The 1069250-nt window shown below is 46.6% G+C and overlaps 7 protein-coding genes, 3 long non-coding RNA genes and 3 other non-coding genes across 32 annotated transcripts; 9 read left to right on the top strand and 4 right to left on the bottom strand.

Moving 5' to 3' along the window:
- The first annotated feature begins 84367 nt into the window (after positions 1-84367).
- On the top strand, positions 84368-86199 carry LOC142566672 (uncharacterized). Its single transcript, XM_075677507.1, has 2 exons — positions 84368-85289; positions 85389-86199. The coding sequence occupies exons 1-2, from the start codon at positions 84507-84509 to the stop codon at positions 86025-86027; spliced, it is 1422 nt and encodes a 473-aa protein (XP_075533622.1). The 5' UTR covers positions 84368-84506; the 3' UTR covers positions 86028-86199.
- A 14243-nt stretch (positions 86200-100442) lies between these two features.
- On the top strand, positions 100443-102184 carry LOC142566663 (uncharacterized). Its single transcript, XM_075677497.1, has 2 exons — positions 100443-101372; positions 101472-102184. The coding sequence occupies exons 1-2, from the start codon at positions 100590-100592 to the stop codon at positions 102108-102110; spliced, it is 1422 nt and encodes a 473-aa protein (XP_075533612.1). The 5' UTR covers positions 100443-100589; the 3' UTR covers positions 102111-102184.
- A 23498-nt stretch (positions 102185-125682) lies between these two features.
- Positions 125683-127836, top strand: LOC142566653 (uncharacterized). Its single transcript, XM_075677488.1, has 2 exons — positions 125683-126612; positions 126712-127836. Exons 1-2 carry the CDS (start codon positions 125830-125832, stop codon positions 127348-127350), a joined length of 1422 nt encoding a protein of 473 aa, XP_075533603.1. The 5' UTR covers positions 125683-125829; the 3' UTR covers positions 127351-127836.
- Positions 127837-298226: 170390 nt separating this feature from the next.
- On the top strand, positions 298227-956893 carry Pde1c (Phosphodiesterase 1c). Of its 6 annotated transcripts, XM_075677460.1 has the most exons (19): positions 655448-655687; positions 754442-754690; positions 844242-844322; positions 888754-888979; positions 891600-891713; positions 892272-892481; positions 901284-901319; positions 906808-906990; positions 908503-908569; positions 909848-909964; positions 913300-913440; positions 921317-921417; positions 929735-929860; positions 939393-939497; positions 940887-941007; positions 943174-943255; positions 944511-944642; positions 946539-946910; positions 949080-956893. In XM_075677460.1, the coding sequence occupies exons 2-19, from the start codon at positions 754519-754521 to the stop codon at positions 949295-949297; spliced, it is 2604 nt and encodes an 867-aa protein (XP_075533575.1). In that variant the 5' UTR covers positions 655448-655687; positions 754442-754518; the 3' UTR covers positions 949298-956893. The 6 variants fall into 6 exon arrangements, with proteins under 6 accessions (XP_075533577.1, XP_075533575.1, XP_075533586.1 ...); XM_075677462.1 differs by lacking the exons at positions 655448-655687; positions 754442-754690 and adding an exon at positions 298227-299067; XM_075677471.1 differs by lacking the exon at positions 892272-892481.
- Positions 361178-386955, bottom strand: LOC142573859 (uncharacterized). Its single transcript, XR_012826360.1, has 3 exons — positions 386833-386955; positions 372305-372411; positions 361178-361302 (listed from the first exon to the last, which is right to left on the bottom strand). It is a non-coding gene; the product is annotated as an uncharacterized LOC142573859 (long non-coding RNA).
- Positions 412032-412104, bottom strand: TRNAS-UGA (transfer RNA serine (anticodon UGA)). The gene has a single exon. It is a non-coding gene; the product is annotated as a tRNA-Ser (tRNA).
- TRNAS-UGA (transfer RNA serine (anticodon UGA)) lies at positions 412266-412338 on the top strand. The gene has a single exon. It is a non-coding gene; the product is annotated as a tRNA-Ser (tRNA).
- LOC142567610 (U2 spliceosomal RNA) lies at positions 485563-485746 on the top strand. The gene has a single exon (XR_012825194.1). It is a non-coding gene; the product is annotated as a U2 spliceosomal RNA (small nuclear RNA).
- On the bottom strand, positions 527167-537133 carry LOC142566617 (uncharacterized). Its single transcript, XR_012825087.1, has 4 exons — positions 536964-537133; positions 535211-535246; positions 532364-532568; positions 527167-529680 (listed from the first exon to the last, which is right to left on the bottom strand). It is a non-coding gene; the product is annotated as an uncharacterized LOC142566617 (long non-coding RNA).
- An 18181-nt stretch (positions 956894-975074) lies between the features above and the next one.
- LOC142566610 (uncharacterized) lies at positions 975075-977830 on the bottom strand. The gene is made up of 3 exons (XR_012825085.1): positions 977542-977830; positions 976874-976991; positions 975075-976758 (listed from the first exon to the last, which is right to left on the bottom strand). It is a non-coding gene; the product is annotated as an uncharacterized LOC142566610 (long non-coding RNA).
- Positions 977831-979651: 1821 nt separating this feature from the next.
- On the top strand, positions 979652-982366 carry LOC142566600 (uncharacterized). The gene has a single exon (XM_075677449.1). It carries the CDS (start codon positions 979810-979812, stop codon positions 981250-981252), a length of 1443 nt encoding a protein of 480 aa, XP_075533564.1. The 5' UTR covers positions 979652-979809; the 3' UTR covers positions 981253-982366.
- An 11381-nt stretch (positions 982367-993747) lies between these two features.
- On the top strand, positions 993748-1068852 carry LOC142566473 (uncharacterized). Of its 15 annotated transcripts, none has more exons than XM_075677408.1 (8): positions 993752-993801; positions 997611-997664; positions 1000401-1000453; positions 1005763-1005836; positions 1028223-1028328; positions 1050750-1050805; positions 1059871-1059907; positions 1062664-1068852. In XM_075677408.1, the coding sequence occupies exon 8, from the start codon at positions 1062793-1062795 to the stop codon at positions 1066162-1066164; it is 3372 nt and encodes a 1123-aa protein (XP_075533523.1). In that variant the 5' UTR covers positions 993752-993801; positions 997611-997664; positions 1000401-1000453; positions 1005763-1005836; positions 1028223-1028328; positions 1050750-1050805; positions 1059871-1059907; positions 1062664-1062792; the 3' UTR covers positions 1066165-1068852. The 15 variants fall into 15 exon arrangements, 12 of the variants coding, with proteins under 12 accessions (XP_075533523.1, XP_075533520.1, XP_075533522.1 ...); XM_075677405.1 differs by having other exon boundaries at positions 1050734-1050805; XR_012825074.1 differs by lacking the exons at positions 1059871-1059907; positions 1062664-1068852 and adding an exon at positions 1056208-1058334 and having other exon boundaries at positions 993748-993801; positions 1050734-1050805.
- Positions 994014-997012, top strand: Elp4 (Elongator complex protein 4). The gene has a single exon (XM_075677438.1). It carries the CDS (start codon positions 994014-994016, stop codon positions 995097-995099), a length of 1086 nt encoding a protein of 361 aa, XP_075533553.1. The 3' UTR covers positions 995100-997012.
- Positions 1068853-1069250: the final 398 nt, after the last annotated feature.

Genomic DNA, 1069250 nt, shown 5'->3' with positions numbered 1-1069250 from the left:
CAGGTCTACGCCCCTACATTCAGTCATAATGACCAGGAAGTCGAAAGCTTCTATGAAGACGTGGAATCGGCGATGGGTAAAGTCAAAACAAAATACACTATACTGATGGGCGACTTCAATGCCAACGTAGGCAAGAAGCAGGCTGAAGACAAGGCAGTGCGGGAATATGGCATAGGCACTAGGAATAGCAGGGGAGAGTTATTAGTAGAGTTTGCGGAACAGAATAATATGCGGATAATGAATACCTTCTTCCGCAAGCGGGATAGCCGAAAGTGGACGTGGAGGAGCCCGAACGGCGAGACTAGAAATGAAATAGACCTCATACTCTGCGCTAACCCTGGCATCCTACAAGATGTGGACGTGCTCAGCAAGGTACGCTGCAATGACCACAGGATGGTAAGAACTCGAATTAGCCTAGACCTGAGGAGGGAACGGAAGAAACTGGTACATAAGAAGCCGATAAATGAGTAAGCGGTAAGAGGGAAAATAGAGGAATTTCAGATCAAGCTACAGAACAGGTATTCGGCTTTAACTCAGGAAGAGGACCTTAGTGTTGAAGCAATGAATGGCAATCTTGTGGGCATCATTAAGGAGTGTGCAATAGAAGTCGGTGGTAACTCCGTTAGACAGGATACCAGTAAGCTATCGCAGGAGACGAAAGATCTGATCAAGAAACGCCAACGTATGAAAGCCTCTAACCCTACAGCTAGAATAGAACTGGCAGAACTTTCGAAGTTAATCAACAAGCGCAAGACAGCTGACATAAGGAAGTATAATATGGATAGAATTGAACATGCTCTCAGGAACGGAGGAAGCCTAAAAGCAGTGAAGAAGAAACTAGGAATTGGCAAGAATAAGATGTATGCGTTAAGAGACAAAGCCGGCAATATCATTACTAATATGGATGAGATAGTTCAAGTGGCTGAGGAGTTCTATAGAGATTTATACAGTACCAGTGGCACCCACGACGATAATGGAAGAGAGAATAGTCTGGAGGAATTCGAAATCCCACGGGTAACGCCGGAAGAAGTAAAGAAAGCCTTGGGAGCTATGCAAAGGGGGAAGGCAGCTGGGGAAGATCAGGTAACAGCAGATTTGTTGAAGGATGGTGGGCAGATTGTTCTAGAGAAACTGGCAACCCTGTATACGCAATGCCTCATGACTTCGAGCGTACCGGAATCTTGGAAAAACGCTAACATAATCCTAATCCATAAGAAAGGGGACGCCAAAGACTTGAAAAATTATAGACCGATCAGCTTACTGTCCGTTGCCAACAAAGTATCTACTAAGGTGATTGCAAATAGAAGCAGGAACACCTTAGACTTCCGTTAACCAAAGGACCAGGCAGGATTCCGTAAAAACTACTCAACAATAGACCATATTCACACTATCAATCAGGTGATAGAAAAATGTGCGGACTATAACCAACCTTTATATATAGCTTTCATTGATTACGAGAAAGCGTTTGATTCAGTCGAAACCTCAGCAGTCATGGAGGCATTGCGGAATCAGGGTGTAGACGAGCCGTATGTAAAAATACTGAACGATATCTATAGCGGCTCCACAGCCACCGTAGTCCTCCAGAAAGAAAGCAACAAAATCCCAATAAATAAAGGCGTCAGACAGGGAGATACGATCTCTCCAATGCTATTCACAGCGTGTTTACAGGAGGTATTCACAGACCTGGATTGGAAAGAATTGGGGATAAGAGTTAATGAAGAATACCTTAGTAACTTGCGATCCGCTGATGATATTGCCTTGCTTAGTAACTCAGGGGACCGACTGCAATGCATGCTCACTGACCTGGAGAGGCAAAGCCGAAGAGTGGGTCTAAAAATTAATCTGCAGAAAACTGAAGTAATGTTTAACAGTCTCAGAAGAGAACAGCAGTTTACGATAGGTAGTGAGGCACTGGAAGTGGTAAGGGAATACATCTACTTAGGACAGATAGTGACTGCGGATCCGGATCATGAGACTGAAATAATCAGAAGAATAAGAATGGGCTGGGGTGCGTTTGGCAGGCATTCTCGGATCATGAACAGCAGGTTGCCATTATCCCTCAAGAGAAAAGTTTATAACAGCTGTGTCTTACCAGTACTCACGTACGGGGCAGAAAACTGGAGGCTTACGAAAACGGTTCTACCTAAATTGAGGACGACGCAACGAGCTATGGAAAGAAGAATGATAGGTGTCACGTTAAGGGATAAGAAAAGAGCAGACTGGGTGAGGGAACAAACGCGAGGTAATGATATCTTAGTTGAAATCAAGAAAAAGAAATGGGGGCATGGGCAGGACACGTAATGAGGAGGGAAGATAACCGATGGTCATTAAGAGTTACGGAATGGATTCCAAGGGAAGGGAAGCGTAGCAGAGGGCGGCAGAAAGTTAGGTCGGCGGATGAGATTAAGAAGTTTGCAGGGACAACATGGCCACAATTAGTACATGACCGGGGTAGTTGGCGAAGTATGGGAGTGGCCTTTGCCCTGCAGTGGGCGTAACCAGGATGATGATGATGATGATGACGACACCCGTCTTGCCTCTTGGACCCACATTACCTGGAACAGTGCCAGGCTCTCGCTTCACTTTCGGGAAGAGTCAAGCAGTGAATAGCTCCAGATGCGGCGTACGAGGTGGGGGCCGCCAACTTGCTTGCACGTGCCGCGCCTAGGGACTGCGGTATACGTGCTTCTGCGCTCCTCAATTAGCTGTGGCGCGATTCGATGTGGTCTGGTGAACTTGAAGGAGGCTCAGGAAAAGGTCCCGTATCTAACAACATATACAAGTGTAATCTAGGTAGATAGAACATACTATATTTAAAGTACACCTTTACCAGCGTCTATGTTTTGTAACGAATGGCCATTTCTATGAAACAAAACGACCCTATATAATATAGAGCGATATCGCGGTGTGTTTTCAACATTATAATAATAATTTATAAAAAAGACACGAGAGCAAGCAACCACATATAAAGGATGAACAGCCTATTTGTGCTACAGTTACGAATGCATGGTGTATCTCACACATACACCGGGGACTATGTTCACAAAGCCGTCCATGCGCGAGAAGCATTTGTTAGAACAACGACAGTTCTTAAGCGAAATAATTTGGTTATTCAGTCCAAGAGCATAACTTGAAAGTTTTTTTTTTCGCTTTTAAGAACTAGATTCTACGTGTTTAGCATTCTTTTTATATTTATTTTATTTCGGACACATTAAAAGAGATGTGGCAGATTGCGCTGTTTCGTCTTTCCTGGCGAATTTCTGGAAGCTGATGAGGTTATCTCAACTAGTAATCGCAATTTTCAGGTAGCTAATTATAAAGATTGACTGTATAATTTTCTATTTCTTCCCTTTAAGGTTCATGTTGCAATTGCTAAATTGAAGCCAAACAGTAGTGAAGTCATGTCTACTTCGCATAAATCTCAGCACCACTTTCGAGATATCCGTTTTAAAGATGTGCTATAAAATGCATACGTTCCGACTTGTTGTGCCAGTAATGTCCGCCTCTACAAGTAATCCAACTGAACAAGCTGAATTGCGCTGTTCCCTCCATGCAAGCTTTAAAAACAATCTTTATGAATTAATATACAGAAACCATGCGGTCTTACCCGACGCAATATCAAGGAGTACTGATACGATACTGAAATGAAAGCTCGAAAACCTTGAAAGAAAAGCCCGCAAGTCTCAGGGCAGCCTACATAGTTAACTACATTGGCTTTTCTACGAACTAGCTTCAGTTTAGTTTCCCTGGAGATCTATTATCATGACCTGATGACGGAGAAGGGGGCCACCCTTACAAAAATGACTTTAGACTGTCTATAGAAAGTCTATAGACTTTTCATAGACGACCTTTCCTTTCTATAGATTTGGACTTTTGTTGATATAAAGTCTATAGACTGTCTATAGACGAAAGTCGATAAAGTTTCTATTTCTTTTTGTCTATTCGCAGTCTATAGACGGTCTATAGAAAAAAGTCGATAAGGTGTTTGTTTCCTTTTTGTCTGCTTCCCCTCTATAGAATGCCTACAGACGAAAGTCGACACAGTCTCTATCTATTTTTGTCCATACTTTGTCTTTAGACTTTCTATAGACGAAAGTCGATAGGGTTTCTATTTCTTTTTGTCTATTCGCAGTCTATAGACGGTCTATAGAAAAAAGTCGGTAAGGTGTTTGTTTCCTTTTTGTCTGCTTCCCCTCTATAGAATGCCTACAGACGAAAGTCGACACAGTCTCTATCTATTTTTGTCCATACTTTGTCTTTAGACTTTCTATAGACGAAAGTCGATAGGGTTTCTATTTCTTTTTGTCTATTCGCAGTCTATAGACGGTCTATAGAAAAAAGTCGATAAGGTGTTTGTTTCCTTTTTATCTGCTTCCCCTCTATAGAATACCTACACACGAAAGTGGATACAGTCTCTATCTATGTTTGTCCATACTTTGTCTATAGACTTCCTATAGACGAAAGCCGATAGGGTTTCTATTTCTTTTTGTCTACTCGCAGTCTATAGACGGTCTATAGAAAAAAGTCGATAAGGTGTTTGTTTCTTTTTTGTCTGCTTCCCCTCTATAGAATACCTACAGACGAAAGTAGACACAGTCTCTGTCTATCTTTGTCCATACTTTGTCTATAGACTTTCTATAGACGAAAGTCGATAGGGTTTCTATTTATTTTTGTCTATTCGCAGTCTATAGACGGTCTATAGAAAAAAGTCGATAAGGTGTTTGTTTCCTTTTTATCTGCTTCCCCTCTATAGAATAGCTACAGACGAAAGTGGATACAGTCTCTATCTATTTTTGTCCATACTTTGTCTATAGACTTTCTATAGACGAAAGTCGATAGGGTTTCTATTTCTTTTTGTCTACTCTCAGTCTATAGACGGTCTATAGAAAAAAGTCGGTAAGGTGTTTGTGTCTTTTTTGCCTACTTCCCCTTTATGGACTACCTATAGACGAAAGTGGATACAGTCTCTATCTATTTTTGTCCATACTTTGTCTATAGACTTTCTATAGACGAAAGTCGATAAGGTTTCTATTTCTTTTTGTCTACTCGCTGTCTATAGACGGTCTATAGAAAAAGTCGATAAGGTGTTTGTTTCTTTTTGTCTATTTCCCCTCTATGGACTACCTTTAGACGAACGTCGATACAGTGTCTATTTATTTTTGTCCATATACTTTGTATATAGACTTTCTGTAGACGAAAGTCGATAAGATTTCTATTTCTTTTTGTCTACTCGCAGTCTATAGACGGTCTATAGAAAAAATTCGATAGGGAGTTTGTTTCTTCTTTGTCTACTTCCCCTCTATATGGGCTACCTGTAGACGAAAGCCGATACAGTTTCTATTTATTTTTGTCCATACTTTGTCTGTTGACTCTCTATATTATGGACAATAGTCGACAAGGTTTCTATTTTTTTCTCTACTCCTGGTGTATTGAATGTCTATAGAAGAAAGTCGATAATATGTAATTCCGAGTTCCCATACCCCCCGCCCTCTGCGAACGCGATGATATGGCACTGGTTCATGCACGACGGCACCGCAACCCCGGCGCGGCGGGCAAACCGTGCAGACTGCTAGTGTGCGTTCGGTGCAGCTGCACCGAACGAGGATCGCGGCGGAGCAGGCACCGTCCGAGTCACCAAGGTCTTCCAGGCACCCGAAGGCCCTAAACCTGGCTGCTTCCCGGACGTACACTTCGCGAAGACCAGATGGTGAAGGTCAGATGGTGAAGATGTGGCAAAGGGGGTGCACCGAACGAGGATCGCGGCGGAGCAGGCACCGTCCGAGTCACCAAGGTCTTCCAGGCACCCGAAGGCCCTAAACCTGGCTGCTTCCCGGACGTACACTTCGCGAAGACCAGATGGTGAAGGTCAGATGGTGAAGATGTGGCAAAGGGGGTGAATAAGTGGCGAAAGCCCGCAGACCAGGTGGTGAATTCACCACCTCTGAGTTGTCGTGGTCTTGCATGTCTATAGATTAACAATAGACAAACATCGTTAATCTGGGCCCAACCCGTGTACGCTGTAACCAAGCGCAGGTACCGGTGGATAATACATAGCTGCATTTGATATAAGCCACTAAAGTTGTATACTGCTGAGATTGCTATAGAGCCTATTTGTAGACTTTAGTATACACATAGTGTATACCTCCGCATTTGTTGACCACATATGATCTACGTAGTCACTCTCGGCAATCCCAAGACAGTCTTCACAGTTGTCGCATCACTGTTGCGGCAGTAGAATAACGGAAGCAAAACGCCGATCCAATTGTTAAAATATATGTTATGAACGCCAGCTTCAGATACAAGTGGATTCGAAACAGGCATCAAGCTAACAGCAAAGACACTCGTAATGTTTGTAGCTGACAACGCGGACTTTGTGAATGTGCCATGAACCGATGTCGCGCATGTGGTGTTCGCGTTGTGTGTCGTCCGATTCTCGGATACTTTTCACATTGTCTTCATATCTCGGCTGCGTCACTAACATCGGGCGACTTTTGTTGCCTAATATCCTGCACTATAAACTCATCAACGTTTCTCATTCACTTAAAATAGGTGCCAAATTCTCTGAGCCCACGCAGTATTTCGCCGGCGGTATGCCTGCGCAGCCACGCATATGAGTACCTCAATGCTGTACTGATTGCTTTGACCTGTCATCGGAACAGAAAATTAGCACTAACATACGTGCGGGCATCACATTTGGCGGTACGCTGGAAGATATGCTACAAATACGCTGTATTACTCATCGACGCTGACAATAATGCGTCTAAAACGTCTGAAGGGCACCGTAACGGCTTTTACAAACAGCGCATTCATGTTAGCGTTCCAGTCTGATGCGATAGCCCACAGCGTTTGTCTTACAACCTGCCAGCGCATATCCTTCGTCCACGAAAAAAATGCATAACGGAAAAGAAAAGCCACCCGTTCCGGCGCGCATGGCGCATCAGAGAGAGAGAAAGAGACAAAGAAAAAAATGAAGGAGGAAAAGGCGCTCACACTCCTCCGAGCGCGCACGCCCTCCGCGCGGAGCTCCTGCGCATGCTCGGAGTTCTTGCGCATGCGCGGCGGTGCGCCGTCTCAACGAGCGCGCCAGGCACGTAAACGGTTGTGCCGATGTGCGGTGTCTCCCTGAACGTTGGTGTCTTTGTATGCGTGTTCTTTGTGGCATCACAAGTCAACTACATTGAATGGTAAGCTTTATCAAAGACGTTTTGCGTCAATACCTCATGATTATGTGAGCGCATTTCGTAGCGCGAACCGGCTGCACGTAGCGCAGGCGACTCGGGTATAGTGTCGGTTTGTCGTTGACATGGTTTGATAACGCGCTCCTGTTCTCGCTTCTACTATACGGAATGTTTTACGGCGAGCGATCGCTCGTGCTTGTTGATTTTATCATTATAGCTTAGGTGCGTAAAAAAGGAAGTACACCATGTTTTAACTTGATACTGAGCTACCACTAAGCGGATTGTGTGTGTTGGGCAGCCAGTGTGGTAGATCTCATTTAGTGGCGCTTGATCCGGCCGCGATGAATGCTGCACCGTATGTGTAGCGAAATTCTCGTGACATGCTTTGCGCATATATCTCGAAATTGTGTTAGCATCAAGAATTTTCAAACAGACAGGCATAGTTGAATAACTGCTAGCGTACTAGGATGAAAGGCCGTGTTTGCGGGGCATGCATCAGCAGTGTGTGCGCTGCCGTTTTCGCATAGTTTAAAAGTAGCAGTATTTTTAAGGTTCCTGGCAACCAATCTAAATAATTTTGGGAAGTTACAGCAAGCAAAACACGAGACTTGAAGAAATATCTAGTAGAAATCTCTAGATTCACCCAATCTATTTATATGCAACCACAAACGCTTTTGGAGCATGAAACCTGCGATAAGCTTAGTCACTTGCAGCTCCGCAACTTAGCCGAAAAAATTAGAGAACAATAAATTAGTCGCTCCGGGAACACCTTTACACGTTTCACACTGAAGGCATTGCGTTTGACGGTAGTTGGAAGATTTGTTTTTTGTCTCTTTTTTTAAACAATTTAGCAGCAGAAGTTATCTTTCGAGCTATATGAAAAGCGTTAAGCGGCTTCCGATGCTTCGGCGTTCTGTAGTTTACGTGCTCTTAATCACAAGGCAGCTGCTGGCGCAGATTCGCATTGTGCTAATCGTGCATGGTATGAAGCCATTGTCGTGCGTAATAAGTGTTCCGGTTTTCATTACTGTTGCATGTAGCGCCGTCGTCTTGGACAGACTGCATACAATATGCGCTGTACAAAAGAAAAAAAGAGCCAGATTATCAATTTGGTGGTCTTTTCTAAGTAGATAACGCACAGATTATTCAAATAATTCAGTGGGCATTGCATTTGTTCTACCCTTATCAACACACCTAAGAGATCGTAACATGTTTTAGTTGATAAGTAACCTGATCAGTACGCCCCCATTCATGTGCATTCTACTGAAAGTGTGGCAAATGTATTCATCTTGAAGTATGAAAAAAGAGACATTGCATAGTGTTCTAAGCGGAAATAAATTGCAAATCTTAACGTGATTGTTCAAAACTGCAGTCAGTATGCTGAGCATGTTCGTTCGGCACGCGCATATTGCATTATCACCTGAAAAATGTGCACAGTCCAGCCGGGTATCTTTGTTTCAACAAGTATTATTATAGGAATCGTTTGGGATTCTCGCATTTCTTTTATTTTTATAAGTACACTGTGTGTCACATGAACCTGTCCTAAAACGAAACGTACCGTTGCTGGCACCGGCGACCATTACGGTTGTCTAACTGCTTATCATACTGTAGTATAACGAAACATCATAATGGTACTGATTAATATTCCCATGTAGTCTTTAGTCAGAGGTAAACAAAGTTAACTAGAGACATAAGTGATGAGAGCAAATTATATTGAAAACTACTACTGAAGCGTAAAAATAACTAATTGTATAACTCATTGTATAGTTTTTCCTCACATTGTTGCATTTGCTTTACGTGTGTCTCTGTGTCTTCCGTGCTGTACTCGTGTGGCCATCAATTACGAACTTGCCGAAGCCCTTGTCAGCGTTATTAATCAAGGGATTCAAGTCAGTTGAATCTAACACTGCATGTCAAGTGACTGACGTGTTATTCGTTTTATCTAAATATTGTGGACTGGCAGTACTTGGCAAGCATTAAACCACAATATTTTTTTATTGCACTTAAGCTGCAGGCGTCATAGATTGCCAGAAAATTTTCATGAGAACAGCCAGGGAAGGCTTGGAAAAAGATCGGGAAATTTTAAAATGGCCACATAGGTATGCTGTCTTGTTATATGTCATACAAAGTTTCCAGAGAATCTCTGAGTTAAATATATTTTTAAAACGTTTCACCTGATAAAAATTGAAGGAAATTGGTTCCATTTATTGAAAAATAAAAGAAAGTCAAGCTTACTGACAAGGCATTTCTTACTCAATATGTGTTTTTTTTGCGTTAACTAAACGTCCTGAACCTCGATAGCCTAGAAAAAATTTTAATCTTTCAAAGCACCTTAAATAATTTACTGTAATAGAATTCATTCGAACTATACTATCAGTTCTGTTTCCTAGGAGGTGCATATCTGTCGTGCCATGACACAAAGTGCTCGTGTGGTATTTCGGGTGCCCATGTGGTATACCTAACTTGGAAACCTGTTAGCACGCCCAAGAGGCCTCATTACCTGTAACAAATTAAGTGACCATATCGATACAATCAGCCCACCTGCCTTCCGTTGAAGTTATGGCCAATCACCCATTCATTTAAAAGTATGAGAAAGACATTTAAATGTGTATTAAGCAAAATAAATTACAATCTTAGGCATCATACTGTGAATATTCCAGTCACGTCTTCTGAAAATATCCCTCTGCACGGGCATACTTAACTACCAGCCAAAAAAATGTACAGACAGCCCAACTGGGTAACGTTTCAGCAATAAATATAGAGACCATTTGGGATAAGTACAATAATGCATCATATATGAACGTGTCATAAAAGGGAACATACTGTTGCTGGCACGAGCAGCAGTTGTGACTGTTTAATTGTTCACCATACCATGCAATAAAACATTCTATAAAGGTGCTGATTTGTATTGACAAGCAGCCATTAGTCATAGTTAAACCGCATTAAGTATTGACTTCGATGGTTTGAACAAATATATTAAGCTGCTTAATGAACACACAAAGAATATACACTTGTTATTTTTGCCTCATATTGCTGCATCTACTTATTTGCAGCATACACCTGCAGCACCTTTGGGACTAATGACACAAAGGTCAAGGCCAGCCTGGCGACCATGCTTGCCAAGGAGTAGTGTAAATATTTAATCTGTTTCCATAATAGCATACGACATGAATTTAAATAATTCATCTATTATATCGAGCAATAAAAATGGTGAATGCATTGCTGGCGCATTTGTTTTATTTTTCGCACTGCATGATTCAGCACTATATAAATTCTTTCTGTTTGTGCAACATATATGAAAGTACAGCTGGTTCAGAAGCATTATTAATCTACTAACGGTAATGCATAAGTGCAGATGAAAAGGAACAGGTGCACATGCATAAATACATTCAAAACTTTTTGCTACCGCATGTAAACAAAAATGTAAACTAACTTGTAGATAGCCGCTATGGAGTTATGGCCTTATACACTCTTTGTAGACTTGTCTATAAGATGTCGGTGTATATAGAGTGCCTATAGATTAAAAAAAAATTCATATTTGTTAACAAATGTATGCAGAATGTCATAGAAAAAAAGTGTATCGGACTATAAAGTTCTGTTTTTGTAGACTAAAGTCTATAGAATGTCTATAGACTATCTATATACATTTGTATATAGACATTCCATAGACTTCAGTCTACAAAAGTAGAACTGTATATATATAGTTCTACTTTTGTAGACTGAAGTGTATAAAATGTCTACGGACAAATCTCATCTGTAGACATTCTATAGACTTCAGTCTACAAAAGTAGAACTGTAAGCCTATACACTTGTCCATAGACAGTCTATAGACAGTCTATAGACAGTCTATAGACTCAGACTTCTTATAGACTAGTCTATAAAAAGTGTATGGCCATAAGTCTCTAGAATGTCTATAGGCAGTGTATAGACAGTCTATAGACTCAGACTTTTTATAGACTAGTCTATAAAAAGTGTATGGCCATAAGTCTATAGACCGTCTATAGACAGTCTATAGACTCAGACTTCTTATAGACTAGTCTATAAAAAGTGTATGGCCATAAGTCTATAGACAGTCTATAGACAATCGATAGACTCAGACTTTTTATAGACTAGTCTATAAAAAGTATGGCCATAAGTCTATAGACTGTCTATAGACTGTGTATAGACAGTCTATAGACTCAGACTTTTTATAGACTAGTCTATAAAAAGTGTATGGCCATAAGTCTATAGACTGTCTATAGACTAGTCTAAAGAAATGTCTATAGACAGTCTATAGACTCAGACTTTTTATAGACTAGTCTATAAAAAGTGTATGGCCATAAATCTATAGACTGTCTATGGACTAGTCTAAAGAAATGTCTATAGACAGTCTATAGACTTCATAGACAAATGTCTATAGACTGTCTATGGACTTTCTATAAAAATTTTTGTAAGGGCACGTGGGAACAGATGTTGCTATTCGTTGCGTAGCCCGACGTAGCAGCATAAGGCGGTCCGTAAGAAGCGGCACCCAGTCAATCGCACGACTATAATATTAGCGAAAGCCGCTGGCTAATCACAAATACCTTTTACGAACGCAAAACTTTTTGACTTCGACATCGGAGCCGGCAGACAAGTTAAGAAAGCTTTCCGGTAGTAAGGGTCGTTTGTTTTTGCCCAGCCGCATTGGTGATAAGGGTTTTACCTATCATGATTAGCCGGCGTCAATTTTTGCGAGCTACTGTATCTTACACACGGCTTTATTAAGAGATGGTTTAAGAATAGCGTTTGCAACCAAATGTAAGTGCAGCATCTACGTAAAGAAACAGCGTCGTCATCACCGCGCATGCTCCGTAAGTATTTGGGTTTCTGCGGTGCACGTACGCTGTGTTAACGTACGTTAGGTTAGGTTAGGTTAGGTCGAATTAGGTTAGGTTACTCGAAGAGTTCAACGTACGTAATGTTTACGCTCGCTAAGAAATAGCGTTGTGGAACGGTAGCAGACGGCTCCCTGTTTTCTAAAGTTTTCGTTACGTTCGCATTCGAGTACACTAAACTAATTGCTTTGAAGCGACGCCCACCGGAATTTCCCGCAGAAGTGCTTGCACTTAACGTGCGCAAAGCAAGAAGCGCTATTCTAAAGCTGTCTAATATGAGGGGCCATAATAGTACAACAAACGCCAGTAACGCAATGTACCGTTCTGTGCCAACTATCCTTGAGGTCAACGCATCACTCATTAGAATACGTGATCGCTGATATGATTGCGCACATGACTATGGTATGGCCTATTCCATTGTTCCTTCTGCGGTCGCACTGTGGACCTTGCGGTAGAAACGACAACTTGAGTTTAATCTTCTTTAACAGGTCTAGTTAAGCCATGTCACCATGCATCTACATACCACGGTATCGCGCTATAACTTCATTGTCCCTGATAATTGCAGAACGGAACCGTGAAAAAGTACAACAAGCACGTTTTCTCTTGTTATCTGACCTTTTTTTTTATATTATACATGTTCACACAATACAAACGTTCACACAATATAAATTTTCACATAACATAAATGTTCAAAAAAGATAAATACCTTGTGCAGATGCAAATAAGGTCTATTTTGAAGGCCACATTCCAAGCACAAAGGTCACGTACCCGCACACATGAACAAGAGAGTTACGAAAACACAAACAAACACGTAAACAATAATGTCTGTTATTTCAAAACAACAAAGAACAACACGGGCAGGAAGAACAGGAGTAAGATTACGAATAAAGAGATGAAAAATCCATAATGTAATTTAGTAACCTTCTTGATATTGCTTATTCCTCCAAGATCATTGAGCGCCTTTATCGAGGCGTGTGATCGCGCCATGCTGGATCGATTACTTCATTGTGCTACTATAGTACCATATCTAAAATGTAATCCCCTCCAACTACCCCCCCCCCCCCCGTCTTACCCCACTAAAGAGGTGAACATACTAAATGATGCGCAAGAACTACAGAAAAAAAAGATCGGGTAGGTTGTATCAACGACGAAGCGGCACTGAGATACGCGAAACGTCTTGTGGATTCTGCAGAGGGTGTATGGGCACTATAGGTAGAGAAACGGGGGACGCAATTAAATGCACAAGTTACCTTTATTGAAGCATTAGAAAGCTTACATGCCAAACTTTTGTTACAGATATAGCGGGCGTCCTACGGTGTAATTTTGCAACCATGCTCGCTCCCTATTAGTAGCGGGCCAACTTGTTTTGCAGAGGGTTTTTGGGCACTAGGGTAAAGAAATGACCCCCCCCCCCCCACTGCACCCCTGCTGGTCGTGCCGGAGATTGTCTTGCGCCGCTGGAACCCGCCGCACTCGTAGATGGTTGAGGCCCCTGCGCTCGCGCTCCTTATGAAAACAGACACGTTCCGCCATATACGAAGGAGCTGGAGATCTCTTCGTCTTGCTGCCCGGGTCCCTGGACCCTACTTGTCGAACGCAGGGGGGCCGTAGCCGAGATAGTGTTAAACTTCCGCAACAAATTGCATACTTGTTCGCCCTATAATTCTTGATAAGCACCAGTATTAGTTTCATCAAACATACCCTCTATGACGTAGTTAACTCTTTCAAACGTGACATCTGTGACTATTAATGCCACTTCTTTAAGACCACGCGCGTCAGCGAACTCACCGCAATTTCCTTCTTTCCTTCCCTTCTCTCTCTCTCCCTGTGATCTTTGTTTTCCCCAACCGGACGTTATCCTGGTTAACCTCCCTGCCTTCTGCTTTTCTCTTTCCTCCTCCTCAAACGCGACAATTCCTGCTCGGATAGACTGCTGAGCTTCGCCTCTCTGAACGCCGCGTGCGAGGTTAAATTTAGCTCCGATTGCGTCATGCGTCGTGCGACAACGGCGCCATCTGTGCACGCGACAGAAGCGCGATCGAGTAATGGCTTCCTTCCGCTACACAACGATACCAAAATAAGGTGCGTGAGCAGTACGGTTGCAAAGATATGAGGCCATAATGCTGTAACATGTTTTTCGTTGCATACGGGTTTAGCGAGAAACCCTCTTTGACCGATATTAAAGGGGTTTCACGTCAATAAAAAGAGAAATGCGTCGAGGAAGCGGTTATATGTGTTGTAGTTTCCATCGTGGTACTACTCTTGAAAATTACAACAGTGGTTGTTTTGCCCCCTGAAATAGTTCATAAAACCCCTTGCAGGCCACTTTCTTTTGTATCGTTCCTTCATATATGGCTTCAATACGGCAGTAAACATCCTCTTCCGCCTTATTGGCGTTGAATGAATTGGTCGACAGTTTTCTTTTTCACTCAATGTATTGAAGTTTTCTTGTTATTTATGCAACCTTCAGTCATGTCGAAATGATGGGAAAAGAAAAAGAAGGAAAGAACGAGTGCTCCTTGGCAGCGTTTTCAAATGAAATTTAGCGATCGCTTGCTACATTGTTATGAACTTCATGCTCACAAAACCGGGAGTTCCGTCTGCTGCACTTTGCCAGAATCACACCTAATCACACTCATCATACGCATGTCCAATGTACTTTTACACAAACAGCTGTTTTGGCAATCGCCGCAGTGTCTGCACATACCGCAGCAGACCAGTCAGGGCGCCGCACTTAACACTTTAGCTCCAATGCCCTCGCTTCAGCCTATTGCGCTATGTGCGCTGTCGATGGTTCATCGCTGCGCTTAGCTGCGCCACCTTCCTCACCTTTACTGCCCTTGCTGCGCGCAGTAACTCAGCTGCAGCGGTTCGACCTGCTGTCGGGCTCGCTCTCGCCAGGTACGCTGAACTTCAGTGCAAAACTGATTGCCAGCCACTACTTGAAGTGTTCACCATCTCTTCGGTAGTGCTCCCGAAAATCACAACAGGGCTTCATAATGAGAACGTAATTTTTCATCAAAGCGCACGCCTCACCCACGCACTTCCTATGGGATGACTGTAACCCTAGAACGCAGACCCGAACATGGGTCGTGCAAATGAATTATTCTTCTCTGTACTGTACGCTGGTATACTGTACGCTGGCCAGCGATACCGGTATACCGGTCACGATACCGGTATCGTGATCATCATCATGAACTGCGGCGCGTGCTACGCATTAATCATTATATCAGGTCATCTGGTGCCCTCAGTTCAAGAGAAACTCCTACACATTGTGTCTTAAGACCTGTGTGTGTCAGTGAAACTGCACTCATTATGGAGAAGCCGCACGATCGACAGAGACATCAGCCACCTCGGTCGATGAAGCCACTCTTCGAAGAAGAGGTTGCTCGATAGCGCAACGTAATTGCCACCTTTGTAGCCATACCGCATGTATTTCGCCGCTATTGACATGGCGTTCGTTTGCCTGAGGTGATTTGTCGCTTTGGGTATTTTTACGTGCTTTTGCATTCAACGCTTATGTTAACGTTTGTCGCCACACATTTGTAACTGTATGTCATGCGATAAGGAAACAAGCTATGTACATCTGGAGGGCATTCCGTGGAGTCCCGTGCGAGCTCACAAACAGACGGATTTTGGTGCGGTGGATGACCGGTCAAATCAGGTTTCTGATTTATTTTGGTTTACTTGGTTTACTTGTTTTAATGGCAAACCATCCGCTGGGGTCCAACGTTTCAGCACTCAAAAGCAATCCGCTGAGAAACTTCCCTGCTAAAAACAATGCGAACGTCATGCCTGCCACCTAAGAGGTCTCAAATCTAGCGGTGGCGGCGTAAACAATCTTTAGCGAGGACAGCTGCAGCAATGTTTCACATTTGGGGCGCTATATTTTGTTCGGCAGTTTTAAAGCGAAGCTTTCTTTGCCTACCCTCCCGGGTGTTGCGTGGTATATATATATATATATATATATATATATATATATATATATATATATATATATATATATATATATATATATATATATATATATATATATGCGATACGAGTGAACGAGCTTATATATAACCCTTGTATGCTTACCGAAAGAGTAGTGGAAGTAAGCGCACGTCTGTTCTGCGTACCAAAAAAAAAATAATTGCCACATAAAATCTCAACAGACAGTATAACGTCAGCTCAAAGGTATTTGTAAAGCCCACAGATTTGCTGACAGAAGGAATAGCGCATTATATTTACCGCATTCCTTAATTTACTTGATTTTCTTCGGTTTAGCCATTCAGTATGCGCCACCGGGTTTGTGCCCCTTTTTGGTCAAGAGTAGGACTGCACCACTGTGACCCCAAGAGGTACGGAATCCTTAAATGTAGCTACATATGTGTGTCGTACTTCTTTGTGCATGTGCCTGCTGTCTCCACTCTTCCCTCGACAAGCATTATACACGGCCTTCTTCCTCGTGACATGGCTGCGTAGACATTTCACATTTTGCATTCGCCTGATTTAATGGTTGCATTTCGGCATAGTTTATGAGCGGTGTAGTGCATAAACATCAAAGTCGCGTGACAATAAACTTGGGAAGTTTGTGGTGTGGATAAATATAAACGTTGTTTGAGATTACACGACTACGGAGCATTTAGAAAATCTCTTCGCATAGATTCCAAAATGTGCATCGGATCCATACATTCTTCAAATACAAACATCTCGTGTGCCGCGAGAACAGCAACATAAGCTCAACCAGTACAACCTCGTTCCCATCTTGCTTCCCTCTTCGTCGTGAACAAGGCCCTCGTGTCGGGGGTCGAAACGTCCGTTTCTTTAAAAGAATTTTCTTCACCTTGATCAGCGCCTGTTTCCTTTTTCGCTTCAACTAGCATAGAAGTGTGTACACGCAAAAGCAAGAGCATCACACCGTGCATTCCTTCGTATGGTATTTTTCGAGGGAATGATTGGCTTCACACAAAGCGGTGAAGAGCGTCTGAAATAATTTTTAACGCGAATGAACATAATCACACCCAGCCAACATAACTTTTAATAAAGATGCATACACGGATCCTAATGTCATATCTAACGCTTTCAGCTCTCATTTCAGCGCCCCAGTAGATACAGATAAAAACATTCAATCAGAACTCACACTGTGCAGTCTTCCGCAGTTCCCGTTCCTTCTTTCTCTACCCTACAGTACCAGAGGAAGTTAACAAAATGATCTCATCACTAAAGACCACTGGCTCATGCCTTATCAAATTTCCGCTTCTAGAAGTAAACTTGTATCGAAACAACTCTCGCCAATGCTGGCCGATTTAATGAACAAACTTTTTTCAGCTGATGTGTTTCCTCAAAGCCAGAAGGTAGGAAAAATAATTCTAATCTTTACGAAAGGTGACCGCAAATGCATTAACTATCGCCCAATTTGCATTTTACCATTCTTTAGTAAAATAACTGAAAAGCTTATCTACAAGCGTTTAACGAAGTACTTATGTAAATTTAACTTATCATCTGGTGATCAGTTTCGTTTCCGGCACGGCCTCTCTGCTCAAGTCATATTAATCACTTTCACTACAGAGTTAAACTAGCAATAGATCAGGGTCTACTCTTTGAAGCTGTGTTTATTGATCTCAATAAGGCATTTGGTACATTTAATCACCACTTCCTCTTTTATAAGCTTGATTGTTTCGGCATATCTGGACCATCTTTACAACTGATTCAAAGCTATATTATTTATCAGACGTATGTTGCGCAGGCAAATTATTGTCTCTCAACGCCAACAACCACTAAAATAGGCGTTGCCCAGGGATCAATCTTGGAGCCCCTTTTGTTCTCGCTATTCATTAACGATTTACCGTTTAGATTGAAACACACTAACTCTCTCCTCTACGCTGAAGATACCACAATTCTTATCATACATAAGAATGCACTTACGTTCTAACATCTACGAAATATATATTTGAACATTCACACACGGTGCGTAACGAACACATTACGCATCAATCCATCGAAGACGAATTTCATGGCGTTTCTTTCCTGTTGGTTATAGCCAAACATTTCTTCCTTAGCGGTGACACTTCATAGACACCTCCTTCATACATCTATGTCTACAGCTTTAAGACTCATCGCTTTCAAGCCATATTGATCTCTATCTGCCCCCATTTCTCGTTAGCTGAATATTTTACCTCTACGCAAACTTGTTAGTCATAAATTACTGATCATCGTGTCTCGTCTTATAAATCTTAAGTTATGTATTTTCAGTTTTACTGATCTTAGTCTTATGAATACCAACAACACTAGGTTTTCCACATACCATAATCTGTTTTTACTTAAAGTGCGAGCTATTTGCGGCCATATCACAGCAAGATTTTCATGTGTATCACTTTGGAACATGTCACCTTCTGGTTTAAAATCATGTACAATGGACTCATTTTGTCTGTCTTCACATTCATTTATTAGATCATCTATCGGTTTCATATCTTTCTTTGCCTTCTTTTGATTTCTTTGTTTTAAAAACCTGTAATTATTCTTATTGGTTGCCGCAGTTTTCATGTAAATCTTTGATAATGTATATTTATCCCGCTAATTCGCCACTGTATGTGGACTAATGTAATCATCTTTTGTCTACTTTTTGTTAGGAGCTTTCCCTGACAGTTTTCACTTTGGGACCTCCGATTGCACACTCATCCTGTACAAACGTGTTGTAAAATTACGAAATATCAATAAACTTCAAGTTCAATTTCAAGTGGTACTGAACTTACGCCGGTCGTGAACTAATAAAGATCGCATGATACGACTCGTATAGTGCTCGCTAGAGCCATCATCAGAAAAAAACAAAGTATCTCCGTCTCGTCAGGGGCATCGATTTCCTTTTTCAATTCATATTCATACAGTCATTAATTCCTTCTACTCCAAGGATACAAAGCGCTCTTTATGGGACTTTTGCACCACAGCACCCCAGAATTGTAAATCACCTGGAAGTTAAATCTCCGAGCCCTTGAAAGCATGGAAGGAAGGCGAAATAAGCGGTTACAAGCAGTGCTGGTGTTCCGCGATGTGCCTCTACAATTGTCACTGCGATCAAGGGACTATCCTAACAGTACACGCATATTGTGAGTGATATGCTTAGAACGCACCTTCGGCACTCTCCCGGCTACAGTCTTAACGCATTGTTTCTCCTCCGGAGAGCAGACCAGAGCCGGCGTTCATTGATTGATCCGTATATTGTGGATTGGAGGTGTTGGCAACAAGTACGATATGTCGCCGGCTTCTCCACAACATTTAATTGCTTAAAGAACGAAGGAAGTGGATAGTATGGGGAAGTGGACCGATTTCGCTATTTAGCCGTTCGCTACCAAACGTTGGGCAGTCACTTGCAATTAGGAAGCACACACATGCGCAATAATATATATCAGACTCTCTAAATCTGACATAAATATATAGAATGCAGGAAGCCGTTCTCTAGCATTCATAGGCATTTCATAACGACTTCATAGACGGTAACTTTAACAAGTAAAAAAAAAGAAAGAAATAGGTTTCGTACAGTTTTGCTATACCACACGAGAAACATGAGACATTATCAAAGCCAAATACCCATGCAAACACAAAATCTCGCTTCAAGAACCTAGAATAGGAAGGCAACTAGAACACAAGAAAATAAACAAGTATTGTATAAAGAAGGCTAAAGCTCGCTCCATATTCACAATTCGATACTATGTTACTATCCCTTAGGAATGCTGCTAAAGCCTTCAGAGGAGTTCGTTGCGCTGAAGCGTTACCTCAGGCCGGCCATCAAGCGGTTGAGTGCAGTTCTCAAAACACATCTAATGTGGTTCCTATCGAGGGCAACCCATTAAGAGGTGTTATACGTTTTCCGAATAGTGTGCACATTAGCAACCAGAGAAAGGTGCACGATTATTGTAGCTTCCTTTCATTTCTGGGATCTGTATGCTTTCACGCCTGAAGCGAGAACACCGCCTGTTTTGTTGTGTCTGGCGACCACAAAAGCGCCTCACCATTCCAGGAGTTGGAAAGAATTCCAGCAAGTCCACGTTTGCTCAGAAGCAAGCCGTTCTGCTTCTTTTGCATGGTGCGTATTCCGATTGAATGCACACGGCACACGCTTCTTCCATCATCACCAGCTCCCAGGGCCGGATTAAGAAAAATGGGGGCCCTGGGCTAATGCGCATGCAGGCCCCCTTTCCCTATACTGACACCCCCCCCCCATGTCGCCTGCTACGCTACTGGAAATATGCCATCTTTCATTTTAATTCCACCAAATTAAAAAGAACCAAGTGCGATCAACGGGATTATTATTATTGTTATTATTATAAGAAAAACAACAAAGCTTGCTTGAAACGCGTGCTGTTGTAAACACCAACACATATGTTCACTTTGCGATTAATCTGCATTCTGTTTTCAGCAAAAGCTAGGCTTTGAGAAAAGGTTTAGTGCACTCAAGACGAACAAGAACGTAGAAAAGACAACACAGCTCAGATGTCGATCTTTCTTAAGCTAGGCTTTGTTTGCATCACTAAGTTTAATCCCCTGAGGAGACGCATGGTTGTATCCAAAACATTCTTTATTAAAATTCAAGCATCAGACTGCAGTAATCGTTATACACGTTACTTTATAAATATGCAATAAATATATACAATACTTAAGGCAATAGAAACACCATAAAAATGCACTAGAATACAGATGAAAATTACCAACTGTAATTACAAAACATTATTTGAAAATATTTTCGTTAAGGGTAAGACAAGCAAGGACGACCCCAAATAAACGTGGCACTATCAAAAACAACAAAAATACAGTTCTTTATAAGCACGCTAAATATCACAAGAAGAACAAACAAGAGACGAACAACGAAGATTTGCATATCTTGAATTACACTGCTCAGCGCTTCATTGGCAACGTGGAGGCTGAGAGGCGACACAACGAACTTAATGGAACTATTCATGTATAGCGCAAACAGTCCTCTTTTAAAATGGCATCTTTCGCGCCTTCGCTTTGGCGAAATCAGATATAGTCTGTTCGAAGGATAGATCGCGGAGGAGGTCACTTTCAATGGACATGATAGCAAGCGAGTTCACGTTGTCGTCAAGGAGGCTCGAACGAAGGCGATTTTTTATCAGCGACAACTTGGAAAACGATCGTTCGGTCTTACAGTTTGCCACGGGTATGCTTAAGTACATTCTCAAAGCAATAGAAAGGTTCGGAAACACATCAATAAGCTTTCTTTCGTGCAGCAACTTCATTATTCTCAGGGGACTCATGTCCTGGCACACAGAGTTGTGCAGAAAGTTCGCAAACTGAACGATTTCAGCGGAAAATGCTGGCATTTTTGTAGGTTTTCACCAACTTCTCAGCCTGCTGTGCCAGAGAGGCCTCGCTCCCAACTTCTGTCAGCAATTTTAAAAATCCGAACCTTTCGCAGAGTTCAGTGTAGGCAGCCTTTCGCACTCGCAAAGCAGAGCCTAGACTGTCAAGTACAACATTGTAGGTTTCTACGGTAAACTGTTTTCTACCTTGTAGCGCACTATCGCTTTTTCCGTCCGGGTGCTTACTCAAAACAATGCGTTTGCCCTCATCCTGATAACATTGATTGTTACTTAGCGTGCTTGCTCTCTCTTCGAAGGTATCAAAGAGAGGTCGCAAAGAATTAACAAAACCTTCTAGATAGCTCAGCAAGTCTGCAGCAGTTGAAATGTCTAGGCCTAGTTTCTGAAGTGCTACGCATGTTTTGTCAAAGCGCTCCAAGATTCCACTCCAGAAAATCGCCACGAATGCAGTCTCTACTTTTGTCATTTTCTTGAAGTGAGAGTGCGCTTTGTTCCTAGTGTCACCGTTTTCTTCTTCGTTATTTGATATAGCTTCAAGGCAACACAAGACTGCATTGAAATTTTTCAGAATGGCCTTACATGATTCAGCGTGTCTCGACCACCTGGTCTCAGAGAGACTTTTCAAAACAAGCTGCTGGCCAGTTCCGCCCATGCTGTCCGAAAGATGCCTCCATCGCTTAGGCGAGGCAGCAAAGAACACATACAGTCTCTGAATTAGTGAAAAATATGACTGCCTCAAGGCAACTGTCAACGCTACATGCGCCAACTAAGTTCAGTGAATGACCAGCACACGGGACGTAGTCTGCCAATTCTTTCAGGTGTTTGATTTGAGCTTGCAGTCCTTTGTATTTTTCTGACATATTACTCGCATTATCATAAGCTTGACCCCTACAATCATCAATTCAGATGCCATTGGCCGTCAAGAAGGACATCACGGTACCAAAAAAATACAAGCCGGTATGCGATCCGATTGGAACAAATCCAAGAAAGCGTTCGTACACTTTCCCATTTATATAGTATCGTAAAACAACTGACAGCTGATCAACGTGAGTAAGGTCTACAGTCGAATCAACAATAAAAGAGAAGTATTTTGCGCGTTTCCCTTCGTCAACGAGACGTTCCTTGACAGCCTTTGCCATATGCTCGATAAATTCATCACAAATGGTTTTTGACAGATACGATGGGTGACCTTTTACTTTGTTCCCGTAGCGTTTGATTTGCTCCTCTAGAAAGGGTCAAACTTGGCAATGGCCTCAAGCACTCCCATATAATTGACATTTCTCCGTGAATCAAAAATCTCCTCACTGCCCATAAACGCTAGGTTGCGCTCAGCTGGAAGCTTAACTACAACGACTACGCGCTTCAACACCTCTGTCCAGTAAGCGTTCTCAGTGACAAGGTGCTTAACCAGCTTCTTGTCAATTGTGCTGCTCGAGTTGGAGCGGGCGAGCCATGCTGCCATGTAGTTGCGGCGCTATTTTCATAACTGAGGTTTTTTTTAGCTCACGAAAAGGGATGAAAGTCAGTGGCAAGACGCGGACACAACGCTATCTTGCCACTGTCTTTCGTCCCTTTTCGTGCGCTAAAAAAGACCTCAGTTATGGAATACCAACACGCCCTAACCTATGCTACTTTCATGCGTGCAGACCTTTTCTTCTGCTCTTTTCCAATCAGAAAAACCCTGCGTGGTGAAAGCACTGGGCTTGCTTGAAATCGCAAATAGTTTGCACATGAAACAGTAAACGGAACCTTTGGACTCCGAGTACATTAACCAGTGTCGCTCGTACGCCTCCCCATTTACAGCCTTTCGCCCAAAAAGATGAGGTGACATATAGCGTTTCTGAGTTTTGCGTTGCCTTTCTGAAGACGGAAAGTTTTCTGCCCAATTCTGAAAATACAATGACCCTTTCTCAAGGCATACACTCCGAACGCTGTCAGTAAAAACGTCCGACCACTTAGCAGGGTCACTTCGGAGAATCTCGCAATGTACCTCTTGCTGCGGGGGTGTCTGTACTTCTCTGTTGCCGCAGCGAGAAGCCGTCTCATGCGTCCTCTCGAGGCACACTTTGTGGGCGGGAATACTATTATTTGAAGCCAAACTAACAGGAAACAAGGGAGTCGGTTCTTGGAGTGTTGTTTCCTGGCGCTCGTCAGTAGAAGGAGGCTCATCGGGGAGGTTTGGCACCTGCTGATCAGCAGTAGTAGAAATCGGGCGTGGTGGACCGGGCACCTGGAGCTCTGTGGCAGGGGCCCGCCGAGTAGCATAGACGTTGCTGACTCAGAAACAGGACAGGGCTCGGTTAGCGTCGGCTGCTCAAAAATATGGACGACCGAGGTTGGCACCGTTTTCACAGGATCCAGACAACCAAGATGAATCAAACCTTAATTGCTTCTTGCCAGGAAACCATGGTGATGGAGTTGGCAAGTCCTCCACAGAAGCACAGTCGGTACTATTTTGAGTTTGACACGGACTCTGGGTAGAGCGATCATACTGCTCCACGGAAGCTGCATTCAGTAGGTACTTTGTCATCTTTGGTAGCTTCTTTTCACGCTCTTCTCTGTCTAACTTCGCCTTTCGTTTAGGCGCACCACTTTGATACTTCCGACCGAGCATTTTCGCATGAATGGATGGTAATTGTTCACCGGGCACTTTGTCAGTCCGGCGCGACCGCAGGTGTCCAACAGTGGCCATCCGATGACTGGCGCACGCTGCCTGGATGGACCGTGACTGGCCGAGAGTGGTGCGTCCTCCGGGAGCTCCTCAGCGGACAAGCTTATGCAAGCTTAACCGGCGGCTCGGGGCTGAGCGCAGAACGCGATCAACTTCCTTTTATAGACGCGCGCCGCGTCTGTCGGTTACTAGCGCCAAAGCAGGCGTTCACATACGCATATAGTTCCTTGTACAAATTCCCTCCTTCTCCGTACAAACTCACTCCTTCTCCAGTTCTGGTCTCGTCTTCCTATTGGCTAGGAGCAATCGTCTGTTCTGAGAGGTTCTCGATTTTTCTTTCGCCCCGTCGACGCCGAGCGCGAGAACCAAGGGGGGAGAGCGACTCCTAGCGCGGGCGAAGTTACGCGCGCTCCGTCGCCTCTGAGTTATCTTTTTCTACTTCTTTCTGGAAAGTTCGGCGGCCAGTCTGACCTACTTTTTCCGTCGAGCGAGCGCGAGGGTGCGCAGCCACTAGGCAGGAATGGGCCCTGGAGACAGACCTTTGTGTCGAGCTCTCCAACTTCCCCCTTCACTCTTCCACAACCCTAGCCCGAACAGTGAACATTCCATGCCCCACGGCACGCGGACAAAAGCACGTGTGACGTCTTCTTTCCTTTCCTGCCTAGACTCTGCCATCACACTCATCATCATCTGCTATCGGAGTCATCCTCCCCCGCCCAAATTACCATCACGGTAAAGAAAAGTCGAATGGGAGGCACTGTTGGGTACTGCAGCACATCCTTTCTATGAGAAGGACAGCGGCGGAACTATTTGAGAAGTGGAGGGCGGCGTGGTGGTGACGAGGGGCAAGGGAGATTTAGGTCCTCATCCCACATTACATGTTTTAGGTGTTTCCCCCTTGCCCCTCCTCTCCAGACAGCAGTGGACAGACGGACTGACAGGAAACCACGAAAACACTTCCATGCAAACGCACCTCGCTTCGTAAGAAAGAGGGCCCCACCGTTGTGGCGGGGGATTCCTGTTTTTGCAGCTCGACAAGTTCTCCCCAAATGATTAGGCTAAACGCATGCTGTTACATTAGGCGGGGGGCCCCGTCTGCTCGTTCTGGTTTCCTCGCTTCATACATGTCGCTCGAAGTTCCGTTTCCCATGGTTCCATATACTAAGCAGCTTAGAATAAATGGTCCTCCTTCTCCTACTGTCCGAGGTGAGGCCCTGGGCTGCAGCCCCCTTAGCCCCCCCCCCCTTAATCCAGCGCTGCCAGCTCGACTGGTGCGGTGGTTATTTCGTAGACATCGGCATGCAAAATGCCTTCGATGTACATACGAGACATAGAGGTCGTGTAAATCTTTTATGACGACAAGAAGTAGGCTGAACCTGCAACTACCATAAAAATATAAAAGCGGGAAGAAGAAAACACATAAGTGGGCCTGCAGGAAAGGCTCAACTGCAGCGAGCTTGCATATACATAATGATGGCTGCAGGTAGATGTGTAGGCCGATAGTACGTTCCACCAGAGTACAACTACATGTTACGTCATGACGCCGATAGGGTCCAAAGTTGTCGCCCTCCTTAGCGCAGTCTATTATGTCAATCAAAAGTTGTCCATTCACTGGTCTATATTCTGCGATTAAAAGTCTCTACAAGCTCTCCTCAAAGCCCATGCGTAGCGGCCCCCATCAGCAAATCTTATCGGCGGTCAGAGTACATTACCATCAAGTGGTTGAGACAGGCAATAAACAAAGGCCGACGAAGTTGCCCACGCGGAGAAGCCGAGTGCGCAATTCGATTCCGTAGTCGAGAATGGACGCAGCGGGCCACCTATAGCATTCTTTCCCGCGTACATTACAGTGACACATCGGATTTCACTAACCTGTGCCTTGCACACAATGAACTCGCAGGATAAACTACCGGTCTTATTTGGTGTTACTCGAGGAGAAGAAGAATAAGAAGCAGACTGTATCGATTGCGAGTATGTATTGCTTTTACGAACTCTAATTCGTTCCTAATTGTAATGGCGGACAGTGCCAATAGTAACACACACGTGGCGCAGAAAAGAACTTCAAGCACATATATATACCGTGTGACTGCTCTTCATACGATGATTACAGGCTTGCCTTCGCGCCGCTTTGAGGCAAATATATTACATGTTTTTCAGAGGGGCAGAACTTTTGTGACCGTGGTCTCGCGCATTCACATCCGCCGCGGTGGCTTAGCGGCTATGGTGTTGCGCTCAAAGCATGAGGTCTTCAAGCACGAGGTCGCGGGATCAAATCCCGGCCGCGGCGGCCGCATTTCCATGGGGGCGAAAGGCGAAAAAAATCCAGTGTTCCGTGCATTGGGGGCACGTTAAAGATCCTGCTGGTGGTCAAAGATGGTGGTCAAAGAGAAAAGTGTACAATAGCTGTGTCTTACCAGTACTCACCTACGGGGCAGACACCTGGAGGCTTACGAAAAGGGTTCTACTGAAATTGAGGACGACGCAACGAGCTATGGAAAGAAGAATGATGGGTGTAACTTTAAGGGATAAGAAAAGAGCAGATTGGGTGAGGGAACAAACGCGAGTTAATGTCATCTTAGTTGAAATAAAGAAAAATAAATGGGCTTGGGCAGGACATGTAATGAGAAGGGAAGATAACCGATGGTCATTAAGGGTTACGGACTGGATTCCAAGGGAAGGGAAGCGTAGCAGGGGGCGGCAGAAAGTTAGGTGGGCGGATGAGATTAAGAAATTTGCAGGGACGACATGGCCACAATTAGTACATGACCGGGGTTGTTGGAGAAGTATGTGAGTGGCCTTTGCCCTGCAGTGGGCGTAACCCGGCTGCTGCTGCTGCTGCTGCTGATGATGATGATGATGGTGGTGGTGGTGGTGGTGGTGGTTGTGGTGGTGGTGGTCAAAATTAATCCCGAGCCCCCCACTACGGCGTACCTCATAACCAACTCGTGGTTTTGGCGCGTAAAACGCCAGAGTTCAATTCTCGCGCGTTTGTGATGCGCAAAGCCACAAGTGCGTCGCCAATGTGACCGCTTACAGCTGACTGTATGTTCGTGCATGTGTACGCAGTGAACCTTTTTGTCCACTTCCCCAGTTCAGGGTTGCCAACCGGGCTCAGCCTGTATTTTCTTCTATGGCTGCCTCTCCCTTATCATTTCTCGTGTTTCCGTTCGATTTTAAGGTCGCAAAGTATTTGAGTATATTAAACGCTATCTTCTTTTTTTTTTGCTACGTAAAAATGACGACGTATTTTTACTTCACGAGAAGAAAACAATGCTAGCAGCAGCTATTGTTTGACATCAATGCAGCCCGAATTTCAAGATGCCGCGTGTGCTTGCATACCGGCGCATGCCAGCACACGCGGCATGTGCTGCAGGCTGTGCAACAGCCACATTTGGGAGAGCTTTGCCCCGTCAGGTATAGCGCAGCGGTGCAACCGACCACGATTGACGTCAGGCGGAGCACGCGCCGTTCCGTGAGGCAGCCTAATTCGGGTCTACATATAGCTGCTTTGTCCCACACTTGTGTGAGCTCTCGTGACGAACGGCCATGAACACGCAGGGCGGCTCTCCGTCTCTCTCCCTCCCCCCCCCCCCCCCCTCCTGCTTCTAAATGGGACAGTTCGGCGCCGTGCGGTGTCCGGAAGCGTCGAGTCAAGGGAGACTGCGGCGTGCTGTCGGAATTGCATGTGGCTTGAAGGAAACTTTCAAGGTGTGTAGGCACACATACACATACACACACATGAAAAAAAAAACGAAAAGAGCGCCGTATCCGGAACGTCGTACTTCATATTTCGCGCCGGCGACATCGGCTGTACTTCACGGCGAGATGGGGCTTGGGCTGTACACACGCACGACAAATCTTTCTTTCGCCCCGTTAACGATTGCCCTATACGGGGGGCGGCACAGGCCCAATTTAGCAGGGGTATTTATGGGACACAGTAGCGATTGGACAGAAAAGCGGCCACATTGCTGGCCAGCTATGAGGGGGGCGTGGCGTCTGCGATCCTTTTCTCGGCGCTTTAGAGAGCTTGATCTGTAATTGTCATTGCTGAAGGCATTAAAACAAACACGTAATTAAGGACCACCGGCTAATGCAACAATAGACGGCAGCCGCCCGGAGAATTTGCTACTGTAAAGTCCTCGCGATAGTCTCCGAATATTTCTTTGACTTTTCCGGTATCCAGTCTGACATCATTCCAATAAACCTTCATTCCTTTCCCTCTCTCACTTTTCTTGTGTGTTCCTGGCTCTCAACACTGTTTTACAACCTGGCTTACTTTTTAAAATCTCTTCTAGGCCCAGATTTTGTTACTCCTCCATGTTTTCATACCAAACAGCGAAAGGTGAATTTGGTTCCCGAGTGTGCATGTTAAGTCACACGCCCGTAAAACGACGATATCTTGCGCGCCTACATGTGTCTTGGGTTTAGGTGCGAGGTTGTTGTAGCTTGAGAAATCTGTGATGTAAGCGAACAACCTTCAGGACGCAAGTCGAGTCTGGCAGTTAACGGTGGTTTTGTTCGTAACTCTTTGTTCGCTATGGTCCTCGGAAGGCTGTGGAGAAGATTCTTCGTAATGTATTTTCGTATTACTTATTTTTTGTGCAGCCACAGAAGTAATAAAACACCACAAATTCACATTCGTGATGTTTCTTTCTTCGATATATCCAGACTGAGTTTTAAGGAGTATTGCTAGTAGTTTCATGTTTGTTTATTGCTCAAGGTTGTACAAGGCCTACGCGGTTACAACACGCGCGCCGCAAATGCGGACGTGTTACCGCTAGTTTAACCGTTGTGGTAAATTTTCATTTTCTCTTTTCAACATCAAAAGTAAGGAGGTTACGGGAACTTAACCATATATACTTAATTATTCCGGCAGCTAATCGAAGGAAGAATCGAAAAGAGTGCATTTCCATTGTGCTTTTTTCGGCGTAATTGTCTTGTACATCGTTGTCATTTGGGGAAGTAATCTTAGCGCAAAGAAAGCAGACACACATAACAAAATACAGCAAGTGTGCGTCTTCTGTTCGTTATTGTCTTCGTGTTATTTGCGTTACGATGACATCCTCCAAGTACAGACCAGCTTGACCAACGTGTTCAGTTATAAGACGCCGTTGGTTGCTTTACGATACGCACCCAAGGAACATTTAAGCGCACCCCACTTCTTTTGTTGAATTGAATTGTGGGGTTTTACGTGCCAAAACCACTTTCTGATTATGAGGCACGCCGCAGTGGAGGACTCCGGAAATTTCGAGCACCTGGGATTCTTTATCGTGCACCCAAATCTAAGTACACGGGTGTTTTCGCATTTCGCCCCCATCGAGATGCGGCCGCCGTGGCCGGGATTCGATTCCGCGACCTCGTGCTCAGCAGCCCAACACCATAGCCACTGAGCAACCATGGCGGGTGTTCTTTTGTTCGACGGTGTCCTTTCTGTGCCGAGTAGACTCCGTTTAAGGCAATAGTTCTCAAACGTATAGCCATTCCGCCCGCACGTCTGTGATGGACCCCATTCAGTACGTTTGTCCTCTAAAAAATTCGAGTAGAGAAAGGCCTTAAATTTCGGTACAGCCATAAAGAGATATCGCATTTCACACTGTCAGAATTGCTGTGAAATGTTTAGCGTATTTGACACTCGAAGTCTAAAATCAATATAACGAAGGTGGCGTTGCACGCACGAAACCAGGGCGCTGAAATCGAGCGTCACTAAACACGTTTGACATTTCCAATTGACGTCGCCACGGACCCTCTCTAAAATCCATGGACCGTAGTTTGAAGTTTTGACGTTCGAAGTCTATTTCCCTCTTGTTCACAAAAAGAAAGAGGACACCGAAGCAAAAGACTGTCGCCTGACGAGGCCTCGGCGTGAACTGCACACAGGGTGATCATTTTCAAGTTGTATGGAATTTTTTTTTTAATCGCCTCTTGCAGATACCATAATTCTAGTCCTTGAGCTTCATTGTGCATAGAGGCGGACATTACTTGATCGACAAATCGAAACACTTGTTCAAATAAATAACAGAAATTCACTAATTAAGTTCCTAATTAATTAATCTACGGCACATATTTCAATTTACGAATTGTAGCCTGTGAGATTGCCAGGCGTATTCATTTAGAACGAATTTCCACGATGACGCCATTTTGGAGCTATGAGCCATCAAATTCGCCGTAGGAACGCACTGTTGCTCCATTTTAGTAGCTGGAACGCTTATGTATTTCGTCTGATACTTTGGTAAATAATATATCAAAACTGGTATAATCCTGAAAATTCACTTCAAGTGGATGCGTCTTACAAACTCCCAGGCTACGATTCGTAAATTGCAATATGTGCCGTAAAATAATTAAGAATTTAATTAGTCAATTTTTGCGAATTAGTTTAATATGTATTTCAATTTCTCGTGCTAGTAATGACCGCCTCTTCGAGTCATCCAGCTCAATGACAAGAAATGTGCTATCTGGCACAGGCGATTTTTCAAAATTCCTTAAAACTTCAAAAAGAATCCCCCTGTCTATAGTTGGCGTTGTAACAGCAGCAGGCAATTCAATGAACAAAAAGAAGGATAACATAGTGATCCCACAATCATGCGCGAAGTCACCACGTACGTGCCTCAAATGAATTAAAAATTGAGCAACAAGACATGTAAGATTTGATAGTTTATGCGCACGTTAAACCGTAAAAAAAATATTGAACCTATACTGACAATTTCACCATTAACGCAAGTACATGTTGCGTGAAGAGCAAAATAAAAAAGTTTGAGAAACGCTTTTTATTTAAACTCCATGACACAGCAGTAAGTAAGGTCCATGACACTACGTCTTTCCTTTATTTTTGTTGTTACTATTATGATTTATAGTAAAACACAAAAATGGTGCCGTATAGTAACACTTTTATGCATTTTACTGCAGATCTCCCTCTCTCTCCCGCTTTTCCTCTTTCTATTCACCTTTTCCCTTACCCCCCGTGTAGGCTAGCAAACTGGGCGCTCGTCTGGTTGACCTCCCTGCTTTCCTCTTCTTGCTCTCTCTCTCTTACTGCAGATCATAGTAAGAACCTATCGCTTGGAAGGCGAGACGTCAACCTCACTACTCCACAGTAGGAAACCCAAAGCTGACGCATGGATAACAGATAAAATAAGTTTAATTGTATACTTCAACCCAAGACGGCAACGTTGACTTAGGATTATTGTTGCCTACTGAGTATCGCCAAGCACGTTACGTAAGGGCATAGCAAGAGCCTTGGGAGCTCGCTTGAGACATTGTGGCCTAGGGCGCTCCTATCTTTTCGCAGTTGATGTCTTTTATAGCCCGTGCGTAGGCGCTTCTTCAAATGGATAACTATTTCCCAAGAGGAGGACACAGGCTCACTTCGAGTATAGGACGCATACGCAAATGAAAAACCTACACAAGAGTGGTGGCATGAATACATTCTAATGCTATTTTCGCCACCTCTGGAGTTTAGCGCTTTTCTAGCTCGGCTATTTCAGGGGACTACACTGGGAAGTTCTAACTGGAAGTGACCATCAACTGCTTGCGACATTGACTTTACTCGATTGTGGCATGCACGCTTAGGCTTGAAAAACCAGTCTGCCAAGGGAGAGGTTTAAAAATAAAGGAAAAGAAACGCTAGCGGATAAAGGAAAAAAGAAAAATATACCAGCTATTACAGCGAAGCGCAGATATTCGCGCCAAGTCGCGATCGTAGTGCGGCCGAGCGCGCCACCTGTTGCAGGATATTGGGACTCAACGTCTCGGTTTCGATCGCCACTGGCAACGCAGTGGCGGCCCCGCGTGGCATCTGCGTGAACTGGCGAGCGAAAAGATTCAAGCAGTCGGACAGCGGGCGCTGCGCATCCACACGCGAGAAGGGACAGGTAAATTCTGCGCTGACCGCAGAAGCAAATACTTTACCGAATAATGTTGCACAAGCGAACGAAGTACTGCATACCTACCGGTTTCTTACTTCTCCATTGGACATGTAAAACGCAGAAATTGCCTCACTGAGGTAACCCCTGGCCCCATTTTTAATCAGATTTGTGGCATTTGAGAGAAAAGGTTGGATTCTATTGTCGGATACAACTCAAGTCTGCAGTGAAGCCCCGCCCATGCCCTCATAACCACCAGCCACTGTTCCTCAGCGAGGCTGCAAATAGTTCGGACTTCAAACTTTCCGTGGTACCTAAATAAGGCGGTAACCACAAAAATAAAATTATGAGCGCGTAATTCTACGCTTCTCCACTCGTCTATTATAGTGGAACGTTGAAAGCCTAATTGTTTACTGAACTGAAATGAAACGCATGCATCGCTGCAACTATTTATTCTCAAGATTCACCTCAGTTGGCAGTGAAGTTTCATGAGTGAAACGGGGTCAGCACTGAAACGAACTGTGCCGCCGACTTTTCAAGAGTAAAAAGCTCAGACTTCATACACTTTGTCCGTGTCTCTTGCACACCTCATCGCTTTCGCCGAAGAAAAGACTGTTCAAGAACTGCAGATGCTCCGGAGGAATCAAGTACGACGCCATTTTGAATTGGTCGCATGACGGCGTTTTTGTTTGCTTCTGTGATTGGCTGGCGGAGTAACAATCCCGCGCGATCCGTGTGCCTTGGTTGCCAACTGCAGTTTCTTTTTTTTTAAGTTTTGTCCTACTATAGGACTATTGGAAGCAGAATTTCGATTTACGTTCTGAATTCTTTTACGATAATTGCCGAAAGTTGTAGGTTTGGAAAAATAGAAGCACTGAGTTTAAACCCGCAACTCTGCACCACGAACAGATATCGCAGTTCTGTAAATTACAACCATCAGAACGGCCAAAACGGACAAATTTAATTTAATTTAATTATTTATATCTTCGTGACTTTGTTACAGTGTTTACAGACGTTATGCAAAAGTGCTACTCACGTATTAGTGGTGTGATTGAGAGCTATGCATAACACATCAAATTAGTCCGCTTTAGATGTACTATTGATGCAATTTACAGAATTGCGATATCATTTTTCATTGCTGACTTACCAAGTTCTAAATTTACTGTATCATCTCGTGAAAGTTTGCGATTTTCAACAATTTCTAAAATATAAGTGGCGGCCTAAATCAAACATTCGCTACCAGCAGTCACTAGATTTTCTTTTTCGTTTAAATGCAGCAAACGACCCCATCAAATTTGATGCACTGGTTGGCCCGAGTGAAAGAATTTCTCCTTTCCTATTTATACTGAGGAGCCCCAAGCTAAAGCTTTCCCTAAATAAGGCCTTTTACTCAGCACCACACACCCCGTTAAGCACGAGCTAGGATAACTTTTCATTATACCTTCACAAAGACTGTGCTACATGTATTATGTAGCACATGAAGGTCAGCTTTATTTGTATATACATGAAAACTTTCAAACGTACAAGCCTTTCTATCTATCTATCTATCTATCTATCTATCTATCTATCTATCTATCTATCTATCTATCTATATATCTATCTATCTATCTATCTATCTATCTATCTATCTATCTATCTATCTATCTATCTATCTATCTATCTATCTATCTATCTATCTATCTGTGTGTGTGTGTGTGTGTGTGTGTGTGTGTGTGTGTGTGTGTGTGTGTGTGTGTGTGTGTGTGTGTGTGTGTGTGTGTGTGTGTGTGTGTGTGTGTGTGTGTGTGTTTACAAACGTGCCAATTATTCATCCAAAAAGTCCTCGAAAAAAAAAAGAAAGTAAATATAACGGATATGGCTAGAACCTTTCTGTTTATGTAATAATAGGACGTCCTTACGTGTAAGGGCTGCAGCGCTCCAAGCGGATTTAGTCTTTCATACAGCAGTACTTTGTCCAGCTTGTGGGCATTTTCTGAGAATGGATTTGTCTTGTCATATTACCGTGAGTGAGCCGGATGAGTCTACCCAAAGGAGACGGCAAAGCAGAGGTAGCCTGGAGCATTCGGGATACAAAAGCGTTAATGCATCACGCGTTGAGCTGTCCCGTCTGCGCATGGTGCCGATCATATATGCTGCCCTGTCTATGATGTTGTGTGGCACGTCGCCCTTGTTGAAGCACGGCGTATCGTATCCAGCAGTGATATGATGTAAAACCCGAATGTATAGCAAGTTTGGCGAGTCGATACAGCTGCAGATTTAACTACAAGGACATCTATTTATTGTCGGTAATGGAGCGACCCCTAGAGACGGGTACGATCTGTGCTGGCTACGCATGTTTGTCAGGAAGAGGAACGCTACGATGTGATGTGGTTCAAGAACGCTGCTTTACATATCGTCGGACGTCTGGGTGAACAAAGCGCTACGACCATGTCGCCTATATATACTGAGCAATAAACAGCTACCCTTCGCGGAATGCACGCCTGTTGCGGAATCCGCTGCAGCGTTTGCTTATAGTGCTTTAAAGGCGGAAACTTATCGCAGACAAAGAAGGACACGCAATCGCTGTAGAATCCGCTACTGCAGGGGTCTCCAAACTACGGCGCGCAAAGGCCATTCGACTCAATATTTTGCACTGCCAGTTCTGTGAATTTCTGAAGGATACGGAATCTAAGTTCGTAGATCGGACGTATCACACGGCAGCTCGGTGGCTGAGCTGCAGAAAAGTTTTGACTCGTTTCCTTGACATGGGGAAGAAATAAAGACGTACCTTGACAGATGGATCACCCAGAGCCACAACTGTCCAGCTTCGAGTGGCTCTAGAAATTGGCCTTTCGCGTCGACTTAGCGGAACACGTCAATAAACTCAACGTGAACTTGCAAGGAGAGGCACATTCATTACCTTTACATGTACATAAAGTGTTCAGGGCAAAACTGCAGTTCTTTGAGAAGCAGGCGTAAAATCGAAACTAAGAGCATTTGCGCTGCTGTTCGTGGTTTAGTGCGGAGCCTACTACGACATTTTCTTCCCTATTTGCGACAAAAACCCTCGGGCATCTGTACGCACAAATTTGCGGGCGCTTCTCTGACCTTCATGCGAGCAAGTAGGATCCGACTACAAATTTTCCGAAGTCTGTTTAGCCGAGATGTGAACAAACTGCCATTATCCTAGACCTTGAAGGAGAAATACAAAGAAAATTTAATCAGATTATGTAAATTACGAGGCTTAAAACATTTCCCAATATTAATGTAATTTACCCACTGGTACATATCAATTTGTGGCTCTACCTACATTTATGAGCAAGCTTTCCCTAAAATGAAATATGTCAAGTCGATATACAGGATTAGTTTATCTGATGAACACGTGAGTACATTGCTGACTTGTGACTAAATCAGGCTCGCAGCCACAATTCACGGAAATAATAAAGCCAAAGCATCACGTATTTATTTATTTATTTATTCATTTATTTACTTATTTAATACGTTCTGCAGAGTAATTGTGGTCCAAGCAGGAGAGGGAGTTCGAAACATTCAAGGCAAGCATGAATATTTTCATAATTTTCAAATGAAGAATTAAACAAAATCCAAAATAATACAAAAGTGGTGCACAATCTCAGTACAATACGACCCGCCGTGGCTGCTCAGTGCATGGATATATGGTGTTGGGCTGCTGAGCACGAGGTAGCGGGATCGAATTCCGGTCACGGCGGCAGCATTTCGATGGGGGCGAAATGCGAAAACACCCGTGTACTAAATTTAGGTGCACGTTAAAGAACCCCAGGTGGTCGAAATTTCCGGAGTCCTCCACTACGGTGTGCCTCATAATCAGAAAGTGGTTTTGGCACGTAAAACCCAATAATTTTTTTTCGGTACAATACAATTCACTAAGGAGGCATAAGAAAATTAGGATTTTTTGGCAGTGCATTCCACTCGGAAATCATCTTTGGAAAAAGGAAAAAGGACTGAGCTAGTCTAACTTTTTCAGTTTGTGTTTTAAGAAACCTAACTTCATTCGTGCCATACAACATATATGATCAATGTACTTCATCCATTTGAAACGTCAGTTAAGTTAAAGTTACACTTAACTACTTGAATTGTTCTGCCTAACGAATTGTTATCCAATGTTGTATGTGAAAGCTAGCCTGTTAATCTTTTTAGCGACGCTTAGATGGACAGTTTTATCAATGTTCATAGGCAGTTCCCAATTTTCGCACCATAATGTCAATAATTTCAAATTGTCATTAAGCATGATTTAATCGGAGAAACAAATAATAGGTTTATAAATCACGCAGTCGTCTGCGAACAGTCTTATTGCACTGGTTTCCACTTCTTGTACAAGGTTGTTAATACATATATTAAATAACACTGGTCCTAATACCGAATCTCGTGAAACCGGAAACACATCAAGAGGAGTGGGCTAAGAACCATCGATATCGTCATGCCGCTTCGCTAAGTAAGAATTAACCCAATTAATTATATATGAAGGATTGCCAATTAATTTCATTTTCATAGCTAATCATGTGGTGCCCTGTCTAAACCTGTGGAGTAATACAAAAAGATCAGGTCAACCTGACCACTGCTATCAAGTGTTCTCGCAAGTTCGTCAACTGTAACGAATAAACAAAAACTTCATAGTCATACCCATTATCAAGCAAGATAAATACCTCTGTATATTGACACGTGTACTTATGTTTATCGGGCGACCAGGTTTCGCCGCCTAACAAATCTTATCGCACAGCGCGGGACGCGCCTGCTTGCATCCGAATTTTCTGGAAAGTTATCGATGCTTCTATCCGCTGTCTGTTGTCGCCGAACCTTGTGTTATCTGATTTCATCGCGTGACGCGAAAGGTTTAGAACTTTGTGGAGGGCACGCGGGTCCCAACGATTAGTCTGGAAGATTCTATGACTACTGTATAAAAGCCCACGCGCTGGACCCACTGATCAGATTTTCGACGGTCGCCGACCGTGTTCGCCGCTATCGTTGTGCTATAAGTGTAGCCTGTCTTGTGGGCACAGGTTCGCCCAATAAAAGTTAGTTTTGTCGTTCACAGTATTGCTACTGTGTTCTTCAACGTCCTCACCGCGTGACAGTATACATGAATGAAGGAGATACTTACTCAAGCACCCACTAAGATAACCTGAAAATGAAGGGGAAGCGGAATGCAGCAACAATTAAACATATAGTACTTTGGGTCTACAATAAATATGAGGTGGCGCGAGAAATTTGCATATGAGTAACGGTGCTAGTAGTAACGCTCGCAAATGCCGTTCTGTGCTTAACATCACAGATCATGTCGGGGTTGGAAGTTTGTCGGAGGTCGGTCCGATTGGCAATGGGGGGGGGGGGGGGGGCACGGTATGAACCACAAATGAGGCAGTGCAGCGTGACGTGGGTTGGGTCTCTCTTGAAGTGAGAAAAGCGCCGAGCAAAATCAGTTTTGAAAAGCCGCTCAAGAATATGGATGAAAATAAATGGGCGGCTAAAGCACAAATATATGTACCTCAAAAGCGTGGACACAGAATGGAGGAAGAGGTCAAGAAAGTTGGCAACCAAGTACAGGATATACTTGAAAAGTGAGAACCCGCAGTCATGAAAAAGAAAGTACGAGAAACGGAGAGGGTAGATTGGATGCATAGGATATAAACCAAAAATACCATATAGAGGTTTCCAAATATGATGAGACAGAAATCAGGATGGAAAATTCGTACGGTAACACAAAGGACAATCCCTTGCTATTTTAGGCCCAAGGTGGCTGCCCGAGGACAAAAATATACCGGAGAAAATATTCCCTGCAGGGTGGGGCGCCTCACCTTGCACGCATGCACGTGCCTCCAGCAACAAAAGTCCGGAGACGACTCCGCAAATCGTACTGGAATGCCAAGTTCGTTACCCAGCAGGAACCGCGGGGAACGTCCACCTCCCGGAAGCGCTGGGACTCGAAGAGAATGGAAACATTAACCGTGGTCAGCAGATGAGATGAGCAAGCGACGTTTAGAGTATTGGTTACAAAAAAAAAGAAGGGATGAGATGATAGAACCGGGGACGTAAACACGGTTAACGCTACAACGTAGAAGAGAGAAGAAATTAAGGACAGATTGACAAAATGCTAGACTGCAATATATGTAGTAAAATCTGATTAGCTCAAGCAGACTCAGTGACTATTTCTCTCCGATCCGTTTTGAAGGGGATGCCTATAGAAATCGTCATCACTATCATTATCAAACTCGCACTGCGTGAAACATTGTTGGAGTTGAAGTTATAATCAAGAGACACCGCTGACACAAAATGGTAATAGTAATAATAATAATTATTATTGTTATTATTATTACTAAGGACACCATGTTCATGTGAAAGTTGTTAAGTTCTTCCTGTCTTTCCACGTGACACCCAACAATGTCTCACGCAGATAATTTTTCTTACTTCGAGAACTTTTTATTCAAATTTCACTAATGCGAAAAGAAAAGTAAATATCCATATGATTCCAGCGAGCCTTAAATCTTCTGAAACTGTCGAGGCTCTGATAGCTCCTCAGCTACAGGTACGGTTCATCCTCAAATGCACTCTATGGCAGAAGTTTTAAAAAAATCAGTAGTTCTTCCTTACTTATTGTGGCTCCTATTCAATCGAACAAGAGACCCAAGAGTCTGTTGCTTTGGAGGGATATTGTTAAGGTAACGGGTGCTTACATACACACCGTTTGCGGAACATATGCACGGTTGTCGACTATTTGCGGAAACACATTAATAGCATTCAAGCGCTAATGGAAGCATCAGATCACTGTTTCATATTTGCGTTAGGCGAGTTATTAGGCGTTAACCACTTGGGGAAGGAGCCCTCGACACACAAGTTCCCCTCTTTTCTTTATGGGCGCAAACAGAAAAATAATTACACACGCGCTCGGCCAATCCCGGATGTTCCTGCACGCCTATATGTATACGCTTGCCATATGCTATCGTCGTGCGCGTCCAGTGTGCGTGCTTTTGAAGACAAGCTCATCTTTGCTGACGTCACACAGGTTTGACGTGTCTAGGATCTGGTTATCTTGTAATCACTTCGAGAAAAAAAAAAAAGGTCAGCCAAGTGACGACGCCAAAAAATACAAGGTCGACGTAATTGCGCCTGAAATACGAAAGGAGTAACATACGAAATGAGTGAATAACAACATGAAATAGAGATAAAAATGGGCAGCATAGAGAGATATAGGACGCTATAACGTAAAGCTCTTCCAAACTTTTCTATTCCAATTCAGCAATGAGCCCTGCGTGAATGGTCAAAACCTTTTTTTGTGCCACCCCCACTTCGCCTGTCAGTCACGCGATGTCACTTAAACCGTGATAGCTCCCCATCGGATATCACGTGTATACTCTGATTATGCATGATTGGACTGAACAAAATAAAAATTGTTATTTCTGACTCGACGCCTTTTAGCCAGTAGCCCTCGGCTATTGGTCAAAAGTTTTTGGGCTGCATCCACTTCACCTGCCTGTCACGCGATGTCACAAAACCGCGAAAACTCATGGCGTCAAAGTGACGTGCGCGCGTTAAAGATGCATTAATATGCCGAACAAAACCAATTTTTCTCTGAAAAGCCCCGTTCCGAAATGAATAAAAGATGGCTGCCGCCGATCGCTCAGGCACTGGCTATTTGCACCTGACAGAGAGCATGTGTTTATTTGCGTACAATAAAACTTTCTGCGAGGCTGTGTAATGTTTTCGAGCACTTTCGGCACGTTTACGACCTCGCTCACCCAACTTTTCTTTGCTAAGGACACTTCTTAGTGGCATTCTTAACCTTCCGTTGCATGCTGCCGCGATTTTCGACCAGCCACCGCAAGATAAGTAGGGGAAAACGGACGAATCACAGACGCCAGCAAAACCATCCGGTTATCGATATTCAGTGAACTGGCCCGGCCCCATCGAATCCCTCTCCCCTTGAGCGTGCTCCTCGCCTCTTATCAGCCAATTAGATAAGACAAGCCGCTCAGTGTAGGCAATGTTATTCGTTTTTAAAGTAAACAAAAGTGACCTCCTATAAACGAGGAGAGCGTTTGATTGGTCTTTTTAGACAACCCTGCGGGTCACCGCTCGATGCATACGTCGACGGTTACGCAAATTTGACGTCAAGAGATTTGAATAAAAGCCTAATGGAGAAGTTTTACGTTATAGGGCCCATAGTCAACATTTGGTCATCGAATCATTTTAACCACCATATACGACGACCTTGTCTTCTTCAGCATCGACACTTTGTTGATGATTTCTTTTTTGTTTCTTCGCTTCTTTCCCTATGGTTGATTTCGCTCCATTATTCAGCATATACCTTCCCCAGAGTGTAAGAACCATTTGTATGAAATATTTACCATTGGGCCATGCACACTTCTCTCTATACTTGGCGATCATTCCACGGAATTGTCTTGCCTGCCATTGCGCGGGTTGTTTGCGCACAGAAGGGAGCTCGTCGTTTGAAGCATTAATTAGGGCGCACTAATATTGCGCCTGCACGGTATATATCAGAGCAAGCGGATGCATATCACCTGCTCTTCAGACTCATATTGTCTTCTCGCTGCCTGTGCACGCGTACATGCTCATTACGCAGGCTAGCAACTCGCACGATCTATAGCTGACTGCGCGTGCGCCGGGAGCAACTTGTCCAGGCCGCCTGGAAAAGTGAAGTAACTTGTGCGCCCGTCACGAAGAGACGTGAAAGAAGAGCTCTCAGCGAAGCCAGCTCCAGACTCTGCTTGAACAAAAAAAAAAAAAAAAAACGCTTGCTATAACTGCGCGCGCGAACCGGCGGCGAAAATTAGTGAAGGCCATTTCACTTGCCTTCCTGCAAATTCTCCATCAACCTTTCTTGCGAAATCGCTCGTTCACCGCTCTCCGTTTCTTTTGGGGACGCACTAAATCGCCTTATGGATACCCCCTTGCATTTCGTCCTCAAAAAAAAGCAAACCACACGCATATGGAGCAGTCTATATATACTTTGCAGCGCTGTTTCGCAACTATATGCGGAATAACGGCTATAGTTGTGTCTCTCTTTCATAGATAGACATCTTTGTACGCATGCAAGTGCATGTGCATTATGTGGAAATGGGGACAGCGCAATGCGAATGGAAAGCATTAACCGATTGTCATGTGTTATATGTATACGCTTCTTTCACGTTTCTTTCTTTTGTGGTATATTTGCCCCTTAATATATGAAAACAAAATCTTGTAGATCCCTAGGTTCGTCGAAAAAAATATTTGAAGAACAGAATGCTATCAAAAGTTAAGTTACATGGGTATAGGAAACACCGGAGATTTCGTTACCACGGCTAGATATGACAAAAATGGGTCCCTTTTCACGAAAAAGTTCTTAAGCTAGCATTGTTCGTAAGAGGAGGTGCCAAGTAATCCCGATATTGAACATGTTATTAGAGAAGGCGGTTGGCCAATCGCATACCGCTCTGGCGGGCCAAAAGCCTTGTGAATTTGTCCCCTGAGCAATATGCAATATGTACGATCGCTTTCGGGATCCAGCCACTAGACAGCTGTCCATTTTACTGATGATTTAATTTTGCATATAACAGGAAGAACAAATGAGTTAGTATAGCATAAGCACTGGGGAATTTATTTCATCAACACTAGCGTACAATGCTTGGTTACTGAATAAACTTCTTCGCGTCGTTGCTTACACAGAACGCCGCCCACCAGGGAAGCAGAACTCGAAGCACTTCTCGGGGCCACTTTTTGGTGCTACTCATTCTTTCCGTTGATTCGCGAAGAGTACTTCAAAATCGTGTACTTCGTTTCAGCGACGGTCATTGCTTGCTCTTTTCGGCAGGTAGCTTTTCTAACTGCCATCGCAGATTCTCAGTATATTTTTGGAACACCTTCACTGTTTCAGCGCTCATTGTCGCGCGTACGACACTTACGCTCGGCTGTCCGTTGAATGGTGAGGGGAGGAAACGGAGTGTGCAAGTTTTCTGCATTTCATTGTTTTGCTTATCACCAAAGACTCGCAGCGTTTGGAAACGCGCGCATGCGGTGCCCGAGCCACATTGTTTTCGATTTTTCGTTTTCGTTCCTGGAGCGGAGCATATGCTGCGTTAAAAGAGTTTTTGCAACGGCGAATTCAAGCGGCTTGCGCACGCTAAGAGGAGCTTAGCGTGTGCGCGGAAAGGTAATAATTCAATACATAAACAAAACTGGAACTTCAGTGGCGTACGCAAGACCCCCCAACTCTTTTGTGCGCTGGGCAGATATCGTCCTCGAAATTCGCGCTCGCCCTTTCGAACGCTTCGCATACTGTTTAGTTTAGCGAGAGTACATAGCGATGGCGGGGAAGGCAAAGGTGGCCGGGGTGAATGGTGCGCGGCTAAATATAAACACGCGCCTTTACGTAGTGTTTGAATCGCACCGCTGGTACGAGTTGTTGTGGTCGTACCTGCTGGTACGATTTGTTGGGAACTCGGCGCTGACGCCCGTGGTTGCACCTGGGTCGCAAGCCCCAAGGGTAGCGTTGGCCTGGCGGCCTGGGGTACAACTGGAAGCATCCGAAGGTCCCGGCAAAGCATGAGTCGACTGGTAACAACAAAACAACTTGTTTATTTTAACATCGCAAAGAGTTGGCGGTCAGGTTGACCGAAGTAGAGAGACGGGAGAGCACTTTACTCAACAGAAGAAATCGGAGCCCTCCTCTTTTGGCGTCCGGGGGCAGTTGTTTTTATACTCTCGCAGTTGAGGGCAAGAAGGAACCCCTCAATAGACGAGCACGTGATTGTACAATGGGCTAAGGTGACGCACACTGTCGTAACGCCGCCGGTCGGGCACAAAGACTGGGAGGAGAAGGTAACTTCGGCTCTCGTAGCGCCTCTGGTCGGGCACAATGACTGGAAGGAGAAGGTAACCTCGGCTCTCGTAGCGCCTCTGGTCGGGCACAATGACTGGGAGGAGAAGGTGACCCCCTGCTGTCGCATCGCCGCCGGTCGGGCACAATGGCACATACACTCACACACGCACATGAAGACACGTGGCATCGGAACATGCCTGGAAACGCCTGGAAACGCCTGGAAACGCCTGGCGGGGAGCGTAGCGGCGACGCCGAACGGGCCAAAATGTCTGCCGCTTTGTTGCAATCGCGCCGGCTAAACCGCGCGTCGTAGGCGAAACGTAACAGACCGCCCCGCCGGGGGAAGGAGATCCCGATGGACAGGGGACTGCATCCGCTGTCCGGAGGGATGTCGCTCGATGATGCTCATAACAGAAGTCGGGCGTCCCTCGACGTTTCTTGAGCGCAGCGCACAGAGAAGGCCTCGTTCTCTCGTTCAGGTTCGCACAGGACACCGCAAAGTGACTTCGGGAGAGTTCACATTCTTGTTCTCGTTCCCGGCAAGCGTTAGAACTACGCTGAAACTCAACCGCTCAGTCAGCAAGCACGGCACAACCCTCACTAAGCCCTGCCAGGCTCTTTCCCCTTTTTATACCACTGCCTAGTTCCTTACAGTAGTCTAGCATCACTCAGAACGCGTCCACAAATTGGAAAATTGCACTAGAAAGCATATCATCACTTTGAAACACTAAACAAAAGCAATATGTTAAACAATCCTGCCTCAGGAAGAAAACATCAGTAACAAACAATTTTGAGGCTGATTCCTACGTTAGGGGCTTCGACTTAAGCCATCGGCGTTACCGTTGAGACTCCCCTTTTTATAACGCACCTCAAAGGAATATTGTTGCAAAGCGAGGCTCCAGCGCAGGAGGCGGCCATTTTTGGGAGAGATGGTCTGCAGCCATTGGAGAGGGCAGTGATCCGTCTCAATGATAAACCTCGAGCCGGCTAGATAGCATGACAATTTCTGAACGGCCCACACGAGACATGCACACTCTTTCTCGGTGGCGCTATACGCCTGCTCACGACTGGTCAGCTTACGACTAGCATACAGGACGGGGTGTTCTACTTCTCCCTTTTCCCGTTGGCACAGTACAACGCCCATGCCTCGCTCACTAGCATCGCACTGAACAACGAACCCTTTTGTATAGTATGGCGATCGTAGCACAGGCTGGCTTGTTAGGGCACTCTTTAGGGCGCTAAAAGCTATTTCCTTTGTCTCGTCCCAGACGACTGTTTGAGGCTCTGACTTTCTTAGAGCATCCGTCAGGGGAGCCGCGATATCAGAGTACCTAGGGATGTACCTCTGATAGTAGCCGGCGACACCTAAGAACGACCGAATATCGGTCTTCGTGCGCGGTTGCGGAAAGTCTCGCACAGCGGCCACTTTTATTTCAGAGGGGCGGCGACGACCCTGACCAATCACGTGACCGAGGAAGACAACCTCGGCCTGTGCTAACTGGCACTTAGGAGCCTTTACTGTCAAGCCCGCTTCGCGCAGGCGGGTTAGCACTGCCCGCAAGTGTGCCATATGCTCAGACCAGGATGCGGAGAATATCGCTACGACGTCTAGATACGGTAAAGCGAATTCTTGCTGTCCCCGCAACACTTTATCCATGAGGCTTGAAAAACAGTATGGCGCGTTCTTCAAACCAAAACTCAATACTTTAGGACGGAATGTTCCCATTGGTGAAATGAACGCCGCATACCTACTAGCCTCTTCTGTAAGTGGAACCTGCCAATAACCCCTGACAAGATCTAGGGTGGAAATAAACTGAGCGCTACTAACTTTCTCAAGGCGCTCCTCGATGTTAGGGATCGGATAAATTTGATCCTTAGTGATGGAATTAAGCCTGCGGTAGTCGACGCAAGGACGAGGTTCCTTGCCCGGTACCTCAACTAAAATCAAAGGGGAGGTATAATCACTCTCACCTGCCTCAATAACACCGAGCTGTAGCATTTTCTTTACCTCAGCCTCCATAATATCGCTCTGGCGGGGTGACACCCGATACGCCTTGGATCGTACTGGCTCTGGGGAGGTAAGTTCTATATCATGAGTAAGTACAGAAGTCCTACCAGGCCTCTCAGAGAACAGACCTTGAAACTCTTGTAAGAGCTGGTGTAGTTCGGTTTTCTGCTCAGGCGACAGCGGTGCTTTACTGATAAGGTCACTAATGACTTGACCGGTGTCTTCCCTGTTCGTCACTGAGCCTAGTCCCGGAAGCTCGACCGGAAGCTCTTCAGGAACGTTTACCATCATGCACACCACTGCTTCCCTTTGTCTATAAAATTTGAGCAGATTACAGTGGTAAACTTGCTGTGCTTTCCGCTTTCCTGGCAGACTTACCACGTAGTTAACGTCCGACAGTTTCTGAACAATTCGTGCTGGGCCCTCCCACTGCACGTCTAGTTTGTTGTTTAGCGATGTGCGCAATATCATGACCTCATCGCCCACCTCAAAACGACGGGCCCTGGCGGTCCGATCATAATAAACCTTGGCCCTCTGCTGGGCCTTTGTCATTGCTTCACCTGACAACTCCTGTGCCCTTCTTAAGCGTTCGAGGAGCTTAAGCACGTACTCCACCACGACTGGGTCGTCGCCCCTGCCTTCCCATGATTCTCGAAGCATGCGAAGCGGAGACCGAAGCGAGCGACCGTACACCAGTTCAGCTGGCGAAAACCCCGTAGCTGCATGCGGCGCGGTTCTTAATGCAAACATCACCCCAGGCAGACACAGCTCCCAGTCAGTTTGATGTTCAAAACACAAGGCTCTCAACACGCGCTTCATGACGGAGTGGAGCTTCTCAACGGAATTCGACTGTGGGTGGTACACTGAGCTGTGTAGCAGCTTTACCCCACACCTTTCGAGAAAAGTTGTCGTCAAAGCGCTAGTAAACACTGTGCCCTGATCTGATTGGATTTCTGCAGGAAAACCAACTCGCGCAAATATGGACAGTAGTGCATTGACTATCTCAACTGAGCTGAGTTCTTTAAGCGGCACTGCTTCAGGGAACTTTGTCGCTGGGCAGATCACAGTCAAAATGTGTCTGTACCCCGTGGCTGTTACCGGCAGAGGTCCCACTGTATCAATAACGAGCCGTCTAAAAGGCTCCGTAATGATAGGTACCAATTTCAACGGCGCCCTCGATTTGTCCCCTGGTTTGCCCACCCGCTGACAGGTGTCACATGACCTCACGAAGTGGTCTGCGTCCCGAAAACACCCTGGCCAATAGTACTCTTGCAAGAGACGGTCCTTAGTTTTCTTAACTCCTAGGTGTCCGGACCACGAACCCCCATGCGTCAAGCGCAACAGATCCTGACGATAGCATTGAGGCACGATCAGCTGATCGAACTCCACTCCTCTGCGGTCTAGATACTTCCGGTACAGGACTCCACCTCTTTCCACAAAACGCGCATTTTTCCTGGCGATACCTTCCTTGACATTGCAGCGTATGTTTTCTAGGCTACCATCCTTCTTTTGCTCGGCTATCAAAGCCGACCGGCTGACTTTTAGCAACCTATCAAGTCCGTCTGACGTAGGCGCGATGAGCAAATCAGTAGATAGCTCTTCTAACTTTCCCGTGTCGGGCGTTTCCTCTCCAGTATCTGGCGCCTTCAACGCTACAGGCTCAATTTTATTCAGTTCGGGCGTGCTCTGAATATCGGCTTGCTGCGCCTCTGACCCTTTTTCGTTGTTTGATAACATCGGCCCCGCAACTACCGCCTTTGCAGCGAGCTCCCGAACCTTCGATCTGGTTAAGGCCTGAACGCTAGCCTCACCAAACAAAGGCCCCTTCTCGCGCAGGAGGTGATCGGACCTGTTTGAAAATAGGTACGGGTACTGGGGGGGCAGCATAGATGACACTGCCGCCTCCGTCTCAAGCGCTCCGAAAGGTCCTTCAATAAGCACTTTTGCTACTGGCAGACACACGCTATGAGCTTCCACGGCTTGCTTGATCCATGCGCACTCGCCCGTGAACATATGGGGTTCTACGTAAGAGGGGTGAACTACATCCATCGTAGCTGCGGAATCGCGAAGCACTCGGCACTCTTTCCCGTTCACGAGGAGGTCTCGCATGTAAGGCTCGAGAAGCTTCATGTTCTCGTCAGTGCTGCCTATTGAAAAAAACACAACTTTTGGTGTTGTTTCCGGACACTGCGCCGAAAAGTGACCCGGCTTCTGGCACGTATAACAAACGCGCGCTTGCCTCATCTCGAACCGCTTTCTGCGTTCGGCTTCGGCTGCCGCCGTCTCCTTAGGTTCGGTCGCACTGCTTCCACTCGCATCCGCACTACGCGTGTTCCCCTTTGCTCTCATGGGTGTGAACTTCGGCCTCTCAAACTTCGAGCCAAATTCACCCTTTTGACCGTCCTTAGCTCCGCGAGCCCGACGCGTCACAAACTCCTCGGCTAGCTCAGCGGCTTTAGCCACCGTACAAACGTCTGGCCTATCCAAGACCCAGTATCGCACGTTCTCCGGTAACCGACTATAAAACTGTTCTAGCCCGAAGCACTGCAGAACTTTATCGTGGTCACCAAACGCTTTCTCTTCTTTGAGCCACTCCTGCATGTTTGACATAAGCCTATACGCAAACTCTGTATATGACTCACTTTTGCCTTTCTCATTTTCCCGAAACTTCCGACGGAACGCCTCCGCAGACAGCCGGTACTTTTTTAGAAGACTCGATTTCACTGTGTCGAAATCCTCTGCCTCCTCTCTATCCAAGCGAGCGACTACGTCGGCCGCCTCGCCGGGTAACAAAGTGAGCAAGCGCTGTGGCCACGTTTCCCGAGAGAACCCCTGCTTCTCGCACGTTCGCTCAAAGTTAACCAGGAACAAACCAATGTCCTCTCCAAGCTTAAACGGCCGCATCAGGTCAGTCATTTTGAACAATACGCGTTCTCCTGCACCGTGTGCCTGACTTCCATTACGAGCGCGTTCCATCTCTAACTCGAGACGCTTCATTTCCAAAGCGTGTTGACGGTCACGCTCTTCTTTTTCTTTCTCTTTTTGTTCTTTAAGTTCGCGCTCCTGTCTTTTTGCAGTCTCCCTCTCCTCAATGGTCTCAAGGCATTCCGACAGCTCGTCATCCTCAGCTTCTAACTCAAGAATAGCCCTTAGCAGTTCTGGTTTTCTGAGTTTGTCCGAGACATCCAGACCCAACTCTCTTGCAAGCTCCAACAATTTCGGTTTGCGCAACGACTTCAAATCCATGGCTGCTCTGAATGCTGCTTTCTCTACTGCTTACTATTGTCTTGCCGCAAACTAACCCGGCAGCAACGACAACCACAATTACCAGCTCTGTTTCTGACACTAACAAAAGCCTGGCAAAGCTCAGAAGAAGAAAGTCCCGCACTCACCAAACCTCGCAGCCAAGAGTCCAGCGCAGTCGTTCCGCTGCAGGCAACCAGTCATCACACAGGGCTCGTTGCACTGCTCCCGGATCGTCGTTGAGCTGCTCAGCATACAGTCAACTGCATATCTTCGCTGCTGGCCTCCGTTGTCGCGATCTCACCGCTGGCAGACAGTTGTTTGAATCGCACCGCTGGTACGAGTTGTTGTGGTCGTACCTGCTGGTACGATTTGTTGGGAACTCGGCGCTGACGCCCGTGGTTGCACCTGGGTCGCAAGCCCCAAGGGTAGCGTTGGCCTGGCGGCCTGGGGTACAACTGGAAGCATCCGAAGGTCCCGGCAAAGCATGAGTCGACTGGTAACAACAAAACAACTTGTTTATTTTAACATCGCAAAGAGTTGGCGGTCAGGTTGACCGAAGTAGAGAGACGGGAGAGCACTTTACTCAACAGAAGAAATCGGAGCCCTCCTCTTTTGGCGTCCGGGGGCAGCTGTTTTTATACTCTCGCAGTTGAGGGCAAGAAGGAACCCTTCAATAGACGAGCACGTGATTGTACAATTGGCTAAGGTGACGCACACTGTCGTAACGCCGCCGGTCGGGCACAAAGACTGGGAGGAGAAGGTAACTTCGGCTCTCGTAGCGCCTCTGGTCGGGCACAATGACTGGAAGGAGAAGGTAACCTCGACTCTCGTAGCGCCTCTGGTCGGGCACAATGACTGGGAGCAGAAGGTGACCCCCTGCTGTCGCATCGCCGCCGGTCGGGCACAATGGCACATACACTCACACACGCACATGAAGACACGTGGCATCGGAACATGCCTGGAAACGCCTGGAAACGCCTGGCGGGGAGCGTAGCGGCGACGCCGAACGGGCCAAAATGTCTGCCGCTTTGTTGCAATCGCGCCGGCTAAACCGCGCGTCGTAGGCGAAACGTAACAGTAGAAATGTTGTCTACTTAATAGAAGCTCAATTCCTGTCGACCGCCGGAAATATATTTATGACCGAGCCCCGGGCTTTAAGTCTGAAAGTGTAAAGCAATTTCACCCCCGTCCCCTCCTTGCAGTTTCAAACAAAGCAAAGAAAAATACACGAGTTTCGCATGGCGTTGACCTCCGCGTTCATTTATGTGTTGGACGCATATTCCCCGGGAGAAGTTGGCGAAAAAAAAAAAATCGGGGGATAAGTGTGAGCCCGAGAGCTTGGCGCAACTCGCCCAAAGTCTCAACTTCATTTCGCGACTCGAGCATGATGAAGAGCCAGGGAGAGGGCGGCGGAGGCTTCTTCCCTCGCTGATCGTCCGGCGGAGCGGCGGTCGAGGGACCGCGACGAGGGCTTTTCCACGGAGGGGCCGACGTCCTCCCAACTTCGCCGAACCAACCCGAGGAGGCGAGGAGAGAGGGAGGGCTTCCTCGGCTCACGCCGGCGTGAAATTGCTAATTTACGCGCGTCCGCCGTCGTCGCGCCCGACGCACCGCCCTCCGGTGCTTGTCGTCGGCTTCCCCGCCCTACACGGTATTGCGCATATAACCAAAAGTAATAATACTAATAACAATTCAAAAAATGAGAGAGCGGATGGTCCTCCCCCTCGTTCGCAGTAGTACCGCCGGACCGGGGCATCGACGACGCTCTGCGCGTGGCGCGCGTTGGCCGCGATGATTTACGCGGAGCGCATAATTGCAGGTAGTCCGTGTAGCACCTCTCGCGCAAGTGCAGCGAACTCGTGCGCGTTCAGAAACGCAGAAATGGCGCGTGCCGGGCTTCGAATGCGGCGTTTCGCGCGCATGCGCGCGCTCGCGCGCGCTAGAACACCGTCGTCTGCAACGCGCGTGCGTGCCGCGCGCTGCCCGTCTATTTACGCAGCCAAGTGAGCCCACGTCTCGGACGCGAGCCCACTCGGCCGAATCGCGTCGTGCCGCGGGCGTCATTCACCCATGAGTGGTCGCCGTTCGTCCGGTGGACGACGCGCCGTCCGAAGCCGACCGTTTCGCGCGTGGTTATACCCGCTCGGCGCACTCACGCATTTACCAGCCTTGATCAGGCAAAGCAAAACAAAACAAAGAAAGAAGGAAGAAAGAAAAGAAGGAAGAAAGAAAAGAAGGAAATAAAGAAAGCAATACTCGCAGCCGCGGGGTGGTATACTACGTATGGCGATCGACCGCGGTCACTAAAATTTGCTTCCAAATAGGCGCACATTTCTGGTTCCGTTAACTTTGGCTGGCGCCCGAAGCGCGCGAGGTGTCGCAAGCCGGCCACCGCAGCCGCCAGCCAACTGAACGTTTCGCGGAAAAATGAAATAAGGACCGCAGGAAAACAGCGGCCCAATGCGGTGCTGCCTGCGCGCAAATCTCCCGCTCCTTAGGCTTCCCTCCGAGACAGGCCATTAAATTCGCGTTGCAACACGAGACGCGCGCGCGCGGTAGCTCACGGATTGCCGTGCCACGCGCAGGGCGTCGTGTTTACGCCGCGCAGTTTTCTCCGGCCGGCCAGGGGGCACGCTGAATTACGCTCCGCGTAATCGGAGACCCTCCTTTCGGGCCGCTCTCTCTGTGCCCCCCCCACCCCTCCCCGCGCCCCCAACGACCTGTCTCCCGTGTTCTCTCCATGTCATTTTTATCACTGCTTTTTTCTTTTCCTTCTGTGCACTCGAATGCCGCCTTCGTTCTTGTGCGCCTTTCCTAGTCGATTTTTATTTAATTATTTATTTCATGCTGTCCCCATATGTAGTATATTCGTCTGTCGATATATATTAGAGCACGTGAAAAGCTTCCGTACAATGGTGTCTTTACATTACGTCAAGCCGCCTACAGTGATAGTGGTTTGAGGGCGATTAGAAATATAGGTAAAGAAAAAGAAAACCGAGAGCGAAAAAAAGAAATCACTGCTGTAAAAATTTCAGTCCAAAAGTGTTGCAAGATGAAGTAAGTTTTTATACTCTTGCGTTCGAGGCTATATAATTTTTTCCCGTAGAAATGCATACCACTCATCATCCACAGTTGCGATACGCACCTATGTTTTATTTCTTCATCTTCTTGAGCCGTTTAGCAATTTAAAGCTACTTTCTTTCATGTTTCGCATCCCATATTTATTTCTGGATGCTTTGCGAGCTCTGAGCCCTGTTCCTGTATACGCTCCCCATTTCGGCAGTGCATCAGAAGAAGAAAAAAAAAAAAAGAACCCTAGCCTCGCTAATTCTCTAAGCATGCGCTATCATATATAGATTGTGACATGCTCCACCTTGCACGCTTTAATTAATCAATGTGACGTTTCTATATACAGCTCGTGTCTCTTACAAACTCGCGATTTAGTGCGCACTGTGACGGGCGCTTGCGTACGCTCAACACACGTTGTTGTTTTCTGTTGGATACTTCAAAAGGGGGTGAAGTCCGCCGCCTACAATGCTATAAAGAAATGCGTGACGGATGATGGTATCGATCGAACCTCCGTTTCCCAGCACAGCACGCCTGTTGCTCTAACCATTACGCCTCGATCGAAACGTCTGGTGCGTGTGTTGCAAATCAGTTTCTCGCATTCTTTCCTCGTGACAGCTATGGCGCTTTGCAACGCTGTGCCAGACTGCACTGCATTCGGGAATCGGTCCATAATTTCTGTTAGATACATTTAACGTATGTGAAGTCAGCCTGTATTGCCATCTCATTAAAAACTTTCCGTATGCACATCGATTCTCCGGCATACGAGCACCCTTAATGGGCATATATGACGCAGACGTCGTATACAGTGGAAGGTTTTGAACTTATTTTTGTCCCTCTCTGGAGATTATTTAACATGCACCTTAACCTTGTTGGCATAAATGTTCCTGCATTTCGCTCACATAGAAGAGCGGCCCCTGTAACTCTGAACCGAACTCGCGACCTTGTGCTCAGAAGCAACACGTTATAGCCCCTGTGTTACTATGGCGAGTAGCACTATACATCAAAGAAGAATAAATCGTCAAAAAAAAAAAAAAAGGCGACACGAAGCATCGAAGTAGCTGTGTACAACTTTTTACAATGCGTTTTTTTTTTTCCAGACATCTCACAGTCTTAATTCGAGCGACTGTGCTAACATGCAGGTAACGAAGTGGGCGCGCGATTAGGCACGATAATTTAGCTACCCCGCTTATTGTACCTTGCGAAATCCCTTCAAAAGCTACCCACCAACCACATCAGTTAAAGCTTAGGATAAATAACCAGATCTAACATTATTGCACTGCAAAAATGCTAACAGTACTTCTCCAAAGTGTTGCAGTTGTGGGATTTAAATAGTTATTTCTTCTTTCTTAAATTCGATGAGTGTTGCCTTAAAGACACAGTAGGAAAAAAAAATGACATAAATGGGGACAACCATGCATCATACGAGAAGCTCAGATTTGAGAATTAACGAGTGATTTGTTCCGAAACCACTCTTCATTGGCGGCATAGCAAGTTGAAAGGTGTTTTCAAAAGGTTTCAGTTATACTTTGCACGACTCGCATAGCTTTCGTTTCCCGTCGATCCGCGTCGGTACTCGTAATGGGCTTGCCTTGGCTGGATGGCGTAAGTGCAGCCGTTTGATGTTACGAACCTCATCGGAATAAGCTGCAGAAGCACGCTTGCCGAACGTCATTACCTTTCTTTCTTTATTTCTTTCTTTTTTAACTTATGCGTGAGTTACGTGCCAACCACAGATAGCAAGAAGAGAGACAGTAAGACAAGGGGAGGAAGATAGAAGCGAGTGGAGACTGCGAGATGCGATGGTACCGCAAATTCGCTGCGTGTTTCTATCTTTCGTTCATTCTTTTCTTCTTCCATGCAACGTCGCCCGTTCTGCCGCGCCAAAAGTACACGCGCCCGCTGTTTCTGAGCTCGTGAACAAAGGCTCCACTCTGTTCGACGAGACCACCCGTTTCGCTGCCGTCTTCGCATCCGCATCCTTGATGATTTCGATTTCTTTATTTCTCTTCTTCCCTCCAACTCCCCCGGTCTGTTCGGGCCTCATTTTTACGGCCAATAAAAGTTATACCGCGCGCCGCTGTTTATAGGAGCGTGTCACGGAACGGGCAACTTTTTCTCGCTCCTCGGGGGAGCCTTCAATTACGGCGGTTTCCGGGCGCACCTCTCGCCGCCACCCAGGAGTAAAACGGGCGGCCCCGAATAACGCGCGCGGTGCTGTTGCGGGAGGCGGGAAAGGGCGCGCACACGTCCTCCAAGAGTTGCGGCATGAACGCTGCGGCGGCACCGCTGGCGCAGACTCGTTTCGGCGCGGGCACGCGGCGTGCGTTTCGTAATTCTTGACTGGATTAAGTTTAGGAACCGTATAGAAACTCTCCGTGACACCCTCGCGCGGGCCGGCGAGCTCGTCGCCGCGGCGGCCGCCCATATCCCGGCGAGCACGCGCGACTTATTCTTCGACTTGTCTCTCTGCGGCGCGCCAACTCTTCACTGGGAGAGGCGGCAGCTTTGCATGCTTATATACCGTTACTATAGCCTGGCCCGGCGTTCGTAATAGGGTCTCCCAGTGCCCGTATGTGTGCGTGTTTTACTGATGAGTACGTATTTTCCGAGAACAACAGTAATGGCATTCGCTGCTGTTTTATGTCTTTTATTTCGCTGTCCGGAAATTGGGAATGCCGAAGCGAAACTCTCGCCATTACGCCGTTAAGGGGATAAAAAGAAGAATGCTCATGTGGTTATGTGCAAGATGTGCCGTGCGTTCGGCTGAGATGCAACGTGGTAAATGATCGGTCTTTAGATGGGGTTTCACGTCACGAAGCAGCAAGGGAGGCGAAAGACGCCGTATATAGCTTTGTGGTTATTAATTTCACCACCTGGGGTTCTGTGCCGTCGATTCAATTATCGGTAGACGACTATTTTTGCATTCCGCCGCAAGTGAGATCAGGCCGCCGCGATTGGCAATCCAACTCACGACCTCGTACTCAGAATGCCGTTATTCACTGAGCCAGCCACAGGCGCGCCGACTGCGGGGCGGGGGGGGGGGGGAGGCTCCGGTTCCCGAGCCCCCTCCGCAATTCTGCAATACTCCCCCCCCCCCCCCCCCACAACCACCACGAACACACCTAAAGTGTCATTACCAGAGCTTTGTCGCTCACATCATTTGAGGTTTCTTTTGACGTTCCTCGACCTTTTCACTTGAAATTTTATTGGGGCTAATCGCTTGTTGCATCGTCGTTGGCGCGGACGTGCACAGTTTCTAATTAATACTTTCGCTTTATTTCTGCAAATCCCGACAAGAGGAGGACAAGCGCATTAGTAGCACTAGCGGCGGCTGCCTCGTCCGTATTTTCTCACGTCAACATTATATTAAATTTCCGCTGTAAACACCATGCAAATACACAATACATATAAATATACACACAGGACAAAGTTTCTTATATTTTTGGAAGAGAAGGAGGTAGCCAATTAAAAATTATTTATAAAGGTATGAATAGCCTATGCCTAGAGAATGAATATGTTGCTGTATGTTTACCTCGCTTGAAATTGCTTCGCGTGCTATTTTGACCATGAAAAAGCTTATAGACTTCAGAGACTCCTTCGGGATAGTCTTTTATCAACGGTGTGCGAAACCTGCTGTTGGTGCTCCTTCCGTACCATTATCAAGCTGATGCGCTATCTCTTCAGGTTTACGACAGGCGATGCAGTTGCTTTCAATCAACTTCTTTGAGGACGACGCTTTATAATGAGGGCGGGAGCGCACTCACGTGGTATGTTTCATATTTCGTGAGGTTTCTGTGCCAGTCGGAATAAATTGTACGCAATTAGTACGTCCCTGAAAACACCGCAGTTAGATGTCATTTGCGGATGCTTACAAATGCCTCATTGACACTTTGAAAATTAGAACAGTACTTCTCGAGTTAGACAATTAATTGCAATTACCGAATTAAATCTCAGTAACGAAAGAATTACTGGCGGCTACTTCACTGTACTGGAAACAATATGCACTAAATTTTCTTCGAGTAATGCAACTGCTCTTTTTCTTAAAGTCTCGGTTGGGGAACACTGCATAATTCACTCAGTAACCGAAGTGAGGCCAAGCCGGGTTCACTCGAAATCAGGATCAAGAGCAGTCACGCGCAGCAGCGCTTATACTCGGACTCACAAGAGAGAGAGAGAGAGAGAGAGAGAGAGAGAGAGAGAGAGAGAGAGAGAGAGAGAGAGGGCTGCAGTTTCGCCGGAAAGGCGAAACAGTACGTATTAGTAGCCAAGTATACGACAATTACATGAAGGAAGATTACACCACCGACACGACTCAGGCTATGAAATTGAACTGTCTGGTCTTGTATATACTCATATAAAGCCGTCATTTCAGCGATCAATTCTTCGAGGTCACACGAAGTTTCTTCAAGTGCAAATATATATATATATATATAAAGATTGTATTCTGATTATTCTTACGCCGACCTCCTCCCTCCCAAGAGAGGGATTCTCTGCTCTAAATGAACAAATGTGGCATAGCGAGATAGCATGAAAACGCTGTTTCCGTTACGGGCTCCCGTTTCATTCAACACGAATCAGTGCGCTACGTGTGTTAGACACATCACGTGGCATGCAGCTTCGCTTCATTTCCTGATGAGCCACCGACTCGGAGTGAAAAACTCTGCGAGTGGCAATGTGACACGCGACACCGGAGGAAGTCTCAGTTTGCTGCACCACGATGCGCGCCGCTAGCGCTCTGTTTCTTCTCACGTTTAACGTGTCTACTTCAACATGGCTTCGACGAGGAAGTGTTCTCAACGCCAAATATTACTCTGATTTCTCGGCATACGGGTGGAGTCAGATATCGCTCTGTATTTCGCCCCCCCCCCCCCCCGGGAAAATGAACTCTCCGCCTATGGAGCCGTAATATGGCGAAAGGACGTGTTCGCCTCAGCCTATAAAAGGTGGATGCAGTTCGCGCGAAGAACCACGAGAGTTCAGCGTCGCATTTTGTGCTAAAACGTGTTGCGGCGTATGGTCGCGTTGTTCTTCCGAATCTTGGCGATTAATGGTCCTAAGACTATAGCTGTATCACGTTCCTCGGTGTCGTTGATACGACAATCGGGCGAATTCTCTGTCGCTGGCATGTTATACTCGTGGAATGCTTCCCTCGTGAAAAAGATGCCTTTGAGCGCGCCAGCATATTTCTGGAGGCTCCGCTCCTAACGGTGCCACGAAGTGAGCTAGCCCCTCCTTAGGAGCGAGTCTCTTCGATGCAAGTGAAAGTCGCGAGGATTTTCCCAGTTATCTAAAGTCGATTCACGAGGTTACGCGTCGTGCTTATGCTGCGCCCTAATTTGAGCCGTTGGCGTAAGGTTATGAATATATGGTTAAAGAAACCTCGAACGTCCCTCACTGCCTCGCGTTGGCTTCACTGCTAAATTAAGTGAAACTAAGTGAAATAGTCAATTAAACAATATCTCTGTGTTGAACTTCTAAACAGAGAGAAGGAAAGATAGCGAGTCTTGGTCATGCCCATGGTTGCCCTCCCTACAGGTGGGAAAGAAGGAAAGAGTGTGGGCGCAGCTGCAGATGAATGTTCACTGACCTGGTCACTCACAAGCGCTCGTATAGCCCATTTGTCTTCAGGAATTAAGGTCATTTAACGTTTGGTGGCCCTGTGCGTACTAGAGTTCTTCGGCCAAGGTCCCAGTGCCTTCGCTTCCGAGGACGGTCCGTCGACTACGCGGCTGAGACTATAACACGCAGAGCACCGTCGACAGTAAAATCACGGACAGTGATGCAGAGTGTGCTCCGTAATTTCGTCAAATTTAACTCGTGAAGCGGGGCATGCGACGCTGTTAGTCGCTCTGATGAGAATTAAATAATTGAGGAATCACTGAACTCTTGGAACACTCACACTTAGGCGGTTCTTACGTAGCAACAGCGGTCGCTCGGAAAATTAAGTGAAATCGACAGTGGTACGGCAGTCATTGAAATTCTGGCCCGAGCTCCTTGTGTCAGAATAAAGTGTGGAAAGGACCGACCCAAGCTGTTAGAACTTAATATAAAAAAAAAGGATTGGATTACCGTCCTAATAAAAGATAACGCCACGTGACGACTTCTGTAGTCTTCATAAAAAAAGAAAAGTTCAAGTGCGCGAAAATGTGGCCAGAATTTTGTCGTCACTCCGGCGAAATCGGCACCGTGACATGGCATGAAATTGAATAAGCCAAGTAAGGACTTCGCTTCCTCTATTATTATTTTTTTCGCTGGACAAGTGCGTAGACTAATACGAAAGAAACGGGTCAGTCGGCTGACAATGGTTGGATGCTTCCTTTCCAAGTGTAAATTTAGTTACAGTCTATATTCCGCGCTTAGCAGATAATTCTTACAAAATAAACGATAGAACAAGCAAAGAAACAGTTTGTGGCGCCCAAAATCAAACATCTGGGTTTACTATAGGCTTCGCTATTGATTAATCCAGTTTCATTGCGTCATAAACACAGCGGTAATTATACGTACGCATTTATTCTACGCGCGTAAAAAAAGAGAGACAGAAAAAGAGCTACCTTTGCATAACCGACAAGAAGTGTCCGATAAGAGAACTTAAATATTAGACAAACAGGGCAGCTTCATAGAAGGATCTGATATCGCACCAGGAGGCGCGTGGCATCGGGAAGCTAACGGCGGGAAGAGAAAAAGACACATCGAGAAATACAAACATACAATGCATAGCTATATGCATGATTTACTTACCTTGTCTATATGTCTGTCTGAGCGTATGAAAATGGAATGAATTTCAATGAGCGTAAATTTGTTCGTTTGCATTTGCTCAATTATGGCTCTTTACCGACGCTCTATCTTCTTCGAATGCCAACTACGGTTGTTTTAGATACCTCCGGGAAAGAGAGCTGCAAAAAACAAGCAAACAAGCAAAAAACTCTAGCAAACGCCACACTACTGCATAATCAGCAGCATATTCGCCGCAGTATTTATAGAGACTTAATAACCCGAAAGTTTGTCCTCTCACGTTGAATTAATCGCGTTCATTTCATCTTTAGATGCCGGGGCATCTTGGTCACTGAAAGGCGTCAGAGTCACACAAATGGTTTCGGAAAGCCGCAGGCAAAGTTTGTATAATCAGAATGCCGCACGACAAGCAAGCGCTATGCGCTGAGAGCGTATCTTCTCGGTTTACGTGTTCTGCATTCGCAGATGCGACGAGCTTGACGTTCCCTCAATACAGCATTTGCGTCTAAGTGTTCATCAATAGGATTTATGCACACGATCCGTTAATTATTGTACATCTAAAATGATATCTGACGTGGCTCTCTCTCGCTCATTCCACTGTTTCCTTTACTGTGTTCACGCTACTTCCGTCGAAAATACCGCTATATTTGTCGCGCTGTTTTTGCAGCGAGCGGGCGCCTTACGGCTTCTGTGCCAATACAGTTAAATTTATGCAGCCAGGTATGCTAACGTTGGTTCGCCCCGCTGTACTTGCCACAAGAACGCCAAATCTGTTCGACCCATCTAACATTGCCCTTGCAGAACCGCTAGGGTACCTTCTGCTGTTGCTGTTGTTGTCAATGTTATTATTATTATTATTATTATTATTATTATTATTATTATTATTATTATTATTATTATTATTATTATTATTATTATTATTCCTTTTTCTAGTGACTGCGTATAGCAGTCTGCCACACCACCGCTAGTCAAGGTGACGTTCACTTTCCTCCAGTTCCCCTCGCAGAACAAGGGGGACGCTTGGCTCGCATGCCACAGTATTTCACAATGAATGCACGAAGGAGACGAAGCCAATAAGAAAATGGCAGTTGAAGAGAAACAATAAAGAAGTATGTGAAGGGGGGGGGGGGCACAAACAAGGTCCGCGAAACTGAAGGGCGAGTATATTGCTTCCACCACAATCAAACGAATGCGACGAAATGATAGAGCGAATAAGGGCCGGGGTTACCCGCAGTCGCGGCTTCCACGGCCGTTATCCGCCGAGCTCCCGGTGGCGCTGTAACGTTGTTAGCCCGCAGAGCGGCAGGCGGGGACGCGTGTCATTTGGCCCATGTCGCAGACGCGTCCTTTTCTTGCCTCCGGGATTTTCTGTCCCGTGAGTTTCTTGCAGCCATGCGTATTTGCGCTTGCGCACAGACCACGAACTGATTGGTTGCCGCGTGACCTTCCACCCCCTCCTTCTCTCAAACGGTGCACGCTGTTTCGAAACGCCATATGGGACCCGCGCCATCGGCCAGAGCGCCGGTTCTTTTTCAGAGAGTGCTCGGAGGCCAACCTGTGCCCTCGGCCTTCCTAGTTGAATGCACAACTGCTGAACTGAACGCCTTGTCACGAAAGATTCCCCCTTCTCTTACTAGCAATCCATTCGAGTAGGTCGCCTGACACTGAATCCACAGCGCGCTTTGCTGGAGCACTGCTTCCTTTCGTGCCTCTTCGAGGTAGGGCAGCCGCCGCCGACTCGAATTAATGGCAGGAGGGTGATGCAGTGACAGAAGGCTCGAACGCTATCGCCTTCCTAATTGGATCGGCCACAGCCGCAGTGTTGGTTGCGTTGCACACAATGCTGTGCGAGGGAGAGCGCAGGCCAGTGCAGCCACTGCCTGTCTTATAGCTTCCTTCTGCGGGGGAAGGGGAGGAGGGTCAAGGGGGGTTATTGCGTTTCCCTGGCTGCAGCGGCGCTCTTTGTTCTCCACTGCGCGCTGTCGGACCGCCACTCCGCGACCGCTTCCTCGCAGAAGAACCGATTGTCGTCCTCTGGCCCCGAGTGTGTCCAAGATAGAATCCATATCAAATATTAACCGCTGGCACCGTCCGTTGCTCCTATTTGTTCCTTTTGGGTTCATTTCGTTTCCTCGACATTTCACGGCTGAACAGTAAATGTAGAAAGAAATGGAAATAAAGATGGACGTTACGTTGCTGCGAGCGCATTATGGCCGAATCGTTCAGCCGCACCAAGTGCGCCAGCATCGTGGCGAACTACACACATCACGGTATACCTACTCCTGCTCTCAGTGTTTTCGTATTACTATCGACGAAAATATAACAGGAACACAAAAAGGCGACGCATGCGGAATGAAGCCCATCTAGTTTCTACAGCGCGTGTGTGCCTACAGTGAAAAGGTATCGCCGTTTGGGCACCTAATCAATGTCGACGTGCATTTGCTAATGCCCCGTATTGTACGCTATGGTATGTGAGTGATTGAACGCCAATACGATGGCGCTGTGTGTGCGTGCGTGCGTGTGTGTGTGTGTGTGTGTGTGTGTGTGTGTGTGTGTGCGCGCGTGTGTGCGCGTGTGTGTGCGTGTGTGCGTGTGTGCGCATGTGTGCGCGTGTGTGCGCGTGTGTGCGCGTGTGTGCGTGTGTGTGTGTGCGTGTGTGTGTGTGTGTCTGTGTGTGTGTTCCAGCCGTGGTTGCTCAATGGCTATGGTGTTAGGCTGCTGAGCACGAGGTCGCGGGATCGAATCCCGGCCACGGCGGCCGCATTTCGATGGGGGCGAAATGCGAAAACACCCGTGTGCTTAGATTTAGGTGCACATTAAGAACCCAGGTGGTCGAAATTTTCGGAGTCCCCCATTACGGCGTGCCTCGTAATCAGAAAGTGGTTTTGGCACGTAAACCCCATAATTTACTTTTGTGTGTGTGTGTGTGTGTGTGTGTGTGTGTGTGTGTGTGTGAGAGAGAGAGAGAGAGAGAGAGAGAGAGAGAGAGAGAGAGGCAGGGAGGGAGGGGGGGGGAGGGTAAATCATGCTTTTTTTAGAACTGATGCGCTTGCCAACCGCGAGACTGATTGCACTGCTGAAGTGGTACAGTATAGCGTACATGGTCTGAAGTGTTCACAGTTCGTGTGTTCAAGTACTCTAAAGCGCACACTCTAAGTAAGTGTTTGTCCCAGACGCATGAGGGGCGAAAAGTCGACTTGCCTGCTGAAGAACAAAGGATATTCGCTCACGTTCCGCTTGTATAGTGGGCTCGTTAGCAGAAATAGTATAGCGCAGGGTGGGACACCGACGCAGGAAAGACACACAAAAACACGAGGCGCTTTGTGCCTCGTGTAGTCATATGTCGTTGTGTCGGTGTTTGCCCTGCGCCACTCAATACGAAGGTGTGTACCAACAAGCCAAAATGTGTACCATGGCAGAGACAGGTTTACGTTGCGCTTGTCGCTGCCTTCATGAGCATGACGCGCACGCGTGGTGGCGTTCCCCCTCGGCGGCAGTTTCCATCCGGTGAGAATAACCACGTCTCGCACGCATTGAAAGCTTGAAGTTTCATACTGGCAAAGCATCGGTTATGAGCTCGTAGTTTCTACGCGTTCTGCAGCTGGCATCAGTCGCAGTGTTGCTTGGCGACCACTTTCGTTTATAACGGCCTGTACCATTCGTATGGCTTTCTAAGCAGAGTGCGGCGCTGTCGGGCTCCATGCTGCTACCGGCGAGTTCCGGGGCCTCGTGGACCTTCCTCGGTCCCAGTGTGAATGTCGACGAGGCGAGAGCATCCGAGTCAGACACGAGTATATACCTCGCGGTGCTTTATACGCTCTGACCCTGCCGGCGCCCGGGTGCCGCAAGCGAGCGTGTAATCCAATCTGCGAGAAACAACGCCACTGCCATGTCCCGCCGGGCTAAGGACGCTCGGCCAATTCGTTGCCGTTCGAGAATTGAGTGGCCTTACAGTTGCTTATTCCGAGCTCGCGTCTGTTGCTTCTGTTTATAGCACCCTGCGCGACTGCTTCCATGCAATCCTTCTCACCAAATCCGTGCAGTGTTGCCAAAACCGACGCGAACGTCGGGCTCGTGTTTACCAAGTTGTCATTGGGCGGCGTTTGTGCGCTGGCTACTTGCGGCAGCCACTGAGCGAGAGTGCCGTGTGTCCCTGAAACGTCTTATGTGACAGAACCGTCTGTTTGTTTGTGCCTGCGGCCTTCCGCAAGCCTTCGTCGCATGCAACCGCGCTCAGCCTGTAGGGCAAATGGGTGGGCTGCGACGACACATGCGAGGTGCCTGCCACACCGGGCCAATCTTGAAAAACCAAGTCCCCCCCTCCCATTTTGAGCCTCTTTCTTTCTTTCTTTCTTCCTTTCTTTCTTTCTTTCTTTCTTTCTTTCTTTCTTTCTTTCTTTCTTTCTTTAATCTTGTTTGCACACACGTGCCTGCGAACGAGTTATATTTTCCAGCCAAGGAAACCTTCCGATCAGTCGGACATTCGGTGGGGTTTTCAATCGGTTGGTCATTCACCCTCCCACTAACTCGATTAATTATTAATTAATAAGCCTATTCTATTTTGTGACCATCCCTCTAATTTCCAATTTTGCTTCTCATCCATTGGGCAGAGTGCCATGATCCCTGCTATCGCGGCAGTGTCGGCGTGCCAGTCAATGACGAGAAGTAAAAAGAGACTGGAAAATGGAATGGAAGCGCCATTACAAATTATATGGACCCTCGCCATGCAATTTTCACCGTGCTGCGCACTTGATGTATTTTAGCTTCGTTCATTTGTTCTGTGTTATTTTCTTCTCGCCCTTCAATTATATTTTTTTCTTGTTTGTACCTTCCTTTCTCTTTTTCTTTCGAAATGTTCACACAGCAATCAGCGTGCTTCGATGTCAGGTGAAAGGGACAATATTCTCAAAAACGCTCTCGCCCCAGCATTGCTCGTAAGAACCAATTTCATCGAATCATTATGCGCGAAATATAATCAGTGAAGGCGGCACGCCAACGGCAAAACACCCTTACGATCGAAAAGCTTTCTGAACATATACGGCTACAGGCCTGAGGCTGAATTCGCGAAGGCTTTCGGTCGTGAGGTCTGGTTGCCAATGGCCGGCCTCCTTCTCTAATAATATGTATGTAGTATGTCGACAGCACGACATACTAGCATCTGCTCTTACGAACGCAAGAACCTTTTTTGTGAATACGAGCCCAGGGGTGGCGCACATAAAGCTTTTCGTTTGTAAATGATGCTTGTGATTGGCCGGTAACCTTCGCTAATAATGTGTTCACCGTCAGGATTGGCTGTCATTTGCTCTTACGAATGCTTTTAGTGCGATAACTTTTTTTTGTGTGAATACGAACGCAGGTGAGCTCATGCGAGAGCGGAAGCTGACAAATGGCGCGCTTCACCACTAGAAATTTTTGTGGCTGCTCCATATCGATAGTGACTATCTTCTTTCACACCGTTGGGTGCCTGCCATACTTTTTTGTATTCCAACCAACCAGCCGTGATAGCGAAGCCAACTTTGACAACAGTTTGCCCCGTGCCTACAAACCTACAAACACTGATAGTTTTTCTTGTTTTTGGAGTGTGCTGTTCAGTGTGTTCAATGGTGGCAGTGTTAATTAAGAACTGTTTATAGCGAAACATTGGGTTAATTCTTGCCAGTAGTGCATGCAACACAGGGGGCTACTTTCTCGTTTGTTATGTATATATATATATATATATATATATATATATATATATATATATATATATATATATATATATATATATATATATATATATATATATATATGTATATATATGTATATATGTATTTTTTTTTTCATTCAGAAAGTTGCTTCGCGACACAAAATGGATGAGGCATCTTATGAGTACGCTGGTGTAGCGCACATATTGCCCTTTAATCGGCAGGTACTTACATGAATATTGAAATACAGGTCCCGTATCCCCCAACCCCCCAGAAAAAAAAAAAAAAAGCTTCATACGTTAGAATTGTCCGTAAGACAAGGTGTCACGGTCGATCGTATACGTGCTGGTCATATCATTGACGAAGGCGCGCGGCCAATAGCAAATCTCACTTACGAACAAAACGCTTTGTGAATTCGGCCCCAGAGATATGCAGACGCATTCAGAAAACAATAATATACATAGGAATTGTTTTGCGTACTAGTTTCCTGGCCGAGAGGCGAATTAAAGAAAAAGAGCAAGAAAACCAAAGAATAAAACTAAATCAAGCCACTTCTTTCTCCCATTCTTCCTGGCATGAGAATGTCGCCTGAACGCGTTCCCACCAAATAAAGCAGTTAATCATATACGGTAACTCCACTACACCATGCATGCTGCTGTTGACAGAGGCTTGCAGGAAGGGTGTTTGGCTTAGACCTCCCTCGGTTTCAAGATTTGAGCAACCATGAGAACATGACAATGCGAGTAGCAGAAACTTTGCGCATTCTTCCTATACACTTCACTGATACGATATCACCGTAAATGTACTGCTTCATAAATATTTCCGTTAAGTACTTCGAATGATTACCGCGAAACTTGATAAGGAATTTTAGATGTTGCGTTATCTACAGCGGTTAGACACAACTATCGCTTTTATATTGATACGTGAGTAGTGAATATGAACGAAGAATGCAGCCATTTTTCTGAGATAATGCTGAAAGCTATTACCATGACATTACTTTACGGTTCGTGCAAAGCACCTATGTTTGGCCGCCAATCTATTTTAACTACCATTGTACCGAGACGATACGGCATGGGCAGCGGGAAATGCTTAGGAGTGATATAGGCGAGGAGATGTGGCCGACTTTTTAAGACTCAATGGGCACGTTTCAGAAATAGTTTAAAACAAAATAGTAGTGTAAAGTTAAACAGTGCGAGATTACCGCATCAATAAGGCATTTACAAAAGAATTCATTCATCCTGTATATCACAGGCGGTTTATTTTATTTATTTTACATTCCTCATCCCCTTTGGTGTTATTTCCATGAGAGGGAAAAAAGCATTACACATCAGTTGCAGACGAGAAATAACAATGGCGTATTGCAGGCAGAGACCCCACACACAAACATACGCGCACACGCAGACACGGACGCACGCAGACGCTTACGCACACTCACGCATTCCAATAGAGAGAGAGAGGCGTATGCACGTAAATGTTGGTACGTAAATATAACATTTACGTTCATAGCTAAGAAACCGAGCCCGAAATGAAAACGAGCAGAAAAGGAGAGGACTGGACAAGAGCATTTGTCGAGTACTTTCTTTTGTTCGCGTTTACATTTCGTGCTTGAACAAGTACCAACTCTCACAGGAGTCTATTGTTCAAAAAGATACTGTATATACGTGCACGTGTGTTGTTACAGTTTGTCGCCTGCGTAAGGGAGAGGGACTTACGGTAGACGGTTTCTCCCCATAAATGTTCCCATTGTGAAAAAGGTAGCTTCGACGAATGGTTTTCAGGGGGATTCAGATGCGTGGACAGCTTCCGAGCCATTTTACAAGCGTCTAGTACAGACTATATGCCTACGCTATGCGCTTGGTGGAATCTGCTGAACACTGCATCTTAGGTGTAAGCCACCTAATGGACGTAAATAAGTTGGTCGTGGTAGCGGAAGACCAGGTGTTAAGGTCGGAGTAAAGTGGCGTCAGCCATATCGGTGTTACAATACTTGTGCGAACTAATGAAATCGCAAACTTCTCTTAGAGTGACAGAATTTGGAAACCTGTCCTTTAAATGTGAAAAAAAAAGAACAATCTTATAGAGTTAAATAAACGGGAGGGAGTCGGGGTGTTATAGTATGTGCTCAAAGCACAGCGGCACAGTAGGCGTGTTACTGCTTCGGAAGTGAGACGCGCGGCGGAGCGACTGTGTGAAACGGCTGTGCCGGGAGAAACGACTGTTCCCCAAAAGAGCCCATTTCCGGGCAAACATGACATGTGTACGGACGGAAACACGTCTAGATGTCTGTGTTTGGAGAGGACACTTACGTAGAGTGGAAGACTCGGTTAATTACGCGCTGTATAACGCTGTAAGTTTATGCCCTGAGTCGTCATAACGCTGGGAGGTAATTATAATGAAAAGAAATGGCAGAGTGATGAAAATGGAAGCATTACCCTACATGGCGATGTTCTTGAGCCAAGTAGTGAACCCCTTGTGATGCTGTTGTTATGGCAGCATACCGGAAATACGGAAAAAGAGTGTTTGACACTTTGTAGTGTGAACTGACGAAGCTTTTTTCGCCAAGCGGGTCCCTTAGCCCTAATATCTTGTTAAACAACGTGCTTGATATAGTGCATCATGAAGTTATGTAGCGAAAGTTTATCTGTAAAGCATTGTCTCTGGTTTTCAATTCTTCCACAGGAGCCATTCCGCGCTTTAAAAGAAAGGGAGAAAAAAGTGGGAACAAGTCGGAAATTTAGAGTCATTTGGTACCATTGAGTTCGACATTTCATATTTAGCTAACACAAACTCGAAGTAACGTCACCAGGATTGTGTGAGCCGAAGTATGGCAAATGTGTTGATGCATGCGCACAGGAAACGGCATTAAAGAAAAGAAAATAATGCCCTTCCAGAATAATGCTAATTGAGCGTAAACAGCAGATTGCTCGATGGAGTAATTAAACTTGCAACAAAAGTGTCACACACTGTGTGAACAATCGGAAAACAGGTTTTCCCCTGCCTGTCTTGCTTAGAATTCTAACGTGCCTTTAAAGGAGCGAAGCACCATCAACTGCATGGTCGTTGTATTTGCAGCACCTTTCATTTTTCTTCAAAGTCACGCACTGGGATTAAAAGCCTGTAAAAGACCATTACAGAGCATATCTGGTCAGCCACAATGTTCCTTCGTCGTTCCGACGAAGGGCCTCTCTAGAAAGCCGCGTGCTGCCGCGATGCTTTATCGGGTTTTCTATGAAGACCATAAACACGCGGTATGTTGTGTAGTGCCCCAGTTTGTTTGGGAAAGAAGGAAGCTGTTGGAAGTACGCACGCCGTTCTTCCTCTCCTTCTCGCCCCGTTAAGCTTGCGCTCAGAATCGCGCGGAATTGAAGCTGGCAGGCAGCAGTAGCGCACGCGCGCGTACGCAAACGAAACGGCTCGCCTCGCTCCCCGCTATACCGCGAGGCGGCACTTTCACGTCTTTGTCCCGAATGGAAATTTTAAGTGCGCGTTCTGAAAAGCCACGCAGGAGGACTGCTTTCGGCCCTGCTAGACCCGCTTTATTTCTCTCCTGATTGAGTCAGACTTTCCGGAGCCGCGGACTCGAAATATAGAGTTAGAGATTTTGAGGAAATGGCTCTCGAGAAGAATTCCCACTTTCACACGAGGTAAGACTCGAACTACGCTTTTTTTTTTTTCGTTTATCTGAGCGTCCTGCTGCTGGGAGCACCGAGGAGGAGGGGGAGGGGGAAGGGGGCTCGCACAGGAATCGGCGCGCGCTGACCGGGATCGTTAATTTTGTTTCAGTATGGAACAGCTCGCTAATTAAGTTCGGCACCAGTGGCGCGTGAAAGGTACTTGCTCGCGTCTTGGTGCTGTCACCTTCTTCAGGACCTGCTCCGTATTGAAAATTTGATTTCCTTTTCTCTCCCGCTGCCAGTTTTCTTTCTTTTTTTTTCCCCCTCGGTACTGCGCCGCCAGCTCTCTTGCAGGCGGCTAGCTCTGGCGCGCGATACGCCGTCCCCTCGCAGCCGATTCGCACACCGGCGCCAGCGCGAGGACCCGGTGGGAGCTCGCCGCTCAGCGGGCCGCGAGCCGCGCGGCACATATTCGGGGTCCGCAGGTGCTCCGGTGGCGGGCGAGTGGGCGGGCTGTTGAAATTCGCGCCACATAGGCGCGTGCCACCGCTGCCAGCGGGACACAAGAGAGAAAATCCGTCGCTGCCAATAACGTACAGCCTGGAAAAGAGCCGCGTTCCGCGCTTGCTATGCCGACTGACCCAATTTGCCCCGAAGCAGCGCGCGTGGTCCCGGCCTCACGGGGGGGGGGGGGGGGGGGGGGAGGGCTTTGTTTTTGAAGGCGCCGCATACGCCACGAACTCGTTGAGGTGGATATTTAAAGGACCCGCCCTTCCCGTCTATTCCAGCTTTTCTTGAACACTCCGTTCTAGGCGCGAAATGCGCGCGGCGCGTTTATTTTTCATTATATTTATTTACTTTTCCCTAGATGAAACAAGGCGGAGGGCAGTAGGAAAGCGAGCACGTGGGGAAGCCCTTAATTGAGGCGGGCAGGTACATGAGTGCCTACCATTGGCTGTTATTGCGAGTGCCGTGTGCAGTGAAAAAGTCCGGGACCGGCCGTGGCAGAAAACGATATAGAACGGGAAGGTCGAGAGTGGTCGGTCTGCATTAACTGTACGTGGGCCCCGTTGCATGTATTTACGCCGTAGTTCACTTCGTTCCAGTAAAAGCGCTCGTGCTTGCTTACATTCGAGATTGCGCAGCAGCAATCGCGATGCGCACTTTGACTACACGAGAATCTTTCACTGATGAATCTGCGGCAACATTCAAGAAATAAATTTGCGGATATGGCATGGGCGCGACGTGCACCTATCGACAAATCGATAACTGGTGAAAATACGGCGAAAAACGGTCATCGTCGAAATGCAAAACAACGCGCGATAATGTCCTTGTATCAAATAATGTAAATGCACCATTTCTTCCTAAACGGACTCACGCCAATTGTAAAAAGTGAATTGAATTGAACTTATATTTGCAACAATGTTGCGGCGCACGAGGCAAAAAGCTGGAAATTAAAGAATATTTTGCATTCGATTCTACATCCGGAGGCCGTTTTTCTGAATATTCGTATTCGATTAACAATTTAAGCAGACTCAAGTCGACGTGATGCGAACTATTCACAGTTTGTTAGAAAATCGTTCTGATGAATCATATGAAGTCTGGTGTTTTACGTGCCAAAACCACGATTTGATTATGAGGCACGCAGTAGTGGCGAACTCCGCATTAATTTCGAACACCAGGGGATCTTTCACGTGACCCCAATGCACGGGACACGGGCATTTTTGCATTTCGCCCCCATCGAAATGCGGTCGCCGCGGCCGGAATCTGATCCCGCGACCTTGTGTTTAGCACCGAATTGTATAACTATTTTGCAGCGAATGGGTAGTGCTTTTGCTACGTATCGCGAACTGATGAGGAGCGCAGCGCATGCTGTTGTTTGTAATACCGAATGACCCGAACTGCCGTCAAAGAGGTTCATCGAACAGCGGCACACACCCTGTGGCAAAAACCTATAGTATAGCCCATACCCATGAGAACGGTACACATTTTATATTGCACTATACATTCGGGGTCGGCCAACAGCGTTAGACTGCGCTGTCTACTGGATCGACCGACGAAAACGTCGAGACAGCCGTCACCGAAAACAGGGTTGAACTCACCAAGATTGCTCCGCATTAGAAATTTCCTTATTCGAACATTTCGGCGGGCCGAATTGCGTAAGTCTGTATCGGTGGAGGTGGTGGTGGTAACAGCTTTACTGAAAATCCGGCAAATTCGTGGCCTGGGCCTACAACGCCCCCACAAGAGGTCCGGAGATCCTGTCTCCTCGCCGCTTCACAGCCTTGCTGGATGACCCATAGTTGATCTTGGAGGTTTGAGCTGCCTAGCGCGGCCGTTCACCACGCCGCAGCTTCATCTTGGGAGACTGCATTTTCTCTGCCTATAACCTCACATTCCGAGAGAATGTGTTTAAGAGATGCGTGAGCCCTGCCGCATAGTTTGCAGTTATCGTCTGAATAGATGTCTGGATATATCCTCCTGAGTTGAACGGGGTTGGGGAGGGTCTTGGTTTGTAACTGCCTACGGTCGACCGCTTGGGCCCTGTCGAGTTTGGGGTTAGATGTGTTCCTTTTTTTTCTTTTTTGTCAACGCCAACCCGCAGCGTTTGCATGAACATGCTGCTGAACTTAGGTCTGTTCGAACGACGTGTACATCTGTGGTGAGGACAGGCGCGTCTTTTAGAGATTTAGATTATGTAAAAATGGCTGGTGCCTAGAGCTTTGAAACGAAGCTCATTTTAGTGTACAGGCTTCGTTATTACGGCGGCCCATTTCGGATGCCCGAAACAGGGGCCCTTTGCAACTCTGTTTATTTATTATTATTTTATTTCAAATACTGTTGGCCGTCATGGCCGTAACAGGGTGGGTACAGCAGGTTTGCACATAGCATAAAAAATGTAAACACTTTACGAACGTAAATAGGACATGAAGCAATGAATGTTGGAAATACAATGAAAAACAAATAACGAAATACAAATACAATAGTTTGGCTAAGAAATAAATGTTTCTAACATTGTGACAGTGATATTGGAAGCAGCATAAAAGAAAGACTATTGTATGTATTTCTAGAATAGTGTGACAATGTTTGCACGGCACCACTAAGATTCAATTTCATAAAAGGTTTTTAACGCGTTCCTCAAAGATTTTAATGCTAGTCGACTGCAAAACAGACGCCGGCAAAATGTTCCATTCCTTAATCGTTCGCGGAAAAAATGAATAAGCGTACATGTCCAGATATGCTTTTGGAATTGAGAACATGCAATGATTGCTTGATCTGACGTTTCTAGCCCGCCAGGGAGCAAGATAGGGTGTGGATTCAATATTGAAGTGGCCTTTTGATAACAAAAAAAAAAGAAATTTAAGTCTAGCTTACTTCTGCCGTTGAGCCAGTGGAGGCAAATCAAGCAACCGAAGCATTTGGGAAACAGAATCAGTACGATAATACCGTGAAAGAATGAACCTTGCAGATTTTCTCTGTATTTTCTCAATGCGGTTTATTAATCCTATTGAAACGGATCCCAAATGACACTGGCATACTCTAACGTTGGTCTAATGTAAGTTAAATATGCAAGTAGTTTGACGGGTGTCGTTGCTAGCTTTAATTTTCGGCGAAGGAACCATGACTTTTTTTCTGCAGCTCCACAAATTGTCTATGTGTGATTTCCAACTTACGTCTTTCGAAATTGTTAAACCTAGGTATTTTATCATTTCAGCTTCGGTTAGAATTGTTGAGTTCATCTCATAATTACACTCAATAACATGCTTTGTTTTGTTTGTAACTCTGAGCATGACTGATTTAGATTCGTTAATTTTCATTTTACACTTTACTGTTTAGCGGTTTGAACATAGTCGCACGAACTGTGACCTCCATAGGTCCCAGGTACCCCCCTGACACACACGCACAAACACACGCACGTACACGCACACGCACAAGGACAGAGAGTCAAGATCAAACGCTTGCTCGGCATCGCAATGTTTTGACCCATTGTGGAAGCAAAAACTTCCGCATGAGCATACTTGCGTCGATCGTGATACTAAAATAAATATTGTTTGCGTGCGAAACAAATGTGATGAAAATAAGCGGCGTACACACCGGTTTGGCCACTGCAAACGATGGGCATGATGTGCTGTAAGCAATGTAAACTCAAGCAAATGTGTTATTAACGTTGAAGTTCCCCTGCTTTCACAAGACTCCCGATCTACTATGTGCCTAACAACAAGTACAATCAACTGTTCGCCTCTCCCAGAGAGAAATAATTTATTTGAAGGAAGCTCAGAGAAGTCGACCTGAGCTAGCGTGCTCTAGCCTGCTACTCTGCACAGGAGAAAGGAGGAATTCGGGTACGTAAAGGGTGTATGATGGGTTACGATATGACGTAGCAAAAGGATGCACAACGATGAAGGGAAGTTCAGCATTCTCATGGTTATCAACAAAGTTCAAAAAAGTCATTCATGAGTGTCATCCGCCTTCCAGGTCATGGCTGGAGTCACAAATCCAATCAAAACTTCACAAAAACGCGCAACGAAGAAGCTCGTGTGTGGGCTTCCCTTGTGTGAGCATCACAGGTGCCAAGAAGCGTGTTTACAGTGTGTGAAGAGCACCGACAAGCGGCTCCAGTACGGCGAGGCCATCCACGGCACTTTTATCGGCAGGAATATGGAGACAATAGAGAATCACGCGCGTCGATTATAGCAGGTGCTTGCGAATTTTTTCGACGCTTTCCTTGTTATTTTTTTTTCGGCTCCTTGCTCGCCTATAGGGTTCTCGGCTTCACTAGCCCTAGCATTCACTCGACGTAGAGGAACACTACGGCATGGTGTCGGGCCCATGGGTCTACAGGGCAGCAAATGCCACTCCGTGTCTGTGCCACCCAGGGGCGACGATTATTCACTCTGTGCTCTCAGAGACCCTGAACTTGAAGTGGTTACCGTCCTCGACGCCGCGGCACAGGCAGAGGTTGTCGTGGCTTCTGCGCTTCACATTGCAGTTCTTCCGAAGTCACTTGGTGGTGCTTCTTACACGAGCGTTGTCTGTCTCGGCGAACATATTGAGCAGCCTCTCTATGGGAACATTCGTCTCTTGCCATTTTTGTGAGAACACGAACTTCCCGTTGCATGAACTTCCGGGCGATCCTTCGACGTTCCTTTGTGAGGGCCAGGACAGTTGTGACATCTTAATGAAGGTGCATCACAGTCGGCGGTGTTATGCTTAACTTCAGGCAAAGCGCAACATAGCACGTAGGACAACAGAAGGGAACGAAGACACGAAGTTGTCCTACGTGCTATTTTGCGCTTTGCCTGAAGTTATGTAGTACCAACTAGCCCACCAGTCTGGTCTGTTGTATTATGCTGCCCACCGCAACGCCGGCGGGTCACTTGATTTCTGCACACAGCGCTTACGTGGCCTGTCTTGAGACACTTCCGACACTGCAGAGGCCTCAGGACGAATGCTCGGACGCGGTGTATCACGTACACCACTTTGACAGACGTTGGCGAAGTCGAAGAAGCACATACCATTTTGTGAACCTGGAGTCCCCCAAGTGGTGAATCTCAAGAATGCGCACCGATCATCTCAGCAGATTCCTGAGGCTCACATACTTGAATTAAAGGTCAACATCAGAAATTACACCAGTTGTTGACTCCTTCTCGTAATTAATAAAGGGAAGGACGGGAATAGCGCTTAATGTCGGAAGTGTTCAACTTCTCCATTATAGTTTTTTTTTCATCTACCGTCATGATGTTTTTTCCGACAGTTGATCCGGATTTCGTTGATTTGCCCAGGGGCCACACTTTTAAAATATTCTGTTAAAAACTGCCTACTTAGGGAGTTCATGGTGAGTGACGCCGTAAGCGGCACGTAAGAGACCACAAAAGATTGCTGCTCACTCTGGTTAGGTGAAGTCTGCTCACTCGACATCTGACGCATCTTCTTCTTCATACGACGGTCCATGGCTACGGTGTATTCGTTGTCAGAATCCATGGCTTCGGGCGTTGAGCTCTCTCATGGTATGGAGCTGGTCAGAGCTGCCAAAGGCCTGTCGTCTAAACATGAGCGATGAAATAGCGACGGCTGTCCTTCTTCAGGTGGCCGTGCGAGAGACTAAACTGGCCAAACCATAAAAAGCTGCATAACAGCGACATTACCAGAGCACCGCTAAGCCCTGGGCACTCCTTTCTCTTCCCTTTCACCTCTCCGAGGCTTACCGATGTGCGCTACGCAGGGATGCACCTCCTTTAGGCATTTGAGTTGCAGTCATTGGTTCCTGAGTTGCAACTTTGGTTCCTAAAGCCAAACGAACTCAAATTTTGTCGAGCAACGACAGCGTGGGGGAATCGCATTTTCTTAAAGAATAGTAAAACGCTCCCGGATAATATGAATGTGATTGCTACAATATAAGGTCACAATTACCGCTCAAGTGCGCAAGTCAGAGCAGTGACACAGCACAAAACCTTTCAGGGCGTGTCCATGACGTGTTTGCTTTCTTTTTTTTTTCTTGTCTTCTTGCTTTATCATTTCTTTTTTGTGGAAAGAGGTATACGGGTGAACAGAACTGCAAATCTCTCATCTAGGTGCGTGACTTGCCCAGCTTATACGAAAGTTCAGCCAAGACTCCCTGTATATCTGTATGTGTTACGTTCACTCGCAAAAGCAGAATAACATGCGGGAAAAAAATGAAAGCAAGAGAGAAGGCCGAAGTAGAGAAAGGGATCCAGTATGTCTCCAGAAACCATGGGCTTCTACGTGCACAGAGATAGGCACCTCGAGGCGACTGCGGACGCAGAAATGAAACAAGCGAACGCCGATATAGCAATCTGAGCACGTTCGTTCTCGCGCAGGCACGGTGCCGGGCGCGCCTCGACATCTCGTTAGGGAACCATCTATGGATCTCCAGAACGCCCAAAATTCTTTTCTTAAACTTCCCCACTGACGACAGTGCAGCCTTTGAGGAGAAGCGAAGTTGCGAAGTGAAGGCAGAGTATAGGAAGCACGACCAAAAAGCGTCGTCGATTTCCTCGCCTTATATATAAAGCGGGAAATGTACCCGGCCCATGGCGCGGCATAACGCGCTGCAATTTGCCGCGCCACGTACAAGGAAGCGTGCACGCGGAGAGCAGTATGCTTCCAGCCGCTCCTTTTATGCGCTGTTAATCACTCCTTCCTTACACACTCTCCAAAGAAAGCGCTTCTTTCTTGTTTTCGTCTCCTGTTTGTCATGGGCCTTCCGCCCTCTCTTTAACGTCCCGATTCGGAGCGCGCTTTGGGAATTAAGCCGCACGCTCCGCGGCAGAATACTCATTCACTCCCGCCGCCAACGCGCCTGGCGTGCTGGTGGAATGCCGAGGTGTCCTCTTCGTTCTCCGAGCCCGTGATCGCGCATGCTGCAATAAAGGATCAGAGAGAGAGAGAGGGGTAGAGGGAGGGAAGGAGAGAGAGTAATGGATTTCGGCGCATGACCAGAGCCGGGTGCGGACAAATTTTCATTTGCTGCCAGGTTTGCCTTGGCGCCCATCTTTCTGCGGGCCCAAGGCTCGAGAGGCGTATGTATGAACGTGCCGGTGAGCGCTAAAGAGAAAGCGAGGCTGGGGAGTCATGAGAAACAGCAACGAGTTGAGGAAGGGTTGGAGGCTATAATATGGCGTGCACTTACACGCGCCCGCCTGCTTCCGCACTCGTCACGGAACACGACGTGATGTTGCCGGCCGCATATGCCCTGTGTGCACGGGAACGTAAGTAGTACACGCGTGTAAACCAGCGCCGTCACACCGCGCTGCGCCATAAATTCTGGCGCAAACGTTGCTCGCGCACGTTCGCCACAGCCCGCAGACCCGCATTAGGCGAAAAAAGAAAGAAAGCACGCCGCTACGTGCGAGAAACGAAGTTCGAATTTAGGATGACTTTCACGTAATTTTTTTTTTCAAAAACAAGACTAGTATTTTGTTTCCCCTTTTTGCTGCTTTCTTCAGTTTCATGAAACTTGCACAGAACAGAACGCGTATTTTGAGGCGAACGCGTGGCGAAAAAGCTGAAGGATGCGTTGTTGTGCGCAGCCTAGATCTAGAACACCTAAGCGGGACTCTGTACGTCGTTTTCTGTTGGGTAGTCGAGCATTCGGCGCTCAGGGTTTCTCGGTTTTCCAACATTTGTCTTCGGAAACGGACTTCCTTACTTGACTCATTTCGCGAGTGGAAGAAAGATTGCACCCAGAAGCACTTCTCACTGAAAAAGATTTCCCTTTCTTTTTTTCTTTTTTGGTTCCCATAAGGGCTACAACGTTCATTGCCACTTGCTACAAAGTGCTTCCCCTCTTCTTTCATATTTTCCCCCCTTTATACGATTTAAAGTCTTATCATGAAAAATAGTAAAGTTTCTTCTCAACGACATGATTTTTCGCCGTCAGCGGTAGTTGATTGTTGTTATTGTTGGCTACTGCCGAAGAAAGTATAAACGATTAAAACAGGCTCACTCCTCTTACCATCGCCATCGCAAATACTCATAAGATAGGACGCTCTACTAATTCACCAAGCACGGACACACTGCCGAACGATGCTATCCAACACCACATCGAGAATAGACCTGGCAAGCGACTGCATCACTTATGTGGCAAATACCCACACGCACTGGGAATGCCCCAGATCACGCTCTTCACACTTTCTAACTCGCTCAAACACCCCACCCTCTCTTACTGGAAGGGCTGGGCCGCTTCAGCACAAGTGCGCCCTACACTGTGGCCACTGCTGGTGGCCCACATAAAACATTTCAGTGGGTGTGGACTCGAACAAACGGACTGGACAAATGGACTCGGCATCGAGACCGGAGACCGAGCTGGACAGCGACGATGAGAGTCGTTAAGAAATAGTTTATCTCTCTCGCTGTGTACCATATCATGAGCTAACGATAGCTAGGCGCTTAAACGCGGCCTGTCTTGCCGCACATTAAACTGCCACGCCACAAAATACGTTCTTCGGGAAGCTTGAGCATCGCTAAAGAGATTAACCGACATTTTGTGACATCAGGGGAGTTTGATTTCCCTGGTAGTAAAAAAGAGAAAAAAAAAATTCCAACCAGTATATGGAATTCAATATGCGCAGTGCTTCCTTTCTTCATCCGACTTCCTCAGAAATCCTCAGCATCATACGTGAGCCGAAGAATAGCTGCTCGGCCGGCTTCGATAGTATCAAGGCTCTACCAATTAAAGAAGTCTCCGATTTGATAAAGGAGGTATTTTGTGACATAACTAATTCTATACTGTCTGCGTGAGTATTTTTGAGAACACGAAAACTGGAACAATTAATTACTGTCTTGCATAAGGGTGGTTCCATTAATAACATTAACAATTGTCGATCCATATCTATACGTCCGTGGTTTTCAAAAAATCGTAGAAAAAGTGATCAGCTACAGGCCAGTAAATTACCTGTATAAGCATAACTTGTTATCAGAGCACCAAAATGGGTTCCAAAAGGCAAGTCAGCAGAAAGTGCACTGCTTAATAATGGGGAAAGTTATTATCTACTACACAAAACCAATTATACACTGCCGGCATTTTCTTAGACTTCAAGAAATCATTCGACTCATAAACATGAAATTCTTTTTGTTAAGTTACCGGAGTATGGAATAAGAGGTACGACATGCAACTTGATATAGAGCCATGTATCTAACCCAAGTCAGTCCGTTCTGATTAATAATGTGAAGTCCGACCTGCATTCCATTAAACGTGGCGTTCCATAAGGATCAACTTTAGGGCCTATTCTGTTTCTTATTTGTATTAATGATACTGTTTTTATTCCTCAGATGCCTAGAAATAGTCCTCTATGTAGATGGTACGAGTGTTTTCTTCTCCTAGTTTACCTCGCCTCATAGATCCTGCAAACACGTGGCTGCACTACTTAAGAGGAAGCTTTAGCTCGGGTGCTCCTATCTAAATACATGTAAAAGGAGAATTCCTTTTTTTGGCAACTACTGCACCAAATTTGACGAAGTTTGATTCATTTAAAAGGAAAACTTAAAACCTAGTGACTGTTGGTTTCGAATGTTTAAGTAATGTCGTCAATTTTTTATTAAAAATTGGCAAAAATCTAAAATTCTCAAAAAATGAAACTATCGACTTTACAACTCTGTAACTCAACAACGAAGAATGATAATACAATTCTGTCAATTGCATCTAATAGTACATCTAAAGCGTACAAAATTGATATGTTACATATGAATATAGAAAAAAAATTGTAATATGAAATACAGCTTTTGTAGAACCCTTGTAACCAGCGTAACTAATTCACGTAAGATGTAAAATGACATATCGAATTTGTGCGCTTTGAATGATCTCAAGTATACCATTTACAGAACCGCGATATCTATTCTTGATGCAGAGCTATGAATTTGTAAACTTCGTGCTTTTATTTTTTTCAAGCGGTTGAATGTTTGAATATTGTTTTAACAAAATTCAAGCCCTAAATCTAAATTCCGCTCCGAACAGTCGCTAGAATTTACTTTTCTCTCTCAAATGCAACAAATTTCATTAAAATTGGTCCAGGGGTTATCTCAGGAAAACGATTTTGCGTTTTACATGTACTTGAATAGGCCGCGTCGGAGTTGGGCTCGAGGTAAAGCTTCCTCTTAGCAGAATAGTTAAATACTAATCAGCTAAATCTAAATGTTACCACAACGAAGTTAATAATATTCCATGCTATTAAAAAGAGTTGTTTCATTCTGTTCAATTTCATTGAAGTCTCAAGTTTTAGAAGACGTATCGCAATATACATAAGTTCGGATGAGTACAATTCCATGAACACCTACGATGGACACCGCATATAGAATGTGTTGTACGAAATATAGCCAAATCAATATGCATGCTTAATAGATTTCGGACCTTGTTACCCGAAGGCTTGAAACGACAACTCCACTTTTCTCTAATTCACTCCCCTGCACTACTGCGTTCTTGTTTGCGGAGGTACATCTACGACCAATCTGAACAACCTTCACCTTATGCAGAAAAGCTCTTCGTTTTATTCATAACTTATGTTACCATGAACACGTTTCTTATTAATTTTCATCAGAACATAATCATAGCATTCCTGAAGTGTATAGCCACTGTCTTTCCGAACTTACAGAATAGTCCATTGAATGCGAACAATTTCTTGGTACCTATACTAACAGCATTCGGAATTATGACTTTGAACATTCAATTTTTACTAAACCAAAAACTAAGACTAACTATGGACAGCAGATGTTAAAATGGCAAATTCCTCATCTGCTAAATACTCATCTGCATGTATAACATTGATACGCAATGTTCCTCAATTTCATCTGTCAGAAAGCAATCGAAGACATTTTCTTGATTGTGCATAGTTTGTATATATATATATATATATATATATATATATATATATATATATATATATATATATATATATATATATATATGTTTGTGTGTGTGTGTGTTTGTGTGTATGTGTTGTGTTGTGTTGTGTTGTGTTTACAGTAACAGTGTCTTGATTTCTTTTTCTGTTACTCAATTTCCTCTGTTCCATGGGTATATACCATGTACCTGTTTTCAAGTAGTACCTACTTATTGTTATCCATTTTTTTGATCTCCTGTTACCTTGCTACTAGCGTTACTAGTTGCTCTTGTTTGTGGTAGTTTCTTGATCTAGCAACATATATTGTGGTGCTCGAGGCCTAGTCAGGTGACCGTATAGGCGTCGCTTTTCGTCTGCTCCATGACGAAAATCGTGCATTTTCAACCAAATAAATAAATAAATAAATAAATAAATAAATAAATAAATAAATAAAAAACCCGCCGATAAGGCATATCATAGGTTTCGCTTATATGCTTTTTAGTACAGTACGTGCTCTCCTGTCATAAATAATTGTTATTTTATTTTATTGTACCCTCAAGACCGAAGTATTACAGAGGGGACTGGGTAAAAAAAACATACAGAAGTAAATAACAAAGCCGCAAGAAATGGTTAGTTATTACAGCAAAATTGATTAGTCAATTGTATCCGGGAGTGATGATGTCTGATAAGGCCGAACGAAACTTTGAGTTGTCCTTGATTGCGACAACTGTGCCGGGAAGGTGATTCCATTCCTGAGAGGTCCTATGAATAAATGATTCGTTATAGGTTCTGGTGCGGCATTGAATGATTCCAACCTTATGGCTATGATCAGTGCGAGAGGAAATGTAAAAAAAATTAAATTATGGGGATTTCCGTCCCAAAACCACTTTCTGATTATGAGGTACGCCGTAGTGGGGGACTCCGGCAATTTCGACCACCTGGGGTTCTTTAACGTGCACCTAAATCTAAGTACACGGGTGTTTCTCGCATTTCGCCCCCATCGAAATGCGGCCGCTGTGGCCGGGATTCGATCCCGCGACCTCGTGCTTAGCAGCCCAACACCATAGCCACTAAGCAACCACGGCGGGTGTGGAAATGTAGGTAGGATATGAGATTATCGCGCAGGTAGAAATTGTGGAAATATAGTTTATGCAATGAAGCAAGGCGAAAGCACTTACGCCGGGCTGAGAGAGGAGCAAGCCGCAAAGAGTTTTTCATGGCAGTTACGCTTGACGTGCGGCTGTAAATTGCTATGAATGAAACGTGCGTCATTCTTTCGGATTAGTTCAAGTGATTGAATAAGGGTTTCGAGGTGCGGGTCCCAGATGGATGAGGCGTACTCCATTTTACTCCTAATAAGCATTTTGTATAGGATTAATTTTAATGATGTAGGAGCAGAAGAAAAGCTTCGGCGAAGATAACCTAGCATGCGATTGGTATTGTTAATTTCGTTGTCGATGTGCAACGACCAGGAAAGTGACGAGGTTATGTGGACGCCTAGGTATTTATAGGAGGTTACGACCTCTAGGGGAGTATCATTAAGGTTATAGTTCGTCGGAGGAATATTGCTGCGAGTTACACACATACATTTGCATTTAGTCGCGGTGTTCATGTGGTGTTCTGAGGCTTGTCAACGCACTGAGCCCGTTAGCACGAATTAATCCACGCGGAGGACCATTCCAAAGAACGAACGGCGACTCTTAGGTAGTAGTCCACCAGCACCAGACGAAAAAAGAAACAGAAGAAAGAGAGGCCCTACTAAGTTTAGAAGAAGAAGAAGAAGAAGAAGAAGAAGAAGAAGAAGAAGAAGAAGAAGAAGAAGGAGGAGAAGAAGAAGAAGAAGGAGGAGAAGAAGAAGAAGAAGGAGAAGAAGGAATAGGAGCTGAGCGAATAAGGCACCCGTATCCCATGGACTTGCCTAAGCGATATTTTGCATAATATTAATGGATACTTCTCCCTGTCCTAACAGGTAGGGAAAGACGCACGTGGAAAAACGAGTGAAAGCTGATTAATGTTCTTCAAAGCAGCGGTGGCTATTGCAACCTGAGCTAATTTAAAGTGCGCTTAACTGAGCAGCCCGCACGCGCCAAAGCACTTGAAAGGTTGCAACTATTTATGTTATCTCAGCAACGACAGTAGAGAAATAAAGAAAATCTGCACGAGTAGATGAAATTTTCGCGAGTTCGCAAAAACAAAAAAAACAAAAAACACTTTCACGCAGAGTAGTTGTTGCAGGAACAGTTAAACTTTCCTAGCTGATTTGGCTCAAAGCAAACAGACAATAAAGCCAGGGAAGGCACTAGGGAAGTAATTTAATTGAAATGTAAAAATAATAAGTGAAAGCGGGAAATGAAAAACGAACGGAAAGACAACTTTCCACAGGCGGGAGCCGAGCGCACAATTTCACATTAAGCGCGCGATGTTTTATGCCATCAGGCAACCACTGCGGCCGTCCTCGCGTCAACTTTTTTTTTTGGTTTGTGTAGGTGTACAAGATTAACCCTGGTAGTGTTGTCCAGCGTGGATGTGAAACATTCTTTGAACCGTTGGCGTCACGTAGTACGTGCACTTACAGGAGCAGGCAACCGGCCAGTAAAGCCTCGTATGATACCTGATGGCATCAATACTGCCAAAGTCATGTGACCTATGCAAAGCTATGTGATCAGCGAGAACACAATCAAGGCCGTGAGGGACACTGGCTGCCGGTCACAGGCGTAAATTCACATACGTGAATATCCAAGAGAGCTTACAGGATGAGGACAGCCGCTGTGGTAGCTCAACGGTATAAAGCACTGCGTGTATAGTGCCAGAGACATGGGTTCGGTTCTCACCTGCGACCAAGTTGCCATTTCGTCCACTTTCAGTTTTCCCTTTCCTAATTATTTCTACATTTCAATTAAAGATAACTGGTAATTTCCCCTATATGCTTTCCCCACCTTTATTGTCTCTTTGCTTTGTAGGACTGTAAAGGGAAAAAAAAAACAAGTAAGCCCCTCAGTTTCTCTTCTCGTTGTCACTCGTTTATTTAGAGTGTATAAACTTCATGAAATCAAGCCAGCCCATAACCATAGCATCCATCCGTCACAAAGGCTTGACCTGCTGCATGCGAGCGTAAGCGTAGTCGGAAACACTCAATACAAAATTTGCGGATAAAGTAAGGATAGAATAACGCCAAACTGTTGATTCGTATTCAAAACCTCGAGTATTCATGCACCTCTAATTTTAAAGGTTGCCTCATCGGTATGCACCTCTGTTCCTGCCATATGTTCTCAGGCGAACGATATTTCGGGTCGCATGCTACCAAGAGGCTGCGTAGACTTGCCTATCAAGTATTTTTTACGGTCAACGCGCACTTCTCAGAGACAACCTCAATTTGTTTCCTTACGCCTGCTCACCTGCGCGTGGTAGGAGGCGTCGCTGTGAAAACACTAAGGTTGCGGAACCCTGATTCGGGTCAGGGCGTCCATTATGCATATCCGCCGAGAACGCGCCTGTACGCGCTATGTATACGTCCTTGGTGAAGGCAGTCACTGGGATGTAGAAAAAAAGGACTAAAAAGAAAGAAAGAGAAAAAGACTAGCAGCATCTCCTTGGGAACATACGCATGCTACAAAGCGATCCTTCTATGTAGTGCGCTGAGTGCCATGAAAGTTGGTTGACCCGCCAGCATCCCGCGAACATAATATGCGACTTACGTGCAGTGTATAGACTATTTTATGGAAGTGTTTTCATAGGCAGAAGCGGTGAGGTGTGCAACAGACATGGACAAAGTGTGCGAACTCTGAGCATTTCACTCTTCAAAAGTCCACGTGTACGGTACAGTTCAATTCACTGCTGAGCCCGTTTTACTCATGAAACTTCAATGCCAGCTGAAGTGAAACTTGACAGTAAATAGTTGCAGCGAAGCAAGCGTTTGATTTCAATTCAATGAAGAATTAGGCTTCCAGTGTTCTGCTATAATAGACGAGTGAAAACGTACAAAATTACACGCTTATAATTTTATTTTTGTGGTTATCGCCTTATTTAGGTAACAGGGAAAGTTTGAAGTACGAACTGTTTGCAGCCTCGTGGACGAACAGTGGCTGGCAGTTATGAGGGTGTGGGTGGGGCTTCACAGCAGACTTGAGTTGTATCCGACTATAAATAAATTAACAAGCATGGTTTTACAAGCAAACATGAACACATCTCACTCGATGACCGCGAAAACTCGTCAAGACGCTGCAGTGACGAAACGCGGCAGCGGCAGCGAGCGAATTGACCTTCGTGCTGCTGCTCGCATCAACACGAACTACGCCGTAAAGACAGCGCAACGCGGATATGTACCCGTCACAAATGGCTTTCAACATATAGCATCCCAGCCGGGCGCGCGCAGCAGCCCGGGCCGCCGGTAGCAGAACGCGCCTCACTCCCTTCCCTCCCCCGAAGTCTTGCGCGCGACGGAAGGCGGCGCGCTTCCGCCTTGCTTTCCTCCGTTGGGTGAGCGACGCCGACGGTAGAAATGCACCTGGAGTGTCCATATAACTTAAAGAAAGCTCACGTGACATCACCGCCAAGCGCCACGAATCGCAACGGTCTCATACGCAAAGCTCGTCACATACGGTACTAGTTTATCGCACTGGTAATGAGCGACCGCGCTCTTTCCTCCAGCGCGTCATGCATCTCGGTGCATGACGGTGCATCTCGATATGCGTCTTCGGTCCTTATGAAACGCCCATCTAGCTCTGGCTTCGAACGAGCGTAAGATGCGCAACGCACTAGATGACAACGTTTGTATGCATGTTTGAAGGCGCTCCACTCGCGTCTGAGCGTTGTAACAACAGTTAAAATACTAGTTTAGCAACAATAGTGTCTTGTAAGCTCTCGGTGCTTCAGTAAAGCAAAGCAAACGTCACCCCTCTAGTCCATGTCGAAGTGCTTAGGTTTTCACAAACACCTCTTGCATATATATAGGCTTTCTGATCGGCTTGAAAACTTTTGTTTTCTTGATTCCAGTCTGCTTTTATTTGTTCATTTCTTATTTCCTTATTTCGTTTGGTGATCACTGTGGGTTATTGAAGCACGTTGTGGAGAAGCGTGCGAATTGTATCATCTAGCCTTGTGCGCTAAAGTAATGGAACTCCCCGGCTTGATTCACTTTATGACTGCAATTTTTCACCAGCAGCAAAGATGTCGCAAAGTGATCGAGTTGGGGGAGGCGCTACTATTTTTGCACACGCCTGCTAATTATTTCCGCTAGCGTTGCATCTTATTAGTATATTCTAGGGTGGCGTTTCTAAAGAACCTCAGTTTAGTCGTTATGGCATCGTTCACAGCTCCAGTGCAACCCACCCGTTGACTAAATAGAAAGGCTTAGCATAAGGAAGGATTTGAACATTTCTTCTCTTTCACTCACGAGGTATGTCATTTCCCTCATCGTCCTTTTGCCACTTGGCACTGAGCCGTGCTCCCTCAAGAGCTGCAGAAGGCAGTGCTAACTTCTTCATAAAGAACCACTTCTCTCTCACTCTCTTCGCAACATGACGAAAATAGACCGATTTTTTCTTCAAACAGACATATTTGCTGCCTGTTCCAAATCGATCGGCAAAAGGCGTCTGTGACAATGTAGGAACTGCAACACATATCGGAGTGGTGATGTTCACTTTGCTTGGCTGAACAAGAACCAGACAGTTTTGTTCCCTGTGGGGTGCTTCCATGTAGTTAAATTTACCGCGAATGTTGATATCAATGGCGATGACGATGATCCAAGTAGGGAAGGACGCACAAAGCATGAACGTTTATAATTGTAGCCACTGTACCACTTCGGTTGTTTCTATTATGAAATAGATGCGCATTATTGACTACATATTTTCATTTATTTCACGTTTAAGTCCTTCTTTAAGTTTGTCGATTGCCCATTTTTTTCATAAGTTGATGATGATAAATACATATTATCATCATCAACTTATCAAGAATGGGTAATTGGCAACGACGTGCGTGCGAGAGCTCCACGTGAGCACGTGCGGTGGGGAGTAGAAAACGACGAAGTTTATTCGAACGCCGACGCTGGACTTCCAAAGACGAATAGGAAAGCGACGACCAAGCTGTGCCGTGACAGCAAGCCCGATAATGAAACGACTCGCCGACAAAGTTCCGGTCCGTCGCGTGGCTCCAGGCAAGAACGCCTACCCATTGGGAGCCATGGAAACGGTTGTGAACTTTCCGTCGTCTATCAAGGCACAGACTCAATTGAATAAGTGGATGCTACAGGCTCAGAAACAGCGGCCAGAGACAGGCAAGAGGGGCCGGAGGTTAACGAAGCAGCTATTCAGCGTCACTGAAGCGCAGCCGCCTGCTCAACGCGGCAGACTTTCGGATGCGAGCACAAGCTTCACGGTTGGCACTGTCGGATCCCCACCGGCTCCGCCGTCAGTACCGTCATCGTTGACGTGTGTCGAGTCAGAACAACTAGACAAGGAGCCGCAACCACAAGTAAGCATGACTTCGGTCTCTGTACTACCGCCTACACCGATGCAGCCACCGCTACCCCCGAATCGAACCGTGTCGCATTCCAAGGCATCAGAGGGCAAAAAACGTAAGCCGAAACTGGAAGTGGGCAGCGCGGCGCCTGCTGTGCGAGAGCCGCCAGCGCAGCCACCTTCTGTGCAGCTCTTCGAAACTCCAGGAGTGAGAAGTAAGACTTCCGCGACTACTTCTGCATTTACTGGGATATCGCAGTTTTCTGCAATGGCCTACAGCGATGGATCGTCCCTTACTTCCGAGACGACACCAGTTCCTCTAACAAGCATCATGAATCATGACATAGGGAACGTTTTGGGGCATCCAACACCAAAAGCACAAGCCGAGACGTCAGCAGTCATCTCTAAGCCTACTTTTCTGCTTGAAATGCCGGTACAAAGCACAGTAACTTCCATGTCTACTAAAGCATTTATGAATGATGCGACATCGTCTCGTGCTGTCTCAAACAATGGATCATCGCTTCCTTTACAGAATGATCCGGTTCATCTAACCAGTATGATGGATCCTAGCATGGAGAACATGGTGGGACTTCCGACACCAAACGCGCAAGCCCCGACGTCAGCGGTAATTTCCAGCTCTGAACCGCCCGTGATGATGACGCAAGCCCCTACGTCAGCCTTCATCTCTAATCCTCATCCATCCTCAACGCCGTCAACCAACACCACACTTGTGACCAGTCCACTTCAAAACCTAGTGAACAATCTAACGCTCCAGTACCAGCAAGAGGACGCTATTCGGTCACGGATATCGGAACTAGACGAGAGCATCGCTTCGACACTTGCTACTTTGCATGGATTGAAGAGAGAGCGGGAAGAACTACAAGCGAAAGAGACATATACGAGGAAAAGAAGGCTAGAAGTACTGCAGTGCCTTCAAGGGATAACGTTCGGAGTGCAGGAAAGCCGTCCGGAGCTGATGCTGCCAGGACAAAAGGCCGACGCTGGCGTCTTCGCGCCGAATGCCACTGGCAACGCAAATCCAGTCGTTATGGTCCCACAAGGTCCACAAGGCGCCCCCCCATTCGCTTTCGATCAGGTGACCATAGTGCAACCCCAAGGCTCAGAATACTCCGCCAGTCTTGCTGCCGGAGCTCCAGCCTCTCGGATGTAGTGTTACATTCGAAATATCCTACAGCAGCAGTGGTGAGGCCAGTGGTGTAGGTGGGAGTAGTGTCGTTAAAAGAGGAGTGGAAGACTGTCGAAATGTAAGGTCAGAAGAAAGAAGAAAAGCACAAAGGGCAGAAACCTAACCTCATGAAAAAGAACTCGGTGGCAACTATAGGTTAGGTACGGTTGGTGACGGCGACCGCGTCAAGGCTGAATGAAATGCTGTCTTTTCAAAAAACTTCCGTCCATGACTCAACTACATCTGCCCTGAAATTCAGTTTGAACCTAATCTATGGACGATTGGGCATCGGGTTTCCAGTGTGGGATGAACAAGGGACTCAAAGTTTAATCGCTCAAAGTTTAAAGCTAGAAAAACCATTCTCCGGTGCTCTGCACCACATCTCCGGACGCATTCCTGAGTTTAATGCTATACTTTTCACCCTACTGTCCTTCATGATGTTTTTGCTGCAATAAAAGTGAAGTAGACAAGATTTACGAGGAAAGGCCTTCATTCACTTACAACAGACGCACCTATCGTCTGCTGCGCGCTTTTCTCGTTTTCCTTTCCACTCTCATATTTTAATGCTATTAGCATCATTTGGTTACTTCAGTCGTATTGAATCTATCTATCTATCTATCTATCTATCTATCTATCTATCTATCTATCTATCTATCTATCTATCTATCTATCTATCTATCTATCTATCTATCTATCTATCTATCTATCTATCTATCTATCTATCTATCTATCAAATGACAAGCATGACAGTATCTTTGACAGTATCTTGACTTTGACAGTATCTATCTATCCAGTGGCCTACGTCATGGTGCTCTCATGGTCGTTTCGTTAATGGGGCCCTGAACCACTTCTTATCGAAGTGGAGAAAGACATTTGAAGTGAAGATAGGCTATTTCAGAACCACTTTGCCGCAAAAAGTACTTCAATGCGTTCAGCATAAGCGGAGTTATCTGCAACCAAACACGGCTTCAGCTGTGCTCCCCTTCCTCCTCTAATGCCTTGCACTGCGAAGGTTACGGTGGTGACGTCACCGTGGCAATTTCCGATTTGGTGCCTACGCCGCTCTAAACGTAAGCCAAACGCGGCTGTCCTCAGAGAGCCGCAGTGCGCTTAGCCACTGGACTCGTGGCGGCACCTCGCGGCGGCCGCGGTGTTGCCGAGCGCAGCGACCAATAGCAGCCGCGTATTGGAGTGTGCTTTATGACGAAATATAGCACACAGAAAAGAGCGAGGATCATGAGGTTCTTAAAAAGAGAGCGTTTGAGAGAAAGGTGACTTCGCGCTCCGCTTGCGAGCTCCACGGATCGCGTACGACAGCAGAACTTGGTTGAGATGTTTACAACAGCGTATGCTACCCGCGGACTATGTTACTTCACCCAGCCCGAGGGGTGGTTCAGGGCCCCTTTAATAGGTATGTACCAAAATTGGCATAGTAAGACAAGAGTGCGTGACGAACATAAATTATAGGTGATGACATTAATATGACAGGCGTGTCATGTAGGTCATGAAACAGCCGCCTACGTCTGCCTTCGTATGTCCCATAATTGGCATAGTATGACGAGTGCATGACGAACATAAATGATAGGTCATGACATTCATCATTTGACCTCATGAATGTCATGACATGCGTGTCATGTAGGTCATGAAAGAGCCGCCTACGCCTTGGTGCTCTCGTGGTCGTTTCGTTATTTTGGTAGGTTCCCTGCACACTGCTTCGCGCAACATCTATTCTCACAGGGCGTGGGATCTGCCAGCTTTTCTTTTTTCGCGCGCTCCTTGTGTGCGCGAAGAAAAACTGCAGTTCATAATCTGAAGGACCGCTCAGCGGCGTTCAATTGGACATAATTGCTTTTTATTTTATGCACTCATGACGTGAAGCCACCTCCTCCCCTTCGCTAGATTTAGTTTAAGTAGCTAACCATTAATTAACTTACTTAAACGGCGTCCATGCAACAGTTTCGTACACGCTGCAACTGTTGCTTTAGCTTGGTGGCTTTACAGCCCATTCGCATTGCGCTGCTGAGCGCAAGGTTCGCAGGATCGACCCGGCCGCGGATGCCGTATTCCGATTCGATGGGGCCGAGGCACTGCACTGAAAATCGATAACCGGATGAAGAGGGTGGTGCCGACGTCTGCGATTGGTCCGCTTTTCCTTACTTAGCTTGCGGTGACTTGTCTAAAATCGCGGCGGTGTGCAACGGAAGCTTAAGAATGACGCTAAAACGGATCCTCAGCAAAGAAGAGTTGGCAGAACGAGGTCGCAAACGTGCGGAAAGTGCTGGAAAACGTTACACGGCCACGCAGAAAGTTTTATTATACGCAAATAAACCCATGCTCTCCGGCAGGTGCGAGCAGCCAGAGTCTGAGTGATCGGCGGCAGCCATCTTTTATTCCTTTCGGAACGGGGCAGCCTGCGGCTATTCAGAAGAAAATTCAGTTTTGTTCGGCATATTAATGCATCTTGAACGCGTACACGTCACTTTGACGCGTTGAGCTTTCGCGGTTTTGTGACGCCGCGTGACAGGCAGGTGAAGTGGGCGCAGCCCGAAAACTTTTGACCAATAGCAGAGGGCTAACGGCAAAAAGGCATCGAATTAGAAATAACTGTTTTTCTCTTGTTCGGTCAAATCATGCATAATCAGTGTGTACACGTCATATCAGATGGGGAGCTATCGCGGTTTTCGTGACGTCGAGTGACAGAGAGGCGAAGTGGGGGTGGTTCAAAAAATTTTTGACCAATCGCGGAGGGCTGATTTCAGAATTGGAATAGAAAAGTTTGGAATAGCTTTACGTTATAGCGCCCCATTTTTCCTTTTCAGAACTGGTGCACCATCCTTTTTCAAAAGCGGCTGCGCGCAGCCTTCCTGAATAGATGAACATAAATCCCCCGGCAACGCACGGCATGCGTTCATCGGCCGCATTTTTAATGAAACATTTCGTTTTTCTTTCTTTTCACATTTCGTCATTGTTTCGAACGTGTCTCGCAGCTCGGACAAGGTAAGTGTCACGGAAGTTGCCGCGTCGCTGTTATCTAGTGTCACCACTCATTGCTGAACTTGATAAAAAAACTCATATTCGTTACGTTTCAAGCAGTAACTTAGCGCAACAATCATGTTAATGAGGAAATACAACTTTATCGTTTGCGATATTGTACTTCTAATAATTCACCCGAAAGTGAGTATAGTAATGAATGATATTAGCGTGTTCCTCCAATAACATACAGCTTTCTGGACAGCAAAGAACACGGAAATAGCAGAGAAGAATTCTTGGTAGAAAAATCGTAAGAAAAGTGGCAGACCCCTGAAAACGGGAAAATGCAATTAAGAGAGAATACTCGGAAAATAATGGCGTGGTAGCAACAAACATTTACATAAGCATAATAAACACACACGAATATCGAGATAATTCAATAAACTACACAAACAAGCCAGCAATTAATTTACTCAGGATGGGGTTTTTTTTTATGAGGAATAAATATGACGCTGTTTCTTTTATTACTTCTACGAAGGAGTGTGAATTAAGGTAACAAAATTATGTGAGTACTTGCGTGCCAAAACAAAGTGGCAAGTGTACAACCAGCTCTGAAGCCTGCCCTGGTCGAGCTGCATAAACAGTTGAGCACGCGCCAACATTATCGTCTCTATGTGCAATCCAGTGAGTCCTTTATTAAACAGCTGCAAGATATTTACATCACAGCCTGTTAAGGCCTTCGACTGTGCTGGGGGTCTTCACCTGCTGTTTTCGAAGCCTTGCAATCGTCTCCTGATACCTGGAAATTTGCCCTTGAATACACTTGATGTCCCTTGGCTGTGGAGAGTATTTTGAGGAAAAAGTGGAGATTCTTGAAATATGCATATGAAGAGTGACAAAGGCAGAAGGCAAGAAATAGTGGAGCCTTCAAAGCTTTTGCTCCTTCGCGCAGTGCATATTTTTATTATCTAACACAGCGACTGTCTCTGGATATTAAAGTATGTCATCAAAAAGAATGGCAGTCAAGAAAGCACTGTTATAAAAAAGAAGAAACTTTCTGCGGTAAGGACTCCATACAAAATTAAAGCATGAAAACACGCATCTTCAGCCCAATGCAAAACAGCTAACAACGCTTGAGCGCACATAGCATGGTACAGGGGTTGAGAGAGCGCGCATTATTTCCATACTGCAAATATTGCACGTGCGTGGCTTTAGAAATAGTCATGGGCCCTATAACATAAAGCTAGTCCAATATGTTCTTATTCCAATCTCCTGACGTCAAATTTGCGTAACCGCCGACGCAAGCATCGGGCGGTGATCCGCAGGGTTGTCTCAACAGACCTATCAAAGGCTGTCCTCGTCCATAAGCGGGCACTTTTGTTTGCTTGAAAAACGAATAACATTGCCTACACTGAGCGGCTTGTCTTATCTAATTGGCTGACAAGAGGCGAGCAGCACGCTCAAGTGGAGAGGGATTCGATGGGGCCGAGGCACTGCACTGAAAATCGATAACCGGATGAAGAGGGTGGTGCCGACGTCTGCGATTGGTCCGCTTTTCCTTACTTAGCTTGCGGTGACTTGTCTAAAATCGCGGCGGTGTGCAACGGAAGCTTAAGAATGACGCTAAAACGGATCCTCAGCAAAGAAGAGTTGGCAGAACGAGGTCGCAAACGTGCGGAAAGTGCTGGAAAACGTTACACGGCCACGCAGAAAGTTTTATTATACGCAAATAAACCCATGCTCTCCGGCAGGTGCGAGCAGCCAGAGTCTGAGTGATCGGCGGCAGCCATCTTTTATTCCTTTCGGAACGGGGCAGCCTGCGGCTATTCAGAAGAAAATTCAGTTTTGTTCGGCATATTAATGCATCTTGAACGCGTACACGTCACTTTGACGCGTTGAGCTTTCGCGGTTTTGTGACGCCGCGTGACAGGCAGGTGAAGTGGGCGCAGCCCGAAAACTTTTGACCAATAGCAGAGGGCTAACGGCAAAAAGGCATCGAATTAGAAATAACTGTTTTTCTCTTGTTCGGTCAAATCATGCATAATCAGTGTGTACACGTCATATCAGATGGGGAGCTATCGCGGTTTTCGTGACGTCGAGTGACAGAGAGGCGAAGTGGGGGTGGTTCAAAAAATTTTTGACCAATCGCGGAGGGCTGATTGCAGAATTGGAATAGAAAAGTTTGGAATAGCTTTACGTTATAGCGCCCCATTTTTCCTTTTCAGAACTGGTGCACCATCCTTTTTCAAAAGCGGCTGCGCGCAGCCTTCCTGAATAGATGAACATAAATCCCCCGGCAACGCACGGCATGCGTTCATCGGCCGCATTTTTAATGAAACATTTCGTTTTTCTTTCTTTTCACATTTCGTCATTGTTTCGAACGTGTCTCGCAGCTCGGACAAGGTAAGTGTCACGGAAGTTGCCGCGTCGCTGTTATCTAGTGTCACCACTCATTGCTGAACTTGATAAAAAAAAAACAGTTTGACGATTATTCCCTGATGCGAAATTTGAGCGCAGCTGTATACGTGTTTTCGTTTCGCGATATATCGAGGGAATGAACTAGACTGAAATCACCGCACCGTCTGGCAGTGGGCCAGTGCTGTCGGCGCCTTCGCAGAGGGAGGGGCTCTAAGGGAACGCTTAGCGGCGACGAAGGCGCGAGCAGTGGCAAGAGCGCGAGGGGCAGTGTGGGAATGCTGGCATGCAGGATGAGCGGCACCGGAGCCAGCTGTGGAAGACGACGAACGCATGAGCAGCGACACGAGTATGTTCGCGCAGTTACGCCGAGGGACGACGACGAGCCAGCTGTGCAAGACGATGCGCAGATGGTGCAGGACAGATCGTACGCGTCGAATCGCGGCTCGAGCACACATATCTCATGTTTACGCACGCGAAGAAATAGCGTTGTCCAATATGGCAGCACCCATGGCTCCCGATTCTGTGTGAATTCTCCTGATGGCTACCTTCTTACGTTGATTGCCAGTAACTATTGAAATGAGCTTTCGCTTTCTTTCAACTCACCTCAAACGTTAATTATGAGCGCATAGCACGTCCGATTTCTGGAATCGTTTTGCTGTTCCCGCGCTCGCAGGCCTGACGAGACGCATTCGCATAGCAACAACAGGATTTATGGTAGCTAGAGCAGTAAGTGCGCCAACCATGGAGGAAGGAAAGGTAATGCCGACCCACCCATCTGGAGCGCAGTCCGCCACTTCTCCGCATCATGACCCAAAGATGGCTCTGCGTTCAGTACAATGGTTCTCAGCGGCGCATATCGTCTGGTACTTGCGGCAGAGAGCGCGCAACAAATAAAGCATGCAGAATGAAAAACAGTCATCTGTAGCCGTCAGCTTGTGCAATGAGGAGATACAGGTCTCTGTTATTGCGTGTTTGCAAGTTGCTAGAATATACTGAAGCTTCTACGACGAAAAGGTGAGCGGCATGGTTAGCGGAAGCTCATTCCGAAGGCGAATAAGCGGAGTCCCCATCAAATAGTGGTGGTATTTCTGCTTCAGAGAAGATCAACAAGCGCACTTATTTTTTCGCTCTGAATTATTATTATCATCATCATCATCATCATCATCATCAGCCTGGCTACGCCGACCACAGGGCAAAGGCCTCTCCCATACTTCTCCAACTACCCCGGTCATGTGCTAATTGTGCCCATGTTGTCCCTGCAAACTTCTTAATCGCATCCGCCCACCTAACTTTCTGCCGCCCCCTGCTACGGTTGCCTCCTCTTGGAATCCAGTCCGTAACCCTTAATGACCATCGGTTATTCTCCCTCCTCATTGCATGTCCTGCCCATGCCCCCCCCCCCCCTCCCGTATCTTTTTCTTGATTTCAACCAAGATGTCATTAACTCGCGTTTGTTCCCTGACCCAATCTCCCCCTTTTCTTATCCCATAACGTTACACCCATCATTCTTCTTTCCATAGCTCGTTGCGTCGTCCTCAATTTAAGTAGAACCCTTTTCGTAAGCCTCCAGGTTTCTGCCCCGTAGGTGAGTACTGGTAGGACACAGCTGCTATACACTTTTCTTTGGAGGGATAATGGCAACCTGCTGTTCATGATCTGAGAATGCCTGCCAAACGCACCCCAACCCATTCTTATTCTTCTGATTATTTCAGTCTCATGATCCGGATCCGCGGTCACTACCTGCCCTAAGTAGATGTATTCCCTTACCACTTCCAGTGCCTCGCTACTTATCGTAAACTGCTGTTCTCTTCCGAGACTGCTAAACATTACTTTAGTTTTCTGCAGGTTAATTTTTAGACCCACCCTTCTGCTTTGCCTTTCCAGGTCAGTGAGCATGCATTACATTTGGTCCCCTGAGTTACTAAGCAAGGCAATGTCATCAGCGAATCGCAAGTTACTAAGGTATTCTGCATTAACACTTATCCCCAATTCTTCCCAATGCGGGTCTCTGAATGCCTCCTCTAAAAACACGCTGTGAATAAGATTGGAGAGAACGTATCTTCCTGCTTGACGCCTTTCTTTATTGGGATTTTGTTGCTTTCTGTATGGAGGACTACGGTGGCTGTGGAGCCGCTATACATATCTCTCAGTATTATTACATACGGCTCGATTGTCTACACCCTGATTCCGTAATGCCTCCACTACTGCTGAAGTTTCGACAATCAAACGCTTTCTCGTAATCAATGAAAGCTATATATAAGGGTCGGTTACATTCCGCACATTTCTATATCACCTCATTGATAGTGTGAATATGGTCTATTGTTGAGTAGCCTTTACGAAATCCTGCCTGGTCTTTTGGTTGACGGAAGTCTAAGGTGTTCCTGATTCTATTTGCAATTACCTTAGTAGATACTTTGTAGGCAACGGACAGTAAGCTGATCGGTCTATAATTTTTCAAGTCTTTGGCGTCCCCTTTCTTATGGATTAGGATTATGTTAGCGTTTTTCCAAGATTCCGGTACACTCGAAGTCATGAGGCATTGCGTATACAGGGTGGCCAGTTTCTCTAGAACAATCTGCCCACCATCCTTCAACAAATCTGCTGTTACCTGATCTTCCCCAGCTGCCTTCCCCCTTTGCAGAGCTCCCAAGGCTTTCTTTACTTCTTCCGGCGTTACCTGTGGGATTTCGAATTCCTCCAGACTATTCTCTCTTCCGTTAGGGTCCTGGGTGCCACTGGTACTGTATAAATCTCTACAGAACTCCTCAGCCACTTGAACTATCTCATCCATATTAGTAATGATATTGCCGGCTTTGTCTCTTAACGCATACATCTTATTCTTGCCAATTCCTAGTTTCGTCTTCACTGCTTTTAGGCTTCCTCCGTTCCTGAGAGCATGTTCAATTCTATCCATATTATACTTCCTTATGTCAGCTGTCTTGCGCTTGTTGATTAACTTCGAAAGTTCTGCCAGTTCTATTCTAGCTGTAGGATTAGAGGCTTTGATACATTGGCGTTTCTTAATCAGATCTTTCGTCTCTTGCGATAGCTTACTGGTATCTTGCCTAACGAAGTTACCACCGACTTCTATTGCACATTCCTTCATGATGCCCATAAGATTGTCGTTCATTGCTTCAACACTAAGATTTTCTTCCTGAGTTAAAGCCGAATACCTGTTCTGTATCTTGATCCGCAATTCCTCTATTTTCTCTCTTACCGCTAACTCATTGATCGGCTTCTTATGTACCAGTTTCTTCCGTTCCTTCCTTAGGTCTAGGTTGGGTGGCCAATCCTACTCCTGTGAGGGAGTGCGTTACCGGTTCTGGTCACCGGGATCAGGCCGCACTCCAGGCCTGCTTATGTAATTTTATCAACACGTGGATTTTTGTTTAATCCGGTGGGAAATTGCGCGGCACCGGGATTCGAACCACGGTCCTCTTGCACGCTAGGCGGATGCTCTACCGGAAAAAATTTATCTTCCCTAGTCTCAGTATTGAGTTCGAAGTGTCTGGCAAAATGTCTTCGGCAAACACTGAATGACAGGCAGCAAGCGTCATTTGTTGGTTTGAAGCAGAAACATGGGATGAAGTTTGGCATGCAACTCGCTTTCTTTTCAAAGCAAGCTCAGGGGAGACATGTCCGGGAGCAGTGGTGTCACACACCTGATGTAAAGCAAACTGCATGCACACCCGTAGTTCACATATGACGAGGGCTGCCCGTACAAATACTAAATGAAACCTGAGTTCGTTTGGGGTGAAGCCCACGTCCAGTTTCCTGCCTGGGGCTTCTCTCTGTAGCTGAAAAAAAAAATCCAACACATGTATTTTTTAGTTTTGTTGATTATGCTTATTCTTGATGTGTTTTGCACATTTAGATAAAAAATAAAGTTTTCTGTATATTTATTTGTCTCGTCCTTAAAGGGTGAAGGCCAAATGCATAATACCTGTGCTATATCTTCTCTTCAATGGTGCCAGCCGTGAGCAGGCGGTAGATGGTGACATCCTGGCGCTGGCCAATGCACCACGCACGCTCTCGGGCCTGTGTGTCTGTGCTCGGGTTCCAGTCTGGGTCATAGATGACCACCCGGTCAGCACCCGTCAGGTTCCCACCTAGGCCACCCACCCGCGTTGTCAGCAGGAACACAAACACTGACGGGTCTGCATTGAAATGGCCAAATTCAATTATAATCGCGGGGGCTTAAAGCAGCCTTGTTCTAAACAACGACAACAGCAGCAGCAAATACCGCCTGTGGACGAAGTACGCTTTTTGGAACAGTTCAGGCGCAATTTCCCCCATGTTGTGGACTAAGAAATGTTTACCAAAGATGCAGTAATATGCTGCTTCCGCTCATGTCTGTAATATGATGCCCGAGAAAATAAGAGAGAACACAATTTGTGACTGTGATCACACAACGTGATTATGACCGCAAACCCTCGTAGAGACCAGAGCAACAAGCTGCGAATGCACTTCCCCTGCGCAAATTACGAGGTCAAAATTTTTGTGCCGGCGCTGGTGGAGTTTGTTCATCGTGTGCGTGTTCCATCATGCTCTGCCACTAGATCAGGAAGGTAGGTTCTACGGCTGCTGCATGTTCTCTCTGAGCGAAATTAGATTTTAACATCACGCTCAATAAAGCTTCCTGGCGTTTGCGTTCCCGCACGTTAAAGTCTTCAAGGGACGCACACCAAAACGTCTCGCAAAGGTACTAGCGTTTAGTGCACGTAAGGCGACAGACGCTATTCTAAAACCGTATCTTCTGCATACAAGTATCAGTGCTCTGGCTGCCTCACAAAAATACGAAACTACGCGTATGTCTACCAAGGCGAAAATGCGAGCCAAGTGGACGTGCGCTGGCGCGCGTCTTGAAGTTTCCAACCGCCACTGTTCGCGAGGCGCGACAAACGCAAGGCGCGCGGGCACGATCTTTCACGCGCCGGCAATGTGTAGTTAGGCCTTAAGAGCTGCACTCTAATACTATGGCGCCATCTCGTTGTCTTATGCAGCACTTTGCTTTCCTCCTCACACTTTCGCCATACTCTTCTCCTCCGCTCTCCGCCTCCTTTCACTGTATAGCCTCCTCCTCCACTTTCCTCCTCGCGCTCGCTTCATTATCGTCGCATTTCATGCCCCGCTGCACTCCACGTTCACTCTTTTCATCTTTCGATGTGTTCGTTCGCTAGGTTACGAGGTACGCCGGAGCACGCCCACGTTCAACGCAGGAACGGTCGCCTAAGAGCTTCACTCTTCAAAAGAATGCAATATGAAATGCAACGTTGCGCACGGGCAGCAGCTGTTCATGACTTCAAGGCCACCGTGCCACGCCCAACCACCCCCCACACCTCCGTCACTTGTTGGCGCGGCTAACAGTGACACAACGAAATACAAAGAAAATAACTCTTTAGCAGCACGCAAAAGAACTGCCTGCGGCCTTACCATGAAAGGGCCACGAAGCAGTATAGTATCAGACGCTGGCACAAGAACCCCACAACGATCCTCGGGGCGAATTTAACACAGTAACGACGCAGCGAGCCCGGCGACGGGAAACGGATCGAGTCTCTATAGAATGAAGAACCAGCTGGTCTTCGCGCGTGTTGGGTCATGCCACCTGTCAAGCTGCTAGCTATAGCCGCAGCCGTAGTCATGGCCCCCGCCACCTCATCGGAAAACAAACAGGGCCACCTACCGGAATCGAGTAAACTCGAGCTCGGCCGCTAAACGGCTCGAGTGGCCACTCTTATGTTGGTCAAGTGGCCACTGTATGCTGTAGAGTCGTTGCGTCTATGCCGCTGTGCCTCTGCTTCTGCGGCTCGAACCAATAAGTCATCTCGCTTCTGTCGCCATGCTGCTGGCTCCGCGGCACGCAAAGCAGGATTGTTCTGGCGGGCTGGGCATTTCCGCTCTTCATGTCGAGCTCGCTTCATCGCTTGGCGATCTGAGAGTCCTGCCTTCTCAATGGCATTGCTGTTGTTGTCTTAAAACGTTCCACGACACTGTGGCCGCAATGGCTTGGCTTATTCGTGGGTTTACCTTTGTGAATGGGTCATGCCCATTCTGGGTAACTGGTTTCCTTCACTCGTGATGCCCTGACGGCAAGCACGTCTAGTGGTGTTTAAGGGAACCGCGCCTTGCACCACCGTGACCGAAGTGTCCTCTCTCATTGGTGGTAGCGGACGCTTCAACCAATGGAAGCACCTTTTGGCGTGCTGTCAAGATGTGCGCCTGCGACCAACGTCACGAAACTGGGCAATGCTATGGTCCCTAGAATAGCAACGTGGTATCGCGTGCTCTCTCTCGCTCCTCTCTCTCGCTACGGACGGCGCCAACGGCACGAAACTAAGAAACGAGCTGAGAAAGCTAACGCTTCAGAAAAAGCCACACAAAAAATCGTCGCAGTTTTGCCCGAAAAGTGAAGCATCGATTGCGATAGCAAATTAGTGGACAGCTATAAGAAGTAAGGATGGCAGTTTTATTGGCCGCATAAACTTGTAAACATAGGCATACTATAGTAGGATAAAACTGAAGTTGGCAACCAAGGCACACGGACCGCGCGAGGTTGTTACTCCGTCAGCCAATCACAGAAGGAAAAGAAGTCGTCGTCATGCGACGTTTTCAAAATGGCGTCATACTTGATTCCTCTGGAGCGCCTGCTGTTCTTGAAGAGCCTTTTCATAGGCAGAAGCGGTGACGTGTGCAACAGACATGGACAAAGTGTACGAACTCTGAGCATTTCACTCTTCAAAAGTCCACGTGTATGGTACAGTTCAATTCACTGCTGAGCCCGTTTTACTCATGAAACTTCAATGCCAACTGAAGTGAAACTTGACAGTAAATAGTTGCAGCGAAGCAAGCGTTTGATTTCAATTCAATGAAGAATTAGGCTTCCAGTGTTCTGCTATAATAGACGAGTGAAAACGTACAAAATTACACGCTTATAATTTTATTTTTGTGGTTATCGCCTTATTTAGGTAACAGGGAAAGTTTAAAGTACGAACTATTTGCAGCCTCGTGGACGAACAGTGGCTGGCAGTTATATGGGCGTGGGCGGGGCTTCACTGCAGACTTGAGTTGTATCCGACTATAAATAAATTAACAAGCATGGTTTTACAAGCAAACATGAACACATCTCACTCGATGACCGCGAAAACTCGTCAAGACGCTGCAGTGACGAAACGCGGCAGCGGCAGCGAGCGAATTGACCTTCGTGCTGCTGCTCGCATCAACACGAACTACGCCGTAAAGACAGCGCAACGCGAATATGTACCCGTCACAAATGGCTTTCAACATATAGCAGCCCAGCCGGGCGCGCGCAGCAGCCCGGGCCGCCGGTAGCAGAACGCGCCTCACTCCCTCCCCTCCCCCGAAGTCTTGCGCGCGACGGAAGGCGGCGCGCTTCCGCCTTGCTTTCCTCCGTTGGGTGAGCGAGGTTGAGTCGCGATCGCCGGCTTGCCCTCGCACGATTTCACACGCACATACTGCATACGGCGCGCGGCGACGATTTTATCGCCCCTGGACTTTATACGGAGCCTCACGGCGACGCCGACGGTAGAAATGCAGCTGGAGTGTCCATATAACTGAAAGAAAGCTCACGTGACATCACCGCTTAGCGCCACGAATCGCAACGGTCTCATACGCAAAGCTCGTCACATACTGTACTAGTTTATCGCACTGGTAATGAGCGACCGCGCTCTTTCCTCCAGCGCGTCATGCATCTCGGTGCATGACGGTGCATCTCGATATGCGTCTTCGGTCCTTATGAAACGCCCATCTAGCTCTGGCTTCGAACGAGCGTAAGATGCGCAACGCACTAGATGACAACGTTTGTATGCATGTTTGAAGGCGCTCCACTCGCGTCAGAGCGTTGTAAGAACAGCTAAAATACTAGTTTAGCAACAATATATAGTGTCTTGTAAGCTCTCCGTGCTTCAGTAAAGCAAAGCAAACGTCACCCCTCTAGTCCATGTCGAAGTGCTTAGGTTTTCACAAACGCCTCTTGCATATATATAGGTTTTCTGATCGGCTTGGAAACTTTTGTTTTCTTGATACCAGTCTGGTTTTATTTGTTCATTTCTTATTTCCTTATTTCGTTTGGTCATCACTGTGGGTTATTGAAGCACGTTGTGGAGAAGCGCGCGAATTGTATCGTCTAGCCTTGTGCGCTAAAGTAATGGAACTCCCCCGCTTCATTCACTTTATGACTGCAATTTTTCACCAGCAGCAAAGATGTCACAAAGTGATCGAGTTGAGGGAGGCGCTACTATTTTTGCACACGCCTGCAAATTATTTCCGCTAGCGTTGCATCTTATTAGCATATTCTAGGGTGGCGTTTCTAAAGAAACTCAGTTTAGTCGTTATGGCATTGTTCACAGCTCCAGTGCAACCCACCCGTTGACTAAGTAGAAAGGCTTAGCATAAGGAAGGGTTTGAACATTTCTTCTCTTTCACTCACGAGGTATGTCATTTCCCTCATCGTCCTTTTCCCACTTGGCACTGAGCCGTGCTCCCTCAAGAGCTGCAGAAGGCAGTGCTAACTTCTTCATAAAGAACCACTTCTCTCTCACTCTCTTCGCAACATGACGAAAATAGACCGATTTTTTCTTCAAACAGACATATTTGCTGCCTGTTCCAAATCGATCGACAAAAGGCGTCTGTGACAATGTAGGCACTGCAACACAGATCGGAGTGGTGATGTTCACTCTGCTTGGCTGAACAAGAACCAGACAGTTTTGTTCCCTGTGGGGTGCTTCCATGTAGTTAAATTTACCGCGAATGTTGATATCAATGGCGATGACGATGATCCAAGTAGGGAAGGACGCACAAAGCATGAACGTTTATAATTGTAGCCACTGTACCCCTTCGGTTGTTTCTATTATGAAATAGATGCGCATTATTGACTACATATTTTCATTTATTTCACGTTTAAGTCCTTCTTTAAGTTTGTCGATTGCCCATGTTTTTCATAAGTTGATGATGATAAATACATATTATCATCATCAACTTATCAAGAATGGGTAATTGGCAACGACGTGCGTGCGACAGCTCCACGTGAGCACGTGCGGTGGGGAGTAGAAGACGACGAAGTTTATTCGAACGCCGACGCTGGACTTCCAAAGACGAATAGGAAAGCGACGACCAAGCTGTGCCGTGACAGCAAGCCCGATAATGAAACGACTCGCCGACAAAGTTCCGGTCCGTCGCGTGGCTCCAGGCAAGAACGCCTACCCATTGGGAGCCATGGAAACGGTTGTGAACTTTCCGTCTTCTATCAAGGCACAGACTCAATTGAATAAGTGGATGCTACAGGCTCAGAAACAGCGGCCAGAGACAGGCAAGAGGGGCCGGAGGTTAACGAAGCAGCCATTCAGCGTCACTGAAGCGCAGCCGCCTGCTCAACGCGGCAGACTTTCGGATGCGAGCACAAGCTTGACGGTTGACACTGTCGGATCCCCACCGGCTGCGCCGTCAGTACCGTCATCGTTGACGTGTGTCGAGTCAGAACAACTAGACAAGGAGCCGCAACCACAAGTAAGCATGACTTCGGTCTCTGTACTACCGCCTACACCGATGCAGCCACCGCTACCCCCGAATCGAACCGTGTCGCATTCCAAGGCATCAGAGGGCAAAAAACGTAAGCCGAAACTGGAAGTGGGCAGCGCGGCGCCTGCTGTGCGAGAGCCGCCAGCGCAGCCACCTTCTGTGCAGCTCTTCGAAACTCCAGGAGTGAGAAGTAAGACTTCCGCGACTACTTCTGCATTTACTGGGGTATCGCAGTTTTCTGCAATGGCCTACAGCGATGGATCGTCCCTTACTTCCGAGACGACACCAGTTCCTCTAACAAGCATCATGAATCATGGCATAGGGAACGTTGTGGGGCATCCAACACCAAAAGCACAAGCCCAGACGTCAGCAGTCATCTCTAAGCCTACTTTTCTGCTTGAAATGCCGGTACAAAGCACAGTAACTTCCATGTCTACTAAAGCATTTATGAATGACGCGACATCGTCTCGTGCTGTCTCAAACAATGGATCATCGCTTCCTTTACAGAATGATCCGGTTCATCTAACCAGTATGATGGATCCTAGCATGGAGAACATGGTGGGACTTCCGACACCAAACGCGCAAGCCCCGACGTCAGCGGGAATTTCCAGCTCTGAACCGCCCGTGATGATGTCGCAAGCCCCTACGTCAGCCTTCATCTCTAATCCTCATCCATCCTCAACGCCGTCAACAAACACCACACTTGTGACCAGTCCACTTCAAAACCTAGTGAACAATCTAACGCTCCAGTACCAGCAAGAGGACGCTATTCGGTCACGGATATCGGAACTAGACGAGAGCATCGCTTCGACACTTGCTACTTTGCATGGATTGAAGAGAGAGCGGGAAGAACTACAAGCGAAAGAGACATATACGAGGAAAAGAAGGCTAGAAGTACTGCAGTGCCTTCAAGGGATTACGTTCGGAGTGCAGGAAAGCCGTCCGGAGCTGATGCAGCCAGGACAAAAGGCCGACGCTGGCGTCTTCGCGCCGAATGCCACTGGCAACGCAAATCCAGTCGTTATGGTCCCACAAGGTCCACAAGGCGCCCCCCCATTCGCTTTCGATCAGGTGACCATAGTGCAACCCCAAGGCTCAGAATACTCCGCCAGTCTTGCTGCCGGAGCTCCAGCCTCTCGGATGTAGTGTTACATTCGAAATATCCTACAGCAGCAGTGGTGAGGCCAGTGGTGTAGGTGGGATTAGTGTCGTTAAAAGAGGAGTGGAAGACTGTCGAAATGTAAGGTCAGAAGAAAGAAGAAAAACACAAAGGGCAGAAACCTAACCTCATGAAAAAGAACCCGGTGGCAACTTTAGGTTACGTACGGTTGGTGACGGCGACCGCGTCAAGGCTGAATGAAATGCTGTCTTTTCAAAAAACTTCCGTCCATGACTCAACTACATCTGCCCTGAAATTCAGTTTGAACCTAATCTATGGACGATTGGGCGTCGGGTTTCCAGTGTGGGATGAACAAGGGACTCAAAGTTTAATCGCTCAAAGTTTAAAGCTAGAAAAACCATTCTCCGGTGCTCTGCACCACATCTCCGGACGCATTCCTGAGTTTAATGCTATACTTTTCACCCTACTGTCCTTCATGATGTTTTTGCTGCAATAAAAGTGAAGTAGACAAGATTTACGAGGAAAGGCCTTCATTCACTTACAACAGACGCACCTATCGTCTGCTGCGCGCTTTTCTCGTTTTCCTTTCCACTCTCATATTTTAATGCTATTAACATCATTTGGTTACTTCAGTCGTATTGAATCTATCTATCTATCTATCTATCTATCTATCTATCTATCTATCTATCTATCTATCTATCTATCTATCTATCTATCTATCTATCTATCTATCTATCTATCTATCTATCTATCTATCTATCTATCTATCTATCTATCTATCTATCTATCTATCTATCTATCTATCTATTGTTTGAATCGCACCGCTGGTACGAGTTGTTGTGGTCGTACCCGCTGGTACGATTTGTTGGGAACTCGGCGCTGACGCCCGTGGTTGCACCTGGGTCGCAAGCCCCAAGGGTAGCGTTGGCCTGGCGGCCTGGGTTACAACTGGAAGCATCCGAAGGTCCCGGCAAAGCATGAGTCGACTGGTAACAACAAAACAACTTGTTTATTTTAACATCGCAAAGAGTTGGCGGTCAGGTTGACCGAAGTAGAGAGACGGGAGAGCACTTTACTCAACAGAAGAAATCGGAGCCCTCCTTTTGGCGTCCGGGGGCAGCTGTTTTTATACTCTCGCAGTTGAGGGCAAGAAGGAACCCCTCAATAGACGAGCACGTGATTGTACAATGGGCTAAGGTGACGCACACTGTCGTAGCGCCGCCGGTCGGGCACAAAGACTGGGAGGAGAAGGTAACTTCGGCTCTCGTAGCGCCTCTGGTCGGGCACAATGACTGGAAGGAGAAGGTAACCTCGGCTCTCGTAGCGCCTCTGGTCGGGCACAATGACTGGGAGGAGAAGGTGACCCCCTGCTGTCGCATCGCCGCCGGTCGGGCACAATGGCACATACACTCACACACGCACATGAAGACACGTGGCATCGGAACATGCCTGGAAACGCCTGGAAACGCCTGGAAACGCCTGGAAACGCCTGGCGGGGAGCGTAGCGGCGACGCCGAACGGGCCAAAATGTCTGCCGCTTTGTTGCAATCGCGCCGGCTAAACCGCGCGTCGTAGGCGAAACGTAACACTATCTATCAAATGACAAGCATGACAATATCTTTGACAGTATCTTGACTTTGACAGTATCTATCTATCCAGTGGCCTACGTCATGGTGCTCTCATGGTCGTTTCGTTAATGGGGCCCTGAACCACTTCTTATCGAAGTGGAGAAAGACATTTGAAGTGAAGATAGGCTATTTCAGAACCACTTTGCCGCAAAAAGTACTTCAATGCGTTCAGCATAAGCGGAGTTATCTGCAACCAAACACGGCTTCAGCTGTGCTCCCCTTCCTCCTCTAATGCCTTGCACTGCGAAGGTTACGGTGGTGACGTCACCGTGGCACGCAGTTCAAATTTCCGATTTGGTGCCTACGCCGCTCTAAACGTAAGCCAAACGCGGCTGTCCTCAGAGAGCCGCAGTGCGCTGTTGCGTTTCGCCTGCGACACGCGGTTTTGCCGGCGCGACTGCGGCGGGGCGGCAGACATTTTGGGCCATTCGGCGTCGCCGCAACGCTCCCCGCCAGGTGTTTCCAGGCGTTTCCAGGCATGTTCCGATGCCACGTGTCTTCATGTGCGTGTGTGAGTGTATGTGCCATTGTGCCCAAACCAGGCGATGCGACAGCAGGGGTCACCCTCTCCTTCCAGTCATTGTGCCCGAACCAGGCGATGCGAAAGCAGGGGGTCACCCTCTCCTTCCAGTCTTTGTGCCCGACCGGCGGCAGTGTGCGTCCCCTTAGCCCATTGTACAATCACGTGCTCGTCTATTGAGGGGTTCCTTATTGCCCTCAACTGCGAGAGTATAAAAACAGCTGCCCCCGGACGCCAAAAGGAGGGCTCCGATTTCTTCTGTTGAGTAAAGTGCTCTCCCGTCTCTCTACTTCGGTCAACCTGACCGCCAACTCTTTGCAATGTTAAAATAAACAAGTTGTTTTGTTGTTACCAGTCGACTCATGCTTTGCCGGGACCTTCGGATGCTTCCAGTTGTACCCCAGGCCGCCAGGCCAACGCTACCCTTGGGGCTTGCGACCCAGGTACAACCACGGGCGTCAGCGCCGAGTTCCCAACCGATCGCACCAGCGGTGCGACCACAACAACTCGCGCCATCGGTGCGATCCAAACATCTGGTTGGCAGCGGTGAGATCGCCTCCGACTTCAAACAACTGTCTGACAGCGGTGAGATCGCGACAACGGACGCCAGCAGCGAAGATATGCAGTTGACGGTATGCTGAGCAGCTCAACGACGATCCGGGAGCAGTGCAACGAGCCCTGTGTGATGACTGGTTGCCTGCAGCGGAACGACTGCGCTGGACTCTTGGCTGCGAGGTTTGGTGAGTGCGGGACTTTCTTCTTCTGAGCTTTGCCAGGCTTTTGTTAGTGTCAGAAACAGAGCTGGTAATTGTGGTTGTCGTTGCTACCGGGTTAGATTGCGGCAAGACAATATTAGGCAGTAGAGAAAGCAGCATTCAGAGCAGCCATGGATTTGAAGTCGTTGCGCAAACCGAAATTGCTGGAGCTTGCAAGAGAGTTGGGTCTGGATGTCTCAGACAAACTAAGAAAACCTGAACTGCTAAGGGCTATTCTTGAGTTAGAAGCTGAGGATGACGAGCTGTCGGAATGCCTTGAGACTATTGAGGAGAGGTCAAAAAGACAGGAGCGCGAACTTAAAGAGCAAAAAGAGAAACAGGAGCGCGAACTTAAAGAGCAGAAAGAAAAAGAAGAGCGCGAACACGCTTTGGAAATGAAGCGTCTCGAGGTAGAGATGGAACGCGCTCGTAATGGAAGTCAGGCACACGGTGCAGGAGAACGCGTATTGTTCAAAATGACTGACCTGATGCGGCCGTTTAAGCTTGGAGAGGACATTGGTTTGTTCCTGGTTAACTTTGAGCGAACGTGCGAGAAGCAGGGGTTCTGTCGGGAAACGTGGCCACAGCGCTTGCTCACTTTGTTACCCGGCGAGGCGGCCGACGTAGTCGCTCGCTTGGATAGAGAGGAGGCAGAGGATTTCGACACAGTGAAATCGAGTCTTCTAAAAAAGTACCGGCTGTCTGCGGAGGCGTTCCGTCGGAAGTTTCGGGAAAATGAGAAAGGCAAAAGTGAGTCATATACAGAGTTTGCGTATAGGCTTATGTCGAACATGCAGGAGTGGCTCAAAGAAGAGAAAGCGTTTGGTGACCACGATAAAGTTCTGCAGTGCTTCGGGCTAGAACAGTTTTATAGTCGGTTACCGGAGAACGTGCGATACTGGGTCTTGGATAGGCCAGACGTTTGTACGGTGGCTAAAGCCGCTGAGCTAGCCGAGGAGTTTGTGACGCGTCGGGCTCGCGGAGCTAAGGACGGTCAAAAGGGTGAATTTGGCTTGAAGTTTGAGAGGCCGAAGTTCACACCCATGAGAGCAAAGGGGAACACGCGTAGTGCGGATGCGAGTGGAAGCAGTGCGACCGAACCTAAGGAGACGGCGGCAGCCGAAGCCGAACGCAGAAAGCGGTTCGAGATGAGGCAAGCGCGCGTTTGTTATACGTGCCAGAAGCCGGGTCACTTTTCGGCGCAGTGTCCGGAAACAACACCAAAAGTTGTGTTTTTTTCAACAGGCAGCACTGACGAGAACATGAAGCTTCTCGAGCCTTACATGCGAGACCTCCTCGTGAACGGGAAAGAGTGCCGGGTGCTTCGCGATTCCGCAGCTACGATGGATGTAGTTCACCCCTCTTACGTAGAACCCCATATGTTCACGGGCGAGTGCGCATGGATCAAGCAAGCCGTGGAAGCTCATAGCGTGTGTCTGCCAGTAGCAAAGGTGCTTATTGAAGGACCTTTCGGAGCGCTTGAGACGGAGGCGGCAGTGTCATCTATGCTGCCACCCCAGTACCCGTACCTATTTTCAAACAGGTCCGATCACCTCCTGCGCGAGAAGGGGCTTTTGTTTGGTGAAGCTAGTGTTCAGGCCTTAACCAGATCGAAGGTTCGGGAGCTCGCTGCAAAGGCGGTAGTTGCGGGGCCGACGTTATCAAACAACGAAAAAGGGTCAGAGGCGCAGCAAGCTGATATTCAGAGCACGCCCGAACTGAATAAACTTGAGTCTGTAACGTTAAAGGCGCCAGATACTGGAGAGGAAACGCCCGACACGGGAAAGTTAGAAGAGCTATCTACTGATTTGCTCATCGCGCCTACGTCAGACGGACTTAATAGGTTGCTAAAAGTCAGCCGGTCGGCTTTGATAGCCGAGCAAAAGAAGGATGGCAGCCTAGAAAACATTCGCTGCAATGTCAAGGAAGGTATCGCCAGGAAAAATGCGCGTTTTGTGGAAAGAGGTGGAGTCCTGTACCGGAAGTATCTAGACCGCAGAGGAGTGGAGTTCGATCAGCTGATCGTGCCTCAATGCTATCGTCAGGATCTGTTGCGCTTGACGCATGGGGTTTCGTGGTCCGGACACCTTGGAGTTAAGAAAACTAAGGACCGTCTCTTGCAAGAGTACTATTGGCCAGGGTGTTTTCGGGACGCAGACCACTTCGTGAGGTCATGTGACACCTGTCAGCGGGTGGGCAAACCAGGGGACAAATCGAGGGCGCCGTTGAAATTGGTACCTATCATTACGGAGCCTTTTAGACGGCTCGTTATTGATACAGTGGGACCTCTGCCGGTAACAGCCACGGGGTACAGACACATTTTGACTGTGATCTGCCCAGCGACAAAGTTCCCTGAAGCAGTGCCGCTTAAAGAACTCAGCTCAGTTGAGATAGTCAATGCACTACTGTCCATATTTGCGCGAGTTGGTTTCCCTGCGGAAATCCAATCAGATCAGGGCACAGTGTTTACTAGCGCTTTGACGACAACTTTTCTCGAAAGGTGTGGGGTAAAGCTGCTACACAGCTCAGTGTACCACCCACAGTCGAATTCCGTTGAGAAGCTCCACTCCGTCATGAAGCGCGTGTTGAGAGCGTTGTGTTTTGAACATCGAACTGACTGGGAGCTGTGTCTGCCTGGGGTGATGTTTGCATTAAGGACCGCGCCGCATGCGGCTACGGGGTTTTCGCCAGCTGAACTGGTGTACGGTCGCTCGCTTCGGTCTCCGCTTCGCATGCTTCGAGAATCGTGGGAAGGCAGGGGCGACGACCCAGTCGTGGTGGAGTACGTACTTAAGCTCCTCGAACGCTTAAGAAGGGCACAGGAGTTGTCAGGTGAAGCAATGGCAAAGGCCCAGCAGAGGGCCAAGGTTTATTATGATCGGACAGCCAGGGCCCGTCGTTTTGAGGTGGGCGATGAGGTCATGATATTGCGCACATCGCTAAACAACAAACTAGACGTGCAGTGGGAGGGCCCAGCACGAATTGTTCAGAAACTGTCGGACGTTAACTACGTGGTAAGTCTGCCAGGAAAGCGGAAAGCACAGCAAGTTTACCACTGTAATCTGCTCAAACCTTATAGACAAAGGGAAGCAGTGGTGTGCATGATGGTAAATGTTCCTGAAGAGCTTCCGGTCGAGCTTCCGGGACTAGGCTCAGTGACGAACAGGGAAGACACCGGTCAAGTCATTAGTGACCTTATCAGTAAAGCACCGCTGTCGCCCGAGCAGAAAACCGAACTACACCAGCTATTACAAGAGTTTCAAGGTCTGTTCTCTGAGAGGCCTGGTAGGACTTCTGTACTTACTCATGATATAGAACTTACCTCCCCAGAGCCAGTACGATCCAAGGCGTATCGGGTGTCACCCCGCCAGAGCGATATTATGGAGGCTGAGGTAAAGAAAATGCTACAGCTCGGTGTTATTGAGGCCGGTGAGAGTGATTATACCTCCCCTTTGATTTTAGTTGAGGTACCGGGCAAGGAACCTCGTCCTTGCGTCGACTACCGCAGGCTTAATTCCATCACTAAGGATCAAATTTATCCGATCCCTAACATCGAGGAGCGCCTTGAGAAAGTTAGTAGCGCTCAGTTTATTTCCACCCTAGATCTTGTCAGGGGTTATTGGCAGGTTCCACTCACAGAAGAGGCTAGTAGGTATGCGGCGTTCATTTCACCAATGGGAACATTCCGTCCTAAAGTGTTGAGTTTTGGTTTGAAGAACGCGCCATACTGTTTTTCAAGCCTCATGGATAAAGTGTTGCGGGGACAGCAAGAATTCGCTTTACCGTATCTAGACGACGTAGCGATATTCTCCGCATCCTGGTCTGAGCATATGGCACACTTGCGGGCAGTGCTAACCCGCCTGCGCGAAGCGGGCTTGACAGTAAAGGCTCCTAAGTGCCAGTTAGCACAGGCCGAGGTTGTCTACCTCGGTCACGTGATTGGTCAGGGTCGTCGCCGCCCCTCTGAAATAAAAGTGGCCGCTGTGCGAGACTTTCCGCAACCGCGCACAAAGACCGATATTCGGTCGTTCTTAGGTGTCGCCGGCTACTATCAGAGGTACATCCCCAGGTACTCTGATATCGCGGCTCCCCTGACGGATGCTCTAAGAAAGTCAGAGCCTCAAACAGTCGTCTGGGACGAGACAAAGGAAAGAGCTTTTAGCGCCCTAAAGAGTGCCCTAACAAACCAGCCTGTGCTACGATCGCCAGACTATACAAAAGGGTTCATTGTTCAGTGCGATGCTAGTGAGCGAGGCATGGGCGTTGTACTGTGCCAACGGGAAAAGGGAGAAGTAGAACACCCCGTCCTGTATGCTAGTCGTAAGCTGACCAGTCGTGAGCAGGCGTATAGCGCCACCGAGAAAGAGTGTGCATGTCTCGTGTGGGCCGTTCAGAAATTGTCATGCTATCTAGCCGGCTCGAGGTTTATCATTGAGACGGATCACTGCCCTCTCCAATGGCTGCAGACCATCTCTCCCAAAAATGGCCGCCTCCTGCGCTGGAGCCTCGCTTTACAACAATATTCCTTTGAGGTGCGTTACAAAAAGGGGAGTCTCAACGGTAACGCCGATGGCTTAAGTCGAAGCCCCTAACGTAGGAATCAGCCTCAAAATTGTTGGTTACTGATGTTTTTCTTCCTGAGGCAGGATTTTTTTTTAACATATTGCTTTTGTTTAGTGTTTCAAAGTGATGATATGCTTTCTAGTGCAATTTTCCAATTTGTGGACGCGTTCTGAGTGATGCTAGACTACTGTAAGGAACTAGGCAGTGGTATAAAAAGGGGAAAGAGCCTGGCAGGGCTTAGTGAGGGTTGTGCCGTGCTTGCTGACTGAGCGGTTGAGTTTCAGCGTAGTTCTAACGCTTGCCGGGAACGAGAACAAAAATGTGAACTCTCCCGAAGTCACTTTGCACTGTCCCGTGCGAACCTGAACGAGAGAACAAGGCCTTCTCTGTGCGCTGCGCTCAAGAAACGTCGAGGGACGCCCGACTTCGGTTATGAGCATCATCGAGCGACATCCCTCCGGACAGCGGATGCAGTCCCCTGTCCATCGGGATCTCCTTCCCCCGGCGGGGCGGTCTGTTGCGTTTCGCCTGCGACACGCGGTTTTGCCGGCGCGACTGCGGCGGGGCGGCAGACATTTTGGCCCGTTCGGCGTCGCCGCAACGCTCCCCGCCAGGTGTCTCCAGGCGTTTCCAGGCATGTTCCGATGCCACGTGTCTTCATGTGCGTGTGTGAGTGTATGTGCCATTGTGCCCAAACCAGGCGATGCGACAGCAGGGGTCACCCTCTCCTTCCAGTCATTGTGCCCGAAGCAGGCGATGCGAAAGCAGGGGGTCACCCTCTCCTTCCAGTCTTTGTGCCCGACCGGCGGCAGTGTGCGTCACCTTAGCCCATTGTACAATCACGTGCTCGTCTATTGAGGGGTTCCTTCTTGCCCTCAACTGCGAGAGTATAAAAACAGCTGCCCCCGGACGCCAAAAGGAGGGCTCCGATTTCTTCTGTTGATAAAGTGCTCTCCCGTCTCTCTACTTCGGTCAACCTGACCGCCAACTCTTTGCAATGTTAAAATAAACAAGTTGTTTTGTTGTTACCAGTCGACTCATGCTTTGCCGGGACCTTCGGATGCTTCCAGTTGTACCCCAGGCCGCCAGGCCAACGCTACCCTTGGGGCTTGCGACCCAGGTACAACCACGGGCGTCAGCGCCGAGTTCCCAACCGATCGCACCAGCGGTGCGACCACAACAACTCGCGCCATCGGTGCGAACCAAACAGCGCTTAGCCACTGGACTCGTGGCGGCACCTCGCGGCGGCCGCGGTGTAGCCGAGCGCAGCGACCAATAGCAGCCGCGTATTGGAGTGTGCTTTATGACGAAATATAGCACACAGAAAAGAGCGAGGATCATGAGGTTTTTAAAAAGAGAGCGTTTGAGAGAAAGGTTACTTCGCGCTCCGCTTGCGAGCTCCACGGATCGCGTACGACAGCAGAACTTGGTTGAGATGTTTACAACAGCGTATGCTACCCGCGGACTATGTTACTTCACCCAGCCCGAGGGGTGGTTCAGGGCCCCTTTAACTAGGTATGTACCAAAATTGGCATAGTAAGACAAGAGTGCGTGACGAACATAAATTATAGGTGATGACATTAATATGACAGGCGTGTCATGTAGGTCATGAAACAGCCGCCTACGTCTGCCTTCGTATGTCCCATAATTGGCATAGTATGACGAGTGCATGACGAACATAAATGATAGGTCATGACATTCATCATTTGACCTCATGAATGTCATGACATGCGTGTCATGTAGGTCATGAAAGAGCCGCCTACGCCTTGGTGCTCTCGTGGTCGTTTCGTTATTTTGGTAGGTTCCCTGCACACTGCTTCGCGTAACATCTATTCTCACAGGTCGTGGGATCTGCCAGCTTTTCTTTTTTCGCGCGCTCCTTGTGTGCGCGAAGAAAAACTGCAGTTCATAATCTGAAGGACCGCTCAGCGGCGTTCAATTGGACATAATTGCTTTTTATTTTATGCACTCATGACGTGAAGCCACCTCCTCCCCTTCGCTAAATTTAGTTTAAGTAGCTAACCATTAATTAACTTACTTATACGGCGTCCATGCAACAGTTTCGTACACGCTGCAACTGTTGCTGTAGCTCGGTGGCTTTACAGCCCATTCGCATTGCGCTGCTGAGCGCAAGGTTCGCAGGATCGACCCGGCCGCGGATGCCGTATTCCGATGGGGGCGTAACGCAAAAAAAAAAAAAAGAAAACGCGTTTGTCGCGCAATAGTGAAAGTAAATAAAATTCCGGAATCTCCTTTAACAGCGTGCCTCATAATCGGATCGTGGTATTGGGACGTAAAACCTTAGGATTTAATCTTAATTTAATGCAAAATTTACCCACGATGTTCAGAAATGTCCGATTTCAATGTTAACAATGTTTAAATGCAACCTTTGTCTTGTGCTGTTTTTTTATGACAAAAAAATGAAAAATCACGGGACGGGGTTACCAGTGGGTAATGCGAATGCGCAAGCGATAGCTTCAATGTGAGATGAAAGAATACTTTATAGACATGTTCAGTTTTGTCGCCTTTATTTATTGTTTTGCAGCGATGACGGCCTGTCATAGGTCATTTGATACTGTATTGGACTCCGCCATTCATTAGTCGTCTAAATTGCATGAAGGGAATCCTCTGGGAAATCTGTCTCGCATCTATGTTGCTGAGCGGATGGAGATGAGGAGGCTTGAAAATGGAGGAGGGGGGGGTGCACTTGTAGCCATTGCTTGTGGGCAGATGCGGCAGTTGGTGTTTAGAAATCGACTGCGGACACGAGGAGCACAACCGAAAACATCGAAACGTCGGCGTCGGGAAAGACGAACTAGACTATCGTCTGGTGAGGCCGAGGCACGACACAGAAATCGCTCATGAACCACAACCGATCGCACGCCGAGGTGTTGTAGCGGAAGGAATTGCCCAGAAGCTGTCTGTTGAATGCCTTGGTTGCAGACTGTGTGTTCACTGGTGCATTTGCTTGCCTACTACAGCAACTCTCTTCTGCCTCGGTGGCTCCAATTGCCGGCCTAAAGTAATACAGTAAACGATAAGAGAGATCACTCTGGTAGTCCCCTGCAGCTGACTTTAACGATTAAAGTTACTGTATATGGCTCCCTGAGGGAGCCATATACAGTAATTTTAGCTGACTTTAGCTCTCAGCGTACCAACCGGACCCGGTGAAACACACTCGCCTCCGAGATGGCTGCTACGCGCCCCCAAGTCTCGGAGGCCAGGACTTCGTTTTCGGCTGTGTTTTTGTTACCAGCAACGATGCATGCATGGAGTGATTTAATGCAGGCGCTTGCGCCGCTATTTATATATTGCGACGACCAGCGCACGAAGCTGTTGTTTCAGTTTGTTAGTTGTATTCAAATTCATATTCGTTACGTTTCAAGCAGTAACTTAGCGCAACAATCATGTTAATGAGGAAATACAACTTTATCGTTTGCGATATTGTACTTCTAATAATTCACCCGAAAGTGAGTATAGTAATGAATGATATTAGCGTGTTCCTCCAATAACATACAGCTTTCTGGACAGCAAAGAACACGGAAATAGCAGAGAAGAATTCTTGGTAGAAAAATCGTAAGAAAAGTGGCAGACCCCTGAAAACGGGCAAATGCAATTAAGAGAGAATACTCGGAAAATAATGGCGTGGTAGCAACAAACATTTACATAAGCATAAGAAGCACACACGAATATCGAGATAATTCAATAAACTACACAAACAAGCCAGCAATTAATTTACTTAGGATGGGGTTTTTTTTTTATGAGGAATAAATATGACGCTGTTTCTTTTATTACTTCTCCGAAGGAGTGTGAATTAAGGTAACAAAATTATGTGATTACTTGCGTGCCAAAACAAAGTGGCAAGTGTACAACCAGCTCTGAAGCCTGCCCTGGTCGAGCTGCATAAACAGTTGAGCACGCACCAACATTATCGTCTCTATGTGCAATCCAGTGAGTCCTTTATTAAACAGCTGCAAGATATTTACATCACAGCCTGTTAAGGCCTTCGACTGTGCTGGGGGTCTTCACCTGCTGTTTTCGAAGCCTTGCAATCGTCTCCTGATACCTGGAAATTTGCCCTTGAATACGAATGATGTCCCTTGGCTGTGGAGAGTATTTCGAGGAAAAAGTGGAGATTCTTGAAATATGCATATGAAGAGTGACAAAGGCAGAAGGCAAGAAATAGTGGAGCCTTCAAAGCTTTTGCTCCTTCGCGCAGTGCATATTTTTATTATCTAACACAGCGACTGTCTCTAGATATTAAAGTATGTCATCAAAAAGAATGGCAGTCAAGAAAGCACTGTTATAAAAAAGAAGAAACTTTCTGCGGTAAGGACTCCATACAAAATTAAAGCATGAAAACACGCATCTTCAGCCCAATGCAAAACAGCTAACAACGCTTGAGCGCACATAGCATGGTACAGGGGTTGAGAGAGCGCGCATTATTTCCATACTGGAAATATTGCACGTGCGTGGCTTTAGAAATAGTCATGGGCCCTATAACATAAAGCTAGTCCAATATGTTCTTATTCCAATCTCCTGGCGTCAAATTTGCGTAACCGCCGACGCAAGCATCGGGCGGTGATCCGCAGGGTTGTCTCAACAGACCTATCAAAGGCTGTCCTCGTCCATAAGCGGGCACTTTTGTTTGCTTGAAAAACGAATAACATTGCCTACACTGAGCGGCTTGTCTTGTCTAATTGGCTCACAAGAGGCGAGCAGCACGCTCAAGTGGAGAGGGATTCGATGGGGCCAAGGCACTGCACTGAAAATCGATAACCGGATGAAGAGGGTGGTGCCGACGTCTGCGATTGGTCCGCTTTTCCTTACTTAGCTTGCGCTGACTTGTCTAAAATCGCGGCGGTGTGCAACGGAAGCTTAAGAATGACGCTAAAACGGATCCTCAACAAAGAAGAGTTGGCAGAACGAGGTCGCAAACGTGCGGAAAGTGCTGGAAAACGTTACACGGCCACGCAGAAAGTCTTATTATACGCAAATAAACCCATGCTCTCCGGCAGGTGCGAGCAGCCAGAGTCTGAGTGATCGGCGGCAGCCATCTTTTATTCCTTTCGGAACGGGGCAGCCTGCGGCTATTCAGAAGAAAATTCAGTTTTGTTCGGCATATTATTGCATCTTGAACGCGTATACGTCACTTTGACGCGTTGAGCTTTCGCGGTTTTGTGACGCCGCGTGACAGGCAGGTGAAGTGGGCGCAGCCCGAAAACTTTTGACCAATAGCAGAGGGCTATCGGCAAAAAGGCATCGAATTAGAAATAACTGTTTTTCTCTTGTTCGGTCAAATCATGCATAATCAGTGTGTACACGTCATATCAGATGGGGAGCTATCGCGGTTTTCGTGACGTCGAGTGACAGAGAGGCGAAGTGGGGGTGGTTCAAAAAATTTTTGACCAATCGCGGAGGGCTGATTTCAGAATTGGAATAGAAAAGTTTGGAATAGCTTTACGTTATAGCGCCCCATTTTTCCTTTTCAGAACTGGTGCACCATCCTTTTTCAAAAGCGGCTGCGCGCAGCCTTCCTGAATAGATGAACATAAATCCCCCGGCAACGCACGGCATGCGTTCATCGGCCGCATTTTTAATGAAACATTTCGTTTTTCTTTCTTTTCACATTTCGTCATTGTTTCGAACGTGTCTCCCAGCTCGGACAAGGTAAGTGTCACGGAAGTTGCCGCGTCGCTGTTATCTAATGTCACCACTCATTGCTGAACTTGATAAAAAAAATAGTTTGACGATTATTCCCTGATGCGAAATTTGAGCGCAGCTGTATACGTGTTTTCGTTTCGCGATATATCGAGGCAATGAACTAGACTGAAATCACCGCACCGACTGGCAGTGGGCCAGTTCTGTCGGCGCCTTCGCAGAGGGAGGGGCTCTAAGGGAACGCTTAGCGGCGACGAAGGCGCGAGCGGTGGCACGAGCGCGAGGGGCAGTGTGGGAATGCTGGCATGCAGGATGAGCGGCACCGGAGCCAGCTGTGGAAGACGACGAACGCATGAGCAGCGACACGAGTATGTTCGCGCAGTTACGCCGAGGGACGACGACGAGCCAGCTGTGCAAGACGATGCGCAGATGGTGCAGGACAGATCGTACGCGTCGAATCGCGGCTCGAGCACACATATCTCATGTTTACGCACGCGAAGAAATAGCGTTGTCCAATATGGCAGCACCCATGGCTCCCGATTCGGTGTGAATTCTCCTGATGGCTACGTTCGTACTCGCGTTGATCGCCAGTAACTATTGAAATGAGCTTTCGCTTTCTTTAAACTCACCTCAAACGTTTATTATGAGCGCATAGCACGTCCGATTTCTGGAATCGTTTTGCTATTCCCGCGCTCGCAGGCGTAACGAGACGCATCCGCATAGCAACAACAGGATTATGGTAGCTAGAGCAGTAAGTGCGCCAACCATGGAGGAAGGAAAGGTAATGCCGACCCACCCATCTGGAGCGCAGTCCGCCACTTCTCCGCATCATGACCCAAAGATGGCGCTGCGTTCAGTACAATGGTTCTCAGCGGCGCATATCGTCTGGTACTTGCGGCAGAGAGCGCGCAACAAATAAAGCATGCAGAATGAAAAACAGTCGTCTGTAGCCGTCAGCTTGTGCAATGAGGAGATACAGGTCTCTGTTATTGCGTGTTTGCAAGTTACTAGAATATACTGAAGCTTCTACGACGAAAAAGTGAGCGGCATGGTTAGCGGAAGCTCATTCCGAAGGCGCATAAGCGGAGTCCGCATCAAATAGTGGTGGTATTTCTGCTTCAGAGAAGATCAACAAGCGCACTTATTTTTTCGCTCTGAATTATTATTATCATCATCATCATCATCATCATCATCATCATCATCATCATCATCAGCCTGGCTACGCCGACTGCAGGGCAAAGGCCTCTCCCATACTTCTCCAACTACCCCGGTCATGTGCTAATTGTGCCCATGCTGTCCCTGCAAACTTCTTAATCGCATCCGCCCACCTAACTTTCTGCCGCCCCCTGCTACGCTTCCCTCCTCTTGGAATCCAGTCCGTAACCCTTAATGACCATCGGTTATCCTCCCTCCTCATTGCATGTCCTGCCCATGCCCCCCCCCCCCCGTTTCTTTTTCTTGATTGCAACTAAGATGTCATTAACTCGCGTTTGTTCCCTCACCCAATCTCCGCTTTTCTTATCCCATAACGTTACACCCATCATTCTTCTTTCCATAGCTCGTTGCGTCGTCCTCAATTTAGGTAGAACCGTTTTCGTAAGCCTCCAGTTTTCTGCCCCGTACGTGAGTACTGGTAAGACACAGCTATTATACACTTTTCTCTTGAGGGATAATGGCAACCTGCTGTTCATGATCTGAGAATGCCTGCCAAACGTACCCCAACCCATTCTTATTCTTCTGATTATTTCAGTCTCATGATCCGGATCCATGGTCACTACCTGCCCTAAGTCGATGTATTCCCTTACCACTTCCAGTGCCTCGCTACTTATCGTAAACTGCTGTTCTCTTCCGAGACTGCTAAACATTACTTTAGTTTTCTTTAGGTTAATTTTTAGACCCACCCTTCTGCTTTGCCTTTCGAGGTCAGTGAGCATGCATTACAATTGGTCCCCTGAGTAACTAAGCAAGGCAATGTCATCAGCGAATCGCAAGTTACTAAGGTATTCTCCATTAACTCTTATCCCCAATTCTTCCCAATGCGGGTCCCTGAATGCCTTCTCTAAACAGGCTGTGAATAGGATTGGAGAGATCGTATCTCCCTGCCTGACGCCTTTCTTTATTGGGATTTTGTTGCTTTCTGTATGGAGGACTACGGTGGCTGTGTAGTCGCTATAGATATCTTTCAGTATTTTTACATACGGCTCGATTGTCTACACCCTGATTCCGTAATGCCTCCACGACTGCTGAAGTTTCGACTATCAAACGCTTTCTCGTAATCAATGAAAGCTATATATAAGGGTCGGTTATATTCCGCACATTTCTCTATCACCTGATTGATAGTGTGAATATGGTATATTGTTGAGTAGCCTTTACGAAATCCTGCCTGGTCTTTTGGTTGACAGAAGTCTAAGGTGTTCCTGATTGGTATTTGCGAATACCTTAGTAAATACTTTGTAGGCAACGTACAGTAAGCTGATCGGTCTATAATGTTTCAAGTCTTTGGCGTCCCCTTTCTTATGGATTAGGATTATGTAAGCGTTCTTCCAAGATTCCGGTACGCTCGAGGTCATGAGGCATTGCGTATACAGGGTGGCCAGTTTCTCTAGAAATATTTGCCCACCATCCTTCAATAAATCTGCTGTTACCTGATCCTCCGCAGCTGCCTTAGCCCTTTGCATAGCTCCCAAGGCTTTCTTTACTTCTTCCGGCGTTACCTGTGGGATATCGAATTCCTCTAGACTATTATCTCTTCCATTAGGGTCGTGGGTGCCACTGGTACTGTATAAATCTCTTTAGAGCTCCTCAGCCACTTGAACTATCTCATCCATATTAGTAAAGATATTGCCGGCTTTGTGTCTTAACGCATACATCTGATTCTTGCCTATTCCTATTTTCTTCTGGATTCCTTTTAGGCTTCCTCCGTTCCTGAGAGCATGTTCAATTCTATCCATATTACACTTCCTTATGACAGCTGTCTTGCGCTTGTTGATTAACTTGGAAAGTTCTGCCAGTTCTATTCTAGCTGTACGGTTAGAGGCTTTCATACATTGGCGTTTCTTAATCAGATCTTTCGTCTCCTGCGATAGCTTACTGGTATCCTGCCTAACGAAGTTACCACCGACTTCTATTGCACATTCCTTCATGATGCCCATAAGATTGTCGTTCATTCCTTCAACGCTAAGGATTTCTTCCTGAGTTAAAGCCGAATACCTGTTCTGTATCGTGATCTGGAATTCCTCTATTTTCTCTCTTACCGCTAACTCATTGATCGGCTTCTTATGTACCAGTTTCTTCCGTTCCTACCTTAGGTCTAGGCTGGGTGGCCAATCCTGCTCCTGTGAGGGAGTGCGTTACCCGTTCTGGTCACAGGGATCAGGCCGCATTCCAGGCCTGTTTATGCAATTTTATCAACACGTGGATTTTTATTTAATCCGGTGGGAAATTGCGCGGCACCGGGATTCGAACCACGGTCCTCTTGCACGCGAGGCGGATGCTCTACCTCGTCACCACCGCTGCACCGGAAAATTTTTTTATATCTTCCCTAGTCTCAGTATTGAGTACGAAGTTGTAAAATGTCTTCGGCAAACACTGAATGACAGGCAGCAAGCGTCATTTGTTGGTTTGAAGCAGAAACATGGGATGAAGTTTGGCATGCAACTCGCTTTCTTTTCAAAGCAAGCTCAGGGGAGACATGTCCGGGAGCAGTGGTGTCGCACACCTGATGTAAAGCAAACTACATGCACACCTGTAGTTCACAAATGACGAGGGCTTCCCGTACAAATACTAAATGAAACCTGAGTTCGTTTGGGGTGAAGCCCACGTCCAGTTTCCTGCCTGGGGCTTCTTTCTATAGCTGAAAAAAAAATCCACAACATGTATTTTTTAGTTTTGTTGATTATGCTTATTCTTGATGTGTTTTGCACATTTAGATAAAAAATAAAGTTTTTCTGTATATTTATTTGTCTCGTCCTTAAAGGGTGAAGGCCAAATGCATAATACCTGTGCTATATCTTCTCTTCAATGGTGCCAGTCGTGAGCAGGCGGTAGATGGTGACATCCTGGCGCTGGCCAATGCACCACGCAGGCTCTCGGGCCTGTGTGTCTGTGCTCGGGTTCCAGTCTGGGTCATAGATGACCACCCGGTCAGCACCCGTCAGGTTCCCACCTAGGCCACCCACCCGCGTTGTCAGCAGGAACACAAACACTGACGGGTCTGCATTGAAATTGCCAAATTCAATTATAAACGCGGGGGCTTAAAGTAGACTTGTTCTAAACGCCGACAACAGCAGCAGTAAATACCGCCTGTCGACGAAGTACGCTTCTTGGAACAGTTCAGGCGCAATTTCCTCCATGTTGTGGACTAAGAAATGTTTACCAAAGATGCAGTAATGTGCTGCTTCCGCTCATGTCTGTAATATGATGCCCGAGAAAATAAGAGAGAACACTATTTGTGACTGTGATCACACAACGTGTTTATGACCGCAAACCCTCGTAGAGACCAGAGCAACAAGCTGCGAATGCACTTCCCCTGCGCAAATTACAACGTCAAAATTTCCGTGCCGGCGCTGGTGGAGTTTGTTCATCGTGTGCGTGTTCCATCATGCTGTGCCACTGGATCAGGAAGTGGTAGGTTCCACGGCTGCTGCATGTTCTCTTTGAGCGAAATTAGATTTTAACGTCACGCTCAATAAAGCTTCCTGGCGTTTGCGTTCCCGTACGTTCAACTAAAGTCTTGAAGGGACGCACACCAAAACGTCTCGCAAAGGTGCTAGCGTTTAGTGCACGTAAGGCGACAAACGCTATTCTAAAACCGTATCTTCTGCATACAAGTATCAGTGCTCTGGCTGCCTCACAAAAATACGAAACTACGCGTATGTCTACCAAGGCGAAAATGTCAGCCAAGTGGACGTGCGCTGGCGCGCGTCTTGAAGTTTCCAACCGCCACTGTTCGCGAGGCGCGACAAACGCAAGGCGCGCGGGCACGATCTTTCACGCGCCGGCAATGTGCAGTTAGGCCTTAAGAGCTGCACTCTAATACTATGGCGCCATCTCGTTGTCTTATGCAGCACTTTGCTTTCCTCCTCACACTTTCGCCATACTGTCCTCCTCCGCTCTCCGCCTCCTTTCACTGTATAGCCTCCTCCTCCGCTTTCCTCCTCGCGCTCGCTTCATTATCGTCGCATTTCATGCCCCGCTGCACTCCACGTTCACTCTTTCATCTTTCGATGTGTTCGTTCGCTAGGTTACGAGGTACGCCGGAGCACGCCCAGGTTCAACGCTGGAACGGTCGCCTAAGAGCTTCACTCTTCAAAAGAATGCAATATGAAATGCAACGTTGCGCACGGGCAGCAGCTGTTCATGACTTCAAGGCCACCGTGCCACGCCCAACCACCCCCCCCCCACCTCCGTCACTTGTTGGCGCGGCTAACAGTGACACAACGAAATACAAAGAAAATAACTCTCTAGCAGCACGCAAAAGAACTGCCTGCGGCCTTACCATGAAAGGGCCACGAAGCAGTATAGTATCAGACGCTGGCACAAGAACCCCACAACGATCCTCGGGGCGAATTTAACACAGTAACGACGCAGCGAGCCCGGCGACGGGAAACGGATCGAGTCTCTATAGAATGAAGAACCAGCTGGTCTTCGCGCGTGTTGGGTCATGCCACCTGTCAAGCTGCTAGCTATAGCCGCAGCCGTAGTCATGGCCCCCGCCACCTCATCGGAAAACAAATAGGGCCACCTACCGGAATCGAGTGAACTCGAGCTCGGCCGCTAAACGGCTCGAGTGGCCACTCTTATGTTGGTCGAGTGGCCACTGTATGCTGTAGAGTCGTTGCGTCTATGCCGCTGTGCTTCTGCTTCTGCGGCTCGAACCAATAAGTCATCTCGCTTCTGTCGCCATGCTGCTGGCTCCGCGGCACGCAAAGCAGGATTGTTCTGGCGGGCTGGGCATTTCCGCTCTTCATGTCGAGCTCGCTTCATCGCTTGGCGATCTGAGAGTACTGCCTTCTCAATGGCATTGCTGTTGTTGTCTTAAAACGTTCCACGACACTGTGGCCGCAATGGCTTGGCTTATTCGTGGGTTTACCTTTGTGAATGGGTCATGCCCATTCTGGGTAACTGGTTTCCGTCACTCGTGATGCGCTGACGGCAAGCACGTCTAGTGGTGTTTAAGGGAACCGCGCCTTGCACCACCGTGACCGAAGTGTCCTCTCTCATTGGTGGTAGCGGACGCTTCAACCAATGGAAGCACCTTTTGGCGTGCTGTCAAGATGTGCGCCTGCGACCAACGTCGCGAAATTGGGCAATGCTATGGTCCCTAGAATAGCAACGTGGTATCACGTGCTCTCTCTCGCTCCCCTCTCTCGCTACGGACGGCGCCAACGGCACGAAACTAAGAAACGAGTTGAGAAAGCTAACGCTTCAGAAAAAGCCACACAAAAAATCGTCGCAGTTTTGCCCGAAAAGTGAAGCATCGATTGCGATAGCAAATTAGTGGACAGCTATAAGAAGTAAGGATGGCAGTTTTATTGGCCGCATAAACTTGTAAACATAGGCATACTATAGTAGGATAAAACAGAAGTTGGCAACCAAGGCACACGGACCGCGCGAGGTTGTTACTCCGTCAGCCAATCACAGAAGGAAAAGAAGTCGTCGTCATGCGACGTTTTGAAAATGGCGTCATACATGATTCCTCTGGAGCGCCTGCTGTTCTTGAAGAGCCTTTTCATAGGCAGAAGCGGTGAGGTGTGCAACAGACATGGACAAAGTGTACGAACTCTGAGGATTTCACTCTTCAAAAGTCCACGTGTACGGTACAGTTCAATTCACTGCTGAGCCCGTTTTACTCATGAAACTTCAATGCGAACTGAAGTGAAACTTGACAGTAAATAGTTGCAGCGAAGCAAGCGTTTGATTTCACGTCAATGAAGAATTAGGCTTCCAGTGTTCCGCTATAATAGACGAGTGAAAACGTACAAAATTACAGGCTTATAATTTTATTTTTGTGGTTATCGCCTTATTTAGGTAACAGGGAAAGTTTAATGTACGAACTATTTGCAGCCTCGCGGACGAACAGTGGCTGGCAGTTATGAGGGTGTGGGTGGGGCTTGACTGCAGACTTGAGTTGTATCCGACTATAAATAAATTGACAAGCATGGTTTTACAAGCAAACATGAACACATCTCACTCGATGACCGCGAAAACTCGTCAAGACGCTGCAGTGACGAAACGCGGCAGCGGCAGCGAGCGAATTGACCTTCGTGCTGCTGCTCGCATCAACACGAACTACGCCGTAAAGACAGCGCAACGCGGATATGTACCCGTCGCAAATGGCTTTCAGCATATTGGCCTCGAGCTCCACCACTGTAAAAGCTGGCGCCACCGTCGGCGTGACGTGCTAGGAGGGATCACGTGGACACAGCGGCCGCGTCGGCTGCTTCGGGAGCGCCGAAGCAAGCTGAAAACGAGTTTGAATTCCCTCGTACGCTGCGGTCCTCATTTAGTGGCGAAATTTTCCCGCTTCGAGTGTCTCCTTTACAACGCTTGAAAGCACTACAATAGGGAGTGGGTGCCTTTGAAGGCACGCAACATGGTAGGCTACTGCTCGGTGCCGCAGGGCCGGACGCACGTAACGGAGGCCGGTGTCAGCCTTATTCACACGTAGCCGTAGGACAAGAAGCTGCGTGAAGCTTGGCTCGCGAAACATAAAACCGGCAAACAGTCATCGGCTACAACTCGGTTATGCAGCAAGCACAGACGCGAGGAATATTTCTGCTACGGCGCCCAGTCTGCGATGTTCTGAAAACGCGCAATGAGACGCTCGCCCGAGTCTGCTGCACGACTAATGTTATGTCGGTTTGGTCTATCAACTTGTCGATGCTATAGATACTGGCAAGTTCAGTGGAGTGGAAAGGCAGCGGTAAGAAGCACATTTAAAAAAAGCATGGCATATGGTCATGTTTGCGTTATGAATTAATGCACTGGATTACAAAAAAGGTTCAACGGAAAATTGCACGCTGAGAACACCGATAAACATACAGTGCGACGCAACTCGAAAAATAATATTGAAAAGTCAAAGAATTTAGAAGAAAAAAAAAGATTGTATCGTCGCGACGGCACAGCATAGTCCCTCTAGGCGTGGAAGTCTCTACAACGAAGTTATTTTTGAACAGCTCTGATAGCTCCCACGCAACAGTGGTTGCTTGTATACTGTCAAATGCTCATATTCTGCGGCCTAAAGCTCATGGTACGGTGCGAGAACGCGCGCGCGAAGAAAGCGAAACAGTGCGCGGACAAGCATGCAGGCGCGCAGTCGGTCGCTGCGAATCTGCGCGATCACTCCATTGAGGCTTCTTTCTATTACGCTCCATTTAGTTATACAAACACTATAAGAACATATTTCACATAGTTTGCTCTCAGCGTTTACCTACCTTTCACGCAAGAAGCCGGTTCGGGAGACTCCATCGCGGCGACCGCGCGCAGTGGCGTTCGCTGTGCGTATTCGGTAAAGAGATAGAGTCTGTAAACGATTGTGTGCTTTCAGTTTGCCGATGATTATTATTTAGACACTAAACAACTTCTCTCGTTTCGAAAGTACTTCCAGAAATGTCCGGGAGAGCTCGCGCGTGGTGTTTTGAGTGAGCGCTGACAGCAAAACCTATGAGGAGCGCGCCGCGTGATCCCTCATACTACGCCAGCGAGGCACTTCCGATAGATGGCGACTCCGTAACTCCTCGCCGCCAATAGCAGCCCAGCCGGGCGCGCGCGGCAGCCCGGGCCGCCGGTAGCAGAACGCGCCTCACTCCCTCCCCTCCCCCGAAGTCTTGCGCGCGACGGAAGGCGGCGCGCTTCCGCCTTGCTTTCCTCCGTTGGGTGAGCGAGGTTGAGTCGCGATCGCCGGCTTGCCCTCGCACGATTTCACACGCACATACTGCATACGGCGCGCGGCGACGATTTTATCGCCCCTGGACTTTATACGGAGCCTCACGGCGACGCCGGCGGTAGAAATGCACCTGGAGTGTCCATATAACTGAAAGAAAGCTCACGTGACATCACCGCCAAGCGCCACGGATCGCAACGGTCTCATACGCCAAGCTCGTCACATACGGCACTAGTTTATGGCACTGGTAATGAGCGACCGCGCTCTTTCCTCCAGCACGTCATGCATCTCGGTGCATGACGGTGCATCTCGATATGCGTCTTCGGTCCTTATGAAACGCCCATCTAGCTCTGGCTTCGAACGAGCGTAAGATGCGCAACGCACTAGATGACAACGTTTGTATGCATGTTTGAAGGCGCTCCACTCGCGTCTGAGCGTTGTAACAACAGTTAAAATACTAGTTTAGCAACAATAGTGTCTTGTAAGCTCTCCGTGCTTCAGTAAAGCAAAGCAAACGTCACCCCTCTAGTCCATGTCGAAGTGCTTAGGTTTTCACAAACGCCTCTTGCATATATATAGGTTTTCTGATCGGCTTGAAAACTTTGTTTTCTTGATTCCAGTCTGCTTTTATTTGTTCATTTCTTATTTCCTTATTTCGTTTGGTCATCACTGTGGGTTATTGAAGCACGTTGTGGAGAAGCGTGCGAATTGTATCATCTAGCCTTGTGCGCTAAAGTAATGGAACTCCCCCGCTTCATTCACTTTATGACTGCAATTTTTCACCAGCAGCAAAGATGTCGCAAAGTGATCGAGTTGGGGGAGGCGCTACTATTCTTGCACACGCCTGCAAATTATTTCCGCTAGCGTTGCATCTTATTAGTATATTCTAGGGTGGCGTTTCTAAAGAAACTCAGTTTAGTCGTTATGGCATCGTTCACAGCTCCAGTGCAACCCACCCGTTGACTAAATAGAAAGGCTTAGCATAAGGAAGAATTTGAACATTTCTTCTCTTTCACTCACGAGGTATGTCATTTCCCTCATCGTCCTTTCGGCACTTGGCACTGAGCCGTGCTCCCTCAAGAGCTGCAGAAGGCAGTGCTAACTTCTTCATAAAGAACCACTTCTCTCTCACTCTCTTCGCAACATGACGAAAATAGACCGATTTTTTTCTTCAAACAGACATATTTGCTGCCTGTTCCAAATCGATCGGCAAAAGGCGTCTGTGACAATGTAGGAACTGCAACACAGATCGGAGTGGTGATGTTCACTTTGCTTGGCTGAACAAGAACCAGACAGTTTTGTTCCCTGTGGGGTGCTTCCATGTAGTTAAATTTACCGCGAATGTTGATATCAATGGCGATGACGATGATCCAAGTAGGGAAGGACGCACAAAGCATGAACGTTTATAATTGTAGCCACTGTACCACTTCGGTTGTTTCTATAATGAAATAGATGCACATTATTGATTACATATTTTCATTTATTTCACGTTTACGTCCTTCTTTAAGTTTGTCAATTGCCCATTTTTTTCATAAGTTGATGATGATAAATACTTATTATCATCATCAACTTATCAAGAATGGGTAATTGGCAACGACGTGCGTGCGAGAGCTCCACGTGAGCACGTGCGGTGGGGAGTAGAAGACGACGAAGTTTATTCGAACGCCGACGCTGGACATCCAAAGACGAATAGGAAAGCGACGACCAAGCTGTGCCGTGACAGCAAGCCCGATAATGAAACGACTCGCCGACAAAGTTCCGGTCCGGCGCGTGGCTCCAGGCAAGAACGCCTACCCATTGGGAGCCATGGAAACGGTTGTGAACTTTCCGTCTTCTATCAAGGCACAGACTCAATTGAATAAGTGGATGCTACAGGCTCAGAAACAGCGGCCAGAGACAGGCAAGAGGGGCCGGAGGTTAACGAAGCAGCCATTCAGCGTCACTGAAGCGCAGCCGCCGGCTCAACGCGGCAGACTTTCGGATGCGAGCACAAGCTTCACGGTTGACACTGTTGGAACCGCACCGGCTCCGCCGTCAGTACCGTCATCGTTGACGTGTGTCGAGTCAGAACAACTAGACAAGGAGCCGCAACCACAAGTAAGCATGACTTCGGTCTCTGTACTACCGCCTACACCGATGCAGCCACCGCTACCCCCGAATCGAACCGTGTCGCATTCCAAGGCATCAGAGGGCAAAAAACGTAAGCCGAAACTGGAAGTGGGCAGGGCGGCGCCTGCTGTGCGAGAGCCGCCAGCGCAGCCACCTTCTGTGCAGCTCTTCGAAACTCCAGGAGTGAGAAGTAAGACTTCCGCGACTACTTCTGCATTTACTGGGATATCGCAGTTTTCTGCAATGGCCTACAGCGATGGATCGTCCCTTACTTCCGAGACGACACCAGTTCCTCTAACAAGCATCATGAATCATGGCATAGGGAACGTTGTGGGGCATCCAACACCAAAAGCACAAGCCCAGACGTCAGCAGTCATCTCTAAGCCTACTTTTCTGCTTGAAATGCCGGTACAAAGCACAGTAACTTCCATGTCTACTAAAGCATTTATGAATGATGCGACATCGTCTCGTGCTGTCTCAAACAATGGATCATCGCTTCCTTTACAGAATGATCCGGTTCAACTAACCAGTATGATGGATCCTAGCATGGAGAACATGGTGGGACTTCCGACACCAAACGCGCAAGCCCCGACGTCAGCGGTAATTTCCAGCTCTGAACCGCCCGTGATGATGTCGCAAGCCCCTACGTCAGCCTTCATCTCTAATCCTCATCCATCCTCAACGCCGTCAACAAACACCACACTTGTGACCAGTCCACTTCAAAACCTAGTGAACAATCTAACGCTCCAGTACCAGCAAGAGGACGCTATTCGGTCACGGATATCGGAACTAGACGAGAGCATCGCTTCCACACTTGCTACTTTGCATGGATTGAAGAGAGAGCGGCAAGAACTACAAGCGAAAGAGACATATACGAGGAAAAGAAGGCTAGAAGTACTGCAGTGCCTTCAAGGGATTACGTTCGGAGTGCAGGAAAGCCGGCCGGAGCTGATGCTGCCAGGACAAAAGGCCGACGCTGGCGTCTTCGCGCCGAATGCCACTGGCAACGCAAATCCAGTCGTTATGGTCCCACAAGGTCCACAAGGCGCCCCCCCATTCGCTTTCGATCAGGTGACCATAGTGCAACCCCAAGGCTCAGAATACTCCGCCAGTCTTGCTGCCGGAGCTCCAGCCTCTCGGATGTAGTGTTACATTCGAAATATCCTACAGCAGCAGTGGTGAGGCCAGTGGTGTAGGTGGGAGTAGTGTCGTTAAAAGAGGAGTGGAAGACTGTCGAAATGTAAGGTCAGAAGAAAGAAGAAAAGCACAAAGGGCAGAAACCTAACCTCATGAAAAAGAACCCGGTGGCAACTATAGGTTACGTACGGTTGGTGACGGCGACCGCGTCAAGGCTGAATGAAATGCTGTCTTTTCAAAAAACTTCCGTCGATGACTCAACTACATCTGCCCTGAAATTCAGTTTGAACCTAATCTATGGACGATTGGGCGTCGGGTTTCCAGTGTGGGATGAACAAGGGACTCAAAGTTTAATCGCTCAAAGTTTAAAGCTAGAAAAACCATTCTCCGGTGCTCTGCACCACATCTCCGGACGCATTCCTGAGTTTAATGCTATACTTTTCACCCTACTGTCCTTCATGATGTTCTTGCTGCAATAAAAGTGAAGTAGACAAGATTTACGAGGAAAGGCCTTCATTCACTTACAACAGACGCACCTATCGTCTGCTGCGCGCTTTTCTCGTTTTCCTTTCCACTCTCATATTTTAATGCTATTAGCATCATTTGGTTACTTCAGTCGTATTGAATCTATCTATCTATCTATCTATCTATCTATCTATCTATCTATCTATCTATCTATCTATCTATCTATCTATCTATCTATCTATCTATCTATCTATCTATCTATCTATCTATCTATCTATCTATCTATCTATCTATCTATCTATCAAATGACAAGCATGACAATATCTTTGACAGTATCTTGACTTTGACAGTATCTATCTATCCAGTGGCCTACGTCATGGTGCTCTCATGGTCGTTTCGTTAATGGGGCCCTGAACCACTTCTTATCGAAGTGGAGAAAGACATTTGAAGTGAAGATAGGCTATTTCAGAACCACTTTGCCGCAAAAAGTACTTCAATGCGTTCAGCATAAGCGGAGTTATCTGCAACCTAACACGGCTTCAGCTGTGCTCCCCTTCCTCCTCTAATGCCTTGCACTGCGAAGGTTACGGTGGTGACGTCACCGTGGCACGCAGTTCAAATTTCCGATTTGGTGCCTACGCCGCTCTAAACGTAAGCCAAACGCGGCTGTCCTCAGAGAGCCGCAGTGCGCTTAGCCACTGGACTCGTGGCGGCACCTCGCGGCGGCCGCGGTGTAGCCGAGCGCAGCGACCAATAGCAGCCGCGTATTGGAGTGTGCTTTATGACGAAATATAGCACACAGAAAAGAGCGAGGATCATGAGGTTTTTAAAGGGACACTAAAGGTTACCAGAAAGTCAAGTTAAAGTGGTAGAGCAATGTTTTAGAACGTCTAAGGTGTCAATATAATCGCGAACAGAGCTTTAGTAACCAAGAAATTGAGGTAAATGCATGACACGATTTGAGACCCCCCAGTGACATTCCGGTACTAGTCCGATGACGAAAGCACTCCTCATAATTTGTGTTACTAATACTCAACTACTCGTATTGAAAATATCATTTCATTCGATTATAAGACGGAAGGAAATGCTATTTGTCTACGTCTATTCGATTCTACGAAAAAATAACATTTTGACGTTACCCTTCTGTAGTATGGGTGGTCGAAAGGTTTCGTTTTCGCTCGACTCTGCGCCGCGCACACTTTGGAGTTTCAGTAGTTTCGTTATCGCGTCGTGCTGCGCGGGTTCTGCTGGCTCGCGAAACTTTCATTTCGAACAAGCAGTGAGAATGCCACCTCCTTGTGATGTCGTGGGAAGCCCTCGTTGCTTTCCCGCTCCGGAGAGCCGGTGTCGAGGCCGCCGTCGTAGTACGCAACGACGCCGGCAGCGCGAGCCCTCAGCAGCAGGTCGCGCTCGTCAGTGCTCAAATCGCTGAAGTTGAGCCCAGCATCGCGAGCCAATCTGTCGTTGTCAGGGTTAATTGCGACGAGCGTCGAAGTTTGCGTCATAGAATAAAGTACCGGCTTATGGTCGCGCGTTTCTCCTTCCGCTAGCCACCATACTCCCACTTTCGCTCTGCTGTCGACTCTGTCTTGGCTCTGTTCTTGGCCGCGCGTTTGCGTTTTGCGCGGAAAAGCCGTAGCGCCGTTAGGGTGGCTAGCGCCGTCTGCGGACGCCGTGCTACTCACCGATGGCGCAACGTCACTATGAGACCATGATGTCACTACTCCTCGATCGGAGGGCGGGCGATTTGAACTGCGCTAGAGGTACGCGGACGCTTCAGAACACATTTTCTCTTAAAATAAGTCTCTCCTTGGCACGAAACAAGCGTTTCGAGGTTTCTGGGATGGTATTTCAACAGTCCACGTTCACTTAATAGTAACCTTTAGTGTCCCTTTAAAAAGAGAGCGTTTGAGAGAAAGGTGACTTCGCGCTCCGCTTGCGAGCTCCACGGATCGCGTACGACAGCAGAACTTGGTTGAGATGTTTACAACAGCGTATGCTACCCGCGGAATATGTTACTTCACCCAGCCCGAGGGGTGGTTCAGGGCCCCTTTAACTAGGTATGTACCAAAATTGGCATAGTAAGACAAGAGTGCGTGACGTACATAAATTATAGGTGATGACATTAATATGACAGGCGTGTCATGTAGGTCATGAAACAGCCGCCTACGTCTGCCTTCGTATGTCCCATAATTGGCATAGTATGACGAGTGCATGACGAACATAAATGATAGGTCATGACATTCATCATTTGACCTCATGAATGTCATGACATGCGTGTCATGTAGGTCATGAAAGAGCCGCCTACGCCTTGGTGCTCTCGTGGTCGTTTCGTTATTTTGGTAGGTTCCCTGCACACTGCTTCGCGTAACATCTATTCTCACAGGGCGTAGGATCTGCCAGCTTTTCTTTTTTCGCGCGCTCCTTGTGTGCGCGAAGAAAAACTGCAGTTCATAATCTGCAGGACCGCTCAGCGGCGTTCAATTGGACATAATTGCTTTTCATTTGATGCACTCATGACGTGATGCCACCTCCTCCCCTTCGCTAAATTTAGTTTAAGTAGCTAACCATTAATTAACTTACTTATACGGCGTCCATGCAACAGTTTCGTACACGCTGCAACTGTTGCTTTAGCTCGGTGGCTTTACAGCCCATTCGCATTGCGGTGCTGAGCGCAAGGTTCGCAGGATCGACCCGGCCGCGGATACGGTATTCCGATGGGGGCGTAACGCAAAAAAAAAAAAAAGAAAACGCGTTTGTCGCGCAATAGTGAAAGTAAATAAAATTCCGGAATCTCCTTTAACAGCGTGCCTCATAATCGGATCGTGGTATTGGGACGTAAAACCTTAGGATTTAATCTTAATTTAATGCAAAAGTTACCCACGATGTTCAGAAATGTCCGATTTCAATGTTAACAATGTTTAAATGCAACCTTTGTCTTGTGCTGTTTTTTTTATGACAAAAATAATGAAAAATCACGGGACGGGGTTACCAGAGGGTAATGCGAATGCGCAAGCGATAGCTTCAATGTGAGATGAAAGAATACTTTATAGACATGTTCAGTTTTGTCGCCTTTATTTATTGTTTTGCAGCGATGACGGCCTGTCATAGGTCATTTGATACTGTATTGGACTCCGCCATTCATTAGTCGTCTAAATTGCATGAAGGGAATCCTCTGGGAAATCTGTCTCGCATCTATGTTGCTGAGCGGATAGAGATGAGGAGGCTTGAAAATGGAGGAGGGGGGGGGGGTGTACTTGTAGCCATTGCTTGTGGGCAGATGCGGCAGTTGGTGTTTAGAAATCGACTGCGGACACGAGGAGCACAGCCGAAAACATCGAAAGGTCGGCGTCGGGAAAGACGAACTAGACTATCGTCTGGTGAGGCAGAGGCACGACACAGAAATCGCTCATGAACCACAACCGATCGCACGCCGAGGTGTTGTAGCGGAAGGAATTGTCCAGAAGCTGTTTGTTGAATGCCTTGGTTGCAGACTGTGTGTTCACTGGTGCATTTGCTTGCCTACTACAGCAACTCGCTTCTGCCTCGGTGGCTCCAATTGCCGGCCTAAAGTAATACAGTAAACGATAAGAGAGATCACTCTGGTAGTCCCCTGCAGCTGACTTTAACGATTAAAGTTACTGTATATGGCTCCCTGAGGGAGCCATATACAGTAATTTTAGCTGACTTTAGCTCTCAGCGTACCAACCGGACCCGGTGAAACACACTCGCCTCCGAGATGGCTGCTACGCGCCCCCAAGTCTCGGAGGCCAGGACTTCGTTTTCGGTTGTGTTTTTGTTACCAGCAACGATGCATCCATGGAGTGATTTAATGCAGGCGCTTGCGCCGCTATTTATATATTGCGACGACCAGCGCACGAAGCTGTTGTTTCAGTTTGTTAGTTGTATTTAAATTCATATTCGTTACGTTTCAAGCAGTAACTTAGCGCAACAATCATGTTAATGAGGAAATACAACTTTATCGTTTGCGATATTGTACTTCTAATAATTCACCCGAAAGTGAGTATAGTAATGAATGATATTAGCGTGTTCCTCCAATAGCATACAGCTTTCTGGACAGCAAAGAACACGGAAATAGCAGAGAAGAATTCTTGGTAGAAAAATCGTAAGAAAAGTGGCAGACCCCTGAAAACGGGAAAATGCAATTAAGAGAGAATACTCGGAAAATAATGGCGTGGTAGCAACAAACATTTACATAAGCATAAGAAACACACACGAATATCGAGATAATTAAATAAACTACACAAACAAGCCAGCAATTAATTTACTCAGGATGGGGTTTTTTTTTAATGAGGAATAAATATGACGCTGTTTCTTTTATTACTTCTACGAAGGAGTGTGAATTAAGGTAACAAAATTATGTGATTACTTGCGTGCCAAAACAAAGTGGCAAGTGTACAACCAGCTCTGAAGCCTGCCCTGGTCGAGCTGCATAAACAGTTGAGCACGCACCAACATTATCGTCTCTATGTGCAATCCAGTGAGTCCTTTATTAAACAGCTGCAAGATATTTACATCACAGCCTGCTAAGGCCTTCGACTGTGCTGGGGGTCTTCACCTGCTGTTTTCGAAGCCTTGCAATCGTCTCCTGATACCTGGAAATTTGCCCTTGAATACACTTGATGTCCCTTGGCTGTGGAGAGTATTTTGAGGAAAAAGTGGAGATTCTTGAAATATGCATATGAAGAGTGACAGAGGCAGAAGGCAAGAAATAGTGGAGCCTTCAAAGCTTTTGCTCCTTCGCGCAGTGCATATTTTTATGATCTAACACAGCGACTGTCTCTGGATATTAAAGTATGTCATCAAAAAGAATGGCAGTCAAGAAAGCACTGTTATAAAAAAGAAGAAACTTTCTGCGGTAAAGACTCCATACAAAATTAAAGCATGAAAACACGCATCTTCAGCCCAATGCAAAACAGCTAACAACGCTTGAGCGCACATAGCATGGTACAGGGGTTGAGAGAGCGCGCATTATTTCCATACTGCAAATATTGCACGTGCGTGGCTTTAGAAATAGTCATGGGCCCTATAACATAAAGCTAGTCCAATATGTTCTTATTCCAATCTCCTGGCGTCAAATTTGCGTAACCGCCGACGCAAGCATCGGGCGGTGATCCGCAGGGTTGTCTCAACAGACCTATCAAAGGCTGTCCTCGTCCATAAGCGGGCACTTTTGTTTGCTTGAAAAACGAATAACATTGCCTACACTGAGCGGCTTGTCTTATCTAACTGGCTGACAAGAGGCGAGCAGCACGCTCAAGTGGAGAGGGATTCGATGGGGCCGAGGCAATGCACTGAAAATCGATAACCGGATGAAGAGGGTGGTGCCGACGTCTGCGATTGGTCCGCTTTTCCTTACTTAGCTTGCGCTGACTTGTCTAAAATCGCGGCGGTGTGCAACTGAAGCTTAAGAATGACGCTAAAACGGATCCTCAGCAAAGAAGAGTTGGCAGAACGAGGTCGCAAACGTGCGGAAAGTGCTGGAAAACGTTACACGGCCACGCAGAAAGTTTTATTATACGCAAATAAACCCATGCTCTCCGGCAGGTGCGAGCAGCCAGAGTCTGAGTGATCGGCGGCAGCCATCTTTTATTCCTTTCGGAACGGGGCAGCCTGCGGCTATTCAGAAGAAAATTCAGTTTCGTTCGGCATATTAATGCATCTTGAACGCGTACACGTCACTTTGACGCGTTGAGCTTTCGCGGTTTTGTGACGCCGCGTGACAGGCAGGTGAAGTGGGCGCAGCCCGAAAACTTTTGACCAATAGCAGAGGGCTAACGGCAAAAAGGCATCGAATTAGAAATAACTGTTTTTCTCTTGTTCGGTCAAATCATGCATAATCAGTGTGTACACGTCATATCAGATGGGGAGCTTTCGCGGTTTTCGTGACGTCGAGTGACAAAGAGGCGAAGTGGGGGTGGTTAAAAAATTTTTGACCAATCGCGGAGGGCTGATTGCAGAATTAGAATAGAAAAGTTTGGAATAGCTTTACGTTATAGCGCCCCATTTTTCCTTTTCAGAACTGGTGCACCATCCTTTTTCAAAAGCGGCTGCGCGCAGCCTTCCTGAATAGATGAACATAAATCCCCCGGCAACGCACGGCATGCGTTCATCGGCCGCATTTTTAATGAAACATTTCGTTTTTCTTTCTTTTCACATTTCGTCATTGTTTCGAACGTGTCTCGCAGCTCGGACAAGGTAAGTGTCACGGAAGTTGCCGCGTCGCTGTTATCTAGTGTCACCACTCATTGCTGAACTTGATAAAAAAAAACAGTTTGACGATTATTCCCTGATGCGAAATTTGAGCGCAGCAGTATACGTGTTATCGTTTCGCGATATATCGAGGCAATGAACTAGACTGAAATCACCGCACCGACTGGCAGTGGGCCAGTTCTGTCGGCGCCTTCGCAGAGGGAGGGGCTCTAAGGGAACGCTTAGCGGCGACGAAGGCGCGAGCGGTGGCACGAGCGCGAGGGGCAGTGTGGGAATGCTGGCATGCAGGATGAGCGGCACCGGAGCCAGCTGTGGAAGACGACGAACACATGAGCAGCGACACGAGTATGTTCGCGCAGTTACGCCGAGGGACGACGACGAGCCAGCTGTGCGAGACGATGCGCAGATGGTGCAGGACAGATCGTACGCGTCGAATCGCGGCTCGAGCACACATATCTCATGTTTACGCACGCGAAGAAATAGCGTTGTCCAATATGGCAGCACCCATGGCTCCCGATTCGGTGTGAATTCTCCTGATGGCTACGTTCTTACTCGCGTTGATCGCCAGTAACTATTGAAATGAGCTTTCGCTTTCTTTAAACTCACCTCAAACGTTAATTATGAGCGCATAGCACGTCCGATTTCTGGAATCGTTTTGCTATTCCCGCGCTCGCAGGCCTAACGAAACGCATTCGCATAGCAACAACAGGATTTATGGTAGCTAGAGCAGTAAGTGCGCCAACCATGGAGGAAGGAAAGGTAATGCCGACCCACCCATCTGGAGCGCAGTCCGCCACTTCTCCGCATCATGACCCAAAGATGGCGCTGCGTTCAGTACAATGGTTCTCAGCGGCGCATATCGTCTGGTACTTGCGGCAGAGAGCGCGCAACAAATAAAGCATGCAGAATGAAAAACAGTCGTCTGTAGCCGTCAGCTTGTGCAATGAGGAGATACAGGTCTCTGTTATTGCGTGTTTGCAAGTTGCTAGAATATACTGAAGCTTCTACGACGAAAAAGTGAGCGGCATGGTTAGCGGAAGCTCATTCCGAAGGCGCATAAGCGGAGTCCGCATCAAATAGTGGTGGTATTTCTGCTTCAGAGAAGATCAACAAGCGAACTTATTTTTTCGCTCTGAATTATCATCATCATCATCATCATCATCATCATCATCATCATCAGCCTGGCTACGCCGACTGCAGGGCAAAGGCCTCTCCCATACTTCTCCAACTACCCCGGTCATGTGCTAATTGTGCCCATGGTGTCCCTGCAAACTTCTTAATCGCATCCGCCCACCTAACTTTCTGCCGCCCCCTGCTACGCTTCCCTCCTCTTGGAATCCAGTCCGTAACCCTTAATGACCATCGGTTATCCTCCCTCCTCATTGCATGTCCTGCCCATGCCCCCCCCCCCCCCCGTTTCTTTTTCTTGATTGCAACTAAGATGTCATTAACTCGCGTTTGTTCCCTCACCCAATCTCCGCTTTTCTTATCCCATAACGTTACACCCATCATTCTTCTTTCCATAGCTCGTTGCGTCGTCCTCAATTTAGGTAGAACCGTTTTCGTAAGCCTCCAGTTTTCTGCCTCGTACGTGAGTACTGGTAAGACACAGCTATTATACACTTTTCTCTTGAGGGATAATGGCAACCTGCTGTTCATGATCTGAGAATGCCTGCCAAACGTACCCCAACCCATTCTTATTCTTCTGATTATTTCAGTCTCATGATCCGGATCCATGGTCACTACCTGCCCTAAGTCGATGTATTCCCTTACCACTTCCAGTGCCTCGCTACTTATCGTAAACTGCTGTTCTCTTCCGAGACTGCTAAACATTACTTTAGTTTTCTTTAGGTTAATTTTTAGACCCACCCTTCTGCTTTGCCTTTCGAGGTCAGTGAGCATGCATTACAATTGGTCCCCTGAGTAACTAAGCAAGGCAATGTCATCAGCGAATCGCAAGTTACTAAGGTATTCTCCATTAGCTCTTATCCCCAATTCTTCCCAATGCGGGTCCCTGAATGCCTTCTCTAAACAGGCTGTGAATAGGATTGGAGAGATCGTATCTCCCTGCCTGACGCCTTTCTTTATTGGGATTTTGTTGCTTTCTGTATGGAGGACTACGGTGGCTGTGGAGTCGCTATAGATATCTTTCAGTATTTTTACATACGGCTCGATTGTCTACACCCTGATTCCGTAATGCCTCCACGACTGCTGAAGTTTCGACTATCAAACGCTTTCTCGTAATCAATGAAAGCTATATATAAGGGTCGGTTATATTCCGCACATTTCTCTATCACCTGATTGATAGTGTGAATATGGTATATTGTTGAGTAGCCTTTACGAAATCCTGCCTGGTCTTTTGGTTGACAGAAGTCTAAGGTGTTCCTGATTGGTATTTGCGAATACCTTAGTAAATACTTTGTAGGCAACGTACAGTAAGCTGATCGGTCTATAATGTTTCAAGTCTTTGGCGTCCCCTTTCTTATGGATTAGGATAATGTTAGCGTTCTTCCAAGATTCCGGTACGCTCGAGGTCATGAGGCATTGCGTATACAGGGTGGCCAGTTTCTCTAGAAATATTTGCCCACCATCCTTCAATAAATCTGCTGTTACCTGATCCTCCGCAGCTGCCTTAGCCCTTTGCATAGCTCCCAAGGCTTTCTTTACTTCTTCCGGCGTTACCTGTGGGATATCGAATTCCTCTAGACTATTATCTCTTCCATTAGGGTCGTGGGTGCCACTGGTACTGTATAAATCTCTTTAGAGCTCCTCAGCCACTTGAACTATCTCATCCATATTAGTAAAGATATTGCCGGCTTTGTGTCTTAACGCATACATCTGATTCTTGCCTATTCCTATTTTCTTCTGGATTCCTTTTAGGCTTCCTCCGTTCCTGAGAGCATGTTCAATTCTATCCATATTACACTTCCTTATGACAGCTGTCTTGCGCTTGTTGATTAACTTGGAAAGTTCTCCCAGTTCTATTCTAGCTGTACGGTTAGAGGCTTTCATACATTGGCGTTTCTTAATCAGATCTTTCGTCTCCTGCGATAGCTTACTGGTATCCTGCCTAACGAAGTTACCACCGACTTCTATTGCACATTCCTTCATGATGCCCATAAGATTGTCGTTCATTCCTTCAACGCTAACGATTTCTTCCTGAGTTAAAGCCGAATACCTGTTCTGTATCGTGATCTGGAATTCCTCTATTTTCTCTCTTACCGCTAACTCATTGATCGGCTTCTTATGTACCAGTTTCTTCCGTTCCTTCCTTAGGTCTAGGCTGGGTGGCCAATCCTGCTCCTGTGAGGGAGTGCGTTACCCGTTCTGGTCACAGGGATCAGGCCGCATTCCAGGCCTGTTTATGCAATTTTATCAACACGTGGATTTTTATTTAATCCGGTGGGAAATTGCGCGGCACCGGGATTCGAACCACGGTCCTCTTGCACGCGAGGCGGATGCTCTACCTCGTCACCACCGCTGCACCGGAAAATTTTTTTATATCTTCCCTAGTCTCAGTATTGAGTACGAAGTTGTAAAATGTCTTCGGCAAACACTGAATGACAGGCAGCAAGCGTCATTTGTTGGTTTGAAGCAGAAACATGGGATGAAGTTTGGCATGCAACTCGCTTTCTTTTCAAAGCAAGCTCAGGGGAGACATGTCCGGGAGCAGTGGTGTCGCACACCTGATGTAAAGCAAACTACATGCACACCTGTAGTTCACATATGACGAGGGCTGCCCGTACAAATACTAAATGAAACCTGAGTTCGTTTGGGGTGAAGCCCACGTCCAGTTTCCTGCCTGGGGCTTCTTTCTATAGCTGAAAAAAAAATCCACAACATGTATTTTTTAGTTTTGTTGATTATGCTTATTCTTGATGTGTTTTGCACATTTAGATAAAAAATAAAGTTTTTCTGTATATTTATTTGTCTCGTCCTTAAAGGGTGAAGGCCAAATGCATAATACCTGTGCTATATCTTCTCTTCAATGGTGCCAGTCGTGAGCAGGCGGTAGATGGTGACATCCTGGCGCTGGCCAATGCACCACGCAGGCTCTCGGGCCTGTGTGTCTGTGCTCGGGTTCCAGTCTGGGTCATAGATGACCACCCGGTCAGCACCCGTCAGGTTCCCACCTAGGCCACCCACCCGCGTTGTCAGCAGGAACACAAACACTGACGGGTCTGCATTGAAATTGCCAAATTCAATTATAAACGCGGGGGCTTAAAGTAGACTTGTTCTAAACGCCGACAACAGCAGCAGTAAATACCGCCTGTCGACGAAGTACGCTTCTTGGAACAGTTCAGGCGCAATATCCTCCATGTTGTGGACTAAGAAATGTTTACCAAAGATGCAGTAATGTGCTGCTTCCGCTCATGTCTGTAATATGATGCCCGAGAAAATAAGAGAGAACACTATTTGTGACTGTGATCACACAACGTGTTTATGACCGCAAACCCTCGTAGAGACCAGAGCAACAAGCTGCGAATGCACTTCCCCTGCGCAAATTACAACGTCAAAATTTCTGTGCCGGCGCTGGTGGAGTTTGTTCATCGTGTGCGTGTTCCATCATGCTGTGCCACTGGATCAGGAAGTGGTAGGTTCCACGGCTGCTGCATGTTCTCTTTGAGCGAAATTAGATTTTAACGTCACGCTCAATAAAGCTTCCTGGCGTTTGCGTTCCCGTACGTTCAACTAAAGTCTTGAAGGGACGCACACCAAAACGTCTCGCAAAGGTGCTAGCGTTTAGTGCACGTAAGGCGACAAACGCTATTCTAAAACCGTATCTTCTGCATACAAGTATCAGTGCTCTGGCTGCCTCACAAAAATACGAAACTACGCGTATGTCTACCAAGGCGAAAATGTCAGCCAAGTGGACGTGCGCTGGCGCGCGTCTTGAAGTTTCCAACCGCCACTGTTCGCGAGGCGCGACAAACGCAAGGCGCGCGGGCACGATCTTTCACGCGCCGGCAATGTGCAGTTAGGCCTTAAGAGCTGCACTCTAATACTATGGCGCCATCTCGTTGTCTTATGCAGCACTTTGCTTTCCTCCTCACACTTTCGCCATACTGTCCTCCTCCGCTCTCCGCCTCCTTTCACTGTATAGCCTCCTCCTCCGCTTTCCTCCTCGCGCTCGCTTCCTTATCGTCGCATTTCATGCCCCGCTGCACTCCACGTTCACTCTTTCATCTTTCGATGTGTTCGTTCGCTAGGTTACGAGGTACGCCGGAGCACGCCCAGGTTCAACGCAGGAACGGTCGCCTAAGAGCTTCACTCTTCAAAAGAATGCAATATGAAATGCAACGTTGCGCACGGGCAGCAGCTTGTCATGACTTCAAGGCCACCGTGCCACGCCCAACCACCCCCCACACCTCCGTCACTTGTTGGCGCGGCTAACAGTGACACAACGAAATACAAAGAAGATAACTCTTTAGCAGCACGCAAAAGAACTGCCTGCGGCCTTACCATGAAAGGGCCACGAAGCAGTATAGTATCAGACGCTGGCACAAGAACCCCACAACGAGCCTCGGGGCGAATTTAACACAGTAACGACGCAGCGAGCCCGGCGACGGGAAACGGATCGAGTCTCTATAGAATGAAGAACCAGCTTGTCTTCGCGCGTGTTGGGTCATGCCACCTGTCAAGCTGCTAGCTACAGCCGCAGCCGTAGTCATGGCCCCCACCACCTCATCGGAAAACAAATAGGGCCACCTACCGGAATCGAGTAAACTCGAGCTCGGCCGCGAAACGGCTCGAGTGGCCACTGTATGCTGTAGAGTCGTTGCGTCTATGCCGCTGTGCTTCTGCTTCTGCGGCTCGAACCAATAAGTCATCTCGCTTCTGTCGCCATGCTGCTGGATCCGCGGCACGCAAAGCAGGATTGTTCTGGCGGGCTGGGCATTTCCGCTCTTCATGTCGAGCTCGCTTCATCGCTTGGCGATCTGAGAGTCCTGCCTTCTCAATGGCATTGCTGTTGTTGTCTTAAAGCGTTCCACGACACTGTGGCCGCAATGGCTTGGGTTATTCATGGGTTTACCTTTGTGAATGGGTCATGCCCATTCTGGGTAACTGGTTTCCGTCACTCGTGATGCGCTGACGGCAAGCACGTCTAGTGGTGTTTAAGGGAACCGCGCCTTGCACCACCGTGACCGAAGTGTCCTCTCTCATTGGTGGTAGCGGACGCTTCAACCAATGGAAGCACCTTTTGGCGTGCTGTCAAGATGTGCGCCTGCGACCAACGTCGCGAAACTGGGCAATGCTATGGTCCCTAGAATAGCAACGTGGTATCGCATGCTCTCTCTCGCTCCCCTCTCTCGCTACGGACGGCGCCAACGGCACGAAACTAAGAAACGAGTTGAGAAAGCTAACGCTTCAGGAAAAGCCACACAAAAAATCGTCGCAGTTTTGCCCGAAAAGTGAAGCATCGATTGCGATAGCAAATTAGTGGACAGCTATAAGAAGTAAGGATGGCAGTTTTATTGGCCGCATAAACTTGTAAACATAGGCATAGTATAGTAGGATAAAACAGAAGTTGGCAACCAAGGCACACGGACCGCGCGAGGTTGTTACTCCGTCAGCCAATCACAGAAGGAAAAGAAGTCGTCGTCATGCGACGTTTTCAAAATGGCGTCATACATGATTCCTCTGGAGCGCCTGCTGTTCTTGAAGAGCCTTTTCATAGGCAGAAGCGGTGAGGTGTGCAACAGACATGGACAAAGTGTGCGAACTCTGAGCATTTCACTCTTCAAAAGTCCACATGTACGATACAGTTCAATTCACTGCTGAGCCCGTTTTACTCATGAAACTTCAATGCCAACTGAAGTGAAACTTGTCAGTAAATAGTTGCAGCGAAGCAAGCGTTTGATTTCAATTCAATGAAGAGTTAGGCTTCCAGTGTTCCGCTATAATAGACGAGTGAAAACGTACAAAATTACACGCTTATAATTTTATTTTTGTGGTTATCGCCTTATTTAGGTAACAGGGAAAGTTTAAAGTACGAACTATTTGCAGCCTCGTGGACGAACAGTGGCTGGCAGTTATGAGGTTGTGGGTGGGGCTTCACTGCAGACTTGAGTTGTATCCGACTATATATAAATTAACAAGCATGGTTTTACAAGCGAACATGAACACATCTCACTCGATGACCGCGAAAACTCGTCAAGACGCTGCAGTGACGAAACGCGGCAGCGGCAGCGAGCGAATTGACCTTCGTGCTGCTGCTCGCATCAACACGAACTACGCCGTAAAAACAGCGCAACGCGGACATGTACCCGTCGCAAATGGCTTTCAACACATAGCAGCCCAGCCGGGCGCGCGCGGCCGCCCGGGCCGCCGGTATCAGAACGCGCCTCACTCCCTCCCCTCCCCCGAAGTCTCCCCCGAAGTCCTCCCCTCCCCCGAAAGCGACGGAAGGCGGCGCGCTTCCGCCTTGCTTTCCTCCGTTGGGTGAGCGAGGTTGAGTCGCGATCGCCGGCTTGCCCTCGCACGATTTCACACGCACATACAGCATACGGCGCGCGGCGACGATTTTATCGCCCCTGGACTTTATACGGAGCCTCACGGCGACCCCGACGGTAGAAATGCACCTGGAGTGTCCATATAACTGAAAGAAAGCTCACGTGACATCACCGCCAAGCGCCACGGATCGCAACGGTCTCATACGCAAAGCTCGTCACATACGGTACTAGTTTATCGCACTGGTAATGAGCGACCGCGCTCTTTCCTCCAGCGCGTCATGCATCTCGGTGCATGACGGTGCATCTCGACATGCGTCTTCGGTCCTTATGAAACGCCCATCTAGCTCTGGCTTCGAACGAGCGTAAGATGCGCAACGCACTAGATGACAACGTTTGTATGCATGTTTGAAGGCGCTCCACTCGCGTCTGAGCGTTGTAAGAACAGCTAAAATACTAGTTTAGCAACAATATATAGTGTCTTGTAAGCTCTCCGTGCTTCAGTAAAGCAAAGCAAACGTCACCCCTCTAGTCCATGTCGAAGTGCTTAGGTTTTCACAAACGCCTCTTGCATATATATAGGTTTTCTGATCGGCTTGGAAACTTTTGGTTTCTTGATTCCAGTCTGCTTTTATTTGTTCATTTCTTATTTCCTTATTTCGTTTGGTCATCACTGTGGGTTATTGAAGCACGTTGTGGAGAAGCGCGCGAATTGTATCATCTAGCCTTGTGCGCTAAAGTAATGGAACTCCCCCGCTTCATTCACTTTATGACTGCAATTTTTCACCAGCAGCAAAGATGTCACAAAGTGATCGAGTTGGGGGAGGCGCTACTATTTTTGCACACGCCTGCAAATTATTTCCGCTAGCGTTGCATCTTATTAGTATATTCTAGGGTGGCGTTTCTAAAGAAACTCAGTTTAGTCGTAATGGCATTGTTCACAGCTCCAGTGCAACCCACCCGTTGACTAAGTAGAAAGGCTTAGCATAAGGAAGGGTTTGAACATTTCTTCTCTTTCACTCACGAGGTATGTCATTTCCCTCATCGTCCTTTTCCAACTTGGCACTGAGCCGTGCTCCCTCAAGAGCTGCAGAAGGCAGTGCTAACTTCTTCATAAAGAACCACTTCTCTCTCACTCTCTTCGCAACATGACGAAAATAGACCGACTTTTTCTTCAAACAGACATATTTGCTGCCTGTTCCAAATCGATCGACAAAAGGCGTCTGTGACAATGTAGGCACTGCAACACAGATCGGAGTGGTGATGTTCACTTTGCTTGGCTGAACAAGAACCAGACAGTTTTGTTCCCTGTGGGGTGCTTCCATGTAGTTAAATTTACCGCGAATGTTGATATCAATGGCGATGACGATGATCCAAGTAGGGAAGGACGCAGAAAGCATGAACGTTTATAATTGTAGCCACTGTACCCCTTCGGTTGTTTCTATTATGAAATAGATGCGCATTATTGACTACATATTTTCATTTATTTCACGTTTACGTCCTTCTTTAAGTTTGACGATTGCCCATTTTTTTCATAAGTTGATGATGATAAATACATATTATCATCATCAACTTATCAAGAATGGGTAATTGGCAACGACGTGCGTGCGAGAGCTCCACGTGAGCACGTGCGGTGGGGAGTCGAAGACGACGAAGTTTATTCGAACGCCGACGCTGGACTTCCAAAGACGAATAGGAAAGCGACGACCAAGCTGTGGCGTGACAGCAAGCCCGATAATGAAACGACTCGCCGACAAAGTTCCGGTCCGTCGCGTGGCTCCAGGCAAGAACTCCTATTCATTGGGAGCCATGGAAACGGTTGTGAACTTTCCGTCTTCTATCAAGGCACAGACTCAATTGAATAAGTGGATGCTACAGGTTCAGAAACAGCGGACAGAGACAGGCAAGAGGGGCCGGAGGTTAACGAAGCAGCCATTCAGCGTCACTGAAGCGCAGCCGCCTGCTCAACGCGGCAGACTTTCGGATGCGAGCCCAAGCTTCACGGTTGGCACTGTCGGATCTCCACCAGCTCCGCCGTCAGTACCGTCATCGTTGACGTGTGTCGAGTCAGAACAACTAGACAAGGAGCCGCAACCACAAGTAAGCATGACTTCAGTCTCTGTACTACCGCCTACACCGATGCAGCCACCGCTACCCCCGAATCGAACCGTGTCGCATTCCAAGGCATCAGAGGGCAAAAAAAGTAAGCCGAAACTGGAAGTGGGCAGCCCGGCGCCTGCTGTGCGAGAGCCGCCAGCGCAGCCACCTTCTGTGCAGCTCTTCGAAACTCCAGGAGTGAGAAGTAAGACTTCCGCGACTACTTCTGCATTTACTGGGATATCGCAGTTTTCTGCAATGGCCTACAGCGATGGATCGTCCCTTACTTCCGAGGCGACACCAGTTCCTCTAACAAGCATCATGAATCATGGCATAGGGAACGTTGTGGGGCATCCAACACCAAAAGCACAAGCCCCGACGTCAGCAGTCATCTCTAAGCCTACTTTTCTGCTTGAAATGCCTATACAAAGCACAGTAACTTCCATGTCTACTAAAGCATTTATGACTGATACGACATCGTCTCGTGCTGTCTCAAACAATGGATCATCGCTTCCTTTACAGAATGATCCAGTTCATCTAACCAGTATGATGGATCCTAGCATGGAGAACATGGTGGTACTTCCGACACCAAACGCGCAAGCCCCGACGTCAGCGGAAATTTCCAGCTCTGAACCGCCCGTGATGATTTCGCAAGCCCCTACGTCAGCCTTCATCTCTAATCCTCATCCATCCTCAACGCCGTCAACAAACACCACACTTGTGACCAGTCCACTTCAAAACCTAGTGAACAATCTAACGCTCCAGTACCAGCAAGAGGACGCTATTCGGTCACGGATATCGGAACTAGACGAGAGCATCGCTTCGACACTTGCTACTTTGCATGGATTGAAGAGAGAGCGGGAAGAACTACAAGCCAAAGAGACATATACGAGGAAAAGAAGGCTAGAAGTACTGCAGTGCCTTCAAGGGATTACGTTCGGAGTGCAGGAAAGCCGTCCGGAGCTGATGCTGCCAGGACAAAAGGCCGACGCTGGCGTCTTCGCGCCGAATGCCACTGGCAACGCAAATCCAGTCGTTATGGTCCCACAAGGTCCACAAGGCGCCCCCCCATTCGCTTTCGATCAAGTGACCATAGTGCAACCCCAAGGCTCAGAATACTCCGCCAGTCTTGCTGCCGGAGCTCCAGCCTCTCGGATGTAGTGTTACATTCGAAATATCCTACAGCAGCAGTGGTGAGGCCAGTGGTGTAGGTGGGAGTAGTGTCGTTATAAGAGGAGTGGAAGACTGTCGAAATGTAAGGTCAGAAGAAAGAAGAAAAGCACACAGCGCAGAAACCTAACCTCATGAAAAAGAACCCGGTGGCAACTATAGGTTACGTACGGTTGGTGACGGCAACCGCGTCAAGGCTAATGAAATGCTGTCTTTTCAAAAAACTTCCGTCCATGACTCAACTACATCTGCCCTGAAATTCAGTTTGAACCTAATCTATGGACGATTGGGAGTCGTGTTTCCAGTGTGGGATGAACAAGGGACTCAAAGTTTAATCGCTCAAAGTTTAAAGCTAGAAAAACCCTTCTCCGGTGCTCTGCACCACATCTCCGGACGCATTCCTGAGTTTAATGCTATACTTTTCACCCTACTGTCCTTCATGATGTTTTTGCTGCAATAAAAGTGAAGTAGACAAAATTTACGTGAAAAGGCCTTCATTCACTTACAACAGACGCACCTATTGTCTGCTGCGCGCTTTTCTCGTTTTCCTTTCCACTCTCATATTTTAATGCTATTAGCATCATTTGGTTACTTCAGTCGTATTGAATCTATCTTTCGATGGGGGCGAAATGCGAAAACACCCGTGTGCTTAAATTTAGGTGCACGTTAAAGAACCCCAGGTGGTCAAAATTTCCGGAGTCCTCCACTACGGCGTGCCTCATAATCAGAAAGTGGTTTTGGCTCGTAAAACCCCAAATATTATTATTATTATTGAATCTATCTATCTATCTATCTATCTATCTATCTATCTATCTATCTATCTATCTATCTATCTATCTATCTATCTATCTATCTATCTATCTATCTATCTATCTATATCTATCTATCTATCTATCTATCTATCTATCTATCTATCTATCTATCTATCTATCTATCTATCTATCTATCTATCACATGACAAGCATGACAGTATCTTCGACAGTATCTTGACTTTGACAGTATCTATCTATCCAGTGGCCTACGTCATGGTGCTCTCATGGTCGTTTCGTTAAAGGGGCCCTGAACCACTTCTTATCGAAGGGGAGAAAGACATTTGAAGTGAAGATAGGCTATTTCAGAACCACTTTGCCGCAAAAAGTACTTCAATGCGTTCAGCATAAGCGGAGTTATCTGCAACCAAACACGGCTTCAGCTGTGCTCCCCTTCCTTCTCTAATGCCTTGCACTGCGAAGGTTACGGTGGTGACGTCACCGTGGCACGCAGTTCAAATTTCCGATTTGGTACCTATGCCGCTCTAAACGTAAGCCAAACGCGGCTGTTCTCAGAGAGCCGCAGTGCGCTTAGCCACTGGACTCGTGGCGGCACCTCGTGGCGGCCGCGGTGTAGCCGAGCGCAGCGACCAATAGCAGCCGCATTTTGGAGTGTGCTTTATGACGAAATAAAGCACACAGAAAAAAGCGAGGATCATGAGGTTTTTAAAAAGAGAGCGTTTGAGAGAAAGGTGACTTCGCGCTCCGCTTGCGAGCTCCACGGATCGCTTACGACAGCAGAACTTGGTTGAGATGTTCGCAACAGCGTATGCTACCCGCGGACTATGTTACTTCACCCAGCCCGAGGGGTGGTTCAGGGCCCCTTTAACTAGGTATGTACCAAAATTGGCATAGTAAGACAAGAGTGCGTGACGAACATAAATTATAGGTGATGACATTAATATGACAGGCGTGAAATGTAGGTCATGAAACAGCCGCCTACGTCTGCCTTCGTATGTCCCATAATTGGCATAGTATGACGAGTGCATGACGAACATAAATGATAGGTCATGACATTCATCATTTGACCTCATGAATGTCATGACATGCGTGTCATGTAGGTCATGAAAGAGCCGCCTACGCCTTGGTGCTCTCGTGGTCGTTTCGTTATTTTGGTAGGTTCCCTGCACACTGCTTCGCGTAACATCTATTCTCACAGGGCGTGGGATCTGCCAGCTTTTCTTTTTTCGCGCGCTCCTTGTGTGCGCGAAGAAAAACTGCAGTTCATAATCTGAAGGACCGCTCAGCGGCGTTCAATTGGACATAATTGCTTTTTATTTTATGCACTCATGACGTGAAGCCACCTCCTCCCCTTCGCTAAATTTAGTTTAAGTAGCTAACCATTAATTAACTTACTTATACGGCGTCCATGCAACAGTTTCGTACACGCTGCAACTGTTTCTTTAGCTCGGTGGCTTTACAGCCCATTCGCATTCCGCTGCTGAGCGCAAGGTTCGCAGGATCGACCCGGCCGCGGATGCCGTATTCCGATGGGGGCGTAACGCAAAAAAAAAAAGAAAACGCGTTTGTCGCGCAATAGTGAAAGTAAATAAAATTCCGGAATCTCCTTTAACAGCGTGCCTCATAATCGGATCGTGGTATTGGGACGTAAAACCTTAGGATTTAATCTTAATTTAATGCAAAAGTTATCCACGATGTTCAGAAATGTCCGATTTCAATGTTAACAATGTTTAAATGCAACCTTTGTCTTGTGCTGTTTTAGAGCGCAGCTCTTTGGCGTCCGTTCCTGGGTTTCGCGTCGGCGTCGTCGTCGGCCTCGTAACCAGATCCGCCCCCCTTTCATCCCCCCAGCGCTAGCAGCGACCGACTGATACCGCTGGATGCCGCTGACGCCGCTAGAGAGTCAAGATAACGTGACTGCATAGAACACCGTCGCCGCCATGCAGAAAGAGGAGGAAAGGGTCCCCCCCCTGTTCTTGTGTGGCGGATAGGGTGCTCTTCAGTTGCCGACGCGCCGGTTATTCGTTGTCCCTGAAACCAACTCCGCAGCTGGGGTTGACTCACTATCGGCGTCAGCGGCATCAGTCAGTCGCTGCTATCTCTTCCCTCCTCCCTTTATCGTGTTGTCCGCTTGCTGCGCACGCTTCTGCCCCCATCGTTTGCCGCTGGGTGTACACGCCGCCCCCCTCCCCCCTCTTCCTGCGAGTCTCCGGTTGTCAAAGCGCCGGCTCGAACTTAATTCCTTTCTTCGCTCCTCCTCCAATGCAACCCCTGTGCGGTGGCAATCAGAGAGCCAGATCGGTGGCGGCGGATCTGTATATGTGCACCGTCCGAGCCGAAATTGCCGCTGCCGTTCGCCCTGTGCGGTGGCAATCAGAGAGCCAGATCGGTGGCGGCTTGACATAAAGACAAACAGCAATTTCCTAACACTTATGCGGGAGAACATCCCGTTCCTCTCGCTCGTAACGCGTCCCACGGCTGTGACAACCTCGCGAGGCACTTGTATAGATCTCGTCTTTGAGAATCAAGCATTGGTGTACCAAGTCGAACATATATCAGTCTATTTCTCCGACCACAAAGCTTCCTTCATGACTGTCAAGAACTGTTAGTGGAGTCTTTGTTAAAGGAATACGTGTGAAATATAAAAAAAAAATTATGTGATAGCGCATACATGTGTTGCTCGATTTCTTTGCCTCAATCTATCGAAAAGGTGAAACAGCTTATTTGCTGCGCTCAAATTTCGCATTAGGAAGTCACGTAATCGTCGGCAATTTTTTTTTATGACAAAAAAAATGAAAAATCACGGGACGGGGTTACCAGTGGGTAATGCGAATGCGCAAGCGATAGCTTCAATGTGAGATGAAAGAATACTTTATAGACATGTTCAGTTTTGTCGCCTTTATTTATTGTTTTGCAGCGATGACGGCCTGTCATAGGTCATTTGATACTGTATTGGACTCCGCCATTCATTAGTCGTCTAAATTGCATGAAGGGAATCCTCTGGGAAATCTGTCTCGCATCTATGTGGCTGAGCGGATGGAGATGAGGAGGCTTGAAAATGGAGGAGGGGGGGGGTGTACTTGTAGCCATTGCTTGTGGGCAGATGCGGCAGTTGGTGTTTACAAATCGACTGCGGACACGAGGAGCACAACCGAAAACATCGAAACGTCGGCGTCGGGAAAGACGAACTAGACTATCGTCTGGTGAGGCAGAGGCACGACACAGAAATCGCTCATGAACCACAACCGATCGCACGCCGAGGTGTTGTAGCGGAAGGAATTGTCCAGAAGCTGTCTGTTGAATGCCTTGGTTGCAGACTGTGTGTTCACTGGTGCATTTGCTTGCCTACTACAGCAACTCGCTTCTGCCTCGGTGGCTCCAATTGCCGGCCTAAAGTAATACAGTAAACGATAAGAGAGATCACTCTGGTAGTCCCCTGCAGCTGACTTTAACGATTAAAGTTACTGTATATGGCTCCCGCAGGGAGCCATATACAGTAATTGTAGCTGACTTTAGCTCTCAGCGTACCAACCGGACCCGGTGAAACACACTCGCCTCCGAGATGGCTGCTACGCGCCCCCGAGTCTCGGAGGCCAGGACTTCGTTTTCGGTTGTGTTTTTGTTACCAGCAACGATGCATGCATGGAGTGATTTAATGCAGGCGCTTGCACCGCTATTTATATATTGCGACGACCAGCGCACGAAGCTGTTGTTTCAGTTTGTTAGTTGTATTTAAATTCATATTCGTTACGTTTCAAGCAGTAACTTAGCGCAACAATGATGTTAATGAGGAAGTACAACTTTATCGTTTGCGATATTGTACTTCTAATAATTCACCCGAAAGTGAGTATTGTAATGAATGATATAGGCGTGTTCCTCCAATAACATACAGCTCTCTGGACAGCAAAGAACATGAAAATAGCAGAGAAGAATTCTTGGTAGAAAAATCCTAAGAGAAGTGGCAGACCCCTGAAAACGGGAAAATGCAATTCAGAGAGAATACTCGGAAAATAATGGCGTGGTAGCAACAAATATTTACATAAGCATAAGAAACACACACGAATATCGAGATAATTAAATAACCTACACAAACAAGCCAGCAATTAATTTACTCAGGATAGGGTTTTTTTTATGAGGAATAAATATGACGCTGTTTCTTTTATTACTTCTACGAAGGAGTGTGAAATAAAGTAACAAAATTATGTGATTACTTGCGTGCCAAAACAAAGTGGCAAGTGTACAACCAGCTCTGAAGCTTGCCCTGGTCGAGCTGCATAAACAGTTGAGCACGCACCAACATTATCGTCTCTATGTGCAATCCAGTGAGTCCTTTATTAAACAGCTGCAAGATATTTACATCACAGCCTGTTAAGGCCTTCGACTGTGCTGGGGGTCTTCACCTGCTGTTTTCGAAGCCTTGCAATCGTCTCCTGATACCTGGAAATTTGCCCTTGAATACGCATGATGTCCCTTGGCTGTGGAGAGTATTTCGAGGAAAAAGTGGAGATTCTTGAAATATGCATATGAAGAGTGACAAAGGCAGAAGGCAAGAAATAGTGGAGCCTTCAAAGCTTTTGCTCCTTCGCGCAGTGCATATTTTTATTATCTAACACAGCGACTGTCTCTAGATATTAAAGTATGTCATCAAAAAGAATGGCAGTCAAGAAAGCACTGTTATAAAAAAGAAGAAACTTTCTGCGGTAAGGACTCCATACAAAATTAAAGCATGAAAACACGCATCTTCAGCCCAATGCAAAACAGCTAACAACGCTTGAGCGCACATAGCATGGTACAGGGGTTGAGAGAGCGCGCATTATTTCCATACTGCAAATATTGCACGTGCGTGGCTTTAGAAATAGTCATGGGCCCTATAACATAAAGCTAGTCCAATATGTTCTTATTCCAATCTCCTGGCGTCAAATTTGCGTAACCGCCGGCGCAAGCATCGGGCGGTGATCCGCAGGGTTGTCTCAACAGACCTATCAAAGGCTGTCCTCGTCCATAAGCGGGCACTTTTGTTTGCTTGAAAAACGAATAACATTGCCTACACTGAGCGGCTTGTCTTACCTAATTGGCTGACAAGAGGCGAGCAGCACGCTCAAGTGGAGAGGGATTCGATGGGGCCGAGGCACTGCACTGAAAATCGATAACCGGATGAAGAGGGTGGTGCCGACGTCTGCGATTGGTCCGCTTTTCCTTACTTAGCTTGCGCTGACTTGTCTAAAATCGCGGCGATGTGCAACGGAAGCTTAAGAATGACGCTAAAACGGATCCTCAGCAAAGAAGAGTTGGCAGAACGAGGTCGCAAACGTGCGGAAAATGCTGGAAAACGTTACACGGCCACGCAGAAAGTTTTATTATACGCAAATAAACCCATGCTCTCCGGCAGGTGCGAGCAGCCAGAGTCTGAGTGATCGGCGGCAGCCATCTTTTATTCCTTTCGGAACGGGGCAGCCTGCGGCTATTCAGAAGAAAATTCAGTTTTGTTCGGCATATTAATGCATCTTGAACGCGTACACGTCACTTTGACGCGTTGAGCTTTCGCGGTTTTGTGACGCCGCGTGACAGGCAGGTGAAGTGGGCGCAGCCCGAAAACTTTTGACCAATAGCAGAGGGGGTAACGGCAAAAAGGCATCGAATTAGAAATAACTGTTTTTCTCTTGTTCGGTCAAATCATGCATAATCAGTGTGTACACGTCATATCAGATGGGGAGCTATCGCGGTTTTCGTGACGTCGAGTGACAGAGAGGCGAAGTGGGGGTGGTTCAAAAAATTTTTGACCAATCGCGGAGGGCTGATTGCAGAATTGGAATAGAAAAGTTTGGAATAGCTTTACGTTATAGCGCCCCATTTTTCCTTTTCAGAACTGGTGCACCATCCTTTTTCAAAAGCGGCTGCGCGCAGCCTTCCTGAATAGATGAACATAAATCCCCCGGCAACGCACGGCATGCGTTCATCGGCCGCATTTTTAATGAAACATTTCGTTTTTCTTTCTTTTCACATTTCGTCATTGTTTCGAACGTGTCTCGCAGCTCGGACAAGGTAAGTGTCACGGAAGTTGCCGCGTCGCTGTTATCTAGTGTCACCACTCATTGCTGAACTTGATAAAAAAAAACAGTTTGACGATTATTCCCTGATGCGAAATTTGAGCACAGCAGTATACGTGTTTTCGTTTCGCGATATATCGAGGGAATGAACTAGACTAAGATCACCGCACCGACTGGCAGTGGGCCAGTTCTGTCGGCGCCTTCGCAGAGGGAGGGGCTCTAAGGAAACGCTTAGCGGCGACGAAGGCGCGAGCAGTGGCAAGAGCGCGAGGGGCAGTGTGGGAATGCTGGCATGCAGGATGAGCGGCACCGGAGCCAGCTGTGGAAGACGACGAACGCATGAGCAGCGACACGAGTATGTTCGCGCAGTTACGCCGAGGGACGACGACGAGCCAGCTGTGCAAGACGATGCGCAGATGGTGCAGGACAGATCGTACGCGTCGAATCGCGGCTCGAGCACACATATCTCATGTTTACGCACGCGAAGAAATAGCGTTGTCCAATATGGCAGCACCCATGGCTCCCGATTCGGTGTGAATTCTCCTGATGGCTACGTTCTCACTCGCGTTGATCGCCAGTAACTATTGAAATGAGCTTTCGCTTTCTTTAAACTCACCTCAAACGTTAATTATGAGCGCATAGCACGTCCGATTTCTGGAATCGTTTTGCTATTCCCGCGCTCGCAGGCCTAACGAGACGCATCCGCATAGCAACAACAGGATTATGGTAGCTAGAGCAGTAAGTGCGCCAACCATGGAGGAAGGAAAGGTAATGCCGACCCACCCATCTGGAGCGCAGTCCGCCACTTCTCCGCATCATGACCCAAAGATGGCGCTGCGTTCAGTACAATGGTTCTCAGCGGCGCATATCGTCTGGTACTTGCGGCAGAGAGCGCGCAACAAATAAAGCATGCAGAATGAAAAACAGCCATCTGTAGCCGTCAGCTTGTGCAATGAGGAGATACAGGTCTCTGTTATTGCGTGTTTGCAAGTTGCTAGAATATACTGAAGCTTCTGCGACGAAGAGGTGAGCGGCATGGTTAGCGGAAGCTCATTCCGAAGGCGAATAAGCGGAGTCCGCATCAAATAGTGGTGGTATTTCTGCTTCAGAGAAGATCAACAAGCGCACTTATTTTTTCGCTCTGAATTATTATCATCATCATCATCATCATCATCATCATCATCATCATCATCATCATCATCATCATCAGCCTGGCTACGCCGACCACAGGGCAAAGGCCTCTCCCATACTTCTCCAACTACCCCGGTCATGTGCTAATTGTGCCCATGCTGTCCCTGCAAACTTCTTAATCGCATCCGCCCACCTAACTTTCTGCCGCCCCCTGCTACGGTTCCCTCCTCTTGGAATCCAGTCCGTAACCCTTAATGACCATCGGTTATTCTCCCTCCTCATTGCATGTCCTGCCCATGCCCCCCTCCCCCTCCCGTATCTTTTTCTTGATTTCAACCAAGATGTCATTAACTCGCGTTTGTTCCCTCACCCAATCTCCCCCTTTTCTTATCCCATAACGTTACACCCATCATTCTTCTTTTCATAGCTCGTTGCGTCGTCCTCAATTTAAGTAGAACCGTTTTCGTAAGCCTCCAGGTTTCTGCCCCGTAGGTGAGTACTGGTAGGACACAGCTCCTATACGCTTTTCTTTGGAGGGATAATGGCAACCTGCTGTTCATGATCTGAGAATGCCTGCCAAACGCACCCCAACCCATTCTTATTCTTCTGATTATTTCAGTCTCATGATCCGGATCCGCGGTCACTACCTGCCCTAAGTAGATGTATTCCCTTACCACTTCCAGTGCCTCGCTACTTATCGTAAACTGCTGTTCTCTTCCGAGACTGCTAAACATTACTTTAGTTTTCTGCAGGTTAATTTTTAGACCCACCCTTCTGCTTTGCCTTTCCAGGTCAGTGAGCATGCATTACAATTGGTCCCCTGAGTTACTAAGCAAGGCAATGTCATCAGCGAATCGCAAGTTACTAAGGTATTCTGCATTAACTCTTATCCCCAATTCTTCCCAATGCGGGTCTCTGAATGCCTCCTCTAAAAACACGCTGTGAATAAGATTGGAGAGAACGTATCTTCCTGCCTGACGCCTTTCTTTATTGGGATTTTGTTGCTTTCTGTATGGAGGACTACGGTGGCTGTGGAGCCGCTATAGATATCTCTCAGTATTATTACATACGGCTCGATTGTCTACACCCTGATTCCGTAATGCCTCCACGACTGCTGAAGTTTCGACAATCAAACGCTTTCTCGTAATCAATGAAAGCTACATATAAGGGTCGGTTATATTCTGCACATTTCTCTATCACCTCATTGATAGTGTGAATATGGTCTATTGTTGAGTAGCCTTTACGAAATCCTGCCTGGTCTTTTGGTTGACAGAAGTCTAAGGTGTTCCTGAATGGTATTTGCGAATACTTTAGTAAATACTTTGTAGGCAACGTACTGTAAGCTGATCGGTCTATAATTTTTCAAGTCTTTGGCGTCCCCTTTCTTATGGATTACGGTTATGTTGGCGTTCTTCCAAGATTCCGGTACGCTCGAGGTCTTTAGGCATTGCGTATACAGCGTGGCTAGTTTTTCTAGAACAATCTGCCCACCATCCTACAACAAATCTGCTGTTACCTGATCCTCCCCAGTTGCCTTCCCTGTTTGCATAGCTCCCAAGGCTTTCTTTACTTCTTCGGGCGCTACTTTTGGGATGTCAAATTCCTCGAGACTATTCTCTCTTCCATTAGGGTCGTGGGTGCCACTGGTACTGTATAAATCTCTGTAGAGCTCCTCAGCCACTTGAACTATCTCATCCATATTAGTAATGATATTGCCGGCTTTGTCTCTTAAAGCATACATCTGATTCTTGCCTATTCCTATTTTCTTCTTGATTCCTTTTAGGCTTCCTCCGTTCCTGAGAGCATGTTCAATTCTATCCATATTATACTTCCTGATGTCAGCTGTCTTGCGCTTGTTCATTAACTTGGAAAGTTCTGCCAGTTCTATTCTAGCTGTAGGGTTAGAGGCTTTCATACATTGGCGTTTCTTAATCAGATCTTTCGTCTCTTGCGATAGCTTACTGGTATCTTGCCTAACGAAGTTACCACCGACTTCTATTGCACATTCCTTCATGATGCCCATAAGATTGTCGTTCATTGCTTCAACACTAAGATTTTCTTCCTGAGTTAAAGCCGGTTACCTGTTCTGTATCTTGAGGAATTCCTCTATTTTCTCTCTTACCGCTAACTCATTGATCGGCTTCTTATGTACCAGTTTCTTCCGTTCCTTCCTTAGGTCTAGGCTGGGTGGCCAATCCTACTCCTGTGAGGGAGTGCGTTACCGGTTCTGGTCACCGGGATCAGGCCGCACTCCAGGCCTGTTTACGTAATTTTATCAACACGTGGATTTTTGTTTAATCCGGTGGGAAATTGCGCGGCACTGGGATTCGAACCACGGTCCTCTTGCACGCTAGGCGGATGCTCTACCTCGTCACCACCGCTGCACCGGAAAAAATTTATCTTCCCTAGTCTCAGTATTGAGTTCGAAGTTTCTGGCAAAATGTCTTCGGCAAACACTGAATGACAGGCAGCAAGCGTCATTTGTTGGTTTGAAGCAGAAACATGGGATGAAGTTTGGCATGCAACTCGCTTTCTTTTCAAAGCAAGCTCAGGGGAGACATGTCCGGGAGCAGTGGTGTCACACACCTGATGTAAAGCAAACTACATGCACACCCGTAGTTCACATATGACGAGGGCTGCCCGTACAAATACTAAATGAAACCTGAGTTCGTTTGGGGTGAAGCCCACGTCCAGTTTCCTGCCTGGGGCTTCTCTCTGTAGCTGAAAAAAAAAATCCACAACATGTATTTCTTAGTTTTGTTGATTATGCTTATTCTTGATGTGTTTTGCACATTTAGATAAAAAATAAAGTTTTTCTGTATATTTATTTGTCTCGTCCTTAAAGGGTGAAGGCCAAATGCATAATACCTGTGCTATATCTTCTCTTCAATGGTGCCAGCTGTGAGCAGGCGGTAGATGGTGACATCCTGGCGCTGGCCAATGCACCACGCGCGCTCTCGGGCCTGTGTGTCTGCGCTCGGGTTCCAGTCTGGGTCATAGATGACCACCCGGTCAGCACCCGTCAGGTTCCCACCTAAGCCACCCACCCGCGTTGTCAGCAGGAACACAAACACTGACGGGTCTGCATTGAAATGGCCAAATTCAATTATAATCGCGGGGGCTTAAAGCAGCCTTGTTCTAAACGCCGACAACACCAGCAGCAAATACCGCCTGTGGACAAAGTACGCTTTGTTGTGGACTTTGTTGTAGACCATGTTGTGGACTAAGAAATGTTTACCAAAGATGCAGTAATATGCTGCTTCCGCTCATGTCTGTAATATGATGCCCGAGAAAATAAGAGAGAACCCGCCGTGGTTGCTCAGTGGCTATGGTGTTGGGCTGCTGAGCACGAGGTCGCGGGATCGAATCCCGGCCACGGCGGCCGCATTTCGATGGGGGCGAAATGCGAAAACACCCGTGTGCTTAGATTTAGGTGCACGTTAAAGAACCCCAGGTGGTCAAAATTTCCGGAGTCCTCCACTGCGGCGTGCCTCATAATCAGAAAGTGGTTTTGGCACGTAAAACCCCAAATATTAAATTAAATTAAAATAAGAGAGAACACTATTTGTGACTGTGATCACACAACGTGATTATGTCCGCAAACCCTCGTAGACACCAGAGCAACAAGCTGCGAATGCACTTCCCCTGCGCAAATTACGACGTCAAAATTTTTGTGCCGGCGCTGGTGGAGTTTGTTCATCGTGTGCGTGTTCCATCATGCTCTGCCACTAGATCAGGAAGGTAGGTTCTACGGCTGCTGCATGTTCTCTTTGAGCGAAATTAGATTTTAACATCACGCTCAATAAAGCTTCCTGGCTTTTGCGTTCCCGCACGCTAAACTAAAGTCTTCAAGGGACGCACACCAAAACGTCTCGCAAAGGTACTAGCGTTTAGTGCACGTAAGGCGACAGACGCTATTCTAAAACCGTATCTTCTGCATACAAGTATCAGTGCTCTGGCTGCCTCACAAAAATACGAAACTACGCGTATGTCTACCAAGGTGAAAATGCGAGCCAAGTGGACGTGCGCTGGCGCGCGTCTTGAAGTTTCCAACCGCCACTGTTCGCGAGGCGCGACAAACGCAAGGCGCGCGGGCACGATCTTTCACGCGCCGGCAATGTGTAGTTAGGCCTTAAGAGCTGCACTCTAATACTATGGCGCCATCTCGTTGTCTTATGCAGCACTTTGCTTTCCTCCTCACACTTTCGCCATACTGTCCTCCTCCGCTCTCCTCCTCCTTTCACTGTATAGCCTCCTCCTCCACTTTCCTCCTCGCGCTCGCTTCATTATCGTCGCATTTCATGCCCCGCTGCACTCCACGTTCACTCTTTCATCTTTCGATGTGTTCGTTCGCTAGGTTACGAGGTACGCCGGAGCACGCCCACGTTCAACGCAGGAACGGTCGCCTAAGAGCTTCACTCTTCAAAAGAATGCAATATGAAATGCAACGTTGCGCACGGGCAGCAGCTGTTCATGACTTCAAGGCCACCGTGCCACGCCCAACCACCCCCCACGCCTGCGTCACTTGTTCGCGCGGCTAACAGTGACACAACGAAATACAAAGAAAATAACTCTTTAGCAACACGCAAAAGAACTGCCTGCGGCCTTACCATGAAAAGGCCACGAAGCAGTATAGTATCAGACGCTGGCACAAGAACCCCACAACGATCCTCGGGGCGCATTTAACAGAGTAACTACGCAGCGAGCCCGGCGACGGGGAACGGATCGAGTCTCTATAGAATGAAGAACCAGCTGGTCTTCGCGCGTGTTGGGTCATGCCACCTGTCAAGCTGCTAGCTATAGCCGCAGCCGTAGTCATGGCCCCCGCCACCTCATCGGAAAGCAAATAGGGCCACCTACCGGAATCGAGTAAACTCGAGCTCGGCCGCGAAACGGCTCGAGTGGCCACTCTTATGTTGGTCGAGTGGCCACTGTATGCTGTAGAGTCGTTGCGTCTATGCCGCTGTGCTTCTGCTTCTGCGGCTCGAACCAATAAGTCATCTCGCTTCTGTCGCCATGCTGCTGGCTCCGCGGCACGCAAAGCAGGATGTTCTGGCGGGCTGGGCATTTCCGCTCTTCAGCTTCATCGCTTGGCGATCTGAGTGTCCTGCCTTCTCAATGGCATTGCTGTTGTTGTCTTAAAACGTTCCACGACACTGTGGCCGCAATGGCTTGGCTTATTCGTGGGTTTACCTTTGTGAATGGGTCATGCCCATTCTGGGTAACTGGTTTCCGTCACTCGTGATGCGCTGACGGCAAGCACGTCTAGTGGTGTTTAAGGGAACCGCGCCTTGCACCACCGTGACCGAAGTGTCCTCTCTCATTGGTGGTAGCGGACGCTTCAACCAATGGAAGCACCTTTTGGCGTGCTGTCAAGATGTGCGCCTGCGACCAACGTCGCGAAATTGGGCAATGCTATGGTCCCTAGAATAGCAACGTGGTATCACGTGCTCTCTCTCGCTCCCCTCTCTCGCTACGGACGGCGCCAACGGCACGAAACTAAGAAACGAGTTGAGAAAGCTAACGCTTCAGAAAAAGCCACACAAAAAATCGTCGCAGTTTTGCCCGAAAAGTGAAGCATCGATTGCGATAGCAAATTAGTGGACAGCTATAAGAAGTAAGGATGGCAGTTTTATTGGCCGCATAAACTTGTAAACATAGGCATACTATAGTAGGATAAAACAGAAGTTGGCAACCAAGGCACACGGACCGCGCGAGGTTGTTACTCCGTCAGCCAATCACAGAAGGAAAAGAAGTCGTCGTCATGCGACGTTTTCAAAATGGCGTCATACATGATTCCTCTGGAGCGCCTGCTGTTCTTGAAGAGCCTTTTCATAGGCAGAAGCGGTGAGGTGTGCAACAGACATGGACAAAGTGTACGAACTCTGAGGATTTCACTCTTCAAAAGTCCACGTGTACGGTACAGTTCAATTCACTGCTGAGCCCGTTTTACTCATGAAACTTCAATGCGAACTGAAGTGAAACTTGACAGTAAATAGTTGCAGCGAAGCAAGCGTTTGATTTCACGTCAATGAAGAATTAGGCTTCCAGTGTTCCGCTATAATAGACGAGTGAAAACGTACAAAATTACACGCTTATAATTTTATTTTTGTGGTTATCGCCTTATTTAGGTAACAGGGAAAGTTTAATGTACGAACTATTTGCAGCCTCGCGGACGAACAGTGGCTGGCAGTTATGAGGGTGTGGGTGGGGCTTGACTGCAGACTTGAGTTGTATCCGACTATAAATAAATTGACAAGCATGGTTTTACAAGCAAACATGAACACATCTCACTCGATGACCGCGAAAACTCGTCAAGACGCTGCAGTGACGAAACGCGGCAGCGGCAGCGAGCGAATTGACCTTCGTGCTGCTGCTCGCATCAACACGAACTACGCCGTAAAGACAGCGCAACGCGGATATGTACCCGTCGCAAATGGCTTTCAACATATAGCAGCCCAGCCGGGCGCGCGCGGCAGCCCGGGCCGCCGGTAGTAGAACGCGCCTCACTCCCTCCCCTCCCCCGAAGTCTTGCGCGCGACGGAAGGCGGCGCGCTTCCGCCTTGCTTTCCTCCGTTGGGTGAGCGAGGTTGAGTCGCGATCGCCGGCTTGCCCTCGCACGATTTCACACGCACATACTGCATACGGCGCGCGTCGACGATTTTATCGCCCCTGGACTTTATACGGAGCCTCACGGCGACGCCGGCGGTAGAAATGCACCTGGAGTGTCCATATAACTGAAAGAAAGCTCACGTGACATCACCGCCAAGCGCCACGAATCGTAGCGGTCTCATACGCAAAGCTCGTCACATACGGTACTAGTTTATCGCACTGGTAATGAGCGACCGCGCTCTTTCCTCCAGCGCGTCATGCATCTCGGTGCATGACGGTGCATCTCGATATGCGTCTTCGGTCCTTATGAAACGCCCATCTAGCTCTGGCTTCGAACGAGCGTAAGATGCGCAACGCACTAGATGACAACGTTTGTATGCATGTTTGAAGGCGCTCCACTCGCGTCTGAGCGTTGTAACAACAGTTAAAATACTAATTTAGCAACAATAGTGTCTTGTAAGCTCTCCGTGCTTCAGTAAAGCAAAGCAAACGTCACCCCTCTAGACCATGTCGAAGTGCTTAGGTTTTCACAAACGCCTCTTCCATATATATAGGTTTTCTGATCGGCTTGAAAACTTTGTTTTCTTGATTCCAGTCTGCTTTTATTTGTTCATTTCTTATTTCCTTATTTCGTTTGGTCATCACTGTGGGTTATTGAAGCACGTTGTGGAGAAGCGTGCGAATTGTATCATCTAGCCTTGTGCGCTAAAGTAATGGAACTCCCCCGCTTCATTCACTTTATGACTGCAATTTTTCACCAGCAGCAAAGATGTCACAAAGTGATCGAGTTGGGGGAGGCGCTACTATTTTTGCACACGCCTGCAAATTATTTCCGCTAGCGTTGCATCTTATTAGTATATTCTAGGGTGGCGTTTCTAAAGAAACTCAGTTTAGTCGTTATGGCATCGTTCACAGCTCCAGTGCAACCCACCCGTTGACTAAATAGAAAGGCTTAGCATAAGGAAGAATTTGAACATTTCTTCTCTTTCACTCACGAGGTATGTCATTTCCCTCATCGTCCTTTCGGCACTTGGCACTGAGCCGTGCTCCCTCAAGAGCTGCAGAAGGCAGTGCTAACTTCTTCATAAAGAACCACTTCTCTCTCACTCTCTTCGCAACATGACGAAAATAGACCGATTTTTTTCTTCAAACAGACATATTTGCTGCCTGTTCCAAATCGATCGGCAAAAGGCGTCTGTGACAATGTAGGAACTGCAACACAGATCGGAGTGGTGATGTTCACTTTGCTTGGCTGAACAAGAACCAGACAGTTTTGTTCCCTGTGGGGTGCTTCCATGTAGTTAAATTTACCGCGAATGTTGATATCAATGGCGATGACGATGATCCAAGTAGGGAAGGACGCACAAAGCATGAACGTTTATAATTGTAGCCACTGTACCACTTCGGTTGTTTCTATTATGAAATAGATGCACATTATTGATTACATATTTTCATTTATTTCACGTTTACGTCCTTCTTTAAGTTTGTCAATTGCCCATTTTTTCATAAGTTGATGATGATAAATACTTATTATCATCATCAACTTATCAAGAATGGGTAATTGGCAACGACGTGCGTGCGAGAGCTCCACGTGAGCACGTGCGGTGGGGAGTCGAAGACGACGAAGTTTATTCGAACGCCGACGCTGGACTTCCAAAGACGAATAGGAAAGCGACGACCAAGCTGTGCCGTGACAGCAAGCCCGATAATGAAACGACTCGCCGACAAAGTTCCGGTCCGTCGCGTGGCTCCAGGCAAGAACGCCTACCCATTGGGAGCCATGGAAACGGTTGTGAACTTTCCGTCTTCTATCAAGGCACAGACTCAATTGAATAAGTGGATGCTACAGGCTCAGAAACAGCGGCCAGAGACAGGCAAGAGGGGCCGGAGGTTAACGAAGCAGCCATTCAGCGTCACTGAAGCGCAGCCGCCTGCTCAACGCGGCAGACTTTCGGATGCGAGCACAAGCTTCACGGTTGACACTGTCGGAACCGCACCGGCTCCGCCGTCAGTACCGTCCTCGTTGACGTGTGTCGAGTCAGAACAACTAGACAAGGAGCCGCAACCACAAGTAAGCATGACTTCGGTCTCTGCACTACCGCCTACACCGATGCAGCCACCGCTACCCCCGAATCGAACCGTGTCGCATTCCAAGCCATCAGAGGGCAAAAAACGTAAGCCGAAACTGGAAGTGGGCAGCGCGGCGCCTTCTGTGCGAGAGCCGCCAGCGCAGCCACCTTCTGTGCAGCTCTTCCAAACTCCAGGAGTGAGAAGTAAGACTTCCGCGACTACTTCTGCATTTACTGGGATATCGCAGTTTTCTGCAATGGCCTACAGCGATGGATCGTCCCTTACTTCCGAGACGACACCAGTTCCTCTAACAAGCATCATGAATCATGGCATAGGGAACGTTGTGGGGCATCCAACACCAAAAGCACAAGCCCAGACGTCAGCAGTCATCTCTAAGCCTACTTTTCTGCTTGAAATGCCGGTACAAAGCACAGTAACTTCCATGTCTACTAAAGCATTTATGAATGATGCGACATCGTCTCGTGCTGTCTCAAACAATGGATCATCGCTTCCTTTACAGAATGATCCGGTTCAACTAACCAGTATGATGGATCCTAGCATGGAGAACATGGTGGGACTTCCGACACCAAACGCGCAAGCCCCGACGTCAGCGGTAATTTCCAGCTCTGAACCGCCCGTGATGATGTCGCAAGCCCCTACGTCAGGCTTCATCTCTAATCCTCATCCATCCTCAACGCCGTCAACAAACACCACACTTGTGACCAGTCCACTTCAAAACCTAGTGAACAATCTAAAGCTCCAGTACCAGCAAGAGGACGCTATTCGGTCACGGATATCGGAACTAGACGAGAGCATCGCTTCGACACTTGCTACTTTGCATGGATTGAAGAGAGAGCGGGAAGAACTACAAGCGAAAGAGACATATACGAGGAAAAGAAGGCTAGAAGTACTGCAGTGCCTTCAAGGGATTACGTTCGGAGTGCAGGAAAGTCGGCCGGAGCTGATGCTGCCAGGACAAAAGGCCGACGCTGGCGTCTTCGCGCCGAATGCCACTGGCAACGCAAATCCAGTCGTTATGGTCCCACAAGGTCCACAAGGCGCCCCCCCATTCGCTTTCGATCAGGTGACCATAGTGCAACCCCAAGGCTCAGAATACTCCGCCAGTCTTGCTGCCGGAGCTCCAGCCTCTCGGATGTAGTGTTACATTCGAAATATCCTACAGCAGCAGTGGTGAGGCCAGTGGTGTAGGTGGGAGTAGTGTCGTTAAAAGAGGAGTGGAAGACTGTCGAAATGTAAGGTCAGAAGAAAGAAGAAAAGCACAAAGGGCAGAAACCTAACCTCATGAAAAAGAACCCGGTGGCAACTATAGGTTACGTACGGTTGGTGACGGCGACCGCGTCAAGGCTGAATGAAATGCTGTCTTTTCAAAAAACTTCCGTCCATGACTCAACTACATCTGCCCTGAAATTCAGTTTGAACCTAATCTATGGACGATTGGGCGTCGGGTTTCCAGTGTGGGATGAACAAGGGACTCAAAGTTTAATCGCTCAAAGTTTAAAGCTAGAAAAACCATTCTCCGGTGCTCTGCACCACATCTCCGGACGCATTCCTGAGTTTAATGCTATACTTTTCACCCTACTGTCCTTCATGATGTTCTTGCTGCAATAAAAGTGAAGTAGACAAGATTTACGAGGAAAGGCCTTCATTCACTTACAACAGACGCACCTATCGTCTGCTGCGCGCTTTTCTCGTTTTCCTTTCCACTCTCATATTTTAATGCTATTAGCAACATTTGGTTACTTCAGTCGTGTTGAATCTATCTATCTATCTATCTATCTATCTATCTATCTATCTATCTATCTATCTATCTATCTATCTATCTATCTATCTATCTATCTATCTATCTATCTATCTATCTATCTATCAAATGACAAGCATGACAATATCTTTGACAGTATCTTGACTTTGACAGTATCTATCTATCCAGTGGCCTACGTCATGGTGCTCTCATGGTCGTTTCGTTAATGGGGCCCTGAACCACTTCTTATCGAAGTGGAGAAAGACATTTGAAGTGAAGATAGGCTATTTCAGAACCACTTTGCCGCAAAAAGTACTTCAATGCGTTCAGCATAAGCGGAGTTATCTGCAACCAAACACGGCTTCAGCTGTGCTCCCCTTCCTCCTCTAATGCCTTGCACTGCGAAGGTTACGGTGGTGACGTCACCGTAGCACGCAGTTCAAATTTCCGATTTGGTGCCTACGCCGCTCTAAACGTAAGCCAAACGCGGCTGTCCTCAGAGAGCCGCAGTGCGCTTAGCCACTGGACTCGTGGCGGCACCTCGCGGCGGCCGCGGTGTAGCCGAGCGCAGCGACCAATAGCAGCCGCGTATTGGAGTGTGCTTTATGACGAAATATAGCACACAGAAAAGAGCGAGGATCATGAGGTTTTTAAAGGGACACTAAAGGTTACCAGAAAGTCAAGTTAAAGTGGTAGAGCAATGTTTTAGAACGTCTAAGGTGTCAATATAATCGCGAACAGAGCTTTAGTAACCAAGAAATTGAGGTAAATGCATGACACGATTTGAGACCCCCAGTGACATTCCGGTACTAGTCCGATGACGAAAGCACTCCTCATAATTTGTGTTACTAATACTCAACTACTCGTATTGAAAATATCATTTCATTCGATTATAAGACGGAAGGAAATGCTATTTGTCTACGTCTATTCGATTCTACGAAAAAATAACATTTTGACGTTACCCTTCTGTAGTATGGGTGGTCGAAAGGTTTCGTTTTCGCTCGACTCTGCGCCGCGCACACTTTGCAGTTTCAGTAGTTTCGTTATCGCGTCGTGCTGCGCGGGTTCTGCTGGCTCGCGAAACTTTCATTTCGAACAAGCAGTGAGAATGCCACCTCCTTGTGATGTCGTGGGAAGCCCTCGTTGCTTTCCCGCTCCGGAGAGCCGGTGTCGAGGCCGCCGTCGTAGTATGCAACGACGCCGGCAGCGCGAGCCCTCAGCAGCAGGTCGCGCTCGTCAGTGCTCAAATCACTGAAGTTGAGCCCAGCATCGCGAGCCAATCTGTCGTTGTCAAGGTTAATTGCGACGAGCGTCGAAGTTTGCGTCATAGAATAAAGTACCGGCTTATGGTCGCGCGTTTCTCCTTCCGCTAGCCACCATACTCCCACTTTCGCTCTGCTGTCGACTCTGTCTTGGCTCTGTTCTTGGCCGCGCGTTTGCGTTTTGCGCGGAAAAGCCGTAGCGCCGTTAGGGTGGCTAGCGCCGTCTGCGGACGCCGTTCTACTCACCGATGGCGCAACGTCACTATGAGACCATGATGTCACTACTCCTCGATCGGAGGGCGGGCGATTTGAACTGCGCTAGAGGTACGCGGACGCTTCAGAACACATTTTCTCTTAAAATAAGTCTCTCCTTGGCACGAAACAAGCGTCTCGAGGTTTCTGGGATGGTATTTCAACAGTCCACGTTCACTTAATAGTAACCTTTAGTGTCCCTTTAAAAAGAGAGCGTTTGAGAGAAAGGTGACTTCGCGCTCCGCTTGCGAGCTCCACGGATCGCGTACGACAGCAGAACTTGGTTGAGATGTTTACAACAGCGTATGCTACCCGCGGACTATGTTACTTCACCCAGCCCGAGTGGTGGTTCAGGGCCCCTTTAACTAGGTATGTACCAAAATTGGCATAGTAAGACAAGAGTGCGTGACGAACATAAATTATAGGTGATGACATTAATATGACAGGCGTGTCATGTAGGTCATGAAACAGCCGCCTACGTCTGCCTTCGTATGTCCCATAATTGGCATAGTATGACGAGTGCATGACGAACATAAATGATAGGTCATGACATTCATCATTTGACCTCATGAATGTCATGACATGCGTGTCATGTAGGTCATGAAAGAGCCGCCTACGCCTTGGTGCTCTCGTGGTCGTTTCGTTATTTTGATAGGTTCCCTGCACACTGCTTCGCGTAACATCTATTCTCACAGGGCGTGGGATCTGCCAGCTTTTCTTTTTTCGCGCGCTCCTTGTGTGCGCGAAGAAAAACTGCAGTTCATAATCTGAAGGACCGCTCAGCGGCGTTCAATTGGACATAATTGCTTTTTATTTGATGCACTCATGACGTGAAGCCACCTCCTCCCCTTCGCTAAATTTAGTTTAAGTAGCTAACCATTAATTAACTTACTTATACGGCGTCCATGCAACAGTTTCGTACACGCTGCAACTGTTGCTTTAGCTCGGTGGCTTTACAGCCCATTCGCATTCCGCTGCTGAGCGCAAGGTTCGTAGGATCGACCCGGCCGCGGATGCCGTATTCCGATGGGGGCGTAACGCAAAAAAAAAAAAAAGAAAACGCGTTTGTCGCGCAATAGTGAAAGTAAATAAAATTCCGCAATCTCCTTTAACAGCGTGCCTCATAATCGGATCGTGGTATTGGGACGTAAAACCTTAGGATTTAATCTTAATTTAATGCAAAAGTTACCCACGATGTTCAGAAATGTCCGATTTCAATGTTAACAATGTTTAAATGCAACCTTTGTCTTGTGCTGTTTTTTTATGACAAAAAAAAAATGAAAAATCACGGGACGGGGTTACCAGTGGGTAATGCGAATGCGCAAGCGATAGCTTCAATGTGAGATGAAAGAATACTTTATAGACATGTTCAGTTTTGTCGCCTTTATTTATTGTTTTGCAGCGATGACAGCCTGTCATAGGTCATTTGATACTGTATTGGACTCCGCCATTCATTAGTCGTCTAAATTGCATGAAGGGAATCCTCTGGGAAATCTGTCTCGCATCTATGTTGCTGAGCGGATGGAGATGAGGAGGCTTGAAAATGGAGGAGGGGGGGGGGGTGTACTTGTAGCCATTGCTTGTGGGCAGATGCGGCAGTTCGTGTTTAGAAATCGACTGCGGACACGAGGAGCACAACCGAAAACATCGAAACGTCGGCGTCGGGAAAGACGAACTAGACTATCGTCTGGTGAGGCAGAGGCACGACACAGAAATCGCTCATGAACCACAACCGATCGCACGCCGAGGTGTTGTAGCGGAAGGAATTGTCCAGAAGCTGTCTGTTGAATGCCTTGGTTGCAGACTGTGTGTTCACTGGTGCATTTGCTTGCCTACTACAGCAACTCGCTTCTGCCTCGGTGGCTCCAATTGCCGGCCTAAAGTAATACAGTAAACGATAAGAGAGATCACTCTGGTAGTCCCCTGCAGCTGACTTTAACGATTAAAGTTACTGTATATGGCTCCCTGCGGGAGCCATATACAGTAATTTTAGCTGACTTTAGCTCTCAGCGTACCAACCGGACCCGGTGAAACACACTCGCCTCCGAGATGGCTGCTACGCGCCCCCAAGTCTCGGAGGCCAGGACTTCGTTTTCGGTTGTGTTTTTGTTACCAGCAACGATGCATGCATGGAGTGATTTAATGCAGGCGCTTGCGCCGCTATTTATATATTGCGACGACCAGCGCACGAAGCTGTTGTTTCAGTTTGTTAGTTGTATTTAAATTCATATTCGTTACGTTTCAAGCAGTAACTTAGCGCAACAATCATGTTAATGAGGAAATACAACTTTATCGTTTGCGATATTGTACTTCTAATAATTCACCCGAAAGTGAGTATAGTAATGAATGATATTAGCGTGTTCCTCCAATAACATACAGCTTTCTGGACAGCAAAGAACACGGAAATAGCAGAGAAGAATTCTTGGTAGAAAAATCGTAAGAAAAGTGGCAGACCCCTGAAAACGGGAAAATGCAATTAAGAGAGAATACTCGGAAAATAATGGCGTGGTAGCAAGAAACATTTACATAAGCATAAGAAACACACACGAATATCGAGATAATTCAATAAACTACACAAACAAGCCAGCAATTAATTTACTCAGGATGGGTTTTTTTTATGAGGAATAAATATGACGCTGTTTCTTTTATTACTTCTACGAAGGAGTGTGAATTAAGGTAACAAAATTATGTGAAAACTTGCGTGCCAAAACAAAGTGGCAAGTGTACAACCAGCTCTGAAGCCGGCCCTGGTCGAGCTGCATAAACAGTTGAGCACGCACCAACATTATCGTCTCTATGTGCAATCCAGTGAGTCCTTTATTAAACAGCTGCAAGATATTTACATCACAGCCTGTTAAGGCCTTCGACTGTGCTGGGGGTCTTCACCTGCTGTTTTCGAAGCCTTGCAATCGTCTCCTGATACCTGGAAATTTGCCCTTGAATACGCATGATGTCCCTTGGCTGTGGAGAGTATTTCGAGGAAAAAGTGGAGATTCTTGAAATATGCATATGAAGAGTGACAAAGGCAGAAGGCAAGAAATAGTGGAGCCTTCAAAGCTTTTGCTCCTTCGCGCAGTGCATATTTTTATTATCTAACACAGCGACTGTCTCTGGATATTAAAGTATGTCATCAAAAAGAATGGCAGTCAAGAAAGCACTGTTATAAAAAAGAAGAAACTTTCTGCGGTAAGGACTCCATACAAAATTAAAGCATGAAAACACGCATCTTCAGCCCAATGCAAAACAGCTAACAACGCTTGAGCGCACATAGCATGGTACAGGGGTTGAGAGAGCGCGCATTATTTCGATACTGCAAATATTGCACGTGCGTGGCTTTAGAAATAGTCATGGGCCCTATAACATAAAGCTAGTCCAATGTGTTCTTATTCCAATCTCCTGACGTCAAATTTGCGTAACCGCCGACGCAAGCATCGGGCGGTGATCCGCAGGGTTGTCTCAACAGACCTATCAAAGGCTGTCCTCGTCCATAAGCGGGCACTTTTGTTTGCTTGAAAAACGAATAACATTGCCTACACTGAGCGGCTTGTCTTATCTAATTGGCTGACAAGAGGCGAGCAGCACGCTCAAGTGGAGAGGGATTCGATGGGGCCGAGGCACTGCACTGAAAATCGATAACCGGATGAAGAGGGTGGTGCCGACGTCTGCGATTGGTCCGCTTTTCCTTACTTAGCTTGCGGTGACTTGTCTAAAATCGCGGCGGTGTGCAACGGAAGCTTAAGAATGACGCTAAAACGGATCCTCAGCAAAGAAGAGTTGGCAGAACGAGGTCGCAAACGTGCGGAAAATGCTGGAAAACGTTACATGGCCACGCAGAAAGTTTTATTATACGCAAATAAACCCATGCTCTCCGGCAGGTGCGAGCAGCCAGAGTCTGAGTGATCGGCGGCAGCCATCTTTTATTCCTTTCGGAACGGGGCAGCCTGCGGCTATTCAGAAGAAAATTCAGTTTTGTTCGGCATATTAATGCATCTTGAACGCGTACACGTCACTTTGACGCGTTGAGCTTTCGCGGTTTTGTGACGCCGCGTGACAGGCAGGTGAAGTGGGCGCAGCCCGAAAACTTTTGACCAATAGCAGAGGGCTAACGGCAAAAAGGCATCGAATTAGAAATAACTGTTTTTCTCTTGTTCGGTCAAATCATGCATAATCAGTGTGTACACGTCATATCAGATGGGGAGCTTTCGCGGTTTTCGTGACGTCGAGTGACAAAGAGGCGAAGTGGGGGTGGTTAAAAAATTTTTGACCAATCGCGGAGGGCTGATTGCAGAATTGGAATAGAAAAGTTTGGAATAGGTTTACGTTATAGCGCCCCATTTTTCCTTTTCAGAACTGGTGCACCATCCTTTTTCAAAAGCGGCTGCGCGCAGCCTTCCTGAATAGATGAACATAAATCCCCCGGCAACGCACGGCATGCGTTCATCGGCCGCATTTTTAATGAAACATTTCGTTTTTCTTTCTTTTCACATTTCGTCATTGTTTCGAACGTGTCTCGCAGCTCGGACAAGGTAAGTGTCACGGAAGTTGCCGCGTCGCTGTTATCTAGTGTCACCACTCATTGCTGAACTTGATAAAAAAAAACTGTTTGACGATTATTCCCTGATGCGAAATTTGAGCGCAGCTGTATACGTGTTTTCGTTTCGCAATATATCGAGGCAATGAACTAGACTGAAATCACCGCACCGACTGGCAGTGGGCCAGTTCTCTCGGCGCCTTCGCAGAGGGAGGGGCTCTAAGGGAACGCTTAGCGGCGACGAAGGCGCGAGCGGTGGCACGAGCGCGAGGGGCAGTGTGGGAATGCTGGCATGCAGGATGAGCGGCACCGGAGCCAGCTGTGCAAGACGATGCGCAGATGGTGCAGGACAGATCGTACGCGTCGAATCGCGGCTCGAGCACACATATCTCATGTTTACGCACGCGAAGAAATAGCGTTGTCCAATATGGCAGCACCCATGGCTCCCGATTCCGTGTGAATTCTCCTGATGGCTACCTTCTTACTCGCGTTGATTGCCAGTAACTATTGAAATGAGCTTTCGCTTTCTTTAAACTCACCTCAAACGTTAATTATGAGCGCATAGCACGTCCGATTTCTGGAATCATTTTGCTATTCCCGCGCTCGCAGGCCTAACGAGACGCATCCGCATAGCAACAACAGGATTATGGTAGCTAGAGCAGTAAGTGCGCCAACCATGGAGGAAGGAAAGGTAATGCCGACCCACCCATCTGGAGCGCAGTCCGCCACTTCTCCGCATCATGACCCAAAGATGGCGCTGCGTTCAGTACAATGGTTCTCAGCGGCGCATATCGTCTGGTACTTGCGGCAGAGAGCGCGCAACAAATAAAGCATGCAGAATGAAAAACAGTCATCTGTAGCCGTCAGCTTGTGCAATGAGGAGATACAGGTCTCTGTTATTGCGTGTTTGCAAGTTGCTAGAATATACTGAAGCTTCTACGACGAAAAGGTGTGCGGCATGGTTAGCGGAAGCTCATTCCGAAGGCGAATAAGCGGAGTCCGCATAAAATAGTGGTGGTATTTCTGCTTCAGAGAAGATCAACAAGCGCACTTATTTTTTCGCTCTGAATTATCATCATCATCATCATCATCATCATCATCAGCCTGGCTACGCCGACCACAGGGCAAAGGCCTCTCCCATACTTCTCCAACTACCCCGGTCATGTGCTAATTGTGCCCATGCTGTCCCTGCAAACTTCTTAATCGCATCCGCCCACCTAACTTTCTGCCGCCCCCTGCTACGGCTGCCTCCTCTTGGAATCCAGTCCGTAACCCTTAATGACCATCGGTTATTCTCCCTCCTCATTGCATGTCCTGCCCATGCCCCCCCCCTCCCGTATCTTTTTCTTGATTTCAACCAAGATGTCATTAACTCGCGTTTGTTCCCTCACCCAATCTCCCCCTTTTCTTATCCCATAACGTTACACCCATCATTCTTCTTTCCATAGCTCGTTGCGTCGTCCTCAATTTAAGTAGAACCCTTTTCGTAAGCCTCCAGGTTTCTGCCCCGTAGGTGAGTACTGGAAGGACACAGCTGCTATACACTTTTCTTTGGAGGGATAATGGCAACCTGCTGTTCATGATCTGAGAATGCCTGCCAAACGCACCCCAACCCATTCTTATTCTTCTGATTATTTCAGTCTCATGATCCGGATCCGCGGTCACTACCTGCCCTAAGTAGATGTATTCCCTTACCACTTCCAGTGCCTCGCTACTTATCGTAAACTGCTGTTCTCTTCCGAGACTGCTAAACATTACTTTAGTTTTCTGCAGGTTAATTTTTAGACCCACCCTTCTGCTGTGCCTTTCCAGGTCAGTGAGCATGCATTACAATTGGTCCCATGAGTTACTAAGCAAGGCAATGTCATCAGCGAATCGCAAGTTACTAAGGTATTCTGCATTAACTCTTATCCCCAATTCTTCCCAATGCGGGTCTCTGAATGCCTCCTCTAAAAACACGCTGTGAATAAGATTGGAGAGAACGTATCTTCCTGCCTGACGCCTTTCTTTATTGGGATTTTGTTGCTTTCTGTATGGAGGACTACGGTGGCTGTGGAGCCGCTATAGATATCTCTCAGTATTATTACATACGGCTCGATTGTCTACACCCTGATTCCGTAATGCCTCCACGACTGCTGAAGTTTCGACAATCAAACGCTTTCTCGTAATCAATGAAGCTATATATAAGGGTCGGTTATATTCCGCACATTTCTCTATCACCTCATTGATAGTGCGAATATAGTCTATTGTTGAGTAGCCTTTACGAAATCCTGCCTGGTCTTTTGGTTGACAGAAGTCTAAGGTGTTCCTGAATGGTATTTGCGAATACCTTAGTAAATACTTTGTAGGCAACGTACAGTAAGCTGATCGGTCTATAATTTTTCAAGTCTTTGGCGTCCCCTTTCTTATGGATTAAGGTTATGTTGGCGTCCTTCCAAGATTCCGGTACGCTCGAGGTCTTTAGGCATTGCGTATACAGGGTGGCTAGTTTTTCTAGAACAATCTGCCCACCATCCTACAACAAATCTGCTGTTACCTGATCCTCCCCAGCTGCCTTCCCTCTTTGCATAGCTCCCAAGGCTTTCTTTACTTCTTCGGGCGCTACTTTTGGGATGTCAAATTCCTCTAGACTATTCTCTCTTCTATTAGGGTCGTGGGTGCCACTGGTACTGTATAAATCTCTGTAGAGCTCCTCAGCCACTTGAACTATCTCATCCATATTAGTAATGATATTGCCGGCTTTGTCTCTTAAAGCATACATCTGATTCTTGCCTATTCCTATTTTCTTCTTGATTCCTTTTAGGCTTCCTCCGTTCCTGAGAGCATGTTCAATTCTATCCATATTATACTTCCTTATGTCAGCTGTCTTGCGCTTGTTGATTAACTTGGAAAGTTCTGCCAGTTCTATTCTAGCTGTAGGGTTAGAGGCTTTCATACATTGGCGTTTCTTAATCAGATCTTTCGTCTCTTGCGATAGCTTACTGGTATCTTGCCTAACGAAGTTACCACCGACTTCTATTGCACATTCCTTCATGATGCCCGTAAGATTGTCGTTCATTGCTTCAACACTAAGATTTTCTTCCTGAGTCAAAGCCGAATACCTGTTCTGTATCTTGATCCGGAATTCCTCTATTTTCTCTCTTACCGCTAACTCATTGATCGGCTTCTTATGTACCAGTTTCTTCCGTTCCTTCCTTAGGTCTAGGCTGGGTGGCCAATCCTACTCCTGTGAGGGAGTGCGTTACCGGTTCTGGTCACCGGGATCAGGCCGCACTCCAGGCCTGTTTATGTAATTTTATCAACACGTGGATTTTTGTTTAATCCGGTGGGAAATTGCGCGGCACCGGGATTCGAACCACGGTCCTCTTGCACGCTAGGCGGATGCTCTACCTCGTCACCACCGCTGCACCGGAAAAAATTTATCTTCCCTAGTCTCAGTATTGAGTTCGAAGTTTCTGGCAAAATGTCTTCGGCAAACACTGAATGACAGGCAGCAAGCGTCATTTGGTGGTTTGAAGCAGAAACATGGGATGAAGTTTGGCATGCAACTCGCTTTCTTTTCAAAGCAAGCTCAGGGGAGACATGTCCGGGAGCAGTGGTGTCACACACCTGATGTAAAGCAAACTACATGCACACCCGTAGTTCACATATGACGAGGGCTGCCCGTACAAATACTAAATGAAACCTGAGTTCGTTTGGGGTGAAGCCCACGTCCAGTTTCCTGCCTGGGGCTTCTCTCTGTAGCTGAAAAAAAAGATCCACAACATGTATTTTTTAGTTTTGTTGATTATGCTTATTCTTGATGTGTTTTGCACATTTAGATAAAAAATAAAGTTTTTCTGTATATTTATTTGTCTCGTCCTTAAAGGGTGAAGGCAAAATGCATAATACCTGTGCTATATCTTCTCTTCAATGGTGCCAGCCGTGAGCAGGCGGTAGATGGTGACATCCTGGCGCTGGCCAATGCACCACGCACGCTCTCGGGCCTGTGTGTCTGTGCTCGGGTTCCAGTCTGGGTCATAGATGACCACCCGGTCAGCACCCGTCAGGTTCCCACCTAAGCCACCCACCCGCGTTGTCAGCAGGAACACAAACACTGACGGGTCTGCATTGAAATGGCCAAATTCAATTATAATCGCAGGGGCTTAAAGCAGCCTTGTTCTAAACACGGACAACAGCAGCAGCAAATACCGCCTGTGGACGAAGTACGCTTTTTGGAACAGTTCAGGCGCAATTTCCCCCATGTTGTGGACTAAGAAATGTTTACCAAAGATGCAGTAATATGCTGCTTCCGCTCATGTCTGTAATATGATGCCCGAGAAAATAAGAGAGAACACTATTTGTGACTGTGATCACACAACGTGATTATGACCGCAAACCCTCGTAGAGACCAGAGCAACAAGCTGCGAATGCACTTCCCCTGCGCAAATTACGACGTCAAAATTTTTGTGCCGGCGCTGGTGGAGTTTGTTCATCGTGTGCGTGTTCCATCATGCTCTGCCACTAGATCAGGAAGGTAGGTTCTACGGCTGCTGCATGTTCTCTTTGAGCGAAATTAGATTTTAACATCACGCTCAATAAAGCTTCCTGGCGTTTGCGTTCCCGCACGTTAAAGTCTTCAAGGGACGCACACCAAAACGTCTCGCAAAGGTACTAGCGTTTAGTGCACGTAAGGCGACAGACGCTATTCTAAAACCGTATCTTCTGCATACAAGTATCAGTGCTCTGGCTGCCTCACAAAAATACGAAACTACGCGTATGTCTACCAAGGCGAAAATGTGAGCCAAGTGGACGTGCGCTGGCGCGCGTCTTGAAGTTTCCAACCGCCACTGTTCGCGAGGCGCGACAAACGCAAGGCGCGCGGGCACGATCTTTCACGCGCCGGCAATGTGTAGTTAGGCCTTAAGAGCTGCACTCTAATACTATGGCGCCATCTCGTTGTCTTATGCAGCACTTTGCTTTCCTCCTCACACTTTCGCCATACTCTCCTCCTCCGCTCTCCGCCTCCTTTCACTGTATAGCCTCCTCCTCCACTTTCCTCCTCGCGCTCGCTTCATTATCGTCGCATTTCATGCCCCGCTGCACTCCACGTTCACTCTTTCATCTTTCGATGTGTTCGTTCGCTAGGTTACGAGGTACGCCGGAGCACGCCCACGTTCAACGCAGGAACGGTCGCCTAAGAGCTTCACTCTTCAAAAGAATGCAATATGAAATGCAACGTTGCGCACGGGCAGCAGCTGCTCATGACTTCAAGGCCACCGTGCCACGCCCAACCACCCCCCACACCTCCGTCACTTGTTGGCGCGGCTAACAGTGACACAACGAAATACAAAGAAAATAACTCTTTAGCAGCACGCAAAAGAACTGCCTGCGGTCTTACCATGAAAGGGCCACGAAGCAGTATAGTATCAGACGCTGGCACAAGAACCCCACAACGATCCTCGGGGCGAATTTAACACAGTAACGACGCAGCGAGCCCGGCGACGGGAAACGGATCGAGTCTCTATAGAATGAAGAACCAGCTGGTCTTCGCGCGTGTTGGGTCATGCCACCTGTCAAGCTGCTAGCTATAGCCGCAGCCGCAGTCATGGCCCCCGCCACCTCATCGGAAAACAAATAGGGCCACCTACCGGAATCGAGTAAACTCGAGCTCGGCCGCTAAACGGCTCGAGTGGCCACTCTTATGTTGGTCGAGTGGCCACTGTATGCTGTAGAGTCGTTGCGTCTATGCCGCTGTGCTTCTGCTTCTGCGGCTCGAACCAATAAGTCATCTCGCTTCTGTCGCCATGCTGCTGGCTCCGCGGCACGCAAAGCAGGATTGTTCTGGCGGGCTGGGCATTTCCGCTCTTCATGTCGAGCTCGCTTCATCGCTTGGCGATCTGAGAGTCCTGCCTTCTCAATGGCATTGCTGTTGTTGTCTTAAAACGTTCCACGACACTGTGGCCGCAATGGCTTGGCTTATTCGTGGGTTTACCTTTGTGAATGGGTCATGCCCATTCTGGGTAACTGGTTTCCGTCACTCGTGATGCGCTGACGGCAAGCACGTCTAGTGGTGTTTAAGGGAACCGCGCCTTGCACCACCGTGACCGAAGTGTCCTCTCTCATTGGTGGTACACTCTAAGAATTATTCCGGGGAAAACGGGAGTAACTGGGCAGTTAGTCCTAAAAAGGGCGCTTTCGTCCCTCAAGGGAGTAACTGCATGGATGTGCGTGCCGTGTGCAAATTTTGGAGAGTAAGTGTTTAGTCCCTGGTCGGAAAGAGAGCAACGGGAGGACGAACGGCAACAGTTACTCCCCATGTGCTCCGCTGTTTCCGTCCGCGTCGTGGAGTGATGCGGCAAAAACTGTATTGTCTATAAATCGTGAATAGTTCGAAGTTCGTGCACTGTTTATTGAATGACATACAAAGCAGCACTTTGCCTCTTCGTGAGAAAATTGCGTGAAATTTAAAGTTGGAATGTGAAGAGCCATGCCCTTAATGCGCGCACCATGAGTGAGCGATACACATTAAACGCGCAAGTCATTGATAGACTGCTAGATTTTGCTGGTCAATAGTACCTAAGTTCATTCCGTTCCAAAAAGATTACGAACTCAACTGAAGCGATGTGTAGCTCAAACGGGACACACTAAGCGACAAAGCAATTGCCCGTCTCTGTCGTCTTATGTGCCCCTTTTGAGCTCGCTACACGTTTACATCGCGTAGTGCCTCAGTTTTAGGCCCCCTAAGAATACTCGGGTAGATTTCTTTTCGCACTCGCTTATGGTTGCAAGTACACTCAACGTTACACTCTCCCCGCACAGGATACACACAAAATGCCGAATCGCTTGTACATTGCCGCACCTGCGTGCCGATGCTTAACGTGTCTCAATTTCCTACCCCGGTCAACCAATCTGCCGTGGTGCAGTGGTTAGAGTAGCTGACTTGTGAGCCCGAGGACGTGAGTTCGAATCCTACTTTCGGGCACGTTTTTTTTTTGCTTTTTTTTTCAGCTCAGTGATCTTTTTTATTAGCGTATAAATGCCTAATTTCATTGATTCCACCTTTGCGGAGCATCGGAAATAATGGCCGTTACTCCCTTGAGGAGCATCGGAAAAGAGCAACTGTTAGTCCTCAGAGGAGTAACGGCATGGGGAGTAACAGTTCATCCCCTCGCACTTACCCCCTAAAGGGAGGAATGGTTGTGGCAGATCAGTTGCTCCCCAAAAGGAGTAACCTCAATACCCCATTTCCTCCTTTCCTTCTTAGAGTGTAGCGGACGCTTCAACCAATGGAAGCACCTTTTGGCGCGCTGTCAAGATGTGCGCCTGCGACCAACGTCACGAAACTGGGCAATGCTATGGTTCCTAGAATAGCAACGTGGTATCGCGTGCTCTCTCTCGCTCCTCTCTCTCGCTACGGACGGCGCCAACGGCACGAAACTAAGAAACGAGCTGAGAAAGCTAACGCTTCAGAAAAAGCCACACAAAAAATCGTCGCAGTTTTGCCCGAAAAGTGAAGCATCGATTGCGATAGCAAATTAGTGGACAGCTATAAGAAGTAAGGATGGCAGTTTTATTGGCCGCATAAACTTGTAAACATAGGCATACTATAGTAGGATAAAACAGAAGTTGGCAACCAAGGCACACGGACCGCGCGAGGTTGTTACTCCGTCAGCCAATCACAGAAGGAAAAGAAGTCGTCGTCATGCGACGTTTTCAAAAAGCGTCATACTTGATTCCTCTGGAGCGCCTGCTGTTCTTGAAGAGCCTTTTCATAGGCAGAAGCGGTGAGGTGTGCAACAGACATGGACAAAGTGTACGAACTCTGAGCATTTCACTCTTCAAAAGTCCACGTGTATGGTACAGTTCAATTCACTGCTGAGCCCGTTTTACTCATGAAACTTCAATGCCAACTGAAGTGAAACTTGACAGTAAATAGTTGCAGCGAAGCAAGCGTTTGATTTCAATTCTATGAAGAATTAGGCTTCCAGTGTTCTGTTATAATAGACGAGTGAAAACGTACAAAATTACACGCTTATAATTTTATTTTTGTGGTTATCGCCTTATTTAGGTAACAGGGAAAGTTTAAAGTACGAACTATTTGCAGCCTCGTGGACGAACAGTGGCTGGCAGTTATGAGGGTGGGGGTGGGGCTTCACTGCAGACTTGAGTTGTATCCGACTATAAATAAATTAACAAGCATGGTTTTACAAGCAAACATGAACACATCTCACTCGATGACCGCGAAAACTCGTCAAGACGCTGCAGTGACGAAACGCGGCAGCGGCAGCGAGCGAATTGACCTTCGTGCTGCTGCTCGCATCAACACGAACTACGCCGTAAAGACAGCGCAACGCGGATATGTACCCGTCACAAATGGCTTTCAACATATAGCAGCCCAGCCGGGCGCGCGCAGCAGCCCGGGCCGCCGGTAGCAGAACGCGCCTCACTCCCTCCCCTCCCCCGAAGTCTTGCGCGCGACGAAAGGCGGTGCGCTTCCGCCTTGCTTTCCTCCGTTGGGTGAGCAAAGTTGAGTCGTGATCGCCGGCTTGCCCTCGCACGATTTCACACGTACATACTGCATACGGCGCGCGGCGACGATTTTATCGCCCCTGGACTTTATACGGAGCCTCACGGCGACGCTGACGGTAGAAATGCACCTGGAGTGTCCATATAACTGAAAGAAAGCTCACGTGACATCACCGCCAAGCGCCACGAATCGTAGCGGTCTCATACGCAAAGCTCGTCACATACGGTACTAGTTTATCGCACTGGTAATGAGCGACCGCGCTCTTTCCTCCAGCGCGTCATGCATCTCGGTGCATGACGGTGCATCTCGATATGCGTCTTCGGTCCTTATGAAACGCCCATCTAGCTCTGGCTTCGAACGAGCGTAAGATGCGCAACGCACTAGATGACAACGTTTGTATGCATGTTTGAAGGCGCTCCACTCGCGTCTGAGCGTTGTAACAATAGTTAAAATACTAGTTTAGCAACAATAGTGTCTTGTAAGCTCTCCGTGCTTCAGTAAAGAAAAGCAAACGTCACCCCTCTAGTCCATGTCGAAGTGCTTAGGTTTTCACAAACGCCTCTTGCATATATATAGGTTTTCTGATCGGCTTGAAAACTTTTGTTTTCTTGATTCCAGTCTGCTTTTATTTGTTCATTTCTTATTTCCTTATTTCGTTTGGTCATCACTGTGGGTTATTGAAGCACGTTGTGGAGAAGCGCGCGAATTGTATCATCTAGCCTTGTGCGCTAAAGTAATGGAACTCCCCCGCTTCATTCACTTTATGACTGCAATTTTTCACCAGCAGCAAAGATGTCACAAAGTGATCGAGTTGGGGGAGGCGCTACTATTTTTGCACACGCCTGCAAATTATTTCCGCTAGCGTTGCATCTTATTAGTATATTCTAGGGTGGCGTTTCTAAAGAAACTCAGTTTAGTCGTTATGGCATTGTTCACAGCTCCAGTGCAACCCACCCGTTGACTAAGTAGAAAGGCTTAGCATAAGGAAGGGTTTGAACATTTCTTCTCTTTCACTCACGAGGTATGTCATTTCCCTCATCGTCCTTTTCCAACTTGGCACTGAGCCGTGCTCCCTCAAGAGCTGCAGAAGGCAGTGCTAACTTCTTCATAAGGAACCACTTCTCTCTCACTCTCTTCGCAACATGACGAAAATAGACCGATTTTTTCTTCAAACAGACATATTTGCTGTCTGTTCCAAATCGATCGACAAAAGGCGTCTGTGACAATGTAGGCACTGCAACACAGATCGGAGTGGTGATGTTCACTTTGCTTGGCTGAACAAGAACCAGACAGTTTTGTTCCCTGTGGGGTGCTTCCATGTAGTTAAATTTACCGCGAATGTTGATATCAATGGCGATGACGATGATCCAAGTAGGGAAGGACGCACAAAGCATGAACGTTTATAATTGTAGCCACTGTACCCCTTCGGTTGTTTCTATTATGAAATAGATGCGCATTATTGACTACATATTTTCATTTATTTCACGTTTACGTCCTTCTTTAAGTTTGTCGATTGCCCATTTTTTTCATAAGTTGATGATGATAAATACATATTATCATCATCAACTTATCAAGATTGGGTAATTGGCAACGACGTGCGTGCGAGAGCTCCACGTGAGCACGTGCGGTGGGGAGTCGAAGACGACGAAGTTTATTCGAACGCCGACGCTGGACATCCAAAGACGAATAGGAAAGCGACGACCAAGCTGTGCCGTGACAGCAAGCCCGATAATGAAACGACTCGCCGACAAAGTTCCGGTCCGTCGCGTGGCTCCAGGCAAGAACTCCTATTCATTGGGAGCCATGGAAACGGTTGTGAACTTTCCGTCTTCTATCAAGGCACAGACTCAATTGAATAAGTGGATGCTACAGGTTCAGAAACAGCGGACAGAGACAGGCAAGAGGGGCCGGAGGTTAACGAAGCAGCCATTCAGCGTCACTGAAGCGCAGCCGCCTGCTCAACGCGAAAGACTTTCGGATGCGAGCACAAGCTTCACGGTTGACACTGTCGGATCTCCACCGGCTCCGCCGTCAGTACCGTCATCGTTGACGTGTGTCGAGTCAGAACAACTAGACAAGGAGCCGCAACCACAAGTAAGCATGACTTCAGTCTCTGTACTACCGCCTACACCGATGCAGCCACCGCTACCCCCGAATCGAACCGTGTCGCATTCCAAGGCATCAGAGGGCAAAAAACGTAAGCCGAAACTGGAAGTGGGCAGCCCGGCGCCTGCTGTGCGAGAGCCGCCAGCGCAGCCACCTTCTGTGCAGCTCTTCGAAACTCCAGGAGTGAGAAGTAAGACTTCCGCGACTACTTCTGCATTTACTGGGATATCGCAGTTTTCTGCAATGGCCTACAGCGATGGATCGTCCCTTACTTCCGAGGCGACACCAGTTCCTCTAACAAGCATCATGAATCATGGCATAGGGAACGTTGTGGGGCATCCAACACCAAAAGCACAAGCCCCGAAGTCAGCAGTCATCTCTAAGCCTACTTTTCTGCTTGAAATGCCTATACAAAGCACAGTAACTTCCATGTCTACTAAAGCATTTATGACTGATGCGACATCGTCTCGTGCTGTCTCAAACAATGGATCATCGCTTCCTTTACAGAATGATCCAGTTCATCTAACCCGTATGATGGATCCTAGAATGGAGAACATGGTGGTACTTCCGACACCAAACGCGCAAGCCCCGACGTCAGCGGTAATTTCCAGCTCTGAACCGCCCGTGATGATGTCGCAAGCCCCTACGTCAGCCTTCATCTCTAATCCTCATCCATCCTCAACGCCGTCAACAAACACCACACTTGTGACCAGTCCACTTCAAAACCTAGTGAACAATCTAACGCTCCAGTACCAGCAAGAGGACGCTATTCGGTCACGGATATCGGAACTAGACGAGAGCATAGCTTCGACACTTGCTACTTTGCATGGACTGAAGAGAGAGCGGGAAGAACTACAAGCCAAAGAGACATATACGAGGAAAAGAAGGCTAGAAGTACTGCAGTGCCTTCAAGGGATTACGTTCGGAGTGCAGGAAAGCCGGCCGGAGCTGATGCTGCCAGGACAAAAGGCCGACGCTGGCGTCTTCGCGCCGAATGCCACTGGCAACGCAAATCCAGTCGTTGTGGTCCCACAAGGTCCACAAGGCGCCCCCCCATTCGCTTTCGATCAAGTGACCATAGTGCAACCCCAAGGCTCAGAATATTCCGCCAGTCTTGCTGCCGGAGCTCCAGCTTCTCGGATGTAGTGTTACATTCGAAATATCCTACAGCAGCAGTGGTGAGGCCAGTGGTGTAGGTGGGAGTAGTGTCGTTATAAGAGGAGTGGAAGACTGTCGAAATGTAAGGTCAGAAGAAAGAAGAAAAGCACACAGCGCAGAAACCTAACCTCATGAAAAAGAACCCGGTGTCAACTATAGGTTACGTACGGTTGGTGACGGCGACCGCGTCAAGGCTGAATGAAATGCTGTCTTTTCAAAAAACTTCCGTCCATGACTCAACTACATCTGCCCTGAAATTCAGTTTGAACCTAATCTATGGACGATTGGGAGTCGTGTTTCCAGTGTGGGATGAACAAGGGACTCAAAGTTTAATCGCTCAAAGTTTAAAGCTAGAAAAACCCTTCTCCGGTGCTCTGCACCACATCTCCGGACGCATTCCTGAGTTTAATGCTATACTTTTCACCCTACTGTCCTTCATGATGTTTTTGCTGCAATAAAAGTGAAGTAGACAAAATTTACGAGAAAAGGCCTTCATTCACTTACAACAGACGCACCTATCGTCTGCTGCGCGCTTTTCTCGTTTTCCTTTCCACTCTCATATTTTAATGCTATTAGCATCATTTGGTTACTTCAGTCGTATTGAATCTATCTATCTATCTATCTATCTATCTATCTATCTATCTATCTATCTATCTATCTATCTATCTATCTATCTATCTATCTATCTATCTATCTATCTATCTATCTATCTATCTATCACATGACAAGCATGACAGTATCTTTGACAGTATCTTGACTTTGACAGTATCTATCTATCCAGTGGCCTACGTCATGGTGCTCTCATGGTCGTTTCGTTAAAGGGGCCCTGAACTACTTCTTATCGAAGTGGAGAAAGACATTTGAAGTGAAGATAGGCTATTTCAGAACCACTTTGCCGCAAAAAGTACTTCAATGCGTTCAGCATAAGCGGAGTTATCTGCAACCAAACACGGCTTCAGCTGTGCTCCCCTTCCTCCTCTAATGCCTTGCACTGCGAAGGTTACGGTGGTGATGTCACCGTGGCACGCAGTTCAAATTTCCGATTTGGTGCCTATGCCGCTCTAAACGTAAGTCAAACGCGGCTGTTCTCAGAGAGCCGCAGTGCGCTTAGCCACTGGACTCGTGGCGGCACCTCGCGGCGACCGCGGTGTAGCCGAGCGCAGCGACCAATAGCAGCCGCGTATTGGAGTGTGCTTTATGACGAAATAAAGCACACAGAAAAGAGCGAGGATCATGAGGTTTTTAAAAAGAGAGCGTTTGAGAGAAAGGTGACTTCGCGCTGCGCTTGCGAGCTCCACGGATCGCGTACGACAGCAGAACTTGGTTGAGATGTTCACAACAGCGTATGCTACCCGCGGACTATGTTACTTCACCCAGCCCGAGGCGTGGTTCAGGGCCCCTTTAACTAGGTATGTACCAAAATTGGCATAGTAAGACAAGAGTGCGTGACGAACATAAATTATAGGTGATGACATTAATATGACAGGCGTGACATGTAGGTCATGAAACAGCCGCCTACGTCTGCCTTCGTATGTCCCATAATTGGCATAGTATGACGAGTGCATGACGAACATAAATGATAGGTCATGACATTCATCATTTGACCTCATGAATGTCATGACATGCGTGTCATGTAGGTCATGAAAGAGCCGCCTACGCCTTGGTGCTCTCGTGGTCCTTTCGTTATTTTGGTAGGCTCCCTGCACACTGCTTCACGAAACATCTATTCTCACAGGGCGTGGGATCTGCCAGCTTTTCTTTCTTCGCGCACTTTTCTTTCTTCGGCGTTCAATTGGACATAATTGCTTTTCATTTTATGCACTCATGACGTGATGCCACCTCCTCCCCTTGGCTGCGCCATCACCTGCACAAGGCCGCACGCACTAGGCCACACCTTTCAATGTGATACGTGCAATGACGCGCGTAGTAGGAACACCTTCAGTCAACCAGAACCGTGGAGCCGCCGTGGCATCGGGGAAGCGTGCTCGTCTCACTTTCTTATCTTTTTTCAAAGCCACTGATTTACTTTGTTTACAGGAACCTATCTGACAAATTTGATGTCAATCCGAGCATTTTTAACGTACCCCAACTTTGCGCCGGCGGCCACTTTTGGTACTATCGCTCGATGGCGACGCCGACGACACCGAATTTTCCCGTAATGGGGCATTTAATGCTTTCGCATTAAAAAAAGGAATCGTTTCAACAATGACAAAGAGAGTGGTTTGGCGCATCTCACTTAAAGGCCTTGGGATGAGAAATATCGAACGTAATAATAGAAACTAGGCCTCTCCGATATGTACATAACCACTGCTTTCTATGTATCGTGCGTCTAACAACAAATATATGCTACCACTTTTTTTCTTCTCCTTTTTCCTTTTCCGGAACTCATAAGGCCACACGGCATCATATTCCGATATAGAATCGCGGAAAAACAACGAATGCGGCCATGGCGATAAAACACCATAATCCCCTGTAGCTACCGTCTGCGCTGTGCACGACGATACCGCCATTTTGCTTGTAGAGGGCGCAAGAAGTCGAGAAGTCTTTGAAGCCGCTCCCGACCACTTTCCCCCATGTTGGAAAAAAAAAACGCGAGAGACATGTTTGAAAGGACCGCTCTGGCCGGATGTGCCATTCATTAGGAACAGAAAAAGTTCACCGACGCTTACGATAATACCTAATGCGAAATTTGAGCGCAACTCCCTCTCTGTGCGTGTTTTCATTTCGCGATATATTGTCTGGCACGGACAATCTGCCTCTTGCAGCACGTTGCAGATGAAGCGAAATGTGACGCGACTGCCTCGCTAATCGGGAGATCGCGAGAGGCAGCGCACTACTCAGGCGCCATCTCGTAGACGTCGTCGCCGCAAGGCCCGCCTTGCGTGGCACTACGTTTTTCTTCTCACGCTTTCGCCATTCCCTCCCCCTTCGCTTCCCGCCTCATGGTTCCGCTGCACCCTCTTCCTCCGCTTTCCTCCTCGCGCTCTTTTCGCTATCGCGTTTCTCATCTCCCGCTGCGCTCCGCGTTCGCTTTCACACTTCGCTGTGCTCGTTCTATCGGTTACGAGGGGCAACGCCGACGCTCGCTGCAGAAACGGGCGCCTAGAGCTGCGCTCTAAAAGCACGTGGTAGGTCCCCCTCCGCCCAAGGCGAGAAGACGCTGTTGGCTAGAAGAGCGACGGACAGAAAGAAAGAAAGGAAAAAGAAAGTGAAAGAAGGAAAAAGAAAACACCAAAATGGAAGGTTCGAACGTGCCGCATGCCGGCCGGGCGAAAGGGCCCGCGACACGGAGTCGCGTCGCTTCGCACTTTCGCTTTTTCGTGCATATTTATTTACACCATGTGGCTGTCTACATGTAAACACAAAGAAGCGCGAATGCTTATGGCGCGAAGACGTTTCCCTGAAACGTTTTAATATTTCACGGAAATCATGTCGATGTTCATTGCAAACAAGAGATAGTTATATGCTACAATTTTCCTGGAAGCACCAAGGACACGTTGCGAAGCGATGCAAGAAAAAGAGAACACAAGCACTGGCATAGCGAAATTTTCGAATTTGCATTACTGATGACACGGGCCTGCTTTGTCACATCTGGTATCTTAAGACGATGGAGAACCGAATGGCTGAATTTCTGAACGGCTACGATAAGTGAAGGTCGCATGTCTTTAAGCGGTTAGAGAATGTGATCAGTTTAGCGAATGCTCTAAATATTTTACATGTGAAACGATGAGCATTGCGAGAGTAAGAAGTACTTCCCAATAACGTTTAAACCTTATACCTTGTACAAAGCATAACTCAATTAGTATTACATGCACAGTTTTGCATCGTAAAAGCAACATAAACACGTGGAGAGTTTAAAAAAAAATCCGGACACCTAAGCATTTCTTCTGAGTTGTGAATGCGAAAGCATTACTGTGCAATTGAACGCCGCTGAGCGATCCTTCCAGTTACGAACTCCTCGAGGGCAAGCGAGCGTGGTGAGACGCTTGGCCAACGCCTCTGGTATATCACAAGGCCGCTGTACTTTTATGCGTGGTGTCATGCTACCTTGCCCGACTGCCATAGATTCTAATGGGGACGCTACCGAGTAAGCCACGGTGATCTTGACATCACCGCTTTCGTCACGTAGGGCTTGGCAATGGAAATTTCAGTCCAAGTAGCATGACTGCATAAAGCAGAGTGGACAGGCGTGCTACCTATGACACCCTGGTTTAGCCAAGTGGGTGAGACACTCGGCTTCTGAGCGTGTGGTCGTATAGTTTGAAACTCGCTAGCACCAACGTTATTCTTTTCGAATTTGGGTTCATACAATAATTTCTTTATAGCAATTACCGGGTGAAGCTAGAACACAGACTAGAGCTTGCGCAGACAAGGAACGCGTGGATAACGCAGGCTTCCGAGAGCGAGTTCGACGTGGCGTCGCGGCGATATCCTCTTTCCTCACGCAACACCTGGCGCGCGAGCGCGGTATGACAAGGCACGGCTTCCCTATCTCCGCTCTGGCGAGGCGCGCACGTGACGTTGCGTCGCAGCCAATGGGAATTTAGGTGCCGTTTCGCTGCTACAGACGCCGGCTTTTTCGCTTAATGGGACACATGATGCTTTCGCATCAAAATTAAGGCTATTTCATTACTAAACCAAACTAGGGAACCGCAGAAACTAAGGCCGCTATACTTGCAAATACGTTTGCAGCTACTACACGGCATTAAAGTGGGTGTTAGTCATGGAAACCGATTAGATTTCGAGAGCATGAACAAGAAGGCAATGAAATATTTAGCGGCGGAGAAACACGAAACAGGGCTACCGCGTACTAGAGCATCTAAAGCTTCAAACGCCTCAAAGTTCTCGCACAAGAGTACGTGCGTCTCAGAAGGCTAGTCGGCTTTCGACGACGAAAACACCCGTTCAAATATGAAAAAGGACTAACGAACCAGATAAAGCTATTCGCTTTAAAACAGTACAAAGAGCAAGAGCAAATATAAAAAATTTGGCTTATGAAAGGAATTGCGTCGAAAAGTTTACAATCATTGCGTTCTGCCGGTGCTAACATATGTGGCACAAACTTGGAGATTAACAAAACTCGAGAACAAGCTAACCGCGCAAATAGCGATAGAACGAAAAAGAAGTCGCAGTTTCGCCCGAAAGGCGAAATAATAGCAAATTAGTGGACAGCTATACGAAGTAAGGATAGTGGTTTTACCGGCTGCATGAACTCATAAATATAGGCATACTAATTAAGTTAACAAGCATGGTGTCAGGCGCGCACAAGCAAACATGAACACATCTCACTCGATGACCGCGGAAACGCTGGAATGAGGAAGCGCGGCAGCAGGAGCGAGCGGGTCGACCTTCGTGCTGGAACTAAGCCGCGAAAATTAAGCGCATGGCGGACTCTGTCCCCGTCCTAGATGGCTTTCAAGATACAGCGGCCCGGGCGGGCGCGTGGTCGCCAGGATTTTCAGGGACCTTACGACCGTAGTAGAACGCGCGCCCCCTACCTACCCTTCCCCCGGTAGTAGTAGTAGAAAACATTTATTCACAAAAGCGGAAATAAACACGGATAAAAAAATGTACAGTGAGTGGAGTCTTCATTTCAAAACTCCAGTGCCCTTGGCTGCTGCTTTCGCCTGGATTACCAGTCCGCGCTGGGTCTCTAGGTCTGGGCTGGACAGGGTGGCCTCCCACTGCTCCTCCTGCTGTTCAGTTTGTATGTCTGGCGGTCTGGGGCCCGTACACACCCACGTGACGTGGTAGGCAGTGGGCTGTTCGTTACACCAGGGGCATGCGTCTTTGTAGTGTTCTGAGAAGATGCTGTATTTGTGTAAGTTGGGGAAAGTCTTGGTCTGGAGCTGTCTCCAGTCACGCGCTTGCTGTGCGTTTAGCCCCTTGTGTGGTGGGGGGTAAAGCTGTCGCTGTTTGCGCAGGTATTAAAGTCTCGAGCCGTAAGCCGCGGGGGCGGGGAGGGTGGTTGAGGAATCGAGGATTGTGGCCGCTCGGTTTGTGTGACCTCGAGCTAGCCTATCCGCGACCTCGTTACCCTCCAGCCACGAGTGCCCCGGGGCCCACGTAATCTGGTGTTTGAGTGATGAATTTGTAGCCAATGGATTAGTCGTGAATCTAGCAAATTTTTGAGGTATTATGCCTGCTAGAAGGAGCCGACATGCCGCTTGGGAGTCGGTTACCACTTGTAGTTCTCGGTTTGTCGCGTCCCCATATTGAACAGCCAGCACGATCGCCGCCGCTTCCGCTTCCGTGACAGTACAATGCGGAATGGAGATGCTGGAGACTTCTGTGTAAGACGAGTCCACCTCCACGACTGCTGCTGCGTTCGATGTACCCTGATATAGGGAAGCGTCAACGTAGACCGACTTCGGGCTCCGTCCCACTGTGCGTTTAAGGTAGTCTACTCGGGCGTTTCTTCTTCCTTCATTGTGAGTTTGAGACATGTTTTTTGGGAGCGGGGCCACGTGTACTCTGGCCCGGTACGGTGTAAGAATGTTCGTAGTCGACTGGATGGTGTCAATGTCCGCCGTGTAGCCGATTCGCTTGAGGATGTGTCAGCCTGTCGCTGTGGAAAGGAGGCGTTCTCTCTGGGACAGGAGGACCGCCTCTTGAATTTCCTCGAACGTGTTGTGTAGTCCCAAAGCTTCCAAGCTCACATTGGATGTATACGGTGGGAGACCAAGGGCATTCTTGTAGGCTACGCGTATCATCGCATTGACCTCGTTTAGGTCTGCTCGGAGCAGGGTGAGGTAGGGGAGCCCGTAGGAGAGGCGGCTGATGACCAGCGCCTGCACCAGACGGATCGTGCCCCAGAGCCTTGCGCGCGACGGAGGGCGGCGCGCTACCTCTTCGCTTTCCTGCCTTGCGTGCTCGAGAGTAGGCCGCGCTCGTCGGCTCAGCCTCGCACACTTTCACTCGCACATACAGCATACGGCGCGCGGCGATTTTGCTACCCTTGTACTTTGTACGGAACCTCACGGCGACGGCAGAAACACGTCTGGAGTGTTCAAATAATTGCTGTCGCAATAAAATGTTCGAAGTAACGTTTAGAGAGAGGAAGACATCGACGGGGGATTAGAGAGCAAACGGGGATAGCCGATGTTCTAGTTGACATTAAGATAAAGAAATGGAGCTGGCCAGGCCATGTAAGGCATAGGGCAGATAACCGGCGGACCATTAGGAATACAAAATAGGTGCTAAGGGAAGCGTAGTCGAGTATGGCAGCAAACTGAAGGGGTGATGAAATGAGGGAATTTGCGGGCGCAAGTTGGAATCAGCTTGTGCAACAGGTGTAATTGGAGATCGCTAGGAGAGGCCTTTGTCCTGCAGTCGACACAAAAATAGGCTGATGATGATGTTGATTAAAGGAATGATGCGCTTAAAGATATATACTTGTTCAAGTGAGGACATCTATGTAGTGTTTGTCATTTGGTTGCGTAATACCGTAGACAACAGAACCGTGCACCGACTGGTGCAGAGGATATATATGTGTCCAACAAATCTGCAGAGGATATATATGTGTCTATTGGTATATGCCGACTCAATATGTGCGTGTTAGCATGTGTTCCACTGTGTGAGGTGACAATGTAGCTTCCGTGAAACGAATGTCTGCGGGAGAGCGCAGACATTCCGCTTCTGCAGTAAATAAATAAATATATATTATAGCACGCAAATTCGGATATGACATGCCAACAATCAATATATTTACAATAATGAATGCTAAAATTATAGAGTAAGCCAGGAAGAAGCTGTACTTAAGAACAACAAACCAATATCAACTAGCAGGAATAGAGTTCACTAACGCACATTAAGCTTTCACATGACAGGACGGACCGCTTGTTCAGTCCAGGAACGAGCGTGATATAGCTGAGCTGCAACGAACCTCACCACTACTATAGCTGGTCTGCAGCGTCCTGATGAGCAGAGTCATAGATCTGCACTGAGTAGCCACGTCTTGCTGACCTGTGGACTCAATCAGCTATCTGTTCCGTCATGCGACTCTAACCTAAGAACAGGAAACAGATGCTAATCTAGAAAATTCTCTTTTAGGTGCTGACGGAACATTTGTTGGATTAAGCTTCAATTACATTGGGAAAAAGTCGCCCCACGAGAGGATGACAAATGAAGGGCTGATAAATAAGTAGTGTCCTTTTTTGCCGTTGATGCGTGTGAACAAAATACTGTGTAGGCTTCGCCATTTCAATTGTGGGGGGGGGGGGGGGGAGGGCTGGGAGTGATGGCCTAGTTCCCTGAATGCACTTGTTAAATAATGGTAAGTGTGCCGTATAACGAGCGCCTAAGGGACTAACGAAGAGAATTTTTAATTCTCGTTATGTGTCTGAGTCAGTTTTAATTTGCAAATTGAGAATACAATTTTGAATTGATTCGGACGTATTTGTTAAATCGATGCCCCCCGTTGAGTGGACCATATAGACCACTCGACTTCAAGTTGAGGGCGAACTTAAATTGCTGATACAGCCAGCTTGCAATTTGTATCATCTCGCATCTTAAGACGACGGTGGACCGAGTGGCTGAATATGTTAGGAGCTGCGATAATTCATTGTTACGCGTCTTTAAAAGTGATAAGCTAAAATGAAGACCTTATAATCTGTGTCTTACCTAGGTTCTGGCATAACCTAAGCATCAGGCAGAGTTGCTGCAGATGTTGGCGACATGGGAGGTCCAAGATACTTTGTAGATATGGGCTTGTTGGTTATTCATGACTATACGGTACCAAGCAGACAAGACGGACATGAGTAGACATACGCAGCGCCAACTCAACAAAATTTATTCGAAAAACAGAACACATCAAGCACTAAGAAAAACTGCACCCATAAGCGTGATTTTCATGTCTATAACTCGCCCCTTACACAATTAGAGAACAGTGTTTTACAGAACTAACACAAAGATATGAAAGGTTTAGTTGTAATTACAGCTTTTTCACTCAATGGGGTGTTTTGAGAGAATTGCTCTCCACGTTTATCAAGTTTATTTTTACAGACAACACCCTTTTTAATTAGGGGTGCATTATGCAGCATTCCATCCTTAGCTATAGGATGTGTATGCATGCATCAGGCACAAATTATCCATGCATTTATATGCAGCTGACATGAGTGGTGCAGATATCACATGACAGATGTCTGATTCATCGCTGACAATCCTCAGATAGCTTGTGACTGCAACGCTATCCACTATTCATACGCGGAATATACAAACAAAAGTGCTCCTTCGAAAGCATGTATAGACATACAAAGATCAAGTAGAGAACAGAGAACCCTCAAGCAGGAGGAAGTTATTTATTTCTCTCTGTTATAAAAATTACAAATAAAGAAACAGCAATGTTAATACAGGCAATGGGCCTTCAGAGCGGGCACTCAGTCACAAGGGCTGAACTTGTAAACCACAAAAGCGCCTTCGTAGAAATACTTCGAAATACTTTCTCCGAAATGCAACAAAGGCCATGTTTCTTTAGCACAGATCTCAAACATCTTATATCAACAAAGCCTTATGCACGCGCTAAAATGGCCTTTGTGGAGAGCAATAAAACAATGCGCAGCGCACTTTGGTTTGGACACATTGACATCAAGAAAAAGCTTCTCAAAGGTACAACACAGGCTGTGTGCTGCCTTGTCATAACTTATGTCAAACTGCCAATATCCACCCGTGACGGCCATCAATACTTCTTCTGTGTCAATGACGCAAAGCAATCGGTGCTTGTAGATTTTGCTTCTTCGATGCTCTCTTCCACAAAGGTCAGGCATGGTGTACAGGGCGCCTCGAACCCTGAGTAAATGGAAATGACAACATTTTTCCATCACACAAAATTTCAGCAGGAAAATCCAGTATGCTTCACCTATGCCTATCCCTATGCCTACATGTACAAAATCGCTGCATAAATGGCCACAGTAGAAACACAACATATTTTGAGAAAACCAAGCACAAATGAAATTCACCATTTGCAAAAAAGATAAAAATTGACATGACTGAATTACTACCCGTTAGAATGCGTTATGGATTTGCAGAGTGTGCTAAACACTAGACAGTTTTAGTATAGCGTACGCTATTCCATTGCGTACGCTAAAAAATAGCGGGTCGTCACTGCGCATGCGCTGAACGCTAAACGAAATAGCGGGTATAGCGGGCGTACGCAACGCAAACGAGTTAGCGTTAGCGTTTTTGCGGGGTTTGTGGAGCTTGCGGGAAACATGGCGGCGGTCCCGGCTGCCCACTTCGAATTGAATTTGGCGTTGCTTTTGTAAAATGCACTTCGTTCGTAGCAAATGACTGTGTAAACGGCTTTCGCTTAGTCTCAGGCCACTTCGACGACAGAGTATTATGGATAACCTCGTGGTGTTTTCGAGATCGCTTCTCGTTTCGAACGAGTCGAAGCCTAACGAAAGAAACGTTCGAGATGTCAGCGCCACCTGTCGCTAAAGGCGCGAAATAGCCGCAACGACGGCATATGGCCTCTGAGATCTGAAGATATCGCCGGCCAACTAAAATTGTAGAAAACGTGTGCTGCTTAGCGTACGCTATATTATAGCGTATAGCATACGCTATAGCTGCGGACGCTAAACTAAAACTGTCTACTGTTATTACCAGATGGATTATTTTTATTTGTTTAATTTTGTGTTTGTTGCCCTTGTTCAAGTGCTTGCATGACCTTAAAGATCATGTACTTATTATTACAGCAATGCAAAAAAAGGGCAACAGAACATAACACAAGATAATCACTCAACTACTGACAGTTTATGGCAATCTGAAAAGAACGAATACAAAAAATTACAGGGTCTCTTAAGATCTCTTTTAGGTGAACAGCGAAAGCCTACTCTTCCTCCTCTTATCATTCGCCTCTTTCTCTTTGCCTCTTCTCTTTCTCTTCTTTCTTTAAGTCATTACTGCTCACTACTAAGCATTTTTAGTCATTTATAATCAATTGTGGTCATTACAAGCCGTCGTTAGACATGTTGGTCATATCATAGTCAGTAGTAGTCATTACAAGTCATTTCAGTCATTATTAGTTATTACTGATCATTACTAAGCATTTTTCGTCATTACAAGTTTTCGTTAAACATATTGGTCATTTCGTAGTCAGTACATGTCATTTCAGTCATTATTAGTCATTACTGCTCACTAATAAGCATTTTAGTCATTTGTAATCAATTGTGATCATTACAAGCCATCGTTAGACATGTTGGTCATTTCATAGTCATTACTAGTCATTACAAGTCATTTAAGTCATTATTAGTCATTACTGTTACCTAGTAAGCATTTTTAGTCATTTGTAATCAATTGTGGTCATTACAAGCCGTCGTTAGACATATTGGTCATTTCGTAGTCATCAGTAGTCATTTTAGTCATTACTACTCATTACTAGACATGTCTAGTCATTTCTAATCAATTGTGGTCATTACAAGCCGTCGTTAGACATATTAGTCATTTCGTAGTCATTAGTGGTCATTACAAGTCATTAGTAGTCATTACTAGTCATTATTAACCTCTACCAATCTCTATTATAACGTTATCATTCCCTAACTGTCACTATCAATCATTTTCATTCTTTAATCTGTCTTCATATGGCACGATCATGCTTCGGCGGACACTCCGGCAGTGAGGTCTGCTGACAAACTTCACCATGAGCCTAAAAGACTTTCGCCTTAAAAGCCCATCTGCGTGTGGAGCCTCGTACTACCGACTTAAGCCAAATCTTCAAGACAGATTTTGTGGTCCACTAGGTTGATAGTAGAAATAGAAATGCAAAATTAACGGTTTTTCACTAAGTGGAGGGTCTTGATATTTCACATACATTTTAACCTTCGTTCCGGATTATGACATGTATTTGGCTTACAACCACATGCGACAATGCACTTATGGATGTGATGAAGGTGTTCAGTTTAAATTGTTGTGTTGGCACAACCTCACTAAGGCAGGCACCTGTCTGACAATTGACAAATGTATATTTTTCCACAGTATAGTGAAATGTTGTACAGCATGCATCATCCACCAGTAAAAAAAATGACTGCCATGGTTTCCAGAGCATAAGTTTTTAACTGACTGACCTACCCTCCCATTTTTTTCGCCATTCATTCATTCATTCATTCATTCATTCATTCATTCATTCACAAAACTTTATTAGTGTCCTGAAGCCCGGTTTTTTCAGACCGAGGCGGGCCTCGGTCCACGTCGGCACCGCATGGCACAGGTGATTTTAAACTTTGCCCCGAGCTGAAAAAGCAACAAACACAACATGCGCATGTGTCTTTTCTGCACGGACCAAGTTAGAGTTTTGTGTTTCTGTGGAAAAAAAAGAGGGCAGGTAACTCGGGGAAAACCCTGTGCTTTGCAAACCATTACAATTATTTTTTCTCTTCTGACTATTGCATGGTGCACAACTTGCCACTATCCTGTGGCAAAATATACAGTGGTCAGACTGGCCCCTGCCTTAATGAGAAGTTACGCCAAACAACCTCTACAGAGCATGCTTTTGTCACATTTGTTAGTGCATTGTCAGTTATGTGGCTGTAAGCTATTTATGAAAGAACACGTAGTAAACAGGATAATAGTTCAAAGCATGTGAAATCATCGTCCCCGACGGAAAAGATGAATTTTGGATTTGTGACTCCCATCAACTTGCTTGAAGGCAAAATTGGTTTTATTAAGAAATTCGGCTAAATGAGGTTGCACACACAGGCGACGGGCTTTTTCCACTTATTTCCTGCAGATTGCAATAAACTCTCGGCTGTTCGTTCAGCGCTTGTCGTGTGTGCTCCTTTTCTGTCGGTCATCCCTTTTGTGCCGCCATCATAATGAACTTGAACAAACTCACACAATTTTACACCCTATAGTTTATATTCGTGTCGTACGTCTCATTACTCAAATTTTGGGTTAGTGCATGACTAATTCACTAAGGGCTCTTGAAGAGCCAATAAATCCTCTTACAATTTCAATGTAGTCAAGGTTTAACTATAAGATGTCTCGTGTCATAATGCCAATGGCATTGAAGATATTGTCGAATTTTATTATGTTATACTATATAGAAAGGGACAAAATAATTCAGCAGTTTATACATTTATACACCGGATATGCACTTTTGCAAAATATACCCATGCTTTTATAAACTCACCAGTGGAGCAAGAATTTCATCACATGCCTTGAGTTCACGTAGAAGCTTTGCAATAAGCATAACAATGCACACTGTTCTCATATCTGAAATACAAATGAAAACATTTCCTTGTTTCCTTGAATTTGAGATGTATAGATCTATTCCAGCACAAAAATAATGGCCTCACAAGATATGTATATAGGAGCAAATCAATGCTGCATAGTCACTTTCAACGAGAGGGTGTTCTTGCAAGTCAGGTTGCACGTGTGCCTTTGATGTTTCTATGAGCTACATGCGGTATATGACTTAGTATTATTGCAAATGCATGAAGTGATAATGTCTACAAAAATAAAGACTGACTGTGAATATCAAATTGAATACTTAGCATATTTTCATTTAAAGGCAAGAAAGCAATTAAATGACCAAAACTGTGAGGTTGATAAGTGGCGTTCCAATGCACTTATATCAATTACTGCATCTGGCAAAGAACACAGGACAAGGACGTAGTGAAAACTGATGAAGACAAGCGCTAACTTTCAACATATTTATTTTCAGACGTGTCACGTCCATATATATGAACTTTTAGTAGCAGCCTACACAACCGCATTTGTCAAGTTTGGCCTCACAATGATCATGAGTGCAAAAAAACAGTAGTACAGAGTTAATACAGAGTCATTAATACAGTAATACAAAGTCAGTGATCTATTAAGATGTATTTCAGCATGCGTTGATGCGGTATCGCGAGTTAAGCTTCCCAAGTCGAAAATCCTACTAATGTGTGTGTGCAGTTTTTTTCAGGATAATAGCCCAGCAGACATTCCTGCAGACAAAGAAGGCGGGTTTGTGGTCCTTCCACATGAGCTTTTAAATGCAAAGGCCAATGCAGCTGTCAGATGTGCATTTATGCGTAAAAATGTTTCACTGAAGAAATTCAAGATCAAAGGAAAAAGAATTTGTCAAAAGTTAAACCTCAGCAAACTCCCCCGTGATATTGGCAGTTCTTCTTAGTAAAAACCCATAAGCCAAAATGGCCTTTGCACATTATTGTGTCAGAATTGGGCACTTGACAAAAGTCTGTTGGCCTTTACATTCAAGAGAACTTGAAATGACTGCACAGTGATGATCCGTTTTTGACAAAGAATTCAGAGCAAGTGATCAGTTATCTCCAAACTGAATCTCACAATACATTACAGGCTTTCTGAGTAGACGTCAAAGACCTGTATTATTCCTTACCACATAATGAGCTGCTCTTACACGTTCAAGAAAATATTTAGGCTTATGATGAATTGAAATCTATGAATACTGTTTGTGTACCTTTGAATGGCTTTCTTGAGTTGCTGTCTTTCTATTTGCAAGCCACATTTTCGGATTGGGATGGTAGCTTTTTTCTTCAAAAACAAGAAATTTGTATTGCTTCATGTATAGCGCCTATTCTAAGTAAGTTGTATCTTGCCCGCGTAAACAAAAAATTGGAAAGCCAACTGTGTCAGTTCAAATGTCAAGAAAAGTGCACCGGTATGTTGATGATTACCTTGTTTTCTTAGATACAATCAATTTGATTATGATGTCTGCAGTGGTGGCGTAGAGGTAGAACACCCGCCTCGCGTGCAAGAAGTCCGTGGTTCGAATCCCGGTGCCGGCAATTTTCCACCGGATTAAAAAAAAATCCGTGTGTTGATAATATTGCACAAACAGGCCTTGAGTGTGGCCTGATCCCGGTTTCCAGAACCGGTAACGCACTCCCTCACCAGAGCAGGATTGGCCACCCTGGTGCAGTGCTTGGCCACAACCTCCTATATGAACACAACAATCAAAACCCGGCCCTCAGTCCCCAGCAGCTGCGAAGCAACTGACCACGGCGGCGGTCAGACCTGCGACGCAGCAGAGGGTGCTAAGAATCACTGGCTCCGGACAGGCCGCCATTGGAATATGAACCTGGCAACGTTTAACGCTAGAACGTTATCTAGTGAGGCGAGTCTAGCAGTGCTATTGGAGGAATTAGAGGCCAGTAAATGGGATATAATAGGGCTCAGTGAAGTTACGAGGCCGAAAGAAGCCTATACAGTGCTAAAAAGCGGGCACGCCCTGTGCTACCGGGGCTTAGCGGAGAGAAGAGAACTAGGAGTCGGATTCCTGATTAATAAGAATATAGCTGGTAACATACAGGAACTCTATAGCATTAACGAGAGGGTGGCAGGTCTTGTTGTGAAACTTAATAAGAGGTACAAAATGAAGATTGTACAGATCTACGCCCCTACATCCAGTCATGATGACCAGGAAGTCGAAAGCTTCTATGAAGACGTGGAATCGGCGATGGGTAGAGTGAAAACTAAATACACTATACTAACGGACGACTTTAATGCCAAGGTAGGCAAGAAGCAGGCTGGAGACAAGACAGTGGGGGAATATGGCATAGGCACTAGGAATAGCAGGGGAGAGTTATTAGTAGAGTTTGCGGAACAGAATAATATGAGGATAATGAATACCTTCTTCCGCAAGCGGGATAGCCGAAAGTGGACCTGGAGGAGCCCGAACGGCGAGACTAGAAATGAAATAGACTTCATACTCTGCGCTAACCCTGGCATCATACAAGATGTGGACGTGCTCGGCAAGGTGCGCTGCAGTGACCACAGGATGGTAAGAACTCGAATTAGCCTAGACCTGAGGAGGGAACGGAAGAAACTGGTACATAAGAAGCCTATTAATGAGTTAGCGGTGAGAGGGAAAATAGAGGAATTCCAGATCAAGCTACAGAACAGGTATTCGGCTTTAACTCGGGAAGAGGACCTTAGTGTTGAAGCAATGAACGACAATCTTGTGGGCATCATTAAGGAGTGTGCAATGGAAGTCGGTGGTAACTCCGTTAGGCAGGATACCAGCAAACTATCGCAGGAGACGAAAGATCTGATCAAGAAACGCCAATGTATGAAAGCATCTAACCCTACAGCTAGAATAGAACTGGTAGAACTTTCGAAGTTCATCAACAAGCGTAAGACAGCTGACATAAGGAAGTATAATATGGATAGAATTGAGCATGCTCTCAGGAAGCCTAAAAACAGTGAAGAAGAAACTAGGAATTGGCAAGAATCAGATGTATGCGTCAAGAGACAAAGCCGGCAATATCATTACTAATATGGATGAGATAGTTCAAGTGGCTGAGGATTTCTATAGAGATTTATACAGTACCAGTGGCACCTTCGATGATAATGGAAGAGAAATTAGCCCAGAGGAATTCGAAATCCCAAAGGTAACGCCGGAAGAAGTAAAGAAAGCCTTGGGAGATATGCAAAGGGGGAAGGCAGCTGGGGAGGATCAGGTAACAACAGATATGTTGAAGGATGGTGGACAGATTGTTCTAGAGAAACTGGCCACCCTGTATACGCAATGCCTCATGACCTCGAGCGTACCGGAATCTTGGAAGAACGCTAACATAATCCTGATCCATAAGAAAGGGGACGCCAAAGACTTGAAAAATTATAGACCGATCAGCTTACTGTCCGTTGCCTACAAAGTATTTACTAAGGTAATTGCAAATAGAATCAGGAACACCTTAGACTTCTGTCAACCAAAGGACCAGGCAGGATTCCGTAAAGGCTACTCAACAATAGACCATATTCACACTATCGATCAAGTGATAGAGAAATGTGCAGAATATAACCAACCCTTATATATAGCTTTCATTGATTACGAGAAAGCGTTTGATTCAGTCGAAACGTCAGCAATCAGGGAGGCAGTGCGGAATCAGGGTGTAGACGGGCCATGTGTAAAAATACTGAACGATATCTATAGCGGCTCCACAGCCACCGTAGTCCTCCATAAAGCAAGCAACAAAATCCCAATAAAGAAAGGCGTCAGACAGGGAGATCCGATCTCTCCAATGCTATTCACAGCGTGCTTACAGGAGGTATTCACAGACCTGGATTGGAAAGAATTGGGGATAAGAGTTAATGGAGAATACCTTAGTAACTTGCGGTTCGCTGGTGATATTGCCTTGCTTAGTAACTCAGGGGACCAATTGCAATGCATGCTCACTGACCTGGAGAGGCAAAGCAGAAGAGTGGGTCTAAAAATTAATCTGCAGAAAACTGAAGTAATGCTTAACAGTCTCGGAAGAGAACAGCAAATTACAATAGGCAGCGAGGCACTGGAAGTCGTAAGGGAATACATCTACTTAGGGCAGGTAGTGACGGCGGATCCGGATCATGAGACGGAAATAATCAGATGAATAAGAATGGGCTGGGGTGCGTTTGGCAGGCATTCTCAGATCATGAACAGCAGGTTGCCATTATCCCTCAAGAGAAAAGTATATAATCATCATCATCATCATCAGCCTGGTTACGCCCACTGCAGGGCAAAGGCCTCTCCCATACTTCTCCAACAACCCCGGTCATGTACTAATTGTGGCCATGCCGTCCCTGCAAACTTCTTAATCTCATCCGCCCACCTGACTTTCTGCCGCCCCCTGCTACGCTTCCCTTCCCTTGGGATCCAGTCCGTAACCCTTAATGACCATCGGTTATCTTCCCTCCTCATTACATGTCCTGCCCATGCCCATTTCTTTTTCTTGATTTCAACTAAGATGTCATTAACTCGCGTTTGTTCCCTCACCCAATCTGCTCTTTTCTTATCCCTTAACGTTACACCTATCATTCTTCTTTCCATAGCTCGTTGTGTCGTCCTCAATTTGAGTAGAACCCTTTTCGTAAGCCTCCAGGTTTCTGCCCCGTAGGTGAGTACTGGTAAGACACAGCTATTATATACTTTTCTCTTGAGGGATAACGGCAACCTGCTGTTCATGATTTGGGAATGCCTGCCAAACGCACTCCAGCCCATTCTTATTCTTATAAGTATATAATAGCTGTGTCTTACCAGTACTCACCTACGGGGCAGAAACCTGGAGGCTTACGAAAAGGGTTCTACTCAAATTGAGGACGACGCAACGAGCTATGGAAAGAAGAATGATAGGTGTAACGTTAAGGGATAAGAAAAGAGCAGATTGGGTGAGGGAACAAACGCGAGTTAATGACATCTTAGTTGAAATCAAGAAAAAAATGGGCATTGGCAGGACATGTAATGAGGGAAGATAACCGATGGTCATTAAGGGTTACGGACTGGATCCCAAGGGAAGGGAAGCGTAGCAGAGGGCGGCAGAAAGTTAGGTGGGCGGATGAGATTAAGAAGTTTGCAGGCATGGCATGGCCACAATTAGTACATGACCAGGGTTGTTGGAGAAGTATGGGAGAGGCCTTTGCCCTGCAGTGGGCGTAACCAGGCTGATGATGATGATGATGATGATGATGATGATGATGATGATGATGATGATGATGATGATGATGATGATGATGTGCAGCTACTTAACGTTATTAAAAGTGCCTTCATCTGCTTCTAATCCCCCATGAAATGCTGGAAAATGATCATCTCAGATTCCTTGGTATACGAATTTGTCAGGCAAGTGACCATGTATGTTGATCATATCAGCCTATGGCCAATAAGCAGTTCTGGCCATTTTCCTCTGGTCATTCTTAGCTCGTAAAGAGGGGTATTGTGAAGCTAACTCTAATGAGCGCTCTTTGCCGCTCCTGTATTCATATGTGTCAAAGCAGTTTTCTGGCCCAAGCTGAGCGCCTAAAAAATGCTGGGTACCCACAGTCGGTGATCACTTCAGTAGCCAAAGGTTTACTTAAAACTTTTAAACCTGGCCACGTGAATCTTCCGGCTTCTGCACCACGAAAGGAGTGGAAAATAAAAACAAAAAGTGCAGTGGTGCCATACAAACATGATGTATCGCACAGGCTTAAGAAGATTGGGAACACCTTTAACATTAAGGTGGTGGTATATTTATTTATTTCACAATACCTCAGGTATGTATGTTCGAAGTAGGAGTGGAGTTACAATACAATGAGAAATGAGAACAGCAAAGAAATACTTTGCAACAAGACTCTTAGGACAAATATTACAATTTTTGCTAGCACAATATTTAAGAAGACATACAGATCAGGGGTTTCATCAAAGTTAACAGATTAGATATGAGGGCACAGATATATTGATAAGCTTTCCAGACAAAATATTTAGCAAGAATTTTAGTTGGCTTAGTTTTCTGCGTATAGCTAATGCAGGGATGTTATGGGCACTCATGAGTTCTGTTAGAGAATCTAGCCTTTTATATCAATCTAACTGCTTTCCTTTGCAGCCGTTCTAAGCGCTGCATATCCTTATACAGTTTTCAGCACCAAACAGGCTTTTTAGTCTGTGCAAAGGCAGCTACCTAAAAGCTAAGAAAACTGGTTGGCAGATAGAGCACAGACGGGGCTTTGCAAAAACAATGTTGTGTATGCGTTGCCTTTGTACTACAGAAAACAGACAGAACGATGCGATGTGTGAATGACAGGTTGCGGGAGCATGCCAACAACGTGTTAAATGGTGATATCTTAGCCTCCACAACAGAAATTGTGGGTACAAGCCCCAGTACTCGAAGTGCTACACAGTAGCAAGGAGTGCCACAAAATTGACACGCGAGATAACAGAAGCATCGAATATCGCTAAATTGGGTGACACGGGAGCGCACCATCGGTTGATCTAACAAAAAAATAAATTCTCTTCGCCTCAAGCCATGAACAACTCAGCGAAAAGGGCAACCTAACCATTTTATAATCTTGTAGGTATTACCCAGGTAGCACAAAAGAGATACGTAACGTTTTCGTAGCGTTTATCCAAGACGATAAAAACGGGTTAAAGAAGACACGAATGAGAGAACTTCGGCGGGAAAACGTCGGATATCTCTGCTAATGTCCGGCTTAATTACTTTCTTGAGACGATCTAGAACAGGTCTGCAAGACGCATTCGAAAAGCTGGTCTAGAAATAGGATTGGGAAAGACACAAGTAATCCTTTTGCCAAAACTATTCGTAACCAATTTCTAAACGTTTTCAGGACGTTATCAAAAAGCTGGTCTAGAAGCGGTCTTGAAAGGTTTACGATCATCTGAAGCTAATTTTCGCGGGTGACGGGCGCGATCAGACATCGTTGTTCAAAACACGCGTTTAGTTTCGCCTCACGCGACTGGCCTATGCCGCGCAGACGTCGTCAGCCGCACCCGTTGGCACGGCCTAGGCCAATCGCGTGAGGTGAAACTGATCGGGCGTTTCGAACAACGATCTCCAATCGCGCCCCAGATGAGTAGAAGCGTCGGTGTTGACTGTAAGAACCATGGCGCAGTGCCAAGCACTGTTCCCCGCGTGGCCGGCGCATCGTCTACCAAGTCGCACGAAAATGAGCCTGTTAGGAATAATAAATCCTTAATACCGCCTTTAGTAAGCTACGATGCTTACAACCACAATGGGAACGACCTCCTGCAAAGAACAAATGGCCACGTCTTGGCAGGTGGCCAGACCAAGCCCTTCATGCCAAGAGTGCACGAAATGAGAACATTGTGACAAAGCAAGAACACTTTATTAAAATGTAATGCTTATGCAAGGTTCGAACAAACTGTGTGAGAAATGCAAATAGAAATAAAAGTACATCAACAATGACAAAAGTCACAGAAAGGATTCGTAATGAACTCGAAAGTGAACATTCACTAGCACATAAACAAAATTCCAAGTACACATACAAAAATGAACAGAAAAACCTGGAGTGTACTAAAGTGTCTAATTTATCATAGTAAAGTGCGCGTGCTATTAGATGGACTAGAGTTACGCAGAAGTGACATCGGAGCGAATGGAAGAAGTAGACTGAAAAATGCAAGAGTATGAATTGGATGGTAACTGCCTCCAAGCAATGTTACCAGTCATCTAGAAGCTTGAAAAGAGCACAAAAAGAAATACCACCGCATACCATCATAAAACAATCCTGTGACAGAAATAAAAAAAAAGGGAACAATGCAAAATTGGAAATATTGCCTTTAGGATATATCAAAGAAGGTAATGGCGAGAAAAATAACCATACAACAAAAAAGCAATAAAGTGAAATTAGTACAGAATACTTAAACGGGGGATTCAGTGTAACAAGTGAACACTACTGTAGTACAGCGAACGATGAGACAGTAATGCTGCATCTTGCCACTCCAGAACGTGAGAAATGAATATGCAAGCCTCATATTAAAAACTTACATAAACATGGAAATAAAATGGAATGCACTGGAAGCTGCATTTGTGTAACAAAGGAAGCAATGGTCATAATAAATAGTAAGTGTTTTATCTAAAAAGCCCTTTACAAGAGGCAAAGTTGTACCTCTCTGGCAAAAATAAAGTTGCAACGAATAATTTGCAAACCAGCAAATACATTAATTAGCACACTGACATGTCACACTTTGCGCACATCTCCAGTCTCATAAAGTAAAAAAAAGCACTCTGAATGAGAAAAACGTTTAACACATGTAGCCCAGAGCAAATTCTTTGCCAGTTCACTCACACTTTCACATCCAAAAACATTTGCACAAAGTCCAGGCACAGTTCCACTGATGTTTACCAATTCACCCCCACTTTCACGTCCAAAAATATTTGGCACACAGTCCAGGCAGAGTTTCATAGATAAACAGCTTGAGAGCACCCTACTGATTATTGTGCAGTCCCGCTGCTGGAAATAGAACTGCCGCACATGCTGGTAGTGGTTTCAATCTAGACACAATTGCTGCCCTGGACAGGTATGTTCAGATATCTGCACTGGTGCTCCATTTTGTCGAAGTAGACACATTGATGCACTACGCTGGTAATTGAAATGTTTTGAATGCACAAGTATTGGCTTCACCAGAGAGACTTGCCCACATACCACCACTGGCATATATATGCACTTGCTCTTCACTCAGTAGCATTGAACTTAAAGTGTTCCCTATGTGGGAGCCATGTGTAAAACCGGTATCACACGACCACTCTCGATCGCGATCAAGCCCGATCCGGATCGAAATTATCGATGCGACTGGCTCACTCTCGTAGCTTGCGCAGAGGAGCCATCACGACCGAGAAATTCGATTTGTAACGGACTGGATAGCGGCTAAAAGAGCCCCGTGTGAAACCGGTATCAAATAATGCAAAGACGTACGCTAGGAAAATATGTTGCACAAGGACAAAGAACTGCGACATGCCCTGTTGTGCGAAGCGCGCGAACAGAACACACACACACACACACATATATATATATATATATATATATATATCAAACTGCGAGAGCGCTTCGCGAACTCCATGCGCACACATGGCACCCGCACGAACTCGGCAGGCCGCCGTAAAGCGCGAAGGGCGCACAGCGTACATTCCGACACATGTCCCAAACTGCAAACAATCGTACTACCTAAAGCATACAAGTTATTTTATACCAAGGGCATACTCGACTCACGTATGCAGTATGCACAAGCGAGTTATGCAGCGTACATGCAGTATCCATTCGCCAAATAGTAAAATTGATAACAAGCACAAAGCTACAAGGGACTCAATACATTACTACCATTTGAGGCGTCAAATAAAATCGAATTTGGCCGTTTCATATATTGGACAGAATATATGGACACATGTGGTACCCGGTAATACCATGAAATACCCATCACGTGGGTAAAGGGGGCGAAAACACAATCGAGAACCTGAAGCGCAAACGATAAAAGCACGGTATGGTGCACGCAAAATTCTGTCAGTGCGCTGTAGCGCGAGGGAAGAAAATAGGGCGAGCACTTGACCTCACCTTTTGGGATACCGCACTAGTAGTGAATCATTAAAGAAAAGCCTGTTTGAACCAGTTCCCTTGTCTGCAACACTCTTGCTAAACGGGAGACTAAAATACCACGATGATGGCTCTATTGCGGAGATCGGCAAGGTGCGCACAGACAGAAATTTTGCCGCCTTTCTTCGCATTCTGCAGAATGCTTTCTTGTTAGGATCACGCATAGCGGCCGACCCCGACGCTAGGGACACACAGGCTCGATTTCGTCCCTCTAACTTTCGTCCTTATACTGCCCTTAACGCCTTAATTACAGCGTCAGTGAAAAGGCGCCTCACATAACATGACAATGAACTTGAAGAGCTGATTAGTGCCCTCCACTCCGCGCCCTCCAATTGAAAACACTACTGATTTCCAAATTAAACTACACAAACAGATCGCACAACCCAAACTAATCACAGAACGTCGTTTTCTTGACGGCAAAACCCTGCAACACTTACATGACAAAGGGCAGCGGCAGCACATTCAGAACAGCCGCTATCATACCACAGCGCAATGCAAGTGAGATAACGTTATTATGCCCGGCTCAAACAGATCGCACAACCCAAACTAATCAAAGAATGTCGTTTTCTTGACAGCAAAGCACTGCAACACTTACATGACAAAGGGCAGCGGCAGCACATTCAGAACAGTCGCAAACAGACCATAGTGCCATGCGAGTGCGATAACGTAACTATGCCCGGCTTCACGAATAACGTGGCCGCCTTGATCACATAGCAATTGAAAACACTACTGATTTCCAAATTGAAACCACACAAACATATCGCACAACCCAAACTGATCACAGAATATCGTTTTCTTGACAGCAAAACACTGCAACACTTACATAGCAAAGGGCAGCGGCAGCACGTTCAGAACAGCCGCAAACACACCACAGCGCAATGCGAGTGCGGTGACGCGACGACGCCATGACGACGCGACTATGCCCCGGCTCGCCCGGCTGCCCGGCATCACGAATCACGTGGCCACCTTGGTCACATGATTTGACGACGGTATCGCCACCTTGCGCAAGGTTGGATCGCGTTGATGGGTTGTTGAATATTGCAGAAGCCGCTAAAGAGGCTGACGCGCCGTGGCGGGGCGGTGGCGTTTTGAGTCGTTTGCAAAACGTATTCACCCCTCGTTTTTAAGCTGTCTGGCTTCCAACGTTATCAAAACATATTCACCCCTCGTTTTTAAGCTATCTTGTTTGGAACGTCTTTGATTCGTCGATTTTGGTCAAAAATCCGTTTCAGACGTTGAATCCCTTAATACGACGTTTTCAAGACTTTGTGTGCTACCTGGGTACTGTTTTTTCCCTGATTATTGTTTTGACGTCAAAATGTTACAAACGCAGTTGTGCAGGCTGTTAATAAAACCCCATATATATGAGTGTGAGGCACCTGAAAATAAATCTGTTGGAAGTTAGCGACTGTCTTGGTCAGTTTTCACTCTGTACTTGTCTTGTGTTGTGCGCTAGCAAACAGATAATCAAATAAATAAGCAAACAGATAATAAAGGACAGCACCGGGAAAATTATTTGTAGTTTTTTTATTGAGGGGGGGGGTAGAAATGATAAGCTAGTAAGAAAGTGGACGAGAAAACAATTTCAGCCGTTGTGAACTGAACCCCCAACCTTCGCATTATACGTGCATTGCACGACCAATTGTACTGAGATGGCAGTTGTTCCCATGTCCAAGAATATGGACATGGAAACACTACTGGAAAAGAGGTCTTTTTGTATTTTAGCACCATTTCTGCAATTTTCTGAAGTAATCATTAAGGCAAGTGGACAACTTTTACCAAGACAGTAGTTTTGACATACTTCCTTAACTACAGAGGTAGTCATAGACCAAATCCTTAATTCCAGTGTTGGAAGCCTATGCAAACCTGAGCAAGACATTTACCCCAAGATTGCCAAGATGTTCTTGGACACAGTATGAAATAAGAGCATGGCCTCAGTAAGATGCAAAATTTTCAAAAGGGCTTTCTTGAAGTGCTACAGGAATGAGGGTAAATTTTACAGTGTCCTTTTCATGTAATACTAGATTGAACATCCAACATTTTGCTCAGTTTGACTGGCATAATTCGCAATTCCCACACCAAGACCCACTTACAATTGAATGCAGTCGATTGAACAGCCATCCATAACGTACATTTCTTACACCTTGCCCCACAGGTTTTGCTGTCCACATCCAGTACAGGCATCAGGCCCTTTTTCTTGTCACCCAAGGTATCACTTAGGGCAAGGCTGATCATCTCATGTTGGAATCCCTGCTCCACTGCTTCCATTTCATCTTTCTTAATTAGGAAATTAAAATCCTGAAGGAACTCTAAGAATGAAGAAGCACCATATATACAAATGTTCTACCTGTTAGTGTTTATACAGTAAAACAATTTAAAAAATTAAATTATGGGGTTTTACGTGCCAAAATCATGAGCGGATTATGAAGCATGCCGTAGTAAGGGACTCCAGAATAATTTGGACTACCTGGGGTTTTTTAACGTGCACCTAAATCTAACTAATGGGTGTTTTCGCATTTCGCCCCTTCAAAATGCAGCCGTCGTGGCCGGGAACAGTAAAACAATCACCAATAGAGATTTCACAGAATTAAGAAATGCAGCTATATTGAATACACATAAAAAGAAAATATCTAACATATAGCTGTTCCAAACTGGAGATGCACTTCTCACAACCATGCACACTCGAGAATATTTCAGTATCCATTTCAGCAACACTATTATCCATCAGAATTAGGCTAGTCAGCCAGACCTGTGTCAGCAATGGAAGTCAAAACTGAAATGTTGCTCTTTCCATTATAGTTGCCTTCGTAATTGCCTGCAACAACAGTGAGCGAAAACGAGAGAAATGCTGGTTGCTCTTGTTGCAAGCCATTCGCAGAATGCGCAACAGGGAACGCAAGAGCAATAAAAAAATGCAAAGTAGTCTTAATGTTCCTTTTTGAGGGATGACTGTAGTAACATGTATTGCGCCGTTTCTTTTCACGTGGATGCAAACATTGCCTTTGTAGTGCAGATTTGCAGTCTTCTATTTTCGACATCCTGCCGTGCTTTTCCAATTACCTGATGTGGGTGGGGCCAATAACTCTGATGTGAAGATACCACTAAATAACGGAGACAGATATACATGCGATTCAGTGCCGATTCAGTTAAATTGGCAACATGACAAAAAGGAGAAACTACAAATTAGGTGTAATTTAACCACTTCAAATTAATGTTGATAAGCAAGGTAGGAAAGAAGCAAAAGCACCAGCGACAAATACGAGAAACCAACAGAGAGGGAGATGGAGTAGATGACAAATAGTTCCAGCGTAGGTGGTAGCGTATCAAGCACAATGCACAAAAGAACTATCCTATGCAAGTTTTCTACCGAGTGTTTCTGCAAAGACTGGCAAAAAGTTCTAAATATATAACGCTCAAGATAAAAATTCAGCTTTGTACAAACCAGATTATTGGGAATGGTGCACATCTGGAAACAGGTTAAGTGTTTTAATTTTCTTGCTAATTAGTTATACACAATTAAATATTTAATGCACTTATGTAGCTATTGACAATGCAAAGTTAATAGTTAGTTACAAGGAAATGTCGTGTTGGTTTTCAAATCCCACAAAAAGTAATTCTCCTTGACCTGGCACCACAAAAAAATTTTACACTTTCTTGCTGGGAAACAAACTGAGTACTTGAGAACAGGAAACCACGTCTACAAGTAACGTTAGCTGTTGACGTCCAGTCTGCACCATGCAAGACAAACCATCTTTCTTATTTTGATGGGCTGATTGCAATTTGTGGCATACCCATGGCCATCACAAATAAGTCACAAGCTAGATGTTAACGTGAACGGTCACAAATAGTGTGATTATCACTTTATTAAAAGTGGCACAGACACTCGAAAACAAACGATAAGGAAAAATAAAACAATGGAGTTCAGACTTAATTTAGCAGAAAATAAAACATATAATACCATGCATGCCACAAAGCAAAGCTCTGGGCAAGCGTGTCCAAGCAGTTAGTGTGCTAGTGTGTGTGTCAATGTGCATTAGTGACGTAGTAAAGGAAGTGCCCACCTCAAGCCATAATCACTGTATTGAAATAAAGTAGGTTCATCTCGTGTGGCATAGACTAGGAGATGTCAACGGCTGACGTTTCTTGTATACGCGGTTTCCTTTTCTTCTCAAGTGCTCCTTCAGTTTCCCAGTGAAAAATGAAACTTTTTTGTGGTGGAGGACCTACTAAGAGAACTTTTCACATGATTTGAAAACTGATATAGCATTGCCTTGCCAGTAGCTACAAAGGCTACTTTGTTAGTAACCATGTAACCGTGCTAATTAGATTATTTATTGTATTTAACTAATTAGCAAGAAAAGTATAACACAAGCTGTTTCCTGATGTCCACAATTTCCAATAAACTTGCTTGTAAAAATCACAGACACCCAGTATATACTTAGTTTTAAGAACCGTAGAAGCTTGACTAACACATGTACATAGCAATCTGCTGGTAGAAATGGATAAATTTTCATTATTTTCATTGTGTGGCGCGACAGAACAGCTGGCATTCAGTAGTTTGCTAAACCCACATTATGATATAAGACATAAGAGTGTATAGGAACTGAAGTGAGGCTTATAGCTAAATGGTTTCATAGTCTTGCAGATGTATAGGTGATCGATCAGGCTGGTGACCAAAACACACTGCTTTATCATGAGAGAGCGCGACTTGAACAACCTAAATATGGCACAGAAGGGTGTCAAAATGAAGCTGAAAGTTGAGGAAGACAAGGGCACAACTAGAGGGTTCTCCCATTTTTCTTAGATATTACGGAATAAAAATAATAATGTAGCTCTACTACTAAGGTCCCAGAGGGTTGTCCAGGTAGCACATTTTCTGTAAGAATGTCCAGTGCCTCGGTTTAGTAGAAGCAGAAGTGTGAGTTGGCTTTGATGAGACCCTAGTGTTCGACCTAAGCGATGGCTCTATGCGGTCAAGTGCGTAGAGGTTATCATGTCCGTGTCACTATGCTAGAGGGACGAAAGTGAGTGTGCCTATGGCTCACGACTGCGTCATAAGTTCGGCCAATGCATAGGCAACCGACCTGACCAGCAATTATTTGTGAATGCACAGCTCGAAAAGCTTGAAAATTGCTCATAAGTGCAGAAAATGGTGCAGGAAGACGAAGATGACAGCGCCACAAAAGGAGCATTCAGCAGAGGATGAAGTCGTCTTATTGTTCATTGAAGATGTTGCTTTCATGCGGCATAACCTTGTGTAGGTCTAAGTGGTCAGTACATCCTCACAGAGTGCCAGTGTTTCCTTTCATGCGCTGCTCAATGCTAAATCTTGCTTTCTTATTCTTTCAAGTGTAGCCCATAGTGAGTGATAAGCTATATTGCAGTACCACTATCCTGTACTAACGAGAAAATGAAAACACTCAACAGATGACTGCAAGACAGATGCACTCGTCAGGCTTTGGTAGCTCTTACAGCCAAACACATATTTACGAATCTATTATAAGCTGATGTACTTGATGATCTCTCTTACTCTAATATGCTACGCTTCCTCTGCAGTTCATAGCATATTAAACTTTGTTTGCTGTTTTGTTTTGCAATAGACATTCAGTTCTGAATAAACAAATATCAATCACGACTACAGTTCACTCTTGTCAAACGGACAAGCTTTTACATTGCTGCATTCATATATAAAGTAACAAACCAATATAGTGAGTTGAAATCTCATCACACCACCCAAAACAACTCACCTAAACAATGTATTGAATGTACAGATATTTCTTTAGTAGCTGTATCAACAGGAATCTGGCACAGCTCTTTCATCCTTGCAGCACCTGTCAGCTGCAGCCTGCACTGCATTTGCTCAACATTAGGATTCTCCTTAAGTTACACCTCAATAAGCCATGTTTCATGTGCCAGGCTACACTTGTCCTCTCTGTTAGGTCCCAGCATTTTTCCTTGCGTTGCGATTTAAAGTGCATTGGTCATGGGAACATGAAAAAAAAAATCATGCAGGTCAAATGCATAGGATGGATTTTAACTGTAGTGCATCCTTAGAGAAGGGGCTAAATAAATGCCACACTAAGATACGTTTAAACACTTTGACATGTATCATGCGCTCGAACAATATAACCTGCCTTGCTTGCATTTACCCTCTTGAAAACCGTGCGCTTGCTATTTCCCTGTCAAGAATGCTGTCACACTGATAACACATGTGCTGTTCGTGACCTGGACTTACTGGGTGCGCATCGTTGAATAAAGGAAATACACACTAGATTATGATTATTGTTTGAGGAAAAAAGATAAGCCCCAGAAGGTGCAAATATTTCGAAGAGTGTTATACAACCAACAGCGATGCTTCAAATTGTTATTCCATCCTAATTAATAAGTAATCGAATCCTCGTCAATCTGCACAAATGGGTCATAGGCGATAAGCCAGTACCTTCATCCAGCGCGCACTATGCATACGCTCGAGTAAGGGCCACACTTATGCTAGTGCCGTACCCAAAAGTTGGAACCCAATATTAGAGAAAAAAAGCGAAAAGCAAAGCAATTGAAAACAGTGTCGTTGCAGCTTGCATGCTCTAGCATTCTGAGCATGTGGCGTGCAGTGTCTTCGGACATTGTTGTGAAAACCCTAAAAGCAACAGGCATATCCAACCCCCATGGATGACGCAGACGGCTGCATTCTAGTGTGCCACCAAAGCGGGCCTGGCAGCAGCCACAGCTACATTGGTAAGGGACATAGCCATCAGGCATATGACGGGTGTATGAACAAATGCATGATTACAATAGTCTTCACTCTATTGGTACATAAGAATCGGAGAGATTAGCACATTCAGGAAAATTCTATTGAATAGCACACCTCAATGTAAGGGTCGCACCTGGTCAAGAGCAAAAAAAAAAGAAATGCCGGCCTTACACAAGTGTAACATGCACAAATATATCCATAGAGATATTGACGAACCAAACAGTTTGAAAAAAAATTTAGGGACTGCACAGCAAGCAATGTAAGAAAATGTTAAGCATAACATGAAGAGACAGGAAGGCAGCATTGTTGATTAAAGAGTAAACGAATGTAGCTGATATTCCAGTTAACAATAAAAGTTAGAAATGCAGCTGGGGGGAGGCCACGTAATATACAAAGCAGAGAATGAGTGGTCTATTACAAGTTACAGAAAGAGTGCCATGCAGATGGAAGTGCAGCAGAAAATAGTACAGCATAAAATTATGTGGTGTAATGAAATATGAAAATTTCCAGGCATAAAATAGGGTCAGAACGTGCAAGACATGGGTAATTGGAGATCACTGGGAGAAGCATTCGTCCTGCTGTAGAAATAAGGAGGCTATGAATGATTGTTAATTATTCATACCTTGTAGCAATTGTGATGAGCAGCTGAACGTAGCTGTCTGCAGCATCTGCTGTGCTACCCAGCAATACAAAATGCGGCATTTATAGTGCTGGTATCACTCTTGCGCCATGTGCCAGAGACATGTATGTGTCAGAAATAATCACATAAAATGAAAGTAAAAGGGGATAATACAATGAATAGTTTTGAAAGAAGGTTCTCAAGATCGTGTTGCACAGAGCTAAATTATTACTTTGAGTCATAGCCTTTAGAGCCAAGCCCGGGCACCTACAGCTCTCATTAAGATATTATGAGCACCTGCAGGAACAGATAACTAATATCTTTAAAGCATGATTACACAAACAATAATGACAGCTAAAATCAAGAAATAAAATTTTAGGAATACAGGAAGTAGGGATGTTTAGTGCCCCTCCAGGCTGTATATATTGTTGCGTACTGCAGGGTAGCGTATCGTACTGCTGCCGAGTAGTAGCGGCGCCTGCCTATCGAAGCTCGACCGACATCACTTATTGGGTAGCGTGGCGTTGTCGGAGGTCCACAGGCATCCGGTAGACCATGGCGACCAAGCAAGGGCGAGACGATTTTCTAGTGCGAAACTTGCACGGTTTATTCAAAGGTAGATGAAAGAAAATGAGAAGAGCATGAAGTGTGTAAAAGTACATTTCGGAGCCCCTTAAATAGGCTCTCTACAATCGTGGGCGGGGTCTTGCTTCCGACTACGTCACGTGACCGGCACAGAAAGAGGGCCCCTCCTCCTTTGGTTATACCGAGCCTGCTGAAAGGAAGAAGTCGTCCCGCCTCCTGGAATTGTAGACGCCTGTCCGCCTACTCTGCGCGTTGCGGGTTCTTGGAAGTTCTCCTCTAGGTCCAATTCGAGAAAAGGGTCTCTCTAAACTCGCATGCCCACACACACATACAGACACAAAAGAGGCCTGTACACCGCGGGGCTTCCGGCAGACACTCGAAACGGTCATGGCGAATTAGAAAGTCACGCTTCATTTCGACGAGGCCTGGTGGAAGAAGGTCGGGTGAGAGAAAGTTCTCTCTGCACGTGGAGCGGGACGCCAACAATAGCAGGCGAAGTCACGCCTCATTTCGACGAGGCAGGGTGAGATGGTCGGTTGAAATTCCTTTCAACACGTGTTTCCAGACGCCAACCCTAACCATATGCCACTGACTGCTTCATCCCAGCTGTCATGTGTCTTCAAAACGCCAACATAATGCACGTAACTGTGCCTAATGTGAGGCTATTACTTCATTTTTAACCACTCCTGCCCTCGCTGCCACAAGGCAGCTGGCAGTATTGTACAAACAAAATAAATAAATAAGATAAACATAGGCCTTATCTGGTATTGCATCATCTTCGAGGATATCAATTAATATATTTGTTGAATTCCTTAATTGTCCAGCATCTGCGATAATAAGTACCTGAAGAAGAGGAAAATAATATATGAGCCATGAACCAATCAGTTGAAGCATATAGCACTTTGATATTCACTATACAAAACAAAGATAAAAGATTTCTGGTAGTATACTATGCAATGGTTCTTCTGGGATTGTTCACATCTTATGAGGACACCTTGTTTGTGGTGACCCCAAAGCAACTGGACAATATAACTAACGATTTAATCGATAATAAGATGATAAAAAACACAAACTGCTGAATAGAAACAGTAACAATAGGTGGAAGTCAAATTAATTACTCTTTCCTTCGTAAAGGTAAGTTCATGCATGGTACCATCAAATGTACACGTATTTCGAAGCAATGCCCCAAACATGTAAAAATGACAGGGAAAGGTCCAAGTGTAGCAAGTAAAACGGACGAACTTTTCGGTAATAAATCTTGCCTTGCGTTTTACACACCCGCACCGTTTCGCGCATGCGCTTGGTTTTCCCCGCTTCCCGTGCATGGTGCTGCGCGGAGCGTGAACCATGCGCTCGTGTGTGCCTTCTCACAGTCGACCGACCTGTACCTGCCAACACAGTATTGCCAATCAACGGTGGGACTCATAAAGGGCCCCTCAACAGGCCCCTTAGCAAATTTTGTTTATACGCTGGAAGTTGTTACGTGTCCTCTAGGGAGCGGTGTGCCGCAAAAATTTTTCAATTTGGCTCATTAATAGCAGATAGAAATACTTCAGTGCCGCGAACCCATGGTTTCAGGAGGCGAGCTCGACTGCCAAGCGAGACACTCTCTCCCCTCGCCCAGTCTAGCCTCTGCATGCGAAATTCCTTCCCTGCGTTCTCCCATACCGAACCGCGTATTTACAATTGCTAGTAGGTACAGCGGGCCATGGCACTTGCGCAGACGTGGACATTTGCGCACATCCACGAGTAAGAGCGGGTGCGAGAGAGAAAATGTGGGGACTTTTGTCCTTGAATATACGACTCTGTCTAGACACTACGGAGGAGTTTCTTAGAACGTGTTGTATGCGTTTGTCCCCAGGCGTGTCGGCAGAAGTCGCGGGGCACGGTAGTGCCGAACTTAGCGTCACAAGTTGGCGGATGGACGTAATTATATTTATTAAATCGTCTTTTGTACTAATTGAAACAACGTGTCATTATTTTGCATTACTGGCGGCGCCTCCAGGACATCAAAGCTGCAACGGGGACATCAAAGCTGGAACCCGGACTGGTCCGTGGGTTGGGGCTCGCCGAGGCCTTTGCGTGACAAGGGTGTATAAGATTGGCTGTCCGCGATAGCAGACAGCCAATTTTTTAAGCGAACACCCCCTGGTACGCTTCGACCTCCGCGCCCTGCTTCCAGCCTTGATCCCCCCGTTACCCCTTGGGTGCCCTGGAGACCTGCGCCGCCTGCTTTATTATAACCACAGGTGCTCTCCTGAGGCCTCCGTTTGCCGGTTACATGTGCCCTACTGGAGCAGTGCTTGTAAAAAATGCAATCTGTCGTCGCAATGAAAAAAGCGACCCGTGACTTATACAACACCAGTCAGAACCTTGCCCCTTCAGACGCAGCAATCACCTGCCTCACCGTGCTGGCAGCCAGCGGCGGAGCGTAAACAAACTTGACCGCACTCCGTAATGCTGGCATGCCTGGGGGGCAAACGCATACAACACACGCTAAGAAACCTCATCCGCAGTGTCTAGGCAGATTCAGATATTGAAGGAGCAAAAGCAACACCCTCTAGGCAAAGACACCCAGATTTTCTCTCTCGCACCCGCTCCTACTCGCGCCTGCGCAAAGACGTCGATCGCCGTGAGAAACACCACGCCCCGCTGTACCTACTAGCAATTGTAAAAAAGCTACCGGACCTTGAGGATCGCGTGACGCATCCGTCACGGGCCCCGCCTTCATTGTTTTCTCCCCTCGCTCTTTTGCGGCGCGGCGCACTTCCGCTGACGGCGTCGCGCGCGAGCTGTGAACGGACTTATACGTTAGGGGACGCAAGCGGTTTCCGTACGCAATAACTAGGGGCGACGGTAGACAGCTTTAGTTTAGCGTACGCAACTTTAGCATAGACTATACGCTATAGTATAACGTACGCTAAGCCGCGCACATTTGTTACAGTTTCAGTCGACCTCCGAGAAGTTCGGATCTCAGAGGCCATATGCCGTCGTTGCGGCTGTCTCCCGACTGGAGCGATAGGTGGAGCTAACATCTCTAACGTTTCTTTAGTTAGGATTAGACTCGTTCGAAACGAGAAGCGATCTTGAAAACTATGTAAGGTTATCCACAGTACTCTGTCGTCGAAGTGGCCTGAGACTAAGCGAAAGTTGTTTACACAATCATTTGCTACGAACGAAGTGAATTTTTGCAAAAGCAACGCCAAATTGAATTCGAAGTGGGCAGCCGGGTCCGCCGCCATGTTTCACGCAAACCACGCAAACACGCTAACGCTAAATCTGAGAAATAGCGTGTGTACGCTATACGCTACGGGTCGTTTAGCGTTTTGCGCACGCGCAGTAACGACCCGCTATATTATAGCGTACGCAATGGTATAGCGTACGCTAAACTGAAGCTGTCTGGTACTGAGCATGCGCAGATCCAGACGTAGGGGTCTACGCATGCGCAGTACCGTGGCCCCTAGTTCTTGCGTACGCAAGCCGCTGACGTCCCCTAATCTAGTTTAGTTTCGCACAGCGCACGATTTTGGGCGCTGTACACGAGGACACCTGATTAGCGATATAAATCTGTGCTACACGAATACTGAGGCAGACACAATCGGATCCCAGAGCATGATTCGACGCTGGAACACAGTAGAAAATGACATAGTTTCTGGAACAAGCAGACAAAACGGAAGTACATCTCCCTTGCTGCGGTGCGAAGTAAAAGAAAAACATGCAGACATTTGGTTTGTGTGTTTTATTATTTCTCTAAGCTTTAATTCTTCTATTCAAGCTACATATTACACAAATAACAGATGTTGCCTTGAATAATTCTCGAAGTCACGTGTCACCGCGACCGACGTCACAGTGCAAACACATGTACGTAGGCGTAGGAGCGCTAGCACGTGTACGTCATCCTACGGTTTGGAGCGAGGTGGCCGAGAGGAGAAGGGAAAATGGCGTTCAATTTGAAATTTGAGATTTTTCCGCGGCGCGTAGTGATGTAATACTTTGCAGACACGATCGTTATCGCGAAATGTATGCTCGGCGCTTGTCAGCTCAAAATGGCCAGACTCGGTGAGGGGCCCTTTAACACCACACGTAGGCTCTAAACACCGAAGTCACCTCCCCTAATAATATTGCTGCGCTCTAATCGGGCTGGAAATCGAGGTGAAGTGTAGCTCTGGCAATCTAAATCACAGCGCAGTAGGTGTAATCGATGGCCACGCGTGCCTCAGCGCGTCCTAATTAGTCCCTGAAATTTTCACGTCAATCGTTCCCCATGGCGGTGATGGAACGAATGCGCCTCGTACAGGAAAGTGAACTCGGAGACGGAACAGCGCAAAAACACAGGTCACAGTAAGCTAACGCAAACGGAGCGCTAAATTAAAAACCGTATAAAGTAATGCAGGGTGCATTAATGCAGTAATGCAGTAATGTGGGTGACCGCTTAGGTCTCATATTGGTGCGCTGATATATAGTTTTGTTTCCGTAAATGCAGCAGCGACCAGCCCAAATCACTACTATACTGTGCTTAAAGATTTTGCAAACGGATTCTTATAACGCATTTTACGCTAACTCACAATCCTCAACCAACGAAGCAAGTCTTACCTGAAATCTATGCTTGCCAAGGCCTTTTTCCGCTGCAAGCAGGCTGTACTTCTTCGGGCAAATTTGGCTCGCGGTCACCTGCCGTGCCTCATGATCATATCGTGGTCTTGGCACGTAAAACCCCATCATTTAATTTAATTTATTTTGGCTCGCTGGGCGACAACTTCCTTCTAGGCCCATTATTGCTCACTGTCAATATCCATGCCTCGTAGACGCCCGCACCGAGGTATCCGCTTGAAGATCGCATGTTGGTGACATCAGAGTTGGCGTGAATCGCAGTAGGAAAACCAAGCGCAGACAAAGAAAGACGCGCACCGTAAAAGCCGCGAAGATGTCCCGTAGGCACGCTACTAGATCCCGTAACTATACTCCGTTGCATAGATAGCAAAGAGTTCGGTCAAGGAAAGTTATCACTCCGCGCCTTCCGTCCAGGCTTGGCTGCGCGCCAATAGCATTGGCTCTCGCGAGCATGCACGTGAGGCTCCTCGCGACGGGTTGCAAATAAAAAACCCGAAAAGAACAACAAAAATGAAAATGTTCTAAAACAACCCTGTGTGCTTGTTTCTAAGGGTTGAAACTTGTTGCATTCAATACTGAGCCTATGTTAAAAAGCAGTTGCGCACAATTTCAGTAAAAAAACGTCGAACTATATCGAAGTGCGAACGAAGCCAACGCAAGAAATCCCTCTAGCCTCCACAGCGTTGACTACTATGTATGGAACGGAGTGTAGAGTGCACTACACGCATGGAGGAAGGAAACTGAGGAGAGGCCCTACCCCCTCCGCGCGCTAGGAGAAAAGTGTGGAGGAAATTACGTAGTAGGCTCTCCTTTTTCTTGCTCTTCTTTTATTTCTTTGCTGTATACTATAGCGGCCTCGCCTTTCGGGCCACAATGGCGGCTTTGTTATTGTTCTGTGCGCTCACACGTGTTGCTCCGTAGGTTTCGTACCCTGGCAAAGGCGCCGTGCGGGCAGGTTTGCGTTGGTCTCCGTGTTTTGTTCGCTGTGTTATCTGGACCGTGCTCTACCGGATGTTTCTGGGGCCAGGTGGGACAGGAGGAACTAAAGTTCTTGAAATGAACGCGCATGCAACGCTGTACAAAATGTACCGCGCCACGGCAATAGCAACGGACGAAGGAATATCCGCGGGAAATTTTGCCCTCTTTGGCGGAATCATGCTAACGTGCTAACGATTGTTTAGTATTGCTGCGGAGCGCACGCGTCCGGGCAGCCCGCACTGTAAAATAATTTACAGCCTTAAAAGTGAAAAAGGGTGTAAATGTGTCTATAACGCACACCTTTAGGGTGTTATCTATATAATGGACACCCGAAGGGTGTGAGTTATAGACACATTTACACCATTTCTCACTTTTTAGGGTGTAAATTATTTTACAGTGCGGTTGTTCGAAGCGCGGCGTTGTCTCGCGAGAAATGTAAACAAGAGAGGAGAGCTGGCCCGATAGGCGGAGCAACGCCATGAGCAACGCCAACTTCCGGCTTCACTTTAGCTTCACAAAGAGTGACGTCAGGGCCTCTCCTGAGTTTCCTTCCTCCATGACTACACGCCATGGAGGAAGGAAAATGTTAGGAGAGAGCATCACGAGAAGCGATTGAAGCCAAACCTGGTGGCTCAACACGTGGCAGCCCGTCAAAGTGCACGGTTGGTTTTAGTCGTAGAGGAAGGAAGACTAAGGAGGGGCCCTGACGTCACTCTTTATGAAGCTAAGTGAAGCCGGAAGTTGACGTTGCTCCGCCATGATATCGGGCCAGTTCTCCTCTCTTGTTTACATTTCTCGCGAAACCACGCCGCGCTGCGCGCAACCGGGCTGCTCGGACGTACTTACAGAGTCTCCATCTGTCGGAAGCGCTCCCTTGCGTACATGGAGGAAGGAAACTCTGCTTGGGTGGCTTGGGTAGTATAACGGATCACGCGGCGCGCTCCTCATAGGGTGTGGCTGTCGGCACTCAGTAAAAACACCACGCGGGAGGCCTCCTGGACGTTTCTGTAAGTACTCTTGAGACGACGGAAATTTTATACCGTCAATAATCTTCGGCAAACAGAAAGCACAGAATATTTTGCAGACGCTACCTTTTTACCGAATGCGAACAGTGAACGCCACTGCGCGCGGTCGCCGCGATGGAGCCTCCCGAACCGGCTTCTTGCGTGAAAGGTAGGCAAACGCTGAGAGCAAATTATGTGAAATATGTTCCTCTAGCGGGCTGTCTGCATAACCAAATGGAGCATAACAGAATGAAGCCTCAATGCAGCGATCGCACGGGTTCGCAGTGACCGACTGCGCGTCTGCATGCATGTACGCGCACAATATTTCACTTTCGCTGCGAGCGCGTTTTCGCACCATGCCGTGAGCTTTATTGAGGCCGCAGAATATAAGTATTTGACAGTACACAAGCAACCATTGTTACGTGGACGCTATCAGAGCTGTTCAAAAATAAAGGCTTCGACGCCTACGGCGACTGTGATGTGCCGTCGCGACGATTCAATCTTTGTTTTTTCTTCGAAATTGTTGGACGTTTCAATATTATTTCTCAAGTTGCGTCGCACTGTATGTTTATTGGTCTTCTCAGCGTGCGATTTCCCGCTGCTTCTTTTTCGTAATCCAGTGCATTAATTCATAACACAAACATGACCATATGCCATGCCTTTTTTTTCATGTGCTTCTTACCGCTCCCTTTCCCTTCCAGTGAACTTGCCAGTATCTAGCATCAACAAGTTCATAGACCAAACCGTCATGACATTAGCAGGGATATTAACATAGCACTTCCGACGCGGTAACAGAAATCTTCCTCGCGTCTGCACTTGCTGCATACCTGAGCTACAGCCGATGGCTGTTTGCCAGTTCTAAGTTTCGCGAGCCAAGCTTCACGCAGTTTCTTGTCCTGCGGCTACGTGTGAATAAGCGTGACACCGGGTTCCATTGCGTACGTCGGCACTGCGGCATTGCGCAGCAGCCTACAATGCTGCACGCCTTCAAAGGCCGCCACTACCTAGTATAGTGCTTTCAAATGTTGTCAAGCACACGCCCGAGGCGGGAATGCCTCATCACTTGGTCAGAACCGCAGCGAAAGTGGGACTTTAAACTTTCGTTTTCCGCTCGCTTCGGCGCTTACGAAGCAGCCGACGGGACCGCTGTGTCCACGTGATCCCTCATTCCGCATCACGCCGACAGTGGCGCCAGCTTTTCCAGTGGTGGAGCTCGCCCCCAATACTGAACAAAAGGATATAATCGCGATGCCTAATGGCATTACCGTTGCCTAAGTCATGTTGAAAGAAGTTCATAATGAACTTCGCAAATTGGGCCGCGAGGTCGAATCGGCTGCTTGTACCGGCTTTCTTGAATATAAACATGCTTTATAAGGCCAGCCAACTGAACTGTTCTCATCAACCGTAGGTACCCACCGCTGCCCAGTTCTTGCGTGTTTTTTTTTAAAAAAAGGTCGCCTTTATCGCTGTCTTTTACTTGCTTTTTTCTGCTTGGGCTTCCTGGGGCTCTCAGGCGGACTTGCGAGCTAGACGTCTGCCCATACGAAAAAATGTACGCATTCTCACTGCAAAAATGCTCTGGATACACGTACGACACACCGACCCCATTCCGATCCATTTGGAGTTCCTGAGCACAAGCACATATTCTCGCTCTGGCTTGAGGAATCGTCGTGCTTTATTCAACAAATATCGGGTGGCCGCGCATTACTACAACAGCGCGCCGGCGAGGATGCAGAATGTCATTTCTGACTCCGCGTTTAGATTCATTGACTGCGGCCTGAGGTGCCTTATTCCCACGGGAAGTGAGGCTTCGCGGAACCATAGTTTTGCGATAGCCGGCGCACGGTGCAGAACAGTAAGTCCGTCGAACCGGCCTACGTGCGACCATGGAACAGCCGTTTGGTGTGTTCACAGGCGTGCGTTCTGTGGAGCCTTGCGCACTCTTGCAGTGCATCCGCTAACCTTCACTTCCCTGCGCTTCTCGCGCGCACAGATAAGATACGCCTGCGGCAGCAGTCACTTCTTTCCCATCTTTCCGTGTGAAGCGTCGACTGGGTGGCGTAACGCTCTATCAGCACGTATATTGTGGTAAACAAAAGCTAGCTGTTACTGAACACGAATGTTCTAAAACCAGGACTATGCATTCTTGCTTAACGTACGTTATACGTGCCGCAAATGCACCAAGCGCTGTCAAAAGCAGGAATCATTGACCTGCAAGGCGTTCATTGTACAGATTCTGAAACGCCTCGGTTTCGACCTGCGATGGCACGTTAGCATGATTCCGCCGAAGAGGGCAAAATTTTCCGCGGATATTCCTTCGTCCGTTTCCATCGCCGTAGCGCGGTACATTGCGTACAGCGTTGCATGCGCGTTCATTTCACGAGCTTTAGTTCCTCTTGTCCCACCTGGCCACAGCAACGTCCGGGTGAGCACGGTCCAGATAACACAGCGCACCAAAACACGGAGTCTAAACCTACGGAGCAACACGTGCGAGCGCACTGAACCATAACAAAGCCGCCATTGTGGCCCGAAAGCATGACCACAGAACACCTATGCACTACGACTTTTGCGTAGCGGTGTGCGCCGAGACGTCGGTGCGCAGCCGCCGACTTTCTCGCTGCGCCGCCGCCGCCGATGTTTCTTGTCGGCGAGATGGGCGTGCCCACTTAAATAGGAATAAAGATTTCCAGCCTCGTCTGAGATTTTATGTTGTCTTGCTTAAGTATTTTGCCTGTCACAAGCATAAAATTATGTCAAGCAGGGGGGCAATGAAGCAACACAATACAAATAAAGGTAACGCTGCTCTGCACACGCCTGCGCATGCGTGTCGTCACAAGCCAGCGGAACGTGGGATTTCGAAACTTCTCCTTCAAAAGCGCAATATGGAACAACGAGAATAAACAGCGGCCTCGGCACGTCGGAATCACGGCTTGAAGGTCGTGGGCACTGCAGTTGCGGCTAGGATCGGCGATATGTTGGAAAGCGGCATCAACGCGAAAGATGCAACTTGTAGCAAGATTAAGCATCGCACTCGTAATGCGAAGACGTGGGATTGTTCGCCACCTGCGGCAAGTTGTTTCTTCATCCACTTTCATTGCGATTAATTTATCGTTTCTTTAATTCAATTTGTAAGTACAAGTAATTTCCCCTATGTTGTCCTTGGTGTCTTTGTTTGTTGACTTCTCATGATATGCTCAATAAAAATCGGGCCCCTCGGTTAACCCTCTTTCTTCTCGTTGTAGCAAGATAGAAATTTCTGGCCCCGATGTGTTTAAGATTGCGGTTGGAAGTTTTCGCATTATTCCGGCCGTTGCACTCGAAGGAGTTTTTCTACATTTCTACATGTAAAAAAGATCTTTACATGTTTCTTGCACGGTGCTTGTTCTTTGAAGCATTCATACAAAAAATGAACGCGCAACTGACACCGACACCTGCACTGAAGTATAAAACAGTGTCGAGGTGTATAGGTTAAACAAGAACTTTTTTTTGGGGGGGGGGGGGGGGAGGGAAATAACTGTGCATCGGAGCAGGGCCTGCATTTCTACTAATCCTCACTTCGTTCATTCAAGCTGGTGACGACAAGTTAATAAATTGAGCAAATTTGTTTTCTACCGCATCATATCATATCTCAGCTGAAGAAAGAAAATGCCCACCTGCTGCAGAAAAAATAAGTATTCTGATTTTTTTTTCTTCAGGCAAAAAGGACGTTATAAGAAAAGTTGCATAAGCAAAGGGTGATTAATATTCAGAACAAGCGATTTCACTTATTGTCCAGTCGCGAATGTGCGTTATAACATCTGCTGATTGGTTGACAGCTTATGGACTGAATCCAGAAAAAGTTTAACATATTTAGAGCGTGTCACTTGCGTCGGTGCTGGCTTAGCAGTTCTAGACAAATTCATTTTGCTCAATGGAAAAATCTCATATAAACAGCAAAAAAGAAAAAAAGAAAACAATTGCGACTACGACGCAGAAAACAGCAACGCTCTGCACATTCGTGGAGGAAGGAGAGAGGGAGAGAGAGATAGTAAAGAGAGAAAAGGCAGGGAGGTCAACAACACGAGCGTACTGTTTGCTACCCTACACTAGGGGAAGGGAAAGGGGTACAGAAAGAGGAAAGCTGGATAGAAGGAATATACACACTCATCATAGACGCTTTTAGATGTGTGCCTTTTTTTAATATATGTCGGCTGAAAAGCTAGACTTACATACCGTTTTGTATTTCTCTCACTTTCATCACCTCCGTATTCGGTCCTGTCAGCCCTTAGTACGAAGAGGCCAGAATTTCAACCAGTTTAGCGGAGAAGGATGCGGCGAAACAGCTTTTTGAACTTGGGGTTTCGGTTTCCACGCCGCGGGCGCCACCGCCGCCGCCAGCAGAAAATGGCCGTGCGTCGGCGCTCATGAATACCCGGCGCCACGCCGACGCCGCCACCGGTCGAAACCAACATGGCACACCCCTCTACTTTTGCTACGGCTGTAACCTAGTCTAGTAGCGTTGGCTATGGCGGCGTCAAAGACGATCAGATAGAGCAACGGAGCCTAGCCGGCCTGATGTGACTGTAGATGTGACCGAAGGAAGACTCTTTAATATAAAGCATTGTAATTGTAATCTAAACAAAATGAAACATTGCAATATGAACAGAGCCATTAACGTTTTTTTTTCTGAGGACAGGCTTAAAGAAAGTTGATTCGTAACTGTGGTTGCGCTAATATAACTTCACACAGCGTGCATCGCTTTGTAGAACCACTGCTTAATTCTAGTTCACTGTACCACTGCCTAAGGCATAGCTTAGTGACATCCAAGATCTGACAGCGCGCTGCTCAATTTCGGAAGACTGCAGGTCGTTTTTCACATAGAGTTTCATAAAATTAAAGCCCCTTAAACTTTGTAAAATAGCGCCACGCTTTGAAGACTGCCGCCTCCTCCTCGTGCGCTCTCGCCGAGGCGGACGCCGCGTCGCTATTGGTCTAATGGCATCACGTGGGCCCTCGCGCCGGCCTCGTTTGTTTAGAGCACGGAGGAAGAAAACTAAGGAGAGGCCGTGACGTCACTCTTTGTGAAGCTAAAGTGAAGCCGGAAGTTGGCGTTGCTCATGGCGTTGCTCCGCCTATCGGGCCAGCTCTAATCTCTTGCTTACATTTCTCGCGAAACCGCGCCGCGCGGCGCGCAACCGTGCTGCTCGGACCCGCGCGCTCCGCAGCAATACTAAGCAATCGTTAGCACGTTAACATGATTCCGCGAAAGAGAGCAACACTTCCCGCGGATATTCCTTCGTCCGTAGCCATTGCCGTGGCGTGGTACATTGCGTACGCGTTGCATGCGCGTTCATTTCACGAACTTTAGTTCCTCCTGTCCCACCTGGCCACAGCAACATCCGGTAGAGCATGGTCCAGATAACGCAGCGCAACAAAACATGGAGACCAACGCAAACCTGCCCGCACGGCGCCTTTGCCACGGTACGAAACCTACGGAGCAACACGTGTGAGCGCACAGAACCATAACAAAGCCGCCATTGTGGCCCGAAAGGTGTGGCCGCTACAGCAATGAAATAAAAAAAACAGCAAGAAAGAGGAGAACCTACTACGTCATTTCCTCCACACTTCTCTCCTAGCGCGCGGAGGGGGTAGGGCCTCTCCTCAGTTTCCTTCCACCATGGTTTAGAGTCTCGCTTCAGCGCCATTTTCGCTTGAGAAGCGTCTGCGGAGTGGCGTCCTAGGAGCGCATGATGGCGCCGTTGCTGTTCCATGTTGTTTTGGTTTGCGAACGCCTTGAACTAAGTTTTGTGGCAAGTGCTGCGTCGCTTCACGGCATATTCTATCACTATAACCTGCTGCACCTTCGTATGCCAAAATAGTTTCAGCAAAAACAAGAAGCTGTTCTCGATACCGTCCGGTAAGCGCTACGGGTTAAGAGTAAAGACGGCGTGGCGGTACTTCCCGAGAACAGAAACTCCCCTTCCACATACAATGAAATCACGAAGTATTACCTGCTTAATCGCATGGTTTACGGTTTGCCGCATCCTAAACAAAACAGGGCTCAGGCACTTACATTACGCTTACTACAGACTGGTACTTATCCTTGCCCACGGAGGCTGAACATGTTTTATCCGGAGACGTATACAGAGCCTTATTGCCAAGATTGTGGTGCTTTAGCCACGCTCGAACACATGCTCTGGTATTGCGATAGAATTGAAGACTCGGCGATCAAGGACGCGTCCATGTGGGAGGCCGCACTTCACAGCCTCCCACCTGGGCTTGGCCTTCCCACCGTAAGGCTTGGCCTTCCGGTCCCGACAGGGAAGCGGCCCGCTTAGTGGTTGATTATCACTACTTGCTGGACCAAAGAAAATTTTACATCCATCCATCGAATTGGGAGGAAGAACTTCACACCAACATTCTCCACACGACTATAGAGGTAGTTGCGAGTCTCTCATAGTCCAGCTGTGTCATTGTCATAGTCAGTATGTGTCAGGCTTGCGTAATTTGTTGAGGGCCATAACGTAGTAGATATTGCACAGTTCATTGAGGAGGTTGCCATTTGTCCTGCACACTCTAACGCGATTCGTACACTATGTGTACTTTGTTTTTTTAAGCAGTACGTGGTTGCATTTGGTGCGCTTAATCGTATTGCACGCCAGGAGGCTTGAATCCGCGGGCACGCGAGGCTACGTGCGGAAACGTGATTACGAAACCTTTAGGATTCAGCGCATTCCTTTTGCTAAAATGTGAGGCTCGAGCGCGAAAACTGATCTGATGAAAGCAACTCTCTGCATTTTGTGGTTACTTACTAGCCTTCTTTAGAGCGAATAGCTTTATTCGCCTCTTTTGTTTGTGTTCGTCATTGGCGGCCGACCGGTGGATTCGCGATATAAAGGAAAAGTCTGCGTGCTTTCCCGAAATGCGTGCATCGCCGAACGACAGCATCATAAGTCTTTGAGACGCACGTGTTAATTCTTGTCAGCTTTAAAGTTTGTGTAGGTTAAGATTCGGCGGTGGAGCGCTCGCCAAGAAAACGTGCGGTCGCTCGCTCGTCCACTGTCTGGTTTAGTCGTCGTTTGCTTACTCGTTAGTTCAACTATTAGCTCGTTCGACAACTATGTCTCTTACACACACGTAATGAGACACCAAATGGTGCCTCACTATCAACGACTGCATCATTTAACTTACCGCAATTTCGGCCGCGTCATAGCGCGGCAATTCTTTGCGCCGTCGTCACTTCGCTAAAGTCATATCTCGCAAATGTTATTTTGGAGTGAGTGCAACCGTCCTCAATGCATGCACCTTAGTTCAACTCGGTTCGCGACAAATACGTCACTTAGTGAACGGACGAGCTAACGCACGATGAACTGTTATTCATGAGGAGTCACTAACCTGAAAAAACAATGCAGTTGTTTGAGCCTGCATGAATGCCTGTTCCCGCATCCCCGCTTCGCGAAAGAATACTAAAAAAAAACTGATTTCCTTTTTTATATACGTAGAATCCCGACTCGGTGATCGGCCGCGCGTATTTCTGTCGACTTTGAGGCACGAGAAAAATAATAACACAAGCGCCCACCTCTGAGCCTTTGCGTGTGCTTAGGAGATTGGCAAGCACGCATGTTGGTGGCACTGTAGCTTGTAATACTCTTTCGAACAGAGCAGCGTACGCTCGTGCCCTCTGTCGTCCTTTGTACGTCATAGCTGATACGCGCCGCGAATTCACATGGTACTGCGCGGAATATTTAGGCTACCGAGGGCTTGCTGGAGGTCAGTATGTTGGCATTCGATCGTACATGTGCTATTTACAACCATTCGCAACAAGATCTTGCGACACGCATTTGACAAATGTTGCGTACCTAATTGTAGCGCACGCTATACATTCGGAATCGTCATGGCAGAGCGTTAGCGCTCGTTGAGATACTTCTTTAAACAATAGCTATCGAAACAGAAAAAAGCTGCCGTCACTGAATTTGCATAACCGTCCGTTTAAAAATTCTATGCTGTACACGGAGTTACTCGGAACTAGAAAGCGAATGCGAATGCTTAAAGCGCACCGCCTTGCCATGCGTGCATTCAATCTGCAAAAGGTCGCCTGCTGCGCTCTAGCGGGGTTTATTTTTTAAACACATCGCAATGGTCGTTGTAGAGAGAGATAGCAAAGAGAAGAAAGGCAGGGAGGTCAACCAGACGAGCGTCCGGTTTGCTACCCTACACTGGGGGACAGGGCAAAGGGGGAACAGAAAGAGGAAAGCGGGATAGAGGGAAGACTGTCTGTGCACGCAGCAAAGTGCTTGGAAATCAGTCAAGTCAAAGCAAGTGCTCCGTCGATACGTTAGGCTGCCGTCAATCCTGGTGCTTCATAGCTGGTGATGCAGGTTGAAGTTACCAGTGAAAACCAAGGATCTGGTGGGCGTCAGCATTACGTTGCAGTGCATGGCAGTATCTTTTTAAGAGGAAGCTTTAGCTCGAGTGCTCCTATCTAAATACATGTAAAAGGAGAATTCGTTTTTCTCGGCAACCACTGCACCAAATTTGACGAGGTTTGTTGCATATTAAAGACAAACTTAAAATCTAGTGACTGTTGGTTCCGAACTTTTGAGTTAGATCGTCAATTTTTTATTAAAAATTGACAAAAATCGAAAATTTTCAAAAAACGAAACTATCAAGTTTACAACTCTGTAACTTAACCGCTAAAATGATAATACAATTCTGTGAATTGCATCTACTAGTACATCTAAAGCGGACAAGATTGCTATGTTACACATGAACATAAAAAAATTTAATCATGGGGAAATACAACTTTTGCAAAACCGTTGTAACCAACATAACAAATTCACGTAAGATGTAAAATGACATATTGAATTTGTCTGCTTTGAATGATCTAATGGATGCCGTTGACAGAACCGCGATATCAGTTCTTGATGCAGAGCTATGAATTTGTAAACTTCGTGCTTCTATTTTTTTTCAAACGGTCAAATATTTGAAAATCGTTTTAAGAAAATTCAAGCGCTAAATTGAAATTCCGCTTTCAACAGTCACTAGAATTTAACTTTCTCTTTCAAATGCAACAAATTTCATCAAAATCGGTCCAGGGGTTATCTCATAAAAACGTTTTTGCGTTTTACATGTATTTGAATAGGCCGCGTCGGAGTTGGGCCCGAGCTAAAGCTTCCTCTTAAGCTAAATTCCAGCCGTTCTGACTTCAGTGCGAATATAATGATGCGGGTGAGCCATGATGCTTACTCAAGAGTTGCAAGTACTGAATTGAGAGCATCCCCCCCCCCCCCCCCCAGCACTTGCATTGCACTTCGCGCTGAAGGAGTGTGCAGGTTATTTAAGAGCATTCGAAGGGTATTCATCAGAGACCGGAGCATCATAACGACTTGCCGGTCTTCTTCGGGCAATTTGTCAGGAACGCACGCTGTTCGCTCTATAGCCATGCGCAGTTGTATCACTTGACGTGGCTCCGGCTTCGGCTGTGGCATCAGCTGCGGCATTGCCTCCGGTTGTGGCATCGGCTGCGGTATCGCCTCCGGCTGTGGCGTCTCCACCGGCTGTGGCATCGGCTGTACCACCGACTGTGGCATCGGCTGCGGCATCAGCTGTGGCCTCGGTTGTGACTTCCGCTGTTGTTCTGGCTTTGACTGTTGCTTTAGTAGTGAGGACCAAGTTATATTGTTCTCTGCCATGGCCTTGTCAGATTTAGATTGAATTGACCGAGGCCTATATAGGGGGCAGAGGAAGAGGTGTTGTCGGATGGGGCGTACTCTTCATAGAGGTATCAGCGTTCTTTGAAGTCCGGCGGCGTCGGGAGCGTCGCTTTCTAACGGCCGCAACAGCTTCCCGACGAGACGAACGGTCTCTCGCCATCTGCTTCAAGATCGCCTTTTCCTTCTTCATTTTGGGGCAGTCCTTCGAGGAAGCATCATGGGACCCAAGGCAATTGGTGCATTTGAGAACTGTGGCTGCACAAGAGTCCGCAGCGTGGGACTCGCCGCAGCGTGAGCAAACTCTTGTGTTCTCGCACACGGCACTCACGTGTCCGAGCCTCATACAAATGCGGCTTTGCAGTGGCCTTGGCCTTGGGATGAATGGTCGCACAGGGTGTCTAAAGTGGCCCACCTTGACGTGCGAAGGGAGAGTCTCGCCTTTGAATATAATTTTCACACAGCGGGATGTGCCGAGGCGATACACATGTGTTATGGCGACGCCATCAACGGCAGGCTTCACTAGAATCGGCAAGTCGGCGCTGGAGATGGAGACGTCCACGTCGTAGATGACACGCCAGTAGTTGAACCACTGTTCTGGGGGATATACGAGAGGAGCTTAACGACACCTAGTTCTGTAACTTTAGTTAAATTTCTGAGCGCAGTCTTATGTGTGACGCCGATAGCCAACACATTTTTTAATGTGTTGACTCTAACGTCTGCTTTCTGATTTGGCGCCACCGCTTCAAGTTGCACCGATACGGACTGTTTGTTGAGTCGCCTCAGATTGTCGGTAGCGAGTTCTGGTACAAATAGAATCGTACTGACTGCGGTATTCTGAGTTGGTCCTACCGTTGGCGTGCTCGAAGACATGGATGCCCTGGTCGTGTGTCTTCGTTTCGCCTTGCGGCTCCGCACAAGCTCGAAGGCGTCATCGGAGAAGTCCTCACTGCTGAGCGAGTAGACGCTGGTGTCATCGCCGTCGGTGTCGCTCTGGAGGCCGGCCCGCTTCCTAGACGCAGCCGCCGCTGAAGTCGCCATTCCCGGCAGAGGCACGGGGACGTCAACTTGCATCCGCACCACGAACCATGCCGGCTCTCCAAAGATGTACGCAGAAATAAGGGAAGAAACAGCTGAGCTAGAGAAATAGTGTTATGCTGACTACTGTTGGGAATGACCGGCCGAGGTGGCAACGTGCCAGCTATTTCAGCCCGCTGCACGGGCTTCGACCGACCCGCGGTGGCGGTGCCCTTCAGAGAACGAGCGAGGACGACAACGCTAACCTACCATGCGCCGCGTTTGGAGGATCGATGACGACAGCAGGGTTGGTCCCGTTTGGCGCCCCGTGCATTGTTGTTTAATTTGCCGCGTCGTCATGGTCTCTCTGCGGCAGGGGGAGCCTCCCTGGCAAAAGGGTACTTTGCGGTACGGGGGCCCCAGGATTCGTCACAGTCTGCTGACATACGTGGCGACTACAGGAAAAAGGCAGCTCTGGAATTTAGCGGCACCGGCTGGGGTCGGGTGTGACCATTGTTTGGATCTGACTGCTGGTACGATCTGTTGGGAACTCGGCGCTGACGCCCGTGGTTGTACCTGGGTCGCAAGCCCCAAGGGTAGCGTTGGCCTGGCGGCCTGGGGTACAACTCGAAGCATCCGAAGGTCCCGGCAAAGCATGAGTCGACTGGTAACAACGAAACAACTTGTTTATTTTAACATCGCAAAGAGTTGGCGGTCAGGTTGACCGAAGTAGAGAGACGGGAGAGCACTTCACTCAACAGAAGAAATCGGAGCCCTCCCTTTGGCGTCCGGGGGCAGCTGTTTTTATACTCTCGCAGTTGAGGGCAAGAAGGAACCCCTCAAAAGACGAGCACGTGAATGTACAATGGGCTAATGGTGACGCACACTGTCGTAGCGATGCCGTAGCACCATGTCGAGCACGATCTCGTAGCACCCTGTCGTGGCGCTGCGCACGATCTCGTAGTACCCTGTCGTGGCGCTGCGCACGATCTCGTAGCACCCTGTCGTGGCGCTGCCGGTCGGACACAATGACTGTAATAAGAGGATGGTCCCTGCTTTGGCATCGCCTGTTTCGGGCACAATGACTGGAACGAGATCCCTGCTTTGGCATCGCCTGTTTCGGGCCCAATAACTGGAATGAGATCCCTGCTTTGGCATCGCCTGTTTCGGGCACAATGACTGGAACGAGATCCCTGCTTTGGCATCGCCTGTTTCGGGCCCAATAACTGGAATGAGATCCCTGCTTTGGCATCGCCTGTTTCGGGCACAATGACTGGAATGCGAGGAGGATCCCTAGGCGGTCGCATCGCCGCAGACGCGCCTGGAAACACCTGGCGATGAGTGTTGCGGCGACGACGATCGGGCCAAAATGTCTGCCGCCCCGCCGCAGTCGCGCCGGCAAAACCACGTGTCGCAGGCGAAACGCAACAGACCGCCCCGCCGGGGGAAGGAGATCCCGATGGACAGGGGACTGCATCCGCTGTCCGGAGGGATGTCGCTCGATGATGCTCATAACCGAAGTCGGGCGTCCCTTGACGTTTCTTGAGCGCAGCGCACAGAGAAGGCCTCGTTCTCTCGTTCAGGTTCGCACGGGACACTGCAAAGTGACTTCGGGAGAGTTCACATTTTTGTTCTCGTTCCCGGCAAGCGTTAGAACTACGCTGAAAACTCAACCGCTCAGTCAGCAAGCACGGCACAACCCTCACTAAGCCCTGCCAGGCTCTTTCCCCTTTTTATACCACTGCCTAGTTCCTTACAGTAGTCTAGCATCACTCAGAACGCGTCCACAAATTGAAAAATTGCACTAGAAAGCATATCATCACTTTGAAACACTAAACAAAAGCAATATGTTAAAAAAAATCCTGCCTCAGGAAGAAAAACATCAGTAACAAACAATTTTGAGGCTGATTCCTACGTTAGGGGCTTCGACTTAAGCCATCGGCGTTACCGTTGAGACTCCCCTTTTTGTAACGCACCTCAAAGGAATATTGTTGTAAAGCGAGGCTCCAGCGCAGGAGGCGGCCATTTTTGGGAGAGATGGTCTGCAGCCATTGGAGAGGGCAGTGATCCGTCTCAATGATAAACCTCGAGCCGGCTAGATAGCATGACAATTTCTGAACGGCCCACACGAGACACGCACACTCTTTCTCGGTGGCGCTATACGCCTGCTCACGACTGGTCAGCTTACGACTAGCATACAGGACGGGGTGTTCTACTTCTCCATTTTCCCGTTGGCACAGTACAACGCCCATGCCTCGCTCACTAGCATCGCACTGAACAATGAACCCTTTTGTATAGTCTGGCGATCGTAGCACAGGCTGGCTTGTTAGGGCACTCTTTAGGGCGCTAAAAGCTCTTTCCTTTGTCTCGTCCCAGACGACTGTTTGAGGCTCTGTTTTTCTTAGAGCATCCGTCAGGGGAGCCGCGATATCAGAGTACCTAGGGATGTACCTCTGATAGTAGCCGGCGACACCTAAGAACGACCGAATATCGGTCTTTGTGCGCGGTTGCGGAAAGTCTCGCACAGCGGCCACTTTTATTTCAGAGGGGCGGCGACGACCCTGACCAATCACGTGACCGAGGTAGACAACCTCGGCCTGTGCTAACTGGCACTTAGGAGCCTTTACTGTCAAGCCTGCTTCGCGCAGGCGGGTTAGCACTGCCCGCAAGGGTGTCATATGCTCAGACCAGGATGCGGAGAATATCGCTACGTCGTCTAGATACGGTAAAGCGAATTCTTGCTGTCCCCGCAACACTTTATCCATGAGACTTGAAAAACAGTATGGCGCGTTCTTCAAACCAAAACTCAACACTTTAGGACGGAATGTTCCCATTGGTGAAATGAACGCCGCATACCTACTAGCCTCTTCTGTAAGTGGAACCTGCCAGTAACCCCTGACAAGATCTAGGGTGGAAATAAACTGAGCGCTACTAACTTTCTCAAGGCGCTCCTCGATGTTAGGGATCGGATAGATTTGATCCCTAGTGATGGAATTAAGCCTGCGGTAGTCGACGCAAGGACGAGGTTCCTTGCCCGGTACCTCAACTAAAATCAAAGGGGAGGTATAGTCACTCTCACCTGCCTCAATAACACCGAGCTGTAGCATTTTCTTTACCTCAGCCTCCATAATATCGCTCTGGCGGGGTGACACCCGATACGCCTTGGATCGTACTGGCTCTGTGGAGGTAAGTTCTATATCATGAGTAAGTACAGAAGTCCTACCAGGCCTCTCAGAGAACAGACCTTGAAACTCTTGTAATAGCTGGTGTAGTTCGGTTTTCTGCTCGGGCGACAGCGGTGCTTTACTGATAAGGTCACTAATGACTTGACCGGTGTCTTCCCTGTTCGTCACTGAGCCTAGTCCCGGAAGCTCGACCGGAAGCTCTTCAGGAACGTTTACCATCAGGCACACCACTGCTTCCCTTTGTCTATAAGGTTTGAGCAGATTACAGTGGTAAACTTGCTGTGCTTTCCGCTTTCCTGGCAGACTTACCACGTAGTTAACGTCCGACAGTTTCTGAACAATTCGTGCTGGGCCCTCCCACTGCACGTCTAGTTTGTTGTTTAGCGATGTGCGCAATATCATGACCTCATCGCCAACCTCAAAACGACGGGCCCTGGCTGTCCGATCATAATAAACCTTGGCCCTCTGCTGGGCCTTTGTCATTGCTTCACCTGACAACTCCTGTGCCCTTCTTAAGCGTTCGAGGAGCTTAAGCACGTACTCCACCACGACTGGGTCGTCGCCCCTACCTTCCCACGATTCTCGAAGCATGCGAAGCGGAGATCGAAGCGAGCGACCGTACACCAGTTCAGCTGGCGAAAACCCCGTAGCCGCATGCGGCGCGGTCCTTAAAGCAAACATCACCCCAGGCAGACACAGCTCCCAGTCAGTTTGATGTTCAAAACACAAGGCTCTCAACACGCGCTTCATGACGGAGTGGAGCTTCTCAACGGAATTCGACTGTGGGTGGTACACTGAGCTGTGTAACAGCTTTACCCCACACCTTTCGAGAAAAGTTGTCGTCAAAGCGCTAGTAAACACTGTGCCCTGATCTGATTGGATTTCCGCAGGAAAACCAACTCGCGCAAATATGGACAGTAGTGCATTGACTATCTCAACTGAGCTGAGTTCTTTAAGCGGCACTGCTTCAGGGAACTTTGTCGCTGGGCAGATCACAGTCAAAATGTGTCTGTACCCCGTGGCTGTTACCGGCAGAGGTCCCACAGTATCAATAACGAGCCGTCTAAAAGGCTCCGTAATGATAGGTACCAATTTCAACGGCGCCCTCGATTTGTCCCCTGGTTTGCCCACCCGCTGACAAGTGTCACATGTCCTCACGAAATGGTCTGCGTCCCGAAAACACCCTGGCCAATAGTACTCTTGCAAGAGACGGTCCTTAGTTTTCTTAACTCCTAGGTGTCCGGACCACGAACCCCCGTGTGACAAGCGCAACAGATCCTGACGATAGCATTGAGGCACGACCAGCTGATCGAACTCCACTCCTCTGCGGTCTAGATACTTCCGGTACAGGACTCCCCCTCTTTCCACAAAACGCGCAGTTTTCCTGGCGATACCTTCTTTGACATTGCAGCGCACGTTTTCCAGGCTGCCATCCTTTTTTTGCTCGGCTATCAAAGCCGACCGGCTGACTTTTAGCAACCTATCAAGTCCGTCTGACGTAGGCGCGATGAGCAAATCAGTAGATAGCTCTTCTAACTTTCCCGCGTCGGGCGTTTCCTCTCCAGTATCTGGCGCCTTTAACGTTACAGACTCAAGTCTATTCAGTTCGGGCGTGCTCTGAATATCAGCTTGCTGCGCCTCTGACCCTTTTTCGTTGTTTGATAACGTCGGCCCCGCAACTACCGCCTTTGCAGCGAGCTCCCGAACCTTCGATCTGGTTAAGGCCTGAACACTAGCTTCACCAAACAAAAGCCCCTTCTCGCGCAGGAGGTGATCGGACCTGTTTGAAAATAGGTACGGGTACTGGGGTGGCAGCATAGATGACACTGCCGCCTCTGTCTCAAGCGCTCCGAAAGGTCCTTCAATAAGCACCTTTGCTACTGGCAGACACACGCTATGAGCTTCCACGGCTTGCTTGATCCACGCGCACTCGCCCGTGAACATATGGGGTTCTACGTAAGATGGGTGAACTACATCCATCGTAGCTGCGGAATCGCGAAGCACTCGGCACTCTTTCCCGTTCACGAGGAGGTCTCGCATGTAAGGCTCGAGAAGCTTCATGTTCTCGTCAGTGCTGCCTATTGAAAAAAACACAACTTTTGGTGTTGTTTCCGGACACTGCGCCGAAAAGTGACCCGGCTTCTGGCACGTATAACACAAGCGCGCTCGCCTCATCTCGAACCGCTTTCTGCGTTTGGCTGCCGCCGTCTCTTTACGTTTGGTCGGACTGCTTTCGCTCGCATCCGCACTACGCGTGTCCCCTTTTAATCTCATGGACGTGAACTTCGGCCTCTCAAACTTCGAGCCAAATTCACCCTTTTGACCGTCCTTAGCTCCGCGAGCCCGACGCGTCACAAACTCCTCGGCTAGCTCAGCGGCTTTAGCCACCGTACAAACGTCTGGCCTATCCAAGACCCAGTATCGCACGTTCTCCGGTAACCGACTATAAAACTGTTCTAGCCCGAAACACTGCAGAACTTTATCGTGGTCACCAAACGCTTTCTCTTCTTTGAGCCACTCCTGCATGTTCGACATAAGCCTATACGCAAACTCTGTATATGACTCACTTCTGCCTTTCTCATTTTCCCGAAACTTCCGACGGAACGCCTCCGCAGACAGCCGGTACTTTTTTAGCAGACTCGATTTTACTTTGTCGAAATCCTCTGCCTCCTCTCTATCCAAGCGAGCGACTACGTCGGCCGCCTCGCCGGGTAACAAAGTGAGCAAGCGCTGTGGCCACGTTTCCCGAGAGAACCCCTGCTTCTCGCACGTTCGCTCAAAGTTAACCAGGAACAAACCAATGTCCTCTCCAAGCTTAAACGGCCGCATCAGGTCAGTCATTTTGAACAATACGCGTTCTCCTGCACCGTGTGCCTGACTTCCATTACGAGCGCGTTCCATTTCTACCTCAAGACGCTTCATTTCCAAAGCGTGTTGACGGTCACGCTCTTGTTGCTCTCGCTCTTTCTGTTCTTTACGTTCACGCTCTTCTTTTTCTTTTGCAGTCTCCCTCTCTTCAATAGTCTCAAGGCATTCCGACAGCTCGTCATCCTCAGCCTCTAACTCAAGAATAGCCTTTATCAGTTCCGGTTTTCTTAGTTTGTCTGAGACATCCAGACCCAACTCTCTTGCAAGCTCCAACAATTTCGGTTTGCGCAACGACTTCAAATCCATGGCTGCTCTGAATGCTGCTTTCTCTACTGCTTACTATTGTCTTGCCGCAAACTAACCCGGCAGCAACGACAACCACAATTACCAGCTCTGTTTCTAACACTAACAAAAGCCTGGCAAAGCTCAGAAGAAGAAAGTCCCGCACTCACCAAACCTCGCAGGCAGGAATTCCGCGCAGTCGTTCCGCTGCAGGCAACCAGTCGTCACACAGGGCTCGTTGCACTGCTCCCGGATCGTCGTTGAGCTGCTCAGCATACTGTCAACTGCATCTCTTTGCTGCTGGCCTCCGTTGTCGCGATCTCGCCGCTGGCAGACCGTTGTTTGAAGTCGTAGGCGATCCCACCGCTGCCACCAGATGTTTGGATCTGACTGCTGGTACGATCTGTTGGGAACTCGGCGCTGACGCCCGTGGTTGTACCTGGGTCGCAAGCCCCAAGGGTAGCGTTGGCCTGGCGGCCTGGGGTACAACTCGAAGCATCCGAAGGTCCCGGCAAAGCATGAGTCGACTGGTAACAACGAAACAACTTGTTTATTTTAACATCGCAAAGAGTTGGCGGTCAGGTTGACCGAAGTAGAGAGACGGGAGAGCACTTCACTCAACAGAAGAAATCGGAGCCCTCCCTTTGGCGTCCGGGGGCAGCTGTTTTTATACTCTCGCAGTTGAGGGCAAGAAGGAACCCCTCAAAAGACGAGCACGTGAATGTACAATGGGCTAATGGTGACGCACACTGTCGTAGCGATGCCGTAGCACCATGTCGAGCACGATCTCGTAGCACCCTGTCGTGGCGCTGCGCACGATCTCGTAGTACCCTGTCGTGGCGCTGCGCACGATCTCGTAGCACCCTGTCGTGGCGCTGCCGGTCGGACACAATGACTGTAATAAGAGGATGGTCCCTGCTTTGGCATCGCCTGTTTCGGGCACAATGACTGGAACGAGATCCCTGCTTTGGCATCGCCTGTTTCGGGCCCAATAACTGGAATGAGATCCCTGCTTTGGCATCGCCTGTTTCGGGCACAATGACTGGAACGAGATCCCTGCTTTGGCATCGCCTGTTTCGGGCCCAATAACTGGAATGAGATCCCTGCTTTGGCATCGCCTGTTTCGGGCACAATGACTGGAATGCGAGGAGGATCCCTAGGCGGTCGCATCGCCGCAGACGCGCCTGGAAACACCTGGCGATGAGTGTTGCGGCGACGACGATCGGGCCAAAATGTCTGCCGCCCCGCCGCAGTCGCGCCGGCAAAACCACGTGTCGCAGGCGAAACGCAACAGACCGGCGAAACGCAACACCATCTGACTACGGGGACGCAAGACAATGGATACCACTACGACTGCGCTGCAAAGGTCGTCTGCCCTCGAGAGAGCACTGAAACCTGTGCGGCACGTGTGTGTGAGCCCTCCTCCTCCAAAAAGGCGTGTAGTCTGCGATGACGTCGAACGATGACGTCGAACGGAGTGCTTATAAGCAGCGATTTTCGGCTGCTAGAGTGTGCTCGTCGTCGTGCTCTGTGCTCGTCAATGTACTCGTTAGCTGTGTGCTCGTTTGCTGTATGCTTCGTCTTGCAGGCTCCATTTGGGAGCCATGCTAGACTGTGTAAATGTATCCCATGTTCAAATGTAAATAATGTAAATAAATCCTGCTCGCCTAGTCCTGTCGCCCCAAGTTCCTCCGATCGTCCTACAAGCCCGACTCCAAATCTTACACTGCGTATTCTGATGTATAGGGCTTGGACTTGTTACACAAAAGGGTTTACTTTGTACTTAATTTCATGATTACGTTTCTTACCTTTCTTACGATTACGTTTCTTTAATTACGTTTCTTTATTTTTTTTCACATCCTACTGAATGTAAGGTAAACAGCCCCCCCTGGCAAATATGGCAACACACTCATTCGTGCCTGCCTTCCCAGAAACTTAGGTACACGTTTTCATATTGCACGGATCTTGACAGCGAATCCCTGTATAAAATTGCGCAGTTCAAACTCTTTTGGATACTAATGCCACCTGGATTCTTGCAAGCACCGTAATTCAGGTGGCAATTAAAACTATAAACTTTAATTCACCTCTTCTGTTATAAGCTAGCAGGTCGTTCTGTTTGTTCGCACTTAAACGCGAATTGCAGTCACAACCGCCACTTTTTCGGAAGAGGAAAATGCGAGAAGGTTTAAATTTTCTCCACAGTCCAGTGCGCGTCCAAGCGGCAGCATTTGCTAACTCAGCGTCGAGCTGCTTTTGAGTCAATTGAAAGAGAAAGAAAGAGGGTGGCAGATAAATATTATGAATCAAGCTTAGAAAGGGCATCCCTATTTTAATGCTTTGAGCTCGGGCCACCACTTGAGCACTCGATCGTGACCAGCCGAAGGTGATCATCGAAGTTGGAGCTGGCAATATTTTACCCGACTCTCCTAGCCTCGGGTGAAGCGAGGCTAGGAGAGTTAGCTCAGAACGTGGCTCAGTAAATACAAATAACATCATGAGTAAATCGGAAAAGAAATCCTGCCCCCCCCATGTTCATTGTAACAATAAATAGTGTCGAAATCTGCGTCTGAGTGGCAGCTCTCACTAGAATTCTTTACGCTGATCTCGAGGCCAGCGTTGTGCTGGTCGCATGCGGTGGAAGTAACTTTGGAGCCAGAAATACGCGGTGACATCATCTACACCATTTATAAGACACCTGCAGGACATCATCAAACGTATTGACTATGTTTTTGGCTACCTTTCGCTCAGGAAAAATTTGGGTCTGGCTGCTTTTCGGCTACATTTTGAGATCATTTAGCAATTTTTTATGGGGCCATCTGTTTGTTGCCGCTCAGTAGTGGAACGCATGGAGGAACGTGCTTAGAGTATTCTAGTACACTGTAAACGTGCTGAGCGATAGTTGTCACCCTAACCGCGCCTTATGAAGATTCAAAATGTTGCAGGTTACAGCAGTCTGCCTGCTCCCGCAGTACTTCGTGCCGGTGAGCGCGTTTTCATGGGGACAGGAACTGAAGATAGCTTTAGTTGACCAAGGCAGTAAAAAGAAAGCGCCACGGCGCTGGTGGTGGGCAAAAAGACTCATTCTTGTTTTACAAAAGGAACTGCCAATTTCGCATCGACGTCCTGATCGAGAGGACTAAAATGGTTCTGAATTTCTCATTTCAACTTCTACCTAAACTAAATTTTCAAGAAAAGGTAGACGCAATGCTTTTCTCTGCAATATGAGAGCGATGGAAGATTTATGTTTAGTTTCAGAGATGATTCAATAGAAATGCTACGATAATTGGGTCAAATAGGGAGAGCGTTATGGATCTCAACCAATTTTAAGATACTCTTAAGATAATGTGCAACCCATGCTAAGCTTTGCTGCGATGCCGGTTACTTGAACCTCTACTGACGTTACTTCTGGGCAGCCTGGCTTTGTTGGGAGGCTGCAGGCGTCCGGGAGGCCATCGTGACCAGGCAGGAGGGGTGAGACTATTTCTAGTGCGAAACTTGCACGGTTTATTCTATGGTAACCAAGTAGGAAAGAAAAGAAGAGAAAACAGAAAGATGCATCGCGGGGCCGCTTAAAAAGGCCCGCTAAAATCGTAGACGGGCGTTTGCTCACGCCAACGTCACATGGTATGCATCGAGTCCAGTCGGTGATTGGCGGCTGCTCTCTATCTCTTATGCGACGTTGCTCGGCTGGCGGTAACCGGTGGGTCCAGTTCTCTCTGTGGGACGTTGAGCTCTCCGGGAGGCACGTTGAGTTACGACAGTTGGTGGAAGGAGGGCATCCCCTTGTCCCGCACAGTTCGCTGAAGGCGGGCTCGTAATCAATGCGGAGCGCCAGCCAAACCGGGAACCACGTGAGACCCCCATATTATTTGGGAGCTACCCTGCGCTTTCTGATTCGACACGACAGGGTTTTTCGATAATCCTATGTGCACTAGGTGCTAAACTCCAATCCTAACACCTTGCACACGTTAATTTTGAATGACGAAATGTTTTATAAATAATTTTAACATGATAGACTCCGTAGGCAAGTTTAACATGAATTTGTTACATTATGGAGAATTAGGATACACCAAAAATTAAATGGTTTCGTGAAAACTGCATGCACATAAGAACCATTCAGGTAAGAACTGCAATGTGGCGGGTAGAAAGTAGTGAGCGAACGTGGAAATAGTTGCGATGCATTAGTACTTGCAGAGGGACTGTTTTCAATGCCTAATCTCTCGTTTTTTTCCGGCGAATTTATCATATAACGATTAGCGACTGTAATTCTGTTCAAAAATTTCGACAACAAGAGAAAATTGACAGATTTGCCCACGATGTACTACATAAATGAGTTTGCAAGAACTTATTACCCATTTTTTCCAGTAAACCTACGTGAGGAGTTGGGGGTTACTGCGTTATAAACAAACGGAGAACACAAGTAGAAATGGACAGGACGCGCGCAGTCCAAGATGAACTTCCACCAACTAGCCCAACTTGCCGCTCTACGTGAGGAGCTCTATAGTTACCAGGTTATAATAACAGATATATGTGCAATGATTTTAATAAAATAGGGAAATATCTTGTGAACCGTGCACACGAAACAGCAGGATGACATCGATAGCCTATAGTGTGACTACCTGACACGCTCAGTCAACGAGCTGGCACGAACCCCTCAAAAGTGGAGAGGAGGGTGCAGCGGAATCGCGAAGCGGAAAGCGGAAGAGGGTAGGGCGAAAGCGTAAGAAAAGCGTAGTGCGGCGACGATTCCTATGAGATGGCGCCAGGGTAGCGCGCGTCGTCTGGGAGGTCTGTCTGCGGCGGTTGCTGCTGTGAATCGCGCCCACGCGTCACCCACGCGCTGCCTCTCGCGATCTCCAGATTGGCGAGGCAGTCGCGCCAAACTTCGCTCCGTTTGCAACGTGCCGCACGAAACATTGCCTGCACGAGCCAATATATTGCCAAATGGAAGCACGTATAGAGCTGCGCTCAAATTTCGCATTAGGGAGTATCGTAATGGTCGGTTAACATTTTTTTTTTTACTTTAGCGGACAATAGCCTTTTTGCACCCAGAAAACAATAAATGGGCGCGCTAAGGTTGTTCCATTCATGAGCGCAACTATTTTCAAAATTTTCGAGAAAATTAAGGGTGCGAAAAGGGTGATTTGATAACATATCCACCGGCGAGCGTGTAATTTTGCCTGGAGTGCATGTACACACGCTCACACCAGATTACCACAACAGTGGCGTTGCATCGCGCACAAATACATCAGAGAGGAAGTGTCACTCTTTTGTCAATAAGGGGGGGTGCTTACACAGGTATCGCCCAACTGCGCAATCTTCTTCACTTCGATGATTTCATGTGTTAGGCAATCTCTGTGCTTGGCCACAACAGTGCACTTGTTAAACTAGGGGGACAATTTGCGCTCTCTGCAAAGAACAGATAACCATCCTTCAAGCGCACGTTTGACATTACAATCATGCTCTTTGAATCTATTGTTAGCGCAGCGGCCCATCTACGCAACAGAAAACTTTCCACATGTGAGGGGAATCTTATGCACCACATTTCCAATTCACTCAATGTATTTCGTTTCATGTTTCTTATGGCATTATCTTTCTGGAATTATTGCATGGCCTAGTCAAACAACAAATATTACTGAATATTGTAGGTGCCGAAAACACTACTCTGACATCTGACCGTTGCGCGACTTTCTTCAAGTTATGGGACCCTTTATGCATATATGGAATGACAGCCACTTTTCCTTGTAGTTCTGCAGCTTCTTGGTTTTTCGCTGATATGCTCGAAAGTTCTTTTGCAAGCTTTCGGCTACGGATACCACTATGTACACTGGGTAGCCAGCGGCAGCCACGCGTTCTACCTGTTGTCCTAGCATTTCTGACATATTGTGCGGACAGAACTTTCAACAGCGTTAACTATACACAGTGCACCTGTCAGTGTCTTTTATTCCCTTGTCCGTGTCTTATTTTTTATGCCTAAACCATTTCTAATAGCCATGTACCAACTAGCCCTACAGCAGGCGTTACTAAACTATACACAGGTTTACTACACCGCGTTTCACCAGTTTATAATGAGCTGAGTTAAATGTAAGGAGGGGTTTATTGCTTCGCGGACCTAAATATATTTAAAATATGTGACTTCAGGCAAAGGTACGTTATTTATACAGTACGGAACGTCTAAGTCGGAATTTTTCCGGGTGAAAAACATTACTTTTTGTTGATGTGACGTAATCCAATAGGTCATGCACAAATTATTCATAAGGTCAAGGTCGCCTTGAATTATCAAGTGTTCGTGAGTGCTAGCAATTCTCCGGTAAATTATGGAGTCTTCAGCGAAAATCCGCATTAAGGATGATATGTTCTTAGGTAGGTCATATATACACAGAAAAAAGAGAAAAGATGCAGACCGGACTCATATGTCGTGATTTACGTGGAGCGAAGCTTTAGTGAAGTGATAATTTAAATGCTTTACAACTAACAGTGATGCGTACAATTTTGGTTACTTTCATCCTATGCAGCGTGTTATCTTACGCAGTGGTTATGCTTATCCACAACAAAGGTCACAACGTGATCCTCATGCAACGTTTATGTCTATGCACTACACCACACGAAGCACAAAGTAGGACCCAGCAGTAGGTAGCACGAAGGCGATCTATTCTGCTTTTCGAGGGAGGAATGGAAATCACAGGTGTATGCACAAACAAAATCAGTGTATTAGGAATTATGTAACTCTTGTGTGACAGTGGCACATACTAATTGTGGAGGATTGGCCAAGAATGGCACACACCCAGTAGCGTGTACCAAATGGCTAAAATATATATATATATATATATATATATATATATATATATATATATATATATATATATATATATATAGATAGATAGATAGATAGATAGATAGATAGATAGATAGATAGATAGATAGATAGATAGATAGACCCTCGTTCATTACATAACGAGGGTCTCGAATCTGGCAACATTGATGCCTTCAGGTAGCATGTGTGGGTTTATTGACCAGTTGTCTTCGCCCAAAAAGATCGCGTACTCGTGACGCCTGCGGCAGAAAGAATGTTTCACGTCCGCCGCCAAGGTTTGTGAGTAGTGGCGCTGGCTAACACCCCCAGGGTTAGTTCCAGCAGTAAAACATCAATACCCATGAAAGTGGATGGGAAAAGGGCGCCGCGGTATTTCAACTGGTAGAGCATCGCACGCGTAATGCGAAGACGTGGGATCGTTCCCCATCTGCGGCAAGTTGTCTTTTAATCCACTTTCGTTTCCATTAATTTATCATTTCATTAATTCAGTTAGTAAGTACAAGTGATCTTCCCTATGTTGTCCTTGGTGTCATTGTTTGTTGGCTTCTTAGTAGATATGTATGCAGCGCACAGGTGCGCTTGTTTTCACTACTTTGTCAACAAACCCATGCGAACCCACTCGTTGGTTTTGTCATTCGGCGTACATATAACTTTCGTATTTATTCCCGCAAATATATCCGGCGAGATGCTGACGGACTTGGCAACCACGAGAGTATAGACAAAGAAAGTGTCGTTTTAAAGGTAACGGGCCAAGGAGAATGCCTTGCAGCACAGTTGAGCAACCGTAAAAGAGAGGGGAAGAAATATTATCAACAATAAACTTCCGATGATTTCTAAAGAAAATTCAGTATCACTGCTAACGTTAATGAATGTGCGCCTATGGAGGATTGGGAATGCACACAGCCGGAAATGTGATTAGCATTTTTGCCCAAGGGTAGTGGTTACCCCGTTATATATATTTTATATAGTGCTGCTTGCAACTTGAAATACTTGTCCGTGTCTAAAAACATTATCGCGCACCACTATTAAGCGCCCCGCTATGGGTACACGGGCTTTGATTGCAGCGGGTCATAGAAACTAAAATTTAAAAAAAATATATTTCAGGCCTCCTCCACCAATGCGCAGAGGCAAATCAGCGACGTCGAATTACAACATGGTGGCTCTGTTTTCGCCCAAGAGCCCGTGTTCAATATGGGCTTAAACTTATCGGCCTTGGCTGTATAACTCCCCTTTCGATACCCATTAGATCCTGTCTTGAGGTCGGCCAGCCCCTTTGGTTCTCAAGATCGACGACTGGCGGTCTACGAGAGTGCACCACAATTAAACTTTCGATACTCGTGCACTTCGGAAGCTTTCACGGCGAAGCGTAATCGAACACTCCGGGGAGTCACCCTGCATTTTCAGCCGCCGCAAGGAATGGAGCCCAGATCGATTTGATGGAACACCCGATTTCCTCTCGCTTGTTGCTTCCTCTTCCTAGATTCTTCAGGGCGCTCCCTAAAACCTAACGGCCATGCGCGCGTCTGTAGAGCGCAGAGCTGCAATCTGCGTAATCAGATACATTGCCATGTGGTGGGAGTGTTTCACATTCACGAAAGCATCTTATTTTTTTTTTCATTTTGCGCAATTGCTCCATAAGTTTGTATCTCTTCTTATCTATATCTTGCTCGTCGGTTGGCCGAGTTCGTGCAGCGACCGTTCGAAGGCCGCGATAAATGCGCCCCACTATCCAGTGAAATATATATAACGCGTTTCTTTTTTTCAAATGCGCCAAATTTAAAAAAAAAATTTACTTCTGGTATAGTCGGATACAACTTAAGTCTGCAGTGAAGCCCCACCCACGCCCTCATAACCACCAGCCACTGTTCCTCCGCAAGGTTGTAAATAGTTCGCACTTCAAACTTCTCCTGTTACCTAAATTAGGCGGTGACCACAAAATAAAATTATACGTTCGTAATTTTATACGTTTTCAATCGTCTATTATAGTGGAACGGTGAAAGCCTAATTCTTTATTGAACTGAAATAACATGCTCGCTTCGCTGCAACTATTTACTGTCAAGTTTCACTTCAGTTGGCAGTGAAGTTTCATGAGTAAAACGGGGTCAGCAGTGAAACAAACTGTACCGTGGACTTTTGAAGAGTGATACGCTCAGACTCCGCACACTTTGTCCATGTCTGTTGCACACCTACCTCATCGCTTCTGCCTATGAAGAGGCTCTTCAAGAAAAGCAGACGCTCCGGAGGAATCAAGTATGACGCCATTTTGAAAACGTCGCAAGACGACGACTTCGTTTGCTTCTGTGATTGGCTGGCGGAGTAACAACCTCGCGCGGTCCGTGTGCCTTGGTTGCCAACTGCTGTTTTCTTTAAGTTGTATCCTACTATATATATAGCACAATGCCAACCCTTGAGCTAAAGTGCTCGATGAGGCGGCCATAACTTCTACGAGAAATCAACATGATTAATTGAATAATTAATAACATTTCACTGATTAAGTTTTTTTCTCATTACTTTATGGTACATATAGCAATTTAGGGATTGTAGCTAGGGAGTTTGTGAAGCATATCGACTTGGAAGGGATTGTCGGGATGGTAACGATTTCTAAAATTACGCCATTAAAAGATTAAAGATTCACTGTTGTTACACGTACTTTTTTAAAGAAAACATTGTTTATGGATTGAAACAAAAGAAGTAACCGGAACGCCATGGCATTTCATAGGACTGGCTGGCTCATCGAGTAATTTAGCTCTAGGGTTAGAAATGTGTTCATGTGTCAACGGCAATTTTTAAAAATTTGGTCCAATAAAAAAACAAGACGTCATTCAAGACGCCGATATATATATATATATATATTGTTAGGGTGCATTTACACTGGACTGTGCGCGCAAGAGGAAGACGAGGAGGAAGTGGTAGGCCGTCTCCTGGAGCTATGACCTTTGTACCAGCCTGCGCGCTCACCACTAACTTTTCCCCGTATGAATAGCTGTAAATACATTTGTGCATCAGGCTTCCTCTTCGTAACAGTATATTGCCACTGCATATAGGACACAAGTTCACTTTTCTATGGCATTTATTTTTCATGCCACCTTCAAAGACAGAACGTGGGAGAATAATCCAGATTTAAACCGGAACTCGTGTCTTCTAAGCCGGTTTTCCAGAGTCCCCGTTCATTCGCGCCTTTCAAGAGCTCAAAACTCTGCCTGTTAATTATACCATGTGTTCTTTTCAGGGATGACTGCTCTCTAATTATTAAAAAAAAATAGTTGATTGTAAAGACAATAATACTTCTTGCGGAACAAGGTTTGCGACAAGGGCGGAGTCAAAATAAATTTTTCTGTTGGATCGTTTAGCACTTTAATTAAGTACGATTTGTTATCTTTTAAAATATCAACGTTACGCCACCCGTGCCAATGGGACATTTCGATCTAATGGCGAGCTCCTAACAAGTTGGCTTTGAAAACGGATGCAAAGTCCTTATTTAAGACCATGCTGCCACAAAGAGTTCCGACTTATTTTCAACACGAGAACCGAAACCTATAGCGCGTCATGAGCGCGCGTGATTTCGCCTTAGCGTACGTCACCTGGTAACGCGATAATAAAGCCCATCGGTGGCACGGCCGAGTGCTACATGTCAGGACACAGGTGCACGCAGACGCTGTCATGTGCTTATGGGTTAATGTAAAGCGTAAGCATATATACTGCAGTACTATTGGCGCCCCCTTTGTTGATTTCTTTACTGCATCCGTATAGTACAAGTCCTGCCTTTGAGCTCCATAACAATGGATTTCAGTTGGTAATGTTGTCGTCGCCCTCAATGTTTTCCCTTAAGAAAGTTGCCCAAAATAAGTACGCGGGTTTATGGGCACACTTATGAGGGTACTAACAGTTAAGTTTGTGTAATTTGACGCGTTGTTAAGTGTATCGGACAAGCGCTGTCCGTTCGATGCATACGCGTGGCACGTTCCCACCCTCGAAAATGAAGCATATCACTCTAGGAAGCGTGGTGTGCTTCTGAGACGCACAAGAAACTGCATGTTAACAATATGTCATGACGCATTCACTAGTGTATAGTATAACAGGGGTCGGCCAATCGTCACGATCAACAGATAAGACAAGGGGACCGGTCCCTGATTCACCCGTTATCTTGTTGACCATATAGTGGGCCCACTGCGGCTCCTGTCCGGGCAACCGAAGCAGTTGTGTTTAACATTTAAAGTTACGGTCAACCGTTTTATCTGCTTTCTTTTGTCCCTGCACATTAAGGCGTCGAAGAAAAGGTACATAAAAAAAAAGAAAAGAAAGGACTATCGCTGCAACGCAGAATTTTACCACTCCACTATCGGTGCGCTGATATGCTTTAGACTGCCAAGGTGAAAAGCAGCGCAACTCGACTTTGGAAAATCGAGTTGTTTCGCAACAGCCCATTTTATCACTCCCGCATTGTGCTTACAGATGACAAAACACCAATTGATTGGCAATTCGCGCAGTTCCCTTTTTCCAAATAGTACAGTAATAAAAACAACAAAAAGGCAATCCAAACTCGGCACTGATAGAAAATTGGGCGATTGCCAAATGCGATTCCCCGCTTATATATATATATATATATATATATATATATATATATATATATATATATATATATATATATATATATATATATAGTGCAGCCCGGTTGACGATGCCCATACAAGGGTAGTAATATCCGCAGGGCTTTTTAATGTGGCCTCAGCTACTTTTCGCGCGTCCCTATTTTTCCTGCATACTTAAACACATGTGGCATTCACGCTGTCATAGCTTTTACTGTACAGCACTACGGTAAAAACAAACGCTCGCCTCAATAATACGAAATGTCGATGTTCATATATTGTGCGTTTATAGTTGAAAATAATCAAGCGCTCTATTTGTCTTTTCTTGGTGAATACTGGGTGAGCGCAATACCTTAACTCGGCGTATACGACCAATTCGACAGAAGAAAAACTTAACTAGCGCGTTGAAGCCCGTTAACCTTGGCGGTGACTGATGACTAAAGCACACCGGCACGTCCTCGAATTGGTTAACTTACTTCATTATTCTAAGGCGCGGTATTAAAAAGCCGCGGTTAGAACTCAATTACAGTTGCCGTTCCAGCTAATATAACAGGTGAAATAGCATAGAAGAGGCACACGCAAACACACGCATGCACACGCAATCATGCGTGCACAAAAGCACTCACGCAAGCACGTATAAGAACCGATTTTACCAAGGGATGTTCAGATTGCAGAAATGTCTGAGATGCGGAATTCGGAATAATAACTTTTGTTTAATAACTCATTTAATAACAACTCTTTTTTTTCCTTCGCAGAGAAGATAAAGATGTACTGTGTTGCCAACTTGCCATAGGAGATAATGCGCTCGTACTACGGCCATTTCAAAGTAATTTTGTCTGGATATTTCGTCTTCGCCTTCTCCGTACATGTCGGAACGACAAAAAGGCTGGATACTGGGCTCCAGGGACGTCGACCATGGTTGTAGTTCGAGAAGCTTTGCACAACGAGTTCTCCAACCCCTTCTCCCTTCCTCTATCTTTTTTTTATTCCTTTACTCGTCGATACAACGGTGCGTGCAATATAAGTACCATACGCTTCAGCCCTGCTTGCACGGACTCTCCCGTCCTTCCTAAATTGGGAAACTTCAGACGGTGCAGCCATGGTGATGTCTCAGCGGTTTGTAGACAGTTTTTTCCGCACTGCGTGTGTGCAATTTGCGAATGCAAATCACGTTTTCTTGCGCACGGTGACCGTGAAACCGGACTGCGAAGCCAATGATGTTTCTCCATCCCCGGATATTCTCCCCTCGGTGTCTTCTCGTTTCGTTTTCATGCATATAGGCTACGTATTGGCTGCACCAGAGCACGGGTCCGCACATGTTCTTTCTGCGTTATTTTTTTTTCTATTTTCTTTGTACCCTTTATGTCATGTTAGTGTAATCGCGACAACGCCCAGGCATGCTGCGCCAAGGATTTTTACTCAACAAGGACTTCGACCCCTCCCAAGTCTTGTTTTGTACCGTGTGGCTTGCTGTTTTTTAATCGCTTTTCTCAGTGTTTGACAGCCTAATTGAAAATACTCTGCTATCGCTTGTTCCTTTTGGTTCTTTGTTGCTTTATCTTCTCTTATTTTTTTTATTTTCAAGGGCTGAGGCAGAGGTTTCTCTCTCTTCTTATTGAAACCTGAGCCGCCAGCACCAGGGCGGCTTTCTTTGTTTTCAGCCTTTTTTCTTTTCGCTCAACGCTCAAGATTATCCAAAATATCGATCGAACATGTCATTAGATTCTGGTAACTGTAATTTCCATGCACACGCAAGGAATATTACGAGAAAAAAATGCACAAACCTCTTACAAAATCACTCACTCACTTGTTTCTTAATCAGATGCTACGTGAGGAAAGGCAAGGCTTACGCTGAAAAGGTCTTGTTTTGCACCAGTATAATTTAGCAACGTAAAGTGCGATTAACTTTTCGTAGAAAAAACTACTCTTACGCCTATTTTCGGTGAGCTATAAAACGTTTTCTTTTTATATATGAGTTAAGCGTTTTATATTCACAATAAGTTCATATCTGTTGAGTAATTTCTAGCGCATACAGAAATGACCCCGCTTCTCAGTACGTATGTGGCTACATCTAAGTGGAATGTCTCATTCATTTGGTGATATTGAAAATGAAGGCAACTTTCGGCGCCGGCTTTTCTAGCGACACGAATTAGCACAATTAAGTTCAGTTTGGAGGACAGACTCTCGGGCCATAAATGCTGCAGCCATTCCCGTGAATGTATTGCAAATTGAAAAATCTGGCTGAGATTTCCTTCTTTTGCCAGAATACGACTTCCACTTTCCGACTCGTCTAAGATGCATTGTTGCTTCACCTCTTAAGTCTTAAATATGGTTTCTCGCAAACACTTAAAAATAAAAGGAACGCTAGCGAAAACCTATGTGAAGCCTGTGGTTCGACCGAAATTTCTAAGAACATTTTTCTCTCTCCGTCTTACGTTTATCTATTGCCGCACTGCGCAGGAGTCGCGCGATGGTGAAATGAGCTCAGTTTTGACTGAATATCTTACTTCACTAAAGGCATCTTACTGGGCCTTGAAAGGAACAAGGATTCCAACAAGGACAAGACAATGGTTCTGTAAGTACCTTGGCGGGACTTCCATCAACGAAGAGAACTATCCATGCGGTCCTTGAATTTTATTTGTTTATTTAACTACACAGACTTGTATTGGCGACTGCGAAGAGAAACGAATTGGTACATAGCCTGCTTATGATGTATGTAAATGGTGCCCATCTTTATCGTCATTCCCCATGCCCTTCATTTTCTCATGTTCCCTTTCCCTCTGAAGGCTTACTTCAGGCCGCCTTCCTTGGATTTCTGCCTTTCCTGAAATATATCTCTCTCGTTCGCTCTGTTTTGCGACTCGTTCGATGCCAAGCGACGAGGTTGCTTTTAGGGAAGTGTTGTCTTTCGTGCGGAAGGCAGAATTATCCTCACAGTTTCTGACGGCGTAGCTTGACTCATTTCATTTCTTTGCCGTAATATTTTACAACATTGCACTATTTTTTCGTCATTTCCATTCCTGACCACTGTTTGTAGCTAGGAGCATGACTTGCCTTTTATTTATCTACGAGGCTTGCTTTCCTTTACATCATCACTTTCATAATCATTAGGAATGCACGACTAATGACTCCAAGGTTTGTGTGAATATGAACCTATACCTACCATGTGGGATGTTGTGCAACACGCTGCGTTGGTTTGTTTATGTTGCTTGATTCGTATGTTGTATTACTTTAACTATATTTACGTCACTGGAGTGTTGCGATTTTGCCTTGCTATTTTTTTGTCTGCGTCGTCTTTGCATATGCAGTATAAGTAAATAAATAAAACTTATTTTTATCTTTCGGCCTTTATCAAGAGTGTTCTGCGCGTGACAGCTCTTTTATGCTTTTCGCGCCGAGCATTGCTGCAACATTGCGCAGCTAGTTGCAAAGAGAATTAACAAAGAGATACGTGAATGCAACTTAAGAATATAATCTTACCCCTTCGGAGAACAGCTTAAATATGTACATCCCAAGAAATTTCACCACTGAAAGGACACAATTTTATATATATACTGAGGCGCATGATTTTAGGCGCTTCTACCAAGGAAGTGGGATGACACACACTACAGTAAAAAGCTGCAGGCCTGCGCGGCACACGCATCGCATTCACAGCGTAAGCTGGAGGACTGGCTCCGTAGAGCTCCATTTTCGGCACCACACACTACAGGGTCTTCGCGGCGAAGTCTGTTCGCGTCGTCTTCACGAGAACGATCTGTACCATCAGCCCGGCGTCGACGCGGCGAGCTGCGGCTTGTGCTGCGGCACGTCCTGCTCTCTGCACAGCGGTCTGCTGAGCCCGATGTTGTCTGGTTGCCGCCGTGCGCGTAGCTCTATGATTCGCTTCTTGAGCAGCGGTTCGTATACCTTGCGAGGAGGCGCCATAGCGTGTACCGAAGCGTAAACACAGGTATCCAGTCTACGTGGCACACATGTCACATCCCTTGAACCGTGGCACGATGCGATAGTGTTGATGATGATGACGGTGGTGGTGGCTTATTGACATCCCCTTCGAAACAGGGTGCTGACAAATAGTCGCCCAGCCTGCTTCAGTTAACCAGGTCCAACTGCATGCAGCATGCAGCTGCTATGTGCAACTGCGATATGCAACTGCTGCATGGCGTGCCACGTGCTGCCATATTATGCAACTGGAATGCAAAGGGAGCGCGTAATACACCCCACGCGGGCGCGCATCTCACATCGCAAGAGAGGTGGCACGATATGACGCTAACGATGATGATGATCAGGAGGAGGATAAGGCGGATAAACGTATACACTACCATATACCAATGTGACCTGCTCCACAAGCCTTTACGCGTCTCGCATAGCTTGCATTATACACTGCATGGGTTTTCGAACTCCTAAATTTATTGACTTTGGTTTGGATTAGCCTTCAAAAATTACTATTTATTTGTTGATTGTTATAACTGGCTGCACCACCTGCAACCACTGCGGATATCGGAAAACCATAGAGCACCTCTTCCACGGTCCCGACCACGACACTGAACCCTATACTTTCTGAAATGTGATAATGTGACTGAATACCAGACGTGTGCGGGAGAAAGGACCCTAAAAGAATGGCCCTATCATTCATTGTGGCTGAAATTTCCGAGACCATTTTTCAGATAAGTCGCCAATCAGCATACTGTGCCTCGTAGACTGTGCATGAGGAGTGTCTATATTTGCCTCTGTCCTCTGTACTTTGCGCCCTTCTCACCTGCGTAGGGTAGTAGCACCGAGACAACCCTGGTCAACTTCCCAAACATCCCTTTCACTTCCCCTCTCTCCACCTTTAACTTACATTTGATTTTGTACGTTTGGACACAGGTGACGGGTCTGCTTGGCTCAAGGCTACGAAATCTGCGCTGAAAGACTGGGCTTGGCATCGAAGTCTCGCGAAGGGTGAGAGTACAGAAGAAAAAAACGTTACTTTTTGGAGGCCCCAAGGAAGCGGCCCAACTTATCAACGCACAGTAGTTAGCCTCAAGCACTGAAATCGCTTGCGTTATGTGCACAACGTAGCCGCATTGCCTGTTGCACGATCATCATAGAGTGGGACATTCAAGAAAAAGAAGACTGTAACATCTTACATGTTCTTCGACCTTTAATTACACATAGAAATGCGCACAAATATCAGTCGTCAAACTCGCTCATTTATTTCTGTATTTTTACTAAACAATAAATTATGAAAGATGTAATGTTAGAGACTGGCCGGCAGCATGTTATACAACAGTGTTGCCCTGCTATTTGCGGTATGTAATCGGACGCCTTGGAATATGCAGCGCCGTTCGCTACATGTAGCACTGAAACTTGTCTATGTTTTAGAAGAAAAATTTAAGCAATGTGGAGCCACACTATATGCGCAAAAAAAAAGGGAAAAGAAATAGGCATCTATAAGAAAGAACACATCCTTTAGCGAATGGCACTTACTATAGGCCTCGTGCACCGCCTATAGAGGCGCCACTGATAGCCACCTAGCGGGCGATTCCAACAGTACGCTCGGGAGCAGTAGCAGACGACAACCCTGTGATTTCTCCTTTGTTCTGGTGCCAGATTGCTTCTTCTGCGGTGACAGCTGTAGGGAAGACGCTGGCCTCTGTGGGAGCGGATATGAACACGATGTCACCGGTGTTTGGGACAACATGGTCCACATACGTGCCAGGTGTGTCCCGCAGACAAACGCCATGAACCCCATTTACATGAAGGGGAGCTCATGTTAACTAGCCGATAAATTTTGTTTAGCAATGCGATGGTCTCCATCGTTTATCTTTAAATTCTACCCTTGCCGTAATGCTGCTTCTGTACCTCAATAATAAGCACCCGTAGCTAGTGCAGACCTACATCTACGTACAAGCTACGTACAAACGCACAAAACTAAAGTCTGACTAACTTTTCAGTACTTTTCTTTAAGGTTACTAGAGAGAGGTGCCACATGATATATTTAAAGGCAGAGCAGCGCCAGTCAAAGTAGATGAGTGCTGGCGGCAAAGCCGGGTTTAGTCCTCCGCGGCGTAAGCATAATAAGAAAGAATTTAGTTGAGTACAAAATTCACATGCATGAAGGGACTACGTTGTGAAACACACAAATCACTCGGCATGTTAACTCTGCTCAGACAGCATCGAGGTGTATTGACTTCCCAAACGTGACGCGAACTTTTCAGCAAAAAATCGAACAAAAATACCATATGCAGCAACTATTAGAAGTTATCTCCTTTAACTACCTATTAACGCAACAGCGTTAAGGAGCTCGTGTCGCAGAAAATCGGGTGTCGTCGGCGTCGGCGGCTTTGATTGTGAGCGAAAAATCCCGGAAGGCAATTCATAAATAAAAACAACTTGCAAGATGGGCTGGGTGGGAATCGAATGAGGGTCTCCGGAGTGTGACACGGAGGCGCTACCACTCAGCCATTAGTTGGATTGTTCAAAGCGCGACAAAAGCGCCTCTAGTGAATGCGGTGTTGCCTTAGAAACGTTCCGTAGAAAGTTATACTACGGTGTATATCGGTAATTATGAGCATGTAAATTACAGAAATCGCAGTTAAACGAGTAGCGAAGTAGGTTTCCGCTACATTTCTTCTGCGCTTGGCGCACACACAGAGCCATCTTGCGGCAAACATAGAAGACTCCCTCCTCGCAATATACGGCGCTGCCCCGACAGCAGGCGCGCCACTCGCCCGCTTCTCCCGTTCGTCTCGTCAAGAGCATGCCGAGCGAATGAGTGGGCGGTGCGAAAGGTGTGCGATAACGCTATCGCGTTCCACTCTTGAAGGCGAAGCTTAAGCATCCTTCAATTTTTTTCTAAACACATTTCCCAAAAAACCACAATATCTAAGATACCCTCGGGCGAAAAGAATAAAGCTATTAAAGAAGCACTTGCTTGGTATCATTCCGATAAGACACAGCGTAATTTATAACCTTTACAAACGAGGCAGGGTTAAAACCTCGCAGCTAAAAAGAATCAACAAGAGTTACGCATGAAACAACTAGCAACACTTAAACATGTGCGAAGCCACGCATAAAATAGATGTAAAAAACATGAAGTGCGCGACAGCTGGTGTGAGGGTTTACCGGGCCACATAAAACCAACAATTTCAGTTCTTGCAAACTTCAATAGCTTTAACATACAACACAATCCGCTCGTGCAGTCGTGCTGCCTAGCTAGCGCAACGCGGTAAAGAAGCGGAAAACGATGTAAGCGGCAAACGGCATTCCGAACTTTAGCGAAATGCCTTTAAACCGCATGCTGCACTGCAGACGAACTTCGTCGCTTACGCTTCTAACTATGATCGAGTGGAAAAATACACCGATGCGATAAAGGATGAGAGCAAGAAATTTCCCGCCTAAGCGACTATCCATTGCTGCCGTTGCTCCCGCTGATGAGGCTTTGCGGGTAATGATTAGAACCGTAGCGCCGGCATGTTTTCGCCGGTATTTAAGCCCCCCACCCTGCAAGCATTCTTCTTCGACATTCATTGAAGCTTTGGCCACCCCACACATGCGAAGGGTGTTGCCTATTTTGCTCTGAAAACGTGAACAGGACAGAGAAGCACTATCAACGACACAACAAACTACGGCGCGCGGCTGGCTCCTCTCCCGTGTGTGGTGCGCAAGGTCGCCACCAGTGGAGCGTCCATCGGCGCGCACTACGCGTACATACACAAAGCTAGCCTCTTTCTTTCAAAAGCGAAGGTTTTCATTGCGAACCTGTCTGGGTTTTCGTGACCGTGGGTGCTGCGTGGCTGTTCCCTTGCCGAATAGGCCAACCAGTCACAGCGGAAGACGCGGGTGACGTCACCGCTGCTGGGTTCCTTGCAAGATTCCTTGTACTACCACCAGACAGCGATCGCCTACGCGGCAGCGACGGCGGCGGCCATGCGAGGAAAAGAAAAATATATGATATGTATGATATGATATCTATAATTTAATGAAACAAATGAAATCGGTGTTACCACAAGTGAAGTACGTGGTGGGAAACATAAATAACGACTGGTTGCAACGAACGTTATATACTGTCGATTTCCGATATGGAAACGGGAACATGCCTGCATAATGAACAAACTGCAGGAGAGCTTCGAAACTCGGCCGATGTTGGCTAATTGAAACAAACGATGTCCCGCACTCGATAAAATACTTGGCAACGTTCTGTTCTCCGGTCAATGAGCTCAGAAAGCTTGCGTAACCACGGCTAATAAAAGTGCCATGCGCCTTCGTTCTGAAGCCATAAATCAATCAGTACAGGCGATTCGTCGGTTCTTTAATTCACGGCAAGCGTGTAGTGCGCTTTCCCACTGCGATGCAACCCCTTGTTATGCCATGAACCTCTCGCATTAGGAGCGAGCTTTAGAAAAAAAGAAAAAGAGAGAGAGAAAAAAAAAGTTGGCTCATTGCTCATTCGAATGGACAGACGCGCATGCGCAGCGTGTGAAGCCGTGAGGGGACAATCAATTGCCTCTTTGTCTTTTTCCCCTTTGTTACGACGCCGAGCCCGACATTCTTCGGACAGCGTTAAATTAGCTACCAGTTTCAGAAATATTCAAAGGCCATGACCTTGGGCGTCGCAGGCTGTGAGAACAACATTGCCGCAATGCTTGCAATCGACTGGCCTCATTCACCGTATGGCGCCACCGCGTGTGCTCACAGCTAGTCCTTCTCTCTCTCTCTCTCTCTTATCCCCTTTTTCCCTGTGTAGGGGAGCAAACCAGAAACGCGTCTGGTTGACTCCCCCTATGCTTATTTCATTCCCTCTGTTCTCCCGGCACCGCCTTTAGGCAAAAAATGAAATGAAATTCCGACGTTTTACGTGCCAAAAACCACCCTCTGATTATGAGGTACGACGTAGTGGTGGACTCCAGATTAATTTCGACCACCGGGTGTTATTTAAGCCCCGGTGGTCGAAACCCCAGTGTACGGCACACAAGCGCTTCTGCATAGCGCCCTCATCTAAATGCGGCCACCGCGGGGCCTGTTTTTTGAGCCCGGGACCTCATGTTCAGGAGCGTAACGCCATAGCCATTAAGCCACCACTGCGACTAAGGTTAAAATCTTTTACGCTGAACTGCGTTTAGTTTGCATAAGGACGCTCAATACGAGCCTCGTGTGCACAAATTCGAGTTTAGCATGCAGAAAAGGAACACGTTTGGCGGAAGTCGTATTTGCTCTCACACGAAGCGCCTCGTGTTCCCTTAGCTGAAACGCAGGTATTTAAAGAAAAGTGCAATAAAAGGAAAGACATTAACTCGGTTTGGATCCAGCCGGCTACACCGTGGGTAAGAGGAAGGAGTCTCTATGGCTTTGTGAGTGTTACGACGCTTGTGATGCCAAAACGAAAAGTGCAATTCGTTACAAATACCCACTTTCGTGAAGTTCTCTGCGAAACAATGCGTAAAAAATAACACCAAACTACGGGAACTAGGAAACATAGTACGCTTTCTCGCTTCTCAAATGCATTCGTAATAACAAGACCGATCCGCACATATATCGTTACTTTTTAAGGGTAAACAATCTTTCTATCTTCTTTTCTGTTCTCTCTCTTCTTTTTTTTCTTTTTTGGTATGCGTGCGTCTGATTTGCAACATGACGGGCTTTGCTTGCGCAAAACAATATTATTCTTTATTCTCCGGCGATGCCTAAAGCATCGAGAGGCTTAGCTGTCACGAAGTGGCGACGTTCACTTCTAACTTATTTATACGACATAAGCATGCTTTCTGGCTTATGCTGAGTCTCTGTATTAGAAGAATAAGCTCCTTCATGACGTTCTTTAGATAACCTTCTGCCTTTCTTCCGTTCTCTTTCTTTCTTTATGTATGTGTTTTTCTTCTTTATTTCTTTTTTTTCCATGCATGCGGTGGAAGGAGCCGGCACTCAGTGTGAAGGGAAGGAGCGCAGCCAGCTCACGGCCAGAAAAAAACATCATCTGGGGAGCAAACATTTTTCTCCGGCGGAAAAACTCCTCCATTCTTTACGTCCAAACGCCTCTCAGCAAAGGCAAACGATTCCCGTTACACTAAATAAACCTGAAGGCACCAGTTGGTTATTATTTATGGCTCCAGAAGCGGCCGCCTATACCTAGCTCAAGGAAAAAAAAAAAGATCACCGTCATTGAAGGGAGTGCATGTTCCGGCTATCTTCTTTCTCATTACTTCTATGCGTCCGCCTTCAACACAACAGGTGTTAGATTCGCGGGGCGTGCGCGTTCAGCGTATGACCAAAGTATCCACGCGAATAAAAAACGGCCTATACCTAATATTTAGCTGTTGATACCGTTTGCTTCACCATTCTGATTCTCTATAGCCGGGTCTTCACCGCTAAAGAAAGTGCTCGGAACCTGGATATTGCTTCATATGGGCGGCCCGTCGTCTCCGGGTGAAATTCGATTTCCGCCAACTATTGGCACTTTGGGATGTTCCTACAACGATTAGTCCAACCCCTGTTTGCTCCAATATGAAGCCGCCTTCCAGGACGTGAAGCGTCGTCTATAGCAACACAGCTATTCAACAAAAGCGCTTGAACGTTTCTATAGCACCCTTGGGCCGCGGTATGTGTGCTTCAGCCGTACTCAGAAGTGAGTTTAACAATTAGTAATGGTATGCTACTGCTGCTTCTATGTATTTCATCGCTTTGACACTGATTAGATGCTGAAAGTTATCGACAAGTTCTCCACGATAAGGAAATGAAAGTGATCAGGCCAGTCCTTATCCTGTCAATCATATCAAGTGGCGCCGTTGACATTAGCAAAGGCCTTCTTGCCTTCTCTCTTACTTTCTTTTTTTTTTTAGCTTTCCCAATGTATGCTCGAAGTGGGGGGGGGGGGGGGGGGAGGCAGTGCCATGGCATGGGATAACATTGTTCTCTTATGCCGATGGGAGAAAACTTCATCTCTCTTAGACGTCTATTAACCCTTTTCCGAACGATCACAAAATGCCTTTGAATAAACAGTAGTAAAAAATAAGCACGTTAAGTAATAACGAACAAAAAAAAATTATAGGGTTTACCGCCTTAGAGCAACAGTCCTTATTTGCTATAAGAAGCGCCGTAGTGTGAGCTTTAAAAAAATGAAATTCTGGGATTATACGTGCCATAACCGCGATTTCATTATGATGCACGCCGTAGTGGGGGACTCGGGATTACTTCTGACCACCTGGGGTTCTTTCGCGTGCACCCAGTGCACGGGCATCTTTGCATTTCGCCCTCCTCGACATGCGGCCGCCGCGGCCGGGATTTGATCCCGCGACCTTGCGCTGAGCAGCGCCACGCCAAAGCCACTAAGCAAGCACAGTGGGTAGTGTGAGGATTTGGGTTAATTTGGCTATCTAGGGTTAAACTTGCACCAAGAGCATGCTGTAGGTGAACGTTTTTGTATTCGTCCCCCATCGGAAAGCCGCGCTACCGCGACCTGGAATTTATCCGCGACCGCATGTCCACCAGCCAGTGAGCTATCGCGGCGTACATGTATGGCTTGTAAGTACAACAAAGTATAAAGTGAGTTAGTCTGGGAGCGAGATACTGGGTGGATAAGTAAACAAATATTTATTAGATAAATATTTAAATATAAGAAATAAATCCCTATTATACCTTTGTTCGTGAGATTGCACAATGTTATGTCTCAAAGAACAGAAGGGTTCGTTATCTTTCGTTACTTTCTCTATATTGAAAATGCACGGCCGATAGCAATTTCGAATTGGGGAATATAGACTTGCAAAAAAAAAAAAAAAGAGAAAAAGAGAGATTTCATCCCGATGGTCAAGCTGAAAAATATATATTGCCCTCCCCCCGAGTTCTGAAAAATGTAAAATTCACCAGAAAACACAAAAAAAGTCAAGGTTAATGTATAGAACCTTGACCGAGCATTCGAGCGGGGATCAGCTCAGCGTGTTAGAAACGGGCGCTGCCGGCGTAAACACGTAGACTGACGCCCATGCAGTGCGCGCGCAATACCGTGGCCCGCCGCCACTCAGTTCGGAGTGCCTCACGCAGGAGGCCAGCCGCTGCTAACTTGCAAGGTCGTGGCATCTGTTGGTGTCACATCGCCCAGCACGACTCCGCGCCGATCCGCCTCCGACACGTGAGGCACCTTGCAAGGGAGCCACCGCGGCGCGCGTCGAAAAGCTCGGCGCGCGCACGCGGGCTGCATTTTCGGCTGCTTTGCGAGCTGCGCGCGGCGAGTGTACGCGACAGGCCGCACTGAAACATGGGCGACATTCGAACGCTCCTACACGTGTTGGCGCCGGAAGGAGCAGAGCCCTGCCTCCGGCATTCAGCGAATTCCGCCCTGCGCCCGTTCGCAAAGCCGGTTCTTGCGCCGTTCAAAGCCAGGTGCGTCGCACATCGAATGCTTCCGAGTCTTTTGTTCACCGGGCTGCGCTGTTCCCGACGACGCGGCGAAAGGGGTCGAACGCCGTTCCAGCAGCGCGGACAGGAAGAAAGGGATGCATACGAAGGCGTGCGTGGCGCCGATGAGATGTTGTTGGCTGCGCGCGCAGCGCTATAACGCACGCGTATACGCTCGGCTCACAAATTGCCTCGAGTTTCGGTGTCGCAAGGCGCTGCTCCGCTGACGAAGTTTTTCGCGAAAGGGAGCGGCGCGGTCAACAAAACGCTCGGATTGTTGCGTTACTTGTGATTTGAAGTTTCGTGGAGCCGCTCGCCTGGAGAAACTATGTTCTACAATGTGAAGTGCCTTTATTTTCATGAACTCATTCGAGCTCATTAGCTTCCCGAAAGAGAGTAGACTGGAGCTGGCGACGTGGATGAAGTCAGAGCGTCGCAGTCCTTTAGTTTTCACGATCCGGGGTTTGGTTTGGTATTTTTCGGAGTGGCTCGCGACGGCGTCACTGAAGAGGGCTCCGTAAGCATTGTTTGCATACGGGTATAGCTACATGAAGGGCACTCTGCGGCCCATTTACGGACCCGAGATACTATACGATTCACCCTTAATTGCGCAGCTTATTGCTGTCGCATGCTTCGAACCGTATAACGACTTTCGCTTCATTTTTTCCCCTAATCGCCATTCTTGCGCGTTTCAACCAGAAAAGGCATATTTATACCGTAAGTGTCAGAATAATCCGGTCATATAGCTCATCACCCGGATCACCTGATCGAGTAATAATCATCAGTGTCGCATGCTTACGTCATCTAAAAGAACTTGCGACATGTGGTCCCGAGTTGGCTGTTAGCGCGAACTATGTAGTGCTTGAGCAATTTTTTTTTTTTTTTTCTGGCAACCATTAGTCGCCACAGCTACGAAGTCATGTATTGCCTAATTTGCCTACATTGCTCAACTTCAGCGAGCGCAGGTCTCTAAATTCCAGTTGACCTTAAAGGATATATTTGGCGCCTCTTATTTATTACGCTCGGCGATGCTGCATTCGAATCAACACGCATCGAGCGTCCGCTGCGAAGAAGAGCCCGAAGCGATCGGCGGGGGGGCTTGGCGCTGTATGCATGAGCGGGCTCGATTGCACGAAGATCATGGCACAGCCACCAAAACGAGCAACGCGTAGACTCCTTTCATAGCGCAAGCACGTCGGCCAGATAGGACGGCTCTGCTCCACAAATGGGCGCTCTTCTATTCTGAGCGGATTTCGCGCCGGAGAGCCCCTCTCGCCGTCACCCTTATAAGCCGAGCGCTGCTGCAGGAGTCGTTCGCTGATGCCATGGTCTGGCCGTGTTGACTTTTAAGAACCTGGAGGGCTTTCAGCGCGCCTCTATGCATGTCTGGTATTGCCGATAGCCGAACGTCGCATTGGGTCATCTTACATATAAGCACCCAGAATCTAGCTGTTTGTTTTTATCCTCCCCTCCACCCCTTGTTCTTTCTTTCCTTTCCGTAAGCCGTACTTTCTGTAGCACTTTCTGTTTACCGCCTAATACCGACCGTGGTGAAGGAAGACGAAGCGAGAGCTTTCCTGAACAGGTGCGCCGCCATGTGGATACGCGGTTTCCCTGTTAGCGGAAATGAGACGGCTTTTTTGCAAGATTATCACTGCTTGTCTGTTTTCTTTTTTCTTGCCGTGGCTGTCCTATTTTTCGTTTTTTCTTTTCTGTTAGAGACAACAAAGGTTCGTAAAAGAAAACCTTGTTTGTTCGAAATGCGCGGTTCGGTCTTGGCGCTTTCGCCTCAGCCGTCGGTAAACGAGCGCTATAGGAGCAGTCGCGTTCGTTACTCGAGGACATGTACAAGGAAATACGCAGAGAAAAAACAGGACAAAATGAAGAGAGGTAAGGGAAAGAGCAGAGACGGAAACGGGAAGAAGTTGCCGACGCGAAACTTTGTTACCTCCATCTTATTCCTCTTTCTTCTTCTAAGTTTTCTTCTCGCGGCGCGACTTTGTGTTTTCTGCTCCGTCTTTTGCTACCGCAGCGCGACAAAAGATGTCAAGTAAAGACTTTGTAGCTGGAGAAAGTGGCTCAGGTAAATGGGGCTGCGCGGCAGCCGGAGACATAACACCATGACGTGGGCTGTAATACCGAGCCGTACGGCGGCAGCTTTCTTCGACAGTTTCGCGCTGATTTCACTCAGAGGAGTGGTGAAGGCGGCGGTGCTTGCAGTGTGTTCCTGGCTGCAGGACTCTAGGGGTGGGAGGTGGTGGGACGGATGTTTAAGCAGGTTCGGAGGACGTCACAGAAAGGCGAACCGAAAAGGGCGAACAGAGGTGCAACCTGCTTTACGGGCTTTGTGACCCGCGGCTCCTCCGTGGTGGTGCTACATCGGTGCCACAAATTATTGTTGTGCGACACAAAACCGCTGCGAACAATGAGCAAAGTTTGGTGCGGCTGTGCTAGAGAAAAAAAAAGGAGTTGGAGGAGGAGGGGTGGAGAAGGGAGAACTATCAGAATCAGAAGGCAGGATGACTTATGATTAGGCACTCGGTTGTTCATTGTATACTGGCAACGTGAAGAGGCAGATAAACTGAAAGGTCATGAAGACGTCGCAGAGGAGCTTAAACATTAAAGGCGCTATACAAGAATTACGCAAAAATTGCGCATTTTGTTATACCAGCTGTGGGCGAGTTGTTTACGCGCATGTACTGCATGTGGAATTGTGCAATTATCAGCTTTCGTGCGGGGCGACACCGCTTAATGCTCTTCGCGCTGAGCACTTTGCCGTACGAACTGGAATACCGCCCAACAGGCAAGGAATATACCGGGTGTCCCAGTTAACTTGGACCAAGATTGAAAAAACAAAACAAAAACCAAGAGCTCTAGAGAAATCTCGTACCGACTGCATAGTAGCGGCAGTCGTGGGTTCCTACAGCCAGTATTTTTTTCATCACAGTGTGAACTAATTAATTGCTTTTAATTAGTGAACTTTTTATTATTGCTTGAATCACAAACATGTCAATTACAAAGTTGTTGGGCGCCCTAAAAAAACCTCTGAATCAAGCATTTATTTCATGATGAAGTGTGCGTGGTTCTTTTTTCCCAAGAAAAAACAAAAGCACGCGATATATGAAATAGATGCGCGCTCGCGTGCCGCTATATACTCAATTAATTAATTTAATTATGGGGTTTTACGTGCCAAAATCACTTTCTGATTATGAGGCACGCCGTAGTGGAGGACTCCGGAAATTTCGACCACCTGGGGTTCTTTAACGTGCACCTAAATCTAAGTACACGGGTGTTTTCGCATTTCACCCCCATCGAAATGCGGCCGTCATGGCCGGAATTCGATCCCGCGACCTCGTGCTCAGCAAGCAACCTTTGAAAGATATATGGCTGCATTCGTTTATCGCCGCATCGTACAAGGCTTCGCCATCTAGGATGGCTCGAGAGGTTTCGCGATCTAACTAGCGTGGTGCGATAAGCGTCAGCACCTGCGGACCCAAGGATGTTGCGCTCGATCACGAGGCACTCGGGATAGCTTTAACCTTCGCACATCATGTAACAAAGCCACAAAAGAAATTCAAACATAGTTAAAAAAAAGAGTGCGCAAAAGAGCGCGAAAAGAAACAAAAAGGGCAGCTCTCCGAAGAACACAAAAAAGTGACTCAGGAGTTAATTTAAATAAAAAATATACCAAGAGCACGTAAGGCGTCTCAGCCGCCCACAGAGAATCATCCAAAGGTGCAACTGGTTTAATCATTTACCCTTTCTGTCTCTTGAACTCATTAAAGGAGGCAAAACAAAGCTGTGTTTTACCTATTTCTAACTTTGTCGCAAGCTTTCTTTATGTAAGGACAGGGTGACATCATGAAGGTGCTTTAAACAGTCACGTTTTATACCAGTTTTGAGCGGTTATTTTCCACTGCCACTTATAGCATGTGCTCAAGCAGGTCACCGTCTGATGCAATACAGTACTTGTTTCTTTACATCACTTACGCTGTTGCGGCTTTGACCAACGACGTTGGAATCTCCCGGCAGACTCTGCTTATTTTTGCCTTTAGGGCGTCCGGTGTGGTAGTTTCGCTGCTATACACGCGATCCCTGACGTAGTCCCACAACAAGAAGTCCAGCGGTGTCATGTCCGGGGACCTTGCAGGCCAGGGTACAGGTCCGTGCCGGCCAATCCACTGTGCAGGAAAAAGCTTGTCGAACAACGATCGAGACTGACTGACTACTACTATACGCAGGAGCACCATCGTGTTGAAACCAGCTGTTCCGAAGGTGTGTAAGTGGAACGTTGCCACAGACGTCGTTCACGGGACCCTCGAGGATGTCGGTGACGTAGCGTTGCGTCGTTAGTGTGTTGTAAAAAAAGATGGGTCCGATGACATTGCCATCAAAAATACCGCACCACACGTTAAACGACCACTGGTATTGGTGTCGTGTTTGTGCCAGCCAGTGGGGATTCCTATCACTCCAGTAGTGGGTGTTGTGAAGAATAACTTGTACGTTTCTCGAGAAATTAGCCTCATCCGTCCAAAGCACACGCGTGAGAAAGTCCGGTTCTTCTTCACATTTCGTTAAAATCTAATTGGCAAAGTCAAGCCTGTTTTCAAAATCACGGGCTTCAAGTTTTCGATGAAGGTGTGCATGATACGGGTGCATATGTCCTTCCTTTAAAATCCTCCTCACTGATGACCATGAGGTTGCGGCCTCCACACTGGCGTCGCGCACACTACCGTAATGCCCCAACCACTGGCACACGTCCGAAAGCTTCGGCACGCGCCGAAACCTCAAAAGCGTCAAAGGCGTCGGTCGGGAACACGGCGAAGCGAGACGACGCGCAGCGATTACGTCTACTGCCGATGCTTCTTGAACTACCATCGCAGTCCTGTGTCCCTTTCTTGTGAAGCTATCCGTCTCGCAAAGGACTTCGTGCGTTCTAAGCATTGTTGACGGACTAGGGCTTCCTCAACAATGCCACATCCGGAATAACTTGGCTGCCTTCCTCTTGCCGCTGTGCACCGCCCCCAGAGCCAGGTTTGTTCTGTGCGCATCGCGGAGGCACGGCCATACTTTTATTTCAAGAGGGAAGCGAGCCTTCCTTTCTTTTATTGCTTTCTATTTCACTGATTCCTCGCGGACTCCGAGCAGTGCGCGAGAGAAAGGACCCGATCCCTACGCTCTATTCCTGGAAGTGACCCAGTGGCGGCGCTTCGAGGGGTCGGGTGATGCTACCGGGGCCTGGGGGACGACAACGGGGATGGCAACCGCGGTTCGACAAACGCGGGGCAGCCAGACACGCCCCACCGGCCCTAGAGACAGGACCACTATTTTACGGGCTGAAAAACTGAACGTTTCGTCTGTTTTTAACTTGCTTTTTTGGCCTTCTTAGTGTATTCAAAGTTCGTTTTAAATGTTCAACTGCGTTCGACCCGTTACCTAGCTGGACAGCGGACGCTTTGATCCCGTCAAGTGCGATCCGCGAGGCCAGTATAAGGATCATTTTAGCCTTCTGCCCATTTGTGAAAGGCACGGCTGTCTTCTTGAAGAGCGGGTCACTGGCGTGGTACCGTTGAGATCTCCCTTTATTATCTACGCACTGACACGTCAAGCAGAAATGATTTACGTAATCGACAACAGCATATGCTGGCCGTACAGATCCGCCAAAACGCATTAGATGGACATAGCCTGCGCAAGGTTTGTTTCTATTCCTAAAGGGAACAAAAGGAGCGTACGTTAGAGGCGCGCCCATCAACGAACAAGATGAGTGCGCAAAATTAGTCCCAAGTGCGCCGTCACGGTTTCCTGGCTTCGAAATCACCCCCCCCCCCCCCTCCTCCCGCTGCTCCGCTATGCTTATCAATGCGTGAGCGACGTGTTCTCATGACGCCGCGACCACTACATAGCGTGAAGCCCTGTATCGAGCTGCCGTCGCTAGTAAAGCCGTGTATCCGTGGCTATTCGCTTGGGAGCGCTTGAGTAGCGGCGCGAGAGCGCGTATCTATTTCGTATTTGGGATGTTTCTCGCGCTTTTGTTTTTTTTTGTCGGAAAACCAACGAAGCAAAGCTGAGCACGAAACAAATGCTTGATTCGGAGGTTATTTGAGGTGCCCTACAACTTTGTAATTGATATGCTTGCGATACATGCAATAATAAAAGATTTCACTAATTAAAATCAATAACTTAATACTTCGTGATTAAGAAATACTGGCTGCAAGTACACACAACTATGGCTACTATGCAGTCGGTACGATTTCTCTAGGGCTCTTGTGTGTTTTTTTTTTTTAAGTCTTGGTCCAAGTTAACTGGCACACCCGGTATACTTGCAGGTGCGAAGAGGACGAACCTGCTGTAAGACTTTTACGGTCCGAGATTTTTGTTACCCGAGACTTGAAATTGACTCAAAATGCCAACTTATTATGTGCTAGGTTACTTTGAAAACAACAAGCACCTTGCGTGCTCTAACCTGCCCATTTCGACAACAAGCTGAATCTATATATGCGCACGAAACTTTTAGAGACCCGATGCGTCCGCCGTGCGCGCCGCCGCATGGCATCTTCGGCTGGTCATTTCGGAGCGCTCTGGAGCGCTCTCGCGAGCAGCGTTATCTCTGACTGGTGGAAAGAGAGCGCGCGCCTTGCATTCGGTTGGTTCTTTTCGATCGCTATCCTTCCGCGTCGTGCGCTCTCAGGCGCTCCGCGCCCTGTCGTTAGAGCAGTCGTCGAGATTGAGAGCGTTTCCCGGCACGTCATCGCAACACAGCGTCGCCTATAGGCCACTAAATAGACAGTTTTAGTTACACGTAAGTAGAGGCTTCACGTACGCAAACGTGACAAGCCTACGTACCTTACGTGCACGCTATCTGAAACGCTTTTAGCTACACGTACGCGACGCACGCCAAGAGGGACCCCATAGCTCCATCTATCGGGACATGTGAACACGGCGGAAGCCAATTCAATCCTGTCGCCGTGTTTCGATGCGAGCCGTCTGCGCGCGCGCGGCCCGCTATCGCTTGTTCGTGATCTTGTGGAACTCTCGCGCGAAGCTGTCTACGTGCGCAAGAAACGCACGCAAAGAATTGAATCTCACGTACGTCCGTGTGACGCGCGCGTGCCCGCTACGTTCTACGCATGCGCACTGCTCACACGTAGAAGCTCTACGTACGCAGAGCCTCTACGTACGTGTAACTAAAACTGTCTAATGTTGCCGTCTCAATGAGCGCTCGTCCCACCGGCGCTTTCGCCAATCTTTTTTTTTTTTTTTCTGGCAGCGCTGGGAGCATATGTTTAGGCGAAATCGGACGTTTGCTGTATGGTAACATATCTATAGTCTCGCCTCTACCATTTCCTCTTTCGAGAGCGAGTCGCACGTTCGGCTTGCGTGTTCGGCGAACCTTCGAAGATACCATTAATGAGACTCTCCACTTGAGGTTGCAAGCCAGGCCTGTGGCGCCTCCTTGCTGCAGCTTCGATGTGTCCATTGGTGCCGAGCCTAGCTATGAGGTTCATAGCACAGGACACTACGACGTCAGACCGTGAAGAAGAGAATCTTTCACTCGAATTTACTGAGACGAATTGCGACTTCACAATGAGCTCCACGCCATCGGCGCGAGTAAAACGTGAAGCAAGTAATACGGAAAATAATTAAGTGTTTGTCACGCAGTTACGTTGAGCCCTTTCTAGGGCGCACGCGCAAACGCGCTGCTACGCGCATAACAATGGTTCGTGTATGAACTCGCTCGCAGTGCGCCTTCTGGCGCTCCGCGTCGGTGAATCACCGCGGAGAGAAAGCCCGCCACAACAGCCGGCGTTTCGCTTCCCTATATAGCGCCACGCGTGCGTCAAATTCAATGGCACCGGTTGTCGCGGCGGCTTTATGCCGTCGCGCGCGGGGACACGGCTTCCGACACGAGTTTCAAAGTCGCGTGCATGCGCGCGGCGAACGCACACGCACGCACAGACGGCGCTCCGACACGTCCGCTCCGCGCAGGCACCAGTGCGGCCTTTTGTTCCCGCGCTGCGCGCGCCGTCACCAGCGCAAGACAAATGGCAGCGGGCCGATGTTCCTGCCCTCGCCCTCTGCTGCGCCTAGTTTCGACCGCTATCTGTGCTGGGCGGCGCAGTGTGTCGCCGTTGCGACCTGGTGCCAAGACCGGTATGGCATCCGGGGTGGGAGGGGGGAGGGGGTCGGTATTGACGTTAAGGGTCAGCGCCGCTGGCGCGGTTCTTTCCCTGTGCCTGTTTTGTGAGTGATTTACGAGGTCAGCCTCTCTGTCGTCAAAATCATGAAGCACGAGTTCACTGTACGATACACATCAATCGCTGACGAGACGATCTTTGCAACAGAGAGGATCGTTGTCTACGTGAATCGCATAGTTGCCGATTTGATTCCCTCTTTCAGTCAGGGAGAACCATCTCCGAAGCCTTGAAGGGGTGAAGCCGCCGAGTGAACATCCCATTATCTTTGAGTCTTATTTATAAGCACTATAGGTCTTTAGTATTGTCTTAGTTCTGAACTCGCAAGTAGCTTGGATCAATACGTGCTGCTAAACCGCTGGTTATTGTGAGTCCCGCATAACGCAGCACTTCATTAACATGTTATGGATGGATGGATGGATGGATGGATGGATGGATGGATGGATGGATGGATGGATGGATGGATGGATGGATGGATGGATTAACTTTGTTGTGGTCCCTTAGGACGCCCGTTAGCACGCACCGGGCCGCTCCCACGTCAGGACAGAGAGGCCGAGCTTCTTCACCGCGTCGTGGGCCCGTTGGACAGCCCATAACTGTTCTTCGAGGTTGGGACTGCATAGAACTGCATTCCAGCGTGAAGAAGTGTTGCTTTTATTGCCGCGTAACGCGGCACACCGCCAGAGCATGTGATCTAACTTCGCAAAAGTCATTGCATGGTGCATATGCATTTGTTGTCTGAATTTCGAGGTAAATCCTGCGAAGTAGGGGGTTTGATATGCCCCGGTCTGTAGAAGCCTTATAGTGTTAGAGCCTGAGGCCTATTGAGTTTAGAATGTGGGAGGGGGTAGACCCTCCGAGCCAAGTGAAAGTGCTTACTAATTTCATTGCACGAGGAAGGAGAGTCCCGATTGTCTTTACCCCCAACATCACGCTGCCTGGTAGCTACGCGGTGGATGATCCCTCGCGCAGCATTGTGTGGCGACTCATTGAGGTTGGGCAGGGCACCCTCAATCTGTCCCATGTGGACTGGAAAACAGATGACTGTGTGTGGCTTGATCTCCTTGCTTCCAAGTATCCCTAAGGGCAGCTCGGATATGGTTCGTTTGGCAAATGTCCAAACGGCTGATCTTGAGTTACTGTATATCGTAATTGTCCTCTTGTCGTCCAATAAGGCCATCGCTATTGCAGCCTGCTCTGCGATTTCAGAGGACGTCGACCGAATCGAGATTGAGTTTGTCACTTGACTTTCATGGTCGACGCTACCCGCAGCGCAGGCCCGTCCGTCAGCGCTGCGTCTACGAAACTGTTATCCGAAGCCCGTTAGCGAGCCTTTTTCAGGAGGGTCTTCGCGCACGCCCGACGTCTTCTTACGTTGTGTTCCGGATGGACGTTTCGTGGGATCGAGGTGACAGTGACACAGACCCTCTGCTCTCGAAGGATGCTGCAAAACTTTGTCTTGACTATTGTGGGAGGAACACCCAGCTCCTGTAGGATGTGTCTTCGAGCTTGTGCGGTAGATAGCCTGGCGAACTGGGCCCTCTCCTGCGCTTCCGCGATTTCCTCTAGCGTGTTATGCATGCCGAGTTGAAGTAAGCGTTCCGTGTGCGTGTATATGGGGAGGCCGAGAGCTCTCTTGATTACCTTCCTGATTAATGTGTTGAGCTTATCCCGCTCCGATCTTTGCCAGTTGTGCATGCCCGCGACGTAAGTGAAATGGCACAATACGAACGCATGTACCCATCTCACGAGGTTATCTTCTCCGAGGCCCTGCTGCCGGTTGGCCATTCTTATTAGTTCGACGGCATTGTCTGTCTTAGTGAGTCGCAGCTCTGTCTGATTATTAGAGCCACTCGACTCGATCATCATGCGAAGAATCCGGATGGCATCCACCCTCGGTATATAGCCTCCATCGTTTGTGCGCAGTTTGATGTCGCATTCGGCGAGTGGCTTCCATCCCTTTGGTTTGGGGCCTCTGCGCTTGGGACGATATAGTAGCAGTTCCGTCTCCTGTGGTGAGCAGCGAAGGCCCGTGGGCTCGAGGTACCTCTCGGTAGCATCAATCACCTCTTGCAGGGCCAGCTCTACCAGTCCGTAGCTATACCTCCCGTACGCCAGATGGTGACGTCGTCTGCGTATATGGTGTCAGCAATACCGTCGACACCGCCTCCTGGATGGACCAATCATGGCGAGGTTAAAAAGGGTCGGGGATATGACTGCCGCTTGTGGCGTCCCCATAGACCCCAGCTTGACCATGTCTGAAGTCAGGTCCCCGACCTCAAGGATGGCTTTTCTGTCTGACAGGAACGATCATGTGTAAGAATGAAAGTGCTTCCCCAGGTCAAGATTCGATATCATGTCTAAAACGAACGAGTGAAGAATGTTGTCAAATGCCTTTTTCAGGTCTACAGGTCTAGACCTAGTATGACTCGCGTGTCCCGCGTATAACAGTCAATAATGTGATGCTTGATGAGCTCCGTCGCGTCCTGCGTCGAGAGTCCGGCCCTGAAGCCGATCATGTCGTGTGGGTAAACGTCGTGGCACTCCAAGCAGCGAGAAATTCTGTTTAGGATTGCGGGCTCAGCAACCTTCCCCACGCACCAAGTGGGCGAAATTAGGCGGAAGTTGTCGAGGCTGGGCGGCTTACCCGGCTTGGGGATTAGGATTATGTTGGCCGATTTCCACATTTCTGGTACTTCACCACTACTCCATGCTTGGTTAATGATGTCCATCAGGTTCTCTAGGGCCTTGTTTGTGATCTTGTCCGGACCAGGAGTCGATCTTCCATTGAGGTCGTAAAGCGCCTGCCTGATCTCCTCAATCCCGAATTCTGCGTCGAGCTGAGGGTTCTCGGAGCCTTCGTAGTCAGGTGAAGGTGTTGTAGGTCCCGATGCGACCGTTAGATACTTCTTCACGAGTCTGGATAAAATTCACGCCTGGCTGCGTGTAGGGTGCGCGCCAGTGTGTTGCGTTGGTTGCATGGATTTAGTGTTCGTCTAGTCGACATGTTTTAGAAGATTCCAGGTTCCCCCGTTGCGCATCTGCCCGTCAATTGAGTTTCACACCTCATCCCATTGCTGTTTAGAGAGGGCTCTGCAGTGTTCCTTTATGGTTATGTTGATTTCCGAGATATTTTTTTCTGATCCTGTGGTTGAGGCGTTGTCTCTTCCACCTGGCGAGGAGGGGCTGCTTAGCCTCCAACAGTTGAGCCAGACGACTGTCCATCTTTTCCACCGGCAGGTCGGTGCAAATCTCTTTGGGGGTAGCTTTGATGTAGTATCCAACCTGTGCCACCCATTGTTCGAGGCTGGGCTTGTTCACACACTCCGTTCGCTCTTCCCTAATCTTGCGGAACTTGTCCTATTCTGTGTACTGGAACATGCGCCTGTCTCTTCTGCGCGCCCTGGATTAAGATGTTACGCATTGACGGAAATGTGTCTTAATTCTTTAAAGTGCGGCTTTCTCTCGCTCATTCCTAAAGTATCAAGAATGTTTGATTACAATTCTTACCATTCTTTCCCTTTTCAAGGGGGAAAAATGAAAGAGAGCAAGTTAAATGCAACTTCGTATACGATGATCGCTTCAAATTATGAACTACCCAAGATTCTCGGAACCCCCAGAACAATATCGTGCGTACGCAGAAGAAACATTAATCGGTTTTTTCCTTCCCGTGTCCCCCTCGAAAAAAAATTGAAGGCTTATCATCTAACTCCAGAACGTTAGCTTAACGTAAAAGCAGTAAGCTCTTTAAAATAGAAGAAAGAAAGTGTTCTTTCTCGTACTTATGATGAAATATTCGCTTTAATGACGTTGTCTTGCCATGGTATCGGGGTTCTCTGAGCGACTCAGAAAAGCCTCCTTTTATAGCATCTTCGTCGAAGGTATTATAAATTCTCCGACCCGCCCGCACTATTACTGCTGCTGCCACGGCTTTTGTTCCGTAATGGACGCTCATTATCGCACGCTCTCCAGTGCGCCGGATCATGTAAAGCTCACCGTCACTTTTGCTCGGCGGGCGCGGTTCATTAGGCCAGTTTTTCGTAACCCAGGACGTGTTCTTCTGGAAGCTGTTTTCATGTCTTGAAGTCGCTGTGCTGCATACCGAGAAGAACGTGATCCTTTCTCGAGCCGTATGTGCGCCTAAGAATCAGCTTCTTTTGCCCCACCCTAATATTTTAAGGAGCTGCAACTCTGCCCAACTTTTCTATTATACTTTTCAATCCGAGAAATTCTTCAACCTGTTAAGTTTGTGTGTTTTTAATTAAATAGACGTGTAGAAGATTTTGGTATCATCGGCCGTGCCAGCTGGTTTGAAAAATAACCTAATAATGCTGGGGATCTTTTATTTCTTCAATTTGGGGGATTTGCCTCAACGCATACGTTGTAAAAGAAGAACTTTTTAATAAGAATGGCACCAAATAAACGCACGCAGTTCTGTGATTGATGCAGGTACTGCGACATTCACATTGCGAATTTGTTGTCTTTTAACCAGCAGGTATAGTAGCCCGAAATGTTAACCAGGTGGTTCGTGTCCGCAGGTGGTTCGTGTCCGCCGTACACGCAGGGGCCCCGAGCACTTAGAACAGGCTCTAAGTTTTCGGTTGTCGATCCCCAGCCCCAGGTGACCGCAGGGGTCAGGACAACCTCGGTTCAAATCCTCTGAAGAGAAACTTCTCCGTCTGAGAAAGATTGTGGCAAAGGGAGCAGACGCATGCGGATGCGTCCTGCCAGAGTAGAATGAGCTTCCAGGCTTGGAGGAGAGCTGGGGGTTCAGAAAGGAGCGATGCTGGTGGGGCCTTGGACAAAAAATGGCGAATAGACCACTTGGTCGACCAGGTTCCTGAGTGAACTCCGATCGTGTCCCCGGATCCCAGGAACTGTAACGTTAAGACACGGTGACATGTGCACGCTATGTGTTTCTTAGCAGACTTGTAGTGGGGGGGGGGGGGGCTTTCGTGACTTTCTTCAGTTACTTCAGTGCGCCAAGTGAGTCAGTGCAGTCTTTAACTGCCATAACGTTTTGTAATGCGCTGACAGGCTCGATGGCGTCATGTCGGGCTTGTAGTTCGAGTAACAAAGAATCTGGCACTACGGTATAGTATAAGTGCGTGTGAGCTTAATTCCGTGATGACTTGGGCCTTACAAGGGATACCCGAACTAATAACCGCTACATCCATATAATGTGTTATCTATTAATCAAATCAAATTTATTTCATCATAAATATAAGATGTGTCTGCTGAGGGCACAGACAAAAAAAATAGTGAAGGCTTGACAGATTATGTTCACTCAATTTTGCTGCCTTTCTGTGAGATGAACCACTTTAAACTTAAGTGTTCATTCGCGTCTGCAGGGCAGCAACGGAAAATCAGCTACATAACCTCTAGTAAAGCACTACAATCAAGCATGCTACACCTTGGAGCTAGGGGCAGTGTATGCAGAGAACAAATAATCACGCCCACTGAATTCAGTGCAAGCTTCACAATTTGCTCGTTACCTAATCGTTGTCTGTACTACGATCCGATTCCTTACACACAGTATTGTAAGATTGACGAACCTGTTCATTTCTTCCTCATATGGAGCGCCGCTATGTGACGGCGACATGACCAAGTCTTTGGATGAAACCGACGGTCCTTTCATTTCCGAAGCAGAGAGCTATATTGAAAGACCACCTTGCCATCTCGAATAACGTGCGGCATCTATCAAAGGAGCCGCACTCTTAGCAAAAGAAGACGTGCTCTTGTAGAGAAGGCCGTGATGTAACAGTATGGATGAGATGGCTTGAAGTTGGACACGTGCTTGTGCTATATTGACAACATTGTAGTTTTTGCTCCTGACTTCACCACGCACCTTCAATGGCTCCGGTGTGTTTTGACGTGTTTAACAAACACTGGCCTACAACTAAACCTAAAGAAACGCCAATTCACAGCTCGGCAGCTGACAATTCTAGGTTACGTCGTTTCCAAGGATGGAATACTCCCCGATTCAGCTACACTTCGGGCCGTCGCCGAATTCCCTAAGCCAACGTCCGTCAAAGAACTGCGCAGTTTCGTAGGCCTCTGTTCTTGCTTCAGACGCTTCATCTGCAATTTCGCCGCCATCATATCGCCCCTGATAAATCTACTTAGCAGCAACGGACCCCTCACTTCGTGGTCGTCGGAGTGCGACGAGGCCTTCACAAAGCTCTGTCGTTTGCTAACGTCTCCGCCAATTTCGCGCCATTATGACCCGACAGCCTCTACCGAGGTGCACACAGATGCCAGTGGTGTTGGCCTCTACGCTGTGTTTGCCCAGCGCAAACAAGGGTTTCCTGTGTATGTCGTGGCTTATGCAAGTAGTACGCTTACGAAATCTGAGACCAATTACACTGTGATGGGAAAAAAATGCCTGGTCATCATCTGGGCTCTTACCAAGTTCCTACATTATTTGTATGGCCGTCCATTTGATGTAGTCATGGACCACGATGCACTATGTTGGCTGCCGTCCTTGAAGGATCCCTCATACCGTCTGGCCCGATGGGCACTTCGCCTGCAGGACTACGATATCCGTGTACTGTACCGCTGTGCACGCCAGCATTCTGACGCCGACGCCCTCTCACGCTCTTCCTTACCTGACGACAATGCCTGCTGCTCACTATCCCAGTTTAGCCTTTCTTCGCTCGACCTTACCCCCATCGCTTCTGAGCAGCGCGAGGATTATTGGATTGCCTCCCTTATAGACTTGCTTTCTAGTTCATCAGCACAACCAACCCCACGCACGTTGCGTCGTCAAGCTCACCATTTCGCCATTCACGACAACTTGCTCCATCGACACAATTACAACCCCGACGGGCGCCAGTGGTTGTGAGTAGTATACCTCGCAGTCTTCGTTCCGAGATATGCGCAGCTTTCCACGCCGATCCACAGTGGTGTGCACATTCGGGAATTTTCAAAACGTACCAGCGCCTTCTGCAGCGGTACATTTCCAATGACTAAGAGCGCCGGAAGAGCACTGGCGGTGACACCACTTCTACGCCCACCTTCCTTCCTAGAGCGCTTGTGTGGCTCACGGTTCCCCCCGCTGCACCTGGTCTCTCTTCACAACTACTACCCAAGTATGAGGGGCCCTAGTGTGTTGTCGAACGCTCATGCTCCGTCAACTACGAGGTCGAACCCGTTGAACCGTCTCCGGACATGCGCCGTCGTGGACGAGACATTGTCAACGTCGACCGCCTCAAGGCCTACTATGACCCACTCATAGCGACAAGCTGTTAGGCCGCCGAGTGGCTCCCTTTTTGTTCCCGGGGGTAACTGTAGCGGAGAATTGGAACGGTATAGTGGGTTGTCCTCTCCAGCGCTTTCTACAGTGGATCGTTCTCTTCAGCGAGGCTGCGGATCGGCAACTTTGTCTCCGACGAGGTGCTCCTGGGCGCACGGGGCACGCCGCAAGGCTCGGTCATTTCGCCTGCTCTCTTCAACATCTGCATGATCGGCCTCTCGAGGAATCTGGCCCAAGTTGAAGGAATCAAACACACCATCTACGCAGACGACATCACCATCTGGTGCACCGGCGGTAGCGAAGGGCAAGTGGAAAGCGCCATGCAAGAGGCGGTAGACGTCACGGAGCAGTACCTGCTACCCACCGGACTCAGATGTTCCCCGACCAAATCTGAGCTTCTCCTTTATAGAAAAGAAAAAGGCCGCAGACCCAAGGGCTGGAAACCGGTCTCGGAAAGTGACATTCACCTGTTCACTCGGAGCGGTGACCCGATACCCAGGGTCGACACCATCAGAGTCCTGGGTATGTTCATAGAATCACGCGGCGGCAACGGCACTGCGCTACGCAAGATAATTGCGAAAACCGACAATGCTTTTCGCCTCGTCCGAAGGGTCACGAACAGACATCGTGGCCTCAAGGAGGACAACCTGCTTCGGCTCATCAACGCCTTTGTGCTGTGTCACTTCACCTACACGGTGGCCATGCACAACTGGCTCAGAGCCGAGCGGGAAAAGCTTAATGCCCTCATTAGAAAATTCTTCAAGAGAGCCCTCGGGCTGCCCGTCAGAACGCATACAGAGGACCTCCTTCGGCTCGGCATACACAACACCATGGAGGAGATGGCCGAGGCTCAGGAACGGGCCCAGCTAACTCGGCTGTCCACCACGCCAGCCGGCAGGCGTATCCTCGAGGAGATCGGGCTCGCACCAACCAAGAACTTGGCTGAAGACACCCAAATCCCCAGAGAAATAGGGGAGAAGATCGTGGTCGCCCCTTTGCCCCGCAACGTTCATCCCGTTCACAACGCAGGTCGTCGCAAGGCAAGAGCATTTAATATACTAAAGCAAATACACAAAGACAATATCGCAGCAAGCTTCGTGGACGCAGCTGCATACCGAGACGGCAAGGCTTTTGCGGTTTCCGTCATTGACACGCTGGGCAAAGTCATCAACTGTGCTTCCGTCCGGACGACGAACCCAGAGGTGGCCGAGCAAGTGGCCATTGCACTCGCCATGCAAGACGGTCGGAGAGACAGGGTGTATAGCGATTCGAAAGCCGCCGTCAGGGCATTCCAGAAAGGCCGGGTAGCCCGGCAGGTGGTTCAAATTCTGAAAGGCGCCAAACAGGGCAACACCTCCATGCACTCAATCCTTTGGTTCCCTGCACACGTCGGGGCGATTGAGGGGGTTCCTCTGAACCTCAACGAGTCTGCCCACGAGGCTGCGCGTGGCTTTACCGACCGCGCTGCCCTCGGATCGGGCGACTCTCTCCCCGGACACAGAGACGCTCCTCTCACACACAACGAAATCACGAAATTCTTTTACTTAGAGAGAAGGGTTTTCCCCCCGCCTCACTCCAAGCTAAGCAGGCCGCAGGCGGTCACACTAAGACTTCTGCAAACGAACTCGTACCCAAATCCGGCGTCCCTTAATAGCATATATCCAGAGATTTATCCAAATTGTTCTTGCGTGGCCTGTGGTGAGGTAGCTACGTTGCCTCATATGCTCTGGGAGTGCGGGTCGCTGGGCCCGAAGTTCACCAAGGAAGAGTGGGACGCGCTCCTGCGAAGTCCTGTCTTTGAGGATCAAATCCTGGCCGTCCAGCGCGCCCGCGATCGGGCCGGCAGACTAGATCTGTCAGTCCCGTCGTGGGATTAGCCGGGTGCGCGTTTTATCGCGCTTTGCTGGACCGAATAAAAGTTTATTCACTCACTCACTCTTGCTCGGGAAACGCTGCTCGTGCTGGGAGTCCGTGCCCTGCTCTCACGGTCGATCTTTACAATATATATATATATATATATATATATATATATATATATATATATATATATATATAGAGAGAGAGAGAGAGAGAGAGAGAGAGAGAGAGAGAGAGATAGAGGGAGGGTAGCTGGCAAAGGCAGACACCTATTTGGCTACCCTGCACTGGGGGTGCGCGAAGACGAAACAGAAATAACAAAATAGCACAGGAAAAAGACACGAACAAAAAAAAATGGCGCCTGTGTCAGACTTGTTTCAAATAGGTCTCTTGAGAGTCGCAAGCTCAATATCGACGCGATCGGCTATTGTTTGTGGAAATGGGAAAGCAAAATGCGAACACAGAGCAAGAAAATGTGACGCTTTCTTTTATATTGCAAGCAGTCCAGCGTCGTCTTCTCGATGCAAAACGAGTTGCCGCATTTGTCAAAATTTCGCTGAGCACGCAATCAGACCTGTGCCGTCGGTCCGCGTGCGCTCTAAACACAACAATAGCGATATAACGAAAACAGGAAGGTTAACCAGTTTGCACCTGGTTTGCTTCTCTACCCTGGTCATGGTACCTTTGGTACCACTAAAAGGGGTCACGTACTGGAAAAGTTTGAAAAACACTTGTGTAGATAGATCATTACTTGTGTCGCAAACCGTTCACATTTTGCATCAGACAATGCTCCCGATTACCGCGCGTAAGCAGGACGGGACGCAAAAAACCGCGCGTCCTCTCTGAAAACTCCTTCGTGTCGAGAACGAGACATCATTTTGTCTATTTCTCGTTTTCTTTCTGCGCCATCTATTGCCTATTTTCTGCAGCAAAAGAGCGTCTCCTAACATCTTGGCACCACTAAAGCATACCCTTCTCTTACCACTTCTTTCCTTCACTTCAAAAATAATAACAATAATAAATAAATAAAGCACGGAACAGCGCGGGGCTTCCGCGTGTGTGTACCCAGTTTTAAGAACGGCCATTGTTTGCAAAGGTGAAAGCGTCCGCCTGCCGGTGACAACTTCGGCTCCCGGGAGCGCTGTGGCCCACATCTTCCTGCGCACACGGCGTGCTCCACGCGTGCCGTTTATTTGTCCCGGGGACGCGCTCGTTTTCGGGGTTCGACTCTTTTTTTTTTTTTTTCCGAGCGCAAGCACCGACTTCTTTCACCCTTGAAGCGCAGGATGTTGCTTGTGCCACACGGACGAAACAAACAGAGATAAACCGTTGGAGCGCAAGTTTCATCGTTCCGTCGATTCGTTATTGTGTGGCTTTCTCACTCCTTTGCTGCCGGTCTCCTCCTCACTCAAGGTTAGTGGGGCAGGTGCTTTCCCAGCAAATTGGTTTCGCCCGCGGATTGCCTCACCGCACGTCTCTCTTTTTCCTCGCTTCCACCGCTCTTGGCGAGGCGACGCGAGAGCCAGCGGACCTGCACACGCCGGCGACAAACAGAAAAGACCCGTACGCAGCATTTGCCAAGGGAAACGCAGGAGGATTCTGGTCGAATCTGGGCTGCCCGAAAGAGATCGCTCGATTCCCCCAGACGTCGCCGAAGACGTCAAAGAGGGAAAGGGGGCCCACGTCGGCTCGCAGCGAACCGCCATTGTGACGAACAGCGCGCAGGCGGGTGTGGAGGCTGAAGATTCGGCCACTCATGCATTTTTGATGACCGGACAAGGGGGAACTTTGGAGCGGGTCGCGATGTGCTTCGGATATTCGAAGGTTGCGTGCCTGCCACCCACCGCGCTCGGATGTGGGCGCCCCCTGGGACGGAAGGCGACGACGCGGCAGTCAGGCGGGGTGACGCGGACCTGAAGGGCCGGCAGGATCCTCCGCCGGACGCAGCGCCCGCTCCGTCGCACCGAGGCCGGATACCTATTTTTGATAGCGGGAATAATAACCGGGGCAGCCGCTGACGGTGCAGCGCTACTACTTGCCGCATTACGAAACTTTGCCTCGGTACACGTGTTGACTGAGCGATGTCGGCTTCCTGTCATTGCTAACCGGAAGTATTACGTTATACCTATATGCGTTCTCGTCTAAACTATTCAGATAACCATAAATCCCCCCTATGTCACCCGCCCTGCCCCCCTCGAGCTCGCTTCTCACCAGACAGTAGCGTATAAACGCAGACGCTTGCTAGCATGGAAGAAAATAGGACACTGTTCGGGACGAGAGTGGCGAGTCGAACAGCGTGCAACGGTGATTTGTTATGCACAGGCAATTATTCTGAAAGGAATTAATAAAGAATTGTGGTCCTTATTAGCACGCATTTTAGCATTTTTGGAATTTGCACTGTTGCGGCAACAACAGTAAGTGGCACGTTTGAACACCATTACATCCATACATTCGAGCGTCTGAATGAAATAGGATACGTAAGAGGTACCACATGGTGCCCTTATGCCCCCTAGTCCGAACACCCACTCCAATTCTCAACGAAAGTGTTTTGAGAGAAGCGTTGCAGCAATGACATCGCAATCTAGATTGAAGGGATTGTTGGACATGCTACACGCGGTACATGGGCAAAGTTACGGACCTTTTGCATAATAACGACAGCCCTGTGCACACACACAGGGGCACCCGCCACCATCGTGAAGGATGCGGGCGAGCGCAGGAAAGTTTGTAGGCTGCGCCTCTGCAACTGTTTTCATTGAGTATGCTGCGGGTTTGCTGTGATTCTATCTCTTTTCACCTTTCCTTTACATACACATCGCGCATATTCGCCTCATACGTATACATATTCGCCTCATAACATGGCCCTACGAACGCAAGCCCCACAACGAAATAGGTGGGATACCCTGGCATGCTCCCACGCATGCACGACGAAGGTGTAGTACAAAGCGAAAGCTTCGACAGAAAGAGGTCTTGGCTGGAGGAGCTACAATTTTGTTTTTGTTTTTTATCACCCCCGTCAATTTTACTCCCGTCGAAATGCGGCCTTCGCGGCCGGGAGTTGATCCTGCGCGCTCGGGCTTAGCAACGCAACACCAGCAACCACTACGCCACCACAACGTGTGTCTATTCTTCCGATTTGATTCCCATTTACAGAGAACTTTGACGCTTATAGTAAATTCGTTCCTTATTCTTGAGCCAAGCAGCGCTAAAAATAGACCTAATACGAAGAAAAGCAAGAAACACACAGCGCTGAAGATCTTAATTTTTCCATGCAGCTTATTTCAAGAATGGGATACTAACTCGTTTAGTAAACTACCCTTCTGCAGTATTTCTTTTAAAATCTTTAGTTAATTACACCATTCAGTAAAAAAATATGTTAATTTCCCCTATGCTATCCTTGGATTCATCGTTTGTTGGCTTCATATGGTTGGTCGTTAGAAGCAGTACGTATGTACGAAAAGAAGGACAGCTTCATCCAACAAGGGACATTTGCCAGCTTCGCGCATTCAACGTCACAGTCTTGTAGATGCGAGGTAATATGATTATGGGAATGTCGTGCAGTGCGTGTAAACGGACGTTTAGAGGCTGCTTCACTCACGCAGCGGTCAGTGTATTAGTAAGCCTGAATCCACTGTCAGACGCAGCAGACTAATGCGAGCCATACATTTCCTGCTGTTTATAAAAGAAAAAGTGACCCCGTTCTTTAACAAAGCGCACGTATCACCCCGTTTACACAGTGAGACACTTCGGCTTAATTAGGCTATCTATACGTACTCTTAACGCTGGTCGGGAACCTGCGCGTTGCTGCTTGGTGTGGATAAATCCCAGGTCTCGCGGTTTGTGCTCCCGGTCCTTATAGTCTGGCAAAGCGTTTCTCCCACAGGCAGGGTGTTACAATATAGCACAGTTTTGTAGCCACGCGAACCCCGTTATCGCATTGTAAATGCGCTTCCGCTCTACGGAAGTGAGCTAATGGACCGGCCGCTCTCGAGCACAAAAGACATTAATTGAAATCCTCTCTCGATGCAGCTCGCGATAAGGCCAGCGGCACTTATTCGTTGATTTAGTAATGTTGAGCGCAAATACATTGTCACTTCGCAAATCTAGAAAGTGAGCTTTTTTTCGTGGGATATATATATATATATATACCGGGTGTTTCTTTCTAGCTGCACCAAATATTTAAAAATTGCATGTGGCAGAAAGCACAATTCTAACCCTTCAGCTAAGTTGCACGATGAGGCGGCCATTACGTCTACGAGAAATTAAAATGTATTATTGAATATGTGAGATATTTACACTAATTTACTTTTTCATAAATTAAGTTATGGCCCATATTTCAATTTACGAACTGTAGCCGATGAGTTCAAAATGGCGTGTCCACTTAGAACGGATTCTCTGGGCTGTACCAATCTCGATATAATAATTTTAAAAGTATGCAACGAAACGCATTTGCGTTCCAGTTACTTTCGCACTTCAATGCGTAGAATAGTGTTTTCTTAGAAAAGTAAGTGGAACAACAATGCACTTTTACCGCAAATTTGACTCCGCATATTTCGAACCCGGTGTCATCCTCAGAATTTTTTCCAAGCGGATATGTCTCGCGAACTCACTAGCTACAATTGCTAAATGGACATATGTGCCGTAAAGTAAATAATTTTTAAAAGGTAATTAGTGTAATTGTGTTAATTATTCAGTTAGATATTTTGATTTCTCGTAAGTAATGGCCGCATCATAGGGTAATTTACCTCAAGGATTGGAATTATGCTATCTGCCACAGGCATTTTATAAACATTCGGTGCAGCTAGAAAAGAAACAACAACCCCCTGTACGAATATCCAGCGCTTCACTATTTATGGCTGCCTCCTTCGCAATATTACCCTGCAGTTCCACCTGCTGCGAATGGGTGATCGGCCTCCGACCTGATGTTTAGCATAGGAGCTGTGTTGGAAAGCAGTCCTCGTGCCATAGAAGAAGAAGAAAAAAAAACGAAAAACGTTCATGTTTATGGATTTTTTCTGCTTTTAGAATTCTTCTGCCAGACCTGGTAATCGGACCCTCGTGCTAAACACCATAAACTATACCCGCTCATTCACCACGTTGAGTCGAGAGAGCGGATCACCTGGCGTGTGTGATCTCGTTGTGTGAAATGAACTGCACTGAAAAAAAAAAATAAAAGAGGGAAAGACAAAGAAACTAACATGTCGTTTTCCATTTTCTACGGAACCTTCCGCTCTGGACGTTGCGACATATTTGAGGACGGGGACAACGCACGCGCCAAACAAACGCCGCCGCCTTAACGGTCCGCGGGCCATCCGTATGGCCAGGAGGCGCCTGTTATCAACTTCGCAATCGAACATGCATCTAACAGCCGATAGAGTGTATAGGGTAATGGAACGATAGAAGCGCTGGTTAGAAGCGTGAAAAAAAACAAGCTCGACTGTTTGAGGCCACGAAAGCGCGCTGCTATTAACTCGGGTGCAGTAAATAACAGCCCTGGAATCATCTATCCGCACCGCGGTTGTGCGACCACCTCCGGCGGACGGTGCGACGTGTGCTTAAAAAACGACAACACACAAACACTCACAGAAAGAAGGAATACTTAAGGGCGGCAAGTCACTTTTAATCGATAAATCGATGCGCCAATTGCTTCGTCGATTTGAGCTTGCCGCAAGATTGATCGCCCGCGCGCTTGCTTGCGCCTTTGTCGACGCATCCGCGCGACATCGCTCGTCTCTGGCGGTGGCGGCGCGGGCTGCTTACGACAGCGCCTTCCGTCTCCCCGGGTGCGCGTATATAAGTCGCGGACACCGGCGACGCATAGTCAAACCGTGACGTGTGAGTGTGTAGTCTCGCCGCCTCACGGCACGAAGGCGATCACTGGCGGCGGCAGCTGCTGCTCCCGCTGCATTTGTCTACAAACGGCACCAGCTGGCGTCAGGACCTCGTGCCGACCCGAGCGCCTGGTGCGTGCACGGACACGTGTCACCGAATGCCGTTCGGAAAGAAAGTGTTTCTGGGCGCGCGTCGTCCCCTCGCTTCGCGAGTTCAGCCGACTTTGGAGAGAGGCACGTCGTAGAGTCTTGGCTGAGTGACGTGCCTGTCGCATCTGCAGGACGAGTCGCATATATCTCGCGGTCCCCGCCGACTTTTCTTTTTTTTTTTTTTTTTTTGCATCCGAACGGCTACATGGCGTTGCGTGACGATATTGGCCTTATAGCCGCATCGTAGAATTCGCTGTGGAATCACCTCAAGCAGTTTTGCTTGGAAATCTCAGCCTATAGACTGACGCTTTTTCCTTCTTTTGTCGTTTCTAATCGAACTCGCACTATGGCTACGGTAGCTTTTGCTGACATTCTTTACACTGCAATGCTACTTAAACGAGAAATAAATAAATATATAAACAAACGTTGGACACAATTCTAAAAGCGCACTTCAATATCTTCAAGATCACAGTGCTAACTTCAAGTTAGCACTGTGATCTCGTCTGTATATCCGTTCTCTAATATTTCATGATGACGACCCAGGCGCGGTACAGCCATGTTACTGCCTTCATATTAAGCAAGGATCAACTATGAGATGCTGGCCCTAGGCACGCAGTCATGGGCCACCTCCAGCAGGCGAACTTATATATAGATACGCGCGTGGGAAGCGAGTGCGAAGTCCTTTTATTTCTTTTTTGTTCCCATATCAAGTGCGGTGCGGCGCTCTTTTCTAATGTAAATCAAGGGACCACGCCGGGTTTCGGCTCTGGAAGTACACAAGTTTGCTGGCTGAGTATTCGGTTCGCGTGCCTCTTGGTACTCTCTCTAATCAAACAAAATAAGGCTTCTACACCGTAGCCGCACAAGCTTATTTCTAAGGTTCTTCCTGAGCACATGCCGAATGGTAGCACTGTTTAGTCTCTTTTGTCATACTTTTCGGTGCTGAAAGCCGGCCTTAAAAGAAAAAAAAAAGAAAAAGGAAAGGAGGACAAGAGGGGCCCTCTGGACGCGATATTATCGAATCGGCAAACATAACCCAGCCAGAATGACTGAAACAAATTAAACACGAGAGCCTCCCATGTTCGATGAGATTCAACGCTCGATTTCAAGTTGAACGACAATGAAACTGAAAATATAATTTTAAAATCATGCGGAGCGTGAACAACCTTAAATATATGGTACATAAACTGTACTAATGTCGATGAATGAGGGAAGCTTTTCAAATGAAGTCATGATACTGACCGCGCAACCAAACTCCAACCCTTTTTCTATAGTATATATGCTTTCTTGCCCCTGCCTGTGTTTCTATTTTGCTTTCAAGAGAGATGACAATATAAACAAAGGGGCCGTGCTGATCATTAAAGAAACACCCTCTCTTTAACCTCTGGCCCGTGTTATTCATACACAGCTTAGAAACCCACGTCTAGCCTTCTAGTTGTATTAAGAATATCTAAATAGAAATAAATTTAATTCTCTGGTTTACGTGCAAAACCACGATCTCATTATGAGGCACGCGGTATAGTGGAGGACCCCTGGCTAATTTTGACTACCCGGGGTTTTTTAACGCGCACTTAAATCTGAGCACACGACTGTTTCTACTTTTCGCGGCCGGGATCAAACCCACGACGTCAGAAGCGGAACGCCATAGCCACTAAGCTGGTACGACGGGAAATGTTTAAGTGCTATTAATTTAGCATGAAAATGAGAGTCGAGCTCAAAGGCAGTAACGCTGATGGTATACTCATGGAATAACGTAAAAATCGCTTAGGGAAACGCTTATAATAGCCGGATTGTATATCTTAAATTGCACGCGGTGGAGGCGCCGTCTGCTGTCCGTCAGTTTAAGCTAGCGGCAGGCGGCGGAAGCAACATGATTCAGGTTTGCGTAACCACGTGAACTGTCTCGCGGACCTCGCGTAATCGGACACACGTCAATGGTTCCAGCATGGCGCTGTGTGTTTCGGAGACCCGCGATTTCATTGCGCTGGTAGCGACAAGGTCCGCAAGTGTAGAGGTAACGGGCCCGTACGTTGTTTAGGAAGCACCGAGGATTGAAATAAATAAGGAGCTGGCGAGAGAAAAAGAGAAACGAATGCACAAAACGATGTCCAGCAGTAACGGCGTACGCGAGTCTCCAGTGTGATTCCCCGCGCCACTGGCATGCCGTGAGGGGAAGCGAGCCAGGGCGGCAGGTCCTGGCGCATTGCGTCGCGCTCAGTGTGCCCGAGGGGCATTGGTTCCTTTTCAGCTGCGTTCGTGCGTTTGTTGGCCAACCGTCCCCGTGATAACGGGGAGGTCGCATCAGCCGGCCCAGCAGGCCTAGTGCAGGCAGAGGCCCGCTCGAGACTCGGCGAAAAGAAAAGGGGTTAGAACTAATGAAGACGTGCGCGGGGATGGGGAGGGGGGGGGGGAGGCACAGAGGGAGAGAGCGAGAGCGCGCGCCTTGCGTAAGAGGGCGACCCGAGCAGATTTGTGCCAGACAAAAAAAGCAAGATGTGGAAGGAACGGCGCGGGCTGAATGTGGCGGTGAGGAGCGGGAGACATGTGATGGCGCGTGAGTCACCCGTGGGCGATATTTAATGGCACCTGGGGTCTCCGAGAGGTGTGCCCGACAAATAAAACAAACAGGAATGTGTCCAACGCACAGGCTTCGTGTGGGTATGGAAGGAACGGCAGGAAAGACAGTGTGCGAGAACGGTTCAACGTTGTATCGAACGGAGAGAGCGGGGAACGCGCGTTGATGGAGCGGAAGACTACTCCTGCCGTACGCAGCACACCCACTGGAGAGACCTAAAACGCCATTAGCGAGAGAGTTCAATGAATCGGTTAGTGTCCTGTACTTTTTCCCATGAAAAAGAAAGACAAGGAAAGGTGTTCAAGCACACGAGCCTTTATAGCGCTCTCTCGCCTTTTTTTTTTTTTTTTGTATGCGCAACGCAGTAATGTCAAAGCGAACATAGTTTGAGCGTGAGGCTGTTGTGTAACGCTGTATATATATAAGGACAGGAATAATGGCAAAGGCCGGGAGCTTTACTAGGCAGGAATATCTGGTTTGCTATCCTTCCATGCGGGAGTGGAAAATGGGGAGAATAAAATTATCCGGACCCCACGCAATGTGGGAATCGATGGTGTGCGAATGAGTTTGCAGATAAGCTGGCTTTCCAGCATCGTTTGGGGTTCTTCAAGGAGTTACCACATGGACCAACGTGTTTCTGTAAAGCAAGGAAATGTGTGTATGTGACGCGAGCCTGCGTGTGACAACATAAGAAAGACGACGACGACGGCGATAGTATATTTGCGACAGATTTGCTACAATTTCAGCGAGGAAACGGAGGTTACAACCTCTTACGTTACGACCTGGGTCGATCCGGAAGGCTGTACAACATCGCACGGCGTCTTCGTATAGCGTTACCTACTACCAGAAAAGCACTCGGGAATCTGGGCCGTTCCCGAAGGCAGCTGCAGTCTGACAAAGCGTCTCAAAGCTCGCGCTCGTAACGTGCGGCAAAGACGGTGGTAACTCTGCGACCGAGTGGAAACTGGCGCCCGCGCATGCGCCCTCGCTTTGGGCCACGTGACGTGACGCAGGCGCCAGTCGTCACAAAGAGCTAGTTGGCGTTGGCACGATAGATGCATGCGTGCAGTCGTGGCGTAAAGGTTACAACATCGGGCTCCTGCATTGCCTGCAGTCAGAGGTTAGACCCACAATCAGACACTTGCATTTTATTCTTATTGGAGACACCCGAAACGAGGCAAGACAGGAACCTACCGACTTACTGCAAAGTGCCTGGGATGAGTCAAATAATGCCTTGCACATTAAAAGGCTTGAGAGAGAGAGAGAGACAGAGAGAGATTACAACTTCATCAAGGTGAGCACTACACAGGCGCACAATCGAGAAAAGGCGATCAAGGTTTGTGGTCATTCGCACATGTCAGCTGTTCGAAGGACCTAGGCGCGCCATCTGGCCGGGAAATCGTTGAAGCCGCTTTTGTTATCCATTTTCTACGCACGAAATCATGGTCGCGCAACGCTGTAGTGTAAAGCTAAAAGCGCATGCTTTAAATCGTTCTCATGGTAGGACAATAACACCCAGGCAGATTGGATTTGGCATGACGAGAGATGGAGACAAAGAACTGGAAGCGGTGTTTTCTGAATTCCCCTCTGTCGAAACATAAATTGGCGTAGCCATAATAAATTGCTCACAGTGACACACATTCGGACACTTGTAACCAAGTGAAGCACGGCCGTTGACGACGCTGATTTCGGCGCAGCGCTCATTCTCACTGTTCTTTTCACAAAGAGAGTTCTTCGTCCACCCGTGTCTCATTCATTTGCGAAACGTCGTCATCATGCCGGCGTTGTCGTTTATGGCATCGTGTCGTCGTCACGTTGCCGTCGTCACGGTCGTGCCGCCGCGGTTCGTCATGCCGCCATCGTCATCATCGTTGTAGTTGTCGTATATTGTGCATTGCCAGACGTGCAATGTGGATGTCTTACGGTTCGGTTGGCGTTTAACTGAATCGAGCGAAAACAATTATGCCTATTAAGCTGCGTTGCGCAGTAGTGAGGAGGAAGGAAGGAAAGGTATAGGGAAGTCCGCCAGATGCGCGCCCAGTTTGCTACACCATAAGAAAGGAGGAGGGAGTTAAGGGATTAAAGAGAAATGAAAGGGTGATAAGCATTAGCAGTGCGAACAAGTGCCCATCACGCCTGCAATCTGTCTCTCACGCCGGTCGATTTCATAAACTAAGGAAACACTTGCGTTGCTTTGCAAGTCTGCGACGCATGGGGCCACAGTTCTAGAATCTTTCTCACGGAAAATGATCTACGATGTATTGCCCGTTTAACACAGTCCGAAGAGTGCCATGTTCGACGTTGAACGCAGTAACTACGTTATATAAAGCCGTTAAAAACTTAAAGAGGCTAAGGATGTTTATGTATGCCTCTTTTTCTTTGTCTCTTCATTGGATGTTCCGAATTTGCAGCAGTTTTGCAAGGAGAAAGAGAGAGGCTCGTTCAGCTAAAATTCAAATCGCTTTTGTGCATTGCTGACGACTTCTTCAAAAAAGGGTCTGAACATCTTCTGCTATTGTGGCGTCGCGATTCGTTTATTATTGCAGCAAACGGAAGCGGTAACTGGATTATGTTCCTTATTGAAATGATACTAATTGAACTTTAACAAGCGAGCGGCGCCGCCTATATCTTTTTCCACCGTAAGGTAAACGTAATATGAAATCATAAAGTACTTAGATATTGTCATCCTGTTTTGCCTATATTATCCTTGCAGAACGCTGCGCAGGCTTGCTTGTTCTCTGAAAATAATATATAATAAAAAGAAGAAAAAATCTGGCGCAACGCATCTCACGGTGACTGTCGACGGTTACCGTTGGATTGCGATTATCAATCAAGCAATGTAGCGACACACGGTATTGCGAAAAACAGCCTTATTTGCAACATGCAGTCGGGGAGTAGGCTAATAATGTTAATCGCTTCAACACACCCATGCGTCACACCGCCACCAAAGACCACGGCGTCCAGACGTTAATTCGGACGCCAGAAAGGAGGAGGAAAGAGAAAAGTAGAAGGCAGGGAGGTTAGCCAGAATAACGTCCGGTTGGCTACCCTACACCGGGGGAATGGGAAAAGGGAAAACAAAGATCACAGGGCAAGAGAGGAGGGAGGGAAAGAAGGAAATTGCGGTCAGTTAGCTGACGCGTGTGGTCTTACAGAAATTGCATTAATAGTCACAGATGGTCGCACGCCACAAAGAAAGCTTCATTAGACGTGCAATGCCAAGATATACGACCGTCTGCCAATTTGTGCTTCTTATTTTGACGCACAGCACAGAACTCTTATGCTAACATTCTAAATAGCGGCTGTGTTTATTTATTTATTTAATTATCGTGATTTAGGCAAAAGAAATACATTAATTTCGGGTCTAATTCACGAAGCGTTTGCTCGTATACACGCTGTCGCTCATCAACTGGCCGCTTCTGCTAATAGTATGCTCCTTTTATGACTAGCCGGCTCCTTCCCTTGAGACATGCTGAATAATATTAACTGTTTCAGGAATATAGGCCCCGTATGTTGAACTGTTTTGTAAAGCGGCAAACTGGCGACACAAATGCCGCGATTTGGAGTGGCATTTTGCCTGCTATACAGCGTGAGTCCTTAAAATTCATAATCACCCGAGCATTACTATAAGTCACGTAACCTCTACGAACGCGAACCGTACGGCGACGCTGTTCGGCATGGTCTTGGGTGCATTTAGGAGCGCAATAAAATGCACGGTATTTGCCAGAAGGACAGGTTTTGCCACATTTACTCTCCCGCGAATTCATATCAGTGTGACCTAAAGCTGCCTGCAGATTTGCACTAGCGACTGCGTCGTAACAGCACTTGCCCGCGCGTCGACCTCTGTCGACCCTCCGTTTCCTGTTTCGCTGCCGTTAAACCAGATCAGGGCGTATCAGGTAACAAGGAACGTAGCAGATCAGGCAACACACACACACACACACACACACAGAGAGAGAGAGAGAGAGAGAGAGAGAGAGAGAGAGAGAGAGGGGGGGGGGCTGTGCGCGTGCGCACTGTTCCAACATTCCCGATTATATAGCTTGAAGCAAGTGTGAGTTCAACGGCAAGCATTAAACGGGCGGGGCTCATTGCAGTTGGGAAAACCGTTGGAGCAACTTGCTCCAGAGTGTTTGCAGTTGCCGTGCGAATTAAGTAGCATAGCTCGCTTTGGTAATGGCGGATATGAGGGCAGCGACATCCGCCTCTTGGATAAGCGCAGATTCCTGTACTCATTTTTTTTTTCTTCATTCTTGTGCGGCCACCTCGTACCCCAGCTAGCGCCATACCTCCAAACACAACACATAACAAAGGCACCTTGGCCCGTATCCGGCCACTGGCTTCGCGTCCTAGACCTGTGTATGGTGACAGACCGGAAGCAGCCGACGCGAATCGCGGACACTCGTTGTGTAACGACCGCTCTGCCGCGTCGTCGCGCATAGCATACGCCAGGTTTATCGCAACGAACACCGAAGTGAGCGCGCTCATGACGCTCGTGTAACGCGGAAAGGAGAGGGTCACATGTAAACGCGCGGCGCGAGAGGCGACGTGCGTTTCGTTATCTGTGCGAGATTCCGGGAAGGCCAAAGCTTGCGCACAGAGCCCAGCGAGTTCTGCACCTGGCCGGTCCCGACTGCGAGTGGACTCTTCCACCGGGAGTGCAGTAAAGTATATCAGCGGGGCGCATCTTTAGGGCGACGGCGGCGGCTTCGTTGGGGCCTCGGCCTTTTATGGGGTCAGCGCCGCGCGCGTGCGCTCGCGAGCTCGCAGCGCGCAAGTCTCGCTCTCTTTTTTTTTTCTTTTTTTCTATTCTATACGTCAAGTGCGTGGAAATTGTTGGGGTCGCGACCGTGTGCTCCAGCCTGAGCTTCAGCCTGAGCTTCAGCCGGCGCGCTTGGGCGCGGCCGTTCGCAATTTACGATGTCATCTGGGAAGCATAAATTGGCCATCTCTGTTTGTCCCGCCTCATTAGACGACCGGTGGCGCCCTGCAACGGGCGCGCACCATCGACTTGAAGGCACCGCGCTCGACATTAACGAGCCAGGGCCCTCCACGGTCGTCTTTGGCCGAGCTGTTCCTCTCGCCCGTGTAATTACTCTCGGCGCTGCGTTCAAACAACCCTTCGGACGCCCCTAAACGCAAGCATATACTTTCGGGGCCCTTCGAGCACGGGTCCCGCACCGGGCATCTGTCTCGCCGCTCTTAAAATCGTTTAATCAGAGTGCATGCGGCGCTCGTCTGTCGGCCCCGTAGCGCGGTGTGCGGCGCCTGCTTTGATTGGACCACGCGAACGCTCGATTTTCGCGCAATTAGAGGAATTTCGTGCACTGCCTTCGGACAGCGACTCGCGCAGATGGCTGCGAGAAGCCAGATCTAAATGTGGCGCCAGAAGATCGCGGCTCCCTCCAATGTCCTCGCGTTGCCCCGCGGTCGCGAGAGCTGGCGCATGCCAGGCAACTGTATTGGATTTGTTTTAGGCATTTAAATATAACGGCCTCCCCCAATCCCCAAATGTACTGAGCAAGGACGCCATTAAATGCTGAGACCTCTCGACATACATCTGCCAGGCATCTTCCTGTTATGGCGTGGAGGTTGCCAAATGTAACTGCGTGATCGTTTTGCGCAAATGCCTGCGTTGCGTTAATAAGTAATCACGGGGCATGCTGTAGTAAATTTGTTATATGTAAAGCATCTGGCATTCAACAGGAGCAGACACTCACATTGTTAAATGTCACTGCCAGGCATGTATCGTACAAAGAAATTATTCAGAAAAAATGCAGGGTCATTATCCGCTTAGTTGCCAAAGGCACTTTATAGAGGATCGAATGTTCGAATGTTCTACACCGGCACACTACCTGATGAATTTCATGGAAGCACCGCGTTATCTGCAACATTATTTCGTGTTTCCAGATTCTGTTGCCGAACTCGACACAGGTGACCGAAAATCCCTCCACGTAATTCCAGGTAACCCACGCTACCGTTGCGTAATGGGCAGACATTATGTGGAAACTGTGCTCAGAGCTCCTCGGATTACGCAGGAAATTTAGCAGACGTAGTTGATTATAATTATAGGAGGTCTACGCGCAACCGAGTCATTGTCATGACGAAAATCTGATGCCCGCATCCATGTGCGCGCTTTAGCTGTTTCCCTACCACAGGAAATGAGCACGCCCAGTTGTACTGCATTTTATGTTATCTCTTCATCTCGTAAAATATTAGTCCCGCATTTCGAACCATGCATGCCCAACCACGCAGCCCCTCCATGTAGAGCAAGGAAGTTAACTGAATTTCTCAAGGTGTTAGAAAAATTGTAAAGTACGGCTTACACACGACCTACAGCCATGATTGCATCGGATTGTAATTTGAATTTACGAGAAAACATAATTCTGTTACGCGGAAACTCAAAACACAAACCCCATTTTCCAGCGTTTCTACCATTCATACAGCGGCCATGGCCTCCGAGATTTGCGGGCGCTTGCTCGCGCAAATCTCGAAGGCAATGAAGCGACCCGCCCGGTTCCTTGGAACACCTTCGGATGGCGCTCGCTTCCGCTCCATGGCGGCCCACGCAAGATGCCACGTTTCTACCAGAAAGCTCGCCTTCGTGCATAGCGTTCGTTTCCAGCGTTTCCCGGTAAAGATTACAGTTACATAAGCTACAGTTACCGGGAAGCGTGAGAAGCAGTCAGGGATCGTTGAATGCTACCGCGTTCCACTCTTAAAGTCGAAGCTTAAGCGTCCTCCAAATTTTTGGCTTGCGCTGACAGTCTGTCTCGTACGGCACGTTGCAAACGTAGTGAAGTGTGGCGCGACTGCCTCTCTAATCTGGAGACCACGAGAGACAGCGCGTGGGTGACGCGTGGGCGCGATTCACAGCAGCCGCCGCAGACAGACCTCCTAGACGACGCGCAGTACTCTGGCGCCGTCTCCTAGCCACCGTCGCCGCACTACGCTTTTCTTCTCACGCTTTCGCCAGACCCTCCTCCTCCGCTCTCCGCCTCGCGTCTTTCATCCACCGCAGCGCTCCGCGTTAGCTCTTTCAATATTCGCTGTGCTCGATTGCGCGGTTACGCCGACGCCGACGTTTGCCGCAGGAACGGGCGCCTAAGAGCTGCGCTCTAAAATTATGGAGCGTTCGGTGTCGAAACTACGTTCGCCGTAGTGGACTTGGGATTAATTTATGTATATCGATGGCAGTGAAATGCAAGAAGGCCCGTGTACTTACGTTCAGCGCACGTTAAATTACTTCTCGTGTATATATATATATATATATATATGAGATCCGAATGGCAGGGAAATTAATAGGGATACCAACATCTAGTTTGCGACCCTGCAGACAGAAAGATGAAAAAGAAAAGCACACCCCACAGGGGGCAGCCACGGCCTGGATCGGATCCGCGACCTCGGAATCAGCAGCACAGCGCTATGTACTAGCTCCCTGAGCTGGTTCCCTCACAGACAGGTAGGGCTAGGAAAAATGTGCTTCATCAACGTGCGCAAGTTCCCAGTGTAAGCTTGTGGAACGTCGCGGTAGATCAACGCTGAACAAAAACAAAAGTACGCACACAATAAACTCAACAACTACTTCCCGCCTTATTTAAGAGCACATTCACAGAAACCATCTTTTTCTGACGGAAGATTGAGTGGTAATGAGACCGCGAGAAAAGAACGTATTTGTGAGAGTGAACAGCTGCTTTTGTTTCAACCTCACACTAAGTAATATGAAACGAATATTTGCGACTCGTGCACCTATATGCTGTAGTGACCTCGCCAGCTAATTATGCGGCTTTTCCATTTCGTGATTAACACAGTTTTTCGTCCGAACTCTATAAGGGACCACTGCGCAATACGGCGCCATTGAGTGTTTCACGGGTAAACTTCGGGAGTGTAGATAAGGGCCGGTGCCGGTGTAATCCGATGTTCAGCGCGAAGAGTTTTCATACGTTAAATGGTGTACTACACGCTATCCCAGCATTCCTTTCAAGAAGTTCGAAATATGCGGGACTTTCATGCGCTCAACCCTGGTGCAAGCGGCCGACAGTAGGATGTGCGAGGCACAGCAATCACTGCCTGTGTTTGTCATCGATGCACTAGTTTGCTGCAAGGAGTAAACTTTTCGGGCCGGAGGAGAACCTGTTCGCCACTTCCGCAACAGAAAGCCCTCATATACTAAGGGACCTCCATGCTGAATGTGCAGAGCTGAGGGCTCACTCGAGTAAGTTCACGCTTACATCGAAATGATGGTCGAGGTTTTTGAAGAGGGATCGTCAATTCGCCGCCGGCGAATACGCGCAGCTACACTGCATCTATATGATTACCTCCAGGGAAACTCCGACTGTTTACGATTGCCTCGGGAAACACGACCTTCTACAGATTGATGTAACCGGTTCAGTTCGCACCTTCGAAGATTATTACGTTAGTTATGGCGCTTCCTTTTTTGTGTCGCACATTCGCTATAACACTTTTCGGTTAACATTTCAGCCAATTTCTTGTTGAATATGAAAGAAAATTATGCGTGTTTAACGCAAACTTAAGGAGAATTAGGAAGAATGGCGTTAACCAAGGTGTGACGGCAGTGTGCGTATAATGTGGCCACGTTTAACAAGTATTGGGAATCTTGTAATACACCAGCGGCTACGACTGCGACTGGCACAAGTATACCAAACTGTACTCGATCCGTAAGGGGGTCGACGGTATACTGCGGGAATGGAGTTGGAAGTCAAACGCTGGCTGAATAAGTGCCCTGGTGACAGCCAGGATAACCTGTGTTAACTTCCTGTTAGGTGTTTGCGCAATAACCTTTTGTGACAAGATTAATTTTTGTGTGGACAAGATTACTCTTGCGTGTATTGCGTCTCACCCGCCACCTACCTTTCCCTGTATTTCCCACTTCCCCTTTCCCCAGTGAGGAGTAGCAGGCTAGAGACACGCTCTCCAGGACGACCTCTCCTCCTTTCTCTTCATTAAAATCTGCTCCTCCTCCTCCTCCTGTTCGGTAAACAAGAACTATACATTACTGTGTGTAGAATATGTAGCATTAAGCAGCCGCATGTTTTCTTAAGATTGATTTGCATGTATTTATTGCCTTGCATAAATGTGTGTGTCTCTGGATAAGCCTATTCAACTCGAGCAAAGATACCGGCTGGAAGCATCTGCGTGTCTATCACAATTGCAGGTAGTCTGGAGCGGTTTGATATCGCTTTAAGTTTCACTTTCGATGGATGGATGTTATGGGCGTCCCCTTTGGAACGGGGCAGTGGGTTGCGCCACAAAGCTCTTACTATTATACTGCCTAATGTCCTACCTAGGTTTAAAAAAAAAAGACACGATGAACTCCCACAACCAAAATTCCTGACTCACTATTTTGAACTTTGCTTTTGTACGGCTCCGTTTTTGGTCATTTCCCTAGTTTTCCTCCACCAATCTTCCTATCGCCTCTTACTAATCTCTATTGCGGACATGTTTACTTTTCCCCTGCTCTTGCTGAACCCAAGGGCTTCAAGGAGGCTAGTGGTGCCTAAATCGACCGCTGGCCAGATGTCTTCACATTCTAATAAAACATGCTCCATCGTTTCCTAGCTTTACCGCAGCAATCACATGCTGCTTCTTCATTCTTAAATCTCGCTTTATAGGTGCGTGTTCTGAGGCATCCTGATCTCGCTTCGAAAAGTTTCGAGCTCCCCTTTGAGTTATCATAAATTTTTTTCTTTTCTGATTTCGTTTTTTCCTCTTAAATAGTTACTCATGGCAGGTTTCTTTTCCATTGCCGCCACCCATGAGGTTATTTCAGCCTCTCTGACTTTCCGCTTGACGTTCTTTGTTGCTGTGTTGCCCACCCTACAGGCCACATGCTTGCTGGTAAGCTTCCTAGTTCTTTTCCTCCACTGTGAATCAATGTTTTTCCTGTACAGATACCTCAACACTCTCCCAGCCCATTTACTTTCTTTCATATTCCCTCAGTCGTTCTTCATAACCAATTTTACTGTGAGCTTCCCTCACTTCAAATCTAGTCCAGCCCATATCACCCTGCACAGCTTCATTTGTAGTCTTCCCGTGAGCGCCCAGTGCGAGGCGACCCACTGACCTTTGGTTCCCGTCGAGTCCTGATTGTACCCCTGATTTAAAGCAAACAACCGCATTTTCAAAATTAAGTCCTGGAACCATTACACCTTTCTACATACCTCGGAGGACCTCGTACCTATTGTATCCCCATAGCGCTCTGTGCTTCATTATGGCGGCATTTCTCTTCCCCTTCACTGTTATTCTTCTTTCTTGTGTTTCCACATATCTATAGCCTTCGTTTATCCATATACCGATATATTTATATTCTGCTACTCGAGGTATTTCATGGCACTGTATCTCCACTGTCTGTTCACTGTTTTCAGTGAATACCATAACACCTGATTTTCTAACACTAAATTTAAAACCTAAATTCTCGCCTTCCTGTCCACAGATATTAGCGAGACGTTGCAAATCACTTTGCTTGTTAGCTAGCAACATAATGTCGTCCGCATAAAATAAATCTGAAAGCTGCTGCTCCACTACTGTAGCCGCCTGTTTGTGTGAGAGATTAAACCCGATATTACTTCCTTCCAGCGCCCTCTCCGTCCTCACCATGTACATGACAAACAGCAGTCGGGATAAAGGGCACCCTTCCCTCAGTCCCTTGTTGATATCAACTTTATCCTCGCTCCTCATCCCTTCCCATTCAACGGAAACGGTATTTTCTAGCTAAATGTCTCTCAAAAGCTATAGGCAATTGTCACCTAAGCCTACCCCTTTCAGAAAATCCCACAAAATGTTGCGGTCTACGTTGTCATACGCTCCTGTTATGTCTAAAAAGGCCACTTTCCCTGCATGCCTAGAGCGCCGTACGGCGGCCGAAAAGCAAAGCTTTCGCAGCGGCCAGTTTCGCCTGTGTCGAATAGTAATAAGCAAAAGAAAACAAGAGCAATGAAGGCACAATATACTACATAAAGTTCTTTTGACATCGCTTTTTTTAGAGAAAGAAAAGTTACACAGTTAACAGCCCGAGAGCGGCAGTGAATTTGTGGCAAGGCGGGAGGGATGGCTACTTCTATGCTCACTGAGAATCTCGTTTTTGAGCGCGTACGTTCTTTCAGCATCTTTGGGCTTCGAACGTATACAAACGCGAACATTGGCGTATAATTTTTCCACAAATAGTAAACGCAAGCATTGAGTGCACATTTCGTAGTTATCTAAGAGTGGCAGTCCAACTAGGCCCTGTATTCATCAGATGTGTCAGCGCTTCGCTTCTGTCGCTTTGTCCACAATGTCGCAAAAAGAAGTTTTCCAGGAGTGTAGCATTCCTTAAGGGGCCACTTCCGCAGGGATTTGAGTGAGACATATCCCGAAGGCTGTGAGGTCTGTTATTTTTTTAAATTTATTTACTGTTAAGATTCTTTTGTTACAGACATTGGCGCCATAAATGAGGGCAAGTAATAACACAACTGTTTAACGCCAGAGTGAAAGAAAAAAAGAAATAAAAAGCAAGAAACAGCCACTGTTTCTCTTTTATCGGTTATCACTCTCCCTCGTTCATGCTGGGCATACCGCAAGAAAGTGAATGTTTAGTTCAAAATGGTTCCTTGATATTTACAACAGGCATAAATATTTACACAATCTTTTTCTTTCAAAATACAAGTCAGTAGCGACGGGTAAACGTATCTTGACCGAGGCACCGCGCAACACTACGCGCTATGCATGGCCATCCACTGACCCTGCACTTATTCCCGGGAAGTCGAAGCCTTGCAAAACGAGCAGTTGCCCTTGCTCGATTTAGCATGTTTCTACGATGCTCAAAATATTGTAAAGGTTCGATTATACTTGTGCGAATAAAGTTCTTTTTTATGTCGCTGTGGAAAAGCATATACTATAATTCGTCAAACATTTTGCAGCGTTCTAAATAATGACCAAAAGGAATCGTGCCTCTTTTATGCGCAATGTACGAGCGAAATGGACTTCGCCCCATGTTGCTTCAGATCTTAATGTTATCTTGAAGAAACAGCAAGCAAACCCATAACAGTCGCATAGAGCCACCACCTTTCACACGATTGGAGCTTGTTATTCCCAAGTCAGCGTGGCTGCGAACTGCGGTTTATGCAGTTCGTAAAAAGGAACGCCAATGGCGAGCTGCAACGCACATTTGGTTTGAAATCCGACGCACAGTTTTTTCCCGAGCCTACAAATGTTTCAGTGGTTGTTGACATCCGACTACCGCCATCGCGTCGAGGCAAGCGCAATTCCCGTGCCAGGCTCCGCACAGGGTGCTCTCGCAAGAGGCACGGCCGGTAGGGCATGCGCATATGTGATCTCTGTTTTGCATTTCGAGCGCATAGCATTGGAGGGGAGGGGGGACTTCGCACTTTTGACGCAGCAGAAGTCGTGGAAAGGGTAACAGCAAAGCGCAGTTTCCGCAAAAATTTCTCGTCGGTGAAGCCGAGAGAGAGAGAGAAAAGAAAAAAGAGTAGTGCACCGAATGGGCATAAGCACCTGGAATGCCAGGCAGCCTGAGCGAAGTCCACGAAGCCAGCTCAGCATCCCAAATCAGGGCGATGCTGAAATAAGACTTTTGGAACCGACAAGACTCGGCAACGTTGTGAGCGCGTGGGTAAAAAAAAACTGAATGAATAAATAAATAAAATAAATAACAAGGTAAGAAAGAAGGCGGAGTTACAGGTCGGCGAAACGAACGCGCGTGCGTGCTCGTTACCGAGCGCGAGGCTTCTTTTCAGACAAGAATTCACAGAAATGAGCGGAATTCGAGAACGCAATTGGAGAAATTCGAGAATGCCGCCTGGGCGACCTTGACAGGAACGGTGTGCGAGCGTCTGGTTAGGGAATTTCGGCAGCGAGAGAGAGTGCGTGCGTGCGTCCGGGGGGGGGGGGGGGTGGGGGGAGGTGCCCGGGCGCTTAGTGAATATCGAGGGGCGGCGCGCAGTTTCCGCATTTACTTCTCACCGGATTTTTTGCGTTTCCACCCCGAGGTGGAACGGCAGGCGGCGGCTTGTAACTTTTTGGTGATCGCGCGCCTGAAAAGAAGCGCTGACGTCACGGCGGCGGCCCGCGTGCAGGGGGCGCCGGAAGGGTGGACTGCTCCGATCGATGGCACCTGTCCCCCCCGGGCCAGCAACAGTTGGTCGGGCCGGCCGTGGTGTGGCGCCCCGAGTCCTGGCCGCGCGCCTCCCGCTGCGCCGTCTTCGGCCGAGCCCGCCTCCGGGAACGACGCGCGCGCGAGCTTCGAGTCTCTCGTTCGTCGGCCGGCACGTGAAGCACGCCGGCGCTGTTATCGCGAGGAGCCGCCGCGCGTGCCGGCGTCGCCGCTCGGGACACCGCGTCTTCTCACTTAACACACTGGAGCTTGGCAAGCCGCGCGAGCCGTGATTATTGCCCAAGTGCGACAAATTTTGCGCACTCGTTTTTGTTTTGCGAGCGGCGGGGCAAGTTTATTTCCAGTCTTCTGGCGGGAAACAAAAAAGAGCGCCGTCGCTGGTGCACACGTGCACACCTTGGAATCCTTCCAGAAGCGCGCGGACGAGCTGCAAGTCACTTCCCCAGTCGCGAGCGCGCGAGAGGTGACGCCTCCTCCTTCGCGTACAGAGCGCATCTGTGAATGACTCCCGCGCTCACGTGACTGCGCTCCGAAGGCGGCGAGAGCGCGCGGCAGCCCTCGCTGCGCGCGTTTTAGAGACCTCGCAAAGCGTCCGGAACAGCTCCGGCCGCCGCGGCGTTTTGGTGGAACGGCTGGCGTGTCCGCAGCAGCTGGCGTGGAACACGACTCTCGGGCTCTCCCCCAGGTCGGCAAACGCACACACACACAAACACACACACCTCGGCGGCAGTGAGCGCAACCTGTTGGTGTCGGTCACGCGGTGGGACCCCTGTGGGACTGTGGCTCGCGGGCGCTGCGGCATGCGACAAGCGATTCGCCCATCCGAGCGCCCATCGTGCTGAAAAGCGAGGCTTCTGACTTCTGGCTATGTCGCTCAACAAGGATCCGCGTCATTTCAAGAAGTGTAAGAGCGCCACTTTTCGAGTCGACGGGCTGTCCTACACCATAGGTGAGCGCATACCTCTTCCCGCGGTGCATGCCTTGGCGCGCGTTGGCGGCGCTAGCTGGCTGATGGATTGCACTCTGCGCCCTCGAGGCAGTCGCCTCCTCGGCGCAACCAAACTTCCCTCGTGCTTCAAAGTGGCTCAAAGGCAGAACACGCAGAACGCTGTGCACTCCAACTTCTCCAACTTCTGTGGGTTCAGAACGAATTATATTTGAAACACGTTTCTTTCGCGTCCGACCCACTCGCAGACTGTTGAAAGTGCAGATGCTAAGTTGCCGATGTGTAAATTTTGTTTTCTGTGCTGCGAAGTCTGTGTTATTGGAAGAGTTCACAACTGTTATATGTGTCAGATAGATGGCTGCAGCGTGTTTACACTGGATGACTTTTAATTCTGCCTAGTACGGACTTCAGGTGCGCACAGCGCAGGTACTTAACAGCCAGGAAACCGCATGAAGACGGGGACGAAGAACCTTCTCACCACGATAGTAACCGCGAATTTCCTTGAATGCGTTGCCTTACAGAAGGTGCGTTTGCGCTGCTTTGCAGAAGATGCGAACATTGGTCAAAGTGAAACTTTCCGCATCTAATCAGCCTTGTTTTTTTCCCCCTTCCTTCGAGTATGTTGCTGCGCGATCTATAGCAGAATTCTGTTTCTGACAGAGCGAGAATGAACGTTCTTGACGTACGATGACCGGAACGCCAAAAATGTTCAAGATGGCTCCATAGAATGCAATGTGCCAAATGCAAAATCCGACACTGTTAATTTTGGCAGCATGTGAAAATTGCTCCAGCAACGTCAGAGAACTAATTTATTATGAGCAGGCTTTCTTATGACTTGTAAGCTGGACTGCTTTAGTCGTTGTCTCATGTGTGTTCAGGTTTTAGCTAGAGACGTTAAGCAGTGGCAGTTTCAGTGAGCTGACTGGACGCAGAAATGCGTACCATCTCAGACGGCGGTGCACCCAATTTAAATCGCCAGGAATGCTTTAGAGAGACCCCCTCTCATGTACAGGTATTCTTTGAAAAAGCATGTGCCTTATAGGTTTCAAAAGTCGATTTTTTATTTGGAATGTGCGTGAAAATGTAGGTTGTTATTTTTGAGCAACGGTACCAGCGAGAGCTTGTCTGTATGTTATAAGCACAACTAGCGCTAAGGAGATTACATATGCGGTGCGCAGAAAGGTGGAATTCCACACAGGTGAAGCTTGGTGCTGAATTTTAGGCACACGGTCCTCAATAGCCTGTTCGCTGCATCAGGAAAGACAAGCACCTGGCCGCAATCCTCGCAGAGTTTTCGAGAAGCAGAAGCGGGGTCAATGCGCCGACGTAACACGGCACAAGGTGCATACGTCAGTGTAAAACATTAGCGCGTGTTAGCGTTCGCACGAAGCGGAAAGGACGCAGCTATAGTGCACACGCTGAAGGCTAAGTGCGTAAGAGCCAGATTAGTGCGCTTTTACGCACGAATGTGTGTTTGAAATATTTAGAAAGCGAGTTCAGACTTGACGTCATTGCGAATGATGCGACTAAAAGTAAGTCTTGATAGTTTTGCCGCTTCCACCAAGCCATGCAGATGTGTTCCTTTTCTCAATTTTTTTTTAACGTTGCCAATATTTTTTTTTTTTAAATTGACTGTATCAGGTAGCACAATTCTACGCTTCGAGCAGGATTACTCTATGAGGCGGACTTCATTTGCACGAGAAATCAACACTAATAATCGAATCTGTTTTGCTAATTAACTGTTAAACTAATTGCCTTACGGCGCATGTGGCAATTTGGTAATTGTAGCCGGTGAGTTCTTCGTATGAACTGTCCTCTTGTAACGAATTCCAAGGATGACACCAGTTTTGAAATGTGCGCTCCCAAAATGTGCAACAAAATACGTTGATGTTTCAGTTAAATTTGCGCGTTCAGTACAGAAAATGGCATTTTGTTAAAAAAAAAAGTAAGTGGAACAACAGTGCGTTTTTTGGCTGAAGTTTTCAATGCATTTCAATCCAATTTTATTTCCTTGGTAGGAGGAGACAAGAAAAAAAGCTCTGAACACAGCTTGACGGAGGTCCTACCCCCTATGGCCATTATGGCAATACAGCAGGAGTGATTGTATACGATACAGTGATTCTATACACTACACAAAGACACAATAGAAATGGTCATAACAATGAATACGTAAATATCAAAAAGATGCGCATTTATGTTGTTCCTTTTAAAAACATTTTTCGTTACACATCTAGCCGTTCATTTTCACAATATATTAAGGCATAAACGTTTTTGGAAAGAAGTAGGAAAATAACAGCAAACGTATGTTAAACGTATATTCCTATATACAAGAAAACTTCTATTGGCAGTACATTTTAATGAAGCTCCTGGCATGACAAGTAATATCAACTTATATTCATTTAAAATATTCTGCAAGGATGGCAAGGTGTAGCGTATAGATTGCTTATCGTAATTCGTTCGCGGTATTGGAAAAATAAATTTTTTTTGTGCCTTGTTGGTTCGCGCGTGCATTTTCCTGTAATCCAGACTGAAATAGTTCCATTGTAGTTATTCTTTAGAAAGTCTTTGTAACTTAAAATCAATAGCTGTACGTATAATAAAAACATGGGCAAAATATCGCACTTTATAAAAAGGCTGGCCCTGTGGGAGAAATCTGACACGTTCACGATGCAATGAACAGACTTTCTTTGGGATAAATGGACTTTCAACAGATTCGTGAAGCCAGTCGTACATTAGATGGAGAATTTAGAATTTTACAATACTGTAAAATTGAGAGCACCAGCGATGTATTTTAACTTTAACCGCAAGGCATATGTCTCGTACGCTTTTGACGGCGCTTATTGCAAAAACTGGTTCAAGTTTCAAAATTAGTTCTAAGTGGATGCGCCATGAGAATTCGCTGGCTTCTATACGTAAATTGCAATATGTGCCCTAAAATGACTAGATAAACATGTTGATCAGTGAAATTTCTTGAGTAAATAATGGCCGCCTCTTTGAGCAATCCAGCTCAATTAGATTTTGGCTGTATACCACCGGTGATCTGAAAATAATTTTGTCAGCTCTAAAAGAGAAAGCATAAAGGGCAGATATTACGGCGACCATGTAACAGCGATTTTCAACGGGTTCCTCTCTCTTCGTAGTTGAGCAGTCTTGCGAAGTAGTTCGCTGTGTATGTTTCGGCACAGCGGGCATTCATTGAACATATAAGTGTTTTCGAAACAAAATTAACAATGCTTTCGCTGCTAGGAGACTTTACCGTGATGTTGTGGTGCAGTTTGAGATGGCCTCCTTTGCATGGTAGGCATGCAGCTTTTGACATTATATGTGGATCGTTCGGTGTCCTGTCCTCCGCGGGCGTATGGGTATCCCCTCACCGTTGCGGTTGTCTTGAGAAACGGCCTCGGCACCTATTGTTGTTTGATTGAGTTAAATTGACATGCTATGCAGCACATGATAGAAATGAACATCCGGGATATGAAATGTCGTTTAATAACGCAACACGACGAGGAAAAAGAAAAGCTGCGTGTAAACGACAGGGAAGTTCTGCGAAAGAGAGCTACTTTGCTGCAAATAGAAATTAAAATCAATAACGTTTTTCTTTTATTTTGTAGCGTCCCTCTCAAGCCCGCGGGGAAACAAACAGCTAAACTAGATTTTGCAGCACTGCCATAAGCTGATGTAACAAGTTATCTAAATTCAGCAATGATGATTTCCTCATTTTCTGGAGAAACATTCAAAAATCTAGGAAGTAAAAAAGTAATTTATTTCTCTCTTGATATTATTGTTTTAAGTGTGAGAGCCTTACAGGTACAAATCTGTTTATCCTTAAATCTGCTGATGCAAGCGCGTGTGTGCCTGTGAGAAACCAGTTTAGACTTGCCTAACCCACCTTAAAAACACTGTGCTTGGGGATGATAAGCACAGTTTTCCTTTTTTTCATAAAGCCAACGATGCCTAGATATTACCAAACAAGAAGACCATGCATCGTTGATTTGCGTCGCTAATAATTGCTTCTGTCCTGCCTGAATATAAATGCGTGTCAAATATGATCATGCGACATGCAAGCGCAGCCGACTGATTAGTTCATGCTCATCGTGGGGTTTGGTGACTCGTATACTTCTGCATTTTTCGCTTACGAACATGCGAAAATCGCTCTTCGGAGCTAAAGGGGGCTTGATGAACACCACTACTTTCTCTGTATTTACATGTAGTAGCCTACCTATCAAGCAATTTTTTTTTTCCGAACACAGTGCCACCTAGGCAGTAAACATTCATCTTCGCGCAGATGAACGCAGTAAGTGTTCATCTTCGCTCAGTGTAAGATGAACGCAGCGGCGTCGGGTGACGCTACGCCGAAAATACGTCGGATACTTGTTCCATGTGGCTTCAGTCGTCAGTGACCTCTTTAAGTGCATCTACGCAGAAGCGCTTTAGCGGTCGGCAGATGCCTCGCGTTATTTTCCCACAGGTCAAGTTTCCGATTCGGCCGATAAAAAAAAAACGACGCTGTTCTTGTTGTGAATCCCCTAAACTGGCTCTGTTAAATCTATGCCACCATCGCGTCCACAAGCACCCCAGCTTCTTGAACGGCGTCAGGGGACTTCACTGCTGAGGGCGATAAACAATTGCCCGCGGAATTTTTTTTCTCCTATTGTTGAAAAAAAAAACGAAAGCATTCGGGTTTTTATTAACAGTGCGCTTTCTTTTCTCTGCGCGATGGCATGCGGGTCTCTACTGAAGATACGTTGTCATCTTGCTGGGAAGTGAAAAGAAAAACGAGATGACTGCAGAGCTTCCATGCGGAGCTGGTCAGGTGTGGGCAACTGTGTGCGGCAGCATTTATCGCGTCACAGAAACGGCCATGGAGGAGCCGCGTGCGCTTTCTCCGGCGAGGGCATGCCTAGGTGAGGTAGTTGCGTAAGTTCTTCTTCCTCTATATATGACCGTCGAGTGTGGACAGCCAGCCGCAGGCAGGGCGGCAGCAGCGAAGCGTATACATACATACATGCGCGGTCACGGAAGAAGAGCGGTGCGACCGTCTGCAGGAGAAGAAAAAAAAACAAAAACAAATCCGCACCGCACATCCGCGCCGCGCATATGTAGGAGGTACGAAATGGCACGCTTAAGGACTTAGCGCAACGACACGATGCTCTCAAAGACAGAGTAAATGTTTTTTGTTGTTGTTGTTGTTTATTTTGAGCAGAACCATAAAAAGAATGAGAACGGCTGTTTCATTCACTAGGAATTTTAATAGCTGATAATCATGTACCGACAAATGCGCAACATACCGTTCTCAATAGCGGCGGAGCTTTATAGTTTACGTGAAGGCAGTAGATGTATAAAAATGATCCTAAAATTGGGGGAAATGTTCATTTCAGTGCTGGCGGTGTTGCTATATACGCGGTGTTAGCCTGGCAGTCAATGCCAGCGGTCTCTCCGCATGAGCGCTGCTGTCCAGAATACAAAGTGAGCTATCGCTCGCCCAATCATTCAAAGTGTCGTAAGGAAGTTGTGACACCTTTCCAACTATTCACTGCGCTTCTGGGAACATTCGGTGTTGCACATATGCACGAGGATATACACACCCTTCTAATTCGTGAAATATTTTTTTCCTCTCTACACGGAAGCATCGGCAGTACCAAATTTATTTCTCCGTGTCGGCCATCCCATTGCGTACTTTGCATAGCAGAGAGCGGGCGCACCCAATATCGAATGCAAATGCATCACGCGCTTCAAACGCATGCTGGGCGTGCGCTGGGGCGGCAACTCAAAGTGCATGCTTGCGACCATCGGATTCTTGGGGCGAAGCTGTGGAGTCGTCTGTATACCTTTCCCGGTTTTCGGGAGTGCGCCGCTTTTCGTTCGTCACTGACAAAAAAAGTCACTTCCTCTTTTGTATAATATAAAGTTCTAGGTTCTATTTTTACTCCATTCTTCCAGAATATGTAAAAACTAGCTGCGTCCAAATAAGGACATCTCTATGCAACGCTTTAATACAAAGTCAACGAAATTAGATGACGCTGTTCCTTATAAGCGGGCAATATGGCGGACAATGGTAGGACGCGATACGGATCCCGTTGCGCCGCTAAGCCTCACATTAGATTGTCAAGGCATTGCACTTGCGTCGTCAGTCAGGGTTTGACCGACAGAGAGAGAGACTGGCTGTGATGTCAAGCTGTAGAGTGTCTGGCTGACGGTTTGGCATGCGCTATACTCCAGATTAGAAATTCTGCCCTTAGTTATTTTATTCTAGATAGAAATCAAGAACCGCGCAACGAGCGATGGAACGATAAATGTTAGGTGTAACGGTAAGAGAAAGGAAGACAGCGGTGTGGATTAGAGAGCTAACGGGTGTAGCCAATATTCTACTTGACATTATAGGAGGGAAAAAATGGAGGTGCAGCAGGCCATGTAATGTGTAGGACAGATAACCAGGGGTCTGAGTTACAGAATGAGGGGAAGCGCAGTCGAGGACGGCTGAGCATTAGGTGGTGTGGTGAAATGGAGAAAATTTGCAGGCAACACTTATAGGCTATAGCGCAAGCCAGATGTAATAGGAGATCTCTGGGAGAGGCCTTCGTCCTGCAGTGGCCATAAAAAAGATAGGATAATGATGATGATGGTGATGGTGATGATACTAGAGATACTGAGTGAAATATGGGATGACACACAGCCATTACAAATAAGCTCATAGAGGCGCTTAAAGTTACTTACCGAAGGCTCGCTAAGACTCGTCGTATCTACGAAGACATCAGCCGCCTTCGTTGCTTGCAATGTGCCGGCGGTGCTTCTCCACAGGTCGAGAGAGACCAGCGGCTCAGGGCACCAGTCGCAATGCCGATGTAGAAGCCGTACGTCTATGCGCAAGTTAAGGCGGCAGACACACGCAGCATGCTGCACGCGCTGGTGAACGAGGTGAAGGCTGCCGCAAAACGAGACATGCGCACATTTCCCCGGAAACCATGTGCGGTTTATTTCAGCAGATTATTTGCTGTTTGTCAAGCTCACTTCATACCAACGTCCTTGCACAAGGTATCATGAACGAAAAATGGGAAGGGAAAGGTAAGAAAAAGTTAACTTGAAGTATTTGATGGCTGTTGCTCAGTGTAATGCGGCTCTAAGAAAACTCGGAATCTTGTACAGCACTCTTCATCTATTAGTGCTAGTGCAATAAAGAAAGATTCAAAGGATAAGAACTATAGCGTAAGAAAGAGAAATCACGTGCCGACGAAACATAGAGGGTTAACTTTTAAAAGCGTACATACATTTCTTTTTTTCGCGATCAGGGCTAACATCGGCTAGAGACTTCATTTTGAGGGTGATAAAGGGTTTCACCTCTTTACTCAGAATGAGGTCTCTAATTGGTGCTATGATTTAATTAATCATTTGCTTGTTGATTGATTTCGAGAACAAGTAAACAAACATTCCTCAGCTTTTTGCATGCATGAGACACTTTCTCTTTAGTACATTGAAGTGAAATCAATGTGAATTATTATTTTTTTATCTCTAGACTTGAAAAACAGCTCTAGACAGGTCTGCTGCAGATTCTGGCGTTCCTTCCGAGCCAGCAGTTTCTGCTGCTATTCTTCTCTCCTGCTTTTGACGTTTAATACTCATGTTTTCTCTTTCTTTTTTTCATAATTAATGATGCGTTGCGCTGGTTACATATTGTGCCATTAGATGTGCCTGTTGTTGCGCAAGCGTTCTTTGCTTTGATAGGTGTGAGTAGCGAATCAGTCAAGCGGGAAATTCATCTTTTTTGACTCAAGAAAAATTGGCTGCAGAAAGAACCAGCTTGACTCCGAGACGGGCTTATGGCCAGGTGCGAACTGTCAGAATATACTGTCCAGCTGCCCTGCGGCTCGGCATTTTGATTTCTTGAAAGTCCGAAGGGCGTTTTCTGTCCTTCTGCGTTCCTTTGAGCACAATGTCAAGCTCACACAGCTGCAGAGGCCGCACGTACTCACGCTATACGCGTTGGCATTTAACATAGTTCGGAGGATAAATAAATCTGGGAACGTAAATATCGCATTTCTTTCGTAGTTTTGACGCTTCTTTGTTAATTCTAATCGCTAAGTGTTTCTCAACTTTACATAACAACGCAACCCATTCATTCATTTATTATTTTTTTGCCAGTATTACAGGAGCAAGTATGGCTGAATCTCGCACTTTTTAAATGTTTTTCAACCGCTAACGGCTTGATGGGAGAAGCAGCTGTCTTGACGCTAACTTTTAACACACAATACTAGGGTTCCCGGCCAGTGCTTGAGCGGTCAGCGGGATACCCGCAAAAAGGTTGCAAGCTGTGCTTCCTCTTTAGCGCCGCACGTGAACAACAGACGCGAGGTCGAATTCGCGCGGCTGCGCAGTCTGTGCGAGGGATTTCAGTCGGAAGTTTTCTCCCAGGAGTTCCTGGCCAGCGCGCCTGCGTAGTAAGTACGTGACTTCCGTGTCAATACGAACCAGAAACTTTGAGGGGATTGTAAGCGCACAGTTCCAACAACGTTGCTAAGCATTGCCCGCTGAGCTTGTGAAGTGCTAAAAGCATTCCAAGGAGTTATATCGCATGGAAAATGGCACGGTGCCAACACACCGCATGACGCGACCGTGTGGTTACACACATCGTGCGTTTTGCTGTTGCTTGTGCGGGAACTGCAGCTTTTATGTGAGCGAACTTGCCAACAGCGCACCTTTATAGTCATGCTTCTCTGTCCCGTTACGGGTTGCGTGCTTCCCGGAAAAAGATTGCCGCGTTATATCTGAGCGAAGCGTCGTCCAAGGTCTGTATTCAAACGGGCGTTTCTCGCAACGCGCCGGGCCGTCGCGGTCCACGCGTTCTGTCCACACGGTGGAGGGCTACTATGCGCATACGCGCGCGGCCGCGTACACAGCGCTAATCGTCCTGAACGGGCCACACACTTTCGCGTGTGTATAGAGCGCAGACTTGCCGCGCGCGCCGAGTACATGCGCGTGCACGTATACACAGCCTGGCCGCGATTACCAAGAATACTGCGTTTCTCGGCGTCGGAAACTCGTTATTCCTTCCGAGGAAAACAAAACAAAACAAAACAAAAAACGTGTAGCGCACGCTGCATAAGCTATAGCGTGCCAGCGGCCGTCAGCTTTCCCCGTCTCGTCACTTGCCATATGCGTAGACGACGTTCGAGACGTCCCCCTGCACGTTTGCTCTGCGTATGTGCGCCGTATGCGTCGTCCCTACCCCCCCCCCCCCCTCCCGGAAGAAGAGCGCTTGCGCGAGCGGCACGCGCAGCACTCGACGAACGGCGCGGAATTGTGCTTTTTGCGCCCCCCCCCCCCTTCTCTTCTGTCGCCTCTCTCCTGGCGGTGTCGGGTGCCGCGCGGAGGACGTTTTCATTGCAAACACATGCCGTCGCGCATCACCTTTGTTTGTGCTGGGCTCGCAGGGAGCTCTGCTTTCGCAAACGCAACCGTTGCAGGAGCAGTTCATGGGTCCTTGCTCGCCCTTCGGATAACGTTGCTTCGCTGAGTCGTGTGCGCGTGCGCGGAAGTGCTAGGCACTTAGGAGCTCCGCGGTTCTTTGCTCGCGATGCCGCTGATCACGTGACATTCCTATGACGTGAACGTTGGGGACATGGCTCGTTTTTGCTGCACTGAGCAGCCCCGTGATTCAATTAGAGATCAGGGTATGCGTTCACAAAAAAAATTCTTACACAAGAACTGTTCTTAGGACCAGATGTCAGCCCATTCCGATTTTGGACGCATCATTTGCGAAAGCAGCGGCTGACCATTGACGAATAAAAATTAAATTAAATTATGGGATTTTACGTGCCAAAACCATTTTATGATTATGAGGCACGCTGTAGTGGAGGGCTCCGGAAATTTCGACCACCTGGGGTTCTTTAACGTGCACCTAAATCTAAGTACACGGGTGTTTTCGTGTTTCGCCCCCATCGAAATGCGGCCGCCTTGGCCGGGATTCGATCCCGCGACTTCGTGCTCAGCAGCCCAACACCATAGCCACTGAGCAACCACGGCGGGTCATTGACGAATAGCACTCGCGAGCGAAAAGCCCTGTGAATTTGGCTACAGTTCAATTCTCGGGTGCTTTATGAGTGACTTTCTGCTGTGAACACGCTTGCAGAGTAACAAACACCATGAGTGAAGGAATGTTAATCGAGGGACCCGATATTTATTAATCATAGCATACGAAGCCAACAAACAAAGACACCAAGGACAAGACAGGGGAAATTACTTGTCCTTACTGTTGAACTAGAGAAATTATAGAAATGCTCTGTGGCGCTGGTGGCACTGGCTAACACTCCCGCGTTGGTTCCAATATCAGCACATAAATACCCCAGAAAGTAGATGGGGGACGGGGCCGCGGTAGCTCAATCGTTAGAGCACTGCACGCGTAATGCGAAGACGTGGTAACGTTCTCCACTTGCGGCAAGTTGTTCTTTTGGTCCACTTTCACTTCGATTAATTTATCATTCTTAAATTCAATTGTAAGTGCAAGTAATTTCTCTTGTGTTGTCCTTGGTGTCTTTGCTTGTTGGCTTCTTATGCTATGAACAACATGAGTGAAGCATTCATGGTGCAACAAACGTGAACTGTGCGCGAAAAAGAAATAAGTATAATGAGCGAGGCAGAACGTATCTATGGTATAACGCTTTGAAGGCGACGTAGAGGAAAATACGTATCACATATTGTTATGTTTTTATCCACATTTTACGTAACTTCGCGAAGCCACAAAAATAGGATCTTAGGGAGATATATGTATACGACTTACCAAAAATTAGCGGTCGCCATCCGTCCTGACGAAATAACCCAAGCAGAGATTTTAATGTTCGCTATTAAATTAGGTTCGACGGACATTCTACAATTCTGGAATAGCATCCACGGGACCTTTACCGAGAACTGTCAGAAAAAATGCAGTGCAGAAGGGAAATACAATGGCGACGCGATGTCCAAATATTACCGCTCCAGTGAAGATACGGAAGTGATATAATGGCCGTAACATCTGTACAATTTTGCTTTTGAGTGATTATAATAAAGAAACAAGATAAATATTGCATTGAAATCGAAAACGAATGAAAGCCTAAAGTTTTTTTTGCAGTTTTGCTAACTTATTCTGCACCATAAATAACCGACATACGCGAAGATACCATAATAATGCCATGACGTTACCTAGTTACCTTATTGGCGCTCTGCTTTAAGTGCCTTTGGATATAGTTCGGCCTTCAGATTCCCTGCTAATAAGCAATCTTTTACTGCCCGGGAAATGCAGATAGAGTTGAGAGATAATATTGTGCCAGTAGAGCGCGATGGTTTGGAGAGGACGGAGTCGTTGTACCGCGACGACCGGCTCGCGGTCTCGGTGCCTAATTTTGTCTCCTTACAGAGCGATTCGAAGTTCGGCGGGGTGAAGTTAGCTGCGCGGAGAACGTAATTACGCACCGGGGTCCGTACGCTCGCGGACAAGTGCCAGATTTATTTCCGCTGCGCAGCGGGCGGTAATGTATTCCAGCACAGTACGCTGATCGCATGACCGCCGACCGTCTGGCGACAGGGTGGTAATCCCCTTCTTTAGCTGCTGACAGACTGGCGCTCACGTTTTCTCGATGCGACCGTCGGTATTGTCTCCTGCCGCCTTCTTCTGGCGATTTATCAGAATTGCGCAGCTTTTTTCTTTGGTGTATTTGTTTATAGCGCCCACGTTACACACAGCGCCGGCCGGCTGCAGGCCCCCTCATGCGCAAAGGGCCGGCATTCGAGCTGGGCGTAGGCTTAGGATGCGGAAGCGAAACCGTACCGGTAGAGCTCAGCGGCTATAATGTTTTGCTGCTATAGAGCAGGGAATGCCCATAGCAAGAACAAACTAAGGTTGTCACCGTAGAGTGATTATAACTATAGTTATCATTCTATGGCTTCACTTTAACACCTAGTAAGCTGCTCAAGTGCTCTACATTCTCTGAGCTTAATGAGTTTGCGTAGCTTACTAGGTGTTCTTTGTGCCTAATTCTCTACAAGTAGAGAGTAGCCAATCGTGCCCGTCCTTGGTTAACCTCCCTATCTTTCCCTCTTCGTCTCTCTCTCTCTCTCTCTCTCTGAGCTTTATGTTGCGATATAGACAAGTCTCCCAGCCACAAGACGCCAGCGCACATGGCAAAACTGGCTCCTTAATTAGCAGACAACAATAAAATAACAATAATAAATACTTCATTATCAAAAACAGTAACAGATACAACAAACAGGCCTGTCAAAGCCACAGAGAGCATGAAGGACAGCGCTTGGCAAGCAGCAAGCAGATCACGAATTATCCAAACGTTTCACGATAACACGGAAAGTGCATACACATAATGAAGCAAGCATCTCATCACCATCGTTTGCAGGCAGTGTTATAGATAATAGAGATAATTAGAGCACACGTGGACAACACAATCTTCTTATTTGAATAACAGAATATATACAAGATGTTCTTCTTTTTTTCAGACCATGAATATACTTTATTTATTTAGTTTAATTATTTTATTTATTTGGACATACTGCAATAGCCCTATTGAGCTAATGCAGGAGTGTGTATGAAAAGCAGAACAATGACAAATAACAAAGGCAATAAGAACAATACAGACTCAATGAAAATAACTACCTATTCAATGGTCGCTAAATATAAGTTTAAAGGCAGAGAACGAGTATTACCAGGCAAAGAATTCCAATATTCAATAACACGGGGAAAGAAACTGTATTTAAATGTTTTCGTACGGGCAAAATAAGGCGCGATGTTTAGATGATAGTAATGTCTTGTATTGGATGGTTTAGCAGGAGTTAGCTAGTTATCTCATGGAATCCGGCAAGAGGAGTTAATAATGAAATGCAGAAACTTGAGCGATTCCATTCTTCGGCGATCTGAGAGTGGTTGCACGCCTAGGGATGAAAGCGCTGCGGAAGGGGAAATATCTCTGTCGAACCTGCGGCATATGAAGCGAAACGCTTTCTTTTGGATGGCCTCGATTTGATTAATGTCGCATCGCTTGTGCGGATTCCAGACAGGAGAAGCATATTCTAGTGAAAAGGTCCGACTAGAGACTTATACATCAGTAGTTTAGTATCCCTTGGGCCGTAATCAATGTGCGGTGCAGAAACCTTAACTTTTTCAGTCTCATTGAGGTTATTAAATCTATGTGTTTGGACAAAGACATACTTGGTGTGAAAACAAGACCAAGGTATTTATAATCACTAACGCTCTGAATTGGGCTATTACCAATTTTGTCAGAAAGAACGGAAGGCGTGGTTTTATTAGTGAAAGTCATAGCAACAATTTTGCGGATGTTAATTGTCATTTGCGAATAATAATAATAATAATAATAATAATAATAATAATAATAATAATAATAATAATAATAATAATAATAATAATAATAATAATAATAATAATAATAATAATAATATTTATTGCCACTTTGTAGAGGATACAGAAAGGTTCTAAATAATAATAATAATAATAATAATAATAATAATAATAATAATAATAATAATAATAATAATAATAATTGAGCTACCGCGGCGCCGTTTACCCATCCAGTTTCTGGGGTACTTATGTCGGTCCATTAGAACCAACCTTGGGAGTGTAAGAGTGTGTCCCGGTAAGAGCATCGCACGCGTAATGCGAAGAACTGAGTTCGTATCCTACCTGCGGCTAGTTAATTTTGCAGCCAGCTTCATTTACACTTATTTATCATTTATTTTAATTCACTAAAGAACTCCAAATGATTGTCGCTGTGATGTCCTTCATGTCACTGTTTGTTGGCTTCTTATCATTTGACTACACGTATCACCTTTGAAAGCGATGGCATTCGGCCAGTGCGTTGCCTATCCAGACAAATTCCAAATGCCCTGCCGCAAATACTCGCGAAAAAAAAAACAGAAATATATATATATATATATATATATATATATATATATATATATAATGCGAAATGCCCACGTTCAGCGGAAACGAATGTGCCAACGCACTCGCGCCAAATACGCAAACATAGCACTTCGCTCATACATATTTGCGGCGCTACGCGGAAGCCAGGCTGTATACAGAAAACGATCACGAGCGAATTATTCACGGCAGCCGGGCGAATAAAAATAATTTATATAGATAAAGAATCAAGGCTGCACCTTCCCTTGCGTAAACTGCAGAGCTGTTGCGCCAACAGTCGCATATCGTTGTGTCACCATCTTCGCCTCTGTCGTTCCCTTACGCTCGGGACACTTCAGGAAACAACACTTGCAAGTGAAGGCCTGCACGAGCCATGTGGACCGCCTGACGCATTTTTTTTTCACATTCAATCTGAGGGCTCCATAACAAAACTTAGTACCTTCAGTGCGGAAGGAATGCCACGTGGTGCTTTATATTACGTTTTCTTTTTTTCTTTGTCTTTTTTTTTTCGGGCTGCGGTACACGCTGGCAGCCCGAGATCGTACAAGCCAGGCCTTCCTGCCAGATAGGTTCCGAAATTCGACGAGGTTTGAGGATGTTCCCCAAAAAATATTCGCATATCCTGCAGCATTACAAATTTGAAAGAAAGGTGTACCCCTTACCGCACTCCAGTTTCACCAGAGAAGAGACAGTTGCTCTGCGGCGTCTCCAAACAAACTCCTATGTAATAATAATAATATTTCGGGTTTTACGTGCCAAAACCACTTTCTGATTATGAGGCACGCCGTAGTGGAGGACTCCGGAAATTTTGACCACCTGGGGTTCTTTAACGTGCACCTAAATCTAAGCACACGGGTGTTTTCGCATTTCGCCCCCATCGATATGCGGCCACCGTGGCCGGGATTCGATCCTGCGACCTCGTGCTCAGCAGCCCAACACCATAGCCACTGAGCAACCACGGCGGGTGAAAAAACTCCTATGTAGTGAACGGCATTATAATGCACAGAATGCACCCAACCCAATTCTCATACATTTGCCTGTCCTGCGGGGCGCCGGACAGCCTTTGTCACATGGTGATGCGGTGTCCTAATCTTGCTAAACCCAACAATCAAGAAGCTCAATGAAGGACCCAAAAGAAAAGCACAGAAGACCACCAAGAATTGTGGGAGGCCATGCTCACGGCCCCGGAATTGGAGGACCAGCGAAAGCTGGTGAGCCAGGTCACGGAAGCAGCAAGGGGCAATGGCTACCTGGACTGAGGAGGCCACCCGCCTTGGGTGAAGAAAGAGCTCTTTCTCACCGATTCACATTATTAAATGTTTGCTCTCTCTCTCTCTCTCTCGGCCTTCACGCTCTCCAATTTGCTTTTAGATCACTGCCGAATTTCATATGTGACGTAGTGTGCTATTCGCGCTTGTAAATTTCCATTTCTTCGCCGCTCTCTATTGTCATGTGACTTCTTGCTATTTCATCATTATTTTATTAATTCATCGTTAGTTGTTTAAAATCCGTCTAGCGAGAGTAGTTGTCCCTGTACAGGAGGCTCACTTTCGCCCTTGTACTCATTAAGTCTTACAATTATTCTCGTAATCACCAGCAATGCATCAGTGTCACCTCTACCATGGCTAAATAGTACCATTCAGTTAAATAATCTAGGAATAATAACTTTTGCGCAAGCAATGTCGTCCGAGTGAATCAACTGAGCTCACGACGCCTCATTCGTAAAATTGCCATTAGTAAATTCCTGTATAACTCCGTCCAAAAAAAACACTATACATGCCTGGTCACGAATTTGATTAACTAGCTAACCTGATAAAATGTTTGGCCGTTAGTAACAAATGTAGGCAAAAGAGAACTTAGGCTACAGGGCTATAAACACATAATTTCCCCTCTGCTCGATTAACGTACCTAATGGGCCTATTAATAGAGAAGGATGGTTGCATAGACGCTTGCGCAATATTTAAACATATCGTTCTAACTTAGTGGCATGCTCGTTGCGACCACCAACACAATCAATATCCGGGCTCCCGAATCCTGTGAAAAGCACGTCGAAGTGCCGCAATCTGCACAGAGGGCACCGAAATCACGTTTTTTTGTAAGTACAAGATTGTTTACTTATACCTATAGATCGTATCCAACGAGTGTGCATGTTGCAGCTTGCATCTGCAATTATTCACTGAGGATTGCCGGCACACGCTGTCAGGTAAACCCAGCCTGTATAGTAAACTGCTAACCTAACCAGGCAAACAAGCAACCAAATTCATAAGAAAAGAAATACCTTGCACCTGACTGCGTATACGCTGCACAGCAATGATTATGACGCACAGGTGTGTAAGTTTCTGCATGCTACGGCAGATAGTAGCCGGCCCTGTTATACATCACTCGCCGTATTGATTCATATCAGTGGCATGTTCCAGACCGCCTCGCATACCATCTGTCCTTTATTATAGACGAGAATGCTCGCCTTGCAGTAATGGCACATCGTGTAACCTCACGAACGAGCCGGCTGCAAGAACGGCGCGCACCATGTTTCTCTCGAGAGAATAAACTTTATCTCGAAAAGTATTTTTTTTCTCCCGTGGACCGTTTTGCAGCGACTACATTGCACGCGGTGTACCTGCAGAGCACGAAACGGCGCCCTCCAAACTCTTCAACGGTTTGCCATAGTTTGGCATTCCCCGGAGGAGTTCTCGCGCACAAACAGTAACGTATTGCACTGCTCCCTCTCCCCCGGAATCCTGGGACGGTTTTTAGTTCAAGCTTCGTTCTCGCACGGTACTTTAGTTCGCCTCCGTGACGCCGTTGTGCTCCCGCTCTCACACCTCCAGCGCCAAAGCTGGGTCAGAGAGGCCGCTCCGGTACAACTGTCTCGGCTGTGTTTGCCTGCTGAAGCAAAGGTCCGCGCATGCAAGAGACGAGACCGCCTGTTCACTGTGTAGACTCCCTGGAACGGCTTCGTGCTGACCGCTTTGTGCCGGCGACAGCAGAGGCGCCATTCCATCGAAAAAGCGCCAGCCTCATTGGCGCCGAGAGGAAAAAAAATACAAAAGAAGAAAAAACGAATGACGTCTATTTTGCAAAGCTTTCGTCGTTTAGCGATGTTGCCACAATTTCACTATTTCTTTTTTATGTTTTTTTTTAATTCTGCTAGACCAGTGACCAAACACGCGCGTAAATATTCAGCAAGAAAGGAAGGATAATGTCATATGATTTGCGAAGCTGCTTCAGATGAGGCTCGCTGCCCTTCGAAATTGGTGCCACGCATAAGTATTCTCTTACACCGCGTCACATTTGCATGATCAAAGAGATAAATGAGTCGAGACGAAGGGGCCGCGCACAGGGTGAAGCTATGTGGGCTCCTTGACGAAATTTAGGCACGCGGCTACTCAGCAGTATAGCTGCAGGCGGTTTTGGCTAACGTTGCTAGAAGACCAGGCCATAAACGTTGGTTTTAGCTGTTCCATCTGCTTGGCGCACTTTTTCGAGAGACCAAGTGATTGTAGTGACGGTAAGGCCTATGCTAATGCAATGGGCCTCTACTTACAAATGAAGCCAGTCGCACCGAAATTGGTGAGTCGCGGAACGGATGCGCATGGAAAGGTGATCACAAAGAATAAGAACAGGGCTAACATATTGTTGTTTGACAGAGTCGACTGGATGGAACCCTCAGGTATATGCAAATTTTTCATTACCTTCTTACAACGAATGCATTAATGGATGGTAAGGAAATTTACCTGACTATAGCGAAATGATGGAAGCGATGGTACAAAGAATGCGGCAAATGAATACTCGATAGACCAACGTGCGACTTTTATGAATTGGTCCCCGATAAGACGACCAGTGACTCTATCCGTAGAACGCGTTAAGACGGATGGATTGGATAGCACTACCAACGGCAAAAATTCTGGGAACATGGTCATATCTGTCGCCGGCGCAAAAAACTATTCGTGCTATATTGTAGTTTGTGAAGTGTGTTAAATTTGCCTGAAAGACTTCCTTTAGTTTTCGCCGTCTTCTGTGCGTGCAGTCTACACTCTCTACCTCCCCCCCCCCCCCCCCGTTTCTTCTGCAGGGTTGCAAACCGGACTTTCGTCTGGCTGACCTCCTTACCTTTCCTCTTCTAGGTTTCCTCTCTCTCTCTCTCTCTCTCTCTCTGTAAATTTTAGCAATGGACTGGAAAGAATTTTTTCTTATTGACGAAATTTGATTTTCGACGGCACAAATTATTTCATTGTTGCGGCAGTCTTTTGTTCCATTTTGCTGTACACAGATGGATGGCAATATTTCTTAGGTGAAACTTCTTGCACATTGCAGATTTTCGCCGTCCTTTCCTTTTTTTTCTTTTTTCTAACTGTACGATTGTATGCCCGTCTTGTAGAGTGTGGTGTAGCCACAAAAATGAATGACGGTTCGCACGCAATTCTCGAGATTCTCGGCGCCATCATTTCAGCAGCTCCGGCGACGAGAGCAATGCAACGATCGCACGAGGACAGAATACCTCGTCTCATTGTCCTCTGCACACATGGCACGCTACTGTATATTTATGTTGTTGGCGGAACACTAACGCCAAGAATGACAATAATAAAATTCGTCTGTCGCGGCAGTGCCCACGGGCTTCACATTCTGATCTCAAGCGTGAAATGATCTCGACGATCCGTCTTCTTTGTGGTGGACATTTCCGAGGGCGCTTTTGAAACTTGAAGAAGATTCGCTTGCTAACATGGGCGCACGCAAAAGAAATGGTTTCTGAGAAGAATATGGAGAGGCGGAGTTCACAAGTAAAACAGGAGAGACGTGGTACGATGCGCTGTCTCATGTGAATTGTGAAGGGTCTGAAAGGTAGTTTTTCTGGTCGGTGGTACCTGTCGGAACCTAGCTGATGAATACTTGTGCAATACCTGTTGGATACGGCTGTGTAATGCCGTTGTTGGCACACTCCGTACGTCGGGCCGCGCTATGAATCTTACTTGCATTTTTCTTAAGGAGCTGGAGTGGAAGAGATTAAGGAAAACACGGCTAGCAGAGACTACAAAATTGTCGAATGATAGCTTGATAACGAAATGATAAATGTACAGGTGGTATAGTGAATGTGAAGCAAAAATAGAAGCGCATTACACATAGAAAAGCAGCAAATGTGGCTCTACTGCAAGCTTATTTTATGAAGGAAGCTAAGTCGTTACTATACATTAGACTTAGATTACAGCATACTCTGTACTTGCTGCTAATAATATTGTAACACGAACCTTTTTAAATCATTTCTTAATTTAAACATTTCGTGCTACTCGTGTTTTACACCTTTCTCTATTAAACAAATTTATTATGCGGTTTTCTAGAAGTAAATGAGAAAGACGCCTAAATTAATGACGTTAAAGATGCAGAGAACGTTTAGGAGTTCAGTCGTTGGAATGACGTCTATTATTTTATTTAACACATTCCAGTGTTTTACTTGTCAAAACGGCGATATGATTATGGCGCACGCCTTAGTGGAGGACTCCGGATTAATTTTGACCATCTGTATTTTTTTTAACATGCACCTATATCTAACAATAGAAGCATTATTGCATTTTGCCCCCATCGAAATGCGGCCGCCGTGGCCAGCTATGGATCGAACCCGCTACCTCGTGAACAACGTTCAATTGGATTGAATAATGTAAGGCTTACAAGTGGAAATGCCGAGAGAGTGTTGTTCTCAAGGAGCAGCAACGACGCAACGCGAAAGCGGTATGTTAAAATGAAAAATCAAGAAATAAGGAATTGCGCTGAAATTAACGAAGTTTAAGAGCAGAGGGAAATAATAAGCAAAGCTGAGTTATAGAAGTGCAAGTCGGAATAACTAGATGTTTCAGCGTATCCACAAATATACATAGAAAATGACGTAGGCTGAATGTTAAATAATACAGCAAGCAAGAAAGGAAATTAATATCCTTGCCGCTGTTTCTGCTGAGCTAAATTGCAGAGTTTTTTTCCACCGCAAGGACGCAAAGCAGAGCCCACAAATATTGCTTTAAGACAACAATCGTGATTTTCGCATGCTAATGATATAGGAAAAGTTATATTTCTGTGTGGAACAAAGCTCTTTCTTTTCTCGGCCAAGTAGACTACCAAGGAGCGCAGTTGCCGCCAGGACGATGAAAGGGTGATATATAATTTATGTAGATCTGAGATTGTATACCTAACACGTAACAACCCTGCTCTCATTTGCGCACATCTTTGTGCGAGACGTCCAGTTCCCATTTGAATAAATCTATACAGCCAAGTGTTTAACAGCTGTCGCCCCCCCCCCCCCTCAGAAAAAGAAGAAAAAAATCTGGCTTAGTCGAAACATTTGCTCTAAATAACTACGATAAAAATCAAGATAGAGTAACCTGCGGCAGATATTCCTTACTACATTTGCAAATAAACGAAAGCAACACTAGACTCGCTGAACTGTCCAAGCAGAAATTAACTCTTGTTCAGAATATGTTCATTGCTTTCGAGCAGCATACATATAGCAAAACGCAAACAAAAAAAGCGCATAATTGAGCAGGCTACTCTGCCTGCACTGACGCAGTCAGATATGCCGTGCGAGTCGTGTAAAACGGGAAAGGGCGGGCTGCAGCGCTCCCTGTGAATATAAACGCCACTGACGCAGCTCGGCTGCCCTTTACCTGTGACAGCGCAGGAGAGACTTGAGCCTGCAGACTCGCCGGCGCCAGACTCAGCTTATGCTCAAACAGTAGACGGACGATGAACATTTGATGTCCGCGCGAAGAGCTGGTATTTTGAAGGGCAACAAAGCTCTCTCACTTGAACTATTTTCAGTAACAACTGTGCGGGGTCGAACGGCCCGATATATCATGCTCTATGTGAAGCAGTGTTTAGCTATTAGATATCTACTAGCACTATTCATTCAAGGATATTACTAGTTATTGGAGGATGCTTCTTAGTTCAATGAAAAAACGGAAACACCATGGGATCTGACGTCTGCCTGGCGCGATGCTCTAAAAAGGAAGCGGGGAAGCTGAGCACATCAGCTTCTACATCTCTGTTGATTGCCTTCTTATGTATTCAAAACAAATTAATACAACATTTTTAATGGCATACAAAAATAGGAAAACATGATTACGAGACATATTTTTGGAGAAATTATATTGTAATCGAAAGTAACTGCTTTTATTTTAATTTCCAGGTTGTCAATTTTTTAATGTTTCGTGACTTCTCAAATTTTGCCTCCAAAAATCAGTACGAAAGTATATGATAAAAACTCAACATATCTTGCTGCACATTCAGAAAGTATCAAAGTATACAGATAAAGGAATTTTTATCTAGAATATTTGCTCTAGATAAGACGTAAAGAGTAGAATAGCAGAGAAATTTATTTACGTTTGTGACTGTTTTCAAAAATGGGAACGTTTTATATATATATATATATATATATATATATATATATATATATATATATATATATAGGCGTCCACTGGGAAAATACGCTTGTTTTAGATGTATGGGATGATTTTGCGATGTTATGTTAAAATACTGCTGAAAAAAAAAAGTGGACGCCGCCCCCCCCCCCCCCGCCCCTGTGACTGCCCCTACATAAACAGACACTCTTTCAGTTTTCAGTTTCAGGAAGTCTTCAATGATTGTTCATGATATCCGTTGCAATTAGAACGCCTCAAGATGCTTACGCCACAAGTAGGTTCTTCATGGTTACAGTGTTAGATACGGGACCGTTTCCTGAGCCCACATCGAATCGCGCCACAGCTAATTAAGGAGCGCAGAAGCGCGTATACCACATTCCCGAGGCCGGCACGTGCAAACGAGTTGGCATCCCCCACCTCGTACGCCGCATCTGGATCATTCCTTGATTCATCTCTTTCGAGCTTCTTGCCACGGGCCGCAGCGTCAGACTTGCTGCCGGCCCGTAATGACTTTATGACTGTTAATTTCTTTGTACTCCTACTGTATATAATGTAAATAAACCTCGAAGTTTTTCATCCCGACGTCCTCCTCAACTCTTACAACTGGTTGCCAGCGGTGGGATCGCCTCCAAATGCAACAACTGGTGGCAGCGCTACGTATCAACCTTCGTCGAGAGAAATCCTGAGGAACCCGGAACAGCGAAAAAGAGCCTTCGTCAAAAGGAGTCCCGAGGAACTTGGAACAGCGAAGAAGAGCGAGCCTTCGACCCAGGGAGTCCTGAGGAACCGGGAACAGCGGACCAATGAACCAGATGGCAGGGTGCTGCAACCGTAAGTGAGCGCGTGGCGTTTTTCCTTTTGATTCGCCAGACTTCAAATGTTGAGTGTTTATTTTGATAGTGCTAGGAATCGGGAATATGTTGCATTGTGTGTTTGCAGAAATTAATTAAGGAAAACAGTTCTAGCCACCAGTCGGGGCAGCTGCCATGGATCTTAGAAGGTTGACGAGGTTAGACTTGTTGTTGGTGTGCGACGATTTGGGAGTTGAGGCGGACGAACAGATGAAAACGCCAGCTATCATAAAGACGATTCAAGATAGTGGCAATGATGATGAAAGCATTAAGATTGCTTGGGGGGTGATACAAGAACCACGGGAGCGTGAGCGTCGCGAACGTAAGCGTGAAAGTCACGAACGTAAGCAAAAGCACGAGAAAGAGATAGCAGCATTGGTAAAACAGATACAATATTGTGACCAGTTAAAGGCACAGAGACAACGGCTGTCTGAGAATTCTGTAGGCAGCACAGAGCAAAACAATGAGGAAGTATCTAGCGGATTTTCGCCAAAAGCCGACGAGAAGAATAGTGCCTGTGACATTGGCTGCACACTCATAGGTGAAGGGAAAAGGCTAGCTGTTAACGATGCCTTAGTGGCAACAGAGGCCGTTAAAGGCCGTAGTGAAAGCGACGAGGTGCTGTGCCAACAGAGCACTGCAGAGACAGCTAGGCCAGCTGTGAATGAATTGGCACAGTCACCGCGCGTGTGCGTCGCAGGTAATGTTAACGAGTTAGTTAACGAAGTACAGAGTACCGCTGACCCGACAGACGCGAGCACCCATGTCGAGATAACTGTCGAGTCAGGTCTCCGTGCCGAAGTGCAGTGCGAGCTGGACGATGCAGTTGAGGGCAGCTCTCAAGATTGCGAGCTGCATAGCTCTAGAGAGGACAACTGCATTGTTCAGGAATCGGTGCAGCTCTCCGCCAGTCTAGGTAGCCAAGAGAAGGATGATTTAGTTAAGGATCATTCAGACTGTGCGGGTAAGAGACCGATCCGGGCCGACGAGATGTGTAACGGCCAGCACGAGGCGCGAGAGAGCGATATGAAAGAGAATTCACAGAGAAAGCGCCGTAAAAAGAAGCGCGATAAAGACCGAAAGACGGTGACTAATGTAGCGCCGCCAAAGACGGCGAGAGATCCAAAAGGGCAGGGCGCGAGAAAAAGAAAAGTGCGCTCGTCATTGACGACGTGGGCACATCAAAAACGTTCGGGCCACCGGTCAAAAAGTGACCGAGAAGCAAGTTCTGCACGGACGCGGTCACAGGGCACTGGGCAGCTACGTTCCTTGTCGGTCCGTCGGTCTTTTAGAAGTTCAGCGTGTAGTACAAAGAAGCGCAAGGTGGCAGGACGAGACGAAGTGATAGGGAGTAGCGACGCGGTCAATCGAGTTCGTGATGAAAGGCGAGCGCCAGGACGCAAATTGGCATTAGACTGTAACGTCTTGGGGGAGCTGATAGTGAGTCAGCCCTTTTGTTGTTCCTCGGTAGCCAGAGTAGCTTTCAAACCGCGACCACCTCGGGTACGGCTCAAGAGCATCAGTCAGTTGTAAACGTTTGAAACAGGAGGCCAAGAGAGCTTCCGTAGAAGGAACACGTGTTCTTTTTTTTATTTTTGGACAATTGAAAGTTTTCGCGGTTTGAGATTGAGTTTCTTTCAAAATGTAAGGTATGAGCTTTGTTTATGTTTTTGTTTGAGCAGCTCGAGATTTGAAAGACGCGTTTTTTTTTTGTAAACATGTAGTATCGCGAGATGTTCATTAATGAGTAGATAGGCTTTCTTTTTGTGTGTGTGAGTAACCTGAGTGTCAAGGTTATCGGTGAGAGGCCTGTCGTAACGCATGTGTGTATTAGTTAACCTTCTTTCTTTTATAAGCGTTTTTTTATTTTCTAAGGTTAACCGCGTAGGTTTTCAGTGAGTGCATGATTTGCACTGGGAAGCGTTCTTAGGTACATTAACGCGTGTCCTGTGTGGACGGAAGGAAGCAGACTTATGACTGGGTTGCTCGTGTGTGTTGAGGACAGCCGTATTTTGACTTCTCTAATAAGCATGCGTGGAACGAGTTATTAGGAGACGCTTTTTTTTAAAAGGGTTCTGGGGAGTCCGTAGGTTACGCAAATTAAGTTCTTGTTTAGGTTACGTGTCCTGTAAGGTCTAAAGAAAGAAACGTGAGTAAGCGTAATGAAAGGCTAGCGCGCTTGTGATTACGTACTTGTGAAGATGGCGAGACTGTTCAGTGGCAACAGTACGTGAGATAAGTACGTCACTGCGCTAGGGTGAGAACAGGCTGTTCGTGTAGTTGGGCCACTTAAGTTATCTTCGGCTGTTTTCATTTTTTGTTTGCAACGACAATGGCCCTTTGTTTTGCAACAACAATGTCACTCTGGCCTTGTCGGCATTCGGGGAGAAATGGATAGCGGTTTGGAAAGGTGGCTGGAACTGCTTTCTCAAAACTGGGGAAATAAAAGATCAGGCTTAATTTTGACTCAGTAATAGCCTGGCGAGTCAGGGGTGAAGAGCCTGCGCTTACACGTGGTGCAGCGCTGTGTTGTTTTGTTTGTTTGACGTACGTTCTCCAGGGCCCAGGATCCCGAAGTTCGTCAAACGAGGCTCGACGCCAGTACCCTGCAGGTTCTTTCAGCGTTCTTCATGGCCAGCGAATTGATTTCACCGGCCATTCCGAACTTCCGGGGCGAGGACGAGCTGTTAGATACGGGACCGTTTCCTGAGCCTACTTCGAGTTCACCAGACCACATCGAATCACGCCACAGCTAATTAAGGAGCGCAGAAGCGCGTACACCACATTCCCGAGGCGCGGCACGTGCAAACGAGTTGGCATCCCCCACCTCGTACGCCGCATCTGGAGCATTCCTTGATTAATCTCTTTCGAGCTTCTTGCCACGGGCCGCAGCGTCCGAGTTGCTGCCGGCCCGTAATGACTTTATGACTGTTAATTTCTTTGTACTCCCACTGTACATAATGTAAATAAACCTCCAAGTTTTTTTATCCCGACGTCCTCCTCAACTCTTACAACAGCCACAGCGAGCCCATGCTGTCTTGTTTGTACAAAGAGTACTCACATGTGATATAGCTTTTGAAACCTGTGTCATACATCCTACTGTCACATGCATGCGTAATTTGTGTCCTACGAAAACTAGCTTTCTGTATTTCGACCATTTCGACTGACCAAGCTGATGAAAGTCCATAATGCTCACGTAGAGTTGATGAGAATAGGTTCGATAGGTCATTGTCATTTATATCCGTGTGCACATCCGAGATCAAATCAGGGGTTATATTGTTCGCATGTGCAACAAACGATCATCACAGTGGTTACTACATGTTTGAGAGTGTCTAGACTGGTTCGTGTTGACTCATAAACAGTTAATATATTCCTTCTGAGATTTATCCTAACCTCTTTTACTTTCCCCGGCGCTATGCGTTAGGGTAGGGCGGTTGAAGTTTGTCTTTTGAGAACATTGAGAACAGGTACATACTCAGGAAGTGCCCCCGGGCCCTCCCCAAAATTAAGCGGACTACCGCCCCCCCCCCCTCGCCCCGCCCACGCCACCACTCCTCACACATATTCCTAAATCGCCGTCAAATCAATGTTGAGACTTGACAGCTATTCGGCGATCATTTTGCTGCTTTTTTACTCCTTTTCAATGGCGGTAGTTATTGGCATGTCTTGGAGTGTGAAGGCCAGTTTTCTCATCGATTCGATGCCCGCGCGATTAACTCGAGATGCGTTCAGTTGTCACCACCTATTCAACGGTCACGCGCATCGCTGTTGCTTGATTAGTTCATCCTTCTTTTTTTCGATTCATCCACGGAACATGAAAAAGATTCGGTTCGTAGTCATCCGGTCTGTATGCTCGAGGAACGAGTTGCGGCTGGAGAAAATGTCAATTCCGTTTAACTTTTCCTTTTGCTTCATTATTTCCTCGAGTGAAGGCTCGCCGCGACGCTGGCAGATCCTCGGAACCATATACCAGCGATATGGGTTAGATAAGGTGGAAAATAATATAATGCGAAACAGCGTCCATCATCAAACCCTGCAATAACACTTAAACACCTAAGCAATGTGACTGTCACCCGTTACCTCGTCTGGTTTTTCCCTAATTTTACAGCACTTTTCGTGCAAAATTGGCAATAGGAAACAAGAGTCGCAAGCAGCTTAGAAATTAGGCGGTATACTAAGGGAGAGAGCCAAGACAACAGCCAAACAGGAAGGAAAAGCGAAAATTAACAAATTACACCATTGTTTATGAAAATATTTACGGATTAACGTCTTTTTATTTAAGAAGGAAGTAGAGAAAACGCCACTGGAAGTGGAGAGGGATTTTGTGTGTTTTGAATGACACTTGTGCACTTATCAGTCGAGCCGCCTGATGTAGCCACTTCTCCTGTGTGCTTATGCAGGTGTTTTTCTAACCTTCCGCGGTGGGCGCAGTGCGTCTAGAACCGCAGCGTCCTGTGCTCTACGTGGCTGTACGGGACTGGCGGCCTCGCATCGTTACGCAACTTCCCAAATAACAATACGAGTCGGTTTCGGCGCTTGGTAGGGCAGTAAACGAGGGATACATAGGAACGGTGATTGTTCCGCAAATAGACATTTCTGTATAATTCTTCCATGGGTAATTCAAGAAACGCTACTATAGTCGAGTACAACTTTAGTCTGCAGTGAAGCCCCGCCCACGTCCTCATAACTGCCAGCCACTGTTCCTCCGCGAGGCTGCAAATAATTCGTACTCCAAATTTTCCTGTTAGCCAAATGAGGCGGTAACCACAAAAATAATATTGTTAGCGCGTTATTGTATACGTTTTCTCTCGCCTGTTATAGTGGAATGGCAAAAGCCTAATTCTTTATTGAATAGAAATAAAATGCCTGCATAGCTGCAACTCTTTATTGGCAAGTTTCACTTCAGTTGGCAGTGAAATTTCTGGGTAAAATAGGCTCAGCAGTGAAAAGAACTGCGGTGCAGACTTTTGAAGATTTAATTAATTAATTATGTAGTTTTACACGCCAAAACCATGATCGTATTATGAGGTACGTTGTGGTGGAGGACTCCGGAAATTTGGACCTACTGGGGTTCTTTAACGTTCACCTAAACCTAAGTACACGGGTGTTTTCGCATTTTGCCCCCATCGAAAATGCGGCTGCCGTGGCCGGGATTCGATCCTGCTATATATCGTGCTTAGCAGCCCAACACTATAGACACTAAATAACCACGCTAGATAGACTTTCGAAGAGTGTAATGCTCAGACTCCATACACTTTGTATATGTCTGTTGCACACTTCATTGCTTCCGTCGATAAAAAGACTCTTCAAGAACAGGAGACGCTCCGGAGGTATCAAGTACGACGCCATTTCGAAAAGGCCACAAGACGGCGATTTTGTTTGCTTCTGTGATTGGCTGGAGGAGTAACACAGCCCCGCGCGGTCCGTGTGCCTTGGTTGCGAACTGCTGTTTTTTGTACGTTGTATGCTACTTTAAAAGCTTTCTTTTACACTTTCGCTTGTTTACTTGTCCTTTGCAGTGTTCTTCCTGCGCTTCTTTCCTGCGCGAGTCCATTTGATGTGGCTCCTTGTTTGCCAAGTAAAGGAGAGGTGTATCTCACAGTCGCACCTGTGAGATACACCCCATTTCATTTCTCTTTTGCGGGTTTACGCGTCTCTATGGCGAATGGCGGGCGTTATTCACATTTTTACTAGTAAAGGTACCCCCCCCCCCAACCCTCATTTGCATTGAAATGTTGCCTTGGGTTGGTCCCCCCCCTTCCCCGCGAAAACAAAATCCTGAGTACGTGCCTGATTGAGAATGTCCTTTACAGCCACAATCGAGAAGTAGGTCATGGTGTATGTTTCTTGAGCCAGTTGCGTATTCAAACCAGATGAACCAGTAGACGAAGTGCTGCGAAACTTTCTCCTCAACCACCAATTAGTCGCCGGTGTATATTCATCGTCAAACCCAATGTCGTCAACTTCAAGAACGTGTGACACCGGTGCCTCCATGTCCAGATGGTCAGATTAGGACCACCATCCGTGACAGCACAGATGAAAGTTTTTGAGAGATTGTTCTAACGGCATGTTGTGCGTCACAAGAGTGACTGAGCGTGAAAGCTTCGATTAACGGAAGCTTATGTTGGTGTTGTTGTGGACTCGACACATGACTTATGTCCAAGAGGGGCATTCAACACACAGAAGGAAATAACTACGCACGACAGGGAGTAATGATAACAGGAATTCTGATTCGGCATAGTTCACAGACAAAAAATGAAAGAAATTGCATGCGCCAAATCACTATAGGCTTAATATCGATGAAGGTACACTTAGGTTACTACTCGCAAATACGAAGAACATCCTGCGGAGAGACAAGAAACCGCGGCAGCAAGAAAAAAAAACGATCAATTGTTTGAAAGAACATAGTTTAGTGACCTCATCGTAAAGGTAACAATTTAGACGCGGAAGTGAACAGCGGAAGCTCAGTAAGGTCACCTCGCATTGCCATGAAAAGCATGTGCTTGATTTCCACGATAACTGTAGACGTCAAAAATTATTGGAGGAAAGCAGAGATGACAGTTCAGTGAGGTTTGAACACAGCGTTGTTTGAACAGGCAAATGGAACGCCCTCCTCGTTTATAGGAGCTCACTTTTGTTTGCTTTCAAAGGGAACAGCATTGCCTACCTCGACAGGTTGATCTTAATTCTTTTTAATCTTTTCTAATTGACTGACCAGACGCGAGGATCGCGCAGAAGTGAAGAGAGTTTTGGTGGGGCCGGGCTAGCGCAGTGAAAGCAGATAAATGGCTGAGCAGGGCAGCGTCGGCGTCGGCGACTGGCCCACTTCTCCTTGCTTAGCCGTCGACGTCTGGTAGAAAATAGCGGCCGCGTGCCGCGGTAGGGCAGAAATGGCGCTAAAACGGAAGCTGAATTGAGAAAAGTTGGCACATCGATGTAGTATACGTTCCTAAAGGCCTCGACGACGTTATACTTCCAGGCAAAACTCATTATTATAAAAAATAAAACAACTATCTCTAGCAGCTCCGAGTAGCCAGTGCTAGAGCAAACGGCGGGTAGCCATCTTCTATTCATTTCGGAATGGGGCAGTCTCCGGCTATTCCGAAAAAAAAAGTCTTTTTCGACATATTAATACATCTTGAATGAGTACGCGTCACTTCGACGGTGAGTTTTGGCGGTTTTGTGACGTCGCTTTACAGAAATGGGAAGTGGGTGCAGCCCCGAAAGCTTTTGACCAATAGCGGAGGACTGATGGTGAAGGTGTAGTACCGGAAATAATTGTTTTTCTTTTGTTCGTTGTAATCACGTATATAATCAGTGTGCACGCGTCACTTTAGATTAGGAGTATTCGCGGTTTTCCTGACGGCGGGTGACAGACGCGCGAAATGGGGCTGGCCCGGTAAAACCTGATCAATCGTGGAGGGCTGATTGCAGAAATAGAATAGGAACGTTTGGAATAGCTTTACGGTATAGCGCCCCTACCTTCTCTAACCTTTGACCTTCTACTGATTGAATTCCTTCACAAACCACAGGAATCCGCTCAGATAAGAAATTACAGCCCTGTACTAAGATTCGGCGTCGGTGCGAAACGAAGGTGGAGCGAGTATTGGCCGCGTGCCTTGATCGTCGTCTGACCGTCACTGTTCAGAACCAAGGCTGGCGGGCGATATCGCGTCTCTCCTTCGCTTTGGGATAACTTTGCTGTTTTATAGCACTCCTTCCTCGCGAAATGCACCGTGCTTGCACTGCAGTACATGGCAGAGCTACACGTGGTGTGCTCATACAAAGCAAGTCCTCCCGCTTGAATATATTGAAATTTCGCGGCATCTTTGCCCATACCCCGCCGGGAATTTGCCCCTAGAGTGCGGAGACGTTTTCTTAAGTTATATGGGCCTTCGGTAGTGTCCTTTGTTTTAACTGCGTAAGAATTTCTATGCCTACCCAACGAGGAAACACGTCCGTCCGTCCGTCAACTAAGACGATCGCTCTGAAGATAGCGCTCGCAGCAGCGAGCGAATTCACATTCCTGCTGCCTCTCGCTTTAGCGGCGAGAACACAGCCCTCACTAATCTATCAACACTTGCAGCACTCTGCCCACATCGCAGATCACTTTCAATACAGGGGTCTCTCTTCAACGCGAACTAAGCGGTGAGAACACAGCGCGCGAAGCTATCAACAGTCGGTGCTCACTGTCCCCATCGCAGATCGCGTTGAAGGTATAGAGCCCGCGTGGCCGTATCGCGGCCGTAATAAGCAGCTGCCGCCGGAGTATGGTTGATCACGGTTCATGATCGCTCGACGCGGATGGATAAGACGATAAAGAGCGATAACAGCTTATCAGGATAGGAACGACATCAGCGCACCTGGTGCCGCCAACTGCAGAACTTTGCTTGTGTCATCAATTCACCTTGCACCGCCGTCCGCCGCAGTTCGTGTTGCCGCAGCGTTGTCATTTGTACTGGCCGTCTTGTTTCATAGCTTTGATAATGACACCTGGCTGCACGGAGACGAGCAAGTGGCACAATGCTTTCGCGTACTTAGGCAACTTTCGGTAGAGTGTCTGCTTGAACATTTTACAGCGGAGCTCTTATACGCTAGGTTCTGGCAGTTCGTTGCGTACGTAGAACGATCGCGTAGATCGAACGCGTAGAAGAGAAACTTCTGCAGCGTCTATATAACTGCGGCTTACCCTCTCCACTGACAACCTGCGCGTCGCCGGCGTTCGCGTTAGAGCCGCGCCGCACCACCTCCGCTCGCTATTTGTGTATTGTCGGTAGATGGCGCGGTCATGTAGCCTACGCAGAAGGAAAACGTCAGCGAGCAAATAGCAACATGTAGGGCTTGCCCCGAGCGAGTAGAATCGCGCGAGTTGAATTGCCCGTTTCCGTATGTGTCAAACTGGCAACTTTCGCCTGCGCGCCCAGGCACTCGTCGTTATTTTTTGTAACCGAGGTGTACGTCGACTGGCGCGGCCTCGTGCATATCGCACACGCCCTGTATGGCAACGTCCGTGTTAAACACATCGGCTTCTTTGTTTCCGTAGAAAATGCGAATAGCCCTGGGCGCAAACCGACCACAAAGTCATGCTCACCTTGCTGACAAAATAAACGGGGTTGGAAAAAATAATCAATTCACTGTGGCATGTGTCTTTACCAAAACGAATATAGTTTATCAACATACAGGGTGTTTAAGCGAACACTTTCAGAAATCTTTAAAAGTTGCCTGTGGCAGATATCACAATTCTAGTTCATGAGCTGGTCTACTCGAAGCGGCGGAAAATACTTGCACAAAAAATTGAGATGCCGAACCGTATAATTAAAAAAAGGTCACTAATTAAGTTTTTAACGAATTACACTGCGGCGCATATTGCAATTTACAAATTATAGCCGTGGAGTTCGCAAGGCGGATCCACTTGAAACGAATTTTCAAGATGACACCAGTTTCGAGATATATATTCCCAAACTTTGCGGAGAAATGCACTGGCGTTCCAGTTAATTTGTTAACAAAACGTCGTTTCGTACACTGAAGCACACAAGTAACTGGAGCGCCAATGCATTTCTCCGCAAAGTTTGGGAATTTATATCTTGAAACTGGCGTCGTCCTGAGAATTCGTTCCAAGTGGATCCGCTTTGCGACGTCCACTGCTAGAATTTGTAAATTGCAATATGGGCATAAGATAATTAGCTAGAAGGTAATTAGTGATTTTTTGTTAATTGATCAATCTTTCATTGTAATTTTTGTTTTTGCAAGTAGTGTCCGCTGCTTCGAGTAGACAGGCTCATAAACTAGAATTGAGCTATCTGCCACAGGTAACCTTTAAACAATTTTGAAAGAGTTCACTGAAGCACCCTGTATATACAGCTCTGCTGGTCATCCTCCTTAACGGAGTGGAATGGCTCTGAATTTTTTATGAACCTTTTTACTGACCTTTTCATGTGTGCTCTCTCTAATTAAGGAGTTTAATAACTTTCATAATCACCACACAGGTTACGAAAACGCTGAAAACAATCTTACTCAGAGAAGACAGCTTGTAAATATATTCCAGTTCAGCCATAAATATCTCACTTACAGCGAAGCTTCGGTAAATACGGACGAAAATAACGCGACAATTATAATTTGAACGCGGAAATTTCCGCCGTCTCAGATATACCGATCATTTCAAACACCGGTCTCTGAAAGTGCTAACGCACCAGTCTTACTCATTGGTCCGTTACAGCAGCACTGACATCCGCGGGCTGGCTTTCCTTCAAACACGCGATTCCTTGGATTTCACTCAAGCACCCAGTTAGCACGCTGCGGATTGCGTATGTCGGGGCAAGCTGTACCCAAGCAACATCTGTGCACAAACAACAGAGAACTGAATAGCACGTGATTAGCAGAGCCATCACAGAGCGCGAATTTTATTTTTCTGCCTCCCTCTCCGTCCTTCCCGAGGATGTTTTCTTCTGGTTAAGCGTCCCGCTATTTCTCCTTTCTTTTGACTAAGTGGACATCGAAGTGAAAAAAAAAGAACAAATGAATAAACGGCATTGATTGAGGTTACTGCGCCGCGCATTATGAATTGTTTTCCCAGGGCGGGATTTGTGGACGGCATGCAGGAACATAATCCTGCAACCGCCAAACAACCGAGGAGTGTCGTCTCGAAAGCCATTCGTTGTATCTCAGTGTCAATATGCCGTTCGGCTGCTGAATTGTTCGGTTGCGCGAACAATTCCCGGACGCGGCGCCCCTATTTCGATGGGGGCCAAGTGCAAAAGAAGCGCGTGTACTTAGATCTAGGTGCACATTAAAGAGGTCGTCAAAAATTAATCCGTACTCCTCCACTACGGCGTACGTTCCTCCTAATGAGATGGTGGTTCTGGCACCTCAAACCTCCGTATTCTGTTTCTTTAGCCCAAAATTTATTATTTTGTTGTTGTTGTTGTCTCAACGACGCTCGTTGCGTCGATGCACAGCTGCACACAAAGACACGTCGCTTAGGACGGGTTTCCTGCCGTGGAAAGCGGCGCCCCGTTCGGGAATTCACGTGCGACGGAGAATCCGATAAACGGGGAAAAAAAAAAGTAAAGAAAATGGACAAATGTGGGAGCCGGCCGTTACGGACTGTTTTCTGCACTACGAAATCAAGTGAGCGCGGAAAGTGCGGCCGTGTCGAACACTCAAGATATTGCGCTACGCAATTTAGTTTTTCATGCTAGATCTACGTCGCCGTTCGTCTCCATCTGTGCGAGCAAGTCCACTTACAGAGAACCCTCCGGAGTAACGAACGAATTCCATGTGACATTTAAGTGGGATCGAGTGTAGTGTATAGATTGTAGATCGAGTGCAAACCCACGAAAACTTTGCATCTACTGGGCAACCTTAGTCGGCGATTGCTTTCTCTGAACATTACGGGTCTGGATGACTACGCTATGCTCCGCAATTCGCTAATACATTTCCAGAGAACCTCGGAGGTGACGTCCAATACTTTCTTTTTTTTTTAAACAAGTAGCCGACTTTGTTTGAAATCTAACTCCTGCAATCAAACGCGCGAGCCGATGAGACAAATTGCAGAAAGCTTTCGGAGTAAACGCATCTCTAGTGGCGCGCAAACATTTAAGCGCGCCAGCAAATCCAAAACATGAGCAAATGAGTTTTTTTCCGATTCTCACCCAGTTAATCCTGACACAGAAATGTTCACAATGAACACGAGGCGTCTGTACACGCCTCATTTACGAGCACAAAGAAAGACACGCCAAGCAGCGTGAAAAGCGTATACTTCCATAACGACTGCGACTGTTGCCGCTTTCGCGAATCACGTGGGCTCGCTGTTTGGGAGAAAGGAACAACATTTGCGTTCCATACTTTCCGCAACCTATATACTGGTGCTCCAGCTATCTCGTTTTGTTTCCCTCTGCCATAAACGTTTTTTTCTCTTTTTTTTTTTGTTTTCCTGCCAACGCCGGTCCTTCATCGCTCGCAAAAATGAAAAAAAAAGAAATAAGAATAGAAAAAGCGAGTACACAGGCATGCACAGAGACGTCCGTCGAGCAGATATGGTCGTGACCACTAACACTCGCCGCCTTCATGCGCACGTAATACAAAATCAATAGGCACTTTTTTTCTTCTTCGTCTTCTTGTTCTTGCGAAGACGGCGTGCGTGTCGGAGATACATCTCCTTCAGACGTCTTCTTTACTCAGGCTGCCATTAACTCTCTCACTGTCCCGCGTGGTTGGCCGCGAATCGATCCCGACGCCATAGGACGTCGCGCGGATCTCCAAGGTATATATATATATATATATATATGTACGGGGCACTCTTCCTTATCGTGGGACGTGTACATCGATCATTTCGCGCGATTGTGTAAGAGAGAAAAGGCTGTTTGCACAAGGTGCGCTGATCGTTGCTTTGCGCCGCGAATTCCGATTGCTCACGTATATGACCAGCGAAGCGAGCGAGTGAGAGTGTGGCGTACCAAACGCAGCGATGTTGCCCCCGTGTTACAAGGTCGACTTTCTGCTCACGTGGTTTCGTTCCAATGCAAATTTTCTTATTATTTCCTCTTACGCCAGTTGCTTAGTCAGCGCTTCGAACATCACCAGTTCATGTCGCACCGATTACTATGTATAGTACCGGCAATATCGAGCCCGTATGCTGTGATACCCAGGCAGGGACATTGGAATGAGTGCTGAACATTGTGAAGAGCCTGAGATGCTTGCGTGCGCTTTTTTTTTGTCTGCCTCGCATGCGCGTGAGAACGGTAGGAGCTCACGCCTGCAATTGCCCGCGTCTATAGCCGACCAGTAACGGAAGACTTCGTTTTGGACTCTTAGCAGCACGCAAGATTCGTGTAGCAGACAAAGTTCGAAGTGGCCGTCACTGCAAGTAGTCATGCAGACAGCTCTGAGGATGACCACGTGACCACTGCCCCGCTCCTTCACCAAATGGGTTTAAGAGAAAATGACGCCGTCTGATATATTCCGCAATGAAAAAGAAAACGATTACGAAGCGTAGTAGATGAATAGAGCAGTGGTATAATTATAAAGATTAAAAGTCGGAGAACACATCACAAATCAGTGGCAGCAAGCATCACTGTAGCAGCTTACATCGCCGGCCCACAGAGCCCAGTAAACGAAGTAACAATGCCTTTAATGGACACGTATACCTTGTGATTACTATGCTAAGGTCTCTTTCTTCCGATGTTAGACAATTGTGAATCGCGCAAAACGCAGTGCACAGCACTTGCCTCTCCGCATTGTAACATATAGGTAGATACAAAGGAGCTGCGTGAATGCGTCATGACAACAGCGCATGTCGCAGGTAGTGCTGTCAGCCACTCCAATAAAGGACGAAGAATACCTAGAGTAAACGTGACACAGAGCTGCAGGCTGTACAAGAGTTTATTCACAGCGTACAATAGTCCAGGAGGAAGGCGGAGAGAAAAATGAGACGGAAAAGGCAGAGAGGTTAACCGGAAGAGAAGCCTCTGGTTTCCTACCGGGGAAAGAACAAGAGAGAAAGAAAGATATAGATGCAAGTCAGGGTCAGTGTATGGAGATGAGCGTATATGTTAGGGTATGATGTATGTATGAAGGTTTCTGTATGATCATGTGTCATCGATAGATGTCTACCCGCTGTATACATTTGCGAGAACGAAATCGAAAGGCCTGGGCCGCTGTCGTGGGCAGGCAGAGGACTTCGTTGGCACAGTTGTTTCAACTGACTCCACATGCAGTGACCGCGACAGTCATCAATAAAGCATATAATGCCCCTGATCTACTGCTGCACGATAATAAAAGAGGAATGCTTTCAGTCAAGTTGGGCACTAACACCATCCGATGCGGGGAGAAATCCTGCAAAAGAAAAGAAGTGCTGGGTTAATGCGAAACTTGCCGCAAGGAAACTTTATTGCCGCATGCGCAACATCTCTGAAATTTAAACCGACAATTCTCAATGCGCAGGACGTATATGATGTTCTAATATAACTCATAAAAAAAAAGAAACGGTGCTGAAGCAGCAGTTGGGTTGACAAGGACAGCGCAGCTACTTTTACAGAACATATTTGCCTTTTGTAGACCTGCAGAGCTGTCGAAATGATGGTGCCCACAAAAACCTTAATAATGGACGTCCAGAACTGGAACTGCGAGAAGGATATATTTTAGCATATATCTTCAAAGAAGAGAAGAAAACAACGTGAAGCATCTACAAAGTGAAACGATCGGGCTGCTTGATGCACTGATTATTGTTTCGGGCTTTACTACGACACTCACACAGGCCGTCGGTTCACAAGTGATTGGTTGCACCAACCTTTCTTTCTAGTCTGGTTTTTACTTTCCCCGCGTGCGTGCATGCGGGCGTGCGGGGGTGTGTGTACATGTGTGCGTTTGTATGTATGTATGTATGTATGTATGTATGTATGTATGTATGTATGTATGTATGTATGTATGTATGTATGTATGTATGTATGTATGTATGTATGTATGTATGTATGTATGTATGTATGTATGTATGTGTTGGGGTGTGTGTATGAGAGAGAGAGAAAGAGAGAGAGAGCCTTAACATGAGTGCACGTTAATCTACACATGTTAATGTCTTATAGAGGTGGTTACTGTAACGTTGGTAATTTGGGGGATAACCGTGTAAGCACATAACGCTATACCCACTATCGAGCCGCATACACAAGTGCCAATATTCCATCTAGCGACAAAAAATGTTGCGCGAAGTAAGCGCGGCGAAATTAAACAAATCAAAATGAAACTGAAGAAGAAAAGTCAAATGCCGAGGAATCGATAGAACCAATATTCCATGCAGCGAAGAAAAAAAAATGTTGCACGAAGTAAGTTCAACTAAATTAAACAAAGTCAAAATGAAACTGAAGAAGAAAAGTCAAATGCCGAGGAATCGATAGAACGATACCAAATCAACTTGGTTGAATCAAAGATGATGAGAGAGAGAGAGAAAGAGAGATGTCATAAGGGAAAGGCAGGGAGGTTAACCAGGCTGAGGCCGGCAGGCTACCCTGCGCTGGGGAAGCGGGAAAGGGAACTGAAAGAGGAGAAGAAGGAAAGGTCACAGGCTCCACTGTTACGCCCGCAAGCCTGCACCACTGAGTCAGTCACAGGCGGTCATACAGGCTGGTGCATTTCGAGAAACGCACCTGCGCCTTTGTGGCCTTGCACATAGCAGATGAACGAGGCCACGGGCCCAAGATCTCCTCTGTGCAGTACCTGTCGTATAAGTGCCCCAAAACTGTCCGAAGGGCACTCCTCTCAACTTCGTATGATTGCTCGTTTTCTCGACACCACATCTGCTTCAATTGGGACTGTCAGCGATTCCAATTAGGAATGAGTAGGCGTTTGTGAAATAAACACCTACTCGCAAACGGCACAGTAGCGTTTCTTCCCGTCTGTTACAACCAGGTAAAAGTTGCAATATCATGTGCGGGTCGATGGCATATAGGCACCGGTCGGTGAAACTCCTGTGTGTTCCATTTTCTTACAGCAATAATATGGGCAAGACGCTGAGGTGTCGTGCTGTATCTGTTCTCGACAATGGTATCGAGGTGCTTTCACATGCATCATGTGCCGCACAAGCAGCTTTGTCGGCACTTTCATTGCCAGCAATGTTACAGTGCCCCGGTAGCCACTGAAAGACAATGTCGTGGCCTCCGTGCACCGCTTGGTGGTAGCGTAGTCGTATCTTTGCTGCCAATTATTCATGTGGGCTGTAGCGCAGAGATGATAAGAGTAATTGCAGGGGCTGCCTTTGAATCACAGAAAATACCCCAGTGATTTGGTGGTTGTTGCTGCACATATAGCACTGCGCTACGGAAGGCGAGCAGTTCGGATCCTCTCGATGTTGTGACGTGGCTGATCTTGAACTTCTTGCAGATTGATATCGACGGAAAGACTACCGCACAAGTAGAGCTGGTTAGAGTCGAAGAGCCATCTGTATAAACGTGAAATTGATTCACGTATGAATCATGCAGTAGATGTAGAGTGGCTTGATTCGGGGCACAAGTTGGCAATTCGGACTTCTTTCCAACTCCTGGAATGGAAAGCAGCACTTGTGGCTGCCGGAGACGCCATAAAGGACAAGGTGATCTTGCTGCAGGCGTGAAATCAGATGACAGAGAGCATCGGTAGGAGGCTACAATGCCCGAAAAAATTGCATCTGGTCTACTTTCTGAGAGATAAGCAAGGTGCTCAGACTGGAGTCAGGAAAGGTGACGAAGATGATTTCTAAGGGTGTCTATGGTGATATATGTACTTATGGGATCTTCCTTGGCGATGGCAATTGTTGCGGCTGTTGAAGCGCATCGCGGTAGACCCAGACATGTTCTAAGCGCTTGAACTTGCATGCTCTCAAGCACTGTGAGATTTGTCCTCCGGGTGCTTGACAGCACCGGAGTTCTGTAATCCAGGAAACCCATGAAGAGCGCTTTGTACTGTTGAAGCATAAAACGCACCGACGGTCTCCATGCTTTTCCAGAAATGGCTTTGAACAGGTGACTGATTGAGAGGAGTCTCTTCCTGATGTAGGATAGATGGGGGCTCTAGGAGAGGTCGCGGTCGACAATCACCCTTAAAATCGATGGTTTCTCTTGTAGAAGATAGGCTGGCCATTAATAGACACCGGGTATCCAGTCATCGATTCTCGCGTGAAGGCGACTAATGCGCACTTGTCTGTTGAAATTCTAATGCCTTATCTCTGAAGATAAGCACACGTCATCGTTGCAGCCTTTTGTAACCTCGCGCGAACCTGGCACCGAATTACTCCTGACGCCCAGATGCAGATGTTGTCTTCGTAAATTGATAGACTGACCGGCTGTGATAGGAATTCCGCCAGTCCAATCAAAGCGAGGTTGAACAAAAACGGGCCCAAAACGCCACCTTGTAGAACTCCACGGCTGGTGAAGTGGTCGGTAGTTTGACCACCCTAGATATCTACAAAGAAGCTCCTTTCAGTCAGGTGGCTACGAATCTATCGAAAAGTGCAGCCTCCGATTGCAGCAGCCACGCGCGCTTCAAGACTGGCTTCGTGAGAAACATCATAAGCGCCCCTCATATCTAAAAATAGCGCTACAGAGAGGCGTTTGGATGATTTATGTTGTTGAATCGAAGACACAAGATAAATGACGTTGTCGACCGATGAACGGTAACGTCGAAAACCTGTCATCGCGTTTGGATAAACATTGTAATGTTCAAGAAACCATTCGAGGCACGTGAGGATCATTCTTTCCATCAACTTGCCAACACAGCTGGCGAGAGCAATAGGTTCATATGATGTCAATTCAAGTGGAGTCTTTCCATGCTTTAAGATTGGGACAAGGCGGCTAGGGTTCCACTCAGAAGGAACAACTCCGTCACTCCATGAGACGTTGAGATGGCGCAGCAGTATCTCTCGTGCTTCATCGTCATGGTGGGGGATAGCAGCGTACGTGAAGTCGGGTCCGGGTGAAGAGGAACGCCTGCAAGTGGCTAGAGCAGCCTCCAGTTCTTCCACGGAGAAAGGTTCGTCCATTGCCGGAACTTGCATGAAGGGGACTTCGTACAATTTAATATACTTTCGTAGTTCTCTGTCACCTGAAATTGCCTCACAAAACTCTTCCCCAACATTCACTTCTCGACAGCCTTGGTGGTGAGCCAGTGCCTTAAAGGGGTGGCGTTGCTGAGGAGAAGAGAGAAGGCCTTGGAAAGTTCGCCATACGCGAGAGAGATTTGCATGAGTCCAACGAGTTACAAAATGATTGCCATCGTCCGTTTTCTAATTTGCTCATGCGACGACGTATTTTCTTCTGCGTGCGCTTGGCCTCCCTAAGGTCTAGAATCGACTTTGTGCGTCTATATCTCCTCTCAGCACGCCGACGTACTACTCGAAGCCTTTCTAATTCAATGTCAAAGTCCGTGCGAGTAGCTGACCACGAGAAGCAGCGAGTTGTAGCATGCATCGCGTCCGCAATCACAAGCGCTGTGCTACGTTCCAGGCCGCCCTTGGATTCAGCGTTCACAAAGGCTTCAAATGCAGGCCAACCAATCGCTCGAGAGACCATAGGGGAAGGCATACTGCTTAGACCTTTGATGGCAGCGTAAGTAGGAATATGGTCACTTCCAAGTGATTCCAAGTCAGTAAACCAGTAGACGCTCGAAGTAATGCATCGTGACACCAAAGTAAAATCTAGGCAGCTGCTGTACGACGACCCTTTCAAGTATGTTGGGCTGCCGTCGTTCAAAAGGCAGAGGTCGTGGTCCAAGCAAAATATACAAGAGTCCTGCCTCTTAAATTGGTTCTTGTACTACTCCAAATTGGGTGGTGAGCACTAAAATCTCCTGTGATTATCCAAGGACTGGAGGTCGTCATCAAAACATTTTCAAGCCTTTTGCAGTCTTAACAACTTGATGGGAAAATGCTGCTTGCGATGAGGGTTAAGGAGAGCCTCTTCTTTATTCTAAGGCTCACATACTGGTTGTCGTCATGAGGAGGCACGGCCTGGGCGACGTCGGTGAGCTCCTTGCAAACATAAATGAAGACCTTGCTGCTTTCGTCACACGTGGCGGAAACAAAAGATTCATGCCCTGATAGTCTGAGGATGTTTGTCACGTTCGGTTCAGAGATAACTAGCACCGGAAAACGATTTACATCTACAAATTGACGAAAATCGGAAGTACATGATTTCAGGCCTATCGCATTTCATTGAAGAACTCAGGCATTCTTGACTTCTTCTTGAAAGGGTCGCTTCTGCAGAAGTGGGCAAGCCATGTTTCTAATGTAAGCTTTCAAGTATAGCAGCGAGATCATCCAGAACTTGTAAAGCGCATCGATCAGTCGAAGTTTGTGTATTTCCGAAAAGTGTGCGAATCGCAGCCATTAGTGACTTCAGCAGTATAACCACCTGCACGTCCTGTTCAGGCAACTTGTCGGAAGCAGGAGGTACGTTCGATGAAGGCGACGTAGGCCGCTCAAGCTCAGCAGGTAGGCGTGCATTTGGCAGTGCAGGCGAGGAAACGTCATGGGCACTTTTCTGGGCTTCTTTGTCATTCTCCAAAAAGCAATGACCTTAACATCATCGTACCTACATGCGCAAGGCCTCAGCATTTCGACCGAGAAGTCCGCCTTAGTCGCTTTTACCCACAAGCCCATGACCTGGTACCCCATTTCTATTGACCACCAACCAATTTCCTACGCAAAAACTCACCAATTCCTAGGCATTATTATAGACAGAGACCTTTCATGAAGCCCCCACATCTCATACTTGAAGAAGAGGCTTACTTCTATCTCCCATATACGAAGGTTTCTTGCCGGTAAAACGTGGGGCACATCCGTGGCATCTATGCTTCAACTAAACAGGACGCTCTTCCTAGGATACTTGCGATACAGCACACCAGTGCTGTCCAATGCTAGCAAAACTAACATCCATGTCCTACAGAGCATTCAACGCCAAGCCGTTCGAACATGTCTGGGGCTACCTCGAAATGCTTCAACCGTGGCAACAATTGCCACCGCGAGAGACCACCCAATAAGGACCTATATAGATATCGACGCACTCCGGGCGCATGTTCGCCATATATCCAGAGTCCCTGACCACCATCTCGCTCGCTTGCCTGAGAAAAGACCCAAGGCAGCGTTCTCCAGATCAATTGCGGCTAACCGGCACTCTTTGTCTTTGAGGCACTCACCCGCAACAAGAACGCCATCCCCTATGTGGTGCTTGAAGAAGCCTCCTGTGTACCTTGCTGTTCCAGGAATAGTGAAGAAAGCTAGCCAAACCACCGCGGTTCTCAAGCAGATCACATTGAAACTTCTGCATTGTTCATACGCTAACCGAATTCATGTTTACACGGATGGTTCTGTCTCGGAAAATTCTACGGGCGCCGTTGTTCTACCATTTCAATCGGTCGTCATCAAGTTTAAGACTTCACACGTAACGACATCTGCAGGTTCCGAACTGGCCGCTCTTCGCGCTGCTGTTGAATACATTGAAAAAGAACCGCCCAACAAATGGGCAATATTTTGTGACCCGAAAGCAGCCCTCCAGAGCTTGCGAAGTTTACGACGTGGCAATTATGAACAGCTGGTGTCACAAATCAACGAAACCTGTCATTGCGCTTCTCAACGAGGACATGATATCATATTTCAGTGGCTGCCGGGACATTGTGGCATCGTTGGTAATCACCTCGCCAATGACGCTGCCCGACGTGCCCAGGCTGGCTCACCGACACTCCTTATACCTTTATCCAGAGTCGACGCTGCAAGAGAGCTTCGCAGTCTCGCTCCTACCATCACTTTAGGTTGCTGGCATACACCACAGAACTCTAAGTGTCGTTTATACAGCCTCGACCCATCACTGAAACTTAAATTACCAGCGAACCTTCCACGACGTGACGCAACACTTCTGTGTCGGCTGTGGGTAGGAGTAGCATTCACCAACTCCTACAGCTATCGTATTGGAATGGCGGATTCACCCACGTACGCTAAGTGCAAGTGTGAAGAGACCATCAGTCACCTTCTGTACCACTGTTCTCGCTTCGATAATCAACGTGAGACTCTCCAGTGTGCCTTGAATAGACTGGATGACAGGCCATTTACGGAAGCGAAGATCTTGGGAGCCTGGCCTCACATTTCATTAGCGCAGAAAGCAGTTCGGGCGCTTTTTTGCTACCTGAGGGCAACAGACTTGAGTGCCCGACTATAGATATCCTACATCTAAGTTCTCTCTCTCTTTCTCTCTTTCACTCCCCATTCCCCTCCCCACGTGTAGGCTAGCAAACTGGACTCAGTCTGGTTAACCTCCTTGCCTTTCCGTCATCCCTTCTCTCTCTCTCTCTCTCTCTCTCTCTCTCTTTGTCATTCATAACGTTGCGTCTGGTCTCGTGCAATGACTGCTGTTCCACAATTCGAGGTGATGATGCTGCTGGACTAGGGTGACGTAGTGGGGGGCCTTTCGCGTTCTTTGGCGAACGTCGGCGGTGGCGGCGGGAGTGTCGTTATTTCACTGAAACGGCTGCTTCCCGGTGCGTAGAGCCTTCCCTTACCATCTCCTTAAGTATACTCCACTCCTTCTTGATTCGGGGGCAATTTCTCGACATGCAGAATCGAATCGAATATCGAATAGCTTTCGAATAATGAACAGCCGTTGTCACAGTTATTATAAAACGATGGTCACATCCTGGTATTCTTAAAGTTAGCAAGTTTTTATCTTTACATTGTAATTTCTGCAGCGTTGTTTATTAAAAGTAGAAATGGAGCATTAGAAACTAGCAAGTAGTTTCTTTGCATGCACAGAACTCTTCAGAAAGTGGGAATGTTCACCGTATGGTCTGCAAAGCATGGCTACCTAAACAACGTAGGCTGCTCTAACAACCAAGTACTCATGCTTTATGTTTGTACTATGCCCGCGGGGGTGAAAATGTACGTTACTTTTGCCCTTGTTTTATGTTTCTTTGGGTGCAGTTCACGTTTTGAAATATTCGAACAGTGTTCGAAAAATATTCGCATTTACGAATGAGTGACTATTCGATTCGAAGACTGAATCGAAGACTACCACTATTCGATTCGTTATTCGAAAGTTTCGAATATTCGCAAACCCCTAACGAGGAGATATTATTTGGTGGGTCGGTAATATAGGTAAGAGCAAGTAAGTGCCTGAATACCGACCGTTGCAGCACACCAGATGTTACTAGGCTCGAAGGTGATTTGTTGTTACCAGGTTAGAAGTTATTGGGTAACGTAAAATGGCAGTGATTCCAGGTTAGTGAAACCTCTTCGATATGAAGAAAGAACTGTAGATAAGTCAGAAAAAAAATACAGACAAACCTCACATCCGTCAGGAGAACAGCGAATGAATTAATACTATATATGCAGCGGTCCCGTAAAGAAATAGGCTTTAGCAGGGTATCATAAGGTAATAAGCGATACATTAAGAAAAATAAGTTGAGAGGCCCCAAGTTAGGTTGGCGGTAAAGCACCAAGAAAGTAAACAGGCAAGCTCTCCCAAGCAATAGAGGGCAAGGAAAAAAAAAGACCCCAGAGCATAAATGATAAATCCCAAAGATTATGTCGAATTGGTTAAACTGTCAAAGCTGATGAACAAACTTAAGGTAAGGAATATTCGAAGTGATTACGTTGGAGATATTGATGAAGCATTGGACACACAGAAGGCCGTCTTGGGTCAGCTCTGACTCTTTCCATTCGCGTAGAGCTCACGTAAACAAGCATCATGCAGTGAGGCTGTCTCATCACGACTCTAGACTCGCTAAGCCCGACCGGGTGTTGTGTGTAAACGCTATAGAGAAATCTCAGTTCGACAAGCGAACTCGACCCACTTGTTTAAGGCTCATGTAAACACCTTGATTGTTACGTGTTCTCAGCATGCTTCTAGCGAACTATGAAAACCGCATTGCGAACCCTGTTGTAACAGAGGGCCAGTTAATTGAACGGCGAAGCTATCGTCACAATTTAGAGGGAGTTCGCGTTCCGTGGCGCTCTCGTGATTTGCAAACGGTTAATCGGCTAAACGCGGTTGATCAAAATTACAGCATTAATCCGAAATTGCGTGATTAATTGGAACCTTAACCAACTAATCCTGACGACTTATTCGCAATTATAAAAGTGTACTACGGAAGTATGTGTGATAAATAATATGGCGATACTCCCACTCCACGCGATATTCCGCCAAAACGGCACTAAAGAGTTATCTTATATATATATAGGATACTAAAGATATCAGATACTTATATAAGATATAAGATATAAGATACTTATACTAAAGAGTTATATGTCTGGTGATCATGCCGTGTTCCGGCGCGACATGATATGGGCATGAGACAATAAACACGCTATAACCACGTAGCGCAACCTGATCGCGCGCTTCTCAGCCCGCGGATTGGCTTCGATGTTAGCGCTAATGGAAGGAACAGACTCGTTTAGCAGCGCCTGCACTCACGCAAGTGCGCTGCTTACGCCGCGCGTCCCTTTGTGCTGTCAGTTCAGCCGTCGTTTGAAGCCTTCCACGGAAGACTGAGGCCGTCAGGCGTGCTCCCTTTCGTCCTTGGTTGTTGGCCCGCGGTGGGGCTGCACTGCGTTTGCTTTCATCGCCCCAGCTGCAAGCCTCTGCCTTTCTGCTGTGTCTTATGTAAGCAGCGCTTTCTGAGCCAGCTGCCGCAACTAGTGTGTTTAAGCGAGTTGCGCCTGCTGCGCTGTTAATTCTGCGACAACCGCAGTTGAGCTTAGCCATGCGGCCCGAAATGACAAAAAAAAAAAGAAAGTAAAACTAAGCTGTGTAACTCCATGTGACAATATTCATATATGCGTTTGTAATTTTTTCTAAAATCTTTGCAGTACTTTCCAGCTTACGACTACCGCAAAGGTATAGCTTCCTTGACAGTTGTCACAAACGATTGATTATCCCCTCCCCCCTTATTTAAGTCGGAAAGATCCTACACAATCTTCATTGTGAATGAAGTATTCAAAATACTATGCTCTGTGGGCGATATAAGACAGCGCACTTGCCGAAACGGAAAGGGGGCCAGCGAAATTTATAGCGAGGAAGCGTGTGAGCACTAGTCTGGTAAAAAAAAAAGGAATTGATTGACCGGTGCAATTGGTATAGCACATCCATCCGAGTCACTTCTCACTTCTTTCGAATCATGTGCACCTCTGAACTTGATGAAACCTAGGACTGCTGTTGTTATTTTCAGTGAAACTTTGTAAATTTTGCATTGCGAAAGTTTGTCTAGAGATGTAAATGTAATGACAGCTTGTATAAAGATTGTTCCCTCTCTACCAAACGCTGTTTTTAAGGGCACGCGGGAACACCGTCAAGCTTTCAAACGACAAGCTTTTCGTCCTGCTTGCTTCATTTCTGTTTAATGCAATGCAATAAAAAACGAAAACTATCAAAATTAGCCGAGCTGACTTATGTGCAATCGGATTGGACATATGTATATAAGCTAAAGCTGGGTTTATCATACCGAAGGCTTTAAAGGTTAGTCAAAGCAAAACTTGTCCCGTATCGGCAGATGCTCGAACAATTGTGGTTTCCTGCATGTCATGCAGAGCGAGAAAGTAACCACGAAGAAATCGCTCGCGGTACACGAAAAGCCACAACGAAAGCTCGGGAGTTCTTTCGGCAACGCGGGTGCGAGCCACCTGTCTGGGACCCGTTGTGTTCTACGCACGCAAGGGCCACGTGCGTCACCTCGCCGAGCGCGCGCGGCACAGCGAAGCCATGAGAAGGCTCGCATCTGCGAAGAGACGCTAGAGAAGACCGATGGCTTTTCATCGACGTGGAAAGGCGCAAAAAAGCGCAAGTTGCGTTGTTTGTGCCGGTCCGCAGCGCTCGAGTCTGACCCGCCGGCTGGCAGGCTGCAACACAGCGTGGCCGTCGCGCAACCGAACGGCAACTCCCATCGCTGTGGCGCAGCCAGCCGTACGGTGGGGCACCGACTTCCGCATGCGCAGGCCCAGGCGTCGTCTGCCATCGATCTCCGGTGCCAGAGAGCTGCCCTGGCTTTTGCACTTCCGTTGAATTATACTCTTCTTTTTTTTTTTCTAATGCCGCCTCATGGCGATATGTACGGGGCAGAGACGTGCCAAAGTTCCCTTTCTCTGTGAGTGCGTTTCCATTTGTCAGAACTCACGTAGAGATAAGGAGAGAGAGAAAAATAATGAAGCGATGCGGTTCTCAAGCGTGTTACCGTTCTATAAGCCTCGAAATAAGACAGACATCGAAAATAATTTTTACTTAAGTCTGTCGTATTTATGAAAAAAAGAAAAAGAAAAATGAGGTTAGTTTACACGAGAAACTTCAAACTGCGGAAAAATAACAGGCTTCATAGTTTCTGAATTGGCTGCTTTACGTGTCTTACACACAACCCCTGCGGCCATCTGTCGAACCGCACCACACTGTAGCAGCGTAACTCAGTGGGCAGCGTTCTTAAAGATGACAGTTTAAAACTCCACCCAAATTTCAACAATTCTAAGATAACGACGTCGAGAGGGTGCGCCATATTCTAATAACACGGGTATTTACGGCACTTCTTCGCAACTTTCTTGCTGCACTGTAGCAGTGTTTTAATCCTGACTGAAACACTGCTCTAACGAGGCAAAAACATTACGACTAAGTGCCATAAATACGCATGTTATTGTAAAAGGAGAACTCACAATAAGGTTTTTCCATCCATCCATCCATCCATCCATTATAAGAGGCCGCACCCTCTCTATGTTGGTAACTGAAAGTTGTTGAAATGCCTGCGGCCTTTTGGGAAATATTATTTGAAGTGAAGTGTGCAGTGGCGTAATCGTATTGCTGTCGAAAATTTACACCCGCAGCGAAGTATAATAGACTTGGTTACTGAAATATTAGTTGTGTTTGTCTGGTTAAAGCAATCTAAAACTCAACAAATTAGAACAAGCTAAAACTCTCCAATAGCTCGGTGGAGTGACAATCATGCTAGGCGACCACCTATAATTGGGAAATCGTTACACTTGTATGAGCAGGCTTGTTTGTCCATATTTCTACCTTTTTAAAATTGGCTTTAAGTCGTACCGTCCGCAATAAATGTTGGTGTGCACCGCTGTGCACGATCGCTACACTGTTGCTGAACTGCGCAGCCGATATATTGCAACCCAATAACCACCCGCTACAGAAAAACATGCAACCGCTTACAATTATAATTACTTTATTCAAAAATATAATTGATTACTGCGACTAATTTAATTCTGCCCCACGAAAGTTAGTCGGCAATTACTAAACTGTAATTGATTACTTTTATGTTACTTTCCTGCCAACTTTTAGGAACATTGCACAAATGGCCTGGCTGTTTCAATGCATCCTGTGTAGCTCTTCACGCGTTGTTTATTTTACTAACAATCGCTTTTAAAAAATTTTCGTCGGTCGGCTTGCTGCGATTTCTTGTGAAGACATCAGCACTGAGACTGAAAGGGAGTTCGAGGAAAGGGTGGTGTTCTAACGTACGAACGCCTTGCGCACAAGATTGTGGTTGCTCATTGCCTCAGTGCAAGGCGTTCCTGGTAGGGCTAACGAAAAATACAAAAAAGAAAAGTCGGGGCAGAATTAATCTACAATGACTATCCAAATAAGCTACTAGCCGAAAAGTGTCATGTAACAGGCACAAACGAGAAGAAAGGGGGTTAACCGAGGGGCCCGATTTTTATTAGTCATATCATAAGAAGCCAACAAACACTGACACCAAGGACAACATAGGGGAAATTACTTGGGCTTAATAAAATGGAATAACGAAACGATAAATTAATGGGAATTAAAGTGGATAAAAAACAACTTGCCGCAGGTGGGAACCGAACCCCCAACCTTCGCATTTCGCGAAGATTGAAGGTTGTACAGCGCCGCGGTAGCTCAATTGGTAGAGCATCGCACGCGAAATGCGAAGGTTGTGGGTTCGGTTCCCACCTGCGGCAAGTTGTTTTTTCATCCACTTTAATTTCCATTAATTTATCGTTTCATTATTCCTTTTATTAAGCACAAGTAATTTCCCCTATGTTGTCCTTGGTGTCAGTGTTTGTTGGCTTCTTATGATATGTAACAGGCATGTACTGCCAGCCGGACTCCTCTGTCGCGCTTCTCTCTTGACACGCTACGCCATCTAGCGGCGCGCACACGAAATCCGGGCGTGGCGCCTTCAAGGTTCGTGGCGCGCCGGTGCGGGCGAACACTGAGAAATAATCTCTCACTCGGCGCGGGAATTCGTGGAGCAGTGCGCTAAAGCGTCGAGCTAGCTGATGTGCTTGAGAAGCCAGTGCGACGCGGGCTCGATTCCGCCCAGCATCGGATAATTTCCGCCCAGCAATGAAAACTGTTAGATGGGCTTGGTAGACGGTAGCTGGTTTCACAATGCCGAGAATGCTGTTCGCAATACAAATCGCCCGTAGATGACTTCTTGGCATGAACGTCTGAAACGGCCATCGCTCTCGAGTCGTAGAAGTGCCGGTTCAATTCGTCGGCCAACATCTGGCTGAGCGTTAAGATAAGGAAACAAATACTGAGCACCCGGGATGCCATTCTGAACTTGCGCATCCGCGAGACTGCCGCGTGGCACGACTTGCGGGTGTTCTATTGCAAGTGCCGTTAAATTTGAGTACTCAAAGCTGTGTCGTCTGTTACAGCTTCTCTCGTCAATAAAGTAACTGGTTACGTGTAATTCGTCACTCAGAAATGTAAATAAATTACAGTGTGTGCTACCGATTAAAAAAAGTAATTCGACTAATTACAAAACTACGGAAATACAATTGATTGCAAGTAAATAATTGCATGTAATTCACTACGTACAAGTATGGTTACAACACGTTCAACGCTTAAAAAGAAAAGAAGAAATTAGGATTCGGAAGCTCTTCAACCACCTCAAGAGCTGCGAAGCACCATGAGTGGAGCGGGCCTCAATGGTAAAGATAGCGTCACATACGGCATGGTCTGTGAACTTTTAACAAGGAGGGTATATCTCTCACACCGAATGTAACAGGAGCATAACATGCCTATCGCTATGCCCACTTGCCCCTACAAATGAGGGTCCATGTGCACTGCGCATGCCGAAATGTTACAACTTTTCGCCTGTGCTATGCATATATAACCCTTTTTAACGAAAAAGTGTGCGACAAAGACGTAGACGAGAAAGAGAGAAACGACAAACACGGGCGCTACTCGCAACTAAAGTTTATTTCCAAAGAAACAGAATAAGTAGAAAACTACGCTGAAAGCAAAAAACCACCCTCTCAAGCGTGCGCGAGAAAACGAAAATAACATACATGTGGCAACAGCAAAGCTGGCTGATCAAGAACTGAAAGCATATTTAGCGCCAGCAAACAAGGACGGAAGATAGACGACAACACAATGCGTCCTTGTTTGCTGGCGCTAAATATGCTTTCAATTTACCAACACGCCCAACAAATGGCAATAATCAAGAACTGATTTGCAAAAACTCCCGAAGGAAGACATTTCTGCCTGTGACAAAGCTATCGAGGGTTGTCTTACCTTCGGGAGTTTCCGATTGCAAGTTGCCCGTAATTTCATGGCATATAAAAGTGCAACGAGCGAGGAAGGAAAGCCATGCACATGGAAGCCGCTGCTGAGACTCATTGGCGTTGCGCCACTGACCACGAGGTCGCTGGTTCTATTCCCGACGACGTCGGTGGCAGCCGCGCATTCGGACGGGGGTGGAATGCAACACCATGCACTCGTGTGTGGAGCCTTTAGTGCGCTTTAAAGAACCCCAGGGGGTCAAAATAATTCGGGGCCCTCCAGTACGGCGTCCATCGGATCGTCTGTGTTGCTTTCTGACGTTCAATTCCATTGATCGACAGTCAACTAGCCCAATGGAGTGCACAAAGGATCACAGAAGACCAGGCATCCGAGGCACGGACGTGCCAGTGTCCGGCCGCTGTCGCTAATATTACGTCCAGCATCGTAATTGGCTGGAATTTGCCCTTACGAACAAAGCGTAAGAGCTCTTTTCTGAACAGGAACCCAGACTATGCTATGTGGAGACTGAATTCTTTGGTTTGCTGCATCAATTCCTGCCCCATCGTAGTGTCAATGTACGTGGTTGCGGGGCTGCTGCATACGGTGCACGTGTCTTCAAGGCATCTTCTGCGCTCTCGCGCTTTGCACCACGTAACCACTCGGGCTCCAAGTGTATATCCCACAACTCTTTGCTGACGACAGAATGGATTACGAGACTTAGTCGATCTACCAATGGCGTATAGCCTCACCGCAGCCCCTGCCTCCGCGCTCAAGTGGAAATCGACCCGCAGCACGCGCCCAATCGACCGCAGCAGCTGCGCGCCGTCACTAGTTAAAATGGCCGAATGCGCGCTAACGAGGGCGCACGCACGTGGCATCCCGCGAGCCCAAGTCTCCGCGGGGCCACCCGAGTCGGCTCCCGGCGAAAGCCGCGGCTCAATCTGCGCGCGTAACGAAGTTTCCGAGCCGGCATTCCCGGGCGGGCCCGTTTATTTTCGCAAGTCGCGGCGGTCGCCCGCTTCGCTGCGCTCTGCTGCAGCTCATGCACGAAGCGGCACTCTAGAGCGGCCCAAACAGCTCGGCCTAGGGGAGGTTTGTTTTGTTTCGCGAAACCAGGAGGGCGCCGTGCACAGCATCCAGCCTGTGAGCCTCGCACGGCGCAGCTAAACGCCGCATAGAAACAGGACAAAGCTTTTAGACGGTGTCAACGACGATAAGGCTATTTTCCCCTGCGTGGCTTCGAAAACCTTGGGGCAAAGCTCGCGCTTTTCGCGCGACTCACTCGACCACGCTCTTTTTTTTTTTTTTCGTTTTCTCTTAAACAGCGCGCGCGACCATTTTGTTGCTTTCGCGGCTATCTCCTTGACGAGTGTTTTTGGTTTCAAACCGCATTTTATTCGCGTTTTCGCGAAGTTGTTATCCATTCCTTTCGTCTCGCTTCCGAACGAGCGGCCACCTATAGCATAGCGCATACCCGACAAATGGATTTTCAGGGCATGCGAGCTTCCTCGGCGAGATCGCACGGTTGGGGATCTGCGGTGAAATAAAAAAAAAAGTTTTTTTTTATTTCTCCTTTTCTTTTTCTAGTTCTCCTTCTCCATTTAGTCGTGCTCGAGTCGGCTGTCACAAGTGTCTCGTTGTTTTGCCTTCGCCGGGGTTAGCTCCGGTGGGTGCGGACATGCGAGTCCGCTTGGCGCCCTCTCTTCTCTCGAGCTTCTCTTTTTTCACTTCGTTTTCCAGTGTTTGCGCCCGACACCGTGCTCGCGGCTCGTACTTCTCAGGTCGATGTCGAGCTGCAAAGAGGGATTTCCACTTCGCGCTTCAAAGGAGTTTTCGTGTATACGTAAAACGAAACTTAGCCCGGCCGACTGCACGGGCCGTATAAAAGGCGAAAGTAAAAGGAGCCACGTATATAGCGGCACGACCGCTTGAGCCTAGCCAAGCGGAGGCACTGGTTTTTGTCTCTGTGCGCGCGCCATGAAAGCGGCAGCTTCCCTTTCGCTCCGGCTGCTGCAGCGCCGAGCACCGACTTGCCGGCAGCGGGCGTATCCGGCCGCGAGCGAGGTAGCTGTCCACTGCGCGCGTCAAACGTGTTTACGCTCTTCGGCAGGCTGCGATGCACGCCGATGAAGGCTGTCGGGAATTCGCGCTCACTGCTCTCAAAGTATTTTTTTTCTTTCTGAGCGACGCTGAAGCGCTTATTTTTAAGCATGCCGCAGATTTCGAAAGGAATTAATTACAAGCGCGATAAACCTCCGATAAAGGCCGATCCACACGACGGACCAAATTGCTCTTTTGGACCGCGGTCCGCGCATCACGTTATAGGACGTCACCAGTTCGTGCGTACCGCCGTTGGCCCGCGCAAGACCGCGGCCCTCGCGGTCCAACAAATTGCCGAGGCTTTTCCCGCTTCCGTTTTGGCGGCGGACCGCATGCAAACCGCAGCGATTTTGGCTTAGCCAACGAATGTTGTCCGGCAACAGAGTGTCTTCAGCCAAATCCAATCTAGTTTTCGGCTCAGCAAAAGCCAGTCGTTTCATGTTCGCAGTTCCGCCTACACGTTCGTGCAGCAGATATATTTTTTGAACACTGTGTCCTCTTGGAGTGACGAGGAGGTTTTTTCATTTTGTATACCTCGTTGAGCAGTTCCCGGCTTTGTGGGACTCGAGCCGGTATGATAACAATGATAACACTCTGGCCGAGAGTGTAGCTGGTTGGTCTGCTCTGCCGTCTGCTATGGCGGTCCGCCGTGTGGATGTGCTCTGCGCCGGACCGGACCGCGGCGGGCCGTGACGTCGCATCACGTGACCGAGCGGCCCGCGGACTTGGTCCGTCGTGTGGATCGGCCTTAACCTGGTCCCACGTGAAGGGCAAGAATAGCTGGTGACCTAGTTTGTCGAGCAAGATACTTGCAGTACTGAACGGCTTTTGCCTTCGAGTATTGCGAGTCATTTGGTTGCGGCTGATCCATCGGACAATGCCACAAAGAAGACGCTGGCGGGGTGCGCGATTCGGAACCAGGCCCTGTTAGGGAGCAGGGCCTGGCCGGTCGTGCATCCACCAAGCTAACCCTGACCTGAACCCAAGTCCACGGAACAATTATTACTGCTTTTCACTGCTTTAGATTTCACAGACGTCGCGAACGGTGTCGCTTACTGCATTTTCCGCATGCAAATCGCCGGTTGCGCCGGCTCTCTTTCGGACCATTTGGTGGGCTCCGACTTTCCACCTGAAACCACGCTTCCCGCTCCCCTCGGAAAGATCCCGCGCTGTCTTTTTAACGGAGGCTTGTATTGATAGCAATAAAAGTAACAGGTTTGAAGGCTCAAAAAGAGACAAACTAATCTGACGCGATTATTATTAGAAAACAGAGCCAAAGCACCCGCAGAGATATGCAAAATAATCACCTGTCATATCAACACCCATGCACGCGAAGCTCCATGTGTAAATACATGCATGTCCGTTTCTTGGTTCATTAATTTAATACTATAAGGTTCTTTTTGTTTGGTTGTGTGTGTTAGTTTTGTTCTCGCTAATGAATTGCACTTCCTGCTTCTCCTCCCGTGGGAATATTCAGGATTGCTTGCTTGCACTACTGGCGACATTTCCGCACCGCCAGCGCGCTCTCTCAGAGGTCCGAGGAGCTAAGGCGGCAAAAGTGGACCACCGCCCCCAACGCCATTGATAGGTGCAAAGAACCGCTCCCTCGCGCCAGTTAAACACATATTAAATATACTATAATATATGCTTCTCGGAGGTCTTTCCAGGTGAACGACAAGCACAGGCTTCGTGCGGGCATAGCTGCCATTGTGGTATATATGCAGCAGAACCGGCCCTCCATTCGTCTGTGGGCACACGCAATCATAACGCCGTTGTTGCCACTGTGCTTGCTCGGCGTATCATCATTTCTTTATCGCGTATGAAGCCGGCGGGACACGTGCGTAGGATGAAGCGCGGTATTCTTAGCTTATCTTGCTCCTGTTTCTTCAGCTGGCTGATTATTTCATGCCTTCCTCGCCTTTTGATCCTCGAAGGCACAATGAACAGCCGGAGGAGCTTTATACGCGACGCCCAACCATATCATCTTCGGGACTTCGACGTTGGCAGAATGGAATCCGGTGTCCTTTGCGCGTACCACGCGTTCTCTGGCGGTTTTATTATCTCGCCAGCAAGCATTATCATATATTTTCTGGGTGGGAAGGTCTCGTGAAAGCTGCAAGCGCGTACACCCTCTATGCGTACAGAACATAAAAAAGAAGAAATGAGAAAAGGAAGAACGAAAAAAGAAAGAAAAAGAAGCAGCAAGACAGAAATTAGTGATCCCGGACATACTACACACACAAAAAAAATTTGAAAGCACTCCTCTTTTTTTTTTTTTTTCCGCAAGCGTGTTATCCACTTTCATTTCTTCATTCTCCGAGAGCCATCAGTAAGGATCGAGGGAAGAGGCGTTGTCAGAGACCACACGCTGTCTTCTTCATTTCCAACGCTCGTTCCTCTGCAGAGGTAATTTTTTTTTCTCGCTCCTTGCTCGGTGCTCCTGTGCCAAGCGTTTTCATTAGGAAGCCTTACACAAAAGCAGTCGACATCTAGGCGCTCTCGCGAACCACTTCATTTGCACGTGAAAATTCCCGACTGACAAGTCCTCCTGTGGTGTTCTCGAAGGGGTCGCTTGTTTGCGATTTTACCAGGGTCTATGCGGCACAGTCAAATGCGTGCGTGGGAGAAGCGGCTCGTCTGGATGTTGCCTCCATCAATTTTTCTATTTTTTTCTACGTCTGTGCTGCTGGTCAGTAAAGCGAAGCTAACGAGAAAGAGAGACGAAACAGCGTGAATCTTGGAGGCACTAAATTTCGAAGACGCAAACAGGTGAGCTTGCAATTTGCAGACTGGACAGGTTTCTCACTAATGAGGTAACTTGTGAGCCCCGTACTTCTATTGTCATCTCTGTGGCAGCGAGCTGCGCCTCTTGTGTCATGTTAGAGCATCTCCGGGACGGGTCCCGGGATATAACACGACGCGAAGGGCCAAGAAAATGAGGTAAAAGGAAAATTTGACTTGTGTTATAATGACAGCCTCAAGCTGGCAGCGACTTCATCGCAACACTGAAAGAAAGTGCTAAGCAGTTTATGACCATGCGCCATACGAACCTAACCATGTTCAGGTACCCGAGGTTTATACTAAAAGCAACAGAAAGTCTGTATAATGCAATTTCACGGAGCCTGTCGGCCAGATGGTGACATTACAGGCAGAACAAACACTAAAAATTAGCGCGTAAGTTAGCCGAAGAAACCGAGCATCGACCGCATTTCATTGCGTTGCATTACGGTTGCACTTGAACGCGGCGAGTGAGCATGAAAGCTTGATATCAGAGTTAAACGCTTTCGCTCGTGTGCGTTGCATCACAATGTAATTTACATTCACGAGATATAAATGCTAGAATATCCGTCTACAGCAAGAATAGGCCTAAAACGTGTCACCGCCCTGATTCCCCTGAGACCGCAGTAGAAAGACCGAGAAATGAATTGCGTCACACTGAACTGGACTAAAATTACCGCGCTCTCACCAAGAAGCGGAAAGGGGGGGGGGGTGGAGGGCGAGTACAATAACGGCCGTCGCCGACTGAATTCAAGTTGCGCGCCGCATTCCTTCTGCTTGCGCGTTCGTCCTTGAAGGAAGTATCGTCGTCGTCTCGGGGAAGGGAGGTCCTCGTGGGGAACGCGTGCGGGCCGCTCGGGAAGTGGGGAACGAGGAAGCGCGAGGAGCCTTCCGCGCGTATCGGCTCGAATTCGTGTCACGCTGCTCGCCGGGTCGCAGCGAGGAGCACTCTGGAACGCGGGTCACGACTCCCTTTTCATCGGCGCCGCGCTATGCCGCTCTGCTTTCCCCGCCTTCCTCGGAGGGCCGCCGCTCCGGCAAAGGTTTTGTAATTGGGCGTCGGCGAGCAGCGACCCCTCTACGTCCCGACACGTACTCTCTCGGTGACGCTTCTGAAGCTAACGCGTTTTCAATTCCCTGTATTATTTCACCCTTTGTTCGTGCCCTTGTTTTTCGCCCTGCCCGTCGCGTATTCTAAGCGTTTTTTTTTTCTTCCTTGGTTGAATGCGCACATGCTCCCAACGCAAGCGTTCATGCGTGCACTTGTCTCTTTAAACAGGAGTTTCGTCAGTGCTGCCTTTCTTTATAAAAAGTTAAAAAAAAATAAATTATGGGATTTTACGTGCCAAAACCACTTTCTGATTATAAGGCACGCCATAGTGGAGGACTCCGGAAATTTCGACCATCTGGGGTTCTTTAGCGTGCACCTAAATCTAAGTACACGGGTGTTTTCGCATTCCGCCCCCATCGAAATGCGGCCGCCATGGCCGGGATTCGATCCCGCGACCTCGTGCTCAGTAGCCCAACACCACCTTATAAAAAGTGCCTGATACATGTTTTCTGCTTTGACCTTACGACGAATTATTTTCCTCTGGGGACTGAATGACGCCTACATCTCACTCTGCTTACGCTCACGCATAAGAGGTAAGGACGCCTAAAAAACGTGCACAATCTACGGGTACGCTAGGACCTAGTTGGTCGCAATATTTGACAAACTGACAAAAAAAAAAGAAAAACAAAGGAACACGCACATTCTCGCCGTAAACGTGAAGAGTTCTGCACTCGCCTGATTTCCGTCGTGCTTTGTGGTGAAAGTTTGCAGGGTGCCTTTTTTCCCCCTTGACAAGCAATGGTTTACTAAACAAAGCCATGCTTTCAGACCCGTATTCTGAAAAAGCTGAAATTCAATTCTGGATTTTTACGTGCCAAAACTACTGTATGATTAGATTAAGAGGAGCGCCGTATTAGAGGATTCCGGAATATTTATAATCTTCTCGTTCATCTGTACTCTGGATGAACTAGGAGCTTTCTGAATTCGTATAGGTGTGCTACACTATTAAATACGAACAACATTTATGACTGCAGTCGTGATTACCTGTCCACTAAATTACATATTGTTGAAGTGAATATTTTACCTTCGATAAAGATGATACTGACCCATTTGCTGGAGTTTGCATTTCGTGATAGCGCTATAAATGAGTAGGCGCTTGTTAGGCCGACCTCGACAGCATGATTTTTCGGAAGAAAATCACATCGTGCGTTACTTTTCTGCCTTAAAGATTAACCATGCAACTTGACAACTATCATATCATCGCAGATAAGGCTTTTCGCCGACGATTGCATTTTATACCGTACAATAAAAAAATCTGATGACCATTTAGTATTGCAGAACGACCTTAACCTTGTCAGTTTCTGGTGCAGTACGTGGCAGATGACCCTGAACTCAGACAAATGTAAAGTTATGTCCTTCTCGCGTAAACATTCAAACTCTCACTTTTCCTACGTCCTAAATAACACCGCCGTACCTCCGACATTGTCCTACAAGTACCTTGGCATTGAACTCACAACTCATCTTTCCTGGAGTACACATATAACGGCTATCTGCACAAAAGCTTCGAAAACTCTGGGTTATCTTCGACGGAACTTGCGTAAATCCCCTGCTACAGTTCGTAAATTAGCATATCAAACTTTTGTTCGCCCACAGTTAGAATTTGCGTCATCAGTATGGTCCCCACATCAAAATTATTTAGTTGATATGCTAGAAAAAATTCAGAACAGGGCATCGCGCTTCATCACAAGTAACTACGACAGAACTTGCAGCGTGACCAAGATCAAAGCAGATATTTCGCTCCAGCCACTTGAAACTCGTCGCACGATAAGTCTTCTTTGCCTTTTCCATAGACACGTCCATGGTAATCGAGCTCATGTGTTGCCGCTTGAAGTACCAGCGCGCACGTCACGTCGCCTTAACAATAGCCATAGTTTCATGCGCATATTCGGTAATACACTGTCATTTAACGCATCAGCACTGCCACGTGTCATTACCGTATGGAACAGCCTTCCTGATAACATTGCGAGCATAACAGATCGTGACGCTTTTCGCGAAGAATTGCTGAATTTCCTGTAGAAACTGTATAAGGATGTTATTGACCTGCTTTCCTTCACTGTTTTTCACACTTGTATTTTTATATTTTTGTGAGCATGAGTATATTACTGTGTTTACGCTCGCTAAAGCTTAGCCTAGACAAACATTTATTGAACTTCGCTTTACTTATCTTGTGAATGCATGTATAGATATTTATATTCTCTACTCCTGTACTGCTTTACTTATCTTGTGAAAGCCTGTATTGATGTTCATATTATTTACTCCTGTTGAAACACTTACTTTGTGTCCCCCCTTACCCAATGCCCTTAAATGGGCCTGTAAGGTATTTTAAATAAATAAATAAATAAATAGGCGGTTCTAAGGTTAAGCATAACAGTTTAACCAATTTTTTAATTGCAGACATTTTACTTCGCTTTTGCACCACAAAGCGGTTCATCGTAAGTGGGTCTGTATACGTATATATACAAAGCTGAACATGTATAGGGCGTAATTTGGCGCTTTGTCGGTGCTAAATAAAGTCTGCAAACCGTCCCAGAGCCTCAAACACATTTTGTCGAAACAATAGTTTGCCTGTGAGCAGAGGGAAGGATAGAAGAAAAAAAAAAAATGAGGAGGCACTGATGCTAACCAGAAAAGCTTCTGCTTTGCTGCCCTACACGAGGGGGAGTGGGGAGGGAAGCGTGGAATAAAAAAGACGCGAAGGAGAGGAAGCCTGTGAATGTGTACACGTGCGCTGAAAGTGTACGCAGAGAAAGGCGTTCCCATACACCCGTCATCCTCAAGAAATATAGAACAGCCTTCATTGCCTTGTGGGCCGACTCACGTTGATGGCGGCGCTCAAGTCGTCCGCGCGGTCAGTGGACAATTAAGCAGTCGTCCCAATGCATTGGAGAGTGATTTTCTTCGTGAGGCAAATCGAGGACAGTGGCGCAACAAGTGGTCGATGTTCTCTTCGCGGCCGAAAACATCGCGTGCTGCACTGTCAGCCATTCTAATCAGTATTGAGTAAGCTTTCGTGAAGGCACCTCCTAACCATGGCCTACACAGAAACGTTGCCTCACATTCGATGCAGTCCGGGTAGAGGTCTAAGTTGGAGCGAAGGTCACAGCATGCGCAATAGCACGCCCCGTGTTCGTGGCATTTCACTCAGCTAACAAAAGTGTGTGTGCCTGAAGGGGAAGCTTTCGAAATTTGGAATCAATAGTGGAATCGGAAGGCAGTGGTCTTCTTTGTGTGCTTCTCAGGCAGCCTTGTCTGTGTAATCATTGCCAGTGGTCCCACAATGCCCTGGTAACTAATGCCCCCAAAAAAAGGAAGAAGAAGAAAACCGTGTCCCTTTTTTTCTTTCACGCGATGGTGAAGTTCTCTTGGCCGCCACTCAGCTTCCTGCTTGAGTATTCGCAGCAGTAGTCTACTGTCATCTCTGTTTGTTCCGGCCGTTGCGCAGAGAAAGAGCTAAACGCTCTTAGTTGTGATGTTTGATGTGGGATGATATAAACCCGAGGATCACGAAGCTACCGGCGACGAGGTGTGTGGTGCAGCCCCTTGAATATAGAATAATATTGTGTTTGGGAGGAGCGGCGTTTAACGGGTACCGTCGTCCACTCTTTTCGCGTGCATCGGAGTTGTGCACTACAGATTTAAGAAATGTTTCTGGAATGACCACGCATGTCGCGATTGGCGGTCGGTGCGACGCGGTCTCAGCTGCTGTGCGCTATACGAATACGAGTTGTTGCTGTTTGTGGTGATGCGGTTGGCGAGTTCAGCCGAAATTGTCACTTGGAGGCCGTAGAATGCGCGTGAACTAAGGTTGCTTATTGTCTTTCTCCCTTACACCGTCTAGCTGTCTATCATTAGATGAGTAATAGTCTACCTGCTACACTTGCGGAGCTGCCGCCGAACTTCACGGGGGTTTCATTTTATCCTACACCGACTGCACGTTGCAAATACAGCTGAGGTTCTAAAAAATTCAAATATTTTTGATATGACGAAGTACAAGCCAAAAAGGCGAGACGTTAATGAATTTTCTCGCGAGCTGCCGCCAATATTCTGTGCTCAGTATATTTTGGCAACAGGGGCCCGGGCCTGTCGTAATATCCCTAAGCTTCTTCAGAAAAAAGAAAGCAAAGAAACACACAATTTTATTTGCACTGCAAAATCTCAAATGGAAACTAGGAGTGTTTTTGCATTTGAGGACTATATATTCGTGCACCCCACAATCTGTTGCTTTAGTAGGCTTTGAGTTATTCCTCTGGTTGTGTGTGTGTGTGTGTGTGTGTGTGTGTGTGTGTGTGTGTGTGTGTGTGTGTGTGTGTGTGTGTGTGTGTGTGTGTGTGTGTGTGTGTGTGTGTGTGTGTGTGTGTGTGTGTGTGTGTGTGTGTGTGTGTGTGTGTGTGTGTGTGTGTGTGTGTGTGTGTGTGTGTGTGTGTGTATGTGTGTGTGTGTTGTTTTTGACGCACAACACGCCGCACAGAATGTGTTAAGTCGCGCATAAGTGCTTTCTCAACGTGGATGTCCGCTATTGAAAGCTGCTATTAACTAATGAAACCTTCTTGAAAGTCTATCAATGCATATCGAACTGTCCTTGCTCTGAGTATGTTGAAATCGGTCTGTTTTGCTATCCGTTTATCTTATGTGACAGTAAAAGCAGTCAAATTCACCTACAGCAGCTTTTATTGTAAGTAGAGTTGTATACTGTATATTTCTAGCACATTTGTAAAATCGCTCGTGCACATTGCGAACTTCCGCTTCCACAGTTTGGTAACTTGAACAAGTCAGAACGTAGAATCGGATAATAAAAGCATTCATAGGGTGTGCCAACGGAAGGATATCTGTACCCGTACTTGCAGCCTAAGCACAATGCCGCTCCCTGTGTTCCTAAGAGACGTTGCTCACGCCGTTGCAGGACAGAATTACACGTAACGCTAGTGTATCTCAGCTTGCTTTCTTTGTCTGGGCACTTAATGTCCACACAGTACTTGTCGCATTCACTTCACTGCTCATCCGTTCAAAAGTGCTGGCGCTAAATGCTCGTCATTGTGTGTATGCGTGTGCGCGCGTTATTTGTTCATTTCGTCGCGTGATCTACTTATGTATTCAGTAGACAATCAAACGTCGTGTGAAGGCCGTGATGAAAGTTTCTAACATTTCAAATAAATAAATAAATAAATAAATAAATAAATAAATAAATAAATAAATAAATAAATAATGTATTTCTTAAAAGAACAGACAGTCGGGCTAGATGGTTTTGATTAATCTTAAAACCGCTTTTTCAGCATCTAGCAGGTGAACAGAAAGACGCTCAACTTAGCCCGCAGCAATGCCAAATGTTCCCCAGCTTGGGCACAAATTGAAGAATGTCACGTCCCACTAGGGTGAACATTGTTTTCGCAGCCCCTAATAAGGTATATAGAAAGCACTTACACACGTGGGAAACATAAGATTGGAGGTGACTCTAAATAGAAAACAAAGTGCGCTCTCGAATACAGAAGCCCGTTCATTCTCTGCGCCACAAATGTAATCTATCAGGTACCTCTGTCCTGCGGCAGAATGCCTGTATCGAGCAAACTGGAAGATGCGCGAACGTCAGATTGCGTGAAAGCCTGAGCACAACAAAAAATAAGGAACGATTCTCAAACCTTGTGTATAGCGCACTGCACGAAGCATCAATGCGGGTGAATGTTTAGTAACACAGCAAGGTTAGACAGGCACAGCGACATGAACAAAAGAGTAACATTATAGAAGCATACCACATTGGCCGAAACAGTGCGCATTGTATCAGTCAGCCTTCTATGTTATTAAGCGACAAGGAGGTCGCATTCTTCAGAAGAACGCATAAGCGTTAAACAGATTGTTTTGCATATCGTGTTTTTTTTTTCGGTCTCTTTCTTGATGCAAATGCGCATTTTCTTAGGGTTCGCGTCTTGTGCAGTAAACATTTAGTTGAGAGTCAGCGTTGCCCATATGTGCTTCTGTGACGTCCGTGTCGCTTGTTGGGCTGAAAAAGCTGTTTGCAGATGAAATTTATTTCATGGCACATATTTGGGACGGATCTCTCGAAATTGGTGCTTACTTCAGTATGCTTACTGAAGAGGCAATTCTTGAACTCGTCCGAGCGCCGATACTGCAATAGCAAGGTTTCATAAATTTAGCATTGAAAACGGTAAATTCCCTACGGTCTAGTTAGTGAAATGTACATGGTGCTTTGGTTTGCAAGTAATGTCCGTTTCTTCAAGTAATGCATGCTCAAGAGGCGAAACGAAGCTACCATGCCACGTGCAAAAAAGAAAAAAAAAAGAAAAAAAAGAGCAGTGCTCTTAATACAGAATAAGATAAGCCTGCGATATCTTTTCAGTGCAGTGAACACCACTGAATTGCTGACCATTTCTATACACTGCAGCAGATGCCACAGCCAGTTCGAGAACTCTCGACCAAGTTAGTGTACTTGGCACATTATCAGCCACGCGGAGAGCCTGAGCTCATCGCGGCTTTCCATCCACTCCCCTCCCTCTCTCTATCTTATCTTTATATTCCCTCTTTCTCCTCCCCTAGAGGAGGGTAGCCAACCAGACGCTAACCAGCCGTTACCATCCCTGCCTTCACTCTTTATTTCCTCCTCCTCCACCTCCTTATCAGTCGTTCCATGCTGCATGCGCCTGTTCTGGTGAGTAGGAGGAAATAGAGAAATCAGGAAAACCAGGGAGGTTAACCAGACGCACGTTCTGTTTGCTACCATGCACTAGGGAAGAACGGATAATGGGGTGAAAAGAGAAAAAGAAGAGAAGAGAGAGAGAGCGATATACTCGCAACCGCACTTGAAGGTGCGCACCAAGTCTATAAGGTAGGTGGTCGCACAGACCTGTCTATTTGAAGTACTGCAGCAACGCCTTCATTGCTTGCTATACCCTATACCGCAGAAAGATAAGGGGAGAAAAAAAAGAGGAAGAAAGAAGGGTCAGCGAGGGAAGCACGCATTGGCGAATACGTGGTCGCTGAAGCTAAGGAGCACGCTGATCAGTTCGTGTTGTGTAGAGAGACCCCCCATGGACACCAAGCGCTAATTGCTCCTCGCCTGCTACTGAATGCTGGTGGTGTCTGTCTTGAGCGAAGACAATTCGGATGACCGCGGCAAGATTAGTTGGAATCTGTTGACTGATGTTGGCGGATATATGCACCCACTGACAGTTCGCGCGTATACAAGAATGTTTTTGTGAATATGAGCCCTATTTTTATTTTTCTGTTATCTGAGGCAACGCAAGTTATAAGCAGCGGGGCTTCTGTGGAACTGTCGACACTAATCTCGCACTGTGAACCACCGTTCAGGAAGTCAGTATTGTATACAAAGTGAAATTCATAGCAGCAACGTTGACACGTCAGCTTGCAGCGAATACATCTGTGTAACCAATGTGTTAACGTTCTGAGCACAGATTACACAGTGGTTCCTGAGAAGAAAAAAATCTGCATCACTGATGCTGAGATGCGGCTTTCGCTTGAATATTAAGTCAGTAGCCTGAATATTCATTAGCAAAGAGACTGAAAAGTGAGATGGTAGCAAACTGGAGTTCATATTAGCGTCATTTTACCTCTGCTCCTAAGCTGCTCTCGATAGGTTCAGTTTGAATCGAACGTCTCTGCGATAGCCGCAAAACCCAATTATTTGTCTCCGTCGCTTCGACTATAGCGGACGCTATCGCTCCCTCTCTAGCGACCAGATCGGAGCAAAGGACGCCACGAGAAATCCGCTGCTCGAAGGCTAAAAAAAGAAAAAAGAAGAGAAAGAACGCTGGCACGAGCAGCGCGAGCATGCAAGCGTAAGAGCGTAAGAGCGTCTATCGACTTGATACCCACCGACGGTTGTGTGCGCTGTGTAGCGCAAGCGTCTAACGCAATTTTGCCTGCGGCCCGTTATTAGGAGACACTGCGCGGCTGTAGCTGGTGGCCTGAGCGGGCGCTATAGCAGTATACGCGGAAGCAGGCGCGTCCGCTCGAAAGTGTTCCGGAGGAGATTAAATTTAATGAGGCGCCTGATCGAAGAGCATGATGGGTTCGCGAAGGGACGTCGCGATTTACGCGTGCAGTAGTACACGCAATGCTGTGCAAGGGTTAATTTCACAAGATCTCGATAAATATTAAACCGGTACCTACGACCGTTCAGCTCAGTGAACGCGCATCCCGTGTAACGGCGCCCAGTCGCGCTTCTCCGTATGTGACCTTGGTTTGCTGCCGGGATAGCGGGAAGCTGCGTCGTGCGGAAAATTATGCGGGGCAACGTTTTGGCCGTTCCTCTCGCTGGAACATTTTCAGGGGACCTGCCATGACCCGCATTTGGTAGCGTCTCTGCTGCGCCCGCTTGCTTGCCGCTTGCTAGTGCTGCAACTTCATCCGTACACAAACTCGCATAAGGCAACATACAGTGCGCGCCACTCCATCTGTTCAAGGGCCGGCGACAAGCGTACGTGCTTTGGCAAGTTATGCCCACGTTAGTCGAGGCGGCGCTGCGTATTGCTTCGGCAAGAAATTTCCTGGCTCGAACTATGGCACACTCTTACTGGACTTTGCTTTAACCTCTCTAACTCTCACCGGTATATACTGAAATATCCTTTAAAGCTGTAGCGGATATAAAGCATTTGCTGCGTTGATGCGACATTGCTGGGCCACCTCTGGTCCGAGGTGGTATACAGTGGAGCGCCTCTACAACGAACGCCTCCACAACGAAAGGACCTGTATAGCGAAGAAATAATTCTGTTCCGGTTCTATTGTATACTGTGCGATGCGCGACCTTTACAAAGAAGTGACCTGCATAACAAACGATTTCAGAATCCGAAGCACTTCGTTACAAATGTCGGCGAGTGTATATTCATGAGCTTACCCGTTCCTCATAAGAATTGGTGGCACGGGTATGTGCGACTCTGGCGGAAGCGAAGAGACTATTGAGCACCTTTTGGTGCGCCTTTGCGCCCGATACGATATCCAGCGTGGACGCAAACCTTCTGGACTCAATGTCGTTTTCGAAACCGAAGATCCTTGCACCATGGTCGTGCGGGTTGCTGGTGCAGAAAGCAATTAGGGCATTTCTGCAGTACGTGTTTCAACAGAGATCGCGCAACTAGTGCTCTCTTATTTTTCCTCTCTCGTTTCGTCCCTATATTCCCCTCTCTACCTGTGCAGCGTAGTCAACCGGACGCGCGTGTAGTTAACCGCCCTGCCTTTCCTTTCTTCTAGCTGTGTCTCTTTCCCCATCTTCCTCTTAAGAACAAACGAGGTGAAGTGGCAGCCACGGTTGGGGGTAAGGGAAAGGGTGTGCAATGATTTTTAGTGGGATGCCGAAATGCCAGCAATGCTGGTTCCACTAGTCGCTTTCTAAGCGACAGTATTCAACAGAGTGCACTTTTCGTATACGTTGTGTCGGGTTCTCTCAATAACGTCACATTTGCCAATGCTGTCTCGATCATGGCGCCATGGCGGATCTCATCGTCGGGGCCGAGAGCTTGCTAAGGAAGTAGTTTCAGGTCCACCCCTTCATTTCATCACTGGCATTTAGTTATCGATAAGGATATCGTTACGATGCATTTTCACAGGACCATGCACCCAAGAGGGACATGAAGAGGAAGTGGTAGAATGTCTACTGGAGCTGTGACCTTTGTGGCAGCCTGTGCGTTTACCACTAACTTTTTCCTATGTAAATAGTTATACATACGTTTGTGCGTCAGGCTTCCTGTGTAGGAAACTGTACTTGTAACGTTTAGGTACACGAGTAAACTTGCTCATCGTAAACAACGTCAATAACTTACCTCGACTGGCCAGCTTGTAGTATTTGCTATTGTAGTATTTTCCTTTGCTATTGCGAAGGAAAAGCGTTTGCTCAGAATTGATTAGATATAAAGCATGAAATGCTCATGAGCCATGTTAACCACGCTTCCTCATGCTCTGGCAGTCTGTAACCGATCCCTTATACGTAAATTGTCGTTGACTCTCGCCAGTACCACTGATCTGGGGCAGTTTCGTCAAACATCGCTCGTTGCCGCTCTTCAGACAACAAATGAAAACAAAGGAAAGAAAAGGAAAGCAAATCATACTCACCAACTTCCGACCCAAAGAAAGGCGCGGTATACCCACTATTTAAGCTACGAGCTCATCATTGCGTGTACTCGTACGAGTCACTGCTGCTTACGAGGTGAGCAGGACGTTTCTGTCACGAAAGGTGTCCCGCTGATGACGATACAGTGGTGACGATAAAGCGTTCATAGTGGCCACAGGAGAGAGTACAATATATAATAAGAAAAGCTGGCTATCGTGGTGGTAAAAGGAACTCTAAGGAGTAACACGAAATCTCATTAGACTGGTCGACTATTCTTCTAGACTATACTTCCATTCATTTGGCAGAGGAACGTTGATAACTAACAGAGAGAACTCAGGCCAAAGTTTCCCTTTTCTTAAATTTCGCGTCCCGGACCGCGGTGCTGGTACGCTAGTGCGACGGCAAAGCATTTCATGGTAGACTTTCTCGTGTCAGGGTGTTTATTATTTTTTTTCTACAGAAAAAAAAGTCAACAAGATTTGCTAGGCTCGCAATAAACAATAGACCAATTCCGAACAGATGCTTTCATAATTTATGGCGGCACGTGGAGGTAGTGCGGGAATGTCGTATGGTGGCGTCGTCACCCGTTTTTCTTTTAACGCGAAAGCGTTAAGGGCCCGTGTCGCAGAAAATCCGGCGTAGGTTTCAGTGCCGGTGGAGTCGTCCTTGAACGAAAACTGCCGTGTATATTTAGGTATATCTATATGTCCGGTCTTGCTATATGACATGTGGCATATGCGGGTTATATGGCCACACCATTCTGCCACTAAGCTTGCTCATACCTTGTTCTACATTCTTGACAAAGTTATTCCTCGGGAATTTGAGAACGACGGGCCACAAACAAATATAATGAAGCATGTGGGGATGCGCGACTCTGACATGTTGTTTTTCCCGCATACCTCGTGTCTCCTGTAATCTGGCTTTTCCGCGTGGCTTAGTGCTGGCTTCTGCGAGACCGTCTCGCGAGGCCTACACCGGAATGGACGAACACGGTTACGTGAGCTACAGTTGCCTGGAAGCGTGAGAAGCGGTCAGGCATCTCTGAATGCTATCGCGTTCCACTTATAAAGGTGAGCTTAAGCGTCCTCCAAATTTTAATCACTCTTTTCTGACATACCAAACGTTCGCTAAAGCACTGTCATCGTTGTTATTGCAGAAACGCAGTGTAAAATCAAATGAGTGTGACTCCTCTATCACTGGCGTGACGGAAGCGTGCCCGTCTCCTACACACCCTTTTCTTGCCCCTTGATGAGTACTTGTAACTCCCCGGACGTCACGTCCTCGACGAAGAACACCACGGGTACAGCACTCGTCTGCCGGTAACCTTGCGCACGGAAGGTGTTGCAAAAGGTGGGCGCGATTAGACAGTCTTAGAATAGCGTTTGTCGCCTTACGTACATTAAGCGTAATCACCTTTGCGGGGCGTTACGGTGCGCGTCCTTTCAAGACTTTTAGTTTACCGTACGGAAATGCAAACCTAAGGAAGACGTTATAAAACAGGGCGCCGTCTGGTGCCTCGTGCCAAACGTGTCCAAGCCAAGACAATCCATTAGCAGCCATCCTGTTGTTACTATGCTGACGCATCTCGTTAGGCGTACGGACGCCGGAATCGCCGTTGAACGGCGCTATGCGCTGATAACTAGCATTTCAGGTGAGTTCAGAGAAAGCGAAAACCCATTTCAATAGTTATTGGCGATCAACGTGACTCAGAGCGCAGCCATCACGAGAATTCACGCTGAAGCGGTAGCCATAGGTGCCGCCATGTTCGACAACGCTATTTCTTAGCGCACGTAAACATTCGAGCGCTAAACTAGCCAAATAACGTACGTTAGCATAGCGCACGTAAACCGCAGAAACCCAATAACGTCCCGACCATGCGCATTGAGGACGACGCTATTTCTTTACGTACGTAATGCGTTTACCTTCGGTTGCAAACGCTATTATAAAACGCTCTAATAACGGTCAGAGCATGCGCAGTGATGACAACGCTATTTCTTTACGTACGTAATGCGTTTACGTTTGGTTACAAACGCTAAACTAAAACTGTCTATTGTTCCGACGGCGGCGCATCGTCCGCACTGAGCCGTACAGCTAATTTAGCTTGGCTACGGTAGTTGGCTGCGGGCCTTGCGGTATTCGGCGCCTCACCCGGGGCCTCCCGATGAAGACGGACCAAACCAGATGGACCAATCGGTCACAGCCGTCGTATGGCGCAAGAAAGGGTGCATGGGCTGAGCCGCACAGTTCTGAGCAAATTTCTCCCGAGACCCCAATATGCGTGGAGAGTTACCACTCGCACGACAAGGAACGCACATGTTGGGCCATTGCCCGTATTCAAGCTGCGCGCCAAGGGCCTCCCGAGGACGTGCTTTTCCCCTTCGACGTGAGCAGTGGAAAGGCTGAGGCGGCCGTCTTGCGACACGAGAAGAATGCCACGAGAGGACCATGTCGAAGCGGAGAGAAATGAAATAAGGCCGGCGATGAAAAGGTGTCTGCCGGGCCGGCCGTCGAGTCCTTCTGGCATCACGTGCAATGCCTCCCTCTCTGCCCTCCGGGTGCCTTCATTCGAGAGTGGGGACACGTCTTTATATGGCAAAGCCGTCCGAGACTGCCTCTCTGTCGCGCCTGGAATCTGCAAAGGCCAGCTGCTTACGCGCGGCTTTCGGCCTCTCGTCCGGCCACCCTGTTCTTTTCTTTTTTCTTTCTTTCTTTCTGCGCTGGCCCCTGCTGGACGACTTCCCGTTGCCCGGGCGCCTTGTTACCGCTCAGGGCGGAAATGCCACCGCATCCGGCCGTGGCGCCTTTGGGTCGTTGCGGTGCTTCCATTTATCTGCTTGTCTTTGCTGTTTCCTTCTCGCTTACTCCCCCACCGCCACCACTTGGATTCCGCGATCGACTGCAAGAATGCGCAGACCCTGGGATGCGGGAACAAAACAACACATCCCACCCCAATTTCGCGCTGTAAATATTATTGAGAGGCTCCCTGACAACGCTTGTTCTTCTCTACTTCTGTTTCAGGCAATGGTGCTCCTGTGCCGATGGCTCCTGTCACTCATCTTGTTGCGAACAGGAAGCAATTCCTTTCATCATCATTGCGGCAATAATATTGGCGGCAAGTCAATTTATAGGCAGCTGGCATTCGTCGACGACACTTCGGACAGTTGGATAGTCGTCAAGATTGTTGCGGTGGAGGAGGCTGACAACGAGGCATATTATATTAGTTTGTTTATTTAGCTTGGAGTATTGTCCTTGAAGAGGTCACCGGTAATATTTGAGGGGGGAGGGGTGGTGGAACGGAAATTGGTCGCGGAGTTACGCCCAGGGCGATTTTCTTTCCGTGCGCACTTCCTCGTCTCAAACAGAAACGGTGCCGGAAAGGTGCGCCACTCTTGTCGAGCCTCCCGAAGAACATTATTCAAAATAGAAGTGAGGCGTGCAGACAGGACACAAGAGTAGAGAAGTGGACAACACGAACGCCACTTCTCTACTCTTGTGTCCTGTCTGCACGCCTCACTTCTATTTTGCATAATGAATCCTTACCAACTAGCTCAGCTTTCTGTCGTTCCCGAAGAACGCCTCTAAATTAGCGTCTCGAACAACCTTGCCCCACATCCGTTTTCTTTTCCACGCTTTGAACTCCCACAACCCTGTGTGGACTCGATTCAATTTCTAGAAATATTAGGCATACCTGCTACTCACGGCGCGAAAGAACAGAACGAGAAATAGAAATCTTGCGTTTTCGTCATTGTATTCCGACAAACACACGACTACACCAATTACATGCGGTCGGGAGGGTTGTGTTATTTCACACCTACGCTTCTCGCATGCACGGCTCGCGCTTTCAAGAGAGCTCCGTTGTCGATCGAGATAACTCTAAATTTCTGTCAGAAGTGAAGCCTGCGCACAGAGTATACAGACAAAACAAGGTGCATCGTCACATTTAAAACAATCTTCGCGGTTTCAGATAAGAAGAATTATTTTATGTTAAATGGAACTGAGAATTTTTTTTCTTACTCTTCAGTGCAAGTCGTCGGAAAAAATAAAATGTATGGGAGAAAAGTTTAAAGAGACTGAATTGTTCCGGACCGGTGACGGATACTCGCATATTCTAGTAGTTCGCAAGAGTCACTAAAAAAAATCACTAGAAAGAAATTTAAGTAATCGCCACAGTCGAGAAATCAGATGGCAGATAGGTAAAATAACCAGATATCGCTTATCTTATACATAAAAAAATTAAATTATGGGGTTTAACGTGCCAAAACCACTTTCCGATTATGAGGCACGCCGTAGTGGGGGACTCCGGAAATTTCGACCACCTGGGGGCTCTTTAACGTGCACCTAAATCTAACTACACAAGTGTTTTCGCCCCCATCGAAATGCGGCCGCCGTGGCCGGGATTCGATCCCGCGACCTCGTGATCAGCAGCCGAACACCATAGCCACTGAGCAACCACGGCGGGTTTATCTTATACATGTCATCCTAGTAGCCTTATGCGTAATTTAGCACTTCCATGCTAGTGCATGATACCTGGTCGAGCGTGGAGTCTACCTTACCATGCAAGAGTCCAGGCGGAATCAAGCCTGACATTCCCTGTTTTGTTTGTTCCTTTTGTATGTCAGGTGCAATAACCATGTGCATTATTTAAATAATGACCCGATCACCCCTAGAAGCTCGGCAGAAGCCACGGCTTTCCAGTTCAACATAAGCCGCCGGACAAAACATGCGGCTGAGTACTAGTACAACTCTTTGTAGCGACCTTCGTGCCATTAGACAAGCGCCACCACAAGATAACTCGTTCGAGTCTTTTTATTTTTTTTTTCTTCGTCTTCAAGAGTCAAGCATAGTTCTGCAATATTTACAGTCAGTCCTGCTGCGCGGACCCCACGCTTATCTGCTATTTAAAATGAGAAAACTTGTGCCAATGCAAACGAAGTCGACCGAATAGTCCCCTTCATCTGCCTTGACAGCCTATAGCGGGTGTCCCAGCCAACTTTAGCCAGAGCTTAAAAATATGCAAATGCAACGTAGCTGGACAGAACAAAGGTGATGTTGTTTGCCGTCGTTTGTAGATACTCAATTATTTTTCCTCATTCCACCTAATTATATAATTAGTCCAAATTAATTAATCAACTTCTCAAATATTAGAATTAGATGAAAAGTGTCAATGAGAAAATTGTAGAGCGCCATGAAAAACTCCCGATACAGCTTTCTGTTGTTCAATACGTGCTACATAAAGACTGGCCGTTCGAGGCACTTTGCGGGCATTCGCGGGTGCCTTTCACGCTCGGAAAAACACTTATATATAGCACATATTGGGCAACAGAAAGCTGTATCGGGAGTTTTTCATGTCATCAGTGTATAGTTACAAGTTGAGTTACTGAAGTGTCTGAAATAATTAGAATTAATCAGAAATCACTGATTACCGCACACCAAAGCACAGAACGTAGACTTTAGAGACCCGCCACGTGAGCACGACTATAACGAAATTCCTGAAAACCAGGACGTAGAAAGCGGAAGTAATGACGTCATTAGTGTTGTCACGCACAAGAAGGTGGCACTATATTCAACCGGCTAACTGATGAAAAACTGTTGCCTCCGAGTTGGGTTCGTGCGTTGCGTTCACCTAAAGTTAACCTAAAGAACACCAACGCCGACGTGCGAGTGCCACCAAGAGACACCTAAGTGAAAGATTAGGGTCGCCTACCATTGTTTTCTTCTGTTAGTGTGACTGGGTCAGCAACGTATCCAGGAATGTTTTTCGGAGGAGACCCAACCCCTTCACTGTCCCGAACAAACTCTTTTCCCGGATATATCTATGTATATTATTTATTTATTTATTTATTTATTATGAAAACGTTTTAAATTTAGGCAGTATGTTAGACTCCTGTAACAAGTGAAGGCGAAAGCCTGTTGCACGCGTTGTAATGCATTAAGTTATACAGTCGGAGAGGTGAGACTTCTTGCAATACATAACGAGCCGTAGTGTGAAGTAAACGTATGGCGCTGTAGGTAGACCTCAACGACACATGCGAGCACCTAATGCTCTATCTAAAGGTTCTTTCACTCTTTCTTTCGTTCTTTCTTTCTTTTGTTTCGTCATTCATATTCAGCCATTCCATTTTTGCTTACTTACGTGGGTATGATCCATTCCTGATGATGATATTTTTTGTCTCACTGAACTAGACGTCGCCTTCTTTGGGAATGACCATTGTAACCAGGCACTTAAGGCTTTCGCCTCAAGGTTTTCCTCACACGGCGATTTTGACACGCCTAGGCTTCTCCATAAACACGGAGATAACTTCGTCGACGGTGGCTTGCATCCGGTGAATGGACATGGGATCCAGCCGATTAAGCTGTCCTTCAGCCCGCAAATATGTCTTCACTCTCTTCAGTGTCGACCGTTATAAATAATTTGACGAGTGTGCTAACTTTCAGGAGCAGGTCTCTGAGAAATTAAACTAGAGCGCCCGTCACGTAGTGTGGGAACTCCTCTCCTTGCATGCCCTGCCATTTTGCCTTCCAGATCTTTCGCTCCGCTTTTTGCGACGACTGGACGATCGGCCGTTGTCTGTACCGGCGCTACTTGAAGACCGTCCCCATCGCTCGCCGGCCCAAAATGCTATAAAGGCTCTTTTGCATTTATTGAGGGTGATTGGCCTATGTGAACGTCTTTGACTCACTCAGGCACACCGCGTGCGCGATCTCAGCCGCGGCTTTCCTCCCCTCCCCCTCCCTCTCCCTGTCTTATCTTTCTATTCTTTCCCGTCCCCCAGAGTAGGGTAGCCAACCACACGCATTTCTGGTTATAACATCCCTGCCTTCTCTCTTTATTTCCTCCTCCTTTTTGCATACAGGCCTGCACGCATTGTTCTCATATCTTCGGCATAAAATTCAAAGGCGGTCTGCGCAGACTTAAGCTTAGCATTGGCGACGTGCCTTGGTATAGGACAAATTGCAAGTTCTGTATAGCGTTGTTGTCCGGTGCTTTGCAAAGCGGCGCCCGAGAGAGATTCACAGATCGTAAATATAAGAAGTGTACGAGGCTCACCTGTAGTGCTCCTCTACATAACCAGAAGAATAATTGGCCCGATAGTATTTTTTGGGTCGACCGCGCACCCACGTGGTACTTCGCAGCGCACTCCAAGCTCGGTCGCCCTGCGTGGATCGAAAACGAAATTCCCTCGCTTGTATTGAGGAAGAAAAGAAACCTCGAGACTGACACTGGGCTCTCTTGCCCGACTCTGAGCGTCAACATTAGCGGTTATTTTTGCGCATGCTTATGACAATATGTTCTGGAAATTAGTTTCCTTCTTGCACGGTGGGGAGCAGGTGCGTATCTGTTGCGGGAGATAAATGGGTGCATCATTGATTGTACTTGCACTCCTCTTTCGCCTGCGAAAATGGGCGCATAGTTGCATTTGGGGGGTGAAGAGAGGGGATCGCACTCCCCCTCCCCCCTTGAATACGTGCCTGACGCATGCAGGGTTTTACATGATCTCACCACTCTAATATTGCACTAAGCGCTAATGACATGCAGAGTATAAAACCAGAATCTCTCCCGGTTAACCTCCCTCCCTTTCCCACCCAGTTTATCTCTCTCTCTATCGCTAATCATCTTAAGTATTCGCCGTAAACATAGCCTCCAATTATCGTCAGTCAACAGAAACAGCACAGAAAGCTTCGCTAGCAGCGATTCCCACAGTGCTTGAGAATCCGCATATTTTTTTCTTTTCTTTTTTTTCTTGCGTCTGTGTTTGTTATGAACAGTCGCGAGATTCTGTCTCTCTTCAGGCCTTCCACTTGTGCCCAACGTGTTCCTTTTTCTATTCTTATTTCTCATTGGCTTCCACTGTTCACTCGCCGGTTTTAGTAAGCTACACGAACATCTGTGGTTATCGAGTGATCTGCAACGTTAACCGCCAGCGGTGGATAGTCATCCTATATAACCCGATTGATGGAGGGAACTCCGCGTTTTCAGGAGTGCCTGGATTGGGTGCCAGAAATAAAGAAGAAAAAAAAAAGTTCTCTTAAAGTACGATAGCCGTATTTCAGCCCAGGGACACTTGGCGTGTGTCCCTGAACCACGGGCTCGTAATTATCGCACCGTGTTTGTTCAGGAAGTTCGTGTTTGCGTATAGTTTCTGCGCCGCGCGAGGATCAGTGGTCTCTTGCATCGTTCGCTTTCTTTTTTGTCTTCCTTCGCTCCCCGATGTTTTACCGAGCACGTGCGCCGGCGACGGCGCAAGGGACGCCGAGAGGGCCGCTTGCTTGCTCTTTCAATTTGCGTAGCAGCTGTCCACACCCCGTCGCCGTCAGTTCGTCGCCACGGGCGTGACGCCGGCCGAGATGGCATCTGGGTCTAGGTTAACTCGCACGGTCGTGGCTGCCGACAAGCTGCCGACAAGTTCGCGAAAGATTACGCGTTCACGCGAGCCCACTTTGCGAGAACTATGTCCAGAGGCTCGGGAACCGCGGTGATGGTTCGCGTCCGTCTCGGTAATGGCGATGGCGTCGCTCCACAAAGACCTCGAAACATTGCGGAGAAATGCATTGGCGTTCCGTTTCCTTTCACAACAAAGCGTCGTTAAGCGAAAAAGTAACTGGAACGCCAGTGCATTTGTCCGCAAAGTTCAGGCATTTTTTTGTATCTCGAAACCGGTGTCATCCCGAGAATTCGTTCCAAGTGGATCGGCCTTGCGAAGTCCACGGCTAGAATTTGTACATTGCAAGATGGGCCATAAGGTCATTAGCTAAAAACTGAATGAGTGATTTTTTTGTTAATTAGTCGATTACATATTTCAATTTTTTGTGCATGTCTGCCTCTTCGAGCAGGCCAGCTCATGACCGAGAATTGTGCTATTGGGCTATCGGCCACAGGAAACCTTTAACGAAATTGTTAAAGTGCTCGCTGAAACACCCGGTTTAGTATAAACGAGACAAGAAGGTAGGATAAAAACTTTCTCCAGGGGGGTTCGTCCTCGGGCCCTTGCTTTTACTGCTTTTTATAAATGACATTGTTAAACACATTTCTGTGAACATTAAACTGTATGTTGATGATTATGTGCTTTATATATGAATTGGCTAACTTGGTGCAGAAACAAATCAGGGTAAATATTGATATCGGAAAAATTATTTCTTGGTGTGAGCAGTAGCGAATGCCTATCAATTTCGAAAAATAAACTGCCTTTATGAGACTTTCCTTAAGAAAAAAAACCATGTTGTTTATTTATTATTCTACCAAGCAACTTCTTTCTGAAGTGGAGCGGTGCACATATTTAGGATTGCGGATTACTAACAAAATCTCTTGGTATAGACATGTACACAATGTTGAAGGTAATGCCTTACACAAGTTATTATTTTTAAGGCGATCTGAAGCTCCGCCTTCCATATAGTATACCAAAACTAGAGGTATGTAGAGCACATGAGAGAGATAGAGAGAGAGAGAGAGAGAGAGAGAGAGAGAGAGAGAGAGAGAGAGAGAGAGAGAGAGACGTTGTTCCAGCACCGGAGCTCAAACTCACCTGATCTTTTGTTTATTCGGTTCCCAGCCAACTAAGCTCCCGCGCCGCTCTTGGCATCGCCTGACCTCGTCTGCTTCCATAGGGCAAACGCGTCGATGTCGCTGGCGCTACATAGCCCCCCTCTAGAGAGCAGCATGATCAGCGAACGATATGAGCACGCCCATGAAACTCGGCGGACTGAAGGGGCGAGAGCACCGACCGGAATGGAGACCTCCGGGGCTGAATTGAGGGATGCGACTGCGGGAATCGCCTCGCAGTAGGCTAGCTTCAGCCGGTCAAGTGCGATGGTGTCAGGTTTGCCATGAATGTCCGCGATGTCCGAGGTAGTGTGGATGGAGAGCAGGCCGAACAGGTCCATAGCACACCAAGACGTGGGTTGTGTTTGCAAGGTCAGTTGAAATGTAAGGTGTGCGTGCTGGAACTGGATGCGGCGGACAGGGTTTTAGATGCCGGAAAAGATCTTGAAGAAGGCTCACATATTCGTGAGTAGACAGAGCAGCCGAAGGTGGTTGCGGTGAAAATAAGTCGTTGGACAGACGGAGCGTAGTACCGCAGACGAGCTCCCTGCTTGAGCACCATATGTCCAACTTCAAGGCGCACTGGATACCTAAAAGAACCAGTGGCAGACGTTGAACTCATTGCGATGGCGTGCCATGAGCAATCAGCGCTGAAACCACAGCGGTTGAAGCGGGCTCGGCGGATTCCGGGTTGGTCGAGTCTTGCTGGCATTCGTTGTCGGTGTTCGACATTGCTCTACTACCTTTTTGCCCCAACTGTAGAGCACATGAGATATATATATATATATATATATATATATATATATATATATATATATATATAGAGAGAGAGAGAGAGAGAGAGACGTTATTGCCTTGTCCTCTGCCAAGCACTGGCGCATACCCAGTATGGGGGATCAATTGGCCAAGAAGCAGGCGATTTGAATTACATTTAGAACTAAAACAATATGAATACGAATACTAGAGCATGGGAGTGATATGATCTAGAAGTTTGAAAATATATTGTTAAACATTTTGAGATAAAATAATTTAAAAGACAGGAATGAAATAATAGAGATAATTGATAATTTGATACACAGCCTATATCGTGTGTGTGTGTTTGTGTGTGTGTGTGTGTGTGTGTGTGTGTGTGTGTGTGTGTGTGTGTGTGTGTGTGTGTGTGTGTGTGTGTGTGTGTGTGTGTTGTGTGTGTGTGTGTGTGTGTGTGTGTGTGTGTGTGTGTGTGTGTGTGTGTGTGTGTGTGTTTCTCAAGGACACAAGGACACCGCAACTCTATAGGGGCTTCGCACAGTGAGCTCTTAGCACGCCATTCTAGTACTGCACCACTACTCTTCATTTTTCACCACTGCCTTCTGTCTATGCCACTACACTTTACCCCAGTGTGGAGCAGCAGGGCAGGGAGACGCTCTTCCAGCCAACTTTTCCAGCTTTCGTCTCACTGAGCTTTCCATTACTCGTTTTGTAATGCAGTGGCAAAAGCAGTTAATGGAAGTCACAAATATAATTTTAATGAGTACAGAGATTGTAGGTAAAGCGGAGGTTAAGCCGACAGCCTAGAACACCTACATGACTTGAATGACTGAGATCAGTAAGCCTCTCCACGGCAACTGGGATCCTTTCATATATATATGTCATGTTTAGCGTATTCTCGCAGTATTGACATGACATACTTTCATGTGTCTGCGGCACCCACTCAACTGTTGCGATCAGTGCATCAGTATAGCCCGTTTCCTATTTCCATCCCAGCGTGGGTCTGCACAGCGGTGCGTTCGGATCCCGTTTGATGCACTAATAAGCCTAGTACACCGCAACCCACGCTGCCTCCGCGTCATCCTCTTAGCGTAATCCTCCGTGGGATCTTTCTACGCCACTGCTGCAGACCCCCGATTGCTTCTTGCTATAGTGGCCTATTTTCTGTACATGACAAAAACATACAGCACTCCGGCTGGTGAGCCACGCAAGATTCGAACGGGATATACAGTGTTTCCGTCCCACTTTCTGAGGCGAAAGGTTCCGAGGCAAAAAAAAAAAAGACAAAAAAGGACAGGAAGTGCTATAGAATATATACGGCAAGTCGCTATTGCTAAAACTTACTTGCTCTCTTGGGAGTGTGAGTACCCAAGCTTGAGGGTTACGGTCATACGGCCTCTCTCCCTCTCCCTCTTTATCCACATTGCAAGAGCGTTTGCTGCATGCTAATGACAGCCGATGTGTCCTTGCAAACACAGTCCGAAATGAAAGCGAAGGAGCCATTCCGAGACGAATATACACTGCGCAAGAGGTCGGGAATCGAACCCGCGACCTACTGCTCAGCAGCAGAACGCCTATAGCCTATAAGTGGTGCTGGCCACAGCTATTCAAAGCATAGACATAGGACGATAGCCGGTCAGCTTAACTGAGCCTAACGACGTACCATGATAACGTTCGTTTTTGATCACATTGCTTTGCACAAGGAAAGCAAAAAAGGAAGAAAGAAAGAAAGCGGCAGGCACTTGGCGGAATTCGCTATACTATTGAACAAGTGATCAAAAAGTGCGGGATACAGCGCGGCCCCGATGCAGCTCCAAATGGTCGTTGTTTAACTGTTCCGTTGACGAATTCCATCACATATGGACCTGCTGCTTTGGTTTACTGCTCTACGTATAGGTTCCATTTTGCCAACGTAGATTGCGTTTGCGCCAGAAAAAGAGAGTGAGAACTAAAGCTGGACCGAGAAACCAATTTCGGAAACTTACAACCGGAGCGAACCATATACTTGAAAACATGAACAAAATTTCATGCATTGAACTCTGTCCGCTCGCGACATCAATATGCTGCGACAATTTCCGCCTATGAAGCAATTTCGGATAGAAGCTTTCTTGAGCTGATCAAAGTTTTATTACTTTCTTAATTTTCATAGGCGATTTATCTTTTCTATTCCATCATTATTTTCCGCTGTACTGAATGGTAGATTTGATGACAATTCAGTCGGGGTAATCCTCAAGAGAGTGACACAGGTCGAAAAGAATTCGTATAGAATGTACACCCGTGAGCAAAACTATATGGACCACAGTGTCGCCGAAAAAAAAAAAAAGAGAATTCCGTCGTAATTAACGCGCATAAGCGGAAACTGACGAGTGCACTAGAAAATTCGTAATCCCAAGTTTGGACTGCAGTTTTTAATTTCAAGTTGCACTCACAGACAGAGGAGAAAATTAGTTTTATCACGCAATCCCTGGTGCGTATACTTTTGCTCACGGGTGTACGTGATTAGATATCCCTGTCTATATAGCTTTTTTTGCGTTTTAAATCTGCACCATATTTTTATAATTAGAGCAATATAAACCACCAGCAACCTTGTGACTCTGATTCGAGTGCCGAGCCTATATACCATGCGTCCCACGTAACTTAACTGGGACAAAATTAAAAAAAAAATATGCAAATTTCGCGTAGCTCGATAGAGCCAAGGTAATGTTGTTTGCCGTCGTTTGGAAAAAGTCGGACTACTCTATTATTTCGCCTAATTATATATTTAGTTATTATTATTATTTAATCAACTGCTCCAACATTATATTCAAAGCAACACTGTCAATGATAAAATTGTAGGCCATCCTGAAAAATTCCTTATCCAGCCTTCTGTTGCTCAATACGTGCCACATAAAGGTTATTGTACGAGCATGAAAGAAACCCCGCCAAATGGGAAAAAGTGCCGCGCCACTTCTCGCACTTAATAATAATTAGTAATGGCTAATTATGAAATTAGGCGAAATAAAAGAAAAAAGGTGACTTGCTCGAGGCGACGGCAAACAACATTACCTTGTTGCTGCGCAGTTACGAGGCACTTGCATATTTTTAAATTATAACCAAAGTTACGTGGGACACGTAATATAAAGTGCGAGGTGCCCACTTATTTGCTTCAGAAACTCCGCCAAGATCTCAAAATATCGCGGACGCTGCAGTTTGACCGGATATATCTTCCTTCTGCCCACATCGACCCTTGATAGACGAGGAGCCACTTGTCAGAACAACGGATAATTAAACTGTAGCACACCGGCTCTCACCTGGCCTGGTTTCCTTGGCTGTCGACCGCACTTGTTCAATAGATGTTGCGTAATTACGTCCCCCGTCACCACCTCGTCTCCGCAAAAAGAAAACACTATCGAACGTGGAAATCCGCGACATATTCAAAAGGAAAGAATTCACGCCGCGTCCAGCATTCTGGCGCTTGCAAGTGGCGCCTGTTACCGCTTCACCACAGGTATAGATGTACTGCAGGGCGGTAAAGCGTACAAAAAGTATGCGAGTGCGCGTGCCGCAGCACAGATTCGATTGACTTGTCGTCGCTATCGTACGAAGGCCTGGCGTGGGCAACATCTCCCACACACTGTCTGCGCCGCTATCACTTTCGCCGCAACGACCGCGGCCTCGCCAGCACTCGGTTGACGCGAGTCGCGCAGTGTGGCGTTGGTGTTTGAGCTTTCCGCGCGATCGGCTGCGCTTTCGTTCATCGATGCGCCGCGGTGTATCGACCCCGGCTCAGCGGGAGACGCGCGCCGCCGCCGTTTTGGCACTCGACAACGGCCCAAGGCACCGGCCCCCGCCTCGAGTGCCTCTCTCGGCGCGCTCGTAATTGCAGCCAGGCTTGCGAGCGTAGGGTGCCTGTAACGAGGAGTGCCGCCCTGGCACGCGCTCGACTTGTTGCGCGTCGCCGCGCGGACACCCGGCTTGTTATGTGGGGGCAGCGCCCAGTGTTGCTCTCCTCCCTTTCTCCTCCGCGCGGCGCGCTTCTAATGAGGCCTCCTGGCTAACAAAGGCTTCTTGTCGGCGCGCCTGACCGGTATATATCGGAGTGCGGGGGGGGGCGGTGCCACCAAACCCGGCCGAGCGCGTGCCGTCGCCGGAATGGCGTCGCCAAATCCGGTGCCTCTCCGGCCGCAACCCGTTTAGACGCGAATGCGGGTTCTCTCTCCGGCGGCGATGGTGGCGGGGCGGCGCTTGTTACACCACAGAGGCGGCTTCGGACGCCCCCCTTGTCCAGCCGGCGACGTGCCCGGCAAGCACGCGGACTAAAGACGCGGACCACCGGCGAGCGACCCCTCCCTGCCAGCGACGTCTATTTGCGCCGCCGCGTGTCCAGGCGCCCCGGGGTATAGCCGCGCGGCGGATGGCTCGTTGGGGGGTGGGGCAGGCGGTAGGTTGGGCACGGTGGGTTTGGTGCAATACAGGCGGTGGACATCCCGTGCCGGAAATTGCGCCGCCTGGGTATCACTTAGTTCACAGTCAGGCAAGAATGCAAGAAAGTGGGACACCTTCTTGCGCGCTTTTCGCGGTCTTCCCGGGAAAATGAGGCGTTCAACACGCGAATTGGGAACAACTGAAGAACGGGAAGAGGCTTATCGGATATCGTAACTATGAAATGAGCGGGTAGAAGTGGTTGGCTTATTATTCTTCTTTATTATAGCTGCGAGATATGGGGAGTTCGGCCTGAGAAAGAGCCAGCTATCCCTAAATCTTAGCTAAGAAAATCAAAAGAAAAAGGTACTTGCAGGTCATGGGTGACGTCGGATGCTCCTCTTAGCTTAGCCGAACAATACGCGGCCAAAGTGCCGGCAATCAAAAGAATAAAGTTAACAATTCGCACAATTCCGATAGCAAGTCCGACAGCTAATTAAACAAAGAAATGAAAATAATATTGGAAGACAGTGACAGGAAGCTCGAAAGGTCGTATACACACATGCAGGCCTGTCGATCGAGTGTCAGGTACAGAGCGCGCGAGCTGTATATACGCGAGCGAGGCGTTGCTGATGAGCCCAAAACACCACGCCTGTATTCTTCGCTACACTACAAATAATTTCCCCTATGCTTTCTTTCGTGTCATTGTCTGTTGGTTCTTAGGTCGCGTTAGTTCATTTTACCTTGTTTTCTTTGGCTGAACACTTATGCCCACATCGTACTCAGCGGTTCAAGCACGCTGACGCTAAAGGCTCGTGTGTGTATATGCTATGAGTATGTGTGCTATCACTCATGCAGTGCATGAGTCATTGCGTGAATCACATGAACACGTTATAATTAGCCTCTAATTCAATAGCGTTGTGATCAAATTCTGAGATAGCTACGTGATCCATAGAGTTGCAGAAAAACTTGAGGAAACTAGCAAAGAAGTGTTAGGCGCATTGGCAGCGAAAACAACAACAACAAGAACAACAAAGACCACTGGTTTGTTTTACGAACGGAATAGCGCTTGCGTTTCTGCAAAAAGGAAACAAACGGATGAGACGCGGTATTCTCCAACCAGGAGTACGATCGAGAGCACTTCAATTTGAATATTACGCACAAAATATCCTCATTTCCGATGTACCACGTATTACAAGTGCTTCAACTCGCATTAACAGAGCGTGAAATTCAAATTTTAGTACATTAGAAGCACAAATACTTGGTCATATTTTTTCAATCAATAGAATTGTTCAGTGCTGAGCCGCCCTTGATTTGTTAGTTTTCGTTTGTTTGTCCCCATTCCGCCAGGCGAAGGGAAATAATTTAGTTTATTTTGTTATGAGTCACGCTCGTTGGCTGCTTTCGTTATAAAGATAGCGAGCACATTCACGCTCTATTTTTATAAGGCGAATATTTGACAACTAATGTGGGGGGAAGGCAGAGGTATGTTCCACGTACCCAGATAGTTCGTACAGGAGTTCGCTATATTTTTCAAAATCTTAAACAACGTACTACGCCCGAGGCCGGTGCTAAACGCTTATTTCTGTATTAGGAGGATTCTTCGCCGGAAATAAGAGTACACTCAGTACAAGCAATCAATGATTATTGACGTAAAAGGCGCGTGCTTTCAGGTCTGTATGCTGTTTATAATAAATTTCGTTAGGAACAGCTTATGACTTGTAGAGAAGTCGGAGATAAAAGAGTTGCCAACATCTTCAGCTATGTCAACGAGAGAGAGAGAGAGAGAGAGAGAGAGAGAGAGAGAGAGAGAGAGAGAGATAAAGATGAAAGGCAGGGAAGTTAACCAGCTATTAGGCTCCGCTTTGCTACCCTACACTGTCAACTATGTCAAAAATTATTTAACTCATTAGGGGCAAAGGAGGGGGCCTTAGTCTAAGCTGATGCATGTCTGCGTGCTTGTCGCACGTGCTGCAGGTGGATTTGAAATATATTCGTCTAGCAGGCGCGACACCATCAGGTACTGTGGGCTGCATAATTATACTTGGCTTCCTGGCTGCCACAATTTAAACATATTTTTCAGACTGACAGAAACGAATATGCTCATTTAAATGAGACTGAGAAGCATTGCGATTCCCCGACGATAATAAATAACATGTTTAGCATGCTCATTGTTGATTTTTTATAAAAGTAATGTTATCATAAGGCAGGACTTAGGACGGAGTAAAATACGCCAGGAGCTAAGGAGATAAAATAGACAAACTTAATTCTCTAGGAAAATCCGTTCCTGAAAACTCTTTTCGACGCTATTATCCACGGTAATCCTCCTTACCATCATTGCTCTTACGCCTGGCTTCCAAGGCGCGCATAGAAAGCGCGCTCGGAAACAAAGCGAGGCAAAATACGCTCCGGTAGACGCATGCCGCAGGAGCAGTCTGGATGGGATGTCATGAACCGCCCCCCTTTTCGTAAACCCAGCGTGAGCACACCGGGAAACGATCGAAAGGTTAAGTGGTTCGCAACCTTTCGCAAGTTGACGCCCCCCGCCCCTACAGAAAAAAAAAAGATAGTGTATCAACCCAGTCAAGGCAACAAAGTTCTTGTATTGCAGATCAAGAACTTGTTTTGGGGTCAAGGTCACTATAGTTTCGTAAGAAAACGCCGCGCTCGGGGTAAAGAGGTGTCCCAGCCCACCAGCCCGACCCTGAGTAATGGGCATTGGACGACACAGTCTTGCGTCTGGGAGGAGGTGCTTGCGAGGGGGCTGTTATGGGTCTCCGCGCCTTGTTTCGCTCACGCCTAGACATTGCTTCTTCACGCTTGAAAGAACCGGGGGTGCAAGTCACGACCGTTTTCCTTCCTTGCTTTTATTTTTTTATCTCACTCGTTCTCTGTCTTTATTCTTCTGCCCGCTTTTCTTTTCTGGCGTAAAAAAATGGGTTGGTCGAGATCAAGCTAGCGTCATCCGTCATGTTCGAAACACTTTGGAAGTATCCCAGCTGAAAGAGGAACCGAGGAACAACTTGGCGTGACGCAAAAAGGCTGCGCGCAAGTGCTTTCCGCTCGAGCGCGGGGAAAAGCGCAGCGCCCTGGTCCCGGACGAGTATCGGAGGGCTGCATTTATTCGCTGTAGCGTATATCGTTACCTGTTATACTTCTCTGAAAGCCAAGATCCAGGGCGTCTGTCTAGCCATTGTATTCTGAGCGCTAAAAGCGTTCCTTTACTGAAACCTTTCTTTAATGGACGTGATTTGAGCCGCGCGCCGCTTTCGAGATTCAGGGGTTAGCTACAAACGTTACGGCTTTCTCGGGCCCTTTGAAACACGGTGCTCGGGGTTCTCGGTTAGCTCCTTTGCCGTTGAAATACCTTATTCCTTTTCAAAAATCGGCGTGGGCCCCTCCGCGGTGTTAACGGGTCTCCAAGATACCCACAATCGGAGTTGTAGTTACTTTGACCCTTCCATCGCTACATTGGGTCTTGTTCACCGCATTTCGATGGGGGCGAAATGCAAAAACGCTCGTGCACTTAGATTTAGGGGCCGCGTTAAAGGGCCCCAGGTGTTCAGAAATAATTCGGAGTCTACTAAATACGGCGTACTTCTTAATCAAATCGTGCTTCTGGCACGTAAAACGCCCACTTTCTTTTTCTTTTCTTTCATTATGGCAATAGCCATTTTATAAACGGTTCCCCAACAGGTCTTTTCGTAATGCCTTCGTTCTTTCGGTTGGTCGGGCATAAAAAATTATTTGTTAGAGCAACGAAACCCTTGTTGCCGTTGTGGTTCAAACTCTTTTCTCTTCAGTTACGAGCAAGTCTTCTAACTATACTGAACCACGGCTGCTGCGGTTCGGCAACTGCTAGTCACTTGTAAAATAATTGCTTGTAACGCATGTGCGTATGTATAGGTCACATATAATACAAAAGATCGCACCCTCAATTGCGCATTTTCGCGGAGGATAGATTCTCGCGGTGCTGCAGCTCTGGATCGGTGTGCGCGTGACAGTGAAAAGACAGATTTATTTTGTGCATGCAGCCAGGTTCCTCGTGTGATTATCTGACGCCCGAAATTATCAGATACATTTGTCAGAGGGAATGTCAGTGAATGAGCAGTCTCTCGTAATGTGGTCGACACGTTGTATAACTAACGAAAACACGCTTTGAAGTGCTTGTGATAAGGCATGTATCATAGGAAAAGTGAGCTCTACTCGGCTAGCGCCATAACTTGTTGTTCGCTCTCGTAACAAGAGAGTCCGGTAGTTTTTTTTTTGTTTTTTTTATCATACTTCATCTGATTTCACATCCATCCTTTCCATATGAGTCAGCAATTCCTCGGCAGTAGAGTGTTTCGGTTGAAGCCTCTCTCTCTCTGTTTAATATTGAAAACGAGCACTGTGTACAAGCTGACAATGATGGATCGGGATTACAGCGCACGCGGGGGGCTGCAAATATTTACATTAATAAATGTTTACAATGTTGCTTAGGATCGTAAGTAACGGTCGGGAAAGCGTCAACGCACACAGCAGATTGGCTAAACATACAGCCAAACATTTGCCACTGTGAGCGGCCTCGTTGTGCAGGCCATGCGAATCTGGAACAGTGATTTACACTATGCGCGATTATCGGGGGTGTAACGGTTGCAACATTCATTGTTCACCGCACGATAAACTGCCGCAATTCAGAGCGCAGATTGCGTATAAAACTCGTGCCGCGCAGCTCTCTCATAAAAGGTTGCTGTTGCGCGAAACACTCCTCGCTGCGATAAAAATTGGGCGGCCTGTCGCACGCACGGCGGCGGAATTGAAATGCATGATCTGAAAGAAGAATAAACGCGAACATTTACCACGTTTTCGGAGAAGCAGGGCGAGGAATCCCACTGGCCGCGCATAGATACACTCGCCGAGGTTCAAGCGGGACCCTGCATAGAGCAGCGAGTCCCGTGAAATATTCCAGGATGCAAATAGCCGGATGGCGTATGTACATATGCGCACAGTGTGGATTCACAGTATATACAAGCGGCTGTTCGAGGGCGGAGTTGGGGGGGGGGGGCGGAAACGGGAAGAATAATGAAGACGTATGCTTCGGCGTCACGTAAGTCGAGTGTGTACAGTGTGTACGCGTATATATGCCGTCCGAGTGGTTTAAGCACAGACCACGCCGGAGCGATTTACGATTGGCGGCGCGTGTCAGACGGGCGCGCACTCGCACCCAGGTTGTTGCGATGCGGGGCCACGTGCCCGAGATGCTTCTCGGGCCGTGCTGGGCCGAGCCGCGGTGGCGCCGCGCACCGTTTACGGCGCCAGTGGTGGGCGCCGAGATAAAGGAGACGGAATTGCATCCGGTCCGGATTTATGTCCTCTCTGAGCTATTCCGCGGACGTGATTTTATCTGTGTCCTCGTGGACGCGGTTCGTTCTCCGGCGGAAGATCTTTTTTTTTTGTTGTTGTTAATTGATGACTTCAGTTTCGAATAATCTTGCAAGATGTGTATAAATCTCTCCGTCGCTGAAAAAAAAAATTGTTATGGTTTCCCGCACGTCGCCTCATCCTAAATAATGGTAAGAAGTTGGTCAGCTTCCGACAACGCTCGCTGAGCTATCGGTAGCGTAGCCTCATGTCGAAGTTCCATTTGGCCGGCATGTTGATGGGACACTAAGCAGCTATAGGCCTTGCGCATTTTCCTGCGCAAACGCATTGCGAGCCTGACTGCATAAATTCAAATAAGTTGCCGGCCTGGTTGCCAATCCAAAACTGTGGGCGAAATTTAAACTTAGCTTGGGCGTACCAAAAAAAAAATAATAATAAAAAGCATATACTGGCCTCTCACAACTTCGCGTTGTCGCGATTTGTGATTTCACGCCAGCAGAACTTTCACAAATATGCAAAGAATACACATCTCCTGCTTTAACAGACAAACTATTCTTACTCACAGATACTCACTTTTCAAGAACAAGTTGTTTTGTAAAACGAATAATATAGAAACAAGAAATGTGAAGTGGTTGTGAGTGAAGCTGTGAAAAGAAATGGACGGCAGCATTCGTTGTTGATATTGGAAGTTGCGAAGAGTTTCAAAGTTGTGCAAAAAAGACTGAATACCACTTTAAGCGTCATTCGTTTGCAACGCCTAAACATATATATTCTTTGCGCAGCTGTGTTTTGTCACGTTAGCGGCATGATGTGCAGGCACGGTGTCCCTAATTAGTAAGTGTAACTACGAATTACTTACAAATTAGTAACTCACAAATAAGTAATCTAATAGCCACAATTCCATCGAATTCCGTGGTTGCTACATAAGAGAAATGTGGTTCATTCTGTTACACCAAGCTGAGGTTCACTCGTTGCAACGAAATATATTGCCTTCGAACATATTACATTAGCACGAATGATTCCACTACAAAACTTTCTGGCGTAGAAATTGGGTTGCATAATCCCCAGTGTACTGATTATTCCTGATAACGTATATGTAACCCACGTTTCCTTCCTCTCAATGAGGCATCGGGCAATCGTCAGCAAGTAAACAGCGCGTTGCCACAAAGATCTCACAATATCCAGCATCGTTTAACTCTGACGCGTTCCTAGACGCGTTCATAGACGTGTTCCTTTCAAAGTGCTGTTCCCGTTAGAAAGGAAATCGACTGCCGTAAAAGTAATTATACTGAAGCTTGCCGAACTAGTGTGATATATCATTTGATGGAAGTTTCGATTCGACAGGTGAGAGCAAATAAAAAAAAATTAGTCTGTAGCCACTCTTGCTTCCGGCCTCAAGATCGCCCTGTTCTTGTGTCCCGCTTGATCTCGTTTCTCTGCGCTGAACAGATGACCCGGAACACGCATCTGGAGTGAGGTGCTCGAGAACGTCTAACGAAATTCAGAAGAAAAAAAATACTCACATAGCTCCTGCCTTCAACTGTAGTATACAGAAATTTTCCGCCGATTCTGTCATGTGCAGACCTCACTACGTCTCTAGCGCCTGGAACACATCAGCGAAGATTCGATCGCTTTCACGCGTCGGTGGCAGCATTCATTTGAAGGACAGCGTCATTTCCACTCTGCCTGTATCAGCGGTCAAACCGTCTCCTTACTTTTATTTTTTTGTCCTGTCTTGTTCTAGCCGAGCAGCATGACGTGTGACGCGCGCGTGTGAGTGTCAGGCTGACGAGCTGCGCGGTTCCGTCTCGCCTGCAGCGTAGAGCCCTATATATCGCCCTGTGCGGCGCGCGCAGCAGCGAGCTTTGCTGGATATGGATCTTGCGGGGCTGCGTCAATTTATGGGATTGCAGTTAGTGCTAATGCATCGCCCAATGGCAACTGAGCCCCCTGAACTCGCTGTGATGAGCAGTATTACGACCCCTGGGCCACCGGCTTAATTTTCGAAAGCGGGATTGCCATTCCTTTTTTTTGGCATGACGAAAGAGCGAAATGCATAGCGAAGAATATAAAGTCGCGTTAAGGAGCCCGATTTCGCTCGCTGAAATATACTTCGTCACATCCACAGTATGTGCCCCTCCTCATATTTTAGAGCTTTCGCTGTAACTTATGTGAAACAAGGGAAAAGCGATCGTGGACCATTTGTGATATATATCTGCCCTTCAGAAGCGCTTCTAATGTTCATACCATACCGCGCGACAAACACATGGGAAAGTACTTCCCTATATTAGAACACCCGGGTATCCATCTGCGTAAGATGTGAAGTCGCAAGTTGATGGCACAGAAGCTGGGGAAACACGTACCTTAAGCACTGACAACACGAAGCAAGCCCGTTAGAAGGCGTCAAACATTTGCACAATGTTTGGAGCTTTCTTCGTATATGACCAAAATTGAGGTGTCGTTTCCCGCCTTTGTCCGGTGCATTTGGGCGTTAAAGATCCCCTGGTGGTTACTGCTACGACGTGCCTCATAATCAAATCGTGGTTTTGGCACGTAAAGTTCCAGAAGTGAAAAGGAAAAAAAAAGAAAAAAAAGAAGGTGTAACTTGTCAAATAGTCAGCAAACTTGCATTGTATGGCATGTCAAATGTATGAGCGCTCTATGCGAGTAACGATTATAGGTGTTTTTTTCTTCCCAAGACCTCCGTAGTTATAAGGAGATGGCAGAGGACACGTGGACTTGGAATCAGTGAAGTTGCATAATCAAAAAACGTGAAGTATTTGCGGTTCACGCAGTGACAGTCTACATAATTTAGCAATCATAATGAAGCCTTCTCACTGAACAAGGATAAATTCTATTAGTACTTTTTGCCGAGTAATAGCCGCACAGGAAAAGAAGTGTGAAATAAGAATAAAGAAAGAACCACAGCCCGGCCATAATGATAACTATATCAAACAGGAATCAATCCGTAAAGAATGAAAACAAATTAAATGTACGCGCTTCCATGACGGATGGCATCAGAGGCGGGTTTGTCTGTAAAGTGTAGCATAAGCGATAACTTCAGAAAAAGGGTCCCGGCACGTAGTTGAGACTGCGTCTGAACTACTGCCCTCAATCTGGCGCCGAGTTTTCAAGAAAGGAAACGCAAGCAAGGCAGATGACGATTATTGCTGTGGAACAAGATAAGCCCCAGATAACAAGCCCCAAAGGGTGTAAACATTTTAAGGGTGCACTCTTACACTCCAAAAACGGTTGCACCTTTTGGGGTGTATATTTGCCACGGAACAGTAATCGTCTTCTGTCTTGCTTGCGTTTCCTCTCTTGAAAACTGTGCGCTCGTTACTTTCCTGTCGGGAATGCTATGTCATGCTGATAACGCGCATGCCATTCGTTACTGGAGAGTAGCGGGCTCGCCGCGTTAAAGAAAGGAAATGCGGACACTACAGTTGACGATTATTGTTCCGTGGCAAATATACACCCCAAAGGGTCCAACTGTTTTTAGAGTGTAAAACAGTTGCATCCTTTAGGGTGTATATTTGTCCCACAACGATAATCGTCATCTGCCTCGCTTGCGCTCTCTTTCTTAAAAACGCTGCGCTCGCTGCTTTCCTTTCGAGAATGCTATGTCATGCTGATAAGGCGCATGCCGTTCGTTACTGGGAAGTACCGGGCTCGCAGCGTTAAAAAAAGGAAATGAGGTCAAGACAGATGACGATTATCGTTGTGGGAGAAGATAAACCCCAAAGGGGCGCAAATTTTTTAGAAAGCGTAAACGTCGAAAGCACAGCGCATACGAAGCTACCAGCACTCGGTGCACATTGTAAACGTCGCAGATCACTTTAAAGATATGGGCGTCCACGCGGCGTACGCAGCCGCCGTTAGGGGCATATTACACTCTAAGAACAGTTTACACCCTTTGGCTTGCCCCTTCTGCCACACAAAAATAATCGTCATCTGCCTTGATGCGTTTCCTTTCTTTATCGCTGCAAGCCCGGAACTTTCCAGTGACGAACGGCACGCGCGTTATCAGAAGGGGCGCTCCAAAGGGTGTAAACTGTTCTATGCTGATAACGCGCGTGCCATTCGTTACTGGAAAGTTCTGGGCTCGCAGCGATAAATAAAGGAAACGCATCAAGGCAGATGACGATTATTTTTGTGTGGCAGAAGGGGCAAGCCAAGGGGTGTAAACTGTTCTTAGAGTGTATGTCCTAGTTTGACCTTGGCTGAGCTTGAAGGTCATATTTACGGAACCAGGCGTTTTCTGGGTTTGTACCTGGAGTAGTAGAGCTGTCGCTCTAAAAACTTCAGCGCGCCCATTTGCCAGACGAATCGTGGTTCAACAGTATCGTGTCTGCGCCGCGCAATCCTTGATTCGGAGCGCAATGTACGCTGCACGCAAAACATGCTCCATCATGAAGAAAGTAGCGGCATAGCGATCGGGAGAATTCAAATCATGAGCCTGACGTAAAAGAAACCCGTTGCGAAGGGACGGAAATGGACCCGCCACCGCAAAAGTTTTCGGAGCAAGGAAACTGGGGAAAAAAAAATTCGTGTCGGCCATCATATGCACCGAAATTTCAGTTTAAATCACGACGTCGGGAGAATATATATATATTTTCCCCCTTTTTGGGGTCGATTGTACACATTTTTCGATTCCCTGCACATGCAACCGCTCTGCACGAGAACTCATGCGCGGTCGTCGTCAATTCCCCATAGCATCGATTATGAAATTAAAAAAGAGGAACAAACAAACAAACAAACAAACAAACAAACAAACAAACAAAAAACAAACAAACAAACAAACACAAACAAACAAAAACATTTGGAACGCAGTTGTAAACAGTGTTTTAGATGACGAGGTAAATCTTATAGAAAAACAAATTCGAGGCAAAAGGTAATTTGTCTTTAAATTAATGGATAACAAGATCAAAATAAGTTTATTGACACTCTTAAAAAAGATTACACCCTTTCCCACAACAATAATCGTCACCTGTCTTGCCCGCGTTTCCTTTCTTTAACGCTGCAAGCTCGGTACTTCGCAGTCACGAAGGGCTTGCGCGTTATCAGCGTGACACACCATTCTCGACAGGAAAGTAGCGAGCGCCGAGTTTTCAAGAAAGGAAACGCAAGCAGGGCAGATGACGATCATCGTTGCGGGACAAATACGAGTATACACCCCAGGGTGCAACTGTTTTAAGAGTGTAGTCAACATTGACGGTCTAGGCAAGTAACACCAGCACAGCCATAAAAGCGGCTAGGTTGTCGTTTTAAGCAACTCACTGTCCACATAGCTTTCTTTCTTTCTTTCTTTCTTTCTTTCTTTCTTGCTTTCTTTCTTTCAGGGCTCCGCCGTATTGACTTAATACAAACTTGATCGACGACAAGCCGAACTCAAAAAGATTTCTGCATAAGTGAAGACGTTTCATAACATTCGCAACTGCCGCACGCACTGCACTCTTAATTAAGCCGAGTCATGATAAATTGGCGGAAATAGTTCTCCTGCAGCTCCTCCAAAATCCCAAAACGGCTTCCGACGCTTTGTTCCTTTTTTTTTTTCTATTTCCCACGGCGCAATTTGACCGGCAAAAGCTAGAAACTGGCCCACTAGTGCTCTCACTCTATATATATAAGTGCTGTCTTTTTACTATCATTATTTCAGGATGGCGCGCGCGAAGTTTGACGTCTCCTCGTCTCGGCAAGGCGTATAGCGTGCATGCCTCTCCCTGCTGTCAGCGCCCGACAATCGCTCATCCCGCAGAATTGCGGTGGCTTTAAGACTCGCCGCGCGAGGTCGTCAAATGCGTGGCGATAACATCTTTCTCTATTTAAACGCGCGCGTCCTTCCCGAGTTAAGTGTCTGCGCGTGCTTTCTTCTTTCTTTGTTCCGCGTGTTTCCCAGCGACCACCGCGCCCTGCTTACCGTGGATGACATATATATATGCCATCCCGGCAAGGAGTGGCATCCATTTCTATCTATCTATCTATCTATCTATCTATCTATCTATCTATCTATCTATCTATCTATCTATCTATCTATCTATCTATCTATCTATCTATCTATCTATCTATCTATCTATCTATTGCCTCCCTGTCTCCACCAAAACTTCTTAGTTTTGAACCAAGCGGAGACCATGATGGAAGTGTCAACGGAGCCACAGCCTAAAGAAAAGCGCGCTCAATTGGTACGTTATACAAAATTCATTTCACATTCTTGTTGTTTTTTCCGATGCTCGCATTAGCTGACGGATGGGCTTAACACTAGGGATGGCGTGCTTCCTGCAGCCAGTTCTTATTGAGTTTACTTCGCTAAGATTAAATGGGTCAACCGATTGCACGATATATATAACCTCCCTGTCCACCTCTGTCGCGTTGGGCGGCGCGTGTGGAAAACGTGAAAGCGTTTACCGGCCGTTGACTGCATGCGATTGGCTCCGTAGTGACGGGAAGCTTCTCTTGCCTCGAAGCACTAAAGTGTACGCTGTAGGGGGACTCGATGGCTCGATCGTGTATGCTTTCCATTTCTTTCTTTCTCGTCCGGCTTCAGGAGAAGAAAAGAACCGCCATTCTTTTAAAGGCGAGGAAAGAAGAAAAAGCAAGAAAGAAAATGCGTAACGTGTTTGTCGAAGCAATAGCTTATCCTGCTTCACTCGAGCAAACGGTGCACCCCCATGCCACCTCACTTAAGAATAGAAAATAGCCATCACAATGCAGAGCGCAATAATTAATCAAGGTTGTATCGGGCCGAGCCCGTCCGAGTCTCTCCTCGGGAGTTCCCGAGATTGGGCGTTAGCTTTGATAGTGAATCATGTTATATATGTTCGCAATCCGCACCTCTTCTTTGCAGCCGCTCGATATTGCCAGGTGCTTTTGTCACTTCGCTGATGGCATTGTTACTTCGTCAGGCGCAGCTGATCCTGGGACTCATTAGCATGCCTCACGATTAATTGTCGCACGTGCCCCACGGGTGAGCAATTTCAAAACACACCCACGAAGAAAAAGTTCTGCAGAAATTATTCATAAGGACGGAGGCAGGGCGAACTTCCACGCAGTCATCTTAAGAAAAAAACAGCTCGTCAATAGCATACTTTTCAAGCTCTACTTATAGGGGAATGGCTACGTGGTGCTGGCTATATTTCTTTTTCTCTGATTTGGTATCCTAAGGTACGCTACCTGAAGATACGAATCATGTGCTACCCTAGTCACAGTAGCTAGACGTTCACTCATATAGCGAGAAAGCCGTATGGTCACAAATGTTTAGCTTCTGGTTCAAACAATTTGTGGTGCCCATTAGCAGACTTAGGACGAAAAGCCACGATGTTTATCTGGATACCTTGCTCTTAAGACAACTCAAAACTGCGCTACACCTCGCGTTTGAAAGGGAACGGGGCGTGCTCGCGAAATCCAAGTAAAACCAGCGCTTCCTCTGATAAATGTGCTTCCAGCAATTAAACAGCACGCTTATGCGATTTACAGTCTGTTGACAACTGCCTTTTCACTCTCGTGGGTATAGCGTTCCAACGCTTGCAACTGAAACATCGCAGTCTATGTGCAGTGGCCTATATACAACATCTCCACCCTCCCCAAACTTCCTGGAGGAACTATCCCTCTAAATATTCTCGAAACCTCCCTCTCCGTCTTTGCTCTTATCCGCGGAAATCATGAATACGCTATCGTTAGCTGACAACGTGATGCAACAAGCAAGGATAATTGCTAACTGTATTATATGTGTGAACAGACGCATTCAGAAAGAAGGGCAGACAAGACGAGCGTCTCTTTTTACCTATCGTCCATTTAGCAATTAGCTACCACGGAAAGGAATTCTTCCAAGCAGGAAGTAGGCCAATCAATGACGGCTGCCATCGCCCGCCGAGAAGATGCAGTCGTTCTTAGAATAGCTGATTGAGCCTGTCTGCCCGAGGGAGAGGGGGATGGCTATTGTTCTCCATCACTTCTTTCTCCTGTTGCTTGTCTGCTTCCACGCCATGAAGCCAAGTATAGTGACGAGTCTAGGCTTAGATTTGGTGAGATGGACCGGCCGCCCTATCCACTCCGGATATGAAGGTGAATAAATTGTAGTAAGGGGATGCTAACTTCAAAAATGACTCGCTGTCTTGGGTATGCGGCCCCTTTCCTTGTGCAAGTGCTGATGAAGGTTCCTATCAAGGGCCCCGACATGTCTGAATGTCAAGAAACCTGGCGAATGGCGCGCGTGCGTGCGTACGTGTTTGTGGGCGTGAGTGTGTGTGGGTTGTCTCTTCATGCAGTGTGCGCGTTACCAACTGGAGTGCTGCGGGACCTCGTGGGAACGAAATCCTGTTACGAGCGCCACGTTCCGTTTGTTTCGCCCGGAAGAGCGCGGCCGGCAGCGCGAAACAGCTTAACGTACCGTGCCGAGAGCGGGCCTTCCGGCGTTACGGCGGAACGTCGCCTTCTGATTCGCTTTGGGCCGTGACTCTCTTCGGTTTTGCCCTTCCTTTCTCTCCTTCGTCATTTTTCCAGCCACGCGCGTGTGCGAGGGCCGTCGCACGGCTTCTTTTCGTGTTTAGTTTCCTCTTCGCAACGTTTCCGTGATCTGCAGTGTTTATTTAGAGTTTAGAGCGCTTGTTGCTTCCCTTCGTAAAGATGGCTGAAGAAGGGCGCCTCGCCTGAAAGCAGCGGCGGCACATCAAGAGTACGTGACGTCGCCTTCGATTTGCTCTGGCAAGCGGAGCAGCTTAACAGCACGGCGACGAGACCGAGTTGGCGCCGCAGCGACCCATTCTGCGCGCCAGCGCACGCTCTCTGCTCGCCCGCCTTGTCCGTGACTGACGGTGTTTGCGCTTCGGCCTAGGCCCTTTGCAGCTCGAGGATCTGTTTGCGCCTGGGATGTAGCGGTTTCCGCCGCGACCGCAAGCTCTCGCCGCGGCCGCGGCGCTTAGAGATTTGGTCTACCGCGCCTTTGTCTCATAAATTTTGCCGCTAGCGATAAATATAGTACGTATACAATAAAGGACGTAAAAGAACTTGCTCGTACCTTTCTTTCTTGTGGGAAATCTTTATTTCTCGTCGGGCCACCAGGCAGGCGACGTGAGTTTTTGACTTCAGCCAGTTTTACTAGCGATTAGCTATAGTTTTGTTTTCTCTTCTGACACCTCGCTGTCTTTAACTTTCGAGAAAGAAAGGGCGTTTCACAAGCGTATGGCGTCAAGCTGCTTAGGTAAAAGGAAACTCGGGGTGAGACTACAGACAAAATATTGTTTCAAGCACTCGTGTAAAAAAATGCGAACAAAAGACAACATATGTTACAACCATTCTTCTCCTTTACTTTTAGTCTTGTTGCTTATCATTGCCGCTGCCGTTGCAATAATAATGATCACGGCAATCCCCATCGATAAAGTTGCGCACAACAGTTTAATATGACCTAGGTGGCTTATGATTACTGTTGCGTTCAGAATAAATTTACAGACAGGACCAGGCAGAGGCAACGTGACTCATGGCTGAATGACACATGTGTCGTGTGTAAATGCAGGCTCTACGTGAAAATTACCCACCACCAACTTTTCTATTGTTAAATGCTTAAAAAGTGTCATTTATTCAATAGCTGGCATTAGGACACATATTGGACACAAATTCTGCATATTGCTGCTCCAAAATCAGGTCAAATGTTCTCGCTCCGCACAGAGCGTCGTCGTTGAAGTATAATATACTTGAAAAGTCGATTAACTCGCTACTTGGTGTACTGGCGGTCGATCCTGCATATGTACGTAAGGTAGATTTTTTTTTACCACTTCCCATTCGGGAGACACTCTTTACTTGCTATTAAATTTTTTGTGGTAATGTCTTATGCATTGTTAGGATAGGGGGCTCAATCCCATCGCTCGTAACCCGTTGTCGAGATTGGAGTCCGGCATGAATTAGAAGGTAGCTGGCCCATGCCGTCGTCCAACTTGCCTGAGGTCGTCCATGCCTGAGGACGTTGATGAAGGGAAGGACTGCTTCTCATCGAGAACGAGGAATAGGGGTTTATTTACAGTATCTACATCAGTCTAGCATGACTGCGAGAGAAAGCGCATCAGTCTAACATGCTGCTTGAGAAAGTACATCAGTCTAACACGACTGCTTGAGAGAGTGTCAGTCTAACATGAGTGCTTGAGAGAGAGTGTGTCGAGCATCCGCACAACAGCGGTTTATAAACACTCGGTCCTCCCTTGATTCCAAGGGGACGGAAACGTTCGTCCAGTCATTGTAAACACACCGCCTCTCCCCGGGACTGCTTACACACACACACACACGCACGCACGCACACACACACACACACACACACACGCACGCACGCACGCACACACGCACGCACACACACACACACACACACACACACACACACACACACACACACACACACACACACACACACACACACACACACACACACACACACACACACACACACACACACACACACACACACACGCACGCACGCACGCACACTTTCATACACAATCCACCGACTGTAGGCCTTGGGCCGCGGTTAAGGCGCGCGCTATAGCGGTTCCTCTCTCTCTCTCTCTCTCTCTCTCTCTCTCTCTCGAGAGAGAGAGAGAGAGAGAGAGAGAGAGAGAGAGAGAGAGCCAGCCTGTCCGATTGTTTTATGGTGGCCGTATAAAGAGTGCGCAGAGCGGCGCGACGGCGTTACACGCCTTGTCCGGCACCAGTTCATCGCCGCGGCCTCCCTGGGCTATATACTAGCACGCGCCAATGAAGGGCGTATCGGCTGCAGCCACGCGGCTAATGCGCGCGGGCGTCTGGCGAGATTTTATTGCGCTGGCCGCTCACGACGAGCCGTCCGAGAAAGCCGCGGCAGATTAGCGCTTCTGCGAGGCTCCCGCGGGCGCCTATACTGGTCGCGCCCTGAGAAGTCCGACGGCGTCCACTTAGCGCCGGTCGCACATAAAGTAGCGGCAACCCCCCTTTGCTCCCTCCTGTTTTTTTTGAGGGGGAACAGCGAGAAACGGAGTTGTGCGCGCGTTGTTTAAAGCCAGCTCACTTTCATTTCGCCAGCTTCATTTCGGCCGGGGAGCAAGAGGAGCCGCTGCTGCCTGAGAAAAAAGTGTGCGACGCCTAAAGTGAGATGTATACAGCTACTTCACTTTTGCCTGTTCTTGTTAATTTATAGTGCCGTGAAACTGAAAACCATACAGGTGCACGCGTTTGTACACTTGTGGGTTTTACAATTTTATTTCTTTTAAAGCAAAGTTTTCTTTGTGTCTTCCGTCGGCTTTTCCACGGCTGCTGCTACTGCTGCTGCTGCTGCTGTCTTGTATACGCCGGTTCGGGAGGTGGTCGAGAGCGTGTATCTACATGGGCACGAGCACGGCAAAGATGAACAGTCACACAAGAAACTTTCTTGGACCTCTACGTTGCATCGCCACAATGTCCTCTGGAGCTCTCTAGGCGTCGCTACAATGCATACCCTCTTGACTTCTGTAGCGATCCGTGATCCACCGAAAAACACTGCAAAAACTGCAGCGCTTACTTTAGTGCTAACACGAAACGGTCCAGAGGGGGAATGGCAGAGAAGAGGGGAGGAGAGGAGGCAGAGAATGGGCAGAACCAACGCTGTTACGAAACGAGTGAATTACAGCGTTTCCACTCTTCGCTGGCAACTCGCATGCATGGGTGAAGGGCGCGAGGGGGAAAAGGCGGCGCAAGAAGTCGGGGAAACGTTACGCAGCAGCATGCGCGGACAAACTAGATAAATTCAAGTTACGCCACGGTACGCGCCTACTGTTTCTGAAAAATCAATACCGTGCAAAGTTGTCGGGCGGACAACGTACGTAGGGCGTGCGGACGCAAGGCCGCATTAAAGCACCACAGCTTCTAGGCAACACTGCGGAAGCGGCCGCCCATCAAATCAACTTTCTGCACACGCTGCGGTCGCTTTGTGGCGATGGCGTGGCTCGAGGTCGCGGGTTCGATTCCCACTGCAGGAGCCGCATTTCGACGGGTGCGAAATGAAAAAAAAAAAAAACGAGAAATGCTCGTGTACTCAGATTTAAGGGCAAGTTAAACAATCCCCGGTGGTCAAAATTAAAACGGAGTCCCCTTCTGCCTCGTGCCTCATAATTAGATTGGGGGCTTGGCACGTAAAGTCCCATAATTTAATGAAGTTTACCACTTCTGCCACGGTCCGTTGCTCTGTGTGAGGCAATGACAGTGCTAACCTTCTCGCAGGCTATGAACAATGGCTCTCACCAACGCCTCCAGCAAGCACGTCCCGCAGTGTGTTCTGTGTACTATATTTACATAATGAATTAATTAGTTATTCATACATTTAATTAATTATAGAAAGAGCACTAGAATTCCCCCACCCACAGTACAAGAGCCCTCTGATTGAAAGTTAATTTCATTCGCATTCATCTAACGCCCGAGTAATCCATGCTATGTGTTCGGGGTGGCATAATCTTCCGTGCGCCTCATAGTGGAACGCTAAGTTCAATATGCTAATTAACGAACGCTTCACATTTGCTTCTTGTTGCATGTTCGATGTGTTTCTTATATTATGCAGAAAGATAACATCGTGGTGATGTTATTTTTATTTATATATATTGTGACATGGGGGGGGGGCGGACTGGCATCTAGCTGATTATATACGTATAGCCAAGTAAATCTGTGAAAAAACATCAAACATGGATTAAATAATTATATGCAGCTGTGGTCCGTCTTTCTGTTAATAGCTTCGTTTTTAACGCACCAGACAAACGCAAGATGTCCAGCAGATTGGCGAAAAACGCATGCAACAGGACGCAATTATAGCCATAGATGAGGGTGCAATCTGAACTATAGATAGCATTTTATTCAGCGATGCGACGACGTATACGCTTGCAGATTTAGGGAGCATAAGATGAGAAAACGGCATAATGATTCCACTATGCCAAGCCGTCTCCTACGTACGCACTATTAACGTTATTACCGCAATTACAGTACTGCAATAAAGTTCCCTTTTCTTTTAAAAGAAGTTGTTTTCTCCCAGGTTCTAATATTTGTTTCACACCGCGATTTTCATACGTCGGAACCTCTCCATAAATGCGGAGATAATTTCGTCGACGCTTGCTTGCACCCGGCGAAGGAACATGAGATCCAACCCATTAAGTCGCTCTTCAACCGTCATGCTCCGCAAATATGTCTCTACTTTCTTCCGTGTCGACCATTGTAAATAATTTGAGAAGTGTGTTATCTCTCAGGAGCAGGTCACTGTGACATATTAAACTGGAGCGCCCTTCACGTAGCGTGGGAACTCTTCTCCTTGCATGCCGTGCCATTTTGCCTTCCAGATCTTTCACTTCCCTTTTTGCATACAAAGCACGTATTGTTCTCATATCTTCGACGTAACATTCAAAGGCGGTCTGCGCAGACTTAAGCTTAGCATTGGCGACGTGCCTTGGTATAGGACAAATTGCAAGTTCTGTATAGCGTTGTTGTCCGGTGCTTTGCAAATCGGTGCCCGAGAGAGGTTCACAGATCGTCGATATGAGAAGTTTACGAGGCTCACCTGTAGTGCTCCTCTACATAACCAGAAGAATAATTGGCCCGATATTATTTTTCGGGCCGACCGCGCACCTACGTGGTACTTCGCAGTGCACTCCAAGCTCGGTCGCCCTGCGTGGATCGAAAACGAAATTCCCTCACTTGCATTGAGGAAGAAAAGGAACCTCGAAACTGACACTGGGCTCTCTTGCCGAAGTCGAAGCGTCAACATTAGCGGTAATTTTGCGCATGCTTATGACAGTATGTTCTCGAAATTAGTTTCCTTCTTGCACGGAGGGGAGCAGGTGCGTATCTGTTGCGGGAGATAAATGGGTGGATCATTGCTTGTATGTGTATTCCTCTTTGGCTTCAGAAAATGGGCGAAAAGTTTCATTTGTGAGAGGGAGTTGAGTTCTCCCTTAGGTACATGACTGACGAAGGTAACGTTTAACGTCAACTAACACCTGTAGCATTGCCCTAAACGCTAATAATCTCAAACATTCGCTGTGCACGTCTCCGCACATTATATAAATTAAAATTAAATTATGGGTTTTAACGTGCCGAAACCACGACCTGATTATGAGGCACGCCGTAGTGGGGGACTCGGGAAATTTGGATCACCTGCGGCTCCTTAACGTGCACCCAGATCTAAGTACACGACTGTTTTCGCATTTCGCCCCCATCGCTATGCGACCGCCGAGGCCGGGATGCGAATTATTTTCCATCAACGCAAACATCACAAGAAGATTCGTCTAAGTAAAACTCTTGCTTGGGCTAGTTAGTTAATGCTTAAATTAGTAAAGAAAAGGCGCAGAAGACCAGGACTCAAAAAGAACACAAACGACAGGACCGGCGCCTGCCAGACGTCTGGCAGATTCGTCTACATCGATTCCCACAGTGCGTGGGATCAGCAAATTTATTTTTTCTTTCATTAAGCATCCACTGTAGGCTCGCAGGTTTTAGTAAGTTACACGAACATCTGAGGTTATGGAACGCTCTGCAACGTTAACCGCTCGCGGTGGTTATTTATCGTAAATGACTCGGCTGATGAAGTGAACTGGGCGTTTCCAGGAGTGTCTGCCTTGCGCCTTTACGGGTTATTCTCTGTCTGGCAGTTGCGACGTACTGTACTAACTCCCCTCTCGAGCAGCGTTAATGCAGCTGGAGACGCATTATGGCAATTTCTTGCCAGATAGTAATCTTTTCATTTTATTATGATTATTCTGGAACCGACAATGTTATCTTGATTTTTAATCGCAATGGAACAAAGCCAAGGTACTTACAATGCCTTGCCTCTGTGCTCTGTTGTCTAACTCGAAGAAAGAGTGAAATAGGTTCGATGGAAAAAAAGGGCACTACATTCTGCTTCCCAGGTGAGAGTACGGCTCAGCCATAATGAAAAAAAAAATCCTTCGGCGCTCTTTTGATGCGAGACTTGGGAGAGAGACAAACGGAGCAGCAACCGAGTGATGCGCCGCTCTGCTCTGACCCGCCGCAACCCATAACTCGGCTTACGTGCAGGTGTGCGAAGAAAGCAGTCCTCATTATAGCAGCGGTTCAGAGTGCGCGTTTGTTCCTCGGCTACTGCGTCCACTTTGGCACAGAGTGGTGGCAGCCATTCGAGGTCGACGGTGACGCGCTGAACGCCATTGTGCGCCGGCAGAAGTTCACTGTTCGCGCCCTTGAGGACCCTTTGGCCGAGCGCCTAGATTAAACAGTTCTGCGCCAACGAGATCAACGTCTGAGCTCGGGCGGGGGCTTGATTGCAAGTGCTTCGGGGCAGACAATGTTTTCTCGCCGGCACGCCTTCCGAGATGCTCGCATGTGCTCCAACCTTTGGTTCACGTTCGCTCGCAGCTTCCGCGTTTCCGGGTTTTGTTTTTCATTTCCCAGTAGTTTATTTCGTTCTGAGAACGTCAGTTTGCACGCGTTGGAAAATTCAGCGGCGAGTTTGCTGTACAAGTTTTTTTTTTGTAGGGGAATTTTAAGTTCCGGCCAACGAAATGAGCATGCAGGCAGCGACGTTAGCTGGAAAGCAAATCTGGTTAGCCAACTTCATGTTGGCTGGTACCAGGCACGGAAATGACGTCGATCGCTCGAGATTCCTCATGCTGTAGGTTGAATAAATCATAGAGTTTCCTACAATTATTGCTAGAGGGAACTCTGGCGCTGCGATCGTTCAGTCACCATGGGAATGATTGGTTAGTACACGGATTTGTCCGATCTTCCTGCTTGTTGCGGCAGACGCTCTTTCTGCTTTGTTAAGCGTGAAATGCTTTTAGCTCCCGTTGTCGGCGACCTTCCAGTAACCTTGAGCCAAAAGCCAGAGCCGTTATACGGAGTCTCAAACGAGAATATCCGGGCAAGTTGCGAGAACAAAACGAGATCCTCCGAGCAACCAGTCAAAACTTAAGAAAATGCGGTCTCTCGCCCCCAACCCTTTGTACAGGACCGCATTACATAGGCTAGGTACTGTGCAAACAAGTTATAAAAAATATTTCTTCCGCGTTCTTCCTAATGTTTGTTCACAATACCACTCAAGCTGTAACTTCTAGTACGCTAGAGCTTTATTTGTCATTTCAAATAGCGACGTTCAGAAGGCAGATATAGGGCACCAAACACTTCATTGTCATCTTTTAGCGCCGAGACAGGATTGCCTGTGCTCCTTGGAACGCCAGCGGTACGTCAGTTCCGCGGCGCGGGTTTTGCGTCGCCTCGAGAGATGGCGCCACTCTGCGTGGCGCCTCTTTCAGGCGCATTAGCACAAGCTCTCGGGCCAGTTAGTGCATGATAAACTTGAACGTTTGTGTTTCGCTGGTAGCCCTTTTTTTCAAGTTTATCATACTCCTTCAGGCGTTTTTCTTCTTCTAGCTGGACAGTGCGCTCTGTCTGCCTGGCGTCCTTCGCGGCCTTTCGGTCCGCCTTCAGCCGGTTTTCTTCTTCTAGCTAGGCAGCGTACAGAGCAACCAGTGCACAGCATGGCGAGGTGCAGTGTGGTGGGGTGTGTCATTGCGAACGTGTACTACATCCATTTTAAGATTGTGGCTAGTATCATCTCCAACCAATCTGCTTTGCCGGTTGCCCATTTCATGCTTACATCTACTCTCGATTCGAAGGACGAAGGATTTGGCTAAATTTAAGTTCTAAGGACGGAGTTTAGGCAAATAGGCCCTGCTTGCAGAGCCTATAGATACAAGCACCACTGCTGCCTCTAGAAATCATTGCATGAAACTCTATGGAATGAATAACTCAAGATTACATTCTTTTCCCCGAATTCGCAAAGTTTCTGCTCGTAAGTGCCCACGACGATTGGTCTTTGCCGCGGCGATGGTTTAACTATTGCGCAAAAATCGCTAACATGAGCATTGGAGGATGGCCGAATTCCCAGAGATGAGAAACCATACTTACGGATAAAATTGTTCAATACTTTCTCTCTGCTTCTTATCAAGGAGTTTTTAGAGCGAAGCTTTATTTGCCTACCACTCGGGTCTTTCTGTCGGTCCGTTGATCGGTATCGCACCGAGTTAAGTGGTAAGGTCCGAGAGAGAGATGCTAACAAAACGAGGACTATGCCAGAGACAGGGTGACCGTAAGCTGGGCTGATCTTAGAGATTGCGTAATCAACGTTTGTGACTTGGTGGGCCGACGCTTTCACCAATATGCGATATGTGTAATCGCGGAGTTTTTGATGAACTTTGTAACGCGAGCTGTAATGTAGGCAGTGCAATCCTGATAGTCTCGATGATGCTATCGCACTACAGTCGCCCAGGTGTCGCATGCGAACCTGGCTTCTTTACGTATTCCTCAGGTTTCGGCGCTGGTGTCTCGTCGAGTTAACGTAGTGGGTGTCTGCTACACAGCTGTGGTGAGAAGATGAAATTACGAGCATTTATAGAACGAATAATGTTTACAAATAACGAATGATATTTCGACGGATACCCTCAGGGAGGCCTCCGCGTGAGTCATGTGATTGATTGATCGCGTGTTCGTCAGATGTGTTGAAGCATCTATGTTTCATAGTTCTCTGTACATACACCTCTGCTGACAATGCTTCTTTCACCCCTCGCAAAATGTCGCATTCGCCGGCATGTCATCGTGCGTCCACGTTGCATACCATGACGCCTTGCGATCTTGTGTTTGAATTTAAGCAGAAGGTGTAAACAATTGCATGGCTTGGAAATAAAATACAATTACACGCATCATGTTGCCTTTTGCATAGAATTTAATTAAAACGAGTCAAGAAAGCTTCGCTCGCCGTATGCTACAACAAGTGCACTGTATCTTCCGCAATATTTCCCCAGCCCATAACGCCTCAAGTTTGCTTATCATGTCGATTAGCAACGTTGCTTAGCAATCTCTTGTTCGTTTAGCCATATATGCTTACTAGACTGTGGAAGACTTCAACAGTTTCATTTTCTCGCGTGGCAAACAGCAGTCAAGGATTGCAAGAACGTGTCTGGAGCGGACATCAATTCCACACTGTTCGGCTTCGATGATTTACACATCTCTACTTAAGAGCAGTTTAAGTTTTCCTAACCTGACTTCCAGAAGTATGCAGCGCAAGCTGATTGGATCGGATTGGAAAAACTGTAATAAAAGTCCTGCAGGACGCTCGTCAGCGCGCAGTGGGCGCCTCCCACGCAGGGACCGACCGGGAGTACCTGGCGGCCGCTGCGCGAGCCTGCTGGACGGCCCATTGCTGGTCTTGTAGGAGCGGGCTTCGTATGGTCCTCTCCCACTTATCGGAGGTAGAGTCGGGCGGAGCGTTTCTGCACTCCCAGAGCACGAAAAAGGACAATGACAGCCTTTGCCGGCACTTGGCCCGGAACACAGAGCTATTGCGCAGATGTACGCAGCATCAGGAATGGGACCTGAAACGAGTGGCATCCTTTGGCGCCTTCATCCACGTCCCTTTGGTCACAGGCCGCAAGTCTACCTGTCCTGTCCACCAACTTCGCGTCGGTACGTGAAGAACAACCCAGCGCCCAATCGGCACCCGCTCCGGTGGGTGGGTCATCGCGGGAAGCAAATGTGCGTCTAGGCTATACAACCTATTCAATTCCGTCCCAAGACGAGGACGAAGCCGTCCCTGGGGGGCAAGTATACTTCCAGCATGCTGGCTTCAGTGCCGGGAAGGCCTTCGCTTTTCATGTCGCGCTCGGCCTCTTCCTCAGTTTGCGAGGAAATCTGTACTACGCTGGAAAAAGTTCAAGTTTCCTCATGCGGTGCGAGTAACCAGCGAAGGGAACAAGAAGGCAGCACCGGCGCTTGCGTCGCGCTAGTGGATATCTCTGGCGCCCTCAACGCTATGAGTGATATTCGGCCGTTACTCAGTGAGCCGAGTCGGGCTGAGTCACTTGCGTTTCACGAGATAGCGATAACGCGGCCTAGAACATGCGCTCATCAACACTGGTAGGTCGCGTATGTTGTCTCAAGGAAAAAAAACAAGCGCGTTGGCGCCAACATACAATGACTCGTTCCATTTCCCGGGGACACGAATCCTAGCTATTGAAGCAGACGACGGAAGCGAGAAGCGTTTTCGACGGAATACTCATGCGCTTTGAGCTAGCTGCTTTATTTTTACTGCGGAGGAAAACTGTTTTGCTCTGCCGAGAACCTTACGTTCAGCGCCTTCATTTCAGTTTCTTAGGCAAAACGTCAAGTTGGCGTCACGTTACGAAAGCAAAATGGGGCCATCAGCGCCATTTTATTCGCGTCGCGTCTCCGTCACGCATCGAAGAAAATGGCGGAATTTCCAGAATAGTGCCCCTTATTTCTTTTCTTGGTGCTGCAGGACCTGCTGTTGCTAACCGAAGACAGTTACACACCGTATACTTCGACTTGTCAAAAGCATTTGATGTTGTTTCTCATGATCTTTTTATCGATAAACTCTTGAGTTACGGCGTTAGTACTAGCCTATGCATGCTTATTAAAGACTACCTGTCAACTCGCTTAAATTATGTTCGCGCAGGTGATAAGTACTCTTTACATTATGAATCAACTTCCGGTGTTGCGCAAGGGTCGATCTTAGGCCCATTATTTTTCAATATTGCTGTTAACAACCTTGAAGAATGTTTGCGTTATTCGCGTCTCCTTTCATGCGCTGATGATATTAAACTTTACCATGAAACAGAATCAGAACAGGATTGTGAATTATTACAGGAAGATTTTAATTCTGTTGCGGAGTGGTGTGCTTCCAGCTTTTTGGGCATTAATCCAACTAAGACACTTGTTGTTTCCTTTATTCGCAAAATGTGCCCTTTACTATACGAATACTCACTCGACAACATTCCTTTGAAAAGGGGCGAGTTAGGAATATTGGTTGACTCCCGGCTAACTTTCGACGAACATGTTCCAAGTATCGTTTATGTATCCTACAGGAAGTTAGGCCTCATATGAAGGATAACTGAAATGTTTACGAATGTGAACTGCGTTATTCTTTTGTACTCTTCTTTTGTCCGCTCGAAGTTACTTTAGTTCTGTTGTCTGGAACTGCATTAATTTGACCAATGTTGCAAAAATTGAATGTGTTCAGCGACGTTTCATTCGTGTCCTGTACGATCGATTTCTCGGACGCCGTGTATTTTATGCATATAAGTGTGTACTGCGCATGTTTAATATTAGACTCCTAGAAATAAGGTGGAAATACTACGATTACTTATTTCTATATAAACTAATTCTCAACCATTTCTCCTGTCCGCGGTTACGGTCAGCTGTAACGTTCTGCGTGCCTCTCCCTAACCTGCGTAATCCTAGCATTTTCTACGTGAATTCCTCGTGCATATTTAACGCTATAACACGTCTTGCAACATAACAAAATAACTTGCGTGATGATCTTGATATATTCAGTCCTACTATTTGCTCATTATCTGAATTCTGTCTCTGAATAATTTAATTTTTTGTTGCACTTTGTACCACTGTTGTTTGATATATTCTGTTCTGTTTTTCGGTTTTGAGCTCCTTATGTAACACAAGTGCACCAATATTAAGGCGTAAAGCTGTTCTTGGGCATCTTAAAAAAAATGAATAATAATAATAATAATAATAATAATAATAATAATAATAATAATAATAATAATAATAATAATAATAATAATAATAATAAGTCACACACGAGGGTTGTTCCTGGGCACGTTAAATGATTGATTGATTGATTGATTGATTGATTGATTGATTGATTGCTTGATTGATTGATTGAAGACAGGTTGACTGCAGCAGTCTATGCACGAAACATGCAATGGCCCCGCGACAGCTCTCACGAGATGAAAAATTAAAAAAGAAAATATTCAGTCGCACTTCATGAATTGCCAAACAATAACAATAACTTCACACATAACCACCTTTGACAGACAACTTTGACTGACGCTTTTGACATGATTAAGCAGTTATTTTCTTATAATTGTTTTCAACAACGATGACGACAATGGCGTAAAGACGATGATGACACGACAACGAAAACGACATGGCTATCATGAAAACGGCATGCTAGCGAGACATTGCTGATTGACATCGAAAACTGCGAATAGCTGTTTTTGTGAGAAGAAAACTGGGCATGATTGCTGCGCTGAAAGACGCCTTGCGAAAGGCCGCGTAACATTTTTCCTTCAAGTAGCCAATTTCACAGTTATCAGTACTATGTTAATTAACCTGCGACTTTCACACTTCACAAATAACATCTTAGGGTTAACGACTGTCACCTCTGACATACATGTACATCTTTCTTAAGCCTGCCCATGCAAACGATTTGAATTGAGCCCTTTGAGCGCTAGACTTCAGCGTCGCGTTGCGCACGCTAAAAGTACGTTTGCACCATTGCTGCAATGCATATTTAAAAGCATAAAAGAAACTCGCCGCTTCTTGCCGCCCTCTGGGAAAAGTTAATTCAACAATGGCAAGTCATCATCCTTGCCTTCACTCATAGGCCATATTTTATTTACGCTTGAAGGAATGACTGCAAACTTAAAAAAAGAAGAAGAGCTGCGTTCCGAATGAAATGCTACGCTAATCGTAGGTGTGAAAAAAAGGGGAAAAAAGAAAAGAAAAAGAGGGGAAAAAAAAGACATTCTCTCTGAATTTGCTCTTGAAACAAATATTTGCCGCAATGTCTGCCCACATGCGGCGTGCAGGAATTGAGTGAACCACTTGCTGTTCCAGGCACCGCACACGATCTGCTTGTGCGTCACGTTGGCTGAGTAGGTGAATCTACTTGCTCTGCCTCTGTTATTTGGCAGGTGTTTCCAGCTTGAACAGTCACTGATGTGTGCCATTAACTCTCTCTTGTCTGTCGTGCACAGTCTCTACACGTGTCTGCATTAGTCGTCGGAAACGCTCGGCTCCAGCGCATAATTTGTTACGAGTAATTTTTCTTTTTTTTTCTCTCTCTCTCTCTTCCGATAGGAGAGTTTTCGTTGGCGTGTCCGCGTCAAGCAGTGGCAGCCGCTCGATCAAAGTGAGCGCTGGGGGATGGCATTATGGTTTAATTCTAGCACGTGCCACAAATTGGCAGGCTCATCCATCGGGTACCGTGGTGTATTGGGCCGCGCGTCGAAACACGGTGGTTGATCAGTCATTTTCAGTTGAGTGAAACGCTGAACTTTCATTTTATTTCGTTAATGCAAGCAGGGTCAACGTGCATAGTTACTCGCGATGTAGCCGCCACCATCGTCCAGTGTCGATTACCTTTCTTCCCAGAGCCGCGAGTATATTTGCATTTACTATTAATTTTTCTCTCCTCCCCCCTCCCCCCCCCCCCTGAAGACCAGCCGTTGTGACTCATGCAGCGGCTGTGGCGTTCTGCTGTTGAGCACGAGGTCGCGGGGTCCATTCCCGGCCATGGCGGCTATATCTAGATAGGGGTGTAACGCAAGAATGCTCGTACACATCGTTGTAGTTGCACATTAAAGAACCCCAGGTGGCCTAAATTAATCCGAAGTCCCTCCTATATCATCTCTGGTTCGTGTGTTACATGGGGTCATTGAATACATTATTTTTTTTTTCGGAGGGTGTGATGAGGAGGGGAAGAGCGAAGGTTCTGGTATTATTAGTGTTTCTCGTCGCAGCAGTTTCTGTTCTGGTGCCTGTAGTTCTGCATAAGGGGAAATTTTAGCTCGGGCCCAACTCCAACGTGGCCTATTCAAATACATGTAAAACGCAAAAACGTTTTTCTGAGAGAACCCCTGGACCGATTTTAATTATATTTGTTGCATTTGAGATATAAAGTTAAATTCTAGTGACCGTTGAAGCGATATTTCAATTTAGGGCCGGAATTTTGTTAAGAAGATTTTCAAAAATTAGGAAGTTTGAAAAATATAGAAGCACGAAGTTAATAAATTAATAGCTCTGCGTCAAGAACGGATATCGCGGTTCTGTAAATAACATCCACTAGATCATTAAAAGCGGGTAAATTTTATGTCATTTTATATCTTACGTGAATTTTTTACGTTGTGTACAAGGGTTCTACAAAAGCTATATTTCCATATTACTAAATTTTTTGAGATTCATGTGTGACATATCAATTTTGTCCGCTTTAGATGTACTATTAGATGCAATTCACATACTTGTGATATATCTTTTTATTGCTGAGTTACATCGTTGTCAACTTGATAATATTGTCTTCGATTTCGATTTTCGCCACTTCTTAATAAAGAATTGACCACATAAATCAATAATTCGAAACCAACACTCACTAGATTTTAAGTTTTTCTTTTAAATGCAACAAACCTCGCCAAATGTGCTGCAGTGGTTGCCGAGAAAGACTAATTCTCCTTTTACATGTAGTTAGATAGGAGCACCCGAGCTAAAGCTTTCTCTTAAGCAAATTTTGACACAGATCATAAAGTATGCATTACATACGTGTCATCCAGCATTATAGCGTTCATTAAGCTGTGCGTCACCAAGGTCTTCCATGCTTAAAACCACATTACTTATTCACACAGGATGTGGTTTTTTTTTCTTTCGCTGCTTTCATGATTCATGATTCATGAATTCATGATTTCGCAATGGCGATTGATGCCAGACAGCAGATTGACGTAATCGCCATAGATTTTGCCAAGGCTTTCGACAAGGTGCCACGCAAAAAGCTGATTTACAAACTGGAAACAACGGGCCTTAATGCTACTATAGTAAAATGGATTAAAGCATACTTAACGAATGGCAACCAGGTGGTCAGAAAAGATGGTCATGTCTCCGGCTCACTGGCAGCACTCTGAGGTGTCCCGCAGGGATCTGTCCTAGGACCGCTTTTATTTTCGGTGTATTTTAATGACATTTATGCTGTGATGGAACCAGATGTACATCTTGAACTGTTCGCGGATGACTGTTTATTTTATTCTACAGTGCGAAACACCGCAGACCAACTTAAACTTAATAACTGTCTAAAGGCGTTAAGTGGATGGTGGAACAAATGGAGTATGGAAATAAATTATTCTAAATAAACGTATACATATTTTATCACAAAAAAAACGGGCCGTCTTTTGTTTCCATATGCTATTGGTGACAATTGTTTGGTAAATACTAGTCAGTTTAAATACCTGGGAATAACGATAACAGAAAACATCGTGGAGCCTACATATAAATAATCTTTGTTCAAAGACATACGGGAGGTAATTTTTCCTGCGAAAAAAATTGGAGGGTGCCACATGCGATGTATGACTCACCGCTTACAAAACTTTTGTAAGGCCACTTTTTGAGTACGCGTCAGATCGAGGTATGGAGCCCTCACCAAAGTTATTTGAAGAAACAACTAGAGAAAATCAAGTGGTACGCGGTGCGCTTTATACGCTCCCGATATCGAAGGACTGATTCAGTCACAGAAATGCTCAGTTTTTCTAAACTGGACCTGCTAGAAACGCGTAGACAAAAAAATCGATTGAAATTATTATTCCAAATACTCCAATGCCAAGTAAATATTAGTAAGGAAACATACATACTGGCACCTGGCAAACGGAGCTCCAGAACTAACCATAATCGATCTATCCAAGCTTATGCCGCTCACACTGATAGATTCAGGTACTACTCCTTCGTCCCCAACGTAACTGAATTGTGGAACAAGTTACCGATGCGTGTTGTGGAAGATACTGATCTGTCTCAATTCAAACAAACTTTGGATGACTATCTGTGCGAGTGCGCCGCTTGATTCCGATGTATTCTGTGTTTGTGATTACTCCACATGTTCTTTTCTTTTATATTTTTTCATAACCCTCTCTGAAAGGACCCTTGCAAGAGGGTTGACAGTATTGTTAAATAAATAAATAAATAAATAAATAAATAAATAAATAAATAAATAAATAAATAAATGAAGCGTTATCAAGAAGGATTTATTTAACCAGCGAAAGCCTACAAGAATATCTAATTACTCATAATTAGATGAAAATCCAATGAATTTATTCTGACTAAAGCAAATAAATGAAAAGAAGGGCTTCGTAGACGCAGGCGACAGTCTGCGCAATGTTAAGCATATAATACGAATTATAAACAAGCAAGACGACGCAAACAAAACAAATGATCTAAAGAAGAATGATTGTCTCTCGGTAGACATTGGCGCACTGAAGTAAACGTCACCGATCAGGAAATCTAGCTGAATAACAAGATTTTTCATGTCCCTGGAAAGGACTTCAGCACAGACGACAGGAGAGCAGAGCTAGAGGAGTGCGATGGCTATGTTGCAGGGCGCATGCGCAGCGGTGTCCACTGCTTCGCTCGCAACAACCAAACAATCGTGCCGCAAGTGCTCACTTCACCTCAGTGCAACAGCTTGGCGTATGAGTGAACATTAAATAGGACATGCTAGTTTATGGTAGTGAAATAAATCTTTCCTAGGTTCCACCTACTTTGTATACTGGGAAAGACGAGCAAAAATATACTTGCTATGCATTGCCGACGCGAGATATGAGAGCGGTCTGTTGCCCAACACGTCATCGCATAATAGGCGTTTTATTGTGTCCCATCTAACTTCTCCAAACTCCCGCGTTTGCTTACTTATAGATTTATCGCAGCCCTGAATAGCTTTCTTTAGGCCACCTTAGTAAATTCTCATTCACACCAGTCCAACACGATGCCGATTTCGGACTGCCGACTGTGGGCGACATCGCTTTTTCCTTCGTGCCTTCGTCGGTACATTGTGCCTCTGTCACAATGTACCGACGCCGAGCTCTCCGCCGACCGTCGGCAGATTTTCGGTGTCGAGTGTGACAGAGGCGACGACACGAAGGGGGAAAAAAAAACGCGGTCTCCCACAGTCGGCAGTCCGAAATCGGTGTCGTGTTGGACTGGTGTGAAATGAGCCTTAACGGCAGTTCTCCGTTGACGGCCCGAAGAATAAGCGCGTTCTGCCACGTTTGAACTCCAGCCCGTTTTTCCGATAGGCTCTGGCAAATATGCCATACCGACAGCGGGTTTTAGAAGGCGGCGACGTGTCGCAATCACGCGACGGCGAGTAACGTCTGGCCTTTCGACTTGTGCAAGTCGACCCGCCGTGCGCAAACTGTTTCAGATTGTTTGCAATCCTCCCTACATAGCTAGGAATGCTACGGGGCACTTTCTGCTCAGCATAGCTCCTCGCCAAAAGTTTCACTTGGAAATTGTGCGCACATGATTTTTCTGGCTCCTTTCTTTCTCGTGCTCGAAATATGCCAGTGTATAAGAGCACCCTTGCTGGTTTGCAAGGGCGGGGGACAACTGAACGAAAGCAAGAAAGTACGTGGATAGCCGAGAGCGTCGTGAGGGGTGCACGTCGTGCAAGTTGAGAACATGGCGTCGTGCGCATCTCAGGCATAACAATCATGTAGGGCTTCGCAAGCGCAGGCGACAGCTTGCGTAATGTTAAGCAGATAATACGAATTGTGAACAAGCCAGACGATGCAAGCGAAAGAAGTTATCTAAAGAAGAATGGTTGTCTCTCATGTTGCTCAGCAGACACTGGCGCACTAAAGTAAACGTCACCGATCAGGAAATGTATACGGGCTCGATGGGGCGTTTGCGTTTTTGTCTTACGCTGTGCCTTCGCAAGAAAAACTTCCAAGTCGCTATGGCGGTCACACGAGGACAAACTGGCCGCACGAGAGTGCTGCACGCGTATATGCCCACAGTACAGAGACATATCGTAAGAAGCCAACAAACACTGACACCAAGGACAACATAGGGGAAATTACGTGTGCTTAATAAATGAAACAAAGAAACGATAAATTAATGGAAATTAAAGTGGATGAAAAAACAAACAACTTGCCGCAGGTGGGAACCGAACCCACAACCTTCGCATTTCACGTGCGATGCTCTGCCAATTGAGCTACCGCGGCGCCGTTTTCCCATCCACTTTCTTGGGTATTTATGTGTCCTAGCAGAACCGTGGGAGTGTTAGCCAGCGCCACCACTCACAGACCTTGGCGGCCGACGTGGGAACACTCCCAGGGTTCTGCTAGGACACATAAATACCCAAGAAAGTGGATGGGAAACCGGCGCCGCGGTAGCTCAATTGGTAGATCATCGCACGTGAAATGCGAAGGTTGTAGGTTCGGTTCCCACCTGCGGCAAGTTGTTTGTTTTTTCATCCACTTTAATTTCCAGTAATTTATCGTTTCTTTGTTTCATTTATTAAGCGCAAGTAATTTCCCCTATGTTGTCCTTGGTGTCAGTGTTTGTTGTCTTCTTATGATATGACTAATAAAAATTGGGCCCCTCGGTTAACCCCCTTTCTTCTCGTTTAGCACAGTACAAAGACGTTACATCACGGGCTACGAAAGAGGGCGTGGAAAAGCGGCACGGGGGTAGCAGAGTGACAATCTCGAGAGATCAGACTCGACTGTGAACTCCGACACCTGCATTTCCTTTACGGCGAACTTTCTCCGTAGGGCGCATATAAGCACTCAGGCGGCCGTAGGATGCGGCGACAAGGCACCTTGCATTTGCTTCTTTTATGGTTCCTTCTCTCACTACTGCTCTCTTGCAACCCGCCCCCCAGCCATCTTGCTCCTGCGCCCCACTTCGTTCCGTTTCACGAAGGAGGGAGAATTTGCAAGTACTAAGAACGACGGCGTCGAGTCGGTGCACCGTAATCCAAGCTTGCTTTCTTTATCTTTTTTTTTTGCCTTATGGCCTCTTTGAATCTGGCTTGCTTCTCCCGTTCTCTTTATTTTTCGTTTTCCTCTGTGCTCAAATTTTTCCATGGGCTGTCCAGGATAACATTCTCGGCCATCTCCGGTGACCCATAAACAACAACGAGCTAGGTTGCCGGATGCTCACTTTGTTCCTGAAACGCTAGTCTCTGGACACTTCCTTCCTTGTTCTATTGCTCAAACACCCGCCTTGAGCGATATATTTACGCTGTCCGCGACAAGGTTCTCTTGTTCCTCAAAGCAATCGGTTTACCCTCTTCCGTGCTTATCTTCGAAACCGGCATGTTACAGCATCAAAGGGCGGACTGTCGGCAAGATCACTGTTGTGAAAGTAATGCGTGGGCGCGGAAGTTCGACCGGCGCTGCCCTCTGCCGACTAAGCAAACCAGCAAGTCTGGTTGTACAGGCTATACCGTCATACCAAGAACTGGAAGTGTTTCAAGACTGCGCTCATCCAGGTGCTCATGTAGCAGCCGTCAAAATAAATACTCAGGTTTCTTTGAATGGCTTGCCGCAAACTGTACCATTCTCGGCTCGCACAACTGCTCAACCCCACCCAACGTAAGCTTGAAGTTGAAAACAGCAGAAAATTTTTTTTTATTTTTTGTTCTTTCGCCAAATAATAGAGCAACAATGTGATACCATGCGACCATGCACGCTCAGATTTGCAGACTTATCCGAGACCATCTACGCGTTTAGGAGCAGAGGCAGTGGGTATGTTTTTAAATTTCACGAACAGCATCAGCTTTCTTGATATTGTAGAACAGAGTCAGGGGAGCCCATAATCACTGTGATCCATAGTGTAAAAACATGCCATCATCATTTCTCAAGTTTTACACAAGATCCTTTCACTAATTGGGAATCACCTTGCAGCGCGGAAACGCAGCGTACTTAACAAGTAGGCTCCGCCATGCCATTTTCTAGTACCCAGACTTCAGACAGCCGTCCCGAATTGAAGAAGTGACGAAGATTGAGACTTCACTCGTTGATGGTTATACAATGTATGCGAAGCTCCGGTGTTATCAACAATGCGGTTGCCAAGATTTCGTTCATGTCAATACAGACTGTTCTAAGAAGAAATATGAAGAAAAACGGACCAACATCAGGCATACGCCACTCGGAACTGCTTTCGGTTCACACATCTGTTATCGACACCGTCAGAACCCGTGGCGAATTTTTCTACCCTCTGGTATTGCAAAACTATAAACGAAAAGACACGAAAGGAATAGTGATTTCAGATTCATTGGGTGACCTAAGGTTAGCTGAAAATGCCCCCTCTAACAAACAGACGTGCGTGCAGACTATGTTGTCCTAAAGAAACTAACGCATTCTGCAAAGCGGGAACACTATATGATATTTTATTGAGTTATGAGTCAGCATGGGGAGAAAAGGAAACGAAACAGCGCGCATGCTCGCAGGAAACGACTCGCTTATCTCGACATTCTGCCTGATTTCTCTATCCCCATCGAATGCGCGACTTATGTTTCATGACCTCGAAGAAGAACTCACCCTCAAAGAATCTGTTTACGCAAATCCATGAAGAATCGATCGTTTGTACAGCTGACCCGGTCATTGAATAGCCCATACCCGATTGAGCCATATCTGGTTGGCCTATCCGTTCGTAATGCATCATCACCCTGGTGCACCGTTTAGGCATGCCGTCGAAATAGCAACATGCACTCCATGTTCCGAATCATGCGTGCTTCTCTTCCAGCAGCTATAGGAACATGACAATGACTCTGACTTCATAGAAGACGCCTTACCTCTGGACCAACTTCGATTTCCCTATTTAAATGCATCTGAAACGCATAAATGCTCTGTATGTACATAGGAGCTGCAGTCGAGCTTGTAAAGTATGGTCGGCGTTTTTCACAAATTAATAAAAATTTATTTCAGCGAGAAAATAACAGATGAGACTACGTCCCCAAGCAACCCTAGGACCGCATAGTCTAGAGCTGAATATTAATTCTGAACACCTGGGGTATTTGAAACGTTCGCCTAAATGTAAACCTGCAGTCGTCGTTGCATTCCGCACTATCGCAGTGCGGCCGCCGTGGCCAGAAATCGAGCCAAGGACTTTGCGCTCAGCAAACAACGCCATGGCCACTAAGCCACCACGGCGGGTCCGCGACAAGGCCGTTGCTATGGCCTAATAGAGAGGAGGACGATAGAAGAGAGAGGGAAACAAGAATTGTCAGTCTCTCCGTTCTCGCATCGCGGGTAAGTTGGTTGAGGCGTAGGACATGAGCGAGAACGCTGGAGACTTCGCTGATAACACCAGACTGAACCGCGAAGGCGAAGAGCGACTACTGCCCCCACTTCCTCTGTCGCGTTCCATCCTCATATCTACTCTGGCCTCTCGGAGTCGAGTATGTCTCTGGAGTGTTTCGCTCTTCCTGCACACCAGAAAAAAAAATTAAAGAACCGTGGCTTTCATTTTTAATTATGGGGTTTTACGTGCCAAAACCACTTTCTGATTATGAGGCACGCCGTAGTGGAGGACTCCGGAAATTTCGACCACCTGGTGTTCTATAACGTGCACCTAAATCTAAGCACACGGGTGCTTTCGCATTTCGCCCCCATCGAAATGCGGCCGCCGTGGCCGGGATTCGATCCCCCGACCTCGTGCTCAGCAGCCCTACACCATAGCCACTGAGCAACCAGGGCGGGTGAAGCGTGGCTCGCGACGTAAACGTGACGCGGATACTCCAGCACGAGGGAAGGCAGGGAAAGAATATCGCTTGCGGCCGCTTGTCGAGGCAGTAGAAGAGGGGGTTACGCTGGCTGTGAAACCCGCCTCCTGACAGCGTGGCAACACGACACTTAGATTTCTCCTTTGTCCTGTAACAAATAATAAGGTTGAAAAAGTCTTGCGAGCGCCCTACTACTTCTAATATATAAACAAAATTTGCTATCGGGAAGGGGGAAGGGCCCTTTGATTTGAGCTGAAGAGGTTAGTCAAGACATACGCCTCGCGTGCCGCTCTAGATGAATAGGGTCAAAAGTGAATAGGAAGGAGATAACAGTACAACAGCCGAAAATAAGAAATATTGAGTAGCGATTTAGTAAAAAAATGTAGAAAACAAAACAGAATCATATACATAATCGAAACTAAACTGCGGAACAGGCGTAACTCGTGATTTGTCGGCGGCGCAATCGTACTGCAGCGAACTTAGATGGGCTGATAATGATGATGATGATTGAAACAAAAGTAATTGCGAGAGGACAGTCGATGCTGAATCACTGGCAGAAAAATGAACACAAAAATGGTTGCCATGCCTTAGTGTACACAGCACACTTAATGATTCACACTGCAGAAGTCTTTTTTTATTATTATTGAAATGTATATCAGGAGATGTTGGCGCCTATATGGCGGCACCAGGTACTCCTTGTCACTTAAGAAAGGAAACAAATTTGCGTAAAAAGGGACACTAATGACACAAAATATGGCACTCAGTAGTACACCTGTTGAATAAAAACTATACAGTCCAACAGTACATGAATCGCAAAGTGTTGTGTATGAGTTCAGTACACAATGGCATATATAAAGACAGATATTTAAACAGCTAAACGAATAACACATGGAATTACACTGCAAGCACAGAACACAATCACACATCGCGTAAAAATCACGATCACCACATCAATCAATCTTTAACCCAGAACAACACTCATATCACTCATTTAGCTTATTAGGATCAACTGAAACTTAATATTCCCCCAAAATGCTGGTGTCCTCGAAAAACTTCTTCAAAGCAAGAAGTGCTCTTTTCTGAAGGCGCGCAGTTGGCCATGGACCAAGTATCTTCTTTAGAGTGAATGGTCCTCTGTCTAAAAGCAACAAATTTGCTTGCAATACCATTCGTTGCGGATCGTATTTAGTGCACTCGAGGAGGAGCTGATACACATCTTCGTCTGGATGGCCACAAGAACACTGCGGACTAGAGGCACATTTTATCCTGTATATGTGTCCCGTAAATGCAGTACTAAGCTGCAGGTGGTGCACCAATGTTTCAAATTTTCGAAGTGTTAATTAACTGGTAAGCAGCAGCATACACTGCAATGTGGCTGAAGCCGCACCATCCCGCCACTCCTTCATTGTTTCCGTCTTGTGCGGCTCGTCCCCATTGCTCATCTCTCGTCTGTTGTATTCTGCGATAAGCTCCTTGATCGAAGGGAATACCGTAACGAGGTGAAGTGCACAAAATTCGCCGCTCTTGCCCTATGTTTTTTTTTTTTCCTCACATCCTCTCCGTAAGAACTTGCAACCTTACTCGTCGATTTAAACTACATCACCGATGAACAGGCACAGAAATGAGTCATGTTTTGTGATTCTAAAGGCAGCTTTTAACGCCCTGCAGTCTGCTTTACGTCGAGGAACATGCGAGCAGATAGTATGCGACATTAGGGAAGTAACACCATGATGCTGTGAAAACATGGCACAACATAATCATTCGCTGTTTTCCGACTCACCGTGGCATCGCCGGCAATGGCTTTGCTGACTAGGCTGCCCAGTCTCCCACGAAGGCACCCAGATGATTTAAATACCTTTGGCGAGGATGCACGCTGCCGGGGAACTTCGTCTGCTTGATCGCAAAAAGACATTCGTTTTCTGGATATCTCCGAGTACATCCAATTGCTAACTACGTAATCTGAACCCCTCGCTACGGCTACAACTGTGAGGCTTTCCCACGGCGAGCCAACGTTGCTGTGCCGCTTATGGCTGGGAGCGGCGTTTAAGAACGTTTACTCCTATCGTAATGGAATGGCCGGTAGCCCGACGTGCGACTTCTGTAGCTGTGAGGAGACCATTCAGCACCTGTTGTATATCTGTCCTTGCTACGACGCCCAATTCCTCTCTCTCCAGACAACTTTAAACCCGCTGGACTCGAGTTCATTTGCTGAGTCAAGGATACTTGGACGGTGGCCACATCCATTGCTGGCACAAAAAGCTATTCGTGCGCTAGCGCAGTTCTTGAAGTGCACCCGCCTGAGTGACCATTTGTAATGCTCATCTCCATCCTCCGTAGGGCACGTAGTGTTCACTCTCTTCCTCTTTCTATTCCCCCTTTCCCTTAACCCCAGTTTAGAGTAGCAAACAGGAGGCTCGTCTGCTTGACCTCCCTGCCACTCCCCTCCTTGCTTTCTCTCTCTCCTCCCTGGAAGACAATTTGACTCTCTCCTTTGACTTAGCCTGCCACTGGTTACCAATAAAAAGCTAAAGAAAAGTTTTATGAAACAGGTTTTATGAACACCTCTATGAAACAAGTAAAATTTGGCCTTTAGTGCAGCTTTCTGCTCTCTACTGTTTTAATCTGCACGAGTGGTGGACAACCTTCAAGGGAGAATCGGTACTATAGCACCTTCACCTCAAAACTTTTTTTTTCAGTGGTAGCACATGTTTCTTGTGTGGTCATGCTTTCAGGGAACCACCTCTTTCTTTCTCACCTTTGTGTAACACGCTTGCCCTTCCCCTCTGGTAGGTAACTGGGCGCTTTTCTGATTAACCTAGCTGCCCCCCTATTATATTCATTTGCGCTCTCTTTTACAGCTTGCCGCAAAGCTTTTAGCGCACAGTTGTTTCTGCAAATTTACTGCAGACATTTACCTAGAGAAGAAAGCAAGTTTCTTTCTCTTTTTCTAAGAATAACTGGCCCGTAAGACTGCGTGCCCACGCTTCCTGATGAATTACGCCTAAGCAGTACAGCGGAAACGCTCGGCTGGCGCGCCATACTTTTGTGCAAATTTAGCCGACTCGAGATGTTCCAGTGCGTTGCAAAAGGCTGAATCTTGGACGTTTGCAAAACTCGTTCCACAGAAACTCGAGCCGACTGAGCAGAAATCTGAGCGAAAAGCTATTCCGTTTCTTCTAATATTGAAATCAGCAGAGGAACCAAAGTATATGCCGTGTAAAAGTTAGAAAGCGCTTCAAAAATTAGGTTACAAAGCAGATAGCCGTGTCGATTTTTTTTTCTTGCGTGCGTGACTGACGCCTATTTAGTGAATTAGCAAAGGAAGCCACTTGCGAAATCCTGAGCGCTGAAGTGCCCGTTTCGGACGCACTTTAATATGCAGAAGTTAGAATTTCGTTTTAAGCATGGGCTGCGCTTTGAGCAGTCCAGATAATCAGAGTATCGACCCTGTCCGCCACTTAGAAACTGGCTACACGAAAGGAGTTTCTTTTTCTCTGAGCACATTCTGGCGCAGTTCTTGTCACGTGTCAGGGCTAATTAAGGCAGCACGAAATTGAATGTGCGTCATGATTCACGACGCTTAAATTGAGTTTGTGTGGACGCGCTTATTAAAAAAAATTCAATATGCCACATAACTGTATACGTGCATAAATTCGTAGTTAATGAGATTAGTGCGAATTGGGGCACTAGGCGAAAAAAATGCTCTGGAGTCGGGAGTCCATCAATCCGGAGTCCACCACTACGGCGTGACTCACAATCAGTTCGTGGTTTTGGCACGTAAAATTCCAGGATTTAATTAATTGTAATGTCTATTACTCTGATTTAGCTCTTCAACATAAAAGTGAAAGATTGTAATAGAGCGAAGCGTTTCGTTGCAAACAAAATATGAAGCTTGATTACTTCAGCTGGTAGAATTGTGACCTTCCGCATCCTACGTATACACCAGTAGACCAGTGGACTTGTGCAATTTCCACCAACGTTTGATCGTGTTCCTGAAAACGTGATCCTGAACTGAATTAATCCTCCGAAGTTTAACGCTTTTGCAGTTCTGTTGTTCTTTGACTTCTGAAATATCCAAAGCTTTAGGCAGACCGCAATTAACTGTCTAAGCGTAAGATGTATACTAAGACGCATCTGGAAATAACGGCTTTATATATGATTAACCGGGAGCTATGCAATATTATTGGCTCTTACACATGTTCATTTGTGCCGCTACATGCCATATATACATCTAAATCAAATATCTCGCATAATTTCGAATCGAATAGCAGACTGTTCGATTCGTAATCATCATTTGGACTATATTCGCACATTCCTAGTTCTGACTACCGCTCTCTGATTGCAGTTTATATGCCCAGCTTATGGTCATCTGTTCAATAGGAATCAACCTCTAGATTTGTCCACGTTACTCTTCTGTACTACAAAATTGATTGATTGAGTGAGTGAGTGAGTGAGTGAGTGAGTGAGTGAGTGAGTGAGTGAGTGAGTGAGTGAGTGAGTGAGTGAGTGAGTGAGTGAGTGAGTGAGTGAGTGAGTGAGTGAGTGAGTGAGTGAGTGAGTGAGTGAGTGAGTGAGTTAGTAAGTTATGCTACGAAAAAGCAAGTCCTTGCATGTGACCTTTGTAGGCTTCTTGTTTTTCCTGCATTTTCCATCGTCCACATGGAGTTTAATTTAAAGGAATACATTAACCTTCTCTGCGCACGTATTCCTGACCTCGTTTTTTAGCAGTTTCTGCTAGTGCCGTAATGGCCAGAGTGTAAACTCGGACTCCTCCATGCGTTCTCTTTTTCTACCTCTCTCTTTAGGTTCTAAGGGAACGGATACGGTTAGAGGCATCGTGGAAATAAAACATGCGCCTTCGTGGGAAAGTAATTATCCCTGCCAGATTTCCGAGATTTTAATTAACAGGCTCTCGCGGCACACGTACATGTAATGCAGGCCGCGGGGACGTATGCCCAGGCAAATACTCCTTTCGTTCCTCGCTCTCGTAAAGTTTGGTTATGCTTCTTCTCTTTTTTTTATTTTTGATCTTGCGGCCACAGCGAATTTGAGAACCGCGACTTGTAAAATGAGCAGAAGGGAAAGCTACAAGAAGAAAATAGTTGCGTTCGAAAAGTTCCGCAATGAGGCAGCCGGCTGCTTCTTGCTGACGCACGCTTCGTTTATTTCGTTCCTCCAGCGGGATGGAATCGCTACGCTCTCCTCGGGCGCGGTTTTCTTTCGCAGTCATTAAGTGAGAGCTAGAGGCGTAGTTTGGCACGTGGAGCGCGCGCAAACAGCAAGAACAGCGCCAGCGCGCATTGGCTCACGCCATCAGTAAGTTTCAACCTCCATCATACTGATTCAGACCGAGACTTAACGAAAGCATACCCAGCCTACGTGGCACTTTGAAACGAGCAGACGCCTGTGCAGCGTTCAGCGCTAGTCCACCTGCCATTACAACTCCTGACCTTCCACTCAGCCCTACGAGCATGGGCACATGTGCTCGTATGGGTGAGTGTTTGTCTCAAGGGCGTCGTCATCTTCTCTTAATTACGACGAGGAACGCCGCGTGACCACTGATAGATTTTTAATTTACCCTACGGCGAATGCAACACCACAGGTATGTTCCAAAACAAGGATAACAACGTAAACGTATTCTGTTCTTTCTTCTTTTTTTCGTGTTCTTTTTCTCTCGAACATTTCTTCCTTAGTGTTTTGTTCGTCTATATTCATACTCCCATCATTTCGGTTCGCACAACTTCCCTTTATGTTTTTGTCCCTTCAGTAAACGTACTTTCGGTGTTTGCTTCGCATGGATCTGCAATTCGTAGCAGTACGTTAGCCCTTTTGGCCAGAATAATCTCTAGTTTTCAGCGAAATCATATAAACAACTGTATGGTTGTTTTTAAGCGAAGCTTTCTTCGTCTACGCCCCGGGACTTTGCCGTGGGTCGCCGGTTGGTGGTTTTCGCTCTCTCGCCTGATGGGCACGGGAGCCACGCTCCAGGACCGTCAATGTAGTGCCAGTGAGTGCATCTATATTCTGTGCAACCAAACAATAAATCCCTACATAAGACATGTAACTTATAATGTCTGCTCATACGCATCTCTAGAGCACGCAGACTTCTTAATGCAATAGCGCATGATATCGAACTGTTTCGTTAATCTGCTGGATATTTTAAAAATATTTATGCTATTTTATATATTTGTGCCACTGTGACACACGGTGTATAGGATCATAAAATGTATTTACAGATGTATCGTACTTCTCGGTGTCGTACACTTCTCGCCATCGTTCTTCGTTCGACGTGCGTCATACGTCGCTTTCGTCCTCGTAACATCGCTGCATTCGTCGACGTCTCTAACAGCGCGATTGCCTGGCTTGGTGTTGGCATCTCCGCGTAACTTTCGAACACTGCAGCACGTACACATAAACACTGCATGACATTAAAATTGTGACCTGTGCGGTGCATGAACGTAAAGATTGCACGAGATTGCACATTCCCTACGACGCACATAAACAGAACTGCACGCATCCAATTTCGTATAGCATTTAATTATTATCGTTAACTAAAGCTTCGCTTCACACATATGCCAATTCTGGTCGTGCGAATAAATAAGTTCAGGTCAGCATCATCCGTGCCTCTGATGTTGGCCCATTGTTCCCGCGCTTTCACCTCCAAAAAGGTGCCTCGAACCGCGATCAAAACCGGCTCCCCGAGCGCGTCTTCCATTAGGGCAGTTACGCAGTCCCTGTGCTATGCAGGTTCTCGGCTCCAGCAGAGCACTTAGAAAGGCGGCGCAGGCGTCTTCCGAAACGCGGATCTGCGCCCGCGTTGGCTGGGACAGCGCAAACACGCTTCCGGTCTGCTTCGCTGCACATAGTGGCAGAATTAACCGCCTTCCTTTGCGTGCATTTTTAGCGCGCCAACGGTGGAGCTGAGAGCGAGCCCGCGCCAGAAGGAGGCCCCGCCGGCACTGCCGCGCTCCCGGGAGAACAATGAAATGTAAACGAGAAGCTTTAGGGCAACGAAGCTTTCTTCGCGCTGCCTCACGCTTGCGTCGTTCCCCGCCCGCTTTTCGCCTTGTATTTTGTATTCTCCCGTTTTCACTTGGTCTTCTTCGCTTCGCTGCGTGCTGTTTCCTGGCCTCTAGCGTCATTAGGAAGGCAGCAATGCAGGAATGAGTGGTTCCTATTCGCGCGCCTTGTATAGCGTCGAGTCGCTTCGCCGTAAATACCGCGCAAATATGATTGCACTGCCGTCTTTACGCTCGTGGCTGTCGTCTCTGCACAAAGCGTGAGTGAATGGGACTGCGTTTTTCTTTCCTTTTTCTTTAAGTTTTCCCTTTCTTCGCTGTAATATCATCCAGTGCTCCCCAGCTATGGTAGCACGCAAATGACACGTACTGTTCACACACCGAAACTACTGTGTTACAGCGCAAGATCGTATTATGAATTTTAGCCAAATTCTGGTCTTCTGTTGTTGTGACATTTGTTAAGAGCTCAAAGCAGGGTTTGCTGCGTTCCGCTACGCCGACGTCGTCATGCTACTTCCTCGTCCACAGACATACAATAAATATAAAACTTTACTCACTACCACCACTGAGGATTGAACTGACGGCCTTGCGGCAGCGGGCAGTTGGGAGCCCGGCGCGCTAACCAGCTGGTTAGCGCACCGGCGCACCGACAGTGGTGGAGCCTGTGCATTCATTTCGGAGACTACATCAGCCAATACAACCCGACGTCGCGCGCATCGCAAAGGAAATGCCGTTCTTGAGAATGTGGCTGCGTTCGCTGTCGCAATAAATGAGTTCAGCGTTCCAGAAATCGCCGAAGTCTGCTGAGCTCTTTAAAAGGGAAGGTCTGCTTTTCGAATGTCGCTGGGTTTCGTGAACGTGGGTGCTTCGTGGCCGTTCTCTAGCCGAATAGGCCAACCAATGACTACGGAGGACGCGCCCAACGTCACCGCCGCTGGATTCCTTGCACTACCCCCAGATGGCGCTCGCCTCCGCGCATACGCGGCAGCGGCGGCGCCAGCCGTACGCGGGAGCGAAACAAAAATGAACAAGAAAGCTCGCCTTCGCGGCATCCGTAATTCGAATTGCGCTACGTATGTTTGCCCATGCTGCCTCCAAAACATGCGTTCAAGGCGTCCGTCGTACTTGGTAGTCAGCAACTCCGCTTAACAAAAGGCTCGGTATAATTTGTGTGCGCCCGCGCTTGTTTGTGCAGGGTGGGGGGGGGTGGGGGGAATGCGTGTGTGCGTGTATTTGTGTTTCGATTGTTTATGCACTCACACAACGCTTCGCTGTATATAGATTACAACTCGTTGGATCTGCTGCGTTTTTTTCCTCGTAATGGAGCTTATCAAAAGTTAACGCGTTTAAAAAAAAATTCACGCAGGAACTTCTGTAGGAGTTGTATAGGTATGCATAAGCATTGTGGCACTTGCTCATCAGTACACATCCCGGCGTCACTATGTTATGTTCAATGTTATGTTATTAATGTTCAGTGTTATGAAACTTGAGCCGGCCATTACAAACGACAGCGCTGCGGCAGCATGTACGGCTGCGGACGGTGGCGCAAGGTGCATTCATGACGCAAGCAAAATACTCCCGGTGACGGCGCCAGGTGCGCTGATGACGTTCCGATCATAATGAGCCATTTTCGCTCTTTAGTGCCTTCTTCATCTGCGTCAAACCATTATGGACTGTGATAAACCGTACTCCAGCGGCGGCTGCGTATGGCATGGCCGCGCGGATCGTATCTTGAAAGTGAGTTAGCGCGCTGTGTTCTCGCCGCTTACTTCACGTTGAAGAGAGACGCGCGGGCTCCTATCTCTAAAGAGATCTGCGAACTGGGCAGAGTGCGGCGTGTGGTGAGAGCTTTGTGAGCCCTGTGCTCTCGCCGCTTCGTTCGCGTTGAAGCGACGGGCAGCACAAAGGTGACTTCGCTCGGTGCTGCGGGCTCTATCTTGGAAGGGATCGTTTTACGTGACGGACGGTTTTTCTTGTTGGGTAAGCATAAAAATACTTACGCATTTAAAGTCACTTTTGATAGTAGACAACAGTCTGCTAATTTGACCACGAAGGCATCCAAAGGTGCTCTCCTCAAGCGTCGAGAAACCCCAACGCGCTTTTCGTTTCGGAGTCCAAAGAAACGTGTTCGCATTGAGCAGTGGCTTGTCATGCCACCAACGTTACTTGCGCAGCGTTCTTACAAAGTATACGCCTGTCTCTAAGCTACAGGCGAGCCCTTAAAACTCGGTTTCGCAAGCTCTCCTCCACATATACACAGACAACAGCAGTGCCTGTTAGTTCTGGAGGATCGCGGAGTGGATGGTGCCGCGTGTTGCCTGCTGCATCCGGGCATATATTTCTCTAACTCTGTACAGCTGCATCTCAGCTAAGAGGCAGCTAAGAGCTTAGAGTCAATCCTCTCTTTGAAATGGTGTTTTGTCCTCTTGTTTGAACGTCAGCGACGGACACAAGCACTTTGGTAAAAATTATGGAGACGCAAAAAGAGTATTGCGAAAGATGTAGTAGTCCATGGCTGCGATGCAATTAAGTTTGGGACGCTCTTTGCCATACCTGAAAAAGACGCGCAGGTGGTAGACTGACGCGCATTCATCTTTAAAAGCACGCTTAAACGCATATTAAAACTTCCCTGCGTAGTCTTAATTGTGTGAATGGAACGGCGACTATTTGTGGGTCTGCGAGAGACGTCTCGATATACTGAAGCCGTTTGATGGTTCCACTGTTTTACACCGAGTGGACGTGAATGATGGTTTGTGGATCAGAATGACGTTATGAAAGTGTGCTGCATGATTTTCAATGTGTTCAGAGAACTCAAGGCCTGCGGTTGTATCGCGCACTGTAGGCGTCTTTCGAGTTCTAGGATACCATTTTAAAACTGCTGCATGTAGTTAGGAAACCTGACATTTGCCGCTTGTAGAACTTTCGTGTTGCGCCATAGTTAGGAGAGTTTAGCAGAGTATTGCGGAAAAATGCAGTACTAAAAATTGTTAAGTGGAACAGCAATGCATTTCAGGGTATTTTTGCGTCTATGTTTATCCCAACAGGCTCTAGGCCCAAAGTTTCTTGCAGAAGGTTGTGATCTCTGTATTAGCTTACTTTAATTGCTGCAAAGGCAACACGCGCCTTAAAGGTCATTCATTAACCCTTTGAGACGCTGTCTACACAATTGTGCACAGCAGGAGAGTGCATCAATAGCAAAGCACTGATGAAAGTAATGGTATTTAAAATGTGTTTCATACATCTTGAAACATTTATTATTGGAACTGTGCTGCAATTTTGAATAACGTGCATAATGTTTTAGCTAAATGAGTGGAAAGGTAGACGGCTGGGTGTTTTTACTCTGTGTCAGTGTGTTGTATGTAGCGGGTTCACTTCTTTCATTGTTTTTTTACAATATCATGCACCAGGCATAATTTTCAAGTGGCTGGATAAGTGCTTTTCAAGCTTCTCAAAACACGAAATAGTACATGTTCTCATATTTTGTGTTCCTGTAGTGAGTTTTCGCATGGAGTTGAAATATTGTACACTTGACGAAATTCGCTACACAATTGAAAATTCTTAATATTTTCTGCAGCTGTACACTTTCTACGATTATGAAAGTGCAAGAGATTGGGTGAAAGCAACTTTTCAATCAACGGGATAAAGTGGCATCTGAAAGTGTTAAAAAGAAGTTCGCGAAATTTTGTAAATTAATGTCCGCATTGGCGAATAACGCTCAAATTATGATACCCGCAGCTCCTGTGAAGCTTGCTCAGCATTAAGTATCATTTTATCTCCCAAATGCCCTTTCTTTAATAATCTGAGACAAGTGTCGCAGAAACACGCTGCGTAGCTAACAATAGATTTTTGAATAATCCTTAGCAGCTGACTAACTAAACAGAATCTCCCAAATGCCCTTTCTTTAATAATCTGAGACAAGTGTCGCAGAAACACGCTGCGTAGCTAACAATAGATTTTTGAATAATCCTTAGCAGCTGACTAACTAAACAGATTGCTGCGTCATTTGGGTGCGCTGATGATATATAGAAGAAAGCACCATTTTCCGTCAAACAGTAAAAATCGTCAGAGACACTTAAGGCTGCTTCCGTGTGGGAATACGAAGGCATTATAGTCACTTTGGTGCAACGTTTTTCTTCTTTTTCCTGCGCTTTGCTTGTCCGCGTAAGTTCTCGCCGGGATTTTAAGTGCGCCTCGGTAAGGCCAAATGAAAACGCGCCAATCCTCTCAACGCGCTCGTTTGCCCGCGAGGAGTTCATAACTCGAAGGACCGCTGAGCAGCATTCAATTGGACATTAAGAGGAAGCTTTAGCTCGGGTGCTCCTATTTAAATACACGTAAAAGAAGAATTTGTTTTTCCCCGCAACCACTGCATCAAATTTGACGAGGTTTGTTGCATTTTATAAGAAAAACTTAAGCTATAGTGACTGTTGGTCTCAAATTTTTTATTTACGTCGTCAATTTTTTATTAAGAAGTGGCAAAAGTCAAGAGTTTTTAGGAAACGAAACCATCAAGTTAACAACTGTAACTCAGCAATGAAAACCGATATCAGAATTACGTGAATTGCATCTAATAGTACATCTAAAGCGGACAAAATTGATGTGTCACACATGAATCTCAAAAAAATTTCTAATATGAAAATACAGCTTTTGCAGAAACCTTATACACAACAGAACGAAGTCACATAAGATATAAAATGACATAAGAAATCTATCCGCTTTCAATGATCTAGTGGATGCCGTTTACAGAACCGCGATATCTCGTCTTGATGCGGAGCTATTAATTTGTAAACTTCGTGCTTCTATATTTTTCAAACTTCCAGATTTTTGAAAATTGTTTAAAGAAATGCAGGCTCTATATCGAAATTCTGTTTTCAACAGTCATTAGTATTTAACTTTTTCTTTCAAATGCAACAAATGTCATTAAAAACGGTCCACGGGTTATCTCGGCGAAAACGTTTTCGCTTTCTACATGTATTTGAACAGGCCGCGTCGGAGTTGGGCCCGAGCTAAAGCTTCCTCTTGATGCTTTTTTTCGCGTAATGCCATTTCGCGTAATGGTTTTGCATTACAACGTGGCATAGGTTGCATACATAAAGCATTCAGTACACATCAGTCGTGTGTATATTATGCGACGTAATGCTAAACATCGCGAACGCTGTCAGAGAAAATTGCAGAATTATGTGCGTTAATCGAAACAACGAATTGCTTTTAGTTTTTTTTTTATGTTGATGGTGATCTGGCTATTGAATACAGCCCTGGGCGCGTGCACGCACTTGATGCATTGTGTCGAAGCATTTAGCTGCGGGAGCGCAATTGTTGGCTGACGTCTTGTAACCAGTGTCGTAAAACGTCAGCGTTACATTCGTGCGGGAGATTTCTGCATGCGCACAGCCGCAGGGTAGAATTTTGGGAGTAGATGAAGCGCCACCTTTGTTTGATTAAAGAGAAAGCCGAGTCCGCCTTCACTTCTCGGTTGAAGCCCTTGATTTGAATTGAATTCTGGAGTCTTACGTGTCAGAACTACGATATGATCATGTGGGACTCCGTGGCGGCAGACTCCGGATTCATTTTTGACCACCTGAGGTTCTTTAACGCGCCAGTATTTTTGCACTTCGCTCCATCGAAATGCGGACGTCGGTGCCCGGATTCGAACCCGTGCCCTCGGGCTTAGTTAGCGCAGCGCGATAGCCACTAAACTAGCCCGGCGGGTGTTTCAGTTTAAGGAACACGAGACGTGAGGAAAGCTCGTTACTAAAGTGCATATGCTGTAACGCTGAGTGCGCCGAGAATTCTAAACGCGTTAAAGAAAACGATTGGCTTTAGCTAAGTACTGCTTAAAACGTAATTGGCTTCTCGCGCCTCTCGTTCGTTGAGCCAGAGGTGTGGCATGCTGTTTTAACAAGCTGACATCATTACAAATTGAATCATCGAGCGCAATGAAAAGCAAGCTTAATCCTTCAACCATCTTTGCTGCAGATCGCCCTTTGTTCTGTTCTGACACACATGCATTACATTCTTTTTTTTCTTCCGTGCTCTCAATCCTCTTTCTTCTCTCTTGCAGGTAAGTCTGCAATCATGGGATTTGTCTTCGGTCATGTAAGTTTGCCTTTACTGCGACAGTGACTCCCACTGGGCGCACTTTGAAGAACTGATTTGCTTGATCTTGCTCCAGCCGCACGAGTGCCTTCGGTTGGCGATTGGACATACAAGCTGAACGCGGCTTTTATTTCCAAGAGCCAACTTCCGAGTGGCTTTCATGCTATCATCGCTCAGTACTTTTTTTTTTTTAAATGTCAATGTGTACTTGTTTTCTTCGCGCATCAAAAGAGAAAAGAAAACAAAAGAAACATTGGAAGAAAATGTCTTTGACCACACTGCGAAGAATAGCTGACGTTGTGTGTGATTCGCCTGCGCAGAGTCAGGAATGCTAGAGTGCGGAAAATGCTCCTATTTTGAAACTGCCTACACGGTGTGTATGCGCGCGTATAGCGCACAAGGCAAAATGCATGCGTTAACAGCAACGAATGGAACATTCTTGCTCGCATTTTTCTTTCTTTTTTTTTTGAGTGCATCCAACTCAAGAAAGAACAGCGTGCCTCGAAGCAGTAAAGGTACATGCCTTCCCATTTTTTCATAATATGGCAGATTACTTCCGCGCAGCTGTTACATCTTAACTCGATATATCAAGACGGCTTATTCAGAAAAATAATAGAGTACTTGAAATTCGTTCATTCACATTTACAGCACTGTACGTTTTCTCGACGTCTAGCCCAGAGAGAAAAAAGAAAGGTCAAGAAAGTTTTTCAGGCAAGAGGGACAGTTAAGAGAGTTGTTGCCATGACCGACAAAACTGCCTTTTGAATCAGTTTGGTTCTTTTTTAAGTATTCCTGAAATAAACTAAAGGGTAAATTACGCCTTTAAGTGGTACCAGCTACGCTTTTTTACGGAGCGGAGAAAAAAAAAACATACTCAGAATAATGCTTATACGAACACACGCATGTTCGTCTCCACGAATTAGTGGACCAGCGCAAACGCATCACGTGTGAAAAGCGCAGCTTTGCAATTCCGCAGACGCATGCAATATACGGCGACGCTTGCGCACAAATTTGTCTTTTCTTCTCGCCCGCACTTTCTCGGTGCTTTCGAGCGGCGCCGTTCCCTCCTGTATGTTGGGACGCATGTGTTGCCCATTATTGCGCGTCGTTCTCCCGCTCCTTCATCGCGCACTCGCGCAGTTCTTGCAATCCGGTATGCCTCGCACGGCGAGGCATACCTCCTTTCAGAAGAGTAGGCAGGCGTTGTGCCCCTTCCGGTGGCAGTTGCCAGCCTGCTCCTCGCCTTCCCTTTCCTGTTAACTGTATATATGTGTATATGTGTTCAAAACGGCGACACGGTCGACGTTCCTATATAGACGTGGGCAGGGGTACGTGTTTCTCGAGCTCCCCGAGGGAGGTAACAAGCTGTAGCGTAGCAGAACAACGCTAAAGAAGACGACTCCGTAAACGTCTAGCATCTAGAGAGGAAGGTGTCACTCTCTTGGCGAATATGGATCGATCTGCAGAGGAGCGAACGCTCGCATTTTGTGGTGCCGTCCGCTTGACGGCGGCATTTGCTCATCTCATTTCTTTTTTCTTACTTTCTTTTTTTTTTTTTTGGTTCTCACGTTTTCACTTCTGCTAAGGGAACGGTGCGTTATGTTCAGATCTAAAATAGCATTTCTGGCTCTTTGCCTGTAAGTACTTTTTGGCACGGTGGGTTCAACAATAGTGGGCGCTATATACTACCTTTGTGTGCGCGTGTCGGAGCGTGTTCGCTCGTAAGAGTACAAGACGTGTCAGGTCGCCTTAACAGTCGTGTAATAGCCTCTCGAACGTGAACGAAACAGCAAATAAACGCTCCGCCGACATCTCAGCTCGTGCAATGGGCGCCACTTGCCATCCGCTTTCGTACGGTGCCGTTCGTTTCCGCCCGCTGTGGTGACATCGTTTTGAATGTGGTTTCGTTCGTAGAAGTTTGTGTGTGCTGCGCGGAGTGGTTAAGAGTGGGCCCTTTTCTCAAACACCTCGCCACTGCCTCTAAGTGTCCATGTAAAGCTGTTTCTAAACGTGAGCCATATTTTACCTGCGGCGACTACAAATCCTTGCGCCGCTAAAGCGGAGCGAAAAAAAAAAATAGGGGGTGCAGAAGGGGAGTGGCGCTGTAACGTTTCGAGCCCCGTTCTTGTGAAGTGTCGTCGACCCTCCGTAAAACTGACGCTTCGCGCTCTGCATATTTTTTTTCTACTCTCACGAGTCCGTTCTGTAAGGCTTTAGTTACGTTCGTTACCCTCGAGGTCTGCGTGCGCGCTGTCGCACGTCGCGATTCGTATGCCCGGCACAGCGTCGTCCTGCCTTTTTCCTTCTACATAGTTGCGTCTACTTGTACGTATACGTGTAGCGTGGGACAACGCCTTGTTACTCCCACGTCAAAGACGACGTACCATGGCACTCAGTATGAGCTGCAACATGCGAGGGCTCTGCCGCGTGCTTTCGCGTTGTAGCTCATGCTGAGCGCGATAGTACCTTCACTCGATTCTACTGGTGCGCTTTAAGCTTTCTTGTCATCGACACGAGCACATGGAACGAAGCAATTTGCACTCTGTGACTGGTGATCTGTAGCTAGCACTAGCAATTTGTACAACGTCAGCGGTGACAGACATTTAGAGCATAAAGGACGAAGATAGAACGTGAAATCATGATTCGTGCAAGATCTCCGTGACCTGCATCGGGGAGCCACTGAGGTTTTCATAACTGTGAAACCGGGGGGGGAGGGGGGGGGGCGGCATGTACCAAAAGTAAAAGGAGGATTTTTCAAAGTACCGTTGTCACTAGGCATAACGATCGACTTTGAAACGAGTTTAATAATAATAGCCTCTTGCCTGTACTAAACTTGTTACTTCTGCGGCAAAAGAGTGATTACGCGAGTTGCTAAGAACTCTTTTAAGCCATGACTGCGTCATCGCCTTGAAAGGTTGTTGCATGCAAGATTTTTGGTGCGTGATGCGTCTTCCCTTTTGAAGCTACCTTGAACAGGCTGTCATCACTGTAGTTTGTTTCATTGCTCAATGTACAGATAACGGCTCCTTTTCTGTTCTTTAGAGAAGTTTTTTCTTTTTTTTTGGGGGGGGGGGTAGGGGGGGAGGGTGTATTCAAATACGAATAAAAGAAATGAGTGTAGTCCCCTTATGGTGGTGACGGTTGCTGCTTTTCATTTAGTAGTAAGTAGAAGTAATCATATAAAAATAAACGTCCCAATTTCTGCAAATAAACCGCAAAGGGCGCCAATTGGCGTAAATGAGATCCCGATATATAGTCCGAAATACACGGGTACATGCACATACAAGATATTCATGCAAAATTCGTGTGGCCACCACATTTATATGGGGATGTAGTAGTAGTAGTAGTAGTAGTAGTAGTAGTAGTAGTAGTAGTAGTAGTAGTAGTAATAGTAGTAATAGTAGTACACTAGTGTTTGGATCCCACCGATGGCATCGGTCGGTTGTTGGGAACTCGGCGCTGACGCCCGTGGTTGTACCTGGGTCGCAAGCCCCAAGGGTAGCGTGGGCCTGGCGGCCTGGGGTACAACTGGAAGCATCCGAAGGTCCCGGCAAAGCATGAGTCGACTGGTAACAACAAAACAACTTGTTTATTTTAACATCGCAAAGAGTTGGCGGTCAGGTTGACCGAAGTAGAGAGACGGGAGAGCACTTTACTCAACAGAAGAAATCGGAGCCCTCCTTTTGGCGTCCGGGGGCAGCTGTTTTTATACTCTCGCAGTTGAGGGCAAGAAGGAACCCCTCAATAGACGAGCACGTGAATGTACAATGGGCTAATGGTGACGCACACTGTCGTAGCGCTGCCGTAGCACAATGTCGTAGCACAATGTCGTAGCACAATGTCGTAGCACACTGTCGTAGCGCTGCCGGTCGGGCACAATGACTGTAATGAGAGGATGATCCCTGCTTTCGCATCGCCTGGTTCGGGCACAATGACTGGAAGGAGAGGGTGCCCCTGCTGTCGCATCGCCTGGTTCAGGCACAATGACTGGAAGGAGAGGGTGATCCTTTGCGGTCGCATCGCCGCAGTCGCGCCTGGAAACACCTGGCGATGAGCGTTGCGGCGACGACGATCGGGCCAAAATGTCTGCCGCCCCGCCGCAGTCGCGCCGGCAAAACCACGTGTCGCAGGCGAAACGCAACAGACCGCCCCGCCGGGGAAAGGAGATCCCGATGGACAGGGGACTGCATCCGCTGTCCGGAGGGATGTCGCTCGATGATGCTCATAACCGAAGTCGGGCGTCCCTCGACGTTTCTTGAGCGCAGCGCACAGAGAAGGCCTCGTTCTCTTGTTCAGGTTCGCACGGGACACTGCAAAGTGACTTCGGGAGAGTTCACATTTTTGTTCTCGTTCCCGGCAAGCGTTAGAACTACGCTGAAACTCAACCGCTCAGTCAGCAAGCACGGCACAACCCTCACTAAGCCCTGCCAGGCTCTTTCCCCTTTTTATACCACTGCATAGTTCCTTACAGTAGTCTAGCATCACTCAGAACGCGTCCACAAATTGAAAAATTGCACTAGAAAGCATATCATCACTTTGAAACACTAAACAAAAGCAATATGTTAAAAAAAATCCTGCCTCAGGAAGAAAAACATCAGTAACAAACAATTTTGAAGCTGATTCCTACGTTAGGGGCTTCGACTTAAGCCATCGGCGTTACCGTTGAGACTCCCCTTTTTGTAACGCACCTCAAAGGAATATTGTTGTAAAGCGAGGCTCCAGCGCAGGAGGCGGCCATTTTTGGGAGAGATGGTCTGCAGCCATTGGAGAGGGCAGTGATCCGTCTCAATGATAAACCTCGAGCCGGCTAGATAGCATGACAATTTCTGAACGGCCCACACGAGACACGCACACTCTTTCTCGGTGGCGCTATACGCCTGCTCACGACTGGTCAGCTTACGACTAGCATACAGGACGGGGTGTTCTACTTCTCCATTTTCCCGTTGGCACAGTACAACGCCCATGCCTCGCTCACTAGCATCGCACTGAACAATGAACCCTTTTGTATAGTCTGGCGATCGTAGCACAGGCTGGTTTGTTAGGGCACTCTTTAGGGCGCTAAACGCTCTTTCCTTTGTCTCGTCCCAGACGACTGTTTGGGGCTCTGTTTTTCTTAGAGCATCCGTCAGGGGAGCCGCGATATCAGAGTACCTAGGGATGTACCTCTGATAGTAGCCGGCGACACCCAAGAACGACCGAATATCGGTCTTGGTGCGCGGTTGCGGAAAGTCTCGCACAGCGGCCACTTTTATTTCAGAGGGGCGGCGACGACCCTGACCAATCACGTGACCGAGGTAGACAACCTCGGCCTGTGCTAACTGGCACTTAGGAGCCTTTACTGTCAAGCCCGCTTCGCGCAGGCGGGTTAGCACTGCCCGCAAGTGTGCCATATGCTCAGACCAGGATGCGGAGAATATCGCTACGTCGTCTAGATACGGTAAAGTGAATTCTTGCTGTCCCCGCAACACTTTATCCATGAGGCTTGAAAAACAGTATGGCGCGTTCTTCAAACCAAAACTCAACACTTTAGGACGGAATGTTCCCATTGGTGAAATGAACGCCGCATACCTACTAGCCTCTTCTGTAAGTGGAACCTGCCAATAACCCCTGACAAGATCTAGGGTGGAAATAAACTGAGCGCTACTAACTTTCTCAAGGCGCTCCTCGATGTTAGGGATCGGATAAATTTGATCCTTAGTGATGGAATTAAGCCTGCGGTAGTCGACGCAAGGACGAGGTTCCTTGCCCGGTACCTCAACTAAAATCAAAGGGGAGGTATAATCACTCTCACCTGCCTCAATAACACCGAGCTGTAGCATTTTCTTTACCTCAGCCTCCATAATATCGCTCTGGCGGGGTGACACCCGATACGCCTTGGATCGTACTGGCTCTGGGGAGGTAAGTTCTATATCATGAGTAAGTACAGAAGTCCTACCAGGCCTCTCAGAGAACAGACCTTGAAACTCTTGTAATAGCTGGTGTAGTTCGGTTTTCTGCTCGGGCGACAGCGGTGCTTTACTGATAAGGTCACTAATGACTTGACCGGTGTCTTCCCTGTTCGTCACTGAGCCTAGTCCCGGAAGCTCGACCGGAAGCTCTTCAGGAACGTTTACCATCATGCACACCACTGCTTCCCTTTGTCTATAAGGTTTGAGCAGATTACAGTGGTAAACTTGCTGTGCTTTCCGCTTTCCTGGCAGACTTACCACGTAGTTAACGTCGGACAGTTTCTGAACAATTCGTGCTGGGCCCTCCCACTGCACGTCTAGTTTGTTGTTTAGCGATGTGCGCAATATCATGACCTCATCGCCCACCTCAAAACGACGGGCCCTGGCTGTCCGATCATAATAAACCTTGGCCCTCTGCTGGGCCTTTGTCATTGCTTCACCTGACAACTCCTGTGCCCTTCTTAAGCGTTCGAGGAGCTTAAGTACGTACTCCACCACGACTGGGTCGTCGCCCCTACCTTCCCATGATTCTCGAAGCATGCGAAGCGGAGATCGAAGCGAGCGACCGTACACCAGTTCAGCTGGCGAAAACCCCGTAGCCGCATGCGGCGCGGTTCTCAATGCAAACATCACCCCAGGCAGACACAGCTCCCAGTCAGTTCGATGTTCAAAACACAACGCTCTCAACCCGCGCTTCATGACGGAGTGGAGCTTCTCAACGGAATTCGACTGTGGGTGGTACACTGAGCTGTGTAGCAGCTTTACCCCACACCTTTCGAGAAAAGTTGTCGTCAAAGCGCTAGTAAACACTGTGCCCTGATCTGATTGGATTTCCGCAGGAAAACCAACTCGCGCAAATATGGACAGTAGTGCATTGACTATCTCAACTGAGCTGAGTTCTTTAAGCGGCACTGCTTCAGGGAACTTTGTCGCTGGGCAGATCACAGTCAAAATGTGTCTGTACCCCGTGGCTGTTACCGGCAGAGGTCCCACTGTATCAATAACGAGCCGTCTAAAAGGCTCCGTTATGATAGGTACCAATTTCAACGGCGCCCTTGATTTGTCCCCTGGTTTGCCCACCCGCTGACAAGTGTCACATGTCCTCACGAAATGGTCTGCGTCCCGAAAACACCCTGGCCAATAGTACTCTTGCAAGAGACGGTCCTTAGTTTTCTTAACTCCTAGGTGTCCGGACCACGAACCCCCGTGTGACAAGCGCAACAGATCCTGACGATAGCATTGAGGCACGATCAGCTGATCGAACTCCACTCCACGGCGGTCTAGATACTTCCGGTACAGGACTCCACCTCTTTCCACAAAACGCGCAGTTTTCCTGGCGATACCTTCTTTGACATTGCAGCGCACGTTTTCCAGGCTGCCATCCTTTTTTTGCTCGGCTATCAAAGCCGACCGGCTGACTTTTAGCAACCTATTAAGTCCGTCTGACGTAGGCGCGATGAGCAAATCAGTAGATAGCTCTTCTAACTTTCCCGTGTCGGGCGTTTCCTCTCCAGTATCTGGCGCCTTTAACGTTACAGACTCAAGTTTATTCAGTTCGGGCGTGCTCTGAATATCAGCTTGCTGCGCCTCTGACCCTTTTTCATTGTTTGATAACGTCGGCCCCGCAACTACCGCCTTTGCAGCGAGCTCCCGAACCTTCGATCTGGTTAAGGCCTGAACACTAGCTTCACCAAACAAAAGCCCCTTCTCGCGCAGGAGGTGATCGGACCTGTTTGAAAATAGGTACGGGTACTGGGGTGGCAGCATAGATGACACTGCCGCCTCCGTCTCAAGCGCTCCGAAAGGTCCTTCAATAAGCACCTTTGCTACTGGCAGACACACGCTATGAGCTTCCACGGCTTGCTTGATCCACGCGCACTCGCCCGTGAACATATGGGGTTCTACGTAAGACGGGTGAACTACATCCATCGTAGCTGCGGAATCGCGAAGCACTCGGCACTCTTTCCCGTTCACGAGGAGGTCTCGCATGTAAGGCTCGAGAAGCTTCATGTTCTCGTCAGTGCTGCCTATTGAAAAAAACACAACTTTTGGTGTTGTTTCCGGACACTGCGCCGAAAAGTGACCCGGCTTCTGGCACGTATAACAAACGCGCGCTTGCCTCATCTCGAACCGCTTTCTGCGTTCGGCTTCGGCTGCCGCCGTCTCCTTAGGTTCGGTCGCACTGCTTCCACTCGCATCCGCACTACGCGTGTTCCCCTTTGCTCTCATGGGTGTGAACTTTGGCCTCTCAAACTTCGAGCCAAATTCACCCTTTTGACCGTCCTTAGCTCCGCGAGCCCGACGCGTCACAAACTCCTCGGCTAGCTCAGCGGCTTTAGCCACCGTACAAACGTCTGGCCTATCCAAGACCCAGTATCGCACGTTCTCCGGTAACCGACTATAGAACTGTTCTAGCCCGAAGCACTGCAGAACTTTATCGTGGTCACCAAACGCTTTCTCTTCTTTGAGCCACTCCTGCATGTTCGACATAAGCCTATACGCAAACTCTGTATATGACTCACTTTTGCCTTTCTCATTTTCCCGAAACTTCCGACGGAACGCCTCCGCAGACAGCCGGTACTTTTTTAGAAGACTCGATTTCACTGTGTCGAAATCCTCTGCCTCCTCTCTATCCAAGCGAGCGACTACGTCGGCCGCCTCGCCGGGTAACAAAGTGAGCAAGCGCTGTGGCCACGTTTCCCGAGAGAACCCCTGCTTCTCGCACGTTCGCTCAAAGTTAACCAGGAACAAACCAATGTCCTCTCCAAGCTTAAACGGCCGCATCAGGTCAGTCATTTTGAACAATACTCGTTCTCCTGCACCGTGTGCCTGACTTCCATTACGAGCGCGTTCCATCTCTACCTCGAGACGCTTCATTTCCAAAGCGTGTTCGCGCTCTTCTTTTTTCTCTTGTTGCTCTCGCTCTTTCTGTTCTTTACGTTCACGCTCTTCTTTTTCTTTCTGTTCTTTAAGTTCGCGCTCCTGTCTCTCTTTTTGCTCTTTAAGTTCGCGCTCCTGTCTTTTTGACCTCTCCTCAATAGTCTCAAGGCATTCCGACAGCTCGTCATCCTCAGCCTCTAACTCAAGAATAGCCTTTAGCAGTTCTGGTTTTCTGAGTTTGTCCGAGACATCCAGACCCAACTCTCTTGCAAGCTCCAACAATTTCGGTTTGCGCAACGACTTCAAATCCATGGCTGCTCTGAATGCTGCTTTCTCTACTGCTTACTATTGTCTTGCCGCAAACTAACCCGGCAGCAACGACAACCACAATTACCAGCTCTGTTTCTAACACTAACAAAAGCCTGGCAAAGCTCAGAAGAAGAAAGTCCCGCACTCACCAAACCTCGCAGGCAGGAATTCCGCGCAGTCGTTCCGCTGCAGGCAACCAGTCGTCACACAGGGCTCGTTGCACTGCTCCCGGATCGTCGTTGAGCTGCTCAGCATACAGTCAACTGCATCTCTTCGCTGCTGGCCTCCGTTGTCGCGATCTCACCGCTGGCAGACAGTTGTTTGAATCCCACCGATGGCATCGGTCGGTTGTTGGGAACTCGGCGCTGACGCCCGTGGTTGTACCTGGGTCGCAAGCCCCAAGGGTAGCGTTGGCCTGGCGGCTTGGGGTACAACTGGAAGCATCCGAAGGTCCCGGCAAAGCATGAGTCGACTGGTAACAACAAAACAACTTGTTTATTTTAACATCGCAAAGAGTTGGCGGTCAGGTTGACCGAAGTAGAGAGACGGGAGAGCACTTTACTCAACAGAAGAAATCGGAGCCCTCCTTTTGGCGTCCGGGGGCAGCTGTTTTTATACTCTCGCAGTTGAGGGCAAGAAGGAACCCCTCAATAGACGAGCACGTGAATGTACAATGGGCTAATGGTGACGCACACTGTCGTAGCGCTGCCGTAGCACAATGTCGTAGCACAATGTCGTAGCACAATGTCGTAGCACACTGTCGTAGCGCTGCCGGTCGGGCACAATGACTGTAATGAGAGGATGATCCCTGCTTTCGCATCGCCTGGTTCGGGCACAATGACTGGAAGGAGAGGGTGCCCCTGCTGTCGCATCGCCTGGTTCAGGCACAATGACTGGAAGGAGAGGGTGATCCTTTGCGGTCGCATCGCCGCAGTCGCGCCTGGAAACACCTGGCGATGACGATCGGGCCAAAATGTCTGCCGCCCCGCCGCAGTCGCGCCGGCAAAACCACGTGTCGCAGGCGAAACGCAACACTAGCCATAGCCGACAAAGCAGTGTTGCCTTGCGTCTCCAGAGCCCAGATAGGATGCCAAGGTGGAACGAAGAATACGGGTGGTTTAGTCGGTTTTCTTGAAAACTTGTGGGCAACATGATGTCTCACGCAAGCACTAAAAGTTTTCGAGCCGCATTTGGCCACAAGAACGAGATCGATTCCGGTATGATGTTGTCACGTGTCCATACCGAGCAGCGCCGTCAGCGTGCTCGTTACCTAGAGACCGCAGTGGCTTGGAAGCCACTAAAAAGTGGCATGGTGTTATTTCATACCCAAGATGTTAAGCGGGATGATATTTAACGCCACTGGCACTTGTGGTTAGCTAGCATCTTGCCGCAAGTTTATGAATATTTGTTTTTTACTGAATTAGGAACCGCACCAGCGGGTATACATTGGAATGTTGGTACTGGCGTCATAAATTTGCAGCCTATAGAAGGAAAGAAAAGATCACATTTTCAGCTCGAAGCTCTTGGCTATGCTGTTGTGTCACCAGCTTCCGAATACAGCGTAGCCTGGCTCGAACCCTCTAAGAACAGCACGAGAAAAAAAAAGAGTTATTCTGAAAACTTTTGATCTGGCGTTGTTGCCCGACAACGTATATCCACGCATCCAGTCTGTCAGCCACTACTGAGGCATCAATATGGCACGATGAAGGTCCTTTGCCTACCGAACAATAACGATACCTTGAGTGTCCGCAGCTTTCATAGTGAATAAAAAAAACGACCTTCCTGGTAAAGGGGGGGGGGAGAGAAAAGCAGAAGGCAGGGAGGTTAACTAGAATAACGTCCGGCTGGCTACCCTACACCGGGGGAATGGGAGAGGGGAAAACAAAGATGACAGGAGCGAGAGGAGGGATGGAAAGAAGGAAATTGCGGTTTCGCTGACGCGTGTGGTCTTATAGAAATTGCATTAATAGTCGCAGGAGGTCGCACAAGCCCGTCGTCCTCAAGAAGCACAAAAGCGCCTTCACCGCTTTATGGGCCGACGAGCGATGTGGCCGGTGTTCCAGCAGCAGCTGCACAGAAAGCGGCCGATTGTCCAATTTTTGAAGAGCTTTGGCAAGTTCTTGTCTTTCTGGGGCATATCGTGCATAGTGGCACAGCAGGCGGTCGATATTTTCTTCGGTGCCGCAGACCTCACATGCTGCACTGTCAGTCACTCCAATTAATGTAGAGTATGCTTTTGTGAAGGCAACTCCTAACCAAAGGCGACAGAAAAGCGTAGCTTCACGTCGAGGAAGTCCGAGTGGAGGTCTGAGTTGCAGTGAAGGGTTTAATCGATGCAATCGTGTAAGTCGTAAGTTTGGCGAGTTCCACTCGGTCAGTGAGAGACTGCGTGCCAGGTGTCGAAGCTGCCTTGCGGCGTCTGTCCTCGAAAACGGAATTGGAACGCTGTGCTCTTCTTGATGTGTAGTGCGAGCAGCGTTATCGGCGGAATCATTGCCACTGATTGCGCAATGGCCAGGTACCCATTGAAAAACAACCTCGTGACCTTTTTCTTGGACGTGATGGTAAAGTTTCACGATTTCGTATGTCAATTGGTCATGACATCCGCGTCGGAGAACTGACTGCGTGCACTGTAATGCCCGTTTTGAGTCAGAGAACACAGCCCATTTTCAAGGTCTTTCAGAATCAATGAATTCCAGTGCACGACGCAGGGCCGTTAGTTCTGCCGCCATTGAGGTCGTGACATGCGATCTCTTGAATTGCAATGTCATTCCTCGCGTTGGTATAACCACCGCACCACCAGAACTGCACGACGTAGTCAATCCATTGGTATAGATGTGCACGTGGTTGCTGTACTTTTCGTGCAAAAGATGTAAGCTCAGCTGTTTTAGAGCAGGGGCCGGTAGATCTGTCTTCTTCTGTAGACCTGGAATCAGATGTACTTGTGGAGGGCTCAAACATCACGGAGGAAATACTGGCTTGGCCGCAGGTGCGTACCCTGAAGTAAACGACGCACGATGTGCACTGACAGTAGCGCTAAATTTCGAGCAGGGCCTTGCAGCAGCGAGGCTCGCCAGGTGGTGGGAAGGGGTCCTAGCATAATGCCTGAGATGCATATGCATTGTCTCACCGGTAATGTGCGTCGTGATCGGGTAATCCTGCGCAAAGGCAGTGGTTTCAGCCGTTGATACATTGTGTGGTAAGCTAAGACATATCTTAAGTGCTTGGCCTTGAATGCTCTGAATCGTACGCAGGTTAGTCTTGCAGGTGTAGGATATTCCAGGCAGGCTGTGCCGCAGGAATCCAACGAGCAACGCCATGTACAGCTGTAACATAGCCTGTATAGATACTCCCCAACTTTTTCCTGCAAGGAACCTGAACAGGTGACAGGTAGCAGTCAGCCGCTTTTTCACGTGATTCACGTGCGGAGTCCAAGGCCGGTCTCTGTTAATTACGACTCCCAAGAACCTGTGACTTCTGCTGTATAGTATAAGTTCTTAAAACTTGTAACCTGTTAAAATCATTCTTTCCATTGTTTTTCCGACAGAGCTGGCAAGTGCGATCGGACGGTATGAGGAAATGTCCAAAGGCGACTTGCTAGCTTTGAGAAGTGGAATGAGGCGAGTTGACTTCCATTCTTGCGGAACCGTACCCGTCTACCAGGAGTCGTTGTACAGGAGCAAGAGTGCCTTCCGAGCTTGGTCTCCTAGGTTAAACAGGGCACGGTATGTAATGCCGTCAGGTCCTGACGCTGAAGAACGCCTACACAAAGCCAGCGCAGCTTCTAGTTCTTTCATAGAAAAAGGCATTCCATGCGGGGTTCGCGTAAGAACAGTGAGTGGTCGATCATTCCCGTACCCGTTCCATCGGAATTTGCTTCGCCAGCAATCTCTCTCCAGAAAGATTCAGCGACGTCAATATTCAGCGACGGGGAATTACTCGAAGTTTCGCTAGTTCGATGTCGAAATCGGTGCGGGAAGAACTCTTGAAAAGCGAATGTGTGGTTGTTTGTATGGCATCTTTTATCGTGCCCTGTAGGTTATAGGAGGTGCCGTCACGACAACAGTCTTCCATGATTATTTTGTATTTAGGCCAATCGGTGCACTGGACGGTTCTGGAGGAGTTGGAGCTAGTCAAACCTTCGATATTCAAATATGTTGGGATGTGGTCGCTACCCCGCGTTTCTAAATCCGAAAACCAGTGCACTCTTCTCGAAAGTGAACGTGAAACGAAGGTAAGGCCCAAGCAGCTACTATACGCCAAGTAGGGTACTGTACGCTAAGCAGCTACTATACGCTAAGTAGTAGATAAGTAGGCCTTCCATCATTTGACAGGGAAAATTTGAGTTCATAGGCAAAGGACACCAACGTTCTGCCTCTAGAGTTCACTTTGGAGTTTCCCCGTAGGTAATGGTGGGCAGTAAAGTCGCCAGTGATCGCCCACGGCTGTGGAGTCGATGACAAAATTCCCCGTAAGCGCTCACAATCTAGACGGCTTGTTGGAGATAAGTAGGCTCCAAGAATTGTGAACGTGAGCTTTTTCTTCTTCACTGTTAAGCAAACGTATTGATTTGCTTCGTCAGGAGGCACTGGGTGATGCGCATAAGTCAAGTCACAGAGTATAACCACAACAACCTTGTTGCACTCTCCGTGGGTAGAGGACATAAAGCACTCATACCCAGACAGTCTGGTGGGAGCTGACAGGTTGGGCTCGCAAATCACGATAATGGGGAATTGGTGCGTAAAGAAAAACTGTCTAAAGTCGGACATACGGGACTTAAGCGCTCTGGCGTTCCACTGAAAGACAGATGCATTCTTGAACTCCTCTTGAAACGACGGCATCTCTTGAGCCGTGATTTTACCCTGGAGCCGCAAGCACCGGACTCAAGGTGTCCAGCACCAGCACCTACAGTGCGCTCTGTGCCGACGGGGTTTTCATGCTGCTCAGTAGAATGTGCATGACGTCCATAAGTGACTTCAACGTCACTATGACTTCGCCATCCTCAGTCGTCGACGCATCCGCGGTTCGTGAGGTCATTGAGGGCGGCACAATTTGATGTGACTCCGAGGCAGGTTGTGCTCGTGGAAGTACAGGCCACTCTTCAGGAGGTGCGAGTCTTGCCTCTTTCTTAGTTTTCGCAGGGTCCGTCTTTGTGGAAGTCGGCGTTGACATGGTAGCCCCTTTGCCGGATGAAGGAAGGAAAAAGTGGAGAAGGAAGGCAGGGAGGTTAACCAGTGTAGCGTAACCGGTTTGCTACCCTACACATGGGAGCGGGATGGGGGGGATGAAAGATGGGAGGAGGAGAGAGAGAGCACATAACACAGCAAACACATCGTCAGTTATAGTCCGTCACTCTTGCGCGGTACGCGTTGCCGGATGATGGTGTATATCTTTCGGTAGATGCAACTCTTCGTGATGCTCTTCGGTGGCGATGTCGTTGTCGACTGAGAGTAGCAGCAGCCTCTCTGTGTGTTCAGTGGTCCCGTACCCTACGTTTGAGTACTGCTCGCTCGTTCCTCACCCACGGGCAAACATTGGATGAGTACCATGGCAGTTAGGCCACTTTAAGACAGCTGCGCGGAAGGCATCTGCTGAATGAGATTCAGCGCATCGTGGGCACACGAGGTTATTCTTACAGACACCTTTTACGTGTCCCATCTTGCAGCATTTGTAGCATTGCAGGCTTCGGTACGTATGGGCGGACTGGATGGCGGACGTGGCCAACTTTGACGTGTGAGGGAAGGCTGTCTCTTTCAAACCACAGCTTCAGGCAACGTGTGTTGCCAAGTCTTGTGATGTGCGTGATAAGAGTGCCTTCTGTAGTTGGCTTTATTAATATTGGTAAGTCGTCGGTTAGAATAGAAATATCGACATCATAAATGACGCCGACAGTGCCATTGCAGCCTGTAGGAATCATGAATCGCACTTTCACTTTGTCGATCTCCGTTACGTGCCGCAGGCTTTGCAGTGCACTACGGGGTAGAACATCTACTGCTAGGACATTCTTCTGTGCGTTTATTCTCATATCTTTTATCTCGTTTGGCACGATTCCCTCAAGAGACGCAGAAATGACTTGCCTGTTTAGGAGTCGCAGATTGGACACTGGGTCCACGGGCATGAAGAGCATAGTGTACGGCCCGCACTGTGGTTTTGTCTTCACGGTGGAGACACCTGGCGACGATGACCTCCGCAGCAGTCTTCTTTTTGTGGTTCGGCTCATGACAAGTGTGAAATCGTCGTCTGACGAGTCGACGCTGTCCGAATACAACTCGGTTGCCTCGCTGTCCGTGTCACTTGACGCATTTCCACGTTTCCTGGACGCGACCCCACGTGATGGCTGGGCGCCAGGAAGGTCCTCGAGGGCTTCTTCATCCATTGCCGCAACAAGGGAGCGGCAGCTCCCAGATTTTGGAAATAAACAAAACGAGACAAGGGTACAAGCTTTTTATGATAGAAACACTTCGTCGTCGTCCCCGTAAATGAAATTGAAGCTAGAGTAGTGCTTACAGAGTAACCCTTGAGTCTGATTTAACCAGGAAATTAAAGATGCGCTTACTAGCGGCGATATTCGTGTACAATGGAGGATTCAGCGTTGCTGCCGTCGTTGGCAAAATCTTCAGGTAATAAACGGAGAATATGTTTGCGCGTGCACTGCGACGTCCAGGGAATGCAGCTATTAAGTTTGTTTACCGTGGACACGCCTGATAATTATCCAGCTAATCTCCCGCCAATTCATTTCAACGAGTGTCACTAACTGTGCCTTTCTCGGATGGGTGGATGTGAGTAGGTTCCTTATCAGCGCCTGTAATATCAGTCCCAGGTAGAGCGTTTATTCGCCAAGCAAGATAAGAGCTCGCGGGAGCCTTGCTACTACTGCGCCTGGGCTGTGTTACGGAAGGGGGTATCCTCGTAGCGAATGTTGACAGCGTTGCACTGCTGTTGAGAAAATAGTATGTGCTTGAGTGGCACAGAGTACGTGCTGACACTTCTATACGTTCGGCGGTGATAGCCTGCAAAGAAGCTTCACGTCTCCTTATTGGATTATTAATAGATGCTGGTTTGATGGACATTTCGTGAAACGCCGTAGTGATATTTTAAGAGACACTTGGACGGAGAAATTTCCGGCCTTGATCGCCAGGCTAAACCCGCCTGTTGCTACAACCCACCACCTCCACCAGCACCACCACCACCACCACCACCACCAAGGGTTCCCAAGAATCAACGAGGCAATCTCCGCCACAGGTGCTGGTTATTATGCCTAGAAAGTTATTATGCCTGAAAAATTTGGCGGTTAGATGGTAGTGTTGACGTCTACTCACTGCGAAGCGTTAGAAGCGTCTCAGTACGGCGGCTTTCAAGCGGGAAGCTATCGAGGCATGTCTCGGTGGGCAAATCGAAACGCGCCAAGCATCTTGGCACGCTGGCTACCACGCGGGAAATTCTTAAGGAAATTTTATTCCGGCAGTCGATACATGTTTTTGTTACGTTATTGGTACGGTATCACGCTTCTGTGCTACAGCTCCCTCGTTGAAATGGGGCCGTCGGACGATTTCATATGTTTATTTAGTTATTTATTGGTTTGATATATATATATATATATATATATATATATATATATATATATATATATATATATATATATATATATATATATATATATATATATATATATATATATACACACACACAACATCACGGTGACCAGCGGTGTACAATTTTATGCTGCAGATTCTTCTATATCAGCCGACAAAAAAAGCTGACCAGGCTGTGAGAAGAATGCTTCGCATTAAAAAAATGTAGTAGCTACTGGTGGCTCGGAGTGGAACGCTTCAAGGTTGTAGAATGACGCATGTAATAAAGAATTCTACTAGACTGAACAAAGTTAGATGTAGGGTTTTCCGCGGTCGGTGCGCCCACTAGTAACCCGTTATGGGAATCGTAAGCGGGTTTGTACGTACTTGACTGTTACGTGTTACGTTGTACGTGTTAACTTGACCAATTATGCATTCATTTCGCAGACATATCGTGTCAATCAATGAGCCGAAATGCCGTTACAACCGTTTTTCTTTTCTTTTTTTCCCCACATCATTGCTCTTTTTTTCCTCTTCGTTTTTTTGTTATGACCTTGACGTCGCTACGGCGACGTCACTAATTTTTTTCGTTTTTTTTTACGGCTGCCAATCATCTACTATTGCACTATTGTCACACTCTATCATTTTATTTTTATGCGTCGAAATCCCAAAGCAGGCTTCTTTGCACAAACACTAGTAATGCGAGAAAGCAAGGTTTCAAGGAAAGTGAGCTTTCATGTGGGCTTGACGAGAGCGGTTATCTTTTTTTCATTTTACATTCCTTCCTCATCAATTTTAGAGCTACCGATCAGCTACATTTACACTATTATAACGAGTAACTATCTTAACTTCGCCAGTTATGCATTTATTTTGCAGATACAGGGTGTGACACCTTTCGCGTTACGGACAGATTTTGCTGAGGTACTCGCCAAAGAATGCTTACGCATTAAAGAAAAGAAACAGCGCACCCTTAAGAGCATAATGTAGCTACGCACAACAGAATAGAGATGCCCTCGCGGAGGAAAAAAAACATTTCAAGGTCATTCTGAACGCACTAAAGCTATTGACATGCAGTCACGTCACTGCTAGCCTTCACCACAACCGTTTGCACTTGCTCTTCAGCCATCCACAAACAGCATACATTGAAACGCGAAGAAGAAAAAAAGACTGATCAGTATAGTTACGCGTAATTACCTAAGAGCGCGACGCGCAAGGGTTCCGTATTCGGTTCCCAAGCATGTCTTGTTCCAAGTGCACGCCCCGCAGCATGAAATAGGCCACTGTTACAAATACAGCCGAACCTGAAAAAGCATCAACGCAACCTAGTACTCCTTTGTTCTTTCATATCAGAGTTTTCTGAGTTATGTTAATATATGGGACGTTCCAGCTAACGTTAGCCAAGCTGTTTAAAGAAAAAAACAAAAGAGATGGTAAAGAGATGGCGCAACATACAATTTTAAGACCTACGGTGTTCGAACTCTGATGTCCGGACACTGTAAGTCTCATACGTAATTGTATATTGCGTGATTGTCTCTTTTAAATATTTTTTTTTCATTGAGCAGCTAGGCTAAAATTAGACAGGAAATATGGTACATCTTCGTCGCGCGTTTCTGCTACAGAACAATAAAGCAAGAGCCAAAATTATATTGCGAGAATCTCACCGAAGAAACTGCCCACTTAAAAGCGTCAGAGCATTGTAGACAGTGCTGTAATTTAGTAGGATCTCGTATCGTTCGAAAACGCAGTTTAGCACCATTTAATCGCTGTCATTCAGCGAACAGACGGGGTTAGAGCGGCTAAGCCATAAGGGGCACCTTTTTACGCGACTTTGGGCATCTAGGAAGCGTCTTCTACATTTACTACGGCAGCACTTAAGTGCTCGACACTGGGTTTGCTTTGTCCATCCGTCTGTCTGTTCCACTACGCTGACGGCGACCGTTGTCGTCACCGACGTTATTGTGCTTTCGTCAGGCCGTCGCGTCCACAACAATCGCCACGGAGGGACAAAGATATTGTACACGACCGGCACTATGCATCTCCCGAGCTGCACACGATTCGAGCTCTAGCGAACGAGCTTGTTTAAAACGGTAATTCTAACCGTACAATGGTGCGACTCATAACATGCTTGTTGTGCACAAACAAGTGATAAATCATGACCCGATACCGGCATAAAATGTAGTCGGCCTAATGAGTAGTACCTAGAACTGTTCATGTAACAATAACGCAATACTCGACGGTTTCAGAACAGGTGGAACCGCCTCAGTTGTTGCAACAGATGAGTTGTTACATATGAACGGGGGACAAACGTGAGTAGGGTAGGTAAACAAGCGATTAAAACGTCACCGTGCCTACACCGTCGCCGCTGGGACTGATCCCGCCACTGACACATTGGTGTCACTCACTACGCACGGACTTCTTTCGCTCAATTTGCGGGCTTCTTTCACGCTCGGAAAAACACTTTTGTGCAGCACGTATTGAGAAACAGAAAGCTGCATCGGGAGTTTTTCATGTTTCTCTACAATTTTCTCGTTGACACTCTTAACGTAATTATAATATTTTAGAAACTGATAAATGAATTAAGGTGAATTGTGTAATTAAGCAAAATATAGTCTCAGTATCTCCAAGCGACGGCAAACGACATTACCTTGGTTCTGTCCAGCTATGTGGCATCTGCATATCTTTAAATTTTGGTGCATGATATTTGGATCACCCTGTATTTCGGAGGCCATAACAGGCAATACTGTACACCGAACGAACATGACGTTCTGTGCATACCAAAGAAGTTGTTCATGAGAATATGGCGCTGTATTGATGAGCAATCCTTTGTCGTCATGGTTGTGCAAACACCGTCGACGGCACGAAAGGGGTATACTTGATAATGATGATGGCGAACCTAAGACATGGCACATACCTTAAAGGGACACTAAAGTGAAAAATGAATTCTCCTACATCAGTAAATTACCGTTCTACAACACCAAAAACACCACTCTTACAACGATAAGATGTTTGGTAAGCCAGAAAAAGCGCAAGAACGAAATACGGGTGGCCACGCCTACTTCAAGTTCCCGCACCTGGGAGCTGTGACGTCTTGGATTTTGATGGCATCTTCTAGGGCCTAATAATTATATATAGCTGTACAGATTGACTACATTGTGTTATAAAGGAACCAAATATTAAACATGGCAAGTTTCGGGAACCTTTATTCAGCCAACACAGCCCAAATGCGAAAACATACTTTGGAATCCCTGACGTCACGCTGACATACCGGCGCTGGGGTTGCGGCGCGAAATTCAAATGCTGATACTTGGACCTTCATTTTCTCATCTAATAATCAAACTTTTTTTTTTTGAAAAGACTACCTGCAGGGTTCTCAAACAATGCTTCATTAGTCTAAACTGATTTATTGTTTCACTTTAGTGTCCCTTTAAATGGAGGATTCACCAAGAATCCGGCGGTTGACGGAAAAGAAAGTCGAAAGCATTGATGGGGTCACTGCCAACAACGACGTGGCAACGACAATTCCAGAAAGTTTTGTTTTTACACAGTAGGTCACATGAGTCACAGAGGCTAAGTACCCGATATATCAGCACTACGAATGTACGGCGGCGAAATAAAATTCCTGCAAATATTGTAGGTGCCATGGCATCATTTTTCTCGTGATATCCGCTGCAGAAGTTCTGGACTACTAGCTATATAACTCCCACCACGGGCCTTCCAAATGAGTTAGAGGCTGACAAGCGAGAAACCTCTGACGAAGCTGCTCGTGAAAGGATGTGGGCCTACTGTGCACAGCAGACATACTTACTTTCAATTAATAGATTATTCTTCAACCACATCCTCCTCCGTCGCCGCACAACTGACCATATAACTACTGACCTCTTGGTCATTCCCCCTTAGTGGGTGCCTGAGCGCAAATACTGGATGAACGAGAAAGAGCAACCACACCTACAAGATGGCGATCTGCACTGTGAGAAAACGCTGCTGTCGCATCGAATGAGTTCAAAGCAGAAGGAATCGCTGAACTCTGCTATATTTCTTTTCTATTTCTTTTTCATTTTCTTACTACAAGTAGCCCCAAATAATCTGACCCTATAGGCAATGCAGGTGAGCTCTGACCTTTCTTTTGTGCCACTCCCTTAATGGAAGTCCAGCTGATGTCGACACCAACACAATCAATGTAGAGGCGTCGCCCTTTCACAAACAAATACTCAGCTTTCCTTCTTTTTTCTTTTACGAGCTTGGTATTTTCAGTTACTTGAATTCTGAGGCAACTAGGCTAGACGCTGAGCGTTCCGCGTGGCTCCAGGGGTCGAGCAAAGAAATCGAGCACCTTATTCTAATAAACACCGTCCACTTCCTTCCAGCCCCTATTGTTGTACCACAGCGGCACCGCTGGCGTATACGCGAGGTTCGGGGATCCTAAGGATTGCGATAAAAAATTCAGTAAGCGCCTCCTTTTGGGTAATATCAATGCCTATGCTCGCTTCGTCGTTCTACCCGAGTAGTTTTCAGACGCTTCGCGATAAAAGGAACCCCCTTCCACTGTCAGACGCGAGGCACGGCGCAGCAGTATGTTTCGCAATCCGACCACTCCATACAGAGCTGCCTAGCTCCCGTAGGACTGGTTGGGAGTTCGCAACTAGTTACTAGCTCACCCCTCCCCTCTCCCTCCACACAAAGGGGCCAGTGGCGCTCGATCTTGCGCCACCACCGCTCCCCTTCCTTTTCCTCAAGCCACCGCGGTGCACAACATACGCATTACGCTATTCCCGAGACACCGAGAACAGGCAAACTAATGGCCCCTCACTTAATGTCACGTCCATTGTAAACGCTCGGCAGCGCATTCGCCTCAGTGTACTGTTCACCGTGTTTTCGAGTACACTTGATGTGGACAAATGAGAAACGCTGAGCCACATTACGGTGCTGGAAAGATATACGTTTACTTGCGGTTCTGTGTGCTTTGTAGTGCGCAATTAAACAAAATGTGCCGGATTTCTTCCATTCCGTACCACTTCAGACTGCATAAAATGGAGAAACGGGCGGAGCATGGCCTACAGAGAACACTGGCAAGGTAACACCCCTTACATGGATATTTTTTTTCGTGCCATGCACTTGCGGGGTATGCCATGTACTTTGCGGTTAGTATAGTTATTTTGTTATTTGAATATACTGCAGGCCCTTCACGGCCCGTGCAGGAGTGGTACAGAAATGCAATGAAAGAAAATCATGATGACAAGTCAATAAGTCGTATATGGGTAGGTTACTCCTGTCTGATCTCGTTTGGGGGCTTATACAATAAGAAACGCATGTCCGATGATGGGATTTGAAATTGCAGGGTCTAATTAACAGCCCGATATCCAATTTATGACAAAAGAAAAAAATAATGATAACAGAGAACGGAAGGTTTCATGGTAATAAAAACGCAAGGACCGCGTCCGCGACATTGAAATGGTGATGTTGAAAATCTCCTTCTAAATCCGTCGCTTTCTTGCTATACTCTTCTTAGTTGCAGACATGTCTAGATATTCTACGTACACCAATGCTAACACACTTCATTAGACTCTTTTAGCTTGTCCTTCCGGCGTACAATTGACCCTTTACGAAATATCAAATTACCGCAGGGCAGTAACAACGCTGGTGTCGACACCTTGTGACGCATCAAGTCAAACAACAACAACGCGTTTTTATGTTACACGGGTGTTCTTGTTGAAGAATATAATGGAACTGCATGTTGGCGATTACATCGCTGTCGATGCTTTACATGAGCAGCTAAGTGGTCACTGCAGTAATATAACAGCTATGTGTCCTGTCTTCTTAAAGTGTGCGTTATAAGATGGAGCCACCCAGCATCTGGTCATTTCTCCGTCCCCGGTGTTGTGTTGTCGCTGGAGCGAGTCGGCCACGGGACCAGCCGAGTGGAGAGCAGACGTGTAATTGTGTTTAATCGAGGTTTACAGACTCAGGACGCGTAGCATAGGTGGAGCGAGCTGTCGGTTAAGTCGAAAGACGACGCGTAGATGGCAAGGCAAGAGGAAGCGACGATACTGTTCTGCCCAAATATATAACACGCCATTCTTCCTCAATTAGAATCGGCTTTCTAGATAACAAAATTTAAGAACGCTATAGTTATGTTCTTTTACATAAAGCCGATTTGAAAGCTATCGCAAGTTAGGGAAATTTTAGGCGACGTTTAGTCTAGTTACGTGAAGTCGCTTCTCAAGCTGGAGCATCGCGCAGGAAGTTTGATCCTTCTTCCGGAAACCACAGTTTGAGAGGGACGAGGCCGGGCTTGAACTTGCTGAACTAAAACTGGCGGGTAAAGTTGATACCCACCAACCAGTGTCCGCATCTAATGTTTTGCGTTTGATGCGGACAGCTGTCCCTTTTGATAGCGTTTGAGTCACATGGGTCCCACACGGACTCCTTTCGGTAGCGGTCGAAAAAGATATGTTAGATATGCTGCGTTTGAATAGATTAGAATGGGAGGATATGACTGGCAGCGGCGCCTACTGTGTTCTCCAACTGTGTTTCGTACAAACGTAACCACGGCGGTGAAAGGTAATTGCCAAATCCACAAAACTTTACAGAAACATCATTTGGTGCTTCGTAATTGAACAGAAAATGTCTCGAGCAGGACTAGTGAGGCGGTCCATGGTTTAAAAGAACTAATGCCCCTGTTACATGGGCCACTTTCACCGCAAAACACCACGCATCATCATCATCATCACTTTCAACTACATTTGAGCTGAACGGCAGCTCAAAAACAGATTCCGGATTACCAAATCTTTCACATCGCTGTGGCATCCTTATTTATGGCATCCTATCCTGATTTCAAATTTTTTTATATTCCTCTCAGCATTGCACCATACATTTCTCCGCCGGCAAAAACATCACGTCACACAGATCATTAAGTGTCGCTCGCCCCAAAACGTCACTGTCATTTTTTCCGTGTTCTTTTTTTTTTTCCCTCGTGTAGTTGTAAACATGGAACGGCCTTCCTTACGACATCTCTGCCATCGCCAGTTCATCTGCGTTCACGGGAGAAGTGTCAGCGATTGTCTCACCTTAACTAATATTGTTTTAGATATTGTTGAAATCGCACCCTCATGTAATACCCCCCTGTGGTGTCTTTAAGGACGTAAAGAAAGAAAGAACACTGAAACTGCCTTTTTGACTGAACAGTGCAGTTCAGTCAAGCCCACGCGGTCACATGATAGTGACCTAGAAGCATCTGTAAACGAAAAAAAAAAAACGCCTCTACTACATTTCTGACAATAAATAATATAAAAGTAATATCGTAAGAAGCCAACAAACACTGACACCAAGGACAACATAGGGGAACTTACTTGTGCTTAATAAATGAAACAAAGAAACGATAAATTAATGGAAATTAAAGTGGATGAAAAAACAACTTGCCGCAGGTGTGCTCCGAACCCACAACCTTCGCATTTCGCGTGCGATGCTCTACCAGTTGAGCTACCGCGGCGCTGTTTCCCCATCCACTTTCTTGGGTATTTGTGTGTCCTAGTAGAACCCTGGGAGTGTTAGCCAGCGCCACCACTCACAGACAGGCGTCACGAGAACGTGATCTTTTTGGGGAAGGCAACTGGTCAATAAACCCACATATGCTACCTGAAGGCATCAATGTTGCCGGATTCGAGACCCTCGTTATGTAATAACGAGAAGAAAGGGCGTTAACCGAGGCGCCTGATTTTTATTAGTCATATCATAAGAAGCCAACAAACACTGACACCAAGGACAACATAGGGGAACTTACTTGTGCTTAATAAATGAAATAAAGAAACGATAAATGGAAATTAAAGTGGATGAAAAAACAACTTGCCGCAGGTGGGAACCGAACCCACAACCTTTCGTTCATCATTGCCAGGACCCGACATTCATCATTGCCAGGACCCGACGGTATAACCTATCGTGCCCTATGTAATATTGGCGAAGAGGCTCGGAAAGTGCTCCTCCACTTGTTCGACATCTCCTGGCAGACATGCACGGTTCCACAGGAATGGAAGACCAGTCGCCTAATTCCATTGCTCAAGCCTGGCAAGTCGCCTGTATACATTGCATCATGCCTACCGGTTGCGCTTGCCAGCTGTATCGGAAAACTAATGGAGAGAATGGTTCTAGCACGCTTAGAATGGTACCTCGAACATTACGAGGTATATCCAGATGCAATGGCAGGTTTCAGGTGTGGCCGTTCTTCCGTAGACAACGTTATCGACTTGGTGATGTACTTCGAGCACCAGAAGTCCTGCAAACCATTATCTGCTGCCCTTTTTCTGGATGTCAAGGGAGCATATGATAACGCAAGGCACGAAACTATCTTCAGCACGTTAGAGGCAGTAAGACTTGGTGGAGAGATCTACTTATGGTTTAGTAGCTACCTACAAAAGAGATCATTTTTCATACTTACCGAGGATGGCCCAACCTCCCAGCATTGCAGTAACCGTGGAGTCCCCCAGGGTGGAGTACTAAGGCCAGCGCTCTTCAATTAACACTCATTGGATTCGTCGACATCCTTCCATGCACCCTGCGGCTCTCCGTCTTTGCCGACGACATTTGCAGTTGGACGTCGGGTGCGACACAAATTCAGCTTCGCGCTCGGCTTCAGAAGGCAGGAAGTTTAACATTATCGTACCATCGGGAACAAGGACTTCAAATATTATGTGAAAAGTGTGCAGTGATGGCATTTACCAGAAAACCAATGTCTCCTTCCATGATATCCGTCGACGGACAGCTGATCTCGTACAGCATAAGTCGCAGATTTTCGGGGATGGTTATTGACAGAAAGCTCTCATGGATCCCTCTTGCGAATTATGGGAAAAACGACTGACGGGAATTTGCCGTATGCTTAGGTTCCTAGCAGGAAAGACATGGGGAGTGTCAATACAATCTATGCTGCAATTATACAGAGTCCTCTTTATTGGGTTCCTGTGGTATAGCCTACCGGTCATCTTGAACACCTGCAGAATTAACCTGAATACAATATAAGATATCCAAGCCCTCAGAATGTGCCTTAGTCTACCGCGGACAGCGTCGACGACAGAAGATATTGCAATATCTCAAGATTACGCTATCCGAACGCACATTACCATTGAAACAATGCGTGTGCACATAAAACACTTCGCCAGGATCTCTACTCACCACCTCGCAAGTCTCTCTGTAGAAAGGCCCCACACTGCTTTCAGTGCAACTGTCTTCGCGCACCGTGCCTCTTTTACTTCAGAGTGCGCACCTGATGCAAGACCTTTGATTCCTCCATCGTGTGTGAGCTGTACTCAAGTAAACCTCACAATCCCAGGACTTCAGAAAACGTCGCACTTGCCGTCATCAGCACTCAAGCAACTTGCTTTACTCCTCGTGTACTAGAAATCCAGTGACTGCACACACGTCTACACTGATGACTCGACTACAACTAGTTCCGGTGGCGCTGTAGTTATATCAACAAGGAGAATAACCCAATGGTTCAAGACTTCCCATATCACTACGTCTACAGCTGCAGAGCTCGCGGCTCCCCGCGGTGCACTTCATGTGACCAGTACAGAGATTCCTGGAAAATGCGCAGTATTCTGAGATTCAAGGCCGGCAATACAATTTATACCGTCATTTCTCCTACATGGAACTGAGGATCAACTGACGTGTGAAATCGTGGAACCCATTTATCATTTGAGAAAAAAATGCCATATCACCTCTCGATGGATACCTGGTCATTGCGGCATCATAGGAAATGATGACGCAGATAAGACAGCTCGGACATCAAACCAAGAAGACTGCTGCGTACACATTCTTCTCTCAAGGACGGACGCCGTAAGACAGCTTCGTCTTCTAGCACACACACTGTCGTTAGCTGAGAGGAATACTGCACATACAAGGCGCACCAGACTGCACAGACTCAACCCTTCACTGCAACTCAGACCTCCGGCCGGACTGGTCTTCTGTGTCGGTTGTGGTTGTTAGTTGCCTTCGCGAAACCGTATTCAGCAGTAATTTGGATGGCTGACAGTCCTGCATGTGATCTCTGCGACTGCGAGGAGAACACTGACCACCTATTGTGTCACTGTCCTCAGTTTGAAACACAAAGACAATCTATGACCAACGCATTCAGGAAACTAGATCATCGTCTTCTGAATGAATAGACAATACTAGAATACTATAGAACACCATCCCCACCGATCATAGGTTCAGAAGGCACTTAAGGCTCTTTTGTGCTTTCTGAAAGCGTCTGGGTTGTGCGAGTGCCTTTAACTCTGTAGTGCTGTTCGTGGACGTCTCTCTACCTCAATCTCTCTCTTTTTCTTCCTTCTTTCTATTCTCCTCCCTTCCATGTTAAGCTCTTCGAGAAGTTTTAGAGGCTTAGTTTTCACTTCTCTTCTCTCGTTCACCTGCTTAAAATTCTTATCTATACCTTCCTCGGCATTATTTTCGAATGACTCAATGAGAAGGACAACAAACAGACTTTCCGTTTTTCTAAAGAACCATGTATCAACTAGGTACACTTATTACAAATGTTATACGTATGCAATCAAGGTAAACCCTATTACTATCAGCTTAAACCTAGCCAATCCTTCGCAAATTGTCTAGCACCGGAATCATAGTAATTGCCGTTAGAGTAGTGGTTGCTCCATACCGCGGTCCAACAGCCCGTTATATTTTTTGAAGAATCCTGCTCTCCGATCGTAGCCCCGATATAGCGGATGACCTACGCAGTAGGGTATCGCCATTGCTGGTATGGTCCAGCAACAGGCGAGACGATGACAGGTAAAAGTTTTCAGCTCATGTTGAGAACCGTTGCTTTATTTTCTTTTATTTTTCGCGGAACGCTCAGAACAAGTATGTGATTCAGGTTCCTCGTATCGCGGAATCTTCGGATCGGGGCTTAAATTTCATGTGGTGCCGCGTGACAGCTGTCACATCGTGATAAACAGCGCGAAAAAAAAAATACGTGGAGGCAATAGACAGGGAGAAGACTGAGGGAACAAACTGTAATGTAATACAGGGGAAAAGGAAAAGCGGTAGGCCGCGCAGTTGGCGCACAACAAAGGCTAATGGGGCTGGGATCGGAGGCTGGGCGAGGCTTCCCGCGGCGTATAATCGGCGCCGCCACAGCGACTAGGCGACACCGGCGGCTGTCACAAACAGAGCGCTGTCACGCCGCCCACTCTTCTGGGTCGCCGAAGAGACGAACGGCCAACCCCAAAGATACGCTGAAAGGTGCGCGCCATTATCGGGCGCGACAGTTTCCCCGAGACCCGGTCGATGCCGCGCCCGCCGGAGAACTGGCCGCCCTGAAATAGAAAATGCCACGGTCGGGCATTCGGCGCGCGAGGCTCCGCGACAGCACACGTCAGTGCCGCTCAGGCGCCTTCCGGCACATCAAGCCACCGGTCCCTCCTCTCGAGACGTGGCAATCACGAACGACGGGTCGCGCTCCGATAAAGAAGCCGCGTGCGCTTTTTGAAGCCGCTGTAAAATCCGTACACTATTGGCTCTCGTCCTGCGATGCGAATCTATCCCCTCCCCGCATGTCTTTTCTTTCTCCCCTCGAATATGAGAGGGTCAGCTCCTCATGCTGCAGATGTTCTGCTATTCTTTCCCCCAGTTTTTGTTTTGCGCGTCTCGCCTTTTCGGCGACGAGATACCATGGCATTTCGCCCGATCGTCCAAGAGCCATTACCGTGATGCAGTGCATTGGCACGAAGAGTCCCTAGATATCCATTACGTTGTCATTTGTGAACTGCATCTGGTAGGATCACTGTCTGTCCGTGTGCTTTCGCGGTTGAGGCAAAGCTAGATTACGGGCGCGCGCTCTTTCTCTGTAGCGCTCGCTAGTATACGTATGTGTTCACTCTTGTACCGACCATCGCGGCAGAGCTTTCGAAGTCGTGACCGCAAACGATGCTCATTGGTCTTGCTTTCTCGCTATGCCAGTTGCTTGTCAAACGATGCGCCTATAGAGGCGTTCTGGGCTTCGCCGACCTCGTGGCCGGTGCAGCAAGATGGTTGGGTAGGAGAGCGATACCGCTAAAGCAAATGGGGTCAGTTAATTGAAATTCCTTGAGTTGCCTTTCTCATTTATGTTTGATTGCTGCCGCTGCTTTTATCGAACATTTCTGAGGCATCACTTTAATTATTCTCCGGAGGTACGTGATGTGGTGTGTATGAGACCCTGAAATGTTTAGCTTTCTCCTTGGACGTAACGGACATGGTAATAAGAATATATGGTAAATTGGATGTGCTTCATAGCAATGGAAATAATACCAAGCAATCAGTCTTCGCCTAATATTAGCTGAACTGGAAGTCGTAACTTCTGTCAAGGAATGAACCCTGAGCTCTGTGTGTACCGAGCCAAGAGAGAGAGAGAGAGAGAGAGAGAGAACGGAAAGAGGAGGAAAGGCAGGGATGTTAACCAGACAGTCCAGTTTGCTACCCTACACGTGGAGAGGAGGGAAAGGGGAGTGAAAGAGAGAAAGAAAAGATGATACTATATCGCAGTTCCACATGCAATAAGCTAGGTGCAGCATGTCTACAGTCGGGCACTCAAGTCCGTTGCCTTCAGGTACTGAAGAAGCGCTCGAATGGCTTTCTGGGCTAACGAATTGTGAGGCCAGGCTCCCAAGACCTTTGCTTCTGCAAATGGCTTATCGCCCGGTCTATCTAAGGCACACTGGAGAGTCTGACGCTAGTTATTGAAGCGGGAACAGTGGCACAGAAGATGGCTGATGGTCTTTTCACAGTTGCACTTACCGCACATCGGTCAGTGGGCCATTCCAATACGGTAGTCGTAGGAGTTGGTGGGACAAAGAATACCGAGCCAAGGACTTTCCATGCTCCAGTTCAATACTGAGATGCAAAACGAAGCGATATGACACGTTTGTAATATTTCAGAGATAAATATACCAGGCATGACCGTCATCGAGTAATGTAGCCAACATATCTTCTAACAAATTCACATGCTACAGAACGCGGTGGTGGTTGTGATGGTGGTGGTGCAGCAGCAGGCGAGGTTAGCTTTAATACATAGCTGGGCAGTGTTTCGAGACAGCCTCCTGTGAGTTGAGATAAGGGGTGTGTCACCAGGTGTCGAAAAGCCCAGTTTCTCGCATGAAGGCAATCAACAGTCGTTGCATTATTTTCCTGACGCGTAGTAACGCTTACTTTGAGGCCGTCAACACCACGACGTTTCGTGCAGAAGAGGCGCGTACTTTTCGCAAAGCCGCGGTAATTGCGGCCCTTTCTACTGTTGAAGGCGAAACTATACGTGAACCACGCAGCCAGACCATGCCACATCAAGGGAGGCTATGCAAAATGCCGCTGCGTGGCTATCTGTTGGTGGACACCTTGCTGTTTATCCTTCAAATAAAAAATAAGGAAACCAGTGAGAGTCCTACGAACGCCCACGTTGTGCATTCTCAATGGTAATCAGAACATTAATTAAACCGTTGTAATGGTGCCTGCTTTGACGCAGGAACGGGTGCCGCGTCAACAATGTCGGAGGAAGTGAACGTTATGTACCGGATCTTTCTACCTAAGCAGTGAACGACACTTTATTTCTCATTCGTGCAGCTCTCCTACCTGAAGAATATACTTTTCCTTGTGAAAGAGGAGAAGTTACGCGTATAGGGCACCTCTATTTCGCTAGACATCTTCAACTAAAGAAGGACGCTGGCCTCCCGAGCGTGATAAAAGTGATGTCGGTGCCCCGCATCGTTTTTTTAGATAAATATAGCAGCCGCTCTCTGTCATGCTTGTGCTCACTGTAGCGCTCACGCTGAGTAACACTGCGAGAGATATAGAGAAAAGAACGCATAGGAGAGGTAGGGAGGTTAACCAGAGGTAGTTCCGGTTGGCTACCCTGCATGGGGGGAAGGGAATTAAGGGGATAAAAAGATAAAAAGAGAGTGGAAGGGGGAGATAGAGAGAAAGAGACAAGCACGAACAAACCGCGTACACTACAGAGCAGTAGGTGGCGGCGTTCTTAAAGTCTATCGTGAAGTCCTGTAGACCGCAGGAACCTTAATAACGCGAGTAAGGCCTTCAACGCGGATGCTCTTTGGGAGCACTGACCTAAAGCTTTCAGTTCTGATAGTAGACGATTGTCCAACTGGTCCAGTACTCTGCGCATCACTTGTTTCTGGGCACTATATCTCGGGCAGACACAGATAATGTGTGTGAGTGTCTCTTCGCTGTTGCACGTGTCGCACGTGGGACTTGTCCATTCCAATAAGGAAGGCATATATGAGTTCGTAAAGGCAACGCCTAGCCACAGACGGTACAGCATGGTCTGTTCACGTCGTGGTAACCCAGGCGGGAGGTGCATCTGTATGTCCGGAGACAACGAACGCAGACGACACATGGTGGAACCGTTCGAGTCCCACAGAGACTAAGTACAATCACGGGACATCAATCGCAGCCCAGCCGCAGAATCTGTTCGCGAAAGCGGAATGAAGAGTCATTGACCACTTTCATGCGCAGATCGGGTAGCTTCGTCGGCGTGGTCGTTTCCACTGATGTTACAATGTCCTTGAAGCCACTGAATGATTATGTTGTGTCCCTTCTCATGGCTGCGATGATATAAGAGTCGAGTTTTGTAGGATTTGTTTATGCCCCAGTGGCGCCTGCGGCATGGTTTCCTATTTACCGGCACTCCACAACGAGCTTTGTTTAAGTCACTGGATTTACGTGCGCACAAAGCCCCGAAAATACGCTGCAGTGATGTGACTATTTGGAGGTAGAGTGATAGCGGTGTGCTTATCAATTAAAGCCTCCTATGGCTCTTGCGTTTTGGCACTCCATTCAAACTTTTCCTTATCTGGGTTCCTGATTCTTCTCCTTGGTTCCTGATGCGAGGCCGTTTGTACAAATTTTTCTTGCTCTTGCGAAACGACCATAAAAAGCAAACAGGGGAACACTGAGTGCCTAAAAACCGACCGTTGAAATGTGCAGCGATGCTGTAAGACATGATGCCAGGCTAGTGTGTGGAAAAAAAGAACAAAAACAAAAAAAGACCATGGTGTAAAGCTTCTACTGTCTGAACAAGGTCCCTTATGTAGCACCTTAAGGGCTCTTGAAATAAATAAAACAGCAAGGCGTTTATACGCAGCGTGATGAATTCCGGAAGGAAGGCGTTACGAAAGCTTTCAAAAGCGGCAAAAATCCACCAGATGCCCTTCGTGCGAAATTAAAGCCTTATTCGTTGTGTATAGTATGAATAGCGTGAAGAAGGGCAAAAAGAAATGATAAATACTATTATATAGGCAGCAGTACTTACCCACACAAAAAAAAATTGTCGGAGACATACGGGTGGGCTAAACACGAACCAGCCAGGGTGGCTCCTCGTAAATCATGTCGGATGTGGAGCGAAGACAGGCGCCGTACACCAGAAATGGGAATTCCTTCCGCATTCCCGCGGATCGTTTGAGGACGAAAGGCCACGCTTGGATCGAGGCTCCGCCGAAATGAAAACGTTCACTCCGGTCGCGAGGCGTTCCTACGGCAGTCGTCTGTCTCGGTCGTGTGCCCCTATGTAGTCCCGGATTTGAACACGGTGACAGTTCGATATATTGCCCCAATACAGAGTGCGGGCGCTTCATTCTTGCACCGGACGCGGCCGGGGGACGTCAGGCGCCTGTTTCTTCGCCACATTTGCGTGCCCAGCAGCAAAAAGCAAGCAGAATCGCCCTGCTTCCATGCGTGCGTTATATCTACACTGAGCTGCATTTGCGCAACGACTGTAAGCGTTGTTAGTGTTCGCAGTTGACCGCGGTGTAAATCATATTGTAAACCTCAACCAGAGAAACTAACAGCACTGACGTCGTCGTCACGTGATGCTGAAATGCAACACTAGATGGAAGGCACGCCTCATATGCCCTTGCTGTCGTGAGTACATCGCCAACGTTCATTGTCTAAGCCTGTGAACGGTGCACTCCGAAGCAAAGCGACGAATTTTGCGATATTGCCGCGGGCTCGAATTAGCCCCTCGCTGGGTACCCGCTGCACCATTGACTAGTGCTCGATACATCGCGTTGCACTTTTGTCGAGAAGGCGTTTGTCTTCAACAGACACGGGGAAGCGCTTTCCGAACGCCTTGCACAGTTGTGAGTGTGGCTGCGCGCTGGTTCCCTGGAATGTGCCGGGCTGCCTCTACCAGCCATTTTGCATCTCTTCGTTGCGCAGCTTGGTGTTTAGTGCGCTCCTATCTGCGAACGGTCGGGAGGCAGGGAACAAAGTGTTATCAGACAAGGGGCTGCTTATATAAAGACAGGTACAACTATGAGCATGCACACTTCGTACCGTAAGGACAGGTGTTAACATGACAGTACGCATACTTAGATCTTCCTTCTTTTCGAAGAGAAAACAAAAAGGGAAAAAAATTACAAATTCGCATGCCAGGGACCTAATGCTGCGGTCTCTCAGGCAGGGGGTAACGTTGTGGCGGTCTACGCAGACGGTTACTTCTACAAAGGATGTACTCAGGTTGTAGCTCCACCATCTGGTCAGGCCGGGATACCGACTCCACAGAAACTGTAGCTTCAGGGTCCGACGTAGGTTGTATTTCTTTGGAACTGAGATGCTCCATGGTGTGCCGCAGCTCTTGTACGCTGTCTGTAAGTAGGGTGTACGACCGAGGTGTGCCTGCAGGGCCTACAACCACAGCTGGTGACCAGGTTCTGCGTATGGTGTCGTACACTGATACTGGAGACCCGCTGCGAAGATGGGGCAGACGCTTGGCCGTCCGGTTGTAGAAGATCCGCTGCTTTCTTCTTATTTCCTGGAGGCGATTGCGAATGGCTTGTGGTAGCACAGTCTGCGGTTAGAGGTGCTGGGGGAGAACCGGCAACTGCGTCCTTCTTTGGCGGCCCATCAATCTTTGAATGCGCGACTTCAGTTGCTCGTCCCTTGGCATGTTTCACCACTCCAGCAGGGCGCTGCAAAATTCCAGGGTTGAGAAAGGACACTTCGTTAGCAGTTTTTTCGCCTCCTGCACTGCACGCTCCGCCATGCCGTTACCACGAGGAAAGTACCGGCTTGAGATTACGTGGGCAGTTCCGAGCTGCGCAGCAAAACCGCGGAAGCACGCGCTGTTGAAAGCTTTGCCGGGATTCCATGAGTCGCGAAGACGAGCATGCACGCATTGTTTACCGCTGTCGCTGTTTCGGAAACCTCGAAAAAGAACGAGTAGAAAACTGCGAGGATCAGGTAGGACTGGTCATCGTGGTGGAAAATACCAAGCCCTACTTCTTGCCATGGCAGGCCTGGTATCTCGTGGCTCAGCATAGGCAGTCTAGTGTTCCTGCACTTGTACTTTTCGCATGCTGCGCATGACTTAGCTAGAGCCGAGATGTCTGCGTTCATGCCGGGCCACAACATTACTTCTCTGGCTCTCATCTTCATTTCTTTCTTCGCCTCCATGTGCGTTGTGTAGCAAGCACAGAATTTCCGGTCGCTTAGCAGGAGGAATGACTACTTTGTTGGTTCCGGGTAGCAGGCCTTCCTCAACATGCAGCTCGTTGCGGTCACACCAGCATGGACGCAGGGCATGTGGCACATGGTTCTTCGTTTCCGGCCATTCTGTGCTCGAGTAACGGCGCAGTTCAGCCATACTGGCGTCTTTGTTAGTTTCGTGCCGCATACTCTCGAGCTGCTGGTCTGACGCAGGAAGCGAAGAAATAACGCTGTCTTGAAGTTGTTCTGTCTCGTCGGTTAATTCCGTAGCATTCGGGAAGCGAGAAAGCGCATCAGCTAGAAACAACTCCTTTCCTGGAGTGAACGTCACTTTGATTGGTAATCTTTGCAAAACAAGCCTTATGCGCGGCAATCGTAGCGGGCATTCACAGTGGTTTTTTGAATATAGATTCCAGAGGCCTGTGATCCGACTTGACGGTAACCTCTGACTGCCCGAAGTTATAATCTTCAAATTTTGTGCAACCATGAACAATTGCTAATGTTTCCTTCTCGATCTGCGCGTAGCGCTGCTGCGCTTCCGTTAGCGAACGGAATGGGTAGGCAACTGGCTGCCTATCCTGCAGAAGAACGGCTCCTACGCCATGCTGACTGGCGTCTACTGACAAGGTCAATGGTTTTTCTTGGTTAAAATATGCAAGGACTGGCGCCTTTGTGAGGATCGCTCGAAGCTGACGAAAGCTATTATCTTGCTGGTCTGTCCAGACCCACGCGACGTCCTTTTTCAACAGCTGGCGAAGTGGCGCTGACAATGTGGATATGTTAGGGACAAACCGAGCCACGAAGTTGATCATGCCGAGGAAAACTTGCAGTTCCTTATGGTTTTGTGGTGGCGGGACCAAGGCATGATGTCTTCGACTCTGCTCGGGGCCAGGCACAGCCCTTCTGGAGTCAGAATGTGGCCCATGTAGCGCACTCTGGGCTGGAGTAATTGCACTTATTGTTGAGCTTCAGGTTGTGTTGTCTACACCGGGACAGCAAAGCTACTAAATTTCTGTCGTGTTGCTCTGGCGACTGTCCCCAAACCAATATGTCGTCCATAACGACGGCCACGCCCCTCAAGCCCTCTAGTACCTGGTGCATCACCCGCTGAAAAATTTCCGGCGCGGAAGCGATGCCGAACGGCATGCGCAGGAATCTGTATCGCCCGTGGGGCGTGCTCGTAGTGCATAAGCGGGAGCTCGGCTCGTCCAACTTAATCTGCCAGAATCCTGACGATGCATCCAGAGTAAAAAAGAATTTCACTCCATGCAGCCGCGGTAGGATATCTTCTAACGTCGGCATGTGGTAGTGCTCTCTCCGAAGTGCCTTATTTAAGTCGGATGGGTCCAAGCATATGCGTACTTTTTCTTTCTTTACTACCACAACCATGTGACTAGACCAGGAAGTCGGTTCTGTTACCTTAGCAACGACGCCGTCGTGCTCCATCCGGTCCAGCTCAGCTCGGACGCGCTCCTGAAGGGTGTTTGGATCGGACTGCTGGTACGATCTGTTGGGAACTCGGCGCTGACGCCCGTGGTTGTACCTGGGTCGCAAGCCCCAAGGGTAGCGTTGGCCTGGCGGCCTGGGGTACAACTGGAAGCATCCGAAGGTCCCGGCAAAGCATGAGTCGACTGGTAACAACAAAACAACTTGTTTATTTTAACATCGCAAAGAGTTGGCGGTCAGGTTTGACCGAAGTAGAGAGACGGGAGAGCACTTCACTCAACAGAAGAAATCGGAGCCCTCCTTTTGGCGTCCGGGGGCAGCTGTTTTTATACTCTCGCAGTTGAGGGCAAGAAGGAACCCCTCAAAAGACGAGCACGTGAATGTACAATGGGCTAATGGTGACGCACACTGTCGTAGCGATGCCGTAGCACCATGTCGAGCACGATCTTGTAGCACCCTGTCGTGGCGCTGCCGGTCGGACACAATGACTGTAATGAAAGGATGGTCCCTGCTTTGGCATCGCCTGTTTCGGGCACAATGACTGGAATGAGATCCCTGCTTTGGCATCGCCTGTTTCGGGCACAATGACTGGAATGAGATCCCTGCTTTGGCATCGCCTGTTTCGGGCACAATGACTGCAATGCGAGGATGATCCCTAGGCGGTCGCATCGCCGCAGTCGCGCCTGGAAACACCTGGCGATGAGTGTTGCGGCGACGACGATCGGGCCAAAATGTCTGCCGCCCCGCCGCAGTCGCGCCGGCAAAACCACGTGTCGCAGGCGAAACGCAACAGACCGCCCCGCCGGGGGAAGGAGATCCCGATGGACAGGGGACTGCATCCGCTGTCCGGAGGGATGTCGCTCGATGATGCTCATAACCGAAGTCGGGCGTCCCTCGACGTTTCTTGAGCGCAGCGCACCGAGAAGGCCTCGTTCTCTTGTTCAGGTTCGCACGGGACACTGCAAAGTGACTTCGGGAGAGTTCACATTTTTGTTCTCGTTCCCGGCAAGCGTTAGAACTACGCTGAAACTCAACCGCTCAGTCAGCAAGCACGGCACAACCCTCACTAAGCCCTGCCAGGCTCTTTCCCCTTTTTATACCACTGCCTAGTTCCTTACAGTAGTCTAGCATCACTCAGAACGCGTCCACAAACTGAAAAATTGCACTAGAAAGCATATCATCACTTTGAAACACTAAACAAAAGCAATATGTTAAAAAAAAATCCTGCCTCAGGAAGAAAAACATCAGTAACAAACAATTTTGAGGCTGATTCCTACGTTAGGAGCTTCGACTTAAGCCATCGGCGTTACCGTTGAGACTCCCCTTTTTGTAACGCACCTCAAAGGAATATTGTTGTAAAGCGAGGCTCCAGCGCAGGAGGCGGCCATTTTTGGGAGAGATGGTCTGCAGCCATTGGAGAGGGCAGTGATCCGTCTCAATGATAAACCTTGAGCCGGCTAGATAGCATGACAATTTCTGAACGGCCCACACGAGACACGCACACTCTTTCTCGGTGGCGCTATACGCCTGCTCACGACTGGTCAGCTTACGACTAGCATACAGGACGGGGTGTTCTACTTCTCCATTTTCCCGTTGGCACAGTACAACGCCCATGCCTCGCTCACTAGCATCGCACTGAACAATGAACCCTTTTGTATAGTCTGGCGATCGTAGCACAGGCTGGCTTGTTAGGGCACTCTTTAGGGCGCTAAAAGCTCTTTCCTTGGTCTCGTCCCAGACGACTGTTTGAGGCTCTGTCTTTCTTAGAGCATCCGTCAGGGGAGCCGCGATATCAGAGTACCTAGGGATGTACCTCTGATAGTAGCCGGCGACACCCAAGAACGACCGAATATCGGTCTTGGTGCGCGGTTGCGGAAAGTCTCGCACAGCGGCCACTTTTATTTCAGAGGGGCGGCGACGACCCTGACCAATCACGTGACCGAGGTAGACAACCTCGGCCTGTGCTAACTGGCACTTAGGAGCCTTGACTGTCAAGCCCGCTTCGCGCAGGCGGGTTAGCACTGCCCGCAAGTGTGTCATATGCTCAGACCAGGATGCGGAGAATATCGCTACGTCGTCTAGATACGGTAAAGCGAATTCTTGCTGTCCCCGCAACACTTTATCCATGAGGCTTGAAAAACAGTATGGCGCGTTCTTCAAACCAAAACTCAACACTTTAGGACGGAATGTTCCCATTGGTGAAATGAACGCCGCATACCTACTAGCCTCTTCTGTAAGTGGAACCTGCCAATAACCCCTGACAAGATCTAGGGTGGAAATAAACTGAGCGCTACTAACTTTCTCAAGGCGCTCCTCGATGTTAGGGATCGGATAAATTTGATCCTTAGTGATGGAATTAAGCCTGCGGTAGTCGACGCAAGGACGAGGTTCCTTGCCCGGTACCTCAACTAAAATCAAAGGGGAGGTATAATCACTCTCACCTGCCTCAATAACACCGAGCTGTAGCATTTTCTTTACCTCAGCCTCCATAATATCGCTCTGGCGGGGTGACACCCGATACGCCTTGGATCGTACTGGCTCTGGGGAGGTAAGTTCTATATCATGAGTAAGTACAGAAGTCCTACCAGGCCTCTCAGAGAACAGACCTTGAAACTCTTGTAATAGCTGGTGTAGTTCGGTTTTCTGCTCGGGCGACAGCGGTGCTTTACTGATAAGGTCACTAATGACTTGACCGGTGTCTTCCCTGTTCGTCACTGAGCCTAGTCCCGGAAGCTCGACCGGAAGCTCTTCAGGAACGTTTACCATCATGCACACCACTGCTTCCCTTTGTCTATAAGGTTTGAGCAGATTACAGTGGTAAACTTGCTGTGCTTTCCGCTTTCCTGGCAGACTTACCACGTAGTTAACGTCCGACAGTTTCTGAACAATTCGCGCTGGGCCCTCCCACTGCACGTCTAGTTTGTTGTTTAGCGATGTGCGCAATATCATGACCTCATCGCCAACCTCAAAACGACGGGCCCTGGCTGTCCGATCATAATAAACCTTGGCCCTCTGCTGGGCCTTTGTCATTGCTTCACCTGACAACTCCTGTGCCCTTCTTAAGCGTTCGAGGAGCTTAAGCACGTACTCCACCACGACTGGGTCGTCGCCCCTACCTTCCCACGATTCTCGAAGCATGCGAAGCGGAGATCGAAGCGAGCGACCGTACACCAGTTCAGCTGGCGAAAACCCCGTAGCCGCATGCGGCGCGGTCCTTAAAGCAAACATCACCCCAGGCAGACACAGCTCCCAGTCAGTTCGATGTTCAAAACACAACGCTCTCAACACGCGCTTCATGACGGAGTGGAGCTTCTCAACGGAATTCGACTGTGGGTGGTACACTGAGCTGTGTAGCAGCTTTACCCCACACCTTTCGAGAAAAGTTGTCGTCAAAGCGCTAGTAAACACTGTGCCCTGATCTGATTGAATTTCTGCAGGAAAACCAACTCGCGCAAATATGGACAGTAGTGCATTAACTATCTCAACTGAGCTGAGTTCTTTAAGCGGCACTGCTTCAGGGAACTTTGTCGCTGGGCAGATCACAGTCAAAATGTGTCTGTACCCCGTGGCTGTTACCGGCAGAGGTCCCACAGTATCAATAACGAGCCGTCTAAAAGGCTCCGTTATGATAGGTACCAATTTCAACGGCGCCCTTGATTTGTCCCCTGGTTTGCCCACCCGCTGACAAGTGTCACATGTCCTCACGAAATGGTCTGCGTCCCGAAAACACCCTGGCCAATAGTACTCTTGCAAGAGACGGTCCTTAGTTTTCTTAACTCCTAGGTGTCCGGACCACGAACCCCCGTGTGACAAGCGCAACAGATCCTGACGATAGCATTGAGGCACGACCAGCTGATCGAACTCCACTCCTCTGCGGTCTAGATACTTCCGGTACAGGACTCCACCTCTTTCCACAAAACGCGCAGTTTTCCTGGCGATACCTTCTTTGACATTGCAGCGCACGTTTTCCAGGCTGCCATCCTTTTTTTGCTCGGCTATCAAAGCCGACCGGCTGACTTTTAGCAACCTATCAAGTCCGTCTGACGTAGGCGCGATGAGCAAATCAGTAGATAGCTCTTCTAACTTTCCCGCGTCGGGCATTTCCTCTCCAGTATCTGGCGCCTTCAACGCTACAGACTCAATTTGATTCAGTTCGGGCGTGCTCTGAATATCAGCTTGCTGCGCCTCTGACCCTTTTTCGTTGTTTGATAACGTCGGCCCCGCAACTACCGCCTTTGCAGCGAGCTCCCGAACCTTCGACCTGGTTAAGGCCTGAACACTAGCTTCACCAAACAAAAGCCCCTTCTCGCGCAGGAGGTGATCGGACCTGTTTGAAAATAGGTACGGGTACTGGGGTGGCAGCATAGATGACACTGCCGCCTCCGTCTCAAGCGCTCCGAAAGGTCCTTCAATAAGCACTTTTGCTACCGGCAGACACACGCTATGAGCTTCCACGGCTTGCTTGATCCATGCGCACTCGCCCGTGAACATATGGGGTTCTACGTAAGACGGGTGAACTACATCCATCGTTGCTGCGGAATCGCGAAGCACTCGGCACTCTTTCCCGTTCACGAGGAGGTCTCGCATGTAAGGCTCGAGAAGCTTCATGTTCTCGTCAGTGCTGCCTAATGAAAAAAACACAACTTTTGGTGTTGTTTCCGGACACTGCGCCGAAAAGTGACCCGGCTTCTGACACGTATAACACAAGCGCGCTCGCCTCATCTCGAACCGCTTTCTGCGTTTGGCTGCCGCCGTCTCTTTACGTTTGGTCGGACTGCTTTCACTCGCATCCTCACTACGCGTGTCCCCCTTAAATCTCATGGGCGTGAACCTTGGCCTCTCAAACTTGGAGCCAAATTCACCCTTTTGACCGTCCTTAGCTCCGCGAGCTCGACGCGTCACAAACTCCTCGGCTAGCTCAGCGGCTCTAGCCACCGTACTCACGTCTGGCCTATCCAAGACCCAGTATCGCACGTTCTCCGGTAACCGACTATAAAACTGTTCTAGCCCGAAGCACTGCAGAACTTTATCGTGGTCACCCAACGCTTTCTCTTCTTTGAGCCACTCCTGCATGTTCGACATAAGCCTATACGCAAACTCTGTATATGACTCACTTCTGCCTTTCTCATTTTCCCGAAACTTCCGACGGAACGCCTCCGCAGACAGCCGGTACTTTTTTAGCAGACTCGATTTTACTTTGTCGAAATCCTCTGCCTCCTCTCTATCCAAGCGAGCGACTACGTCGGCCGCCTCGCCGGGTAACAAAGTGAGCAAGCGCTGTGGCCACGTTTCCCGAGAGAACCCCTGCTTCTCGCACGTTCGCTCAAAGATAACCAGGAACAAACCAATGTCCTCTCCAAGCTTAAACGGCCGCATCAGGTCAGTCATTTTGAACAATACTCGTTCTCCTGCACCGTGTGCCTGACTTCCATTACGAGCGCGTTCCATCTCTACCTCGAGACGCTTCATTTCCAAAGCGTGTTCGCGCTCTTCTTTTTCTTTCTGCTCTTTAAGTTCGCGCTCCTGTTTCTCTTTTTGCTCTTTAAGTTCGCGCTCATACTTCTCTTTTTGCTCTTTAAGTTCGCGCTCCTGTCTTTTTGACCTCTCCTCAATAGTCTCAAGGCATTCCGACAGCTCGTCATCCTCAGCCTCTAACTCAAGAATAGCCTTTAGCAGTTCAGGTTTTCTGAGTTTGTCCGAGACATCCAGACCCAACTCTCTTGCAAGCTCCAACAATTTCGGTTTGCGCAACGACTTCAAATCCATGGCTGCTCTGAATGCTGCTTTCTCTACTGCTTACTATTGTCTTGCCGCAAACTAACCCGGCAGCAACGACAACCACAATTACCAGCTCTGTTTCTAACACTAACAAAAGCCTGGCAAAGCTCAGAAGAAGAAAGTCCCGCACTCACCAAACCTCGCAGGCAGGAATTCCGCGCAGTCGTTCCGCTGCAGGCAACCAGTCGTCACACAGGGCTCGTTGCACTGCTCCCGGATCGTCGATGAGCTGCTCAGCATACAGTCAACTGCATCTCTTCGCTGCTGGCCTCCGTTGTCGCGATCCCACCGCTGCCACCAGATGTTTGGATCGGACTGCTGGTACGATCTGTTGGGAACTCGGCGCTGACGCCCGTGGTTGTACCTGGGTCGCAAGCCCCAAGGGTAGCGTTGGCCTGGCGGCCTGGGGTACAACTGGAAGCATCCGAAGGTCCCGGCAAAGCATGAGTCGACTGGTAACAACAAAACAACTTGTTTATTTTAACATCGCAAAGAGTTGGCGGTCAGGTTTGACCGAAGTAGAGAGACGGGAGAGCACTTCACTCAACAGAAGAAATCGGAGCCCTCCTTTTGGCGTCCGGGGGCAGCTGTTTTTATACTCTCGCAGTTGAGGGCAAGAAGGAACCCCTCAAAAGACGAGCACGTGAATGTACAATGGGCTAATGGTGACGCACACTGTCGTAGCGATGCCGTAGCACCATGTCGAGCACGATCTTGTAGCACCCTGTCGTGGCGCTGCCGGTCGGACACAATGACTGTAATGAAAGGATGGTCCCTGCTTTGGCATCGCCTGTTTCGGGCACAATGACTGGAATGAGATCCCTGCTTTGGCATCGCCTGTTTCGGGCACAATGACTGGAATGAGATCCCTGCTTTGGCATCGCCTGTTTCGGGCACAATGACTGGAATGCGAGGATGATCCCTAGGCGGTCGCATCGCCGCAGTCGCGCCTGGAAACACCTGGCGATGAGTGTTGCGGCGACGACGATCGGGCCAAAATGTCTGCCGCCCCGCCGCAGTCGCGCCGGCAAAACCACGTGTCGCAGGCGAAACGCAACAAGGGCGATTCGTAGCGCCGGCTTGACGACGCCTCGAGCTTCAGCTCCATGCGGTAGGCTACGTCTTTGATTTCTCCCAGCCACTGGAAAACATCTCGAAATCTTTCTACTATTTCCTTAGTTTCCAAGGCGTCCACGGTGTTTATGCGGCCAATCAGCCCTAAGCGTTCAGCCACCTTGCCACTCAATGTAACAGGAACAGCTTGTTTCACGATAAAGAATAGCGCCGTGGTAGACTGCGTTGTACTGGCGACCTGAAGCTCGATCTTCGTCGCCTTTTCTATGTGCCCGAAAATCGGCCGTAGCGTAGAGCAGCTGTCTTGTGCTGGCTTCGTAGTTATGTTTCCTAGCCTCAATTGGGGCATGACGCAACAGTTTGCTCCGTTATCAATTTGGCAGCGTATGGGAGAACCTGCGATGTCGAAAGTCGCTGACCAGCGGTCGTGATCATCAATTGCATTGACTGACTTCGAGGGTTTGAAGAAAATAGCCCTCGTCCTCTGCCATTTTGACCTGTTTTATCTTGCAAGCTTGGGCCCTCGGTCTCGCTTCTGGTTGAAGACACTCACGCTCGAAGTGGTTTCGGCCGCCACACTTGCTGCAGCGCTTGCCGTGCGCAGGGCACTTTGCTTTTCCGTGTGTGCAAGAGCAGTTTGAGCAAATTCCGAGGCTAACTTGATTTCACAGCATGTACGGTGGCCTCATCGGTTGCGCTTACTTCTGCCTCCCTGATCTCGTTAAAGTGCTCCTTCGCTTGTTCCCTTGCACGGCATATTTCCACTGTTTTGGCATACGACGGATTTTCAGGCAGAAGTTTCTGCTGCAGTTCCTTGTCTCTAACGTCTACAATTATTCGACTGCGCAGTAATCTGTCCTCTAGCTCTCCGAATTCGCACAAGCGAGCAAGAGTTCGGATATAGATCAGCCACTAGCTCGTTAAAAGATTAAACTCGTTAAACGTTAAATTCTTCGCTGGTTTGTAGTGGGCCTCGAATTTTTCAATCAGCTTATCGAGGTCTTGCTTTTCGTCCTCATTTGTGAATTTGAAGGTATAGAAAACCCGCTTTGCTTCTACACCAATTGTCACAAGAAGTGTTGCTGCCTGAACTTCTTTAGGCTGCTTCCTTAGTCCGGTTGCCCTGGAAAACAGAGTATACTCACTTTTCCAGATCTGCTCAGCGTCACCCGTACTTTCCAGTGGCAGAACCGTCGACGCCATACTTCTTTCTCTGGAGTGTATTAGGGGTGCAGCTGGACGAGGGTGCGGGGAAGAACAGCGGCGAACGCGGCTTGCGAAACGCGTCGCCGCCCCACTTCTGACACCATGTGAACGGTCTGGAGGCAGGAAACTAAGTTATTTTTGTGAGACAAGGGGCTGCTTAACTAAGGACAGGTACAAATATGAGCATACGCACTTCTTACCGTCAGCGCATGTGTTGACATGACAGTGCGCATACTTACACTATCGTTATCAATCTTTTTCTTTTTTTGTACAATGATTTCTCAAAGAGAAAAAGAAAGAACGTGTGTACGGTGGCGTTGGAATCAAATAACTTTATAACAAAGTAGATAAAGGAACAAGCTGTGCCCCGATGCGAGCAAAACAAAACCGAAGTTTGGCTCTTCTACAACAGTCCATTCTTTTATTTATCTTTTTTTCTTTTCTTTTATACTGAGAACTGTTAAAAAGTGGACAAGAAGTTTTAAAAGAAATGGATCAAGCAAATCTGCAACCGTACGCGCATCCCATGCAAAGGTCTACCGCATCATATGTGAAATGACCGATTGGCCGCGCCGCGTTCCGTAGCGCCTGGCTGTGCGACTTTAGCTTTTAATGTGGCGAGTTCGTTATGCAGGCGGTTCAAATGTTCATAAGTGTTTATTAGAAAAAAATAAACAGCCTTCGGCGAGCCAGTAAACTTAAGAATATATTACTTGAGGAAGGTTGTTAATGTATATGAGAAATAAAAGAGGACCTACCGCGGAACCCTGCTGTACAAAAGAGTGCAGCTGATTGAGCTGGGAGTTGTGGTAGTTAGCAGTTGCGAATTGGAAGCGATTACTCAAAAAAACACTTGATGTATCTTATGAGTGAATGTGAAGTTGACTTGGTTTGTATAATAAAAGCTTGTTGGATGCCTTGTCGAACGCTTTTAAAAAGGTATAAGAAACTACACTCCGCAGAAGATATCGTGCCTAGAATGCGATGAAGCTTACATATAAGTTACGGGGTTTTACGCGCCAAAGCCACTTTCTGATTATGAGGCACGCACGCCGTAGTGGAGGACTCCGGAAGTTTTGACCACCTGGGGTTCTTTAACGTGCACCTAAATCTAAGTACACGGGTGTTATCGCATTTCGCCCCCCATCGATATGCGGCCGCCGTGGCCGGGTTTCGATCCCGCGACCTCGTGCTCAGCAGCCTAACACCAAAGCTTACATATAAGGATATATAAGGATCTAAGTTGCATATCACATGATTTTTTGCGAGAAGCATGTTGTGCCATTTTTTCCATGTCAACGTTTGTGCTTCAATGCATGAAATAGCGTTTTCTAAAATAAGGTAACTGGAACGTCAATGCACTTCGTCGGACGCTTTGTATACGCCTTGCGAATTCACCGGTTATAATTGGTAGATTTAAATATGCGCCGTAAATGAAATAATGAAAAACGTTAATTAGCGTGATTTTCTTAGTTAGTCAATTAAGCATTCTGATTTCTCGTAGAATTGATGGCCGCCTCGTCGAGTAATTTAGGTCAATGGTTAGAATTGTGCTATCTGCCACAGGCAATTCTTAAAAATTTGTTGCAGCTAAATAAAAAAAAAACATGTATTGTGATTTCCAAACTGTGGCAAATCTAGTTTCACTCAGTTTTGAGTAAACAAAGGGTAGCAGAGGCAATGTATCATATTTGCTGTGTGATACGAGTGGTATACCCGCTAAGCGAAAACGTATATCAAGCGTGGTTTTACTAGCGTGGAGAAAGAAGCACATAGATGGCATCGCACGAGTCAATAAAAACTTCCCTTCCTGGAAAATGAAGAATGCATCCGACGCAATCTCTCTTTCTGCCGGGTATTTGCGTAACTCGCATGCACTTCATCCAGGCTAAGTGAGTTTTGCTCTCCCGTTCCCTTCCTCCACACACTGCTATACGAACAGTCTGATGCTACTCAATTCTGCCAAAATTAAGAGTCGCACTTTTGCCCATTGCTTGGTTTTTCGCTGAGACACGAGCACATCGCGAGGTCAGGAAAGCTCACTGATTAATTAAGCGCTAGCTTCGATCTATGCGAAGTTCCGGAGTGAACTTCCTAGCTTGCTTAATTTTTCTTTTATTGCAAAGCCGAGCCCACACAGCGACGCGGTCAAAGACCTTCAGGAATCGATAACGAAGGTTTGGGGCCAACCGCACAAATAGCAACCACGCGGTTTGGAAGCACACACTCGCAGAGGCGACTGGAAAGCTGCTCATTTCTGGCCGCGGTGAGAATCGGAATAAGGGCGGCGGGAAAACTGTGACGAACGACTCAAGAGTGGCGAACCGACTGTTCTTGCGCTGCTTACGCGAGCCTCGCATGGAGCGTCGTCAGCGTTATGTGGCCGAAACCACAATCGTGGCGCACCTTATTGAGCGCCCGGAGCACCGCGGAGAAATATATAGGCAGCACGTTAGCCGAACGTCGCCCATGTATTTCTTTTCTTTTTTTCCTGCCTCGCGCCTCTCTCTACCGCTTTTTTCCCACTCGTTTCTAGGCCCCACCTTCCCGCGCATATTTTCATTGGCGTAGAAAATTTAATAACCGGCCGCTTGTTTTTGATGCCCCGGTCGATCTTATTGATTCACCGGTGTTCGGGAGGAACGTACCGCCTTCCAACACCTGGTGGACTCTCAGCGGGCCGCGGGCGCCGACCACTCCCTTCGCGCTTTTTGTCCCGGCCGCTAATTTAATCAGGCTGATCAGCGCGCGCAGCCGCTGGTGCCTGAACGCTCGCTGCGTTCTGCCTGCGAGCCGTCGGTCGCATTCCAACGGCTGATGAGAGCGCGCTTTCCCGTCGCGTCCAGTTTCCACCCCCTTTGCACGCTGTTCCACTCTCTTTCTGGTTTATTTCTTATTTTGGATTACCTGCGGATTTGACCTTTTGTTTTTCTTCTCGTTCTTTTTTTCTTCTCGAAAGCACGTGCTCCCTTCTTCGCGTGCGTGTACAGCGAATCCGGTTCTATTGTGAACTGCTGTGCTCGAAAGAGTACGAATCTATCTAGCAATGCTCGGCTGCCCCATTTCTATGATCTTCGCAGCAAGACAAAACAAAACAAAAACACTAGACAATCACTGGTAAACCAAGGAAAAATGCATTCTCAAACCTATGGTGAGACACAGAAACCGAAGAAACACTCACCAACAGTTCACATACTTTTTTTTCTTTCTTTTTCGTTTCTTTTGTAAATCTTTCCCTTGCTGTGATTGTGTGCCTGTGCTATCTGTATCTTCATATATATATATATATATATATATATATATATATATATATATATATATATATATATATATATATATATATATTTCCGCTGGATTGCCCGCTCGAGGCATTTTGCGTGTATTCGCGGGCTTCTTTCACGCTCAGAAAAACACTTTTATGTAGCATGTATTGAGGAACAGAAAGCTGTATCGTGAATTTTTCATGTCGCTCAACAATTTTCTTATTGACACTTTTCATCGAATTATAATATTTGAGAAGTTGATCTATTAATTAATTAAGACTAACTAATTAGGCGGAATGAGAAATATAGCTTGAGTAGCTCCAAGCGACGGCAAACAACATTACCTTGGTTCTGTCCAGCTACGTGGCATTCGCATATTTTTAAACGCTGGCTAAAGTTAGCTGGTACACCCTGTATGTGTACTTTCTCATATTTCTAACTCCCCCTCCTCCTTTCCTCAGTCTATGGCAAAGAAACTGATTTTTCCTTTTTCGTTAACCTCCCTTCCTTTCGCCTTTCTTCTGTCTCTCTCGTGTCAACATCAGTGGATCGAACAAACAGGGACCGGATTTTTTCTTCCCATCCATTCATTTCTTCTTGCCTGTCGCGACCAGTGGGCGATCCAGGCTACGGGCACTTTGCACTGAAGCTTGCCACACTTGACAGCAGCGACTGGACCCACAGCTTAGCGGTCGTATAGGAATAAATGGGAGGGACGGAATTCACAATCGGCCGTGACACCTCCGAGATCTAGAAACGTCCAAGCGCGCATGCTCAATGTTACATGAACATGCTTGCAGTCGAGATAAGACGCGTAAATATTGCTGAACTTGAGCTCGTCGAGGCTCGGTGAAAAATATGTGTTGTTCTTATTTTGAATGTCATCTCATTTTTCTCGCATCCTAGCGCGGCCGGTGTCGCCGACGCCGGGCTGATGATGATGATGATTATCCTGATTATTATTATTATTATTATTATTATTATTATTATTATTATTATTATTATTATTATTATTATTATTATTATTATTATTATTATTATTATTATTATTATTATTTAATGACATCCCCTTTGAAACGGGCGGTGACAAATAGTGACCTAGCCTGCTTGATTTAATTAGGTATGCTATACATGTTTTTTATCTAGCATTTTGTATACTTCTTAATCTTTTTTTCCCCTTCTAAATCTACCTTGTACAACTAGCTATGACTGTAAGAGATCCTGTCGTACAACTATCTTCCCTGCTTTTTTTCCACCAATACTCTAAACGCCTCTTGTTTGTCTCGACTACTGACCGGCTGACGCTTCCTTCCACTTTAAACCAAAGCGCTTCTGGAAGGATTACGTTACCTACGGTTCTCACTGTGTGAATCTCTTCACATTTCATTAGGAAGGTCTCCGGATTTTTGCGGCAGCATGCACATGCCTCATCTAGTTCCGAATAGATGAGTTCCTCAAATAGCAAGACACTGCCTTTTGTGTTATCGTACATATTTACTCTTCTAATTTCTTTCTTCTCATTCTTGTATATCTCCATGGTCCTTTTTGTTTCCATTCTTTGCATCCAATTAACTGTCTCTGTTTTTATCACTTTCTTTCTGATGATTCCTGGTTGTCTAGTTGCAGTTTCAATTGTCCTGTACTTGGTTGCCAACTTTCTTGACCTCTTCCTCCATTCTGTGTTCACGCTTTTCAAGTACAGATACGCGTGTGCGCTTTATATGCCCATTTATTTTCATCCATGTTCCTGAGTCTTTCTTCAAAACTAATTTTTCAAAACTAAAAGAGGCCCAACCCATGTCACCCTGCGCTGCCTCATTTGTGATTTTGTGCATAAATGAAAGCGCCGTATCGCCCTCTGCCCGATGCAAGGTGCCTATAACGGGGTGGCGGCTTCGTGCGGGCCAAAATCGAAAAACAAAAAGAACGGAAAACGACAAGAACACTTTTCTCGGCCCGCATTCACAAGTTTTCTCTTTGGTATAAGTGCAGATCGTGATTGGCCATTGCATGCCGCGGTGATGGTCTAGCTGTTATATGGTTTTCTATAATGAATGATGGGTGGCTGAAAGCCAACAAGCGACGGATGGATCTTGCCTTGCAGAAGCATGCTGGCAATTGCTCCGCCCAAGCGTTCATTTTTACCGTGCGGAGATGAACATGCATATGAATAAGCAATTCACCACAGCATGCAGTTAACTGCGTACTTAATGAGGCTATCAAATGCATTGCGCGATTGGTAAAGTTTAGCATTACTTGCTAAACTTCACCACTTGTTGTCCTGAAAACTTTAGGATGACTGTAGGATGTCCTGAAAACTTTAGGAACTAGAGAAAAACCTCTCTCCGGAAATCCACTGTCCTTGGGGGAATATCAATTCCTCCGTGGTAGTGCACGGAGAAACTTAATGATTCAGTCCGTCAAGTTCATCGCCAAAATTCTTAGTACGTTTCGTCAGTTCGGGCCGTTGTTAGGTGATCTGCCGCCTCTTGTTGAATACTCAAAGTGTGAGGTCAAAATGAAGAGCACTCGCAAGAGTCAGTGGGAGTGTCATCGTATAACAACGATCCCTCCATTTTAGGAAGCCATCCTTGGTTTGTAGTTACTTCAACATTCGAGACTATTATTTTCGGCCCATGTATTGTGCTACCTTCAACTGCCCCGCGAAAACGACCTATAGCCACTATTCCATAAAGCAGGGATTGTTACCTTAATGATTGCTCTTAGAATGATGACGATAACTTTTTGTCAAAATATCATAAGGCCAGTGGCAGCGATCAAAGTTACCGCATAGAATGGAATGAAAGTTAACGGTCTACACGGTATGAAGCCGGAATTAGTCTGTCGTGTGCCGCTAAAAGTAATAGATTAGAACCCCGCGAATGAAAAATAGGGAGCCATAAAAATGATTCTCCCTAAAAACACTCTTAAGAGGATCTTATGGAAAACTGCCATCTGCCTTATTCAAGGATAAAATACTTGGCTGTGCAACAGGCACCACTATAAAACTAAGCAACCGCAACATTGTCCAAATACCAGCATTCAAGGGAATAAACGAATGACAAAGCCAATCTGTGTGTTACCTTCTTTCCGATTCCTTCGCAAGAAGGCCAAATGTCCCTATGCTTGAAAACTAGTGAACAATGTGAACCAGAGTCACGCGATCCATTTTTACTTGGATTTCGCGCCTACAGGTCCTTCCGCATTCCAGTTGGTCTCAATGTTGGCCGTTGCAACGATAGGAAGAAAGCTTCCGCGAGCGCCTCCTGTCACGACGACTTCAAGATAATTGTATTATTAGCTAACATTTTGTGGGCTATCGAAAACGCACCTTTATCGTCTGATCGTAGCAGCCGCGGAACAACATTCCAACGACTGTATGCAAGTGTGACGGCCATTTTACGGCAATTTTCACTCCATTGCCACAGCGAACGAAGGCGGCGAAATACACAGAATTCTGGGACCCAGTTATGCCGACTATACAAATACGAGCGATAGAAAAAACGTGAGATCATGAAAAATAACATTTAAAAAAAAGAGCCAAGCTTCGGTCTTCACGTATACCTGTCAAAACAACCGTTGCAAACTTTCCTCCGAAATTCCTGCCTGTAAACATTCACAGTCCTCGCTGTTTCTCTGTACTTTTTGCTAGCCTTTCGCTCTTTTGGCAATGTGTAAACATTCCGATCGTGCTTTTGATACGACTTCTAAAAAGTGGTGCCGTACTCTCTACACTCGAATAGCTGTCAGCGTTTGCAATGATGATTTAGCGGTGATTTTTGGCCTCCGTGCGATGGGAACTGGAGCGGTGCGGCGACGCACGTCAACGCGCTCTCACTGACGGCGTGGGCGTCCGATCGGAGCCCTTTTTTCATCTCATGCATAGTTTCGCCATCTTGGTGTGGTATGCTGCCCGTACAAAGGCAAATTATAGGAGTCGTAGCAGGGGCGACTATTTATCTTGCTGCTATCAGCACCAAAACTTGCGCGACATATCGGGAAGGGTGGCTGTTTTTTCGTCCAACCGATGGCGAAGACGTTTTTTCATTTCTGAAGCGTGGATTTCTAAGAAAGGAGTGAGCCTAAATTCAACGTACTGGAGTCACCAGAACTCACTAACGTATGGAAGACCTCGTGCTGCACGATATCATTCACTGTACATCTAAGCGTAAGTATAGCTGGTATTCGAATTCGCACGTCCATTAACTTGAGTAGGTTGTGGAGAAAGGTGTGATATTACCCCTATATGAATGGTATACGTTATAACAGGGTGCCACGGAGGACTGCAAGAAGGGGTGAAAAACCGAGCGTGCAGGTGCAACGGCGTGAGTCGCCGAGGGTAGCCTTACGCATGAAGCGAGGGTCTGCAAAGCAGAAAGCGCAGTTGCACCATATATGGTAACTCAATTATGGCATCTTTGGCTGGTCGCTTCCGCCCTCTCCATTGCAACAACCAGATAATTGGGCTTTGCGATAAACGGGAGGTAGAGCGCAACGGCCGAAAATTTCACATGTTATTTGAGCTTGGAACTTCAGGAGCGGACGGCAGTGATGCAAAGCTACCTCAAGTGCTCGGTCACGGAGCAAACCTGTGAAAGGGGATTTATTTGGTATAATGTCAGCTCTTTCGCGGTTGTGATGCTGTCTGATCCTTTCTTCTCTCTCTCTCTCTCCTCTCTTTTTCTCTCTCTCATGTAGCGTTTAATATATGGCGTGCACGTCGACAAGTTTCAGTTGTTCGAATGACTTGAACAGGAACTTAAATATCGTGCCTCATCAACAGTCATAAGATTGCAGCTTGCTTGGGCAACGCTTAGACACATTCTAAGCCCACATGCTATATAGTAAACTGGCGTGACGCTCCTCAGAATTCCGTGACAGACCGTGCATAATTGCTGCCAAATAAACAGTTTCTCGATTTGTTAGCGTATACTGCACTTGTAGCAGAGATGCAATTGCTGACTATAAACTGCGCGCCTACTACTCTTACGAGATGCTTTGGAAGAGAGAGAAGCAGAGCCGGAACCTTACCATGCACACGCAGTTGCTCGTCAGCTATTTGAAGGCGCGCCCTTGGTTCCAGTGGTGCCCCTTCAAAAGTTGCGTGTGCCTTCCGCTGGATTGAAGCAACTTCCGGTACATTTGGCGGCGCTGTACGGTGGCTCTGTGCTCATATACACAGACGGATCCGCAACTTGATGTAACTCAAGTGCGGCCTTTGTAATCCCTCAATCGGCACCTGCCGCCAATGTAAATTGGACTAGAAGTCGTCTTCAAAGGCCACAGAACTTATTGCGACACGGGAAGCTGTCCGCTTTATATCCTACCTGAATACGCGTAAATGGACGGTATTTTATGACGCAATATCAGCGCTGCAAGCTATTGATTCTTTCTCGAGAAAAGGCAAATGAGATGTGTCAGCCCTACACATCGAACAGGTATTCGATCTTGTGCAGAAGAGTGGTCACTCCTTTACCTTCCAATGGCTACTTGGACACTATGACTGGGCCGGCAACGAGCTAGCTGACGCGGAAGCAAGAACCGCTCTTTCTAAGGCCATCGACATATAGCTGCCGTACTCGCAAAGCGATGTAAACTCTTTTTTGGCTTCGCTCATGCGAGATTGTGCAGTAGCTTACTGGGGTCAACCAGAGCATCGGCATAGGCGTCTACTGGAAATGGTCCTTGGTAGGACCTGTCGCCTCCCAGCTGAATTCACACGAAACCAAGCGAGTATCCTTCACGATATTCGCCTGGGCGTCGCGCCCATCTTATCGGCAGTGCGGACAGCCAAAACTGTGAACACTGCCAAATGCGTGATACACTGCAACATGCGTTTTGCGACTGCATGCCTTCATTACGTGTCACAGCGGAAGACGCATGCTCTTACGCTGGCAGGTGTTGGAAGTCCAACTTTGTCAGAAAGTATTATTTTGCCCACAGTGTGGGACCGCAGTATACTAACAACAGCTACAAGGTCTGTTGTGGACTAGTCGAAGAGCACTGTGCTAGACTCGAGGCTTTAAAGAAACATCTGCATTACCTGGTTACTGCATACACGCATCCCTTCCTCCTGTTCGCATCGTCATCTTTCATCAGTACATTTTGTCCCTTTCATTTTCTTCACTGCGCAGTGTAGCAGGCCATAGAACTCTAACTCAATCAGATCCTCTTTGACTTCCCGCTCTCGTCTCTCGCTGCTCGTCAGCGTTGTTCACGCGGCGGGTTTCTGCGTCGTGAAGGAAACGCTCGCGCAGCATGCAGCGATGCGTCTCCATCGAGTGAAATGGATGAACAATGGCGTTTAGTTGTGTGGTTTGTAGCGGCATGTCTTGGCTAGCGGTATTGCTGTGTGCACGGTCATAGGGGAACAGATGAGGCTAGACATGGAGCTACGTGCCTGGCGCTGTCCGCGGGCAGCTTTAGGGACAACTTTGCGCAATTGTTGGCGACGATTATTCGCCAGTTTACTACAGCGTAAATTTATCCTGTTGTAATTGAGTTCCAGCAAACAGACCTAGCTGTGCGCCGTCTTCATTTTTTTATCATGTTTTTTTTAAGGTTATGTTCGCAAGTAATAGTAAGTCACGCCGTCAGAACATACTTCCTAGAAACTGTGTCTTGGGTTTCTGAATACGCTGGTATTTCTTTTTTCGATTAAACATTTTTTTTTCTTCCTTTGAATGTGCATTGAAAAATTCACATCGCGAATGCTAAGTCACTGCGGAATGAGGTGAAAAGAGCACCGATATGCTTAAAAAATGCAAAAATACACAATCGTTCTGATCTTTCTCCAATGCGCAACCTTGTGAATGATTGGTCCAACTGCATGTCACAGTGTCCCTTCACAGTGTGCTGGCATATACCATCTCCGTCCTAGGAAAACGTATACAAAGACAGTTTATCGTGCGTGGTCCCAGTTTCGGGTGCGAACTATGTCGTAACTGTTTAAACGCTTCGAAATTGCAGTTTCAGAAGAAACTTACAGCAGCAAGGAGGAACGAGGCTTCTCGGTGTTAGCTACTCAGCTCCATCCGCCCATTAGTTGTGTCATCGCGTGGGGTGGGGTGGCAGTACAGCCTAGTTTCTGTCCCCCGCCAGCCTCTTCCCCTTTCAGCAGCTTGAAGAGGAGCGTGCTGTTGTATGCATGCAACCGATGCAGTTTTTTTCTCTCCTTTTTTTACCCGTTCTTGGGAACGGGAGACGCATCTCAGCGCCCCGACGAGCAAGTCGGCTCAAGTGGCTTCCCCGGGCGCATTGAAAATCCACCATCGCAGGGGGCCCTTCCGCAGGTGATGAGGGCAAATAAATTGCCGTTCCGCGGGAGCAATAAAGATGCTTTAAGTCCTCGGCAGACTCTGGCGCGCGTATCGCGGCAACGGGTGAGAATAAAAGTGCTCCCGCGGCGATCAATTCCGGCACCACGGCACTAGAGTAGAGAGTGAGCACTCTTGAGCCGTGGGCCTCGGTGGGGACGCCGGCGGCCGCATTCCTTGGAGGGCGGCGGCGGAGCTCCCGAAGGTGCACGAGATACTGGGAGCGCCGGAACCGCCGCGTTATGGATTGAGGCTCGAGGAGGCGGCGGCGGGCTGACCGCTGGCCGCGGTGGCGGTTCATTACGGGACCCATTGAGGGCTGCCCTCGGGCTGCGCTCCGCGTTGAGTTATGGAGGAAGGGGGACGGGGCTGAAGCGGGCCTCATATGCTTGTTTATTCGCGCAAATGACGCGCGAAATCGTCGCCGCTTTGGCTTTAGCGGCACCCTCCGAGGCATTCCACGGCACGGAGCTGCTGGCGGCATACGCATTTCGCAAGAGGTCCCCCGAAGTGGCTTGCCCGAGGAGTTTCGCGGAAGCTCTACAAACGATCATTCACATACTCGAGCGCCAAACAACAAGAAAAGAAAACGAAAAAAAAAATCGTGAGCTATTCCACGCTTTGAAGGTGGATGACCAGTGAAGCTGTTTAGCGCACGACACAGTGGTGACACAGAATTTTGAACAAAGGTGCAAACTTACTTAACTACCGTGACTTTTGTATTTGCAAGTTCCTTGGCCTATAAGGTGGCGCCCAAGGCGACTCAGTATGGCACCCACAGAGATGATAGGAGCGATTGAGCACATGTGCGTCCTTCGCATCAGCTCATAGTTGGCTCAGCGCTTGAAGGTGGCTCTACCTCTTTCACAATCACTCTCGCTAAGTGACATCATGCGCCACATAGACGCCTCAGAAGTGTGGATACGGTGCTTCACTGAAGGGGAAGAAGTAGTGAATGCCAAGCACATTATTTGTTGCGGCGTGAAGGCCTGCGTCGCATCGTCTGTCACTGTGCAAGGGCTTTGCCTGCAGGCGTCGCACGTCCGGCAGAAGCCGCACGGGCTGGATTTATTAGCGCGAAGGTTCTATCAGTGTACATTAGCTTGCCCTTTCTCTTCTTCTTCGTGCTAATGGCGACGGCTCGCAAATCCTACTTTTTGCCTACTGCCGTTTCGCGACAAAGAGCAATTTCATTGCTCTGTGATGTTGTTAAGCTCCTATCACGTACTGAATTGTTAATGTGCAGATATTTGTATTGAATAATTAAGGAAGGATATCACTAAGGTTATCGCAACTGCGATTTTTTAGACGCCTTTTTCGTACGTCGCTATGCTAGCGCATGCAGATGTGAAGAAAGCCATGGCGGTTGTTTTACTTTTTCCTGGTGCAGTTGTATTATCGTTCCAATGACGAGGAGTTACCATAGAAGCTTTTGCGCTCACGTCGTTAATTCAGTGTCTGTGTTTTGCGTTCTACCAGTCTTGTTTTCAGGGCTACTGTAGCTGCAAAGCTTAGCCGCGCATCGACGCACGGGGTGTAACACAGAACGTAAACACATGCGATTGTGGCGGGAAGAGACAACGACGAACACAATGCGGGCTGCTGCCGGTAAAACACGGTCAAATACTTACTACGCCCGCCCACGTAGGTCTACTGTAGCATTTCTTTAGAGCTGCGACAAATTGCTACAAACGTGTAAATTTTTATCTTAAATGCTAGTGTGTTCTTGTTGCGCTGGCCACAAGTGCGCAGCTCGAGCTTGGCCGCGTGACGGATCACGGAGTGCAGTGTGAACGAAAACATGCGTTTTTAGCGAAATGAGACACCACGGCAACCACAAACTACGAGTTGACGCAGGCGAAACCTCAGCAAATACTTCCGACGCTCGCACGCGTATATATTACATATACTCGGGATCAAAGCCATGCCGTCGTTCGCGCTGCTGCATTACACTGTCGTATGCTCTATTTTTCTGACTAACGCATAAACTCTCCAAAGAAAAATAAATAAACGAATGCACACAAGCAAAGAACTTTCGGTTTCTTAACTACGTGGCTCCAGAAGAAGCCACTGCCGACGAAATGCGCACTGCACACTTTTATCGGTGATGTTACCGGCTTGCCTGTTCGCCACTTGACAACCCATTCTTTCTTCTATAGTATGCAGCATCTTTGGGGAACCAGTGGATGTTCACTTCAATTCGCTCAACTCTTTTGGTTCATTACGGCACGCAGTACATGCGATTGCTTTCGATTTTCATCTTGCACAAACGATGCGTGAAAACAGATAATCAAGCCTACTGGCCGCCACGAAGAAAGTAAGCAACTGCGCTACCGCCGCGCTGCCTGCGGTTACTCCGATACCCTTTGAAAAAAATTCGCTAATGGCCGCGGGATGGCGTGACAATCTACGAAACGTTAGGGGACTTGCGAATGCATTCGCGTGGACGACGGGACCGCCGCCTAGCGGAGCCGGAGGAAAGTAGACACGCGTGATGTTTCGACGGGACCGCCACCGTGGGAGCGAGGAAGGAAAGTAGATATGATAGCGCTTGGAACGCTGACAAAGAGAGGACGGTGCGAACGCAGACATGCACGACACGGGTCAAACTGTAGTATCTGTTCTTATCGGTTTAATATCTGATACGGGTTGTATTTGGACCCAAGATATTCAAATTATTTTTGCGGATTGGCGGAGTGCTTGGAGCCTGCTTCACCTCCAGCGCGAGTATGCCCGGTATTGCACTATCTCCGGGATCGGCCCATGGCTTTTGCGCACGCAGAACAAAAAAAAAATGCATACAAGCCATAAACAGCTTCGCTGTAAAAAGCGTAGGTGTAAAAATAGCAGGAGACCAAGCCCGATCAGTCGGCAAGACATAGTGACAGACAGCTAAAAATGAAATGAAGACGTAATAGAAGAGTATTTATTTGTGTACGTGCCGCGCCGTATACCGCAGTGTGACTAGGCAGGGCAGTAACATTGTTTGTTTGTTTGTTTGTTTGTTTGTTTGTTTGTTTGTTTGTTTGTTTGTTTGTTTGTTTGTTTGTTTGTTTGTTTGTCGGTCGGTCGGTCGGTCGGTCGGTCGGTCGGTCGGTCGGTCGGTTGGTCGGTCGGTCGGTTGGGGCCCTCGTTGTCATTCCGGCTACGCAAACTACGCGTACAATCAATTCCAAACTGTCACATATGACAACATCAACAGCGGCCGAGCTTACTGTCCTACGTGCTGCTGTAAAATACCTCCTGCAATTGAGAAACCTTTCAAATTGCTTGCCTTTTGCGACTTTAAGGCAGCACTTCACAGTCTGCATTTTGCCCTATATCACAGGACTCATGAGCACCTGGTGTATGAAGTAAGAGAGGACAACCACCAACCCATCGATAAAGGGCATGAAATTATATTTCAGCAACATACCGGCATTGCTGGTAATGACTTTGCTAATGAGGGCGCACGGTCGCGGCTTTACAATTGCTAGTAAATACAGCGGGGCGTGACACTTGCCGAGGCACCGGACGTTTGCGCGCATGTGCAAGTAAGAGCGGGCGCGAGAAAGAAATTTTGGGTTCTTTTGCTCCTTGAATATATGACTCTGCCTAGGCACTACGGAGGAGAAGTTTTTTTAGCGCGTGTTGTATGCGTTTGTCACTAGGCGTGTCGTGGTCGGTATTGCGGAGTGGGTTCGAGTTTTTTTACACTCGAACGCTGGCTGCCTGCGCGGTGAAACAGGTTATAACATTGCAGATGTTTTTTTGGGGGGAGCAGTAGGAACCGTGGAAGAGGCCTGTCCGCATATATTGAATATGTAGATGGCAGAGCGGGGGGCCTTAGCAACCGCGGTTGAACACTAGCGGCTGAAAAGGACGCCGGTCAATCTGGACGCCCCTGCAACCGCTATGAGAATACACCGCGCCCCTCTAACGTGTTTTACGCTAACCTAACTTAACGTTAACCTAACCTAACGAGGATGAGAAAAAAATACAATAATGCTAACGACATAACCGTTGTGGGAATACGCCGCGCCACCTTAACGTCTTTTACGCTAAGCTAAGGTAACCTAACCTAACCTAAACCTAAGCTAACCTCACCTAACTTGGACGAGACGCAACGCCAATAATCCTCACGGCGTGACATCAGGCAATCGCGTTCAAGCGTGGTTGCTAAGGCGCTGTGCGTTTATTTCACTCAAAGGGGACCACTCAAAAATGCTCCTTAAGTCCAGGACAGCAGGCCAAGCCTCTACTACGGCTCCTATCGCTCCCCCGGGAAAATCAGCGATGTTTTTTTTTTTTTTAATGTAGAGTCCCGTAAGGCGCGACAAAGTGATAATCCGGCATGACTGACTCAGCACCAGCACCGCACGCGCCAGAAAGTCTGTCCGACGCACCTTACCACACAGCGATCACCAAATGGGGCGTGAGCGCCCGCTAATTCACCTGTTTCACCGCACTAGCAGCTAGCGTCTGAGTGTAAACAAACTTGACCCCACTCCGCAATGCCGATATGCCTAGGGACAAACGCATGCAACACGCACAAAGAAAGTTCTCCAGCCTAGGCAGAGTCAGATATTCAAGGAGCAAAGGCCCCCGATTTTCCCTCTCGCACCCGCTCTTACTCGCGCCTGCGCAGAAACGTTGAACGCCTCGAGAAACGCCCCGCCCCGCTGTACTTACTACCATTTGCAAATATGCCGTGCGGTCCGCCTATGTAGGAAATCGACCAGTTCCGACTCCCTTATCTAGAACCGACGATGCTTAAGAACTTAAATTGGTCGCTAAAGCTATTACACACAAATACTGGTCTTCCCAGAACCTCCCGAAAAGTCATCTGCATACACTTGATCGATCCCTAAATCTACAAGTGTCATCAAAAGTTTCCCGTCCTGAGGCGACATTGCTGTGCCACCTCTGCCTCAAGGTGGCATTTACAAAGGGCTATTCGTGCCGCATCGAAATGGAGGATACGCCCATGTGCGACTCGTGTGGAACAGAAACTATTGAACACATTTTATATCCTTGTCCTCAATTCGACGTAGAGCATTAAGCACGCTCGAAATAGACCATTTTCGAAAATTAAGATTCTTGGACCAATTTAAGGCCGTGCGCGTCGATGGCACAGAAAGCCACGAAAGAGTTATTGCAGTACCTCAAGTCGACAGGTCTTGGCGACCATTTATAGACTCAACGCGCACCTTCAAATGTGGGCAAAACTGTGCTATCTCTCTTTCTCCTCTCTCTTTTCATCCTTATATCTCCTTTCACCAGAGCAAGGTAGCAAACCGGTCCTCAATATGGTTAGCCTCCCGGCGTTTCACCTCTTCTTTTTCTCCCTCTCTCTTTCTATCGTGTGTGTGTATTTTTTATTGCTTTTATTTTCGGCCCGCCGACGTTGCGTAGTGGCTGAGGCGCTGCGGAGGTGAGCTGAAGGTCCCGGCTTCGATTCCCGCCTGCGGCGACGGCATTCCGATGGAGGCAGAATGCAAAAAACACTTCTGTATCGTGCTTTGTGTGCACATTAAAGAACCCCACGTTTGGCAAAATTATTCCCGAGCCCTCCATTACTGAGTTACCCATCGTGCAGTTTTTACGACTTTAAACCCTACATTTTTCCTTGCCTTTCTTTTTCGAACGAATGAGGTAACCTAACCACTTAACGTTATGACCACATGAACCCAAGGGAACCATAGGGGTAGCCAATGGTTGTATTTATTTATTCAAGTGTAGTACTAACTTTGAACATAGTTTAATCTTGGGATAAATTTCCCACTTTTAATAGAGGAATGGGGAAGCAATGCGGAAGAAACGACAACTTGCCTTCGTTGGAGCCGAAACAACACTCCCCGAAGACATTGGCTTCATCGTCTATATGTTGGCTTCGTATGTTTGTGATCAAAAAATCAAGCTCCTTGGTACCCCTTATACTTTATGGCTCATTTGACGTTGTGTATCATCTCTATGATATTATTCATAGATTCATCTTTATGAGCACTTCAAGGACAACCACAGAGTTAGGACATTGTGCTAAAATCTTTACCGACATTTCGCTTTGACTTAGATGGCGGCCACTGCTGCCAGGAAGTCGTTGGGTATCATGATCGACAGCATAGATGCTTGACTTTTTGATGAACGGTATCTGATACATTTTACACTTAAGCTTACATAGTGCCCAATTACGACTGTATTTCTTGTTATAGTGAACGCAATTAATCAATCGTTGCCACGACAATGCGAATATAAACAAAATTGGAAGCTTAAAACAGAATGGTTCTTTGGACGTAGACCGCAACGTCTCCTGCTGTGAACAGCAGTCATTCTGTGCATGTCTTCTCTTTCTCTCTCTCTCTCTCTCTCTCTCTCTCTCTCTCTCTCTCTCTCTCTCTCTCTCTCTCTCTCTCTCTCTCTCTCTCTCTCTCTCTCTATCTCTCTCTCTCTCTCTCTCTCTCTCTATTTCCTTCTTATATTTTTATGTCGCCTTCCCCCTCCTTCTACTGTAGGGTAGCAGACCGGATATATTATTGTGGTTAGCCTCCCTACCAATCGTTTGCTTTCCTATCTCTCTCTCTGAGTGTCTTTGGTACTCAAATAAATGGCTGTTATGAAGGCGGAATGACGAAAGAAGCTTATGAAACGAGTTTAGAATTTTCAGATCAACGTGCTAGATCCCAATTTTGGCAAATATATACTGCTGCTTGATGAATTCGATGTGTCACTTCATAAAGCACCTAGCTGATTGCAAATTATTATTATTATTATTATTATTATTATTATTATTATTATTATTATTATTATTATTATTATTATTATTATTATTATTATTATTATTATTATTCATTTATTTATTTATTTCATTCGTGGTCAAACTCAGCTCGAGTCAAAACGGGCTGCCAGCCAGAACGCTCAACCAAACATTGTCAGCTTCGCGTGTCCTCTTCCATAGCGCTGCCTTGTCTGCGCATAGCTTATTTAACAGGGAGAGGCGGGCTAGTTGGTGATCGATATTGAAATGCATTATGCAACCGCGCAAACGACAAACGGACGAAGAAGGAAACACACCAGACCGCGCTTGTCCTGTGTGTTTCCTTCTCCGTCCGTTGTCGTTTGCGCGGTGACATAATGCATTCCAATAACTACGCATGGCTTTCCGCGCGTCCGTGCTTTATCTTGGAGAGAACCTGCAGAGGGTCCAAAGTTGCGCGAGCCAAGATGGCTGGTCTCATCATGCGCACTATCTTCGCCTATTGTTGCAGGTAACGTTATCTCAAATTACGGAGGGGCGTTGAACCGAGAGACAGCAACCAGCGTTCGCTCCCCGCGGCAGGCGCTCTTCATCCGGCCACCGTTGTGACAGCGAGTGGTCGCGTTCTTGAAATGAGATCTGCTCATGTGTGCCTGTGCGCGTACAACACTATGCCTGTTAATTTAATTAGTAACAGAATGTTTACTGCAGTTTACGTGGCCGGTAATACTACTAACTTTACTTCGTAAGGTCTAATATTTTGCTATCGCAGTCAATGCTCCGCCTTTCTTGCGAAACTGGCACTTTCCTTTAGTAGTCTACGGGTACCAAGAAAATAAAACCATAGCGCGAACTACTAGGCTTTAGCCTCCTAATTTCAAACTGCAAGGCTTTCAAAAGTATGGTGTTATTTGACGCACGCGCGTCACGCCACTTCTCCTTAATGCAGGTAGAAAGGGCTCCGTGTCGCAGAAAATCGCGCGTCGGACACGTTACGACAAAAATATTTTCGAACCACCCATACCCAGGCTTTCCATGTGGCGCAAGGAAGTTACTGAACTAATTGTATTTCTCAAGCTAAAATACGTAGAAAAATCGTGAAATACGACTTGCACACAACCTACAGACATGATAGCTCCTGGATTGTAATTTGAATATAAGAAAAAACACAATTCTGTTATGCGAAAACTCAAACTCCTTTTCCAGCGTTTCTGCCCTACATAGACCGGCGACGGCGTCCGCCATTTGCGCGCGCCGGCGCGTGAATATCTCGGAGTCCATGGAGCGACGCGCCCGCTTCCTTGAAACACTTCCAGATGGCGCTCGCCTCCGCCGCATCGCGGCCCACGCAAGAGGCCGCGTTTCTACCAGAAAGCCCGCCTTCGTCCATAGCGTTCGCCGCGAGCGTTTCCGGGTGGACATTGCGGTTGCATACGCTGCAGTTGCCGGGAAGAGTGAGAAGCAGTCAGGGATCCTTGAATGCTATCGCGTTCCCCTCTTAAAGTCGAAGCTCAAGCGTCTTCCAAATTTTTGTCGCAACAACCTTGCGTCACTCCACAGCTTCTGAGTTCGTCTAAAATACAGGCGTGCGTACTTGTTCAGATTACTCCGCAAGCTGTGCCGCGATAAAGAAGAAACGTATATTTAGACTGATTGCGCTTTGCAGTATTTATCGCTTTTCCTCGGCCGCGTCGCATGCGGAGAATATAGGAAAATCGTACACGTGACAGTGCGTACGTGAGACTCATGTTACCGCATGCTGTGTGGGTTTTTTCTTGCGCGGTAGCCACTGCATACCCTATTGAAAAGCGCGTTACACGCCCCACCGAGCAGCACGCACCGCACATGCGGTTCTACTGCGTACAGAGGCGGAGCTTCGTCAGGCAGACCCGTTGGCTAAAGCGCGGCCGGTTTCCCCGCTCGCCGGGCCAGCACCGCTACCGGCGCGTCCGCGCCGTCGGCTGCTATCACGGAAAATCAAAACGGAAATTGAGTTTTCATATCGAAGTTCATGTACCAGCCGCTCGTCGGTTCCGTGCTGCTTCTTTATTTCTCCTTCCGCTTCCCGTCCGACTTTTCTTCGCCCCGCGCGAGGGTCGCGTTTGAAACGGCCGTTCGTCGCAGCTGCGCTTCTTCATTATACTAAAAGCTTTATTCCATAAACATTGCGCGGCCGATGGCACCAGGTACGCTGGATGAGATGCCGGCCCACTCCACCGGGCGAGTGCGCTCGCCTGTTTGCGCAGCAAGCCCGAATAAAAGCGTTTCTCGGAGAGAGAACCGTGTGCTCGATAAGCACGTAGACAGTTGCCAGCCCTTCCGTTCTTGACCCAGTTTCTCGGGCCCAGGGGGAAAAAAAATGCCCGAGGGAAATGATAATTTAAGATGTGGGTTGGTGGGTAAGGTGCGCGCGACTTCGCTTCCTTTTCGCTCGAGAAGATGAGAGTTAGCTCTTCTTTTCTCTCCTTTCTCAGATCGGTAATCGGGTCGTTCCAGGTGCGTCTGTGTAGCTAGTTCAGCGTCCGTGTTGAATGCAGGCGCCTCTTACGTGCTGCAAGGTGTGCGCAAACTGCAGCACTCCATGAGCGGCGCCAGACATGCTCGCGTAAATTGTGCCTTTGGCGCGTAATTTGCCGCCTTCATTAAGGCAAACTACCTCGCTTTGTGGTAATCGATGCAGGGCTGTCTGGTAAGCTCCAGTGCACGAACAGCTTATCATCACCCTGAATGAGCTAGTCGACGTACAACGCTGGAACACCGGGGAAAACCTTTCCCGGTGGTCGTCCAGACTGACTGTCTCTCCATCACTTTTCATCTTTTTCGATTATCTTACGATTCTTGAAGCTGCTGCTTCTTGAGTGAAAGAACCAGCAGTGGACGCGAACTATATAGGCTAAAATGAAACAATTTACGAAGCTTAGCATATTCCAAGCTCTCTTATTCTTACATCAGAGTTTACTAAATTTGAACACGTCTTCTGACATGTGATCTTTGTGTTTAGTATACAAAGTAACAGTCAACCTATGAATTTTGTGGATTACCGTGCATAAAGTATTCGGCAATGGATTTTCATTCGTTCCTCTTAGCAATTTCTTTTCTTTTCGTGAATATCTGACTTTCCGACTTCATTTTCAGACCTGTTGACTGTATGAGCTTCATAATCGACCAGCTACAGCTTTTTCTTTTTTTTTTTCGAAACTTAGGGACCTTCATTAAACGCAAAAGTTATGTATAACACTACAAGCTGGCAATTGAAATTCAGGATCTTCTCTTAGTTGGTCGGCCTTCTGTTTTTCGCGATGCTGCAGTTTGTTAAAAATGTTCTTATAAACGAATTTTAATTTTAACTGTTCCTGTTGACCGAATGATGACCACCAAAGAAACGGAGAAAATTTTTTTTTTCAATTCAAGCAGCTTAGTATTTGGCCATGATCTCAGGAATCATTGGTAGGCCCATTATGGTAGCTTTTGCATGTTTCCTAATTAACAACCGGTAAAGTTCGCTCCCACTGAAAATAAACATAATTGAACTTGCTGAACACTTTCATGGGAGGCTCAAGTGACTTTTGTTTGGGCCAGTTGGTTCATAGCTGAAAACCTTGACGAGTAGCGCAATAAGCACGGACAAAGAAGGCAAGTACACAGGACACAAGTACACAGGACGCTTGCGCTGCTCGTCAAAGGTTTCAATACCGCAGAGCCATCAGACGGACGATAGACTGATCTCTGTATAGTGTTCTTGGACAAGCGCCTACCCTGGACAATGCTTAATAAATGTTCGTCCTATAACAGATATATTACTATAAGACTATAACAGACCTTTACTGGGATTCAGTGAGTGAATCTGGACTGCATAGGTTACTGCAATCACACTGAAATTCTTGGCAAATTCGCTTCTTTTTTTTTTTCCCACTTATCGAGATACGGACGTTGAGGCAAGATATCAAGCGTGCGACTTTACGCGGTCTTAGGTGCTGTGCCATCGATGCAGGTGCCGGTGATGTCGGCGTCCACTAAACAAAGGTTCGTCTGTCTCTTTAGCGGCCACAGAAACCTTACAGTTGTTTTTGGAAAACCGAGCGCAAGCGTTCGCAGACGAAGGCGATGATCAAAAAACATCACTGCCCAAGCACACCCTACAGATGGTTAACCAGCGAAGCTGAAACGTGCGGCCCCGGTGTTTATCACTGGGCTAATCCTGATGGTCCATTAAACGACGGCTTGGCAGGCTGCCGGATCCTCGGTACGCAGTTGCTGCTTGCGCTAGGCTGCGCGTGACTGGTCTTGTGTCCGGGCTGCAGCATCGGCACGGCGTAGACGAGCTCGTTCCCGGTTCTACTCGCGGCTTTGCTGTTCGAAAGCTGCCTGCTCCACAGGAGTACGTATGACACGTGGCCTACCATTTGTGAGCCGGAGAGAAACTGCTGCGCGCGCGCTAAGCTGCGACGGAGAGCAATGGCGTCACTACTGGCGCAGCCAATCGCACGCCTCTCTTTCTCTCTTCTTTTTTCGCGCGTGGACATGGAGTTGCGCCGGAGGAGTTTTCGGTGTACATGTGACAGACGGACGGACACACGAATCCGCTAGCCGTATACAGCTTCGCTATAAAAACATCGAAGGATGGCTAACTGTCTTCAGCAACAGCTTGTTCCTAGCATTAGGTATATTCAGAGGCACTGACATCACGTGTCCTAAAGTTACTAGCCGTCAAAAATTTAGTGGGATCGTTACGACTTATGAGTAAATGTCCCGATTACCGACTTGACCGAGTCGGAGCGGAGAAATTTCCCGACTTTTGCTTTTTTTTTCTGCTGTATAACAATCAGTAAACCGGGTTTTCTTTTTATAATGCCTCACAGCTCGGTTGCACATTCTTCTCTTTTGTTTTCTGCTGCATTGGTATACACATAAAGGCGACTTAATTTTTGTCGTGGTTTTAATTATATTGTAGGCTCTAGCCGTTCACAATACTTTTATCTGACGTAGCACGACTGCTACGTCATAATTCATTACTTGACGACTTCGAGCGAGGGAAGGCTTTTGGACAGCTGCATTTCATCCAACAGGACGAAGTACAAAAAAAAAAGGTTTATTACAATATGTGTTCCATCAATATCCGAGAGGAATCCGACGTCAGCTTATAGGAAAACGGGCCGGTGTGTTGACGTGAACGCGCCCAAACGTTGGAACGATGCTCAGCGGAGGGCAGTTATGATGAATTGGGTGGGCAAAGCCACTGACAAGAAACACAACAACAGGCAGCGAGAACGGTGGAACACCCTCGCGCTCACGGATGAGAACGTTCCCTTAGCCGCGGTATACCGCTCCCAGCGCTAACGGTGCCGTTCTATGCACGAGAGCTACCTGTTTGCTTCGACGTGGTGCCGATGGCGTCTTGCTGCAGTCAGGACGACGGCGGCATGCGCTGACATACGAATCTCCAGCCTTGAGCTCGAGTAGTTGATAGCCCGTGCGTCGATCGCCGGTCTGCAATAATGCCAGTGCGACCGCTATGACGGTGCACAGCGTTCGTGCGAGGTGCTTTCATGAATTAAGCTATAATTATAAGCACTGTATTCGCCGACTCATCTTATTTAGAAGGTACTTCCCGACTGCTGAGAGTATACGGCAGAATCTTGCGTCACCAGTGCCCCCTCGAAGGTCCCCGAGCTAAAATTTCGAAGGCAGACAGTTTTACCGTGCACTCGAAGTGCACTCGAACTTTACCGTGCACTCGTGTTCGCTGCGAACACCTCTACCAGCACTAAGAGTTCGATTACATTTTGTGCGTCTCTATCCAATCTCATCCTCCCGACTCCGGAGCACTGCAGGCACTTCGTGCTTTTGAGTGCGTGGCAGCTCAGAGTGACCGCAGAATTGTCAACACGTACGTAGGCTATAGCTTCCCTTACTTCCCTCGGATAATGCGATTAGCGTCGAGATCAATGTCTACATGTCACGGGCAGACTGTTGTGTTGCGCTTTCAGAATTTGTGACCCCGCCAAGCGCCGCGTGCGTGAAAAGGTACATCGATCGGCGACAACGCTTCTTGGCGTTGAAGGCAAAGCTGCCAGACGGAGCTTCTGCACACGTTCACTTCTTCGAACGGTTTGAATGGTCTCGCTTTCTCCGCGTATCCGCTCTTGTTTTCAGGTTCTTGCTTTGCTCCTCGCAACGCGCATGCACAAAAAAAAAGAAAGAAAGAAGGCAGGAAAAGTTCATTTTCTTAAAGGAGCCTCGTCGTATGCATTTGGCGGTGCGACTCGGAAGAACCTTAGCAGAAATTGCAGTTGCAGAGACTCTAATACAAATTGGCAATCGCGAAAAGAGATGTTTACTCAGTTGGTATTGGCAGCACAGCACGTAATACAACACAACCGCGGCCGCTCGTCAGGAGCAATGGAAGACCGAGTGAACGCGTCAAGACATAGACACCATTTTCCTCTCACAGCGCGCGTGCGCAGTAAAACCTGCGATGAACCCAAACCTTGAAAATACCACGAAAAAAAACTATATTTTTTTATTGATATTGCGATCTTTTACATGACCTTAGCAGGGCCTTCAGCTATGCCCACAGTTTAGGCCCACAATATAGATAATGTAACTAGACATTTTTAGAGTTAAAATGCCTTGATTCCCAAAAGCAGAGCAGCATATTTCTGTGTTTTTTTTTTTAAGACAAGACCTCAAACACTGTTTCACCTATTTCGTCATTCTTTTGTGGCGTGACCACTAATTATTTGACATTTGTTATCTTGCTCTTTCTTTCTTCTTTCTTCCCCTTTTCCTGTCTACCATTTCTATGTTATTACCCGCCGTGGTTGCTCAGTGGCTATGGTGTTGGGCTGCTGAGCACGAGGTCGCGGGATCGAATCCCGGCCACGGCGGCCGCATTTCGATGGGGGCGAAACGCGAAAACACCCGTGTACTTGGATTTAGGTGCACGTTAAAGAAACCCAGGGGAGCGAAATTTCTGGAGTCCTCCTCTACGGCGTGCCTCATAATCAGAAAGTGGTTTTGGCACGTAAAACACCATAATTTATTTTAATTTCTATGTTTCTGTCTCCTCCTTTCTGAAACGTCGGCAGGCGTTGTGCCCCTCCCGGTGGCAGCTGCCAGCCTGCTATTGGCTTTATCTTTCCTGTCAAGTGTATATATGTTAAATACTAATAAAGCAGAGTTGTTTACTTCACCAGGTACTCTAACTGCTTAGGGAAACCAAGCGGTGAATGTTTCGGCTGTGTGGCTTTCTTAACATTACCAAGAAGAATTGTCGCCGAAAAGTAACACATTTTACATACGGGGTGATCATTTTCAAGTTTTAATGATTTTTTTTGAATATCGCTTGCGGCAGATAGCATAATTCTTGTCCTTGAGCTGGATTATTCGAAAAGGCGGACATTTCTAGCATGTGAAATCGAAACACACACTCAGTTTACTGAGTGTGTGTTTACTGAAATGTTTACTAAATAATTTCCTAATTAATTACTCTACGGCTGGTATTGCAATTTACTATTTGCAGCCGGTGAGCTTGCAAGAAGTACCCACTTGAAGTGAATTTCCTGGGTGACACCAATATCGATATATGATCATGCAACGTGTGGGAGGAAATATATGGGCGTTCCAGTTACTTTTGTGCTTGAATTCATGAAAAAGCGTTTTGTTAAAAAAGTAAGTGGAACAACAGTGCATACTTACGGCAAGTTTGATGGCGCATATCTCCAAACTGGAGCCATCCTGGAAATACATTCGAAGTGAATACGCCTCGCAAATTCAGCGGCTGCAATTCCTAAATTGTAGATGTGCCGTAAAGTAATTAAGAAGTTAATTTCTGTCTTCGTTAATTAGCTAAATGTGTGTTTTGATTTCTTGCGCAAGTATTGTCCGCCTCTCTGAATAATCGAGCTCAGGGGCTACAATCACGTTAAATGCAACAGGAAATTTTCAAATATTCCGTAAAACACTTAAAAATGATCACCTAGTAGATTCGCTATCACAGGGCAAACCTTTTGACTTCAGTTTGCAACGTATCCCGCTTTCTTTCTTTTTCTTCTTTTCCTTTCTTTTCGTTTTATATTGTTGTCGAAGATGTTTTTTTTTTTTTTTACATATAATGCAGGTGTAGCCAACAATGATACAGCGGGAACCAATGCAGGAAAAAAATAATATGTAGAGCCAATTTCATATCGTTCGGTGCCAACGTACCGTTCAAGCAGATCAAGCAGTGGCTGCGAACGTATGCACAGTCAGGCAGACGCGCACCTTATACATGAAGGTCATTTTCTATGAGCTGCGCTCAGAGTTGTGTTTACCAATCCCTTGAAAGGAACGCAAACACCATAGAGGGCGGTTCTCTGAAAGGAAACTTGAAATTCCTTGTCTTGCAGCGAGAAAAGGTCGGGTATCGAACATAGCGCAAAAAGAAAAAAAAAAAGAGCGTTTCTCTCTTTCCCACAGCGACAGAGCTTGGCGCTCGCGTTCTCTTTTTTTTTTCTTTTCTTCCTTTTTTTTTTACATTCAGAGTGTGAAACATGCACCAACCCGCGGCAATGCCTGGGGTGAAACAGTATTTGAAGCGTCCAAATAGTTTCGACACTGTTTTCATGAGTTCGTTGACACGACCGGGTTACTTTTTCAACCAACCATAAATATTTACCTTGGTATTCTTTCAGTCTTCACCTCTGTCTTTTCAGCTGCTGCTGAATTTCACTTGTCACCTCGTCGGATTTGGGGCTCTTTGAAACAAGGAAGAGTAATCCGTTGCGCTCGCTGAAATACAGGTCTGCCCGTTGGCTGCAACCTGCTGAATGCCGGCAAGAGCCGTATACACAATAAAGCTTTATTTACTTTAATTCCTCGGCTAACACCGTTGCGTACCTTCGCGTAGGAATTTTGGCGGTGCTGGTTTGTCCCATGGCTGACATCCTTATCCTTAAGGGATAAGAGCGAATCGGTAGAGGCCAATAGAGGTTTTCTTTTCTTCGTTTTCTTTTTTTTCTTTTCTTGTGGCTTTTTGTGGCAAGTAAACGTGACGACATGAAGACTACATGAGATCGACTTTCATAGCTATATATGAATTTACTGAATGTACACATATATGGGGGTGCAATAAACATTATTATTATTATTATTATTATTATTATTATTATTATTATTATTATTATTATTATTATTATTATTATTATTATTATTATTATTAGAATCTATATTGAATTCCCTCGTTTCTGTAAGTGCCAAGTACATTTTAATATATTAACAGCATGGCTTTGTATCAAGGCGCTCCACAACAACGAACTTGGTCACATTTATGACCCATGCTTCCAGTGTGGTACATATTATAGGGGCCAATTAGACGTTATTTGACTTAAGTAAAGCATTTGATGGAATTTGTCATGAGCTCATAATTGAAAGCTCACGCAAATAAGCATACTTTCTTCCATCACTGCCCTGGGATCTGACTGCCTAAGTAGTAGATAATGCATCATTGGCATTAATGGAGAGCTCTGTTATCTATGAGGTCACTAGCGGAGTTCCTCAAGGATCCGTTCTTGGCCGTCTTCTCTTCCTACTGTTCATAAATGACATTTCGTCAGCAATTCAACACTCTTCATTCTTTTCATAGGCTGACGACTTAAAGCTATTTAAGACTGTCAACAGTGTTCACGACTGCGCTGACCTCAAAAAAGACTCTTTTTTTAACTCTCAAATTGATTCAGAGACAATAAGCTACTCCCAAATGCTTCCAAAGCTATGATAGTAAGTTATACGCCGAAAACACATCGAATGCAACGTTCATACGCCATTCGAGATGCTTCATTGCCCATTGTTGATGAAATGAAATATATCGTGTATTTCGACAGAAGGCTAAGCTTCTCCTCACATTCTAAATATGCGCCAACCTTTCGCGCTCTTTGTATTGTTTGCCGTACATCGCATAAGTTCCACTCTCCTGTTGCCTTTGTATTCTACTGTGTGCCTTCCACTACTAGAGTATGTAGTTTGAGGCGGAATTTGCAAATCTGATTCTGACCTCATTCAACGTGTCCAGAATAAATTTATATCTATTTTCTAGCACTGCTTTGACCGTTTCAGCGACGATATTCTAGCCCTCTCAAATATATCTCAACTCAAACCTCTCAAATAAAGACGTATTAATTCAGACCTTCTGTTCCTCCATAAGGTGGTCCATCGCATTATAAGTTGTGCAAAGATAATTGATCATGTGCAACTTTCCATGCCGCAAAAGTATACCAGGCAGCATTCTGCGTTTTTCTGCGCGGCGTTGTTGCATTAGAGACTGCCCATGGGGCTCAACTCTTAAAGAACACGTAATACGTATTCTGCCTCTATTGACGTATTTCAGTGTTCATTTCCCGTGGTTTGTATATATGTTGTATTATTAGCGCCATTTTACGTCTGCCTCCTTGTTTTCTGTTTCGCTATTTGTTGGTCCATCTCGCATTTTTTGTCTACCACATTTGTCTTCTCTGTACATTTTGTCTCGCGTATTACTCTTTAAGTGCACTAGTACAAAGGCTCCGTAGATGTTCCTGGGGATTATATATAGTAAATATGTTATTTATTTATTTATTTATTTATTTATTTATTTATTTATTTATTTATTTATTTATTTATTTATTTTATCACTGTCAAACTCTCGTGTCAGATATTTCGGCGCGCACTATAGACGCTCAGAAGTGTTCCATTTTTACACGGCGTTTCTCATCGCAGCTGTCGTTTGAGCTCGCTATCAAGTAAGGTATAATTTATTTTACAGCCTTACGGGTAAAGGTGGAAGCCATGGGACAAACCATCGCCTTTATAGCGGCGCCAAAGTGGACGGTTACATATGCGAAAATTTCGTCAACGCAACGGACACAATGTCACGGGAGGGGCCACTAAGTTCGAAAAGTATGCATCTTCCTCCTTATTTGTGTTAGCCTGTTAATATAATACCATCGCTCTATCTCCGTAACATAAATTCCCGCGGCAGAATGGAAATGTCGAAGAGGGTGAGGGATATGTTAGACGCTCCCAAAATTGCGTGCTCGATGCCAACACCTGGCATCCATGCAGCACGCAAGTACGCGCGCACATGCGGGTTGAGTGATTTCTAGCTATTCTTCATAAGGTTATTCGCCAGCTGTTATATCGTTGCTCTGGCTGTTAACCCTTAACGTCTCTATATATGTGTTTTCACTGCCATCTCAGCTGTAATGAAACACTCCTTTCTTGCTTTGACGGCGTCCCTGCCTTTGCAGTTTTAGCGGGTTTTATACCATTTCAGTCCCCGATGCAGTACAATTCGGTATAATAAGATCTGCCACCTTTCAACACGGCGGGCAGGAAAGTGTAAGGAAGGATCATTCGGTGCTTCTGCACTAGTCATAGGCTAACTTGAAGCTCGTACTGGAATTGTGAAGCGGGAAACAGCCCGTGATCGGCCCACATTGAATTTTCTGCGGTGCCATAAGTGATGACAGTTTGTTCCGGCGACTCGACATAATGATCAAATGTTAGCTTTACGGAATAAAAAAGGTTTACGGGAGTCATTTTTAAGAAGTATCCCAGAAATACTTGCTTCATTAACTGCTTCAGGAAGTCTTTAAGCTCGCTGCTCGAAACCAGGGGACATGTAGAGGAGGTAATGGCGTCATTTGCAGCACGAAGCTCCGAAGTGCGAAAAGAAAATAACGAATGGTTAGCGAAAGAAGCACAAACGTTGACTGCTCGTGTTTGTGCTTCTTTCGCTAATCATTCGTCACGAAATTGGTATTCTTATGCAATGCAGAGGAGGACGAAAGTCCACGACTATGTGATCTCAGAATCAAAGTGGATGAACGCAACAGCTACCACTAGCGCACTTGTCAGTGCGATGCTAATTTCAGTCGGCAAAGATTAAACTTCTCTGTCACGACAAGATGATGCCACCAGTTACATTGAAGATGTTCGCCAGGAAGCTGCCGAATTGTGGCAGCTTCCTTACGTTAGGAGCTGCCATAATTCGCTTCAAATAAAATAAAATCAGTTTATTTGCCATTTTGTACATCACTCCATGGAAGTAGTATAGCACTGCGGAAAAAAAGCTGCCTCCTGGCAGCTTCACGAGGCCTCAAATTCCTGCGAGTCTTTGTGGAAAGAACTAGATTCAACGAAAGAAGACCAGAGGTACAGCAGCAGGGAAAAGTAAAAAAAAAAATCAAGCTGCGCGGGAAGCGTGAGCTCAGAGAGAGGAAAATGAACGGAAAACAAGAGTGGGCGGTTTGCGGCATTTCAGCGAGCTGTGCCGCGGTATGGCGGCATAGTAGTGGTACCTGGTTCGATGCCGATGTCTTAAGGGGTTCCACACCAGGCTTGTAGAAATGTTTGGTTATACTGGATGTAGTAAAGGCACCGTCCAGTGAGCGTTCTACGGCAAGCATAAGAAAATGGATGTTTGTAACAGCGGACAGAGGCAGTGGAATGTTCCGAGGCAGTAGTGCAAGGAGGCTAGCTCAGATCTCTGCAGCAGAGGCTCTCTCTCATTGCGTCGACCAGCATGCGCAAACGACTTTCATCCCCTGCCTTCTCCCATATCGGAGCCGAGATTCCTTCACGGTAATGTCACGATCCCGGCCTCCTTTTTCTCTTCTTTTCTTGCTGCGTCTAGCATTTACGGTGCCCCTATTGCCCGCCCTTCGATTCATGCTCGAGCTCGTGTTGCTGTTGAATATCCGGACTCTGCAGGCGGTATACGCGCGTGACGAGGTATGGTATGGTATGGTATGGTATGGTATGGTATGGCAAAACTTTAGTGAGGTTCTGCAAATCATGGCGATAGCCTATGACGTTGTGTCTGCCAGCAGGGATAGTGGCTCCTTCGAGAACAAGGGCACACGGGCTCTCGTTTGAATTTTCATCTGTTTTCGCAGCGTACATCGAGGTAACGGACTTGAATGTCGCCGCCTGATCTACGCACGGCACCACATTTGTTGGTTAGCAATGGCGAAACCTGGTTAGGGGCCTTTTAAGGCGCCTTACAGTCTTTTTTTTTTTTAATCTGCCTCACTTATTCGAATATGTATTAGCAGTTATGCTAGCACCGCAAACATTTCTTGTACTGTTAGTTGCTGGGAGACCTAAGCACAAGAGCTTCCTCGTTGAAAGAAAGGAGGCTGCTGAAGTTCCCCGACTAGGCTGGATGTTGGCCGAGTATCTCAGCGATCGTTTCGTAGTTCGCAGCCGTGAGCACAAGGGCTATGTGGTTACGCCATCGTTGTTCCTCTTTGATATATTGTCGAAGAATGGTCTTAAGAGCAAGCTCTCAGGCGGTGTCCCCAAACGCACGTTTCAGCGACGAAATGTTAGCGTTAATTTTTCTTTTTAATATCACTGCTCTGCTCGCACAGCGTGTGCAAAGTTCGCGCTGGCAAGCACTGCGGGCGTGGCTCGTTTCTCTCGATCCTTTGTTTTGTCCCGGCGCTGTTTCGCCCCGTCTACAGCGGCGCCCAGCCTTCTCGATGCTCGACGGGGAAGCAGCAGCCAGGGCTGCTGACGGGGGACATTCGGTCAACGCGGAAGATCGATAACTGTTCCCCCGAGACACCGACGGCGGGGGTCGTCGGCTGCCAGGGCCGGCGCGATTTCTTTTCTCTTACGCGGGCCTCCGGAGACACCGTCGTGTAGGTTACCCAGAGACAGAAGCTGTTCGTCCGACCATTTATGTGACATATTTGTTCGTTTGTCTCACCTAGAGCCGTATAGAGCTTCTCGAGTGCGGTGCGGTTGAAATACTGAGTACTCGAACGCTTACTGCCGCTTCGAGAAAGAAAACAAAAGAGCTGGAGGCGCAGCTCAAGTGCAGGAGAGAACAGCATAAAGGTCTACGTCCGCAAGCTTTCTTTCTTTCTTTCTTTCTTTCTTTCTTTCTTTCTTTCTTTCTTTCTTTCTTTCTTTCTTTCTTTCTTTTTCGTTCACGTTCTGGAAACCGGGCACGTAAGTATAAAAGAAGTGGCCAATTCGTGATGAACAAACGCGGGTGCAGACTGTGCTGAATTCAGCAACGTGTGAGCCCATCGCGAACAAAAGTGATGACGAAGAACTCATGCACGCTTATTAACTATGCGCAGCTTCCCAGACCACTAGGTCGCAATAAGGTTTAGTGTGGTTCCCTTTCGTGCCTCTTTTTCGTTCTCTGAGTTCCTTTATGCGCCCCTAGCCCGGTTTCATTAGGCGATTGTTCTCAGATGGATCGTGTGAGTCTAAACTGAACATTTCACTCTTTCTTCAGAGACGTAATCTTCACAGAGACCCTTTCGTATATTACTTGTTACAGACTTCGTTGTAATCCCTACAAAGTTGGTTAGGCGTAGTGCTTCACCTTAGTTTCGACATAGTCATGTTACTTGAACATCGCCCAAAAGGAATGAATAGTGAACAGCAGAGTATAGCCAACATTATTTTCGCAAATTCAGCGTACCTGATACGAAGCCGCGTGGAATTACAGAGTTTGGCAGCGTGTTTCTTATCATAACGCACCCTCTTGCCTTCTGGGTCCCGTTACACTGGTCTACATTGCACGCCTATGTTTTCGCCTCATAGTTCAGCCGCTGCAGAAAAAAATGTCAGGATATGCTACGTGTGTCAAATTGGAAGATAGCTAAACTCTTCTAGACATCAAATAGTATAAAAAATTTTTAACGCAGCGCTGGGAAGATAGCAACGTATTTTTTTTTCAATGAACTACTAGCAATGGTGGAGATATCAAAATTGAAGGTAATCACTGGTCAACTAATTGATTAATAAACCTAATGAGTATTTTAATTAGTTACTTTAGAGAAGGTGTTGCTGTTACGGAACTGACGCCTGTGATCGCTCAAGACGTGTGCGCACTTCGCACAAATCATGAGACCAGCACGGTTTCCGGATATTGATTTCAAAAGCTGCGGAGATGTGCGTTGGCGTTCCAATTATTATGTTCCCGATAGGAATCGCTCGCACAATGGGGAAAAAATCTACATGAAAGACCGCTGTTTTTCTGACAAAGTGAGAACAAATGTATCGAAACTGGTGCTCTAGTCCCTGCATTTCTGCCTGGGGCCTCGAACATTGACTATCTTCGATGCGTCAAGCAATATAAAGCCCAAATATTAAGTTCATTTTCACGTATTATGTTAAATTGTTATTCAGTGATTATCACACATTAATTGACGTTCGCCGTCGCTATAGGAACACGACGCCGAAAAAGAAATGCATCATCATTTTTGTTACAATGTCTTTCAAATATTTGGCTCTTCCCATTTGAAGCAAATAGTGTAGGTGTGTCAGCTGCTAGAAGCACGATCGTGCATACACTCTCTGAATAGCGCATCACCTTGGATAAAATGCTAATATTTTGTTCTATCTGTTGTCCAAGGCCATCAAAATTAAAGCCATCTTGTGCTTTGTGATTGCCGTTAGCACTACCCTGTCGCCGTTATCAGTAAGACCTGCCGGGTGATACTCCGAATGATAAGAAGCACCTGTATCATACGGTATATACGAGCAAAAGACAAGAGCAAAAGTAAACGCAGCGACGTTAACCTATTCGATTTGCTACCCTAAGCGGGTGAAAGAAATACGTGGATAAACAAAGAAAGAAGATGGTGAGATAACACATCCAGTCCGCTTTAGCGTTCAGGTTATCGATAGAAAGGCTAGATCAAACTGTTGCGCAACCACCCAACGTCAGCACATAATTGTTGGTTACGGGCTTGAGCGACAAAATGGGGAAGTTCACGCGTTGCGGCAGGGTAAGTGCACAGACTATAGGGCACCTCGACCAGCAGGTACCGAGATATCAAATTCAGAGTCATGATTGGACAACTGAACATACTCAACTCCTACCAGTTTTTTTTTTTTTTTTTTACTTCGGGACATTTCCAATGTCATGCGAAAGTTTCTCGGCAGCTATGATCCACTGAGGCGCCTCCTTTAAGGGCATTACAAGAACGTTCATTTGAGAGCAAAAAAATAATAATAAATAAATAAGCAGAATACTGGGCGTGCGTTAACTAGCAAGACTGACAAGAAAAATCGAAACAGATGTATTATCAGGGCAGTCAGGTGTAGTTATTTCTGATCTTATTACGGTAACTTAACAGCGCAAAAGCGGCTGTAGACACAGAAGAAGACAAAGTCGTAACGTTCGCGTTCATTTTTTTTTTACATACTGCAGCCCTACAAGATCGCCTATATATATATAAAACACCGATATAACACCGATAAATAAAGACACGCTTCTTGCGAGCCTGTTATTTGACCGCAGTTTCTGCGTTGGCCCTAAATTAATTGTAATGAATAAGTTATCCACTCAATTAACCAACCAATCAATAAAACTTCATTAGCGGTATAAAATGTATACAAGAGATGAAACATGCAGCATGTACAGAAGGAGGTCATGGAGTCAATGACTGATGGAGGGGCCTTCTGTACAATACATTCTAAGCACTTCTTTTATGAAAACAGCGAGTGCAGTAAATATATATAGCGTATACTGCAAAAATGAAATCAAAAGTGCGGCAAAATATTTGAGAGGAATGAAAGAAATGAACCTAAATGAGATTTGAGTATAACGTATCACCGTCGCACTGCCTCCTTTATCCCAAAAGGGTGTTTGACTGAGCTAGTTGCTTCATTCTTAGAGAATTGTGGGCAGCAGAAATAGCAGAACACGGACACAGAGAGGAACGAACAGGCGTGGACGTGGCCGCCCACGTCTGTTTGTTCCTGTCTGTGTCCGTGTTCTGCTATTTCCGCCGCCACAGCCCTCTATGCCATCAGCTGAAACTAATACCAACAGGTAATTGTATTTCTAGTCCTGACACGTTCGCTGCGCTCCTTAAATCGTCGAGAGAAGCTTTAAGTGTATTACCTCCAAGGTATGCGTTAATGAGCTCGGACACAGGATGCGGCAAAAGCCAGGTGGTACAGGACAAAATGCACTCCGGCTTCTCCCTGCCTACTGAATAATTGTTTTACTGAATGTCTTACTATTATTATTATTATTACTACTACTACCAATATTATTCTTATGATTAACATCAACCGTGGTCTAGCTCCAGAGAGCACGCCTCGGCTGCGGGAGCCTGTGGGCCCGATTCCCACCGCCGCCGGGCACCCATTGGTTCTCAAATGGGTGCAAGTGTACCCCAGCCTGGCGTTCGGCTTTCTTCAGGGGTGATACGCTACGGAGAAGAACCTGCGAATAAAAGTGATCTTTTTCTGTTTGACGTCCAGTTTCACACCTCGGAAGTGAAGCAATGAGCGGTTCACATATGACAGGACCTTCACGCAAGGGAACTTGGTAACCTTTTAAAGGCTCAGGAGTATAAACACGTGGAATCAGCAATGCAGCTTCGCCACAACAGTTCGATGGTCCTGTGCGGCATGCGTATAACTATATCCTAACAGTGCAATACGAAAATAAATTTTTCAAGGAAATTTCTCTGATTGAAAACGCAATTAGAAAATACAGGAAAACATGTCAAAGACAGCAACACTGCAACACTGCTAATTTATGCATTTGAACAAGGTTATCAAAAGCCTATACGCATGTGCCTAAACTGTTTCGAGCACAGGAAGCACGCCTGTATTTGTTTCTTGGGAACTACGACAGACATTCTTCGTGACGCATTTAGCTGTCGTTTTTTTTTTCTTTCTTACGTTGCTACATTGTGATATCTTTTCTTCTACCGTATTTCCAGATCTCCAAGTTCTCGCATTTTGTGCATTAGACGCAGCCACAAAGAGGCGAAAAAAGCTACATTGAATTCTCGCACGCTATCGCATCTGGGAACGTTGCTTACAGCTTTTCCATTCAACCCTACCTCTTTTTTTTTTGTATGTATATAGAACACATATATACAAATCCTCGCTTCATAGAGTAAGGACGGGATGCGTGACTGATCCCGGCCATGCATGCTAGGGGGTCATCGACAATCCCCCCCCCCCCCCCCCCATAGCGTGGCGCGAGATGCTCGGTTGCTAAATCAAGCACTCCGCTTCTCGCATTTCGTGATGAGAGCGCGGCGGTCTTTTCTTCATTTCGCTAAAGGAAATGGAGGCCGCAAGTGTTCGGCGTTCCTCAACCTCACCTTGTTTGGTTGGTTACAGTATACACTAATCACGGCCCTCTGCAGCTTGTCGTGTAACTTTACTTGACGAGCAGTCGGGACGTCACAATATGCGTCGTCTTACCGTCAATCTGGTGTAGGCGTAAAAAATGTAGGCAAACAGCCACATCGACACGCTTGCCGATGTACCTTTTTATCGCGTAAATTCTTGGTCAACCCCGCTCGTTACCACAGCGAGAAAGTAAAGCTCGACGGGACATTGCAGCCCCTAGAGCTGGCCTTCTTACATAGTGAATAGGTAAGGCTGTAGGCCTGTGCCTTCACGAATAAATTACTTTTATGACGTATGATTCAAGCCACGGCACGGAATATTAAAGGAGTGGTAATCATGGATGGCTAACTTCAAAAATAAGCCTTGATCGCAGCGTCAAACTTTTCACTCTTTTTTACTCAACCCACGTGTAAAATTAGTAAAGTCTTAGCTGCCTTCTTCTGCGTAACACAGCGGAAGCGTCTTCTTCTGCGCCCTACAGCATGTATATGATTGCTTTGCAGAAAGCCCAATGCGCATGGGACATCACAAAAACAGCATGCGTACGACGTGCACGAGAAATGTCCGTAGGTGATAAGGACTATACCCGCCATTTGTTAACGTCATCGTACACTTTGGGATGTTAAGCGTCATAAACCAATCAACGTCAGCGCCGAATACCATTTGCCTGGTTTTTTGGCAGAATGAACAGTCAGCCTTCGTGTAGATGGCACATGACTTTATCTATGAATTTGCACCTAACTTGGAGGCAACTTGGGGCGGCGTGTCTAGCCTGCTCTGCTGCGAGAATATATACTTAATCCTGCGGTATCTTTCGGCACGCTTCGGTGAGGCCGCGCTTTTGTATACTCGGGGCTTTCGGCACCGCATTACAGAGGTCTTGGTGACCGAACGCGACGGGAAGGAGCAGCTCTCTGTTCTTCGCCAGCGTTGCTCTTACTCGGAAAGCGCCGACGAGCGCTGCGGACCGTGGCGCTCAATGATAATGCGACGACCCTCAAAGGACTCTGCTTCGTGGATTAATGGTGCTCGCCATCGAGGAGGGAAGCGAACGGACGCCCGCCGCCGTGGCAGAGGTGGCCTCGAGCAGGCTGCCGCCGGTTGTTGCCCACCAAGCCGCGCTGGAAGTGGACGGAGCTAATGCTGACGCGGAAACAAATACCTCCACTGGGAGTACGCCCGGTTGGCGCAAGCCGTCCTCGCTGGTCGCCATGCGGCGCCTGCTGCAGCGAGAAGCGTGCAATGCGTGCGTAAGGATCCACGACGCAGCTCCGCACGCTGCGTGTCCAATGACGGACGCCTTGAAATATTTTTAAGGAAGTTTTCTGCTGGTTCGAGCCCCCTACCTCCCCCCCCCCCCTGACTTTCTTTTTATTCATCATTCTTTGTCCTTCTTCCACCGATCAGTATTACTGCCCTCTATTACATTCTATCTGTCACCGTACTTCTCATGGTAGACTTTAGATGAACAACACAATAGAAAAAAAGAAAAGCTAAATTGTTCTGACGATATTATTTACCCAAAACGAAGGTTAGAACTTTTATTGTGCGTTAGAAGATTAAGTTGGACTGGTTGTGCATATCGAAGCTGTCAGGTATACCTGATGGCTTCGTGCCTTTTTCTCATCCCCCAGCGTATAGGATAGCCAACCAGGCACTTTTCTGGTTAGCATCCCTGCCGTCTTTCTTTCTTTCTCTCTGTGTAGTGTGAAAACGGCGCTATTACATCGTGCTTACCCGACTCGTTTGCTTCTCTTTGGCACCACTGTCGAGCAAGCACGCCTTAAACACACCGCGCCCGACACGCGTTTCCAGCTGCGCACTGCGAACAGCGCTTTGCTCAGGTATTTTGTTGTTCTCGCCAGGAAAGCTCGGCAGCGTTCCGACCAGCTCGGTCACAACAACTCTTTAATCGTACCCTTTACGAAAGACCCCATCGGCGCCGTGTTTCATAACCTGGGCACATTGATTACACAAAACACGTGGCGGCTCACTGATTGCAGTGTTAGCTCTGGTTGGGGAGAAAAAGAAATGTGTAGTAATCATCTAAAGCGCGGCGAAGACAAAAAAATAATAAAAATAAAACAAAAAATATCAGCGCACTAAAACGGCTCCACCGGCCATAAACTAATTTTCTGCACAGGGCAGCAGGCTTTTGCAGCGGCCACCGTCATCTTCTCGATAACAACTTCTTTGTGAGGTATAGAACGTCCTCCTCGCCCGCTATACGTATGCACCGTATTTTCGCGATTCTAAGCAACCCCCCCTCCCTCTATTTTTCCCAAAACGTTAGGAAAAAAGTTTGCATGCGAATCTAAGCACCTCCCTATTTGTTAGGAAGAGCGCGTAGCCAAGGCCGCCAAACGCGCTTGCTCACTCTGGAATCATTGCTCGGCGGACCTGCAGGCACGAGGTCGATGCTTCTGTTGGACGTGTTTCGCAGCCAATAACCCCGGAGGTAAAAACAAAGCTTCGGAACATCAATAGCGACGTGGTTGTGATTCCGGGTGGCATGACGCCAGTGCTGCAACCCCTCGACGTTTCAGTCAACATTGCCCTTCAAAGCCAATCTCCGACAGGAGTACGAAGAGTGGGTGCGAAACCCTGACCGGAAGGAGACGCCGACGGGAAAGCTGCAGAAAGCGTCCCCATCAACCATCGCAAAGTGGATCTCGGACGCGTGGAAGAGGTTCCAAGTGGACGTTGTGGTCAAATCATTTAAGAAGTGCTTGATCACAAACAACTTCGACGGAACGGAAGACGACCTGCTGTGGGATGCCGAGAGCAGCGGTTCAAGCGGGGCGACGAACTCGAGTGGCAGTGATAGCGACGGAGCATCCTACACAAGCGGTGGGTTCACTGTCTGCACCGATTTTTCTTTTTAATGTTTGCAAAATAAAATGTTATTTCTTGCACCCATCTTGTCGTGATGTCTCAGCGAAAAGAGGGACGGGGGGGACGGGGGGGGGGGGTCATTCTAGATTTTTCGAATCTAAGCACCCCCCTTACTTTGGGCATCGCGATCGGGAAAAAAGGGGGTGCTTAGAATCGATTAATATACGGAAATACGGTATACTGCCTGTGACCTCCGATGTATACTTGCGTAGATGCCACCTCTCAGATTCTGCATGCGGCACAATACGCTGCAGAGATTGCCAAAAGACTATAAGCTGTGCTATAGCTGCGAGAAACCAGCGTTGCCCAGGGGACACTCGTGAAAAACGGCCCCGTGAGAAAGCGCCGCAACTTTTAGTCTCCCAAACGAAAGCGGAGCCGTAGAGAGCACGTTGTTTTTACGTTTTACGAAACTGTAACCTTAGCGAGGTCGGCCTGTTTTTTTCTTTTTCGTTTCTCTCAGTGTGATAAACAGTGAAGAGGCTACGATCTTCGAGGACGAATGTTCTTGTGAAAGAACGCCATATATGAGCCTCTTGCGCAGAAAACTGCAATGAGAGCTACGCACCAGCAGCTGCAAGCGTATATTCCGCCGATAGTGTTGTGGTACACTGTTTCAAAAGTATCGGCTCACTGTAAGCGCTCTTTGATGCAAACTAACTCGAGAAGGGCGAAGATTGAATGTATTGTTTTCTAGGTTGAGAAAACAATGCCTGACAACGACGGCTCATCTATATAGGGTTTCAGCCAAATACAATTTACGGGTGAAGAAGCTATAAACGCCATCGGAATTCAAGTAAGCGATCACTTGTTCCATTTTTGCATATTCCACACGCAAATAGAGACAGTTCCTTCGTAAGCAGTGACGTTGATTTCCTTGTAGCCACTTATGGTGTCCACGGCGCCGGAATTAAAGACGCGCGTCCACGTTATAGCGACACAGCAACTCGCCGCACAGTAGTTCGGGGAGCGCTAGATCTTACTGGCAGACGGCAAGATATCGCTGTAAAACATACGATCTCCCTGCTCCCTGCGGCACAGCGACGTGGCTCTGGCGTCGCCGGCAGCCGCCGCTGATCGCTTGCCGCCGCCATCGTCGCTAGGTCTTTTACGATTCACTTCGAATCTGCATAGTTGATGGCACTTCAGAACGAACCACGGACGCTCCCAAGAAGCAATGCTTTGTTACCGTTGTTGCCGCTTTACCTATACTACTCGCCATAATTTCATACGAAGAGAACCTGCTGACATTTGCGGCCCCGGCATCTGCAATGCGAGCACGGCCGAGCCGGTTCGCTGTGGTGCCGTTCATGCACTGCAGCTGAACTTGCCTCGGAACTCTTGTTGGTGCTAAACGAGTGACCGTGGGCATTGTTCTTAATGAAATGAACAATGCGCGTCGCGTTACTCTAGCGGACATCATTTTGCCTGAAATAGAAGCAACAAACAACCAATGTTTGTGTCGCCTGTCGCGGCGACGCGCCGGTGCAGCGTCGGTGCGCAGTAAACACCAAGTGTACGCAGTTTATGTCCGCTTTGAGATTGTATCATTAGCATTCTCATTTTCTTCCTTTTCACTTTGTCACCAGGCATTGTCAAAGGCACTGCGCGCTGCTGGAAACCCAGTGGGCATATATACGCCGGTTGGCACTAATATTACCCTTAGCGCCCCAGAAAAAAATTCCGGTTGGATATATTCTTGTACTAAAAACGTCTATATATTTTTATACTAGAAGCATTGCCATTTTCGTTTTCAATAAAACTAAATGCACGCGGGTATTTTGCCGGGGAAGCTGTAGGAATAGTTTAAACGGCCTACGACTGCGGCTGCCCGAATCCAACGTCGCCGTCGCTGATACACTCGTAGTTTTCCCGAAAAAATAACAGAATAACAGAGCTATATTACAACTTTTCTAGTTGTGGCAATTAACCACTCAGAAATAACAAAGGCTCTTGAACTTTTTTTTTTCCACGAGTTTTGCACGTCCCCCACGGGACTGTACCGCCGCTGGCCATTTTCTCCTGTTTGTATGACTAAACAATGCGCACGATGTCCGCAAGGGGACGCTGCAGTTTGTCAGCTCGCAGTGTGTCAACGAAAGATCAGTGGGACGCCTCGCATTGGGCCCTCACGCGAACGCTACAAATGAAACTGTGCAGGGTGATATGGGGTGGACAAGTTTTGAAGTGAGGGAAGCTCAGAGTAAAATTGATTTTGAGCAAACGACTTCGGAACATGGAAGATAGTAAATGGGCTGCTAGAGTGTTCAGATATTTGTGCAGGAAAGAACATTAATTCACAGTGGAGGAAGAGCACTAGGAAGCTTACCAGCTACTATGTGACCAATATAGTAAGTAACATAGCAAGAAAGAAGATCAAAGGCAAAGTCAGAGAGGCTGAGACAATCTCATGGATGGCGGCAATGGAAAAGAAACCTGCTTTGAGTAAATACCTAAGAGGAAAAAACTAAATCAAGAGCAAAACATTTCATGAAACTGTTTACTTTTCGAAGCGAGATAAGCATGACTTAGAACGTGTATTTATAAAGCGAGGTACAACAATGAAGAAGAAGCATGCGCATGCTGCGGTAAAGCTACGGAAACGATGGAGTATATTTTATTACATTGCGATGTGAAGATATCTACCCAGCGGTTGGTTTAGGCTCTACTGGCCTCCTTGAAGCTCTTGGTTTCAGCGATAACGGGGGGGAGTAAACATGGCTGCTATAGGAATTAGCAAGAGGCAATTAGGAGTCTGGTGGCAGGAAAAGTAGGGAGATCACAAACAACGGAGGCGTACAAAAACAAAGTTCCCAATAGTGGTCAAGTAAGCTTGATGCTGGGAATCCTGTTGTTCTTTTTGTCTTTCTTTGTTTGTTTTTCTTTCTTTTTAAATATAGGTGGGACAATTGGCGAAATAATAAGAGCCTGGCGGCGCAACCCACCGCCCCTTTTAAAGGGGACGCTCATTGCAACCATCCATCCATCTATCCATCGAAACTCTAGCGCTGGTTCCGCATAGTGGTCAGCGTTTTATGTTCTTTTTCCGCCAATTCGGTGATGTCTGCAATATATATATATATATATATATATATGTGACTTTTTGGTGCATAAATATGACCGTACGCATTTTCACTTTTTTTCAGTTGATAATTTCTGGCGCTAGCGTACCGTTCCCCCAGCCCCACCCCCACCCGCTTGCTTTCCTCGATGAATACCGGTTTCGCCAACTATGTGCAAGCCGAAACATGCTAAGACTGCAGATTCTATTCTTGAACACTTTTGTTACATCCAATACATAAAATAAGTTTTTCAGAAGGAAGCTAAAGCTAGCAAGGCACAGAACGATACATTGATGCGACCATGCAGGAATAAAGAGTGAGCGCATCTGACATTCGGACACAAATAGAACGAGGCTTTTGTTTTGAACATTGTGCGAGTACATAGCTCCAACGCATGACACAGAAGACAAAATTACTACGTAGACAGGACGCCACGTTGCCGCCAGTGAACTAGTGTGTCCACTGCGGTGACCGCTCCGCGATTAGTGCAATGGCCTGGGTCATGACTGCATAATTTGTTTTCTTCTTCACCGCATGACGAGGGCGAAGATGAGGAGGAGGTGGCCTGACGACGATCTCGCAACGGAAAGGACGCACCGGCACAGCAAATCTGGTTTCGAGCTTGCAACTGCTGTCGCAGTAAAACGCCGCCGAAATCCATGGACCCTGCCATGATAACTACGCAATCTTCAGCGGGAATATACAAAAGACAGCATCAGAAGGTTAGCGGCAGATCCTGAAATTCGCCGCTCCCATTCATCCTGAGTATAAGAAGACCGGCGGGCCCGATCTGCCGCAGGCTTATTTGTTCGCTTCCCGGCCAGCGTCAATTTCTTCGAGGGGGCTATCAGGGAGAAAAATATTCCGTCAAGAACAAGAACACGGCCAGCTTTATCCCTGAGCCTGATATCAGACAAGCCCCGCCTCTTCAACTAACGCCGGCACTGCGCGCCGCCCCACTGCGGCGGCCGTGGATTCCCCAGTCGTAGTACCTCGCTTTACTTACAGCATTCAGCTAAGGGCTTGCAATTGTCCCGGCGATCTTTTGCGAGAACCACGCATGCCTAGAGGGAGTGCCCGAGCTCTGCGCAAAGTTTCAGCAAACCAGCTCTTCTCGCCTTCTAGCGATCGCTTACAAATTTCAAAGACACACCGGCGCTACCTCAGCAGTGCGACGGGCAGTCTCTCAACCTTTTGTATACGGTTAGCCAAAGCACACATTCATGACTTACGCCGGTAATCACGGAAATATATGTCAAACTTTGCAATTTCCACCGCAACATCTTGTCTGCTTGTTCCATCGAAAGTGTCTGAAGATTGTGCCTCTCGACTCGAAATTATTGCAGGCCAGAGATAACTCGGCACATAACTTTTGAACGAATACTCAACTTCTGACTCCTTAAATTTTGTTGGAACGTGCACCCTAACACAAAACACCAAACAAACATTATTTTCAATCAGTATCGTTTTGCCGTCGGTTTTGCAGTCGGATGCAAATATGATGTCGCTCACCGGTGTTCAGTCTTTCTTAAACTTTGAAGCACGAAGATGAAACAAGATTTGTTGTACAAGGTCAAATGTGTTCTGGAGTCCAAAATACAACAACTTGATGTGTGTGTGTGTGTGTGTGTGTGTGTGTGTGTGTGTGTGTGTGTGTGTGTGTGTGTGTGTGTGTGTGTGTGTGTGTGTGTGTGTGTGTGTGTGTGTGTGTGTGTGTGTGTGTGTGTGTGTGTGTGTGTGTGTGTGTGTGTGCGTGCGTGCGTGCGCGCGCGCGCGCGCGTGTGCGTGTCGGTCAAAGCGAGGTGGTCTGTACATTAGAGCCAGCTAGCGTTGTTTTAAGTAGCAGGCTTCCTTTGCAAGAGCTCTCCGCAACTCTTTCTGTTTTCCTTACAGGTTGATAGCACAACGCAACATGCATGGACATAATTTGGTGTGTACCTACATTGCTATCTGTAGACATGTTATCTTAAAGACATCGTGCCCTAGCTGGGAGCTTCCACGTGGACACGACTGAACTAAAAAGCTGAGCATTCGGCGTAAGTGTTAAGGGTAGCTCTGAAAAGCAAAAGCGCCGATGCATCCATGTCTAACATTGAGTAGCTCTGAAAAGCAAAAGCGCCGATGCATCCATGTCTAACATTGAGTTTCTGCCTCCAAAGAGAAGCGCAGCAAACTATTTTTCTTTTATTTTAAACAACGCCGAAAAACACACGGATAAGAAAGTGCGCAAGACCAGCGCTGCTCTCCTGTGCACTTCCTTGTCTGTGTGTTTTTTGGCGCTGTTTAATATGAATGACCCGTAGCTCGCGCCCGAACCCTTCTAAGTCATTATTTTTCTTTTCCTCTCCTTATGCATGTGACGGGCAGTCAATCAGGGCGAGCACGTAGTCAAGCTTTCTGCCTTCTTTTATTTCTCTCTCATTAGCCGCTACACGAGGAACATTTTCACTTTACCCACTTTCTACACGCCTTGGTATAGCAGGCTTGAACTATGCACTTCATTTTTTTTTACTTGCTATAATTTTTTATTATTATTATTTCTTTCTCTTCTCTCTTCTGCCCACGGAAAGCTCTTGGGGGACCTTTCATCGCGGGCCTTGAAAGCGTAGCTGATATGCAGCGTCGCGAGAAGCCAAATGAGCCGTGTACGCGGAGAGACTCAAACTTTGGACGCTGACTGCTAAGCAGGCACTTGCCTCTGTTGTACAACGTGCTGACTTTGAGAAGTCCCTCAGGGGGGCTCCTCCAATGGCTGGTTGGCCCAGTGTTTCACGGTGGAGGCCGAGACCGGCTTTGGCGTCACGCAATAGTCCGGTGTCGGTATTTACGCATTTTTTCACTTGCCTGCTCACAGTTGAATGACAAGAGGAGCATGTAAACGAGAAGGGGCGGCAGGACGAGTTTTTGTTGAGCGCATTTTTTTTTCAGCATGGCTAAGCGGCGTTGCATTCGCACTGAGGCCTTTCGGATAACAGGCAGGAATTGTACAGACTGAGTACTCGGAAATAAAACCGTCTGGAATCCTGCGATCACTCTCAAAGTTTTGTTTTCAGTGTCTTTTTAAAGGTCCGTGGGTCCTATTATAGAAGTAATGCTATAGAAGTAAGTTACGCGAATGTTCACCAAGAAAGAATGTCCGTTCCCAATTGGACTGTGCGACACAAATATCAACTGAATACTACGTCTCGACCAACTCTGACAAGATTCATTTCTGCACCTGATTTTAAAGCAACTTGTACTTTGCGCGAGACCATGCACACTGAGAAGCATCCGTGTCCATGTTTCTGTCCTTTTTTGCGTCCATGTCTGCACATTTAGTAGCTCGACATATGCAAAAAATATATAACTAGAAGCATTTTTAAAATTTGGAGCGAATATTAGTCTGGAAGTGGGGAAGACGAAATGAAAAAAAGATGGAAAGTGTGCGTGGTGCCCCGTTTATTTGACTTCGAGTTCATTGAGTCTGTACAGCTGCTGTCTCGACCGCACCGCCACCACAGTACTGACAATATGTTGCTATGGAAATGACATATTCATGCGCAAACTACCACGTATCGGTGGCAATGATTCATTTTGGTGCCGTTGTTATCGAGGCTAACGAATCGTTTGCGAAGGGAGGATAACCGAATAAATGATTCAATTGTTACGATCAGGTGTGAGAATATTATTGAGAATTACTACAAAGCAGTAGCCAGCATGCAGCGCACAGTTGAAAGCAATTTACCGCGTAAAGAGATTTTAGCCTGCTCAAGAAAACAAAGCAATAAAGGAAGGGAATGCTTGTTTGGAGGAAAAAAGAAGACACCAGGGTCTGCAGCTCGTCAACGACATCAAAAATAGAAGTTTGTTCGGAGTGTCGCAGATTTTTAAAAATATTCGCCGTGTATCAGACGCGTTTGTACACATTTAGACACATTTAAGTGTTCCTTTGTACAGGTTCCTCACTTTGGGCGTATTTTATGTCGAAATCAAGACACTGACTTTCAAGCGCTTAGCCACAGGAAGGTCTGTACTGCATGCCATTCACGATTTAGTTGCGCCTAAAACCTAAGTGGATCGGCTAAGAGCGCTTAACTTATGCGTTATAAAGAATACTAAAAGCGCCGCTTGGCTTTCCGGTGGCCCGATGATTATGCGTGAGTGGCACTCTTTATAGCGTAAGCGATTATGGGCTCATTCTAATAGCCTTTTAGGTTGGCGACGGTGTCTGCCGCCGCCGCCGGTGTCCATCGCAGCTATCGCCGGGAATGAGAAAAAAAGTCGCAGTTTCGCCCGATAGCTGAAGCATCGATTGCGATAGCAAATTAGCAGGCATACGAAGTAAGGGTAGTACTTTCATTGGCCGTATCAGGACAACATTCGCTTGCTAACTAAATTAACAAGCATGGTGTCAGCACGCACAACAAATACAAACACCTCGCATTCGGTGACCGCGGACACTCGCTGTGACAACGCTGGTGTGTGCTAACGCGGCAGCAGCAGCGAGCGAAGTGATCTTCGTGCTGTCATTCGCTTCAACGTAAAGTGAGCGCTGAGAACACACAGCACGCACAAAGCTATGAGCCGCCGACGCAACTATGTCCCCAACGCAGATCGCTCTCAAGATGCGGCCACGCGACCGCGCGCAGCTACCACACGTCTAGTTGCATCCGGAGTAGGTTACCCCTCCCCTCTCCCCCCCTCCTGGGAACGCATGGCCGATATTGCGCCATCTTCGGTATCGTCGCACACACTCCACACACTCCTGTCGCCTATACTGAGGTAAGCTGGCCCGGATACCCCCCCTCCCCTGGGAACGGGAGCGAGGGACGCCTACAGGGGCTAGAAGGCAGCTTCGCTGTAAAAGAAGTTTAAGAATATGTGTACAAAAGTGTTCGAAAAATATATATACATTGTGCACGGGATTAAATCATGTCGACTAGTTGACTATGTCACCGCCGTGTTTCAACGGGGATGCCAATAAATCATAATCATCATTAGCATCGCATCGTGCCACTTGTCTTGCGATGTGAGATTCGTGCCGCGTAGCGTCTATACGTGTGCCCGTTGCATTTTAGTTGCATATTAATATACCAGGCGGCACGTCATGTAGCTGCTGCATGGGTAGCATTACAAGGTACGTAGAGACGTCTTTAGGAAAAAAAGGCGATATGGAGATGTATAAATAATGCTGTAATAAAACATGTATGGCATATACCTGATTAATTCAAGCAGGCTAGATGAATTTTTGTCACCGCTTTGTTTCAAAGGGGATGTCAATAAATCCTCATCATCATCTTCTTCCTCTTCTTGATTAGCATCGTAGCGTGCCACTTGTCCCGCCGAGTGATGGGCGCCGCGTAGAGTCATTACGTGCACACTTTGTATTGCAGTTGCATATTATTACACCAGGTGGCACGCCATGTAAGAGTTCCATAGGTAGTTGTACAAGGTAGATTGAGAAGGTTTGAGGAAAGAAAGAAGATTAAGGAGATGGATACAGAAATGCTAGAATGAAAAACATGTATAGCATACCTGATTAAATCAACCACGCTAGGTGACTGTTCGTCACCGTCCTGTTTCAAAGGGAATGTCAATAAATCGTCATCATCATCATTAGCATCGTATCGTGCCATTTGTCACAATAACGATGATTATTATTTGCGACTAATGAATCTTTCAAAATGGGCGGACTCAATAGTAGTGTCCTAGCCAAGATAAAAGGAAAGAAAAGGAAAACAAAAGAGAAAATGATACGCTTACGCGATGTGACATGTAGCGTCGATGCATGCAAACTTTGCATTGCAGCTGCGCTGACTTCCACCAGGTGTCCCCACACATAGCAGTTGCATGCTGCATGTAGCTGAAGCTGGTTAACTCAAGCAGGCTATCCTATTTGTCATCACCCCGTTTCGAATGGGATGCCAATAAACCACCACCACCACCATCATCACCATCATTGTATCGTGCCATGGTTCAAGGGATGTGACATGTGTGCCACGTAAGCTGGATACCCGTGTTTACGCGTCGGTACATATTATGGCGCCTCCTCGCTAGGTACGAACCGCTGCTGAAGAAGCGAATCGTACAGCTACTCGCGCGGCTGCAACCAGGCAACGTCGGGCTCAGCAGACCGCAATGCAGAGAGGAGCACAAGCCGCAGCTCGCCGTCGACACAGGGCGGACATTTCAGATCGTTCTCGTGAAAACGACGCGAAGATTCTGCAGTGCGTGGTACCGAAAACTGAGCTGCTATGGAGCCGCTCCTCCAGCTTACGCTGTGACGGTGCTGCGTGCGCCGCGGAGGCCTGTGACTTTTTTTCTTTTACCTCTCAGTATCCTTCATATTAGCAGTCGAGTTCTGGCTGAGTAAATTGAGGCGTACCGTCGCCGTCATATACTTAACCTGAACGTGCCGTAAGCGCTTTTGTGCGTCTTCTGTGGAAAGTGCTGCATACCTCTAGTGGGATTTCTTGAATGTGTTAGCATAATGCGGCGTTTTCTTTCAAGAGCATTCCATGTATGCTCATCACAGCCCATGTTTGTTAAAGTGAAGTGCTTATTGTTTGTCTTTATGATATGTGCCTTTTCTAAGTGTCCGACTAAATGCATTGGTGTTCCAGCTACTGTTGTGCTTCAATGCATCAAAAAACGTTTTCTCAAAAGAAGTAACTGGAACGCCAATGCATTTCATCGGACACTTTGAAAATTAATATGTCGAAACTGGTGCAGTCCAGAGGATTCGTCCCAAGTGGATACGCCTTTCGAACTCACCGGCTATAATTCGTAGCTTTAAATATGTGCCTTAATGTAATTAATTTAGAAGTTAATTACTATAGATATGTTAATTATTCAATCAAGCGTTTTTATTTATCCTAGAAGCATGGCCGCCTCGTCGAGTAATATAGATCAAGGGTTAGATTTGTTCTATTTGCAACGGGCAATTTTCAAAAATATTCAACCTCTAAAAAAAGCACCCGGTATACCAGTCGAAGCATAAAACACTGCCGGAAGATCCCCACCACAATAACTACCTGGCATAAACAGTGTATATATATATATATATATATATATATATATATATATATATATATATATAACTCTGCAAAAGTCAGACAGTGCGCGGCGCACTCGTACCCCAGCCACTGCTGCCCTCCTTTGCCTCAGGTTCTTCTAGCACTATTATCAGAGGCTCATGACACAGTTCCGCTTATGCGCCGGCTCAGTCATGCAACTGCGCTCCCAGAATATTCACGGCGAGACGAAAGTCACACCGTAATAGGTTTACGACATCAAGTGGCGTGGTTCCACAAACGGGCTTAACTGGCAGTTTCAACGGTGTGGACAAAAAAAAAAAGTACTTACCGTGGTAGCTTTGTTGCTTGAAAGCAGTCACTTAATGGCGTGTGTGTTCGTGTTTCTCGCGTAAGGGCAAATACCTCCACACTAGACAGACGCCGAAGGTACTTGCAAACCACACAGATATGACCGAACTTTGCAGGAGCGATTACTGAAACCGCTTTTGACGACTCAGTCCATTATCGGTCTGAAACGACTTTGTCGCCTCATTTGGTGCCAACGGGAGTGGTGCATATATATACTACATTCCGGAGTGGCAGAATGAACCGCAGCGCTTTTGAAAGGAAAACGTCTGTTCCCAACCGGCGCGCTTCTTTTGCTTTGCTTGCCTAATGTGGCGTGAAAGACGTGAGTTCCATTTTGTTTCTCATTTTTGCTTTAACTTCGGCAGCTACCGCCAAGCGGTAAGGGGTGTTCTTTCACCTCTACCTGCACTATATAGTGGCCTTCATTTCACTTTGCTTAGTAACTCACAGGTATCTAAAGAAAAACAAGCATTCCAACACAAAGGCTCGTCACGACTCATTAGGCTTAGTCTGTGAAGCATTATCCGTTTGATGAAGTCAGAAATTTCACGTAGAAACGCTTCTTACACGACGTTGTTGCTGTTGCATTTCATAGAACTCCGCCGATCAGCTGGCTAACGATGCGAGTCGGTTTCTGCCCCTTGTTCCATCGTTGTTACAACTTTTGTATTGCCCATTCTTTCTATTCTAGTTGCGGTTAGCAGCAGCGCGAGTAGGGCTACAACAGTGGTGCCGCTCAAGATCGCGCTCAAGTGCCAAATGGCATTTCCCGATTTTCGGAGCTGCAAACGAGCAGTACAACAGCGACGGGCTGCGCACTGTAGGCGTTCCTTAACTCCTGTTCCACGTTTTTTTTTTTTTTTTTTTTTGCATTCATGGCTGGTCTTACTTCAATCGGCTACAACTTCAACGTATACTTACCTGGCTCGGCCTGCAAATCTTGCGCCTTGTAAAATATTAATGCCACGAACGAAGTTACCGCCCTGCCGAGAACAGAGGTAAATGTAAGCACGGGTCGTGAAACGTGCGCTCAAAATTAGAAAACGGAGTCAACCTGTCCAGAAGTCCTTTTAGGATACAGAACGCGTGCCCCAGGCCCCTCCACTCGCCGCTCAGAGCTTATCGCCATGCGCAAGGTATTGCCCGTCCAAATGCCCGCTATTTCACGAGTGCGACACTGCGAGCAAAGCTCCGCCGACTCGGGTCGGGCGAATTTTAAATCCGCTCGGTTCAGACTACCGAACGACGTAATCGGCCGGCCACTCGGCCTCAGCAACGGGGCAAACTCAAGCCGCACATGCAGAAATGATTGACCCTAAAAGAAAGACCGCGTCGTCAATTATGAATTGGTCTTCCGAGGCCTTGCGCAGTCAGCGCGAACGTTCTTTAACAAGCGCGGCGCCGGCCCGTTTTGTGCAGATGGATTAGAGAGACTTACGAAATCGCTCGTTCACATAAATCCGCTCAGAGTCAACGGGCCGTGAGGCGCGCCCGCGGCTGCAGCCTGCCGCGCGATGTGCGCTCCCTCGCGGATTCATCACTTGGCGATCTCCGCTCCGGCGGACGGCCGCTCGGTAATCGATGTGCGCGATCTGTATACAATGTCGTGTCGGTTCCATTCGTGTCGGATAGCAGAACGTAAACAAGAACGGTCGCACTTGGGCGAGGAGCAACAATGACAAACGAAAACAAGGGGGAGGGAGCGAAAACTCTCGATATTCACGGGAAAAAAGGGCAGCTGTCTATTTCTAGCGCACTTTGCCGAACGCACGAATGCAACCTAACGCGGTGCGGCGTTTACGTCGGCGCTTACGTCGGCGCTTCCGCAGGCGAACGACAAGTGGATCGTCAGAGTTGCTGCCTCGCTCAAAAGTGCTGCGCTGCTGACGTCAAGCGAGAACTTAGCGAGGGCGCTTAACTTTACCTCGCCGCGCAGGTTCCGGAAACCGGTGTTGACAAAGGGGATTCTGTGCTTTCGTTATGAGAGACAAACGGCCCGCGTAACGTATTTTGCATGCGCGAGGAGCGCTGTTTGAAGGACGTACAAATGCTTAGGCTCAACACGAGCTTAGCGTTGCAAACAGGTTAGCGGCGCTTCCGACTTCCTCGTCGCTTGCTATGCAGTCGATCCGTCGTGCGCGATGCACCATTTCTGCGGCTCCACTCACGGACTGTGAACTTGCAGTGACTACAAATATATTTCTCCTGCTCCCTTTGTCATACCTTTCCGTTGGACCTGCGGAATGTATCCTACTGGAGCGAATTAATCCACCGAGTGCTGTTCAATGTTTTCCTCACGTTTGCTTCTTTTCTTTTAGTAACGGCAAAGGACGGTAACGCGACGCTTCCCTTACAAAAAAAATTGTTGAAAGGTTATTGACGTATCATTGTTCAACGTCAACAAATGACCTTGAAAGATCATTGGGGAATTGTTGAAACATCATTGAGGAAATTGTTGACAAGTGTTGATAATTGGCCCGCGACATTCACTCGAAACATCATTGTGGCCTCTCAATTTGAAAGATCATTGGCATATCGTTGAAACTATGGTGTACTTCAATGCTGAAAGCCCATTGAAGCATTGTTGAAGATGTGTTGTTTGTCAATGTTGAAACCCAATTGACGTATTGTTGAAATGTGTTGTTTGTCAATGTTGAAAGCCCATTGAAGCATTGTTGAAGCTCAAAATTGAAAGCCCATTGAGGTATTGTTGAAATGTGTTGTTTGTCAATGTTGAAAGCCCATTGAAGCATTGTTGAAGATGTGTTTAGTCTCAAAATTGAAAGCCCATTGACGTATTGTTGAAATGTGTTGTTCGTCAATATTGAAAGCCCATGGAAGAATTGTTGCAGATCTGTTGAACATCAACACAAATTATGTTGAAATCCCTTTATGCCCCACTGGGTATTTAGCAGTTTAAACCTGCACTTACCTTAAAATACTGCTGACCTATGTTGCATATAATTACCTTTGATGTCACGTTGGTATGTTTGCTGTGAGAGGATAGGGATAAAATTTAAATACAGCCGTTTTGTATCGCAGGCCTCTGTCACCCTGGGCTCAAAACATGCTCCTAGATTGCCTGTAATAAAACATATTGCAAAACTGCTAGCAGTACTGATATGCCACATTTTTCAATTGTCAGAGTGAATGGTCCTCCACAAAATCAAGAGTGCTGAACTGATGCAGACAAAAACCATTTTTCTAGGTGAACTGTTTATTTGTAACCAAACATCTGTGTAAATGTACAACCATTTGTAGTTTGAGAACATCAGAAACTTCTTAAGAACTATTGCACAGTACAAACTTCCTGCAGCTTGACACCATAACAAAATTGAATACTGAAGGTGTAGTCTGTGTGGCCCTCAAGTAAAACACATTTCCCAAAAGAAATAAATTTTAAAAAATAAATACCTAAATAAATAAATGTAGAAGCAGACTGACATGACTGTCAATAAGAACACTCAAAAAAGGTACTTGCTTTCTCTATTAGGGAGCCAGTGGTACTATTACCATGGCACGATTTGCTTGAGCCCACAGCAATCAAATGAGACCCGATATGCAGGGTGGTTATCTTTAAGTTTCATTGAAATTATTAAACACGGACTGTTGCAGCTAACATAATTCTAGATACAGAGTGCTAAACATTACTTGCATGAGAAATCAAGGCACCATAGTCAGCTGATCAAGAAAAACTCAGTTCCTAATAAAGTTTTTACGAGTTGTAGACGGTAATTTTACAAGCTGTATGCACTAAGAACGAACTTCCAGAATGACACCAGTAACGAGACACATGCCATCAAACTGGCTGTAGAAATGCACTGCTGTAGCACTTTTTTGTTAACAAAACGCACAGTTATGCATTGAAGCACAAAAGTAACTGGAATGCTCATGTATTTCTCTCACATTTATGAAAAAATCTCGCAACTGGTGTCATCCTGGAAATTAATTTCAAGTGAATATGTCTTTCAACCTCACTGGCTACAATTTGCAAACTGAAATATGTGCCGTGATGTTTAAGTGAATTAATAAATTTATGAGAATCAGTTTAATGTTTCCATTTCTTGTGCTAGTAATGTCCACCTCTGAATAATCCAGCTGAAGAACAAAAATTATGCTACCTGGCACAGACAACTTTTAAAAAATCTGTAAAACTGAAAAAGGACCACTGTACAATCCTTATTTGTTGGTTGAATGGTGTGTGCCAATTTCAGTAAACCTTACATACTTCTGAAATATGGCAATCACAATAAGTGATGCTTATGGGAGCAGTTTATTATGCTGCATTGCTGTTGCATGATACAGTTGCGTTTTCTGCCATGATAACGTTCCTGCGCAGGTCATTGCATATCAAGCAACTTATTCATATTAACTACTTCAGATTTTTATATGAAAAAAAAAACTATTAGTGATGTGGTGGAATAAAACAAAGTTACTCCTTTTGTGAGTTCAATTTTATTCACTGTCACAAAAAAATAACGAAAGAATTCAGAAAAAGATACGGTTTCATGCAAACATGAAAGGCACATCATTGCCATTACCGGAGATTTTTTGTTGCATTTTAAATTTAAGCCGACTTATACCTATTAATTTTTACTCATGTATTTTAGATAGCAATAAACCATGTTTACAAAGCTATGTAAAATGCAGTTTTTACTGAACTCTGACAATGGCACAGATGCACTTGCAGGTGTGCGATTCCATGCCGAATCGACCAGTGTTTTTTTGACACCACACATATAGCTGAAACATTGCCATGTGTTTATAGAGTTCAAAACTCGTTACCCACTTTTATTAATTTTTGCCTGATATTTTGTAGCATTTTGGTGACAGTTTAGTTTTCCTGCTCAGCTGAGCTAGAGGACATCAATTAACATTCTTTTTCAAATGCACATTGTATTGATCGAGGCCTTCAAATGGTGTGCGTGGAAATACGGTGAAGTGATGCAACTGCCAAAATAGACAATTTTTCAAATATTTGAATACTTCAATTGCTTTTGGCACCGGCAAAAAATGAGTCAAATTGCAATCTGTTAAGATTTTTTTTCGTAACGAAAAATTCACAGGACAGAACTTAAATACAGAATGGTAGCCCAGGTGACATAGTATAGCAAAAAAATATGTGCAGCTTTGAAGGTTCAGCTGATCGCCTGTAAAAAAAACAAATTCTAATCTTCTGCAAGAAGCTTCATGTTGAAGGAAAAAACAGCTGTCGTAGTTGGCCAAAAAATATGATACATTATTGGATAGCTCTACATGTCTGCTATGCATGTGTTAAGTTAAAGAAGGCATTATTTTTAAATGCGAGAAATTCTTTTTTGAAATTTTGTCAGCACCGACTTTTCTCGGATGTGCGCACAGCTTGCCGGCTGGGAATGCACACGACAAAGCTGGCTTTGTCTCCACACAGATGACAGAGAAGCGGTGTTAGGGTCTGCATTTTATTGCCAAGGGCTACATGCTCTAACGCAACAAGGCTTGTGTTTGGTGTGGGCCAGGTAAACCATACAGCCATTGCACATAAACTATCGATACGAGGTCTGTTAGAAAAGTATCTGACCTTTGGCTGAAGAAAAAAAAACTGGCATAACTGGAGCTTTGGAAACCTAATCACCCTCAAAGTAGTCACCTTGGGACTCCAGTCACTTCTCCCAGCAGTGCTGCCATTGTTAGAAGCATTCCGAGAAGGCCTCTTTCCGAACGGAGTTTAGCTCAGCTGTCGTTGCAGCCATAATGTTTTCTCTTGTCTGAAATCGCGCTTCTTTCAATGGCCTCTTGATTTTGGGAAACAGCCAGAAGTCGCAGGCGGCCATATCAGGAGAGTAAGGAGCCTATCGAACTACAGGAGTCTGGTTATTCGCCAAAAAAGTCTGAATCAAGTGCGAGAAAAGCATTGTCGTCATGGATGCGCCAATTTCCTGTTGACAACTTCGGTATCTTGCGCCACACAGCATCACATAGACCATGGAGGACATCTTTGTAGTAGTCTTTAGTGATTGTTTCACCCTGTGGTGCGTACCCGTGGTGTATCACTGCGGGAGTCAAAGAAAGCAGTCAGCAACACTTTAACATTGATGCGCACTTAGCGGTCTTTGGTTGGTGACGTGGAATGCTTCCACTGTAATGACTAGGATTTGGTTTCCGGCTCGTAAACATACCCCCAAGACTTGTCACCAGTGATTATGGTGTTCATGAAGTTGGGGTCACTGTTTATGGAATCCAGCATGTCTGTGAGACTTCAACACGAAGTTGCTTTAGCTCCACCATGAGCAGCTTGGGAACGAATTTCGGTGCAACTCTCTTCATGGCCAAATCTTCAGTGATAATGGAATGTGGATAAAATGTGCTGATGCCCACCTCTTCCACAATTTCTTGGATAGTCACACGACAGTCCCGCATCACCACGGGGTTCACTTCGGCAATGACCTGGTCATTTCGGCATGTTGATGGCCGACTGGAGCGTGGCTCGCTCTCCACCGATGCGTGGCCGTCTTTAAACTGGTTGTACCACTCCTTAATCTATGTGCTGCTCATAGCATAGTCACCAAAAGCAGTCTGAATCTCGGAATGGTTTCCACTTGGCTGTCGCCCAGTTTCTGGCAAAATTTGATGCAGTAGCACTGCTCCAGTCACTCCGCCATTTTCCTTGCAATAAAAAACCGACGAGAGCACCGTGTACTACCTCATTCAAATGCTGCGTCCCAGCAAGTCACGCTATTGGCAGGCAGGAAAAAATTCGTGCATGCGCACAAAGGTTCAAGGGCGGCTGATGAAAACACACTTGTTACATATTCATCAGGTGTTCGCAAAAAGAGGTCAAATACTTTTCTAACAGACATCGTACGTATTAAATACGTGAGGGAATCCTGCAGTGCTAAAAGATATGGTTCGTGCAGTTTACAAAAAGAAATATCAGCTATTATGTAGACAGTAAATCCAGAAAGAGCGCTGATATTGTTTATACAAAGCATTTTAAAGGGCATGTCGCAGTGCAATGCAAGATAGAGGGAGCAGGACACTTTATGCCCTGCTCCCTGAAGCCCAATGATGATGCAAGTAGAAAACACCTTCATAATTAGGACTGAAAACCTACATGAGTACGAACAAATTCTTGTGGTGTTGTTTGCTACCACTGTTTCAGAGCCGGAACATGCTCATCTATAAAAGTCATATGTGCCATGTTTAGTCTAATGTGGTCAGACACCATTGGCAACCACTTCTTGCGTTCATGTTAAAAAAATACGAATTGAGACTGCAGCTGCAGCGCTTGACGTCACCTGCCTTCGCAATGATAAAAAAGGCAGTCAGTTTGTTGAATAGTTCTTGTGGCTAATTATATTAACAATATTTCCTTACTAGATGACATGGCTTCATATATTTATGCTATATTTATGCTGTATGTGTGATCCACAAATGAAGATTATAAAAAATAATTTATCGCACTTAAAGAATAATACCTTTTTGTTACTTGTCACATGTATAGGAGACATGTAGGGCTGTGTAACGATGGGCGACATATACTTTTGTGCCAACCACCAAAGCTAATTTTTTACCTTCAACACGAAGCTTCTTGCAAAAAATTTGAACTTTACAGTTTTTTAGCTGATCAACTGAACCTCCAAAGCTTGAAATATTTTGCAGCTATCCCAAGTCAACCAGTCTGATTTTATATTTATTTTGTGCCTTCTGTATTTCCCTACGTTAGAAGAAAATTCAAACTTTGCAAATTTTGGCACTCACACCACTTCAGTCTCTTGACATGAACACCATCTGAATATTTGGATCATACAATTTCCCTTTCAGAAGAAACGTGTATCAGTGCCTTCTAGCTTAGCTGAGCAAGAACAATAAATTTTTGCCAAAGTTCAAAAAATTTTTTTTGAAGGAAAATAAATGGGGAGCAAGAGTTTGGACCTTCAACTATATCTGTGATGGTCAAAAAACGTTGGTTGGTTGCCCTGGAATGACTCAAGTGTATGTACGAAAGCAAAATTTCTCATTGTACCTACTCAAAATCAAGCAAACTTGAAATGGTTTGCCATAATGGAACAGTTCTTGACAAAATTGGGTGGTTTGGCATGAAATGGCTTAAGATACTTAAAAAATATATTAATAAGGAAACACTTTTCTTACTAGGACCATATCAAAAACTAACATAAAAATGTAGTGAACTATAACAAAGCACAGCACTTGTATTCTGGATTGAGCAATCCAATGTGGACTTCTCAGGAGACTAGCATAATTAACATAAATAAAATTAACATAAAAATGTGAAGGCATAGAAAGGCACAACATTTGTAAGCTCATTTGAGAAATCCAAATTGGGCCCTTCAGGAGACCAACACAGAACATAAAAATGTCGAGAATTACAAAAGCACAACACTTGTGTTTTGGTTTGAGCTGTCCAACTTGGGCTCTTGAGAGGTTATTGGTCCCATGCGAGAAGCGAGGCCACAGTTCTTTACATAGGGCATGTTGGTACCAGGCAATTTGCGACACGTGAAGCCTGCAAAAACAAGAAGCCAGAACAAGTTTTAAAAAGCAACTTCCACATGCAAAAGAATGGCATGCAATCTGCCCTCGTTATAACGAAATTGATTTATGTATTTGTGTTGCTTTATTCCAACTTTCCACGGATACAGCTTTACAGCATGACCATTTAAATTTATTCAGTGCGGCACAGGACTCCACTAAGTGTCAAATGCAGGAAAGGGCAAAGAGGAACAAAACACTGTAGCAAAATAACTTTATGAATATCCTCAATGTCAAAGATGTGAGCTTTGCTTGCTGAGAAACGAAATGGTGAAACAAATTCATGTTGTTCATAAATAAACCTGAACTGACAACTAAAATTATTTCTTATAACTTTCATAATTAAAATTTGCTGCACTTCACTGTGCTTTTCCATGCTCCAAATACAATACTGTCATGTCACTACAACTGAGTGTAGCTTCATTTGATGTTAGGTTTCCTGAGTTCACATGCAATCGGAATGTACTTCTCGCCTTACGATGACTTAAGACTTTCTACATTAAAGAAGACACTGCTTACAGTGAAGTATGTTTTCTGCCTCGACGACTGAATTACTGTTATAATGAGGATTCCGTGTAGTGCACCAAGCTGCTTAGCATGACACATGCAGAATGTGACAGAGACGAAGACATGCCGTCTTTTAAGAGCCATATGCCATAGGACTGACTTCTTTAACCCTTTTAGGGTTCACTGCTGTACCTCTGTGGCTGTGATGGAACGTTCTGAAAAAAATTTGCCTTTTCAGAATAAAGTGTTGCCTAGCATCCTACTGGAGGTGCTGCAACCTTCTGAGACTTCTAGAAAATATTCTGATAGTGCTGTCGCTCCTTGGGTTTCTCCAAAACTGATTTTTCACCTAGCTCCTTGGTGTCTGTCATTGCAGTAATTTGGGAGTGTTGCCACAAGTTTTTTGTAAGTTTCATTACACAAAAAAATTATGCTGCTTTATCCTGCATAAAAAAATAAAACATGTAAAACTGCAAATACTGAAATGGTATTGCCACTTTATTGTTATTTAAAAATATTATTTACCAGTTTATTTTCTCGGAATGTCACTCTGAAGAACTTAAATCTGCAATAAAAATATTAAGGGTGCGTGAAAAGTGATTTTTGAGGCTGAACCGAAAAATGCTAGAAGCAAATCAAATAATGGATAGCTTCTGAATAATGAACAGCTGATATCACAATTAATGTAAGATGAGGCTCACATCCTAGTATTATTAAAGTTAGCAAGTTTCTGTCATTGTTATGTTATGAAAAGCTGTTTATTAAAAGCACAAATGGAGCAGCAGAAAGTTTCTTCACATGCACAGGACTCTTCAGTAAGCATAAATGATTGCTGTAAAGCCTCTAAAGTACAGCTACTGAAGTAACGTAGCCTGGTCTGCTATTACAAGTTCTTACGTTTTATGTCTACACTATGTTATTGGAGGTGAAAATTTACCGTACTTTGGCTCAAATTTCATGTTTTATTGGTGTTTCGAAATATTAGAATACTCGCATTTACAAATAGTGACCACTCAAAGACTAAATTGAATAGGACACTATTCAATTCGAAAGTTTTGAGCATTTGCACACCACAAAAAATATATAACTCCTAAATTAGAGAGGCATATTTCTCCCCAAAATGTGATCCTCAACGGGCTAAACAAGAGCGACAGAAAAGCCCATTCATCTTTTTGATTAATTTAAGCCCATAATCTACTTGGCAATGGTTCATAATAACCCTGTTAACAGGTAGGTGAAGTAAGGAAGCAGGAATCAATTCTAACAATTTCAGAATGGGAGTAGTGGACATGTCCGATGGTCTGTAAGAAGCTTTATACATTAGGCCCCAAGATCCTATTCTCAATTTATTGAAGTATATGGGGAAAAGCCACATAAATATTTTTTTCATATCTTAGAATACAAAGTGATAAAGTGTGCATTAATAAATACGAGTCATAGGTTAAGTGCTTAGAATGAGTAAGCGCCCACTAAACGTAGTACTGTTGACAGCAATGCTTGCAACTCTGTCCCTGTTGTTTCTTTGATTGAAACAACCAAAAGAAAATTGCCACACCACTCAGGTTCCCTCTGCTAAAAGGCTGCTGTCTGGCATCACATGGACCTCCTTCAATATAGGAGCAACCTTAATTCGATGTGGTCTGTTAAAATTGGTGAAACTACTGTTTCACATCTCAGAACCTGGAGAGCTGTTTTGACTTCTGCAATTTGGTGAACATGCTCCTGCTCGAGCTGAGCAGTAACCACACTTGAGCATACCTTCTCCGCAATTCGCGTATTAGAATAACATTTTCAGGCTAACTAAACATGTCCTCCATGCCAATAGATTTGGAGCGTGCTTCACAGACAACTATTCCTTGCAATGACAGCCAAGTAACACTGCTAATGCGCATATGCAGCTCATTTTATGTGGTGGAGCCACTAAAAACTTTCAGCAGTGAAGACAGCTTTTAAATTTTAGAAGCATTTGAGTATGGCGGCATTATGCACTTAAGATCGTATGAACAGTCATTCCAAATAGTAGGCTATTGTCGCACACAACTGCACACACGGGCTACTTGAAAGTCGTTTGTTATGCCAATGGCAAGTTCATAATTTTAGAAAAAAATGTGAATGTAAAAATCCAACCAGAAAGCATATATGGTACTTGCCTATAACAGCACTGACCCTGGTGGGGTCAAGAGCCTTTTTTGCCCCTTGGTGTTATTTCCAAAGCCCAAATGGCCCATGAGCTCCTCCTCTGTGAACACATGGTGAAGCAAGGCCCTTGCAATCTTTCCTGGTCCACCATGGCAGGCCATGGCAAGCTGTGCCAGGATAACCTTCTCAATGTGCACTCCTTCAACCTATGTGAACCTGCATGTTTAAGTAAATGTTAGCAAAACAGTTTTAAGCCTTTCAAGCACATTCACACAACAGCCCTACTGCAAATAAATTACAAAAGTACCTGTTGCAAATCTAGATTGCTAAACTTGACTTCTTACAAGCTTCTTATGCTGTCTGGACGCCACATGTTTCAGAAAAACAATCCAGCACAAAGAAGAATAATAAACCAAAGTATCCAAACATCTAGTACTTTAAAAAGGGGAGTACCAGCGAAACACAAATGACACGCACACAAGGAAACGGCATTAGACACGGACGGACGTTGGGACGGACCAGCGTCCATCCCTGTCTAACGCCTTTTACGTGTGTGCGCGTCCTTTGTTTTGCTGGTACCCCCCTTTTTCAAGTTTATCGTGCACTAACTGGCCCAAGAGCTTGCGCTAATGCACATCTAGTACTATTTATTGTGATTACCATTCTTAGGATACTTCATATTTTCAGGTGTTTGTCTCTATTTTCCCATCCATTTGTGTCAATAGGTAGTCCATGGTCTAATGGGGAGATTGGGCTATGCTGAGGGAAGAGTTCAAAATCAACCGTTGGAACAGCTTGGGTGACTGGGTATGCGACCCTGAGCATATGCCACTTTTCAATGAATCTCCTTCCCACTATCTTGGGCAACTGCTGCTGCTTGTGTTGGCAAGCAGCATTAGGAGCTCAAAGAGGGACATGATTGTCGATCATTACTAAGATTACCACTACACGTCACGTTAGCTTGCTGTGCTGCAGAAGCAATATGTGAGATTCCACTCCACTGTATGAAATGTACATAAGCTGCAAGGACAGTATGTGCCAACCACCACCTCAATTAAATTAATCGACTCGCAAAGCACAGGCTGCACAAGATCACGGAGTGAACTCAGAAGTTTGTGGACAGTCAGTTGATGTCCATGTCAGGGACCTCTAGGGAGACTCAGTCATTTCCTCGATGTGCATCATCGTGCCGTCATACATTGTATTACAATTCTGTCTGTCTCGTTGTACCACCGTTCTAATAGTCATCACCTATCACCACAATTCAAAATATAAATAGACACTTATATCTACTGTTTATTTAATCTTTATGGAGAATACTTTGAGCATGAGTTTTTGCAAAGGTCATGAATTCTACAGCTTAAAGGAGCACTAAAGCAAAATTAAATTAATTAAATTCTGGCGTTTTAAGTGCCAAAACGACAATCTGATGTTTAGGCACGCCTTAGTGGGGAACTCCGGACTAATTTTTACCAAATCAGGCTGCAAGGTACCTGGGCAGTTTTGTATTTCACCTCCATCAAAATGCGGTTGTTTGATCCTGTGACCTCGTGCTTAGCGGAGCTGTGCCAACACCCCTAAGCAACTACGGCATGAAAGCACTAAAGAGAAAAATTATTTTAGATGTATCTGTACATGACCTTCCTACAATTTAAGAGATTCACTCATACCGTGACAAGAGGCTGAGTAAACTGTAAAAGCAGCAAGAGGAAAGATTGGTGGCAGTGCTGCTTTGAAGTTACCACACCCGCTTGCTGTGACGTCATGGATTTTGATGATGTCTGTTGGGTTGTAGCAATTTTTTTTACAAATAAAGATCTTCTTCATCGTATTCCAAAAACCCAAAATAAAAAGCGCCAAGAACTTTTACAGAACCAATACAGCCCAAGTTAGAAAAGATACTTGGAATCCATGATGTGACAATGATGTGTCAGCACAAAGATTTTGGGGCGATACTCAGAAAATTGAACTTTGAGCTTTATTTTCTCTAATAATCAAACTACCAAGAAGTTACAGAAGTAGTTATTTAAGACGATGCTTTATTTTAAATTCATTTAAGGTGTCATTAGTGTCCCCTTAATACAAAACAAGGAATGCACTTGGCTGCGTAATAGGTTAACATGCATCACTGGTTCTCATTAAGGTAGGATTATCAGTATAGCAAAGGGCATGCACTGGCTGCTCCAGAGCGGAGCCCTTCCACTTCCCCTCAAGCTCCCAATTTCCAATTTCTTTATGAGCAGTGATGCAATTTCTGTATCTTAACGAGACATAATGCCAAGGAGATTAAAAATGCCATGCTGGCTACAGCATGTGGCGACCGGCACTTCACACCGTCCAGCTCGACATCAATCTTTTTGGAATTTGGCCCTTGAAATGTAGAAAGCCCCGATCACTGCTCGTTTTTCAGCCAACTTTCTAAAAGGGTGCTGCTGTTCTGGTTTGATACCTCTAGCTGTGCACTGCTGTATGACATAGGTCATAATACCTTCGTTCTGGTAAAACTAGAAAGATGTGCACTCATGCAGACCACTAATGTCCACACTAAGTTTCTGAACGCCCCTCTCATATCAGGCATATACACTGAAAAAGGCACATTCCGCGTTTAATATGTTCACAAGTGGCACTGAAATTCACTCCCAGTCCCGGTGCAGTTGCAAAGTCTTTAAGCTGAGTGCTTAAAGGCACCATGTCTCCTAATGAAGGCACTCTGCACCAATTGATCACTGGAGCAAATGCGTTGCAGTTGCATCAGCAATGTTGTTGTTTTTTCTGCTTCCTGCAATACATTTTCACGGTATCACTGTATTTGATCATCGTGACGCTACAGAATGGATGGCCAAAGAATTCACTTTTACCGTTCCAGCTGGGGCCTCTCCCAGCTCATTTTGAATCTGAAAAAAGATGTCACTATTAAAACGTGAAGCCACGATGCAGCAAAAGCGACAATCAAAAGAGCTACATGGACCATTAGGCTGACATAAATGGACGGATACAAATGACTAGTCATTGAATACACTAAAGTGTGGCCGCTCATGCCAATGGCAGTGTGAGCTTGTCAAAAAATTTATTTCACATTCCTCTAGTTACTTCAAACATTATTTCCACGCATCTACTTAACTGTTATGGCCACATATTAGAGGCAGCTCCTTCATATAAAACCAGTGTAACATTCTTTTACTCCCCGTCTACCTGATGCTACTGAAGTTTTGCTTATTCTCAAAAAAAGAACTTCACAGAACTGCTCTTTCGACAAAGCATTATTCCAAGCTTGTGGCAAAGCGTCGTGATTTAGTTCACAACGATGCGCTCCCCTTTCAATCTGTTCACTCTATAGTGCTCTGATTCAAAGCAAAAATAGCTTTTCGACATAACTAGCTACTTCTATGGTCACAAGAAACAATGCTAATTATTGATGTTTATGTTGCCGATAACGTATACATGCCGCCTCGAAACACAGTGGGACGACAACGCAGATATGCCAGGCATCTCGTTCCTTTACTGATTTTAAAACTATTGTTAAATCAGTTACCGAAGTGCGAAAAGCTGCAATTTCACGAAATTACATTATTTTGAATGTTGTAGGACCTGGAGTGCCATGAAATCTGCCTTTCCGTGAATGCAAAGAGCGCCTACGCGAAGCCGTTTGGGCGAAGCACTCGATGGCGTCGAACGGAGAAGATGATAAAAGAAAGTTAAATGCGCGCGACCTGGGGGAAAACAAAACACGCGGTTGGCAAGGCGTATAACTCGATGATTTCGAAGCACTCTGTGGCATCACCCCTATTGTATCTCACGTATCGCATGTACACCCTTGAAATTCTTTATTATTATTGCGCGACAGCCTCCTCTGTGTTTTCCGATCGCGCGAACATCGGCCGCACGGCGTGTCAGATAGTGGCCTTGAAGCACCGCGGAGTCACTCGATCCTGAAGGGAACAGCGCAACAGAATACACTTTCGCCAATCCCACCACACCCCCACACCCCCCTTTTGCTGAAAGCTCGCTCACACGCCTTGCACTAGCGTGGCGCAAACGAAATATCTTCGATTACAGTACAGATCGGATGGTTTCACGTCGCATTGTTTTGCGCTCATTAATAAGGCTAACTCAATCGGTGCTCGAACACCGTATCAGAAATCATGCGTACAGCCGCCCTGATTTTTATTAATATAGCGCGAGCGTCGACTGAACTGCTGGTGAGCGCCTTATAACGGAGGCGAAAGTTCGCGCACGAGCCTTGTTGCCTTGTTGCACGCTCTTGTTGCACGCTTATCGCCGTTATAAGGCGCTCACCAGCAGTTCAGTCGACGCTCGCGCTATATTATTAAAAATCAGGGCGGCTGTACAACATGCCCTGTTTTAGGTGGCACCACATAGCTGCCTTACGTCACCACAAGCGGAGTGTAAAGTTAAACCAGGACAAAACTCCGCGTTATCTACCACAAATCTAGTGCTGTACAACCCATTCTCGCAACGGAAGGATAGTACTAGGAATGAAAAATAGAAAAGAGGCGCGCGGAAGACACGCACAAGCGCTGAAATCATTTGCCCGCTTCCGTTCACCGCGTCGCAATGGACGAACAAGGGGAATTCGAAACACTCACTCACCCTTGATGTCGCTGAGTCGGAGGCGATCATGGCGATCTTCGAGGCAACAAGTCCATAAAAAGCGAGCAACACGCAGGAATATTCCAAAGATGTCACAGCGAAGCACACAAAGAACAGAGAAAACGCAGGAAACTCTCACGCAAACGGCGTGCACGAACTCGCCGGAATGCGCCAAGCATCAACAGCGCAAACGCGCAATCATACATGTACACTCATACACATACACGCTTATATTATCATAAATTGTACTGCTGGATAACAAATTATGTAATTTCATGTTATTACTGAACAATTGTTGCGATTTGCAAGTGTATAAAAGTTTTTTGCTTCGCTTCTTTGATGAACTACTTTCTTTAACGCAGTAACGCAGTGCACCGGCCGGAGCTAATGGAATGCGCGGGAAAAGGCGCCAAATTCAAACGTCACAAACGCCGCGCTAATTTGTGCGCGCACAGTTTTCGTCGTTTGGATTTTAAAAAAAAAAGTAATGCGTGCCGCAACCATACGAACTGAACTATTGACCAGAAAAGTACAGAAACGTCGCTGTTTGTGCTTCTTATTTCGACGTCATGGCAAACTGCAGGCGGTCTGTCGTCCCATTCTTTAAACATTTGTGCGTGTGCTCCTGCGCTGTGCGATTTGTCACCGAGAACGTATAGCAGCGCAGATTGTGCTTGGTGGCCGAGCAGACTCCGAACACATTCGCCAGCACCCCGTCTAGGTCACAGAAAAGAATTTGGCCTCCATGTGAAATATGAGCACCATGTCGTACATATCGGCCAAGCTTTTCGTTTCGTTCTGTATAGCGCGCTAACGGGTGAGCGAAATGCATTCTGTAAAAACGATGTTCACTCCTTTCTCCGCCGCACCCACCGTGGTGGCATAGAGGCTGAGGTGTTGCTCTACTAACCCGAGTGCTTGGGATCTAATGCCGGCCTCGGCGGCTGCATTTCGATTGGGGTGAAATGCAAAAACGACCGTGTACTGTGCGTTCGGTGCAGGTTAAAGGACCCCAGATGGCAAAAATAAATATGGCATTTCTTACTACGGTGCGGCTCATAATCAAAGCGTGGTTTTGGCACATCAAACGCCAGACTTGAATTTTGTTAACGTTCTCCACCACCTTGACCATATTTAACATGGAGGCATGCAATGCCGTTTCCTAACACACAGCCAGGGCACTGGCCCCTTATGATGGACGCCGATGGAAATGCAGGATGTGTCCAATAATCGGTTGTTTGTCACTGCTTGTAGGGACGTTTGTCTTCTCAAACTGCATATATATATATATATATATATATATATATATATATATATATGCAGGGTGTTTCTGCTAACTTTAGGCCGAGTGTATAAACTCTATGACGACGCGACTAAATGCATGTTGCTCCCTTTGGTATGTAGAGTGTCGCGCTATTTGTGTATTTTTGCTTAATTAGCTAATTAGTCAAGCACAATTAACCAACTTATTATCCAACAATTAACCAACCAATTAACCAACTGAAGCAAGGAAGTTAGGAAAGAAATTCCAATTAGAAAGTTGCAGAGCTGTTGGCAACACGTCCGAATAAACAGTTTCTGTCTTTCTATCTGTTAAGTATTATTGTTTTTCAGCTTACTGCGGATGCTCGCGAAATAGAAAAAGCACCACGTGACATATGCCCGCCTGCGTCGTGATTGCACTGCTCCTAAGCCTTCTGCGCACAAACGAAAACATACCATTTAACCGGTGTGAACACCTGTCTGCTTATCGCCATCATGAACCGCAGCGAGGGGAGCACGTCGCTGGCGTCAATACCACAGCCAACGCCTTCGTCACTGCCCTGTCGCCTTTTAAGCGGCAACACACCCTGCTCGATGGTATGCTCGTTTGGGAGCGCTGCAAGCACGGCGCGCAAGCGGATATGTCAGGTGATATTTTTTGTATTTCACGGGTATCCGCAGTAAGCTGAAAAACACTAACACTTAATAGATAGAAAGTGAGAAATTGCCTAATAGGACGTTTTGCAAAGTGCTCTAGAGCTTTCTAATTCGAATTTGTCGCCTAACTTTGTTCCTTCAGAATGGCTAATTTTCTTGACTAATTAACTACTTAGGAAAAATACAAGAATAGCGTGACACGTACAAGAGTGAGCAACATGCATTTGGTCGCATCGTCTTATGGTGCATCGGCATATTTTTCGACTCTGAGTAAAGTTAGCTGAAACACGTGTATATATGCGTCTATGGTTCAAGTAACGTGAAACAACACCCTGTATATATGCAATGGTGATCAAGTGATCAGTAAAGCAACATATATGTGCAAAAGACGCACACATACATATGTGCGTGTGTTTTTCACATGTACTTCGAAACTGAATATTGCTGGTGACTCAATTTTATTCAACAATAAGTTAACAGCATTTAGTCAACGACTTTATTGTTGGAAACTACTCAACAATGGTTCAATAGTCAATACTATTCAACAATATGTCAAGAGAATTTAGTCAACGACTTTATTGTTGAAAACTACTCAATATTGGCTCAATAATACTCAATACTATTCAACAATATATCAACAGAATTTAGTCAACGACTTTATTGTTGGAAACTACTCAACAATGGCTCAATAATACTCAATACTATTCAACAATATATCCAGAGAATTTAGTCAATGACTTTATTGTTGAAAACTGCTCAACAATGGCTCAATAATACTCAATACTATTCAACAATATACCAACAGAATTTAGTCAACGACTTTTTTGTTGTGAACTGCCCAACAACTTTACTGTTGAATTATTGCCTGTGGTTTCAATAATTGTTGAGGTATTGTTGAAAGGCTATTGAGTCAACAATTCGTCAACAATATGCCAACAACTTTTCAACAGTCATTTTCATAAGGGTTAACGCGATGCTGTTATCGAGAATTGTCACGCTTGATTCCATTAACAGAACTACAGCGCTTATCTATCATACTCCTCAACAAATATTGCTTGCTATAACTCTAGATATGTGTCAATAATGGCACCATTGTGTCGGCAGTGCAAGGCGCTATCACCCCTTTTGACCGAATAAAAAAGAGATTCATTGTGAAAACGCGTTTTCTTTCTTTTCTTTTTGAACAATTGGCACGTGATATATGTAGAATATTGCGCTTGGACCTGGCGCCGCCTCCTCTTTGTTCCTTACAAGCATCTGACAGTGCACGGGTGCAGACGTTTCGCAACATCGGGTGGATTGATTTCAAGAGCCCTCCCAGTGGTGGCGAAATCCATTCAATGTTTTGATTCAAGCGGGCGCCGCCAGCTGTATCACAAAGCAGCCTGTGAGTGTTTGAGCTCCACCAAACGTGTTTTAGTTGTTCTCGCACTTTTTTTTTTTAAGGGAACCTTTCGCTACCGCTGTGCGCGGCTTAATAGTTCCGTCCGTGCGATGGGCAGGGACAATAAGGAACTGGGAAATAAATTTAAAAAGTAGGTAGCGCAACAGACGTTTGGACATCTAGCAATGCTCCTAATTCTAGTTAGTCTCGTCGAGACTCTCCCGAACAGCCTGAGGCTGCTGCGTACGTTGATATTGTTCACACAAAGTCGAACAGGCAGGGTACAACAGAGAAAAAAAATAAGAAGAAAAAGAAACACTAGACAAAAGTGCTGTAAATGCGACCACGAAGCACTATGCAGCCATCGACCTAAAATGAAAAAGTATATCCATGTGTCTGCAGTCGGCTGACATCGTCACTTGTACTTATCAGGGCGATCGGAAATCAGCATTTTGTCTTATTTGTTATTGTAACTGAAACAGTAAGAATCTTTCCGCATTTGGGAGGAATATGCAGCCCATCTTTGGCATGGAATGCTTTCAGCTAATTTCCTTTACTTCAGAGGTTACAACGTCGTTAAAAGAAACGTTCAGATCAATTTGTCCGAAAATAAATACCGCCATTCGTCCAATAGCACCTCATTCGTCCAAACGTGTCATGCCTTTTTCTTTTTTCTTTTTTTACCGAACGTCACACAATTAGGAGACAGTCTCACTGCAGGAATTTGTAGCTGAGCCCTCAGTAGGAGCTATTTGGCGCCGTTGACTTTAGATTAACATTTCGAAAATAATTTACTCAGCAAGATCAGGAGTGAGTGAGTGAATAAACTTTTATTTGGTCCAGCAAAACGCGATATAACACGCACCCGGCTAATGTCACGACGGGACTGACAGATCTAGTCTGCCAGCCCGATCGCGGGCGCGCTGGACGGCCAGGATTTGGTCCTCAGAGAGTGGACTTCGCAGGAGCGCGTCCCACTCTTCCTTGGTGAACTTCGGGCCCAGCGACCCGCACACCCAGAGCATATGAGGCAAGGTAGCAACCTCACCACAGACCACGCAAGAAAAAGTCGGATAAATCTCAGGATATATGCTGTTAAGGGACGCCGGATTTGGGTAGGAGTTCGTTTGCAGGAGTCTGAATGTGACCGCCTGCGGCCTGCTTAGCTTGGAGTGAGGCGGCCGGAAAACCCTTCTCTCTAAGTAGAAGAATTTAGTAAGTTCATTGTGCGTTATAGGAGCATCTCTGTGTCCGGAGAGAGATTCGCCTTATCCGAGGGCAGCGCGGTCGGTAAAGCCACGCGCAGCCTCGTGGGCAGACTCGTTGAGGTTCATAGGAACCCCCTCAATCGCCCCGACGTGAGCAGGGAACCAAAGGATGGAGTGTATGGAGGTGTCGCCTTGTTTTGCGCCTTTCAGAATTTGAATTGCCTGCCGGGCTACCCGGCCTTTCTGGAATGCACTGACGGCCACTTTTGAATCGCTATACCCCCTTTCTATCCAACCATGTTACATGGCGAGTGCAATGGCCACTTGCTCGGCCACCTCGGGATCTGTCGTCCGGATGGAAGCACAGTTGATGACTTTTCCCCGCGTCTCCACGACGGAAACCGCAAAAGCCTTGCAGTCTCGGTATGCAGCTGCGTCCACGAAGCTTGCTTCGGTCTTGTCCTTGTTTATTTGCTTCAGCATATTCAATGCTTTTGCCTTGCGACGACCCGCGTTGTGAACGGGATGAACGTTGCGGGGCAGAGGGGGGGGGGCACGATCTTCTCCCCTATTTCTCTGGGGATTTGGGTGTTTTCAGCCAAGTTCTTGGTGGGTGCGAGTCCGATCTCCTCGAGGATACGCCGGCCGGCCTGCGTGGTGCACAGCCGAGTTTGCTGGGGCCGTTCCTGAGCTTCGGCTATCTCCTCCATGGTGTTGTGTATGCCGAGCCAAAGGAGGTCCTCGGTATGCGTTATGACGGGCAGCCCGAGGGCTCTCTTGACGAATTTTCTAATGAGGGCATTAAGCTTTTCCCGCTCGGCTCTGAGCCAGTTGTGCATGGCCACCGTGTAGGTGAAGTGACACAGCACAAAGGCGTTGATGAGCCGAAGCAGGTTGTCCTCCTTGAGGCCACGATGTCTGTTCGTGACCCTTCGAACGAGGCGAAAAGCATTATCGGAAAAGCATGTCGTTGGCGCAGATGGTGTGTTTGACACCTTCAACTCGGGCCAGATTCCTCGAGAGGCTGATCATGCAGATGTTGAAGAGAGCAGGCGAAATGACCGAGCCTTGCGGCGTGCCCCGTGGGGCCAGGAGCACCTCGTCGGAGACAAAGTCGCCGATCCGCAGCTTCGCTTTCCTCCCCGTCAGGAACGAACGAACGTAGTTATATAGTCTTGTACCCAGCTCGAGGTCTCCGACGGAGGCCAGAATGCATTCATGGAGAACGTTGTCAAACGCTTTCTCGAGGGCGAGTCAGAGTAGGGCCCTGGTGTCCTTAGTGCTGCCGTCGATGATCTGATGTTTGATCGTCTTCATGGCGTCCTGCGACGAGAGGCCGGCACGGAAGCCAATCATGTTGTCAGTATAGATGTTGTTCTCTTCGAGATATCTGTTTAGTCAGTTGAGGACGACGTGCTCCGCCACTTTCCCGTCGCAGGAGGTGAGAGAGATGGGTCAGAGGTTGTCCACGTTCGAAGCCTTGCCGAGTCTGGGGATCAGAACGACGTTGGCGGTCTTCCATTGCTCTGGGACGCTGCCGTTTTTCCACGTCTCGTTGATCTTCTCGGTGAGGTATGCGACCGAACGGTCGTCAAGGTTCCGCAGCATCTTGTTGGTGATTCTGTCTGCACCTGGCGCACACTTCCCCTTGAGCGCAAAAATGGCTTGTATAGTTTCCCCCACGGGGAAGTCTACGTCCAATTCCGGACGGGCTGGACCGAGGTAGTCGGGAAACTGGTCTTCCTCGTCTCCGTGCTTTACGGGAAGGTACTTCTCCATGAGCTTGGCAACCAGCTCGTGCCCGGCACAGGATGTGGTAGCTTCGTGCAGGGCTCTGGTGAGCGTGTGTCTCTGACTGGATGTGGTGCTGCCCTCGTTGAGGAGATGTTTTAGCATTCCCCAAGACTTGCCGTTACTCATCTGCCCGTCGATCGAGTCATAGACCTCGTCCCATTGCTGCTTGCCGAGGGTCCGACAGTGATGTTCCATGGCCTTGTTAAGCTCGGAGATCTTTTTCCTTAATCTTCGGTTAAATCTTTGTCCCTTCCATCTTAGAAGCAGCGCCTTATCGGAGGCCCAAGCCGAAGGAAATTGCCCGAGCTCTCGCGAGTTGGCCCATCGGTCAGGAAGATCAGGAACACAAACATGTATATAGTGCTTTATTTAGGAGCCTCAAGACCTTCAACTCAGTGGCTGTTCTCAATATGCGACATCTCTGCAAGAAATGTTAAGGCGTAGGGTGAGAAATAATCTCATGGTTCTATCTTGAAAAAAAAGTAATGTTATTTGTAGTTGAACTATTTAACTTCGGTGAACTTGAATATATATTATTTCGTCCCGGATGCACGGTTATGGATATCTTCCTTTTCTTCCTGTATTCCGTAAGACAGGGCTTCGACTGTTAGTTTTCACAGTTCGCGAATTCATAATGCATAAATAAAATACTGTTGAAAAGCGAGTGTGACGTGCGTCGGTAGCTTATTCGTACACGAACGTCTTTAACGACGCCCGATGCCACAATTTGTCGCAGTCTAGCAAGTTCATTGCCCAAACGCCCTGGCGTATAAATTCGAGGTTGTGCGGTCTTCGGGTCTCACAGAAGTACCGAGCACCGCGGGTTCGAGCTTAGCGAGCCACAGGGCCGCGTCAGCCGTCAGCTTCTAGCGCCGCTGCGCGCGAGCTCAGGCCGCGAGGGGCTACCGAGCGACGCGCGCAAGGAGACAGTGTTGCCCTGAGTTAAGGGAAACCGTTTATTCTATGTGGTGGCAGCCCACACTGCACAAACGTCTGGTTCCGGGGCGGCGGGAAACCAGAGGGGTCCCGCACCAAGGGCGAGAAAAATACAACCAGGGGCACCTATAGCACGGGGAGAAGAAGAAGCGCCGAGCAGTGCAGACGTGGAAGCATCGGCTCCGTTTCTTTTTCCATGCTCCGCTCGTCAGTTTTGAGAGTGCAACGAAAAGAAGCATACCACTGGATCCGCGAAGCGACGGCGAATCTACTGACACCAAGATTCGAGGTGGGGCTTGTTTTTTCACAATCTTACGGAACGTTTTCTGCTCCTTAGTGAGGAGTAGGGCCTTTGTTGGGCCTAGTAAGCCCACCTGACCGCAGCCATGGCGGATACAAACATGGAAGATGAAGGTTTTACTGGAAATGAAGGAAACAATGGTCAGGACGACTACGGCTGGCAAGTAGTGGCTCGCCGAAGATCATGAGCTAGCACAAAGGCTGTGGATGTGGACAGCACATTGCCACGTAATCAGCGAGAGCATGGAGTCAAGGGAACCGCCGTCGGTGGATTGGTCAAGAATCGGATTATCAAAGCTTCGAGGATGCCTCAACTGCCCGAGGAGCACAGAAAGATCATTATACGACCTCGAGGAGGGCTCAATTTGAACAAGGTGAGCACCACAACGATTGGTTCCGCAATCATCGAGGCGTCCGGCCTAACGGAAGAGGAGGCCCGTGAAGATGTTGTCTGCCCGAACTTCACTCAAAATATCATCGTAGTCAGCACACCTAAGCCCGAACATGCTGCTAAGTTCGTTAGAATCAAGTCTTTCAAGATTATGGAAGCGGAATACGAGGCAAATGCATACGAAGCGGCACCACATGCCACATGCAAAGGCGTCATCCGAAAAGTGGACATCAGAGACTCGCAAGCTATAATAACAATAAACATCGTGCATGACTTGAACCCGCCTGCGCTGGCTGCCAAGCGCATCAAGACGTCGGGATCGGTCATCGTACTTTTCGATGGACTCAAAGTGTCCAATTTTGTCAGGTACGGATCCACACTAGTGAGATGCTACCTCTACAGGAAGCAATTCGACGTCTGCTTCACCTGCGGAAGGGTCGGGCACCGCTCTGATGTGTGTCCAACACCTGACTTTGTTCAGTGCAGGGGATGTGGAACTCGCAACCCAGGATATGAACATGTGTGTGTACCTAAGTGTAAATTTTGTGAAGGCGATTACCCTACCGGCGACAAGTTTTGTAAGCAAAGATTTCAAGTCCCTTACGTCGTACGACTTCGTCGAAGAGAGCGCAACAGGACTCGGTCGTCAACAAGAGTGCAGTCGGAAGCGCAACAGCTAGCGCCCAACCATCGCCCCGAAGACAGGGAGCACTCACGCTCCAGGAGTCGCACCAGATCCAGGCATCGTTCACTATCCAGGGAGCGAAGGCGCTCCAAGTCAAGGGAAGCGCAGGTGCGCTTCGTGCAAAGAGACTCAATACCTGGCGAGAAGACGCCAGGAACCACTTGGGCTGACAAAGTAAAAGGTATGGCGAGAGTTGCTGGGGGCGCCTCGGCTGCTGTGGGTGATGAAAATGATGCCAGAATAGAGCAATTAATTAAAGAAGTAACTTCTTTAAGAAAAGCTAATGAAGAATTGACCAGGCAGGTAGTAGAGCTTCGCAAAAAAGACCAGTCGAGCCCTGCTAGAGTAGAGATAGATAGACCTGTAAGCAAAAGCAGCGATCCAGGAGAATCCAGCTCTCCTGCCCCTAAAAAGAGGGCGGTGAGTTCCGAGGATGAGTCAGTCTTCTCAGCCCTCAGTGAAATAAAAGATGCAATTAAAGCGATAAGAGAGACAGTGGAAATGACCAACTTTAAAGTGGACAAATTGTGGAAATGGAGGCTAATGGCGGAGAAAAGACTTAGGAAAATTGAGACGCGAGGGGATGACGACGATGAGTATCTGCCATCGGAGGCGGATAGTATAAAGTCCATTCCTGGATTGTCGGGGGCCATCACAAAGAGGAAAGTAGCGGGTAATAGAAAGGCAGCCTCACCTAATAACAATGGACAGTAATCATGGATTTACCGTGTGGCAATGGAATTGTCGCGGGTTCCAACACAAAAAAGCAGCACTGCGACAGGTGATCAGGTCATATGAGGCCAGGCCAAAAGTAATTATGCTGCAGGAAGCCTTAGCGGACGAAATTATGCTTACTGGGTACAAAGTTATATGTAGAGACAAAAAAACGGGGAGGGGGTTGGCGACCCTCATTGACAAAAAGTTGCCATACATTGAGCATGATATTCATCTTAGACATTCACGGTTTGAATTTATTCTAGTTGAGATAATACTTAAAAGGAACAGAGGTAAGACGCAAAGCATTTTCTGTTTGAATATTTACAGCAGTCCTAACGACATGAGACAGAGGTCTAGAGCACTCTTCAACAACGTGCTTTCGATTGCCAAAAACTCCCCGCTCATTATTGGATGGGACTTTAATGCTCCCTATCACACATGGGGATACACTTGGAACACAAAGAAGGGAGAGGAGCTATGGAGTCTTGCCATGGATCTGGGGTTATGCTTGATTACTGATCCGGCGTATCCCACCCGTTGTGGCACGTCCACAAGCAGGCACTCCACACCAGATCTTACTTTCGTAAACAACTCAAGAGGAGCCAATTGGGAAAATTCAAACTTGGATCTCGGGAGCGATCATTATATCATACACATACCATACGCATACCGCGACAGGAAACTGGAATCTTCAAATGCACTGATTGGGATCAGTTCAGAAAAATCAGGGCGAACAGAAGAAAAGTGGGGCCTCTAGATGCCGAGCAGGATCCCCTTCAGACGTGGGTCACCCAGCTCAGAGAGGACGTCAAAGAGGCCACTAAAGAAATCAGGACAGAGGAAAATATTGAGGCTATGGACAGCAGGCTGGCGCATCTGATTGAGGCCAAACAGTCTATATTACAGAGATGGAAAACGCAGAGACTTAACAGAAGGCTAAGGAAAAAAATTGCGCAATTAAACAGAGAAATTGATGATCATTCGAAGACCCTCGTGAAGCAACAGTAGGATGAGATCTGTAATTCGGCTGATGGTAGACTCAAGCATGAAGGTAGCTGGAACCTCCTCAAGCACTTGCTCAACGAGAATGAAACAAGGACAAGCAAGAGAACAGCTATATATAAGTTGGTTCATCAGGAAAGCCAAGATAAAACACAGAAGGATATCATGGATAGTCTCGCAGCCAAATATCTCCCACTTAAACAACCACACGAAGAAGACGAGAGCCCCGAATATACGGGAGGCATATGTGAGGAACTTGACCGGGACTTCACTGAGAGTGAAGTGAGGGCGGCTCTTCACAGTCTTAATAGTAGATCGGCGGCTGGACCTGACGGAATAACTACCAAGATATTAAGAAATCTGGATGATGAATCAATTTCTTATCTAACTGAATATTTCAATGAATGTTGGAGAAAAGGGGCATACTCAGAGGAATGGAAGGTGGCCAATACTATCCTCATACCAAAGCCAGGAAAACAACTCACTCTGGACAACCTCCGTCCTTTTTCCTTAACGTCCTGTCTAGGCAAAGCTATGGAACATGTCATCCTCAATCGACTCACTAAATACGTTGAGCAGAACAACATCCTCCCATACAACTTGATCGGCTTTCGTCCCGGGCTGTCAACTCAGGATGCTATGCTGCTTATCAAACACCAGATTATACAGGCCAGCCCAGCGCATACGAAAGCTCTTTTGGGATTGGATGTGGAAAAAGCTTTTGATCGTATAAAGCATAAGGCAATACTTGGCGTCCTCTCGGAGATGGGGTTAGGTAAGAGACTATTTAACATGATTAAGGACTTTCTTAGAAATCGAACTGCACAACTCATGCTGGGTGAGCTTAAATCAGAAGCTAAGAATTTGGGAAATAGGGGCACTCCACAAGGGGCTGTGCTCTCACCCATGCTATTTAATTTAGCAATGTCCAAAGTTGCAAGAAATCTGGAGAAAATTGAGGGTATACATTATGTGGTATATGCCGACGACATAACCATATGGAGTGCCAAAGGTAATGTAGGACAGACAGAGACCAGATTACAGGAAAGTTTATATGTTGTAGAGAACGCACTGAAAGACATGGGGTTGAAATGCTCGGCAGCCAAATCAGAACTCTTGGTTTTTAAACATCGCAGAAAAGGTCGCAAACCAAGAGGTTACATTCCGGAAGATGAGCCAAGAGTGTGCTCATACACTCATGAAGGATCCGCAGTCAGGCTAGTTGAAACAATCAAGGTTCTTGGGTATCACATAGACGGAAACAATGCTAACTATAGAACAATACAACATATCTCGAATAAAACAGATGAAGTCATTAGGTTACTAAGGAGAATTACCAATAGACACAGAGGCTTAGGAGAGGACAGCGCTTTGAGGCTAATACACGCTTTTGCTCTCTGTCACTTCACTTATGTGGCTGGATTATTCAAATAGAAGCAGGCAGAACTTAACAAACTTCATGTGATGCTCAGGAAGCTCGTTAAAATAGCCCTAGGGATACCCAGTAACGATGCAACTGACAACCTCAGGAGTCTAGGGGTGCGCAACACAATGGAAGAAATCGCGGAGGCCCAACAGCTAGCGCAACACGAAAGATTGACAAAATCACGAGCTGGCAGGGACATATTACAGGCACTAGGTGCAGAACTGAATACATCAAGGAGCCCAATAGAGGCTGAAGTAGAATTAAGGGTGACGTTAGAAACAAGATCAGAACCAACCCTCTCCCCAGAAACATGCATCCAGAATATAATGTCGAAAGGAGAAAGGCAAGAGCTAAAGCACTCTTGCAGGAAATAGAACAGCAGAACCAATTGGCAGCTATAGTTGATGCAGCCTGGGTGAAAGGTAAGGAAGCATATACGGCAATTGTCTCAAATTATCAAGGGAAGGTGCAAGATGCTATCACTATTTTTACCAAGGACCCCATGGTGGCGGAACAAGTGGCAATTGCTCTAGCCATCAGGAGTAATAAGTGGGCCTGCATTTACAGTGATTCGAAATCCGCTATAAAGTGTTTTGATAAAGGCTACGTAGCCGGTGTTGCAGCTAAACTTTTTGAAAACATTGGGTATATGAGAACTGAAATTCGATGGTTTCCTGCGCATATGGGAAAAGTGGACGAGACTCGGATAAACCTCAGTGAGGTTGCTCATGACTTGGCACGAGGACTTGCTAACCGTGACAGTCACAACCGAGCCGTTCACCATCAAGCCAGGGAATCTAGAGATCATTTAATAACATACAATGACATTACCAAACACTACTATTTAGGACGCAGGCAATTGCCATTGCCACATTCAAAACTGAACAGGGCTCAGGCAGTCTCACTGCGCTTATTGCAAACAGGTACATATCCCACACCGTACACTATTAATAAAATATATCCAGAGAGGGAAATTAAGATGGACTGCAACGATTGTAATGGCATCATTGGAATCAGACATATGCTGGCGGGGTGCCCCGCGACTCTCCCCAACCTCGTTGCAGACTGGACACAGTGGGAGAAAAGGATTCAAAGCCCATTGTTTCAGGACCAACTAAGGGCCGTCCAGAGGGCCCATGATGTCGCTGAAAGGCTTGGCCTGACAGTGCCAAGGTGGGAGCGGCCCGCCTTGACTTAAGAAGTCGAGCCTCCGGACCTCATTCCAATAAATGTTTTCACACACACACCTATAGCACGTCGCTGCGAGAGCGCAGGCTGAAGCTGGAACACACCACTAGGATAAGTCCAGGCGGCTATGCTACTGGCTCTCGCGATAACCGATGGGCCAACTCGCGAGAGCTCGGGCAATCTCCATCGGCTTGGGCCTCCGATAATTGCGACTCGGCGAGGTACGACCTCGCGCGAGCACTAGGCACTCGTTCTTCGGCTTAGCGTCCAGAGAGGATCAACACGAGGTACGCGCTCCCCGCACGCTCAAAGTCACCGTGCGTGAGCTCAAGTTCTGGACGAGAGGAAGCATGCACGTACCGGTGAAGTCCCGAGGGAGAACAGACCACGCTCCAGCCACGAGAGCAGCCGCCAGCGTCCGTCTTGTGCCTCAGCGCCGCCCTCACCGCGCACCATCGCGAGTGAAGCGCCACCGCTAACAACCGGTTCGGAGTGAGAAGGGGGTGGGGCGTATACGGATGGCAGAACTAGGCAGAACAGGTGAATGCATCCGCACAATGGCGCGTCGAATTCCCAAATCCCCACAAGATCAAGGCGTTCGTTTCGTCCAGTTGCCGAAATCTTTGACCTAGAAGCACGGCCTTCGAGCCCGACACCGATTTCGTTTCCGAGGCAGCGTAAGTAATGATGCAGAGCTCCAGTTTCGCCCGGTTCATTAATAATGAAAATTTGTGCGACTTCTTTGAGACGCCTGCGGCAGTAAAGAGTCCGGTTGCACTTCTTCGGGGTCTTATGGCCACGTAAAACTTTTACGGCCCTGTTCGTGCAACTTTTCTTAGCCCACGTGACCGCAGCAGCAGCGCGCGCTCTGAACGCCGCCGTCTTTTGTCATGCTCTCCCCTGCCAACGCCCGGACCTCCCGCGCCTGGTCGGCCCGTAAATCCTCGTTGTCGCTGACAAGCGCTGCGCTCTTCACTTTCGCCGCCCCCGAATGTGGGCCGGAGCCTTTCAGCCCCATTCGCGGTTCGGTGACGCCGTTCCCATTTGGCTGCCACTCATGGCGCTTCCGTAACGATGACAGCTTGCGACTCGGGACACTTCTTTCGCACACTAGCTTCTCACTTACGAACTCCATTTGTTGTGTCCAGAGATTTATTTTGTTACTAATTCATTCATTCATTCATTCATTCATTCATTCATTCATTCATTCATTCATTCATTCATTCATTGCCACTGCCAGCCACCTAATAATATCAATAACTCGACGGGTCTTTGTACTTCAGAAAAATCGTCAAGGGAATCTGTAAAGACCGAATTATTTCGGTCTTTCAAGCATATGTGCTTGAACGACCGGTTCCTAAATGTATTAGAGGGTAATGATGATGATGATGATGATGATGATGATGATGATGATTATGATGAAAGAAAGATGTGTAACATTGTGTGATAGAGTTGTTAGAATGTCCTCATTTATAAATTTATGTCTGAATAGACACACTAAAAGAAAATGCTAGTCTAGAGGTATAACACACCCTGATGCCTTCCCCTCACGTTATCTAGTTGAGACATGTACTCACTAGTGTTCCTTTGTTGTGTTTGTCTAGTCCTTTTGTTTGTATCATGAATTGAGGTACTCCAGATGCTCTGCCCTAGGTACGGAATGGTGCTTCCTTCCGCCGACGGCTTCCTCGTACCCCGAAACTCTCTTCAAATTAACGACTTTGGTTGGACTTGACGGGAGGGACGTCTCGGGGAGGAGGCGAGCTGTGGGAAACTGGAAGAGCGGACAGAGAAAGAACGACTCGGAGGAGCTGGTGCGCAACCATTTTATCACGGCCGCTCTGACGCGATCTTAAGATGGTAAAGGATGTGCTCTTATTTGTATATAACTGTAACTTGAAGAATAAACGACATTATATACATCAAATGGCAGTGCCTTCCTGAACGATCATCAATGATAACAACGATTAAGTATTACAGCGTATGTCCTGTCACTTTGTCGCGTAGGAGGATATATAATGAAGTCAGAAAACTAAAACCTTTTCGTTATTTAGTTTCCTCCTTTGGTTTGTTGCTGCGATAGTCGTTGTCTCCTTTAATAAGCAGGTGAAAATATTCTGTAGGGATCTGTGCAGCACAGAGTGCAGTGAAGTGGCACCGTTTAAAACTGCGCTAGTGGCCGACTAAAGGGGAAAAAATCACGCAGAAACTCCTGTGGAAGTTGTCTAATTATGCGCAAGCAATGTGCCGGACGCTCATCTCCACTTAGCCTGGTGTCATTATCAATGTTACGAAACTTGATTCGACCAGCATAGAAACGACAGCGCTGCGGCGACACGAACTGCTGCGGACGGCGGCGATTGATGGCGCAAGTAAACTACAGCAGGTGGTGGCACCAGGTGCGCTGATGACGTTCCGATCGTTATAAGCTGTTGCCACTCTCTAGCGCCTTATCCATCCGCGTTGAACCACTATCAACCGTGATCAACCGCACTCCGGCGGCGGCTGCGTATGGCGCTGCCTAGCTTGAAAGCGATCTGCAATGGGGACACAGTGCGACGGGTGCTCATAACTTCGTGAGCGCTGTATTCTCGCCGCTTAGTTCGCGTTGAAGCGAAAGGCAGCACGAAGGTAAATTCGCGCGCTGTTGCGAGCCCTATCTCGAAAGCGATCGCCTTACGTGGCGGACGGACTGTTTTCTCGTCGGATAAGCACACAAATTCTTGCACATTTAAAACTGTCCCTAGCCAGCAGCAATTCTGAAGTATCACGGTATCTGTAGATTAGCGCCTCGAAGAGCGAATAGCCTAAAAGGCAGTTCAAATAGAACCCCATATTTCTTCCTGGTCTTTTATATATATATATATATATATATATATATATATATATATATCATGTGGCACTTTAGCACAAAGAAGCTGCGATTTTTCATTTTTGTTTCTTTCGTCAGACATTGTGCGGTGGCGTCGGAACGCCTTAGAATGGCTTGGTCTGAAAAGGCGTCTCAGCTTTGAGATTTCTCCGCGAACGTTCCCGGTGTACCAGTACATCCATGCACTAGCAAAAATTTTTTATCGGGTAAGCAATTTTCTCACTGAACTCGGGAACTTTGCCGCGTCATCCAAGCGTGGTGTTTCGAGCCACCCAAGGCCGTCTCCAATTAAGGCACGCGCCAGCAACACCATCGCAGCGGAGATAATTAACCATCCATTGCACGGTGATGAACAGACTCTTCTTTGCTTGCTAGTCCTGATAGGCTGTAGCCACGGTCCCCGGGGCCGAACTGTCCCCGAAAACGCCGCGCATTGTTAGCGCTGCGAAGGAGCCTTGCCGACACGGAGCGGGCAGCCCTCGCGTGCGGGCGGGCCTCGTTCATTCCAGTCGCGAAACGCGTGGCGTGTTTGCATATTGTTGATTGCGCTCATTTTTTTCTTTTCCTATACTTGTAGCTCTGTTTCATTACATATACTGCCGTGTTCGAAGTGATCTAAAACATATTTATGTGTCGAAATATATCACTGCAAGCACCCCCCTTATGTACTACACCCCCCCCCCTCCCACTGTAGGAGTCTTAAGGCATTAAAATGAAATGAGATAAAACGATCGCGCCATCTTTGAGCACTTATTTCGGGTGGCAGAGTCCTGGTGCACTGCACAAAATTTTGCGCCTGCTTAGAGTATACAATGGCTAGAACATGTCGCACGCTGATGCTTCGAAAGGAAAGGAAAATAAACATCCAAGAGCTTACCAGCCTTGATTGTCCGTTATCTCAACGGACGGCGCTAAAGAACATTCGGAATACCAAGATCAGTACAAGAGTACAAATCGCGTTTCAACAACCGGGCTTTGGAAGCAATACATGGCATAGTAAGACAAACCCAGGAAAGGGCCATGCACGGACGCGTAATTTAGAGAGTCTACCTTAACGTAACTGTTTCCTCTTTGTTACGCTTCGTAAAAAAGACACTTGGTGCGCTAAATATGCCTCGCGACACAAAATTCCATGACCCAAGGTGCCATTCATAAAATGTTGCGTACTAACTTTCTTCGCGCGTGCCATCATTCCGGAAATCGGCGGGTGTTTGCCGCCAATGTGCAGCTACCCATGTGCGCCGCAGCAGTGTGAACTCTCGGTTAAGCAACATTGTGGCCAGGGCTACGCAACTCCCAAAATCTACTCATTTAATGAAGGCAGGGATATCGCCAAGTAGACCCAGCGTAGTGGATCGAACGCTGTGCGGCGAACAGCCTTTGGGTTCGCATGTGCACGGAGGCGTGCCAAGGAAGCCACGCATGAAGTGTTTTGGAATTTGCGAATCTTGGGGGCTCCTTTAAGCGGCGGGGGAGCGGCTTCCCTATGGATTGACAAAACACGTTACCTAATAAGGTTCAGCCTCTGGCGCGCGCTGACTGTTTACTAGCAGGAGCAAGAGCTCAAAGCTGAGCCTTCCTCCAGCTCTTCCCGTTTTATAAGGTAACATTAGCCTTCTTAAATTGGGAGGGTTAAAGGCATCTATTTCCAACTCTTAACCTCCTCCTCCTCCTCCTCCTCATCATCATCATCATCATCAGCAGCAGCAGCAGCAGCAGCAGCAGCAGCAGCAGCAGCATCGTCGTCCTCTTTTCTCTCTCTCTATTTCTCTCTTCTTCTTATCCTGCACAACACATGGGCGTTTACGTAACAAATTACTGCCTCTCCTCGTTCCAAGTACCACAAAAAAAAAGAACAATCACGTTGAATGAAACTTTATTCCGGTAATTGAGGCCCATGAGGTGCATAATGAATGCAAATAATCAGTCAATTAGGACGGTCCTCTGGAGCGCTGAGGGGGTGGAATGGCAGATTAAGTATGTTACGCCCTCTCGTATATTGAACGCAGGGCAACGTGGCGATCCTACCCGAAGACACGAACAATCACGCCTGTCAAGTTCACACGCCATGTGAAAATCACCCATTGGCACAATGAGCGCACTTTGTGTACCTTAGGGTTCACACATTCAGCTAAAGGTGTGCTTCAGACGTGGACTAGTTCCGCCTGTGCGTCCCGCGCTACGAAAGATACACTCTTAACTTTTCTAAGAGACACTGCAATCAACGAGATGCCTTAATATATAGCATGTTGGGTTATGTGTGTGATAAGCGCCTGTGTGTATCATTTCGTGTACCTTCGCGTTCATCTGCAGTAGCATGTTAGGCGTGCCGCCAAGCAAGCCCCCCCCCCCCCCCCCCCCCAGTTTTCATTAAAGAGCCGCTCTCCCTCTCTCTAATCAGTCAAGAGCAAGTGGTCCAACGTGCATGTCGATGACTAGGCATACCATGTTTAACAAGATTACTTCATTTTCCCCGTGTTCACATGTTCTTCTTTTTTTTTTTTTCAGTCACCGAGATTAAATTGGTTCGCGTCATGCTTGTGAAATACGGGGAGTTTAATCGTGTTTAACCGCTTGATTTGCTGGAGATGATAGCCCAAAGCAATTCAGCATGAGTTACGGCTGAAATAAATAGTTTTGCGGTGGAAAATCCACTTTAACCTCTGCACAAAATACATAAAAATGGCATCCTCTTGTAAACCGCTAACAATTTTTTCACTTCATGAAGCGTAAGCGTTGTTCAACGGAAACTAACGTTGGCTGAAGTGCACGCCCTTAAATGATTCCTTCCGGTTCCCTACTCTGTAATCTAAAAACATAGCAAGAAAACGCTCAACGCTTACCACGCTGTAGGCGATGCGCTTATTATGAGAGCTGCCCGTTTTCTATGTAGCTATAGGTATATACTGGTCGTGCTTTCCGTCAATAGTGTAATTCATTAAGAGTACAAAGAATGCGCCAACGCATAACTGCTATGTATAGAAGCCTAAATCACCTATCCCTTGTAATGAAAAATCCTAGGTATGAGCGCATGGAGTTTTTCAGGAAATTGAACTGCGTGGCAGCACCTGAAGGGTGCAGAAAAAGCGAAGACTGTTCATTAAAGAATGGCACACTTTGCACCTAGCCTTGACTAAGAGGGAATAAAGTAAAGCGCAAACGCCTTTTTTTAGGGGGGGGGGGGGAGTAATTCGACCAGATTGCAGAGGGGGGCAAGCCTTTTATGGTCTTTTATTGTATTTTTGTTGGGTTCACCAAAGGATTTTTATTCGATTTTTACTTTGCATACAGTGACCAAAACCACGTACGTACAAAGACTGACGTTTGCACCCTGGCTTTTGTCCCTCAACATGTCGTTTTATTCACATGCCTGTGCAAGACCTTTCAAGACAGACAGACAGACAGACAGACAGACAGACAGACAGACAGACAGACAGACAGACAGACGGACGGACGGACGGACAGATGGACGGACGGACGGACGGACGGACGGACGGACGGACGGACGGACGGACGGACGGACAGACAGACAGACAGACAGACAGACAGACAGACAGACAGACAGACAGACAGACAGACAGACGGACGGACCATGCTCTCTACAGCTTTTTGGTTGAGTTTATTGAGAAATATTGTACTTGACATTTTTTTCTTATTTCGATCACGCGACCTTGTGATTCTGAAAACTGGCCGCTGTAGTACAGGTGTGTCGCCGCATCCGGAGAAAGGGATTTTCGAGCGACGTACAGTCCAGGGCCGCACCTAAAGGTTAGCCACCGTGATCCTGCAAATGCTCGCACACATCCTGCTCCATTGCCAGCGAAGCACGCTTGGTGTTGGGCGGAAAGAAAAACACAGCTACAGTACGGAGGCCTGTCTTTGTCTCTCCTTTCTCTGAGTCCTAGAGGTTGGAAACAAAAAATAAACACCGAGGTGGTCCCGCTGAGAAACGTTTAACAAGAAACATTACGCCGAAGGAATCGAAGGAAACTCATTTAGAACTGCTCTTGTTGGGAACCTTGAGTTTCGCTTGTAGGGTATACTAGGAGAGAAAGAAGGAAAGGTTGAAGGAAAGAAAGGAGACATCGGGTTAAGATCTGTGGTGGCGGGGAGTCGCCAGCAAGCTTCTCCATTTGCAGCCTTTCATTGACGGAAGACTTTGTTTGCGCTTTTGCTCAGTTGTTACCTTCTCTTTCTATCTCTAGTTTTTCACAGGATCGGGTAACCAGTGCGTGTATATATATATATATATATATATATATATATATATATATATATATATATATATATATATATATATATATATATATATATATATATATATATATATATGTATATAGTGTGTGTGTGTGTGTGTGTGTGTGTGTGTGTGTGTGTGTGTGTGTGTGTGTGTGTGTGTGTGTGTGTGTGTGTGCGTTTACCTCTCGGCAACCCTTACCTTTGATACGTTTCTGGGCCCACTCTCCATCGGCAGCACTCTCTATTGAGCTCTCTCTCTCTCTTCTACGCGGAACAGGGAGGGCTCTTTCCCAGTTGCGTCTGTTTTCGTCTGGCACAAACGTTACTGCAGACTAATGGTCATCTCATGTCTGGCTTCGTTTTGTTTATTTTGCAGACCTTCGAGTTTGTTAGGGCTTCCGCATCCTTCCTCCTTCCCTCTATCCCATTTCGGGCTCCCTATTGGTAGAGCGGGCCGGTTTCCTCAAGCAACGTTCCTTTTTTTTTCTCTTTTATTTCTTATTTCCCTGGTGTGTCAGCCGCGATTACGCGAGCGGGCGTTCCCGAATGCCTCCCCCCCCCTTTTTTTTTTCGCTTTAGCTGCAGGAAATCGGACTTCTTTAGCGTTCAAAGCTTCAGCTTGCTTTCAACCGAACTAGGTGCTTGTTATAATTCTCTTTCCATGGCCATAAACACAGGCAGCATGCGCTGACATCATTTACGCGGCCTTCGTATGCTCACATTATAATGTAAGTTTTCGTCACGGAATCGCTTAGCAAAGGGTGCAAATAAAGTTTAGCGTGTGCAGATTCATTCTGAAACTTACACTTTTGTTTTCGAGCCAGGCAGTTCGAAATCCCCCCAAAAATAATATGAGGAAAGAGGGAGGCTGTGCGGGTAGCCTAGACATGACTGATCATTTGTTTCAGAATCCAGTCACATGACTCCTTTCAGCCTAAATTTTAGGCCAAAGATTCGTTTCTAAATAGTATTATATGCGTCGGACAATAAGAGTATAAAAGATCGCTGTACCTGTCTGTTTGACAGGGCCTCGAACAGCAGTAGCCGCAGACACCCTGTAAGTAAACATTGTACAAACAACGTCCGTAATCTTTAACGTAATCATAAATAGGTTAACGTACAAAAAGAAATGGTGCAAGCGCAAATGTGAAGCAGACAAGGACAACACCTAGTTATAGCAAGAGACCACCCACCGATATGCAGTTTCTTCAAAGTTAAGCTACGAGTAATTTTCATAAGAAGGCTATGCTAGCTACGTAAATATACCACTTACGCAGGGGCTTTATGCACTCTTTAGGGCACAATTTTCGCTTACACGTAGGTTCAATAAATACACAATTATCCAATATTTGTTGACTAACTATGTTTATTTCGTGATTGTGGTGTACGTATACATCATGTACTTGAAGACAATTTTATGTTGTTGTTGCTGCTGTTGTTGGATAATGCTAGATTGCCTGTGTTCCGAGATCATCATCATCATCATCAGCCTGGTTACACCCACTGAAGGGCAAAGGCCTCTCCCATACTTCTCCAACTACCCCGGTCATGTGCTATTTGTGGCCATGTTGTCCCTGCAAACTGCTTAATCTCATCCGCCCACCTAACTTTCTGCCGTCCCCTGCTACGCTTCCCTTCCCTTGGAATCCAGTCTGGAACCCTTCAAGACCATCGGTTATCTTCTCTCCTCATTACATGTGCTGCCCATGCCCTCCCCCCCCCCATTTCTTTTTCTTGATTTCAACTAAGATGGCATTAACTCGCGTTTGTTCCCTCACCCAATCTGCTGTTTTCTTATCCCTTAACGTTACACCTATCATTCTTCTTTCCATAGCTCGTTGCGTCGTCTTCAATTTAAGTAGAACCCTTTTCGTAAGCCTCCAGGTTTCTGCCCCGTACGTGAGTACTGGTAAGACACAGCTGTTATACATTTTCTCTTGAGGGATAATGGCAACCTGCTGTTCATGATCTGAGAATGCCTGCCAAACGCACCCCAGCCCATTCTTATTCTTCTGATTATTTCAGTCTCATGATCCGGATCCGCGTTCACTACCTGCCCTAAGTAGATGTATTCCCTTACCACTTCCAGTGCCTCGCGACCTATCGTAAACTGCTGTTCTCTTCCGAGACTGTTAAACATTACTTTAGTTTTCTGCAGATTAATTTTTAGACCCACCGTTCTGCTTTGCCTCTCCAGGTCAGTGAGCATGTATTGCAATTGGCCCCCTTGAGTTACTAAGCAAGGCAATATCATCAGCGAATCGCAAGTTACTAAAGTATTTTCCATTAACTATTGTCCCCAATTCTTCCCTATCCAGGTTTCTGAATACCGCCTGTAAACACGCTGTGAATAGCATTGGAGAGATCGTACCTCCCTGCCTGACGCCTTTTTTATTGGGATCTTGTTGCTTTCTTTATGGAGGACTACGGTGGCTGTGGAGCCGCTATAGATATCTTTCAGTATTTTTACATTCAACGTTCCGAGATTCGTTCCGAGACGTACAACATTAAATTAATTTGGAACTCAGTACTCACATTTCGCATTCAAAGGAGGGAGTCTCGACAAGAAGACCTGCATCCCATGTGATGTAGCTAATACCGTATCGGCCGCCAGTATACAATCTAGGCGGAGCTGATAACAGCTACGCTCCTGCATCCGCTGGCAAGAACAAGAGTGGCTTCCCGCTTTTTGATGCGAAAGCGTCAAGTGGCTCATTGGGCGAAAAGTTCTTAACTCGAAGGACCGCTCAGCGGCGTTCAGTTGGCAATAATGGTTTCGCATTCACAAGTCATAAGAAGTGCTTAGGCGAACTCGGATTTTTGTTGCAATCAACTGTGTCAAATGGGGAGCTTATTGTTGGGTTGAGATTCCTGCTGCTAAATGGGAAATGAGTGTAATGAGGGCCGACCTTAATTATGAGTATCTCGGAACACAGGCGCTCTTAAAGTATCCAACAAAATACAGTTCTCTTCAAGTCCAATTGCCTTTAAGTACCTAATAAAGCATATACTGTAATCGCGAAATATAAACAAGGCAATTAATAAATTTTTGTCAATTATGCATTTTCTGACTCTACGCGTTCGCGAAAATTGTCTCTGTCAAAGTTCATAAAGCACCTGTGCTAGCAACAGTTGCGTAGCTAGCTTCACCGTAGCCAGCTAGCTACGGTAGCTAGCTAGCGTAACTAGGTACCCGGTGTAGGGTAGCCAACCGGACGTTATTCTGGTTAACCTCCCTGCATTCTACTTTTCTCTTTCCCCCTCCTCCTAGGCTCAGGACCCGGATGGCCCAGTTTTGATGCTGACAGATGTGTGCTTATATGTTTAGTTGTCCTATTTATACCAGCGTTTAAAATTGTCCTGGTGACTTGTTTGGTTGTCAGTATAACCGACTTTTGACTATGATGCAAGAGAGAGAGAGAGAGAGAGAGAGTAATATAGGAAGGCAGGGATGTTAACCAGTCAATAGTCTGGTTGGCTACACTACGCTGGGGGAAGGGAGAAGGGGAAGCGAGAGAAGGGAGAGAGAAGGTGTAGATACGTGTACGGACAGCACTTGAGTTAAAGACGCTCGCGCAAACCAGAAGTTCTGAGAAAGCATAAAAGTGCCTTCACTGCCTTCTGAGCCGATGATCGGTCGGGACGGTGCTCTATTAACGTCTGTTCACTCAGAGGACGATCATCTAATTTCCTCAATGTGTTGGACAAAGATTGTCTTTGTGCTTGAAATTGAGGACAATGGCACAATAAGTGTTCAATATTCTCCTCGCATCCGCAAACATCACATGCAGCACTATCAGCCGTTCCAATTAGTGCTGAGTAGGCATTCGTAGGGATGGATTGAGGAAGTGGGCTTCTCATAAATATTCCTGCTGGGGAGAAGCCAGCCTCGACAGAACGGTCTCGTGGGAAGTTGCGCACGCGCAAGCACTTCGAAAGTTGTGTGAAGTTGCGCATGTACTACAGTCTATCGATAGTGAAACAGCTAGCATAGGAAATTAGTCAAGTTACAACAATGTATGTATTGTCAAACCACGCCTTACCAGCCGTGGTAGCTCAGTAGCTAAGGCGTTGCGCTGCTGAGCACGAGGTTGCGTGTTCGATTCCGGCCTCCGTGGCCGCATTTCGATTGGGGCAGAATTCAAGAACGCCCGTGTACCGTGCATTGTGTGCACGTTCCAGAACCTCCGGTGGTCAAAGTTATTTCGGAGTCCCTCACTGCGGCGTGACCCGTGACCAGATCGTGGTTGTTGCATGTATACACCAGAACACCGTGAAAAAGCGCGCGGCCATATTGATGAGCGCTGGTCTCGCCATCTATCCTAAGCGCCGCGAAGTAGCACGTCTGGGCTGCCACGCCGGGAGATGCGACCCGGCGCAAAAGCGAAACTTGGGCTTTGTAGCTGGGCGGACGGCGTGTTTCGCGTTTTTATGCGAAGCATATTACTAGAGCTCAACCCAGCTCCTCAGGCGCGGCGGTGTCGCCTTCAATACCACGTGACACCGTGACGTCACGACAGAAGAGAAACGGGGCTCCAGCTTGCGCCGTCGCCTTCAAGGCTGACCACGTGACGCCGTGACGTCACGACAGAGGAGAAACGGGGCTCCAACTCGCGCCGTCGCGGCGGTATATAAGCAGCTGCGCTTGTTTCTAGGTGGCTTTGGCTCAACTCTTGCAAGATGGGCTGGGTGGGAATCGAACCAGGGTCTCCGGAGTGTGAGACGGAGACGCTACCACTGAGCCACGAATACGATGCTTCAAAGCGGTACCAAAGCGCCTCTAGTGAATGCGGTGTTGCCTTAGAAACGAGCTGTTTCTAAGGCTCAGGCGTGCGTCGCTTGCTCAGGCGCACATTTCGTTGCCGCGCCGAACGCTGCGTTGTTCGACGCTCACCGCGTCCAATGCGGGGCGCGTAGTCGCTGCGCCGTAGCCCATTGTCTTACACCCCTTGGCGGGTCGACGGGAACGCTGTCGCGTTCCACTCTTGAAGGCGAAGCAGAGTAACGCATGAGTTGTTTCTTCGTCTAGCCGAACCAAATATAGCCAAGCAACAGCAGTTCACCAGGCTAAACAGTGGTTCAACAACTAAAATAAAGGCAAGTATGCTTCGCATCCTGGGCTTAACCTTAGCTAAGCCACAGCCATTTTTTTCTAACCTGTCATTTTCGCTTTCTCGATCCAATCAAACTTCAAGACCTCATGCAAGTCCGCAATGGCCACACTGAGTGCTGTGCAGGCTGCAGAAGCGAATACATCGGGCAAGTACGCTATTAAGTTTCTACAAACCGCGCGCTATATGCTAGACACGTGTGAGCTGTAATATCTCCGCATTTTTGACACGTAACCTGCGAAGGAATATACAGCACTGTGTTGGTGCCATATATTATTAAAGCACGCAGAACATCGTCCTCTGCACTTTCAGTTTGGTCTTGTTTGTCATGGTCACTACTGGGTTGGCCGCGTTTGGCAATCAACTGGCGAGGTCGTTTGACTGGGCTTATAGCCTGCCTGATTAGCAGACGCCTGCCCTTCACCACCTGCACAGTGAGAACAAAATATATGTTATAGTAAGAAGGGCTGTAGTTCTTTCCCATGCCATCACTGTTGCGAAGATATAAAGTCCTCTCAAAATGAAATAGAAAATACACCAGGCCAATTGTATCGTGCAATTTATTGTACAGCATTCAGAACACAAGCCTACAGCACTCGAACAAGAAGCATATATGATGCTAAACCTGCACTAATTGGAAAATGAGGAACTACAGTAGTTATAATGTTAAACTACGTGTGCAGTCAAAGCCCCTATAACAGGGTGAGCATGACAGCTGCAGGTGTTGTACAGTTGTTGCACAAACCATGACAGGGCACATAAAATTACCATACCTACTTAAAGCTGCATCATCAGGGACCCCTTTGGTACAAGACAACAACCGCAGCTGCATTCCAAGAAATTAGCCCCACCAACTGCAGCTACCTGGTATCAGACCTGTTTCACTTGTGCGAGGCCACATCGGATTGTTGGCGCTCCCTTAGAAAAAAAAAAATAATAAAACAGTAAAAAAAAACTGGCGAGAACGAGCAAAATTTTGTTACAAAATACAACAATAATTAACCACATTATTTTCCTCGCTATAAGAACGGAAAAATCTTGCGCTTTGCCCCGCATAACAGCCCGCACGCAGTTTAGAGCTCAGGAGGCTCAAATGAATTCGTTACGAATGACACCTGCAGCACCAGCTCGTAAAGACAGGCGCGCTGCAAGAACACCTTCGGCGACGAGCAGTCGTCGTTTACGTTTTTGTGGACGCGTGCTACGTGACGAGCAGACTTCGGTTTACTTTCATAGCAATAACGCTCACCAGCAGGGCAACATTCTATTGCCTACAACTTGTCGTTCACGCTCAATGGTCATGCCGTGCACCAGCTGCAAGTATCGCTAACCGCAAACTCAACTGTTCCGCTTAACTGTCGAGGGCTCTGCATTACTGAAAACACGGAAAGGCTTGCCTTTTTGTAATAGCCAAGGCGAATCATCTGTAGTTACTTAATAGCCAAGGCGAATCTGTAGTTACTGTAGTTAATTGTAATAGAAGGCGAATGCCATTTGTAGTTACTTAGTCAACAATCGGGGCGAGTATAGATTCATATGTCCTCTGGAAGTCCGACAGGACCAAGTCACATTTTGGTATACTCATGAATGCTTGAAAATGTTTTCCTGGAAAGACAAAAATTGTACTTAATGGAATGCGAGGCTCCCGGCGAGTAGTCGGTCGGTAGTTCTCTGGCAGCTGTGAAATAGCTGATCTATACAGAAAGATTACACGCAAAACAAAGCTGCCGAGCCTTTTGCCCACAGTAAAAGTAAAAAAAAAAAAAAACCCCTTGTATAACATTTGTATCTCGCGGTCCGCTTAATTTGTTTAGAAGACGTGTCATTCTTTTTTTCCCGAGCAGCAATCTAACGGCTATGCAAGTTCAGCAGCACGTCCATGCATTTACAGAAAGAAAAAAGGATAGTATATATATATATATATATATATATATATATATATATATATATATATATATATATATATATATATATATATATATATAATAGTACGCGAGACTATATAGCCGATATCAGAGTTTGTTGTACCTGGTGTACCGCTTTCGAGATGTACGGGCTCGCGATGTGCCGTGAAATGCATTGCTGTTCCTGTTAACAGTCTTCTTTAGTGCATTTTTTGTGGTGCACAAACATTAACTCGGAGAGCTGTGCATTATGCTCCAATTTTGAGCACTTATTTCTGGAAACTGATGCAACACCACAGTGCGCCTAGGAAAAACTTACGCTTTCAGTGCTGGCTGGTTTCATTCGCAATGGCAACATGCCCCCTAATGTCTTTTTTAAGAAATTAATAAGCAAAATGTTATTATTATCGTTTGTATCGGCGATTATCTCGCTCATTGTGATGCCCGCCACTACTATGCAGCTTGGTAAACAAATATTATCATTTTGCCTCGACTCTCGTCTCTTTCTTTTCTTTTTACTAATAATCCGCAGACACTGGTTTCACAAATACGCAGGATATACGTACCTGTACGCGCGCAGTGAAATAAGTACGGTAACGACCGCTCCAAAACTCATTTCGCTTGTTGCTTTCGAAATCTCCCGAATAATGAACGCGAACTTTTTTTTTGTTCGCGTGGTTGGATGAGCTTAGTGAGGCTCTTGTGTAAGCTGTGCAATTTCCCGTGCGGAGCTATTCAGGTGGACCATGGCGACCTTTAATTTATCACTAAGTCGAGCATTCAGAGTGGGCATTAAGTTATTACGAAACCAAGCTTTGATCCAAAGCAACCGGTTTTCCAATTATTATTGGAAGGACAGTTGTGTAAGTTCAGCACCCGTAGCAGCTGAACAGGGCACACTGCCTTTTCCACAGTTCTTTTTTGTCCTTTTTCCACGTTGGGGCAGGCCATCTCCAGTGCTATTCCATTATTTTCACATCTTCTATTGTGTGCCATCTCAGGAAGTGCACATAAGAGCACGGCAGCAATATTGAAGCATTAGCTGTCTTTGTATGCATGTTTCTGTGGACTCGTGGGTGAGCTTAACACATGCATTTATATATACATATATCTAGCAGCCATCGTCATTTTCCTTTGTATATGTGAGGCGCTCCGGCAGGTGTTTCTCGGGCCTCGTGTCGCCATCTGCGAGATTAGAAAAAAAAAAAAAAAAGGGAAGGAGAATTGGAAAAGCGTTGCTCCTGCCATCGGTCCGAACGCCTCTCAGGTCTATCGCTCGCTGACTCACACATTGTTCTAGTGGACCTAACCTCGGTGCCTATCACGTGATATACATGCGGAAACTATATTTTCGATGGTTGGTTTCGAACCCGGGTGCCCCGGCACAGAAGCCTGATGCTCTAACCATCAGGCCACGGACGCAACTTTTTTTTCTTTATCGCAAGGAATTATGAGTAGTGTCAAACCAATATTGTTACATTAGATACATGAGAAACAAATGCACACATGGTACGCAGTCCAATGAAAGTTCGAAATTCTGGCACGCAAACACAAGCGTCCAGACGCGAAATCCATTCAGGTACGGGATCAAAGGTAGCAACCACACTACGCACTTGAGCAGTCTCTTCTCGAAGGATAGACCTTGTCGAGCGAGGTGGCTCGGCATGTCTGTCGATCATTTGGTTTCTCCTTAATGAATGAAGTCCTAGTCATTGCTGCGAAGGCGGAATTAAACACCTTACGAATTTCTTTCGTACAAGACTGCGCTTTGATACGCTTATCGCGTTGGGCGCGTTGCCAAGGAACAAGTTCCTTATAAAAAAAGTAAGCGCGCGCACCTTTCGGCTGGCGATGCAGATGGAAGTTACGGAACGCGTTCGTTGCCGAAATTCGCAGCGCGTCTCTCATCGTATACAGCGCGTTTCTACGAAGTCAAGCAAGTCGCGTTTTGCACTTGTACACATTTTAATGCTGAATAAGAGTTCCGCTTTGTTTGCAAGGCCAGCCAGGGTGACTGAGGGATGCGTTCGTCACTGAAATCTGCAGTGCGCTTCTCTTATCGTAATGCGCTATTTTGCCCTTCTGGCTCATGAAAGCTTCGCCTATACACCGATTCCCACAGTGCGGGGGGATCTGCATAAATTTCTCTGTTCCTAGTTATTTTCGTTTTCCACCGGTAGCTTTCCAGCGAGCGATTGCAGCGTGGATATTCAGTCTTTCCAGACGTGGACAAATTATATCCTCGATTATCGTGACCAGTTTCGGTTTCGATTCCAACCGTGACCAGGGCGTCACCTCAATACAATCGTGAGTAAAAATTGCCGTGTTCGCCGCGACCAAACAGGATCAATAAGTGTCTCTGAAAAAACTTGTTCTTGGGCAAGTTGGCGTTTAGGCTTACTGTACCTTGGCTTTTCCTTTTTTTTTTCTTTTTTTCTTCTTCTTTTTTTTTTTTTTTTTTTTTTTTTTTGTAGCGCAGTTTTCGTCATGCGGTATTTTTCTACGTCGCGCATCCTCGGCGCGGCGCTTGCGTTGAAGCCTTCTTCCCTTTGTGTCTGCTATCAAAGAGTCCCTGGAGTATTTTCATCTTCGTTAGCTTCATTCTTCCTACTCTGCGCCTGTAACAACATGTATATTGAGCGTATTCTGGCTCGGCGTTTATTAATGCACTGATGAAGCGACACTGCCAAGTGGGGAAACTAAGGTGCAAGCTCAGTTATTGCATGTATTTTACGCGTTGCTAAAATAAGCTGCAGGAAGAATTTAGACGCGCTCCGTTAAGCCTGTATTCACCAAATTGATATTGTAGATTTTCTACGAAAATTACCAGAGGGAGCTCTGGCACTGCGATCGTTCAGCTATACAATGGGAATGATGGTTAGTACGTGGATTCATCTCTTCTTTGGGATTGTGGCTTTAAATGTCCCTGGTACGCCACTTAATACGCTTTATTTTTCTAAATATTCACTCCTAGTTTTCGAAACATAGCAAGGCAATTAGTATACGCGCACATGCGCAATCGCTGCCAATTGTTGCATTTATAACGCAATATGTTGTTGAAGGTGGTTGATTTGCAGAATCACAAAGCCGGTCGAGACCACAAGGACAAAAGCTTGGGCCAATTCATGCACTGCAACCCGTTCCCATGCTGGCTATAGACCGCCACACTGTCGCAGTACAGATTTGTCGCCTTACAGCTTTCACATAATATATTTATTCACATTACACTCATTCACGTAACAGATCACTTAGCAAAGCATGACATGCTCTCTCTATTTCAACACGGATTCTGTAAAGGCACTCAGTCAGTCAAGAACTTTATTGAGGTCCTGAGGGGGTTTGAGCCGTTGGAGATCGCACGCGGGGAGCTCCTTGGGCCGAAGCGGTAGGCGACGCCCAAGTCGGGACGGGAACGTGGTGACGCTCCGCCAGTTCTTGGGCCCTCTGGACGGCCTTGAGTTGGAGTGTAAGGTCCGGGCTTTTGAGGGCTTCTTCCCATTCGGGCTCACTGGAGAGAGGGCCCTCTGGTAACGCGGTACATTGCCAAAGCATGTGCGAGAGTGAGCAATAGAGTTCTGGGCAGTCTGGGCAATTTGCAGGGATTTCTGAATTGTAGTGGCTTAATAGGCCTCGTGACGGATACTAGTCCGTTTGCAGCATTCGAAACGCGGCCGCCTGCGCGCGCTCGAGTTTGGCGTGCGGGATCGGGTATTTCATTCTGCCTTTTCGATAGTGTGAGGTGATGTCTTGGTAAGTGAGTAGCGGGTCATTAAACTGAATGTCCAGCCCCTCGGAGGCCGTGGGACCGTCGCGGCGGGCACTACGCAGCTTATTTCAAATGCGCATTCTGTCACTTTCATCACTGACGCAGGTGACCAGATAGATATCATCTTTCTTGACTTCGGCAAAGCTTTCCATACGGTTTCTTATTCGTGCCTCACAGCTAAACTGAACTACATTGGCCTTCCGGGAACAATAGTTAAATGGATTTCTTCATATCTTGAAATGCGCAACCAAGTCGTTGACGTTAATGGTCAATAATTAAATTTCGAATATGCCAATTCTGGTGCCCGCAGAGAAGTGTGCTGGGCCCTCTATTGCGTCTTATTTGTGTTAGTGACGACGGCCAATATTTACACCTGTTAACTCGACTATTGATTAAATTGTTCTAAATCAAAGCATGAGCGCGGTGACAAAATGGTGCGACACATGTAAAATATAGCTATAAACTTTGAAAAAAGAAAGAAAACCGTTTACATGCCTATTGTAAAGAAAAAGCTACCTTTTGAATAGATAACATTATTGATAATTTTCACCTTTCATGTGTTGACAGTTTTAAACATCTTGGCGTCACAATTTACAAACCACTAAACCTGGTCTTTTCACATGGACGCACATATATATATATATATATATATATATATATATATATATATATATATATATATATAATGTCTGTACGAACAACAGCAAAAGTCAGTTAATCGATCCCAGACGGATACACCTCACCATGGCTACTTCAAATATACTGAGCAGCAAGGCTTCGCTTCACGGAGTGCGAACACGCGTTCTGCTTGTGCAGCTCACATGCTTTCACAAAGTCGTCAGTGCTTTGGGCAGCCGACTTGCGGCTCCGTCTTCAGCTATCGGACAATTACGGCGAAAGCAACAATGCTGCGCTGCCATGGCTCAGCGCAGCTTTGAAAAATTATATATGTGTCCGTTGGAAACCTTCCCACACATATTCAACTGCGTAATCTCTGCCGCTTTATATAAGCGAAAGCTGGACGAGTCAGTGAACTTCCATCCAGCAGTCACAACACCAAGCACTGACGTTATCTGTTATCTATATAACAGCTGATCGTCCATCAAGCTGTTTATCGAAAAGCCTCAAAGGGTTATTTACCAATAAGGTGATCAGTAATATGTAACGCGTGCAGGCTGGCGCTTAGAATATTTATGAGCGCTCGCACACAGAGATGCAAGGAGACACGCAACTGAGTACTGCGTTCAAATAAAGAAAGCATACACCTACGACCAGAGGTTAATGGCGCCGCGCCTTTCACACTTTCCTGCAATATAGTCTTCTGTGGACCTCAGTGATGGAGGCCGCCGGGACATTAATCAAAGTTGCGAAAGCCTCGCAGAATTTCAGGCAGTAAATTGCGCTGTGCAGTACTGCGTAGTAGTTCAACATCGACCAACAGCGCGTTTTAACGCCACTCCACCAGCACTATTCATCATGAGGTTCGCCGTCAAGACCAACGAGAAACTTCCGCTCTGGCCCAATCGAAAAAGGAACGCGGTAAAGCTACGCCAAGAAGGCAACGGTCAAGTTCACTTTTGCCGTTTATGTCATTGTTTTTTTTCTTGCAATGTGCCAGGGTTGAGGAGAGGCGTAGTAAGGGAATAAAATTATTCCAAGTGACGCTAAAACAAAAGCAAGGCACACAGAGCGCAGCGTTCGCCACCGCGGTTCCCAACGCGTTTCGGCGTAGCTCGTGCCAAGGGCCAGCCCGCGACCGCGGGTGGGGCATCATCGAAGCGCTACGACAGTCCGGAAGGAGCGCCGCGTAAATCAATCTTCGAACACCTCTTGACGTTCGAATCGATAGACGAGCGCGACGGCGACCTTGAATGGCCGGGTTTCCTTAAACACGGCCGCGCCCATGAACTGACGAACGCGCCTTTTACTTTCCGCCGCCAACGAGCTTCTCCCGCTGCATCCCAAGGAAGAACGGGCACCTGGGCACGTTCACAGAGCGACGCCAAGCGCCTGCCCGTTTCCTCATCGACCCCTCTCTACTTTCTCTGCCCTAAAGCTACTGTTCGTTTTGTGTTGCTGCTTCACAAAGCTCGACGCAGCCGAGCCATTGCCGCGAGGGCTCGCAAAGACTGCAGCGATGTGACCGTTTTCGAATTCTCTCTAAACTGGACACAAAGCTCAGGCAGCGACAAGGCGCCGCGGCTGCGCAAATATTGCGTTTCTCTCGTGGAAAAGCTCACGCATTGGACGCGTGTTCATATATATATATATATATATATATATATATATATATATATATATATATATATATATATATATATATATATATATATATATATATATATATATATCGAGTGCACTGAGAGGGAGAATGGAAATGCGTGATTGAACTTTTGACCGGTCGGCTATGAAGTATCAAATTTTCGATGCTGCCCGCACTTTGGGGCGTCGGATGTGAGGACACGATAAATGAGATTGGTTCAATCCTCGAACGTTTCTTCGATTAATATGCAAGGAAACCGGCGGCACAATACCGGAAGCTGGCTCTCGAAGAAATAGCAGGAGTGGAAAAATAATTGGCTCTGCCGCGCCGTGTCCGTAGCAGTGAGTGCGTCCTTTGAGGTTCCAGAAAATGTGGATTGCGCACTGCGCGATCGCTGATGTGAGCGGTGGCGTGCTGTTTAAAGGGAAGAATGCGGTACTCCGACCCTCTGTCCTGTTTTATGATATGGGCCGCTTTAGTCTTTCTTTGACCTCAGGCGTAAGTATACTCGGGGCCAACATTCATAAAAAAAATCTCTAACGCTACAATTGTTTGTAAGAAAACATTTCAGTCGGTCCTGATGGCCAACATATTGTTTAGCGAAGGCGACCAACCAATAGCAAAGAGCACTCAAGAACGAATAGCTTTGCGAATTCGGCCCCACAGTCATAACTTGGTTTTTAATTCAGCGCACGCGAACGCACTGCCATCTGTTTCAGATGTGTATAGTTCAGCATGCAGAGCACATTGAGACTTGCAGTTCGTCTTACTGAAGGTGATCCCCTGGTGCGCGCCACCTGACGCGTCATGACAAATTTACACGCAGAATTTTTTCAATATAATCGCTAATTTTGTCGCGATGATTTACGGCATAACCATCTCGCCATGAATGCTGGCATTAATACTATTATTGCAACGCGCCTTGATCGTTGATGCGTTAATGCGACATGGCATCGCAGGCGCGCAACGTGTACGAGAAGACGACGAAGAAGACGAAGAAGAACCGCCATCGCCATGCTTGCCTGATCAGTGTTCGCGGCAATCCCTATTCTGCTTCCGAATTCCTTTCAGCCTATATCGTTCAGCGAACATTATTATTGTTGTTGTTGTTGTTATTATTATTATTATTATTACTATTATTATTATTGCTATTATTATTATTATTATTATTATTATTATTATTATTATTATTATTATTATTATTATTATTATTATTATTATTATTATTATTATTATTATTAAATTGCAATCATCTATTCATAGGATACACATTTCTTCCCATGATTTTCACATTAACAATTATTCATTCATTCTTACAAATATCGGTGCGTTAAACCCTCCCGATTCTAGGTCCATGCCCTGCCGTGGGTAGGCGCCATATTTTGAAGGCTCATCGTCATCATCGTCACCATCATAGGCACAGAACCGCAGCGCTCAGCTACCAGTATTTGAAGATATATTTCAGTATAGCACTTGGAAGATTTTCGTTATAGTTTTATGCGTCAGCTTGTTTGACGACATCATCGCGACGTCTAAAATTTTCATGCTGGTCAAGTGCTCATGGGAATAGTGATTGGCAATCGCACCTGCAACTGTCGACGTGAACGTACAGGCGAGCTGTACGGACAAAATGAAAAAGAAGGCTGGGAGGCGGCTGGGGAGGGGGGGTATAAGTGTAAGTGTAAGCGGAGGTAGCAGTTTACTGAAATTATTCAGCCTACGAAAACAGTTTGCACTTCCTGAAAACCGAAAGCATGCAGAAGATGAGGGGAAGAAACAAAGGGCCGCAGATTGCAGTGTGGGCACGTCCCAATTCGCGCGTATCCTAATTAATGTAAAGTTTCACTCGGCAACCGTGCCCAGCCGAGCGCGCAAAATCGACCAGCTTCGAGCTTGACTAGAGAAGCGCCCGCGAAGGGAAACTTTTATTCTTCCTGGAACGACCGGGGGGGGGGGGGAGGGGGGGAAGGGGAGGCTGCGCCGGTGCAGTGCGAGGTGAAAGCGAGAGGAATGTCCCAGGGAGCACGGGATCAGGGAAAAACGAAGCCGCATTAGACGGGAGCAAAAGCCCACGGGTGGAGAGAAAGCTGCGAGCCTGTGAGCGCGCAGAAGATCAGAGCCCGCGCGAGATAAACAAAGGCAAGGGAGGACGTGAAGAACGGAAGGACCTTTTGCTGTCTTTTTTTGTTCTTATAGCACTCATCTTCATAGCAAAGCTCTTTCAAAGCACGCTTTACCAGTGGTTCCAAAAATACAGGTGTCGTTTAGGGGAGGTTGGCGCAGAGCTATAACAACGAGTGAAACGCTGCGTGTCCTTCGTGCGTACGTGAAAATAAGAATAAATAACAATAAATAACTTTTAGTTTCTTTTTCCTTGTGCGCGCCAGTTCCACAGGGCTATACGCGTCCTTAGTGAACTAGCTTATTTTGCCAGCGTGTGAAAGGAAGAAGCCTCTTTTTATAAGTTACTGGTAATGAAACTTGCCGTTCTGTTTTCACTGCGGCTCGTATTAAAACGTGATTTAAGGGGAAAAAAATTTTACTAAGTGGGAGAGACGGGAAAACTGAGCTGATTCGGTTGTAAGCTGCTTTACCTGAGTAAACTGCAAAGTTTCTTCTTAGCATCGTGCTATTTATTCCCGCCACAGTCAATGCAATATTCTCAAATTGTGAGGTCCGTAAAGGACCACTGACTACAAATTTGTGTAGTTAGATTTATGCCCGCGCATAAGTAACTGCAGCCAAGTATTGATAAGGAACATAAGTATAGCTTAGAACATATCCAAATTCGATGTTTTAGATCGTAAACTTAGGCCGACAAGGTACAAAATGCGTGCTGAATAAACTTCAGTTGACAGTCAACGCTTATTACGTGTTTTCACGCCATTTTCATGTAGCTGCCTTTTTCGGAATCATCGAAGTAAAGCTGTTTGACAAACAGCGCAATCCGTCAATCTTGTCGATATAGTAACTGCGTGGCCTCGTACGCAAACTAATCTTGGTACAGAAAAGTAATCTGGACACCAATAAATGGACTGTCCCACGAGGGGTGTTGCTAGCGTGTTTTACTCGTAAATAAGCGATCCCGAAAAGTTTGCTCACGGTGAGCAATCATACGTGCTTGTCATCACGGTCGCGGGCGATCCGTGCGTACAAACACGTGCTATCTTTAGTAGGCATAGCTGTAAAACGTCAGGCCATAAATCGCGTCGATGGTGATGAGCATTCAAGCTGCGCTGATTTACTACTACTGGGAAGCAAAGAAAAAATTGAGCAATAAATGTTTTTTTCCACCACCTCCCTTGCCTCTAATTATACGATCCAGAACTTCGACGTCACAGAGTTTACAGTGAGCGCAAATGAAGTAATAGCTCTGCAGTACGTATACAATGAATTCTATTCGAAGCTCCCTATTGCGAGGTAGGAAGTATACGACTTGTTGAGCAAGGAAATAAATTGGGGCCACTATAAACAGTACACTGGCGACCTCGAGTAGACATACCCCGTGAAACTATAATAACAGCTCTCGGCTTCTACTACGCCCATGGTTCTGCGCGACTATTACAAATATCGGGCTGTCCTCACTATTGTCCATAGAAATAAGCACTCATAACTGCTCTCGACAGGCTCGTCAACCATTCACTGTCAGGAGAGTTATGGGCACTCCTCTCGGTCTGGTGTCGATTATGCAATTGAAGAAGGTTAAGACAGTAATGTTATCTGCTGCACTTTCCTGCCAATGTGGTTAACAATGTTCTTTTGTTTTCTCTTTTCTTGATCTTTTCGTTCCTGTACCTCATTTTCATTCATTCCTGTACATCTGCAACGGTAGTAACAGCCAGGCTTATGTTGTCGTCACGCGTCATAATCAGATAACTCGGGAGATTATTGAGGCATGGCACATACATAATAAAAAAGAATGGCGTATCAGTTTTCCTTCAGTTGCGTTGCATCACAAGAGGATCCGTTGTGAATTTTTGCGCCGGAACATGAGGCGCATTGATTTTGGGTGGCCTGAGCGCGCATTCCCTCAGCACCACGGGCATGTGCCCACGTATGTATGCGATGGGGCTGGATGGCACGTTTTAACGGTAGGTGCGAGTACGTATTTGTCTGCAGGCGGTGCCACTCATACGCTTCCTTTACACCTAAGAGAAAGTATGGCGGGGGCTGGCGCTGTCTTTCGGGACGTTGGTGTTCTAGGATATCCCGGGGCGTGTGGGGTGCCTGGGACGGGAGGAAGGTGTCTGAACTGGGGACACTAGCTCGGGGAGTCATAGCTCGAGCTGCACTGTCCGCTCGGTCGTTCCCCGTGGCTGCGATGTGGCCCGAGCACCATATGATTTTGTGTTCCTGATGTTGTAGCAAAGAGACGGACGACACACGCAGGAACGTGGCCGCTAGTGGAATAGCGGCATGCTATCTGAGAGACCATGAGGATATGAGATCCCTGCCTCATGGCTTCCTTCAAATGCGTTGCATCCCTAAGAAATGTTGTATTTGAATGGCAAATGTTTTCTCGTTTGTTTAACCCCGTGTGGGCACATATTGTCCTGTTTATTGCGAATAAATCTGAGTTGAGAATCGGCGCTATTGTTCGAAGTTCCATTTTGCCTTTGTGCTTTTTTTCTGTGGCGCCGTTTCAAAGAAATGAACGTGGCGCCCGCGCTGTCTACGGTGCATTTGATCCTCTGCTTCTTTAGCTTGACTACAGGACGTACTATTACACAGCCAGGAGGGCAGCGGTAGTCGTTAATGCGCCGTGTTCAGATCCAAAGAAACTTTCCGTAACGATTCCCATAAAAATAATTTATAGACCCACGCATGGTGGTCGTACCCAGCCTTGCGCTCTCACTTCGGGAAAATAGACGCGACCAGAAGAGTGTTGGTGCAGCTTTGGCGCGTCATACTCGCCCATGTCTTGGTGAGCTGGTCGGCAGCGATGAAACCAGGAAGACTACCGCCTTCTTAATCCATGTCGCGACGGCGAAGCAGCATCATTAGAGAGTTTTAGTTTAGGGGACGCAAGGCGTTGGGGCCCCTAGCGCTTGCGTGCGTTTGCGTTTGCGTACTCAAGCAGGAACACGTTATAGGTTAGCGGCCCCAAACGCAAGCCGCAATGAGGTCGCATGCGCTCGCAACGCCATCAACGTCTGATCTTTGCTGCGTTATCATTTTTTAAAACATGAAATCAAGCATATGAAGTAAAGCACATAAAACTATTCTTATTAAAAGCAGTTAATAGAGAGGTTTAGAGTGTCCGGTATTCGGTTAAACGCAGGCTGGAGCGTTGGAGCGGAGCCATGAACGGGAGCGACCTGCATGGTGCAGCCACCTGGTGGCGCAAAGCTCAAACAGACAAAAACAGCTAATATTGCAGTAACCAAGTGTATTTTACTTTGCTGCGGGTATAAATTTTTGGCAGCAACACAATTACGCCAGTGCCGAAAATTTACACCAGCAGCAAAGTAGAATATAATTGGTTACAGCAATATTAGCTGCTTTTGTTCATTTGAGCTTTCCGCCGCTAGGTGGATGCACCATGCAGGACGCTCTCGCTTAAGGCTCCGCCCCAACGCCCCAACTGCGTTTATCCGAATCCTGGACACGCTAAACCTCTCTAATATATATATAAACGACATCTGTCGACCCTTGGCGAAAGATTTATCAGATTATCTACCCGCTAGCTACTCGTAAGTTCTCCTACACCGCGAGAGTCACGTGGGTAACGTGACCACTTAGGGGCAACGATGTTTTCGGCCAGCCAAACAACCCAAGGACGCAAGTAGACGTAGCGGTCTGCGCATGCGCGGTACCGTCGCCCCTAGTTCTTGCGTACGCAAACCGCTTGCGTCCCTTTAACTAGAACTCTCTATTAACTCTCATGCCACGTGGCAGGCTGCGCTGCGTCAAACCTTGAGCATTCTTCATTGCCGTTGATCTATTTGCTTCTTTTTGCTCTGTACTCTTTTTGCAGCGCAGGGAGTTACTTGGTCGAGGAATAATCCCTAAGCTGCAGAGCGCGTGCAGCGACATAGATAGCCTGTGTATCTCCCTCGCGAGGAGCTCGCGCCGAAAATAGATACACGCAGTCAATATTTTCTCAATGAAACACAACCTCCGCCTCGTTTTATTTTCGTTTTTATTCATACATTCTGGCTTCCACGTTACAATTCTCGCATTTTTGTCCCGCAGCGTATATATAACAGCGCATGGCCGCCGCTTCAGTGCGGGTGACCGATCTCGAGCGATGCGCGCCGCCCGAAAGGGCAACGTTCGCACGAGAGGAAGACGCCAGCCAAGAAATTAACTGCAGCAGCCGCGTAATGAGTCAAGAGCCTATAGCGGCAAATTAGCGCTCGTTAATATAAAAGCCGCAGAGGGTCTCACGCGTGGGTACGAGAATATAATGAAGCCAGCGACGTATGCGTGCCAGCGTCTGCATTCCTGTTTAGTGGGCATGCGCGCCAATCCCTTAAGCGTATCTTAAACTGGCACGCGCCCTTGAGTACGTTATAGATACGCAAGCAACACGGGGAGGCAACGACGACGTTTGTCTACACGGCGCTTTCTGGGGGTGCTGTTATCCCATACCGTTTTGTGCGCAACTGGCGTTGCGTAGTGGTTGCCCTGCGAAAAAAAAAGACATTTCCAAACTCTCATCACTTTTGATGCGAAAGTGTCAAACGGCCCCGTGAGTGAAAAAGCTGGCGCCTGTCGACTGGAGCAGCGAAACACCAGCTAAATTCCCACTGGCCGCGACGCCACGTCGCGAGCGCACCTCGACGCAGCAGAGCGAGTGAAAGAGAACACCTGCTGGAGTGATAGCGCACCAAGGTGTTGCGTGAGGGGAGAGGGCATCGCCGCGATGCCACATCACCCTCGGCCTCGGAAGCGGGCGCGCGGGGGTCCGCATCTCTCACTCACCCCTACTGGGCTCGCATGCCTGCCGGCCTTGGTGGCCGCTGCTGCTTCCTCGGTTTCCTGTCGCACAGGGCGTCGGTGGCATAAGGCTTTGGCACCGCAGGCTGCTGCTTCTTGCTGGCTCGCGCTGCACATACCGCTATTGTATGTACATAACGTGCAGCGCAAAACTTGAAGGGCAGCTAAGCGCCATTCAATTCGACATTAATGCTTTCGCATTCACAATTCATAAGAAGTGCTTAGGGGTCCTCGGATTTCTTTTTATTCCCTTAAAGGTGTTGGGACACTAAATTTTGAGGCTATAAAAAGCATGTTGTAGGCTGCTTCCGTATGCAAGGACAACCAGAACGAGGTATTGGACGCTGCAACCATTTCAAAATAATTTTAATTCAGCTCCAAAAAGTCATTAAAAACTCCTTCTCGTTGTCGAGACCCATCGCTAGCGCGGCAGTTATGACGTCACAGAGGAGGAACGAAAATATTGACGTCATAGCACGCCAGTGCAAATACGTGACGTATGATGAGTAGCGATGAAATGCCGATTACGGAGCCTGCTGAGCCGAGCGACTGAGCATAGCCTCCACTATGACCGAGCTGCAGGCATATAGAAATCCTTTCTTAATGCAAAGAAGGGGTAAGGCGTGTAGACACGGACACAAGAGGAGAGAAGTGGACAACACGAACGCCGCACGGCGGCCCGCGAACGGCAAACGGCGTGTAACACTAGCCGGCTGACTCCGAAAGGGAGGATGTGCGGCGTTCGTCTTGTCCGCTTCTCTCCTCGCATAGTCGCATAGTTCGGCAGCTCGGAGCGATCTCTCGTTCGATTGGCCTTTCTCAATGTAAGGGCCCGTCCACGTTAACGGCACGGAGTCTCGCCGCACGCCGTTTGCTGTTCGCGGGCCCCCGTGCGACGGCGGTTTTGCTCGCGAACGGCGAGATTTCCTTGCCGTAGAGAGGACGGGCCCGGGACCCACTTGTGCGGCAGCCGTACGGCGAAGCGGCCAATCAGCGAACGAGGAGTGGGCACTCTGGCACCGACGGCAGCCTCACCGCTTCTGATCGTTCGGCGCCGCCGATATCGTCGCTAGGCCTTTTTCGGTTCACTTCAAAGCTAAAGCTTACGGCGCTTCGGAATGAATCACCGACTTTCACAAGCCGCAATATTTTCTTACCGTTGTCATCGCTCTTCGCAATAATTATACTAATCGCGACATGCACTTCGAATCGCCAGTTGTTTACCTCTGCTGGGAGAGCACGCGTACGCGCGAGCAGACGACGCAGCATCGTTTTACGTCACTACTTTTTGCGACCCACGTGACCAAGCCATGTTGCGTTTCCTCCTCTGTGACGTCATAGCATCCCCCGGCGCCCAGAAACCGAAACCGAAATCGCTCGGTATAATAATGCTATTATTAAATTATTTATCGGATATATATGAATCCCGCTGTGTGTATCGTGCTCCCTGAAGCATGACGCAACGTTTGAATCAACAAACGTATGAACGAAAATTTTGATGTCTCCACCCCTTTAACAGCAGCTACGAGGTCTGTGACTCCTCAATACATTCAGAGACTTCTACGCGACCTTTAGAAGGACCCTTCCAGTACTCCTTGGAAAACTTGCGAGAACTCAATTGCGCACGGACGAACTCGAGTGCGTTAAAAAGCTGCCCTGCAAACTGCAGAACCACGCTGTTTGCACGCAGCGCATAGCAGGCTCGTGGTGTGCGCAGCTCCATCCATTTGCAAGGAGCACACGCAAGACACGCCACGATACTAAGCGTACCGCGAGGTGACCTTTACTGATTTCGCCTTGGCGAACTCGGTGGTAAAGGCCACCTTGCGGATTCGCGGATTTGCATTACGAACCCGCCAATCTCGCCGAGGGCACGTGCAGCACAATGCGAACGCCGGTGGAGCAAATTAAGAGTGCGGCGCAGTGCACGATCACCAACGTGGGAGGCAGGTGCCACGTCTCGATCAACTCCGCGGTATTGCACACAAAATGACCCTGGCAAATACTGATGGTGTTCGTCAGCGCCCCACGCAAGCATTCATAGATTATTATACTCTGATTACCGAAGGGAGATCTGGCGCTGTAATCGTAAATTAATCATAGAAATCAAATTGATTGATTGATTGATTGATTGATTGATTGATTGATTGATTGATTGATTGATTGATTGATTGATTGATTGATTGATTGATTGATTGATTGATCTTAACGCCCTAAAGATACACGGAAGCTATGGGAGAGGCCGTATTGAAGGGTTCCGGAGGGTTCTTTAACGCGCACCTAAATGCCATCGTATCGGTTATGGGACTCCTGGATATAGTGCGTAGATTTTGGCATGATTTGCCGTGGATTCCTTGACAAGGCACACTGCAGCTTCATGTATTGTTTTTCGTAGTTCAAAAGCGTGGTAGCCTCTGAATGTTTATTTAGAACAGTTAAATGTTTTACATCCACAATAAATTCTGGCTGCGGAGCCGCTTGCTGTTGTCGAGGGGCTTTCATTGCAAAACTTATTCTGGTAGCATTAGAGTTCTCTCAATGTTTTTTCATCAATATAGGCGGCATGTGCCCTGTAGCTTTGTATAGGCCGTACCCGTTAGTCAGGTGTGTAGGCTGTTTGCAGTGATTGAGTAACGTTATCAAAAAGTCACTGGGTTGTGAATGTTGTTCTTTTTTTTTTCTTTTTCCGAAGTTTTTACATGCTGTTTGGCTGCCTTTTTAGCTCTCTGAAGCGTTTATGTGGCAGTGGAAGTTATAGCTACAAAGCAAAGCCCCAAACTCTCGGCTGGTGGTTAGATTTTCGTGATATAGGTTGTCTCATATACACGTGACATACTGTCGCTGGATCCAGGCATGTAACACATTTGTGTTAAAATCTGACCATGGGTGAACAACAACAACGGACATGACGAAGGCCAGATGCGCAAACGTACGGATTACTCTACTGCGTTTCAAGCCACCGTCGAATTCTCGTCACGAACCGTGCCCTGTGTGCGCGCTCGGCGTGGAGTGTACGTTAGTGAACGAAATGAACGCCATTGGCGCCGCCGGCGTCCTCAGGCCTGACAGAGCAGCTATACGGCTCTTCCCTTGGGGCGCAGGTTGCTTCTCAGCTGCCGAGTGCCTCTACGGTGCCTCCTGCGATGATGGGCGCCCTGCGGCCCCGTTTCTTTCCAGACGCTTCGTTGATTGCGTAGAAGTCGGGCTTCGTTTGTCTTCGCTTAAATGGCCTCGTCCCTGGGCGTGCCTTGCCGCATGTGTGAACACAGGCGCTTGCCTTTTATTGTCCCATAGACTGCGCGGGCACCAACATGGAAAAGCGAAAAAGAAATAACTGCAGCGCAACAAGACGCAGTGAAAAAAAATATATCCATGCCAGAATAAATGCTGACTGCAAAAGTCATATCAACAAGAGCTAGTGACTGTCACTCTGAATGACTTCTTTTTTTTTTTTTACTCATGCCTGTTACATCTGTCGTTTCCACACATATGACGATCGAACCAGAAACCCATTATTGTCTGTTTCGTTCGCGAGAAAATACATACGTCCGCGATTCTCGTTGTTCACAGTTTCTCTTCTCTTCCGCGTAGAGGCTGAGCAATAAGCGCGACATTCGGTTACAAGCGGTGTCCACGTCTCTTTCTCTCTCTTTCTCTCTCTCTTTCTCTCGTGTATCACCGTCGCTTGCATAGGGTTTCCTTCTCTCTTAAATGGTCTGCCTTGCCGTCGTTTTACTCCTGTTTCGCTGGTGTGCGAAAGAGCGTTCTCCGGTCGCGCGAGTTCGTTCCCGACCAGCGCGATGCTGCCCGCCCGTAATATTTCCCGCGCGAACATTTTTTGGCGCGCTAACAAGGCTTCCGGGGGTTAATATCGCTCACGCGGCCACGGCGTTAGCGCACTAGCAATTTACAGGAAGCGAAGAGAGCGGCTGCGACAAGCTACGCATAGCACCGCGGGAGCCGGCGTGCCGTGCTGTTTGTCCGGCTCGCGTCGCAGTTGCACCGATGCGGCGCCCTGACTCGGATCGCGAGCGAGGCATGAACGCGCGCGTGCCACATAACTCCTAATTACAACGCATCTTTCTCGCGCTCGCTGCGAATGGGCGTCGCGTGCGTTGCCCGAGAGCACCTGCGGTTTCTGAGCACATCGCCGCTGGCGCTGCGAATGGAGAGAGTCAAGTTCGGATATACGGGACGATGCACTGAAACGGGATGTCACGGACAGGCGCTGCCGGTGACGTCAGTGGCGTACGCTCGGTGGTTTAGAGAAAGGGCGCTTGCTGTAGGTTGAGCTGTCTGATGTGCGCACGCGTTTCTTTTTTTCTGTTTATTCAACTTTTAAGGAAAGTTTATGGCGAGAGTCGCTTTTCACATGGGGCGTCCAAACATGCATCGCCACATCAGGAGGGAGGCTAAAGGCTGTGTGTGCCTGACGAGGCCTATCTACCCCGGTGATGACAAACAGTGCATTTGAGAGGGCAACGAGCTTCCTTGCGTGGGAACGTTAGAAGCATACAGAAAAGGTATATTCACAATTCCGTGCAGTATAGAAATGTTTCAGCATAACCATTTTTTCAATTACAGCTGTGAAAAAGAAAACAGCACCGACAGCACTCATAAATAAATAAGAATAAATAAATAAATAAAAGAGTAATCTGCTTAATGTCTGCAATCGCCGAGCAACGTGTGGGCTGTTACATGCAAAGGTACGACGCAATATATTTAAGTTTAAGAGAAGACGGCCGGGCTCTCGCTGGCGAATGTCGGAGAATGACCAGGGCAAGGAATAATAATAATAATAATAATAATAATAATAATAATAATAATAATAATAATAATAATAATAATAATAATACACTTAGCCGCTGGAAATAATAATGCAGTTAAGTGTAAATAGAAGTCGCGATGTGCTTTCGCATAGTTGGCAGAAATTTCGTGCGAGCACGTTGTACCAATCACCTATGTTAGGGGAAGCACAGCATTAGAATAGAAACGCTCATTAGGAGCCTTAATTTTCACGAAATCCAGCACAGTAATATTTGACCATTAGATATATTTACATATCTGTGCATCTATGAATTCACTAAGGTGGCGACTTGGGCTTGTTAGTGATCCTCTACGAGCAGTAGACGTAGCGCGTTGCCGGCGTATACACAAAACAAGAACAGATAGAACACACCTGGCACTACGTCTGTCCTATTACGTCATGGTTTGTCCTCGTCGGCAACGCGCTACATTTATGCTTTTCCGAGAAGTAAAATAAATGCTAGAGTTATAGGTTGGCTTGAATAATAATTTTAATTCCGGTTCACGGTATATCACAAAGGAAAGTACGCCAGGCGAAATGTGTGTCTGAACACCTGACTAAGGCCTGCGTATTGGTAACAAGATAGTTATGCAAATCAGTTAAGAGCAAAATAGTGGTCTCCCAGATTTAGCGAGGTCTCCCGCCTAAGAAGCAAGGCGGGGTGGGATTCCTAATCCATAAGGACATAGCGGGTAACATTGACGAATTCTACATCATTAATGAGAGGGTAGCAGTAGTCGTAAACAAACTTAATAAGAGGTATAGATTAAAGGTAGTACACGCCTACACTCCAATATCCAGTGAGGATGATAAGGAAGTAGATCAGTTTTATGAAGTTGTTGAATTAGCGATGAGAAAAGTACAAACTCAGTATTCTCTAGCTAGAGTTATAATGGGTGACTTCAATGTAAAAGTGGAGAAAAAGCAGGTTGGTGAACAAGTAATTGGCATCTACGGCGTCGATTCTACGAATGCTAGAGGAGAGATGCTGGTAGAAGTCGCAGAAAGGAGCAATCTTCGAATAATGAACACCTTTTCCAGGAAGCGTAGCAAGAGAAAGTGGACCTGGAGAAGCCCTAATGGTGAAACAAGAAATGAAATTGATTTCATACTTTCTGCCGATCCCAGCATAGTGCAGGATGTAGAAGTGTTGGGTAGGGTAAAGTGCAGTGATCATAGGTTAGTGAAGGCTAGGATTCACTTCAATTTGATAAGGGAAAGAGTAAAATTGGTCAAGAAGAAACAGGTCAACCTAGAGGGACTAAGGGTAAAAGCAGACGAATTCAGGCTGGTACTTGCAAATTTGCAGCCTTAGAGAGATGAAGATAACATAAAAGTAATGAATGAAACCGTAACTAGGCTGGCTTCAGAGGCAGTAATTGAAGTGGGAGGCAAGGCACCAAGACAACCAGTAGACAAGCTCTCCCAAGTAACAAAAGACCTAATAAAGAAATGGCAAAGAATGAAAGCGCCCAACTCAAAAGATAAGATAGAATTCGCAGAACTGTCAAAACTTATCAACAAGGCGAAAATAAGTGATATCGAAACCACAACGGGAGAAAGACTGAAGAAGCCGTAAAAATGGACGCAGCCTGAAATCAGGGAGAAGGAAACTTAGCATAGGACAAACCAAATTGTATACGCTGAAAGATAAGCAGGTTAATTTCAGCAATCGCTAAGGTATACTATAGTAAAAGCAGCGAAAGAATTCTATACTGACCTGTACAGTAACCAGAGGACTCGGGAGTACTCTATTAGAAACAATAATGAGCAGTATACAGAAACTCCTCCTATAACTAGAGAGGAGGTAAGAAGGTCCTTGCAAGTCATGAAACGGGGAAAAGCAGCAGAAGAGAATGGAATAACAGTGGATTTAATCAATCATGGAGGAGACATAATGCTTCGAAAACTGGCGGCTCTCCATACGATGTGTCTATCGATTGCAAGGGTCCCAGAAAACTGGAAGAATGCAAACATTATATTAATCCACAAAACGGGAGATAGAGAACTGAAAAATTATTGGCACATTAGCGTACTCCCAGTATTATATGAAACAGTCACCAAAATAATCTCCAATAGGATAAGGGCAACACTGGACTTTAGTCAACCAAGAGAACAGGCTGGCTTCAGGAAGGGATACTCTACGATGTATCACATCCATGTCATTAATCAGGTAATCGAGAAACACGCAGAGTACAATAAGCCTTTCTATATGGCTTTCATATATTACGAAAATGCATTTGATTTAGTAGAGATACCAGCAGTCATGGAGACATTACGTAATCAAGGAGTACAGACCACTTACGTAAATACTTTCGAAAATACCTACAGAAATTCCACAGCTACCCTAATTCTACACAAGTAGGAAGATACCTACAAAGAATGGGGTCAGACAGGGAGACACAATCTCTCCGATGCTATTCACTGCGTGCTTGGAAGAAGTATTGAAGCTATTAAACTGGGAAGGCTTAGGAGTAAGGATCGACGGCGAATATCTCAGCAACCTTCGTTTTACCGATGACATTGTTCTATTCAGCAACATTGTAGGCGCGTTACAACAAATGATTGAGGACCTTAACAGAGAGAGTGTAAGAGTGCGGTTGAAGATTAATATGCTGAAGACAAAGATAATGATGAACAGATAGGCAAGAGAAAAAGACACCCGCCGTTGTTGCTCAGTGGCTATGGTGTTGGGCTGCTGAGCACGAGGTCGTATGATCGAATCCCGGCCACGGCGGCCGCATTTCGATGGGGGCGAAATGCGTAAACACCCATGTACTTAGATTTAGGTGCACGTTAAAGAGCCCCAGGTGGTCGAAATCTCCGGAGTCTTCCACTACGGCGTGCCTCATAATCAGGAAGTGGTTTTCGCACGCAAAACCCCATAATATAAATAAAGGGAACAAGATTTCAGGACCGCCAGTCGGCTTCTAGAGCCTGTGAAGGAGTACGTTTACCTAGGTCAACTAATCAAGGGGAACCCTGATCATGTGAAGGAAATTCGTAGAAGAATAAGAATGTGTTGGATCGCATACGGCAGACATTATCAGCTCCTGACTGGAAGCTTACCATTAACATTGAAAAAGAAGGTGTACAGTCATTGCATTTTACCGGTGCTGACATATGGGCCAGAGACTTGGAGATTGACAAAGAAGCTTGAGACCAAGTTAAGGACGGCGCAATGAGCGATGGAACGAAGAATGCTAGGCATAACGTTAAGACCTGCCGTGTACATAAAGTAGCCTGATGATGATAATGATGATGACGACGACGACGATGTTGATACACCATTATCTAAGTGCAGCAGAATACCGGAAACGAAACATTAGAATACAAAGCAAATGTATACATGAAAATACGTGGCGACAAAAATACACCGTAACGAAAAAGAAAAAAAACGCAACAGCAGTATGGTCAACATCAGAACTATTTCGCATTATTTAGCATGTACGCGATTTTTATGCGCTTTTTCATTAATGGTTTCTGTTGCGAACGAAATTGATTCAGAGTAGGAGTTTTGAACATGGCGAATTACATTATTTACCTTCTGAAAGACGTAATTTGTTCAAGATTCCGAAATGTGAAAATGGACAGCACAAAAGTCGTAGCCTATAGGCCGGCACTTCCATGTAAATATTCTCTAAGATTTGTTTATTTTGTCGAATTGACTGTCTAATAGAATCGGCCAATTTTTTTTTGTATATACTTGTCTTATAGCCAGTAATGTCTGGTATTGGGCTAATGGCTAACTCTAACGAGGTATTCCCCCAAAAGTGGACGACCTTTTACACCACGGCACATGCAGTTTACACAATCTCACCTTCGTCCATTTGCTCTCACAGCCTTACAAGTAAAGAAGAAAGAGAGAGAGGGGGGGAGTAAAAAAAAGAAGGAAAGAAGTAGCCGACAATCACCACAGCCATTTTCTCATTAATTGAAAAGCGCTATGTAAACTTGTAGCTTCGAGCAACACTAATAGAACTGGAATGTATACGTCTTTAAGTTATGAGAAGGACGTTGTATGGGCGCAGGTAAGCGTGAAATATGAACCGTTGTCTCAGTAAAATTTGCGTCAGCGAAGTCGGCGAACAAGCGACGCCTGCGTTTGCTTGCGTCTCGCGCGTTTCTGGGCCGTGCACGAGCGAATGGAACTTGCCACAAGCGGATAATGAAATTTCGCGCGAACGCAGTTCAACAGCGAAAGAAGGGCTCGTCTTGCTCTCCCCGTCGATAGCGTTCGCAGCTTCAATGCTTGAAATGTTGACGTGATGATCGAGGAAAGTTGCACATTGGCTTTATCGTGGTTAGTTACTGCCGATGTGTACGTCAGAGAGCGTCAAAGTAAAATACACTTGTCGCGAAATAACGTAATAATTTACTTCGCCGTTTTAAAAAAAATAGGTTACCTAATTGCGCATGGTATAGGGACAAAATTCGTTGCTGAGGGGCTCTGTGTTCTGTGAGAGTAGAGACAACACCTCGATAGTTCCAGACAGGTGGCGAGATATCCAGAACAATGCTCCGCATACAGCAATGGTGTTCTTCTGTGAATAAAGTCGGCCTGTTTCCCAGGGCGCTGGGCCCGGAGTTTGAAGACGTAGCTTAGGAAACCATAATTTGCGTTTAACAATGCATGGTGGAACTATCGAAACATTTTTTTTTCCATTTCATCTGACCACATTTCGACTGTTTAACCGCGCATCACCAGCACTCGGCTTGGCAGAAATTAGAGTGGCAAAGAAAATTTTGGTTATGTGAAGCGTAACTGTTTTTTTTTTCTCCCCGATCAAAAGTTTTTATGTAGGTTCGAGACGTGCTCGTTAAAGCATCAGAGCGCAGAGGCGCAGTCGCAGCCTTGTTTTCAACTTTCCTGGGCCAAATCGGGGTGCACTTCACAATCGATTCAACAGAAAACTACGAAAGCTAAGATTTTTTTTTTCTTTTGCAAGCTGCCGATGCGATTCTCGTTGCTTTGTTATTCCGGAGAAAACGCATAACACTAGGTGTGTATGTTCTTAAAACGCCTCGTCAAAGTAAAAAGGAAAGTTGCACATTGACTTTATCGTGGTTAGTTACTGCCGATGTGTACGTCAGAGAGCGTCAAAGTAAAGTACACTTGTCTCGAAATAACGTAATAATTTACTTCGCCGTTTTAAAAAATAGGTTACATGGCGATATTTCTTTTCATCTTTTCTTTCATCCGTCATTTCTTTCCGGGAGAATTTGGCGCAGGACATGTGAGGGGTAAAAAGAAGTCACATATATGCGTGCAACTCTGCATCGTGCAATAGATCAGCAGGAAAAGTCATAGAAAGAACGCGACACTCGCCGCGATGGTTCAGTGGTTGTGCTGGTGTACTGCTGAGCACGAGGTGAAAGGTTCGACTCGCGGCTAAGTCAGCTGCATTTCTGATGCACCCGTGCTTGGATTTCGATGCAGGTTGAGGAGCCCGAGGTGATAAATGATGGGAACGCTCCGCCAGGGTGTCCCTCGTAACCCCGGTGCGGCTTTAGGATAAACTGAAGGGAGAATGAGTATAAGGGTGTGCGAATAGTAATTTATGAGGCCGAATCGAGTGCGAATCGAATAGTGCCTGAAGCGAATGGACTCGAATGTCGATTCACAATCAATATAAAACCATGTCCACATCCTAGTATTCATAGTATGGCTCCCTGGACGACGTAGCATGCTCCACTGCGTAGGCTCTCACGTTTCACGCCCTCACTATGCCCTACAGGAGGTTAGATATATCGCACTGTGGCTCCAATATTATGGTCGATTTGGCACGGATGTCACTTTTAAATATCCGTAAACTGTTCAAAAGAATATTCGCGTTTGCGAATAGCGAGTATGCGATTCGAAGATCCAATCGAATAGGACACTATGTGATTCGTTATTCGCGATTATCTTCAAAACCCCTAGAAAAGGTATTCGGGCAGCGGTCCGCGAAGCAACATTGATTAACAACATTCGGGAATGCAAGCGCGAATGCACCTTACATCGCTCGACCAATACCCTGGCAGGCTTATTGACGCAGTTCTCGGTAAGTGCGCAGCGCCAACTCCTCGGCATCAGTTGATATGCAGGGAAAAAGAAACAAATGCGGAACGGGAAATGTCCCCACTTTCTGTCTTCTTCAACGCGCGAAACGGTGACAGCGCTCGCTTGCTGCCGCGCCTCCAGCTGGCTCTTGGTAATTTCCGCCTTCCGGCGATGCCCGCGTCGGTTCCCGCGTATTTTCGTTTGCGCGCAGCGACGACCGCCTTCTCACTGCGCTGCTCGCGGTCTCGTTGCCGCTTTCGGCTGTCGCTTCTCCCGAACGCCGTGCGCGTACTTTGCGTGCCGGCACATTTCAAGGTGTCGGCACGAACCGCGCAGCGTATAGACTTTGGCTCCAACCCATAGCAACGCGCCATCCGCTGTGACGTCACAGCAACAGAGCAGTTCAGCTGGCTTTGTTGAGTGCTCCGTAGCCGTATTGATGCGCTCTTCGCGTACGTTATGAGTATGGCGTTAAGCTCCCTAATGCTTGCCTCGTACACCTTTTGCTGTGATAGGAAACCACTTCTTAAAACGGAGCCTCGTCTGTGTTGTTGCAATTATTATCACAATCGGCAAGCGATTGAAATAGATAGATAGATAGATAGATAGATAGATAGATAGATAGATAGATAGATAGATAGATAGATAGATAGATAGATAGATAGATAGATAGATAGATAGATAGATAGATAGATAGATAGATAGATTTCACTTGTGTATTGTCTAGGCGGCTATGAGTGATGAAGTTTAATAAGCCAAATAAAAAGAAAATAATGTTGCTGTTGTGTGAAGTGTCTGCTCCGCTTTCATTGCCAATTTTCATGAACATATGCTTTGTCTTGTTTTTTAAAGTAAACCCCTAGTTGACAGTCTAGCGTTTTTTCTGCCCCAGTCTGCGTGTTTAACCATTCCGCTAGAACAAAAAATTCGTTAGTTTAATCCCAACTAAGCAGTGCAGTTTGTTGACCTTAATGACAACCATAAATGTTATAATGAAATAATAGCGACAATCTCCGAGCCACTCTAGTATTTCGAGATCATCTGAACACTGCAGATAGGCGCCCTTTCTATGGGGCAAAAGTGCTTGGACCCTGGTCGCACCCAAGCAGACAGAGATTAGTTCTCGAGGCCTTACGCAATTTTCTCGTAAACACTGACTTCATGAAATCCTTCTAAAAAAGTATAGTTTATGCGCATTTCTTATTTTCTCTGTGTTCCCATGACCTGTCCATGACTGTGTGGTTCTTGTAGTTTCATGTCCATTTTTATTTTAAATTTCCCCCGAGCGATCCATGAAACTTGCGTTATTAGTATTTTGATATATTGGTAGATTTTTGACGCTGTTATGTTTTCCTCATCCTTTTTTCACCCTAGCTATTACACTGATATAGCCGGCCCTTTCGGTGATCAAGCTTCTCCCATTTCACATCTAATAAAGAAAAAGCAGGAGAGACAGTAGAGCACAAAATTTAATTTAGTGTTTCCGATGAAAAGATGAAGAAAGAGGGAGGGGGGAGTTGCAGAGAACAGATTGAGGCACAATACACTTACTATTTCACTAAATGTTCAGAAGAATAAGTATTTTAAAATAAGGCGGCTTTAACACAAATTTGAACAAATATACATAGCTTGTGTCCGAGCCATTCCCTAAATGCATATCTGCATTCCGCATGTATGCAGACATGCATACTTGTATGTATGCATACATACGTACTTGCATACATGCAAACATGTGTACACACAAGTTTGCGTTCTACTACTACACCCTATGGTTGCACGCGTCCAATATTTCAGTATTGCAAAGGCTTTCCACTGCGCGCTTTTCCCATCTGTGGTTATGCAAGAAGGCGGCGAAATAAAAATGAATGAATAAATGAATGAACTTTGGAGTTTTACGTGCCAAAACCACGATTTGATTACGAGGCACGCCGTAGTAAGGGACTCTGGATTAATTTTGACCACCAGGGAACCTTTGCCGCGCCCCCAATGCTCGGTACACGGGCGTTCTTTTTTTTTTTTTTGCATTTCGCCGTCATCGCAATGCGGCCGCCGCTGCCGGGATGCGATCCCGCGACCTCGCGCTTAGGAGCGCAACACCATAGCCGCTAAGCCAATGCGGGGGGTAAAAAGAAAAAGAAAAATGCCCTATATCAATAGCGCCTACCAGGGACTCCACTACAACAGCTCATGCACAGAACTTTGCGACTCATGTACTGTTGGACTGTATATTTTTTTTATTGATCCGGTGTTGTTCTACTGAGTGTTATATTTAGTGTCGCTATTCTCCCTTTTTGCGCAAATTTGTTTCGTCAGCCAAGTGACAAGGAGTAGCCGGTGCCACCACATGAAGGCGCCAACCTCTCCTAACATTCACTTCAATAATAAAAAAAAAAAAACAACAGCTCTCGCCTCGGTCTTCATCGCCCTTATCCCCTCCACTCGAGAAGCTCTTTCCTTCTCCGGTGCACGGTACTCGCCGTAGGCAGTGGAAGGACAGTACGGCAAAAGATATTGCATATCGCTGCATTTGCTAAATGAGCATGCACTTCGGGATCTTCAGCCGACGGGTAAGAGACGAGGCACTGGAGTTTCCGCGTAAACATGTGCGCCGTTATCTAGTTTCTTTTTTATTTACTTTCTTGTCATCTTTTTTTTTTTTTTCCCCACGAACATCCCTTTTCTCCGCGAAGCGGAAACAACAGGCGCACTCGGGAGCGGGGGCCTATACATAGTCTCATCAGACGCGAAGGACAGCAGCGCGTTCCAAGAAGCGGGAGGAAAGCAAAATAAACTGAACAATCAGAATGCGGCGCCCGCTGTACTGAGTCACTGATCTTTTCTTGCAAACAAGCAACCCAGACTTGTCCCTCGGGAATCAGACAGCCGCTTGGCAACGACTGAAATTCAAGAACCAACTTGTCTCTAATAAATAGGTAAGATAAGAGAAAGAGAAGAGCGCTGGAATTGTAGCACCCCCCCCCCTCCCTTTCTACTTCCCTCCCAACGAATCAAAAGAAATATTTAGAGAAGCCACCCACACAAAAAAAGGACGCAAACGCGGAACCACAGCTTGGCTTGCCCGTTCCTCTTGGAAATATAAAAGCAGCGCGCACTCATGCTAGTGGTCAAAAAGCCCCTTGAACGCAGCTCGAGGCTTGTGTGGCAGCCTGTTCGGACTGTTACTGTGCGAGCGGCGTTGTAAATTTTCGCGCATGTTCAAGCGTCGGGAACTCGTTCGGAAGTGAGGTGGATCGTGCTCTGCACTAGGTGCAGCCACAAGAATAACACCAGCACACGCGCAATGTATCGTCGTAGTAGCTCGTTTAATTTGATAGGTGGCCAACAACTCTTCTAATAGGTACTGCCTCCGAGTGAAAATAACGTGCCATATACTTCAATATATTATTGCGTGCGTTATCGCCGCTCTAGCGACGGCCTGGCATTCTACACTACATTGAGGTTCAAGAAAGGTTCACTTGCTGACAGCATTTATTTGATCTCACGTTATCCTTTCATCCGGTCAACGAAGCCAGCGATGTATTTGTTACCTAGATTTCGAATATCATAATAAGGTAAATCAGTCAGACAATTAATGACCATCGTTAGGTCATTACATGTGTCAGTAAGAATTTATAGAAAATTAAAATTAATAATAATAATAATAATAATAATAATATAATAATAATAATAAAACAATCTATAATTTATTAAACATGCTGAGGAACCACACTGAGGCCGGAGTGCTGGTGCATAGAGACATAAAAGCAAAGAAGGTAGAAAGATGAAACAACTACAACCAAAAGTTATGTGATAAAACTTGATAAAAACTAAAACTAAAAAGAACTGGACAAACAGCTACATGAGAGCAGCATTGCAGCAGTAGCAATCAATTGAGAGACCGAGTACCCATACGGAAGACGAGAGAAACTATGAGGAGACGGGAGAGGAAAGAAGCTAGAAGAAAAGGCTCAAAAGATAGTGAGAAGCCCGGAACAGAAAGGAGCCAACACATTTTGAAAGGTATCGGGATGAAAAAAAAAAATGACAGTTAAGACACTTTGCATTCTGTAGAGAGACAGGTGTCTGCTGAAACAGGCAGGAATGTTTAAGTGTCTATGTCCTAGTAGTCATCTGCGGAGCCCAAAGTGAAACAGAAGCGATTAGATCCGAACATTTAATTGTTCCATGCATGATTTTGGATAAAAAGAGGGCATCGGTGTGACTACGTCTGCAGCTAAGTGACGGAAATGTAAGATTATTATTCAGACTTGAAAAATTGTTGGTGCGCAAGGTCAGAAAAAGATTATATATATACTCATGAGCTTTCGCTGTACACGCTCAGTATTAGTATGCTATTTCGCGTATTCAAGGTAATCAGAGGCATATGGATGTGAACAGCTTGTAGAAGGGAAGTGAGTTACGGGGAAATCTCTTGTAAGTCAAAAGACGTTCGCCGTCTTTGTTTTTTTCACAGAATATTTTGAAGGAGTTCACAAGAAACACGAGGACGCTTCTGACAACTCATACAAGGCACGTAGTTGCTTAACTATAGAGCACGACTCCGTGCGCTCTCCGGAGACGCCTTCCACGCGGTTTGCGGCTTGCCTTGTCAGCGAACGGGAACACGATGCTTCTTCTGGCCGCAGCTGCCGGACACTTTTGCGACGATGCACCGGGAAAAGAGGGTTGTCGAGAGAAACGCCGTGGGGTTTGACCAGCCTTTCATGGAACCGCAATATCGTCCCACACGATGCGCGACTAATGCATTCGGCAAGAGAGGCAGAACTCAACCCTGGGCTCTGGAGAGATTGGTTTTCTTCGGGTAATGTAAGAAGTTTGGTCGGACCGCTTCCATATGCTTGCTGAAATATACAGCACTTGAACTCACGCAATATAATACTTGATTCTGCTGTTTAGTCCAGGCTTCGTTTCTGGCCCTCCGGCTCTCTCGTCTGCTTTCTTTCCCATTGAAATGGGTGGAATGTGTTTCCCAGGCTGCAGAGCTTGTGAGTAGGCCTTCTGCTGGCCTCGCATTATTTGCTCCTTCTCTCTGCCGCGTCGAGTATTTCGTACTTCTGCAAGCGCAGTCACTAAGATTGCCAAAGCGCGCTCAATGATAGCGAAAAAACAAACGTTCAGAGAGAGGGGTAAGAAAAGGGTGGTGCCGAGGCTACATTTGCATAAAATGCGGGATGCGCGCCCTAAACGAAATCGACCAGCCCTTGCTCGAGCCGTCTGCGCCTGGCGGGGCTTCTGGAGCCAGCCGGTCTGCCGCGGTATTTGTTTAAAAGCACCCCGCTTTCCATTCGTAGCCCTTCTTCCCAGGGCTGCCGCAGACTCTCCAGGGCGAGGGAGTATATATACTATAGGTGGGCGCCGCCTCGGGCCTTATCGGGCGTGCTGGTCCCTGGACGGCAGCGTTCGCACGAGAACGGTCGCAGCCGCGGAGAAAAATGAGCCCTGTGCGGCCCGTCACGCAATGCTGCTGTGTGGCGGCCGCGGGGTCCGCAGCACCTTGGCAGATCATGCGCGTCGACGTGCAGGCAACCTCCCGTCGCCAATAGAAAGAAGAATGTGTGTAGCGCGTCGGGGCGCGAGCTCATAACACGCTACGGCGCCCGGCAGCAGGAATCCGGTCACTCCTGTAACCGATTTCCGGACGAGCCCTTGCTTACGCATGACCATGACGTCGTTTGTTTGCGTGCGTGCGTGCGCAGCTCCTTGGTTGTCTAGCGCGCTGAGCCGGTGGCTCGCCAGAGTGATACTGCGATTGAACCTCGCGAATTTAATTATAACTACTTCTATCCTGCGGAACGCGCGCGCTATTTCTTCGTCTAAAATCATTCAGATCACTCGTGTGTTCAACGACGCTGACATTGCAACACACCTACAGTATGACGAAAGAACGTAATTTTTGACAGTTGCAAGCAAATCAAAACTCTTCTCTTGTCTTATTGCGATAGCAATTTTATGGACACGCCAGGCGCATTTCTGCCGTCGTTGTCGCCGTGATGCTCCGTATAAAGTCCAAGCGCGATAACATCATCGCCTGTCGCCGTATGCTGTATGCGTGAGTGAAAGCATGCGAGGGTGAGCTAACGATGGCGACTCAATTTTGTTCGCTCAAGGGAGGAAAGCAGGGAGGAAGGCACCGGGAGGCCCTCCCGAGGGAAGGGAGGGAGGGCGTACTACTCCGACAACTCCTGCGTATGGCGCGGCCGCAAACGGCCGCGCGGGCCCTTTTTTTAAAAAGCGATCTGCGATTGGACAGACTGCGCGCCGAGTTCTGATAGCTTCGTGTGCGCAGTGTTTTCGCTGCGTAGTTTGCGTTGAAGCGCGATGCAGCACGAAGATGAATTCGCTCGCTGCTCCTGCCGCGTATCCTCACTCGAGCGTTTTGAGCGCGAGTTTCCGCGGTCATCGAGTGAGATGTGTTCATGTTTGCTTGAGTGCGTGGTACCATGCTTCCTAATTTATTTAGTAAGCGAATGTTTACAAGTTTATAGGGCCGATGAAGCTACTATCCTTACATCGTATATATGTCTACTAATTTTCCATCGCAATCGATGCTTCGCCTTTCAGGCGAAACTGCGACTTCTTGTGTCGTAGCTAATGGCTCGCCGCGGCGGCTGAGTGGTAATGGCGTTGTACTACTGAGCACGGAGTCGCGAGCTCGATTCCCAGCCACGGCGGCCGCATTCTGACGGGGACGGAACGCTGAAATGCTCTGTACCCTGCTTTGTTTGCGCTTGAAGAACTCCCACACCCTCCGTAGTTGCTTAGTGGCTGTGGTGTAGGGCTGCTAGGCATGAGGTCGCGGGATCGAATATCGGCCACGGCGGCCGCATTTCGATGGGGCGAAAGCACCCGTGTACTTAGATTTAGGTGCATGTTAAAGAACCCCAGGCTGTCCAAGTTCTCCCAGAGTCTCCCCACTACGTCGTGCCTCAGATCGTGGTTCTGGCACGTAAAACCCCATTATTTAAATTCTTTTTTTAAGAACTCCCACCTGGCGAAATTGAATCAAGTGCACTCTTCCGCTACGACGTCCCTCATTGCACAGTTTCGGGACGTCAAAGCTCCCACTTTAATTCTGTCTAACGTCACCATCTCGCGAAGGAGTGCAGCTATTTGCGCATAGGTATTTCATATTAGCCGACTAGCGCACAAAGAAAGAACAATAGGCGCAGACATATGGCTTGCTAAGGGGTCATCAGGGATCAGTGGGTGAAGGCATAAATGCGGAAATGAATCAAGGAACAAACAATTTCGAAACGGCCGGAAATTGAACTTCTGCACCTTCACCAAAGGAAGCGCCCGCGTTCCTCAGCGCATTTCACTGCGCGACCGTGAAACGTGGCGCGACGAGCGTGCTTCACTGTGGAAACAATTGAAACAATCATCTCTGCGCGCCCCGCCGCGGGAACACGCGGGAAGCACGCCCGGGGCGTGTCTACGCTCTCTTGTTGCGTAAATGGCGCGGAGAATCAAAGGGATGCCGATGCCCTGCGATGCTTCCTTGTAACGGCGCGGCGTCGCGCACTCAGGCGCCCTCTTCGGAGCTTCCAGTGAAGCTCAAAAAAGGCGAGTCGCCTGAACTCCGCAGTGTGGCGGCACTGCATCGACCGCGGTTTGAGGGGCTCCAGCCCATTGCGATCTATCTCGGAAAAGTTCTTGCTCCCTTTTTTTTCTTTCTTTTTTTCTTGAAGCGTATTCTCAGTCTCGCAGTGACCCGAGATGTCGAGAGATGGCGCGGAAGTTGCGCCAGGCAGTTGCAGAGCGCCCTACAAACCGCCAGCTGCGTGTTACTGCGAGTCCTGCGAGTCGTAATAGTAATGGTTGACTGCCAAGGTTTTACGTCACACGGCGCCTCACCCTTAGTATCGCTGAAATAATAATTATGCTACTACTACTACTACTAATAATAATAATGCTGAGCAAAAGAAGGTGAAGCAGAAGAAAGAACGCCCGAGAAGTGAAATGTTCGCATCACCGAATACCGGGTACGTTTTACTAGTTCTAAACAGTACAACAAAAATAAAGTGTGTGTGTTATTGGGGGGGGGGGGGAAGGAGGGGGGCGTCGAACAATGCCATATTTTTCCGCCGAACCTACTCGTAGCAGCTTGTAAAAGCACTAATTCTGAAGGGTTTACCGCATTTTGTATAGTTGTGACAGTCACAGTGATAAGAGAAAGTTCACGACACTAAATTCACGTAGACCTGCCGACTTCTTAAGTATTAATAGATCTAGAGGCACTAATATCGAAAAAGACAGATTGCAGCATTTAGAAAAGTGACTAAATATCACCACAGACCATATACATGACGTTACTGACAGAAACAATGTGAGCGCCAACGTAAGAAATGTTGGCGCCAATATAGACTTCACTTTGAAGTCCTGTCTACTTCTTTTGTACTGTCCTTGTGCGCTGGGGACTTACCATCTATTGCCAATCAACCCTAAACCATATCTTGTACGTTTCCATTTCGTGTTATCTATCTATCTATCTATCTATCTATCTATCTATCTATCTATCTATCTATCTATCTATCTATCTATCTATCTATCTATCTATCTATCTATCTATCTACATGGGTATGTGTTTTCAGCATAACAAGAGGCATCTTAGCGGAAAGCGAGGAGTCCCTTTCCTAAATGTGCCTACCGCAAACAAAAAAATAACAGCATGCACATGCAACACGCCCTTTAATTTCCGTTTTTCCTGCACCATCACCAGATCCTTATTTTATCTCTCTTTTATCCTTTAAACATGCTACGTGAAGCAATCTTGATCGACACTTTAATCAGGAAGCAACGAGTGCGTTTAGCAACACTGATTCTTAGAATTTTTAGTTATGTACGGATATTGAACAATCAGTTCGCTTTACTGCACGCAAGCTAAAAGAAAATGATTTTCATAACGCAAGATACTTAAGCCACTCTCATTTCGTGGTTCTTTGTTGCTTAAAAGTCGCCGATATTTTGTCGCTTTCAGTCTTTCTATTTACACCCTTCGTCTCCTTTAATCGCGCCTCTATGCACAGTCTGATCACGCCCCTATATAATAACGCTGTGTGGGGACTTAAAAAAATCACGTTACTAGTGAGTGAGTGAGTGAAGAAACTTTATTGCAGGTCCGGCGAAGACGCGAACTCGTCGCGCACCCGGCTAGTCCCACGTCGGGACCGGCAGGTCTAGCACGCCGGACAGCCAGGATTTGCTTTACTAAAGCGGGGCTACGCAGAAGCGAGTCCCACTCATCCTTGATGAACTTAGGGCATGCCGACCCGCACTCCCAGAGCATGTGCGCTAGAGTGGAGGTTTGCCCGCAGGAGGGGCAGGCGTCGTCGCGATACACGTCCGGATAAGCCTCGTGGAGAACGGACAGACACGGATACGTGCTGGTCTGCAGAAGCCTAAGCGAAACGGTTTGCGCCCTATATTAACTTAGGGTGAGGGGGTGGAAAGACCCTTCTAGACATGTAGAAGAATTTAATAATCTCGTTGTGAGTAGCGGGAGCGTCCCTGTGGCCGTAGGGACGAGGGGAGTCGGTGCTTCTAGCAGAGGAAGCGCGGTCGGTGAGGTCACGCGCAGCCTCGTGAGCAGACTCATTGAGGTTCGGGGGACCACCCTCGACCGACCCTACGTGAGCGGGAAACCAGTGGATTGAATGATGCGTGAGAGCATATCAACTCGAGCTGCTAAGAAGACGACCAGCTTGCTTGGCGATGCAACCCTTCTGAAAAGCCCTAACTGCCGTTTTGGAACCGCTATATATCTCGGACCCACGACCGTCTAGCAGGGCGAGGGCGATGGCGGCTTGCTCGGCAACTCCGGGGTCTGAAGTGCGAATGGAGGCGCTATTGTAAATCTTGCCCTTGGAGTCGACCACAACGATGGCAAAGGTCTTCCCATCGCTGTACTCCGCGGCGTCGACGAAGCTTGCTCTAATGTCTCGTTGCTTGATCTGTTTGAGGATGGCTGCTGCTCTGGCCTTGCGTCTGCCCTCGTTATGGACGAGATGGACGTTTCGGGGCACAGGGGCCACTTCGAGCTTGTCTCGAATGCACCTAGGGATCGGGGTACTGACCATCGGGAATTCCGCAGGATGCTAACCCAGCTCTTCGAGGATGTGTTTACCTGCCGCTGTGGTGCTCAGGCGAGTGAGTTACGCGCGTTCTTGGGCTTCGGCAATCTCCTCGGCAGTGTTATGCACCCGCAGCTTGAGGAGATCCTCGGTATGGGTCCTGATGGGTAGCCCGAGAGCCCTCTTGACCACTTTGCGGATGAGAGTGTTGATCTTGTCTCGCTCCGCTCTGTGCCAGTTGTGCATAGAAATTGTATACGTAACGTGGGACGACGACGAAAAAGAAGCGCTCGTCCCTAGTCAGAGATCGGCTCCGTGATTGCTAGCCAATTACGCAGTGCTAATGACCTCGAACCAAAGTTTTGCTTGCACCAATGTGTCCGTGAAGGCGAGCGGCATCGACCGATACCAGCTGACCCCAGAGGTGCGTTTTTCTTTGCCACATTTCGTGACTACTTCTACTGCCGCCGTGCGAAGGATTGCTAGGCTTAGGCGTGTTCCACGGACACTAGGCCCAACACCGTCGCACCGACAGCGGCCTGCCGTACATCCCGGCGGCTGCCGCTCGTCAGCTCCGAGATGGAGGCGCCCTCTCAAACAACAATGATCGTGGACAATCACATGTGCGTTCAAGTTCAAGGAAAAGAGATATCACCCGAGGAATACCACAGCGACGCCGGATGGACGCTCGCGGGGGAACGCATGTCGAGGCTGCGCCAGCGGACCCCTGCCAGCGACAAGCCCGACGGACCCGGCGGAAGTCAAACAAGCACGAGGTCGAAATTCTACAAGACCTTCAGAGCCTCGGCCATCAAGGCAGCACGCATGCCAGCCATGCCACCAGAAGAAAGCAAGATAGTTGTCAGACCTAGAGGGGGACTGGACATCGTCAAGACCGGCACCACCACCGTCGCTGCGGCCATACTCGCTGCGGCCAAGATCACGAGCGAGGAAAGCGCCGCCGACACCATCTGCCCCATCAAGCAACAGAACATCATGGTCGTCAGTACACCGAACGAAGACAACGCGGCAAGGTACGCTAAAATCCAGGAAATATCTATTCAAGGCAAACCCTACGAGGTCAGCGCATATCGCACGGCACCTCACGACACCGTAAAGGGCGTCATCAGAGGCATCCCCATCGACGCGAGCGCTGACGAGCTGACGAAAGAGATCGCCGAGATCCGTCAGTTGCTGCTATGCAACAACGAGCCACTACAGAGACCCACGCCAAGCACAAGCAAGACCGAGGAAATGATAACGAACATCCAGGAGAAAGCCATACAGGAACCGGCACCGAAGAAGCGAGCCATCGAGGCCACGCGCACGCAAACAGAAAACGAGCCATCGAGGCCACGCGCACGCAAGCAGAAAACGATCGCATCGACAGCCTCGAAGCGAAATTCGAAGCGACATTCAGCAAACTCGAACAGCTAATCACGACGAACATCGCAGCAGTGACAGCATTGAAACAAACAATGGAGACCTACCAAGCCGAGAACACGAACAGATTCGCCTACATCGAAAGGACCTTACAGCCGATGGTAAGCTACCCGACGTTTGCGCCCCTCTTCGCGCAACATCCACCCAACCAGGGAGCCCCGTACACGCCAACGCAATCATGGCCTCCAACGCAACACCAGCAGCAGCAGGTGTAACCGCGTGGCAGTGGAACTGTCGCGGCTTCGGAAGGAAGAAGACAGTCATCCAACAGCACATCGTACATGCCGCGCGGAAGCCAGACGTTATACTACTACAAGAAACACTAACCGACGCACCGTCCCTTCCCGGCTACAGAGTGCACAAGGGACCGCCCGACGGCAGAGGCCTGTGGACCCTGGTCAGGAAGGGACTCACGTTCATCGAACACGAGCTGCAAAGCAATATCAAGATCGAGCACACACTCACCGAAATCATCCCGGGCAAGAAGAGAGAAGGAAGCATATTTCTGCTCAACGTCTACAGCAACCCATCGCAGAGAAAACAGAGATTCAAGACATTACTGCACAGAGCCAGCACCGCAGCGGGCCGCAACACGCTGATCGCGTGCAGAGACTTCAACGCGATGAACCCTGCCTGGGGCTACAACAAGTACACAGCAAAGGGCCGCGACCTGTACCAAGACGCCACGGAACTCGACTTCACCCTCATCACAGACCCAACACATCCGACGAGAATTGGTAACTCCGTGTCCCGGGACACCACTCCGGACCTCACGTTCGTCAAGAACGACATCCGGGGCGCGATCACCTGGAGAAACACGCGGACCGACCTAGGCAGCGACCACACCATCGTGGAAATCGGCATACCGGAACACAACGACACCAGCATCAAAACACACAGATGGATAGACTGGGTTGCCTTTCGAGACGCCAGAAGCCAGAAGAGCGACGGTGACGACGAGATCGAAGACATCGACTCGTGGACGGCCGATATCACCAAGAGCGTACGCGACGCGACCAAAGAAATTGAAACGGGCACGGAGATCGACAAAGTAGACAGCCGGCTTGCGCATCTCATCGAAGCCAAACAGTCGATACTGAATCGCTGGAAAAAACAACGGCTTAACCGCAGACTGCGAAAGAAGGTGGCGGAGCTCAACCGATTGATCGAGGATCACTGCCGCGCTCTCTGCACGCAACAGTGGAACGAGATCTGCAACGCGGCAGACGGGCAGATGTACAGCGGGAAGACGTGGAACCTGCTGCGGCACCTGCTCGACGAAACCAAGACCAAGTCGCACCAAAGGGACAGACTCGCCAAGCTCATACATCGGGCGGTCTCAGCACACGGCGTCGACGAAGTCTCCAGGTGCATTAACGACAAATACCTGCCGACTACACCCACCGAACAACACGCGCCGTACAGCGGCCTGCCTAACGCGAAGCTCGATCGTGACATCGACGTCGAGGAGGTACGCGCGGCCCTGCACGACCTCAACAGCCGGTCGGCAGCCGGCCCGGACCTCGTCACGAACAAGGCGCTCAAGAACCTCGATGACGGCTCGACTGAAAAGCTCGCAAAATACTACAACAAGTGCTGGAGAGCGGGCGCGCTGCCAAAGCTGTGGAAGACAGCCAAGACCATCCTGATCCCCAAGCCGGGGAGGCCGCCGGACACGGATAACCTCCGGCCCATCTCGCTCACGTCCTGCGTGGGCAAGGTGCTGGAGCACGTCCTGCTCAACAGGTGGCAAGACTACCTGGAACGAGAAGGGCTGTACCCGGCCACTTTGATCGGCTTCAGAGGGCACCTCAGCACGCAGGACGCGATGCTGCAGCTCAAATACCAAATCATCCATGATGGCGGCAGCGCCCGCGACAATAAAGCAATCCTAGGGCTCGACCTGCAGAGCGCCTTCGATAAGGTGAAACACTCGGCGATTCTGTCCCAAGTCTCCAAGCTCAACATGGGCGAAAGATCCTACAACTACATCAAGGACTTCCTCACGGACAGGACCGTCGAGCTACCAGCAGGCGACCTACAGAGGCAAGAGAAGAAGCTCGGGAGCACCGGCACACCGCAGGGATCGGTCATTTCGCCGATGCTGTTCAACCTGGTTATGATCGGAGTGGCCGAAAAGCTCGGGCATATCGAAGACGTCAGGCACACTATCTACGCGGACGATATCACGCTATGGGTGACCGGTGGCAGCGACGCCCACATCGAGGGCGCGCTGCAAGCCGCCGTCGACGCAATAGAAGATCAGCTGGAAGGCACCGGACTGAGATGTTCCCCGAGCAAATCGGAGCTTCTCATACTACCACCTACCAAAAACAGCAGAGGCCAGACCAGACAACGCGAACACGAAAAAATCAGAATCGTCACCAAATCCGGCAACGTGATCCCCGAGGTCGGCAAAATTAGGATCCTAGGCATGGTCATCGAAAAGCACAGAAGAAACGGCGAAACCATCACCCGTCTCAAGGCAAAAGCAGCCAACGCTATTCGCTCCTGAAACGAGTCACTTCCCGAAAGGCTGGCATGAGAGAGGAGAGCCTAATTAGGCTCGTCCAATCCTTCGTCATCAGCCACGTCGCGTACGTTGCAGCCTACCACAGATGGCTGCAACACGAACGAAACAAAATCAACGTGCTCATCAGAAGAGCGTACAAGACGGCGCTGGGCCTGTTCGAGTCCACGAGCACGACCCGCTTGTTACAACTCGGGATACATAATACGCTCGAAGAAATAGCCGAAGCGCAACGGACCTCTCAACTGGAGCGGCTGTCCATGACCAAAGCCGGGAGGAAGATACTGGACGATCTGGGAATTAGACACTCGAACGAGGCGGAGATGAAGCTCCCCGTCCCCAAAGAGGTCCGATGCCAGACCAGAATCGACCCCATACCGAGGAACATGAATCCCGAGTTCAACAAGGGAAGAAGAGCGGCGAGGGCCAAGGCTCTCATCGACCAGCATGCCAACGACGAACACGCGCGGTACGTGGACGCGGCTGAATACCAACGGAACGCCTTCGCGGCCGTCGTCATAGAGGCGTCAACCGGCGCCACGAGGACGGCAGCGAGCGTGAGAAGCGCCGGAGCGGAACAAGCGGAGGAGGTAGCCATCGCCCTGGCCATCGCCGACGCTGAGTGCCACACGGTGCTGAGTGACTCAAGACAGGCGGTGCGAAACTTCGCCAAAGGCCAAATCTGCAGGGAGGCTGAGCGCGTACTGCGAGCGGTCCAACTAGAAGAACGAAAAGTACGACTCAAGTGGTTCCCGGCGCACGCGGGTGACGCGTCGGAACGCAATCAGAACCGTAATGAGACGGCACACGCAGCGGCGCGAGCACTAACCAACCGCGCCCCAGCGACAGACCGTCCGACGTGGTTCGGAACCAAGGACCGCGTGACGGATTACAATGAAATCACGAAGGCCTACCGCCTGGCTCGCAGGACTCTCCCTCCCCCGCACCCGAGACTGAGTCGAGCGGAGGCGGTAGTACTGAGACAGCTCCAGACCGGATCGCTACCGAGCCCGAGACTGATGAATCGCATATACCCCGAGACATATACGACAGATATGTGCAGAATCTGCAGGAGGGAGACCGCAGACTACACGCACATTTTGTGGGACTGCCTTAAATATCCAGAGGAAGCAAAATCAAGAATGCTCCCACCGCGGCTCGCGGCAGCCGCGAAGAGCTACGACCGAGACGATCAGCTCTGGGCCGTTCAGCAGGTCCTCGAAGCGCTCGAAAGGCACGGACCCAGCGAGCCGGCAACGGCGAGCGGAGACCCGCGCCGAGTAACGGCGACTTCGAGGATGACGTAGGCCCTCGTCGGGGCGCGCGAGCGCCCAACTGCAGGCATAAATAAAGTTGCCTCCAATCCAATGTACGTAAAGTAACATAGTACGAAGGCATTGATAAGCCTGAGGAGATTGTTTTCCCTCATTCCTCGGTGCCGGTTTGCATAGTCGTGCTTAATTAACGTGAAAAACGAGCGTGTTCGGCTCATTCCACTCGCGCTCATGCAAGAACGCCTAAGAACGCGGAAACAGGGCTTGCTTTGAGCACATGTTCTTGGCCCATTATCACGCCGAAAAGGCGCGAGACTGATGCACGTCCGTGACCACTGTTATGATTGGGGGCTCAATCCCATCGCTCGTAACCCGTTGTCAAGGTTGGAGTCCGGCATGAATTAGAAGGTAGCTCGCCCATGCCGTCGTCCAACTTATCCACGCTGAGGACGTTGATGAAGGGAAGAACTGCTTCTGATCGAGAACGAAGAATATGTGTTTATTTACAGTATTTACATGCAGTTCATCAGTCTAGCATGACTGCGAGAGAAAGTACGTCAGTCTAACTTGACTGCTTGAGAGAGTGTCAGTCAGTCTAACATGACTGCTTGAGAGAGAGTGTGTCGAGCATCCGCACAACAGCGGTTTATAAACACTCGGCACTCCCTTGATTCCAAGGGGACGGAAACGTTCGTCCAGTCATTGTAAACACGCCGCCTCTCCCCGGGACGGCTTGCACGCGAGCGCGCGCGCGCACACACACACACACACACACACACACACACACACACACACACACACACACACACACACACACACACACACACACACACACACACACACACACACACACACACACACACACACACACACACACACACACACACACACTGGTTCACGGTACGAAACCGACATCACGAACTCAGTCAGTCACAACGGCGATGAGGCTAGAGCGTAACGGTGGCGTTCCTTGAAAGTTGACGCCGCCGTCGGTGCAACTGGCTGGCAACACTTGCCCCTCAGCTGGGCCGTTCTTAACACCACACACCCATTTCACGAATTGAAAGACCGGACAGCCCGTAAGTAAGAACATTTTTCTGTTCCTGCATAGTATGACCTCGTTAAAAAACGCTTTTTAGGAACTGCCCAATGTAGATGGACACGATCCCACTCCCACTGCCCACTCACTCGTGAACCTGATGCATAATTGCGCTCGGTCAGCGAGGAGCGCTGCGACCTCTTGGCGCAATTGCGCGACGCGTGTGTTCTCTGTGAGGCAGCAAAGTACCGACGAGATCTGGGACGGAGGATTCTCGCCGATCCAGCAACGAGCATACTTAGACGGTGTTTTCGAAGTATAGCTCGCATGATTATTGTCATTTATTAACATACCCGCCGAAGTCATAAGGCATCAATTTCATCATAAAACGTTCACCAGCGTGCAGGGGGATTGCTGTAATTACCACTGCCACCCGCAGTTCCCCAGCTACAGCACGTTCAATCATCAGCTACACAGTGACGTCAAGGCGCATTATTCTGTAGCCTTGCGTGCAAGGTGTCCTCAAAGTTTGCTTCTTCCTCTCTCTCTCTCTTTGTTGTGTTCTAAATCATGCAGGCACATTCATGAGGATGCAAGTCCCAGTGAGCGAGAAAGGAATTATGGTCTTGTTACTGTGTCTTTGCCGATTCGTCTTCGTACCCAGCTGACAGTCCACCGGATCCATCTGCTGCGAATGCACAACGCGCAATCAAAGAAAGGTTATCAGAAATGTTTTTCACTAAAACACTCCACCTGGAGCGCTGAAGCGCCTACTGTTCGCTATCACTTATTATACGGAAATAAACAGTAAAAACGCGCTCTCATGATGACAAGATACTCCTTTATGAATTTTTTTCGTCATCCGTCAGAAAAAAAATTGCACAACGGCGTATCGCACAATACCAGAAGCCAAAACTGTCAGTTGTACTACAGTGCTAATCATCCTTGCCTAAGTGCAGAACCATCAACTTCGTTTCATAATAATGGGCTGTTATGGTGAGCTTATATACTTTAAAAACTTAGTCAGCCTAAATTCTTTTTCGCATGTTGTTCGGGAAGACTTTGAGTGGCAGACCTTTTTTTCCGAAGTCGTGTCAATCAGTTGTCCCTTTCTATATATATATGTATATATATATAGTCATTTTGTTTTGTTCATGTGTTCTAGAAACTTTATCACAACCGACTATGATGGTTGAAAATCCCACTGGAAGTGAGCCGTAAAAATGCTGCACCTCAGCATTTCTATAAGGACATGACATGAGTATGGCTGAGCAACTGTCCGTACGTTTTGTTACCCTGCGGCGTGGTTATCGTGCCGGGATGTCTGTATCGTTTGATCAGTGTAGGATAAGGATACGTCGTATGCAGCATTTTACTGTGGCAGAACTTAAGTGTCCGAAACAAGGTTTGCCCTTCGTTGTCATGTCTCCTTGGTCACCGTACCGTCATCGTCGTGTCATCGTTGTCGTGTCGTAATCGTGTCGTCGTTGTAGTGCCGAAGACGTCGTCATGACGTCTTTGTTGCCATTAATTCGGTGTCATCGTTATGGTGTCATCGTTGCCTTGCTGCCGTCATGCCTCTGTCGTCTCCTTTGTCATCGTGTTGTCTCATCTCAGCGAGTTTTACAGTGTTTCAGAAGTTTCACAGTTAAGGGGGGTTGTTTTGACCTGTCTATCTTGTAACTCTCGTCGCAGTAGCAGCGTTAACCGCAAGCATGACTGTAGTGCCAGCTTTTTCATTGCGATAACAATTATATGGACACTCAAAGCGCGTTTCCGCCGTCGGCGTCGTCATCGCCGTCGCCGTGAGGTTCGGTATAAAGTTCAAGGGCGATAACACCGTCGCCTCGCGCTCTACGCTGTATGTGCGAGCGAAGGCGTGCGAGGGGAGCCGGCAATCGCGGCTCAATCTCGCCCGCGCGAAAGAGACGAAAGCGGGCTGGATGCGCGCCGTCTCCAGTCGTGGGCGAGGCACGCAACGTTGCGGGGCACCTGGGGGAGGAGAGAGAGAGAGGGAGGGGCGGGCGCACTACTCCGCTTGCGGCTGCGCATAAGGCGGCTGCGGGCGGTCGCCCGGCCGTATCTTGAGAGCGACCTGCGTTGGGGGCAGGGTCCAGGTACGTCGGCGGCTCGTAGCTTTGTGCGGGCTGTGTGTTCTCGGCGCTCACTTTTTGTTGAAGCGATAGACAGCGCGCATTTCACTTCGCTCGCTGCTGCGGCCGCGTTTCCTCACGCCATCGTTTTTTGACAGCGAGTTTCGCGGGTCGTCGAGTCAGATATGTTTTCAGTTTGCTTGTGCGCGCGTGCCACTATGCTTGTTAATTTAGTTAGTGCGTCTATGTTGAAAAGATTATATGACCAATAAAACTACTATCCTTACTTCGTATAACTGTACACTAATTTCCTATCGCAATCGATGCTTGGCCTTTCGAACAAAACTGAGACTTCTTTTTTTAAGTAGGCTTACCCGCTATTCCTATGTGCTAACAAAAAAGCATGCTTTCAAGAGTGCTGAAGTAGATAGCTTGAAGGGCGTGATTATGATGCCTGAATGTCCATGTGTGGGAAATTTTTTGTAATATATTTCGGTGTTTTAAGTTGTCATTTATCACTTATGTTATGGTTTGCTGACAAATGATGTTGCCCTAGACGAGTAACGCTTTCTGCGCAAGCTTCCGAGAAAAAATGTGAAATGGGTGCGCTACTAATGGCAAGTGGGAATAATATAATAAATAGATTGCGCAAAGAGCCAGTTTAATATTCGAAACACACTTTTCTTCACACAACCATTTAGTTTACACACAGACTGATGCCTCATTGCCTCTGTGTTAATACTTCCACTTGCTCCGGCGGCGTGTTAGCATCATTATTTTCGTTGTCCGTCTATATCAAAAAGAGAGATCTATATATAAAAGAAAGGGCAGAGATGCTAACCAGTCAAGAGTCCGGTTGGCTAACCTACGCTGGGCGAAGAGAGAAGGGAGAATAGAAAGAAGGAAGAGAGAGCGAGCGAGAGAGAGAAATAGGGGGAGGGGTGTAGAGAGGCGCGCACGGACTGCACGTCTGTATCAAAATTACACAAGCGATAACTCAGCTGGAGCCGGAGAAATGTAAGCTACTGAAAATGTTTCAAGGCGCTGGAGAGCAGATTCTTTACATGCGCAAGCCGAGGACAAGGCAGCCTACCGTCTGCGGATTCTGCCATGACCGAACGTGCGGGCACGTTTTTTTTTTTTATTTGTTCCCGAGAAAGAACAGTGTCCTAGGCGGTGTGCCGTAAGTTCTTTCGATGATTTCCAGATTAGCCGTTCAGTACAAACCACAATATTTGTTGTTGTCTGTGGTTCCGTTCATACGTCACACAACTAGATGATTGTTTTGTACCACTTCAATACCGTTTCAATGTCACCAGTAGCCAAACGCTGTAGTGCGTCCATCGCATAGTTTTTTTTAATTATTACTTTGAAAGACTGGTATAACTCTCTACGCACCCTTCGTGGTGCAACATAAAAAAATGTAACAAAAGCTGACTTTTATTTTCTGGAAAATACAAAGTTATCAACACATGACCCTATTCCTGTAAAATTTGGTGAAATTTAGCGTTTGTCAGGATAACTATACCAGTGGTGCCATCGATTTGACATCTGTCTATTGGGTTTGGAGAAATGTGCGCCGCACTCCGTGCAGATTTATCTTTTGCAGACGAGATCCGCATATGGAGTTGTAGACGTAACACGCGTATTCCTCGTGCACAACTCTAAAATCAAAATTTAATTCTGGGGTTTTACGTGCCAAAACCACGATGTGATAATGAGGAACGCTGTAGAAGCGAAGTCCGGGTTGATTTCGACCACCTGGGGTTATTTAACGCGCACCCAATGCACGGTACTCAAATGTTTTTGTATTTCGCCCCCATCGAAATGCGGCCGGTCCAACGTTCTAGGAAGCCATCATCTGCATCGGAAAGTTCTTGCGTAGTTCCAGGGCTTAAAATGTCTCCAGAAGAGTATGCGACAGCGTTTACGAAGAGATACATACAGCGCTATGATCTGAAAGTAGAAGGCACTCGGATACTCTTTCCTGCCAGTCACAAATTTCTGAGCAGGACTATTGACAGACAGCTGACGCAGTCGCCACACATACATCTAAAGAAGAAGCTTGCTTCTTTTGTGCGCCTCTTCACAAGTTCACTTGGCTTTCAGCCTACTGAGAAGATGTTACAAATCTTAGTGCTAGTCTCCAAGGTGATGAAAGATTTTTTTCACGTAATAAGCATGCCGATTGAGACGCCGAAACAATATCTCAGGCGCAGCAGGACTGTGCCTTAGCTTCTTTTAGCGGTATACATAGGTCGAGATGGTTTGTCTATATACGGATGACCCAGTGCTTTTTATACACGCCGTAGGCAACGAGCCGTAATACATTCCGCGCTTCCATCGCCGCGCGCACCTCTGAGTGCCAGCCGTTTCGAGAAGCATGCTACTCAGCAGCCGGTTTGATGCCGTTGATGGAGAGCCTCCCTCGAGCGCCCCGCCGGTGGGCCACTGAGCGGCCGATCTTTCATTGCGCCGTAAACGAGAGGACACGTCTCGTCGACTACATTTCTGGCCGGCTGTTTTATGTGGCATGCCCGCTCCCAACGATCGCCGCCTTTTCGTTCCTTTTCTTCGCCTTACGTTCCCTTCTCTTGCTGCCGCTTGGGTTCGCGTGGCGTGCGCGTTAAGGAACGAATTCGCCGCTGTCGTCTGGCCCGTAGACACGGGTTCTGTGTGCCCACAGGCGGCCCCTCGTCATGGAAACGAAACAGCTTGGCCGTTTCCCATGTCGAGGTGGCGGGAATTTCGTGACCTCGTGACTGGCGCCCGTGAATGTCACGAGCCGTTGCCTTGCGGCTTCACCGCTGCGGTGGCTGTTGGCGGCGCTCTTTCGAGTGCCTCTTCGCTTTACTACCAGACAGGCATCGACACTTCCGGTCTGTCTCGATGGTGCTTCTCTGTGACGTCGCACTTACTTAATAGGCCTGACACTATGGTGAAGCAATGTGTTCCTTTGACGACCTCACCAGCATACAGTAGGGCAGAAGGGGAGTATGTTTGGAGGGGGGTGTTAGGCCTCGATCCTGGCTGGGTAGATGAGTTTGGCGTGTGTAACGACCTACCAGTGTCTCAGTCGACGATTCAAGTTTTAGCTGTGGCTCTTTCTGCAGGACCTGGGCTGATCTCTGTACAGTTCTTCAGCTCCATATTGTTAGGTACAAAAAACATTTAAAGCGCCAACAGCTTGCATCCTAGAGCGCGAGGAAAACATTTCCAGGGCGTCTACCAAGTTGCCATTTCCAAATTCCCGGAGTTTTCCAAGTTTTCCCCTGAATGATACAGAACTTTGTTTTACATCAAGACAGGCCGACACCATGTCGCCCGATGCTGTCACACTCTAGTGGGCATGCTTAAAATTAGAAAGCAACTTAATCCAGTTTGAACAGTAAGGATCATTTATTTTATTCAAAAAGAAATCAGAAGGGAGGGGTTAGTAAAATGCATAGCGAATAAAACATATTTTTAAAAATGATAAAACTCATTGAAAATCGAGTCGAACATTCTCAAATACGAATAAAAAGGAGATGCATAGAGAAACAAATGTTTTCGAATATGAGATATTTTTTATCAATTGATAGCAAGCTCATTGGTATGAGGCCCGAACTTTGTCATAAGTGAGATGCTCTCTCAACGGCTGGTGTGGCTACCTCAACTGTCCTGACATACTCTCAGCCCACGCACAACGCCTCAGTCTTGCGTTTCACTGCTTTAAAGAGTTTATTTTGGTTTGGATGAGGGACACCTGCATCTCGGCGTCAGCCAACGCTTCGTTTGTTGAGCTCAAGCTCCTTGAAAGAAGAGGCGGCACGCTTTTTTTCGCGTTTATTCCTCAATGCGTAGGTTTTTTCTATTCTCGTCCTCCTTCCACCACGCGTTCGCCCTACGGACCATTTGAAGCATCCTCTTCATCAGTTTTACAGTCAACGCCCAATTTTTTTTACTCCCTAGGGGCCGCGAAAACGTGCGTAATATCGGGCAGTTCGAAAAATGAATGCATGTCTTTTACTGCCGTTGAGGGCTCAAATCGCCACAGGCACATCCGAAAAGCCCTGCCAGTACATTTATTAGGCATATCGATGCTCGTACTGTGACAGGAGATGGCGGGTGGACGCGTGTATAATTAAGGAATAGATACCGTGTCCTGTGACAATTGTCCCTTCCCACGCTTGTTATGCTTCACTGCAAGACTTTTGCGTATGTTTCACCGCGTAACATTTTCGTATTGAGGCGAAGCTGACTTTCGGGAACCAGCATTATGTAACGCGCAGTGTTTTCCGAGCTTCGAAGCGAGCCGCGAGGACCACAAAGACAGAGTCTGTGCCATTGCTTATAGCAGTGAATTCTTTCAATGAAAAACATGGCGCCGAACGCCAAGCAGCTAGGCCTAGCGTTTACCGCGGCGGCGAGGTAATCAAAACGGCGGCAGTGGGGGCTTTGATTAATGCCGCTTCGGACCTGCGTTCACAGCAAGAAGTCCGGAAAATCAGACGCTGAAGGGTTCTTGCGTCCGAAATTTCAGACATTCTTATACATTGACTCTATGCGGTACGTGGTGGTGCCGCGAAGCCATCCTAATCATCGGGCGTCCGGAAAGTCGGTCGTTGACTGTACACTGGCAACTCCTCCATCCGAAGACGACAGGCCGTCAAAGAAGATTCGTTAAGATTCTTGTCTTTTACTCGAGCCAGCATTACCGAGACTTTCGTTCCCTTTCAATAGAATTACAGCTAATTTCCCCTGATGTAAGCACAAATTCCCTGAGTTTTTCCTGAGTATTTCCCAGACTATTCAAAATCCCTGATAATTCCCGGTTGGTAGACACTCTGATATCCTAATAAAATATTTATAAGAGAACGCTTACCCGAACTACACATGTGGTCACTGTAATATTTTAAGGAGCAAATGATGCAAGTGTGTTATCAAACATCGTTGTAGAGTAGCGTGCTACAAAAAATTATATTCTGAGGTTATACGTGCCAAAAGCACGGTATGATTGTGAGGTACGTCGTACTAAGGGACTGACGATTAATTGTGATCAACTGGGGTTCTTCAACGTGCCTCCAGTGCTCGGTACACGGGTATCTTTGCATCTGGTCCCCGTCTAACTGCGGCTGCCGCGGCCGGGATTCGAACTGGCGTCCTCGGGCTTAGCAGCGCGACGCCAAAGTCACTACGTCGCCACGGCGAGTAGTTGCATGTTTTTCTCAAATTGTCAACATAGACCACTCACTGAAGTCAGCCTTCTTTCAATGTTACCATTATCATAAAGCTGTAACCCATCGTTTTGTGTACTGTTGTTATTCTGCTCTAACTCATTTATTTCTCAGAACGCACCTGTCTAGCACGTACCTACTAGCATACAAACTTCGATTTCTGGCAAAGGAAGCAGTAATGCTAGATTGCTTCTGAGATCCCTAGAGTCAGACATTACATAGTTTACCCACGGTGGGTACTATAATATATATCGGCAGGTTAGTCTTCCAGGAGTATTGAAATGCCTTTAATAGGAGTAATTGGCGTGCTGCTTGATGTAACAGTGGCTATCGCAATTATTAATCGAAAAAAGATCGCCAGCCATCTTCCACAGAATTCACTTCTTGTTGTCCCTTCTAATATACCTGTAGCAGTTTGCAAAATACAGGAAAACGAAACAGAAGAGAAAATTGCCAACGTGATAAGCCAGCAGAGAAGTCCGGAAACACACACGCACGCAACTGGAATGTTAAAGAAAATCAAAACTCGGTTGAGGTGTGCATGTTTCATGAGTTTCAACTTGACTGATTTGCTTGCGGTTTGTTTCTTTGATGGAGGCTAGAGTATAAACACACTGATATAACCCAAGTTACTATTTGCGAAGTTCGATAGAACTGCTTGATTTCTGCATACGCGGGCACGAGATTATCTAGCAAAAGGCACTAAACCTAAAATTTCCGGCAGCCCAGGAGCGGCGCACGACAAGACACGTAGCAGATATTTGGTCCCTTTGAATTTTTTTTTAAAGACAGCTGTCACTCACGACGCTTGCAATCGTTACTCACGACGGGCACGTACGTGCGAGGTCACGTTAAGCTCATGAAATTGAATTTCGTCTGACGTGACTGCATTCCATAGCAGGCTTCTCTCAGGAGGAGCATCAAAACGTGCTTAACTTTTTTTTTCTTTTTTTTTTCATCGATCGCGCACTACTGACGCGTCATTAGCATTTCCAGACATTTCTCATTCTTTCTTTTCGCCTGGCTTCCGTCAAATCGGGGGCCGTTTCCCGGATGCATGGAGAGAAACGGCAAAAAAAATAAGTAAATATATCCGGACTGAAGCTGCTTTTCGTTCGCTTTCGCGCTCTAATTCAAACGGCAGAGTAGTGCACGGAAGGAACTTGTCAATTTTGTTAACTCTCACGGGAATCCATGCACAAAGCACGCAGGCTAGAAACACTAAAAAGGGGCACGCGTGTTCCGTTCTTCATTTGGCAGTAAAATTCAATAATGTATGTTAACTTATTTCCTCGCTATGCCTCTTAGTTGACATATATTCGTTTCCCTCGCTCGCTCATTTGCACTGGCCTTGTGTACTTTCTTAATTTTGTTTTTGTCCTACGCTTCCTCAAGGTCGGAGTTTCGGATTATTTTGTCTTTTTAGCGAAAGCTGAAATTTCCGTGACGGGCACATATACGTACGTCGGGCATTGTGTTTCTTTCCATGCTCGTCACGTTCCTTCTTCGATGTCGAAGCTTTTTTTTTTTTTTTCTCATGACATTAGCTCAGTTGTGAAGCTTCTTTTCTCGTTTCCTGCACACGTCTTCGCTTTTTTCTTGTTTTCATGTGGGCCTTAAATTTGGGAGTTTACGTGTGATTCTCAAAGCGCCCGCGTGCCCTTCTCGCGCTGCTGCATTTCGCGCTCTCTCCGAGCCGCAACTTCGTTGCGATCTCAGCGCCTCTGTAGCTACGCATCGGGCAGCAGCCGGCTGCGTCGGCAATTGAATGTTCCTCTCTGAAGCGGCGGAGATGACGGACGCGCCGATTCGGCTTCTCTTGTACCAGGTACCGAGTATTTAATTTCAAAACACGCCAGCGCTATTGAGATTCCGATACGACTATGCGGCACTGATCTTGGAAGGCTGAAGTTCGTCTCTTTTGCCTCTCTCCTATGTTATTTTAACCTTTCTTTCTCTTCTTTTTTTACGATCAGCCTTTCCGTCATTTTTGTTGCCTTGCATTTCTATTTCCAATTTCATTTCCAACATTTTTTCGTACATTTTGTCTTCCTTTACGCAGAATAAATTCGAATGGGCTGTACATATAGTATTGTCAGCAATTAGTTTTATTCCGATCATAGCATTTTCACAATCATTATTATTATTATTATTATTATTATTATTATTAGTAGTAGTAGTAGTAGTAGTAGTAGTAGTAGTAGTAGTAGTAGTAGTAGTAGTAGTAGTAGTAAACCCTTAGATACCCCTTCTAGCGGTATTATATAAGGGGCCAGCACTGCAGTGGGACACCGCAGCTGGGACGCTAGAGCGGTCTATGTTATTTTAAAACACCTATCTTTAGACATTCGTCGACAAAACTTCACCTTTACTCGCACCGATTCCGAAACAGGTCGCACAAACAGAGCTGCTGCCCACGTTATTCTCGACGCTGTCATGATGACGTAGAGCAGCTCACTGCGATGACCTGCTGAGGCATCCAGTCCACATCGTGGTGGGTTTGTACCGCAAGCGGTGGTAGGTCGCCGACACGTGAATTTTGCGAGATGCGATGATAACAGGCGCGCGCGGTCGGCAAACAAGATGACGTAGAGAAACCAAACGAAGCGGGACGCATCCCGTCGGCGCTGCTTCGCAGTTTCGGTACGGAAGCGGTAAAATAGTAATTTTTGTCGACAAGGTATTCTAACAGACGGCGCTTTTGAAATTGTGTAAATTGCATTTGCTTCTCGTGGCGCTCTCCTCCAATACTGCAATGGCAGTATTGGAGGAAGTCGCCTCGAGAATAAACCAATTTTAGTTAATTACCAAAATAGAAGGGAAATGACCTGCTCCAATACTACCAGTATTGGAGGTGGTCTTGAAGTGGAAAGTTGGGCGAGTTGGTATACATTCATAATGGTAAGAGCACGATCAAAACGACGACTGAGTGAAAGAACAGAGGACGACTGCTGACCTACAACAAAGTTTACTGAAACACACACATCAAGGAATATAAGCCACACAGGCGATCACGTGGTCAATCGAGGAACGCACGACCAGGCCACGTGAATAGAGGGCATCTGTTACCGTATCGAGCTATCTAGGTAAATTAATTCCCGCTGCGAAAGCGCAATCGAAGGCTGGCTAATGCACCTCGTGCTCTTTCGCTCAATGTGGGCTGCCTCCATGACTAATCTGGTGGATACATCAGTATGCTTAAACAAAATTGTTGCCTCTTTGAGCAGAGGTTTACACTTACATTGCCGGCAATGGGCAGACACATGCGCATAATCATTCTTGTCCAAGAGCAATTCATGCTCCCTAAGACCTACATTGTTGCACCGGCGGATTTGCCCGGTCGCTACAGGAAGAAACTAATTTTTAGTTAATTACCAAACCGATTGCGACACGGCTACCCGGCCATCTAATGTCTGCCCTGCTGAAGGACGAACAGTGAAGAAAGTATCGTTGCGTCGGTTAATTTGTTATAGTTATGGTTCCATTAAAAACAGATTGCCCGGTATACAATAAGGACACCGAAAATTCGCATGACAATGTACTTACATAAAGACATACATAGGCGATGCCAAAATTTAACAGGTGTAAAGGAAGCTGACTAATTGCTTAAACGCTGATGGCTCGTGCTGAATGACGATAAATTCAGGCAGTTCGTTCGAATATTTCATGGCGATAGGTGGAAAGGCTTGTTAAAAGCGTTCGCTTTTGTTAGTAATTTCATCCTTGTTCGTTATAAACCTTGTGACTTCTTCATGGCAGCTCAAAATGCCTGCCTATTTGATGTTGCTTCGGTCTGCAAAAGATATCTTTGTGAGAGAATGACCGTGTTTTAAATGCAGGACAAGTCATCGATTGGCTCATGGGGTCTAACATCTCAAAGCAAATGCATGGACTGTGTAAGGTGCCCAGGCCGAAGGATATGCATACGTTAGATAACCCGGAATTCTCCAACGTGCTGCATGAGCGTTTTTGGAATCCGTCCCCGTCGGAACCCGGTCGCTGCGGCATAGAATCGTACCCGGAACTCGAACTGAGCAGCGGAACGTCCTAGAGATTCAGCCATAGCCCCGGGCTTCTTACTATACATAGCCACTCTAATATGATGATATATTCTCGTGCTGCTGGAATCTGTTCAAAAAGCAATCTTAGTCGTTATATAACCGTCCCCGAAGCACCTTTCCTGCTGGACATTTTTTTTTCTGTTTTTAGTCTTTAGCCTTCTGGCTGAGCAAATCAGCAGCCAAATTGTATTTGAAGCTGTGAAGAGTATATCTGTTGTGTGCTGTGTTGCTTAAATCACAAAGAACGATCTCACTGTAGAAAGAATAATATTGTGGGGCAGTACTATATTAGTAAGCATTCATTTTAATCGTTAAATTAATGCTACAGCGAAAAAAATGAAAACAAAGAAAACAGGTTTATAAAGAAAGAAAGAGAGATGAGTTGTGCAATATAGCCTCGAGAGGTTTACCTGACCTCGAGTTTACCTCAGCAGCCTATCGTGCTACTCCGGATGGGATGATGAGGAGTAGAATGATACGTAAGTGACAGTTCATTTGTACACGGTGGTGTCTATGTCGTGTGTCTGCCAGTTTATTGACAATCTAGAATTTAATCCTTTAGACGTATTCGAAAAAGGTGTCCCTCGTCCTCCAGCGGCCACGGTGTCGCATGGGATGTAAAAAGAAATGAAGGCCTCGTGAATCGGTGCAGGCACTGTAGTAAGTTGCAGCAAGTGCGCAGACAAAACGAGCCTCTGATCATTTTAATCCGCTTTACGCATTTCACACCCGGTCAATTTCAGCAGCAAGGGCCTCGCTTTTGCCACCGGCACTTTCGTCTTGCCGTCACGACGATCGACTCACATCCGCGCTCGAACATTCACTTCGCCCCGCCTGCGCCTATCTTTTCTCTTTCATGTGCAGGCCCGCGACATACTCCAGAGCATGCGCGAGACATTGGAGCGCGAGTGTATGTGGCATTAGGCGTTCCCTTCTTTGAGTCCTTACATCTGGCGACGCGCTGCGGACCCTTGTCGTTAACGGCCGGACGTCTCGTCAATGGCGACTCTCCTAATTTCCTCCGTCCTGCGTGAGTGCGCTTGACGTAGTCCGCTCAATTGCGTCGGCTGGGACAGACCTTCCGCGCCGCTGTGCAATGGCGTCCCGCTACGCAGGCCACAGCGCGTCGGCTCCATGCACAGTGCTTTTCGAGACTGCAGAAAAAGCGAGCTCTAGATGGCGGGCCAATCACGGTGGCCTATGTCGGTGCGCCCGAGGTGGCCAGCTATATCGAGTATATGTATTATGACGCAGGCATGCGGGCCCAGCTTTTTGTGCATTCTGGGGTTCAGGCTGTCAGTTCCAGCGGGCCCGACATGTTACAATGATCACATCGTGGTATTCTTCACGTCTCTACGTTGCCGACTGCGTCTCCATTTTGTTTTGTTGTTCCGTGTTTGCCCAGCTCATTAGTGAGCTGAGACATTTGTTGTGCAGGAATTTTTTGTACTTGCAAAAACGAGAGAGGTTCATGTGTGTGTGTCTGTCCGCTCGCTACACTCGCATTCTGATGGGGGCGAGATGCAACATTGTCTTGTACTGAATTTTTGTTAAATTTAGAAAACAAATCCGAATAGAATAAAACAGGAATCATCTACTAGCGCGCCTGCCCCAAAGCTAGTGTGTTGAGTTGGGACGTTAAACACTATCCCCCAATCAATCAATTTTCGCAAGAGCAACTCATCCTGCTTTTAGAAACCCATGTTGCGTATATTGACTGGCAGTACAGTCAGGCAGCACAGTCACGGCTAGGGAGTTTTTTGGCAGAGCTCGAAGGCGGGGAATAGCACGCGGTAGCATTGGTCGCAACGCTTCCACTGGGCTAGTCACAATATTTTAGTGCTGGCACTACGGCTACAACGCAAACATTTTCATTTAATACTGGAAAGAACGCACAAAGGCTCTTGTAATGTCTCTTTTGTCCCACAACAAAGCAGCCAACATTGATATGACTCGTAAGTATTACATGCTCCTTGCACCCCGCAACAATAGCCTCACACGAGCAGGAAGATGATCTCGCTTTCGGTACCGAGCGCGAAACCATGATAACAACGGAGGAAGCCTCTCACGTCTTTGCAAAATCTTCAAGATTCCTCGACGAGTCCCCCTTACGAAACAGGCTTGCAACGTCGCGCGTGCTTATTGTGTGTATGTTGGTTGCCATAAGCGAACGGATGTGCTTACATGCCCCCTGAGCTCCTCGGCAAATTACTTTGGGCCATCTTGCGCTTTTGTTGGGCGAGCTCAGCAGCATTGTGCAATCACTGATGCGCTCTGGTACTGACTGTGCTTCGAAATCTGTCTCCCCGTTTGGACGAAAGGAACAGTGCTAAAGCGCTCAAATTTCGCTTTACGTTGGGCTCCTGAGGCGTATAGAACATTTTCAGATAAGACTATACGACAAGGTTTTACAACAGGGGGCGGCTGCCAGAATAAACGAGGCAGAATAAAGTTAGTTGTGACAAGTAATATTGCCGCGGATGATACTGGTCTCGCTTGCTTTCCACACGATATATAACAGCACAAAAACAATACAATAACTAGACAATGGCGTCATAAATTTTTGAAATACGTTGGCTGTTAACAGGCTCGTGTTGCAGCTTTGATTATTTCAAATCTACTTTAAAGGTAGAATTAAAACGTAAGAGCCTGGCAGAAGGCCAACAAAGTTCTGACTAATCCTTTCTTCCTAAAACAAGCATTGCTCTGAAAATGACGGCAGTAACAGAACAAGAAAAAGAAACCTATTTTTCTTAACAGTGCACGATCGCTTTTATCTACGTAGAACGGTAGTCAATCAGGACAAGTGGTATACACACAATACATTGAATTTGTGTACTGCAGGACAGAAAAAAATAATAGGGGATCGAAACACCTACATTGTGTTCAAACAATGCGTACAGCTGACATTAGTTATAACTCCGTGCCGGACAGCTTCCGTTCAATGTGTGCCATCCTCATCAGCTTATTTTGTGCCCACTGCAGGAGGAAGACCTCTCATCCCCTTACCCTTCCCCTCAGTGCAGAATAGCGAACCAGAATATTTTCGGGTTAACCTCCCTGCCTCTCCCACCCCGTTTATCTCTCTCTATCTCTTCAAACCTCATCACACTACCTAATTCTCTGCCGTCCTCGATGGTGTTTCCCCTCCCTTGACACCATTTCTGTAACTCCAACACCGGTTGCCTGCCCTACGCACTACATGACCTACCCAACTCCAAGCATATTTAGTTTTCTTAGTTTCAGCTAAAATATCTGCCATCCGCGTTTGCTCTATAATAAATACTGCCGTCTTACTGTATCTTAGCGTTTCTGTGTGTATGTCGGTCTGATGTGTAATAATCTCCATCTTTTTTTAAGAAAACAGATAAAATGCGAAAGTAAATTTTTACTCTCTGCAAATTGAATGTTCCCTATACGTCTGAAGCATGCTGCCAGAAGCGCCAAGATACATTTGAACAAACTCTCAAGATAGACGAGGAATTAAACCGGCACAGGTAGTGCTAAAGCCCTATAATCCAAAGCATCGAACCTTGTCATCGTAAAAAACGCTATTGAATGGTTTTTTAAGGGAAATCGTGACCCTGTAGTTTGCTCGACCAAGCGATCCCGCTTGTTCTCCGCTGTGCATGGTGTCTTCGTTATCATGCTTACCGGCAGTGTTTTTTTTTAATTATTGTTATAGTCGAAACTATTTGAGCGCAGTGTGCACATTCATGTGTTTACTTATAACGGAATTGACGCAAGACGCAAACTGTCTCGAAGCCAAAGCTCCTCGAGTGATGGCACTGGTTGAGCGGTGACTGTCATCGCGATTTATGCATAAAGGCGTCGATATCTTGTTTTTTTTTTTATTTATGATACGTCGCCACATCAGTCGCGATTACATGTGTTCAGCTGGGCGCGCCTATAGCTCGATGCGCCGCAATATTTGCGCAGTTGTCATAACATTCGTTTTGTTTCTCGTTTCAGGTGAGTACCTTAAGCTGTCAAGAAAGGGTGACCACTCCAGCAACAGCAGTAAGGTCTCTCTATCTTGTTTTTTTTTTTTTGCCAGCAGACGCCATCATAACGTTTCCTTACATTCTCGCCTCCTGCCACATAGTTGTAGGGCACAGAAAGCATTGCTTCCAGCCACCTGTCGTGTCCCGAGTACGAACGCATGCCTCGGACCGCACAAATTTGAAGGGGAAGCATGAGGACATAAATGACTGACCGCAATGTTGACAAGTTTTGGGTGTTTAGCTACGTTTACTTCCTCTAGAACCGGTGTTTTAGAATGGTCTGTCATAGCCGCTCGGATATTATACCTGTTTAGAACTTATACCAAGGCAGTGCACGTAGCTAGCTTCTCGACCCCTTATTCTTGGTCAATGTAGACGTCCGATAATGGCGGCGCTTGCACGATACCTTTGTTGTTGTTTTTTTTTTCACGCCTACACTACTAAACTGCCTCGAAGCATGGATTGACACAAAGCTACCAACAATGCTTCTCCTCAAGCATTACAAGCTCATCGGATATTTCAGTTTATGCCTGACCAAGCGCTCGGCTGACTGCTGGCTTCCTGCAAATGACACCGGAAGGAAAACAGATAATCATACATGATTTGCGCTATCCTACGTGGGATTCCTTTTTTGTAATTTTATTTTACCCTGATACGACGACAGTAGAAGCCCACGCGCCTAATATAGCCTCCTGTTAGCATTCTGCTAAGCAGCGTTAAAAAGCACTAAAATATACGGCTTTATTCGTAGATTGGACTTCTGAAGAGTAAAACAGGCCTCATTTGTCAAGTGATTGTGCCCAATTGTTTAATGCTATACAAATGGTTTCTGACGCTGCACACAAATGGCTGAATAATAAGCAAAATCGTCTTACGTTGTATTCTGAAACAAGTAAAACTGAACCGTTTATTTTTTATTCTTACTTTAATTTTACTGTAGAAGGAGCCAAGTCCAAGTCCGCAAATATATAAATTTGTGATGTCTCACCGTGACATAAACGATTCTGTCCGTTCGGCGTTAAAACTGATGAAGCGAAGCTCGGCCTTCTATATCAGTTTTTTTTAATAGCAAAATCAATCTAAAGTAATCTCACTAGGTTAGACTGCCTTATTCACTGTCCTTAGTGTCGGTTTATTATTTTTTTTCGTGACAATTTGGCTGCAATAGATGTGTACTTTATTACTTTTATTACAACATGCAGTTAAAGAAGGAAATGAAAATGACATAAAATTTCACTTGTGCAAGAAACAGATATTTACCCCTATGCAGTGTTTTCCCCTGATATTTCCACTACTAATATATCTGCGGTTCCTGGATATCTCTGTGTATTGGGCTTGGTGAGACCACTGTCTCCAGGAGCTCACATCGAGGTTGCAGCATACTTCGTTGCATATTCGACGCATCAGTTGTCTGTCATACTACGTTTTGAAGTACCTTGACGAGGGGACCCACGTATTCCCACAAGTGTATGAAACACATTAACATTATTATGTTAATACAGTACTATAGCTATAGAAAATACAGAGAATAATGTAGAAGTCCGTTAATTTTCCACGGCTGACTGACTAATACGCATGCCATTCACTCACAAAAGGCGAAAACAGGCGCTGATTCGTCAGACATTGCCATGCTTCAAAAACATTTATGCAGGTACTTATTTTCTTTATAAGTATCTTTAGCGCGGGAATTTTCAAGCCTGAAACGCGATGGCGTGTAGGAATAACTCCATTATTGTCTATCCGGCTCGATCAGCGAAACTTCATTTCTTTTTTCCTCCTCCTTCGTTTCCCTTTACACTGTTTCATCCAAGACTACGCCACACGAACCGCGCTTTGTCTTCAGTATCAATTACTCGTGTTCTTTTGTGTACTTTGTAAAAAAAAAAAAAGAACAACTCAATTAAAGTAAAAGCAAGGAAACCGTTGCACTCGTGCAGTAAAATGTATTTCTTTGCCCTTATCGTCTCGCTGTCGATAAAAGCTCGACAGCGGACGCTGGCAGGCGTAGGGAGAAAAAAGCGGAAGCCCCGGGTGGCCTCATTGTGCTAGTCGAATCTGCCGCTTTTGTTGACTGACATTTTATACGTTCTGTCGACGCTTCGGCGAAGTTGGCGCTATTTTGCCCCAATGAACACGTGTGGCGTCCCTTGGAACTAGATACGCAAGTCTTGAGAGCGAGTACGGTTTCGTGCGGCGAACGACAAAATCTAAAGTTCGAAAAGAAGCGTAACGTTTTCAGCGGTGAATGATTTTCTTTTTTCTCTCTTTCTCTCTCTCTCTCTCTCTCTGTATTTCCTCACCCCGAAGAGAGTGAGACAACCGGACGCGCGTCCTCCGACTGTTTCGACATTCTTATGTGGCCGCAGTTGAAGCACCACGGCGACTGAGTTAATATACAGCATTTCAACTATACCGAGCAATATCTGTATACCAAGGAGCATGAAAAAAATTATCGTACACATTGAAGAAAGGGGCAATGTATAAACACTACTGGGCTCGTGATTAATAAATAGTAAGGTGTAGAGCCTTGTGTAAATAACAGGGTTGTGGCTTCTCCTCATTTTAGGCTTGTTCTGAGCAGTATGTAACCAATCTTACGTCCATGTATACACATAAGCTACACGAATATAAAGCGTTTGGCCATCGTGGTGGTGCCAACTCCATCATTTCTTCCATAAATGCCATCATACCTTTTCTATAAACGCTGCGACTCTCGGGCTTTGTCGTTGATTTCTGTTTCGGGTGAACTCTTCTCCATTACGACTTTTCCTGCCACGTTTCGGACTATCGACCACCACCTCGTAGGCATTCTGTCCCTCTGACGTCAATATTTTTCGCTTTAGTCTTAGCTTTATTTTCTTTAGGTTTTTGTTATTTCGTAATGGTAACGGGCATTGCGAAAATTAGACATTAGACATTATTTATTTCATCATAAATTTGTACATCAACATAAGCAAACAACTGTTGGGCCCATAGCCAAGGCTAGTGTGGGCCCATGTGGTATACATGCGTTTGTGCTGCGGCGATCAGGACAGTAATGAACAAATGCGTATTGATTATACATAATTGTACAGGATTAGAAACAAGAGGGAAAAATGAAAAGATACATCAGTGCAACAATAGAATAGCATTACTGAAAAAATATCACCACAAAGACAAAGCAACATTCTTAACTAATTTTTGAGAGATATAATTTTTTTATGGAAAACAAAAAGTTACTGGCACTCTTCACTTCTATTGGTAAGGCGTTCCATATTTTTGTACCATGATACTGAATTAGTCTTTGACCGCATGTGTTTCGGGTAACTGGTAAATTGAAATTGATGTTAGTGGCGTGTCTAGTATTTCGTGTAGGAGTCACAAATATACTGAACGACAATGAGTGATTGCGACATATTATGTTATTCACTAAAATAGCAACTTTCATTTCGGAGGATAGGGTAAAGGGAAGTATTTTCAACCTGCAAAATAAATGACTGCTGGATTCGAATGGACTAGAAAACGTCATTATCCGCACCGCTCTCTTTTGTAAGCGCAAAATTGGATCCAAATATGTTTTAAATGTGGACGACCATGATTCGCAACAGTATGTCATATGACAATGAAAGAGAGAAAAGTAGATTATTTTCAGTACCGAAATATCGAAGCATGCCCTCACCTTTAAGAGCCCATAACACGCTGACGCTAGCTTCAAACATACATTATCAATGTGTGGCTTCCAGTTTAAACTACTGTCTAGTGTCACGCCCAGATATTTAATTGTGTTCACCTGCTCCAGAGTGCAATTATCAAGATATATTTGCAGAGGTGCACTGTTAACATGACTATGCCTAGAATGAAAAATCATGTAGTGAGTTTTAGCTTTGTTGAGTGTAAGTTTATTTGCTCCAAACCATGATGAAACACAGATTAGTTCTTTATTAGCAATCTGTATTACTTCGTGAAGTGTTTTGCCTGTAAACACTAGTGCAGTATCGTCCGCGTACATGACAGCTTTGGCAGATGTGAGAATTGAAGGAAAATCGTTGATATACAAAGAAAAGAAAATTGGTCCTAGGACAGACCCCTGTGGCACACCAGTTTTAACAAAAGAACACGAAGACGTAAAATTAGTAATTTTAACAAACTGCTGTCGGTTGGTTAAGTAACTAGAAAATAAATTGAAAGTACTGGCACTGAAACCGTAGTATTCAAGTATTTTTAGTAGTATGGAATGAATAACTGTATCGAAAGCCTTCTTGAGGTCTAGATATATTACTAAGGCTAATTCATTATTATGGAGTGCTTTGTTTATATGCTGCGACAACTCTAGTACTGCTGAGGACGTAGAACGACCGGTTCTGAAGCCATGCTGAGATTCATTTAATATGTTGTTTGTGCTCAGGTACTCTTTCAATTGAATAGAAATAACCTTCTCAAACACGGTATTAATAACACTCAAAACAGAAATTGGTCGGTAACTTCCAGGGTCATTATTATCACCGCATTTATATATAGGAGATACTTTAGCAATCTTTAGAGTTTCAGGGTATGTACCGCGTGCGATATTAAGATTGAATATGGTTGTAAGAACAGGGCAGAGGAGGTCAACGTTATCTTTTAAAACTTTGACAGCAATGCCATCGTGACCAGCCGCCTTGTTAGCATTCATATCGGTTAATATATTTTGTACTAGAGTATCTTCTATTGGTTTAAGGCAAAATGTGCTGCATAATAACGGGTAATTAACATCACATGTCTGATTAGTTATACAGTCAGCTAGAACGGTATGTATTAGTATGTATGTATTAAACTCATCAACATTTTCGGTGTCAATTCGGCCAGGAGCAATGTGCCTTTTCACAGGTGCACTAATTACATTGTTAATAATGTCCCACATCTTTCTAGAATTACCCTGAGCCTTACGGATCAGTTGCGCGTTAAACTATTTTTTCCTGTTACGAATGATTGCAACGACAAAATTGCGGGAGCTACGAAACTGCTGTAAATAGTATATATTATGTATTTGCTGTTTACACTTCTGATACCAAGTGTCTCTTTCCTTAATGGCGCTTAATATAGTCTTAGTCATCCATGGACACAACGGCTGCTCGTACCTGTGATGATTCGTTGTTGTGCATTCAGAGATGACACGGGATAGGGTTTTCAGTAGCTTGCCACATTCGGTATTGTTGTCTGCAGTGAGTACGTCAGAGAAATTTATCTTCTTCATTTTATCCCGAAGCAGCGAGTAATTTATTCGACCTGTGCGTGGATTGAGTTCATTCCTAGTAATGCTTCCATCATTAGGTATCAATGCGAAGACAGGAGAGTGATCTGTTATACTCGTATTGTATACACCTGCGAGAATATTATTATGATTGCCTAGAATATGGTCGATGATTGTGGCTGAGGTTGCTGTAATTCTTGTGGGTTGAGAGATTGTGTTCTTGCAATTGTAATAACAAAGAATAATCGGCATTTAGGTATCCGTAAGTGTCTATGTTGAAGTCCCCGGTTACAACTACAGAGTTAAAGTTTCTATCGGTCAAACCGGAAAGAATGGTTTCCAGAACACTGTAAAACTGTTGTAAAATTGAACTAGGTGGTCGATAGACTACGCCTATGACCATGCCTGTAGGTATTGCGATAAAAAGTGATTCAATGTTATCATTACTTATAACCAATTGAAACATTTCGATGAGGGTTAGTTCTTGTCTGACATATAAGGCAACACCTCCGCCACGTGATGAAATCTGTCTTGGGTCAGATAGAAAATGATAACCGGAAATCGGAATGTGTTCGCTGTTTCTTAACCATGTTTCCGAAAGCGCAATGATGTCGTAGGAAAATTGATGCTGCGCTAAAAATGCGCACAATAAATCTTTGTTTCTATTCAGGCTTCTGATGTTGCAGTGAAGTATAGACATGCATGGTTTTGCATGAAATTCGGTGTTAACTTCGGTGATTGAATATGCCATAAGGACGAAAAGCAGTAGCTAGTTAGATATATGAACACTAGACAACGTTTGCTTCAGTTCTTCAGTTCTTCTTCAGTTCTTACGTGCAGTACAGTGGCATTTTCAAGCTTCCTCATTAGGATCTTAGATTGTGACACCCAAGCAAACTTCCAGTTTTTATCCCGCTTCGTTTGTATGGCTTTGCCGAGCAAGATCTTGTACTCTGGACAAAGATGCTCATTGATGTACACAGGTTCGTTCTTTTCAAGACCAAGTGATGATGTCGTTAACCTGTTACGTTTAGCACTCTGCAGCAGACGGTCACGAACGTTCCTGGAAACAAACTTAACGACAATGTTTGGTCGCCCTTTGTCGGAACCCGATGAACCACATCAGTGTCTTCCATTCGAAGCTCCTCCCTCAGGCATGTGGCTATCTTCAGCATCATATCGGGTAAAGATTCTTTAGAAGATGCAGGGATATTTTTGATTTCTAAGTTGTTCCGACGGCTATACTGTTTTAGCTCTATGATTTCCTTCCTCATGCTCTTTTTAATTCCTTTATATCTCGACTGTGGTTGGACTGCTTCTCCTTTACCTCAGCGAGTTCGCTGCACACACCTTTCACATCTGCTCTGAGTTGCTCAAATATGGTGTTCATGTGGGTCATAGAATCTTTGAGTCCTTCCATATCGGTAGATGACTTCTTGTTATCATAAGCTATACCTTTGATGTCTGCTCTGATGATTGTAGTGATCTGTTCAAGGCGCAAAGTAACATAAACAAGAGCCTCAGTCAGTTCTTTAACAGTCGACGGTGGTTTGTCAGCAAGTGTCTGTCCAAGGCTTTTTAAAGGATTATCACCCATATTTAACAATAAACAGCAGAAACAGAGCGATCCAGGAGCCTAAGATTAATATCAAGCAGAAAAAAACAGCTGTAGAACGTACCTGCAGAAAGCAGTAGAAAAGGCTTAGTTTCGAGCTGTTGCTTGCAGCTGCCTGGATCGCTCTGAATTGTGGCCGATGAATATCGGGCACGTCCTTTTAAGCGGTAGCCAGTTGCGCAGAAAGGGCTGAAGTCTTGATATGCGCATGAGATGCCACTGCCACACCAAGTGACTGGATCTTCCGTATCATGTTGTACACGTGTAGCGAAGTGCGCAGGTTGTTGAAGGGACCAGTCGCCTGTGCGGCTATCGATGGCAAGCGCGGTGCAGTAGTCAGGTCGGGCGCCGGATCCTGCAGAAAGCAGTAGAAAAGGCTTAGTTTCGAGCTGTTGCTTGCAGCTGCCTGGATCGCTCTGAATTGTCCTGAACATCTGCATCGCTCTGAACAGGCCTGTTCAGAAGGCCTGCTTCCGCCCGTACATTATTTCTTGTTCTTGTTCTCTAGCAAAATGCCGCAACCCACTCTGGGGGATCGGCCATGAATCGGGCGGTGGAAAAACTGTAATCAATGTTTTTTTAGGAAATTCAGGAGAAATAAAATAAGTATCTTGTAAATGGGATTCGAAGTGTGTACTATTGCAGATATGAATGATCAAATATCTAAGTATTACAGAAAAACTTATGCGAGCATCATAAATATTAAGAACAATTTTAGCATGCCATTATTTTAGTCTCACGCAGAAAGATGCAGAGGGCTTCAGAAACGCTCCTGTGGCTGCAACCGAGTACGGTAGCCCTAAACGAAAGAATTACAGGAAGAGTCAAATTCAAGCCAAGGTTTTGCTTCTAATTTTTTTTCCTTTGCATAATGAACCGGCGGCATGTCAAAAAGAAGTGTTGCAGAGATCCATGCTCATTGAATATAGAACACCACGGGGATATAGCCAGACCAGACCTGTGGAGGTAAAAGTTTCATCCGCAAGGTGATTCTCGTGCGCACATTCCTCCGCTTCCTCCATGAGCACCAGCACCAACACCACGACCACCACCACCACTATCACCATAACTCGGTCTTTTAAAGCACATAACAAAAAGAAGCTTCCCGATGCGTCGACAATCCTGAAATGTGTCGGTGATACGGTACAAGTCGCGAAACTACGAGGTCTTATGCTGCACTGTTTTCGACATCGCCTTAAACTTGTTCTGAGAGAACTGCGAGAATCGTTTAAAAAGTTGCCCCAGCGCGCGAGTGCCATGGAAAGTAAAGTAATATAAGAAAATACATTCAGTCTGAAGTTGAATCGACTTTAACAGTTTTACCGCCCCGTCGCTGACTTGCTGTTGAGCTTTCCTGCATCACTTCAGCGACCCAACATTCTCACAGTATACCAAATTCCCGGCATGAAATAGAACAACGCTAGAAGAGAGACAAAGGAATAAAAGTGACAAAGGAATGAAAAAAGAAAGCCAGAGGAATTCCTAGCACTTTCTTTCGAGCGACAACACCTCTTTAGACGCGCTTTACCGGGAGCCTTGACTATCGATTTTCGATTTAGATGTCTGGTGATTTCAATTTCACGCAATAAAATTGAGGTGCGAAAGCGCAGTCTCCAGAGAGCCGGTTAATGCCACACATAAAACAATTTTTCGGTACAATTTTGGGGCAGACTTTTAAATTGGTCAGCAACAAAGTTTCTTTACCTTTTTATACTTATCACAAAAATGCAACGGATGCTTGAACCTTAAACGTTTAGTATATATAATGAATGCAATACTTGTTATATTCGTTATGCGCTCCACATTTTGGCTTTTGCTACTGTAGCCGAATATGGAAATTCAAAAGCTAAAACATGGGCGCCTAGTAACTGTCGTTCGCTTAGTGGTAACCTTGAGTGACTAATCTTTGTTGCTAGTTAGATAGCATCATGGTATTCTGAATTCACGACGATTTAATAGGGAAAAAAACTCATAGAGTTGAAGTTATCGGATTTGTTGGAAGCAACGTAGGCTGCTCGTTATACAGTCTAAAGTCTAAAGACTCGTAGAGAGTCTAAAATATTGTCTAATGTAAGTCTAAAGCAGATTTGGGAGTGGTTCTTCTGTAATCTGCAAAGCACGCGGAGACTCATACAAGGTGCGTCTAGGAAAAAGAAACAATATTGCCGATATAGTTAACTGCAACATTTCTTCGAGTCATGTGAAAAGAAAATGGCTGGTACGATTTGCTGCACATGCGCAGAACGAATATTTTTTTAGTCCTTAACGTCATATTTCAGCTGTTGTCGACGTCGGAACGAAAGTTTCGTCGAAGGGTGACCTACAGTGTATACATCGTGTGTCTACTTTACATCGCCGAGTGGTGCCAAATCCTCTACAGTTTTTTTCTTGCGACGTTCATCGATGCTTCACTGGAACGCTGTGGGCCGAAATAATCCAACCACTTCTTTGTTTTTCTTTTGCTTTCTTTATTATTTTTTTTCGGTTTGTTTTGTTTCGGCGATGCTGCTCATGGCCTTCCAGCTGTCTCGCTTTTGTCCTCGGTGCGAGCTACCCCTCTCGCTACGCCGCCCCTCTTTCAGTGAGATTGGTACGCCTCGTTGCGGAGCCTCTGTGCTACAATATAAGCTCGTTAAGGTGAAACGAGGGAGATTGTCAGCCATGCTGCAGCTCGGGCTGTGAACGCCGGTGTCGCCGCGGCATGGGAGACCCTGTGTGCTTGCATACGCCGTGCGCGCGCATGCGAAGTATCCGCGTATGCGTGGAATCTTCCGGGCTCACTTGCGAGCACTTGCTTCAGCAGTCGTTCTCTGACATTCTGCCACTGTCATTGCGCTGTCTGTCTCGTGTGTATGTACGATTTTGTTTTTGCGCCAAGATACAGTGAGAACGGTACAGAAAGGTTGAAGAAAGAAAAACAGAGACGGAGTACAGAAAGCTTCTTTTTTTATTGTTTTACATAAGTGCTTTTTTGTCATTTTCCGGCCGCCTTCGATAACAATATGTCGAGCATCGATATTGGTTGGAATTCACTTTTAGGAATAATTCTAGCGTAAGAACGTTTTGTGAGTACATGTCCACAAGGAGGAATAAAACAGACGGGGAGGTTAACCAGAAAGGGAAAATCTGATTTGTTGCGCTACATATACAGCGGGAAAGCAGGCAGAAAGAAGGCAAGAGAGAGAGAGAGAGATCAAGGGAAGGAAATGGGGAAGTAACAAAATCACAAACAATGCGCACAGGCCACGTGATCCACAGAAAATGGAGGAGTGTTCCCCCGCGGCAGCATTCATGTAAGACAATTCCATCACCCTCTCTTCATCTCTGTAGATCCCCCGCCAGCTTACAGACACACTAAAGATGGATTTTCACAGCGTTTAAGTGGGTCTGTAGCAAACTGTTTTATCGGTAAGAGCTTCGTTGCATTCTAAAGGAGCCAAAGTCCGGACACAGCAAGTTACGAGAATTTTTTTGGCTTGCCAACAACTCAAATACGAGCGAATACTTTGTAATTCGTGACGTCACATTGATACCAGTGCTGAAGTTATTGAGCGAAATTCAAGAAAGTAAAGTTTAATCTACATTTCTTTTCGCAATATTTAACCTTATCCCACCATTTAAATGAAGATAGACTTTTGAAATCATGTTTCACCAGTATAACCGGATTTACTATTTCTCTTTAGTGCTCTTTTAAAGGAGCAAGTTATAGTATTGTTATATACAAAGGTAGATTTATTTTAAGGTACATGTGGGGAGCTGCCATACTATATTTCACGATCATACAGCACCCACGTTATTCTGGAAAGCCGATTACTCGAGATAGAGCAGGGTGGCAACTTTGCACTGATCCTCCCATATTATATTTACCATGTAAAGCGCTATGTCGATCGTTCGAAATCATTTGTGAAACTATAAACGCGCAAAGGCTATTTAATTAACTACCTCGTCACCGCACGTTCAAACCTTGAAGAAATAGACAGAGCTTTTCTTGAATGCATGGAAAATGTGGTTGTGGGTTCGGTTCCCACCTGCGGCAAGTTGTTTTTTCATCCACTTTAATTTCCATTAATTTATCGTTTCTTCATTCCATTTATTAAGCACAAGTAATTTCCCCTATGTTGTCCTTGGTGTCAGTGTTTGTTGGCTTCTCATGATATGACCAATAAAAATCGGGCCCCTCGGTTAACCCCCTTTCTTCTCGTTAATTTCATGAGTGCACTTTGTAGCAATTTTGTGCTGCTGTCAAATATTCAAGGCGTTTTGCAACCAGGAGACCAGTTTCACACCAACATTTGTGTATATACCTACCTATTCCATGTGGAATAAAGCGGTGATGTGTTGCGAGACACTAAACTGAGAACTGCTTCTGAAGACTTAGTTGAACCGACTATGCAGAGAATGAACTCAATGCGAATGCTTCTGTCAGAATCTCGCGTGGAAAGATTAGCTGCATTAATTCTTTTCGTGCGTGGAACTGTGTCCGAATGCTCAGTGCAAAATACATGCACGTCTGTAGGCTACTTATGTGGTGCCCTCCCTCCATCCCCTCGTCCCTCCCTCAGCCCCTCCTCTTCAGACAAAGAGCATGTGGGAACGAAAAGCTTTGTGAATTTGTCCCCAGGGGTGGAATTCGCAAAGCTTTGCGTTCGTAACTGCTGTTTGCCGTCGACCGGCTCCCACCTTCTGTAATAATACGTCCAACATTACAACGGGCAGACATCTACTCTTTCGAACTGTTTCAGCAAAAACCGTCCTGTAACTACGGAGGCGGAGGGTGAAGAGGGGGAGAGAAAGGTAGGGAGGTGAAGCAGACGCGCGTCCTGTTTTGACAGCTTCTCACTAGGCGGTAGATTTGCGAAGACAAGTGGTGTCATGTTACTGTTGTGTTGCTGAGTTGTTTGATACACTTTTCACATTGCCAGCAACGATAGCGGGTCGTCTGAATGTCGCATGTATAACGTTAAGTGACGTGGTGCAGTTGCCGTTGTAGAAACATACTCAAATTTTGCAAACAGCGCGAGCCGCTACGGTACTGTAAACGGTGCTTCTTGGTCTCGTCTACGGTCTGCTTGACGTGTGGCTTATTTCAGTCCTCCACCAATGCCGTCTTTTTATCTTTTTTTTTGTCTCTCTCTCTCTCTCTCTCTTCTCTATACCGTTCTTGAATTATGCGCAAGGTACTAAGTCTTTTGCTCTTTCTCACTTTGAGATGTAGAAGCATGAAATATTTTGAAATTTAGATTTCCGTTGAACCCCTATTTCGCAGCAGGGCAAACGCTACAATATCTTTAACCTACTGAGCTCTTATTTATTTATTTATTTATTTATTTATTTATTTATTTATTTATTTATTTATTTATTTGCTTCTTTCTGCAGTTGCTCCTTTGACAGCCCGCTGACGCGTCGCCACAGAGCAATATATGCGCAGAATTGCAGACGCGCTACGTGTGCCTGCTCTCTATAACCGTTTCTGCTACCGAAAGAAGCTAACATAAGAGCAAATTCTAGGATGTTTAGAATTTGCTCTTATGTTAGCTTCTTTCGGTAGCAGGCGTCTATCCTGACGGACGCTATAGATGCGCGCTGTGCCGGAAGTGTCAAGAGACGCACAGGTTAGCAAGAGCCGCGGCAACCGATCAAGAGGCCCAGCTCATCAGTGACCACACTTTGCCAAAGATCGCCAGCGCCTCGCTGCTTTCTTTCGGTGCGTACAGGCGCGCGTGTGTTCCCCTTTTCTTTTGTTTTCGGTGTTTTTTTTTTCGTGCTTGCGTGTTCAGTACGTAAGGAAATCACGTAAGATCGTAGCCGATCTAACGCGTCTGTTCCACCGAACGGTTCCGCTTTCCTGCTGTCCGGCATTATACATGCGCGTTGCGCAAGACCAAGTCCGTAAGCGCGCATGACATTCCATTTCCCAGCGTCTAAGCTGTGGCGAGACGCTTATATTTCCACTAAGCTCTTGTCTGTCCCTGCTTCAGAGACTGGACCATCTTTTTCGCTCTTGGGCTCAACGCTAACTAAGAGGCTAACCGATTCACTTCGTACGTAAGATTTCTTTCTGCCACAACATACCTCTTTCTTGTCGATGTGGTCAAGGCAGTATTCTCGAAAAGTGCACAAATTGATCCGCTTATGCAACTGCACTCGATGCCTTCAGTTACCGGTAAATATCCATGAATAATGCTATCATACTTATTCGACGAGGCTCCTTCATGAAAGAAACAGAGTTGTTTTCGTATTGCTACCAGTTTAAGATACGAGGCGCGCAAGCGACAACGAACTGTAAGGAGGAAAACAAGCAGGTGAACCAGAAGGGCAAATCCGGTTCCTTACGAGATGGGAACTTCAGGTTACGTCCTCCTTGTTATGCAACCAATTGGATATGTTGCTCAGACGGAGGGAATATAAGTGTAATCTCCTCAGCGCCCTCCAATTTTAGTTGTATATTCCCACCATCTGAACAATAAACTAGGTTGTTAGTGTGCGCTCGGTCATGTCGCCTTCATCTTTGCTTCAACGCTTTGCACACTAAATATGGTTTTCCTTGTCTGAAGTAGTGGTATATTTCAGAGCCACATTTTGTCCCCTTTACATGTCACGACGCCTGCAGTTTTTAGAATAGTAATGCCGAGTTACGGAGCTGTAAACTTGGTGCCTCATTTGTTTGTTGTTTTTTTTTCTGAGAGAAACTTTTTGCAAATAAAATTGAGGGCCTTTATAAAAAAATCTCCATACAGTTGGTAGATTTAAACCTTTTATTTTAAATGCAACCAACCTCATCGAATTTCGCGCCGTGTATGGTGAGCGAAAAGATTTCTCCGTTCCCATGTATTTAGATACGAGCTTTTGAGTTAATGCGTTCTCTTAAGCTGGCATGCAAGCTCAAGTTCAATGCCTCCGAGTTTGCTACCAGTTCCTTTATAAGACAGCTGACATGGAGCTTCAGAATAGACTGCCGCCCTCAGGAAAGTTTTGTTATCAAGCCCAGCAACTGTCACTGTTAGTATGGAGAACAGAACGAAGCTGTATATTTTTACGAAGCATGATACTCATTTGTTGCCTAACGCCGGGAGAACTGAAAGGAAATGGAAAATACTGCCTTCTTAATTTTGTCAGTGACGAGGAAACCAGAGTCAGCAGCATCATTCTGTGCAAAAATCGAAGAGGTAAGGACATCTTCATGAAACCGAAGAGTTAGGAAATATGTTCACGTTGTCCTAACCTGTAGTGTTACATTTACGGCACCTCTAACGCTCCGAAAGAGCCCTATCTAGCATGAGTCATTTCAAAACAAGAGAAGCGGGAGAAAAGCAAGCTGAAAGCCTAAACAATGTTCTTTTAAATCAGCTTTCGCTGTGATCGGCCCGAACTGTCAATGGGAGCATTGATCGAATAGGAAAGAACATATACTCCATTTAAAAAAACAGGTACTCAACGAAAGTATTTGCTCAGCATTTAGGAATTACCAGCTAATTCTGTTTTTGGGATATCTTCGGTATGGTCATGGAATACAATACGATTTTCAAAGTACACTGCTAATCATCACTTACTGAGCTTTCTGCTTTGTTAACGTATGAAACAAAAAATTGTGAATTTCTGTCGCTGCAATTCTCAAAACACTGCCGCGGAAGGTATTCCAGCTTTTCATAATCTAGTTTCCTTGCTGGCGGAAACAAAACCCAATGCAGTTAACTGAACGAACTTTAGCCATAAAACACTGCTTGATAAATGTACATGTGGCGTACGTCGGAAGAAGCTCCATTTATTAGAAAACGTTGTTTCTTATTTATTTAGCGGTTGCGGTTATTTTTTTAGCCACTCTGTCGAATATAATTAACATTCCTGTTGTTTTGAATCATGCAGTTAAGCATTTCAACGAAAAGTTAATGCGTAGGGTCAAGTGTAGGGCCAAGGCAAAGGCCGCGTAGGGCATTTCTGAAAAAAAAAGTGGCTGAGAACACTGCGCTGTAGAGCAATTAGTGAAGACTTCTGAACTACCCAACTACTTTCACTTCTTATATGGCTGTATACTAACCGTATCGTCAAAGAAAGTTGACAAAAAAGGTGAAGTGGCATATTTTTTGCAACGTACACCTAACCTGATACCGCTCGAGTGCCACGCACGTAGTAGATGCATATAGAAAAAGGTCGGAGAGGACAACTTCCGCAAAAACCATCCGTGAACATGCAATCTCGTTTAGAGTGCGGCAGTTCTTGAGCGCTCGTTCTCCTTCTTCGTTTCTTTTTTAGCAGACCAAGAACGGGCGGGGTATTCTTTTGTGTTTTGGTGTTAGTTTCTTCTTTCACTCTATTTTCTTTTTCTAGACACGACTGCGCGGCCGTCTTTACACTCACTGCACGCTGCGTTTTCATTCTTTCTACCTCTCTCTTTTCCCTCCATTTTGGCCGAAGTGCAGTCCCTCGCTCTGTTTTCTGGAATGGCTGCATTGTTCAGAGGGGTCTGTGCCTCTTCCTCACGAGCGAAGAAAAGTGTCTTACGGTGTAGCCGCTCTATCTTGTCTCCGCTGCAACCACCGCTCGGGGTCCCCCACCTAGTGCACCCACTCCAGCTTGTATTGGTTTCTTTCTTTCTTTCTTTCTTTCTTTCTTTCTTTCTTTCTTTCTTTCTTTCTTTCTTTCTTTCTTTCTTTCTTTCTTTCTTTCTTAGCTCCGCAGCCTTTCCCTCTCAGAATGTACGAAAGATGCTCGCATCTGAGAGCGATCGCCTATGGCAAGTTCTGGTTTTTATTTTTCTTTGAACCTTCGTTTCTGGTTGGACAAACTTGTCTCGTTTGCACGCATGCGGGAGCAGCATCAGCTGTTTGTCTCGTCCGTCCCTGAGCGCGTGAAAACCTGCGGACACACTCCGATAGGTCAAATGCTAAGTTGGCCCCTTCTTCCTTCCGACGTGGCCCCGTCATTCGCTCTCGTCGCTTTCCGCGCGTCCGGAGTGCGATGTTCGTGTATGCGCATTACAACTCCTACTCTCACGTCCAGGTCACGGCGAGACTTTTCCGCTGCATGTGGTGCGGATCGCTGCAGGCGCGAGTTTCGAGCACAGCGCCGCATTTACGCCTCCTGTTATGCGTCCGCTTGAGCCGCCTCGAAATTCGCGGTACCGCTATCGCAAGAACAACAATGGGCGTGGACAGTAGGCGAGTTCGCCAGCATTCCTTGACGCCCCCTGGCAAAGTATTTCGCCGCCACGAAAGTGTTCCATTTTTATTTGTGTTCTTTAAGATCTCCATGCGTCCTCGTTTGGTCTCCGTCGGCGAGCGTTCCCTTGGCTTCACGCCGCTTCCGGCAGATAATTAAGCCCGTGGTTGACACCCGTGTGCGGCTATAGCGCTTTAACGCACCGGTGACCAGCGTGTCGAGCCGGACTAGTTGCGGCAATATGCAAAGTGCTCAGGCGCCACACAGGGTTAGAGGAGTGCAGAAAACAACTGCGTCGGCTCCTCCTCGCTATCCCTGTGCAGCATCTGCGACGGTGTTTGACTTTTCACCAGAGACGCGTCATTTGTGTCGTTGACAGTGTCTTCATGGGGACTATATACGGTTAACCTGGTGGAACTTGTATTTAACGCATCCATCATTTGAATGGAGGTTTTGTGCGCACTCTCGTCTTCGGCGCAATTGAGATGAACGCCCGTTAAGCTCAGTCACGTTTCTCCTGCAGATTTCAGGCGATACTGCGTTGTACGCGCCGGCTAGGTCCGTGCTTTGCGCCCCCCCCCAAAAAAAAACAAGAAAACCAGAACAATATTATTTGCTTTGAAGAAGCAGCATTTTAGAAGAGTAATGTCGCGTATTCGCGTTGACCGTGATGGCGGTCGTAGTTTCCATTTAAGTTCCTGATTATGGTACACGAATAACTCACATTATGAATATTTAAAATTGGCACATCGCTTTGCACTTCTAAGTGTTTTCAAATTTGCCAAGTTGCCGGTAGTAGCTTGTGACCTTTGAAACTGAAAGTTTCAGGCACTACAAGAGAAATGGCATATATACATGAGGGATCTTTAAATTTATGTCATTAGGTAGCGTAAGTTACCCGCTTTGAATACGTAATACTTGCTTCAAAAAATAAATAAATGGCAGTGACAGACAACTCTTTTTAAATTTAATAATGCGGAAGGCATGAATGAGACCGTAAAAAAAAACCCTATCGAGCATGGCTGTTCAAAATAAAGATTTATCGTGTCAATGAAGTATTAGGTTATTACAAGGGTTCACCGAAACTTGGCGGCCTGCTAAATTATTTTCTACGCAAACCAGTAAGAAGCGAACAGACGCAAGAGAAGAAAAAGGCAGGGAGGTTAACAAGACGGGAAAATCCTGCTTGTCACCCGGCACTGTCGAAGGGGGTAAGGGGAGGTAGAAAGGTCAGGAAGTAGAGAGACAGGAAATGCAGACAAACGATCAGAGCCGGTCACTGTCGCCGCGCGCTATCACGCAGGATCACGTGCAACACATAAATTCAAGCTCCAGCCATTTGGGCAGACCTGTTGTCTTTAAAAATTCTAGCAGTGCAATCGCCGCCCTCTGCTGCGATAGCTTATGAGGTTAGCATAAGAAAATGATTTGCTCTGATAACGGTCTGGAATCAGAGCGAGCTAGTTGCCAGCCATCGTCTCTGTACGTAACAACGAGGACAGTCACACAAAACGTGTTGAAGGGTCGCTCGACCAGTCTTCACGCGTTCCGTTGTCAGCCATGGCAATACGAAAAGCAAGAAGGCTTCTTGAAGGCCACTCCTACAGCCATAGTCGACAGAGCAGGGTATGCTCTCTCTTCGGCAATCCAGCGGGTTGCGAAGGTGGAACGACGAGTCCAGCTGTTGCAGTCGGTTCTTTCGAAAGCTGAAGGTATACTCTACACTGAGGACGTGATGTCGTGCAAGCTCTCGAACTTTTCTTGTGGGATCTGGTCGTGATAACGGCGTAGATATACATTTGTTGTCTTGAAGAACCGATCGAGCAGACTTATTGGCGTGCTCGTTTATTTCTGACGCCGCAGTGACCTGAAAGCCGCTGAAGTGTGGCGTGGCACCCATTCTCGGCTAAGGTATGGATAAGTTCTCCTAACTCCAAGACCAGCTGTTTCTGGTGCACGCATTGCAGGGCTGATAGCAAAGACTGCAGCAGGACTGCCTTCGAGTCGCTGAACGCCGACCATCTGTGAGAAAACACAAAGATGCGTAAGGGTAAATCTGCCGAATTATGAGCACGTCCAATCTTGCCCGGTTGCACAAGATGCGTCAGATAAGAGAAAGGAGGAATCGTAGCGCGACAACATTCAGAATAGTTCACTTCGCATAAGAAGGTATTGTACGGGAGTAAACAACGACAATACAGTGGTATTCGGTCATAATTTCGATCTCCGAGTGGGTGAAGGTAGTCTCGCTTGGCATGCTTATGAAGGAAAAAAAACGTGGTTACACTGCCAGAAGTTCACACACACAGATATATATATATATATATATATATATATATATATATATATATATATATATATATATATATATATATATATATATATATATATATATATATATATATATATATATATATATATATATATATATATATATATATATATGTGGTAAAGTAAATGGTAAATGCTAAAGTGTTATCCACTTTGCGCCACGTGACATGTAGCTGAAACGAAAAGGAAGAATAATATACAAGAAGGGCCTATTCGTTGTATTCCCCAAAAGGCAAGTTGTAAGGCCACAAAAAACAAAGACGTATTCTTGCGGCGATCCTCAAGATTAAAACGGAATAGACGTGGGCGGCGGGGAGAAAATGGGGCTCGGGGAAAATCAAGGAAGCAGGCTCGTGGCGGCAATCGTCTTGTTCTTTATTTCCAAGCATGGCCGGCGCAAGATTTATCCGCGGCCGGTGCGGGTCGCGCGCGCGGTGAGCCAATGGTCGGGCACGGCGGCCGATCCCTGCTCCCTCGTTGGCCGGCGCTGCGGCCACGTCGCGGGGCAGCCGTCCTGGCGGCCCTGTCCGGGTGACGTTCATGACATGCACGGCTCGCATCGCCGGTGGCCGGATCGATGTTCGCTCGCCGTATTCGCCGCCGAGCACGGAGGCGCGATACGCGTTGCGGCTGGCTCGAACCCTGCGGCAGCTGGGCCGCGATTTCGCAGGTCCTTTTCCCCCCCGATGGTATCTTTCGAACGCTATTCCTTTTCACGCTTCGTTAGGGCTCAGAGCGGTGTTCCGCCCGCGTGATCAGTGACATCAGCCGACCCCGAAAGGTGGGTGATAAGAGTGGCCTAAAATAGGGGAGCGGAAGGCATCGCTACAGAATTGCGGCCCCTGGTGTCCTACAAAAGTTACTATAGAGGTAACTCTGGCAATGTCTACGGGAGCTGCAAGAATGGCACTTCAGTAAACGAACTGCTGCGCTATCACTGCCGCAGTTCGCAATGTTATGCATGCTATTGCTTTCAAGCGGTTTTATTCAACCTTTTGCCTTTATGCGTTATGGAAGAAAAAAACTAATTCTTAGAAATTTAGAAAAAAAAGCGCAATAAAAAATGCCACAAGAACGTTTGAAGCCACAAGCACAAAGATTAGATAAATCTATGTGTCACACATCTTTCACATGGTAGCTGAATGATCGCAGCACCAGAATTCCCTCTAGTGATTTTTGTAGGAAACTGTGGCTGCCGGTATATACAGCGCGCCCGAGACTATTGTTGCCGACGATTGTCACTCTCGGTGACATTTTAAAAAATGTACGATTTGGCCATCTGATGCATGGTGACTTCGGCATCGTGGCGCCATTCGGACATAGGTGGGATTTGGGGCGTGTTAGGTCACTTATAGCAGTGGGAACAGCAGGTTGCCATTATCCCTCAAGAGAAAAATATATAACAGCTGTGTCTTACCGGTACTGACGTACGGGGCAGAAACCTGGAGGCTTACGAAAAGGGTTCTACTTAAATCGAGGACGACGCAACAAGCTATGAAAAGAAGAATGATAGGTGTAACGTTAAGGGATAAGAAAACAGCAGATTGGGTGAGGTAACAAACGCGAGTTAATAATATCTTAGTTGAAATCAAGAAAAAGAAATGGGGGCATGGGCAGGACATGTAATGAGGAGGGAAGATAACCGATGGTCATTAAGGTTTACGGACTGGATTCCAAGGGAAGGGAAGCGTAGCAGAGGGCGGCAGAAAGTTAGGTGGGCGGATGAGATTAAGAAGTTTGCAGGGACAACATGGCCACAATTAGTACATGACCGGGGTAGTTGGAGAAGTATGGGAGAGGCCTTTTCCCTGCAGTGGGCGTAACCAGGCTGACGATGATGATGATGACGATGATGAGCAGTGGGCCGCTTCGATCGTCCGTCTCTGACAGCCCCGGACTGTCAGAGACGTACACTGCACTCGCAACGCTCATTGACTAAAAGCACTGCTTCGGGCAGTCCGGGACTACCAGGGGCGGACAGTCGAAGAGGTCCAGTGTAGATAAAGAGATTAGCGTTTTACGAGTGGAAGGTGCCAGCGAGCGGAATATCTAGACCTTCGCTCACAAGTGCACAGAGTCAAATTCCGTTAATTTAATTTCGTCGCCGCACGCAGCTTTCAGTTCGAATTATTCGACGTTCGAATCAAGCGATGAATTCGAAAGTATAGCAGTGAGACGAACCTTTATCCGCTTCAAATGTCTACCGATAGCCATCAGCGCGCGCGACCGGGAACGAGTGCTGTAAAGTCAAAGTAGCATGGTTGGAATTCTCATCTTTCGTAAAGAAACGCTCAGCCAGTCAAAGTCCTGCTTTCACTTCTAGCTCCCCCACATCATTTTGCCCCAAACTTCCAGGCTCGGCTGGCGGTTCGGAAAAAGTTTTCTTTATCTTGGCCATTGCCAAGAAGATGGAAGGCACCATCTGACTCCGGGAAATTCATAAAGCTTTCTAGAGCTCAATAAACGTTTTTCCTCCTCCTCCTCATCCTCCTCTTTACGACCTATCACCAGTAAAAGAAACGATCTTACAAATAACAAAGCCATGGAGGATTTTCTCCAATCCGAATCATCCTGTGTTTAAAATGTTTGAAATAGCGACCTTCATACTCGTATGTCAAAAAAATATGGGCACCTGGAGAGAGAGGGAAAGAATTACTGAGAAGAATTAATGAATTGCCCGTTGTAATCTAACCACCGATGTAAGTAGTGAAACTGCAATATTCCGTCTGCGAACACTGTGCACAAGAACCAGCTTACGAAATGTCTGCAAGCAGGTTTTTTGTCGGCGCTGTAAGCTTTTTTCTTTTTCACTGCCTGCCCAGATCTGCACCGAGGGTGCTGAAAAACTTTGCTGGCTATAGAGATGGAGTGTTGGGAAAGCGCACTCCCCGCTTTTTTAATAAACCGCTGTTTTATGCCTTGAAGCCCAGAAGTAACTGGAACACAAATGCATTTCGACGGACACTTTGAAAATTAATATCTCGGAACTGGTGCTGTCCAGAGAATTAGTTCCAAGTGGACACGCCGTGCAAACTAAGCGGCTATAAATCGTATGCTGTAATATCTGCGTAAAGTAATGAATTAAAAAGGTAATTAACGTAATTACGTAAATTATTCAATTAAGCATTGTGATTTCTCGTAGAAGTAATGGCTGCCTCATAGAGTAATATTGATCAAGGGTTAGAATCGTTATCTACGGCAGGCAATGTTTAAAAAACTTGGTGCCGCAAAAAAAAAAAAAAACGCCCTGTTTATTTCCTTATCAGACGCTTAGACAGGATCTTTTTTTTTTTTTTTGCGGATATAAGGGGGGGGGGGGGGCTAAGGTGCCATCGTTCTCTGTTAAGTTTCCCATGCTTGGTGCATAATAATACAACTATTACATTGAGCAGGCCCTTGGTATGCTCGAAGACGTGCACTATCCCGTACTTGTCTAAGGCGGGCGTTCGAAGGATATGCGCCTTTGTTCACAGGCGACGTGCCAGGCATGAAAGCGAGCAATGCGCCGACCGAAAAAAGGTCGGTGAAAGCTGAAGCCCGACTCGACCCCCCCCCCCCCCCCCCCCCCCGTGTATACGCCACTGAGTCTATGTCAACTGTTCCGGAAGAAATTGTTCGAACATCACCCATCACCCAGGACGCGGCCCGAGCTCAAGGCATCTTCAAATAAGGACGCCTCCCCGAAGCCTTGTTCGGCAAACAAAGATGTTTATTCTCTCTCTGGCCTAGCGCGATCCGGAGAATGTTCATTTTGTGGTTATGACGACATCCGGCCGTGACAGCTTTCCCCGCAATTAATCCGGAGCACTCCACAACGGTTTCCCTCTGTCTACTGTGCATAACCCGTAATTATGCTGAGTAGCAGGTCAGAACTTTGATTCAAGCCGACCTCTCAGTTTTTCTACCATAATAAATGTCTCTCTCTCTTTCTCTCTCTCCTATAATTATTTTGAGTTCTTTACGAATGATAAAGAACTCAAAACTGGCATGCATGCATCAAAAGGTTGCTTAGGGCAAAAAAGTTTACTGCTGACTCCTCTCTCTCTCTCTCTCTCTCTCTCTCTCTCTCTCTCTCTCTCTCTCTCTCTCTCTCTCTCTCTCTCTCTCTCTCCCCGTGGTGGGATCAGTCGCAATGGCGTTCTAGGCTGAGCACGAGGTCGAGGGTTTGATTTCCTGCCACGTCGGCCACATCTCTATGAGGACGGGATGCCAGAAACTTAGATTTAGGTGAGCGTTCCCAGGTGGTGAAAATAGTTTTGGAGACTCCCCCCCCCCCCCCCCCCCCTCCTCCTCCCGTGAGGTCTATCGTAACACATGTGTTGCTTTGAGCTGTTGGTGGCGCGATCCACAGTCGAATGAATGTCCCTACACGTCGAAAAAAGTTGGAAAGAAAAACCGCACGAGCTGTCGCTTTGAAATGAAAGTTGGAGGACTAATATGCAAAACTTAGCGAAAGATGCATGCTGACCTGCAGAACACTGGTAACTTTGAGCGAGCGTACTTTACATTGCTGTCAGGAGCCAGACGTTATTAAACACGTCAATCTCGAGCCTGGGCTAAGAATTTTTTTTTTTTTTGCATTGTATTTGCCTACTTTGTCTGTCTTGTCCTCCATCTTTTCCTTTCTCCCACGTGGGGCAGCAAACCGGACACTCGTCTCACTGGCCGCCTCTATGCCCTTCGCATTTTTGCTTTCTGTCCTTTTTTTTTCCTTTGCACCTCTTTTTGTATTAATGCACTAGTCCTGTCAAAAGCTTAAAGACGGCTGCACGATCGCTGATATATTTGAGCGTTGTGTACTATAATTATGGGGTTTTATGTGCCAAAACCACTTTATGAGGCACGCCGTAATGGGCGACTCCAGAAATTTCGACCACCTGGGGTTCTTTAACGTGCGCCTAAATCTAAGTACGCGGGTGTTTTCGCATTTCGCCCCCATCGAAATGCGGCCGCCGTGGCCGGGATTCGATCCCGCGACCTCGTGCTTAGCAGCCCAACACCATGGCCACTAAGCAACCACGGCGGGTGGCGTTATGCAGAGGGCGGTGTCCACTACAGTCAGTGTGCTGACAGTGCCTATGTGGAGGGAAGTTGTTCCTACTTTTCGGATCTTTGGAGCGCTGTCGTTTTATGATTCCTTTTTTTTAAATAGCGGGGTTTTTCACGCCAAAACCGCGATCTCATCATGAGGCACGCCGTAATGAGGGACTCCAGAATATTTTGGACAACCTGGGGTTCTTTAACGTGCACTTAAACATAGGTACACAAGTGTTTTCGCGTTTCGCCCCCATCGAAATGCGGCCGCCGTGGCTGGGATTTGATCCCGCGGCCTCGTGCTCAGCAGCCCAACGCGGAGCGCTGTTGTTGAAATGGAAGACCCACCGCATGGTCCATAAACAGTCGCGGTCACTCTGAGAGTGGTCTTTCGTTACGCGAACGCCTTTGCATTGTTGAGCGAGCCTCGTCAACGCGGTGGTAATAACCGTAAAAGTAAATGCACATAAGGCGCACGGCAGCGCGATGGTCGTGCGCCAGCCTCTTCAGTGCACCACGATACACCGGCTATGGGTGAGCTTGCAGCCGCAGCATGTATCCTGAAAGAGCACGCTGCTCACGAACGTCCTAAATTGTGCAGCAGGAACATTAAGCTGTTGACTTTTGTCCTCTTTTGCTTTGGTCGATGCCCACGAGTGTTCATATTTGCTCTGCTGCCTGGTAACTATTAGCAAACAGAACAGATTTTTCAGGAGAACACTCATGCTGCACTGAAAACAGTTCTCGATCATGCTAGACTGGCTGGACAACAGCGTCTTGTAGGAAGAAATAATTCCGGGACACTGGTACACACCGTCATTACCCCACAGGGCTTTAAACGCGTTGATCCGCTTCTGGGACAGACCTGAAGGGTTGCCTCGCGCTATACTGCGCAATATGTTCGCACTTTCTAGCTTTTTTTTATTCTTTTTATCTCTTGTCGCCTTGCAAAATATCTCAATCCCTTTAGGCTATTGCACCAGCATAGAGTAGCCAACCAGTCATTGCGCATGTTTCCCTCTCACTCAGATCTCGAGACGTTTATTGAAGGTATCATCATTGTGACTGTGTTTTCTTGGTGAAGGAGCAACCTGAAGGAAAAAAAAGGAAATAAAATAAACTCTGTTCCCACGCAAAATTTGATGTCGGGCCTGAGCGACTTGTAAGAAGACGTCGTTGTACTGTCGTACTACAACAATGAAGACGGGGTGGCAGTTGTCGTCACACTACCGTCGGCCGTTGTCGAGGTCGTGCCGTCATCTTCATGATGCCGTCGTCTTCATCGTCATCGAGGCCCCATCGTCGTATAGTATACCTTCTAGTGTGTATCGTTGGGCCAGCCGTCGCTGTATCATGGAGCACTTAATATTTTCGTTTGAGTGGCCCTCTAAAGTTATTTTATGCTGTCCTTTAGCACACGCTTCCTTGCGTGGCCCTCGTGCGCCGACCGATCTCATCAAGAAATTCGCCCCCGGCGTGACGAGCTTTAGACGCTTGCTTGCGAGACAGCCTCGTCGATGGAGAGGCGGGCACACTTCCTCCCGGGTTACAGGGCAGTGGTGGCACGCTCGGCTGCTGCTGGGCGGCTCCGGTGGGCTCTTCGATCGGTCTCCTGTGTGCATCGGACGCTAATGCGTGGGGCGTACAGGCGCGCCGGCGCCCTCCCCCCCCCCCCCCTCCCCCCCCCCCCCCCCCCCCGCTTCGCCACTCGTTCCGTCCGGCGGCTGCAGTGTCCCTCTGCCGCGCACTGACGCAACAAATACAAACGCGAGGTGATTTCCCCTGCCTCGAGTTCGTCGCTCCTGCACTCGCGCGACAACGCTGTCCCTCCCTGAGCGGCTGATCGTTGCGTGTCTCGTGTGTCCATGCTGCGTCCAGCGGTGAGAGAGTAGGCGCGCGGCCCTGCCCGTGTATACCGCCTCATTCCCACTCAGAGCTTCGTTTCCGAAAGCACTATCCGCTCTTTCTCTCTGTCGTCTCCTTTTCTTTTCTTTTTTTCTTGTCCTCTTAAGGGTGTCTCCTGCTGAGGTGACCGAATACTCCTTTCAACTGCTTCCTCGCCCTCTTCCTACCTTGTTTCCGCCTCTCAGCGCGCTATGCCAGATTCGACGCAGAAGGGTCGGTTCTCTTCTGTCCGCCCCGAGCGTCGATCTGTCTTAAAGCGGTCGTGCGAGAGCAAACGCTCTTTTGTTACCCGGAAGCTCCAGCTCAGCCCCAACTCTGATTTCCCTGCAGAGATACACGTGAACGGCGAAACTACCCACGCTGGACGTCCGCTCAAGCTATTTTAATGAAACTCACTTTTCAGAAATAAGAATTGTGGTGATGTGCGGTTGAGGCGGAGATAGACAGAGAGAGAGAGAAGGGGAGGGGGAAGTTTATTGGTTCTCGCATAAATTGCTATATTTTGATATACCGAGACGATAAAGTGAACGATTTGTAACTTCGCAACAAAAATATACATCGAGTCGGTTCTGAAGGTCTCACAGCGGACAAAAATTTGGTATTTTAATTTATTTTGCCTGAATTTGTCTGTTTTTTTAAGAAGTTGAATTTAACGCAATAGCGTGGCCTAAAGATAGCGTGGCCTAGCGTGGCATGTAAAATTTAGCATTTGCTCACCATAAACGCTCTCTCAGGTTCTCAATTCTCAATTCCAATCGTCCCCAAGTGGACGATGCACGTATCCACAGCGATTCAAGAAGCAATGAAAATTTAATAGGCATGAGGACATTACTACGCAACAATTGAGAAAGGCAGGACCGTACTAAAGTATTGGCGGAGAATAGTTATAGAATTTATCGGTAAGGACAAAGAATGAAATTCACAGGTTTCCCATCAGAAAAAAGAACACTATCTATCTATCTATCTATCTATCTATCTATCTATCTATCTATCTATCTATCTATCTATCTATCTATCTATCTATCTATCTATCTATCTATCTATCTATCTATCTATCTATCTATCTATCTAATCAGTAGCTATTTAGACAGCTTATCCCGCGGTCCTGTTCCTAAATGACGTCCCAAAGGAACGGACAACGACAAAATTTGGCTACATTGGGCATAGCAGAGCTACAAATTAGAGGTTTGATTCTCTTTGGGATGCGTGCGTGTTTGGATGCGTGCATTCGGATATAATATTCGTGCCAAAGATTCCGCAAGCTTATAAAATAGCTTCTCTTGCAGCCTAAACAAACCACTTGTGTAGAAGTCTAGCAAGAAAAAAAAAGACTGATAAAAATTAAGCCTTGAGTAACTTTCATCACTTATCGTTAGTCCATATACCAGTGGGATTATGCTGGAAGCTGGAATTATGCTGGAACTAGCAGGAAAGGTATGTTGTAAACATTTCCACCCTATATAACACCAGCTAAACCTGTACCTAGACCACAACATAGCACAGTGAAGCTCCAGCCCTTCCAACACATGGCAACCTTTCGTTTACCTCAGCTTGTGTCTCGGAGAAGCCGCACCCTCCGCTCTCATCAAAGCCTCAGATTATATCATGGCGAATTCACGTTCTCTTAAGTGACTTCGAGGTGTCCGAGCCTCTCTCTCTCTTTGCTCGAGAAGGAAGCTGGTGCCGCACAAATAGTCCGAATGTGTGCCTCCATTTGGTAGATGCACTAAGCCGCAGCAAGGGCCCAGAGGTTTCCGCCTTCCTGCACCCGCCAGCGGAGGACACGACGTGTCACGTGGGGCCATGATTATCCCCCGAGAGCGGTAGCAGCCGTTACCAAAGCAGCTAAAGCGGCTAGAATTCCGCTTTCTGTAGCGCGTTTGGGATGAATAATATATGGCGCGTCCAGGGCTGGACGCTAAACGGATTAGACCTATAGCGGCCTGCGTGGTGCGGCTTGACGGGCGGCGAGATTTTGTTGTCCCCACCGTGAAACGACTTCGCCATGGGCGTTTCTTGAAACCGTGACCTCCCCAATCATTGAATGATAGGCGCTTTCTAGCGTAATTGGCAGACGTTGCCCCACAATAACGGTAACATCCAGTTTCCATTCATTCGTCCGTCCTTTCGTGTTCTCTTCAACTCTTCTTGTTCATTTGTTAACAAAATGGGTGTGTATGCGTGCCTTCTTTTTCTTTTCTTTTTTTTTTTGTCCGTGTTTTCCTTCCGCTTTTACAGTTCTTAAAAAATGGAATACCAAGGTGCCCAGGCTGCAACATTGCTATTCAAAAAGCATAAGGACAGGCTCCCCATATACTCAAGGTCACATTTCAAAGTTTTCGCTGGCGGTCGACGGTTTTATCTCTCGGTTTACCATGCAGTTCTTTGTGAATAGACGCAACTGATTGAGTAGATGTAAGCAATAACATTTTCAAGAAACAATACGTATTTTGTTGAAGTGAAAGAGCACGAAAGTTCGGGTGACCGCTGTACTGCTCTGACATTTCTTCCCTGCGTAGGATAGAGTAAATGAAGAGCATAGGAATGCTAGTAAAGTTAGGCTGTGGTCTACTAGTTATCTATTACGTTGCGCAAAAGCGGTCTATTGCTAAACGTGCGTGCACTTCAGAGAGGGAACCAGTTTAATGAGATTTGCGAGGACACGACGCGACACTATATATATATATATATATATATATATATATATATATATATATATATATATGTGTGTGTGTGTGTGTGTGTGTGTGTGTGTGTGTGTGCTAGAAGAAGGGGAAGCGAGGGGTTCGATTTGGTTCGTCATGGCTATATAAAGTCAGCAGGCAATGAAGTCAAGGAAAGCATCGGGGAAATTAGCTGTAGTTGAAATTGAAATGTAGAATGTAATAATGAAAGGGAAATGAAATTGAACGAAAAGATAACGTGTCGCCGGTGGGAGTCGAACCTACAACCTCCGCATTACGCATGTGTTGCACTACCAATTGTGCTACGGCGACGGCTATCAAACCGTCCGTTAACTTGGGTATTTATATTTTACTAGACTTAGCCCTAGGAGCGTTAGCCAGGGCCACTCAGAGCCAAGATGTACGGATGTGGAAAATCCGTTTTTTATTTTCCCGATGGCGTCACGTAACACGTGATCTTAAGAGAGCGGGCACGTGGCTGATAAACCCTCGCCCAGCTTGGCTCTGAGCGGCGCTGGGAACACTCCTAGGGGCTAGATCTATAGTAAAACATAAATACCAAAGTTACTGGACAATTTCATGGCCGTCGCCGTTGCACAATTGGTAGTGCAAAACACGCGTAATTCGGTGGTTGTAGGTTCGACTCCCACCGGCGACACGTTATCTTTTCGTCCACCTTCATTTCCCTTTCCCCCCCATTATTACTTTCTACATTTCAATTTCAACCACATTCAATTTCCCCGATGCTTTCCTTGGCTTCATCATCTGTTGGTTTTACATTTTCATAATATATATATATATATATATATATATATATTCAGTGATCTAGTAGGTACCAAAGATACATCTGCGACGTCGAAAAACTGCTCTAAATATTGTGCACATTGTGTGCTGCTGCTTAGACGATTTTAACTTAGCATTCGGCGAAACATACAAACTCTATTTAGAAACCCCCCTCTACTGAACAGCGCTAGAGACGACGGCATTTAACGGTCTATAATAGCAGCAAAGTGGCTCTTTTAGGAAATCAGTCGCAAGCTAGCATCGAAGCGCCTCCATATCTCGGGTCAACGTTGAGAGAGAGAGACAGAGGAAAGGGGAAAGGAGGAACGTTTGACCAGAGGGAAAGATCCGGTTTGCTACCCTACGCTGGGGAGAGAGGGCAGGGGGAGTTAAAGTGATAGCGAAGTAGAGATAAAGAAAAAAAAAGGAGCATAGACATACAATCACAGTCGGTCACTGTCGCCGCATACTGTCGCCGCACAGCACAGTAGCACTTGTAGCACTATAGACATCGGGCCGACGTTGAAGTAAACATATATACCCAATGTAAAGGGCCTTCTTTGTGCACACGGGCAATGACCCAGACTTATAGAAAAACCTGTATGGGTTTTGTAGGAGGCTTTTCGCGATAATTTTCACTTTGCATTCAACGCACTGAAAGACGGCTTTAGGATCAATGTGTTTATTTCTGCGAGATTTGGTTTTTATGCTGCCTACTTTACTTTTGACGCTGCATTACACAAAAACGTGAATGCTGCATTTGCATTAGCACCGTAATGTCGAATGCCGTAGTGGTCTTTTAAACTTCAATTAGTGTTCCGTGGTATCAACTCTGTAAGTAAAACTGGCTCGGCGTAAAAGCGTTTCGTACAATAGATATAAACAATTGCTTCTGCTGCCACTGAAAATGATGACAGGTGCAAGCATGGCCCTCGAATTATAGGATAAGCAGTCTCGTTATACATATACGGCAAGCTCCACACAATCTCAATATCTCGGCTTGAAATCTCTCTCCACTTTCCCGAGGAATTAACATGCTTCGGGAGCTACGTGTTGAAAATGCGTGATGATCCGGATCACTCAGAAAAAGGCCGCAGTATCCGATCAATCTGTCGAACATCGCTGTACACCTGCACTGAAACCATGCTTGGCAAATACGTGTGCACCATGTGTCATAGACGTTTTCGTGTTACATTAGTGATTCACCGGGTCCGGTATTTGTACCATCCGCATAGGCCAGCAATGCTACCATACGCCTTTGTGAAAGCCGCGTCACGCTCAGAACCTTTCTTAGCCTGCGCGGACGCAAGAAAAATATTACGCAATTTAACCGCTTAACTAGCCCTTCAGTACGTATACAGCTTCGGATCCTGGGACGGTGGCTTCGTGCGTCTGCGATGTACGAAGCCACGAAAGCGCTGCATGCGTTTCTTGAGAACGCCCGTGCATGTGTGTGCGCATGCATACATACTGCAAACTTTTCTTCTTTCCTTCTACTCATCTCTTACTCCCCTTTCTCCTTCCTCCAGTAACCTCGCTGCCTTTGCCCATATCGCTTCTCGTTCTCTCGCTCTCTCTCTAAAGCTTCACGTCGGTCGCCGAAAAGTAAAATGCAGTCAAATGTCTTCCTCGTTTACACTTGCTAATGCTTTGTAAAATGCGATGCGTTTTGTTCATCGCTTCTAACAAGCGCGAAATTAAAATTTCGCCATGCAACGAGGCTACAAAAGAAAACACGATGGAGACGAAGAAACAGGGTTCAAGTGGCAGATTTACCTGTATTCAGGCATGTGTGTGGGCTTATAGGCTCTCGTTCTTTGTCACAATCCGAGTTATTTTCCAAGTAGCTTCAATCATTCTAAGGAGTTAGAGCTACGAAGTTAGAACACCTGGTTAAACGCATTCAATATAAGTGGTTTCTTTTCTTATATTGGCAGCGTCATCGAGAATAGCGGAATAAGGCTTACAGCCACTCTGCGCTGCATTTGTAATCAACTATTCACCAACAAGCAGCACTGTAAACCGAGTTGCAGCCTTAAGAGTTTGTAAGTATGCAAATTGGTCTATAGCTAAGGTTGTAAGGGTGTATGCTATAGACAGAAAGCACCCTTATGGATGCAATTTGGATTACAATGAGCGGTGGGAGGTGAGCGCAGAGTCAAAGATCGAATTGACAAACCTGCGGCTATTCTTCGTTCGTAAGTGATCTTTGCCATTGGCTGGCTTGGATTGACTGGCATTTGCTCCTACAAAAGATTATATAGCGTAACAGCCTTTTGTGGATGAGGGCGCAGCATTCCATGACTTTTCAACTTCACTGATGAGCAATTGCTTTAGAAGAAGGATAGAAAAAGCCACGTCAGCTCCCAGACTGATGAAATCGAACGAGCACGCAGAATGACACGTCAAAATCCATGACAACATCTGAAAATATTAATAAAATATTAGTTTCAAAGAAAAGAGCAACACCATAAATACATGCCTAAGCTTCAATGCCCTTATTCATAAAAAAACGTTCTTATCCTAAAATTGCTCGTAAGTGAAAATGCCCGCCAGTCATGTTGTTGGACATAGTATTATAGACGGCGGTCGGGCAATGGCGAACAGCACTCAGGAACGAAAAGATTTATGAACTCGACCTCTGAACCTGTAAGAACTATTCGAGTATGGACAGAGTTTCGCTCAGTGTTCAGTTGATCCGAGAAAAGAATAAAAAATAAACGTGCAATTTTGGAAACACTAGCCGATGACATAAAGCGAAATTTAAAGTTTTGAAGATAATGTCTTCCTTGGTGAGTTACCGCGCCTTTTCTGTAACGCGTATGTCTATTTCTAACCTCTGCTTCTAGCCTCTTTCACGGGCCGATCCCGAAGAAGGGGCAGTCTGAAAAATGAGACAAAACTGATTATGAGTACTGTGATGATGATGATGCGACGATGGTGGTGATGGTGACTGTTTGTTCTCAATTTGCCCAGGAAGAAAGTGTCTTCTATCGATTTCAACTAGGGCTTGAATCGCCTTCGAACATTTTATAAACTTTTCCTCATCAATAAATTTTGCATTTTTTTTTACCTTTCAAGTAATGAGCTGGTCTGTGACGCCGGGCATGACTGGGCTATTACAGATTTGTGACCCAAAGAAATAGGTTCCGATAGCAAGCTTTAAGTTATCGCGTCAAATTTTCGAAGTCTCTCTAACAAATCAGATCATCTGTGTACTTTTGTTGAACCTTGCACCGCAGAAGTAGTCCTTAGCGCGAATTGGTTGTGTCCTGATGGGGCAGACGCGACCTACTCCTTTCCAGTATTTTTCTCTACCTTTTTCTTCTTTCTTTGTATATATCGCTTGCGGCAGGGAGCACAATTCCAGTCTTTGAGATGGATTACTCGAAGAGGCAGACATTACTTGCACGAGAAATCGAAATGCGCGTAATCAGCAAATTAACAAAGTTTTCTTAATTAACTTCCTAACTAATTACCTTACGGCACATATTGCAGTCTATACGAATCGTAGTAGGTGAGTTCGCAAGGCGTATCCTCTTGAAAGGAATTGCGAGGATGGCGCCAGTTTTGATGTACTCAAGATATTAATTCCTAAATTTTGCGATCATATAGATTGGCGTCCCAGTAATTTTTGTGCTTCAATGCATAAACGGGCGTTTGAGTAAGTAAGTTCCAAGGGTGGTTTTTACCGTGAGTTTGACGGTGCAGGGACGATGATGGAATATCAAAGGTGGTGTGCCGACGACAGCATGACGACAATGACATGACGATATTGAAATGATGATGAAGGTGTATTGACAATGGCTTGAAAACAATGGGATAACGACGACGGCATGACAAAACGATGACCAAGTTGGAATGAAAATGACAGGGCCACGACGGCTTGGCAACGACAGTATGACAACGGATACATGACAGCGACTGTCTGAAGAGGGCGCACTGACGAAGACGGCATGACAATAGCGACATATCACGATTGGATAACGACAACACGATTATCATAGAATGACGGAGAAGGAACGTCAGTGGACCGACACAGCCGGTATGAGTATGACGCTATAACGACAATGACAGTGTGTGTCTGAATTGATAACCATGGTAAAAGGACAGCGTCACGACGACGTCATGTGTGTGTGCGTGTGTGTGTGCGTGTGTGTGTGCGTGTGTGTGTGCGGGTGTGAGTGCGTGTGTGCGCCAGTATATGTATGTGTTCGCGCGTGCGTGAGTGTGCGTGCGTGTGTGTGAATATGAGCGTGTGTGCGTGTGAATGTGTGCGCGTGTGTGTGTGTGTGTGCACGTGTGTGTGAGTGCGTGTATGTGTGTGAGTGTGCGTGTGTGAGTGCGTGTCTGTGTGAGTGCGTGCGTGTGTGCGTGTGTGAGTGCGTATGTGCGCGTGTGTATGTGTGTGCGCGCGCGCGCGTGTGTGTGTGTGTGTGTGAGTGCGTGTGTGCGTGTGTGTTTGTGAGTGCGTGTGCGTGTGTGAGTGCGTGTGGGTGTGCGTGTGTATGTGTGCGCGCGTGTGTGAGTGCGTGTGTGTGTGTTTGTGTGTGCGTGTGTGAGTGAGTGCGTGTGAGTGCGTGAGTGCGCGCGTGTGTGTGTGCGTGAGTGTGTGTGTGTGTGTGTGTGTGTGCGTGTGCGTCGAAGGGAAAAAAAAACAAAGGGTTTGGCGGGTTTCTGATATTCTGCCATAAAATTTTAGATTTAATCAAATCTGAAACCGGACGAATAATCAAAACCAGAAGAGCGCGGACTTTGTAGTCGCTGTTTAAACTGGATTGAGCCATAGATTTCTCTGTCACAACCTCTATGCAGTGGCTGCGACCGTACTGAGGCTCGCGTTAATGTGTACGGCACGCGTTGGGCAACGGTGACGCGTGACGCCAAGACACAGATGGCGGCCAAGAGTGGCGCTCGCGCGCATCTTGCTGCGGCGGCCCTTGTGGCGCGCATCGGGGCGCTTTCTCTTTTCCCCGGCAGGGGGGCTTTCCCTCAGCTTTTATCAGCCGCAATCACTTGGCTTCTCCGTGACTGGTTTCGAAGCGTCGTTGCGACGAGCAGAAAACCGGCGCAGCCGCAACGGGTGGACTCAGTCAATGGCGCGTCTTTAGGCTCGACATAGAGGAACAGCGGAGGAACGTCCCGGCTCATTGCTGGAGCTTCCTTTGGACGGGACCCCCGCCGTCCAGTGAATGGTGCTCTCTTGGTTCTCGTTGCCGGAACATTTTTCCTCACATCTGAGTTACGCCATTCGAGCATGACCAATTAGAAGCGCGCGACTCCCCTTCCTTCCACGTGAATCTTCTTTCGTCGATTCGCGTTCACTGTGCAGTCTCCCTGACCAGGTTTTCGTTGCCGGGCAAGCTGCGGCTTTTCGGCCCCTCTCCAACCCTATAATGGCCGTGGCTGATGTTGCTGTCGCTGCGACCGAATGCTTGACTCTGCTTACCGCAGTGAATGAGTGGCAGAGGCTAATATCCTGGCATTGAAGCGGAGCCCCCTGCAACTTTATAGAGCGTCAAACAGAAAAGACGTGAGCTGGTTCTCTCTATTTTCCGAACAGCTCACTTGTGCGAGAAGCTAAGGAACGAAGAACGGGGGTCGAGTGCAAAGTGAAATAACAGCTAACCACACAACACAGAAAAAACTGCAAAAAAATACGTATTGAATATATATTCAGACATACTTGTTGATATTTATTTGCTTAGATCAAGGCCGGAAGGGCGAATGTAGAAAAAAAGGAAAAAAAAAACCGACAGGCGTGGAACTCAAAAAAAAAAAAACAGCCATGGGAAAATCAATGGATCCAATACTTGCCTTACATTTATTTTTAATTCCATACTTCCAAACACCGGGCCGCACATATTAGTTTTCACACGCACACTGCAATAAATAATTAAATAGTAGGTAAATATTTTAATGATTAATCATTCGTATAAGTTTAAATAATTATTAGGTAAATAAGCAATCACTATGTTATTATTTCAATTGCTAAGTATTAAGACGCATGCTAATAATTTAAAAGCACGTCCTATTGCGGCCATTGCGCCTGCGGTTTGAGCAGCATGAAAATTATGCTTGCGAGATTAGTTATTCGATCAAGTTCGCATATCATAAAGCAACCAGCTGTGTTCTCGGCAGGAATCACGATAACTGCGTAGTGGGAACTGCGGGGAGCTGTCCGCACTGGCCGCGAGAAAGCACGTGCGAGACGCGCCGTCCTGGCTGCAGCCAAATTACGACTCACAGGCACAGGGTGTTTCACCTAATTTGAGCCAAACTTTAAACATACGCAAATGCCACGTAGCTAGACAGAACCAAGGTAATGTTGCTTTTTCGTCGCTTGCAGATACTCAAGATCACTTCTTGCGCATTCCGGCGAATTAGATAATTAGTCTTAATTAATTAATCAACTTCCCAAATTTTAGGTCAATGAGAAAATTATCGAGCAAGATGAAAACCTCCCGATACAGCTTTCCGCTCCTCGAGACGGGCTACATAAAAGTGTTTTTCCGAGCGCGAAAGAAGCCCGCGAATACACGCAAAATTGCCGCGCGACCGCCCGAGGCACTCTGCGTGTATTCGCGGGCTTCGCAAAAACACTTTTATGTAGCACGTATCGAGCAACAGAACGCTGCATCGGGAGTTCTTCATGTTGTTCTACAATTTTCTCATTGACATAAAATTTGGGAAGCTAATTACTTAATTAAGACTAATTATGTGATTAGGCGGCATACAAAAAATAATCTTGAGTATCTCCGAACGACGGCAAAGATTACCTTGGTTATGCGCAGCTACGTGGCATTTGCATATATTTAAAGCATGTCTCAAGTTCAGTGGAGCACCCTGTAGACTTCTACTCTTTCCCAGTTCGAAAGGCTGCACAGTCGCCTGCGAGATCCGCCTTCGCGTGCCGCGACGGTGCACCTGGTGGAGCATCGTCCATCCTCTTTCTCTTCAGGGAACCGCTTCAGCCGGCGCCTTTTTTCTCCCTAGGGCGCGGGGACGAAACTTCCCTGTCGCTGTGACGCGCACGCGCCGTAACCACGTGACCGTACGGGGAGGAGGCTCGGAGGAAACGCTCGTGGGAGGCGCGGAGCAAATTGGGAGCACGCAGCGCTGTGGAGGCACGTCGCTGTCGCCGCCGCGTGGAGCCGGCGTCTCGAACGCGCGCCACTGCTGCTGTCACCGGCGGCCGCCGGCACGCGCAGCATCAATTGCGGCTCGCTGAAAACCGTCGTCCCGCGTGCAATTTTTTTTTCTCTGTCATTTCGTCTTTTTTTTTTCCTGGAACCGTCGGTGAAGCACCCGCCACAGGCACACCTTCTTCCCTGAACGGCTGGTGCGCCGCCCTCACGGTGAGCCACTACTTTACCGTGTGTGTTCAGTCGGCTCCTTTGCGCGCTCTGCTCTGTCCCGGGGCGCGTTTGCATGCGCAATTACGTGCCGTCTCGGCCGTGCATGCACCAGAGACGCACCTCTGTCGCGCCGCTCTCGACTCTAGAGGCCGCCTTCGGCCGTCAGTGGTCGCTCACGCGGCCTGGCCGTCACGCTGGCTGCTGCCAGCTGCGAACCGCGCAAGAGCTCGTCGCACGCCGCGCGACCAGTCTGTTCCCAGGCGCGCCTGCCTTGGGAGCGGCTGCCGCATGGTCTGCGATCCGGGCTCACTCCGCACCCACCACCAATGCCATTGCCGTAAATACTTTCTATGGTTTATCTATCTTACCTATTCTCACGTCGGGTGTCTTAGTTTGCCTTGCCGCGGTGCTCTGTCGCTGTTCGCGTGACTGAGAGAGGGCGTAGTTAGGACGTCACGCCGCTCAACGTCCAACGTCCGTTTTCACTGCGCAGTGTAGGATTAAAAGCCAATATGATATCCTATAATTTGCTGACTGACTTTTATCTAAGCAGTCGGAACGCTCAGCGATGATGGCTCGAGAGAATGTTCGCAACTGCTAATGCAGCGTGCTTTGCGGACTGTTCCAGATGTCCCTGTGGTGCATGGAAACTGAAACAGTATACGCGTGACAAAGTTGCTTAGCATGTCAAAGCACGCCAGCCTCTTCCCCTTCCATACCCCCCCGCCCCCTTCCCAAGAAAAAAAAATCAACTTCATTTAAAAAAAATGCAAAAATAGAACGTAGGCATATGCAGCCGCATTGCCTTCTTCCTGCATCCATAGTTCCTCTCTTTGCGATTCAAAATGTTTTGTAGTACACTAACATTTTTTTTTTCGATATCACTGTTCTTTCTCTCGCTCTCTCTAATGTGCATGTTAAATTTCTTGATACGATTCAAATTAAAATTTTCTAGTCTGTGTGTGGCAAATTCAGCCGTGTTATTAGGGCTCGAACGAAATCGTTGCTTTTAATTGCGACACTATTTGTAGACCAGTCCGATTGTGGAATAGCCAGAGACGAGCGCCAAATAAGAAAGACCAGCCTGGCGCACCGACTGAGAAGCCGTTAAGCTATATGCGCTTGCAGCGACATGTGCTTTCCATGCGACTGATATTCTTGCATAAAATCAGGAGGCCAACACCATAAGTGTCACTTTCGAAAAGACAGTGTTTTCTGCTAGACGAGTTTCGGATAGCAGCAGTAGCGTGAGAGTGCAGGTGAATAGTTCGCAGTGCAAGTCCTAATCCTAGTCCATTGTCGGCCCCATCTTAAACTTCTTCCCCCGAGAAGCCGTATGTAGTGTCATTTTTCGCTCATTAATTCTCCATCCTATATCGTGCCGACATTTCCGCTGAATTTTGCAGTGATGCTCGACCCCCCCTTTTCTTTTATCGTGCGTCGTATATTGTTGTAGATGTCGGCCTGCACGTTCCGGTGGCTTGAGTTGATCCCGCTACGCAACTCTGATTACAGTGCGTTTATCACAACGCTCAGCACGGGAGGTTACCGTAATGGGAAAGATCTGGAAGAAAATTCTTAGATGGAGGGCTGATCTTTAATCGATAGCTGCAAAACGTATTTTCATTTAGTCCCCTTAATTATTCTCCATGTGCTTTGAAAATCGGGTTAAATTGCAGCCTTTCGATTACGAATCGATGCAGGATTTACAGGGCGTGCAACGCAGAAGATGGTATTTCTCCCACCCCACTGGTCCTTTCCCCGCGATCTCTTTCATTTTATTTTCTCCTAACGATGCTTGTCATCTTAATGCGTTTGTCTTACCTTCGAGCGTCGCTATGATGAAAAATCGCGTATTCCGATTAATAAAAGAGAGCGCGCTCAAATAAATTTCACGAAAAAAAAATTTAAAAAGTAGTTCTTTTTCCTTAAGTTCTGAAGATGCCAGACACGCCGGCGGACTGTCATCTGTCCCTCGCTGAGAGTTCAGCCCAATCAGTAACCTTGCTTAGCGCAATTGCGCATTTCCTTCTTTAGAGCCTACAGACAGTAACCTTCACGCTCACCTCGCAAAGCTCGGAATATCAATGTGCATTTTCTGCTTGCGCGATGCTGAATGGCCTGAGCTTTCACGGGCGCTTTTGTTTCCTTTGTTTTCAAGCTGCTCGACAGCGCCGTGTTCACATGAACCTGACAAACTTTCGCTACATCGCTGGGCGTCCTACTAAGCCATTTCGGTCTGTCACCGGTTCGTCCCTGACGTGTGCCGGCTGTTTCTGCCGCCGCTAAGTGCGCACAAAGCTTTACTGGGATTTTGCAACGAATAGTCGAGTAGAGTTAGGCACTCGTATAATTGCCACTGGCAGAATAGCGTATGCCTTCGGAAGTTCGTGGTTATGTAACGTTTGTACAACTGCGCTAATGATACAAATTACCCGTCGGTGAAATGTGTTCTTAGCGAGGGCATGTGTTTCTGCTGAGTTTACAGCTTCTTCATCGGTACGTTGCAACACGCAACATGCGTCCGCATCACGATCGCTAAAGAAAAAAAAAAGAAAGAAAAACAAAATGCCGTGTATAACGCGCCGAAACAGTTTCGAGATAGTGGAAAGCTCAGAATTAATTTTGACTACCTGAAGTCCCTTACCTTACACCCAAAGCACGCTGCACGAGAGTTTTCTTGCATTCCGGGCAAGTAGGAATGCGGCCGACGGTGCCGGGGTCGAACCCGAGACCTCGCGCGCGTTTGCCCCTTTAAGTTTAGCTCATAACAAGATGCGCAGCGCTTCGGCTGTGCTACGAGTTTTTTTTTTTTCTTTGTCCTTGTATCGTTCGGTTGCTTTCGTTTATCCTAGCTGTTTTACCCGTGGCGAGAATTGAAGGCGGATTCAAATAAGCCTAAATAAGAGAGCATCTTAGAGCTATTAGAGAGCATTAGAGAGTTGTCTGAGCATCGTGCTGGCTCAGAGCTACCCTCGTCGCAGTCTCGTGACGCCGGCATTCGAACCTGAAGAAAGCGGCAAGTTTGATACTCCACAGGAGAAAGAAAGAGAACAGTCTTCGTTTAGCGCAAGGCTAATCCTGCTGCGCTTATGTGGCTTGGGTATTGCAATGTTAGAGCACTCTGTCGCAAAGAACAAAAAATGAACAGTGCTCACTAAAGGTTTCTGATTTAAAGAATGGTCGTACAGGCTTGAAAGCCGCATATTTCACGTGTATAGACTGCTCATTTTATTTCTGGACATGGAGGGGGAATAAATTGGTCGTGTGGCGTAAAGAAAGACGCTCTCCGTTTTTCACTGACTTTATTGGCTTTGTATTCGCATTTGAGACATCAATTTATAGCGCAGCATACGCTCTCGCAAGCCATAATGGCTCTCACTTTGCCTCTCTTGCGACCGAATGGGATCGTTTTCATACGGAATTACCTCACGTGTGGGCGTGCCTTTAAACACGCCGAAGAAAAAAAAAAAGCAGAAAACATTCTAGGCCGTCCTTGTCGTCGCTAGATGGCAGGATTGAACGCGCCTGTCGCGTGGTGAACAGCTATGCCACGGCGTTGCGAAAGCTACGTCGTGTGGAAGTTTTCCTCCGCGCACTGGTCTCGTCATGCGCGCGGGAAATGGGCGACGTATGGCTGTTTTAGCACTGCTCGAATGGCCGTCGATTTCGAAAGAGATTACTGCGCGGCGGAGCCGGAGTAAAGACGCGCGGGTTTGTTCCTGTTGCGGCGAGAGAATCCGCACGCTGGGTCGGCCCGCACGTCTCTGGTGTGTGTGTGTGTGTTGGCGCGTGTTTGTACACGGCCAGGGCCAGGACCCGACCGGCCGCCGAGATTGCCCTGGAGCCGTGACGCTCCCCAAAAGCTCGTTGAGATAAGCGCTATCTCCAGCGCCGCGTGCTGCAGCTCGTTGGGCCGTTATTGGTATGATCTTTGGCCGCGCGCCTTGCCCGCAGCGAAGCACTCTCGTATCAGCACGGGCGGCCCTCGAGGTTAGGTCTGAGTCTTTGTTTTCCTGTCTAGTATCCATCGCGTTATAGGAGCCGATACCCGGTAGCAGCCCGGGCCACTTTGGCGATCTCGTCTCTGAAGTGTTAGCCCGTGCAGTATGTAAGCTATTCCTTCCTGCAACAGCGGAAGCTACCGGGTGCATAAGCTGACGAGAAGTGAGTCATAGACCGTGCCGTTCCTTTCTTCTTTTCTTCTTCTTTAATGCTGTGTGCACAACGGTAACAACACATTTCGTGCTGCAGAAGTTTACGTAAGCTGCTGAACCTGGCAACTTTGGCTTTGTGCTGACGTGAATATGCACATAATAATGCACTAACGTGCGCAACATTTTGGAAACGATGTCAAACACTGTCGACGACATCAAACACGAAGTGCAGATTCCGCAACTCAGCGTTCCACTTTAGTACTGTTGCCCTATCCAAACAACAGCTCCCTTTTTTTCTGGGGTCGTATTTCGCAACAATTCATTTTCGTTTCGGTATTTGCTCGCGCGTAGGCGCGCCTGTCTACCGGTGGGATCGAACACTGGGCGGGACAGATGATGTGAAGGGAAAAAAATGGGAGGGAAAGAATCCTTACAAAGTACAACCCATAACAGACTGTAAAACTCAATGTGTGCTCGCTTTCTGATATTTTTTTTATCCGGAACAAATAAAAATTGCTGACTAAATTGGCATTGCACTTTCGTGGCTGCAGCGAAGATGCACTCGAATGTGGCGGATTGCACGGATACGCATAACAGCAAGTTTCAAACGTTTTTTTTCTTCCCCCGCGGACGGTTTCACTATAAAGCCAGGTGCAGCTGGCTCTAACATGCACAATCGTGCCGATAATTGCGTTGAGCGCTCGTTGAGATCCTCCTCCTGCCTTCCCTTCAGAGCTCGTGTAAGTCACCAGCGATATATGCACCCCTTTCGAAACACCTGCGCAAGGTGTCACAGCACTCTAATACCCCTGTCACGCGGACGCGGCTAAAGTCCTTTTAACTCCCTTCAACCAAGGACGTCTTTATCTCGAGGGAGGTGCACGCCGTGTCACACAGCAGTCCTTTAGCAAAGGAAGTTTAAGGAAGTTCCTAGCGAAAGGAGATGGAAGGTCTCCCTTGCAGACTGAAGGGAGTACTCTTGTTCCCAGGTTGCTTGAATTTCGAGTGAAGAAATCACCGTCATTTCTATTAATTTCACTTTTACCAGCAATTATAACTGTTTTTATTGCATATAATATAGTATTTGAGCACTGACAAAGATATTTGAGTTGAGCAGCTACATTCGACTCTCGAACCGGGCGTTCTCGGAATGGCTGCTGCGTTTGCCCTGACTGCGCCATTTTTTGTTGTTTTGGTCAACGCGATCGCAGGTCTCGCGCATGCGGAATGAGTGATTCACGTCTTTCTCAAGACTTTTTAGCAATAGATAACGTGTTTCTTTCATGACTGCGTACGAGGTGAGCAGCGCCTAATGGGCCCCCAGCGGCAGCTTTCGAAAGCTCGCTTATGGGCCGTGTGACACGGAGCTAACTCCTTTGAGGTGAAACTGGATCCCTTGCTCCGTTACAAAGACATACTCCATCATTATATACGCATTCGTCGCACCCACGCCGCACCACCGCCGTCCTTCTCGCGGGAGGAAGCAGTGGCATTACGCCAGTTACAGACCGCAACTTTTCCAAATCTCGTCTCCCTCAATAAATTCTACCCACACTGTTATGCAGATCGTTGCCCTGGCTGTGGCAGCTCGCCCACAATCTTCCACGTCACGATTGAGTGCACTGCAAACCTCTTTCCTCCCTTGCCAACTCTCCTTTACCCCTACGCAACAAAGAGCTGTGGGACGATGCCCTCCGCGACGGACCTCCCGAGGTCCTCCGAGCTGTGATACAACGGGCTCGAAACATCGCCGGAATCATCTTAGTGACCCTGGACTGAGGGTTCCTCCCACACTGCTCTCGCCATTCAAATATTATTATAAAGATGTTTTACTCTTTCTCTCTCTCCCTTTCGGTCCTTTAAGGGAAACAAGTTTGAAGGAGATCCGAGTTGCCCGTGTGACACGGGTATAGTAGTCCTCGGTGATGTCCTTTTCTTATCGAGCGCAGGCGCAGTGAGGGAATGGGTGCACAGCGCGAAGTGAAAAGTTGCGTGACCGCAACAACTGCAGCGGGGCACCAATCACGACGAGCTGGTGCGCGTGGCGTGAGCACCGCGGCCCTCGCTCGGACGCTGCCGGCGCCAAGAGCGGATAATCAAGCGGGCGCGTTGCTTGGCGCGCGAACGAAAGTTCCGCACTCGGAGATTTCCGCGAGGAATCATCGCGCGCCGAGGCGTCGATGAGCGTCGGCCGGCGTCATCGGCGTGCCGGTGATTGCAGCCGGGTGCATGCCAGTCCGCGTGCTGTTACTGCCGACGCGCGTGGTGCACTTCGTCTGAAATAGCGCGGCGAATCGGCCGACGGACACGCATGCACGCAGCAGCCGGTGTGTACAGTACGCGTTCTCTGCACCATGCCAGAATCCACGAAACAGCGCTGTGCGGCAGAGTTTATGAGCGTGTGCACACGCGAACGAGTGCGCGAGCGGCTGCCTGATATTGGAAAATAATCTTTTTTTTTTTTTACTGCTTCCTATTTAGAAAGGGGGTTGGCGTCTTTAGGCGGCAACGGCGACTTCTTTTGTCGTAGAATAATTATATACCAAATATGACGTAACAAGCCGGCACTTGACGGAAGAAAGGCAACAACGAAAAAAAAAAACGCAGACAGTCCGGTGATGCGTAAGTGCGCTGAAGCAGTTCACCTCACAAATCTTATCAAAAACCAATTTGAACATAAAGTCATCTCACGTAAATATAGAAGAGACAACTCATAACGTATTAGAACGGAAAGTCATGCTCACATACAATCAATCCAATTCCCCACTGACGTCATAAATGACACCTTAGAAAGTAAACTCAAGTGTCGTACAATAAATGCAGAAAACACTAAGTCTCAGCAATTTGAATAGTTATGGGCACGGAAAATAACAAAAGCTGCAATCAATAATTTCTCACAATGTTAATTTCTATCAGACATCTTTGGAGGACCACTAGCGCTCGCCTTTGTAACGTATTTGTTGGCGATGGACCTAGGACCTTTATGGTTATGGGCCTGTGGTCTACTGCCATGTTAAGGTGCGTATCAGATGGCGTAGTTCTGTACAATATCGTGGACATTCCAGCAATAGATGATCTATGCCTTCGTCCGCGTGGCCACAAATGCACTGAGCACTATCAGCGCTACAAACTTTGTGTAAAAATGATTGTGTAAACGCGGCACCAAGTCTCAAGCGATAAATTGGTCTTTCTAAAGCTCTGCTGGTATTGAATGTGCATGGCATATATATATATATATACGTCCCTCCTCTCCTTTCTTTACCCTAATGCTCTAATCCAGCTGCTGCTTTCACACCAAGTGAAACTAAGTAATTCCTGCTAGTGCGCAAATTCCCGGATGCATGTATATACATCACCATTATATGTCGATATTCAATGGAACAGAGCGAAGTATGGGTGAAGAAAACTCGAAACGGCTGGTGCTGCGTAACGGCTTAGCTGCGCCATAATTTCGCCATAAGTTCGTCATTAGAGGTTTTTGGGACTGCGGTGACCGGGAAAAGGCAAGAAATGCCTCGTGACGTATAATGCAGCATTTTTTTTTTTCAGTTTCCACGCAAAGGAACCTTTTGTGGTCAGGCGTACAGCTTCGCGACGGAGCGATGGTGCGTACGCTAAAAGCGGTTGCTTCGCTATGCCCGAACGAACGGACAAAATGCGCGCGCTGTCGCTTATGGAAGCGTCGGAGTCCCGCTGCGAACCGCGATCAGCGCAATGCCGGAAGCATATAGCACTGCACCAAAAAAAATAAGGGCGTGTGACGCCGTACGACCACGTCTGCCGGCACGGTTCACCAGGTCGACGTCGCGGGCTAGCGCTACTGCTGACGCACCACGAGGACGCGCGACACCACTGGTAGCGTTTCGCCTTTTTCCATGAACAGCACGTGGCTGCATAATGGATCCGCATTAAGCGCGCGCACGGGCTTGTTTCCTGATGATGGCGGCGGCGTCAGCGGAGCGTCTGCGGCGCCTTCGCGGCGCGAGGAATGTTGGTGCCGGTACTTCAACTTTTTCCCCCTTGGTGTTTGCAAGATGGGAGCGAGACCGGTGATGCCCGCGTCACTGTATTCGCGTATATATGCGCCCATACCGGCGATCGTTAGTGAAGTCCGTATGGTAGCCAAGTCGTTGTACGAGAATTACGCGTTTTTCTTTCTTTTTTCTTTCTCTTTTCTCGAAGAGGCATGGCATGCACAGTGGTAGGGTGGCCATTATTATTAGAAGTATTCTGCGGGGAATGGGCAGCAGCATTGACGAGCTGTGTTGCTGTTAGTGTCTGACTTCAAAAAAAAAAATTATTCCATTTACTGTAGTACACTGCCAACTGGCAGGAAGCAGCAGTGCGCCTTCGACAGCTGTCGTGAAATTTTCTTTTGTGGTTTTCGTGTTCTCTGTGTGGAGCCGCTCATGTTAAAACAGGACGTGAGGCTTACCTATGATTCGATATTCCACTACTTATCGCTAGAAAATACGAACGTTAAGATTACTGGACCGTACAATTTTATGCAAATGAGAGCACATAATTCTTTTCGATGCTTGTTGTTTATAGGGCACGATAAGATGGGAGACCTGGCGGCACATAAATGTCGAGAGTGACATGTGCGAGCATTTCACGAAGTTGCTTTCCAATTGTAACTAGTTGATTAAGTCCCTGGTAATGGTTGTATAAGTGTAACCTAACGAACAGCCGCCCCTGGCTTTCCTTTACGAACGTCTGATTAATGGTGGTTACAGCGCCATGCTTGCACAACTTGACAAAAGAAATTATAATTGACCCCGCTTGCGACTTCCACATGACAGGTGACTTCGTGACGCAACATAAAGCACTCCTTGACCGTATCAGCCTCAGGGGCCCACATTTTCTCCAGCGCGATACGCTGCAGTCAAATTTGCCCGAGTGACCACTTTGCTATAGTTCTGGTGAACTTGTGAGGTTTTCTACTAGTGGTGAGAGAGAGAGGGGGAGGAACGGGGGAGGGGGAATGCAGGGAAGTTAACAGGAAGAGTCGGCAACCACTGCTTGCTCTATGGATAGCTTCTAAAGGTCAGGATCCCTGCCTATATATCTATCGGGACGTTCTCATCTCGTTGAGAAGCACCACCCACGCGTGTTGCACGCAACGAACGGTCTTCTGGCCTTCCTGACGGCAGCAGGCCATCATGAGACGCTGTAGGTAGCGTGCAGCGTGTACGTGTGCGTTTTTTGCCCGGTGTCCCAAGGGTGCCTGTGCATCGGCCTATGCCCCGGGAGGAGCGTCACGGACTAAGTTCTCAATTTTATACTAAAGTCGGCATACACGTCTGTCTCCCTGTGTCGTTCCCACAGAGATCGAAATATGATGTACGCGGCAGCTCATCGTGACTGCCAGATCACGAACTGCACAGAAAGAAGGACCGACGATGTGCCGCACAGATGGCTCGCAGCGTACGAACGAAACGATCACAACACGAGGAAAAGCTGCGAATCCGCGCGACCGCGTCGTTAGCCTCGGCCCACCTGTACCGTCGTGTAGCAGCAGCTTCCAAGCGCTTCGCGGGATTAAACGACCAAGTAAGAACACACAAAAGCATAAATCGGTCCTCGCATCTATCAGCGCGCATGTGGCGAGGCACAAAGTGAAAGAACAAGAAAAAAAAGAAAGCTATGGGGGCTGGACCAAAATGACCTGTTCAACGAACTGTTTTCACTCTAGCCCTGGCAGTCTAGGCACTTTGTGTTCAAACTTAGTAATTGCTGTAAACAGGTGTCTACAATATGTATCCTCATTGTGGTATTGGCTGAGCTTAACATGTTGGCCGACTCTTACATTTCCTACAATATACCTTCTAGCGCGCGAATTCCTTGTTGGAACTCCAGGCTCCAGCGAAGAGACCTTCGTGCGTATAGACGTCACAGTGAGCTCGGATGATTTCATTTGTCATCGTGTTTCTTAATAACGCAACAACAACGCGCCGTCCTCCAAGTAGCTCCACATACGCATTATGCGGATGCGAGTTATGACGTACAAAATGCTTATTTGTCGACATGCTTCGATGGCTCGCATATATGATAATGACTGGTATATGTATGGCAGCGTCTTGCATACCGCCTTTTCTGCGCATGTAGCTTGGAAACCGTTTCATTCACGCTTCTGGACAAACAGAAGTGTACTTCCCGGGAAATTTTCCACCTCGAGACCTACAATATAGCCCATTTACAAAGAATAAAACGGCCCTCGAAATTTATCGTTGCATTCACTGCATTTACCCGCTAGCGGAGAAATATATACTGAGCTCTTGCAGTGTGTCAGTTGTCCTTGCTCTGTAGGCTTTGGCAACAGTTTTCGATACATAGAATTTTTCTTGGATTTATATGTCAAGCGTGGAGTATTCGTACACAGTGGTTTTGAAAAAAAAAAAATTCTTAGTTCACCACAGAGCGCAGCAAACAGGGCTGGCTCACTTAAGCTGCTGTGAATTGGAATATATATATATATATATATATAATATAAAACCATTGTGTTGGGGCAGCCTGGTCAGAAAAGAAAAGAAAATGCAGCTCTCAGATTGTCTGGGACAGTGCTACCTGTACTTATGGTGCGCAGCACAGACAGTTGACGTACGTGTGATGAAACTATACGCCGCGCTTTTCTTTTTCTCTTAGCATTGCTCGCATTTGTCGCGACACCAGCCAGAGCCAGTATTCACAAAAAGAAGTATGCCAAAACTGTTCGTAAGCGCATATACCAGCCAATCATCATGCGTTGGCGGGAATATTATTGGCGAAGTCGGCCGGCCAATGGAAAGCAGCACCGTTAGGAACAACAGCTTTGTGAAAGCTTCCCCAGGTTACTGTATTGCTAATAGTTCTCAGCAAGTAATGCACCTCACTTATTTTCGTTTCGCGTGACACTTCTGCAAATGCAAGCTCAATTAAAATAAGGAATTTACGTAACTTTCCAAAGGCAACATACTGGCTACAAGAGGCACCGTAAAATGAGGGGCTGAATTCACAAAGCGTTTCATTCGTGTCTTTTGCCAGCAGCCGGCCGCCTTCGATAATAATATCCAGCATCAGGATTGGTGGGATTAAAAAAAAAATTACGAGCAATTCTAGCGTAAAGGCTTTTTGTGATTACGGACCGGGTTCTGCGAATTATAGTCTTGATCACCTCGTTAGTTTTTCCCTTGTTTTTTTTTTATTCTCTTTTAACGTGCCCCAAAAGCACCGGTAGACGAACGTCTTTGCATTCCCCCGCATCCGAGTGCGGCCGCTGGGGTCACGATTCGAACCCACTACCTCGTGCTCGGCAGCTGAACGTCTAGCCATCCAGCCGCCGTGGTGGGTACGAATGCAGGCTGTCATAAATGATGGCAGTCTGCCTCCGTTGAAACGCACTCAAAGCATGACGGGCAATGTGCAAATAGCTGTTTTTAGCGGATAACATGTCTTTGTCCCGTTCTGATAGGTACCCGGGAAGAAGCCCACGATTAAAGAAAAATATAATAAAATCTAAGGAAAATATATTTACAAAAGTGAACACGAGTCATCCGCTCGGGAAAAGGCAACATAAATTAAACTTTCCATCTCCGGCATCAGGCATGATTTATCCCAGGTCACAGTGGCAAAAGCTACCTGGCAGCTAGACGTACTGACCACTTTGCTATCAGCCTCTCCAGCAGACTCTTACGGCCTTTCACGGCATCCTGCGATCCCATTAGTTGCCGAGCACGCCACATGCGATGAATGCTCTGTAGGATACGTACAGCTGTTTCTCTGGCCTGTTTCCTGTTTAACGACGACTCATAAGCAATGAATTTAGGCACTTGGATAAGGTTAAGAAGTATTTTATTGTTACAATTCCTTCACATTACGAATTATTACGGCGACAGCTTATTTAGGTCGGTTTTTGGTGAGACCGGTATCCCAAGGGCCCATAATAAGTAACGTGAACCTTTTTGTACCTTGATCAGTTAATGCAAAAGTAACGTGTTGCTGAGCAGTACCGATACAAAAAGAAATGTTGGCACGGAGGTTCACACGAGTTCCATCTCTGCGAAAGACGACTCTGTTAACATTGTGTTTGGGCTTGAACAATACACCATGGAGATGAACGTCCAGTCGTATTACATGGATAAGATGTGTTCGTTCGTGGTGCGTCGTGTGGTATGGTTAGTTGTGACTTAATACATAAATTTCAAGATACGCTTCCACGCGATAGGCGCACCAACGCCACCGCTGACAGGACATAGCGGAGAAGACACTGCTGAAGCTACATGTTTTCCATACACTGTCTAAACTTAACCGTCTTCGAAGGTGACACTAAGCCGTCGCATACAGTTGTATTTGTTCTGTCGATAGGAAAGCGTCCATCCATCTACTTTATTGACAGCAAGACGAACCCATGGCTGTATGTATAGTGTCGCGGTCTGGCGTGAATTTCGCTCCAGTTCAGACGCCCCTGGCACGTGACGCGCATAATCTGAAACACTGCGCAGCGGTGCGCGCGCACGCATGCACCGCTGCCGTGCAGATTCCCCCCGTCTCCTTGACTCCATTCCAGTCGAAAGCGTCCGATCTTCCCGCAGAGCGCGGCACTGCGATTCGAGGTCGGGGCCACCGAGGGTGCGACGCGCAGCCTTTCGCCGCAGAACACGTGGCTCGGCGCAGTTGGCGTGGCCCCGGGGCATCCTGCGCGCTATCCGGGCATTTTCCACGCGAACTCGGCTATGGCTGCAGCGGTTGCGCGGGCGCACCACCGCGGCGCTGCATCGTAAAGCCGAGCTTCTTCTCGCCGGCGTAAACAAGCCCGAGCGAAGGACAGGCTTGTTGTCGCGCGCGGCGTGTGCCATGCGCGCACAGCAGCGCACGGAAACGGGAGTGCGTGCTGTGCGCTGTGTTCTGGCGTGCCTCTCTCTCTACGGGGCACCTACGCCGCCGCGACGGGATGCGCCTCTCAGTGAGTGGGCTTCCGGGACCGCTTTAATTACGCTGTCTTGTGCGGCGCAGTACGCGGTGCAATTGCTGCCCAGACACTTATTTCTCCCGGCACGCTTTTTCTGTTCTTCCAAGGAGTTGCGGGAGCCGTACTTTTTTTACTCTTTGAACTCGGGGATAGGCCGGGAATCTACAGCCAACTGATGAATGCGCGACGTCAGAGCGCGCGCCTTCTTTCACGAGGCTCGGCTGAGCTATCACGTTTTTTTTTTTTTTCAACGTTTGACTCTCTTGTTTCTCTTCGTTTATTTAACAAATCTGCATTGCGCCGTGGGTGTCAATTTGAACGACGAGGTTTACTGCCGGCTTGCGAAATTTATCGCTGGAGTTGTAGGAAGGCTTCGTGAACAGATAAAGCTATGGTGGAGACCTTCCCACATTTCAGAAAAATGGATACCGTATAGCAGAATCTCAATTGCCATATGGTCATTGATTCCCATCCGAGCACTTGGATATACTAAGCGACTTGCTAGAATATCACTAGTGACAGAGTCACGATTCGATTGAAATATTTACACTCGTTTCTCCCAGATCTTTTCCTACATATAATAGTTGCTACTCACTTTCGACATTTCTCATCCTTTTATGTTTTCCTAGCTGCTACCTTTTGCACACTTTATCATCACCAGAAAGGTTGCCTGCCTGCAACAATAGCGGATATATTAAGAAACTCTGAAGGGGCCATTTGTGGAGAGAGTAAATTATGTTATCGGCGCCGTAAATCGGTGAACTGGCAGTTGCGTATGCACAACTCACTTCGAACTCGTCGCTAATTTTAAAAAGGTTTTCGAACTGCGTGTGCGTGGTCAGTAACCGCTGCTCCTAGCAAATTTCCGGCTCTATACTGTCAGGCACCCTGTGGCGCAACAGCGACGATGATGACGTCGTAAAAGTCATGAAAAAAGAATTTAATGCGCTGTCTCGCGCAGTTTCGTGTACCCTCTCTCGCAGGGTAGTCTTCGACCATAAAGCATTCGATATGCATTATTTTTACAAAATTCAGGCTATTTATAATGGAGAGGTGCTCTGTTGCGTTCTTCGCCACTCGTGGTAATCGTTTCCAAATGTTAGCGAGTGTCTTCTGAGACGTCTCCCAATTTTCTATGCCGTTCTGTTATACACGGCTTGCTTTGGAGAGATTGTGGTAGAAAGTACATCGGCTGCTCTTTTTCTTTCTGTTACAGAGAAAAATATATAAGAAATGAATAGTAATAATGCAACTAATTATTAATTAATAATAATAAATGACAATGAAACTAATAAAGATAACAACGCCGCAACGGTGACTTCACTTGGTGACTGCCCATACCGCTAACCGAATGCTGCACACACTTTGTAGTCCTCATTCGCCGATGCAAGAGTCCTCCACGTACTAAATTGATTATTTAGGCCCAAACACACAGCTCAGTTCAAATTGCATCCACAGTAGAGATCATGAGTGCGTCAGCTCATACATAACTGCACAGGACTAACTATCACAAGCGCTGAATTAACTGTGTCCACTAAAATGTCTTTTAAGAATATGTTTGCCTTTGGCTGCAGCTCACTCGCTGATCATGGTCCGAGTAATTTTTGTATGGTAAGGGACGCTTGTCCAACCTTCCTAGATTTTTTTTTTTTTCGCTAGCGTTCTTCTTTCCTCGGCATACTTAGAGCCCTCAAGAAAAACGTGGCCGACGTTCTCAATTTTATTGGCTACAGTACCACTCAGGAGAAGTGGAGCGGCGTATCCTGTACACAAAACGAGTTGTATCACTTTCAGGCTGAAGTTGGTTAATTAATGCCTCTGTTTGTCGAGGTAGATCTGCTGCTATGTTGTATTTCCTGTGTGCGTTGATTTTACATAACAGCGGCGACAGTGTAAAGTCTCAGGGACTGCCACATGTGTACTTGTCCTCGATCGATGGTCGTATCGATAACTTTCGAGCATTTGCTCCTGCGCAATATTTGCAAGCGCGTCAACCCACTATACTCGTTATACACTGACGTAGGCCTCGCAAAACTTTAGAAACGAGTTGCAAGGCGAATATACTTTTGTCCTAAATGCGCTGATTGAACACTCCAGCAAAAAAAAAGACCCTAGCGGCTACATGTATATGCTCCAATGTTACTCCAGAGAGCAGCAGTAATGCGAGTGCTGGCGCTTCCGTACCGTATGCGCGCACCAGGGGAAACACTCCAAAACGGTGGGCCGTGCACATCTTGCGGGCGAAGAGAGCGGGGTAAATCGAGAGACCCCTTATTATTGGTACCGCGAACCCTCGTTCCTGCTGGCGCTCGGCATTAGTTTCGCGTCTGCCGGGGCGAGGTCGGCCGGCATGCGAGCGAGCGCACGTATGCGCGCCCGCCACCGCAGCTGCCGCCCCGGGCGCTCGAAGAAATCGAAATTATCGGCGCAGCGATGGTTCGATCAATCTGGCTAGGTTGTGCGTGGGCATGCACGATGATCGCATTCGATCACGGTTTCGCGAAGCCTTCTTTTCCTTACCTGGTACCGGTTATAGTACGCGCTGTCCCGCTCTGCTGGTCGGGAAATAAAAATAAAACGGACTTTTGCTTGCGAATCTTGCGGGTTGCTTTTCTTCTTTTTGTCTTCTCAGTTGCCACTCGTTCTTCTTCTGGTGGTAACAAGTCATCAAAAGGCCAGGAATGGTTGTCGCGTGGTTGTAAGACAGTTGCGATTTCACGCGTAGTGTCTCATTGTGATGGGTGAGACAACTGAATCAAGTGAGTGCGTGAGTGAGTGAGTGAGTGAGTGAGTGAGTGAGTGAGTGAGTGAGTGAGTGAGTGAGTGAGTGAGTGAGTGAGTGAGTGAGTGAGTGAGTGAGTGAGTGAGTGAGTGAGTGAGTGAGTGAGTGAGTGAGTGAGTGAGGGAGCGAGCGCGCGAGCGCACCTTTCTTAGTGAACATTAGGAAAAGGGAAAATATGTTTCTCGATCGGTATACCTCCTTGGTATGTCCTACACTAGTGAAGCGCTCTTAACATCTCCGATGTCGCCCCCTCTCCTCCCTTTCTATTTTCTTGTTTTGTTTTTTGCTAATTACATTCCTTGCCTTTGATCCCGCAGAAAACAGCAGCACTGCTTTCGCCTGTATACATCTCATCTTTGAGGGCGATCTGTGCGCCTGAATGAAGTCTATGAGTGGCGGCTCACGAAGTTACGCAATATCTAATGCTTGTTATGAACTATATATAAGCAAAGCACTCTGAGGAGGGCTTCAGCAACGTGCCTATACAATCAGGATATTAGGCAATATACTTGTTGAATTGCCCGTAGTTTGCTGTAGAACGCAAGACTATACTAAGATATAGACCGCCATCGCATCTTTGACGATTTAGGTTAAGTGTAGAACATTGCAGTGTAGAGAGGTCCTCTAACACTGCAGTGCTCTCGGTGAATCTTTTCTCATCACGTGTTCTCTCATCCCAATGACAAGAATCGTGTTTCCGCTGCTCGGATCGACGTGGGTTCACCAATCGGGGTCAACTGGGGAGACCGCGTCCGCATTTCAACTGGCAAGGCAAAACATAAGTGCATGCGTGCTAGCGGTATCTCTCAGTAAATGTACTGAAAAGCGCCGTTTGACAGAAATTAGCCTAATAAACTGCACTCATAGAGAAGGAGGGCTGTTCGAGGATGCACACCTCCACAAAAGTTAGTATTGATAGTATGCGTCTGAGGGAGGATTCATAATCGCAAAGCGTTGACACATTTTGACAAACACGTTTTCCTTGTCGTCACAGTGATTCTATTTTAATGTAATATCACATTTGAAGTGTGTTTAAGCCGTAAACAAGCAGGTTAAAAGCATCTTTCTTGATGTTATCTACATACCTCCACTTGTCATCTAATGTCGGAAATTTTTGAAAATCGCTCACCCTCGAGAGCGAATTTCACTTGTACGAAGAGAAAGAAGCTTCTGTAAGCGACGTAATGTGAGTGGGTGCTAAGCAGTTGAATCAGTTGAACTTTTTTTTTTTTTTGCCAATAAACGCTTTGCCAATAAGCTTCTTTGCAAATAAGCTAGCGGCGTGCGCCATCTTCATGCAACGTCCGAAAAATTCTGGACATCAACACCGAATGCCCCGATGGCCGTAGCATGCAGACATCCGCATTTTCTGTGGGAAAACGCTCAAAACAAAGGATCGCGCAGGCAGCGAAGCATGCAGGACTTGCCAGAGGGAATATGGGCGTTTGCATGCGGAACCGCAGATTATGCATGCATGCAGCGGCGTTGTTTCCTTACAGCCGAATTGGTGTTCCAGACAACGTGCGAAGTTTGAATTACGCCAGTCTGCGTAAATCGCTCAAATTTAGATTCATGCTTCGTTGAGATAACATGGTTTTGGGAAAATCTGCATAAATTATGATTTTCCAGTGGCAGTATATGTGGTATAGCTTAAGGTATCTCTAGTCAGAACAGCGCGTTCCCGAGTTTCCTAAAAATGTGCACGAATTCGCAGTTTTTTAAGGGAGGTTGCAGCGAAAATAAACACAACCCGCATTCACAAATGTTTTCAGTCGTAACAGCTCTTTTGTCATTGGTAGGCCACCCTCGCTAATTATATGTCCAACATCACGATAGCCTAACATCTCCGGTTAGGAACATGCAGTTCTAGTGCTAGAACTTTTTTACCAAAGAAATTGTTTTTGTCGAGCTTCCCCGCAGACTTCCGGATGCAACGGGAATTACGTCATGGCCGGGCATTTCGGCACCTGGCCTACTTCTGGCCGAGCGGGTAGTTGTTTCTTACCCGTTCGCCCTCTTCACGGGAAGTGAATGGTGTTGTAGACTTTCGCTACGATTTATCTGACCTCTGCAGCAAAGTTCGGGCGTTATCTCGGCTGTCTTCTTGAGGTTGGCTTTCGATATGGATAGTGTTGTAATCGCACCGCTGGCGCGAGTTGTTGGGAACTCGGCGCTGACGCCCGTTGTTGCACCTGGGTCGCAAGCCCCAAGGGTAGCGTTGGCCTGGCGGCCTGGGGTACAACTGGAAGCATCCGAAGGTCCCGGCAAAGCATGAGTCGACTGGTAACAACAAAACAACTGGTTTATTCTAACATCGCAAAGAGTTGGCGGTCAGGTTGACCGAAGTAGAGAGACGGGAGTGCACTTTACTCAACAGAAGAAATCGGAGCCCTCTTTTGGCGTCCGGGGGCAGCTGCTTTTATACTCTCGCAGTTGAGGGCAAGAAGGAACCCCTCTATAGACGAGCACGTGACTGTGCCGCTCGGAACCAATGGGATAAGGTGGCGCAGCCGTCGTGCCGGCGCCGTTCGGGCACAATGGGGAGGAGAAGGTGGCTCATACTGTCGTGTCGGCGCCGGTCGGGCACAATGGGGAGGAGAAGGTGGCTCACACTGTCGTGTCGGCGCCGGTCGGACCCCCTCGCTTCACAGTTGTTGGGAGCTCCTCTCCCCGGCTGCCGCGCTTCGACAAGCGTGGGCACCAATATGCACATACACTCACACACGCACATGAAGACACGTGGCATCGGAACATGCCTGGACGCGCTTGGCGGGGAGGCGTAGCGGCGGCGCCGAATGGGCCAAAATGTCTGCCGCTTTGTTGCAGCCGCGCCGGCTAAACCGCGCGTCGTAGGCGAAACGTAACAATAGATGAAGGCATAGCCTATGGTTACACACAGGCCCATCGCGATGTCACTGCAATGAAACAATGGCGCCATCTGTCGCCGCTACGGCAAAAGATGGTGAAACACGCCGCGCGTTGACACAAGGCGCCACAGTTCCGTTGCAGTTAAATCGCATTCTTTATAGCCGATGCGCACATGCCATTGCCTAAGATTAGCGTTTCTTCAGTCAGCATACACCAGCATATACATTCCCCTCAATCGTGCATCAAGCTCAGACGCGTCAAATCGGTTTTATAAAGGTTTCATGACTCGTTTACGCGCCCTATACATGCGTGAGTTCCTCATGATTGAACGTCACGCTATGCTTCAGCGACATGTGTGACAAACCTGCATACCTGCATCATGAGCCATGGCTGCATCGACATCGCATATATATATATATATATATATATATATATATATATATATATATATATATTTAATTATATAACGTAAGTATTGTACGTGATTGGTCTTCGCCGTGGTGATCATCCCGTTATCACGCTGGTTTATCAAAAGTTGCACACTCCGGAACGGCCGCCAATGAGGAAACACTTGTACGTACAATAAGTTATGTGAATAATGGTCCAATTACGGACAAGGGGAGCGTGAGCTCATTAGTTAAATTTCGGCCACCGACGTATCATTTTATCGCCGCTTAGTTCATTGGTTGGCCACACAGAGTGATCTACATAATCTTGCCGTCCTTAGAGAAATTTAAAATTTTGAAAGTCGCAATACGCAGCGGGATAGCCAATTATGCCATTCCCTCCCCCCCCCCCCACACCTTTTTTTTGTTCCACGGTAGTTTACCATTCGGTGTCCAAAATTCGTTATACGGGGGCATTTCAAGACACCATGTGTTGTGTTCTGCAATAATTATCTTTCTCCGATTATGTTAATTTCTTACGATCCGTGCTGCCAAGTGGCTGACGTCGGCGATTGCGGAGGCGCGGCTTTCTGTGAGTTAGGCCTAACTACAAAGGGCCAGAGAGGGTAATGAAACAAATCGTTGCAAAATATGACTTCAGTATCATCACTGATATTATGAGTGATAATCCTGGTTCCTCCGCACCATAATACGTATTACTCCCCCCTCCCCTCTTATAGGTGACATCTCTTTGACGGTGATGTTGAAACATATATTGGTGAAGACATATTGGTAACCCTTGCACACTCATTTTCATATTTGCGTTGTGTTAAGCGCGGACTACTCATTCGATTGCGAACAGCTTCGCCTAAGATCATTCACAGAATTCGTTTTCTTGACCGCGCTTAACTCAATAGCTGCAACCTCAATCGAAACACGTCCATGACCCCTGCATGCTGCTAAGAGAGAAACTGTGCATTTGAGCCAGTTCTTCGTATAAGGAAAACGTACTTATGCTAGAACGGTTCCTAAGACCAGCTTCTACAAATCGTAATCACGCGCATAATATTAGCTTATGCGACAAACAGCACTTGCGATTGAAAAGCTTTTTACAAAAAATTATGGCTCTCCCGTAATCGAAAGTAGATGTAAGCATGAAATGGCAACCGTCAAAGGAGATCGGTTGGAGGTGACACTAGGGCCACAATTCTAAAACGGGTATAATGGATGTTCGCAACGGCATACCCCACCACACTACACCAAAGCACACGAACGTGTTTTGAACTGAACATCATTGCAAGTGTCGTCTCGGTCAAACAGCCATCCGGGGCGCGCCGGACGCTGCCGGCTTGGTCACGCAGCGTGGCGCCATCTCTCGAACCGACTCAAAACCCCGCGCCACGGAAGTCACGGACCGCTGGCGTTGAAAAGAGCACAGGTAACCCTGTCTCGATCAGCGCCAAAAGATGGCAATCAATTTTGTGGTGCCCTATATCTGCCTTTTTAACGTCGCTATAGGAAATGACAAACTTCGTCGTACTACAAGTTGTAGCTTGAGCGATATTGTGAACAGGCGTTAGGAAGAAATCGGAAGCAATATTTTTGTAATTTGTTTCGGAAGTAACTGGCTTAGGAAGTGCGGTCCTGCACAAAGGGTTGGGGGCCAGAGACCGCATTTTCTAATGTTTTGACTAGTTGCCCGGATGATCTCGTTTTGTTCTTGCAACAATTCCCGGATGTCCTCGTCTGAGTGCCCGGATCACGATTCTGGCTTTTGGCTCAAGGTCACTTCAAGGTCGCCGACAAGGGGAGCTAAAAGCAATTCACGCGTAAAGCACAGCCTGTAAACGCCCGTGTACTCAGATTTTTTCAAAGGTACGTAGGTAGAGTATATCAACGATAAGCTCTCTTGTATGCCGTCCTCCTAAGCTATATATTATTTTCTGTAATTTTTTATGTGATAGCATTCAGTGACCTATATTCAGAGGACCTCGTCATTTAATAAACAGGTATACAAAATGCTCTTCGCACAAAAGTGCGATAGAAAGGACTTGTGACAGCGTGTTGAAGACTCTTTTACGCACGGTGCTGCTGACGTACATCGTCTTGCTAATCAATCGCCGCTTCAGGTGCTCGATGACGAACTTGAGCTAGAAATGCGCAGACACTAAGCGCACTACTGCGGCTATATGCTTCTTGCGCCGCGGTATTGTGGTAGCATACAGCGTGCACTCGTTGAATAACGACTGTCGTCTCTGAGAATACGGTGCGCAAATTTACGTCTTATTCCGCCACCACCACCATTTATTTTTCTTTGTGTTGTTAGACTTACGACACAAAAGGTGCTTCAGACAACGTTTCACAATCCAGGGCTAGCACTAAGTAAACCTTGTTATTGTAAATGAAATTTCGCGTTATTAGACACGTTGCGACGTACGATACACGATAGGCCTCTGACAAGAAGCTTCGCGAACCAGCCCATAAACTTACTTGCGAGCTCAAGTGAAAGTAGTGCCTTTACTTACTTTATTATTCGTGTGTACGATAAATCGCGCATGATTCTACGTCCATGTTGGGTGATTTACCAGTTCCGTACGGCCAGTACCGGAAATTGAGCAATTAGAAGGGGAAGTGGGGGTTCTCACTGTACCGTCGCGTGGAGCTCATGGGGCCCTAACTCCACCCGTGCCCAGTACCCGTCACTACACCCTGCAGCATCCCTTTATTTTAATAAGTGTTTTCTCCCTCTCTACTGTCGCGTCTTGGTGGCAGCTAGGACACTCTTTACATCAGTTCTGTTGCGGTACCTCCCATCAGGCGCCGAGCAGTGTGCTAGGCGCATTGGCTAGGCTGATATGGCGCACGCTGCATTGCACAGTTAGCTGGGAACCTGCCGAGTGCACACGCGCATCCTCTATAGTCGTAATGACCGAGAGACCTTCACTGCTGGCAGAACGGGGCCGTGAGAACCCCCGTGACAGTGGGACACTGGGCGGCGACCTCCGGCGGGTCTGGCGGCAAATAAAAATGAACGAGCATTCCTCGGGGGAATAACACGTTCGAAAAGGCACGCCCCCTCCCATGCGCGCCGGCGTCCGTTCTTTTATCGTCTTGCGTCTAGTCTTTCACAACAGCGCCGCGAGTTTTCTTGTGTCGTTGTTGTCCCGGTATGGATCTGCGTCAGCGGTTCTCGTTTCTGCCTCCCTTTCGCTCCTGGCCCGACAGACCAGTCCGCATTTCGAGGCTCTTTCGGCCGTGTCAATGGTATGGACTACAGGATTGCCCATCGCTCATGGGCGCCTTGCAGCGCCTGATCGATGGAACGCGTTTCTAGCGTGTCTCCGTATCCCTGCGAGGCCTATCCGTTTGACGGAAAACAAGAAACCCGGCAAAGTAATGTTTGAAGGCGCGGACATCATATGCGGTTTACCAGTTCCGTTCCCGCCTATATATATTTTTTTGTTGCTCTTGGTCCTTGCGGTTTCCCAGGTGTTTGTGGAATGGTCGACACATTTCGGTTTCTCGTGCTTACGTCCATTGTAAGTTGTCTGAATGCCGGTTCGGAGGGATGCCAATGACGAAAGTAGGGCACGATTACAGGCTCTTTAAAGAAGAAGCCTCTTTTTAGGAAAAAAAGAAAGAGGTAAGAGAAAAACGGTGCAAAGAGGAATGATGGTGAAAATAGAGGAATGTCTTGTGTTGTTCTCTTTGTAAGCAAGAACGATTTCCAGTGAGGCCTCGCGACACCTTCAAACATAGACCTAGAAGTCATGTAATTTCTAGACCAAAGGACCGAAAACCATCAAGCTCTTAACACTTTCTTGTTCTCTTGATGACGAAAATTGGATTTCTAATCATACTGAATTATGCATAATTTAAGAACACGCAGCACATATCTTATTCTCAAGCTTGTTAAAATGGGTGACTGCGGTTTCGATTTCTGAGAGACCGGCTTCTATGGTGATGTTACAGAAGGTGGCATGGCTGCACGAGGATGGTTGCGTTTGTGGTGTTGATTATAGAACTGCACGGGCCTGACTTTTCGATCCGGGTCCGGCCCGGGCCCGGGTGTACATAACCGATCCCAGGCCGGGCCCTCGCGTTCCTTACTAAGCGTAGTCAGGGCCACTTGACCAGGCCCGGCTCGGGCACGCTGTAGGAAATTTGTTGAGGATGATGATCATTATTGGTGCCAGCCCTTTGTAGCGGGCGATCAGACGAAAACTCGGGTACGTACATGCATTGAAATGTTGCTTTACCCGCAGTGGTAGCTTAGCGGTTAAGCTGTGGCGCTACTAAGCTCTGGGACGCGGGTTCGATTCCCCGCCACGGCGGCCGCCTTTCGATGGGGCGAAAACACCCAGTGTACTTAGATTTAGGTGCAAGTTAAAGAACTCCAGGTGGTCGAAGTTAATCAGGTTATCACTACGGCGTGCCTCGATATCATATCGTAGTTTTTGTACGTAATACCCCAGAATATAAATGAAATGTTGCTTATGCGGTACATGAAAAGTCATTAAAATAAAAGTATACAGTGACAATAAAGCATAACAAAAACGTTTTTTTTTAAAACAAAGTACACAACTAACATGAAAAAGTGGATAGAGGCAAACCCAGGGCATTCTCTTTAATGCCTTTATCTACATTTCACGTTAGAAACATTAATGATAACATAAATTTTTAAAAGGGGATCTTGATTACTAATTAGTTGCAGCAAGATAAAAAAGCTTAAGGTTGTATATGGTGAACAGAAAGAAAAAAGCAGATGAAATGCAAATAATTAATGTTTTAACTTCGACACGAAAACGTTGTCATGACGTACAATATAAATTATATAATCAGGCTGTCACACACGATGCTTCAGGCTATCCTGGATAAAGAATTCCTCACATTTTTATGAAATGAAGATATAAAATACGCTTAAAATAATATGCAGTGACGCAAAGCGACTGCACCCGGGAACGATGCCACAAGAATAGGACCGTGCAAAGGCCAGGGGAACCAAAAATCTACACGTTCTTGTGATAAAGCAGCATGGTGTCTAGGCTCTCCCGCTTGAAGTAGGTCCTTCTCTCGTGGGGTACGTACCCAGCTGCACTAATCTCGCGTTCCCTACTGGCGCTAGTGGATGGAATGCAGATATATTTTCGTGCAAGAAATTAAAGCCCACAGTATTTTTTTACGCTAGGTTTCCCACCATCCAAGCAGTTTCTCAAGGTGCTCACACGAGTCGTTGTCCCGAAGGTAACTGTCAAGCTCACTGTCGGCTGGCTGAGTTTCCGCAGAATCATGCCATTCCTTAAGTTCTTCAAGGAATGTACGCTTCGCTGGGGGTCCATTATCCGGCTGGTCTGTGCTCGTTTCTCCTTGTGGCAACCGCAGCTTTACATCAAACAACAATACGTGCACGCTGTCGTGAACAGTTCTGCTCCTCTCCTGCTCATCAAGCACGCGGAAAGGCGGCCACAGGCACGTTGCGATCTTGTGAAGCTCGCCTTTGTTTGAAGAAACTCAACCGTCCTCGACTTGAGCTCGCGCACTTCTGGCGAGTCTGTCGAAGCAGCAGTAAGGTGCTTCTTCAGTTTTGTGTAGCGCATCAACACGAGGGGCAGCATTACAACTTTGTCGTGCTCAAGCTTTTCGCTATAGCCTCCTTGAAGGACTCCGAGAATTCGACGACCTCCATCAACAAGGCCTTATTGACGTCTTCCAAGAGTGCATTGGCCCTTGAATCCAGGAGGTTCTCTATTGCATCGTACTGCGTTAGCACGGACTTGATCACGGCGAGCTTCGAATTTCGCCGCGTGCATATTTCCTTGCACACTTCTTCCGGTAGCAGGCTCATCAGTCCGCTGTGTTTTAAAGAAATCACGACAGCCTTCACTTTTTGGAGGTGTTCCAAAAGGTCGGGCAACTCCATACCGAGGTACCCGTCATCGAACGCTTTCCGAAGAACGGTGTTCGTGAGCACTGCAGTTCTTTCTGGCATACGCACGCAGCGCGTTAATTATGTTGGCACCTTGGTCTGTCGCGAACACCACATTGATCAGCATGCCTTCATCAATCCCTAATTCAGAGTTCCATCGTACAACCTCTTTACGAATGTTCTCTCCCGTTTTTCTCTAGAGAGGAAAGTCGCTAGTGAAAAGAACAAGACTGCTCAGTTTGCATTTTTCACTCCCGTATTGGACCGATGCAGTGATGCAGAGTGATCATTTGTAAATGTTACGGATTTTTTTTTAAAAAATCGCCTACCCGCCGTGGTTGCCTAGTGGCTAAAGGTGTTGGGCTGCTAAGCACGAGGTGGCGGGATCGAATCCTGGCCACGGCGGCCGCATTTCTATGGTGGTGTTGTGGTCGCACCGCTGGCGCGAGTTGTTGGGAACTCGGCGCTGACGCCCGTTGTTGCACCTGGGTCGCAAGCCCCAAGGGTAGCGTTGGCCTGGCGGCCTGGGGTACAACTGGAAGCATCCGAAGGTCCCGGCAAAGCATGAGTCGACTGGTAACAACAAAACAACTTGTTTATTCTAACATCGCAAAGAGTTGGCGGTCAGGTTGACCGAAGTAGAGAGACGGGAGTGCACGTTACTCAACAGAAGAAATCGGAGCCCTCCTTTGGCGTCCGGGGGCAGCTGCTTTTATACTCTCGCAGTTGAGGGCAAGAAGGAACCCCTCAATAGACGAGCACGTGACTGTGCCGCTCGGGCACAATGGGATAAGGTGACGCATACTGTCGTGTCGCCGCCGGTCGGGCACAATGGGGAGGAGAAGGTGGCTCACACTGTCGTGTCGCCGCCGGTCGGGCACAATGGGGAGGAGAAGGTGGCTCACACTGTCGTGTCGCCGCCGGTCGGGCACAATGGGGAGGAGAAGGTGGCTCACACTGTCGTGTCGGCGCCTGTCAGACCCCCTCGCTTCACAGTTGTTGGGAGCTCCTCTCCCCGGCTGCCGCGCTTCGACAAGCGTGGGCACCAATATGCACATACACTCACACACGCACATGAAGACACGTGGCATCGGAACATGCCTGGACCCGCTTGGCGGGGAGGCGTAGCGGCGACGCCGAACGGGCCAAAATGTCTGCCGCTTTGTTGCAGCCGCGCCGGCTAAACCGCGCGTCGTAGGCGAAACGTAACAGACCGCCCCGCCGGGGGAAGGAGATCCCGATGGACAGGGGACTGCATCCGCTGTCCGGAGGGATGTCGCTCGATGATGCTCATAACCGAAGTCGGGCGTCCCTCGACGTTTCTTGAGCGCAGCGCACAGAGAAGGCCTCGTTCTCTCGTTCAGGTTCGCACAGGACACTGCAAAGTGACTTCGGGAGAGTTCACATTTTTGTTCTCGTTCCCGGCAAGCGTTAGAACTACGCTGAAACTCAACCGCTCAGTCAGCAAGCACGGCACAACCCTCACTAAGCCCTGCCAGGCTCTTTCCCCTTCTATACCACTGCCTAGTTCCTTACAGTAGTCTAGCAGCACTTAGAACGCGTCCACAAATTGGAAAATTACACTAGAAAGCATGTCATCACTTTGAAACACTAAACAAAAGCAATATGTTAAAAATCCTGCCTCAGGAAGAAAAACATCAGTAACAAACAATTTTGAGGCTGATTCCTACGTTAGGGGCTTCGACTTAAGCCATCGGCGTTACCGTTGATACTCCCCTTTTTGTAACGCACCTCAAAGGAATATTGTTGCAAAGCGAGGCTCCAGCGCAGGAGGCGGCCATTTTTGGGAGAGATGGTCTGCAGCCATTGGAGAGGGCAGTGATCCGTCTCAATGATAAACCTCGAGCCGGCTAGATAGCATGACAATTTCTGAACGGCCCACACGAGACATGCACACTCTTTCTCGGTGGCGCTATACGCCTGCTCACGACTGGTCAGCTTACGACTAGCATACAGGACGGGGTGTTCTACTTCTCCATTTTCCCGTTGGCACAGTACAACGCCCATGCCTCGCTCACTAGCATCGCACTGAACAACGAACCCTTTTGTATAGTCTGGCGATCGTAGCACAGGCTGGCTTGTTAGGGCACTCTTTAGGGCGCTAAAAGCTCTTTCCTTTGTCTCGTCCCAGACGACTGTTTGAGGCTCTGTTTTTCTTAGAGCATCCGTCAGGGGAGCCGCGATATCAGAGTACCTGGGGATGTACCTCTGATAGTAGCCGGCGACACCTAAGAACGACCGAATATCGGTCTTCGTGCGCGGTTGCGGGAAGTCTCGCACAGCGGCCACCTTTATTTCAGAGGGGCGGCAACGACCCTGACCAATCACGTGACCGAGGTAGACAACCTCGGCCTGTGCTAACTGGCACTTAGGAGCCTTGACTGTCAAGCCCGCTTCGCGCAGGCGGGTTAGCACTGCCCGCAAGTGTGCCATATGCTCAGACCAGGATGCGGAGAATATCGCTACGTCGTCTAGATACGGTAAAGCGAATTCTTGCTGTCCCCGCAACACTTTATCCATGAGGCTTGAAAAACAGTAGGGCGCGTTCTTCAAACCAAAACTCAACACTTTAGGACGGAATATTCCCATTGGTGAAATGAACGCCGCATACCTACTAGCCTCTTCTGTAAGTGGAACCTGCCAATAACCCCTGACAAGATCTAGGGTGGAAATAAACTGAGCGCTACTAACTTTCTCAAGGCGCTCCTCGATGTTAGGGATCGGATAAATTTGATCCTTAGTGATGGAATTAAGCCTGCGGTAGTCGACGCAAGGACGAGGTTCCTTGCCCGGTACCTCAACTAAAATCAAAGGGGAGGTATAATCACTCTCACCTGCCTCAATAACACCGAGCTGTAGCATTTTCTTTACCTCAGCCTCCATAATATCGTTCTGGCGGGGTGACACCCGATACGCCTTGGATCGTACTGGCTCTGGGGAGGTAAGTTCTATGTCATGAGTAAGGACAGAAGTCCTACCAGGCCTCTCAGAGAACAGACCTTGAAACTCTTGTAAGAGCTGGTGTAGTTCGGTTTTCTGCTCAGGCGACAGCGGTGCTTTACTGATAAGGTCACTAATGACTTGACCGGTGTCTTCCCTGTTCGTCACTGAGCCTAGTCCCGGAAGCTCGACCGGAAGCTCTTCAGGAACGTTTACCATCATGCACACCACTGCTTCCCGTTGTTTATAGGGTTTGAGCAGATTACAGTGGTAAACTTGCTGTGCTTTCCGCTTTCCTGGCAGACTCACCACGTAGTTAACGTCCGACAGTTTCTGAACAATTCGTGCTGGGCCCTCCCACTGCACGTCTAGTTTGTTGTTTAGCGATGTGCGCAATATCATGACCTCATCGCCCACCTCAAAACGACGGGCCCTGGCGGTCCGATCATAATAAACCTTGGCCCTCTGCTGGGCCTTTGTCATTGCTTCACCTGACAACTCCTGTGCCCTTCTTAAGCGTTCGAGGAGCTTAAGCACGTACTCCACCACGACTGGGTCGTCGCCCCTGCCTTCCCACGATTCTCGAAGCATGCGAAGCGGAGACCGAAGCGAGCGACCGTACACCAGCTCAGCTGGCGAAAACCCCGTAGCCGCATGCGGCGCGGTCCTTAATGCAAACATCACCCCAGGCAGACACAGCTCCCAGTCAGCTTGATGTTCAAAACACAATGCTCTCAACACGCGCTTCATGACGGAGTGGAGCTTCTCAACGGAATTCGACTGTGGGTGGTACACTGAGCTGTGTAACAGCTTTACCCCACACCTTTCGAGAAAAATTGTCGTCAAAACGCTAGTAAACACTGTGCCCTGATCTGATTGGATTTCCGCAGGGAAACCAACTCGCGCAAATATGGACAGTAGTGCATTGACTATCTCAACTGAGCTGAGTCTTTAAGCGGCACTGCTTCAGGGAACTTTGTCGCTGGGCAGATCACAGTCAAAATGTGTCTGTACCCCGTGGCTGTTACCGGCAGAGGTCCCACTGTATCAATAACGAGCCGTCTAAAAGGCTCCGTAATGATAGGTACCAACTTCAACGGCGCCCTTGATGTGTCCCCTGGTTTGCCCACCCGCTGACAGGTGTCACATGTCCTCACGAAATGGTCTACGTCCCGAAAACACCCTGGCCAATAGTACTCTTGCAAGAGACGGTCCTTAGTTTTCTTAACTTCTAGGTGTCCGGACCACGAACCCCCGTGCGACAAGCGCAACAGATCCTGACGATAGCATTGAGGAACGATCAGCTGATCGAACTCCACTCCCCTGCGGTCTAGATACTTCCGGTACAGGACTCCACCTCTTTCCACAAAACGCGCATTTTTCCTGGCGATACCTTCCTTGACATTGCAGCGCACGTTTTCTAGGCTGCCATCCTTCTTTTGCTCGGCTATCAAAGCCGACCGGCTGACTTTTAGCAACCTATTAAGTCCGTCTGACGTAGGCGCGATGAGCAAATCTGCAGATAGCTCTTCTAACTTTCCCGCATCGGGATTTTCCTCTCCGGTATCTGGTGCCTTTAACGTTACAGACTCAAGTTTATTCAGTTCGGGCGTGCTCTGAATATCAGCTTGCTGCGCCTCTGACCCTTTCTCATTGTTCGATAACGTCGGCCCCGCAACTACCGCCTTTGCAGCGAGCTCCCGAACCTTCGACCTGGTTAAGGCCTGAACGCTAGCCTCACCAAACAAAAGCCCCTTCTCGCGCAGGAGGTGATCGGACCTGTTCGAAAATAGGTACGGGTACTGGGGAGGCAGCATAGATGACACTGCGGCCTCCGTCTCAAGCGCTCCGAAAGGTCCTTCGATAAGCACTTTTGCTACGGGCAGACACACGCTATGAGCTTCCACGGCTTGCTTGATCCATGCGCACTCGCCCGTGAACATATGGGGTTCTACGTAAGACGGGTGAACTACATCCATTGTAGCTGCGGAATCGCGAAGCACTCGGCACTCTTTCCCGTTCACGAGGAGGTCTCGCATGTAAGGCTCGAGAAGCTTCATGTTCTCGTCAGTGCTGCATATTGACAAAAACACAACTTTTGGTTTTGTTTCCGGACACTGCGCCGAAAAGTGACCCGGCTTCTGGCACGTATAACAAACGCGCGCTTGCCTCATCTCGAACCGCTTTCTGCGTTTGGCTGCCGCCGTCTCCTTACGTTCTGTCGGACTGCTTTCACTCGCATCCGCACTACGTGTGTTCCCCTTTGCTCTCATGGGTGTGAACTTCGGCCTCTCAAACTTGGAGCCAAATTCACCCTTTTGACCGTCCTTAGCTCCGCGAGCCCGACGCGTCACAAACTCCTCGGCTAGCTCAGCGGCTTTAGCCACCGTACAAACGTCTGGCCTATCCACGACCCAGTACCGCACGTTCTCAGGTAACCGACTATAAAACTGTTCTAGCCCGAAACACTGCAGAACTTTATCGTGGTCACCAAACGCTTTCTCTTCTTTGAGCCACTCCTGCATGTTTGACATTAGCCTGTACGCAAACTCTGTGTATGACTCACTTCTGCCTTTCTCATTTTCCCGAAACTTCCGACGGAAAGCCTCCGCTGACAGCCTGTACTTTTTTAGCAGACTCGATTTCACTTTGTCGAAATCCTCTGCCTCCTCTCTATCCAAGCGAGCGACTACGTCGGCCGCCTCACCGGGTAACAAAGTGAGCAAGCGCTGTGGCCACGTTTCCCGAGAGAACCCCTGCTTCTCGCACGTTCGCTCAAAGTTAACCAGGAACAAACCAATGTCCTCTCCAAGCTTAAACGGCCGCATTAGGTCAGTCATTTTGAACAATACGCGTTCTCCTGCACCGTGTGCCTGACTTCCATTACGAGCGCGTTCCATCTCTATCTCAAGACGCTTCATTTCCAAAGCGTGTTGACGGTCGCGCTCTTGTTGCTCTCACTCTTTCTGTTGTTTACGTTCACGCTCTTCTTTTTCTTTCTGTTCTTTAAGTTCGCGCTCCTGTCTTTTTGCAGTCTCCCTCTCCTCAATGGTCTCAAGGCATTCCGACAGCTCGTCATCCTCAGCTTCTAACTCAAGAATAGCCTTTAGCAGTTCTGGTTTTCTGAGTTTGTCTGAGACATCCAGACCCAACTCTCTTGCAAGCTCCAGCAATTTCGGTTTGCGCAACGACTTCAAATCCATGGCTGCTCTGAATGCTGCTTTCTCTACTGCTTACTATTGTCTTGCCGCAAACTAACCCGGCAGCAACGACAACCACAATTACCAGCTCTGTTTCTGACACTAACAAAAGCCTGGCAAAGCTCAGAAGAAGAAAGTCCCGCACTCACCAAACCTCGCAGCCAAGAGTTCAGCGCAGTCGTTCCGCTGCAGGCAACCAGTCATCACACAGGGCTCGTTGCACTGCTCCCGGATCGTCGTTGAGCTGCTCAGCATACAGTCAACTGCATATCTTCGCTGCTGGCCTCCGTTGTCGCGATCCCACCGCTGCCACCAGTTGTTGTGGTCGCACCGCTGGCGCGAGTTGTTGGGAACTCGGCGCTGACGCCCGTTGTTGCACCTGGGTCGCAAGCCCCAAGGGTAGCGTTGGCCTGGCGGCCTGGGGTACAACTGGAAGCATCCGAAGGTCCCGGCAAAGCATGAGTCGACTGGTAACAACAAAACAACTTGTTTATTCTAACATCGCAAAGAGTTGGCGGTCAGGTTGACCGAAGTAGAGAGACGGGAGTGCACGTTACTCAACAGAAGAAATCGGAGCCCTCCTTTGGCGTCCGGGGGCAGCTGCTTTTATACTCTCGCAGTTGAGGGCAAGAAGGAACCCCTCAATAGACGAGCACGTGACTGTGCCGCTCGGGCACAATGGGATAAGGTGACGCATACTGTCGTGTCGCCGCCGGTCGGGCACAATGGGGAGGAGAAGGTGGCTCACACTGTCGTGTCGCCGCCGGTCGGGCACAATGGGGAGGAGAAGGTGGCTCACACTGTCGTGTCGCCGCCGGTCGGGCACAATGGGGAGGAGAAGGTGGCTCACACTGTCGTGTCGGCGCCTGTCAGACCCCCTCGCTTCACAGTTGTTGGGAGCTCCTCTCCCCGGCTGCCGCGCTTCGACAAGCGTGGGCACCAATATGCACATACACTCACACACGCACATGAAGACACGTGGCATCGGAACATGCCTGGACCCGCTTGGCGGGGAGGCGTAGCGGCGACGCCGAACGGGCCAAAATGTCTGCCGCTTTGTTGCAGCCGCGCCGGCTAAACCGCGCGTCGTAGGCGAAACGTAACAGTGGCGAAATGCGAAAGCACCCGTGTACTTATACTTAGGTGCACGTTAAAGAACTTGAAGTAGTCCAAATTATTCCGAAGTCCCCCCACTACGGCATGCTTCATAATCACATCGTGTTTTTTTTAATAGACTGTGGCAGATATCACAATTCTTGTCCTTGACCTGTATTATTGGAAAAGGCGGACATTACTATCTCGAGAAACCGAAACACATATTCAACTAATTAACGAAAACTGACTAATTAGCTTCTTAATTATTCCTCTGAGGGCACCTATTGCAAGTTACGAATTGCAGCCGGTGAACTTACGAGACGTCTCCACTTGAAAGGAATTTCCTGGCGTACACCAGTTTCGAGATATTATTTTGCAAGGTGTGGGACAAAATACGTGTGCATTCCAGCTACTTTCGTTCTTCAGTGCGTAAAAGAGCGTTTTGTTGAAAAAGTAAACTGAACAACAGGGCATTTTTACGGCGAGTTTGATGGCGCATACTTCCAAACTGGTGTTATTCTGGTAATTCATTGCAAGTGGATATGGCGTGCAAACTGACAGGCTGGAATTTGTAATTGCCATACGTGCCGTAAGGTAATTAAGAACCTAATTAGTGCATCCTTCCTAATTAGATGAAGATGTCTTTCGATTTATCGCGCAAGTAATGTCCGCCTATGAATAATCCAGCTTTAGGAATAGAATTATGCTATCTTCAACAGGGATTTTTTAAATTTCCGTAAAACTTCAAAATGATCACCCCGTATGGACTACTTTCTAGTAGCCGTCGGTCCACATGTCAAGGATCATCGAGCAGCGAGCGACCTTCCTTCCTCGCTGCTAGGATCTCAGAGAGAGAGAGAGAGAGAGAGAGAGAAAGCTGTTTGTCAGAGTGGGGAGCTAGTTCATGGGCTCGTCAGGAAGGCCAGATGGCCGCCAGGCGATGCTGTTATCTCAGGCATCACCGTTTCTCGGAGTTCATTTGCAACTTCGGACACTCTGCGAGACACCGTCGTAGGACGCGGAATCACGGTCCTCACGGAGATGGTCCCGTACTTGGCACCAACAGCAACCAGCTCGTCGGCAACTTTTAGGAATCCGTCGTCGCAAACAAAGTCAACTGGCCGCATATTTTTTGCGTACCATTTGACGCGAGCAGTCGTCAGATTCCGCTTAATGCTAGATGAAACCTGCGGTTTCTTCTCGGTGAAGAACGAAGAAATGGCAGGGGTGTCATCTGTAGTGTTGCAGTTGGGTGGCGGTTCAGGTGGGACGTTCCTGTCTTTCCACCATCATATATAGGCGAAGAAAGCTTTGCAGCTTTTGCATTGCACATACCCTACTGGTGATAGGGTCTCCACGTCAACAACTTGCAGGAAATGTTTCCAAACCTGGCTTTTTTTAACTTGCTTGGAAACAAGCTTTAGCTTCCCGGCAGCGAGCTCGTCTCTTAATTCAGCTGCATTCGTGGTGCCCAATGTGTACCGGAGACACATCACGAACTATATAACGCCGCTAACCAACACATTAAAAGCGTAAGCGCTCTCTGACGAGCTACGACAGAACAGCCAAAGTCTTTTCTTCTCTTTCTTCAGTACATTGGTCCCATGTTACACACGGAGCGGTTCTTTGCAGGAGGTTCCATATGGGTGGGCCACGCTCTGCGCATGCTCCGCCTAGCCGGCTGTCGCCTAGCGACGGAGATCGTCTCTTTATTCTTTCGTGCTTCTTTCTACGCCCGCCTCTTGTTTATTTCTGCTGACGCGCGCGAGGAGTTAGCAAAATTTCGCAGTGGTCGTCGCATGGCGGCAAGGCCTTCATTTTCCGGATGGTGCCATTTACACGCGCTTGCGCTTTTGGATGTTTCAGGTGTGCGCCTCGAGCAACACAGTTACAAACATGCGACACAGCCCGAGCAAAAAATAATATGACCCTTTGAAGGTGCCTTGGAGCTTACACACGCCTTGACATTAGCCCTGCTACCAGAAGGATAGTCATATGAGATGCGGTCTACCCCTCTGTAGGCGCACGCGAGCATCAAATGTCTTTTTTGCTTACACATCGTACTTTATGTGTCAGCCTCCCTTTCTCAAGGTCCAATTACCTGCAGTGTATCAGAAATGAAAGACTGAAATCTTTGTTTCTTCAATTGGAACATCAATGATCTGGCCCACTGCCTGTGCTACTATTGTTCCGCTGGTGCGCATGTATTTACCTTGATCGTACGATTTGGTCCTAGTAAGCCATTTAGCATGCGAATACATACATATATATCCTATGCTGTCCTTGCTGTTTTTGCTTGTTGGCTTGTTATGATATGACCAACTCCGGGCAGAGTGTAGCGTTGGCGGCTCGTATGTTCTCGGCGCTCAGTTTTGTTGTAGCGATAGACAGCACGAAGGTAACTTCGCTCGCTGCTGCTGCCGCGTTTCCTTACGCCAGCGTTTTGACAGCGAGTGTCCATGGTTATCGAGTGTGATGCGTTCATGCTCGCTGTGCGCGCTGACACCATGCTTGTTAAGTTAGTTAGCAGGCGAATGTTTACAAGTTGATACGACCGATAAAAGTACTATCCTTATTTCGTATGGTTGTCTGCTAATTTGCTATCGCAATCGATGCTTCGCCTTTAGGGCGAAACTGCGGCTTTTTTGTATAACTTCTTTTTCCTTATGCGGAAATAATGTTCGTTTTTGTGGAAAAGAAAGAATTGGAACTTCATCTGTTTTCTTCTTTTTTTTTTGCTAAGGTATACTAAGAGCGAACTATTTGCACGTGTCACTTTAGCTTGGCACAGAATGCCTTGGACCATGCACTGCATAACGTTCGCGTGTGCTCGAAGGCCCGACTTAGGCCCTTTAATTAGGGGGCCCGAGTCAGACCCGGGCCCGTGGCTTCATGCCCGAGCGTGGCCCGAGCCCGCGGCTTCAAGCCCGGGCCCGGCCTGGCTTCGCCAAAAGACGCTACGGAAGGCCCGGGCCGGCCTGGGCCCGTGAAGCGCTCTAGATTGTTCATTACGCAAGGGCAGAAAACAGTGATGTCTCACGCCATGCTGCCCTTATGCTCCAAGCCATGGCATCTTGTATCGCCTACTGATAGGTACGCCTCGAAAATGCAAATTTTGCGATCGTCGTAAATTTTCTACGTATGTTACCGATAGGTTAATCAGAAACCTAAACGATATTATGCGGTTGTCAATTAGGCAACCAGAATCGTAAATGTTACAAAAAATAAACACTTTCAAAAACTGAATTTTTTTATCCTGAAGGTCGTTATGGGAAGTTGTGTCTGTCTCTGTTCCCTTTTTCTTATTTTCCTTCTTCTTTCTTTTCCTTTCTTTTTCTTTTTTTCATCTTAAAGTCTCATTGTGGACATCCGAGAGACGCTATTGTATGTATTATAGAAGTTTCTTGTCACTGCGCTTCCGTTTGCTGTCTCAACCTTATCCGTGACGTGTAAAACAAGAGCATAAACGGGTTCTCCTTTTCTTTGCATATGTAGAGTTTTCTGTGAGTGCAATACAAATTGAATTGTGTGTGTGTGTGTGTGTGTGTGTGTGTGTGTGTGTGTGTGTGTGTGTGTGTGTGTGTGTGTGTGTGTGTGTGTGTGTGTGTGTGTGTGTGTGTGTGTGTGTGTGTGTTTGTGCGCGCGTGTATGTGTGTGTGTGTGTGCGCACGCGCGCGCGAATGTGCACGCTATGGAATTCAGTTCACGGTTTATAAACTGCTGCTTTGTAGTAGCCGGTGCTGCAGTAGCCAGTTTCCTTGTATGTTTCGTGGCTAATAAACAACTACGACAGCTTACTAAATTTTCGTTAAACGTAGCACTGCAGACTGGCACACTTCACTACGGCCTTGGGCACATCCGCGTTGCTTTCGTTCCATATCTTCAGACGCTTATTAAGTAACGGGAACCGCGACGACAGCACGCATTTGTCGAGAACTAAGCAGGATGTCTACGGCCATAGAATGGATGAGCAGTAATCAGCCGAGTCCAGCGCCCGTCGTCTAGACACAAAGTTCGTCGTTGGTAACAAGTTTACGCCTGCATTGGTGTCTATCTTAAAAGGCCTCCGGAAGCCGCGTCAACCTCATTTCGGCTTTCATTTCTCCAGCTTCGCGACTTCTTCCTCAGATGCCCGCGCGCACGCTTGCGTCCCATGCGGCCAGAGCCCGAATAGCACACATTGGTTTTCAATAAGACCGCCACGCGTTGTCATCGTATCGGGAAAGGGCCCACAATGGATTCTGTCAGCGGCGCTGTCTGGTCTTCGTTTTTCTTTTCTTCCCGAGTGACTTCCGCCGTCCGTTGCTCTGCGAAGCGTGAAGACTTCAGGCGGGCGTTCTGGATTATTTTTGCGCGTGCATTCGCTTCGCCGCTTAGTAGAAGCAGTGCCGCCCGCTGCACTCCTCAGAAAGAGGGAGAGGAACAACGAAGCAAGAAGTGTCACGGCAGCATCAACATTTAAACATCCGGTCCCGATTGTAACTGTCGTCTTCAAAGGGGATCGCACTGTCAGGCCGAGCGGCCAGAGCGCGTGCGTGTGCGCCCATGGCTGGATGCCCGGCCCGTGATGGTAGAGGGCAGGTATTGTATAGCCACTGCTGGTGGGGAAACGGCTCTTCTTGTGAGGCTTTAACTCCTGCTGATGAGCAGCCGTCCACAGTGCTCAGTTGAGCGTCGCATCGACGCGGGATGACCGACGGCGGTGGACGAGCCGGCCACCCTGTCGGCTCTGCAGCTGTCATCCAGCCATCGGGGGAGAGCGCCTTCCGGTCGCGACCGGCTGGCAGCCCGACTCGTGCGCGTTTCGACGCTATTGCGCCACCTGGGCGACGCAGTGTCACGTTACGGCCATCGCCGTGCAGCGGAATGCGCTTCCCGCTTCGGCAAGGTCGCCTACGTTCGGCACCTGCACCTCTTGAGTGGTGATTCCATGGTGTTATTAGTGCCGTCCGAGTAGTCTTGGCTATGTACCGTTTATTGATTAGGTATTCTCAAGTATCTAACGGGCCGCACAAATTTGGCGCCAGGAAATTCGGTATTGTAAGACGTTCTTTTCTTTTTATCGAAATGAAAGTGAAAAATAAATAGATTTAGTGACCTGTAATGGTGACGGCTCCACCTTTACCTGTAATATTTATGATTAAAAAACAGTTGTAAGCTCTTGATTATGCGACAGTGACTTCACTGTAAGGCGAGATGGAGAGAAAGGGCGATGGCAGGGATGTCAACCAAAGAAGCGTCTGATTGTGCGCCTTACATGACGAAGGAAGGGCGCAGGGGAATAGAAAGAAGAGAGGAAGGAAACGTGCACGCTCGCTGACGACGCCGCGCAGGCGGAGAGGTTCGCATAGCCAATGGTCGCCCTCAGAAATCAATTTAGGCGTCTTCACTGCCTTGTGAACCGACGAGCGATGTCCATGGGCTGTGTTCTAGTATACCGCCTGCATGGACAGCAGCCGATCGTCGTGTCGTAGTAATGCGTTAGAGCAGGATTTTTCCCCGTGGTGTGTGCAACTGACGACAATGACTATACTCTATAGCGTTCTCTAAAGTTAATCAGTGGCCGCATATGCACTCTTCTTCTTTCTAGTCACGGTTCGAACAGATGAAGCAACGTGCTGGATGACATCCTCTATGTTGTAATATGTCTTCTTGGCCCCCGTTCGATGCGCGCTCACGCACGCAAAGCCATGGGATTCCGGATCATGCCATGGTCGCCCAGATCGCGCAAGGGCAGCTCGATGTTATATAGCTACTACTCAGACGCTCATTGTTCTAGAAGCTTCCGCCGCTTTCCACGCTCTCAAGTACACCTCCTCCTTTCTGTATAATTTGTCTACTCCCTATTTTGAGCGGCAAAGTTGGTTGTTTTGCTGACTTGTCTGGTTTGAAGCAGGTGCCCAAACAATGACTGTGCATGGGCGGTCTCGCGCGAGCAAATGCGAAGTAGACACGTCGTTTTTAAGCCTGACATCAAAGCATATCCAGAATTCTTAGACCAGCTTGATAGTATTTCCCGGAACGCCTTGGTCAGCGTTGCGACACAGTGGAGCGACACATTTTCGAGCGGCTGCCCAAAGGCGCCGTTGCATGTGCGGTGTAAAAATGCCTCAGGAAGTAGGCATACTTATACTATGGAGGGATAAACTTGTCCACAATAGATCGAGAGCGCTGTTGCACACGCTAACATGAGCACAATTGAGTTGTTGCTTTTAATACGAACTTTAACCGTTTTCTTTAATGTCGTTCACGTTGGAAAATGGAGCCACGAGATGCTTTCACACACACACACACACACACACACACACACACACACACACACACACACACACACACACACACACACATATATATATATATATATATATATATATATATATATATATATATATATATAGAGAGAGAGAGAGAGAGAGAGAGAGAGAGAGAGAGAGAGAGAGAGAGAGAGGCCACCATATTGTGTTGGACTAGTGACAGGTGTCAAAACGAAACATGTCTCCGACCCAAATTTTCTGTATGCACTGACAGGTCCTGCTCCTGTTGCTCCTCTTGCACAGCTCTATCTATTACGTGCAAACCTGTTCCAATATGCCTGAGTATCAGCGCAGCCTTTGAGGGTGGTGATGCCTTTGATCCGGCCGCGCTGCGCCAGTATAGGACAACGTTGTGGTAAACGGTGGTATACCGTCGGAAAGCTACGGCGGGGTGGCTAAAATGACTTGTAGACGTCGAATAGAAAATGTCATACGAGTTTGTTCGAGCACAAGAGAATGACTTTATGGTGCGTACCTTCGTGCGTCATATCGATGCCGAGAATAGCTCAGAGTCTTCCGTCTCCAGCGAGACACGGAGCTTAGTATATGCGGGACGAGCACGTTGAACAAGACGTTTGGAAAGCGCATTTGCTGCGCATTTACGATGACTGCTTGGGGATCTCGATAACGGGCGTGGCGGCAAGATGATGGCCGGCGTGTGAATTGAGTTGTACGTGCGCGCAATCACCGCTTAGCTTATTACTTCACAAACATTTTCCTAGCGCTTAACTCTTACGCAATGAAAATGTGCGCTTTATTTCTTGTAATAAACTCTCCTTTCATGTTAAGCTGAAACATTAACGTCAGGCTATACCCCGCCTCAGATGATGGGAAAGTAAGTAACTTTAGGCGATAAATTAAATACTCGTAATCCTAGGAATGAGAAGTAACATCGTTCAGTGAAAGTGAGACAACTTATTGCTTTGTAAGATTGTTACGAGTAAGCCTCTTGATGGTGATGATAATGATGATGATGATGAGGTTTTGTCGTCCCTTTTAAAACGGGGCGTTGACAAATCGTCACCCTAGCCTGCTTGATTTAGTCAAGTATGCTGTACACGTTGTTCGTTCTAGCATTCTTGTTACATCTTCTATTTCTCTCTCTCTCTCTCTCTCTCTCTCTCTCTAACTCTAACTCTCCGTAAACTTTTTTTTCCCTCAAAACTTCTCTATCTACCTTGTATGCCTGTAATAACTCCATTGGCATCTAATTGCCTCTAATACTCTAATCGTCTCTTGCTTATCTCGACTGCTCACTGTTTGATGCTTCCATCCACTTTAAATCCAAGCGTTTCTGGACGGGGAAGGTGTACGTTACCTACGGGTCTCACTGGCTGAATTCCTTCGCATTCCATTAGGACGTGCTGAGTGGTCTCCGGATTTTTGATGATTTTGTACATGTTTGCTCTTGTATGTTTTCGTCCTTAGGCAAGCACACTCGGACCTCAAATACCAAGGCACTGCCCTTTGTGTAATCATACAGATTTTCCCTTCTGATTCCTTTCTTCCCATTCTTGTAAATCTCTGCGGTATTCTTTGTTTCCATATTTTTGCACCCATTTCGCTGCCTCAGTTCCTTTCACTTTGTTTCTGATGACTCCTGATTGTCTATTCACACTTTCATTTACCCTGTACTTGGTTGCCAACTTTCTCGACCTCTTCCTCCATCCTGTCTCCACGCTTTTCAGGTACATATACTTGTACACTTTAGCCGCCCATTTATTTTGATCCATATTCCTGAGTCTTTCTTCTCACGTCAAGCTTTGGTCTGCCACTTATGTAAAAAAAAATGCTTGCCTCAGGAACAAGTAAAACGATTCGTGAAACTTGTGTTTAAAGGACATTGTCAAAATCTACTGCTTGGTTGTCTTAGAATTTCACATTAAGCCTATTTAAATTTATGAATGCGCTACATTCAGTTTCTCAGCAACGAAAACAGATATGCGAAATAGGTAAGAATGACCTGGTCAGAGTGTTTAACGAAACCAAAACGACGTGGCGTTGGGCAAGTTTGTGACGTTCACTGATTAACACGTTCCGCGCTGAAGCGACGTCACAAAGAAGAATAAGGACAACGGAGCGCTGCTACCAACTGATTTTATCGCTGTTTGATCAGCACCTATGTATACTCGACTTCATAACAAGGGAAAGCGAGAACGACTCTTACCTGTTTAAAGCCGGCGGAGTTTACATCCTAGGATTGGCTTTATGCACACCGGCAAAGTGAAACAAAGGGACAAAGGAAAGTCAAATTTGAACTTTGGCCTTGATTTCCGCTTGTAGTAATCGGCCTCTTACCAATAAATTAATCAAAACAGAATTTTCATATAAACCTTTTTCTGTCTAAATTAATTTATTTTCCATTCTTTCCATTCTTTACTCATTCTACTGTTTTCTAACAGGAGACAAACAATATCTGCGAACCAGCCCGTGCCTCTGGTTTCCAGCTCTTCGACTGCGCATTTTTATTTTGCGTAGTCATATATATATTATATATATATATATATATATATATATATATATATATATATATATATATATATATATATATATATATATATATATATATATATATATATATATATATATATGTGAGACTGCTGCTGCCACACTTTACTGCTTTCTCTCTATTTCAGTCTCTCGCACGAGCACGCTTTGGTTGTGCCGTATCGCCGTCGATAAATGTTGTATGTCTCGAGCAATGTGCGCATTTAAAGAGTACGATTATTAAAGCGTAGTAAAGGGCATGAAGCGAATACCTTCTTTGAAAGTTTAAAGCGTGCGTACGCTTTATCAGTCAGCCAAGGCTAATAAACAACAGTGACAACTTATTAAGCTTTCGTTAAAGTTAACACTGCATACTCTCACACTTCGTTAGTGCCTTGGGCAGTAATGAAGCGTGAAGTATGTGTGAATTAAGTTCTCTTTCTGTTTCTTTTTCATTTAAGTTTTATTTTGCTTAGCGGGAGGCAGCCGTACGTGAACAGTGTAAGAAATACTGACTCTTCTTTTAGAAGTTGCGATTTTCTTCCTTTATAGTGCAGACATGTCTTCGTGCTGGAACTGAAGCGTGCTTGTTTCTTTGTTATAAACAACTTCGCAGAATATCACGCAACGACACTGTAGAGCAGTGTGCGTGAGACCACCACTTTTCGTAGACTGTGTCCGAAATGTGTGTGTGTGACGACTTTCTTTTTTTTTTTTTTTTTGTCTCTGGCAAAGCAAGGAGGAGTAACCGGCATTACCTCTCCACGTTCTTAACGTAGTTAAGAAAACGGCGCCAAGAACTACGCTCAAGAAACCGCAAAAGTGTGACCTTGCGCACACGCACGCACACACGCGCACGCGCGCACCATTACGCGATTCCTGCTTTTCTTGTGTCTGCTTTCAGCGAGACTTACGTAGCACTTACGGCAGAGAAGCCTTTCTTTCCCTTTTAAGCAACCACTTCGACCTACAACTGAAGCCGTCACGCTTTAGCTAATAATCAGTTTCTTCTTACACGCACAATGTCTCGCCTCCTTTTAGAACGCAGCTCTTAGGCGCCCGTTGCAGCGTTTCGGCTCGTCGTCGTCCCTCGGCGTAACCGAGCGAACGAGCTCAGCGAAGGATGAGTTGTCCGCGCCAGCCAATACATCGCTAAATGAAAACACGCGTAGAGCTGCGCTCAAACTTCGCATTGGGGAGTATCGTAATCGTCGGTGAATTGTTTTTTTTTTTTACTTTACCGCTCGAGCGTTATCTGTAGCCGCCTCCCATTTACGGGCTTTCTCTCGAGTAAGTCGAGCAGAATCAGGTCTGCGAGCGCCACGCGCTGTCGTCGCACTTGTGTTTGCTATGCGGTGAGCAAGCGAACCCGCATGCCGAAAGACGTCTGCTGCACGTGACAGCGCGCCGCGCTGGACCGGAAACATGTAGAGTCAGCAAGCGCATCGACGCGCTGCTTCGGCTGCGTTTGGGCTTCGCGGGACCACGTCTGGCTAAGGGGGCCGAGTTTTATACTGTTCGATAACGGCCCAAAACTCGTATCGCGACTACCTGAGTTTGAAAAGCTTTGTTTGAGGGTGGATGCGGCCTTTCAGCTCTTGGCCGTACTTTTGTGTTTTGATTGCGCTGCTTCTAGTAAATCTGTACTTCTTGCCTGGTACCTTTTAAAACTACAGGGAAAAAATCAGCCGAGGCCTACATCTATAGAGTCGAACGTGAGCTATACTAGGCTCGCTGAATCTATCACTTGACGCAGACTAACACGAAGTTGTTGTTTATTTCTGTTAGGAAGGGCCCGCAGGCCTAGAGAAAGGGCAAACTGAAATAAAAATAGGGAATTGTGGCATTTGATTGGACGCGCACTGCAGCGAAGCAGACGTGCACGGGAGTGTTCTTTCATTGCAAAACAAAGCCATTTCTTTTGTTCACACAGAAGGTGTTGGGCACTTGAATGCCGCACTATAGATGCAACAAACACAAATGCTACATGAACACGAACACACAATGAACATCTAATTAAGGGTGCCTGTTAACAATAACAATGCGAGCAATAACTATTGTATGACTTAGTATTTTTGTGATGTTTTTTATTCGTCCAAAAATTGTACTAAGGCGCGTGCAGCGATGGTTTGAAGTTTTTCTGTTGGCCATGGACCTAAAATTTTTCCTAAGAATAGTGGCTGTCTATCCAAGCCATGAAGTATTGAACATTTCGGTTTTGTGAACATTTATGCTGTGTGAACTCATGTGTTGCGTGTGAACAGTTCCGTTTTGTTAGTATGTATGCTATGTGAACTCTTCTGTTGCGCGAACATTTATTTATATGTGGTACTGAGACTTAGTACGTGAATGTTCGTTCATGTGTCTATTAGTCCAGTTTGGTGATCGTTGGCAACTTTCCGCCTATAACTATCATGTAAGAGAAGAGGAGTAGCCGGCGCCACAATAAAAAAAATTCTTTTGTCAGCTCCCTATGAGGTCTGCGAGGAACTTCCGCTTAAAGCTACACTCTGGAAAATCCCCTTATTGGCATCCTAATCGCGAATTAAGAGCTTTCCAATTCAGGAAAACGAGCCTGAATATTGCAATATCGTAGTCACGCCACCCATGTCCGTTCCCTTCACACGCTGTGGTCGATCAATTACTGGGGCACTGGGATATTGATTTCGGTCTATTGATCTGGTGCTATTGATTTCCGACCGCAGGTAGAAGCTCTTTTTCAGTGGTGGCCAAGTGAAAAGAAGAAAGGGAGAAAACGTACGTTGTACGAATGTTTGCGAGCATGTTAGAGAACAACAAGTTGCATAAATTACAGAGGCCTTTCCATTGGCAAAATATACGTCATATCTTCACAGTAAGTAGCAAGAGAGAGAGAGAGAGAGAGAAATAGAAGAGAAGAAAAGCAGGAAGGTTAACCAGACGCGCGCAGTAAGTAGCAAAAACACTCAGAAGTGTTTATGGCTGAAGGGAAGTTAGGGGTAGTTACCTCTCTCGGTCAAGTGCCACTGTAGGTATACATGCATAGTGGCTCACACATTTATCTGCAAGGATCAAAATATGCGACATGTGCCTTTACAAAGTGTACTCGTCAGTCCTTTTACAGGGAAGCTGTCATTGCGTCTAGATGACATTGAGAACGTCCGCTCCCAAACGTCGGCAGCGAAAGTTCGCTTGCAAATGTCAACGAAAGCTTATGAAAAGAATCATTGCAGCTAAAGCAATACAACTTGGCAAGACCATTGGACATGCCGAGGGCGATTTGTGGGAAAAGCGCGCACGGAACGTAGACGCGTTGTAGGAAATTACTCAAATTTTGTTAATTGCACTTCGGAGATGCACCTGCGGTAATAAACAGCCCATTATTTCAGGTCTATGCTGTGTAGGAAGATAAATGTGTCTTGGGAGGAAATCATTCGAGAAATTTCAGTGTTATTGTTTTGGGGGCACCCGTAGGGGGAAATTACTAAATTTGTGCTAATTGTGTCCTCCTCGATGCTTACCGGGGGACTAAAAAGTTTGCCGTTTACGAACATGCTATACATGTATCGAGATAAAACTTCGTGCGCTTTAAGAAAAAATGCCGAAGGAATTTCAAAGCCCTTCAGGGCCCGTATTCTAGAGAAATTCTTACGCAATAATTGTTCGTAAGACAAAATTTTAGCCAATCCAGATGCTGGACATATTATTAGCGAAGGCAGCCGGCTAATGGCAAACAATACTTACGAAAGGAAGGCTTTGTGAATTCGGCCGGAGGTGCTTTGTGCACGGCACCATAGGAGATCTAAAAAGCGGTCATATAGCCTTTAGAAACACTTCTTTGATGGGTCATTTTAGACTTGTTTCTGCTGGCGAATTCGTGTATAGTGCTACCCACGAGGATGATTGATTGATTGATTGATTGATTGATTGATTGATTGATTGATTGATTGATTGATTGATTGATTTATTGATAAAACACGCAGGATTAAGCAAAACGTGACCGGTTATTTGCCGCCGCCCGTGCACTGGCAAGTGCACGTATAATAAGTTGTGCTTCCGAGCGTATGGCCCCACCCTACCCAAATCGCCGGACATTTAGAATAAAGTTTTCACTCACTCAGTCACTCCGAGCGTACGAGAGGAACTTCCGACGTAGAAGCTGTCACTGTTTCCCTCAGCAGAGGAACCATTCGTTAACACTCAGCGGTCTCCGTACCAGGGAGGAGTATAGGCAAAGAAAGCGTTGCCTTAATGGCGAACGAGGCGATAGCGAGACGAGATAGGCAGCCGAGGCGCGCTTTTTAGCCACAAGCAGTTGCCACGTAAAACAATAACTGTGGATCAGGCCAATGATTTCTTCTTCCACATGGATATCACACTAATGTTGCCATGCCAGCTCCACATCACCGTCTTGTGGTTCAGCTGAAGACGCGCTCTGCGAACGCCGAATGCTTGCTTTCCAGACGCGCGCCTGTGAGCGCAAGCAAATGGGCAAAAAAGCGCGTGCCGAACTTCCGTCGCGAGCCACCTCGGGGCGCGGCGCTTACACTAATAACCCGAGACGCGCAGCAAATGCATGCGCGTCCAGTCAGCATACTAACGCACTACACCCTATACGTTTTCGACGCCATCGGCGCATCCTGACGCTGCTAGCACAAAGGTCACGTGCCACTCAGGTCCGCTGTGCTGGCGCTTACGGGTACGCGTAGCTGCTTTCGTGCCGCTGCGCTCTTCCGAGAAACGCTTCGACGCGCAAGCCTGCGGGGCGCCAAATTTGTTTCGCGCTGAGACACTATTTCCAGCTTTGCGCAGCACGTCGGTGCGCGCATGAAATCCTAATACCGGAAATAAGCATATGTCAGGCAGGCCATATAAAATTCATACGGCTCACGACAGCCCCTGCATGTGCGTAACGACAGCTAAGGCTGCGAAGAACCGCCCTCGCAGTTGCCGCGGACTAAGAGCGCGTGCTTTATTGAACGCGCGGCTGCGTATACCCCGATGCTCCCACAAAATGAGCACAGCGGGGCTCCGGCCTGCATGTCGTAAAAGTCGGGCGTCCCGCACGTTCGAGCTTAACGAGTAGGTGGAGCAACAGTGCCATTTTGTTTTGGTCCGTCACTTATCCGGTCCTGTACTATTTCGTGTATACCAGAAACCACGCGAGAACACAAGCTTTGCGTGCGTTTTTTGAGACAGTCATATACAAGGTGGGGTCCCAACTGTCATGCACCAAGAATTAAAGATATGTAAAGCCACGGAGCTGGACAGAACCAAGGTAATGTTGTTTGCCGTCGCTTGGAGGTACTCAATTTTTTTTTGGTATTCGACCTAATTAGATAAGTAGTCTTAATTAACTAACTTCTCCAAATATTATAATTAGATGAAAAGTGACAATGTGAAAATTGTTGAGCAACATGAAAAAACTCCCGATGCAGCATTCTGTTGGTCAATACGTGCTTCATAAAAGCGTGAAAGATGCTTGCGAATACAAGCAAAATTGCCGCGCGACTGGCGGCTCGAGGCACTTTGCGTGCATTCGCGGGCTGCTTTCATGCTTGGATTAACACTTTTATGTAGCACGTATTGAGCAACAGAATGCTGCATCGGGAGTTTTTTCATGTTGCTCAACAATTTTCACATTGTCACTTTTCAACTAAATATTTTATTTGATAAGTCGATTAACTAATTAAGAATAATTATGTAATTAGGCCGAATGCAAAAATAAAATAATATGAGTATTTCCAAGCGACGGCAGAAAACTTTAGCTTGTTTCTGTCCAGCTACGTGGTATTTGCATATATTTAAATATTTATTTATGACAGTTGGGACACCCTGCATAAACGGGAGCATGAAAGCGCCCTAGCACCACGGCGCTGGCGCGCAAATTAACTTTCATCCGCAGATGAAGATTCAGGACGTCAATTTCCTTTGCATGTCGGCGAAATATTTCGTAAGGTACGTCGTTTGGCTAATCTTTATAAAAGATAACTCGAAAACGTCTTAGCTGAAGTAGTTTGGTATCAGTAAGTGACGTGGTGGCGCTACCAATGGCTAAAGGAATAAATTTTAAAAGCGAATTGGCTTTTCTTGCGCGCTTTATCGTGTTCCCTTTTCTATATGGTCAACTTGCACTAATGTTTGCCGCACTTTCGATGCCAAAGTGCGCTGTCGATCTCATTAGGGGATTATTTGAAGTGCGCCCCGCTGACCGCCATTTTCTTGCTGCCATTCTTGGCCCCGCCGGAAGCCCTGCTGACATTCAAGAAATCGACTTTCTGAAGATTTAGTACAGAAGAGAAGAAAAGGCGGGAACAAAAGCGTTCACCCGTCCTTTTTCTTTTCTTTTTTTTTTCGTTTTCGTCACGCGTCACCGTGCAGTGACAGCTCCGCGCATTGTTGGTCAGGAAATAATACCCGGCGCTGGTTCGGTGGCTCTTTTTTTCCCTGCACGCTGGCTTAACCCCTTGATCTTTCGCACTTATGAGGTTGCCGCGAATATAGTTGGCCGTTTCTCAGTTCACGTGTGCTTCGCTCGTCAACTTTTTGTTCGCGTTCTCTCACGCACCATCTCTGTCGCACGGCCGCGGGAGCTCGAGGGGGGGACACCGTTCGAACCGGTGGCCTTTTTCCTTGACCCCGGGAGGCCCGTCTAGCTCCGCACTGTCGCCGCCGCCGCTACGGTGCACGCCTGTTGCGACGCGTGGCCTTCCCTTTTAATTAATGGCCGAGGCAATGTCGTTACGATAGCCGCGGACCCGTCCCCGATGTCCGTTCCTCCCCCTGTCTCGCCCGCCCCATTAGGCGTGCGCGCGCACGCGCGGACAGCGAGGAATGACAAAGCGGCAGCGCATAATACGAGAGGCGCTGTCCGCCGGCCACCTCTCGCGCGGCGACGGGTCTATCTCGGGTCGCTCGACGGGAGAGGCTGCCGGCCACGGGGTTGTTCCATTTAATTAAGCGCCACGAGGGTCGATTGCTAATTGGCAGCGAGTGCGTAATGAAAAGTAAAATGAGGCTGGCGTCGTCAGAAGGGAAAGGAAGACGACGTCCATGACGGGCTCGCGCCTCGCGCACTGGAACTGAATCTTTTAGCGCCGCCGTCGCGACTGCGACCGGCGGCCCCAGGTTTTCGGGCGCCCGTCGCGGTCGGCGAGAAGAACCGGCCAGGCCCGGAGTTGGGCGCCGGAACGAGCTACAGCTGTGATGCGGAGATGATGAGGTGCAACTCGCTCGCGTTCTTCACGCGAGGAGACGTTGAGGAAGTGAGATCCGTTTCTCGTCGGCTCTGCAGAGTTACACGTTCGCGTCGCTCCTCTAGCGTTCATACAAAGTCTGCGCCCCCCTCTATCGTCCCTCCTTTCTTCCTCTCTACACGTTTAGGCCGCCCGTTTCATGGGCCGCAAGTTGCGCCGACTGCTATTATTATTATTATTATTATTATTATTATTATTATTATTATTAGTAGTAGTAGTAGTAGTAGTAGTAGTAGTAGTAGTAGTAGTAGTAGTAGTAGTAGTAGCAGTAGTAGTAGTAGTAGTATTCAGCTCTGCAACCACCTTAGTTGACCACACTAAAGCGGCAGGAGATGCGTCCATTGTTAAGAAAAAGGGTAAACATTGCGTGCCCACACGCTTCGCAGCTGCGCTGTTATTTTGTCGCGTTATTGTTCTCCGCGCGATGATCGTGTGGCAGCGGAACATCGCGTGTCTGCTTCACGAGGAAGCCGCGTTTTGGTTGAATGGAGCATCAGCGGAAAACAAACGTTGAGAATGAATTGCCTTTACGGTTCGTTGTTTTCCGTATTATCCCCGCATCGCGCAGAATAATGTAAAACCAGCAATCCGAGCTTTGCAAGGTGCATGGTAAGGCTGAACTTTTTTTTTCTAAAAAAAAATATACAGGAAACTATGAGTTACATGATATCTCTAGTCGCAGTTCTGATAACGCGAAGGCACTTAACATAGCTTGTATCTGGTTGGTTTAACACCGTTTAACATATCCTGGACAAGATATTGAACATATACTAACAAAGTGATCACGTATGTTTCTTAATCATATTTAATACAAGCTTATTTGAGTGTATCAAGTGCCCATATATTGTAAATATTTAAGGGGTTGTAAAATAAAATTCAAGACGGGGAAGAAAGCTGACGAGGACGACTAGCAGTCCATCAGGTGGATGATAGTATGGCTGGGCATATTGGGCGCACGCGGGCCGTATTCGCAAAGCTTTTCGTTCGTAAGAATGGCTTATTCGTAACTGAACGCCGGCTTCGCTAATACAATGCCGCCATCATGATACGTGCCTGTTGTTACGAAGCGTGCTAGTGTATACGAATACGGAGACGAATTGACAAAGGTTTTCGTTCGAAGGTGATCAAATGCCATTGACCGGGCGCCTTCGCTAGTAATACGTCCAACACCATGATTGGCTGAAAGTTGTTCTTACGAACGGCTCTATAGCCTAAGATCTTTTTTGTGAACACGAGTCACGTACCCAGCTCTTATTCACATAAATACGTGAGCATTTACTAAGTGGCTATCATTTGAGCGCCCGCCATTCATTATATCGATCGCTGTGATAAAAAAAAAACTGCCCTGGCGATGGCCAATCGCGGACCCTACGTAGTTAGGATAATTTTTGCGAATGCGCGTCCGGCCCTGACCCCGCATTCACAAAACTTCTCGCATGAAGTGAGAGCATTCGGTTACATTAGCCGCGCTGTTCGGGCGCTCACCATTTATAATAGCGATCGGTGGGATAACGAGACACTTGCTGCGGCTGTGACCAATCACGCGAGACGCATGCTTAAGGTAATATTACTGAAGACGGGGACGAATTCACAAAACTTCACTCAGGTCCCGCACTTTTACTTCGCGCGGACGACAGTGCGGGAAGCGGCAAACGGGAATAAGATGCGCTGCGCGATTACGCAACCCTTCTCAGTTGCACGCGCTGGAGCGATGCCTCTGGGCAACTTTCCTGGCAGCCGGCACCCCGTTCCCTTCCTGCCCCCCCCCCCCCCCGCTTCCTTTTTTCTTTATTTATATTTCTCGCTACCATGCGCGCGCACACACACAACGACGTGCGGACAGATGGCCTGCTGCCGCGTCCTATCCCACGGGCATCCCCAGGCAGGCCAGAGGGGCATAAATATTTGTACGACCAGCTTCCTTCTACGTCGTTTCATTTTTTTCTTTCTCTTCTTCTGTCTTCCTGTTTGCATCGGCGCGGCGTCGTCGGGAGTGGACAAGGGCACCGCATGCAATTTCCTCGAGCAGGTGTCGCTTGCAAACGAGACCCTTCTCCTTAATTCACTGGCGCGATTTCGCGATCGTGCGGTCGTTCCTGACGAGTAAACTATTCCTAGCATTTCCCTGGTGCGCTTCGTATTCGTACTGTTCTCCTCCTTCCTCCCTTTCGAGCAGGAACTCGTTGGCTCGGGCTTTCTCACTCGAGTCACCATAGAGCGCACGCGGAGGCAAGGCGAGGCGAGGCCCAAAATGCTAGGCGTGTGCATATATTGCCTTTTGGCTGCTTTACGCCCGCTTTAGCCCTTATTGGTAAATTCTTAAATCGGTGGAAGGTCGTGCACCTTTACTCGCACATTCTTTACTTACAAGCGATTTTAAAAAAAATATATGAAGACCAAGGTTGATCGATAGTACGAGTTAAAATCGCATTGCTAACGTATTGTGATGACACTGCATTTTGTTTTTGTTTTTCGTTTAGTTATAAGTGGTTTCACATTTATAAATTCACTCATTCACTGGAAAACAGCGCTAATTCTGTCTGAAAATGGCACCGTACCAGAAAATTATCCTATAGATATAGAGTGCACGAAGCAAGCAGAAACATTTGTGATTAACATTTTGCGGTTTTGTGCCTTTCTTCCTTTCTTTCTTTCTTTCTTTCTTTCTTTCTTTCTTTCTTTCTTTCTTTCTTTCTTTCTTTTCTCGAGCACAGCGTTGGAAATACGCCGCATATGCAATTTTCTCCTTAAATTTTATGATACGGTTTGGTCATCGTTTGCTGCCAGTGATTTCGAAAGTTATCAATGAGGGATTACAGCACCGAAAGAAGCGAGCCCGTTTTGTCAATGTGACACCAGCATCGGCTTTCGGTGGCGTTTCCACCGCCATCAAGGCGGGGCGGAGACCATCGAAAATTAAACTGAAAGGAACAGTATTCCGAAAAAGAAAGAAAGAAAAGGGGCAGGAGCTGTTATTGAAATATGGAAGAGACATGTAGCCCCTAAACAGTCGAGACGCCACGTCTCTCATATACTATATAGCCATATATAGAGAGCACATTGTGGACACGACAGGCACACATTGTCAGAAGGTGCTAATCTTGGCGCGTTGCGTGACCGGGCGAGGCAGCAAGAGTGGCTATGACGGCTATTCTGAGTCCTTTGCACAACACTGGACTACAGTCTCGCAGATTTGACAAAGCCAGGGGGCCGAATTCGTGAAGCGTTTCGTTCGTCCATGCTGCTTGCCATTGACGGGCCGCACTTCGCTCATAATATGTCCGACAAACCACGATTGATTGAAACGTTCTGTCACGAAAATTTCTAGCGTAAGAATGATTTTGTGAACACGGGTCCAGGTGATAGACTCTTCGCTGCCTCCTGTCCACATTTTCTTTCCTTGAGCGTAGTAGCAGGCTAGCGCATGCTAGCGCGGGCCATGCAGTCTGACTTTCCTATCATAAATTCTCTGTATTCGGTAATGTGGAAAGTTGGGCGAGTTGGTGGTTAATTATCATACATTGGTGGTGACGCAGCGCACCGACAAGGACAACACGAAGACACAGTGAGTGTCGCGTTTTCTTGTGTGTCTTCGCGTCCTCCTTGTCAGTGCGCTGCTTCACCACCAATGTTCCCTGTATTCGAAGTGGTATTTCTATCAAAAATTTATATTAATGCTTGAACTGCCCACTGTGCATGAATTGCAACTAATGCAACGATACAAAGGTGCTGCCATACATTCACCTATTCGTTTATTTTACTCCAGAGGACCGTAAAACATGTGTAGATGACTGGTGCCATGTCGCAGTGCTAAGAAGCAGGCCTTTAACCCTCCATCCCACTTCCTTTCTACCCCATGGTTGCGTCAAAGGAACGCAACTCTACACGCTGGCTGCTTCGAAACTAAGGTGTCATCTGTTCTTACGAACAAATAACTGACACATGCGGTCTGTTATATGAATACAGGCCACGGCCCTGAGGCCGAATACAAAATGATTATGATCATATAGGAACTGTCTATCTTTGGCTGAGCCGACTTCCCTAATAATTCCAGCATAAGTGCGCTATTACTATTGGTTGTAGCCTGTTTTTGTATACTAACCGCTGTATAGCCTGCGAACTGATTTGTCAAGACAGGCTCTGACAGCTTACAACATTAAGAGCGGCTCAAGCATGCCTGCCAGTCGCCACGCTGACTTTCTACTCCTACTCTCTAACACATGCGGATTCCAAGTGCTCCTCCACTGCTATAGAGCAGTACATTTCCGCTATGTCCAACGCCACGCGAGAACAAAAAGTAAAATAAAACGCTCTCGAAACAACGGCACATGCAGCCCTTCTGGGGAAAGAAAGCTAAAAGTCGTGAACGCGTATCGCGTCCAAACTCTTCCATTTCGCTTTACAAAACATAATTCAAGGCCGTCGTCTCCGAACACGACGTCTAATTCGCCGGCCCCGTCCAACCCTCACCTCCTTTTTATTCTTTACATCATTTTCGCATCCCTCCCGCGTTGACGACAGCCTATTCAAAGCACTCTGGGCAGAGACTTAAGGCTGCGTGTTAGCCCAAAGGCTAACGAAGAAACATCACCGCTCGCAGTGGATTACTTCGTCTCCCCCCTCTTATCGGCTGCGGCGCGTGTATAAAAACTAAATCTCGCAATGTCTGCGCAGTGACTCTCCATAAAAGTTTTCTGCGCTTTCGCTTGTCTGTTTGCTTTAATGGGCGGCCCTGCGAATCTCTCGAAAGGATTCCGCGACCGCGCTCCCGCAAACGTTCATTGAAGTGGCTTGTTTCCTGCCGGATCGAGGGCTTTGCTTTTCTATCATAGAGCAGACGCGCTCCGTCAAGTCTCCTCCGGGCTGAGGGGAGGGGAATGGCCGCTGCAGCCTGGTGCTTCCGACTCCCCTTCTTCTCGTTGAAGGAGCTGCAGTCCCTGTTCTGGCGCATCCCTTGGCGGTTGATGGAAGACTGGTCCCACGAACGAAGTCATTGAGCGTTAATCTAGTGTGAAAGTAAAGACTGAAGGGCCTGCCTGTTTACATGGTCCCCGGATTCACTTATTCTTTCTTGTGGGGCGCTGCGAGATCTGGGAATGCGTCGTGTCCCTGCTTCCTTGTTCTTACTTTTCCCTCGCCACTTTGCTGCAGGGTGAAGGCTGCGTGCTTTATGAGTACGTTCTAAGCGCCGCCCAATGTCCGCGGTTGGCATTTTGTTTCGTTTCGCAAAAGAGAGGTGTTTACACCCACAGTACATAAAAGAGCTGCCGGGTAAATGCGTTTCTCTCGACTTCTAATGTTACATGCGTTTTTCTTTCAATGTACTATGCTGCACTTAGCGTTTCAAGAACGAATTTTCCTTAATTATTTTCTTAAGCGCTAAGTTTGGAAAGCTGGATTTAGTAGGCAGCTAGCTAAATATATATATATATATATATATATATATATATATATATATATATATATATATATATATATATATATATTTTAATGAGCGACAATTTTTGCGTTGCAGTGAAGTAAGCTTTACATATTAGGGCGTGTTCGTAGTGGGCTCCAGCAGTAAGACCGAGACAGATATGTGCGCTAGATGTGGCTAAATCGCGCAAGGAAACACGAACAGGGGGAAGCAGGCAAGGTGCTCGCGGCACGGCCGTGCGAACAAAAAAAGCCGGAGTTCGGAAAGGACCTGTGGTAGCGAACGGATCAGCACTTGTGTTACAATAATAACGCGTTCTTCACTTGGCGCTTGTCAGACGCGTCTCCTATAGCCACATAAAAGCACGGAGCTATGCGTGCTGGCCGTCAGCGGCCGTTTGCGCGGCGCCCCAGGCCACCGCCACAGCCATTTCCTGCACAGCGCAGCGGGCAGTGGCGCTGGCGTGCGCTGTGTGGGATGCGAGCGTCGCGTGTCGTGCCGCGCCGTGGTGGGCGCCTGGTGCAGCCGGCCGACTGGGAGAGGACGCACGTTGCGTCTTATCGTTGCACGCCGAGAGCAGAACGTCGCCGTCGATACGGTGTGCCACTCGGCAGCTAATCACGCGTCCACGCCCCCTTTCTGGTGCTTGTGGTCGTCAGTGAAACAAGCTAGGGGAGGGGGAGGGCATTAGGTCCTGACACCGGACACCCACTGCTAACCTGCGGTGGGGTCAGCGCGACCGGCCGTTGCAGCGCGGAGAGGGCTCGTCCCGTTTTAGAACTAGTCGATGGCAAATTCGAACCGCCGTCTTGCACGGGGCTCCCGTCCGGTCGTCTGGCCGCCGGGACCGACATTGATCGAGCCCATCCGTTCGCGGCGCCGGTGCGCGTCAGTGCACGCCGCCCGCGAGCGCGGAGCGACGACTTGGCCGCCGAGGTGCCGGGACGACCGCGGGCCCAGGGGCCCCGAGGCACTTGGCGAGGTAATTCGCGAGGCAATTCGCGACGCAATTGGGGCCCAGTCACGGCGCGTGCTTCGTCGTCCGCCTGCTGCTCGGATGTTCTGGAAAGCGCCCTTCCTCGGCGCCGAGCCGCGCAAGTGCGTCGCCCTCGGGCCAGGTGAGCCCTCCGACCGCCGCTTTATTTTCGCCATGTGGCCCGCCTTCGGTCGTCTCCTCGGGTGCACCTCCCAATTATCTCTGGTGCCGTCGCATAGCAGCGCGCGGCGCCACTCTTCCCTGCGACTCTCAGTGCAAGCGCCGTGCCGCATGCTTCGCGCGCTTTGCGCGACTCTTCCCGTTGCGTGCGCTGCAAACCTTGAGCGGCGCGAAAAAGGATCGGCTGCCTTGCGCATACGGAAAGCCGGAACGGCGCGAGTTGGACTGAATTATACGAAGGAAGGACTGTTTTGTTGAACGAGACCATTCCTTCCTTCGCGTGATAAGGAGAAAGAAGAAAAAAAGAAAGGTACCGGTTTGTGTTCCTATTCTTCAAGTGCCAAATCCGCAAGGCCCAAATCCTTTATTTTTCTGTGCATCTTGAAGTAACTCGAGCCAATGAGAGATTTCCTGGATGAAGCAATTGGCTTTCGGTTCTTGGCCTTTCTACGCAAGCACTCGGAAGCTCACTTGTTTTGCAACGGGTGATATATTTTAAACGTTTTTGTCCACGCAGAACCGCACTCGCGCTCTGATAATTTCTCTTCAACCGTTTTCTTCCACAGAAGTCATCGTCTTCCGCGCGATGTTACAGAGTGCTTCGTTGCATCCAGACAATGACAAAGCAAACGGACAGACAAATGAGGCAACTCGAATTATGGAAAAAGGGGTACATCTATTATTCAGCAGAGGGTTGTCGGCGACGACGTGTGATTCTGACAAAGTAGGAATAATTAAACAGAATGTGTCTGTTGAAACACAGTGCACCGAGGCTGGTTACATCATCTCATCTCAAAGAAAACCAGCTGTGTCTCGCGGCATATCGGACGAACTAGCTGAGCAATAAATAGCACCTACCACAGTGGCTCTTTCCCAGCCAGTTCTATAGGGACAGGAAATGTTTTCCTCAATTCAACGAGTTCCTACTTTAGTTCGGATAAAGCGATAAAGCGCAGGTCACATGGGAAAGAATAGTCGGAGAAGTTAGAGCAGAGGACTACGGCCGGCCGTTGTCCGAGAAGATCGACTTGAACCTTGACGTGACCCCTTGTCTACTCGCAGTGCATTAAAGCTACCACTATGTTTGCGGAAACCGAGTGGCGCCTGAGCATGTGGCGCACCAACTTTCGCGTACACGTGTTTACTAAGGGTTCCCTCTCTCTCTCTCTGTCCTATCATGCTGCCAGTTGCCTTAAGAAGAATGGTGAACTGAGTGCTGTTCTGGTAACCTCTACGCCTGCCTTCATTGTTATGCGCTGTTTTGGTTTCTTGCATGCAGTCCAGAACAAATAAACAACATACTTTTCTTTTCATTGGCGCCAGTATACTGTATGACACAAACTAAATAAAAACACCAAAGTTATACAAAACGTATTGAGAACAAACCCTTTCGTTTATCTTGCGAATAAGTGAGTCTAGCTGTAAACCATGACTCGTTGTCAAGCCATCCTGTATACCGGGTGTTTTTTTTTTCCTCTTTCTTATTTTTTTCCCTAGAAGGTCCAAAACATTTAAAAATTGCCTCTGGCAGACACCACAATTCTAGTCTATGAGTTGGTCTACTCGAAGAGGCGGACAATACTTGAAAAAAAAAAGGAAATGCATAATCGACTAATTAACACAAATTCACTAATTATTTTTTATCGAAGTATATTATGGCACATATTGCAATTTACAAATTCTAGCGGGTGTGACTGCAAGGCGGATCCACTGGAACGAATCTTCAGGATGACACCAGTTTCGAGATATTAATTTCCGAACTTTGAAGAGAAATGGATTGCAATTCCATTGTGCTTCAACGCATAAAACGACGTTTTGTTAAGAAAATAAGTGGAACGGCAGTGCATTTTTACCGCAAGCTTGAGGGCGCATATCTCGTAAATTGTGTCATCCACGCAATTCTTTTCAAGTGGATATGCCTTTTCAAGTCTCACCCGCTAGAATTTGTATATTGGTGCGAGGAAACCATCGAGCACCTACTGTGTAGCTGCCCTCGCTACGATGTACAACGCCTCTCTCTGCGGGCGACTTTGCACAGACTGGACTCAAGACCGTTCACTGAGTCAAAGATACTCGGAGCGTGGCCACACCCGTCACTGGCACGAAAAGCGATTTGTGCACTAGTGCAATACTTGAAGTGCACCTGCTTAAGAGACCGTTTATAGTGTCCCTCCCACACGCATTCAGTGCTCCCACACGCAAAGCTGCATTATAGCCGTTCTTTACAGCCTCTCTACCTCATTCTTTCTACGCTAGGGATATTTCGTGAAAGGCTGAAGGACGAGTTTAGCTGAAGCTTGAGACTGAAAATCACATGAACCTTCGGGGCTGCTTCGGCAGTTGCACATATTCGCGAACAGCGAACGGTACAGTATAGTGCGCGCATATAAGTTTATCCGGTTTATTCAAACGCATTAGTACTGTAACATAACCCAAGGTATGCAACCGATATATGAGTCACTGCCAAGCAGTTATTGCCGGCGAGTTCTCATCTGTAATATTCTGCAATGAGCGTTATTGTGCTACCAGTATTGCGTGTGACAAGAGAGCCACAGATTCTCGTTAAGTCTAAGAAAGCCGTTGCAGAGCATTCTTTGTCAACGAACGTTCACGTCTGCGGCACGTTAAATCTGCTCAAGATTGCGATTTAGCCGGCGCGTCCAGCTTTCGAGCTGTAACTAACGTGACTAAGTCATGCTGTTGTAATCCTCCATGTCCATCTTGTTCTTATGCAACTATGTGCTACCTCAGTGAGTGCGCGCCGCGTCTCATTCTGTGTTTTTCTTTTTCTTTTTTAACTTTCTAGCAACTGACAGTTCCTTAATTAAGAGAATACAACTAAACCGGGCGCTGCCATTTTTCGATGTTGGTTAGTTTTCTGATGTTATGCTATTGCGATTCAGGGCACTGGGCGTGGAAATCCGTGTATGCTAATCTGCATATTCGTTTTTTTTTATCTTTCTCGTTCCTTTGCATGAAGCCGCTTTTCTGCTGAAGTCTTCACGTTTTGTGTTTTTTTTTTCCATCCCACTTTCTTGCAACAACGCAGTGGCGGGGGGTCTTGTAATTCCCAGTTCTTGGTTCCCTTTTAAGCGTTGAGCCTGAAAATAAATGGCTCGCTGCTCGTAAAACAGACATTCGGAGAAAACAAGGAACAGAGCGCGGAGACGCCTGTCAGGGCTAGTGTGCGAGCAGGCTTGTAAAGGTACACTTTTCAGGCGAGAACAAGCTTCCTTAATTAAGGAAGCCAAAGTGACGCGGCATGCGCAGTTGTGTTTTTGGCGCACGACTCTCGCAGCGAATTTTTTTTTTTCTTCTTTCCCCTCGAGTACACACTTTTCGTTCTCGCTTGTTTTCCAGCCCTTGCTTCTCGTTCACGATACTATCATGGCGCAGAGGCTAACTTTGATGAAAAATCAACGTCTCTTTCTTCGTTCTGCTGAAGACGACGGGAATACCGCGACCCTACGTACATGCTGTACACGTGCTGCCATTCTTGGTTAAATACTTGCTATCCGCTTGCCGGCTCCAACGATTTCACAATGCACTAACTTCGCTTACCGATTTGCTGGTGGAGCTTTGACTAAAACATTATTTTTACCTTGATATTTTTCTCATCTTGATGAAGGATCGCTGTGGTGCCCACGATTAGCTGCTAAAGAGAAAAGAGAAACGAGGGGGCTCGCATTACCGACGTAATTATAGTAGAGACTGGCTCCAGGATAAGCATAGTTAATTAGTGCTTTCTAGAACGTTAGTATTTCTGCGTTAGTGTTTCTGGTATTAGCGATGAAAATTCAGAGGAAACGAAACTGATACTTCCACATCACGCGAGTAGTCCCCTACCAATTACGCAACAGCGATCGCTACCCACACGTAAGTTTTGTTAGTTAGTTACGTATGTGCTGATGTATGTCTCTCAGCCTTAATAAGTGTAGCCACTCGGCTTCTTCACGCTTAGGTGAGGCATTAATGGTATCAACCGGTCTAACCTTCAATTTCCACTTCTTCCTCGACAGCAGTGTAGCCTTAACACTGATTGTGCAAACATAACCGCGGCGCCCATGCTTAAATTTATCGTGCTTTGTTCTCAGTTGTGGTTCTTCGATTACTCTCACCACAGTTTTCGACAGCACGTGACGTATTCAAGAAAACTGAGCCCGTAATCGCAAAAATCTTTACGCTAGAATTGTTTGTAAAAGCAAGTTCGAGCCAATCCTGGTGTTGGACATATCATTAGCGCAGGCGACCAGCCAATGGCGAAGGCCACTTACGAACAAGAAGCTTTTTGACTTCGGCCCTATAGCTGATTACCGTTCCATTTAGGGTGCCTGTAGCTCTTACCTAGCATTATTTTTCGCTAATGTTATGTTGCGTTAGCTATGCAGGCCTCTTCATAAACTTTTTTTTTTTTGCACCTCCATTTCTCTTTTTGGCTAGCTCTTCATAGCAGGTTACCAAGCAGCTCCTTGTCTCGGAGTGGCTTGGTCCTATAGGCTCAATGCCGACCTTTTTTTCAGCTTCTCGACTGCAGTCGCAGGTCTGAAAAAGAAAAAAAAAGACATCTAGCAGCGAGCGATTCACTCGAAACCGTCTTTCCAGAGTTTGTGGAGGAAACCCTTTCCTTCAATTCCTTATTTGGTGCGCACATGCGACTGTTCTTGGGTCTCAAGTCTTCCGTTGCCGGCCATCTACAGCGACAATTCACCATCCGTCTGGTTGAGAAGAGCTTCGCCAGATGTCTCTACATTTTAGCCACTTGCCATAGTTTTCGCCGCTGCAATTATATGGCAGTGGTAATAAATGCACGTCTAGATAAAGCTCTCTGACAAGGCACTGGCTTCCGTTTCTATACGAACTGCTCTTGCGTTTACCTTGCATACTGATTCGTGCTTGCAAACGTTGCGACTAGTTTCAGAAACTTGCGGTCTTATCATCGACTCGTTTTGGCGGTGATGAATGGACTGGCCCATATGTTATGGTTCTCCAACCTTTTGGTAGATGCACTGAAAAATTCGTGCCACATTGCGCTAGAAAAATAAAGGGAATATTCCCGAGGGTGGCATAATTCACAGCGCAACTGCAGCGTTCGTGTTCGCAGTGTGGTTACAGGCTTTGACGTTTGGTTCGTGCTTGTCTCAACATTCAAGCTAAAGTAGAAAGAAAAAAAAGTGAAGTGCCCGTGACGTACAAGAGGAGCTTGAGACTGCATTGTGCACATAGAAGGGCACTCGGGGATTGCTTTGCTCAGCAACGCATGCCCACCAGCAGCTGTAGAAGAAGCAGTTTTAGTGCTGGCACAGAAACGGCTCGGAGCAGAAACTCCGAGCCATCCAGGTTATGCAGCCGGACTGTTGCTATACAAGTACGCGTGTGGCGCAATGAACGCCATACTGGTGTCCTATTTTTACCTTCTCCAGAGCTGGTGGTGATAAGCTGCTGTGCGACAGGGTGTACGACGAACCGGGCTAGTCGTACACGTCTGCGGCCGCGAACGACGTAAGTTTGTACCGTCTACGATACGGTGCTATAGTTCACTTAAGATAACGCGCCTAATATTAATACCGTAATTGAGGCTGCTAATAAGTAGAGAAGAGAAACAAGGAAAATAAACTAAGGGATCAGAAAGAGAATAATACGTGACCCTTCGCGTCCAAGTGCAGCGAACATGCACTTATCCAAACTTAGCCACTTCCGCCTAGCAGCTCTTCACTGTCCGCTCTTATAAGCGTGTAGCATACTCGAGATGTTGGCCGCCATCAGTTTCACCCTCATTTCCTTGCGCCTAGGCTAGTGCTTGCTTTATCGTTACCTGCCTGCACACCGCCCACATCTAGACTTCCGCCAACGGCACCTCGAGCTACCGCAACGTTGCCCGCCGAGAGCGGGCAGAGGAGTGACCTAGGCATTTCCAGTGGCTTCGCCGGGCTATCGGTCCTTCTTTTCCAGCCCCGGATGAAAGGCTATTTCCGCGCCGGGCACTTCCGCAGCACCTTATCCTTTTTCGTTTATTTGCTCTATTTTTTTCTTTTCTTTGCTCTCGCTATGCACTCTTTTGATCGTCGTGAGATCTTTTTCTCGCCTGTCCGGCGTTTGTCAGCTTTATTTCACGGTTTAATTCGCTCCGACTTCCTCTTCTGCCTTTCTCAGCTGCTTCATATATAGATATATATCTTTCTCTCTCTCTCTCGCTTTTGCGCCATGCGCTATATTTCAACGAGCGAAAGAATACACAATGAGGTTGTCACAACAAACTCAACGGCAAAGTTGCGCACGTCCTCCGCACTGTGGCTCTCCCTTTATCCCCTCACACCTCGCGCGCATGCGTAGGTACACAATCTTGCTTGCATGCTCGATCACGTCTCGCGTTCCAAGGCCATTCTGCAGAATTTCGCTTCAAGCGAACGGGGAACTCGGCGATCGGGCCACGACGGTCGCATTTTGATATTTGTTGCACTGTTTATTTTGTGTCCTTCTCATTGTTGTTTCATTCCTCCTCTCAGCCTGTCAATCTTCGTTTCTTTTCCTTCCTTCCTGTTTTCTTTGTTGGTGTCGTTTTCTTTTCGTTTTTGTTTTTTCTGCAGAACATGGGTAGTAGCCAGGCTAGAAAGCTGTACTTGGTGCGCTGCCAAAACATGGAGACACTTCGGACTCTGAGAAAATGAGACTCTCCCACGAAAGTGACGTTCACGTAATATCATTCTACAATGATTGCATCACTTATTGGAGCTCGCAGAATTGTTAAAACATAACAGTTTGACATAACAGTTTGGCATTTCAAATCGGTCTTTCACAAGACGACTAACAGCTTGCTTTGACGAAACAGAAAGGAAAAAAAAGAAAGACCATCACGCAAAGCTAAAGGCATGCAGGTAAAAACAACTGCTCAGGAAGGCTAAATATATTCCCCTCTTCGACAGTCATCATCATCATCATCATCATCATCAGCCTGGTTACGCCCACTGCAGGGCAAAGGCCTCTCCCATACTTCTCCAGCAATCCCGGTCATGTACTAATTGTGGCCATGCCATGCCTGCAAACTTCTTAATCTCATCCGCCCACCTAACTTTCTGCCGCCACCTGCTACGCTTCCCTTCCCTTGGGATCCAGTCCGTAACCCTTAATGACAGTGGCTTTTCACAAAAGTGCTGTCAGCTCTACTGCATCGTTGGCGTGATGTTGACGAAGGCACTCATTTCGCGTTTCGTTGCACCCGTTTTGTAAATCCTCAAAGGTCGCTCTTATCTTGGACGGACGCGGATCGGTGCTTTCGAGACATGTCCGGAGGTTCCTCTGGAAGGAGAGTTTGCCCCCGTGGCAAACACTTCTCGAGAGCCCATGACTTGGCACCAGGGTGTCGAAACGAAACCTATTTGTTCTGGTTTTAGTTTCGTTCCACTGAAAAAAAGTTCCATTCCGGTTCTGCACCGGAACAAAAAAAAATGATCCGTAACGGTTTATAACGGTTTTCATTCCCATGCGAAAATTTTCGAAGCAAGGTAACGATAAAACGATAGTATTTATTTTTTCAATAACTGAATAATGAATTCCGAGATCATACTCAGTGTCTTGAGTTGAGCCACTGAGCATGATTTCAGAATCAGCAGGTCATCGAGTGTACTCGCCGAAATGCGAGACTGCCATTTCGATAAAACGAACTTAAACGAATATAAACGAACGATAGAACTTCGGTAACAAAGCGTTGCGCCCGTAGAAAACGAAACTATGAGCTCTTCAGCGCGCAAGCCCTAGGTTTTGCTATGATGCCGATCTTCTAGTGCACCGAGCGACAGGCTTGGATTAGTGGAGCGTTCAACTCCCTATCGCCCGCGCTAACCCTGCCTGAGTCATACGCGCTTATGCAGACCCCCGAGAATATACGCGCTAATTCTGACGTAGCCTGACGTCGGGTGTTTCGGATTGCCGACTTTCCCCTTGAACCGAAAACCAATCAAAAATATTTCGGTCTCACTCCGAAACAAATAAATAAACAACGTCGCGGTTACTTTTTCGTTCCGCTCGGGAAAAAAATATCATTTTGTCTCGTTTTTCGTTTTCGTTCCGACACACTGCGTGGCAGGCGCGCTTTGATTCGCGCGCGGGCTTCCGGACTGGTGCGCGCCGACTGCATCTCGGAGAAGCGCCACTTAAGTCGATTGCTTCCTCCCCGCACGTCCAGGCCACTCGGCGCCTCACGACGCCAGGCTGATTAAAATGGCGGACCACGATCGAAAGGTTTTCGCCTACGCCTGCCGTTTGGCAGCTCCTTTCAACGGCCCGCTCGGAATTTAATTACTCCAGGTTAGACGGCGCGGCACTTTTGAGGAAGGGCTCGCATTTCGCCACTTGTCACCCCGCGCCCATAGTTGAGTCGTATAGGCCGTGGTGGAAGTGCGCGCGGAGTAAGCTCCGGTCTCGCACGAGGCGGCGCCGCCAAGTTTACAGCCGTTTCGCAAGGCGCGCAGTGCTGCGCGCGCTCGAAGCCGTTGAAGGATGGCGGCGCCCGGAACAGCAGGGCGGAGGAAGCGGGCTTTTGCTTTCGTGCGAGCCGCAGAGGTGCCCTGCTTCGTCTCTCGCTGAAGTTAGCGTGCGGAGGGTGAGTGATCGCCAGATACGACGTTGTTGTTGTTGTTGTGTGTGTGTGTGTGTGTGTGTGTGTGTGTGTGTGTGTGTGTGTGTGTGTGTGTGTGTGTGTGTGTGTGTGTGTGTGTGTGTGTGTGTGTGTGTGTGTGTGTGTGTGTGTGTGTGTGTGTGTGTGTGTGTGTGTGTGTGTGTGTGTGTGTGTGTGTGTGTGCCGCTTCAATGACGACGAGGGTAGAGAAGACAAAAGAACAAGCAGGGGGAGGTTGCGCACCGAGTACGCGAGTGAAAACGAAAGGCTGTTGTGCATACGCGAATCTACTGAAATGGGCCTGCGACAACGTTAGCCTGGCTGGCCCGCCTTGTTCTCTGCCATCGCGCACTTTTATTAACATCAATCTATCACGCCCCGCACCCGCTCTCACGCCGTTCCCCCGCCTCATACTCTCTTACGCTCCAGCGCGCGTTTGCAATACACCGAGCGAGCCGGTACTGCGGCGATGGTTGTGCCCCGTGAGTCACGTTTAATGGCACGCATTAGCTTGAAACGAGCCTACAGCATGCCTTCGCAAGCTCGCTCACTGCATACTTGAACCTGACAAGTAGTTCAAGCCTCACATTCACAAAAGTGAAACTATAGGCGATCCTCAATTTCTGCTCATGAAGCCATCCAGGGGGTGATAGACTTGGCGCCATGGGGAAAAAAAAGCAGCATTGCTGTTCATGCTTTTGCATTTTTAGAGCCTTTTGATGTGATGTTGTTTAAATATGGAGAGTTTCCAGAAATGGTTAAGGTCTGTGTACGAATCCATTATCAAAATTAGATATTTAAATCAGCGGTGTTACAGTAGCAAAATTTCCGAATGGAATCGAATACGAATATTCGAGAAAGACAACCTTGGAATTTAAAATCGAATACAGAATATTTTGCATTTCCAAACAAAATAAAAAGATAAAGTTTGCGTCGAGTCCGTCTGATAAAAAAAAAGTATTGTATACGCTACCTTACACACGCATGTAATGCAGTTCACTCACAGCTAGACGTCTGATCAAATGAAGCGCTTGTAACTGGTAGCTACTCTACTATTATGCAGCGCGCCGTGACAAAGATGGTACATTGGAACAAGACAGCAGGCCAATCACCAAAATCACGTACACTTTTGTGTTAGTTGAAGGAAACAAGTGTAATACTACAGCACTGAATGCAACTGGGGTGAGATAGAAAGAAGCGCTGCCCGTGTTCATAAAACGCTCGTACGCTAGAATTGTTCATAAAAGCAAAGTCTAGCCAAATCTGAGGCATAATTCACGAAGGTTTTTGTTCGTAAGAACTTTTTTTTATTGGTCGGTGGCCTTCGCTAATAGTATGTTCGCTATCGCTATTGAATTGTTTTTGCTCTTACGAACTTTACTAGTGTAAGAATTTTTTTTTGTCAACACATGCCCTGATGCCGGAGATATTATTGGCGAATGCGGCCAACGAATTCCAAGGAACGCTTACGAATTAAAAGCTGTGTGAATACGGCCCCTGATTTCCCTTAAGTTGAGACACCAAACAGAGCGCATGAAGCTATCAGCGGTCGGTGCTCCCTGTTCCCACCACAGATCGCTTTCAAGGCGCGGATCGCGCGATCGTGCCATATATACGCAGTCGCCGTCGGAGTACTGTTGATCACGGTTCACAACGGCTCAACGCGGATGTATAAGGCGCTAAAGAGTGATAACGGCTTATAATGATCGAAACGTCATCAGCGCGCCTGGCGCCGTCACCTGCTGCAGTTTGCTTGCGTCATCAATTCACCTTGCGCCGCCGTCCGCAGCAGTTCGTATCGCCGCAGCGCTGCCGTTTGTATGCTGGTCGGATCAAGTTTCGTAACATTGACAGTGACACCGAGCTGCGTGGAGACGAGCAAGCGGGACAATACTTACGCATACTTAGACAACTCCTAGAGGATCTTCTGCGAGAATTCTGCGAAGTGTCGTTATCTCTCATATTCGAACAGAAACGCGTGTCCGACAACCTTCAATGATGAATTCTCGAATCGAATTGCAGAGAAATACGTACGAAATATTCTCGCATCACTAATTAAAGTGCTGAGTGACCGGGCGCGCAAGCTCACTCTCCATTCGTTCGTTCGTTTTAAAAACCAGGAATGGCTGACGCGCTACTCCTTAGCCGACTATCACTGCCTCCGAACGTCTCATAATCGAACAGTAGAGCCCTCCTTACGATGCTTGTTCTACCGTGCTTATATATAAGAAGAAGAAGAAGAGGAAGAAGAAGAAGAGAAGAAGGACAAGAAGAAGAAGAAGAAGACATGATGATTCAATTAAGCTGCGCAAAGATACGGACGAAGTTCCTACGCACCTCGGTATTCTCGCCGGTCGGGCACCACTGTGCGCACTATTTTCAGCGGGAGCTGAGCGACTGTGATCGTATCCTGCGTCGCTCTAAAACCCGCACACGGCTGGACGCGGCTTTCAAATCCCGCACCTTGAGCCGCACTCGTCGTTTTCTTTTCTTCTTTCGTGCTCCCGTTCTTCCTTTTCTTTTTGCAAATAACTTGCGCTCCGCGTTTATATACTGCGAGCGAGCGCGTGTCTGGGGAAGAGCTGGCGCCCGTGGTGTGAAGCTCCCATTTTAATGCTTCTGCCGCGAGTTAAACCGAACATGATAGTCTCCTGTAAAAGACCAACTCAGTCGCTGCTGCCGCTTGCGGGCGGAGTGCCTGCGTTTGCTTTTTTGATGACCTCTTCCAATACACGAACTCGCTTTGGCTGTTGTATTTCTTTTTTTTTTCTCCCATCTTATCAGCGACACGAACGGTCGTTTTCTACCGCACTTTGAAAGCCGTTCCCGCATTTCGAGGCGCCATTTCGAGCACGATGGCCTGGGTTCTTATTTCCTTCCCCGTTCCTTGAGCGGAAAAGGTGGAGTGTAGCGCTCTGCCTTGTTCCATATACCTTCCTTATAATTCTTTCTTTGCCGTAAAGACTGTTTCTAGCCCTTTCTTTATTGTTGTTCATCGATGCTTTATCGCCCGTTTAGCAGGTCTGCCGTGAGCGAAATAGGACGTACATTTTAGCTCGTTTTCTCAGTAAAGGTACGAGCGGGCCGTTGCTCTATAGGCTGTTCTCATTGTTCTCATTGCCCATTATTATTATTGTTATTTTGTGCTATGTAAGAATAAAAAGTGCGGAAAACATTAAACTTTTTTCTTTAGCAGTCTGTTGCTAGTACAGAACTAACTTTCTAATTGTTCCCTGCTTGCTGAAACTGATGCCGAGGCATAGAAGCACCTCTTTATCGTCACAATCTATAGGGCATTTTAGTAGCTTGAGCAGTCTTTTGCTCGATTTGCGCACTCATTGATTGATTGATTGATTGATTGATTGATTGATTGATTGATTGATTGATTGATTGATCTTAGTATAGTTATAGTTTGTGGAGATAAACTATAATATGTTTAATTGTCTAAAAATTATAACATGAGGTTGAGTGAACGCGTTGCAGCACTAAAGCAGTTCCGGAAACGTACGTGCTTTCACTTCATAAATTTAAACACACACAAAAAAAGAACGATCAGCGCCTTCTGCTATTTCTGCAAATGCGTATGTGTAACTGAAACTGGCATCGACAGAAGTTCAAGACATTTGCTCAGCTGCATTAAAATTACAAACACAACCATGTGCGCTCACGCACACGTACACTGGTTAACTTGGTTAAGACTTCACGTTGAATAAAAATAGACAGAGCCGAAGTTTCCGGCCACCTAAAGTTGCTACATGCTTGTGACTGTAGCATCTTGAGTGGTCTGCCAGAAGACGTCGATGTCACGCATGCGACATCTTGTGCTCCCTTATGTGTTTGTAGACGCACTCATGTATTCATTGTTACAGTTGCAACTGAAGAAGAAAAGCCAACTTTTTCAACATGCTAAAACAGGAAAAACGCTGCGGGCATTCAATAAAACCATGCGACAGACATCTGGCATAAGACTGACTGACATCATCAATTTTCGGAAGCAGAATCAGCCTTCATTACTTAACATGCAGAATGCACTAAAATTTCACACAAAAATGCAGTTAAGTTTCACGTCGTGCCGATTATAAAACTAGTCTCGGCTAACTTAATCATCGTTTTGTGCATACTTATAGTCGCTTACAGCATGGACTTCCTTATCGATTCGCCCGTTCTTCAGCACCAGAGCATGCACCAGCGTTTTATGATGGGTTCGTTATTTGCATCTGTTGTTCTATTATGTATTTCATCTTTTTTGACCACATGCACCTTTATATATTTAAATATTCAGGCGGCGCTTATCTACGATGACTATCTAAGTATGCGAGTAGCATTCTTTTTGGACGAGAATGAATTCTGGGAAATCTTAAAGGAGTTTTTTTTTTTCATTGAAGAGCGCCGTGAACGAGGTTAAGTCCACAGTTTTAAACTGCACCACCTTCGGGATCGGCCCACATTTTTTAGACTCGCCATCTGCGGGATCGGCCCACGAAACGGTTAGGTAGATAGCCGGAAACCAACCTGGTTCGGCAATGCCAAGAATGCTATTCGCATTAAAGCGATCGCGTATGCTGTGAGCCAAGACGAGCGTCTGACCTCGCTGAGCATCCTTGGCTAACAGCGACTGAGATTTAAAAGCTTCAATGCGCTACGAACACGCGCTTGGCGGCAAGACCGCAGTCCCCACTCCTATATTTGTCGTGTCTCGCTTGCACCCAAACACCTCAAACGGAGCGCTGGTGCATGCATGCAGCTGTTGCAAAAAAAAAAAAAGAAAAAACTAAGTATCGGTTGAAGGAATCTGCCAACCTTAAGATCTGAAAAAAAAAAATACTACAGTCGAAACGCCCCCCAAAAGTTGTCAAAAATTCTGACATCTGTTTTATTACTCATGATAATGACTGCGTATTGAAAAAAAAAAAGACCGGCTTTTTACTGTAGGAACGCTGTGAGCAGCAACTCTGTAATCTGTATACAGTCGCAGTTAGAACGATTTTCACTGCAGACAAACGTAAATATTCATGAAGCTTATTCATGAAATATTCGTCTAATGGTGGTCGAGATTTCGGTTTTACACTGATCATGTAGAATGGATGTTGACGTTATGGGCAGGCCAGGATTAAAAGAGCGTGTCCAGCAATAAGGCGCCCAATAGACTAAGCTTTTGGTTCAAGTGCTCTTGGCCATTGGCCTGCCGCGTTCGCTAATAATATGTCCAGCATCAAGATTGTATGGCATTTGTTTTTACGAACAATTCTGGCGCAATAGGTTTTTGCGAATACGGGCCCAGGTTATGTCACTTTGGTTGGCGTCTGTTTTCACATTGTTTTTGAAATCAGTTTAGCCTTAAACTGATCGTAAATAAAAATCTTAATATTGTTGGTGTCACTGCAACAATCGCAAACAAGCTCTAAAAATCGGGCACTTTAGGATAAAATGGCGGATGGCGGCATCTATGATTATTGTAGAAGACGTATTTTGCAATTTCATGGCAGCAGATCGTTTTGTAGCAGCATCGTCTGCCTTTTTCTGTAAGCTACCCGGATCCTGGCGTTCACAATTGTCAAACCAAAATAAAGTGCCAGCCCGGCAAATCCATTCTGAAGGACCTCGTTGGCTTTAAATTCGAGATACTCTTCGTTACATTACCGCCAACTTCTAAAGAATTTGTTTTGCAGTTTGCTTATTCACATTTTTCTGCACTGCAGTTCACATATGTTTTATTGATGAAATTATTTTTGACGCAGATAGTGCGGTGCCTCTGCTGCGTACGGCCACATAAATCGGGCTTCCAGCTTAGAAGGTATAAGCAAGAGCAAAGACACACGTCATCGACTATGCGGACAGTTTCTCGTGCCCCCTCGGTGGCGAGATTCTGAGATAACCACTGAGTACGGTTTTATTAAGCTTTTCATGCTGAGAACTGACCCACAAACGAGCTTCGTTCAAAACGTGGCCATCTGAACTTCGGACGTAAAACACAGCGATACCGCGTTATATGGGCCACAGTGAAGCTGCTTATGAGGACCCGCTGGCACACTGGTTTTGAACAGCGACAAACATGGCAGGAGTAGGACAAACGAAGAACACACACAAAAAAATAATAGAAACGTTGTTACAGCACGAAATTGCGGAAGTTCATGATGTGGTCTACTATACCGTTGACTTCACTTATTCCTGATACATAACGCTTGGTACGCGTGGTCACCGCGTCATTTAATCGTGTTAAGAAAATACAGGAAAGCGCCACTGGCACACTTCCGCCTCCCCGACACGCTGTATAGCGTGTAGTTTGGCTGTCCTCTGTAACAGCCGTTGGTGGTTTTGCCTCGTCGCCAGCGCTCGCGACCTGGCTGCTCTCAGCCCGTGACGTACGCGTGGCCACGTGAGCCCTCAGAACCCGGTGCCTGAAACATGCACGAGCGATGGGCAGTTCCATTAGGGAAAATTAGGGAAAACGCCTCTCTCTCTCTCTCTCTCTCTCTCTCTCTCTCTCTCTCTCTCTCTCTCTCTCTCTCTCTCTCTCTCTCTCTCTCGCGCGCGCGCGCGCGCGCTCGCTCGCTCGCTCGCTCGCTCTTAGTATTATTTTTTGTCCTAAACCGTAGGTCTCGCGCATCGCGGTGGCTGAACGGCCATGCTGGTGGCGCGCATAGACACGCACGCATTTCTCTCCAGTAATTTCAGTATAAAACATATGGTTTGTGCATCCGGGCACCGGCTGTTGCAGACCATGTTGAGGGAAAATGTTGACACACGCTTTACTGCTTTACTAAAAGAAGTTGAGAGTAACGAAACTCTGGCGCGTGAGCCGTGAGAGCGCATAAAGTAACCGACGATGCCACTTGGCGTCGTTAGGAAAGCACGTTCGCCTTTTGTGTATTGTCCAACCAAAAGAAGCGGGGTCCATTCGGCTTCCGCCCGCACTAACGTCGGACGACGCACGAGTGTACCATTCCCTAACAGCGTTCGCGCTCTAAGTAACCCTGCTGCCCACTGCGTGTGTGTGATGCGACTGTCGCTGTCCGAGCCTCCGACGTCGCGAGCTGCCGAAAAACAGCCTGCTGCTGTAGCTGCTCAGCCGCGCCGACTTCTTTGTCCTTCGAAGAATATCTTGTCTTCCTTCGCTGGTCTTTTCTCCCTTCTCTATCATGTCGTCCATCGTGCGAGTATTTGTTCTTCATTTCGCTCGGCCATTTCTTTCAGCGCGAACAAGAAAGGCAAGAGTTGGTTTCTTCAGTGTGGCAGAATGCTGGGCAAACTCGTTCGTTTTCTGAGACACGACACAAAAGGCCGGGGTCCAAGAGCTCTTTGGTCGAGACATTACATTCGGTTGTGACTTGTTCAATTAAACTATAATAAGTCTCTTTTGCTCTCATAATTGGAAAAGTGAGTGGTTTTTCCGACTTGTTTAGAGTTCAGAGGAGGTGGATGTGTTCGTCGTATTTTAGCTTCCCTCGAAGGAAAGAGACGGTGGATTCGCGCAGCTGCCCTTTCGCATCGTTGTAGTTTTTTCTTCTTCATAGTTTTAAGCACTCAGTGCATTTGCGTCTGTGTGATCGCCTGGATTCTTTCAGTTCAGACGTCTCAGATGCTGTGTTTTCTTGATCTTGTTGAGCTTACTTTGTGCACATTTGTGTACACAATGTCATTAAGGTCTTATTGAAAACCAATTGTGGATATTTTTGCACATGAGGTCATTTATTTCTTCTTCTGCGCAAACAAATAATCGTAAACTTAATGCAGATGCTTTGTGAGAATGTACTTGCCCGAGTGTTGGAACGAATGAAAGGAGAAAAAGTGACATGCGAAGAAAACCTGCTGAGTTTGAAATAGGACCGCGAATTTGGGCTCAGGACACGACCCGTACATTAGTTAGGCTTTGAAACGAGATATAATGAGACTCAACTTATCCCTCTAGCTAAAGAAACTGAAAGTGTTCTCTGTAGAATCGGGATGGAACACCAAGAGAAAGGGTTGACAGAATGAAAGGTTTTCTTCTCTCATTTTTAAAAATATAACTGAGATTGCTCTCGATTGTTTTGTTGGCATACGATTCAATTAGACTTTTTGGTTTCCTGTTTTTCTTGAAAGTAACTAGTGCCAGAAAAGTTTTTATACAAAGCCATTTGAGAAATTTATGGGGACGTTAGTTTGGGACCTGATGAGACGATGGCATTTAGATTGTGCACAATACTCAGCAGTGACATATTTTAGGCCATCTCAGTGTTTCATCTCCTACAGAAACCGTTCGAATTCAGGATAGAGCACTGCTTTATGAAACTCTGTGTTGGCACTTTGACATTTGCTCAAACTTGTAAAGTATTGGGTTGAGTTACAAGGAAATATAATCAGATTTCAGATTTATTTTGGCAATGCGGTACATTTTATTTGATACGGAATAAGTAACACGCTAGGGTGTCCCAAAGTTAAAACCGTTGGGGGGACACCCTAATAAAAAGCTATAAATAATGTTAAAGTTTAACATGCAGCTGTCTGTTGCTTACACTTATTATACATAATTTAAATAGAACAGTTTATACAACGAAGCATCGGACTATACAGAAACAGCACTAGCAAAATAACACAGCTAAAGAAACACACACAAAAGCACATAATGTTGAAGAAGTGGCAATGCTGCTTGCCCAATCCTCGACAACAGCACACAAAGGCTTTGTCGCTTACGCGCAGCCTACATTCATTACAAATTTGAAGGTGCGTATGCGGCGCAGAATAATTACATTGTAAACTTGCAGCTCTGACAAAATTCATAAGAAGCTATCTGTGTGCAGGTTTTGTTTTATGACGAAGCCAAGTGCCCCCGTTTCTGGGGGCATTGCAGGTTGCAGCTTCCCTTTCTGATCTGGTGCTAAGGGGGGTAAGGGGGGGGGGGAGGGGGGAGTGGAGCAGAGATATTCTGTGAGTGTCCACCTAGTGGACATGTTCATTTTCTCTGCTGCTGAAGTGCTGATTGTCTGGGAACGCCTGTCTCCTTCTCGCATACCCTAGCCCAGCCAATCAGAACTTCAGCAGCAGGCTAAATGAGCATGTCCACTAGGTGGACACTCACAGAGTACGCCCCCCCCCCCCACACACACACACACGCCACAGACTGATCAGTGTTCACTGTAGGGTGAGGCAAATACTAGGACCAATGACTCTCTTACTCAATAAATCCATAAATCAAGCAATAAATAAATAAATAAATAAATAAAACAATTAATCAGAACCGGAACTAGCTGGCTGCCATCTGGCTGCCAGCGGGCTGCCAGATGGCACTCCGAAAATCGAATAGGCCCAGTGCTCGCGTGTCGCAGCGACCGCAGAAACAGAGCGAGCTCGTGACGTCATGACGCATCCACCTTCCTGGTTACCGAAACCGAAAGTAGTTCGTAGAAACAATTACTATAATAAATTATTTAAGGTGCTCTGACGTTTGCCAGCGTTTTTTTCTAGCGTTTGATGGGTTGGCACCTTCATTTACGCTAGGAAATGACATGCAGAAAATGTCATGTCAGTGCTCCTTTAAGCTTGGTCATTCTATGTATGTGTGTGTGTTTTCGTTCGAAAGCAATAGATCGCCTTACTCTAAATTTGTCACTCAGCTGTGCCGCGCACGCTCTACGTATATAGAGCGCCGTTTGCTTCGGAAAGCAGTACAGCAAAATACTATAGTATTTCCGGTACTAGCTTGTTCTACGGAGGCATATTCGCATTAAACACACGCACGCAAAGCGCGTACAAACAGTACGATAGCGCCCGCGTGCTGAAACACGAGCACGCACTGACGCACGCACTCACGTCGACTTAACGTGAAAGGTCACGCCTCCTTGCCTCGTGTGAAAGACGGCGCTCTAAGCCCCAGAGGGGCCGAGCGCAATTAGAACTTTTCGCAAGATATCCGCCTGGTCTCGCCATTAGCGAAGCCGAGTCTCTGCTGCATAACGCGACGCTCTATGGCGCGCGCCGCTATAACGCCACTCTCTCCTTCGGGCGCGGGAGCCTCGCGCGGTGCACGCTCGATTAAGAGGGACCGGCGAACCGCGCGCGGAATTGGCTCGCGAACGTCGGCGTTGTGGCGATGTCAGACGCATGTGTCGCGCGGAGATGCGGATGCAGCACTGTCACGCCGAATTGAGTCGAGGCGGCAGAACCGCGTGTGCCCTCGCCCCCCTCGCGAATCGATCGACCGCGCGCCAGTTCTCGGGCCGTGCGTGGGACAAGGTGGAGGGCGCGCACACCGGAGACACCGACGGCGCTGACGAACCCCACCGCCGCGGGACGAGAGGCGGCAATCGCTTCTTCTTCTCCGGCCAATTCGCTGTCTCGAGCCCCGACGCGGGTGCTACGAGCCGCGCTGTGGCGCACGGCTGGGGTGGCGGCTGTCGCGAGCACGCGACTATGGGCATACATACAGCGCGCGCCATGTGCAGGCGCGTTCCGGGGCGCTTTATTCTTGTGACCTTTCGCGCTGTCCTACTTGCGCGAGCTATAGTCTGTTGCGCAGCTCTACTGACACGCTTGGCGACGCCCGCCAGTCGAGTGTGACGGTATATACGCCTGCGCACATTTGGAAAGCATGCTCGCTCACTCGTGGTGACTCTCGAACGTCGCGAGTTCATACGGAAAAGCCGCGCTGGGAACGCTAGGACGTGCAAAAAACCAGCGTCGGTAGTCAAAAGCTTTCCCGCGGCAGCGCAAAGTGCGGTTGCGCTTTCTACAAGCAGATTCAGCACCTTCGAACCGAGGCCACTGGAAAAAAAAAGTGCCTTTCCAGAGCTGATCTTCCAGTGAGCGCGTATACGTTCGAGTCACCGCCGTCACATCGTACATCGCGGTTTAAAAAGAAATGTTCTAGGCAGTGGTGTGGTCAGCTCAGGCATGTTGATTTAGTTTTATCGAATAAGAGACATGTGGTAGGATGCTACAGATGCAATTTGATAATTTCACATCGTTATACGTAGGATTATGGACGTAAACGTGGTATTTCACGCTACGAACAGGTGTGCGCAACTAATTAAAGCGAGGGGGTCCAAATTTGCAGCACCTAAATAACAGCAGAGAAACTATAATGTTGTACGGTTTACAATATGTTCTAAATTCTTTTGCGCATTAATTTACTTCTTTTCGTGAACTAAAATAAGAAGCTCGTGATGATAAAGGGTATACCTAGAGGTTCGGAAATTGAGAACATAATTACATGTGATGTAAATCAAGATACATTTGCTTCGTATTCATATCGCTAAACAGGTTTCTTACAGTAGACTTTTCCACTGGAAGATGCCTTCCAAACTTCGCCTCAATGCTCACATATATATCAACGTATGTTTCGTAAATGTATGAGCAAAAACAGGAACGCGCTGCCAATTATGAGCGCCGGCGTCATGTGTTCAGGTAAAGGCAGGGAAAAAAGAAGGCATATATACAGGAAAGTGTACGTTGGCCGCATACTCGTTTTGATGTACTATCAGGTATAGCACGACATGTGACCGCGAAGACAAGTATTGACACTGTATACACGACAAAACAGCTGCACAGCGCACGCCATATACGTCAACGTCTCGACGTGTCATTCGCACATTTGTCGTCTACAGAAATGCAGCGTAATAATTTGATCCGTGCAGAGCGTCGTCGAGCGGCGTATACGGTTTTCAGAGAGTGCGACGGGGAAACAGTTCGCGCTGTTTCTCGCGCCGACACTGTCGAGCGCGAAGAGCCCTGACTGCTTTCTTTCGTGTATATTTTGAGAACTTGCATGGAGACACTTTCTCTATCGTCCCGTGAATCAGTGCGCTCGCCCTCCAAGCTCGTGCGCGGTGCATGTAGCCCAGGGCTGAGCCAGGGTTAGAGCCACCGCCATTTCGCCACCACCGGCCCTCCGGTGGTGTGAGGTGCTCGCGTGCTCTCTTGTGGCGCCCTGGCCTTCCGAACTAGGGGGCCAAGGCACCAGCCTCGCGCGCGGTTCCTCCACAGTCGACCAGCAGCTAGAGCAATAAACAGGTTCCTTCGTTCTGCCTGCTTTCCATCTCTGCGCATATGGAGGCGAAAAAAATTCGCGCTGTAAATCAGCTCTGACGTCTTTCCTCTCGACGCATGCCGGTTTTTCTTCCGGCTCTGAAGCTGTACAGGCTGAAGCGAGGGCGCTCCATCCTCTCTTGCTTCGTTGCCTTCGTTTTCTCGCCTTCTTGCTCGCGTTTTTCGAGCTTTCGACACTTCACCCTCTTGAATATTTTTTTTTTACGTTTTTCTTCACGCATCTTACGCGCAGGCTCTGAGTTGGCCTTAAGGAAGGAAAAAGTGGAGAAGAAAGGCAGGGAGGTTAACCAGTGTAGCCTAACCGGTTTGCTACCCTACACATGGGAGCGGGATGGGGGGGATGAAAGATGGGAGGAGAGAGAGAGAGCACATAACACAGCAAACACATCGTCAGTTACAGTCCGTCACAATTGCGCGGTACGCGACATCACTGTCACAGCCGCTTGTCCAAGCCTGTATCCTTCATAAACCGAAGTAGTCCCTTCGTCGCCTTCAGCTGCGATGTCTTCTGTCGGCGATATGTGAAAATGGTTGCAACTTACAATGGTCTATTGTCCAGGTGCGGTAGAACGGACGCCATGGACTGTCTCGGAACATTATATTCAGGACAGTCGCACAGAATGTGTTCCAGCGTCTCCTCGCAAAGACAGGCATTGCAGAGAGCGTTGTCGGCCATTCCAATGCGAAACGAGTAGGATTTCGTGAAGGCTACCCCTAGCCATAAGCGATAAAGCAGGGTGGCCTCACTTCGGCGGAGTCCAGTTGGCATACACAGATGCATCAATGAGGGCAGGTCGTGTTGATGATTGCTGCGGTTGGTCTGGCTGCTTGGTGTGCACCATAGAGAGAGCGTGATTTCCCGTGCAAGCACTTGAAGGCTTCTGGCTGCGTCATGCCGTGAAAGTGGTATGGCCTCTTCCTGTGTGTCTTCAAGAGCTGTCCGAGCGGCTTTATCGGCGTCTTCATTTCCTATGACGCCGCAGTGACTTGGCAGCCACTGAAACGTCACGTGATGTCCTTTCTCATGTGATGTATGAAGTAGGCATCTAATATCGAGCACGAGCTGTTCGAATGGCCCGCGACGCAGAGCTGATAGCACAGGTTGTAGGGCTGCCTTTGAGTCACTGAAAATTGACCGTTGTCGAGGTGGTTCCCGATTGACGAAACAAAGTGCAGCGCGAAGAGCAGCTAGTTCCGCAGATGTAGATGTCGTTGGGTGGTCAGTCCTAAAGCTGATGGTAATACCTCTTGCTGGGACGACCACAGCACCGGACGAACACTGGATGTTTGTGGAACCATCTGTATAAATATGTGCACTGTCCGCGTACCTCTCGTGCAGAAGAAGCAGAGACAGTTATTTCAGCGCAGGCGACGACAAATCAGACTTTTTCCCGATTCCTGGTACGCTGAGATGGACTGTGGGGCTAACAAGGCACCAAGGGGGTATCGATGGTTTATATGCAGCGGTGAAGCCCGAGGGAAGTTTGTCGTTGTACTTGACGATAGTTTTAGAGAATGATGCTTGGTGCCTGTCTGAAGGTAGTGTTGCAAGGTGGTGATAGGGGGCACGTGCAAAATGTCTGATATGCGTTCTCAGGGCTTCCACCGTGATGTGAGTTTGCATTGGATGGTCCCGAGCAATCGCAATAGTTGCCTCAGTTGACGTGCATCTGGGCAAACCAAGACAAACTCTGAGTGCTTGAGCTTGTGCTGCCTGCAGAGCACGAATATTTGTCTTGCAGGTGTTGTTCAGTACAGGTAGACTGTATCTTAGAAAGCTGAGAAAGAGAGCTCTGTAGAGTCTCAGCATTGCGTCTACTGACATCCCCCACGTCTTTCCTGTCAAGTATTTAAACAACTGGGAGGTTGCTGTCAGGCGCCGTTTCATGTAGGCCACGTGCGGGCTCCAACTGAGGTCTCGGTCGATAATTACGCCTAGAAATCTGTGGGTTCTGACATAGGAAATGGTCCGCCCATTGATTGAGATGGCATAAGGCGTCATTGGTTTGCGAGTAAATGCCACTAGGGCGCATTTTTCTGGCGATATGCTCAGACCTTGTTCACACAAGTAGCTCGCTGTCAAAGTAGCCGCTCTTTGAAGCCGTGCACGTATCTGAGGACGTGTGACTGCCGAAATCCAGACACAGATGTCATCTGCGTATATTGAAATTTTGGTGGTAGTTGGCGAGTGTTCAGCAAGCCCAATAAGTGCGAGGTTGAATAGCGTCGGGCTGAGAGCACCGCCTTGAGGAACGCCCCTGCTGGTATAGCGTCGCGTAGTTGGGCCATCGTCAGTTAACACATAGAATGATCTTGCAGAAAGGTAACTTGCAATCCACAAAAATACTCGACCACCTAGGCCAACGGTCGCAAGAGCGTCGAGAATGGCCTCATGTAATACGTTATCGTATGCCCCTTTCACATCCAAGAATAAAGCTGCAGATAAACGTTTACGGGACCTTTCGCGCTGGACATATGAAACGAGATCAACTACATTGTCGATGGAAGAGCGGTCACGTCGGAAACCAGCCATGGAATTCGGATAAATCTTGTAGTATTCAAGGTACCATTCCAGGCGGCCAAGGATCATCCGTTCCATTATCTTTCCTACACAGCTGGCCAACGCTATTGGGCGGTAAGAGGTGAGCTCTAGCGGGGATTTGCCCTGCTTCAAGATTGGCACCAGGCGGCTGGCTCACTTTCCATTCGTCAGGAACATTTCACTCCTGCCATGAGTTGTTGTAGAGACTCAATAGTGCTGTCCGTGCGGATTCTCCGAGATAGCACAAGGCCCGGTATCATATACCATCTGGGCCAGGAGATGATGAGCGCCTGCAGAGAGCTAGTGCCGCCTCGAGCTCCTCCGTTGAAAAAGGAAGATCCATGCGGCAATCACGGGAATGGGGGACGTCATCTCGGGCTGGAGGGTCTGGACGTGTCGCTTGGTCTGCCATCCGCGCACAAAAGTCTTCTGCGACATCGATGTCTTGCCGCCCTTGGAAAAGCGCTAGCGCCTTGAATGGAAAACGCTGTTCCGGAAGGCAACGCAGACCTTGCACCGTTTTCCAAATGTGAGACAGCGGCTTGTGGGGGTCGAGTGTCTGGCAAAACGTTGCCCGACGTTCAGACGCTAATCTATCCATTCGACGCTGAATCTTCTTTTGTATCCTCCTGGCTGCCCTAAGGTCATGGATTGATTTTGTACGCCGATATCGACGTTCCGCCCGGCGACGAAGTGCGCGAAGTCGCTCTAATTCTATGTCGAAGTCGTTTCGCGTGTAAGAGATCGTCAGCATGCGAGTTGGCCTTGTTTGTCATTAAAGAGAAGGGCTCACGTGAAGTGCGCCACAACTGAGACCTGCGGCGCTGCGCGGTTGTTCGATGTCACTGCGAGTGGCTCTCAGCGCGCATTGGTGACCAGCAGTGCTAATTTTTCGCACTGCTGGTTGTCAGGCATCCGAGCAAAAACTTGCTGTCACGCTTGTTCTTCTTCACGTGGTCCCGCTTCCTTTTTTTCGAATTTAGGGGCTTCTTAACAACTCTCTGAAACTTGTTTCACACTTGCGGTAAACACTGACCGACGCAATAGTACACAATACGGCTCCTCAGAAATGTGCAGTTTGATAAAAAAAAAAGCTAGTACATCACTGTTCTTTGGGATTTTCTTCTTTTGTTTGTGTGGTTCTCTTTGTTCATTGTACACTCGTTTGATGAACGAACTGCTACCGCGCACTGCGTCTCAGACTTCAGGGTTCCTCCCGTCGTTGTTTTCGAAAATTAATCCGGCTTTGCTTGATGCAGCACGTGCTTCTGCTGCACATATTTTCTAGTCGTTGTTATAGCGTGTTCTCGCTAAATAAATGATAAATGCCGGCCTCCGCAATGTAAGTACTTAACTGTACAGTTGCACAGTCACCCGTCCATACATGGACAGCCATATGTGTCATTCAGGCTGTCATGTCCGTTATTAGAGTAATAGACAATTTTTTGACAATATACTGCGAATACTCACCTATTTAATTAATGGGGTCGCTCTATGCACTATTGTGCGCACTTTCTTTTGGCCTCGAGTATACCTCAAGATCTTTTGCTGGAGAATGTTCTCTGCTGCATCACATATGATGGAGGCCGCGATTGGTCGGTTTCGTTCTCTAATAAAATTGAGCCCTGTTACAGATGCCTCTGGGAAAAACAACACGACTCTAAAAGTCTGCAGCCTAGTTCGGCACGTGCGGCCGACCTTCGCGAGAGTTGCACGTGACACCCGGAGTGCCCGCCTCTTCGCCATCATGCAGAAGCGCTTGCGATGTCGAGGAGGGATAGGAAGCCTTCAAGACAAGTAAACCGTAGACGAATTGTATCCCAAAGCGCTCGTAATGAAGTGCCCTGTCTCGCCTCTGTCGCAAGACAAAGCTCGAACACATTTAGGAAGTTGTGAGTTGACATATATGTGTGAAAAGAACTTGTCCCCCGCATGTCCCGTTTCACGCTGCGGTTCCGCGTACTTTTCGCTCTCCGGTCGCTCCCTTTATCTTTCCCTTCGTGCAAATTTAACGCCGCGCACACTGCAAAGCGAGGATAATACAAGAAACACTATAGGGGGTGGCCGCCCCTTTCGACCTCTCGTTGTCCGGCAGGGTCGAAGCAACGGCTGCGTGCGGCCCTTTCGCCGCTGTTTTCTCTCGGCGCGCAGTGTTTGCGCTACTAATGAAGGCAAACGTACAGCGTCCCGATATTATGCACGCGACAAAGAAAAAATAAGGGGGAGGGAGGGACTGCATTTACCCGCAATTTCGTCTTATGCTTTTCTTCAGCCGTGCGCCCCATCGCAGTTGCCGCTTCAGGCGTTTTCTTCGCAGAACGCCATGGCTAGGTCTGCGCGCTTGTAAAAATTATGTCCCGGTGACGATGAAGCCATATTTATCCTAGCGCGTGGAAGCCTGCGCTTTCTCAGACGTCTGTGAGCTTGTTGCTCGTGTGTATTCGCATGGACCTACAGCATATCCTTCGCTGCCCTGTGATAAACTCCAGTTTTATTTGTGCCACCGGCCTCGCAGGTGTTTGTTAGTCTTCTTACGCAAAGCTTGCATTATCCGGTGCGGAGGCGTTAAATTACCGTGAGAACTTATATAGCGCTACTCCCACTCCTGCGCTACTGCCTGCGCCCTAACGCTCTTTAAAAGTGCCACTATAGGCTGAAAGCAAGTTATAAAAAAAATCTTGCTGAAACTTTCATGATCACAAATGTCGGGTTCATTGCATTTATGCTGCCAAAGGTTTGACTTGCCACTTGTATTGAACGTGAAAATGCATATCACTTGGATTCTGTTGTGTTCGCTGGCTTTCCCTGGGTGATTAAAAAAATGTTAAAGCCATATCTCTTTACACCAAGTGCCTGGCAGTATTGTGTTATGGAAGACTTTGCTTCTTATAGTTCACCTCTGTTGCCATCCGGGCCTGAGCTCTATACGAACGACACATGGCTCTGGCCGATTGCCGCTATCGCGATTTCCTCTGTTCTTGAACCCTGCATAAGCACTTCTACTTCGGCGTAAATTGCTATTGTCATGCTACAAATGCGCACAAGGAACACCCGACAAAGCGAATGGAAGAAAGAGACCAGAAAATACTACGGCAATATATTGAACAACGCCAGCTCGGATAAGCTTCTAAGAAATGCTAAACTCGGCGTGATTAGTCGTATGCGCCCTGCCATTATTGTATAAACCCATACTATGCTGCTTAACATACACAAAGCACATAGAAGCATAGTGGCACCTTGTATACTTGTGTGATGACACGACGCTGCCCGCAGAAGCAGCCAGCCTCAAGCGCCATTTTACTCTTAAGTAAATACAGGCCAGCGCGTCCTAGTGAAAGCGCATTTGTTGCATATGCTCACGTTGACCGTCTAGATAGCGTCATTACAATGGCTGAAGTATGTATAGTGTTACTTTTCAGTTCCCCGACAATCGTGAGATCGTAGCCATGGTGTTCGTTAAAGGCTTTCCAAGAGCACGCCGCTCACCTTCCTTGGTGGCCCAGTGGCTATGGCCCTCTGCTGCTGGGCGCGAAGCCCCAGGTTAGAATCCCGGCCAGGGCTGCCACATTCCTTTAGTGGGACTATGCAAGAATGCTTGTGTTCCCAGCAGTGGGTACGTGTTAAATAAATCCAGGTGGTCGGGATGAATCCGGCTCTAAAACACACTTGAAATTGAGCCGCTATCGTCGGATTCCCTCGCGTGCTTTGCCTCGTACATGCAGCATGCGACGCGTGGCGACGGTATTATCGCCCTTGGACTTTGTACGAAGCATCACAGCGACGGCGGCAATGCGCCTGGAGTGTCCACATAATTGCTGTCGCAATAAAAACCACAGGGCGCACGCTTGGCACGTTCATTGTCTCTGAAGGAGCCGCTGGCACCTGGCGCCCGTGGTTTGCCTCCTTTAGGAAGCGTTCATCATTTTGGCGCCGTGTCGCTGAGCGCTGCCGCGAGCGTTCTCGCCGCTCCGCGTCGTGACATCGTTGATTTACGACGCGGTGCACGATAAGTTTCGACGACGTCCTGTCGCGACACCCATCCATTGCACTTGGTTGGCTGGAATAGACGCGCAGTTTGCGTCAGCAGACAACACTCTTTGTTAGGGGCATTTCACGAGTCGGGCCCTGGAGACCAACATCTCGTTCCACCCTCCTTCACCACGCAAGAGCCTCCTCCCTCAGGGGAGCATTTCCTTTGCCGTGGATGTCAGGAAATGGCCATGTCCTACCAAGTTCTGCCGTCCAAAGGGTAAACGTCTTCGCGACTGCGCGACGTGGAAGGGGCGAATGGTATACATGGGCACCGTCGCCTTCACCGTCACTGAGCTTATACCATTTCTTGCTCTTATTTCCAGTTTCTTTACAAAATGCTGGGCTATACTGGTGCCGTATTGCGTGCGCAATAAGTTTTCTTTGTGTGCTCTAGCCAGTTCGAAAGGTTCTAAATAGCTGAGGGGCTGTTACAAGTGATTTGTGTGTGTGTGTGTGTGCGTATGTGTGAGCGCTCGTGTGTGTGTGTGTGTGTGTGTGTGTGTGTGTGTGTGTGTGTGTGTGTGTGTGTGCGTGTGCGTGTGCGTGCGTGCGTGCGTGCGTGCGTGCGTGCGTGCGTGCGTGCTTTGGGGCCCTTTCAGAACTAGATGGCACGACTGTTGGTCAAATCCTGAAAGACATTCAGCACCTGGATACCTATCTCACTACACGCTAGCGCAGGTTGGCAGCCCACAGCGTGTCCTGATCTACCACCCCGTGCAGGCTGCGCGCCTGTTTGTCGGCGGGGAACAAAGAGCATATGCGGCGCCGCGCAATCAAGCAATCCCCCCAAAACTGCCAGAATCAGCTTCTATGCGGGGCTTCATTGATGGCGCCTTCTATCTGTACGCCAGAAAGATACTACTAAATTACGGGGTTTTACGTGCCAAAACCACGATCTGATCATGAGGCACACCTTAGGGGGGACTTCGGAAATTTGGACCACCTATAGTTCTTTAACGTGCACCTAAATCTAAGTACACGGGTGTTTTCACATTTCGCCGCCATCGAAATGAGGCTGCCATGGGCGGGATTCCATGCCGCGACCTCGTGCTTAACAGCTCAACACCAACACCAAGCAACCACGGCGGGTCAGAAAGATATTAATGGTATGTAATAGTACTCAAGTAAAGTAAGCTGATACAGATCAAAAATATTACCTTCACGAGCAGGTGTCAGAAAGTATAGCGTGGAGCGGAACAGAACAAACAAAATGTTGCCTGAGAAGGAGAAGAAAGAACACCACAATAAAAACTACAGCGGTGGTAGATATATGGTCAAACAGAAAAGTCCATTTGTACGCGAGCGTGCACGGCCGCAGAAAGCATATGTTCTAATGTCCGCTGTACATAGAACACGTGGCGGTGGTAGAGGATTTTTACTGCTCCTTCTGAATGGCCTCTGTAGTGGCGATGAATATTTAAGGAGTGGGTGGCACGTGCGTATAGGTGAGCGAGCCATTTGGTTGCCTAGCGACTGCTCTGTTTTCTATGATAGCAACGTATACGGCGCTTTGCAGCGACCCTGTCGGCTCCACTGTAGGTTTTTATGTCCCACGCGTCTATGTACAGCTCTAAGTGCATTGGTATGTCTGCCGGGCAAGCACCCACTCCCAACACTCGCGCCAGGAACCTTGTGCAATTTCCATGACGAAACTTGTTCGACAGGCCAGGTATAAAATTAATCGTCAGGTCATTATTTTTTCCTGGCATTCTGACTTATACCGAGGCAGGCACGCGCCGAGTTAACCGTAAACGTACGTGCCTTCCCGCTTACGCTGGCATCAGTAGTTTTATCAATTCCGTAAATACGAAGACTTCATGGGACAGCTTGGCTACAGGCCTTTATGAAGTAGTAGCAGTATAAGGGGTCAAGCTGAGCACTGATTAGCTTGTGAGATAGCGCTTTACATGCACTTCTTGTCTAATGCCCATGACAAAGAGAGAGAAGGGGGCAGGGGGAGTGCTACGCCAAATGCAGTCTTGATGTTGTCTCTAATGAATACATGCTAGGGACTGAAAAACAGGAACACACCCGCCTGTATTCTGCTGTGCTGTTATTTTTTTCTTCACCTCTTTTTTTTTTCACTTTCTGTGAACCTACCCTTTCGCACAGACCGAGACGGGCGTGCACAAACAAACGTGCACACGAGCACGCAGCGAGAGGGAAATGCCACCGCCGTCTCTACCGCTCACTGGAGTGAGCGTCGACATATGCACGTTTTAACGACGTCATCAGTTTGCGTACGTTTATTATGTCCCGTCTTCTTCCACCTTAGCTGCCGGTGTTGAACGAGGTGTCGAATCGGAGCTATGACTTTAGGAGGATAAGCCACCGCCACAGCCGCACGCTTCGTCATTCACTCTTGCATACGACACTTATCGCAAATATGTCTCCCTGTCGCATAACCGGGGCCGTATACTGTAACGGTGACTTCATTCTTCATTTCTCCTCATCAGTTACGTCAAGTGGCTGATGAAGCGTTGTGGCGCCAATGACGAAGGGCGAAAAGAACGGAAAAATTAACTGGAGTGTTACAGAATGCGTACCTGAGTGTCTGTTACGGCGTAGGTGTGGCGTAACGACGAAGGAATTAGAAAGATATGCGCAGGTTGAAACTGCTCGATGCGCAGGAGGACTATATATAAACGGACACTGAGGCGGCTGTGAAGGATATAACGCACAATATTCAGCGAAGCCATCTAACAGCACGGCTCAAAACGCTTGATGCCTATTTGCATTTCATTCCTTAAACAGACATTCTAGGTTACCAACACAGTTCTCTCTTCTTTTTTATTTACATCATTGTTGGCTTCTTTCTTTCGATGCTATAAAGCGCACAAGAAATGGCTGCAGTAGAAAGCTAATGTATTTTTACGGTCGCCAATGGCAGCGAGTTACGAGCGAACAAATGCGCTCTTAAACCTATAGAAACAAATGTGCACTGGAGACCTTCTTGCGCATTGAATGACTCGAACAAGAAATTAATCCCGCGTCGAACGCGGCATCTTCGTCGAACCGTTCGTAAATTCGAAGCACGCGCGCTTGCAGAGCGCACCTTGCAGGTGAGTCCCTTCCTACGCTCTCTGGGTGGGCCAGCGCTTTTTTATCATCCATCTGTAGCGATCCGAAATTGGGCAACGAGCGGCGCGTGGCCGATGAGTGCGACTGCTTGTTTTTGCCACTCGTTCTGTCATGCGCGCGCACTCTTCGCTCGTCTAACGCTGTGAGTGCCGCGAACAAACAAGACCCTCCGGCGTTGGTCGACCGCCGTGCTCGGCGCCGAGGCTCAGCCCTCGATTGCCCTTGTGCCCTTTGTTGACTGCAGACTATACGGAGGCTGTTGCAGCTTGTTGCCGCGCAGCGATCAATGCATCAGCGTACACCGCGCGGTTGGAGTCGTTATAACAAATAGCCCTGGTAGCGGTGGAAAAGTTGCTCGCGGCCGATACCTGAAACCCACGCGCCGTTGCGATGTGTGCTGCGCCGGCTCGTTCAAAACCTCTTCATCTCTTTCTCTCGCTGTCTCGCGCTATCTACGACGCGCGCGTGCGTTGTGCATTCTCTCGTTTTGTTCCCGCGGAGAGACACAAAAAAAAGGTCTGCTTTCAGGAAACACGAAACAAAAGCTTACTATAAAACTACCAGCCTTCGCCCATACGGCTGCTGCCATCAACTGTCGCGCGGCGACGTTGCTTTTGTTTCGGCGCGTGGGTGGTCGGTTGAGCGCCAAACGAGGCGCGCGCGCTGTGTGTAAGAGGTCGTCGACACGTGAACATAAACTACAGCGTGGACCGCATTTGCTGGCACGGCACGTGCGCGTCACGGGCGGATGCCCGAGCTATCCGCGCCCCGAGTTCAGTTGTGCGCGAGATGCGAGGCCGCATAGGACACAGAAGACGATTCGCTTGAGCTGGCGTCCAGTGCGGAACGGTGAGGCGCGCACCGCACACTAATACGGGGCGTCGATAAGGCTTACCGTTGTGGTCGTTAATCGTGGGTGTTTGAATACGCCGCCTTTTCATACCTTGCAACTTTAATAATAATAATATATGGGGTTTTACGTGCCAAAACCACTTTCTGATTATGAGGCACGCCGTAGTGGGGGACTCCGGAAATTTTGACCACCTGGGGTTCTTTAACGTGCACCTAAATCTAAGTACACGGGTGTTTTCGCATTTCGCCCCCATCGAAATGCGGCCGCCGTGGCCAGGATATGATCCCGCGACCTCGTGCTCAGCAGCCTAACACCATAGCCATTGAGCAACCACGGCGGGTATACCTTGCAACTTTAACACCGAGATAAGAAGAGAAAAAGAAACATGGCTCTCTGACGGAGCAGCTTGGTTGATCCTCATCAGATGCCAGCCTAATAAATGAAAGAAGAGAAGGGCGAAGAGCCCCGCATCTTTTATCGTAAGAGTGTGACTAAAACGCTTGCCGACTGTGCCGATTGAATTGTTGTTGTGTACTCATATCATAACCAGGGTTTCTGATTGGCCATATTTAAACGGTTACGTATAATTATCGACTGAGTTATGCGCCATGCAGGCTCTACAACGTCTTTCGCTAGAGTCAGCATTACTCTCTTCCGTGCAAACGTATGCCAGATATTTGTCCCTGTGTTCGCGATACGCCAAGGTAAATCTATGTAATCCTTTCTTCGGGCACTGACGGATGCGGATGGTTTTCCTTTGGTCCCGTCTCGTGCACTATCGAGACGCGACGCCTGCAACGCCGTATGCATATATAGGTGGTGCTCCTCATTTCACTCGGTAAGAAAGCAAATCGTAAAAACAAAGTTATAACCGCATGTGTAATACACTGTCTGTCTTTTGAAGCTCAGACATTTTTCTAAGAGGCTTCATTCCACCTCCTAATAGCATGTGGCGGTAATGCCTACGGACGCGTCTCTGTTTATCACCGCTGGTCTTTCATGTGCGCTGTCACGACCACGTACGGCGCGCCTGTCGCCGTCGCTAAGCATGGCTGCGGTCTCGCTGCTTTCTCGATCCTCACAGCGTCGCCATCGCCTGCCTGGCTGCTTGCTGATGGTCGCGCTTTAGCAATCGCGTCCTGCGGCCGAGTATGTGTCACCGAAATAAGCGCAACGAGCCACAGTCTAACTATACAGAAAGAAGAAGCCGAACAAAAGAAAAAAAAAACGAACGGTTAGCGAGAAAAGAAAGAGCTACAGACGTTATTTTCTGTGTCTCATGCAAGCCCAAAGCAGTGAGAACAAAGACTGGCTGCTGTCAGCGCTCTCTGGCGGCCTCTTTATCTCACGAGCCCGGCCGCTTTCATGCGAGGCCCGGCATCTGCCGCTGGCGAATTGAGCTCCCGTCGTCTTATTCTCAAGCCCACTCGGCTGTCGAGATCTGTCTGCTCTGGAGAACAAGTACAAACAAATGCGCGAACAGTTTTCAGGCTTCTGTCTAATGTTCGCCTCATTTTCGACCCGTACTGCTGAATGAGGACCCGAAAACTAAAATTGCGTCCCCCTCCGTGGGTCATGTTAATGGGTTTGCGAGGGGGTCCATTATGCTGTCGCATTGACCGCCGCATTGTGCTTGGGTCGTCGATGGGAGCGGACATCACGATAACCATCTCGGGAAAACGTTTTCAGGAAACGCGCTTTTTTAGGACAGACTTTTGCTTCTTCTGGTGGTGCGTCTCCGGTTTTGCGCACATATATTCAAAAGACCTTGTTAAAGGGACTATTTTTACTTTTACCATATCTTTCCTCGGAACTCTGAAAAATAATGTGTATATATAGTCATAAATTTTCCCTTTTACAGTCGTGCTTTATATCTGGTGACCCCTTAAACATTCATCGGTTCATATACCTAATTTCCACCTATTTCATTGCGCCATATATGTGTGTCTTAGGCGTGCTTGTTTTCACTCTTACACCACCGGTGATGGTAGAGTGAAAGAAAAATATATTACAGAGGCTGTTATATATATGTGTAGATTGTATGCGTGCAGTTTGCTATGTATGCACAGTGGGGCTGTATATCGTGCCCTCAGTGCACATGGTCATCGCAACGTTCTCTGAAGATGGAGTTGCGACGACAGTAAGTGCCTCAGCCTGCGTTATCAACACCTACTTTAATCTTAGCTAACGCCTCTTTCTATATAACGATGTGTCCTGGAAAGAAATATTCAGGCACGTAATTTCCGTACTACGCTGTATCACTAGGCTACAAAGAGACCATTTCGCCGTCTTAAATGCGTGGGCATTTTCTATGCCTACCCAACGAGAGAACCCGTCCGTCCGTCCGTCTCTCACGTAAGACGATCGATTTCAACATAGGGCCCGCAGCAGCGAGGGAATCCGCTTTTGTGCTGCCTCTCGCTCCAACACCAACTTAACGGCGAGAACACAGCGCTCACGAAGCTATCATCACTCGGCGCACTCAGCCCCCCATCGCAGATCGCTTTCAAGATAGGGCGCCCGCGCGGCCGCGCCAAAGGCAGCCGACGCCGTCGCCGCCGCCAGAGTATGGTTGATCACGGTTGATAATGGTTCGCATCGAGAGGAGGTAGGGTCATCGACCACGTCTGCCTACGAGGTCTACGAAACGTGACACTGTTCAATTACGTCGCGTACTACAGCGCGCATCGACCAGCGCTCATCTTCCTCGAAGCAGCGGCATCGTCCAAGGGCACCATCATACAACATGCGTGACCATTGTTACTACTCGCCTCTCATTTGTCGTGCCATGCAGGTCTCGGTTAACATTCAGGTGTCGCAATGGCGTTTCTTTGTTTCGCTATTCTTTCGCGGCACGAAGCAGCAGGCTGCGAATGCTTACGCGCCATTTTAACTCCCACAGCAGATACTGCGCGTAATACTTATGTACAGCCTGCTTATCTGTCTCTCTTTTATTATTATTTTTACTGATGTGAGCTCATACATGAAAATCTGCGTTGCACAGGGAAATGTCATTAACTATAGAGCGTAAAGATTGGATATACGCTCAACCATGCCTGTGTTCCTCCAACGCAGTGCCTTCGTGTATAGCCCCCTTTGCGAGGCCTCTTTCCTTTCTGTGGTGAAATAACTCGGTATATAGTCTAGTCCATGTATATCCGTCACCTTCTCCGCACACTCCTAATGCGCAGCATCGCGATCAGCGCGGGCCCAGATCGCAGCTGGTATAGAGTGTCTGCACCGTGCCTGCGATGTTGGTTTCCCTTGAAGAAAAAAACAAATTGACGTTCTGTTGAAACAGACGAAGCATGAACAGTGCATATGTGTAGAGGGGCACTAACAGCTGCCGCCCGCAGTTCCACTCTGCACTGTCCCGTTTACAACGCCGCTTCCTAAAAATCGCGTCACAGCTCCTCCTGAAACAACCTTCCACCGCAGCCTGAAGCGTGATGTGCACCTCAACTCCTGTGAGCAGAGATACGCCGGCCAGAGTATTTAACGACGCTGTCCAACGATAAGCCGTCTTATACAGTAGAGGGGCGGGTACGCCAGCCCCGCCAGCGAATTTAATTTTCTAGAGCAGGAGCGCTTGTCGCACGATTATCGGCCCTGACGAAAACAATAAGGGCAATGGTTCCGCCACACTCGATGACAATGCAAGAAACGACAATAAAATGAGAATGTTGTGCTACGATAGCGGCGACAGTTAAGTAAAACAGGAAGGAAAAAATATAACAGGTGTTCCTAAAGACCCCTCTCGCGAGGGTTTACTGATTGCTCGGGTTTGTTATCTTGCTGTTGGTTGGATTCGTTGTTTTTGTTCCATCTCGTTTGCTTCCGAGGTTGATGCCACTGTTTTCCCCCTTTTTTTGGTCTTTGTCGATCTATATCATCAGATATCCGGAGGGTAGCGTGATCGCCATAGCGTCGGGTTTTGCATGTCGTGCGTGGCATGGGCGTGTACGTGCAGCCCCCCTTATCAGATTGCGTGGGAGGCGGCGACGAGTTGTTTGGGACTACGCGTGACGTGTATTGGGCGAGAGCGTGTCGGAGTCCGTATGGCCGTTTTAATGTTCTTCGCACACCGAACGCGCGCGGTATCGCGGACGTCGTAGCGGCCACGCTCTTGCTGCTGGCGCGTACACTGCTGCTTCGAGTGGCGTGTCGATCGCGACACGCGGCCTCCGCCTTGTTGGTCCCATGTACTCGTCTTCTTTTTCGTCTTTCATCTAAGCGGCGTTATCGTCATAGCCCCGCATACACGGATCTCCTGCGCAGTATTCGACTGCATGTCGCCTCGCTACTAGACATCAAGTGCGAAGGGGGAAAAAGAAATAGGAACAAAAGGATGGACAAGAAGGGCGTTCCGTGCCCGTCCTTTCTTGCCTGTTTTCTTTTTCGTTTTTTTTTTTCCTTCGTGCTTCGAGTCTACTGGTGATGGAATATCAACTAGCCCGCTCTCAGGCGTTGCCTGATGCCTTTTACACAGTAGACTTCTTGTTTCAATTTTTTTCTCGCTCACTCTGACGAACAATCGTATGGAAGCAATGCCACATTCCCAGCGACGTTCGTTGTTTTACCATTGCTCATCGCTTTAAGCCTACATCTTGCTGCGAGCTTCTGTTTCGTATGCATCTCGCTCTCTGTTATTCGAGCTCGTGAGATGCGCAGCATCGGCCCGAACTGGCAGGCCACTTCCCGCACAACTGAGGGTGTTTAGAAGCCGCCAGCTGCGCTTACCATGGCACTTAGCGCGCGAGAGTTCTCCCGCTCCAGAGCAGTGGTGTGCTGTGAATGCAACAGAAGTTCCAGCATGCATGACGCGAAACCAGCTCGCGTTCACTCGCGACGTGGTCTGTGTACTCTTGGTTACGATTGCAGCGGTCTGTGTACTGACATTACGCGCACGCTGAAGAACTAAAGTCTTAAAACTTCTCAAGATCTAACTTCAGCGCGCTGCTGATGCTTGGGCAGGAAAGCAGATGAAGAAAATAAGACGGATGAGAGAAGAAAGAAACCACAGAGGCACTGCACCGACTGCGGTATTAATTTCAGCGGCAGAGGAGACAACCAGAAGGAGACCCAAAAAAAAATGTTTTTATTGGAACTTAGTTCAGGCTTTTAGCGTGTCATTAAGAGGAGTCAAGAAAAGGGATCAAGGAAGGCTGGCGGCCGTCTCTCGATTCCCGAGAAACCAGATACTCCGAAGAAATAAACGTGAAAACAACATTGCCAAAAAAACGTATTCTGGATTATTAAACTGCGTGAGTGCTCCGTGCGATAAGCGCCAATTTAATTCCTTATCATGCGCTTCTTGGGGTGAAGCTATGCTTTCGCGACCTTGGCCAGTGTTCCTTGCTGATATCAAAGGCGTCGGCTGCCTTCCCGTTACAGCTGTCCTCGTAGTCTTCGATGATGACACGTCTCTTTAAGTCCGAGTAGAAACCATAGGAGTGAGAATGCCTAGTAAAAAGCTTTACGAAAGAGGAGTGGACAATGCGTGTGGAGAAGTCTTATGAAATATCTATAAGCATAAACGCAACCGTCAGTTTATTGGAGCACAATTCCGCTGGCATCATTATAAGCAAAAATAAAATTAAGGGAGATAATTCGAAATGCTTACGAATGTTCAAGGTTCGTTGAGCTTCTTGTAACTTGATTACATATGAAGAGGCAGATTTTCAAAGGAATTCAGCCAACTCATTCAACTCAATCAATCACCCAGTATTTATTTCAACAGATATTTTAAATTGGTGGGAAAGAGGGATGGCAAACAAGGTGGAAATAATGCAGCTTCACTAAGCACCATCTACGCAATAGGAGCCATGACTGCGGTAACTATATAACTGCGTCAAAGAGAGCTTGAATCGATGCAAGGTGGCGTTAAATTGTGACAGTATTAATTATACACAAGTAAAATAATGAAACAAAACAAACTTCACATAGTATTTCCAAGTAGACTGAAAAGAAGTTTACAAATGATACAATACTATAACTAGATAGCGTTCGCGACAACAGAAATACTTCTACTAGAGTGGCAGTATTGTTTCCCCAAAAATATTGCGAACGGACGCGCATAAGTGGGCTAATATAAATCCAAGATGATTCATATTTAAAACAGCGCCAAAAAAAACGCGGACAAGGCAGGACACAGGACGAGCGTTGACTGCCAACAACACCTTTTTGGGAGCCTGCGCAAATATATACAAATATATACTGTGTCCTCCCTTGTCCGTGTTTTTTGGCGCTGTTTTAAATATGAATGATCCGTACCAACTAGCTCGCACCCAAACCCTTCTGAATCCAAGATCGGTTGCACTAGACGGTGGCATCCTTTTGGGTAACGTTTTTCGCGTAACATGCAGGCGGCCCCAGAAATGGTACTTTTCGTACGGCGGGTTACGCCTTCAGGTAACACGTTTTTCGTGGGATACCGATTCAAGGGGATAAATTGAATGTTCGGCAGCAGTGAGGATTTAAATTTAAAGGTTGATTAAGAAAAGAAGTGAATGAGGTCGGAGGCCGCAAAAGAACCTTTTATCTAATTGGATATCACTTGGGCTACGAAAGTCAGAACGCCGAGGTAATCCTGGATTAGTAAGGCTAAGCTGGCCTCAATGGAAACGCGATCATGCTGACAAAATAAGCATTTTGTGCCCGTGGACCTGGCTCGTCAGTCAGTCTGACATCGACACGCCAAAGCTTGCATGCGGACGCGAAACAACCTCGGCTGCGGCCAGGAATAAAGAAGTGTGCTCATTGAAAGTCGGCAGCAATGGAATCGTGTGCGCGTGTGCTATACGAGAGGCAACGGGATGAAATTGAATGAAATGTTACAAGTTTCGTAGGAACTACGATACCTGCACAGACATCCTCACGGTACGAGTGAAACCACAGAGGAAAATATATCCTATTTGAGGCAGAGACGGAATAAGATGCCACGGTGGATCGTCATCTAAGGCATAATATACTGCTGCTTAGCATGGGGGCGCTTTTCGCTCCGTCTTACAGGACTAGGGCGGCTGAATTTCGATTAGAAGCGATTCTGCAAGCGCACACGTGCTTAGCGAGGTCTTGATACCCGCCAGAGAACCTCAGGGTGTCGCAATTCATTCGAAACGTTAATCTCATTTGAAATTTTGCGTGGACTTGGTGCGTAACAACGCATTCATTCGTATTGGTCAAGGACTAACCGAAAAATGTAAATGACACTTTAAGAGGGTGTTGCAGTTGTCGAAGTTACTTGTTCTTCTTAACCAGTTTTCTTTATTCAACCCACGCTTTGAGGAATCGCTAAGTGAAGTGGGCGCTGTGAAATTTCAAGGGAACGGGTTGAGTATGCCGTGGATGGTGACATGTCACGTTTCTGTCGATTATTGGCGTGGCTACTCATTCTGCGTAAGATTTACGATGATCAAGCCGGCAAGAACACCGCAGAGCCTGTATTCGTAAAGCTTTACTTATGCAAGGGCTGTCTACGGCTGGGCATCGCCATAACGGTCATGTCGATATCGCGCCGATCGCTATAATGTGTGGCAGGTGTTCGAACGCTAGCCAATGGGGAAACGCCCTTACGTAAGCTAAGTTTCAAGAATACCAACACAGGGCCTAAATTAAAAATAATAAAAAGTATTACGCTAGAGTTGTTCATGTCAGAACAGATACTACCCACTCAAGACTGTGTAGACTCGCCATGGTGGCTATGGTGTTGGGCTGCTACGCACGAGGTTGTGAGATGGAATCCCGGCCACGACGACCGCATTTCCATGGCGGCGAAATCACCCGTGTACTTACACTTAAATACAATTATTGGGTTTTATATGTCACAACCACGATCTGGTTATGAGGCACGCCCCCTGGGGTTCTTTAACGTGCACCTAAATCTAAGTATACGCGGGTGTTTTCGCATTTCGCCCCCATCGAAATGCGACCGCCGTGGCCGGGATTCGATCCCGCGACCTCGTGCTTAGCAGCCCAACACCATAGCCGCTAAGCAACCACGGCGGTTTAGTACTTAGGTGCACGCTTAAAAAACCCCAGGTGGTCCAGATTATTCCGGAGTCCCCCATTAGAGCGTGCGTCATAATATATCGTGGTTTTGGCGCGTAAAACCCCATAATTCAATTTTTTAACTGTTAGTGACGGCGACCAGCCTATGGCTAGCAGTACATACGTAACCAAAAGCTCTGCGAATTCAGTTCCTGATTTTAACATACCGCTCATGTATGTAAATCACATACTTGACCTGGCGTCGTTGTCGTAAAAGAGCGGCGTTTCGTCTAGATTTCTCGCACGACACTAAACGACATTCGTTAAACTCATTATCAACGTTACAACAACGCATAAGGCCAAACTCGTTCGCATCTTGCGGGTGTCAGCGTTTTCGGCAACTCTACTTATTCGGGGAAAAGATGGCACATCAACAAAAAAGAAAGGTCGTGTCATATCTTTTCAAGTCTTCTTTCAGGCGGTTGCAAGGAGTTAAAAAAAGCAGAAATAAGTCTATCTTAGTTTCAGCCTTATAGCGTTCCATTTGATACACGCGCCAGGGAAACTTGTCTCCAATGCTTAGTTTATCGAAGGCGTGCTGTCACATAAGTAGATGAAGGGCAACGCTGGAGGCGCCTTGACATTTTCGCGCTACCATGGGCGTGCAACCAGCGCGTGTGTGTATTGCAGCGAAATCTACGCTTGCGTGTGAACTGCTTGTCAGTGCGACAAAAAACATCTTTTTTTTTTTTCGGCGTTCGGGGTCTATCGGCGCTTCCCGTTGAGCGCAGGCAGTTCCGTTGAGGGAAGGGACGCTCGTACAAAAACATCCTAGTCGGAACTGGCTTTCGTCTTCGCGTCGGCGAAGCGCGCCGTTGCTTTTCGTCGTCATTGGATTCCCCCTAACCGATGTGGAAGAGCGCAGGCGATAGGCACCCGTCGAGGGCACAAACACGTAGTAATGCGTATTATGCGGCTGCATTCTCTTCCCTGGCTTTTTCACTCAGCGTCAGTCAGATAAGAAGTGCAAGCAAGCGAACGAGGCTTCCGAGTGCAGTGGAGCTTCTTTCGCCTCTTTTTTTTTTTTTTTTTCCTCGGCCGGTTCCTTCTTACTTACGTTCCCTTTGTTGTATCCTTGTCTTCATGGCTCTACATTTGTTTCTGTTAGTAGAGTGTAAAACTTGGCGAGTTGGTTGATCTTCGTAGTAAAAAGAGCGCAAGAGGAGCAAGACAGAGACAGTTTCTGTTATATTCTGGATTCATCATCGCTCTATTTCTTAGCTGCAAGAAAAGCTGTCTCACCATGGAGAATTTCTTGCCTCGGGACGTCAAGTTTCGAACTTGACGTCTGGAAAAAGAAAGCGTCCGCCGATTAACTTTCCGTCGCGTATGTCTATTTTTTTCGCTCACTGTATGTGTTAGTGTGCGCGCGTGCAAATGTATGTGCTTGTGCACGTGCGTGCGTGCATGCGTGCGTGGGATGAGTCAAGGGGAGAAGTCGTTTCGTATGCTTCTGTGAGCCTTCTCGCGTACCTGGTCTTGAGAAGGCTCAGCTGACAATGCCGGAATCGGTGAAATGGCCCATGAAACCTCTAAGGCCAGCGAATTTAGAGTCAGGGCGAATTCTGGTTCCGCGAAGATGCCGTAGAGCTTGCTCTAGATGGGCATGTCCAGGAAAAACGATTCTCATACATATCCATGACAACCTTGTCAAACCTTAGGGGCACTACAGATCTGTTCAGTCAAGAACTCTGACGTGAACTGCGTATCATTCCAGCTGCTTCATTCATGGCGTCGTTCGTGGGTTCATTGAAATATCTTCGCTGAACTTTTTATGAACCTGGGCGTCCGCCATTCCTGCAAATAATGGCACTGTTTCTTGTAACTGACGAATGACAGACAGCAATATTACATCGCGATTGTTTTCCTTGAAGCGACTTTTCAACAAGAAGGTTCTGTCTTTTATTGGTTGTTATATTATGTTCATTTTGACCAGCCCTGGAAGAAAACTCCTGTTTAGAAGCTGTTGCTTTCAACATGTGTGTGCAATTAGTTGCCTGGCTAGCGCAAAAGCGAAGAGGATTGCTACAGATCATTTAGGTTTGGAGAACATTGTGCACCGAACCTATAACGTTCCGTTAAATGTCTTGAAACTGCAGTTTTGTCCTCCGTCGACGAGAGGAAGCTGAGTTTGCACAGGACGGACGATAACTAATCGGTTTTTATTCCGCCATGCCATTGCAATGCGCACGGCAATTGAGGCATTAGTACCTAATAGAGACAGGCCACGAATGATAACTTCTTTAGCAGAAGTGTAAACGAAGCTCACGATAAAGCGCCCACCACTCCACCGGCCTCTAGTTTCTCAATATTTTCGTTTCATCCACAAGCGCAAATGATATGTCCTCTCGCTTCGTGGCGGAAAATAAACGACTAGGGAATATCCGCAACTTCCTTTGATGCTTCTGGGTTTTTTCTTTCTCTTCCTTTGTTTTTTTTTTTTCTTCGTGCGTATGCATGCGTAGCGTCGCTGAAACAGACGCTGCCTCTCTCATAAGCGTAATTGGTCGGAGGTTAAGCGCGTTGGCGCGGTGGCGCCTGTCGAGCACGTGCCTTTGAGTGCATGTGTGTTTTGGGCGCGTGCTTTTTAGGTGCGCGCAGCAAAAGAGAGGAGGGGTTCCTCGCTTCCCGTGTACACATGATCCGGGCCGCCCACGAGAGTTGAACGACCGCGCCGGCGGCCAGGCGATCCGCGTACGCGTCCCATTTAAGCGAAATCACATGTCAGGTCTCCGGTGTCACGTCTGTCCCCGACTCTGGTCACGTCGCCGCCGGTCCCGTACTGCTTAGGAGCGGAGCCGTTCTGCAGCGGTGGCTGAGGCGAGCGCCGCACCGTGCGGCGCCTCCAGATCCGCCCCGCTTCTCCTGGGATGGAAATTGCGAGATGTGGGATGAGGGGAGAACAGGGCTGTTTAATTCACGTCAGGTTTTACGCAGAAGATGCGACAGTAAGCGTCTGATTGACCGTGGGAGAGAGTCAGTGTGTGTGAGTGAGTGAGTGAGTGAGTGAGTGAGTGAGTGAGTGAGTGAGTGAGTGAGTGAGTGAGTGAGTGAGTGAGTGAGTGAGTGAGTGAGTGAGTGATAAAAGTGGATTGTTCCATTGCCGTGATGCCCAGACGACAAGCAGGCAAAAAAGAAAAACGATCTGCAATATATCGGCGTTGCCTGGGAAGACGAAAGGAAAAAGATGACGGAATACAGTGCCGTCATAATCGCTCCCGATATTACGCGAGAGGGTTTCGGGTGGTAAGTCGGAGGCATTTGGCGCAAGGTGGTCGTGGCACATTGCTGGAAGGGCAGTGGCTGATTGGCGTTATTGCATTCCTGAGTTCGTGGGTCTTTGCGCATGGTTGTTTCGTTGCGTCAGGTATGATGAGAAAGAAATTGAATAGCATTGTACACTCGCATTCCATTCCATCAAAGAACTACTCCCGTTGCACTGTGAACTTGCTGAGATGCAGAGTGAACAAAACGATCTTCCATGAATAATGTGTCACTTTGTCTGCTGTAAAGAAGACGACGCCCACCTCATTTCTATTTCTGCGAAGAAAGGCGTATATATATATATATATATATATATATATATATATATATATATATATATATATATATATATATATATATATATATATATATATATATATATATATATAATCGCGGCTTATGAAGCATGTTTTATCCAGACTTTAGTTTTAATATCGAATGGGACGCTTTCGTTTTCAATATGCACGCAGTGGCGTTGAAAGCGCGTGCCTATATAGGACAAAGTATATGCACTCTTTATTATTATTATTCTCTTTCCTTCTCGTCTAGCTCTCCCTTTTTCCACTCCCCAAGTGTAGGGCAGCCAACCGGGCACGTCCTTGGTTAACTTCCCTACCTTTCCCTCTTCGTTTCTCTCTTTCTCACCTGGAGTTACGCATATCGTTCTTTTCAGGTGGACAGAAAATGAAAGCGTGAAGTGGGACTTCATTACAAAATATAAACCAAAAACGAGCGTAATGAATCCCCCTGTTTCCATCTCCAAGTAAACCCTCTCACTCTACCCTCAAGGAAATATAATGTATAAAAATTAAAAAAACCCAGCGGCATTGCTCGCTGACGGAGCATGATCGCGCGCTATCACTTTATTTTTTATTTTATTTTTCAGAGTTGGAGCCATATTCTGTCGGCGTCCGCGTCGCACGCACATTGACTCATATTTAGGCGCTGCGCAAAGCTTTGGTGCCTATGAAGCGAGTGGCTTTGCCAACGTCGCTGCACCCAGCGAGGCAGTCAATAATAGCCACTACAACGCAGAATCAAGCAGGCGCGGCACGAATCACAGGGACAGACACAAGCGCTCGTGTCTGTCCGAGTTCTTGTGCGGGTCCCTGTTACTCGTCCTTCGTGTGTTTCTGCGCAGTGGTCGCTTTCATTATGGATTACCGGCTAGCCCATTCTTATACCCCGAGGCATTCAACGCGGATTTGCGGCCCGCGGCCGAAGTCGCGCGTTCCGACCTGGCGTTGGTGGTGGGTGAGGCACGCGGCTTACAGCGCGCCTCGTCCAGAGCAGAGCCGTCGATGAGGAGCCTCTCGCTTCGAGCGCGCCCCGTTGCCGGCGCTCACGCGCGCGGCCGGCTCGCAGGAGAAGCGCGCGCCCGTGATGTCCCCGCGGCGGCTGGCCAGGGCGGGGACGACCCCGCGCACCTAGGCCGGCCTACCATGCAGATAGACGGCCCGGGCGCCCCGGAAAGCTCTCTGCTGGCCCAGAATCGCATGGGAAAAGACGCCCTCCAGAAATCCAACAGCGTGCCGCTCATGACCGGTAACAGCCGACGGCCCGAGGCCACCAAGAAGTGCGTGCTTCGACTCGATGGCTACTCCTACCTCATCGGTAAGTAGAGCGCCATCTCAGCCTGCCGGAACCGGTGCGGCGAACGCAGGCCGTCGGCCACGCCGTTTTTGAGGCCCAGGCGGTGCGCGCACACGGCGCTCAAGTGCAGGTCGAACTGCAAGTCAGGGCAAGCCCGAAACGCACCTTACCAAAGCAAGCGCTTTCGGTGAGGAATGTAGCGACACAAGTTGAACAAACTTACGGCGCGCAGTGACCCGAGGTCAGATAGAAGGGCGAGTCAGCAAAGGTCTCTTCTTGAGACATCGTGCACTCAGCCTCTGTATCATGACTCATAAGCAGCCCAGCTAAATGCGTCAGTCAGCCAGCCAGCTTAAAGGACTCCTTTTTCCTCGAAGAGCACAGACATGTTTACCCTGCGCGTTAAGGGTGTCTTATATGCGTGTGCAATCACAGTTGACGCAAATGCGAAAGATAACGTTAACCACCGCCTCTGATGCTCCTTTGTGCTCTTCTTTTCTGTTTGTGACTTTATCCTTGTTTTGTTTAGTTCATCTAAAATGTTAAAGGAAATGGCAACATTTTTTACTTGGTTATGAAAAACTGCGGATGGGAGACAGGAAAAGTTTTTCGATGTATGTTTCTCTTCAGGAACTGAAAATTTTCCTTTTATGCGACTCCAAAATTTGCTGACGCCAGAAGGGAATGAAGGAAATATCATTACACTCAAGATATCCTTTTTTTTTTTCCTGCTCCAACACCAAGGCCAGCAAATTGCCTCGGGTGAGCAGCGTGCGCTAAAACTTCTACAGCTGACTGCATCTAGAGCAAACTTAGAAACACGACATCTGCAGTTTTGTGGCTCGCCTGACACTGCATAGATATTTGCCTGGACGACATCAAACAAGCGAATAGAGAAATGACTTGACTAATAGTGCAGAATATGCCTTACGTCACATACTCTGCGCTATTAGTAATACCAGCTGGCAACGGAAAATCAGGGTTTCTGCTGGCTGCTTTTCACAGGCACGTCCGCCTCTCTATTCTTATTTTTTCCTTATTTTATGCACAGGCGATAGCTCGCGCTCTTTGCTCGCAGCTGCTGCCAGTGCCATCCTGCCAAATCTTTAGTGTGTTTCAAAAAAAAAAATAAAGAACTCCGAGTACACCTAAGCACTTCTCATGAGTGCTGAACGCGAAAGCATTGATGTCCAATTGAACGCCGCTGAGGGATCCTTCGAGTTACGAAGTCCTCGCGGGCACGCGAGCGCGTTTTCATTTGGCCTTACCGAGGCGCAATTAGAACGCAGGCGAGGGCTTCCGAGGCCAAGGAACGCGTGGATAACACAGGCTTCCGGAGAGTGAGAGCGATGATGACGTGGCGTCGCGGGGATGCCCTCTCCCTTCACGCAATACCGCGGCAGCAGGTGTTGCCTTTCGCCCGCTCTGCTCCTTGCAGGGCCAAGCCAGCAAGCGCGAGCCAGCGTCACGAGCGCACGAGAGGCGCGTGGCGTCGCAGCCAATGAGAAGTTTCGCTGCTACAGACGCTGCCGGCTTTTCAATGCGAAAGCATTATATGCTCCACGAAGCGGAAAATACGGCATCCGGCGTTAACATCCGACGGTACAGAGACCCACCGGCGCTGAATCTGCTGCGGCTCAAGCTGGGAAATGCCATGTAGAACAGCCACGGCATCGGTCGTTAGCCGCGGCCCCAAACCCAAAAAATTTACTTTGCCCAATTCGAAAATTGATTTGACCCATGCTCAAAATTGAGTGGGGCCACTGTAAAAATTGACTTGTCCTCCCCCCTAAAGAAATTGGGTGGCCCACATCCCAAAAATTTGAAAATTGAGTTGACCCACGTGCAAAACCGACCTTGCCAACTCCCAGTATTGACTTTGGCCACTCCCAAAATTGACTTTGCCCAATTCTAGCAGATTACTAAGTGAAAAGTATCGCGCTGAAGAGTCATACTGCTTTCGCATTCAATGCACGTAAGGAGGCTTAAATGCCTCTAACTTTTTGCTGAATGGACCATTTGACAATTGCAAAAAGCTTCTGAACACTCTTGTTAAGCGTAGTGCTGTTCTCTCTTTATTTCATTATTTCAGGATGAAACACTGTGAGAGACACGTATACGCGGAAGGGAGTGCCCAAGCTTTCCATCACACGTGCGACGCAGCGTAGGATAGGGACAGACAGACAGACAATGAACTTTTATTCAGATCCTGAGGGACTAGCCGGTGGAGACCCGTTGGGGCCCCCGGCTCGCCGCTGGCTGCTCCCATGTCGGAATCGGGAGGCCAAGCCTCTCCGCTCTTTCACGGGCCCTCTGGACGGCCATGGACTGGAGCTTAAGTTGCGTGCTAGATATGGCCTCGTCCCAGTCCCGTTCGCTGGTGAGGGACGTATCCCGTAACGCAGGACACTGCCAGAGCATATGAGGTAGAGTGCTAACCTCCCCACAATCCGGGCACTGTCGGTCAATTTCTGGATAAATCCTGCTTAAGAAACTTCGCGAGGGATATGACCTCGTCTGAAGCATCCTAAGCGTGATCGATTGTGATCTGCATAGATTTGGATGCGGAGGCGGGAAGCGCCTGCGTTCCTCTTTATAATGGGAGACGATCTCGGGAAATGTTAATAACTGGTCGCTGTGGCCGAGCTCCTCCGGATCCAATGTAGCCCCATCGCCGTCGCGGCGCGTTAATTCTCGCGCACGGCGGTGAGCAATTTCATTGGGGTTCGGGTGGCCCGGCAGCACGTTGTCGCCCATGTGAGCTGGAAACCATATAATATAATGCACGGGGTCACAATTAGTTCTGGACTTGTTTTTCAGAATCACCTGCGCTTGTTCTTTGGGTGGTCTCTTGTTGGCCGTACTTGTTTGCGATGTTGCGTCAGGAAGCTGCCGTTGTGACATTTACAACTGTAAGTTTTAAAGCTTGACACAAAGGCCGTTAGGCGTTCAGCAATACTTAAAAAACGCCTTCTTCAAAAGCAGGTTAATTGCCCTTCGCAGGGGCACCCAAAAACGCATTACCTTCGAAATCACTACTCCAGTATTCTTAGTTCATACTAACTTGTGTGTTATCTTCGGTTATAAAAAAAACTGTAGCACAGTTGTTGCATGTTGGCAGCGAAAAAGAAATCTGCATTTTAAACCTCCGAACCGGTAGAGTCCCTTCCAGAATATGGGATATCTAATGTCCTCGTGGGGAGAGCGAATGTGTCGAGCAAAAAAAAAAAAAAGAAAAAGAAAACAAGAGGCTTAGCCGTATAGCGCACTGCACTACGCAATGGAGAATAGATGGAGAGGAGGAGAGAGACGCTGCAGAAAGCTCTGCAGCCGAGCGCACAGTGCGACGCCATGCCCGGGCAGTGCAGCGGAGAGGAATTGGAGCTGCTAGCTGGGTCACTGCGTCAAGGCACCGCCGCTGGGCGCGTGGAAGGTTCTCTGGGGAGGCGCAGTGCAGCACAAGAAGTCGATAGTCTCTTTATGTTTTCTCAGGAGCGCCTGGGGCCTTCGCGTGAAACGCACTCGAGAAATAGCTCTGCTAAAGCATGGCTTCAGTGACGCAAGTGGTTCCAGTCGTCGCACGTACAGCTTGCGGCAGCATTTTCTTTCTTTCTTTCTTTTCTCCCTGCTTTCTACTCAGAAAAAAAAAAGCTAAATCAACCGCGATTTGGACCCGCTCTTGTCGACCTTTCGTCTAAATCTTTCAGGAAGAGCATCTCAGAAAGGAAACGATGTCCGAACCAAATGCGTGGGCTGTAATGCGCAAGAACCTCTTGGGGAAACTGCGAGAGGCGCAACAGCAACAGGGCGTATAGTTATATGGTTTTCAGGCCGACAATTAGACGGGCGATATAGTGTGCACCTATGTCATGCGGGCACGAGAGTCGCCCGTCAGAACGTGAGTGACAGCAGCGAGCCAATGAAACCGCGCGAGCTGGCACGTGCACGGTCTCAAGCATATGCGTGCTGACGACGTCACCTAATGGTGCAGAAACGTGGCGAGTACCAACGATGGGTCTTCTCTCATTGCTCATCCAAGCCAAGCAAGGCATGAACGAATGCCTGCCAAAATTTCAGTGAGAGACAGAGCATGAAAACGGGAAAGAAAGGGAAGCTAAGCAAAGTAAGGTCCAGCTGGCTTCCCTGTACCGGGGAAGGAGGTATGAGAGGGGAAGAGGTTAGCCTTCTAACTATATATTAAAGCGAAGCTTTCTTTGCCTCTTCCTTCAACTTTACTACTGCTGCTGCTGTCTGGCACACCGCGTCGAGGGGTGGTTCAGAGCGATAGGAGCGCGGCAGAAAGGAAAGGTGACGCGAGAAACTCGTTTGGACCTTTGCAACGTGTCGAATGTGCACAATGTCCTCTGGAGCTTCCTGGGCGTCTCGCCACATTAGCCTCTTGTAAGCTGTAATTATTCGTGACCCCCCCTCGGAAGCACTGCAGAAACTGCAGCGCTTACCTTTCTACTAACGTGCGAGTCCAGAAGGAAGCTAGATAGAATGGTAGAGAGGAGGGGTAGAGGAGGCAGAGAATGGGTAGAACCGACGTAGTCGCGAAGAGAGTGAATAACAGCCTTGGCCACTCTTCGTTCGCAGTTCCCATACAAGGGAGGGGGAGGGGGATAGGGAAAAGGTGACGTGAGAAGGCAAGACAACGCTACTGCTATATATACACGACAGCGGCTATGGGCAAACAGGATAAATTTGAGTTCAAGGTGCGGTACGGTACGTTTCTGCTATTTCTGAAAATACACCATGCAAATTTGTCAAGCGGCCTACTTACGCAGGGCGTGCGGTAGCAGAGCCGCATTAAAGCGCACCGTAGGGCCTAGGCAAATCTACGGAAGTGGTCACACGTCAAATCAACACTTCTGTGGCCGCCGCGGTACATTTGCGGCTATGGTATGGCTCGAGGTCGCGGGTTCGATCCCGATCGCGGCAGCCGCATTTCAACGGGGCGAAATAAAAGAAACGGGACACGATTTCGGGACACGTTAAAGAACACCGCGGTGTAAAAATTAATCCGAGGTCCGCCACTACGGTGTGCCTCATAATCCAATTGTGGTTTTGGCACGTACAGCCCAATAATTCAATTAAAGTTTAATACTTCTGCAACGATACGATGTGCCATGTGAGACAACGAATATGCTTAACCCTCTCGGAGGTTATGAAGTATGGCGCACAACAACGCCTCAAGCAAACACCTCTCCATGTGTGTTCTGTGTACGACGCAGACAAACAGGAGTGGTGCACGCAAGGTAGCGTCTAACATTAACTCACCACGCTGGCGTTGGACTAAACTCTGAAGAAATTAAACATTCGTCGTCAACATCACAGCTAATTATCGTCAATAAATTAAAACAGCACAGAAGTCTTCGCTTACATCGATTCCCGCAGCTCGTGGGATCCGCATATGTTTTACTACAAATGTGCTTGATGGAAGATGAAAGAGAGAAAGAAAAGCTATCACGCACAGCGCCTAAGCATGTAAACATGCAATAAAGCACACAAATATGCGAATTTCGAATTTCGAAACAAATTACAGGATCAAGTTAAGGGAAAACACGGGGAAGGCGGGAGATGGAAATTCAAGACGATGAGCAAAACGAGAACAACGTGAAAGCCAGAGCTAACATTTGGACAAGTGGACCTGTCTTTTTCAAGCGTCAGGTTAAAGCACATTTCAGTGCTCAGCGCAGAAGCAGTGCGCTGGAGTGATCTAAGAATATCCCACTCGTCTCTTAAAATATGTTGTGAGCGGGGTTCTTTCTTTCTTTTTTCATGGGGGACGGTGTGCATTCCTCGAGGTTACGAAGCGCCCGTAAAGCAAGGGACATGGTGAAAATTTCTGCCTGCACTGCATGAGCTGCACAGTCTCGTAGAGAACTGATGCATTTATCAATATCTGCTTCATCCCTTACACTAGCGAGACGGAGAATTTATTTACAATATCGAATAAACATGACCGAGACTGGCGTGTTTTAACCCTCTGCTCTACACTCTGACTGACAAGAGGACTGACGACGGATGATTAATCTGATGCATTTATTTTCTGCCATTAAAGTCTGAAGGAGCTTAGGTCAAGAAAGTGGCGCTGTCTTATTAGAATATGGCTGCAGGTGTGCCGTGTGAGCCTAACGTTAGAGAATTGCTCAATTGGAAACTTGCGGTGAAGAAGCCGTTGCATTTATTCTATTACTGGGAATACATTACTTGTGCGCACAAACAACAAAGAGAAAGGTAGTCTAGTTTTGAGGCAACTGCGCTCAGTATGCAGACTTAAACACGCGTCTCCAGACCCGATGAGATAAGTATCTGGGGCCGAATTCACAAAGCTTTTCTTTCGTAGGCGCTCTTTGCCGTTGGTCTGCTGCCTTCACTAACGATATGGACATCGTCAGGATAGGCTGAAATTTGCTCTTACGAACAATTCTATCGTAAGAGAATTTTCTTAATAAGGACGATGGTGCCAAATTCACAATACTTTTTTTGTTTGTAAGTGCTTTTCTTGCCATTGGCCGGCCACCCTTCAATAATAATATATCCAGCATCACGATTGGCAGGTATTTTGCCTGCCGTATTCACAAAGCAGTCGTGGTACGCTGGAGAGCTCCACAGAAACATGCGCCAACTAAGTGGGATAGCAAACATGCGTTTAGCGAAGGCGACTATCAAAGGCAAAGAATCAACGCCCGGGTGAAGCAATTGCCGGCTTACACTGCTAGGTAACCCCACCTATAGCAAACGCCTTATCAGTTGTTTCGGTTGGTCGGCCGACCGGTCGGCGAGACCCTCCGTGAGTCCGCCCGTCTAACTAACGGCAAACAGTTTCTACGAACAAAAACCTAGGCAGTTTCGGCCCATCGAGATATTAAAATTTATTAAGTCTGTTTCTAACACACGCACACATACTGTGTGGCACGTTTTGCGCGTTCATTTAGTCAAATGAGAGCAAAATAACCCATAAGTCGAGTCATACGGCACAGAGCTACACAGCTTGGCAAAAAATCATGCTGTAGGGCGAATTCATGCAGATTTGTGAATGTTGAAGGATTGCCCTAGTGGCCTTATGACATTCTGACAGGAAAGCGCCATACATCTCCGACACCCACGACTGGTGTATCAGCGTCTGCAGGGTAACCATATCGCGCTGTGTCAACGTCCCATTTTGCGCCCGTATCAATATATACGCGAGCAATATCGTTTGTCATTTATGGCAGTGCCGTCGGCGAATTATTTACTCTGTTCCGGCCAATATCCCCAACGCTAGAAGTCAACTTTTGCGATAAGCCTGCTTTCAGTTCTTCCACTTAACTGAAGTGAAACTTGGCCCCCCTACCGAGTTCGGGAGATACGGGTGCCACGGGATCATTGATTATCTGTACGCCTACACGGGAAAGATTATTTACTGTCGCCACATATGAGTAACTCTTAAGTTTCGTGTTGCTTCATTTGCCCTTTGCTACAGCAAAACTGCATTGTTCTTTTTGCCTGGGGCAACAAAAGAGCAAATAAAATGCAAGAAGATATAACGAAGTTCCCCGAAAAACGTCTGGCCACAAAAAGATTGATTCGCAACGACCTGCAACAGCGGTGACGCAGTGTTAACGCACACTGCTACTTGTTGGTACTTTTCCTTTCTTTGTACGCAGCCCTCTCTCTCTTGCTCCCTCACTCATTCTTTTCTCTGTGCGTGTATTCCGATTCATGAGCTACGCCCTCTTGCGCAACGGGGCCGTCTGTCACGCGAGCGGTCGAAATTGATCTTAATCCCAGGAAAGGTCACGGATCGCCGTTCGCAGCTGCTGTAATTGCGCAGTCTTCGTGGCCACCCGCGTTGTCCGTAAACGACTCTGCGGTTGACCAACGCCAGCGATAAGCCCCGCGCGGCGTCTTTTAGCGCCACTTGGTCTTTCATCACGCCTCTGATATATGCGACCATGGTACCACTGTTCGCCTCTTTAGTTTAGTTTCTTTAACGCGGCAGGAAGTTTTGAGGACTACGAACTGATTTACGGCAACAGTATCCTTGCGGCTGCGTTAGCTATATAGTACCGGCTATACTGAGGAAGCCTGGCCCGAATTTGTGCTTCGGCGTAAGCTTTCCACTGACTCTGGCAAGTTACAGAAGATAAAAAAAAACTTAAAATGTCAAGGTGTTTATTGAAAAGGTACGCAAGGAGCGAGAGGTCGAACTCGGTGCGGCAATCAAAACCCTGCGGGCAGTCAGAACTGGCCCCGCGCGTCAAGCGCTGGTGATGTGCCTAACTGACCGGCACTTCGTCGTATACAACAGGCTGTAGATGCGCCTGACTAACCAGCGGTTCTTCTTCGTTACAAAAATTATATTTGTAAGTCACAACGGCACTCTGATATCGCAATCCAATTGGTGCATATTGGGTGTATTTGGAGGATACAAAGTCGTGAATGAACTCGGGCTTTGGCATTATAGGACATGTCTGAAATCTCACTGAGCTTTGGCATACACGGCAGTAATTTTGTGACGTCACTCAAAACGCAGCGGCACGGATGGTTCAACGGAACAGTGGCACACAAAAGGCAAGATGCGCTGGCTCTCCTTGTCTTGTCTGCCCGTGTCCTGCTGTGCCCGCGTTCTACTCTGCTCACTTTGATGTATGAATGTCGGGCGGGTCCTATTAAAACCTCCGTTAGGTTTCACTGCACTACAGCATCAGCACAATCACTATGTGCTAGCTCGCCAGCGGCAATGGGCATTTCTTGGGAATCTTGAGTAAGGATGTTTTGAAAGCATTGCTATTCTCAGAAGTCCTGCCAAATGCAAGTGCCGTGAGCTCTGAAAAGCTTCGATTCCACAGTTGCAACTTGTTCTCTAAGGTAATTAATTATAGTGTTTATTAATAAATCCTGGCAAAATTTGTTAATCAACGATAACCAGACAGTTACCTATGTCAGCTGCAGCCGCTAGTAAATCGCCGCCGAAGAAAATGCATTATTGATGCGAAAGCATCAGTGGTCCATTGAGCGAAAAAGCCGACGTCTGTCGTCTGGACAAGCGAAAAAATTGGCTGTGGCTTAGCTCAGCTACCCCAAAGCGAAAGCTTGGTTTAGCCTGGTTTTTCACTTGGTTAACCTTTGGTTAAGCTGTGATTATTATACTTAGGTGTACGATCATCGTTAAGTCAGGTATTACGGCTGTGCCTAGACATGATTGTGATGCTAGACATGCTAGACATGACTGTGATGAGGTTTGGGTAGACACGCATCGTTCGACGGTGCGACGGCTGTTGTGACACAGGGAAAGGACAAGTGCTAGACATGCAAAGAGACGCCGCGAACATGCGCAGCATTGAAGCACAAACGGACAGGGCGCGAACGCGGGTCGCTGCATTGATCTTGACGGTGCGAAGCCTGTTGCATTCCGGACCCTCTCCAGTGAAGCAGCTCGCCGGGCGATATCCACGGGGTGGTCAGGCGCCGCTTGGCGACGACGGCTCAAAGCCTCCCGCTCCCACGCAATGCTCAGCGAAGACGGCCCGGCCTCGCTCTCATCCATAGCCAAGCTCGCAATGACTAGGCGAGCGCGGCGCTCCTCTTAGCCAGGCGCGCGGCGAGTCACGTGGTCAGGCGCCGACGCAGCTGCGAATAGCGCATGCGCCAAGCCGGCGGCGGCGGCGGAGCTCGGCGCGGCGAGTCAGGGGATGCCTTGCCAAGGCTACGACGCCAGCTGCGGTCAAATGAAGGTCAAATTGCTGGCGACGGCGAAACTCGGCTCGACGCGGTTAGTAAAGTTAAAAACGGCACCTAGATTCCCGTTGGCTGCAACACCGCGTCACGTGCGCGCCTCGACGGAGCAGAGCGGGCGAAAGGGCCTAGCTGCTGATGCTTTGGCGGGCCAGATGTTGCGTGAGGGGAGATGGCATCACCGTGACGCCACGTCACCCTCGCTCTCGGAAGCCTGTGTTATACGCACGTTCCTTGTCTGCCCAAGCTTTCGCTTGCGTTCTAACTGCGCCTCGGTAAGGCCATATGAAAACGCGCCCGGCTGGTCAAGCCTCTTTCGAGTTATGAACTCGAGGAGTTCATAACTCAAAAGACCGCTCAGCGCCACTCAAGTGGACATTAATGCTTTCGCATTCGCATCTCATAAGAAGTGCTCAAGTGTCCTCTGATTTTTTATCTCGACTATACAGAGATAAATAATTGTGACTTCCTCCCATTCAAAACTACCGCGAATGGTGCCGCTCGCCGTTGGGTACGACTGAAGTTTCTCTCGGCAACGGTGAATGCTAACGGGCGCGCGGGCCAAGCCTGATACGGGCTACCGGGTGAGCCTGAGCTGGTGCAGAAATGTGTATTACAGAGAATCGAAAAGTACGAGATTTATTTATGTATTTATTAATTTGTTTATTTATCATTAGCATGACCACATGATGTGGATCATTACGGGGCTACGGCCACGGCGAGACAGCGAATGCCACTTCAGGTGGCCGTGTCACCTGTTGTAACGGGCTGTCAAGCACGTGAACCGCATGAAAGTAACAGCGTGCTTTCTGGTGCCCAATCCACACGCAAATAAATTCTGCACCCCCCCTCCATTCTTCTTTAGCGCGACTGTTTTGAACACTGCGCAATTCATTAATTACAGTAGCATAATTCCTGCATGAGAACAAATGCATCGGGGATACTTCTTTGAGTGAGAGAATCATTAAATAGACAACTAAGAACCCACTTCGCGCTGGAACTGAATGAGAAGACATGCGAGTACGAATAATCCGCTTCTTGCTTAGCTCGCTCGTCCAAGAAGCGCACAGTTGTGATCACGAATGCTTATTTGAAACGCCTCTGTGCCTTTCTTGGCATTTAGACCCGAATCCTGGCCTTCCATCCACGTGTCCTCTCCGTTTCTCACAACACTGCTCCATTCAAGAGGCAGCGAAATATTTCCCGCTTTCGTTGCGCCTAAAGTTGGTAGGCGAATTACACGCATGTAGTATGGCAAGTATGAGTAGGAAGGCATCACAGTAGCCATAAAAGGGTGGTCAAGTGCATTAATAAATAATTAATTATATAAATAATTAATTATTTAATTAATTAATTCAGTTTTTCATCGTTTATTCAGAAAACAACGCAGAAGAGGTTCCAAAGTTGTCAACAACTTCTAGCTATTTTCTGTCTTTAATTTGTTGAAATTCGTGTCAGCATAAGATACCGTTATCTACCGGTGTGTGAGAACATCCCGTAGATCTACGTTTATGGTGCGTCCCGAGATTTGCAACACGCAGCCCTCTGAGATTTTAATGTACAGTTTTCAATAGTAGTATTATTGCGTAATAGATATGCAAAATTCTAATATTTCTAAGCAGTGTTCATAGCTGCCATTTGGTATGTGTATGAGTTTCCCTTCTTCGACTCTGATAATTATCCTTCAGTACTTCAAAGAAAAGAAAACCTAGCTGTATCCGCCCGCAACATCTTCTACAATTCCATGTTTGAACCTGACCTCAGCGCGGAACTGCAGTTTCCTAAGATCAGGCCTGTCTTAGTAGTTGGGCAGAAAGCGAAGAAAAGCAGCAGCAGCAGCTGAAGCGGAACTTGAGAATTTCCACATCTTAGTGTTGTAATGGATAGACGCTTCGGGGCAGAGCAGTTCAAAGTTTCATTAATTCTATAACCAGCTCGTGAAAACAAAACTAACGCGTTGAGTCATGAAGGCAGGTTTTTGCGTGTCTTTTTGCCGGAAAACGCAATTCGCTATGTGTGGCATCAGCTGTTAGGTACATTATCTGTCATTCTCAACATTCTTTCTTTCTTTTTTTTGTCTGCTTCTCTGCCCACCTTTTTTTTTTTTTTACACTTTGCAATGTCGCATAATTTCAGAACCTGGTTCGTACTTTTGTCCTTTTTTTCATGTCACTATCAATTTGGCCCGCCATATATATTTTCCTCGATTGAAGAGCCCGATGCTCGAAGGCGACAGAGCGTGTAATGGCTGCGCTGCGTCATTTTATTGTTCAATAAAACAAGCGCTGATCAAGCTCGTGGGTTTTTTTTTTTTTTTCGGTCGGAATTTCTAGCGTGGCGCTGAACGTCGCTGGCTTCTTCCTCGCTTGGCGAAATGGACCTGCTCGAGTGAAAGCCGTTTTCGCGGGGCACGTTCCCCGAGCCTAGGTTTTATTTCTTTTTTTTTTCTTTTCTACAAAGCCTCGTAAGTCAAATAAAAAAGAAAAGAAAGATGTGATGCCTTACTTAGCCACAAGTCGAACGTTGGCGCGAGGAGAGTGGAAATTTTGCGGCGTGTGGCTGGTGAAACTGCGCAAATGTCTTCCTACTGCGCATACAACCGATTTTTTGCTTGTTAGCTTCTTTTATTTTTTTTATTTAGAAGCTAGCTCGGCAAAGCTGCAGCGCGCAACGCACGTGATGCCGTGTACGAATAACGCCGAAATGGGCACGTCCTATTCTTTCGTATTTCTTTCGTTTCGCTATGAGCTGTAGGCACAAGGCGCACATGTATGTACTTGCTGTTGACTTGGAGCGAGCAGCATCCGAATGTGGTTCGACATCTTTCCCGCCGCCTCGAGTGCGTGGTGCATGCGTTTCCTGCTAGGAAACATGGATTCATGAGGACCTCTGTAGTGTCTCACACTTGCCGCTGGTGATGGTTCGCGCTCTACGCGGTTATTGCGGAGCCGGCGAAACGCCGACTTCTTTCCTCCATTTAGGTTCTTTCTGTTGTTGCGCGCGAGAAGCTTCCGATGTCTAGCATGCTTTATTGAGGCCCCTGAAAGCGAGCGCCGTGACTCGGGTGGAGCGTTTGTTGCTCTGTCGAGAGCAGCAAACTGCAATCATTGCAACTGCAATGTTGACTCTCGACAGAGCCAACATGATCTTTCCACGCGATGTGACACTAAAGAAAAATGGCGAAAAACGAGGCAGTCGGGGAGTGAGAATGGTGCTACAAGCGCGGAGAGGAAGCGATACAAGATGCCTCTGCAATCAGCATGTCGTCGCCTGGGACGCTTGCGTCACGAGCCGTTGCTAGGCACGGCAGGTATCAAACGGTCGACGCCCAGTCATTTCGCGGCTGCCTTCGATCATCAAAGTTTATTGCGTCGCCGTCAGGGCCCGATCGCCCCATTTGCTGTAACGGCATCGCCGCATCTACTGCTTGGTCCAGTGCGTCGAAGCCTTCGCGTTGGCCTACGGCTGATGGCGCAGAAGGCGACCTATGATTTAACGGGATGAACGGCATGCAGGGAACTAATAGCGGAAACGAAACCAACCCAGCCTTGGGACTACCGAATGCAGCTGCTCGATGTAGAAGCATCCGAAACGCAAACGCTCGTACACAGTTTACTAGCTGCGGCATGTACAATGCTCGTGACCTCAGTTCTGTATATATTTCTTGTGTCGTAATATTGAGGACCCCAGAGTTCGTTGCTCTATACATTACGCATAAGGTGCTGGATGAAACGTTCATGTCGGCGACCACCTGCCTTTTTTGCGTGACCATATTGCTCCTAGTCCATGAGCACATCGGGTGCCACCCTTGGCTTCGTTCTTTTCTATTTCTTTCGTCGCTTGTCCTCACCGTGTTTCGAATTTTCCATTTCTACATTCACTGCAGCCGGATTGCACAATGGCTGGCGATATCATCAGGTAGGAATACAACCTCTTTCATAAATATTCTGAATAAAGATTTTCTTTTTATTTACAGCTCGTGGCTACTTTAGGTTATATTCGCTTCATAAGCAGCTTCACCAGCATCTCTGGTTGAATAAACCTCAGATGATAGCAAAGAAAACTCTTGCAAGTGGCATTGAAGTGAACCTATAATTCGGCTCATGGCATCAACTCATCGACTCATGCTAAAAAAAAAAGTCGTGCATGTGGGCCTCCTTACCTGTCAGGCAAACAGAAACATTCCGAGAGGTCAGTGCTCCGATGATGTAATAACTTTCGGCTTTAAAAAATGAAGCAAAAAGAAACAGGTCTCTATGGTCACATTTTTTCGATAAAAAGCCTGCCTCACACCAGCAATGTTTGTTCTACCACTTGCACCATGTCTACCACTAATAAGTGAAGCAGTGTACTAAGTTGGGGCGTTTGGTGAAACAGAGCTATTTTGCAAAAATAAAACAGCACTAATTTACCTACTGTAGTAGTTGTCGACGATCTCGCCGCTGGCACCATGTGTAAGGGTTGAAGGTCGTAGAGAGGAACTTGGGAGGAACTAGGTGAACAGGGTTTATTTACAGTATTTAAATTTTAAACAAGAGATACATTTACACAGTCTAGCGTGACTCCAAAATGGAGCCCGCAAGACGAACATACAGCACACAGCTTACGAGCACAGAGCACGACGACGAGCACACACTAGCAGCCGACAACAGCCGCTTATAACCCCTTCGTGTTCCCTAGATCCCTAGGTGAGGCAAAACGTTCGACGACATCGTAAACAAGCCACCTCTCTGCGGGACGGTTTACACACACACGTACGCACTTTCACTGCACTCGGAGCTGACCTTCGCAACACGGCCGTCGTGTTGTCCATTGTCCTGCGTCCCCGCCGGCTGGGGTCACGCCAGACCCCAGCCGGCGCCTCTAACTTCCAGAGCGGACCTCGCACAGTGGCCTCCACCGCTGCCCATCGTCTGACGTCTTCAAAGGCCAGTGAAAAGGCACCGCAAGGCATCTCCTTCCAGGAAATCCCCCTGCTTCAGTCGAACCGTGAAGGCGATTTCACTAACAATAGCTGATCGCGTTTAGTCATGCGGCGCCCAGGGGTTGTTGACGCGGCACCTCGCGGCCCCTACGAAACGAGTCACCGCGGCAAGTGTTGAAGGCTTCCATGGTATCTTCGGGGAAGCTCGCCACGCTCGCAGCTGCAGCTGGCTGCGAAAACTTGCATGTTGCCACCTTGGCAGGCCATTCCTAACGCTACGTAAAAATTTGATATGTGCCAATATGAATTTTAGAGCAAGACTTCGTGTTGCGCCATTTTTAAGTGAAACGAGGCCATTTGATTCAAGTACTCGTATATCCACAGGGTGTCCCAACGATGATACACCAAGATTTAAAGGTATGCAAATGCCACGTAGCTGGACAGAACCAAGGTAATGTTGTTTATCGCTGCTTATGTGGCGATAATTTTTTGCATTCCGTCAAATTACATAATTAGTCTTAATCAATTATTCAACTTCTCAAACATTATAGTTATATTAAAAGTGCCAATGAGAGAATTGTAGAGCAACATGAAAAACTCCCGATACAGCTTTCTGTTGCTCAATATGTGCTACATAAATGTGTTTTTCCGAGCGCGAAAGAAGCCGGCAAATACAAGCAAAATTGCCGCGCGACTGGCCGCTCGAGGCACTTTGCGTATATTCGTAGGCTTCTTTCACGCTAAAAGAAAAACACTTTTATGTAGCACGTATTGTAGCACGTAACCTCCATAAAGTTGTATCGGGAATTTTTCATGTTGCTCTACAATTTTCTCATTGACACTTTGTATATAATTATAATATTTGACAAGTTAATTATTAAGACTAATTATGTAAGTAGGCGGAATGCAAAAAGAAGTCTGCGTATCTCCAAGCGACGGATAACAGCATTACCTTGGTTCTATCCAGCTACGTGGCATTCGCTTCTTTTTAAATCTTGGTGTATCATCGTCGGGACACCCCACCCCGTATACGGGTGGTTGCGATATGAAGTCAAGAGCAAGATATTGAGTACAACTTATGCGCGTCTCATTTCTAGCTCTGCAGCTAACGTGAAGAAATCCTACATGAACTTTTCTTCTGTAAACACGCTTTGTACGCTTGTACAAAACTGTGAAACTGGCGCTCAAGTTTCCGCAACAAGCACCATGATGTTGAATCCTAAAGTTCACCTTGCTTTTTGCAATATTTTCACTGTAATATTCTTGCTTGAAATTTCTTTTAAAGTTTGCGTATAACTGGCAACAAGTGGTAACTCAACTGTTTCGCCCTTGCGCTGGAAGTCTGCAGGTGTGTGTTCATTCGCAGAACTCCTTCAGAACTTCATCAAGCCGACGTATTCTGAGGCACCCATTTCTGCGAATGCCAGGCATACTGCTTTAAAATTTCGGATAACTCTATTACTGCAGATGCCTCTGTTTTCTGTATAGACGTATGAATGGAATGATCAAGAGCGATAAGAAATATAGCCAGCTTCCAGCTCCGTACCGCTTCCTTGCGCCTCACTGTGTCTTCTTTTTTTTTTCTGAAACTTCACCTGGTAGCTTTACAGCGACTGACAAAGCACGCTTTACAGGATCAAAATTATTAACGAGGAAAGTGACGCAAGTGTGCGTCATGCGGACAATTTTAAATTGAGAAATAGTATTAAAATGCAGTTAAGTGTGTTTACTGTTCGTGATGTTACAGCTTTTTCAGGTATTTTTTTTTGCCTATATGTTCTTTCAGTGCAGGGTAGCGAATGGGGGTACGTGCGTCTGGTTAACCTCCTTGCCCCTCCTGGCATCTCTCTGCCCACTTACGCCTGGATTTTATCTGTCCTTTCCAATTTGTTCTATCTTTTTTGTAATCCCTGTCTCCTTCTCAATGTCCAGTTCACTCACCTGTACTCGGGGATCGAATAACCTAATGGTTCTATTTATTTTTGCGTTCCCTCATTTGCCCTAGCGACGCCCTACCAATATCACCTACAGCACCGACCGGCCTGTACGAAGCGTTGAATCACAAGAATGAAATACAATCGGCCGAGAAGAATCGTTAATTTAAATATAACGACCAAGGTCCACTTAAGCTTCCTACCCTGCCTCCTTTCATTTTGTTCGTTACTTTATAAAAGCTACCTTACACTTATCGTTTCTTCTTTACAAGTTTATTGTATACTGTGTCACCTTTACTACTAATTTAACAAAACAAATCTGCTTCGTACTGTGTTAGAAGGACAAGAGGTGACTTAGCAGTTCCCTCTAACCTTTTTTTTGTCTTCTTTTTTAATTCTAGACTCGAAAACTGAAGCTCTGACTCGGCTAAATATAGCGCTTTATTAGCTCGATTCCAACAGAATAAAAACGAAACGATCTTTTCCGGTCAAATACTCTCGTCTTTCGATTAACTCTGCGTTGCCCAGGTTTCGTACGCAGCGGTGCGGCACTGAAGAAATTGCTAATCCGGTCGCCCTGGCCTCCTCTTTTTCTCTGTCTGGTCAGTCTTTCACGCGCGTCCCAAATTACTGCCGCCACGAGGTTGCAATGAATCTTGCTTCTCGCATGCCTGCCATTTTACTTTAAGCCGCGCAATAAAGAACACTAATGAAGATTAAATAACCGCTTTTCTTCTATGTTTTCGAAAAACAAATAGAAACACGGTGTCGTGCCGAGACTCCAGCTGCTCTCCGCGTAATCCGGCTGTGTCGGGGCCCGCACCAGGGGTCAGCGACCTTTCAGGCTTTAGCACGCGCGTTCCCGACAGGTCATGAATAACTTGCGAGTCCGTGTTGATAGTGCATGCTCCTTCCTTTGCGGCGTTCTTTCCTCCGACCAGGTTCGTCATAATAAAAGAAGCAAATGAATTTGGTCTGTTTCGTGGTTATGTGTTTGGTTCGCGCACTCCGAAACGTTTTACCGGAGGTAGTGCAAACCTGTCCTCTCGCGAACAGCAGGGAGACCATGTCGTCCTAGGTTTGCTTGATATGCATCTATACTTAAGCAGATATACTAGTCATTCGTTGTAATGCTATGAATATAATATTTGTAGGTCACTCGGGTGAGTGTTGTGGATTCATTTGATTCCTTAGGATGGCTAGAGTTCTCGCGATAAAAAAAAAGGGGGGGGGAGCAAGGCAGGTGAACAAGAGAAGACAAACGTTTCTTTGCACAAAACCTGGCTCAAGTGCCCAGGCTGTTCCACTTGTCTGCGCCAAGGAACAGTGCGCAGTGATTCGTTTTCTGTGATCTGAAGGCGAGATAGTGACGTACACAATGGTAGGCTGAATTGTTGACAAAGAAGGCACATCCAGTGAATTTCAGAAGGCGCGTTTCTTGTGTTTTCTTTTTTCAACTTTGGCACTGGCTTGATTCAAGCGTGAATATAACGCCAGCAAAGCTTTTTAGGACAAAATTACAGCGAACTCGCTGGTGCTCGCTCAGCCCTGAGGCACAGGGGGCTTCAGATTGTTGCCATCGCATCAATTTGCACAATCTTTAGCTGTGCAGCATATTCTACAAGAATACTCCGCTGCCTTCATATAACAGAAAACGAGTCACTGTGCATTACTCTTTTGTGCATTCAAGTGGGCCGCCACAGTTTTATTTTAACCGCAGCTGTCGTTCATGTTGTTGGGGTATTTTCTTTTCTTCCACTGCAGCCAGTCTTTGTTTGCGCCACCGTTTAACACGGCGGTATATATATATATATATATATATATATATATATATATATATATATATATATATATATATATATATATATATATATATATATATATATATATATATATATATATATGCAGGTTAACGAGAGGCGAGTTTTTGGTCTGCTACCCTTACCCTGCACTGGGTTGGGGGATATAACGGGTTGTAAAGAGGACAACGAGCGAGAACAAAAAAACGAACATAAGAAGATAAGAAAAACAATGAACAAAAAAGGCGTTGCAATCACCGGCGTCTACGCAGGCCGGTCGATGCCGGTGCGATGTTCAGTCGAGTCGATGTTTTAAAAATGTTCCAACAGAGGCTGGTCGCCCAACTGGTTAAGCTCGACGGAAAGTGATTGTCTCTGCACACTGTACGGTGGGCACTGGCAAATAACCACGCCCAAACTTATACAACAGTCATTGCAGAGATAGTGACGTCACATGGAAAGCGCGCTGATGAGGCAGTAGAGTGAACGGGTTCTGTATTCTTAGAAAACTTCTTACGCTAAAACTGCTCTTAAGAGCAGCTGCCAACCAATGGGGTTATCGGAGAGAGAGAGAGCGAGAAGTCATAAGGGCAATGCAGGGAGGTTAACAAAGCTGAGGCCGGCAGGCTGGCCTGCGCTGGGGAAGCGGGAAAGGGAACTGAAAGAGGAGAAGAAAGAAAGAAGGTCACAGTCTCCACTGTTACGCGCACAAGCCTGCACCACTGAGTCAGTCACAGGCGGTCATACAGGCTGGTGCATTTCAAGAAACGCACCTGCGCCTTTGTGGCCTTGCACATAGCAGACGCACGAGGCCACGGGCCCAAGATCTTCTCCTCTGTGAAGGACCTGTCGTATAAGTGCCCCAAAACTGTCCGAATGCCACTCCTTTCATCTTCGTATGTTTGGTCATTTCCTGAACACCATATCTGCTCCAATTAGGACTGTCAGCGATTCCAATTAGGAATTAGTAGGCGTTTGTGAAAGAAACACCTACTCGCAAGCTGCACAGTAGCGTTTTTTCCCGTCTGTTACAACCAGGTAAAAGTTGCAATATCATATGCGGGTCGATGGCATATAGGCACCGGCCGGTGAAACTCCGGTGTGTTCCATTTTCTTACAGTAATAATATGGGCGCTGCATCCGTTCTCGACAATGGTTTCGAGGTGCTTTCACATACATCATGTGCCTCACAGGCAGCTTTGTCGGCACTTTCATTGCCAGTAATGTTGCAGTGCCCAGGTAGCAACTGAAATAAGATGTCGTGGCCACTGTCCACCGCTTGATGGTAGTGTAATCATATCTCTGCTACCAATTCTTCATGTGAGCTGCGGCGCAGACCTGATAAGAGTGATTGCAGGGCTGCCTTTGAGTCACAGAATATAGCCCAGTGATTTGGTGACTGTTGTGGCGCATAACGCACTGCGCTACGGAGGGCGAGAATTTCTGGTCTTGTCGATGTTGCGACGTGGCTGATCTTGAACTTCTTGCAGATTGACATCGACGGAATGACTACCGCACCAGTAGAGCAGGTTAGAGTGGACAAGCCATCTGTATAAACGTGAACTCGATTGGAGCATGAATCATGCAGTAGATGTAGAGCGGCTTGATTCAGGGCACAACTTGGCAAGTCGGACTTCTTTCCAACTCCTGGAATGTAAAGCAGCACTTGTGACTGCCGGGGACACCATAAAGGACAAGGTGATCTTGCGGCAGGCATGAAATCGGGTCGAAGAGAGGATCAATAGGAGGCTACAATGCCCGATAAAGTGGCCTATGGTCTACTTTCCGAGAAAGAAACAAGGCATTGAGACTGGAGTCGGGAAATGTGTCGAAGATGATTTCTAAGGGTGTCTTTGGCGACATACGTACAGATGGGATTTTCTCTGGCTATGGCAATGGTTGCGGCTGTTGAAGCGCATCGCGGTAGACCCAGACATGTTCTAAACGCTTGAGCTAGCTTGCATGGTCTCAAGCACTCCGATATTTGTCCTCCTTGTACTTGACAACACCAGAGTGCTGTAATGCAAGAAAGCCATAAAGAGCGTTTTATACAGTTGAAGCATAGAACGCACCGACGGTCTCCATGCTTTTCCAGCAATGATATTGAAAAGGTGACTTATCGAGAGGAGCCTCTTCCTTAGGTAGGATACATGGAGGCTCCAGGAGAGGTCGCGATCGACAGTGATCCCTAAAAATCGATGGGTTCTCTTGTAGAAGATAGGCTGACCATTAATAGACACCGGGTATCCAGTCATCGATTTTCGCGTGAAGGCGACTGATGCGCACTTTTCTGTTGAAATTCTGAGGCCTTGTCTCTGAAGATAAGCAGATGCCAGCCGTTCAACTTTTGTAATCTTGCACGAACCTGCAGGCGAGTTACTCCTGAAGTCCAGATGTAAATGTCGTCTGCGTAAATTGACAGGCTGACCTACTGTGACAGGGATTCCGCCAATCCAATTAGAGCTTGGTTGAACAAAACTGGGCTCAATACCCCGCCTTGTAGAACTACACTACTTGTGTAGTGGTCGGTTGTTTGGCCATCCTCGGCGAATATAAAGAAACTCCTTCGGGTCAGTTAGCTACGCATCCACCGAAAAGTGCACCCTCCGACTTCTGCAGATACGAGCGCGTCAAGGATAGCTTCATGAGAAACATTGTAGTAATCGCCTCTGACATCTAAAAATAGCGCTACAGAGAGGCGTTTTGATAATTTCCATTGTTGAATCGAAAACATAAGATCAATGACGTTGTCGACCGACAAACGACCACATCGAAAACGTGTCATCCCGTCTGGATAAACATTGTAATGTTCAAGAAAACCACTCGAGGCGCGTTCCTCAGCTGGCGAGAGCAACACAGCTGGCAATAGACCGATATGATGTTAGTTCAAGGAGATACTTTCTTTGCTTCAGGATTGGGACAAGACGGCTACGTTTCCACTCAGAGGCAACTACACCGTCACTCCATAAAACGTTGAGATGAGGCAGCAGGATCTCTCGTGCTTCATGGTCATGGTGGCGTAGAGCAGCGTACGTTATATTGTCGGGTCCGGGCGAAGAGGAACACTTGCAAATGGCTAGAGCAGCCTCCAGTTCTTCCATGGAGAAAGGTTCGTCCATTGTGGACACTTGCATGAAGGGAACTTCGTACAATTCAAGATCTTTTAGTAGCACTCTGTCACCTGCTATTACCTCACAAAAATATTCTCCAACATCCGCTTTTCGACAGCCTTGGTGGAGAGCCAGTGCTTTAAAGGGGTGGCGTTGCTGAGGAGAAGAGCGAAAGCTCTGGAGATTTCGCCATACGCGAGAGAGTGCTTTGCAGGGCTCCAACGAGTTACAAAATGATTATAAGACATATTATTATAACGAAGGCGGCGAGCCTATATTAAAGAGCAGTTACGAATGAAACGAGAGAGATAAGGATGCATAGAAAGGCAGGGAGGCTAACCAGAGGTAGTTCCGGTTGGCTACCCTACACGGGGGAATGGGTAAAAAGAAAAATGTGTCGTTTACGTTCCTTGTCTCCAGATATACAGATACATCTACTACCTGGGTTAACACGACGTCAACAGACCATGTTGTCCCGCTTGTGGCTAGGCGTCGCATTTAGAAACTCCCATGCTTTTCTTATAGGTATGTCTAACAACCTTACGTGTGACACACACCTGTGATGAGATGCTCACACACATTATCGTGGCTACCCGCGCTGTAGTGCCGAGCGGCAAGTGATGGACCAAAGAGACATCGCATCCTATAATTCGGTCATTCATGCAAGTCACACTTCTTAATGCGTTACCTGATTTAATCGTTTCTTCGAATTTTTCTTCGTATTTATGCTTGTTGGGGTTCATGCAAGAAGTTTACTTGGCGGTTCGTTTCCTGAAAATTCGGTTTTCCACTGAATACTTGTACTCTGTGTCGCGTAAAACGTTATACAAAGATCTATTGTCCATGATTTTTCCACCTCCGTTTTACCGATCGCTATACATTCAATGGCCAGGTCACGATTTCTAAAGCGAGTTCGTAAAATGTATATATCCCCTTGCTGCAAACTTTCTTTTATAAACTTCATAGTGAAACCATACCGGTTAAAACATGACTACAGAAAAAGGGTATCTTTGTCTCTTCTGTTAACTGTCGCCTTTGTGACATGCCAGAGACGATTGAACATTGTTTTATTAGCTGCACCGACGCCATACTATTTTGGGATGTCCTCCAACGGACTTTAAAAAAAGACTTTGACATCAACGCTCATACTGCGATACCTGCTGCCGACCGCTGATAATAGTGCGCATTTCGATATGTTTTTTCTCATCGAAATGCACAGTTTGTGGAAAACGCGAATGATGGACCGAAACGCCGAAACGGTTGTACCTACAAGGGTGAATTTCATCCAAATGACACTACACCTAAAGCAGGTTTATGATGGACTTGATACCCAGCCGGAATGGTACCCCATTTTGGTGAGGTGCCTATCCTTACCACCCTTCTAAAGTGAAACCACATTTCTACCCACAGTATGAACGATGCCTTTTCTCTGAGTGACTATCATTGTGCGCTCTATTCTCTGACTATGCACAACTGGTGAATATCGGGTTGTTGCTAGTGTAATAAATACCATGAAAGAAAGAAAAAAAAGAGACAATCGCCCACTGTCAGAACTAAACGCTCTAGGCCAGTGTCCCCAATGAAATTTTGCGCAGAAAGCTTTATTCGCGCGACTCACGTTCTTGTAGTCTGCTAGGTCTTCATGATAGACTTAACAGCGCCGCCCACTACAACTCTATAGTGTACGCGGTTTGTTTATGCTCGCGTCTCGTTCTCACGAATGAAAAGCTTTGTGAATTACACGCTAGTACTTGTATTCACAAAACGTTCTTATGCTAAAATTCCTCGTAAGAAAAAATGCCAGCCAATCCTGATGCTGGACATACTATTAGCGGGGACGGCCGAGCAATGGCAAGCGAACGAAAAGCTTTGAGAAGCACTTTTTACAGAACAGGCGTGCGGATATTTTTTACTCACACTCGCATATTCAGTTTGCACACTCGCTGGCATACGATCTTCTATATTGAGTCAGATAATGTGGTTTAACGAATTCCGTCACCAAACATGGCGGTGAGGCAGTGCGGGACCGTCAAAGAGCCTGTCCTGACGGCCGGCGCTGTACCCCAGCCGCGTTATCAGCGGAGCTAACCGCGCAAAGATCATGCTACAGCGATGGACGATTATCGAAGGCGGGAAAGACGCGCGGCTTCCTTTCATGCCTGAGTGCCTCACCTACGAGCGGAGCGGGTGTATTTTCGAGCGGAAGGCTACACTCACAGCGTCTTACGAGCTCATGCCAGGTTGTTTCTCGGTTTGCAAGTCAGAAGGTATAGGATGTCACGGCCGCCGCGTTCGACCGACGAGCCGGCAGCCTTTAGCGCAAGCTGGAGAGCATTGCGCTCTATTTTCTGGCTTTACATATGCATGCTGCGAGCCAGTGTCACTCATTCTTTCAAGCTCAAGGCGGTTTGTAGCCAGATAAAATGTTTCAATAAATGACACTGCTCTGGGACGTTCACAAGAGAGACCGAGTGAGATGGGAAAAGACGAGCATGTCGCTTCCAGCTTGTTACTCCCCGACGTGAGCAGGAAAATGGAATATTAGAGAAAAGAGAAAGGAAAATGGAAGGTAAACACGCACGAAAGAGGCAAAGTTTCGCGTGTGAGCCTATCTCAATGTCTACACTCTTTGACCACTTATTGTGACATTGTCCTCAATTTCAAGCACAAAGACAATCTTTGTCCAACACGTTGGGGAAATTAGATGACCGTCCTCTGAGTGAACATACAGTACTAGAACACCGTCCCATCGGTCATCGGCTCAGAAGGCAGTGAAGGCACTTTTGTGCTTTCTCAGAACGTCTGGTTTGCGCGAGCGGCTTTAACTCAAGTACTGCCCGTACACGTCTCTACACCTTCTCTCTCCCTTCTCCCTTCCCCCAGCGTAGGGTAGCCAACCAGACCCTTGACTGGTTAACATCGCTGCCTTCCTATATTCCTCTATCTCTCTCGTGGACAACACGGCGTTCGTGTTGTCCACTTCTCTACTCTTGTGTCCTGTCTGCACGACTCACTTCTATTTTGCATAATGAATCCTTACCAACTAGCCCAGCTTTCTGTCGTTCTATCTCTCTCTTGTGCTGTTAATGGTTGACCTTAGCTGGTTTTCTTTTTCTTTTTTTTTTCATGGGTTATTGTTGGGCGACGCCACTGTTGCGAAAGGAGCAAACGATTTCCTTTGCGACTATCAATGTGACAAGCACATACAAATCAGCGTTCATCGTGCGTCGCGGCGGACTCTCAAGCACACGCGCAGTGCGGTGTTCCAACGGCGACATCGCGTTCAGTACAGGCGAATACAAACGAAGACGAAGTGGAACGCAGATTGTGTTCGAGTCAAGCGCGATTCGACGCTCGAGTTCGAACACTTTTGAATTGAGGCTGAAAAAGCAAAACAATTGTGCCTTTATGTCTGTTTTTCTGCGGCAGAAGATCATTTGTTCGAGATTTCCGACATGACAACTTGAAAATTAAAATAATAATGCTTCTAAGATGGAGAAATGACGACAAAGTGCACTGACGAGTACCAAAGAATAATCATGCACTCACACTGGCGACGTGCAAGTTGTGCAGGTATAGATGCGGGTGTGTGGCGTACATCGCTTAAGAAAAAGATGTGATTTACTTCTCTCCAAATAACGCAATTGCGAAATAATTGCTATAATTTTTTTTTCTTTTTGTGTGTGTGTGTGCATTACTCAATGAAAAGTCATAACCGACCTTGCGAATGATGTCCACCGTACGCATCCGGTCATTCTACACGCATATAATAGTGAAATAAACTTGTTGTGATCTGTTTAAGTACTTCAGCTTCGTGCACTCACATCACCTTTGTCTCGTGGCCAAAAGATCGTGGTGACAAAAAATTTATTCAGTGCATTTCTGATGCTGAGGGGCCGTTTCTTTCTTTTCAGGAACGCTATGGCCCTCTGAGGAGCAGATGGCGTTTCTGACGAGAAAGTAGTATTTTGTCGCTTGACAAGACTGTGGCCCAAATAGTGTAGAATGTTCAGGAGTGAGTGATGTGTTGACATTAATTGAACAACGATACTCTAATAATGACATTCTTGGTGAAATTACAATAAGTAATTTCTGTAACGTTGACTTTCTATGCTGCAATCATTTCCCCTAATTTCATATAGGCTGAAGTTGGCAAATGACTACCACTGACGGGTCTGCGAATTCTGTTGTGCAGTGGCATGTGCATAAAAACAGTTCTAGGCAAATGCCTTGTCTTACGCCCGATGCGAAAAAGAAAGTTAAAAAAAATGTGGGGTTTTACGTGCAAAAACCACTCTCTGATTATGAGGCACGCCGTAGTGGGGCACTCCGGAAATTTTGACCACCTGGGGTTCTTTAACGTGCACCTAAATCTAAGTACACGGGTGTTTTCACATTTCGTCCCCATCGATATGCGGCCGCCGTGGCCGGGATTCGATCCCGCAAACGAAAAAGAAAGTAATGGGCAACAGAAGTAAAGTATACGCGCGACATTCCCAAATGATGATGAAGCATAAAAAAAACAGGCTTACAAGTAGTCTTGAGCTGATGCTGCAGTTTTTACTGCTCACAGAGAATGTCTTGAGATATGAGAGGTTCTCCCCGCGACGTTCACCCTGCGGAGCACCTAGCAGGCTTGGCCTGTGTCTGAAGGTTAACGTGTTCGATTCTCATTAAATGCTTCCCGCACGCCCTCTTTCTTCAAAAAAAAAAAAAGAAAGGCGGCTTCCGCTCTAAGAGTTCCTTCAATAATGGACAAATCGGACTTTTCTTGGTGCTCTGAAGGAAAATGAACGCTGCTTTGGCGTTCCTTCACTTTTTCATTTGTTCCCTGCTGAGACCACGTCCAGTTCGCTGGGCCAAAAATTAATTAGCCGGCGGCAGCGGCGTTTAACAGGAAGTTCGGTAAAAAACAGCTTAAGACTGGCGATCACTTGGCTCTAAGGCCATATTCACCTGTCAATCACATAGCATGTTCTTTCGCAACGCGCTTCTTTTCCTTCCTCGGTGTCATCATACCTGGTGCAGTATTATGAATGCTGCAGAGCCGCGCAGCCTCCCTAGCTAACGCGGGGCGAACTCCGTGTCAGCCGTTACGTCACCTTTTTCGAAGGGCCTTCAAATCAGACATTTCACGCTCGTCGGCGCCGCAGCTACTCACTTTGGCTAGAAACTGGTGGATAATGTTAACCGATATACCAGGTGGAGAGATTGGAAGCACTTGCTTCCTGCTACTCCGCGTCGGTTTCGAAACGGACGTTCAAAATACAACGCTTGACTGGATGCAGCCTATTCTATGGACTTATAATTGCTTGGTTGGACGCAAAACAACGTCAAGAAGAACAGGACAAGCAAGGGCGTGCTATTTCGCTCTTTCCTGTCCAGTTCCTACTTCATGCTGCTTCGCATCCTATTGCACAATAATAAGTATGAACGAACTAGCCCAGTCACAAGTAGTAGAACATGTGCCAGACCTTGGGAGTGTGAGCAAGAAATCTGTATGAAAGACTACGATGATATGAAGACAAGAAATTAACGAAACTAGTAGTCTGTAATGCTTCATGTGATTAAAAATACGAGTAACTCGCACCGTTGCTGCCTCTTATGAACATATACGGGGAAAAGAAAGAAAGGGAACATCTTTTACTGGTCCGTTAAGGCAACGTGCCCTCGAACACCTTCCGCCAGTGCGTGAGAACCTTACTCAAAGCATCGCCTCTGTGCCCCCAGGCCATTGTGAAGCTACGCCATTGTTCTCGTTGATTCGCAAGCGCCATGAAGCGCGTCAACAACGCGGAGCCGCCTTCGTCCGATTACGAGCTTTGGAGACGGCGAATGCGGCTGCTCGCTCGTGCTGCCTCGGTTTGTGCCGAATATTTTTTGCAATTAAAACGCGAAAGGCTACCTGGCACGAAAACGTTGAATACACGGCGATTATTCATGCTGGAAATATATGCCATCAAAATAGTGCCGCCTTTCTTTCTTTTCTTTTTTTATTTCTTTTTTTTTCTTTTTTTCATCCACGCCGCTGTCTACTACAGGCAGCATTCTGCGCAGATGTAAGCAGAAATTGCGGTTGCGACATGAAGCTGTAAATCCCGCGCTTATAAATCCTTTTCGCATTAGATTTTGTCGCTGTGTTTGCAGCACCAAGCTGTTGCATTTTCTTAAATGCTTCTCTATATTGAACCGCCGTACTGTGGTTATTATGGTTACAGTTATTTCTTCTTCGTCGTCTTCTTCTTCATCCGTCTTTGTGCATTGCGGGGATTACCAAAAAGACCAGCTGGATTGGTTCTCAGTGTAAACCTGTTTGCAAAGCGCAATTAATTCTCTTCTCAGATAACTAAACCAACAATTCTGGGGCCGCCGTTCACAGGACTTATAATGCGTGTCCCCCCACGATCGTCCCTCACCGCTTCGATTGCGCCGTTATCACGCCGATCACTCTCACCAGAGACGGGCGTTGAAGCGGCGCTCAACCAGTAAACGCTGTTACGCAAGGGAAATTTTGTGAATACGGGCCCTGGACTGGTTGACGCAAGCGGTGCTTTGCAGGGTTGTGTCGAAAGCCACGTATTGCACCGCCGGTACGAGAGAGAGAGCCCTTCTTTTTTGTCAAAATTCGCATGAGAAAATAGTCTTGTTTTATTGCCATAAACAGTCCATTCTTGGTCGCGTGCCTGAATAAAATTTGGGTTGGGCTCATAAAACTTTGCCGAAGTGCAACTTCGCTGAACTGAGACGGACGTAAAGTAGCGGTAAACTTTAACGTTCTCAACAAATTCCCCCTCACCCCACGTTTGTTATTTACATTTGCATGCATATTTTCTGCGGGGAAAATAAAGGATATGATATATTTCTTGCTGCACGGGCCATTCGACAAAAACCCAATGCTGGTAAATTGCGTGCAGTTTTTCGAACCTTCTCTCACAGAGCTTCTCGTTTGGTGAAGTTTCTTTCATTTTATCGAGGCATCATTTCTCTTTTATTATTATTATTATTATTATTATTATTATTATTATTATTATTATTATTATTATTATTATTATTATTTAGAGATTTTCTTATAATGTTTTTGGAAGAAGCGGCTCTTCCGCTTCGGCTGCCTGCCGTGTTGCAACCAGTCACTTTGGGCACTGGCAGACTTGTCCACTTCATAGAACTAAGTTTCGTGACGCGAACATGAGTCTGTGGTAGCTGTCATATACGTGTCTCAACCCCATAGAAAGGCTGAGAAATTTTATCACGGTTTTGAACGATGTCATCATCTAAGCGGCGAGCGCCAAGGAGGGATGAATAGACTATCGCCGTGTAATGCGGGCAACAGATTTCGTACAAAATGAAATTTGCGTCAAACTAGTGTTCGTATAACCGAAAGTCACTTAAACAAATTCCACTTTTCCCTCGATTGAGCACATACGGGGAAGCTTTGCATTTTAATGGGTAAACAAATTTCCCATTTGTATAAAGCCAATTATGGAGCCCATTTATACAAAACACGGACATTTATCATCATTGCCTGGATCGAACGGAAATGTCATCTTGAAAATCTCGCACAAAAGTATGAAAGCGTCGTAGCCGTACGTCGAACCACGTGATGCCAGCACTCGCGTTGTGCCGAACTATGCGCGCAGCTAGGCTTTCGCCTTCTGTCGAGTGCGCTACGCCTAAAGCATTCAATAGGCATTAGCGTTCCCTCTGGTACCGAGTGAAATTCGTAGGGTCCTTGGAATTCATGATCATAAAAACATTTCGTTCGTAAGAAGTGTTTGTCTTGGACAAGATGCTACCGCTTACATTATGTCGGTTATCACGATTGGTTGCCGCCTGTTAGTATACGAACCCCTCTGGGTTAGGGAATTTTTCGTGAATGCAGGGCCTAATATTCACGAAACACTTGCTACGCTAAGATGTTAAGGAAGAACAGATGCCGCTAATCGCGACAACGAACGTGTCTTTAACTAAATGAGGCTCGCTAATGACGTACGGCTGTTGCGAATGAAAAACTGTGAATTGTGTCCCAGTAATTCGTCTCGCAAGCAAGAGTATTCTTTGACCAAAAATGGGTATCCAATAGGATTTTCTCACCCGCATATGCACCTTATATGTGTGTAAAAAGGTTTTTTTTTTTTTTTGTCATGGTATGGTTACTGTACTTATTTCTCCGGAGAAATAAGTTCATTGTAATGAAATCTGTTACCTCATCTCTTCATTTCATTTTTTTTTTAATGTTCAGCCCAGTTTCCGAAATAAAGCTCGGATACTTGGAGTACGCCACCTCACGTACCACGTGCCAATGATTAAATGAGCTAAGAATATACCACTCGTGTCCTAAAATATGTTATGAGCAGGGTTCTTTTTCTTTGGTCGTAGAAGGCGGTGTATAGACCTCGAGGTTGCGAAGCGCCCGTAAACGAAAGAGACGTGGTCCAAATTTCTGCCTGCACTGCATCAGCTGCACAATCTCGTAGAGAACTGATGCTTCGTATCAATATCTGTTTCCTCTCCTACACTAGCGAGACGGATAACTTATTCACAACAGGGGAAAACCATAACCTAAGCTGGCGTGTTTTAACCTGCTCCTCTACATTGTTGACCGACTGACACGATGACTGACGAAGGATGATTAATCTGATGCACTCACTTCCTGCGATTAAATTCTAAAGGAGTCTCGCTCAGAAAAAGTGCGCGGTCGTATTAGAACATGCCTTGCAGGTGTGCCGTGTGAGTCTAGTGTTCTATAATTGGTCACTCGGAAACTTGCGGCAAGCAAGCCGTTGCAGTTAATAGATTAATGGAAATACATGACTCGAGCGCACGGACAACAAAGAGAAAAGTAGTCTAGCTTTGTGGCAACTGCCACGAAACTAGACTACCTTTCTGCCTAAAGTAAATGTGCTTTTCTTGTTGTTTGCTGAAGCTTTGAAGCTTCAGTGGATTCAAAGAGCCACGGGAAAGTGTAATACGGCCAATTACGGCGATCGTTGTGCCGGGCTTTGTGGCCTGCCATGCCGTCTGGCCCTCTAGGGCGAGTGGCTGAGTGCGAAGCGACTTCCTCTGTCTGTGGCCAGTGAGCCATAGGCTCAGCTTTGCCGGCAATGAGCAATGAAACAACGCAGTCGCCTTTCTAACAAAAGCATCTTTTCCTGGCTTCTCGGAATCTCCGGATCTTGGAGTGCTATAGGATCTTGATGCCCCAGAACCTCGGGAGCCCCACTCAGCGGAGATCGATTAAGCAACGGTACCTCATTGAGGGCGCCTGAAGCTGCTATTGTCTTTGTTTCCGAGCGAGACCTATAGCGCTACTGACTGGTCTTCCTCAGCCAATCTGCGTTCGGCCATGGTCGTGTGGAAACGCCCCCGAGTCTGCGAGGTGGCATGTGTCCTAACTCAATACTTGCTGTTCGTAGGGGCAGCAGTCCTGCACCTTAATCACGTAGGGAATTCAGCTGTTGCTTATTTTTGTTTATTCTTTATTTTGCCGCCTACATTGCGGTTTTTGCAACACATAAGGTGTCTGCAGAAACGCTCAAGCCCAACTACTAGTAATAAAAAAAAAGTCCGGTGGCTTTCAGCTACCCGCAATGCGCAGGCACTCACAGTGAGAGGTGTGTCCGCTTCGAGGCATCTTGAACGCTCGTGCTTTGCTGAGCCCCACCCAGCTCAGGTAACTCGCGTGCACGAACAACCGGTCGCATTCGCACCAGGTGGCTCGAGTATACCCAAATGATTCCGAGCCCGTCCAGCGTCCGCTGAACGCAGAGAGAGAGCGAGAGGGAGAGAGAGAGAGAGAGGCTTCATTTCTGCTAGCGCCTGAGAAACGAAAATGTAGACGCAAAGTTCGCTCCACCATGTTTGCGAGGCACATTAAGGACTCATTAGCAACACTTGCTGAAGACGTGGTGCAGTAATGCATGTCTGGAAAAAAACACTTGGAAGTGCCACGAATGGAACTAGCAAGTCGTATTAGGTGGCCAGTGGACTAGACAATGGGCAGGAAACATAATGAGGAGGAAAGATAACCGATGGTCATTGAGAGTTACGGAATGGATTCCAAGGGAAGGGAAGCGTAGCAGAGGGCGGCAGAAAGTAAGGTGGGCGGATGAGATTAAGAAGTTTGCAGGAACAACATGGCCACAATTAGTACATGACCGGGTTAGTTGGAGAAGTATGGGAGAGGCCTTTGCCCTGCAGTGGTCTTAACCAGGCTACTGATGCTGCTGCTGCTGCTGCTGCTGCTGCTGCTGCTGCTGCTGCTGATGATGATGATGATGATGATGATGATGATGATGATGATGATGATGATGATGGTGGTGGTGGTGGTGGTGGTGGTGGTGGTGGTGGTGGTGGTGGTGGTGGTGGTGATGATGATGATTATGGACTTGACAATGTGCACCTATTGAGAAACGACATCCTGCCCCCCCCCGTCCCCCCCGTCCCCCTGCCTCATACACACACTGTGTATTGGAAAATAGACTGCGTATGTACACCCTTCCAATGATTTAGTAATATCACGCGAGCGTCGACCACACGGTGTATCAGCCGCCTAGTATACCAGTGAGGGACAGCGGGATCGGCGACAATAACGCGCGCGAGCGCAAGGCGCTTTTTCAGCTCGAATGTTCTCTGCTGAGGTGTCGGCTTCAGGCGTGCCTCACGCTGCTACAATGCCGCTGATACGCCGTGCGGTCGACGCTCGCGCAATATTAAAAAAATTGCAGGAGTGCTCATTTATACCCAGAAAAGTAATAAAGAAGGTGAAATACAGAAGATTGTCCAGAATGAATTGCACTTCGGGGCACGAGAGATTTGTGAAGCATTTGTGCGTGTTTTCAGGCGTTCCACATACGGGTGACGGGGATTCGGTGAGTTAGCTCCCCTACCATTGCATTATTAGGTAGCGAGATCGATTACGTTTCAGTGGAATACAAGTGTCACGCTAGCCATGTCATGTGCCCTCGTCTTGCTTGTACAAGCGACACGCATGCAAGTTTATCTTTTCCCTCCTTGGCCTCTGACTATACAGGGTGTCCCAACAATCAAACACCAAGATTTTAAGATAGGTGAATGCCACGTAGCTGAACAGAACCACGGTAACGTTGTTTGCCGTCGCTTGAAGATACTCACACTATTTTTGCATCGCGCCTAATTACGTAATTAGTCTTAATTCATTAATCAACTTCTAAAATATTATTAGATGAAAAGTGTCAATGAGAAAATTGTGGTCGAACACGAAAAACTCCCGATACAGCTTTCGGTTACTCATACGTGCTACATAAAAGATAAAAGCATTCTCCACAGAAAAGTAACGAGCGCGACGTTTTCAAGAAAGGAAACTCAAGCAAGACAGATGACAGATGACGGGCACCTTCTGCATAAGTGTGACCAATATAAAGCTGATGCATGGTGTCTTGGAGTGTGGCGATGTGAGAGCGTCGACAAGCAGATGGTGATATAGATGCCATTCGCTCGGGTTCTGTATGATTTGCTGAACGAACTGTTTGCGTGTGATAAGGTTGATCCAGTGAAGCCCGAATTCCGGCAAATATACACCCCAAAGGGTGCAAGTGTATTTTGAGTGTATAGGTGACCTGACAGTGCGCTCTACGTTTGTGCATTTACTCACTTTATTTTTTTCTATTAATTTGGTCTGTCTACTCAAACCAGGGTAACAATTTACCCGCCCGTTACAAAGCGAATAGATGCAGGTCATCACCATCATCATGGTCCTGCATGGTCTGTAATCTCTTGCTGTCGATTGTACCTCCAATAGACGTACCTCCAGCGAACTTATATAAGCGGCTTGCTAAATACAAGTGCGAGTTCCTTTCGCAAGACTGGTCGCACAATGGTTCACGCGCGATGTGTAAACGCTGGCGCATCGCATTATGATTGGGCAGTGGGAAACACTACGCACGAGGGGGCGTCACTTCATGTAGACGTCGCTATTCCTCTCTTCAGCGAAGCGGCGATGGATTTCACGCCCAACTACGTGAAAAAGAAAGCATCACATTGAATCCTGGGGTTCTACGTGCCAGAACCACGATTTGATTATGAGGCACGGCGTATAGTGGGATATTTCCGATTAATTATGACCGCCAGGGATTCTTTAACGTGCCTCCAATGCATGCGACAAGGGCGTTCTTTTTTTTTTTTTTTGCATTTCGCCACCATCGATATGAGGCCGCGGCGGCCGGGATTTGATCCCGCGACCTCGTGCTGAGCAGCGCAACACCATAGCCGCTAAGCCACCGCGGCGGGTTGTCATTACGTTCTCAACTGGAGAATTTCTTGTCGCTGTGTCCATGTAGGCATAATTAGCGGTTAGATGTCTTCCAATGTGTTGTGTATTTCTGTTACCTTCAATACGCAGGTTTTATGTTTATTTGATTTTTTATTTTCCTTTGTAAATATCATTGGGCTGGTTTTTCAAAATCGCGCTTATTTAGGATGGTCGAAGCAATTTCAGTGATGACGTAATTTCTTGTAAATGTTTGCGAAGTGTTTGACCGAAAAAAGTGAAAATTCCAACCCCTTGTTAAGCCCGGGTTAGATCCTCGAATAACGGTGATTTCTTTTTCTGCATTTGCGACGCTTCCTTTCTGAGAAACTCTTATTGGGTTCCTTTCTATTCGGTGCTATTCTATGTCAGATGACAATTGTTTGTTACTTTTTCAAATGGCCAGTTCACGAGTTCCCGGCCAATCCCTAGCCGTTTCCACGAGCGAATGATGACGTGAACTGGGCTCCTACTCGACCGAGGCCAGCTCTCGCTTCCACGATCCCGAACGGTTTTAGAGAGCACACAGCTTTCTTCAGTAGGCAACAGTTTTGCTTTTTTTTTTTAATCTGGTTTCGAAATCACTAAGCCCGCGCCCTAAGCCGTCACCTAATCCTTGCCACGGAGTGATATCGATCCTGCCGCTTCGTACAGCTTGTCCGCTTTGCACGTGAAAACTGCTTCTTAAAGAATCGAAGAAACTAAGTGTAACAAAAGGAAATCATAACTCCGCCCCAAGTTTCCTCGAATTAGCAACTTCCCTGCGAGCATGCGAGCGCCGACCCTCAGCCTTGTCTTGAAAACTTCCAGCGTTCGGCGATAACTTGAGCGGACCGCGCAGCTGACTCCTTTTCACTTCTTAGCGCAAACTCGCTACCCATTCCCCCCATGAGATCAAGCAATGCTTGCCATACTCGGGTCGTTTTTTTTTTCCTCCTGTTTATTTCGTTATGTCGCTGTTTTGCGTCAGAATTGCGCCCTTCACTTCAGAGGCTGCCTTCCCAAGGCAGAAAGTGGCGAACGCGCCGAACTCCGTTGGGATCCGAGCGAACGCAGTGATTTTGCCACTGCGCCGTAGCATTTGCACGGCTTGGGGCGCTGTGCCATAAAAGGATACAGAAGCTGGACGGAATAAAGAGCGGGAAAGGAGATGGGGCAACGGGCGAGCGCTTGTTGTTTTTCGAGAAAAAAAAAATAGAAAAGTCACGATGGTGGCAGGAGCGGCGGCAAGTTCTCCCGGCACTGCCGCGCTACTCGCGCTCAAAGAGCAAGCAATCCAGCACGCGCCTTTGTGCGCGCCTGCGGCGGCCCTTCCATCCTCCTATTTTCTTATTGCCGGCTTTCGCTTTCTTTGGGAAACGTCTACGAGCGTGAATGCTTTTCTATAGACCTTCGGGTCTCGCTCTCATCTGAGAGCTTCTGCTTTGCGTCCTGTGTTTTCATTTCCCGTATACACCGTTGCCTGGCAAATGATGAGCGCACGCTTAGGGAGGGTCTCCCGACTCAATGCGACGTCTTGGCGGAGATGGGGCGAAAAGTTGCCCCCCCCCCTCCTCTTTACCCTCCTAAGTGGTGCTTAAATCGTGAAATATCTTGATTTTGCGCCCAGTATCATGGGAGTTTCAAGTACGCACTCGCCTGAAAGGTGGCCCTCCAGTCGTGGGTGGTGACAGAAGCGAGGCCATTCTATCTGTCACCTCTGCGTTTTTCCTGCATTCTTCGTTCTTTTTAAGTCACTGTGACATTTGAGCCCATCGGTAGTGACGGTATTCTATTTGCTGGGACAGGCTGGGAATGGCTGGCGCAGAGGTTATCAACAGAGATTTTCTCTTTGTCGAGGTATTCGAAGCTTGAAAAGGAAGAAATAAAGGCTGCTTTGCTCAGGAAGGAAGAAAACAAAGTGTTTAAGTGTTCCTGATATTCATTTCCTGCTTATCTGATGCGTCCCGCCCCTTCTGCAAAGGCGTGCGCATAAGAGCGATGTGGTCGAAAGAAACTGCCGAGAATTCGTAGTTTTGCTGAAATCTGGCCGTCAGCGAATACGACAATGTGCGATAATGTATTCGCTTTTTTTTTTCTGTAACGTTCTATCTAAGTTTTACGAATGCCTCTTTCTCTTTACTCTTATTTTACAGGACCCGTTGCTTAGATGGTAAGCGCAACTAGTATATAAGTATACCGCGATAGTAAATCGGATCGATCTTAAGCACCTATATTTCGTGTCACACCACTTGCTAAACCGCATAGGCCTGACAGTTAAATTATCTAAATGTGATTGCATGTGAAACAACTGCAGTCACAGTGGAATTTAACTCCTCTTATAGCTAAGGAGTATATGAGATGTCGGTCGTTACGAACCAAATTAGGCCTCTAAGCTTTTACAAAAGGAATCGTTGGTGCAATGGAAAACTTGAGTACTGAATAGAGACGCTAAGTAACAGCTGTTCACCTACTGCGGTTGTTCGACGGCTAAGACATCGTGCTGCTGAGGTCCCGGGTTCGATTTCCGGCTAGGGTGAAATGAGGGCGGAAAGCAAAAACTATCGTGTACCGAGCTTTGGGTACGGTTAAAAGAACTGCAGGCGGTTATAATCAATACAGGCGCGAAAAAAAAAACTAAATATTTTTAAGCTTCGGACTCGCAAAGCGCGAAGAACAGTTTCATAAGGGGTGGATTCTTAAGACAGTGTGCATGCAAAGTAATTAAAGTGATTCCCATTATGTGCAAATTTGCGTGGCACAAGCTAAGAAATGTGAACGCTTAAAGGGGCCCTAAATGGCAAGGATAATTTCAGGTGAATTAATAAATTACTCTTCTACAATACTAATGACTAATACTAATACTAATGACTAATGACTAATACTAATTCACCGTGAGAAGAGGCCTGCTTAGCCAGAAAAGACGCCAAAAACGAAGGAAGGGGTGCCGACGCCTCCAACGCCGCCTTGAAGTTCTCGTATCAGGTCGCAGGGACGTCACAGATTTTGACGGCGTCTGCTAGGGCTTAGTTAATATATCGGTAAAGATGGAGTATACTGTATTATCAGAGAGTCAAAGCAAGCTTCAAGAACCTTTTCTGAGCCACAATAGCCCAAATACAAACAGAAAAAAAAAGAGTACATCGAAATCCGTGACGTCACACTGACGCACCCGCGCTGGAGTACGGGAGGGAAATTTGAAAAAAAGAATTATAATAAAGAGAATAAATAAATACTTTGACCTTCATGTTCTCTTCGGGGATTTAACCTGTTACCACGAAGTGAACGAATATAAAGTTTGAAAAAAACACTTCATCAGTCTAAACTGACTTGTTTCTCTTTGATTCCCTTTAAACGAAGGCTGTTAGCGCATAGAGCTGCGACTTTTCATTTTCCCTATCTCGCGCTAAATCTCGCCGTCGGAAGCGCGTAGGATGATACTGGCCAGTGCAACGTGTTCAACACCCACGATTCTTGTCCCGCCATCCGTTACTGGGCACGCTGCACCCTTTTGCCGCAATAATAATATTTGGGGTTTTACATGCCAAAACCACTTTCTGATTATGAGGCACGCCGTAGTGGAGGACTCCGGAAATTTTGACCACCTGGGGTTCTTTAACGTGCACCTAAATCTAAGCACACGGGTGTTTTCGCATTTCGCCCCCATCGAAATGCGGCCGCCGTGGCCGGGATTCGATCCCGCGACCTCGTGCTCAGCAGCCCAACACCATAGCCACTGAGCAACCACGGCGGGTTCCTTTTGCCGCAGAAAGCCGGTTAATGATGCGGCTGGGCCAGGACGTAGGTGCGCGACGGCGTATATATATCCTGCAATGAGCGCACAGCAAATACGGGGGAAAATAGTACAATGAGGGAAAGCGCTACGTATAGTGTCACGTGATATCAGCGCGTAGCTGTGAGGCCCTCGATCGAAAGAAAGCGCAAGAGAGGGTCTCGTGTCATCAGGGCGCAGCTGTAGAAGCGTTATGCCGAACAAAGTCAGTGAGCTCTTAGCGTGGGAGACTATCGAGAGGAGACGCTATAGGGTGCATCTCTTGACTTATAACGGAGCATAGGTGCGGCTGAAGGTGCGACTTGAACTTGCTAAGCAAACCTGCACAATCGTTTCACATTATTGTTATGAGCATCTGAGTTGAATATTAGCTCGCAGCAGAGAGCGTATATGCATTTTCGTCCAAGAACCGCCTGCTATTTCACCTTTCCGATATCCCGACCACTTTTCCTGCCTATTTTATGGATACGGTGACCATTGCTCCGTTTTCTTTCGACGTCGCCAATAAGTAATGCCTTGGGGAGAAGAAAAAGAAATTAAATCCCATCACTGATTAAATCACTGATAAAGTGGTGGCGCTATCTGGTGGCGGAGAACGGCGTAATGGAGCTGGTGCCCGCCATCCAATGTTGAGACGTCGGATACAATTGCTCAGCACGATTACGGCTACACAGCGTGGGCTCTGCGGCACAGCTTCGATCGCACATGGGAAGACGAAAAAGAGGAGCAGGCAGCGATGCCACAGCAGCGGCAGCAAATGACTGCCTTTTCAACAAGTCAGTTGTTTACAAGGGTCAATGTATTTGCTGTGGAGTGTTCCTAGGCCAGCGCCTGCACTCTTAACACTCTACACTCTTAAGCAAAATCACATCCTTTCGCCACACAACGATAATCGTCATCATTCTTGTCCGCATTTCCTTTCTTTATCGCGCCGAGCCCGGTACTTCCCAGTAACGAACGGCACACTCTAAAAACGGTTGCACCCTTTGGGGTGTATATTTGCCACGGAACAATAATCGTCATCTGTCTTGCTTGCGTTTCCTTTCTTGAAAACGCTGCGCTCGTTACATTCCTGTCGGGAATGCTATGTCATGCAGATAGCGCGCATGCCGTTTGTTACTGGGAAGTATCGGGCTCGCAGCGTTAAAGAAAGGAAATGCGGCCAAGACAGATTATCGTTCCGTGGCAGATACACACCCCAAAGAGTGCAACTGTTTTTAGAGGGCATGCGCGTTATCCGCATGACATACACTTTAAAAAAAGTTTGCACCCTTTGGGGTGTATATCTGCCGCACAATGATAATCGTCATCGGCCTTGATGCGTTTCCTTTCTTTAACGCTGCGGGCCCGGTACTTCCAAGTCACGAACGGCATAAGCGTTATCAGCATGACAGAGCATTCTCGACAGCAAAGTAGCGACCGCAGCGTGTTCAAGGAAGGAAGTGCAAGCAAGGCAGATGACGATTATTGCTGTGTGGAAATATACACCTCAAATGGTGTAAACGTCTTATAGTTTAAGCAAATCTACACCCTTTGGGGTGTAATTTTGCTTAAGAGTGTGGTTAGACAGTAGAATCATCACCATTCCTGTGCTATACCACTGAGTTTCACATGCAGACCACTTGGAAAGCTTGCACGCGTAATATGCCAGCAACGAAAATCCAGGTTTTTCTTAGTAAGGCTCCAAAACAACAAAAAAAAACCTTCATTTCTGGAGAGACATAGAAACGAGAGAGCAGTCCGTTAATGTAGCTGAGAAGGTGCACACTAGTTTCCAGGGCCGCTTTATTGTAGCGATGCCTTATGCCTTATTCTATGCTATTCTTATCATCCACCATACACGGCCGCCTGATCCCGTTGATAATGTGGGCAGGCCGTCGCTCTGACCACTGGCCAAGCGCGAAAAGCCTGAAAAAGCATAGAATCGTAAAAGGCATCGCTACAAAATACCGGCCCAGATTACTCGAGCGCGCCGCAAATTCCGAAATTTAAATATAGCTTCGACTGGGACGGCTGTGTAGAGCGAGTTTTGGGCTCTCCTCGCGCCCTTCTGCAGGGCGGCGCTGCTGAGAGCGTTCCTTGTCAATTACGCGCGCGTTCTGAAGAGGCCTCGTCGCGCGTCCGCGGCTTACCATAGCACAAAGGCCTCCCTTTTTACCCACGGCGTGAACAAACGCCGGTCTAATTTTCACCGCTCGGACAGCGCGCGATGACCGCGCCCTGGCGAGCGCTGAGCACTGGCGTGGCCTAATTGGTTCGCGCTTTGTTTTTGCCGCTCCGCGTGGAGAAAAAGAAACCTTGGAATCCCGCGGGAAGATCGGCCGTGTTTATCCCCGCGCAACAACCACCATTGAGAAGGCAATACATAATGGAGATGATCCCGCGGGAGGCGAGAGAAACGCAACTGCACTTGTAAAAATAAACACGCCGCCGTCCACAGGGAGGAACCAGAACGGGGAGCCCGCGGTCTGTAAATATAGATGCGTGCGCGCGGTTCTTCTCGAGAAACTTCCTCCCCATCGGGAATTCGTATTTCACGTTCGGTTCTTCTTTTTCCCATCTTTGACCGGCTTGTCTGTTCTCGGATTCCCGCATGATGCAGCAGAGCATTTCTGCCTTCCTACTTTGGTTTCTCTTTTTTTTTTTTCGTTTTGTGCGGTTAAAGAAGGGGGGAGCGGGGAGGAGTAGGGGACGTGCCCTGATCTCTCGCGTTCCCGTTGTCTGTCTTCGCTCGGGCCCGATCGTCCGCTTTGCCGCGAGCAGGCAGCCCTGCAACCGGGGAGGCAGAGTCTGCAGGACACAGCGTGTGCACTAGCATTCCGAGGTAGTTGTGCACGCGCCCTGTTCGGTTGTCGTGGCAACCGGTGATGCAGCAGTGCAGTGCCCGCGACCTATTCCTTCGATCGCGCTTCTCTGGCTCTTGCGCTGCTTCGTCGGCGGCGGCAGGTCTTTGGCTCTTGTTGCCGCGCTTCTTGCGCGTCTGTTCTCGCGTGTCCTCGCCTCCGGAGTCGCGCGCAACCCTTTCTGCTGCCGCTTATTTCGCGACCGAGTTTTGCCGCGCGCACACCCTCTAAATCCCCGGGCGTTACGCGCCCTTTGCGGGACGTTCTGCGCCGCCGTTATTCGGCCTTCCTTTCTCGCTCTCCTTTCTCCTCTTCGGTGACGCGCATTTCGTAAGGAGTTAATACGCGGCGCTGAAAGTGTTTCAGCGTCGAATATCTTTATCCCCAGCTGCACGTTTAGGCGTCAGTTTACCTTGCTCTCTTTGCGACTTTCTGCAGAGCCTTCGTCGCATTTTTTTATTTTTTCCTTCACGCTTGCTCGAGTGCGTTTCTTTCTCTTTTTTCTTTCGAATTGAGAACCATCTAAGAGCTTTATCCCGTGATGGCTTTGATCCCTAAACATCGTCGTATGTTCTCTTCAAGTTTATTTACCAATGGAAGTTTGCGCAAGGAGCGCACAAAAAAGTCCGTCCTTCACCAAGTTTTTGTTTGACGGGAACGCATTAGTATGTTATTTTCGTTCTGTATGTTTCCGTTCCTATAAATCCCATGCTTTCAGATTTGCGCGCATGACCTTCAAGTTCGCTTTTGCTTGCGTTCCATTTCTATCGATTCCCAGTTTCCTAACTCGTTGTCCAAACGTTCCTTTTTTCCTTTCTTTTTTTACAGTTGCTCTTCATGCTTGCGAGAAACTATATTTTTTAGTTAGTTACACTTTGAAATAAAGCTCCCGTTTTCTTCTTTCAAATGAACTGGGAAGCCTATTGCCAGTCGTGTCGTTTTTCGTGACTGCATATCCCCGGTACAAACTCTTTGCGAACTAAGCATTAGCGAGAACTCTGGTGTGTACAGCGTGGTACCTACGCTCCTGCGGTAAACTATTCACCCTCGTGCGAGTCACATCGACCCAAATTCTTGGTACCCTCCGTTTTGTCGGGCAAAGAAAAGAAACAATAGCATGCAAAAAAAATAATAACAATAAGCTCACTCCTCGTCAACGCCCCCAAACGAGACGACAAATTTCATGCTGATTCGTGTTATTTGACGCTTAGTGAGAACTGCGCTGGTTTCAGCGTGAGGAGATGTTACGCCGACCCGCGCGAATATATATATATATATATATATATATATATATATATATATATATATATATATATATATATATATATATATATATATATATATATTCCTTTCCTTCTTGTTTTTTTTTTTTTTGGCCTTATGAAACCTAGCTGGGCGCGCACGGCCTATGTACGGTTCGGTTCATAATGAGACGTTTCCTTTTTCGACCGCGTGCCTTTCTTCCCCGCTTCGCTTCTTGGAGCTTCTCCCTGTCCCACCTCGTTCAGCGGCCCGATTCTGCCGACACCGCTAACAAGGTACCCCGGTCTCTTTTTATTACTTTTTTTTTTTACGCAACTCGGGGACGTATCATTTTTCCCTCGTTAGTCATGTACTCGTCCAAGCGGCTGTCGTTGTCTCCCCTTGACCTCCGCTCAAGCCGTCGCGCCCACGTTATGCGCGCGAGACTGCGAAGGTGACATCGGCGGACGCATCAGATTTTACGCCACCGGCACGTCATCCCTTTCTCGATCGGGTAGAAAATTTTCTACCCGTCCCCGAGCGGGGCACGCGGACGCCGGCAAGCGCCGGAGCTCGCGCCCATTAATTGCAGGATCGCAGCCTTTTTTGTCTGCCCCGCTCTCAGCCGGGCGCCCCCCCCCCCCCCTCCTCCTCTTCGATTGGTTTTAACTGGGGGCGGCTGCGCGTTATGAGAGGTGACGGCCGTCATTACTCTGGCGCCGGCGGTGCGCCAGTGACGCAGGGAGCGCCGGCTCCCAGGGCCCGGAAGGGGCCCTAAACCACCGCTCGTACGGGGGGTGGGCCTGGGGCTACCGCGGCTGCGCCGGGAACGTGACGCGGGCGCTCCTCACGCGCAATGCTTGCGGCACGTGAGCGGTCTTGCTCGGCCATGGCGATCGATGCCCCTTATTCGGGGAGTCCCCCTTCACCTTATATACTACATTCCCCCGCGCGTGCCTGGTCACTCCTTTGCATGTCGCTTTGTGGCCCTCCATCTGCTTTTTTTTTTTCCACCTCCTTTGTTCAGCACCCCCCTCACCCATTTGCTTCCTCGGCCTCGGTGGTGCCCTGCCCGTTCCTGACAGACCTTGGTCCATTCCGTTTTTGAGTGCAACAATATATATATATATATATATATATATATATATATATATATATATATAAAGGGCTTCTGTGCTACCTTGTGCGTGGGGCAGGGAACGATATAGTGGTGCACAAAATACGCGTCGTGCCTCCCCAGCCACGTTGCACGTTGTTTGGCGAGATAACGATCACTTTCACGTGTCCTCCTATTACGCCCGAACGTGGGAAGGCGAAAAAAGCGACTAGCGGCGCAAAGTGGCACGTAAAAATAAAAAAAGAAAAGCGAACGTCCTAGTCCGTAGTAAAGAGAAAAGCGAACGACCAGCGCACGCCGAATTTAAACAAACGCGGAAGAGCGCTCCCAGTGCTGCGCTGGGTCAACGAACTTTCGAGCTTCCGTTTTTCCCTGCTTCCTCTCCTTTTTTTCTCCCTCGCTCGCGCGAAATAGGGACGGCGGGAGAAGGGACCGGAGAGCCCGCAGCACACCACCGGCGTCATTTACATTCCACTCACTTTTCTTCTTGATTTTCGGTCTTCTATACGCGCGCATGTGCGTGCATTTCCGGAGATTGGGGCGGTTATCGACGCCTCCGGTCTTTCGCTCAGACAGGCCGCGCCGCCGGGCAGCAAGGCGGCCCTTGCTGAGAGATTAATGGCGCACCCGGTGCGGAAACAAAACGATGCCTTGATGAGCGCGACCGACTTGCTCGGGCCGGTGGTTCGTGGTTACGTGAGTTGCCGGCGCTCTCTCCGTTGTCCCCGCCTCGGCTGCGCCGGCCCGCGAGTCCGGTCCATCGCTGAAGAGGCGCAGCGCCGGAGGAAAACGTGAGGCGGGACGGGGGGCGCTATCGATCATGCTGCTCCGAGGGACTACACTAGGGCGCGGGTATTGTGTTCCGCCGGTGGCGCGAGCCCCGAGCTTCTGTGGTGCCCCGTCTCCGCCAGCGCCCACCGGCAGTGGTTGGCCGTAAAAGATTGCCGCCGCGAACCACTGTGGTCCAACTGGAAGAGGACGCGCCAACTTAGCAGCTCCTCCGCGGTTGACCTCGCGCAGGCTCGCTCCAAGGCGAAATCGCCCGCGTGGATTTCGTAGCCTCTCCCCCCCCCCCCCTTTCTTTCCTTTCTTTTTTTTTTTTTGGCTCGCGCGAAAGCCGCCCCGCTAATCAGTCTGCGGTAACGACCTACGGTCAGCACCCCCTGCAAATGCAGTTTTTGAATGTACCATTCCACATTTATGTATTTATTTATTTATTTATATATTTATTTATATATTTATTTACAAATACTGTGCGTCAGACTCAGGACCAAGACAGGAAGGGGAAAATAATACCAGTGAAGAAGAACAATCTAACCACACATTCTACTGTTGCAAATATTCAGGAAGAAGAGTAGAAAACTGTTCGCGAATTCATGCATGTACAATGTGTTCTGGAAGACAATTACAATCGCGCGCTGTTGGAAAGAAAAAAAAGAGTATAAGAACTTTTGTAAAAACGTTGTCGCTTGAGGTGCCTATTATGTGCTTACGTTCGCCGTCATGCTGGGCAGTCAAGACAGATGTACAGCGACTGTATCGCCAGCGCTCAGGGACCATTTGAATACGGCACAATGCTAACCAGTGTTTCAAAGACTGAGGTATCCATGAAATGATGCCTTGATGGTCACGGAAAGCTTCCGTTGTTGGATTCCTAGAGACATGTGCGGGTTGGATAGTAGACGACGACCCGCTATGCAATTGTCGTCATTTAATTACTCCCAGGGCAAGTAACGAACGCCTTTCAGCAGTGCTGACATTTCATTTGCGCGAAAGACATTGTTTCCTTGGCAATGGCGCCCATGCACTTACTACTGAAAGCTCGCGTGCCGCAACAATATAAAGCAAAGCTCAGCAGTGCGTTGTTATTATTACTATGCTATTATTATGTTTAGTTATCTCTTCGATGTGGTGCACGATCGAGGCGCCTCTACCCTTCATCGCATAGAAAGAGAAGACGTGATCATGACACACTATGAAATATGCGATGTCTTATTCAGGGAAAACGGAAAGCTCTAAGTAAAGCCAAGAGTTTTGCTTGGGTGTGCACCCCTTCAGATCTGGTCTCAGGAGCCCACGCAAGCAAATACGTATGGTACCGCTGTTTTGTGTTCCGGGCCCCTCGGTTTCCTTTCTTCTGGTTCGTTATATATATATATACGTCTCAGCGGCCATTACAACCCAACAGACAAGGAGAGGCTTCTCTTTTCGTGTTGCTTTCTTGTAGTTGTGCGCGTGTGATGGCAAACATTTTCTTGCAACGACGCTATACAAGTTGTTTGCGAAAACAAATCTTACATCTTTCGAAGCCGAGGAGTCCTCTTTCCCGTTAATGGCTTCTATTAGGAATAAAAACAACTCGGAAAAGCCTGAATTCTGGAAAGATTTTAAGAGAACAAACCAGACTGATCCTCCACTTAAGGCGTGGTGCCCGATCGCCTGCTGCCGACACGGAGGAACGGGACTCTCAGGACTGAGATCTTTAATCGAAGAGAAACAGGCACAATCCCGAGCAAGCTGTTCTTTGCGAAGGAACTTTCAAAAGGGAGCAACAGATGGGACAGGCGCTTCTCCTCGGTTTGCTCTCGTCAACACATTAACGCTATTTATTCTTTGGCAAATGTGAAGCGACTAGCCCAGCGTTACTTATTACGCGTATTAATCAGTGTTCGTAATAACCCGTATATATAATATATATATATCTAACAGACACTGCTTGTCCACGTTGTACAAGAACAAAAGTTTGGGCATGGTGTTGAGCCTGCACCCAATCCATATTTTGCAGGCTTCACCCCCCCCCCCCTTACCTTTTTTTTTTCTTAGTATGTTTTTCTTTCTTTATTAACATGATAACCGAAAAACGCACGTGCATTTTGCTTGCAGGACTGGGCCGGTATTTTGTAGCGATGCCTTTTCCGATTCTATGCTTTGTTCAGTCTTTTCGCGCTTGGCCAGTGGTCAGAGCGACGGTCTGCCCACATTATCAACGGGATCAGGCGGCCGTGTGTGGTGGATGATAAGAATAGCATAGAATAAGGCATAAGGCATCGCTACAAAATAGCGGCCCAGGGTTCTGGCAGGGATTCGCGGAAAGCTGAAAAATTATTCGTCGATAAAATTCAGGCCCACACACTGCATGAAACGCCTGCCATTTCAAATTTTATAATCGTGTGTTGTTATTCACGGCGATCGCTTAAGCAGAACAAAACTTTGCACGCTCTATCGATTCAGTAAGATGTTACACTTTCGCAACGGACATACGTCCAGAACAGGGCTATAAGCTCCTTATGCGCTGAGCAGGCGGTTTCTTGACAAGACTTAGCCTGCGATAATCGCTTGAGCGTAACTCATCGCCACCGTTTGATTAGATACTAATAAGCCATCAGGTTAGCAGGCTTGGAAGTACGGCTTAATATTCTGGCTATTCTAGCGCACATTTATTTCCGACTCTCTCTCAATATATATATATATATATATATATATATATATATATATATATATATATATATATATATATATATATATATATATATATATAATTTTGCATTTCGCCTCCCATCCCCCCCATCGAAATGCGGCCGCCGCGGCCGGGTTTCGATCCCGTGATCCTCCATACTTACCAGCCCAACACCATAGCCACTCATCAACCACGGCGGGTGCAAACAATTGCGCTGTGTTATACATGTACAATGAAAATGACATATTCATGGCACAAGCCGAGTCGGGCCAGTTTCCGCTTAAGCTTCCCGCTCCAACGCGACTCTATGGTAATCCCAATCGATTCGCCCTGCAGTGCTTGTACCGGGTTCTCTATATACGAGTGCAGACGGTAGCAGTTCCAAGCAGCTGGAACATTGGCATATTGTGTCCGGTCTTATTGAAAGCGTCATAAATTTGGCATTGCAATGACGGGCTTTTACGACGGCACAGTTTTTTTTTTTTGCACATTTGGTAGACGTTGGTGCCTCTAAATGGCGTCAGCTGCTCCACATATTTCACATAAAACTAATAATAAAAAAGATGCACCAATGCAATCACATATTCGTATTCCAGAGTTTACTTAGCACACAAACCTCATGGGCCGCAAGCACAATGCTGCACAAAACAATATAGAGGCCGCGGAATAGGGAAAAAACACACATAAATACGTGTAAAATCAGATCACATAAATACACGTAAGACGATGAGCAAAACGAGAACAAGGTAAAAGCGGGAGCCAGCATTTCGACTAGTGGACTTGCCTTGAAACGAGTGGACTTGCTGACAAGTGGACTTGCCTTGAAAAAGACACGTTGTCAGGATTGGGGGCTCAATCCCACCGTTCGTAACCAGTTGTCAAGATTGGAGTCGGGCATGAATTAGATGGTCGCTGGCCCATGCCGTCGTCCAACTTATAAACGCTGAGGACGTTGATGAAGGGAAGGACTGCGTCTCATCGAGAACGAGGAATATGGGTTTATTTACAGTATCTACATAAGTTCATCAGTCTAGCATGACTGCTAGAGAAAGTACCCTGAGCAGCCGCACAACAGCGGTTTATAAACACTCGGTCCTCCCTCGATCCCAAGGGGAGGGAAAACGTTCGACCAGGCACCGTATACGAGACTCCTCTCTGCGCGAGGGATTACACACACACACTCACACACACACTTCTTTGCGCGAGGTTCACGGTCCTCAACCGAGGTCAGGCGGTCTTCGCTGAACTCGGGACCCACGTCAGGAAAAGTGCTCTTTCCTGACGTGGGCCCCGAGTTCAGGGGCCCACGTCAGGCCCTGGGGCCCACCCAACTCGAGGCCCACATCAGGCCCGTCAGGGCCCTCGGGCCCCGAGTTCAGGGGCCCGAGGGCCCCACAGCGCGGCCGGTTGCCCATTGTCTTGCGTCTCGAACGGCGCGTGGAAAGGGGTCTTGAACTACGTTCCCTCGGGGACTCCCTCGTTCACAGCAGACCAGGTTGGCGGTGGCGGGCTCAGGCACAAAGCCTGCTTCGTCGCACTCATCTTGGCTCCAGCGACGGAGAATCGAGGACGCGCGCACTGTTCTCCACACACAGTCGACTTAGTCACGCCGTGGCTAGAGGTTTGCGGCGGCGCTCCAGGAAAAGTTGACGCCCGCTGTCGCAACTGGCCGGCAAAACCTGCACGTCAGCGTGCAGGTTTTGCAGACGCCAGGTGCAGGTGCAGACGCCACTTTATCCCGATGATTGAAAAGTTGATTTCCCCACATCTCTTGCATCTCCAGAATCGTAGAAAGTGTACAGCTGCAGAAACTATTAAGAATTTTCAATTGTTTAGCGAGTTTTGTAAAGTTTACAAAATTTCGACTCCATGCGAAAACTCACTACAGGAACACAAAATATGAGAACATGTACTATTTCGTGTTTTGAAAAGCTTGAAAAGTGAACCCGCTACATACAACATACTGACACAGATTAAAAACACCCAACCGTCTACCTTCCCACTCATCTTGCTAAAACATTCTGCACGTTATTCAAAATTGCAGCACAGTTCCAATAATAAGCGTTTCAAGATGTATGAAACACATTTTAAATACCATTACTTTCATCAGTGCTTTTGCTATTGATGCACTCTCCTGCTGTGCACAATTGTGTAGACAGCGTCTCAAAGTGTTAAGTGCTGCAGTGCTGTAAGCCAGGACCTAAGCCGCATGCTCCTGATGTGAAAGATGGAGCTCAAGGGCGATATCTGGAGTAATGGCGCAAATGTAGAATGCCAAATGTATCAGCGCTGAAGCTGAAAACACGGAGAATGCGATAAGTAACAATAGTCGCACCATAAGCATCCGCGCGTGAAATAACACATTGCCTGCTTACCGCAAAGTTCTGGAACTTACGTAAAGTGCTGGAACCGTTGACACTCCTGCGCGTTACTCCTGTCGCAAACTTCCGACTTTAACACCAGGCAGCAAAAGCAACTGCTATATCGAGAATATTCTTTTTTTTTTCCTACGTTGATATTACTGGTTTGAAGGTCTATTAAAAAAAATAGTGCTTTAAGTACTCCTCAATATAAGCTCGCGCTCTCGCCATATTGTTGCCCCCCTCACAGACGTTCTCTTCAGCGAGCGTTCATAAAGCGGCCGCTATCCCGGAAACCAGCCCAACGTTCCTGTGGCGTGTAACGCCCCGGAAACGAAAAGGTCGTTGCGCCTTGGCCTTCGCCCTTTTCTAGAAGGGCGCGCAGGGAGCATTGCGGTCACCGCCGAAAGCTCCATGCGTGTTCGGCGGGGTCGCCAGCGGCCGCTGATTTAGCCGGCCGTTCTGATCGAACCCGATTCTGGAAGTCTTTTCCGGGAACGCATTAATCGTTCTCCGTAATGGTGCTACACGGCAAAACTGGGCGCGAGTTTATATACGTGCGCCCTTTCCGTAACGGCTTTATCATGCGCATCAAATTGCCTTGGATTTCGTAATGCTTGCGTCTCCGTGGACAGCTGCCTTGGAAGCGCCGGCCCGGTGTATTCTTGCCGCACACGGATCCGGTGAGGTTCCATAATTTACGGAAATGTCTTCTCGTCTCTGCTGACTTGAGGCAGAAGCCGGTGTTCCAGTGTGCTGCGTCGGGCTTTCTCTCGGACGTCACCACTGGCGTGTTCCTGGAGGAGTACAGTACGTGTCCTGTTGATGGCACGAAGAAAGCCGTAGGTGCTTCTGAGCAGGGATAATATAATGATTATATTCCAATAATATTCCTTTTCGCGCTTAGCCAATCGACCGAGTGGCAATCCGCCTACGTTATCAACGCGATCAATCGGGGCCTGAATGGTCGGCGATAAGATAGGAATAGTGTGGCACGAAAGAAATCCTTGCATTTAACCGTCCCTGGTTGCCAGCACCGTTTTGCTTGAGTGCAGGGGGCTTCGATGGCTGCTTGCAAAGCCTCGTGGCAAATCGTCGCAGTGTTTGTTCAAGGGGCCTTTAACTAAGAGCTTGCGCTGTAACGGGTGGGCCGTGACCATAGATAATGCTCAGACAAGGAAGAGAGAGAGAGATACGCGTCGGTAGGCTTGCGTAAAGACTGCGTCCCAGTCGCGTTCCTCGGTGCTGATGACCCAGTGGAATGCCGACCATTTCCACTAACGCGGTAAGGCGGCAGCCGTTTTGCGCGGTCGTACGCGCATGCCTGCGTGCGTTCCGCGCGCTCACCGGCACTGTCCTGCTCCTCCTTTCAAATCCGCAGATCCTAAATCTCGGGGTCTCTTGATCAAGGCCGAGTAAACGAAAGGTGGGCGTGAAGCAATTTTTGTTTGAAAAAAGAAAATAAACTCCAAGTTTCCAAACGATCACTTCGCGAGCCTGTAATTTCTGTCTCAGCGCAGAAGCTTCGGGCCGCCCCCTCGTTGAGCGGCAACCGTATTTGCTTTTATGCCTCGTAAGCTTACTTCAGGATTCTCCTTCGATTCTGGCCTCCCTCTAGGCCATCCCAATTTTTATTCGCTTATACAGTTTTCGATTCTGCCGTTTGTATTCGTCTATGTGGGCGCGCACATGTGTACATGATCGCGGATGTATTTTTACATTGCTCTCTCTTTACTGAATCGCAACAGGCACCTTGCTCGACGACACCCACCCGTCATCGCCCAGAAGAAAGCAGTGGTGTACGTGCTTACTTTCTTCCACGATAGAAAACACGGGCCCCTTTTTCTTGTTCTTTTTGTAACGGCAAGGATAACTTAAAACGCTCAAAGGAAAGAAATGAAAGGCGTCGGTATGGTTATGGAACAATGGGAAACAAGTGTACAGGAGCACCGATAAAAGATCGGGCGTTATGATAGCAATGGCAAACAAAGTAAGCGAAGTTTACAGCCGGACGGCGCACCCCAGAGCGACTTTCACTGGAAAAGGAGCTGTAAAATAAACAAAACAAAAAAGTCCCGAGTAGTTTGGACATTGAAGAAAGGCCCAGTTTGGGTATAACTTTATGGAAGATGTGTAGGTTTGCGTTGGCTCGAAAGTCTTAATGCGCCGCAGAAAACACTGCGCGAAAGTTGGCAGAAAAACAAACTGAAAAAAAAATGAGATGTAGGACTTCGCTCTACTTGCCAGCCTGCAATGACGCAAACGGGAAAAAAAGATTACGAATGATGCTGATGAAGAAGTACAAAACTTCTTTGGGGTTGAGCCAGGGTTTAACCCTTTCACACCGCGATGTTTTCAGGCTGTCATAGTTTAATTGTACAGATCACGACTAGCTGGCCACATTGGTAAACCTTATCTAATGACATCCTATCTGCGCCATTCCTTAACTATACTTTTCTTTTGGGCGCGCTGTTACAACTTGTTCTTCCAGCTGCTCCTTCCTGGGCTAATTCTGTACCAGCGATATCTAGAAGCCAGAGCTTACGTAAAATACATTTTCCAGTCTCGATTATTTGCCTCCTTTAACATTGTCTGTTCTCTGTCACTTTGCCTACGTCGCTGCAATGCACGAATGGCAGAGGGTGGAGAGGGGCAAACTCAACGTGCTCCTGACAAAGGTGTTTAGGAGAGCCCTGGGATTACCCTTATATGCGAAGACCGAGAGGCTCATGCAGTTGTGCATGCACAACACTCTAGAAGAGATTGCCGAGGCGCAAGAGAGAGCTCAATACATCAGACTCTCCGCCACTCAGTCCGGAAGACAAATCTTAAGAGGGTAGGCATCTCGCCCGCCACGGTTGAAGATATGTAATGTGAGATGCAGAGGAAGCTGATGTTGGGGGGGGGGGGGGGGGGCACTGCATCACGGCCATGCCCGCTCCGAGGAACGTACACCCAGTACACAACGTGGGCAGAAGGCGAGCTAGAGCCAAAGCCCTGCTCGAGAAAGCCAGGAAACGAGTAGACGAAAGCACTTTCGCCGATGCGGCGTTCGAATCCAACAGGCGAGCGTTCCATCGCAGTCTGCCTGGATGGTAGAGGAAACGTCACGAATTCCGCGTCTCTATTTACAACGGCTCCAGAGACGGCCGAACAGGTAGCCATCGCCCTGGCACTCCTGGATGGCAAGATAACCAAAATACACATTGACTCGAGAGCGGCAGTGAGAGCCTTTGCCAAGGGCACCGTTTCCAGACGGGCCCTGGCGATCCTCCGCGGCAAGGACGTTAGCCCGCACACGATCATTTGGTTTCCCGCACACATGGGAGAAATTGACGGAGCCCCGACTAATCTCAACGAGTCGGCTCACGACGCTGCGCGAGGGCTTACACACCGCGTGGCACTAGGACGGCCAGGCTTGGAGGTTACGTACTGGAGGGACCATCTTCTCTCATACAACGAACTCACGAAACACTTTTGCTTGGCGCGCAGGTCATATCCGCCTCCGCACATAAAGCTAAACAGACCCCAAGCTCTCACCATGAGGCTCTTGCAGACGGGAACCTATCCCAATCCCCTATTAATAAGCAAGATATTTCCTGAAGCCTTGGCTTCATACACTTGCCCTCAATGTGGTAGCGTAGAAGACTTAGAACATATGCTGTGGTGATGCTCCGCGTTATACGCAGCGACAAGGACAACACCAAAGAGTGCTGGGACGCAGCGCTCCGTAGCCCCGAACTAGAAGAACAGACATGGCCAGTCAAGAGGGCCCGTGATGCGGCCGAGAGGCTAGGCCTTTCGGTCCCGACGTGGGAGCGGCCTGCTTCGGGCTAGGAATCTAGCGCGACCTGAAGGACATGAATAAAGTGTTTCATACCATACTGTACCCCAAGTAGTCTTTACTTTCTGTTCATTGACGCCCGGCGTAACTCGTGGCGCAAGAGCTGCAAGTTTATATACCTAGGCTTACGCTAAAAACAAAATTATTCTAATTTCTAAATTCTTACAAGTCATATCACCCTTTTTTTCTCCTTGCACAAGAAGAGAATAAAGCATACGTCTGCATGAGAACGACGTCGCCAGCAACTTGAAATGAAGGAAAGCTACGAATCGTTGACTGTTGGACTGGTTGGTGCATAATGTTGTGTCGCTGAGTGGAACAAGGGGGGAAAGAACCGGTGTGGACAGTATAGACAGGCCAGACGCGTCTGTCCTGTCCACATCGGTTCTTTCCGTACTTATTCCGCTCGAAGACACAACAAAGAGCTAATTTCAAAGTTTGCTTGCGCGAGAGGTCGGCCCACCACGCAAAATGATGTTGAGCAGGTTACCGCAAAAGATGAGGATGTGTGGCGAACGAGCCATGGCAACCGGCTGAATCGATGCTGTTTCATGCTACAATTAAGTGCGTCCGACAAGTGATAAGTGCGTCCACCAGCGCAGCTCTATTTTTACCTCGACCGAGCGATTAAATAAATACGAAGTGGCTTTTTTTTTATTATCATGCAATATTGCAATAAAGTTTCGGTGTTCTGCCGTCGCTAAAAAAACACCTTTTGTGCAAGCTTTTATACGATAGTTAGCGCTGGTTGCTCACCGATTTTGAGTTCCAGTCAGCGTGATTACGTTTTTCGAAGACGATGACGAATCGATTATATATTATAAGATATGGGATTATTGAATGTCCGCATTTCATGTTTAACAATAGCTCCATCCCTATACTGAAAAATCCCCGTATTCCCCATGACTTCTATATCCAATAACATCTTATGGCATATATGGGAAAAACGGTTTTATATGGGTTCCTGCATGTTTGCAATCGGATTATTGGATATGGGAATTATGGATCATATGGATTTTTCAATAGGGTTGGAATGTGAAATGTCACAGTAGTGACGCGCTCAAGGGTTCGTTTTCTTCACTATGCAGACAAGGCAAATATATGTGCCTATTTATCTCCTGTTGGCAACAGTATCTCGCTTCTACTTGTAAAATTTCTTTGTCCCCTTTTATTGTTCTTTCTTATTGCGCGAGTGAGCCGGCCTTTAATTCTCTTTTTCATTTGTGGCGTTGCATAGATGTTTCTTCGCATTGTCATTTCAGTTTCAGAAGAGGCATTATTCTCTTTTTTCTTCTCCCGCTGCTGCATGCGGCATCAACGTTTAACATTGTGTGCTTAACGACACGCACGCTGTTGTGGCGCCCTCGTATTCCAACAACCGGAGAATGCAGAGCACACGCACTGCGTCTACTGGTGCCGGAACTGGGACTGTATACTGCAACGTCTTCTGCGTTAACTTCACTGTTTGGCATATGACTCCAGTAGGAACGAAAAGACGGTGAAGACCGCCGCTCTTGATATTCATCGGGACTCTAGAGAGCGGCCCAACTTGTATTCTTCAGCTATGATCCTTTGATTGGGCAGAAATATTCCCAACTGTAGAGCAGCAACAACAAAATCGTACTCTGGCACCATTCCCGCCCGCGGCTTAACGATAACACGCGAAAACGAAGGGTATCTGTCTTTAGAACAATACCTTCAGCTCAAGAAGTTGATTCCTCTTGTTGACAGTGTTTTAACAGTCCCAGTGTTAAGAGTCCCTGTAGTGTCTGTTTCATTTCGTGTTCGTCCATTTCATTGTTAGAACGCTGTCAGCGGTTATTGAAGTTAGTCATAAATGAGCGAAAATTGCCTTATTTTAGGATATGAAATAACTTTACATATTACGCGTTCAAGAAACCTGCCGTGCTGTATAATCAAATACAGATTTGTAGTGGCCACACTGGATCAATGCTTTGTATTACGTGCACAAAGTGCTTGTTCTTTGCGTTCTGTCTATCGTTCCTTTTGTTCACCCTTTAAATAGTGAGGTAGCCGAGCGAAGGCACCACATCGGTGCCTACTTACAGGCCTGGCTTTACTTTCCATCGTCACATTCCGCACTGGGCAAATGTATCCACAAAACATGTTCCGTCCAGTCATCCATTGACATTGGTACTGATATACGGAGGGTTTCGTCAGAGTTTGCAAAATACTGACCATCCACACCGTATGAGCTCACGATCGAGGTAGACAAGCGGCAGCGATATTTCCCATATGTCAAACGTTTATTTCATGCAGTGCGCATGGCTGCTGCTTATTACTGTGACAATTAGCCGCAAAATAACACATTCCGGAAGAATGTTTCCATTCTGACCAGGCAATTGAGGCAAGTCAACTTCGAGAGCTAACAAGCCTCTGCGACTTGTCCTCACTTCGGGTCCGCAAATAAAAAAAAAAAGAAAGAAAAAAAGAGACACAAATATTATCTCTAAAATTTTTGCACACAAATACAATCACCGAGTTTTCAAAAAACACACATTTTGTGTTAATTTAAGCGCATGAAAAAACGTTGCTGCGTTTCCTTTACCGCTGGCAAACTTCCCGTTGAGCTTCCAGGCAACCCGCTCAGCTGAGATCTTTTTTAAACAACAACGTACGATAGCCTGCGTCTCGGCTTCATTGATGTCTTTGCGCAGCTGTCTTCTTCAAAGGCTTTGTAAGAAATGGAATGAGACTTAAAGGGCCCCTCACCAGGACCAATTGCAAATTTTCGTTATACGCTGGAAGTTGTTATGTGTCCTCTAGGGAACGTTCTGCCGCAAAAAATTTTCAAATCGGCTCAATATAATAACCGAGATAGAAACATTTTAGTGCCGCGAACCCATGATTTCAGGAGGCGAGCTCCACTCCAAGCGAGACACTCTCTCCACTTGCCCCGTCTAGCCTCTGCAGGCGAAATACCTTCCCTGCGTCCTCCCATACCGGACCTCGAAGATCACGTGGCGCATACGTCACGGGCACCGCCTTCATTTTTCTTTCTCCTTACTTTTTTTTTTTGCGGCGCGTCGGACTTCCGCTGACGGCGTCGCGTGCATGCTGCTGTGATTGCCTTGTTTCGCGCAGCGCACGATTTTGCGCGCTGTGCACGAGGACACCTGACTAGCGGTGTAAGTCTGTGCTACGCGAATACTGAGGCATACACAAGCGGATTACAGAGCATGATCCCGCGCTGGAACACGGTAGAAATTACATAGATTCGGTGTCTGCGCGTGCGACTGCATGACGTGGGAACAAGCAGATGAAACTGAGGCGCATCTCTCTTGCTGCAGTGCAAAGTAAAACAAAAACATGTAGACATTCGGTTTGTGTGTTTTATTAGTTCTCTAAGCTTTAATTTGTCTATTCAAGCAACATATTGCGCAAATAACCAGATATTGCCTTGAATAATTCTCCAAGTCACGGGTCACCACGAGCGACGTCACAGCACAAACACGTGTACGTAGGCGCACTAGCAAGTGTACGTCATCCTCCGGCTTGGAGCGCGGCAGCCGCGAGGAGAAGGTAATTAAAACAGCGTTCGGTTTGAAATTTTATCTTTCCGCCTTCGCCGCGTTTGTTGCTCAGACGCTCCACCTGCAGCCATTCCCACCGAACTTAGGTCTCTTGTGACTGGTGCTTTGACGCACCCGTTTGAAGCCCTAAGATCTATGCTGTCAGCCAATGAAAGTGTTATAGAACGGCTAGCAAAGTCAAACAAGCTGTTTGGTGACCTGTTCTGGGCAATCTTAGAAGAGCTGTCAGAGAGTACGTTGAGTCGTGTTGGGTGTCCCTTGCACTTTCAGGAACTGAGCGCACGCATCCTTAAATTTTATTAAGTAACGCGCATACATATTTATGTATGAAGCAGGGGCAGGGGATCCAGCCTTGAAGTAAAGGCAGCGAGGAAACGTGCCAAGGTGTTGTAGGGGGAGTTGGTTTCCACGTGGGCGCAAATCATTTGCCTAGATTATATTCCTTGTGACAATTTAGGTCTTAGCTATATGCTATGTGGGGCATAATATTTTTTTTACTTCATTTTCTTTACTAAAGCATTCATTGGTTCACGAGAAAGTTATGTTATTTTTGTGGATAATAAAGTTGTTTTCGCTAGCCGGCTTATAACTTCCCCAGAACAAAGTGTTAATCAAGCAAGTAAATGCAGCGAGGAGACGTGCCAAGTTGTTCTAGACAAAAAGTAAACTTCGTGAAAGGTTAAGACGACAGGAAGAAACAGACGACACTTAGAAACGCAGCTTCTGCGCTTCGTCGTATGCGTTTCTTCCTTTCGTCAAGTTTACCCTTTTTTCAGGATGGACCAACTAGCCCGATAAATCTTAATGCTGTAGGTGGATACCGCTTTCGCATGGTGTCGCTAATTCGGACAAGGGAGAACGCCAGCGAGCGTGAAACACGCTCAAGCTGCCTGTCCGCACGAGCTCAAGGCAGCGGCGAGGAGTCTGCAGTGGATGGAGCTCGATGGAACGGCGCCGCCATCTGGAGGCTGTCAAAGGAGTGGCGACAGCGGCGGTGGGCGCACGGGCGGAGAGTTTGACGACTGATAATACAGCCTCTACACTAGGGCAAGGACATGTACAGTGTTAATAGGCAGAAAGAAGGGATAGAATGAGCACCATAGCTTCGTGGAAACGATTTGGCGCACGTGACGCAAACGGTCACTGAGGTCTGTCGACTTTGGAAAGTCGGCAATGCCCGGGTTGCCTTCTGCTCCAGTGACGCATGTGGTAATGGTCCAAGAATCTACCCTGAAAATGACGTACTTCGAGTGGTCACCGGATACTACGTGTCTGCACAGTAACTTGCGTTTTACTGGTGATAGACGTTAACAGCTGCATTCCCACATGCCCAGGGTCTGCGGTTTGTACCTTTTAGCAACGTAGTCAAAAGCAAATGCAAACAATAATTTTAAAAAAAGAAAACTTGGCGCAAACCGGAAGCACGTTACATCGGGCTTATATGCGGCGGATTGGCCTTTTCGGTGCCGTCGCCTTGAAGCACTGTCACATTGTGCGAACACTTATCGTTGGCGTCGCAGTTGTCCCGCTGTGGCAAGCTGGTCTTCTGCATTACTGTCTGCCGATAAATCTTCAAACCGTTTAAGGAGTACTGACACAAAAATTTTCGATCTTGTTTTTTCTGTTGCAATAAGTAGCTGATGACCCAGTAATCACGGCACGAAACATCATTTGCTTCAGAGCGCGACAGGTAATTAGTTGGAATCTCGTTTGTAGCTACCAGTCTAAGTTTCGGTTTCAGAGAGCAACGAGATGGGCCAAAGAAGGAATGTAAACACAGCTGGTAACGTGATCGCACAAAATTGTGACGTGTACACGCCGGCGCGCTCGCCTTCGCGCGAGCTTGGTGTTGCTAGTTCGTCTGCTACGCCTGCACGTGCTTTGTGGTGTCCTCGCTGTCATCGTCGTCCTCGTTTTCGTCTTCCAGCGGCGACTATATCCTGCAGGCGGGAGTGGCCACCCTATTAGACGCGGCCAACCACTGTTGATTGGATCCACTACAAAACAACGACTCGGAAAGTGCGGCCAGCGACAGCTGTCAATAAGCGTACGCACCGCTACAAGTAGTACGAACCATTCGTCGAGGGCGGTTTGGGAATGAAGCATATTCCGGAGCAGGACACAAGGCGAGGTAAAAGTCGGCACATCGTCAGGCTTGGGAGTACGTAGTCTTAGTGGAAGATCATCGGACTGCTCTAAGCTCGGCGGATTTTGTTTATGCCCGGCATGCTCAAAATGAAACTAGCAAATCTGGCTGCTCTTCAGCGGGGTCCATTCTAAGCGCCCAGCGGCGCGCACGAACTCGGACCCCTTCTGCCGCTTATCGACGCCAACGGTAGCGAACGAGCAAGCCACGAGAGCTGGAGATCGCTGGGAAACGGCATCGGCCTAGCTCGCTGACTGTCGGATCCAAGGCCGGTGGCCCTTGCGATCCGTCCACCGCTCGTAATAAAGCACCTATGCTCATCAACATAATCAACGTCTGCACATTTATGTCGAAGTAACAATAAGTTTTACCGACGCCGTTGGTAGCGATGAGAAAACACTCTAGCCAGGCAAGCCGCTTTGCAGGGACGATTGCAGCGGCGGCTGCGCTGATCGTTTGCGAGTCAAAATGGCGCCAACGATTTACTATATCGCGCAACGTTTTATAACATGCACACTTTCGAGGTCGCTTTACTCTGAGTTGTTTCGTGTCGGAAACAAATTTTAGCTGAGTTTTGTCCTGCCGTCAGCGGCGAAAAAAAAAAAAAAAGACACCGGTACGATTGCTCGGAGGGCCCGCCCCGGCGGCAGCGCAAACTCGTGACTTAGCGTTTTCTCGGTTGTTTACAATCCTGCCTTGACGTCGATGTCGCGAGGTGCTGCGCTTTGCGGTTGGCTATATATATATATATATATATATATATATATATATATATATATATATATATATATATATATATATATATATAAGGCGGGCACCGGCGTCGCGTTTATCCTTTTCACAGTGGAACAGTCGAAAGTGACAAAGGCTGGTAATAAAGTAGAAACACTAGAAATGAACTTTTTGCTTGTGTTTCAAGCCTTTCTCGTACATACATACATACATACATACATACATACATACATACATACATACATACATACATACATACATACATACATACATACATACATACATACGAGCGACGCGCGTGTGCGTGTGTGTGCGTGCGTGCGTGCGTGCGTGCGGTCACTTCTGTCAAACCTCCCTGCAACCTTAAAAGACGGCCGTGCAAATGACTTAGGAAAAGACTTCCAAGGAATTGCGTCGGGTGTCTGGCAGCGTATGCGATACTCCGCAGCAGAATGTGTTTCCTCGCTACAGTTTCTTGCTGCGTAAGCCGTAGCTCAAGCTTCCGCAGCACTGCGGGGAATTGGTGACACGGCGTATGGGCGTGACGCAACACTGGCCCGACACAGACCCTTTCTTCGAGCCTGTCACCAGCGCCGAAAACGGACAGCCCGGCGGAAGCCCAGTGGGAACCGAGACAAAAGGCTTTTCCCACTTGCCTTCGCTGTCTTTCTTTGAGCTTATTTCTATGTCCCGCTCGAGCGAATGGCGACGGACGTGGACTGCTAATTCGATTTGGCACCAAGCTCAGTGGCGTGTCCTCTTCTTTTTTAGTCAGGCGGCTGGCTTCTGTGGCATCTAAGCTTCAGCAGCTAGTTCAGCCTATAACGCACGCATCTTTAAGCCCCTTAGTGTTGCGTTTTAGTCCCTATGCTAAATCTGGTACTCCCGATAGGCGGATGCGGAGCGTGTGTGCGGTGACGCCGTACTCGGCGAGGGCTTGCAGCGTTCGTGCACCAGACGCAATACGTATACTGTACCGAGATCTTCACCGAGCGAATGGAATACGCTGTCGTCTGAGGTAACGTGTCAACCGTAAGGACTACTTTTGTCTGTCAACTGAGTGTTGGAATAGCGTCCGCGCTATTCTTATTTAGCGCGCTTTCGTTGTTCCTGGCCGTCGACAAATAAGAATGCTTCAGCCGGGCGACACACTGCACGTTTCCGTATGAGCATCTATAACACCCGGCAGCATGACATATCGGCGTCGCTCTCTTGGTGCACACTGTGTGTGTTTAGGTCAAGCAGACGATCGTATAAAACGGTGTCATGGAAACGGTTTACACGTAGTACGTCTTTGTGGTCACTCTCTTTCACTCGAGGTGTAATTATTCGCAAGCTTGATGTCAGCACGTCTGTTGCATTTGTCCAGTTAACGAATGGGCATTTTTTTCAATCAACGTTGGCGTATCGTTGTGTCGCAAGCGGGCTGCTGTGTCACGCATTAATATGTGAAAGTGATGTCTTCTTCAAGTAGCCTTTTGTTAAATGTGCAGACACTGGCTATAGCTGTTTATTTATTCATCTTGAACTCGCGCAATTAACTCGCACAGTGCGATTCTTCTGTAAGCGCTCTCCCATTAAAGTTCGTGTGCAAGTTCATGAACACGGCAGTTCATCTGCGCCGATCTTATTGGCCCACGGCATGGTTACTTTGTATGGACAAACATAGCTATATGCTTATTTTTTCACAAATCTCGTGCACATTCATTTGGAAAGAGCGTTCGCTCGGAGAGATGCTCTCAGTGGAACGAGGTATTGGCGTACCGCGCAGTCCTAAATAAAGTTGGCTTTCCTTGTCCAGGCGAGAATGCTGGGAGAAAAATGAGTAGCGTTGGTCGAGCGTGCGAGTGTACTTGTGGGTTAGTCTGCACCTCATAACGCCCAGGAGCAGAGGAAGGTTTCAGCGTTCTTGCGTGCCTCTCGCGGTCCGTATCTTTATTCACGCGACATTGATCACTTTGATGCGTCGGCGCTTTTGCGTCACTAAGCTTAATCGAAAATATGAGGCCTAGCTAGGTGCGAGAGTGATTTTAAAAGCGATTGTTTTCTTACGTTCCACACTGCTATTTGTTTTTTTTCCCTTGATTCGTTTAAGTTGGAATTTGCATCTCTACGACCTCGCATGTGCCTGCTCCCGTAATTGTGTCTATCCCCAGCCTCCTCCCCCGTTAGCTGAAGCGCAAATATTATTTCCGCCCTACAGATACCGAAAGTGCGCTCGCTTTCTTATTTATTTGTTCATTTCTATTGCAGTACGCGCTGCTTAGACGCGACGGTTCTTTCTGCGGATTCAGCTGCTCAGCCTCGAGCGCTCGAAGCGGACGATGATTTCTTCATTAGAATTGTGAAAGAACGCCTCGGTTCCAACTCGCCTCCCCGTTGTCCTTGGCCGTGTTGTTTTCATCCTCGCAGCGGCAACAGCCGCGAAAATGTGTATATATGCAAATGAACGCGTTCCGGGGAGATTTCCTTTTTTTTTTTCGCGATTCCACTGTTTTTGTTTCCCCGCGCTGTTCCGCGAGAGATGGAAATCACGGGAGCTGATTGAAATGAAATGAAAGCAATTTCCTTCCAGGCGCGCGGGCCTTTCCTTGATTCATAATTTGCTTGCGTTACGGGGGCGCGTGTGCCCATTTGTCCTTTGTTTGGACTCGATTTATAAGCGACACTCGCGCTGCGGTCCCCGTGTTTTCCTTTCCCCGCGTATTTGCATCGCACGCAGGGTTTTCTCTTTATTTCAGCAAATGCCTATCTATTGCTACTTTTTTGCCGGAATCGGACAAAGGAATGCAACAGCGCTGGCAGCGCGGTGCGCGTTCGTGCTCCTCGCCTTTGAAGACGCAGCCTCGCCTCGCGCGCGCCGAGAAGGCGCAATTCTTGCGCGTCGCCGGGCGCGCACGGCCTTCCCTGCCGGCTGCTTGCGCGCCGGTGACGCCTGGGTGGAGGGACACATGGCGACACCGCGTCCCAACCACCAGCGGGCGCGCATTCTGCTCCCGTGACGCCAATTATCGCAGCTCGCGAACGCTTTCCGCACGCGTGCGCGCGCGGCGCGTTCGCGAACGCTGTCGTTTTCTCCGGAAGCAAGGAAATGGCAAACTGTTAAACGCCGTCGTTAGCTGTCGGCACTTACGTTTTTAAAAAAAAATTAGGAGTCTCTCTCTCTCTCTCTCTCTCTCTCTCTCTCTCTCTCTCTCTCTCTCTCTCTCTCTCTCTGAATTTAGTTGTTTTCGCTGGCGATCGAGATCACGATTTCAAGAGCAGGGCTCAATCCGTGCACACGAAAGCCGCCGCGGTTATATTTTGCGTTTATTCCTTCGTTTAATGCGTCCGAGCATGCATGGTGCGCGTTATTCATTGCGCCTGTCTGTGAACGTGCGCGCCCTCGCGCACTCAATGTTTGAACTTTTTTGAACGGTTTGCCGTGAAAAGGTTATCATCAGTGAAAAAAAAAAAAACGACAGGATTTATAAATGTCCGAACATAATGAAGATCCAACGCACACGTCGGGGTGTCTATGGGACGCGAAACGCTAGTTAAGCGGGTTCATAAGTGTTATACGACTAACGGCGTTGCGTAGACTTGCTGTTACTTTCATCCTATATGCAGCGTGTAATTTCACGCTGTGGTTACGCTTATGCACTATATGTCACAACTTGTGTATCCATTGCGTGACATCGGCACATACATGCGAATACAGTTAAGTCTTCTGGTCTCCCTTTGTCACAGTGGCAAATGCCAACTCCTCTCATGTGTAAGCGGCCCGCGTGCGTCAGGTACCACCACCGTCGAAGTGCGATCAGCGCCGCCACAAGACATCTCCCTCGGCGTTGGTAGGATGCTCCCCCAACGGCGCGGCGATGCTATCCAGCTATCTGTATAGGCTCCACTGGCCTCTTTGAAGCCCTTGGGTTCAGGGATACATGTCCACAGTAGAGATTAGTAAAAGGCGATTGGAGGTTTGGTGGCACAAAAGTAGGGATACCACAAAAGTACGGAGGCGTACAAAAAGCAAAGTTCACCATAATGGTTCAGAAAGATTGATGCCGTGTATTTTTTGTCCGCTAAAAAAAAATAATTATAACGATAGGTAAGACATTAGGCAAAAAAAACAAAAAACTTGGTGGCGCAACCAACCACCCCGTTTCAAAGGGGACGCTCATAGATCCACCCCTTCATCCGAGCAACATGCTCAGGGTATCTATAGCCAAGAACAGGCGCACACTCAGTGGCACATATCGAATGGCTAAATCACAGAATATTGTGCAAATCAAAGAAGCCGCTGAACATAATGCGCTGTTCTATTAAAGGGGTCGGTGTGCTTCGCAGATACCTCTGAGTCGACACTATTTATTTACGATTTACGTGGAAAATTTTTTATTATTATTATTACGCAGAGCAGGACGTGCGCTATGCTGGCATTGCCTTGTTAGTCAGTGCACAGGGGTTGGCACGCAGGGCTGCCACCTAGGCTGCGCATATATTCCGATTTGTCAAATCCAGCGGTCCGCTAACTTTTGTCGCCGAATGTACTTAAATTTCACATGTCTGCTAAACTACAACGCGTATTTTAATTCTAGTGACCTCCACGGAATCGTCGCTCTTTACTATACCACGCATATATATGTAAGGGAAATGACTGTCTCGCACAAGTGCCTAAATGCCAGTTGCGGCTAGTCATCTGCCGAGGCATTAACTGTTATTGTTCCATTTTCCTTCGCGATCCTTAATCTACATAGTTCCCCAACGCCCCGTGCCTGCCTCGGCAGCGCTGTTTACGCAGGACACCGCTCCCGATTAAGGAGAGTTGTACTTCATTCATTTTTCTCGCTCTTATTACCCAATATTTACCAGGAACATTATTACTTTTTATAAACATTGCGAACTGTTCTGTCAGCTATTTTCGCTTAGCTTCCACGTATTCTTGCGATCGACTTCCTTGAAAAGGAAGCTTTGGAAGCACTTTGGAGGTGCGCAATTAAGCGGGCCTCATCCAGCGAAATGTATGAAGCAATTCAAACGGCCCAGCGAAACTTCGTGGAGGTGTTCTGGTTATTACGCACACGGTGCTGGCAGCCCCGTGGGCGTCTTTCAAAACCATTTGATTCGCGTATGGCAGGGTCCTGACACTTGGACAGCGAGCCGGAATTAAGGCGTGGGATGCCGTGCGAAGGCTGCGGGAAATTATGGTTCAAGCGACCACTAACCGGCGCCTCCCGGTTCGTTTTCCGCGGCCGTACACCACCTGGAGAGCAAGTCTCACGTGCGTGGACCGACTACGCCAGCCGTTGTTGTGTGCGCAAGGTGGCGGCGAGATGGCAGCACCTCGATTGACCTTTTGGAGCAGCGGGCCAAGAGACACGAGCGCAAAAGATTCGCCCGAAATGCTGACGGCGCTCTCTCCTGTTTGTCTTGGCGCGCTCCTCCGACCGGCCCACCGAGTGCTTCGAGGGCGTGGCATGCCGTCCGCAAAAAAAGACTCCCCCTTCCCGAGACGCCACTTTGATTCGGGCGAGTCCCGCTTTTGCATGCGTTAGCGAACTTCAGTGCTCGGCGCTCGGATGCTTGCTGTCTTTTCTTTTTATCTGTATATACAGGGCGTCCCACGTAACTGGAACCAAACGTTAAAAAAAGATATGCAAATGCCACGTAACTGGACAGAACCAAGGTAATGTTGCTTGCCGTCGCTTGGAGATACTCAGATTGTTTTTCTTGCATTCCGCCTAAATAGATAATTAGCCTTACTTAATTAATCAACTTCGCAAATGTTACAATTAGATTATAAGTGTAAATGAGAAAATTGTAGAGCAGCATGAAAAAACTCTCGATACAGCTTTATGTTGCTCAATACGTGCTACATCAAAGTGTTTTCCGAGCGTAAAAGAAGCGCGCAAATACACGCAAATTTGATGTGTGACTCGCCGCTCGAGGCACTTTGCGTGTATTTGCGGACTTCTCTCACGCTCGCAAAAAAAAACGCTTTTATGTAGCACGTATTGAGCAACATAAAGCTGTATCGAGAATTTTTCATCTTGCTCGACAATTTTCTAATTGGCACGTTTCATCTAATTATAATATTTGAGAAGTTGATTAGTTAAGACTAATTACGTAATTGGGCGGAATAAAAAAAATCCGAGTATCTCCAAGCGCCGTCAAACAACATGAGCTTGGTTCTGTCCAGCTACGTGGCATTTGCATATTTTTAATTTTTGGATCAATTTACGTGGGACACCCTGTATACAGGGTGTTTCTACGAAGACTAAATAATCATTAAAAATAGCTGTTTTGAAATAAAAGGACGGTTCCTTCGGAGACATGCCGCAAGTGGCCACGTGGCAACCACTGGGTAACGGGTTATACGGAGTAATTAGTCGCTAAATAACAAAAAATAATTCATTTGCTTTTAAACAGTCATTTTCAGCGGGCTCATTATAACTGGTAAATTGAAGCGAGCTCTCCGTACAAGCCGTATCAACTTTTCGATGTGCAAAAAATGCGGCTTCCCCCGTAACTGTGGCACGGCGAATTTGGGCTGTCAGCGCACGCGAAACCGAAACTGGGAGGCTGCAGCGAGCACAAAGCCATGCCCCTGGAAGTCGACGTTCTGCATGAGTCACCCAGCAACCGGCAGCCAGCACGCTGCCATAACGAGGGGCTTTGTGCGGTGCGGCTTTGCGTCTACTGTCTACTGTTCGCTTTATATGCCGCAACAAATCAGCCAAAGGTAATTTACATGGTTTGTGTAAAAAATTCGCAGTTTCGCCCGCAAGGCGAAGCATCGATTGCGATACCAAATTAGTGCACAGCTATATGAAGTAAGAATAGCAGTTTTATCGGCCTTATAAACTTGGAAACATTCGCTTCATAATTAACAAGGATGGTGTCAGCGCGCCCGGACAAACTTGAACAGATCACACGCGATGAGCGCGGACACTCTCTGTCAAAACGCTGGAGTTAGGAAGCGCGGTAGCAGCAGCAAGCGAAGTGGCCTTCGCGCGGTCTATCGCTTCAACGCAAGAGCGGCGAGAACACAGCGCGCACAAAGGTATGAGTCGTCTGCAGATCACTTCGAAACTTCGAAGATACGGCGCGCGCGATCGTACAAAGTGCGCACTTGGTGACGGAGTCAAAGCCGATCCCCCTCCCTGCCGCGCTGCCTCCCCGCTTGCTTCTTTATATGGTGCGCGAGATTGAGCCGCGATCGTCAGTTCCCCTTGCGCCCGCTCGCGAAATGCGCAGTTGCTGCACAAGGCCGCCCACCCTCCCTCCCTCCCACCCATCCCCCCACGGCCTTTCTCGCGACATAAAACGGCGCGTTTGCTCTCCGCTTTCATCGTTTCCGCGCGCCAGATTGAGCCGCGATCGTCGGCTTCCGTCACGTGCGTTCACTCGCACGCACAGCATACGACGCGTGGCGACGGTATTATCGCCCTTGAACTTTATAGGGAAGATCACGGTGACTGCAAGAATGCGCTTGCAGTGCTCATACAATTGCTATCACAATAAAACAAACGCTGTTATAATTTGCGGGAGACTGTCCAGTGCTTCACTGCTTGACCGGCTGTTAACGGAGCGTGTAAAGTGGTTTCCTTTCTCTTACCCGCCGCGGTTGCTCAGTGGCTATGGCGGTGCGCGGCTGAGCTCCAAGTCGCGGATTCGATCCTGTAGTACGGCAGCTAGCTGGGCGAGCCGATACATCTGCATTATTGTTAGTTACAGCGCGCGCTCATGTTTCGTCTCTCTTCTGTGTCAGTGTTTTTAGTGCGTGCTGTAATAATAATGTCGATCCTGGCCGCAGTGACCGCATTGCGGAGGGGGCGGAATGTAAGAACGCTCGTGTGCTTAGAATTGGGTGCACGTTAGGAACTCCAGGATGGCCAAATTAACTAGGAGTCCCGCACTACACGGCTTGCTTCATTATCAGATCGTGGCTTTGGCACGTGAAGACACAGAATTTGACTCTCTCTCTCTCTCTCTTTCTCTCTCTCTCTCTCCTTGGAGGTGGGTGAAGGGATAGGCGCTAGTGCTTGTCTAAACATCCCTTGCTTTTAGGCAGCCTGTAGACTAATCACCCAGTGTTGCACTAAGTGAAGTCTTATTACTGCGGTGAAACTCACGCCGCGTGAATCACCACTGTCACATGTGACGTTGCAGGCATGTTCAGTTCCTCTCCAGAGTATACCATGAAGCTCCCACTGATAGAAATCGCACGGTACACTGATTTTTCGCTTGCAAATGACATTGCATGTGCTTGAGAATGGCAAATCAACCTTGCTTACCTTTTCACCCCGTCGGTCTTGGTATAGAAAAAAAAAAAAAACATCACCGCCTCTTCCAGTCCGTGAAGACGATCGAACAGCGAAGCTGTGTTAGTTACACCGAGTGTTACACGATGCAAGTCAAACTTCGCAAACAGTCTATATTGTTCATCTTCTGTTTCACCGTTATTTCACCTCCCGGCGCTGCCGTTTAAACTCGGCATACCTGGTGCGCAGCTAGGGGTCGGCCCTACAGTGACAAGCCCGTTCATGAGCCAACTCTCGCTGGCGCTCGCGGTGGACAGTTTCTTCCTCAGGAGTATCACTATTCGTGGTCTTCCCTTAGTTGTAGGTGGGATGTAATGTGCGAAACCACTAATCCAAAGCTACGCGTGTAGTGGGCGCAAGGCCCACCACTGGAGATTCGGGCACTGCAATCGTTTTGACGATTGGTTAGATTGGTTTGATTGGTTTGACGATTGACGTGGCTGCCGGCATTTCTTGCTGCCGAAAGAAGTGCCGGCAGCCACGTGCTCCTATAGTATCGTGTTTCAATCGCTGGGCACTGCTCGTTGGTCGCAAACCGCCAGCATAACATTTGTTTCTTTCGCGGCAGAGTGGAATCAGTCGTCGATAAATTTGATGCCGATCTGGCTCGATCGCCGAACGTGCACCGTGTGACAATTGTATAAGATTCGCGTATAAAATAGCATCCTCACAGGGGGAAAGGGGTCACTTCAACCCCTCTCTCCCTGTTTAGCTCCTGTTTTCCTCTCCCACTAGGTCACGTGGCCCCTTTTTAGCGAAGTCCATCAACGATGGCACAGAGTCCGCATTAACAGCTTCGCTGTAAAAAAAAATCGGTAGTAGGTTCCGTGCTTTGAAATCGGTTAATTTTTGTATTTCTTTTTTTTTCGCACTGTAATATACTCAGTCTAGTTCGAAAATTGTGCGCGTTCAACTAAAGCATCAACCGTGCAAGGATTGGGCAAACATATTTGCGAGGGGGGATCCTCCACTACGCAGGCGCCCAAATGGTTCCATTCTGAAATGGTAAAAAAAAAAAAAGGTAGACCGCAAATACGCCCGTACGACAAAAAAATTCGTAGCACCTTTGTGTCATGATCATTTTTGCAAGATACATAGCACGGCCTCGTCATGTGGGAACTGTTATCAATACCGCTTTCATCACTAAACATTAAATTGAAGCTTTTTAGACGCTAACTCTTCTCGTATTGTCGTAAACGGCTACCGAGAATAGGATGCAAGGCTTGAAAGGCTTTTGTTCACACCACGTTGGTTCAGTTTACACTGGAACGCCCTTTTTACACCAATGCATTACTTAAGGACCTCCCTCTATATACATGGACACACTCCATCACAGTACACGTATTTCTTCAATCTTCGGCCACCATGCTTCTATTTTAACCTGGTGTAACCAAGCCAACTGTCCAGTGCGCGTTCGTGTGAAGCAGCACGCCACGATGGTTCTTTCTTTTTCTCCTGCGGAGGCACTTCCCATTTGTTGCGCTCCAGTTCCGCAGGTCACCGCGCGCCCGCTTTGGGCTGCTTCCTGCGACTGTGCGTGCCAGGGCGACGGCTGGTTACGCGCGAAACCGCGGTTTCCCGTAGGCACTGCGGCGCTAAGCCTTTCTAACGGTCAACGACAGGTGCTCAGTCACACAAGCGGCTTGTTATGCGCCGCCCAGCGCCACCCCTCACACCGCCACATATACGTGACGCTTCGCGCTTCGGCGGGTTACACCGCCGATAGTGTGTGGCGTCGCGACGTTCAGTGTGCTTTGTGTGTATTGTACACCGTCAACTCTGTGGAGCGCGAAAGAACGCAGGAAAAGCGTCGACAGTTTTAAGTGCGCGGGTGCCTCGATGTCAGCGCCGCCTCATCGAGGCACCCTGCGCGGGTGACTGCGCGCGCGACCCCGGGCGGGGTTTCGATGCAAGCAGCGCGCGGGCGGCGGCCCATTTTCGGCGCCCGAAATATTTCAAACCGCTGTCGGAGCGTGGGGTGCATAGTAAGTGCCACTTTAGCTCTCGAACAGAAAGCGACGCTAGCTGAACGCTTGAGCGGCACGAAGTTTGCTTCCTTGGATTTGAGTTGCGCGCAGTGGGGGTAAAAGGTTCTAAGGGCTTCTTCCGCAAAGCTTACACAGGTACATTTCTAAATGCTAGCACTCTTATATTTAGTCATTCACTCTGAGTGTACTAGCATATCAATTCATTTCGTTTCGCTCTATTCATCTCTCTATTTCTTTAGGTGGGCGCCGAACACCAGGTTTGGGTGCTTCCGATAGTCACATATTTCAGAGCCGAACTCGCTGCAAATATAAATTTGGCATCCCCTATCATGGTCAAGGGTAAAACGGACGCCGACCAAAAACATTAATAAAAGAAAAAGAAAGAAACAAGACGTTTCGGCTTCCCATACGGAGGCCTTGTTCACAATCTTTTTTTTTTCTCTCTTTTAATGTTTTTGGTCGTGTTGCGTTTCGCCTGCGACACGTGGTTTTGCCGGCGCGACGGCGGCGGGGCGGCGGACATTTTGGCCCGATCGTCGTCACCGCAACACTCATCGCCAGGTGTTTCCAGGCGCGTCTGCGGCGATGCGACCGCCTAGGGATTTCGTTCCAGTCATTGTGCCCGAAACAGGCGAGGCCAAAGCAGGGATCTCCTTCCAGTTATTGGGCCCGAAACAGGCGATGCCAAAGTAGGGATTTCGTTCCAGTCATTGTGCCCGAAACAGGCGATGCCAAAGCAGGGACCATCTTCTCGTTACAGTCATTGTGTCCGACCGGCAGCGCCACGACAGTGTGCTGCGCAGCGCCACGACAGTATGCTGCGCAGCGCCACGACAGTGTGCTGCGCAGCGCCACGACCAGGTGCTACGAGATCGTGCGCAGCGCCACGACATGGTGCTACGGCATCGCTACGACAGTGTGCGTCACCATTAGCCCATTGTACATTCACGTGCTCGTCTTTTGAGGGGTTCCTTCTTGCCCTCAACTGCGAGAGTATAAAAACAGCTGCCCCCGGACGCCAGAGGAGGGCTCCGATTTCTTCCGTTGAGTGAAGTGCTCTCCCGTCTCTCTACTTCGGTCAAACCTGACCGCCAACCCTTTGCGATGTTAAAATAAACAAGTTGTTTCGTTGTTACCTGTCGACTCATGCTTTGCCGGGACCTTCGGATGCTTGCAGTTGTACCCCAGGCCGCCAGGCCAACGCTACCCTTGGGGCTTGCGACCCAGGTACAACCACGGGCGTCAGCGCCGAGTTCCCAACAGATCGTACCAGCAGTCCGATCCAAATATCTGGTTGCCAGCGGTGAGATCGCCTACGACTTCAAACAACTGTCTGCCAGCGGCGAGATCACGACAACGGAGGCCAGCAGCAAAGAGATGCAGTTGACAGTATGCTGAGCAGCTCAACGACGATCCGGGAGCAGTGCAACGAGCCCTGTGTGACGACTGGTTGCCTGCAGCGGAACGACTGCGCGGAATTCCTGCCTGCGAGGTTTGGTGAGTGCGGGACTTTCTTCTACTGAGCTTTGCCAGGCTTTTTGTTAGTGTCAGAAACAGAGCTGGTAATTGTGGTTGTCGTTGCTGCCGGGTTAGTTTGCGGCAAGACAATAGTAAGCAGTAGAGAAAGCAGCATTCAGAGCAGCCATGGATTTGAAGTCGTTGCGCAAACCGAAATTGTTGGAGCTTGCAAGAGAGTTGGGTCTGGATGTCTCAGACAAACTAAGAAAACCGGAACTGATAACGGCTATTCTTGAGTTAGAGGCTGAGGATGACGAGCTGTCGGAATGCCTTGAGACTATTGAGGAGAGGTCAAAAAGACAGGAGCGCGAACTTAAAGAGCAGAAAGAAAAAGAAGAGCGCGAACACGCTTTGGAAATGAAGCGTCTCGAGGTAGAGATGGAACGCGCTCGTAATGGAAGTCAGGCACACGGTGCAGGAGAACGCGTATTGTTCAAAATGACTGACCTGATGCGGCCGTTTAAGCTTGGAGAGGACATTGGTTTGTTCCTGGTTAACTTTGAGCGAACGTGCGAGAAGCAGGGGTTCTCTCGGGAAACGTGGCCACAGCGCTTGCTCACTTTGTTACCCGGCGAGGCGGCCGACGTAGTCGCTCGCTTGGATAGAGAGGAAGCAGAGGATTTCGACAAAGTAAAATCGAGTCTGCTAAAAAAGTACCGGCTGTCTGCGGAAGCGTTCCGTCGGAAGTTTCGGGAAAATGAGAAAGGCAAAAGTGAGTCATATACAGAGTTTGCGTATAGGCTTATGTCGAACATGCAGGAGTGGCTCAAAGAAGAGAAAGCGTTTGGTGACCACGATAAAGTTCTGCAGTGTTTCGGGCTAGAACAGTTTTATAGTCGGTTACCGGAGAACGTGCGATACTGGGTCTTGGATAGGCCAGACGTGAGTACGGTGGCTAGAGCCGCTGAGCTAGCCGAGGAGTTTGTGACGCGTCGAGCTCGCGGAGCTAAGGACGGTCAAAAGGGTGAATTTGGCTCCAAGTCTGAGAGGCCAAGGTTCACGCCCATGAGATTTAAGGGGGACACGCGTAGTGAGGATGCGAGCGAAAGCAGTCCGACCAGACGTAAAGAGACGGCGGCAGCCAAACGCAGAAAACGGTTCGAGATGAGGCGAGCGGGCGTTTGTTATACGTGCCAGAAGCCGGGTCACTTTTCGGCGCAGTGTCCGGAAACAACACCAAAAGTTGTGTTTTTTTCAATAGGCAGCACTGACGAGAACATGAAGCTTCTCGAGCCTTACATGCGAGACCTCCTCGTGAACGGGAAAGAGTGCCGAGTGCTTCGCGATTCCGCAGCTACGATGGATGTAGTTCACCCATCTTACGTAGAACCCCATATGTTCACGGGCGAGTGCGCATGGATCAAGCAAGCCGTGGAAGCTCATAGCGTGTGTCTGCCAGTAGCAAAGGTGCTTATTGAAGGACCTTTCGGAGCGCTTGAGACAGAGGCGGCAGTGTCATCTATGCTGCCACCCCAGTACCCGTACCTATTTTCAAACAGGTCCGATCACCTCCTACGCGAGAAGGGGCTTTTGTTTGGTGAAGCTAGTGTTCAGGCCTTAACCAGATCGAAGGTTCGGGAGCTCGCTGCAAAGGCGGTAGTTGCGGGGCCGACGTTATCAAACAACGAAAAAGGGTCAGAGGCGCAGCAAGCTGATATTCAGAGCACGCCCGAACAGAATAGAATTGAGTCTGTAGCGTTGAGGGCGCCAGATACTGGAGAGGAAAATCCCGACGCGGGAAAGTTAGAAGAGCTATCTACTGATTTGCTCATCGCGCCTACGTCAGACGGACTTGATAGGTTGCTAAAAGTCAGCCGGACGGCTTTGATAGCCGAACAAAAAAAGGATGGCAGCCTGGAAAACGTGCGCTGCAATGTCAAAGAAGGTATCGCCAGGAAAACTGCGCGTTTTGTGGAAAGAGGTGGAGTCCTGTACCGGAAGTATCTAGACCGCCGAGGAGTGGAGTTCGATCAGCTGGTCGTGCCTCAATGCTATCGTCAGGATCTGTTGCGCTTGTCACATGGGGGTTCGTGGTCCGGACACCTAGGAGTTAAGAAAACTAAGGACCGTCTCTTGCAAGAGTACTATTGGCCAGGGTGTTTTCGGGACGCAGACCATTTCGTGAGGACATGTGACACTTGTCAGCGGGTGGGCAAACCAGGGGACACATCGAGGGCGCCGTTGAAATTGGTACCTATCATTACGGAGCCTTTTAGACGGCTCGTTATTGATACAGTGGGACCTCTGCCGGTAACAGCCACGGGGTACAGACACATTTTGACTGTGATCTGCCCAGCGACAAAGTTCCCTGAAGCAGTGCCGCTTAAAGAACTCAGCTCAGTTGAGATAGTTAATGCACTACTGTCCATATTTGCGCGAGTTGGTTTTCCTGCAGAAATTCAATCAGATCAGGGCACAGTGTTTACTAGCGCTTTGACGACAACTTTTCTCGAAAGGTGTGGGGTAAAGCTGCTACACAGCTCAGTGTACCACCCACAGTCGAATTCCGTTGAGAAGCTCCACTCCGTCATGAAGCGCGTGTTGAGAGCCTTGTGTTTTGAACATCAAACTGACTGGGAGCTGTGTCTGCCTGGGGTGATGTTTGCTTTAAGGACCGCGCCGCATGCGGCTACGGGGTTTTCGCCAGCTGAACTGGTGTACGGTCGCTCGCTTCGATCTCCGCTTCGCATGCTTCGAGAATCATGGGAAGGTAGGGGCGACGACCCAGTCGTGGTGGAGTACGTGCTTAAGCTCCTCGAACGCTTAAGAAGGGCACAGGAGTTGTCAGGTGAAGCAATGACAAAGGCCCAGCAGAGGGCCAAGGTTTATTATGATCGGACAGCCAGGGCCCGTCGTTTTGAGGTTGGCGATGAGGTCATGATATTGCGCACATCGCTAAACAACAAACTAGACGTGCAGTGGGAGGGCCCAGCGCGAATTGTTCAGAAACTGTCGGACGTTAACTACGTGGTAAGTCTGCCAGGAAAGCGGAAAGCACAGCAAGTTTACCACTGTAATCTGCTCAAACCTTATAGACAAAGGGAAGCAGTGGTGTGCATGATGGTAAACGTTCCTGAAGAGCTTCCGGTCGAGCTTCCGGGACTAGGCTCAGTGACGAACAGGGAAGACACCGGTCAAGTCATTAGTGACCTTATCAGTAAAGCACCGCTGTCGCCTGAGCAGAAAACCGAACTACACCAGCTATTACAAGAGTTTCAAGGTCTGTTCTCTGAGAGGCCTGGTAGGACTTCTGTACTTACTCATGATATAGAACTTACCTCCACAGAGCCAGTACGATCCAAGGCGTATCGGGTGTCACCCCGCCAGAGCGATATTATGGAGGCTGAGGTAAAGAAAATGCTACAGCTCGGTGTTATTGAGGCAGGTGAGAGTGATTATACCTCCCCTTTGATTTTAGTTGAGGTACCGGGCAAGGAACCTCGTCCTTGCGTCGACTACCGCAGGCTTAATTCCATCACTAAGGATCAAATTTATCCGATCCCTAACATCGAGGAGCGCCTTGAGAAAGTTAGTAGCGCTCAGTTTATTTCCACCCTAGATCTTGTCAGGGGTTATTGGCAGGTTCCACTTACAGAAGAGGCTAGTAGGTATGCGGCGTTCATTTCACCAATGGGAACATTCCGTCCTAAAGTGTTGAGTTTTGGTTTGAAGAACGCGCCATACTGTTTTTCAAGTCTCATGGATAAAGTGTTGCGGGGACAGCAAGAATTCGCTTTACCGTATCTAGACGACGTAGCGATATTCTCCGCATCCTGGTCTGAGCATATGACACACTTGCGGGCAGTGCTAAGCCGCCTGCGCGAAGCAGGCTTGACAGTAAAGGCTCCTAAGTGCCAGTTAGCACAGGCCGAGGTTGTCTACCTCGGTCACGTGATTGGTCAGGGTCGTCGCCGCCCCTCTGAAATAAAAGTGGCCGCTGTGCGAGACTTTCCGCAACCGCGCACAAAGACCGATATTCGGTCGTTCTTAGGTGTCGCCGGCTACTATCAGAGGTACATCCCTAGGTACTCTGATATCGCGGCTCCCCTGACGGATGCTCTAAGAAAGACAGAGCCTCAAACAGTCGTCTGGGACGAGACAAAGGAAAGAGCTTTTAGCGCCCTAAAGAGTGCCCTAACAGGCCAGCCTGTGCTACGATCGCCAGACTATACAAAAGGGTTCATTGTTCAGTGCGATGCTAGTGAGCGAGGCATGGGCGTTGTACTGTGCCAACGGGAAAATGGAGAAGTAGAACACCCCGTCCTGTATGCTAGTCGTAAGCTGACCAGTCGTGAGCAGGCGTATAGCGCCACCGAGAAAGAGTGTGCATGTCTCGTGTGGGCCGTTCAGAAATTGTCATGCTATCTAGCCGGCTCGAGGTTTATCATTGAGACAGATCACTGCCCTCTCCAATGGCTGCAGACCATCTCTCCCAAAAATGGCCGCCTCCTGCGCTGGAGCCTCGCTTTACAACAATATTCCTTTGAGGTGCGTTACAAAAAGGGGAGTCTCAACGGTAACGCCGATGGCTTAAGTCGAAGCCCCTAACGTAGGAATCAGCCTCAAAATTGTTTGTTACTGATGTTTTTCTTCCTGAGGCAGGATTTTTTTTAACATATTGCTTTTGTTTAGTGTTTCAAAGTGATGATATGCTTTCTAGTGCAATTTTTCAATTTGTGGACGCGTTCTGAGTGATGCTAGACTACTGTAAGGAACTAGGCAGTGGTATAAAAAGGGGAAAGAGCCTGGCAGGGCTTAGTGAGGGTTGTGCCGTGCTTGCTGACTGAGCGGTTGAGTTTTCAGCGTAGTTCTAACGCTTGCCGGGAACGAGAACAAAAATGTGAACTCTCCCGAAGTCACTTTGCAGTGTCCCGTGCGAACCTGAACGAGAGAACGAGGCCTTCTCTGTACGCTACGCTCAAGAAACGTCAAGGGACGCCCGACTTCGGTTATGAGCATCATCGAGCGACATCCCTCCGGACAGCGGATGCAGTCCCCTGTCCATCGGGATCTCCTTTCCCCGGCGGGGCGGTCTGTTGCGTTTCGCCTGCGACACGTGGTTTTGCCGGCGCGACGGCGGCGGGGCGGCGGACATTTTGGCCCGATCGTCGTCACCGCAACACTCATCGCCAGGTGTTTCCAGGCGCGTCTGCGGCGATGCGACCGCCTAGGGATTTCGTTCCAGTCATTGTGCCCGAAACAGGCGAGGCCAAAGCAGGGATCTCCTTCCAGTTATTGGGCCCGAAACAGGCGATGCCAAAGTAGGGATTTCGTTCCAGTCATTGTGCCCGAAACAGGCGATGCCAAAGCAGGGACCATCTTCTCGTTACAGTCATTGTGTCCGACCGGCAGCGCCACGACAGTGTGCTGCGCAGCGCCACGACAGTATGCTGCGCAGCGCCACGACAGTGTGCTGCGCAGCGCCACGACCAGGTGCTACGAGATCGTGCGCAGCGCCACGACATGGTGCTACGGCATCGCTACGACAGTGTGCGTCACCATTAGCCCATTGTACATTCACGTGCTCGTCTTTTGAGGGGTTCCTTCTTGCCCTCAACTGCGAGAGTATAAAAACAGCTGCCCCCGGACGCCAGAGGAGGGCTCCGATTTCTTCCGTTGAGTGAAGTGCTCTCCCGTCTCTCTACTTCGGTCAAACCTGACCGCCAACCCTTTGCGATGTTAAAATAAACAAGTTGTTTCGTTGTTACCTGTCGACTCATGCTTTGCCGGGACCTTCGGATGCTTGCAGTTGTACCCCAGGCCGCCAGGCCAACGCTACCCTTGGGGCTTGCGACCCAGGTACAACCACGGGCGTCAGCGCCGAGTTCCCAACAGATCGTACCAGCAGTCCGATCCAAATAGTCGGCGTCAGTTTTACCCTTGACTATGCGCAATCCCGACCAGGTGACTTTTCGTCGAACTCTTGATTTCATCTCCTATCATGGTTTGAGAGGAGTGAAAAGACCACCGGCAGCGCATACTCATACTAGTGATGCAGCCTTCTACTGAGCACCTTGACTTTGAGATCATCCCGGATAGCAAACCTAATGCCTTGGCGCCTCTCTTCAGCCACCGCTTCTTTCGTTGTCACTGCAGCCTCGATCTCGCCCGCCATTCCAAACACAGTTATCCGCAGCTTTTTCTTTCTTTCTCTTTTCTTTTTTACTCAGCTCACATACTTGCGCCTCCTCCCCGTCTTTTTCATTTTGTGTCGGGTCGTACACGGCCTCGCCTTTAGGGATAAACAAAGATATGTGGAGATAATTATTACAAACACACTTACGCATAGAGCTGAACATATGATTTCGCCCGCGTCCCTACCGCGAAACTGACTTCGTAAACATTTTTGTTTACCTAAAAGCAAATATTATCACAACATCCACCATTCGTTTGCCGTTTATCATCTTTTTGCAGTATGTTGTGGCCGAGCAGGAAAAAGGTGCTGCCACGTTGACATACATGCAAGAACCAACTACTTTATTGTTTTGAACACTATCGGCTCTCGCTCCACTCGCGCCTTCGCGGACTTCGTCGCGGTCGGTGCGTCGGCACATGGGGAGTGCGACTGGGCCCCCGCCGTGTAGGCGGAGTCTTGATTAGACGACCAGTGTATACGCTTTCTCTTTTGCTCCGGATGGCTTTGTACAGACTGCGAGCTGGATGATGAAAACTGGAAAGATGGTACTGTTTGCGGGAGGTCCGAACAAAAGCAAGCTCGAACCTGTCTACCGACACTTTCTCTTCTCTGGCATCACCAAGTGTGGGCCGGTGTATCGCGGTTGCAGATACTTGCGGACTGCGTCTTTCCGAAAAAAAAAAATAACGTAAGTTGCGGTTTGTAAGTCCTTGAAGAGGAATGTCTTTTGCGTTGCAGCAGAAGCTTGATGTGGGCGAGTTGGTTTTGCATACTTGAATAAAAGAGCGCTACGAAGACGCGGACTAAAAGAGGAACATGTACGACGGACAAAGCGCCTTGTCCGTCGTACATGTTCCTCTTTTAGTCCGCGTCTTTGTAGCGCTCCTTTATTCAAGCCTTTTGCGTTGATTGGTGACGCGGCGCCACTGGACGGATTCTCTTGAAAATATCTTGTAAGCATTTCAGATAAGTTGGAGTATCCAGCTTGGTTTCTTGGTTAAACATTTGGCAGATGAACTCAGTAGGCAGTCGTGTTCAAGTTCCATAAACTATCTGTGCTGTAGCACACTGAAAGTCTTCTTTAAAGCCACTTCGTACACCCAGAAGTACTATAGAGGTAAAGCGTCGTCAATCCAGTGCTCGATGTCACCATGGGCAATTAACGCCGTTTTCAATTGCCTATGAAAACGCTCCGCCAGACCATTTGCCTGTGGATGGGAGGCCGTTATGCGCTGATGGTGGATTCCCTAATAGACGTGAAAGATGATGGCGGAATGCATATTCAAATTGTCTGCCTCGGTCAGTAACAACTTCCTCGGGAACTCCAAATCGTGACACCCAGGTGTTAACAAAAGCTTTAGCGATGGCTTCATCTGTGATATATCGCTGATTGGCGCTACTTCTGGCCAGCTGGTGAACCTGTCAACTATTGTGAGAAGGTAGCGGTATTCTTTAGAGTGAAGAAGCGGTCCGACGATGTCTATGTGCACTTTCAGAAAACGGTCGCTTGGCTGTAGGAATTTTTGAAGTGGGCTTCTCGTGTGACATTATAATAAAAACTTAGCGCTAAAACACAAAGGACGTAGAAAAAGAAACACACACCACACGCGCTCACTCACAACTGATGTTTAATGCACGCACGGAAAAATACATATATAGAAAATAGACGTATCGCGCCTGTCAACATGAGGTACAAAAACAGCATGCATCTAAGACACGTGTAAACATCGATTAATAAAATTGAATTCTTTATCATGTAGTAATGAGGATGTTGGCGCACACACAGCGCGGCGTTTTTCGTGATATGATAGGCTTCCAACATTTCTCGTGTGGTTTGGTTAGGGTGGCGGAACGAAATGACTATGTTTTCGAAGATGGGCTTACACGGACATGATTTACAATGTAAGGCGAGGTGACAGGAAACTTCGTCGTCGTCGGTGCGTCGGCACATCGGCGCTGCGACAATATTTCTCCAAACCACGACTCCGAAACAGTTGGCTCTTACTCCGCAATTTTTCTGTTTGGTTATCATTCGGCAGTAGCGAGTTATGTGACATTGTAAAGGGCATTGGTTGAAGGTCACTGCGGGAAGTCTATCCCCTACAGTATGTCTTCAGGAAATTACTTTCAGGAGCGCAGTTGCTCGATTTACTCAAATTCATTCAAGTTGCAAAAGTAAATGATCATGAAAACAGTCTACATTTTGCAAGATAAATTAAACGGAGATGGAGAGTGCATCTACATGGGAAACGAGCTTGATCCACAGACGACATTGCGCGCCACCTGAGGAAGTCATCTTTTCCTGAGGGAACTATATAATGTTACACGTGCTTGGGGGCTTTACAAGTGGTTGAAGCAGGTAGGTTGAGCCTCAATAAATGGGCCATTGAATGCTTCTCTCCGACCGAGAAACTTCTTCAATAGCTGCGATGTTTCCGGTACCTCGCATCCGTTGGCCATATGATTTTACCTTTTATAAGCTGCGCATCTAGAATTCTGAGGTCAGTTTCCCTTTCTGTGACTGAGGGAGATGACATCGCATTACTTTTTTCATCATAATGCTCTTTTTGTCATCTATCGTCTATGAAAGCAAACCGGCGCTCTGCAAAATGACTGAGACTTCAAAGACGCGCTGTAAGCGGGGTACAGGCATGTCTTTTTTTGCTGCGTGCCTTCGCGCACACGCACACACTCACACAAAAAACAGATGAAGAAAGAAAACACTCCGTCGCTTTCGCTTCAGAATCTCGTCGGCTTGTCATCACTTTCGCTCATCGAACGTTTCGTGAGCCGCCCGGAAACCACCCTGTTTAGCCGAGTCTCACTCAACAGCTTCCCGCTTGTAAATCTAGTCGGAAAACAATAACAACAACAACAAAAAGTAAATCTAAGAGGCACAATGACAGGTGCCTGGCAACATCGATGTTGCTCGTAGTATATAGCCGAGCCGCTGCAGTGGAGCGCAGCAAAAATTGGTGTTGCCGAGCTGCCTACCACCCGTGAGTGTCACGAGCTGTTCGAGCGAGCCTCGGCGCGGCAGTCAAGCGGTGTGTGAACGCGAATGCGTTGTTTGCAAAGCTCTCCATTCTTGTCGCCAAGCCGCTGGTATTTGTTCCGCTACAATGCTCCTTGTGTTTCCCGGGAAGAGGCTCACACTGCGCGGTATATATTGAAGCGGTTATCCTACAGCTCCTTCGCTGAAGCCACAGCGTGTCGATGTTTGGCTGGGCAAAATCGACATCCGAGATATGCTCGAAGAAACTGTAGAGGACACAGCGGACGTAGTCGTTCTGTCAAGCACCAGTGTGTCGAGAACTTCCTGAACTTCTTTGTCTTCTGTAGCCGAGCACACTCACAAAAATCGTGAGCCTTTTCTCCTTGTAGCAGCTGTATTTTATTTCTTCTGCTTATACTCATTTCGGTGCCCCGTTATGCGCTCACCACATCCTGGTTGCACGTTAGCTCGGGATGCTTATCACATTTGGTTGCTTCTCGTCTATCCTGCTACACGATCCTTTGTGCTGTCCTCGTCAGCACGTTTGAAACCATAATAAGTGTTTGCGTACACGTTGGGAACACAACTGCCGACGATCGTATAATTACATGGAAAACGCGACACCGCGAAGACGACGACGATCTCAAAACGGTTCGCTCAATTCAGCGATGCTAACGTCAATTCTATTTAACCTGTTATGCGCTAATAACGATTCTGGTAGCTTCATAAATGTCATCCCGCGGCAACAGCCTGTCACTCGCTATTTCTTTCAATGAATATTTCAATGCAATACGATGCGCATTTCGTACGGTATCTGCATAGCGCTTCTAAAAAAGTAAAATGACACAATAATTTTCCTCAACGACGCAGGCCCCGTGAAACGTTAAAGAAAGTAGATATGGAAGGCAGTGACATGAACCGGGAATGACTCCGCGCTTGTCTGTCCTGCATGGGGTAAGCGAAATGCGGATTCCTGATTGCTGCGTGCCATTCAGGGTGCTTATCACGTAAAGGTAGCGGGGCAAGAATTTATCAAACACTGTATTAACAACACCGCTCGCTGAAGAAATAACTTCGTACTGTTTGTTTTATGTCATTAGTTTCGTGCTCTAGACTTCTTTACACATTTTTTGTACAGAATACAAATTAATAATAATAAGAACAAGAAGAACCACAACAAAGACAAAAGCACGAGTTTCCACCACGCTTGTACATACTTACCCCCATATTCTGGAACCCTGCACGACTCTCACTCCAGCTCCATTCAAGAAAGTAAGGTGCCTCAATACGGCGGCGCTAGTGAATGGCAGCGCCGTCCCTCGGCTTAAATAGTCCCTGGGCTTCAATAGCACTCCACGGCGATTCTAGTGCGAAAATGTTGTTGCCAGGTGCCTATAGTGATTTCACAAATGCACCGGAACGAAGATATATTCCTCAAGCAATTCCTCGTCACCGGAATCGCCGAGAAGCGTTTTGGAAACGAAGTGTCTTCTTCATTCGAGGGTCGCCGCTGTTCTTCCATTGGGAGAAGTCGAGAACGAACTTAAGAGTCGAGCCTTGTGCGGGGGTCTCCCTCGACAATCCTCTACTGGAAGCGCTTCCTCAGCACCGGCCGCCGAGCAGAGCTCAGCGCTGCCCCCTCGAATGAAGAAGATATTGAGCGTCCCAAACGTTCCTCGGTAATATCTGCGAGGAGTTACGTGACAAACACGCCCTGGGTTCAGCGCGCTGGCTGAGATGCTAACATTCAAAGTTTCGATTTCGATAAAAAGGGGTGCTATAATTACCATTTCTTTTGAACATGCAAATAGAAGGAGACGGAACTCGGGAGGACAGCACTGCAGCACAAGTGCAGTTTCTCCACATAGGTGCTTCCTAAATCCTGTTTGTTTGTTTGTTTGTTTGGAAGCGTTTTTACTACGCGTTTGTAGTGCATTTTCTCGCTGAGACTTATGTGCTGATAGCTATAGTAAGTTCTTCCTGGTACAAGTACAGGAGAGCTGGCAACGGCTGTACGTAGAGTACGATGAGATTGATCCAGTCGTTCCACAGAAGGATGACGCAGAAACTTAGTAGGTAGATGGTCGACAGGACGCCCTTCTGTAGGTTCGGCTTGCAGATTAAGAACACAGAAAATTTGTCAGCAAGGGTGTATTCACGAAATACTGGAGAGTGGTATTTCAGTTGCCCGTCATTTCACAAAAAGTGGACTTCTCGTTGACTGTGTCATAAAACCAAAGAACGATACCAAAGGCTACCCTGTCGTCTTGTATTCGCTGCCTAAAGCTATGCGGAGAGCAAGCCAGTGGCTTAGCTCATTTTCGCAGCAGGCCTGCATCTTGCCACATCTGTGTTTGCTTCCATCAATTAGGTGAACACGCTCGCCCTCGTCACAACAGCCACGTAGTGCAGCGCCTTTAGCCCGCCATGCCCCATGTTCTGTATTCTTTTCTTTTTCTTCCTGATCGCAGGGCTCAATTACTTTTCAGGGCACACCGTACTAATTGGGCGACAGACTAACCAGAAATCAGCGCAAGTGACTCGTGTGCTGACGTTGCGAGGTCACTCGCATCCGGTGCGCGCGCTCTCTTCTTTCGCCATTACGTGCCCGTGCGAGCGCCGTGACTCTTTCAGCGACTCTTTATTTCTTTACTTCCTTCTTGCTTTCTTCGTACAGCTGTATACGGCGGTAGCCGTCATGGAGGGCGCCTATATTGGGCACATGCACGCTTGCCACCGCATCCTCTGAGCGGGCTCTTTGAAGATTCTTGTAGAAGGTTTCAACGGCACAGCGCGGTGGAGGCAGGAGCACGGCTCTCCTCTTGCTCTTGCTCGGATATAAAGGTCGCGTCCTGCAGTGCCCGGAGGCTGTGTCCCGGCTGAGTTGGAGGCATCAGGCTAATTTCGCTTCGGAGACACACAGTTCTCTCTCTCTCTGCCTCGAGTCAGCCGCTAAGCGGCACGGCTATTAGAACGAAGAACAGAAATGAAGCGCAAGGGGGAGAGAATAGTGAGCCTGCTTGCGGCTCCTTATTTTCGCTTTTCCTTCTCCTTCGTCGCTCAGGTCTCTCTGACTCCGAGCAAACAGAGCAGGGCGCCGCGTAGTACAAAAGCCTCTGCGAGCTGCCGTTTTCTTTCTTTATTCTTTATCTCTGGTTTTTTTTCAACGGACCAGTGCTTTGCTTATTGGCTCTAAGTCGAGCTCTTTTCGTGTCCTTGATGCGCAAACAAACTGTTGTCTCGCCAGGGGCGACGGGTGGCGTCTTGCAAAGAAAAGACACTTTGCCGAATGAAGTGCTGCTTGCGTGGACACGGTGCGCTTTTCGGCAAACAGGCGGCGGGTGCTCGACCCGTTGGGGCTGCACCTTTCTTCTTCGGATGCAGTTTCCCGAGGGTAAATAGGAACGTTGGTTTACGGACTCCACCGGGGCTCCGAGATGAACTGGTGGCTCCGTCATCTGCGTTGCGGGTCAAATCCCTGCAAGCGTGTTCGGCCATGCGGATGCAACGGCGAGCGTGCTGTCGCCTTTCTCTCTCGACGTTGTCTCCTCAATCACTTGCCACGGTAACAAGCGTGTCACAGGGCAAGAACGAAAGTTGCAGGGCAGCCTGCGAATGGGGTTACACTTGAGCACGAAATCCATGACTTTATTATCAAGCCATTTACGTACAAGCATGGTAGGCTTATAATGAGTAAACTAAACCACAAGTATCGGCGGACTCAGCGCTGTAGTACACCTTCTCCATAAAGCAAGTGACCGTGCCATGCTTACTGTTCCTCGGCCATTTTTTTTTTCTTGTCTTTGCTGGGTGCGTCAATAACTTCCTGCAAGGACGCGGGAGGATCGCTGCCTCCGCCCACGCAATAGATGTTTTTCGGCTAGTTTCTGGGCAGATCTTGACTGTGTCTGAGCATCGGTGAGCAGCAGGAAATTTTCCATTTGAAGAAAGAAGAAAAAACGCTGCGTTGCAATTCTGCACCTTTTGATAGACGCCCACCGAGGCACAAGGGAATTTGTATCCCCATGCATTTGGAGGAAATACCGTGTCGAGTTGAGCAGCTGCTGTGCATGATAGGCGGCCATGATGGCGCAAGAGCATAGCTTCGCGTCGCAGCAACTGTGTCATGGTGCAAGTTCCAACCGCCGTTACTAGCGGCGAAAGCACGGATTATACCTGTCGAAGGGATGTATCGCAATCGGTGCAGGGCAGATCCCAAAACGACGAGTGAACGTTGAGGAGAACAAACGATCTCTTTATTCTGCCGAGGCTATGCGTGCACGAAGAACGAGTCGTACTAGACACCACAAAAACATGAAGCAATGGAGCACCACAGAAAGAGACGGCCTGGACACGGCGAGTGTGAAAGGAGGAAAGAACTAACAACTTTCACTGCAGGGAGCCGACGCGATTGCAGAAGCAAAACGTGCCTGCGTAGTGGAAAATTTCGCGGTACCCGTTCAAGCACTGTAGGGGCACACAACTTCGCAAATGCCGGCTTCCAGAGACAAAAACGTGGCAAATTACTCGCGGTGTGCACTTCGGGCATGATTTGGTGAATGCACAGCGGCAACTCGTATATGTGTTATAGAAGCCTTCTTGTATGACCAGAGAGATGCGGGTAATCTGGTTATGCGCGCGGCTCGAGTGCGCATTAAGGGCTTTCGCTGAGTTTCCTTCGCAAGGGTCTGCGAGGGAGTACTTCAATCTCAGTCGGGTTTTGTTCCGCGTCGAGAGTGCAGCTCCTGTTATTCGGTATGCCGAGCGCAGCCGGTTCGCATTTCTTCCGCAGCGCAAGCCTGCACCAACTTCATTTTGTAAGCCGCCTGTGTTTCGGCGCCAAGCACATTCTATGACGGCATCATGTACTTTCTGCGCTTTTCTCATGAGTATAGTGCGGTGCGTTTTCAAACTGCATAAAGACACTGAGCGCTCGGAATTATATGGGCCCTAGACAGTCGTGTGCGCTTTTTTAAAGTGAACACGTAAGTAAATTTATTTCTGCGGCTAGGTCCGACCATGGAGCATAAGATCTGCAGCTGGTGGCGCTGGTTCCTCCCTGCCATCCTGCACAGGTCATTGACAATATAACTTAATACCACTGAAGAAATGACGTGGGGCCTTAGGCTCTCCATACATGCGCTTCATTTTCCAGACACCCATTATGCGTGACAGCTCGGCGGCTATATGCGCCGCAGACGCCTCATTAGAAAAATCATACTTCGTGACCATTCTGCCTCTTGTCTATGTGAAACTATGAGAGAGAGAGAGAGAGAGAGAGAGAGAGAGAGAGAGAGAGAGAGAGTCGCAGCCGTCTGGTATGCTTGTTTAAAGCTCACTCGTGGTTAATATCGTCTCCAAGATAGGAGAAATTTGAAATGAATTACTGGAAATATTACTGAATGAATTATAGGAGATATTACTGGAGAACTCTGAACAGGTCGGAAAACGTAATTTTGTTCACCTGCATTTTTGAACGAACATAAATTAATAATGAGAAACATAATTAGTTAATATTATAACTCTGCCCTCCTCGTCTTTCACGAAACATAACTTTGAGTTCGCGAACTAGCTTATCAAAGAAAAGAAGAAAAAAAAAAGGTAAGGTATACTTTCAGTCATTGACAACCACGTGAAATTACTAACATAAGTATGTCAGTAAAAAAGAAAATACTGCGTAGAAACAGGAGATATTAGCGATCTTCCGTTTGCGCTGTCGAAGCTCATCACAGTTGACTGCACACCCTGGTTCATTTGCACGTCTGCGAGCGATATGCGAGGCGTCGCGACCGCCGCTGCCGGTTTTTCTTTTTCTTTTTTTTTTTCCTTTCTGATCGTTTCAAGGCTCGCTGTACTGCACGAACTGAGCGCAGCACTTTTGTGCCTTACTTACCAGCTATCTTTTTGCCACGCAAGATGGTGGAGCAAATGACATCAATCCTTTTTTTATTTTTCCCCCCTTATTTAACATTACCTTGTCACTAACTGTCTGATCGATTACGAGCTGTGACCTCAGAAAGTAATTGCGTTTCGTTAAACCGCGAGGCGTATTTACAGCGCACCATGTTAGTGATGGAAAGAATGGAGACGATATAAAACGAGTGCAGGCGGCGTGAAATCTGGAGAGAGCCTGCTTTAATGGTGTCCATGCGCCAGATGCGCGCACGTCGAAAGCATATGGGCCGGCTATATGGACGCGTCATTTAAATAGTAAATCGCGAGCGTAACGTCCCGAGAAGTCGTCCATGTTGCATGAACTGTGCGACGCGGCTATAGCGAGAATCGATGCAAATCGCGCATTCGGTCAGCGTGGGCCGATTCTCGGAATCTAGCAATAACTATACCATCGTGTACCCCGAGACGAAGACTGCATCCATTGCAGTGTCTTAGTCCGACCCCAATCGGCGTACCATGCCTTGCATAATGTTCAACCGAATTTCAGATTAGGAATGCCGCAAAAGATATAAGCAACGCTTGAGTAACACGGAACAGCCGTCTTCTTCTGCATATGATATATGCGAGTGCTTCTAACTCCTCTGTCACTGCACCATGCCACGAAAATTAAGTAATGGGATATTTGTGAAGTCGTGCTTTGGGAATATAGAACCCAATTTTCTCTCCACCCGCCGTGGTTGCTCAGTGGCTATGGTGTTGGGCTGCTGAGCACGAGGTCGCGGGATCGAATCCCGGCCACGGCGGCCGCATTTCGATGGGGGCGAAATGCGAAAACACCCGTGTGCTTAGATTTAGGTGCACGTTAAAGAACCCCAGGTGGTCAAAATTTCCGGAGTCCTCCACTACGGCGTGCCTCATAATCAGAAAGTGGTTTTGGCACGTAAAACCCCAAATATTATTATTATTATTAATTTTCTCTCTCTTTCTCTCTCCTTTCTTTTTTCTATTTTGCAAGCTTACTTGTCCTTCTCGTTTTGTCGTTTTTCTACGCGGAACGTGTTGCGTTATTTTCTGCGCGATATCTTACGCTGCCTAAGCCATCCATTTAGGCGTAGGTGCGCGAAACTGGAGAATGAATAAACGCTTGTAGTTGGGACAATCTTGCAAAACGACTATAAAAAATGGGCGACTATTTCTCGTCTTTATCAGTGCCCCTCGTCCAGCTCATTTATTTCATTGGCATTATTATTTCATTGGCAAAGAAATTTGTCATGCGCGGTCTTGGCTGACACTGCCAATATCTGAGAAACCTGTAACAAACGATGCCACTGTCTGAGTGGCGGCCATTGTTTCTTTCAACGGAATAGTATTCGTCAAAGTGCACGAGAGAGAAGAGTAAGCTGGAGAAGCTCGGTGGGATTACTGTAGAAAATTGTGCGCTCTTGCTGTGTCACTTTCCTGAATTCTGTCTATTTTCGTGCTGATTATTGGGTTCGCCAGGAAGGGGATCTCTTTCCAATTTCTTTTTACTAGTTGACTAAGGTGGTGGTAACTTTTACGAGTCAGCTCTTTTGGGCCATTGCGACAGAAGTACATAGTGATCCGCTGTCTTTCTGAGAATTATCGGTGATAGACGACAAATACAACGGAAGAGTTCCGATATAGCTTGGGCTTGAAACCAGCAGAGTGACGTACGAGATTTACAAAACAGAGGAAGGGCGCCGAAGTGTATGCCCACGGACACATTCCGGAAAGAAAACACCAGACACCATCATTCTACACTATAGTTAAAGCACTCGTCTGGTTTGTTGGTGACACTGCACTGTACAGTGGCGCCGTCCCATGCCAAGCATCCTTTTACTGCCCCCCCCCTCCCTCCCCGCCACCCTGCGGGTTGGGAACCCGAATGTTTCATCCCGGCCGCTCGCGACTGTCATTTTCGTCCTCGTGCACCGATCGTGTCGTCGCTTCTCCCGCCGCGGGGCACTCTTGCATGGAGGAAGACTGATGGGAGATGTTCACAAAACTGTGGCCTAATTTGACCCAGCTTATTGAACGGCCGCAGGGAGCGGGGCCTCACGACACTAACCCCGTCGGCAGCTATTCCCTGTTCTGCCTCATCGCGGGCATACAAGACAGTCCTCTCGGGAAATTGCCTCGGGTCGGGCCGCGCGGGGGGATAGAATAGATCGCGTTCGGAGGTGGCCTCCGCGAAGACGCCTGTTTTTGTCCTCTGTCGACGTGTGTGCAGCAGACATCTGGTGTTCTGCGATAACGCTGTTAGCTTCTTTGAATATGCTACCAACTCTCGTTCCCGTTTTCTTTGACTATATTGGTGACGGGCGCCAATGGTGCGGCTTGGGCGCGCCCCTTGTTTGCTTATTTGGTTTTTCCGACGGCTTTTGTTTGTCTTCATATGTCCGCCGCAGCCGCGGCGGAGTCACGATGACCCTTTCTTTTTTTTTCCTCCGGACCCAATCGAGAGGATTTTATTGCAGCGAGTCGGACCTCTTTCTGCACAGTTGAGTATTTTCTTCCCGAAATGAGCAGCCTACAGCGGATACTTCGCGCGCCGCAAGTTTCGGCTCCGTGCGCAAATATTCGTCTAAGGAGTTCATGTAGCCCCAGGCTTTTCTTATGCTCGTTTACTTCATCATCTTCTTCTTCTTCTTCTTCTTCTTCTTCTTCTTCTTCTTATTCTTATTCTTTTTTTTTTCTTTTATGACCTGGGACGACGACAATGTGAAAAGGCATATAGCACCTTATTCGCTTCAGTGCGCACTTGTTATAAAGCACTCTTTCTATTCGTGACAACTTTTCCCGTGGTAATTTGTTGACTTTTCCTCTCGTAATATAGTTGCGCTAGTGCACCAGTGGTGCACCTCTTACGCAGAACCGTTTGTATCGTGAATAATGAAATATATTGCATTTTTATACATAAGCATCGATTTCCCCAGCGATTTCCCCAGTATGTTAACCCCCACCCAATTTCTTTTTCTGTTTTCTTTTTCTCTTTTCTTACAAATGATGGACCGGCACCACGCATTATCTGAACGCCTTATGTGGAATTCAACACCATGAAGCATCAATGTCAGTGTAGGCTTTTCCCAGCATTGGATCTGCATTGGATCTTCAGATGGGGTGCTTCAGGCCGTATATTTCTCATGTTGAATTTGAGATCTGCTGAAATCTGAGCTCATGGCAGAGTATTACCGGTCTTGTTAACGTGGAAGCTCGTTGCCAGTGCGCATGCTGTCGATGTTTACAATCGAGCAGCCGAGATGCATTCATTATAGCCTTCAATATGTAATATTTGTGGAGCTGCAATAATTGTTTCATAGTTTTCTGCATTTAAACGACAGTTGCGCCGACCAAGTGCACAATATCGGCACGTGCTGCCTTCAGCGCGAAAAGAGAAATACGAACCGAACAATCCAGCATCAGGCTACATTTTACTTTGTTAAATAAAGCGATCGAAGTCGAGAACACTAGACGCAATGATTAAAACAGTTCCTATAGCGTCGTGGCTATGTTACACATTCGGGTTTCCATCCATGTTTGTTAACTTGGCTTACGACAGTCTATCGCTACAGGAAGAATGCAGCGCGTTATTCAGGGAAAATAATGCTATTGCAGTTTGCCTACACTGGCAGCAAGATATGTCGGGCTTATAAGAAACATCAAAATGTAAAGTACGGAAGATCAACGTCGGCGAAACTGTCGAGAATTTTCGGCGTTACTGACCTCGGCCTTACCTTATCATCTTATTTACTTTTTGGGTGGCTTCAATCATGAGGCTGCGGGCCATGATGTTACACCCTCATATCGCGATGAATAAGCACGCAAGTGCGCTCGGCACAGCGTTCTGACGCACTTATCTGTCTGTGTTCGCAGTGGCCAATCCGCCTCCAGAGGCTCCTGCCAAGGATGCTCCCGAAGGAGAGGCCGAAGAGGAGGATGCTGGAGACCCTACCAGTAAGTCGTACGCTCCCATTTCGGCCCCCGCTGCCACCGCGGGCAGAAAACAAGTCCCGTTCTGTTCCCGCATTCCCCTGACACGTGACGCCAAGGTCGCGCCCTTTTGGTAAACGGCGGCTGCCACGCGCGCCTGCGCAGTGGCCAACCTCGGCGAGCGCTGCTAATCAGGTCCTGGGCTTCGTCGTTAATCGTTCCCCGTGTCGGCGTCACCAATCGCTGTTGTCGTCCTGTCGGACGGGCAGACGCTATCGCAGCCTCTGCTTGCCTGTCTCCCTCTGTTCACTCGCTGCAGTGACGGGAGAAAACACGGCCTCCCGCTACCGTTGACTGCGATCCGTTCGGTATCGGAACGAAACGTCCCCTCCGTGGAGCTTGATTTGCGCTCTCGCGTACGAAGCCCTGTGCGAGTGACAAAATTATGAATCGCGAGTAGCGCACAGACCCGCAAAACGATATTGCTTCCGGCAGAATAGAAAAGTGAGGGCGCATTTTGTCGCTCCCTTTCTTACGCGCCCAGTGAGGCGCTGCGGCAGGACGCAGATCGACGCCGTGAGCCTTTGCGCATAAAATTTGTAGTTACACGCTCCTTCGCTATAAAATTGAATTTTAGGTTGCTCTCTTTGCTGCGCGCGCGCGCGTTCTTGGTTTGTTCGCCGAAAGTGAGTAAACCTCTTCACCAATGAGTACACCCGCCAGTAATCCTGCCCTTCGTTTTTTTTCAACCTTACATTTATTAGCGAGGTGTCTTAGAGGCGCACTTTAATCGAGGTTATTAGATTAATTCTCATCTGAGGATGACCCACCCTGGGGGCTAGTGGCTATGACGCTGCGCTTCTAAGCATGAGGTCGGAAGTTTGAATTCTGACCGCGGCGGACGCATTTCGATGGTGGCGAAATGCAAAAACGCTCGTGTCCTTAGAGTTAGATGCACGTTAAAGAACCCCAACTGATCAAAATTAATTTGGAGTCTCCCACTACGGCGTCCGGAGTCTCCCCCTTTAGGGCGTGACCCATAATTATATCCGGAGTTTGGCACGTGAAACATCATAATTTAGTTTAACTTTAGCTGAGAATGTATTGGGATCGCGTGCAAATATCATGGGCATTACAGGGTTAAGCAGCAAAACGTGAGCGGCACGGACAAGTGTGTGCAACATCGTGAAAACTGCGCTGACAGCAGACAATGAAAAAATACGCTGAAGTGAAAGCCTCTCCGTTTCTTTGAGGTCGCTTTCGTGCGCCGCGACTCGGCAAAGAATCGACAGATGGTCGAGTAGCGTCGAAGACTGCCCATTCCAAATCGATCGTCTCTTCTCGCTTCACGAGTATTCACGCGACAGAAATGGAGAGCTATATTCTGCTGCGAAAACAGTCTTGTCGCTCGATGGTTTCCCCCGTTGTGCAGTCAGTCTCATTTCACAGCTTGAGCTGTCCAAATGAAATAGCTCCGTGCTGGCTCTGGCACAATGTGTTCGCTTAGCTTGCACAGAAACGAAAACTTCCAAGATTCCGAACGTTTCTAATAAAAGCAATCGCTTTCAAGTTATCTTTCGTTTTTCTTAATTAATTTGTTTCTTTTTCTCTCTCTCTTCTGGAGCATAAGGCCACTGCGCATACGCAATCAGTCACCGTCACGTGGACTGATACGAAGTGGGCGTGAAAGCGCGTGAGGATGAAGAAGAGCAAGAAGCAGAGAAGGGGCAACGCGTTCTCCGAAACAATGGAGCAGCCATGAGAGCGTGGACAAGCGAGCGAGGAGTCTGTCCGGCTGCGATGGAAATAAATGATCGCATTTATCGACTCGTCACCCGCTCGGTATTTCTCGACGTCGCAGTAAAACGAAGGAGGGGGTAAAAAAGGCAAGAAGCCTAATTTCGTAGCCGGTCGTATTTCGGGCTCTGATCGACTCTGTGCGGTGCGGTTGCATAGCCCCGTCACGCATCTGCGCTCCCGTGCTTCGCTCGCGCGCTTGTGCAAACGGGGTGGATTCAGTAACTTGCGACACCGGAGCTTGGCTGAATGACCGAAGGCTGATCAGTCTTCTATCCCGGCCCACACCGCCAGCTTGCGCGTGATTACGAGGGCCACGCCCGGATGACATGGCGACGCTTTGGAGCCCGCGTGTTCACAGCGCAGCTTTGTTTCTCTGTGGGCCGACATACGACAACGACGCGCTAGAAGGCGCTAATGAAACAGTGCAAACGTCATTGATCTTCTCTTCCTTTTTTCGGTGGCACTAGATGCAGAGGAAGTCGTCTCGTTTATTCTGAGAGAAGCCCAAAATAAGCAGGTATCCCGGGAGAGAAATTAGATTTCCCTGACATAAATGGCACATTCCTCATAAACGTACACACGCACAGACATGGGCGTAATTGAATATGACTGAAAGGAAGAAAAAGAAAGAGAAAGGGCGAGGGAGCGAGTAGGCATAATTAGAGCAGCGCGTCCGGCACTGCAGTGGTACTACAACAGCGCAGCGAAAGAACCACGTCATGCGCGTATGCGCGGGCTTGCACCAACGCGTTCGCTATGCGCTTGCGCTACGTCGATACCTTATCCAAATAAGTGGACATGAGTTTATTTGGTGCAATGTAGTCACACGCAGTAAGTAATAAATGCACACAGGCATGTCGGTGAACTTGAACACGAAATAAATTCTCTTTTAAGCGGGCTCTGTGTTCACTGAGGCCACCAGTCGCGACTTCCACTGGTTCGGATTGATAGCCTTTACGTTACTCGTACAAAGCAAGTAGCGTTATTCGGGGAGGGTGAGGTGGCGGGATTTCATTGAGTGACACAGTGGCACTATGCGCGGACTACAGAAAACAAAAAAAAAAGAATGGAAATTTGTAGGATTGGGCGCCTTTAGCAGCGTGCAATGACTTGGGACGCTTTAGAACGTGGATTTAAAATGAAATATACGTTAGAGACGTCAGGTACACAAAATGGTTCAGAGATACACCCTCACGGGGCTCGTTGTAACTGCTGTAGAAATACTTCCCTACAGCGGCCGGCTGCGCCAACGGATAGTGCGAGGTAAACATAAATGTGTGCTTTAATTTTCTCACGAAAGCTCCGCACGTTCTGCTGAGACTGTATTCTTCTTCGCTTTGTCGCCTACCAGTCTGCATTTTGTTCTCCTTTCAAGTTTCCTCTTTCCAGGTGCTTCTTTCAACTTCACTTTAAAAATGCGGATCAACTATCTCGTGGATATATCTACGCGACTATGCCATGTGCTACGTACTTGGCTATGCATACACTGCGCATACACATGCCCCCATACACATACCGCTACAGGTTTTCTACATGCTCAAAGCTTGCATTTCTTGTGTTTTATGTGCAGGTTTATTTTTTACCATGTTAATGTGGGCCTTCATCTGACGAAAAATTCATCTTCTGTTTACATTTTTAGAAGTGCTATTTCTCGGAATAAAAAAAATTCACACGCCTGTTTTTTTGGCCTGTTAAGACAAAATAAACAGCTAAATATGCGCCTTCGGTGTAATGTCGTGTCGAATAGACAGTTGTGTGGTACACTCGTTACATTAGACATTTCAGGAAGAAATAAAAATAATTAACCGTGGCGTGCCGGGCCACCGGCCCGGGTGCCGCTGACCCTATAGTGATGCCACAGCACGCAAAGAGCCAATGCCACATGACTCTGCCCTGTTGAAGCAGTGAGACTCTCAGGACCGGTGTGAAGTAAGGATTCCATTCGCTTGATTCTGGGGCAACTCACAAAGCATTTCGTTCGTAGGACGCGCTTCGTTATTGGCTGGCCGCCTTCGCTAATAATATGTCCAGCATCAGTACTGGCTGGGCTTTGCTCTTACGAATAGTTACAGCGCAGTAGCGTTTGTGTGAACACGGCCTCTCTTCCTTTCTTACCATTCGTCGCCCCCTACCGACCCATCCTGATGGGGTGAAATTGGCGGGGAACCGCTCAGACCAGTGACGAATCACGAGAAGGGGTACAAATTGAGTAGTACTGCAATACATTATTCCAGTCTATAGGGTAATCCACGTAGAATACGGCGCCATAAATTGTAATCAAATCCTCCATCAATTTCCTTTTTTCATTTTTTTTTTTTGTGACGTCGTCGATAACGAGAGAAACCGCAAGTGGTACAGTCCTGGATTATTCCTTGGACTATTGGGGAATAAAGAGTAGAAAACAACCCTCCTTCCACCATTTCAGCACGACAGACGATGGGTAATTAGGAATTCAGCAAATAAAGCTCTAACGAAGTATACACGAACACGAACACAAGTAAATTTTATGGCACTTGAAAGGTAGAGAACAGAGGAAGACGGAGAATGGAGGTGTTTACTAGCAAAACGACACACAGTGGGGTCGTCCCACCGAGTGCGGATTTGCATAACCAGTGCACTATATCTTCATCACGTATGCCGTGCAGATCGTGCTCCTTGGTCTTGTCAAATTGCTTTGGGTAATTCAAAGACAAATCCTAACTGCCTTTTTTTTTTTTTTTCATTTAACACCGGTGTGGAGGCAATGGTTAGTGTCGATGTGGAGAGCGGTTCTTTTTCTGTGCGCACGCATGTATGCGAAGCTTAATGACTCTGCTGGGTATTCCTCCCGTTTTTATTTCTTTCGTCTGTGTTTTTTACCTAATCTTGTGACACTGCTTAGGTTACTTGTACAGGTGATAATCTTTCCTAAATTTCGGTTCACAGGCAAGCTCGGTTTTTACCACGAACGTGAGTCAACATATCAATGCGTGGCATTCAAAATAATAAGGTGTCTCAGCTTTTCTGTTAGCTCAGCTTCCAGAGGGTGCTTCCTGATTAGTTAGCTATGGTGATAATGTGCGCGAAACCAGTGCCGCCTGCTGTTAGGCGCAATATCCGTGGCGTCTCTGCTACAATACAAAAGAAGACGACGACGACGACGAAGACGACGAAGACGACGACGACGAGGATGGATCGTGATTCGAGATTTCCTGAATTATCTTAGTGAAACTAATATATTGCCCTACTAAGCTTATCTTTCTTATTTCTCTTTCTCTTCAATTCAGCGTTTTGTATTAACATGTGATTTGTTTTGTGTGAACAAAAACGACAAAAATCGAAAACAAAAGCTCCAGTGATATTGCACCACGGCATCCCCAGGAAGCAAAAGAAAAGAAGAAGAAAAAACAGTCTCCGATGTCTCTTTTGTTCCCTAAACCCAATGACTGCCAATATCAGTTGTGAGCCCCGAATTCTCCGCACGTTTAAAGGCTCCGATGTGATCTTAAGTATTCTGCGAAATCGTTGTATGTCGTCGTGTCGCCTCCATCGTCGAGACATCTTGCCTTCATATTGCCGCCGTCGTCGTCGTCGTCGTCACCCTTGTCGTCGCTGCGGTCGTCGTCGACATCCACCGTCTATTTCATTCTTATTGTAGTGGCACGTTGTCGTTGTGGTGCTGCTTTGTTGTATGCTGGATGAGAAATGCGGCGGTGGCACATGAGTGCTGTGAAGGAATTTTCGTTTCTAAGTTTCGACTTAGAAATTGGTAATTCCGCTTGTCCTTATCCGTTTCTTTTAAACACCCGATTTAAGGCCCATCCCCCACTGTGGACACGCGCCATGACCACTTATGTCAACAACAACAACGACGACGACGAGCCAACGACAGCCGACGACAGCGAACCTTTACGTTTGATTTCATGGCGCCTGGGAGAAGCGTTCGAATCGCGTTCGTGGCATTCTTTCTTTTTAACGTTGTTGCGTAATTATTTTTTTCTCGTTTGACTTCTGCCGTACTTGTTCTTTTGTCCCATGCTTAATCGCCAAGCCCGACACTGAGGGCTCCTGCCGAGAGGAGCGAAGCGACCCGTTGCGTATATCTCAGGGAGAGCGGGATAGGTGCCATTAGGTACACGCCGCTTTAGCGGCAGCAGACCAATGAATAATGACGCATTTTTACGTTTTTTTTTTTCTGTGCGCCCCAGTGAAACGGCCTGAACCTCTGACTAGCTAAACTCTGTGCGCATAACATGCTAGATGGATGGATGGATGGGTATTATGGGCGTCCCCTTTGGAACGGGGCGGTGGGTTGCGCCACCAAGCTCCTGCTATTATACTGCCTAACGTCCTACCTAGGTTAAACAATGAAAAAAGAAAAAAAACACTATGAACTACCACGCCCAAATTTTCTGATCCCCTATTGCGAAGTGTGCTTTTGTACGTCTCCGTCTTTTGTAGCTTCCCTACTTTTCTTCCACCAATCCTCCAATCGCCTCTTATTAATGCCTATTGCGGACGTGTTTGCTTTACCACTGCTCCCGCTGAACCCAAGGGCTTCAAGGAGGCCACTGGTACCTAAATCGACCGCTGGGTAGACGTCTTCACATTCTAATAAAACATGATCCGTCGTTTCCCTAGCTTTACCGCAGCAAGCGCATGCTTCTTCTTCCTTCTTATATCTCGCTTTATAGGTGCGTGTTCTAAGGCATCCCGATTTCGCTTCGAAAAGTAAGGAGCTTCCCTTTGAGTTATCATAAATAGTTTCTTTCCTGATTTCTTTTTTTCCTCTTAAGTAGTTACTCATGGCAGGTTTCTTTTCCATTGCCGCCACCCATGAGATTAATTCAGCTTCTCTGACTTTCCGCTTGACCTTCTTTGTTGCTGTGTTGCCCACCCTACAGGTCGCATACTTGCTGGTAAGCTTCCTAGTTTTTTTCCTCCACTGTGAATCAATGTTTTTTCCTGTACAGATACCTGAACACTTTTCCAGCCCATTTACTTTCTTCCATATTCCTCAGCCGTTCTTCATACTCAATTTTACTGCGAGCTGCCTTCACTTCAAAACTAGTCCAGCCCATATCACCCTGCACAGCTTCATTTGTAGTCTTCCGGTGAGCGCCCAATGCGAGGCGACCCACTGACCTTTGGTTCCCGTCGAGTCCTGATTGTACCCCTGATTTAAAGCAAACAGCTGCATTTCTAAAAGTAAGTCCTGGAACCATTACACCTTTCCACATACCTCGGAGGACCTCGTACCTATTGTATCCCCATAGTGCTCGGTGCTTCATTATGGCTGCGTTTCTCTTCCCCTTTACTCTTATGGTTTTTTCCTGTGTTTCCATATATCTATTGCCTTCGTTTATCCATATACCAAGGTATTTGTATTCTGTTACCCGAGGTATTTCTTGGCCCTGTATCTTCACTGTCTGTTCACTGTTTTCATCGAATACAATAACACCTGATTTTCTAACACTAAATTTCAAACCTAAATTGTTGCCTTCTTGTTGTTATGATTGGGGGCTCAATCCCATCGCTCGTGATCCGTTGTCAAGGTTGGAGTCGGGCATGAATTAGAAGGTAGCTGGCCCATGCCGACGTCCAACTTATCCGCGCTGAGGACGTTGGTGAATGGAAGGACTGCTTCTCATCGAGAACGAGGAATATGGGTTTATTTACAATATTTATATCAGTCTAACATGACTGTTTGGGAAAGTACATCAGTCTAACATGACTGCTTGAGAGAGAGTGACCCGAGCAGCTGCACAACAGCGGTTTTTAAACACTCGGTCCTCTCCCGATACAAGGTGATGCGAACGTTCGTTTAGTCATCGCAAACTAGCCGCCTCTCCGCGGCACGGTTTACACACACACACGCATACACACACGTGTTTACGGTCCGAAACCGAAACCACACGAATTTCATAGAACTCGGAGCCGTTCCGGGTAGCGCATTGTCTTGCGTCTCGGTGGGTGCGTGAGAAGGAGTGTCCGTCGGCGTTCCCGCGGCAGCTCCCCCGCCCGTAGGAGAACAGGTCCGCTTGGTCGTGTTGCGCACAAAGCCTGCTTCGTCGAACTCCTTCAGTCCCAACGCATCCTCGCTGAACCGAAGGAGAGTGGAGGATGCGCGCATTGATATCGACACAAAGTCGACTTCGCCACGCCGTGGCTAGAGGTTGGCGGCGATGCTCCCGAGATGTTGCTTCCACAGTCGCAACTGGTTGGCAAAACTTGCACTGCATCTGGCCGTTCTTAACACTATCCACAGATATTAGCCAGACGTTGCAAAGCACTTTGCTTGTTAGCTAGCACCACAATGTCGTCCGCATAAAATAAACCTGGGAGTTGCTGCTCTAACACTGTACCCGCTTGTTTGTATGAGAGATTAAACCCGATATTACTTCCTTCTAGCGCCCTCTCCATCCTCACCATGTATATCATAAACAGCAGCGGGGATAAAGGGCACCCCTGCCTCAATCCCTTATTGATATGAACTTTCTCCTCGCTCCTCATCCCTTCCCATTCAACGCAAACGGTATTTTCTAGGTAAATCTCCCTCAAAATCTGTAGACAATCGTCACCTAAGCCTTCCCCTTCCAGCATATCCCACAACATGTTGCGGTCTACGTTGTCGTAGGCTTCTGTAACGTCTAAAAAGGCCACATACAATGGTCTGCTTTCTGCTTTTGATATTTCAATACACTGAGTAAGAACAAACAAGTTATCATCCAAACGCCTACCTATTCTGAAGCCATTCTGAAGCTCTCCCAAAATGCCATTATTCTCTGCCCATGCGTGAAGCTTTAATTTGATTGCCTGCATTGCTAGCCATGCGATAGAATAAAAAGGCGCCCCCTCATCGTAATGAGCGCCTGCTATATAACTGCGATCATATTTCTAGCATTTTATGTTGTTTATTGTAATCTCTGGGATTTTTCTGACCACTTTTTCACGGAGTTTTAAGTCGCCACCGTGTTTACAGACAGAGAAAGAACTGCATATTAATCTACCTTGGTATAATGTGAACTTTGCATCGTATAAGCTGCAGTTCGTTCCCCAATAAACTTGAATGGTTGACGTACTTCCAGGGAAGTCCGACACTTTTCTTACGTTTTTTTTTTCTCTAGGCAGTTGCTGTTAATGTCCAGACCCCACACTACGACGTGGCCGACAACATGTATTAATAAATGAGATAAACTGAAATCTACTGTTATATGCACGAGACACGTACATTATACGCTAGATACAATCATCTGAAGAAAACAGACAATGAAGTCGGAGAAAGCGTAGAGGAAATTGAATGTTATGTTTAATGGAAACGTAAAAAAAATATTCAGGACAATGAAAGTGGACGAAAAGAACGCTTGGCGCAGGTTGGAGCCGAACGCACCTTTTCCACACGCGGTCCTTGACCAATCAAGCTACGACGGAGGTCGCCCTCGCGCCCACTTTCTTTAGTATATGCGTATGTGTACAAGATCAGTAGGCGTCGTGGGCGTCGCGTAGTACCTGAGCTTAGGGACAGACAACCGGCCACTCTCGCACGCTACCTACTGGTATCGAGGCTGTAAAAGTCGAGGTCCTCGCTATGCATTCAGCGAGAAGAACAAGGAGAACCGAGGGGCCCGATTTGAGCCCCCCGGATAACCAATTATTTTTCCCTATACACCATAGTACTAGCCGCTTCAGACAGAGCCTGCGCTGCGCGTGCATTCAGCCTGGTGGAAGACTGCAGAGCGAAAGAAACGGCGACTGACCTCGGGCCTTTTCTGTTCTGCCTTCAGTCTTCTGCCCGCGTACAAAGGCGACACTCATGTACTCTCGCTTGACGAAGATAAGCGAGCCATTTTTGCTGCCGCTCAAACGTCATAGCCTTAGCTCGCTCAAGTTCGCTATTCTCTGCGCAACACGGAGGTGGCGTGAGTGCGGAGGTAACGTACTCATACCGTGCACTGACATCATTGCCACGAATACGACCGGCCTCGAGCAAGGCGTCTGCCGGGCAACCAGCAAAGTTGCGAAACGGGGCTCGCCGATAGTGGCTGCCTCGGGCTCGGCAGCTGAAAAGTGTAACTCGCGTAAACACTTCGCCGCGGTGTTACGAACCTTCGAGAACGGTGCTCCGCGCTCGCGTGCTGTTTAAGCGTGCTGTTTACGGTCGCGCGACTCTTATGGGATGCGAGCCCCAAAGCGGTAAAAGCAAAGGGAGGCCGGGCAGTAAAAGCCGCAGAATTCCGCTGCATCGTCGGGCATTACGAGCTCCTCTGGAGTCTGTTTTTCTCTTCGAGGCTGCCAGCAGCGAACGCCTTGTGAGCAGCCGCTCTTATCACTCCGTATACGTAGTACGTGCCGCATGGTGTCTGCGCCTTCGCGAGCACTCTCTATATGGTTCCTTCGCGCATTGTCGCGCGGAATTGAAAGCCGCGGCTATCACCCAACAGCTCGCTCGACCGACTAGCCTGCCGATGCTTTGCTTTTCACGCGTATTCCTCTCGCGACGTTTTTCTCCGATTCTCGTTTCTTTTTTTTTTTATTCACCGCAACTATTCGCGCTCTCAACTGCTCAGAAGCGCTGCGAATCGACCTGAGCTAACTTATTTGGATATATATATATATATATATATATATATATATATATATATATATATATATATATATATATATATATATATATATAGCAAAAGCAGGATTGATCCCCGAGACAAGCGATATTGAGAACGCCGCAGCTCCAAGCACCACTTACGTATAGCGCACGCGGTGTCAAAAAGTATAGAGTAGGAATTCGAAAGCCTCCCTGCAGCCAACAAACCGCTCGTTGGCGGGCTTTTCTTTATTTTCCTGGACGTGTGTGACAATATAACATTTTGGTTCCTGGAAATAATAATACAGCCGTGTCAGGCGTGAGGTTTCGTGAACATAGGTTGGCGGCGCACTTTGTTGGCCGCAGCCTTTGTGATGGCCTGTTGTGACGTCAATGCTTGTTTGTCCTTCTTTCAAAGCGTCCGAAAAGCATACATATTTCTCGATACAGCCGCAGATGGTAGGGAAGAGCGACGTTGAGAGGAACGTGGGTGGCGAGAAAAAAATAAATGGAGAGAAGAAAACATGCAAACGCGAATCGCTGGATGAGATCCTGCGCACACCGTGTAGCTCAGCCTGCCGAAGCGCTATAGCGGTTGCTTTCTCGCTTCCACCTCCACCGCTCGTCCGTCCATATTTCGTGTCAGTCAGCGCCGACGGTGGTGGCGATGGTATGTTGTTGACGAGGCGGATCTGGAGGCCTTTCTGAGGCTTGCGCGCGCTCGCTTCACCCTTCTGTCAGCATTCACTTTCAGACATGTAGAGCGAGAGAAATGCTGTTATTCTCGTAACATTCGAATCAGTCGCGTTTCTAAAGAACAAATAAATCCCACGCTATTGTAGCACTTGCTTTCGTTTCGACTATATTCCTTCGGCATTCTTTTTTTTTTTTTGTACGTACTTTACGTACTTTCTCATCGAACCAACACGTTTACACTTCGCGCTTGCTGGTAAGCGCCGTCGATGAGGGGAGGAACTGGGCGCGAGCGGTTTGTCAATCTCTTATACGAAAACTTGTGCGTCGCATACTTCTGCGGGCTTCTACACGCGCACATACACACGCGCTCGTGCGCACGTACGCACGCACACACGCATGGTCGCCTAACATAAACACATTCACCCATCTTTGCAGATTTCTGAACACTGGATAGCCAGCTATATGCAAAATGATTCGCATAACATCAATTGCAACACTCCGTGGGATCAGCGTAATTGTTATACTCCACTAAACGTCCGTTAGGAAGAAATTTGTGGGCATTTTCTAAGTGAACATTTTCTTTCATGGTTCGTATGTATACATACGCGACATTCTACCATTTGCTCACATCTGTACGCTCCATGCTTCAGTTGCACAGAGCTCTATTCTCTAGAATATCTACGCTGCAGCCTTCCAGTGTTGTCCAGTGCGTGCAAGTCAAATATTCGCTCATTGGAGAGCTTACAGGGCCAATTGTGCACGTGTTTAGGACTTCCTCGCTGTGTGTCAACAGCTGTAACAATCGTGCTCGCCGAAGATCATCCCATCCAAACATTCGTTGGTGTGGATTGTCTCAGGACGCATATCTGTCATCTTTCCCGCGTCCCCGATCATCACTTGGCGTTCTTACCATCGCAGGTACCTTGTGCAACGTTTTCTGAAGTTATAATCACCCATACAGATGGTCTTTCATTAGGATACATACCAGCAGCAAGGCTTTCATTCCCCTTGTGGTGTCTCCAACAGTCGCAGGGGCGCCTAAGTATCCCGGGTGTAAAGAAGAAGGCCAATCACCCAAATATAGCTCTGGAACAGATGACGCTGCTATTAATCAATAAGACTTACTGGGACCGAATACACATCTATACCGATGGTTCAGCCTCATCTACGAGCTCTTCAGGTGTCGTTTTAATTCCGGCTACGAAAACTACAATGAAATTAAACTGTCACACATGACAACATCAACGGTAGCAGAGCTTGCTGCCCAGCGTGCTGCCGTCAAATACCTCCTGCAAGAGACACCTAAGAAATGGGTCATCTTTTGCGACTCTAAGGCAACGCTTCAGAGTCTGCAGTTTGCCCTATATCACAGGACTCGTGAGCAGCTGACATATGAAATAAGAGAAAACCACAATCAAGCTATCGCTAAATGGCATGAAATTATCTTCCAATCGCTAGCTGGACATACCTGCATTGCTGGTAATGACCTCGCTGACGAAGCCGCCCTATCTGCCCATCTGGAAGCCCGACCAGTTCCAACCCCCTTATTCAGAACCGACGCTGCAAGAAAGCTTTATATTGGGGCTAAAGCTGACACACAAATAATAGTCTTCTCCCAACCTCCCGAAGTGTCATCTTCATAGACTTGATTCATCCTAATGCTACAAGAGCCACCAAAGTTTCCCGCTCTGAGGCGACAGTATTGTGCCGCCTCTGGCTCGGGGTGGCATTTACGAAGGCCTACTCGGTCCGCATCAGAATGGCGGATACTCCCATGTGCGGCTCTTGTGGAACCATAGAAACGATTGAACAAATCGTATGTCTCTGTCCCCAGTACGACGTCGAGCGTGAAGCTCTCCGGACAGCGTTGAACCGGCTGGACTCTAGACCATTTTCGGAAAGGAAGATTCTTGGACCATGGCCGTAAGCGTCGATGGCACAGAAAGCCACGAAAGCGTTGTTGCAGTACCTCAAGTATACAGGTCTTGGTGACCGTGTGTAGACTCGGTGGGAAACATCTAAACGTGCGCGAAACTGTGCTCTATCTCCTCTCTCTTTTCATCCCTATACCCCTTCCTTCGCGCACTCTGCTCCGTCGAGGCGCAGCTCGTGACGTAGCATCTCAGCCAATGGCAATGCGATTTTAAGTGCCGTTTCGCTGCTACAGACAACAGACGACAGCTTTTTCGCTCAGTAGGCTATTTCACGCTTTCGCATCAAAGAATGAAGCAACAGGTTTGCAGCCCTGTAATTGAACATCATCATCATCATCATCATCATCATCATCATCATCATCCTGGTTACGCCCACTGCAGGGCAAAGGCCTCTCCCATACTTCTCCAACTACCCCGGTCACGTACTAATTGTGGCCATGTTGTCCCTGCAAATGTCTTAATCTCATCCGCCCACCTAACTTTCTGCCGCCCCCTGCTACGCTTCCCTTCCCTTGGAATCCAGTCCGTAACCCTTAATGACCATCGGTTATCTTCCCTCCTCATTACATGTCCTGCCCATGCCCCATTTCTTTTCCTTGATTTCAACTAAGATGTCATTAACTCGCGTTTGTTCCCTCACCCAATCTGCTCTTTTCTTATCCCTTAATTAACGTTATACCCATCATTCTTCTTTCAATAGCTCGTTGCGTCTTCCTCAATTCTTATTGTAGAACCCTTTTAGTAAGCCTCCAGGTTTCTGCCCCGTATACGTGAGTACTGGTAAGACACAGCTGTTATACACTTTTCTCTTCAGGGATAATGGCAACCTGCTGTTCGTGATCTGAGAATGCCTGCCAAACGCACCCCAGCCCACTCTTATTCTTCTGATTATTTCAGTCTCATGATCCGGATCCGCGGTCACTACCTGCCCTAAGTAGATGTTTTTTCACCACTTCCAGTGCCTCGCTACCTATCGTAAATTGCTGTTCTCTTCCGAGACTGTTAAACATTACTTTAGTTTTCTGCAGATTAATTTGTAGACCCACCCTTCTGCTTTGCCTCTCCAGGTCAGTGAGCATGCATTGCAATTGGTCCCCTGAGTTACTAAGCAACTGTTGCTAAGTTACTAAGCGATTGAATATCACTATTCTCTAAATTGTGCCTCAGTATTGAGACATCCAAAGGGGCAAAATATGCGTACTCTATACACCGTTCTGAACTATACCACTACTTTGTGAGTGGTACTTTTGTAAAACCCTCCTAAACATTGTAATAATCTCATGTAAGCTGAAAATTTATATACCGCATTTGTCCACTTAACATGCTCTAGCAGATGCAGGTTAAGGAACTATACATTATCTATTCTTAGTGCAGAGTTGCAGATTTGTAAACATTGTGCGTCATATTTTTTTTGTACTTACTGATTTTCGGCCAATTTTGTAAGGACTATGACGCCATGAGTCAAGTTTCTTCTTGCTACAATCACTAGAATTCAGCTTTCTGAAGTGCAACCCAGTTTATTCGAATCGGCACGCTTATTGTCTAATGAGAGAAATTCTGAATATTACGTATATTCGAGCAGATAATTCAGAGTTGGTCCCGAGCTAAACCTCCCGCTTAAATAGTGGGCATGTGCTGCACTTGCAGTCCTCGCCCAGAAGAGAGAAGAAAGAGAATAATGTATGTATATATTAAGAAAGAAAGACGAATGCGGTGAATGTGCGCACGTGCGCTGCCAGCACCACGCAGTCAAAGGCGCCCGCACAAGTCAGTCCTCGCCCAAAGGTAGGTATGTTCCAAAAGCTGCAAAGTGCGTCTATGTGATGAGCGTCACTACTGTTTCGTCCTAGTTTTACTCTAGGACCATCTTCCCCTATTGTGCTGAAAATTTCTGAGTAGGTCAACCAAGAACAGAATAAAGTAAATAATAAAAGATCACCGTCCAAACGCTCCGTACAGATAGTTAACCAGCGAAGCTGAAACGTGCGCTCCTGATGTTTTTCTCTGGATTAATCCCGAAGATTTATTAAACGACGACTTGGTAGGCTGACGGAACCTATAGTTGGGTACAACTTTATAAAAGAGGGGAGGGCCCGCCCAGATGACCGAAGTGCGACAGCCGATTGCCTCCACGAATAAAATAGTCCCGCCCAACAAACCGTGCTTTTAAAACTCGTAATTCTTGGTATAAACAAAGACTTTTGTATTTTGATGACTGGTTTGGTAGAGCTCCCGTGATTGGAATTCTACAGCACACGGCGGATCGCGAAAGAAAAACAACCCTGTGCCTTCTACAACGCTGCGCGTCGTCTGCTTTTTAGCATCGTTGCAAGGAACAAAAGTAGAGAGAGCATCTCTGCATGGCTTTGGCCCTGGTTTACATGTACACGGCACATTTACTACTCGTTTTCCGAGCCTAAAATGAATGAGGTGCTACTTAACGAGCACTTAAAAAAAACAATGCATTTATCGAAACCATTACAAACCTGGGGCGAGAAGACAATCCAGGTAGGAAAGGCACGAAAATGCTTCATTCATCGTTTTAAATAAGTACTCTTGGTTTTAAATAGCATAAGATTAATATTTTTTTTTGTTTTGTGTTTTCACAAAATTATTTTCAAAAACGTGATAGGTTTTTCTTTTTCGTTCCTTTTCACGTGTGTGTGTGTGTGTGTGTGTGTGTTTTTTTTTGCAAGCCTGCAATCTCGCCAGTTCGCGAACGGCATTCCGTGTGAGTTTTCCGCCATTTTCCGAGCCCAGCCAGGTGACATCGGAACGCGATCCTTTGTTGCGAAACGAGCCTTGCGTTGCCTCGATGTCCACACCACCAAGGAGCCTCGGCAAGGAGAACAAGAGCAGCCGAATCCCGAACAGCGATTCACGCAATGTGATCTCCCACTGCTACACGTATTGGCGTAACAGGGAGCCTGAACGCAGCGTGGCGGACACGAGCAGGTTTGTCGCCAAGATGCTCGGTGTTCAGGGTGAGGAGGGTGGTTAGAGCTTCGCATTTTTCGGGCGGAAAACAGCCGACGCCTTCGCGAAAGCGCTCACAATATGCAGAGAAAAGAAGACGCAGCACGAAGTATGACAGCTTCATGTTGTGCACGCTGAGGGCACCGCAAAGAGATACCGAAGGTCGAGAAGATAACTAACTAGTCCTCGAAGCATATGGATCTCCTATCACTGAAGCGGTGTACTGTGCGTCGCCTGCTTGTCGAGGTCGGATTCAAGCACGAGAAGAGGAGCCTCAACTCGCTGCTTATCGACCGGGTTGACATCGCTGAATGGCGGAATCGCTACTTTCGTGACATGGAGCGCTACCGGGCGGAAGGCCGAAAGATCTTCCTCGAGGAGACATGGGTGACGGCGGGACACACTCGGTCGATCGTGTGGGCAGACACCGTGGTGCAGAAGCGCGGATGACTGTACGCTCGAGCAAATGGCCTGTCGACGGGCCTGAAACAACCTTCTTGGAAAGGCCAGCGCCTGATTGTGACGCACATCGGCAGCGCGGATGGCTTTGTCGACGGCTGCTTGGATGTATTCCAAGGCCAAAAAACAGGCGACTACCACGAAGAAATGGACGGCAATCGCTTCGAGGGATAGTTCAATGACATCCTGCTGAAGTTGCCACCTGGTAGCGTCATTGTTTGGGACAATGCACCTTACCATACCTGGCGAGAAGCGAAATTACGTACGACGGCCTGGAAGAAGGAAAAAATACAGGTGTGGCTCAAAAGCAAGAACGTCGCCTACATTGAAAGGATGGCGAAGAAGCAACTGCTTGAGTCGGTGGCATCTGTCAAGTCACGCTTTCTGAGCTACATCGTAGGCAATGCAGCTCAAAGGGCCGGTTGCATTGTACTCCGGCTCCCTCCGTACCACTGCGAATTTAATCCCATCGAGCTCGTGTGGGAAAACGTAAAAAATGGCATCGCTGCAGACAACAGAGACTTCAGACGTCTTGAGGGAAGAATATCAAGCACGTAACGGCGGAATATTGGAGGGAGCACATACCCTACGTAATGGACCTGGAGGCAAAGTTCAGACGTGACACGTCTGAGAGTGACCACATCTAAGTCATCGTCATCCAACTGGGTGAAAATGACACTGACGAAAGCGACTCTGATCCGAGCTGTCCGGCATTGAGCCACTCGACAAAGCATAACAGCGTCTTATTAATGAAAGAACAGCCCTTATTATGGCTACCAAAATTTGGCTGGTGGGTTCGCAGCATCCAACCATTCTCCCGTGAGCTCTCAAATAAATATGCAGTTCAACTGGTGGCATAATCCTTTTAATGGAAGCTAACTTCTGAAAAAGCAACGTCCTGCACAGATCTTGCTCAATTTAAGTACAGGCATGGAAACATGCTTAAATTCTGGCGAATCTGAATGCAAACATAATTATTAACCCTGAATAACTATGGGGGACCCAAAATGCTCATTCGGGCAGCCACTGTCCAGCTTTACAGGCTCTATGGTAAAAAAGCAGTAGCAACGCGAAATTGACACCCACTGTTAGCAGCTTCCATGCCAAAGCACATTCATGTGGTTGCGTTGTTTATTTTGGTTATCAGCCTCAGACAAGTTGTGCGAATAAGCGAACAATTATAAAGCATCATTATTTAGTGAGGCTCAGAATACTCATTCGGAAACTATTAATAGCAGCAGTCGAGGGCACGCTTGAAAGGCACCGTTAGCAGTCTGCACTTCAAAGCGCAGTCCAGTCGCAGCTATTTTTGGTGAAACAACAGTAGTCAAGGCGAAATTGACAGCCACTGTTAGCAGCTTGCATGCCGAAGCATATTCATGTGGTTGCATTGTTTATTTTGGTTGTCTGGCTCATGAAAAGAATGCAAATAAGAGAACAATTATAAAACATCATTAGCATAGTGAGGCTCAAAAAACTCATTTGGGCAGCCACCGTCGAACTTGAAGGGTCCCTTGGTGAAATATCAGTAGTCGGGGGCACGCCTGAAAGGCACCGTTAGCCGTCTGCATTTCAAAGCGCAGTCAATGTCGTAGCCATTGTTTAATTTGTTTATCTGACTGGGCAGTAACGCGGATGCAAGCACAATTATTAATCCTGAGTAACTCTGCTAGCATTTTTGTACCGAAAGCTAAGCACTTTGTTCAATGCACAAGGCGTACGCAACGCGACGGCCAGATTCAGGCAACAAAATTGGTGCAGTAATAAATGGTGAAAGTTGCAAAAGCTCCCAATGCACTGCTTTGCTGAGCTCTTCGGTGAAAAATGCCTTTGTAACGATGAAAGCGTCAGACAGAAAATGACACCGCACTGCACAATGTTTCGTGTTGAAAATTTGTAGCACCATATATGATTGACAGCGATACCTTCCGTTTACCAAGACTGGAATCCTGAAAAATGCAACAACAAAGCAGGGTGCCGTTTCAGAATATGGCACTTTCATGTGCACTTTTGACGAGCTTCCGCATGCACTGATGCATGAACATATGAAGAAGGATAAGGGGCGAAGTTACTGTGCAACCCAGGTGATGCTCTTAACAAAATGTATTGGTAAACTTTTCTGTTGTCATAGCTGATAGAACTTTCTTTTGTGAAAGTTGGTTAATCACGTTGCGGAAACACAAGAAGCAAGAGCAGAAAACACAGCCAGATGGCTGAGAAGACATGGTAGACGAAAGAGAAGAGGCCGGCCCTGCTGTTCACAGGACCTCGTGCTTTGAATGAAACGAGTTAATGAAAGTGTGAAAAGAAGTAGCTGAAACAAAACTTTCAACTACAAATGGTAATATAAAATAAAAGGTCATAAATAAGGACAAACACAAACATGCACCGAAGCATGCACATATTCGCACACGAACGCGAGCGTGAAAACTAAAATCTCAAATAAAAAGAAATGGGGGGAAACAGAAAAATATATACACAAACGCAAGAAAACACACACACATTTACAAACAGACACGGGTAGAGGTATTAGGAGTCGGTTCACAAGCTTTTCTGCCTACCTTGTCGTGTGTTTCTTATTTCTTTTTTTTTTTTGCACCATTGCCTTAACACTGTCATGGGAATTTTTAGTAGGAACATATCATGAAAACTGAAAAGCAGCGCAGAGCTGTGTTGTGGGAAAGCACATCGAGCGCTGGCAGCACAGCTAATACGTGATTGTGTCACAGCAGGCATTCCACAGCTGGCGCGTGCGTTGAGCAAAGAGTACTAAGCCGCACAGCGACTCGATTTTATGCCAAGTTCCCTTGCAAAGGCACCAGTTTAACGGTCATAATTTTATATGACTTTGTACTGGGGCTGACATTAAGGAAACAGACACTGCGACCAAACATCTGACCTTTACTACTGCACTGACATTCGCTCGAGCAGCGCGTGTCACTGATTGTTAGCATGGTGGGCAGCAATCAATCGACGGTGCTACAAAACGCTCTTAACGACGCCGCTAAACGCTCGGCTACTTTATAACACTGCTGACAATGATCGTTCGCGCTGAGCTGGCAGCAACGAATATTTGCGCTGGTGGTTGCTTTCGCAAATCCTCTCTTTTGAGACAGTCGTAGGATTGTCTCATCCGCGTACGCTTTTCTCATCTCTCCTGATAATGGTTTTGCTCCATCACTTCACCCCGTCCGACGAAAAACAGAGGAACACAGTACACGAACACACCCGCCGCTAACATTAGGCACCAGGCTTTGGCAAATTTTTCTCGTCGTAAGTTCACTTTGGAGGAAAACAAAACACCATGGAACAAACACGCAGGATATTTATTTGTAGCGCTGTGTCGCCGCGGGAGCCTGTGTTCAGACGAAGCGTCAGCGATGCTCGCTGCAATATTTCGTCGCCGGATCACGGCTCAGAATAAACGCACACGGCACAAGTGGTGTATCGTAAGCTCGCAGTAATTTTTCCGGCGTGATAGACCATCACAAGCAATGGAAGCGAAATGCGAAAACACCCGTGTACTTATATTTAGGTGCACGTTAAAGAAACCCAGGTGGTCGAAATTTCCGGAGTCCTCCGCTATACGGCGTGCCTCATAATCAGAAAGTGGTTTTGGCACGTAAGGCCCCCAAACCAGCGCAACCACCGCGCATCCAGTGCACGGGCGCTTTTGCATTTCGCCCACATCGAAACGCGGCCGGCGCAGCCGGGATTCGATCCCGCGACCTCGTACTTAGCAGCTCAACGCTATAACCACTGCGTCACCACGGTGGGCGCCTGCCAGTTCTTAAAATTATCGCTCGAGTAGACCTCGTTCCGGGGCCTCGAGCTCGGCAGCGCAGGGCCATAGCCACTCCATGGGCTACCGCGGCAAGTACGCCGCAGGTGCGCGGAGAGCATGCAATTATGACATGCAGGCGAAGTACGAAGGTATGGGTAGACTGTGAGACAAGCAATTGTCAAAAAACCCCACTAGGTGTAACTGACATCTTACGGGGGCGCTGGCAAATGTTGCTGCAAGAGAGCTAAATTTCGTATCGGAATAAAACTCTGAAGGAATATATGGCGTGGATAACCTTCGAGACACCTTTGGAGAAGTTCCAAAGGTCTGGAACGATAGGGTGAGTCACAAGAAATATTCAGTAAAGGGGAAAATGAGACAACCACTCAATCGTAGCAGTTGCTACAAAAGAAACCCATACGGGTTCCTCGAAAGAAAAAGCCTCGCATTTGAAGAAAAACTCGTCCTGGCCCGGGACTTCAACTGCGAGGCTTTTCTTTCGAGGATTCTGTAAGGGTTTCCCTTGTATCAATTGCTGTGATTGGGTGGATGTCTCATTTTTCCTTCTATTAATTACTTCTCTCCACTTTGCCAGTTTCAGCAGAACTATTACGTCGATAAGTAAACAATGTCACGCTAATTCGCTGCGCCGCACGCAATGACCACTAAGACAGGAGCCGTATTGTTAAAGTTAGCATAGTCGAATCAAAATGGAACTATCCAAGTGTCTGCGGGGCCCACAAAGACATCTTACGAAAGTGTGAAATTAATTAAAGATAATAAAAATAATTTAATATGAATTTCGAGTGACAAATCTGAATGGGCATAGTTGAATCCGAATGTACGAGCCGACGTGGTCACTTAAAGTTGCTTAGCAAAGCTGGAAATATTTGATTAAGCGCGTTAATCAGAGCGCGGTGCCACTCTGCGGTGGCAACGGATGAGGCATCAATTAAGTGGGGCTCCGTCACTGGAACTAAATAGTGTCCAGAGTGTGTGGTGTGTCAGACTGGCATGATCGTCTTTCATGGGAAAGTGTGACAACTTCGCTTGTCTTTGATCAGTTGGTCTGCAAAGTCGCACAGGTGTGGTGGGAGTTTTTTTTTTTCGCTTATTTTAGGCTCTATAGACGGACGTGAGCGCTCGAACGTCGTAAAACATCATTCGGAACCATTAGACACGTCACTGTCTTTTAGAAGCTAATAATTCATGTTTTAATTAAACCTATTTTAGTAAAGCCTTGGTAATCCGATCCAGGACCGCAGAAACACTGTGGATGCGTTGTATCGGAAGTGACTCAGTTTCATGTCTAAAAGTCCAAGTATTTTAGCAAAGGCATGTATAGTCATTGCTCGGTCACAACGATTTATCCGCGCGGACTCTTACCGAATAAACACTGCACGGTGTAGGACATCTGTCGCGACGACAGTGAGTGACACAAAGTACTGGCATTGTTTCTAAAGCGCGCCGGTGATAAAGACGATAAGCATTTATTCATATGAGCAAACGGAAAAAAAAAAGAACTAGTCTGTAGAAATAGGCTTAATGAATCCATGCCATAATGCGCCGCTTGATATGCGCAGCTGCGACTTGAAAATCACAGTGCGCATTAGTATACGTCCAACGCTTACAAGTATCCAGCTGCGTCCATAAGAACACCCTGCATTGCAGCACTCGCTGTCTCCTCTTTTTCTCGAATTATCACACCTTGCAGAGCGGCCATTCCCATAGCCTCATCTGCTACAATAAAATGTATGCGCCGAGACGGCCGAAATAAAGCGGAGGAGGGAGGGCGCGTTCAGCGCTAAAAGTGCTCGCCCGATAGAAGAGACGGCGACAATAAAGGAAGGCGTATCGTCGCTTGACGTCGTTCGAGACCAGCCGTGCCATGCGCGAAAGAAAATGGTCTTTTGTTATGGAGCTGCCCAATAAAATGCAAATCATTCGCCTTGCACACCATCCGGCGGCGCCGTTTCGGAAAACAGCTGGGCGCGGGCCACAGTTGGGTGCCAGAAGAGAACTGCGCTGTCCCTATTCTCTGCGGTTTCTGGCTCTTTCTTCCCAACTTTTCTTTCCATTGTCAGCCCGCATGGGGAATATAGACGGCTGTTTGCCTCTGGAACGCGAAGGCGACCCTGGCTGACTCGCTCGCGCCGCGGTAGACGATGCTGCATGACTTGACTGCGACGTCGACGCAACTGTTCGGATCGTTTGCAATGAACGCAAATACGCAAAAAAAAATGGCTGCAGGCACTGTTCGAAAATGAGATTTGCTCGCAATAGCGAAAGAACCGCGGAAGTTTCGCTGTGTTCCTGAAGAATAAAACATCCGGCTTGACATCCTCACAAAGCCTGTCTGTGAGTTGACCCTTTTGTTTGCATGGAGAGTAGTTTCTGCATTTTTGTTTTTTGTTTTTTTGTTTAGAAGAGCAGAAAGGACGACGGCGCATGGATGTCCTAAATTTTTTCAAGGTCCGGAATAGCGCATGAGTGGCGAGAAATATATAGGGCACCGGGATGACTAGGCAAAATACTGCAGGGGTTATTCCGGTCATCGGTGGTAGCATTTCGCCGTCAGAGACGGTGTGGAGAATTTCGTTCACTGAGTAATAAATCCCACTGCGAGTTGCTTAACCTTATCAAAAGCGGTATTAATTATTCGGAGACTTTCACAAAAGTGTCTGTCATGGCGCAGGGTGTTGCTGTCAAGGGAATGTGAAAGCTCATTTATAATATAACGTAGTCGAGTGAACACTAACTTCTAAAGCAGAAAATGATCGTCCGGCACAATTATAGACGCGACAATTACTTTGCGACAGAAGAATATTTCGCGCCCAGGTGTCACGGTACACTACCGGCAACCGAACCGGCGACAACATGCTCAGGAGCAGAACGTCATGGCCGCCCAGCCACTTTAGAAAGTCACGGTTGATGCAAATGCTGTTAACGTGAAGTAGAAATGCCAACGCGTTGCTCACCACACAAGCGGCCGGGGTCTGCGACAAGACAAAGTTGAAGGGAATCGTCACAAAACTGTAGTTCCGTGTTTCTACCTTTCACAAATGGCCGTGCATGTCGACCGAAATAACTGGCGCCAAATTATCCGTCCAATTTACCTGATTACGTAAGCGTCACCGCGACACGCAGCTCTCTGTGCAATTCCTGTGTGACGTAATAGCGTGGCGTAATATGAAATGGCCGTCGCACTTCCCTCTTAAGATCCACGATCTTATTCCGAACGGCGCTGTGCTCGACTCCCGATTGGGTGCATAGTCACTTCAGCAGTGGAGGCGAGGCAGACCGTTTTATCGCGCCGCACAATTTACGCCGCCCTATTACGTCAACGGGAGATGGGGGGGGCTGCCCTGCGAGCCACGCTTCGCGATGCTGCGTGCGTGATAAGGTAACTTGAAAGAGCTGCTTTGATGCTAGTTGCATCGGTCTACGTGGGTGCTTTGAAATGTGGATACACGGAACTACACTTTTATGGCGATTCCCTTCAACTTTTCAATACAAACATGTGCCGTAAAGTTGGTAACTAGGAACTTAATTAACGTAGCGAGTTTTTAATTGCATAATGAATTCCTTTGTTGTTGTTTTCTTGCTAATAGTGTCCGTCTGTAGTGCAATGTGTAGTGAAGTGATTTGAGTGACGTTTATGGGATCTTCTTTTAGTTTTTTCAAAGTTTAAAAAACGCGCTGTACGTATAGTATGCTCTCAAAAGGCCGCTCCGGCAAGCTTTTATTTGTCGGTGTTGTATGCGTAGATGGTTCTTTTCGTCTATAGTCTTCCCTTCGTACTATGCTAAACTCAGAGTGCCATGGAGTGGCCGGCGCAGCTTCACGAGGCTGTGCGCAACGCCTGAATGTACTTGGTGAATAGGTTGCGGCATTCATTGGCTTTTCAAAGGCAGACGTTATGCTTTGATGTCGATTAAGTTAAGTTAAGAGCTCATCTTTATTTGCGGCCGCTTGTTCTTGGCCGTTACATAGACAGTCTTGTTCATCGGCTCTGTTTGGGAGTGGCATATACAGGCAGCGTCTTCTATAGCATGTACGCGGCGAGTTTGCCTTGTATGTGAGTGCGGTCATACATCGGAGAATTGGGGAGCACGCTTCCCTGAGATGCACATGAGTCGCAAGGAAATGTTGAATCAACAGCGATGTATCGTCGGCACTATAGCTTGATGAGTGGACCGCTCTTCTATCTAAAATTTGCTTGGAACGTGGCATAAGACAGGGTCATAACGATCCCTGTAGGGTGTTCTTAACTGCTATCGATATTGTGTCTAAATATTAGCATAGTGAATTTCTACAACTTATTTTTTTTTTCCCTGTTGCATAACTAACGTTGCAATCGAGCTTGTCGCGGTATTGTACGTATAGCTATAGCTAATTAATATTATATTTTTGTACTAGTTGAACTGTTAGTAATCTATATCTTTAAATAAACAGATGCATAATATCTTTAGTTTTCGTGAAATGAAGGTTTCTATCCTTCTGTTTCATTTAAAATGCCATTTATTTTTGTGTTCGTCTTCCCATTATGCTCGCCTTTTTTATGTTCTAGTGCAGAACATTTGTGAAACTGGCTATTTATTTCTGTTTTTTTTTTACTATGCTAAGTGAATAGATCTGAACCCGTCTACCTCTGTGACATCGCGTCGCGTTGACGTTACGCCCGAACACATACTACGTTCGCTGTAGGCGAATGACAGCATATGAGAAGATGGAACTTTCACGAGAGGAACGACAGGATCTATTAATAGCGACTAACCGGGCAGGTGACGCTGTCTAATTACGTTTTAAACTGGTTTATAATAACGGTGCATTATCCAAAGAGCTCACGACAAGCGCATAGGGCGGCATGGGCACGGGGGCGGAGGTGGCAGTGCTAGGCAACGCCGCCTGAAGAGGCGGCGTGACGCGCATTCAGGGCGGCGTGAAGTAGAGGCCAGGTGCGAGGGAGGTCAGTAATAAGTGGGTGGACTTGTCGTGTACGTAAATATTTAAAAAAAAAGGGCATCCAGCAGTGTGCACACAGTACGCCTCCGTCCGAGCCGAAGTCTCCGAATGAGAAGCCGGGTCCCGTCACATCGCTTGGCAAAGGAACACGCGGCAGAAGCTTGTCGAGCGAGCGCATCCAAGCGTGCGCTCATGCATATCAGCTGCGTCAAAGACACGCCGGTATCGTCGCACAGGATTGAAGCGGAACGGTGCAGCCACGCGCAATCGTGTTCAGGTCGTGTCGCTGCTTAGCGCATTCACTGACTCGGGGAGGCCCCGACTCCCTTCCTTGTTGGCTGCGAAATATGGAAAATTTGGCCACAGAAAGGGCCGGCTATCCCAAAACCTTGGCTAAGAAAAAAACAGAAGGAAAAAGGTTATGAAGTTATAGAACGCTGTCAAAGCAAGTCTATAACGAAATAACAAAACGCTAATGAAGCAAGTCCGGGGAAAAGAAAAAAAAAACAAGAACGACCCAAACGGCAACAGGTCAGGAGAACAGAGAGAAATTTAAAAACGCGTATCATATGTAACTCACAGAGAATTTATCGTCACTGTCCACGACTTCTCTCTCTTTCTGTATTTATACTATAAAGATTACGCTGCGTGTGCTAACTGATTCATTCCCTACGCTGGGTTCATCTTATCTCACGTCATCCCACTAATTCAACGATTTATCTTGGTGGAGAAACAGACGTACTGGAGGGGGGGGGCAAGATTTTCTGCGTTAATTATAGTGTAAATCAGCCACTTTATGTCAAGGGTCGCAAGCAGTTGGCTCACGATAGATAAACGTTGAGGCGAGCAATAAATTTCAGCGTAGAATTTCTGAAATTTTTTTAAAGCTTTGATAAAACAGGGCCCGTCCCGTCCTTTTTAGTTTCCGTCCGTGTTTTCTTGCGCTGTGCATAAGATGACAAAACTTTATTTTCGCTACGTTAGCATTTTACAGCCTTAAACTGAAATTTATGCTCTGTCTGTGCATTTTTGTCAGTAGTGAATCAATTCTGAGACGCTACCACTCTGAGATTAGTACCGCAGCTATATTTACAAAACGCCTCATTGACTTAATTCTCGCATCAGCAACAGTGGCACTTAGCTGTGTCAGCAATTTCAATCAGGAACGAGTGGCTCCTTTGTAGTAATAATTCCCAACCACAAGCCGCTTGGAGATGACATCTTGTAGGAGTGGTGCGGTGGCAGCTTTATACCAAATGTTTATAGGGTACGTGAACCAAAATTGGAGATTCTGTGAGAATTCCAGTGGGCTCGTATATCGGGGTGCGTGCAAGCAAAGCTATATTCATAGTGAAGAAACCATTGAGCATCTGCAATGTGCTTCTCCTCGCTACTCTCGCAGCGTCAAAGGTCGTCGCTAATGCCGGATCCGTTGTTAGACCGCTTGTCAAGATCAACGTGGCCTTACAGGCCTCAGTGTATACCTCTGATTGTCCTCGTTAACCTTCCGTTTCCTCTTTCTTCTCCGAGTGTATTCCTGACTGACGTGCTCGTCTGCATCAATCACACTGCGTCTAGTCATCCTACACTTGCCTGCGGTGGAATTACTGGCATTGCTTGCGGCGACAACTATTAACAAACTGCTGCCGTTCGACGAGTTCGCGGGCATTATGCGCGCTGCCATTTCGCTCAGGACTGCAACCAAAGATTGATTGATTCACGGGGTCTAACGTCCCAGGACAAACATTCAAATTTACGGCAACCGACGGTGACTCGAGAAGCGTGTATGCGCACCGCTTGCAGCGCGCAGACAAAATTTGCGCCGCTATATCTGGTCTCAGGAACAAGCAACATCAATATTGAGGCTGGCTTCAATGCTCTTAATGCGCACTGACAGATATGCGCGGGTTCGCTATGCACTGGTCATAACCAAGTGCGTTTATTATTTTTTTTTTCCTCGAGCGATGATATCGACATCATGCTGAAGAGTTGCGTTCGGCTCATGCTCGAATACCATATTCCCCAGAACACTCGCCGTGTGCCCTAACGACGCGAAGCCGCGGTGTCTTCGCCAACAGGAACGTCTGGCGTCCGTTAGGCGGGCACCTGGATGCACGTTCTTCTGTAATAGCCGCTGCGAGGCAGAAACGGGGCACAAATAAGCTCGAGCCACCCTTAAGAGGGCTTCTGCGTTTGATCGTCTCCTTCCGCAGCCAGCCGCGAGTCTGCAGCGAGCCAGCCGACGTCTTCGCCATCCGTCACTACACGGCCGCGTATACTGGCGACCGCGTTCGCAGCCTTGGCGGACGCGACAAAGAAAAAAAGCTCCCGAATCTTCAGCGAGCACAGCGTACATATATAGTACAGCGTGCACATTTCAGGTTATCGCTTTATCGGCCGTAACCGATTAGGTTTACTCACCTTCTATATCACACGCAGAATGGCAGCAGCGCCGAAAATACGCTCCCTCGTCGCCATTTCCCTCAAGAGCATCATTACCTTTTGCTTTCCTTCCAGCGTGCTTCGCGCGACATTTTTATCTTCCTTTTCGAACGCTTTCTTTGAGGTAGCGGGCAGAAATGTGCCCAGAAACTCGTCTTCCCTGCGTCGTCATCAGCAACACCTGTTCCTGCGGGCGAGCACCGAAATGCAGCCTGCGAGTTCACGACTGACCGCGCGGCACGCGTCTGGCTGCCCGCGAGCGCGGGGCGCCATAAGCGAAAGGGGCCGCCTGGGAAACACGCCCGCGGCCCGAAGCATCGGCGGGCCTGACGCGCCAGACGCTGCCTCCCATATTTCTGCGCACGCCGTGCGCCGTCTCTGCGGGCCGCTGTATCAAGCAAGCGCAAGTTTCCTCCTTGAGAGCGCCCGCCTGTCTTGGCCGCGAAGAGCGCGTATTATAATGTTCTCGCCCCTCTTATTACACTTACGTTCTTGGAAGTGTGAGGTTGAAAAAAACTCAACCACAAGCCTGCATGCAGCCGTCTGCAACGGTGACTGTGTGCAGCAGATTTTTATGATTTCAATTGTACTCGCTTTACTAGGGTTACGTCGCGATAGCCCAGTGGCATATGGTGTAGCGCCAAAATGCAAAAGAAAGAGAGAAAAGGAAAAGAAAAAAAATGCTCGTGTGCTTTTTTTATTTATTTATTTATTTATTTATTTGGTCATACTGTTAACCCTCCAGTGAGGGTCGTTACAGGGAGGGAAGAAGAACATATACATTTCATAAACACTTCAATGAGCAATCATGAATCAGAATTCAAAATTTGTACACCATTTTTCAAAAACATATCGACACCCAGCTCAAATTGCTGCACGTTCACACTCTCCACAACGTCACTTGGCAGTTTATTCCATAGTTCAATTATATCAGGAAAAAAGGAATACCGATATACATCCGTACGTGTGTTAATAGGTTGTAATACCCTGCTGTGGTTTTTTCGTGAACCATGTTTTAGAGGCGCTTTCACATAATGTTCCTTATTTATTTTTAATGCCCCTTGCATTATCTGAAAAAAAAGTTTGCTTACATTCAAGTGCACTGTTCGAGAACCCCAGGTGGTCAGAATTAATCCGGAGTACCATTATCAGATAAGGGTTCTGGCACGTAAAAGCGCAGAATTTATGTTAATATTACTCAAGTTAGAATGAACAGGCCACTTTGAATGATGCGTATGCCAATTGCATGAGTATACAGTTGATGCTTTGTTGTTGTCGCAGCTTATGCTCGCTCGCCTGTGCGCGTGCGTGCGTGCGAGGCAAAGACTGCGCCCGCATTTGATGAGGTTTGTTACATTTAGAAAAAAAAAAGGTTAAAATCTAGCGACTGTCTTCTTTTTTATTAAGGCCACCGACTTTGTTATAAAAGTTGCTGACAAGTGTAAAAGTTAGAAAACAAAACTATTAAGTTTACAACACTAACTTAACCATGAAACAATGATATAAAAATTCTAGAAACGACATTATTATAATATATCTAAAACGGACAAAACTGACATATTATACACCGCTCTGAAGTGTGCCACTAATATATGAGTATGACTTTTGCAAAACCTTTGTAAACATGGTGAGAAATTCACGTAAACTGTAAGTTCATATATTAGATTTGTGCGCTTTAGGCACTAACGAATGCAGTTTACAGAAGCGTGATATCCGTTCTTTGGTGCAGAGTTACGAATTTATAAACTATGTGCTTCTATTCTTTTTTTTTTTTAACTTACCTATATTGGCCGAATTTCCGTAGAAAGCATCAAGCCCCAAAAAATTCAGTTTGTTACAATCACGGCAATTTAACTTTTTGTCTCTCAACTGCAACTACTTTGATTCAAATAGGTCAAAGGATTATGTCAGAATAGCATTCCTGCGTTTTACATGTATTTGAATAGGAAGCAGCGGAGTTGGCCCCGAGCTAAAACTTCCGTTTCAGAAAGTCACGGCAACTATCTATCAATTCATACCTCAGGACCTTAACAGTGAAAAGAAATACCTTGGGAAACAAAACAAGAAGTTGCCTTAGCCGTTCATGGTATGCGCGAACGCACAAAGTTCCCCGTTCATTCTTTTGTGCCGCCTTACGTCACGACTGAAAAGTGGTCACAGCCAACTTTCAGAAGCGATGCCACTGGCAATGCGAAAGCTCGCTTCTTTTTCACTTGATGGGCAGTGTCTGTGACAGTTTGAGCGCTTGCTACTTTGTGTTCCCTCCGCTCGGAGTAGCTGAAGCCGCATTCAAAACGCTTTCTCTTTATTTTTCAGTTCCGCGCGCGGTGTAACTCAATTGAGTGGCCCGTGCAGGCAGATGCACTTTTAGAGTGCGCTTCCCAGTAACTTCGCCGGCTGCTGTTCTTCGTCCAGCTGTCCGTCCTCCAAGCCTTCCCGTGGTTTCGAGTCGTGTTCGAAGTCCCTTGACAAGCAAATCGGCTTGGCGCGTTGTTGTTGGCGCAACCGTCGCGTCGGCTTTGTGCAAGGCGTCCAGACGTGTCCAGGTTATCCAAGGTCTCCTCCCTTTATCTAGTTTCATTTTTCTCGCTTTCTTTTTCCCGCCTGCGGCGCGTAGCGCCGTGTCCGACGAGTGGACCACCGAGTCGAGGACGGGGCCACTCGAGGCGCGCGCGGGACCGCTGGAATCGAATCCCCTCAAAGGATGCAATCGGAGGAGGAGCCTCCACCCCGAAGATTAAGGATGCCCCCAGGAGGAGGAACTGTTTTCCCAGAGCCCGGCAAACGAAGTCATCTAAGCCAAGCCCCCCATCCACCTTCATTAAACGCCTCCAGCATCCGTGACACGCGGCTGCGCATCGCCGTTTTTCTTCCCGTGCTGCGCGCCGCCTTTTATTCTGCCGTTGTTTTTTCTTCGTCCGCTTTCCCGGCGGCCGTGATCTTCTCGCCCCATCTCTGGCCCGGGGAGAAAGCACCCAAAGCGGCGGCGGCAGCGGCGCGAAGTTTGGCTGTCTAATTTGCATGCTGCAATTAGTCTCTTTGCGCACGAAAACACTTAATCTCCGCAAGCGCTGTGCCCGGGGGCCTGTTGACTCACAGGGACCTGTGGACCTGGGGGGCCTCCCACCGCGTGTCTGCTCATGTGCGCGCGCAGTAATTGGCGCGCATGGTAATCTCCACCTTGATTGCGATGATCTGATCTTGGCGCGCGTCGGGACCCTGCCTCGGCCGTTCCCTAAAAATGAGGGCGAAGTGAAAGAAGAAAAGCGGGGTCTCATCGTATCCAGTGGAGCCATGTCCTTCCACTGATAACTGGCCGCAACCCGCTCCTTTCTTGGCGTTTTCACTACGTCGCGCGTGGCGAAACCACCAGTGGCGCAAGCACGCGTGTTCGATCGGAACGGAGCCCCGGTCAAGTGCTCAGGCTGGCAATGTACGCGCATAAGCATATCTTAAACGCGTCTATGCATTAATTCGGGATCTTAAATGCGGGGACATAACTATAATTCGCAGCGCGACACGCAGAACGAAGGCAGAGCATATGACGCTTATTTCTATCGAGTCTTCTTTTGCATGTGGTGTGCCTTGGCACTGCCACACACTGAATTCGCACTGACTCGCCGATATATATCAACAATATTCTTCTCAAATGCGTGCTGGTTTTAGAAACGCTGGAATTTAATTGAACTGAATTGATTTTTTTTCGCAGCAGCCGTGTAAGTTATAACGCGCAAGACGCATGTTTGCTGAAGCAAATTAAATATAGTAGAATAAGATTGGCGTATATGACCGAGTAAGGGTATAAAAGCAAGTGAACTACAGTTGCTGTAGGATATGAATGGCCTTTAATTATGTGGAAATATTTTCATGTGGGACAACAGGCTAGTCGCCCAATAAAGGCACGGGATAAAAAGGAAGGAATTCTGTGTTTGTAAGGAACCTTAAAATGTGTTTCTCCATTATTCTAACCCCGGACACGCTCATAAAATGTGAGTATACAGAAGAAAAATCACAGTGCTGACATAGTGGCTGCGGTTTAAAAACGCCGGAACCCGCCGTGGTTGCTTAGTGGCTATCCCGGTCACGGCGGCCGTATTTCGATGGGGACGAAATGCGAAAACACCCGTGTACTTAGATATAGGTGCATGTTATAGAACGCCAGGTGGTCAAAATTATTTCGGAGTCCCCCACTACGGCGCGCCTCCTAATCAGATCGTGGTTCTGGCGCATAAAACCCAATAATTTCAATTTTTAAAGAAACGCCGGAACAACAGCCCCAGTAGAGGCGAAAAAGAATCTCCCTTCAGCGCAGCTTGTGAGCCGCACTGTGTATACAAGTGGTAATATAAGCGCAGTTATGAAAGCTGTTGTACCCATTTCTCTGAATATTGCTCCTATTGCGTCATGTTGCTCTAAATAATGCTATGGGGCAGTAGCAGGCGACAGGCGAACGAAATCTGTAGATCTTAGGCGGCCGGGGCGTTTATCACTGGAGTAAGAAACAGGTAGATTTAGGCGAAGGGTACCAGCCGAGCAGTCGATGAGCACAGAGTGGGAGGAAAGAAAATTGAGGCAGAGTGTCAAGTCATGTGGGCAGTGGGAAAGGATGGCGAAAAGGACTGCAGTGGGGGAGATAGATAGATAGATAGATAGATAGATAGATAGATAGATAGATAGATAGATAGATAGATAGATAGATAGATAGATAGATAGATAGATAGATAGATAGATAGATAGATAGATAGATAGATAGATAGATAGATAGATAGATAGATAGATAGATAGATAGATAGATAGATAGATAGATAGATAGGAAAAGGTAAGGAGGTCAACCAGACGAGCGTCCGGTTTGCTGCCCTACACTGGGGGTGAGGGAAAGGGAGAATAGAAAGAAGAAAAGATGAAGGAAGTGATGACTGGGTGCAGTGAAGCACCGCAACACCATAGTGGAGTTCCATAGCTGGCAGTCTGCGTTGATCACATCTGGGACGACCAAAGGGCCAGTGGTCGTTGCTCGAATAGGAGTCTGCGGGTGAGCTATGGGGCTTACTCGAGAGTTGCAAGCACTGGATTAAGAGTATCGAGTACTTGCACTGCACTTCACGCTGACGGAGTATGCAACTTGTTAAAGAGCACACGAAGAGCAGTACTACAGTGGGACGACCAGCGATACTGACGCGGGCAGTGCACATGCCAACCACTTTGGCCTCCCCACCATAGGCGGCGCTAATAGGTCGGAGAGGGAGAGGGGCGGGGCGGCGGAGGGCGAGATGGACGACGTCGCTGAGGCGATGGGGAGCGGGCGGGGCGAGGAGCGTCTGGCACGCGATGGTCCAAGTGCGTCGAGTAAGACCGAGAAGCACGTGGCCGTGCGGGACTGTCCATGCGAGAGTAGTACGCAAAAGAAGCTTTTCCTTGAGGCGAACTCCAACTGCTGCGACAGTGGCGAGCAGCGTGACCAGTCCGGCTGCAGCAGAAACATATGGTCATTCGTCGGCAGTTGTCCAAGCAGACTTCCGAAATCCTGGTGCACCACATGGGTGACGACGTGAACGGAGCGTGGAACCTGGTTTATCGACGGCAGTATTCAGAGAGAAAGCAGGTTGAATGCAAACTCTTGCCTGACGACGGCCTGGATCAATAAAATTGCTGGCGCAGATTTTTTCGGTAGACTTCAGAGGAAAGTTGCGTCGGTGAAGACAGTGAAGGATATACGGCCTCCAGCTGACGACGAACAATGCGTAGAAAGTTGTCGTAGGCTTGCGGTCGCGTCGGAAGTGCGGAATACGTCGGAAAAACCACGTTGCGGCGGTAAGCCGGGCAAACTGACGCGTGATTCGATGACTCTTGGCTTGTTCAAACCGGCGACATTTCTTGATTACGGCTTCAATGGTGGACACATTGCCGTAGGCGAGCACGTTAAACGTGTCATCAGCGATATGCCCTTCGGCACATGGGCCACTTTGTGGGACGCGGGTTGCAAGGTCCTTTTCCGCGATGTGCTGACGACCAATGCGGTTGCCGAAGAGGTCGTGGAGCTTTTCTCTGAAGGTACACCAGGCGTGGACTGGTCTTTACCGTGACTTTTAAGGTTTTCACGACGAAGAAATTACCTAGGTCATTCTGCTTCCGCAGTGGCCAACACACATTTACAACTGCATAGTTGAAAAGTGACTTATAAGTCACAGAAATGTACCTGTGGCGAGGAATACTGTGGCGAGGAAAGCATATGTCGCCTTGAAGAAGACAAGTCCACTTGTCGAAACGTTGGCTCCTGCATTCACCTTGTTCACGTTTTGCTCATCGTCTTGAATTGCCATCTCCCGCATTCCCCGTCTTTTCTCCAGAAATGTACCTCGTATTTTGGGCATGTGCTAAAGGTCGTATACTTTGGCTAGCTAAATTCAATGCAAGCTTTGCTAACCTTCTTGTTTTTTTTTTTTTTCAGTAGCACCAAGCGCCTTATACTCCCCTTTACGAACACTGCCGCTACTCGCCTTTCTAACACACTGTATGCTGAGTGACTGCATGTTGGCTTAAGTGGTCCGCCTGGTTGGATTACTCGTGCACTAATGTCGCGTTCTGGACACGATTTCCAGAGCCTTCGCTTCTACGGTGTAAATGTGGATATGTCACCCGCCCAATTATTTTCGGCCATATAGAGGAAGAACTTGCTCGACCCCTGATTCCGCCCGGCTTCCCCGGTCAGCTTATTTATTTTAGACGTTCGTCGCACCGGGAGAGGGCTGATGGTAATCGCAGCTGCAGTGACGGATGAAGCAGTAACAAACGACGGTTGGAATTCTCTGCAGTCTTCTAAAGCAAGCGTGATGTCGGGAGCAATTGGACGAAGTTCCTTAGTGGCGTTTTTTCTTGATATTGGAATGAGCAACCATGCACTGTGAATTATCATGGGCGAATCTGGCAGCTCCGTCAGCGAGATGGTTGCGGAAAAGGCTCCTAGAAAAGGCCACTAGAATATACTATCATGTTGGCTACCCCGTGCAGGGTAGCCAACCGGACGTCCGTCTCTCTATCTAGACATTTGATCAGCCATCATATTGAATGATGTGTAGAAACGCGTCGTGTTTCCTTGTGTTCGTTTGGTTCGCTATTCTGAAACCGTCGCTCTGCAAAAAGCGTCGAGGAATTGCCTGAAGTCACATATGTTTATTCGGAGCTCAAGCGTTGTGTCGAGTCAGCGGAACGTTTACGTATAGTCGAGCTCGCTCTTTGTAATCTATAAATTGGCAAGTTTTCACGCTGTAGGCGCCCAGCGTTGTGAAGCTGGGGCCGAATTCACAAAACTTTTTGTTCATAAGAGCTGCTTGCCATTGGCCGGTCGCCTCCGCTAATAATATCTCCAACATCACATCTGACTGGCAAGTGCGGTTACGAAAAATTTTAGCGCAAGAGTATTTTTGTGAATACAGGGCCTGAACTGTAGTTGTACATGTTTCGATTACGAATTCTAGATAAAATTTCATGTGTCCCTTTTTCTTCTTTTCTTCCATTCTGTAGAAATAAGCTAACGCGACTTCAATCATTTCCATTTGTGCTCCTCGATAGTCGATGACTGGTTATGATTTGACTTCATATGTTTACATTATTATTATTATTATTATTATTATTATTATTATTATTATTATTATTATTATTATTATTATTATTATTATTATTATTATTATTATTATTATTATTATTATTATTATTGATCAGGATTACATGACGGCGCTCGTCGGAGACGCCGGCTGCCTTATATATGCACAGACGTGTGAAAATACTAACACGAGGATTTAAGTTAGAGCGGCACTCCTAAAACAGATCACGAGGTGACAGTTCTTAAGTCTTCACAAACAGCAAGTGTTATGCGGGACTTATTAAATGCACGCTGCTGAAATTAAGGCATGCAGACAAGGACACAAGACGGAACGAAACAGACAACACGAACACCGTCCTTGTGTTGTATTTTGCCTTCCGTCTTGTGTCCGCGTGTGCGCGCCTGCCTTTCAGTAATATCGACACCTACTAACTTGCTCGATCTACATCTAGTCGCTATAAACTCATTAAATGGCATCTCTTGTTACTCACCAGCGCAACGCTACCAACGGTGTCGTCAACCAGTTCGTTAAATTTGTTGAAAACGGCTTATACACTGTACATATGCGACACACATACTATATGTCTGCGTTGAACTTGGTCGCGCATCGCTGCGTCATGGCAGTACCCCCTGTATTAACGCGCCGCGAGAGCGCACTGCATACGCTACCTGGAATGTGAAGCAAAGCAAATCGGTTTCCGGAAAAATTAGCAAGTCAGGGTTTAGGTTGACTTAACACTGGCGCTCGCGGAACAAATAATTTCGGGTCACAGTTTTTGCCGACGAGATTTTCTTTTCGCGGGCGACTCGGCGCGTGCAGCACCAGCTGCAACGGTGGCTCCGTGGCAATGTATACCGAGGCGAGACGCCGAGCAGCGGGCGGAGCCCTTTTCCAGTCCCTCTGTAGACGGCGGCAGAAAACAGGCGCTCGTTCGGCAAAGAGCGCCCAAGTTGTCTCGTCACACGATTTGGGGGGGGGGGGGGCTGAATTTCCGACGGAGCCACTGGCCTAGCCGCGTGGCGAAATCGAAAGGGCGAGCTACATCAGTGACCGGAACTTGGTTGATAGCCCTCGCTCGGCCGGCCTCGTGTATGCTATGTGCATGAGGGGCTTAGAGCAGCCTCGTATATATGAGGCCAGCAGTGCTGCTCACTTGTGCCGTTTCTGCCATAGCGCTTGGGGACACAATGCATAGAATGCCCATTTCGCTTGCCACTGATGTGGGAGGGGAAAAGAAAGGAGTTCTCTAATTCGGGCGCGCTCCTCTCCTGTCTGAGCTATAGCTGGCGCCTGAATTCGCTTAGCGAGCTTTGTGGCAACCGCTTGGACTCCGTCGGTTCCCTCTGCGTCTCCTTTTTCTTCATCGGCCTTGGGACATCGGCGCATGTGCCTCTCTTGCATGCCTGGGTGCCGCTTCGGTTTCTTATGGCGCGGCTCGGACTTCCCGTTCTCCGGAATTGTGTGGTCTCCTACGGCAGAGTTTGCCCTCGCCGCACTTTGTGATTCTGTAGCGAGGCAGTAGTGCACAATTAGAGAGAACAAGAAAGCATTGCGGGAGTAACCAGACAGTGTGGCAGTGACCTTTCGAAGTTGGGTGCATTGTTCTTTGCAAGGGTACAGCTATAGGACAAAGGCAAATCAATAAGCGCACTGGAGTCCTCGTGCACCCTGAAAACTTCATGCATGCGCCCGCTGGGAGCATGGCAGCTGCTTAGATATGAAACCGGTTACCAATGCGAACCTCTGTTAGGGGCTGTGAACGGCGCAGAAATAAAGAGATGGCAAATTCAAATCCTTTCTATTCAGCACACCCATCGTGAAATAAGAAAAGAAAAAGTTGGGTTAAGTACATATGTTATCGCGTACAAGTTGTGCTTCTTCCAAATAAGCCCGCATTTATGAGAGAGGGACAAAATGAAAACAACGGAACAGATGACTACATGTATTTCATCTTGCAAGCGCACTTGTATTTATGCAATCGCACGTGATACCCGCCGTGGTGTCTTGGAGGCTAGCGCGTTGCGCTGCTAAGCGCGAAGTCGCGAGCTCGAATCCCGGCCGCGGCGGCCGCACTCCAACGCGGGAGGAAGACAAAAAGCGCCCGTGTGTCGTGTATTGAGTGCTCGTCCAAGATCCCAAGGTGGTGGTCAAAGTTTTCGGAATGGACGCATTTTTACTTCACGCATTTTTTTACTACATTATGCATCGAGTACACTGTTAAACTTCCTTCGTGCAGTTTAGTTGAAAGCAACAATGCTGTCATAGACAAGAGTACATTAGCGTGGGAAAATATGGCTCGCTGATACTCTGGGGTAAGTGGCGTGGCAAACAGTTCATCGTCATAAGTATTGGCGTGCGTCGCAGGCGGACGTTTTGCGGCGTCAGTGATACGGTAGTGTCCTTGGCTGTAACGGAGTAATGGGCTCAGCCGTGTTAGTGAGAGCGTACAAATTTGCAGATCAGATTGTGCCGCATCGTAGAAAGCATTTCTTTTGTTAAATATGATTATTCTTTCCGCGCGGTGTAATTGAAATTGTGATATTTAACGTCTCGAAGCGACACGCGGGCTCTGGGGGACGCCGCGGCGATCAAAAGGGCTTCGTCCCGGTTAATTTCGACCACCTGGGATTATTTAAGGTGCACCGAGGGCACCGTGTATTTTTTGCATTCCACCCCGATCGAAATGCGACCGCTGTTGCCGGGGGTCGAACACGTGACCTCGTGCTCAGCAGCCGCACGCCGCTGAACTATTGCAGCCGAGCATAGGTGTGTAGTTTTTTTTTCGTTGCCAAAAAGTGGGAGTGCAAAAAGAAAAAAGAAAGCTGCCGCAAACGTGAATAACATTGAACTTCAACTAGAGTAGCTCACCTTTAAGGCGCTTAATGTCGCATTCTATATGTATAGTTTCGTTTCTTCCTTGTATATCTGTCCGTTCGCAGAACATGACGCCTGAGCACTTTGCGACTGGTATTTGCTCATCAGCACTGTTTATGAGTACAAGTCCACTTATGTCGGATTGTATATTCTTATTCTTATCTTTATTTTTGTTGACGTTTACGCGGTAATTCTGGCGTGCCAAGTTTCGGAAGCTCTTTTAAGACTGACGCGTGCGTTCTTATGCTACAGCACGCACAACGGACGATGTCGGTTGTAAGCGCTGCAGTAAAGAACGATCTACATGTTATAGGTACTTCCCAGCTGTATTCTTCCCCTTAACCCTTCCCCCAGCGTAGGGTAGCCAACCAGACCCTTGACTGGTTAACATCCCTGCCTTCCTATATTAATCTCTCTCTCTCTCTCTCTCTCTCTCTCGCTCTCTCTCTCTCCAACCCCTTGCGCACCTCTGCGCGGGTGATCGGGCTGATGGCATTGGTCGGCCCGCCCGAATCTATGTCTCGGGCTGGGTCCGAACCAAAGTGCACGCTTATTGGCTGCACCGACTGCACACCAATACTGAGTGCATCCTCACAGTGACGAGCAGATTTGTCGAGCTGCGCTGCAAATGTTTACTAAGAGTGACACTGCGCAACACACTGCGAATATGACTGCATGTCATGTGGCGCTGTCCACTGATGTCACTGCATATGCAGTTTTTTTTAATTTTTTGGCTCATTCCAAGCACTTTGTGGTAGCTGTAGGTAGGTTCCTGTCACGCGTTCCTTTGGGCCTCTTCTATTAAAATTAAAAATTGCAAGTGCCCGATGGTTGGATCGAACATCCGCCCCCAGCTCAACAGCCATGGCCCTGACCATTAGGCAACATTTTTTTTTCTTTTGTGGCACTTGCACGGCACAAATGTATATCATATATATACAGACAAAGGAGCTAATGAGTATCTTCCATTTGCCCGGCTACTTATACGCCCCGTAATGTTTCTATGCATCCTTGAGAAATGCTGCTCGGGCAACCGTCAAGTTTAACAAGAAACACTAAAATGGACGAGAGCTTCTTTCTCGTGCTTGCCCGAGCCAGATAGCGAGAGAGCAAATGATAAATGAAAGGCATAGAGGTTAACCAGGACTGAGCCCGGCTGGCTAGCCTACACTGGGGAAAGGGAAAAAGGGGGTGAAATATTAAAAGAAGAAGAGAAAGTGTACTGGGGATATCGATCGCTCACTCAATCCGGATCACTGACGGTGACTCAATCCGGTAGCTTTCAAATATTGCAGCAGCGCTTTTGTGGCCTTTTGTAGCTGCGATATGCGAGGCCATTGTCCCAAGATCTTGTTCAATGTGAACGGTTTTCTAACTAACTGAGTGAGGGCTGTGCAGAAATCACGTCTTTCATTTTCAAAAGATGGGCAGTAGCACAGTAGATATTCTATAGTCTCCTCGACAAAACAGGCATTGCACTCGGCGCTATTAGCCATTCCAATCAAACATGCATAGGCTTTGGTGAATGCAACGCCCAAGCGTAAGGGGCACAGCATTGTTTCCTCATTTCGCAGGTAACAGCCGCAGTTGCATAGATGGGTCGAGGGAATGCCAGAAAGTCCCCAGAGATAGATATGGGGTCTCTCTGTTGGGGACTCTTGCTTTTAACGTGCGTTTATTTCTAGGCACGATGGAGGATGACGCGCTTTGCTCCACATGACCGCAGCTTAAAATACCGTCCATATACAGTATAGTAGCGGCCGATAAAGAGTCCGCAATGGCGAAGCTGCAGTTCTTTGTCGTCATTGGTTGGCCCGTGCCACTAGGGTGCACGTAACATAAGGTTTGCCGCTTTGCCGTGCGCATTCGGAACTCAGCCAGTGCCAGGGTCGCCGGCGACGGGAGGCGATCTTGACAGTACGTGCCACATGGGCCCGGTCTGTGTATAGGCTCCGCCCAGCCATGAACATGAACTTCAGTGTAACCTGCAAATTGCTATTTTACAACAAAACGAATTCACAAGAACAACGTGCATGTCATCGTTGGTCTTATTTTTATTTAGAACGTGTATTATACATTGGCCTTAATTTATTTTTTAAGAGTGATATAAGGTAAGGCAAAAAGAAAAAAATTAACTAAATCATCAATCGTCTTTCTTTCTTTTTTTTTTTGCAGTATGATTATACTTGAGAAGACCTTTCCTTTCTCTCATCTCATTCTTCTCTTTTTATTCATTCCTTTCTTTCTTTCTGTCTGTATTTATTTATTTATTTATTTATTTATTTATTTATTTATTTATTTGTTTATTTACTTTTCGAAAGCCAGATATCGGTACCACTCCTGACGCTATACCTCGCGGATCCATGTATCATTTTACAGCGAAACTGTATATGGCAAGGTTCCATCTATTTTTACAAGATATGCGCCGTTACACTTGCGGTAAATATTCACTTTTGTTCCACTTAGTTTCTTAACAAGAACTCGTTTTATTCATTGAAGAACAAAAGTAACTGGAACGACGATGCGTTTCTCCGCAAAGTTCGGCAATAAATATCTCGAAACTGGTGTTACCCTGAGAATTTGTTTCAAGTGGATCCGCTTCGCGGATTCCCCGGCTAGTATTTGTAAATTGCAATATGTGTCATAAGGTAACTAGTTAAAAGCTTAATTAGTGAATTTCTGGCAATTAGTCGATCATGCATCTCAATTTTTTGTGCAAGGAGTGTCCGCCTCTTCGAGTAGGCCACCTCATGAACCAGAATTCTGCTATCTGCCACAGGCAATATTTTTTAAAAAAATTGGAAAGTGTTCGCTGAAACATTCGGTATAAGGAATCGGCTTATGAAGTCATGTGTGCCACGTGTCCTACCGCCATTGTGCCGGTGACCGCCCCTGACCTCTGCGGAATTACGCAGTGAGACAACAAATGTTGCCAAAATATTCTTACTGTGGCATATATACATCTTTGAGCACATAATTGCTTTATTCAAACCAAGCTTTCATTTTCTACCTGGAATTCGGCGCGTCTGCTCTGTCACTTTCTTGCCGAGAAACATGGGTCCATCCCGGCCAGAGATGGTGGAGCTGTGATCGAAACTGGGTGGATCCCGGAGTCAGTGTAATCCGCCGTCGCGTGGGCCACGTGGGTCGCGTTTAGGGAGGGGGGTATCCGTGTCTCGCCATCCTCGCGGGCAGGCACGCGTTCGCTATGCTGCAAAATGCGGTGCAGAACACGAACAGATAGTTACATGCGCGTCACCGCGATGCCAAAGAGCGCAAAACTTTTGCGATGGTACAAGAACGTGACGAGTTCCTTATGCGTACTTGGAAATAAAATAAAACGACACGCATGACGTGTCCCTTTTCATAGCATTTAATTCAAAAGTTTCGATGAACTTTCAGAGCGATAGCTCTGCTGCTCCAGGCACAAACCCAGAAGACGCCTGTTCCGTAAATCTGACCTTCAAGCTCAGCCAAGGTCAAACTGGGACTTAGCCTGCCACTACCGGCGGCTGCTGCGTACGCCGCGTGGGAGCCCGTATCTTGAAAGCGATCTGCGATCTGGACAAAGTGCGCCGAGTGCTGGTGGCTTCGTATGCGCTGTGCTTTCGGCGCTTAGTTGGAGTTGAAGCGAGACGCAGCATGAAGATCAATTCGCTCGCTGCTGCTGCCGCGCCGAGCAGCGTCTGTGTGTTGTCTTGTGGTGCAATTGTAGATGCGCCATGTTGCTGACGGCGCCGAGCAGTGTCTGTGTCCTTTCCCAAAGCAAGCAAAACCGTGCTATGACGTTCAACCAAGGCAATTTTGTAAGCTTCGCTGAACGTTGACTCCAGCAAGTGCGTTTAATCGGCCGTAATTTTTCCTCAAGCCAACTGACGTCTAAAAACTAAACGTTTCTGCAAGATCGAAAGACGCGTGAGTATATATGATATGAGACTGCTTTGTTATTATTCGCGAATATCTTTTATTGTGATATATGGACACTCTAGGCGAAGCATCGACGTTGCCGTGAAGTTCCTTATGAAGATCAAGCGCGTTAAGATCCTCTGGCGCCCCTCGAGCCGTATGCTGCGAGTGCGAGGGTAAGCGTGCGCTGATGAGCCGAGAAGGATGGCGGCTTGATCTGCGTCCAATTACGAAGGTCCATTCATAAAGCTCGCGCAAGGCGGAGGAGGAGGAGGGGCACGGGAGTCCCCGTCTCCTTCTCTAGCCCGGCCGTCTGCAGCCCGCGCCCTATACTGGAGGTAACCTCCGGCAGGTTTAAGGGTCAGGGCGACCAGAGATGGCTGGTGGCTCCACGTGCGATGTCTTTGCGCATGCGTAGTGCTGGATGACCAGTCTCAAGTTTCGGAGAAGCATTGAAGCGAAAGGCAGCAGAAGCGTTCGCTGCGCTCTTCATCACACCAGCGTTGTGACAGCGAGTGTCCGTCGTCATAGAGTGAAATCTGTTCACGTTTGCGTGTGCGCGCGTGACACCGTGCTTGCTAATTTAATTAGTAAGCGATTATTTATTGTAATTTATACGGCCGATAAAACCATGAAGCTCACTTCGTGTATATGTAGTCTAATACTTTTCTATAGTCATCAATGCTTCGCAAGCTTTCGGGCGAAACTGCGACTTTTTTTTCTTTTTTCTTAGCAGTCACATGGCACGGCGATTTCTACATCACATGACAAAACAAACACGAACAGCCATAGAATAGAGCTATTCTATACAAATCAGCATACGTTCCAGTCAACACACAACAGCTTGTACACTAGCAGGCAAAAAAAAAAGGAGAGGTGACACAGCTATCTACGTATATATGTAATAATAATAATATTTGGGGTTTTACGTGCCAAAACCACTTTCTGATTATGAGGCACGCCGTAGTGGAGGACTCCGGAAATTTTGACCACCTGGGGTTCTTTAACGTGCACCTAAATCTAAGCACACGGGTGTTTTCGCATTTCGCCCCCATCGAAATGCGGCGCGTATATATGTAAGTAACTAAATGCGCAATAAATAGGCTGTCACTCTGAACTTCAGGCCCCAGCGCAGTGCGTAGAACACGTGCGAACACTCATATGTGTAGAGTATATCAAACCGCTCCCCGGCACGGAAACGGCTCATATTTCGAACGAAAGCCCATGCGCCCTTCCTCTCGAGGTAGCCAGCCCTGCTTCTTCCCGGACGGTACCACCTCCCGAAATTCCGACTAAAAATATTGGTGACAGTCGTAACCCGTCGTGGTCGCTTAGTGGCTTTGGCGTTGCGCTGCTAAGCAGGAGGTCGCGGGATCAAATCCCGACCGCGGCGGCCGCATTTCGATGCGGACGAAATGCAATAACGCCCGTGTACCGTGCATTGCGTGGACGTTGAAGAATCCCAGGTGGTTAAAATTAATCCGGAGTGCCACACTGCGGCATGCCTCATAATCATATCTCGGTTTTTGCACGTAAAACGCCAGAATGAATTTAAATTATTGACAGTCGTAGCACGTTGTCATTGTCTCGTGCAACGGTAGCATTGCCTTGAGTCGCATGACCCCATAGACAGAAATACACCGGCTTCCCATCGAGGGCAGTCCCTTTCTGCCGTCGATGCCGGTGACATAAAGTCGCTAAAGACGAGTTCTCTTCTGCCTGACTTAGCCCCGTCTGGCGCGTCCGTGCGATGTGCCTTCCTACCTCATCAATCGGCAAGTATACATATAGCATACAAAGCTATGTAGGTATACAAAGTATACATAGCTTTGGCTCGGAGTCGCCCGGCCGGCGTCGGGGCGTTCATTTCGCGCTGCACGGTATTCACGCTTTCACCGCGGCCAAATGAAAGGCGGTTCCTGCCTTTATCGGTAATTACGCTGAACATAATTGACCCTGCATTACATCACGGTCATCACGAACCGTGAACGAACGCGCTGACGCCGAAGTTACTTCTGAGATACGTTTCACGTGGTTGCCATTTTATTGCCCGTTTACGTTGGTATGACGCACATGAATATCTATAGGGTAATAGAGAGAGCCGACACGGAACTCGACTCTGGTGTAACCAGGTGCGCGCGTGCGGAGTTGCGCAGCACTGTCACCGAGTCCGGTTTTTTCTGGGGCTGCTCCCCTCTGTAACATAGACGACACGACACTCTTCGCATCGCCCTGTGTGCGTATAGAACCGAGATTAAACAGCGCGAATAAAACAAGGACACGAGGAAACAAATACCACAATTTCAAATAAAATTTCACTTGGCAGTCAGCGCTTTTCTGTGGTACTTGTTTCCTGGTGTCCTGTTCGCGCTGTTTAACCTCAGTTCTAAATGTGAACCAGCTCGTCCTCATCACGATCTTACCAACGTGCTTGCGCGTGCGAACCGTTCCATTGCAGAGCCGGGCACGGTGGTGGTGCGTCGCTTCCAGCCCCGCGTGGCCACGGTTGTGCGCGAGAAGGCTGGCGAGCAGTGCGACGAGGGCGGCCGCCAAAACGAGGACGATGCCGAGACGGAGGCGGCCGCCGGCGAGCGCCGCAACGGCAAGAGCCACGGAGCACTGGGCGACGCCCGGCCGCTGCCGCCTGTCGACACGCTGGAGGCCTGCGACAAAGCCGCAAACAGGTCGGCACGCACTACAGACGCACGCGCGGGGCGATCCATCCTCATCGCGTGGCGGCGACAGTGCGTCTGGCGCGTGGGAGCAGTTACTTAACGCCGTGGCGCTGCCCACTACAGGATTAATCGCATGTACCGCGGATCACCCGATCGTCATTTGTTCGTGCGTCGGAATCGGAAAACTTTCTCGTCGACAACGACGGCAGATCAGATTTCTTTTTAATGACACTGGGAATTTAATCATTACTCCGTATGGGAAAAAAGAAAATCCGGCGTCAAAAGAAACGCAACCGCGTTAGTCGGTAAGATTCCACATTGCTGCACTTGTTTTGGTCAAGCGCACGTTAAATTTCTAGGCAAATAATATATTCGTAAGAGCTCTCGGTAGTCTGAAGCGAGTCCTGGTATACCATTGTAACAGATTCTGAGCAAGTGCCAACTGTTTTCGTTCACAGGAAACCGCTTTTTTTTTTGCAGCCTGTAAACGTACGTCCACACTAGCGACAAAAACGCGCGCGACACGCCGCGCGCAGCGACCGGTGCTGTCGCGCGCCGCAAGTTTCACGAAAAGCGGCAGCAACGCGCGGCAAATGCGCGAATGGGTGTGAGACCCATTTCTTCGCGGCAGCCGCAAGAGGAGCACCAATAAGAAGCGATGGATGGATGGATTTATGTTATGAGCGTCCCCTTAGGAATGGGGCGGTGGATTGCGCCACCAAGCTCTCGCTATTATACTTCCTAATGTCTAGCTACCTAGGTTAAACAATAAAAAAAGAAGAAAAAACACTATGAACTACTACATCCGAATTTCTGATCCCCTAGTGCGAACTGTGCTTTTGTACGTCTCCGTCTTTTGTCGCTTCCCTACTTTTCGTCCACCAATCCTCCAATCGCCTCTTACAAATGCCTATTGCGGACATGTTTACTTTACCACTGCTCTCGCTGAACCCAAGGGCTTCAAGGAGAAGGCCAGTGGTGCCTAAATCGACCGCTGGGTAGACGTCTTCACATTCTAATCAAACATGCTCCATAGTTTCCCTAGCTTTACCGCAGCAAGCACATGCTTCTTCTTCCTTCTTATATCTCGCTTTATAGGTGCGTGTTCTAAGGCATCCCGATTTCGCTTCGAAAAGTAATGAGCTTCCCTTTGAGTTATCATAAATAGTTTCTTTCCTAATTTCTTTTTTTCCTCTTAAGTAGTTACTCATGGCAGGTTTCTTTTCCATTGCCGCCACCCATGAGATTAATTCAGCCTCTCTGTCTTTCCGCTTGACCTTCTTTGTTGCTGTGTTGCCCACCCTACAGGCCGCATACTTGCTGGTAAGCTTCCTAGTTCTTTTGCTCCACTGTGCATCAATGTTTTTCCTATGCAGGTACCTGAACACTCTCCCAGCCCATTTAATTTCTTCCATATTTCTCAGCCGTTCTTCATACTCAATTTTACTGCGAGCTTCCCTCACTTCAAGACTAGTCCAGCCCATATCACCCTGTACAGCTTCATTTGTAGTCTTCCCGTGAGCGCCCAATGCGAGGTGACCCACTGACCTTTGGTTCCCGTCGAGTCCTGATTGTACCCCTGATTTAAAGCAAACAACCTCATTTCCAAAAGTAAGCCCTGGTACCATTACACCTTTCCACATACCTCGGAGGACCTCATACCTATTGTATCCCCATAGCGCTCTGTGCTTCATTATGGCTGAATTTCTCTTCCTCTTCACGAGCCGCGAGCCACGCTGTCGTGCGCCACCTCTCGCATAAGCAAAGAATCATAATCTATGGACTCTGAGAATAAACAGTGACACGCGCGTCGTAAAATCTCAGAGGCCGTTTCCACTCAAGGGGGCTGTTTTTAAGCCTTCCCACACCGCCACCGAGACGTCGACGAAGTCAGCTCGCAATGAAGGCATTTTTGGAAACCGTTCGCGGATATGCTTGCCTCTATGACAAATCGAACGTCGATTTTAAGGAGAAGGAGCTGCGCGCCAACCGCTGGCACATTATTGGACAGCAGTTTGGCATGACAGTTAACTGGTGAAGGCGGGGAAGCAGAGTGTGCGCCTGGCCCTCAGTGTCCCTGTACCGCATCCAAAACTTTCTCGTCCGCTTTCTGGCACGTCCGCGTCGCACAAGTAAACAACAAATAAATAAGTATGATAGGGTTCACAGTCACTAGTAGCTCCACGTCCGTATCCGACATGCCTGAGCGTGGCCGGCACTGGCGCGAAGAAACACAGACGCCTCCGATGGAACACGAAATGGGCAGAATGGAGAGCGCGTTGTCACGAGAAGTATCGAACGGAACGAGACAACACGGGACTCCACGGGCCGTTGCCGCGTGCCGTAAAACGCGACTGTGGACTTGCCCGCGCATGTCTGCCGCGCGGGCTCTTGGCGCGTGCGGCGTGTCGCGCGCGTTTTTGTCGCTAGTGTGGGCGTACCTTAACATAGTTAAAGCGGCATCTCTTTTATTGTTGCGCATTTGCATGTGCAATTTTGGTGTCTTGATTAAAACGAAAAAAAAAAAGGGGGGGGGGGAGTGGCGAGTAGTTGAAAAGGCATTTTCTATCAGTGCTTTGCCTGAGTCCGGCAATTGATTTCTTCGTGTTCTTCTTCCCTAATCTATTAGGTTGCGAGACCTGTCGACGCACCTCCAACACGGCGACGTTCCTTTAGATATGCTTCAAAAAACACTTCAATACGCAGCCTGCGTCCTTGAAGCCGTTTGCCAAGATGAAACAAGGTAAGCACTGGGCATCACCGGACCGGCGGCTCAATCGAATTTTGGATGCCCTTGTTCGTTTGATTTTCAATACTTCTCGTTTTATTCTGGCTGTACGTATCTTTAACATTTCGCTTATAAAGAACAGGCCTTACTTTATTTTGTGCGCTCTGTCAAATCGTCGTGGAACAGCGGTTATGTACATGTTAAAGTATAACATCTTAAACAATTCAGCTTGCTTGTTAATGGCTGACACACATTAAATCGCTGGCCAGTTGTGCTTCATATAAGTAACGTGATCTAACATGCTTAGCGCATGGCAACTGCAGCGCCAGTAATGCATTGCATTTGTGACCGGGCTTCACTTGCACAGCAGTTTTTGTTTCATGGTTTCTTTGCATTGTTTCGTTGTCTTCGTCTGCGTGTGCGCGGCGCCTACTCTCCGCAGTCTGAATTCTGGCGTGTTTTCTGAGCCGCTCTCTGTGTAGGTATGCGCTGAGGTGCATGGGTGGCCGGTTCTCTTCTTTCCTTGTCTTCTCTCTATCCCCTTCTCTTTCTGCTATGTGTTTCGCTCCCCAGGAGGCAGACGCCGATTCCACCCCAGCCACCACCTTCTTCGCTTCTCGAAACGCCGTTACCACCATCCGGGGTGGCGACGTCTTTGTCAGTGTGTCCCAACGAGAAGAAAATTCCTGCCACCGATGTTCTCCCGGCAGACAGCGTCCCGCGGCAGCCGGGGGTTGAACAGCGGCGAAGGGCCCTCATAAACGCCAACTCAAAGTTCAACAGGTTAAACTTGACGTGCAACCCCACTGCCCTCCCTCCAACCAACCCCCCCCCCCCCCCCCCCCCGCTAAAGCGGAATGTGCTGACCCTCTGGCAGCCCTTCTCTCGGCTCGCTTGTGGCATTGGCCAAAGTGGTCGACTGCAGAAGTGAAAGACAGCACTCCGGACTTCACAGACCTGTCACTGGCCAGATAGAACTATGTTTCGATCCATCCCAAGTTGGAATGTTTGTAGGCTCTGTGAAAAGTTTACGAAAATTCCGCAGAAAGACTTAACAAGGAGAAAGAAGAATTAACTGCGCCGCGAACAAAAAAGTTACAAACTGGACGTGCCTGCCCGTTCGTATCCGAACGCTTTTTCTTCATCGCCTCTTTCGCCACTGCCACGAGCGAAGTCCTAAACCGTTGTACTAACTATTTACTAAACACAAGTAAACATGAGATATTATGGTGTGTCGAGAGTTGTAGACCCGATTTGTGACCACTTTCTTTTTTTTTTTCTGATTCGTTATACTATACATGTCTGACCATAAGATGTTTGAGACTGCTTTATCATGCTTCGTTATCACGCTTCGAATCTTTTCGAATTTTCGAATTGATTTCGGCGCAGTATACACGACCAATTTCTTTTTTTTTACTTAAAAAATTTATCTTCCCCCTATATAGTTAGCAGGCTGAATTAGCTGCAATTATGCGTGACGAAATAATTTAAGATTCTGATTTAAGGAGGTAAATCTAATGTTATTGCCGGATGATTTGCCTTTCGTAAATATCGCTGGAAGCAAATTACGCTACGACCCACGCATGCTTGTGCTCTTACGGCTCATGCACACACCATGATATCTCAAGCATTTAAAACAAAGGAACTAAAAAGTGTTTTTAACCGCTGCATACGAATAGCTGGCTGCTTTATCTGTGCTATTTACATTTTCATTCTAAGTTGCTTACAGTGCGTCTTGCGTGTGCCTCTTTCTTTCTGTATTTCTGTTCTTTTAACAGCATATCTTGTCAATAGTTGTTCATGGTCAGTGCAGTAACTCTTTTATTCTTTGTGATGTGCTGTGTGCCCAAACCAAGAGGCGCTATAAACTGAGTTAATCAGTATGCTGGGTTCTGAGCGCTGGATTCTGGCCACTTAGGTCAGTGTATATTACTTTTCGCAAAAAGAAAGAAAAACACTTTTAACGTGCATCTTAAAACTGGCTAAACAGGGAGCTACTTGGTTTGGGACTTCATTGAAAGATGCCTGCCAGCATGCGACAGGTCTGTGAACGTGAGGTGTCGTTCGAATGTGTTTGTGTAATCTACGTGCATGCATGTTGTGTGTATGTTTGTCATGAATGTTCTTGCGCAGGCTTTTGTTTTTGCCTTGCATCAGCCAACACCACTCTTTTAAGTTTTTGCGCCATGGCGGTCGCTTTTCGCGTAGTATTAGAGCACAGCTTCTGCCACCTGCATCTGGAGTACCATTGGCTACTTTTAAGCATTCCATTGCATTTTATAAAGAAGTATTGCTACTATAGCACAATAGTGAAGGACAGAAACGCTGTGGAAGCTAAAGCTCAATAACATTTACAAAAGGCAACAAAACAGCTGCGTAGTCGGAAGGATTCCAATCGTCTAGAACACCAGAATGTTCTGCTCCGGCTTCTATGGCTGGGTGTTTGTAGTGGCACTGTGCTGCAGCATAGAATTTAAAACTCAATGGTCCCCACCAGAATCAACTCTCCGTTCCCACTCTTCCCTTCTGAGTTTTAGAATGCGTGTCAAGTCTCCGACACCATACACATTGCCAACATACTTACATCCATGCAAACAAGAAACGAAGAGAGTCCTTAGGTGCACCTGTATCACGCAGGCCGTTCCTTTTAACTTGACCACATTATGGAAACAGGCCAAACTGGAATCTCGTTTTTGTTATGCCGAAATTGTGTAACCTACATCGAGCAATCGGAACACTGTGAACTTGTGGTATGATGTGGAGTAATTTGCATGTCCCCCTTTTTTTTTGTATTTACCGTCCACCATATCACGTAAAAAATTATATAACGTAGCGTGACTCGATCTCATAGTTATGTGTTTTATGTTGGCGCATCTAAACAAACACTTTGCACAAGCTTGAAGGAGTGGTCTGCTTGCTATTCATGCCATGCCGGAAAATCTTTTCGTTGAGGTGTTTAAGCTTGAAATATGATAATGAAAGAAGACAACTGCACCGTCGATTTATCAAGGAAGGTTAATGAACTTTTCCAGGTGTTCGTTTTCAAATTAATCGTGTCTCTAGGCGCTCTTGTTTGTCCGGTCATACGTTTTAATTGAGCATACGTAAAGAGGCAAATTTTATTTTATCGTGCAACTTAGTTTTCAGTGTGTTCGCTCCTACATTTGCGTTCACGCAGCTGCGTAGGTTAGCGGGAAAGCTTTTTGCAATAAATCCAGGACACTTTTATTGTTGGCTTTCAGTCATGTACCCGGGCACTCTTTCTAACAGTCAGGAGAAGATCGTGACAAATTACCGTCCTTTCGGTGCACGTCATAGAACCCCAGTTTGCCGAAATTACTCGGGGAGCGTTCCACGGCGGCGTCTTTCATGGCCGTTGAGTTGTATTGGGACACTAAATCCCTTGGAATAAAAGTAGCGACAATATTGGCTAGGAAGTGGTTAATCTTTTACGCTGTAGTGTCCGGCAAAATTCCAGCATCTGGTTCGACATGTTTGCTTGTTTACGTAACACAAAGTTATCGCGCGCTACTCAGGAAGCACCTTGGCGCTGCTGCTGCTTTAGTTTACTGAACACGTATATGACGTGAAATTACAACGAAAAGATTCTCTTAGCATGCATGAAATGCTCCTGCTTTGCCAGCCATGGCTGCTTTATTGTTCGCAATCCCATTAAAACCTTTGCTCCTCTAAATTAAAAATGTTACTAACACTATTGGACTTGTCACATGTGTAAAGGGGACACTTAAACTTATCACTTTGTCGAAAAATTATAAACCTTCCGAACGAAAATAGCAGTTATTCGTATTTTCTCTGTCGGTTAAATTGGCCTTACTTTATCTGCTATCTTGTACAGAAGGAAATAAACGACCACTTTCAGTTAATATAATATTTTTGAGGAACATTGGGTATAAAGTTGTCCACAGTAAATTAAAAGTCTTCATAGTACACAGTATAGCACGTCGCTGAGTCACAGATAGTGATCGCGTCACTTACGAAGCAACTTCACCATATACCAAAGAAACGTTTTGCGATTCTGAATGGTTGTAAATCAAGGGCTGTGATACAGATACTGCTTTCAGATACTTATACGTGAAGCCTACATTTATCATTTAGTCAAATGAAAAAAAGAGATACGATTGGTATAAGTGCTACTTTCGTGTTCCCGTCTCGTTCGGGATTCCTAAGGCACGTCCGGCCTCTTGTCGTTGAGAAGAGACGTCCTAAATTTCGACCAGGCCGCGAGTGCATCGCTCTTGCTGCACCCAAAAGGGTCAAGGCAAAGAAGACGCAATCGGATAGTGACCATACACCGTATCAGAAGATGAGCGTAATAGATAAAATTACAGTCATGGACTGGTTCTCCGAATGTAAGGGGTAATTTGTCATGCAGGTATTCCACGTTCACATGGAGCAGACTAAAGTCTCCCCTTAGTCGTTATCCAAGTGATGAAGCAGTGACGGCGAGCACATTCACGGCATTTTTTTACCCTATCAACGGACTAGCTCCAAGCCATCAAGTTTACATCAGCGAAGCGAGAAGGTTCACCGCATGGCTTAAACAGCATCAGTGAGATATCAGACGACACTTGCCCTGATGGAAAATGTGCCTGCAAATGTGGAGTATATGCTCCATATTTGCACACATATAGGCTGATGTTGATGGAGCATATGCATACTGATCTCGTTGTCATAACACTTCATTGCACCGGAGTGGGGGACGCTTTCTGTAGTTGCTTGAATCGGGACAGGCTAAGTCCCACTCGATGGATAGGTTCTGTCTCTGCTTAGTTACAGGACGTGTCACATGGCAACAAAAACTAATTATAATCGGCGTTCTGGGGCGTAATGAACGCTGGGATGGTTTCATCATAGCACTTATGTTGCTTTGCGTCGCTCTTCTCTTGCACTTAGAAAACAATTAGTATTATTATTTGTTTTGAACACATATATACAATTAACAGGAAAGGGAAAGCGAGGAGCAGGCTGGCAATTGCCACCGGAAGGGGCAGTTGAGTGTAACCGGTGAGTGTAACCAAAAATAACGCATGTGAAGTTGTGCGGTGCCTCTTTTATCATTTGGTGCCAACAATAGGCTTGTGTGAAGTGCTGACTAAAAGGTCCCGTTTGGTCTTATACCATGTCGGCGCGGTACATGTCCCGTTACTGAATGAAACGATAGTTTTCAAGTAATTTTGTTTGAGACACGTTTTGTTCAGCTGGTCTACGCAAACTGTAGGAATTGTTTAAGTGTGTCCATCGCACTAATCGAAAATGTTCACAAGCACTACTGTCGGGTAGTCAAACCTAACGACAAGGCTTCTTATGACATCATCAGTAGTTTGCTCGGCACCCGGTACTAACTACTGCCATGAAAAAGAACCTAAACACTCGCGCCCACTGTGCCAGCGATTGTTGCGTAATTGACGACGGACTTATGCCTACATCATGTGAACTGGGAGCTCGTATGGACTCCGAGACGTTTTGTTCCACGGAATGGTCACTGGCTGCAATTTCAGTGCTTTATTGAAATACCATGAACGCTGACCATACTAACTTTTATCGGACATTTCGCCACACAGTATAGAATACAGGGACTGGGAGCAAATGGTGCACAGATATATGTCACTTCACCCCAAAAACCATGTGACAGATCCATTGTAAACCAATTAACGCAAACCCCTCCCACTGACACATTAGGGAAAAAAAAGAAGAAATTATAAAGGCAGGTGCGGCATCGCGGTTTCTTCATTTATGTTCCAGTTCTAGATGTTCTGTGGCTTTATTACTGCTGTGGACTAGATTCCGTAGGCTGCGGAACACAGTGGTGACCGTCAACGTGGCATCGATCGGTGTCTTCCTTCCATCCCTCACCCCGACTGCTTATCTGGAGCAGTTCTTATTTTATTGTTCCTACACTCCTGTTAACCTAAGCACCTTGGACCTGCCTGTGCTGGCGCTGCCGCCATCATTCCAGCATTGCATCATTACTATTAGATGTTATAATTTCGTAGCGCCGAAACAAATGACGAGACAGAAGGGAAAGACATACATAAGCGCTACGTAGTGTCGCACTTGTGTATGTCCTTTCCCTTTTGTCTTATCATTTGTTTCCGCCCTACGAAGTTACATCATGGAATACCACCTAGCCTGATCTCTAAGACCGCTATTATTGGGTGTTGAAACCTACAGAATGCTACGATGGAGCGGGAAAACGAAAGAAAATAAACATGCTCGAGAATCCGCCTTCATGAGCGAGCTCTAGATCAAATGTCAGGAGTTGACGAGCGCGTCGCCGTCAAGTCTTTGGAGCTGAGCCGTAAGGTGCCGCTAACACTTTTTGTGTGTGGACGAAGCTGTTTCAGAACTTCCATCTTCGCGAGCTTGTCAGTTACATTTGTCAACAATCAGGAAGAACTCAGAGGCCCAGATCACAAAGGTTTGCGAACCTAAGAAACACTTGTTATTGGCGAACCGCGTTTGCTAGTTTAAATGTCTGCTGTCGCGGTGCTAAGTCCAAATCCCCACCGCAGCGGCCGCGTTTAGATGGACGCGAAATGCAAAAACCACCGTGCACCGTGCATTGAGTGCACGTTAAAGTACCCCTGGTGGTCGAAATTAATCCGGAGCCTCCCACTGCAGCGTACCTCATGGTCATATCGTGGTTTTGGCACGTAAAACTCCTGAATTAAATTTTTATATGTGCTATAGCTAACACGGTTGGCCGGTGCCTGTTCTTACGAGTTACTCTAGAATAAGAATAGCTTTGTGAATACAGGCCAAGACCAGCCACAGCACTGTGAGCATTAGTTTCTTCCCAGCCCAAAATACTGCGAGAAGTCTGAATTCATTTTAAAAAAAGCACTACAAATGAAGCACGTACAACTGCAACTAAAAGTTCAAGGCATAAGAATCCTACGTAAAGATTTCAAAATTTGAAATCGAAAATTTCGTTGCTCTGTCATAATTTAAGCTTGCGAATTAAAAGCCGGCCTTGATTAATTTATACTGCGGTTTCTCTCTTATATTAGCATTATGGTAGAAGTCTGTACTTAACTATTTGTAGTAGTAGCTGCTGAACGAGCTGCTTTGTTAATGCGGACCCAGTTTTTCAAGGGTCGTTATTTTTGTGACGTCGGCAACTTCTTACTTATAACTTTAGGCGCCTGGTCACTTGCTCACCGCGTTAATTAGTCTCTTTATTATGAATAGTACATATTCGCCGTTCGCGTATAGGTTTTCTCGAAGACCGCCTCCACAAACGTGCGCTGCGCGTCAATCGTGTGCGAGAAAACAAGCGACAGGCAGCGTTGTCCTGACCGCTTTGCGAAAGGCCTTGTGGAGAGTTATGCACTACCACACTCATCTTGCAGCATAAATTTACACGTCAGCGCATGAAAACACTTAGCGCGCCGCTCCAGAGTAACATCAATGAACGTGGATACCTTGCCGCGCTGTAAAAATTAATAACGCCGTCACAACAAGCTTCAAATCGCAAAATTTGCCAAAATAGCGAAGCTTCTGTTTCGACTGCTTCACACTATTCTAGTTTCACGCAGCGTTTACAGGCATCACGTGTAAATGCTTGTGTAAAAGAGAATTCACTGTATCGTTGTGATGGAGATAAATGTTGATAGTGAAGAGAATCGTAAGTTGTAATTGTATATTGTATAACGTTGGCTCCAGTCTGAGGCTTCCCTTGCTCACCCACTGTCGATTAATTGTGATATAGCACAATATAATGGGAAATCTCGAGGTGTAAAATTGCAGTTTAGACAAAGGCCGCATCATTGTACGCTACTGAACACTTTGATCGTTGAAACATACTAAGGCAGTCGCAGCTGTACCTTGCTTTGAAGTAATCTCGTGGCAGATGATAGTCCCATTCTTTTCTCCAATTTGTGCTTCTGTAAACGAAGATATTCTATGAGCGCAATTAACAGATGCAACAGTATTAGCATCCACCTTAAAATAAACGTCTTGCCATGTAACCGCATGTGGCTCCTTTTGTTTGGACTTAGAAAATTACCAGGGTTTCACTGCTGCTTAATTCCGTCATTTATCCTACCAACCCAACAGGTGCAGAACAACGCAGGTCGTCTATTGACCTGTGTTTTTTTTTCCTCACTTTCTCGCGTCACTGTCTTCAGCATTTATTCAACTCCTGTTTCTTATTTGTTGTCGAAAGTTTTAGGCGGACTAGATCAATGAAGAAAAGAAAACAAGTTCTGGGCAATAGTACTAGCTCACGAAGAGAAATACTCACGTTGAAGCTGAGATAAGATCCCGCCTATAATCAGTCCTAGATACAAGGAATGGCCTTACGAACAAGCTATTATCCCAAATTAAGATCCATGTCGAATATTGTGCATGAATTTTATCACAACCGGAAACAGCCCTAGCAGAGAGTTCGATGTAATCATACTCCGTTCTTTATGATGAGGTCTAACGCCGGGCAATAAGATTTCATTCTGCCGGTGCACAACGCTGACAGTTTCGTGGGAGGAGTTATCAACATCAATATTAGCGTAGTGAGTAGTCAGCCGCTGGCTCTTCTCAGATGAATATTAACATATTATTTATTTGTTTGCTGAAGGTTGTGCGCTTTGAGACCAAGCAAATCATTCTGCCCTGCCCCTTCGATAATCGCGGCGAGAAAAACAGCGAGGTAATGAAGCAGTTCTTCGGAAACATGAAAATGAATGCATTGCTGGAATAACGGCTTGGGGATGGCGTCACCACGTCTGCTGTGCAATGCTGTGCATTTTTTACACGTCCGCTTCCTTTCCCCATCAATGGTCTGTGTTTCCTCGGAATCCTTTATTGCACAAAACTCTTTGCACGTTTCATCCTTTCATGCACCTGCTTTGAGTCCCTCTGAGGTCGTCGATATGATGTCACATCGTTCCAACTTCTACAGAGAAGTACGTAACTTGAGTGCATCTGCCTTTGTCCTATAGTTAGCTATATGTCGCACACGTGCTGATTCTGAATATCGGTGTGTGTTCTTGTTTGTTTGTTTGTTTTTATTTTTTATTATTGCACCAGCACAGATCTAATACTATGTATACGTATGTGGCTTGTTTGCCGTGCATGGTTTGCATCAAGCAGCTCAGGATCTCTCTGTGCACTCGGGGTAAGCCTGTAAGTGTTAAGTTAAACTTACCATGGTTAATTTTAACGAAGCTCTTCAGCCTAGGCACTTCGAGTGTTGCGATAAAGAACTTAACCTGCATATTTATTCAGCTTCTAATATATAGCTCGTATAAAAATTATATTTTCTGCTAGCGTTAAAGAAGAAACATAGCGCCCTCTATGCATGACCAAGGCTTCGGCTCTTCTGCTCGCGAGCTGTAGACATTGGACATAATTTCTGAGTGGGCAGTAATCAAAGGCTTTCGTACAGACACGTGTGCTTGCATTGTTTAGCGTCAAGTGGTGCCTTGTTTCCTCTTGTTGTGCCCAGTGCCTTATGTTGACCTCTTTTTTTTTTCCCGGTCCCTGCATTACCCTATGTTTAACAGCTGTTGCCTGTTGCTTGCAAGATGAAAGCTTACACTGCCTTGTTTCTTTTCGTCGCTACAGCGGATCGTTTTCCAAAGGTGCTCAGTCATTTTTTCGGTACGCATATATTATTTATTGAATTTCTAGATGTTGTGTCCCGCCCGTAGCCAGAAACGGTCGCGCGGTTTCGCTGTTCTAAATGGTATTCAATGTGCGTAATGTCATCTTCACGTAAATAGAAAATAACAGAAAAGTTTTTCAATTTCTGAGTGTTTGTGCTTTCGTGTTCATTCGTGGTTTATCTGTATCGTTTGCTCATGTTGCCTGTACTATCGGGAACAGCAATTTACGAGTCACGGGCGTCGCAAATGAAACTAAACATCCTACGCGTCTGTACTCGCAGCCTGAAATGTAAAAGCGCGTCGTGTTGATGGCACTCACAGCAGCGGGCAACACTTTTCGAACCCTGCCTGTGGATTATGAATGCGAGAATAACCAACTTTCACAGCCACCCGTGTTCCGTAAACTTTTCTTCCCGTAGTACAATAAACAGCTTCATCCTAAATACTTTTTCGCGAGAAATGCCGGAGACGAGGAACGTGTTTAATGGACGCCCCGCCGTGTATTTAAACGACTGTCCTCAACATATAAACATGCGCCTTAAAGCGAACAAGTCGGTGTAATTTTGGAATAAATGACACAAAAGAGGAGAACTCACGAGACTAAATAATAGGGCAAGTTCCTCCTTCTAGTCCTATGTGTGCTCTTTTTCTGTGCCATTTCTTTCAAGATGAACCCATGCCAACTAGGCCCAAATCAAGTCCTACTCAAGACAGCGTTAAACAAGCTTGTAAGGCCATAAGTCAATTGATATTTGACGATAAAATAGCGAAGCCCGGCAGTTTATCATATGCTGAAAAAAGAAACATCACAAGAAACTGTTCCTAAATAATCAGTCATCTCTAGTGAACCGGAACGTTTTTGTGTACATACATACTGTTTTGCTGGACTGATGTCTGGTCCTACCAAGATCTTTTTCGTACACTGCCTGCTTCACTTGTATTCTTTTAAGGTTAATCCGACTTACAAAAGGCTTGTGGGATCGTTTACTCTTCTTATTAGTCTTCTGCCCTAACATTGGAACTTCAATTAACGTGAGACAGTGTTTCTAGAACGACTTCTAGCTTTATTTTGTTGATGTTTTTTTTAACCTTTTACTAACTGGCGCAAGAATTGAGATATGTGTACGGTGCGGACGACACATCTTCCACGGTTGTTTAAGGCGTTATGATCGCGAAATGGTCACGTCACGTTTCAGGTCGTTCTTGGCTACTAAATCGGCTGGCAAATTGGTCTCTTGTTTTTTTTTTTTTTTTCGACCGAAACTTGTCACCTCCATAAAAAAAAGATGCACCAGGGTTAATTTTTGACACTAAAGATTTCTGTTTAAAAAAAAAACAGTTAAATCAAGCATTTAAAAGCACCATGCGTATTAACGAGAGGGCGTTGCGTGAAAAAAGTCCATTCTCACTCGACCCGTGACAGGCACGCGTCTTTTAAGACTGCGTCGCACTGCGTCGAAGTTGTGCGCGTGATTTGCACATGCACGTACATCGAGCTTGTGTGCGTGCGTGCGCGCGCACCCGCGAGCAGATGGTCTGCTTTTTTTTTAGCGCCGTATACATAAATCGCCACCAAGGCATACTTCAGCGTCGCATGGCATTATGCTGTTCCTGAATCTCTCTGTCAAACGTTTCTAACCGTTTTGGAAGGGGAAAAATAAATCAAGTCTGCCTGCGTTCGCAAAGTGGCGCAGTGCAGTGTGTGCTGGCGACTCGATGCTATCTGCCAGCAGTTTGCCCATACCTGATCGAAGAACACGATCGATAGAAGACGACCACTGAGGGCACGACAGCTGAGCACCGCGCTTTTTCGCTTTTATTTATCCGCTTTGCTTCGCGCGCGTACACAGTGTGTGCCACTTGGCATGGCAAACGAAGACACCTAGGGTACACAGCAAACTATTGTGACATCGAAGTCCCTCTGCGAGGAGTATGCGTATCTAGACTAGCACGATCGTTAGGGAAACGAGACCTGCCAACGTGCAGTTAACTTCTATCGTAATTAAGATCCGTATCGCTAAATGACACCTCGGTTTGCTGTATCATGCGCAACTACGTGCGCACAGGCTAAGAAAGCTTCGCTTTAAAACTAGCCTATCTATCGGCCGACCTATTGTCGCCTATGCGTGCGGCCTGCGTGCGTTCAAATTAAGTAGTTGATATCCTTTCGAGACAGCTCAGTCGGCGGAGCGCTAACAGGTTTATGCATCAAGCTTGACGATTTCTGCTGTCTCTAATTATCCCGCGCGTTGTCGCGCAGCTTAAAATTGTTGCGCCTAACTCGTCACACAGAAAACATCAAAGTATGTGGTCCTGAAATTTCCGCCTCAGCTAAACAACGTCAGCGCGGCTGCTCATTCATGGCTATGGTGTATCTGAGCATGATACCTGGCAAATATTTGGAGCCCTATTTCTTTAAAAGAGGTTGCTGGACATGGATGACCCGTGTTTAACTAAGAATTCTGATCAGGTCATTTAGTTTTTCTTGAACATTTCAGACGTTTTTACGTGATGTCAAATAGTTGTATTGTTTTCTCCCGAAAGACCAGTTGTCTGTTGAAGGGCTCATAGATGTGCATAGTGTCATTGATCTTCACAACAAGGCGAGAGTCATTGTAGCAGGATTCCTTGACCTACACTCGTTTTACAATGTTTGCTGACTGGATTTTTTTCAACAGGGAACAGGCATTGGATCCTGCGTCGCGCCTATTCCCAGTGACTTGCACTCCGCATGCATGGGGAAAAGAAATTACATGCCACTTTCAAAACACAAGTGCAAAAAAAATATTTCGCTATGTTGATGATCGATTCGAACGAATCGATCATCAACATAGCGAACTAGCCCGCAATTTTTTAGCAAGAGGCTTCACGCACGCTAAGCTATTTTTAAACAATGCCTACAACCACTAAAGATAATGTATGGGCTGTCAGAAAAGACACTAAGCGATTCCTAAGCATCAGCCTCTGCTTCAGAGCTCACCATGTGTGCTGGTTGTACGAACCTCGAGGAAACAAATTGCTGTTCCCATTTCCTTTCGAGCATTGCAAGCTCTTTAAAACAGCAGTTGCGAAACAAGCCCTAATAAATGTTTTCAATGTATCGTGTATTCATAAGGTACAAACCAGTTTTCTCGCATATGTGGGTCACATGCTATATATGCGCACGTTTTCCCGGTATTATTATTAGCTCTGTTGCCGAAGTTGTGCTGAAGTCTTTAAAACAAGTACGCCACTTTTCTGATGCCGCACTGGCGGAGAGGTCAGCAGAGGAAAGATATGTAGTTCTATATTCACGTCTGAAGGAGGTCAGGAACAGTGTAAATATCAGGAATTTATGGTTTCAGCACCTAAGAAACTGTCACGACTGTGCAACTCCAGTTGCTGGGGTGCTAAGCGAACAATGTTTGCCACGCCAATCACGGACGTGACTTGGTGCTGTGCGAAAATATTCCGGCTCCTTCTCTCCCGTGGCCGTCAATACATTGGACAGATAGAACGCTGTTTAAGAGGAAGCTTTAGCTGGGACCCAACTCCGGCGCGGCCTATTCAAGCACATGTAAAACGCAAAAACGTTTTCCTGAGATAATCCCTGGACCGATTTTAATGAAATTTGTTGCATTTTAGAGGCAAAGTTGAAATATAGTGACTTTTGGAAGCGGAATTTCGATATAGGGCTTGGATTTTGGTAAAAATATTTTCAAATAATCGACCGTTTGAAAAATATAGAATCAAGAAGTTTACAAATTCATAGCTCTGCATTAAGAGCAGATATCGCGGTTCTGTAAGCGGAATCCATTAGATCATTCAAAGCGGACAAATTCTGCATGTCATTTTACATCTTGCGTGAATGTGTTGCGTTGGTTACAAGGGTTCTGCAAAAGCTGTATTTCCATATTACTAAATTTCTGTATATTCGTGAGTAACATATCAACTTTGTCCGCTTTAGATGTACTATTAGATGCAATTTACAGAATGGTATTATCATTTTTCGTGGTTGAGTTACAGTGTTGTAAAATTGATACTTTCGTATTTTTTTTTAAATTCTCGATTTTTGCCAATTTTTAATAAAAGATTGACGACTTAACTAAAAAATTCGAAACCAGCAGTTACTAGATTTTAAGTTTTTCTTTTAAATGCAACAGTGAACAGTAAATTTGATACAGTGGTTGCCGAGAAAAACGAATTCTCCTTTTACATGTATTTAGATAGGAGCACCCGAGCTAAAGCTTCCTCTTAAGCAGAAAACTTAAACAGCACTGCAACAATGTCCGAAAAGCGAGCCGCCATAGTAGCTCAGTGGCTATGGTGGTGTGCCGCTGAGCCCGAGGTCGCGGGTTCGTAGGAGATAAAATAAAAAAATGCTCGTGTATTTACATTTAGGGGCACGTTAAAGAATCCCTGATGGTAAAAATTAATCCGGGAATCATTTGCTATGGCGTACCTTAGAATCAGATCGCGACTTTGGCACAAAAAACCCCCCAATTTAATTTTTTTGTTCGAAAATTGCATAACAGAGCATCTTAGTATGCACTGCAGGGGGAACGATTGCGAACCGCTATTTCATCATTGTAAACTCATCGCGAATAAAAAGCAGTAATCCGGCAGCGTACGAGATAATAGAGGCGACAGAAATCTCCAAGTCTTCTTTTTTTATGTGAAAGCGTCAAATAGCCTATTGAGCGAAAAATCCGGCGTCTGTAATCTGTAGGAGCGAAACGGCACCTCATATCCCATTGGCTGCGACGCCACGTCACCCTCGCTCTCTTTCTAGGAAGCCTGTGTTATCCGCGCGTTCCTTGTCCGCGCAAGCTCTCGCCTGCGTTCTAACTGCGCCTCGGTAAGGCCAAATCAAAGCACGCCAAGCGTCTCAACGCGCTCGCTTGCCCGCGAGTTCATAACTCGAAGGACCACTCAGTGGCGTTCAATTGGAGACTTATACTTTCTCATTCGCAACTCATAAGAAATGCTTAGGTGTCTTCGGATTTTTTTTTTTCTATTTCTCTCATTACGGCGACTTAACTGTCTCAAAAACAACTCAAGTAGCTAAATTAAACACACGCAGACCTCGGGCATAGCCGGCATTAATTAGGTCGTTCGGAAGATAGGCTGGTTTTTATCTATGGTTTCGAAAGTATGTTATCACCTTTCATCCTTTCATCAGTCAAGCATGATGACCACGTGTACTTCGAACTTGCTGAGAAGTTACCACTTTCTGTATATACTTTATTACATCATATTAGCGCTCCTTCTGTTCGAAATGCCACTTCGTCAGACTTTCTTCTTTCGTCCTCCCGTCCTTGTTTGTACTTGCGCGCATTGGTCGAGGAGGCGTGTTAAGTATTGCATCACTGAGACGTGCTATCGCGTAACACTTCTGGGTGCATGCAAAGTGCGGTCTGTGCCATGTCTTTGTCTGCGACCCCATAATAGTGTCACTTTGAGTGCGGGCGCAGGGTGGTTGAAAACGACTTGGCGGCCTGCAGGAAGATGCTGGACGAGGAGGATGACCTGTCAGAAGTGCAACCGGATGCGGTGCCCAATGAAGTGCGAGAATGGTTGGCGTCCACCTTCACGCGTCAAGCGGCAACGCAGAGGAAGCGGTCGGAGGACAAGCCACGGTTTCGTTCTGTGGCCAACGCTATCCGGGCAGGCATTATGGTTGAGAAGTGAGCACTTTTTTTTCTTGTTCCCTATGCCGGGACGTTGCGAAACTGCTTCCACGCGAACAAGAATTAGAACGCACTGTCAGGCAGGAATGTAACGTCAACTCTTGTGTTTCCGCCTTTGTTGTCTAGTCCCCCCGACGAAAGACACAAAATAGTTTTCGTAAGTGCATGCATTAGATACACCCTAATTTCGACACACTATGGTTGCGCCACTTGATCAAATGGATGCCCGTAGAAACGCAAATGAAAGCATTTTCAACTATGTGAATGGTTTACGCGCCATCTCTGTCCTAGCAGCGCGTATGCGTTGCATGCCCGAATAGCCAAGCATATCCGTTTTGTAGAAACGGCGTATACCTGACAGTATACCTGCCTAACAACGTACGTTTGTATTTCGCGTGTAAGACAACTTAACTGTGAACAGCTCTACTAAGGTCAGCGCGATGAAAGGCCAGCAAAATGAAGAAAAACTTCCCATTGTTTTGTCATGCTATTTCTTCTCATTCTTCCGCATTTCCTTCTTACCACTGAGGTGCAGGTGTTCGGTACTGCACTGCTACTATAATTAACTTTTTTTTAAGTGGTGCAGATGTACCAAGCAATCAATCTTTTTCTTTAGAAGCCGCATATGAGTACCGTAATTTCCGGACTATAGTCTACCGACTATACAATTGTAAAAGTTATTGAACTAAATAAGGGCTGACTGCGCCTGAAGATGCTTTCCGCGCTAAATCATCAGTAGGTCTCCAGAAATTCAACAGTGGTGTGTCATGATGCGCCAGGTCCATGAAAACATGTCATCAAAGTGTTGAGTAGCCGTTTTGTCGAATTCGACATGACTGACTTGCTTTGTTCTGACAGACCCGACGAGAGTGATTTTGACAAGCTTTAGAATTAACTGCTATACGCAGTTAATTCAGTTAAACGCAGAAACCCAGGTATTTACAAAGTTGACAATAAAAGTTTAGCTTATCTGCTGTATACTGTTTGCAGATAAGCTAAAACCTCTTTTCAGTCGAAGTTAAACCCTTCAGACTATGCAGTAGGCGCGGGCTATATAAAAAAAATATTATTTGAAGCCCTAATGGGCCCCTGCGGTAATCTGTGCCGCAGATTACCGCAGAATATACGGTAATCTGTGCCAATATTAGTGGTTTGGTAATTTGAATTAGACTGGCTGGCACAGAAACCTCTGGTTGTCCAGACAATTGCCACCATTCTTTGAATGGCTAACCATGTCACTTGTGAGGTGCTTATCGCTATTGTACAAAACAACAATCGCGCTTGTAATTAATGCAGTGCATACGTGCCGCCGATGTTTGAGTGAGTACATAATTTTTCCTCCAGTTATTTATCGATTAAGAGATTGCACCTAACAAACTGTCCAGTTTTTCGCCTGGCTAATGCTACCGTACAAACATTACCTTAGTAAATCAGAAGTGCAAGGTTGTACAAAATTAAAACAGAAATGGGTTCTTGTAGATATCATTCTATATATTTTCGTTTATTTAGAATTTACCGACGGATGTCAAGCTCAACGCTCCTGCAGATTCCTAATCACCTTGCAGCTTTACTCAAGGTAGGTCAACATTTTTATCAATCGATTTACAATATGTTCATTATATCTGTTATTTATTTTTATTTTTTTCTGATAGGCCAGTAATTTTCAACGACAAAGTGTGTACAGTACATTGTGGGATTACTGTGCATATTCCTGCGTTTGTACGCGCATTATGCGAACGAAGGGGTGCGGCTCACCTCACGGAATTTGAAGAGAGCCGTAAAGTTCACATTGGCAAAGCCTTATTTCTAACTTGATAGCGTTAAGGGCCCCGTGTCGCACAAAATCCGGCGTCGGCGTCCCGCCTTTCGCGTCTACCGTCTTATCAGCAAAAAATCATCCCGAACCACGCATACCCAACCACGCAGGCCCTCCGTGTAGCGCAGATACGTTACTGAATTAATTGAATTTATCAAAGTAAAATGCGTCAGAAAAATCGTAAAGTACGACTAGCACACAACCTGCAGACATGATAGCGTCGGACTGTAATTTGAATATACGAGAAAACATAAATCTGTTACGCGGAAACTGAAACAAAAACCCCTTTTCCAGCGTTTATACCATTCATAGAGCTGTTCCTTGCAACACCATCCAGATGCATGGCTCTCGCCTCCGCGCATCCGCAGCCCACGTAAGAGGCCGCGTTTGTATAAGAAAGCTCTTTTTCGAGTATAGCGTTCGCCGCCAGCGTTTCCGGGTAAATATTACGGTTACGTAAGCTTCGGTTGCCGGGAAGCGTGAGAAGCAGTCAGGGACCTTTGAATGCTATCCAGTTCCACACTTAAAAGGCGAGGCTTTAGCGTCCTGCAAATTTTTTTATTGCTCTCGATCTTGTTTACAACCAAGCTCAAAATTTAGGTGTTCGTTTTCTATAGTATCAACCACAATGTTATAAACTATCTGCAAGGTTTGAAATAATATAAATGTAAAGGTAATATCCGAAGTTGCCTCGGCGAATCTCGCTTTGGGACGGCTCATCACTACCATATGACCTAAAGCCGTTAATGTTCCGTGTTACATCGCCCACCGTGGTGTCTATGGCGCTCTTATCGCAGAACACGAGATCATGAACCGTACTGGGAAAACGCCGCTGCACTGTGACTGCGGTACATGTTGGTGGTCTCACATGTAGTCCATATTAGCGTTCAGCCAAAGTACTGTAGTTAGTACCGCGCACTGTATTAAACGGCTCTCGCAGTCGAGGTCTATCTACGAGACATTGTTACTGCATTGCTCTCGTTATTAGCGTGGCCAACATATCAAAGTTTTCTTAATCGCCTCCTTCTCTTTCTCCAGTCTGTAGACGACTGGTGTTTTGATGTGTTCAACGTGAACGAGGTAGCAAATGGACAAGTCCTGCGCTATCTGACATACGAGTTGTTCGGAAGGTATGGGATAGTCCACAAGTTCAAGGTGAGTCTTCAAGCATGCGGTGAATTTTTGTGCAAAGCGTGAAAACACTTGCGCACTGCCGCGTGAAAAAGTGACACACCCCCTTACCGCCACCGGATTTTTTTTAACTGAAGCTGCGCATCAGTTGCTGACGAAGTTTCCTTTCCTATGTTATCTACGGTTTAGTCCTGTGGCCTACACTGAAAGCTTCGCGAAAGTTGGGGGAAAAAAATGGGGCTCGAAGCAATAGTGGGGATATATCATTTTTTGCACACAAGGGTACGTTTTCTAAACGTTAGCCACGCCTACTGCGTTAGCCACCATAGCTACTGCGAAGTCGGGACTTTCCTGCGCGGTCACTGTTATGGTGTCCACTGGCATTGCCTATGCTCAGCGCAGCTCAGTGACGACTGCAGAGTGCAGTGGCGGCGCCTCTACACGTGTTCCTTGTCAAGTAACAAATCAGCCATCGTGGACGCCTATATTCCTTCGTTGTACGAGCAGATTTGTTGTAGTGGACTTCCTTGTAGAGGCGTTCACAATACATATGAAAGACAGGAATTTCACCGCGGCATACGGAATAATTCGTTGCAAACGTGATTTCATTGCATAGGTTGTCACGCCATAGGGGCCGGTACACTTTCCAAGCTGTTTTCACGGCTTTTTATTTTGGCTCCTCCTTTCAAGAAAAAGGTTGGCAGTCACTTTAGCGTAGGCTAAAGAGGATGAAGGCGAAAGCCTGCACGCTCAGGAGACATTCATTAAATTACTTTGACTTTCTCATTCGAATGCATTGTTACTTCCTATTACTTGTTTTTTCTTTACTTGCTTTTCTCTTTACTCGTTCTCTTTTTCGGTCGACTAGGCATCGCCACTGCGTGGTTAATGGCACGTTAGAAAGGTCGTGACAAGTCTATGAAGGCCATTAAGACACATACGCAGGTTCACTGAATTATATTTTTTTATTATTTTAGCATTTTATTCGACGAGGGTAGCTACATGGGCTTGTATATATGGTGCCGTATACTTTCTTGTAGTGCAGGCAGTATGAGAAGGACACGGAAATAGTTTGTTCAGCCACCATGGGAATGATGGGAAGTTCATGGATTTGTCTGGCCTTCGTGCTTGTGGCTTCAGACGTTCTTGCGACTGTGTTAAGCTTTATCTGCCTTCATTGTCCTAAATTTCAGAGCAATTAATACTTTTCTAAGTGCAGAAGACTCTGCGAACACACACAATCACTACTAGTTGCAGCAGTTCAGCCTGTCGAGGTTAGCAAACCGAAACGCACGAAGTGTCTCAAGGCACAGACTGGTCCGCGAGAAATGCATGCCTCTTGTCGGTGGCTCTTGTCGGTGGCTCTTGTCGGTGGCTCTTGTCGGTGCATGCGTCCGTGGCGTAATGGTTTCAATATCGGGCTTCTGTGCTAGAGGTCTTATGTTGAAATAATTTAATAATGTTGCTTTAATTATTTATTACACGGTACTTTGTTGAAATTTATGAGTTTACAAAGTCACGTAGCCGTTTGAAGCCAGAAGGACGAAGTTTAGGCAAATCCATGTACTTCCCATATTGCCCATGCTGGCTCAGCCGCTCCCATTGTAGCTCCCGTAGACACTAGCGCCAGACTACCCTCTAGTAATTATTTTATGCAACTCTGTGCTTTCAGTAACAGATATATTTCCAGTTCTCGCAGGCGTAGTTCTCGCAGGCGTAATTATCAGGCGTCACTAACTCCCCACTCCCTCATGTAATGTCTCAACAGAGACCTTTGAGGAAATGAATAAATAAATTCCTCAAAACGTCATGAGACACGTGTGCATTGCTCGGCAAAGAGCAAAACAGGGAAAACCACACAGAAACGCTTTTGTGGCCATACTGATTATTGAAGGGTGTCCGTTAAACGCGAAGGGAGATAATCTCTCTCTCTCTCTCTCTCTCTCTCTCTCTCTCTCTCTCTCTCTCTCTCTCTCTCTCTCTCTCTCTCTCTCTCTCTCTCTCTGATATAGGAATACTGGCGCATACGCTTGAATTTTGGTGCCATAACGCCGGACGGTCAATTTTTTGGCCCATGAGCTACGCAAGGCTTTCGCCTTGATAAAATTTGAATGTTCGGCGCTCGAACGTGCAGATCCGACGCATGGCAACGAAGTAGCGGCGACGGCATGTTTGCGTTGCACCTCACGTTCGCGCTTACACACTTCACCTGCTGTACGGGGCAGGGGGAAAAGACAGCTTCGCTTTAACGTAACTGCGTGATTGGTGAGCTTGGTCGCATGGCGCCTCAAAAACATAGGCGTAGCTAATCGCGCACTTTGCATTCTTAAAGAAAACGCCCGCCGATAATTCAACGGCAGCTGGGCGCACTGAGCCGAAATGTGGTGTAATATTGTAGAACATGTTTGCATTGGCCTTACTGCTTGGCACTTGTTTTATAGCCAAACTAGCTGAAATTCGAGTCATCCGCGCATATGGAGCTTTTCACAGCGAAGCTGTTAAGGGGAGTTCCACAGCGGTTTTCGTTTCGACGTGGTCGGTATCGAATATCGGCCAGTGAACAGCCAGTAACGCAGCCTACATCGCAGCCCCGATGCGGCCGTATGACCACGCCGTCGGAACGCGCAGCCGGATGCCAGCGTCGGCAGAGCTGGCGCAGCATACAGGAACATGAGTTGGATATAGCGGGTAGTATAGTATTACTGAGCTAGCATATCGTGATGCGTTCGCAAAGTCTTTGGCAGATTTCGGGCGGTGGCGAACTCCTATAGAAATTCCAAAGAATGTGATAATTCCTTCACGCATCTTCGCTGCCTTTGAGGTATGAGCTGCTCGGATTTGCAGACATCTACTAGTTTTCTTTTTCTCTTTCTTTTCCTGGTTACCCCGGTCGCCCGGGCCCCACTTCGTTGATATCAAACGAGCGATCTAAATTTCTAGCCAACCATGCGGCGGTGGTTTATAGGGCAACTGTGAAGACGTCCATGTGCTCACATTCCAACGCATGACAAATAGCCATGTGAGTGGTTCGCAACATGAGTTCTTTGCTTGTTGTTTATTGTGCATTTGCCGCTTTTTCTTCCCCAAGCTCCTCGTGTTTGCAGCGCGGTTGAGCAAGTTAGGTCAAGCGTGCAGGTTAGGTTTGCGTGAGTTATAAACCAAGAAAATGTAATCCACGCAATGTGTTACTGCGGTGGACATGCTGCTAAACCTCGGTGGGCCGCTATCAACTCTCAGTACCATCCGCGTCTATCTTGGAGGTCTGTTTACTGGGCCCGAAGAATACCGTGCGATTGTCGAGGTTTCTCCTTTCTTCCGTCAAGTGTTAAAATTTGTGACATGCTTTCTTTTTTTTTCAGGTGTCGTCAGCAGCGCTAGAGAACTTTATCACTGCTGTGGAGCAAGGGTACTGCAAATATAAAAATCCCTACCACAACAACCTGCACGCAGCAGACGTCACCCAGACCGTCCATTACATGCTCTACTCAGCAGGCATCGGTGTAAGTAACAAAAAAAAGAGATACGTTACGATGCTTACTTATTATCGAAACAGCGCAGTTGACATTATTCTTCATCTGATTGTTCCCCGCAGGGGCGTCTGCGCAAGCAGGCGTTTGGTGTGTTGCGACACCACGGACCCGAGCACACGAGGGTTGGCTCCTGCCGCGTGTAGCCGTGCGCGGCTTAGCCGTGTCTGGGGAAAGGGGGATCCTGGGGGTTGAGCCAATGCTGGGTGTCTGGACCTTTAAGGCCCCCCGGCGGAGGCAACACACCCCTTTGGCCTCTGCTTCACATAGACGGCACCCCCGGACTGACCCACCCGGGGGAAATCGGCAGTTGCCTTTTCCTGTCCTCTCCAATCTTCGTCTTTCTCTCCCACTTTTCCATCTTTCCTGTCTTCTCTTCACTTCTAATTACTTCCGTATTTCCTGGCGGCAAGGGTTAACCGTGTGTATCTACCCAGCCTTGGGTACATATATTAGGTTATAGCGGCGTTGTATAGCTGACGTCTACAGGTATGTTCCTAACGTGGTAACGTCCCCTTGTTGGGCTCGGTGGTGGGTGGCTACCATCGCCGCTGAATATTCTAAGAATACATGGCAAATGCATTCCCCTCCCTTGCAGATCGTCCCTACAAAAGAGGGCGCACCGAAGCAATCTTCGATTTCACTTTGAAAACCAACGCAGAAACGTTCCCACGCTACCATGTGATCCACAGTGAAGGATCTCTGCCAATGAGAAAACTATCCCCATTCCTAATAGCAAAATGCCTAATAGAAAAAATCGGAAAACAATACAAAGCTTCAAAGATGTCAAGTGGGGACCTCCTCCTTGAACTCAAAACCAAAGATCAAGTTGAAAAGCTCGCTGATCTCACCTGTGTCGGAGACATCAAAGTCACAATCTCAGCACACCGTTCGCTTAACACAAGCAGAGGCGTAATATCAGAAGAAGATTTCCTAAACCTGAGCGATGAAGAACTCCTGGAAGGTTTCCAAGAACAAAATGTAATCAAGGTTCAAAGAATAACTCTCCGAAGAAATGACGAACAAATCCCGACCAAACACGTTATACTTACCTTTGGTACCAGTATAGTACCTACTACACTTGATGCAGGCTATCTTAAGATCAACGTAAGACCGTATATCTCGAACCCGAGGCGGTGTTTTAAGTGCCAGAGATTCGGACATGCATCGCAATCATGCAGAGGTAAATCGACATGTGCAAAATGTAGTGCCAATGACCATCAGTCGGAGAACTGCAATGCTGCTCCACACTGTACAAACTGCAAAGGAGAGCATCCAGCATATTCAAGATCTTGCCCCTGCTGGAAGAAAGAGAAAGAGATAATTGCAATCACAGTGAAAGAGAAGATTTCCTTTTATGAAGCAAGAAAGAAACTAGCACACCTACCTCTAACAACCTACGCCAGTGCGGTGCGGCAGGGGACAGCAGCGCAGTGGTCTCAGGAGTCTACAGGGACCGCAGTCAGTGGCCCAGTAGTAACTCCATCCGTCCCCTTGGTGGCAGCAGCCAGTGCTGCTCCATCATCATCACCACAGACGGGCCTGCAGACCCCGGTCCCACAGGGCCCCAGGCTAAATCGAACTCACAGGCCTGAGACGCGCGTCTCAGCGCCCGGTTCTCGATCATCCAGCGCCTCGGAGAAGGTTATGGATGTCGACACCAAAACTCCGGCGTCATCGACGCCAAAATATCAGCGCTCCCTGGAGCGCACTAAGAAAGACAAACTCACAATAACTACGCGAACAAAGGGACCGGTAACCTGAACGGTTACCGTTGTTCCAATAGCATATTCCCACTAACAAATGTCACCTACAGTTACTTAGCACATATATGTAAATTACCATTCTCAATTCTGCCACTATGGCTTTTATCGTGCATTGGAATTGTAGAGGACTGATTCGCAATTTAGGTAACATAAAAGACATAACAAATAACTTTTCGCCAGTCGCATTTTGCCTACAGGAAACAAACTTAGGCCCTAAACACACTCAATTCCTTAAAGGCTTCACCGTTGTCCGAAAGGACCGCGATTGTTCCCACTGGTTGTCAGGTGGAGTGGCTATAGTCGTGCAGGGCGGCACTCCTACCCGAAATGTCCCATTAAATACATCTTTAGAGGCCATAGCTGTCACCATTCTATCCTACAAAACAATCACCATTTGCTCACTATATATTCCACCCCACACATATTTTACTATCAAAGACTTAGAAAATCTAACAGATCAGTTACCGGAGCCATTTGTCTTGGTAGGAGATTTTAACGCTCATTGTACTCTTTGGGGCAGTGTCAAAACTGACCAAAGAGGGCAACTCATTGAAGATTTTATTCTGTCACACGATATCTGTCTTTTAAACTCAGGTGCGCCAACTTATTTCTCACCGACTTCCCGCACTTTTAGTTGTTTAGATTTAGCTTTTTGTTCACCCTCTCTTTTCACTGATTTTAAATGGGAAGCTCTCGACACATCATATGGTAGCGACCATTTACCCGCACTCATCAAACACCTATCATCACCACAAACCCTAGTAACTAGACCACGCGGATGGAAATTACAGCTCGCGGACTGGCAGGTTTTTATGCAGAACGCGAAACTGGAAAATGTCTTTTCGCAAGAGCTCAGTATTGATGAACTTAATAAAAAAATCACTGAAGTCATAATCACAGCGGCAGAAAAGGCGATACCGCAGTCTTCCGGTATTGTGCGCAAAAAGCTAAATCCTTGGTGGACAAGCGAATGTACTAAAGCCAAAAAAGAACAAAATAAGGCCTGGGGAATCCTACGAAGGTACCCCACTTATAACAATCTTCTAAATTTCAAACAGGCCAAAGCCAAAGCACGATATATTCGAAGAAATGCAGAAAAATTATCATGGCAAAAATACATATCTTCAATCAATAGTACAGTCACATCAAAACGAATGTGGGACCAGGTGAGGAAATTTAGAGGAGAGTACTCATCATACACTATACCACTACTTACATGTCCAGGCACACAAACAACACTACAGGACCAGGCCAACTTATTAGGTGAACACTTTCATAACATATCCAGCTCAGCAAACTATTCAAATACATTTTTAAAATATAAAGAATCGGCTGAGAAAGAGAGGCTGCCTACCACTGGGGCTTCGGCTGAAATGTACAATAAACCCCTCACAATACACGAATTGAACAGAGTCCTCTCTGCTGGTAAAAAAACGGCAACAGGTCCTGACCGTGTGCACTACACAATGCTGGCACACCTATCCCAAGCATCGGTAGGGGCACTTCTTAAATTTTTCAATAAGATATGGGAGTCTGGAGTAATGCCCACAGATTGGAAAAAAGCAGTGGTAGTTCCTTTTCTAAAACCTGGTAAACCCGCTACATCCCCTAGCAGCTATAGACCCATTGCACTAACAAGTTGCCTAGCCAAATCTTATGAGAGCATTATAAACAGAAGACTCACATTCATCCTAGAAACAAGAAAGCTAATAGACAAACACCAGTGCGGATACAAAAAGGGCTGTTCCACCACTGAACATCTCGTGCGACTAGAGCAAGAAATCCGTGACGCGTTTCTTCACAAGCAATACTGCCTCGCGGTTTTCTTTGATTTTGAAAAGGCATATGATACCACATGGCGATACGGAATTTTGAGAGACCTGGCTGACATGGGAATTCGCGGAAGAATGCTAAATTGTCTATGCGATTTCATGTCAAACCGAACATTTCAAGTACGTCTCGGCACAACACTCTCGCACACATTCACACAAGAAAATGGCGTTCCACAAGGTTGCATTCTGAGCACGACGCTCTTCATAGTCAAAATGAACTCGGTAAATAAGATCATCCCATCATCTGTTATGCACTCAATATATGTCGACGATTTGCAAATGGCTTGCCGCGCCTCAAGCTTACCCACCTGTGAACGACAACTACAAATAACAATAAATAATCTTACACAATGGGCCAACAAAAATGGTTTCCGGTTCTCAACACACAAAACTGTTACAGTTCTCTTTTCCCAGAAGCGAGGGTTACAGTGTACTCCAGGTCTCACATTGCATGGTACAATGCTACCGGTCAAAGAACACTATAAATTTCTAGGCGTAACGTTTGACACTAAACTGAACTTCCTGGCCCACATTAACGCAACCAAAATTAAAGCAAACAAAGCGCTAAATATCCTAAAGGTTTTATCACATAAGCACTGGGGATCTGACCGAACATGTCTACTACGTATATACCGATCCCTCGTACGTAGCATCCTCGACTACGGCAGTGTAGTTTATGGTGCAGCTAGGCAGTCCTACATTAAGCGACTTGATCCAGTTCACAATCTTGGCCTACGACTGGCGAGCGGTGCCTACAGGACATCACCTGTACAAAGTTTATACGTTGACGCTAATGAGCCTTCATTACAGCACCGCAGAGCACAACTTACACTTTGCTATGTACTAAGAATTCGGTCATCACCACAACATATATGCCACAACATCGTAACACAGTGCCAATCACGAATACACTACACAAATAAACCAAACATAATTCGGCCACTCATCTTAAGACACGAACAATATTGTCAGACCTATGATGTTCCTCCCGAGGCCCTGCAGGTTGCCGAAAGGCCACCAAGATTGCCCCCGTGGTGCAATTTTACACAGCTGTGTGACTGGACGTTAACACATATAAAGAAAAAAGACATTCCACAAGAGCATATAATACAGGAGTTCCGAGCTATCCAAGAAAAATATAAAAATTACACAGAATTTTACACTGACGGCTCTAAAACACAAGAATACGTAGGTGTCGGGATCGTAACAAAACATTGGGAAAATAGCATTCGCATAAATAATTTTTCTTCAGTCTTTACCGCCGAAGTTTATGCGATATGGATGGCAGTTAAAAAAATTACTTCCGACAAGCCGAAGAATGCTGTCATTTATACCGACTCGTTAAGTGCCCTAAGAGCCCTTAACTTAAACTCCGCGTCTGAACCCCTGCTTGGGGATATCTTAAACATAGTGTTTAACAAGAAATACGAAGGAACCATACGATTCTGCTGGGTCCCAAGCCATGTTGGGATAGTAGGGAATGAAGCTGCAGATAGAAGCGCATCCATGGCAGCGCACAAAAGCATCACACACATAACACTTCCATACAAAGACAGCATCAGAGCGGTTCGTAAGGCCCTAGCATCAAAATGGCAACAAGAATGGAACTCGTGCGTAAATAACAAATTACATATAACTAAACCCCTGCTTCGCGAGTGGAAATCATGCACTCACCAAGAACGATTCTATGAGGTAATGTTATGTCGACTTCGAATTGGACACACGCATCTAACACACAATTTTTTACTTCGAAACGAAAGTCCACCAACATGCGAGAAATGTCACGAAACACTCACAGTAACCCACATCATTATATCATGCCCACACACTGAAACACAGAGACGGAAACATTTCAAAAATTTGTATCACTTACATATACCTCTGCACCCTGCTTTAATATTAGGCGATGATCCACTAGTGCCATTCACCAACCTGTTCCAGTTTTTAGGTGAAACCAATTATCTACATCGACTTTAAGGTAACACAGCTATAACTACCTTAACATTAGATCTTATACTGTCCTGTGACTGGCGCAGCATGGCCTTAGTCGCTTTTGCGCCATTAAACCCGAATTAACTAACTAACTCATCTGATTGTTCGTAAAATACAAAGACTGACAAAGAAGTGAGGCTCACTCTCCACTGTTATTCACTTCATGCCTTCAACTATTCAAGATGTTACATTGGGAAGAATAAGGTGTAAGTTTCAACGGAGCATATCTCGGCACTCTGCAGTTTGCGGTTGCCATTGTCTTGTTCTGCGACGCTGTAGAGGGCTTACAACTAGGGTTCTGCGTTCTCAGAGCTCATAGGAGCAAAATAGGAGGGTGTCCTTTCACACAAAAATTCGAGTTTATCGAACTTTTATTTGATGCGCAACGAAATTGCCGAGTTTTTCGGACTTTTTAGCATTATTTGTGTCTTAGTTTCGCCCATACCCTAAAAACAACCTTGACTGCAAAGACAAATACAAAAGCAAAACAAGGGCGGGGGGGGGGGGGCGTATATCCGCGGGAATGCTTTTTTACAATTCACTGTAATGTACAGATTCTTATTTACAAATGTTGCAATTGGGTGACCAGACAACGTAACATGGCAGAAGGCGTGGTACGAAAGCGCTGAGATCAGGGGCCGAATTAACGAAGCTTTTCGTTCGCTCGTGCCATTTTCCATTGATCTACCGCCTTCGCTAATAGTTACGTCATCATCACTGGCTGGCATCTGCTTTTACGAACAATCCTAGCATAAGCACGTTTTTGTCAATACGCGCTGAGAAATAGTCATGCAGTCCGTAGATGCCCTTTTCACCTGTAAAGGGTGCACCGCCGCAAATAAGCCTTTTCTGCGGTGAAGTTACCGAACACATCCACAGGCAGTCAGCTTTTGTCGCTTACCTCTTGTGCTGCCTCAAGAAGAACATTTTAAGCGAGATTCTTCCTCCTCGTTATTAAAAAATAATTAAATGATGCCGCTGTCAGGAAGCTTGCGCGCAGAAGCTGAAAGCATGGAGGCGGCGAGATAACACTATAATGATGTCCTCACCAAAATGGAAACAGCATTTTACGCAGCATATAAAATGCAAGACCGTTGCGCATCTAATCAGTCTAGCTGAGCATCCGGTGGCACTGTTCATGACACAGATGCCACACGCTCCTCATTCGATGTCGAAATTCTGAATTGTAGCTATCTTCACTATCTTATGGTATTGCCAGTGGACATATAACATCTTTTACTGACAGCCCCAAGTAGTTTCGTGTTTCCTAGCTCCTTATATTGACTAACTCTTCGTGCAGCCCATTTTCCTGGAAGTAGACATGTGACTTCCTGGAAACGTCGCGTGTTTCGTTTATCTTCGCTGCTCGTACTATCGGTTACCCACTACCATTCGTCGCACCACGACGTGTGTGTGCAGATAATTCCTTGGCAGTTTCGCGAATGTGGGCTGGCGCCTCGCCTTCTTCACACACTGCCCAGGTTGAGCCAATGTTATAGTCTTACGAACACGTCCCTTGCGAACGAGGTGCCGAATTCGCAAAGCTTTTTGTTCGTAAGCGCTGTTTTCTATTGGCTTACTGCCTTCGCTAATATGCTAGACATCGCGATTGGCTGGCGTCCTCCCTTACGTACAGTTCTAGCGTAACAACTTTTTTGTGAATGCGGGCCGAAGGGATCCCTGCTAATACGCCCGTCAGTGGCCTAATTGGATGAGTTAAAGTTTTGCGTTGCTTTGCCACGCTGAGAGCATTTATTTTTCCGTCGCCGCACGAATGCAGTTAGGACACCGCTGAGGCAGTTTGTGAGTATAACAGCGCCAATTCACGAGCGCATGAAGTGTTTTCTTTTTTTTTTTTTTTTTACATAGCACCTTTAACAGCAAAAAAAAAAGCGTACGTTTTGTCAACACCTAATGTTTTCCTTCTTTTCTGTTTTTTCCGCAAGTATGCATCCGAAACATTCGCGCATCTAGCTTTATTTTTGTACTTTCATTTCGCGGAACTACTAGATTAGACAATCGAACTTACTCCTCTATATCTGCTACCCATGCTTCTTATATTTTGTGTAACTTTCATGAACTGCACCCCTTATCACGTGCAAGTGTATCGAAGCTGGAAGACCAGTTTCAATGCAGGCTTACACATTTCTTTTCAGCGGCAAAAGTTGAAACTCCTGTAATTTAGTTGATAATGCCAACTGCCTGTGCATAAGCAGACCGTTTGTGCAGCCACGCTAATGGATCATGTTTGCATTCCAGGGCTGGTTGACAGAACTGGAAGCATTTGCCACCTTGTTTGCAGCAATTATCCATGATTATGAACATACTGGAACAACCAACAACTTCCATGTGATGTCTCGGTGAGGGTATTTTTTTTTTTTTTTACATACTGTGAATCCCTCATGAGATTATAACAGGAGGGTAAGTATAATGGCAGAAGTTGCGAACAGAAAGCAAATATAAATACGTTTTGTTTGGCTAAAAGAACAGAACTAATTACACCGTCGCAGATTCAAGATATGGGTATAATTTAAGGTAACCTAGACGAACCTGAAAAAAATAAAACAAACCGATTCAAGCAAAAACCAGTAAACACGTGATAAAAAATACGCGATGAACATGATAAACAGAATGCAGTCATGCACATAATGCATTATAAAAACCCTCAGTGTCAGTAGAAATAGCCCGCAAAGAAACTTAGTCTCCTTATCGCATTCTTAAGACAGACTGGTTTGATGGACATGTGGTGAAACACCGTAGTGATGTTGTAAGAGACGCTCGGGCGGAGCAATTGCAGGCCTTGATCGCCAGGCTAAACCTGCCTGTTGCTACAACCCACCACCACCACCACCACCACCACCACTTATAGACTAAAGGGTATACATATTAAATACTATAACATCGAGAAGAAAGGGGGGAAACTGTAATACTAGGTAGCTAATGAAGTATGCAATATTACATAGGATGAGGGTGTTTACAAGAAGTACGACTTGAAATGTTGATAACAGAGAAGCAAGCTAAAATAAATAAATGAAAAGTGCTAGCATACGAAGGTCAGTGACAAAGCAAACAAGTCAAAGCTGTAAGGGGAGCAGGTCCTTTTTTCCACAGAACTAGCGAAGGTGTCTAATGAGCAACTGCTACTAATGTACTCGTTCAGATTATTCCGCTCTCTTATCGTTAAAGGAAATAATTAATTCTTAAAGCAGTCGGTACGAAAGGAATATTCGTTGAGTGTTAGTGCGTGTTGAAGTCGCGTTCGTCGTGTTTCATCACTTATGGAGATGTATATCTAGAGGCATCAGTGTTAAACTGGTTGGTGATATATAAGCTGGTACATAAGCTTAAAACGGGCTATAACTGCTCGGTGTTGAACCGTTAAGATTCCGCCTTTGTTAAGTAGTTCGGTGGGCGAGTCTGTTATTTATTAATGCGACAGCATTACATGGTTCATGAAGCGAGAAATCCGGCGGCGTGGCCGGAAATGGTACAAAAAGTCACGTGGTGACAGAGACGCGCTCTTGCCACTGCTCGCGCGTTCGTCGTCGTCTTATTCCACAGCTGCCTCCGATGCCGCTCATCATGCCAGCGTTCCCATACTGCCCCTCCATCAGCGAAGGTGCTGACGGCACTGGCCCACTGCCAGTCGGTGCGGAGACATTGTAGAGCTCTGTCGTGCGCTCCGATGGAGGAAGTTTCGACGGCGATGGTACAAAAAGTCACGTGGTCGCAGAGACAGACCGCGCCGGTGGCCAGTCTATACGTATATAGCGCCGCGCGTAGCGGCGCTGCCAGTCGGTGCGGTGACTTCGGTGAGTTCTGTCGTGCGCTCGGATGGACGAACCTTCGCCTTCGACTGCTCAGTCGATAGCTGCGCCCGGTTCCCTTGGACGTCCACACAAGTACGCAAACGAGGCCGAGGCACGTTATGCGATAAAAGGTACAAGGCGACGTGAGAACAAAAAGTCAAGGGGACTTGGGTATTCCTACGTGGATGAATGCGAAAGCATTGCGACGTCTTCCCGATGACGACACTTTTTGCGAAACGTAATGGTACTGTTTTTACGTTGCCTTGTATCATTTATCGCATCGTGTGCCTCGGCCTTGTTCGCGTACTTGTGTGAACGTCCAAAGGAGGCGGGTTCAGCTACTCACTGAGAAGTCGAATTCGAAGGTTCCTCCATCGGAGCGCACGGCAGAATTCACCGAAATCACCGCACCAACTGGCAGTGTATCAGTGCCGTCAGTGCCTTCGCAGAGGGAGGGGCAGTGTAGGAACGCTGGCATGATGAGCGGCATCGGAGCCACCTGTGGAAGGAGACGACGACGAACACGCGAGCAGTGGCACGAGCGCGTCTCTGTGACCACGTGACTTTTTGTGCGATCTCCGGCCACGGATTTTCCGCTCCATGAGCCATATAATGCTTCTGCATTAATACCATTACGTCTCGTAAAACGAGTCGTCATCGGGAAGACGTCCCAATTGCTTTCGCATTCATCCACGCAGGGTACCTAAAGGCCCTTGACTTTTTGTATATATATAGTAGTACTTTCCTTTGTACGCCATTTAGTTTTTTTTTAATTAGTTGCTTAGTGTATGAGAATCAAACAACATTTGCATACTCGAAGTCTGACCTGACAAAAGTTTTGTAAGCCAGAATTTATGTATAAAGTGGTGCTAGTCGGAGGTGTCTTTCAAGAAAGAAAAGGAATTTCATTGCAGTGGCTGTAACGTTGTTAATATGTTACCGTCACTATCGAGCTGCGGTATCGATTTATTCACATTACTTGCCCCCTTCCCTGGTCACATGTAGTGCACCTTGAAGCTATCGTCAGTGACAACTCGAGAATGCAGCGGCAATGCCCCACAACATGTATACATGCACCAACAAATCGTCTTGTTTCCAGCTCCCTCTGGAAGGATGCTATGAGCGTCTCCTTTGTAATGGGATGGTGGGCTGCGCCACCAAGCTCTTGTTATTATATTTCCTAGTGCCCTACCTATGTTAAAAAACAAAAAGAGAAAAGGAAAATACACAAAGAATTCCCATAACCAAACTTTCTGAACCCTTATTGGGAACTTTGTTATGTATGCCTCCGTTATTTGTCGTTTCCCTACTTTTCTTCCACCAATCTTCCTATCGCCTCTTACTAATCTTGATTGCGGACATCTTTGCTTTCCCCCTGCTCTCGCTCGCCCCAACGGCTTCAAGGAGGCCAGAGGTGCCTAACTCGACTGCTGAGCAGATATCTTCACATTCTAATAAAACGTGCTCCATTGTTTCTCTAGCTTTACCGCAGCATGCACATGATTCTTCCTTCTTATCTCTCGTTTTATAAGTGCGTGTTCGAAGACATCCTGATCTCGCTTCGAACACTAATGAGCTTCCCTTGAGTTATCATAAATTTTCTTTTCCTTATTTAGTTTTTTTCCTCTTAAGTAGTTGCTCATAGCAGATTTCTTTTCCACTGCCGCCATCCATGAGATTACCTCAGCCTCTCTGACTTTCCGCTTGACGTTCGTTGTTGCCATGTTGCTCACCGGTCGCACGCCCGTAAGCTTCCTAGTCCTTTTCCTCCACTGTGAATCAATGTTCTTCCTGTACAAATACGTGAACACTCTCCTAGCCCATTTACCTTCTTCCATATTCCTCAGTCGTTCTTCATAATCAATTTTACTGTGAGCTTCCCTCACTTCAAAACTTGTCCAGCCCATATCACCCTGCACAGCTTCATTTGTAATCTTCCCGTGAGCGCCCAATGCGAGGCGTCCCACTGACCTTTGGTTGCCATCGAGTCCTGATTGTACCCCTGATTTCAAGCAAACAACCGCATTTCCAAAAGTAAGCCCTGGAACCATTACACCTTTCCACATACCCCGGAGCACATCATACCTATTTTATCCTCATACCGATCTGTGTTTCATTATGCCCGCATTTCCCTTCCCCCTTTACTGTTATTGTTTTTTTCCTGTGTTTCCACATATCTGTTGCCTTCGTTTATCCATATACAAAGGTATTTATATTCTTTTATGCGAAATATTTCCTGGCCCTGTATTGACACTTTCCACTGTCTTCATTGAATACCATAACACCTGATTTTTTAACGCTAAATTTAAGACCTAGATTCTCGCCTTCCTGTCCACAGATATCAGCCAGACATCGCACATCACTTTGCTAGTTAGCTAGCAACACAATGTCGTCCGCATAAAACAAACCTGGAAGCTGCTGCTCTACTACTGTATCTTCCTGTTTGTATGAGAAATGAAATCCCATATTACTTCCCTCTAGCGCCCTTTCCATCCTCACCATGTACATCGTAAACAGCAATGTGGACAAACGGCACCCCTGCCTCAGTCCCTTGTTGATATAAACCATATCCTCGCTCCTCATCCCTTCCCAGTCAATGCAAACGGCATTTCCTAGGTAAATCTCTCTCAAAAGCGGTAGACACTCGTCGCCTAAGCCTTCCCCTTCCAGAACATCCCACAAAATGTTGCGGCCTACGTTGTCATACGCTCCTGTAATGTCTAAAAAGGCCACATATAACGGTCTGCTTTCTACTTTTTGATATTATGGTACTATGGTAAGAACAAATAAGTTATCATCCAAACGCCTAGCTATTTTGAAACCATTCTGAAGTTCTCCCGAAATTCCATTGTTCTCTGCCCATTCTTGCAGCTTTAATTTCATTGTCTGCATTGCTAGCCTGTATATTACCGATGTAATGGTCAACGGTCTATACGAGTGAATTCTATCTTTCTCCCCCTTACCTTTATGAATTAAATTAATTCTACTTTGTAGCCAACTATCTGGTATTCATCTTTTAAAGTTTTTTCTATTGCTTTCAACACAGCTTCCTTACTTTTTGGTCCTAGTTCATTAATCAGGCTAACGGGAACCTCGTCTAATCCTGTGGCTGTGCGCTTAGGAATTTTCTCCTCGGCTTTCTTCCAGAAGAAATTTATCAGCACCAGCTTCTTTTCCATCTGGTTCTCTTTCATGCTCTTTTTTTTTCTCAAATTCAACCATGCCTTGGAAAGAGTCGGCTTTTATTTTTCGGATGTAATTTAATTCCGCGTCTTCTTCCAATTTGTTTCCATCTTCGTCTAGGATGTGTTGTTGTATTGTTCCAGACTTCCTGCCTAATAAGTTTTTGTGGTTCCAAAATATTCTAGGTGCGGCCTTCTTTTTCCCATGTATTTCTGACAATCAACGTTCACTCTCACCTTTTATGTTTGCTTGAACCAGTAGTTGAACCGTAGATTTTTTTCTCCCGGTATATTTCCCATTTTCTGGCTACTTCATCCTGCGGCAACTGAGCTTTTTTTGCCTGCTCTCGGGATGCTCTCAGTCATTCGGCAATTGCTTCTCGCATCTCCCTGTTCCACCAGCTTTTCGGTTTCTTTTTTTTTCCTTTACAACGAGCATGTTGCTTCTCTTTCCATATTTCTGTCAGTATTGCACTTAGAAGCTCACTCCCACTTTTATATTCCACTTATATTCCCGCTCTTTGCTTGGCCATTTGCCAAGTTCTTCCTCCACTCTTGTGACTCTATTTGCTACTTGTTCAGCTTTCACATTTGGACTGGCCATTTTGCGCACCTTGCTCTCTTTCCTAACTACATATCCCATTTTCAATATGATGCGTTTATGGTCACTCCCTATGCTGCTATAACCATCCTCGTCAATGACCATTTCTATCAACTTATCATGAATCCCTTCTGCCATCAGAGAGTAATCAATGGTCAATTGCCGGTTTCTCACTTCCCACGTTGTCTGTCCGTCACACTTAGGTCCCGTATTCACGATAAAGAGGTTATGTTGCTCACAGAGATCTTGCATCGACTTCCCGTTGTTGTCGGTATAGCCATATATATCCTGTATGTGGGTATTCGTGTCACCGAATAGGATAATTTTGGCATCATTCCCAAAGCCCTTAGTATCAGCACTTAGTCATTCCACTAACTCTTGATTCTTCTTTCTGCAATTATTTCCGGTCCACTAATGTGTCACGCCCAGCCAAGTTTTCTTTCCACTCAAATTGTACATGATAACCAAAGATGCTCTTGACATTTCGAATTTACTCTTTTCCATTTGGCTCCCTGATGGATGAGCATTCCGACTCCCCCTCCCTTTATTTCTGATTTAGTTCTGGTGCATCCTTCCCAAACATAGTTCTCAATCACTGGCGGCTCTTCCGAGTCTCTAAAGTGCGTTTCTCTAACCGCATACACCCCTATTTTTTCTCTATTTAACTGCTCCTCAGCCTATATCCACTTTTCCTTTCTTCTGCCGCCCTGCATGTTTATGTAGGCTATTGCATGGAGGCATGGAGACTATTGCCTTTTCTGTTTAGCGCGTCATTTAGCCCACCTGCTACTACGACAAGGTTGTGTCCATGGGTATCTTCCGCGAGCTTTGCTTTTGCTCGCTCCATGACAGCGCTCAATGCCCGCCCTCGAAACGTCCCTACCACCACTCTTTTATCGCCTTTCACCCTCTTCACAACTGCTTCTGAGCTAGGTTTGAGTCGCTGGCAATAATCGCCATTTCACTCTCTCCTACTAACAAGGCTTTCCTTTGCCTGCTTTCCTTTGCCCTGCTTTGCCTGCTTTCCTTTGCCCTGCTTTCCTTCGCCATCCTTTTCCGCGTGATTCGGACTTGACAAGGGACGTTGACCCCTGCGTTCCTGCTTTTCCTTTGTGGCCGCATTAAAGTGCGTGCAGCTCTTTCCAGCTGCCCCCTCCCCACGTTGCGCGCATTGCACGTACTTTGTTGACACTCCCTTTGCTGCCACGTCGGGAGACTGCGTTCCGTTCTCTCTCATGATGTCGGCCCTATTTTGCTTTTCCACGGCTGCTTGAAGTCTTTTTTCTACCGCATTACGTGCATTACGCTCCATATTTAGCTCAGTTTTGAGCTCTTCGACCTGTTTCACAAGCTCATCCCGGAAATCCTCCATTTTCTTTAGTCTAGCATCGACATCACATTGCCTGCCGATTGACTCGATTTTCTCTCCATTCTCATCCTTCCCCTCGTCTACCATGAGGGACTCCCTGCACACTGCACGCTTTGCCGTCTTTCTTGCCGTATGTTGGACTTAGCTTTTTCTAATGAAAACGCCGAAGCTTTCAGAGCACGTGCCTTCTAGCAAAGGCTGAAACGCACAGAATCGAAATCCTTAAAATGCCGCAAAGTAATTATCACCAATGTTTTAGAAGCAATAAATGGCGCACAAACTTAAGGTATGACACGTATTCGCACGTGTTCAAACACGCGGCCACGCTCTCACTGTCCTACCAAAGCAATATTCCCAATATCTATGCACACACACTAAAACCATTAATAGCTAATAGTCTTGGCACTTCGAAACTACTATTTAAAGGCTATAAAGACTTAACGTCCCACACAGTTGTACGTGTTGAAACACGTGACGAACGGACGCTCTGACTATCCTGCAAAAACAGATATACACGAAACACACCCGCGCGCACACACACAAGAAAAGAAAACTAGCCAATTACTATTTAAAGGCTAAAAAAATCCGCAAATCTAAAACAGAAGCAAGCTCAAAGCGTGCTCAAAAATCTTATGTTTACGTCGCCGCCATGGAGCCCTTGAAAAACACGTCCGTCCGCCACAAACATCACCGTAAACCACCTCTGTCCACGTCTTCAGACGGTGCGAAACTCACAGCCTGGTGGGGAAGGGTTTTTTTTTTTTTTTTTGCATCAGTTGGGACATACATGCATGTGAAGGGATCAATCGGGTCTTTCCTGGTGCTATACCTCCGTGGTGTGGTGCACGCACACACAAAGGGCAGTTGAGGTTGTAGAGAGAAGGTACAGGAGTGAAGCGGAATCCCTCTCATTATCGCTTCACTATTTCTTGAAGCATGCGAGGTGCTGATCAGTCGCGATTTTTTTAGAGAGGAGCCTATCCTGAATTCTTGACTTGTAGCTAAAGATCAAGATTCCACACAAGCACTGTTACTAAAAGACATAAAACTGGCAAATTTATTTTTAGACGAAAGCAATATTTTATAAATATAACGAGAAAATGCTACATAATAAACAGAAAGTTAATAACGTTATTATTGTTGGAATTATTGATCTGTTTACGTCATGTACAATGTACAAGGCACTGAGGGCACGTAATAAAAGCTGTCTCAATCAACAACTTGATGGAGCTACATTAGTATTATAGAAAACGGGGGACTGGGGAGGGGCTCACTGCGGAAATCCAGGGCGCCCCCTTCTCGCTCTGGATCCGTCAACTCGGTTAAATAGGTTTGTCTGTTCAGGCACGTTTGTTCTGGATTTAAAACAAGGCCGCTTTTGTTTTACAACGGTGTTCTAGAGGCTATTCTTTGTCCACTAATTCAATTCTAACGATGCGTTTGCTAACTATTCATTTGCAGCATCCACTAGCTCATCAGTTGTCTTGTGTTTTAAAATAATGCTAGTATCAAAAGTGCATGCAATAAGTTTTGCAGTTACGTCAGTTGTCATTCGCAGAAGCAAAAGAAAAACATGCTAAAGTTAGTTGAACAAGCTTTAACTTCATTCATAGATAAATTTACTCCTTATAACAACCACTTATTGACACCGGCAATCCAATCAGCTTGACCTTTGCAAGAACCAGTGTTTCACTGTGCTGTTTCTTTTCCTTGCAGGTCAGAAACTGCGCTCATCTACAATGACCGATCGGTTCTCGAAAACCATCACATCAGTGCTGCTTTTCGCCTGTTAACAGATGATGATCAGAACATATTATCCAGCCTAAGCAAAGAAGAGTACAAGTAAGTTGTTAGCTTTTTTTTTAATTAAACCGAAACCTAACACATAGGCTTTACTTATTATCATGGTTCCAGCTTTTAGAGCGCAGCTCTTAGGCACCCGTTCCTCCGTTGAGCGTCGGCATGCCTCGGCGTCCCTCGTAACCGAGCGAACAAACACAGCGCAGTATGAAAGAGCGAACGTCGAGTGTAGCGGGTGATGAAAGACGGCGATAGCGAAGAAACCGCGAGGAGGAAAGCGGAGGAGGAGGGTATGGCGAAAGCGTGAGAAGAAAAGCGTAGTGCGCCGCAATACGGGCTCTGCGGCAACAATTGCTACGAGATGGCGCCAGAGTAGCGTGCGTCAGACATATGAAAACAAAGCGCTGCATGAGCGGAGGTTTGTCTGCGGCGGCTGCTGTGAATCGCGCCCGCGCGTCACCCACGCACTGTCTCTCGCGATCTCCCGATTAGCGAGGCAGTCGCGCCACATTCCGCTCCATTTTCAAGTGCCGCATGAGACAGATTGTCCGCACAGCGCAATATATCGCGAAATGAATACACGTATAGGACTGTGCTCAAATTTCGCATTAGGGGTATCGTAATCGTCGGTGAATACCTAAAAAAATTGCGGTACAACATGCATTTCTTTCAGGACATAATAGACATTCCACGGCTGCCAATACATGCTTTCAAATGTTAAGCACAGCTTTCTAAATACGAATACTAAAGGTTGCACATGTTGTGTCAACAAAGCAGCCATACATTGAAGCTGCTCATTATAGAAGGCCTGTAATAACCTGCAAGAGCCACAAGTCATGAATGGCTTGTGTAATGAATATTTTACTAGTCTAAAAAACAAAAACTGCATGTGAAAGGTATTCCTGGAAATTGCCTGAATAAACATTTTGGTGCTATAATTGTGCTCAAACGTATCTCAAGCCAGAAAAAGCACTGCAAGTGGGACCTTGTATGAAGCATTCATTTGTCTAATTAATTTTACACAAACTTTATGCACTGTTTGACTGCTGGTGTTTCTATTTTATGTCCAACTTAGGCAATTTGATGTGTATTTCTTTTTCAGATTTACAATGACACAGTGCATACAGTAGACTTCCGTTAATCCGCCTCAAGTTACCTAAATTTTTCGACAAATTCGATCTTTACCGTATTCCTGACCGGCACCCATGTATATATTTGGGCCAGAACGTTCGTTATTTCTATTCTGAATTTGACATCTGCTTGGTAATTCGAACTTGACTGGTCAGCACGCGTGCGCCTTACCCCAATAGCAACCCATCTGTCTTGGTGGCGTCTAAGAATCGGTGAATGCATCGAAAACACAAAATGGTAGCTCACAATGAATGATTACCGCATTTATCTGATTCTAAGTTGCCTGCGCGCAATCGTATTGACCCTTTTTGCGGAGCAGTATATTCTAGAGAAACGAGATGGCGCTTTCGGCAGCGCTCCGCACATAGCCTCAGCGACAGTGCACGAATACGAAACCATTACCGCTTCCACCTTGCTTCTGCGCGATCTGGGGAGGTATTCTGCAAGAGTCCACCGAGTGGACATGTCCATTTCGTCTGGTGCTGAAGTGTTGATTGGCATTGGCGCCTCGCTGCTGCGGACGCACAGCCCAGCCCAGCCAATCAGAACTTCAACAGCAGACGAAATGGACATGTCCACTAGGTGGACCCTTACATTCCTCAGCTATCGGAAATTCAACTGAGTTTTCGCTAACGCACTGTACTCCAAGCTTGCTTGATTGAATCATGTGGATTGAAGACGTGTGCAGTAGTAGTTGGCTGCAAAAATATTGACTGGCATATTAAGGAAAGGAATGAATCTGTGTGGCCATGTTCGCGGACCATTGCTGTAACTGTCCGTACGTGTTGTACGGCTTTCCTCGATGATGCAGAAATTTGCTCATCCGCCAGCGTTGTATCGCTAACCTTCAAAGAAAGTGTTTCAGCCCTGGAACGTCGGCAAGAGTGAGTACCGATCGTTAAACAATGACAAAGGGAGTAGCGCCGCTTCGTGTCATAGTAAGTTTCACGCACAGTATCTGCACACATCTACCCCAACTAGCACGGAAACTTCCGTCTACTCTATCGACAACGTGTCAATAAGTGAATGGGCGCACACTTGAATATATGCGCACCATATACGTCTAATAAATGACGGACTACGCCGATAGCGCATGAATGGCCGAAGCTTGATGTTTCGCGACAGTCCACAAGAGTAAGCGAGTTACTAGCGCTAATGCATTTTTGCTACAAAGTATTGCAATGTACAAATAAGCTACGTTTCAAGCCTTGCACGCGCAGCAAGAATAAATCTACCGCAACTGAGCACACCCGCGAGCGATTAGGCCGAAAATAATCAGAAATTTACTGAGTCAAGAATGTGACAAGCCGCTGCTTCAAAGTATTTGCCAAATAAAGAACGAAGAGCAAAATAAACTAATCCTGATTCAATTTTGCGTAGCTATGCAATTTTGAATTTTGCAAGTTTGCATAGCTTGGAATACATATTTAGCCCTGCTATTCGAACAAGAACAATATACGCTGCTCGCGCTGTTCCTACATAGCTTAATCAGCTGCGAAAGCGCTTTTGCATGTTCTCTGAAGCTGTGGCCAAAGCTTCCTGTCGTCCACTCAGTCACCGTTTACGATACCTCTCGAAACAGAGGTTTTCTAAGCCGCGCCGTCTGCATTCACACCCATTGCAAACACTGAGGCAACGGAGGCAGTTAACGCAAGCAATGGACGGCGTCACCACGTGATCAAACATGGCAGCGCCCATGGGATCGCCGCGAAAAGGGTCAATACAAAACCGAGTTCGCGGCGTTAGCAGCAGTTTATCGTCATCGCCATTTTCATCACAATGTGGCTGCTGAACATGGAGGAAGGAAAAAAATTATAGTGTGCTATGCCCCCGCTGTACACTATAAAAAAACTGAGGAGAGGCCCTACCCCCCTCCGTGTGATAGGAGAAAAGTGTGGAAGAATTCGTGGTATTTTTCGCTGTAGCGGCCATGTTGTCGGGACACAATGGCTGTTTTATGGTGGTGTGTGTTCACGTGTGTGCTGCCCCGTAGGTCTCGTATCGTGGCAAAGGCGCCGTTTGTGCAGGATTGCGTTAGTCTCCGTGTTCCGTTGTGTTATCCAGACCGTGCTCTCCCGGCTGTTGTTGTGGCCAGGGGGGACTGGAACAAGTAAGAAAGTTACAGTGACGTTTCACTTCGCGAACGTGGGTGACACGTAAGCGTGTGGGTGCTACAGCGTACACGAAGCTATCGGCCCTCGGTGCGCCTACACGCCTAGACTGTCCGCATCGCCGATCGCTTTCAAGATAGGGCTCATGCGGTCGCGCCATACGCAGCAGCTGCCAGAGCAGAACCCCCCCTCGTTGGGAAGACGGTGCGCTTTCTCCCCGCTTTCCTCCCTTGCGCGCGCGAGATTGAGCCGCCATCGTCGGCTCATTGTCGCACGCTTTCAGTCGCACATATAGCAAACGGCGCGCGGGGACGATGTTATCACGCGACGAACCTGGTATGCCCATTCCGCGCACAGCACCCGTAGCAACTGCCAGAGGAGGTCGACCAGGTCGACCCAGCGCGCCTCCACCTACCCTCTTCCTCCAAGATGCTTCGCATCTTTTCTCCTTTCCCACTTTGCTCAACGCCACCTATTTTTTTCTCTAGGCGGCGTTGCCAGCGTTGCTTTGCCGCGCGCTCAGCACGCTCCTTCGTACTTTCTCCGGCGCGCGATTCTCTTGTGCACCTTTAGGTGGCTTAATTCATCCTCGGGTGTTCACTTCCTTCACAGCTTCAAACTAAATATTGCCAATTTCAGTGGCAGGCCACTTACGCCTGCACGTAAAAGCGCGAAACGAGCGCGCATGCAACGCCGTACACCACGTACCACGCCACAGACAATCTGGAAATCTATTTGCTCAAGCACAGACTCAAACCGCTGTGTTTCAGAATATGCAATAAACGCCTTGACGGTCAGTGACAGCTGTGCAGTGTTCCGGCTTTTGACAGCGGACGATGTATTTGTAGCATGTAAAACAGCCACGTTGAAGGATGGGAAAGAAACGGTCACTGTGAGTAATTAAGGGATTAAGAGGAAGCTTTAGCTCGGGCCCAACTCCGACGCGGCCTATTCAAATACATGTAAAAACGCAAAAACGTTTTTCTGAGATAACCCTTGTACCGGTTTTAATGAAATTTGTTGCATTTGAGAGAACAAGTTAAATTCTAATGACTGTTGGTCGCGGAATATTTATTTAGGTCTTGAATTTTGTTAAAAAGATTTTCAAAAATTCGAAAATTTGAAAGAAATAGAAGCACGAAGTTTACAGATTCATAGCTATGTATAAAAAACAGATATCTCAGTTTTGTAAACGGCATCCATTAGATCATTCAAAGCGGACAAATTCGATACGTTATTTTATATCTTACGTAAATTTGTTACGTTGTTTACAAGGGTTGTGCAAAAGCTGTATTTCCATATTACTAAAATTTTTTGAGATTCATGTGTAAGATATCAATTTTGTCCGCTTGAGATGTACTATTAGATGCAATTCACGGAATCGTATTATGAATTCTTGTTGCTGAGTTACAGAGTTGTAAACTTGATAGTTTCGTTTTTCGAAAATTTCCGATTTTCGCCATATTTTATAAAACATTCACGACCTAAATAAAAAATCTGAAACCAACAGTCACTAGATTTTAAGTTTTTCTCTCAAATGCAACAAACCTTGTCAAATTTGGTGCAGTGGTTGCCGAGAAAAACGAATTCTCCTTTTACATGTATTTAGATAGGAGCTCCCGAGCTAAAGCTTCCTCTTAAGGGCGCAGGGGAATGGAGGCTGGCGGATGCGATGCAAGAGTGAACAAGGCTCGACAGAACATACGCATACGCCTGCGCACACATCAAACGGCTGATGGTAGCCCAGTCAACGCGCTAGCGGCACGCATACGCACTTACCGTTCGGCACTGCGCAGAGCATATCACAGAGCGTCGTTTCCGTGAAGCTTCACTTACCGTGAGAACAATAGAGCTCGGGCCGTAGTCAGTGTATTTAAACGCGTAATGACGTTCTCCTCTGCTGGCCTCTTCGCCGACGCGCTGTTGCTCGTCACAACTCACGGCTCCGTCACGGCTTCGTGGTGCGCAGCCGGACGAAACTTGTTCAATAAAGCAAAATGATTCCTATAACGCCACCACCAGCATACGTGTTTGTTCTCATAAGCTGCAGATGGGCTTGCAGATGCACATCGTGATGTGCATAAAGTGTGCTGCCGGTCATCGCCTGTGCAATCTTGCAGTACATTCAGTGAGAATGCACAAATTTATTGTCAGAAAAGCCGGCGAAAGTAGCGGGGGATCGGCCTCACAGTCTAACGTGCGGAGTTTATTATGGACTGCTTTCAACGCTACAGCACAATACTCGGACAAAATCACTTAGACAGTGGTATCGCCATGGTATGCACCACGATCGGATCCATTGGTCGGATCACTACGGCACGCGCACGTCTGCGCAGCCCGGCGTGGTTGCCTGCCGAAGGCGAGAAAAAGAGGAGAATCTGCCCCGATAAGATGACGGAGTACCTTCCGGCGTCACTGATCGCGAATTCGACGAATCGCACCAGCGCGCACTGGGGCACCCTGGGGCGACGATGATGGGATGAAATTGCGCCCGGGTGCGCACCGGTGCGGTTTGCCAAATTGGTCATGAGCTTCACAAAGAGTGATCTCAGGGTCTCTCCTCAGTTTTTTTTTTCCTCCAATCTGCTGAACAAGTTATCGCGTCATGGCGACGATATGGCGACGATATGACGACGCGCGCGGGTTTCAGGCTTTAAATGCAATAGCCTGTTGAAAAGACAAGTTATTCTAGAAGAATAGATGTTTGGCTTAGTTGGCACATCGTTAAAAAGTTACACTAGCACGAAACACATGGGATGGAAAGACATGGTTTGCGCTTATGATTTCCATGTCTTCTTTCCGTCCCATGTGTTTCGCGCCAGTTGAACTTTTTTTATAAGTTATTCTACATGCTAAGCTAGCAGCAACGGAGTCGCGTCACATGTTTTCGACACTCCAGAGGCTTGCATGCATCGCAGGACGAACTTTCGGAGATACCAGTTTCATTGCACGCTGATTGGTTGATTAAGCAATACCGCTCAAATCATACAACGCGCTGTGTACTGCCACACGAAAGGGATAGTATGACCGATGCACGAAAGAAGAATAATTAAGCATTGATACAGAGCAACACGAACTTCTCATCAAGACTGGTACTAAACCTCCTAAAATGTCATTGTTTAGCATTACTCTCCTTACTTAAGTCACAATACTGTTTGTTTATCAGAGTATTATTTACATTCAGCGCTATGATGAAGATTTCTATCTTTTCATCACTTGTCGGCAAATTCAAAAGTTGCATATCCATATGGAGACAATGCGACTGAAAGAGGTAATGTCCATTTAAAGGGGCCCTGAACTACCCCTCGGACTTGGTGAAATAACATAGTCTGCGGGTAGCATACGCTGCTGTGAAAAACTCAGCCAAGTTTTGATGTCGTAAGCGGCGCATGGAGCTCGCAAGCGGAGCGCAAAGTCACATTTCTCTCAATCGCTCTCTTTGCAAACGAAAGCCTACTCCTCACTCTCTCCTGGACGCTTTATTTCGTAATAAAGCGGATTCCCATACGCGGCTGCTATTGCTAGCTGCAGTCGGCTACGCAGCGTAGATGCCACGGCCGCCGCAGTGCCACCACGAGTCCACTGGCTAAGCACACTGCGGCCGTCTACGGAAAACAGCGTTTGGCTTACATTTAGCACGTTGTAGGCATTAAAATCGGAAGTCGTGGCGTCTATTTTAACATACAAAATGAAATTTGAACTGCGCGCCACAGTGACATTTAGAAGGCGGAGTGTTGTGGGCACGTCCTACCCCGCCGTAGCCTTCTCAGCGCAAGGAAGACGGAACAGGTCCTCAGCAGATGCGGTGTTTCCTTGCCAATAACTCCAAATTTGCTGAACTCATTGAAGTACTTTTTACGGCAAACTGTTTCTGAAATAACCTATTTTCATTTCAAATGCTTTTCTCCAGTTCGATAAAAAGTGGTTCAGGTGCCCTTTGATATACAAGGCATTGCATGTTACTCTGAAACTGACTAGCTGCTCCAGTGCACCTGTTTCAAATACACAGTATCTAACAGTCACAGGTACGCAGGCATTAATATTCCTTTGCTTAAACCGTTCAGAAGAGCTTTGACCATAGTTTTATAACAAGCAAGAAAATTTTCGTTTTATTGATCTACCACATTAGTTTGATGACATATTATGATGTTTAATTGATGTACCTCGCATTCACTACCATTTATAACACCCTGTAAGATTCGTCGGACGATCTCGCCGCTGCCACCGTTTGTTAGAGTTGTCTGACTATCTACGAGCTGTAGGCCGGTCTAACCGCTGCCACTCAGATGTAAGATTTGGCAGTCATAGCTGTAGGAAGGAGCTTGACTTTTCGTCGGGACTTAAGAGAGCAGGATTTATTTATATGTTATTTACAGTTGAACATGAGATACATCGACAGTCTAGCGTGACTCCCAAATGGAGCCCGCAAGACGAGCATACAGCAAACAGCTTACGAGCACACAGCTCACGAGTACATTTCGAGCACGACAACGATCGAGCACCCTCTAGCAGCCGACAATCGCTGCTTATATGACTCCGCTCGACGTCATAGTTCGACGTCATTGTAGATGACCCGCCCTCTTGGAGGAGGCGGGCTCTCGACTTGGAGGAGGATGAGGGCTCACACACACGCACACACACAGATGTTCACGGTCCGAAATCGACACCACACGAATTTCGTAGAACTCGGAGCCGTTCCAGGTAGCGCGCCCGGGAAGCACATTGTCTTGCGTCTTGGTCGGCGCGTGGGAAGGAGCCTTCGTCGGCTTTCCCGCGGCAACTCCCCCACCCGTAGCAGATCAGGTCCGCGTTGTCGTGTTGCGCACAAAGCCTGCTTCGTCGAACTCCTCCAGTCACAACGGCGACAAGGCTAGAGCGTAACGGTGGCTGTTTCAGCACAAAGCCTGCTTCGTCAAACGCATCCTAGCTGAAACGACGGAGAGTGGAGGATGCGCGCATTGTTCCCGACACAAAGTCGACTTAGTCACGCCGTGGCTAGAGGTTGGCGGCGGCGTTCCAAGATGAGGTTGCCACCGCTGGCGTAAATGGCTGGCAAACTTCCACTGCAGCTGGCCATTCTTAACAACCCACACTGTATCTCAAGCTCGGCACATACAGCCTTATGATCGGATGATTTAGTTATTTTATGCCACTCAGTAGTTTTACTTACATTCAAAACACACACAGGGCTATAGCCTGCCCATATCTGCATCTTGACACGCTGTAGCTACTGTGTCGCCAATGATCTTCAGTGGGCAGAGTTTTGGATTCCTTGAAGTTTCTACAAAATGTGCAACACCTTTATTATTAGCTTTACAAAACTGCGCTGATATATTCATAAATAATATTGACGTAGCTTGCTCTCAAAAGTACGACCACAAATACAGTCGACTCTCGTTACAACGGACCCTGATAATCCGACAAAAAACGACCGTTCTATCCGAAGTCCGTAATATCCGAGACGCCTCACTTCCGAAACTTTCGTCGCGATGTCTAAAAACTTTATTGCAAAGAGCGAGTGCCGAACGTCCAAAGTAAAAAAAAAACAAAGCAAGTCGCAGTTTCGCCCGAAAGGCGAATCATCGATTGCGATAGCAAATCAAGCAAGATAAGCGCGGCAGCAGCAGCGAGCGAATTGGCCTTCGTGTTGTCTCTCGCTTCAACGTGAACTAAACGTCGAAAGCACAGTCCATACGAAGCTACCGACACTGAGCGCACTTTGTCTACATCGCAGATCTCTTTGAAAATGATGCTCGCGCGGGCGCGCACTTCGTTCACATCACAGTTCGCTTTCAAGATAAGGCGCCAGCGCGGGCGTGCACTTTGTCCACGTCGGAGATCGCCTTCAACATACGTCGCCCGCGCGGCCGCGTCGCTAGCAGCCACCGGAGTAGAACCCCCCGCCCCCCTCCCTCTTTCCCTCGCGCGCAAGATATTGAGCCGCGATCGTCGGCTGGCCCTCGCAAGTCAGTTAGTTGCCAGCCCATTTCGACACGGCAAAAGCCCATTTTATACGCCTGATCTTGTGACAAAAATTGCCACTAATTTCGTCCGCTGTAGCCGATAGTCCGTTGTCCGTTAAAGGCGAACTTAGTTGCATTCATAAAATAGGTAGAACAAACTAAGACTGAAATGTGGTCCATTATATCCGAAAGTCTGTTATACTTGGGTCTTTTGTAACAAGCATAGACTGGATAACTAGCTGCAAGCTTACTGGGCAATATATATATATATAAAAACAGACCTTGCACTGCTGCTAGCAGTGAGTTAACTACTACTCGATGTTTGGTACAATTACTAACACAGAAAGTTGCGTTTCACAATCTTTTCAGAGAATTCCGTCTGTTGGTTATTGAAATGGTCCTGGCAACCGACATGACCTCTCACTTCCAGCAAGTGAAGACCATGAAGACAGCCCTGAGTCATCATGATTTCAGGTAGAAGCATGGTGGAAAAGACATGCAAGCTATCTGTGGGAAACAATTTCTTGCATTTCTTGAGGCCAGTAATTGGTGCATATTTCAGCCATTTATGGACACAATTTTCTGAACCTCTGCATGCTAGCATTCAAGAAAATATTCAATATTCAATTCAAGCAGAAATTGCAATATGTCAGGCCCAACCAGTCTTTGCCACTCTTCTAAAGTGAGCAAAAAATGTATATATACATCAGCCAGCTAAATGAAGTGATCACACCTATCTGCAACAGTACTTATAGCACTTTCCAATGAACAAAAGCATTTTCAGTGTTTAATTAATTTGCTGTAGGAGGAACAGTGCATGTTGCCCTTGGAGTAGACACAGGTATTCAAGCACAATGTGCCTAAATATCTTGGTTTTGTTCTTGGATAAAAGCCGCTGCTATGATACGTTAGGCTCGGGAAAGACTTTGGAATCATTTTAGAAAGGACTAGTTCACATGCCTTCATGTGTACCATAAGGAGCAGCCATCACTAAAAGTAATTAGGTTAAGCATAGAGGTTGCCTTGTTGGCAAGTGTTCAATCAAGGAGGCAGAAATCCACTTGCTTCATCCATATCCTCTGTTGCGCTTGAACCTTATTCACTAATTAGGTGTTCCCATTAAGCTACAGTAACCTGCGGCATTCTAATAAACACATTAGAATTACAATTCCAAATTGTCACAGCATAACCAAAGTGAACTTCATCAGAGCACACCGAAATCATAAGCATTTACTTTCTGTAGTTTTGACACTACAAAAGGAAAATATCGAACTAGCTGTAGCTTTTCAGATGTTTCCAGGATAGTGAATGAATACAGTCAAACTTGTTATTACAAAGTTGCATCTGACACGAAAATACCTTCGTTATATCAATACCTGTCACCAGTATATATTTGTTAGATGCTTATATTGGCGAGAAGCATTTTATATTTATATTGTTATACATGAGAATTTGTTATATTGAGGTTCAGCTAATCAATGATGTATATCATTGATTAAGTCATCATCAAGGACAAGACAGACCTCGTAGACCTAGCGATGCACAGTACATGAACATGTGACCTATTTAAATGGTCATAGATAAGCATCAAGAAGAGTTTCCTAAACTGCCAACACAATTGCTCTTTTGAGTTGTATATTTTGTTCTTGTTCTTTTTGTCTTATTTTTTTATCCTTGTGCACCAAATTAGAAGGCAAGTATGCTGTTTTGGGGCACAGTAATAAAAAATTCAAGATATATCAATGTGTACCCTGCACAATCTGCACTCTTTCCACAACCTCTAGTACACTAATTGTAAAGATGTCAAATCCTGCTTGCCCAGTAGAGCTACAATCAACTAACAAGAACTTGCTTTCAATGCAGCCTTGACAAGGCCAAAGCACTCAGCTTAATTCTACACTGTTGCGACATTAGTCACCCAAGCAAGGAGTGGAGGCTGCATCATAGGTGGACATATCTCCTTATGGAAGAATTCTTTCAACAGGTAAGGAATAGTTTGTGTAGTTCTGGCTCTCATAATTATTTCTCTTTGATACATTACCTTGCTAGTTCATTCAATATATAGTTCACAACTGCCTTGATATGTGGCCTAGAAGCAAGAAAGCATGTAATGGGAGCAACGTGTGGAAAATGAATGTGGCAATATTTCTTTTGAGTCTCTCAGGAAAAAAAGTTATTTCCCACGCTGTCGTCGTTACAGTCATTGCTGCTAGGAATTCGAAAGAACACTAAATGCAAATATATCAACTCTTCAGCGAGTAGCAATGCTCATTTGGTTACTTTCCTGCCCACTTGTAACAGTTGAGGATCTTTTGTATCTTGGAATGCAAATAATTATCTATTCATCATCCACTATGAACAATCCATCAGGATTATAAAAAGCGAGCCTAACTAGCCCTAAATCCCACGAGCAGATTACAAAATAGGAGCTGGCAAATGTTGGTGGGATTGGTGACAACAAAAAGCCACAAATAGCGGTGTTGTAGGTGAACAGCCCCCACAGAAAGCCACAATAAACTAGCGCACAACAGTGCATGCCAAGTGGCTTATTGGTTTATCCACCGAAGCTGACATTTTGGTAAGCTCAAAACTGACTAAACAAAATTGCTTTTACATAATGTGACAGTGTAATTGTCATTCTAATATTTGACACAATGGGCAAGCTGTCTGGTGGAATACTTGAATTGTTCTGATGAGTGTAACACCATGCATAACGTTTACTTTGCTCATAGGTGTCATTGTGCTGTTTTCACAAATTACGTGCAAATTTCAGTGAGCCCATTAATCGAGCCTCTGTACACTTATTATATATTAATGTTAAATTTGCCCAACCACTAACCTATGGTGCTGAAGCTGAGAACATAAAAAGAAACTTGAGAAAAATCTCATGACCACGCAACAGAAAATCGTAGGTGTAATGTTAACAGAAGGGAAAACAGTATGGATAAGCAAGCAGGGGTAGCTGATGTTCGGTTTCATCGAAATGTTTAAATAATTGTGAAACTGTACTTACTGTTATGTATGCAAACTTATAAAAATGATTACTGGTCTTACTAGTTCTTATGCTTGCATTTATGTACCCTTGCTTCTGTTTCTGCATGCGTCTTAGCAAATACATGTTGTTCCCTTGTATAGCTACACCATTGCTGTCTGTGATGTGTGTCGCTTTGACTGTTATTTATTGCTCTCAGATTTGTTACAGCCATTGTCTGTGCACTTGCATACTATTAGCAAAAACGTGTTGTGCTGATGTATATCACTTTGACAATTTCTTGCTCTGTACTACATGAGTGACCACATCAGGCAGGTAAGATGCCTTTAGTCCCAGGTTCCTCGACAGTGGCTGTCCAAAAAAAAAAATTTGAATTAAGAGGCCGAGCTGGAGTGGGGTAGGTCATGTAGAGCAGGTCATGTATTGTGTAGGGCAGTTAACTGCTGATCTAATTATATGAACAGGCTGGGTGCCAAGGGGAAAGTGAATGCAGTCAGGCTCGGCAGAAGATTAAGTGGCATGATGAGATTAGGAAGTTTAATTAAATTATGGGGTTTTACGTGCCAAAACCAATTTCTGATTATGAGGCACGCTGTAGTGGAGGGCTCCGGAAGTTCCGACCACTTGGGGTTAATTAGGTATCACAGTGAGGTACATTCTGCAGTAGACATAAAATTGGCTGATGTTAAAGGGACACTAAAGCAAAACCACAAACCAGTTTAAAGTGATAAAGTGCTCTTTGAAAACTCTGCTGGTATTTATGTCGCCATAATAGGTTGATTCTTAAAAGAGAAAATGAAGGTCAAGGTTACATTTTTATTTTAATTTCGTGCAGAAAGCCAAACGCCAGTAAGTCAGTGTGATGTCACAAATTTCAAAGTAATTTCCCGCATTTTGGGTCAGTAAAGGGTATGGTGCGGGAACTTCAAGGCGGCGGTGCCACCCGTCTTTCGTCTTTACCTGTTTTCTGGCCTACCAAGCATTTTCTTTCTGTAAGAGTGATGTTTTTAGCATTGGTGGTAGGGTGATTTACTATTGCAGAAAAAATAATTTTTCTCTTTTGTGTCCCTTTAAGTTAACCAAGTCATTGTTATGGTTGTATTTTATGATCCCATTACTTCTTATGGTGCTTTTAACTACTTTTCTTTCTCCCCCTAGGGTGACAAAGAACATGAACTTGGACTTCCATACTCGCCACTGTGCGACAGGAACACAACGTTAATTGCGGAGTCTCAGATAGGTAGCTCTCTCGATGATTATAATGAAATATACTTGCCTTACAGGCTGTGCTTGTCCCATCATTTTCTCTAAGCTTATGGCCAATCTCTGTTTAAGGTTTATGCTTCATGCCAGCTCAACTAACATTGACTTTCAGCTAAATGAAATGGAAGCTGCTGTCATGTTTTCTACAGGTTCTCATGTCTCCTGTACATCAACCGACTACTATAGTATGTCTTCTACACTCTGGCTGATGGGCTTTAACTCAACAAACAGTTGCTAACATATCTATCTATTCCACAGAATGTGCATATTCTGCTTTCATCAGACCTCAGAAACTTGTTTGTTGCAATATTCAGCAACCAAACATACTTGTTAAATAATGATGTCCACGCTGTAACATTTCTTGTGAATTTACTAGACAGCAAGGTATTGAACAAACAGCCTACAAGCAAAATTTCATTTCAAATCATTGAAAATGCCTCTCTTATCTATTCTGTAAAAAAAAAAAAAAGTATCAAGTAATGTTGCATCTGTTGTCATGACTTTCAACACTTGCTTCAGTTCTGTTAGTCAAACCCGATTACTAAAACTAACCTGGGTACATTGAGTTGCGCTCTATGTAAAACATTCTAAATTTATTTAGTGATGTTCATGTAAAATAAATCCTTTAAACGAACTGGGCATTCGATATATCTAACCCTGAGCCCCTAAACCTGTGCCGTAAAGGCACCTGCAGCAGGGTTGTGTTTGTTTTTGTTTTTCGATCACGAGGTTGAGCACACTTGACAGCATGCTTAAAGGTAATCGGATAGTATGCGATATGATGCATAACCCAACAGAGCTACAGACGCTACCAGATTGCCACATTACTTACGCTTCCTGCTGCAAGCCATATCGTCATGGGGTGTTTCAGCACTGTCTCGCAACTTTGTTCTATTGTCTATAACAAACTTATCGTAAAGGACTGTTGTGCCTGGCTTCGAATATATCGAATCACTTGATAATCACTTGATAATATTTAGTGCCCAAACACATTTATGACAATCATATTTGACTGTATTGGTATTAAAGCATCATATCTTACTCAAACATATAAAGAGCACTGTATGTGTGATATATACTGCAGTATGTTTGTGAACGATTGTGTAGTGCCACAAAGTGAATTGGGAGGTGTCAAAAGAACATTTCCTTCAAGGTTTCATTAAATAGTGCTGAGGAGCAATATTCATACAGGTTCCATCTTAGAACTTCAACAGTCTTGCTTTCTATTTTAGGCTTTATTGACTTCATTTTAAATCCAACCATGGATGTGTGCGGAGACCTCTTGGAAAAAATACTCCTTCAGGTTTCACAAAGAACTACTGAGGACAGCATTTCAGAAGAAGGCAGCGAGAACAAGGGAACAGGTGAAAAAACATATCTTTCAGTTTCATCTTTTTGGGGGGAGATGGGAGAATGTCACCACTTATTTCTAGCAGGAAAAACAATGTTTTCTTTCAAAAGTATTCATTAAGAGCTCAATAGCATCTCTTTTTTTCATCAATAGGAGAAAAACTGATGTCACCATGAAAATAAATAATTAATATTACTTGTTACACAAGTGTCACTTCCTGTTACATTCATGGCTTAACAAGTAATGATTGGTTCCCTGTTCCACTCTTAAAAACGGGAACCTCTTCTCCTAACTTTATAGCTACAGAAAGGCCACAGTATTTGTCATTACATATCACCAGGGTTTTAATGGCATTTTGTACTGTCATCTCTGTCATATAAACACCACTCTCTTTTTATCGACACCCCAAGATGGGATCAGCATTCTGAGATGATGCCAAAGCGGAGAAAAAATGCATGCATTTTCATTAGTCACTTGGAGAAGTGTTTCTACATTAAGATAGCACTGTGCAAAGCTTACAGCCACTTCATGTGGTAATGATAGAAGATTATCACCTTATCGTTAATGGGTGTTTCTGTTCAGAAGGGCAGCATGGGAGAGTAGCATGACCAGTGTGCCTACAGTATGCTCTGTTGGTGTTTGTGCTAATGCTGAAATGCAAAATTTCTGACAACACATTGCTATAGATGGATATTTTAGAAAGTAAAATATGATTCTAATGGCCATTTTCTTTTTTGTTAATGCCAGAAAGTAGTTAGTTGTTTAGGTGATTGCCTTTAAATTTGTATGTACAGCATCCTTATTCATAGATCAGGGAAACAGGCGCAGATGTGTGTCTTTTGTGAAAAAAAAAAAAAAACGTGTGCAAGTTGGGTGCCTAGCATGATGTCCATTCGCAGTACTTGACCAACAATGGGCCATATCAGGTGCATGCTTCTGCAAGCACTTCATATTAATAAAAATGGTTCGGTACAGAGGAAAAGGTTATACGTCTTTGGTGTTGCATTATTCATGAAAGCTGACATCAGAAACTGCTAGTCATAACTAAATATCATTAACTTTCTAGTGAAAACTGTTTTCTTGTTGCGATTGCAGAATTGAAACTACTAGGTGCTCAAACCATGTCTTGGTCTCTCGAGACTCGCATCAGTTTCTTGATGACTTCAGATCGTCATGAGTGGTTGTAACTTTTTGCCTTATGACAAGCCCTCCTGACAATGTAGATATGGCAGTAGACATTGTCATCATTGCTTTTATTGAATTTCTCACCCTATTCACAGGTTTATTTGGATCCTAATCATGTAGTTGAAGCATATTACATCGAAAAAATGAGCCATTCTGTTAGTTTTTTTAAAAGAGTAGTTAAGATATATCCATTCACAAACTTGGGGTGAAATGCATTGTTGCTCCACTTTCCCAGAAAAGCCTTCCTAAAGCACTGCAGGACAAACTTATGTAGAACACCAATCTATTTAAATGCAGAATAATTTTGGGGATGGATATATAGAAGTTGTGGGTAGTCTTTCGCTGTTTCTACTGTGCTGTCTTTAAGAATTAGGCATCTCTGAAAAATACAATATAAAAGGTTATCTTGCAGCAATTTCATTTCATTTATTGTATAGACTTGAAGGCCCCAAGGCATTACATCAGGCAGGGGCAAATACAGGATAGTACAACTATGTTATTAAAATGAATACATGGGATGAAAAAAATACAGTAATGGTGACAGTAACTATACAAGAGTAAGTAGGTATGTAAATCAAACACATTACTATGTCTGTAAAGAAAAATACACAGAATGAATAAATACAGTAAATACAGCCATTACTGTAGAATGGTTACTCCGTTGCAGTTCACCACGTACTCTTATATGTATCTAGTCAAAACTATACAAGCTTTTATCATGCAGAGGCACTGAGTGAAGATGATGCCAAGGCACAGGATGACAGCAAAACCAAGGATGATGCCAAGCAGCAGAATGACAGTAAAGAGGAAGATGCCAAACCACATGAAGAAGGCAAAAAACAGAATGAGGAAAAAATTCAACAACGCTCACTTCCCATGGTTCGGCCAATACGCACAACAAGCACTACAAGCATCACAAGTCTCTCAAGCATAACAGCAACCAGCACTGATGAAGGCATCAAATGTGGCAAAATGGAAAGTGCACCTTCTTCACCAAGGTCACCAAAAGGACAACTCGCCCCCAAAAAGCTCAAGAGGCCTTGGCTCAAATACTTGGAAGAGAACCGTAGCATGTGGCAAGAAAGGGCAGCACAAGGTAACTTTTTCTGTGTGCAACCTTTTGTGCAACCTTCTGTGTGCAACCTGAAGAGCTTGCATATGCAACAGGCACCAAGCAGGATGGCATTTTGCAGCCACATTTCTGCATGAATAAATGCACTTATAGCAGAGGTGCCATATTTTCTTATAATGCTGTTATAACTTCAAAAATAAGAAGGTCTTGTGGGATTTTACTGCAAATGTTAGAAGCATCGGTCCCACAGTGTCAAGGATTTGCCACTCCCTGATGTACCGTATTTTCTCGACTACTGTCCATGGGTAACACATGTTCTCATGATGTGGAGTATCTGTGGGCATAGACCATAGATGTTTTGACTCTTAAGATCATAGCTAAAACTGAGGAACAATACCAAGGCAAGAAGCCACAGCAAAAAACCACCAGCCATTGCTGCAGTCCCTACTGCCAGCATGTGAATCTGTTGACGATCATCATCATAACTATTAGAGAGAGAGAGAAAGAGAAAGAAACGTTTATTAATTTTTAAAAATATGTGCACATATCAAAGGCTGCCCTAGTGATATCTATGGCAAGGTGCCTAGATTCGCTATTAGAAGAGGGGCACAAATTGACACACGTACAGAGGACAGACCAGATCAGCACCACATGCCTTAGCAGCTAGAAATAAATGTGTGCACTTGCCCGTGCACTGTGGCTCCTGCTGATGCAAGCCCTGCTTGTTATGTAAATTATAGCAAAAAGCATAAACATGCTAGCAAAGGAAATTTTAGAAGCCTACGATAAAGTGGAGATAGATGCAACAAGTCCGTACACTTACACCATTCAGAAAGCACCTCATTGAAACTTGGGGCATGAAACTGTAAACCATCTATCTTTTTTTTTTTTTTTTTTTTGTTCACGCGTAGCCTTGCGATTCTGCGTATGTCTTTGAGGATTGTGTGCAACATATATAGACAACCTTTGAAGGCCTAGTAAAACAGTTGGTGGTGGTGCTCGTCTTGTCTGGCTCACTCTTTACACGTGTGTTGATTTGCACCTTTCTTTAAATAGCTATCTTTCGCCAACAAGCCCAACAAGAAATACTCCTACATCATCATTATGCTACCATATGTAGCTGCTCTCTGTGCCTAAAACATGACCTCTGCCTCCTGCCACATACTCCATACTTATTTTGTATGTTGCTTAGGCCCCCAAATTCATGGTTGTAACATTATGGCCTCACTATAATGGCACTAATGTACATGTACTGCAGTACCAAAGTATGAACCAAATGCCAAAATATGTATGCCATACAGCTGTTGGAACCTACATGAAATTCCCAGAGTAGCACAAGTGACATAAAAGAAACAAGCTCTCTCTGGCCAGCTAAGACTACTGTACAGACAACTTACCAAAATAGCTTAGTTGCGGCTAAAGAAAACAGTGTTGACTGTGCTATGTGTCTTCATTGTAAAGCAACAAATTGGTGTACGAGGGTGCCTAAGTTCCATTATTGTAGTCATCTTTGCAGTTTTTGGCACTCTTTGGCCAGAACTGGCCCTTGCACCGTTAAAACGCATTAATCAATCAAGTAAATTAGTAAAGGAGTTCACAATAATTGACACACAATTCCACTGCTGTGAAGGTGGATTACCAGCAAACTTGTTTAGCACATATATATGACATAGAGGTGATAGGAGCGCCCAGGAAGCAGTTAAACGAGTGAACATAATCAGCAGCTGGGCGGAAGAAGGTGGTGGGAAGGGGCACTGGCCTCCCTGCCTATATAGTTCTCTCATATCAGCTCTGCCATCCCCTTATATTAATTTTTTCATGCGACCCGGTTATAACAATGGAATTTTCGTGGCACTTGAATATTGTTATAAGTGGATTCGACTGTATAGGCAAGCAAATGCAGTTATAGTCTCAAAAATATATCCGCACATAATCAGCTTAAACGTACAGACAGTAACGCATAATAAGCTTGGTGCAAGAAGCATGTGTGGTATTGAAGTTTGGCAACCTTTCAAAGTAAACCTGAAGAACATATCCACAAAATCCAACCGGTTACATTCTGAAACTTGGTAAACTGAATTGAGGGATGTAATAACTAAACAGCATGAGATTTTTGTCTGATTTCTTACATCCCTTGAAACCCCACTGTTGCCTTCTGCATTCACGGGCTTTTGTCTTCTCTCTAAAATTTAGATGCAGAGGCAAGAAGAAAACGAGCAAGCCAAGGAAATGAAGCAGTGGAGTCTAATCGGGCAGAGTCCATGCCGGTGGAGTCGAAGACAGCCTTGCTGAAGTCCCAACAGTCCAAGCCTTTGGATTCTAAAGCCTCCGAGGCCAAGCTGCTAGAGTCCACATCCACTGAGCCTCAGCCTACAAGCTCCAGAGCACTTGAGTTTATGCCAGTAGACTAGTCTCTGCTAGCACATTAAATTGAGTGCTAGCTTTTGGAAGCTTTTTATGAGCTCGGCCAATTCAAATGTTCACTCTGACGTTTGTGCACCTGTCAACATTTGCACGGCAAGATGCCCTCGCAGCTACTCTTCATTGTGAACAAGTATATGCCATCAAGATCTACATATGTGAACATTACCTTAGCTTAACTACTCCACCATGGCGAAATCATTCAGTCTCGTTGCTTTATTTCCCTTAACCGAAATATATGGCACCTAGTTTTGTCAGTGCATTTTAGTTGAAAGCATAACTAGCTTCCTCAAGGCATCTTGTCTTACGCAGCATGCACACACATGCAGGCATACACGCACTTGTACACAACACACCCAGGCACTTTGAAGTCATTCCTTCCAGTCTGCCCTCATTCTAGCTCACATTGTTTGTCACACTAGCAAGATATACTAGCTAGTATTCGACATGGGCACAAAACTAGCTGAGGCTTTTCAACAAAGCTAAGCTATCATGCACACTCCAGGCAAAGGAATACTTGGTGACAATGTAAGCTTACTGTTGGCTGCTTTTATTTATGCTTCCGAGATGCACATTTTGCTTTCTTTACCTCATTATGTTCATTCTGTATGCTGTGATTATTTAAAACAGTCTTAAACCTACGACCTATACAGGTTATGTATATTCATATAGTGAATGCAAGTTTTAAGAATCTTTGAAGATGTCTCTGCTTTTTTTTTCTTTTTTGTGCTGTGATTTGTTTTTTGATGGCTTTCATTCCAATTTTTCAATTGCATCAAGTATAATGAAAATATGTGAGGCAATGTACATTTATAGTTCCATCCTGCTTATGAGAACTAAGCTTGTCTTCACTCGGGGACTACTGCAGTTTTCAACATGTAATTGCGTGCTGCTTTCCTCACTCTACTCTTCCAAAAAAAAACTTTCTGTTAAAATTCCCTTAAATTCAAGGCGCATTTACCACCCAATGTCTTTTTATTTAAGGCTCGACTTTTTCAAACAAGCCGTCGGTTGTTTGTCTGATGTGACTTAACTGTTAAAACATTTCTACACTGAGGTTCTACAGCAAGCAGTGCACACATTTTAGCAGCATCAGTGCGTTGTCGTACACGGGTGAAGAAACAGTTGCAGTGACCTTGTTGCAGTGGCCTGTTGCATATGGCGATAGTTGCGCAAGTTATGTACAGCAACATTTTGCTGTGGCACTATGTGATAAAGATGTTCATTGGGTAATATGCTTGACAGGGAAGGCTGATAAGATAGTAATGTAAGATCCTCATTGTCATCTCTTTTATCTATTTAAGTACAATATGGTTTAACCTCTTGTCTAAAGTGAAGCTTGTAACATGTACATAGCACAAAGGGGTAAAATGTTTCCTTGAAACCTTAAAATAAAGCATGGCCTTACACTTTAGGCTTGCCCTTAGCATGTGATTAAATGCAGACATATTTAATTTGCGATCACTCAATGTAGTTCTTCACTTAATGCAGCTAACCCCAAGACAGCAGCGCCTTCAGATAGGGATGTAGTTTTGTATAAAAGATGCAGTCATATATCAACTATTTTATCGTGCAGAACTATATGCAGAGCATGAACAGGTATTTTTGCAAAAAAAATAAGGAATAACAATGTCCACACCAAAAAATTTAATTATAATAACCATGTAATGTGGAACTTCTTGCATTATTTACTCCCAGTAGCGGTACTGTTATCAATGCAGTGATTTTACTGCCTTATTGCTTTACAATAACACTAAAATATTTGTGAAGCCTCTTATTTTCTGTTGCAGCTATTTCAATGCCATGTAACAACGAAAACGTCAAGTGTATTGTCTTATCGATTAATATAAGTTATGTTGTATTCATACATGGTAAGGAATTATATATACACATATAAAGGCGTATATTATATACACATAAAATGTTATATTTACATTTCATGTTGACACCATTATTCCAAAGCAACAAAAAGCGCTATCCTTACTTAAGGTGGTCTACTATCCAGTTTCACACTGATGCCCGTCTTATTGCAAAAAGATATTTTCATAGGTCGGGGATGTGCATAGCAACGAACCATCAGTGTTTTTCCGGTATATTGTTATTTTTCGTTTTCCTTTCCATCACGTTTTTTCCCAGTTAATACCTCCAACAAATGCTTGAGCATAGGCTTGCTTTGCTTCAGGCTGACTATCATATCAATGATTACTTCAGTGCTGTAATTGCCATCTATGCTTAAGACAGTGGCTACACCTTGGCATTTTGCTTGCCACGTGACGCTGCCTTTCAGCTGCAGGTGGCAAATATCTAGCGCTTCCCTAAACTCCAAGACTGTAGCAATGGAACCAAGATGGAAAAGCACTGCAGTATGTATCTAAAATATATTTTGCTGCTGAAGAAAGTCTTGTAGAACTATATATATATATAAATCATTACCACTTGCCAGGTTTTAATAGTACTGGCTCACTGGACCTTTGAAGAGTCTCAAGCAGCTTACAATGTACTGCTTTGAAATGTAGATCCCTTAAGATGTATATATGCACAGCACATCTTACCAGTATGTATGGACATCCTGAATGTATGAGATGCACTTGGTATTCATATAATGGTTGTGTACAAGGCTGCAATGCTACTCGGTGTAAAAGTTTTCTTGAGTGACAGTGTCCCTATCCTTCTAAGACTTTGCAGGCTGCCAGCGTGCCAAGCTGTATGTTTGCATGTTTCTCATCGTGTGTGTACAGAAATTTCAGACAGCCTCCAGGGACAAGGGACTGTGTGTTAATGAGTGAAGTGCACCTGTTTTCCATTTACGAAGTTGCATTTAATGTCAGAACAGTACCCTACAGCACTTCCACCCTCCAACTCCTCCATTTCCTGCAGCTCTCTGCATTCTTCACCCGACAACTTTTTTTTTTTTTTTATTCTAAACTGCTCTGCAACACCTGGGATGTTGCATTCACAAATTGCGCACAGCAGTGACTGCTTTTCTTGAAATAATACATACAATATCTTAAGTTTCAGAAGCCTTATTGTTCTGGCATGGCTAAATTCAGCTTCCTGGCTTATGCTAATGCGATAAAACAAAGAAGTGCTGCAAACATCATGATGCTTTGATTGTTACAGAAAATCTGAAATATTGTCCTTTGCTCTGCATAGGCTTTACAAGTTATGTAACGTTCCTAAAGGGCAGAGAAAAAAAAACACCGAATCCACAAAGTGGGGGGAAAATGGGGGTCATATAAGAAAAAAAATATATGCATAGATATTAAGCCTCTTGCTAAAATAGTGTTTGAAGTCATGCCATCAAATTGTGTAAGTAGAGGCTGTAAACATAGCTTGCGTTCTGCTCATCCTACATATACACACAAGAAAATAAATGAGCAAGCTTGCATACACCTTAAACTGCTATTGTGAACTAGTTTTCTCTACTTGACAAAAATGTATACAACCAACCTCACACTAAGCTATGGTCTAGTCACCCCTATAGTATAACAGAACAAACATTATTTATACTTTTTTGTCTTTCACATATATCTGTCCATTAACTGCAAGCATAAGTGCTCGCAATTTGTGGCCAACAGTGTAACAACCCATGGACCAGGCACAATGTTTCTTCCTTTGCACAAAGCTTTGCGCTCAGCACAGGCTGGACTGAAGGAAACTGAAACTTTGGAACATGTTTCCTGCATGGTAATCCAGCTATTGTACTGCTAAAAGCTTACTAGTGTCTGTAGTGGCTCAGTATCATATCTGCTAATGCCCCTGTTGCCATATAGTACAAAAAGCCCCCTTTGTGCTGATCTACACTGGAAGTGCATGGTACGTACATATCATGTTAAAAGTGGTAATTTGGACCAGATGGTAGATAGACTGTAAAACCAAAACATAAATAAGAAAGGACACACAAGGGCCAAACAGCATACATGTGAAGTCTTTCACCCCTACCCTTTGCATTATGCTAGTATCAACCCTCTTTGGTGTTAAACTCTTTTGCAACAGGCAGTTATAAGAGAGACAGCAGACAGCCTAGAGTCCTGCTACATAATCGTTTGTTGGCAATGCCATATCATTGCTCGAATCATGTACGCTGTACCGCTTTGCTAAATCTGAAAAACAAAACAAAAAAGAAACAAAAAAAACAGACTATGATGCACTTCTGATTCCAAGAAGTTGTGCTCCAAGAACAACAGTTTTGTGGCAAGAGTATCAAGCCATCGGTATGTTGCACAATGGAATGAAAAGGCTCACAGAAAGGTCATAGTATGTGCAAGGATATGGCAGCTAATACTTGAATGATAACCATCCCACTGTAGTTATGAGCCGCACTAAGCTTTAAGACAAGTCAATTTAACAAAAGTGCTGTGGGACTGCATCATAAATGCCATTCACCATATGATAAAACCAGGTGTCGAAATGACTAAAGCAAAAAAAGAAAAAGAAAGTTAAAATAAATTTCTTCAGTTACACTGACGTAGAGGCCAATTTTGTTTGAAGGCAGCTGCAGGGACTCTGATGGCCTGTTAGGAGCCTGCAAAATTGTTTCTCTAGATGATCGAAGGTACTAGAAATATGGCTAAGTCTATTTCAGTATAGAAAATATGTCAGCAGTTATACATGAAAGGCAATGTTGTCATCCATCTGAGAGTAGCATGTAGCTTACAAAGGAAACCGATATGGTTTTTGCAGAAAGAAAGCTTTCCATTTGAAAAAATTCATGTGTGTAGAACAGAACGCTAACACCTTTTCGCAGTGGTTGCGCTACTATATGAACAAGCCAGGAGGCTAGCATATTGTAGAGTGAAGATGAAATAATTGATAACTCAAGTCACAAGTACACAATATTGCAGCTTTATGCTGCTATCGAGTCCTTAGTGAAAACCTTAATAGAAACACCTATAATCTAATCAACAATAGCCTAATAGGTTCTTGTAGGGAGAACAATCACTCTATTTGCTTGCTGACAGCCAATGGCCCAGTCTAATAAAATATTGGCATTTTCATTAGGACCCATATACTTAATTGATTCAAGAAATGTCTGATGTTCAATTTGACCTAGAATATTGCACCAAGCTGGAAGCTTATACACAAACTATCCATGGTTGCCCATTGTTTCACTATGTGCAATCTCTCTCGCATGCTATATATATATATATATATATTATATATATATATATATACCACTTGGCCACTCAAATTTTTCTTGCACACACACACACATATATATATATATATATGTGTGTGTGTGCAAGAAAAATTTGAGTGGCCAAGTGGTTGCAGTAGTTCGAGGCAAACAGGTGGTATTATGGCAGATTATTAAGTTAACGAATGCTGTTCTCCAATGATCACTCCAAACAAAAATATCACTTATTTGAGGACTAACATTTTCATTATGCTATTAGTAGCAATTCAGTTTTGTTTTGTAGCATTCTGCTTATCCAGTGAATTATAAAGATCAATTAACATATTGAGTCCTATCAAAACCAAATGCCATTTAGTTCGAATACAAATTCCAACATTCACAAGTCTGCTACTACAACATACAAGGCCAGAAAGCTTTAGATATAGCAATCCTAATTGACAGTGGGTCTAATATGTAGTTCTGTATATCAGAAAGCATTGTCTTGCCTTTACAGGCACTAATACAAATTGCCTATAATCTACTATGCACCAAATGCCAATTCCTATTGGACTGGTAAGGAAACTAATAAACAATTGTACCAGACTAATATAAACTATTAGACTAATAAATCTACATCAAATACAAAGTTTTAAGGCTAACACAAAACTGTGTTGTAATATGAATTAGGAGTGGACGACAATTTTCCCTTTTATGAAACTTCTGCCGCCTTCCAGATTTCCGCAGAACTTATTTGCCATAATCTGTGAGCCGTTGTATATGTATCAGTGCAAGAAACACTCTTTCATGTCATAAATTTTTTTAATTGTTGCACCTCACATATAGCTTATTATTCCTTTATGTATGAGTTTATATTGCTGCACCCTTACTAGGCACGAAGGAAACAAACTGCCAAACGTTTAGTGCTAGGCCTTGGTGGTCGCCGCTAAAGCATTTGTGCAGTCATTTACTCAGCCTCTGTAGCCATGTCTGACTTATCAGGAGCATCACAACACCTACCTTGCAGAGTTCCCTGCAGCAACATTTTTTTTCACACAGACCACCTATTGTAGTGGGAATGTGCCAATTTTTGTCCACTACATGTACTGTGAAAATAACACATTCAGATAAAAACTTTAGTTAAGTCCACCACATTGCTTTATTTGTGTGGAGGCGCTCACTTCTCTATGACCCTCAACAAATGTTTAAATACCACATGAAGCTATTCTTGAATGGCCATGTGTGGATCCAGCACTACACATTGCTTAAGGAAGAGAACTGCAGGGCAAGAAAACTGTCAACAGAGCTTCTTCGTAGTTGTATAACTGTTTTATTTGCATTCATCAGCCACCCTACTACATGTGAGAACCTTGCAAAGTACTAGCGCTCCAATTTCAGTCTGTAAAACTTGATGCAGCTGGAGATAGGCAGCACATGATTGCACATTCATGACACATCTAACCAGCACTTGCCCCCCAATTCTTACAGGAAAACTGGACAGCTATAAGCATTAGTACGTTTTTGTTCGCTTGTTGAAACTGCACAAAAAGTGCAGGTATGAGCCACAAAACAATGCTTTGTAGCATTGTTATCTTTCTTTATTCATTTTTTTTTCAGAAGCAGCTAAAACACTTCAAGAGCTCCTGTAGAGTTCCATTTATTAATATTTAAAGATGCAACTCTGGCTACTCGAACAAAGCATCAAAACAAACTACTGCACTCCACAAGGTTTCACTATACTGTGTTTCCTCCGATCACTGACCCAATGTTTGTGATGTTCCAGAGTCTGACCACGTATTGACCACACTTGACATCTGTGTTCCAGCTTTCAAACCACTTACTGGTGTCAGCTTCTCTCCAAAACTGTAATGTTTGATTAGTTGTTCTGTACTCTACATTCTGTGTAGATGTGTACAATGCACATCGAAAAGTTTAATAGCCCACATGCATACTAAAGGACAACTATTGTGCAAAGTATCTTACAAGAAAAGCCTTGAAAATGCAAACCCTTATTCCATTTTTACCTCTGTGCTCCACAAGTTGGTCATCTGCATTGTTTTTGAGTGTGTAACCTCCTGTAATGGATTGTCCACAACTTTAGGGACAAGCTGCCTCATTATGTGCAGTCAGGAAATCTTGTCATAATAAATATGTAACATCTGACTATGTAAATATGATGTTTTTGGGCGACTGCCCATGACACTGTTGTCCAGTATGTAAATTTGTCAGTGATCTACTTTCTGTTACCCTTGTACATTCAGATTAGTAGTGATGAAAACACTGAATTGGTACTGCTTTTCAAGCATTTGGTACTAGACCACTGTCCTGTGTCAGTATAGATGTGAAAAAGGGAGGTTTAATCAGTGACACAAAGCACGCTGTTCAATATGCCACATTTAAGCAGAAAAGGGAGATATTGCTTGTTGACAAGTGTAACCTAATTTAATGTAATAAAGGATGACTTGTCAGTTACTGCCTGGTTCTTTCAATGTCACACACTAGTGTGAAAAAAAAGCTTGCAGTGTTGAACACATTCATCATTTAAGATTACAAGGTAGTGTACATGAACATTTTGCTTATCCCTACACAAAACACACATGTGTAGTTAGTCGAAACTTTCATGTACACTATCCCTACACTATCATGCTTATTTCTGCACAAAGCACATTAGCATGCATAGTTATACACGAAAATTTGATGCACATGTAACCCTATTAATGTAGCACATGGGTATGTTTAACATATGTGCAGTGAACCCCATGCAGAAGATAGGAAACAAAATTAGTCCGAGTCAATCTTGATGAATTACACTGACAATGGCATGTAGGTCCCTTTGTTTCCACCTTCACAAAAAGTAGGCTGCAGCATATTGGTACATTTCCCTGATAGGCAATGATAACCATGAGCTACATTATGTACTGTGCAAACTAATTGTTAACTTAAGCACATTTAATAGTAAATGGAACAGTGTCGGGTAAGAACACACAATCTATTTAAACAATCTGTTAGGTCTGATATTAATAGCACCTGTTTTTATATAAAGTATACATTAAGAATCATAATGAACTAACTTCCTATCTTCAGTATTCATTGAACTCAAGCTCACAAGTGAGCAACAGTGAATGTGTACACAGTGTTTCAGAACTGAAAGTTCGTTCAGTATTTCGTAAGAGTACGGAAGATGTGATAACAAAGCAATTTCCTCAGGATTGCTTTTACCACAGAGGCACACATTTTAATATGACTCAATGGAGTAATGAGACAACTAAATATGAATATTAGACTAATTACCTATTTAATTAAAAGAGTCAGATAACTGATTCCAATGCAAGACTTGAAGCCCATCTGATATCAAAGGAGTTCATAACTGGTTCAAGAGATCCAAAAAGATGCTGCTGCTAATTTCTGCGGCATAATGAATTTCGGCCACTTTCACCAAGAAAGCTGAAACTGAACTGCCTGCCAAAGAGTGCAAATGTCATGCCCTTAGCAGACACCCATGGCTGATCTGTTTAAGCCTCACCATCACGCAAGCATCAACTAAGCATCCTTATCAAGCTGCCACCTTGCATATGTTTCATGTTTGCCCAACAGTAAAGTATAAAGACATGTCACTCATGGCATCTGTTAAGGGCATAACAATTGCACTCTTTGGTAGTTTGGTTTCAGTTCTCTGGGTGAAATTGGTTGGAATCTACCATGCTGCAGATATGAGCAGCGTCACCTTTTGGCACCGTCTTGAACCGGTTATAAACTACTTGAATGATGGGCTTCAAGTCTTGCATTGGCTTTGAGTATCTAACGATTTGAGTTAAAAAGTTAATTAGCCAAATCTTTATAATTACTTGTCTAATTACTCCAATGAGTTGTTTTGAAATGTACACCTCTGAGGTATAAAGCAACCACAAGGAAATAACTTAAAAGGCCCCTAAACCACCTTCGACATTTTGAACAATTTTTAAATAAACATACACATTGTGTAGAAAATACTGCAACAATCATCTTTAGCGAATGTGGCAGTGCTATGCGCCATGGGTAAGCTGCAAATTGAAAAAACAAACCCGTGCTCCTCTCCGGGCTTTCTTGGTCCCTTCATCACACATTGTGACGCCCGGGTAAATGCTGCTGTCGATTCGTTAACGAAAGACAATATATCAGTAACTTAACGAGAGCCAGCCGTGTGTTCTGGGAAGGGAGGGGTGCTCATTCATTATGTGCCACTGAACCTTTCATGAAGCTTCCATTCAGTCAGCGTAATGCGGAAGGTGATTAGGGGCAGACAATGGAGGAGCCTTCCTTCTGGTGAGTCATCCCGTAACTCTCGCTGCACTGCATGGAGTTGGTGAGGGCACACAACAGGAGCAGAAAGTGCCTATAGGGAGGGTAGTGACGGTGAGTGAGAAACCATGGCAACAGTGTAGTCATCCATAAAACACCTGTAACTTTGCTACTAAAGCATCATTACGAAAAAATATTGCGGCTGCATTTTCATTTTCGAGCTCAGAGTGGCTTAGGAGCCCTTTAATTATCGCATCTTCCCTATCTTTAAAGGAATTTTTAACACATTTATTTAGAATTTGACAGTGACTGTGGAAGTCAATAAGTTTCCCATTAAACATATTATGTATTTTAGAATGTCTTGAAACGGCCAGAAAATGCTTAAGTATTTTGCACTATATTTTGACATTGCACAAATGATTGTGGCAAAGAGGCATTTTGGAAAGATATCCAAAACTGCTGAGCTGAGAATATTCAAAGATCTAAGTTTCTCTTGGTCAAAAAGAAATTAGCAGTGGGCTATAACTACACAAGACACCTTCGATAACACCATCCATCATTGATCGAGTAAGCAGCAGCAGATTAAATTCTTGCGAAAGAACATTGGCATTTGCCACATTTTGTTTCACAACTATTAATGTACTTCCCTTGCGTGGTGTGTATCGGTATGTAGAATGATGCAATTGTGTGCTCGCATGTGTGTTATATAAGCATGCACATATGCTCGGTAATTAAGCACCTGATCTTCTAACATATATGGCATCAGTTGTCAATGTTTTCTGTTGCCACTGGCTTCTTATCCTTCATGTAGAGCTAGCTGCAGACGTTATGTCCTCCACTCACATTATGTGAGAGGTGCACTATATCAGTGTTATGCTGGCAGTGTAGAGGTCATAGCTACGAACCATATAATACACAACTGGTTAATCTCCAAGCCAAAGTTCAGGCTATTTGAGGCCACTAAAGTGAACTGTTGGGATAGAAATGAGAATAACTGAATATGGCTTCTAATATTAGTAGGAGCGTTCAAATAGTGAAATTTCCAAATCGAATACGAATACTTGAGAAAAACGACTTCAGAATATTGAATCAAATATCAAATATTTTCTCATTTGTAAACAATATGACACACACACATACACACACACATATATATATATATATATATATATATATATATATATATATATATATATATATAAAGTTCGCGTGGAATCCATTTGGTGAAAACAAAGAGGATTATTTAGTTATTTGATACATGCATGTAATGTGCCATTCACAACTGGATGGGCAATACACTAAGGAGCTTGTAAATGAGAAACAAATGCTCTGTTATTTGGCGCACCATGATAATGACAATAATGAAACAAGAGAACAGCGCACGTCATTAGACACACATAGATTGTTGGGTGCGCTGAAGGACAGAAGTGTGAAACAACAGCACCTCACAAATTGCTTTGGCTAAACCAATATGACAAATTTGTTTGTAGGCTGCCTAAATGTGAGGCATTCTTATTTAATGACTGCAAATTATTTGGCAGGACTTATCTGCTCCATGTCTTTGCTCAGGAACTGATGCCTTTGTACAACTGTGGCTCTGCTGCAGCAATATCATTCAGACCAGTCCTCACTTGCATCACTTTCTCTTCCTCAAGACACCAAAGTCAGGGTGTCTATCAAGTTGACATTTCCAAATTCACTGAGTTTTCCAGGTTTTCCCTGCGTGCCTTTGCAAAATTCCCTGAGTGACACAGAACTTTGTTTTATATCAAGACAGGCTGACACTATGTCGCCCGATGCTGTCACTCTCTAGTAAGCATGCTAAGAAATGACTTAATCCAGTTTGAATAGTAAGGAGTATCATCTATTTTATATTTTAAAAATCTGTAGCGAGGGGTTGGTAAAATGCGCAGCAAATAAGATAACTTTGAAAAAAGTATGGTAAAACTCATTGCAAATCGAGTGGAACATTCTCAAATATGGATAAAAATGAGATGCATACATAAACAAGTGTTTTCGAATATCCACTTCAGTCAGGAATTATGATCGACTGTCGATACATATGTGGGAAACATAGATGGTGCTTGAGACTCCACTGAAAGCAAATCAAGGTGACAGAATGACTCTTTGAGCATCTTATGATGAGTTATTATAATTACAGAGTAACTAAATATTTGAATATTGTAAAGTCAGTCATGCTACGCTCCTTCATAAAAAGGATTAAATCCCCCGCTCGAATTACATGCACAAGTTATTTATTAGTTTCAAGCATTTCAAGAAATATATATATATATATATATTTCATGGTTGCTACCGACATGCCCCACATCAAGCGTCACGTACAACATAGTAGTGCCTTCATCAAAGCGATACTCTGTAACAATACACATCACTCAGAAGCAAAATGGATGTAATTTAGGTTAACAGAACCTTCAATTTGATGTAAGCTTAATGTTCATGCTCTATTCTTTGCTACCACTGCACAGAAATGGCAAAAATAGGTAGTGTCTACAAATGTGCACGCCGTGACTGAAGGTGATATGAGCTACTTTTATCAATTTATAGCAAGCTCATTGGTGTGAGGCCCAAATTTTGTCACAAATGATATTCTCAACAGCTGGCGTGTCACCCTCAACTCTCCTGACATACTCTCAGCCCGCGTACAACACGTCAGTGTTGCATTTCACTGCTTTAGCGAGTTTATATCGGTTTGGATGAGGAACACCTGCATTACAGCGTCAGCCTATGCTTCGTTTCTTGAGCTCAAGGTCGTTGAAAAAAGCGGCGGCAGGCTTCCTTTCCCGTTCATTCCTCAATGCGTCGGTCCTTTCTGTTCTCGTCCTCCTTCAACCGCGCTTTCGCCCCACAGACCATTCGAAGCATCCTCTTCGTCAGCTGTACAGTCAACGTCCGATTTTTCGGACTCCAAGGGCCGCGAAAACGTCCGTAAAATCGGACAGTCCGTAAAAATGAATGCATGTCTTTTACTGCCATTAAAGGCTCAAATCACCACAGGCACATCCGAAAAGGCCTAACATCACGCTTATTAGGCATATCAGTGCCCGTACTGTGACAGGAGATTGTGGATGGACGCGTGTATAATTAAGGAACGGATACCGTGTCCCGTGACAATTGCCCCTTCCCACGCTTGTTATGCTTCACCGCGTACCGCTTTTGTATTGAGGCAAAGCTGACTTTTGGGAACCGGCATTATGAAACGCGCCGTACTTTCCGAGCTTCGAAGCCAATCGCGAGGACCACAAAGAAGGAGTCAGTGCCACTGCTTACAGCGGCGAATTCTTTCAATGAAAAACACGGCGCCGAACGGCAAGAAAGCAGCTAGGCTTAGCGTTTGCCACGGTGGCGAGGTAATCAAAACGGCGGCAGTGGTGGCTTTGATTAATGCCGTTTTGGACCTGCGGTCACGGCAAAAAGTCCGGAAAATCAGACGGCGAAGGGCTGTCGCGTCCGAAATTACAGACGTTCTTAGGCATCGATTCTATGGTGCACGTGATAGTGCCGCGGAGCCGTCGGGCGTCCGGAAAGTGGGCCATTGACTGTAAACTCCTCCAGCCGACGACACGGCGTCAAGACTATTCATTGCGATCCCTCTCTGTTACGCGAGCCAGCATTACTGCGATTTTCGCTCCCTTTCAATAAAATTACAGCTAATTTTCCCTGATAGAAGCACAAATTCCCTGAGTTTTCCTTGAGTACTTCCAGACTATTCAAAATCCGTGAGAATTCCCGGTTTTCCCGGTTGGTAGACATCCTGCAAAGTGTTGTTTGAAGTCTCAAATAATAGAACATAAACAAATATTCAACATTTTTCAATAATAAATTCTCAAACCGAATAGCAAGAACTATTCAATTTGTTTAAAATTTCATATATTTACGTATTCCTATATAATACCCACATCAGTCATTGCAGTGATTTGATTATATGAGTGGTAGCCTTTTACACAACTTGAATATTCACAAACGTTGTGTAAAAAAGTTATCGAAAAGGTTTTGCGAGTAATTCCTTCGAAGAACTTTTAGAAAGGTCTTAACAAATTTTACAGGATGTCATGATACCTGATATATTTAAGTAATGCAGATCTTACCTAAGGCAACCTCAAGCTGTTTTTCATATATAGTCATTTTACATTTTTATAGCTCGTATTCATGGATCAGAGGATGATGGTCAGCTAAATAAGGTGAGTTGCATACAGATTGATTTCCTCAGACCGACTTGAAGAGATATTATGCAAAGGGTTGGATGCACAATTAAAAAACATTGTCCGTGGGTCTTGGGATCAACAACAAGGAAGATACAAAGTTACAAAAATGAACACTGAAGAGACAAATTTTGAAAGATGCTCACTGAAAAGACAGGGTCTTTCATTAAAAAAGAAAACATTATCAAAGAATGCCGAACATACAGGTGATGGCAGCAATAGACAGGCTGGGGAGGAACATTCCAGTCTACTGCTACTCCAGAAAAAAGATGAGGCTAACAAGGCTGTTGCGCATGAGCATGGTCATAAGACCTGAAGACGGTGACCAATTCAATCAGCTATTTGTAATGTTGGCGTGATACATATATGGCACACGTACAGTTGAGAAAACTAGATAAGATTGAATGAAAATGACAATAATATATAAAGTTTTCATTGGCCACCGACTAATGAATATCCGCTCCAATATTTTAGAGGCTTTATAGTCTTTTCTCATAGATTTATTAGCAGAAGTCCAAAGTTCTTTTATTTTTTAGAAGCTGAAATATTTTCCCAGTATAGCAACGCTAGCAAAAAAAGACACCAGACTTCAACAATTCCTCTGGAACTTAATTCATTTACTGAGTAGTAGCAGGCACTCGCAGAGGCAACTACCACCTTCTCAAAAATTTGATCTAAACAAGTAAGCACTCATTTGGTGACTCCCCTGCGTTTTGCCAACGTTCATATGCAACACCTAATATACTGCAACAACTTCGGTACTGAACCCAAAGAAACCATTGAATATATATGCGTTCTTTTAGCATATGTCTGTATGATTTACCAGTACTAAAAGCCAACTACACAAAGAAAAAAAAATCGTCACGAGGACAGACCAGGATAAGCACAGCACTTCACTGAGATTTTCTCGCGGCATCATTTCCGACTATAAATATCACAACACTATGGACTTCCTTGTCAACTACTTTGATTGCTTACATTTGCAACATACAACATATAGCTCTATTTGTTTAATGAAATTTGTCAGAAAATATTTGCTTTACCGTTGCTATCATCTAGAACTCGTAAGTTTGTGAAAAATATGTTTGTAACGAAGGCTTTTTAATCTCATATATTTAAAATTATTGTATAAAACACTATTGTATTTACTGTTGCCATTTGGCATGCGCCAGTGAGACCAACGACCAAACACACCAAACCAAACCAGCCAAGCCCGACTGGCCCAACCACAGCCTAAAACTGGAGTGTCCAGTACACTAAACTAGAAGAAAGGGGGTTAACCGAGGGCCCCCGATTTTTATTAATCATATCATAAGAAGCCCAATGTTGCTCAACGTTTGTTGGCTTCTTATGATAGTACACTCTAAGGAAAACGAGGGGAAGTCGGGGGATGGAAATTCAAGACGATGAGCAAAACGAGAACAAGGTGGAAGCAGGAGCCAACTTTTCGACAAGTTGAAGAAGACAAGTCCACTTGTCGAAACGTTGGCTCCTGCTTTCAGCTTGTTCTAGTTTTGCTATGGTGTAGTACCACAGAACACCTATATAAACTTAGAGAAGGGAAACTGTACCTTCCAGAATGCAACTAAAATAAGAGTAGCGGTGGCGTTGTGAACTAAAATATACTACCAAGAGATAGCGCTGACAAAATCAAAACTATATGGGCTGCGCATCGTTTGAAGCACGGGAAACTCTGAGTAAAATCCTATACGAAGAACGCCTGAGGAAATTGGACGATAACAGGTGGGCAGCTAAGGTATTTAAATACCTTTACTGAAAGAGCATTGACGCAGAATGGCGGAAAAGAACTAGGAAGCTAACCAGCAAGTATACCAGACACTAGGACGGAGAAAGACAAAGCATTAAACGAAAGTAAAAATTGGATAAATTCAATGGAAAAGAACATAGTGTTGAACTATATCGGTACAGGAAACAGCAGATCAGGAAGGAAACGTTTGATGATAACTCAAGAGACAGTGCCCTACTCTTTGAAGCTAGGTCAGGATGTCTTAGACTGCAGAGCTATAAAAAGAATTTTAACGAAGAAGACACATGTACTGTGTGTGGTAAATCTGTAGAGACAATAGAACACATACTAAAATGTGATGGTATCCATCCCGATGTCGATGCGAGCACAGTCAGACTTCCTGAGGCCCTAGGGTTTAGAGATAACAATAGTCATGTAAATAAATATGCGGTGAAAATTAGCAAAAAGCGATTGGAAGATTGGTGGCTCGAAAGCAGAGAGGTGCCAGAAGGGTAAAAGTGTAGGAAGAAGTACTTAAAGAAAATGGCGAATTTTAATAACTTACAACACAGTTAAACAAAAATAAAAAGCTGAGAATGGTGGCAACTGCCATCACCCCGTTTCAAAGGGGACGCTCCCACCCACCCATCCATCCATCCATCCATCCCAATATCATCATCATTGCATAGTGAGCATTATGGCCGCTACGGTAGCAGCTGGTGGGGCTTGTCGCGCTGCTCGCTCGTTGGTTTTCGGCGTTTTGTTACCGCTTTTCGGGCGGTAATCGTGTGTGCGGTACTCTAACATGAGTACAGATATCTTTATTATGTCGCCAGATGATCGTGAAGCCTCAACTGGCAAAGAACACTTGAAACATGTAAGCTTATACTGTTTATTGTCAAGAGTGAATGAAGCAGTACATGCTCACAATTTTCGTACAGGTCAAGTGGACTTAAAGCTGTCAGTCACTAAGTTTGCAATATACAGAAACACAGACGGACATCTATTTAATGGAACTGAAAGCTGAAAGCGAACGAAGCTTTTTCATCGTGTGCGGCGTGCCGCTAAAGTAGGGAGACCGAAGCTGGCTACCTTGCACTTTAAGTTACGTACAGTGCTGCTTGACTTGTTTCATACTATACGTATATTGTCTGCGCTCAACGATTTCAGCTAGATTAAAGAAGAAACATAAAACGTGCTCGGCAAAGACGTACTGTCAGCAAAATAAGCTCGAGCTGCAATATCCCATTGTTTTCATAACACATTGGCGAGAGGCACGTAGTGTAGTGAAAAAAAAAAATGTTACGCAATATTTTAGTGCACATATTGCCTGCTCTTGGCAGTTCTGCTGCACATTTGGTGTTCAGGTGCAGCAGTAAAAGGCTTTGGCACAAGTGGAATGCTGACAAGGAATGTTATGGAGACAACAGTGCTAACAAGGACTTCTGTAAATATTGTGTGAATAAACAAGGATACTAAATAAACATTTAAGCAAGCCCAATTAATGCTCACGGATCCTTGGAAAATGCAATTTGCGGTTTCATGCTGAAAAAACATCTCGGTTTGTGTATTCAAACAAGGCAAAGAGGTTGCGAACATTTCAACTTAGGAATAGAGGTGAGCAAGGGATGCCTCAGCCTGGAGCCAATGTTTCAGTAAGCAAACATATTTGTGAGGGCCGTGACTGAGACAAGTTCCCACGCTGAGGCTTCCCTTGCTTATCCACTGTTGATGGGCTGAACGCTGAGCTAAACTCACTCCGAGCATATTTCAAAAAACTCTTTGGGGACACACTGTGCTCAGGTTTGTCATCTGTTGTTTGAAGAGAAAGAAAAATTCTTTTTAGTTACTTGTCTGTTTTAAAAAAAGTGTGGAATAGGCTGACTGTGTGAATATACCTTTTCTAGCTATCTCTTATGGTGCAGAGCTAGCCTAGTTATTGATTTAATGCAAACTGTACATGAACCATTTGTAATTAACAAATGTAAGATAATGCGCACATCCATATCTAATTTTAATCCTAGCACTTGCCATCCTAACATTCCCTTAGATTTGGTCATGTCATTTAAATTCATGTGATCATTCATGTGACCTTCAATCTCTTATCAAGGATAACCCGTCAAAATTCTGGAAGACCATATCACCGAAAAACAAGGATGCTCATATATCACTTCAAGACGACATCTGTCTTTACTCAAGAAGACCATTCCAGTATCCCACAGCTAAAGGATGTCCAATATCAGTACATGGAACCTATAAACGTAACTGCTACTAGTATTGCATCTTTAATTAACCTCAAGTCATCAACTTGCTGTGGCATTGACGGCATAAATGCTAAAATCCTTAAGAACACCGTAAATCATTCCAGCGTTATCCTCTGTAACATATTCGAGCAATCATTGTCTACCAGGGAAATACGTGATGATTGGAAAATCGCTAAAGTTATTCCCATTTTTAAAGCTGGTGATAGAAATCATGTCAGTAACTATCGCCCGATATCTCTAACCTGTATCGCATGCAAACTTCTTGAGCACATCGTCGCATCAGGCATCGCGCATTACCTTGAACGCAATAACTTCTTTTTCCCAAACCAGCATGGATTTAGGAAGGGATATTCATGTGACACGCAGTTAATATAATTCACCAGCGAACTTTTTTCTAACATGGATGAAGGTTTCCAGACTGACTGCATTTTTCTTGGCTACTCAATATAGCTAAACTATCGTTGTTGCACTTACATTCTTTAACGATCTCATGGTTGCGTAATTTCCTGTCATTTCGTAAGCAGTTCACCGTCATCGACGGATATGAATCCGATTTAATTGATGTCTCCTCCGGTGTTCCCCAGGGCAGCGTCTTGGGTCCATTACTGTTTTTAATCTACATCAATGACTTGCCGTCTAACATTACTTCAACCATTAGACTTTTCGCAGACGACTGCATAATATATCGGAAAATTAGCTCACCCTCTGAACACCTAGAACTTCAGAACAACTTAGATCAAATCCCTAACTGGTGCACGTCGTGGCAAATGACGTTGAATCCTGACAAATGCAGAACTATGACTTTTATCCACAAAAAGACGCCTTCAGCCTTCCCATACTCACTAAATTCTAACCCTTGTGCGCATGCGACTTCATACAAGTATCTTGGCGTATATCTCACTGTCAATCTTTGCTGGAAGACTCACATTAATAACATGACTGCCAAAGCATTGCGTACTCTTGGCTATCTGAAACGTAATCTTCGAGATGCCCCTTAACCACTCGAAAACTAGCCTATCAGACTTTTGTTCGTCCTCAACTTGAATTCGCCTCGCCCATATGGTCACCGCATCAGGCTTATCTAATACAATCACTTGAACAAATTCAGAACCGCACGGCACGTTTTATAACCAGGAAATATGACCGACAGACTAGCGTTACTAACCAGAAGTTCTCGCTATCACTCCCAACACTAGAGCTGCGAAGGAAGGTAGCTTTGCTCTGTCTCTTCCACAAAATAATTCATAGTCAGCATCCTACTACCCTTCCCGTTACTGAACCACATCGTTGATCCCGTCATCTTTGTAATAGCCACAGCTTTAGGCGCATATTTGGCCGAACCACGGCTTTTAATTCATCAGCGCTTCTGCGTGCCATAAGCTACTGGAATGATCTTCCTGATCACATCGTTGCCTTTCATGACTCTGCAGCCTTCAAAGACCAAGTACTGCTCTGGTTTTCTTAACTGTTTTATTCACTGCCTTGTACTTCATTAGTCACCCTTTTAGCCGCCATTTCAATGTTCCTTCATAGATTGCATATACTGTGCAATATTTTTCTGGCCTTATATTTTTAACTTTATACTTGTCATTAGTTCTCTGCATCCTGTGAAACTGTTACCCATTGTATAATTATGCATGAGCTGCTTTTTTGTATCCTTCATTTTCTGTACATGCCCTCCTCACACAATACTCCTATTTGGAGCCTGTGAGTATTTTGAATAAATAAATATCTTGCTGTACATATTACAAATAACTTAAGTGGACCATTATTACAGAGTACATCATTAACAATGCTAATCATATGCTCGGGTACTTACGGTGCAAGTTTTTCAATGTACCGTCTACATTAAAACTACAGCTTTACAAGGCTCTAATATGTTCGAAACTTGAATATGCATGTGCAATATGGGATCCCAGTCGCGTTACTTGAAGTAGTAAAATATAACTCTACTCGTTTCATTCTAAATCCGTAAGGCGAGTATAATTTCAATGAAAACTAACCTAGCACTTATTCCACTAGCTAACCACCATAAAGTCGCCTGTCTTTCACTATTTCACAAAAATTTTAAACCAGTTTTACAAGACTAACAGGCTCGAAACTTGAATATGCACCTGCAATATGGGATCCCAGTTGCAGTAATCTTATTACTTCACTTTAACTAGTAAAAATAGCTCTTCTCGTTTCATTCTAATTATAACCGTATTGCGAGTATAACCTCAATGAAAATGTTTTTTTTTTATGTTTAATGGCGCAAGGGCCAAGTATGGCCAAAGAGCGCCATGCCCGTGGTAATGAGTTTGCAGTGAAGTTACAAGTTATATGAAGTCGGTGTGAGACGGCTGTAAAGAGGCCTTAAAAATAGTCGCTCTAATGTGCGCAAAATCTGTATAAGATTATGGTGATGACATATGACGTGTACTATGAACATTAAGAGGCATTTCAAAAGAATGATACGATGTATAAAATATATCTGATTCTAAGATTGGCTAGAGCACTAATGCCTCCTTAGAGCCCTTGAAACACAAGGACCTGGAGGCATGTGCTATGCAAAACAGTTATCGCAGCGGCATCCTCTGGAACGAGGATGCTCTATGAATTTAATGGACTTATAACATGTAAGATAACATCATTTAAGAAACCGAGGACTCCCTTGGTGTTAAAAAGTGGTTCCTGACCAAGAAACATAGCCAGGCGAAGAGGGATGTAATAACGGTATGTAAGAGGCAAATGTTTCTTTCTCTCAGCTTTGGCTTCCCGACACTCCGGGAGCACGTGGAGGACGGTCAGCCTCTCACCGCATCTACCACAGTGTTACATTTTTGTATCTGATAACCAACGCCACCTACATATATAACCTAACTCTTGATAGTCTGGACAAGCCTGTGTGTGTTAGATATACAGCAACGGCATCAACAACATGCGCACATGCACCCAGCTATGTAAACTTAAAGTCTTTGTTGTATTCCCGAGACGTAACATGGTGTCAGAAGTGGGCCAGAAGTAACAAAAGCAGCAGCCGACAGCTCCGCAACACCCGCCCGTGACTACCATGGCAAGTCCCTTTTTGCAACCTCCAGTGCCATTCAAGCCCGGCGACAACCCAGCAGGCGAATGGGAAGAATGGCGGGAAGCCTTTTTGCTCTACGAAACCACCACAGAATATTCAGCTAAGCCTGACGCCGCAAGAAAAGCACTTCTGCTCCACGCCTTGGGACCATCAGCGCGACACATTCAGCAAACGCTTCCCGAGGTCCAGGCCGAAGATTCTGTGAAGGCAATCATAAAGCAGTTTGACGATTTGTACACACTGTACAAGAACGTCACTCAAGCAGCCACACTGTTTGATACAATGGCGCAGCAACTGGGTCAAACTGTCGACGAATTTGTCACCACGTTGAAACTGCAGGTACGCAAGTGTGACTTCGGTCAAGAGAGACACATGATTGGCGACCGTATCATTGTAGGGGATGCCCTACGGGAACGCCTATTCAGAGAGCCCAAACTGACTCTGGAGAAAATAATTTCAGCCTGCAAAGCTGCCGAAATCTCGAAACAGCATGTTCGTGATGTACAAGACAAGCAGGGAGAGGCTACTGTGAATCGCCTATCTCGCAACTACGTGCATAGCACGAAACAAGCCCATCTGCAACACACCAGCGCACATCGCACGCAGCAACAACCTGTCAGCTGTGTTCAGCCTTCTCGTCGCACGTGTTCAAGATGTGGCACCAATCATCCACCACGGATTTGCCCAGCATACGGTAGCCACTGTTACTCTTGTGGCAAGTTTGGTCACTTCGCATCTGTGTGTTGTCAGAAAGTGCGTGCACGTTCCTCAAGAAATGCAGTGTCGTCTTTCGATATCCAACCAGAGTCGCCCTCGGACACTCATCCAGTGTGCCTTGGCATGTTGACAGTGTAAAGACTCCATGCAGCAGCAGAATAGACAGAAACAATCAACATCAATGGGTTGGATGTTGTTTTCAAGCTCGACACAGGAGCTGATGTAAACGTCATTCCTTTGCCTACGCTCAGGAGATGCCAGCAGCAACTAAAACTCACGCCTTCCAGTGTGAAAGTCTCAACTTATAATGGCACAGGACTGCCAATACTTGGCGAGTGCAAAATGAAATCACTAGTGATAGGCAAGTTCCATACTCTGACATACCATATCACCAACAAAGAAGTTTTTCCAGTCCTCGGAGCATCTGCATACCAAGACTTACGGCTGATCGCCCGTCTCAGTGGTGTGCACTCAACCAGTAGCAAGCCCAATGCTTTCGACGAGAAAGGCTGCACTCAAGCTATTTTAGACGCACACTCTGATGTATTTGAGAGCATCGGTCAACTACCAGGTGTGGTCCAGCATAACTCTCAACAACAACACAGTACCTGTCATTGTAGCTCCCAGGAAGATTCCCATCGCTATCCAAGACAAGGTAAAGCATAAGCTTGATGACATGGAAACAAAAGGCATCATAACAAAAGTAACAGAACCAACAAATCGGGTCCTTCCACTCGTCATGAAAAAGGATGGCACCTTGCAATTGTGTTTAGACCGAAGACAGCTAAACGATGCAATCAAATGCGAGCATTACCACATACACACACAGGATGAGCTTCTTGCTAACCTGAGCAACTGCACAGAGTTCACAGTGCTTGACGCGAAGTCAGCCTTCTGGCAGCTAACACTCGATGAGCACAGCTCCAAGCTGTGTACATTCATCAAGCCTTGGGGATGGTACAGGTTTCTTCGACTCCCCTTTGGACTTAAGAGTGCACCAGAGTTATTTCAGCGAGCCATGGACAGCATCTTCTCAGGAACTGAAAATGTTCAACCCTACTTTGATGACATACTTATTGCATCCAGGAATATTGAAGAACACAATGTAAAGCTTCGTGAAGTGCTAGAGGTAGCACGACAGCATAACTTGAAGTTGAATGCATCAAAGACTAAGGTTGCTGTTTCAAACATTGCCTACCTAGGACACCTGCTAACACCAGATGGCTTGAAGCTTGAGCCTGCTAAGCTCCAGGCTATCGCTTCTATGAAAGCGTCAACCACCAAAGAAGAGCTACTCGGGCTTTTAGGCATGGTCAAATTTCTCGCAAAGTTTGTTCCTTCTGCATCTACGAAAACTGCACAGCTCAGGACCCTCCTAAAAAATGATGCAGCATGGTATTGGGACGCAAACATGGACAGAAGTTTTAACCACCTCAAGAGAGTTCTTACAGAAGCACCAGTCCTCAAGTATTTCAACCCAAAAGAGTCAGTCATTGTCACTGCAGATGCTAGTGCATACGGACTAGGTGTAGTGCTGCTACAGAATCAACAACCAGTTGCATATGCCTCTGCATCACTGACATCAGCACAAAGAAACTACGCACAGATAGAGAAATAGCTTTTTGCAGTTGTGTTTGCTTGTGAACACTTTCACTTTTATACATATGGCCGACCTCTGACTGTGCATAATGACCACAAACCACTGTTTGGTCTCTGCAAGAAAGACTTCGATGCAATCACTCCAAGGCTGCAGCATCTACTTCTACGTCTTCAGAGATACAATGTTCATCTTGTGTATGTGCCAGGCAGACACCTTACTGTCGCAGATGCCCTTTCACGTGCCCCAGACACATCTCTCTACACTGACACATCAGATTCGGAAGAGTGCAGAGTGATGACTCTGATCACTGCTTCAACTACAAAGCTGCAAGAGCTTCGTATTGCAACTGAAAAAGATCCAGTTCTTCAGAAAGTTGCCCAGTATGTTCAGAATGGGTGGCCAAAGCATCAAAGTGTTGATCAATCTGCTAGACCATATGCTCATTGCCAAGACGAGCTCCATCTATCGGACGGCCTTCTTTTTCGTGGAAGACGCCTTATCATTCCTACATCCTTCCAACAAGATACTCTGAAACGACTTCACACAGCACATCAAGGCATTGTTGCAACGAAAAGCAAAGCACATGCAACATTGTATTGGCCGACCCAATCAACAAAGACATCGAAAAAATGGTCACCAGCTGCACACTCTGTCAGCAGCACCAGCACTCAAACCAATGAGAGCCGCTAATGGACAGGAAGCTTCCCACCAGGCCTTGGCGGATGGTTGCCACAGATTTTTTTCACTTCAACAATGACATTTACTTGCTTATAGTTGATTACTTTAGCAAGTACGTTGTGGTTGAGCAGATGACAGACATTTCAGCTGCCAAAGTGATCTCCATAGTGAAAAAAGAATTTGCTCGCTTTGGTATCCCAGAAGAAATGATCTGCGACAATGGGCCACCGTTCAACTCTGAAGTGTTCAAGCACTTTCTCAGGAGCTGGGATATTTCCTTCAACCCGAGCTCTCCATATTATCCAAACTCCAGTGGTCTCGCAGAAAGGTCTGTACAAGCAGTAAAAAACAGCCTGACCAAAGCACTGAAAGATGATAGTGACCTGTCACTTGTTCTCATGGAGCTGAGGGACAAGCCAGTGGACAATTTAATACTGTCTCCAGCAGAACTTCTAATGGGCCACAAGATAAGAATGCTCAAGCCAGTGGCACCCCAGCAACTAAAACCACATTACGATTGTGGTGCAGCCGAAGAATGCCTTCAAGTTCGCCAACGACAGTAACACCATCATGGAGACAAACATACGAAGCCACTGTCTTCAAGATCAACGAGTGTATTTTCGCCGAAACAACAAATGGGAACTTGTAATTGCAGCCCATGTTGGCCCACAACCACGATTGTACGTGATCAGAGCCAAGGATGGAAGGCAATTCAGAAGAAACCGGTTCCATATCAGACCAAGTGTTTGGCAATCAAGCTGCACAACATCTGAGGACAACTACTAGTTTCGCTCAAAGAACTTGACCTCCAGCAATCCACGTCACCCCCCAGCAGTGTCATACCAACATACCCCGTCAAGCTGTCGCTACACGCTCAGGAAGGCGAATTGTTCCTCCAGCAAGATATTGCTGAAGATGACATGCTTGTCCAAGAACTGAACTGCAGAGACCTAGAAAAAAGTAAATAAGGGGGCGTGTTACATATTTGTATCTGATCACCAACGCCACCTACATATATAACCCAACTCTTGATAGTCTTGACAAGCCTGTGTGTGTTAAATATACAGCAATAGCATCAACGTGCGCGCATGCACCCAGCTATGTACACTTAAATAAAGTCTTTGTTGTATTCCCGAGACATAACACACAGGTTGGAGGTTAATTTCCAGTAAGTAGAAAATTATGGGTCCCAAATGTGTGTCCTATTCTGAGACGACAGAATAGGACATCTGTTCGCCGTGATTTTGTTGCGGAGGGCCAAGAACCTAACTGTGGCTTTATCACATGCAGTTTGTTATTTATTTCTGCGTCCCACATGCATTGCCAGTGGTTTCGCAGTTTCTTTCATATGAAAGGTTTCAAATCTGTGACAGGGACCACAGCATAAGCATTAACAGCATGGGATGCAATTGTTGTGGCCATCTGGTCTGCCAGAACGTTACCTTCGATTCCCCTATGGCCAGGTACCCAGCATATAATGATTAGATAGATAAGCTTTGCACAGGTCGGAATAGATCTCAATAAGCACGGGGTTTTTATGTTTGCAGAGTGACATCAAGGCATTCACGACAATTAGGAAGTCTGTATATATAACAGCTTTTTGGAGTTTTGATTTCCTTATATGCTTTACAGCCAACAATAGTGTGTAGGCCTCGGCCGTAAAGCTCCTTGTTTCTGGATGCAGTACATCGGATTCCGAGAAGGATGGACCGATTGCTGCATAGGAAACTCCGGTATGCGACTTGGAAGCGTCTGTGTAGAACTCTGTGCACGAGTGCTTGTACTGAAGTTCTAGGAAATGCATTCGGATTTCGACCTCTGGAGCCTGCTTTGTAGCTTTTAGAAAGGATACGTCACATTCTATCACCTGCCACTTCCAAGGAGGTAATAGCTTGGTTAGGTGCATTAAGCGATGCTCGAGGAGTGGGACATGCATTTCATCGCTAAGCTCCTTCAAACGCAGCGAGAAAGGCTGTCTTACAAAAGGAAGATTGCGGAAAAGTGTAGCACACGTCATATCAGTAACGGTATTAAAACATGGATGTTCAAGATTAGAGTGCACTTTAAGGAAACATGTAAAGCTGTTGTATGATCTCTGCAGGTGGAGTGACCACTCATTCGATTCGGCATATAAGCTTTCAATCGGGCTTGTTCTGAAAGCGCCAGTGGCTAAGCGGATACCTAGATGGTGGACAGGATCTAGCATCTTTAGCGTGCTCGGGCCGGCAGAATTATATACTATGGCACCATAATCCAACCGTGACCGAATTAGGCTCTTGTAGAGATTCATTAAACACTTCTGTCAATACCCCATGTAGTCTGGGGGTAGTGACAGACTACATGGGTAGTTTTAGTTTCCTTAAGTTCATTGTTTTTAGACTTTTCTTTAAGATATTTAATGTGTGGAATGAAAGTGAGCGTATAGTCAAGTATACCTAGAAATTTGTGCTCTTTGTTGACAGGTATTTGTTGTCCAGACAGTTCTAAGCAAGGATCCGGAACCAGGCCTCTCCTTCTTGTAAAAAGAACACGAGAACGTTTGTGAGGATTTATTTTAAATCCATTTTTCTCTGCAAACTTTGACACTTTGCTCAAACCATGCTGTACCTGTCTCTCGCAAACTGCGAGGTTACAGGATTTTAAACCTATTTGAATGTCATCCACGTAGATGGAATAAAAAGTGGCCGGTGGTAATGAAGCTCGAAGTGCTGTCTTCTTAACAATAAATAGTGTGCAGCTGAGCACGCCTCCCTGGGGTACCCCAGTTTCCTGTATAAAAGGACATGACAGTACATTGCCAACTTTTACGCGGAAGGCAATGAAAACTAACCTATCGCTTATTCCAGTAGCCAACTGCCGTAAAGTCGCCAGTCTTTCGCTATTTCGCAAAAATTTTCCATCGCATGACACTTCACGTCAACTTCGTACTGCAGTCTCAGTACATTTTAAACCACGTCGACCATCACAGTAAGGTACGAATTGATTCATGTTACATGAAGTCTTTCTTTCAATTTTTCATTTCCCGTACATCTCCAGGAATGTAACTACCTTCCCTCAAGTATCATAGCAGTCACCGATAAACATCTTGTAAAGCTGTAGATAACATTATATAATCAGGATAATTATTATATTAACCAGAACTCGCTGCACTTGTTTGTTTGCTTTACTCTACTTTTTGGTAACCACTCCCTTTTTTGTGCCATATGGCCATGAGGGTATTTCAAATAAAAAATTAAATGAGCAGTGACTGCCAGAGTTTCAGTCAAAATGAAGTAGCATTTCCTCAAAATTGCATTGGGTGCATCTGCTCGTTTTAAGATTCAATGCATTTTCATGTAACCAATTGTTGTGAGTGAGCATGTGATACTTGGTGGAAATGCCCGTCAAGCTGATTTGCAAAGAGCAGATGACAGAGCTTACGCTTTAGCAAGTTTGCTCATTGTTTCTGTTCTGGTCGTCATGGCTATAAGGAATAGAAAAGAAACAAGTTGGCACTAAACATGTTACTTCTCCAGTTCTCATAAAATGCCCTCAAATGCAAGTAAGCTTGTATGTAAAATTTTAGCATCCCCGTTCGGTACGATACAAAACTGTAGGCTACTGCTTTCCTGGTAGGGCTCACACCCCTCTAGCTGGCAAACTTGCAAACATTTCATGGTGATGCACAGTTCAAAAGGGCCTGTTGTCATTATGGTGACCATTGAGCTTCTTATGGCTTGGCATGGACAGCTTGCAGACCAATAATCTCTCTTTCGTCGGTCTTCCTGAAAAAGAGAAATGATAAGGCCATCACAAACATGCAAGCAAAAAATTGTGAAACAGAAGTTAGTCAAACAAATCAGCAAATTATGGTTCTAGTTGAAGTGTTCACAAACATACCTCTTGAGGACTTTGGCTCCTTGATGTTACTTCCAGTGGTGACACATTCACTGCTGTCTAGTATGTCCAGAGACAATAGAGTAAAAGGGATCAGCAAATATCAGCAGCGTCTTGGAGGCTGGAGTCGAAAGAAAAAAAGTGCCTCAATTACTATGGTGTGTGAGTGAGTTTGTGATCCATGTATGACTAAGAATAGTGCACAAAACACTCCATGACAAAAAGCACACATACACACACACTTTTGTGTGAGCATTTCTCTCAAGGGTGTCTTTGTGTGGGGCGTGCGTAATGAAGCCTCAATTAGATGACAATTTTTTCTGCCAAATACTAGGTAATAAACATAGTCATTTTATTATGTCTCAAGTGCAATTAATCTAACTGTATCGCCGGATGTACATTTGCCACTAATGTGTACTGAATTTATGGCAGTGTATCCTTTGTGCAGAAAATAAGCAAAACTATTTATCATTCACGCTGTACTTCGTGTTAGGAACTTTAGCAAAGTGGCAAAATAACAAGAGCCTCGTTTTAAATGCCTTTAAAGAGCAATAACTTTATAACTTTTATCATTTTCCACTTTTAAGAAATGACTACAGGAATTTGTTTTATCCACCTCGTACGCAAGGAAATTTAAAGTTGAGGATGTGAAGCAGTGCTTTTTTACTCACTGGTGCACACGCCCAGAGGTGGCAAGGTTAATCCGCATTCGTGGGTAGCTTCCAAATAGACTGTGCTCAGTTCCAGCGATGAATTTTCACGCTATCTAGTACATTTTTTTTTTTTTTTCAAGCAACACGTCATTATGTGGCCAGACGCGGCAGATCACTAACGATGGAAGCCGTGGAGCCGTTATGCCATTGAAACGCCGCAACTGATAAAAATGCACCGTCTTTAAACACGTTCGCTTGGCGGTGGCTATATAATCTTGGACGCATAAACAGGCTGCGATATTATTGTTATCTAATTAAAACGAACCTGCGTGATGCTGCTGTGGTCGTTTGACCACACCGTTCGCAAATGTTACCGCCGTACTATAGAATGCCGTACATCATAGAGTAAAGAACCAACAATTCGAATCGATAAACGGCGCGGTCTGCAATCGATACCAGTGGGCTGCTGCTTATCGCACTTCAGTGAGGTCTCAAAACCTATATTCAAGTAATAAACCACAGACGTTAATAATATAAGTATAATAAAACAATGGCCTGCTTATTTAAAAAGAATGACATGCTAAATATGTTTCTCAGATATTCTTATGTACATTTATAAACCAAATAGGATGGATGGATGGATGGATGGATGATTGTGGCTCAACCCTTTGAATCGGGCGGCGGCGGCGCGCGCCACCTAGCCTTTAATGGTTCTATATGCATGCATACCTATGTATTTACTCCTTTACTTTTGCGTTGATATTGTCCACCAATCAGATAGCCTCCGTTTAGTTATTTCTACCTGTTCAAAGTCTATTCTACTTTCACTGTCTTTAAAACCCAAGGCTTTGAATAGTTCCCCGTTAGATTCAACTGCAGGGTGAAGTTGTTTACAAGCAAGTATCAGGTGTTCCGCCGTTTCCTCCTCCTCTCTACACGCCTCGCACACCAAATCTATCTCCTGGTATCTGGCTCGGTACGTTTTAGTCCTCAGTACACCTGTCCTGGCTTCGAACAACAATGAGCTTCCCTTAGAGTTATCGTAAATATTTTCTTTGGCTATTTCTTGCTTAAACGTCCTGTATGTCTCCAATGCCGATTTGGTTTGCATCTCTGTACTCCACATACCCCTCTCTGCCTCCTTAACCTTTTTCTTGACAGATGATTTAAGTCTGTCAATTTAATTTAAGCCGCGTTGAGCGCCCCTAGCAAAAAAATTACAAACTAAAGTATAGAATTAAAATACAGTATCTCCACTTGCGCGCTTTATGCTAGAACGCACCGTCATAGAGTTTCTAAGCGCGCCGTGGTTAATTTTTCGCCCTCTGTGGCGATCGCTGAAACTTGAGAGTGTGCGGGGCCTGCTAGTACCATAGAGTTCTATGGCTAGTACACTCTGAACCATAGAGGTTCTCACTATAATATTGTGAGTTACTCTATGCTTTAATCGCAGCGAAAACATCACATGGAAAGTAAAGCCCCTTCATCCACGCGCCACCGCCGCTGGAAAGCACCATAGAGTTTCTCACATAGAGTTTCTCTATATGGTTTCTCATTTAGTGGATGGATGGATGGATGGATGGATGTGTAGGTGGATGGATGTTATGAGCTTCTCCTTTGGAACGGGGCAGTGGGTTGCGACACCAAGCCCTTGCCATTAAACTGTTTAATATCCTGCTTAGGTAAAAAAAAAAAAAAACCACTATGAGTGTAGCATTCTGGGCACGTTGGTAATCCATTCCCAGCGCTTGGTGTGTCGTCTTCTTTTGCGTCCATGTCGTTTTTTGTTGCGCACTATTATTTGCGTAATAAACCCACTATCAATTTCCATAATCAAATTTTATGACTTCCTTTTGTGAACTTTGTTTTTGTACGTCTCAGTTTTTTGTCGTTTCCCTACTTTTCTTCTACCAATCTTCCAATCGTCTCTTATTAATATCATGTTTACTTTCCCCATAGAGTTTCTCAGTGTAATACAGTAAGAAACTCTATGACTTTCCCCCTGCTAGTTCAAACTCTATGGTTCACTATATACCTGCTTTAGACCACTGCTCTCGCTGAACCCAAGGGTTTCAAGGAGGCCAGTAGTACCTAAGTTACCACTGCTGCCGCCTAGCGCAAAACGGCAAAAACACAAGGGTTCCGTCCAGTACATATGGTACAGTTTGTATAGGTATTCTGTGCAGTAGGTACGGGAGGTGCAAACTGTACGAGCGCAATATAGAAACAAGCTTTTGTCGCGCGCCGTTTTGCTGTGTGTTGTTGGTGGGTGCCAGGATTCTACTGATGGCTTGTAATGATGATGAGTGCGAGCCAGTACTAGCGACCAGTGACCGACAAATCTACTGTGCATCCAACACGTGCTGTGCTAACGGCTCTGGCAGTGACATAGAGGGTCTCCACTTCTTCAGGTTCCCAGAGGACGCCGGACGCTGTAGGCAGTGGATAGAAAACTGTGGAAACCATGCACTGTCTGCAAAACCTGTGGCAGATGTGTGCCATAGTAACTATTTGTGCAGAACGCACTTCGACGCGGCCCAGTTTGAATTAAACGATGGCTCCCGCCGTTTAAAACGCGACGCTGTGCCGACTGTCTTTACGCCTGTCAATTTCCAACACTTGGAAATGGACCACGACTATTTAACTGTATCGCCGCGTGTCATTAAGCAGCCGCTTAAAGCGAAGTCGCCCACTGTACTAAGGGTTGTGCCGCAAGGAGTTACCATATTGAAAAATTCGCCAAGTGAAGGTTCACAAGCAGCACTGCGAACGTCAGCCGAGGGTTCTGAGTCGATTGAGAGGACGACGTCTAACAACAGCATGGACCTTTCAGGCACAAATAATGTAGACACAGCTGAACTGCCTCCAAAAGCCGTGACGCATGCTCAACCCCACGCAACAGTGGCGGCAGCAGTGCCGCAGAAGGTTGTGTCTGGTGCTCCGCACAGAAGACAACAAATAGGCCATCTGCAACGAAAACAACCTCTATTGCTAGCCCGGCGCCTTCCGCCATCTGCCAAAGAAACTCCTCTGCAGAAATACATGCTACTGTGTGCAGAATTTAAAAGTGAGCTGAAGTTGTTAGAGAAACGCAAAGAAACCTTGGAGAAATTGTTTGCAGGTGTCCAGGAGCTATTGTTTCAAGAAGCAGAACTGCTGAATACGGAGGACACCGCACTTTTAGTGGGTTCTCTTGTGAAATTTCAGCAGGAGCGGTATTGCCGAAAGCCGGAAGGTCTGGTTGAAAAAGTGCTGTGCTCAGTGTGGTCAAAATATCGGAAGAAACAGCCACGAAAGGTGCAGCAACGACCGTTTGCTCAAGTTGCAGTCTTTGTTCTGGACAAGTCAAAACCAGGGCGAGTCATTCTTGGGAAGCGCAAGAACTTTCTTGGTGGAGGCTTGTACCAGGTTCCTTGTGGAGAAATTGAATTTGGAGAGACATGGGAAGACGCAGCATGTAGAGAGGTTTTTGAAAGTACAGCAATACATGTTTGCGATTTGTCAGTCTGTTCTGTTGTAGACACTGTGGAGCAGACTGCCGGCTATCATGCAGTGACAGTGTTCATGCGAGGCTCTGTAGATGGTAGCCAAGCAGCACAGCCTGAAGCGATGCAACCTGACTTATGTGACTCATGGCACTGGAGGCAGTGGCAAGAGCTGCCAAGCCTGAATGAACTGCACTGGCCTCTTAGAGACTATAAAGCTGAAGGTTTGCAGCCTTTTCCCTAATGCAATTTGCTGGACATTGGTAATGTTTCTCTGTATTGTTGGCTTTGTGGCCACAAGGTCTACATTTGTTTATTTCAATATTTTTCTGTAGATGAACCTGGCTACTGTGTCTTTATTGGAGCCTAATTTTTTACATAATTGTATGTTTCAGCACTCGTGTGTGTAGATGGAAGTCACGTTGAAAAATGTGGTTTATCAAGCATACACCAAGAATTCAGTTGCAAGAACTGTAAATCATGTGTTGTGCAAAAATTCCTCTTGGTTTTGCACAGAGAATGCAGCTCCTGCATTTTAAAGGGGCCCTGCGACCATTTTATACTCGCTAAGTTCTGCATCACTGTGTGTTCCTTGGGTTATCTTGAGGGGAATGAAAAAAGAATTACGATAATTGAAGCAGCCAAACAGGTTTTTCAAGTTCCAAATTCAAAATAAAAGCCGACAGAATTAAAGAGGCATACCCTTTCGCATTTCACTTGCCCACTGAGGACTCGTGCTGCTTCTAAACAAAATGCATCTTGCATCACAAGTTACCGGAAGTTTTCTTCCCATTGTAGACCTTCCCCTCGTAACCTTGCTTGATATGGTGGTGCCATCTAAGGTGCCTGAAAGCCCATCTTCTCACGCACAGTAAATTTGATAACTAGCTATTGGATGTTTGTAAATAATATACGGAATGGACTTTACACACTGTTCATTACATGCTACGTGCAAATGCGTATTTCTTCATTCTATTTTGAGTGTAGACTGTTGGACAGCACACCTAGTGTCAGTTACAAACTAAATTAATTTTCATTGCACAAATGTGTGGCCTCTTGGTAGCTTTAAAAAGGATAAACAAGTTTTTATTTTTAATGTTGTCATTGTATGTGTAGCATCATCACACACAATATATATTCTTCATGCCCAATCAATCAAATATGAACAGCATAAGTCAAGTGCCTTTGCATCACATCCGCTGCCGAAAATTATTTCTGATGCTGCAGTAGTGCGGTGCAAAAACTAATTTCAGAAGGAAATTAAATTATCAAATTCTCTGGTATTGGTATTTTCACTGGCACTGTAGGCATTATCAAGTCCTGTAGTAAGCAAATGTTGAATAAAAACATGCATTGGAGTGCAGGGCCCCTTTAACACCATGTGCGTCACTTTCGTATGTATTTCCTGCTAAGATGCTATGAAAGGAAGTCAAACTGTGAACTGAAATATTGCAGTGGAGTTGCTCGACTTCAAAAATTTGTTTATTAATGTTTCTGTACTGCGAGTTATCCTTTATGATACTCGCTTAGCAGTGCATTTTTTCGTAGACCACCTCAGTCTGTTACTGAGATCTGAACATAGGCCAGCTTGGCATTTTTCCCAAATTCAGGCTTGTCTTTTGGAGGCTGTGTACAATATCCACATGCAAATAAAACTTCAATAGATAGTACACTGTAGGGAGAGTTCTAGAAAAGTAGTTTCAGGTTTCCTTCTGCAACGGTGTTTGGGAATAATTTCTTTTAAAAATTCCATAATTGGTCATTTTTAACTGCATGTTAAACGAAAAAAAAAAAGTGTTGTCTGGAATTGTTTTTTAGTAAAAGCACAATTTCCATTCATTACAAAAATGAAAGTCTTGCAACAACGCACTTAACACTTTATTTTTGCCAACATTTTTCCTGACATATGGTTTCTCACTGTTTTGTAAATTCAGATGGCCATCAGGTGTCCAAAAAAATTTTCTCGCCCAAAATATTTCTGGCTTGCATTTCTTTAAACTTAATAAAAACCAAAATATTTGTAAAATGGAAAAAAAAATATTCTGGCTCGTGTGTTTCGTTGCAATGACCTTATATAGTACATATGTGTGCTTGGAAATTCAATATTTTATGTTTTTAGCCCAATTGGAATGTTCAGAATTTGCCAGGCTCTGAATTTCACAAAATGGAAAATCAAATAGTTGGATTGTAGCATCATCATTATCATCAGTCTATTTCATGTCCACTGCACGACGAAGGCATCTCCCTGCGATCTTCAATTACCCCTAACCTGCGCCAACTGATTCCTACTAGCACCCGCAAATTTCCTAATTTTGTCGCACCACCTAGTCTTCTGCCGTCCTCTACTTCGCTTCCCTTCTCTTGGTACCCATTCTGTCACCCTAATAGTCCAATTGTTATCTTCTCTACGCATTACATGACCTGCCGAGCGCCATTTTTTTCTCTTTATGTCGACTAGCATGTCGTCTATACCCGTTTGCTCTCTGATCCAAACCACTATAAAGTCTCTTAAAGTTATGCCTAGCATTCTTCGCTCCATTATCAAGATATTTCGTTACGTTGATGATTACCTGATTTTCTGCAATAGGGAGGAATTCGATTCCGCTGCTACCTCAGTAAGTGAGCAATTTAAACTTTATGGGGGAGGATTAAAGTTTACCAAGGAATTTCCTCAGTGACGCATAATTCAGTTTCTTGACATTTCCTTGATCTTCGAACAAAATCATGTTTGTTGACAGTACTCCCCAAGATCTTCGAAGCCGTTGCTAAACTTTCAATCCAAGCATTCCAAAGTAGTAAAAAACGGAATTGCCATGTCGTGCCTTAAGTCTTCCCTCACCAGATCCTGCATGCACAAAATGAGCGCCAGTTTTAATGTGCAGATCCGGTGCCTATTAGAAGCAGGTTATCCTAGTGTAGCGGTTGCCACTGTGGCTGAGCGCCTAAAGAAGTCGGTTTTGACAGGGACGGACGTGATTACAGAAAGCAGTAATAGCAAAAAAATAGTAGTGGCTATTCCGTATATTCATTCAGTGTCGCACAGGCTTAAAAAAGCTGCAAGTAGATATGATGTTAATGTTGCTTTCACTGCTCCCAATAAGCTAGGTAAGATATGCGCTGCCGTACAGAATAAAAAGGAGTGGGTAAAAGGCAAAAAACGAACAGATATTTGTCCAGTGAAACACAATAAGAACAACAGTTTTACTGACTGTTGTATGGGTGTGGTGTATAAAATTCCCCTTAGCTGTGGCCAGTTCTACGTAGGGCAAACAGGACGGTGTATCAATCAGAGGCTAATAGAACATAAAAGGTCGTTAACCAGTGGATCGCCTTCTAATCTTTCGCTACATTGCCGAGATTGTAACTGCATGCCAGAGTTAGCTGAATGCGCGATATTGTACAGGCATAAGAATGAAGATACGCGTCTTATGGTAGAGGCATGGCATATCTATAATGGTGGAAGTGCGTGCGTGAGTCAGCCTTCGATTACTTTACATAAGGAAGAGATTAAGTGCCTTAACAGTTATCTCTCACGTAGACGGGCACGTGTACCCGACTGACACGTGGTGTTACCATTCCTGAGCATGCGCAGATGAGTTTTGTGTCTTCTTTCTTTTTTCGCCTCAGTGCTCCCTTCAGTTGATAGTCTGCGTTCGTGTTGTCCATTCCTCTACTCTTGTGTCCTGTCTGCACGCCTCAGTTCTTTTTTGCATAATGGCCAACTACACTCCGACACTTCCATGGAAGATGCGTCTCCTCCTGATCCACAAATGGCGCTGCAACAGTTCCAGGCGGCCACAAACTACTTTAACAGACACTTCGTCCAGAACGACTTTGCAGGCATTTAATAAACAAAGAAACATTCACATAACAGTGTATGAGTTATGTGCCTCCGTGGTGTTTCTAACGCAATAAATCGCCATTGGCAATGGTGTCGGGCTTCCGCCGTTTCACACTTTAGTCTCGACAAAGTGTCTTCCGTTTTATAGTAAATATTTTATATAATACTGGGAGTAAGGTAATGGGTCTATAATTTTTCAGTTTTTTAACGTCTCCCTTTTTGTGGATTAGTATAATGTTTGCATTCTTCCAGTTTTCTGGGAATGCAGTCAATAGATGCAGTCAATAGATACTTCGTATAGAGAGCCGCCAGTTTTTCTAGCATTATGTCTCCTCAATCTTTGATTAAATCAACTGTTATTCCATCTCCTGCCGCTTTTCCCCGTTTCATGTCTTGCAAGGCCCTTCTGACCTTATCTCTAGTTATAGCAGGAGTTTTTGTATCCTGTTCATTATTGTTTTGAATGGAGTACTCCCGAGTCCTCTGGGTATTGTACAGGTCACTACAGAATTCTTCTGCTGGTTTTATTATACCTTCGAGATTGCTGATGATATTACCTTGCTTATCCTTCAGTGCATACATCTTGGTTTGTCCTATGCCAAGTTTCCTTCTCACTGATTTCAGGCTGCGTCCATTTTTTACTTCCTCAGTCTTTCTCGCATTATAATTTCGAATATCACTTATTTTCACCTTGTTGATCAGTTTTGACAGTTCCCCGAATTCTATCTTATCTCTTGAGTTGGACACTTTCATTCTTTGTTGTTTCTTTATTAGGTACTTTGTTATTTGGGAGCTTGCCTACTGGTTGCCTTGGTACCTTGCCTCCAACATTAGTTGCTGCCTATGAAGCCAGCCTCATTACGGTTTCATTCATTACCTCTATGTCATCATCATCATCTCTCTGTTCTAAGGCTGCAAATTTATTTGCAGGTGCCAGCCTAAATTTGTCTGCTTTTACCCTTAGTGCCTCTAAGTTGACCTGTTTCTTCTTGACCAATTTTACTCTTTCTCTCTTCAAATTGAGGTGAATCCTAGCCCTCACTAACCTATGATCACTGCACTTTACCCTACCTATCACTTCTACATCCCGCAATATGTTGGGGTCAGCAGAAAGTATGAAATCAATTTCATTCCTTGTTTCACCATTAGGGCTTTTCGAGGTCCACTTTCTGTTACTACGCTTCCTGAAGAAGGTGTTCATTATTCTCAACTTATTCCTTTCTGCAAATTCTACCAGCACGTCTCCTCTAGCGTTTCTAGAATCGACGCCGTAGTTGCCAATTGCCTGTTCACCAGCCTATTTTTTCCCTATTTTGCATTGAAGTCCCCCATGACTACAGCGTACTGAGTTTGCACTTTTCTCATCGCTAATTCAACATCTTCATAAAGCAGGCACGTACGCAGGATTTTTTTTCAGGGGGGGGGCCTACCCAAGGTAACTTTTCTATGCAAATGAGGTGGAGGGTACTTTTACTCGTAGAAATGTGAATGATGCCCACCATTTGCCATAAAGACGCACAAAGCCGCAAAAGAGAATTTAAATAACGTGTACCTCAAAGGTACGCCCGTGAGATGCACCTCTTCTTTACTTGGCAAACAAAGAACCACATCAAATGTACTCGTGCATGAAAAATGCGCAGGAAGAACCTTGCCAAGAACAAGTTAACAAGCGAAAGTGCAAAATAAAGATTTCTAGTAACGTTTTTTAATTAGCTCTGGAATAATTTTAGAGAAATGTATATTTGCGGAACGGTCACAGTTCCTTTGCATCCCTCATTTACTGCTCTACTAAGTAGCAAAGGGGACTCGTGTTGTTATTTGCGAAGTTGCGTAACGATGCGTGGTCACTAGTCAAGTACAACTGCGTAGAGCGCAGGATGCTGCAGTTCTAGACGTACTGCGCACACCGCAGAAGGTTAGACCCCCCCCCCCATTAGCATAGCAGCAAAGTGACTATGTCAGGCGGCTCGATTGATAACTGTTGAAGCGTGATTCAAAACACACGGAATTATTCTCCAGTTCCAGCAGCGTTTTCTCTACTTCCTTTTTAAATAAAAACATGTTGATCCATAAATATTTTCACAAAAAATTTTCGCTTTTCCTCCCTGTTTGGCTGTTGCCTTCGCTTTCTTGCTTAGTAGATTGCTTAATTTCTCATCTCTTTGCGACTCTTGTATCCAGTTGCCAATTTTGCACGAAAAGTGCTGTACAATAAGGGAAACACCAGACGAGTTAACGGGTGACAGTCATATTGCTTATGGGTCTAAGGGTTATTGCAGGGTCTGATGATCGACGCTGTTTCGCAATATATTATTTTCCACCTTATCTAACCCATATTGCGGATATATGGTTCCGAGGATCTGCCAGCGTCGTGGCGAGCTGTCACTCGAGGAAATAATGAAGCAAAAGGAAAAGTTAAACGCAACTGGCGTTTTCTCCGGCCACAACTCCTTCCATGAGCATACAGACCAGCCGACTATGAACTGAATCCCTTTCCTGGCGCTGGATCAGTCTAAACAAAGAAGGTTGAACTAGCGAAGCAACAGGGATGCGCGTGATCGTTGAATAGATGCTGACATAAAAAATTGTGTTGGGCCTTATAAATAAAATATTATAATTAAAACACTCAACTATGCCCTGCCTGTTGCTATAGATGGTGACAACTGAATTCATATTGAGTTAATCGTGCGGGCACCAAATTGATGACAAAACTGGCCTCCACACCCCAGGAGATGCCGATAACTACCACCATCCAAAAGGAGCGAAAAAAATTGACTATTCCACTCCGTGAAGATGGAATGGCAGCGAAAGCTGACGACAGTCAAAGCTCTCAAACGAAAACCAAAGTGTTTCACATCCGCTGCGGGTCGGCCTGAAGATAGTGCAATATCAGGCCGACCTGCGGCAGAGATGAAGCAGGCGTTAAGAACCCCGCATACGTGGGCCAGTCCCGAAAGTGGTGCAATGCCGGGCCGACCCGCGGTGGAGATGAAGCAGGCATTAACTCGTCATACGTAGGCCGATCCCGAACATATTCCAATATCGGGCCCACCCGGGGCGGGGGTGAAGCAGGTGTGAAGCGCTCCCCTCTTGTGGGTCCATCCCGTAGGTAGTGCAATGCCGGGGCGACCCGTGGTGAAGGTGAAGCAGGCGTTAAGCACTCCCTCTATGTGGGCCCATCCCGAAGATTCCGAAGGGCGCGTTATAGGTTCCCGAGTCCACAGGGGTATGTGCCATTGATCTTGGACCCTTTTTGCACTATCACCAGGATCGGCCCACATAATGACTTTTTCTGTTAACGGACGCCGAAAAAAACTACGGAAGTTAGTCATACACTGCTTTCGCTGTAAAAGGCAGCAAAATGGCCGCCGAGTAGATTGATTTGTCGACGCTTTAGGAATGTGTGAGGAGTGGTGCCTTGGCCGGATAGGGGGGGGGGGGCATGCCGCTTAATTTCGGTGGGCGGAGGGGGCTCCCCTTTGGGTACGTGCCTGTCATAAAGCTGATCTACTTCCTCATCGTCGTGACTGGATGTTGGAGCGTTGGCTTGTACCACCTTTAATCTATACTTCTTTTGATTACGGCTACTGCTACCCTCTCATTAATGCTGTAGAATTCATCAATGTTGCCCGCTATGTCCTTATAGATTAGGAATCCTACCCATATTGCTTCTTATCAGGGAGACCTCTATAACAGAGGACATAGCCGTTGTTTAACAATGTATAAGCCTCACCAGTTCTTCTAATCTCACTAAGGCTGATAATATCCCAAACAATGTCTGATAATTCCTCAAAGAGTCCTGCTAAGTTAGCCTCACTCAACAGAGTTCGGCTGTTAAAGGTTGACAGGGTCAGCTTACATTGGCCAATAGATTGTAGCATATACATTGGCAGATCAATTTTGCGGAATCTCACAAGGTGGAGGAAGTATCATGAAAGAGAAAATTTGTCATCCACCCAAATGTAGCATGAGACTACAAAGGAAACTCATACAGGTTTCTCAAAAAGAATACTTCCCAGTTGAGGAAAAATTTGTCCTGGTCCGGGATCCGAACCCAGGACCAATGCCTTTCTGGAGTGGTCGCTCTGAGTGAACCAGGAGGCTGGCAGGTTGCAGTGTGAGGGTGAATTAATCGACAACGCTAAGGCACAGGGACACAGAATATGGCAAGTCAGTTCTGTGGAATCCTGAAAGGTGGAGGAAGTATCATGAAAAGGAAAATTGTCATCCACCCAAATGTAGCACGAAACTGGCATACACATTGTGTTAATTGTTCCAAATTCATGAACTTAAATAACAAAATTTCAGTTTGCAATCTATACTTGACATGGGAAATTGCCATGCTTTTGTAAACTTTTGTAAACTTTGTAGAATTCATTTTTTTACAAAAAAGAAATTTGTGTCGGTACTGGTAAAGCCTAGCTGTCGACTGTGTATGAGCGGTGTTAATGTGATCGGTGTGGTACACTTGCGAGTTGACAATGAAATTTAGTGTCTAAACATGATCATGTGGAAGGTGTTACAGAGCAAGCTTTTTTATTGCACTTTTTCATAGTCCCAAACATTTCTTGTTATACAAGAAGCCTTGTATAGGTAACAGAACAAGCTTTTTTATTGTACTTTTTCATAGTCCCAAAAATTTCTTGTTATACAAGAAGCCTTGTATAGGTATCCTTAGTTTTCCTTTGTGGCTTCATGCTTTCCTTTGTATACGAAGTTACACAGGAAACTCATATGCTCAGGAAACTTGATTCCTATTTAAATGAACTTTTTTTTTCATAAAACTTCCTCTAACTTCATAGCTGATTACCGCAGAAATGATTTGCTGTGTTCAATTCCCTTTATCACAATCTGTGCAAAGAGACACAAAAGTCTAGCTAAGATAGTCGCTGTCCTCAAAATCTCAGTATCTTTCTTTTTGTGCCAAAAGATTGTCTAGTGTCCGAGAAAATTGCTCCTAAAAACAGCTTAGCCTCTTCAAGAGAGCACAATCAGCAAAAGAAATAGGTGGAGCTGTACTGTGTCCTGGGGGGGGGGGGGGGGGCAATGTGTCAATGCTAACCCATGCTAACATACTAACCTGCTGTTGGCCCAGTGGCTATGGCACGACACCGCTGAGCTTGAGGTCACAGGTTCGATACTGGCCACGGCGGCTGCATTTCTTTGGGAGTGAAATGCAGAAATGCTTGTGTAGTTAGGTTGAGGTGCCCGTTTAAGAACCCCAGGTGGTCAAAATTAATTGAGTCCCCCAGTGCAGCATGCCTCATATTCAGATCGTGGTTATGGCATATAAAGTCTCAGAATATCTTTTGTGTCATGCTCTGCCCTGTACTAATACTGCCCTGGCAAGTCAGACGGCTGAATAAAGAGGGTCCCACAAATAGTATAAGTGAGCTCTGTTGGAAAATCCAATAAAGTTGTCCAAACTGCATTTTCTTTCATGTCAATATGCAATGTAATTATCTTTTTATAAGTAGTCCAATACTAATTACCAGTTATGAATAGAACATATAAACTTATCAAGAGCTGGTTTGATATTTTGATTGCACTGTCACTAATCGTAATCTTCACTTATTTTCTTGTCTAAGAAAATTATTCCTAGTGAAAGTGATGTTTTGGACATTTGGAACTCTCATCTCCCACTTTAGCTTGGGTAACCTTTGCCTTTAGCGTCACTAAACTGTCACATTGATGTGTACCTTTGGTAACTGTTTGCACTTGCAGTTGGTTTTTGCTGTTCACATACAGTTAAACTGTGATTTTAAGTAGGCAGGCACTGAGAAGTGTGCTAAATCGGGAGCTTTGCTAAAAGAGTACCCTAAGAACTTGTGGGAAAGGAACATTTACTTTTGTGGAACAATGTGGTAACAATTCTTAATATTTTTTTCTGATCAGTTATCAGAATGAGCAAACAACACACTTAGTAAAGCAATGAAGGGGGCTAGTTGGTGAACGTTCATGGTTATATTGCGCTCAGTTTTACGCAGACGATATTAAGTGAAGGACGGGACGTGGACGGACGTAGCGCAAACTACCAACTGTTTAATACTGTTAAAGAATGCGCTGATATACAAGGAGATATGGCGCTGGGGGGGATATAAAAAGATGTGACAAGGTGACGACATGTGATCATGGTTCGGGTCAGGCATACATCGTTCACTTGCACCCGTTCGCCCTGGCAAACTCGACCTCAGCTTCGATGAGCGCGATGGACGGAGTGCTTACGCACATCTCTTTTTCTTTAGCTATCGCAAGTGCCTCCCATATTTCTCGCTCCATTTTTGTTTTTGATGTGCCAATGACTGTGGTGCTTTCTAGTAGCGGAGAGCTACTAGAAAGCACCACTTGCGCTACGTCCGTCCATGTCCCGTCCTTCACTTAATATCGTCTGTGTAAAACTGAGCAAAATATAACCATAAACAACACACGCTCGAGGAAAGCAAAATTACCTGAAAGCTAGTGCTTACGTAATCAATGCATGCAGTTTTGTAGAAACAAATGCATGCCTTGGTTTTTGTATTAAGACACATTGCAGCGATGAAAGTATGAGTGCATACGTGTTGCTCTTCAACGAACCTCTTTCACGCTGGGGCTGGGTAGGTACCGCTATTCAATCAAACTCTTTGATGTCAACTTGGAGCACTGGGTATGTGCCACTCGGTCTGCGCAGCACACCTAGTTACCTAAGGTAACTAGGTGTGCTCCACTGGGAATGTGCCGCTCTACAATGACGAAAAAGATTTTTAGAATTTCTTTGATGCTTTGCGGAATCGAACACACGTCACAAGGGTTCCTCAAGGACATCAACTCGACACTTTAGCAGGCTGTGCCACAAATGCAGTTTTTTTTTTCTTTAATGCATGGGAGCAGAATATTCAGCAAAATAAGAAAAACAAAGCACTACAGAAATTTAAGGTGACTGAAAACACATAGAAAAGTCAGGCAAGCACGTGCAAGTGTCCAATAAAGGTATCCACTCCGGCGCTGTTCTTTGTGCAGTGTACACACTATGAAAGTAGGGAACAGATTCCTGAAAAAATAACCGAGTGCTCTGCGGTGGTTCAGCGTACCGGCCACACATTCTACTGCATCAAAGGCTATGTAGGCATAGGGTATGTGCCACTTCTCAATGAACGCTCTTCATGCCAACGTTTTAGCAAGCTCCACCATAAATGCACTGGGTACGTGCTGCTCTTCGATGAACCTCTCGCCAACTTCAGTAACTGTTGGTAACTGAGCATGTACCACTGAGTGTGCAGCAAGCAACTGTGTTCATAGGCACCAGTGCACCACGCATTTTGTCTCGGACCCGCTGCGTGGACTTCTCGGCAATGCCACTAGATGGCACAGCATGTCCAGAAAGGAACCCGGCCAGCTGTACGCCAACCCTAGCCCCCTCCGCCTGATCTCGGCTCCCACCTTCCCCTCCCTTCGTCTTCAATAAAGTTTATTTCCTTCACCTTCAGAGAGGAGCCCAGTTATCACATAAGCGTTTCTAAAGGCCAAACTACACGTATGCATGAAAGCTCGCACCCACACACCCTCACGCTTGCACAGACGGTGCACCACAGATAGTACCAGTCGAAGTGTGGCACGAGCATAGATATCTTCTCCAGACAAATATCGGTGCTCTAGCTGGCATACGCTCTGGCTGTCTCACAAAAATATGAAACAATGTCTACCATTGCGAAAAAGGGAGCCAAGTGGGCGTGTGCTGGCGCGCATCTTGTACGTACAAACCACCATTCACCGCGAGGCAAACGCAAGGCGCATGGACGCGAACTTTCTCGCGCCGGCACGCGTACGTGTAGTTTATTAGCCTAAGCGTTCGCACGCACCGGCGCGCCATGCATATCGGAGGCCGCGCGCATGCTCCGCGGCGGCGGCGCTAGATGGCGCCGACTGTTCTTACGGAATAAGGCCCCTGGAACACATTATTACGGAAGCGCGAATGAGCTAACAGTTGCGCTACTGTACTCTCCTCTGCATAGTTTCGACGGTGGCAATATGTTGTGTAGCTATATTTGATTCAATACTAACACATGACCGTCGACAGTCATCGTGAAGTGGTTCTGCCGCAATTTTTGCACGTTTCCCATGAAAAATAATTTGACATCACTGCGACCAACAATGCTGCACGCAAGTTCGCTGCAATTTGCGTCGATAGCGCTGGAGTTGTATAGTACGCGAGTTCACTGTCCCTCGACTTTACGTTAACCTTCTCGGTCCGAAGACGGTGGTCCCGCGGTAAACTGCGGTTGTGCGTGCAAGTTGCTTTTTCTGCAGCCCAAAAAGAGTACTCGACACCGGTATTAAAATTATTTGTCTATGTTAATATGGCCTACTGTTACCTTTGTTATCACAAGCGTGAAGGAAGGGTGCCCTGCGGCGATTAAATCGAGAGGCCTTGAACGGAAACTATGAATTTTTTTACTTGTAATTTATTATATATCTTAAACTGTGTCGATAATTCTAGAGGGGCTCTGGCCAGATGTTGTAGTCTCAATCTAGGGTAAAGTGTACTAAATTCTTGTACACTGCATCTAGGGTGTCTCCATCATAGAGTTTCACATGGAGTTTCACCATAGGTCAGTGGAAAAAATAATCTAGTAACGTTGAGTGGAAACTCTATGGCATAGAGTTTCATATTAAACTCTATGCTCTATGGTCTCCACTGACCACTACTACGGAGATCATGCAACACTACAGCACGAAGAACCACTTGGGGTGCTTCAGGGTGCCTCATAATAGTAGCCTCAGTTGTACAACTTGTACAACCTCCATAACGTAACAAATAATAATACCAGGGTGTAATAAAATTCTAGTACGCCCTAATAATACCCACAATATGATAACAATACAATAACTCGCTCAAGGCGTGGCGCAAGGGTCGGCGTCTGCATCCGATGTGAGAGGGCGCTTACAGTCAAGGAAGCCTGCGTGTAGCCGTAAGTAAGTAGCACAAAGGATCTCGTGCTGAAAATTCAAATTAGAGTGCATATTTTGGTCATATCACAGTGATTGTTGCCACTTACAATCAGTTTAGCACCTGCTTCGAAGTGCACAGTGTTAATATTCTATACGCACGGGATCGCGGCAACCTTGTCGGGTTCGGATGGTTTTGTTGATCTCATTATGATTACGGCTTTTAAGTTGCTGCAGAAATGACCAGCAGCTTCCAGAAGAGCACGAGACCTGCTAATCGTGGCATTGCGGGTACGAAGTTGTCACCTCATACTGCAGAGACAGTGCTGTCGTGTGGCGTTTCTGCTTTAGATTATATTCTTGGTGGCGGCTTGCCTCTTGGGGGCATTCTGCTGGTGGAGGAGGACGCTTTCGGTACGTACTGCGGGCAGTTGCTCAAGTACTACGTCGCAGAAGGAATTGAGCAGCAGCACCACATTTATTTTGCTAGCGGAGACGTTGAACCGACAAAGTTTCTTCGCGAACTGCCGAAAGCATTGCAGGCGGCTGTTGACAGTGGGCCGCAGCATGCGCCTGCGTCTATCACGAGTGATGGCGACCTGAAGATAGCGTTCCGCTACGAACGTATGGCAAAGCAAGACTCCCTTCTGGACTACGAAGAACTGAACCACGTTTTCGACTTTTCTGCTCGAATCGAAGGCTCGAAGCTCGCCGGTGCTTGTGCAGTCACGTTCGACCCTTGCGAAAAATGGGAAAAAGCTGCTAATTGGCCCGCTGGTGCTGCTGTAGAGCCGAATTACGTGTCTGTGCTCGCCGGAGTAAGCACACTCGTTGACAAAGCAAAAGCAGAGGAGAACCCGTCGCATTTTGCAGTTAGAATCGCCCTGCAGGGGCTTTGTTCTCCGACATGGGGTTCAGTAGAGGGTTTTACTTCCTTCCTTCACACGTTAAAAGCTGTAATTAGAGGGGAGCCAGTAAGTGTGTTTGTTACAGTACCGGCAGTTATTACAAGGGCGCATCCAAGCGTTCTCCGGCGTTGCCGCCGTTTGGCAGACATCGTACTGAAGATCCAGGCGTTTGAAGACCACGAGCGAGGTGCCAACCCGTTGTACAAAAATTACCATGGACTCCTGCAAATCGTCAAGCTGTGTCGGCTGTCGTCACTAGGCATTCGCATGCCGGAATGTGACTTTCTGTTTCATCAGAGAAGTAAGAAGTTTCTGATTGAAAGACTGCATTTGCCTCCAGAACTTGGCACTGACGAGAAATCAGAATCCAAATTACCGAGCTTGGCATGTGCCAGCAATCAAAAATTTAGTTTCTGAATATCGAGAGCAGTGATTCAGTGGCTGAGTAGGCATTAAGGTTCCACAAGTTTACTTAGTTTGAAACTAAGCAAAGCAATAGATTTTTTTCGGGCCATCAGATAGCATTCTTCAGTGCATTGTATTTCACGTTAAAAATTATGTTAAATTGTGATCTTGAGGTTGTCAATAACATTTTGTGTGTGGTAAAAATTTTCAACCTGCTGTTTTTAGAAATAACCCAGAACTAACTGCTATTTGTAGGGAATTGAACAGTATTATAGCCGAACTGGTCAGTTATTTTCGCTGACCTACCTGCAGAATTTAAATGCTAAAATGTATGCTCTGGTTCATATGCTGTGGTGGCTGTTATGTAGTCCTCAAATTGCGAAATTTGTGTCTGCTCATTCCAATATCCGTGACTCATAGTTAATTACAGGTTCTACTTTCCCTTGGTTGCATTGCCGAAAAAGTTTGTTGTGCATCTAAATTACTTATGCTTGTTTTCTGAATATCGATTTATGAATTGCATGTAATGGTGAATATGGTGAAATTTTTTTTGTTACTGTAGAGCTTTGCATTAACATCGATTTTCATGTTTACGCACCAATTTTTCATGCTGCATGCTAGTTTATGAGCTTATGAATTTATGGCATTGTATTGGAATGTAAGAGGTGCATGTAATATTTATTGTAAAGAAAATGGTAGGTCACCATGCCAGCTAGAAAAACTCATTTTTATGTTGTGTTTTTTTTAAACAACCAGCCTTTCATAATGTTCTTTCCACCTATTTGTCAACACGTACACTTAAAGTATAGAGAAAGTTGTTAAGAATTTATAAAAAATGCTGAAGCACTTTTGTACATTTAGCTTTTGCTTTGTTGGAGCATTTGTTGGTTGCATGTTTTTTGTACCTCGTGAATTGCTGTAAGAGCTTTAATTTCAAATTTCTGGTGGAGAAGTTCTAATGTGAAACTGCAGATTATGCCATGAAGTGAGAGGCCAAACGTTATTTTAGCTTTGCCTGTTTTCACCACTACTGTCGAGCCGTGCCTCTTACATGTGCAATTAGAAGTGGCTTTAAAGCAGTGTGATATTTTAAACTTTGGTGTATGGTGTGATAGGGTTATGATCATGGTCAGTGTTGCAGCCAAAGAATGAACGCTATTGACATGCACTAGTCATGCAATAGCATTTTAAGTACTGTTTCATGTGAGGTAATTGGTTTGTGATTACTGTGGCGTTGCCTAAATTTACAAATACGACATGAAGGAGACGTGACTGTCGCGTGTCATGTCACGTGACTGTCATGCCAGTGGCAGCCACATGTTGTTGCCTCCTTTGCATTCATAAGGCTGAATTCTAAAGTAAGAATTTTGATAAACTGTACACTTGTGTAGTGTTGTGTGTGGTTGGTAGGTACATTGATGTGGAAACTATGATGAGCCTACTGTTGGGGTATTGTGTGAACCTCAGTGCAGATTGGGCATTTACGATTAGTTGATTACCATTGCACCAATTCTGATCCATGGAACTGTCCAGCCTGTAGCTAAGTACAGGACATTGTACAGATATTGCATTTGCCCACAATTGTTGCTTCCCTCTTTGTGCAGTATGTGCACATGGGCTTTGTTAAGCTGTTATGGACATTGCATGCTCAGCTGTTTAATTGTCCCTTTTTTGTTTGTTCTGGGGTTTATTGTAAGCAGAAAATGTAGAACACTTCCATTGCTCACGCTTTTGTACAGGCACACAACTATCCAGCACTGGGCCATGAGCTCGATTGGTATCTTTCTGTATCAAAGTGTGTGAGCGCCGTATTCATACTGTTACATTTCCGTTCACTAGGTTAACTATAATGTACATTAATATGTTCTATAAACAGTTGCTTGATTTTGTATTGTGCTTGACTGAATAAACTCTTTTCTGCTGTTTATGGTATCCTTAATTGTGACCACAAGAGCAGTGCTTTGTGTGGGGAAAGCCAATGTGCGATCCCTGCTTGTTTGAGCAACTACTCATGTGGCAAGGTTCTCTGTTGTCAACTGTGATCATTCTGTAGTTCTTGTTTGCAAGGTGCCTTGGAAATGCTTTTGTGCATTGTAATAGCATGCTATTTACTGGAGCGAGTAACGAATCTAGATGTTCATTATTTTTATGTGCTGGGTGAGCTGATGCAAAAGCAACAAAACCTCACTATAATATTTACAGAACAGCCATTTTACTTCGCTAATAGCACCATTATTTAAGAGGATAGCTTTATACATCAGCATTGTGCACTTATACCTCACTTCAATGTGTGTAACTTGGATTTTCAAGTGTTGCAAGTCAATTTCGGGGCTACCAACCAATGGAATGTAGTCTTCAGCTTTTCTGATGCCATTTTATTTTCTGAAATAATTGCATGTATGAGTGCTGCAATGTGTGTATCTATATTTACATTGACTTGCACTTACAGCAGTTTCCTTGCAGCAGTGTTGGTTAGTTACTCATCGATTTGATGAGCACTGTCTTTTTTTCTCTTCTCTTTAGGAAAATCTAAGAATACAACTGGAAGAAGCCAAGCAGTGCACCTTTCTTAATCAGGTGAGGCTGCAAATTAAAAAAAAAAAATGTGAACCCTTTATGTTGCTTTCTTTTTCTTTCACGTTGGTTGCTTTGTCACCATACTGGTGCCAATTGCACAAAATAATGTGCTTGTCTGTATGATGTTGATAGATGCATGAGACACACTCTGCTGCTTGCCTCTTTGTGCAAGTATGCACATGGTCATGTTGCTAAGCAACACTTCCATTGTCATCCGAGACCTTTTGTAATGCAGGTTTTGCCATAGCAAATTGCCCATGTTTCAATAACTTGCCTTAATAGATGTGGCAATGTCTTTTTTGTCTCACAATCTTGGTGTCACTTTTGCAAAGAATCCCAGTATCCACGTTTTTCTAGTCTCTGATCTCTCCCACTTGATAACTTCGCTGTGGAAGGAGAGTCACTGGGATCTTTGTCAAACAGTAAGGTTTTCATGTAGGTAGTGTTATATTGCAGAAATTTAATAAGGTACAGATGTGTGTCTGAGGCTTGGCTCGGCCGCTTCAAAAGTTGCATATTCGTGTCTTTGACAGCCCTCATCAGCCTGGTAGTTTGCACTGCATTCCCAAACCCAAAGGAGGCATTAGCACAACATTTTAATGCCCTTGCTTAACTGCTGATAAAAATTAAGTGCTGCTTATCTGAAGAATTGCAAGCATTGCATGAAATGGTGTTGCTAAAGTGGGCTCGTATGGCGGTTATGATTGTAGGCATCGCATGCATGTTTCTATACCAGGCATAACTAAACTTGGGAATTTGGTTTTGCCTAAACATCCATCAGTAAAAAGAAGGAAGGTTTCAGGACAGTTTTGGCCTCCAAATGTTTGCGCCCTAGGGGGTGTGTAAGAACTGCACTTGTGTAAGAGCTACTCATGGCAGCCGAAAATTAAGAGAGAGGGAGAGTTGAAAAGCAAATACAAGAAGTGCTGCTCTGGTTTGCACTATAAACCAACCTGCCATATTTTCGTGTGTAGCTACTAGAAAGCGTTTTGAGCGCATGCAATGCTGCATTTAAACTGAAGGTTGTGGCACGTGCTGGGCAGCATGGTCAAGCATGCAGTCAGCCGTCACTTCAGCAATGACAAAAAATGCTTATGTCAGTCCATGGGGAAAGAGAAACTCGTAAGAGCTCATAAACTGTATCATGAAAGCAGTCGCATTCACTCTTTTGGTACAAAGTGACCACAGGGATTATGCACAGCCAGGGAACTTGGACAGAAACAGCCCACCCACTCTTAACGGCCACACCTTGTCAAGATTGCAAAAAAGTGCAGCTGTGTGCATGGTATCTCTTTCACTTCGGTGCATTTAAACGCAATGAAACTGCTCTTATTCATTTATTCCAAAGAATGCAGTGATATAAGATACGAATTGTAATTGTAAATTTTTAGTGCGTCAAAACAATCAGTCAAAAATAATCGTAATAGAATTTTTGTAACATAGCAGCTTTCATAAAGGCTGTGTGTACAAGCTTGGAGGACTTTGTGCAGAGTTCTACGGTAAGTACATGGGTTAGCATTGAGAATAAATACTTATTCAGCAATTTGCAAGGCACACAAGCAAACAAGGGTGGAGGGGAGCATAAATATAATGCTGGTGTCGCATGGCCACTTCGATAGTGATCAAGCCCAATCTGGGTTGAAATTGGCTCCCTCCCGCAGCTTGTGCAAAAGAGCCAATCCCGACCAAGAAATTCAATCCTGATAGGACTTCACTGTGATAAAAAATGTACCTGGTGACACCCGTATAATGTTTACATGTCCACAGTTTAGTAAATGGACACCAAATGTGTAGGCAAATGAAAGAGCCTTGTAGCGTTATATTAGAAGTATAGATATGTAATCTCTCTTATCACGAGTGAAGATTTTGGGACAAAGGAACACTGAAGAAGAATGGGTTTTATAACCACACTTGCTATAAGTAGAACTAGCAAGCACTTGCTGTAGAATACTCAATGCAACCTGTAAATGAACTTAGTGAAAAGCAGTTTTGAGTTCCACATAATCTTTTTCTCTGAACTATTGATGTTGAGCAGTCTTTTCTTGTTGACATTACATGCTTTGTTCCTCTGTCTTACGTTCCACAACATCTAGCAGGCTGTTCTCATTACACTTTATATAGCAGGCCAAAGCACATAAGAGCATTGTCATCATTCGTTAAATTCTGCTCACACACTTGAATTTGGTTGAGCAAAGGCTCATCAAATTACGTCGCAAAGCCCCATTGATCGCATTTGTCACCTTGTCTTGTGAAAAACCACATATTCGGCAAACATATTCTGTGCCTCAGTAACACAATCTCTAAGAACATTCTTACTTGGTTATCTACATTTGTTCACTGGACTCCGCTTTCTTTTGTTACCCTGCCCCCAATAATTACTTTCACATTTTCTCAAACACCAAAATGCACAGATTTTTGGAAGAGGAATAAGTGCTTGTGTACTCGAAGCCTAGACATAACCTATGCATTGGCGACCAGAGTGGTAGCACCATTTCACTCCCTTCAAAAGCTTTAAGCCTGTAATACTTCACTGCTCAAAACATGGTGGTATTGTATGCAAAAGTGGGTATTGTATGCAGCTCAGGCACTTTTCTGCTTGCAGTGGGAATTTAGTGCACAAACTGCAGGATTTCACTGTGTGTACATGTGTCATGTGATGCATAATCGATGCATTTAACACAGGTTGCAAAATTCTTATATATTTTGTACAGGCAGCACACCTTTTCTCATTTGCAGGTTGCCTGCATCCATCAATGTTGGCTGACCTATGCTGCTGCTGCCAATGACTTGTGAGTATGCCTAGTATGAGCTGACATTGAGGTAAATAGGCTCTTTAGTACTGTGGGGTCCTGTACAGTATAAATGTGTGTTCTGCAACTAGCATTATTAGCTGCTGCCTCACTTTTTTGCACATTTAATATTCTCTGTCAGCCTCTTTACTGTTTCCTGTTCTGAGTGAAAACAAGTTGAAAATGTGTCTTTTTTTGTATGAATTGCAAAGGCATTTCTTCTAGGTGTTGACTATAAGCAGAGGTGTTCAGTGTAGAGCATTTCTCTCCTTGCACCCTGACTTACTCTTTTGTTGCAAGTGTAGAAAGAGGTGCTAGACATCACAATGCATTCACACTATGCACATTAGCAGTGTGCTTCACTATAGTATCTGCCAGAATAATTGGCAGATATAGTGAAAAGCATGCGCGGGAAATCTTTGAGGCATTTTGCATAACCAAAAGTGGCGACGTGTGCATCAGTTCTGTGTCCCTCACGCTCTCAACAAAAGAACTGGATTATCTTCTTGGCTGACGCTTATCCTCCTTTTTATGTTGTTTATGTCACTTTCAATGATGTCTTTATATGCTGCTTCTGCAAATAAAGCATTTGGTTGCTAGTCAGCGCTCTGTCTTGTGCTCTTTACTCGCTTGTCCTGTGTTGCACTGTTCCTGCTTTTATTCTAAACACTATGCACACTTATTAGAGAGTTTTAGATTAGGGGACGCAAGCCATTTGTGTCCCGTAATTTAGAACTCTATTAGTTTTCTTTTCTTTAATTTCTCCATACTCCTCATGCACAATCTGTTAATCTGTGTTTGAGTACACTTCAACCCACTTTGAGCTGCTCTTTGTGGTGCACAAGTGTTTAGTGTAAGGGAAGGCCATTGTAATGTAGAGCCTCCAACAAGCATCGAAGGGGTGAACCAAATGTAGAAATCAATTTGATGTGCAAAAATTGTCATTCTTTTATTTCCTTCTTTCTTTTTGCCACGAGTGCATTATAGTGGAACTAAAAGGAAATTTAAGCTTGTTGAGAAGTCCAAGATCCAAACTCCAGCTAGCTGATTCCAGTCCATCTTGCATTCCACTTCTGCCCCTTCCCTTGAACTGATGCTGGCACTGCTGTTTGGAGTGCAGGCTTGAGTTGATTCTAGTTCCCACCAAGCTCAATCAGTCAATCAATTAATCAATCAAACAAATAAACAAACAAACTTAAGATAAGGAACCCCAGATGGGTGTTTTAGCATAAGTAGAACCTCAATAAGTCTGAAGGGATGTAAAAGGAAAACATGGGAGACATTCTCACTTTGAAGCTCCTGCATCAATCACCCATGTCGTCGAAAATTTTTGCACCATCTGTTCATTGTTAGGTTTGGAAGTACTCAAAGACATAATGCAACAATATAGTAAAGCTCTTCCAGCAGGAAAATGGGCAAAATACGCTAAATGCAGGGATGCCTCGGCAACGTCAACGGCCCCATGATTTTATTGCAAAATTCAAGAAGTGAACTTTGGGTTCCCTTTTTTTTTGCTCAATAATCAACATGTTTCACATTAAGAAATATAATTACCACTGTTACCTGTATAAATTGGTTAATTATTTCTCTTCAATGTCCATAATTTAGGCCAGCCCCAGCATTGTGCTCTCGGCATGAACATTTTTGTGAAATGCTTGCTGCGCCTATTCTAGTTCAATGAGTATACATTCGTGCAGTATGCTACGTTTACTAGTCTATCAAGTTAATTAGGAGCTTTAGCTTGGGGCCAACCTTGATGCCGCCTTTTAAATACCTGTAAAATGCAGAAATGTTTTTACGAGACAACCACTGACTGGTTTGAATGGTATTTATTTCCTTTTATTTCAGAAAGTTCAGTTCTAGTGACGATAGCAAGCAGAATTTTGATTTGCGGCAGAAAATTTTTTACATCAATTTAGGAACGTCTGTAAGATTATAGAAAGTAGAAGCACAAAGTTTACAAATTCTTAACTCTGGACCAAAAACAGATATTGCATTTCTGTAAGCTGCATCCATTAGAACACATAAAGCAGACAAATTTGATGTATGAGTGTATAGGTTACATGAAGTTATTACAACATTTACATTAGTTTTGCAAAAGTCTTACCGACAAATTCCTGGTATATTTCAAAGCGGTGTGTAATACATTAATTTTGTCCATTTTAGATGTATTAGGTGTAGTTTACAGAGTTGTCATATCGTTTTTTGTTGCTGAGTTATAGAGTTGTAAACTCTACAATTTGGTTTTTGAAATTTTTCAATGTTCAACAATTTTGATAAGAAAATCAACTACTTAAATAAACAATCTGCTTCACAGTTACTAGATTTTAACCTTTTCTTTTAAATGCAACAAGCCTCATCAAATATGGTGCAGTGGTTACCAAGGAAAGCGATTTCTTCTTTCTCACGTATCTAGGTAGGAGTCCCTGTGCTAAAGCTTCCTCTTAATCACAGGGCTTGAATGGGAAAATTGTCATCCTCCCGAATGTACTAGTGTGAAGCTACAGAAAGGAAAGCTTCGCATATGGCAAATCACTTCTGCGGAATTCCGCAAGGTGGGAAAGGTTGCCGCACAACTGATTTTTCATATTCAGAGCCCCTTTGCTTCGAGTTTGTGATTAATTGGCCTTTGCACAGTGATCTGCTAGCCTTCTGGCTAGCCCAGCTGGTAGAGTGACCGCCCCAGACAGTCGTTTGTCCCACGTTCGAATCCTAGACCAGGACATATTTTCTTCAACTGCAAAGCCTTCATTTCTGAGAGACCTGTACGGGTTTCTCAAAAATTAGTCTCAGAAAAGTCCTACATGTACTACACAAATGCCATTTAATTTGATTTCTCTGTGCCATGCCGGCCTCTCACCAGGTTGTGGCATTGCAAACAAACAAGTGCAGTGTATAGATAATTTGGTCTGTAAAATATTGCACTGATATATGCCTTGAAAACAGCTGCAATTCAAAAGAAAGCCCGCATGCCCTTTATTCAGACCAACTAGCCATCTTGCTAGCGGAGATAGCATTATTGATCTCGCTCACTATGTCAATGTTCCCACTTGCAGCGCAGAAGTAGCCAGAAGCTATGTGAACACGAGGATTCTTGTGGAATGCAGACAAGTTTGAGCACGTTACCGAAAAAAAGTGACCAAATGCAATACTTCATATAAAAAATGGAATGGATTACGATTACGAATTACTGTCCCATGAAAGTAATTGAGCAGTCACTAAACTGTAATCATTACTTTTATGTTACTTTCCTTCCAACCTTTGTTAGTATAGTGCATAAGTGCAGTAAATAGAATGATTTGGTTTGTCCCTATTGGTGAATCCTGTGCTAAACTAAATTTATTTGTACCTTCCATGTTCACTAACAATTGCTTTTAAAAAATTTTTGTTGGTCATATTCCCCCGTTTTCTTGTGAAGACACCAGCAGTGGCACTGAATTTTCTCAAGATGTGCACACTGAAAGCAAAAGCTTTGCTGTAACATACAAACACCTTGTTCACAAGAATGGGGTTCCTCATTTCTGCGATGCTCATGTCTGGGTCCTCTATGAATCGCAGCACTTCATTTTTGCTGGGGCTCGGAGAAGGCACTCTCACTAGGGCCAAGGGAATACTGAAAGAAATCGTCTATAGGCGATTTCCTTGCATCGGCGTCCAAAGTGGCCATTGTTATCGACCCAAAGCAATGCAAGTTGTGGGTTTGTCTGTCCGAACGTGTGCATTCACGAGGCCGCTGCGCGGAACTACCACGAGCATTCTATTGTAGTTACCGCCAGATTTAAGTACTCAAAGCTGCGTCCCCTGTTACAGTTTGTCTCATAATGAAGTAACTGGTTATACGTAATTGGTTACCGAAAAACATAATTGAACTACAGTGAACATTACTGAGTAAAAAATGTAATCTATCAATTATAAAACTACCAAAGAATGCAGTTGATTACAAGTAAAATATGTGTAAAACATTACATAGAGATCTCAATGCAGAGTATGCCAAATTGCTATTACAGATGTGCCACCCAGCAAGAAGGGAAGAGGCAAAAGAAAGGATGCGGGGCTCATTGCCTTTTAATTAACTGTATGCAATTTAACTAAATTTATTTGCGCCTTCCATCTTATCAGTGCATGGGTTGTTTACAAGGACAAATAAACCTTAATGATATTAGTCTTATTTCTTAAATTATGGTTACAGAAGTGAGTGCATTTCACTTCGCAGGCTGTTCTAGCATATTAGCCACAATGAGTTAGACATTGCCGAATGCCTGAACCGCACATTAACTGACATGCTAGCAATGTATGTTTCCTCCGATCATCACGACTGGGACATTGCTCTACCATTTGTCCCGCTTGCCTACAATTGCTCGCGCCACGCCACAGCTGGCTACTCGCCCTTCTATCTCCTCTTCGGCTGTGAGCCGACTTTGCTTTTCTAGGCTCATCTTTCGACCACACTCGACTCGCCGACAGAGTACACTTGGGATGTCACAGCCAAAACAACCTTAGCACACCAGATTGCCTGCATTCGTCTTTCTACTTCACAGACACGCCAGAAGTGCCGTTACGGCCAGTGCCATCACGACGTGCACTACGAACCAGGTGCTCTTGTGCTATTTTGGTATCCATCTCGGCGTGTTGGTCATTCGGAGAAATTCCTCTCGCGATACTATGGCCCTTACCGCATCATTCACCAGGTGACCCCTGTCACATATGAAGTGTCTCCGCTGGATGCCACCGTGCCTTCACCTCTCTCTGACATCATCCACGTCAGCCGTCTCAAACCTTACCTTTCTCAGATCGATGAGCGGCACCAATAAGGTGCTTTTTCCGACGGGGGTGATGTCACAGTCGGTAATTTGGGAATAAGAGGACACTGATAGTGGCCTTGGAGACGACGAAGAAGAGTTTTAGTATTATCGCTGCTCTACGCGTGTTGGCTCAGCCATTAAAAGCCACCTGTGAATAGATGCACGTTTCTTCCTTCCTGTAACAATATTCTTAAGAAATGACTTCCAGCAGGTTGAGTATGCTAAGTGATGTACATTCTATGAGCTTATTGCCCTTTTAAGCTTTTTTTCTTACTGATTACATAAGAAGTGCTTGCCTGTGAGCGATTAAATGAAATAATTTAATGTGATATAGTATGGGAAATAGTACGATATTGAGAAAAAACACAAAATTCATTGCAATTTAGTGAAGAATTTGCACTGTGCCGTGCAGTGAAAGTGCTCATATTTAGGTTCTGTTAGTATCCAACTAATGGGTAGATATTTTGTACTGTACCACAATTTCGTTTTCCTGTTTTCTTTTCTCAGGCCTTGTACTCCAATCAGCATAATCTGCCTTGCTAATGGATACTGCTGACGAGCCTAGCATGGCGTGCCAACAGGTTTGTTTTTGTATTCTTTTTCTCTGTATTTGGGTGTCTTTTGCCAACTAATTCAAGGATGCTGAGGACAAAAAGCAGACTCCTGGTTTCAAAATGCAACCATTTTGATCAGAGCATTTCATGGTGTTTAATGTTATTGTGGTATGACAGCTGTTTTTACAATTTAGAAACAGGGATAGTAAATCCGGAAGGTTTTTATTTGGCTATCATTAAAGAAAACTGAACAGAATGCTTTGGAGAAAACTATGTGTTGTAGTGGGTGTGTGTGTTGCAGGTATTTTATGTTTGGAATGGGTCACCGAGGCCTTACCTCAGAGTGCCCAAATGAGGACAAAGCCATTTGAAAAAGGGTTACACAACATGCTTAGTACACACAATAAGGAAAGAAATGGGAAGTAGATTACTAACACTTAGCAAAACAATTAACAGTGGGAGGCAATTGAACGCACATTCATGGGATACAACTCGTGTAACAGTATGCAAGAAAGCCAACTGCAAAACACGGTTACTAAAAAACGTTCACCATTATGGGCTCACCCTAGTTGTGGTCAAGTAGAGCACTGAATTGGAGACGGCTGGAATACGGTAGTTTTAAAGTTGGTTGAGTGGAAGTTGGCCCAGCATGAAGAACATTGCAGATGTCTGCAAACTTGGACCCACCGCCTGACTGTGTGTTCTGCCCACAGGCGCAGAGTTAGGAGTCCACAGGTCTTGTGGTAGAACCTTGTGGCCTGGCAAAGTTACAAAGCGTTCTCTAGTGGGGAGGCGTTGGCTGGGGGGCCCTTGATTGGTTGCTTCGGTTGGGTGAAGTCTTGGCAGTTCCAAGTCCAAAACACAACACATCTTCAACGCCCAGTCCCGTGGCCAACCTTCCTGCCCAGCTTCCTGCAACTTCGCGTTACACCAATGGTCTCCGCCTTTTTTCTTTCTTCAGAGCGTTGTGATCCCCCAGGATTGGTCTCTTGAAGCTCTGTGGTTCCCAGCGATTGGTCTGCTCTAGGCTCATTGGTTTCCAGCGATTGGTTCTTTTTTCATTTGTTTTCTTGTCCTGCATTCCCTCGTGCTCTGGTCATCATCTTTCTTTTCCTCTTCACAGAACACTGCACTTATATTCGTGCACTTACCCACCACAGTGCGACACCTGGTACTGAAGCTCTAGGACTCGTACTCTTACTCTTAATAGGGGCGACAAAAAATGTGTTCTGAGTAAGACATGTAGGAGTCTTCTAATATGCAAGCCCGTCTTGTGCAGAAATTCCACCAAAGATCCCTGTGTTAACATTTGAATGAAATTTGTATTGAGCAACAAGTTAATGAAATTCGCAGATTCTGAGACTTACAAGAAATGATCGAAACAGCTTACTGGGACAATGCCCTATCTCTTGGACAAATCCTTAAGTTGCATGGCTGATTTCACAGCAAAAAGAAAGAGATGGAGTATGCCTTGTAGATTGCACTAACATTGCTCAGTTGTTCTAGAAAAATGGTCATGAAAGTTCATGGTCTATTGTCATTGGTTGTTTTTAGGGGGGACGCGGCTTTGAAAATCAACTTCCTTATTTCTTCATGCATATTGGTGAAAATTGGCACAAATGTTTAGAATGTCTCCCTGATACTTCCATAAACGTTTCAGAGTGACACCTTGAGAACATTTTATTGATCAGAATTTTTCTCCCTTGAACTTTTTGGAAGGCGTGGGGAGCTTACAAAACGCGATGGAAGGCTTGTTGAGTATTGACTGTATAGCTAAATGTGTGCTGAAAAGTGGGACAGTCTGGATTTCGTTTTTTCGCAACACAAATTTTTTTGGAGTGTAATTTTTTAGGTTGCCTTCGCATAAAGCACAGTTTCGGGGTGAACGAATAGCCACATCATAAACTTATAAGAAGTCATGATACAAAAGCAAGACTGTCACACCCTGCGCTATAGCCCAAGGAATGTGACAAGAAAAAAGAGTCATAATAGGCTGAACAGTCACAACGAAATCAGCTCCACAAACTAAGCAGGAAGGAAAAAGAAAAAATGGAGAAAACGGCTCTCAAAGTTTTACCTTCTTTTCAGTTCTCTAAAAGGCACCAAATTTGTATTGTTTGGTGTGTTTTATGATGTGGGGCTTCTTTGACATGTGGTCTCTGGTCTGCCTTTGTCCCCCCTCCCCTTTTTTTGTATGGCATTCTTTGCTGCTGCTCTACAACAAAGAGCACGGTGCTTGGGTTTCAAACCAAGTGAGGTGCACAACCTTGTGTGGACATGAATACAGTTCCAGTGTTATACCTGAAGACTGCCTCATTGTTAGCAGTCTCCTGTGCAATCAGTGAGGCATTTTTTTTCTTTTGGTGGAAATGACCATGTTACTGAGTGAAGGCTCTCAGCATCCTTCCGAGTCATCTTCCCTTGGCAATGGCTGTGGATCTTAGGGTCAGAGAACCAGTGATACATATGCAGCTGTTAGGTGCTTTCCAGCTTGTACTTTTGTATAATGCCTCACTTCTGCAGCCAGGTTTCTGTGCCAGCCCAAGGGGCCTAGTGAACAGAGCTCATGATGAGGTACTCTTTATGAAGGGGTGGTATGATCAAATCAAATCAAATCAGAGTTTATTTCTAATACATTTTTGAGAGATCTTGTTTGCTGGTCAATCTAAGCACATCATGCTTGTTAGAAGACCAAGCAGCAGGTGGTACATCTTTCAGTAGAGATATGAAACATACAATTACCATTCAAAATTATACAACTTCAAGGTAAAATATTCTAACACACAAATATTAAATACTATGTTTTCCAGTCACGTAAGAATCCCAATAAAAAATCACATATTACAATAAACAGTTGAATACCACTTCCTCACATTTTTCATCATTTTACCTTTTGAATTGATATCATACAGTGTTGCATCAAGTTCATTAAAAATATCAGGGACATAGTACTTTCTTGTTTTATTTCCATAGTTTGTTAACACCCTTGGCTTAAAATACCTTTCTGTTTTTCGTAACGCAACATCTTTTCTTACCAATATTTTAAAAGAATTTGAATAATAATAGCATGTTACAACCACATATTTAAATAGCTCCTGTACTGGAAGTATTCTTAGAATATTATACTTTTCATTTCTGTCTGATTGTTCTAGTCCGGTTCCATAAGTTATGCTATTGACAATTCGTTTGACTAAGCGATCAATCACTTGCTTTTTATAGTCAGAACATGTACCATATAACGTTATACCATATGTAATTACTGATTCTGCTAATGCCTTATATATAGTAACTCTTAGGTTGATAGGTGTTTTCCTGCGCAGACCATGCATCATGGCCGCGACAGCTCTTAGCTTTTCACAAACGTGTATGACATGGTTATTCCAGGTTAGATGCTGATCAAAAAAAATTCCTAAATACTTAACCACACGCTCAAACTGTAATGGTTGACAAATACATGCTTTGCAATGTGGAGCGTGCAGATACACATTCATGTTGAATGAAAGCACCTTATGTGGATTCCAGAAGCAAATTAGTTTAGTTTTTTGATTATTTATAAAAATTGAGTTGTGTGCGAACCAGTCTACGATTGCTGATATGTCTCTTTGGAAGATTTGACATTCCGAGTTTTAGTCACTCATTTGTAGCGCTATCGCAGTTTCATCAGTGTACTGAAAAAGTTTTGATTTCAGTGGTAGGAGGCCGAGATCTGAGACATATATTAAAGAGTATTGGCCCTAGCGTGCTTCCTTGGGGCACACCACACTTTATTAATTTGAAATTGCTGTAGCTATCATCTAGTTTAACGCATTGTAGTCGATCAGTAAAATAATTTAGAAAAAAATTATAGAAGTGACCTCTGAATCCTAGATTCTTTAGCTTGTTGAGCAATGTCTTATGTACTACTGTATCAAAAGCCTTTGATAGGTCTAAAAATAGGGCTAAGACTACATTATTATTTTCTATTGATGTACTAATATAGTCAGAGAATTCTTCTAAAAGAGTAATTGTGTTTTTATTCTTTGTGAAACCAAACTGCGTCATGTTATTCAGAGAATACTTTTCGCAGAATGACTGCATTACAGAGACCACATGTTTTTCCATTATATGCGCTATTGTGGGCAATATCGATATCAGTCTGTAATTTGCGCGCGCAATCACTTCTCTTTCCGTTTTTGTAGACAGGTCTTACGATTGAAATTTTTAGTTCTTTGGGTATTATGCCCGTTTTGAAAATTCCGTTTAGAATCTTTAAAAGTACTTGTTTGACTCTGTGAAAGTTGAAGTACAAATCTCAAGGGCAGATTTTATCAAACCCTGGTGGTTTGAACTTTGCCATGCCTTGAATTATCGTCCAAAGATCAACTTCGGTCATCGCTGGAAGATAAGCTGAATGCGCGCATGTGCGTTTTGACTCGTATTCTAAATGTTGGTCACTCTCTGTTTTTTTTTTTCAGCTTCTCTGCTGCAGCGATATATTGTGACCGTATGATAATAGAGTTGACGCTCGATGTGCTTAGTCGCGCAGTCCGAGGTGCAGATGTGCAAAATGCCTAGCTGTGGGCTCGAGGAGTCTGCACTTTATGTGCATAGTCGGACAGTCAGAGGTGCCAACATGCGGAATGCCTAGACGCGTACTTGAGGAGTTGACACTCCATGTGCTTAATCACGCAGTCGGAGGCACCGATGCACGAAATACTTAGCTGCGGGTCTGAGGATTGCGTGCGCGATGTGCTTGGTCGCGAATTCCAAAACACCAAGTGCTGAAAGGCTTTGTCGCTTGTCTGAGGATTCCGCGCGCGAAGCTTGGTCATCAAGGCTGCGTCCCCGTTACTCAGAATGCTTAGCCACGGGCCTGACCTCCACAAACGGAGGGATTGGCCGCGCAACTGTGATGTCTGCATAGCGCCCTTTTGACACTCGTCAAGATTACGGAGTGTGGAGACTCTCCAGAGCTTAATGCCATCCAAATTATCAATGCAGAGTAGCACGTCAACAATATCAGCTCTTAGCTGACTTTTAATGACGATCTTGGCAGGAGAAAGATTCCCAGAAGGTTTGTGGTAATTACTTTCTTCTCGATGGCACTGCACCCATAACCAGGTGTTGGTGGGGATTGGTTACCACTTTAGTTACCTTGTTGCCTCCAAGGTCTTGAGGACCAGTCATTTTTCTCATTTCTAAGATTTGGCTCTGTGTAGTTTTTTTTTTTTTGTTATTCAGAATAAAAATGCCCCTAAAAGGAAGATGCTTTAGGAATGTTGAGAATATCAAAATAACTCTGATAGCAAAACTGGACAGTGTGCAATTTAAATAACTTTAAAAGCAGCTTAAATTGTCTGTTAGTACAATAAAAATTAATCAAAGGAAAGGTGGGGGCTTCTCTCGAATACTATAAAAAAAATTTTTGTTGGTACATTGAGGTCTTGCTGCACTTGCTGCAGTTCTTGAACTTCATAGTTTTATCGTTGGCCAACTGTATTTGGTATTTCTCAAACTTGTTCTGAATGTATACTTATTGCAGTTGGTCGGCATTTTTCGTGTCTGCGTCCGTCAGTAAAAATGTGGGCCGATCTCGGTGGTAGTGCAGGGCCAGGAGCAGTGGCTTGTACCGCTGTAAGGCAAAGGCTTAAGCACTCAGCAAAGTGAAGCGAACAGTGCATACATTCTTTAGAATCACGTATACAGCATACAGAACAGCATACGTTTCAATAAAGAACAAGCACAGAACAAGGCACTCCTGATTACAATGCGAAGCACGTAGCGCTTCCCGCATATGTGAAAGATTACTGTTGCGCAAGCTGCCACACCGACGGCAGCTTGCGACATGGGGAGTGACGTCCCTAGCCTTTCGTATATAGAAGAACCAGCCTAGCAACCGATTTCAACGTTGTTGCAGCATCTCTATGGGCAGCGGCGTGCTGTGAAAATTACTGTTACTCCCATTACTATCATTACTCTAAATTACCATTACTACCATTAATTACTCTAAAGCAATAAAGCATTGCATACCCCCCTCAGCAGTTGTAGTGGCGGTTTTCAACAGCTTCGCTGGACATCCAGTTTTGCAAGGCCGAGGTGGCGAGTCAGTTTTTTCTTTGCAATTTCTAAATGCACTTACAGCTTTGTTTTACAGCATGTGCAACTTTGAAAGCTTCCATCTCTTTTTTCCAATTAGTACTGAGCTGCAGTGCAGCCTATAACGAATCTGGTAATTGAAGCATAGGGTGGGTCAGGGTTAAGTGCAGGGAGGTCTTGAAACCTAGCAATGTTTGGTTAGTTCGAAAATATCACTATGAATATGCTACAGATGTAGCACCACCACTGGATTGGCTTACCAGTAGGGGAAAATGTGTTGGCACTAATTTTGTGCCTGGGTTCACATGGTAGAAGCGCAATATGCTGAACGCCGCACCACAGGTGCACTATTATGCACTGCCATAATATAACTGCTTGAATTCAAATCACAACAGCAGGAAAGTGATTTGGATTGGAATATCAGCATAAAGGGAATGAGTGCAATGTTAAAAAGAAAGGTTAAAAAAAGTTGGCAGGCCATAATTGTGGCTAAACTTTAAACGTGTACTGACATGAGCATTTTCTCTTTTCTTTTTTTTTTAATGAATAGCTGTTGACCTTGTAATTATGGCATGAAAACAATATTTCTCCAGAGTGCAGCAAAAAATTACATCACCTTTTAATTTGACTAGCTCAAAAAGTTCACCAAATGCAGCACAACTTCTCACCAAACACAGCACTCAGTCTTCTGCTTTGCATGTAAAGCAGGAAACTGATATGTAAACATTGACAAATCTGCATGGTTAAGCATGTAATAAATTGATAGAAAATGTTTAAACACCAACTAAAACTGCAGTAAAAAGAAAGAGGGTCTACAAAAATAATTCAATCTCCTTGGACCAACTGGTCCCCTTTTTCAGCGGTGACTTTGGTGCAAAGAGACAACATGTTTCTATATAACTGGCTATTTTCCACAGTTATGGGGCCATCTTTGTGCAGTGCCATAGAGTCTCCTGGTGAATGGTTGATGTTGCCGTGGGTCGCCTGAATGTGGCATGATTCTGTGAAATGGGTAAGGGACATGATGTATCGCAGTGACACAGTCACAAAGCAAGAAACATGGGCACACCTCACAGGCACTAACAACTTCTTTACTTCTCTCTTATTCTTTATTTGCTTCTTTAGTGAAATAGTTCTTTTCAGCGCTTGTCTTCCTCACTTCAAGCACAATAACCTGTTCCTTCTACAGGCTGAGAAAGAGCCCAGTTTTGTAGTCATGCAGAAAGGCATGTGTCATGAAAAAAACACTGCAGGCAATCCACAAGAATTTTGCTCCCGTAAAGATCAGTAATCCAAAAAACTGAGAAGGCTTTCTTTAGATTTTGTGAACAGAATGACCTGCAGCACCTTACTAAAAGCATGAATAAGAGCATATGCAGTTCCTTGACTGTAATTTTAGTGTAAAGATGCACAAACAAGACATCCCTGGAGAGCAATTATTTGTAAGCATGGCACATGGCAACTTAAGTGAGCAGGTTCTTGTGAAAAAGCCTAAAACATCTTCACATTAATCTTTTTCTCGTAGTAAAATGATGATATCATGAGATTATTCTTGCAAAATCGGAGCATACATTATGGTTTTTCTGCTGATGTTGAAGACTTGATTTATTTTGTGCCACACAAACTGTTTTTAGCTGTCAGGAATTCTATAAATGTCAATGGCAATGTTCTTTTCAAAACACTATTTGGTATGAGCATGGAAAATGTTTTGGCTTTACTTGAGACCAAACTGAAGAATGCCTTTATTTCATTTCACAATTGGCTGTTTTTACAAAAGAAGGGTATTTGTATAGGGCCATGCATAGTACCATTGCTTTGCGACATTTTTCTCTTAAAAAATTGATATAGTATTATTTGAAAACTGCTTTCAGGATATGCATGTGTGTAACATTTTTAGTTATATGGACAACTTTAATTGTGCATGAACTGAGTTAACAACTGTTTTCAGATTGAAAAGGATTTAAACAATACCAAACTTTACAGCAAAGGGCTTCTTAGCACCTTTCAAATTTTAGGTTTAAGACTCATATCTTTAAGGACCATGTCTGCTTGTGCTATTCTCCATAAGCAAAGAAAGAGCTGCCATATGATTACACTCACTATAAACTTATGAAAAGAGGTATTAGTAAATTTTGCTTGGTGTAAGCACTCAAGAGGTCACGTGTACAAGATGCAGGTCAGTTTTAATAATAATTTAACTTCGCTTTCTAAAGCCGCATTCCTTCATTCAGTGCTAACATCAGTGGCTGAACCCCTGCTGGAGAACTTGAAAGTGGGCACGCCAGCACGCAAGAGCCAGTGAGCAGAGTGGTCAGGGGCCAGATGTTGTGACCTATGTACAAAAGAGGTGCACAATTTGAAAAAAAAAAAAAAAAAAGTGGGGAACAGGTGTAGAGTGCCTGTTGTGTTCTTCACCCTCAACAGGCTAGCCCAACTTCATGGGCATTTAAGATAGGCTGCCAAGTGAAGCCATATTCACACGATAAATATGCTCAGCACTCTACATGACATCATGCAATGATGGAGGTCCCTCCACTGTTCCTTCATTTGCATGGTCGGTTTTTGGGGTGTCAGTGCTACCAGATGAATTCAACTGGCACGGGAAGCGCGAGCATCCAAGTGCTGCTGCATGGATAAAACTGCCAAGTCTATTATTCAAGGCACAAAGTACAAAAGCAAGTATTTCCTCCATCAACATTTAGTTTTGACAGCGATGTGATGCTGTTGAGCTTGCAGTTGACTTGACAGCCAGTGTGTGTGGCGCATCACTTTCCAAGCGGATGGACCTTCCATAATCTCTCCTGGACCCAGCACATTGCCGATGGCAGTGGGGTGTCGAATGAAAACCATAAAGGATGGCAGGCCGAGTTAGCCTCAGGGCTGAAGAGAAAACTCCTGAGCCACAAATATTCAGAACTCGGCAGCTTGAGGCAGAATGAGAAAATGTATGAGAGCACTGCCGTCGCATTGAAGTGCAGGTGAAAGAGGTGCGTGCATAGGCTGCACTTCGGCAACAGAAAGAGTGTGTTCCCCTGAAATGCAGCGTAGTCTAACGACTGCCGAAATGGTGACACAGCAAGGATATATTGTTGTGGTCGAGTTGGTGACGGAGCACAAAGACACAGTTCGTATGGTGTCACAACATAGCTCCGCAGATGACTGGAAAGCTGGTTTGTTTGGCAGGGCAAGGGAGGGAAGACAGGACAGCTGTAGCATCTCTGATGTTGTGGCTGTCAAGTGCACGGCAAGCAGTGACGCTGCAAATGAGGCAGTGACGTTACACACAGAGGCGCTGGCAGTTCCGGCGTTCGGTAAATCATCTGTGATCGAGGGTTTTCACATGTCCACTGACATTCTCAAGACAAAATGGCAGATGCCTCTGAAAGCGAGCCAGTAACAGGAAGAATCAGGCAGGTGTGGTCAGATAGGTGCTGTGAGAATCATCACAGTGAGATGTCAACTGGCAATGAAGGCTGTGAGCTCGCAAGGCGCTCTAGATAGCAAGTAGAGCAGAATAAGATTATTCTCTTTCCGTCCACCTCGTTTTTTTTCCTGTGCTCGTCTCGCACAACTGTGCACAACTCTTCCTAACATAGCTCACGGATGTTCATTCGTTACTTGAAGCAAGTGAGGGTTGTGTTTCAAGCTGTGTAAAAAATGCAGTAGCGGTGTTGCAGCTGTGCCACTAGACACCACTTGTCTAGTGTGGCAGCAACAGAGTTTTGGCATGAAACAAATGAGAACACCAAGTGTGCATCGAATGAAAAGAACACTGAAGGCTTGCCGCTGTCAAAGGCACTCTCGAACATAGCTGGCCATGAGGTTCCTGTCAAAGCTGGGGATTGCTATGTGCATAGGTCCGACACTATGTGCGCGAATTTCTGGGCAATGCAGTTGTCGCACTGCGGCAGAATGTTCGAGCGGGCCATTTGACGCTGTGTGCATCACAAGATAGTTCACCCCATTTGCTGGGTGCATCCATTCGATCCCGGCGAGTAAAGACAAGTTGGTCTGAGGTGGTTTGAAAGGAGGTGGTTGGAGTGATGGAGGTGGTTGGAGTGATGGAGGTGGTTTGGGAGTAGCAACTGAGGTGTTAAAACCGAGCTCCCGATCTCTTAACGAGTTTTCTAGACATACAAGTGGTGCTCTATCTTTGGCTCTGCCAAGTTTAATGCGTCGTTCCAATGGCCACATGTAATAGCTGCCAGTAATGCCCTGTATATAAAGTCTCGTTGTTTTCCAAGTTTGAACCTTTCAGCCCTGCATATTTTTTAACGAACGTGATCTTCTTTTCATTGTTTTGTATGGATTTACTACCGCCTAAGAAATGCCAAAATATTCATTATATTCGAATTACCCCATCAGTACAAGATATGGCATCATGTCCTGTATATAAGACACCAGGGTTTAGTGGTTGTAAAGAGCACGTCAAGTATTTCAAAAGTGTGTATTATCAGCTGTATCACACATTTAAACGTGGCAGAACTTGCATTATGGCAATGTGACAGTAGTTCTCGTACGTGAAAAGCCTTAGAAGACATTCTTTGGGCTTGTTATACATGTCTTATCAATGCACTTGAATAGCCTCCATGTACTTGATAGTCGCTTTGTCGGTTGTATTTTCATTATAGATGGCCAATTCTTCATATACGAGGCAGCAAAAGCGCTCCCCAAGCCTGCAAAAGCAAATTGTATGTCCTGCTCTTCATCGTCATCTACCTCCAACACACACACTTCCTATAGAGCAGCAAATATATTTGGCTCCTTGATAAACAGATTTTTCTCTAAAGAAGTCCCCTTGCCACTGAATACAATAGCTCAGGCTGACCTATCGCCTCTTGAATAACAAAACAAGAAATGGGAAGCTGTCACAAGCAACAGCACCCTCGCTCTACATTCAGCACATGCAGGGCCCTTGACAACCACTGAGCCCTGGTGTCCTATATTTAGGACATGTAGATAATGGTGTGCTGTTGGCTATGCGTAAATGAGAGGCAAAACTTCCTGATATATATACACCCCGAAGCATATCAAAAACAACAAATAAAATTATAATCGCTATCGAGACTGTAGGTATTAATCAAAATATTATCAAAAGACGTGGATACTGCTGCAGTTACCTTTCTTGCCTTCTGCCATTTTGTTTTCACCACTAGTGCTTTCTGAGGAAGCCAAGGACAAAGAAACTGTCACCTATGCTGGCGGAGGTGTATGAAGACTAGCTGAAATCATTTTTTGAGTTTGCTAACAATTTACGTTGCAATTTAGAACAATTTCTCTCTGTGTCCTTTTTACGAGACACCAAGGCCGAAAGGGCTATGCCCTCTGTGGTGTCCCGTTACTGATGGCAAGAAGCAATGAAAGCAGCGGCGGCAGTAGGTGAAGACGGCAGTTTCTGCCTCAAGTAAGCTGGCTATGTCACCTTAAGAAGCAAGAATTTGAGGAGAAATAGTAGTAAGACAATGCAACAAGAGTTGCCAGACGTACGAATGAACAGCTAAATCCAGCTCCTGTAATGCCCTCTTCTCAAATGGCACAGATGATTTGTAGTGGCTGACAACACACGCAACATCTGTGTGGATGTGGTAAGCCAGCATGAATGCCTTGCAATGGCATGGTATGCAAATCACATGATGCATGCTCTACTGAGAAAATCATCGTATTTCTCTGCTGTGTGAATATTACTGGAAGCATCCGAGTGCAATGTGTATGAAATCCCCCTGATATGTGGGAAGGTCTGCGTAGGGCAAACTGGCTACTGCATTAATAATCAAATGAGAGGTCGAATAGCGTGAAGAAGGGCTTGACCATGCGTCTTTCAGCTTACTGAAAATCCTGCGCTTGTCGCAGAGATTTCATGATATGAAAATACTGAGCAGAAGCAAAGTTAAAATAGCATGTGTACTTTTGTAGACATTTTACACAAGAGAAAAATGTAATGAATGTACGAGTCAAACTTCTGTTGTACAGTATAACAAAGAGCATAGCGTTTTATCTTTCAAATTATTTTGCTGGTGTTTTGATAAACACCTGGTACACTTTGTTGTGGCTGTTGCACCTGGGCATTGGGGAAAATATACATAGGTGCACGTCGGTGCATTTTGAACAAAGGAATTGTTAGCACCTGTTAAATGTTTCTATGTTTCTAGCTTTGTGGTTGTGTCATTGCACTACATTATGTCCTTTAGTAAGCATCAACTAGCCCAATAATATGTTCTCATCAATGACAATGCAATCTCATTGTGTTCAGTGAGCGTACTCTGCTGGGGGTTTAAACTTCCTAACATCGTTTTTGTATTACCTTAACCTTTCGGGGAAGTTCTTGGTTTCCCCAATGTAAAAGGTGTTGCACTCCACACACCGCGTCTGGTAGATGACACCCTGTGTTAAAAAAAATTATGGGGTTTTACGTGCCAAAACCACTTTCTGATTATGAGGCACGCCGTAGTGGAGGACTCCGGAAATTTAGACCACCTGGGGTTCTTTAACGTGCACCTAAATCTAAGTACACGGGTGTTTTCACATTTTGCCCCCATCGAAATTCGGCCGCCTTGGCCGGGATTCGAACCCGCGACCTCGTGCTCAGCAGCCTAACACCATAGCCACTGAGCAACCATGGCGGGTATGACACCCTGTATTCTTTCCTTAAATGGGCGGTCTTTTGATCGTGGCAAGTAGCACCCAGGAGTGGAAACTGGCGTGCGAGCTATGTTTATTCCATGTTTTTCTAAGACGCATGCTAGTGCTTTGCTCATGCCCTTTATGTCTGACTCGTTATGATGACAACAACAATCCTTGTGATGAATGTGATCGAGGAAAAGGCACTGCGGTATGTTGACACCATGCCAAAAATATTTCTGTGGTATGTTGATGACTGCTTCTGCGTATTCAGAAACATTAAGTGTATCTAGATACTAGTTGGCCACCTTAACTTGTTTGAACCATCTATACAGTTTACAGGACAAACCAAAAAGGGCGGCTTTCTGCCATTTGTCAATGTGCTTGTAAGAAAGGATAGAAGCTCACTCCAGTTCTTTGCGTACAGAAAACGTAACACCACGACTATTCCACTGAACACTCAACAGGATAAAAGTGGAGTGTGAGAGGAACACCCTGCCTTCCCAAAAAAGGGACAGCGCAAAAGCAGGCGGTACCAGTGTGTAATGCAGAGGAGCACAGAACAGAGGGTGGGAAAGCTGATCTGGTGGTGCAGCGCCAACTTTCAGTGAGACGGTCATTGCGTGGCCTTCAACCACTGCACTGGGCTGACTAGTGTATGCTTGAGTGGTTCATGCTACCTCTGTACCACTACCTCCAATTTTCATTATGTTACCAGCCTCCCACTTCACATCTGAAGCTGCGCAACGCTTGACTTACATTTTGTAGTGATTGCACTAAAAGTCAGTGAAATTAATTATTTATTACCTGTGCTCTTCACAAATTTAGGTTTCACACTATGATTAGCAAGTTGACAGTAACCTAATAAAAAAAGTGAGATAAATTTTTTGTGTCATTGCTTCTTTAAGACCAAGCCGACGAATAACTTTGTCAAAAGCAGCACTTTTCACATAAAATTGCACATAACAGTAGAGGAAAAGGAAAACATGTTGCTAAGCTGGTTGGTGTGCGATTAATTATCAGAATTGTGGCACAGCAAAAGACAAGACATGACAGAAGCAACAGAAGCAACTGTCTGTGTTGCTTCTGTCGTTCCTCGTCTTTTGCTGCACCACAATTTTGGCAATTAAACACTCCAAACTTTCCGTGCCTTAATAAACAACAAAAATTGTACCAAGTTTCTCAGATATGTGGCTTGTAGGCAAGCCATATTTCCAATGCAAGCATTCAAGCAGCTGAAGATGAAAAGAAAAATTGCACACAGACCACATAGTATCAAAAACTGCAACTAGACGCAAATTGATGGATCTATTCATCACCTGTTCACACTGCAAGGTACTTTGCTCATGAAGGCTATACTTGTCAGTGGTACAGGTAGGGTCAGTGACTAGATTTGGGGTGGATGGTACAAGAAAAATGGGGACAAAAGGAAAAGACGAAGAGACATGTAGCTCTAATTTTCAATGTGTTTTCCGCCGGCTACACCCGGGGTGGGTGGTGGTGGTGGGGTGGGGGGGTGACAGAAGACCTATGGGCCCCGGGTGCCAGACGACCTAGCTATGCCACTGTCTGTAGGTATACCATGACTCTGCAATACAAACTCTTCAGTTTGACTATAGCATGTTTCTTCTTTCCCAGTGCTGTAAAGATTTAGTGAGTACACAGCAGCAAAAGCTAACTGTGAGGCAGCACAAAGGCAAAGTAAGTAGAAATCAGGGAGATCTGCACAACTTCCAGCAGTTAAACATTGAACAGCTGTTGAAGTGTCTTGATTGTTGTACTGAACGAGATGAAGGGGAACTGAGGGGCCCAATTTTTGTTCATCACAAACATACGAAGCCAACAGATGATGAAGCCAAGGAAAGCATAGGGGAAGTTATTTTTAGTGTTTAATTGATGCGTAGAAATGATCAGTTAAAGGGCAATTAAAGTCTATGAAAAGACAGCTTGCTGCCGGTGGTAGCCAAACCCACAACCACCGCATTACATGTGCATTGCACTACCAAATATGCTGTGGTGGCAGCTGTTCCCCCATCCACAGTCTTGGGTACTTATGTATGTGTGTGAGATCTAACTCTGGGAGTGTTAGCCAGCACCACTCCAGGTGATTGTGGAGGACGTGGAACAAACATCCTTCTGGCCGATGACGTCACATACTATGTAAATTTTAGGAGCAAGCACCTGCCCAAAAACACTTGTATGCTACCTGAATGCATCAAACCTGCCATCGTTTAGACCCTCGCTATCCAGTGAACGAGAAGAAAAAGAATTGAGGGGCCCAGTTTTAGTTAATCGCAACCATATGTAGCCAACAGATAATGAAGCCAAGGTAAGCATAGGGAAAGTTATTTGTAGTTAATTGAGGTGGGAAAATAAATTAAAGGGAAATGAAAGTGGACAATAAAAACAAAAAATAACTTGCCACCAGTGGGAGCTGAACCCACCTCTGCATTACATGTGCGTTGCACTACCAATTGTGCTATGTGTATGTTGCGCTGATCAAGTAACACAAAGGAACAGTTACGCAGAAATATAAACCATTGCGCAGACAATTTTCTGTGCCAGTGTGTGTGTGTTACCTGAGCAGAGCGACTTATGACAAACAAGACATGCCATACCAACTAGCCCCTGACAAAGCACTTTTAAAGGGACACTAAAGGCAAATATTAAGTCAACATGGACTGTTAAAATACCATTCCAGAAACCAGTGCCTAACAGACGGCACTAAGGTATTTTGCAAAAAATGCAAATGCACGGCTTTAGAAAAACTGAGCTAAGACAGAGCATTGGATTCTCCACTGCTGTTGCTCTTGGCTATCCCTGGGTCCATGTGACGTCACATGGACTTGGAATTATCTGCTACTTGCAGTTTGTGTGAGTTTCATGAGCCAACAAAACCAGTGCAGCACTACGCGATAACAGACCTACTGAGACTCTAAAGCGTGGGCAGTGCAGAGTTGAGCGAAAATGAAACATTTTGACCTGCGTCGTTGTCAAGGGTAATATCAATGAGTTCCTTTTTTCTAAGAATCAAATAGAACTGGACAATTAGCATTTCCTTCCGTCTTATAATGCGATGCAATGATCTTTTTATTATGAGTGGTTGAGTACTAGTGACAGCATTATAATGAGGAGTGCCTACATCATTGGGTTAGTACTTGAACGTCCCGTGTGAGTCTCAAATTGTGTCCTGCATTTGCCTCAATTTTTCAATTGCTAAAGCTTTGTTTGTGGTAATATTGACACCTTAGACATTCTCTAGCATTCATATATCACTTTAGCTTGGCTTAATATTTGCCTTTAGTGTCTCTTTAAAGGCTGCAGTGATGACACACTGATGATTACATAAGCATGGAAGCATTCTGGGCTGACAGCATTGTAAGCCTGGAGTACTACTACTACCAGATTCTTAAGGCAAGGTTTCTCAGGCTGATGTTTCACTGTACTTCTGCGACAACTGCTACTGTAGTGCACTAATTTTGAACTAATTTTGTTACCTTGTTGCTGGTTTAAGAATGTCCTATGCATTGTGGTGTGGACCACAGCAGATGCCCCTGAGCAGTTGCTGCGTTTAGTTCACATGCTTTGGCACTGTTGTCATTGTTGCCTGGAGTGTCAATTATCAGAGGTCCACCACTGGTTGCAACGCATATTTTATTTCTTTAGTGTCGTCATGACAACATGATGATGGTCATATGTTGTTGCAGACTCAATACATCTGAACAACTTTGACATGGAGTGCTGCTTTAACAGCTGTTTACTGTAAAAGCAACACATTATTGCAATGTGCCACAAATAGGAACGTTACCTTCATAGCAGAGAGTTGCAGCTTTAAGAAGACTCGGAGAAACGTAAAGAATAAAAGCCTTACGGGCAACTTATTTGCTCTCTGGTCACTCCTCTGACACAAAAAGCATTTAAAATATGCAAGGAAAATGTACCATATTTTTCCTATTAACATGGTTACGAGTCTGCCATAGTCCCCGAAGGAACCTAGGTTACAGTGCCTAACAATGTGGGGGCACCATATGTTCACTGTTAAAGAATACTATGCTGTTTGATTCACAAAACATAATCGGCTTTGTTGAAGACAGAAAGGAATGAGTTAAGTTTACATTTGCTTAATGAAAATAATTTATCCAGTGAGTCATTAAATATTTGGGCCACATAGTATGTGCAACCATGCTCACAGAACTCGTGCACTCATGCTGTAGTACGGAGTAGTTTTATTCATGTCCCAAAATAACAATGAGGCTATGAGAGATGCCATAGTGGTGAGCGCCAAGTTAATTTTGACAACCTGGAGTTCTTTAGTGTGCAGCCAAATCTAAGTGCACCAGCGTTTTTGCATTCTGTATCTGCCAGAATGTGGCTGCTGTGACCAGATATTGAACCAAAGATCCTGTAATATTCTCTAGTCACTATGCCACTGCAGCAGGTGTAGTATGAAGTAATCGCACCAATGAAGTTCGCAAACTGGTTCATACAAACTGCCACATGCTGTGTCACAAACATTTGACCCATTCAGCACTGCTTGAACCACCTCAGAAATGTTCACACCCATTGTTTCATCTCCTTCCTTTTTATGCCTTTTGCAGTCCTGCTGTTATTCTTGTTTATAATAACCTACTGCATTAGCTGATGAGAAAGCAGTTACATTTTATATATCAGATTCCTAATTATCACCACCTTTTGACTTTACGAGGCTCTGCTGTCAATCAGTTATATGGCAGAGAAATTTGTGGTGTGAACAGTGTCGTTGCAGTGGACGAGTAGACATGGCACTGGCTTTCCTATGTATAGGTCTTTGTTTCATATTTTATAAGGTCTGAAAATTTTTTTATATTTGTTCATCGGTTCTGATTTTAGAGCACAGCTCTTAAGCACCAATTCCCGAGTTTAGCATCAGTGTCCCTTGGTGTCCTCCCTCGACTCAACCGAGCAAACGAGCAGAACGAAGGATGAAAGGGCGAACAGAGAGCGCAGCGGGGGATGAAAGACAGGGTTAGCGAAGAGAGCGTGAGGACTAAAGCGGAGAAGGCGGGTATGGCGAAAGCGTGATAAGAAAAGTGTAGTGGTGCGCAAGACGGGCTCTGCAGCGACAGCCGCTACAAGATGGCGCCAGTGTAGTGCGCTGTCGTCTGTTCACCGATGGCATGTGGCAACTGTGTCCACCAATGCCATATATGGAAACAAAATGCTGCATGAGCGGAGGTCTGTCTGCAGCGGCGGCTGTGAATCAGGCCCACGCGTCACCCACGCGCTGCCTCTCGCGGTCTCCCGATTAGCGAGGCAGTCACGCCACACTTTGCTCCGTTTGCAATGTGCTGCATGACACAGATTGTCTGCAGCAGCCACTGTATTGTGAAATTAAAACACATATAGAGATGCGTTCAAATTTCACATTAGCAAGTATCGTAATCATTGCTGAATGTTTTAGTGAAACGAAGGTCAGTTGTTAAGCGTTCTTCATTTTCTTCCTATTTTTGTGTCACTGCCTAATGACTTGCATCAACAGATCCACCAATACTTTTCTTCTGAGACATTTTGTTTAAGTACAAAAACCATTAAAACTGTTAGGTGCTGCGCAGCATTTGCATGCTGCTTAGTTATGTCAAAGTTCATTCGTGTCTAACTAATGTCAAGATGTTTAATTTTACTGAAAAGCCTACAAGTGCAGCATGCCAGATAGCTTTCTTTCACCGTCAGAAATTTTAAAACTTGGTTCACACAACATTGTTCTGTCAACTTGGTGCGCTTTTATTTAATAAAACAAAACTATCTAAAATGTTCAAATTGCGCCTTATGTTCTTCTTTAAAGGCCAAGTAAAGTGTGTAAAGCTTATGTATCTGATAGGCCAACATGCTTCAGCCATTCAAAACTTAAGGGGATGCTGCTGTGCAAGCATTTTGTACATTGAATGCAGAAAAACCTGCATCAAATTTTTTTTTTCCATACCTTGTTCAGCTTTCTGATTTGTGCTTTAACAATCAAAAACATGTTACACAAGTTTTGTGGTAGAGTACATCAAAGTTGACACTTCTAAAAGGCCCTAGATGCATTGCTTTACGGAAAGGCTTTGCCTTTGAAATATACATATATCTCACAAATTAAGTCTTTCAACAAAGTAGAATCATCATTGTTTACAAATTACTATGTTAACATTAAAATGCCAGTGCTTACAATTTCTCATGCCAGAACTTTAGAAATTTCCTTGTTAGAAACTAAAGTTAATTTTTCACATTACTAGTAACCTATTGACAAAAATATACCATATATACTTGTGTAAAAACCACACTTCTTTTCACATTCTTCTTGAGGAGTGGCCCTTACACAAGGGTGAGCCATTTCGGTACAATTTTTCTGGTTGTGTGTGACCCTTATGATTCCTTTGCATGAAAACAGTAAAGGCTATTGTTTCCATAGCAAATTTATTTGTTCCTGCATGCATGCCATGCACCTCATGCTCGTCTAAGTCTCACCACTGTTGCTGCTGCCACTACTCATGCTTGATTTGGCACCACATTCACGGATACAGTTGTCCTGTCTGCCATTCATGGCGCTAGAAATGCCTGTGACTCAAGCTTTTCACAACAGTGCTTAAAGACCTCATGGACTAGCTCGAATCAGGGTGTGCACCTTTTTCAATTTTGGAGTGTTAACGAGTGCAGTCCTTATTCAAGTGCATATGGTAATTGAGGTTTTATGATTTACCTGCTCTTATTGCCTTTAGCTTATATTCATTTCATTACAGATAGATAGTAAACAGCTTGAACATGCTTATACGTACCTCCCTTCAAGATGCACAACCTTTCATTACTTTTTCTTGCACTTCTAAACTAAGTAACTGTGCGATGTTGTTCAAAACACAGGGGAAAGTAGGAGAGAATAACTTTTTTCGTGTCCAACTTTTTCATTCAGTATATGGCGTAAACAAGACAAAGGGGTCACAGAAGATGTAGATTGAATTGACTAGCAGTGGATAAGGGAAGCTTCAGCCCAGTGCCAACATTTTGGCATGGGGACTTGCCTTGTTCAGAGCAAGAGCCTTTGTTCGCCAACTGATAATCATATTCGGTGTAGTTAGATTAAATAAACCACTTACTGTCTTTCATTATTCTGTGCTTATAGTCCACAGATTTGTGATACAACTTTCTTTCGACATTATTTCGTTGCTTTTATTACGTAGTATAATATACAGAAAACGGATAGCAGATTTGGCAAAATTGTCATTTTATATTTGTCTTGCGCTTGTACTACTTAGTCAGTTGCTTGTGTTGCATGTTATTCTATATTTCTTGCATTGGGTCTTCATGCTAAGATGTAGTTCAAATGATATTGTAGTGATACTGAAATCACTTTTACAGATGAGAAAAAAGAAAGTCGCTATGAAATATCAGGACATTTACCTAGCATGACTGCAGTCGGAAAGGTTATGCACATTATTACCACATAAGAGACTGCACTACTTCTTAGGGGTGACTCAAAGGCTGGTTTGCGACATATCAGTGTAAACAGGATTGTATAATGTTTTGGTGTAAAGTTCAAATGGCAAAGAGGTCATTATTACATGGTTATAGCCACGGAGCAAGGATGGTTACAGCAGCAAAGAGAGTTTTCTTAGATTTGAAAGAAAAAATATACTACCTAAACCTTTAATATTATTGAACAAGTGCACAGTAATAAGCTGTTTTAGCACAAGATTGTGCTCCTGTCACTGCTACTTCATAACTGCCAGGTGGCTCTATTGTGCATGTGGTTTGTGGATTTTAATGCACTGCTTGGCATGGCCAGTAGCTAGTTTGAAGCTGGACTTTCATTCACCATGCAAATTGGGCCATCACTTCCTTTCCACATTTCACCACTGTACCCTGAAATTTACTGTTCTGCTCACAGTTATCAGCCATGCTGCCTCTGAGAAGACACTAACTGTGACAGCTTATTTTTGTAGCGCTTTTGGAAATAGTGTGCACACTGCATTGTACTTCAAATGGTTGGAAAGCTCCCTGACTGCTTTTCACTCGCAAAGCTAAATGGACTTTGCACAGAAATAACGTTTTAGGAAGGAAAGGGTGGGAGGGCACTGCTGATCCATAAATTCTAAACATAAGTATGTTGGCTGTGTCCAAGACGGTCATACGTTTTTTGGTTTTCTTAGTTTTGGCACACAACTTTGTGAGGTGTTTCAGTGCTTACCTTATTATGTACAACTCCTAATGGTTGTGTTGAGTTGTCTAATTAAAAAGGCTAGTCTTTTACTGATGTTTATTAAAGGGGCTCCGAAACACTGTTCCAAGTAGTCATAGAATGACCTCACTAGAGGATTATGTTGCCTCACGAATCTCCTGCTGAAAAGATTTTCAAATCCTTCAAGTATGAGCAGAGTTGGAGGTTGCCATTGCATTGGCCTGCGGCTTTTTCAATCCATTCATCTTCACTAGCGCGCTGGAAGCTAAGCTACACTTCGGGATGGCAAGGGGGCAAGGCCCCGCTGAAAAGTGGGGCATTTTCTTTTTTTTTTTTTTTTTTTCTTACAACGCTACTTTTTGTTCAGTCAATGCATGGTGCCCTCTCGATGCGAGATGGGCAATGGGCTGCCTCTTGTCGCCATGTACCTGTAGCTGTGTCAACCACAGAGACCAATCAGAGCACACGGTTATCAGAACGTCTTGCTGATGAGAGGGCTCATCGTGGTACCCCATGGCGGCCACAGTATCTTCACCATGCAGCAGACGCAGCTGCATGCAACTGCTGTGCGTATAGTGTAACGTTTACTATGGACTCACTAGGGCTGGAGTGCGGGCTGATGTGCTCAGTGCTATGTCTGGTCGTGCTACGTAGTCCAGACCAGCTCATCCTGCACGAGCTTGACTGACAGATAGTAGCCAAGTCCAGATAGGGCATTTTGAAGGGCTATCATTGTCTTAATACGAAGTGATGTCTGCCAAGGCGTCTAGACAAGAGTGAGTATGGACTGCTGCTCATGAGGTGTGGCAGGTATAAAGCACATAGAAGGGAGCTAGTGCATGCAAGCAATCGTACGTGTAGTCTGTAAGAGGATTATATGCATTGGTGAGTATTGTCGTAGAGGACTCGGTGCAAAGCAAGCGACTGACTCAGGCATGTAATGTTTGAAAGAGCACACATGTAGTGCGCAGGATGCTGCCTCATGTGGTTGGAGGAGAAAACAACATTAGGCGGATGACTGTTGATTGAGACTGAAAGAACAAAGATGAAGTCCTTTTTTGGTCTTTTTGAGATTGCACTTATAATTTTCATTGAACTAAAATCTGGCAATTATAGTATTACAGAGAATTTTCTCACGATGACGGAATCCGCCAGTGACTATTGGGACCACTTGCTCCCACTTGCAATGTAGCTGCTACTGACACTGCGAAGGAGATAGGAAGCGACTTTTTTACCGTTTTTTAGACGAGATTGTGAATTCCCTGCTGCATGCAGTGCAATAATATTTGGCTCACATGTTTACAGGAGCCTTGTCTACAGATCGGCAGTGTTTTCTTATTATGTTCAAATAGTGTCTCGGGGCCCCTTTAATATCAGTGGTTGTCTTACGGTATTAAAACAAAAGGGAAGGGGAGGTGGTGCGATATTGTTAGCCATTCACTGATGGCTCCTGTCTAGTGTATATTTTGAAATTTGGTTTAAGAATGTATACTTATGTTATTGTGATTTATTTTTTCTTTTCTTCATTTAAGGATGTGACAATTCCATAACTGCGCATTCTTTTGGGCCTCTGTGCTTTGGCCTGGAGCTGTAGTACCAAGCATTCTTAACGGACCTTGAGGACAGATTCAATTCAGTGTAAGTCAATGCATTGTCATGACAGGCACATTACTCCTGGACTGGCAGGTATGTTACCCTTATATACACTGGAGCTTCAGTAAGCACTAAAGCAACATAAAAGTCAATTAAGTGTTTTCATGGCTCATCTGGTTTGATAGGTAACTATATAAGCCATGATTAACAAAAACAGCAGGATTTGTGAGCTTTACGTAAGCCGCAAGGCATTTTGCTCCACAGTAAGAAGGAACCACCGTTTCATTACTGTTGGAGCAACTGGGTCTGGGAAGGGAGACGAGAAACAAATGAAAATTATTGCTATGGGCAGTACCTTGAATCACCTGCTCAGTCCACACACTGTGTACTGGCAGAAAGGTGTCACTAAAGATCACATTTAGCTGTTAATTCAGTATTCTTAGTTGTAAAGGAGTTTTGTATCTAGGACAGCATTAGCACTGAAGTGTAGTGTGTGCCGACTCTTTTTGCAAAGTGCCTTTGGCCAAGCACTGCCTATAAATTGGCAAAAATAAAAAATAAAGCTCCAAGCTTTGTGTAACTGCAAAGCTTCAACACTTAATGCCTTGGCTGGAGCCCTCACATTTTTAAAGTGCAGAATGCTCACAGCTCCTATTTTTCATTAAATACTCCTTCTCCAAAATTTAACACCTACTGAAGTGAAAATGCAATAATTTAAACTAGGACCTAATTGGTCCCAGGTGAAGATAGGAACACTTATAACTGGTTCCAGTTACAAAATGGTGTTAGTTGAAATTGGCCTGCTGGCCTACTGCTGGTTAATATTAACTGCTCTAGAAACGAGATGGAAGGGTTTTGCCCCCAGAATGCATTGGTTCTAGTTGCAAGCTGGCACCACGCAGTCTGTAACCAAGTGAGCCATGTGTGTTAAGGTGGCAAAACACTGGTATGTTTAGAGAATGATTCCACACCAATAGTGCAGCCCTGTGACAAAAGTACTACAGTACCAGTGATACAAAGTGACTTGTGCAACACTGGTGCCGCAGAGAAAAACAGTTGCAGCCATTGCAGTACCAGGTAGCACAACACACACTGGCCTTGTAGTACCATGTACCGTACTGAAGAAGCCATGATTGCATACAGTGAGGCAAACTCGTCTGGTCTGTAAAAATTATTTAGCAACTATTGGCCATAGCAGTGATTAAAGGACCCCTCACCAGGCCCCATAGCAAATTTTGGTTATATGGTAGGAGTTGTTACATGCCTTCTACGGAGCGTTCTGCCACAATAATTTTTCAGATTAATTCGTTAAAGCAGAGGTGCAATTACATGAACTGTCGCGAACCCATGGTTTCAGGAGGAGAGATTCACCGCCAACATGGATACTCTCTCCACTTGACCCCTTCTAGCCTCTACAAGCGAAAATCCGTCCCTGTGTTCTCTCGTATCGGAGCCAGATGATCGCACGACGCATACGTCACGGGTCCCTCCCCCTTTCCCCCCCACTTTTTTCTCCTCTTGCGTTCTTGCTGCAGGGTACACTTTCAGTGACAGTCTCGCGCACTAGCTTTTGCATTTGTTTCGTTTCATGCAAGGCATGATCTTGCACGCTGTTCACAAGAATACCTGACTAGCAGCATAAGGCATTGCCACACGAGCACTGAGGCAAACTCAAGCAGATAAAAGACCACGATCGCACGCTTCAACTCAGTAGAAACCCATAGATAGTTTCGTTTTCTGAGCCCGCGAGTGCACGATGTGGGAACAAGCAAATGAAACGGAAGTGCGTCCCTCTTCTTAAGGCACGGAGTAAAAACAGACTGGCAAACATTCGGTTGGTAGGTTTTATTATTTCTATAAACTTTAAATTGTCTTGTAAAGTAACTGATCAAACAAGTAACTGCTGTAGCCTTGATTAATCCTGAAGTCATGTGTCGCAGTAAGTGATGTTTCAGCAATGCAAATTAGTACGTAGGCGCACCTGGGCACACTTGTGCATCTGACCTCGACCCTCTGGCTAGGAGTGTGGCTTCCTTAAGGGCGCACGGTGTTTGATTAGAAATTTCAGCTGTTCTTGCGGCGCGCAGCGGTGTAATACTTTCCAGATGCGGTCGTCAACATGCATTGTATATACTGCACTTGTCTGTTTAAAATGGTCAAGCCTGGTGAGGTGCCTTTTAAAATAGTCTTCATTTGAAACAGCCTACGTCAGTTTACGCACAATTAAAGCTTTAACAAGTAAATATTTTTCGGGGCAAATTACTACTGTTTGTGCATCTAAGTTGTGGCAATTTGTATATTTATAATCATTACTCAGTACCACCATTTTTAGATGTGTTAACAAGCTTTTCTCGAGCCGCGAGAAATCGGCTATGGCGGCCCCTCTCCCTTTGCACTAGCTCTGTAACACTGTTGTCGCTATCAGCCAGGGTTGCCAGGTCGTTGGGAGAAAAAGTAGCCAAGAAAGTCGCTAACTATGGCAAAAGCTTTAATTGATAGCCAAAAAGGCAGTAACAGTGTGACAAACCAAGAATTGCCAATTTTTGACGTGAGAATGAAGAAGAAAAGGGTGATGAAGACCTCTAGTTTCCAGTAGCACTGAGGGCAAACGAATATAGCAGAACAAAACAAGTTATCACATATTATATCATAATGTACCATAATGACCAGCTGACGTTCTGCGATAACTTCTGCCTCGCGCTTGCGTGCTTTCTTATAGCCGAAGTGGTGTCACCGGTTTCAGTTCAATAAGCTCACTGCACGCCATTCTTGCGCCATTATGACTTCATTTAACCGTTCACGTGCGTACTGCATGATGTCCCGTACGTTTTTCACTCTTAAGTTTGCTCCCTTTGGGTCGTATCTTGTCTCACAACAATAATCGTCATCTGTCTTGCCCGCATTTCCTTTCTTTAACGCTGCGAGCCCGATACTTCCAAATCACAAACGGCATGCACATTATCAGCATGACAGAGCATTCTGGACAGGAAAGCAGCGAGCCAGCATTTTCAAGAAAGGAAACGCAAGCAGGACAGATGATGATTATTGTTGTGTGGCAAGATATCACCCAAAGAGTGTAGATTTGTTAAGAGTGTACACTCTAAAAAAAGTTTACACCCTTTGGGTTGTATATTCGCCACACAGCTAAAATCGTCATCTGTCTTGCTTGCGTTTCCTTTCTTGAAAATGCTGCGCTCGCTACTTTCCTGTTGAGAATGCTCTGTCATGGTGATAACTCGCATGCCGTTCGTGACTTGTAAGTACTGGGCTCGCAGCATTAAAGAAAGGAAATGCGGGCAAGACAGATGATGATTATTGTTGTGTGGCAAGATACCACCCAAAGGGTGTAGTTTTGTTTAAGAGTGTAGCCTAGAAAGCCACTAAATATTGTTGTTCTGCGTTGAAAAGGAAAAAAAGATATTCATTCATAAACTTATGTTTTGCGCATTTTTATTAGAGCCTATATAAACTCTAATTGCTTTACATGCAATATCTCTTCATAGAAATCTTGTGTAACATTTCATTTACAGGCACAGCAAACTTCATTTTGTTATGTTGAACAGTTTTGCCAGAAACGCAGTACGACGGAGGTTAGTACAGCAGAATGCCGTTTTTTGCTCACACTGCTTTGATTTTTGTCAGGTAACGCTTCAGGCTAGGTGATAATACCAGGTGTCATCGGAGAGCTCAGAAAGCAAGCTTCCTGATGCACTATAGTTCACATCTGCCCAATGAGCGCAGAAAGCACTGTGCGTCCACAAACAATGACTAAAATGCGGAGCGCGTGCCGCCGTAATGGGACCACCACCCTCAAGAGCCCATGGGTGTGGCCATTTTGAGCTGACAAGTGCAGAGCATACATTGTGTGATGACCGTGTCTGTTAAGTATTACATTGCTACAAGCTGCAGAAAGAGCTGAAATTTCATTCAAACCGAACACCATTTGCCCTTCTCCTTGCGGGTGCCACGCTCCAAGTCGGAGGGATGACGTATACGTGCTAGTGCACCTACGTGCATATCTTTTCTGTGACGTCGCTCTCAGCGACTTGTGACTTCGAGAGTTATTTAAGGTGACGTCTGTTACTTGTATAATCTGTTGCATCGATAGACGAATTAAGGTTTAGAGAAATAATAAAACACACAAACCGAATGTCTGCATGTACTTGTTTTACTTCGCAACGCAGAAAGAGAGATGTACTTCCGTTATGAGTGCTTGTTCCCGCGTCGTGCAGTCGAGCGCGCTGACTCCTAAACTATGCCATTTTCTACCGTGTTCCAGCGCGCAATCGTGCTCTGTGATCCGCTTGTGCCTGCCTCAGTGTTTGTGTAGCACTGGCCGCTAGTCAGGTGTTCACATGCGCAGCGCACAATTGTGTGCTATGCGAAACAAGACGGCAGCTCGCGCGTGACACCGTCAGCAGAAGTGCCCCGTGCAGCAAAAGAGTGAGGGGAAAAATAATGAAGGTAGGGCCCGTGACGTATGCGTTGCACGATCCATGAGGTCTGTTTTGGGAGAATGTGGGGAATGAATTTCACTTGTGAAGGCTAGCCGGGGAAGTGGAGAGAGTCTCTCTTGGCAGTGGCGCTCGCCTCCTGAAATCATGGGTTCGCGGCACTGAAATATTCCTATCTCGGCTATTAATGAACCAATTTGTATAATTCTTGCGGCTGAACGCTTCTTAGAGGGAACGTAACAACTTTCAGCGTATAACCAAAATTTGCTATGGGCCTGTTGAGGGGCCCTTAATTCGGGCAAGACAGATGACGATAATCGTTGTGGGACAATATATAACCCAAAGGGTGTAAACTTCTTTTCAAGGGGGCTGCAGTCCCATAGTCGCATAGACATTGGTACCTGTAATGTCATGGCTGCCATCACGCGTTTTCGGTTGTAGCAGTCAGTTCTGACACCGAGAACGATAGTCTTAGAGATTCTATATAGACTTAACCATCACTGGGGGTGATACTTGGAAACCTTCTATTGCTTCCGTACTACGAAGGACGCAAGAGCATTTCCTTTAAGTTAGCTTAACTCCTGTTACTCAGAGGGAGGTGCTTGAGCCTTTTTCAATTATCCGTCCATGACAGACCAGGGCCATATTCTGTAACGGTTCGCTTTGGAACAGGTTAGCTCTCATGAACGCCATTGGTTAGCGCTTCGTCGTCGTCATCCCTGATGGCCGTGACTTTGTTGGCCGTGAATTTTGTTGTCGTCACACAGGTTGTCAATCATCTCGAAGCGAACCCATCGTCTGCTACGAGCGGAACCGCAAAGTGGTCCGCTCGAGGGTCGCGCGTGGTCGCGAGCATGATCTCGAGGGTTGCTAGGGCAACCGTGGCCTTCTTCTAGTCTCGTGCTGGCTGACGCGACGAAAGAGACGCCGTTCGCGGCTTCTTTGGCGGTGTTGCTGACCAGCGTTGGCCAAAGACAACGACGGGACAAGAGGCAACGGTGCGACGCGTTCGACATGAGCGAAGGAGAGTTCCGAAGGCATTTTAGGCTCTCGAAAAACAGTGTGATGAATTTGCGGCGAGCTACAATATCACGGACCACAAGATTTAGTTTAGTAAAGGTGACACGGCTACTTAAGTACTGTGCGCGCTACGTTACTTTTTCTTTTCTCTCTCTTTTTGCCTCGTGTTGTTTTCAGCAGTGCGTCTGGAATGTAGAGGCTATTGAGTTGTCTTAGCCGTCATTCAGTCGCATCATTAGAGAGCTTTAGGGTAGGGGATGCAAGCGGCTTTGACTGCGGCAAGATTATCGAAGTTATGGGATGTGTGGACGGAACTTAAATGCCCCGCAATCGTTCGCTCTAAGAAGCTCAGCCACGGCTAAACAAAATCCTATTAAAATCGCGGCCTACGCGCAGAGAACCGCTTTGATTGCTTAAAGTGTAACTCCGGTGATTTTTTTTACCATGTCAACGTAATAGAATATTTACGTTCCCGAGACCCCCCTGTCACGCGTCTGATAGTAGAGTTGTTTCGCAAATTAGAAAATACTTTTAAACAAACAAAAAAGCGCAAAAACGAAACCGAAACCTGACAGCAGCCGAGCGAACCTCTTCGTGTGATGTCACGGGTGTCTCCACCGGGGAGCATTTTTACAATTGCTCATAGAGTTGCAATTCCTAGTAGGTACAGCAGGATGTGGCGTTTTTCGTGGCCCTCGACGTTTCTGCGCAGGCGCGAGTAAGAGAAGGTGCGAGAGATAAAGTCTGGGGGGCCTTTGCTCCTACTTTGCCCAGGCGCTACGGTGAAGTTTCTTCGCGCGTGTAGCGTGCGTTTGTCCTAGGCATGCCGGCATGGTGGAGTGGGGTCGAGAATGTTTGTGCTCGGACGCTGGCTGCCGTCGCGGTGAAACGGGAACCAGCGCGCACTGACACACCATTTGGCCATCGCTGCGTCCTAACGTACGACGGAGAGACTTTCTCGCGCGTGCGGCGCTGATGCCGAGTCAGTCATGCCGGATTATAACTTTTTCGCGCCTTACGCACTCTATTTTCAAAAAGCCCCCCCCCCCCAAAAAAAAAAAAAAAAACAAGGCAAACAATGATTTCCCCAGGGGAGCAATAGGGGGCAGTCAATAGTAGAGCAATCAGTAGTAGATGCCGGGCCTGCTCTCCTGGACTTTTCAGGAGCATTTTTGAGTGGTCCCCTTTGAGCGAAATAAACGCAGAGCGCCTTAGCAACCATAGTTGAACGTAATTGCCTGATGTCACGCTGTAATTAAGGATTACTGACATTGCGTCTCGTTCACGTTAGATTATGTTTAGGTTACGTTAGGTTAGCGTAAAAAGCGTCAGGGTGCCGCGGTGTCACATCGTTTATGCCGTGCGGATTATTGACTTTATGTCTCGGCCACGTTATGTTACGTTTGGTGAGGTTAACATTACTTTAGGTTGGGTTAGCGCTAGGTTAGCGTAAAATCCGGCGTGGCGCGGCGTGTTCTCACAACGGTTACGTCATGAGCATTGTCTTTCTGTCTCGGCTTCGTTAGGTTGGGTTAACGTTAGGTTAGCGTAAAACGCGTTAGGGGGGCACGGCGTATTCTAGTAGCGATTGCGTGGCCGTCGAGTGTCGCCGGCACCCTTTCAGCCACTCGCGTTCAACCGCGGTTGCTAAGGTGTTGTGCCTTCCGCATTTTCAATATATGCGGATCGGCCTCTTCCACGGTCCCTACTGCTCCCACGGAAACATCTGCCATGTTATCACGTGTTTCACCGCGCCGGCACCCAGCGTCCAAGCGTAAGGAAACTCGAGCCCACTTCGCAATGCCGGCACGCATAGGGACAAACGCATACAACAAGCGCTACGAAACTCCTCCGTAGTGCCTAGGCACAGTGATACATTAGGAGCAAAAGCCCCCAAATTTTCTCTCGCACCCGCTCTTACTTGTGCATGCGCGCAAACGTCCGCCACCTGCGCAAATGCCACGCCCCGCTGTACCTACTACACTCTTACACTCTAAGAAAAGTTTACACCCTTTGTAGTGTATATTCGCCACACAACAATAATCGTCATCTGTCTTGCCCGCATTTCCTTTCTTGAAAACGCTACGCTCGTTACTTTCCTGTCAGGAAGGCTATGTCATGCTGATAACGCGCATGCCGTTCATTACTGGAGAGTACTGGGCTCGCCGCGTTAAAAAAAGGAAATGCGGACAAGGCAGATGACGATTATCGTTCTTTGGCAAATATACACCCCAAAGGGTGCAACTATTTTTAGAGGGTACACTCTTAGGCAAAGTTACACCCTTTGGAGTGCCCCTTCTGCCACACAACGATAATCGTCATCTGCCTTGATGCGTTTCCTTTCTTTAACGCTGAGAGTCCGGTACTTTCCAGTAACGAACGGCATGCGCGTTATCAGCATGATAGGATTTCCTGTCGGCAATGCTATCATGCTGATAATTCGCGTGCCGTTTGTTACTGGAAAGTACCGGGCTCGCAGCGTTAAAGAAAGGAAACGCATCAAGGCAGATGATGATTATCGTTGTGTGGCAGAAAAAAAGATTAAATTATGGGGTTTTACGTGCCAAAACCACTTTCTGATTATGAGGCACGCCGTAGTGGAGGACTCCGGAAATTTCGACCACCTGGGGTTCTTTAACGTGCACCTAAATCTAAGTACACGGGTGTTTTCGCATTTCGCCCCCATCGAAATGCGGCCGCCGTGACCGGGATTCGATCCCGCGGCCTCGTGCTCAGCAGCCTAACACCATAGCCACTGAGCAACCACGGCGGGTTTGTGTGGCAGAAGGGGCACTCCAAATGGTGTAAACTGTTCTTAGAGTGCACCGGGGAAGGCGCGCATGGCATGCTGGTCTCGCCCGCTGGCAGCGAAGAGCAGACGCTCGGCTGAATCGTGACTGCGCCGGATCTTCAGATCTGTCAAATATTGACAGGTATGATTTTTGACGAATTCGGTAGCCACTAATCGCCGTTCACATTCGACCCGCGATCAGGAGAGCCAGCGCCCATGCGCTACATATCGTGCTGCAACATGAAGACCAAGGGTAGCCCAAACCACTGATTTTATACGTGCTGCTTGCTATTTTAGGTGTTTTACCCCTTCTCAGGGAAACGCTTCGCATGCCAACTGTAAGATGTGGAGCACGACTTTCCGCATTTGTGTCTCCCAAAAGCGCCGCTGACTGTCCAAAGCACCTGACGGTGCATTTGTTTACATCGATCGGCAGGTGCAGCGACCACTCGTGGTTCGCTTGAGATATAATACTAGCCGCTCATCGTTGACGTCAAATAATGCCAGAACATATCAAAACAGGCAGATTTTGTGCATGTAAGCACCGTTGCATCGCTCTGGATCGCGCTGATATGAGCGACCACGCACCTTCGAAAACGGCGAGCGGGAGACTGTAGTACGGAAGCGTTATGCTGCCTACCTATCATTTTTCGTATTCTCTTCGTGCACACAATATGTTCCGTAAAGTGGACATATATGAGAACTTTGCGCGTGTGATCGTTCATTTAGAGAACGCGTAGTTTTGTCGCGGAAACGCCGATTCCAGTATAGACACCGTTGGCAGCTGAACGAGTGGTTGTCTGCGCTGCTGCATCGAAGGGGCCTACGCTCGCTGCCCATTTGTAATACGAGCCAAGCAGTACAGCTCGGAAGCTAAATAATGGGTCGGCATGACAATACGTAAAAATACACCCATCTTCGTAGTCGCATTTAATTTAGGGAAGTGCCGGTGTGTACGGCGGGCAGCTTTCCGTCGAAAACGGCAACGTACCGATGTCGATACCGCTCCGTGTAGTCGCTTCTCGCTTTTTGTGTGTGGGCTGTACGAAATGAGGAATTGTTTATTTCAAATCCGTATGGGCAAAACTGAACCACAGAAGTATCTTTCTTCATCCTGGTGGCTTAATTAGCTTCAGGACCGCCAGCAGCAGACGCATGAACTACGCGATGTGACATACAGGCTTAACCTCGGCTGAACGCGATCGGCATAGCCTCAAACTGTGTGTGGATGGCGAGGGCTAAAGTTCATGCAGTCAACAACGCAACACCACTTGCCACCGCCCCATCACTTGCCCGTCCACAGGGAACGCAAATTCTCGTAACAGCGACTTCTCACGCGAAGCACTAGCTCACGATCGTCGACTCCTCCACGCCCTCGTAGCTGTCGTCTGCATTATCCCGGCATGCTCTGAGTAGGACTCTCCTGACGTCATACTCAATGTTGCCTGTAACTGAGGGGCAGTTAAGGTAGGGTGTTCAAGGCAATTTATTAAATTCATTTGTAAAAAATCTGTGCAACTCTCAAACCTGCTTTTTTTTTGAAGACCTGACGGGAGTGTGCAGAGGAACGTACTCAGTGAACTTCATCAACATCCGTTGACATCGAAAAATCGCCGGACTTGGCCTTTAACGTAGGCGCACCACTTACGACAAAAAAATAAAACAACGCAGATAAAATTAAACCACCAGCTGTCCCCGTCAGAAGCTCACAGTTATTACTGGAAATTAAATGCGCATGTGTTCTATGCAAACCAATATATTTTTTTACCAAACTAGCAACATACTTCAATTACCATATCGCCCCAAAGTACAAACAAACATGATGACGCGGCCTTGCGGCAGAACGCCGCTCTACACACTACGCCGATCGTTCATTGGTCTCCCTCGCGCTGCGACGTTCCACTCTTTCTCCGAGTGACGTGATCCAGACGTAACAGCCAGAGCGAACCGGTTCCAAAGCGAACCGTTGCATAATGCGGCCCCTGGACTGCCCGAGGCGGTGATTCAACCAACGAGCGTTGCATATGAAGCATGGGCAGTCCTGCACAGCCCAGGACAAGTCGAAGAGGCCCACTCATCATATGGCGGCAATGATATATTTTCAGCTCCTGGATTTGTCTTAATTACTGTCTTAATTTGGTTTTAATTTTCTGTTGCTCTTGAAAATTACTATTTTAATTTTCTGTTGCGCTTGAAAATGTTCACTTATTGTGGGCTCCCACCTTGATGTTGCCTTATACATTTTTTACTTATTTCTATAAACGATTTAATACATCTGACCCGCTTGCGATAATGCCTTCGAGGCGACGCAGGTATTCTGTAAATAAATAAAATAAAAAGCATGACCTTCATTATCTGGCGTTCAGGGCTGTTGCTTCGAAGGGGCCTTCGTGGGGAGTGTGATTCGGGACACTACGTCTGTGTTCCAATACTCGCCGTAGACAGCAAAGTAGACGGCTAAGTGGACAGTGGCCATCTTAATTCTCGTTCCAATTTTCACGAAGGTGTCAAAGTAGACAGCTTCGCGAAGACAGTATCGAAGTCAAAAACAATCATGGAGGAAGGAAAGAAACTAGGAGGGAGCATAACGCGATTCTGTTAGCCTGGACAAGCAGCCTTCTCTGAAGCCGCCCCTCCCGCTCGCCGGGGCCTTGTGCGCGGTGCCTTTCACTCTTAGGCAAATGCACACCTTTTGGGGTGTATATCTGCCACACCAATAATCATGTGCCTTGCTTGCGTTTCCTTTCTTGGAAACGCCGCGCCCGCTAATTTCCTGGCGGCAGTGCTATGCCATGCTGATAACGTACATGCCGTTCATGACTTGGAAGTACCGGGCTCGCAGCGTTAAAGAAAGGAAATATGAACAAGACAGGACGATTATCGTTGTGGGACAAGATAAGCCCCAAAGGGTGTAATTTTTAAGAGTGCACTCTAAAAGTAGTTTACACCCGTTGGGGTGTATATCTGCCGCACAACAGTAATCGTCCTCTGCCTTGCTTGCGTTTCCTTTCTTGAAAACGCCGCGCCCGCTACTTTCCTGTCGGCAATGCTACGCTCTTACACTCAAAACGGTTGCACCCTTTGGGGTGTATATTTGTCCTACAACAATAATCGTCATCTGCCTTGCTTTTCCATTTCTGAAAACTCGGCGCTCGCTACTTTCCTGTCGAGAATGCTGCGTCACACTGATAACGCGCATGTCGTTCTTGACTGGGAAGTACCGGGCTCGCAGTGTTAATGAAAGGAAACGCGGGCAAGACAGACGACGATTATTGTTGTGGGACAAGGTACGCCCCAAGGGGTGTAAATTTTTCTAAAGGTGTAGACGAAGTTACACCCTTTGGGGTGTATCTCTGCCACACAACAATAATAGTCATCTGCCTTGCTTGCGTTTCCTTTCTTGAAAACGCCGCGCCCGCTACTCTCCTGTCGGGAAGGCTGTCATGCTGATAATGCGCATGCCGTTCGTTACTGGAAAGTACCGGGCTCACCGCGTTAAAGAGATGCGGACAAGGCAGATGACGATTATTGTCGTGGCAAAAGGGTGTAATTTTGCTTAAGAGTGTAGGAATAGGACCACATTGTTGCCGGACCATTCGTGTTTACTTGGTACGTGGTTAGATTAGTGGCTTAGTGGCGCCTGCCGTCAAAGGCACGGAGGCGCGCAGGAAGTACAACGCGTGGGCTTCTGCTCGCGGGCGTCGTTCTTCGCTTCAAATGCGCTGCCTTGAAACGTGGAAAAGACTGGAGCACCAGACCTATGGCGACTTAATTTTCGAACGATCACTTGAGCTTACCTCCGCATTTAGTCAGCGCTCTCGCCTCGAAACCCGTCCGGAGTATGCCGGCCCGAGCGGGGTCTATTGTTTAGTCGAATCAGCTTTGGTGTACCTGAAAGTCCGGTGCGTATTTTCTTGCTAATTTTTGTTCCGCTGTGTAACATCTGTATAGGATGAGACGAGATATTTCACAGGGTAGTTATTTGTCGCATGTTTGCTTAGTAAAAGGTTCTGCTGTGCGTCTTTCGTTGTAAAATAAAGAAATAGCATAACCCTGTACTGGAAACGCCGAAGTTGTCGCCTTTTATTGAGATTTACGTGCACTATTTTGTGCGACGTGCTTGCGCTGTTCAGGCGTGCTTGTTGAGTTCTCGCCGGTCTATTGAGAGGCGGAAGGCATTGAGCAGAACGACAGCGTCGTCTGGGACCGTCTGCCATAACAGTGGGCCGGCACGGCCTCAAATATGGTCGTTGTCCCAGGCTCGCCATTCCATCGTTGGGCACAAGATGAGGGACAGAAAGAACGACGAAGACAAGCGCTGACGGGGACAATTTTTTTCACACGGAAAAGCAGTCGCTGCGGACCCTGGACGCTCGCTTGAGTGCCTGCATATGTTTGCAAGGGCGAAAGACACCTTATTGTTTCCCAGAAGATCCTCCCAAACGCGACGAATCGCCGTCGGAAGGACGGCTTGGTTGCCTTCACACGTTTGCAGGGCAAAAGGTATCCTCGTTTCCCTGAAACCGGCCCGAAACGCGACCAGTCGTCCTTCAGGTGGTCGTGGCGGATTGTTGGGCATCCGACGCCTTCGTTCGCTACTGCGTTGGCTCCCGCCTGCTTCTTGCTTAAGCGGCGAGCGGCGTGGTGATTCGATGATTTACCTGACTGACGTATCACAGACTCGACTGCTTCACACACTTTAATTCCTGCACTCAATATCGGCGTGCGTTGCCACGCCGACTATGTGCGCATATTCCAAAGCCCCCACAGCAGACGCAAGCAAAGCGAGCCGACTAAAGCTACCGCTTGCCTATCACGTGAGGGCCTATTTCCCATCATCCCATTCCTCTAAATTTTTAACTGCGGAGCTGTTTAAGCTTTAGTTCCGCCGTGGAGCGTTACCAGAAAACTAAGCCCAGCTGTGCGCCGCCTCGCGTTGCCTAGCAACCACCTGCGAGAGCACCGAGCCACGTAAGCTCCTCGCACCCCACGCGCGTAGGGCGGAGTTGTGACGTCACAGGCCAGTAAAAGCTCGGAACAGCCCGCGCGGCGACACACCTCTCGCCTCCTCTACTCCGTGTGTACGTGCTGCTGCCATGAGAAGACCGAAGAAAGTCAGGACGCCCGAAGAAGCGGCTTAGCAGAAGGAGTGCCGTACTGCCAAGCGAGAAGCGATGCGTCGCCGCCGAGCTGATCCGAAACACCGCGCCGAAGCTGCGGCTGAGAAGAGGCGACGCCGAGTCGAGGATCCTGAGTTTCAGTCCAGGGAACGCGAGAGTCGGCGCCTGAACGCTCGACGTCGCCGTGAAAGCGATCCCGGCTTACGACAGCTCGAAAACTTCCAGCGTCAAGCCCGCCGACGAGACAACTTAGCAAAACCTGGGAACAACTTTTTGTGACTAGGCTTCAAAACTGCCACCTGACGCTCTCTCCTAGTATTTTCTTTCCTCCATGAAAACGATGCAGGCTACTTTCCTGTCCAAACAAGATGGCGGCTGAGCAGTGGAGGTATTCTACGAGTCCACCTAGTAAATGTACACTCTTTGGGTCCTATCTTGCCACAAAACAATAATCGTCATCTGTCTTACTTGCGTTTCCTTTCCTGAAAACGCTGCGCTCGCTTCTTTCCTGTCCAGAATGCTCTGTCATGATAACGCGCATGCCGTTCGTGACTTAGAAGTACCGGGCTCGCAGCGTTAAAGGAAATGCGGACAAGACAGATGACGATTATTGTTGTGTGGCAAGGTAAGACACAAAGGGTGTAATTTCGTTTAAAAGTGTAGGTGGACTCCTACAGCATACCTCCCCAGGACGCTTGGAAAGCTGACAGGAAGATTGTATGCGCACAAGAAAATGTACAAGCGCTATCCTACGCGCTTAATAAAAGCCACATCGTGTTTTTCATAGGTTCGCAGGCGCAATGACTTAAAGTACAGAAATGTGTGCTTTTCTTCAACATTTTCTTGTCGCCGCAAGGTAGCGTCATGTCGCAGAAGCGTCTTCCGTACACCTTCCAGACGGTTCGGAACGTGTTCCATTATGTGGCCTCGAAGCTGTCTACGTAGACTGTCTCCGATGCTGGCCAGAATTTGAACACACCTTACCTATACGATATGTACACATGTTTGCGAAGGTGCCATAGAAGCCCATACGCCTTACAGTGGCGGCTTGTGGAGGCACGGCAGCGCCATGCACATTTCGCGGGACCGGTACTTGGTGGAAAAGAAAAACCAGTTTGCCGTTCGAGACTAGTTGCGCCAAGTCGTCTATTGCGTTCGCTAACACCACATCGCATATACAAAGCACATAACAGTGCAAATGAATTGTGAGAATATTTGCCGCAACATCGCGTCACAAAGTAACCTGGATACACCCATTTGTATGTATAACCTCGCTCTAGAACGGCACGCATTACCCTGGTGAGCTTTGAGAGTTTTCCATGAACTCATAGGAATGGGTTCACCCCGATATTGAACTAAGTACCATATGCATGTGTCAGTAGTACGAACACACATCTGTTATATTGGTGTGAAGATAAATTCAAATTTACATTGAAATAACTCACAAGAAGCACAATTTAATCTTCACTAACAGCACGCGTGCAACCTGTAGCCTTTTAATATTACTGAATACATACAAAAACTTAATAGTGAAAATGCAGTTACAAAATAAAGTTGCTGGTCAAATCTTATAAGGTTATACCATATATATTGCCATTGCCTTTTATGGCTAAGCATAAGAGTTTTGACGACATGCAAAATACGGTAATAGAATCTCGGCATATCTCAGCACGCATCGCCACGAGCAAACTTAAGCAAGCCTGGGCAGTTTCGTACTCATATCGTGGATGGAACTGTGGCTTACATTTTTTACTTATAATTACACTATGTACTTTTTCAAATGTTTCCATTGATGACGTATTGGATATATAGTTTTAATCAACTAGTGTTTTGCCCCGCGAGATGTAGTTGCGCTGCAGTCAAGGAGGTTAAAGAAAAACTGCTGGAGTAGAAGTCGCCTATACCGGCCTATGGGTTCTGCCTACAGCTTATGGCCTCTTGCGGGGGGGGGGGGGGCAACAAGCGGTCTGCCAAGAGCTTCGCAGCGCAGTTCCCGGACTTTGTTCACTTTTTCAGCGGTTTTTAATTGCTTAACGGATTTTCAAGTTCTAATGCAACATTGCGGGCTATGAGGCGAACCACATTGGATGTCTCCGGATCGCATATATCCGTATATTGGGGCATTTTCCTATATTATCGGCATGAATATGCCGATAAGAAAAAAACTCACGCAATAATTAATGTTTATTCACCCTTTAATGCAGTGTAGAAATTGGTCAGTCGTGAAAGCTGTCAGACGAAAAAGCAATTGAAAAATGGAAATGTAGCATGAGAAATAGCACACGCAAGAAACAAGTATTCATTATTATCCTCATTATCATCAGGCGTTGCCGGTGCCTTAGCATCCTCATTGCATAGGGGGACTCGGAACTTTGGGGGCAGCCGTTTCCTGTTAGCTTGAAATATGGCGATGCTAGTCTGCAACCTTATTTAGATGAGAAGGATGATGCGAACATGTCAACTGCTTGTACGTCAGCTTTCCTAAAAACACCCGAGCGCGCTAGCACCTTTTGGAATTCGGACAGCACCGCGCTCGGCAAGGAGCGACGACCCGAATACATAAGCTGCGGCGGCTGGCGTGCTTTTGCCACCCCGCAAGATGGCGACGCGGCGGCTCCACTTGACGGGCGCTCCTTCCCATCGAGTTTCCTACAAAAATTACTCTATGCTCCTTCCACTCCAGCAGTTTTTCTTTAACCTCCGCTTCAGGCGCACCAGTCGCACGACCATAATTGATGTCGCTGCTCATTGGTCTGGAACCGATTTTCAGCCTCGCCTTCGCGACCATAGGCTCTATTCTCGACACGCATGGCGGCTGCACGGGCCGCCATTATTCGCCATGTTGACTGTCTGATTGGCTGTCCAGAGCTCACGTGTATTGAAATTTGTGTCGGCAAATGGAAGTTTTGCAAAATGCAGTTTTGCGTTTTCACCGTGATGACGAAACGTGACGTGGAGCTGCAAATTTTATCGACTAATACATTTTTCTGGTCCTTGGGACTTTGGCAGTTATATTGCGACTCAGCGCTTCAAAAAAGAAAGTGAGTGGTAGCTTACAGAAGCCAGTGCAATGCATCTGCAATTTCGCGCATATGTGGTACACTCTCAGACAAAGGTACACACTTTGAGCCAGCCGAGTCGGGCTGTCACTTGCGTTTCGCGAGATAGCGATAACGCGGCCCAGAACGTGCGCTCATCACCACTGGTAGGTCGTGTATGTTGTCTCAAGGTAGAAAAACAAGTGTGTTGGCTTTGGCTTCAACACACGACGACTCATTCCTTTTCCCGGGTACATGCATCTTAGCTAATAAAGCAGACGACGGAATAATCGTACGCTTTGAGCTAGCTGCTTTATTTTTACTGAGGAGGAAAACTTTTGCTTTATCGGAACGCTAGGTTCAGTGCCTTCATATCAGTTTCTTAGGCAAAACGTCAAGTTTGCGTCACGTTACGACGGCAAAACCAGGTCATCCGCGCCATTTTATAGCTGCGTCACGCCTCGAAGAAAATGGCGGCATATCTAGAATGGTCCAGAATCTCCAGAATAGAGCTTTCCATGAGCAATGCCCCAAGTGGCCAGGCACGATTTTCGGTCGCCAATAGCCTGTATAAATAGCCAATTTAACGAGAAATCGCCAAACCTGGCAACCCTGCCGATGTCGGCCCGGAGATCTAGTACATTGTACCCGGAGCGCGCGCGCTGGTCGCTAGTTAATTCTATGGATTTGGTCCGTCGGATTTGATCTGCTGCGAACAAACACGCCGATTTCAAGTTTGCTGACCTTTTGTGAGCGCTCAGGTAAAACTTTGTCTCATTGTTAAAGAACTTCGGCATCAGGTCGGGTAACGAGCAGATTGATGCAAGATGGCGAAAAACATATTCTTTACTTGCTTCTTTCTTTTATTTATCGTATCACATTTATGACGTTTACTCTGGATATTGTAGTGTTTGCTGGCGTCGTATTACCAATGTTTATTATAAAGAATGCATGTAGCATTAAACGTTAGAAAGAGCGATTTCCTTTCTGTTTTGAGGCCACAGTCGTCGCAATATACCGCTCTCAGTTACGAACGCACGGAACACTGCGCAGACGAAAGCATTTTGCGTGTTCACTTAGAGCATAAGTAGTTCAGAGCATACAAACAAAATCTTAATGTAGTCTGTTGCAGAAGACGAGCTTTCATGTTTTCGATGGCAACTTTTCCCCTGTTTACGAGGCGGCGATTCACGGCTCGCATTGAAGTGCATGGGTATAATGTCGGTGGCGATCGAGCCCCATCCGGATCGACATTCTCGACCGCGATTTGCTCACGAGACGTTCATTTGAGGGATCGCCAGTCGTTTGTGCGCAAGCGCGAGTAAGAGCGGGCGCGCGAGAGAAAATCTGGGGGCTTTTTCTCCTTGAATATATGACTCTGCCTAGGTACTGCGTGTTGTAGGCGTTTGTCCCTAGGCGTGCCGGCATCGCTCGGACGCTGGCTGCCGACGCGATAAAGTATGAGCAGCAGGCTAACCAGTCGTAGCGGATCTAGCGGCATAGCAACGGGGGGTCCGTGGGCCACGGGTGCAAGGGGCCAGCGAAGGAGGTGGGGCGGGGGTGTCATATATGTCTGAAGACACCCGGAATTTGTTGATATCCTCGCCTTCCTTGACTACACCCGGTGGGGGGGGGGGGGGGGTGACAGAGTATCTATGGGCCCCCGGTGCCAGACGACCTAGCTACGCCACTGAGCGGATCATAGCTTTCTCGCTCCTTACGGCGATGTACCTTATAAATAACATCACAGATGTTTCTGTAGGAGCAGTAGCGACTGTAGTAGAGCTCGGGCAGCATATATTGAAAGTCTGGAAGGCAGAGCGCCTTAGCAACCGCGGTTGAACGCAAGTGGCTGAAAGGCCGCTGGTGACGCTGACTGACCCAGCACCAGCGCCGCAGGCACGAGAAACTCTGTCCGACGTACCTTCAGACGCAAGGTTCTGACTGGTGTTCCAGAAGTCGTGGGGCGCGCTAGCGCTGAACTTAGTGTCACAAGTTGGCGGCTGGACGTAATTATATTTGTTCAAGCGTTTTTTTTTATTATTATTACTAATTGTAACAACGTGTCATTATTTCGCATTATTGGCGGCGCCTCCAGTACACCAAAGCGGCAATGGGGACACCAAAGGTAGCACACGGACTGGTCCGTGGGTTAGGGCTCGCCGAGGCCTGCACGTGCCAGGTGTATATAAGATCGGCTGTCAGCCAGTTTTTTATGCGAACACCCCCTGGCACGCTTCGACCTCTGTGGTCCCAACCCACGGGCCGCCCTGCTTCCAGCTTTGATTCCCCCGTTACCCCTTGGGTGCCCTGGAGATCCTGCGCCGCCTATAACCTCAGGTGCTCGCCTGAGGCCTCCGTTTGCCAGTTACATGTGCCCTCCTGGAGCAGTGCTTGTGAAAAATCCAGTCTATTGTCGCGACAAAAAAAAATCGACCCGTGACGTTTACAACACTTACCAGTGAGAACCTTGCCTCTTCAGACACAGCGATCACCAAATGGGGCGTCCACACCCCCTGCCTCACCCGTGGGCAGCCAGCGGCAGAGCGTAAACAAACTCGACCGCACTCCGCAATGCCGATATGTCTGGGGACAAGTGCATACAACACATACAACACGCGCTAAGAAACATCCTCCGTAGTACCTAGGTAGAGTCATATATTCAAGGAGCAAAAGCCCCCAGATTTTCTCTCGCACCCGCTCTTACTCGCGCCTGTGCACAAACGACTGGCGATCCCTCAAATGAATGTCTCGTGATTTGCTCCCTCCTGCAGCTTGCGAAAGGTTGCCTATCGCAACTGAGAAATTCGATCGCGATTGAAAGCATGTGGTGTGACACCCGTATGACTGGCAGGATTCAGCACGTGGCATGGAAAAGTAGCCACATGCACTGCACATCAAAGCCAAGCAATATTCAATTCCACCTCGTCTTACACCTCCCAATAAGATATCCCGAAAATGTGACAGAAAGTAGAAACTGCTTTGCTTTACAGTGTTTTAGGTATCCGTGCTTGAAGCTCCTGTGCACTGTAAAGAAGTGCACAAGCAAAACCGCTCTTGCCGCTTCTACCAGGCGGCAACGAGCCGCCCTGGTCGGGCAAACCATAGAGTTTCATACAATAATTACTAGAGGGAGCTCTGGCGGTAGTGTCTATGGGAGCTGCAATGAGAACAGCTGTACCAGCATGGGAATTATGGGAAGTACATGGATTTGCCTAAACTTTGTCCTTTTGGCTTCAAACGGCTTTATGACTTTGTAAACTCGTCATTTTCAACAATGTACTGCGTAATAAATAATTAAATAAACATAATTAAAACTGTTGATGGCAGGATTCGAACACAGGAACTGTAGCACAGAAGCCTGATATTGAAACCATTAAGCCCCGGACGCATATATCGACAAGCGAATGAAACGCCCTTATGAATTTATCGCGGGCATGCCAGTGCCTTGAGACGCTTGGCGCATTTCGATTTGGCCACCGGGACAAGCTCAACCGTTGCAATTAATAGCAATTGTGCATGTTCGCGGAGTCTTCTGCACTTTGAAGAGTACAGATTGCACTGAAACTTACGATAATATAACTTATATAGCATAATATACAAAGCAACAGGAACATCTGAATCCACAAGCACGAAGATCGGACAAATCCATGTACTTCCCATCATTCCCATGGTGGTACAATGACTGCAGCGCCAGAGTTCCCTCCAGTAATTAATGTATGAGACTCTGTGGGGCAAACATTGGCAAGCGGAGCCACTTGGCAGGAAACCGAAAGGCGACACTGTGCTCCATGCACCATAGCTTTCAAACTGAAACAAATCTAAATTCACTATAGACAAGTTCAATACACTAAAAAAATAGGGAAGAGGTACTCACTGCTAAAGCACATAATTTGGGCTGTTTATAATGCAGAGGAACTGCTGAAACCCAAATTTGCAAAGATTTTTTGCAACATAAGGCTGTTTGGTGGCGTTGCTCTCTAAATCTTCATGTGCTTGACATTGAATACATACACTTGACAATTTGAGTAAGCCCAGCTAAGTTCATGAATGTCAGGAAATGCATGACTACGTGGCAGGAAAAAGAGTAGTAGGATACATTTCAGAGCATGTTCACCATGACCGCTATTTTGTTGCAGTGCCTTTTCCTACTGTTAATGCTTTTGTTGATTTTTGCGTTCGTGAGTGATCAAGTGACGCTCTGCCTTGGGCGGGGCCTTGAACGTGGCCACTCACGAATGCGAGAAGCACTGAAAAGCATTAGCATTGAAAAGGGCACTGCTGCAAAATGCTGGCCCAGTATCTGAAGGGTCCTTTATGTGCTGATGTGGAGCATCCTCTGGGAACAAGTTGTGCAATATGCAGTGACAATTTGTGTGGGAGGGCTTCCTGCCTCTATTGACATTTACCACTTACTCTATATGAGCATTCTAAGTTGCACGCATTAACTAAAGGGCACATGTATACACAATCCTTAAAGGGCCCCTCACCAGGTCCGGCCGTTTTGAGCTGACAAGCACAATGCATACAGTGTGTTCTAACAATCGTGTCTGCCAAGTATTACGTCCCTACATGCTGCGGAAAGAGCTTAAATTTAAGACCAAATGCTGCTTGCCTTTCTCTTTGCAGGCGCCGCGCTCTCAGCCAGAGAGTCTATGTATTCGTACTAGTGTGCCTATGTATATGGCAGTGCTGTGATGTCACAGTGTCACGTGACTTCGAAGTTATTTGTTTAATCTGTTGCTTCAACAGACCAATTAAAGTTTAAAGAAATAATATATAAAACATACAAGCCAAATGGCTGCATGTTTTTGTTTTACTTCCTACCGTAGCAAGAGAGATGTACTTCCGTTTCATCTCCATGTTCCCATGCTTGTGCGCAGAGAACAAACAAAATTATTTCATTTTCTACTGTATTCTAGTGCTGCAATCATGCTCTTTCATGCCCTTGCGTCTGCCTCAGTGCTCGTGACTCTGTCACCGACTTATACTGCTAATCAGGTGTTCTTGTGCGCGCAAAATTGCTCACTGCATAAAACAAGACAAATGCAACAGCTCGCATGCGAGACCATCACCAGAAGTGCACCGCTCAGCAAAAACGCAAGAGAGCGAGAAAAAAAAAAGGTAGGCTCGTGAAATATTCATCACGCAATCCTTCGACTCCACTATGGGAAAACGCAGGGAAGGAATTTCGCTTTCTGAGTCTAGACGGGCAAAGTGGAGAGAGTGTCTATGTTGGCGGTGATGCTCACCTCCTGAAATCATTATTTCGCGGCATTTCAAATATTTCTGTCTCTGCTATTAATGAACTAATTTAAAAATTTCTTGTAGTAGAACAGTCCTTAGGAAGCATGTAACAGCTTACAGTGTATGACCAAAATTTGCTATGTGGCCTGGTGAAGGGACCCTTTAAGCACATACTAATGACTTCGAGGTGATTAAATGTGACTGACACAAGTAGTGTATGTCAAGGTGTATTGTTTACCAACTGTAGTTATCCCCTAGGCTATGTATATAGCAGTGTGAGCTTGTATGTATTGAGGTACGCTTTCCTTTTGGAACCATTGTCGTATATATTTTAAAAACCTGAGCAGTGTGCCATGGCAGACAATGACGACTTCAGACATATCCAAAGGATTAGAAAGCCTACAACAGCAATTTTGTGTAAAGCTGCTTTCAATGTATTACACAGTGCACCATATTATTTTGTGCATTACTTGCCCTCATGTATAAGCATTTTTAAGCAATTTATAAGCTTGCATGGGGCTTCACGTGTTTGCAAAAAGATTCAAAATGCAAGAAGTATTCAAAATCCAGGATTGGAGAGTGTTGGTGGTAAGGATCAACAGGGAATCTCTCAGCAACCTGTTGTTTGCGGATTACTTGTAACAAATGTTTGAAGACTTCACCAGTAAATACAAAGTATAGGTTTGTGCATTAATATACATAAAGCTTAAGGTAATGTTTAATAGCTTGGCGAGAGAACAAGAGCTTGTGGTTTGTAGTCAGCCTCTTGACGCATTGCAGGGGCACGTTTGTCTAGGCCAAGTAGTCGCAGGGGGCCTGACTCATTCGGAAGGAATCTCCAGATGAATAAAAGTGAGTTGGAATGGATACACCAAGCTTTTTAGGCCTTGAATAGTAGCTTATCATTGTCATTGAAAAGCGAAGTACACATTATACTAGTACTAATGTAAGGTACTTAAACTTGAGAAGGAAATAGGAAACACGCAACAAACGATGGAATGTTAAATTATATGTAGATGCAGTGTTAAGAGAGCAATATAGATACTGATACTCTAGTTGAGATAAAGAGAAAAAAGGTGGAGTTCAATTAATTGTGTAATGCGTAAGGAAGGGGTGTAATAACCCCTTACCAGATGGCGTATCATATGTAGGGTTGTTTGTTCTTGGGTTAAACCAGATTTCTCCCTGAATGGACCTTCCCAGTAGCGATCTGCACAGTCGTGCGCTGACACTCTGCCATTCTCTCTGGGCACCCTGCGCGATATAAACAGGCACATTCTCACCCTGCTGCTTGGAGAGTGATATTGTAGATACGCTTTCTAGCACTGCACTTTTTATCCCCGCTTTCTTGACAGGTTGCCGTGAGTTCGTACGTGCACACACCCAAAAAAAGAAAGGCTTGCAAAGGAAAGGGGCAAACACGTTTTAGGCTGACAAGGCTGCGAGCACATAAAAATTTAGTACGAAAAAAAAAGCAAAGAAAACAGCGCTTCACCTACTGCAGATTAGTCTCGGGTATGTGCACCTGCTTTCATGGCTTTCATGCGAAAAGAATGGGTGAGGAGTCCGTGGAAGAGGAATTGAGCAACGAAGATGTTTTGTGCATGGGTTTTTTACCAGCGAGGGCCCCAACGCCTATTATCACTTTTCTTCAGCCAGCCTCCGTCACGGTGAGTTAGACGTGCTTGTTGGCCGGCCTTGTTGAGAGCCATGTAGCGTTTTGCATCCCCTGTGCTTCACACAGCTTGTGATATCCCCTTTCGACTGCCCACAAAAGAAGGGAAAGAAGCCACTGCACTCAAAATTATGTTTTGACAGGAACAGCAAGATTCCGGGAATGGTGGCAGTGTACTGATTCGAAGGACTTCAAAAAAATAGCCACAGATTAATGGGGGGGGGGGGGGAGAGAGAGAGAGAGAGAGAGAGAGAGAGAGAAAGACAAGCGAGAGAATGTGACCAGCAAGCGATAGGAGATTGGTGTCTTAGGTTTTCCTACAGGTCTTCTCGACAAATTCGAAGCACTGCTAACAAAGAACTCACCAGCCACTTGGAGAGAAGGAACTGGCGATGAAGTGAATCGTGCATCTGATTTAGACTGCGAACTCTAACCTATAAGATGCATGATCGCCATCTTCACTTCCCATTACCAGGGGCAATTGTTGAGCATAAAGCCACCATTGCGAACATAAGGCTTTAGTATGTGGCACTGAAAAATTCAGCATGGAGATGGGAGGAAAATGAAAGACACTGAATGACTGGTGTAAAGAGCATGAAGATCCCCAGATCGCAATGAAAAACATTGAAGGCAGCTGCGCATTAGTGTGCAAATATTGCAGTATCGAGATGGTCACCAATCCAGCGAAGAAGTCCTACGACCGAATTCGCAGGCATCTAGTGTCATCTCATCATAAGAAGTTCAAGATGTCGACTCAGGAAGCTGAGAAGGTGGGAACATCTCAGCAGATGCTCTTTGATACATCCTGTAGACCACGTGTGAAGGAAACTGAAGTAAACGGCGTAATCCATTATTTCATTTTTGCCCTAGCGTACAGTGGAATCAGCATGCACCAGGTGGATGGACCTCTGGGGGACTTCATACGCAAATACTGCAAGGCTGTGAAGACCATGCCAACAGGACAGACTTTGGCTGAAATACCTGGACGAAGCTTTTGACAAGGACATGGTGAAAATCCGCGATGATGTGCAAGATGTGAAAGTGAGTGTCATTGTCAACGAGTCCCCAGACATCACTGGAGTGCTTACCATCAACACTCTCCTGTGCTACTATAGATAAAAAACTCTGAAGAAGCAGGTTGCTTTAGTTGACGTCGACAGAGTAAATGCTTCGAACAGCTACATGGTGGCCAGCATAGTCAGCAAGGCTCTCCTGACTGTAGGCAAGTCGTGGAAAGATGTTGTGGCTGTAGCCACAGACTCAGTGGAGCACACGTGAAAAATGGTATGAGAAATCTGTCAAGCTGAAGGGATCCAAATCTTGCATGTGAAAGATTTAGCACACCTCATTCATGTGAGTATTGACGATGCCATTTCTTTACCATGCATGTCACAATTCGATCTGTAGTGATCAAGTTTGGAGAGCGTTATTTAAGCACGCTAACAAGCTCTACCAAAAGCACAGCGAAATTTTTGCTTCTAAGGCCTCTTTAGACCTGATGTTAAGAAGCCACCTTCTGTTGTCCCGAATAAATAGCAAAGCTTCTACAAAGCGCTTCTGGTTGTCATAGAAATGTGAAGCTTGTTAATGGAACTTGATGAAAGCTCACATTATAGCAGCAAAGCTGAAGCTATTCTAGTGATACATTCTGAAAATTAATTTGTTTATGCGAAGGCAATCCTGATGAGAGACACACTCGGCCCCCTTTTATACACCCAGAAAACGCTTGAAAGCGGGAAGCTTCTGATGCCCAGCTGTGACCGCCTGGTAAACATCAAGCTATGGCAGACTTGGCGAGCTTTCAACGATGATCGGTAAAAGTGATCAGGCCAGAGTTGTTTTGTCTATGTTACCCAAGAGCAGCACCACATTAGTGAAAATGTGTTGTGAAAAGTTCTGCACGAAACTTGCCATAAAATGGCCCTGCACTGTTGAACGGAACGTCTTGGACAAAGACGAAAACCAGCTGATTTTGGGGAAGTTGGGAGCCATCCTGGATCCATTTCAGAAGCGTCTGTTGGGGCAGCCATTCGATAACTGCCGACCTCTGTTCATGTCTGTAACTGATGATGTAGAGTCACTTCACGACGAGTTCAACCAGTACTTGCTGGAAGCTTGGCATGACTCTACCGCTCGCTACCCCAGGCTGGCAAATGCTGCACTGACATTGTTGTGCCTAGTTAATAAAAGCTGCGATGTCGAGAGAATTTCCTCCCAGTTGAGATACGTTCAACGACTGGACAGGTCTGTAATGGAAACCGACATGTTGCGCATGCAGATGATAATGTATGTAAACAAGGGTGTGTAAAAAATCGATGACCAGCTTTTCGCGAATAAAATGTTCCATTTCTTAGAAGTTATCGATTCCCTTTAGTACTGTCATCATTACTGATTCTTTTCCAAACAAATGGCAAATTTCAGAGAGTATTTGCTAGAAAACCCTGATGTCCCCCTTCCCCCCTGATTACCAGCTTGAAACAAACACCAATTTAAACACATTAGAGTTTAGAAGCCTGTGATACTTTCTGATAAAATAAGCTGAGTGTATTACTTAGTACATCTGTAGATTTAGCCCGAAAAAACCCGTATTTTGAAATGGTTTCACAAAAAAAAAAAACCATTTCTCCCCAACTATCAGTTTGAAAAATGGCACCCAATTCCTCCCCCCCCCCCTGATAAAAAAGATATATAAAACCCAAAAACGAACAACGCTAATCATATGATATACACAGAGTAACTTGTTCTGGCATAACAGCATTGGAAAGAAAGAAAATTGCACATATTCACCTAGAGTCTGTGTCCTCTCTAGCAATAAAATGCATAGCGACTTTGGCACTGGAAATAATTTTGAGTTATTTTTCCTTTAAGAAATGTAAGCCAGTGGCTCATTGCACAACATAGAAACAGTTCGTAAATTGGTTATTTTCACAATTTATATGCTTGAAATCAGTGCACAGAAAATATCACCGTGTTCACTTACTGTTTATTAGCTTGCTGTGACGTCTTGATCAAGAAATACATTTGCATGGTTCTATAAGGCAAGCATTAATTGCATCATATATGATTCAGCATGCATTTATGGGTTGTTTTATGGAAGAGAGTAGAGATTTGCTTCCTTGCAAAAGAACAAATTTGGTGTCAAAATATGTTTGTATAGGCTATACTCTTATTGGTACAGAATAAGTTTGAAAACGAATGCCAGTAGTGTTTATGGTGAAGATGGCGTGGGGCCTGCCACATTCCAAGAGGCACTGCTAATAGAAGCAGTAACAAAGAGCTCGGAAAAAGGGGAAGGTCTTCTTTTGGCTTGCGTCAATCTTCTAAAGACTATGCAAAGGAAAAATTAACTGAAAGCCAAGGTGAATAAATAATCTGATCTTGATATTGAAGCTCAATTAGTCAATCAAGTATGACATCATCAAATTTTAGTGAAACTTGTACATGATGGAGCTGTGAGAAATGCGCTCCATTTCTTAAAGCATTGTCTCAAGTTTTTTTAATCGTTCTGGTATTTGTTGAAAGTTTTCTCAATTTAGATGTCTTTTTACATAGTCACAAAATATATGTAACTGCATGGTGTGTTATATTTATGCGTAACAATTTTAGCTCGTAAAATAGCAACCAAGTGTTTATTTAGGAAAAGTGGTGTTTGTTTAGCCATATCTGGCATAAACAAATGCCTGTATAGTTTTTTTTCACAAGAAAATAAACATTCATGCAGTATGGAGCTAAGGGGGACACGTGCAGAAAATTGCAACTTTCTGCCAAACTTTCTGAATGGTTTCCTCAACTATTCAGGAAGGCGCCAGCAAAGTTTGAGCCACGTCTGAGCAGCAATAAATAAGTTTGTAGTTTTAGTTGGGATGGTGGCGCCTCAGATAAGAAATATGTGCTTGGGACCACAGTTTTGTAAGCGCATACGCTGTGCAAGGAAAAGGCTTAGCATGAAATTGCTATCACCATTGTGAAGATCGTGTTCCTCTCTTTTTATGAAGTCAAGCAGTGGCACCAAGGCTTTGCTAGGATGTGTGCAGAGGCTAATGGATGAAGTCAAAAGCAACAAATTTTGGGCATTGATTTTGAAGGAAATGTAGCCAGTGGCGTTAGAGAGAGAGAGTGTGTGTGCACAAGAAAGAGATGTTCACCACGCAAAGGCAAGTTTTTCCTTGTGTGCAGCCACTTTGCATCAAATTATGCATCATCCTTATGCGATTTTTGAAAATGATATTAAAGCAAGACTAACATTTCATTTACAAATTGATGCATTTATATAATGTACGTTGATGACGTTATCACATGACTTGGAAAAACGAACACCATACTGTCTTGTGTGTTCTTGTTTAGCCCCATATTTAGTGTTGTTTGTTTTTCCAAGCATTTATATAAACAGCAGCTTTTACAACCCCATAGTTAGCAGTGTAACCCATCGTGGCCCACCCTTTGTAGATTTATTCTGCGCATGCATGAGAGATGCATTTTCGAACCGCAATATTCTTGTTCGCAGACTTGCAGAACAGTGTATTCTTGACATTTAACAGCTTTGCCTTTACCTCTCCAAACCCCACTACTCATCTTCTAGGTTTCGATGATGGTAAAAGTGCTTGTATCGCAACAATACAGTCGCTTTTGGCAGCTGGGTGCAGGGTCAGGAGCCATGAGGACTGCAAATTTTCCCAGAAATTCTAAAGCCATTGAGCTTGCGCTCCTCCCCTTGAGAGATCACACTTAAAGGGAGAAATAGAGTCTGTGGAGAAGAGCTAAAGTCCCCATTGATATTGGCATTGTGGATGAAATAAATAAAACCCTAAACAGCTGGATAAGACAGCAAACTTGGATTTTTGCGACTGGCCTATAAAAATTTATTGTTTGTCTGTGTTTTGTGAACGAAAAAAAGGACTGGCGTTTGCTTTAATCACTTGACACAGAAAGGTAAGGAGAAAGAAAGGCACTGAAAAGAAAGGAAGAGACGTTGCAGCTCAGTTAACAGTAGAGATAAACATTGTTTTCCAACCAGGTCTCTTCTAGTGAGTGGTTCGGCTACGACTGCATACGGAAGAGGATGGGCACTATTTTGCAAGTCACCTATTACTCAAATGCGCTTCCAGCATTGCGGGCATGCTATATTCTTCTACATTTAAAATACAGGAACTACCCTTTGCATTAAAACTTCGATAATATAATTTGATGGTAGTTTCACTTTCAGTGACTTGCTATCCGACTTTGTTTAAAGAGATGTTTGGGGGGAACATGCAATCCTAGTATTGTAGTCCTCTTCATGCAACTCATATTATTATTTAATCACTCGGGAATCAATGAATGAGGCAGACAGTCCAAAGCAGGGCTGCTTTTTAGAAGCCTTTGTTGAAATTACGGTATCCATAGTTTGCAGTAAAATGTAAGGGCCAGTAGCTCTGAGAGATTTGAAAGTGCTGTTTCTCCTGACACCTGGCTGTTCTAAAGACTGCAGAGTCGTTTTGTTAGGGTGGGCTCTCAGCAGCAAGCAGCATGTGTTATGACGGGGTAGGTCAACCTCAGCTAGGCGACTGGTCACGGCTGTCTGATGTCGAGGGATTGGGCAGTGACGAGGCACTCTCCCTATGATTTTCATTCATGACGCCTTTTATATGCATCGTGCCCCCCCCCCCCCACACTTCCTTATATATCCATCACCCTGCTCGATACCCTCCTTAAAAATTTTTTTCAGTCTGTCACTGTCGCGCTCTTCAACATTCACCGGTTTGTTCAACGACATGGCAGCCCCTGACACATAGTTAACACAATCCAGAATGAGGTAGAGGCCCACCTTAGGTGGGGCTGAAATCTTATGCCTGCTACAGGCAGCGGGCAGCACCCGTCTCCTACTTTCCTCTCTGAAAGCAGCGCACTGCTTGTGCCCATTTGGTGCAATTAGTGTAGTTCTAAACATAGCTGTCCTAAACATTGTATTCAGGGGAGGGGGTTCTACAGCTGAAAAAAAAAAATGTTTTTGTCTCCTGTTTGTCCATGCCTCAAATATGCTTGCAAGCAACAAGGCCAGGCTGCGCATTTCTTATCCACGGAGGATCTCATCAGTGGCGCACTTTATGTGCACAACTTGTGGCAGGCACAAAGCAAGGGCTGGTCATTCTCCAGAGACTGAGAGTCATCATTCTTTCAACAAAGAGAAATGTGTGGTTGCTTCATGCAGCTTTTTGCATGCTTGTAGATTTTCCTTTCGATAAAGTTTTTCTCTCTCTCTCTCTGCTCCCGTAATCGTTAGAGGCCTGTCATAGGCACACAGGCCTGGAAGGAGCAGCGCCGTGGATGATCTTGTGTGTTCACTTCGAAAAGGCCTTGACACTGGCGGTGAATGAAACTAAGGCCCAAAAGAATTTCTCGAATCTTACTAGGTACAATAGCCCGCCTGCTTTCACCTCTTCAAATGGGCTCTCTTAATTGTCTTCTTGCCCTATTCATGCCCACTAAATGGTGTATTGCCCGCATGGCAGGCAAAATGTCCAAGTAAATTGTCCTAATGTTCACTATCGTAAATACTCTAGTTACTGTAAATAGACCCTCTGTACTTTTTCTCCCCACTGTGTGCTTTCTCCAATTCTGTTTCCTTTTCACTGAGGCATTCCCCTTTCTAGCCATTGTTCATATATCAGCCATCACCAATGCGAACAGGAAAATTATTTTTCTTCCAGCAAGCACAAATGTAGTTTTTTTTTTTTTTTTCAGTCAGACGCTGGCTGACACAGGTGCACCTTTCTCCTATTTGTTCTTGGAGCGATGGCAAGGACATTTTGTCCGTGAGCATGGGAGAGGGTATCGCCCCCATGGCAACCCTCCCCCTCCTTCTGACTGTCACTAGCCCTCAACTTGCTTTCACATTCAAGCTTTCTCTTTCATCCATGTCACTCTTTCTGAGCCCGTCTCCTGAAACTTTCTGTTCCATGGGAAAGGGAATTCAGAAAATTTTAGGCCCCCCTGGCTACGCCAATGAGTGTAGCCATGTATGCACTTGCAAAGCATAAAAGTGAAGTCAGGTTTGCAAAATTAAGCTATGTATAATTTGAACTTAAGATACTTGCTCTCCAGTAATTCAACTTGGTGTCCACTTGAATAACTTTTGCTTCAGATCACCTTTCTGTACCAGTAATCAGTTTGAAACGACTTCACACGCCTGCTGTCCATGGTATCATAACTTCCGACTACTCATAGCATCAACCGTAATGTCAGACTACATGAACTATTAGCCCAACAAGTGAAATGGTCACTCGATATTCACAATTCCCGCAACCTATAGGTGGCACGCATGGTAAAACAAAGTGACTACCCAGAGCAGGATGGAGTGCGAGGCAGAGGGCATGCAAGCATGTTGTATAGCACATTGTGACAACCTTGCAGCGCCATGCGGCTTTCATTACGTGACATTATGAGCCATATAAAAGCAGAGCTGAGATATATAGTAGCTAATTTAAAGTGAATAAGTACAAATTAAATACCTGCTAACACATCTCCTGCAGCGTTATATAGCTTTTACCATTGGTGTACACCCGTGAGCAAAAGTATACGGACCACGGGAGCGCGTGCCAAACTGCATCGACGGGCAGTCTACTGACGCGGCGCCTGCTGTCGAGAGGGCCGCTAGAGCAGCGGTGCGCATGCGCGTCCCATCATATCTGCTGGCCTGATATGTAGCTTTGCCTGACGTCGCTGTTGTGTGTGTGCTTGAATTTCTTTGTTTGGCCGTTTATATATATATTTTTAAGTCATTTGGCTACTACACGGCCGTACCTAAATAACATGAAATGGACATATAGAAATCTGTGCCTGGTCAACACATAAATCATGACCCATACATTTCTGTCAGTGCTGCTGTACTATGTGACTGGTAGTAGGTTAAGGCTAAATAACAGTCATAAAGAACCTGTGGCATACATGTATGCATAATAGTGCATCCGCATAGTGTTTTATATCCAGTTTCAAAAAACATGCTTTTGAAACAAGGAAATATGTGAGTGCATTTTTGTAATTCCCCCTATTATAGTTCTCTAGGCAATCAGTGTCGCTTTGGAGGCAGTTCAGAATTGACACCGTAAGCATCAAATTAATAACTTTAAACTTCGGCACTGGTGGTATTCAGAATGAACAGTGTTACAATTTAGCCTCTTCAAAGTAGGCTGGGTAGGAGTGGTAAATGGCTTTGAATATAGCTGCCACCAGCTGCTAAGCAATTATGCTATTTTCTTGTGTGTAGGACTCCACAAGAAACTTAAGCTGCTGCTGCTTCTCTGGTAATGACTTTTGCAATTCTTTTGACATCATTGGCTGCTGCAAAATGTAGTTTACAGGTTATCTTGTACAGGCATTCGAATTTGCCCCCTTTTTTTTCCATCCCTGTGACTGAAAAGTCTTGAAATGTGAACTGAATGTAGAGATTTAGGACCTCACATTGAAGATTTGTCTGATGATTTCAGAAACACTTAAAATTTTAATGTACATGCCTTTTCAGTGAGTTTTTCAAACCAGAGCTATCTTTGCAAACCCTCCCGGATTTTCCTGACCATGGCTGTTGCTGCTGACTTGCCAAATAGCTTACAATTAAACAAAAATAATTGAATTACGTGCCTGATAGTGGAATCAAACCTCTGTTGTCAAGCACAGCAGGCCAGTGCTCTAACCATTAGGCCACGGTCACATGCATGCTTCTCTCATTCCAAAGCCAGCCAGCTCTTTAAACATTTGGTGCATGCATCCTTCGTCACTTTCTCATCTTCTTTCCTCATGACACCTTGCACTTTGTGGCACTGTGTTGTACTGCACTTATCCCCAGGATTGGCCCACATTCCCCAGTACTTTCCTCGTAGCAGCTAATGCTACGTAGAAATTGTGCGATGTTGTACCGACTTCATGATCGGCCCACGTTAATCATGCTTTGACATTTCTTAGCCGGGGTACAAATTCCATCATCATTTTAACATAAATCACGTGACATAAACATACTTGCATATTATTGTATAACACTTAATAGTGGTTCACGTTACAATCTTGTGTTCCTCTTGCTAAAGCCCGTTAAGTACTTACGGGGAACCCAGCAGTCAGCATGTGTAGATTCGAGTCGAATGGCCACGGTAGAAATCGTGCCATTGCCACCATATGATTGTCATCAACGTGGTTGTCGTCTTGCTGCTTTCGTCACACACATAACTACTTAATTTGCGCTAAATCTGTGGTTCACCTTGTAATACTTTGCAGAACACCAAACAATGCTGGATAGCCAGGTACTTGCAATCCCGCAGGGGCGTCTGCTGCAGCAGATGTTTAGTGTGTTGCAACACCAGGTACCCGAGCACACGAGGGTTGGACCCTCCCACGTTTAACCGTGTGCGGCATAACCATGCTTGGCTTAGCCCTGTCCGGGGAAAATGGTATCCTTGGGGTTGAGCTAATGCTGGGTGTTTGCACCTGTGCAACCCCTCGGCGGCGGCAAGACGCCTCTTTGGCCTCGGCTTCACGTAGACAGCACCCCCGGACTGACCCACACACTGGAAATTGGTAGTTGCCCTTTCCTGTCTTCTCCTGGCTTCCCCTTACTTCTAAATTTTCCAGGCAGCAAGGGCTAACCTTGCGTGTGATAGCCAAACTTTGTTCAAGCAACACGCAACCGAACTACATTCATCAATAAACTGCATCTCATTGTTGTATAGATAAACTGAGGTGTCGCTGACACAATCATCACCCTCCTTCAAATGTGATATGCCTTGCATAACGCTCTTACTCAGCTATCCCGGCACCGGCACAATATCCTCACTTCTTTCAGGATCGGCTTACAGGGGCATGCCAAGCAATGAATAGGAAGGTGCCCACTCACTTTAATCCTAATCGACAATTCATGCTCATGCATGCGTATATTCACGCACCTTCCTGTTTGTCCTACGTAGACTTTGCCGCAGGATAGAGGAATCTGATAGACTACCCCAATACTGCAATCTACGTAGGAATTGGTGTGCTTTACTCCGCACCCCTGGGACCTCCACATTAGTGTGAATATATTTGCATGCTTTCTAACGAATATTTTTTAGGCCTTACAGCTGTGGTTCATTCATGTTTTGATATTCATTATTCATTTAACCAAGACAGTCTATTATCATAGCCTTGGCGCTCTTTGGCCACTTCTGGCCCTTGCACCAGTAAACTCCAATCATCATCATGCACTTGCAAAATGTTTTGCATAATATTGATTCCCGCAGTTACTGGGAGCAGCACAATTTCTTTTTTGCAATAATAGGGGTTCTTGGAAGCAGCTGATATGCTTTTTGATAATGAATATGAAATTTTAATTGCACTAAGGTAGTGTTTCAAGGCTAAAATAATATGATATTGCCTTATAGTCTTTTGCATTGATCAGCTGTAAAGGCTGCCCTAATATAATGAGTCGGAAGTCAAATTGAGGTAAAAAAAAAACTAAAACATAACCGCATAAATGGTAAAACATAAATGGTAAGCATTGCACTATTGGCACTCCATTATGATGGTATACATTTTGCTGGCCACATGATGCTTAATAGAGCATTGATTAATTCTGCTGTAAGTTGAATATGTCTTTGTTATGATTTTTGCTTAAAGCAGCTCTCAAATTATTAATGGCCAAGAAAATAGCTTAAAAGCATACTTGAAGCAGTCTGTTAGAAAGGCTTATTTGACTATTTAAATGCTATATTAATCCTAGCGTGTCTAGATGACAGCAAGTGCTGCAGTGCTTACCTTCCAGCTGGTATATTTTACAAGCAATGCTTATTGTTGTGCTTACTTTTAACAAATGTTAAGAAGTTTTGTAAACGAGCCTTTACCTTTCCTGCACCTTATTTATTACAGTGGTCATAAGGCAAGTATTTCTTTTGACCTTCCCTGCACCTTATTTATTGCAGTAGTCATAAGGTAAGTATTTCTTTGGTGTTGCATGTAGGTAATCGCAGCCACTGATAATATCAAGTGCAGATGCTTGTTTTTACTTGATTAGCATCCTATAACAGAATTTTTTTTTCTTTAGGTTGCAGGATCGGAGCCAATTGTCCAAGAAGAAGTGATAGGCTACTTTGACCTGGACAACCCTGGATTGCAGCTTGTCGGGGGCGACACTTTCTACCTCCCACCTGAAGCACTTAGAGAACATGTCCTAATGTCCGAGCACGGCAAGGAAGGGCAACCTATAATTGTTGTAGTAGAAGAAGGCTCTCAAAACGTTGTTGTTCAGGCTTTTTCTAGAGATTCTGAGGCAGTGGGAGAGGAGGCAGCCTTCACTATGAATCAGCTGGATAATGCCATCTCAGCTACACTTCCAGAGCAGTTTGCTGGTGTAGAAACAATAACAACTACTGAAGGGCAACAGCTGCTAATTCTGTCTGAAGATGGTAGTGGGAAGCCTGTAGACACACCAGTTGAAGATTCTGCTGCTTCTGATACTGGGCCTTCGTGCCATGAGGGTTCGAAGGATAATTTACCTAGGCAGTGTGTTGCATCACTTAACAGCATCCAGACAGAGCTACAGCCAGGGTGTAAAGAGTTGTTGGAGGTAAATGGCAGCAATGAAGTAAAAGCAATTCCTGATAATGTACAGGCTCCTGAAGAAAGGGCAGAATGTAAATATGAAAGTGAAAGTAAGCCTCGTGCACCTGCGCCAGTAGATGTTCAAGAGTCCAGTAAGACTAGTGGCTCTTGTGTGTCAGTTGCCTTTGGCCAGGGCGACAGTTCAGAATATCGAGAAAAGCCAGTGTCGCCTAGCATGGAACCAGTGCAGGGCACCGAACAAAAGAAGAATGGAACAATGGTCGTGGATGTTGGTCATCTAAGTGATGGTCATTCAAGCGACATGATTACGCCACCTGCACAGGCCATAAAACCTGGCACAGAGACCAAACTGAACGCTTCTGAAGTGCCACTGGCACCATCCATTGCTGCTGAGAAGTTGGACACTCCTGACTTACTTAATGCAGACAAACCTACCAAGGAATATGCCATGTGTGCTCTACAGGACTTCAAAAGCAGTGAGGCTGCAGGCAACACCCTTGCATTTTCTGAACATCAAGGTCAAGGTGCAAGTATGGATGTTGCTTGTTCACCTCAAACCTCAAGCCAGCACCTTATCGTGGACTCTGCAACACAACCATCACTCAAAAAGAAAGTTGATAAACCTTCCCCAATGGTAGCTCAGCACAGTGACGACTCATCAGGAAAATTCCTCAAAGGAGGCCAAATTACTAAAGTGTGCAACGAAAGAACCGGTCAAAGTGCCAGCATTAAACTGCAAAATGGATCTGAAAGTACAGCATGTCTACCTTTACCTTTGAGTCAAAGCATTAGACACAGCAGTGATCGTTCTGCTGTGACTGGTCCACAGCAAAAAAGCATGGAGCCAGAGCCCAGCAAGCACTCTGTTACTTTAAGGGCTGGTGCAGCAATACCTCTTGCCAAAAGCAAGGCGGGACAGCCACCTCAGTGTGAAACTACAGGGAGTGCTTCAAACAGAAATACTTTGGTTTTGAGCCCAGAGCCCTGCCCCACACCTTCATCTTCCAATTTAGAAGCTAGTAGCCCATCCCCTCACCACAAACAACAAAGCTTGGTGGAGAAGGAAGGCACGGCATGCACACATGACAATGCTGTGAATGAGGAAAGTGTGTCTTCTCCAATCACCACAAGTGTAGAAAAAAACCTAGAGTGTGAAGACAAGCATGCAGACTTCAAAGTTGAACCTTTGCCTTCTGCTTCAGAGGAACTATCTCAAACGAGTCATAGTGTTGGTGCATACAATTCTGATAAACTTGGTGAAAAAAATACATCAGATGAAAAGGATTGTGCCAATGAAGAACAGGCAGAAATCCTTGATAAAAGCATGACAGAAGAACCAGGAAAAAAATCACTCATTGATGAAACATTAAAAGTTCAACCAGCTACCGGTAGTTTAAGTAACAACATAATTACTGACATTGAGCAAGGAAAATGTCAGTCGATTGAGAAAGGTAACCCAGTAACACAACTTTGTGATGTTATAAATGAATGCTCTGAGTTACCACAGGATTGGCAGACAAAATCCAGTCAAAAAGAGAAGGCATTCCATTCAGGTGAAATGAAAGTATTGCATGAAATACCAAAGAAACAAAATAAAAAACTGGCATTGAATCCTGTGGCAACTAGTCATGTGGAAAGCAAGTTGCAGGGTTCGCCAAATAATGATGGTCATAAAATCCCAGTCCATTCACAAGCTTCGTCAAAACTAGACACCGATGAAAACAAGTTACAAGAAGAAACTTTTCATAACAATGATGCGCTTCCTTGTGAACCTGCCGATAGCAACGTAAACGTGCACGATACTGAATGTCAACATGATAAGAAAGTTGTTGAGCATTTTGCACCACCTGATGGCAATGGAGGACTTCAAGAGTTACACAACGACGAACATCAAGAGATGGGTGCATGTGAAAGGACTGCAGTGAAAGCCACAAACCAAAACATTCAAGAACAAGAGGAAGAAGGCCAAACTTGGGTCACAGATGAGGACAGTCCAAGCGTGCCAGAGGCTTTGACTTCTTGTGTACAAAATGTGCTATGTTCGCCAAAAGCTAAAGGTTCAAACTCTGGAGGAGCAAAAAGTGCTATAGGGTCCGGTGATAAACTTCTTGCTGCACTTGACCTAGTTCCCCGTCAAGAAGCATCACCACTTCCACCTGATGACACAACAGAACCCTGTCCACCACCTGAAGAGCAAGATGTGACAGGCAAAGAGCTATGCACAGCACCTAAAAATTCTGATGAAGGAGACAGAGAAACAGAACCAAAAGAAGGATGCTCAGATGGTCAAGAAGACGATTCTCCAAGTAAAAGGCGTTGGAGTCTTCGTACACCAACAAAACCAAGAAAGAGGGTCATTATCCCAGACAGTGATGATGAAGATTTTGAGGCCTATGCAAGTGAAAACGTTCCAACTGTAGCACAAAAGAGCAAGTCGGAGCAGGCATTTGATGATCTTTTGGATTTCTTCAAGAAAGAGCAAGCTCAGAAGGCTGCCATAAAAGCTGCACCAACAAGAAAGAGAAATGCAAGAAAAGCTGGGGTAGCAGCATCCAAAAGTGCATCTGCCCGTTCAAGATCATCTGCTGCGAACAGTATCCCATTGGAAAAAGAATCCACTGTGAAGACAGATAAGGTGAAAGATGTAGTAAAGCCCACAGCAAGGAAAAGCCAGCCGGTGAGCACACCTTGCACAACCAGCCGAGCTGCTGTCATGAAGCAAGCTCGAAAGCGACGCTCAGAGCCAGTAAAGGTTGTGGCTCCTAAAAAAAGTGTAGGTGACCGTGTCAGTTGCCGGATTCCCTCTATAAGTGATACATTTGCTGGAGACATCAGAATTCGCTGCCAGAAACCAGGTTCCTCATTGGATAAGATGGCATCACGGTATCATTGTTCCAAATGTGGCTTTCGTTCATCTCGAATGGAGAATATTGTGAGGCACCATAAGCAGGACTGCCCATACTCTAAACAAAATTCTGCTTGAGATTCCAAGTCCTTAAAAAGTACAAACAGTACTCACACATGAGCCTGTTATCACTGTCATGTACACATCTGACTGCTGCAGACCGGTTCATTCATGTTTCATTTTTGTCATCACTGATGTCATTGTTTATAAGAGGGGAAAAAATGGCATGTTAAAAGCACAAAGTCAACCATGTGTATAGCATAATTTTTATAGCAAATTGTGACCATCTGGATCTGAATAAAACTTCAATTTCTCACTTAGTTTTACATAACTCTTTCAGTCGATAAGGCCAACAGTAGGACTAAGTGAGCCTTGCGTTCATTTTAATGTTCTTAGTTTTTAGGAACAAAAGTAAGGGAAGTGCACTGCTTGCTTAACATAAATGTGATAGTTGTGTTTGAACTCCCATTTGCTTTTGTTTTACGCATGTGTTCCAAACTGTGTCGTGCCAGTGCTGCTCAGAGCCTCAAGGTACCAAAACACTTCTACACTGTTGTAGGGTGCATTTTTCTTTTTAATCTGCCAATGACAATAATCGCTCACCTGAAAAGTCTTCTCCAAATTTGTTTGGCTATATAATTTGGTCACGTAGTTGTGTCACGACACCTACCCTTGCAGCTGGTGCAATTGAAATGACCAAATGTGCTGTGTATTATCATGGTCTTCAGTGTAGATAATTGTGCATATAATTTCTCCAAGACTTATTTTCGTGTGTAGTAGCTAAACAAACTAGCACACATTGTAGTCTAGCAAATATTGTTTCCTCTGCCAAGACACTTGCACGTGTTTAAGCACATTCATCCTAAGGGCACTTGTGCAATCTTTGTTTACATCCTCTCTTCTTATTGCTATGTATGTTTACTTGATAGACACTGAAAGCTCTCTGTAATCAGTCACCAGCAAAAGCCATTTTTGGCACTGATATTTCAGTGTTGACGGAAGTGAGACAGTGTCAAGGGTAGCAAAGCACAGTGCTCAACCTTCCTCCTGCCTGTCTTTGGAACGATTAGCAATGCTGACTCTCTTACCAGACAGTGCAACAGCAGGCAAGATAACCATTTCCTTATTTTGGGCCCTGTTGATTGTGTATGACTGTAGGTGTACCCATTATCAGCTAAAAAGCTCAGTCCAGTTCAAAATCGGCTAAAATGTCGCACTATCTATTATAAGCACAAATTTACTGCTAGATAAGCCTAAAATATGCTAGATATGAAATCTATTAAAATCGAAACACTGGTTCAGAGGTCAAAGGGCTACTCTTGGGTGCATTGTGCTTGCTACTGTTGCCATGCATGCCAGCAAATGCTTATGACCGATTCTAGGAGTTCGATGCATTGCTTCTTTCTTTTTTCCCACCCTTCAATTTTCTTTCTTTGCTTGTAATTTATTTTTGTATAAGTAGTACTTGGCGTGCTCTGCCATTTTCATGTTCTCCAAGAAAATGTTTATGTATGCTGGCTTTATTTTTCCTTCAGTTTGATACTGTTGTTTACTGCTGTTTTTATTTTACTTGATTTACAGATACTGTAAGGTGCCTACAGTTAATTGCTAGTGAAAGGGTCACTTTGTATGATAGAATTTCTCTTATGTTGTAACAAACTATGTTTTACCATCTCGTAGGGTGCTGTATTTCTTTCTGCACAAGGTACATGCATAACATGTTACAGTGGTCTGAGATGTTGAGCTTGATGTGCCAATTGTGAAGTGTGGACACGTTATGCATTATATTGGCCCCTTCTGGCATTAATGCTAGAAAAAGGCTGCTTACATGTAACAATTTCCGTTTCCTCATTTCCTTGTGAGAAATTTTCTCATTTTCCTTTTCTCTGCTTTCCTTTTTTTTTTCCTCTCTCTCTCATCCTTGTTTCAAACACAAAGCTTGACCTGTTACTTTGTCACCATTGTTTCCAATCCTTGATATGTGCTGAAACCTGGCTATGAATTGCCAGCAAAAAGGGCATTATTGAATGCCAGAATTGCTCATTAGTTGTAAATTGCTATCTTCTATTGCCTGGTTAAGCACTGTTTGGCTGGCACCATTTATTTTTGTGTCAGAAAGAGAAGCAGAATTTGAACAAATCGTCTTATTGGAGGGTTCTTGCACCATGTAGTGCACATTACAGTGAGATCTCTGCCAAAGGGACAATAATATGTGCCAATTGTGAAAAGTTGCTAAAGACCTTAAGGTGGATTATATAAACACATGTGGGTGGTCTTAGGAGATTTACTGTTTGATTGCTTTATTTTTATTAAATTTTTTTCATCATCATTGCATGGCATTGAGTCTCCGGTGTTGGGTGGTTATTTTCTGTGAAAAAAACTACCCAACACCGGATGGATAGTGGTGAACACAATTGTGCCACTTTAGAGTTAATTCTGCTTCTCTAAAAACATTAGGAATGGCCAGTACAAAAGCTCTTACATTCTTTCTGTGCCGTGTTCACTTGAGTGCCCAGCTTGTGTAGTAGATAAAGCTTGGCATGTTTCTGTGTTATTGGCCTTCAACCTCTTCCTATTTCTTCACCTTGGTTTACCCAAGCAAGGGTTTGTAAAAAAAATGTAGCTTTATATATATATAATATTTTAATTTAAACATGAAGTGCAAGTTATTTGCCCTATTTGAATAATTGCTTGTATACCTCCTCTTTCTTTTGGAACTTTTTTTAGCTGAACATTAAAAGTTTGCTCACCATTGCGAACAATTTTTGTTTCTGCTCTTCTTTCAGTTCCTGACTCTTCTTATCCTTGTAGTTAGAGTTAGAGCTGCATTTGGACACCCTAGCATTTTCTAGTTTCTTTTAGTGCAACTGTAGATATAACAAAGAACAACTTGTCAACTTTGAAACTGTTGATCTCTGTACTTTCAAAAAAAAAAAAAAAAGATTCATCCCTTCAGTTTTTAAACCAAAAAGTACATGACAAACCTAAGTTTTCATATGAAGGTTAGCTTTTGGTACCTCTGGCAGCCACATTCCCTGTCTTTGAGCATTACCTATACTGCATAAAATAAGTGGAGGGTGCTACTTTTATCTTGGCTATTGAACAACATCTTTTCTGTTAGATATTGTGCTGAAAGGATCGGCAAGAATTTCAACACTTTAGGG

The sequence above is a fragment of the Dermacentor variabilis genome, chromosome 1 (assembly GCF_050947875.1).
Source record: "Dermacentor variabilis isolate Ectoservices chromosome 1, ASM5094787v1, whole genome shotgun sequence".
Lineage (NCBI taxonomy): Eukaryota > Metazoa > Arthropoda > Arachnida > Ixodida > Ixodidae > Dermacentor > Dermacentor variabilis.
The sequence above is the reverse complement of the archived record's forward strand: the minus strand, read 5'-3'. Positions and strand labels throughout refer to the sequence as shown.

Coding starts and splice junctions, on each gene's coding strand:
- LOC142566672 (XM_075677507.1), top strand. CDS start 84,507: ATGAAACGACTCGCCGACAAAGTTCCGGTCCGTCGCGTGGCTCCAGGC. Junction 85,290..85,388: donor CTTTTCTGCTTGAAATGCCG/GTACAAAGCACA, acceptor CTTCCTTTACAG/AATGATCCGGTTCATCTAAC.
- LOC142566663 (XM_075677497.1), top strand. CDS start 100,590: ATGAAACGACTCGCCGACAAAGTTCCGGTCCGTCGCGTGGCTCCAGGC. Junction 101,373..101,471: donor CTTTTCTGCTTGAAATGCCG/GTACAAAGCACA, acceptor CTTCCTTTACAG/AATGATCCGGTTCATCTAAC.
- LOC142566653 (XM_075677488.1), top strand. CDS start 125,830: ATGAAACGACTCGCCGACAAAGTTCCGGTCCGGCGCGTGGCTCCAGGC. Junction 126,613..126,711: donor CTTTTCTGCTTGAAATGCCG/GTACAAAGCACA, acceptor CTTCCTTTACAG/AATGATCCGGTTCAACTAAC.
- Pde1c (XM_075677460.1), top strand. CDS start 754,519: ATGCAGATAGACGGCCCGGGCGCCCCGGAAAGCTCTCTGCTGGCCCAG. Junction 901,320..906,807: donor GGTGCTCAGTCATTTTTTCG/GTACGCATATAT, acceptor GGCGGCCTGCAG/GAAGATGCTGGACGAGGAGG. Junction 908,570..909,847: donor ACCTTGCAGCTTTACTCAAG/GTAGGTCAACAT, acceptor CTCTTTCTCCAG/TCTGTAGACGACTGGTGTTT.
- LOC142566600 (XM_075677449.1), top strand. CDS start 979,810: ATGGCTTGTAATGATGATGAGTGCGAGCCAGTACTAGCGACCAGTGAC.
- Elp4 (XM_075677438.1), top strand. CDS start 994,014: ATGACCAGCAGCTTCCAGAAGAGCACGAGACCTGCTAATCGTGGCATT.
- LOC142566473 (XM_075677401.1), top strand. CDS start 1,005,798: ATGGATACTGCTGACGAGCCTAGCATGGCGTGCCAACAG. Junction 1,005,837..1,062,663: donor CTAGCATGGCGTGCCAACAG/GTTTGTTTTTGT, acceptor TTTTTTCTTTAG/GTTGCAGGATCGGAGCCAAT.